The 923,246-nt window shown below is 40.8% G+C and overlaps 7 protein-coding genes, 1 long non-coding RNA gene and 1 other non-coding gene across 21 annotated transcripts; 3 read left to right on the top strand and 6 right to left on the bottom strand.

Annotated features, from left to right (window-relative positions):
* Nucleotides 1–282,174: 282,174 nt before the first annotated feature.
* SEMA5A (semaphorin 5A) lies at nt 282,175–780,245 on the bottom strand. 7 transcript variants are annotated; one of them, XM_042806859.1, is made up of 24 exons: nt 780,095–780,245; nt 705,438–705,509; nt 534,486–534,581; nt 513,942–514,137; nt 492,150–492,249; nt 478,417–478,462; nt 433,642–433,704; nt 427,305–427,403; nt 425,861–426,074; nt 411,304–411,589; nt 410,335–410,470; nt 406,702–406,906; nt 384,160–384,367; nt 371,520–371,637; nt 365,781–365,962; nt 363,276–363,419; nt 353,527–353,674; nt 317,244–317,469; nt 307,076–307,294; nt 296,431–296,601; nt 294,085–294,240; nt 290,987–291,034; nt 288,531–288,742; nt 282,175–287,103 (listed from the first exon to the last, which is right to left on the bottom strand). In XM_042806859.1, exons 4-24 carry the CDS (start codon nt 514,069–514,071, stop codon nt 286,984–286,986), a joined length of 3,231 nt encoding a protein of 1,076 aa, XP_042662793.1. In that variant the 5' UTR covers nt 514,072–514,137; nt 534,486–534,581; nt 705,438–705,509; nt 780,095–780,245; the 3' UTR covers nt 282,175–286,983. The 7 variants fall into 7 exon arrangements, with proteins under 7 accessions (XP_042662793.1, XP_042662791.1, XP_042662795.1 ...); XM_042806857.1 differs by lacking the exons at nt 705,438–705,509; nt 780,095–780,245 and adding an exon at nt 705,417–705,437; XM_042806861.1 differs by lacking the exons at nt 705,438–705,509; nt 780,095–780,245 and adding an exon at nt 617,970–618,051.
* LOC122154812 lies at nt 617,974–619,829 on the top strand. The gene is made up of 2 exons (XR_006166900.1): nt 617,974–618,039; nt 619,131–619,829. It is a non-coding gene; the product is annotated as an uncharacterized LOC122154812 (long non-coding RNA).
* On the top strand, nt 623,398–623,466 carry LOC116960754. Its single transcript, XR_004406548.1, has one exon. It is a non-coding gene; the product is annotated as a small nucleolar RNA SNORD123 (small nucleolar RNA).
* Nucleotides 780,246–818,637: 38,392 nt separating the features above from the next.
* ATPSCKMT (ATP synthase c subunit lysine N-methyltransferase) lies at nt 818,638–829,946 on the bottom strand. Of its 3 annotated transcripts, none has more exons than XM_042806872.1 (5): nt 829,756–829,946; nt 828,971–829,251; nt 826,557–826,694; nt 824,269–824,319; nt 818,638–819,397 (listed from the first exon to the last, which is right to left on the bottom strand). In XM_042806872.1, the coding sequence occupies exons 2-5, from the start codon at nt 829,244–829,246 to the stop codon at nt 819,200–819,202; spliced, it is 663 nt and encodes a 220-aa protein (XP_042662806.1). In that variant the 5' UTR covers nt 829,247–829,251; nt 829,756–829,946; the 3' UTR covers nt 818,638–819,199. The 3 variants fall into 3 exon arrangements, with proteins under 3 accessions (XP_042662806.1, XP_042662807.1, XP_032844982.1); XM_042806873.1 differs by having other exon boundaries at nt 828,971–829,253; nt 829,759–829,946; XM_032989091.2 differs by lacking the exon at nt 829,756–829,946 and adding an exon at nt 829,668–829,687.
* A 102-nt stretch (nt 829,947–830,048) lies between these two features.
* CCT5 (chaperonin containing TCP1 subunit 5) lies at nt 830,049–837,950 on the top strand. The gene is made up of 11 exons (XM_042806869.1): nt 830,049–830,215; nt 830,979–831,039; nt 831,133–831,297; nt 831,807–832,005; nt 832,781–832,973; nt 833,897–834,046; nt 834,376–834,495; nt 834,909–835,094; nt 836,073–836,210; nt 836,591–836,771; nt 837,663–837,950. Exons 1-11 carry the CDS (start codon nt 830,111–830,113, stop codon nt 837,788–837,790), a joined length of 1,626 nt encoding a protein of 541 aa, XP_042662803.1. The 5' UTR covers nt 830,049–830,110; the 3' UTR covers nt 837,791–837,950.
* Nucleotides 837,951–859,216: 21,266 nt separating this feature from the next.
* LOC104367757 (serine/threonine-protein kinase SBK2) lies at nt 859,217–869,117 on the bottom strand. The gene is given in 5 exon segments (XM_042806645.1): nt 859,217–859,851; nt 860,110–860,312; nt 861,044–861,317; nt 868,760–868,915; nt 868,917–869,117. Coding segments are annotated over 5 exon segments (1,404 nt in total). The 3' UTR covers nt 859,217–859,281.
* A 14,580-nt stretch (nt 869,118–883,697) lies between these two features.
* On the bottom strand, nt 883,698–891,414 carry LOC104364625 (carboxymethylenebutenolidase homolog). The gene is made up of 6 exons (XM_032989081.2): nt 891,340–891,414; nt 888,644–888,866; nt 887,670–887,777; nt 886,894–887,036; nt 884,998–885,089; nt 883,698–883,983 (listed from the first exon to the last, which is right to left on the bottom strand). Exons 2-6 carry the CDS (start codon nt 888,856–888,858, stop codon nt 883,804–883,806), a joined length of 738 nt encoding a protein of 245 aa, XP_032844972.1. The 5' UTR covers nt 888,859–888,866; nt 891,340–891,414; the 3' UTR covers nt 883,698–883,803.
* A 3,406-nt stretch (nt 891,415–894,820) lies between these two features.
* Nucleotides 894,821–903,499, bottom strand: LOC104366375 (carboxymethylenebutenolidase homolog). The gene is made up of 6 exons (XM_042806874.1): nt 903,285–903,499; nt 899,304–899,411; nt 897,103–897,249; nt 896,464–896,470; nt 896,234–896,314; nt 894,821–895,578 (listed from the first exon to the last, which is right to left on the bottom strand). Exons 1-6 carry the CDS (start codon nt 903,497–903,499, stop codon nt 895,399–895,401), a joined length of 738 nt encoding a protein of 245 aa, XP_042662808.1. The 3' UTR covers nt 894,821–895,398.
* Nucleotides 903,500–909,258: 5,759 nt separating this feature from the next.
* Nucleotides 909,259–918,588, bottom strand: LOC104358349 (carboxymethylenebutenolidase homolog). Of its 5 annotated transcripts, none has more exons than XM_032989095.2 (7): nt 918,385–918,588; nt 914,628–914,841; nt 913,859–913,966; nt 912,235–912,252; nt 911,941–911,996; nt 911,342–911,433; nt 909,259–909,654 (listed from the first exon to the last, which is right to left on the bottom strand). In XM_032989095.2, the coding sequence occupies exons 2-7, from the start codon at nt 914,831–914,833 to the stop codon at nt 909,475–909,477; spliced, it is 660 nt and encodes a 219-aa protein (XP_032844986.2). In that variant the 5' UTR covers nt 914,834–914,841; nt 918,385–918,588; the 3' UTR covers nt 909,259–909,474. The 5 variants fall into 5 exon arrangements, with proteins under 5 accessions (XP_032844986.2, XP_032844984.2, XP_032844985.2 ...); XM_032989093.2 differs by having other exon boundaries at nt 911,854–911,996; nt 918,385–918,586; XM_032989094.2 differs by lacking the exon at nt 918,385–918,588 and adding an exon at nt 917,243–917,384 and having other exon boundaries at nt 911,854–911,996.
* Between the last annotated feature and the right edge of the window lie 4,658 nt (nt 918,589–923,246).

Below are 923,246 nucleotides of genomic sequence, written 5' to 3'. Positions count from 1 at the left end.
GAGCTTACACTCGGGAGCGTGGGGAAATCGCGTCGTGGGGTTCGGTTTGTCGGTTTGCTTGCTTCTTTGGCAAGGTGCTCTATTTCTTCTTGCTCCCATCAGTGGCACCTACTGCTCCGTGTTAGCTCCAGGTATGTCCTGCTCTTAGGAAGACTCATGGAACAGAAGGATGTTTTTCTTCCTTGCCCAACACAAATGTCCATGCAGCAGGATATTTGTTCTGGTGGAAGTGTCTTCCTCATTAACCCTTTATTCTAACATAAAGATTTCAATTGATTTTTCTTGTGCTTTCAGTTTTGGTTTGGTTTGGTTTTTTTTGAGTTGTTTTTTTGGGTTTGTTTGTTTTGTTTTGTTTTTTTTTTTTTTCAGTAGAGCCCAGCAGCGATGATTAGTTTCTGTTAAGGCTTTTAAGAGCATTTACCAGGCCCATGATATTGTTCAGTTCTAATTCAGCTGGTTGGATATAATCAAGACAGTGGAAGTGTTACTATTCCAATATATTAAAAGAAAGAAATGACTCCATTTCTGTTTGATAGATGTTTCTCAGTTTCCCACTTGTTCTTTGAGGTAATTCCTACTGCTATATAGGGCAAGAGACGCATGGAATGCCAAAGCCAGTGGCATCTGTGCAGAGTTTCTGTGGACTCTTCCATTAACCAGGGGCTTGCTGCACTCTTAGTTGTTGTAAACACTCTGAAAATCCTAACTTTTTTTCAAACCATCCCTGAATGTTACGCAAATCCTTCTCCAGCAGTTACACTTTATACTGCCTCAGAGCAATTACCGTTGCTAGATGAAGATGTGTTGCCATGTAAACCATATGGAAAAGGTACTCGTCATGTTTTATCTCAGTGTTACCATGTAGCCTTATTAATACTGCTTCCTAGATGACAGCATTTCTTTGCTGTCGAGGGCAGAGTTATTTTGTCAGATTCCACGCTTGGCTAAAGTGGTGTCCGTGATGGATATTAGAGCAGGTGCCCATGCCTGAAGACTTGGTGCTTTTTAAAACCTTTGTCAGCACCGTGCCGTACATAATGTCAGGTGTACCTGACTCACAGATCCTCTGCTTGAACGGACGGATTCAGCTTCAGCTGGATGTAGTCTTAAATTCCACTTAAATAAACATTTATATTCGGTCCATTATTCTGTAAGTGATTTTTTTTTTCTTTTTTTTGAAAGAAGAATAAAAGAACACTTACAGCAAGCAGTTGTGAAATGACCTGCCTGAAGCTCAGCTTTGAGCTTCACAGTTAACATGAAGTTCTCGGCTTGCGACGTTGATTTTCTGCAATGTAAATGGATATTCTCATTGCATGTTTATGCATTTAGCAGTCTGGTAGGTTGGTGGCCTTGCACAACCAATTTATTAGTGTCTCAGTTTCACTGCATGTCTCTTGTATAAAAGTGATTTTTTTTTTTTTGAGTAGTTCTGTCATCCTACATCTCAGTTGGACAGCTTCAGATTTTTTCCTGCTTCTCAAATGGAAACTTCATACCTCCAACTCTGGATCCGTTTCACTCCAGTTATGCTTCATTGCAGTTGGGAAAACCAAAACTGAATCCAGTAGTCCAATTTCAGACATGACAGTGATTATAGAATAAATAACACAGCATTTTTTCAGTATTATTTTCTATTTTATTCTTGCTTTTTGGGGTGTTGTGGAGGAATAAAAATGAAAAAAAATCACAGCGTGCCTGGTGGTGATTAGAGGAAGAATATTACATCATTGAAAGTTATGGTCTACAAGTCCTGGTCAGTTATGGTGAATTGAGAGATGAATCTATGTTGGCAGAGTGGTCTGAGCAATTGATTTGGATGTGAAAATTGAGCTGGTTGGTACAATGGTTTTATATAAGAGCTATAGACTATTTTAATGAATCTTGAAAGTCTGCACTCCAGTTGAAGAAAATGTGTAAATATAAAAAGCTGCTCAGTATGATTAGAGCTGCCTATCATAAAGAAAATACTTTTAAATTGATGTCAATTTGTTTAGTCTCAAAACCCTATTCAAATATGTTTCATATTGAAAAAAAAGGAGTTTTATACAAATGCAAATTACAGTCTTGAAGAGTTGATTCAGCACCACTACAAATTACATTCACTTTCATTAGCATTTGAATAAATGCTCTGCCTCTGGTGGAAAAGGTTTGTCACATTGACAAAGCACTCCAAGCCAGTTGTGCTTATCGAAAAAGAAAGGGTTCTGCGGTTGGTTTGAAAACAGCCGTTTTGTAAGGCTTCATCGGTCAGGGATATTCATTTCTAATCGGCTCCTGGCCGTATTTGCTGAGATGATCAGTTGATTTTCTGTACCTTTTTGTTTTTTAACGCGTTTCACTGTGACTGCTGGAGGCCAGCAGCGGGGCTGTTCCCAGCACCTCCTCCTCACGGCTGGCACGGTGGCACTTCCCAGCCGGTTTTCGGGCGCTCGGAGCGAACGCGGCCGGCTGCCCTCGGTTTCTGAGGCTCGCCACACCAGGGCAGAGCTCGGGGGCCCTGGCTGCTCGGCAGTTTGGGGCAGTGCCAGGGGCTGAAACGGGCAGCTGTGTGTGCAGGTGTGTGTCTCTCTCCGCGTATTTGCACGAAGGGCTCTGTCTTCCATCCGGGCGCCGGCTGGCGGGGACCCCAGCCCCTTCGGGCCAAGACCGTACCGCGCTCTGCCCCTGCGGGGCCGGGCTGCTGGAGAAGGGGCCGCTCCTTAAGTCCCCCGCACCCCTCTCTTGTTCTCTGGCGAGGTGAGAAGGGAGCAGTGGAGCAGCCCGGGGCTTTGGGAAGGCCCTTTCCCAGGCGGAATTTCCCTTCGCCGTTCAGGTTACAGTCGCTGAACGCGCTGGGCCGGGCCGGTGGTGCAGTTTGATGGCAGCAAGTTTTGATGTTTTCCTTGCCGAAGAACGGCTGGAGCTAGTGCGGACAGGGGAGGAGACAGCGATCCTGTTACGTTTTTAAAATAAATGATTCGATGTCCAAGAATTTCACAGAAACTGGATTTGAAAAACACCTGTTCCTGTGAGAAGCAGCACACACGGGTATTTTAAGTTCTTTTTGTAAAATTCTCGAACAGAGAGCTAATTCCCGAGTAGAAATAGCTATATTTCTTTAGCAACGGGTAAGTTTGTTAAGGCTCTTACAGCTTTCCACAAGGAGAGCATTGCATTTTAAGGTAAATGGAAACATTTTTCATGTTTGTAAAACTTCCTGCGAAAGTCAATTCAGAGGAAATGGGGACAATAATTCTTTCAGCAGTTTGTAGTAGTTTTGCTTTTTCTTTTTTAATGGGCTGTGTAAAACATCTTTGTTTTCTTCATACACAGGCACGTATATATCTAAATATATTTCTCTCTGTGCATTGCCAAGATCTCAATTTAGTTTTTGTCCGTGCTTTACAGGCAAGACATACTTTGAAATATCGGTCCGGGTAGCTGTGCCCTTCAGTTTACATAGCTCTATAGACCTTTATTCAGAAAATGTCAAATGCACAGATTCAGTAAAAAAACCACCACTGGGTAGTTCCCTCTATTCATTCGGGGCCATCAGAGGAATATTGTATTTTCCTTACTTTTTCATTTGCAGAGAGAAGGAACCTTACGAATGCACAAATGGTAACTGAGGAGGAGGAGGGTGTAGATCTGCAAAGTGCTGTGCAGATGTGGGAGAGGTGTTTCCCTTCTCGCTGTTTCCTGCAGTGCTGACAGCATGCTGGGGGCTTCCCAGCTGTTCCAGGTGACATTAATCTCCCTGAACTGCAAAGGCCGTTGTAGAGTTGCATGTTACGGGCTGACATTGCTGTCAGAGTACAGGGCAGTGAGAGAGCGTGTGTTCTGTAAATAGGCGGTTGTACAACGTCTGCGTTTACGTGGCCAAGGTGCAGACTGCCAGACCCCTCTGGATGATCTCTGAAAGGTCGTGATAACCAGAAGAGGTTCCTGGGGGCTGGAGGAAAGCAGTTGTCACTCCGATCTCCCGGACGGAACCGAAGAAAGATCTGAGTAACTACAGGCTGGGCAGCTTCACCTTCACACCTCGGCGAGCGATAGAGCAGATCTTCCTGCGGGCCACTTCCACGGGCAAAGCGGTGACCGGGCTGAGTCGCCGTGGGCGGTGGGGGAATAGCGCCTGACCGGGGAGGGAGCCTCCCGAAATAAGAAAACGGGCTCGCAGGATCGGGGGCGGGCAGCGGCTGTGGCCTGGGCCCCGAGGTAGCGAGGCTTTCGGCGCTGGCACTGATGAAATACGGGCCGGGGAGGTGGGCGGCGGGGCGGGTGGGAGGGGATCGGCCCCGCCGCTGCCTCCAGCCCCCCGTGGAATCCCCGCTGGCGAGCCGGCGGGGCGGGGGGCGTGGGGCCCACAGGCTGGAGCACAGGGCCAGCGAGCGCCCGACCGGCGAGTCACCTCTGCAAACGCTGGGCTTCAGCGTGGCCGCTGGCCCCTCTGCTGTGTGGGGTGCAGCTTCCCCCCCCCCCCCGATCGAAACCTTCTGGCTTGAGCCTCAGCCAAAAGGCGGAACCTGCCGGAGGGGAGGGAGTCCCGCCGGGGTCACGCAGAGTTAGGCACTGCGGGGGCCGAGGGGTTCCTCGATGCCTCTGACACTGCGGCTTCGTGCAGTCGTCTGCGGCTCGCGTTTCGTTTTCCCGACACTTAATGCTTTCTGAAGCGTCCACGGTTGCACATACCTGGAAGGGGCAGGTTTGGGGGAGGGGTTGCCATGGACCACTGCTGCAGTCTGCCAAGTTGAGCCGTTTCCCTGATGTTTGCATTAAAAAATGATCACGTTTGGTTTCTAATGAAATTTTATGTTGAAGTTCAACAGTATTTTTCCATTACAAGATTTTCAGCAGCATCTTAAGTGCTGGTATGTGATCACATTTGTTTTGTGTTCTTGCTTTGTTTTGGGCCAAAGCCAGATTAATCTCTTAAAAGAAAGTATTCAAGACATGGTATGAACTTCCGCAGTTCAGTACATCTGGGCGAGTCCATCTTCAAAAGAGATAAATTAAAAACAAACTAGTTGACTTACTGCGAGTGAGGCTGCAAAAAAGGGTGCATACAGGCCTCAGTAAGACAAAGTAGATATACCAGTTGGCCTAATAAACCAAATTTTGTCTTATATTTTTATTATTCGGCTTGTGCAAAGAATGACTGCATTGCTGTTTTTTTGAGTCATGTATTGACCTTGGCAGGCACTGGAGGATAGTCAGCTTTGATCTGGACACAGATCCAGGTAATTGTGGGTTCCAGATGTTCGCTTATAATTAAATTTGTAAAGTGTCTGAAAAGGGTGGTTAATACTTACTTGTAATGTTGGTGTGCAGGGTAGGCAGCCCGGAAGGTTTCAAGTAGAAAGTATATGTTAATATAAGGTTAAGCCTACCCGGGCTAACCCGCACTTCTGTACTTGGAAATAAGGGGCTCACAGATTTTGCATGCATGTCCTCCTGTCAGTGAGAGACCCTGTAAATTCTTGTATTTATGACCTGGTGATGGCTGGATAGTGAAGTGACCTGTTTCACAAGCTATTTGTCGTTGCAGTTAATTTACTGTAAGGACTTCTGGTTCGTTTTGCTAGAGATCTCCGTGAAATTCTTCCTGCCCTCACTAGTGCGTTGTGGTTACTTGGGGCAACACAGTTGCTTTAAATTATTTTCTCATTAAAATCCATAAAATCTCCAAAAATATATAATTCTTGTTAAATAACTAGTTTTCAGATTCTGTATAGCTCTGAATACGAGTGTGAACCACTGTAAATCAAGGTGTTTCAAATGTCTTATAGTATTGTGCACATTTTAATTTAACAGTTTATTTCGTGTCGTGGAATCCTCCATGATCAGATTGCACAAACCACCTCCTTGCCTCTTAATTCTTGCAGGATACCTTAGTGCCAACTCCTGCTGTTAACTGTATGGAAGAGATTGACTAAAGAGGTCTTTTTCTAATATGTAACTGTGTGGGAACTTGGAAAAGGTTTAGCTAGTTTCCCTATTTTCTTGTTTTCTTTCTTGCCTCTTTGTCCTTGCACCTTCACGTACACACTGCTGGCATCTGCTCGTCATGCATTTTGCAGATGCATGTATTCCTTTGGTAACCTCTTCTCTCCCTGCACATACTTGTGGCTGCATTTCTCGTACTAGGAGGTGTCCTGCTGGCAGTCTGAATATTTGCACTTGAACATACCTACTTCCAAAGGTGAAGGTATCTCATGTTTTCCATGCATTTTTTGTATTTCATGGCAATAATTCCACTGGAAGCACTTAGGCTTGAATTCTCTCTTCTCTTCTCTTTTTTTTTTTTTTTTTTTTTTTTTCCCTTCTCATAGAGATCTGGGACTTCTGTTGCAATAAAGCATAAAGAAGCATATAGAAATGGCTGAACGCCAGGAGTCAGTAATGGAAGAACTTTTTCCATCCTCTTGCTGTATATTTCAGAAATGATTGCTATATAAGGTTCTATTTTTTAACACAGGACTGCCCTGGTTGGGGCTGGACTCGAGCTCCTGTTGGTGTGGCAGCGGGAGGAGCTGCAGCACCCTGAGACCCCCGGGGCTCTCGAGGGCCCTTGCCTGGGGGCGGGGGGGGCACAGCTGGAGGGCTGGGGGGGTGAGCAGCTGCGTGGTGTTCAGCTGCTGACCAGGCTCAAACCATGATGAGGACAAATACCTTATTTGCCTCTTAATGAATGGATTCGGTGGTGTCTCTGAACTTATACCGGGGAATTTTTGCAGATTTTGGGTTGTCCTCTGCAGAGGCTATGCTGTTCTTTTGCTCTGAGAGACCATTCAGAATCCAGAAAGAGATGGGAATATTATTGTTTACTTTAGCACTGGTAGCGATGTAGATTGCCATGTCACCCTTTGGGTTTATTTGAGGGTCAAAAATCTCCTGTCAAGGGAAACCAAAATTATACATGTGTAATACACATGCCTCCAGCACTGGCTGTGCATAAGATGACAGAAAAAGAGTGTGCATCCTCTTTTTCCTCTTCTTATCATCACCCAGGCAGGGTGTATGTGTGGAAATCAGCCCCTGGCAAGTCAGCAGATAAACAATCAATGATCAGTGTAGCATTTGCAGATTTCTGTTGCTGTGAATCTGCCCATGGCATATGCATCAGCCTTGTCTTAAGGAAGGAGGAGAAGGATCACTAAAGTAGGAACAATGTAACTGAAATGTCATTAGTTTTCAGTATTCTTGGTTTTCATTCTCAGATTTTTGTCTCCTTGCTGCATGTTGGGGTTGAGATTTCTTGACGGGGTGCCTGTGAGTCATTGCTTGCATCATTCGGAGTAAACACGGCAGCTTTCCTGAGACAGGCTGTCCAGTTCATCTCCACGAGCAAACTATAGCAGAGGAATACCATAAAGGCAGTTCTGGCACAAGTGGACTCGGTTCGTGAGGATGCAGAGGGTGCTTGCGCTGCTCTCAGCTGCTGGGGACTCTGCTGTCTTGCAGCCTGCTTCACTTTGCAGTTGGCGTTAGATAAAAATTCCACCAATGTCAGCAATATGGGAAATGAGCTGAACGAACGAACGGTCAGTCACCTGCTTTGAAGGATGAGTACTTTCCGACCAACTTATGTTCCTGGTGAGCTAGTGTTTTGGAGAGTGGTGTGCGCGTCTGCCTTCAGTGAATTCTGTGACCTCTCCGGGAGAGTAACTGTGTCCCGCAAGTGTGTCCCCGTGGTGCATGCTACCGGGTGCATCAACAGCAGCCTCCTGGGCTCCTGAAGTACTCTTGCCCTGTTACGTAAAATCCACAGCACTGATCGCTCGTTGCCAGGGCCTTGGGCAGCTGCAGTGACAGAGGATACGTCTGGATGGTGTTTGTAACACCGACCTTCTTTAAGGTGGGGAAGAATGAAAAGGGCAAGATGGCTTTGGAAATGGTAGCCTGGGTGATGTTAAAAGAAATTGTCTGACATCTTGTTGAAAGAAAAAACTAAGGATAGCACAGATTTACTAGGGGAAAAAAAAAATGTCTAATTGCTTTAGAGGAAACTGTTACTCTAATTAAAATAAAGCAACATATGATGTAATATCAGAAGTGAACAGGGGTGGAACTTGTGAGCAAATAATACTGTCGATCAGCAGAAATGTGTGCTTGGGCACCCGTATGGAGTTCTTATGTCCTAAAATAGAGATTGTGGGTGGATGGCACAACCTCTCTCTAATCCAAGACTTTTGTGAAATCATCAGTAAAAACATCATAATGTTAAGGGTGAAGCATAAACGCAATCCATCGTGTCTTTATTTCAGATGGTCAGACACGTTATTTGCCGTGTCCCTTTCCCATTGTGTCACACTGAATAATTATTGCTATGATCCATTGGCACCTGTTGTTTGTGCTCTAGCCTAGCTAATATCTGACATCCCATCTCTGCAGTTTTACACTCAGTCCATTCCACTTACTTGCCTTTGCATGTAGAGTCCTCTACTCTCTTCCCACAGTTTTAACTTTAACAATTGGATCAGAGAAAGAATGCGAGAAGTATAGCTGGTTTTACTCTTTTGATTTTTGTGGCTGTATTCTTTGTATTGTTCCTGCTCATGTGGACGTGCCTCAATGGCATCAGTGCCACACAAACAGAGAGACAAGCAGAGGGAGCGCACATAGAGGTACTCAGTGTGATGACCTTTGCAAGGAGAGTTGAAAGTATCACGGCAATGTTCAAAAGTAAGTAAAAGATCACTTTAAAATAAAACAGTAGGAGAGAAAGCAAAATGAGGCTGTCCATTGATTTAAGTTCAGAACAATTTTAGAAGAGCTGAAAACGATTGCAAAGTCTAGAGACTGTTTAACAAATTTAACCTTAAGCACTCCTATTTATCATTTTTGGCTGGTAGAATTAGCTTCAAATCAGAAGCAATGACATACAGGCTGCTCAATTTATGACATATTTTGGCTGAGGCCTCAAGTACCCTCTTAAAACCCTTGTAGCAGAAAAGTTCTGTATTGACCCACCAGAGGATTGATGTCCAACAGAAGGTAAGGCAAATCCCTATTGTAGCCACAAAGTCACATTTTACAAAAGAGATTCATCAATCTTGATGCTCTAGTTAATTTTCTTTTTAAGAGATACAATCTTTTGTAGTGAATCTGCTGTTAATAAGATGTCAGAAAAAAAAAAAAAATAAACCCAAACCAAACCAACCAAGAAAAAACACCAAGGAGTTTGAAGATGTTTTTAAAGCAGCAACTTGTTTTTCAAAACCAGCGGTTTTGTTCCAAGCTTGGGTCTATGCTTCTTAGCATGACTTAACTGTAGTGTTAAAGTTTTAGGCAACTGCAATGACTAAGAAGCCAAGCAGTGAGAAACTTTGGCAGCTGGAATTCTGGGCCTGGCTGGGCTTTAGTTTAGGGAAACCTATACGATCACTGGTGCTTCTGCTCTCTCAAAGATAGACCCATATCAGAGTCCGGCAGGGTTTTTCAGAGGGGCTTAATTATTTACACTTCTAATTGTCTCGGATGCATTTATAAAATTGACCTTGTCCTTAGCATTTCAGCATTTAAGTTTGTTTGGTTGTCTTTTATTTTCTTTCCTTTCCCACCCACTCTTTCGACATTGCTTTGCTCTAGTCTTTAAATACGTGTTAGATTTGGTTTTCAACAAGAACAAACAACAAAGGAGGATTTTAGAAACATCACCCACTCGTGTAGGAAGAGTATTAAGAAAGCCAAAGGTCATTAGGAGTTAACACTTGTGAGTGATGTTGAGGTCATCAAAAAACCCTAGAAAAGGCTGAGCAAAGAAAACATAGCCCATTGCTGAGTGGGGCAGGTGCTCTACTGCCATTTCAAACATAGAGGACTGAGTTACTCAGTTGCTGTTCTGCCTCAGTCTTCACAAACAAGGTCTTCCAGGTCTCTCTTCTTAAAGAGAAGAAACTACCAGCAGTGGATGTGGATCAGGTCAGGAGTTACTTGAGAGAGCTCAACCCAGCCAAGCCCAGAGGACTAGACAGGCTGCATCCAAAAGTGTGGAGAGAAGTGGCTGGTGTATGCCGTGGTGAGGCTACTCTCTATCATCTTTGACGTGCTGAGAAGACTGGGGAAGATCCCCAGTGACTGAAGGAAAGCAACATTTAATACAGACTAAAAGAACAACGAGAGGAGTGATAAACTGATTAACCTCTGTTCTCTGGAAAAATTGTGGCACGAGTCTTCTTGGAGTACACTTCTGGGCAGAAGTTGTTTGGGAAAGTCAGCATGGATTTCTAAAGGTGCATCATGCCTGACCAATGTGAGTTCCTTCTAGAATAACACGACTGGATTTGTGGATAAGGAGGGAGGAGTAGATGTCATTTACCTGAACTTCAGGAAGACACTTGGCACTGCTGTCCACAACGTTTCTGTATCTAGCTGCTACGGTTTGACCCTGGTCAGCAGCTAAGCACCACGCAACCTCTTGCTCACAGACCCCTCCACCCTCCAGATGGGACAGAGAATAGGAAGAGCAACAGTGAAAAAAATGAATCAGTCAAGATAAACACGGTTTAGTAAGTGAAGAAAAGAGATGGGGGAAAAAAACCCCACAACAGCGGTGCAAAGGCAATCCCTCACCGCCTCCCAGCAGCAGATCGATACCCAGCCTGTCGCTGAGCAACAGCTGCCCTGGCAGAGTGAGTGCCTAGGGAGCATCTCTGCAGAAGACTTGGGGGTCCTGGTAGACCCAAGCGAAAGACGAGACAGCAGTGTGCCCTGGCAGCCAGGGAGGCCTGACAGTATCCTGGGTTGCGTTAACAGCCAGCCGGTGGCCCGAGGGAAGCAGCTCTTCCTCTACCCAGCGCTTGTAGGACCACATCCAGAATACTGTGTCAAGTTTTGATCCCTTACTGCAGGAAAGACCGTATTAGGGGGACCTAATGGCAGCTGGCTGGTGCTTATGACTCGGCAAACGATGGAACCAGAAGTTTCAAGTGGTGGTGGATAAGGGGAGGACAAGACAAGGGGCACAAGTTAAAACAAGCAGGCTCCAGGAAGAATAGAAGGAAATGTTTTTTCACCCTGAGGAGTGTCATGCAGTGGATTGGGTTGCCCAGAGAGGCTGTACAGTCTTCATCCTTGGTTTATTTCAGGTTTGGAGCGGATAGAAACCTGACCTGTACCTGACTCTGCCTTGGCCTGGAAATTTAACTAGAAATCTGCTGAGATCCTTTCCAGCTTGAACCATCCTGTGAACATGGTATAAGCTGCAGAGTCAAAATTCATCTTTAGGTCTAAATATCAGGGCAGCCACCTGAAGTAGGGACATTCTCCTTTTCTCTACATGTGTTGAAGTATGCAGCATAAGGGGAGCCAAACTTGCAGTCTTGTCAGGGTAACGTGGTATACTATAGTAAGAAAGGAAGGGACAAAGCCAACAAGCTTTTAGGAACTCCAGCTGCCAGGACATGTAGTTTCCTGAGTGGCAGGACAGAACTGATCAACTGATCAGTGTCACTGTTCCCTCTCTGAAAAGGAGCTCCTTTGGGAGTTTTCCTGAGGCTGGGAATTAAGAGAATTGTTTTGTCATAATAGGTGTGCGTGTGAGTGTACGCCTGTGTATGCCCGTTTCCTGCGATGATGTATGGACTGAGATGCATTAATAAATCTGCTTCTAGTGATAGTTTGTGATGAAATGTAATGTGACAAAAACACAGCACGGTGGAGGTGACTTTGGATCTCTATCAGGATATTAATGGGGTGGAATTAGCTATCATTTTTCTTTCATTATGAGGAAAACAGTCTGGTGAAGAGTGTGGACGTACTACCAGCTAAGCCAAGTATTGTTTCTTCCCAGAATACCATATGTAGGGAATTCTAAAATATCAGAACAGATCAGCTTTGATGCAATTTCAGAATACCTCCTGAGTGCCATTAGGTAGGTACAGACTATCTGTATCATGCTTGATGTATGTTTGCAGGATTGCACTGAGGCAAAACAACCAGGCACAGTACCAGTTGTTAGTATAAATAAAACATGTGTACCCACTGCACAAAAGTGATTGAACATTCAGCCTTAAGTCTAGCTACAATTATTGCTTTTTTTGGTGAGAGACAATAGAAAGGGGTTTGTGTGTGTGTTTATATTGCTTCGATTTTTTGAATCCAGTCAGTAAGGATGCATAGCCAGTTAGGTAAAACCCATCTAATAAACTGTTTCAGGTAGTATAATGTAATTTTCTTTAAATGAGGAAGCCAACTTGCCTGTTTTTTCAGTCTTTTTTTTTTTTTTTTTTTTTTTTCAGTTTTTGGGAAACAAAAATCTAAGGAAAAAAATGTGAGGTATGGAATTGAATAAATGCCTAATACCTCCTGTTTCCTTTCTGAGCTTCTGCTCGTGTTTGTGTGAAGTCAAATAACTTTGGGGTGCTGCCATTGCAACAGGCAGTGCTGGAGGCAAGGCTGGTCATCACTCGGGGTGATCTCCACATCACGGGTAATGAAGAAAAGACAATCTGAATATTCGTGTTGTTTTTGAAGTAAAGTGTGCTCAGATTCTACCTTGGGGGTATATCTCCCTTATCTCCAAAAGCCAGAAATCTGTAGATTTTTATTACTGCCCTTGAGGGTGGGAATTTGAACCATTTCACTAGGGAAACAGGAAAATATCAACAGTGAAATACCGGACATTCTGTATTTTATTTGAACTCATCTTTTTTCTTCTTTTGAGAGGAAAAAGTGATGAACTAAAGAGGTTTCCTGAGGATGGGAGTTCTTCGCTTGACTGGGGTTGAAGGATGGTATATTTTTTGCTTTACATCGGTACTTGCCTGTTAACACTAGAAATCCTTGAAGTTCTTGCTCTGGTTCCTAGATGGTAAAAGCCCATTAGGTATACCACATAAAACCATGCAAAAATCAGATCTCTTCGGTATAGAGTAAGTGAGTTGGTATGAAGTCTTCAGAGAGCAAAAATGTTACTTATCCAGACTTCAGGACGAGAGGCTTCAGGACCTGTGGTTCGATTTTCATTTGACATTCCCTCCCGCGACTGCCCAGCTTGGCTGAGACCCCTGTCAGGGTGGGCTGTGCCAGTGCACCAAGTCCTGCTGCAGCTGCCTGAAGCTTCTTTGGGGTTGAACTAGTCTTCCCTGACCTGTCTGAGCCGAATTCTTGGTGCAGCCCCTTTACTTTGCAAGATCGTAGTTTTCAGTGAGATTCCCTGAGATGGAAGGAAAAAACCCACTCCTCAGCCATTAACTTTCATTTGGCAAGCAAAATCCGTGGTCATCTCTCCTGTTCCCACACAGGGAGAGAATAAACTTACCCAAAATGTCTACTTCCACTTTTTGAGTAACGAAGAAGTGTAGTGTGCACCAGACAGTAATCGGAATCCTCTTCCCCAGTTTTGAATGACTATTCTGTCTGTTTATTTTCAATAACATTTTCAGAGTTCAGCCTTTGCTCTTAAAAGGAATTCATCACTGGAGTCTTTTGAAAAGAAAAATGTTAAAAAGCAACCACTGACTTGTGGAAGAAGTTTCTCCAGAAGAGCATCAGAGTCGTTAGTCCTATTTCTTTGGACATAAAGGAAAACCAGATGCTTTCTGTCTGTGAATAAAAAGGCCAAACGAAAAGAGCCCCGGCTATCGTGGATGCCATTATCTCCTCAGCTATGGTTTTGGATAATACATGAAGTAGCAATTGATGCTACCAGAAGATCAATAGATAGTTTAGAGAGAGAAGTACTTTCTTCAGGAGCACATATAGTTTGAGAACTGGAAGAGAAAATTCCAGTATTTAAAACGTATTCTAGTTTTATTACGTGCAAATGGATCGTTCTGCTTTATTGCTAAGTGTAATTGTTCAGATTCGTCTGTCTTCAGATACTTAATCAACATAATGGGAACAGTTTTGTACAGTGTGCAATTCGGTAGGTTTTGGCGTCTAGCAGAGAGAAGTTTTACGTGCCTGTATCCTTTTTATGAAAGTGGTATGCTCAGTTCCTTGAAATGTAAGAAGTTAGGCTGAGAGCCTGAACAGAAATTACCATTAAAACTCAGAAACATTCACATCATCTAAACTTATTTAAATATAAGTTGGGAAGTTAGGCGTTCTGAATTTTTCACAAAAATCTAGATTTGGAGGTATTAAGTATAGTTGTTGTGGTAAAGTTTATAAAGCTGCTTTCATTCACATTTAGGATAAGAAACAAACATGTTTAATATTTGGAAAAAATTAGTTTTGAGTTTTGTGAGGGTAAGAAGGGCTAAATATTTGTTTGTGTGTGTGTTGGGAAAATAAAATGATTGCACACTTTAAAAATATAGTAAAATTAGCTAAAAATCAAAATTTGAGTCTTGGCACTTAATAACCTGAAGCCATCCATCAACTTTGTATTTATCTGGGGTTTCTTTATTGCTTTTATTTTTTATGGCAAATGTATTAGTAAATTACATTTCTCCCTTTCTTATTTTTTCGTTATGTTTTTCATACTCTTTGAGCCAGCACTAGCTAAATAAGCATTTTGATCTGTCGATGAAATAATGAGAAATACTTTGCACACAGTTGTAATATTAGCAACATAAAACTCAAGTTGATCTGTTTAAAATGTCGTGTGCAAAAGCCAATAAATTAAGTAATAACATTTCCTATCCATTAAAATATAAAAGCTGCAAGTGAATGGGAGATTAACCCGTTCACCTACTGTGCAGCAGTGCTGTTCCGAAAGCAGTCATTTCTGCTGGCAGATCCAAAGCTTCAAGCGTTAGAAGACCTCTGCTGATCTCCCTGAATGTTCCCCCCAGTACTCCGGGAAAAGCCCAGAAGTTTCAGGCATCTTTGAAATGGCAACCGTCATTGAGCAGTTGCAAAGTGAAAAAGGGCCTTTTAGACATTCGGGCACTGTTCTAGTGAAAAGCCAAGTATGTCATGGGAAGCAACATATCCTGCAGTTTTCTTTCACCGAGGAGCAGTGAACAAATGCAAGTGTTAAAGGAAAAGCTCCTCCTGACTCTGGTTTCTGCTCCGAGGTCAAGGCTTCATCTTGAAAGTCTTAACTTGTCATTTCTTCTAGGAGCTTTCTTCTACTCAGAATTACTGTTTGAAGATTGCCTCCACAATAATAACTTAACCTGACTTCTGGAAGCAAGGGAAAACTCTTGTTCTTTTCTCTTTTGCAGGAGATGTTGGCAACTGTGTGTTACATGGCATCCAAATCGGGTCTGTTTCCCTAAACAGGATGTGTTTCAGGGTATCTTTGGGCACAAAGAGCTGTAACAAATCTGGTTCCCTGAGCACGTATAACCAGCTGCTGCTTCTATTTCCATACTAACCATGCATAACTCATCCAAAACCACATCTCCCAGTTTTGCACTATCAGACTCCTAGCAAGCGACTGAGGGGGATGGCATGCTTTCAAACTGTGATACCTTTCTGATTTTCACAATTTTTACCTACTGCAAAGAAACACCAGAACCGAATAAAGTAAGTAATATAACATCCGAGAAGGAAAGTTTTTACAGCTGTGGCTCGTGGTGGTACATGAGAAGCCAAGACATCTTCAAAGCCAGTTTTCAGGTGATTGCTACGATGAGAATATTACATGCATGTCTGTGATATGGATGGCAGACACTAATTCACAGGAATGGATGGTAGGAATTCCTTTTCATGTGCTTGCCAAGAATTCACCAGCCATTTTTCTGGATTAAAATTTTGCTCTAAACGTGCTGTTCTGTCCTGATCTCAAGTGTGAACTTGCTGCAGTCAGCGATTATCAGCAGCAATAAGGTACAATGAGGTTGGTTCGGTTTAGTATTGTGTCATCAGCTCTACTGAGCTGGCGAATGGGATGGATAGATGTCCAGCATCCGTGCTCATTGCAGCCACAGATAACCACGCTGTCTCTTCTACTCCAGAGCAGATTTCTCCATCACGACATTTCACTCCGTCCATCCAGTTTTCTCCCTGGGCCTGGGCAGCGAAAGGTGATCTTGAAGCGTTCAGGAGGTGGGCACTTGTCGAGGGTCTGGGCTGCCAAGTAGGAGAGCTGTGGGAGGCAGTCACGACAGTGCGCAGAATCAGAGATGATGAGAAAGAAATTATCGGGACCTTCTCTGAGACCCCGGGGGTTCAGGAGCCTGATTGCCCCCCGCACTGAAGGAGGAGCAGGCAGAGCCTTCTCCTGTCGGGTGTGGAAGCGGAGACTCCGGACTGTGTATGCTGAGAGCCAGTGTAGGCGTAGAAAATATGTAGGACTGGTTTCCTATCAGCTGTCATCGCTGCTGCGGGGAAACGGGTCGAGGCTAAGCTGACTGTCAGAATTTTCATGCGTTTAACTCCCAAAGTGATGAGGTAGAAAGCATCATGCATGGCACCGCTGCTTTGGACAAACACAGGACCCGTTTTTCTTATCAAGTCGTTCATACTCTTTTACACTCTGAGTTCCATTATGAATTACATGGAAATATAGAAATGTTGTTCAAAGTCTTTTTTTGCAGTGTGGTTCTGCATCACACTAGGACTTTTTTTAAGTTCACCCTTTGGTCTTGAAAAGTTTATATATTTAAATGTGCACTTTAATTTTGTTCTGTATTTCTCCCCACATACAAGGGATTTAATGATTTCAAATGATTAACAAATATTGGCAGCCAGGTCTTTGTTTTTTCAGCTTGAGTGACAAGTGTTAACAAGATTCAATTTAAAATGGTTGAGATAATGATCTCCCTCCTTGCAGCATGTTACTTTATCTAGCATGTACAGCCCATTTTTCTCTCAGTCAAGTTACATGCAGTGGAAGCTTTTAAAGCAGATAAATAATAAAATCCAAACACCAACTAATTTCTTCAAACCTGTGGAAAATTTAGCTTTGGAAAAAATATTCTTGTATTGAAATGGGTAAGTGCAAATTTTTCATTGCATTTCTGTTAAAAGTAGGTATTAATTGGAAAACTATAGTTTCCATTGGCTTCAAAAGGAAATACATGTTACAATTTTGAATTGTACTCAAACTGAACTGCGAAATCTGTTTGATTTTATATTATTAAAATTAATATAAATTAGTTTGATTTTATATTATATTTTCATGTAATTCTTCTATATTTGTGCCTACAGTTCAGTAAAATAGTTCTTTAACTTCAGTGAGGCTTTTGCTTTAGTGTTCAGAGAATATTATCTCACAATATGTTCTCCTGGAACCACTCAAAGTTGTTTAAAACCAGTGATGCCCTTTCCAATGTGTGCGGGGGGGTCTGTGTGTTGGTTTGGTGTTTTTGTTGTTGTTTTTTTTTTTTTTTTTTTTTTTTTTTTTTTTTTTTAACAAGGTGAAAGTAAGGCAGCTCTGGTATTTCTTGGTTGGAAGACGTCCTCTGAAGGTTTCCAGTCCAACCTCCTGCTCAGAGCACTCCTACCACCAGCACTAGGTCAGGTCAGCCGTGGCACTGTCCAGCCGTCTAGAAAACTGCTACGGGTAGAGAAAGGGATGGATCTCTACATACGTAACTTTTCAAAGTTTAGACTTCTGTTTCAAATTCTAGAACTATTACAGTTATGCATAGAGAATTAATGGAAGAGAGTGGAAGATGGTCTATTTTTAATAAATTGTGGTTTAGTTTTAGAAAATTTCACAGTTTTGTTGTTAGTCTTCTACCTAATTGTTCTGGATCCATTCTAAACCCTTTTGAAATCAACAAGCACTAGGGAAAAAGCAAACCTGAGAGGAGTCACAGCCACAGGCTTCAGGCTCAGTGGAAATTTCCCACACAGGTACATTCCTACCACAAAGCGCAGAGGCACCGAAGGTGAAACACTCTGTGGAATTGTGTCAACACTGATGAATATTTCCAAGAATATTAAATATCCTTCTGCCTTGTTTCTAGTGGGTTTGTCTGCCTGCCTCTTCACTCCTCAGCAGGTCACCCACAGGCTGCTCTAGAGCAGGGTTTCCAGATTCTCTTTGGAATCAAAATGACATGTAGCAGGGTTTCATTTCCATTAGATTTTTTTGGAGCCTGTTGACATTTTGTTCTTTCTGCTGGATGGATTTGTTTCCAGGTTTGAAGGTGTCGTGGTTTGAGCCCAGAGAGCAACTGAGCACCATGCAGCCATTCACTCCCCCCTTCCCCCATCAGGAATGGGAAGGAGAATATGAAGCAGAAATAGCTCGAAGAATCTATTTATGGACTGGGAGAGGTAGTTCACCCATTATGGTCACAGGCAACAGACAGACTCGTTAGGGGAAGGAAAAAACCCGGCACTTTAATTCAAACACTAATAAAACCAACACTTAGTAGACCAGGTGGGACAGTGAGAAGAGCCACCACATCGAAAACACCTTCCCCACCCCTCCCTTCTCCCCAGGCTCAGCTCTGCTCCCACCTCTCCCCCTCCTCCCCCAGCAGTGGAGGGGCAGGGGATGGGGGTTACAGCCAGCTCTCCGCTCCCTCCTGCTCAGGAGCTGGGAGGGACGCTGCACATTCCCCCCCTCTCACTGCAGACAGCCCTCCATGAACTTCTCTGGTGTGAGTCCTCCCCACAGGCCGCAGCCATTCCCAAGCTGCTCCACCGTGGGTCCTCCCCGCGTGTCCCAGCCCTCCCAGCGCCGAACCACCACAATGGGGGATGCTTCTCCCCTCAGAGTCCTGGCCTACTTCAAGTGCAGATTGTTGTCCTGGTGTGGGCTCCTCCTCAGGGTTCAGCTCAGCCCCTGCTCCACCGTGGACCTCCATGGGGGGCGGCTCTGCCATCTCCCCACAGGACACAGGGATCTCTGCTCCGACACACCTCCTCCCCTTCCTCCCACTTACCTCAGTGTCCGTCCTCCTCACAAGTCCCCACCCCCTCCCAGGTTCCCCTTCTTAATTACATTATCACAGAGGTGCAGCTGATTGGCTCAGCCTGGGTGCAGGGGTGGGTCCCACTTGGAGCCGGGGGAGCTTCCAGAAGCTTCTCACAGGGGCCAGAGCTGCAGCCCTCTCCCCTGCTACCAAAAACCCATCACAGAAACCCAGCACAGCAGGTAAGGAACAATTGCTTTCTAGATCTGGCCTTGATCAGACCTTCTGTGGGCAGATCTACTCTGCAACACCTGTTAAATCAATAGAAAGGGAGTCAGGAGCTTCTTTCCTGTAGTTTGTGATATTCAGACTCAGGCATGGAATAAACACTGTAAAAGTTGTGCAAGATGGGATGTTGAATGAATCTTAGGTATATTAAACAGGGCAGGGTATAGGTGTGATTTTAGACAGAACAAAATTTTAAGCCTTTGAAACAAAGTACCTTTGAACATAAAAAGTGTGATTCTAGGTATGTTATTTGGTTAGTAAAAAATGCCGCGGTAAATTAATTTATAAAAATCTGTAATATTTGAGTGTGTCGATACTACTCACTATATATGATTTCTTACTTGTCTTACCAGTAGTCAGAAGAGAAGTTCATGACTACAGATCTCATTATGTATGATTTAACTTCTATAGTTTTTTTATTTAAACATCTCCACAGTGACTTGATTTATGTAAAGAACTGGTCTTGAAAGTACTGCTTATTCTTAGGGAATAATCTTTGATTCATGTCTGTTGTATCTCCTGAATTCCATCTCTCTCCTGTCGATATTACTTTACATTTTGTAGTACCCTATTCTTAGTACCTGCTTGTGTTTTTACTGCATAATAATACGTTTTCTCTACTTAAAAGAATAGTAATTGTTGGGGAATAATCAACTGAAGAGGGTCCTAATGCGGAGAGTGGCCCGAGTAACGACAATCACCCCGATGCGGCTACATGTCGTCCCCCTCTATTGCCCGAATCTCGGTTATATCCTTTGCACAGCAAGCACCCACTGTTCACGTGCCCCACACCCCTGGATTACTGGTCATAAGCAACTTATCACGCACCCAAAGGGAAACTGTGATCGGCAAGCATCTTGCGGTTTGCTGCATACTTGTGCTTAGCTTGGCCAGGTACATAGCTGGGAAAATTCCTCATTAACAGATACAGTTCCTCACAACACAGCCCTTCAAGGTCATCCTCGTAACACAGGTGTTGTTAGCAGTCTGATCTCAGGCCTGGATTGTCCAAACCTTGCAACAAAATATCGTGGCCATTCTCTGTCAGAAATTCTACTACAATCAATCGTTGTCCTTTCTTGCTAAACCAGAAAAACATTAACAGGGAATATGGATGGTGGTTCAGAAATTGACTCACTTTTACTCACTGCAAAGGGGGAAATAGTAAGTACGTAAAAGCAATAGAAATGAAGTTTTTGCACTGAAAGGGATGAAACTTTCTTTTGGTAATAACACTAGAAAAAGCATGACAAGCCTGTTACCAGCACATCAACACTTGCAAACTCGTTTCTGGTATTAGAACAATGTGTTTTTCTTGGAGGATCTCTTTCTTAGGTAGTGTATGTAGAAGTAAATTTTGTGGGTTAACTAAAAGCAGGTTTATTTTAAATCATTGGGCGCTTTCTTGTAAAATTCCAGTTTATCCTCAGATCTCCCTTTCGCAACAGATTTATTTGGAGATTGTCGTATCACATGATCTGAAAAGTTTACAGGAAAACATCACACCAGAAAGAAGCATAGAACCTGTAGCTGCAGTTACAGGCAGAGACCCGGGTTCTTACCCACATCAAAAGGACTACAGTGGCACTCTGGAGGTGTTTGGGAGTAGTCAGCGCACATTTCTGAAGGTGAAACCATATCTGAACAACCTGACAGCCTTCCGCAGTGAGACGACCGTCTTGGAGGATGAGGGGAGATCAGTTAGATGTTGTTTATCTTGAGTTTGGAAAGTCTTTCAACGTTGCCTCCTATAACATCCCTCTTAGACAGCCTGGTGAAGTACAGGGGAGGTGAGCAAACGGTGATTGAAAACCGCCTGGCCTGCGGGGCTCGGACAGTTGTCATCACCAGCATGAAGCCCGGCGGGAGGCCAGCCGGGAGTGGTGTGCCCCGGGGGCCAGGACTGGGGCCAGGGCTGCTTAACGCCGCCGGTGGCCTGGGCGATGGGGCAGTGCACCCTCGGCAAGCTGGCAGATAACGCAGCACCAGGCCACGGAGGTTTGTGGTTAATTAACAAGAGGAATGTGCCGCCTTTCAGAGGGATGCTGACAGACTGGAGCATGGGGCCAGCAGGAATCTTGTGAAGGTTAGCAAAGGGGAATGCCAAGCTCTGCACACGGGAGGAATAGCCTCACGGAGTTTAACAACGGGAATGCCAAGCCCTGAGAACTGGGAGGAACAGCCCCACGCACCAGCATAGGCTGGAGCTGGCAACCGGCTCTGCAGAAAAGGACCCGGGAGTCCTGATGGGCAGTAAGTTGAACGTGAGCCAGCGGCGTGCCCTTGCCGCAAAGAGGGCCAAGAGCATCCTAGGGTGCCTTAGGAAGGGTGTGTCCCGCAGGCCGAGGGGGGATCCTTCCCCTCTGCTCAGCACAGGTGAGGCACATCTGGCCTGCTGTGCCTGGTTTGGCGCTCCCCAGCGCAAGAGCAGCACTGACGTAACGTAGCGTGTCCATCGAAGGGCCCCAAGGAGGACTAAGGAGCTGGAGCATGAATCATAATAATAACAACAAAATAATACCTTATTTACATAATAATTCTTGCTTGGTTTATTTGCTTTTATTTATTATTTTGTTTTGTTTATTATTTACTTTGATTTATTTATCTGCTTTCTAATTTCACTTACAACATATATTTTATCATGTAAAACAATAACATACCAAGCCAAAGCAAGAGAGTAAGTAGAAATAACAGTGATTTTTATTTTTTTTTAACCTGTGTTCTTTTGAGAACTGGTTTGACTGAGAAGTGCGATATTACCTCTTTTTTAATTCAAAAAATGGCAAACGATTTCAATGTTTTGGAAAGTGAAGGGATGGGCATGCCTTAAGAGCTACCATCACACAATTTCTGAAAACTGAAGCTGTATGACACAGAGTTTGATTTTAGAATGAGCTCTTATTACATCAAGGTTGAGCACATAATAAAATAATTATGAAAGTGAATATTTCATTTTTGTGATATATATTTTAAGAATAATTTTAAATCGTAGAAATATATTGCCTTTCTTTGGATGTCTGCGTTGGAAAAGCATTTCAGGGAAAGATGGGGAAGAGGTAGAAAAATGAGAGGTGTAGCAGACTGTTAAATGTACTTTCCACACTAAGCCAATAAATTGCAAGTTTGTTATGCCCTAAAGCCAAATGTTAAGCTTTAGCTTTGCCCTCAGATGAGAGCTAAAAAGGAGCAGCACATTTTTAAGGCATAGGATTCTACAGGCACAGCTCAGAGTATTAAAAGTAACTCCTTGGCCTGCCCTTTCCCAGCCCCAGGTAAACAAATAAAGTGAATCCTAAACTGAGACCTGCTTCTGGCAATACGCTCTGTCACACTCTACTGATAGTGTTTGAATTAAAAGGTCCTGACAATGATTTATATACAGTATGAACAACCTTGTCCTAAAGAAACAAGCTGTTTTATCCATTTGTGATGAATTGCTGCAGACTGACCCCTTTACAATTGTGTATTTACATAAAGAATGAAGCAAAATTAAAGTGTCATCAAAGATCTCTTCATTATGTGCTAGAGAACCCAGGCTTGATATCTCTTTGAGTAACCTGCTGGTGGTATAAGGGTTGTAGTCTGGCTTTTCTGCATGATAAGCATGCAAAAAATAGATTAAACCATTGCTTTTCTGGAGACAGAAATCCTCATGATCTCTGAAACTTGTTTTTTCTCCCTCTCTGGGTGCCTGTGGGCTTGGCTGACTCCTCACTGTTAAGTCTGTGGGAAAATTGTCATTGTTAAAATTGTCATTGTTGTGGTGACAGTGGGGAGCAGCCGGTGGATACATTTCTGCTGGAACCTTCTTTTGCACAAGCACCACTCCAGAATAAGGGGTACAAAAAGAGTTGGAAGGAAAGAAGCGGAGGGATCCCCTCTGGGACCCCCAGCAATCACCGTAGTATCAGTATTTGGGAACTGCAGCTGAGCTGTGAAATGCCAGGATTTTGGACTCCGTTCCCCCCACAGTACACTATTTGGGTCTGTTCATCTTTCTAGCTTTCACCCAAGTCATGATGAATTTCTTCTCGAGTGAATCGATCCCAGATAGTCAGGCCTCAGGACAGCAAGAAAGACTACGCAGGTCTGCATTTGATTATGCATCATCTAAGTGCCGAAATGTTACCTGACTTGCTTCAGAAGTGTTAGAAGGGCACAAATGGAGCACAAGGAGGAAAACGTATGAAGCAAACATACAGATGATGGAAAAGGTGTCAGAAACACAAGAGGATAAGTGTATGGAAAAAAGACAGCAAAGCTCTCTGTCTCATGCTATTACTGACTTATTTGTGCAAAACTATGTCTGATATGTTTTTAATATCCTGGAAAGGTGTTATTTATCTTGCTAATGTCTCCCATAATCAGCTATCAGAAGAAACCTGTGTTTACTGTCTGAGCCTTTCTTTCTGAGAATGAGACCCTCATGTGTTGAAATCCCCCCACACTGATTTCTTTCAGAGATAGTAGTCATAGCCAAACACATTGTAAAGATACTCAGAGTAACCTCATTAGTTACCCAGCATCCTGTAATGCCATAAATGGCCTTTTTCTCTCTTGCTATCTTGTAGATATTTACGAGATTGAGTGTCCTGTTGCAGAAAACACCACAGACTCTTCATTGCTGTGTATTTTGCTCCTCATTTTAGCCTCTCCTTAGTTGTATTTGCCCAAAGATAGGACTAAATTAAAATTCGGAGCAGATTCAATGCAGTACTTGCTTTAGCATCTCTTTCTTTCCTATAAAAGAGTAAAATGGGAAACTTAGATCTGAACCGTTTGAAATCTAGCGTGCCTGAAGTCTAGGAAGCTAGAGTGTAAAAGCAGAAGAGTTTGAAATGTCCTCTTGCTTTCAAGTGTCACTAAAAATAGAGCCTCCACTAATTGTTTCTACATAAACTCAAAGCTTTTGTCAGGCTTGCCTGGGAGAAAATGATGGCTTTTGCTATTTTCCTCTAATTCCTATTGCTGCTGCTCTCACTACCTCATCCGTGGGAGTCCCAGGGTCCCGGGTGCCAGCCTGGGTGCAGGTGCCTGTGCCAAAACAGGTAAAGCCCAGCTTGCGTCTGCCTCGGCTGGCTCCTGGCCTCTTTGTCAGGCTGGGTGATCCCACCAGGGCCGTGCTCACCGCCGCGCTGGAAGGTCCTTCTGACAGAACACCCCAGAGGTGAGGTCACCAGCACTGGACACTGGGTGGTCTGGTGGAGCAGTTCACTGCTCGATGGTGCCTGCGTTCAGCTGCTCTCAGATTGATGTTTTTGTGCTTCCCTCAAGTTTCTCTTAGCCTGGTCTCTCTCATTTTCCTGGAGAAAATCGCTGAAGCTGACTGTGCTTCAATTCATGGGCACTGTCTCTTCTGTGCTAGTTTTTCACATGTAGCCCAGAGGTGAAGAAGTGAAAGAAGCCCCAAAAGGACAGAAAGATGGAGATCTCGGTATAACAGCAGAAGCTGTTGAAGAATAGGCTGAAGTATGGCTTGTTGTTTATTTAGTATATACATTAAATCCATAAAACTAGTATCATCCATATGCCACTTTTTTTCATAGAAGATGATCTGTTGATTGTTGGAGCCAGTCTAGTTTACCTGGTACTTTCATGAGAGATTTTCCCAGCCTGAGAACTTACTATTTAAAAATACAAAATCCCTCACATTTAATTTTACATCCAGTAGCTTTTTTTATTTTTATTTTTTATTTTATTTTTAATCTAAATTAATAATTTGTTTGAATTTTTTACTTTTTGTAATAAACTTATCCCTACACACAGAGATTTTATCAGAGCACAATGTGTGTATTTGTATTAATGGGATGATTTACTGGTAGAATTTTCTGTTCAGTGCCAGAGTTCTCTATCTCTAGTGATTATTTCTGTCATCACATGCTTACTTATTTATTTTTTGGCTGACCTTTTGAACGCATTATCTTTCATTAATAAGCATCAGTCAGGAAAATCGTGACTTGCAGTTTGCACGCTCCTTCAGTACTTGCAAGTCATCAGCTGTTGATGATGAGTACATAGAAAAGATGAAAGAATGGCCTAGTGAGTAAAACTTTTGTACAGGATGCAGAAAAACTGTTTTAATTCGTCGTTCTGCCACACACTTCTTATGCGGCCTCTGGAGAATTGTGTAGGTTCAGAATCCAAGCTGTATAAACATGATAATGATAAGTCTTCCACTTCGTATTTAGCTTGCTATTGCATTATAACCTTTACAGAAAATGCTGTAACTTTTACTACATTTACACAATAGCTATAACAGTGGTCTTCAGGCTCCTTTTCGTCCACAGTAAAACAAATAGTGTTAGAAGCAACAAATCCTCTCTCTTTTTGCATATGCTCAATGGAAAATCATAGGTGGGTGTCCTGGCTTTGAGTGAGTGGGGCGGTTTTTGCTGGCAGGGGAGGGGGCTATCGGGGCGGCCTCCTGGGAGAAGCTTCTCAAAGCTCCCCCAGCTCCAAGTCAGCTCCACCTCTGCACCAAAACTGAGCCCATCAGCTGCGCCTCTGCCAGAACGTGTTTAAGAAGGGAGGTGATGAGGAGGAGTTGGACTTGTGAGAAGGAGTTGGGGCAGCTGCGTGAACACCAAGGTCAGTGGAGGAACGGAGGAAGAAAGGAGGGGGGAGGTGTGCCAGAGCAGAGACCCCCCTGTACCCTGTGGGGAGACGGCAGGGCGGCCCCCCCTGCCACCCATGAAGGGTTGTTGATGCACGTGGTGTGTAGCACTTTGTCAAACCATGCATGGATAGCACTGGAGTTCCTCCAATTCTGTGTAACTGAGGACCTCCAGAGGAGAAATCCTTACTGAGTTCTTTGGCATCTGTAGCAGGAGACAGGCAGGAGACTAAGCAAGGAGCGATAAAGCACAAGGATTTAAGGCATCAGCCTGAACTTTGGAAGCAGATACTTGCGTTGGCAGGAGTTGAAACAGCCCCAGCATCAAAAAGAACATCTACTGAACAAGCACGAGGAGTCATGTTGCAGTCTCTTCTTTCACCAGCCATGTGGTCTTTGGGACTGAGAGAAAAGTTTTCAAGGGGGCTGCAGAAGTAGTTTAAACCAAAATAAATGTTACTTGGATTTGTGCTTTGACATGAACTTTCTGTGCCTATCTGAAATGTCCATTTTCCTATCTTTCACTGGTTTGCACTCTCAAAAGAGTCCATCCTAGCTTTATTCTGTATTTATCTCTGTGTTTCTTCATTTTTTTTTTTTTTTAGTTGTTTCATGTGTTATTGCAGTCCTCCTGCTTCTCCCTGATCAGCTGCTTTTACGAGAGTCCTCCTTTTCCAACCCCATCCATCCTTACTGTCTGCTGTGAGGTCTGGCAACCCGGACTGCTGTTCCAGCTCTCCCCAGGTTACTGTCTACGGTGGATCCTGTATTCAGAACCACCCCCCAACCCCTTTCACTACCCCTCAACACGTCTTGCATGTCTTCCCATGGACGTGATGCTTGTCTGAGACCTGCTATGGGAGAGAGCATAGGCAACAGTGAAAAGCAAGGCAGCTTGGTGAACAGAAATCCGGTTCGAGATGCAGCCCTCGGTGATCCTTTCCTAATCCTGGAAGGGTTGCCACCAAACTGGTGGGCGATGGCTCTGCTGGGCGATGCTGTGTGCTGAACCAGTGACACTGAGCGTTCGCTCTCCATTCCCTGGAACAACTTGGATGTGCTGGAATTGGGGAGGCCTCACTGGAACTGATGCACTTGAGTGTATTTGTTAGTGCTATTACTAAGGGCCTGTCAAAAATAATTTTGATGAAATGAACCTTTGTTAAAGTTGAAATTACTTTATTAAAAATTGTGGGGAGGGGAAGGGCATCTGAGACAGACTCACAGCTGTGTGAATGGACTCTCCCCCCCAACTTTTGGGCCAACTCCCTCTCCAGTTCCAAAGAATTTAGTGCGCAAAGTTTCTGCAGTTATTCTAGTATTTAACGAAAACAAATTTCAAGGCAGTCACATGCTGCTGGAAAAATGACTGATTCCCTTCAGGCTGGTCTCTCTCTAGGTCCTACTAAATTTTCTTTCTTTCAGATCTCTCAAAGAGCATGTATAGCAACACTGTCCAGAAGGACCAGCAGTGTGTTTACACAATATTTGATTCAAGAATGGGTTACTTGAATGTACAAAATAAGTTTGATTTTTGTTTTAAGCTTCACTACATGTGTTTTCCTTGCTTTCAGGGATGCACCGCCTTTTCAAAAGATAACATTCCAAGTTAGAAATGCAAACAAATCATCAGATGCATATGATGAAAATAAGGCAATACAAGTCAGTCAGTTTATTGTATACGTTATCGACAGTAGAGTGTAGTAGGGGAAAAATGTTAATTTCAGACAAATCATTCTTCTCAATCAATAGTTATTATATTCTAAGCTCTAAGAATTTTTCCTGCATGGTTTTGTTATAAGGCAGAAGACGTTGCTTTTTTTATTTTTATTTTTTTAAAGGCCTCTTTGTGTACATGAAGAATAGTGAATTAAAGTCATTGTTTATATTGGACCACAGTGCAAATTGCATCAAAGGGATTGCAGGGTGCAGTGGAGAGCATCCATCCATTTGGTTTGTTTTCAGTTTGTGTGCTGTGTTCCTTCAAAAAGCAAATGAGTAGCTCAGACCCTCCAGGGCAGGTTGTCCTTTCTGTCGGGAGTAGCCGAGACTGCTCCTGGAGCGGTCTTGGAGCCCACGGACGTGGGGGCAGAGGCAGAGTACTGGAGCCTGCAGTTCACAGGGAGACACTACTGGGAGAAACAGGGAGCAGACAAACCCCACACCCGAGAGGTGACGGTAAAAACCCAAAGCCCAAAGAGGGTGGTGCAGAGTTGCATGCAGTCTAAGTCTAGAAAGTTCTTGACTAAACCGAGATCAAGACTACAATAGACAGGGGGTAACGTGGTTTATGAGCTTTTAAAATTTCTGGTTTGCCCAGTTTTATCATTTATGGGGTTTTGTCACCTTTTCCTTTCTCTGTTTAGAAACTTAAGTATTCTGCGTTCTTAGATGCAAGATAAAACCTCCTTTCCTTTTTTTTTTTTTTTTTTTGCTTTTTATCACATTTGAAAACATGCCACTCTTACATTCTGTATAAGCTCGTTACTGAGATCACATCAAAACTGTTGTTGATTTGGAGTAATTTTATAAATGGCAAAGGCTTTAGCATACAAATATCTCACTTATCTATTCCTCAGATAACCCAAGTATAAATAGACATATTCATATAACATATAGTAGGACATATATAAAAAGGAAAAAAGTAAATAAATTATAAATACAGTAAAACCCCAACCAATTTAAAATTCTTGCTGATTTTGTGCATTTCAGTCTACCGAGTTATTACAAGGCACATTGTAATTTTCCAGTTCTGGCTGCCTGATCGATTGTGAGGAGTGGATTCTGCAGTCTCTCAGACACATTATAGATCTCTGCTATCTTAACTCACTCCATTCCACTCTCCAGTCACTGCTGTACTAACATGGTGTTACTGTAGGCATTGTGTTGTTCTTACTCAGGTATTATTAGGATTAAGGTCAAACTGCAAACAGTTCTGCCTCCTGCTGGGTTTCTGAATGCGTTCGTGTCTGTACAATTCCCAGTCGCCAGGCCTGGCAGGCAGCATTCATTGGCACTGGCAAGATAGAAAGTCTTCCATTTGTAGTAAACTGCAGAGACATACGTGGCTAAAGATCAAATGAGAGCAGCTTAATAAAGCAGATGGGAATTTGCAGTCAAGTCCAAACAGGCGATGGTTGTGTTGGCTGGGGTTCTGTACCGGGGACTCTCAGAAGATTCAGACATCTGGCATCAGACAGAGGCTTGGGGCTTTCAGCCAACAGTTGGGGTTGTTATTCCAGCTTTCTGTCCTCTTGTGCGCAGCTCATTCTCTCAGCTATGCTTTATCCTGCAGCTCCTCCTTCCTAAGGGGTCCTCCCGCCTTGCCTCCGCCTGTTCTCTCTCACTGCTATATCAAGGGCTGCTTGTTTTTTTTTTTTCTCAGTGAAAGGAGAAGTTTTCTATCTTCATTTTTATGTTTGAATGGACTTATGCTGACCTGGAAATTACATGAAAAATCTGTGAAATAGCTGCCACAGCTTAGTGCAACCTGCTGAAGGTTAGACAAGCCCTTCACTGCCCTACCCCAAGGCACTAGGAACAGAAAAATGAAATGATCTTTATTTTTCCTCATAAAGTTCGATTTTTTTTTTTTTAAAAAACATTTGTTTGTGGATAGGTAATTATTAGGCAGCATCAGAAAATAATTCCCGTAAGTCAGTCAGGTGGAAACAGACTTTTCTATAGACGCATGTGGAATCTATTAAGTGAAACTATTGATAAAAAAGTTTCTTCTTAGACATTTTCTGTAACAGTGTCCTCTGGTGGCTCCTGGTGATACTACAAGTTCTGGAGCACACCGTTAAACAGTATTTGTTTCCATGTGATCTGTAATGGTTATAGATGAATTGCAGCAAAAAGTTGTTTCAGGTGTTGAAGAAAACATACCTGATAAACATGCCATCAGTTAAAAAAATCCCTGAATAAACATTTATATATTTGTCATGTATCCCTGTGTCACAGGAAAACTCAGATTCGAATAAAAAAATCAATATATATGTAAGTATTTAATATATTATTTGTGTCATGTACATGTTTATACATATATAGATACGCATTCAATGTGCCCAGCATTTAAGGACTAGGTGTTTTCAGCCAGTCAACCTGGACAAGTTCAAACGAGCCAAGGACCTTCTGCAAAGTGCATGGCCTTCAGCTTAAATGAAACCTTCTCTGACATAAGGTTTCCAGAATGCCATTTGTCCAAATCTGAGTATATTTGGTGTTATGTAGTTGTGTTTTAGCTTGCACAGAGGTGACTGTGACTTCAGTAAGATGGAGCTAGTTTACATTACATTAGTTTACATTACAGTAGATACTGCAGTGCCCCAAAATGAGGATTTAATTTCATTTTAGATTACATAGAGAATCTTTGCACTGTATCTTAGTTCTGAACTATTTTGAAATAATTTTGAAGAGTGTCTGGTGTATATTTTTGCTTAGCTAGTTTTGAGGAAGTAGTTGAAAGCTAATTCCAGTTGTAATCTTGGTGTTAGTAGAAGGGCTCATGTCACTGCATGCACCTTAGAGATTCAGTATTGATGTCTCTTTCTCACACCAGTGATAGTTGGTGCAACACACTGTAACAGTATTTAGACTAATAAATATGGTATGCCTTCATATTTTAGGTTGACTAAAACAGCTCGTCTTCCGGGTTTTTTTTTATGCTCTAGTTCAGGGATAAACCCTCGTATTGCATGACTTTTACAGATTTATTTTGAGTTAATAATATGTCGAATTTAATTTTTAATATATGTGAACATGGAAAATTTATTTTTTTGGATAAACCCTCTTTTTTAGTTTTTCACACTTATCCCGCTGAGAACACAATTTCTTTCAATAATCTTCCAACATGAGTTTACCTTTCTCTTTAAAACAAAACCCCTCTTAGTCACTATCCTTGTGAAGACTGCGGTATTTTCAGAAGGAAATAACATTTGTTTGGCATGTGACATGCATCGAGGCACACGTTCATAATCTCACATATTCCTTGTGGGCCAAGTGCTGTGGTGATGGTCTCGACCGGACTTCAGTTACTACAAACCTTGTTGGCCTTGTTGAACTTCTGCATATCATTTAATGCTACCCAGTGAATTGTCCAAGGAAATCCTATGCAGTCTTCTCCTATGATTAATGAATGTACATAGATAATTTCTGCATCTATGATGTTTTTTTTTTTACTTCAGAAAATTCTAATTAGTTAGAAGAACAAGTTCCTTTAATAGGTGTGAACAGCTCTTCCCCACACCAATCCATCTGCCCTTTTTTCTGCCAATTACACCTTAACTGAAAGAAGTGACCAGCAGGGCAGCAGTCTGTCAAACTTACTACAGTCTGAAGATGAACACAGGAAGAAATATTCTTTTTTTCCACATGAATGGCTATTTCCAGAATCCGTGTTTTGCAGAGTATCTCTAGATAGTCAAGGTTTGCTTAATGAGCTCCTTAAGTATCACTGTTCTTGTTTGCATCCAAAAGAACTGGCAACTGCTGATCCTGGGAATAAACAGTAGCAGTGCTGCTGTGTTTGCTTTTTCCTCCCTCTCTATATTAGTGGCAGAAAATACGTGTTATCATCTATTGGAAGAGTGTAAGTCATTTTTCTGTGTTGTATAGCAATGATAAAACTCCTTGAGACAGTACTTCTGGTAGGTCTCTAACTCACAGAAGCTCTGCATTTTGAAAATTTCTCTCTCTCAGAACTCCCGTTAGAAATAAATGGGTCAAGAATATGCAGAATGCAATTGAGATACAGGATTTTTTAAAAATAATTTTTCCTTCTGCTAAAACTCAGAGTAACTTGAAACCTAATCTTTGCTGCCAGCTTACAGCAGTCATGGGCATTCACTTATTTTGACTGGGATTCCCCCTCATCTGCTGGAAATAATTTGCTTTAGAGAATTTAGTCTACTCTTGAAGTTATATGCTCCCTTACCTTTACTTGTAGTTACGCCAGGTCCTCCTAACCCTCTGGGGTGAGGTTACAGACCCCTGCCCCCATTCCAGATCCACCTCCTTCCACGTCGGTGACCGTTCTGTGCGTGCAGGATGCTTCTCCCTTCCCTTCTTGGGAAGGAGGGAACTGCTGGCCTCCCAGCACAGCGCCTTTGGCCCGAGAGGCAGGGGAGCCCCCCGCCGCCTGCCTTGGTCCCGTTTCAGACAGCCCTCTCGGTCCTCAGGGGGCCCGGGTGACGTTGCGTGAGCGGGGGTCCCGGTGCTACGGGCAGTGCCTCTCGGGCTACTCAGGCCAGGCCGTCTCCCCTCACTCCCCTCCGTGGCCAACGGTATTTGGCCGCCCCGTACAACCAGGACGCAGAGCAGAGCAGGTTTAGAAGGCTGCCGAGCGGGCCGGGTGATCACAGATGCCACATACAGAAATCCCTGCTTTAGCTTTTTCTGGAGAAGGGACTGTTTTCATGTGTTCCTGCTTACTCTAATCATTGATTTAAAGTCATACTTCAACAAATAAAGATTAGAAGGTACAGGTCAAATCACTGTAGCAAATCAACACAGGCCTTAAAAATTTGCAGTAGAATTTACTTAATACTGGAGAATCTCTATTTTCCTCGCTGAACTGGAGAAGTTAAATCTTTCTGAAAGGCAGTGTGTCTGAATGATACATGAGCCTTATTTCCAAAAGCTGCTTGAAAGGCCAAGAAATCCTGGGATCATGAGAAACAGTAAAAACCTACTTGTCAGTGCAAATCCCATCAGCTGCAGCTTGTTTTTTCCTGTCATCTTGGATGCAGAGGTGATCAGAAGGCTCACAACCCCCTGTTTTCTACAACAATATCACCTGCAGCCTTCTCTGGTCTTGTGCTGCATACAGTTTGAATGACATGAAGTAATTATAGCAAGCTTTATCAGCAAAATTCAAGCCCTCTGGGCTTTTGAAGATCAAAAGACTGTCACAGATATGATCGGTTCCATTTATCATGTTATCACATTCTCCATTTTCACCTTGTACTTTTGAACTATGGCAAATTCTAGTCTCTATAACTCCAGCTGCAGCATTTACGATTTTTATTTCATACCTTTCAGTCCTAAGAGCTTCAAATCTAACTAACTGCATCACTTTTATCTGCTCACTAACAACTCTCTGGCTGACATGTTGTTACAACAGAATGAAGCTTGAAACCATCCCTGTGGGCTTTAAAGGTTGATCATTTATATGGGGGTGTTGATGAATATAAGTTGTGTCTGCAAAATTTGGAAGTGAAATCTTTTCAGGATCTATGTTCCCACAAGCCCTTTTCATATTTTTCATCCCCAGAATTGAACTCATAAACGTGTCAGCCCATCATGAATATTGAAATCATAAACAAATAAAAATGAGACCATATGATAAAGCACCCTATTCTCCCCTCCCCACACCCAGCATGTTAATACTGCTATATTAAAACCTGGCATTTCAATCACAACAGAGGCACACTGCTGATATGAAGGATGACCTAAATGGAATAAATGTAAATGAACACTTTCTCATCCAGACGTTAAATGTTCTCTGTGTGCAACTGGTTTTTGGCCACGTGTGAGACAAATATAAATACCATTAATCAATTTTTGAGTAGATTTTTCCTTTGCTTCTTAAACATTTCCTTCTTTTTAATAGATTAAAGGGTAGGGATTTCAGTGTAGGGGAAAAGGGCCAAAACCAGTCCCATTTGATGATGCACTATAACACTACAAAGTCATCGGGGAAGCAGTCCTGGTGTCTGAGCACTCAAGAAGATAACAAAGGCTACTTTTGACAGCAACATAAAACACCGCATTTTTCTCAGTAAATTAACCACAGTAAGTGAAATGATGGCTGAACGCTGCATCTGCAAGAGACAAAAATGGCACTTTCCGCACACCTAGACAACACAGTTTAGACAAGCATGCAAGCTGCCTGCTGTGCTATTGCTTCATAGCCTGTCTGGCTGGTGCGTTGCTTCTCTAGGTGAACTGAGTCCATGCTGGTGTAGAAATGGTCATTGACTTGTATCTGTATTTATTTACTTTGAAAATACATGTCAGATACACTGAACAAGGAAGCTGTGGGTGCTAATAACGCTTGCTGGTACAGAGTGGAACTCCCAGATGCATTAGGGAAGGTTGTTCAAGCTCTTTGAAGGAGGAAAGATGGGTTGAGATGTAAACGGCAACATCATTGCATTTCTGGGGATCTGCTTGTGGGCTTATCGCATGAACACTGTCTCCTGGTGCAGAGGAGGCCAGGGTTGTGCAGGCTGTGTTTCTTCATAGGCACTGTGGTGGGACCTTAGGTCGGGTTGAACGCTTGGACTGGGCTGCTCAGGCTGTCCTTTCGCCTAGAGCGAACATCTCTCAGAGGACCTTTAAGTTCAAATGGCTTTTTATGTCAGGTTTCCTGTTCAGAGGCTATACTGGGTAGTGCAAATGCCCAACCCACCTCTCTTCTTCCACCTTGGGGTCAGATGTAGATTCTCCTCTCCTCCACACCCTGGAGGACCTTGGTTCTGTAGAAGGTTTCCAGCTGGCGAGGTCTTTCCTATACTGTCTCCTCCTTTGTCTTGCTGGTCTGGAAACACCTGCCTCCAAAGCACAGCTGCTCCCGGGGATTGCTGCTCCAGCAGGCACCACAGAGCCTTCTGCACAGCAGCCTGAAGAAATAAACCACTTGTGTCCCTCCAGAAGAAACACAACCCAGATCGACTGTGAGTAAAGACATTAATTCCATAATCCATGCAGAATAATAGTGGCCGTGTTCCATCATGAACTGAAATTCAGAACTTGTAACCTAGTTATGCAGTTACCAGGAAGCTGGATACCAAAATGGTCAATTTGTTATGCTATTCTGTACCTCTTTTTGCTCTTTCAGTAGTGCTGAATACCAATAAAAGTTTACTTCTCCAGTATTCTCAAATGATCAAGAAACATATGCTTCCCTCATCAGATTAATGACCTACAGATACTGCATTTGGTATTAAACTCTATCTATTGTAAAATTAGCTGTGGTACAGCTTCTTGTAGCTCTTAGACTCACGCAGGAAAACGTCTCATGACACCCTCATGTCCTTACATGTAAATATGCCAACTAACTTACAGCTAATTTAGTTGAAAAACAAATCAAGAAATGATTAAATAAGGAGAGTCTCTGGTGACATCAAATTCCTGTCCACAAACTATTGCTTCCTTAAGTTCAGTCTGAAACCAGCTGTAAGCATTTGTAAGGGAAGCAGCTAATTAATTGCTCTGGTGGAGGATAATAGGTGGAAGCAATCAGAGATTAAGTAAAGCCAGTGTGTTCTCTAGCATAATAGACAAAGGCAAAGTATTAAGAATGTATCAGTATTGAAAAGTCTATGAGCAAAAGATATCTTAGTTTTAAGACAGGAAATATTGGATAATCAAGTCAACAATTTCCAATAGCCATCAGCCTTCAAAAAGCCTCTCAGATGCTCTCCCAAGACTCCTCATTCTGCGTCAGCTTCTCTTGTAATCACCTATTTTTAATTCCCATCATTGACCTTTTATTTGTTGCAAAGAGAATGAAAACAAGAGCATCCTAGAAATCATGTGGTAGTTCTTACCTTGACTTCTGGTAATGAAGTCCTGTCTGATTGACTATTTACAAGTGTTGAATTAAATCCTCTGCTTGGAGGCTTATATTGACTTAAAATACCTCACAGATCAAATGTACAACTTCTCTTTGATTTGTTTATTACACCCAACAGTACAAAGTCTAATAGCATAGAAAGGTTTCAGCAGGAGCTCTGGTGCAGTGAATTAACAGGATGACTTTCAAGATTACAGAATTTAGCAGTGATCACAGCACTGCCAAATTTCAACATCTTGCGTGAGGCAACTGCAGCTGTAAAGAACAGTACGGTAGGCATTTCTATCTTGGTCATACTGCAGCATCCTTTTCTTGAGACATACTTCCAAAAAATTAGACTACATGGGCAATGAGTAAACTTTGTGTAGAGCATCTTAAAGGGCTTCTTATATCAAATGGTACAATATAAAATACAAAGAGATCTTAGTTAAAGCAACCAGTGGTGATATATGCAACTGAAAGAAAAAGGTCCCATGACCTGCAGTTTCCCAGGCAGAGCATACCTGAATGGGAAGTAGTAGATAGGTCAACAAGTTTGAAAGGCAGAGTAATATATAAAGCATCAGCCACATTTTCCCCCTTAAAATTCCTGGATAAAGATAAAGATAGTATCAGATTCTGGTTGGAGAGAAGGGCTCATCCAAAATTAGTGAAATCAATCAACTGAAACCAATATGCTGTTGAAACAGAAGGCTCAGAAGAAAATTTCATTTTAAGTTCCACTTCAGGTTGTTCCCCAGGCAGTTTTCAGTGTCATGTCCATAACCCAACACTACTTGGTAACTTGAGACAATTCTTTTTGCATTCAGGGAAGATGTTTAGCACAAAATGTTTAAATCAGGTGGATACTTCTTCCTCCTCTCAAACACTTATCTTCAGTGACGTATGTGTGTGAATTTAATACACATTTCATCCAAATGGATTTACACTAAGGAAAAAAAATTCCCACCTTGGTTCTACAGGTGTTAATGTCAGCTGGGATGAAAAATGCCAGAAGATAATATTTTTACTGTGAGATTAAATTCTTTGTAATAAAGCAGCTTTTACTGGGTTAAAAAGTGATGTAAATGTCACCCACTGTGAAGAGTTTGGCAGTGCTAGTACTTCAATGGCTAAAGTTTTCTTGTCTGATTTTATTGCCAAAATGAGTACAAACATATGCTAAGAACGGGCCGCTTGGCTCACTGACACCAGTTTCCTGCTGTTGGAGAGTACCACACTACCTGATCTCTTTCATAGACCAATAGAAACTTCATTTTAAACACCAATTATGTGTTTTCTCCCTTGTGGCACTTAAAAAGCTGTTCCAGAACTCACTCCTCAAGTAGAATTAAACCTGTAGATTCAGGCATACGCTTACTCATGATGAAAGAACTATTTGTTCCTGTGCCAAAAAATGTCCTTTAGCTTAAATATTTGTTTTCTCCCAGAGTTTGTGCTTCTGATGATGTATTTACAGACAAAAATCATATTCTTCATCACCCCTAAAGATACTTCAAATTTTGCAAAAAGCAATAAATAAGAAGATAAATTTAGAATAATATATTGAATTCAGAAGTAATGCCAAGAAAATGTCTGAAACATCTGAACCTTTAAAGGAGGAAATACTCAAATTGTGAAAAGTACAGAACTATATCCGCTCTTATATCATCACTTTCAGATCTAAGATACAGTAAAATTATGTACAAAGTAAGGAGTTAGTATGGACACTGTTCTGATGGTGCAGTGTATAGGAAAATGTGCAGGGCTTTACACATAAACTTGGGTTATTGGGAAGTCTGTTTTACTGAAAGAAGAAATCCTTGCAGAGATTATCAGTTGAGCTTCTAGTACCCATGCCTTGACAAATTCACTGGACAGAGATGTCAGTGAATAAAATGGGGAAAAAGAAGCTCAGCTTTCCAGACCTGATCATGTCTCTACATTTTTCTGTTTGTCCATTGTAAGTAAATTAACTTTCAAAGGTGCTTATGAAAAGTTACTGTAGAACTCTTTGCAGGTATAATTATCACCAGTACTAAGTGGCTATATATAGCTGTACCTGTCACTAGCTAAATTGTGTGGTCTACATTTACAGATATAAAAATTGCCAGAAAATAAAAGGTCAGTTTTATGAAAATTAGCCACACAAGTAAAAGTATGTCCAGATATGTCTGTTGACTTCAGTAGGTTTTGGATCCTACTTTAAACATTTGGTTTTTTCTGCATCAGTTCTTATAATATTTCTGTGTGACAAGCTACATTTCTATAAATTGGGAGACATAACAGTTCTTGATCTTTTAGAATAGTGTAAGATAATATTAATAATTTTATTGAAAAATATTGTTGATTTAAATTTCACCTTTAAAGGTCATGGCTGACAGGCAGAGGAGACCAGAAACCAGAGCATTTACATTTCATTGGATGGATTGGATACTGAAAGTTCTAACAGGCATGCCTTTTTATAAAGGTTGTTCTAAAAGTGGCGATGCTGTTGGCAGTTATTCTTTGCTGGTTGTCTGGAGTATTAAGCATTCCCGAATGGCTGCAGTCTCTGCTTTTCAACAGCTACTAAGGAAAATTTGGGTAAATAAGTACTAGTCTCCATCAGAACAGAAAGGTTGAACATATATTTAAACATCAGTTTCTTTGTGCAAAAACCACCCTGGTGTATATATTGCATGTTATCAAGCTTTACAAAAGGAAATTGTGTTGTTACTGGGCTGGATTTCATCAATACCTGTTACAAAGCTCAAAGGTATGTTCAGAAGATCCTATTGAAAATGCAGTCCAAGGAATGCTATAGTTCAAATCATTTTTGTCATAGTTTTTATCCTTCAATAGCGGGCTGGAACACGAGAAGTTAAAGACTAGTTTGCTATTAAGAATCACTAAATTGCATTTTTTCCTTTCCTTTAACTAAAGCATGAACAACTGGGCAGCAGGCTATAGGCAGCTCTGTTCTTAAAGGAAACATTATTTTGTTTCTGTTTTATTTGGTAATTAGGTTAAGTTAAGCACTAACTAACTGCAGGCACTTTCCTCTCTGATTCAATAAGACAGGAAGTCTGAGCCGTAGTGAGACAACTGAAAGAACAGAGATATTTGAAACATTGGATGTCCCATTCCTACCCCTGGGCTCCTTCCAGTCATCACTGCTGCTCAATTTTTTTTTTTTTTTTTTTTTTCTGGGATATCACCAATGTCAGCAGCAGCTTACAGTGCTCGGGCATGTTTCACAGATGTTGTCTGTTTAGAAGGGACCATTGGTAATATCTCACCCAACTTCTGACTTGCAGCAAGGCTAGAGCCAACACAAGGTCAGGTCAGCCATGGCTTGGTCCAGATGAGTCTCTTCAACTTTCAGGGGGATTTTGCACACCTCATTCACCTCGTGGGATGGTGTCCCATAGGACTGAGGCAATGCCATACTGCCTCATACATTCTTGTGAATTTTGAGTACTTGAATCTGCAGACTAAATGTTGTGTAAACTTTGGCTTTTTTGATTTCTCAGACTTAGGAGCTCTAATTATGCAAATGACATCTGCTTCACTGATGCACTCTGCACATTAATAGTTCTTTCAAAATAAGTGCAAAGTTTAAATGAGTTGTATATCTGCTTTTAAAGTTGATTTCTTGCTTTTTGATCATTGATGAAAGTAGGTGCACCCATTGATAAAAGAACTTTCATTAATAGGAAAGCAGTTTCAAATTGAGCTATAAAGGAAGTTAACTAGTTAAATAATTACAAGCAATGACTCATAAAACTGCTACGAACTGATACTTTGTGCTTAAATAAAATGATGGCCTGCTGGGTCATGGACATAATGGCTTAAAACACTACCAATCTCTTCCAATGTCTTTGGCTTTTTGCTATAACCTATTCTTAATTTCTCATTTCTTTCCCACATGATTTCATTTTATGAACCCAAATAGAACTGACTGCATAAAAACTAGACTAGAATAGTACAGAAGAAATCATAATAGCAATTTTGCATTCTACTTTTGGGATTATGTACATTTCAGGGCACTTGAATGTGGTGTTCTCAAGATGTGGCAATGCTTCTCACTGTCCTACTGCGTTAAGTGTTTTTGTTAGTGTCTGTAATAAATGCATGTTCTTTTTTTCCTTCCCCTAACGAGTCTGCCTTTTGCCCGTGACCACAATGGGTGATTTGCCTCTCCTGGTCCTATCTTGAATCCCAACCCTGGCTCATTTGTCCCTTCTCATCACTGAGAGAGAAGGGAGGAGTGAGCAGCTGTGTGGTGCTCTGTTGCCCTCTGAGCATAAACCATGACAGCGCCAGAGCAGAGATTCCCCTGCAGCCCGTGGTGAAGGTCATGGACATTATTTTTTCAGCTACTTATATGTGCAGATTTCTCTGCCATATGTTGAAAGCAGGGGACTTACAATTAAAAAGTCTTAAAAAGCCTGACCTAGCATTGGGATATGAGGAGATGTAACTTTAGTTGTTGAATACATCTTCAAGTTGAATTTTAGATGTTTAATAGACTGTTTGCTTGTAATGGCAACAAAGTAAAAATGTGTTGCTTTTTAACAAGATTATAAAGTACATAAATGATTGATAATAATTTATATGAAGTAAATAAATTATTGAAAAATGACATGAATGGAAGTTAGACTGTCACTCTATTCCCTTTATTATATTCCACACCTTTCTAAGAGCTGAGAAATTGCGTATTTGATATTTGAATGTTCAGTTTCAATTTTCAAATTCAATTTTAAATTGAAATTTGATATTTACTAGAATAGTAATTCCGGACTCTTCTCCAGTATACCACATCTTCTTTCCCTAAACTGATGCTTAATTGTACAGGTGACTGATATAGTCTTGGGGAAACAAGTGGAAATATCTTGGATATCTGTTCATAAATCCAAACGCAAGTACTGGGGTGTTTTTACATCAATAATCATGCCATTCTGTAGAATCTTTTCTCTGTTTCCAGGACCATTACTGATTCCAATTATTAGTTCTCTCTCTTGCCCATCACCTAAAATCATCTCTGGTTGCAGTCTCTGCTTTTCCACACTGCTGATCTCCTTATAACTTTTAAGATAAAGGTCAGGAGAACTAAACTATTTTCTACTCTCTCTAAAGCACCAACCTCTTAAAACTTTCCAATTTTCTGTGCTTCCTCCATATTTTTCACTCCATTGACTATAATGTCACTTTCAGAAGTTTTCAAATGAAAAAAAGTGTTTCTTCTGAGGTTTTCTGAGATGTACATGGTTCAGTCAGTGTGTTAAGTGTAACAAAGTCATCTGCATAATGCTGCATGTGGGATCGTTATATGAACACAACATCTGTGATGTGAAAGAGTACAAGCCAGATTTTATGAAAAAAAACAAAGAACTGCAGTGTTTGAACATAGAAGACTCTTCCTTAATTATCAAAATTAATGCAGCTTTTACTTTTACAGATAAAAGCATATTAGACAGATACTAATTAAAAAAATTCCTGGGGCATTTCTTAAAATGTTGCTGCCGCGGAATTGATGTTTCAGTATCAGTAATTCTCTATGATATGTCAGTGTTGCTCTGAGTTTGGGTTTTACTGGCAAGCTCATAGTAGACTAATGCCTTTTGAAAAATATCTGTTTTCTTGATTATCCTTCTGTTGTCAACTTTATGATGCCATCCCAATTCTCAGATCTTCTGATGCCTGTTCCATGTGCTAACAGCAAATACAAATACAAGCTAAAAGCCACACTGAAGCTATGGACAAAATAAATACAGAGTCTATCATGTCTGTCAATTTCCAATATGAATAGGCTCATAGATGAATATTAAGTTTTGATGGCAAGGTGCAATCTGAATGAAATAGGCAAAATCACCCTGACCAGAAATAATTTTCACAATTTGTGGATAAAATCTCAGCACATCAATGTATGTATCTTTGAGAGGCTGAGAAGAAATTACATTAGAGAAGGAAGAATTTGTTATGGATGTCATGGCAGGTGGTGTCAAAAGTCTTGCTAAAGTCAAGATAACCAACTTTCACTGATCTCCCTTTGTCCACTGAGCTAGTCATCACAGAAGGGTGGCTGGTCAGGCATTTCCCCTTATAAATCTCCGCTGCCTAATCCCAGTGACCGTTTTGTGCTTAATATGGTTGGAAATGGCTTCCAGGAGGATTTGATCTATTACCTTTCAAGGCAATACAGTAAGGCTTACTGGGCTGTAGTCCTTCGGATCTTCCTTTTTGCCCTTCTTGAAGACAGGAGTGACATTTGCTTTTTTTCAGCACTCAGGAAACTTTCCCCATCGCCATGACCTTTCAAAGATGATAATGAGTGGCCTTGCAATGCCAACTCCCTTAGTACTCAAGGGTGTATCCTGTCAGGTCCCATGGACTTGTGCGTGTCCAGTGCACTTAAATGTATCCTCAGCCGATCCTGCTCTGTTGAGGGTAAGTCTACATTTCTCCAGATCTTCCCACGGGTCTGAGGGCCCTGGTATTCTTGAGGGCAATTCTAGCCAGAAAAAAAAAAAAAAGATGAAGATGACATTATGTAGCTCAGTGTTTTCCTTGCCCCTTGTCACCAGGGCCTCTGCCCCAATCAGCACTGGGGCATTCCTAGCATTCCCTACTTTTCCCTTTGCTGCTGATATCCCTGTGGATGTCCTTATCACCTGTCCTTAGACAGAGCTCCAGCTGCTCCAGCTGCTCTCTGCTACAAAGGGCAACTCCTCCTCCCCAGACGCTCAGCATCCTTCCTAGGGAGCACGTACAGAACTACCTCACATTTCTTGTCAAAACAAAAGCTCAAGATTGATGAGCCAGCCCCAAAGACAACCATGACGTACCAGACTTCAGCGTGGCAGGGGCAGCGTAACTGCCCCTGTTGTACAGCGTTCGAATGCGTTGCTGCCTTCAGAGCTAAAGCAGCTGTGTGCTTGCCCAGCTTTTGCATGCCAGTTTCCTACCTGGGAAGAAGTTACTGACATCAAACCTGAGTAGCATTTAAGTGTTCTTTCTGTGTTCAGAACAGGTAAACAGTCCTTTGATAAGGAATCGTCAAGATGATGCTCTTTTAGACCTTGCATCGCAAAGAAACAAACACGCCGTAGTCCCAGAAAAGTGCCTCGGTGTCGGGAGTTGATTAGAAAGACAAATTCACTGCAGTTACCCTGGTTTTCCTGCCATTCCTGTCATTCCTTCTGCTACCCTTTCCTCCCCAAACTGTTGCTGGAACAATACAGCATAGGCATGTGCAATAGGGTCATATGCAAACTTCCCCAGTAATATTATTTTATTTAAATACTTGAATTATTTATATGTACTTGTATGAAAATGCAGTTTTCAGTCTTGAATAAAAGAAACTCACATCTTCCCAACATTTGAATCAGGTATGAGCTGCACAGACCACACAGAACTTACAAATAGCTATGAACTAATACAAAAGAAACTTTCTACCTAAACATGCTTTTAGCCGTACTCCTTTTGTTCAAATTAAGAAATGGATCAGAAATATATATATTGCACCCTCTCTTGTGAGCCATGTAATAGGACATGTTCTGTAAAAGAGCCTGCCATCCATGCTCTGTTGTCTAATATAGAAAATGTTGTATATATTTAAGAACGATGTCTGTTGTTTTGAAAGAAGAATCATAAAGCTCTTCTAAGTATTTTATACTATTATACATTTTGCTAAGGAAACACTATATGACAGGAATGATAGCAGTTTGGAAATAAGGAATGCTATACAAGAATTACAGTTTCAAAAAACAGAGATGATAATTCCTTGGTCAGGGTGCTTCATTTAAGTCAAGGGAGCTCGATACACAGTACTTATGTCCAGAAATAAATTGTGCAATTAGATTACAAAAACTAATTACACATTTCCCTGACATGACATAAGAAAGCAGAATAATTCGAAGGTATGAATGCAGTAAAAATCTTGGGGTAAAAAATGCAGTATAAAATACAATAAGGATGATTTGTGTGATACGGTGTCCCTTTCCCATACCAGTATAGTTAATATGAACATTAACAAGTAAAAACATTTTAATGTGCTGTTCATATGCAGAGGTGGTGAATTTTGCTAATGATTTGTAATGATGAGACTTACTAAGGACTAGATTACATATCTTTCATGTACTATTATTTATTTGTAGTTAATTTTTCAGGATATGGTTGATTTTGTTACCCACTTTATCTAACTTTCTGTGAAATTAAGTTTTCTTTCTCTCTCTAATTTGCATCCAGTGTCTATCTTTAGCTAGACTGCAGTTCCCAAGGAAAGTTTGACGTTAACAGTGTAAGACATTTCTCAACACACGGCAGGACTTTGGGAAGCCCCCCAGCGACGGTTGGGAAGGCCAAATATCAGAACCATAACAACACCTAACCAGCTAGTGGAGAAGAGTGAAACCTAGTGATGGGCCTTTGTTGATTTTTTGGTTCTCAGGTAGCAGCACGAAGGCAGAGGCCGTGGCCTCTGAGGACACAGCAGCAGCGTTAACAGACTGGATGTTTTCACACTGAATACTACACAAGGGTTACGGGTGTTGCCACTGAGCTCACTCTGACTCAGTGCTGCGGTATCAATTACCTAGTCATGCAAAAAGGCTAGAGCAGAAAACACACAGGCACATACGCTGCTCTTTAAAAATCTCATTTACTAAACCTAGTTGTACAGGAAAAGCTAATAGGATTGCTGAGACTACAGTAACAAAATGTAGTAAATGGCAACTCAAAATACAGTGTTTTCACTCTACTAAAGGGAAACGAACTTGTTGGGGCTTAATTAATGGTAATCTAGGGCAGTGTCCTTAACTGGGGGTCACAATACTGGAGCAATTCCTGCCCATCTGTTCTTCCGCTGTTCTCACTCTTACAGGGGCTGTGACCACCTTCTACCTTTTTTCGCCATCTTCTGTTTTTTCACCATATACAGTATGTTGTATATATATTCCATTTTGCCTCCAGCATGCCCTGAAATTGATTCTACCCCACTCCCAAAGCAGCATTCCTTCGGTAAACAGTAACTGTGTGGTGTCAGGCGCATTTAAAAGATTTTATTTAGCACCTTCTGAACATCTATCGCAAGGTGCCTTGCGATGGAAGGGTATGGGACATGATAACCCATTTCAAGAGGATGTCAGTAAACCGCAGAGGGTCCAGCAAAAGACTACCAAGATGGTCAGGGACCAGATCACACAAGTTATGAGGAGTGGTGGACAGAGCTGGGCTTGTTTAGTTCGGAAAACAGGAGGGTAAGTGGTAAGTAAACTCACAGCAGTCTACGGCTGCTTGAAGGGGAGTTGCAAGGAAACTCCTCTTGGTTGTGGCAGACACTATAAGGGACATCAACAACAAGTTGCAGGTTGAGTAACTTAGATAGGACATTTCTTCCGTCACCCAGAGAAGTGATAGAATCTTCATCCCTGGCGTTTTTCAAGGCTTGGCTAGACAAAGCCACAGATAACCTGATGTAGTTTGGTATCAAGCTTGTTTTTAGCAGAAGGTCGGACTAGAGACCTCCCCAGGTCCCATCTAACCATCTCTTCTGGGATTCTATGACCCAGGACAGGCTTTTCCAACCTCTACTCCATGTTCTATGACATAAGAGGGGAGACACTTTCTTTACGACTTCTCAGAATACAGACTGGCATTAGACCTGCGTTATTTCTGTTTTCTCAACACTGAAGAGCTGGCTATGATAATCATCACTTAGAAAGGGGACATGGAAACTGTTATGTTCTCTTCATCAGTTTGGAAGTTATTTGGTATAAATGAAATTATGTAGATGATATTTTCTTGTCAGATTTGAATGCAAGGACACCTTGCTGTTAGGTGTTGAATTTTTGGGTCCATGAAATAAAAAGTTAATCCTCATCACTCTACCATAATTAACTTTCTCCAGGATCATTTCAATGATGTATATTGCTTAAATTGTAGTTGCTTGTAGTCCGCCCCATTTATGCTTTTTATTGTGACTTTAATAATACTTTAGAAAGCCGGCTTTTTACAGAGACTATCAACGTGGAAACAAAAGAGAAAAAAAGTGATAAATAAAAGAGAGGGCAATTCTCCAATATCTCATCAGACCAAAATTACAAAAAGTTAGGATTTTACCCCAGGAAATTTGAGACATACAAGAAAATTCAAAGAGATATTAAGTTTATTCTGCTAAAATAGGTATTTTGATAAGTATCTTTTCAGTGGGAATCACTTAGAGCTGTGAAAAAAAAATTGAGTGTTAACTCGTGTTCCACATGCTGGAAGGAGAGTTTGTGATTTCAAGGATGCTAGACTGCTTTGAAGTGATTTTTATGTTGTTCCTTTTATCTAGTATCAAACCATACTTTTTCACAGTTTCACAATTTTCACTTTTCAGTTAGTATGTATAGGAGAGAGGATAAAGCTTGAAGTTGATTTTCAAGACTACTGAAAACATATACTTCTGAAGGAACTGCATGAATGTGGAGAACTCAGAAGTGGGTTGTATTCTAGCAGAACATGAAATACTTAGGAAAAACCCCAGAAATCACAGTCTTTAGCACTGCCATTATAATTGGGGTCCTTTGTGGCATCACCTATGAGTAGAATGATATTTCTGTAAAGGTCAGAATCATGACCATATTCCAGAAGATGGCACTGCAGTTTTGATTACATTTTTTGCAAGTTGCAGTGGCACAGACTCAGATAACTTAAAGTTTTTATGTACTTCCTGCTTTCCAGATGTCTCACAACTGTATCTACTTTATATATTTAACATAAAAAAGTGACATTTAATTTACAATTGCCACACCTGTGATAATACTGCCACAAACCTCCTTTAATTTTCAGAATATCGGGTGTTTAAGTCTTGCAAATATGATCTGAAGTGGTTTGAGAGCCAGAGTCACATCTGTAACTCTTTATCTCCATTGGCATAAATATTCTGTGCAAAGGAGATGTCTGTGCAAGATCAATATATAAAAAAATGTATCAGATGAGATACCACATTAGCAGATCGGAAGTTTAAGAAGCTGATGAGGAATGTAAAGGTGTCTTCTCCTGTTGGCCTGTTAGGTAAAAAGTGATAATGTAACAAAGTGGATTATGGACATGTGTGCTAATGTCAATTACATTCCCAAGCTGTCACATTCATTTTTTTGACACATGAAAAATCAGTATATCAAAACTGCGGGAATTTGGGCAAAGAGGAGAAATGGGATTCAAGGTGTTGCACAGAACTAGCGTATTTTGTCAGCAACATCTTCCCATTTCTAATGGCTATACAGAGATTAGAGGATAAGACAGTTTTCTAAAAGTCTGTGCTTTGGTCATTAAAACTGTAGCGTAACAAAAAATTTCTGAACATCTCTGATGTGCCTCTAAAGCCTTAAAAAATGCCCCCACACTTTTAGCTGGACCTCTAATTAGAGCAAAAGCAAATTACTGACAGGTGCTCGAATGCAAGTGGAGCGAAGGAAGATTGGTCAAGATCTATCTTTAGGACACTCATTTTTGTTGAAATTTTTCTCTTTTTTTTTTTTTTTTTTTTTTTGTGTGTGTGTGTGTGTGTGTGTGTTTGTTTTTGTTTTTAATGTTAAACTGATTTTTATATTTAATTGTGCAGATTGCCCTTTTTTTTCCAGAAGTGTATTCTGTCCTGTTGTTGAAGAATTGTTATATGTACTAGAAAAGATTTTATGAAAAATTCTCCAAACAGGCTGGGATATGTCAGATGCACAAGATTATCATCAAATGCTACTAACAGGAGATCCAGAATGATTTCATGGGCCTATGGATCTGAAAAGGTTAGACTTGTTTAATGTGACTTGCATTCCAGCAATATATGAAATTAATCTCATTATTTTCAGGTACATTTCCTGCGACAAAATCTATTCTCTCCAGTTTATGTTAAGAGTTCTACTGCTGCTTATCTGTAGGCCTGCAAGACCTCTGAAGTCCATCAAGTCCAACCTCCTGCTCCAAGCAGGGCTAACTCCAAAGCTAGATCAGGTGGCTTATGGCCACGTCCAGGAGACTTCTGAAAATCCCTAGGGATGGGGATTCTACAACCTCTGTAGGCAGCCTTTTCCAGTGCTTAACCACACTTATTTCCAGTTTAAATTCTTCATTTGCAACTGTTGACTCATCCTCTCTGTGCAATTCTCATGAAAGTCTGGCTTCATCTCTGTATAGGTGCCATCAACCTTCTCTTTTCCAGGCTAATCAAATCTATTTCCCTTAGACTTTTCTTGTAACTCTATGAGTGATGTTTAATTTGAAATATATTAAGAGAAATTCTTCATTGTTCACAGTTACTTCCACAGAGAGTCCTTCAGAAAAAAATAGAATCTTTTAGAAGAAAGCATGTTAATAGATTATGTCTTATTAAAAAAAAAAAAAAAAAAAAAAGTAAATGGAAAACTAAGAATGTAAATATCAGAGATAACCTGCACAGTCTGCCTGGGGAATGCTGGCAATGTAGCTTTGGCAATCATGAAACAAATATACCATCATATGATATGTCCATGATGCTGTCATGTTCTTTGAAACATCATATGATGCTGTCCATGTTCTTTGAAAATAAGTTTGATGCCAGAAAATATAATTGTAGAAATGACAAAAGACTTTCAGAATTAAAATTTAACCAGAATTTAGAACTATCAGGAAAGAGACAACAGAGATAAAAAACCAAACTAAAATAATCAAGCCAAAAAAATCCAAAGAACAGTGTATCCAGCAATTTAAGACAGATAAATTTTTGTTTTATGAGTGGATAGGAATAGTAGGTGTTAAGAGTTTCATATTTTCCTCATCCAATATATAGCATTCTTTCTATTATAACTAAAAGGTGCTAGAATAATATTTCTATGTTTAAAAGCTTAAGGCCATTTCCCAGTTTAATTCTATATGTTTCACTATAGTTAATCTGGATTTTAGTGGGTTCTGGCTCTTTGTGTGATAAAACATCTGAGAGCTTTCTGACAAAATCATAATTAGAAAAATCTTCCTTTTAATCCCTTTAATTTTTGATTTTCAGATTGTCTCTATTCTCCCAAACTCATTTTTAAACACAAAAGTAATGAGGAAAAAAAACCATTATCGGTTAGTGGTCTGGTCCCCACATAGAATGAATTGGAGTCAGTGAAGCCCAGACGGTTGCCTGCTGTGAGTAATTTTGAGCAGCTTTCAAATGTGGTAGAAAGACAATCACCAATGGCAAAGGTATGAAAACAAAACAAAACAAAACACTATATTGGCACTGCTCTTTAGTAGTGTATTTGACAGTTTTCCTACAGTTTCTAGAGGAACTTACAGAAAAAAAAAAAAAAAAAAAAACAAAAAACAAAAAACAAACCCACAACAAACCAAACTGTCAAAAAACCACTACCACCACCAAAAACCCCCAAACCACCAGCTGAAGAAATGAATGAGATTACTTTTCTTCTGTTTTGAGGGAATTCTTAATTGTCCCTAAGAAGCTAAAAGGCTCGCTGAAAAGGGTTTGGAGCATTCAGGGTCTATAATGCCAACAGGAGTATCTGAAGCTCTGTCAGCGTACTTGAACCCCGCAGCAAGCAGACTGTGTGTGTCTGTGGCTAGAAAAAGGCCAGATGCGTAGCATATTCTGTGGCCTTGTCTAGAGGGCCTGTGGCACAGCCGGAGCAGAATTCCTCCAGATGAAAAGAGAAATACTGAAGACATATATAATTCACTCTCTTAAATGAGAAGCTAGATCAAGGAGTGTTGGCTTATTCCCACTACAAACCACTGCATGCCTTTTTTTTTGCACTAAAACTGGTACCGATAAAAGTGCCCCTGACGCTAACTGAAGAATACCCACCCCCCGTGAGGGAGCAGACTTACTGACATGCATGTTCCCTATGTGGTGAACCTTTGTGATTCTGGCTCCATCCAGCTCGTTGTGTAGAGACCGCCCTGTACAGAACTCCTTCTCTGTTGCTTGTGTAGGTTCTGTATGCCCCAAAAAATCCTGGAGGAGAAGAGAAACTAGAAATTAACACCCCGAGGAGAGACCTGATCTCAGTGTCATTGCTAAAAACAAGAAGCAACCCCACAGGCATCAGATGAATGCTGAACGGTTGTTTAAGGTCAAGATAGACTTGTTCGTGTCTATTGAAATTTCCCAGTATGCAGTGGCACCGGTTAATTGCTGTCTGCTTCCTGGGTGACTTAATTTTGAAGCTTATGTCATCTTCATTTTGAAGCTTGTGTTCTCTTTGATGTGGATTTTAGAAGTAATGTCCCTCACCTCAGCTTTATATCTGCCAGCCATTTTCCCAGGAGTTAAATATTTTGTTTATCATACAGCAGTAGCTTTTCTGTGTTTTGTTCACTAACATATGCGTATGTATACACAGGTAAGTTTGTATTTATGCATGTATAAAGCCTTTCATATTAATCAACCGCGGTATTAATATCTTCTTAGGATAAAACTGAGTTTCAAGTAAATGGTTCAGAAGTTTGTGCTTTTAAAAATCACAGGAACTGTGATTTTGAAAAAATTATCTTTCTGAAGGCATTCCTGTCTGTGCTGTCTTTAGAATTTTTTTTCAAGGAAATAAGTACATCTGATCAGAAAGCAGTGGATCAGCTCAGTTTTAAACAATTACCCATCTGCTCAGAGATATAGTAACAATATGTAAAACTAAAGCTTAAATTTTGAGGCATTTTATGTGGGTATTTTTAATATTTTGATCTTTGACAACTTAAAGGTTAATTTCAGTAAGTATTCCCTCTTGAAGCCAATCAATTATACCATTTTTAAGGAACCTGGGGAAATGTTAAAGCACTTTATTTTTCTGTTTATGAGGAAAGTGGAATTAAATTTAATTTTCTAATCCCCAGTGACTCATTCTCTGATGTAAAATAAATTTATATGATTTGTAAGTGAGAAGTGTATTGATATTGAGGGCTTCTACCTTTTAGCAGAGAATATATATCAAACTACTCTTATATGAATGCTGGCAAAAACATGTCTTGCTAACAGGTAGCATAAAATATGATTTACCTAATCCATTTTAAGGTTTAATAATTCCTGATAGGATTATAAGAAAATGTTTGGAACCAGAGCTATAAAAGAAACGATTTTTACCATCTTATATAACTTTACTGAAGTTTCAAGGATTTTCCCATTGCAGAGTAAACTAGCCCAAAAACCTGGCGAAGGCTGCAACAATGAGAGTAAAAGCTCAGAAGACCCAATTAGCTTCAGGAGAGAAGTCTCACTTGGAATAAGGTCTGTGGGCTCAGATTTCAATTTCGCCAGATTTGGCCTTTAGTCTGAACTCCAGGTACTCCTCTTCTCATGAAAAAGACTTGGCCATGTAAGTATTGGCTAGCTAAGGCCATCTGCTTTTTAGTATCTTTTATGTCTTTCTAGTTTTGGTGGTGTTTTTTTGTTGTTGTTGTTGTTTTAAATATTAAATATAATGCTAACCAAAACAGAGAGTCTGATCTGGTTCTATTTCAATTCAGGTGTATACACTGAACCCTAAACTGTACAGTCAATAACTCTTGCCCTATTTCTGTTAGATTAGTATTTTCCAATCTGTGAGAAATTTTTTTTTTTTTTAAATTTCCATCCAGATCTCTATACAATTGATTTTTGATTAGTTAGAGAGCATGATGACTTTATGATTTTTGTAGATAACATTATGACGTTATGCTTTGTTAGATTTTTAGCGTGTATTGCTTCTGGACATACTCCCTTGGACTGTAATCTCACATTGAATATGACCAAGATCAAATTAATCCATTAAGGCAAACTTGGGTGTTACTAGAAATGATTCTCATTCCTCCCTGAGCCTGCTAAAATAATGGTCTCAGTGCTATTAATGAAATGTTCACTGCAGTTAGAGTATTACAAGCTAAGCCTTTTTGTAATTAGTCTTTGCAAAGATCCTTTCGTAAATATTATCTATAATGATAATGGAAAGAAATATCATGTTCTACTGCCAAAACGGCAACATTTTGCTGTTGAATGAAAGGACCTATGCAAAAAAGTCATATTAAGCATCTTAGTATACTTAAAGATGAAACCTACTCGGTATATATGAGTTAGCAACAGTAGTTGCATCTAAAGGCCTCTGTCCAACGTTGGTGTAATGGTTCCCTGAGGACATATGCACCATCAGCTAAGATGAAAGTTTAGAAACCACCTAGAGTAAAGGATACATTTTATTTCCCCATCAAATGTTTATTCCCATGCTTTTGCAAATACTTATTATTCAGTCTTGAGGATAGACTCTGTCCTTTAAAGGATATGAAGTTTAATTGTCAAATAGCAGTCTTGCTTGGAACTAAGATTATAGTAATGGTTGTATGTGCTACGCAAAGGTAAACGTTTCAGGAGACAGAACGCTTTATCTCCTTCATTTTGAATCATCATGGATGGATGGAAGCCCTTCCTTACAGTGGCCACCTCTACCTCTGACTATTTTCCAGTGTTTTAGAAATGAACAGCTGAAAGCCTAGGCTGTTTTGATTGCTACCATGAGATGCTTAACCCTGCCCATGTGCTACGGAAGCAGCTTGAGTGCCAAACAGTGCTCTGAATTCTTGAGAGCCACAAGATTCAGTTCTTTCTTTGTTAATACCTGTTGTTTGTCCTTCAGAACTTTGCACAAGTTGAAAAAGAAGGAAGTTCCCTTAACTGCTGCTCCTGTGGAAGGTCTTTTTACTGATGAATATATCTTGGGAAGAGAAAACAGTCTCTTGGAAAGAAGGGGACACCCAAATACATCTCACTGAAACTTGTAGAAAACTGGCTTCCTCTTTCATCAGCATACATGCTATGACTAGGTGGGTATTAGACTTGGAATTGAATTTCTGTTATGAATACTTAAAATTGTACTTTATTCATTCAGAATATCGGGGTTTGTTGATCACAGTTGGTTGTGTTTATAGTCTTATCCTTACTGCATTAGTTTGGCTGGAGCAGAAGTGGCCACAGCTGAGCCTCGTGACGCGGTAGACAGATGATATGAAGAGTTTGCTGTTATGCCAACTGTAGTGTCACTGATACTGAATACAGGAATTAATGAAATACAAATACATAAGATTTTTCATATCAATATTATTTATAATATAATTAGTAACATAATAATCCACATTCCACATAAACTCTTTTTTCTCACAGTCACTTTGCTATACATTTTTAAGGAGTTAATTTTTCTTTAACAGTCTAGTAATTATAACTAGTTGCTATAATTTTAAGTAAAACCTGTCAAAGATCTTCTAGCAAACCCCAAATTTAAAGACACACAAAAATCTAGTGTCTGTACCATATCTCTTCTACTGGGTTCCCTAGCAACTGAAGACATGAATACCTCAATAGCATTTTAAAAACAGGTAGTTTCAAATCATTTTGCTTATACATATATTCTACGTATAGTTTGGAAAGCCCAGTCCAAAACAACAGTTATATCCAGTGCATCTCCCCAGACAACATCCAATACAGTTGTATGTTCTCAGCATATAATTATGTAACATAGAAAAATAATATTTTGAGAAGCATAAAATGAAATGAATTTCATATCAGGCTTTAATATGAGTACATTTGTGTTGATTTAGTTAGTGAGCTGTAGATTTAATTATTTAAATTCCAGATTTGAAATATACCTAAGCCGGCATCACTTTTTTACTGATTTTGTTGGAATACCAGACATATCAAAGGTGTTTACCAGAAATCAAGGGTGCAACATTCTGCAGATTAACCTGGAAACTGATCCTGAGCAAGAGTCAAATTGCTCTTGAGGATAAAAGATAAATAGTCAGAGGTCTGTAACTCAGTCTTCAAAAATCCACCCACATTATTTCAGGATGATTTTTAAGAGTGAACTTTGGGTGTCCAACTTGGGGGACATTTATTTGTCTTCTTGTAAAAGTATTTTAGAGGGAAATACACAGTACATTATCCCCTCTTCCTTCAATAATTTTGAAACAGATTTGCAAAAAATAATTAAAAAAATGAGTCATAGCTAAAATATAGTCGGCTGTTTTTTCTTCAGCTACCATGCAAATCACAGTGACCCAGCTTACCAGCAACACTCACAAGAGACTCAGCTTCTGGAAAGAAATAGTCAAGACTCCTGTTACAAAGGTGGACCTCTACTGGCATCTGCACCAGGCAGTTCTGCCAGTGCAGAAAATGGTAGCTTTTGCTGACTTTCCCATTAAGAAGTCATGATCACCCTGGGATTTCCTTAAGCACCCATACTTTTACTCCTCCCTGGCACACAGGAGGTTTGAAGACACAAAGGTCTGGCTCTCACCAGATTCCTGGTTTTCTCACCAGGAATTTATGAAGGATGGTACTAAATTTACAGATCTTTGTTTGAATATGTTTATTTATATAGACTCACATTTTGGCCTAAACCAGATTAATCTGTCTTGATTAGATTAATACAGATATAAATGTAAATTTAATTTTCTCTTTTTGAAGGACACTTTGTAATGGGATTATTTTTAAACTGATCTTTGCTATCTGTCTGTCCCTGTTAGCTTCTTATTGCCAGGTGCCAAATAAATACATGCATTATCTTTTGAATTTGTGTCAGTGTGAACTCGTGAACACTGTTTGCCTAATAATTTTATTTTTAAAGTGGTAGCCTCTTCCACCATTTAGCAGTTAGTTTTTACTCAAAGTAATATTCACTAACATCCGGGGCGGGGTTTTAATGAGGAATGTTAAAAACTGAGATCTGCACTGAAGTGCCCATCTTTTGATAACAATTTTTATCCTTATGACTTCCAAGAAACAACCAACACTTAAAAATAATTAACCCTTAAAAAAATTGGCTTTAAAAATATGTGTGGCAGAGAAGTTACATGAAGCTACTACTTCCCAAGTCAGAAGGGATCATTTGTCCCGACAATATTGATCAAGTCCCTTTGTGGCTCAGACACTGCTTCTCATCTCTCATCTTCAGGGAGCTCATAATTCAAATCGGGCCAGCCCTGGAAAGGGCTTGGACGTAAAAGCCTCCCCTGGGCATGTTTCTCAGAAGGGGAAAAAAAAAAAAAAAGAAAAGATAAATTAAATTAATAATCTTTAGTAGAGTTGGAGACACGATTAATTGCATGGTTCTTCTGGGACTGCTGTGAGCACCACCAAGTGCTTCCCTGTGCCTCCCCCGTGTTCAGGCACCGGTCACGCTTCCCACCGAGAGGTGTTGCTCTGCTGACACAATGCTTTTGGTCTTTTCAGGTTCTGAAGTGGCACAGGAAAGGGCTGGAAGACTCTCCTCATCCTGATTCTGGCCATTTTAGTAGCTGCGGCATGACCTAGAGTGAGTGTCTGGGAAGGCTGGAAGAGGAGACTTCGTCTTCAAGGCTGAATCAGGTTTCTGGGGGTCCTGTACAATCAAGTAACGAATGTGGTTTGTAATCATGCAGGGCTGTCCCTTGGCTGGTGTCACAGTAATTGGCAGCAGGTGTGGGAAGTTTCCCCTTCAAGTCTGCAACCAGTAACTTTGAGTTCAAGAAGGATTTTTTTTTTTTCCCCCATAACATTTTGGGACTTTGCTCTTCTACTATTGTCAGAAATGGAGTGGCAGAACTGCCACTTAACAGTTAACCTAGGACACGCTAGCTGTCTCTGATCTCTCTAGCATTTTCCTAGGGTGCCTTAGCTATTGTTAGATTTTGCCTTTTGTACTAGAATTTATGAGTTGGTTACAGTGGTGGGAAGTGTTTCTCGTTCCTTACATGTGGATGAAATATTCTCTGGGCTTTCTTACTGTATCATTCCCTACAAATTTGAGGGGAAGGAGGAGGTGGAGAGCTAGAAACCTAGATGGCCTCTGATAATCATGGATCTTATATACAATGAACAACACATTTTTGAGGGAAGATTTTCAGAAAACTAACATGTGCTAGCATTTATTATATTTTCAAGAGTGGTTCTGTAACAGCACTTCAAGCTGAGTCTCTGTAAACTCTTCCCTTATGATGCACAAACCAAAACACTGAAGAGGTTTTAAAACTCAGGGGTTACTTAGCAGAAGACCATGGAATTTTCTAAAACAGAGAAAGCACAAAGTCACTTGAAGGGGACAAAAAAAAAGGGCATCATGGACAAATTTTCTCTGTCTGTGCTGTCTTTGCAGGACATATCTCCTGGATTTGTTTTTGAAATTCTTAATTAAGCGTATTTCTAGGTAGCAGCAGAGCACAGACAGTCTCTTTGCAGGAATTCTGTCCTTCCACCCCTTTGGAGGTCTCACGGTGTGCCTGCTCCTTGCTCCTTTGAAGCAATCTGTATCTGCTGCTCTGTAAACCACCTTCCCGGGGAGCTCTCATTTCTCCCTGCACTCCAAAAGCTTTTGTTTGCTGATGGACCTTTGTATGGCCCCAGGGAAAACATACTTTCCCCTTCTTTTCTGAAGGGTCCACCTGCCCCAAAGTGTAGTAGTAAGTACTGGAAGAGTTGCAACCTTCAGTGTGCCACCCAGCCACAGTCTTTCAATGAAACGTTTCATAACACACTGTTATGCAATTGCTGCCTTTCAAAAAATAGTAAACATTTTTATGAATATACTGCAAAAAATGTATACACATGGGTAGATGATAATTCATTGAGTAATCATGAACCATATTTTTTTGCTTTTATTTACTAATTCAGTCTTAATTTTTTCAACCTTTTCTTATGACAGCTTTATAGAAATTTGTTATTGTGAATTGGTTTGGGAACAGAGCAAGATCTGAATTAAAAGTATGTTTTAAGATATTGCTTCAGAGCTTCTCACAAGCATCCCTTAGAGCCATTGAATTGCTAAAACGCGAACATTATGTGGAATTGCACAAGCAACATGCTTTTTTTCTGAAAGGAGATATTTTCTTTACACATTTGCTATTGAGTTTCTGCTTTTGACTCAGCAATATCTGTGCTATAGAGTATAAGCTGTATTTATAGTCCTTTAATCACTGAAGTTGAAGCTATACTTTCTCATTAATGACTTCTGCTGGATGGCTCTCTAGCTACTGGTCAAGATGAAATTGAAGGAATTTAAATTTCTATATTAAAATTAGTATTTAATATGGTTTTCCACTGTTCCTTTGACATAAAGGCTTAATGAATGTAAGTAGTTTTAAACTACTTGTGAAGTAAGAAACTGTAGCTTATGTAAGAAACATGACCTTATCTTCTCGGGCAGTGGTGTTTCATATATGTAGAGGTCCAGGTTCTTACGCTTTCAAATGAAGGTAGGCTGCCGATTCCTTAGAATCAACCTCCTTAGAAGCCTTTATTATTGCAGGGAGTTCAACAAAGCAGTATTTCTTAAGGAACAATCTTTTTTGATACAGTACTCAACTATCTTGAAGAAGAGTTCGTAAGAGTAGTGAAGTGCTTCAGTGATGTCAGTAATTCCTATTGACATTGATACTATTATTGCTATTAGACTTTAATGAATCGGCTAGCTGCAGTATTATTAATTTTTTATTTTGAAATGGAACTGCAGCACAGCTTTACAGACAATGAGAGACTGTTTTTGAATTCATAATGTTTAATTGCTGTAGAAACAGTTGTGACTAAGTACAGTACTGGTCGCAGTAGAAATGTGCAACTGTGTCGCTCTAATGCAGTGTCATGGCAGCTAGCTGCAGTTTATATGTGAGCTGGCATGTTCATCTTTAAAGTTATTTTTAGTTTCTCATAACTTTTTCAAACCATTATATTCCTACTTGAAATATCTTGTCTGGTATCTATTAAGAAGTATTTAATTTTAAAAAGTGTACATAAAAAAGCAAAGAGAAGACAAATGTAGTTTCCACTTAAACCATTCTGGAACACGTTCTTGAAGGAACAAATGCATAGAATAAGGTTCAGCGACTTTGTTTACTTGAAGAATTTTTAATTTTAATTATTTTTAAAAATAGGTTTTTGAAAAATAACTTGCAGATGATATGAAATATAATATTTTATTTGGAGACCATGGAGTATAAACTTTGGATCTTTACTAGAGTGGATATCAGAATTTACAGACATGTCAACTGAAAAATCATTGTGAACAAGACTGGAAGAAAAAAGAAGGAAAAAGGAAATGAAAACTTCTAACTTCTAATACTGTATCACAGAACAAGATTGTCTGTACATCAGTTGCATTCGAACTTGTCTTTGGGATAAACATAAAATAGCATTCAGGCAAGGAAGTTTTTGCATAATGAAAGACACTGTAGAAAGCAAAAATTTTGTAGTAAGCAGTCTTACGAGGAGACTGTAAATAGTTCTTAAAGGGAAAAACAGGACTGCAACAATAAAATTCTGTTGCTTGTCCTAGATGATTGATTTTGTAGAAAAAATAAAGCTTTATTACCTTGCATCTGCCAGAAAAAAAAAAAAAAAAAACAAAACAAAACCCCAAACAAAAAAAAAAAACCACAAGAAGTGGATGAAGACTTAGTGATTGTGCATAAAACATTCTCAAAGAACTACTTCTATGCTCATGTTCCAGTGGCTTCCCATGTCCTGATATGTAGAATATTTCCAGCTACATAATGACTCTTGCTTGGGTTGGTGATTTATAGATGGAGAACTGGGATGAGGCTTGGGAATAGCTGGCTGTCAGAGGCTGTTAGAAGAGATCTGAAAGCTGGTAGTTACTGACTTGGTGAGAAGGATTTCAAGTGGAAGTCTGAGAATTATAAAGTGTGTATTCTGGAGAACTATAATTGTGGTCATGTTTTTATGTTTGTTTTAAGCTTATTAATAAGACAGGGAATTATGTACCTTATAATAATTCACATGTTTCTACTTTGCATACTGATGCAAAGGCTGTTAATAACCCGTCAGAAATGTTTGAGATAGGCAAAGGTGAACAGACATGTTGACAAAGTCTTGAACCTTGTTTATGTGAGCTCTGCTGGCAAAGAGAGTGAGTGATTTATGGTCTAATGACCACTGTGAAGTTTCTGTGGTGAGACTTAATGCCGTGGAAGGTAAAATAAGGAGTCTTATTTTTAAAGTGAAAAACATTTTAGATATGCTAAATCTTGTTTAGGACTCCCAAAACCTGCTTTAGACTCGTAGAACTAATGTGAGAGAATATAATAAAACTGAATTCTATGGACATAGTTCAGCCTAACTTTGGTGGGGTTTTTTTTGGAGGGGAGGGAGGAAGTGGGGAACAGTTGACTTGATTTAATTTATTATTCCAAATTTTATTCTAACCAGGTGATGTACAGACCTACTGAAACATTATTTAGACTCAGTGACAGTGATCAGAGTGACTGTGTTGAGGAATGAAATAGTGGTAAAATTGTACTGTATTTTTCTATAGAGAGGGTAAATTTTGAAATCTGTTTGTTCATCTTACTCTAATGTTACCTATTTGGCAATTTTAAAGAACAATATATCATTTAAATTAAGTTATGATTCAACGGTTGCCTATGTGCAGATGAAATAATACTTGTTTCAATGAAGCTAGGCACATAATGTTTATAGGTATTTTATTCAAAGACTAAAAATGGATATACCTGAAAGCTGTTCATGCTTGACAAGAAAGTTGGGAAATGGGAAGAAAATCTTAGCCTGCTTGTATTTTCATTCAAAACTACATTGACATACAAACCCCATACTTTTTAGTAGTGCTGATGGGTCTAGTTGTTATAAAGCAATACATATATCACATGTACATTCCTATTTCAACCTCTGCTTTTTCTATTTCTATTCTTCTATTTCTAGTTTGGTTTTCTTGGATGCTATTTCAGCACTATGTGGTTGAGAAGTTATGGCTGATCCAGTATTATGAACTCTAAGTAGAGTAAAGATTCCCTTCTTATCCAAGTGTGCTTGTTTTGAGAGGTTCCTCATCGCTGAACTTGTACACCTCAACAAAAGATGTATTTTGTGCTCAGATAATATAAGGTGAAGGAGCCATTTTCTGGCAATTTTCCCTTGTGAGTGAAAAGAAATTTGATATACAGAATACTCAGCCAAGGCTTTTAACTGGAAGGTTGGGCAGAAAACCTATAGAACAGCATGAAGACTGTCTCATATTTAGTAGGCTGATACTTTGGATAAGGAATAGCACTTGGCTATTAACAAATTAAGTTATTACTCCAATTTGTAAATAGCAAACGTGATTTTTCATTCTTTCATTCCTTTTAGGTGCACTGGCACCATACAGAGAAGGTGAAATAAATACTGAGAGCTTATGTCAAATATAGTTTCAGATTTGACCTGCTTTTAGGGCTATATGATATGATGAATCCTGTGTATTTCTTCTCTCATTAGAAAGACAAAGTGTTTAAACAAAATTATTTTTTGTATCTGTATGTAGAACTAATGTGCCATAGCATTTCAAAGCACTTGGGAAAGCAAATACTTGCTCTTGAGTGATCCTCAAAATAGGAAATCTACATTTAATAGCAAATGGGGTTTGTGATGTTGAGGTAGCCTATTAACTTTTTTTCCCAAAATTATTCTAAATGTGAAGAAATCTAGTTGAGAGTTTTTTCCTCAGCCCTGTGTACAGAGTTATAAATTATAGCAGTGTACCAACATACCATTTTTGATGACTTGCAGAAGCTATTTTCTGTTTCCCATTGGTTTTGTTTACCTCAGTTTCACATATGTTTTACTTTAGTGTCTGAAATACTACTGACAGTCCTCTGGGAATTATCAAAATAATTTTGTGTGTTCTTTGAGATGTAAGTTAAATAGGAATTTAATATTGGTTTAAATAAAGCACAAGGCTTCTAAAGTGTGTTTAGTTCCCCAGAGTTCTATTTGGCCCTGTATTTTCAGATCTATGGTTTTGCCATGACACATCTTAAAAATCAGAAAAAGATCTGTTAAAACAGAACCCGTACTGTGATTTAATATGTTTACTAGCACACTGCATGATTCTAATCTGCTGCAATTTATAATATATCTTCATGAACCAAGATGGATCTTCTGATCCTGTTACAGTTTGGCACAGGAGGCTGTCCTGCAAGCCTCAAAATATTCATTACTGATGTGTCAGATTTCACGTCAGACCAAAACATGATTAAAATTTCCTAAGACAAATAAGAACATGTATAGAAATTGCGCTATTAATGCCTACTCACAAAATATCACAGAAAATGTATTCCACTGTATACAATGCAAAATATTGCATCAGGACATGGTCTAGCTCTTGGACAGTATCAGATAGAAGCAGCATGCATATTCTGCTCATGTTTATTGACTTTCCAATTATGTAATGGCCTTAGTAGGAAATAATTCTCACACTTCTAATACTTTATGATATAAAAGTGTATATTTTTGTAATGATTTCCTAAAAAATGAAGACTGCAGATGTTTTGCTTTGAATTCTATTCTTTCTTGAATCTAGTCATCAATGGAAGAAATAGGCTTGTGTCCTGAAGATTTTTATAGGCATTATGGCACAGCAGATTATTAAGTATAGACTGTTTAATAAACTGACTGTAATGGTAGAACTTGGTTTGGGATTTAATGATTTATTTGAAATTTACTTTTTGTCATATAACTAAGGGGGACTACCTCAATCTTATAAATGTAATTTTGAATGGAGGGGCAACTTGTAACTTGTTATGACTTTGACATCATTAATTAGTAGAATTAATAAATACAGTTTATTTTGACAGTTACAGAGATGAGTAGCTATAATAATATCACCATGAAGAAACTCCTGAGAAAATTGACATTGCAGAAAAATAAAAAATTGTCCTCCTAGGGTACTGCATCTAATATAATTTAAAATATCATTTTGAAATGAGGGCTTATTAGAATTACTTTAAAAATAACGATACAAAAAGCCATGCTTGATGGATTTAACGCTTCATTGTAACAATGCATTATTTCTGTATGCAGGTTTAGATACAAGAGTATTTTTTACGTAGCTCTGTTAGTTAAGTCAAATCTATTCCTTACCAATTTTCAAGTAGTTACAAAGAGATGGTACACTGAACACTTAATTCTGCTCTGTGTCTCCTTTCTCCAACAGCCTCCAATAAACTTACAGCTAGTTTTTCAAGCAATTCTAGAAGGAACCTGTTACGTGTCCCCCTCTCCTGCAGTCATCTCAGAGTCAGTTGCCTCACATATTGAACGAATGAGATAGAGCAGATCAAATACTCTGAGCTGAGATTGTCACTTCTCATGAAGCCAGCTGACAAAGATCCATTTTGGTGTGATGATCTGGGAGCCTTTTAGCATTCCCTGTTGGAAGCCTGATGTTTGACTTACTGTTGAAATATTGTTATTGTTTTATCTTTTCAAAATGCAGCCTTTTATTCTCTCGTGGAAAGTTAGCTGTCAACCATCCAAGCTCTGAGCTGATTTGGTAAGCTAGTTTTCAATCATAGACCAAGAAATAAAAAGATGAACCCTGCCATGACCTGAAAAGATGAGGCTGAAGTGGAATTACAGATGGGTGTTGGAGACCTCATTCTCAGCTGCTCATAGGTGCAGCTTCGGTGCTAATGGACATTTTCAGCATACATGGACCAGGAACCTGGTCCCTAAACTGAGACAGATGGGATGAAATATATGGGAGCTATGTTTTGCCCTGGGTTAAGGAGCACTATAGACCGTCATTCAGATGGTATCTGAAAAGCTCTACAAGACGTATGTGACTGTGCAGAATTCACCCATTTGCTCTCTAACACGAAAATGTTTTTCTGCCTCTGACTAACTTGTCACTGACATCTTTTCTCCTGTGCCACAGAAGGTGCAAATCTTCCTTATACAAATTTAAAAAAACTCCAACATACAACCCTTAAAAGAAGTTTTTTTAAAAAAATGAGAAGGACTAGCTCTGAAGGAAGTGAGGTTATTTAAGGAGAAAAGAGGTAGAGACATAGGATGCTGCAAGACACTGCAAGAAATGAAGCTTGCTTAAATAATGGTCACCAGACAATGGAGATTTAGATGAGATAAATTAGTTGTTGTTACAACAGGTAATTCAACAATTAGTTGTTTCAACAACTAATTTATACCCACATATTTTGCTTATATATTCACATTGTTCACATTTAAGAAGCATGCCTGGTCATTGTGTTCACCGACTTCTGAAGAGTAGACACAGAGGTGCCTAAACTTACTAGTTAGCTTAAGGTGAACAGTGGACAACCACAGAGATGTGTGCATATATGTATATATATGCACATATATATGTGTGAGTACTGCAGTCAAAGCCTCTTTCAGGACTGGAAAAATAGTATTTCAGCCATGGACCAGAAAAAGAACCTAAGAGACTTGTTGAGTGCACTCTTAGTGACCCTAAAGGGCATGAAAATACATCCAGCCTTGACACCATGAGTGTGTGCTACCAGGATGCTGAAAATTTTCAGAAGCCATCAAATTGATTGTCTTTGTAATCTTACTTTTTCTCCCTTTTTTTTTTTTTTTTTTTTTTTTTTTTTAATAATGTCTTTCATGCACAAAAAAAAATATAATACAGTAATACCAAATAAAGAAGAAGGTGGTCCTCGGTTATCATAATGAATATTAAATAACTATGAGCAGGAAAGCAGATGTACAGGAATCACCTCAAACCAGAGAACAGTAAGTACAGTTAGGGTCCACTCATTGTACTCGTCTACAGTCTTCCCTGTAATGTATAATCCTACTGAAATAAAATGAACATCTCAACATGAATAATGCAAATAGTGTGTTCTAATATAAGCGAGCTCATAAGTATGGGGATTTTTCAGAAGAATAACATTCTTGGAGCTCACAAATAGCATTAATAATTTTAAAAATTAATGCAAGTTAAGAATTCTAATTTGAAGCCTTTATGCAGTGTTTAATCAATTAAAATGCACGTGAGATGTTTTGTCTTCTTAAGACATAGCAAACATTATGAAAAGCAAGCTGACATCATCTTCCTGTAGCTCATGCACAATTTTGAAAGGTGTTAGGCATGCCTGGGTTCTGACAGTTTGTGGAAACTCTTTGCAGATATTTCATACATCCTGGTTCAAGGTGGTTGGTGTTTATGTATCTTGCTAAAAGGTAAATACCACTCTGCACTCTCATTTGCAAAAACTTTTTGGGCAAAAACTCCAGAGGGTCTTAGAGTGCTGGAGATCCAGAGCCAGGCAGTATAAGACCAGCAGCCCAAGGTTATCAGTTTAAAGGCTTCACCAGTAAAGTGTGATCATCCTGGCTAACATCCTAGCTACCACCAAAGGAGACTGAATCCTTAAATAATGGTCACCTTGGAAAACAACTTGCCTGGAGGATGATTGTTCTGAGTTAACTCTGATGAAGAAATAGCCCGACACCTATCAATTTTGGGACAGAATGGACTTTGCTTAAGGACTTTTTGGCAATTCAGTGCCAGCAAAAGCTGTTGAGTGTCTATATGGATAAATGTAAAAGGTTCATTTAGACCAATATCCTGTTTCGGACAGAAGGCAGTGATACTTCCTCAAATTGTTCTCCTGACCCTCAGCCTGTCGTGGCCCTGAGACTTACTGGACTGGAGGTAGTTTTTGTTTTCCATATCCCTCAGGGGATTTTTGTATCATCCGTCAATCCTTTTCAGAGACAATGTCTATTTCTTTCACCTCCACTACCCTCAAGGAAGGAGTTTCCCAGCTCAGCTGTGCACTGTGTGCAAAGGGAAGATCTTCCCCTTGCCTTGTGTTGTAACATATATTTGCTGCTCCTGGTTCTTAGACTGGAAGATGGAGTGAACTTTTTACTGCTCACCTTCTCCATGTCACACATGATTTTATAGCCACACCATTCTTGTCTCTGTCATCTCTTTAGCCTGAAAAGTCTATTTAATGTATTTAATCATTATTCATACAGAATCTCTTCTGAATCCTCAATTGTTCATATCACTTTGCCTTTCAAATTCTATTTACCTTTTTTTATGGAGAGACCTAAATCCCACACAGTATCTCAGAAGATGGCACGCCATGGATTTACACCATAGCATAATGATGCTTTCTATTTCTTTTTCTGTTACTTTCTTAATAATTCCCAACATTTAATTTCCTGTATTGACAATTATTGAATGACTTTTTTCAATCTAACTATCTATCACAGCCCAAAAATCTCATCAAATCAGAGAACAGCACTTCATGAAGAATATTTGTGTTGTTTTTACCAATGCGAATCATTTTTAATTTATCTACATTGAATTTCGTCTACTGTTTTATTGCCTAGTTACTCAGTATCAAGTTGTTCTTCATGATCAGGCTCCATCTTTATTATCTTGAATAACTTAAAAAGAGACATGTAGTGTGTGGTCTGTGGAATGTAGACACGTCAATGCTGGGGTGAGACATTCTAATATGCCATAATGAGAGTTCTGAGGTTTGTCTTGTTATGTTTCCCTTGTGGAGATGAAAACATCCACAAAGATGAAGATGGGATGATTGTTTTCTGGGAAATGGCTTTTCTTGGCAGATGAATATTTCTGTCACACACAGCCTGGATATGTGAGTTCATGCTGGTGCGTAATAGCTGCCTAGCATCAACCACACAGATGCCTTGATAACACCTGGTGCACTAAGTGATACGTTCCACATCTGTCCAAGTGCAGGTGCCACATCCAGAGGTTCTCATGGTTCTTCTGTAGGGAGTATTCATCGAGCGTAGTGCAGACACCTTAACGAGTCTCACTGTTGCTGCATAGGTACATGTTCAGCGTACTTGGGATTATCGAGAACTTGCTGCTGTCAACTGATTTCATGAGGCTGAGAAGCTGCTTAGAGGCTCAGGAATGTTGTCGTGGGAAGATTTCTGTCCAGGATTTTATTCCAATAACGGCTCTGTTTAATGATTTTCTATACAAGTTCCATGACAGACTGGTATGTGCTAAGTGGGATTTTTTTTTTTTTTCTCACAGCCAGGTAATTCTTCATGTGGTGTTCAGAGGACTCTTGGAAATATAATCTGTTTCTCTAGGTATCTCTGCTGGATAAAAGTCCTCTTTTATTTACTGACGTGGGTGTCGCAATGCACCAAGGTGCCAAATGCAACGGTATAAGAGGGTTCACCTCTATCTTTTACCTTTTGTTGCATGTTTCAGATGACAGATGGCTTATACAGATAGGTATTCTGACATGCACGTCTTCTATATATCATAGTTTGTAGGTTGAATTTGTTTATGCTCATTGTACTGTTTAGAAAAGTGAGATTCCTATAATAGTTTTTTGGAGATAATTTGGCAAAAGGGCAAATGAATTGTGGGAAAAACAGTTAAGGACTCTAAATTTCTCAGCCAGCTGATATAAATGACATCTGTGTATCTTATACTTTTTTGTACCATTATTTTGAAACCCTTCTTGAACATAGCTCGTAGGTTCATAGGCAGTGGACCCATTATAGTGCTCATGCCTGTGCCTGTACCTGTACCACAAATGACTCTCTCAGGTGTGCACATGGGTACATTGAAGCTGCTAGCATGACAGTGACACTTTGATTTTCCTGAGAGCTGTACTGATAAACTTTTGCAGTTTCCTCTTTTTCAGCAAAACTGGAAATGCTAGGCTGGAGGCAGGACTCTACAGAGAGGTCACTGAACTTCCCTGTCTCCACAGAGCTCCTTTGGTCCTATAGTTGGGGAAAAAGTCCTTTCCCTTGAGAAAAGTGTGCACCTATATCACATGCCCATCAGAAGGATAACCATATGCAGTAAAACGAGAACCTCCTGTACTTCTTCATGCAGTTTGTCTACCTGAAAGAGTATGTAGCTGCTTTATGTGGTCCCTTGTTTTCTTCTGTGCCCTGATATCTCCTGGACTCTTTTACAACTTGCCTTCAGGGATGGACAGCCTGCTGATCTCCTTCCTACAGGAGCTTAAGTTTTGTTTTTCTCACTTCAGTTCCAGGGGTCTGCTTGTTCCAAGCATTTCCTCTCTCAAAGGCCTGTTAGTTAAAAACTGCATGCTAAAGTGTATTTAACGATACAAACATGAAAGTACTATTCTTAGTCTTCATTTTGATCTTGCACTAGAACAATCCAAGGAAGGATTTGACTTATCTAATTTTGAACATCTGTGTCTGAGTCAGTTGCATATATTATTTTTCTGAAGAGAATAAGACTTGTGGTGCATGATTCATCTGATATAATTCAGACGCCTACCTTGAGATGAGAGAAATCATTTACTAGCAGTACAGCTTTCTCCCCACTTGTTCTGGAAGAGATCTAAGAAGGTTGTTCACATGTAGATGTCTACACTGTAGATGTTTTAAAATAGATGAGACAGACAGATCCTACTACCTGGGCCTCTGCCAATAAATTGACCATTTGAACAGAGGGGAACTTGGCCAAGTAAATTCCTCTAAAAATTCCAAAAATAACAATGAACATGAAGGGAGGAAGTTATTCATCTTCTGCTACATACATGAAGTTCTTTCTTATTGATGTAGGAGTTTTGTGTAGTGACAGGGCCTGTAAGACACTTAAACTCATTAATTTAAAACACAGAAGTAAATACAGTCCTCTGAGATGAATCCTAAACATTCTTTATTCTTTTTTATCTCCAACTACTCATTTGCACTTTTTACAACAAACACACACACAAGGCAAAAAAATTTTAATAAATAAATAAAGAACTGCTCAGAAACTACAAGCAGGAAATTTTATGGAAATTGACTGTATTCAAACACATTGTTGAGTAAGTAGTCAGGAAACAATAACTGTTGTCTAATATGTCCTAACTGTGCAGGGAGGGAAGACAGACAAAAACAAAATTTTGGAATTTATTGGCATTTATAATGCTTTTGTTGAGGTTCTGGGTAGCTGGCTATCAACATCTGGATTGTAGTAGAGGTTCTTCTCTTTTTATTCAGAAGTTTGGGTCTCAGAAGGTAAATTCTTTGTATTATAAGAACACCTAGCTGAATACAATTCTGCATGCACTTGTTGAAATCTACCATCAGTATCAAACTTCCTTGAAGGCAATATATAATTCACAGTGTAAGCTCTTTCATGTTAATAGTACAGCCTTTCTTTCTCACAGTCAAGCAATTTTAGGCTGAGGGTGGATCTCAGGTTTCTGCTTGGTCCTTCAAGCTCCGGTATTTAACCAGTCTGTAAAATGGAGCTAACTAGTGTCAGACACTTGTAGAATACTTTGTGCTGGACTAAAGGAAGCAGAAATCTTGTCAGGATGGCTGCAGAATAGTCCCTTTTTTTTTGCAGGTAGATTCCAGCAAGTCTGAAATGGGAAGCAGACTATGTTATAATAACCAAGTCTAAAGGAGGGGATTAGGCATTGGGCCTGCTTCAGCATGGCACCACGGAACTGGTTCACTGCAGGATGTTTGCTCTTCAGCTCCAGTAACTGTCTCAGGAAGCTTTACAGAAGTTCCCTTTTATTCTAATTCTGCTTGCTGCAGTGTCTTCTGCTTGTGAAACACAGTGGAAGAATGTTGGAATCTCTGAAATATCATCAGGCAGAAGAGAGAACTTTGCCACATGTTCCTAGGGTCCTCTGACTGCGTAGATATTTAGCTCAGACTTAACCCTGTGGCTACTGATAACTGAGAAGTCTTGCTGTGCTGTCTGGAAAGGAAACAAGGTTTCTATGCTATTTTACTTTTGCATCAACTTTCCACTCTGATTTTATCTACAGTTTGTCTAAACAAGGGTGTTGGGAGCTTCAGAAGTAATTGTTTTCCAGAACTTCGCAGCAATCAGCATACAATCATGGGTGTAGCAGAGGCATTTTTTATGAAAGCTGTATGTACTGCTAGAGCTCTTCTGGGAGATGTGCCTGGTTCTGTGATTTGTGGATAAGGATACAGATATAACTGTGGTTACTTTAAAATAAGTCATCTGCAAGAAATCTGGAAGTTTGTGCATCACATGTACCAACCCTTAAGGAACAGTCCAGTGCTTGCTGAGCTGATAGCATGGTAGCCATGGAGAAGTCAGTGAGAAAATTACAGATATCCATAGATTTATTGAGTTAAGCAATGATGCATTTCTAAATGCAACAGAAGTGATCCATGGAAGAAGTGAGTCCTACTCTTTCCCAAACAGAATGATGGAGAATTGAAGATGGAGTTACCAGTTCAGCAACTGTTTTCTGTGAAGACTTTTTGTGATGATGCGTTGACCAAGTCATGGAAGAAAGTCCTTATATAAAGAAAATTCATAGCCTGAGAGCTCTGTTATTATCTGTGTAACTAATATATTTTTATCTACTTCACAATTTAACTGAACCATTAACAGGCAATTGCATCATAAGTCTGTAATTGCAAATACAGGCAGCTGTTCTTATTCACTGAATTTCATAGTGTTGCAGTTTGACTTTCCAAGCTTGTTTGGTGTGATTCTAACTTATTTCTAATTTATTCTTCCCTCTTGTGTGTCTCCCTCTGCCCCCCGCCCCATTCCTTCCCTCCATTGGTCTGTACTTTTTCACTGTTTCAGAAAAGAACAGAGAAGCTATAATCACATTATACAAGAATGTGAGGAAGTTTTTTTAATCAGACATCAGCCTGTTGATGAATTGCTTACAGCAGCTCTAATTTAAACTAATAGCATATGCTGGAACTAAGACAAATTATGAAGTGTCCAACAAGTAAGGTAGAGAATGTGAAAGTGCACTGAAAAACAGTTTTAAAATGCATGTGATGGATTAAATGAATTGTGGCATTCAGGCAGAGTATGACAGTTTCTCTGATGTTTTGGAGGACTGCTGTAAGTTAAATTATGGAAGACATTCAGATACATATTGAAAATAGTCAAAACTAGGCAAAGTATTGAACTAATAAAATAAGAAGTTCAGAAAGTCCAAGAAGGAAAACCTGAAAAATGAGACTATGTAGACAGCCTGCTACTCCCCATACTGCTCTCCCCCCTGCCCTCCACCCCCGCTCCCGCCAAAAAAAAACCAAACAGCAAAACAAAACAGGCAAACAAGCAACCAGGGAGCCATGAATCAGCCCTCCAGCTCTCAGAAAGAGCAATCAGAATCTCTTCAACCTGAGCGAGAAGAAATGGCAAGAGAGTGGAAATTTCTTTTTTCAGCTTGGTAGTAGTCCCAAACTCTGGAAGACAATGATGAGAAAATATGAAACTGAAGACATGCTTTCCAAATGCACCAGAAGATTCCATGACCTGCTGCCGTACAAGTCTGCAATGAAGGTAAACCTGGTAGCTATACTTTACAAATCATTGCTGGATTCTATGTACTGTCCTGGCACGCGATTGCCAGGTGGAGAGGGCAAGGCTCCTGCTTGATGCACAGCTGTGGTCTAGTCTATTCCTGCTCTCTCTAGCACTCTGAAAGTCTAAAAGAAGGCACGGACAGGAAGAATTACAGACATATCCAAGCACTGGCCTCCAAAGCGAGCTGACTGCATGGAAAAGGGCCTCATAAAAGGAAAGTGACAGATACACAGTCTCTGAATCCCTGGTCTCCTTTGATCTCTTGAGGCAGAATGCCCAGACTGGTGGGTGAGGGCAAAATTCATGTCTTGTACAAAACCATTGTCATATAAGCCTCGGTGAAAAGTGTTTCCACCTCTTTTACTCACCCTAAACAACAGCTCACTGTACATCTTTCTAGTACTGCTGGTATTATTCACTGCCACCGTGCTGTCAACCAACTCTTAGTAAAATAACATGGAAAGAGGAGTGTCACATAACCTACTATAAAAAGATGATTAGAAAGATGTATAAAGATGCTAAAGATAAAAATGTAAAGGATCATCAAAGATAAAGGAGCCTACTCAGATTTTAGAAAAAGACTGACCATGTAGTTACACTGAAGAAAACTGATGTCCAGGAAACGCACAAGTATCACAAGGAGCAGTTACAAATCTATAGCCAGTCATTAATAGATATCATAGTCATCAGCTAAACTGAAAATGTGAGGAACAATCATCATTTCTACCCTTCAGCTAAAAACAGTTCACCACTTGCCAGTGATGTTTCATCTGAACTTTTCTGTAGATCTACAACGTCTATGGTGGCGAATTAAACGTGATCACTTCCCGGCCCACAGCTGTACTGATGAAATGAAGTCTCCCAAACAAGATAACCACTTTTTAACTCTGCTAGGAATAACCACTTCCTATTTTAATTCCTGAACTAGGTGTGGAAGTTGTTCAGGTGTCTGTCAGTTGGCCCAGTCCAACACTATGCCAGGGACTATTCTAGCAAGGTTACTCTACAGAAATTTGACTTGAACACCTAGGAAAATTTCTTGGGACTGTGTGATATAATAGTATAGACATGGCAATCTTCATTAGGCCGCCTGCATATATAGGAGATAATAAAAATAGGGAAAAGAACAATTAATGAAACCTGAGAGAGAGGGAAGATATCAAATCTAGCATCTTTAAGACAGTAGTACTTATATATAATTTCTAAGCCAAAGAAAGAAATGCAGTTCTGTAAGAACAGGCTAATTTGCATTTAATGCCTCCACTGAAAGCCAGAAGGTACATATAAATTGAACAGACTGTCCTAAACCCTAAGGAAAAGGGCAAAGAAAGATCTACAGATAGTGTAACTTTGAAAGAACTAAATAGCACTTACAACACAGCTGTTTTACTTTATAGATTCCTATGTCAGGCTGTCTGACAACACAGATGTCCTCACTTTGGTAAGAAGTGGTACATGAATGGATTAAGTTAAGCGCGTGATTGGTATATATGGTAGCCTCATACGGTAAGTTCAGCTGCACAGATCCTGTTGGAAAGAAAGACAGTGAAAGGATAACAAAACTGCAGGAAGAGTGAGCAGAAGAATGCAGGACACCACTGACAAGATGACATCGTACTTCAGTGCAGGTGAGATCACGTTTCTGAACAAGTGTGAAGATAAAGTGATGGGTAATGGGAAACTAATTACTTACATAGCACAAGGATATGCTGAAATCAACAGGAAGAAAAGACACAAGGCCACTCTTCCTATTCTTCTTCCCCTAGATTCCTGCAGCACTTACCTATGAGGATAACGTAACAGTAACATAATTCCCTTAAAGGAAAAATCATAATGGCGATTATTTGTTATCACTATTGAAGCACCAACTATTTGTTTCTATCTGAATAGAACTGGATTTTCATTGTCCTAACCCTAAAATGCTGTACAGAACAAAAAGATGACCTTCAAACAGGTCGGTGACTGTCTTGCAAGACACATTCTCTGCTGGTGACTTCCAAAATACAGTATGCAACATGGTTTCCCCTTTCTGCTAGTAACAGAAAAGTGACGTTTCCTGCAAGAAATTAAGTTGCTCTAATAAGCTTAGAACAATCTTGTTAATTTATAAACTTTAATGAATGGTGACCTATAGAAGTGTTTGAAAGTTTTTAATCAGGTGCTTTAGTTCAGGCTCATTACTGAAGTGACAGAGTTAACAAGACTACTGACCTCATGAAAGAGAGATCAGTGCAAAGACAAGAAGGATTTGTCCTGCTGGTTGGAAACAGGTGACGGAGAAGACTGGGACAGAGAATGGGTCTGTGGGAAAGAGGTTGGGAAGGAGGTGAGGCAGGTATGAGAAGCAACTGTGAGTAGAGGAGAGACCCAAACTGGGAAAAACAAGAAATCAATGCAACATTCCTGCCTGTGTTCCCTTAGTTCAGCTGGCTGATCAATGAAAAATAAAGCTTCCAGAACAGAGTATTCTAAAATCAGATAATACTTTTTACCTTCATCAAATTATTTGTACTTAACTTGAGAGCAGAGTATTTGAAAGCTTTTAAAGACACAAAAGGAAACAAGGGTTCTTTCAGTGGTAGCTCAGAATGTTTTAAAAACTGCATCTGTGTTATAAAAGGGGAAAAAAAAAATCACACAAGTCTGTGCCTTAGGTTTCCTGTGACAGGTTAATCCAAATAGGAATCTGTTGCCCATATAGTATGAATATGATTATTTAATATTAGCCCTTGCCCCCGAATCTCTTAGTATAATCATATTGTGTCCTTAGGAGTTATTAATATTGCTGAAAGTTTAGTCAATGTTTCCTTCTTTGCTTTATGCAAATGTATTAAATTACGAGCACAGAAAAAATGAATCACGACATTAACTTAGCTGCTATTAATTTAGCTAAGCAAATTAAAAAGGAAAAATCCAGAGACATTTTATAGATATCAGTAGTAGGCAATTTTATTAACACCACATTTGAAAAATTAAAGTAATTCAGGCTGTCCCATTCTTCAATACTGCCAGAGAAACCATCAGGTAAAATCTGACAGAATATCTGCTGAAATATGTTTGAGGAATATACTTAGGGTACCAAGTTTCATATAGTCTGGGGTACAAGGGCGAGAAAACAAGATTCTAATAAGTAAATTTAATATAGATTTTCCTAAATGTCCGTAGCCTTCTCCAGCATGTAGCAATTCCTAGTAAAGGACTGAGATTACTTTCTGCTTTATAAGATTTTGCAGCTATTTGAGTTGAGCTATTTGAGCCCCAAAGCTGATCTTCTGTATTGTACTTTGAAGAAGGGAGAAGTATAAAAATTGCTGTAAAACAGTTCCTGGTCGTACCTCAAGCTCTTACCTAAGGGAAGTTCCATAAAGACTGTCAACAGTCCTGGGGGCATATGGCCAGTCTCAGTTGCAAACAGTCAACAGGGGTTGAGTCATGCTAATGTCTAATCCATTTCACACCAAAGCTGATGGAAATTGCCCATTAGCAATTAGAGGGAAGATGCCTGGGACAAAAACTCACATATTGTTAATAATTTTGCCTAATTACTATTTCATGTATCCACTATAACCAACATACAGATTAAAAAAAAAAAAAAAATAGAGAGAGAGACAGAAGAGCATTAGACGTGACTTCTGGAACAGATAAAAATATTTTTATGTCAAAAAATGCAATCACTACAGTTCCTTCTACTTTGGGAAGTTAATGAGCACTTGCTTTAAAATAAAACTGTTTGTGATTTATTCTGGAAGGCAGCATGAATCTGATTTCACTTATATTAATTTTTCACAGATAAATGGTAAAAATCTGCATCCTGGAATAAATGGCTGTCTAATAAACTAACATTTACTCACATATCAACTTAATTTAGAAGCAATTAACATGAAAGGAAAAAAAAAAAAAGTAAAACACTAGATGACTGGAAATCAGATAGTGAATATTAAGGTAATTCAGAACAGCAATATCAAAAATTATATTTGATAGGACACTTACTTTTGATGTAAATAGTTAATGAACATATTTATTATTAGTACTTGTTTTGGAAAATATTTTATACCCAAAAACCTTCTGCTTCAGGTTGAACTCATGTGTATAGGAGTTTAAAATCAATGTAACACATATAGTATATATAACCATGTATTTGAATATTAACTTTTAGTCTGTGTTAATATCTCCTGACTAATTAAACATAATAGGAATGGATAGAATATAATTGTGATATTTTATTTAAAATTATACATTAAAATATTGCACGTCAGAAAATATTGAATCTCAAATATATGAGTGCACCTGTTGCCTCTGGATTGTGACCTTATTAAGTTAAAATGTATAGAATCAGTGTTAGACCCTCTTTAAGTATAATTAGTGTCCCTGATTCTCCATTTGTTTATTCCACATATAAATCTGATTTGAAAGGATTCACTGTGATCATAATGATATCCTAAAACGTCAATCTAACTAAGAAATTGCCTATGTATCTGAAACACTTGGTCACAGAACTGAATGGGTAAAATTTGACATTCATAGACTCGGATGGCCTATAAATACTTACACATACACTTTGTCCTACGCAGAGCTGTTTATATGGAGCTTCCTTGTAACTACTGATTAGATGACGCCAAAATCTTTTGTTTTACTTAAAGACCATATTGTGTAAAAATGTAAGAAATCCAAAGATCTCTGCTTTCTTTTCCAAAAGTCAGAGTCCCAAAACTCTTTGCTGAGCACTGACACTTGACAAGCATCTGACAGTACAATCTTGCATTTTTCTTTGATGGTTAGCTCTCAGCAGTTTCCTTACGCTAGAGTGGAAGGTTTTTTGGGGATTGATGTTAGTTAGCATGCTAGCTTGCAATTAATTATGTGTTATTTGCTGAAAGGAATGTTCCCCATTTACTGATGCTGAGAAGCTTGTAAAAACATGTTTGTGTCAGCCAGTGTGCTCCCCAAGAAAACTTTTTCCTGGATTCAGCTGTTTTAAGAGGATGCTAGGATGCCTAGCTGAGTCAAGCACTGATAGGTGGATGGGATTACTAGAGTCAAGCAAGTTCTGGCAAGCTAAGATACCAGTCTATTCCTGTATGAAATGCTCAAGAAGAGGATTTTCTGGTGGTTTATCTTGAGCTATGTTTTGTTTTGGTTTGTTTTTTTTTTTTTTTTTTTTTTTTCCCTCCTGGATCAGCAACCAGGTGTGAGTACTGTTTATGAACTTATTGTCAATATATAGGAAATAAGGAAATAAGGTTGTTTTTTTTTTTTTTTTGTTTTGTGATGCTTTTAGTGTTCACATTCCTCCTATCATTACCTACATGATGGAAGTATATAACATCCAAACTATATTTAGAAGAAAAAAATCTTAATCTGTATTTTAAATGCTATTGCTAATTTGAGGTTTAGACTCAAAATATTAACGCTCAGAGGAGATTCTAGCTTATTTGGGGGTTGACTTAAAGTTGTGTTTATTGCCTAGATATCCAAAGACACTTCACAGAAGTAACAGCTTGCTTTGTTCCTGTTGTCTTATTACAGCAAAAGATGGTTGTTCTTTATAAGTTATTTGAAGTATATCAGTTGAGAAGACCGTTGTCCCTTTCTTCGTTAAGGAGTAACACTGTCCTTTGCGCCCAAGCCGCGGCAGCCTTTTGAGCACAGGGAGGACAGTGCCACACATGTGAAGGGTTATTTGGTGGTTAAATAACTTTGTTAGCTTTACTGAACGAACCGACTCAAAACCAAATGTGGCGGGAATGCTGTGTCTTGGCTAACTTTTCAACGGGGCTAGATATGAGAGAATAATATCTGCCTTGTCCTCTGAAACCACCAATGAAAAGCCTATTAAAAAAAGAAAACAAGCCGGCAGCCCGAAGCCAGCAGCTTTGTGATACGGTGTTTACAATTCACAGCATACCCGTCGCATAACAATTTCCATGGCCTGTGTCTGAGCTCCGCATTCTGGGCGAGATCCCTGTGGGACAGGTTTCTGTTGATCTTCCCTCAGCTTTGTATTCTAGACCGAACACTCCAATCTAGTTTTGCTTGGTGATTTTGGTAAAATAACTGTTGCTTGCATTATCTAAGACTTAATTTATCTTGAATTATGAAGGTTCGTTTTAGTATAATGAAAACAGGGAATAGGAGATTGTCTAGTTTAAGAAATTTTTTTGTTTAAGGATGTCACATTAAATACAAATGGATAGATGTAACTTGAGTGTCTATTTCCAGACACATATGAAACAAGTAGGCTATTATTTCAGAATTTTTCAAATTTGTTATGAGGCAGGTGCTTTTAAAATGGCAGCTTACCTATACAGTACACTAATTACTATGCTGTACTGCTGAATTCAGCAAAGTACACATATGTCAATCAAAGCTTATAGAAACCTTAAGTGAGAACAAATAACTGCAGGCTTGGTTTTGCTCCAGCTGAAGCTACTGGCAGAGCTCATTTAAATGGGAAGGGTTCAACAGAGTGCTCTGGTTAGCTGCTCCTTAGTCTATTTATTTTTCAGTTAAGAAGAAGAATGATATCTTTTTATTATCATTATTTTCTGTTAGCATAGGGAAAACACTAAATACTCATTTTTTAAACACAGTAGTCTTGGAATAGTTTTTGAGAGAAAAAGGAATTGATTTTAATGTAATACATGTAGAACTAATTTATATGGAGAGAGGCACTTGAAGCATAAATACATAAGAAGTTACAAATAATATGGAAGGACAGCTGGCAGGTGGAACTGTTTCTGGTACACAGGCTGTTCTGGATTTTTCCAGCACAAAATTAGCTCTAATCACTCTACTACAGAAAGCTGTGTTTGTGTCACAGATGGCCTTTAGCATTCATTTTCTATAATGCCAGAAGTTTCCTCTAAAAATATTTCTATTTTTTTCAAAACCATTACTTCTTTGTGAAGGCCCTAGAGCCATGCAGAATTCAGGCAGGGTGGTTGTCAAAAATTTCTGGAGTAAATAGGGCTTCTGGTAGTAATGTTCTGCACCGAGCATAGTGAAATGCAAGAGTTTAACTGAGTGGCCTACTGTAGCTAAGATTCCCTGCACAAGAACTTTGAAGTCCAGAAAGTGAATTTCTTGCTACCTACTACCTTGCTTAAAATGTGAAAGTTTTTAAATGGAAAACAGGCAATATACCTCAGAGTTTGGAGTGAGGATGACCACAAGTTTATGTTCATATATGTACCTAGGCTGGAAAACAAGCCAGAGACCAGGTGGAACATCCTAGGGAATCACAAATTTCAGAGAAAATCAGTGTTTAAGCAACTCGATGAAATCCCAAGCCTTAGATTCAGTATATGTAGTAGGAGAATAATGTGCAACTTTGGTAGGCTTCAGATCTCTAAATCTACCTAGTGGGAGAGGATAAGAAACAGTCCCCTCTGCTTCTTCCTGACCCTGCCAATGTTTAAAGTCCACAAGCAACCTTCACTTTAAAACTCCAGACTAGCTTTTAGTTGCCCCTCTATATGATCACAAGTTAAAATCTCTTATATGACCTGTAAGCTATTTCTCTTTCACATTATTGTTTATTCTCTTGACATATAGGTGGACAAAAATGGACATATTTTTATATAAACGTATGCATATACTCATAAACTGCATTTATGTCAAGGATTAATACTTTTGAGGTGGTGTTTATTACCTGAAATTTTCAAAATAGTGAGATATAGCACCAACCAACTCAGTAGAGTTCTATTTTTTCTTTAAAAACAAGTAGAAATATTTTGGGTAAAGTACAGCCTCTTCATCTGATGTTCTATTTTCTTCCTCAGGCATTCTGTGTACATTCTGACTTCCCTCCTCTAAATGTGCATTGTACATATCTACTGCTTGTAATATTTGTTCCTGCCCAAAAATCAGAGACCCAAATACCCTGCCATCTTTATTGATTTCAGCTGAGATGGATATTGCTGATTTTCTGCTGCCCTCCTGTTGCTGAGTTTCTGAGTTCTGCCCTAAGCTGAAGCAGAACCCAGTAATATTAGTTGCTAGTGCATTTGGGGGAATTGTCTTTATTACTTTTCTTTGAGAGTTATTAACAGTGTTGCTGGTGCCTACAGGCCATTTGTTTTCAGCATAATAGTCCATTCACTTTGTTTTCCTTTAACTGGTCTTTTGTCTTTTGGTGGCATCTCTTTTCTCCTGCTGTCTCTGAGGTACTCCAAAATGCTATCCTTCATTCTCTCTTTCTCCCACTAAGTACGTTATTTCTGACAGTTCAGCCATATACATCTGCTCTGTGCTGATTTATGAATTTTCTAATCTCATGCTGATGGTGGCGTCCCCAATATCTCACCCAGGATGAGTCAACATCTCTTTTAATTCAATATGACCAAAAATTAATGCCTTAAATTTCCTTCATATCTTCTCTTCCCCTCCGTCTCTGTTCCAGTTGACAACTTTGAACAAAACACTTGAAGGTTGTGTTTTGCTCATTTATATCAGATAACCATGAGATGTCCCTGGGCTGCTGCCTTTTCATCTCCAATGTTCCCCCAGTTCACTTTCTTTCCATCTCCTTATTCCAAATCTCCCATTTAGGCTCTCATAATATCCTTCAATGACCATCGTCACCTTTTTCCTTTCTGCTGTTCCAAATGCAAACATCACCAAGCCCTTTATAAAATTTGGTCTGCGTGGTCGTGTTGACATGTTGCTCTCATTTCCTTTCTTCATCTTCCAATGCTTTATCATATCTGTATCTTCTCATTTTCAAAGCCCGATGTGACTGTTTCTCTTTGCAGAGGTATTTGATGCATTCTCTTATGTTCGCTTATGTTCAGTGCAGCGTCTTTTAGGTTATTTGAAAAGGTAAAAACTCCACTGAGGTAAACCTAGTGTATATTTCACTCCAGGCTTGGGCAGGTTTGTCTGGAAGGCATGCTGCTGAGCGATGGCCCTTTGGTGACTTAACTGAAATGTAGGTGGTGGCTGGTTCTCAGCTGACAGATGTTATATCATACAATTAGTCGTTATAACTGGTATTGATGTTTATTGAGCAGTTTCAGCAGAGGCCAGGCATTGAAGCTGTTTGGAAACTAAATGATTCTGTCACTCCAAGACTTGGTCATTTCAGAACAGGCCTGAGGTTGCTGTTCCCAGACTGCTTCCTCCGTTTCCTCTGTGTGTGCATGCTGAGGACTTACCTCTTCATGCCTGTCACCCTAACGCGGTTCAGTTAGAACAGAAACACTCTGCTAGCTTTAGAAGAGAGTGCATACCTAGAAAAAGTTAATGCACAAATACCGAAGGTTATAATTTTCTAGAAAAAATGTGATGAACTCAACTGTCAGCATTTGTCCTTTATTTACTTGTGAGAATCACTGACACCTGCTTAAGCCATCAATCCTTGTCAGTAACATATTTTTACTTTTTTTTAACCTTTACTGTTTCTTCACGCTGCCTACTTCTGCCCTTTAAAATGTGCCAGGTAATAAATATTGTGAAGAGTGTTTTTTGGAGGCCCTATTTCAGAGACTGAAATAAAAAACATTTTGGCCACTCTCTAAATCATTTCACTCAGTTCAGGTAATTCAAAATTAAAACTTACATCCAGCTATGCATATTTACCAATCCAAAGTTCTCCATACATGCATTGAGATTACCGCAGGATCAGGATCCTCAGAACACGTTGCAATATGATTTGATTGTTTAATGCATAAGGGATTTAATGACTATTCCTAGTATAGCCTTAGCATTCTGACTTATGTCACTATTCCTGAGTAGTAGCACAGAGAAAGGTGTAAGTTTGTATTTCAATGATCTTACCATCCTATTGACAGACACTTCCCAAGGACTTTCCTCAGATTGGAATAATAATGCACTGAACACCTTCACTAAGAGGACAAACAGTTGACAGGTGTCAAGGAGAGAGGGAGGTTGATGAGGCATCTGCAAGTTGAATTATGTACCAACAAGAAAACAGGACTAGTTATATCACAGAAGAAAAATGTAAGGTTTGATGAGGTGTAACTCACTTGAGCTTCATGCTCCTGGGAAGCAGCAGCAACAAATAAGGATGCAGTTTCATCTTACTGAACAGGAAAATGGCAATACATTTAAAGTAATAAACAAGACAAAATTAATAAAGACATTTAGAAAAGACCTATTAGAGCCAAAGGTGGGAGCAAGCACCACCGTGAAGATTTATAGTCTGGAAAAGTGATATGAATTGTATACATAATTAGTATTTCTGCTAGCGTTTTATACCCCTTGTCTGAATTTGCAAAGTGATTTCTAGCAAATAACTGAATTGCTGTTAATGAAACATGATTTCAGTGAAAGCAGAATTTTAATACTTCTGACTCTAGTCTTACTGTGTATGTGTGCACTGTGTCCTTGTCAGATTTTAGCCTTTGAATATATAAATGCTAGATCAGGAACTCTGTCGTTTGGATTTTACAGCACACAGCACAGTAAGACCTGGTTCTGACTGAGCCTGCTATTGTCCAGGGCGACATGGAGAGTAGCAAAGCACCAACGACCAAGTGCAAGTAAAACCCCGTGCACTCTCCCCCAGCTGGTTAGGGGCAGATATGCAGAATTCTAGCACACTACTGATATGAAATTTGGAAAGGGTACTGTGAATTAACCTCACCTCTAGTGTCATTAGCTTTCATCCTTCATCTTCTGATTCAAGACCTAGGAGAAAAATGTGGAGACCCCATAACCAGACAGTTCCTGGAGTCTCCTGCTGTCAGAGGTAAGGTGGTGCAGGATGCACCATCAATGTCTTAAAGTCTGTTTTCCTCACTAATACTTAATTCCTAGAAGATAAAGGCCTTGCACCCTCATTTCTTTACAGAGCTACTCCAGCTTTCTCCTGTGTCTCTTTAAAAAAGAGTCCCTACAGCGATAATAAACAGTGATCTATCTTCCTTGAAGACCAAGTCTGTGAGCCATGTCCCCTGGATTTTTCCATTATTGCCCTCACTTTTTCACTGGAAAGGAAAGTTAGACCCAAATTCATCTGCTGAAACATTGAGAGCTTTTTGGTGTTTTCATTAAACAGTAAATATCTGAATCATGCTTTTCAAATATTATAAAATGCCAAAGAATAAATATATACATAATTACCAAACAATGTCCTACAGAGGGCTTGAAGAATGAGCATGAGATGAGTTCTGGAAGTGACTTTTTCTTTTTGAGAACCAATAACGTCCTGACTTTGGTGTTCATCTGACAACATCTATTACTTTATGTGAGGTGTGAGATGGACAGTTTACACATTTTTTTATACTATGCATATTGAATCATGTCAGACCAGCACAACCCTTTAGAGACATAGATTTATTTACTTAAGGTCTACAAGCTTTTTTTAGTGTTCATTGTGAATCATCCCAGGAGCCTCTAGCAATTATTTAAAGTTTAAGCTGCATTCAAATACTGTCACCGTTATTTCTGATATTTATTAGTTTTCTCCTTCACTTTTACATCTTGTTGCCTTTTTAATGATGTTAGATGAACCACTCATGTGAGCTTTCATTTTATTTTACACCCGCTTTTTTTTTTTTTTTCTCCCATGGTTCGGGAGGTTTGTACAGCCAATACATCAGCTTTAATTTTGTCCTTCAAAGTGGTCAGTCACCAATAGTATGTACTATTTATTAAACAGATCCATGTACAGGTGATCAAACAGAGTATTTTACAGCTGTACGACAGACTTGTGTTGGGAGCAGAAAGACTCAGCTGCTCTCCACAGGTGGTGAACCAAATGTGATACCAGGGCAGGGCAAGGACCTTGATGGCTGAGGCTCAGGCACACAGCCCCGCATTGAGACAAGCAGGGCTGGCCTGAAAAAGGCAGCCAGGTGCAGCTAAGGGTCCAGATCGTTAGGTAAATCTATGGTGAAAAGGCAGGTCAGAGGCTGATCTGGGAACAGAAGTCAGGATCAGGCCCAGTGATGGTAACCAGGGTCAGCCTGGTGATCATCAGGTAGGCTCAAGTGATGAGGCAGGTCCAAGGTCAACCTGGGAAGTCAGCCCAGGGGTCGGGATCTGGATCAATGGGATCGATGTCCCGGTGCAAGCAGAGCTGAATTGAAACGGAGGCCCCGGACACGTGGGGGTGGAGGCCCCGGAGGGGGCTGGTCGGGGCCATTGGGAACTGTAGCGCACAGAGGGTACTGACCGCGTGTGGAACAACGCCCACAGCACGCCTGGTAGGCACAGGATTGGCTTTTGTCTGCTGTCGGATCTCCGTGACCTGTGGGAAACTACCTTGGGTCACTGCAGAGCTGATAGCAGAATCTTGACCTGTTTGAGAGAGTGGCTCCTGAGTTTTGCTGAGCTCAGAATAATTCTCTGTTTTTCCCTCCTTGTTCCCCTAAATACAATTGCAGTCAAGTTCTTATGTCAATGTGCATTTTATTAGTTGAGGGGGCAAATGGTTAATCACTGCAATGAGTAGAAGCTGTATAGTTATATCATAAAAGAATAATCAAGCCCGTGAATTCATCCTGACAATGAATCTAACCTGGTCTATGTGTCTTTTATTTAGTCTTTAAGGAACCGATTCACTTGGCCTTGGGTGAAGGAACCTTAACTCCTTTATGCAAGTTATAATTAGGAGTATTCAGTGTTCTGAAATTGTTCGCAATTTTATATTGTTTATAAATTCCATGGTACTTTGAGACATGCGTCATCTGAGAAGATTGAAAGCAGATTGCCAGGGTGGCCTGGACAATTATTCTGCAAAAAGAAAGGTGTGCTGACCCTTAGCAACACTAAACCCCCAGTTATTTTTAAGGAGTAGACTGTAAGGTATGGACAGCAAGAGCCAGATCTGTGCATATGTGGAATTCATGTCTTGCTACGTTTCATGCTGTTAAGACTGTCAGCGTTATGACCACTTAGCAACATGACAGCGATTTGGAAAGGGGGATACTGCCTTCTCCTATTTCCATCTGGACTTCTGCTCTGCTACCCACTAGTGGGAATAAAAGAACCACTGGAGGACACCAGTCTGTGGGGGGAGGCATTGGGTGGTGCAGAGCCTTTGGCAGCCCCGAGGGGAGGTGTTCTGAGGATGCAAAGATTTACGGGGAGATGATGGTCCGTGTCAAGAACCATTCGGGTTGGGTCAATGGGGTTTGAAAGAGGGAACTCCTGGAGAGAAAACATGTACTACTGAGTTTTTCTGAGTCCAGCTCACGTTTTGTCTCTTTCCTGTCCTTGTCCAGAATCATCCCCAGCATGGTGGGTAAGAATACAAACCACCTGTACTTATCCTTTCACTGGTGTTTTACCCCACAGCTACAGCATAGTCTCTACTGGCAGGAAGAGCAAAGCCTTGTGCTGAGTAGGGACTTTCTTTCAGCTGTCTGGGTTACACCATGCTCTGTGCTGAGATTCAGGCCACTGATCATTGCACAGATGTACCCTTGGAGGAATATTCCCAAGAAGGAAGTTAATTAGGAAGTGTGCCAAAAATAATACTATCTGAGTAAATGGTTTGAAGTTACTTAGCTAACTGAAAAAAAAAAAAAAAAAAAAAAAAAAAAAAAAAAAAAAGCCCTGTCTTTGTTTGGAGATGCTCTTTGCTTCTCAGACTCTATTTTTCAATTTGTCTGCTGTTTTCCTCTGCCAAGCTACAGTCCATCTGGAGGCACTTCCCTATAAAATTGTGGAACTCAGTCTACACTATTTTAATTGTTTAAATATTTCAGACAGTTCTGGGCTGTGAACTTTAGTTAGACATCTCCTGTTTCCTGTCATAAAAAAAGAACCCTCCAATAACTAGCGGAAGATTACATGTGGTTTTAAATTCTACTTTCAACCCTAATGAATAAGGACCCCCTGTTTACTTTCAGCATGAGGCTGGAAAGACATTCGTATCACTGGAAAATCCAAATGAAGACTGAAATCTGCCCTTTTCTCAGTCTTTTAAAAATTGCAAACATGGGTGGTGTTACTGTGCACTGTGCACACTAGGAGGGAAGAGGGAGGGAAACAAGGCTGCTCACAAGCACTGTTATGCAGCAAACCCCCTTTTGCTGCCACTTTCACAAATGCTCATGCAGAGATTGCAGCTGCTCTGCACCGGGCAGTGGGGTGAGAGAGAGAGTGCAGGTTCTTTCTTGATCTCAGTGATAAAGGCCTGATAACAAATGGCTTAGTAAAATAGCTGTTTTGATAAGATGATAGAATAAAAAAGGAATATAGATAACTAAATCTTGCCTCACTCTGTATGCTGGGAACTCCACATTTGTGCAGCATTGGATGCACCCTGGATGGGTTTCCCCACGGCACGCTGCACACAGATCCTGTCTGTGGAGAGGTTCCTCCAATGCTGCACCAAAGCAGTGAGTTGGGAAACTGAGATGGAAAAACCCCAGATCTCCACCCCTGAGGATGTTAAGGGATGTTTAGAGAAGCAAGTGGTAAGACTGGGAAGAGGGCAATGAGATCTAAGTAGTATCTAGATCTTGCTTTCAGTGTCTGGGGGAAAACTACAATGTGAATGAAAGAAAACAAGGGAATTGCAGGCACAGCTGGCAAGTTTGGAGACCCATTTGCAGTCAGATAAACTGGAAGCCCAATTTAAGTGGAGAAAACATGTGAGGGTTTTTTGGCCACAAAAGAAATAATGCAAAAATATGCTATTGGCAGCTTGATTTATTTAAGGCATGAAAATGTTTGACATTTTTATCATAGTGACCTAATTTTTAATACTATACAGATGTTTATCTAGGAAATATACACCTCCATATAAATATGGTTTATGGTGTTAATGGGCAGAGACTGAAATTTTAGTTCCATATGAACATAGCCAAGAATAAAAAAATAGTCCCTTTAAAGGAATTCCATTATTCACAGCAATTTTTCATTTGTGGTCTCGCATTTTGTAAATATTTTCTTCTCAACCTGTTATTACACTGCTTTATAAATCACATACTGGCTTCTCACCAGAAGAAAGGAAGGTAATTGATCTTGATACCGCACAACCACAGCGATGCGGGCCCTATGCACTAGTTGCACATGTTTTGATTTGTGTCCCCCTGACAATACATTAATTTCATGGGTTAAAGAGATAGTGTGGTACAAAAAAATCGATGACCTTAGGAAAGCATAATCTATCATTCAGTAACATCTGGGAGATATACTTCCTCCTGACTTTAAAGCAATTATTAATTGATGATTATTTGGAAGTTTAAAGACCACAGTGGAAGACTGAACATGTAGCATTTACTGGCTTCATGGAAAATTGTCCATTACTGTAGAATCTAGAAGGAATAGTTCTGCTGAGAAGCAAACACCCACCCAGGTAGCTTGGTTCAGATAACAGCTGTAAGCTTTGGATGGTCTAATTGTTGTCTAAAATGGGCAATACAGTGACTTTTAGGCTCACTTCCCTTTTCCACCTTCTATCTCTTTACTCCTCATATTGCAGTTTGGGCTGCAATTGAACACCTAAGTGTCATTTCCATCAAAACCCACTACAACCCATCAGATGAGTTTGATCCTTTCATGTATCACTGTGAAATTTATTTATTACTCTAGTTAGGGTGCAAAGCTAACATACATTTACAGTCATATTTATGGAACCCACTACAAAAGCAAGTAATAGATCGTGCTCCGACAAGATGCACTGCATTTTTTCAAACTATATGACTGAAGCGACAAATATAAGGAAGATACATTTTCAGAAAGAAAAGTATATAAAAATACAATAAAAGAAATAGTGGTTTTGGAGTTTCAGCCAAAGAAAACAGTCAGTCATATTGGATTTTTATGTCAGCAAATGCTTCCTTGCTATGTCATGGTTTGTCTAATGCTGCTCTGCATTTTGGTTTCAAAAGTGCAGTGTCTCTAGTGGAGGGGACACATGTGCTTTCAAGGACAAATAAAACCATACTACAATTTGCTGTAGATGACACTTGTAGGTAAAGTTGAAAGGTTTACTGTTTTTATATTTGACATCCATCTCGAAAGTATGTTTAAATATTTCTTAACTTCAGAGGCGGTCACACTATGCTGTGAAGCAAGAGTTTATTAAGCTTAATCGAATACATAAAAATTAATTGTAACCATTCTGTGCATACTGAACTGTACCTCACATAGCTGTCGCTTGCTAGAAAAATGATGAATGTTCAGAATGTGCTTCTGTTCATTTGTCTTGATTCCAGTGAGCATGTGAAAGTAGTAATTCAGCATGTATTATGCTAACTCAGCAAAAAAATCTGACTTCCTGAGCTGACAAACTCAAACTCCTGCAAATTATTAATCTTTTTCATTAGTGGAGGGATGTCAGGTATAATGTGGAAGGAGGTGTGGCAAAGGTCAGTAAAAGAAGAGAATAAGACAGGAAACTTAAATTACTCATGAAACTTAAATTACTCATCTGAGATAACACAAGTAGTACTTTCACATGCAAGAAGTTATTTTAATCTAAAAAAGCAATAATCCTCATGAAAGAAATGTAAATTTTCACTTGAAGAGAAATGACACAATAATTGTCCTCATATGTTTTATCTATTTGAGTGTACTAACCAAAGTAATTGGAATGTTGTAACTTAATGCCAAATCATTATAAAAACTGTTGAGGTCAAGGAACTGAGCACTGGGTAAATGACAATGTTTGCTCTAATACTTCTCTGGTATACGCTTATGATGAAGAGATAATTTTCTCAGGTGTTGTTCATATGGCAGATTTTTAGTTTCTGGAGCTTTTTCAGGTGAGATTTGATTCTGCTGATATTTGTTCCCTAGATATTTTGAATGTGTTTCATGTGCAAAATAATTATATACTGTGAAAAAATATTATGTAGAACACATAAGATTCACTGAAATGTGAGGACCCCAGTCTCTATAGGGAAATAGATACTTAAGTCATTGGTCTCTAAAGTTTGTGGGTTTTCATTGAATATGTTGAAATCCATAAAGATTGATTTTATAAAAATCCCAAAAGTTTGTTAGAAACTTGTCATTAAATATGAGGCTTTGAAAATTTTACCCAAAGACTTAGTCCTATCTTGGTTCTCAACTTTGAAATAGAACTTGTGATGATAACTGTAGTTTCTTTGCAAATATGACTCAAATCTTCTGTTTGTATGTTGGTTTGTGGGTTTTTTTTTTGACAATTCAGTGACCAAAACCTTCAAAACAGTGCAGCAGAATTAGCAGCATAGTTTCCATTAGTTGTACTAGGAATTGTTTCTGAAATTTCTAGGCAGCATTCAAAAATATTTTCTGAAATACACTGGGTAGAAGAACTTGGATTAATGTAACTTTTTGGTTGTGGCCTGAACACTTACCTGCATATCAAATGTCAGTAATCAGATTATTCTCTTTTTTTTTTTTTTTTTTTTTTTTTTCAATTTGTGTTTTCTGTTATTAATCTTGTGAAATTCTTCATGTAAACATATTCTAAATTTCTGTTGAAAGAGAAAGCTGCTCATCTCACCATGAGACACTGGTTAGAGCATTGCTTCACATTCAGCCAACGTAATGGCAAAGTTGCTTGATTTGAAACAACAGCATGAGTTTCGGTTTTTAGCCTTCCAAAGGAGTATCCTGGTGCCTTTGAATTATACAATTTGCCTTCCCTCTTTCTTTCTGAAATATTCTGAAGGTATCTAATGCCTTCCAGGGAAGAACAGAAACTTTCTTTATATCTAAGCATGTTCAATAAAGATAAAACAAACAAAAAAAACCCACCACAAAATATCTAGTTAATTTGATCTAAAATTATTTTGCTTATCAATTTCTCTCTGAATGTTTTACATATCAAAGTATGCTCAGAATCAAAGGAAAGCATTGTATTTTAAGTAAAAGAAAGTATTTCCCTACCATTTCCTAGTGGATTATCAGAATTATAAAATTCCTTTCACATTGAGAAGAACATTCTTTAACTTTTTTTCAAGAAGTTCCGGGACATGTAAAAGCATTTGTTCATGCTGCTTTTGTTACCATATTTCCTTTTTTTTCTATTCTCCACTTACGTTCTAATCAAAGAAATTCACATAATGGTCCTAGATATTTCGCTTCCTAGTGCATAGCTGTGTACTCTTCACTTTTATCTACCTGGCTTCTGTGTTTTGTTAGACACAGTTCTGTCCCAGGCAGAAGCAGCCAGCTGGGCTCTTTTTGAAGATTTAAGTCCTTTCTGAGATATTTATGTTTTAAAAAAGAAAAATAAATTTGCACAGCCCAAAGCATTAGAATCAGATTCAGACTGTACAAGGAGGTTAAACAGGTAAAACCTTTCCTTAAGATGTGGAAGAAATACTTCTGCTAACACAGCTGGGCTTAGAGCACAGAAAGAGACTTGAGCAGCCTTCACGGGCAAGAGCCCTGCTCGTGCAAACGGGGCACAACCTACAACCGTGCATCGAGGTACTGACATGAATGCATTGCCTTCATTGATCCAGTTACCCAAAGTGACATAAACTGACAGAACGTGAAGGTTCTGAGGAGTTCATAAATCTGGGTACATTGGATTTGTGTGACTTGTATCTATTGTCACTCAGAGATACAAGACTCTCAAGGCAGAATTAAAAGTGGTAAGATGAAAATTTGTGACAACGAGGTGGGTTAAAAGTGCATTTTTTTTATATGATAGAAGGGAATATGAGGGCAAAAGACTTCATACAACAGATTTTGGACAATACTAAGCACAGTCTCCACAGAAACCTGAAGACACCCAACATTATGGAGCATCATATCCTTTGAACAATGTAGGCAGACCTGAAATGTACCCATGGCTTTGATTCCAGGCCCAATTTTCTGCAGAAGCTGGTTCTACATAACATGCTGGTCCTAGTACTCCCTGCTTCTTCCTTAGGGGGTCCTTGCAGCAATGTAACTCCATTGGCATGCTCTAAAGAGTACCTGTATAATCAAATTCTCGAACAGTCCTTAAAGGAAGATTGTAATGATCCTTCTATGGTCTTCCTCACCTCCTACCAATGCAGCAGTTAGCAATATACCTCAGCTTCCAACAGGAGAGTTTCTAACAAGTATGAACTGTAGATATAAATGCTTAATAGCATCACAATAAGCATGATGATGGAGAGGAAGACAAAAGAAGCGGGAAGAAAGGAGTCCTTTAGGTGCCCAATTACTGCAAAATTATCTGTGAGAAAAGATACTTGCTCGGTCTCGCTACTGCTCATAGTTCATCCACTCCCTCCTCTGCAGTACAGCTGCCTGTTGATCCATGTCTATGATGGAGATAAGAAGATCTACAAGAGGCTGTTGGGACTGTATCAAATTTCTTTCTTTGGACAGCCACTGCTACACCAAATGGGACTGCAGTGTCTAGCTCTGCTCTTTCTATACAAAATTACAGACTCAAAGGGCAGAATGTCTTCTATGAAAAGACGAGGAAAGACAAGAATCAGTGGAGATACTTGAATATCTCTAATATCAAGATTCCTAGAGAAGAATCATCAAGGCTGACTTCCTGGGAAATAACAGCAAAAGATCTTACTATGCTAACATATAACTTTCACATTGTGAACAAACATGAATGTAATCAACAGGAAAAAAAAAAATCATATACCGAAAGCAGCAAATTGGGCATTACTTATTTTACAGAGCCATATAAATTACCATCCATCATGATCCTGGTACTTTTATTAAGCTTCTCAGCAAGAAGTATTTTGGCAGCATATTATTAAAAATATATTTGCATTCAATGCTTCTTATCTTCAACAGTTAGAACTTGGCAGGGCAAAGCACTAAAACATTAATACAAGGTGAAGAAAACTGAGATCTGATATTAGGAAATATGTTGTCTGATGATGAACCAAGAAATATCTTAATGCCTTTACATTATATAATTCATTTACTTGGAATTATGGGTTATATGCAGAGCCACATATCCATGCAGGTATTCATGTTGTGACACAGTAATGAATTCCTTACCTCTTCTAGTAAACAGACATTTGATTAAGCAATGTCGCGGTCTGAGCCATAGCTATGCAACCACTAGACATGGTGCGGTTTCCACTGCTGCCAAAAGATGCATAACCCTTGGTTATGGCTCCTCTTTGGGTTGGTTTGTTCAGGATCCCCAGCCCAGTGCAGACACTCTGTAAGCAGGACAAAAGTATAAAACAGTTATTTACTGGCTAATACACACACCACGGATAGCCAGAATGTGATGAGCTGTTAGGCTAAGCATGAGCACGCTCACCACCCTGGTGAGGTGTCTGAAGAGTCTTTGCTGGCCAGGCAGGAGGGGAAGAGTTTCCTTGCTGGAAAGTAGCTGCTGCTGAGTTGCTGCCTCACACCAGCTCCAGCTCCAGCCAAATCTGATGACCCTGACAACTCCGCTTGGTGACCTGATGATTCTCAGCGAGGTCCCGACTAGTCTGACCGTCCTGATCAGCCTCGTTTTGTTTTCTTCTTTTGGATCTTGCATCTTCCCACGCTGGCGATTTCAACCTTGAAACTTTTAGCTACTGCTGATGGTCTCAGCAATCCTGTAAGCTGTCTGTGATGCCTGCTTTCTTACCTGTCTGTAGACAGCTCTTCCTGAGCTGTCCGAGTCTGTTTTGTGCAGCTGTGTCGTATCAGGGCAGGGCCTCGGATGCTCGGGCGCTTGGGCAGCTGTGTAGGTGTGTGCTGGCTGGCAGCACGAGCTACGGAGACAGCGGGTGACACCACCCCCCTCCTCAGGGCTGCTTGTTGCCCCCCTCTCGTGCTGCCGCTGCTGGCTCTGGCGTGGCCCTGTACTGGGCTGGCTTGGTTCTGGGAACTGGAAATGAAACCAGCTGCCAGTGCAACCAGCCGCTCGCTGCACTCCAGCAAGTAGGGCTCTGTTCTGTGAACTGCCACACTGAAAAGAGAGCAAACTGCTTAGGAAAACGAGTAAAGGTGGCCAAAGAGTGAGAAAAAGCTTGGAAGAAGAGGGACATTGTTTAAAGGCAAGAAACTACTTTTCTTTCCCTCTGTAAATCTCCCTCACAGGCTTCATAGCCAGATACTCTATGAGACAACAGCATTTCCAGACTCTCTGTTATCAAAATCGTTCCAGGTTCTTAAAAATTCACCACTTTGGATTGTTTATATTTCTATATTTAGTGGATGATTTATGAGTGAGAAGCCTAATATGCTGATTTCTACACTGTAGTACTTCGTAGTCAGAAAGTCCTGCTTTCCTGAATTGGAGCTCAGTCCTACAGAACTGAGGTTAGTCCACATATCCAGCACATTGCTGTGCTTTAAGAATCCACTGCATTCTCTAATAACAGATTTCTAGCAGCTTGTTGTATACACCAAATAGCTAACCTGCATTTATTCTGTGGAGTCTGGTATGCAACAGACCAGCAATATCCTTTTGAGTCTGATGTAATAATTTTAGCCAAATTCCCGTTCAACAGATTTGATATTCTGTGAGTGAGCCACATGCATACTTCTTTGTAAAATATTAAAATTCCTGTAACATCTAGAGATGCACACCTAGAAATGGACTATACCATCATCTGGTTATTTTGCCTTTAAATTGTCATATATATGCATGTTTGTTTACTGATTTATACAGTTTAGTTTACTATATTTAAGAAGCTGTCAAGCCATCTCTCCCAATTCAAGTAAAGAAAAAACACATATTTACTAAAGCAGAAGTAGAATCAACCTCAAGGAATTTACTTATTTTAATTGAACATCTGTTATATGGATTTCATCTATTTCCATAGTCACATATTCAGAGAAAAAATATTTCAGCCATTTTTGGCCTGGAATTCTGATACTATTTTAGCATGTGATATTCATCCACAGGCAAGTTTTTTTCCATTATGAAGAATTTACTCCCTATTTGATTTTTTATTATTATTATTTAAACAAATAAAATAAGCAGCTCTTCTAAAAATACAGCAAGATGAAGAAAACCCCAAACTTTTAAATAAATAATATGGTTTTGGTAATAAATCTGTAATACATTCAGGTCAATTGGAATATGAAGATCTGCAAAAATGTTCTTAATGCATCATGAGTCTGATATACTTCGTGAAATTAGAGACACCTGGTTTTGTCATTGCATTACAGTTTATATATAACGCAGTTACATGTGACATATTTGTATTGAACAGAAACATAGGAACAAAAATCTGAGAAACAGAAGAGGTCTGCCAATACGTCCCATCCCCCTTCTGTTGGAGAAGAATATTTTATCATTCTTCCAGCTTGTTCCTTTGCCAACAGTTCCATAATCTAAAATTGTCCTTTTGGTGGGATATATTTTCCCTGTTATCCTATATCTATCTTCTTCATGTTCTCATTACTTTGTTCATAACTTCCAAACCAGGGCTACCTCCAGTAATCTATCCTTTCCGCCCTTGACTTTTGGTACCAATCTCTGCTGTTCTGATATTCTTTGCAAGCACCTAGCACGTTATGCATAAAGGCTCAGGTAGTGTTACCAGCCAAAGACAAGAGTCCTTTGGCTTCCCCGGATGGTGGTGCGGCCGCCTGGCACAAGCTGGTGCAGATTGCAAGGACATGAGAGCTCCTCGTGGCCCGTGGAAGTACAGCCAGGCTGAGCTGTGTGACACCCAGGGCTCCTCGGCGGTCCCTGTCGTGCCAGAACAGCTATTCTGGAGTGCAATATCTATCTTTAGTTTGGAGTGTATGTTGGAAAGCAATTTGGCTTACTCTGTACATCTTTTCAGGTAAAGAACATGATAAGTAGTACTGCCTGAACAAATGGAAGGTGATAGCTTGCAATACAGTGTTTCTGAAAAGGATTTAAAGAGCACGACTGACAGACAACTCAGTATGGGCTCCCATGTTGTAATGTGACAATTTAAGTCTAACATAATCCTTGGTTGCATGAGGAAGGGACTCTGAGATGACTTACCTCTGCAGAGCACAAGTATAAAAGACATACTTTTACTTTGGACTTGAGGCTGCCTTAGTCCTGATCTATATCACAGTCCCCTACCTTTCATCTGTTTTGCTTGAATTAATGTTCTTGTCATTCAAGACCAGAATTATGACTTCAGTCCATTTGCCATCTCCTTGGGTCCAATTGTAATTCTGCACATGCATTCACTTTTTTAAAAGTAAGAACTTAGCTGATGTTCACTAGTTTTTGCAATGCAGATGAAGTTCATGTAGCAGAAAATAATACTAAGCAATAGGCAGTCTACACGTTCCTAACCTTATCACTATTTGTCCAGGCTCTGTCTGACTCACTGATCACAACGGACAACTACAGTGGCAGAAGGCTTAGAGGAGACTGGAAGGGTGACGTGCTGGTGAAGCTCAGGGAGGGATTTAGGGAGTGCTCATGGCTGATGGAAAGCAAGCTGAACTTAGCACATGGGCTACTAGAGGGTTGTCTGTTTCTGGGTAAATAGCTCCATCAGTTGAGTGATTCAGCCACCTGTGCTGGTGGAGTGGCTCAGCTGGCTATATTAGTTGGGTGAATCAACCAGCTGTAACAACTGAGTGGATCATCCAGCTGTATGGCTGTTTGTCCCTCAGTTAATCAAAATATTGGAAACAGCTGCACAACTTGTAATAGAATACCCAACATGTAGTGTGACCAAATCAGAGTATAAAAACTTAACAACAAACAATGGACTTTGAGGAGAGTAACAGATGGGATCTGGGTTCAGGTCACATATTTCTCCACAGCAGCTAAGGATACCTACTGTTTTGGTGGTAAGCACATTATAGAGAATTATGTTAGCACCATGATTCAACTATATATTACAATTACTATACTCAGGTTATTTGTACGTGCATTGTGATTTAAGTATGTTGCTGTATCCCCCTGCAAAATAAAAATCCTATGTAATATCAAAAGAGATTCAAATAAGTAAATTTGGCGTTAAACTTTAAATCCTCCATGTGTGGAATAACTAAAGAAAATTGGTTAGAAAATTGGACTCTGATGCTGATACAGGTTTGTCAGGTCTGCACTCCAGAATATGTTTCATTACCGGTACCTGTCCTGTATTTGATCTCTCTTTACACTTAGCTTTTTATGCATCTTGAATGAGGAAATTTCCACAGGTGAATGTACTTCATTTACAGTAATGATTCACAGTAATTCCCCTCAACTTTGCAGCTGTTTCTCCAAAAATATCACTCACTGAGCCAGCAATATGGATGCATATAGCAAGGATACCTTGATAGAACAGTCTTTTGCCATATTTTATAGGTTAATAATATGTAACTTGTCAATATATCTGTCTTTAAAAGACCTGTGATTCCAAAAGATAAACTCCAGCACAGAGGGCTGGCCCTGAAATTGTGCAAATGAATCTGGTATCCACATTTCAAGAAGATTGTTGAAAAAATAACAAAAGTTAAGAGAGCTACACAAGCAGTATTTATTGGCTAAAGGAAACGACTAATAAATGGCTTAGCCCAGTCGTATTTATCTTTTCAAGAAGATTTGAGTTAACTGGATTGCATTGTCTAAGTGCTTTCACAGACAGAAAATATCAGTCCCTGAGAGCATTTTAACCTCATGGAGAATAACATAGTAAAAAACTAAAGCCATGGAAATTAAAATTAGAAATTTTACATAGATGTTTTGTTGCGCAGATGGTCATCCAAAGGGACAAAATTCTGAAGGCAGTGAGGGACTTTCAGTCTTTTGAATTCTTTCAGCTGAACTCAGATACCTACCTGGAAGATGTATTTTTCTCAAAGACAGTTTATTGCACTCAGGGAGTTAGCAGAGAGAAATATAATGGCCTGTGATCATGGGACATCAAACTAGGTAACTTAATGGTCCCTGCAAGCTTTAAGCTTTATGAATATATTTGTTCCTGTTACGTTGTACAGAGATGCATGTACAGATCTCAGAAAAAAACAGACAAGTCTGAAATACTTTTCCAGAATTTTTTTTTTTTTCTGGTATTTAAAACATGGGACCTAGAATTGTAATGTACTGCTGGGTTCATTGATTCTAGTCTCCTGTTCTGACATGTCACAGTATATTATAATAATTTTGGAAACAGCACCAACTATTTCTACTCAGAGGCTGTTTCAGAGCCTGACTGCTCCACTGACTGAATTTCCATCCCTGATCTATTTGTGGTTACCTTACACCTATTCATTCTCATGACAGCATTGTCCTTCAGTTGATGCTCCTGATGCATGTGAATATATTTATGTAGAACAGTCACATCTACTCAGTTTTCAGTTACATTGGTGGAACTGTATTTATTTTTTTATTTTTTCTGATAATACACGTCTCTCTTCTCCTATTTACCCCAGTAGTCCTTTTCTACATTTGTTTCAGTCTGAGCTCATGGGTGTTGAAGGATGTTTGTATTGTTTGATGTATTTTATTCCCTTTTTTCTTCTCCATCACTGATCTCCTGTTCCTTTTTCATTCTTCATTATTCTCTGTTCCATGATCTGACCTACTTTTCATTATTCTATTGCCTTCATTCACTTTTTTTTTTTTTCCTTTTTATCCATCCACTCTCCTCTGGTTCCTTATCCATTCTATCAACTTGAAATTTTAGAAGTGCCACTCCAGATTAAATCAAGGTCTATAATTAGACTAGCATCCTGTCTCCAACAGTGCAAGTGGCCATAAATACATAGGTGAAAATATTTTGGTTTACTGTGGAAATCCTCCTAGTCTCTGACAACTTATGATTCCTGGGTTAGAGATGTCTGTATTTCATAACACAATCAACTTTTCTTCAGCAAATCAGCCATCAACTTACTGAACTACTGTCAACTTTACTGCAGTGTTCAACAGCAAAGTGTGTCCAGAGTTTAACTATATATTTCCTTCCATTACTTTTTAATCTAGTTATGTTTGTTATCACCTAGTTCTTATATTGGAAGAGACACCGAACAGCTGTTCATAACACAGCTCTCTTTAACAAACCGAGGAGTACACATGCTATTTAATTTGATTTTGTACTGAAGCTATTTCAGTTGTTTGGCTACCTTTGTCATTCTTTTCTGCTTTCTAATTCTACTCCATCCTTTTTCAGAAGAAGGTACTGGAATTGAGTACTCTGAGAACAGGTACATATTTCCTATGTACATTGATATTATCGTGTTTTCTGCTCTATTTTATTTTATTGCCAGAGTTGTCTGGTACTGTTTTATTTTCTGAAGAGCTTTGAAGACCTTTTCCTTAGCGTTAATAATCAGTTAGCACCCAGCACATGTACAGAGTCAATCACTCTGCATAGTGTTAGTTTCTCTCTGTCATTTTGCACTGAATGTCATCTTGCTCCTCCACTCCTCTGTACCAGTCAATCATATAAGGCTTTCCTGCACATTCAGTCATTGTCTTTATCATCCCAAATACTTTGAGGTATCAAACTCCGTCACCTCAATGTCCATCAAGACTTTCCACATTTTTTATGAATGTGGTGAGCAGATTGTACTTCACTTGCAACTTCCATAGATGCAGAAAACTGCTCAATAATTCCAACTTTTTAATCATTATTCAGTCCTGTGAAGGAGTAGACACTTACCTCATCATAGAATGATTTCTTGAAGAACATTTGATGAACGACCTTGTTGAATGTCTTTTGAAAGTCTAAACTGACTTTATGAAAATAGGATGTCTATCTTCTCTAATACTTTCTATGTTTTTTTTAGAGATGTATGATACATAAAGTGACTCTGCAAATGTTTTCTTTACTTCTTCAGTGCCTGACATCTATCTATGACTTCTCTAATTATATTTTTGATCATGATTGCCAGTTATTTGTCTGTGTAGACATCAGAAGTATTGATCTGTAGTTATTGGATCCCACTAATGTAATTAAAAATTAGCACCGTGTTCTAGTCTTCTGGCAGTTTTATGAGAGGTTACAAACCTGAAGTATTAGTTCAGCTACTTCATCCTAAAGATTCTTAGGAACATCTGTATGAAAATTGTCTTGTGCCAATGATTTGATATTATTTCCATTTTTTTCTTTGAATATTCTACTTATACTTCAATTTAAAATTTATTCTTCCATGCCGTCTCCCGTGCCATGGAAAATCATTCTGTAATGTCAATCTCAACATCAACACATAACCCCTAGCACAAGCTCCAAACCCTATCACAAACTCCAGCCACTAACCCCATTACAAACCCTATCCTAAGCAAAACTCAACCCATAATTAAAATCCTAAATTCCTAATCCAAAACCAAAAGAAAACCCCTAACCTCTAACCCCTCATCCCCTAATGCATGTTGTAATCCCAAATCCCTAAATCTAAATTTAGAGATAACATTAGGGTCAGCGTTCAGTATAAGAGTTTAGGTTTGGTTTTGTGATTGTGTTAAATCAAATCCTCAATTTAACATTAAATGTTGAGGTGGGGGTAGCAGGATATGGCTAAGGATTATTGCCAGGTTTAGTTTTAGGTCTTGCAGTTATGATTATGAGTTTGGGCAGAGTAGAACTAGAGTTCAAGCTAGGATTAGGTTTAGGAATTATAGCTATGCTTGCAGCCAAATATTTGCCTTATAGTCTGGCTTTGTGTTTAGAGTTCAGGGACAGGGTTTGAGTTAACGGCATTTATGGCTGGAGTTCTGGTTTACTGTTAGGGTTCAGATTTAGATATTGGGCTAGAGTTCAGTGTCTGGGCTTGGATTTGGATTTGGGTTTGGTTTTAGCATTATGGTTGGGTTAGGGATCGCTTTTAGGGCTAGGGTTTAGGGTTAGAGTAAAGCTGTTGTTATGTTTTAGGTTTAGTTTTTGTGTTTTAGTTAGGGTGCAGTTAGACTTAGATGGTTGAGTAGGATTAAGGATAGGTTTAAAATTTGGATTAAATTTAGGGTTTGGGTTGGAGTTATGTTTAGGGCTTGGTTTAATTTTATGATTAGGGTTAGGATTAAGGATTAGGATTACTGTTTGACTTTGGTGAAGCATTAGGATTTATTAATACTCATGTTTTTAGAGATTTTTATGCTTAGAGAGTTTACATTTTTAGCATTTGTACCAGTTTTTATCAGGGCTATACTGACTTGGAATTATTCTATTTCTGGATTGACATATATTTGGAGCAATATAGGCAGTTAAAAATATTATTATGGATAAGAAAGTCAGATAAAATCAGATATGTGCGATTTGGTTTAGATGGGAAATTATCTCAAGTACACACCCAAGTGCTGTAAACATTTTTGTCTATATTTTCCATTTAGACCAGTTAATGAAAAGTTTCAGCAAGAGAAAAATAAAACTCTTGGAGGTACTGTGTATTAAAATGCTGATGGTGTGATAAAAGCAGCATCAACTCAGGCAGAACACAATCAGAAATGCAAGTGATGGCAAGGACTCAAACAGACTATGTGAAGTTCAATCAAATATTATCCAGCTTGCAGAAATCTAAGTTAATCACACAAAATCCCTTCTGTCTTCAGAAGGAATACAGCCAGATGACAGCAAAATTGGAAACATGGCCAACATAAACCATCCACCACTAACATATCAACAAGAACATCACATTTCTGTAGATACTTGGATTGATTAAAGTTTTGATGTGGTACATACTTCTAGAAGAAACCGGGACTGCTTTACAGAATTGATTATTCTGTAGCAATACGACTTGGATAGCAGTCACGAAGAATGCAGCTACAAACACAAGCAAGGCTCCTAATTAGTCAGGATATATGTTTCCAGAAGCCTAGTTATCATTCAGACAAAGGGATCCTGGAATGGATTAGGAGTTTACCTACTGTAAGATCAAGGTCCTGTTTCATGTATATCCTGAGCTTTCGTGTCACCCAAATTATTACCAAACAATACTGGCTACTGCATTTGTAATAGTTTTTTTTTTTTTTTTCTCTGTTAATATAAAAGAGCAGATTGCAGAGCTGTCATTTAGCAGGCATTGCTGTGACCCACTAAACCTCTTAGAGCTTTACTGAGCTTGAGGCAAAATGAAAAAAAAATTCTATGACTTGACAGCCATCCACAACTGGACACTCTTTCACCTTCAGATCTACAAGGTGTGAAAATAACACACCGTGATATATAGAAAAAATTCTAACTATAAGTCAAGAGTCAAAGTGGAGAATAAGCCACAGTTTGTGGTAGTGTTACATGCTTTACAGAAATATTCTTATTAATGTAAAACACCACCTAAAAATTGCTGGGAAGATATATCAAAATAAGCACATAAGATACAGCAGCCTCTGTGGTGTTATATGAGTATCCGGGATTTATGCTAATATCTTCTGAGAACGTAGATTGTACAACTACCTTTGGATGCTGGTACCCTGACACACTTGGCCTGCCTACGCGCGGAAGCTGAAACGGTGGTAACGACTTGACCAGTGGGTTATGACCTCTGGTCCACACATACCTGTTTGGCCTTTCTCCATACAGATTAAGTTTAAATGAGCAAACTGTAGTTTATGCAAGACATTGTTTCACAGGCAACATTTAAATATTAAGAATTATTAATGCTACTTAATTACTTACTGTTAGTTAATTGTTAAAATTAATTCTGTTAGCTCACCAGAGAATCTCTGGTTGGAAGGGCTTTTTCATACAGCGCAACAGCTTGCTCAGGGTCTGGAATGCCGAAATACCTGCACAGGCCGTAGTAGTTCTGTGTCTCATAAGCAGCATTCTGGTTCAGCTTAGTGTTCATGATGCTACTCTGTTATCCCAAGGTATTGACATTGCGGATGTAAGGAAGATCACTTTCAGATTTAGCCCGTATGATTGTGGGGGACCCTCCCTTTTTCTTATTTTATTCACTTCTGAAACAGAGATTATATTTTTGAAGCAGTTGATGTATCTCACAGGTACTAAATTCTGATAATCAGAATTGTTTATGCCGCTCAGCGCAACGCAAAGTAAAGCCTGTAAAGGCAGCACTTGTTCAAACTACCTGTGTGGAAGGCAGTATTACACCTCCGGGGCCACTACCCTGGGCAGCCCCCTAAGTCCTGTGCTTTGCTGGATCTAATGTGCTTCCCCTTGTGCAGAAGGCACCGGCCACGCGCTGTGCTTCCTGCAGAGCTCCCCCATCGCTCCTTCCCGTAGACACCCCTCACAGACTGTGTGGTGTGCTGGGAATTTGAGATAAAGATATTCCATTTTTCTATTAACACGTACAAACTGTTGAGGTGGAAGAGGCCTGCTTTCACACTGGTTTCCACCGACATTCTGCTAACATTAATGGAATGAAAGCAGTTCTAAAATTACCCAATTCAGAGAAACTTTCTTAGGCTGACATTTACCTGTTTGTGTGTAGACTTTTGCAACATTGCAATGTACATTGCAATAATGCAGTTGTAGACATTGCACTGTAGATGTCTCATGCACTCCTAGTTGTCTAAAGTCCTTTTATTGCCAAGTAGAGAAAGAGACGTTCCCAGAGTTAGATTTTTCTAATCTGAGTGTGGGTATCTAATCTAGATCGGGTAGTTCTGAAAAGCTGTCCAGCATTATAGCAGATAAATCTCAACCCTGATGTTCCCAGGATGTTAGTTTATACTATACGTGATTTCATTTTATAAAGAATGGTATGACTGACATTTTTTAATTGTAATTTAAATTTCCACGGCTTTGTGACATCTTGTAGTTTCCCTGTATTAAACTGTGTGAGATACTATAGAAGTGGTTTGCAGTCAAATGTGACTTTTTAGTGTGTTGCTCTTTTCCTGTTGAACATATTGCTAAAAGAAAAACAAAAGTCTCTTTCAAGTGCATATAGATGCAGTTGCAGTTCATCTTTCCCATCCTTAGGATAATGTGTTGTACATTACAAAGGACAACACTTACCCAGTGTATCTGCCTACTTGCTATCTCCCACCTATCACTACATCAGTGATGTCATGTGTAGGTCACTTTACGATGTTAATGATTTGATTCTTTCCCTAATTAATAATAATAATAAAAAAATCCACTTCATAGTGATTTACAGTTCTCTTATGTGTCAGTAGACAAAATTTCCACAGTGATTTTCCAAGGAGCATGTCCTTTCCAATTTGTTAGAGGTTCACCATCCCAGGAAGTTTTAAGGACATTTTGTAAGGTATATATCCCATCCTATTTTAGCTGTAATCTTGCACAAAGCTTATCAACAAAAATATGAGCCCTAATGACATTTTTCCAAGTCACTGGTCTAGTAGGATTTTACTTGTAACTTTAGGACAAAGTCCTCAAGGGATGACAGCCAATTACACTGCAATTATCCAAGATCAGTTACTATACCCATGGTCAATTATGTAAGCATATGTTTTCCTGAATTAGAATCTGTAACTTTTTCTGCCTGGGTGAAATCTAATTTTCTGTTTCACTTCTATACTGAAGAAAGTGTCGCTCTCCAGTTTAGCTGTGTGAATGTCAAGCTAATTCTAAAGTAATTATTTTCAGGTACACTTAAATCATCTTCTATTTCTACTGGTTTAGATCAAAGCTCTAATCAAAGCTGCAATGGTTTCAAAAGTTTTCTTGTTGTAGCTGGATGATGTGAAAGGGAGTTGACAGCTTATAGCTCCTGTGCATTGGCAGTTTGGAAATTAGTACGTATTCCCTCTACTCCCACATCAGCCATGTGTGAACTTACTACTGGTAAAAGGGAAATTTTTTCTGTCTTATTGACCAGAGATTGGATATAGGAGTAACTGCTGGATGGATTCAGCACTCATTAACATGCACTGTAGCTGTTGGACTGCAAACCTGTTTGAGGAGCCTGGCTTGGTGGGGGAAAAAGGAAGAGAAAAAGGAACTTCTGTTCTATTATTTATGTTTTTGCCTTATATCTGGGGTCCAGGTTTACTTCCAGAGAATCCATCTACAATAATTAGCAAGATGCCAGTGGAAGGATCTCATGGCCATGTATGAGGCCTTTTCCTTCCAAAGTGTTTGTATTTCTCTAAAGTAAGAAATTTTGTATACAATGGTCATATACATTTAATGCGTCCTGGTTTAATCTCCTATCTGAACTGCTTATGAATGGAAGTTACTTGAGTATCACTTAAGGTGGTGTCATTATATTTACACCAATATTGTGAAGTCAACTCACAGTGAGAAAGTTGTTTCTGGATTTTCTACTCTTTGCTCAAGATCAGTGTTCCTCCGTACCATATCCCTCTTACTGTTTTGGGTTTTTTTCTGCACTAATTATTAAAAGCAGTCAAGTCACTCATGAAGAATAAACTATTCAGAAACATTAACCTTTGTTTGCATTTCTGAATGCAGATAGGCTTTGTAAGTGCACATGACTTAAAATCTTTTCATGGAGTGCTTCTAAGTTGTTGTCTTGAACTATTTATCTTTGTTGTTGTGTAGACAGCCACAACAATTCCACCGGAGCTTTTCTCTCTGCCTGCGCAAGTTTTCCAAAACAGGAGCCAGTAGCATGGAATGAAACATTGCTGTCACAACTGTGTCTTTCAGAGAAAGATGTATGCCAAAGATCTTGAAAAATCAGGAGCTCCTTAGTTACTTTGATAAGTGGATGAACCATCATTTAAATGAACAAGTGGTCCAAAGCACAGTCTCATCCATTTTTTCCATTCAGTCATAGGAAAATTTAGCAACCTTTCCATATGTCACTGACACAGCTCTAAATATGTACACATTTGAACAAGCAAGATATAATGCTTTTTAAAGAATGTCACACATTTCCTTCAGCTTATAATAATTAAAAATCTACCACAGAAGCCAGTCACACCGCCAAAACTGTATGGTGCCTCCAGACTCCTTTTCCGTTAACCAGGGGCACACCCCTCCACCTTGCCTAGCCTAGATACCTCATTTAGGATAAGATAAATTGCCTCTGACGTTAAGTCTATATCCAGTGACTGTGAAAGGCTTCCCAGATGAAAGATTGAAAGGTGAATGTCTTTTGACAGATAGAATTGGGCAAGACAAATCCCAACTAGGTCATGCCCAAGAAATTCACAGCAGACATTTGTTTTATAGGGCTCCTGTGGCTTCACAGACTCTCCAGCAATCCTGTCTGGTGCTCCCTGTTAGGAGGGATTTTTTTTTCCTAATGTACAACTTGCTTCTCCCTTGTTACAATGTTAGACTCTTATTTTGTTCATTTAGTCACATGGGTGTAGGAGATGTTATTTTCTTCTGTTTAAAACCAGGTTTTTATACATTCGCAAACTGTTGTGCTTTTTCCCTCTGTTTTCTTCATCAGGCTAAACAAAGCCAGTTCTAGACTTCATTCCTATCGGTCTCCCTCTTTCTCAGTTTTATGAAGACCTTTCAGGAAAAAACAGCACTACAACACGAACACGTAAGGCTAAAGCCTCACCAAGTAGGGCAGGAGAACCGCTTACTGGCTTTGAAGGTTGCACTCTTCTTTGTATGTTTGCCTCTTCTGCAACAGGAGCTTACTGGCTTTTTGGTACAATAACCTTCAAATCCTTTCTTTCTGGTCCTTAACTGTGCAGATGTTTAACTGTATCTAGATGCAATTTAATTACCTTTTTTTTTCAGTCTGTTTCTCCATTTCATTAAGATCACCTGTTCCTCTAGTGCTCATTCAGTTCTTCCTAGTTTGGTATTACTTGCAGATTGACACTGTACGCTTTATGGAGCCGAGCAGAGTGCAAAGCTACCCACCTGGGCAGACTGAACAGTAATCACTGTTCACATAGGAAAAAATGTGCTAATTTCCCAGTTTCTCTAGCAGAAACAATTTTTAGTTATCTTGTGCCTCTGCCTGATGAATTGGACAATTCAGTTTCAAGCTCTTTCACATCTTCCAAATCAAGATTGACATCCATTCCTTCCATGTGATCTTTTGTTATGACTGGGGATTCAAGGCTTCTCTGAAAATTCGAATCTTTTTACAGGGGAAAACATAACTGATTTCCAGACCACTCTAAAATGTGTTAGCAAGCCTGAAAGGCCAATGATTAAGAAGAGGCAAATGTTTGTAGGTGACAGGGTATTATTTAGACTAAAGCAGATGAAGGCATTTTGACACCCAAAGAAAATGGGTCAGGTGAGCAGGAACTGAGGCATCAGGTGGGATTCATTGTTGACAAATACAAGTTCTAGAGGCAGATTGACCACCAAATCTCTTCCTGCACTCTGGACTCACTGTAACAGGTGGAAAGAGCTGTGGGTTGCTATAAGTAGCAAATAAAAACTCTTAGCTCAGTGCAAAAACAGAAAGACAGAACATGAGGAAGAATAAAGAGAGAATTAAACCCAGAAAGGTTAAAACAAAATAAAACTATTAGGTTTTTGACAGAATATGTTCAGATTCTTCCCTGTGGCAACATGATTTCCAAAAAAGGGATCCAAGATGAATAATAAGTCCAAGCAGAAACAGAAACACTGAAAAGTGTAGAGTGTTCACTCTTTTTTACAAATCAGGAAGAGGAGACTAATTCATAAGATGCGATCACAACGTGTTTAAAATTGATGTACAAAATTATTCATAGTTGTGAATCTTATTATTTTATACTATAATTTAGTCCAAAAGAATTCTGGGAAGATTCGCTGACCTTTTTGATGAGAATATATGTGGTGGAAAAAGGCTGAAATATACCTAAAATATTGCTTATAAATCTGCTGTCTCAGGGCACAAACACAGAGTACGTTAAGAGGGACTTTACCATCAGTTTTCCCAGTGTTACAAAGCATCTGTTTTAAAATGTATCAAAAGTGAACGAAGAAGAGTGGGGAAGACTCAGAAAAGCTTTACAAGCAAAAAGCATTTCCCCCAACATTAATAAGTGCAAGATATTGTAGTCTGGACCAGTTACTTATTCCACACAATTACCTGAGTGTTTGCACTGCTATAAATCATATTGCTGGAAGGCTCTATAGCAATGTATTTCTTGTCTCTCATAAAACCACTGCAATCAGTCAGGCTTTCTGTAGGAAGTTTTGGGTGGGCTGAGGGAGAGGCTCAGATAGGTATTTGAAGAAACACTGCCAAATCTGAGCCCAGGCTGAGCTGAGTGCTGTAAAGGTGAGGTAGCAGGGGTGACAGTGTGGAGGTGCCCACCAAGGTGGAGGCGAGCACTAGCAGCCCTGAAGCCTCTCACCACTTCCAGCTGCCACTGCTCTCTAGACGATGAATTGCATCCCAACCCACCCCCAGCTCGAGGCAAGATTAGGAGTCTACAAATGTTCCCATCGCTGGCACTGGGGAGGAAAGGGGATACAGGAGTCTCTGCAGAGGAGAAGAGAGCAAGCACTGAAGTACTGCTCGGTCTGATACTACAAAAGTCTTTGCCGTGCTTGTATCAGTGTTTATGCATGCATGCTCTTGCCAGCGCGTCTGTCACTCCCCAATGCATCTAGATTTCTGTGCTGCCAAGGTTTGCTCTAGACATAAATCTGCACTTAGAATAATCATTGTTTGATCAGTGCTCAGGAGAGCCAGCACTGGTCTGTACGGCACAGAGAGGAGATGTTCTTCCTCACTTCATATCAAGCTGCAACAGGCTCATGAGGCTGTTAGCTTAAGTGCAGAAATTTGTACAAGTTTGTACAGTTTGTTAGGGGACCCTCGGTCACGCTGCTTCTGGTGCATTGTCATCCCCAACCACTAACCTCTTCATATGGAAAAGTAGGAAAAACTGTGGGGCATCTTGTCACCAGAGATCAGCCAGAAGCTCCACACATAATCAGTGTGTATTACAAATGACAAAGGAAAGAGGGGGGAAAGAAGATGTTGCTAAAGACAATGACGATACCTCTAATAGTTAGGTAATAGTTTACCTACCTGGCAGAAAAATATATTAAAAGTTTTGTAAGCATAACACTGAAGGAGTATGGAGGGAGAAAAAAACAGATTCAGTCTCGGGATTAGATTACAATTTGTAATACTATACATTTTGTAAAATAAGTGTACAGCATGCTGTTGGGATTGTAGGAGTAGATGACATAATGGTATGTCCTTGCAACTAAAAAAAGAAAAGCATGTATTATTTGGACTGAATCAAAACATAAATTTTTATTTTTTATTTTTTTTTTTTTTTACCAATTCAGGCATTTGTAACAAAGGCAGCTACAAATAGAAGTAAAGTTAAACACAGAGCATTAGTGACAAAACCAAAAGGAGCAATAGCTAATGCTGTTCATATACATTCAGTCTGCTTCCACCTAGTAACCACTGGTTAAGATCTGAAGATTCAGCTCTTGGTTATAGCTGTTAAATTGAGCTGTATCTATCAACCAAAGAGTCAAACCAGGTCATATCTCCCATCTCCATCGGGAGTGCCATTACTACTAGGATGTGCGTTAGTCTTGATAAGTGGAGAAGGAAGGTGACAAATTATTTTGCTGACGCTACTGCACTCTGTATAACTACAGTTATAAATATTTATTGAAGTATCAAAGTGTTTAGCTGGAGGTTTCAGGAAAAAGGCCCCCCCCAACCCTCCACGGTGCAGGCAGTGGGGCCATGGTTCCTTGCAGCCCCTCCAGCAGTGTCAGCAGTAGAATTGCTGATGGAAGCAAGGACCTGAAGTGGAGCCCCACCACATGGTTGGGTCATTCGTCTGTTCCTTTTCTCTTTACTGTTCCAGGAATAAATATTTGAGTTGGTTCAAGAAAAGGTTTTTGAGCCTTTTCCAGAAAACCAAGAGCCCAGCAAACTGGAAGCTGTTGGAAGACATGAGAAGTTGGTTTAAATGTTTTTATGCAAGGAAGGCAATGGAACCTGGGCTGCCCCTTCTTCTGGCTGAGAAATGGTGGCACTAGTGATGGCAGCTCAGTACCCTGCAGTTATAAATACAGTTCGATAGTGACGGATCACTTCCTAATGACTAGAAGAGGCAAATCCACACTCAGCATCCAATATCATCGAAAAAAACACAAGTTCAGTGCCGAAAGTGAAAGGTGACAAGAAAAAAAATTCCTTCATGTTTGAGGTAGAACAGTACTTGCAGTCTAATGTATTCCTAGTTAGCACAACATATATGTTTACAGGGTACATTTTTCAGCTGGAAGCTGACAGTGAAAAAATATAAACCCTTTTCTGATACTTCAGATTTGATCTACTCAAGTACATTAAATAATTTTGCATAGTGTCAGAAAATGAAGATTAACCCTTGATCTTTAGCTGCTTTGTCACTCTATGCTGACTAGATGAGGGTTACAACCCTGGTAACTGACATAGGAGCATGGACTGCATGTTTCCTGTCAATGCGGTTTAGAAGTGACTGATCCTTGCCGCATTAAAACTTTGATTGTCACAACACAAGTGACTGAAAAGTGTCTTCATAAACAAATAAGAATGGCTGTTAATATCCACTCTGCAAGCATTACTTACAACATCGAGGAAGGGAAGAAAACTTCTTTCTACTTCAGTATTTTGTTGGCATTTTAGAACCTTGAAAGATGTTTTACCCTGTGTGAACACTGAAAGTTTTTCTGAGGTGCATTTTTAATTAAAAATCCCCCAGCATATGGCTTTAGCAAGAGCCAACCAAAATAACGTGCAAATGTGTTTATGTGTGGATGGCTGTATTCCAAAGTTCAACAGTGCTAAATTGGCAGCATTTTCCGCAAAGATAAGATTTACTGTTTGGAAACAGGATGGAAGTTTAAGCTTTTGCATTCCAATTACTAGCTGAAAGATCAGTTTGGTTTCCATTTGCTATTTTAGTAGTGCTTTATTTATCTTAATTCCTCTGCAGCAACTAAGTAGGCATATCATAATAATGTCTTCAAGGTTTAAGAGCTAAAGCTTGTTCAAAAATGGAGGCACTGGGGGAGGAAGACTTCAAATGTATGGGCTAGAGAACTGGTGCTGCTCCCGTTGTCACGAGCAGTGCACGCTCAGACTCCAGAAGAGCTCTGCTTTTTAGGCTCGCTGAGGTTTGTCAGTGATTCTAGACTGGAGTTGGTACCCAGTGCGTACAGCCTTTGATAAAAAATAGCCTCCATTTCTCAAAACTCATGCTGTTATATGGGTTTCTGTTACTGTTGATAATGCCTAATGCAAAATGCTGCACTATACAAATAATGAGGACATTTTATGATAACAATTAGATTGCCTACAAAATGGCCCAACTCCATTTGCATGATAATGACATGGTCCACAAAAAGCAAACACCCCAGAAAATTAGACTTTATGCAAACTGTCTGATACTGTGTGCTGGTTACAGTCCTTAATCAAGTCTGTTTTTTGAAAATGGCTAACAACTTTTACCAAGACAAGGATCACAGATAAGCCTTACAAAGGAAATCAGAATAAGAAATTAAACTTAATTCTAAATCAAGCAGGCAACAAAAAATGAATTTGATTTTTATAATAAACCAAGAATATTAAATCTAGAAAATAGACTCTATAAGAGGAAAAAATGCACTGCTATTTTGTGTATACATTGAAGGCAGCCTACAGCTCTCTTCGGAGCAAATCTGTGTCACTGCAGGTGCTGCACAACCCAGTGATATTAGGGAGAACTAAATGACAGAAAAGCTAAATCTCAGACCTGCCTTTCTTCCCCATGAAGTTTTTATCCTGATGTGTTATTAAGTTAAAGAACTACACAATCTCACGATCTTCATGTTTGCATTAGAGAACAAAAGGCCTTTGTAAAGTGTTTCTCCATTACATCAGTGATTTCTTGGAAGGTCCATACCAGTTCTATCTCAGGGGCAAAGAGCCTTTTAATGTAGGGAGGGACAGAGATTTGAAACTCCAAAGGACCGCTGAATATAAAACATGACTCTATCCTGCTTACTTTATGTCCTCATTTTTTTGGCTGATGTTGCTATAAAAGCTTTGTGTGAGATGCAACTCTGTCTCAAAGAGTTTAGCCATATATGCATATGACCTTGGATATGAACTTGAAAAAGTAGATTTTCTAAAAGCATACCTGCAAAATCTGACACTAAAAAGCAAGAAATTGTCTGAAGGATGATTACTTCTGTGGGTTTCACAACAAATGCAGTTGGGCACTGAACAGGCTGCCTGGTGGCTTTAAAGATGTCATTGATTTTAAAAACTCAAGAGGAAAAAGTCCTGGGCAACCTGCTCCAGTTTTGAAGTTGGCCCTGCTTTGAGCAGGAGGTTGGGCTACAGAGCTCCAGAGGTCCCTTCCAACCCATATTATTCTGTCATTCCTGGATCCTTCCTGCCTGTGTGAGTATGTGCTGTAAGTCTTTAGACATGGTTCTCTGGTAATTTTAGAGCAGATGCCTTCCTTGCCAAGAGCTGGTCCACAGCTGACTGCTGTTAGCTGGAAACTTTTTGTGGCAATCACTGACTTTGGATCAGGGCCTTGTAACACAGAATCGATGGTGCTCAAGGGAGGAACCAGCTGTCCTATATGTCATTTTATAGTCATTCAGCACGTGGCTGTACGCTTTGTTTACTGAATCACATCCAAATCCCTCTCTGACAGTAATAATAATGTCTTCATGAGCCTTTGTGCGCTTATCACTATGATATTCAAATGCTTGATGAATTAATCTTTATAAGCTTTAAGTGACTTCTTTATACTGTCACAGGGAATAGCAGCATTGCTTCTCATTTCTACAGATGGGGAGTACTGGAGGGAGCAGGACAACTTGTATGTATAAAGAATCTGCTCAAAGCCCTTCCTGATGATAGATTTGAGGCCACCAAGTTAAGATAAGGAGCCTTGGGAAGGAATGCCATGCCTAATCCCAGGATGTGCACTGTAAGGCACGTGTGTCTTTTTTCCAGTAGGGTACAGAAATGTTCTGAAATGTTTTCACTTAGAAGGGCTGTGCCATTTCATTAATTACTTTGTCTCTGAAATTGTTTTAGCTTTTTGCTAACTAGCACAGGAAGATCTGTGAGCGACATTCTGAAAGCTACAAAAAATCCATTATATTTCAACTAGCTAAAGTGGAATTTTATTTGGATTTTTTGTTAAGTTAACATTATTCATATTGGCAGGTCAGAGAATAAAAGAATAGAACCCCGCAAAAAGAAAAGCATAATTTTCCACTCAATTTGTGAAAGAGTGCCACAAATCCAAGTGCTATTTCCAAATGCTTCATTTTAAGCAGTCCTCTCCAGATGTGGTATTCAAAAAGATAAGTTAGTTTCATGATTTCTTCTTTTTTTTTTTTTTTTTTTTTTTTTCCCTGCCAATATCACTGAGAAACACAGGTATGGGAGAACCAGCCATTGTCATGATAGTCTGAAAAGTGATATTTTTCCTTTTAGGTTCAGCTGAAAGATTTATGCAAGGTAGAGACATGTTCCAACTGTTAAATTCTGATTCAAAATGGAGTCACATCTCAATTTGCACTGCAAAAATCTCAGTCTCTCACTGCAGAATTAAGAGATGTTTGGAGATGGTTGTGGCCATAGGAAAACAGAAAGATCCATGTCTCTCTTTTCACACGCACATACACATGTATGTCTATACAGACATTTTTGCCTTGCTTATTTCGTCAAAGAGCACACAAGGGTGACTCCTGCTGTGACTCAGAAGTATGATCCTGAAATGTTTGTGTCAGAGAAGCACAGAGAATGCCTATGGAAAAGATTGAAATCAATGGCAAAAATATTGATTTCCAGGGTGTCAGATTTCATAAATTAAGGGCAGGCATCTCCAGTCTAAACATGGCAGAGGAGAGGGAAGAGAGGCAGAGGAAGTGGACACGGAAATGTGCTCCTCAGTAGCTGGAGGGGACTAGAGCCCCCCAAATTCCTCCTGCTCCAACTCCAAGTAAATCCAGGTGTGCTTCCATGGAAGAGGTTTTGCAATAGAAGCCTTCTGTTTAACTTTAAAAAGGCAAGGGGGTATTAACCACACTCAATTGGCTTAAAGCCTTAACTTTCAGATCACAATGATATCTCAGCCCAAGCGCTAATCTAGTGGAAGTGATACTCTGCACTTAATTTGGAAAGTGTCTGAAGGTTGATTTGCCTAATCACAGACATTAAAGTAACTTTTTTATATTCATGTCTTAGTACTGAAAAAATTGCAGAGTATGTGAACAATCACTTCTGTCGTTCCCTGTCTTTACTTTTCTCTTATGGTTTGATCTGCTCCCTTTCACCAGGAAATGGTGGTTTATGTCCTAGATAATAAAGTGTGGAAGAAGAATAGTTCTTTAGTGTTTCCCCCACTAGCAGTCACTGCTGGCTAGCAGAAGTTTCTGTACATCACTCTTTCAAAACCTTGAAGAGTTACTTTCAGCCACAGAGAGAAACAAACATTGTTAACAGGAAAATAAGACAACTGGGAGTATTATACTGAGCTAAATCATCCTGTTATAACAGTACTGTGGTACTGCAATTCAGCACCAAAAATAATGAGGGTATTATTTCTTCTAGTTTTCTTTATTTTCCACCTACATGGGCCATTTTTATTTCTATAGAGTGTCTCAATCTGTTCAAGAAAAAAGTATATGTTCTGCTTGGTTCTTTTTTTTTTTTTTTTTTTTTTTAAAAAAAAAAAAAAAAAAAAAGAAAAAAGTAAGGGTATTTATTTGCTCCTTACCACCTTAAATACAATATTTCTGTTTCTGTGCTGCTGACAGTATTAATCTCTGAGAGTTTTCCCTGCCCCTCAGGACTGGTTGTGTGGATTCATTCATGTCTATATTGCTCAAAGCACTCTAGAGAGAAGTGCTATATCCATATTGCATTGCACTTGAAGGGATATCTTTCTCTGTACCACATCACAAAGAGCTTTGTGCCTGCTCATTGAGATGCCTCTAGCACAACACACGATGTGCTCACTGCTTACTGGCTCCCTATGTGACTGATTCAGTAGCCTTCCTAAAGGGCTGCAGCCCGGCAGCCTCTACCTGCTGCCTACAGTAAAACCAGACTGCCTGTTGACTCTTCTGTTGCTCAGCAGGCTGCTAGTAACTGATACTTTGGCCACTGCTTCATTTTGCCAGACAGAATTGGCACCTTTGCTGGCCATTGGCAGAGCTCTTACTATCCGCAGTGGCACCTGGTAAGTTGCTTGCTGTTTGCTAACATGCAAAAAGATATCCAGGAGATGAAGGCTGGCCACCAGAATGACTGGTAGAAATTCAGTGCATCACTTCTGGTCAGTAGCATCAGTCTGGTGGGCTGCCTGACTATATTCATTATAAATTAAAAAAACAAATAACAGGAAAGGCAATAAAGTGAACACACAGATACACAAATCTGACTGGTAGTTGGTAATGGCGATAGAAACGAAAACCAGAACTGCTCAGACAGTGGGTGATAGGCTCCTGAAAAACTGTTCTAGCACGGTCTTGAAGAGGGTCATCCTGAACTTTATAACTGATAAGAAGAAGGAAACAAGACTGAGTATTATGGGATGTTTGAGGTGCCCTGTGGACTTGGCAAAATTTATTATGGAAAGCCTAAGGAAATGGCTGAAGGCAGAGAAATTGGGTCCATGGTGGATCCAGGAGGAATAAGCTTGAGAAAATAGAGAAAAGGGTGAGAAAAGGGGCCTGTCGTGTCAACAGGCTGCCAGTCAGTTAGCTTGTCTGACTAAGTCCTGTGCCTGATGACTTCAGTCTATTTTATCTTCTTATTAAGTATTTTTTCTTAACATTTTTTCCTGTGTAAAACCACTCTCTATCCTATGTGTGAATGCTGTAGGGTCTATCTGTCAGTATCTGGAGACACCCACATGCAAGAGAGTTCTGGGTGTCTTCAACCAGAGAAAAGACCTCAGGCTGCAGGGCCCATAGCTCTGTGTTAGTGATGGGAAAACCAGTTTGTGTTAGTGAAAAACTGTTTTTTCATCTGTAGACTGTATCCGATGGAATATGTCTCTATTGTTTGTGCCTCCACGTGCGTGACTGCTGCACAGGACCCTGTTCTTGTTTAGTTACATGTAAGGTGACAACTGGAGGTTAAAGCATAAGAAAGTTAAAGATTAGAGGAAGCGAGCAGTATAATGGACCTCTGCCCACGCTTACCCACGCTGTGGAACTGGGCTGTATGCCACTAAGACCACAAAGGACGTTGTTGGGGAGGTGATGAAGAGGAGGGAGGATGAAGTCCCGACCTCCGGGGGTCCAAGACGACCACCTTTTCTGTTCCAGTGCAAGTGGTGCTTTTCCGTTCCATCACTCAGGGTGTGCTTTGCCCACCTCCCGGCCCGTCCTGGCCCTACGTGACGGGATGCAAAGGGTAGAGAATTCACCCGGAGCTGCGACACGGTGCGGCAACCAATTCCGGTCACTGCTGGCGTCGCGGAGACGTTCGCTGAGGATTGGTGCCTGGCCGTCGCAAAGTCTGTGCCCCAGTGTGCACTGCCATGTCTCGTGGGGTGGATGGCAGGTGTGTGAGGATGCTGCTGTTGTGCTAAGTAACAACTGGTTTTTGCTCTTTTAGTATAATTAACAAATCATTTATATATATATATATCATATATATATATATATCAGTGTACATATGTATATTTTTTCCACCGCACCTTATCCTTTATGAACCTTTAACTGGAACAAGATCTGTGCTCAACAACTGCAGGGACACCAAACTATGTGGATACATGAGGGGTCTAAATGGCAGGAGCTGGAAAGAACTAAGTGTGGCTGGTTTTTTCCACAGTGGATCTAATCCTGTATGTGCCTCGGGGTCAGAGCCAGCAGGCTGTATGTGAGCCCTGGGTCCAAGCATGGATATTAGGCGGACTGAGAGAGCCTGGGACAGTGTTTGAGGGGCATGTGGTTGTTGGGGTGATTGTGAGATGAGCGTGTGGGTGTGCATGCATCTGCTTTGCTAGTGAACATCCAGCTGTACTAAGCGGTGCGCAGTAGACCTGCATACCAGGTAAGGGAGCCCAGATCTGGGTATGACTATTAGACACACTGGTACCTGAGGGATCCGTGAAAATGAGTGTGCTTGGAAGTCTAGAGAGTGACAGTGTGTGTGATTTCACAAATTAACTCCAATCCTGATCAGCCAGAAAGGAAGAACAGGACTGGGCTCTGTATTTCTCTACGTAGGTTTTCTGTGAGTTGTGGTGGGGGGACCTGAATGCTGCAAAGGGCAGATAGACTGTGGCATCTCTGTCAGTGTTCTCTGCGTGTGTGCGTCTGTGTGTTTGTCTGGGATGCATACTTAGCCTCCCTTCTAGTCAAATCCGCAAAAAGAAACGTCAGTGTCTACAGCTATGGGAATGGGATCGACTGACCGCTGGGATCTCAGGGTGCACTTGCTGGGTTTGGGTGACCGGGAAGGAGGAAATCCTGGGTCTGTGAGTCCACCCAAGGGAGCAGCATTCCTAATATCTTTTAACAACCACCACAGAGTCTGTGAGATCAGGTGCTGCTCCAGCGCTAACCTCAGAATCCCAGCATCGCTGAGGTTGGGAGGGACCCCTGGGGATCACCCAGGCCAAACCCCCTGCCCAAAGCGGGTCCGGCTGGGGCAGGCAGGGGTTGCCTCAGAGGGGCTGTGCCTGGAGGAGCGTGTGATGATACCCCAGGAGCTCCAGGAGAGTCACAAACATGTGGGGGGCTTAACAGCTTTAAGCTGGAACGGAAGCAATCCAGGTAGCTGATTGTCTCCTTACGAAACAGGAGCACTGCTGTTCCGGCATTGCTCGACGTTTGACTGCGTAGTCTTGCAGAAACTCTGGTGTAGCTGCCTTCATCTTTAAAGCAGCTCTGCTTAGTGCTGTGGGGAACTGCATACAATGAAGCAGCAAAGCCGTGTGCCTGCAAACCCGTAAGGGTCTTGGGCAACTTGTCTGTGGATAGAAACCTCTGTCATAGTACTCTCAACTCCCCGTGCAACTTTCATGCATGGCTGGATGTTACTGAACGTCTGTTTGTTGTTTGTTTTTTTTTTTTTTTTTTTTTTTATGATGTGATGCTGGAGTGGTGTAGCACTCCCTGGAGCAACAGTGTGAGGGCAAACAAGCACGGAAGGCCTGCTGACATAGTGTGAGAGGACTGTGCCAAGTGCAGCAAGATAAACTCGGGCAGTCCCAATCCTATCACCTACATGGTGGGATTTCTGAAGATCCTTTCCCCACAACTCTCCCAGGTTTGGTCCCACAGGGACCTGGTTAGATCACTCCAGAGCAGGACTCAGGAGCAATCTATCAGTATGAATAGCTAGGAATCACAGGTTTATATTTGCTTCCAGGCAGTAGTCTGTACACAACCTTTGTTTGCAATTGAAGGTTACCAGCAATTTCTTGAAATGCCATTTTTTTTTTTTTCTTTGAACAAGGAAGTTTGAGAATAAAACAAGTGTTTAAATACTAGAGATAGTAAAGGATTATATTTCTGATGTTGTAAAGGTTATTTACAAAGATAGCTGCAGTGATAAGTCAGAATAATGTTGCATGACAATGACATATATTTCACCTCATTTGTAATAGCTGCCACGATCAGGCCTTTTGAGGTAAATGGTGAATGCACCTTGGCATTTCCAGCTTGAAAAGCCATAGTGAAGGATTTATAACCACTGCAATTTTCTAACGCTGCTCTGGAAGCAGAAAAGAAAAAGAATAGTTTAAATAACATCTTGATGGAAGTATTCTGTAAAGAGAAATAAAATCATTAACCCATTCAGTCTTTTCAGAGGCTGCGGCAAACTAAGAATGATCCTTTCATACAGTCTGCATTAGCACGTTATAACTCAGAGAAACTGTTATAAACAAGGTCACACTATGCGCTTCAAAATTCTCCCTGGGAACAGCTAACATGCAATATAACAGTTTAAACTAGCTCAGTGGCATTTGTTTAGCTAATTTCAGTCGTGAATACATAGCTCTTCATTAAAAAATTATAATTTCTTAATGTTTATGCCAAAAATTAAAGCCAAATTCTATAAATAATCACTTGATTAAAAATACTGTATTTTTAGAAACAGCATGCCAGAGCTTTAAAGTACCAAACTGTATGGAAGAGATGTGTTCTTTAATAATGATATTGTAGCGTCATTTACCACCCACTAATTTTTCTAGAACATGTATTAATGTTGCAAGGAAACGAGACTTTTTGCGAGATGTTATTCCAGGAGATAATCTTTGATTTTTAAAGGGTTGGTAAGATGTTGCATATTTTTAAACGTGTATAGTAGGGACTTTTGTGTCTTGCAGAACCAGGTTAAAGACTGGTTAGACTAACAGTTAAACAAACGGAGCTGAGATGAGCTCCAGAAAGAATCTCTGAACAGGTAACCTCTTTGCCCACCTCTCCTGCATGCAGAAGACTTCATCCAGCTATACCTTAACACTGTCATTAAAGAGAAGTCTCTGGAGTTTCTAGAAGTGTACTGTTCTTCTAAACATAACCTTTCACACCAGAACTTTAGGAGGCTGAATACTGCACTAGTTTTTTTGAGAACAAGTCTGGGTGACTTGATGTCATTCAGTTTGCCAGGGTGTCATATGCGAAACAAACCTCAACTCAGGGAATTTCACTGAATTTATTTTATTGTCAAATAGCGTATATTTTAGTTACTGATTCAGGAATGGAGAAACAAAGACAACTTAAACAGTGGTGTCTTTCTATCGTTCCTAGTTTCTTATTACTTTATCCTGCTGCTCCTTCCTTGTTATTCATTTCTTGTGCTCTATCGGGGGTCCCCCCCAGACTGCAGTCCCTTCAAGATGTACCTCCTCCAGAAAGGAGCGCCTCCTTCCAAGGTGGGGTCGCCAGCTCCGTCCCCCAAATTGTCCTCTTCCATGCCCCTCCTCCCGTGTCTTCCTGTGTCCCCTCCTCTGGGTGTCCTCACACCTCCTGTGTCTCTTTCTGCTAGCAGGAGCCCTTCCTGTGTCTCCTACCCCTAGACCTTTCTTAAATATATTTCAGCAGAGGCACTATGTTCTCCTCTGGCTGAAGTTTTGGCAAGCAGTGGGATGGTGTTGGATTTTGCCAAGCTAGCTGGAGCAGACTGCGACTGGCCCAGGGTGGCTCATCACCTCCTTCTACACAGGCCACCCCAGAGCTCCTGCTACCCAAACCCTGCTGATTATGCCCAAAGCACAGGGTCCGGGGCAAGGGCAGGATGCTCTGCCAGGGACAGGTAACTGGGAGGGTGCATAAAAACAAAGTAGGCAAAGACATAGACGTCACTAATGAGGGAACAGTTCCACAGATCTGAGCAAGGTGAGAAGAACAGGTCTGATAACAATCACCAGGTCCAGCCATGATTCCAGATCACCCGACAAGTCTGCAGTGATGAGACAGGTCTGAGGTCAAACAGGGAAGTCAAGTGGGCAAGCCACAGCCATGGTCAGAGTCAGGTCCCAAGAGAGTAACCAGGATCAGCTACAGCTCAGTGCTCCCCAGGAAAGCGATGAGGCAGGTCCAAGGTCAAGTCAGGAGGTCAAGTTTATGAGTCAGCATTAGGGTCCAGATCAAGAGCATACAAGGCCAGTCACACCCAAGGATGTTCTTCAGGATTCCCCCCATCACAAAGGATGTTTTATTTACAGTTGTAGATTACTTTTTCTCAGAAGGATAAACAATTTGTATTATAGAGGCCATTATTTTAAGATTTACAAAATTACTTTAATTTTAGTGGAAGTCAGATATTTGATGATACTTGGAACATCATTCTCTCTGCAGCGGGAATCGTACTCTCAGTCAGGCAGTAGCTTGATCTTAATGTCCTTGTAGAGTAGTACCGCATGCAAAACACGCTTTCTAGGAAGGTACGACCACCCTAGCAAACCGCCGGAAACCATGAACTCCTTTCATAGAGCATGCTGCCTGTCTTTTGTTGATAATTTCTCATTGTTCCGTTCCTGGCTCAAATTCAAAGCAGTGATCTAGAAATGAAAGACTCTTTCCTCTTATCAGACCCAAGAGTCATTCAGCCTCCATCTCAGAGATGACGATGTTTAATAGCAATCATTTAATTTTGTAGATTTCTATAAACAACCTTAATGATGTCATTAGAATTCTCAAGGCTAAAAGGTAGTACTCCCATTTCAAATTGCCACATTAAATACGCTTGGCCTATTCCAACTAATTGAATTAATTTGCCATTTCAGGAGAAAACAAAAAGAAAAGATCTGAGACCTGAGATTACTTATGCTGCTACTATTTTTAGTTTTGATTTCAGAATCAAATGAACCTGCCAGTTATTCTGACTGGACTTTCTCTTCTCTCTTGACAAAGGGTAAATTTGATAAAAATATTATCTCCTGTCATGCCCCAATCTTTTAGTAAGTGTAAACCAAGTTCATACTGTATTTTCAATTGGGAAATGTTTTTTGAATAGTAGAACAAAGAAACTGTTAGAGGTGGATAGTGAGGTTAGTAAATTCCACTTGTAATGTTTTGATTTCACAGCTGGAGCAAAAGAAAGATGGGTTTCATTTCTTCTCTGTTTCACTGGTTTGAGGACATTAGGGAGAGAGAGACAGATTTGAATGTCATTGTTAATGAATTTATAAAGAGATCAAAGCAAATATGCTTCATTCATGTTTTTGATTGTCTCCCCAAAAGGACAGTCTAGCTCCCTTTAACATCAAGAGGTATGTCTCTCTTATGTGAACTAGTCCCAGTGCTAGACAAGATTATTGCTAAAGTTCTGTACAGACAGAACCTTAGTGGTCCAACAAAAAGGAAATTTGAATGTGTGTCTACATTATATTACTTCTTAGAAGACGTAAAGAGGAGTGAACGTGTCTCATCTCTGGTGCCTATGTTTAACCTCCATGAATATCAGAGATGACCTAGAACTCATGCAGTCCTGTGCTGAAATAAAATGAAAGAGATTGGCTCTTGTTCATCACACCAGTGGTTTCTCTGCATCTTCTCTGTGTGCTAACATCTTAATCATCTTCGTTTTTTCCCTAGGATTACTCTTGAAACTCATTGTGATGCTTGTATGATGAGGTTGAATTATTCATCAAGATGTGTAAAGACATGGTATTGTAAATTCACAAAGTTGCTGACTGTTCCTAGTTAATTTCTTAAGATGACCTTCAAATACAACATTGATTACCTTATAGTTAGGCTGTGAAAAAATAACTACTTTTGGGGTAAACTTTTAAATAAATTTTCTGTAGAATAGAGAAGTCAAATACATAAACAAGCAGCAATCCAGCAGTGGGTAATTTGAATTAAAAATGCATTTTAGTTTTAGTGTGTGTCCTGAATTTCAGGAAGAAAAAATTGTAAGTAAGTTGGTTGTTTTTTTTTTTTTTTTCTTTCCCCAGCACTTTCCTAAAACATAAATCGTATTGTAGACTTAGAGTTTTAAAATAGGATCAGCAGTTGATTAGGGAAATATACTATTAATCCATGAGCAAAAATAAATTATATATATAAAATAATCAATAATAAATTGCATTGAACTTCTTGAGTTCAGCCAATTAATTGTCCTTGTAAAATAAATTACAATTTAATACCTTAGAAGTTATTAATTTTGCAGCAATGAACAACATTCACATTTGTTGTCAGTCAACAAAAACTTTTCAAAGATCAAACACCTGTAAATACTCTCCAAATAATCTAATTATTTTGTTTGTTTAACATATCCAAAGATACTATGAGAACTCATGTCTATTTTGAAGACCTGAGGAAAAACTAAGACGAAGCATTTGTTACAAGATAATCTGTCAGTTTATGATTAAAAAAGGAAGCAATTTATAAACTGATTAGATTTTTCACCATCTGCAGAGATTGCTTCTTTGCATTATTTGGCAAAAGTAATTTGAATAATTTTGTAATTGATTTCATTTTTCCATTTCTCTTTCATTAATACAATGTTCTTCTAGTTGAGATCCCAAACTGATGAAGCAGCAGAGGTTACCACGCTTGCGTGGAGCCTCTGCGGAAGCCTTGTGCTCAGCTGTTCTGCAGTGGCACGGTTGGAGAACAGACTCCTGAGCTGCCACGTCAGTGTAAAGCTGCGATCTCGTAGTTCCGCCCTCCAGGGAAACCCACTGCCCACAGAATGCGGGGAGGAACTATCAGTTTCACAAACCTAGGATTATTATTAACTCAGTAAAAGAAAACCACCTCATTTTAGTAATTTGTTTCTAACAAGTGCTGCAAAATGTGAACCTCTGTTTCCATTAATAAAATACAAAATTATATTTTTTAATATGTCTATTCTCTTGGAAATTTAATGATTCCATGCATTTGTTGAGCTGCAGCAAAGAGGTCAAGTCAACAGCAGCAAAACTCTGAAGGAGGCTTGGATTTTAGCCAAGATGTTGGAAAGACTTCCCAGGTTCACATTAACTTGTGGACAGATCACACTAATACGTTGTGTCCTTGAAACTTGACATGTGGACTAGTAGTGTGGTTTTAAATGCTTACAGCCCAAAAGTGGGATTTTAATTTATCAGGAAACTGCCGCATGTTTGTTTGGATTGACTTGATCTTTACTTGCTATTCATATAGATGATTTTAGTTAGACATAAGAAAGAGTTTGGCTTTATAAAACAGAAGTGTAGTAAAGTAAAGCTTTGGTAGTAGATGTAGAAAAAGTGTGATTTACGTTTGGCATAGCATTTGTTTTTTACTGATCGGAGAGTTGGATCATCAATCTTGTGAAGTTCTAGGTTGAAGTGTCTGGAGAATACTTTCATTGCCTTGTTGTACAACAGCTCAGAGTCTGAAGAAAGAGAGAAACCAGCTGTTCATAGCAGAGGATATCTGGTGAAAGTCTAGCTGGTTTGATATTAGAGAATTTGGACAGCATTAAATAACATAGTGATTTAATGTTATTGAAATGTAGATATAAATGAAATATGTGAATAAATTAGGATTAAGATGAAGTTGTTAATTGCTTCTTGTACCTATATCCAAGATGCAAGCAGTGCTTTCCACTCATCCTGTGATGGAGTTCTATCATTGTGTCATAAAATGAACTATTTTCATTGCTGAAATAGAATAAATTCAGATTCTGCTTGGTTTTGTGCAAGGACTTTTCTCCTGCAGTAATTTTAATAGTTTTTTAGGCAAAACCTGATGAACCATTGAATGTGAAAATAAACAACTAAAAAATAAATCTCCGTTAAACCATCCCATCATAAGAACATAATGCAATTCTCATAGAAGAAACTGGCTGTATTTTAATGTGTTAGAAATGAAGAATTATTACCCTTAGTTTTAGAATCGATTGTTAGCATCACTTTTCTATCAGTGTTTCTTTGTTAAAAAGATGAAGTGGCAGGGATATCATTTAAATTGTCTTCCATATAGAATATCAATATTTCAGCACCATATTTCAAATAGAGATGTAATTTTTAAATAGCAATCGTCTTTCGGTTTAGCATACATATCTCATGGGAATATTTTTGGAAGCAATTTCTCATGTTTATACAGTTATACCCCAGAAATTATCTGCTCTGGATTGATTGGTAGACATCATACTTAATTCCTAACATCAGAAAAAGATGAGATTTTAATGCTCCAATAATCCATGTTTCAAATGATTTACATAACCAAAAGATTGCTTTCTGATGCCAATAACCAGAGCAACCAGACATCTCATTCTAAAGAAGTAAAAGCACCTAGGCTTTTAAAGGATTTTTTTTTTTTTTTTTTAAGTAAGAAATTTTTAAGTACCTGTGAGAGGAACATGGAACATAAGGGGATTTATCTTTACCAGTAGCTTGGCATAGGGACAGCTTCAAGTGTCAGAATATATTAAAGGAATTTGCATCCAGCTGGGAACATAGACCACAGAAAAGAATCACAGTGTTGGTTCTGGGACATGGCGCCACAGAAAATCACCAAATCCTGCAGGTAGGTAGATCAATAAATGCCAGCACGTGTAATTAATGATCCCAAAGGTGTAAACACTGGACAGCGGAAGCTGGAGTTGAGGCTGCCATCCTCCAGTTCGGGGAAGGATGAAGCAACAGTCGTCACAGTCAGGCACTGACTTGTCACGTCATGGGGGGTGTTGCACCAGTGCTTTGGCATCCTCAGCTAATAGGCATTGTCATCTTGCACGTCATTGTGAAGACTGAGACAAAGCACTGAGAACAGTCAATAATTCCCCCACTCATTGGGGAATTATCCTGAACTTTATAAATATCTGAATGGGCAGAAAGGAGGAATGATGGAAAAATAAAGAAGTTAGAGATAAGAATCAAATTAAAGATTCCGCCATGACCAAATTAAATAGAAGACTGATGACGAAGGACTCTACAGAGAAGAAAGAATAAACCAAAGACTGTATGCAGAAAGTGATTTCAAAGCGGATGAATTACATAGCAGCAACAAATGTTCATACCCATATGATGTCATATAAGAGATGAACAGGACATCACTACCCAGACAGTTAAGCAAATACTGCAGAACTTCTATGACTATTTTTCTTCATTGTAAGGACTATCCACTTGCTCTTTCTCTCTTTTTTTTTTTTTTTTTTTTTTTTTTTTTTTTCATTCTTTTAAACAGTTATTTACAGAAAACAAGGACTTTCCATTTTATTCCATAGATGCTTAATTTCTTTAAAAGTCTCTAGGTGAGAAGCTTTGTCAGAAGTCTTTCAGAAATCCAATTTGACTCATTTATTCACTTGTTTGTTGTTTCAAAGAACAGCAGTGATTCTTTCTAGTCCTGCCTTACTTAAACACAAACAAACAAACAAACAACTGTGTTGACTTTTCTTAACTAGATTATTTTTACCAGTGCTCACCAATTGTCTTCTCTGTTAAAGTTCCTGCTATTTGGTCCTTAGAGAAATCAGTTTTACAGATCTGTAGTTCCCAGAGTGACACTGGAAGCCTCTTTAAAAGTTGATGTCAGACCAAGACAATTTTAAGCAAGAGACACTATGCCAACCTTTACAGTTCTAAGTTGCCTCCATTCACGTTTATAAATCTTGGGTAAATGTCATCTGTTTCTGGTGATTTATTACTGCTAATTTTGTGGGTTTGTTTCTTACCCACTTCTACACTCTTCAATTTTCAGCAAATGATGTGATTATTCCCTCAGAAAGAAGGGATCAAACATGGGAATTTTCCTAGACTCCTCCGTGGTGAACACAGACAGAGAACTGATTTATTTCTGTGAGAGGTCCTGGTCCTTCCTGAGCCTCCTTTTCCTATGTTGATCTCCAATTAGCCCAAAATAATTTCTGTTAAGTTTCTTCTTTTCATATACTGTGAGAAAAAGCTACTCGCTTTTATTCCTTCTGTTAATTGTTCTTCAGACTTATTGTGATTTTGTATAAAGAGACTGTACCATCAGTGACTATTAATTATAAGATAAATAAATTAGGAAGACTTTTAAGCTGGGAAATATAAACCAAGAACATCTAAAACTTGATTGGTCAGAATCCTTAGAAGGGTAAAAACTAAAATGTAGTTTCCTGTTAAGTAGGCATTCATAAGTTATATACTGTTATTTAAATTATATAATAGCACACTGTGGACCCACACAATTCACAACACCTATGAAAAAATAATCGAATGGAAAGCTTTTCATTAAACCAATACCTAGGTCATAATTTTGTCATAGACAACCCTAGTGTATTAATAAGGAAGACATATGAAGGAAGAGATGGATGAGAGACATTTTCTTTAATCACAAGAAAAGCAAAATAAAAATAGTGATTTTCTAAAAATGTAAATATATATTAAAAAAAAAAAAAAAAAAAAAAAACAAACCAAACAAAACCCCCCCTGAAACTATGATAAGAAATAGCTGTGGGAAAATATGAGAAAAATGGGCTAACTGTGTCCTTGCTATAAATTTACAATTCTCAGAAAATGGGGAGTGAAGTCATTTAGCATTGCAGAAAAAAAAAGTTCACACAGCTAAAAAATGGATTTTATGCATTATTGTCATACGTTTCTCCAAAGTCTTAATTGTGTTTTAGACGTCTCATGGAGTTGGAGTTTAGATCCTACCATTTAAATTCAAGTAGTTTAAATCAACCTGGGAATTTGCCTCCTTTAAATGCCAGACCTGCATAAAGACCTTAGAAAGAAGTGAAGGCAAAAGGCAGGAAATAAAAATGAAATAATTAGAAAATAATGAATGTGAGAGGAAAACTTAGTTATGTACATGAAGAAACAAAGGACTTGACATCATTTTATAAAGCCCATCAATATAACATTGCTAATGTATTACAGATGTTTGGAAAAAAAGAGGACGTTTGCAAAGATACAGGGTTTGTTAAACCCTTTTATCGAATGCAGGCCAACATGTTTATCATGTAAAACAGCTGCTCACTTAATCGCAATGTAGTTTCAGTGTCTCTGGTGTCACGGTAGTGCTAGGGGTGTATTAACAGTAGCTGAAAGTAATAATTCCTTACCCTTACCTATTAACTTCAATGGACTTTCAAGGGCTTTCTAGAAGGAGGTCAAGACCATTCGTTCTCTGGTAAAGAATAGAAAAGGAATATGCAGGTTTTGGTGAAAAATTAATAATTCTGAAGTTGTAAAATCACAAAGACAGTCATTGAATTTATTAAGCCATTTTTTATCCTTAAGCTTTTATATTTCCTATTTATTTCTGGTGAATTGTAAATGAAACATACACACACATGCGTGCACGCGCACACTTCCTTCCTCCTTCTTTTTAAAGTTATTTAATAAACCATGATGACTTCTGTCATGGGGATGCAAATCAGCAAGAACTATGAGGTGGAACTGCCTAAACCGTCTGTTAGTAATGGGAGCAAGGTCTCTCTATAAAACCAAGAAAGCTTTAAATCCAAGCCAGATTTTATTAGACTATAGAACAGAATAGTTAACTTTTAAAATAGAGAAAACTCAAAATGGTTGAATAAGTCGGGGCAGAAAAGCAGGTTTGATAAATCAGTCTCCTTCTACTGCTGTACCCTTCGGGGATGTGCTCTTGCTCTTGTGCCTGGCTTCAGCTAACAAAGAGTTTTCCTGGAAAGGAGCAGGTTCTCTGCAGTCCTCTTTGGTCCGCAGGGCGATGCTCCTCGTCTCAGGGGTGTGACCACTGCACCCGTTCTTCCTCTTCTCTTCTGCTGGTGCTTCTCAGTCCCTGCTCCTCAGGGATGTCACCCCTCTGTACTGTCCACCTTCTCTTCTGGAGAACCCTTGGGTGCTAATGAGCAGTCGTCCTCTCCTCCCTCCAGAGAGTTGGTGACCCAGTCCTTCTCTTCTTAGAAGAACATGACATGTTCAGTACTGAAGTTCAAACAAAGAAATAAAGCACGTGCCATCCTTTCTTATTTTAAATAGTGATTAGACAAAAGGAAACTTTATCTAATAAGAAAAAGCAGTCTCAGTCACAGCAGGAATACATGGAATAGTTATTTGGTATTTGTGAGTAATTTGACACATTTCATAAGAACTGCTTTTTTTTTTTTTTTTTATTATTTTCTCAATGTGATTCTCATGACTTTCTGTTTGAATTACCGAGGCATTCCCTTCATGGTGTTCTCATAATCTTTTATTTCAACTTTTTGGTTAAATTACTTGCTGGCTTTCAGGTTTCTGCAGCTGTGTTTGAAATATGTATAGCTAGATAAATATAGAGAGACCTACAGAGATAAATACATAGCTTTTTCAGTTCTGATTTTACAGTTTAAAGAAAACTGGTAATATGAAATCCCGCAAACCACCAGTACTGCAGATAAGGAGAAGACAAGAATATAAAGTATTAAATATTTGTACACAGAGGTAGAATAGGCTCTTACTTCAGGACATCATGATTACAGCCTTGATCTTTGCAGTAGGATCCTTGGCATTAACATGAAAGTTCAAGGCTTTGTATCAAGAGAAGAATACCAGAAATTTGTCTGTTATTTAATTCATTTTGTATAGAATTTTTTATTCATCCCTATCCTGCAGAGCCAAAGCCGGACCATAGCACAATATCAGCATTGTTGCAGTTAAGCCAAACATGATTTTCCTTTAAAGGCAGAGTCCTCTGGGTGCTCTCAAAGTCACACACACACACTATGGTTCTACTTTAACAGTTTTAGCTGGAGAACGAACACTGATAAAACAGAGGGCAGGCAAAAGCTACAATGTGAATCAAGTTTTCTGATGACTCGCTAAGGGTGATTAAAGCAGTGCTCACGGCTAGGTTGTTTTGTCAGAAGTTTCCCGATACATAGCTATAACAAGTGCGAGCTATTTGCAATTATTTGGGTGCTTATATATTTTTGATAAGTAACTAAGGGATACAACAGGCTAGAGCAGTGATGGTCAGGGGAGATCCAGTGACACCAGATATTTGACCAGTGTAAGCAGGGAATAAGGATCGGGTGCATCATACCAGATTTAAAAGAAGAGAACATATGTATTAAATAGAGTGGAGGAACAGCTGCTCTTTCTTCCTTCCTTGTACGCAAGGACAAGGATCTGTTATGAGGCTTTGCACCTTTAGAGATACGCTGTGTAAGATCTTAACCTCTCTTTTGGCCTTTCCATGTATAAATTAGAATACGAACTCTGTGCAAGGGGAGTTGTGTAAATCCGGGAGGAGGGCCATCTGTATGTCTCACATTCAAACAGTATTCATTGCACTGTCCGTTTCAGCTGAGAATATCTCATGGAGAGATATTGGCCCCGTCACACCTCTCTGAGGCTCCTGTGCTGCAGATGAATGGGCCCAGATTTATGGTAGGGACTTTTCACCTGCTCTCTCTCACCTTTTCCAGCTGTTACAGGGAACAGTGTTCACTGAAATGAATACAGATACATCCAGGAAATAAAGACCATGGACCAAAGCACAAGAATTAAGGCTGTCTTAGAAGTTCCTCATGCCTGTTTCAAGCTCAACCCTTCCTCATACTTGACTGCTTCTAGAAACCAGGCAGCCGAGGTCAGTGGCAAGGCTCCCGGGTTCGTTTCACGGGTGGGGAAGGGAAGAAAGTGATTTCAGCAGAGATCAGGGTCCACTCCTCCCACAGACAGCTGTCAGGCAGCTGTCACCTTGAGGCACGCAACCCAGAGACCTCCACAGGACAGCCGCTCCACAGGCTTGTCCACGCACATCAAACACCAGTGGACCCACAGCTCCACATTCAGGGGGCAATGATTGTTGGAAGAAAGTCAGGAACAATGTTAGGCACCTCCAGAACCTGCAGTAGTGACTCTCACTTATTCCTAAAAAGCAGACTCGCTTAACATTCCCCAGATGAGGATTCCTAGGGCTTGCCTTGTGGGGGAAACTCCCTGACGTTCCCTGCTTATTGGAGAACGGATTAGTCTTGATCATGTGGGACATGCGAGGTCAGGGATTATAACGCCACTTTGTCCCACCTTACAGCATGCTTCGGGTTCTCATAATCATGTGTGTTTCAGAGGGAAGCAGAGCACTGCTTTCTTATCTCTCACCAGCAACCTGAGGAACCCTCATATAAAATAAACACCAACATAAATATAGTGCAAAAATTCACAATTCCATTCCCTTTTTGATCTCATTAGAGAACCTAATACATCAGACACGCAGGGACTCAAACCACATGTTATTTTTTTTTGTCTCCAGCAATTATCTTTTATTAGATAATGTCTATTTTCTAAGTTTTCAGAGGTCTATACACAGTCCTTGTTCTTTTTCTATTGTGTACAAGGAGCTGCTGGGTATCCTTCAGTCTGCTATTGATGCATTCACATGTTTACTTATGAATCCACAGCTCCTGCTAGAACAGTTTTGGACAACATACACTAAAGTTTCCAGGACATCTTTAACAATTTCAAGAGGGTTTTTATATTATTTCTGTGTTCAATTAGGTCCTATTCTTAAATTGTCTGGGTTCTTTTTTTTTAATCTTTTTTTTTTTTCCCAGCTGACACAAACATCACTTCCACAAATAATATCTCAACGGTGCTAATTAGTTTTGGCTTATTACAATATTATCCAACACTATAATATTTCTTATTAATTGGAAATATTGTAGCCCTCATTAGCCAAGATTATATTTTATTTCAATAGTTTTAGAGACTGAGAAACAGATATGGGATTGTTTCGATACATTTCTGCCTCTAAAGAAAACAAAGTTTTCAGAGATATGCATATCAGAAAGGGCTCAGAGGATAACAAAACACTCAGATTCTTGTTTTGTTCCTTGGCATAATTAAACAGGCTTAGCTTTTCATATGAGAATACTGAGAAATATATGAGAAGTAGCTGGCAGAGACAAAGCAAACTTAGAAGAGATTGGGTGACGTGTTTATGAGACACTTTATGTCATCTTTAGCTGTGTAAACCGGTGTAACCTACTACCTATGTGTCAGGTTATGCCTAATCTTGTATAAATACATTTAGATGGAAATTTCCTTACAACTGACATTGATACAGAATATTGCTTAAAGATGGAGAAAACTACAGGACACTAGACATATAAGACTTATATGAAATATATTTGAAAATAGGTATCAGAGATGTGGGTCCAAGTCTCAAAGTATCAATCAGACTACAGTACCAAGAAAGGTACCTGTGGAGCTTGAATACTTACACGTTGAAAGGATTAATGCTGTGGATAAATAGGAAGAAATCAGACATGCTTATTCTACCCATTGTTTTAAGAAACAGTCAAACTCCTGCTCTTTCCTTACCCATCAGACTTGTCAACAGTTTTATGGGTAAAAAGCTGAGTTATGAATTACTTCACTTTGATTTTTATTTTATGGGATTAAGATTTTCTTGAATTTTCTATTGATTTGCAGCATCATTATGAGCCTTGCTCTTACATTCTCACTTGAAAGTAGAAGATAATAGAAATATAATTAGTGCATTTTGACTGTTATCTCTGTTTAGTCACACAGGAACAAGCACTCAATACAAGTGTTTGGATGTAACCCCAGGCAACATATATGAAAATGTCAGATGAATATATCATGTTTCACAGCAATCTCCTGCTGTGAAGGTTTCTTCACGTTTCATTTAAACAAGCAGTTTTGTTGTCATATAAAACATTAGGAACATTCAGAGTCCGAGTTCTGCTTTGAACAGAGAATCTTTCCAAAGATTTGGGAAGGAATCTTACTAAAGAGAATCACAAAGAGGGAAATAAAAATCAGGTGACTTGGTACAGACAGATATTTGTATATATATTTACTGTAAATTAACCATACTTTTGAGCCTGATATGCTGTTTTGATAAAAGCCACAGTAGAAGCTTTCAGTTACTCTCTCTTCCAGCCATAATGACATAGATGCAACTCAGCTGACTGTGCGTCCAAGTGCTGTTTAAAATGGTTTTGTATGCAAATACATTGGACCATATTGCTTATTAACCTACAGCTAAGAGAAAAATGGGAAAAGTCCTCATGTAAAATGTCTTAGCAAAGCAGATAAATTAATTCTCACCTTAAAGCCTGTTAGTAATTCTATTTATTTTAATAATGTATAGGTTTTGGCTGGGATAGAGTTAACTCTTTTCATAGTAACGTGTATGGTGCTACATTTTGGATTTGTGATGAAAATGATGTTGATAACACAACCATGTTTTAATTATTTATTATTTTATTACGCAGTGTCAAGGTCTTTTCTACTTCTCACACTATCCTGCCAATGAAGAAGCTGGGGTGGGCAAGAAGTCGGTGGGGGCCACAGCTGGGACAGCTGCCCCCGACTGCCCCCAGGGATGTCCCACCCCGTACGGCGTCCTGCTCAGCACCTACAGCTGGGGCAAGAAGGAGGAGGAAGGGGGGGATGTTCGGAGTGACGGCGTTTCCCTTCCCCGCTCACCGTGACGCGTGACGGAGCCCGGCTGTCCTGGGGGGGGCTGAGCCCCGGCCTGCCCCTGGCCCCCGCGGGATGAATCCCCTGCTTTGCTTGGCTTTGCTTCTGTGCGCGGATTTGGCTTTATCTGAGAAAATGTCCCTATCTCAACCCACAAGTTCTGTCATTTTTATCCTTTCCATTCTTTTCCTCATCCTATTGGGGGATAGTACATTAAGAGCTGCCATTTGCTCCTTCTGCTACACGATTTTAAAATCCTGCAGGAAGCCAAAGGTTAATTATTGTTGTTTAAACAGAGGAAGTTTCTAAATTATGTAAAACACACTAAGGTTTGGAGTGAGGCCCAACTACAACGGCCAATCTGTGATTTCATATAGAAAGCTTTTAATGTTGACCCTTTCTTATTAAAATAGAACCCACGAGAGGAGATATGGCTGTGTGCACATCTTCTTCTTGAAACAGAGCAAAGATTGCTACAATTTATGCAGCAAAATGAAATAATCAGTCAGTCGTTGTTGCAACTGTTTAATGTTCCATAATGTATTTTTCTTTGACTAGTGCCAAGTGAACACTAATTAGTTGTATCTAAAACAAACTAGGAGGAAAAACAAAAGACAGGGATAGTAAAGAAAGGAAATTCAAAAGACTGGTTTTAGATTTCAGAATTCATTGGTTTTCTTAGGTACTTTTCAACCTTAAACACAAAACTCATTGCTGGTCAGCTGTTCACTGGGAACAAAATGAGCATAAGAATCTTTGATGAGAGGTCATCCAGTTTGTAAGTAGTTGAATTAGCATGTTTATGAGCATTCCACATTTCTGTGAGGAGGGAGCTTTTCTGATAAATCTTTCACAAATAATGTACCTTGCTAGCACAAATCACTGCCACTTTAGTTGCTTTTGTTAGCAGAGCTGATTGAAAGAACAAGGCTTTTGATGCGTTAGAAATTGGCTTTTTGTTTATTACCCAGAAGTGGAAATTCCTCTATATACAGTGAAACTGATATCTGCAAGGAAGCTCTGGAGTTTCCACAGTGAGGGAGGATTCAACATCAGAATAAACAAAAAGCAGGGTTTGCCTCCAAGGCAAGGTCCTTAGTCTTACATGAGTTTACTTGGTATACCAAGGGCTAGAAGACATGGGAGCACACATTTTTGCACCGGTGCACTGGATCATCACAATGGAAACCATAAGGACTCTATTCTGGATACACAGAAATTTTGTTAAAGCCAAGAAATTTCAAACAAAACATATTTTACAAACAAATTTTGGCATAATCTGAAAGATTCTTTCTGATCCTAAGTGCTCACATTTGCAAAATATGCTTTGATTTCTGTCCCTCAAATGATTATTCCCACTGCACTATATATGTCTTTTTTTTCTCTATTAAGTTTTTTACTTGGACTGTCGTGGTTTGAGCCTGGTCAGCAGCTAAACGCCACGCAGCTGCTCACCCACCCTCGCCCCAACTTGGGAATGGGGAGGGAATCAGAGGGGCAAAGGGAGACTCGCGGGTTGTGACAAAAACAGTTTAATAACAGTGACAGAATAATACTGTGACAGCAGTATCAACGGGTAACGTACCATACAGCTGCTCACCTCCCGCCTGCTCCTGGCTAGCAATCCCAAACATAAAGGCCCCACAGCCACACTCCCAGAAGTGAAAGCCCCTCCTAGCTCCCTCCTGCCTTTATATAGTGAGCACAGTGTCACATGACACGGCATATCGGCCAATCCGGGCCCAGCCCTCCAGCTGTGCTCCCCCCGCCCCTGCCCCCAGGCAAGGGCTCTGGGGAGCCCCTGGGGTCTCAGTGTGCTGCAGCACTTCTGCTGCCAGACCAACAGGAGCTCGAGTCCAGCCCCAACCAGGACGACCGCTTGTTGCATAAGCCTGAGAAGCTCCCCTCTCTCTTTCCCCAGAGGCAGCAATGCTGAGAAGAGGTAAGAAAGGCAGCCAACATCCTAAACAGCGACATCAATTCACTGTTGGTGAGATCCAAACTGTTTGTATCATACCTGCGTTTAGTAGAGATCTTCTGCCACTTGGTTTCTGAACACTTTCAGTAGAAGACAAACTAGGACTTTTACAAGAAATAAAGTTTATGTAAGAGTAATGAATGGATTGGCTGTGGTGCTGCTTTAGTTATAGTCGGGTACGAGATATCTCCTGAAAGATAATGGGAAATGGTTTCAAAATCCTAAAAGTCAAGCAGATTTCTTATCAGGCAATACGGACTGAGCAAGGGGAGGGACAAATTGCAAAGGCAAGGCAGTAGAAAGCTGAGGTAGACTGAAAAGCCCACAAGTCATGGAACAATAGTTTGAACTGCTTTTGAAATGCAAAGGAAAATCACTGATGTAGAAATGTGGGAAGACAAACTGGACATGATGACAGCAATTAGATTTTTTTTTTTTTTTCAATAGTTAGTCAAAAAGTTTTCTTCTGGGAAGGCAATTTGGTGCTTGCTGCATTAGATGGTGTCTGTGTTTTACTAGGTGTGATTATTCTTATGGAATTGTCCATTTGATTTTCATGGCTGATCTGCACTTTATTTTATGAGCCCTTCTCAAGATGAGGTCCTTGCACCTTTCCTGAGTATTCAGGGCTGAGTAATGCTCATGTAGTGCAGGATGGGATGAGCAGTGGTTGTGAAAGGACTCAAGAGACAACTCCTGTGAAGCACAGGCACATAGGACTTGGAAGGAAGGGCCTGAAAAACAATTCATAGGGACCTGTTAGATCTGTTCAGTTAGCTAGGACTCAGGAAACTTCAGGAAATTACTAGATTTAGGGCAGGACTGAAGGACCACGCATAGACAGTTTAGACAGTCAGGAGTCTTATTTACAAACGCTCTTATGTATCTCTCAGGCAGAAGAGCTGTATTTTCTCTGTTTAAGAATGATGTTGCTCTGGTTTGGGTTGTTATAAAACCTCGTTTTAGAATTTAAAGTTATATTTGATCAACCAAAAAGCACTGGCAAAATTCCCTCAGATCTCTGGCTGGCTTGAGGTCCTTTGACAAGGAAGAAGAAAAGGAAATCAGCAATACAGAGACAAAGACAGGTGATACTACATGGCAAGTGACTCGTTGTGCTATGTAAAATACCTAGGTAAAGGCTAAAGCTGTTGTGAGTTGCACACAAGAGGGTATCAGCCTCTTACTGCTCATGGCTGTTGTGAATGGTATCAGCAACAGTTCTAGGCTCTACTTCAGCAAAATATGAAAATAAATAGAAATAAAAATGATCAAAATGTCAAGATGCTGAAGAAGCAGCTGGTGGGGAGTGATGAAGTAAGTAAAAAGATGCAGTTCTTCTATGGCGGGGGTATGCTAAATCAGTCACAAAATTTTTGTGGAAGACTGGCATTGTGGAGTCAGAAAGTTAAGTGAAGGTATTCCATGAGAATGTAATACAGGTGTGATGATACGGTAGCTTAAATTTCCACCAAATGCTACAGACTGGAAAGATGCAAGCTGGCTAGGGAGCCCCATACTCCTCACTGACTGTAGATATAAACATCAGGAAAACTGTTTTCCAGAGAACAGTCCTGTGTTTGCAGACAATTGAGTAAGATTTTTAAAAAGCTCTTCTACCCTCCCCCATGGGTTAGAAAACAAGCATATTCTACCTTAGAATTATTCTAATATTAGAATAACAATATGTGAACAACTCTAGAATACAAGGCCTCTGTCTATTCAGCCACTCTTACATCTCAGTTTCATCATCCTCAGCATCGGTATAACAGAGCAGGCAGCAATCAAATTATACACCTCCCTGCTACCCTTTGAAAGGAAACAGTTGTGCTTCTATACAGAACTCTGTTAGGCAACAAGGAGTTTGCTGGTAAATACTGTTGTAAATATATAATTGAATTGCTTTCAGTGGTTGCTGCAAAAGCAGCCTACGCCTCCAGCTCATGAAATAAAATGTTATTGCAAAATAGTGTTAAAAAGTATGTTGCTCACTGTGATACTTCTAAGGTGTTCTGCTGGGATTATTTCTAAAGAATGAAACTTCTTTACATTTATTAGCTTTCCAGGAATGTATCAACAGTAATTACAAAATCCTTCTTAAATTTGCATGTTAGCCTGATTATATTTGGCAAACCTGTTGAGAATACCTTTGCTTCCTCAGGCTTTCTTTCTGCTTTTGTATTCTAATAAAGACCCATGGTAAACATCCACAGCTGAGCATAGTTAAATATTTTATACTGAGTTATGGAGAAGTTCCCAAAATGTGCATTTTTTGAGTATGGTTGGTGCAATGCTTTTGTTCTGTATACAAGCATTAGTATTAGGCATGCGATATGTTTGCTTTAGAAATAAGGTTAAATCTTGACATTATTTATGTTTTTTTCTCTGATATGTAAGGAGAGCTAAAATGATGCCTGGGGTGCTAAAATGTAGAGAGGAGAGATTACTAGATTAGATCCTTTTGAAGGAATCTAAGTATTTGGCCTTTTCATATATTTTTTTTATTGACTAAACCATATGTAATCCTATAATATTCTATATGAAAACATTTTTATGTATCCTGTGTTTCTGCTAGAAACTTAAACCATTCACCTTGTACAATGTTTAATAACATTTTACTCTATTTTATTCAAGAGACCAGTAACAACATCTGATATCTGGCTAAGACGTCACAGTTTTTGAGTAGATTCAAATAATTATTGTAATAAATCTTGGTTTATATGAAATTTGAAACACCATGAGGATACTCCAGGGCAGTCTTTTATTGTGTGCCAGAAAGTATTCACTGGTTACAGAAACTTCTGAAATTATCTAAGCCTTTATCAGAGATGTTATGCACTGTTTTGGGAACTGTATTAATTTGAAATAGTGATTGCATTGATATGTTACATTTACACTATCCTTTTCTCTGTCATGAAATTTTTCCACAGAGCAACTGCTCTTGAATACGTTAATTTACTAGAATTAGTGAATTCTGATTAACTTAATTGACTTAATGGAAACCAATAGCTGTCAGTGCTTATATTGCACAGCTGAAAATGACCTTCAAATCTAACTTCTTGGTACTATCAACCAACAATCCAAACTTCATGGCACATGAAGTTAATGAGACAAAGTCTGGAGGCCAATATACATCAGGGATGGAATGGGTCACATAATAAAATGAATAATTGTGAGGGTTAGATTTAAAGAATCCATGTGAAATTCAGTATCACAATGACCAATTAGTTTATTTAGCACAACACAATGAAGAATGGGTAATCACTTTTGTACTGGATAGATAGACTTCCTAATTATTAAAAATATTGAACAATGGATATAAAGGAACTAGGAGCAAGTGTAATTTGGAAATTAGAAGTTTATTTTGAGATAATCTTATTACTTTTATACAGAGGCATTTTTAATGTAGTTGCCAGAGACAAGAAAAAAAGCAACCCAGAAGTCCTCTTCCTGACTATATTTATTTCTGAAAGAAACCGCCATTATGTACTTTAGAGATAAAAAAGCTACAATTCTTCTGTAAATACTGCTATCAAGCATTCTATAATATGCTGTTTAAAATCTTCCAAATATTTTTTCTGTGTCTATCAAGCAAAATTCCTGTCCATCAGCCTACCTCCTCCCTGATCTCAAAACTCCATCATCTCTATATAACATATATTTAATCTTTAGAGAATAATCATGAGCAGACTGATCGCTGGTAAAGAAAAAGGTAAAAAAGTTCTTTTGAGGCCTCTTTTCCGGCAATATACATGCACATGTGAAAAGCTCCACTCAACCGTGCCACAAATCAGAGTTTTACAACAAACAGGGTATGGTCAATAATATATAACCACAGGGAGAAAGACAAATGTTTCAATCAGAAATACTTGCTTTTCCTCAGAGAAAATGTAATTTTGCCTTGGATCAGTCCATGGCCTCTACAGACTTGCAAATGCATGAAGTAAATGACTACTAAAAGGAAAATGTTTTTTTCTGTCCCTTTGTGGCTTGTATGTGAGACAGAGGGAGAAAAAAGAGACTGTATGCTTATGCAGGGCTGCTGTCATGTTGCTCAAAGGGAATTGCAATTATCTTGATTTAGCAGGGCTGGATCAAGAAGATTATTCCCAATATCACTGACTGAAAATTATCATATATTAATGAATACTAAGACAAGTATGACAACGATGATAATTAATAGTTTAATACATTTTTATTAGGCCTCTTGTAACACATTAGAAGGAAAAACAAGCTAAGTTGTTTGAAATAATTTCAGAAAGCTACTTAATTCCCGAGATTTCTGCTGTAATGGTAGTCATGATAGTCTCTGAATACTGTTCTGAACAATCTGATGCAAGAGGATCTTTCATACATTGACTCAGAACAGCAGACTTCAGGACATGAAATGAAGTCTAACAGCTAACCAGTGTTTCTGTGTTTGATAACTGCATCAACCTCCAAGCCAAATTTAACTTATCACAGACTGGAAGCCAAAGGACTCCTGAGGCTGGATGGGACCTGACAGAGAAGATATACTGGTGGCATTTTTAAAAGGATCTTGGCATCAACTCTTAGAGTGGAGAAATCAGTCCTCCAAAACCAGCCTGAATCAAATGCAGTGGCATCAAGATCCACTCTCAAAATCGTAGGAGTTTGGGTTGGAAGGGACCTTTAAAGATCATCTAGTCCAACTCCCCTGCAATGAGCAGGGACATCTTCAACTAGATCATATTGCCCAGAGTCCCGTCCAACCTGATCTTGAATGTTTCCAGGGAGGGGACATCTAACACATCCCTGGTCAATCTGTTCCTGTGTTTCACCACCTTCCTTGTAAAAAATTTCTTCCTGATATCTAGTCCAAAACTACCCTCTTTTAGTTTAAAACCATTACCCCTTCTCCTATCGAAACAGGCCCTAATGAAAAGTTTGTCCCCGTCTTTCCTGTAGCCCCCTTTAAGTACTTGAGGGCTGCTATAAAGTCTCCCCAGAGACTTCTCTTCTCCAGGCTGATCAGCCCCAACTCTCTCAGCCTGTCCCCATAGGAGAGGTGCTCCATCCCTCTGATCAGTTTTGTGACCTTCCTCTGGACCTGCTCCAGCAGGTCCATGTCTTTCCTGTGCTGAGGACTCCAGAGCTGATACAGTATTCCAGGTGGGGTCCCACCAGAGTGGAGTAGACAGGCAGAATCACTTCCCTCAAGCTGCTGGCCACGCTTCTTTTGATGCAGTCCAGGATACGGTTGGCTTTCTGGGCTGCAAGTGCACGTTGCTGGCTCATAGTCAGTTTTCCATCCACGACTACTCCCAAGTCCTTCTCGGCAGTGCTGTTCTCAATACCTTCATCCCCCAGCTTGTACTGATACTGGGGGTTGCCCCAACACAAGTGCAGGACCTTGCACTTGGCCCTGTTGAACTTTTTGAGGTTCACACAGGCCCACTTCATGAGCTTGTTGAGGTCCCTCCAGATGACATCCTGTCCCTCAGGTGTATCAGCCACACCACTGAACTTGGTGGTGTCTGCAAACTGGCTGAGAGTGCATTTGATCCCGCCGTGTCATTGATGAAGCTATTAAACGGTGCTGGTCTCAATACAGAGCCCTGAGGGACACCACTTGTCACCAATCTCCACCTGGACATCGAGCCATTGACCACTACCCTCTGGATGCGACCATCCAACCAATTCATCATCCACCAAACAGTCCACCCACCAAATCCATCTCTCTCCAATTTAAAGAAGGATGCTGTGGGGGACCGTGTCAAAGGCCTTACAGAAGTCTAAACAGAAGACCTCTGTAACACTTCCTTTGTCCACTGTTGTAGTCACTCCATCATAGAAGGCCAATAGGCTGATCAGGCAGGACTTGACCTTGGTGAAGCCATGCTGTCTGTCTTGAATCACTTCCCTGTCCTCCAGGTGCCTTAGCATAGCTTATAGGAGTATCTGTTCCATGATCACTCAGGCACAGAGGTGAGGCTAACAGGTAGGTAGTTCCCAGGGTCCTCTTCTTGGGATGTGATAGGAATTACAGTCAATTAAATTAATTGTTCTAAAATTAGAAGTTCACACAAAATAAAAGAATCTTTTTTTTTCTCTTCAAAGGAAAATAGACAAGGTCGTTAAACATAACTTTTCTAATACGTTTGTATGGTGTAAAGTTGTGGCAGTATCTAATGCAAGAGCTAACCTGGGCAAAGATTATTGCAATAAAAGGTTAATTCATTGTTATTTGAGATTGCAAAGGGCAATTAATAGGCTCAAGTCTAGTGCAAGCTATTTCTGAAGCAAACATGTAGCAAGCATGGGAAAAAAAGATAACCCATGAGATCTAAGCAAAGCTTATGCAGGTGTGGATTTGGTACATCATTTTCACGTTGAAAATTGGTAAGTCTCTTAACACCCTATGTTACTCTATTCACTGATTTTCATCGCTGTGCTCAATTCCACTTAGAACACTTGCTATGGCTCTTAGAATTATGACATATGACAGTACCAGTTTTGACAGGTTTAGTAATATAATTGACAGTTCATTTGCAGTTTCCAGATTACAGTGTTCTGGGTCAGTCCTTCAAGATGAGAAATATGTACAGACATTAATAACTGCACACAGAGAGTGAGAATTCTGTGGCAATACCTGCTTCACTAGTGCAGGGTAGAAAGCTTGGGGTCTCATAATTGTTATACAACGAGCACTAAAGCTGCTTACTAGAGTTTAGGGAAAAGAGTGTTTGAATACTTGTATCCCAGCCCTGATAATACAGGTAGGGCGACACAGGTGGTGCAACACTGACTGTAAGGAAAGTAGGTGTCCCTATTACTGTGGGAGCTTCTCTGAGAGGGTTAAAGATGTCACCATTCAGGGTGAAGACCCCCTGAAGTGTGCCCATGGTTGATGCAATCAGTCGCTGTTTTCATAACCTGGCTTCTTTGACAACATTGCTTGATCTCGGAGTAAGGAGGGTCAGGTGCTATGTATCTATGTACTGTTATGTTACATTAGCTTGGGGACTAAGTGCACTCTTGACCCCAAATGCCGTAATTCTGCACACTGCAAGTGGGTTGGCAATTAGCAGGAATTACAAGGCATCTGAACCCTGTGGGGACAGGGCCCATGCATATTGTCATAATGCCAATGAAGTCACCAATAATACAACAGTTTGCACTATCGGAGGAATTGGCCCTGTATGTGGAAGTCATGGCCCATGAACCACTATGGATCAAGTACCTCTAATAGCAACTTCTAAAACACTTGCTTATCTAAAAAAAATGGAGTTCAACATTCATTCTTCTTTACTGGTGTTTTAATTGAAAGTGCTTACAAAATCAATTAAAACCTCCTTGTGAGGAGCTGTATTTCAAAAAGCAATTAACAGTTTCTGAAGCAATGGTGCAACCATTTTCAGGTCTGTTTATATATTTTACGATAACATCTTTATGTATTAGTTTTACAGAAATAATGGGTTTATTGCACTGATGTTGTAATTATATTTTATGCAACTCAGGTATGCCACACCTGTTGACCTTTTTAGTGCACCAGAGCAGATAAGACTGATGCACCCCAAGAAGAATAGCTTGAGCTAAATATTTTTAAAATGGATAAATCACATTAACGCCTCATTAACCTTCACTCTTCCATGCACATTCATTAAATAAAAAAGCATGTTACCAAGATTACTCAAGGTTAAGCAATAACTTCCAGAGCATAAATGAATGTCTGAATGCATAAATGAATTTGAAGTGAGTTAAACAAAGATTTTTATTGGTTCTCATTGAGGACTCGTGTCATTCCCACTGGGAGTTTATTTGTTATCTTCTATGGGTTGTTGTCTACCCTTCTGCAGCCTGCAATAACAGTAATTGCACATGATATAAGATTAATAGCATACCCATATCTGGGGTAGATAAATGCTATTATAATTATTTTCAACTCCTACTGGAAATAATAATTTATATAAGTATATTCTGTAGGTGAATGAAACTTAAATACACTGTATATCAAGTGGGTTTTATTCCACATATCATTTTTACCCTATATTTGCTGAAGGTGCCAATGAAAAACAGCCGTGTGTTCAGCATGTGTGTTGAGATGTATGGATATTCAGCTGCAGCTCCATTTTTTTTTTTTTTTTTTTTTAGCAGTTTTGTAGGGATCACTTCCTACAGCTTCATTAATACAAGTCACAGAAATGGAGATCTGGAAGTGACCTTGTGCAAGAGATGAGCTAGTCTTAACCCCATGTACTGAGGAAGGAGACAGACCATCCTTGACAGCCACTGGTCTATTCCAAACCCTGAAGAACACTTTCTGTGTTTTTTCCTAGGTTTTCTGTTTCATTCCTCTACCATCCTATGGTTTCAGTGTTTTTTCTATCACCCTGCTATCAAGTCTTTTTGTAGATTAATCTCATTTTCCCTGCCACACCTCTCCAGTGATCACAAAGAACAATTTATCTCTTTCTCCAGATAGCTTATCTTTTTTTTTTAAAGAAATTATAATTCCTTCAACCTTCAGACTAGCCAGAGAAAGCTCACTAGGGACTTCTGCAACCTACATTACACAAAACTGGACATAGAGCTGCCCAGAACTGGGCACAACTTCAGCTGAGACCTTAGAGGGAAGAGCAGAGTGAGGTCCCTACAATCTCAGTGCCTCTCTGCAGATGCTGTGTTACTGACCCCTGGGGCTTTGCCTCCTAGCCGCAAGGCTCCATTCTTGTTCTTGGCCCCTGTAAACACTCTCTGGGCCCTAAAGTCCAAGTTAACAGCTGCCCTAGGAAAGAGGCATGAGGGTTGAATGGCCCTTTGCCTGAAATGATTCTTAGTCATAACATTTCCAAGCTATAGTGGTTAATATCATGAAAGGTGATAGAACTAAGGTTTGCTTGCTTGCAAGCTCTTTGCTTCCTTCATCTTGGATATTACACCTTGTTTTACACAGGTGTCTGGGGAGATAGAAGAGTCTAGACCTCTCCCAAGGGTGACAGGACTCATGCAAGTGGAAGAAGCTCCAGGGTGGAATAGGCAGGGGGATGATGCAGACAGATGGAAGTCAGTGGAAAGTGGAATCTCTAAGCTGGAAGGCTCTGAGAGAGACAGAGAAACCACACACAGACTAGGACAGAGGTGACATGCAGAAGAGTTTTCTTACTAATGAGTGGACGTATGAAGAATTTGCTCAATGCACTGAAGTCTGCTGGACTGGAAGAAAGGCCTTGTATTAAAATGATTCATCAGTGGTGTGAATGTGGACTGGTTTTCAATGAATTTTATTTAGTACCTTAATGGGAAAGTAGAGTTTTGCTGCTCTCCCTCCACATATTTATGAATGTGTTTTCTCATGAGTTGTTGAAGTAATTAATGAAAACATTAAGTGGCACCAGGCTTACGTTAGATCCTGAGGGATATTGCAGACTGTCTCAGTCTGGAAGAAAAACACAAGGAATCAAATCATCATGGTGCCTTACAATTAAAAATACGGTTCATTAGAAGGACCTCACTCCATTTACCATGCTGCGGGGTGATAAAATGCTTCCCTAGAGGACTGACATGAAACTAGGTGATTGAACATATAGCTACCTTCACAATCAAGTATTTGACAGATTGTTACAGGACATCTCGGGGAGAATTTTAGACACTTCAAGAGATTTTCTCAGGATGTTCCTGCTGAACCTAGGCAACTTTTTATGTTTAAGTATTGATTAACACCCTGGGTAGAAAATCTAGCTAGCCCAGAGATTCCCATTCTTGTTGCAGAAATGGTCACATTGTACCTGGAGAAAATAGCTGTAAGTAGTCAGTAGAAACTCTTTCAGCAGAGGTGGACAAGGGAGACTTAGAAAAGATATCAAAACAAGGCAGAAGACAGCCCATCCCAAGTATATGTATGCAAGTAATGAAGTACTGACAGGACAGTATTGTGGGGAAAACTCACACTTTTCCAGGAAATCAGCATGACCAGGTGCTTATCTGAACCTAGTATGGGGAACAAATAAGAGAATTTAGAGACTTGAATACTTCACAAACAATACATTTGCACAAGTAGATGAAGAAATGCCATAATCTTTACTCTGTGTAGTGGGGCAAGAAAGAATATGACCTCTAGTATTATATAAGATTGACTGCCAGCATTCACTCCAGAGGTCTGAGATCTGTGGGAAAGTGATTTATGAATATCTGTCAAGTTATAGGATAATCTTGTTACATTCACAGACAAGGAAAAGCAAATCTATAAGAAAACAAAACAAAATCTAAAAAAAAAAAAAAAAAAAAAAAAAAGAAGATAAAAAGGGCATAAAAGTACTGCAAATTGGTAGTAATTTTTAAGTGTTTTTTTTTTTAATCAAATTTGTGAGCATTTATTCTTTGTGAAGGTTTGCTGAAAGTCAACATTGGAAAGTTTGACTCTACAAATATTGTGTTAGGTCAATTGGGAAAGTTACATTTTCTGTGTCTCTTCAGTAAACAGCTGCGAAAATGTCAGAGCTTCATGGTACTCCAGGTCAATAACATGAAAACATAGTAGTAATTCTTCAGCTTCATGTTTCTTTTTCATATTTCCTTTGCTTGATTCCTAGAGAGTCTCTAAGGAAAGTTTGATTTGATCTGAAACATTCACCCAAGTTTCCCTGAAGCACTAGTATGGAAATGTGAAGGATATAATGCATGGTTAAGAAGTGGTCGGGAAGACGTTGATGCCATCAAGTCTAGCATGAGCACTGACACAGTAATACCAAAATGTTCCATCTCTTCATCCAAGTGTTTGCATGATAGACAGTAAAGTTCCTGCTCCATTTCTCCTGACTGTAGAAGAATTTTTGACATGTATGGCATGATCAGAACAACAGATTTGTTTTTTTTTTTTATCCTGCTCTAGCTGCAGAACAGCGTTACGGCTGCCCCACAGTTAACCCCACACATCACCAATAACATGACTTGATTTTTTTTATCCCTTTTCCATTTTTCTGACCATCCTTTTCACTGCTCTTGTACCACACTTTCTCCACTCCAGCTTTCTCCCAAATAAACAACCCATTCCTAGTTACTTCCTCCTCAGTGATCCTGATTATGTTACACCAAAAATTTTGCATTTCTGATACTTTTACCTTGAACCTATGAAAGTGATTTTGAATATCCTCTCTTGTAAATGAAGAGGATTGCACCTAATCATTTGTGATGTCTGATAACAGTGCACTCAAGTGGTGGTTTTGGATTGTCAGTATAAATGTGGATGGGGTTGGCCCACATGGAAAATTTTTGCCCTCCCTGTGGCACATGAGAAGAAGATCCCCATGGTAATAAAAAGAATAACAAGTCTTGAACCTGGACTTTGAGTAGGGTCCAGTGTTTTATGAATAGACATGCAGAAACCAGCTTCCCATCAGCGAGTGCTCAGTGCAAACAGCCTGAAATGAATCCTGTTGCCAAGGCACGGTTTTAGCAGAGGCTTGGAAGAACCATGGAAAAGTATTCTGATCAGCAGAAAGCGGTGGATGATAGACACAATGTTTTCCTTTTTTGCAGAGTAATGACATAACTCATCATCCTGGAGGTCATTTTGAAGTGGATTGTTGTTTAACTTTTCAGGTTTTTTTATAGTTGTGTCAGTAAGAAAGTCATTGGTTGATGTCAGTGTTATTGAAAAATAGACTGTTGTAGAAATTCGTAGGATTTCTGAGGAGCTGGATGGCTCAGGCAGAGCAGGGAATTTAGTTAGGGTATGGTTGTTATACTAGGGTGAAAGGAAGAATGGGGAAGAAGAACATGGACTTTAAGCTGTTGGTGAACTCTATGGAAAAACACAACAGATCAGGCAACACTGAACCATAGGACTTCTATCAGCATGTAGCAGCGTGATAAGGAGCAGCTGAATTTCTTTCCCTTCTTGAAATGTAGGTCACAGTTGGCGAGTGTTGTCTTTTAGATCCTATTAGGTCATAGGTGGGGGGAAATTATGTTTAGGGCAATAAAGAAGCTGTTAGAGGGAATATGAAAGAAGCACTAATTTCAGTAGAGGGGGCAAGTTGGACCAGAACCTTCCTCTAATCACTTTGTAGGAGTTGAAGGCCTTCCCTAAGACAAGCTGCTGAATATTTTCTAGAGGTGTTTTCACATTCTTTACAATGGTGCAAAGGAGACCTGTCACTGCTTCAAATTTAAAATCAATAACAGTTCTGGAAGAAAAGCACATACAAAATGTTATTGAGGAAGGTGGCTTCAGGCAATTACTAATTAAGCAGATGTAAATCTTCCCTGGGAGAACAGCACGTTAAAAGCCCAATGAACTACATCAGTGCTAGATGAAATTAGGATGTTCTGCCAGCATTCACGCCCTTGGGATGCAGCAGTAAATGAATGGAATTGGCCCATGATTATGTTCTGTGTGATACTTCATACGATTTGGCAATAAACCTTGAGGCTCCAAGCACATGCTTGCAACAACAAATCAGTATTGTGGCTGCTGCTAGAATCAAGTTGCTGAGATGATATTTCTTTGATAAGGTCATATCACTGGTTGCTTAATATTCTCTTCAATGTTTGGGTGGTTTAACACAATGTTAGAAGGGGCCCCAGAATAAGAAAGAGGCTGACCATAGGTAATCAAGAACACTGATGAATTTGCTACATGCTGGCAGAGTAGGCAGAGTTAAGTATGACAAATTTATGACATTTTGAGCATTAACTGGACACCAGGTGTACCACTGCAAGAGAAAAAGAGAAGGCCTGATGCAGAAGGTGACTTGTGATGGAAATCAATACCACGTGAAGTCATCTACACTGTTACAAGACAAATTACAGGTATGATTGAGATGGGAACTGGATGTTGTGATCTGTTCACTTAATTTCATGGCACCTGCTTTACAGTCTTTATTTATGATCATATTTTCTGCTTTGAAGGCAAACACAGTCAGAATCAAGAATTAGCTAACCATGTCAAAAAAGCCAGTGATATGCTGCCTCCCTTTAAGGAGGAAGGCCATTAAAGAGCAACCAGCTGCTTCCCAATACATAAACCTGTATCAAGAAGTTAGTTCCTTAAGTAGTTGTGTTTTCTTTTCTTTTTGTACTGTCATTCATATCTCAGTGGGACAGCAAACGTTTCTTTCTTACATGTTGTTTAGTGCCAGTTAGACTTTGGATATGATTCTACAATACAAATAAATACTTGTCAAGTTGGTCATATGTTTGAATGAATGTAAGGGAAAAAATCATCACCATGAAAATGGTCTAGTGCTGGGAAACAGAGAAGTTGTGGAATCCCCATCCTCAGAGATCTTCAAACTTCACTGAGGAAAGTCCTGAGCAACCAGATACAACTTTGAATTTAGCCGTTCTTGGAGTAGGATATTGAACTAGAGACCTCTAGATTTACCTTCCAAAGTAAATCTTTCCACGATTGCCCGAGTCTAGTTGAAGACCTGGTAGATGAAGGCATAAGTTACCTTCAGCTGAGACACAACCTCAGCTGTGTAACATTGTCTCATATTTTTGAAGTTTTCAAATAAATTATAGCAAGTCCATTCTGCATATTCAAGGACCCCTATATAAGGGAGGAAAAACAGACTTCTGAAGGGATTGGTTTCTTTCTGATACATACAGAAAAAGAAGCACTACAGCCACCAGCAAAGCCTGACTCGTCTGTAACAAGTCACTAGCAAAGACTGCTGAGATGCAGTTTCCTATTCAAGACTATAATTTCAACATCTGAGATAGCAACTAAACTCTCAATTGGATTGCAAAACAATCAGAAGGTTTTAATCCTTCTGAGCATACTGATAGATACAGTTTCACTACTGACAATTTAACTGCCTTATAGTTCCAGATCTGGTCAGTCTTATTACTGTTATGTTCTTTGCAGTAACAGAAAAGTAGCACTGTGACAAAACAAATTATACCGCTGGATACAGGAAAGTCTTTTTAATTACTAAATAAATGGTGAAGAAAAGGCTATGAACTTGTTCCGAGTAATAAGCTCATCTATACAGTGACGCCTCAGCTCTAGCAAGGTGAGTTGATAATCTGTCTGTAGTGAGCTTGGACTGCTGTACTCGGTGCACTGAATCACTGAAAGCTGGTTAACGTAACAGACAAGGGCACTTCTTCAGCAAAGAAATTTTTCATCATTCCTGATTATAGCAGTACATTTTAAATCATATTATTGAACACAAAAATGTTCTGATTGCTCTTGGTCTATTGGGGTTTTTGAAAAGATGTTCTACAGGAGGATGTTAGATAATCTGCCCTGCTAACACATTTGGGCAAGACAGGCAACGTGGACTGATTAGTGTTCTGGTCTCCACAACCAACAGGGGCTTGGAAGTGAGCACTGAAGCAGTATTTCTGGTTTTGTGGTATGCTTCTCTGGAGGTAGAAAAAGCTAAGGTGTTTTATCAGAATAATATTTTTTTCCCTATAAAAGTTTGTTTCATTTAAGTTTTAATTCCTCCATCACCAGCACAGTGAAAAAAATCACAGGGACATCTTTCTTTTTGCAAGTGTCCTACACAAACTACTTTAGTCTTTCTTCTTTTCCTGTCTTCAGACATGGAGCCTCGTTATGAATTACTCCTTGCTTTTTCTAGATTTTCTTAATTATTCCACAGCCTTGCACAGGACTCTTGTGCTTATCTGAAGCCTGGAATTCTTATAGCCATGTAGCATCCAGAGGTGAATTTGAGCCATAAGTGGAGGAATATTCTTTACCAATACTCTGAGTTAATGTACTTTGTTCTTTCTTTCAGTAGAAGCTTTTCCAATTTTCTTTCAATTTCTTATGAGTGAGTTTGTTTTTTTTTTTTTTAACATAATATGTGGCACTTTGCATTTAGTGATATGAGAGTGCAGTAACAACATGAACCTCTCCTGTGGATGACAGAATCCTTCGTCCTGATGTTTTTGATAGAATGCCTTCCAATAAATACCCTAGCACGTCATCTCAGCAATCTTTATTTTAAAAATGATGGGAAAAGGATGTTGTTTCTATGGGGTTTATTATTGCTCTGAGTGCTGTGTCAACCCGTCAATTACTGACAATAATTTCTATAAATCTTACTGAATCCTTAACTACTCCCGGAGTCACACTGATGGTATAAGGCAGTGTTACGCACGGACACCATTCTAGGTTAACTTCCTTGCTTTTCCAACAGTCAGACTTTGAAAGAAGCTTATACCAGCTTTACAAAATGCATCCCATGTTCCCAGTGAGATTGCTTTGACGGAAGACCTTTGCCATTTGTCAGGGAAACCACACTTTGCTTTCACTGTTGAGTGACTAGGTTTCAGTAAATGTACTGAAGAGACGTGTTGGGAACTGGTAGGCTTCCTCCAGAAATACTGCCACCACACTTTCTTCTTATCTCCACTCTGAACAGATCAAAACTTTGTTCAAAAAATATTAATTGGGTCCACTGACAATCAAAAAATAAGATTTCAACTTCTTTATCTTTGAGAAGAACTAAATGGAGGTCACTAGCAATAGAGTTATTATCCGATGATATTTTATCCGATGATATTTATCATCAGTTGTTTCCTGACAAAGAAGTATAGCCAGCCTAGGTGAGAATGCCTGGATATGGAGATAAAAATAAGGTTATGATAAAATTATCTTATTGTAAAAAAAAGCAAAGCACAGGCAAAGCATGGCATAGCTTACTTAAAATTAATACTTAACAACTGCAGAAGTTTTTAAAGGATTTTCTTTAAGCTAAAAATAAATCCAAGTGCTTTCCTTGTTATTAAATGCTTTGACCATTTTATGAAGCTTAATTTAGGTGAAGGTATTCACATAAACTCACTGTAAATCTGGAAAGCAAACCATACTGAAATATGACAATACCATTACAGTTTGACATTAAAGACATTGCTCACTGTGAAAGTCTAATGTAGTTGGATTCTCTGATGTCTGATATGAATGAGACAGTCTTTCTTGTGATGAGAGCTCTCCATTCCACCTATCTCCACAACATCTGTAGAAAGACTTTGGTTTCAGTATCTCAAATCAGTTCAGAAAATACTGGAGATATAGGTGCACCTGCAGTTATAGACTGTAATTGCTTAGGAAGTTAGGCTAATCCCAGTAATTTAGGTGTCTTCCAAGAGAAAATCTTTTTTATAAAGGCTTTTTTTTTTTTTTTTTTTCCATTTTTTTGGTTGGATTATTTTTGCAGTTTGTTTGGGGGTTTTTAAAAATTTTTTCTTGTGGTTCCTTTCATGTACTAGAATCTTGTTACATCGTGATTAAAAGAAACTTTTAAAAATTGCTAGGACAAAAAATATCTTCTGGTATGTGACTATTGCAAACACTTCTCTGACATTGTGGTGTTACAGAAGAGGAGATGGAATATGTGACCTTTATAGTGTCAGTCATTTTTAAACTTAATTGGAAAAATCTCAGAATAGCTCCAGAGGAAAATCCTTTCAGAGCATTTTATGACTAGACTTTTAGTATTAAGTCTAGGAAATTGATGTATTTGAAGAAAGAGGTCACAAGTGAAGGAGAACTTGAAGATCTGTATGACTGTAGGCAGCAGAGGCATATTACGCACTCACATTAATCTTTTCAAGTGACATGAAATTGTATGAAAACAGGTTTGTAATCATAGTACTATAGTTCAATGATCAGTAAATACTCTGGGAAATGTTCCTCGTAATGCTGAAGTGTTGAATATGCTCTTGAAAGAATTTAAAAAAAAAACTGTAAAAGGCAATGCAAACAAACAGAGACGAAGTCAGTGATGTACCAAAAGTATAAAACTGGAAATGTAAGTATAGCTTTGTTCCCAGTAAGGTAAGTGATGTTCTCACTGACTTTTTGATTGCAGTGGACTTCCACAGATAAAATCTCTCAGTTACAACATGTGGCCAATTATTATCTCAAGTCAGGGCACCACTATACTGTCTCTCACTCAGAATGAGACTAATATGAAACACGGTGAATGTTAGTTGAAAGTCATACGGTTCAGGTTCTCCATTATTATTAAATGACGACATTGGAAATGAAAGCAGTTGAATGCTTAATTTAGCTCTCTAATCATTTCATGCTCTTCTTTCATAATTTTTTTTTTTTCAAAACCATGTCATTTAGCCCTCATTGTTAAAACAGCCAGTTGTCTCATTGAATATTGCCAATCCATTAAAGATAAGTCTTTCCATAGTCTCACTCCTGAGATAATAACAGGGCTACTAAGGTTGTTTTCAGCAGTAAAAACTTTTAATTTTTTCAGGAGACAGAGCAGATTTTCTGAAGTATGTTGATTTATCAGTAGACTAGATAAGAGAAGTGATTTCCTGGTATTAAGAATCACAAAAATCTGTAGAATTTGTACTTAAGATGTTGGCAATTTAAATGGTACCAAACTAATCTGAACTGAGGGGTAGGGATTGTGTCATGGTCAGCACTCTGTTAGTCTCTCTTTTTTCTGCTCTGCACACTGCTATAAATTTTCAATGTGGCCATGAGAAGATCATTTAGAACTGGACTGTGGTATAGGCAAAGCCTGAACTTTTCATAACACATGACTGGTGTTGCTTTGGGTACAGCTGAAAGCCACTGACTATGCTTGTAGGACTAAGTATATTAAGGCTGAACTGTTAACAAAGTAATTAGACCTATCAAGATGTAGAAAAACATGGAAAGTCCTAATAAATTCCTTCCCCTTACTTACATGGAGGCTGGGAAAGGTTTTTCCTCAGTGCACTGCTGACATAGGCCAACAGTGGGGCAACAACTGGTCACTGTGACCAAGTTCAGTGCAGAAAATGTAGCGCAGTAAGATCTTATTCAATATTCCATATAAACATTTCTCTTGCAGCCACGCTACACTGTGCACTGTCTTGCCTCATTTCCCTCTTTTTCTCCTCATGTTCACATTATCTGGATTCATCAGGTGGCAGCTTGGGTGACAGAGACATACACCAAGTTATATCGAAAGCTTTGCTTCATCCCGGAACTTCTAAACTGAATTAATTACTTTCCTACTAAGTAAGCTGGACTTCCTATTAATGCTTCCTGTTAATGCTATTAACAAAACAACATAAAATTATTAAGAAAAATGTGTTGAGCAGGCAAGAGAAATCTCTCAGGCTGTCTTTTTAAATAGTCTAACATGCTGATAGTTTTGTGTACAAGGCTGTGAAATATTACATCACTTAAATGTATATAATTCTAATTATCCACACTTATTAATGTTTAAAGTGTATACAAAGAAATGTTCCAGAAAGCTAATCAAAGCAGGAGTTACTAGTTGGACAAAAAATTAAAAATATATTTATATTAAATAAAAGATAATGAATATGATTAAAACACAAATGATGCACCTAGTTGAAAAGTTAGCAATAATGAAAGGGCAATGGAAGAAACTGAAGTGGGGTGGGAGAAGATTCTGCTGTCGTAATAGTATATGAATTATATGTTGTACAAAAATGCATATTGTGTTTCATCTGAAACTTGAGATAAATTTGCAGCCAGTGAGAGAAGAGCAATCTATGGGATGAATGCTCCAGAATCTGGGGATTGCCTATATGTTTGCGGGTGTGTTTAACCCTCATTTACTGAGGGAGCCAATCCAGGAAAAGGATGTAGAAAGTTATTCATACTGTGTCTCATCACAGGGTGTTGTCCACTGCAAGAAGAAAAGAAAAAAGAACAATAGAAAATTGCATGACATATATAGTCTTAAACTACTGTTTTAGCATGGAATATATATTCTAAAACTGCTGTTTGCTGCACTAATACTGAACTCTGCCTATAGTCACACAGCAGAAATCCCCGCAAATTTCTGAGGATCCAGCCTGTGACTTGTCTGACTGTAAGCAAGAGGTCCCACTGCTGCAAAAGCATCATAACTAGCTAAGGCCTTTGCAAGTAACCAGGAAAGTAGTTAAAGCTTTTAAAGGGAAAGGATGTTGTGTGAGCACAAACACAATCTGTGTGCTAAAAAATTCCCTACCGAGTTATCATTGTTTGCATCTGAATTGTCTGTAGGGAAATCAACAAGGTTTCACAGATAGGAAAAGATAAATATTAAACTGTATTATCTACTATCAAAAAGCTGAACACTTCTTCTCTCCATTGTTTATTTCCCTGTGCAGCCTGTGCCAGACTAGAATATCCCTTGTAGTGCTGTTTCATTTGGATTCAAATGTAGGATTAAAAATTTGGTGGCTTTTTGAAATTTTTCTTTCAGTTACTAATAGTTGTGCCTAACTAGTTGAATATACATGTTCTTTGCAATGCACTAAAAATTCTGAGAGGATCAAAATATGTAAATGGGGATTTATCTATGCAGATAAGATAAGGGGAAGGACACCTGTTAAAACCTGAAATGTTTATCTAACATTTATGAAAATAGAATTATATCTATTCTTCTAATTCTTCAAGATGTTTTATATAATAACTATGAAAATAGCCTATGGTTACCTACAACGATTATGTCAACACTCTGCAGGAAACAAACTGTATTAATAATACAAAATTATATGTTTAGGCAAATTCACTGTTGTTTATGAGGTGCTAGCAGCAAGTTCAGTGTTAAACATAATTCCAGCTGTGACACTGATAGCTACTTTAAGTATTTACATATATTCTACAAAGTTGGAGCCTGATGTTCAATCGTTCCCCAGTTAGCCAAACTGACCTCACAAAGTAAGTGTAATAAATTTTAACAAAACCAGAAATCTAATCCTGTGCCAGCTTTATCACCTCCACAACCCTAAATAAGGAACACGAACATCACTATTGGCTTTCAGTAAGCAGAACCTGAATAATATGATGATTAACAGCAGCATCATATACCTCCTACACAAATCTAGTTAGCTTGTTGTACTAAATCATTTGGGAATATAACTCAACATTTCTCTTTACCTTGGGTAATATCATACCTCTGGGTACTGATGTATCTTGATGTAAAGACTAGGAAAATGTAACAGAAAACTGTCTCAAAAGAGGGTAGTGTTGGTCTAATCTCACTCTTCCCATATACTAGCTATGAGTTCCTGGACTCTTGCTGCGTAAGATCTAGGTTTGGCAGAGAACTTCTCTTTCTACTAGGTTTATTTTCCAGTACACCAACTAGCTGAACCGCATCAGTCAACAGCTATGTAAGCACAAGTAAAATGACTGAATTGCTGAAAGTAGGGATGTGCCCCAAACATATCTTAATTAAACGTTTTCAGAAGATGCTTGTGGAGAAAGTACAGTTACTTTTGATACATAGGTGATAGGGAAGGAGATCCCCATCGACCTACCAGCTCTATTCACAGACATTTTATGAGTACCTATCACCTATTTGTCTCACACGCGCAAGTTGAAAACCGCTGATGGGTGTGGATGAGGCATTTTGTTCAGAAAGACAAGAAGATAGAGAGAAATACATGTCAAGATCAACACTCTTTGTAGTACTACTCGGGATGCAGGATCTTTACAGGAGGGCAAATTAAATTTTGCCTAGAGAATAATCATCTGGTTAGAGTAAATTGGCAGCTGTTGAGTCAGAAACCCAAGGTAGCTCATTCATCAGGCCTAGCTAATTCCATAGGATCAACGGTCTAGATGCTAAAGTAAAGATTATACAAAAAGAGCAGATAAGAGAAAGATATTTTATGGTTAGTTCTTTGAGTTGTCCCTACACATCTTTGAAGCAGTATGAATGCCCCTCTAGCCCCACCTTGCTTGTTGTCTATTTCTTCAGATCATGCATCGAGTGATGTGCGTGTCCAAAAACATGAGCTGAAATAAATATTTGTGTGCATGAATGTTTTGGAAAATGTATCTTTTTATGCAGAAATGTGTACACACCAGAAATATTACATTAGTGGTGTATGTACGTGTTTAAGTTATACAAATGAGACTACTACCTTTTGAATAGAAATACACACTGTCCACCATTCTCTATAAACCCTTAAAATTTAAACTACAACTTGCAATGTGCTATTTGAGTAGCATGATCTAAATGATCACAATGAATATAATACAGATATGTTTATGCTGTTACATGCCAGGCTTAAAATTATTTGTAACGAATCTTTTGATTTTCTAATCCATTAGTTTGAGGTGAATTATAGCTGTTCCACACCAAAGGAAATGGCATGAAGTTATCTATAAAATATCGCTTTTCTTATTTAACTGATAGCACTAATCTTCATCAAATCTTCATGAAGTTATAGTCTAGAATGCATAATCTTGAAGATTACGTAATGAAAAAAAAAAAAAAAAAGACAAAAAAAAAGATAGACCCAAACTGGAACTTAAGTAACTCAGGTGATATTTTGAGGAAAATTCACTTAATTTTTCTGGGAAAGTTGCAAAGTCTTTTGTGTAGTACACAGAAAGATTGTGTGCTGTAATTTGTGTAATCTAGTGCCCTAGACCACTTCTGTGTCTGCTGTCACTGCTCAGGTCACAGATTAGAAAACTAGTATGGACTGCTGTGATAATGTAGTCTGATTTCATGTCTAAGGTAGTAGTATACTTGTATTTCTATCCCAATTGAAACACTGCTAAAGAAAAAGGGATTTAACATCTCTTTTGAAAAAAAATTGGTTTAATGATTAAATACCATAACTACTATAACAGAGCAAGTTTTTTCTGGCCTGTACTTTCCCACTGTCATTTTTCAGCCATGGGCTCCTGTAATTCTTTTACTAATTAAAAGATTCTTTCTCTTTGTATGTATCTAAGGACTATGATCAAGAAAATTATTATCCTTCTTTTCATCATAGAGAATTGGAAGATATCTTTCTCTAAATATTTCCCAGATCTTTAATTATTCTAATTTCTTCTCTTCTTATCCAACTGCCATGTATTAACATTCTTCTTTTGCTGTGACACCATGACTGTGCTCAGCCTTTGCTGCAGTGCCAATTTCAGAGGTAAGGGACTCAAACTGCTGCCATTTGAGATTTCCATGTTTATAGATCAGAGTATTAATCTATTCCTTTGGGATAATCATTGCACTTGGAACTGTTGTAGTACTTTTTTTAAAAGAAATTTGCCAAGAATGTTAACAATATCAGTTTAACCTACTCTTGTACAATATTAAATAGTTATATAACATTTATATTAAATAGTTAAATAAAGTTTGGCATTTCAAATGTACAGAATTCTATTTGCTTAGTTTTATGGTAAAAATTAATATTTCTTTATATTTCTTTTTTTTTTAGAGTCCACTTCAGTTAAGATACAGTTAAAGAAAACTTTATATCAAAATGCAAAATAGTAAGTAAGGGTTTTTTTTAAAGGCTTCTTAATATCACTTTTCAAGGAAACTAAGGGTTTGAGAGCCTTTTTAAGGGTGTTAAGGGCAGCTTAATAGTCTTTCTGAACAATGAGAAAAATAAGCTGGACATTGTTGTCATGATCATTGTTAAGCTCTGATCCTGCCTCTTTTATAAGAAAATAAACATTGCACATAAAAGGAGAAAACAGTGAACCCTAAATTAAATATACAAAGTGGTTCAACCTTCACCTACAACTTTTGCCCTGGAAACAAAGATCTTCTGAGACCTGGCAGATTTGTATAAATGTTGTCATATTCAAGATCTTCCCTGTATTCGTATGCCTGAACAAAACAATAGTGTAAGGAATGAGGTCTTTTACTATCTAAGCTAGATGTTTTATAATAGAGTACAAATGTGTGAGACTAAGAAAAATGAGAGAAGGAAGGCTAGGAAGCAGAAGGACCTGCAAAGAATGGAGTGACAGCAGGAGCCAAGGCTCTCTTCGTGTGTGGAGCTGGGTGAAGGCAATGTAGTATATACTGAGTTTTAGGTCTTTGTCTTTTTTCTCACTCTGGCAGGGGTAGCCTAGTGTTCAGGTAATTGGCTTGGTAACTGTGAAACAAGACTCATTTCTATCAATTTAGTCAACATTGACTGGAACTGATGCCAAACCGTGCTTTTTCCAGGCAACACAAACCCAGTGTAAACTCTCAGTTTTTAACAGCCCAAATAATGTAATGTGAGAAGTCCTGTCACTACGTTCTTCACTCATTTGACTATTTTTGGTCTGTTTCTATTTGACTCCAGGTTTTTATTTTACCATTGGTGCTCTTGGCACCTTTTAAGAATGTCATCACTAGGGGTTTTTTGTTTGATCTAATTCAGTTAGTCTATTTTTTTCAGTCTCAGTAAGCAGTTTTATATAACATCATCACACAGACTTTTTCTAGGTCACAATGAAGTTTATGATAGTTTACCACTGCCCACAGGGCTTTCTCTGAGCCAATGTTTTCTGCCAGCTATGCATGGCCAATCTTCTTCTTTTAAACAGGTTTGACTTTATATTTGGCCATGTTAAAACTCAGAATATTTTTTCTCGCTGATTCTTTATCTTCTTTATTTACTGTTCTCTCAGTTTTTGCGTAATCTGCAAACTGTATCAGTAACATTTTCTGATCATTGCTAAAAGGGGTAAACAATATTGTGCTAAAAATCAGCTTCAACAATTCTTCTGCTTTCTCTATCCCACACTTAAATCTTCTTCCCGTTTGAATGGTCAGATGATTTGAGGAGAAAATGTCATTTCTATCCCTCCATAAAAATCTACATGATCTGGTCACACTCATCTTTAAGGATTAGACATTGTAATATGAAATGAACAACTAAACCATACATGAACCATCACAATGTGCTTCATTTATATTTCACTCCTTCAATTCTTGACCGAGACTTGTACCAGTTATTGCATTCTTTTTTTTTTTTTTTTTTTTTCCTAAGATGAATGTTGAGCTGACAGAACTGCAAAATCCTTTTCCATTTCAGAACCACAGAAGGATTGAGGTTGGCAGGGACCTCTGGAGGTCATCTGGTACAACCCCTATGCACAGTCAGAGCCACCTAGAGCCGGTTGACCAGGACCATGTCCAGACAACTTTAGAATATTTCCAAGGATGGAGATTTCACAACCTCTCAACCTCTCTGGGCAACCCATGTTGGTGCTCGGTCATCCTCACAGTAAAAAATTGTTTCCTGATGTTCAGAGGGAACCTGCTGTGTTTCAGCTTGTGTCAACTCTCTCTGGTCCGGTCACAGGGCACCACGGTAAAAAGTCTGTCTCTCTGCTCTTCATCCCATCCCATCAGGTATTTATACATGATGTTAAGATGCTATCTGAGCCTTCTCTTCTCCAGATTGAGCAGCCCCAGCTCTCTCAGCCTCTCTTCATATGAGACATACTTCAGTTGGTTAATCATTTCGGTGGCCCTTTGCTGGAGTCTCTGAAGTACCTCCATGCCTGTCTTGTACTGGGGAGCCCAGAACTACCCTGAGTACTCCAGGCATGGCCTCACCAGTGCTGAATAACGGGGAAGCATCACCTCCTTCCACCTGCTGGCAATTCTTTGCTTAAGGCTGCCCAGCATATCATCAGGCTTCTTTGCAGCCGGGGCACATTGCTGGCTCATGTCCAGCCTGGTATCCCGGGACCCCCAGGTCCTGTTCCGCAAAGCTGCTTGCCAGCTGTGTGTGCCCTAGCATATGTTGGTGCATGGGGCTGTTCCCCCTCAGGTGCAGGACTTTGGACTTTCCTTTCTTGAACTGATTATGTTCCTGTCAGAACATTTCTCTAGTCCATCTTTCTCTTTCAAAATACAGGCACAATGTTTGTTTTATTTCAGTTTTTTGGATCTTTACCAGTGTTCCAGGTGCTATTGAAAATTGACATTAATCCTGAAAAGAGATGTCCATCCAGAATTTCCAAACTCTTACATTAGATCACCAAGTGCATATGACTGAAAAAATTCCCTCATGCAATTTTCACTCCAAGAATTAGAAAGCTAGCCTAAACTGTCCTCATTTGGGGGCTGATTTATTTTACCTATGTGTTAAAAAGAATAGCCTTTTGTTATTCTGTTCAAAATCCCAGAGACAATAAGTAGTTTGGGCAACTGTGGAAGGATCTGCTCACAATGATGAGTTAGTAGAAGAGTGGACTGCCAGCACTGCGTGCAAGACTCTTGAAGGGTTTTTCCAACAACTAATAGTATCAATCTGAGAACAAGATCAGTCGTCCCTGGAACAAGCCATGAATTTTGTAGCTTTTAGATGATAAATAGTCTCACTGTTGTGTTCATTCATAGCAAGCATTTTTTCTTAAGAAGGACAAATTTTTTTAAAATCTAAGCATTTGTTGTTGCTTGATTCTGCAATAAATAAAGTCACAGTAATATCATGCTATCAACAAAACTTGCATGGTCTAGCTAATAAGGGTCATATTGAAAGAGCCCTCTGAAAATAGCAGTGTGGGCAGTCTCACCCCATTACCCTTACTGTTGCTGGTTCACTGAGCTCAGTGTATTGAGAATGGAAAATCATTCCCACATTTAGCTTATTCCCATAACTAATTAGATCAGAATTGAGTACCCTGAAGGTACTAAAATATCACAAAATACCATATGTAGCTTCTCAGACACGACTACACTGCATCTTCTGTACAAAACAGATAAAATACAGTAAATCAATAGAGGGGGTATTTAAGCTGTTAAATTATAGCTCATACATCTTGTATAGGCAAACCGTTTTCAGTGATATTAAAGTAAACTGGCTTCATCTCTGCCTGCCTACTGATTGATCAGTACTTCCACTGGCTTAGTAAAATCCACAGTCTTAGGATTTCATTATTAGATTTAATACTTAAATGTACTAATGATATCCAAGAAAATGAAATAAAATCAGTGATGTGTCAGAAGAAAGTAATTCCTATTACTTCTAAGACAGTGCTGGGAGGCTGAGTGCTGATGCTTAACTAAATGTTTTAGTACTATAAAGTTTCATAACCTTTCTACAAAGTGCAGTCAATACAAACTAGATGTTCTAACAGTAGATTCTAATCTTAGGTGTATCCTGCAGAATCAGAAGTACTGCAAAAATTATCACATAAAGAGACAAGTAAAGGAAAAGATCTTATATGATATGCTGGTGGACAAAATACTGGAATTTTAAGAATGGGCATAAAAACAACCATCTATTCACAAGAATATCACTGTATGTTGTGCACAAGAGCTGTACTTCCACTGGACCTTTGTTAGTCAGCTGCTGTGTCTTCAGAGCACGTCCTTCATTTCCTTCCGTGTGTAGCTCAATGCTCTCTGAAACAGGGTGCTCCAAGCATAATAAAAATGATGTCCTCAGTGGGAAATCTGGGCATTGTCCTCAGATGAAGTCACTGTATAGAGCACATTACCAGTACTTTGAATAGGGGCTGACAGTAACTATTCCCTTGATCCTACCTGTTTAATCATTAGTCTTTGAAGTCATGCTCATTGCTGTTCTCAATTCCCTTCTCTGGCTTACTGCCTTTTGAATACTTTAAAAAAAATCATCAATTTCAGTGCTTTCACCCAGAATGGCCAACAATCTCACCCCTTCCAGGATATTCAAATAATGAATTTAAACGGTATCAAGTTGCAGGTGGAGCTGGATGTCAGTCTCCCATAACCTTGGGTTGGTCAGGATTTTCCTAGTGAAAATTACTGCAGTGAGGTGAGTTACCTTGTCAACTTTAAATCTCGGTCATCGTTAGACTTATATATTGTTTTTACTTACAAACTGGATCTAAGAGCCTGCTTTGCTTAGGTTATAGCTGAAGCTTAATTGCTATGAGACTTGTATTAATGTCAATATTAAAATAGTCAGTTCTAAAAATGACTTTTTCCGCCATGTCACACCAGTCATCTACTCATCACTGCTGGGAAAAAGAGAACTGAGGTTAGACCAGTTATGTTCTTGCAGCTTTCAGCTGCATCTCTGTGTGTTTAAAGGACAAAACAAACCACATATTATAAATAATGTGCTTCTCAGCTGTTAACTTCCTTTTTTGCTTGGGACGTTGTGTTGGATTTGTGTGTAGCGGGGGTTTTGGTAGTGAGGGAGGGGCTACAGGGGTGGCTTCTGTGAGAAGCTTCTAGAAGATCCCCCAGCTCCAAATTGGACCCACCTCTGGCCAAGGCCAAGCCAATTAGTAACTGCAGCTGAGCCTCTGTGATAATTTGTTTAAAAAGGGAAACCTGAGAGGAATTGTGAAGGAGGTAATTATGCAAACATTAAGGTCAGTGGAAGAGAGGAGCAGGAATGCTGTGTCCCTGGAGGTCCGTGGTGGTGCAGATGACCATCTGCGGCCCATGGAGGTCTGTGGTGGTGTAGATATGACCATCTGCAGCCCGTGGAGGACCCCACATCTGAGTAGGTGGCTGCGCCCAAAGAAGGCTGGGACCCTGAGGGGAGCCAGCACTGGTTCTATCCATCACTGGGAGGACTGTAGCACGTGGCGGGGACCCGGGCTGGAGCAGTTTGTGAAGAGCTGCAGCCTGTGGGAAGGACTCACAGTGGAGAAGTTCATGGAGGACTGTGTCCTGTGAGAGAGACCCCATGCTTTAGCAGGGGAGGAGTGTGAGGAGGCCTCCCCCTGAGGAAGAAGGAGCAGCAGAGGCACTGGGTGCTGAACTGACCGTAACCCCCATCCCCTGCCCTGCTGTGCTGCTGCCAGGGAGGAGGTAGAGAAACTGGGAGCAAAGCTGAGCCTGGGAAGAAGGGAGGGGTGGGGAGAAGGAGTTTTTAAGATGTGGTTGTATTTCTATTTCTCACTGTCCTACTCTGTTGGATTGAAGAATAGTGGTGGTGGTGGTGCTCAAATTAAATTGAGCATCCTAAGGATGTTCTTCCTATAAGGAATCTCTCTTTTACCCTTGACCATAATGGGTGAGTCATGCCTCCCTGTCTTTGTGTCTCCATCCTCAAGCCTTTTATTTTATTTTCTCCTCCCCATCCCTGAGGTGGAAGGACTGAGGGAGCAACTGTATGATGCTCAGTTGCCCTCTGGGCTTAAACCACCATAGATATCTAATCAGAGGGTAGTATTTTTGCAATTAGTAGAAGTTTAAATCTGCACTCTTACTTTTTAAAAAGCATTTCTTGATTAACCTTTGACTGCAAACACTTTTCTACATGAATGTTGATAACCTGATATTAAAAATTCAAGACACTGCAGTGTGCTGTGTCTGATCTCATAAGAAATTTGTAATTGTATTTATTCTACAATGGGAAGACATAAGCAATTACTAATCTCCCCATCAAAACTTCCAGCAACTGCAGTTGTATGTCACTTTCTGCATGATTCAACTGTGTAAACCTCAAACTTTTTCCAGTTTCTATACCAAACAGTATCAGTTAGTTGTCTTTTAAAATCAAGTGCCCGCTGGGCATAAAGAAACTTATTCAAGTGAAAATGAGTTGTGGGGTTTTTTTGGTTTTGTTTTTTTTTTTTTTTTTTTTAACTTGTTGATCTATCTATGCATAAAGGTATTAATTGCCAGCAAAGTATTAGAATGAACTTTAGGGCAGCACCTAAAGTTCCTTGCTGTGAATCATAAATAATATGAACTCTGACATATCAATTTTGTTATTCTGTGAATTGGAGCAGTGTCATCAGTTTCAAGTCAAATCACAAAACTAAACTACTGTCTCCACCCCCCTGCCCTTATTTAAGATGCAGCAGTCAGATACTCTGGTACGATAGGTCACAGAACTTTAAAAGCTGCTGTTTATGAGTCCCATTAGCATTCTCTAAGCTGTTTCTCCTGCCCTTCTGGCAATCATCCTTCTAAAAGCACTCTGGCAATTGCTGTATAAATCTGGAAAGAAGCAAGGCATAATTAGCTTGGTCAAACATGAGCAATCATAGGAACAAGATAATTGTGATTATCTTCAAATACTTTGATCTAGTATGTTTTTAGTTACTGGTCTGATAAATTATTATGTAGAAAAGACTGTGACATAGTGAACAATGTGTTCACCTTTCAGTTCTGAACTATAGAAAGAGAAGAGTGAAATACTAGGAGAGAATGAATAAATCTTTTTATTATTAAGATTAAATTTAAAACTTTGCAGTTTGTATTTAACTTCTTCATTTCCTCCATTTTCTTTCATGAGAAAGTATTCATTTTAGGAGTACATTACTATATACTACATACACCTTCTCCCTCACATTTCTTTCAGTATATATCAAAATATATTAGCTTATCAGCCAGAGTGGCATGCTAACAAGGTAATATTTCTCTTCCTTGTTACACAGTTAAAAAACAGTAGATCTGCATATTTGCCCAGAGAAACAAAGAACTTCAATAACACAGGGAGTTGGAGAGAAATTCTGTTTCTAAAATCTAGCCTTTCTTGGTCAAAGAAATATTAGGAATGAAAGCAAAATACTTTAACCAGTGCTGTTCTTGCCAGTGAAATGTCAACGTTTTCTCCCATGAATCATTATGTACAAAGACTGTTTAATGACCCACAATTCCTCTGAGATATGAATATCCAGCTAAGTTCTGTTTGGCCTTTAGGAAAGCCAAGCAACAGAAAGTGATGAAACTCTTTTGATTACCATAAGGCTACTGATGGATGGTCTTAATATCTTGTGTTGCTAGGTATGTTCCATGCATCACCAGCAGAGAGGTTGATATTTATAGAAAGAAACTTTTGTGTGGGCTGTGGATTTGATAACCACAGCAGAGCTGGCTCCTGAGCGTGGGAAATCCAAGCAACGTACGGTCATTACAAGTGTTTGATATCTCTCCTCTGATTTGAAAAGACTGCTAGCAAACTAGATGGACACCACCATCCAGGTACAGTGAAGTTGACATTCCGGCCCTCTGGTTTGGGTCAACAGACTGGTTCGTATTATTTGTTTCCTCTCTTTTTTCCTAAAGTTGTGTTGAAGTACTGGATAAGGTGGTAAGTAATATCACTAATAAACATATTCTTTGTTTGTTTGTTTGTTTTTGTTTGCTTTGTTTTATTTTTTTCTTTTTTTACTAGAAAATGAGTAAAGATGAATTGTCTTGAGAAACTATTTAGGCTCCACTATAAAAACAATAGGTCAGGTTCAACATCAAGGTAAACATCTTGAATTCACTTGGACTTCAATAAGATACACTCATTTGCATTGTTTGAGATTCTATCCCTTTTTTCCTATTTTTTATTGTATGTATATATTATTGCTGCTACTGCTACTACTATTCTATTTGCAACCTTTGAAAGATAAGGATAGGCGCACAAAAACAATGAAGATAAGGAAAGATAAATCAGATCTTTCAAAACTTTAAAAACACTCTTGTTTTGGGTCATTTCTTGTTTTAGACAAGCTTCTTTACTCATCCCTGTGGTAAAATTAAATATTAAGATGAATTCAATCTACTTTAATAAATATCATGCACATGATGCATAGAATGTGCCACAATTTATCAAGTTCTTAATTTGAAATTCTTAGCCTCCTAATTATTTTTCTTATGTGTAATAGTTTCCTCTTCTACTGCTTTTATGTCCAAGTAAGTTCAATCTATTTTTAATGAAAAATTAGATTACTTCTGAATTTGAAATGCAAGAGTGAAATAAAGTAATTTAAACACAATCTACAGGTAGCAAAAGATAGTTCAAAATTGTATCTGCATAAATTATTCAGGAACACAAAGAAAGCACAAGAGGAGCTTAGGCTCCTTATCTGTTAGGATAAATTGACCTTCTTTGTCTTCTGAAACTTCTGAATGCCATAAAAGTGAATTATTTTAAAATTTAGACCATGAATGTAAGACTCCTGGCTTCATATTGAAAGTACAATTATGGTTTGCTTTGTTTCCTTCTGAAAATGATAAATATACCAGTCATTCATTATCTGGAACAGCTGTTGACCAACAGTCAACAAGCATGGGAGACAGTCATCCCTGTGGGCCTCAGATTTTGGTCACATGAAATTGTGTATCTTTGCTTATGAATGTTTTGTACAGTCCACTGAACCAAAATGGAGAGAAGATGAAAGGGAACTCTCAGCTTTATGAAATTGCCATTCTGTTTCTAGTTGAAATGCTAAACAGGGAGAAGCAATTGAACATAATACATAGAGAATTGTTCCCTGTTGCTTCACGTGTTTCTGAGAGGAATCTAAGACTTAAATTTGTTGAAAATATCTTTATTGCTGGATGACAAAGACTTGAGATAAAAATATTAACATGATAGTGCCACCAATCCTTTTTCCATCCGTCCTGCTGGCACAGAAGGGTAGCCCATAGAAGGGTAGCCCATAGGGCTGTGCACTACCTTTGAAGTTCAGAAACCAGATTCTGCTGTTGGTTCTAATTCTAACCTGCTGAATAAACTTGGGAAAGTTCTTTTACCCTGCATCTTGGCATACTTGGTAGAAGAATATTTAAAAAAAAAAAAACGTTTATAACACATCATTAGAAAGAAATATTACTTTGTTATAGAAGTTGAAGACAGAAAATGTTATGCTTTATCAAAAGAATTTGCTCTGAAGTTATAATCTACTCCTGAGATAGAGATTTTTACCTTGGATTCTATGCAGTGTTAAAACTCTGCATATTGTCAGTGTGTTTCTTTTTGTGTATGTATATTTTACGTTCTTGATTTTCCTTACCTAATATTTCTATGCGATAATGTGAGTCCATTCTGCATTTAAAAGGAGGAAAAGACCAGTCCTCCTTCACATGGATGTTTATTCTATGCATGAGAATAACACTTTCATCCCAGGTAGATTCTGGGAAACCTTTATTTTTCACCTGTCTCACAAATTACATTTATTCAACAGCCCATGGCAGTCTGTGGTTTCTTGAAAATCAAAGAAATGGCACACGTGTCACTGTTCTTTCCCCTGTGTCATGACAAAAGACACACTGAGGTTATTTGTGTCTTGATGCCTATGAATTATTCCCATCTATGTAATGAGAAAAATACCTCTTTTCTTCCACTAGACTTAATCTTTTTTTTTTTTTTCGTCTTTTTTCTGAAAAGAAGATTTTTAAATAGATTTGCTCATTCAGTGAAATTATTTCAAACCAACTAAGGTGAAATAAAATGCTAATATGCATTTCTTATTACATCACAAAGTCTTAAACTATATTTTTGCATTACATTGCCTAATTTGTAAATTGCTACAGGGAAAAGGATGCATATTTTTGTGAATATCTAGTTTTATCAAATGTATTAGAAACAAATAAACTATCTTGTGTGGTTCCATGCTGAAAAACTGATGTAAAAATCAAAGCACTTTTTCTAAACTGTAATATATTACATCAGAGAAATGCGCTGCCTCTCTTGCTGTCTCTAAAAAGGACACTGGGCTGCCCCAGAAGATGATATATTTTAGAGTCCTACTCAGGCAAAAAAAGTTATTGTATTATTTTTGTGTTTTAGTTAAGTAGACACACCTAGGCATTTTAGACATTTTAGGCATAGATCTCACTATGTACTGTAATTCCAGTTTTTTAAAAATTTTCTTATAATCTTTTGAGGTTTTGTAATTTTGCATGTGCATATCCTCCCATCAAGTTTGATCTCATAAAAGTAATCCACAGTGCATGTCCTAGTCATCATCTTCCTTGATTTGAAAGACTATTTCTCATAGGAATAGTAGATTTCACATAATTCCTAATCTTTTACGTTCCTGATGTTTGAGTACCATTAATTAGCAGCTGAACACTCTTATTAGGTAGTAATTATGCTCACAGCAAAGGGGTTTTACAGATCATTTATTTTGCACATTTTGCTTTTCACAAAAAGCTCAGATGTAAATTGATCACCTCATAGATCTCTGTTCCTATTATATTTTGGACAAAAGTATATGAAAACTATCAGTAAATAAGATGGTACTGCACTTTAATACTAAATATTGAAGATTTATGGTAACATTATAATTTTATTTCAGTAAAGTTACAGTACATAAAATTTTTAGCCATGCAGTTTCCAGTGTAGTTCTTGATGGCTAAATGTAAGGGCTGTATTTACAGACTGTAGTAATAATTTGGCCAGATAAAACTGCTGAGTGTAAGAGAAGTTTATTGCAGATATAATAGAAATGGAAACATCATTTCAACAACCTAATAATTTTAGAATTTGTAGAGTGGGAAGTAATGTCATTTTAGCAAGGATGCTTAAGACTGAAGATGAGTAAATAATTTAGTTAAATTAGCTTCTTCTGTTAACTGGGTGTACGTAAACAGGATAATATTTTTTCAGTATTTATCCACCATTCATATCCACTCCAACCTGTAAGTTTTGTGTTGAATTTTTTTAAACAGCTCTGTGAACTCTTTGCAAATATCCAAAGCTATTTCATCAGGGGATAAATGGCTATGATGTTCAAGTCACTGGCTGTTTGACTCATTCACAAATGAAAAGGAAGGTATCACTGGATAATGCTTTTGCACTTGTTAGACTTCCTAGATCTATTAATTAGGGAAAAATTGCATTCTATAAATATCCAAACTATCAAGGTAACATTAAAATTCATTTACTTTTTGAAGAAAGATAATAAATTCCTCTTCTCAGATTAGGGATTTTTATTCACTCTTCACTTTTCTTTTTGTATCATTTGATTTCTTTTATTTTCATACCCCATATATTTTGTGAACTCATTTAGAATATCTATTACTTATAGATATTACTTGCATAATGTAAAATAGTGAAGAGCCAGGCGATGTTTGTAAATGTAAAATAGATATTATTTTCTTTTTCCTAGTGAAATTTTTTCTACCTTTTTTCTGATTGTTTCATCAATCAGTGAGACAGTGACTGTCTCTTTCAAAGCAGTTTGAGCTAACCTTACAGTTTCTAATACTGTGTTATCTAATTCTGCTGTTAAACCTGCTCTTATTTGTTTTTTCCAAATGAAGGGTGTCTACAGATGGTAAGGGGTTTTAATTAGTAGATTAATTAAAACTGAAATTCTTAAAGATTCTTTCCTTTATAAATATAACTCTTGGTTTGCTATTTTCTACATCTAATGATATTTACTGGGAGAGTAATTGTATTTACCTACAGCAAAGACGACATACGGAATGAAGAGTGTTTTCAGTCTTTCACCAGATCTTTTTTCCTCCTTGTAAAGATACAGTTTTCTGTCAAGATACAGAAATATTATCCCTGTAATTTAGGTCACTGATGGTGGAGGAAGCAATGGTTTGTGTCCCGGCTTTTAAATGATGCACTGCTTGAAGCAATGTGCATCAGTAAAAAAAAAATATACTAGCTACTTTCATGTGCAAACATTTGTTCCTAGTGAGTAGTTATAGTGACAACTACTAGTTTCAAGGCTGTTGTTACGCATGAGTCCTTTTCAGTTCTTGTGGTGGGTTAGCCTTAGTTAATTATAAAACACCCATCCAGATGCTTGCTGACTCCCCCTTTCTGTGAGACACCGCATGCAGTTCCATACAGTGATTTGCTAAAAGTTGACTTTGGCACTGGAAGTAGGTATAACTCCGGCCTTTACTACATGCCAGAAATTTAAATAAGCTATACTCCCATTCTTTGTGTTGTTCTTGCGTAGTACCAGCAGAAAAATAATTTCCAGTAATTATGGAAAAATACAACAGACAATCTACTATATCTCACTGGCTGACTGGACTCTTACATGAAATTAGAAGAGGTCAGTTCATATACCTAAATTTCCTGAAAAAAAACTGACATAACAGAGAAATTGAGAGATGAAAAAACCATACCTATGAAAAATCCTCTTTAAGGTATGGAAGGAGTTCCACAGGGAGGTGAATTCAACTTTGCAATATTAACAATATTGCAATTATATTTACAGTACAGGTGAAAGGATGTGATCTGTCATGTAGCAAAACAATCACTTCTTTCAGTCATATGAAAGAATAATTTTGAGCCAGCATATGTTTAACAACAGAGAGGAAAGTATTCATGTTCCTATTCTGCCAAAAGATTTAAATATATCTCTAGGTATAATATAAAATAATCACACATAGAGCATGTCTTCCTAAGACTCTAAGACTTAGTTAAAGAGAAAGGTCATGGATAATAAACGCCACTGGATGATGCGCCTTCCGTTCACAAGTATCCCTTGAGAAAGGTATATTTCAAAGCTGTCTAGAAATTTACAACTTTACTTATCTGATTGTAACATTTGTATGGTTAGCTAATGATTTATATATACAAGGATCACTGAAGAGCTCTCGCAGGCATAAATTTGGGAATTGGCTGCAGTATTAACAGATTATGAAGCTGGAAGTGAATTATTAAGAATGGAAGACAAATACCAGATCAAGTGAGTTATAAAGTGGTGTACAAGCAATATTAGTACTGCAAAATAAGAACAGGTGCAGACACCTGAAGTTGTAAATAATTCCTTCCATACTTTCATGTTTCACTTCAGGGAACAGAGTAAAACTTAGTACATTTTCCCAAGTAGCTCAAAAGACATGATTTGTTTCAAAGTCCTTCTGAACTGATACTTCACAGATCACTGGAACTGCATTACTTGAATTATTCAAATACATACAAGAAATGTCAGGCTTTCACTCTTTTACTTTACGTATTAACATGCATCTCTTTGACACAGTTAATCATCAACATATACTGGCAAAGAAAAGAATTTCATTGATTCTAAGTTCATTGAGTCAGGCACTGTTTTATTGTATGTGGTGGAGTACACAGGCCTGTGGTTGGCTCTCTCTAGTACTACCCCAGTATAATCACAAAACAGAATAAATACATAGGTGACATTCAGATCTTATGTCAGCATAGAAATGATATATACATCCTTTGCAGAACCTGATGTTCTACAGGCAGTAGACATTTTCAAAAGATTTGAAGTAGATGGGTACAAAAGCAAATGAAGTTAAGGGATTCTGTAGATTTGATTGCATAGAAAGAATGAAGGCTAAGTTTTCGGAAAGAAGTCTGTTTACTTGCCCAAACTCTGAAAGCTGTCAGTGTGACCAAACACAGTAATACAAGAGCAATACAGATAGTGAAGGCTCATGTCCTGTTCCCACAGAGTTATACCAGTGGTGATTCGAAAGGACTCAGATCAATTTATCAAGATGATAAATATCCACCTAGCACTATGATTTCTGCAGTCATGTAATAACATCAAAATCTGAATTAGCTTATAATTGTACACAGAATCATAGAATATCTCCAGTTGGAAGGGACATATAACGATCACTGAGTACAACTTGATGTATTTGTATGTATTAGCGTATATATATATTTGATGTAATATATGTAGTAGGGAGCTGATTCTCCCTCTCTACTCCACTCTCATGAGACCCCACTCAGAGTACTGCATTCAGCTTGGGGGCCCCCAACAGCAGAAGGACACGGAGCTGCTCGAGCGGGGCCAGAGGAGGCCACGGAGATGCTGGGGGGCTGGAGCAGCTCCCCTGGGGGGCCGGGCTGAGAGAGTTGTGGGGGTTCAGCCTGGAGAAGAGAAGGGGCCGGGGAGACCTTCGAGCGGCCTCCCAGGGCTTAAAGGGGGGGAGGGACCCTGGATCAGGGGGTGTGGGGATAGGGCAAAGTGTAACTGTTTTAAACTGAAAGAGGGCAGATTTAAATTAGATGTAAATTGTTTATTGTGAGGGTGGTGAGACACTGAAAGAGGTTTCTCAGAGAAGCTGTGGCTGCCCTCTCTCTTGAAGTGTTCAAGACCAGGTTAGATGGGACTTTGAGCAACCTGACCTACTGGAAGGTGTCCCTGCCCATTGCGGGGGGTTTGGAATTAGATGTTCTTTAAAGTCCCTTGTAACCCAAACCATTCTATGATTCTATGATATATTTATATTTGTATTTATGTATATCTACTAGACTTGATTTAAGGAACACTGAAGACTGTGGGAAGACTTGTGCTGATGCACTGATTAAAGAGAATTGATGTAGATTAAAGCAAGGAATCAAATCCATTTCTGACAATGAGAGACTCTTAAAATTTTGGCTTCAAGTAATTGACAACTTGTATAAACTGTGGCTTCTGGCTGCCCTTTACATCCTCTCCTAGGCTGAATAGTGAGTGAGTGTATGCCGAGATTCTTCTTCAGAGCTGGCACCTTGACAGTCCTGATCAGCGACCTGCCTAGAAAGTTGTCAAGTACCTTTCTTGTTACTCAAGCAGATTCCCTTCCCTTAAAAAAAAAAAAAAAAAAAAAAAAAGAGGGTGTGTGCAATATATTTCCCCTAATAGATTTTGAGCACCACAAGGATGCACATGCATGAATATCTGTTTAGGAGTAGCCTACATGTACCTTTAGTCACAAGCGTTAATAGTTGCTTGCTCAGCACTATTACAAAAGCAGGCAACTGTATAACCTATCTCACTTTCATTTCCCAGCATCCCTCTACAAGGATTCAACTGGAATTTTGCAAGGTCCAACAACTCTGTTAGCCTGTTGCTTTCCCTGTGTATTGCAGATGTCACTGTGGAGTGACGAGCTCGTATGATATTCCACAAGCTGGCTTCTACCATCAGTAGATTAAAAATGCTGAAGCACATATTAATCTCTTCGTCTTAAATCCGTTCTTTGTTCCTTAAATGCTCGGAAGGTTTCACCATGGATGAATATTTTCAGCTGAGAGAGAGAGGTAAAATATTCCCTTTATAAACTAAAAATTTTCAGTTAGTAAACTAAGCCCCTCTATAGTCTGTAAAAAAAGGGGAAACCCTACTTTAGAATGGAAAGGACAATTTGAGTTTAGAGTCACTGTCTGTATTCTGTTAGTCACATTACTTTAACACTGTACATTTCAATAACATTTTGTAAGTTAATAATGCATTTTATATACACGAACCTTCAAAGAGAAATGACCTAATGTCTTCCAAGTAATTTACAATGTTGGAACAGAACACTGCAGCAAGGGTTTTCATATGCAGTATTGCTTATTTTTCTTTAATAGAAAGAATAATTTTATACAATACATATTTGTTTTATACAGCCCGCCTTCAGAATTGAACAAATTAATTTACAGGAACCACTGAAAAGTTCTGAAAAGTTCTGAGTGATACAGAAACCTGACCAACTGTGCCTTACTGCTTTTAAGCCACCACCAGGTGAGAAGCAGCAAAGGGAAGAGAGAGGTGACCATCAAGAGTGGAGGACATCTCCTGAACCCAGAGAGACGAAAAGGTACAGTTGTAGCTTTTAACATGCTGCTACGTATAGACTTCCCTTACTGGTGAGATTTGACATTAAGAATAGAGGAAAGTGCATTTTATTCCTGCAGCAGAAAATGCTACAGCTTTTCTGCCTTGCAGGCATTTCTCCCCACCCTCAAATTCAAGGTTTCACTTATAAACCACCTATGATCTGGACCCCATATAAAGAGATGCCCCAAAGCTTTAAGACAGCAGTCAGTAAGCTTCATGGTAACAACCAGTAACTCCCTCCAGGCACAAGAGCACTGTTTGTACCAATTATTGAAGTCGTCTGTGAGGGAAGCAAAGCACTGTGAAGGGTTAGACCCAGACTGTTGTGGGACACCGGAGCTACCTAACTTCCCCAACCTCTGCTCCAAGTGTGGGGTCCTCTTCTTCAGTTTTGTATCCTCTAAACTAAATGCATAACAACACAAGAACACATCAAGAATAAAAAACCACCGCTCTCTTTCTGGGACAGTGGTAAGGACGAGATATAACCCATATGGGAGAGATGTAAGTCATGTCATGTGCTGAGTTACTGTCAGGTAGAAGTCAGCGTAAGAAACTAGAAGAGAAAGGGTGGCCCGGGCCTTGTTTCATAGTTTTAGCAGCCATGCAAGTGCAAAATTTGTCCTTAAAAATTCAATATTCGGTTACAGCTAAATCCTGTGTGTAATGCATGTAAATAATAATATCTTCCTACAGAAATATAGCTTTTCAAAATTAAAAAATTCTTGATTTTCTTATTCGGAAAATGTCAAGAGTTCGTAAAAAAGGGTTTGATGAGATTGACCTCTAGCTCTTGTCTCCATGCTGTCCTCTTATGTGATAGAAATTTTGCCTTTCCCTGTTTCTTGGTGGAATTTTGCTAGTTCTCCTGTTCCTAGTCTGGCTTCTGGACTATAGTGATAACTTCTCTCCTTGGAGGTCCAAACTGTGCTTCTTTTTGCACCGTTATAAGTGACATCTAAGTATGAAACAGACTTTTCAAAAAAAAAAAAAAAAAAAAAAGTTGTTTTTCTTTTTTATAGAGTCAAAAAATTAGAGAAATGTTTTTTAAAAAGTTCTCCACAGTGGTCTATTATAAGAAAGGACTCTTCAAAACTTTTTGAGTTACTTCTGAGAGGGCTCAGATTCAATTCTTGTTCCCTCAAAGAACTAGTCCTATATTACCGCCTAAATATTCCCTCATAAACTAACTGTAGTTCCTTTGATTTTTGTTATTCTTTGTGGGCTTCTCTCCTTCATGGTTTAACTACTATTGCAGGCTGCCAGGAACAGAGGTCAAATATTCAAAGCTGGTGACTTAACTGCTGTCAGGCAACTACTGAGGAGTGACATAGCTTGAGCTAGTCATCCCTTCCTTTTCCTTGCTCTGAACATTCATTTGTTGACTTGAATAAAATATGTGAACTATAATAATAAAATTATCAACTAAGGAGATCTAAATACAAAAATAATTATAGAGCAGTTCCATGTTCATAATAAATGAAGCCACAAAGTATTTTATCTCAGTGAACAAAACACCTGAGAAGAGCAGGAGGAACCACTGAATGTGAACTTTGAGTGGATGCATGATTGTATAATAATTAATTCTTGTTATTAGCTGACATTTTAATGACTTTTAAAAGATTATAAACCCAAAGTTTGTTACCACACCTTTTGCATGACAAATATAATGCTAATTTCAATGATGTAAGGTAATGAGTCATCAGTCACTGCCTATTATATGGGATAAAACTCTTAGGATTCTTTTCTTATCTCAGATGCATCTGGGACACAATAGAGTTGTTAAAGATTTCATCCTACACAGAGTTCATCTTTCAAAAACATATAATAGTTCTTCACATAATAGACTGAGTTCTTCACATAATATTTCTGGAAGTCACTATCTGTTTCAATAAGTGTGTGGGGAGGATTTCCTTCTAAAAATTAAGGAATGATTTTCTAGACAGAATATGCAATAAGAACATACGTATTTACCACAACAATGTGCCAATATATCTTTGTCTTCATTTTGATATCTCTCACTGGTATTCCTGTTTCAGTGTGGCCATTTTTAACTGTATTAGTATTTTCATAGCAGAAAAGAGAGTGGGTAGCTCAAAAAATCTCTGTGTTTTCCCTCCAACTCATTCTTTCCAGTTCAGTTAACATTTGCACTAAATGACTGACAGGCACTGTGACTTGAAAATTTTTTTAGCATTTCTCAAAAAGGATTCAGTTTTGACAAATGCATTGACATAAGATAGGTATTATCCAAATCAGGAAAACCATTCCTGAATTACATCCTTGTTAGAAAACTCAAAGACAATGAAGCAACAGAAAGTCTTAAGTTACTGTCTTTTTGGGTGGTTTGGTTTCCAACACCAGGGTTAGAGTTCCTCGATAGGGTTAATACTGAGAAGCTTATACTGCTGTATAAGCAGAGCTGTACTGTATTACTGCACCCAAGCTGTTTCTGCTCAGTAAATGAGATAATAAATTGAAGCTTCAGGATTTCAAACCATACATCCAATTGAAATATTAAGGGAGGGCAGTTGTTGACATTACTTAATCTTATCAGATCTTTTCCATGATAGTCTTTATTATGGGTCAGTTCTAAATACTCTATCAGTGTAAAGGCTGGGAATGAAATTCTCTGTGCTGGTGTTCTGCCTGAGGCTGAAGAGAAGACTCGCTTTTATTCTGGAAATGAATCAAGCAAGTAAGTCCTGACAATAAGATGATGAGAGACATGTGCAATATTAACTACACCAATATTGGAACCAAATAATATGCTAGTTGCTTTTTCTTTGCTCTTTCAGTGCTGTTTTGCTCTGATATCAGCACTTGAAATGTCCTAAAAGGTGACAATTGTGGTGGATATGGTTTTTGATGGCCCATTGAAAAATTACCCAAAGTTTATTTTTAAAATAATCATGCACAGTCCATGGATATTACATAGAGTACAGCAGGTAAAATTTTTGCTTTTATTCCAGGGAATATGTTTTAATCCCTCACAGATCTTTATTCTGACTCGGCACTGCATGTTTTATATAGGCTAAACAACAGAGTATGGACAAACTCTGACCCATGAAGGTAAAGCCAGAGTCCCTTGTCTCTATCACCCTCAAGGATCTACCATCAATAACACAAATTATAGTAATCATAAGGATTCTAGCAGTGCTAATCATACCGATGTTCAAGGTAGATATCTCTGTGATAGAATAACTGTGGTTTTGGTTGTTCTTTTAAGCATTTGGGAAATTACACTCAATTTTTAAAGAAAATTAAGGCTTCAAAGCCAAAATCAGGAAGTGTCTACATGTCAGGACTCTGTGCACACAAATGGGCTTTAACTGCCTTGACCAGCCTCACCAGGAATGCCCATGCTCACATAGTCTCCCTGTTGGTCTACTGAAGTTCAGACCTGAGCTTTGCTTGCTTACCTAAACCATGTTGTGAATGTACTGGTCTCCTGCCCCCTCTCTGGACTTGTTCCCTGATGGACCTTGAATACCTGTTGTGGGCAGTTTGTCTCAAGCCCTGTCTCCTGCACAGACCTTGGTCCCTTGTTATGGCCTTGCCTCCTCCACTCTTGTCTCCAGGTTTGTCTCCTGCAGTCCATGTGGTCATCCTCGTTTTCCAGCTCATCCCCAGTCACGGAACAACCCTGTCCTTGCTGCTTCCTGAAACAAAATCTGAGATTACCTGTGCCTTTTAGATATTATGAATTTGCCAACTATGATCACACACAGTTTTTCACAGGAGCTTTATTTTATTTGGATCACCTCTTAGATCTGCTCTGAAGATTTATCCAAATCTAAATACCCTTTCTCATGCAGTCTGTTTTCCTGCCCTTGTTTTCTTTATCCTCTTCTGTCCTATTGCTTTCCCAGCCAACTCTAGTCCTAATCTGCTTCCAGACAGCCTTGGTTTCTCCCAAGACACATATCTCAGTCTCTTAGCATCACAGAATCATTGACGTTGGAAGGGGACACTGAAGACGTCTAGTGTAGCCTTCGTTATTCTCTGGTCTTGCACAGTCGTGTTTTGAATAACTCCAACAATGGAGCCTTCACAGCCTTTCTGCACAACCAGAGAGGTCTGACCAGCCTGAAAGTAAAAAAAAAAAATAAATCCCGGGGTTTAAATGGAATTTGCTGTGTTCCACATTGTGCGCATTGTCTCTTGTCCTTTAACTGAAACCACTGAGAAGAGTCTGGCTCCAACTTCTTTAGTCTCTGTCATCAGATACCATACACATTAAAAAGATTGCCCTAGCCTTTGCTTCTTAAATCTTGGTCTTTCTTGAAGTACATGACATTGTGATCTTTTAGTTATAAAAATAATAGCTCTTCCTCTTATCTTGTTATGCACCAGTTCTCTTTTATTCTAAAATATCCAAGGAAAAACTGCAATTCCTACAAAAATTCCTGGATTTTCTGTTATAGCCCAAACAGTTCAAACTTGAAAAAGACCAGTGGACACACACTGATAGTGGGAACTAAGACATATTGCTACTGCTTCAATATTGTCTCAAAGCATCACCTTGACATTAACTACAGAGTATGAATATACATAGAAAAATTTATTTTCTCTAGTAAACAAAACTTTGCAATAAAACAGTGTTTTCTTGCATTAGCTTTTCTGTATTTCCATTCACTTTCCCAGTTTTCTTCCCATTATCATTTCATTTTTCCTTTTTTTTTCTTTCAGTACCTCCCTTTTTCTCTCCACTATTTTCCCATATCCTTTCCTAAATTTATCTTTCCTTTTACCTCCTGAATTTTTTTTTTTTTTATTTTTTTTTATTTTTTCCAGGGATGAGAGGGTTGAGGTCAGCATCTGGGTGCTAAAAGGCAGACATTTTGAAGTACCGACTTAAAAGACGTCAGTTGACGATCTGGAAAACGGTGAATCACCTTCTGAAAGTGCAAAATATCTATTTTGAGATCTATTGCAATTTAGTATGGCCTTTGCTTATATTTCTTCATCACTGCCTGAGGTCGTTGTTGACCCTTTATAAAAAAGCTTTCTAATATGGCATAAAGTCCAATGATCTGACAGATGCTTGCAGAAAAAATGAGTAGCACATTTCTGAGTTCAGTCAGAGCTTTAATATAAGGGACTAAAAATGACAGCTGAGAATAGAAGGCAAGTGAGTGATATATTCCGAGGATCTGAGACGAAGAAAACAACTGGTTTAGGATATCTGTTCAGCTTCTGAATTCTGCTTCTCACTAGATTCCTGTATGGATTGATGCCTCAGCCTGGATACTCAGCGTGTCATTATTTCACAAAATTAAAGGAACTGAAGGGTGGTCTGGAGGTCATCTTGTACAGCCACCCATTCAGAGTGGGTCTGCCACCTTCTCAGTTATCCTTTTAAATCCATGATGCAATGGGATGCCAAAAGGCGGCAGGTTCACAGTTCAGACTTAACACAGGAGTATTTTCCCTTTTTCTCAGGAAAACTTTTGTTATGGTAAAGACAACTGCTTAATGAAGTCACCTGAAAATGGCTTCGGCAGTTGGTCACCTCTTGAAGCTTGCCAGGAGGACATATAAAAAGGGCTAAGGAAAGTTTCTAAACAACTTTTCAATTACTTTAATTAGTTTAAGACAAGCAGAGCCGTTTTCCCAGAAGCACAGCAAGCTGGAATAAAAGGTGTTGTGTTCAATGGATTGTAAAATTAGAGGATATATTGCCCATAGTGTGTGCTTGCTAAACTGTGATGGGTTCAACAGCCATGGGGAGAGGCCTTCGCACTGTAAAAGAGAAGGAACAGTTTTAACTGACTGTGCATTTCCACAAACTACAGTGCCTCTATAGGTCACCAGCGTTGGCAGAGATCTGTGGGCATCTGTCCACCTTTGTGCTAGAGAAGTATGACTTGTACAAGGGGCTTCCTAACTTGTCCTGCTGCGGCAGTTTTTTTGTTTCTCCTGTGCTTTCAGAGTTTACAAAGGGAATAGAATAGGTACTGATGTTCTGCTGTCCCACTAAACTATGAAAAATACTCTGTACAAACACTGAAATACTACGCGGAATTCCAGAAAGAGTCTCTTACAGACAGATCTGTTCCTGTACATCCAAACCTGACAGAATGAACCTGTGGCACGAGACTCACTGCACAGGAACTGGACTGGTGATCTTATTGCATGAGTTGTGCCCTTTGCCAGCACCTCTTATAATTCCTTTACTTTAGAATTCATTCATAACACAGAATAGGTCAAAGGAAGTCGCGTAGCCTGCTGTCTTCACCCGCACCTCTTGTGTGACTGTAGAGATTAATTTATTTCTCTAGGATTCTCAGTGAGGACTGTGTGCTGGGTCCCCAGATTAGAGTCCTCACATGGCTGCTTGTTAACTTCTAAGAAGACTTTTAGGATTTAGAAAAGAGAAGAAAAAAGGGATCTACTCTGGCTATGTAGGCAAAACTCCAGTGATAAGTCTGTCAACAGTAAGCCAGTGAAGAAATAAGAAGGTGAGGATGTTAGAAAATGTGCTCAAATCCACATTCCAACCAGCACAGTATTCTGTCTCAAACAGTGGTAGTAAGAAACACAGTTTAAACACAAAATATTTTAAGCTGTGAATTTATATGGTTTTTGTGGCAATTTTAGATAAATCATGCTAAAGGAAGGCATGTTGTTATCCATTTCTAGCATGTAACTGGGAAAAATTAAAACAGATCTGAGGGAGTGGGATATGGTTCAGTAGAAGCAGCAACAGAAAATGGGTGTTTGAAGGAATCATGAATGGGATCATGGAGAAATGTAGGAAAAGCTAATATTCTTGATGAAAAATACTGTAAATCTTTAGCGTAAATCATGCACTGAGCGTCATCTCACAAGGTACAATCATGCAGTGATGTATGTTTTTTTTTTTTTTTTCCCAAGATTTTTTATTAGTTGATATGTCTGGAAAGACTGTCTTCCGATTTCATATTTACCACAGATTCACATGGAGAATTAACTATTTAGTACATCTGTGAAGTTTTGAAAATAAGATAGCATGAAGTAGTTTCACAGAATATAACCTGTTTTTTTTCACTGTGTTCTTTTAACATTTTTTAAAGATTGTCCATGAACATGTGTGGGTATCCAATCTATTTCTTTCCTAATAGAATGTGTAAAAAATATTCATGGATGCATACGGACATTTCCCCCCCCCCCGCCTAGGTAGCAGAATGTGAGGGCACTGTGGTCTCATTCTTTAGTGCTGCTCTGTTTCTCCAAAGGGTTGAGGTGACCAGATTATGGGTTATTTGTTCACCTGGGTCACCTGTTTCAGTGGCAAAGTAATCAGAAATTCCTTTAAAACAACATTGTTTAAGAATATCTCTATATATGTATCTTTTAAATATTGTTAGTTCTAGGTCCTCGAGGAAGAGAAGGCATGAGTGACAGGAGTATAATAGGATTATTTTCCTCATTTGCACAACCTGTGGCTGATTTGGGAGTTCAAGGACTGCTCGGGAAGAATGAAAATGACTCGGAAAACAGGGGTGAGGCGTTCCCAGCCCTTCGTCCTACTGCACAGCTGGGAAGGGCCGTCACGGACAAGTTCCAGCGGGCTGAAGGAATGGAGACGCAGCGCCATAACGCACACGGCGAAAAGGGCTTCGTGTCACCACCTCTGTCCAGGCAACCCAAAGCACAGCCGTGCGCAGGTGGGGGTTTCCGCCCCAAATGCACGGTTTATTACCCAAGTAAGTGCAGAAGCTGCACCAACAGGCAGCGCTGCCTTCTCCCCGCGGATGTTTCACTTCCTCCCAGAAGCGTTCAGTGTCAAATATAGGCTTCAAATAACGCCCGGCGCCCCATGCCTCGTGATGAGACGTTAACCACTAGATGTTGCTCATGCATAGTTACTTATTCTCCTGCTTGCCGCCTTCTTGCTTTCTTTTGCTCAGGATGAAGCTAACCTTCGTGCAGCTCTCTATTTCACAAGACTTTGGATTCCTGTATGCAAAGAAATATCAGCAAGAGGAGAAAGCTTGTATTAAAAAGTTCACCTATCATAATAGAAATGAGTCAGTTATAACCCCTTCAAAAATCCCGTGCACGCAGGGAACACTTGACCACAGTGACTAAATTTATTTTACACTTGGACAGTCACGCTTATTTTGCCATTCTCATTAGTTAGATAAAATGATTTTAGCTCTCTTTTATGTTTCTCTTTCATTAAAAAAAAAAAATATAATGCTTATCAGCAAATGGAGAAACTAATTAGATGAACATTTTGACTTTTGAAAATGAATAAATAGCAGACAAGTTATATACAGATTACTTATAATAGTAATTTTAATAACAAGTATTATTTAAAATATTTTTTCTCTTATTTTTTTTTTTAAACGATGCATATTTCCTTCTTTTAATTCTCTATCACAAGTTATATACAACTGCAATCACTTTTCCCATGAAAATTCAACTTATAAACATCTTCAAAATAATAGCCAGGAGCGCACAGAGATTTATGATTTTGTATTTATTCATTCTATTGCCATCTTTTGCTACATCTCTGAAAATGAAGCACTTTAATATTTAGGAAAAAGAATTATATCAGTTAAATGTAGGCACAGTTCTTGTTGTCATTGTGCTTCCATTGTAACCAAATTTTTAGTGGAACCTAACTTAGCAATCAGTGTGCAGGGAATGTTACTGAATCATAAATGCACTTATTTTTTTTTTCTTCCAATTAATTATGTTTTTTGAAGTGATTGTGTTCAGCTACTCTCCTCACGATGCTGTTGCATTGATACATGTGAATTAGACTTAACTAGGTATTGTTGTCTAGCCAATCAATGACAGGATTTCAGTAAGTATGGTTAGTCTCTGTTGATATGTGAATATGAGTATCTGTTGTCAAACAGTTGGAAAGGTGAGCCACATGAGCCAGTAGGGCAGAAGACTGTATTAGAACTTCAAGTTATATAAGACTAATAATTTACTTAAAATTATATATATACACACACACTTATATATATATATATATATATTTAATTATAGATAAGCATATATATACTATAAAAATATATATTTTATATATATATATAACAAATATATATAGACAATTGTTTAGCTGGAAATTTTTTCTGTTTTCCCAGTAGCAGTATTGATATGAAAAAAACCCTAGAGCCTATACAAACACAGAACAAGCAACTGTAAATGTTTTCCTGGTTGCACAAAGTAATGGGTAAGAACGATTGCCTCAGTCTGAGTCTCTCGGACGAGGCTACAGTTAAAATAATTGTGTGGAGGAAAAAGAGCTCAGAGAGAATTGGTATTGACTTAGCTAAATATTCTTTTTCTCCATTCTTTCAAGCTTGATTGCAGGGCAAAGCTTCTTCACAAGCACTAGGACAGAGAGAAAGTGTGAAAAAAGAGAAACTCGGGCAGGTCTACACCCATGAAGAACAAAAGGCAACAGTGGGATCAAACTCGCATGTGTCACCTGTAATTGCCACCTCGCTGCACACATCTGTGTTCACGAGGGACAGGGCGGAATGGCTTGTGGGTTCCCAACGGGCAAGTGTGGCTTCGGATGACACCAACCTCAGTCAACATGCGCTGCCAAACGCGGTCCTGCTAGCTGGCATTACTTTAACTTTGCCTCTCTCTCCGTGTTTCAAAGGTAACAAACCACACGGGTTTTATTCATTCGTGGCTGACAGAGGGGGAGAGAAGAGGGATAAGTAAAGACAAGCTGAGTTATATGACTGAAGCAAGGAAAAATAATCTGTCAGAAACAGATGGGGTTGATTCTCATGGAGCAAGAGATGCATATTAGCAATCAAAATAGGCAAGAGAAAGACATGCAGAAGGAAAAAAAAAAACCTATTCCTCTTACTGAGAATATTTTACATATCACAGATGTAATACAAGGTGTATTTTATGTTCTGGTTAGTCTGGGTTGTGAAATAAAGTCTGAACGTGACTGACCGTTTGCAGACAGTAGAGCCCAATTTGAAAAGTGTATATATATATATGTCTGTGCAACTAGTGCCCAATGAGATGAAAGATTACCAGAAAAGGAAGCACTTAATATCATCTTGAAAGATGTATTTGCCTAATAAAAAGGGTAGATAACTCCAGAATTGCAAATACTTAGAAATAAATTTACAAAAGGAGATCACTGTACAGGACCATGTACAAATAAAGGAAATGAGATTTCAGCTGGAGAAAGCCCTGATAAGAGGATACTCCGCAATCTCTTCAGTGCAACATCTGAATGCATGCAGTATTCTGGTAAACACAGCAAGTAATATCATGATAAAGCATGAGGAAATGCCTTATTTGAGATTTTCTGATGCATATCAAAAAACCCTTACAAAATTCTTTGCATTCACTGAAAAAAAGATCTGGAGTCACTGAAGCAATTGATCACAAAAGTGTAAGAAAACATTTTAATATTATTTTTTAAAGCTGCATATAGTGCAGCAGAAATCAAATGAAAATGTTATGTATGGAAGAACCACACTTTCTAGAAGCAATATAATTTCAAAAGCTGACAAATGGGTTTCTTTGGAGAGCTAACTATAGTGCTATTTAGCATTTTTTTTTTTTTTTTTTTTTTTCAGTGAAAAAGCAAAGAGTGAAATTAGACTAGGATGAATTGGGAAGCTTCCCAGGGTAATGAAGAGTAGCACACCATCTGTTTGAATGGGAAAAATATTTGATCAGTGTATGTTCCTCATCCTACTGTGCAATACAGAGGTAAAGGTCCTGATAGAAAATGATGCTATGTAACACAAGTAATGTCAACTGAGTAGAACAGGCAATAAATGCAAACCACCACTGACTCTTGGGACATCTGAAATGCAACCAAGGTCTGGGCCAGTCTGCCATGTAACAGCTGTGAAAATTATCTTTCTGCAATGACCAGAAATTTTCTGAAGTTAATAACCTGATAAAACTTCTTTCTCTTTTAAAGGTATGTCAGTGGGAAAAATTTGACTACTGGTACGGTACAGGATCTGGGTAAAAGGCTGGTTTAGAAATAGAGTCTCTCTGGTATGTTTTGAAAAGAAAGCTGGAATAAAGTGCTGAGGAGCTAAAATGGACACATGGAGGTTTTATTTCTGATTGGATGCAATAATAGCTACCAGGCATAATTTATTTTTTTTTCCCTTCCATCTGCCCTTGTTCACACTTATTCCAAACAGTATAGTGGTGGTGAACAGTATAATACTGCTCTTCATGTAGCTGATCAAGAGGTGAGTAGGTAAGTGATCTTTAAGTACATCAGAGCAGATGCTGACATCTTTTTAAAGAAATCCCACTGGAAGTTACACATGTACTGTCCTCGTGCACCAGCGTTTGCACTGCTCTTTGCAGAAAGAGGGCTGCATGCTCCAGCTCATGGTATAATAGTAAAAGCTCTGGAGTATTAGCGACTTTCTGTTTGCTCCCAGCACTGACCGTACTGGATGAGGAAAAGTCCTCAACTGAACAAGAGATACTTCTAATTGAAGAGGAGAAATCCTGGTGGAATGAAAGTGGCTGTCTAACAGGGAAAACCTGAGGGATTTTTGTGCTTCCAATTCCAAGATGGGTGCTGGTTCTGCTGCAATCTGTAGTAGAAATGATTCCGTATCTCAACCTTCTCCCCTTATTTTCTAAATAACTTCAGAGTCATTGAAGCCAGAAGAAGAAAGGCACAAGCTTCCACTTCCTCTGGATACATTTTACTTAAGTTCAGAGTGAGACAAAACCTTGGGACTGTACGGGCAACTCTCCCTGCTCCCTGTGCCCTTCCTCCCACACCCCCCTCCCACAGCCCCCCCCCCCCCCCCCCCCCCACTTCTGAGAAATATTAAAAAGCAAAAACTGGCCGAGAAAATCAGGCATAAGAAAATCAGGCAGAATAAGGGTAACAGTAGACTTGGTTGTTTGTAGAGAGATGGATCACACCATACTGGTAACAAGGAATCGGCCCGTGTTGCTCTTGGTCACTGTCATCTGCTTGCTAAGTCACATTGAAAAATGTCCCCCCCTCATATTCCAAATGCCACGTCTGGGCAGATCTGCTCAGCAACAAGCATATACCTATTTCCTACATATGTTTAAAGGCCAGTACTGCCTCCTCTCCGATGCTCCCAGCAGAAGTGTTCTGATCCCTCAGCTGAACAGGAGAGACCTCTGATCTTTCTCAGGATGCAGAGCTGCAATTATAGAACTGTAAACTAGATGTGAGGCTTAATTATAATGTCAAATAGATTGGATTTTAATCAGCTCTCTGGATATATAGTTAGGAAGGATTTATCAGGGCAATGACCTAATTTTAAGAGTACGGATTTAAGCTGAATGGCCTGAAAACAATTTAGTTCAGTGCCTGTTGAAGGGAGACAAACAAATACAGACCATCAGTTTTTAATGAGTAATGTCTCAATCATGGCACAGGCTTTAGGAAACAAATTAATATCTGATGTCACGGCAAAGAGAATTGCTATGCAGTGGTGATTATTCTGGTCACAGGCATGTCAGAGCAGCAGCACAGCAGAAGAAATGCTACAAGGAGAGTTGCCATAAGACATGAGAGGACATTCTAGAGTGCAGAAATTTGTGTTTGAGCGAAAGTTATTGCAAGTGCTCAGTATGAGAGGCAGGAGACTTATGGGAGTGTGGTTCCAGCTCGGTGGCAGCTGCATTCCTTAGCCAGGCTTTTGTCAGGCGTGGTGGGGGGTGGGAGCCAGAAGGGTCTGCCTTGCTCTGAGAGGTAAGACTGCTCCCGTACAGGGGTCCCACAGGTCCTGCTGGGACGGGGCTTCAGGAAGAGCTCTGAACCGAGACCTGTCACACCGATGAGACGTTTCCGAGCCGATCGGCGGGGCAGCTGTCGGAAGGGGGGCTGCTGGCAGCAGGCGCACAGTTACTGCCCTGGGGTCGGGTGGTGGCCTTGGGCCGCATCAGGGGCTTCCCCACAGCCCCGGAGGGCAGCAGGCTGGGCAGGATCCCTCCTCCCCAGCTACACAACCTCTCGTGGTGCGCTGAGCTCGGCATCCAAAGGAAGCAGCCGGCTGGGGAGCCTTGGCTGCCCAAAGCTGTTCAGCAACAGCCCTTCTGCTCCTCCTCAGGCTTCTCCGCTTCCCAGCTCTCAGTCATGACTTGAAGTATTCTGAACGGGGCTGGCACTCTCAAAAACGTCTATTTGGTTTTGCCCAGGATGTTTTAAAGTGGTGGTCTGGTTTGCAGTAACCTACCACCATGCTTTTAGGGACCACTGCAAATAAGTGAATAGCACAGATGGCAAAAATCTGGTTCCCACAAGGGCTTTCAAAGTACAGCAACACAGCAAACCCAAGTCTTCAGAAGTCAGAAATGCTGAAATGAAGGAGGCCTGTGTAACTTTCTGTAAAAGCACACACTGATGTAAAAAATCCAAAAAGGCACTGGATTAACACTATGCTAATTGCAACTTGAAAGAACAGCAAAGGCATTCCACAGCAGCCTCATTACATGTTAATTCTGGGGATTAGTGTCAGATTCAGTCACTAGGTCTGCTGAAGGACTGTTTTCTTTTCTTCTTTTTGGTAGTTTTACGGAGGGCATTAGCATTGGGGTTTTGCAGGCTTTCTCTCCCCACTCCGCCAAGCGTACACCCTCTTAGCTTCTAGTGGGGCAGAAAACATGGTACATCTGTGCCAGGCTGTCAGACTGACCAGAGTGGTGAATGCTGCTCCTGGGATGACTGATTTACATGAACTGGTGCAGTGCTGGAGGAGAGGAGAGGAGAGGGAGAGGGAGAGGGAGAGGGAGAGGGAGAGGGAGAGGGAGAGGGAGAGGGAGAGGACGGGAGAGGGAGAGGGGAAAAAGGAGTCAAAAGGAGGGGAAGATAGGTAAACTGAAGTAATCAAGCTAAATGGGATATTTAACTAAGAGATCTTCTACCAGTAATACTAATACTTCAAGTTTTATATGTTAAATGTAAAAACATGGTTTAAACCACATTTTTTCTGATTCCTTTTCAAAGTGCAAATGAGTTATAGAATCTTCCCTGAGAGGCAGTCAAAACTGTTTCTTATGTGTTACATTCTGTGCTAAGATACTTGCAAGCAATCAATCAGAGCTATACTTCATGCATTGTATCTGAAATCCATCACCTATTCTAAACTCTCAGCTTGCAATGAGAGAAAAATTTTCAAGGATTTTATACAGTTAAATTAAACTACTGTTCTTTGAAAGTTTAGATTCATAGGAAAATGCACAAAAATTATTTTTAACAATTTACAATTTAAAAGTGTGAACTATAAGGTGAACTAGAACTATTGGTTTAGGAAGGCTAGTAAAAGAATATAATTCTTTGTGAATAAAGAACTAAGATTTGGTAGTTCATTTTTGTTCTAAGATTATGATGAATATCTATAGTTATTTTCAGCATTTGGATTTGAGTAGACACACTAAATTTTATATCATTCCTAGTAATACTACAGTAGAACATAACATTCCTATTATGAACCTGGTATTCATTTGTTCATAATTCTTACGAAAATTCCCTTTAAATGATTTCCAGATGAGATTTTGGAATCATGTCTGCATGTGCCAAAATTGAACAAAAGAACATTTTTATAATGTAAAAATAAGCCTGAAGAGTATTCTTAAAAGTCATAGTACATTTTATATGATATGTCTCTTTATTAAGATCAATCACAGCATCTTTTTTTTTTTTTTTTCTGAACAAAAAAGCCTAGTAATTTCTTTTAAAAAATCGTTCTGAACAGAAGAAAAAAAAATACAAATTAAATGTGAAAATCACTGCCTTGCACTTAAAATCTCATTAATTACATTTTCTGTGATTGCAAATTTTTGGCTTTTTATATAGCGCAGATAAAACTACAAATATAAGATTATTCTATTACATATATAAAGCTCATCTAAATATAAATCTAATAAGGCAAAATTGGTTTTGGAAAATGTAGATGCTCTGAGAGAACAAATGCTTGGCTTTTCAACAGGCAGAGCAGTGCAATTTTAATGCTTGAGATGTAACAAAACCTGTATCGATATAGCTGCTGTATATCATTTTTAGAATAGAAGTTGACTACAAGAAAGACTGGTTTTCAGATACTATATGTAAATGCTTAAAAAGAATTTTGGGTGCATAGGTGCTTTGTGCTGGTCTATTTATTGTTGAAAACTTGGCAACAAAACATAAGAAAACTAAACTCATGTTTTATCTCTGTGTTGCAGTAACATAAGTTCCAGAAACCTAAATATCTTCATGTCATATCAATGACAATTACATTAGCTCACTTTAGTAGCACTAAGATATAAAAAATGTGTGATTCCACTAAAACTCTCCTCTCACAATTGGATTCTGCTCAAATTACGCTGCAGGTAGCCCTGTATTTTAATTAAGAAACATTATTGCCTTATGCTGCTATACTGATAGTCTGGTAGAAAGAGAGTCAGCTAAACTGTACAGAAAAAGAGAAATGGGAAAGGTCTGCTAAAAAATGGAAGAGCCTGCCATGTAGAAAGGCTGTTGCGTGGACTGATCCAGCTTTGGAGCTGTGATTGAACAGACTAATATGCCAGCACAAAAGTGAAAAGGGAGAGGTTGCAATCTTAAGCAGAACAGTCAGGAATCTCAATGAAGAACGGTAAAGGAAGGATTTTTTTAATTGCATTTTCATTGTACTTCAGAAAAGTAAAAGGAAAAAGAGAGGTAATTATTGGATGGGGAAATTCTTTTGGATGGGGGGACTGGCACTTCAAAATTAGTAGTTGAAAAATACACTATACACTCTACGTACTGGGAAAAAATAATTGACAACTACACAAATTTGAAATCTATGCCTACAATGTCAAAGACTTTCAAAATTCCTATCTTCGGGTTGTTGGCCCAGGCTGGCAGGCAGGACCCAACCAGATGTTTGCTCATCTCCCAGCCCTCACATACCCAGTGGGACAGGAGAGAAAAGAGGAGGCATAGGAGTGAGAAAACTCGTGGGCCAAAATCAAAACAAGGAAAACACTCACCAGATGCTAGAAATAGACTTAACTTGGGGACACTCCTGCAAGACGCCTGCCTGCCCCCACTCCACCCCCCACCACCAACACCTTGCCAGCTACACCCGATACACTATCAAATGCCTTTTCATCATAGATTTCTGTGAAAGTTTGAAATTGAATGCTATAAAATCACTTTATTTGGATTGAAACAATGTTTTTGTCTCACTAGAGAAACTGATGCAAAACCTGTGTTTCCATTTTTTTTAAATTTCCTGGTGCCAATCCATAAGCTATCCTAGATTGCATGCATATGTATGGACACATCCAATTGCTCTTTCATAGTGACCAAAAATTAACACATCCTCTCTTCGTGCAAGAAGACGTGGAAAGAAAAGCCTGCTACGTACAGCTACAAGAGCTTTAATACTGCCATGGAAATAACATGGAATAGCTGGCACTGCTCCTGAAGCCTGTGACATTTTTGCAACTCAAACACTTCCATGTGCCTGGGTATAGAAATTTCTTAGTTACCAAATTGTGAACATTTACTTTCTTGGATTCTTTTTTGTGTTAAGGACCTACTAAAGAAAGTTAAATTTGTGCTTTACGGTCAGGTGTTCTGGTTGCGGTGTTGACATTTAGAGCAAAACAAGATCCAAACCTAAAGCACAGTGGACCCAATTCTCCCCACGCACAAACCTTAGCAGGCAAGCAGCACCATAACCGCGTGACCCAAGACTCCCCGGACACAGACGAGTGCCCTGCAGGTAGGTTGGCAAGTTTCCTCAGCAGTCTGTGGCTGTAACCGTCTTCTCCAACAGATGTGCAAACAGGCTGAAAGCTGCTCCTCTTTCCCACTTCGCTGCCATATCACCAACCTGATCATGAGCTAATAATAAACGCCAGCAGATGGTAAAGATGGTTCCAACATCAGTGCTGTGAATTAGAAGCCATTAGCTCTTGTTCCCATGATGTGTCCACTGTAGCACAGGGCATGATGGATCGAACACACTCCCCACAAAATTCTGCTTACATGGCAGAGAAGGCTGAAGCTCCGCAAGTCCATAATCAATCTCTGAAACCTTCCAAACACAGTTTTTCAGGGGCGAACACTGTTCGGCCTAGTTAAAGGCCCTTTGGGGACTGCTGAACACAATAACATCCAGACGGAGAGGAGCTGACTTTAGAGACTGAACTTAGATATGATCTACTACAAAAATGCGTTCAGGGCAGTGCAAGCCAAATGTGAAAGCAGCACTAACTTCTCCCACGACAATTGAGCATGTTCCACTTTTATCTGGTTTCTATTCGATTCTGTGAAGAAAATCAGCTGATGCCAGCTTTATTTATCCTTAGGGGCTGTTTTTCTTTCATGTGCTATTGCACAGATAGGGGTGCTATATATGCATCCATTGCTATGCTAAAAAGGCAGTGAATTTAACATAATTATTCCCGAAGCCATTTGATGGATCTAATCAGAATGTAAGAGCTCTATCAGTTTTAGAAATATAAAGAATCCTATCTTCAAGGGATCTTCTAGGAACAAGCCGTGTTCGTTAGAATCTGGTATTTAAGGCTTTGAATGATTCATTCAGCCAAGACTCTTTGGCTTAACTAATACTCATTCTGTAGCTGGTTCTCATCAGTCACCATGGTGCTGCACTTCCACAGTGTACCTGTACCAAAGAGAAAAGATTAAAGAAAGGGATTCTTTCTGGCTATGCATTTATATTCAGTCTGAGAGGTATTGATTTCTTTTTTAATTGACAGAGACAATAATTTTCAGAGGTAAGCCAGTCACCAACAGGTCTCATCTAGGCAAATTCTACCATCTCACAATTTTGTATGTTTTTGGAAAAATGTCGGATGATTTGGAGAGACAAAGGTCTGCCTCCATTAAACTTGCTGCACTGATATATTTGCAATACTTTGTCAATCTTCCCTTAATACACTGCTGTGTTTTCAAAAATCTGTATGTCAAATTTGCATTTAGCAGTCAAGATAAATGGTAATAGCTTATTTTTCACGTTTAGTAAACGAGTTCTGAACTTCCTTATGGTAAGTACCTACTGCAGAAGAGAAAACTTAATTTCATTCCATGCTTAATTTAAAGTGTTTTGTTTCAATAGTGTATTAGACTATGAGTTGATTCAAGACAATGTTTCAGATCAAACAGGATAGATCATGAAACAAACACAGGGTAAAATCTGAAGGCAGGAAAAGAATTACTGCTTTTGTGATATAGATTACAGTTTATTACCAATTATTCACGTGTTATTGATTCAACAGGAGAGATTGCCAGATCATTGAGGACATTCATTATTTAAATTTTAAAGTGCTCTTAAGCAGAACGTTAGAATTCCCAAATTGCTAAGCAAGCTACTGAGAAGTCCTATCAAACCTCACAGCTTTGGAAAATGCGCTCAAAGGCTTATGAATAGCAATGACTTTGCGGAAGAAATACATGTTTTATGATATTCACATCAAATGATGTGCACCATTGGACTGTGCAGGGCTGAATGTAGGTGGTGTAAAAATCCTGCGCAAGGCTTTTTTTCTGAAAATGAGGTAGTAAATGTGTTAATGTCAGTGCTATGTCTGCATTAATGTGACTTCTGCATCATGATAGTCCTAGATTCAGCAAGGTCTATTGACGTGTGAGGCATTATAGCAGGAATAAATTTCTCTGTTGTGTAGGCAGAAAGTGGAATACATCTGTCAAATTCTCCATCTCCTGTAGAATTTTCTTTTGTATGGCTCACATAGCTATTGACAACAGCATTCTCCTCCCACAGTCCAGAGCTGGGCAATATGAGCTGAAACAATTTAGATCTTATTTCTCAATAAGATTCAGCTAAGTTGAACACTAGAACTTTTTTTCCCCCTTATTAGATTGTTCAATCTATGCTATTCAGTTCAGACATCTAGTTCTTAATCAAATATGCTACTCCAGCTCTTATTTTTGTGTCCCCAGCTTCTGATACTCCTAGTAACTCCACATGCATAGAACAGCGTACTCACTAGCTAATGCTATAGCCCTTCTTGCTTGATATTTTTCGGAATTACACTGAATTTAGGTGTGTACCCCAACTTTAATGCTTTGGCTTAAGACTTTGTTCATAAAAACATGCTTACTGAATTCATACTCCTTCTAACAAAAAGGTTATTTATTTTCTGGAATTCATACAAATATTGATGATTTTCCAAGTGAAGTTCTCAATTATCAAATATCTTAGATAAAATTAAAAAAAAAAAAAGTTTGTGAAATTTTATCACAACACTTATGTCCAAAGGGGATCGGTAAAGAACAATAAATCAAATTATCTTCTCATTAGGGATTTGCTTGTCACTTGTCACATAGTATATCTAATATTTCTTTTAATAGCACATGTAATTTAATGTTGTGTATTTGCAATGTACATGATTTCTCCTCACACAGTTTGTACTGCATGATTAATGCATTTACACTCACCCTGTTTGTGAAAACAAGAACACTCATTTTCTGCAGTTTTAAAAGTCTAATTTGATATGCTTTTTTTTTTTTTAAACTATTTTAGGAATTAATATAAAGTCTATTGCATATTTCTAGACCCAGTTTGCCTATATAAAGAACAAGTAATTCAGAAATTAACTCTACTGTTTTATTGTTGTAAATGAACTTGTATTTACCTATTGACTCATTAAATAAGGGTCTGATTGCATATCAAAAATTGTAATAAAAAATAAATACACTGAACGAATAGAGTCAATCTATTTTTGCAGTAGTTATAAATTACATTATAAAGATAAGGAACTGAAAGGTACTTTATATAATATATATTATCCATGCACATAGAAATATCGTGGGTGGATATCTTGTAGTTTTAGAGGTTTAAAATGCACTTATGCATTGCTGAAAAGAAAACCAGCAATATAAGAATTCATTGGTTTTAATCCTTACTTGAATTTTCAATTACTACACCAAAAGATCAAACTTTAATATTCCACTTTTATCTCCAGATTAAGCTTAATTGAAGCGCTTTGTATGGACCCTTCAGGGATCTCTATGAGAGAATTATTGTGAAAATATAATAAAAATGTCTAAATTAAATTCACAGTCTGATAGATTTCAACGTGTTCATAGTGACTTAGTAGATTTTGATTAATTGAATGTAAACTTCTGAATATCAACAGATTCAATAGAAATAGAATTTATTTCTCTAAATTCAGTAATTGATAATTTGATCAGTGATACAATGACTGGCTACATCACAAATAATATAGAAACTGCATCTCTATTTGAAACAGTATCACATGGTAAAACATTTGGGTTGAAGACAAAACAGAAAAAACCCAGTTCTCTGGTGTTGAAATCGCATGAAATCTGGCAACCATACAGTAGTAGTCTTATAGTGCTGAGTGGCTGGGAGGGAGAGAAAAAGAAAAGGACAGACAGCTGAAAAGTCCAAGTTATTCCCTTTCAACTTAAATAACAGCAGAAAGGAGAACCTCTTAGACCAACCCATACTCAGCAACCCAGGAATTATTCTAGTAGGAGGTCAAAAATGACTTGCATATTTCTGTACTTGAAGGCAGGGGAGTGCATCAGGAGAAGGACTCTTTCTGCAGAAACTTCTTGAGAATGGGGGCTGAGGTAATTATGTATGTAAATCAATGTTTTGGCATAGAACCTGCAGAGAAAAGAGACACTAACATTTTATTCAACAGCTCCACTAGCTAAGCAAGCAACACCCAAAGAATCTGGTTTTTATTTATGAGAATGCCACATCCTCAGAATCATAAGTTTTATTTCCTACAAAATAACAAAAAACACCCTGACTTTGAACTGGCAAACTAGACATGCAAAAAAGTTTTACTATATTTCCCTGAGCTTGAAACTGCTTTGTTTTAAGTAATGTTAGTGACCTAAAAGCATAGTTCAGGCTTGAGTACAAGATAACACGATGTTCCAGGTACGAAATTCTGTCATGAAATATTTCTGTCTTATTCTATACTTACAAGATTATTAGACAAAGTTTGAGAACATTTATAGATTGCATCCAGCTACTATTTGAGACTTAATATATTATAATGTAATATGGAGAAAGATCGCATGAAAAAACTTATCATCTTAACATTAAAACCATTATCTTCTTACTGCATTTGTGCACGTGCAGTATTGTTTATTAATTCTGTACTACAGCTGATCATATCAACAAATGATGCAGCTGATGTCAAAAAGTATACCAAATTTAATTTCTCTACAGGAAAATGAGAATTTTTAAGTGTATCACCCACTGTCTCCTTTGAAGAAAATAACTGTTTCTGCAGCCTGTTTCTTTCAGTTCAATCCAAGTAACAAGGATGTCATTTCTGGGGAAGATTGAATACCAAAAGTTGGTACAGCAGTGATATACATCCGTTGTTCCCTGTTCTCTAAAATGGATTATAATATCTGAACTTCCAGGTTAGATTCACCCAGAGATTACAATGTCATATAATGTAGCTGAAAGGGGAGTCTGGGTTCAGTGTGTGAAAGAAGTTCGTAAGCCTTTCCAGTATATTCAGATGTATGTATCTCTGGCATCTCATGTTTTGACTTTTTAAAACACTTCAGAGATGCTTTTTGTGTTGCCTTTCTAGTGGCAAGAGTGTAATGCAACTGTTACACGTTTAATAATTCTGTTGTTATGAAACATCTCAGGATGGGAGATTGACTAGTCATGTTATAGGAAGTCTTTGCAATGAAAAACAAGGATGAAGGATTATGGATTAAATCATTCTTCCTCTTCCTAATTGTTGTCTTTTCCTGAAAAATGACCGTAATGACCAGGTTACACCACTCTGCAGTACATGATATTATCTGAATGCCAAAAGATTACATAGTTTCCACATGCAGTACAAGGCCTAATTTTTATTGAAATTTTAATATAAACATTCTGTAATAAGAAGACAGAGTACTCTGTACTTGAACATTATGCAACTTTTCCCCTTTACTACATTGCGGGTCATGCCTATTTGCATGTATATTTATTACTGAAATTAGTATTTAATCTGTGTGTAGAATTAGTTGACAAACTCACAACTGCTTCAATCTATTTGTCATACTAGAGCCAACATGCTTTTTCAGACTTTCTCATAATACTTTTTCAGTGTTGCAGATGTTAAAGAGAAGTTCAATAATTCATGACAATCATTTAGATTGCTCATGTGTAAACATGCAACCCAGAGCAGCCAGCAATGCAACATGACATCTAATTACTACTGTTGATAATGCTTGTTTATTTTGAGAACTGGTTAAAAAAGATGCACTTTGCATACTTGAATACTTTATTTTATCACCTATTAACGTCATGTTGACCAGGGCAATCTGCACAAATGTCTTGATCAAAAAAGTGAAAGCAAAAATATATGTCATATTAACATATTCACTCCTTAAATTGTAGAAGCAAATCTGGAATTTATTTAATTGGATATGTGAGAATTTATTCTAAAGAGTACAGTTGTGCACTTCATTATTTTTGTGGCCACTATAATGTGATGTGTTATTTACTGTCAGTAGAGCAGGATAGCTGGCTATCTTTAGCTATTCCTCTTTGAACAGAAAGACAAATTACTTTTTATTGTTTTTTAGTGTGGAACAGATGAATATACATATACTTTTCTGCCCTATGTATATTTTGTTCCCATTATCTTACAAACAACAAATACAGCATTTTTATTCCCTACTTTTCCTACTCCAGAGAACTGGTGTTTGAGAATGACTCCACTCTTTGAAAGGTCTCATATATAAACAAAAGTCAGCTGGGAAAAAAAAACAAAACAAAACAAAAAACAAACAAACCAAAAGATTGTCCTGGCTTCAGCTGGGATAGAGATAAATTGTTTTTCCTAGTATCTAGAATAGTGTTGTGCTTTGGATTCAGTATGGGATTTGGTATGAGAAGAATGCTGATAATGCATTGATGGTTTCAGTTGATACTGAGAGATCAAGGACTCTCCAACTTGTACGCAGGTGCATGAGAAGCTGGGAGAGAGCACAGCCAGAGAACCAGACCCAAATTGGCCAGGGAAATATTCCGTATTATGTAATGTCATGCTCGGTATATAGAAGAAGGGTGGCCAGGAAGTAGGAGCTTCTCTCTCGCTTCTGGGATTATGATTGTGGGATCCTGGTGATTTGGGATCGCCAGCCAGGAATGGGCTGGGTATCAGTCAGCGGGAGGTTAGAAATTGCATTGTGCATTACCCATTTGTATTTTCTATTATTGCTATTGTTCTCCATTTTGTTAAAATTATTGAACTGTTTTTATCTCAACCCATGAGTCTCCCTTTTTCCCTCCAATTCCTCACCCCTGGGTGAAAGGAAGGTGAGCGAACAACTGCAAGGTGTTTGGCTGCTGGCCGGGTTTAAACCACGGCAACATTTACCAGGCCATGGTTTCTTCCTAAACTTTGCTGTGAGGGTAGTGCCGGTGTGCGGTAGCAGCTACACTCATGAGCTAAGCAAACCATACGTGGAAAATGTTGAGGGGCAGGGGGAGTGAGGGGCTCCTAAGAGGGACCCATGGGGCAGAGGCCTCACACAGGACAAGAAGGTGCCCGTACTTTAGCTTCTGTTTGCTGTTTAGCTGGGCCTCAGCAGGTGTGGTGGCCCAGAGTTGCAAAGCGGGACTCAGCTGGCGCTCAAACTGGGAAGAGATGTCAGGAATAACAAGGATTTTATAGGCATGTTAGTAACAAACAGAAGAACAAGGAAGAGATAGGTTTGCCACTGAAAGTGTCTGGCAAATTAGTTACAAATGGCACAGGAAAGTTTGGTTTACTCTGTACCTTCTTTGCCTCAACCTTCACGGGTTAATTTAGCCCCCAAGTCTCTATTCCATGAAGCATCAGCAAAGCAAATGGTAAACCTCAGGGGAGAGTCAATTTAGGGATCATCTGTACAAACTGGAATCTACAAGTCTATGAGACCTGACAGGATATATCCAAGGGTGCTAGAAGAGGAGCCTGACATCACTGCAGAGCCAATCTTCATCATTTTTGAAAATGGAGGCCAAGGGAAGTCCCTCATGACTAGAAGGCAAGTATTACATCCATGTATAAAAAGGGCAAAAAAGATTTGAGAAACTATAGACAAAGCTGCCTCACTTCAGTCCCTGGGAAAATTATGAATCAGGTCCTTACAGAAGTTATTTCTGGCACAGTGAAAGACGACAAAGTGTTTGGGAAAAACCAGCAAAAATTCTCCAAGGGTAAATCGTGATTTACCAACTTCATTGCCTTCTGTAACGAAAGAATTTACTCACTGGATAAGGGCAAAGTTGTCAATGTCAGACTATAGCAATTTGTCTGACACAGTCTCCCCTTAATACCCTTGTTGGTAAACTTATAAAACATAGACTGGAGATGGACCAGATGTATGAAAAACTGGTTAAGTGCCTGTCTCCAAGGGTAGTGCTTAATGACTCAAAAGCAAGCTGGCAGCCAGTCACAATGGGAGTTTCTCTGGGGTCAGTAGTGTGCCTGATACCATCCAGTATCTTTAAAACAAGCTAGATTGTAGGTACCCTCACCAAGTCTGTGAATATCAGCAATCTAGTAGGAGATGTATATATTCTGGAAGGAAAAGGCACCATTCAGAAAGAGCTTGACAGGCTGAGAGATTCGACCAACAAGAACTGCGTGAGAATAATATGAAGTCCTGCACCTGGGACAGAAATATCCCAAACAAGAGTATAGGATTGGGCCTGACTGTCTGGGGTGTAGCTCTGTTGAAAAGAACCACAGGTCCTAGTGAACAGTAGGCTAAACGTTGGCCAGCAGTACACCCTTGCATCAATGAAGGCAAACCATCTACTGGGCTGCATTAGCAAGATTACAGCCAACAGATAAAGGGGTGTGATAACTCAACTCTGATGAGTCCTTTTTAGGCTACACCTGAAATACTATGTCAAGAGTCATTGAAAATCTTGAGATGATCCACTGAAGCCCACCAAAATGAGTAAAGTGTTGGAGAATACGATGGTTGGAGAAAGACTGAGAACCTGTGATTTTTTACCCTAAACAAAAGAAGGCTTAGGGAATTCAGTCTTCCAATACCTAAAAAATAGTTATAGAGATAATAGAGTTACTCTCTTCACAAGGATCCACAGTGTTGAAAGGCAGTGGGCACAAGATTCTTCAAGGGCAATTCTGTCCAGACAAAAGAAAAAGATTATCCACCATAACAACTATTAAATGTCAGAATCGGTTGCTCAGAAAATTATGGAATTTCTGTTGATGGAAATACACAGGACTGCGCTTGACAAGGCCCTGGGTGACTTAATCTAGGGTTGGATCAGTTGGTCTCCAGAGGTCCCTTCCACCCTAAACATTTCTATTATTCTGCATTTCAATGATTCCATGATTTTGTTTCTTGGGCTTACACCGCATGACCATACAATAAGGTAAGACATAAACCACAGAAACCAAGGTACAGAACTATTGCCAGTGGAAAGTTGAATATGCATGGGAATATATAAAAAATACAGTGCGAAACCTCCATTAATTATGTTTTTATAGGCACTTGTGATGATTGGTTATTTGGCCAAAAGCTGACAAGATCCGATTGTTTACCTGGAAGCTAGAATAGGCAAGTTAAATGTGAGGATAATATTTGTTCTTGATAGGTAAAGGATCCCAGCTGATATAAATCCAAATCTCTAAGAAGATGAACAGTTCAAGATCTGTCCCAACTACAACCAGCCCTCAGAACTGTAAGTCATCTGCAGTCCCTGAAAGAATTTACACTTGGTGATTATTCAACGGGAACTTCAATACTTTTCTTCTTTTTAATGATACGCTGCAAAGACCCAGTATTAATAGAATGACATTCAGCTGAAGCTTAATAGCCAGCCACTACATCAGTACATTCAGATGCTTCTAATCTGTCTGTCATACACTCATCTGTGTTTCAGGAAGATGATACGCTAGAAATGACAGATACTTAAAGTGGAATTGGTCTCCTTTACATTGAACGTTTCCTTGTTTCAAACTCTGGTGTTCCCCTACTGCTAGTCCTTTACTATCACTTATTAAGATCTGTGTAGGTGGTTGTGTGTAGTAGTGTTAGTCAAGCTGTTTTCTGCTGAACTGGTATTAATTTTTTGGCCCTGAAGCAACTTGAATATAGTAATAAGGAGTATAGTTTGGAACAGTATAAGCTGTTCTCATAGCACACCTTGGTCCACTGTTGATTTCCAAAAGAAAGTACATTAACATTATTTGTATCATGTAAAGTTGTCTCGTTGGAGTTAGCCTTTGAAACCCCAGAACCTGAGACCTCTGCATCATGGTATGAGGGTGTAAATGGTCTCCTGGTCTCCATTTCTAAACCAGCATCTCTTATTGCCCCGGGTTCTCTGAAAGTCATGTAAATAAATCATTTCACCAACATCACCTATGGTATTTCTACATTCCAAACCTTAAATATGATGCAGACTTTCACTTTTTTCCAGATGCTTCATTCTTTGATCTATCTGTAATCACCTGACAGCTATTTTCTCCTCATCTATCTATTGAAATAGGAGCCTAAAAAAAAAAAAAAAAAAAAGTATCAGCTTACAACACCTCTCCATTGCATGGATTTGCAAGATCTTTGATGAAGAACAGCAGCTTGTCTTTCATCCTCATCATACTCCTATTTCAAACCACAGAAAACAGCCCGAGGAATGAGGAGCTTGCTGCTTTCATATATTACTAGCTTGCATACTAGAATTACAGTGTTTTGGCCAATATCTATACAAACAGTGTGGTCTCAAAGAGCACAACATGAAAAGACAATTTAACGTATGTAACAATATAAGGGAAGGCTGTACTGTACATAAACTCAGCCAGAAAATCCTTGGAGATAATTGAGGTGAAAATTGATGGAATAAAGAAAAATTTCTCAGTTCACTTAGTTTAAACTGAATCAGAATAGAAGCACATTATGAATTTATTAATGACATAAGACTAAGCAGCAGCCATCCATATTTTCAGGGTCAGTATCAGTAAAACAACATACAAATCACAATACTAGGCACTTTCAAAATTCTAACAAGCACCTACAAGTTTCTAGATATTTTTTCATAACCAGTCCCCAGAAGTTCTAATCACAAGCACACACAGACCCACGCATTCACAGAACTACCATCACACCCAGCCCTTCCTTGCAGGACGCGTGGGCTGCAGGCACCATCGTTGTTTCGGAAGAGTGGGTTCCCCTGCGGGACACGGGTGCTCTGGTTTCATGGGTGTCTGTGCTGATCCCTGCAACCTCCTAATGCAGAAGCCGGTGCGAGGGCGCCCTGCCAGCTGATGGCACAGGCACACCCGTGCGGGTCCCACCGGGTCCCGTGGGCAGGCTGTCCTCGCTGGCCGAGGCGGGGGGGATGCCGGGGGGTGACTTGCGGCAGCTAAACCAGCTTTCGGTGGCTGCTGTTTCCACTCATAGACGTCTGCCTCCTGCCGTGAATTTCCATGCTACTTTTATACTTCTTTTAAGATTAAATTATTATTTGTTTCAAAAGTCTCTTTAAAGTTCCCTGATTACTGTTTAATCCTGCTGAGGGCTGTCTTCCTCATAAACGTGATCAGGTTTTGGCAGACACACCGGTTTTTGTGTTTGGCACACCACACACACACTCTTTAACTTCACATTCTTACTAAAAAGGGTTGTTAGCATTTAATACTGAAAGATTAAATATTAAGATTATAAACCTTGATATAAAAGATTTGGCAAGGACAGGTTGCATGAACATTACAGTGGAATATCTACAAAAGACTCCTGATAGGAACAAGTAGAAAGACTTCTCAGAAAAGACATTCTTCGTTGTCTGGAGTTGAGCATGTGCATAATAGTAAAAAAGCATAATGCTGTTGTTAGTTCTTTAAAAACCCCTAGCTTGACTATGGCCTGAATATACAACATGTTTCTATGCTATGACAGCAAATACAGTAGGCCTGAAACCTGAAATCATACACAGAAGATATGTGTGTATCAATACCTGTTCATATTAAAGAAAAAAAAAAAATCAAACCCAACCAAAAAAGGTGGCTTAAATATATCTACACTAGAGATGGCACTGGAGATATAGACTTAATTGCTTATTTGCATTTACTGTCCTTGTCTACCTGCTTGGATACACAGTCTTTGCTGACTTATCAAGCCAAATACAGAACATATGAAAGGAAATACACCTTTGCTTCCTTAGTTTTTGAGAAGATGCCCTTTTTTTTTTCTCCAGGTACTGTTCAATCCCCGTGGAGTTAATAAGAGGCACATAGTGTCTGCTGCAATACTGGAGCATGTTTTCCCACATAAACCAATTTTGCCTTCAAATTTTGAAATGTTTTGTCATTCAGAAGATTTTTGTTACATTTATTTGTTATGCAAGGATTCTTTTGTTGTGATTCTTTTTATGGTGCAGGAGAGGTTTGACAAATGTGTACCTTTTTGCTGTTCTGACAGGGCAATATTAATTTTTATTATCCTACACGAAAATCTCTTACAATTAAAATTCTATTTCTGTTGCCACCTAATACTTACTTGGCAGTCTTCTGTGTATGCTGTTATACATGCCACTTCCTGAAATAATCTTAAACTGAGGTTTCACAAGACAGCTAGCATTGCCTCCTGGGTTTGTTTTCTGCTCATTTTAAAAGCTAATCATGACGGGGTAGAGGAGCTCCAGGCTGATGTAAGTGTAGCAGCAAAAAGGGGAGGCAGGGTGTGCACTGGAGTAAGGCATCCCCCCTTTGGGCTGCTTAGAGCAGGAGAGCTCAGCCACCCTGTGAGCCTCTGCTGACAGAAAGTATGAACTAGGGGATTAAGAACCATCAGGAAAATAAGTTTATTTTAAATGATTGCATTACATTTATGTGGCCAGGTTTTGGTAGTTGGGGGCGCTACAGGGGTGGCTTCTGTGAGAAGCTGCCAGAAGCTTCCCCCATGTCCAATAAGCCAATGCCAGCTGGCTCCAAGGCAGACCCACCACTGGCCAAGGCTGATCCCATCAGTAATGGTGGTAGCATCTCTGGGATAACATATTTGAGAAGGGGGTGAAAACAAAACGCTGTGCTACAGCAACCAAGGGAGGGAAGTGAGAATATGTGAGAGAAATGACTCTGCAGACACCAAGGTCAGCGGAGAAGGAGGGGCAGGAGGTGCTCCAGGTGCCGGAGCAGAGATTCCCCTGCGGCCCCTGGGGAAGACCGTGGTGAGGCAGGCTGGGCCCTGCAGCCAGGGAGGTCCAGGGGGGAGCAGGTGCCCACCTGCGGCCCGGGGGGGACCCCACGCAGGAGCAGGTGGATGTCTGAAGGAGGCTGTGATCCCGTGGGAAGCCCACGCTGGAGCAGGCTCCTGGCAGGACCTGTGGCCCCATGGAAGAGAGAAGCCCAGGCTGGAGCAGGTTTTCTGGCAGGAGCTGTGCCCCCATGGAAGGGACCCACGCTGGGGCAGTTTGTGAAGAGCTGTACCCTGTGGGAAGGACTCACGTTGGGGAAGCTCGTGGAGGACTGTCTCCCGTGGGAGGGAACCCACGCTGGAGCAGGGGAGGAGTGTGAGGAGTCCTCCCCCTGGGGAGGAAGGAGCAGCAGAGCCCACGTGTGATGAACTGACCACAGCCCCCATCCCCTGCCCTGCTGCTCTGCTGGTGGGGTGAGGCAGAGAAATCGGAAGGGAAGGTGAGCTGGGGAAGAAGGGAGGGGTGGGGGGAAGGTATTTTTAAGATTTGGTTTTATTCCTCATTATCTTACTCTGATCTGATGGGTAACAAACAAAACTAATTTCCCCAAGTCAAGTCTGCCTGGCCCGTGACAGTAACTGCTGAGTGATCTCTCCCTGCCCTTATCTCAACCCATGAGCCTTTTGTTGTATTTTCTGTCCCCTGTCCAGCTGAGGAGGGGAGGGACAGAGCAGCTTTGTCAACCCACCACAATGAAAGACTGACTTAGCATCCTAAAATACCTGCAAGACTAGCATATTAGACTGTATTTGCTCTGAATACCACTGTTAACTGTCTGTTTTGGAAAGATTACATGCAGGGTTTAGAGTATTATCATTTAACAGTGACACAGCATATATCATTTTGAATGAGCGTTAGCTTACCAATTATATGCTTTCATTTCTTACACAAATCCTAGATAAAATCTTTTATATGGAATGAATTATGCCTTTTTCATTAAAAAACAATAAAACTGCTATGCTATCAAGTGGGGGCTCTGGCCCAATTGTCTGATGACGGAAGGCCGGGGCAAGGTCCTGTGTAATTCCGAAATATTGTACTTTATTAAATTAGATTAATTTCTTTTCTATTATTATCTGGTTTTAAATATTTATTCTTTAGTTTCTCAGATGGCACCAAGAGCTCCTCCAGGAAGGGGGGGAGTCTTTTAAATGATTTTTTGGTAAGCTATAGTAGTATCACTGTTATAATACCACTTTTGTTTTATGACGAGCATGTGGTCAGTGGTGAAGATGGGGAACAGGATACAAAATAAGACAACTCCTGGACAAATCTGTCTGGAGGGTGGTTTGCACATGGAGCAGGAGGGAAGAACTGGAAAGAACAACAAATCATGCATTGGCCTGTGGCTGAAATGTCAGCTGTGCTCACAACATCTTTCGACAAAGCTTAGGTTTACAAAGCGAACGCACTCTCAAGCATTGAATGTAATGTTTGAAACAGGGTGTCAGAAACCTATCTGTCAAGACCTTCAGAAAGGAAAAAAGTGTTTTTAATGAGAAAACAAAGCAGCACACAGCAGCAGAACAAAGATGCAAGACAGAGTGACAGGTGTTTCAAGTGTAAAAACTTCAGTGAAAGTAGGGAGGTAAAATCAAGAAGTGAACCTTAAACAACATATTCAGCCCTATCACGAGGAGAAAGAGACAAAATAGAGAGAAAAGGACAAGACCTGGGTGCAATTATGTTACCAACAAGAACTCCCAAAGCACTTTTCCAAAGAGAGGAAATGAATAATTTTTGTTACACAACTGAGAACTTCAATGTGTTTCTTATCTTCATTAGCAAGGCACATACATGCTCATAGATGGAAAGCAAATGTGGACTAGACATCCTAAAAAGCTTCTGATAGGAGCAATTACCCCTCCTTTTTAGAATCCTGTAAAATCAGAATGATCCTGAAAATGCTTCCAACCCACTTCACCCAGTAATATTCTTCTTAGTTTTTCATGACAGAAAAAGTATCTGCTAAACACATGACTGTACAAGACAACAGTCCTTACGAAAGTGAGTGTAGAATGTATATGCCAGTGAAAGCGCAGAGATAGGCTGTATTGTCTGGGTTGGAGGATTGTCAGCAGACGACTAACATTTCTGTTATTGTGACGTGTGTCATCAGGATGTTATCACAACTGTAAAAATCTCCTATGAAATATTTCAGTCATAATCGTGCGAGAGAGCTGTGTGCATGTTTTCCTTTAAGGGCAAATTTAAGTCTTACAAAGTTCAAAAACTCAACGAAGTGGTATTTTAGTTGGCAGCAAAAATCCTGGGTAAGACCCAAATGTGAAACTTTTATGCATGTTAGACTTCCCTAGGCTTAGAGAAATTGGTATTATTTTAAAGCATACGGGTTCATGCATTTTTATTAGCGTGTGCTCAGAATACTGTTTAACACTTAGCAGCTACCATAGACGTAATAAACTTGCTTTAGAAATGTGCTGTCTAGTCATGGTCAATGTTAAGGATGATGTCTACACTTTGCAGCTTGACACTTGCAAATAAGCTATTAATTCAGATGTGCTTGCTAACATGCACTGCAATGTCTGAATTCATCCAGGCAGTACCACTGAAAGTGATTTCTGTATGGAGGAGGACAGAATTAAAGAGATTCATTGCATGAATAAAAAGTACACAAGGTAGCCCTTGACATAGTCTGGCACTGGTGTTTCCAAAGTTAACTGGCACTTGTTTTAATTTCCCATTCACTATTCAAACCCTGCACTGAACACTGACAGAAAAAAAAAAAAAAATCTACCTATTACCCATCTTCTGTACTGAATACCCCACATTTAATAGGACAGCTAAGACTGGTTCTCACTTTTTCACACATCCTCTCTCTTCCACTAACTTTCACAAACATGAGACTGTGAAAAGGAAAATGCCAAAGGTACATTAAAATAAATTATTCTCTTCTTTTATTCTATAAATAATTAGTAGGGTTCTGTTCACTTTCAACAACAGTAGGAGAAAAAGCAACAATAAATAAGTCATTATTCTTGACAGAAAACCAAGCAAATATATACTAAAACTGTTGCTTGCCATATCAGTAGTACTGTACCAGTAAAAATGTACCACTGCTGATCTGAATGCCTGGCCTACCTGACTGAAATGAGAAGAAAAGAGAATTTAGCAGGGAAGAAGAAATTCAAAATTGATTTCAAATCTTTCTTTTTTTTTTTTGTTTCTGTAGTCCTGCAGTTGCATGTTTTCCTTGTACATAGCTCAGTAAATTTCCTTTTTTCTCCATTTTAGATGACAGTGGGTTAACAATAAGATTATTTAAAACCTAGCCTTGGAAAAGAACATTTTGGACATAATTAACATTTTTAACAAAAAAAAGTGATGACAGACATAACTTGCAGCAGGCAAGCACACAACATTCTGGCTGCTCTTCTAGTCTTCTGGTCCTGAAACTTGCTATTGTGTGTGAAATAGTCTAGTCTCACCATTTCACAAGGAGTGTGGTACAACTTTGGAACTAGCAGTGGTCCAGAGAGGGATAAGCATCTCTATCCTTGGGGTTTTATAAAACTTAGCCAGACAAAACCATGACTAACCTAATTGTGTTGGTGATTGTATGCTTTCTAGTGGGATATTGGACTGCATGGCCTCAGAGGAAGAAATAAATGATCTTCTTTTACATCTATTTTCATATTTAAGTTTAGAGATGTCTATAGAAATCTACCCATAGGACATAGTTAGAAACAGAATAACACTGTGAAATGAAAACACACTGTTAAATGAAGAGCAAAAAGGAATAATGAATACTTTCTAAAGGCAAACAATGCTTGTTACTTTGCATTTTTCAATTTGTGACCACAAGCTGTGCCCAGGAAAGATGCTGAGATAAGAAAGGCTGGTCTCTGTACTTAATGTAACCTGACAGCTGAGCAGCAAAACGATGTCAAAATGCTTTTCTGGAGCTAATGATTATGTGTACTTAAGATGTGAAGTGGGAAGAAAAAAAAAAATTAGAAACTTTTCTCCTGGAACTCCACATGCTGCAGTTACAGCTTATTCATGAGCCTGCAAGTCTGACAATCTGAAAATCTGAGTCAAAATGCCAAAGACATTAAAATAAGTGAGTCACAGGCTGGTGTTCTCTGTGCTGAAGACATGGCTTTGCTTGTAGAAAGAAAATGAGAGCTGAGATGAATGGTTGTAAGGGACATTTGTACTGGATTTCATTTGTTCTCTAGACAAGTTTTATCCAACATTTGTACTCTCTTATGAGGTATCTTAAACTACAGGAGGCTCAAGCCACCACACATGAAATGACATTTGGAATGCAGACCTAGGTGACGTATTCTTTTTCTTTAAGAAAACAAGTTGAAGTCAGAGTCAAAGACAGGAGTAGAGAGAAATTGTTCGCTCTGAATTCACCAGGAAAGCTTTCACACTGCACAGTACTGGAGATCTTGTCACACTATGAAAGGGGTTTTACTCTCAGCAGCAAATCAAAATGACGATTGCAGTGATGGTTCATCATCTCCCCAAGTACTTGTACAAGTATCTTTGTTGGACAGTGAAGAATCAAGAATCTTTCAGTTAAATTTGAAAAGGCATCTCCTTTCTGGAATTAAAAACAACTACTTATGGGCAGTTTAGGTTAGGTTATAAGAAAAGTATTATTATGTGAACATAATATTAGATGTGCTGAAGTTGTTACTGTGTAAATCCTCACTCAATATGTCGCATTAATATAGATTTTCACATTTAAATAGGGAGTGGAAATGGCATTTCACAAGAGCATCAGACTCAACTGTGCTGTAAAGTTTCATGAGCTACTTCAGACAGCAGAAATTAAAAATAACAGCAAAAATATCCTGGATGATGGGAATCCAATTAACTTTTATTTTTTCTCTTTCCTTCCACACAATTAAATATTTATTACCATGACAGTAGAAAAATTAGATGAAATATTCAAAAGTACAAGGGTGATCATCAAAATGTGTTTTACTCTGCTGTTAGCAGAGAAACCTTTTTTCCCCTTGTAGGTATTTTCCATAGGATATGATGTTCTTTGGCATGAAGAAAAACAGTTCTAGCTTAATTCTTACACCAGCAGATTTTGAATGCATTTTTACTTTAATTTTCATGGTAAGTTACTTATGTTTTTTCATGCTTATCTGAACAGACATTTGAGCAGTTATTGTAATTCACTTATTGTTATTCAAACAGATATTTTTATTGACAAGACAATTAGCAATTAATGAAGTGGGTTTTGGATCTACTAAAAATAAGAGCCGATTTCTTTCTAACTAATTTATGAGGCTTTAGACATTTAGCTCACTGGCCTTTTTATTAATAAACATCTTGTTGTTTTCTAATAATACTGAAAAAATGACAAGTCACAAATTGCTCATTGCTACATACTCCCGAGCACTTCATCTGATAAAATATTGAAATGTGCCCATGCTGATGTAAAGATTCCTATCACCTGCCAATAATATAATATTAATCACCAGTTCTGAAAGTTAGTTTTGGAAAGGGAGGAATGATAAAATCTTGAGTTGTTTTAAAGATTGGCTTGTACTTCCAGATAAATATCTCAGGTATGCTGGTCTGCACTATTCTAGGTAGTGTAGAAACACGTAACACATGAAAACCTCTTATACAAAACCATCTTGGGCTATTAAAGAGCAGGTACAACTGGTGAATGAGAAGACAAGTCAGGATGAGTGGAGGGAAACAGAAGACATCATGTGGAAACAAATAGGAAAGATTAGATATTCATTTTGCCAGGTAGTCAAAGTAATGCTGCTATATTTCTGCTTTGGCTTTTCTAAGCAGAAAAATGTGTAATTGTTTCCTGAAGATCATGAGTAATAACATGTTTGAGATCCATTTTATTATGCATGTCCTCTACAGTTGATCTATTCCCATGCTGTCAATGCAATGTATCTATAGCACTTACGGAAGAGATGTAAACTAAATACAAATCATAGCAGAAGGTCTAATGCAAAATTCTGGATTTTCTATTTCAGTCCTGTAGAGTTCATCTGTACGTGTGCAGGAACTGTGACTTCCAGACAAAATTAAATCCCAGTCAAATGGCCACACTAACAAGACTCTCTCTGAAATGAAGCATGGGGTTGGAAAATAGTATGTGAACATGAATGTTTTGATAAACAATTTTTTTGAAAATGAGAGACAAAACTCATCCTCATATTTTCATTTTGTTGTCTACTGTGTTGCAGTGTTATGTGGGGTCACTAATCTCTTTGAGTCCCTATTCTGCTGTGTGCAGATAAAAGGTCTGTGTCTCTGTCCTGGTTGGGGCTGGACTCGAGCTCCTGTTGGTTTGGCAGCAGGAGAAGTGCTGCAGCACCCTGAGACCCCAGGGGCTCCCCAGGCCCCAGAGCCCTTGTCTGTTTATGGGGGCGGGGGGAGCACAGCTGGAGGGCTGGGCCCGGATTGGCCGATAGTCCATGTCATGTGACATTGTGCTCACTATATAAAGGCAGAAGTGGGCCAGGAGGGGCTCTCACTTCTGGGAGTGTGGCTGTGGGGACTTTGTGTTCGGGATCGCCGGCCGGGAGCAGGCAGGTGCCAGTCGGTGGGAGGTGAGCAGCTGTATTGTACATTACCTACTGATATTGCTGTCAGTGTATTATTCTGTTACTATTGTTAAACTGTTTTTATCTCAACCCACGAGTCTACCTTTGCCCCTCCGATTCCCTCCCCATTCACAAGTGGGAGGAGGGTGGGTGAGCGGCTGCAGGGCTCTTAGCTGCTGACCAGGCTCAAACCACAACAGTCTCTTCCAAAAGCAGGTTGCTCTTTCAAAAAAAGTAAAATTTTTATCTGCTACATTTTAGGTTAATTGTATCTGTTCTTATGAGCTTTTATAAAAAAATGCTTATAATTACATTTCAGTGGAATTTTCACCCACACAGGAAATATGCAATAAGAATTATATGTAGCTCGTAGAAAATATTTTACTATTGGATTCTTAGAATTCAAATTTGGTAGAGGATGACAGAAAAGAACTTGCAACAGAACTTGTAAAGACAAAACGACAGGATCAGTTAGACTTTTTTTGGTACATCAATAGATATCTACAACTGCTTGTAAGAGAAGGAGTGCTACTTATGCTCTCAGCAGTAGAAACCAGTATTGTTTATATGTGTGACACCCTTCTGAAAATACACTGCTCTGTTTACTTAGCCACTATAAGACAGTAAAGAGAAATCTTGCATTTTAATACTCTCACTCCTACTCCAACCCTTTCTCAGTAGGTAAAAAGCTGCAGTAAGTACATTCTTAGGGGAATTCTTCCAGGATCAGCAGATAAATGCAAGACCGTGCTTTACCAAGTTAGACAGGACAGAGAAGGGCCTTGTCATCTCAGAGCTGAGAGGCCATCAGAGGAAAGGTTTTGGGCAAAGATGTACCTAGAAGATTTTTCTCCTAGAGCCATCCAGTAGGGTAAAATTCAGCAAGGTGTCATATAGCCATCTACATTCTCTTACATGTGTTGCACAGAATTTCCCTGTTCACAGCTTCTGTGTAAAGTGTTTATAGCTCTAGTTTATTTTTAATTTGTTTCTTCTCTACCTTGGACAAATAGCAAATATGATCTGCCTTTATCTTTTTCTAAAAGATGGTTAAGTAGCTCTCTGTTTTTCTTATCTGAATGTTTTCTTTACAAATCAGCAGAAGGATCATTTCCTGTTTCTGTGAGGGTTTTGGGTGAGCAACAACAACAGTATTGTTGGGACCACCTGAAGCATTCCTTCTTCCAAAAATCCTGCTGAACAGGCATGACATCAAACAGTATGGTTTAGCAGAACTCGCATGCACACTCTGGTTTGGATTAGCAGATATACCGCACTGAATTTACCTTAGTCATTTTCACAGTGGTAGGTGTTATCAGCCATTACTTTCACAAGCACATGGAGCTTGAACAGATGCTGAAAGTTGATTTTATTTTTCTGTATCCAGAAAAGAAAGGATAAGAAAATATTTTATGGCTCTTATGTAGTGAAGAGAAAGAAGCAGAGAGGACCTTAACCAGCAGATAGATAAGCTGCTGGCCATGTCAGTGTTTGGAAAAGGAAGCCTTGGAATGATTCTAGCACCAAATAGAGATCATGAAAGGTAGTGCCTCCTTCAGGTAAAGTTGCACATTTGAATTCAATGTCAGACAGAGAAAAGTCTGCTGTACTATTCACACAATTATATTGTTCTCCACATATAAAAATAAAATACTTGTTCCTTTGAAATTTATTGCTCTTTATAATCTACAAAGTGTAAATCTGCCATGTAGCATAAACTACCTCACAGTATTATTCCATGAAAGAAAACGAAAATGTTTAAAACCTAATGCATTTGTATATATTGATAGCAAGCTTGATACAAGCTTGTCTTGCAATTCCATCAGGTGCTGTTTACTTCTTGCTACCATGACAATTCAGCAACTTACCATCCTCACCAAAATCTACTTCAGGTAATAAATCCATTCCATGGGCTAGTTAAAAAAAAGGACAACTCATCATCCTACATATAAAAAGAGTCACAGTTTAAGACAAAAAGAAGCCTGGTGAATCATCAAAATAGCAAAGTGTGTTAAAATCTGAGGCATAGTTTGTACTGTTGAAGAGAAACTCTTCACACATACTGACACCTTTACTTTGGACGTGTTTGATACAAATCAATCTTCATTTTAGTTTAGAAAGCGTGGAGAAACAATACACACAATAAATTGTATAAACAGTGGTTCAGACAGTTAAAGAAATTAGATACTATACATTTCTCTCTTACAATCTAGCATTAGATAACCAGACTAGGCAACCTGACCTCGCAAGTTCTCTAATTTTCTACATGCTCTCAGGAGGGCAGAATAGTGGGAGAAACACAGGTTCTGACGCACCTTCCCCCTTACAGAACACCAAAGCTCAAATGAATGGGACATTCATCTATCGCCTGTCTGGACAAGGACCTTACAGTTTCCATACTGGCGAAGAGAGCTGGACAGGGAGGAAATGGAAAACAACTATCATGCTTTACTTGAATTATTGGTCCTTAAGTCAAATTTAGAATAAAATAGCTCGGTAAAGAAAATATATGGGGGAAGAAAAAGCTTAGTATAAAACTTCCCAAGCTAAAAAGACAGTAGAATAAACTACCCATTGTGCCTAGTACACTTTGATTAGTCATATCATTATGATTCTGTAGTGAACTTTTTTCAAACCAGCCAAACAAAATGGATTCAAGTAATCTTCTTAGTGGATAATAGGCTTTCATTGAGAAAAGAGCAGTCAGAGAGACAACTCAATTGAAAGAAAGACAATGAAAACATATTTGACAGTCAGAATATCTTGATTGAGCCATGTTATGTAAATTGGTTTATTAAGCAGAAATTACAACTTGGAGTATCTCACCATGTCTTATATAATGATGCTAGATGACTGTTGTAGAGAATAATCTTTCTTCATTTCTAGAATTCAGACTAGTAAACTTCTGCATTCTGTCAGGGAGAGAAGAAATGGGTTTCCCAAGACTTCAACAGGTTTACCGGATATTAAATTTATGGAGGTTTTTGTCTATATTTTTTTTAAAAAAAGGAATTATTAGAATTAGTTGATTTAACCTAAAATATAGTAGATTTTGTTAGAAGATGTAACAGGAATACTTGTGTCTGATATTTGAAAATGTCCATCTAACAGAAAAGACATTCTTTTGCTAGGTAACAAAAAGATAAATTGAATTAGGATCGTTTGGCACATCCACACAAACCGTCCTTGGTTATGCTAAGAATCTTTGCAAATCCTGTTCCGTGTGTGCATGAGTTCCCTGCTACCCCATTTCAGCTGCAGCACCCCCTGAGGCACAGCTGTGGCAGTGGAGAGGGATGTCTACACTGCCCTGCTCCCGGACAGGCTGCCAGGAGGGGCCACTCCTCAGAGGACAACACTTCATTCCCTGGAGGAACACTGACCGTAGCGAAGCCTAAAAAGGGAATTTTGGTCATCAATTCTGTCAACTGTTTGTATCAAGTGGAGTGCCACAATAATGCAGTGGCATCGCTCCTATTCCCAGACTAGCCCAGGGAATTCTGCAAAAATCCCAGTCACAGAGTGATGACATTCTCTATGGAGTCTCAGTTTTTAGACTATATTAACCTAATTTTCATTTAAGCAGCTTTTCGCCTGAAAAACTAATGGAACGAAATATCTCATGTAACTAGTATTTTAAAATAAACGTTGTTATTCTTCACATACAAGGCTAACAGAGCTACCATTAAAAACAGTGAAACAGCATTTCAGTGACTGAAGTTATAGAAGAAAATTTCCATATTTAATTTCATTTTTAATTTGCTAAGAGTGAAGCACTGAACTCCCATATCCCTATTTGATGATCAAAAATCATTTAACAGATCAGAGTCGTTTAAATAAATATAACCTCAGGCTGTGTTTATCTGCAATATTATTTACTACCATTTTTCTTATACAGTTACTACTTTGAATTAAGATACTCCTAAAGATCCAAGATATTAATGAGATTAAATATTATAATAAGTAAAATCAGAGATGAAGAATAATAACTTTTCTTTTACTTCTTGATTCCATGAATAAACGACAGTCATAACAGTTAGAGATCTTGTGTATTTCAATCCTCCTAAAAATTAATTTTAAAGCCTGAGGGACCTGCAACTCACAATGGAAACCTTTTGAAATGTTCAGCCATCCACTCCACACAGCCACTGTTATTGAAACCACAAGAATTTCCTATTAATGAGCTTCCAACAACTTTGAAAAGACTGGCAGTCACACCCCTGCCCCCCATAAATAATTTGAATTATGGAGCAGTTTTATTAGCTGCAAGTGATGGCTCATATGGCAGACAGAATACCCTCCAACACGGATTCTACTGCCTCTCCTAGAGCTGTCACACAATCTATGTCCAACAACAGCTTCCAATCACCACTCATGTGTGCAGGTGATTAGTGACACGATCAAGTCACCAGTCCACTAGAAGACAAGGGCGCTTGTCTTTGTTAGCTAAAAGAACAGAATGTGTGTACTCTCCCCCAGGTTAGCAGCTCACCGTATGCAAAACTCTCCTTCATCCTTCAGGCGTGTGAGCTAAGGGAAGCAGAATGCTCAGACAGTGTTTGTTGTTGTTCTCTCGTGTATACACTTGAAACTAGACCATCTCCCCAGTAGTAGCCATATATTGAACATTTATTGACCCCACAGTCATGTTCACAAGAAATCTGAGCCCTGGGAGGCTGGAACACCTGGCATTGCTGCTGGTCTTGTGATGGAAGATTCTGTCCCACATCCAAGACTTGCATTACCTTCGCCGTGGTTTCTGCCAAATTAATTCTGTATCCCAGATACTTGAAGAAGCCAAGACTGTTTGCAACTGAACAATCAAGTAACATGGCTGCTCCGTGACCAACTCTGTGAATTCTGTGGTTGAGAGGATGTGTTCTTATCACGTAAGTAGATGTTGGATTTTCAGAGGAAACTGTGGAAAAATTCCATAGTTAACTGATATGTTAAAATCAGAGGAAAAGCACATCTTTCCTGACACCTGAAGAAGTTAACTAGTGCAGTCCTTGAATCAGAAAAGAAGAAATTACTTATTGCTTGCATACGAATACAAGGGTTGAGTTGTAATAGCACAGAAAGGATTTGTTGGTTTTGTTGTATTTTGTTTTGGTTTTTATATATATGAACAAACTTGAGCCACATAGAAGAAGAAGGGAATGTATAAACTAGAAAACAATTCTGTTCTCTTTCCTCAACCTGAGCAACCCTCTGTTCTGTAAGATGCCTTTGTATTCTCATGGCATGTTCTGTCTTGCAGAGAAATCAGCCTGTGCAGAACTTCAAAACCTTAAAATAAGTGATGGAATCTCTTCTTTTTCATACCTGAGCTGTATATCTCTATACTTGGCTTCATGCTACTCTAATCCCTTCATCAAAGTGAGCACAATTCTCTTTTTCTCTGGACAGTGTTCTTTGATGGGTATTTACTGATACTCATCTATTCCAATCTCATTTTGGCCCTACCTACAAGGCGGCCCTGAGTCCTGCATGTCATCTGTCTCTATTGTCTTAAAAATACTTCATTTCCACAGCTATTGGAATTTGCCAGTTAGAAATTGGCCCGATTCAAAAACCATTCACTTCAGAGAGCGTAAATTTAGGCCAGAATCATGACTGGAATTTCAGAGCAGCTGCACTTTTCTGCCCACACAGAGTCATAAGTCAAAACAAAAACATGATCCAGACACATCTAAATTTCAGAGATTTTTGAAAATTGAAGTAAGATTAGTCCAGATTTTGAGATTGCCTTCCCCTTTTCCTCACACAGATGTAGGAACATGCAGATACATAGCAGGGAGAAATTTCAGGAGAACTAGAAGTTGAACAGCCACCTCTTCTTTCTAAATATAAATAAATATAAAAGATATCCATATGATTTATATCTTACCTTGTAAAGTGGTAGCAAAACTGGAAAAAAACACCATTAAACGTCCCCCTTGTATCATCATTTTGACAATGACAGATTAAAATGAATCCTCACTAAACCCTCTGAAGAGGTGAGGTCGTCAGCATTATGACATTCCATCGATTACTCCACTTTTTTGGAACAGTTACTGATCAATGAAACTGGTTTACCTCTGATAACCTCACAATTAAAACTCCAGTTTGGTCTGATTTGCAGCTGCTTGACACTCATGATATCAGGGCTATTCTGTCTTTCTCATTTATTCTCTCTTCTGGAAGTGACTTTAATGCTTGCCCCAGGGTAAGGTGCTTCAGGTTTCTTGCTTTCATCCTCCCAGGACCAACATCTGATAATAAATCAGGTTCACTGCTGATCTGCTAATGAGAATAAAAAAAAAAAAAATACCACAGGTGGTATGTGTTTATCTTTAGACTGAAATTGCTTGCACATGTTTTGGAGACATTCTTCTGATAAACATGTTCCCTTCCTCCACTTTCACTGTCTATAGTATAGCTAATCAAATTAAGCATTGGTATTTTAAGTCTATCATTAGGAAATGACATGTTGAGCAGTAGATGTCTGAATTCAGCTACATTTTTGCCATAGGTTTCAGTGACAAAAGCATTGCATCCCATGTGGAAAACTGCATTCCTTTGGTCTTGCAAGATTTCACTATAAACAAAAAAAAAAAAAAAAAAAAAAAAAAAAATGGAAGCAGACAAGCCTGAGACAAATAAAACTGTGGCAAAAAGGAAGCTTTAAAATTTTAACATCTACTTGCAAATTACAGAAAAATGTTGGTAGTTAATATTTTTGAGTGCTACTGAAATACAGAAGAAGCTTTCCATGTTTGAATGTAGCTTATCACTTACATGTTGAGTTCTATACAGGATCTTACACAGCATTTTGGTGTCCTGCAAAGCAACAAACTTACAACCCAAAATTAGAACAAGGTGAAGAAATAGCCTAGCTCTTACAAATACAAAGCCAAAAAAGTGAAGACAGCATGTCACCTTCAACATACAGAAGAACATAAAACTTAAGCCAAAACATTACATAGGTAATTGTTCTGGAGGAACAGAATCAGAATCTCTGGTAAACATTCCTAAATGTTTTAACTGCTCAAAAATGCCCAGACCCAAATGGAAGCTATTTCGAGTTAATGTGTTCCACATTATGACTAACCGTGGTAAATTATAGTTGGAGTTCCGCATGTATATCTCAGAACATGTAAAACAGATGACATACATATATCAAGGCTCATACCTGATCAGAAGCATGAGTGTGAAACAAGCAAAAAAAAAAAAAAATTAAAAAAAAAATACCAAAATAAAACAAAACAAAAAAACTGAACAGGAAACAAGTTGACCAAATTTACATCTATTTCACTGGATTAAGAACAAAAACAAATCATACTTCCGTTCACCATCTTTGACAGTGTCCTTCTATGTTAGGTTAGAAAGAACTGCACAGCGAATAATTAATCAGACTGTCCCAGATGTCTTCTGTTATTTCCACTGACTCTATTTAGGTAGAGTAGTCATTTTTAATCTCTGCTCTCTGCATATTCTGAATCAACTAGATGGATTTTCAGGCCATAATGAGAAGCAAAATAGATGTTTCATAGATAGTTTTGCTAGCGTATTGTAATCTTATATGTGCTTATTCGCTGTGCCTCAGAACTGCAATGGTTGCTTTCATGTCACACTGGGCTGTAAACCATGAAAGGCTGAAGTGTGATCTGTCAAGTTTTGTCAGAAGTGTTTGTGTTCTGTGTTCTAATTTATTTTTTTATAAGTTTATTTTAAAATAGACTTTGTAAACTGATTTTTAATCTAGAAGGGTAGAGGCCTATGATGTGAGATAATTGTTGCTTGAGGTATTCTGTTAAATAAAGACCCTAAAAAAGAGTGATCTTAGAAAAGGTTAAATTTTCTAGTCATAGTCCTAAATCAAAGTTCTCTTCATGTCTTTTTTTACTGGTAGGTACCAGCTTGTTGCATAATTTCTCAGTAATTGCATCTTGATTTGAAAATACCCAGTAAATCAGTCCAAATAATATGTCAAACATCAAGCTGCTTTCTGATGTACTGTTCTCATGCACAGGCAATCAGAAGAACAAGTCAGCAATCCATGAAGAGAGGCTTTTTACATTCAGTTTACCACCCCAACTATTCATCAAGCCTGATACCACCAAATAGAAAACATTTTAATGTTTTTCAATATTAGTGACTAGCACAGAATACTGAAACGCATCCTAAGGTTATTTCTTGCAGTATTTTGATAGAATATACTTCTTTTTTTCCTTAGGGACTTTCAGAACAAAATATCTTTATTTTATATTTTATAATCATTAGTATTCATACCAAATTGCTTCTTTTTAAAAAGCAGCCTTTTATATGGTACCTTTCAGAGGGAGGAAGCTGAATTAATAGAGTTATGCATTTCCTGGAATATTACAAAAGTCATTAAAGGAAAATAGCTGAAATTCAGTGGTAAAGTATCTGGCTTGGAGCATGCACATAAAGCAACTATCATCATGTCATTACATTTTTAGATAACACTTATTATGTTCAAAATATTTGTTTGAATGTACCAAACAAGCTTAAAGCAAATAGTAAGGAGAGAAACAGCTTCTAACTAGAAAGTGTTTATAGAAAGTTGGGGAGTTTAATCTACTGAGGAGAATGTCGCCCAGATTGAGCACTAGGTCTTCAAGGAAGTGCTCCTCTTTACATTAATTGCGTTAATTAATTACACTAGTTTTTAACTGAGGGATCCGAGTCACACATACACACACACATACACACAAATATCCAGGATTTGCAGCCTGTTAGAAGGCTGATAAAACTCAGGGAATAGATATTAATTGAATCAGACAAGCTTTGAGTCAGGTGCTACGTCAAGAACCCGTAAGGTCAGTGTGGTAATGTACTTCTCAGTGTTACTTATTGGTGATTCAGGAACCTCCCAGCTCCTGGGGGTAAATGCATTCTAGTATGAATAACAGGATCATGGTACGTGACTTGGTGAACTCAGTGGAGATATGCTAAATTTATCTAGTATGCAGAAGTGGTTATCAGTTTGAAAAAATTATCATCATACCCTCCATCACAACAACTGAGTATACGAAGGCTTCTTCCAGACTGACTGGACCTCTGAAGACAGATCTGTCACTGATGGAAACACTTATTGTAACTGGTCCACTCTTTGTGTTTAGTGAGAGTGGCAGACCAAGATCTACGTCTCGCCTTCAACAATTGCTACAGGACATTACTAAGGGGAAAGGAGGAATAGGGCAACCATATACGACATCTTTAGTCCAATATGTTCCTAGCCTACAGATATTTCCAGATAAGGGATTTCCAGTGCCAGGTGAAACTTCTTGGTTTTTAACACCACTAAATAGATTTCTATTCTGTGAACTTGCCAAGCCTCCATTGGAATCCAAGGAAAAGTCCAGCACCTACAACATCCTTTGACAATAAGTTCCACAGATCTATCTCCATTTGTTGAAGAACTTTCTGGTTTTGTTTGTTATGAAACTTGGTCACACTGAGCTCATATACACTGGCTTGATTTGAAATTGCTCATATTGGTTTTATTTGATGCCTCCTAGTTCCTGGATTGGAAGCCACCCTTCTTGCGACACTGTTGATTTTGTAGACATCTGTTATATCTACCTTCAGTTACTTTCTTTCCAAATTGAGCAGTTCTATTTTGCTGAGTTGTTCTCCATTCCGTGTCTGTGGTCATCCTGATTGCTCTTCTCTGAACTTTTTTGACATCCTTTTGGAGATGAAAGAATCAGAAGTTCACAGTTTTCAAGCTGTAGGAGAACCAGAGTTCCATTCAAACATATAGGCACCATTCAAAAAGGTTTAGGAAGCAATGTAGAAAAAGACTCTATGTTCTGAATAAACATTTTAACCCCAAGATTTCCTTCAAGACTGATAACTGTCACGCAAATCTCATCATCATTTTGTATATGAGATTATACTTTATTTTCTGTGTAACACTTTTAAGTTCATCTACAGCGAAATTCATCTGCTATTTATTGTCATGTCATGTATTCTCTGAGGCCCTCTCTAAACTGGCCCTCTTTTTTGCTACTCCAAATAATTTAATATAATTGATGTATTTTGCTACCTCTGATCTTGTATTGGTTTTCATGTTGTTTATGAATATGTGGAACAGCACAGATCCTGTTACAGATCCCATAGTTGCCCTTCAGCCCTTCCTCGCAAGAACTGGGTGTTGCTTCATCCTGTCTGTTCCCAGACTTGTACACAAGCCTTCACTCCTGGCTTGCACAGCATCAGAATGCTTAGCTTTAAAGCAACTGGCTTTTATCCACTTGCATTTAATCCCTTCAGAAAACCCTAAGGGGTTTGTGAAGGAGGACTTTCCTTTACAGACATCCTGTTGACTCCTCCCCATTAAGAACAGATCATATTCATCCATCTGTCTGCTAATTCTGCTCTTTATTAATTTGCACTTCCTCTAATTCTCACCAGAAACATCTTTGTTTCAAAAGCCAACTAGATTTTTGTTTTCAGGGCTACATTCCATCTGATTCTGATAGGAAGGTTTAGGGAGGAAGCAAGTTACTTGGAAGCAGAAGGAAAGACAAGAACTTTCTCAGTTTTGCTACTGATGATGTAACATATCTGGGAAAACCACGACTTTTAATTCTTATTATTTAACATCTAACACTAGAAGCTCAAACTAGTGATAAAGACAGTTGTATAAGATGAAAGGGGTTTTTTTGAGAGACACTGCCTCTTTTTTCAAAATACTAGTTAATCTTATTACAATCAGCAACAATTCTGGCACCACCAAACAATGAAAAATATGATAGGATAGTGAAAGCAAAGTCAGGAAGTTTTAATTCTTTCTGCATTGAAAATGTATCATAATCTATTGTATGTATTTATTTGTGAATCTGACAGTTGCAGAATGGCCCCATAGCCTGAATAAACAAATAATAAACCAAGCCTTATGATCTCAAATATCTTCATTTTTAGATACAGATTGGTATTAGACTCCTTACATTTTGCTCTTTTATGACAGTTTATGTTTTCTTGCAGCATGGGCTCAGTCCTGATAAAATGCATAGGACACTACTCATCTAAACTAAAAGGAAGACAGCAAAGATGCTCCTGGAAGAACGAAGACCGGGATAAAACAGCCAGAATATCATTTACATGTTCAGTTAGGTGTGGTGCAAATAAATAAAGCCTCTGTATTGAAAGGGCAAAATAAAAAGAAAAAAAAAAATACTGTTGAGTCCTTTTCCTTCTCTCTCCAAGGTAGGAGGGTGTTGTTCTTACTTTACCACAGTGATTTATTTCGCAACACTAAACTAAAATTTGAAGAAAGTTTGAAAGCAGTTTTGAATTTCATTGCCCCTAGAAGCATGTTAGGGATGAGCTCTTCTCAACTTGTCAAATGTAGTTAATATTAAATTTATTAACAACAACACAGGACCTGAGCTGTTTGTTTTCTTCAGTATAATGATAATGTTAGCAGGCGTGTAGTGACTCATAACACTAGTCCCAAATACGTCTTCTCTGTAAATCTATAAGGCCTGTTTCTGATTGTGATGCCACAACAATGGTTTATGGACAGTGTCTGGGAGGACATCGTTCAGTAGCATCTGTTAGAAATCTAATGCACAGCAGCAGGTGGTGCAGCTTAGAAGTCCTATTGTGGTGCTTTTAGCAGTGTCATAACAAGACACTTGAGGACCCAAGTATTTTATACCAAATCTGGGAAGACCCAACACCATCAGAGAGACAAATCTGCAGGCCCCCGATGAAATATTAATAGTGGAGCACTCTAGAAGGAGCAATACAAACTGGGAAGAACTGATACTCAGATGTGTTTTATGCTCTGTGACACAGTAGCTTGCATTATGCTGGGCATCTAGGGGATTTCTGACAGACCTACTGAACAGAATATGTTTATACATTAATATTGCTCATACAAGAAATGTTGCATCTGGATATGACCCAGACCCTCTTGATGTCAGTGGGGATATCTCTTCTGCCTCAGGTGATTTCATCTCAGCCTGTACGTTTGTTCAGTGGACATGCAGACTGGGTCTCAGGTACTTAATAAATACTTGAATGAGATATAGTCGGCAATTCAAAGTGAGCAGTAGGTGCACTGCGTGACTGTCTACAAGCTGTTTACTCTGTAAATTCATGTCGTCTCTTTCACATGAATAATGCTGTAGTTCTGTAATCTTGAAAAACTGGTATTTTAATATTCCTTATTTTCAGCATCACTGCAACAATGAGCCTGAGTTTTTACCTGCAATGTAATGAACAGTTATTGATATCTTTTAATTACTTCCAAGACAGTTCAGTAACATTTTTCTTTGCCACATTAGTATTTGCTGAAGAAGGAAAAAAGCGATTAATAAGAAGTGACTTAACAACTAATTCAGATAATAAACTATTTGTTTAGTACGGTTTTATGTATCTAGAGATATTTTTTTTCCTAGTACATGTTGTCTGTTTACTTGTTTGTTTAACCACCTTGCTGATTGCTTTATATTTTCCTCTTTGTGATTTCTAAGTCTGAAGAAGTATGAGAGTGTCTAGTACCCTAGCAATAGCCGTGACTGATGGATCTCTGTAGTTTTAAGAGTGAAGTTAGAAACTAAAGAAGCAATAATTTCCAAGGGAAAACATAAATACAGTTTTCTTTCTTCCACCTCTCTCCTGATTCCTCAAAAAAACACTGAGGTAGCACATGGTCTGTACAATCTAAGTTAGCTGTAAAATTCCATCCACACAGTTTAATTTCTCATTATGGACACTACAAGAATTTATAGAAACAAATTTACCTTTGTTTATAGAAATAGATATTTTTTGTATGTCTTTTGACAAACTGAGGTATCTTTCTGCCAAATTACATTTTCAGTTAATAATCTTATGCTTCCACTTGTTCATCAGGTTTCTTATTTATTGAGGGTGTTTAAAGTTCTCAGAAAAATTAGGCTATAATATTAAGTTGCCAGTACAGTTTTAAGTTGCCCATTATATATATATATATATATATTTTTTTTTTTTTTTAAGTGATAAAGGAGCTTCTGGAATTCTGTTTGATGTTCACATTATTGTCGCTTGGATAGGTTTACTAATTGAAATAGCTATGTAAGACATATTTAAGGACCACTACAGGAAAAACAAGGAACAAGTTTAATGTCCTAAATGAAAATTCCAGTCCTGAACTTTAATTGTTAAGAAACATAGCAAAAGGAAACTCTGTTCAATTTACAGGTTAAATTTTAAAACGGCCAGTTATCCATTTGTTCTGTTCCAGGATTGTCATTTGACTTAAATCTGTTTTTCTTAGACTAGAAAATCAGTTATTCTAAAATAAGAAGCCATGATGCTATCTGGTGTCCTGTACCTTTGGCAAAATGTCCATTGCATTATCTCCATTATCTCTTCACCTTCAAGAGTTCAGTTATAATTTTCTCTAAAATTTGTTCTTACCGTTTTTCATCCTGATGGGATTATACTAATGATCTTACAGTTGTTCTAGCCATTTTTTTCTTGTCTTCTTAACTATAAGTACTGCATTTTCAACCATCTAGGGATATGGTACTGACCTAATTTTGTTAGAAATCTGCATTCTTAGGCCACAACTTTGTGTGCTAATCATAGAATTCTGAGATTACAGTATCCGGATGCTCAGATAAATCTCTCACATTCTTCCCTTCTATACTTGTTGCTCCATATCTTCTTTATTACTTTCAATCTCAACTTTGACCCACGGGCTGACACAAGGGACAGCATCTCTTAGCAATGGTTCCTCTCTGCCTCTGAGTTGCATTTCTTTAAAAAGAGGGACTGGATGAGATGGATCCCTCTGGAAATAGGAAGAGATGGTTATTTCCCAATGGATGAAAAAGTGATTTGAATGGAAAGAAACTTCCAGTTAGAAATAGTGAGTAAGGAGTCTGTAGTTCAAGGAGAGGATATGGAGAGCTGGAAGCTGATGACCAAGCCTCAGAGGAACAGAAAGTAAACTCCTTGAGGACCAGAAAGGATTGCGCATTTCAGTTTCTTAGACATTTTAGTCCATGCAACAAAATTATTTAGTATGCCTGGCCTCATAAGAATGTCCATTCCATTTAGAAAGCCTTTAAGAGAGCCCTGTAAACCTCTGGATCTGGGGTTCTTGAAAGTCTGGGCTTTTTATGACAGCAAGAGGTCAGCCAAACAGCATTTGCCTCTTTTACACACAAGAACTCCTGGATCATAGGTTTCACTGAGATGGAACATTTTCCTCCCAAGAGCAGATGAGACCAAAAATATTGCCCTACCATTAGTAATACCCATTGACTACTCTAGCTTTTCAACTGAGCACACTGGTTTTGTTGGTGCACTTACCAGGGTGCAAACGGAGAAGTATTCGATCTAAATTCTACCTGGATGTGGTGGGTTGACCCTGGCTGGACACCAGGTGCCCACCAAAGCTGTCCTATCCCTCCCCTTCTCAGCTGGACAGAGGAGAGAAAATATAATGAAAAGCTCAAGAGTTGAGATAAAGGCAGGGAGAGATCACTCAGCAATTACCGTCACAGGCCAAACAAACTTGATTTAGGGAAATTGGTTTAATTTACTACTAACCAAATCAGACTAGGGTAATAAATAAAAACTAAATCTTAAAACACCTTGCCCCCACCCATCCCTTCTTCTCAGGCTTAACTTCACTCCCAATTTCTCTACCGCCTCACCCACAGTGGCTCAGAGGGATGGGAAATGGGTGTTGCAGTCACTTCATCACACATTGTCTCTACTGTTCCTTCCTCCTCACACTCTTCTGCTACTACAGCATGGGACACAGCCCTCCATGAACATCTCCAGCATGGGGTCCCTCCCACAGGAGAGAGTCCTCCATGAACTTCCCCAACGTGAGTCCTTCCCACAGAATACAGCTCTTCAAGGACTGCTCCAGCATGGGTCCCCAACAGGGCCATAAGTTGTGCCAGCAAACCTGCTCCCACGTGGGCTCCTCTCTTCCCCAGGCCATAGTCCTGCCAGGAGCCTGCTCCAGCGTGGGCTTCCCACAAGGTCACAACCTCCTTTGGGCACAAGCATCTGATCCAGAGCGTGGTCCTCCACGAGCTGCTGCTGAGCATCTGCTCCACCACTAACCTCCACGAGCCACAGGAGGATATCTGCCCCACCGTTAACCCCCACGGGCCGCAGGTGGGCATCCGCCCCACCATTAACCCCCACGGGCCGCAGGTGGGCACCTGCCCCACCGTTAACCTCCACGGGCCGCAGGTGGGCACCTGCCCCACCGTTAACCCCCCTGGGCCGCAGGTGGGCACCTGCCCCACCGTTAACCCCCACGGGCCGCAGGTGGGCACCTGCCCCACCGTTAACCCCCACGGGCCGCAGGTGGGCATCTGCTCCACGGTTAACCTCCATATGCCAGTTCACAGTGGCACTGGCCTTCTGAACCTTCTTTTATTTTACATATATATTTTAAGTGAGTTTAATAAGTACCTGAGAATAATGAATTGCTTTGTTTAGTCCCTAGATTCAGGCCCTCTGACTATGCAACACCCTACAGTTTTCTCAGAGCCTCCTGACTGTTAAGTCACACCTCGCATCCAATATTCAGTATAGTGGTCATATCCTTGGGACAGTCTGCGAAGAAAATGTTATGGATCAAAGCCACCATGGCAGTGAGGAAAACAGAGTTCTGTCAGGGAGTAGCAAGGGTGGGATGGTTCATACAGAAAGGGCAGCTGGGAGTCAAGGCAGGCAGAGGTGGTGGTGGAGGGGGTCCCACCACACCAGAGCAAGGAGAGCAGAGAAGGCACAATGATGATAACCTGGTTCAGCCAAGGTCTGGTGGTCATCAGGCAAGTCCACAGTGACAAGGCAAGTCCATGGTCAGACTATGAAGACCAGTCCACAAGCCAGTGTCAGGTCTGGCTCAGTGAAGGAAATGGTGACACAGCCGTGGCCGCAACATCTCTCAGGCAGAGACCTAAGGAAAGAGCCGGAGCTTGTGCAGGAGGGACAGTCCTCTGCTAAGGCTTCTCAAGGCCAGGCAGCCTAACCCTGTGAGGAAGAGATCCTGACATTGGCACACTTAGCACTGAAGAAATTTAAAAGAACATCTGTGAAAACATAGCAGAACCTGGGCTTTTGAAACTTCATTAAAGCAGAAGATATTTGTGTTCCCTTTCTCCCCTTGGTGCCAACTACCATCATGTGAATTTGTTTTCCTGTCAGGCTGGTGCTACTGTCCTACATATACTGTGTGTCCTGTCTTTGGGGTAGAAAACATTTAACCATTAGAGTGTACCAGACTGAATGTATCTCATTTTTCAGAGGGGATAGTGGGCTCACTATGAAATGTTTCATTTCAGCCCATTGTTTTATACACCAGAAACAGAAAACTGAAAATTCTCAAATACTTCTATGTGCTCCAATCCTATCTCTCTTGCCTTAATTTTTGCAAGGTCTGAAATGTCCTTTAACTTCTTTTGTATTTGTGTAATCATTTGTTAATAAAGCGTGGGCTTTGGAAGTTGGTTGCTGCAGTCAAAAGTACATCTGAGAGATACTCATGCTTTGTTCACTTGTCTGCCAGTTAAACATGTAGAGAATATGCTTTTAAACCAGATGGTAGAAGAAAGTTATGTCCTTTTTCATAAAATGGGATTTTTCCAGATTGTCTTGATAATATTTCAAAATCATTCAGCAGTTTTAGTTTTTAGCAACTTCCTGTTGGTTTCCTACTGGTTTTTTTTTCTGAGAAGAAGCTGACCCAGTTACAGATCAGAAGTACATAGCAAGAATTTTCTCTATACATAAATTCTAATTCTGCCAGAAATCGTTCTTCCATTCATGGGAGCCACAGAAAATTGGAGCAGGTAGTTAAAAGATATTCATGGCAGCATGATGATAGTTGCACAAAATTACCATTTAAATCTGTTTGTTAGATTTGTCTTTTTTTAAAATCTGCACTTCTTAACATACCATAAGGGGACTTTAAAAATCACAATAATAAAAGATGTGGAATGAAATATTGTTTAGATTTGATTGGCTTGTTTTAGGAAAACCTTGTTACTTAATGTTTTGTTTTGCTTGGGACTACAGTTCGCTCTGAGATACTTGAGTTAAGCTACTCTGAGATTCTAAAAGAACAAGGTTGCAGTGTCTGTATCACATACATATAATACAAGGGATCTGACACTACAGTAATATACTATTAAGAACAATTCCAGCTTCTAGCAGCCCTGGAGTTAGTCCAACCTATACTGATTGTTTTATTGGGCACCAATTTAGGAGTTCAGGAGGGTGGAGGAGGCATAATGACACCTTTCACAAGCAGAGTTTATGCCAAATATTAACCTTACCCTCTGGGCACGCTAGCCTTTTTTAGGCCACTCGAGGCAGTATCCTTGAAGTTCTTTCTAGTTTGACAGAAATGATGGTCTACATATGCTTTCAAACCAGTGTTTTAAATTACCTTCTCTTCATTCTGTTGTCCATATTTTCATTGTTTTGACATCAAAGAAAGGATTTGTGGGAAGGAAGGCTAAGTGATCATTACAGAGACTTTGAATAAGTTGAGAATGAAGGGAAAAACATGTTTTCTCTCAAAAATTGTTTCATATTTTATTCTCTTCAACTCATTATGTGGGTTTGAAATTACCTTTTTTTATTGCAGTGGGTGTCTTAGTTTATGAGGATTTTTTTTTATCATTTTACGCATAAATTATAGTTTCTGCATATTAATAGTTTTATTAAGAATATTCTGTTCCACAATTTTTTTATGGTTTTTATGTCATATCCATCTCATTAAAGTATTTCCTAAATAAAGTCTGAAGGAATGTAATTAACATGTGCCATATGTTTGGTTTTTCAACCTCTCTCCCATAGGGAAGAATGAGTGTGGTGGAATATTTTTCTTTTCATGTTATTTAATTAGACACACACAAACTATTCTGAACTTCTATAGGACAAGGAAGATATTTTCAAAAAATATCTTTCTCTGATACCAGAAGTTTTTAAAGTCTGTAAATTTCTGGTTTACATTATTCAGTCCTCAGTCCCTGTCTGAAGTCAGTTTCCTCCAGAGACAAAATGAACTACTTTTTCCAGACTGATAAAACTGGTAATCACAGCTTACCTCAGAATTATGGGCGAAGGTTTTTTTATATTGATACCACTTTGTTACATATAGATAACTATTTGTATTTCTTCACAATAGATGGAATCACCTGCAAAGTTCCAAAAATGGCTACTTTGAAGAGCATAACCTGCATGAACAGAAAGAATGTAAACAGTCTGTCTTTGTAGCATTCAGTCTTCGCTTATATCTTTGAAAAAGATGAAGCCTAATCCCCACTTGTTTTAAGTGTTAAGTATTACGTTATTCAGAAAAATATTCCCAAATGCAATAAGAAAATTTGAACAAGATGGCATGTGGTGCGCTGGTTACCTGCTTAAGTCTAGAAGGTGAATGTTGTATTTTTTTATAATATAAAGTTTAAGACTTTTACAGTTACTTTACTGAACCAGTTGGACAAACCCACACGTACATTTTTACAACATTGAAGTCAGTAAGAGAGCAGAAAGATAAGAATATAATAACCTAACCCCAAATGCAATACTGTCAGAGAGAAATTCAGACGTGATCCTATTTAGAGACGATGGCAGGTGTGGCACTGTCATACCACGCAGGTATGCAACTGTACTCTGCTATGTGGTGCTACTAAGGGTTAGAACGGAGCTAAAGTCTCACGGATTGTCGCTTCCCCCAGATAGACTAATACTAGATACCTAAGCTTAATTTCATTAAGTGGCAAATATCACCTAGTCCAAGTAACACTTTCTCAGTGTTTTTATATTGCCACTTTGTTTGCTCTTCAGCAGTTTCAGTGAGTGATCCTTCAGCTAAATATTAAAAAGAAAACCTATGTATGTTATGAAACGTTGCAGCACAGGAAGTGTAAAGAAAGAAACACTGCAACTTAAAAATGGGTTTGAAAATCCACCAGCTAGAATTGCTCTATTTGTTCAAATGGCTTTTTGCTCTATCTTTGCGTTTAGATCCACTCCAAAGTAGAATTCAATGAATTCTCAGAGCTGACAAGTTTGCTTCCACTGTTGCCCGTAGACAGAAAATGGGTTGGAATTAGACATGTCACTGAAACAGGCTAACATCCTCCCATGGCTCATGTCCAAATGGGTTATTTGAAGAAAGGCAGAGAATAGTAAAAACTGTTACTATGAGAATAGGCTTTATGACAATAGGCTTACTTGGATCTCTGTCTTCTTAGGCATTTTTGTCTCATCTTGCTTTAATTCATTGCACATTTATTTCTTTAGCACCAGAAATTGCTTTTTCTCTCTTTATGTCAGAACTGCTGTCACCATAATGGCTGTTCCAAGCATTGCAAATATTTTCATTTACAGCTAAGACTAAGGATTTTAGGACTGCAATTTTTGTTTTCCAGTCCTTCTTCAGAGAGCAGTAATTTTCAATCTGATATATAGTCCTCTGATACCTACAACAAATGAATATTAAATATTGATAAACCTAAATTTATTGTAGATCAGCACCTCCACTGGAAGAATTTAAGGCAGTGCAGAAAAATGGTTTTTAAAACCACAGCTTTCGTGACTTTTCTATCCACGATTACTCAGCTCTCTACATTACTAATCCTGTTTACTGAGTGTGCATAGTCATCCCTCTCTCTATTATGCCACATTACCTGATACAGTTTAATACAATCAAACTTTACCAGTTTGCCATTACTCTCATTTTCCTTCTATTTTGCTTTGCCACCAAAGAACATTTCATTATACCCATTGCAATTTAGTAATTGTTATTTCATTTCAACTGCTTGTCTTTTCTAAGCAATTGATTGACTTTATTAGATACCAGCAATTATCTCCTACTTTGTTTTTAATGATTATCCTCTGTTCCTGCCATTTTCTGATTGTCATCTACCATGAATCACTTATAACTACTATTCTTTCCCAGTATCTATTTTTTTGCCACTCAACTTTCAACATTTTACTTTGGAATTTGCACTGAACTTTTTACAATAGCTACTCCAAATCCTTCACTGCTGTCAGCTCCACGGATTCTTACCTGAAAACCTTTTGCTCTGCCATCTTAAATGAATGCAGAATGGGCTTTACTTTCTTTGCTATTAGCTGTCCATAAAAATAGGACAAGTGATAAAGCGTTACCAGACATCAGGGGTGTTCTAGTTGCAAAAAGAGCAAGCCAGGCTTTTTTCAGTGGTGTCCAGTGAGAGGACCAGAAGCAATAGGCACAAACTGAAACACAGGAGGTTCCCTGTGAACACCAGGAAACGCTTTATTTTTTTTTTCTGTGAGGGTGACCAAGCACTGGCACAGGTTGCCCAGCGAGGCTGTGGAATCTCCCTCCTTGGAGATATTCAAAAGGTTCCTGGATGTGCTCCTGGGTAACCAGCTCTGCGTGGCCCAGCTTGAGCTGGGGCTTGGACCAGATGACCCCCAGAGGTCCTTGGCAACCTCAATCCTTCTGGGATGCTGTGATCATGGTAATCACGGGATTAATTAATCCTGCAGACCACTTCAAAAAACAGGACTTTTATCAGCAAACTTTCTCCTTCCCGTAAAGTTTGTCATTCTTCCCCATGAAAAATAATGCTCTCTAATTACGTCCCATTTCCAGTACCTTCTTCACTTTACGCTTCATTTTATGACTGAATTGAAATACTTAAGAAATATTAATAATCTCAAAACATTGTTTTGTTCCCTTTTTGCAGTGTAAAATTCAGGCAGCTGGATGTCAAGTGGAACACAGTTAATGTGGCAAAAGTTATCCATCTTTTTCATCCACAGTCAAGATTCCACATATAAAACTTTGTTCCCTTTCTACCTCTTTCTTGTACCCCTTTGGCCCATTGGACTTGGCTGCCTAGAGTTTTGTGCTTTAAAGGTCTTCTTTCCTTGCAATGATATAATACTGATAGACTTGGGTACTGTAAAATGTAATTTCTGGCAAATTGTAGATTAATAGTTTGGGGAAAAGTCATGCAATTTCTCAGCTTTCCTATGCTGTCAAGGCAAAAGGAAGCTCAGACTGAGCTTTGTCAGAGATAAGTTTCTAAGGACAGGAAACTGAAGTCAGATTTGGTTAAGACAGTAACAAAGAGGGAAAATACAGGTAAAACCTGAAATGACAGAACAGAGTTGCTAATTGTCACAGAACAGTAATTTAATGTGAAGCACAACGATGATTTTTCATTGTACTACTCAATGTATAATTGTAATATTCACACAGTGAAATTCTGCTGTTTTTTTTTTTTTTTTTGCACATGGAGAGACTCAACATAGCACTGAGATATATCACAAAATAAAATTATCAAAGCATATTAACGTTTCTTCATACTCTTAAAGTTTTCAATTTGAAATTGATTTCCCTCAGGTTGAATACAAACATGCAAACTTCAGTCCGTGCCTGTGATAAATTCCAAATGCTTTCTTTAATTGACAAATTACAATGCCATAAACCAAATTATTGTGATGCATGGTAGCGGTAAAACACTATGTTATCAGTCATTTAATATGAGTGACATATTTTCATTCAAACTTGGGAAAAATAAGTGTCCATGGCCAGGCACCAAATGACGGGGCTCTGTGATTCTGCAGAAGTTATGACTCTGTGCCCTGGCAGAGCTCTCAACCTGAAAGAATCCTTCAGATTGATACAGAAATGGAAATGGGAAAAGGAACATAGAGCTGGACACTTTGGTTTAAGATGGCCTCCCTTCTGTTTTTGTCTTTAAATAAAGGTGTTTAGAAACTTTCTGCTAAGTGTATCTTTCTGAATGTCATGTTCCTCATCTGCAATTGATCCAGAGGTACACCATGAACAGCAGCCTTATGTCCAGAAGAACAAGGGAAAGATCTGGGAAACAAGCAAGAGCTTCAGGGAAGACCACTGTAATTTCAAGGATTAGACATTAAAAATAAAAGGTACACATAGGGACAGTGAGGTACACCGCTTAATCTCTGCACATCTTCATTGGATTTCTACATTCGCATGTTTTAGGTGAGACCAAAGATCCATATAATCCAGTATCTTGACACCAGTTTTGCCCAACAGTACTTATGGAGGGAAACATAGCAGAAAAGAATAAATATGGAGTGCTATTTCCCCAGAATAATCTCACAGTTTGGAAATCAGAAACGTCCAAAGCCAGAGGTGATGCCCACTATCCTACTCTGAGTTTTCTTCCAAGGATCTCTACAGATGTTTTCTGAACTCACTTGTAGGTTACCATCAACAGCATCCTATGGCAAGAAGTTCCAGAGTAGAGCAACATTTTCAATGAAGAATCACTTACTTTTCTTTTGTTCTTGCCACATCTTCAAAAATTTAATTTCCTCTTGTCCACTAGATGGGACAGTGAACGACTGTTCCATATTTACCTTTTCAAAGCTGCTCATGATTATGTGGACATCTCTCATGTAGCACTTCAGTTGATTACCAGACTAAAGTTCACAGATGTGCATTTTGTCATATGGCCAAAGACAGGATGGAAAGTGATCTGCAATCTTTGCTATATTTGGTGATTATTCTGCTCGCCATGTGTGACCAAGGATAAGAGAATCTGGAAGAAGAATCCGAAGTTGACCCAATAACAGATTCTGATGATATTTTAGCAACATTCTTCTATGTTGTTTTAGCAGCTGATAGGTTTAGTCAAAAGTATAAAAAAGTAGTATAAAGTGTGCCTAGATGTATTCCTTTCCTACTTATTTTGGCCTTTACAGAATTTTAATTTTAAAAAAATCATATGTTGATTGCACTTGATATGAAATAAGATAAGAAAGGTGAACACTGTGAGAACAAGACATAGGAAATACTTTTCTGTCTTCCAGTTGTTGTGCTTATAACACATTAATTGATATTAAAGCTGAGGTCCGGGTAAACTTATGTCAAGCTCAGAGTGATGCCCCATGCATGTAAATTGAAAAATGCAGAAAAGACTCTTTCTCACACTGATTCCAGCTGTGAGCACTAATCATACTCTTATAGAAGGCAGTTTGTGATAAATTTCTTGAAGACGTCCAGTATACAGGAGGTTCTTCAGTTTCTCCCCTCCCGTCCCACCTTTTTACAGAAAACTTATTGCTGATTTCTTCTAGAAAAAAAAAGTTAAATACTGACTTTTATTACTTTCTTTCTGCACAAGAACAAGTGGAGTTAATTGCAAGAATAAAAAGTATAAATCTCTTTTTTATTTTTGTATGAGACAGCAAATGACTCTCATTTGCTGGAAAAATGACAATGCTGTGGGCCAAATGGACTCCAACACAATATTGATTAGGACTATTATAGCCCATCAAGGAATAAATGGGACAGCAATTTCAAAAATGCTCTTGTATTTTGTGTGATAGAAAGAGAAAGACAAATGATTTGACACAGAAACAGCCAAAGTACCTGGCAGTGCAGATAAAAATTACAGACATTAATATGGATATGGTATGGCCAAGGAAACTAAGAAGAGATTTACAAATAATTGTATTTAGTTAATTTATTCTTCTGTAAGTATTTGTGTGAGAATTAATTAATACATTTGAAAGCACTTTTAGAGAAATCTGAATGTTCATAACCAAATATGTTTAGAGATTCTATCCCACCCACTGGAACGTTCCCAACTCCTGAAGAGCTGCGTGAAGCCTCACACCTTCTCTTTTCACGCGCACCTCATCCTACAGGGAACGCAACATTCATCGGGAATGGTACAACTTGGCTTCTCCTCTGCTCACAAGCTTTGCAGCTGCTGAGCTGGGGCTCCCACAGCTCCTTCCCGGGTGTCCCCCCGGGCCGGCCGCCGTGCTCGGCCAGGGGTTCGGGTGCAGGCGCGGTGTGGCAGCGGGCTGGAAGCACCAAGCTCTGCCTCTCCGGAGCCCAAAGCTCGAAGGAGTCAGTTGAGCCGTGCCTGGGGCCTCATCCCAGCGGTTGACTACGTTCTCAGCTCAAAGTCGATATTGCCTTAAATTGGTTTGCATTAAAACCGGTGTCAGACAACAGCCTTGTTCACAGTGCGAGGCAGGGTATTTCGCACAAAGCAGGCACCGTAATGCAGTCTAGCCTGTTCCCTCGAACCTTTACCTTATTTGCATCAGCATTTTGGAGCCTGTTGCCTGCTAGAGGTTTTCTGATTTCTGTTTAGTACAACTGTAGTGAGTGTTGTGGTTTGAGCCTACTCAGCAGCTAAATGCCACACAGCCGCTCACCCACCCTCCCCCCACTTGGGAATGGGGAGGGAATCGGAGGGGCAAAGGGAGACTCACAGGTTGGGATAAAAACAGTTTAACAACAGTAACAGAATAATACACTGACAGCAATATCAGTAGGTAATGTACAATACAGCTGCTCACCACCCACCGACCTACACCCACCTGCTCCTGGCCAGCAATCCTGAACACAAAGCCACCACAGCAACACTCCTAGAAGTGAGAGCCCCTCCTGGCCCACTCCTGCCTTTATATGGTGAGCATAATGTCACATGACATGGAATATCAGCCAATCCCAGCCCAGCCCTCCAGCTGTGCTCCCCCCGCCCCCGCACACAGGTGAGGGCACTAGGACCTGGGGAGCCCCTGGGGTCTCAGGGGGCTGCAGCTCCTCCAGCTACTGAAACAAACAGGAACTCTATTCCAGTCAGACATGGCGTAAATTACTTTTCTATACTTGCTGGTGGTACCACTGTGCTTTGGATATCGATGCAAGCTGCAGCTGTGTCACGCATTCGTGCTTTGCCTCCTCGATTCCCTACAAGGAGGTAGCACTGCCACTACGAAGTACTTCTTTGCACCATCTGAGATCAGCAGCTGTGCTTATTATTTTGGAAAAAAAATATCGTTGTTCATCTGCGTTACAGCCTGATAAGATTTGAGAAAAATATCTAAACAGCTATTCCAGTTTAACAAAAAACTCAATCTCATTTATTTCTCTCTAATTATTATTTTATCCCTTTTCAGCACATGACACTGAAGTAGCATGGAAGTATGCATATAACAACATATTATATTAATTATGAGCATAGCAGGTTTTGTCCATTAAGAATATACTCTGTCTTTGTAACTGTCAGTCCTTCCCTTGTTCCACATGAGCAGTCTTAAGTATAAATTATTGGAGATGATTGGATCATGAACTATTGCTGTCCATCTTCTCACGGAACACAGTTTGACTACATTTTCACCAAGACTGCTGTGGCAAATAAATGGTTATATTAGTTTTCAGATCACAGATTTTTCTTTCTAAAACATGGAGTAGAAGTTCAAGATAAATACTTCTCTTGATCTAAAACCAAGTGCTGCTGTTAGCTACTTTCCCTTCAAATCAATATGACTCATATAGTATAACCAGCTAAGAGCTGAAGATACAGTCCAAGAGCTTCTGGGCTTTATTACATTTTTAGATATCAGTTAAAAATCAATAACATTTGGAATTACAAACACAAGCACTACTTAAAAAAGGACAGTCAGTAAAGAACAAAGCAGGGGACTGTGTCACAGCCATAGCAAAGGTTTGCTGGATCTCCTTAGATTGGCTAAGAAACAACACTGCTGCTAAACTCTGATTTCATTAATACCTGGTGATAGCAGGCAAGTTGTTTGGATTGGTGTTTATAGACACATATGAACACATGGGTTTGGACACTTTTAAAGATAACCACCTTCTTACAGTGTTACTTGAAACTTATAAAAGAAGCTAAATGCTGGCTCAGGAATTTCAGTTAAGAGGTACAGTTCATAAGGAGGTAGAATCCATTTAGACCACACCATAGGAAATAAACGGCACAGAATTATTTTAGAGCAATGCAATGAGATACATGGAAAGAGAGTTAATAGTTGACAGTACGACTGAGACACAAAATCCATATCTACTCCACAGAAGATCAAGGAGGTAGTCAATGCTCTTTAGCTAAACTTAATCTCTGGTAAATTTTATAAAAGAAGCTACTTCTGGACTAAAGACTCACCATCCTACCCCAGAAAGGCATTTCAAGGCCTCTAGAGGACAAACATCTGGAGTGCTACGAGCAGGGGTTCGGTTAGTTTAGGTTTGGTGCCAGACCACAGAAGTTTAGAGGAAAACACGGGGATTTCCAGGTCCCAGCTCCCCCCTAAAGCAGCTGTGTAAAGCCACACGGTACTGCTCTGCTGCGTCCTCTGCCCAGATGGAGACCATTCCCCCTTAAATCCTGTATGACAGCAAATTACCCCAAACGGGCTTTTGGTGGTTGTGTTCAGCAATGCACTCGTGCCCTAGGGGTCTCCTATAACTTTGCTGTATCTGAAGGATAGAGCTAGAAGCAATACTTCTGAATTCTGCCTCACGAGAGGAGTTTGAGGAAAAGAGACTTTAGATCTTTATTAATGCTTCTCTCATGATTTAATGACTTTCTGGAACGAGCAGTTCAGGTCTGGAATCAACAGCTTTAGAGCTACTCAAATCCTGCATGACCAGGGCTCCAAGCAACCTAATATGAATTTAAGTTTGGACTAAACTTCAAAGCTAGCCCTGCTTTGAGTGGAGCCTGGATCAGACGGCATCCAGAGATCCTTTCCAAACTAAATCATTCATGATTCTAAATGCAATTTCTGGGTGGCAAAAAAATTATATTCTTTTAACGCACTTTATATATCTTTAGTATCAAGCTTAGTAATTCCTGGTCAGTCAGAAAAGTCTCTGTGGTTAACTAAGAACTGGCTGGGGAGCTATCTCAGGCCTTCCCTAAACAGATCAGACAGTTTGAGTCTCTAACAGAGATTTTTAGTATTTTTTTTCCTTCTCACAGCTGTTATTCCAATCACTAGAAATAAATTGTAACTCACAAAAGAGTTAAAAAATAGAAAAAAGAATTTTAAGTGGCGTTTTTTTCTAGTCACTAGTATATTATAAACTAGTTGCTAGTATAATAATTACTTCTCCCTCAAGGAAACAGCTGCAATACAGTCAATGTCATATATTTACCAGTTTTCCAGTTGCTCATGAAGTGTTCAGTGGGAACAGGAGAGGAAAAAAGTATGAATATTTTGGAGAATATCTTTATAGAATGTATCAAATCCTTTTTACAATTTCACCATACAAAACAAAAGGGCACAAAAACTTACCCTTCCTTCTTTTTTAGCACCTGGCTGTCTTAAAGAAACAATTCATTTACCAGTTCTCCCTTCAACCTCAGCATAAAGATGCCTTTCCTCTAATTTTGTACTTTTTTAAAACAAGCATTGACTTTTCTCTTTATCTCAAATGTAGACTGGCAACCTTTTGGTTTTGTGAGTTTAATTAAAGAGTGACTGAATTTCTCCTTGCTTCCTTACTAGATGACTATTGAATGGCTTTGTCTGGGTATGGCCCTTATCTGCTCCTTTCCTTTCTCGTGCCTAATCGATCATTGCCTGAGTGTAAATGCTGAGAACGGCATGTGTATCCATCATTCAGATAGTGCTTAACTACATGGGCTCTGAAATGCTGGAGGAAGAAAACAAGTGACATCCAAGTAATATATATTTTATGGCCTCTGTCTTCAACAAATCTTAATTACCTGTACAACAGTGTGTGTTCTAGTTTATGGTATCTCCAACCTGGGGTCAGATCTTTTTCTCCATGAGAGTGAAGTAGGGTGAAATCCCACTCAACTTTCAACAAGATTCAATGGAATGAATGCTCTGGGGAGAGGTGGGATGCAAGAAGTGGTTACAGAGTGCAGTATCTGACTGATCAAGTTAAAACCATAAGCAGTGCTCTCAACTCTCCACGATGTCTCTGCTCTTAGCAAACCAGACAAATGAAATGGTGCACCTCACGAAAAGTCATGCAGAAATCCCTCCTCTTCCCCTCACACATGCTTCCTTGGCCTGCCACATTCCAATGCTCTAGCACTCTCTCAGTAGAGTGCACGTATATTGGATTTTACAACTAGTTTTCCTTTCTATTATCATTTTAACTCCTTTTCTATCTCCTGGTAATAAAAAGCACATTCATGATCTAGGCTACAGTCAGTTCTTTTGCAAATGTAACTTGCATGATTAAACTGGTGGGTGAATTTTGCATGGAATAAGTTTACAAGCACCAGTTCTCCACATGTCCTATATTTTCAATCACAACCTCTTAGCTAAAGAAATGGTTACCTTTGTAATAAATTCTAGCAAGTGGTGTAAGGTGGAGTATCTGATGAATTAAATAATTTCATTTGTAATTGTTATACATATGTTTGGAGAACTAGTGTTTATTTTTGTTGAGTATCATCCTAATTATTTGATTCACTTCTATCCAAACATTTGTAATCATTTCAGCTTTGGAAAGTCTCCTAATAATTATCCCTTGAGGTCAATGTAGACAGTAACATGGAAAACTCTGAATAGTACTGAACCTAGAATGACTTTTAAGGAACCTCTGCAAATATCAGTCTGGTCTTTAAGCACTTTCTTTAATCAATTGCAGATTCTTCTGATCTGGGAACTTTTAATTTTCATATGTTGTACCCTGTGAAACTGCAGAAAAGGTCTTGCTAATGCTAATAACCCATAGCAATGTTATTATTATAACATACGTTATAATGATAAAGTTTTGTATCACACTTCCTTTCTATTACTTACTAAGGACATTGTTTTTTGTTTTTGTTTTTGTTTTTTTTTCTTTTTTATCAAATAAAGAATTAAAGTACCCTTGCAAATGAAGATTTTTATACTGAAACCAGAAATTGACTTGAGCCATCACTTACTCTGATGAAGACACTCTCTATTCGTGGGATGTACTTAGGCACTGTAGATTTCCCACTTTAACAAATATATCTAGACTGAATCAATCATTCATATGCCTTGTTTCAGAGACTGGCTGTAAAATTTAGCTGTTTCTTGGATGTGATTTGTGAAATATGTCAGGTGATATCATTAGAGCTGCCTAACTAGACAAGTATTTAGGTTTTTCTGGCATGCATACCTGACAAAGGTATTAAGCATTTTTTTTCTCAGAATATTGCATTCAGTGACTATAATGCAAAGCTCCTTTCCCTCCTGTAGTCATACATTCGTGTTTACTTCTCTTCCTTTTTGTTTTCTGGGTTTTGGTTTGGTTTTTTTTTTGTTTGTTTTGTTTTTTGTTTTTGTTTGTTTGTTTGTTTGTTTGTTTGTTTGGTTTTGTTTTTGTTTTTGTTTTTGTTTTGTTTTGGTTTTGTTTTTTTTTTTTTTGGTTTCCTATTCTAAATCATCAGTTACCTCTTTCTGTCATTCACCTGTGCTACTTCTTTCCATTTGCTAATCATATAGTTCATTAGGATATTTTCTTTCCATGTTTTTTTCCACATCATACTCATTCAGCAAGAAAACCCTTCTTCTCCATCCACATTACGCATTAGTAGAAGTTTTCCCACCAGCCTTCCCAGCAGATGGCTGCTCATCTGCAGAATTTCCTGATGATTTCTTTGGAAACAAAGTTTGCTAAATTTCTTGGCATTCTCCCTTGAACTGGACTATGGCAATTATTGGTGGTGGTTGTATTCCCCCCTCCATCCTTCTTCCTTCACTTCATTTAAATTAAACAAATTATGAACATCTAGCTGAATCTTGTAGCTGCAGACTGAAAATGTGCTGTTTAGCACAACTGGGAGAAGTGCTAGCCCCCTCCCACAAGCAAATACTGACTCATTTCCAGTTTTGCTCAGTATTGGAATAAAATCAACAAACAGAATATTCCCATAAAATGTAAGAAAGCGTTTGTGCTTTTATTCCCTTAGAGCCTCTTCTGATTGACTCTGACTATTCATTCCCTCTAACATGACATGGGTTTGTCCATGTATTTCTTTTCTCATGTCCTTGCTTTTATCCTTGCAACACAGAGGATTTATTAGTTTGACTAAAAATAACAAATACAAGCTTTTAGCTCAGCATGAAATGTTTTTTCTCTCCCTTGAGAAAGAGCACAGTGCTCTCAGCTTTTTCCCACAAGATGAATTCCCCTCTGGGACTTCATTCTGGCCAGTGATGTGTAGATTTGCACTGTATCATATATGAAACTATCAGCAGTCTGTATTTGGAAGAAAGGACGTTATCTTTGGAAGAAGAAAACTCGGTGCTGTTTCTGTTCCAGGGGTGCTGGGAGAGGCGGGGGCCCTGCAGCCCTCCTTGCTCCCGCAGACTGACAGGACACCCCCTTCAACAGCCCTCCCCTCATTTCCTGGTGAATGTACGTACAGTGGCACCAAGGTTTGGAAATGAGAGGGAAAGCAGAGCACAGAAGAGCCAGAACTTCAAAAAATGCCACGTTACGAGATGGAGGAGGCTCCAAGATTAAAGTATGTTTGTTCTCTACTACTTATTATGAAGTGGTATAAAGAACTGAGCAGGAATGATTGCCCATCTGAGACCCTGATAAGGCTTAAATCCTTGAAAAACTCATTAAGTGTTATTGTTTGGCAATGTCATACTATCCTCACTTCACAAATGGGGACTGTCAGCCTGTATACTGAGGGTTTCTTCCCATGTAAATGACAGCAGGGGAGGGGAAGTGAGGAAGGAGAAAAGTACATACCTCAATTTCACCCTGACATCGAATGACGATGCCACTAGATTGCACAAGAGGATATGGGAGCTGGGAAGTGTTCGCATTTCCTGCTGTTTAGGTACAGTTTAAGAGTAAAATCTACAGCTTCAAAACACCTCTGTCTTACTCATTGATTCCAGAGGCCCTTTCCAACCTCAATGATCCTGTAAATCTCTAAAGGTATATAACACAACCAGCTGGAAAGTACATGGAGAGAGATGGGGCTTTTGTTTAAATTCTCTTGCCTGCCAACTGGCTTAGAGAGTCAGCTTCTTGATTTCTTTCTTCATTCTCAGACATAACTAATGCTTTAATTATTTAGAGAAAAAAAAACAAAAACAAAAACAAAAACAAAAACAAACAACAAATAGAATAGCTTCAAAGCAACAAGCTGCAGCACACTCAACAGCCTGGTGTTTGCCTCAATGTGTGGGAGATACAGGTCAGCATTTTACTTCTGGGAAGGCACAGTGTTGATCTAAGCACAGAATTATACTCTAAACATTGTTTTATTACCTAAAAGAAAAACAAAGCACACAGCGGTCCCAGAAAGTTTTGTTCTGCAGCTGCTCATTTCTTTAAGTTAGGTATGCTTTCAACACACCTATCTTGGTTTGAGGATATCACCTACACACAGACAAAAGTTAACAGTGTCATGTCTCTCTGTGCTTGCAACTCTGCAAGGACTTTATGAATGTTAGTGATGTCTCAGTGTTGCAATTTGGCATTAGTTTATTTTCAAGTCCAGTCTGTATGCCTTATGCAAACTCATGTAATAAATCTGCAACAGAGTAAGGAACATGTCCCAGATGTGTCAGAGCCTAAGCGAACACCCTTCCCTCTGAGACATCCTTCCTATCTGGAAGGAGGAGAGCTTGCCCTCCACAAACCTTGACAAGGAAACAAGGGCAAAATGTACCATCTGCAAATAAAAATACCATGTTTCTTTGTTCTCCTTGAAACACTAAACTCTGAACAAAGTCATATTGTTCCGAGAAGCAATCGCCTAGACTAAAGAGTATTTTCTTCCACACTTCACAACCATGCCTTTTTTCCCACTGTGAGAATAAACCAAATTTTCCTGCTTGTCTCATGAGATCTTTGGATGATGACCACAGGCTGATTTGTAAACAGCTGTTCCACTGCCTGGTGAGTTAAAAGAATTTGGAGGTACTTCAGTGACAATATCTACGTTCAGAATAAGAAAATCACAGCCATATTCTTTAAGGTAAAACAGAGAGTGAAAAAGAAATTCAGCTCAGAGAATAGAAGTAAATTAGTTTCTGTGCTAGCCGCACTACAGGTGTTGTAGATGCAACACAATTAAAGTCTGAATTAGAATGTTCCATACTCGTACTTTGTTTTCATTAGGATTTATGTTTGCTCTGCTGAGTTTGTTTTAAGTAGATGAACACGTATGGAATGAAAATAAACCGTTCAGTTGGTTTGCCTAACATATTTATCTAGTCTGCTGAAGGATCTCCAGCAGCCTTTCTGAAGTTAAAAGGAGGGAAGAAAGTATTAACAAAGGATATTTTTTTCCCAAATGTTTACTAAACCAACTTGAATAATAGTCATCCAGTTTAAAGCATTTCTTTGACACTTATTTCACTGTTTTGTTTCCTGAATGGTTTGTATATCCTGAGCCACCGTCCTTTATGAGTTCTGAATAGTGGTGGTGATCTGATTTTGCCTCCACAATATTCTAACCAAATAGAACAAAGCTAATACTCTTTCTGGGTTCCTTATATTGTTATTGCTCATCGTCTACAGAGATCAGGTGAAACAAGAGCTCTACACCACTCACAACCTGGGGAACCTCCATTTCTTCAGTCCTCTTACCGAGTACACCTACTGCTGGAGTTGCATTCCCCTGAAGAAAACAGGAAATAGCATTTAAAATGAAGAAAATAGACTTGTTTCTTGTTTCTATTCCCGCAACATATGCCTCATACTGTACATGGGATGCAACTAGGAGATCTGGCAGCAAAAGAGCTAATTTCTAAGAGAAGCTTTGTGCCATTACGTCACTGAAAGGTCGGACAGTCAGCGGGAGAACACTGAAGTTTCTGGCCTCCATTCCTGGCTATCATGTAACTGCTCTGTCTCTTCTCCAGTACAAAGCAGTCCAAGTTGGCTTAGTTAGAAGTAGAACATTTTCCATGCGAAGATTTTCCTTCCATCTGTGCCCCAGTTTGCTCTCAAGCCAAGTATGGCTATCAGCAGCGGTGCACAGCTGACCCACACCACCTCAAGCAACCACCAGCCCTCAGCTTAACCACAGAAATTCTCGACTTTCTTTTTCAGCAGGTGGTCTGGTGGTACGAGAACATGGTGCACCTCTCCCCCCCCGCTACTCTTAGCTTTTTTTCCTACTTCTGCTGTCTCCCTCGATATTGCACATCTGCCAGAAGACACGGATTTGACCCCAGAGCTCTCATCCTCTGCCTGTCCTCTGTATAACCTCTCATCTCCAGGCGTTTCAAAGCCATGTGTTTGACTGTTCATGAATTAGCAGTCTCTTTCCCTTGGCATTGACATAGGGTGGGAAGAGAAGGGAAACTGGCCTTTACACTGGCTCGTTTAAGACACCTTTGGAGGCTACTCTTGCAAGGATGCCGGCATATAGCATGTAATATGACAGCCCAAAAGGCAGACCAGTGGAGGAACCTATTATAGGTGTCCTGAACAGCCCCTGTGGTACCTATCAGTTCTTCATCAGCTCCAGGCCTAGGCAGACAAATCTCCAAATTAGTACTCTCACATCGGCTCATTAAGCGCTAAATGTCTCTAGTGCTCATCATGAGTAACACCTCTCACATACACTGTCACACCACTGTCTTCTCCTTTAACTGGAATCGTCAGATGCTTTCTGTGGCATTGAGAAAAGTCATAGGGCATTACTCACCTGGCAGGTTTAGGTGATCTGAGCTCAAGCTGGAAGGTCCTGCCTTTAAAAGACCAAGAAGGTTTTAGCTTAAATAATAAAACCGAGATTTTCTCTTACAAATAATTTTTTTTTCTTTTTTTTTTTTTTCCCCTAATTATTTATTAGCAAAAGTCCAGCTGTGCAGCAAAAGGGAGTTCTGAGGTACCCTTTATATTGAGAAAAAGCACTTTAAATCACCCTGAGGCTTCCTGCCTCCGCAGACAACGTGGTGCCCAGCTGGCACACGTGGGAAAGTACCTTCCGAGGAGCTAATTAGGGGGCTATCTGCGCATAGATGGCATGGCATTCTGGAGTACTCTCCCAGAAAAATCTGCAGGGTCAACGGTTGAATTCGAATGTCCTCCAAAGTGCCAAAAACCAATTAGTGTTGGACATCAGCACAAACAACTGTGGAACACTTGTCAGAACACAATGGGATTTTTACCACAGAACCTAGCAGCGCTAAATCTGTTATAGTGTTAATTGTACAAAGTAAAAAGTAAGCCAGGCTGCTCTGGGTCCTTCTGTTAGCCCTGGTGTATTTTACATATGGACAACATCACGTTAAAAGATCCTGGCAGAGCAGAAAGCGTAATTTTAACCTAGTGCCATACCAATAAATTGCCTCACTGTACCATTTGGAGAAACAGAAAGTGTCGGACAGGATCTTAAGCACTGCTTTCCCCAAAAGCCACTCAGAAGTGTGACTCACTATTTTAGTTACATTACTTCTTTGACATGTTTGGAAGGATACCATAAATTAAAAAAAAAAAAAAAAAAAAAAAAAAAAGGCAAAACAATCAGATGTACCAACTACAGTCCTTTTCTCATTAGAAAAGAGACAAAACATCTGCTGTTGGCCTCCCTGCTACACTAAAAGTCACAATTTGGAGAGTGATGTGACCTCTGAGAGGAGAGCAGTCTTCTCCATCTAAGTCAATGCTGAATTACATTTTATTCAAATTAAGACCTGGCTTCTGTTTTATGGTGTAACAGCATAGTTTGTAGTCAGTGAAGAGAATTCCATTTAGTGTTGGTCAGTTGCTTTCAGCTGTTGTGTACAGAACTCAAACCAAAGGAATCATAAATAAGACAGATTTAGTTAAAAGAAGTATTTAAATTTAGTTGATCAGTTGTCTGAGGAACTTCCTTGAGTCAGCAAACTAAATCTACTGTAGCTCCCTACCAAAGGTTACAGTTTAGGTTATTTCTTTGTTCAATGGGAAAGTCCACTGCTATTTAAAACAAAATGAGATTTTAGTACTTCCTTAGATCATTAGAAGAGACAAAGGCAGTCAGTGGGTACATATTTCTTTTCTGGCTCTTTATACCTTGGTGGTGGTATTAAGATAATATCCTCATATTGCAGAAGGAACAGTGGAAGAGCAGTTAACATTTCATGATGCTGCCAGGCACCTTCCTTCTTTGTCTTCTTTGTTTCCTTGATAAAGGCAGGAGAGTGTGCTGAGACAGCAGAAGAACCGAAGGCGAAATACAAGAAGAGTGCTTTGCTTTGCTTGCTTCATCCAAAGATAATTCACCTTCCTCCTTCCATCATCCCACGAGAGAGAGATCGTCTCTCCAGGGCTCCCCAAAATTCGCATGTAGGCTGCTGCCGTCCTTTGAAGCGTAACAGCTACGTGGGAAGTGCTGGCAGCTCCCTCCGTTCCCGTGCGTGCAGGGGACACACGCCCGGTGGCACGGACCCTGGAGAGATCCTGCCAATTTCAGGTCTTTCCTGTTATTCGTTACTTTTTCTCAGATATCTATTAGTTGAATTGGCTTTCAACAGAAGTTCAGATTCTGTTTCAAGTTAGTCCAAACATGCCTGTTTTTATAAATTCCAAATGCAGTGTTCAAATTTTCACAATATTTAAAGCAATTCTTTAGCATAACCAGTCCCCACAGACATACAAACAGTTCTTAAAAATTCAGAAGAGAGCATTGTCTATCTTATTTTTGAAGGTCTGCTGCATAAATAATACCTTATAGCCAGCTCATCTTCAAGTGAATACATTCTGTATTCAAGCAGGTTTTCATTTAATAAATATCGAGAATGTTACCATTGTGTTAATAATAATAACAGTAAAAATGACAAACATAATATTAATAAAGCTTTTATAGTTCTAAAAGAATATTTTTGAAAGATGGATATATCTTCTCCTAAAAGTTTCCTAAAATCTTCATTGTGTTTATAAAAGCAATCATTTTCCAATGAGAGTATCCTTAAAGCCTCAGTAAGACTCAAACTAATTTTTTTTTGATGTTACGGAAAGATGGATGGGAAAGAGGAAAAGAAAGACCTCTCTCTCTTAGGTTTGTATGGCATTGAAAATCTGAGTGCTGGCCCCTTTGAGATTCCCTGAAAACGATTTCTTTGTGTTCATTAAGAAGGGAGAGAGGCTTTCTGCAACAGCATCTTTCTTTTCCTTTAACAGTTCTTGCATGCTCTCAACAGTTCTGTAGTAGCTTCACTTACAGTTTACAACTTAAAAGCCCAGTGAAACACTTTTTATAGGGATTTGTAATAGCTAGAATTCAGTGCTTTCTTTCCAATATGATGTAAAAATATTTGGACTATTATAGCATATCGGAACTTCCAGAGCCTACAGCTGGACCTAGAATTAATAAATAAGGATTTGCAGATAAGAAAGACTTCTCCTGAAATCTGCTGGCACTGAAAATGTTAGGGGAGAACATACTTTGTATGGTTTCGTTAATTAGTCTGAAAAATTTGCTTTGAAATGCAAGCAAACTATAAATAAATTTAGACTGATTTCTCCCAATATCATTTATATATATATATATATATATATATATATATATATACACTCCGTCAAATTTACTAAAAGTGTAGGAGAGTCTGTAGCAACCTGAACTTAATTGAAATAATTTCTGTAACTACTCTCCTGGAATAAATATTAAGCCTTAAAATTTGCAGTCCCTTCTAATTTGCAAACTCTCACAGAGCAAAGAGACCAGAATTCGGTTCCTTGTAAAATCTCAAGCCAGTTCATTGGTGTTCAATGTTTACAGTACTCTTTTAGTGCATGATCATATACTGGTTTGTCCATGCTATTTCTGCTGCATCAGGGCACAGAATAAATGGTGCTTAATTACTGATGATCTGCTTGGGTCTTTTCATTTTGCAGAGTATGGCCCCAGGTCGTATTTACTGCACAACATCCAAATCCTGCTAGACAGCAGAAATATTAACCTCTTCATAGGCTCTTCCATTACAATTGTTACCGTTATCTCTGAATATTCCCACAAAACTCCCGAGAATTTATTATCCTCACTTTTTGGCTGGAGAACCCGGGCATGGATACATTAAGGTGAAAAATAACCATTGAAGTGGCCTGTTTGAGACTCCAGGAGCCTAACTTTTCAGGACATCAACACTATAAAGCAATGAGTGTTCAAGACCCCACACCACTGGCTTGTCGTTATGAACAGTACCGGTGATGGAAATATAAATGCAATCCTATCTCCTAGAACACACACGTCTCTTGAAACCATGATTTTTGCAAACATGGTTCTATTTCAGTACTCACTGAAATTTCATCTTGAGAGGAGGATTGAATTTTGAGAATGTCAAATGCCTAATTTGAGGTTTGATTATTTTACGGTGCTTCAACCTTATAAAAAGATGATAGACCTCTTGTATGATAATACAATCTAAAATTTAACTACTCTGTTTAAACAATCTGACATTGCTTCTTCAATAAAAATTGCCCCACCAGAAATTATCTAATCTGAGGAATATACACTGATTTGGAAAAAAAACATATTTAAAAATCTTCAAATCCTTTAAATAATAGAACCTCTTGCAGTCTGAGCTGTGAGTACTTGGCACTTCTGCAAATCAAACAACATGAACCCAGCTGTACTGGTGCCTATCAGAAGGTAATAAACACAACCAGAGAACACCTGTGAGAAACGTGGGTGAATGACCTGCCCAGGATCACACTGAGAAATTTTTGGCAGATGTATATTCAGAATCCAGTCTCCTGGGTGGATTTCAACAGCCTCAGCCAGAAAACAATTATTCATTCTTTTCCCCCAATTCCTTTTCCATTCTCTACACACCTTTCAGGTTTTGCTACAAATGTAACAAGGATCCTTCAGAAAATATGCATGTTTCATCACACATCCCTAACTCATCCCCAAAATAGAACTCAGTGTGCAAAGAGAGACTGAAATCCACAGGAAAAGAGAAAACGTTATCACACAGTTCAAATTCTTCTCATGCTGTTCATGTACAGGGATGATGCACATGTACAGGGATGATATCTTCAATGAGCCACGGAAACATGGTTTAGATAAAACTACTGAAAAGCAGGTAGAAGACCTCTTAGAATACTGTGTCCATCATCTGGAGTTTAAAGGAAGGTGCAGATGAGTGCCAACTGAAGTAGGATCAATCAGCTAAAAAAAAATATAACATGAGGAATGGTCCAGACCCAAGTCCTTGGACATTCATCCCAGTTCAGTGCCAAGCTGCACTCCTCAGAATTCCCATTCTGACTCCGGTTTGATGGCCTAGCCATTCCCAGTTCACCCACGTCCAGGCTCCCCGTTGCAGACTCGCCTCGCGTTGCCAGCAGCCGGGTTGTTGATCAGCCACTGCCTTTTCCACACTACTGGCTCGGGGGTTTGTCCTTCCTTGTGTGCTCACAGCTCCCCCCAGCATAGGTTGGATGTCGTCAGATTTCTCGCACAAGCAAATAGCACACCTCTTATGAAAAAGCTGTTGCTCTTCCCAAAGAGAGTTTCAAGCCCTTATTCCAAAACGTGACATGAGTGTAATATTACAAGTAAAGACAGCATATTGCTTATTCATAAAGGAAAAAAGAAATCTGATTTTTTTTCTCTGGCCTCAGTTCCCAATGTCCCAAGGTTGTTTTGTCTGAAGCAGATGGACATTTCAGTTTATCTATAACCAAATGTATGAACAACTGAATTGGAAGGTAACTTCAGATCTAGCTGGTGCTCCTAGGAAAACTTGTAACACTTTTTTTACTGTGCTCTCTGCTCCCACTTCTCATAACTTCTTAAAAAGATATTTCTACCTTGGTATATTATAAATAACTAAAGTGGGAGAGGTGTGTTCATCAGCAATTAGCAGCTGTGGGTTATAAACAGTGTGACACTGATAGAGAGAGAAACTGGAAATTTAGCAATTCAGTTATTTAACTGTGATTCCCCATAACTTCTGCTCTCTTCCTCATGGTACCATGCAAAATGGGTTTCCACCCCCACGTCCCACCCCCTTATTCATTCCTGCAAGCCTTTCCTGAGCTGATATCCCTCTGCCCTTCTATATGTATGCAGCAGGAATGAAAAGAGGCAATAATGGCATCAGAAAGAATCAGCAGGACTCATCTGAACACCACAGCCCCCTTAACTGACTTAGGTTTTAAGGTGACTAATTCTTAGTCTTAATGTCTTACTGAATGCACAAGCCTGTTTAGTGGATTCCTTTTCTTTCTCATAACTACTGTGTCCCAGGGAACATACTTTGGTTCCACTTAATTTACAAACTGGAAACCAAGTGAATGTTAATATATTGTTGCAGTTCACCACCTTCTGCTGCTTCAAAGACAGGCCTTGCCAAAAATAGGTGTAGCTTCTCATATATCTTGTGTGCAGTTTTATGGTACATCCCAAGGCTTTCTGAAATAATGGTACTATGTTATTCTTCAGCCATCTTCTTATCCTTGATGGTTTCCCATGAACTGAATAAATGTTTGCATAAGCAATAAATTTGCTTATTTTTCCCATGCGTTTCTGAGTACTTCTGGCTGCTCTGTATTCTTTCTGGGTAAAGTGGCCCATCAATTTAAATGGCTTCTAATCTCTATCATTCATTTACTTTACAGTTAACTTATGATCATAGTCTTCATATACTGTCCTTGGAAGCCTAGCCACTGATTTATGAAACTTTAGCCTTTATCTTTTGCTGGAAAAAAATATAAAATAAATGTTTACTATTTCTAAATCTCTGGCAATGTTGTAACGTTGATAAAGACAATGTTTTTACCAGCCTTTGTCTCCCATACACATAATTCACCAAATTAATGTGTGGTTTCCAGCCCCTTAGTACAATAGCAATTTTGTCTTTGGGAAAATATCATTGGCTTTCATTAGGTATGTTCAGTTCCCTCCTCTAGTTAATCTATTACTCTTACAGAGCTCTATGGCTGAGTAGCATAATGAACACATGCATCTATCAAAACTTTGGTTTTGTTATGCAAGCAAAAGAACCTCCTGTACGATTTGATTTTTCTGCTGTATAATGACTTAGACCAGCATAGAAATGACTTATGATACTAACTACATGGCATCATTCATTACCAGAAAAAGTTTTGTACTCACTCAGAAGGAAACTGATTCTCTTATTCAGAAAATCAGCACGTTCAGGTGGATAGTTAAAGCTGGGAAAGGTACAACTTTGGACATATGGTTTATAGCTAATCTCACAAGACCGTGTATACTTAATATTTTAAAGGAAGATTCTGTAGTGTCTATTTCATCACCTTCAAACTACCCCCAGGCTGCTGTACTCCTCTTCTAAATGACAGTAACTGGAATAGGTCAAAGTCCATGTAACCAGTGAAACTAGAAATTACATCAAGACGTGATATTTTTAGAAGAAACTCAAAGAGTATAGACAGAGTTTCACTTGTTTTAATATCCTAGCCTGTTAAAACATTTTTTATCCTTCTAATACTATTCTTCCCTTCTTTCTTCCACCCACTCACAAATACATCAGGACTGGCAATGGAAAAATACTTCATAATTTGCATGAATACAGGGCAAAGATTTCTTTCTTCAAACAGGCATAGTTTTCTGTGAACTGATTAATCATTCTTTGCAGACAAGATAAAAAAACTCAATGTAGATGAACAAGTCTTAGCTGATGTCACATCAGGAGAGACTGTTCAGTGTTCTGAGGTTTAAACTTTAATGGGAGTATTGACGTGACGCCGAACCCCGGTGAAGGCAGCAGCATCTCGAGCACGTGGGGATTAGGCAGCAAAAAGGAGAGCTCCTTTTGAGTCGGCCAGACTTGAAGTTTGATCAGGACATGTATGCCCACCGGAGCAGGTGGGAAATAAGGAAGCAGCAGCTGGTCTCCGTGACTTATTTTGATTCACAGGGAAACACAATAATATATTTTTAACTTTCTAACTCGCTGTTGCTCCCACCAAACTCCGGAGGAGATGGGAGGTAGCCCTGTGGCTGGCAGGCTGTCTCTAAACCTGGCCCTGTGTGGTATGACTCCTGGGATGGGGAATATAGTACTCGTCATTGGCTCAGTGCTATATCCATTAAACGTCCATTTAAGAGAAGCAAATCGAACATATTATAGTGAAAACAAATGTAAATATTTAATTGCAGCTTAATCATATTTCATATCTTAATCTTCCTTAGTATATTTGTCTGACTTCATTACAGAGCAAGAATATAGACTCTCTTGGGGTAACTTTCTGGGTTGCATTTTTTAAACTCCAATTCTGGGCAGTCTCAACCTCATAAACTGACTGAATTGCTTTCCTCAGCTCGATTCTCCTCAGGGCTTTTACCTCCTTGGAGTAGTTATAAAACAAAGTTATTTTAAGGGGAAAAAGGCCAAGAAACAGAGAAAAGAGACAAGAAATTAAAGGAAAAGACTTGTCTGTTTACTTTAAGTGAGTACCTGGGTATACTTCTATCCAAGATAATTGGGCTGAAATATCACACATGTAATACATACCTAATGTTTTTAAATTCCTTGACACAGGAGGTTGAAAATGCAACCAGACAAAGCTGTGAGAGAAGAATCCTACTGAGGCTTTTCAAACCAAAGATAGCGTTGTCCCAGGAAGTCCCTGATGAGACTCTTGCTGGAGACTGAGAGGGTGCGATGGGAAAGTAAAGTCAAATGTTGGCCTTGCCCTTGTGCTCTAAAGATGTGTTCTATCGGCCGTGATCAGCTGCGGGAGCAGCAGGGTAGCTGGTGTTCTGGGCAGAGTCAGTACAGGCGGTATCACGGATTCGGGCAAACAAACATGCGTACACATAGAGAGAGAATATTGTTTTGATTCAAAGTAAAAACAAGAATTAAAAAAAAACCACATCATAGTCTTCACTTTCAACATCTATGGTGACTGATCAGAGGATAAGCATAGGAATGAACCATCGGTGGAAGCAGGAAGGCATAAAACCAAGAAATGTCTCCAGGTAAGGCCGATTACTTTATTTTTCGTTAGACCAAATTGGTAGCAAAGCTGGAAGGGTCTATCAAAACTGTTTGGATTTGTTATCATTTAAATCGTGTTTGAAAGTTAATTCATATCCACTCTGTGTAAGATTGCTGGCATAAAGCTGAAAACTCTGTGCACAGCGGGACTTGACATGAAGGAATGTAATGCAGGGGGAAACACATGCTTTGGGAATATAACAAGTTAGCCTTAGCAATTTAGGGAATAGAACAAATAATACCCTTAATGCAATTCACTTGGAACAAACAGACAGAAGTTGCAAATACCTATGAGAGCAGAGGAATAATTCAGAGGAAACTAGAGAGATCCAAAATGTGAGAAGATAAAAGAAGATCCAAATAGAGAAATTGTGAGGTAATACAATGAGAAATTAGCGGAAACTCAGCTATTCAGTCAAAGAAGGAAATCTGGAGCAAAGTGTAAAATGCTGCAGAGGAAAAGAGAGATGCTGAACTGAACTGCACTATCTAAAAGAAGTGCTGTTTTTCCTCAGTCTGACTCTAAATTTTCATTTTGAAGTTTAGTTGGATGTTTTTTTGAACTGAAACTGAACTAAATAAAACATTTCTTCCTACCATTCAAAATATTTCAACTAAAAACTGACATTGAACAATGAACATTTTAACCTTTGAAACAGGTTTACAGTAAGCTGAACATGAGCTATTTCCTTCAAGTACAATATTTCTTTTTCTCAGTAGTGGTCAAGTTGTGTTTGTGGAATAACGTTTGTTGAGATGGGGAGACCTTAGCTTTAAGTAATCAACCTGGATGCTTTATTGTTTATTGCAGAATCAGCACATGACTAACAGGAGGAATACAGGAATCAAAATGAAAGAAAGCAAAGCAAAAAAAACAACAAAGACTTGCAGCTTCAGAGAACTTTGCCTTTAGTCGCCTAGCTTATGTGTAGGCCTTCCTGACAGGACTCACTGAAATCTGGTGTGCCTTCACACCCCCAGAGACTTTCATCAGGTACATTTACTATTTGGAAAAATCTGTATTTTCTTAACTCACCGTGGAGTTTAGTTGTGTTTGTTGCAGGTGGGTTTTCCCACACTCCAGACCTGACCATTGCCAAGAAATGAATGGCAGCTGGGCCAAGATGTGAATGTGCAGTGCCTTAAAATTTCCTCTGCACTTGAGGAATGAGCAGGCCAGCATCTGCCCTCCACATTCCTTGTAACATGCTCCTCTATCTCCTCATCAAAGTGCCGCAGCAGATCCTCCGACCTGAACTAGGTGTCAGTTCACGGGTCAGAGGAGGGGAGGAGAGCGAGGGAAGATTTTGTCTCATGTTGGCAAGAAGGCTGCATCACATAGGAGAGGACACTTGTTTTCCAAGTACCCATCCAGACACCTTTCAAGATATCCTTCATTATGGCCTGGTGATGCTCGAGGCTGGATTCCAAATCCCAGCAAGGTCAGGGTGGCAGGAGGACAGACGGTTTGTCAGTAAACGTGGAGACCTACATCACCACCTCCAGCCCTCTGAAGCTGTTGCAGGCTAAATGCATTCAGCACTTGGATGATCTGTGATTTCTGTTAATTCAGCTGAAGGTCATGCTTAAAACAACGGAGCTGACAGCTGAAACACAAATTTGCATTTCTTAATCTCCTCCCCTACACTTCCGCAGTTCCACATGATTTCCATAATCTGTAAAACTCAAAATAAATTATTTGCTACATAATTCAAAGAAAAAGGATTTAAATACTTTCACTTATTATTTTCTCCAAGTTCTCAAGTGGAGAAGTATGAAATGGAGAAGCCTACACTTTTTACAAATGACAATTACAGCATTGTCCTTGTCACACCCTCACAAAACTTTTCATTTTAATTTTCCTACAAAGTAAAAGTACCTTTGGGAAGTTAGGCAACTGATTTCCAGTGTGAATTAGTTCACATCCACTGGAAAGGACTGAGTCAATTACAAGCCTATAATTGGCTTTTATGAGAAATAAATGAATCACAGCTCAACTCAAACTGTTTTTAAACCAAAAAGTTTAGCAGTTCAATTATCAGTTCCATGATTTAGGAATCCAATTCATCAAAGGAATGGGTGTGTAGGTGACAGGCAATTCCGTAAAGACCTAGCAAATAGTGAATGTTTCCATTCTGAGCTAAACTATCTTTTAGACACTTTCCTGGAGTAGAGGCAGAATGCCCCTACCTGACTGAGGATGCTTATGGAGGTAGGTAGACAGGATGAAGAGAAGACTACACTCCTAGCACCCAGTGGCTGAGAACGTTACCAGCTTCAAGGACTTCTTCTATCCCTCTGTTCTTCATCACACAAACTCCCCCCCAGACTCACTTCCCTCTTTGAGTGGTGTGTGTTATCTCCCTCCAGCTCCTTCTGTCTCTGAGGCCATACGTGGAATTTTGTGTTACTGACTGCATCTCCTCTCACTGGAGTGTCCTTTGTGCTGCTCCAAGCCGGGGCTGTTTGCACTATTCCCACCTCTCACTCACTCACTTATCAGATGTTCCTCTATTTTTGAATCTGCCTATATCAGTATTGCTTTTTCATTTTGCCTTTCCTAACACGCTGTAAACCCTGCCCATCATTCCTGCCTTGTCTTATTTTATCCCTTTCAAGAATTCAAATTATTTATGTCCCATCCTCATCTCCCACCCACTACCAACGATTCTGTGTCTCTCCTGCTTTAATACAGGTGGGATTTAGGCCACCAAATGCTCCTTCTAACCTGTGGTTCTCCCTCTCCTCTTTTTCCATATATTTTTCCCTGTTACGCTTACTGCTGCCTGGGAGACAACCCTTCTCAGTAGAGCATATTGATCATTTTGGAGAGATGAGCAGAACTGAAAGCTGAACACATTTATTGCAAAAAGTACCAGCTGCTGCTGACAAACAGTTCTTTGTCTTGCTGAGAGTCAGAGAGGGGACTAAAACCATGACTCTACTAAATATTTGCAGAGGCACACCTCTTTCCTTCTCATGTGCTGTCTTCAGTACTCCAGCTGACAACACACAGCAGGTTTCCTCTGAAAATGCAATATTGTCTGAAGCGTGGAAATGAATATAATGCAGTGATAAAAAATTGTCTTGTCGCATATATTCTAACAAAGAAATGTCACCAGGGTTGACATGAGGCCTCACAGACTTGGCCAAATATGTAAAGGCTGGTTTGAGCTAGGTCGAAGCAGAGTTGCAGACCCGAGACTTCCCGTGCTCCTGCACTGGGGTCACGTGCACAGCTCAGAGTGTCTCATTTTTAGAAATGTATTATCAGTGTTGGAAGCATGGAAAATAATAACAAAAGGGGTCAACAAGCTTTGAGGGGCTGGTTTATGAAAAAAATTAAGGGTAGGACAGTCTGCATAGCAATTAGAAAGAGAGTATCTAATGCTCTAAAAATCACAACATACATATAATTTAGGATAACTAATGATGAGTATGAGAAACGTTAAATGCATTAGTTCTTTATACTGCCTATGCAAGGAGAGACCTACTTACATGCAGAATAAACTGGGGTTCGTGTCACTATCTAGCTTGTCTAAACTTAAAGTAATCTGTTGATGTCAAAGTGATGGTTCTTTGATAGCTAAGGTAGAATAAAATATTGATATTTTCACCGTGGAAATAATTTTCCAAGGACACATAGATAGAACAATTATCCTACCAGGTACTCTTCTATCCTAAGATCCCTATAGCCATGTGCACTAAAAGTCAGAAAACTATTCAAAGAATAGTTATGAGACTAACATACGACAATTCTGGTTCTGTAACAATTTCTATTACAACTATTTTGGCCAAAATTTTTCATTTAAGTCAATGATTTCTCTGATTTCATACAGGTTATATTGCTTAAATTGATGAGGATGCATTCTTCTATTCAAACATGAAACACAGACATAAGAGGATGTCTTTTTTGCACAGTGCTAAAACAGTTGTTCACAAGGGATTTGCTAAGGTCATTTTGAAACTATATTGTAATTTGCAGGAATCACTTTAATGAAAATAAGACAGAACAAAACACCTAGGGGTGCATTATTCTGAGACAATGTTCAAGAGAAATAATAGACATAGTATCTGTCATTACTGTTTGAGAGATTTGAGCATTTCACTCTTCATTCACTGTAATAAAAAGGTCCCCTAATACCCACCCTTGATGATTCTATTTTAACTAATTGCTTTGTTTTATCAGCTATGGAAATATGTGTATTCCGCATTACTAATCCCATTAGTGCTTTAAGAGGAAATGTCAGAATAATTAAATTTCTCAGTGATCAGTATTCTGTCTTTTTTTGTCAGGCCTTTCACGTACTTACGTTATCATGCACTGCTATGCTCTTTTGCAATTTTAAAGCCAGGTCAGCTAACAAAATAAAATTTTGTTTTGTATGAAGCTTTGTTTAGCAGTGACTTTTGGGCCTCTAGAAAATATGTGCATTTAATAGAACCAATAGCAGTGTTTCTTCAGAAAAACAGAATGCACTTCTGTGAAAAACTTCGGTAATGATAACACCATCCAGAGAACCAAAGTATCACCGGGCTCTGGATTCACCACAGCAGTCTAACTTGTATGCTTGGACACTTCCCTGGACAAGGCCTGCATAGCCAGTGAAAGCTGCAGACCTCAGACGGGCTGAGCCACGCTCTGAAGTGTCCTGTGTCTTAGAAAAGTGGCTGACATTAGATTGGATGAATTTAAGGGGAAGTGCTCAGTCACAAATTCCAAGTAGCAAACTCCAAAATTTAAACAAAACCTTCAGTGACTGAGAGCATACAAACATAGCTTGAACATGCATGTGAAAGCTGTCTAACAACTTGAGAAGATTAATAGATAAATAAACCGGATTATTATTTGGGAAAAAATCACAAGGCATGGCAAAACGTCTTCCATTTTACTAGACAGATTATGAAGGATAAACACTGTTGCTCTGAGATCAAATCTGGGTATCCCTCACGTGCCTGGTAGCTCCTGTATCTTCATACCTGAAGACCACTATGGAACTGCTCCTGCTTAAAGTTCTCCTCTCTCTAGCCATGCTGTAAGAGTCTGGCCCTTTGTTGAGATTTATCAGGTTATTTCAGCCAATTGGACATTGCCTCTATTATGCACACTAAGAAACTTCATTTTCAGGGTTGGAAGAGCTTGATTCTACTGTGTTGGCAGGATCTAAGCTCAGAGTGAGAATCTAATAAATTTCTTATCCTTGTCTGTAGCCAAGATGCTGAGTGTATTTGCAAATGATTTTAAAGAATCCAGTTTTTCTGAAGATTACTACTGTGTTCCCAGTCATATCAGAGTGGGAAAATATGAAGCAAAAGCCAAAAAAGCCATGGGACTCTAAGCTTATTGGCCTTTTGTCAAGATGATGAAATTCAGCCTTGCAAGAAGGGGAAACTTAAAGTACTTTTGGCTCTTGATTTGGCTTTAATTTCAATAGTTCTTTATCTTTTTTTTTTTTTTTTTTTTTTTTTTTTTTTTCCATAGTAACTCCCAAAAGAAATCTACGCACTGAAATGGAGCCTACAGAAACCATGCCAAAAGACAAGACAGATGTATTGATATCACTACTTAATTCAGCCAAACCATACTGGTTGACTGCAGGGTACAGGTGTGAGAATGAAGACACTGCATATCTGCCAGTCCGCCTGCTCCCTGTGATTAATGACCTTGCACTTTCTGCTGCTTCTCACAACTCCTAGCGTATAATTCCTGAGGGGAGACAAGTAGAGGCTTGATCTGGAACTCTCGTCAAACTGTATGAACTCAGTGACCTGCTGTTCTGGTATTAATAAGAAATTAAAATACGCACATGCATCCATACGTACAGCTCAGTAGAGACATACTGCTTGGCAATAAAGCAACAAGTACGATCATGTAAAAAAAGATAAAAATGCTCACAGCTATTTCTAGCAAGAAAAGCAAAAATAGCTCTTTGAAGCTACTGGATTTTAGTGACTGAAGTCTACTGTGATGGTAGTTAATTATTACCACAAAGGAGCACAAAGTAGAATGTGCTGACTACACTTTTCTCTTTTCCTTAAAGGCTTCAAAGAAAATAAGCCCTACAGATTCAACACCGAAAAAAGCACCCCAAATGGCACGAGAGTTCATCGGAGACAGGAATGGGGAAAAAGGAAGAGGAGGAGGCCCTTCTGCCTTAACCAGTGGTATGGTTCTTACAACTGGGGGTGAACACCACAACCACCACCACCAAAACCAACGAAAAGGGAGGAGGAAGAGTCTGTGCAGCCTCCAGGTTGAACAGCAGTACTAAAGGATTTAACCACATGACCACAGGATCACTGTAGCAAGAACCACAGTATGGAATTAGATACCTTTTTTTAATGTACATGTTCCCTCCGCTCAGTTGAGCACTTATGTTGATAGATATTTGTTTCAAAAAGCCAATCTGGGTCATTTGTCCCCTTCAGAATGCAGGTTGAAGGAACACTAACAGCACCACTCCCACCACCACCACCACCTCCCCCAAGCAACCCCATAAATAAGGCCTGCATTTAGAAAGTAGGATGGCCCAGGACTTTAGCTGGGCATGAGGACAACTGCTACTGGGCTACTTCCAGTCCCAAGCTGCTCTGCACAGAGCAAGCTGAGCGTCTGCGCTGTGCACCAAGCGCCCTGGGGGGTCCCAGGGAGGGTGTCACAGGTCACAGCCCCTCTGTAAGCTGTACCTCATGGCATCGTTCATCTTATGATCTTCCCACCACACACCCTCCAATGCATCAGGCCTCATCTGCTGATGAGTGGTTGTATACTTCTGTGTAAAGTGTAACATTCTTTTATTTTGATGTGACACTACTTTACATTTACAGTAGACATGAAAGCAAAACTGCATACTGCTCAAATCGGCAAAAAGTTAAATGCACTACCCTTATTTACAGACATTTTGAGCCCTTCAGCCTGGAATGTGTAGCTTTCCAACTGCCTTAGAGGTTTCTTTTTTAAAGCAACAGACCGAGGACTATTTCTGTTACTTAAGTATCAATAATGCCTTCGAGCCCCTATATATTATACGACCTAGAGGAGACATTCATATATGTTGCTAAATATTTACAATGATAAGAATGGACTGTGATGAATCAGATACAATGATCAATGGAACTGTCCCATAAGAGCCAGAAAACTAAAAAGACCTGAGGAACAGGAGCATACAAAGATACCCCCTCAGCTGATGTTAGCTTGGAAAAACTGCCATGGTTAGTTTGTTTTGATTTTGGTATTAAAAGAGGAAGCTGGTTTTGAGGAAATCCATAGAAGCTTGCCTCCAGTGTACTGGCGTGGCCATGATGGATGGAGTTTGGGATGAGCCTGCCTCAATTCTTTTCTAAATGATTAAGCTTACATTGAGACTGTGTACAGCTAAGTAGTGATAAATCGTGCTGGGTTTCCTAGGTCATGTACAGAACTTCAGAGTAGTCATTAGTTCTAATTTGTTTTGCACATTCAAGCATAAGTTTCAAAAGTAAGATTGTCAGACTGAGCTATCTGTATTATTGATCACTATCATTGTGCGGTGATTCAGAAACACTGAATTGAAGAGTTCGACTGTTCATTCATTGATTCAATAAAAGCTTTTGGCAATTTTTAATTTCAGTAGTTTCTGATCATGCAGGTATGTCCTTGAAATGACAGCATGGAAGAGCTGAAGATAGTAATCAAATGTCAGTCTTTTTTTCTGATAGCTTCAGGCTACCGTTTCAGGTGTCTTTCCAATACAGGCTACTTTAATTTGAAACCAAAAAAATCGTTCTGAGGTAGCCCTTTGAGGTAAAGAGAGCAAAAAAAAATTCTTGACATTGGTTATTTATGTTCTGTAGGCCACTATAAACTTCTCCGCTTTATTCTGGGGCAATATTATATAAATTCCCAACCACCGTTTCAAAAGCAAGTGGCAAACATCAACAACTAGTCCGTAACTCCAGAACTCATCTGATGAAGGACTGGCAGAAATTCCTGCACTTTTAAAGATGCAGCTAATTTCCATTACTGGACTAATTTAAAGCCTTTTGAAATCACTGAACAAAGCTCCTATTGACTTCAAAGACTGCTAGCGTAGGCACCAAAATTCTGTATGCCATGCCTGAACACTTACCAAAACAGCTCCTGAAGGTGCATTCACATGCAAAAACTACAAACACCGAAACCTCGGGGAGGAGGAACCTGCTGCTCAATCCTGCGTTCCCTCCCTCTTCATTTGTCCTGTTACCACCAGCAAGTATCTGATGTAAGGGAAGGAAGCGTGAGGAGGAGGTGTAAACACGCACCCAAAAATGTCTGGAGGAGCTGACCGTGAGGTTCTGAGACGGATTTCTAACAGGCTACAAGCATGGGTCCTGGGGTTTTGACCAGGCCAGTTTGTAAAATGTGATTTAAAGTTTTATCTGCCCTCTCTTAAAAAGTCCTCAATGGTAAAAGTATATGTTGCTATGGAGTATAGTGCTTACGATAATGATTTATTAATAATGCATCCATTTTTTATTTTATAAGAGTTGGAACCCATGAGGCCATTTTCCGACTCAGTCCCAATCACATTCTTTCAATGCTAATTACTAAAAGTGCAGGAGCAATGTACTCACTCTGCTTGGACCATCTGGCAGATCTCTGAGCTTTGCAGTTTGTTGGCCTTCAGACACTCTGCAAGTTATAGAAAAAAAAAAAAAAATTTCTGAACTCTCCATTAGTTACACAATTAGATAACATGTTAAAAAACAAAACAAAACAAAACAAAACAAAACAACAGGATAGAAATGCAGAGGTTCTGCTAACAAAGGCTGAAGCTTCACGTTAATGACAAGATAATTATGAAGTCTAGAGAATGGAAGGAACTATTCGATATAAATAAACATCCTTTTTCTACAATGTTTCACTGGGGTTTCCATCTCCTGATGTTTTTCTGAGATGAATGCAATTGGTCAGCTACCCTTTGATGTCTGACAGAAGCATTGTAAGGTAACAAACTAGGCTCTTACAATGCAATGCAAACAAGAAAATGGGTACTGCGAGTGAAATTGTATCAGACTTGCTTCTTGAAAGGAAGACAAGCTGTACTGAAACTTCATTGAGAAGAGATTTCCGCCAGGCTAATAGCTAATTAACCAGAATGGTTGTGCCTTGGACATGACACCATTAGATGGTGTCCCTGACAACTGTGTCTAAGGACACAAATAGCTGTGGATGTGGTCTTTAAATCCTCACTGATGTTTGAGTCAATGTTCAGTGAAGCAAGCACCCAGCGGTTTTATGTGGAAAGACAGACGTAGCTAAGCAGGGCATGCTCCAGTCACTGATGCACTTACCTCTGGAATGCTAAAAGTGTGAGATATGTATATATATACATAAGGTAATTACTTGCAAGATTGAGCTGCTGCTGAATAGTTGTTTATTCACTTACAAGAAACCATGAGAACAGATCGTTAATCAAATCTGGTCCCTTGTTATTGCAACCAATGCTCTGTCCTTCACAGACTTATGGAGTTGCCTATGTAAGACCCTACGTCATGTTTACTTCTTTAAGTCAGTTTTAAAATGTCAGGAAGAAGAATACAAAAGCAAGTTGCACGCATGTTAAGCACCCAGACTACAAAGCCCTTTGCTAGCGTGCCCAAAAGGACTCAGCTAGTACCCCTGTGTTGAGCTGGGGGTAGGCAATGACTTCACACCTAGTATACCTGCTCACACCTGATACTTACAAGTTCTTAAATCTTGTGGTTTTTCCACTTCCAATCCCTAAATTCATGAGAGTTTATTAATTAAATATGTAATGCATATTAATTAAATAGAATTTGTTTGTGTTTGCATTTCCATTTTCAAAACTGCTCCCCAGTCTGAGATTGTTGTATTCATATACACATTATAACAAAGCACAATCTAATAAGGTAAAAACTCATCAAAATAATTTCCATACAAAACAAATCAATATGCAAATAACATGTCCCACTCCATCCATTTAGCCAACACCCTGAGTAATCTAAGCAGCAGAGCTGCCTGCCCTTTGAATACAAATGAAACAGCTGGTGATACACACTGGCACATGGGCAAATTTTTTCCATAATGAATTTTCTTTAATCATCAAATTGCTCAGAAAATACTTTTAAATTCGGTTATGCTCAAGTCATTCAAACTTTCATAGTAGAGAGAAATTACCTGCAGTATTGATTACCACAGATATGACCCACCAGTGATCTGTGATCAGGTGCATTGATACTGATCTCTGGAAGAAAAGATGTTGGTTCCGTCATCTTACGCACAAACGCCGAGCGATCAGTCTCCTTGAGATATAGTTGAGCCACATAGTTTTGTGGAACTGTATTTAGGAATAATCATTCCAGTAATCGTAAGAAGAGTTTGTAGCTATGTGCAAACACAAACTTCCCTGAAGACAACGTTCGCTGGATGCAAATCTCTGCCAAAACATTGCTACAGGAAACTGCTAGGACACGACAGGGAGAGAAGCTGGGACCTGCATTCATCCTTTGATTTGGCCAGATGGTATCTGCCTCCATGCACCTCCTCTACCACAACCTCAGATAAACTGTCAAGGAGCCAGATTAACCTCTGGGCCTACTCGTCACCAAAAAGTCGTATCGATAGGTACCAGAAGGGGAACTAGTTTGCCAGTAGTCTGATGGTATGGTCTCAATCTACGAAAGTGACATAGATATGCAGATCCTGTGATTCCTCTGAGGTGTGCTCAGACTTAGAGACCCTTGGGTTGAAATCTTTCTGGAGTCATTAGGAAAAAAAATCCTGAATTTACCTTTTCCTTCAGTGATCTAAAAGAAATCTAAATAATATAGAAGAATTGAGCCTTTGGCTACGTGAAAAATTTATTACTGCTCTGATACTTAGAGCTTTTGATCTCTGGTTGTATCAAAAACATACAATGATTTTTTTTTTTTTTCTTTTCTTTTGCCAGATGTCCACTATATTTCCACACAGCTATGTGGAAATTGATTCTTTTATAACGTGGAGAGTCACATAGCAAAGAAATATCTAGATACCACCTTTGGGAGATGCAATGTGAGCAGTTATAGAAATCTAGGATATTGAGATATTGTCTAGTCCATTCTCCTGCTCTCAGCCAGGTTCAAGGATATTTTGCATGTCCCTCACGGATGTATCTCTAGTTTCATTTTATGTCCCCTCAGGGACAGATCTCTCAACATTTCTTGCTAACCAGTGAGAAAACCAAAAAGCTGCTTCTGGTAGCCAATCTTTAATATTCCCAGGGTTGCTAAAGCCCTATTCCCTCTTGTCTTACTGTGCATGGACACACAGCACAGCTGAGCCTACCCTCTTCATAGGGGTCTTGTATATATTTGAATATTGTGAAACACGCTCCAAGTCACCATTTTTTTTTCCTTTTTTTTAATGCTTAATAAAACTGTTTCCTTCAAGTTTCCATGTATGTCATGCTTTTTTCTTAATTTTTTAAAACAGTTAAAAACTCAACATCTTTTTAAAAGATTTTGTTCTTTGTCATTCTTTAAACATCTTATTGGTTGTCAGTGTGTCTGGATTTTCTCTTAGCAGCGGACGTCAGTACCCCAGATGAGAAATCACTAATGCTGACAATATCAAATGGCTTTCCAATTTTTGCATATGTGTTGTGTTACTCAAGTCCTATTCAGTCTCTAGTCCACAATAAACACTCATCCTTTCCACATTGCCCACCGCCTAACCAGTTTTTCCTCAATTTTTCTTTCTGTCATTCTTTTTAAATGCAGTACTTTGTACTCATCTTTACTGAATATCACCTCAGTGTTTTGGGGCTATTTCTCCAAGTTATCAAGATCACTTTGAATCGGACCCCTTTTTAAAAGTATTTGCAGTTGCTTTCCCCTTCAGTGTCATCTGTGGATTTTGGAAGAAAATTATTGTGCATCATCTTAACTGTTAATGCTGGCATTGCATGCTACTGAGCCCAGAAAAGAGTCTCATGAGCCCCTCCTTGATATGCCCTCTAGCTTGACAGAATCCCCTAATCATTCTTTGACTGCAGTTTTGAGCGGTGATACACTGACCCCATAACAATTTTGTAGATTATGATCCATGCAGATTACGATCCATGTGATTAAGGCATTGCTCACAGTCTTAACTTAGACTTTTAAAGTCTCGAGATTGGCATTTGCATTCTTCCTCCCTGCTACTCGTGATGGTAGTATAAAACAGAATAAAGGTTGTGTGTAGGCTATTCATCTTAAAATAAGCAGATTTGCTTTCAGTAAAACCTATATTCAGATCCCTCTGGATTTACAATGCTGATTTTAAGAAAATTTTAACTTCTATATACTTGCAGATACCTGCATAATGCTTATTCTATTTTATCTGGCTGTATTTTTGTAATATTTTTTTCATCAGAGAAAAAATTTTAAATACATTATTCCTTAATACTAGAAAAGAAATCCAAATGCTACTGCACAATATGTCTGAGTCTGACAATAGAAGAATGATGATAAGAGTACCATATTTATTTTAAATCACTTTGGCAGTTCAAACACCCGAGGATGGATTTTCCACAGCAGCAAAGCTCTGCAGAGCCTCCAAGAATGTGATGACTTTGGCAGAACCGGGAGGGAGCAGACGACTCCCTGCCCATAGCCCAGGTTCTGTGATTTTCAAATTGTGGTCTGTGGTCCGCTGGAGTTTGTGGCCTTGCTTATAAGGACTCTGAGAACGATAACTAAACACCCCTCTCAGCACAAGACCCGCCGTCTGTGCAAGTAGCCTCAAATATGTCATGTCACAAATAAACCTAAATGTTTTACCAAAAAGTTGTGGAAAATTTTTAAGGAGCACAGAAATTCAAACAATTTAACAGCTATTGCCTGTTTACCATTCTAGCACTCAGATATCTTTATTTAAATTTATCTTAGTTAAAGTCTTTTAGCACATAGTCATGATATTGCTTAAGTGTCTTTATTTTTATTTTAAGATCATTCAGGGCAAACAAAGTACTGGCACAGTTAATAAATCTTTAAAGATGTTATAAGCTACTTGGAATTAAACAACGTACTTATTTGCATTTTCTCAGAAGGTTAATTCTATGTTGAAAATCAATGCTACTTTTTTAAATGGATTGGATAGAATATTTCCCTTTAAGGAAATTAAAAAAAAAAAAAAAAAAAAAAAAAAAAAAGCATCAAAACTTTAAAACTTCCAGGGCCCTTTATTGTGAGGAATTTCTTACTATTCATAAATTTTCCTGTTCACATATTGTTAAAATATTAGGTATCTCATTGTTTCACCTCAATTCCAAAAATGTTTTAAATGTTATCAACTGTATGTCTAAAATTTATTAAGAAGAAAAGAATAACAAATGGTATTTACAGTAAAAGAAGTTATACTGAAATAAATACAATTATTTTATTCACTCTGAAGTCAAAATACATCTGCATATGTAAAGTATTAAAGGAAATAGAAAATCAAGGAAAGAGAAAACATACATATTGTTATAGAAACTATAAGCAGAGCCTTGGAACATGAAGATCCAGCTAAGAAAACAAGAATGAAATATGACAAATCTATCAAGACAACAGGTTGCAGAAAAAAAGGAAAGTAAAATATTGCAAAAAAGTTTCGGGACATATTCTGCTACTCTTTCTGAAAGGTTACAGGATGCTACTCAGAGAGGGCATTACCCTGTGAGACTCCTTGCACACTGATGGAACATGTGAGCAAACTGATGACCATTAGAAAACCAGTAAGCATGGATGGGGTTTGCCTAGATGGTCTGAAAGCATCCAATAATTCTGTTGACTCTGTTGCAAATAAAAATATGTAGTTTCTCAGTGATATTAGCTCTCCTGTGCTGGAAAAACGAACCAGTGAGTGTTGTTCCAGAATATGTTATTGTTTGGCCCTGACTCCAGAACATACAAATTAATTAAATTCATTAAAAACAGGATGATCTCATTTTACAGTGAGTGTGATATGCAGCTAGAAACATCAAGATTTCTTTAAAGAAAAATATTTACTCACAAGTTGATTCAAATTCTTTCAGTGTGTGAAAAAAAAAAAAAAAACAAAAAAACAAAAAAAACAAAAAACAAAAAAAAAAAAAAAAACCAGAATGAAATTCAAAAGCATTTTCCAAATGAGGATTTCCAAAGGAATAAATATTTTTTTGTTTTCATATGTATATATATACACATATCTTTTTCACTGAGCACAAAGTATTTGTCCTACTAATAACTGCACCACACTAAATATCTAAGCAGGGGTAATAAGTCTCATTAACCCTTAAAGTACTTCCTAAAATAACCCTTAAGTACTCTTTCGGGGAATATAGATGTCATGAACAAAGCATATAATGATGCAATTCAGTTACAGAATTCTCACTGAAGTTCAGTTAAGATGGTCCATAGATCTCACTCAAGGGTTTTTAGTGATGATATTGTGCTGCTTTGACTGAGATGATGTTAGCAAATAAACTTCATGTGCTCTCACCAGCTGCATGATTCTCTCACACAGATGTCTCGTTTGGTATAGCACCATATATAGGTAAGAAGCCTGATGACAAAATAAACCAATAACCTTATACCATTTCTTACTGGTATATGCCCATGTGTCTCATCCTCCGAGTACTGCCCACTCACGCCTCCTAGCACCATCTTCAAGGAGGAAGTCTTATGATGCCCCAGTTAATTAAAAACATTACAAAGGAAAAAAGCAGTGTATGAAGACATTGAAAAGGCACTGAAGGGTTTTGAGAGGGGGTGGAAAAATAACAAGAAGGATTAAAGTGACAAGGCTAGAGATAATCCTGAGCCGCTAAACTGGTTCAAAAGTATATGCTACGTGAACAAGTGCTACCAAGCCCTTTCAAACTTAGCCTTATTAGTTAAAATAATATCCTAGGGCACAGTGCCATCTTTTTTTTTTTTTTTTTTTTTCTCTCATGTTAGGCTTTCATTTTAGTAGTAATCCAGCCTGAGGAGGAAATTGGTTGAAAATAATAGACAATTTCTCAGTAAGTAAATGGGAGGAGGAATTATGGGAAAACAGCCAGATATACAACCAAGGAATGTGGGATGTGATCCAGGCAGCACAAAAGTAAATTAACGGAGGTGAGAGAAAGTGGTGGGAGATCAGAGGAGAGAGAGACAGAGAAAGAGAAAAGAAATAGTAGCATGTTCTTGATTACCTTCCTAAACCCCTTTGCATCATGAAGATAAGTGTCAACCTTAAACCTCCATTAGCTTATCATTGCTTTTATACTTTCTAAGTTTATCGAGATGAGCCTGAGAAATAGCAAAATTAAAAAAAAAAAAAAAAATGTAGAGGTCAATTTCCAAATCTTCTTTGTGTATTTCTGGTTGCATAATATCTCACTGTTTTAGACTCAAGAAAACTGTTATCATGAGTAAAATGAATGTTACCTGGTCTTTATTTTAAAATGTGTTTGTCTTTCCAGAAATACAAGGATTTTTTTGTTTTAAACTGTTACTTCAGAGATTTTTTTTGTTCAAGTTTTTTATAGAGCATGCTGATTTTGGTTTTAGTTATCCAGTTATGATGATATTGTATCAAACTGCAATTTAAGGATTTTTTTTTTTCCTTCTGCTGTCTTGTGTGGGTGTGCAAAGGCTAGATGTAGACCAGCATGAACGAAAGAAAGCAGATTTGTTTTTATTCAGATAGAAATACTGAGAAATAAGGAGCATATAGTTTCCAGGCCAATCACTACCACCTGCCTACAAATATGGCTGGTAAAGAAAAGCTTCCTAAAATTGCTCAGCTGCAGTTCTTCATACACAGGGGCACATTTAGTAAGTGAAATCTCAGACAGCTGAAATACTAAAGCAGATATATGGAGATGTAGTGCCTACTTTTGCCAAAGAAAAAGAAAACACATTTTTATTTTTATCAAGGTACACTGTCAACGTCATGCTGGCCAAAGCTGCTACACCCTCCGTGCTGTTCATTGATTTCTTTATCACTTATCCTCTCAGAGAGGTTGAAAACTGCTTCAATTAGGTAAAGAACTCTTTTGGACGTCCTTCAGTCTTAAAGCAGCTTGTTGTTTTCCTATTCAGGCTCTTCATAATTTCCAGAATCAGGGCTTATTCAGTTAAAAAGCCTGGATGTATTTCTTAACTAAAGTATTTGCACTCAGTCTTTTCCTTTTGTTTCCTTTACTCTAATTTCTCCTTCCACCACCAACCCCTACCAATGCACCCCTTGGTAGCTGTCAACAATTTCTTTCTGTCCAGGGGAGCAGGAAAAGGAATAAATCTTCACAGTCAGACCAAATGTCTTGTCCGGCTGCCTTCAAAAGGCAGAAATCTACAGAATACGTCCTGCCACATTGCTTTATAAGTGGTGCACTTTATCAAGAGCAATGTATCGACAGATTCCCATCAGGTGTGCCAGGGTTCACAGAAGCCATAGAAATTCTTCATGTTGCTTAGGGAAAGATGACTTTTTTTTGAGTGCAAGAGATCAAAAGCAAATGTTTCCTTTTTGTTCTCACTTCATTTCCTACCATAACCAAATCAATTTTGTTGTCCGGTACTTGATGAGTAATCTCAGATACTTGTAAACTACTGGAAGCAAAAGCAATAAATGGGCAAAATTAATGTGGCCTTCGAACAATTTCTGTGTGGAAACATTTTCCCTTTGAGAAGAACTACCTTTCTTCATTATCTTCTCTTCTCCTCTAAGGAGAACTACCTTCCCCTTCTTATCCGCAGAATCAAAGGCTAGTCATTCCCCATTTGTGTCTTTGCCCAATATTAATTGAAAATAAAAAGTGCTGTGTCTTTTGACTACTGTAATAGCTGGTGGGATTGATCTATTATTTAAGCATAAGATGTTAATTGTAAACAGGGTAATGGAGACATGAAAGATCTTTTCCTTCCATCTACCCAAAGATTTCTCAGAAGAGGAAACCAAAAAAGAAGTGAATTGTTTTGCTGACTTGATGGGAAACAGCAGAGAAGAATGGAGAGGGACTAATGGCTGGGGCTGATACAGGTTTTTCTTACATTCTTTTATGATGTTAGGGGGTAATTTCTGTCAAAACAGGAGGCCTGCTGTGACGATGGTTTTACCTGTGATTTGTCACAGCACCCCGAAGCCTGGCCCTACAAGCTGTGCACCAGCTGTGGCAGGAAGAGCGGTCACACGGATGCCTGGCAGCAGCTTCCCACGCAGGGTCCTGTATGACAAAGGAATAAGGAAAAGAGAATTGGTCTGGGACCCTCTTGAAAGGTGTGCAGCAAAAGGATCTGTTTACAGGTCTTCTGTACGTAAGAGGGTGATGTCGGTCTTCAGCGTCATCTCTACGCATGTTGCAGAGCTGCAGCAACAGAAAAGTCTGATGGTGGCCGGCCGAAACAACAAGGGAGGTCAACGTGATGCCCTTGCTAGCGGCTGGTGGGGGGGAACGAGAAGTTAGCTGGGAGTGGGGACCAGGTCCCACAGCACGGGCATCCTCAGCTTAAGGCTAGCTTGCTGCCCTGCAGCTCCAAGATGTGGAGATCCAGATCTGGGAATGATGCTCCTCCCTGCGGGAGAGGGCAGGAAAGCAGCCCGGCGGTCTGCAGGGTGTTACACCGAGCAAAAACACCTTTTGGGAAGCAGGTTCTGAGCTGTCATCTACCTTGTTTTCTTCCTTTCTTCTTTTCATAGCACAAAATTCTTTTAATCAAGAAGGTTGCAACTGGTTGCAACTGAGGACATACAAACTGACATCACATCAAAATGTTGAATTTAATTCTTATGGACGTGACATGATCTGGTGTTTCATTAGCAACCTTTCTGAATTTTGCAGAAGATACTGCTGCTACCAACACCCTCTTGACAAAATTGCTACACACTTCAGAAAGGGGTGAAGCAAGAGAATATGTAATAATTTTTTGAAATAGAATTCCAGAAGCTAATATTTTAATAGTCTCTTGTGTTTTGTTTTAACGTCAGATTAATATCTTAGATATTTCCAGGCAGTCTTATTTTGACAGACAACATCAAAACTAAGAGCAATGTACACTCTGGTCTCGCCAGGAGAGAAACGAACCTGTCTAGTCAAGCTCATGTCCTGTTCTGAGACTGCCAACTATGCAATTCAACTTTTAAAAAGTACAACCATTCATATTTAACTAAGACAGCAATTCTTACACAAGCTTTTCATCCACAGATTTAGTAGAGTGTCCACAAGGAGATCTGAGCGATTGCATTTGATTTACAGGTAAAATTCCAGACTCAGGAGTATTTTTGTTGTTGTTGTTGTCATTATTATTTAGCCTGTATTATTAGTTTCAATTATTTTCCAAGAGAGAAACCAAGGATATTTAATGATTTGGATGAATACATTATAGAGAAAGAACAAGCTAAGTACAAAACTCTCTTTCACAAATGAAACATCAGGTTTTAAATGATGGGAACATTCTATTAGGCACCTTAATCCATGTTCAAATAGTTAAACAAATCTTGTTCTCAAAACTACTGAGCATGAAGCATTTCCCACTAATTTCCCTGAGCACTGCCACACTAAGAATTCTGCTTCAGATACATACCTTTTTTTCTGAGTTTATCTATTGACATGGGGAACTGTCTTTGGAGCTTAAAATGAAATGTTGATCGTATTCCATAGCAGAGTACAAAAATAAATGCAAGTATTTCTAGGTACAGATGCACATAAAATTAAACCCAACACAAATTCCCAAAGCATAGCATTTGTCAGAAATAACTGCTATTTACTCTAGCAGCCTACAGTGAGTGGATTTCAGTGCTGTAATAAAGATACCTAAATCCTGAATGGATTTAAATGCCAAACTTTATATGATTTTACTCTATAACAGACTGTGGAAAATCCAATGCTTTCAGATCACTGTTCTTAATACTCCCTTTTCTCCTGTTTTGTGTAGCTCTGGCCTGCAGCTTATTTGAAGTTTTCCTCCAGAACTGCTTTTAGCAGAAAGTTGGGTTTTGCTGTCATAACAGCCCAGTTTTCAGCAAGAGATTAAATATTTCTTTTGTCAGAAACCGAGAATACCTGAATACTAAAAAATCTCTTCTCAGAACTGCTGCCAAGTATCTCTTGGGCATTAGAGTTCGGATGCCTCAGGTCTCCATCAGCAGTTGCCCTGTAATACATTTGGAAGAGGGAAGGCTATGGTATATCTCTGGACACTGTAGTGTAAATACGTCAACAGAGGAGAATGAGGACACAAAGCACTGGATGAACAATTTTCACAAAATAGTAGCCATTATTGTCAGACAATAAATATTTCTACTGTTGAGATGTGCTGGTGTTTTGTTCTGCTCTTTGTTTTTGTTTTTGGCTTTATTTTTCTGGGGGTGGGAGCAGAGTGCTGGCAAAGAAATAGCTGAAGTTTCACTCAGAAGTCCTTTTTTTACAAAGTAAAACCAGCTTTTCAGCAGCCACAGTAACTATTCTCTGACTCCTATTTTGAATAAACCCTAAAATGAAACTTAATTCAAACCGGTAAGTTTTGACTGATTCCAATTTATCCCTAGCTGGTTCCATATTTCTTGGGAGGGCTGTTGTCATCACATAATCTTTGTTTAAACACAGCCCAGGTTTCAGGTTTTCTTTTAAGAAGTCCCAAGCAGCCCTATTCAATAGTTTACTGTATGATATACACAGCAAGCCTGGGCAAATCCCGGTATTAGAAACTTACTTGAACCTCTGCTTCAACTTACATCCAAACCACATCACATTTATGAAAGGCAAATATATACTCAGTTTGCTTTGACAAGTATTTTAAATTTTCTGCAGTCGCCATTCTCGAGAAAGGAGAGGAAAAAACTGGATGGACACTTACACAAAACATTTTTTGGAGAAGATAATTACATTTAAAGTAATTTTTTTTACCAAGCTGGGAACGTCAAGTAGGTTGATTGAGCAGTGGATGTTGATGCCAGCCCCGTCCACACTTCTGCAGCCCTGAAGAAATGCTGGTTACTAACACAAGTTCCCTGTTGCCCTTGGCCAAAAAACACTGCAGCTTTTTTTCTCCTTAGGTCTACAATGAAGAGTAACCCGGGGCATCGCATCAGGGAATGGCTAAGCAAATTAGCTCAGAGCACATGCTGTCAAAAATATTGTCGGAGTATTTTTCCACTTTCCAATATGAATGCTCAAATATGAATAGTGAGCAGAACGAAATGCTCTGAGATTGCAATAAAACAGAATGTGTGGCCCTTCTGGCGGGCTAAAAGAAGTAGGTAGCAAGTGAAACTACCATTAAAAATGGAAGAGCAGCGTGCAGCAGGCTGAGCTTTAATTGATTATTTTTGTTTTCATGACAAGGATTCAAGCTGTGATCAAATGAGCAGTGATTTGTAGCTTCTCTTGATCAGAAGGACAAAAGCTGTGCTGTCTGCAGGGAAGGAGGATGACTGACTACTGAAAGGGGCTGGCAAATGCCTTTCATTTGAAAATCTGGAGATGGGCTAGCTGTTTGATTTCTGTTTTAATTGCCGGAGGGGCCGGGCAGTAGGACAGAGCGCTGTGCACACCCGCAGGCAGCAGCAAGCCAAGGGAGGGCCAGTGCCTGGCAGGCAGGCTGTGGAAGAACCTCGGGCTCAGCAGCCCTGTGTGCCCCCCCCCTGCTCCCACCAGAGCCCCCACGGTGCCCCCGCTCACCCGTAACCCAGCCAAGGGCCTGCTCTGAGAAGCCCCCCCCGTACCCTCAGCCGTGCCGACACGGGGCCACAGCAGCATCTGCGAGGCCCTGGAAGCCTCTTGCAGGAGGATCTCGGGGCGAGAAGCAGGCGTGTGCCGGGCGGATGAGGCAGGACCACGAGAGAGCAGAGTGGTGTGCGTGGGCTGGTGTTCCCGGCTGGCTGGTGGCCGGTGTGTCCCAGTCGCCGGCGCCACGCTCATCCCGGTGGGACCCGGCAGGCGAGCAGAGCTCGGCGGGCTGCTGGCACCGAAGGGCAGCAGGCAGGGCTGGCTGCGGCGGAGCTGTGCTGCTGCACGGGTTCCTCACGGGCGCTGGCCAGGTCGCGGGCAGCCAACAGCGCTGCGAGCCCTACTCACGTCCCAACGGCTAGGGAACGTTTGGGAGGGGCGATGGCAAACGCGGTCAGAGCGTTAACTAAGGCGTCCAGCGTGAAGAAAGAGGCCAAGGTTGGATGTTCCGGCTGCTGCCACTTCTACCCCCCTTTCTCCTCGCAGTCCTCCCAGTCAGAGCAAACCGTGCCTTTTACTCACCCAAGCCAGCCACACGCTCCAGTGTCTTCTTCCCCCGCCTTTTCCCGGCGGCAGCAGGAGCGCTCCTCACACCTTCCTGGAAAAACAGATACGGCTAGAGATTGGCATTTCAGTATCTGTTGCTGCCACGAATAAAGTAAAGTACTCTTCAGATGTGTTGGATGAGGGAATGTGGACTTGGCAACACTGACAGGGTCGTAATTTCTAAAATTAAATTATTAATTATTATGTAATTTTATGTTTATACATTATGAAGTTGTAAGATGTTATATCACAGATAAATACAGAATGTGAAATTATATATGAGATAATATACAACGTAACGTGCACTGTGGTATTGTAAAATATATTGCATAACTTATAGTACTATCAAATAATGTGTATATGCATAATAACTGAAATTAAATTAAAATCATTATCTTAATTAGCATTATTCAGTGTTACTGAAAGGAATTATATCGACTGAGAGTAGCAGATCCCAGAGTGGCCATTATTGTCTGGTTGCTCAGCACAGCTTAGGATGGGAGCACATAGAGCAGAAAATTACAGCTGCATTACTGCAGCCCTACAGCATCCCCCTGAGAATGCAGTCTACGCATTTACTCCAACTATCGTACCTTCTCCTCTGAAACATTTCCCAGACCAAACGGCGGTGGGGGACAGAAAGGTCCTTGTCATCATCTTAAACCCAGGCTTGCGGGAGTCATCTATGTGCTGCTTCTTGCGTGTCTTTCATTTCTCTCTTCTTCTTTTTTCTTTTTTTTTTTTTTTTTTTTTTTAAAGCTAAACAGATGCCAGAGTGGAGAAAGAAAGGAATATGCATTTCATTCATCATTCATTGACGCCTCTCAAAAACATATTTTGAAGTGACTTTTCCGTTAGGCTTTGCATTATGACTAACAACGAACTTTCACTGAACTATGTCCTAGACTGAAGTAGAGAAATATTTTAAAAGTAGCTGTGACACACAGTCTCTGGGCCAGTCCCTAACTCTTCCTAGAAATGTGTTATTGTCTACTCATTTTTACTATCAGCCATTGACTATGCCACAGAAAAATATTCCAGGAATGCTGCTGGCCATTTTCTGCCACGATTCCCCTCTCTCCCTCAATACTGAGTGTCCACAGCTGATCTCCCACCTGGGGGCAATATCTCGGCTCTGAGCTAGGACCTGCACAGCTCAACGCCTGTGGCTTATCTGCAGGGTAAGGGCTGTACCACCTCTTATCACCTGTGTCTTGTCACAAAGGTGGTTTGTAACGTGCCTTCAGCAACCAACACAAAGAAAGGCCAAGACCCTCCAGCAATGTTTTTTCTTCTTTCCTGAAACATTTACAGGGAAGAAGGCTGTTTCTGAGCAGCCTCATGTTGTGATCTTCTCAATTAATACAGCACTTCACCGGCACTCATTGTAAGGTGAGATAAATGCTGTATTAAATTTTTGCCTAGGAAGTCAGATAACTCCTGATACCTGAATTTCATTCCACATCACTTCAGGCAAGGAGGATAGAGTCTATACTATAAAATAAATGAGTATTCACTGTTCTACATTGGCGTCCAACATCTGAGAGTCAGCCACAGAGACTGGCAATCCCAGCTCCTTTTGCCACACATTCAGATCCAGAGTGATGCCTATTACTGATTTCAAGGACTGAGTCTAGTCTAAGTGACAGCTGCCACCCTAATGCAGTGGCCTCTTGTGTAAAATAAGAAAATCTGAGAACTGCATGCTCCTTGGAATGGAAACGCAGGGCAAACCCCAGAAAGATTGACCAGTCATGCTGAAACAAAATTATTTCTATGCAAGCTTAAATGCAGCCGGCTGGCTGAAGAGCAATTACATGAGGAAAGAAAGCAGAAATTAAATCAGAGCTGAAATAATTTGAGAATACAGACATATAAATAAAACCAGCTTGATTCAACACGGAATTGTTGCTCTACTTCAAAGCTTCTGTGTCAAATAACTACTCAAAACTGACATTTTCCTGCGAAAGATTTTGATTTTCCAGCCCCCTCAGAAACGCGCGTCTGCTCCGCCTGCAGCCCGCTGCAACAGCTCCGGGGGAAAGTGTTGCGGTGCCAGTGCTGCGGGGTCTGAAATGCACCGATCCGCCCCTTACTGATGCCCGCCTCTGGAAGGTGCCCTGCCTGGGTACCTTCTCCCCCGGCACCCCTCCCGCGAGGCCACGGCTCAGGCTGTGCCCACCAACACCGGCGTGGGTCTCGCTGACGCCGCTCTAGCCAGGGCGCGTTTGACAAAGTCACTGGGCTCCCTCCTAAACCTCCCATATTGTATTCACATCCCTTTTCAGTCTATCCTCAAAGTGTAGAGAGCTGGGTGGCCTCCCTGCCCCTCCTCCCTACTTCTCTGCCTGCAGTGATGCACGTCCTCCTCCCCCCCCAACACTGCCAGGGGGGACTTGCTGGGATTTTTGTGCCTCTAAAGCTGACGACCCTACCCACAGCTGGGCCTGGCCTTGGTCCTTCCAGCTGTGATCCAGCACTGACGAGTCATCCTCTCCCAGTTCATCCAGGCAGCACTTTTCTTGTGCAGCTGTCAGTCGTGGGACCCCTTTCCCCCTTTGCCCCTTTCCCCCTACCCCACTGCCCCATAGAGCTGTTTGCAAATGAAGGGGTTTGTGCTGGCTGCTCACATGCTGCTGATTCTCTCTGGCAGTGTTGCTGGGAATTAGAAGATTGCATCAGATAGACTGGGAGAAGGAAAGAAGTCTTTTTTGTCTTTTACACTGATGATATAAATAGGATAATTATTCCAGGGGTTCTTTGGGCTTGGGGCGGGGGAGGAGGGAGATTTTACTGGCATTGAATGCAAAGGTCAGTAATTCAGCCTTTGCCCAGATGAAAGTCTGTTGAAAAGAACAACAGCAGCAGCTATTATATTTATTTTAACTTTGGGGTTTTGTGATTAGCTGCTTCCAGAATAAAGCAAGAATGATACAGAGACCAAAGGTGTGCAGAAACAATAATTTTCAGCAAATGAGACTGTATCCTACTCATTCAGGCTGAGAAAAAAAATAATCTCTTCTGAAGGATGTGCCATCATACCCCATTGTTCAGCAGCTCAGGCATTTCCGAGAAGCCTTACAGCTTTTATCTCGGAACTAGTTTTATGATTCTGATTAGTAAAAATTATTGAAGTCATGTTAACCTGACATGTGTGTCCATCTGAGCAGTAACATGGAAGCTGCTGAAAACAGAATAAACAATTAGTCCAGTTCTTGTCATCACAAGCCATAAAGTACAAAAGCGATGTGAAAACTGCTGACTGGATGCAATATCATTGTAATGTACATGGTCAGTGTGGCTTACTTTCGTAATCTGGTTGAAGGGTGAAGGGAAACAGCCAGCCTATACTGGGCTTCACCCTCATCTAATTAGAGGTGGGGAGAGATTTCTCTTTGGCTTGCCCACAGCTGATGATCAATATAACTTCTGCCATTGAGGCTTGGTAATCTCTGCCATCATCTGCTCTCAGAGCAGAACCCGTGCATGCAGTCACCACAATGACCCGGACCTTTATTCTCTGAAATGTGGATGTTGCTCACAGCGTGCTGCTGCCTGTGCCGGGGGGTCTGAGAACCGCACACACACCGAGTCTGCGTCAGCTGTGTACAGCCAGAGGCTCCTTGGCCAAGCCTGGCATGACCAAAGTGCAGGCCACCTTTACACCAGAGGCACCGTTCTTTGGCTGCAGGAGCTGTGACTGATTAACCACCTCCCGTTCCAGGGATTGCCAGCTGTCAGGTCTCCCCTTGCATAAACTCTGTGAGGTCTCCAAGAGCATCAGCTGCTCCTGGGCTCTTCCTCTTCCTCCTCCGTTTGATCCCTTCTCTCTCTCTCTCTCTCATCACCTTCAGACTGCTCCCAGTTTTCTCTCTCAGGGACCGCTGTTATCTATGCCTTGCTGTCGTGGAGCTACGAGGAGGGGATGGCAGAGCAGGGAGGGAGAAGCAGGATGGCTCTGGGGCTCTGCAGGGACAACGCAGGGGTCTCTGGCAGCTGACTAAAGCAAATGCAGCCCGGTGGTAGTGTGCAGCCAGGTGAACGGGGGGTCAGGCTGAGCTGTAGGGCGGTGGAAGAAAGCTGACAGATTCTGTGCCTGACATCTGGCAGCCCTGTAAACGAGAGTACATGAAACAGTCTCTGTGAGCCAACGGGGGTTGGTAAAGCATCTCCCTGCGCTCAGGCATTGCCCCCCTGTCAGGAACTCCCTCGCATGAACCCCAGCAGCTCTACACTGCAAAGAGTCTCACCCTGTGTTTGAAAAACCCACCTGGTTGTCAAAATGAAAGTCACTTTCTCGGTATTGCGAGCCAGGACAGGATAGCTGAGGGAAATACCTTCGCTCTTGTGAGTTCCCAGGACCCGTCTGCCTCCACCCACCGTGCTTGAGAGCTTCAGTCGATCCAGGTGCCGCCTTTCATTTCTATTTGCAAGTCTCTTTCTGCCTGTAGAAAATATTGCTGCCCATCATCTCCAGTGCCTCCACCCTTCCACCATTCGCTGCCACTGACAGCTTCATGGAGCGACTGCCATCCTCCAGCTCAGATTTTACACCGACCTTTGGAAAAATCCATCCACCACCAACCTTCAGGGGTTCAGAGAGCCCTGTTGGGTGGCTCCTGGCTGAGGGAGGAAAATCATGAACATTACTACTGTTCACATGCCCATGCTTTACGTTTACAGATGTATGGGCAACTCGTGCTTTGGTAGGAGCAGTTGAATGGCTCACTCTGAAGGGCTGCACATCTCAGGAGCACTGCCTGTCGGGAATTACATTGCTTGGTGCACCCCCTTTCTTTTACAGCCTTTTCAGACCTCTTGGGTGACCGCTGTTCTGCTGGTCTGCCCTGAATTCCGTTTGTGATCCTTTGATTCTGTTTATACTCAAGGCATATTACTTTCCACAGTTCTTCTGTAGAGTAGACAAATCGTGATTCACATCCTTGGCTGTCCTTCCCACTGTCTCTAACATTATTATTAAGGTTTGCATGTAGATCTTTTTATGGTTCATTCACTAAAGAACATCTGCATTTCAAACTGGCATCTTGTCACTACAGATATCCAAAAAATAGTGTGTTTTGCAGTCTTGCTTTTAAGGCTGATTGCCTCCACAATAAAGAAGTATGCTACCGGGAAAAAAAAAAAAAAAAAAAAAAAGTGCTTCTAAATTCCTTATTCAGGGATATCAGCTTCACATTACAGAGAGGAAAATTAAGACACACTTTATACTATTAGAAAACATCCATTAAATAAAGCTGAAATTGAAGCTAAATTTACATTCTTTTAGTGACTGCATTTTATGTGGCAGCATCACCCCTTGGTGAGCTCTCAGGATGAGCTGCCCATTGGAAAACTATATGATGTCTCAGCTTAATCTTCAAACCTCCAATGTTATCTGCCTAACAAACCAAATTAATCTCTGTGATTTATGTAATTGTTATTACCTGCCCCTCCCCGCCCCCCCCCCCCCCAAAAAAAAAAAAAAAAGCTCAAGAGGAATATGATCAGAGCTTATAAAGAGCTCCAAGGTTACAATATTCTTTATGGAATAAATGATCCATCCATTCAGCTGGCAACAGCGTAATGGCAAGGGACAACATAGCTGAAGCTTCAAGAAAGCATTTCTAACAATATTTTTAGATGTTTCTGCTCTACCAAAGCCCTGAATAACCCCACTGACAAAACCATTCATTTCCCCCTCATCCCCATTCTCTTATTTGATACCGATTACCCCCTTCTGTTGGACACACACCACACCACTGACCACAGGTGGCCACTGGATTTGAGACAGAGAACGGCAACGGGTCGCAGCTTTCCAGGGACCTCTGTCTTCACATCTAGGCACAGTCAGCTGCATCATCGGGCTCTGCCCTCAGGTGGGAAAACATGGGTCCAAGAAAGAATACAGAAACCTCTGCAAACATCTGGCTGATTTTTCTGTGCTTTCTGAACCAGCTTTCTTTCAGACACAAAATCAGCTTTCCAGTCCTTGCTGTCATCTCCGAGAAGTGAGGGCTCTTAATATAACCTGTCTCATCAGCAGTAGAAGAAAGGCCTGAGCTATACTCCTTTTCTTTGGTGGATTTCAAAATGAGACTGTATGGGACTGCCTTGAATGTGTTCCACCTGAATTAGAAAAAAAAACCAAAAAAAACAAAAAAAAAACCGAGGCGTTCCTATACTATCTGAAAGCTTGACATTTATTGGGAAAAAACATATCCCTTCAGAGGTTAATCTAATGATTAGTTAGCTTAGCTGCTCTAAGCATGCAAATTGTCTATACTTTATATATAACATTCATATATATATATGTTCAAAATATACAACATATTATATGAAAATGTCCCTAGCTTTAAATTGCAGCCATTTTACTGGGTTGGATGCAAACTCCTGTAATACTTCCACCTCTACCTGTGGTGACGGGCATCTAACCATCTACCACAGCCCTGAGCCGGGTTTTATTCGCTGCTTCTCAGAACAGACTCCCCTAAACAGCACCTGTGGCCTAGTGGCTTTATTCCTAACATACTTAGAAACTTGCATTAAGCTAGGTGAACACATGGTTTATTTGCCTGTACAGTGTGCTGGTTTTGTAGCTTTTCCTGTTTTTTATTTATTAATTCCATATTTTTGCGTCAGCAACTTCTGCATTGCCTTTTTCTTCCTGACCTACAGAAAATCACTAAACAACATAGGGGTGACAATAGGTTTCAGTGGAGGCCTGTTAAAAACACTGTCTCCATCCCGAGGAGAATTCTTTGCTAGTGACTTATCAAATAGCCAGTGTAAATGTGTTTCATACCAGCCGTGTTGTTTTAGCTTTACAGTGAAATTGCTAAGCAATAGCACACGGGATGTGAGAGGGGAATAACAGGGTGCTATGCAGCATGTCCGAGTTCGTACAGGTCAATGGTTATCCCTTTCTCAAGGATCACAGCAACACTTTAGGAGAATTTTCCTAATTACGTGCAGATTTATAGCATCCCAGTTCTGCAGGTAAATTTATAAAGGCTTGAGGGAGGTGATGGACTGTTCATATTTGCTCAAGTATTCTCACATTTCCTGCTGCTGAGGTGGGTAATGCCAAAGCAGATTTCTGCACTACATTAAGGAAAAAAATGCTCGAAAAATCCGTGGGTTTTGCCAAACCGTTGATGAGCTATGACATGACAAAAAATTAGAGAATACTTCAAAATATGACATGCTTTCATCCAGACATCAGAGTTTGCTTGAATGTGCTTCAGATTTTTCTCTGGAGATAGACTGTGCAGGCAAAACCAAGACCCCACCTGCTTCCTGGGGCTGTTATAGGTGAGACGGGGAGCCTAGCGACATGTTTATCTCAAAACTGTCACTGTGAGATAAAGGATGATCTTTTCCGAATAAGCCTCCAGGTTAGAGGTTAGGGTTTGATGCTTGCTTCTGCCACAAGAGAAGTTTTGCTTCTCAGGGAAGTTATCTGGGGCCAGATGGACGAATTCAGAGCGCTCGCTCCCTTCAGTGAGGGAAAATACAAATTGCAGAAAGAAAGTACAAGAGCCAGCCTATCCCCGCTGTCAGAGCAGCCTCAAGGGGCTGGAAGCCTCCGTTACCCAGCCGGCACAGGACGGGTTTTGGCTGCTTACCGGAGCTGCGGTGGCGGGAGGGCAGCCCCAGCTCGCCGATGAACAGAACCCCCACAGGACCGCAGCGCCCGCTGCAAAACTGAGGGGCCCTCCTTAACCTCCTCCCGCGAAGGGAGTGCCCCTCACTTCGTCAGCTGCCCAGGGCTTCTCTCGAACAAAGACCGTCCCTCACAGCAGTCTGTGGACTAGATTTATCATCCGGACGCGATCCAGACTTATAAATAATTTCAAGCCATCCAACTGCAAAAGGGTTAAAGGTCCCTTATACATCTCACTTACTAGCACCGGAAAGAAAGAGCCACAAGAATTCCTGCGTGTTACATGACATCTGTTTCCTAGTGACCTGTGTAAATATTCACCACTTTTTAATTTGTTTGTTTGTTTGTTTGTTTCCTATTCTCACCCTAGGTCTTCCAAACATACTTACCACCAGGACAGAGCTGCGGCAAAAGAAATTGCTGCATAAGCAATGGTGCATTTTGGTATTTACTTTAAACTGTGCTTCAGTCTTCTTGGACTGAAACTATTTTGCAAGTGCATTCATCATATTTAAACAGGATTTCACAATTTAACTCTTGCTCAGAGTTAGGGAAATTAAATTCTGTTTCACATGTTTGCATAAAGATAAAATTTCCTGGCAATAACCTGTGCTTGTTTGTTGATTTGGCTGAAGCAGATAGCATGACAAAAATACTGAACAAGGACATTTTAACTTTAACACTTGTAGTGGAGAAAAGCCAGAGAAATAATGTTTCTCTTTTTTTTTTTTTAATTTTTTTTTTTTTTAGGACTCCGGGTTTTTGGTGAGGAAATGGTTATTATTAGTTGGTTGCAGGGCTATTGCTGAAGTTAATTCAAATTAATAACTGGTTAAATTGGTTAAAGTTCTTTTAGAAATTTTATCTGGTGCAGAGGGGAAACCAAGAGTTTATTATCATACGGACAAAGCAGACGGAAGGCTGCCATCTGGACACATCACTGACAAGCACCACCTCCAAGTGCAGTTGCCATTTCTAATATGCATTGAGTCTGCTATCAGAGGGAAACCGGTGGTGATGCTGGTGGCAATCTTGGAGGTTGGCTCACTTACGTGTCGGGCCTCACGCTGGATCCCCACTGCTGGCAACTGCCCACTTTTTAACAATAGCGCCGAGTTCACTACCTCGGGTCCATTTTATTACACATAAATTTGTAAGACTCCTGGCCTAGAGCCCACAGCAGAGGTGCCTTGCTACTGCTGGTCAGCGTTTTTATTTTTCCTCATGAAACACTAGTTCAACTTTGATTCAGTGCCTAACAGAGATTTGTGGCTCTTAGGAAAAACAGGTTTGTCTGAGATCAGAGAAACTGGTTTTTATTCTTACTGTCCTCAAAGACACTGGTTCAAGAGAACTCAAGAGCGGTTGACACCACAGCCACAGGAAGGGGGAAACCTAGAGGTCCACAAGGAAAGGAAAATAATTAATAATAATAATAATAATAATAATAATAATAATAATAATAATAATAATAATAATAATAATAATAATAATAATAATAATAATAATAATAATAATAATAATAATAATAATAATAACAACAAAAAAAAAAAAAACACACAACAAAACCCCAGAAATCCATCATTCCCATCCCAGGATTTGTTTTGGGTCCTCACACACAAATCAGAGATAAGCTGTTTGCTCAAAGCATAAGCACAAAAATTACTCTTCAACATATGAGGAGATGAGGTGGACCTCCACCAGGGAAGCTGGTGCTCTGGGCTGCTGACCCCCCGGGGGCTGCCTGTGGGGAGGCGTGCTTTAGGAGGCAAAGTTTCGTGCACGGTGCTTTCGGTTTTGTTCGCATCTCTTTTGGCTCTCATTGGAACTTCACAGAGCACAGCTCTGGAGCAGGAGCGGCAGCCTATCTTGCTAGCAATCCAGTGGTACCCCTGCTAATGATCACTAATTGGTCCCCGCAAACCTAGCGATGTTTTCTGAAATGAGGAAACCAAGAGGATGTTGAACTCAATTTGTATTGACGGGCTGAGTAACCCTTCAGACACTTTTCTTCAGAGATAATAACACATTGTTTAAACTAAAGGCTGCCAGAACCTACTGCTCAAATATTGAGGCAATCCACATTAACAACTCCCACACAGAAACCTGGTTTTCTATTTAGTGTTTACATACCAGATCTCAGGCACTCTGTGAGCTCTCGAGCATCAGTCAAAAAAATGATCACAGAAGAAGATATCATTACACACACAAAAAGCTAAAACTATGATCCAACAGTGACTCCAGCAATCTTTCTCCCAGTCTCTCTTTGTTGTGCTGAACGTGTATGTGCTTGTGTGCACATATGCATGGGAGAGAGAGCACGGGAGTCCAGACAGATAAGAACATACTTTTTTTTTTTACAAACAGCAGGTAAAAAGCCACAAGGCAATCATGCAGTACTTTGTCTTTTGAGCAGTGACTTTTCATCCACATACATCAGAGAACAGACTCATATGAGAGAGTTATTCTAAAAAAACAGCCTTGAATCCAACCTGATATTGGTTGCAGAAAATATGCAGGTGAAATAAATCAAATCCTGACGTGCTCAGCAGCAGAAGTTTTTCTGATTTTCCAGGAAAGCTTTGAGGATGGTTCCTCAAACAGCCACCTACATTTAAATGTTATTATCTGTAAACTTTCTGGGTTGATAATGAGCTGATGTCATCACACAACTCTTGCAACATGACAGGAGTGCAGCTCCTCTGAATATTAGGACACTTTACTTCACTTGCTCACTTTACCTGGGGTTTGTGAGCATTTAGAAACTGTCTTTAATTTTTTAATAGATGCTGAGCGCTAGATCAAGTGGATGTGCTGAAGAGGTGTGGTGGATGAACTTTCCTCTCTTGAGATTTTGTTTGGCTTTGTTGTGGGCTTAGGTCTTCTAAAACCAGAAGGTTTTGTTTTTTTATCAAGTTCTCCCATGAATTTTAATCATCCAAGGACTACATAAGATTTTGGGATCTAAACCACAGGTTTCCATGGCATAAACGGTTGTAAATGTGGAGGGTCACACTCACTTTTGTCTACTTAATATGTTTTTTCTCTGAAAAACGTTTCTATTTTAATCTTGAAAACTACCAACACCCCGATAACACTGTCTGTCCCTAAGTACCCACCTGAGCCTTCTGAAATCAAATGTTTATTGAGGAACCAAGACATCTCATCGGGTGGAGTCTGGAGCAACCCACAGTCAGCCAAAGAAGATGGAGGTAACCACACAGGTGTCTGGAAACTTGTGCTGGAATAAGGATTGAAAGATAGCACCAACTTACTGCTCCGGCAGAGGGTAACAGGTGGATGGGCTTTGCAGTTACAGTGAGGAGGAGCATTGTTATGCAAGAAGGAATCCCATTATGGCTCAGAGACTCCTCATTCCTGTGAGAAAAAAAAATGAAGAAACATTTGATTCCATAGCAAGGAAAGAATATCCTTTAAAAGGTTTATAGCAAAATAAGAAACAATTGAAGTGCAAATAAAGATGCTCTCAGTTTCTGCCAGGAGAGAGGTTTAAAGATGCTTTTGGTCTTACCCAACATGGCGGCTCTTATTATGGTTCGTTAATTACTGTAATCTACGTGAGGAATTTATATTCCAGAACCACTCCCAGTGAACCAAGCTAGCTGACTTTCCCCTATTTTCATTTTCTACATAATTGCCACAGACAGGAAGAAAATAATGCTCCCTTCAACCTGTGTCTTTCTGCAACAAGTTATACATTAACAGCAATGTGTTTATTACTAGGAAGCGTCCTCTGCTCTAATCTGTACCTCAGGAGAAATCCTAGCTCAGGTTTTGTGGGAAATCATAGGCAAAGGTGGGTTTACTATAGTCATAGATAAATAATTGATGACGTTTCAAAAAAACACTACCCATACAATGAATGGTCTTGGGAAGTTATGAGTATTTCTAGGAAATCAAGGGAACGAAAGGCTAATACACACTTGGGGCCAAATCATGAGGTTTGAAAACATTTCTACCCATTTCTGTGGTGTGGATTGATAGCAAGTTTTATGTCTGCTTTAATATAAAATGCACAATGTTTCATGGAAATCATGAAATTCCGTAAACGTGGCTTTAACTATAAGCACTGAACTGAGCACTCTTAGGGAGGGATTTACTCATACACTATGGCCCCTGAATAGCACCAGGGAGAAAGCCTCAAAGGGAATATAAAAAGGTAAAGAAGTTGATTTTTCTTTTCTTCCATAGAGAGTCCAAACTTATCATTGCAGAACTTGGTATTCCCTTGTGGGTTAGCACTGTTTTACACTAGTGCAAAAAACAAGCAAGCAGAAATAATGGCTTGGAAGATCATGGATGGGTGACTAAGATTTGAGCATGCATGTTAAGGATAAGCATTCTGATTTCAGGAAAAGTGTTAAATGAGCACAGAAAGATGTAGTTCAGGTTTTGCTGACACTGAAGACTTGGAAACGGCAATAAAATCCTTACTATCAAAGCTTGAAAAAGACACTAAGTCAAGAAGAAATTGTGACTACTAATCAAGGCAGTTCAATAATATCAGTATGAGTAATGGAGACTAGAAAAGTGGCATGTCCTCCAGCCCCCCCCCCTTGAATTCAATATCATAAAGGCTAATTCATTAAATTATTTAAAATATCCGGAATTATCACTGGGGATGAAAATATAGGGTGAGCTTCTTCTCCGTGTTCTGTATGATCAGTAAAGCATTATGTTAAATTACCTCCCTGGAGTAATAAATATGTTGATGGGCAGCCATTAGGATAAAAACTCGGCGAGCTGCCTGGGTAGGTGTAAATCTGAAGTGAGCTCCGTGCCAGTAGAATGCGACTGCAGTTGTAACTGGCTTAGATTCCTGCACTCATGCTTCTGTGCTTGAGCCACCACACCGATGTTTCTTCTTAAATGTGATTTATTTTCAGCAGCTCTGCTGCGAAATTTTTCTAAGGAAGCTGTTTTAGAAGGAGTTAATGGCAAAGAAAAATTATTCCCTGTAAAGTTCTGTACAGGGACCGTTTACTCCCATTATTGGAATAAGCCGGGGCATTCTCCTGATATCAAACCAAAAGTGTTTACAATTGCTAAAAATCTGAGCTCTATTTCAATTATTATACCTTGGGTACATCACTATTAAAAGCAATTTTTCCACTGCACAGGGCATTCCATAAGTCCATGACAAGAGAAAGCACTTTTTGGCACACAGATATAAAAGCAATTTCTTCTGCAGCTGTACTGGCTTCAAAGCTTTACTTAAAAGCTGGAACCTTAAATTTCGCATTTATTTGAAATTTGATATTTATTTCACTTTCAGTCAATGGCTACTGCTGCAGCTAACAAAAGGGAGAATTAATGCAAAACCATGGGTTTAGTGATTAGCAAATATGGTTGCTGAATCCTGGAACATATACCGTGTTACTGTTAATTACCTTCCATGACATTTTTAAATCCGAAGCTATTCTTGGATGAGGTTTGTAGATAATTCCTTCGGAGAAAAAAAAGTACAGCTTCTTTCTGTATTGTCAGCCTCTAGGAGTGGACTGTGAGACTGATGAAAGTTACATTGATTGAATTTCTTTTCTGAAACGATGTTACGGAACTACCATCTCTACTCAAATGTTCACTTCAGTTGAGGAATTGCTGTAGTACATTCAGTTTAAGAACAATTAAAATGAGACAGACTCAGTATCAGTAGAACAGTTTTTGCACAGCCCTTCATGTCAGTTTTACAATATCAATTTTTAGCAGACTTCACTATTGGTATAAAATCATTCCTTCAAACTGATGAATCCTCAGGTATGTAGAGGTGTAATCAATTTCTCAGAAACAGAAAAGGCAAGGGGGAAGTAAGCTGTCGTGGTTTAACCCCAGCCAGCAGCTCAGCCCCGCGCAGCCGCTCGCTCACTCCCCCCGCTGGGATGGGGGGGAGAATCGGAAAAGTGAGAAAGCTCGTGGGTTGAGATAAGGCCATTTTCACAGATAAAGCCAAATCCGCGCGCAGAAGCAAAGCCAAGCAAAGCAGGGGATTCATCCCGCGGGGGCCAGGGGCAGGCCGGGGCTCAGCCCCCCCCAGGACAGCCGGGCTCCGTCCCGCGTCACGGTGAGCGGGGAAGGGAAACGCCGTCACTCCGAACGTCCCCCCCTTCCTCCTCCTTCTTGCCCCAGCTGTAGGTGCTGAGCAGGACGCCGTACGGGGTGGGACATCCCTGGGGGCAGTCGGGGGCAGCTGTCCCGGCTGGGTCCCCTCCCAACTCCTGGTGCCCCCCCAGCCCGCTCGCGCGTGGGGTGGGGTGGGGTGGGGTGGGGTGAGGAGCAGAACAGGCCTTGAGGCGACTGTGTGAGCGCGGCACAACCAAAGCATCCCTCTGTTATCAGCGCTGTCGCCAGCACAAATCCACAACCCGGCCCCGCGCCGCCCCCCGGGAAGACAATTCACTCTTTTCCCAGCCAAAAGCAGCACATACGCTAACAAGTGTCCAACCTGGATCCAAAGTGCCAGCTGGAAACAAAGGAGTTATCAGTTCCCAGCACTCCTCTTACCAAGCTTTCATTTGCACCATGGATCAGTCTCAGAGCATGCCATCTGGTGTGGTTTTCATTTTTTTTTTTTTTTTTAATGAATGAGGGAAACTAAAGGGGTACACTCTAACTGGTAGTGGGTGTTCAGCCTGTGGGCCTAGCCTGGAGCTAGTCCAAAATCCATGAGCTCAGCACCAGCTGTTTTGCTCTGCAGATCTGCTCCTGTTGCCCCGTCCTTCCTGCCAGCACAGAGACTGACAAAATGCCACCTGTACTTGGCGCTTACTGCTTGAAAAAGCATTTTGTTCCCTTCTGGGTATCCTGGTGCTGAGCATGCCCCTTCATTTCCCCCCCCAATTCTGAGAAACAATCACAACTTTGCACAAGTACCTGTTGCAATCAGGTTGCTTTTTGCTTGAGCAACTAGTCAGCTTGACTATTCAGGAGGTTACAGGCGCAAGAGGCAGTTCCCCAAAAGCCTCTAATTTTCTGTGAAAGTTTAGTGAACAAATCTGTCAAGCCTTCAGCCACATTTTTCTGTGTTTTTGTTTCCACTTCTGCCTACCCTTGCCACTGCTGGGGTTGAAATCTCTGCCAAACCTCCCAGGTTAGCACATTTCCCTCTTTGTACCATCCCAGTTAGAAAATGTTGTCGCATGGCAACACAATGCAAAGCATTCATTTAGCTACACAGAACGCTCTAGCTAAAGGCCATTTCAGCCACACACGGATTCATTTTTGTGGAGAAGAGAGAAAGAAAGGGAAAACACTCACAGATCCCAGAACCCTTCTTTATTCGGAAGAATGGCTTTTAAATGAAGTCAAGCAGTATCTCGTTTTATCATTCATTTATTTAGCAAAGAAAGGAATGAATTCAAATACCCCACACAATGAACACATATCTATTCCCTGATATCAAGATGCAGATTTGCTTGTGAACAACTTCAGATGGATCTGTTTTCTTACTACTGAATTCATCTTGTACCGTGCATGGATTTGTGCAGAAGCAATATATTTTGGGCTCGATCCTGTAAACACATTAAAATAAGTAATTTGTTACATCCATACCACTGAACTTGGTGATGAGTACAATCATTCTCAGGAGCCTAGCTTTTCCAATCTAAATTTAGGCGTCCGAATGACAGTGAAAATTAGAAGCGTATCTCTCTAGGCTCACTGTAGAGCTGGTGGAGGGACACAAGCCCTCGCAAGGACGTAACTGCCCACCGAGGGATGTTCTTCCAGACAGGACACAGAGGGTGCTGGTGGCAGCTACAACCAGAAATTGGTCAGATGCCTCAAGCAGAGCAAGACAAGCTTGGACCGAACTGTTTACAGCACTGATCTCATACAGCAAAGCCATTACGCATACAATTAACATTAGGAATGTGCTTATGTTGCGCTGATTTTAATAAAGCTGGTCCCACATTTAAAGGAGTGAATATATTCATTCTGTAATAGTGAAAAAAATATATTGAAGCATTTATTCCGGTTAACATTTTTGTTGCATCTGGGACCTCTTACTTTCTTTTCTGGTTTGAGCAGCCATATGGTCTGATGCTCTGAGAACTTTCTTCTCTTAACGTAAGTGCTTTGGTAGCTCTTGATTTGTACATTGATGGGGTATTTTCCCAGAGGTTACTGTGGAGCTCTGGTAGAGCTAACTAAATGCAGAGTGTCCTACACCCATCTGAGACTTTAATCAGCACTGCTTAATAGCCTGGAAATCAAAGCCATTTAAGTCCCATTCTTTCTTTTACTCTCTTATGAAAATCCTAATTCTAGTCAAAAATCTCTTGATTAGTTTTAGCCAAACCATGCTGCTCCAACAGCAGGTGAGCAAACGGCTGGAAAAGCTTCCATGTAAAGTAACTTTAAATGACCATAAAGGTCATAAAACGCAAATCAAAGTACAAGATACATCTGCAAGCACAGGAGTCCATTTTCTAAGCAACTGAGGAATGTACGCTATGCATCAGACACAAAAATAAGCCCAAAATTTGTACTCAAGCACAATTCTACTTTGAGTTATCCAATGAAAGTATATACTGCACAGGATCCATCTGGCGATCCTGCTTCCTCCTCACTCCATGTAGCAGGGCTACCCAGAATCAGCTCTACTCAGAGAATTTTTATCTATCTGTTGAAAAGTTTGCTTTCAAAATAGAGAAACATTTTTAAATTTATGCAGTCAGTGCAAAAGTGGTTTAGTAATATTAACGATTGGCATCAGAGTTAATACAATTCTCTATCCAGAAAAGATCACTTTATTCAAGCAAAAGGGGTATTATAAGCATGGCATTTAATGGGCAAGGGAATTGTTTCTCCCTTTCCAAGAACAGAACAGTGCCGTAAGAAATAAATTTTACCCTTGTGAAAATTTGAGAGCTCTGTCAGCTTAAACAAGATTTGCAGGCAAATGCCCACTTTTTTACATTTTTGGCAAAAGAGAAAGTAGACCTTTCATGGAGAAATCTGCTTTTCACCAACAGGTGTGTAGCCTATTTTAGAAAGAATGCTAAATAAATTGAAAATTAATAGACTGCACCTTGCCTTGCTCCATGTATTAGGAAAGGCTGTATGAAGCTACCTGGGCAGCTGTGTAGAACTCAAGGTGAAAATACTGATATAGGTGGTGCATCTGGGGACCTCTAAAATTACTGAAGACACAAATATCTAATGGATTTATAACCTGTTGTCTCAGCTTGACAAGGAGATCTTGCCATCAATTTCTTCTCATTGAAGTGCTGTGAAACGTCCATGTTCACCTGACTGATTTAGATGAAGGTTTGAATATACCTCTGCCTGCAGTTAAGAATGATGTAATTTAAGAAGCTAAAAACCAAAAATAACCCCCCAAATGTTTAAAAGGAACACCTTGCTGCCAAGTTGGCCTGGTGTTTAAATGACATCATTGAGTTGCTCAAAGATCTGGAACACCTGAAATATTCCTTTGGGAGATGCAAGTGTGAGCAGACTGAGCATCTGCTAAATGCACTTTCACCTAAAATCACGCAGACTTAACCTAGGGTATTACTACCGCAGATATAACACGTATCTAACATATGTATTTATCCATGAAAAGAATGGAAAATAGATCACTGAAGATATGCGTGCCTCAAACTACTGAAGAGGTTTTTTTTTTAAAAAAAGCTGATTTCAGATAATTTTAATTGAAAAAGGTTAAAATAAAAATACATAGTTCAAATATTTTAAAGATATTGGTCTCATAACTAATAGTCTAAATATAAAATCCTTAAGTCAGACTAATGTATTCTTATTACAGAGGAACAGTGTTGCGCATAGGTGTGTATGTGCATGTGCTGCTTTTTCTTGGCAGTGGGAGCAATAGACATTTTATTTTATTTATCTTATTTAAAAGTAAAATTTTATCTTTTAGCATGAACACAGTGATTCAGATATGGGACTAGTTACGATCTGGAAAGCTTTCCCCTCCTCTATCTGTTTCACTGAATTTTCTTGCAGAGAAAATCTCCTCTTACCCAGGGCAATCAGCTAATTTCTTCCTGGAAAACCAAATCTAGTGTACGTTAAAAAAAAAATATCACAAATTACAGGGAACCAGTCTTATTATACTTTCTGGAGATGAACTGGTGCGAGGGTGGGGGTGTTTTCTTTTGACTGTGTTGGTAACAGGGAAAACTATTCAGCTGGAAAAAACAGGCAGCTGATGTTAAATATTTCCATAGATGGTAAACGTGCATTCATTTTACTGCACAGCTTTTCAAAGACCACTTGCTTTCCATTTTTTCACTTTACCGCAGAGGAGAGGTAGTAAGCCCAGTGCGACGCCCAGATCTGCCCCCGTTCAGAACTGCCCACTGCTCTCACTGGATACACTGGTCACCCTTGCCGTGTCAGTGGCCCGACCACCACAGCGGTGCTCAAAGCAGTCTGACACGATCACTGTTTCTTGGTACTTTTTGCCTTTTTTTTGTACATAGTTGTGAATCATTACACTCTGTACATGTTTTTCTCTATTTCCCTATCATAGCGTAACCTAATGATCAAGGTCTCTAAACACAGCGTGGCAGAATTCCCACTCTGCTTCTCCTTACTTACCTTCCCGCTATTCTGGCGCGATGCTTTCTGTGTCTAGCATGCTCAAAAAACTGAAAGCTCAATTCTTCAAACCTTAGTATCCACTTGTAATTTCTTTTCACAAGCTTCTGAGAACAGCAAATGCTGCCTTACTACTAAGTACTCTGGAAAATCTGGCTCAGATCCCTGCCCTTTTATTTCTAGTTATACATCTGGAATTTCAGATACAAAAATAACAATGTCATGAATGTGGGTGAAGACAGACAGAACAAAGAAAAACGGTATAAAAATTCTTTGTGTTTCCTCAACTGCCACTACAAAAAGAATTAAAACTGATAACTTAAAACTCAAACAGCATTCTAAATATTTACACCAATGAAGTTCAACAAGAGAATCACTTAAAACGCGGGAAGATTGTTCCTCTAGGGGCTGACCAGCGTGGGTCGGACACAGCAGCGAGACCAGGCAACGCTGTGCAAATCCGTCCGCGTTTTCGCGAGCCAGCTTCGCTTGTCAGACGCGCGCACGTAAAGCAAAAGCCGGGAAGAGAAGAGCAGACCCGTGGCGATGCCTACGTGCCCCCCCAGGAGCCCGAGGTGGCAGACGGCCCGCCGGGCAGGCGTAGCTTCCCGTGGGCAGCCTGGCGGCGGGTGCTGCGGCGGGGAGGCGAGGGGGCTGCCGCGGCTCGTGCAAACCCGCACGCTGCAGCAAGGCTGGCTTAAAAACGGCACACAGAGAAACCTTCCCGTGTGCCTCCCACACCCGCCTTCCTCCCTCAGCCTCCCCGTGGGACGTGCCCTTCCACACCCTCCCAAAGATGAAACCAAGCTGGGCAAAGGCTTTATGCGATGGGGCTCGGCTCGCAACTGGACGCCACTGACCCGGTAGCTGTCTGGGTTGATTACAAGGTTGTATCCCTCGGTACGGGCTTCGTCTCTGCACTCTGAGCAGCTGAGCTGCAGCCGGAGTGATTTACAGCCCGGGAAGATCAGCCCCACAGAGCCCAGAGCCGCCGCAGAGCATCGCTAAACCACCGCGCTGCTTCTTGTCATTGCTCCCAGCACCCTGCAAGGTCTTGGTGGTGGTGAGAGCCCCGGGAGGGTGCCCAGAGGGCTCCGCAGCTAACAGCAGAGCTCCCTCCTCAAATCTCACAGAAATAAAAGGCAATGCCTAAATAGAAATCAGATTTGCGCTCCTGGAGCAGCTTTAAGTGATAACATAATTATTATTATTATTATTATTATTATTATTTTAAAGCTCAGGAATTACTTAGACACTTGTTAGAGAAATCTGACTGAAGTTTATGGAACAGTGATGCGATGCAATCCTCGTGAGTGGTCCAGCAGCACTGAGGGGCTGTAGCTGCACCCGACGGGGAAGGCCAACCTCGCACTCTGTAAAGAAAACAGCATTCACAAACAGGTGGTGTGGGCTTTCGGCAGCAATGGGACAGCAATGGCTTGGATCGTGCTTGAAATGTCTCTGAACTTCACCTCTGAAGTCTCAATCACATGAGCAGTCAAGTAGCACAGGCCTTGGGGACTGGGGAGTTACAAGAGGCCAGGAAATACACAAGCCCATTAGTACTCATCATAATGGTTGAAATCTGTGAAATAGGTATTAGAATAAGTCTTTGCAGTGAGATGTGGATTGAAGTATTTGTTTCTCTCTTCCAGAATCAGGTTGTTTTTGTTAAATGCCTGGGGGGGGAAAAACAAAAAAAAATAAGAAAGAGGTAAGAAAATGGGAATGACAGAAGAAAGGTGTCCTTCCACCAAGGCTCTTTCACCAAGGCAATTTTTGTGGCAAATATCTGTGTATAGTCAGTCAGTTTAAAATGCACTGAGAAATACCTGCATATTTACAAAAGCTTGCATTTTCATCTATATGCTCACATAATAGCATCCCTACAAAAAGCAATGCTACTCAATAAAGTAGACCCAGGTACTTTTCCCCCAATATTATAAAACTAATTCTATGATTAGAATTACTTTTTAACCATACATATTCAGTTCTTCCCATCAGACTGATTCACTCATTATCTTTTTTTTTTCCTGAATAAGAGTTATTTAATCATTATTGCATTAATTCCTTGATTTTCAAATGCAATAGGAGTAGGAGAAACGTCTGAAGGTCTTAAGAGTATAAATCCTGTTTTTTAAAAAGTGATATAGGTATTCAGAGTATGAATTTTCAAAGGTTTTTTTTTCTTTCTGTATCTATCCAGAGAGATGATTAGTGGGATTCAGAAAAGCTTTAAATTAGGTACGTATTCCACCACTGATTACAAATTCTCCACTTTTCTTGCAACTTTTAATGGAATTCTTTAAAATGTCTTTAACTAGAAAGAAAAATGCAGAAATTAAAAACTGGATTATCCAGTTAGGATTTAAGAAAAATCCTCATTTACAAAAAGCTTTGCAGCTGCATAAATAAACTGTGTAATCTGACGATACTGAACTAGGTGTTTTCAGAATGCTCATCCTTCCTTAATTCAGTGGATCTGAAGAGCAGAGCTATTCTAAAAGGTCATAAGAAGAAAATAGCTGTTTGGGAACAATGATCATATGATATAGATACATGCCAGACTCTCGGCTAATGTAAATCTGTACTGATCATTTACAGAATATTTTGGGTATGAACACTAGCTAAGAGTCTGACCCAGAATATATTCACCAGATACCTCTCCTGTACGGCGACATAGTGGAGGAAGATGAACATTGCCCTTGACACCATATCATTGGAGCCAAAGGATTATCTTGGATATGTGTCATAGTGACTGTTAATGGCCCTATTTACTTCTTGAACAAGCCACGAGGGAACACAATTAGGGAAAAAACCTCACAAAACAAAACCTGAGTGGTCTGTTTTTCTCCAGGAAAGGCTGTTGCTGTCTAGATTATAAAACCACACAAAACCTAACTTCCTGTGTAATAGGGGTTGGCAAAGGAAAGGATTTGTAATTACAATATCTCAAGTGGAATCTATTTTTGTCATTAACAACCAGTGCAATCTGAGTCCAGAAGCCACTGCAGAAAACTAGCAGGTAGAATTCTTTTGATACAGCAGAACTGTTGTCTCGAAGCACGTCTGTTGTGCAGTATAGAGCTCCCAACCCACCGCTCACCTTGATGGCTTCTACAGAATCGTATTTGTCCAGTTTGTTGATATGGTTAGTAATGCTGGTATTGAGAGGAGCTGGTGACACCGGGTGGATGACAGTCGCATCATGGGACTGTTGTTGATATCGTTGGCAATAAGTGTAAACAAGCAGGGTAAGAAGGCAACCAAGGATTGAGCTACTTAATCCCACTGCAATCATGTGAAACATGTTGAACTCTGCGGAGTGGAGACCAGAAGACAATCTTATTTTTAAGGGAATAGCAATAAAAGCTTAAGCTTGGGGGAAAATGTAGACAAGTGCTTGATTCAAATAAGGATAAAGGAAACGTCACGTGTTTCCCAGAAACATCTCAATTGCAATGGCTTATCCCTACGACAGCAAAATGTGTTGCACTTCCCTGAAGGGATCATTATAAGAATCTTAGATACCAATACATCTCTGCAAGTATTAAGACAGATTTTTGAAAGATGCTTAAATAAGTTCAGAATCCAAATAACAGCTGAATGAATTGCATTTAGTATGTTTGAATAGTTCAGCAAAGTTTTTTTTCAGGCTGCATAACAAAGCCTTGTTATATATAAATTATGTAGACAATGTACATACGTAGCCTTTTTTCAGCATCACCTCCTCTGCTCTTCTTCTAGTTCTTTCTCTTACACATAATGAATTGTGGCAGGACTAACAAAATACTGATATCTTTGAATCACACTCCTGATTTCCCTAAAACGTTTTCTGTATCCCCTTTATTCAGTGCACATCCCAGAAGCAGTGGTGTGCATTTTTTCCATCCGTTGCTTTGATTCTTGCTAGGCCTCACTGTTTCTGTATCCTTGATATATGGCAAATTGGTTGCCTTCTCCAGCCTTCAAATTATTTTTTTTTTTTTTTTTTTTTTTTATTTATAAGGGGGGGTGAGGAAGAAATGGTAGCATTTTAGGGGGAAATGGGAAGGGGAGAGAGACACTCCTTAAAGCTCAGTGTGCTTTTAACCATAGCTCCCAGAGAGTGCAAAGTCGACAGCTCGGAACCCAGCACTCTCCTATCTGCTCTGCCCCCAAAGACGCTTTGGGATCAGGTGATGGGAACCCCCCCCACCTACCCGAGGCTTAAAACTGAGAGGAAGCTCATTGCTGCATGAAACTGCAGAAGTGAATCTAAAGCACAATCATCCCCTGAGGTTACTGAACAGAGATATCAGATCATACGTGGCACCAGTAGGATTAGCTCAAAATAAACAAATTACACTGTTTTTCATGTTATTTCAAACTAGAGCTGTGTTTTTTTGATTAGGAAAGAAGTATCAGTGAGAAGCTCCTGCCGGAAATTTCATCTTAACATCACTGAAAATTTGTTTGTGGTTGCCTAAATGCACAAATGAAAGATTTTAAACTAAAAGACTGGCACTAGTCTGAAAAACATCTGTTAGGCATTTTCCACTGTATTAGAGAAAAATGGGCCAGCACGTGGGTCCCGTTTTTTGCAGATGCCTAAGGTAGGACCTTTATATGCCTGTTGGGTATTTAGAATCACACAAACTAATACTTAGATGACCAGGTTGACTGCCCCCATATATAAATTACCACTGAAATATCCTTCTACACTTGTATAAGAGTGTCCCACTGTTGTAGAACTTGGCAAAATGTTTTCAGAGTACCACTGCTAATTAGAAAAAATTAAATCACAGTATCCTGGCTCCCACAACAAGTTACCATGCACACTGGTAGCCTTGCATAACCCCTGTGTTTTCACTGTCCCTTAGTAGGTTAAAAATGCAACTCATCTGTGCATGGAAGAATACTAGAACTGGGCAGAGCTATTACCATGACGACACAGTCTAAGCGTGATCACTCAGCACAAAAAAAAAAATGGTCATTTTCCCTTCTTATTATTATTGCTATTGTTCTGGGGGTTTCTAACAGTTTTCTCTTTCAAGATTTGTTTTGCTAGCATCAGGACTCTCTGGAATTAATCTTTTTTTTTTTTTTTTAATTTTTAGCTTTGTCTTTGGCAGCGATGCTGAATATGAGTCCCAGATACTGTCTGAGCTATTAAATGGGGTAGAAGGCTGGCATTCTGCTATTTACTTGGAGTCCCCAAGAGGTTTATGAAATTATTATCCTGAAAAAGGTGAAGCAACTTTACAAATTTTGACCTACTGATAACGAGTTTATAATATGAATTTCTTTTTGAGACGAGAGTGACTGCCATGCTGAAAAAGAAGAAAATACAAACATCCAGTAATACATGTTCTTGTCTCAAAGGTCAACAATGGCAGATGGATATTTAATGAGAAATCCTGTAGTAACTACGTCTCTTTTTCTGTACAAGTGTAAATAATGAGAATGCGGCATTTAGAAGATAGAATAAAACTAAGAGAGTGCAAAAGGTGAAACCAAAGCAAAAAAAACATGGAATCAATATTTCAGCATTAAATACACATCTAGAGCTGAAAAGCTTACCGCCACATCGTTTTTCTTCTATGCTGCTGGATCGTGCCACTGATATTTCTAGAAAAATGAATAAACAAACCGTTTATGCCAAGGAGAAAAAAATATTACAGAGAACTATTAGTTTGATTAACACAGGAAGGATTTAAAAATTCATTCTACTACATTCAATGCAAATCCAAAGTAAAAAATATTTTGACTATGTGATAGAATTAACAGAAAGGTTCCATGACAGCTTCAGGTTCCTTAGTTTCCCAAGCAAGAGCAGCAATGTATTTTTAATTCTTGCCTCAAAACATCTCTGGCATTAAAAAGATGAAGTGCACATGAAAAGCTTCTTTGTGGAGTTTAAACATGTTGCAAAAGCACTGATTTTTCTGAATAGTAAAATTAATGAGAGTTTAATTATCTTGTGTTCAGAAGGGCTTATTACTTCTACCAGCACCAACGTGGAAAGAGGGAATTTACAAATCTTCAGAAAAGATGACTGCCAATTTCATGGGTCTCAGTTGTAAACTAATGAAATGTAATTCTAGCCCGTATCCTTACTATTTGGACTTTGGAAACATTTTCAATAAATATTGAATAAAATCTGTTGGCAATCAAGTTTTCTCACTCTACTTCAGGACCATGGCTCCTGTGAAGGGAAGTCCTGCCTTACAAATCTCTTGAACCTCTCCGAAAAGGTCAGCAATCGTGTGGAGGTGGGTGGGGTAACTGACACAATCTATGTGGATTTCAAAAAAGCTTTTAAGTTTTTCTTTGTCAAAGACTTTCCAAGCAATGGATGAGATGAGGGAAAAGACAGAATACAGGCTAGCATTATTTTCCCAGTTCCTACAATGGAGGAAGGTTACCACCTCTGCAGGGACCTAGGCTTTTCAGCAGAGCTAGGAAAGCAGGAGAAGAAGGTGGGTTTGAAATTTACTGATGATGCAAATTTAAGGTAACATGGACAAGGGCATGCTGTGAAGAGCTGCAAGAGGGCCTTACAAAACTAGGCAATAAAACAACCAGTGAAACAGAATGTAGATTGAAGTGGTACATGCAGAGGAAAGCAATCCTAGCTTCACATGTAAAACGGGCTGTGAGATGACCATTACTGGTCATGAGTGAGACTGGCAGGTTATGACAAATTGTTCCATGAAAATATCAGCTCAGTGTTCAGAATCAATCAAAAAGGCAAACCGAAATGCTAGGTACTACCAAGAAAGCAATAGGGAATAGGACAGGCTATCAGCATTATGGCACTTTACAAATCTGTGTGCTGTCCATACCATCAACACTGCGTGCAGCTCTGGATTTCCCATCCAAGGACGCCTCTGGAAGAACTAAGGATCAGACCAGAGAAGGGCTGCAATAATAGCCACAGGTACGCAATAGCTTCTGCATGAGGAATTAACAGAGTAGGGTCTCCACTTCACTGCTGAAAGATGAGCCATATGCAGCTGCTGCTAAAGGGATCACAGGTTTTTTTACCTTTCCTCACATGCTAAATCAATACTAACTGTTTTCAAAACGAGAAACTACCAGACCTGACAGAACAGCACTCTCACAGCGTTAAAGGCTTGAGAGCACACTTGATCCGGTTGAGACCGCTGATTCACAATCCAAACAAAAAGAAGAACAAAGGGTACCAGGAAACCATGAAGCTCTGCAAGGTGGAAACACAGCAGCAGCAATGATGAGAAGGAGTAACTTTTGCACTCTGTCAGAATCGCTCTATAGGCTAAGTTCTGCAGAGGAACAGAGCTAAGGTAAGAAGGAGGAGACAGCATGAGGACGGCCACGCCAGCAGGCTGGCTGAGGAAAGGAAGGAGGCGAATTAGGAGAGAGAGGTTGGGTGGGAGGGAGGGGGAGAACCCGGAGTTGGAGGACCTGGAGGAGTGAAAGCAAGATGAGCGATCCTAAGAAAGCAAGCTAGTTTGCCTAAGGTGAGCGTAATGGGCATGACCTTATCTGCTGTGCTACGGGTAACCTGAGGAGTAGCAAACCAACCAGAAGGGTGAGAGGAGAGGTGGCTCATGTCAGGTTCCGAGAATGCCTACTTTCCAAAACAAGATGTAGAGCTTATAATGGATTAGGCAGTGGAGTCACAGAATGTGAATATTAACCGAGCTGCTTCAAAAGCCTGAGGAAAAGGGAAAAATACAATGTGGGAGGTTTTGCTTTCACACCGACATCTTTCACATTGGTTTCGGAGGAAAAAACAGTATTTGGGAGTTAAAGTATTATGCACCATCCATAAAAAAGTGTTTAAATTTGTTGATTTCTTTGTTATGCTGTACTATATTGTACCACACAGTCACAGAAAAAAAAGGTTGCTGCACGGAGTAAACATAACAACATTTAAAATGATACATTAATATGTAAATTTCTCTGTCTGTGAATATACCACTAGCTCTTTTTAATGTACACAGGCAGAAAGACGACCGTTAACAGTAATGCAGTGTGTCTACATACTCTTGTGTGGATTTAAATTACTGCTGTGATTTAAAAAAAAAAAAAAAAAAAAGAGTACAGTCGTGAGTTTCAACAAATGCTATAGAATAATACGCAACATGACTATCCATCGGGTACTTAGTGGTCATGGGGGAGATAAGGACCTGAGGCACGGTTAATTGTATTTACCCTTCTAAGCAGTTATTAATTTAATGGACTCAGGGAAATAATTGCCAGATTAGCTACCACAGCACCCACTTCTGTACACGCAAATCCCAAACCTGGGGGAATGTTTCTCTAATAACCCCGAAGTCTCAAAACCCCTTAATCAAAGTAAAAAGCAAACCAGTTCTCCTGGCTGTCCGTTGCCCCGCTACCCAGTAGGAAGGGAGGGACCTGCAGAACGCTGAGGCAGTGCCTGCCCAAAGTCCCAGGCAGTGACAGCAGGGAGAGCCCCACAGCACTTGGTGCCGTGAGGCGCATTTCCACAGGGACACGCGGTCGAGCAGCATCGGCTTCACGCGGCAGACCAGCACGCTTTGCCCGACAAAAGGCAAGTTCTGCTCCAGCTCTCAGCTCTGCACCGTGCAGCCCGCGACGGGGCTACGCCTCGCTCCTGAAACGGTGAGGGATTTCACTCACCCTTTCAAGGAGCAGGCTGATCTCACCTGGGATGAAGTTGGAGTCCAGCGCGCAGGCCCGGCTCTCCGTGGCGTTGCCCGTGCACTGGCTGCCCACGGGAAACAAAAGGATGCACTGACGAACGCGGAGCTGGGAGCCGGACGAGTCGCAGGAGGACCACTCAGACCACTCGGACCAGCTGTCTGCAACGGGCAGAAAAGGGCGCACACGCAGGCACTGCAGTTAAATGCTTCAAGCACACCGAGTGAGAGAGAAACAAAGAGCCTGTACTTCTGAAAGATGGCAGGCGGCCTCGGCCCCAGCTGCCACAAACTAGCAGAGGACATCTTTAAAACGAAAGAGGACAACCGATGTATTTTGCGGATACGGGTTACTTTCTTTTAAGCAGATACTTGCATACTTTCAGTTGGATTTGCCATTAACCCTCCATATCCTCAAGAAATCCTTAGGGTCAGGATTCCAGAAATTTTAATTTTCTGTTAGCTTTGTTCGTCCAAAAAAAAAAAAAAAAAAGTACTATTTCAAATGTCAAGAAATCTTTGCTCTTTTCACAACTTAAGAAATGTTATAAGTAATTTCCATTTTTGCATATGAATTTCTGTGTTGGTTGGTTGTTCTTAGATTCCAGGTGTCACTACTACTCCCTTCCTACACTAAACATGTCACTCAAGCAGCGAATGTCACCAATGGCACAGATCTGCACAAGGAAGAACCACTGGCCATCTGATCCTCACCACAAGAAAATGGCTCTGCAGGGATGAAGGAGTCTGACCAAACTTGACATGTGTAGCACTGCAGCTATTTTTGTCCCATACAAATGTGAAATAACAGCAGTAAAAAAAAGTTTTGAAAGCTACATTGTAAACACGAGGCAAGGGCCATTCTCACAGCTAGCTGATGGTGTGCTGTTTCAAAAAGGCATGGCAAATTTTCAGTGAGACTGAAATATTAATAAAACATCACAGAATGTGAGAAATTTTATTGCTTTGTAAATGTTTTCACTTTCTTGAGCAAAAGTGAAACCAACCCCCTCCTCCTCTACTCCCCACCTACTCCAAAATTTAAGTAACAAGCAGACCAAAATAAGATGAAGAGGTTACTTATAATTGTTTGTGAACTGTCATTTCTAGAAAAATGGCAGAAGAAAATAAATGCACAACAAGAGAAATAGCTACAATACTAGCACAATGAATGCACCGGTTCTGACCTTTAAAGATGCCTTAAGGATCCAAAAGCAGCTATGTAACTTCTACATACAAATGTACACTATTTGTCTTGAAAAATCAAATCATTAACTGATTTCTATGTTTGGGATTTTTTTAAAAACACAATGCAGAGTGATGCATCTGCTTTAATTTTGACAAAGTAGGTGATTTTATTCTGCTGCAAGACATGTGGTGCCTAGAAAGGGAAATTAACTTAAATTGTAGTTCAGCACAGGTAATAGGATCCATACATTCAAACTCATGGAACGTTTGTTTACACGTGCACAGCCTCATCACATGAGCAGAAAACTTTTGTTATGAAGTCTAGGAGCTCTAAGTGAAGCCAGTAATACAATATGACATCAGAGCTGCTTATTTCCTTTTGCTGTTGCCTGTAGTCCATTAATCAACAATAAATGAAAACAAATTTTCCCACTGGCTTTTCACTAATTATTTTATCTGGTTTTATGCAGTTTTACACCCTGCTTCTCACTTAAAAAAAAAATAGTTTCTTTTAATATGAGTCAAAAGGCAGAGTCAAAATTACCGAAAAGGTCACGATCCAGAACATCATACATCATACACCTAGCAGGAATGCTGAGACATTTCATTTACTAAGTATCCCACAGCCATTTGAAATGATGAAGTGTCTGCTCCTTAATGCTCCTTAACATCCGAAGCTGAAGATGTTATTTACAAAGAGCATTAAGATTTGCTCTGTGCTTTATATGAAAACAGGGCAAACATTACCTAGGTGAAGGACCCTGTGATAACACATGTGGAGTGTTAACCTCAACAATGTGCCTTCTGTGAATGTTTAGTGTTATAACAAACGCACTTCTTGGAGATCTTGTTATTAAAAGTCTTCCATGCTTTCTGCATCACCCGCTTCAAATATCATACAATTTCAGTTTATCTAGACCTGGAATCTGATAAATCAAATTTTAATTTTTAAAGGGGGAGGGAGGAGCTAGTGTCCTGTAGGCTAGATCCTGCTATTACTTGACTTACTAGGATTGTAGCACGTAAGAGCCGATTGTGCACTTAACAAGGGAGATAAATGATTTCCTCCCAAATAACGGATGAAGGAGCATGCTGTTGCCTAACTGCGACCGCCTTATTCTGTGGGACAGAAACAACACGGCTGCGTGCGCCGATCTGCCATACCTGGGCACGGCTGTGTGTTGCAGAGCGCTTCCTCGGTGTGCAGCCCGAGGCAGATATCTCCTCCGTACGCTGGTGCTGGGTTTGTGCAGGAGCGGGTCCTCATGTAATGCCCTCCTCCACAAGTTGCCGAGCACTTCGACCAAGATGACCAGCAGGACCAGCCTCCATCCACTGAAAGGACACAAAATGCCATCTTGTTCCACGTTAATGTGTGACGTGACGTGATGCAACCCATCTTTCTCACGTTCCATGGATCTAATTCATGGCCTACTGAAATTATTGGACATTTCTAGGTACCACTGAACACAGGCCCACAAATTTAATCTTACCACAGTGCAACGTAATTTACATATTTTAAAAGCCCCTGGTATACTGGGAAGCCTAACCAAGTCAATCATCCACACAAGGCACTTTCAGTGGGTACCATAATATCTTTAAGGCCAAAACTCTTTGCTGTTTCTTTTTCTTTTATTTCTCACTTGTGAGGAAATAAAATACCAAAGCTTGTTTAGCAGAAGTATTATAAGCTCAAAGTAATTTTTTATTCATAAAATAAAACTTAGCCCAATAATATCAACAGAGAGATGGAGGAATCGAGATTTTGTTTCACAACCCAAATGAGATTGCTTTGACCTTAAAACCCACTTCAATTGATCTAACACAGTTGTAGGGTTTGATGGGCCAATATAATCTTACAATCTTGACGCAGCTCTAGCACAGATGCCAGCAGCAGGACAAGAGCAGTAGTTCAAAAAAGCAACAGACGAGTGACAAAAAGAAGTTGCCAATCTAAGTTTCAAACACAGGTTGCTGAAGAATAATCCCCAAGCCCCCACCCCCCGCCATTAGTATTTCCTAATTCAAGCCCGTCAGCCTGTTCTCCAGCCCGAGTTTTCACAAGGTTCCTCCGAACCATGGGCCGGGTTTCGCAGGAGCCCCGTTTGCCGGACGGCTTTCAACACGCGGCCACTGGACCGGCTCCCAACGCGTGGTCACCTCGCTGCCCGCACTGCGCCGGCTCCTCCGCACCCTCGGCTCTTCACGCCGCTGCCCCGGGCCGTGTTTCTGGCATTTATGGCCATAGTGCAGCCCAGCTGCCAACGGCTTCCTATCTGCAGCCACGTGGCAAGAAGTCAGAGGTACTTCTCCCGGGGACAGCATTCCCTCTGCAAAGAACCTCAGTATTTTGTTCATTTGTCTTTTTTTTTTTTTTTTTTTCTTTGGGGCGGGGGGGGGAGAGGGAGGGAGGGGGTTGGGGGGGAAGCAACAAAAACCTAAACTTTCAAAATTTTCATATCCTACAAAAAATGGATTTATTTTCAAACCTCTATTTAATATGTTAGCACTTGCTTTCTTAATACTTAAGTAAGGAAATGATTTACTATGTCTGCAACTGATTAAAAGAAACGGTGTGTAATTCAACCAACACTAGTAGATATAATAGATAATATATAATAGATATAATGTAATAGATATGAAAGTATAATAAAGGCAATGTGCCAGTAAAGTTTTGGTTTATGACAGGGCCCTAAACTGAGCAGAAGTTTCACCTTTTTTTCTCCCATCACTCCCAGCAGCACTGAGCGTTTTACCACACAAGACAGAAACTCATTACTGCTTACTTTTAAAAACAGTTGGTGAGCACACATTTTCTGTACACAGTTTTTACAATGTGCTCGTTTAAGACATCCCTTGTAAGACTGTACTTCATGGTTTGTTGAAAGAATTGATTGTCACTGAAGTCTCCAAAACATCCATCCAGCATTTCACAATGACTTCTTTTGATCCTTTCATTTCAATTAATCAAAACAGCCTTTCAAGGAGTAAACCAGCTTCCACCGGTTTATTGAAATCCCATTCCATAATCACCTCTTACCAAAAAAAAGGAGGTTCCAAATCCAAAAAAAAAATCACCTTACAATGAAAATACCTGTGCAGCACTTGCGTTGAAATTCTCTCTTAGATGGAGATGTAAAATTAAAAAAAAAAAAATACTCATTTTGTTTTGGTAGCACTGTATATCACAAATGCACGTGATGAGTCAAACATAATGATTTCTATGCAAAGGCTGCAACAGTGAGAAAATGAGCTAGGAGGATGTGGTTATTTTGATATTAAAACCTACACGTGCATTTTTGAATGCAATTTCAGATACAGCATGCCCTCAGGTTCTCAACTGCTAATCAGACAGGTAATTTGCTAGTGCATACATAAGGCTATTAACTAATACTGTAAGTGAAGTTGTTGAATAGATAACATTTTATTCTCTGTATCGTTTGCAACATTATAAGTCAAGCAAGCATGGAGTTGGCAGTTTCTTGGTAAGAACAATAGCTGTAAAAACTTTTGCAAGTAATATATCTGTCCTCTGAATAGCCTGACTGGACAGACAGTATTCATGGAACTTGGTACTATATTCCAAGTATGTAATTTAAATAAATTATTTCCATTATTAAGGAGTTCAATGACTGCTACATTTTTTCCAGGATATATTTTGCAGCCAAATCATCTAGCTATACAGATGTATGAGAGAGTTTTATACCACATCTCATAAATAAATACTGCATCTCAGTAGAGTGCTTGACTTGTACTCTTATTCGTATAGTCACTGTAAAACAAATAGGTCTTTTTGCCTGAGATAACTCTGTTAATGTAGTATCATGCAAGCTCATACCTAAGAAAGCCACCACAGGTTATTTGTCTTCAGTGCAGGCGAAATATACCGTGCAATTTTATAACAATTTCAAGACATGGTATCTTTTATTCAGAACAACTCACCTGTTTTTTGTTTTTTTTTTTTTTTTTCCTTTAAATTATGTGAAATAGAAATGTAAGTTGTTACCTACGGTATTAATTTCATGCAATATTAAGGCTTTACATTTCCAGATACTCCCTTCTTTTCTTTTTTTTTTGTTTTTTTTTTTTAATTTTTTATTTAAAATGATTCTCGACTAGCTTAAATGAATAATCAGAGGCGTTCCTGCTGCAGCGTATAGCCCTCCACAAAACAGAACGACAGCCTGAGATTGCCAGACAGAAGCTAAATTGTCTGCAAACATCACCTGTGGCTCGTTCCCTGTAACGGAGGCAGTGACCCCCCAGTACTTTCCACTTATTTTTCAATGGACCAGAGAGAATTACAAACGCACGTGCGTTTGGAACTGGCCTCTATCTCCAGGTGGCCGAGAACACAGAGACCGCTGTGACCCCCCGGGATGTCACCGCACTGCACAGCGGCAGCGATCACGGCTGTGCTTTGGGTGTAAAGGGAGCAGGGGGTCTGGGGAGGATGGCAAAGGACAGACACAATGTAATAGATTAGATTGGATCATGACTGAGCCGGACAGTGTAATTCTATCTGTTCTTCTTAACCACTATTTACTACAGGCTGACATCCCAAATCTCTAGGCCTTTTAAGAAGTATCATGACTACCTCTTAATTGTCCCCAGAAATCTTCCACCTCAGCAACCGAGGATGATAAAGCATCATCATAGTTAAATAGGATCAAAGGAGTGGGTATTTACTGCTTGTGTTTTTACAAGACCTAAATAGAGCTCTGTGGTTTCTTTCATCTTTAAAGTTGCTTAGCAACACAGCACCATCTGTGTTTTGCTGTTAGTTTGTTTTTTTTTTTTTTTTTCTTTTTTCCTTTTGTCATGGAGTCTTTAACGTTATTTCTGCTTCTTATAGAAGGAAAATTACACAACTGCAAGGAAAGTTCCAGTCACTACAGTTTCTTTACGTAATGGTTTTGTAGAGCTGTTGGACAAAAGTCATTAAAGCAGTTCCACAATGCAAGATACAAGAAGTCTTTATGTTTTCTGACAGTTACTGAGGTTGGTCCCTTTTGGAAGAAGACACCCTTCAGTTAGCAGGGTGTTCTCAAACAATGCTCTTTCCTTTATAGTAAAGCAAACAACTTTTTGCCTGCTGGCTGTTGTTGTGGTTAATAAATATTTCTTCACTATAGTAAAAAAAAAAAAAAAATAGGGAAGAGGATGTACTAGGGAGAAATAGCGTAGAGAAATGGGGTCTCCTGGGGACATGACAAAACATCCACACTACTGGAGAGATTTCAAGAGACAATTAAGCAAACTGGATACCCTGCTATGCACTTTGGGTTTTACAAGGCAGTGGAAGGAAGCCTGGGCAGACATACTGACCTCACCTGCCTTCCTGCAAACACAGAGGGGACTGCAGGCTCTTCCTCATACTGTCTGGTCTCATTTCAAATTTAAACAACACCCCCCCAAAAAAAAAAATCTTTTTCTTTTTTTTTTTTTTTTTTTTTTTTTTTTTTGTGTATGCCTATAGGTTTAAAACTTTTCATGTTCACCTTTTTGAAAGTGTAGCAAAAGAGAGTAAAATATGACCGAGAGGTCAGTCTGTTCTGCATGCAGGAAGGGGTATAAATGGAGGGGCAGTAGTCCTTTCCACCTGCACAAATGCAGATGCTGTGCCTCCCAGGGGCTGAGTGAAAGCTAAATCCAGGGGCACTGCGTGTTGGGCAGCCTACAGACACAAGAGAGAACTGCTCCCTGGGGATCATCCCCTTCCACCTCACTTAGTTTACTGCTTTTTCCTAATCCTGTGGGATATTGCTGCATGTCTCAGTGTGGGAAAGAGCAATTTGTACATCCCAGTTTGCAAAGTTTGCAAAAAATCTGGTTTCTGTGATGCTACATATACCTGTTATTCATAACAGCAATTCTGGACGAAACAAACAGTCAGCATAGTGTGGTGCAGAAGCACAGAAGGCAAATGAATGCTTCTCAGGGAAGTACAACAAACTCTAAGGATCAACCCGTGCTTAAGTCTGTAACTGACACTTTTAAGGTAGAAAAGCAACAGTTGCTTCCAAAGGGCAGTAGCACCCTCCCCTTGCTGGGTACAGAAGCAGCCTAGAGAGATCAAAGCATGTGGAGGGATGGTCTTCATCAGCCTCACAGGTGACTTTTATTGAATCAGAGTAATTTTTACCCCCCTGATTTAGGAAGTTACTGCAGGATAAATTTTCTCTGATCCTTTAAGTACATTCCTGTTTCCTTGTGGCCAAGTATGGCTGCAAGGTAAAAACAAATAGGAGAAAAAAGAAAAAAAAAAAAAAAAGCAATAATGAAGGGAAAAACAAGCAATAACTGGCTTTAGGGGATGCATAAAAGACAGTCTTTCAGGGAGTTCTGTGTATCTGAAACTCATTACTGTCATTAGCATTACTGTTGTTTTCACTTATTGTTTATTTGCTTTATCAATTATTGATGTATTAACTTATTTAGTTCTTCTCAGCCAAAATATCATAACTAAACCAAAACTACTAGAATAAAAATTTGAAATTGGTAAAATCCCCCAACATTGTCACAAAGTATCAGAATTTAAAATCCGATTGATGGCAACTGTCTTTTCTCTCTGATTCACCACCCTGCTCTGAGGGGAAGAGGGAACAGGAGCTCCTGGAGCTCACGCTACTCAGTGGCACTCATGTAGCTATGCTTTAAACTCCTAATTAAGGTACATCGGCCAAGTGTCCCTACGTGCAGAAGAATAAAAGAGAAGGCAACAAGAAACAAAACGAAGCAAAAATGATGACAAAATTGTCTTTTCCTACAGTAATAACTGAAGAGTTGTGTAATATTGTGAACTAGCACAGAATCCCTTGTGTTTGGTTATTGTTATTTTCAGGCAGACAACTGTTAGTAAATTCCTGTAATTTTTGTAGATTTGAAGAATTTACCATTCAAACGATGCTTCTCTTCATCATCTATTTCTCTTCATAATGTAAATATCTCGCAAGCTCCCAGGGATAACAAAACCCCCCTATGTCTGATTATAGATTCCTTTCTTTTCACATTGTCCACGTATTAGTAACTCAAAGAAAACAGCAATGTCAGTGTGTATTCACAGGTCCCCTCCATAGTTATTCAGGCTGTTCAGTGCTTGCCAACCCAACTCTATTCACCACATCTCCGAGCCATAAAAAAGGAGCTGAGGCAGAGGGCCAAAGCACAATTTGCTAGTGCAAGACAACAGTGTAAATTCTCCTGTCCCTCAAAGAAGTTTGGCCACATGGAAACTGTGTACTGGGAACAGACCTTACCCCACGCTGACTCCCCAGCTGGTTTTGCAGATTATTTGGGACACTGTTAGTTAGTTGAAGGCAAAATTGTATGAGGGATCATTCTAAAACTTGTACAATACAGAAAAATCATATTCCTGGGCCTGGGTACAATTTCTGGCAATTCTCTGGCACTGTTCAATTTGCTATTATATATTCAACCTTCAAATACTACAAACCAAAAGTAATCTACCCAGGGACTGCTATCAATTCACACATCAGTGGACTATTTACTTTGTTATAATCTGTGGGAAGAAAATTCAGTTTCTCTCTCCCGTGCAGGCTCAAGAAAGATTTAACAGTAGCTGCTGAAGGCAGGTTCTAGATTTTCTGCAGCATTTTTGTAAAGTTTTGGGATCCGGCAGCACATTTAACCATAAATTACTGGCTGTTAATATATTAATACATTTATTTAAAACAATGCTGCAAGACGCTTAACCAGACAAGAGAGCCTTGTACACTCGGTGATTGCTCCACGGACTTTTTCACTGTGTTTTTCATTTTCAGTGTAAGCACTCAGCATCTTCCAGGATGACACTGAGCCCAGATTAACTGATTTAGAACCATCAAGTCCTATTGACTCTCAGCATGACTTAACCACTGCTCAGTGTATTTCTCTGTCACTCATCTTTCTCAGCAGGGGTTGATCCTTTCTGCGATAAGCAGAACAGGGAGCAAAGTAGAACCTGAGCCTGTATTAGCAGGAGGGCTTCTTTGTGGCTGCTATCTCGCCCCTTCCTTCTAACCAGAATATTTCTGAGATGATGATGACAGGACTGGACTGTAACTAAATGGTTTGGTGCCAGCAGGGAGCAGGTGAGGCTGTCCTTACTCTGAGGGAGCTCAGGTATAGCTTAGAAAGCACCAAATTCTTCTTTGTTGCATTTTTATTTCTAGTGCTACGGCCATTACTGTCAGGTCAAGGTCAGAATAAAGTCTCTTCACATTCCCTAGCCTTTCTGTCTGCACCTCACTTATTTACATGGGCAAGGATGAACCATGCAGAATCCCTGTTTTTCTCCTTGACACTCACACTGGCAAGAAGATCCTGACGTGTTTACTCCTACTCAGCCCCTGCAACTCTATCTACAGGCTAGTCCACGTGAGGAGGGTACAGTCAATAGCACACCGAGATCTGCGCCCACACCAACCTCTCTCAGAAACATCTGCAAGGGCTGTGTGATCAAAGCCGAACAAGAACGTTCTAGAAAACTCACTGAGATAGCCAGGGTAAGAATGACTTTCTATAGCTGTCCAAAATCTAAGCGCCCAGGCAACGCAATCCAGTCCCCAGCAGAGCGGTTAACACGAAGGCTGAAAATTGATCCAGACACGGATTCTCTCCCTGGCTGCTCTCCCCCTGCCCCTGCGGAGGGCTCCGTCGCGTCTGTACACGCTGGCCGGGAGCAAAGGCTCTTCAGTGCCTCCCCCTTCTTCAGGTCTCATGAACGCCAAACTAATAGGTGTTCGTGTTTACCCACCAATTTCACCTTATGTGACTTTCATTAGAAATGGAGAGAATTCAATTTCATCAGTATGCTTCTCTAATAAAAATTTATTCCCTTTCTACAAATTTGTAATCAGGTCTAATTTAGGGATAAGCCTTATTCTGCGATCATTTTTTACTCTCCCATCTTAAAGAAAAAAAAAAAAGAAATCTATTACATCTACTGCTTGCAATGTTTTCCCTTCAGATTTATCTGAGATCTGACTTAGTCCCTTACATTTCTTCTTAATTACTGGCAAACAGTAGTTTTGTAGCTGAGGAACTCTGTGATTCCTTGCAGGCTATCATACATCTAAATACTTCATTCAAGTTCTACATCTTTATTCAATTTTGCTTTGCACTAGAAACAAAAATCAAACTAGTTTCTGAAGAAAGTTATTAGACATATTGGGACACCCCTTCTTGCTTCAGAAAGGCCCACCACACTTTATATGAAATGATGTTTAAAAATATTTTCAAATTCAGAGACAGCAGAAGAGGGAAAAAGTTTTATATTAAGCACAATTTCGAGTTCTACCTTACACCTTTCATGTATTTTAGTTTTGGTATTGGCTATCTTATAAACAACAAGGGCCTCTACATCAAACTTATGTCTGCATAACTATGTGTTTTCCTGGTTGGAACAATTTCCTTCAAAAAATTCAACCGTACCACCTGGAGATATTTAAAAATACCACTTCTGGAAACCTTTAACTTATTTTAACTTTTTAAAAAACCAACAAAATTCAAGACAGCATTTAATTTAATAATCAACAGTAAGGGATGAACAACAAATCTGGCCCTGTTTTACAGATAATCTGGGCCCATTTAATGAATGTATGTCAGTTACTACAGTACAATAACACAAGCAGATGTCTTAAAGGTTGTGAGCAGAACTGTTAGCTATTACCACACCACTCACCTGCTTCAAAGGAAGCTGAAGGCAGTGTCTCATGAAGGGATTTCCTTTGCAAGGGGAGAAGGAACGGATGAGGAGGTGCTATGTTCTAGCTTGCTTTACCTACTGTGTGCGCTCCTGGGAAGGCTTGCACATGCTAGTACAATGGCCTCCTAAGTCTCTGACCTAATGCATCGCTGCCAACATTCCAATTTGTTCACCGATGGGACAGGGCAGCCACAAGAAACAGAATTGTTTGTAATTTTATTATTCAAGAAAGGCAAGGAGTTATGACTGCAGTTCGGGAACTAAGGAAGTAGAGCACGCACTAGGGCTGTGCAAATGTGGAGCAGGTTTAGGCTACAATTACAGAACTCTCTGCCAACTGTTGGTTCCCTGAGGATTCCCTTCCACCTCTCTCTAACACTGCTTGGTGTAGAAAACATGGCCTCCCTCCACTGACCATGCCTCTACGCTCAGAGAGAAGCACAGCATCTCTTCCCTTGGTCTCCTCAGATGCTCACACTGCCAGACGGAGAAGCTACACAATGAGTACTTAAAGCTACTTTCTTCTTCCTTGGATGCGGTAAGAAAATTTCACCAAAAAGTGATGGCTTTTAGTGCCCAAGCGCCTCTGTCACAATCTTGATGGCTCAATAGGTGCCCACCCAGACTGAAGCAGGGATCCCCAGCAGAAATGCCCTTTGGATCTACCCCACCACCGGGTAAGCCGGAGGCCTGAATGCCTCGGGGGCTGCCTAAGGCATTGGAGCTGTGAGGCAATCCTACTGTTCCCGTTAGCCACAAACCTGCAGAGAAGCTCACGTTCACTGAGCAGCCAGGACACTCACAGAGCTGCTGGGATATCTGTCAAAACATATTACTTGGGTTCAATTCAAGGTGGAAACACGTTTTTCAAGAAACTGTGTCCTCCTGGAAGGGCAAGCTGTCTTCTGCACGGATCTAGTCCCTCGATTCTGATGCAGAGAATGGACAGTGCCTGTCAAAGGGCTTACAAAGCTTAGGGAAGGCACTGACACTGGTAAAGACTGGACAAAATACTCATATTAAAAACCCCCATCCATATGATTTAGGAAGCACAGTTTTAACTTGTAATACATATAGAGATACATATAGACATAGATAAATACACACACACACGTATGTTTTCCCATAGCAATATACATATGCAATGTGTATGCGGCCATAGTAATCCTTCAGGTCCATGCTTGAATAAAAGCCAAAAGCTCCAAGTCTTCAATAATAAAATATGCAGCACTGTATACAATTAAAGATGTATGAAAGCTTATTTCTAAATTTATCTGCTGATACTGGAAAGAACTGAGTCTCTCAGTCATTAACCTTCTTCCTCTCTACTGTGTCTTACCTTGAATTCTTTCCTCCTATTCCAATTGCACTTTCTTTTTTTTCATGTGTTCTCCTATATCGTTCCCTTTTCTTTTTCCACAAAGCCCCTGCAAAGCTCAAAAGCCTTTGAGTTTGGATGTCTGTTTTATGAAGGGTGAGAGGTGACCAACTATGAATTTCTCTTTCCCCCAAATATCTAAGATACAATAATGATTTATAACTCAAAGTAGTTTATCAAAAGCATATATTCTACTTGTAATCTTTTCATATAATCATAAAACAACTTTCAGTGAAGGAGAAACTCAAGATTCCAAGAACAATCTTAAGTTACCATCTAGTTTGGTGATCAGTCCTGAACCTTGTTTGCTGGAGGCTCTACACTCAAAAGCTATCACGGATTTAATGCTAGTGATAACTGTGATGAAAAAGGCATTTTGAGTTTAAATAAAGACTAGGCCAGATTTCTCATGTCTTGCCATATTTCTTATGTCTTCGTAAGTTTACTTATTAAAATTCTATTTCTACAGTCAAAGTCTCACAAGTGAAAAAAGACATAGCTGTTAATGACTGTTATGATAAACTGATGACATCACGTGGGAATCTTATCCAAATCCACTTATGTTATAAAGGTAAAATTGAGCTGTAGTTTATTCAAAAACCAAATCAAACCCCAAACCCACCAACTGAAAAAATACCAAACCAGCCACCTATCACAGGATACAGCCTGGAAGATGAGTTATTTTATTTTCACATGCTTCTCTCATTTCATTTGACTCTTACCTGGACAAGGCAGAATGTTGCACTCCTGGTACTCTAGGGATGGGCCGAGGCAGGGAAGTCCCCCATACTTGGGCTCAGGATTGCTGCAGACCCGTTTGCGATTCCGTATCCCTCTACTGCAGTCACGACTGCACTGAGACCATGGAGACCAGGGTGACCAGGCACCGTTGATGGTATGAGCAGAGTATCGTCCAGAACGCAAGAAATCCCCTGACAATCCTAATAAAGTAAGGATTGAAAAAAACAATACTGATTAAAACAGTCTCTCACCCCAAAACAACCCTTTCGTCTTCAAATTTACTCCTAGGCTCCTGACAGTAATATAACCGGGAGGGTCTTGTGCTTTAGTCTCACAATCCAAACCCTACTTTCATCTTTAGAATCTCTTCCATAACAGAAATTTCATAATCACTTGCAAAGAACTGCAGTGAAGACTGGGATCCAGCTCTTTAGTTAAAACTTTACAACTGCATTGACTGAACTAAATCCATTTACTCCACCTGAAAATGATAAAAATGATCTTTCTCTTGCACAGGAATTGTCATCAGAAAATCTCCAAATACACAACCTAGGTGTTATCGCCTCTGTTTTAGAGGAAGAAGCTGCCTCAGAAGCCCGGACTGAGCTGCCTGTGACCAGCCAGAGAGCCAGGTCCCCTGGTCCTTCTGCAGGGCTCTGCTCTCGTGACCTACCCAGCCTGTCCCCACTAGTGCTCGCTGTGCTCCGAGGTTCACGGGTGCCCTGGAAAGCAATGCACTGTGCTTATCCTAACCATAGTCAGACTTTAGATGGCGTACAGCAGTAATTCCACAAAATCTACTGAGATCGCACTTTTGTGAAGAGTGATGTTTTGCCACTTAAAAAAAAAAAAAAAACCAAAACAGTTTATTTTCCACTGAGTTGAATAATAAGCTATGGAAATCAGCCTTTTGGAGGCACACACGACAGAATATTTTCTAGTTAAAATAACCGTCTGGCAACTGGAAAACATCTTTTCTAAGTGAATTTAGTACTGAGAAAAGGCATTAAAAAGCAATGGAGACAGAAATCCACTATTTATCAGTGAAAGGGGAACACACAGAATCTTGGATAAAACCAATATGCCTGCATGTAGCCCTGGGTGGAGTTCTAATAATCTGCAGTTAATTTGGGCACCTTTGTCACTTTCAGGCTTGGTGCTGCACAGAAGAAGATTCCCTCGGCTGTACTGAGCACAGCACTGAACTCTTGAGCTGCAGTGTTACACCTAAGCATCTCCAACAACACTACTGGGATTTCCTACTGTTGCCAAAGCCATTCACCTTCCCCTCGTGCTAGCATCACTGGAAACTCTATGACTGATGGACCGCTAACTGCTGCTTTTATTACAAGCACTTTTTTAGGTAGTTGTGGTGACAGACAGTCCCGTCGACGGCACTTACAAGGGCAGAGGATGTGGCCGCTTGCCTACGCTAGAGCTTCAGTATTGCTAATAGAAGTGCAGAGGAACGGTATCATCAAAAGTGGGGAAATGCAGGGGATTGTTTGCAGCTTCTTAAAACGCAGCACGAACTTAATTCTTAAGAAACTGTTTTATGCCCTGGCCACAAGCACGGGCACTGCGGGGCTATGAAAGGGGGGCTAACGAAACAGAAGGTGTACTGAATCCCACCCTGAAAACAGCTACCAGCCACACAGTGAAGAGACTGCCCAACGGGAGCCCTGGGCTGAACAGCACCGGCGCTCTGGGAGCCAGAACAGAAGATCCCCTCATTCACCGTGTCCAGTACTGAAACAGTGACACCCTATTTCTACTTGTGGTTATGGTATTAGTAATGCTGCTTAAGTTCTGCCCTGAGGAGTGCATTCACAGCCATCCCAAAGTAGATGAGGCTTTGCCTATTTTTATTCAACATTTGATAACAACTGGCAATACTGGAATAACGATGCAGCAGCACAGAAATACTTGTAATAAGAAACTGTTGAAATTAATAAGAAAACAGAAGTACAGCAATATAAAAATGACTAAAAATGGGTAAAACCTTTCAGTGATTATAGAGGGCAATTATTTCTTTCCTGCTGAACCAGATTCTATTGCACAGATATTAAAAGCAGCATTTCAAGAAGCATGACATACATTCAGATCCAAAAAGGGAGCAAGTACAGAGAAGCAATATGGGAATTACTGAAGCAAACACAGGGCAGAGCCAAAGGATGATTAAGGGCCTGGAGCATCTTTCATATGGGAAGAAGCTGAGAGAGCTGGAACTGTTTAACTTGGAGAAGAGAAGGCTCAGGGGGATCTTATCAGTGTGTATAAACACCTGAGGGGGGGGAACAAAGAAGGGGGATCCAGGCTCTCTGCAGTGGTACCCACCAACAGGGCAAGAGGTAATGGGCACAAATTAAACACACAAAATTCCACCTGAACACAAAAAAAAACACCTTTTTACTGTGAGCCTGGTCAAATACTGGAACAGGTTGCCCTTACAGGTTGTGTGGTTTCCATCTGTGGAGATATTCAAAACTCAGCATTACAAGGTCCTGGGCAACCAGTAGTAGGTGACCCTGATCAAGCAGGGGGATTGGACTAGATGACCTCAAGAGGTCCCTTCCAACCTAAACGATTCAGTGGTATTTAAGTACAATGGAAAAAAAAAAAAAAAAAAAAAAAAAAAAAAAAAGTAGAAACAGTGAACTCTCCCCTGCTTTACTTTCACCTGGACTCTTATGAAAAGTAAACATGGTCCATTTCCTCTATTAAGGAGGAGATTTGACTGATTATTCAAGACGTGACTATTTTCCTATTATTTTTGCATATTCATACTTTCCTAAAATCTCCTTTTGTTGATGGTATTCAGAAGTTACTTGCAACTTCTTGTAAAAGGAGAACACCGTGAACAGATGGATTATAAATCTGTTCTACAGAGTATTCTGAGGATCTTTCTTGAGTATTATAAGAGTTTAGGCCTATGAAGATGTGGAGAGAGAAACTAAGCAGGTGGTCCTCTCTTTCACATACATTAAGGAAAGGAATAAGAAAAATTATTTCTTTCAGAAGATGGCAAGCCACAGAACAGCTGCCTCTCTGAACACAACACTAAAGAGCACCTTTGGCAGTGACAGAAAACTCTGTGTAAGTATCCCAGCAATGCAGCCTCTGCATTTCCACAAAAACTGTAAATATCTTCTTTATGGACAATGCAAAAAAAAAAAAAAAAAAAGTGTGACCCAAGCAAAATTACTGGCTATAAACACAGGAGCAGATACAATATAAAATACTAGAAAAGAAACCTAAGAGAAAAGAAGACATAGCTGAAAATTAAAGTAATGAGACAGCATTCTGTAGCAAATCCCTTTGGTTTCAGGACCTTGTGCTTCTGAGGCATTTTCACTGTGCTACAACACAGATCATGCAGTCTCTTCTACACAAGAGTTGTTCAGTATCCTATATAGCTAATATTTAATCAAGGCACACCCCTAACAAGTTTTTAATATTAGAATATTGATACTTTTGCATGGTATTTTGAAAAGCCCATATGGAGTATGAATCTCGAGGCCTAGCATAATACCAGCATGAGGACAATCCAATAAATCATGTACATACATACACACAAATACATACGTATACATATGAATGTATTATAAATATACTCACACATATATATATAAAAATATACATATAAAAAGGAAGATTCATGGTCTAATTATTACATGCCTGCAGAGCTCTTATAACTGTCCATGCAAAGACTCTGTTGCAAATGGAAAGTCCAATCACCCCTTTCTTTCTTTGGCCAACTGATGTGGGGTAATTAATTAAGCTATGGAAAATGGATGGAGAATAAGAATCATTGAGTCCTTCAAGTAAGAAGTCCTGCTTATTAATTTAGGTAGTAGGAGTCTGGGGGGCAAGGGGGAGTAATGCAAAACTAGCCAAAAGATTACATTGTAGAATTTCTTCTAGAAAAACTTCTTCAGAAAGCAAGTGGCTATACAGAAACGAGTCCTATCTGTATCACAGTTTACATCAAATTCGATAGGTGAAGGTACAAATATAAAAGCTTTGTAATATTTCAGATCAAGTGGTATGAAACTATGAAAACTTCTATTCTTCTCATTAAACTGTGGTTTTCTTGCTTGCCACCTCTGATTGCAATTTGGGTCACTTTCTGATTGCTCCACATCCACCTCCGAGAACAGAAACCAGAAACAACCCAACAGAAAACAACATTAAGCTTTCTCTATTTCTCAGCTTATTGTCCCCAAGATGCAAATATCAGGCTAAAGCAGAATGCAAGCTCCAAAGCCCTTGGTATGCTTGGTAACAGTGAAAGTCTAGTTGCTGAAACAACACCTAAGCTCTCCTTATTTACAGCCTATCTCCAGAAAAAGTATTGAAATCTGCAAAAAGTCTGATCAGTCATAGCATCATCAGTGAACTAATGAATAGTTTTCCCAAGACAGACAGAACAGCTGTGAATCAAATCCAGATCTGGACTTTATGACAGGTTCATCATTCAAACGTTTTAAACTAAATCGTTCTCAGAAAGCCTAAGACTGACTTAAAGCCTTGTGAATGACTAGAATGTACGAACTCTGCTTGCAATTTACCAACAGGCTTATTTTCAGTTGTATAGAAGTCACACTCAATTAATAAACTGCTGTACACTGAGGCAAGAAAAGGGAGTTTAACTCCTTAATCCCAGTACAATTTTAAACAGGCAGCTGTGCTTCCCTAAAGCAAAAATTTCCACAAGTAAGAGCAAGTACTGCATAAACTTCACTAATAGCAAGCACAGGGATTTTGTGGACAAAATAACAATAAACGTCAAAGACAAGGGGAGACAGAAGATATGAATTGACATCTAAACAGAAGACTATTCTCTCATTTTAAGTGCTTATGCTCTGCTCAATATAGCTAAAATTACAGAGAAATTAGCGCTGCTTCACTGCTGACTTCTTTATGCCATTTATGCAAGTACTTGTAACAGAAAAAAAACGTCTAATTAAATTACATAATTCTGATCGAAACCAAGATGATTTGATAATTTCTACATAACTTTTATAAGCTATTTGGTTGAATTGGAATAGAAATTAATCCTGTTGGGAGACACCTTAACATTAAAGTCACCTGCCCTGACCACTACAGGAGAAAAAAATTTGCCTTTGCAAAAGCCTGTAAGGAGACTTTGATTGGCCTGATTCTTCTTGGAAATTGCAACGTTACCAGCCAAGTTCAATTAATTTGCCTTAAAAACAAGGCTCCAATAAAGCACATATATTTAGAACAATTCTCTAGTCTAGACTGTAGATAAGGAATACAACTCTAAATAAGAGAGAAGTAGCAGTGACACCTGATAAATTATACTACTTGACTGATTTATGCCTTATGTCTTCCTGTTCAGCCCTAACAAAGAAAATTCAATTATCCAAGCAATCGAGGTTCATGATTTTGGGAAAAGATGATCTGGAGCCAAAATTCAAGTATCCTGAATAATTTCGAAATGACAGCATGAAACACTGTTTAAAGTGCAGGAGATAAGAAGGATAAGCAAAGATTGTTTCAGTGTTGTCATTTTCTGAAGATATTCTTCAAGTATTTGAGAACACCATTCAAGCATAAAACTTATCTACCTTCAGGCCTATATACCTATAACTTATTAAAACCTCATAAACCTTCAAAAATTACTTAGTGAAATTTAAATGATAAAATGCAGTGGCAAACATTAATGCAATGAAATGATAACATGTTTTTAGAAAAAAAACGAACAGTATGCAGGTGGAGGTTGCTATGTTACAAAATCTTTATTTCTTGTACGTAGCTTTTCTGTGTTTAAATATTTAATCCCAAAGTTCCACTGAAGAGCTGTTATTTGTCAATCAAACTTGAATTTGTCGTCAAATTCAGTTCGAACTTCCACAATTCATTTTGTTCTTATCTCAGAACACCATATCTTAGCTTCAGTAAGACAGGGTAAGAGAGAATATCTCAACATGTATTCCTGACTACAGGACATTACTGACTATCAGAACCTGTTTTATTCTGTACTAAACTCTGAACGCAGTATAGATTTCCTGTGGGTAACACTAGGATTTAATCAATCTCTTCACAAGAGATCGTGGCCACTAAAACAGTATTTCAGACAAAATTACATCTTGACTTAAAAAATAACTATTGTTTTAAATTTGGCATAGAGTGACTACCGGGAATCTAAGTTTAGGTTTCCAGGTGCCTTTTTCTCCTCTAAGGAATTTGTGACTCTTCTTCAGATTTTATTCTCCCTTCTCACCCCTCCACCCTCCTCCTCCCCCCCCCCCCAAAAAAAATTAAAAAGATAAAAAGCAAATAAAAGACTCTTTCAGACTGTTTGACTGAAATTAGAAGAACTGTCTCTGTTTAATTGTTTTCTGAGGGTATTTTGGGAGCTAACCTCATCTAACTTTGGCCATGTCAAATTCAACTGTCACGTCTGAGCTCGTCATTGCTGTTTCCTTTGTATACACCCTGGAAATAAAGTGGTACCTCTAGAGGGCCATTTGTGCCCATTATATCAGATGCTTGTCTTCAGATGGATCTCATTCCTCAGGGCTGCTAGCTGTCTCTGCAGACTACAGTGGGGTCTAGAGTTAGGTGAGAGAAGTTCAACCTAAAACAGCAGGTAACCTCCTACCTTCTGAAATTTTTACCCCTAGGTTAAATACTTATATTTTCAACACAATTCACAGTGCTTATATATCAGATAATCCTTCAGAAAGTATGTTTAATGTAGATATTTAATATGTTTCGTAAGCACACATTAAATCCTACAGCGATGCAATTTCTAGACTATACTGCTGGGCTGTACAGACATTTGCGTTAAGATGTGCAGCAGTGTACACAATCTGTTTATTTGAAATAGCTGTCCCTTTCCTATTTGAGCACTATATGAAAACTCAGAGGCAGAGAACAAAATTTTTCTTTCCTCTTAGCTGAATTTCAAATCAGAAAAGCATGAATACAGTGTGCAAATGATATTGCTTGGTTGATTAAGATAGATATCTTACCACACTCAGGAGGAGTCTAGTGGATTTCTGTCAAGCAGCTCTACCTCGAAGCTCAGACTGCAAAGAAAGTTTGCTTTGCTAGTGTCTGACAGTGAAACACGATTCTGCTTAACATGGCATGAATATAGGTGCACAGTGGGAGACTATAAGCAATGAGAAAATTTCTAACAAATTGCCCTCTTCTGCACAGAACAGAGAACTGATCTTTGCAGAGCACATCTTTGGTAATGAGGTATGCCAAGCATGCTGCAACAGTATTAATCTTTCTATAAAAGCCAGCAAATTGCTGCAGTTCAGCATGGAGATAATGAAAAGAATGTTTCACAGTATCCAGGCTCTGGTCAGGTGGAAGTAAGTTACGATGTTTCCTTACTATCTAGCCAGAAATTGTGAAGGTGTCCGCCAAAATTCATGGTTTCCCATTCTCATGAGATCCCTGTGTTACAAAAGCTACAGCTGCACTACATGCCTCTTATTCATATATCTTCTTCCCATGAAATCAAGGAGCAGTAGAGGGGTTGTGAGTCGACCCAAATCCAAACCTAAGAGCAGAGAAGTGCTCCTGAATTCTGCAGTTTAGAAGCAGTCAGTTAGTTTCATCCCATCGGCAAATCACACAGTGTCACCCCTGTCAAATCTTCCACTCTGTACTGACAGCCATAATCAGAAAATGCCTAAGCAAAACAGGCTCAAAATAAAATGTGGCTGAAGGAGAAGTAATAGTAACTCTTTTCACCAGAAACATGTCAGTCAACGCAACCACTTGGACAACTGCTTGGGTTTGATCTTTCATTACAGAATAATTAAAGACTCCACGGACAAAAAAAAAGTCAAAGAATGAGCACGAATTAATGAAAAAATTATGAGGGCACTCACTAGGAAGAATGGACAGCTGTATAATAGTTTCTGCCCTCTCGACTACTCAATATAAGATATTTAAATAGTCAGTAGTTTTGTGATTAGTCAGCAAAAAACCTTCTCCCAAATGAACATTTCAATTACTACGCAACAGGGTCACTCCCATAGGTTGGCCCAATGATTAATTATTTCCAAATGAAGCAAAAGCAGCATCTTCAGCATGATGCAACAAGTAAGCTACAACACCAGGAAATTCAGGAATCTGATGTTCAGAAGTGAAACGAAAATCGTCAAGTTAATCAGGCAAAGAATGCACCTGAGCCCGCCGCCTTGCCTCTTGCTCTCTGCCCAAATGCTTTATTCAACAAAGCGCAGGCACTGTTACCTCTGACTGCGTTCTGCAAGAAAAGAGTCAGCTGATGCATCCAACTCCAGGCAAGGACTTAGGATCATGACTTCAGAGCTGAGAAAGGTGTTTCCATGCTTCATTTTCTTGCAGCAATGTGATCCAGGACAAGCTGGCTCTTGGACTAGTTTGTCCTACTAACCTGCTCTCTGCATTGGCTTTCATGTACTGCATTCCTAAGTGCTGACATCTCAGCTGTCAGACAAGAATAAACCTAAATTATTCCATAGATCTACTTTTAGTTGTGATAACTCTCCTAATTATGTGCTATCTGGTGAAAAAAAAAATATTCTCTTTCTGATTTAATCGCATGAAGTTTTAAAAAGATGTCATAAATGTCAAAGTGCAGGAAGACATCAAAACCCAGCACTGCCACCCAAGAGTCTTATTTAGGACAAGAAAGGTAGGTCATACACCAATCCTAGCCGAACAGAATCTTTGCTAAATGCCAGTTTGAAACTTAATTTGGATGAAATCAGGAGAATAGCAGGAACACTTGTTACAAGAGTTGCTCCATGCCAAAATCTGCCTTGCTATACAGACCTGAAAAATAAACACTGGAGACTTCAGACTACCTGGAATGGGAATGACACAGAGTATGGAACTATGTCTTATCTGGAGTACCACGGGTTTTGTTTTACTATTTCATGCAGTTCACTACTATGTATTTCTCTAAAAAACTACCAACATCCTCTCCCTACCAAAGGCGCATAGATGTCAAGTGAATTGTTGAAGGTTTTACATCGGATGAAGGGCATGGGGGAAGCTTCTAGCATTTTCTCACAAAAGCCACCTCTGCAGCTCCCCCCATCCCCGCTACCAAAACCTTGTCAGGTAAACCCAATACAGGCAGAAAATGCTTAACACTGATTGTCACAACAGCTGGTCTGTCTGAAAAAAGTATTGAGAATTAGAAAGCCCAAGGACTCTGAAACCCTTTTCCCTTTGTGGCCTTAGGTAAGCCAAATGCCTTCAGTTATACATTTTTTTCAGCTAATTACATGTTGTGAAGATAAAACAGACTATGTAAGTGGAAAGCAGGTCTATAAATATTAAAATACAATAATTAAAAAACAGTATTTCCTTAGATTTTGTAACCAAAATATAATACTTAAAAAGAAACACTGATATATAATTAAAACTAGATAATTAATGAAATGTATTAATGACTGTCAGAGGTTCCCCTAGGTTTTATTTTTTATATATATACACAAAACATTTATTCAAAACTATTTAATATTGATAGGGAAAGAAAAAAATTCTGAAATAAAATAATTCTAATTTAAAGTCATCTAAAGTTGAAAAGATTTTGAAGGAGTTCAGTTTTCCATCTCAGAAATAAACATAACTTTAAATTACTAGCAGTAGCATAACATAAACTTTTATAATGGAAATTATCCAGTTCACAAACTCCTTATTTAGTTAAACACCTGCACAAATCTTACAGTTGTTTCTTTAGAGTTACTGAGCAAAAAGTTCTCAGCACCAGCACTACGTATTCTAGCTAAATATTTATCAAATACATTAATGTTGAACAAACTCACCCCCAGCAAAAACCCAAGAGAGCATAAGCAAGTGCCAGAATCCTCCAAGATCTGGGCTGCCACATCACGGCTTACAAATTATTGTAGAGAATATTAAAATAACCTGGCAAATCTCGTAATTGTTGGTAAAGGACACTTGATTAGTCTGAAAGATGAAGCTATGTCTAGAAGAAATACGAGCTCGACTCCTCGCTGTGATCACTACGTCCTCCTTTTCATTATCAGTTCTGTTATGCAAAACACCAGCAAGCAAAAACTTCCAACCCTGTGCTGAAAATGGAATTGCAGACACCTTGCTAGCAGGAGGCAATCGTGCGGCCACTCCGGCTTTGCTTACCATCTGTCAAGCATCCACTGGTGCCATCGCTGGAACAGTAACGCATTTCAATCCTCTGCCTTCCCACCTCTAGCAGATTTGGGTCAGGCAAGCGTGCTTTGCAGGTGTATCGGAACCGTTGCTCATAGTGGCCGCCGTTGTCTGAAATATTGACTGGGGTCCAAGGTGTCCAAGGAGTTGTCTTTTTTAACTCTGGACAGGCGTTGGTGTTACAAGGCTGATATTCCTGAAAGAAAATGGTCATAATGAATATAAAAATTAACCACGACTTAAAAAACAACAACAAAAAAAAAAAACAAAAAAAAACCCAAAACCAAAACAAAAACCAAACATAAACCCTCAAAACAGACAAAAAAACAACCAATAAAAAAGCCTGCGATATTTTTCCCAGCATTTCCAATAGCAGTGATTATCAATAAACTTCTCATTTCAATCTCAAACTGAAAGTGTGTTTTTCTGCTTCTAGGCAAGCACAGTATCACACTGTTAAAAGCAGTAATATACCAGTACAAATTAGATCTATTACATCCATAGAAACAGCAAGCTGGACACTGTAAGTACCACGAATAAGCACAGCCTTTATAAATTAATAGCCCCAAATAAGGTGTGGCTAAATATGTTAAAGCTTTTAATTAGGAGGAATTTTGATAAACTGCAAGTACAAGACAAATCAGCAAATAATTCCTTGGTAAATCTAGTGGCATATGAATAAGTGAACGACTGTCCATTTTGAATATTGCTTATGCATTACAAGGGGACGATGAACAAAAAATGTTTCCTATTACAGAATCTGACTCCCCGAGGTGCCCGTAATTCCAGCAATGCTAAACCTAGCATCAGAAGCAAGTTCCCTGTAGACTGATATGCACCAAAAAGAACAGACCATATCTAAGAAAGAAATGCAAAATCGCCAATATTCTCAAGCCCCGATCTGTAGGTTCTGCCCATCCATTTCCCAGAGCACAGTATGCTTCATCTGACGCAAGTGCTTTGTAAGCTAGATGGATGAAGTTTAACAACCGTTAAGTATCAGAAAATTATTAAAGACAAAAAAAAAATAAACATCAGTCGGACAATTTTTGAAGGATCTCTCTTCCTCTGGCCTCTTAGAGAGACATTCAGCAGAAGGTACCTTCTGGAAAGAAGACGACTGAAGTTTATAATTCCACTAAATATTAAAAAACATGGACACAATAGGAATAATGGTTTTACCCCATAGTACAGCTTCTTTCTTCCATAACTCCTACCCCAGCTGATACCACCGTGTCCCAACAAGCAACAGATTACGTGCTCCTCTCTTTCCCATGGTGATAACAGCCTTTTTATCTCGTATTTTCCTCAGTCCGCTACTTCTTCTCTCAGACGGTGTAACTTATTAACATATGTAATTAGGCCGAGAACAATTGCTTTCGACCTATATTTTGGTTTAAAGACTGTGTTTCTAGTTCAGATCGAAAAGAAGCTTCTTCATCTGAAAGTTTTTCTAATTTTTCCATCTATCAGAGTTGGAAAAAAAAATATTCCCCAGAACCCCCTGCCCCACTAACACAGCAAGGCACCCGAGGACCCAGCAGTATGAGTCTCATCTTCTGAGTATGAGACAAGAGTCTCATCTTCTGAGGCCAGGTGGACTTGGGATAAACGTCCTGGTCTCACAGTCTTGCGGTGCTTCAGGCAAGTAGGAGTTCTTAGCCCAAAGAATTCAGATGGACTACTCACGTTCACCCCTCGAGGCAGTGCAAAGCCCCTTCCCACCTTACAACCTGGTGATCCCTGCCACGATGACTGCGTGAGGCATACTCGGGGACCATCTATGAAAGAGGATCCCTTTAGAGCACAGGGGACTGGATCAACCTTCCTGGGACCTGAGTTTCAGCTTTTACTGGTTTCTCGATCAGAAGACAGAAAAGAACAAGCAAATTATCGGGACCCGTGTAGAGCAATGGAAGTAAACTTCATGACTCCTCTAGGCAACTGTTTAAATCATGGATGTTTTAGACTGAGGACAGAACATGTACAACCGTTCTCCTCACAACACTTGAACTGTAAAAAGGAAATCATAAAATTAAGAGATCCCAGCAACAACCAGAGCCACCCTGCTTGCTATCCCAACTGGCTGTTCACCTCCAACATGCTGTCCCCTCCAGCAGCTGGATCACAGTGCACCTTTTAACAAGAGCACTCCGTCTTTCCCTCCTTTTGTTTTTTTAAAGATGTCTAGCACTGATGAGTCTATCACCTCCCTGCATCAGCTCTTTCACTATTTAGTAATCCTCATAGCTAACAAATTGCAAGTTGATTCAAGGCTGCATTTCCCCCTTAATTTAATTTTCCCGTCACAGAATTTTGTTGTGTCTTTATCAATGATACTGAAAGTGCTCCTCGTCCCATACCTACCAGTATCATGCCCAGGTACCCATGCATAATGATAAACTAAACTGAACTTCTTAAAGCTACATCAGATTGAAAACCTGACATAGGATTTAAAACCCGATCTCCAGGTCCGTGCATACATATGTCTGTCTTTTGTTCTATTTCCTTATTTTCCTTAAGACTGGACACCAAAATTTGACTTGGCACTCACTCTAGAAGCAGTCTTATCAGTACAGCATGCAGAGGCAATCATGACCCCGTTCCACTTGACAGTCTGACTTTAATACATACATTATTGCATTAGTTCTTTTTCCTTCCACAATATTGCACAGGGAGCTTAAGGAGACCCCATTACCTTTGATAACCTGTCCTCTAAATTACAGCTTTACAACTACATATAGTTTACTATCCCACACAAGAGGCTGCTGTTTGGCAATATTGAAATATATTTTATTACCTTCTGCAATTATCTAGTATATTATTTACTACCTCAGCAATCTTTTTCATGGTCAAGCTTTACTGAAGATGTCTTATATCGCTGTCTAGACTGTTGATAAAAACATTAAGTGCTATTGACCCAAGAACTGATTCCAGGCAGACCCTGCTAGACACATCACAGTCATTTATATCTGTCCATTAACACCACATTTTTCAATGTCAGTGAGCCAGCTTTTAATCCATTTAACATTTGCCATATATTTCAGTTTTCCAAATCTAAGTATTTTCTGTTGCAAAGGCAAACATCTTGGAAAAATTCAGTGACAGTCTGGGAGAAGCGCTGTATCAATTTCAAACAACTTGAAACACAAGATTTTTTCCAGTAGCATATAAACAGGAATAATTCAATCAGTATAGCAGCAACTACAATGTTCATTTCAATTCAGTCACAATGGTCTAAAAGTTTCAGCTCCGCATATGCTGTTGATTTTTGTATTGATATTTTTCAATCAAAAATAAAAGCTGCTATAAATGTGAGGTCTTTCTTTACTGGATATGATGTAGGCAGGTGAGTCGTGTAGAGCAGAATGTTTAAGATATGCAACGAACCCTTTGCCAAATAAAAATAGGCAATAAAGGAAAAAAATAATTTAGTGACAATGCTGCCTTGCTAACACATGTCTGAGATGATGAGATGAACACATCGGCTCACTTATTTCTAGAAAGACAGACTACCAGTAATCAGTGTGCTTCAGGATGTGTGGTCCCTTCATACATCCTAACAGAGGGTATACTTACATGTGGTTATATCAGCCAGAAAAGAAAGGTGTCCTTTAAAAGTATCTGTAGAGAACATTTTTTAGTTTTTGCTTTCTTGCTTGGTGCACAGCCTATAAGAAAGTTTGTCTACTGTCATGCCTGTCTGTTCAAACATGGGACAATACCCATGAAAAGCTCAGAATAGCAGTACAAAAGTACCTATAGATTACCCAGAAACTATTTTCAGCAGTAAATAACCTCTCTCTTTGAGAAAATTCAGAGGAATATACTAACAGTGGATGACTCCATGAAGTTCTGGTACTAATAATGCCCTGGCAGGCCTGGCTGGCTTCTCTCACCAGCTGAGTGCTGCGCTGCTCTACCAGCGCCCGCGTCTTCCACAGAGGAACTGGAGATGGCACTGTACCTGATGAAAGCATCGATGCGGTCTGACGGTACAAAACTCCAGTATAAGCAGAGCAATGGTCTCGCTTTGAATGGCCTCAGATTTGGAAGCAGGTAAAGGAGGGGCGAGAAAGGGCGCGGTTCAGATCACCCGTGAGTGTATTTAGCGCTGCCAGCATGAAGACACAGTCTGATTGGAAGGATCTGTCAGGGTCTGGGATTACGGAACTCGCTATCTCTGCTTGCATCGTTCTCCTCTTCTCACCTTGCTCAACGCTTGAAGAATTTATTCAAGTGGGATTTCAGGAATACGGCCCGCTCTAAAGCAACGTGACCAGCCAGAGTCATGGATACAATAACAAAGCAACTGCGCAGTGGAATAAAAGTCTCAGATGAAACACCGAGGGCTCATCTCAGCAAGACAGTGGGAAGAAGGAACCAGAAAAGACATGAAGCATTCTGCTTCACTAGGGCTGTTGGGAGTCACTGAGGCAGCGGCTGCCAAACTCCACCTCGCGTGCCCCACACGGAGTGCAGGAAGAGACGGGGCGAGCTCTCCTGGGGGGGGATCTAGATACCACACAGGAAAACTTCGGGGCTGATATGATGGGCTTAAGTACATTAGTTTTTAGGGTACACTTGTGGACTCAGAGCAATACTTATTTATTTTCAAAGTTCTCTTTGTAAGCTGTCCTAAAACTCATGGCTGAATTCACTATATTGTGGCTTTTAGTTCAGAGTGGGTTTAGTCAGTTGAGACTATTAAATCTATGACTAGCTATGCCCGGCAAAGATGCAGTAAGACCTTTAAAGATTAAATTTCAGGGGATAGCCTAACAGTTAGTTGCAAATTTTAAACAAAATACACAAATAAGTTCAAATAAGTTCATATATCACAAAATACATGTCTATGAAAATGAAAAATTAAAATAAAAAATTATCATGAAGCATACTGGTGGTAATATGAAAAAAAGCATCATGAATTAAAAACATCATTTGGAATGATAGAACATAGACATCGATTATGCTATTAACCAGCTGCCTTGCTTCTGGTTTTAAATAATACTTCCTAATATTTGTGTATAATGAAAAAGAATATTAATGTCATGTTTTGTATCAATATTTCTTTTGAATTGTTTGGTTGTATCATTTCAGAAAAGGATAACTAAAATGCTATTTCCAAAACATCATATTTCAAGCTGTAGGAGACTTGCTAAATAAGATAGAACAAAATTCTACTGTTTTATCACAGAGGTCATGAAACAGACTAATTGCATTTTTTCTCTGCATAGGCACTTTAGTCAAATTCCTGAAAATTTTGAGAGTCACTGAGACTTTTACTCCTAGTTTAAGTTTGATTTTAATTAACCAAACAGCATGGTAGTCTGATACCTCCTTAGGAAACTAGGCTAAAATCTTATTACATTGGAACTACAATTTTTTATAAAAAACAGAATTCAGATAGAGTTCTGTTCTCATTTATATTACATGTTTATATCATGGAGAGATTTCTCCTAACAAACTCTTGTTTCTTTGATGTACATAGTATGTCTAAGTTGAATGCACTTATTTTGTTCTCATCTGTGTTTTTCTTTCTCATCTGTGAGTGTGAGAAATTATCTTCACAAGGCAGCTAAATCAACATTAACAGTCCATATAAAGATTTTCAGCCCAACAGTTATCTTCTATGATTTGCTTTTGATATATCGCATTAGTTCTTGAATATTCTTTTGGAATCACCGAACAGTTTGTTGATTAAAAATTACTTATAAATTTTTGCTTTTTTCTCATCTTGAAAAATTTCAGTTTGTCTGGCCCCAAATATTTATTTAACTTTTCAGCTATTAAGACACCAATAGAAAAGGATGTCACTGGTTCATAAATTGAATGGTATAGCATGTCATGTGGGAGAAGAGAGGCCTGTAAGATACAAGAATCTGAGTCTCTCAGCCATCTCCCAAGCTCGGAGTTTGCCAAGGCAATATGCAGTTAAAGGAAAGGATAGCTCTCACATGCAATCAAAACAAAGGCAAAAATTAATGTAACAGTGTTATAAAACTCAAGACAAAATCAGTTCCCATTTATAGGGGGGCTTGTTTATATACATAAATATATAATATACCCTCTCCTTGTCCAAGAACCGAAGGATAGATAATATTTACCATGCAGTGGTTGAAAAACACATTCAGGAAAATCACTAACTGAACTTGAAAAAATAAATGGCTCATTTATTTTCCTTACAAAAACGTAAAGTCTTATCCACTTTAAAAAGCATTTTCAAACTAAAACAAACAAAAGACAAATAAGTCCCTGATCAGGCTTCTGTGTATTTCCACAGTTTAAAAAGCCAGGTTCTTTAACCGAATATCATTAGATATACCTTACTTTATTGTAATTTTTCTATTACAATACCATTTCAAAAGCATGACTTGAAAGAACAGCCAAACCCCGTTAACTCCACATCATTAAGCAAAACACCTTTTACATTCTAAATTTCATAGTTATACCTAAAAAAAAAAACCCAAAAATATTTCTAAGATCCTCATTGTATTTTAATCATGCAAAGGCACACCTACATCCTAGTTTATAGGCAGTATTTTATCTTCAGTCGACATCAATGGGAGTAGTTCTATTGATTCCAGTGGAATCAGGACTTCAGAGGCTCTTGCTGAGCCCAGATGCAACCCTGTAGTGCTGTAAAAAGTGAGGGCAAATAGGTTGTGTTCATAACAGGTTTTTAAAAACATGTTGATGGATAGAGGGAAGAAAATCATTTTACCCTATGTAAAAGGAACAGGTTTCTTCCAAAGCAAACAGACTTATTTTTTGGCTGCAAATAATGACTGAGCACAACCTTTTCTTTCAATTTTGTGTATTTTAAGCCAAATAATTGGAAAAACTTCCATTGATCTAAAAGGGAATTTAAAAGCAATTAAAAGCTGGATTTAGGCTCCATTTTCCCTGGAGGAGTTCAGGGCCTGCTGGGCAGGTCATCAGACTGGGACAGTTTGGAACTCAAATCGGTCTTATATTCAACATCATTCATTTTATTTAGATGAGCAAAGTTTCCACTTCCATCATTTCTTCATAAAACCATCAAATTTTGGAGTAAAGAAAGCCACCGCTTTCCTCTTACTTCTTCTCTACCAGCCACTTGTGTAACTCTGTACTTGAAAGCTACGTTTTATGTCAAATTAATCAGACTTTTGTGAAGGAAATTGTTACAAAAAATTAAATCAATTAATCGTGAGTAGCTTAACTGAATATCTCAAAGGCATAGGGTTAGTAGGAGCACCTCCAGCTCTGCCTCAGCAAGCTGAACGGCCCGGTTGCACCGAGGAGGTGCAGTTTTTATTCTTAAGTATTGTTGCTCACATGCTCAGATTGGCACCTGAGAACCACTGAGAGTGATAAACACTCACTTCATATGCACGACAATTCCTAATAGTGTAATAGTTCATTTTAAAGCATGAGATTTGGAATTAACTCATATTCAAAATAAAACTATAAATGTCTAAGGAAGAAAAAGATTCTTTATTCTGATATAGATTTAAAAAAAAAAGTAAAAATAAAGAGAGGCATAGTAGTTAATTCAGATTCTTCCAAACCTAACATGCATTACAATTAAACACCCTACTCAAATGCACCTAGCAAATTAAATTGTTATGTGGCACAAAACAGGACAAATTTGTCAAGATTTGTAGATTATTCTTCTTTTCTCTTTAAAAAACAAAAACCAAAAAACCACCACAGAACACCAAGAAACGGAATACACCGAGACCTTATGTGTGCTTGCAGAGAAACGAAGAGCAGTAAATCCACAGCAGCGAGTCTGCCCGCTGGCAGCGCAAGGTGTACCGATCCCCCGAGCGCCCCGGGGGTGCTCCCACTGGCGCTCCCGGAGGGGCCCCTTGCGCACCCCCTCTCCACTGGCACAGATCAGGTGCTACTGCTCTGTGGAGGGGAGAGGAGCGCCCTGCCAGCGCAGCGCCCTTACTGGAACCTCCCCACCCTTTTAAGGCTTGCGCGGTCTGGCGGTGAGCTCCCCGGAGGAGAAGACATTTCGGACCAGCCCTTTGCAGACCTCCGGGCAACGGGGTCCTGGTTCACCATTAGAGCTCCCAGGCGGCAGGAGAGCAGTAACGCTGGAACTGGAACGCGCTGGAGGGGGGCTCCCTGCCCCCCCGAGGCACCAGAGCTGCTGCCTCACAGCTTTAAACCCCTCAGCGAGCTGCAGATCAGGACCAGGGGACCGCAGCCATGCCGTTCCTCCCAGAGCGCTATGGCAAGAGTGGGTCCCAAGCGGCAGTCGCTACGGGCACTTGAACTCAAAAAATTCTCAGTGCCGGTGTGTTCTCAATATCGGACAACATCTCAAAAACTGTCAAAGACCTGACCAGTGGAATTTACTGCCGGTTTTCAAACTAAGAATGAAGTATGCTTAAAGTGTAATGTGTTCCAGGGAAATGGATTTGAATTTCGGTTGCAGATGTCTCTCCTGGCACTTGCCTGCATGTCCAATAACTATTCAGAATTCAGTGTCTTGAACAGGCTGAAACTGGATACTGCATGTTTGTTTTTACTGGATACCCACCTCACTTCCAGGGATGTGTTTCACACCCACAAGGGGAATTAATATTCTGTCTGGTCACCCAGTTCCTTTCTGAATATGGATTTACTTTGAAGTCTAGGCTTCTCTTACTAAGTTAATCAGATTCCCTTTTGATGAACAATGCCTTCTACATTTTGCCCACAATGACATAAGCCTCCTGTAAATCACCCTGTTCCTTTTACTCTTGGGGCACTGAAGACATTGACTGCATTGTTAACAGTCAGGAAACAAGCAATGCCTCTAGAAATGCATTACTAAAACAGAAAATTCTTCCTCTCGTTCCTCTTTCCCCTTTACTCCACCCATGGTGTATGAAACATCTCACAAAGTGGATGAGCTGCGCGATGTTCTCTGAAGGATCACAAATTCAGCTACGTGCAAGAACACAGGAAACAGGCTTCCCCCCAACTTAGGGTTTTTAGGTAAAAAATTTTACTTTCATGATTTTTACCACATTCATGCAATCATCTGCTTTTCTGCAATTGTGTACACCACTAAATTCTAAGTGTCTCACTTGAGCAGTTTTGTCGGTCGTGTAATTGTTAGGGACTTCACACTAATTAGGAGTCAAAGATACTTAATTGCCAGTCATAAACATTGAATAATAATGTCCAGGTCCTCAAAATCTTTATACTGCCTTAAAAGAACCCTGGATGGGCGCAGGGGGGTGGGGTGTTCATCTAGTAAAAGAAGCCAATTCAGTTGTTTATGCACTATCATTACTAAGAGCGTGTCCCATCCTTCTACCAAAAAATTACTGTTTTGCGAGTAGGTTGTTGTTTAGGAGATAGGTGTTCAGGGCTCATTTGCTCCAGCTTCTAGGCAGAATTTTATTGCAAATCCTCCCTTATTGGTGCTTTTGTATGTGGCATTATGATCTGGCACAGCATAAACATGACTCCTGTTCTAGCAGCTCCACTGTGCAGTGGGAACCTCCGTGAGCAGGGGGATGAGAAGCTGGGGATATCACCACTTGAAGCCACTAAAATTTCATAAGCCCAGAGATGCCTGCCAAAGGACTAAGGATTCGGGTTTTTTGCCCTGAGTGTTTTCATTTAGACTGCTGCAAAGCCTGGGCAAAGGAAGTACGAGTTATTACTGAGCTGATGAAAACAGAACATGCAGGACCATAAATAATTAAGGCCATAAGGCCAAAGGGCTCGTTCACCTATAAATGACTGCATGGATTTACCAAAACTGACTCAACGGTGATTTCAGTTACGCAGGAGCTATATTGCCATGTCGTAGTGAAGGCCTCAACTGCAGCAGGAAAGACATGACCTCCAAATCTGAGCAACAACATGACATGAAGATGGTGAAATATAAATATCATTAAAGGTAAATGATGTGTTGCTTGTACATGAATCAAGATTAATCTTTTCAGCATGTAAATCAGCATTTAAAATTACTGTGTAAACATCAGCTTTGAAATATATACTTATACATTTCATTATAAGGAGAGGCAATTCAAATTTACTTTTAAAATTAGGAATGTACTAGTTGAAATTTGAAAAGATCGGGGAAAGGAACATAACTTCATGTGAGCTACGATTTTGCTTACCTGGTCACCCAGTACTTCCGAAGTGGGGAAAAGGGAGTTGTTCAAAATTCCATTTTGGGGGGTATGATCAGCTGATTGGAAACAAGTGGGTTGCTGCAGCTTAGTGAGTTACCACTCAGCTGGGCCATGCTACTGATCTGTGCCTGTGGCTTTACTCATTCCGAATGCAAATGTAAGCGCAAAAGAAAGTGGATTAAGTCAGGCAGATAAGGGGTGATTTACTTTCCTGTAATAACTCAATTGTTTGCAATCAGCTTCACATACCCTGATTGAGAAGCTCACAGTTTTTCATGTAGGCCCTATAATTCCTGGCAAAAATCTTTTAAATTGCTGAAATACTTATCATTAACTTAGAATGTATTTTTTTAAATTGCTGGAAATCATGGCTATCCAAGTATTTGTTAACTGAGAGCAAGACTGTTAGAAGATAATCCAATAGTCAAAAAGGCATGAAAAGCCTGTCAACTCATCAGTTTTAGAGACTGCTGCTTTGTAATGACTGCAAATCTGTTATCACACATAAATTACCTTCATTTCTATTCTGCAGAGTAGGTTTTCCCTCATGTAGGCTTCCAGAAAGACAATGTGAGCTATATTCTTGTTGGAAAAGCAGATCCTCAACAGCAAATTTTTAAACACCAGAAGCGGAATCAAATCTGGGACTTTAGTTTTCACAAGTAACACCAGAGCTACTTGGCTACTTTGTGACCTGGAAAGAATTTGATCCTTAGATTCCCGATTCTTCGGTTCACCCACTGCTAGCTACAATGATTGTCCATGGACCTTTTCCTGAACTTAGCAACGGGAGAAATCTGCAAACGAGTTTCTGTTGGGTTTGTCTGCCACCATATATCACTAACTCCACAGGTTTCTAAAACAATGTGTAATTGTGAAACAAGAGGAGGAGAAGAAAGTAAAAGCTGAACAGCCTGTAATCATGGGGTTGAGGATAAGGAACCAGTGTGCTACTCCTATGGAGAGAAACGGATCATTTCTTTCACAAGGCAGTTACAAATTAAGCACAGTGGTAAAGTACTTCTGAAAACTGACATACTGAGGACACACTCGCTTCCATAATATTTTAGCCTGGGAAAATAACTCTGTGAAAAGCCAGCCAACAAGTAATGGAGAAAAATAAAACAGTTATTAGTATCTTATGTTCGGCCATAGAGCGCACTTTCAGATTCCTATTCGTTTATCCACACTCATTTATTATCTCGTCAGTGCAGCCTTATGTTAAAATTAATCCTTTTATCATCATTAATCTTGTTTTCTACAATTACACAATCTTTTAGGTTCAGATGAACTTTCACATTTTCTGCTCAAAATCTGAGGGCAAAAATGCCGCTACTAATCAGCAGTACATCAAAACAGACCTGAGAGTATGAAATTATTAACTGCTTGTGAAGTCATTTAGACAACAAGCACCCAGTTCCAGCTTGTCTTGTTGTTTCTTTGTTTTTTTCCCTTTTAATTATAAAGAACTATAAACTCTGCTTTATACAAAGGTGAAAGCAAAATTTGAGAAAGCTAATGTTGGAAGGATCTGAAGTCTGGTTTTGCTCAGAAAATCTGATTTTTAAAATATTCTTATTGCATTTTTCATTCCAAAGAATGGCTTAAATGATATACAATTCACTGGGGAAAAAAAAAATCCTGTAATGTCACCACCCCTGAGATAACACTCTAAATGTTAGAGCAGCTGCTAAATGACAAATGTGTAAGTGATGGAAATGGTACAAACTGAATAGATGAGGAGCTGTGAACTTCACAGTTACCAGTCCAAACCCAGGAGCTGCAGTGAAAAGCAGAGCTGCTTGTTGAAAGGCATTAAACTGTGCTAGTATTTAGATCCACTGAAAATAGATTTAGCCACACAAATGAGACACTTTCAAAGGCTTTGATCATCTGCACTTTCTGATCAGAGAGCAGAAAGGGCACGCTCTGCACTGTGGAAAATGAAGCCACTTAGTAGGGGATCTGAGTATGGATTTGGAAGCCTAATGAAGGTGGCAAAATAGCGCTGCCAGAGAGCTTTCCAGCACCAGATGGAGTGTTGTTGTCTCCAAAACCTCCAAATATTAGGAAGCTCCAATCATCTACTGGGAAGAAAGTCAGGAATGGCAAATTACAGTGTATATGAACATCCACGTCTTCCTAGCTCAAAGGCCATGCTTCTGTAAATGAGTGAAAGGGGAAAACCAAACACAACCCCCATCCTCCAAATGCCTTTCAAACAAAATTTTTCTCTTTTCAGATATCGAGAAAGGACAACACTTTTAGAAAATGGATATAGCAGGTAGGATAAAAAAAAATAATTATGCTGTAAACCTCTTTTTCAGGCCTTGACCCAGACACACTGAAGCGACCAGTGGTGTAACTAAACTGAAAATGCACTGAAGGTCTATCTAATACTTCATCACAGCCCAGATATCTGCCTTTCCCCAGGGCAGAAGTTGCAGCAGAGCTGGCAGATGTGAACGCGCGCCCACACCTCAGTCACTGCTGCTACGGTCGAATGTATAAACAAAAGAACATCTTCAGTCATAGCTGGTAACCTCTCGGGCGAGAAAGCACGGCAACCGGGATGCTGACACGTTTGCTTCTGCCAACCCCACTATGGGAAAATATGACCTCTAGCAAAGGGGGTCACCTGCGCTGGTTAAATCGCCGTAGCAAGTGTCAGTGTAACTGATCTGTCAGAGCCCCCCGGCTATGTGGGCAGAAACCCCACAAACAAACCCCAAAAGACAAGTGAAACAATAACAGACAGTTTTACAGGTTGCCTGGTTGAAAAGCAGAAACACAGAAACAGATACATGAAAATACGCCTCTAGTTGCGATGATAAACGTAAAACCAGATTACCTACAAACTTCCACAGGTTTGTGCTTAACATGTTCAGTAAGTGAAACTGCACAGGCAAATATAAATATACAACTGTCTAATTTTCTCACAAGTGGATATCAACTTTGCAAAGCTTCTACCCTTAAGATACGATTCAATTACCCCAATGCAGGGCTCTGTTGCCATTTTAAATGCTGCGGGTTATCCTACCGCGCCTCCAAACTGCTCTAAAAGCACGTATCACATGGTCTCCAACGTTCCTTCCGCTTTCACCCCCATGTTCCAGATCCCCTATGGCTTGTCAAAAAAGCAACATGTGTCTCTGTTTAGGCAAAACTGCATCCTGCCCCTGCATCCACCCATGGAGCCTGGCATTTTTCAGAATCATTTCAGAACTGAATCTCCCATTTCACATTTTCATTTAATTTGCAGTGATCTAAAAAACTCCCTATAAATCAATTTCTCTCACACACTACTCTTCGTTTTTAGTTAGTTTTGTTTTTTTTTTTTTTTTTTTTTTTTTAATATTGTTGGGTTTATATAAAGTTTATTTACAAAGGGTTTAATTTGTCTATGTTGTATTTTTGGAACTCTGTGGTTGTGAATGACACATTGATTTTTTTTTTTTTTTTTTGATCTCCAGCCAATTCCTGGTAAGACAGATGTTTCTGGGGAAAAAAAAAAAAAAAAAAAAAAAAAAGTACTAATTGGATACTGGCTTCATATTATGCTCTATTTCCAGTTTGAGGAAGAAAAAGGCAAGAATAGCTGTGTGCTTCCTTTGCATCTCCTCAAATATGAGCTGTTCTGTAGCTGGCATGACCTCAGCATGAATCAGATGAAGTTTAATTGACAATAGCCTGTGTCTTTCAGGTCAGAACTGCTGAAGCCTAAGCTCCACTGCTCTGGGGAAATTCCTTAGGAGAGGATTAAAGATCTTTTATTTTACACCTTGTCTGAAGTCTCAGCAAAAAGGCTAAACACTGTATAGAGGAAAGGTGGCACTGCTAAAGACATTCAAGCCAGAAGGTTAATGAAGAAAACAAAAGGAGCAAGTGATTATGGACTGTACAAAAATAGGAAAGAAAATACTGTGGTAATGAAAATAAACTGATCAGGAACAGAGGATGGCTCCCTGGTATAATAACATTAAAACATGTTTCACATGGAGCATTTTTTGAGTTTCAACGAGTTGAATGTATAACAACAGGATCTTTTCTTAACACAATACTCATGAGAGCTCTTAAAGAACTTTACTACTTAATGTACACACAGAATCCTTAGCTTCTCTTTATACTCAGCTATGCTCATCTCAGTCTTGTCCCACATCAAATTTCAATGTGCTAGCTTTGTCCCATTTCTTATTGTAAAATTCACATAGCTTTACTCATAAGAGGAAGAAAAAAGGAGATGAGCAAGGATTGATTTACACTGTAGTGATCAAATTGGACAGAAAAAATAAAAGTCAGTGAATATGTCATCTACCAAAATTCTTCTTTTCAACAAACCAGAAAAGGGACATAAATAGCTATAAGTCATGAGAGTTGAGTTACATGCCAGAGATTGGAAAATTTAACAGTAGGTCTGTGCCTTCAGGATGTTGAAGCTGCAGACTGCCACTGGGTAGTAGTGTTGTGTTTGCTTATCAAAGCAGTATGTAAACCCACATTAAATTACTGGAAAAGCAAGGGCTGGGTAATGAACGATGTCATATTTCAGACATTCCTAGCAATGAGGAGAGGACTTACTGCCAGTAACTGCATAAACATGGCTGGAATACACTAGTCAAACTCACAGGACTGAATTTTAGCTCAGGGTCAGGATGAGTGCCCTGAACTCACACTGTAGGCTTTGCTCTGACAGCTCAGTAAGCATAACATCAGGTCTTTGGAATTTTCAGGCCAATGACATTAGTAACTGGAAAATAAAAGTGTTAGCTATAGACTACAAATTGATTTTCATAGAAAAATAACAGCAAATATTTTGTATTCACATTGTTCTTTTAAATGAAAAATGCCTGAGCATTTATAAAGAGTTCTAGCTTATCAAACAAAACTCTGCAGGCAAGTTTGCTGAGCACTACACAATCGGAGCTGACTGATTTAAGGGTCTTGTGCTGCAGGATAATTAGGAACTTATGGAAGCTCATAGAAGGATTCTATTTGGAGAAGGCTGTGTTGGGTTTACATGGCCAAGTTTTGGTAGTGGGAGAGATGCAGGGGTGGTTTCTGTGAGAAGGTGCCAGAAGCTGCCCCCACGTCCGGCAGAGCCAGTGCCAGCCGGCTCCAAGCCGGACCCGCCGCTGGCCAAGGCCAAGTTCATCAGCCGTGGTGGCAGCTCCCCGGGGGTAACGTGGTTAAGAAGGGGAATAGTTCCTGCACAACAGCAATCGCAGCAGGAGAGAGAATATGTGAGAGGAACGACTCTGCAGACACCAAGGTCAGCGGAGAAGGAGGGGCAGGAGGTGCTCCAGGTGCCGGAGCAGAGATTCCCCTGCGGCCCCTGGGGAAGACCGTGGTGAGGCAGGCTGGGCCCTGCAGCCAGGGAGGTCCAGGGGGGAGCAGGTGCCCACCTGCGGCCCGGGGGGGACCCCACGCAGGAGCAGGTGGATGTCTGAAGGAGGCTGTGACCCCGTGGGAAGCCCACGCTGGAGCAGGCTCCTGGCAGGACCTGTGGCCCCATGGAAGAGAGAAGCCCAGGCTGGAGCAGGTTTTCTGGCAGGAGCTGTGCCCCCGTGGAAGGGACCCACGCTGGGGCAGTTTGTGAAGAGCTGTACCCTGTGGGAAGGACTCATGTTGGGGAAGCTCGTGGAGGACTGTCTCCCGTGGGAGGGAACCCACGCTGGAGCAGGGGAGGAGTGTGAGGAGTCCTCTCCCTGGGGAGGAAGGAGCAGCAGAGGCAACGTGTGATGAACTGACCACAGCCCCCATCCCCTGCCCTGCTGCTCTGCTGGTGGGGCGAGGCAGAGAAATCGGAAGGGAAGGTGAGCTGGGGAAGAAGGGAGGGGTGGGGGGAAGGTATTTTTAAGATTTGGTTTTATTCCTCATTATCTTACTCTGATCTGATGGGTAACAAACAAAACTAATTTCCCCAAGTCAAGTCTGCCTGGCCCGTGACAATAACTGCTGAGTGATCTCTCCCTGCCCTTATCTCAACCCATGAGCCTTTTGTTGCATTTTCTGTCCCCTGTCCAGCTGAGGAGGGGAGGGACAGAGCAGCTTTGGTGGGCACCTGGTGTCCAGCCAGGGTCAACCCACCACATGGCACAGATGCAAAGGAAGCTCCAAGTTGCCCATATGGGAAGCAAAAATTACAGCAACAGATTTTTCTGTTTTGTTGTTTATTTTTCCCTTGGACAAGCCATTAAGATACCCATTTCTCTTTCCTCTGATCTAGGATACTAAGAGAAATTTGTCTCCAAAATACAGAAGTTCTGGGGAAAAGAAGTCTTCTTCTCTAGATGCCTAGAAAAAACACAACACCGGTAAGGGCAGCAAAGAGTAGAAAATGGCCCATTATGGGTAGGACAGCAGTTTGCTTTGGTTTAAATTTTTCCTTAAGAATCCTAAGAAAAGAATCCTTAAAGGGAAAAAAAAAAAAAAAAAAAAAAGAAGAATAGAAGACAATGACACGGAACTGAGTTTGCATACCCATAGACGGATGCTAACATGACTACATAAAATAAAAGCAGCAATAGCTAAACAAATTTCACTGATAAGAAAATGCAGGTGTTTGGCAAGAATTTGGGGATGAAAGTGTCAGAATACAAGGAGTTGACAGGATCCCAAGAGAGGGAAGAACGAAGATGACAGAATGTAATTTTCAATAATCTTTGCTTTGCAGAATGAAATTCTCACAAAGCCTTAAAGGGAAAACTCAAATGTTGTTTTTTTTAATGCCAACGAATTCACCTATTCATACTGCTGCAGTTTTTAAAAAGCACAAGAAATGGTATATCTTTTATTTTTTGGCTCTGTAACTCAAAAATGTATATAATTTGGGACTTAGTTTTGTTTACCATCTCTAGCACATCTTAAGATTGTGGCTTCTCAGCAAGGTGTAGGTGTTTTAATAAATATTTTAGTAGCAGTGACGAGGTATAGAAGATGGGGCCCACATGCCTTGGTTTATAAAAGCAATCACTCTGCAGACACTGAGTGATATATAAACTCTCTGTGTTAATGGATCCAAATACTACATGAAACCTAGGAGATTCAACCCAGGTAATTTGTGTGCCGGTAGAGAGGCATAGGAGATGTCTAGAAGGATCTCAGGAAGGAGGACCAATATATGTAAGTTTACTAAATATTCGTTTAAGGTGTATAAAATCATGCATCATTACCCTGCTTCTTACTCTTAAGATCAGGTACTGCTTAGATGAATTGTTTCAATACTTGCTATTTTGGAACAGAACTTTTTTTTTATTTTGCTTTTTCTGTTTTACTATTCGTAAAAGCAAAAGAATATTTTTGTAACCGTTTTGCCACCTAAGATTGCATTGCTATCTCTTCATGTTTGGACAGGTCTGTGAGAAGTCACAGCTTTGAAGCTCTTGTTTCTTGAACTGTAGCTGATGTAATCAAAATATTTCTGAAACTATGGAAGTGCTTTTTTAAATCTTATGACAAAGGAAAAAAAGTAAATGTGATCACCTTGCAGGATGACAAAGAAAGACTGATTTTACAAAACAGAAAGTTCACTACTTGTGTTCTTTGGAAGAATCTGTGGAAGATGCATGAGTGTAAATTTTTTTGTCTTTTAAACTAGGACTCTGGAAAGAATCAGTCCAAGGTGGCATGGCTCGATTCTGCTCAGAAGTGAACATACATTTAATTTTGTAAGTGGGATGTGCCAGAGAGCATTGAGCTAACACTTGAACACAGGATCTATAATCATACGGCTGCTCACATGTCTCAAAGACACGCAACATTACAGAAAATGCAAATTATGTTTTATAAGATTCAGTGATAATAAACCTCAAAGAAATTTATAACCTTCAGTATTTCAAGTCAAATAATAACATCCTCAAATACTTTACATCCTCGTTATCCCTTCCATCAGTTTAGCCTCAGAGGACAATTCTTAACACAGGAGGAAGACGAGATACAGGAATCACATATTGTGCTATAATAGTACTAGATGTGATTATTACTCATATCCTAAAATTGTTTTATCTGAAAAATCCCTCTGCTTTCTTTCCTCTACTGATAGCAAGAAGGAAAAGTGGGCTCACAGATTATATGCATTTCTTTGAGACACTTTTAATGAGGTCTCATGTGTCCCTTTTATACACTGAATATTATTAGTTTTAAAAAATATTATAATTTTATGTACCTGAGTTTAAGAACAGCAATAAGAAGGAGAGCTGTGTGTTTTATATCTGCTTTAACTGAGTGATAAACAGAAGAATCTGGCTCAGAGGGGCTTTTGATCAAAACACCAACAAGTAATGTTAGGATTATGTAGTTCTGTCAGTACAGTGTACCAGTCTACTTCTGGCAGAGGGAGAGCAAATGCGAGCCTGCCTGGATCGGACAATGAGATACGGATGTACAAGAGCTGCAGTCAATCAAGGCAGCTGCCCACTAATCAGCAGCAAAATAAGAATGGCCAGCCTTCCCCTACCAGGACCAAAACACCAGACATACCTTTATTTGCCCATAGGATAAGACTACTAGCCAGCAGTAAGAATGAGAAGCTCATAATAGAAGTAATTTATTCCAGTGGATGTGACGTCTGCTGCATAACTTATTTCAAACCACGGTTGCTATCACAGTCCCTAACTGAAATGGGATTTCTGAAACCTTGATGGGAATACTAAAAGAATCAAATATTGAAAATCCAACGTGTTGTTTTCTATTCATGGGTATGGGAAGTATCATTAAACCTTCTGAGGAGCCAATCTTGTATTCCAGTGTGGATGGTCCATGTGAAATCTAACCCTAACTAAACCATTAACATGCTTCCTAGTTTTGTAGCTCAGTAAATAGGGAGTAATTGTTGTTTGTAACAGGCCACAGGTTTTTCATGAAGCTAACAAGACAGGCTTCAGGACCTGTTGGGCTTTGCCTGTGCTTGTCTTGCTCTGCCTGATGATTTGTTTTTTCATGCAATAGCAATTATCTAATTACCAGATCTCTATTACCTACTTTGTCTTAATTTTGCATTAGCTCTGTGGAATCGTGTGATGTCATGTCTACGATGATATACATTTTGTACCTAATGGGTATTTGTAACATGTAGTTACAGAGGGTAGAATGACCTATTAGACCCCCTTAATAAAACACAGCACAAAAGAGTAACAGAAGCTTTGAAAGAAGTGGCAGAGGACAACACCTGAAGCCCAGAGGCTATAAAAAAAAAAATCGCTGATGGCCAATTACTGGTCATTGAAGGAATGCAACCACAGGAGAAAGGTAAGTCAAGTCATTCTTGACAAGCCTTAGAGGTAGCAAAGAGAACAAAGAACAAGTATCCAACCTATGTAAAACACACACTCCATAGTAAATACAGATGCAATGTGGACTTGCAGACCAATCACAAATAAGCAGGGTGTAGAGCCTATAAGCAAAGATAAAAAAGATGCCAACTACATCCTAACGTGAGAAGAAAGAGGCCATCAACATCAGGGTCATACTTCTAGCAAAGGACTTAGGATACCGACCAGTTGCTGTAAACCCATGCCCAAACTGAAACCACCAACCTGAACGCGTAGCTGGGCAGTGGGAAGGAAACCTACGGAGAAAGGAGGAGACTAAGAAATCTGTGTAATTATGTTACCTGCAGATAATTTAAGCTATTTGATAAGGCTGTTATGACTGCTATGACCATTAAGAGCGTAATTAGACTAAGAATAAAATCTTGGCTTTGCATGAATGGTGTATTCCTTTTTTTGTCTGTAATAAGATGTGGTAGTATAGGTAAAACTGCATTCATCATACACTATCAGCTGTTTCAGTTGCTTCTCCCTCACCAATACCTATTCTCCAGATTTATTTGTAATTTTGAAACCATTTCAAAAAATGATCTGAACTTTAAAAATGTGTTGAGAATTCTTTCCTTTAGATCTGGAGTATTTTAAGATTAATTACAGTACTTTAAGTCCTTGAATGTGCACTGTTCTGTCCTAGACATGGTTTAAGGGTAAGAAAATGAGGACATCATAATTCAGAAAGTCAGAAAGATGCTCTTCCAGTGCAACAAGCATTACAGTTATTGCTCCTTGGTTCCTGATCTGAAAATAACAGCATTGTTATTAAACAAGCTATCTAAGATAAACCTTTAAGTTTCCTAATGCTGTCTTTTGTCTAATCTGCCTGTGGAGCCTGGAATACTGCCAGTATTATGATTCAAAATCCTGTTATGCAGTGCTTTCAATTATAGTTGGGCCTGTACACGACTTACAGTGACTAAGATGCAAATTTTATTGGCAGTAATTCATAGAAGTCATGCATGCTTTGTTGCTTTTAATGAATGAAACAATCCCAAACTCATGCAATGCTCGGTACTATTCAAAATAAGAGAAATGAGCGCAATACTGTGAACTAAGCAACTAACTGAAACAGGTAAAGTAATTCTTTCTCTAAATCACCTCTCCACAACAAAATGGCTTTCAGGAAACGTAGATGAATGTGCGTTTTCCAAGGAAGAGCCTGACCTCAGCATGAATTATAGTGATTCGGTCGAGTCAAAGCTAAAAAATCCTTTTAAACATTTTGCAATCAGTTTTGTAGCCTTCTCCTTCAGTATCCTTTACCTCAGGCAGCTACCCAGGCAAACCTGGATTTAAAAATATCTATTTACAACCCAAAACACATCACAGATATACCCATATATATGGATACATACCTTCTGTAACTTCAACACCATCTGAAAGTTAGACTGCACTGTTAGATTTTAATTGGAAAGTTATAGAGGTGGCCTCTAAAGGCGGATCTGCTTTTCTTGAGATTAAAAAAAGTGTTCTGACATAGTATAAACTTGGCAGAGTTAAAACGTCAAGAGTTTTCTATCACTGCATAACTGTATCACTTCCTCATTTATCTTTCAAAACTCACATCCAGAAAAGTCCTGAAAACTATACCGTGTTTATACTGTACACTTAAAAATACAGGGACATATGGTTTGTTAACTTTAACTAATGTAACCAAATAAGCATGCGACCATTTATGGAAACCCTCTCTTTATGAACTTGTATCATCTCTTCACCACTTAAAAAAAACAACAAACAAACCACAGAGCACTTAACATTTTTCCAATGAAAATGGAGGGAAGGAAACAATTCGAACAGCTTTGTATTCAAAATCATCTGTGAAGCATCAAAGTTATGTTTGTTGGCATCTGTGCTCCAGCTGTGGGGTTTGGAGCTTTTTATTTTTTTAATCACGTCCCTTATTCCAATGAGTAAGTACTTGATTTTGTACATTTGCAGAGCTGGAAAGTGAATTCATCAGGGACTGTTCATACTCCCACAGCCTTCAATGGCACTGAAAGAACATGGCAACTTTAAAGCTTCACAGGACATCTTTTTTACTGGATCTTGGTAGGTGACAATTTTACAGTATTAAGCTAGATTTGAAAAAAAAAAATCTTGGTTATACTCATTGAACTGTGTAGAGAGAAAAAGATGCCTAAAGAGACAAACCAGCCAACAAACCAAAGCCCCTTGCAACCAATTAGTAAGAATATCTCTGATAGCAATGTTAACCAATTCTTTGACTGGGGGGAATCCATTTATGACCAAGTACTTATCTTTTTTAACAAGCAATCAGAATGACAGAAAGTCTGAGACTGACCCAGGTGCCCCAGAAATCAGAGGAAGAGTAAATTGACTTCAGAGCCTTTTGGATGAGGCCCTGTTTTAGCAGAGATAATCAAGCACTAAGACCACTTTGCGTGTCAGTTTGTGAATCCGTACAAAGTACAACACAATTTTGAAGAGCTGCAGAAATTAAATGGTGTATTTCCTCCATGACTTCCAAAGGCCATGGATTCTGAGTCCTCTTGCCTGACCTCTCGTGGACACCATAGGCTTATAAAGGTGCAAGTGTGGGGGACGGGGTGTTTGGGGGGTTTTAAGTGTAATATAGCTATTGCCCGGTTCAGCAGTTCTGAAAAGTCCCCTGCAGGAACTCGCCTTTTACCCTTGACTAAGCAGACTAGGTTCCTGCTTTATGCGCCCCAGGTTAAGAAATATTAATATAGTGACAAAAATTACTCTATTTTGGCCAACTAATTTTTTCCAGAGAAACATAAAAGAATTTTTTTTTGCTTATTTCTGCTCTCTTAAGAGGTGACTCCACTCAAGAGAAAAGCATTAAGGGACTAGTCCCTGACCTCTTCCCTGCAGTACAAATGAGCAAAGAAGATAGCTTAGTTCAGTACAACTATTGATGAGGGACCTGAATCAAGGACATGAACCAACAGAGCGCTACAGCAGGGATGCTCATCGTGGGTTTACGGTATTAGAGGCAGAGAGCAAACGCTTGCTGTCAATCAGGAAATCTGAGGAAGGGCAAAAAGAAATCAGCAGAACTAAACACTAGGGAGAGGAAGGTCATTAAAAGCATGAAGCCACTCTTCAAAAAGCTGAAGTCGTGTACAAATGAAAAATGAATGGAAAGAATCATGGAATCTGCCATATTGAATGTAAAAACACAGTAAGAGAGGCCAGAAAAGAATTAAAGGAGGAACTCTGAAAGGTACAAAAGCCAAAACTCAATCCTATTTCAAGCACATCAGGGACAGAAAGATTGCTACTGAGACTATAGGCCCAATACATTATGGAGGCACACAAGGGGCATTTAGAAATGGCAAGACCACAGCAGGATGTGTTAGTTGAAGACGTTATGGAACAAATAGGCAAAATGAACAAAAAATGTCACCAAATGATATAACTAAGGAAAATGAAATAGGTAAACTGATACTAGTGGCACACAGCTCCTTGATTAAAATTACCTTCCTATCTGAGGCCTGGAAGATGGTAAAGCTGGCACCATTTTTTAAAATGCTTCAGGAAGTTCAGGGAAACTCTAAAAAAACGAGCATGACATCTGAACCAGGCAAATCATGGGAAATCATAGTAAAGCATGAAATTAGTGGACAGATGAACAAATATGATCTACTGGAGAAGAAAACTATACACCCTGCCTTTTTGTAAAAGGAAGCCATGAACCTATCAGACTCTCTGAAGGAGTCAACACACATGGGTGCAGGAGGTAAGTTTATATAGTTTACCTTGAATTCAAGAAGCCATTTCACAATGTCTCTCAAAATGTCTTAGGGAAACTTGTAGCCACAAGCTAAGAGAAAAACTATTATCCTTTCACAGATAATTAACTGCCTAAAAGGTGGGAAATGGAAGTAAGGAATAATTGGTCAGTTTTCACAACGGAAGGTGTCCAACATGGTCTGTGCTGGGACCCGTGTGGTCAAACATATTCAACATCACGGGAAGTACTGTAGTATCTAACATGATGTCTGCTTTCAGGAAAAGAGTCTGAAGAGTGTATTGCAGGGGAAAATGGGAAATGGTACCTATATAGTTAAGAAAGTGTACTCTCTGTATCAGGCTGGTACTGCAGGCTGAATGCAGTTCTAAGAACTAACTTTATCAATAAATTTCCCCAAAATAATCACAGGCAAAAGATTAAGAACCCATTTTCATCTCTGTTTGTCTATTTTAGGCAAAGTCCTTCTATGTCTTTAGCAAAGACAAACACTTTTCTTTAAAATATTGCACTCCCATGAGTCAATTTTTCCTTTCTTCTCTAAATTTCACCCTACCTGTTTCTCACAACACTGGAAATTCTGCTCACACATATTTTTCTTCCTATGAAGTCTAAGGCAACATACATTAGTTTTCCTTGACGTTTTGTGACTATCATGGAAAGTCAGATTTGACTTTATAGTTAGGGCTTCTCATATTGTTATACTTCTTCAGTTTTACTTAGAAGACTAACCAGTAAATAAAATGCCAATCATGCAGAAAACAAAAGAAGTGAAAACATTCCCCCCAGACACCAAATGAGACTGCATTCTTTACTTCAAAATTACATTTATATGACCCAGAGCAAGGTTTTTGACGGATTAATTCCTATAATCCATCATTTGCTTTATTTCTCCCATTCTGTGTAATGGATCATTTTAATACTTCATACCAAATTGCTGATGCTAGATTTCACTATATGTCTAATATTCCCTTTAGCTCTCTGTGTCAGAAGAAGATTACACGCACTGATATTACTTCTTTTTTGAAGTACTTTAAAACCTCTTTAACAAAATTTTCATGCTGCCAAGCTATCCTACACAAATGCTTCAATATGTGAATGGGGATTCTGGATCATCTTTTCAATAAGACCTAGGACACACAAATTAACTATTTTTAATAGGGAGCTTAGTGAATGTGCAAAGAGGGTTATATGCTCCAATGTGAAAGCATATAGTATATTTCTAGTTTTGTAAACAACTGCCTGAAAAGTTTTGAAACTGCTGACTAAATCTCTTTTCATGCTTTAAACAGAGAGAACATCCTTCATTTCAGATTAAAGCAGCATTCTAGGTTTTGGTTTTCTAGCTAGAGCAACAGCCAGATACACTCTCTGGACTTCTGCTGGCTGATGTCATTCAAGGTCGTGAAAAGACTTAGCTAAATCAGGCAAAGCCAAGAGATGTGGGTCTACTGATTAATTCTCATGCTTTTCATAAAGCTTGTGTTGATTGGGATGGTGACAGAATAAATTCATCTGTGGGAAATGAAATTTTTGCTAGTCCAAGGTACATCCACAGTGGGATGACATTACCAGAACAGTAAATTGACAGAGCCACGTGATCCCAGCTCCCACGTTGCAGATCTGAGCCACAATGTCCTCACGCAGCACCAACATTGCAAACGGCCTTTTATAAAGCACCTTGGAATCTGCCACTACCTTCGTCAATAACCTTCGCGTACTAAAACTGGCGTTGCTAGTGAGTGGAGGAGCAATCACACAGAAGAGCCTCGTGCCGAGCGCTGTGCAGGTTGGCTACGTAACGGTCTGGTATCTGACCTGGTGCCTGGCAATCCAGCCTGCACAGCTGGCAAAGGAGCTGTAGTGCCGCAGGATCTAGGGACACATTTCGGTTTTCCTCTCCTCTCTAATCCACGGAGGAGACGAGACGTTCAAGCAGTGACACAGCCTGCTTCTCCTCACAACCTGCACGTCCTCCCAGCCGGCGTGCCGCGGAAGGAACATCTGGCCACCCGCACAGTGGGATGAACTGCACAGAGAGCTGCCGACGAGGGCACCCTGAGCTAGGGGCCACGCTGGCTTGTGGGATCTCCTAACCTCTTGCTCTGCAGAAACGTTCACAATTTGGAGATTAATATGTCAAGCTGTAACTTGTAAGTTCTCTTAACAGGGTTTCATCCATTTGTGCCAGCTGAGGACCTGGTCAACTCCTCTTCATTTTAAATGTCAGTCAATTGCTAGCAAAGTTAGCGCGTTAACTCTACCAGTTTTTGTCCACTCTTCCTTCTGGGGATTGATTCAAAGCCCAAAGAGATCAAAGTGAGTCTGCACCTCCTCTGAATCAGCTGGAAAATAAAGATATAGTCTACAGCTGCTTTTCTCCATCTAGAGCCTCTCTGACAAAGAAACAACTGCATTTTGGGGCTGACCTATTTCTGGATCACTCCCAGTCTGCACAGGAGCTTCATCAATTTCAGACAAAAGACAAATCAACTCCTTTATCTCCACAAGAGTAGTAAATGCTTCGCTGATCGCTGGAAATTGTTATAAGCAACAAAGCTGGAGATTTTCATAATGTAAACGGAAAGGTCTATTTTATGACTTCAAATTCATTCACTTTTCTGATGTTTCAGATGATGTAACAAGTATTGTTGAATGAGAAAAACTCTGTTCTGGAAGCTGCAGGATTAATAATTTTACTTTCAGCTGCATTTTTCTGGCAGAAAGAAAATGTGCTACATGATGCAGCTTTCCAGTACCACAAGGGGTCCTGGGAAACTGCACCCTGCCCCTCAAGCTGCAGTGACAAACCACTGGGTATGCTGGTAATCGAGCTCAGCGTTTGCATGAGTTTATATTCTCAGACATGAAGAATACAATCCCATCTACTGGAGTATGCAGGCCTAAATATTATTATTTCAGAATGTTGCAATAGACTGAGTCACAACATTCTGAAGACACAAGGTAAGTTACAAATAAACACAGTGAAAACATGTTTGCCTTTTTTAACGTTTGTGAACGTGTTTCTTCAAGATGAATGTCAGAGGCTTTGAATAACTCAATGCCTTTTATTTGGTGACTGTAGCATTAGTGCAGAAGTCTTCTAAGTCAACAGCTGAATGTGGAAGGGATGAGGGATTCAAACCAGGAGAGAAAAACAGGTAGTTCTAATAACTCCATCAATAAATAGTCATTTTTTATTTTTTTTTAATGATGTCCCGACCCAATATAACCTGGATAAGAATAGTGCTGCCTGACACTGTTTTCGATAAAAAGCAAAATCCTACCACAGCCTAATAAATTAAAAATTACTATAGTGCTCAGAGACCAAGTGAAAACAAAAGCTGGCAGATAAATATCATTAATTTGGATGGAGTTCCATTTAATTGCACTTGGATGACTAAGGACTGCTGCCAATTAGCTCAAGCTAACAAACCAGTCTCGCACTCTTCAACACTTGCTGCAGTAGTAAAGCTGTAATGGCAACAACACACATTACTTATTCAGGCTTCATCCACCCCTCAATTTACTGAGACTGAAGTGAAGAACACTGCAACAAAACTCTGCTCCGTCTTAACCATCAAGCCTACATGTGAGCACACTTTTTGGTGTAAAATGCGTAAATACAATTACTGTGTTTGCACTGTAGCATTTTAACTGCAGGTGGCTAAACCTAAAAGGAACAAAATAAATCAGAAGGACAATTTGTTGTAAGCTAATTCAACACTCACTCACAAAGAGGAACACTGGAAATGTCATTCTAGATCAGACAGGCTGTCCCTGGTTATTGTCAAAGGACAGCACAGAAACAGTGGAAGGCCCAAAGCACAGCTCTCAATCTGACTGTTAATAATCAGAAAAAGATTTAAAACTTTAAAATGGGATTTACTATGCTACCTAAGATGTAATTTATTTGGTTTTGTCTATTATAATTCTAGTTCATCCTGATATCCTGCACAATTTTAGTTGTGTGGGGTTTTTTGATTCTTAATATTTAAGCTTCAACAATTTCTTGCAACAAATTGCATCATTTAACAATGCCCTGGATAGAAATTAATTTCCCTCACTGGCTTCATATTCCATAAAATTCAGTACATTACAATACAGAATGCACAGAAATCCCAATGTTCCCTCTCTAAACATATCATTAATTCATATATTAGTCCTTCATACTCTAGAGCCCTGCTCACTGCTTTACCAGAATCCCAATCTTTTGTCCTTCTTTGGAACATTTTTCAGGGCTCAGATCACTTCCCCCACTTGCCATATCCTTTCCGAACAGTAAGCATGGCTACAGAACAATTTTATGGAACAGCTCTATCGTGTTTCTGAGGTCATTTTCAATGCCATGTTTCGTGCACCCTTTTTTCCCACTTTGGTTGCAATTGCACAATCACATAGTGTTGTTACTGAACTGCCTACAGTAAGATTAAGGTTTTTGCATACTTACAAAGACATATTTCTGAAATGGAAGAGACTTTGAAAATTTGCAGATAAAATCGTAATGAGCTTCCATGACTGCAGTCATTGATCCAATGGCATCAGATAAATTTAGCTTAAAAATAAGCTCAGCTTTGAAGATAGCAGCAGTGATGGAGAAATCGCATTACTTGCAATATGTGAAAAAGTAAGTGTGATTTCAGCTAGCTTCAGTCCAGACTGTTACAGCCATCCCTTCTGAGATTAGTTTATATGAATCCCTAGACTACCAGGTTTGCCTCTACTGGAAATACCTTGCTGAAACATCCTAAATGCTAGAACTGAACCTACATTTTTCACTGCTGCACAACTTTTCTGGCTTATGGCTAGTATCATAAACAACTTGTGCACCAGGGTCATTCTCCCATCTCGTTCCTCACTGTGGTTCAAGGTGAGGGCAGGAGTTTCTGTTAATTTTAAGTTCATGATTTTTGCAATGATGATGCAGCTCACTTGCATTTCTGTTACTTCAGCCCTGAGAGACACCTAGTGCCTCCTGTGTGACATGCAAATCAACCTTTTTATTGATGATGCCCCACTACTTCAGGTCACCAGCAAAAGCAATCCAAATTTGTCTGCCAAAATTACTACAAACACTAATAAGTAAGATCTGTCTGAAGTTACTCCTTTAGGAAATCTAGAGTAATGCCTCAATAATCTGACATTTCCCAGTCCAGAATAACCCACTGGTATGTCCAGTTAGCTTTATCCATCTTTTAACTCCTACACCTTCTTGCTAGTCTATCACTTTAATGATGAACCTTTTTTGTAACACTGTATCACAAATTTAATACAATACACTTTGAAGCTGCTCCACTTCGATTGTCAGAAACCCCTGTTATCTTCTTGAAGAACAATGCCAGAAAGGTACGAAGTGGTCTATTTTGGTAATATCTTAAGGGATTGCACTTCAGTTTCCATTTATATCTGAATTACTTTTTACTCTAAAGTTGTTCAGCAGTTTAAAAATCAGAGATCAGATGAAACAGCTTGTCTCTACCTGCATCGATTTTTTCTCTTCCTTGAATTTGAATATGAGGCTTGTTATCTGTTATTTCTTTTCTAAAAACAAAACAACACAACCCCCCCAACACCACCACCCACCCATATTAAATACAGCTTTAGTCTTTCCAGTACTGCAGGACAGAGATTACTTTGTTCCTCCCTCTTTCCAAATTAGTTGTCTGTATAAATCCATTACACTTACCATTTACAAATGGGTGCATTTCTATGGTGTAGTAATTACTATAACTGTCATACTTTGAGTTTTAGCCAGGTGCTTTCAGGAGTCAAGAAGGATTATTTTGTATATGCAAAATTGCCTACATAGTTTTTATTTTATTTCTTACCTTCTTTTTGGCACCTGAGACTGGTTGCAACTGAAGACAGGACCCTTACTGAGCTGAGCCAGGACTCAGACACTACAGAAAATACTGGATAGGCTACTAGATGGCTCTCGGTGTATCCTACTCCCATGATCGCTAGATGGAAAATACAAAGAAACTTCCTCCAGGAACAGAATGGTAGAAACACTGGGTGTTACATCTGTTGTTCTTTCTTTGGCTTAAATTTCCCCAAAATACATTTCAATTGCCACAAAATTACCCATTCCCTGAGTCTGCTGAAATTTCTCTTTAAGCTTCTTTTTTTACAGTTCTCCATGTTTATGTCAGTTCTGATTTCACAGAAGTACTACTTATGTACCAAATAAAGCTATGCTACACATACTGAATAAGTAGAACCATAAGCACTGCAACGAAAGAAGCCTGATTTCCTATAAGTTTGTATTTAAAGTCTTTTAAATTTTTCTTTTTCTCATTTCCCCTTCCCATATCTAATGCCAGTAGGACTTAGCCCTACTGCTAAAAATTAAGAGACGTGCAGCAGCTAGTCACAAGCTACATGTGTGCTTCCATGTGCACTTATTGACTAGCACCTGGTGCCACTTGGACCAGATAGGACTCAGCTGTAACTCTGGCTCTCAAGGTGGGAACTGATTTGGGGTTTTGCCCTGTATTGGGCCTCTGGTTTTCATCCAACTTGGTGCAATTCCATGTTGTCATTTAAGATCACCCTCCAATCAAACACAGTTGTAATGGGGGAGAGGTTTTATTACTTATGGACAGAAGAGTAAGAATACCTGAGAGACTATGGTGTGATCCTGTAAGCCTTATTATTTGACAAAACTAAGCTAAAACCACGCCACCTACTTTTTGGTTTGATTTTTAGTGTTCAGTGACAGAGTTATGGGTTACTTTCCAGAGATAACTGAATGTTCTAGGTCTACGGCAATGAAAAAGATCTCAGACTGGATAAAGCACGAGTCCCCAGGAAATATCCTCCAGCTTCCATCTCACTCATTAGTTCATTCTAAAATTAGCGCAGCACAAAACCACAGCGCCCAACACCCTTTGTTGCTAAATATCTCTTTCCTTTTTCATTCGTATTCAAAAACCATCCAAGCTGAAGGGAAGTAGAAGTTCCTGTCTCATAATGCTGAGCCCTTGAGCCCAGTGCTGTGCCTGTTAGGTGCAGAATGAAGTCGTTTTCAGATCCTCCTGCTTTCTGTGGTTATCCGATGCAGTGATGACCACAGTTCAAAAACAGAGCCTCACACAGCCAGGGGTGAGGCATTACATCTAAGTAACAATAGCAAAGACTACATCTACAGGATGGGAGCTGCCGAAAACTGCAACAAACAGCAATAACCTGTGACAGGACACGCTCAGGTAAACTCAGTACTTGAGGTGCTCTGGTGCTTTGCTTGGGGTGACAAATTCTGGATGAGCAAATCGTGTCTCCTACCTCTGATCCAAACAACTCCCGAAGTGGATGAAGGCACTTGGCTCTCACCTGACCCTGAGGGACACACCGGCTGTTCCCTATATCCAGCGCCCTGAGAAAGCTCGTGCACAGTTACAGTAAAATTTATTTCCTACGTTTTTTAAAATAAAATTTGGACTCCTGAATCAAACTCACGTTGTCTGTATCACAGGTACACCTATGTCCAAGGCAAAGCTCTTGAATGTGAGAACAGTCACATTGGAGAACACTTCTAACTGGATTTGAAAGAGATTTCAAGTCAACTGGCGTTGGTCCACAAAAGAAGTTGTTATATGTGACTTGGAAGTCCCTGAAAGAGCTTGCTATAGGAACCTGAGAGCGGGACTGCCGTCAGTGCCAGCTGTCACAGGTTGAACTGAACTGCCTGAAGTGGAGTAGGGACAGTTTTCCAGTAGATGAAGATTTATTTCTCATCTTTAAATTATTTTTAAAATTACATGCTTCTCAAAAAGTGGTTGCTTCACACTGCTCTGTTTTAAGCAAGAAAGCGAACTTGAAGTTTAGCCTCTTTTTTGCAATTAAATCAATCAAACAGCAATGTGATCACTGGATGCGTGGCTAAAGACTACCTTAAACACTTCCCATTTGGATATATACGCACGTCAGCTCAACCACCACTGTGCGTGCCGAGTCGGTAAGTCACTTTCCTGACAAAGTTGAGTACCACATGTACCATTAATCAGTATCTGTCAGCATTTTCTGAAACTATTTTTTGTGATTTTGATTTTCCTTGTTTTTACCCTCTTTAATTACTTGGCATTGCTTCTAAGTGCAATAGCATACGCAGCATCAAAAGAAGACAGGCTCTACCTTGCTAAACTTAAAACATACAAAAAACAGCTAATACTCAAGGGGGTTTATATTATAGATAGAAAAAAAAAAGGATTGGAAAACTAAATAAGTATGAAGTAGGCAAATGTCATATAAAAATTATAAATTTTTGTATCTCATGCTTGTGAGAATATGTTTTCTGGTTTTGCAGTAGATGATGAGTTATTTTATTTTTCTTTAATTCAAAGAGGCCAAATGGAAACTTAAAAAATAACAATAAAACAGCATAATAACAATTTTATTTTCTGGTCCCTTTTCTCTAGTCTAGGCATTTTGAGTTTGCTTTGCGAGATGTCAAGAATTTTAAAGGCAGACTCTGTTCTTTCTGATGGACAAAGTACTTCTGAAAACCTCTCCATCTTCGAAATCTCTTTAAAAATTTAATGAAAGGAAACATTTCTGACATTTGTTTTTCCAATATTTTTTTTTCGTCTTGTGTCATAACAGAAACTTTAGAATACAGATAGCTTTTCTTCACAAAGTTTTCTGTTCAGCATACTTCCATAACACTGAAATAATAATAATAAAAAAAAAAAAAAAAGAAGAATGCAACACTAGCAACTATTTCTAAGAAACAAATAAAATTCCTCCTTTTTTTTTTTTTATTCCAGAGCAAAACCCAGTTTGCTTTGTTTTGGTATATGGACTTTACCAGTCTCCCATTACAAAAAATAAACTTAATGCACGTTAGCATGACTGAAACAAGAACACAGACAAATATACGTGAAGTATGTCACCCAACCTTAGCCTCAAACTAGATTTCTTATTCTAGCAATAATTCTTAAAAACATTATTTTTTATTACTGGCCTGAGGCAAATTCAACTGAGATTATGCTTCTCAGGGGGAAAGAACCATTTTCTGAAGGAAATGTACAACTTATCTGAGTGCATTGTAAAATCTGAAGATATTTGTCCTCTGAGTCATATTAGCACAGTCCACAGAATTCCACAGTCCCTTCTCTAGCGCACGTAGCACCCGAATACATGAGTGTAATACCTGTTTTGTGATCCACTTGAGCCTTCTATTACAGATTTTAGCTGCTCTTAAATTTGGCTGTGAAGGTCCTATCTCTTATTAGACAATTTCAAGCATTCTTTACTAACTTTGATTAACAGAAAGACTTTGACAGGTCCTTATGGCTCCAGATTTTCATTTTGAGCTTCATCTTTTTGACCTTTAGGAGTCTCTGAGGTCCAATTCTCCTATATCATAACGATTTATGGTTTTCTATATTCAATGTAAATGCTTTTTAGTCCTAAGTCTCTGGCCATCTATTTTCTTGTACTGAGTGCACCTCAGCAAGAGACACATCTTTAAAATATCATCAGGTTTTTCTCTCTTTGGAATATTTGTATGCATAAAAGATTTACTATTATTATTATTACTATTATTCTTATTATCACTATTGTTTTATAAGACGCTAAGTTTGCAATAATAAGACAGATAAAGCCAAGGAACCAACTGATGAGCAACATGCAAAAAACAAAACACAGGCAGTAGCTGCCTGCTGTGATATTACAGACTAAGCAATTCAAGAAAACTAAACGGAAGGAAAAATGCTCAGTAAAAATTATGTGGTATAAATCATCAGGTGGACACAGACAACAGCCATGAATATGGTAAAAGCTGCAAAATGAGATCAGCTAAATAGATTAGGCTTGGCTCTATTGCTTTCTCACAGCCTGGTGGCAGATTGGAAGACAGAAGAGGTAGGTTATCCTATGACATAAAATCTGCTCCCTTGATACTGCTGTCAAACGAGCTGTAAGACTTCCTTTCTTAAGCCTTATAAAAACAGTTGTTGTTTTTCTCCCCTGACCCCCCACTGAAAAACGGTTCTAAAAACAAAGAATCAGCATAGTTGAAAGGGGTCCCAAGACAGCGTTTAGCCTAACCTACACCTCCGATGCATCAAAAATTTCTTTTAATTTCAAGATGAAATGAAGCCTCACATAGGTATTATCTCCTTAAATAGTATATTCTTCAGCCCTTCAACACATTTTTCTTTCCCACTTTTACTGAACACAAGTCTTGACTTTACAGACCACAGACTCGGAACTCTACAGCTGCAGAAGGTCTATGGCAACTCAAGCTGTTCAAAAACTGTGAAAGTTTCCCAGGGTTCATCCTTACTGAAAGTAAACAAGGAACCTGGAGAGTCTGCTTTTATATTAAGGCCATCATCTAATGGTTGAAAGAGAGAACTTGGCATTTTAAGTTCCTGAGTCTATTCTTAGCCATTCCCTTAATTCACTTGGTGAAAGTTTGGCTCATAACGTCTTTAACTCCAGGCTGGATATCCAGTAGACAGGGTAGATTACTACCACTTCCCCCGAGATTATTTAGCTTTCCAGGCACTCTGATATACTCAGAACAAAAGGTTTTAGAAACAAATTAAATTCAGTAAATATCTTTCACCACCAAAGTTTAGTATCAATATAACAGGTAAAGATGGGAAATTACTAGTAATAAGGCACAATAATTTCTCCTTTATTCACTATGGTAAAAATCCGTAATTCTCATTGTTTTGAAGGACACATACCTAATAGAGTAAAATTCAAAATTTGGTTGAAGCAGAAGAACCACTGATGAATAAACAATTTTTGATATTCCTGCTCCTCATTCATTAGGATTTTAATAATATAATTATTTACCCATTCAACAATTATAAGAAGGCGGAAAAATATTCCAGATCACTCTTTTCTACATTAATGAGACAATCTCCTAGAAGAAATAAAGTAGTTCTTTTCCAGGTACAGTTATTGACAAGGTCCTACTATGGCTGCAAAACTTTTGACTCAATTCAGGTAACTTCCAAGTCCAAATGCATTGAAACATAAACAGAAGACAGACTTTACACTTGAATTCTTTGTCTTTCAAGAACACCAGGGTGTGTAGAGGATTTCTACCTTAGGTTGGTTTCCATTGGTGCCTAAGTATTAGCAAGATAACTATGTACTCTAAAGCTAAGTGCTTTTTTGAAACCATCAATGCAATAATTTTCTAATTAATTAAAAAATCCCCAAACATTTCCATAGCTGAACTGGCAACTCTTTTGTGGTACAGCAGAGGCAACGTGCTAAGGCTCGTAATAAATTACAAAATCCAGTAACATTAATCTCAGATCAGTTATAATTAAGATATTTTTACATTAAAGGTTTTCCTAGTTTCCTCATAGAGCTTCCCAGGGAAATTGGAGTTACATATTTTTCATTTCATATAGTGGGAAGATTATGTGCAAAAGAAAGTGCAGCTTTCTTTCACAAACATTAGTATGGGATAAACAGGGATGACGGAGACAGAAAAACTTCTGATTGTGCTCTTTTCTATGCTAGTCCGGAAGGTTTAACAGTAGATCTAAACCATGTGTTTTCTTTTTTGTGTAACATCAGGGGGAGATAAGTATTTTGGAAAACTTGGTATAATTCTAAGTTATTAGGTTAATTCTTAAAGTTCAACTGAAAAACAAGAACAAACCTGTTGGATGTTTTCAATATACTGAAAATGCAATTCTACCACCAGGGTAAATGTTAAAAAGAGAACAAATCCTGGGAAAATGCACACAAAACCTTAAAATTAGAAAAATGTAATAAATGATCCTTTCTTTAGTATTGATTTACTGCCAGTCTAACAAAGAGACCACAAATAATGACAAACCTCAGAATTAAGCTTACTCTCTGAGAGGAAGGCATGTAAAAATTGGTGTAATATGTGTGGGGGGGAAGAAAAACAAAAAAGTTTTCTTCTTCTACCTCTTTAATATTCTGGAACAAAACTGAGTACATGTTTCTCAGTGTACAACATTAGGCCTGGCTATTAAGCACAACACCGCTAAAACCAAACTCTAATTTTTATTTTGAACTGTGCTCATTCTCAGTTGCTGGGGTGACTGACATTACCATCTGTCATTCAGCAGCAGATTCCGTCTTTCTTCTGCAGTTTCGGCCACTCCAAATTTTCACCCACCTTATGCTTTCTACCTAACACTCCCTTCAGCGAAAATCTACCACCAGAATTCAAATAATCATGAAAGAGCACCCCAAGGTTCATCTTCTGATATTCGCCTACGCTTGCTAAGACTTTGCTTCAGCTTCTAATTGTCCTGCAATAATATTATTTCCTCTGGCTTTGACAGTGTTATCCATTCAGGAATACTCACACCCGGGTTATCTTCCCAGTGCACTGCAGTGAACGTGTCACCCTGCCCTCCACGCGTCTCTGCTGCATTTCTCTCCTTCACCCATACACTACTACGCATCCTCTCATCCACCTTGAAGAAAGCAATGTCCCGTTTTGATGTTCCCATCATACAAAACCTGCCACCCGTATTTGTTCGGATATAAGAAAAAACACCTATTTGCTTTCCCATATGCTTCTCTTTAGAAATTGCGTATCCATAAAGCACCTCTATTCATTCAGAATTATCCCACTGTAGCTTCAAAGCCTGACAGCTGCTAGACTGTGGCCACAATAAGGCCACTGTTGCTATTCATGCTCACTTCAGCACTCCCTGATGGTTCCAGGTATTCACTTATTGGCTCCTTATTTATTTAGATTTTAAATTATCTTTTTCTGTGCTGTACGTGATCTGATACACTGGAGTCCTGGGCTCATAGCTAGAGTTCCTATGTACTCCGGTGATAAAACTAAAAACCACCATAAATCTGCCAAGGACACATTCACATCTGTGCAAACCTTGCCTCAGGAAGTTCATATTCTAGATGATATTGCGAAAAAGCTGAATTATATATATTTCTGACTGTTAAACTCTGAAATTCAGCACACGCAAGTAACACAAACACACTCCAGTGACTTATGTTCGAGGCAGAGCGTACAGATGTACACAGATGCCCTATGGACATAGAGCCAGGGGTATTTCCTGAAGGGAAAGCTGAGAATCACTTACCACGCTGCAGCCAGGACAGTCGGGGCCATTTTCACATATCCTACGCCGTGCCTGGATCCCCCCTCCGCACTGAGCAGTGCAGCGCTCCCACGGACCCCAGCCTGTCCAAAACACATGAGGGGGGCACAACAAATGTTCATTGCAGTACCTGTGAGAAAAGGCAAAAAAGGAAGCAAGGGATCCATTTAGAACCAAGGCAAGACCTTCCCCAGAAGTCCCTCATTTGCATTATTAATGACAGAAGTTTTTACAGGGAAATGTTTTATCTAAAGGGCCCCTTTCTATTCTCAAAGTACTGAACTAACAGCTGCCACGCTGCACAGAGTGTTTAAACATCTGAGATGTTCTTTAGGCCATAGTTGCGTGGGTGAAGCATTTGTTTGCTTTACTTGGTGCTTTTATACAATCCCTGCAAACCAACCACGCTATTGTACTTATGAGCACGTAAGCAAGGTTGACAACTACTTTATTAAAAACAGTTGTGGCTGTACAGCTCGGGCAGAAGTGAGTCAGCCAAGCAGAAGGCAACCACTTACACGGGCAGTCCTTTACCAGCCTACAGCTAAGCACTGGTTTGCATCCGTCTCTCTCCTCTTCGGAGAGCGAAACTCGACTTTTGCTTTCCACGGTGTCTCTGCTTTTATGGGTAAAAGAAAAGCTAAAACATTGATTCTACTCATAAAGAAGTGTACTGTTTTCATGCTATTACTTTATATTTTAAAGGGTGTGTTTGGCTATTATAATCTTTGAGGGATTTCCTAGTGGGCTGCAAACTGATTTAGAGGCTTACTAGGTTCTGGAGGGAACCAAGAATTTTTTACTACTGAGTTGTCATTATTGTAACAAGACATTCAGAGATGTGGGAGGGTCCCAACTTTTAGTGATTTTTAAAGTATTTTGGAAAAACCTAAGATTCCTGATTTTTTTGAGTGTGCCAACCAATAACTCTAGCTGTAGCATATTCTGCTTAATAAGGATCCTCTACACAGCTCCAGAGGATTTGGGCAACCATCAAGCGTGACTGGAGCTCCTAAAGAGCCTAAGATGTCATTCCAGGGAAAGCAAAGTCATGGCAGATATTCAGAAATCAGATGATCCTGAAGGAGTCCTCTAATGTTTTATGGATGCAGCTGAGTGGCTTTTCCCAACTACTGACTGTCCTGAACAAACAATTCAATCTGTTACAATATTTCCTCATTTTTTACACCAGTCATCCAAAATCCACTCTCTTCTTGCCCTTCTAATAAGTTCCCATCACTTTGCACTCTCCTGAAATAAAAACTGACTCTAATACTTCAGTAATTCATTTTATATGAAAAGGGAAATGACAGTATAAACTGTTGTCATTTTCAACAAGAATAACCATAACCACATATTTTTTTGTAGAAAGCCCCAAGATCCTCAAGCTCAAATTCTTCCTTACAAAGGAACTTGCATATTCAGAGTCCCATGGGAAAAAAGTTTTGTTTGTGTATGTTATATAGCTTTATCACATATGCTGGAGCCTATGATTCCGAATTTGTCCCTAAATCTGAGCAACTCCATCAAAATTTGAAAGCTTGGGAATGGGGTAAATAGGAGACTGACATTTAGTTTTGTGTTTCTGTATAGTTAAGGAAACTTAACAGCTTGTATTGACCTCTTCTGCTGTTTAGTAGTAAACTGAGCAAAAAACCCCAAACCCTCAATATTTGTAAGTAGGCTACCTCAGAATTATTCAGCACTTGGTTTGGGTAAACGTTTTTCAACAGTAGCTGTCCCGGCTTTGAGTGAGTGGGGTGGGTTTTTGGTGGCAGGGGAAGGGGCTATAGGGGCGGCCCCCTGGGAGAAGCTTCTCGAAGCTCCCCCAGCTCCACGTCAGCTCCACCTCTGCACCAAAACTGAGCCCATCAGCTGCGCCTCTGCCAGAACGTATTTAAGAAGGGATGTGGTGAGGAGCAGTGGGACTGGTGAGGGGGAGTTGGGGCAGCTGCGTGAACACCAAGGTCAGTGGAGGAACGGAGGAAGGAAGGAGGGGGGAGGTGTGCCGGAGCAGAGACCCCCCTGTATCCTGTGGGGAGACGGCAGGGCGGCCCCCCCCGCCACCCATGGAGATCTACGGTGGAGCAGACATTGATTTATGGCCTGTGAGGGGCCTCATATTGGAAAATAAGGTGTCTGTACCCAAAGGAGGTCAGGACTCCGTGGGAAGAAGCAGCTCCCGCTGCTGTAATTCAGAACTGGGAGGATTGCAGCATGGGGGGGTGTCCCACGCCGGAGCAGCTCGGGAAGGGCTGCAGCCGTGGGAGGGAATCCAGTCGGAGAAAGTTGGTGACCCACGATGGAGCAGTGTGGGGAACGCTGCGGCCTGTGGGAGGGTCTCACGTTGGAGAAAGTTTGTGGAGGACTGTCTGCTGTGAGAGGGGGACCACGATGGAGCAGGGGGAGAAGTTCCAGCAGCTCCCCCCATCGCAGATGGCAGAAGCAGCAGCACTGCCTGCACCCCCCATTCCCTGCCCCTGCGCCCCTGGGGGAGGAGGTAGAGATATCGGGAGCAGAGCTGAGCCCGGGAAGAAGGGAGGGGTGGGGGGAAGGTGTTCTCAAGGTGTGGCAATGCTTCTCACTGCTCTACTCTGTTAAGGGTTGTTGTTAGTGTCTGTAATAAATGTATGTTCTTTTTTTTTCTTCCCCTAACGAGTCTGCCTTTTGCCTGTGACCATAATGGGTGATTTGCCCCTCCCGGTCCTATCTCGAACCCCAAGCCTGGCTCATTTGTCCCTTCTCATTGCTGGAAGAGAAGGGATGTGTGAGCGGCTGCGTGGTGCTCAGTTGCTCTCTGAGCTGAGCCGTCTTATTTTCTCCTTCTTAATGCTGGAGGGGGAAGCGAGCAGCTGGGTGGTGCTCAGTTGCCTTCTGAGCTCAAACTACGACAGCAGTTTATACATAAACTACCTTTTTTTTCCTCCTGCATGTTCAGTATTTGCAATTCACAGTTCACATTATGCCATCACTAAAGATGCATAGGAATATTCTGCTCCTGGATATTCTTCCCCCAAATCTCCAACAGCTGCACACATTCTTTGTCACATGCAGTCATTTATGTGAATGTTTCTGATAGTTTGTCTCTGGGATTATTTGTTAAGAACAGGTACTTAATGAAACATAGATGTATCATCACCATTTATTTAGTCCAATGAGTACATATTTTGCATAAATTCATTAGTTCTTAATGAAGATGTGCTAAGTTAATTTGGGACAAACACAGGATAAAATCAAGTCTGACATGAAGCTGACAATTGCCAAAATTCAGTCGTGCAAAAAGTAAAATTAAGGGTGGGTGGGACTCATCTTGACTTAAAATACAGGCATGTACAGTGTAGCTGTCTATAAATGAAGTACTCATTTAAACACGAGCAACAGTTCATGGAAAGAAACATCCCTTTTAAAAACATTTTATGTCACCCTAAAGCAAATGTCTAATGTAGGTCATACAAACACGGCCCTCAATATACCGATTTCTCTCCACTGACTGTAAAGGATGAGTGGGAGACAGACATCTAAGCTCCCATTACAGCCAATGGACATTTTGTCACACCAAGCTACGGAGACTAGAATGATTAATTTGACTAAATTTAGGAATATACAGTAGAAGGAGACAAATCACTCTGTTCTCCACAGTCTGTATTGACTAGGTTTCTACAGACCGTAGCTAAAGTTCAGACAGCTGTCTTACAGGTAAGCACTCACATTTGTGAACACCTGAAGTTAGGTGTGATAAATCGCACTTCAGTGAAACTCATCACACTGAACAGAGCCTCTTTTAGTATCAACGTACCCCATCACTTGCTCTCTCACTTAAGCAGAAGGCAGAAAAGAAACCTAACAACTGACACAGTAAGCACTTCAAAGGTTGGCAGTTCTGTTAACCAACGCTAAAGATGCAGTGGGACTACAAGATGAAACTGAAAATAAGCCCTAAAATGTCTACGCAAGCTACTTAAGTTCAATTTAAGAAATCTTTTTTTTTTTAAAAAAGTCAACAACAGGAGTGTCAATTTTTCCATTTTTCAGGAAAAGAAAAAAAAAAAAAAAAAACCAACCAAACAGCAAACCAAACAACAGAGCATACAAGTAGAATCTCATTTTCATTTCAGCCAGCCAGCCTCTGAAAATATCAGGTATGTTTTCACAGCTAGAGACATCCCTGCAACTGATCTTTGAGAGCTGTGTTACAGCATGGGGCTTTGAGCCAAGTTTCATTACATCTCTTCTTGGCTGCATTTCAGGTCGCTCAGTAACCCTTTTTCCCTTTTGCTCTTTCTTCCCCTCTTAATTTTGTTCTCAGGACCCACAGAGCTAACATTTTACAGTAACCCAACAAAACATGCAATGCAAGAAACCTGAATCTGTGAAACCACTGCCCTCTCTCCCAATCTGACTGCAGTGAGGCCGGAAGAGAGAACAGCCTAGAGAAATGTGGGGGTTGTACAGTGACCCTTCTCATTTCCCCTTGCAGTGAATCCAAGTGCAAGTGCTCTAATAAGAGAATTGTCACATGGGGGAAGGGAGAACATCTTCTGTCCAGTTGTGTACACAACCCCTAGTTCCTACAGTAATTTTTAAATGTTTACTCCAGGAATTCCAGTACAACTGGAATTACTATTCTTGTTCCCATGAAGTTCTCAACCTTTAGTGAAACATCAATTTATTTCAGTATTGCCATGCAGCACTGAGTACCACAGGCTGACTGCACGACAGTTTACAAATGTCTCTTTTTTATTCCACAGAAATGTTACTTAATTTAAACACATCGTTCTTAATTTTGAACTATATTATACTAGCATGTATTTAAGAAAACCAAACTAACCTTCATCACTGTCTGCCCATTCCTATGCAATATACTGTTACGTGGTGGGTACTCGTGATTACCAGCTGGTGACTTACTGGGATCACGTAATACTCCGAGGTTGATGGGAATGCTGGATTCCCTTAATTGAAGGCACACACACAATGCACACACATGTCTTACTGGACTGAAATTGCTGAATTGACAGAATTCTCCACCCAGGAGACTGTGGAAGGTGGTGGGTGCCAGGGCATGTGCTCCCAGGGGCTTCTGTGGAAGCAGAGGACGGTGCAGAGAGAGCCAGGAGGATGGAAGCCCACACTTCCTGGCAGACAAGACAGCCGTGGGAGTACCAGCAAGCCCAAAGCCTCGTGGTGTCTGGGGACCAGGCTTGCTCACACCGCACGGAAACGAGCAATGCTGCACAGGGCAGGAGCCTGACTCCCAGCAGTCCCTCCTTCCTGTGGAAACAAGCCCAGAAGCTCTGAATATCTGTTGAGGAGTGTGTACAAAAGACAAGGTGGCAAGACGTACTGTTTCTAATCTTCTTACACACCCCAAAATTTCCAGGGCTTTCAAATGTTTACTCCTCATCTGCAGCCAATTAATTTTTCTACTTCTGATTTGTCATGCTTCTTTTCTTTCTTTTTTTTTTTTTTTTTTTTTTCCCTTCTATGTAATAAAAGATAATTACACTTACTAAAAGCAAGGGATTCCCATTCCAATGTCCCTCATTTCTGCACAGATAGGAGGGAGATCAGTGGACCTAATGAGCCCATTTCCACAGCATCTTCCACAGAAAGGAGGGGACAAACATTTTCACTCAATGAAAAAGTCAAGACAGGATACAGTTGACTCTGTAAACTAAAACCTAGAGAGTTTTCCAGCATCTTCAGAGAACATTTCTCATGCAGGAAAAAACAGAAATTTTTAAGCAAGCCCCTAAGGAATTCATCAGGATGTCTTCCATCTGGAGTCTTAACTACAAAATCATTCTGTCTGATTAGCAAATTTTGTTAAAATATTATTTTTACTCCCTCTCCATGTTCTGTATAAATGCACATCAGCTGCACTTTTGACCTATTCCTACAAGGCAAATTTGCTTTGTAATATGAGTCTTTGCCGCTCACTCACAACTGTTTTCTACTCCCCACACCCCTTTAGCAGCAGAGCATGCAACGGCTTAACCTATCTGTGACACTTTAAATTGGTAAATATTGCCATTGATTTCAAAGGAATGACCAGCAAGCACAGAGCTGCCTGATACATTAGCCATGATAAGATCCTGGCTTTCATGAGGTAGAACAAACACAACCTAGACAAACATTTAGCTCTTAACACATGAACAAATACTCTCAAACTGAATATGCATTCACATCTGCAGGTGAATTTACCTCAGCTATATGCTGCCTTTTCTGTGTTTGCTTTCTATGGAGTTATGCACTGGACTTCTACTGAAATCACTGTTCGTTGAAAAGCTGTTTCAGAGTTTAGCACAATGTTGGCTGTGGAAATTAAATCGGGTATTTATGCCCCTGAAGTTGTGAAGGTAACATAAATATGCACTTTTATAAAGACAAATGCACACAATGTGCAAATCAACTAATTCTAATTTTTACTAAGTCTACACATGTACTCATTTTACATATGAGCAGGACCATTAAGCAAGTAAAATGTTAGGCTATTTACAAGCATTGGTTAATTTAAATGAGAAAATCTAAGAAGCTGCTTATCAGTACTCTGGTTACAAAATTAAGGTGAACATTTCTTAGGAGTTACTGCATGTGGAATATTTGCTCAGACTGCCTAAATGTACTGGGCCTAATTTCCAAGGAACTTTCCATTTGGTGCAGACATAACTCCAGCGGTACTGGAGTGAAGCAGTGGATTAGGACTACTGTAAATACTGGTACACCATTGCCCTCACAGCTCCAAACTCTCTACAAGCTGTCAGAGCCTTGAGGACACTAGTAAAGCCCTAATGGCCACAGCCAGCCTCACCTGGGATCTCTACCCACATCTGTGGGCCCATGAGCTCTATTTAAGCTCTGCCAGGGACACTCAACCCCTGTCTGAGCTGTGCTGTTGGAGAAGTGCTGGACCTTCCCTCCCTGGACCTTCCCTCCCTGGACCTTCTCTCCCTGGACCTTCCCTTCCTGGACCCTCTCTCCCTGGACCTTCCCTCCCTGGACCTTCTCCCTGGACCTTCCCTCCCTGGACCTTCCCTCCCTGGACCTTCTCTCCCTGGACCTTCTCCCTGGACCTTCCCTCCCTGGACCTTCCCTCCCTGGACCTTCTCTCCCTGGACCTTCCCTCCCTGGACCTTCTCCCTGGACCTTCCCTCCCTGGACCTTCCCTCCCTGGACCTTCCCTCCCTGGACCTTCTCTCCCTGGACCTTCCCTCCCTGGACCTTCTCTCCCTGGTCCTTCCCTCCCTGGACCTTCCCTCCCTGGACCTTCCCTCCCTGGACCTTCTCTCCCTGGACCTTCTCCCTGGCCCACCATGGAGCACCTTGGTCTAGACTCAACACGTGGGCTGGCTTCTGGCCTTAGAACTGTTGCTGTAGACCTACTTGGTGACCACTGAACTCGATCCGAACCCTGGCCTGTCCACAGCTGGACCTCAGACTTGTCTCATCACCATGATATTACCTACAATCTAGACTCTTGGTTGAATCTGGACACGACCTCCAGGCTTACCCTGCTCCCCTGCTAGGCGTGGTGGGATGGGCCCTGGCTGGCGAGTTTCCCAGGAGACTCTGCTTTCTACAGCTCTGAGAAGATTTATCCAAGTACTTGGCCTAACACTGACAAAAATCCTGGCAAACAACCGATGCTTCATTCCTCTAGCTGCTTTACAAATTACGGGACAAAACTTCCTAAAATACCACACCTTCTGGAAATAAGTTTTAAAAGCACTTAAAAACACCCCACTTTAAAAATATCAGCACACATCACGGATAACTTAAAATCAGGGTAGGGGCAGGAAGGTCAGCTGTGAGCAAACTAGCGAGTGAGAGGAAGGTGCAGGGCTGGTGAGAGTAAAGGGTGTTTCAAGGATATAGGAAACAGCGACAGGGAACTATGAGAGAAAAGGGCATCCTGCAGTAGGCTCACAGACACATAAATCCCAGATTGCTGCTGAACTGGAGGAAGGGGGAAGGAACAAGTAACCTGAAGGCTACAAAAGCAAAGCCACATAAGCCTGCTGCTCCTTCAGATCTGTTACATATCAAAATTCAATCCTTCTGGGCTGCTCTTACTTCAACTCATTGTAAGTCACACTCTCCATTTTGTAAATGCTTTTCTAGTGCACCTACTGTCTTAATAACAGACATTTTCTCCTAAAATTATGGAAGCATTTCTCATGTTTTTCTGTATTTCTCTGAAACTCCTTATTGAACATTTATTCCATGTTAAATTTAGTATGAACAATGACCATTAACATCCATAGTCCATCACCAAAAAATTAAACTCTTTTCTTCCATATTCAGTTTCATCGTGTTCTGCCCTGGACTGACCTCTCAGTTCAAAAAAAATCAGTAACTGTTATTCATGCTGGGACAGTGCAGGCAGTGTATCTGTTATTACATAGGTAATAACAGATATAATCTACATCTGGTGGTGATGGCTTTTTGGTTGGGCAACATATTTTCAGAAAGTAATTTACAAAATAACAAAGTGCTCTTCTTTGTGATGAAATGATGAACATTCATGGCTCTGAAACAGCAAGAAGTGTTCATCTGTTCTGTGATACTGATCCCTTACAGTTAGTTAGAAAGACCAAGTTCCTGATGATCTGTTACTACAGAAGCATGTGACGCAACTTCCCTTCAATGGAATCTCTTCAGTTGAAGAAATGCCAGAGTTAGTGTTTAACTAAATCCCACACTGAAACTCATCATAAAGGTTACTGAATCTTGTTTTCATCCAGCAGTAATATAGGATACTAAATCATCCATACAGAAACACTGAAGTAAGCTGCAAGTGCATAGTGAGAGGAAACATATCCGCATACATCTCTTGGAACAGATGATGCCTACAGTACTCCAAATTCTCACACCAACACCAGTCCCTCACTATCCAGCTTTTTGGCAGGCCTTGGGAAACAACCTAATGCACCTAAGAGTCGCACTTTATCTGAATATATTCTAGTCTGATTTAAATAAATACTTAATCCCTGTTAAAATTCCTAACACAGATTACAAATTAGAGAACACAGATTACAAATTAGAGACATTAGGGTGCATGTAAAATGGAATCAGAGGCCTGAACTTTACATCCTGAGCTAGTGGCAAAATACCCACCCCAGTGCCAAAGCAGTAGATGGTGAAATCGAAATTTGAGCTGACTTGATCTGCTCAGGGGTTAATATATATACAGACAATTTAAAAAAAACCCTGAAACCTTACTCAAAGATATTTGAGTTCAAGGTGTATTATATTCACTGAATGTAAAACAAAGTCCTTGAAACTTCCTTTCGTGTTATACACAAGCTTAATTCATTTAAGACAGAAAAAAATGAACTCGCAGCATCAGTAACATAGTGCTGTGACCTTACTATATTTTGCTCAGAAATCCAGGTCTTGAGGCTGGGCAAGTTACAATTCAAACACACTGCAATCAATTTTCAAGGAGAATCAATTTTCAGGGACTCAAGGGACAGCAGCACATCGCTTCAGCACAATTCTCTGGCACTACCAGGAGCTCTCAGCTGGCTCGGGAGGGATGCAGCTAAGTGAAAGATGGAAGAACCACTGCAGCCCCACGGCCTTGCTAATGGGAATACTGCTACTGTGCAGCAGTGGAGTTAAAGAGAGAGTGAAAGGGAAAAGAGAAAGAAGGCAGGTAAAGGAGAAAACGCCCAGTGGCATACATCTGAGCAGAATAAATTAAAGCAGACAATGGAAAAGAGATAACTCACCTCTCCTCACGATTTTGTCCCACGCAGACGCGACCTCCATGTCGAGGGGTTGGATTGCTGCAGGAACGCTGACGAACTTGAAAGCCTATTCCGCAAGTGGTACTACAAGGTGACCAAGAAGTCCATGGTGTCCAGCCTCCATTTCTGGTAGAATAAAAAGCTCAGGCTCTGTCATCTGTTATACATAGCGAATGGCTGATTAGGTGTGACTGACAGCAGAATCTGGCCCATTAATATTTCTGTAGAAGTCATTAATACTACAGTGTGTTCGATTTCTTAAAGAATATTGAACTAAAATAAAGGTGCTCTGATCCTTCCGTGTTCCATGCTTTGGAATCAGCAACTGCTAAAATGATGCTGTTACACAAGAAGTACAAAGATACGAAACTATTCAGTTGCTTTCGGTGACTTTATTCTGGGTAAACTTCATCTGCAAACTCCTGTATTAGAGTTCTGAAGATAACTCTTAATTACGTATTGTTCCAATTATTATTTGTGGGTCCTTTTTTCAGGGAGATTAAAATGTCAAGTTTTGCTACCTATTCTGAAAGGAAAGTGATGAAAGCCTGGAGAAAAAGGAGGCTGAGGGCAAACTTTATCGTTCTCTACGACTACCTGGACGGACGTTGTAGCGAGGTGCATGTTGGTCTCTTCTCCCAAGTAACAAGTGGTAAGACAAGAGGAAATGGCCTCATGTTGTGCCAGAGGAGATTTAGATTGGATATTAGGAAAAACTTATTCACCAAAAGGGTTGTCAGGCAGTGGAACAGGCTGCCCAGGGACGTGGTTGGGTCACCACCCCTGGAGGTATTTAAAGGATGGGTAGATGTGGCGCTTAGGGACATGGTTTAGTGGTGGCCTTGGCAGTGTGAGGTTAACGGTTGGACTCGATGATCTTAAAGGTCTTTTCCAACCTAAACAATTCTACGATTCTAAAGGAAAAAGAGTAATATGTAAGTGTCAAAATGCAATTTCAACAGGATGCTCTGATAATGTGCCAATACCTTATTTGTAATGTAACAAAAAAAGCTAAAAGAATTCACGTACTGTACCCTGCATTTGTGAACTTTTGGAAAGGATACTCCTGTCCCTCTGCAGAATGCCTCTGAAAAAATATACTAGACCAAACATCTCAAAAGGAAACTCATACCCTGTCCTAAGCAAAAAACTATGTACTTCATCAGTTCCCAAAACCTCCTGATGGCTAGACTGCAGTTTTTCTATTGCTAGAAGACAAACAGAAATTAAGAAAAATAAAACTAAACTACAGTGAGTTCTTGAGGTTTCATCATAAAAGCAAAAGTCAAAAGAGTGCCTTACTTGAGTTTGAAATCACTTATTTTTTAAAAAATTAAAACTAATTACATGCAGTAATAAAAATTAGATAAGATTATTCAAGTAATTTATCACAAATATTGCCAGTTTAAACCTCACTCATCTTGACACCTTGTTCTTAAAAGAGATATAAGAGTTGATAACAGAAAAAAAATAATCAGCTAGCACCGGTAGCACAGACAAAAGAGACCTCTGTCAGTGCAATGTCTGATCCAAGTGGTAAAATGAACAAAATATCTGGATATCTATGAATTCTGGGAATCAATTACTAATATAGCAGTGATAACAGAAGTACGATGTTAAAACAGTAGTGTAATACTGCCAATGGTAGCACATGAATCAAGTCCCAAATAATTTTTCAAATTCCCTTCTAAGCCTGACAGCCAATAGCTGTTGTTTGATTGATCAGTATCTCGCAGCATGCCTATCTCTTTCTAGCATGCTCCTGATGTTACATACTAGATTGTTATGGTTTTAATAATTTCCCTAAATTTGACTATTTTCACTTGCAGAGCCTGCAGTTATGTTATGCAGAAGGATAATCCATTTTATTGACTACCATGATGTGCTTCCAATATTAAAAAAAAAAAAAAAAAAGCAGAGACAAAAAGCAGAATCACTGAAAATAAGCAGAGTGCACCACTATGTAACTTTCCCCTTGCAATTAAAGTATGTATGATGTTTTAAACACAAACTCTTAATGCAGTTCAGAATGTGCAATGTTCTCAGTCTTGGAAACAATCTGCTCTCACTGTATTTTCTGGGAGCGGCTATGTGCCTAAGGAAGACAAAAGAGTGGCTAAAGAGTGGCATACAGACTAGTAACAGATCTAGCTGTCACGATACAACCAAAAGATATGACAAAAACATTTTTCCTAAGGCAGAATGGAGGAATACAATGGTGACATGAGACCTCCACAAAAGCACATACTTTCTGACTTCCAGAAAAAAAGTTTTATGTCTTACAGAGTTGAGAAAAAGATTCTCTCTCCCACAATGTCTGAGAGATACTTCCCGACGTCTCATTTGCTGTGGCCATTGCTCTGAGCTGTTTCATGCACAGAACATGATCCGTGGATTGCAGATGAGATTTCGAAGGGTAGGATCTATTCGGATTAAGTTAAAAACTTCTGAGCGATAAATGATGGAACCTGAAATTGTTTTGCGTACCTGGAACAGTTGGCAATCTCCATGGTTGGTCCTTCACACAGCCAACCTCCACACTGGGGAGCAGGACTGTCACACACTCGTGTCCTGCAGAGGCAGGAGCCAACACTGGCGCCATCCGTGTGGGTGCAAGGTTTCCATTGTGACCATGTTCCAAAATGTCCATCCACCGTCAGATTCCTCATCTCGAAAGAAACACAGGAGAAAGGCTTACCTGGGGCCCAAAAGTTCCTTCATACAACCTCTTAACTCTGCAGAAGATGGAGGTACAGCCTTCAGCCACCAGCAACAAAAGCCTCCACTGGAGAGGAACAGCCGCCAGACGGCAAGCTCCCCTTACAAATTCTGTAGCTGCGCAACTCCCACCACCTCCAACCAATCTGGGACATGGATGTGATAGCAATAATCACAACTAACCGCCACCTTTTGCAACCATGCTTGCCTGCAGTGATCCAATAGAAAGTATAGTTCCACTTCCTCGCTTATCTTCTGATGACAGTAATCCCTGTTGACTAAAATTTACTTCTGATTAGGAACCTGGATACTGACTGTAAAAAAGCACGTGCAAGAATGCTTGTGGAAACCCAAATCTAGACCAAAAGGAAGAGGCAGCAGAGGATAATAGTCCAGGGCAGCAGACGTGGGTGAATCAAACTCAGATCTCCACAGTGAGCGTCTTCTTTCGACAGCAGTTTTTTGAAGAACATATCATATAGCACTATTACATAAAAGCGAAATGCGGTTTTAAATATGACTCTCTCTAAACATTAGATGCAATTATAGATATAAATCCTAAAAACATCTTCAAAAAGCAGCACCTAACCCTACATGATGAGACAGTTTCCTCCTGCTGAAGTCAATTCGCAGCACCCTTGGCTGGAAAGGTCAGACCATTCTCACCCTGACGGGAGTGTTTTCATCATGCATTTATAACACGTGTTAGTAAGAAATCTTTACTGTCCAGCTGAAACAAAATGTGCTAATGGAAATTGCAGCAGCCTCCATGGTTACTGGAACTTCTAAAAATAATGGGACTGGACATGGGGAATTCAGCTCCCTTAACAAAGACAGGCTCTCATATTATCAAGTCTTTTAGCAAAGTGTTAATTGTGACAAATCTGTGATCATAAATGGAAATGATGGCCTTTTTCACTTAATTGCCAAAGGATTTGCCTTTTGATTGTCACATTTTAACTTCCAGTCAAAACAACAGTACTAACAAGTGCAGACTAAACAGCATACAAAGTCACTCTTAGATAAAAAGAAATATGTATCAGTTATAGTCATGAATATTTTATCAAATGTGTAAGAACGTAACATTTGCTTATATATTGAAATAGGAACTATACTTGTAGATTGTCACGAATGATCTGAAATGGTGTCTCCCTTTGCTATTTTTAGCATTGTTTCATTTTAACAGTGGTGAGGGAAGTATACATTTCACTAATGATTTGAAGATATAAGAGATTCGATTACAGCACAAGACATGTTTCCACTGCCATGCTGGGTGCTGGCTAATTCTTTCCACTGTGGTAAAGATTCCATAATTTCACTATTAATTACATTTCTCATGATTTATTTTTCACAGATATAGCTTCTCCACAGAACAGCTATGTGTATACCCTGCCAGCTACAATTGATATAACCATAATCCATCATTTCAAAATTCTGCTGACAGCTGTTTATTGAAAATAACTCACAACCTTTGCTCACGCAGAGTAGACACTGTTGCTTTTCATAAGGTAACAGGAAATACTTCTTGTTAAGCAACAAGGAAGCCCATTCTCTCTTACAGTGCTGGACTATCAAATATATAGTCCACAAACTAGCAATGAAATGTCCCCAATCCATTTAATATCAGAGATGTGGAAATGTCTTTACCACTTTCTATGCTGCACCAAAGCATCTTTATTGTTGCACCTACAGTTACAAACTAAAGCTGCAGTTGTCTATGGTTACCATGATTTATATCAAGTGGCAGGGACAGCATTTATAAAGCTTAGCTGAAAGCTTGACCTCAGAAGGACACAGGGATAGCAGGTTTCTCTTCCTTGTTCTTTTTCCCCCTATTCCTGTAAATACCATCCCTCCGCAGTCTCTGCTGTTCCCCATGACTCACCTGCGCTGTCTCTCTATTAATATCTCCCTCTCACAAGTGATATCAAACAATTTCATTACAGGACTATAGGAGAGCAAAATGTACTGGTGAGGGGCCTTTTTAGCTCTCACCAGAACCTATTCCCATCAACCTTTCACCATTTCACACACTTCAAGGGGAAAATCACAATCAATCAGACAATATGGTTGTACATTCCTGGCATGGTTACCCTCCACTTTCTACCACGCTGGTTTTGTCAGCCTTTCCCTTCTGCAGATCTCTTTCTTCCTAATGTCCTCCAAATATCAGTCTTTGTCTTGAGCCTCTCTGCACCCACCTCATCTTCCTGGTTTGTGCATTCTGAGTCAAGGCCACATCTTCAGTGACCCAGCCCTTAAATCTGCCATGAGCTCTTTCATTTGAGATTGCTTTGTGCAGAATTCAGTGGCTCTGGAGTGCTTCCTGAAGCTGCTAATGAATTCAGGTGAGATCTCACACTATAGTCTTTCCCTGCACACAGCTGTAAAAATAAAACCAATTCATGTTGCATACTTACGAAAAAAAAAAAAAAAAAAAAAAACAAAACAAAAAACACCACCTTTTTTGAAATTATTTTCACTTTCCTCATAAAAGATCTTTGATAATGTATTTTTAAGTGGATTTTTAAGTGATGGATTGCAAGTAGTCCCTCTGGAAAATATTTCAGCAAAACAATGAACCTTCATTACTATAAAAAATATTGGATGAATAGTAGGGATATCTGACCAACTGGAAGAAGTTCAAAGTAGATATATGTGTCACAGCATTAGTTAACTATCTATATTAATACACAATTGGTGTACTCATGCCAACTGAAACAATAACCTAAAAAAACAACTTGAGAATTAAATCAAAGCAAGATGACCAAAATAACCGTATTTGTCACAAATGATCTTCAAAGTTCAGAGAGATGGTAATGCAGATGCTCAGCTATCTCTCCTAGCCCTCCTCCTGCTCTACCATGACGTGCTTATAAATATTCAGATGTATGAATAATTCCATAGGAAATAATTTCTCAGGTGCAACCAGTCACTTTTAATTTGGGGCTAGACTAGTGTACGAACAGACCTCTCTCTGATCCAAGTTTAGAAGAAACACTGGTCATGCATTAATTTCACAGATTTTCTACAGTGTTAAAAAGATCAGTGTAGTTTTACTAACAATTAAGATATTGGAACCAGTTGGAGCCAAAAGAGGGAGGGTAGAAGGTTTCTAATATTCTGTTATGTTCTGCCTGCAACATTATCTTAAATGTATATAGCAAATGTCAAGGATGCACATAGCTCAGCTGTCTACAAAAATGAAATTCATTACATCTTGGCTTATATATGCTGTGAATACAGCACATTAAAATGCTATAAAAACAAATATTTGAAAGCCTCGCTAAGCAAAACTGTAATCGATTGCAGTTTTCCAGAATACAGTGTTATTTTAAAGGAAAGTTTCTATGAAGTTTTCAAATTTGTTCAATAATGTGTTACTTAGAGTTCAGAGGTTTAAGACAGTAAATGGTAAAACCACACTTTTCAATTTAGACAGTTAATTCTAAAATTTTCCTTATATTATGGAATCTCAATCTGCTCAACTCCAGAATTCCTTTGGAGGCTCACTAAATCTTTTCCTCTCTGATATGCAGTATAAATCTCACAGCTGTGGATGAATTTCTGAGCGATCCTTTGGTGATCCCGTGCTTTGACTAGACTCTCATATCCTACACAACTGTCATATAACAGATACGAAATACTTGTTTTTCCAGTTGAATGGAACAGAATTGAATTTTGCTTTCTAGACCATTCCTCCCTCCCCCTTCAGCCCCTCTTGGCCTCATGTTTTGCATCTACAGAATAAAATAAGGGCTAATACTAAGATTCAAATACTAAGCAGTAGGCAGACTGCTCATGCAAACATCAACCCATTCCAGTAATTCTTTGGAATACAGCAACCCAACTAGGTCACCAGCAAACTCTCCACATAACCACGTGCAGCCTGTGGGATTACTGCAGGGAGATATGATATATCCATGTAACTGGGAATGAATATACTGCACAGCACGTCTAGTTACTTGCCAATCAGGCAGGCAAGGACTGTAGTAGCGACTGAATCCAGACTTTCTGTGAGACAATGGCTATGTCTATATTAGCAAGTGGTATGCACATAATCTGCAACTCTGGAACATAAAACAGTTGGTATTGAAGACCTGACACATACACCATATGTCTTTTGTGGGCTTTATTTTGGACTAGCTGTGGCCATGGATCAAATACATAGTAGCAGTTGCAGCACAGTTCTGGCTTAACTTAAAGTAATGCTGCTTGTGTGCTTCAAGACTGCTTTGTGATATGAACCAAAAAATAGTAGATGGGAAAAATCAGAGCAGTTGCCCCAAAATTGCTCCTGATTGGAGTTAAAATGCTAATGCAGATGAATTCAATGCAAGCCTTTTTTATTAGGACATTATGCGAGCGCATGGATGCAAAGGACAGGACAAGATGTTGTTTAAAAAAATTACTATTTCATGTCAAACACAGACAGAACACGGGAGCTACTTCTCAAGGACCTCAGAATGAGTGTAGTGATTTGTACCTATGAGGCTGCTGCAACGCATGCAGAGGTCACAAGTGAAAGATGGAAGAATTTTATACTAATTTTGCATATCTCTAGTTCACTAAATAAAGCCCAGCTTAAGAGAGAGAAATGCCAGTAAGATGTTAAAAGGAGCTTGTTAAACACGTGGAGAACAGAACACGGACATCATATGATTATAAATTCACAGTCGCGTGGGCTCCAGTGGCAAGCTGGGAGAAGTTCACGAAATCCTTATTAGCGATGAAAGTGGAATTGAGCCGGAAAGGCTCCCTCTTCATGGGCAGAAAGCAAAGACAAAGCAGCGTGAGCCTCCAAAGGAAAGAGCTCGGTTGCACTAGGAAGATCCTTCTTAGCCCTCTTTTTGTACTCTTCGGAGTGAGGGAAAAGAATGAATATTAAAATAACACTGGAAACACATTAAAAAGGGAGGCATAAAAATCAACTTTGTTGTTTGTTTTTTATTATACTCAATTTAGACAAAATAATTTTTAAAGAGAAGTGTTAAGCCACTGCAAATATTAACACTAAGTTTATTATAATTACCACTCCTGTCATTTATGTGGGTGAGACTTAACTCATACAGTTCATCCTTCCAACTCATGGACTCGGAAAAACGTTATATGGCCTTTTATAGTAGCAATAATGATCCTAAAAGAAAAGATTATGACACTAGTGATTAAATTTTTTTCAAAGTACAAAATGGAGAAAAATCCTGCAGAGAAAAACATATCAATATCTCTACTCTTAGTGAACATCTGTTTTCAAGGTGGAAATACAGACATTACAGGTAAAACACAATTACCCTTTGACAATACTATAAATAATTTGATCATATTATGTAAATGTTTGATAAGAATTAGAAAAAACCCTAAATATTCTGTTAAAATCTGACGGTAAAGCCTGAAGAAACTGGGATTAAATACAGTTTTCTGAGATTGAAAAATCTATGCCAGCTCATTTTCATTAAATTCACATGGAGTCAAAAATTGCAAGAGATAAATGAATGTGTTTGGACTTACTGGACACACAGTAATGCTTTGCTCCCATTGACTCATGCTCAGACTTTCTTCCAGCGTTGTGCATTTCTTCATCACCATGTCCCAGCCACAGTAAGGGTCTTGGGATCCAATGCATGCACTATGAATGAAAGCAGTCAGGAAACATGAACATTTATCTTCATCTGTACTAGCCAAAGATCTCTGAATAACTAAATGGCATCTCTTCATATTTTATACGCCTAAAACAGATAGAGAAATTGATTCCCGTTGTGGTATGGGACAAATAAAATGACAAAACAGAAGAAAAATGAGTTTGAATGCCTACACAACGCTAGGGTTTCTTTTAAATGCATAGCTGAATTTCTGGCTGCATGCATGGTATGTCACCAAGACTGATTATTGTACTTAATTACTAGAGAATTACAGCAATTCATAAAAAAAAAAAAAAACTATGTTGTCTGCTCCAAGTAAAAAAAAATTCAGGAGTTACAGTTCTTAGTCTTTTCTATCAGTTTTGGAATTATAGTTATTATCCTTGTCAGAAATCAGATGACAATGTCTACTCTTTAAAAATTCATTAGGAAACTCTCTGATTTGTTTTTGCACTGCCACAGAATCCCTGGAAGTAAGTTCAAATGGGTGCTGATGGCTGCCATCGCATCTCTTACATATCACACGCTGCCCTAGACATTCCTTCCCAGTGACACATGGGGAGGAAAGAAGGTTCGCAAGAAGGACGGTAGTCCAGCTTCCTACAGACTCTGGAAGTCCCACTGCACAAAATAGAAGTTCTTTTCTGTATTAAATGGCAGCTTTCTCTTGCTACTGGTGGGTCAAGCACTAACAGTCCCGGAAAGAGGTCTGCAGCTTCACAGCTAAAGGTACCTAAGAAAGGAGGTGGAAGCCCCATCATAGTGAAGCATAATATAATTGGTTTAGTACTTGTAAAAATACTTATAAATTACTAATGAAAATAATAAATTCATACATTTTGTGTAATTATAAAAAAACGCTAGACCGATCATTCTTGTTTAACTCAAATCCATGGGCATTATCATTCTCTCTTTAATTGTTCACCCCATCTGTCCAGTGAACGGCCACAAAGATGACTGAAAGCCTGGAGCACCTCTCCGACAAGGAGAGGCTGAGAGCGCTGGGACTGTTCAGCCTGGAGAAGAGAGGGCTAAGAGGGGATTTCGTCAATATGTACAAATACCTGAAGGGAGGGTGCAAAGAAGGGGGAGCCGGGGTCTTTTCAGTGGTGTCCCGTGACAGGCCCAGAGGCAATGGGCACGAACTGAAACGCAGGAGGTTTCATCTGAACATCACGAACACTGTTTTACTGTGAGCGTGACCGAGCACCAGCACAGGTTGCCCAGAGAACTTCTGGAGTCTCCTCCCTTGGCGATATTTCGAAGCCATCTGGACATGGTCCTGGGACACTGCCTCTAGGTGACCCTGTGTGAGCAGAAGGCTGGACCAGATGACCTCCAGAGGCCTCTGCCAACCTCAACCCTTCTGTGATTCTGTCCTCACAAATCCTGTGTTTTATTCGTATTTCTACTTATCTCTGGCATTCCTCGTGTAGTTTCAAGCTAACATCAGACAAACTGCAGACTTACTAATTCCCTAATATGCTACTCTCTAATGCCATCGCAGAGGATTCTTAGTGGTTATAAATGTCAAAGAATCAGGTTCTACAGTACACTTGGCAACGTGGCTTGCCAGTACTATGTGGGAGGACAGTTCCCATCTGCAAAATGGGCACAGAGTAAGAGACATAATAGCCAAAACTCCCCAGGAACCCCTAATTAGGCTGCCAGTTCATAGATAAAGCTTTTGGTTTAGGGGATTCAGTGTTCAGAAAAGACTTCCCACTGATGTCTCTTGCAGCTGTGAGCACTTAGCATTTCTGTAACTCAGGCTGCACATGTTTCCATTTAACTAGAAAGTGAGGAGGACAATTAATGAAAATTACGGAAAGTTTTAAGTGTCCTGGTCTTTCAGTGTTTGCAAGACAAGATGCTCAGTGTTCTTCTTCAGAGTATCTCTGATAAAACACAGGTTTTAGAAAAAAGAATACAAAACAAATTAAAGGCTGACCTAATGCACAGTTGGCAACATCAGCTGTGTTATTTCTCAAAGTAGAAGTGATCACTTTGCCAACTTCATTATTCCTTTATGTTAAGTGTTAATATTTTTAAATGCAGTTATTATACTTTAGACATTTCTTATTAAAAAATAAAATATTTCTGAAGTCAATATCCTTTAACTTAGAATCACACTGCCTCTTTCCCGGGAGTAAGCTGATCCTTCTCCCGCTCTGCTCTTAGATCCCACTTCCTCTTTTGCTTTCGTTTCCACATTGCTTTCCACTCAGGCAAATCAAAATGTTTTGCACTTTTCATTAATGGTCATTCAGAAGTTATAAATAGGGTACTAAAAGCATATTTTGACCTTACTTATAACTTCCTGGTATCAGAACAGATCCTAGCTTCGTGGAAATAATAAAGTTAAAAAAATTCTGAAAAGTCCTTGCTCTGCTGGGACCAAGCATATTCGCTCACTCTGTGGACACTGAACGTGGCCATTTCAGTAAGTGAGCAGGTTTGGACAGCACTGCAGGAAGATAAAACGAGTTGAATATTTTCATAATTTAGTAACGAAGTTCCACTGAGTATATGAAAACTATGATTTTAAGAAGTTAATAACTCAGCTAACTTCATGCAGATAATGAGGCTAAATGCAAAGGATTTCCTTCATAGATGAGGAATTAACAGTCTTCAGTATTTTTTTTTTTTTTCTTTACACTACAATACATAAATTAATCCTGGAAACATGAACTATTCCAAACAAAGCAACAGTAGATATTGTCTGAGAAGTATTCCTCACATGAGAAACTCTATTTTTGCCTTTTTTTTTTTTTATCGTAACATTCTAATTGATTGTTCCGGTCATTATTATTATATTTAAGTTTTACTTTGTAAAAAGTTTAATTTTTGAAATCTTATATTCAGACAGAGGAATCGTACCATGAAAGTGTAGTTCAGCATCATCACCCTCTTTCTGGCATTTCAGTTCACCGTGCCAGATATATTCATGAAACAAGGCAGGACGTGGCTTAAGCAGCTGCCCTGCTCTCAGGCATTGGCATACCAGTCTTTTTCTGTTCTCCCCTCTGCCTCGCATCTCAGAGGGTTTTCTTATTTGTTTCTTTTTGATTACTTGTCTAGATCACCAATATCTCTGAAAAGCGGATATCTTTTCTTTTAAATGAAAAGAAGAAGAGAGGTAATAGATGGGTAAATTTCTATCTGTATTTGCTTAATTATGTCACCTTTAAAAACCATTTTCTTTCATTTAAGGGATAATTTAATGAATAACAGCAGCTAATTATTTTGATCTCTTATGGTTATATTAAAAAAAAAAAAAAAAAAAAAAAAAAAACCAAAACAAAAAAAAACCCAGACAACAAAATAAGTTTACAGAGAGAAAATTAGGATAGAATAAAGCTTGTAAGTATGAAAATACCAGAAGTTCTATCTGAAATGTGAAATTTAAAGCAACTATTGTTAACTCACAATTATGTGTCCTCCATCAATGAAAATTTCATATTAACACTTCTTTAATGCATCTCTGTCGAGATACACCAGTAAGAACAGCTTCAGTGTGTACAGAAAACAACAAAAGAAACCATAGAAAAAGGCTATCAAATCCATGTAAGTAAGGAAAGTTGGAAGTTAGATAGCATCTTGTCTCTGGAAGTCTACCTTACATCTCAGTTTCACCAGAGATGAAGATGAATGTTTTGTCTGTTACTCCCAGTGGGCACCAGCCCACATCTCTAAGACTTCACATGATTTGTCCCAGCACTGCCAAAACTTGCAATTTTGTGCAGGAAGGAAATTCAGGAATAAAAGTGAGTTAGTTCATTCAAAGACTCTCGATGCCACTTACCCTGTCAAGTCAGCACTCGCCACAAAAACATTCAACAGCTTTTGACTTCTACTTATTGATTCTAATTTTCCTCTATGTTGTCATTTCACATTTTTTACCAAACATAAATGATAGGTGGCTGAGTGTCTCTCCTGCAAGGCATTAATTTGGCTGAGATGGTTCAGCGTGCCTCCTGAGTCATGCAACACTGAAACAATGGATTTTGACTGACTAGGAACAGAACTGTAAGCCACCTCCCTCTAAAGCAAGCCAGCAATAGCAGGTCATTTTCTTCAACTATTTTATAATTATCACCAAGGCTAGCAAAACTGCTCTACTTCAGTTACATTTGAGATGATTTATTCAGACAGAAAATGAGTCAGAAATGAACTCCATTCAGAGCAAAATATATAAGAAAATCCATACAGTTTTAGACTTAAAAGAATTTGATATGTGTGTTCCAAAGAACAAAAAAACCTTACAATTAAAAGCTATATCCTGATACCATTGATTTCAGAGATGTTTAAATCTCCTTTCAGGGGAGTAATATATTCCCATATCAATATACACCGCAAGTGCTAATCAGGTATCCTCTTGAGCTGTAATGTTTTATTCAGAGAATATATACATATAAGAGGTGCATCTTCCAAGACTGTTCAGTGAAACAGTTTTCTGTCCTTAGCTACACACAGCATTTTGAAGAACAGAAGATATTTCAGTCTCCTGACCCTTTCAATTGTTTCTACTGAGATAGCCATGCCTGTCTAGTTCCAATTACTGTCAGCTGTGATCTGGATGCTTTGTATACCAGGAACTGGACCGGGGTCACCATCTTACTTCACAGAAGCCAGTTTCCTCGCTGCAAATTTGAACAGACAGCTGAAGATAAGAGCCTGTCTCCTGTTCCAAATGCACTATACTATCCATTTCTGAATGAATACATGAATCTGATACTGGACTTTTGTACAAAGGCACCTACCAGCGTTTTCATTACCACTGGTTTTGTAGATATATACACATATATGTGTGCAACGAAGAATGATGCAGAACAACATAAATGGTAGGCACAGAATTTATAAATTCCTAAGAGCTCAAAGTAAGATGTGTGTCAAATATTCAGAATACTGCTTAACCCTTGCATGTTCCATTAAGAAAAATCAAACTCTTTAACCATCTCAGTCACTCTGTGTGGACTACTGTTGCTTCCTCTTACTTGAAATACTGTAAGACAACCAAAATCCATCTAGGTACAATTCAATCTTGCAACATGCACTGACAAAATTAGCCTTAAATCTACAAGCTTTTCCCTTCAAATCCAGAATTGGGAATTTATGTATAATTTGTTTAATAAAGTTGTTTATAACATACAATTCTCTGAATATTGGCACTTCCAAGTGGCTCTACTTGGAAGAAATGCAAAAGACAACTTTCAGAGCACACTCTTCATGAGAGAATGCAAGCTTGCCACTCATTGTAAAGAAATAACATCTGAGGTCCCCACCCATGTCAATCAGCCAAGACAGCGTTCCCAGCCCTCTGATTAGGAGGTAGGAGCCTTGAAATGCTGGGACCACCAAGTGCAGCTAGAGATTTCAAGGCCCTTTTGATGGGCCAAAACTAGAGCTTGCAAATCTGTGCTTTGCAAACAGGAGTTGAACATCTGAGCTACCTAAGTGGCAAGGCAACCCAAAACCAACAGATTTGGGGATTTTCCCAGAAGTTTATGTGTAGCTATATCAGAACAGTAGTAACAGTGATTGCCCAGGCTGGACACATTTGCTTCCATATGGCATCCCCATGTCTTTAGAAGACCTGATCATCTTTAGTGGATATAAACGTGAACAGGGTACACAACTGCCATGTCCTTTTAGTCAGCTGTAACATAGGTTCCTTTGAACTTAAATGTTGAGGTTAACTTTATACTAGACTATGAATCAATTATAAAGATAGCAGACCCAGATTTAGGATGTACAACTTGACTCCTTCAAAGCACTAACTAGATAGCAGGTATCCCAGCATTTCAAGGGCACCATTACCTCTTGTTCCGTCAGGAGCTGTAGATAGCTCCACTGGCCTTGACAATGCCCTGTGAGGAGCAAACAGCCTTCAAAGCCACTCAGTTTGGGATTGTAGAACTGGAGCATCCAAACTCCTGTCCTGGAGTCTTGCCCACTCTTTACACTGCTGCATCAAGAATATTCTCTCTCTCTCTCATACATTCAGGTCAATAGTGGACTCTCACCTCAGGTATTAATTTTATGTAAAATTTCAAATAAATGAAAACGTCCACAAAAAAAGATTATAGAATGTTAAGGGAGCTGCAAATATTTCTCATGAGAAAATGACTGGTATGTAACACAGAGCACTGTAAGCCAAAATGCACAGGGTAGGTGCTGGCCTGACTGAGTAGCAGTCCAGTATGTGATACGTTAAATTATTTTATAATAAAAAACCTTCCAGATTTGCCTTTTCTCTGTTTTCTTTCTTTCTACTGTCTACTCCCCTTAACTTCTGTTTCCAGATAATATACTTGCCGAATATCAAATGAGTAGTGAAATGATCTCTTGGAAAGTGGGTTGCTTTAAACTTGTCAGGTGATTTTCAAGAAGCAAATAACAGTAACTACACTGAACTTAGAATTTCTACAAAATTATAAAGCAAAGAAATTAATTACATCATGACATACGAAAACCACATGCCTGTTTTAAATTTTTATTTCTTAGCTCACTTCTTTGTTTAAAAAAATACCCTACTAATAAAATCTAATTTGCAAATGTGTAGCCAAGTTCATTTGGTTTTCTTACAACTTTGCAAACTAAAAGGAAAAGACATTTTCATTTTCCTCACAAGGCTACTTCAAGAAATGCATTGGGAGCAGGCTGTAAAATTCTACCTGTTTATCAAAATTCCTTCTTGTTTGCCAAAAATGTATGCTCACAATACAACACATACATGCGGAGATCACCAAAGAGTTGTGACTAAATATTTCAGGTGCAGCAAAATGTAAATGCTTGGTTTGTCTCTCATGCATTTTGTTGGCCAGATAGACAAAGACACTTTCTGCAAAAAACCTTGGTCTTTACAGAGCAAGAAAGAAATACAGGTCAACCTCAGATCTGTAGAGCTTCAGCTGATTGTCTCCCCATGATGGGTCTAATATTGTATTTCTTTGGAGTAAGGAAAACTTTCAACTGTGTTTATTTCATAGTTCTGCTGATTTTACTAATGTTCTCATAAGTCTGCACCAATGGAAGATAATTTTGCAGCATATCTATTATCTAAACACAGATTTCCCATTTTTAAAATGTGCTTATAATCTAGTCTTGCAGACGGAATTACGGTTTATCCCAGTCTGGGAAAATTATGATTCTGATTCTGGAATATTACTTTGCAATCAATAATTCAGATCAGTCCTCATGTGGTTCTGACATTCTAATGCAGCAGTGTGTTTCTCTGGTTTAAACTGGAATAAGGCTTGCATATTTTTAAATAAGGAAATCCACGTGGATATCCAAAATCAACTATCCTGGAATGATTACTTCAAAACAGCAATTTCAATACCACGTGTTGGCAAGCTCTTCTCGACACATTAGCACCTAGCAATATTTTAGACCATATTACTCATTGTTAACTTGTATAATATTAGTATATAGGAACAAGTATTCTACAATGTAATGACAGACAGTGTTTCACTGCCAGGAAAACAGGTTTGTACTGACGGTAGGAGTACTTCAGAGGAAGCAACATCTATATCTAAGGCAAAATAAAGGAATACAACAGGGATTGAAATACTTAATCCAATAATCTTTCTAGAGTTCTAGGAATGAAATAAAGCGTAAGCACATTTGCAATAACTGTTTTCTTCTGCTAGTTAATCCAGTATCCTTTTTAGTACTGTGTTGTTACAGTTATATTTTGTGTAGGTACAGATTGTTTAGCTGATGGTTAACAAAGAAGCCAAAATAAAAATGGTGGAGTACAGCGAAAGAAAAGTAACGGTTACAGTAGAATAGCTATGATAACATTACTTAGCAAAACAATCTTGTGACCCAGTAATATTTATGCTTATAATGTAAAAAACTATACTCGAAATTTTCCAGAAGTTGTTTTTTTTTACACCAGAGAAGTCACTATTTGTACAGCTTTTAGCAGATGGCACTATTTACTTAGATATAATGTCATAGTAAGATTAGTTTTCAAGCTTTCTAAGTGTGTGAAACCAATCTTCCATCAGGAACACCAATTCTTGAACCGTGCTTGGTAAGATTTTGCAGAACATTGGGCTGATACAACCTTTCATTGCCCCTGCTTTCGGAACTGATGCGCTGAAAACTCCAGTACGAATTATAACATTGAAAAATTTGCCTCAGAGAAATCACTGCCATCCAAGGTTGCTTTTGAAGGCTAGAGCTGCCAATAAAAGAAAGATGATGGGTTCCTTTTATTCAGGGGACAGAGTCTTTACTCCCCTGCTAGAGATCTTATTCCTTATTATAAATGCATAGTGCCCTCAAAGTAAATAGCAAACGCTGCAACTTTAGAGCTTAATAGTTATCTTCTCATGATAATAATTCTAATTATCTCACATTATAGTTAATTAACAGGTATACAAAAGTCAGTTGTGCTTTATGCTTGGCCTACCCAACTCTGAAGAAGGACAGAGAGGTAGAGAATTCATAGTGAAAATAGTAGCTCCAGTGAATAATGTTGATGCTCTTCCATAAAAGTTTGCTAAAAATGTGTGAATTGCAATACCCAAGTATTAATAACCTGGTCAAGTCTTAAGGATTTTCCCCCAGAATAGTTTTGATAACTGATCTGCTGCTTTCTCCTGGAGCGTGAAGATGGCAGGGCTTTTAGGAGAACTCTTTGTAAGAACTCGTACACCTCAACTATTTTTCCATAGCTGACTCCTGAAAACAGCAGAATTATGACAGGATGTTCAAAACTATTCAGCCACTGGCAGAAGTCTGCAGGAACCTCCCCGCCCCGCCATGAAAACTGTCAATCCAAACAGCTAGCATGGGCAACTCATAAACAACAAAAATGTCTTGGCAAAATGGGAAGCGTTGAGCCACCCAAACTGCAGGTGTGACAACAGGCTCCGCCTGTGGTGTGGTCTGCTGTCACGGTAATAAAGTGCACTGAACCGCACCTAAAATACACCCCCCCAAAAAAAACAGTATTTTCAAAGGCCTTTGATAACAGCGTTTGTGGGAGCAGAGTTGTGAGTCTGTGTGGAACAGGACTGCCCTGAATCAGAGGGAATATCCGTCAGAGGCAACGCTGTGTCACAGAGGACTCCACCACAGGAAAGTGCTGGAGGAACAGATTTACAAGGAAATATGAAATAACTAAATATGTACACTATATCAGAGTGATAATTAAGAAGACATAATAAACTACAAATGAAAGCAATAACCTCGTGCTTTAGAGGCTAGTACATGAAGATAAAACAAGGAATAATGAAATAAAAGGGAAAAATAGTCTCATGAGAATTATCTTGACATTGAGATATAAGCTTGTGGAACAGTCTGCTCAACAGAGGGACTGAAGCTGCATGGTGTGAAAGTTTCGCAATAAACCTAAACAAAAAGATTATAAATTATTAGATGGTGAGCACTCTCCCATTGACACCAAAAGAAGCAGATAAGCTAGTACATCTTCAGGCTTTCAGCTTTTTTAAGGCTGTTATTCATACACAAACATGCTTCATTTCTCAATAACTATGTAAAGTTGATACTAAAGACTACACATGTACTTGATGTGGGGAAAAAACTCCAGATATTACCGATGGAAGTTCAGAATATAGCCTTGGCACCATTGTACAGCCCTAAGTATGACATATGTGAATAGATAAAATTAAAACAATCCGAAAAAAGAACGACAATACACCAAGGCATTACTTTAGGTAAGGTTTACCATTACTCTATTTACCCATTGCTGCAGTGCAGAAGTAATAGTTGGCACCATATAACAAGAATGTGAGTATTAAAGCACCCAGCAATGCGGTGACCAACTATCAGATGTTTCATTACCTAGTGAAGTTTATAGCCCCAAGTAAGTACCTAGACCTTCTCCACATGTAGAGAACTAAAGATGCTTGAAATCCAGCATAAGCCAGGAAAAAACCAGTCAAATCAAAAGTAATAGGTGAGAGAAAGAGTACGTCTGCATTTTCCAAACAACCTGTTTCCCTAATGATAGATGACAAGAAAATGACTCATTTCGTGTACATCACATCTGTAAATCCTCTCCTTTCTCACAAAACAGAGTTAGAATTGATGGCAAACTCTTTAACCAAGGAGAAAGCATGGATGGCAACCCTTTTGGTGCAATGGATATTTAATTATCACAAGGAAAGTCATATAACTACAAAAGATATGACTGAAAAACCCCACAAGGAATAATTTTATCTCCTTATAAGTAACTCATTCCAATGGAAGATGAAAATTCACATACCTCTGAGCAAGGAATAAATTATCATTTGAACAGGATTTGAGTCATTAAACTACTGTTCTACTCAGTAAAATGGGAACAGCACTACCTTTTTTTTCTTTTTTTTCTTTTTTTTTTTTTTTAATAATGCAAGCTCTTAAAATCTAGACAATTAGAACCCACTGCTGAAACAGGGAGAGGAATGCCGAGCCTGCAGCCATGCACGGGGTCTGTGATTTGAGACAGCAGTCCCACACTGTGTGGGCAGAAGCTGGGATATCACTGACGTGCCTCAGGAATTTTCCTGACAGAACCACAAGTACTAGGGAGCTCACGGAACCTCCACACAAGCACCAGCTAAGCAGGTGCTCTGGAATTCTCATCTCTGGATGTCAGAGTTCACACCTCACTAATAACTTTATAAGGCTCCAGACTGTAAATATCTGGAGTGGAGTACAGGCTGGGTGTAAATACGGGACACCCGTATTATTGAGCTCTCTCTGTTACCATCAGGAATACACAGTCCCGAAGAAAACATGGGATACCAGCCCGATCTTCCTTTCTGAAATAAACACATCTGCTTAGGGAAACACATTCAATGTCTTGTACAACCAAAATAGCATAATCATGTCATATTCTAGAAAAGAGAGAAGCATAAGAATGTGTCATTAGATTCTTCCCTTCTTCAGATATACACACACGCATACATGTATCCCCCCTTCACTTAATGAAACGAAGGAAACAAAAGAAAAAGGGCTATGGGACCACCACACATGCTGTTTCAACTTGCTAAACCAAAGAAGGATGAAACCTGGTCCTGTGTTGGTTCCTAAACCAACAAAAAGCGTGAGGCAGAGCCTTGCCTATATATCATTTTCCTTAAAGTAAGATTTGCAGGTCATCCAGTAGGACTTTTTGTATCTTATCCCTTCTGTTCTAGTAGAAAATGCCTAAAATATGCTACATAAGACAGCATAAACAAAAAGGGCTGGTAAAGAATTGTAAGAAGGAGAATACTCCCCTTCTCTGGTCTACTCCAGTTTCCAGGGCACGGCTTTTCCTTCAGTCTTGTTCTCAACCCAGTAGCCCTTCACTGGCCTCCATGGCACCCGTCTCCATGTAGAGCCAGGTCCCTTGGAAAAGTCCTTCCACCACCTCCAAGCTCCAGCCCTACACCCGTGTCCTGTGGCCGCCTCCCCGCCGTGACCGCACGCGCGGTCCCTCTGACAGCCAGAAATGTCTCCACCTGCAGACGGTCGCTGCCTTTCAGGGGAGGTATAATCTCTGTCTGCTGCTCAAACACCATCTCCGTGATCGTGAGTGTGGCAGCCAAGAAAGGCAGCCTTTCTCCCTCCTTTCATAGCTCAGATTTTCATCGGAATGTATATTAAACAAGGTGAAAGCAAAGCAAGCTAAAAGACAACCAAATGCATCTGTCACAGTTCTCAGCAAGCTCATCACACAGGTTCAGAGTCTAACTGATGTAAAACAGAGCAACACTACTGAATTGCTGGAACCACACTTATATCAAAGGGAAAATATAACTAATCGGATGAAATTAGCAATCTCTAATAGCATACGATTCACCACCCAAAAGTACTTTTAGATAACCTTTAGAAAAAGTTGTATGCTGAACTTTAAGTACCTTAGCTACCATAATAGTCTAAAACCAAGTGATAATTTGTAAGTTATTTTCCTTGGTTGAAAAACTAAGCAGAATAATACCTTCATCTAGTAGAATATTTCCATTTATTATGGCTTCCTGGTCCAGCACTACCTTTAAATAGCCACTTTTCCAACTAGGCTTAACTCTCAGTTCATCCAATACAGTTTTCTTTCTGAACGCACAGAGATATTTTTTACTCAGTTATAACACAGCTTAAAAAAAACCCCAACTTAAATTTATTGAAGTTTCAAGCTTTGAATACATTAAACCAGCAGCTATATTGCACAGTATCAGATACCTGTTTCCTACATAAACCATTTGTTACAATTTCATTCCACAGTCCAGAACCTGTACAATGACACTTAAATATCGATATAATTCCTTGAGAGTCTCACCTAGTCCTAACAAGTTAGTACAAGAAGTCAGGGACACTTCTGAGAAACAGGGTCCGTAGAAAGTCATCGCTGGGAGACGGAACGTGCTGGGTTTGTGTGTGTGGCTGGGAGGGCGGGTGCTGGGGAGATTTGGATTCCTACTGAAAGTCACGCTTCCTTCCCATTTTTCCGCAACTCCCCGCAAGCATTTTTCTTCAATCAAACCAAACCAGATGATTCTTCTTACCTGTATGTTTTGTAAAAGGGGCATCTCTTCAGGGGGACCTTAATCACGTGCTCCTGAAGGCCTACGAAAAGGACGCTCTGGCTGTGCAGAATCTGAAGGCTCCTGATGGGTTCTCGCTGACTTTTCGGCAGGAGCTCAATTTCTTCAAGCAGACAGCTGCTTGAAGTCTGGTTCATTGGGGCAAGTATTTTCTTAATGGTGCCATAGTCTGCAAAGGCAAGAGGAAAACGAGTTACTAGAAATCACGCTAGGAAATCCACCTGCTTGGTGTCATTCAGTAGACAAATCTTTGTCCCATGGCAGATGCTTTCAACGAAGCCTCAGAATGTGGGAGCACTTTGACTGAAGTTTCCTAAATTGCTTATAGTACGGTGAAGAGAACTTGAAAACAGCCATTAGAGTTTTCTATGTGATGCAATAAGGTAAAAAAATAATCGCATTAGGGCATATCAGACTTTACAGCAGCAGTCACTAGAAAACAAGCTTTCAAAGTCTGGTTATTATAAATGCACATTCACAGCAAAAGTTACTGATTTCAGTTTACCAGATTGTACTACACAATGTCTAAAGCAGTTTAAAAAGCAATAGAGTCCATCGCTGCCCCAGTCTGTTTTAAAATTCTGTGTGTTAAAAAGGATGGGGTTTAGATATGCATCACATTCATTTAAGAAAGCACACAGACGTGAATATCTGCAGGTCGTAAGTGAGTGTAGGTGGATATAACAACAAAAGGAGGCTACATCCCTTCTTACTTATCTGGATTTTGACCTCTGAAAAAATTGTATCTTTTAGCATTTGCTCTTCACTTCTATTCTTATGGTGATTTCTAAGCAGGCAGTTAAGCATCACAAATTGGTGTCAGATGACTGAGATTTCTCATTCACTCAGGCAAAGTTTTTAAATAATTTAAAAGTATCAAATAACACTTGTTCTGAACACAAAGGACCATGTTTTCACACTGATAAATATTTCAGGTAGGTGTCTGACCAAAACTTCATTATGGAATCTTCTACGTGCCAGCAATAGTGAATAGATCCAACACTGCAAACGCATACTGAGATCAGCTCGTACTCATGTGAAGTCTCAAAGGACTGTAACGGCTCTTGTGAGTCAGTGACAACTGAGAAAGAAAAGTTTGGGATGGTCTGTGGTGCACCCCGGTAAATGCTGGTTTGGCCGTTGCTCGCCCGAGGCCAGGGGTGGGCAGCTGCCAGCGCGGGGTGGCAGGACGCGTCTGCCCCCGCCTTGGCAGGAGCTGGTTTTAGCCGTGGCAGCGTTTGCCTGGAGCCTGTGTTGGCTCTGGGAGTGCCCGGGGCGGGGGGCTGGCACCCCTCTGCAGCCCCCCCCGGGCTATCGGGGCTGGGCGAGGGCAGCCGGCGGCTCCCGAACTCCGCCTGGGCAGTGGTGAGGGACGGCAAGGAAGCAACCTGAAGGAAATGCAAAAAACTAGCCTCAAGCAGACTCCAAAATCGAAGAGGAGATGAAGAACCCAAGACACGAATTAAATTCTTCTCCCCCCAGTCTTAAGACCTGGAGAAATAAGGGAAGGTGAAGCATAACACCAAATAACAGGGGGGAATTAGTTGGAAGTTATTGTATAAGATTTTAACCATATTATTGACAAAACTTAAATAATAGGGACTTAATTTTATTAGACAGTCAAAACTACTTAGATAAAATATAAATGCTTAGCTCGGCATACAAAGTGCATTCCCCTTCGTCCATAACAAGATGTTGATTGTTAAAGTCTTCTGACTGACCTCTCAATTCTTAATATAATCACTTCATATAACTGTTTAGATTTTCCTCCTTTCTTGGTATATAAACAATCTTGTCAGGATTTACTGCATGTAAGAGTATTTGTTACAAAAAAACCTTACATTAAAGGACAGCTTTCATCTTCATTAAAATTTAACATTTTGATATTAAAAAAAATTCTAATTTGACTATCACTTTTTTTTCCACACAACCTAAAATAGAATTATATTCAAACGTTAATTAAACCTTTGCCAAGAGTTAGATTTACCTCACAATTAAGCAATAACCAGCAAAACTGAAGTACATAACAAACAGTATTTCTGCTGGTGATTGCTGGATGCAAAATCTCAACTATAATTACAGCAAGTTTCAGGGTCAAAATATGGTCTGAGAAGTGCCCAGAAAAAAAAAAAAAAAAAAAAAGCAGCTGTGTTAGTCACCGAGTTAAAAAGCAAATTATTTTTTGGAGCACAGAAGCTGGAAAAATGTACTGAGGAAGAAAAGAAGAAGCAGTGAGATCATTTTACAGACATGAATGAATTGGTATCACTTTATAGATGAGTTAGCACAACTCTATATCACTTGTCTAACTGGCAGCCAACAGGTTCAGTATGATTCATGATATACTGCATTTGGCTTGCCATCTTTTTCCTGCATGAGACAAAAACCAGGTACACATGCAGCACGTGCTTCTTGTACAGATTAATATTTCTTCCTGCCACTGTGCCGGGTCTGACATCTGCAGACCGAGTCACTTGCTGTCACCTACCCCAAGATAAAAGAGAATTAAAAAGACATGACTGGAGACCTCCTTCCCCCACACCTACATACACATTTAATGTAGAAGTGTAGTTTTGGACAAGATAATAATTTGTATTTCTTTCCCCCTCACTAAAATTGTTTATTGTAGAGGGCAATATTACAGGATTTTTATGTTCAGGTCCATGACCTGGAAAATATGGTTACAACAGCATACTACCTTAGAATGAAATAAATATTCTCACGTTGAGAACTGCAGCACTAATGCCTTCCCCAGGACAGCTGTTATTGCTCTTGTTCTTCCTTCTTATCTTGGCATACAGTCTCCATTCCTCCCATTTCCTTTGCTTTCTTTCAGCATCTCCCAAACCATCCCTTTCCCACTTGTTGTCTAAGAGGATGAGTGCTCATACAGAAATGTCAAGTCATAAATGACCAGGCTTTAAGTGAAGAAGCATTGCCAGAGATCCAACCGATTATCAGGAAGAAACACTACTCTTCACAGCAGCAATGTGGGTCATATGCAAGTTCAGGGAAATGAATAAAATGTTATCTGAGATCTACCTCTGCCTCAGTGAGCTCTCCTACTTCTGACCTCCTATAACCTATCTCCTCTGTTTTAAATTCCTCCTGCCTATGACTCTGATTTTGCATGGACCACCTGGGAGCCCAAACTAGAGTGAGGATCTGTTCTTATTCTACAATTTTGGGGCAGACACAGACTGAATTGGTGGCTACATTCATCAGACTGTAGTACGTAGCAAGGGCATGTAGCTACTAACCTCCTCAAATTATACTAGTGTGTAGTACTGTGTATACCAGGATAACTTACAGTAGAAAAATCATAGCCCCTGCATCAGTACTTTCAAAAGCCAGGTGCTTTGCTCCAGTGTTTCCAATTCTTCTACGATGTGTGCAGCATTATACATCCAGCCTCCAGCAAAGACTGCAGATTTCCTAAAGAACTTGTAAAAGTCCCGTCCTCAAAAGTGATGTCTGTTCAGCCATTTTAACACCACAGTTGTAAAGCAAAATAAAGAGAGAAGCAGGGAAGGAAATGAGTCTTGAATACAGCTCTGGGACATGGAGGTTTTCAGACATGTCAAGATCTTTCCAGTGAATATTTACTTTATAATCTGACTGTCCACTTCTGTCAAGAAACAGCTAAGAAGAATAGTAAACACAGACCTTCCTAATGGATGTAACGTTATTGCCACGGACACAGGGTAAGTTTCAGTTTCATCACAAATGTCAAGGCTGGGACCAACAGCTATTCAAGAATTCAGATGAATGGCACCTTCACATCCTGAGCGTAAGCAAGACATGCTGGAGTAGATCCAGACACCTGACAGCTTTGGCTTAAGGACGACCGAGTACATACAGGAGTAGTAAAAGATAATGACATTGGCCAGAATGAGTAAATAGCCTGCTTTTTTAACGTAACCACAATACTTTTAAAGAGACTTGCAAAACCAGCAACTGAACGTTAGAAATCTAATCACCGTAAATGAAGATGAAAGAAAAATTCCAGTTTAAATATTACTGTGTAATGTGTAGGAGACTACGAAGAATAGAATGGAAAACCCGAGATGGAGTCGTAGAGAACAAGCTTGGAGGCAACAGTCTGTAATGAACAAAATGATGACGGGACAAAATCAAAAGATGATCTCTGAAACTGAAAAGCAATGTTTATGATGTAAATGGTATAAAGCATTTATTTAAGTATAAAGCATCCAGCAGTGGAGAACACTGCAAGAGTGTGGTTGAAATCATTACAGCACCTATGGTGACACCTGCAAAGGAAAACAGAAAATGAACGCACACACACACACAAAAATGGCAGATACAACCCACTAATAAACCTGTAATTTCTCGAGTTTCCTAACAGAAATAAGAACACTCAAAGAAACTGCAGCAATTTCTTGCTATGGAGAAGATTAAATAGTTACATGAGCTATTATGTTTACAAGATGTTGTTGCATTCTTCATGCAGAAACATCTTTAACAAATCATCCAAAATGAGGCCGTAACGAAGTAAGTTCATTTCACTTCTTTAAAAGAAGGGAAAAAACCTCTCCCCGTTCCTTTTGGAGAGGGAAATACTTTCAGTCTTAATTCTTGCCATATTTGACAGTGAAACAAAACCTAATTCAATCTTCATTTCATTGTAGTTTGGCGCAGTACCTAAGAGAGAGGGTTGGTCTCCAGAAAGCAGCTGAATCAGCACTAGAACACAGAATTCAAGTCAAGGTTTTCCAGAGGAGAAGCCTAGGGTATCATCTTTTGGTCAGCTTTCAAAAAAGTCACTGGTGCCTTCTAAACAAAAGAAACTGGTAATAGACTCAAATATATCCTCAGGCCAGCAGTACTCCTATATTTATGATTTTACAAGTTTTCCTGCACTGTCTGAGCACAACAAGGTCCCTCTTCAGATCTGAAAATCTCCTTGCATATATCAAGAAAACTCAAGGAACAGAAAAATCCTCTGCAAATTATAAACTAAGAACTGTCAAGGTATATAAGGGCCTTTTGCACTTTCCCCACAAAATATTGTTTAGAAAAGTAGATGAAAGAATGTGGTCAATAGGGAGAAAAGGGCAGCCAAGACAAGACACAGAAAATGGAAGCTAAAGCTAGATAAAAAGATTCACTGGCATCCTTCAAAATTTGTCTACATAATATTTTTTTTTTTTTTAAGAAAAGTTTAAAATTAATAGATGGCTATTTGTAAGTATCCATTTTAAAGTGTAGTTGAAATGGATACAAATTACATATTTTTACAAGGATTGTAATCCGAAATAGCCTTTGGAAAATTATATTCATTAGCTACTTTGATTTTGTCCATTATACAATGTTTTTGCATATTACTTGCTGTATACATTTTTTTTTTTTCCAGTGGGAAAAATTCAGACAGTATTAAGACTGTTGAAATTAAAGAAAAAAATCTTTTAATGTTAATTTTTTTGTAAATATTATCCATTTGTGTATATAAACAGTGTTTACATTAATCATATAACATTTGTATTAAACACCATAAAAACAGAAAAAACAAGATATCAGGGTTGTCTTCAAGGCAGAGGTCTTTCATAAGAATAAATTGAAATGCCAACAGAAAACTGATGTACAGAATGCGTAATAGTACAAAATCAAGGAAAGTGCAAGATGATTGATCAACATCCTGTCACTCCAAAAAAAATGCACCATCAGTATTTGCTTTCCTCCACCACGTGAACTGAAAGGACACGCTGCCGCAAAGCAGAAATGCGTTCGGTTAACAGCAGAAATTATTCCAATACCAGAAAGTGCTGGGTTGCATACGGGCTTTAGTGCGGTCAACACAGGAAAAAGGCACAGCAGCCTACAAAGGGAAAGCCCCGGACTTGTGATTTAGCAATCTGTGCAACATCAAAAAATATGCATATGGTACACAGAAGATGAGAGGATTTAAAACCTGCCCTTTTCTGCCCTTCCTAAAAATAGCTTTAAATTAGTTAAATCATCAGTAGGATACGGATAATTAAAGTCTTTGCTATAATCTGTTTTCCCATACGGGGGTGGGGTTCAATTTGGTTTAAAGCAAGGGCATATTTAGGAGATAAGATAATATAACAAGTCTCTGTAACTTAATTTATCTTTTACCTCCAGGTTTCTGAGATATGCATTTATAGTTGATTTACAGGAGTGGGTTTTTAATCATGCTACAGCCTAAAGGACAAGTGAAAGACTGAGCTTCAACACTTCTGCTTTAAACTAAAAACATATTATAGGTAAATGTAGTAGTTCTACAATGATACTGAAAACAAGAATAATATTTGATTTTAAAATTCCCACCCTAACTTACAGAGTTTTACTTTAAATATTTTCATATTTTTAAATGTATGTTCATTCCTTCTTTGGCAAAAAAAAAAAAGTGAACCTCAAAGTGAATATGGAATTCTGATGCTTCATCAAGGCATAAACTGAAATATTTTTCAATTTTTATTTTGAAAGCTGTTTTACATGTCCATAGTTTGTCTCTCCATTTGAAATTAAACCACTGTTTGAACAATCTGGTCAGTGTGCTATTTAATTTGTTCTTTTTCTCTACTTTTAATATATTTCTGGTGTAATAAAATACACATGAAGTGATTTTTCTACAAGTTTCAGTCAAAAATGGAGGTTAAAAATCTGAACACATTCTGTTTTGCAGCCTTGATAGAGAATAAAAACTATGATAAGCTCATGAAGAATTTCAACAATAAACTACTGTGATTGCCTTGCCATTACAGCTCATTATCATCATGATGATAACAGAAATACAGATATAAAGCACATTTATTAGATCAAAAAGGCAATTATGTAACTATATAACAAAATCCTCTAACAAATATTGTAGCTGGAAATGCAAAAATAATTTTGTTGCATTTCCCCAAGAAATATAAATTGTTCCACTCTGGTAATATGGCAACGTATTTTTAAAGACTAAATAGGCTAAACAAAATGTTGGTTACCCTCTGTGCCATCACTTACCCACGGGAAATACAAAAGCTTAAGCTCTCCCATAAATAGGTATCTTAATTTTCCTTACTCCATCAAAGCTGTTAGAGAAAAAAGTATTCAAGCAACCTGGAAAACTCACAAATCACTGCTCATGGACATTTAATTAAATTTCAGTAAATTAAATTAACTGAAGAAACAGTAATCCATGTGACAAACTTGGTACTATAAAAGCTAGTATTAATATCACGGAAAAACTGAACAAAAATAAATACTATTTGGTTCCTGTCACCTGCAGAAAATATACACAAACCTCCACGAAGTGAGCCTCCCCTAACTGAAGATCTTAGATTACCCAGATATTTTTTACAGTTGCAAAACTGCAAAACAGCTAAAAATCTACATAATCTACCAAGTGAGCTATAATTTTAGCTGAATCATTACAGCACCATCAATGTATCTAAAGAAACTGGACTTTATAAGTAGAACAAGAGATGTTTGAGCTGAAAAAAAAAAAAAAAAAAAGCTACATTCTGGGGCCTGAGAAATCTTGCAGCTTGTTCATGTGAGACCTTAGCCCAAAATGGTGAGTATGTTTGGTTTTGGAGTTTTTGGCCCCATGTGAAGTAAATACAAAACCCGGTCCTTCCTAGTTCTAGGTCTACTCCAGAAAGGAAAACAGGGGGGTTGGTTTTTTTTTTTATGATCCCATAATTTAAATCAAATCATTCTCTCTCCATGCCCAAATTCAAAGGGCTTTAGATTTCAGAGGTTGTTTACGTATTTCTGCTATTGCTGGAGAGAAACAATAATCTAAGAATCCTTTGCCACATGAAAATATTATTCTCTGGATAAGGCCCCTAGTATTTCTGCAATATGGTTTTGCTTTGTTTTTCAATTCGTGGATGCAGCAACAGCAGTTTTGAAAGGCAGTCTATAAAAAGCAAGCACACGCAATGTTTTAGATTTGCCTTTATCTTTGGCTCTTTAACCTTATTCTGTCTGTCCTATTACATTTCAAGTAAATATTGATGTGCTTCCTTACAGTATTGGAAATTAATTTGATTTAAAGCTGAAATGTTGATAATGTCTGTCAATAAAGAAGGTATGATGGCCTATTACAGGTCCCTAGACTTTTATGCAGGAGAGATAATTTAACTCATTTGTCAACTATGAAGAAAGTGAGAGGTACAATTTCAGCCACAATCTATTTGCGTACCTTCTGAAATGATTAGCAAGCTTCTTAATGCCCTAGTGGCTATGTCAAGAGAAATTAAGTTGTACCTCTGCAACTTGAGGAGTTTCTCATGGCTATATGTCAAAATTTAATATGTAGTTATTTTATGAAGAGAATGGGCTTTCCTTTCTACAGAGGAATTAGAACTATTGATTCAAAGACTCTTTTGAACAAAGATGTGCTGATCGAGATATTAGTTATTCCAAAATAAGGAGCTTTCTTGCTTTCTTCCAAACTATGTGTCTGGTAGGAAAGAAAGAACATGCATATTAATGACAAACACAACCCAACAATTATTGAAAAATAAACTCACGCCCAGCTTCCTCCCCACCCCCAACCCTCCCCCCCGCAAAAAAAAAAAAAAAAAAAAAAAAAAACCAAACCAAAACAAAACAACAAACCAACCCAAACCAAACAAACATTAGTTTCTATTTTCAAATGCAACAGTTTTGGAATGTATCTATCAATGGAAATGAGGACAACCACCATCTCAATCCTCTACTGTTTTCCAGAGAAAGATTTTTAAACACACTGCATTCTTTAGAGCACTTCTATTCCCTGTAGTCTTAATTCCTGTGTGTTATAATATCTCATAAATATCAAGGACATATTCAATTCGCAGTTGAATCAGCAAAGGCTTATGCCAGTAACTACCATGCAAAGAGTTAAATACCTGACTCAATACAGAAAATATCTACCCCTCCTTAATGTACAACAGATTATAAATTGGTACAATTAGGGTTTCCACTAGCAGGGCTTCCTATGAATCAAAAAGGTATTATATTTTAGAAAATAGTGCAATTTGTGTACCAACCCTCAGTGGGTGTTTCGTGCCTCAAATTGGAATTTAAATCCAGCTCCAGCCAAACTAATTCAAAAATCATTCAAATAGAGAATTCAACTTCTAAAGGGAAGTTCAGATTTATTTGAGTCTAAAATGCAAAGCAACTAGCAGCTAACCCAAAGCAGCATGCCTTTCTTGAAAGACTATTTCTACAAACTTGAAGCTGCAAACTCCTAAAAACAAAATCATTTTTTTTTTCTGCTTTCCCCTTGAACTTTTCTAGACGTTTAAGCAAAAACCCATACTAAATAACAAAACACATGCTGAATTTACTTGTCTCAGCCTCCACATCAATTAGGTCTGTTTACTTCACAAAGAAAATCAAACTAAATCACGCCTTTTTCCCAGCTCGTTAGATTTAAGCTCATATACACTAGTGGCAAATTTTTACCCTCCCTAGATCTAGAACAGATGTTTCTTCCTGTTTGACAAAGGAAACAAAGTAATTTCAACAACTCAGAATGTCTGTATTTTTCATAAATTATGCTCACAATGCACTCCTTCATTTATGACTTCTATTTTCAATCTTATACAAGATTTTCAGCTTGCCAAAGGTGTGGCTGAGAGATAAGATACAAGTTCATAACATTTTGTCTGATCTGGAGGAGATGAATCTATCCATGACAGTCTGCACACTCAACTTAGTCATAAGTAATACGTATCTTCGGATTACCTATAAGCAAAAGCTGTATCAGCCACAGTTCCTTAACAGGTTATAGTTCAGAAAAACTCACTTACTAATATTTCAATCTGTGGTACATGACTTCTATTTATATGCCATAAAGTATTGGCTATTTTAAGACTTCTAATGATCTTTTATTTGCAATCTCATTTAATTAGTTTTCAATGATAAAAGGTTTAATAGAGAAATCGCTCTTATGATCCGCTTTGGAAGCTTGTGAGATCTGGGTTCAGTCGCCAGCCTTCTCTCTCTGAAGACTTCATGTGTGAAGCTGGTTTTCAGAACAGTAATATCATCTAAAGTGAAAAAAATTAACACTTGACACTTCAGTTTTTATAGGATTGTTTTATGGAACTGTAACAATATCTTAGTTTAGACACTTTAGCGGGTATCTTTCCTTACTGAAGGTTTTAAACTTCTTTTGTTATGCTGTTTTCTTGCACACTGACTTGATTTGCTGACAATTCTGAAACCAGTGACAGGCAGTTACCTTATTCTCCCTCTATGTGTAAGATAGTGCTGAACTAACGACAGAAAAGTCTCAGCTGGAGCCAAGAAAAATCATGAATGTGATTCTTCCGATGCGAATTTATGCCCTGCAAGCAATAGGTGCCTTCTGTGTCCTCGGGGAATTTCAGGGAACTTACTGCTTAATTAAAAAGGCACTGGAAAAATACTTCAATAGTCCTTGCACCAGGGAGAAAGACATCATCCCTCTGGCTGATTTCTCTACCTACTTGGCTTGTGAGCTGCTGTGTTCCCGCATCTGCAGGCCAGATGAACCTTGTGCTCTGCACGAAGATTAAAACACGGTCAGGGAGTGGAGCCGGGAGGGCTCCTCCCCACCCAAACCTGCCCTTCCTCTCCTGGATCAAGCATTCAACAAGGAATTGAAAAAGATGGCTTTGAAGTCTGGAGTCCGAGAGGAATGAAACCTCAGCTCTGCAGAGCCCGTAGGAGTGTCGCTACCATCCAGATCTCTGTATCAGCAGGCTGACCTTTCTCTCTCACGTTACCGTGTTCATTGCAGAAGATAACCTCGTGGAAGTGTATCGGATCTGCTCAAGGCATGGCTACGTGATCACGTCCCCGTACCAAGGATCATCATTTACATCCCGTTCAGAAAGTTATACTAAAATGTGAAAATTCAAACACATAGCAATACTTCAGAAACTAACGTTGGTTTGAGCAGAGAAGATATGCTAAAAACCACAGCATAAATTCTTCAGGGGAGGCTTGGGAACAGAAAATTGTTTCTCAGGACTTGGCAAACAGGTGACTGACAAGAATTTCAAGTTTGGCTCTAACATCTCACAGTCTTTCTCTTTTTCTTCCTCATAGAGGTATCAGGAAATCTCAGGTAAGCAATACAGATCAAGGCATGATTCATAACAACATTAAGCACAAAGTCCTTGATCTTACCAAGCAATAATCTCATTTTGAATTTGTATTTAATTTACCCAAGTTCTGTCTATCCAGTTACTCAGTAATAAAAAGTAATTACAAGGATCATGACAAATGAATTCAGCATCCTAAAACCATTCCATTATAACATTTTTTTTGTCTTGCATCAGACTGAAGTAACTTGGCATGTAAAAATGTACATTATTCCAGCTCAGAAAATGAATGCATTTCAGCAATGTCAGATTCAAAATGAAATAGAATATCAAGACCATGCTGGTGCATCAAACCTACAGCCAAAACAAATTGTATGTATGTATTGACTTTCATCATAGTTACTGTATTTGAATAAAACAGATCCTGCCAATATGCACATTAACCTGTGAGCATGTGCTATGAGGCTACCTTTACCAAGAATCCCAACAGATGTATTCAGAGGTCTCAAATATTTTGGTCCATTGGATATGAATTCTCCTTTTAAACGAACACATTATCATAAGAAAGACTTATGCAAGGATTGCTTAGGGCTGTACGTAAAATGAGCTATCTAGTTTGTACTTCCACACATAAATTAGGACAAATTAGGCTGCAGTTCAGATACAGGTAGTTGAGAAGAGTATGACTGGCAATGCTCTTTTATTCCCAAACATGAAAAAATTCTACTCCCTACGGACAGTTAGATGATAACTAAACAGATCCAATATCAAGAGCTACATGTGAATAACAACTATGCTAGATAATGCCCATTTGGCAGTATACTGTAATTACAGCCACTCTCATTGGCAACATCTAGCTTTTACTGTACTAAAAATCACACATACACCCACAAAACTGGAAGCCCTGAGGCAAAGAAGACACAAGAATTCTTATGGTTCTGAATGGGCAACGTTACACCTGTCAAGAGATACATAATTTTGAAACCCTGGATTCTGAAAAGAGAAAGAAATAAATCTACAAGGTTGCTACTGAGTAAGAAAATTCACAATGAAACAAACAAGTCTATATTAATTTCCCAGAAACTTCTCAGGAAAACATTCCATAGTTTTGGAGAGACCTTCTAAAATGTTTAATCAGTAGCTAGGACAGGACTTCTCAGATAGTGGACATGAGCACTTCTAACGAAATGCATAATCTCTCACTAAAGCAGTAGAGTAGATAATAAACATAGCTATTAATTGCAAGATGAAATGGTTCTTATGATTTAAGGCTTGCTATCTGACAAAGAGCAGCAGTGAAGAATGCTACAAAGGATAAAACAGCTCTTGAATACAGGCCCTGGATCCCTGCCAGCGTCCCAAAGTTGAGATGTATTAACTCTGATTGGATCTGACCGGACAGGGAGTGCTTACTGCTCCTATTATTTTTTATTGCCTTCCTTTGTGCCACCACAATAATAAATACCTTGTATTACCTAATGCACGTTATGACTATGATAGTATTTTCCCACTAAATTTTCCAGTGCCCAGATCAAAGAAGCACTTATATGCACGAGTGGGAGAAAACTACTTCTTAGATAATAACCCACAATAAACCTTGTGTGATTTCTTAGCTGAGTCATATGTGGCTGCTTTAATTGGAAGTGTCAGAAAGACAACTGACTACTGTACGGATCCAGAAGCATCACAAACTTGGCTGACCAGAGTGTTTCAGGGACCACCCTCTACTCAAACTCATTTGCAGTTTGCATAGTATATGACCCTGTATCTCAGTCCCTAGATGAGCCAAATAGGGTACATACATCCAGTACAAATCCAGTATGATCTGCATGGAACTCCAGCAGCAATTTCAGCATAAAGAACAGCTTTTGTTCAGAAATACAGTAGGAAAGAATGATGCCGATTTCTTTATAATCTAACATAAATTAGAAAGTAAGTAGACAAGAGACAGAAGTGAAATTAGGATTAGAGACATGAATTTAAAAACCTCTCACCAGAAGGTGTTCACCTTAGTACACTAGGACATTAAATCAGTTCTAGTCATAGAATATAAGTAATCATACTACACCATATTCTTTATATAGCAGTCTAGGAATCAGGACATCTGGCAATAACCAGGAAATCTCACACACCTCGTTAGCTTAAAATCAGCTCTTACCTCCTAGGCAAGTGATCTAACCACTGTGTTGGCTGTGGTCATGCCTATTCCTCCTCAAGTGTCCAGTTGTAGAACCAAATCTCCAATCTCATGGGATAAGAAAAAGGAATAAAAACTAGAAGATTCAATCTGTGGACAAGTGAGTCTCTGCTCCAAATATCACGACTGTTACCCAGTGACTTGATATAGTAAAATGCATATGGAACCTAATTATCTTTTTGTGAATCTGATTGCAGGTTACAGGATTCTTCACACAAAGGTCAAAATATTTGGAATAACACATCTTCACATTTTGATGACTCTTGTTAGTCACAGAACAAAGTAAATAAGGCATATCTTTATTGAGAAATTCTTCAGCTTAATGAAGATTCACGATGTCCTATGACCAGAGCTGGGCAAACACAAGGAAAAAAAAAAAATCCACAAATACTACTGGGGTAACCCCTCACTGACTACTAGTGGCACTGATTATATTTGCTTAGTTGTAAATATTTTGATTTATTGAGGTTTACTGGGAAAAAAAAGGCTGAAGAATGAAGAAGCTTATATATTTTCACAAAAACAGGAGTTCAGTAGAATATCCCATTTAACAGTTTTACCGATAGCTCATACTGAATATTGTACATAAAATATTATCATGCTTGTGAGCCAACTTTTTTTTTTTTTTTTCTTTTTTTTAGGGTGAAAGTTGATTATCATGTAGGTTTTGGAATTTTTGTATTTTGCCCCATGATTTAACTATTCCACTTTCTTCATTGGTTGGCAGGGGTTCATTGTGACACTCTTGTTCACCTTAAATGAAAGGCTTTTTAAAAGTAAAAGGCCTTGCAGAATATTCTAAAGATGTTCACCATGCCCAGCAACATGCCAAGTTATCTAATAATTTCTGAAAGGTTCTGATACAGTCAAGTCCTTCCAAAGGGAAGGCTTCCTCCCCACGCCTCAGAAAGAGTCCTGAGCGCTAATTGTACTCATGCAGGAGTTACACAGTTGGTTCAAAGGTCAAACTTTGCCCCAAGCCAAGACTAATTCCAATAGCTGTTTTCAAAATTAGGACCAAGCCTGCTGACTGGCACTGCACGCTACCAGGGGCAAAACAAGAGATTTCAATATGGGCTTAGATGCTAATACATAACTTAGCTTTGAAGACAGCAGGACAACACTGAGTACTGTGTAAGATACTTCTTTCACTTGCAGCTTCACATTCTGTGAATTAGAATTATCTAATAAGAAATGGAAGTAGGGGTTATCAAGTCTAGTTTCCCTGCAGAAAGAAGAGGTGATAGTCCCAAGAAAAAACTAGAAAGGAAGAAGGAAAGATTATTTGGCCGTTCTAAGTTTATAAGGTATTCAGACAGTATTTGAAAGCTCAGCATCACTGTGATGAAGAGGAGCTGGACTCTTCTTAATGGAAGGTTGGGACTTTGTCTCCAGCTCTTCACAATCTTTCCCTCCCTGGCTTGCACATTAGTCTTGCTCCCATGCAAGCAGAGCCAGCTATTCTTCAACCAGTAGCTGCTTCTTGCAGCAGTTCCAACTTCCAGTGGTGGCACAGAAGCGCACACACTGTATGTTCTTTAGACAATTATTTATAGTTTTTATCAGATAGAATTGGGCAATTACAAAGACATAATGATCATTTGTGAACAGAGAAAAAGGGCTTCTCCTACTTAAATTTGTCCCATGAGAGAGCAAAATACAAATGCCATCTACTTGCAGCAGGCAATTCATGAACGTGCTATCTAAAACACGAACAAACTACATAATCAAATATCAACAACAAACTAAGCAAAATCATGATTTACTTATGGGTTGACTGTAATAACAAAAAGTGAATACAAATAAGTGGTGGGTAATCTGTGAACCAAATAAAGGGCTAAGATTCTCATATAAATTACTGTCAATGAATAATTTAACAAGCTCTAGTTTGAGCCATCTATTTATTAAGAAAACTCTTCAGCAGTCTCCAACTGGAGCTGGCAGAATGATTTATATCTACACACAGCGGTAAAGCCAAGGGAAATAAGTAGTCCTGGACATTTTAAATGCTGGGTTTGATTCTCTAGAGCCCTACAGTAGCATTTATAACTACGTAGCCTGGACTTTAGACATGACCATTCTCATTTAGTGACATTTTAAAGCCACTTTGCCCAGTACAGGTGACACAATACACAAGGCAGTGGCAAATCAACACTTCTGATCTTAAATTACATATCAAACCAGATATGGTTTACACAATCCTTCTTTGTCTTTAGAGATATTCTACATGGAAAATAACATAAATATTCTAGCAGGAATATATAGCAAACATTCTTAGTATAGCACAAATGCCAAAATGAACATTAGACTCTTGAAGACAAAACCATGTCATCTTTTAAACCATTTTTAAAACTTCACAGCAAAACGTTTCCTGGAAAGATTAATAATATAAACAAAGCATTCAGCTACAGCTTTCCTTTATCAGGAGCATAGAATAAGGTTATTGATTTTACGATTTAGTGCTTGATTTTTTTAAGCAAATGTTCAAGATCACCATGTGGCTGTTAGGATTGCTGTCTTCCAACACGCACCAGTTTTAGACAGCAGAGTAGCTGATGACTGTCCTTGCTACCAGCCTCTTACAATGACATTGCATGAGGCCAGAAGGATAAGAAGTTTCAGGGAAGTAGTTTTGGAACTGTTGCGGGGATGCTTTACAACTGTGTAAAAGCACACTATGCCCTTGGCAAGGAAAGACACAAGAAACAAAGCAGTCATGTCTTCTGTTAGAAGAGAAATGGTTCTAAAAGGTGGCAACTGCCTGCCTCTGTATTTCTCCTGTTATCCATCTGCACTCTGATTTACCTGTTTCTCTGGTTTTGAACTAGAAAGTATTATTACATAAAAATAGACTACTTACTATCACACCTGACTTGTGACTCTGATTAGAACTACTTTGATCATTATTATTGTTATTGCATTTATACTGTAATTTCTAGATTAAAAGGGTGCTTCTCAAACTGAGGAAAAGTCTATAGCTCCTCTCTACAAAAATTATCTGCAGATTACTTCAAATCACCTCAACACACTTGAGATAATACTGTCAGAAATAGCACCAAATTGAAAAAAAATGCAGTCAATTTAATTTTTGTTCTCCCTTCACCATGTGTGAAATGCATATAAGCATATACTTTTGCTTATAATTTTAAGGTTGGTAACTGCACACGTACTACATGTATTATGACACCATGCACATTAAATTGTGAAAGCTGCACACTTTGATCAGAAGCTGTAGTGTGCCAGGACAATGACAATATTTCATCTGAGATTTCTTAGCAAAACACGTACACAACTTTTTTTCTTGTTAAGACCTTGGGTTGTTCCATAGCAAAAAGTGCAGTGTACTGATTACAAAAACAAGAGGAAAAAGAACAGTAACAAAAATCACAGAAGAATCAAATCATGCACTATTTTGCATCAATTTACTCCCCTATAGTAAGACAAACAGAAGAAATACAAACCGTTTTGATAGCACTGAGCTTCATGCATACTTTCAAATCTGTTCATGAGGTTGGGACTACATTCTGGATAATCTACAGCATCAGGGCTTCATGAGAAAAATGTTACATTTGTGGAGATTTACTACTTGTTATAAACCTTCTAAAGGCAAATGTATGAAAAATCCATCTGCATTTCCAAAAAATGCCTTTTGAAATTTTTTTTTGTGAATCCTCTCCACTTCTTCATAATATTTGCTCTATGTGATTCATCAGAATTATTTTTATCATTATTCTCTGCATTGCTACCTGTAATTCTGAGGTGTTAAGAGGGAAGAAAAACACTTTCTAGAATTCCTTGGAAAGGGAAGTTCAAAACTTGTTGTAACATCCTCCAGTCACCTTTAAGCCTCAGATAAAACCTGGCTTTATGGCATAAAAATTCAGGTTCAGTTCAGTGAACAACCCACTCAGAGACATGCAATGTAGGCAACAATAAATCTTTCTTCAGGTTTCATATGCTCTTTGTAAGTCAGCCATACCCCAATTTCATCAATGCTAAACTATAAATCCCAATAAGCAAGATCCACCACTAGGCATACACTGTTTCAACTCAGAATATAGAGGGGACATACTCTATCCACAGAGGGGACATACTCTGTCCAGTGGTACTGAAGAAGAGAGAAAACATGAGAGTTTTTTCACTAAAGTCATTCTTAAAACATATGGCCTTAAAGTGTCTTTTCAGACAGTGCAAATATTACCATTTCTGAACTCCCAAGAAACAGCAACAAGAAACATCTTTCAAAATACTCTCAAAATAGACACCATACCAAATAGTTTTCTTGTTCATTCTAATAAATCAATCGATTTTGCAACAATCCTCTAAATAAGGGCTACTTCCTCTTGCACTATCCTGTTTTTTGAAAAAGTCTTTGAAAACCTTTTGATATTGGTGAAGTTTTTAACCATGGAACATCTAGGTATTTAAAATTAAAGGGAGAAATAAAAGGGAGAAAAAATGGGAGAGGGACAAAAGGGAGGGAAACAAAACTATGACATATATTTTGCTTGGATTTTTTTCTAATGGAGAAGTCTTTTAAACTTGAAAAGGTATCAGAATACTGGGTTTTTTCTTTCTTGCTCTACTTTTAACTTATTATAGATGATTTTTAGTTCAGAACTTCTGTGAATGCTTTCTTGGACTTTCCTTTCTGAATCACCAAAAATTGTTTCAGGGACTTCTGCCTGCCTAAAGCCAGCAGCACCGTGCTAGCTCTAAGCAACCCAAAATGTGCAGGAATTGATATATCCCGTCATTCTGAGTTAGAAGTCAGTGCAGTGAAAGATTAAGATGTGTTTCCAAAGTACTAAAGTATATTTTTGATACGAGCAGTAGCTGTTAAATCCCAGCACATCAGAATCTCCTAGCAGAATGATGACTTGGCAAAGGTTTAGGAAATGAAGACTGCGACTGCTGACACAGCAGATTAATGTATTTGTTTGCTTACTCCCAGTCTCTCCTCAAGTAATATTGTATCTATTTAAAGTTTAACGAAATCAGATTACACCTCTATACTGTCAGGATTATTCTCCTCGGTAATATTTGTATTCTAATAACAGGGTGGATAGGTAAATGAATGTGAGGGGAGGAAGAGAGAATTTTCTCTTAACTACTGCCCATCTGCTTCAAAGAATGGGATTTTTTGCTTTGAGTAACAAAGACAGCAGAGCTTTAATTTGTATTCAACCCAATCTATATGGCCACCTGTCCACTGAATCAGCTTTGTGCATTTCAAAAGACAATTTTTGTAAGAATGTTGTAATGAATTATAACTACAAAAGTTATGCAGAGTACATGTCACACAGCATGGGTTGGATCCATCCTGCTTTACACCACTAGATGCAAATTGCTTACTGCCTGTCCTTATGTTAGAGTTGAATGCACTTTCCTTTTGGCAGGAGAAAGTACAATGACATCTATTATCGCAGGGTTGAGTAAAAATGTAATTTAGCCCAGCCAGTTTGCACATTGTACCGGCATATGAAAGACACAGGATAATTTAGGTTGGAAGGGACATCGGGAGGTTTTAAGTCCAACCTTGCACTCAAAGGACAGACTGGGTTGCTGTCTGGTCTTTAAATAAACTCTGATGATGGGAACTGCACAACCTGTCTGGGAAATCTGATCCACTGCTTGACTGTCCTCGGAGTGAAAAAGTTTTCCTTTATATCTAGGCTGAAACTCTCTGTCCATTGTCTTTTGTCTTCCCAGCACGCATCACTGTGAAGACTCTGGCTCCGTTTGCCATGTGAACTCCCTGTAGGTATTTGCAGGCTGTTGCTAGGGCCCCTGTGAAGCCTTCTCTCCTCTAGGATGAATGGTGCCAGCTCCCTCCGCTTCTCCTCCTAGGACATGGTGCCCCGGTCTCCAACAGAAGGTGGCCCTCCACTGAATTTGCTCCAGTTTATCAATGTCCTTCTTGTACTGGGGGGAGGCTAAAACTGTATGTGGTCTAAAGTGTGTTGAGTGTATGGGGATAAGCTTGTACCTTGCTCTACTGGCTGCGTTCCTGCTAATACAGCCCAAGACACTGTCGCCCTTCTTTGCATCAAGGGCATGATCTACCAAAGTCCCCTTCAGCAGAGCTGTTTCCTAGACAGCCAGTGCCCAACCTCAATCACTGCACTGAGTGAGTCTTTCCCAAATTTGGGACTTCCTATCTGCACCTGTTGAATTTCATGAGGTTCTTGCTAGCCCATCCCTCCAGCATGTCCCAAGTACTCTGGACGGCAGCGCTATCCTCCAGTGTAACTGCTGGTACCCCAGCCTGGTGTCAGCTCTGCACCGGCTGGACTACACACTTGTTGCCTCCTCTAGGTCATCGATTAAAATGTTAAACAGGATATTACTCAGCTCCTTACCACTTGTATACATCCCATTAACAACTACCCTCTGAGCCTGACATCCAACTGGGTTTTATACATCCAGCTGACCATCCATACAGACCATACATCTTAATTTGAATATATTAATATTGTGAGAGACAGTATTAAAAGTCTTGCTAAAGTTCTCTCTCCTCATGCACAAATCTAGTTGTTTCACCATAGAAAGTAATCAGGTTGGTCAGGTGTGATTTACCCTTGGGACATCCATGCTGAATGTTCCCAATCACCTTCTCCATTACTTGCCCACAGAAGCATGCTCCAATAATGTGTGCTCCTTGATTTTCCCAGGGACTGAAGGCAGGCCAGCCTGTTGTTCCCCAGATCGTTTCATTGGGGTTTTTTTTTGAAGATGGAGCATTGTGGCAAAAATTTATCTCCAAATTTAATTTGCTACCACTTTCAATAATGCAAGTAAATTGAATCAGAAAAGATACGATAATGATAACCTCTCTCAGTCTGGTAGCAACTGCAACCCCACTCTTCCACCTCTCCCAAACATACACATGCTTTATGGTGTTAGGAGCTTGGGGTAGATGACGCTGTATGCAGGAGTAAGGCTGAACACTGGAGGAATTCAGTACTACAAAACTTGGTCTGCTTCCAAAGTTATTGTTTATTTTCAAAGTTAAGGCCACTGCCTTTTAGTTTCTGTTGTTTACAGAAGCAGTGGTGTTTTCTCAGTAAAATTTTATCACATGCAGTTGAGGATGCAAGCCTCAATGCTAACTGCTCCATAGCTTCTACGCAAGCAAATAGAGGACTATGAAGAACTAAGATTCTGCATCATTACCAATATCATGAAATTAAAATTATAACTTGCACCCCAAAGAAGGTAAAATACTGCCTTTCTTCTCAAGTCGTAAGATGTTAAGTAAATGACACTATGTAATTTGGTATATTGTGGGATTTTTAAACTACCCTTACGTATTGTATATATGGTATTTGAATATAAACAAATGGTAATTTCAAAATCTACCAAAAGGTATTTTTTTCTGAAAAGTGAATATTAATATTTCTTGGAAAATAAAATTTATTATCTACAGTCAACTGGGGTGGGGGGAGGATAAGGAATGGCAGAATCCACAAAATCCACTGTGATTCAGTGAAATAGAATTGGCTATTTCAAGAAAACTTAAAGAACACAATAATGTTACCTGGTTTTTTTTAATCATAGGGTATCTCACACTTATAAAAACATACACTGTCCAAATACATGAAAGCATGTGCTGGAGTCTGACTAAAGATCCAGCTAAGGTAGAATCCTACTTCCATGAACGACCAAAACCAGAGGTACAGAGAAGAATGAAAGTTTTAGATCCTCACTTACTGAATCAAATATAAAATGTTAACACAGTAAGGAAACCTAAAAACTGAATACAATCAGAATTATGACAAATGACATCATTCTTGGTGCTGCCATTATAATGTAAGTATCCCACAATGCAGTGATAGTTACTTCATATAAAACCAATTCAGGACATGTTTCTGTAATTCAGTTTCTGTCAGGAGACTTCTACAATACAAACACCATTTAGTATTGGCATGATTTCACTTAAAATGTTGATTTACTGAACAGTGGACTGTTTTGATGCGAATTGGTCAAATCCAAGCACTGTTTTGACCTATTAAAAGCTTTTATATTACTGACTATCTTTCAAGGAGCACAATGAGAAAGCTACTAGGATAATATGCAAAGAAATAGTCTCACCTGAATGCGTCAAATTACTATAAATTTTCTTTAGACTCAAAAGAAACAATCTTCTCTGAAAAAATGGTATCATTATTTCAAGGGAAAATTAAATTATATATCGAATCACGATACGTATTTTTCTTGGGCTCTTTATAAATGATAAGTTATTGAGTATACCATTTTCATTAGTAAATCATAATTTTACTAATTAAAAGGATCGATCCAGTTTCTACTGTATCAATTACAATTTTGAAATTTATTTCATTGATTGCAAGATCAAATAACACGATTAGGGTTTCTTTTCCTCTTGTTGGTCAACAGATTCTTTCCCTAAATTTATCACGTTTGGTGCCTACTCAATGTGAGACAAACGATGCACATTAAGAAACCATTGCTTTGATGAGCTATCCCCTAATGATGTGCGTAGGACTACCCTAAGTTTTACACCATGAAGCTCTAAACACGTTATTCCGTTATTCTGACCTTGCACTTCAGTCTCAGCTTGGGACATCCTTGTTCTGCAGAAACTGTTCTCTCACACCCTCTCTATTTTTAAGAGGCTTGCAATTTTGAGCCAACAAAGGAGTATTTCTAACCAAGGCAATTTGAGGTGGAGGATTATTTTTCTTTCATTGATAAACTCACACATAAATGGGAAAATGATAAGGCAGGGTGTAAAAAACTGCCTAATGAATGACTTAGATTGAAAGGAAAGGTAAAATATTTGTGAGCAAAAAAAAGTTAGAAACAGCAACAGAAGTAATTGTATTTACTGTCTGTAAAGTTACTTCTACCTCAGAGGATCCTAAACCATCTTATCCTGGGCCACACTGTACCCTGAACTACATAAAAAGAATAAAAGACAGAGAAACTTATGAAGTCCTCTTTGTAGAATTTCCAACTGTTCGCTCCCTTAAGAGCATGTAGGCTTCCTACCTTCAAAGGAGAATAGGAAACAGACACTAAAATTTGAGTTCACAATATAATATAAACAGAGACACTGCAAACTGCTGAATTCATCTACTCAGAAAAGGCAGAAGGTAGAGTTAATGCTGTCAAAGGGGAAAAGCTGTTGTTCAAGGTGCAGTATATATATTTCCTAACTGAGTTGCAGAACATTAGAACTCACAGACCTCATAAACTTTTGCAGTTATCACAGCAATGCAGAGCTCATACCTGTGGCAAGATAGATGATATGGAAAAGCATGTCCTTGCCCTGCACGACATCCACAACCACATGGGAAAATCGGCTGTTGTCTTCCATGAAGTAAGGAATGGGAATAACTGGTTGAACAACCTCATGCATTAAGAAGAATTTTTGAGCATCCTGAAGGTTTCTCTCAGTCAGATTCACATACAAACCCTGGTCCATGGTGCCACACTGTAAACACAGAAAAATAACATTACTATATGCATCAACGATAGCAATAGGTCTACTCTCTGATTTACAGCACAAAAAAAAAAAAAAAAAAAAAAAAAAAAGAACACGAGTATATCTTGTAGGTACACTGTGGAATTCCTTCCACTTTCAGGTGTCCTCTTGGTGCTGACCAGACTGCCTACTCAGTGACCGAAGGAGCTCTGCTTTCCTGAGGCAGTACTACGGAGGCTCCCTAACGCTCAGCAGTATGGAAGGGTACCAGACTGACCACCACGAGTGGGCCACACTCCTGTTCTGCTATATCCTATGTTCACAGGGCAGGAAGGAGAAGGATTACCATCCAACAAACCACAGAGTTTTCTCGCTAATTTTCTCTATAATTTACACACAGTGATAAAGACAACAAATTTTCAAAGGAAATCCCATGTCCTACCCCAGCCCAGGTCTGACAGGAACCCCAGGTGAAAGCATTACACACAGTTCCAGTGGCTATTTCCGACCCTGCGTTTACTAGCCGAGAATGGATAGTGCGAAGCTCTAACTATAAAGTGTTATTCACGGCAAAGACATTTTTGCTTTGGAATCGATTGTACTTTATATTTGAAAACTGTACTTTTTCCTTACAGGAAAGCTTTCACTAATTGCATGCACAGCACAAATTTCAACTACAAATAAACAAAGCAAAATAAGTGGCAGTTAATTTTAGCATCTTTGTGTTTAAGTCTTCAACTAACTGAGGACACAAAAGAGCAAGCTGCTTAGCTCTTGTGAATATGTAAACATCCACAAGTTTACTCATATATAATTTCATCAGAAAAGTAAAGCAGTACTTCACAACATTTGTCAAATATGTTGGTGATGTGAAAGGCATACTTAAGTCATACTTTTTTGTTCTATTCTATTATGTCATAAATTATACTATGAATTACAGCATGAACAAAATAATACAGTGCGCAAAACCCTACTAGTTACTTTTTTTTTGCTATTGCCATGTTTTCAGTTTGAAATTAAGTGATCATTCCAAATCCACAAATGTTAAGAAAGCCTCAAACAAATAGTTTCATAATGAGAGATCATATGATGAGGAAAGATAGTTAAGCAACTGGCAGGAAACAATTACTTGCTCTGTGAGCACCTGCATGTCATGCTAGTGAAAAAACTAAACCATGCCAAAGAAGAATTTCTCTGAATCTATCAAGCAGGAAAGATGCCAGCTGGAATGCTCCGGGTACACTGAAATACATATGGTCCTTGGTCTGATGATGGAAATTGTCCTGTGTAAAGACAGAAGCAACAATCTCTGGAGAAAACCAGTGTTCCTCAAAACTGAGACTCCAGTAGTATCCTAATCTGGAAAATATTTAATTAATATAATCGAGTCTTGGAAATACAATGTCTGATGTAACTATCACTACAAAGCAGCAGCCCTCCTTCATCTCACATACTTCTGTCTGTTATTGCTGAGTAGGTGAATACTCTGAGGATAAACGTACTTTTGAGACTACACAAACAGAACTTCTGATATTTTATCATAAGGACTCTACAAAAGAAAACTTCTTTCTGGGAAGGAAACCAGTCACTCAGACAATGAATATATCCCATCTATATGAAGCGTGTACTCTAAAGCTCCATCAGGTCATAAAAAATGATTACACCTAGATCCAAACATTAGACTAGTTCCTGGTATACATCACTGCTGCAGTCATGGAGCCAGAAAGCTAACCAAAAAGTCAACAGAACAAAAGATAGCACCTGCAAAGAACCAGAAGTTCGACATTGTTAATGATACCTAGAGATCAGTTAATGTTAATTGGCTTCAATACTGTGTTGTAAAAGGCTATGTTACAGCTTTTAAGACTAGCACAGACCTGCAAAGCTGTTGCTCAAAGAGATATGATACAACTGTTACCACTGTGCTTGTAAATTGAATTAAGTACCAGCCATATTAAAATCAATCAGATGATCCAAGCAAGAAATTTCTTTAACACCTCAGTCTTGACTAGAATTTAGAGATAAGCACCGACAGTACAGTAGAGACTTACACAGTTTTTACACATCCATCAGACTGTCATCTTTGTTTGTGTGTACCATTCTGTATGGACTGCTCTCATGATAATTATCAACACATTAAGACAAGGTTTGTAGGGAGAGGTTAATAACTTTTATTGGACTTGCTCACCTACTCAGAAAGAAGACAAGATTTTTACATTCAAGCCTTTCTTCAGGCTTTCTTTTTCAAAAAATTAGCATCATTTATACCTTCTTACCATCACTATTTTGACAATATAAATATTTCTACAATATGTAAAAAGCTGTACACAAATATAGCTCTCTTTTGCAATATGGCTTACGCAAATGCATCTTGGCACTTGGGGCTAATGCCAAACAAAGTATTTAGGAAAGGTACTGAGGCTCTGGCCTTTAACTCTAAGAAAATTCTGTGCCTTATTTTCCTTCATTTGCATAAATCAAGAAGTAACTTGGACTACCTACAATCCCCGCAATGGGAGGTTCTGTTTCATGCTTGCAAAGATCTCATGACTCTTACAAGAAGACAGGAGCAGCACTGAACTCATAAAATTGCATTGAGATTAAGGGAAGGTGAAAGGTGGATAAAGGTGAACACGCCTAAGTATCTTGGTGAAAAGCTGTTCTTGTTAATCACTAAATTAATACTGTTTTCCTTTCCATTTCCCTTGCCAGAATCTCACTAAAATTGTCCTAGTAGCAGTGGTGACTAATCAGCAGAAAACAATGTATATGTGCTTACCTGAAATACCCTTTTCTTTTTGTAGAAAGTTCCACCAAATGACCCACCTTGGACAGATTAGTTTTATGCTGTCAGCCAACTGCAGTTTATTATACTTTCTGAGGCTGACAAGTTCAAGTGAGGGGCACACCACATCACAAATTCTTTTAATCAGAATCTTCAGGAAGTATGGACCACCTTGCACAGGAAAACATACAAAATCCTGACCAAGCCTCATTTATAGCCCCCCCCCCCCCCCCCCCCCCTTTCTTTTTTCTGTCAGACAATGTTCCCTTTTCATGTTCTAATATTACAAATACAACGTAAAAGAGAATAGCAATTTGATCATCCTTCAGCTAGGAATTAGTGTTAACTGGACAGATAACTGTAGTGTTTAATTTTGACAGAAGATTGTAGATTCCTTTTTTGTCCTACCCTTCAAAGCATATCTGCTTTTCAACCCAAATTATTTTGTGGAAGGATAAAATTAACTATGTTGAAATAAGGGAACCTCTTAAGCCTTTTTTTTGAGTTGGGGGTGGGTGGTTGGGGGTGTGTATGATTTTTTTGAGGTCTTAGGTTATAACATACTACAAAACTGGACTTATTAACTATGAACCATACAGCACTTTGGAAAAAACCTCATGTTAACTATTGTATTTCTCCCATGTATCCGTACCTGAAAATTAGGGTTAGGATTGGGATATGGAAGCCAAGCAGAACGAGAGTTTTCCTGGTATTTGAAGGGTCCATTAAAGGCCTGAGTTATGGCACTCAGGTTGAAAACGCAAACTGCTGAGGCTGCTATGCTGTTCCTGCAAAAGAAATACAGACAATAACCTAAGTAACATCATTAAGAAGTCCATTTGCTGAAAAATAAATGAAAAGGGCAATAACTCTCCAATCCTTCAAGTAATTAACAAAGCAGATGTGATCAGCCAGAAGATGGTATCTCAAGATACTGATACGTGATGTGCTGGTTTAGGCACAGACATTGGATTGAAAACTTTTGTCAGCCTTGCTAAGTAGCTGGTGTGGGAGAAACCCAGAACTTCCTTTTTTTTTTTTTTTTTTTTGGTTAAAATAAATCTGTACGTTTTTAAATTTTACTTTGTTGATATAACAGGTTCAGTTAAAATCAGATCAAATTCTTGATTTGACCCTCAAACTCAGATGAGTATACGTTAGGATTAATTTAAACTACAGAAGAGAGCCCCTTGTGCTTTTTGGGTAAGGTGAGCTCTTCCTGACATGGTCAAATTACACCACCTCAAATTCATTATCGTGTCACATTACAATTATGAAATATTTAATAAATACATAATGCATTAATGTATTACAATGGTGTGCAAAATAAAAAAATAATGTCTTTATAAGAATGTATGGAAACTATGACTGAATAGTCTTAAACACAACCGGCTCCCTGCTGTAAGGTCATACTGAGAATTCTTCTTTCATACACCTTCAACAATTCATGTGGGAAGCATTTGGAACTGACACTTGTTCACAAGAGGACAGTGGATTGGGCAAAACAGTAGTTTGAAATTATGATGTTTACTTGGCACATGCAGAAGAGAGCAGCTCAGAATCTTTAGTTTTTACTATCACAAATAGCAAAAAAATTAAATATATTATGGAATTTACTTACACGTTAGTGGTAAAAATCCCATAGATCAAGTCCAATTCTGGCAGGAAGAAAGTGCTCTGCAGTTCATTATAGTAAAATGGAATTTCTCCAGGGCGAGAGCAGTTCAGCCGAGCTTTCATGAAGGTAGTCCAGGTGTCCTCCAGCACAAACTTGCCACCAATATCATTTTTGCACACCCGAGCAGCACGAGAGAAGACTGTTTTCCCACAGTCGTGTTCCACCGCATTCTCCCGGAAGAAGAAGTAGGTAAAGTTTCCAATGTCATAAGACGACACAAAATTTGGCTCTGAAAATAACAGAAGAAAAGGGTGTTTATTGCCTTCTCCTGATAGATGCACTCATACTGACATGGAAGGATTTATCTTCGAACATTAGATTGAGAAAATCACCCCTTTTATTATCCTTGCAGGGAATTGGCCCCATGACATCTGAGGAGGCCAGCTCATGTCCAGCCAGGATTATGAGCTAAATGAACGTGGCTAAACAGGCTCTGCCCTGGGTGTCCAATGCACGTGCCTGTGCTGGGCAGCCCTGGCCCACCTCACTGTATTCTACCCTCAAAAGCGTCACCGGGCTTTAATTCCCCGCATATGGGCATGGTGTATTCTTACAATGTAATTGCTCTCTCTCTTGTGCTCGCTCTTTCTACTTTGCCACCATGCCATTTACCCCAGATCAGCAGAATAACGGGGGGTAACTGAGCGTGGCTAAGAATGTGCTCAGAGGCTGTAATGAAACAGAAGTGACCTCAACACAAGAACATCTGATGGTAAGATAACCGCATTTCAGCCCCATCTCTCATAAAAGCTGTGATAGTTATTACAGGTGGTTGTTTTCTTTTTTCTTTAAAAGAATTATTAAAAACTGATCAAAGAAACTGATGATGATGCAGGAGAAATTAGAGAATATACTGAAAAAAAGTCTAGAAAACAACAGATGGCAAAATTTCTTAAAAGAAAAAAAAAAGGGGGAACAGTGGATACCAAAGACAATAAACATGTAGTCCATTTCCCATGAGGATTACTGAAACTGAGGAGAGTCCATGACCTTAAGAGAAATTGGCAACCTGATGAGTTCCTAAAGGGAAGACAAATTTGATACACAGATTTGTGGAGAAGAGCCCCCCTTGTGTAAGGAACAATTACAGAACACTGCTACCCCTGAGAAAAAAAGCAAAATTTTTGTTTTCATTCCCAAATGTTATTCTAAAATGGGAAAACAAATAAACAAACAAAACTGTTTTAAAAACATCTATTGTGAGGAAACACTCCAAAGAAATTTAATAGGTGAACATTTCTTGACAGCACTACTGCATTGAAAAAAAGCTGCTGTAATTGAATCTAAGCATTTTGCAGGAACATGTCAAACCCGTCAAAACTTGTGAGGGGAACTAGAAAGGCAAGCGTGCTGGCATTTCCACACAGCAGCCTAAACCCTGCCTTCCAATTCTTCTCAAAAAACATCCCACCTCCCAACTTATGCGGCCTCGTGTGCTGCTCCCCTCTCCTCCTGCTGTACGGAGGGTCCCCAGGGCAGGTTTTTTGGCAGCAGCGGCCATCAGCCGCCTGCGACATTTGAGGCTGAGCAGACGTGACGGAGCTCTCACTCCCTCCTGTAACGTTCGCTGATTGTTCCATCAACCACTTCCTTGAGATTAGTCTGGAACACACACCATTCCCCCCACAGCCAGAACTGCACAGCCGTTTGGCTGGGAGATAGTAACCAAACGCTTTTGAGGGGAACTTGCTGGTATCCTGAGCTCTCATAAGTTACATAGTGCCAGTGCATTTGTGTCTTTTTTTTTTTTTTTTAAAAAAAAAAAAAAAGGCAAAATAAAGTAGTTTGATAGGGCTTGTGATCGCAATAAAGGTAAAACTGGATTGACAATATACAGAGATAAGCTATTAGTAATATTTGCCCTATTAGAACCTCATATCTTCATTCCACATCTCAAACTTCCGTTACGATAGGAATTTTGCTTCAAAGGCTTTGAAAACCTTTCAATTTCATTATTAGAGTTTATAGATTTGTAGAAGTAATTCTTAGTTGCTCACCAGCTCTCATTCTTTAGCTATAACATGTAATGCTGTTACATATTTATACAGGAAACAAACTGGAAAAAGCTGAAAAAAAATCTTTTTTTAACTCTGTTAATCTTTTTTTCTCTAAAAATGTGCATGTTTACTGAATAGGTAACAGGGTAGAACAATATATAAGATTTAATTACAAGTATTAATGCTAAGATGACAAAAATACGTGGCTAAAAATCACAAAATTGTATGCTATCTCATTCTAGACAGGTTAGACAGTTTTGGCAGGCATCAAATATTAAACATGTATCCAGACATGCTTGTATGCAAAGTTTTTTCTTATTATAAAGCCCAATTAGGTTTCATTCATTCTCTATACACACCAATGTTTTCAGCTTTATAGAACAAACTTGTATTTATTTAACTAAAGCATACTGGAAATAAAATCTTTTTAGGAATACCAGGATGACTAAAAAAATAGAGCCTACTGTCCCTCATTATCTAACTTCAATTTATATTCCTACCATATCTGGCCATTATTTAACTCCATCTGTAATGTACTTTCTTCCCTCACTCTACACAATATCCTTTCAGGTTGTTCTTATACTCATGGAAGGAACTACTGTCTGTGGATGAAAGGAAAAGCATCCACTACTCTGTGTGTAACTTCAGCTGCCTGTCCACCATGCTAAGGTTAGGTCTTACATAAAGCAATATCCACTAAAGGAGACATTAAGAAAAACAATCCACCTGAAACAGCACAAAAAAAGTAACATTTTCCAATAATGCATTTGACTTTTTGTAGCCTATGACCCTGCTTACTCTTTGAAATTATTTCAAAAATATCTCAACTGAATTGAAAATATTCCAATTACTGTGCAAACACTCAACATCCATTTGATTCGCCCACAAAAACATTCTGTACAACCATTAAACACAGAGGCCCTGCCTTGCAATGAGGCCTGATGATGCTGCTTCTCACTGGAGGCCTACTGAAAGAAAAAGGTCTCTACGTTGGCATAATAGGATCTCACTGCAGAGTCAAAAACACTACTAGAAGCACTCAAAGTATGTAGAATAATGAGTTACAAATAAAATCTTCACCAATTATAAGAATAAAAAAAATGGAATGCATTCAGAATGTTTTTAGGGTTCTTTAAAAATCCATGTCAATCTTTCAAGAGACAATATTTTAAAGTTGCACTGAAAATCATAATACATGTATGAATAAAAACTAATACTTATATTTCATGGATTCAAAACTGAGAAACAATATATACCTCTGCAAACACCTATGCATATACTTTACTGATTATGAACTGATGAAAATGTGACCTGCCATTGAAACTTGTGAAAACTGTTTTCATTTGCATGAAATGTAATAATCTCAAAGCTACCTCAGGGAATTCTGTGGATATGGAAGGATTATCATGTCAGACTTTATTTATTTCATTTTCTCTTTGGGAAAAGTGAACTGAATCACTTCAAAGCTTCAAAGGAAAAAAGAGACTCCTGTCTAGGAAAAATTAGTTCATATGTTTCCAAATATTGTGCTGTGAACTGCTATTTGTTGACATGGCGGCCTTCCTGTAGAAGTTTTTAATGCAGCAAATGAAGCGATTCTCTTGTTTCCTGCTGAATTTGCAAATGGTTCTGGAAGGGTAAATGCATCCCGTTTGTGAATCACCACAAGTGCAAGGATTCTGGTATGGGGCAGGATACAGCTCATATGAAACAATGTGAAACTGTCAACATCTAATAGTACCATGAGTATTGTATATCACCTCTGTAGGTTTTTAAATATTCAATTTATGCATGTATCAGGCTGACCAGACTTTCCCAAATTAAATGGAGCCGATGGAAACAGGAAAGCAAGAAAATGAGTTTGTCAGTGTGACATGACAAAGATCTCCTGCATACAACATGGAGCAGTGCTACACAGATAGACAAGCCCGTGCACTGAAAGCACTAGGTGGAGGGTTAGTGCTGCCTCTGCACAAACACTCTCTAGTGTGTCATTTCTGAAGTTTGTTTACTCAGCACAAAGCCTGGGAATCTCTACCACTTCCTTCATAAAGCAGCATGACTGTCCTGCAAGGAAGTTTCCCCACAGATTCTTCCAAGTTATTGCAAAAAAGATAACTGAACTGTATGAATTCAAGATAGTGTTTCAGTCTGAAATAATCATCGTCATATCATAGAATCACAGAATGGTTTGGGTTGGCAGGGACCTTAAAGCCCCCCCAGTGCCACCCCCCCTGCCCCGGGCAGGGCCCCCTTCCCCCAGCCCAGGGGGCTCCCAGCCCCGTCCAACCTGGCCTTGACCCCTTCCAGGGAGGGGGCAGCCACAGCTGCTCTGGGCAAGGGGCTCCAGTGCCTCACCGTCCTCACAGTACAGAATTTATCCCTTACATCTCATCTAAATCTGCCCTCTTTCAGTTTAAAACTGTGACCCCTCATCCTACCCCCACACCCCCTGACCCAGAGTCCCCCCCCACCTCTCCTGCCCCCCCTTTAAGCCCTGGGAGGCCGCTCGAAGGTCCCCCCGGAGCCTTCTCTTCTCCAGGCTGAACCCCCCCAACTCTCTCAGCCCGGCCCCCCAGGGGAGCTGCTCCAACCCCCCCAGCATCTCCGTGGCCTCCTCTGGCCCCGCTCGAGCAGCTCCGGGTCCTTCTGCTGTTGGGGGCCCCCGAGCTGGCCACAGTATTCTAATTATCTAATTGGTTTTTCTAAAGGTTGGGACCAACCTATATTTTCTGGGGAGCATGGTCTCTGTCCTTAATGAGAAGGCACTTACTAGGAAGAGACAATGCTTCCCTTGGGATTATTCTCCCTTCCCACCTGCCCAGGCAACTCGGAGGCCAAAGAGCCCAAGTCCCCACTCACTGCCAGAGCAGCTGCACGTCCGGCAGCGCCAACGGCTCGTGCCGGGCCTGGCTGCGGCTCTGCCAGGCCGCACGGGCCGATGGAGTTCTGGGGAGCGAAGCGCTTACTGGGAACGGGATGGGCGCTCGGGAGGGCAGGAGGATCCAACTGGTGCAGCTCCCCCCGCACCGCCTCTTGCTAACGGCGTGTAAAGCAAACTCCTCCCCGAGTCACACTCAGGTTTTCCCTGGCAAAGCAGTAGCTCGAGTTGTCCAAAACAGGGCCGGGAAGGGAGCCAACAACTAAGCAACATGGATGACCAAGGGTGTCCTGTGTAAGCTGATTTCCTGGCCCTTTTTTATTTAGTGGTGTAGATGTAGTCTGGGTGGGTAAAAGGATGAGAGGAACTGTGCAAAAACTTCCTCTGGGAAGAGCAATGGGAAACAGGAGCCTGAGAGAGCTCGGAGAGCATCTGAGTCAGGCCCAGACTCTTCTCACTTCCTGAGCTTTGGAGCAAGAAGGTTGGCTTGTGCTCTTTACTTTCTAAAACTCCACATCCTCTGAAGTACACTAATACGACTTCATTTACCTACTGGTTATTGGATGCTACTGCTTCCAGAGTGAGCCAAATGACAGGGAATGATCTGTCTTTCTTTCTGGAGGTAACAGCAATTAACCTTAAGGACTGTAAAGTCCGAAGCCTCCTCTGAGCAAGAAAGAGCTTGATTACCACTGACTGTCCCTGTGAAAAGTAACTCACGGGCGATGCATTCAGACACACAGTCAAAAGTTAAATTAGCCCCAAGAATGTGAAAAGAAAGCTAAAATTAGAATCTTTTCAGATCTAGATACAGATCAGATTATATACATACGCACAAAATAAGACACACACATAGATATATGCATGTATAATATATTCAAAATCTTAGAAGTCTAGATACTCGTCTAATGCCAAACAACATCTGCCTGGAGCTTGTTCGTTGACCTCACTAGATCGATGAATCTCACCCTCACACCATTGGCCTCTAAAGACCCATTTCTTCCAAATATTTGCGTTCAGCCAAATATTTAATGGCATTAAATTCTATGGAGATGCCTTTGAGTTTTTTTGAATGAGGTTCAACCTCCAGTGCGAAATGCTCTCCAAAAGGGAAGCTTAAAATACTGGAAACAATTTAAGCTCCAAATGTACCAGACTATTTTATTTTCATTCACCTTACTGACATAATTAATGAAGTCCATTTCCTATTTGCATTTTGTCATCCCAGTATATTCATTAAGTATATTCATTTAGCGTAGTCCTCTGCAGCTGTTGAAAAACAGTATAGATCTTGCATTAGGTTGACCAAGGCATCACCACTCATGAATTTTTAAGGACAAATTTTAATCATAGAGTAAAACTTTCCTACAGCGTTAAACATTTTAAAAGTAATATATTACTTGTAGTCATCATAGTTATATCCATCCTTAGGAGCTGAACTGTAAAATGTTAAGTCCTGGTATAAAACTGGCAGAAATCATTGCTTATTAATAGCTATTTTTCCTCTGATATTTCATAATTATCTAGGACACATGCTTAAAATGACAGTCTGTCATAGCATAGCTGGCTACCAGTCTATTTTGAATAGTATTTCTTCTGCAGTACTTCAGCTCTCCACGATTTCTTTTACATTTTTTTTTTCTTTTGCTAAATTGAAGATTTTATGGGTATGGAAGAACAAAGACTTCAGAATACACTAAAACTATGTATGCCAGACATTTTTTCTTCGGTCTTCTCTTATTTTGCTGATAGGTTTTATAATACAATTCAGTATAATCATAAAAGTGGATGCACTCATTAGACATTACATTTTACTGATATACTCTAATAAATTCTGAAAAGCAATTATTTATTTCTTGAGAAATAGTTTTCAAATACAATATTACAAAATTCCCTGGTTTATTGCCTGTTGTTTATTTCAAATACATCTTCACTTTCAAGGTAAAGTGTTCTTACGTGGCATAATATTCTGCAATTTATGATATCATTTTTCTGATGAAAATTTGCCAGTGGCAAACTTAGTGACAGAAACCATTCTCTATCCTGATTAATACCTACCCAAGTCCTTGAGAGTCCCATCCAGAGTTCAGGGGATTTTGCATCACCTATATTCACCAGATAAGACACCTAGCACAGCAGTATCTTGGGGGAGTGGCAAGGATCAAAAATACAGAGGACTACCCTAATTCACTCAGAACCTCTGGAGGTTTGGGCTAGAGGGTTCTAACAAAAGATGCAAAAGTTTGGATGGTTACTTAAAACTCTGAATCCAGGATTCCACATAGACACGAACAAAAAAAGCCAGCTTGCTTTAAGCAGATTTTGCCTACTAGCAGGTATAGTATGGAAAGAAAATCCAATTATGATGGCTTACCCCTCTCTCTCCAAACATTTGGACTGCCATTTATTTTTTTCCTCTGATCTAGTTTTGCAGGGAAGGAGACAATCAAAGGGCTTTCCCTGCAGACCTGGTCCTCTTTTCTTTTTTCATAACAGAAAGGAAACCAGAGTTCACTTTCATAATCACACCCTTTCCCTTTCACCTAAAGGCTCGATATGTCTGCTACTGAAATTCTATCTCTGCCTCCAATATTTCTGTTCTCCTCCCTTCTTTGGTGAATGCTGTTTTTCGTGTGTTCAAGTTCCCCAAAATTCATCCCTTTTTCTATCTTCCCCTAGTTGAGATGTATTTCAGTTCTTTCTTTCTCTCTGGCTCTCTGTGTATTATAGTCTTCTGCAACATTAATGAGGCTGATGTTCCCGTCATGACTCTCCACAGGTGGGCAGAGAAGATCTGCTTGCAGGGGTGCCTTTCTACCTTCCTTGTTCAGCCTCTCCAATTGGCACCTGACACGAACAGGCTAGATGAGATATAAAAGAACAGGCTCTGTCCTTAGTAGCCTCCTGGTGTTTTCGTAAATGGAAGGTGGACCTTGATGTTTTACGTAAGGTAGATAAGAAGAAAAAAAAAAAAAAAAAAAAAAAAAAACAACACCATCCTGGGAAGTGCTGTCTGTCTCTGCCATCTGTGTCCTGCACTTGGGTCACAACCACCCCACGCAACGCGACAGGCTTGGGGCAGAGCAGCTGGAAAGCTGCCTGGCAGGAGAGGACCTGGGGGTGTTTGTGAACAGCCAGCTGAATAGGAGCCAGCAGTGTGCCAAGAAGGCCAACAGCATCCTGGCTCGTGTCAGAAACTGTGGCCAGCAGGACTGAGGAAGTGATTGTCCCTCTGCACTCAGCATTGGTGGTGAAGCTGCACCTCAAATCCTGTGTTCAGTTTTGGGCTCCTCACTACAATAAAGACACTGAGGTGCTGGAGTGTGTACAAAGAAGAGTAAGGAAGTTGGTGAAGGGTCTAGAGCACGAATCTTATGAGGAGTGGCTGAGAACTGAGGTTGTTTAGCCTGGAGAAGAGGAGGGTGAGAAGAAACCATATCATCCTCTACTTTCAGGTGGTTGCAGCGAGGTGGGTGTCGATCTCTTCTCCCTAGTAACAAGCGATAGGAAAAGAAGAAATGGCCTCAAGCTGCGCCAGGGGAGGTTTAGTTTGAATATTAGGAAAAATTTATTCACCAAAAGGTTTGTCAGGCATTGGAACAGAGTGCACAGGGAAGTGGTTGAGTCACCATGCCTGGAGGTATTTAAGAGACGTGTAGATGTGGTGCTTAGGGACATGGTTAGTGGTGGACTTGGCAGTGTGAGGTTTATGGTTGATGATCTCAAAGGTCCTTTCCAACCTAAATGATTCTGATTCTATTTCTGATGGGTAAGGAAATGCGATGAAGGTGTTCTGTAATAACTTAATCTGGTGAGGAGAAAGGAAGTCAGGGGAAGCACCTCCATCTTGTATCAACTTACCACTCTCCTACTCTGTCAGTGACCTCTGGGAGAAGATGTACAGCTTTGAAAGCAAAATCACAACACAACTGCTTAAGTTTTTCCCCTAGTAGCAGCTCCAGTGAACAAGCCTAAGGAGGGGTTTCGAAACCAGCAGGCATTTCCCTCCCATTTTAGGGTACTGGCAAAAAAGATGGTATACACAATAGAACAGAACCAACCTTATGGGTGGTGCAAACAAAGGGAAGTAATCATTTATCTTATTCCAAAATATGCAACAACTAGTAGCATGTGCTTTGCATATTTTTGGTCAGGTGTCTTATCTGAAAGCTAAAGACCAAATTGCACATCTCAAGAGCACCCTGGTTTTGAGTTACATAAAATATTACATAATGAGAAAAGCTTGCGCTGGGTAATTACAAGGCTTTTCATTAAAAAACAGAAAAACGAAAGGATAACCCTGAATCATTATAGCCATTTCCATTAATCCTTAAAAGCAAAAGTGAAACGATTAATTTTTGTTCTTAGGTCATAATTTCTTTCCACATATTCTACTAGCAGCAAGAGTTATAATAAAAGTCTACTAACAAACAATAATAGAAATGGACTCAGAGCTATATTAAGCCCTGCTAACCAAACCACATTTGTAAGACTCTTACTTTTACTGTTTCTTGGGAAGAATGAAAGTACCTACTCTAGATTAACAAGCATTTTATTAAGTAAAATGTTTTTAAGAAAGTGGTCTCAGAAGAACAATTTTAAGAGTATCTAATAACCAAATGCTTAGGGTAGCAAGAGGAAAAAGTGATAATATTATGTCTAGCAGCCGAGCAGAACAATCCAAACATTTCCATACTCTTTTCAGCTGGAAAGGCTTCTAATCTGTGCAGAATTTTATTTATTTTTTTTTCTGTTTTGGGTCTACATCTGATATAAGATTACATTTTAATCATCTATGGTCTGCCTACTGATGAAGTGGCTTCACATTTAGAACAAGGTTTTTCTTTATTTAACATGTTCCAATAGCATCTACCATTGTATGTCTAGGATAAAGAAAACAGCTCCAGTGTATTTCAAGACAGTTGGATATCCAAGTAATATAAGCAAAGGCATCTGGCAAATAATGAAACCAAATGTCCCAGTGTTTCTCCATGTAATGAAGCAGAAAGGAATTGATTGGGATTTCAGTTTTTTCTTTAATCTGTTTTGTCCTTTTATTGGCTAAGTGAAACAAACAGACACAAACCTTCACATTGAGGCATCAGATCAAACATTTCCTGTTTTGAGGAGGTGAATCGAAAGGAGAAATACCTTTACTAACCGTAAATGTTCACCTACAGAAAAAGTTTCTAAGCCTAAGCAGTAGAGCCTTTTCCTTGCCAAGCTGGACCCACTGCGGCTTGTGAAGTACAAATATAACTATTCCATTTACCTCTGTCCTCTGGAGTAAATGATGATGAATCCTGCCCCTGATGCGCTTTGCAGATCAACTCTAAAGAAAAGTCTAATTAGAAGCACACTATAACAGTCACCTCTGGATATGATGCAAACTCTATGTTACACTGAGAGCTTAAAGAGACTCAAATAAACACCATGCCAGCTGTAAATCAAGGTGTAGGGTTTTTTTAATGAAATATTTTATTTATTTGCTATCGGTTAAAAATGTCCAAAGCAGACTGCTAAGGCAGACTATTCTTTTTATGAAATACTACAAAGGTAATTGTAAAATGTTCTAGCAACATCCTGCCCTTTACTGACCTGAGCAGTTGGGTGAAGCTCAAAGTCTTGCTGATTGCAGGAGAAATCAATGGAAGAGCCATCTGCTTTAGACATAATCCTCAATGTGTGCTGTATTACCTCAAATCCTTTCTCTCAAGTACAGGAGTACTTGAACACAGATTCAGAAAGAAAAAGGAAAGAGAGTAGGTAGCAGAATAACACATTTTAAAGAATAAGATACTGGTAAGCAGCCTTTCTACCTTCTTCATTTGTTTGTGCATACAGATTATATATATATATATATATATATATATATTCACTTGAGTAACTTCAAGCATTATTTTTTTCTCTACGTGAGAAAAGAGAAAGCCAAAAAACATGACATCATGAGAGGGAGAGCTGGGATCTGTTTCACATTTTCCAGTTTACAAACCTGCAGCCAGCTGGGCTGCCTGATGGGAAGAGTGCTGTTTTGCAACTGTTGTTAACTCATCTGGGTGACCGTGTTCCTCTTGATTGAGAAAAGTGGCAGAGTGGCAGAGTACTGACAGGGTTGGCAGGAAAGAAGAGGATAACATGGGGTATGTCTCTTTACTGTCAGCTGATAAATTCTTTGTGAGAGACCTAACCTGTAGAACTGCTGAGCTATGGTGAATGCTCAGGTCAGAGCACTAGGGTAGTCTGTTCCTTCAACAGCATCTCCTCGTGGAGATGAGCAGAATCTCTGCATGGTCATGACTGCGGTGAAAAGCCTGCTCACTGCATTTGGGCCAGCTGCATTTCATGTTGTCTATAGGAGGACAGAAGGAAGACAGAAATAGGCTCCGTAAGCAGACCAGTAATTCCTTTTTGTAGAAGAGGAGGGAAGTTCTGAGTTTAAAATATTGTAACTGGAAACTGTATTCAGAGGTAATCAAGAGATGAATAGATTACTATTCTTAATGTTAAAAGAGACCAAGCTTGATAACTGCCTCCAAATGCTTCTCTTCCTCCACCACTCAAGAAGACATGACTGATTAAACTCTAAAATTTTCCAAAACAGGACAAATTTTCAGGACATGGGCAGATACCTGCAATATCTGGCCAACTGTTCAGTCTGCCATTAAAAACTGTCAAACCAGACAAAATTCAGGGGAGTCAAATCTCAAATATTGTCAGCAGGTTGTCTGGAGGGTAAACAACGATCATGTTCAGAGACCCTCTACGATGGCTCCACGATAACTAGCTCCAGTCAACAACAGAATTTCTGTGCTGGCAGTTGCTGTGTTGTCCAACTACCTTTTTGGATCAGTGCTTGCTCAATATCTTTGTCCTTTGCATACCACGGGGCCACTGAACTTTCCTTTTTCCTTTCAGTTATACTCTCACAGTATATTCTTGTAGCTTACTTTTACACGTATCCTGAATAATTCATATTTTTAACCAAGCTATCCTAACTCTTTATCACCCCAGATAATTTTGTGTTGAGTGCATCAAGAAAATTATAATACAGAAGTGAAAGTTCACTGACTTCTCCATACTCTGCTAAGGTTAAATACCTGATCAGAATGCTGCTCAGTAACATACACTGAAAATAACTGCTAGCTTACCTACCCAGCTAATGTGGATTGCTGCCATACGCCTAGTAGAAGGCAGGATCTGGCAATAAATTCAGGACTATGGCTGAACCAGAATGAATGGGGAAGCTCTGACAGGCCATCAACTTAAAATTTATTTTATTTGTGGTATCTGTGATTCCAGAAGCTGAAATCACAGTATGGTAATATAGGATCTCACCCCAATCACATGACACATCAGCTCCGTTTCCCTTCCCACACCGCATGTCATGGCCCCTGTGACTACAGACCACCTGAAAATTAAGGTTAGGAACAAGGTTTCTTCCATGATGAAGATTCGGAGCTTCCCACGTCGAGGTTCTTCACTGAAGTTACAGCGGATGCTGACATCAGACTGCCTAAGCACGTGGGCACGTCCCTTTGGCCCGACTGACGGCATGGAAACCCCTCGAGTACACCGGGAAGTGTGAGAGCCATTAAAATCAATGTCTTTATTGTGTAGCAATAACACATGGAGCAAGACAATGAGCTGTGGTTTAGAATATTGCCGTCATCCCCAGAGATAGTTTGAATCAGTCCAACGTGATTTTCAAAGTAAAAAATCTAAGTGAGAAAAAAAACATTGTGCCTCTAAGGGAAACATGGATGTAAAAGAACTTACTTCAAACTGAAAACATTTACAGACACACGTGCATGCACGTGCATGCCTAAAAGAAGGCTGAATTACAGTAACTGTCAGCTACTGCCGCGGAACAGATACTGAGTAGGAAGCTTCCATTCCAGCTGATGCCTTATTTTTCCTTCAGGATTATCTGTGTTACTTTCTCACTGAAAGCAGCAAAATCTTCACTTCCATCCGAGCACGAAAAACTAATGCAGTTTCTTGGCGCTCAGTCACATATGAGCAGGCAAACTGACATAAAAGCAGATGAATCCCCAACTCAAGCAGATGAAGCCCCAACCCTTAGCTACCCTAGAAGACATTTCTCCTCCCTTTCACGTAGGTAACTGGGCTGCTTCCAGCCTTTTATTGGATTTGCTTGAACTGGCTCCAATTACAAAACTTATCTTGTTCTTCCTCTCCAAAGATAAAAGCTATACTTTCCCGTCAATTCTAAACAGTTTTGAGGCAGAAGAATGAGCTCTAACAGAGAATGTATAGGTGCAACTGAAGCTTTAAATAGATAAAATGCAAATACAGTGAATTTGGTTAATTAGAGGAGTCTGGGGCAGAATTTTAGTGTGCCCTTTGGCATAAAACATATCCAGTTAAACTGAAAACTCAGTGTGAAGAATTTTTTCCCTTTGACAGAAGCACCCAGGTGTGGCACAGCAATTAGTTCCAATACCGCTGCTGTGTGGAAAAAAGGTGCCTAACAGGGTTATCTATACAATGAGTTAGTTTTTCCTCTCACATTTATTTTGCACTGCTATAGTTCTGTTATGCTCCATGCAGTTTGGTTTTGTTTTGCTAATGAATATTCTAAAATTGGATGACCTTCAGAGAAGGCCAGAAATTTCTCCAAGCTACCTCCAATGGCTTCCTTGTACAAGGAAAATACACCAAGCAAATACATACAATTCGGCATTCAGATCTTCTGAAAACAAATATATTCAAAATAAAGTCTGTCACTTGCAGCTGACCTAACATTCTGAAGCTAGAAGGGTTTGTAGTTGTACTTAATTTCAAAGATGAGAATGATTCTGTCATAACATGAAATGCACAGTGGGAATAGAGACTGTTGTGTCATGTAGCATGAGTTATGAAAATCATTTTCTTTTTCTACCAGGACAAGCATGGGCAAATTACACTACTTACAATTTCACATTTTATGTTAAAAAAATAATTTTAATTTTAAAATAATCTGCTTCTCTTTTCTAATACATAAAATGGCAACTGGCCTTGTTACATCTCAGGAATACCTATCTGTTTACAGCTTTTTCCAGCTGGAAATCCTCATCAGGTGTTTAACATCCGTGACAGGATTCATTGCTACAACAAGATTTTATATGTTCTGCAGACTAGTCCCTACCCTTTGGCTATAATGAGTGTCAAAAATGTCAGCCTGCCACCTAAGAAGCCTGAAAGCACAACTTTTTCTGCTTGTCAAGGCTTGGAATTGCAGGGAAAGCCAGGAGAATTCAGTCCATTCTAACTGTTTATTTTCTGCCTTAAGTTTTTGAAGGACCCAAGAAAAGAATGCTCAGGGCAAGCTACTGCTCTTGGCTGACTCAGCTTTGTCAGGTAAAGACACCTGAGACACAGAACAGCTCATCCTTATGCCTGCAAATATGAATTAAATATAGAAGCGCACATCTACAAACCGCAACTATATTGATTAAATACCATAATACTTATAAAATTAAAAAATGTATCGTGCAAAACTATTTTGAAATTAGACAAACAGTACTCTAAAAGCATTCCAGTTCTCAGCGTGGAATTTCAAGACTGAATACGGAGGACAAGGGTTAAAAAAAGATGAGTCTCACGGTCCATCAGCACTCACCATTCAGCCACTTGGAGTTGTACTGGGCAGTGCGGAGAGGAGGAAGGTTCCCCAGACTGCGGTAAATAGCGGGATCCCTTCCTGGAAAATCCATGGCCGTAGCAGCATATAACTCCCCACTGGAAGTGAGAAGAGCAGTGGAGTTGTGCTGAGGACTGTAAGGACAACGAGCCATGCCACTGATCTGGTCGTGTATCTCTGTCAAGTTACTTAACTGTAAAAGAGAGAGGAAAAGGGATTAAAATGAGGAAAATTATTCAAATGAAAATTATAATTTCAGACAAGATGCTTCACACTGAGCAAAATTCTATGATAAACACCAGTTATCTGCTTTGGTACTGTACAACAGTAATGAGCTAATCTTTACATCAATCTGAAACTGTCTCATGTAGCAAGTTTTACTGTAATGTCCTCTGATCTCACTTCTGCCACTGCGGTATGTAGAACATGCGAGCTCATCATTAGCCACCATGCCTAAAAGGTTTTATGTTAGAAGTGACTCAAAAATGCATCATCTCCACACAGATTGTTATTCTGAAAAACAGATCTGATTGCCAGAATCAACTAAGGTATTACTGTAGCAAACGGTCAGGGAAAAAAAAAAAAAAAAAAATATCCTTTTGTTTCATTGGTGTGTTCTAGGAAAGAATCTCACATGAAAAATTAGATTAGAAAAAGGAGCTTTTCATTTCAGCAGAACTATCTTCCTGATTTAGTAGCCCTAATACTTTCAGCCATAAAGCACAGTATGATGTTAATATGTTATTTGAAAATAAAGGTACAATAGGTTTAAACATAATAAATGTGCCAAGGAGTTTTCTGGTGGTACAGCTATTCTTCGTATTTAAACGCCTCTCCCTTCCCGAAATAAATATCCAGCTTAGTCTAAACAGCGACATTTTGATTTTTATGACCATTATTGATCCTTAATGGACTCTCTATCTTTCATACACATAAATTACAACTGTGTTTTGTTTTGTTTTTTTTTTTTCAGAAACAAAACGACAGATTTTTTCCAACCAAGACTTCTCATTCTCGCCAGTCAGAAATCACTAGTCCAGGTACTCTCATCTTTCCCAGAAGTCCACGTACACCGTAAGCAGTTACCCGAATACATTTTATAACTAAACCAACTGATGCCAATCAAACCTGACAGACCGCCAGAAGCCTTAGAAATACCTCAGGCTCACGAAAACCGGCACGTGGCAGGAACAGAGCTGCTCGTCGCTGTGCTGCCCTCTTCCACAGCTGAGGAAGAGGCTGCCAAAAGAGGTCATCGGCTACCGCTGCTCTGCGGCCTGCCACTGGCCGAACCAGCCTTTGACGCATCAGCTCCAAGAGCAAGAGGCACAAGGCCAGGGCCCAGCCACGGCACGCTCTGCCGTTTGGCCTGCTGGCCCACGACAGAGGCTGGAGCTGGGGGGACGCAGCATTTGACGCCTACCGTCCGATTGGTGCAGATGGGAGTGAACGCGTTGGTCCCGCAGGTAAAGAGATGGTTGCCTCCAACAAGAAGCACTCGAATGTAGTTCTGGCACTCCTCCTGCCGTGCAGAAAAAGAAAGACCATAGCCAGTGACACTTCAAAGGACAGGGGAGACTGATCACGATTTGCTTTCCGTGGTTTTGTGGCCACACATGAAAATTTAGGGGAACAGGGCTTGAGCACGCCTGGCGTGCTAGCGGTCATGACAGAAATAGATTGCCTAACTACAACACATGCATCCATCAGTCTTTGTGAGAAGTTCTTATCAGGATAACAATAAACCTCTTCAGTACCGAGTATTTCTTCTAAGTGTGTATTTCAAAGGTTTAGCTAAACTCTGAAGTGATAGATCCTGATTTAAATAATACACTGCTGTCTCGATAGATCAGATGCTGTTTTCAAAGACACACGAGGCCAAGGGAGCAAGTTGGGAGGAAAACAGGAGAAAGAACAGGTTTTCACTATCACCAGTATGTTGAAACCAGTGCAAATAAAATTCCTGAGATGTTCAGACACAGATTTGTCACTACTAGTTTCATAATTTCCACAATATGTTTTATTAGAGGCATCTATGTTTCTGTTAATCTGAAGTTTCTCAAGAAATTTCATTACCCCAATACACAGATGCTCACCCCCGAGGAATACTTTGACATGTTTTTTACCCCATTAGGATGTGTGAAGACTTTATGATATTCATTCCTCTCATTTCAGAAGCTAGAAACCAACAGCAATTTCTACTGTTTATTCAGACAGAAAGCCTTTTTCTGCAGTGCTAAAAAGCTCCCAGAATTCTATGTGGGAAAGATTCAAACACTCCTCCTGCAAAAATCAATGTCCCTATTTAATAAAATTAACAACATAAACAGTAAGCTTGGAAAAAACCAATCGTCCTGGAACCCTCCATTTGAATGCTCTCTAGCTTTCATTCACAAGACAGTCTCACGAAAGCATTAAAAAAAACTTGTAAAAATACAGCTATGCAATTCTAATAGATAATAAGTGGAATCAGGCAAGAAAATCCACATAATGGTAATGCTGCAGAAGTCCCATTGCATGGCTTACAGTTATGTTAATTGTTTTGCTTGTTTATCTTGAAATAGACTCTCATCCTGGAAGACAAGAAATATAATCCTGAATAACTTGAAAAGGCTCAAAATAGACTGCAAAGCAAGATGGGAAAATACTTTAAAGATTTCTGAGAAAATTCTCAGAATTTATTATCTATACCTTTCACCATACTAAATAAAGTTTAAAAAAAAAACCACCCCCACCCCATAAAATCTGAGAAAAAACCCACCTCTTGAAAAAATATTCCCCAAAACTACATTTGCATTAGTCTCTCATGAAAATATGGCTTTTAAATGCATCTCTCTGAACCTTTAAAGGTGTCAAGAACCTTAGAATTAAGATTTGACTCCAATCAGGTAAAAATACAACATCTTTATCTTTAACTTACCAAAACTGTCATGTTAGTATTCTTTCAATCAAACAGAAGCGAATATGCAACCATATAACAGAGTTGGGCAGTGCAACAAGCCTTTTAAAAAGTAATTATTTAATTTCAAGCCATTTTCCTGATTCAGGTTGTCTTTACTACACACACACACACAAAAAGGCAATTCCTTCTTTTTTTTTTTTTTTTTTTTTTTTGTGGGAAGGGTGGTTAGGGGGGTTCATAGATTATAATACAGTAATTTATTGTTCGGGCTGCTTCCATCCTGCCCTTTGCAGCAAGCCATGGAATGTAAGTGTAGGAAAAGTAAGTGGGTACTGACATTACAACCCATCCAACCTTCCCTCTTCATATTCCAGAGCTCCCTGAAACAGTGCCATTGCCAAATTACTTGCACGCTGATCACCCACTCTTTCTGTTCAGAAATAATGTTAATTTTTTAAGCTCTGACATTCCTGGGATTCACAAGATTCTTCTAATGTTCCCAAGTCCTGTGCCAACTGCACAACAATCTATATTGCAACAGGGCAAATAAGATATCTCATGAAATTTTTGTTGGGTACATAGTACAACAAAACCAAAAGTGCAAGGACAGTTTTTGCAATTGGCTATTTTCTTCGTACAACAAATCCACAATAATACAAAACAAATTTAAAAAATTTAGTCATGAATATAGCAATCCCCACCCAAAGAGATATTGAAAAAGGACTCCCATTAGTCATTTGAATTGTTCAGAGCCACTTTTCTAGCTCTGGCGTCAAGCTCAGCTGGTTCACTTTTCAGACGTGCAAAAAGGAGATGTGTGTTGTAGAAGAGGCACTGGTGAATGAAAAGGACTCCAAAAAGCAAAGGGTTTTTTAGTTTGGAGAGTGGTGGTAGGTTTGGTGGCCATCTTTTACATAGTCTTATTTTCCATTTCATCTTGACCTGTGTGCCACATACCTTCCTATTCTCTTGTAAAAATATCTCTGAAAGAAAGAAATTAATTTAGCAAGTATTTTCTGCTTTTGTATCAGCATACCTGAAACAAAATGTAACTATCAGAAACAATTCAGCAGCCAAGCAGGCTAGGTTGCTATTTAAGTTGAAGGCCAACTTGACAGTTCAAGGACAATCTGGCTGCATATGCTGATCCTTTTGCTGCAATGCTTCTTGTACAGGCTAACATTTTAAACATACCCGTGTTTAATTTTTTAATACTTTTATTGAAATTCCAGATGCTAATACACACAGCCATTAGAATCTTAAATAAGCAAGGGATAAGAGACTTCACTTCAATTAGATATATTTTTTTAATGTCTTTTTGGTTTACTGTATTTTTACCATGTGTATTTATATTTTTCCTTTATAACAATACCTACCACAAGTGCCAGTCTGAATGGCAAAATTTATTCTCTTAACCATGTGTGGTGTTTTAGACTTCTCAATGTTGACACACGCTGGCCACAAGGACGTCACCTTGTCTGGCTTGCTCCTGAAGTCACTAGTTATTTTAAGCAACAGCTTAAATTTGTGGATAAATGTCTGAAGTCTCAGTAACAAACACCAGCCTTCAAAAGTCAAGTGTGCATTACACTGTCGAATGTGACAGATGTCCCTATACGTTTTCCCCTTCAGCTCTTTTCATTCGTTGGCTCCTAAAGTGCAAACTTCAGAACAACAACAACTGCTAACAGCTAGAGGCAAAAATTCTGTGCAGCTTCTTTCTCGAGAACAACAACAACAAAAAAAAGGAGTAGTGTTTAACTGACCATTATCTCAAAACTACTAGAGTTCCTGCAGGGTTCAAAGCTAGTTTCTGGTTTCGGGGCACTCAATCAGCAAACTGACTTGTAGTTTTGCTGCCTGAACTCATTGCCCCCGTGCTACTCTGTGGGCAGCAGAGCTTCAAGAGAAACTGGGATTTGAACGAATAACTTACCCGCAGTCATCCTTGTAATCCTCACCTCTCCTTCGCCACAGTCTGGGCTGGCCTCGTATATTTTTCCTCCAATCTTTCCTGTCCCTTCCCTACAGTCACACCTGTGTCTGCCCTGAAATCTGAAGTCATCCTTAGAAATATTATAGAAACGCAACTCCCAGAAACTCTCCAGTTTGGGCTCGATCTATTTATACAAGTAAGCAAGCAGTCTTCCTGATAAGAGTAACTGGAATTGGGTCTCCCGGGGGATTTCCTCTGAAGAGGGACAATTCACTGTAGCACTGGACTGAATTCCTCATGGTCTGATAATTCTCAGTTTTTCCAAGGAAGGCTTTTGTGGTTTGAGGAGGAGGAGGAGCACGCCCCTGATCAGGTGCTTTCCTCATCTGCATGCGTAAGTCCTCCTTACACAGTGAATATAGTGACCCTGTTTTAGTCTTGGACTTAAAAGCAACAAAAGACAAACATCATTAGGCTATCCTTCCTCTAGCCTTCAATTTATCCTTTGATTTTAACCTCAGTCACACCAGTGAAAGAAGAAGAGGCCCAAAAAGTTCAGACAGCTGTCATTCCAGCTGGGTAGGTTGCCTCAGTCAATATCTGCATTTTCTAGAAATTCTCCTATAAGAACCTTTCAGGCCATAAAGTCTGCATGCCAAAAAATAAAAAAATCCCTAAGGTAACAATAAGAAAATAACTATTTCCTCCCAGGATTACCTTTAAATATAGTAAAATATAAGAATTGCACTTCTCTTCTAGATTGTGAGGAACAAAGCTATAGATACAAATGAAACACCAGATCTTTATCCAACTAATAACAATAATAAGAAACAATCTTAGAGGTCATTATTAGAGTAGTGTATATGCTATTTTACAGGGACAGCATAACTTCCAGTCACCAGCTTCTTCAAAAGGTTGTGATAAGTATGAATGAAAATATGCACATGTACCACACTGAGGTCCATTCTTAAATGCATCTCACCAGTGTTGAGTATTTCTCCTAGCAAAATTATTTAATAGCAACATATGCTTCTACAGTTTTGATCTGCATGTGGATCTTACAGCACAGACAGTATTCTAAACATAATATTCAAAAGTTCCCTACTATGGTCTTAAATTTACCATTACTTTCATGCATCATGTTAGATCACCATCACTGCACTGTGACTTTCAGACAAGCTGAACGTTATTCTCAGTTTTAAACTCATAAAATCAAACTTTTAGTTACACATTGCATTCCTACAATGATAGTTTCCACTCTATATGCACCTTGATCAGTGCAACATGTCATATTGTCACTTGAGCAGGATCTCTTACTCCGGAGTTTTGCCACCTCAAAATTAAGGATGAAGGCTTGAAGGATATATTACATAAAGAAGCAGAAATCTTCCAGGGACAAATTACAACTTACAAAACGAAACATTTGCTTAAAAGCATGAGGTCTCAGAAGTTCTTCCTTTTCTCTCCACAAACTGACAAGTAAGATTGTAGATCAGAACACTTGCTAGATGTTATTTCTGCTGTTAAAGCCTTCACACATAACCTGAGTAGACAAACTCTGATGACTTAAGTTAGGTTAGATTTTACTTAAAGATTTCTATTTCTTTTCTCTAGCTATTACCCCCTTCTATATGCCTAGCAAATCCTGCATCTTAATAGCGAGTGAACAGTGACTCTTAAATACACGTTTCCCACAAAGGCAGGGAAAGAAAAGGAAAGGAGAAGGACAAAGGAAGCAACAACATTGTTAATGCCTTTTCCCAGTACTGTAAACTGTTTCTCCATAAAGACAATCACCTTCCATGCATGAAGCTTTACACTGCACTTTCACTACACTTTTTGTTTTGTTTTGTTTTGTTTTGTTTTTTTTCCAAGTATTTCTGTCTTTTTCTACCCTCACAGTATAACATGGCCCTGGCTTCTGAAGCGAGGCCATTCTTCCTGTTTAATCTCAAACGGAAATGCACAGGCCAAGGGTACACTGAAACATTACTTTTCAGCATTTAGTAAAAAAAAAAAAATCTGGAAATTAACTATTTAATGGGAGTAGTTAAAAAGTCAGTGATTAGATGACTACGCAGAAGAGACTCTTCCTCTGTTAGATAACAGAAGCATTTGAAACATGCTTTTGAAGCTTGGGGTTTTCTGAGTTTTGCACCTCAATAATATATGTTGAGATGTTCTACTGGACATGGGTCCTGAAAGCAGGTGTGAGCTTCTGTAGGTGTTGCTCCTGATGTGTTTTCCCTTTACGTTGTAACTCAATGAATTTTAACCATTAAACAGTATAATAATTGCAGGCATAGGCCGCATGCATTTCTAACTGCTTTTATCATTAATTTGATAACTAGCTTTAGCTTAGGACAGCCACTAAAGAACACAGCATCCATACAGGTTCTATCTTAGCACTGCACTCACCTCTGCTGAATAAAAGAAATTGTAGTTGGTCAGATAGGGAATTGGTTCTGAACACTAAAAATATATCAAGTCCCATGTTTAAAAAGTTAGTGAATTTCATATTATTTTCTTCATAGCACCAGTAGATATGAAATATAAATGTTCCAAAAATTGCATCTAATACACAGGGAAATAAATTGAGGATTTTATAAAGTAATTACAGAGTTATTCAGGATTTACAGCACTGAAAATGAAGTGAGAATACAGCCCATTTCATATGACACCTTGGAGATTCAAAACAGTAAATTGTTGGAAGCTGAAGTTCTTGATCACTTCAGAAAATAATCACATGTCTGTAACTCTCACCCCACACTCCCTATATTGTTTTTTATTCAGACGCCTTTCATACAACTCTCTTCAGAAAGGAAGACAATAAAACCGCATAAGGTAGAGCTTTACACACTGAATTACTCCTGCTACTAACATATAAATTTTATGAAAGCAGAACAGCTGTCTCTTGCTTACCTTTGATTTGCCTTTACTGTAACAGGCTCTTTTAGTAGCTTCGTCACACTGCCATTCCACTGCCTGCAACCAACAGGAGTGAGTTAGAAGTGAAGGGAACACAGAAATAACACCCCCCCGAAATATCTAAGCCCATGCTAGAGATACGTGCTTCAGACATACTGATGATTAGCTGTGCGTGATTCTATCCATAATCACCTTACAAGTAAGCTTTTTCTCCTTAGAAATGCAGTTTTGCTGCCGGTGGTTTTTCAGTGTCTTAATCCAAAGTGAAGCTGGCCATCCCTATGATTCACTGTACCTACCGCTGCAGGAGAAATAACCACAGTCACACTTGGCGTTATTTAGCCACGTCTGGATGAGTCTTATTAAGGAGGGCAGTTAGGAACACAGAGAAAGGCTGGCCCCCTCTCCCCAGCGGAGTTGGGCTGCGTCACCGCCGCACCTGAGGTCCCCTCTGCCGAGAGACCTTGTGTCGCGGGGCATTGCGCCCTGTTGCGGGTTTTGCAGTGCTTCTCTCAAGCATCAGGTGGAGATTTCGGCTGCTCAAGGTATGACTGCAGCACTAATCAGAAACACTGAAGGGCCCATTCAGAGGAAGAAGCAGCGGGCAGACACATGCAAGACAGCAGTGAAACGGAGCACGGCAAAGCAGAAGCGATCGGTCCTAATTTTTGAGCGGTCTCTCTGCTTCAACAGATTTATTCCAGGACTGTAACGCCCAGTCTGCATTACTATAGTGTCACTGCATGAGTTAACTCCAATTATTTCCATATTTAACATTCAACAGCTATGACTTACGAACTCTACTGTTCAGTGGAGCAGGTCGTATGCTTGGTGTTTATGTGACAGTACATGTACGTATTTAAATGTCTGTATATGCTGTCTACTCAGAGGGCATTTTAAATCACTCTGCATTCCTCCACCCCGACAATGCACATCCATTTCTTCTTTAGCTAAAAATGCCACAAAGCACTCTAAGTTTTATCAGCAAGAACTGAGATTTCTAAACTAACCACTGCTGCTTAATTACTGAAACCCCAGCTTTTTCATTTTTATTGACCAGATAATAATGAAAGACCATCCATTCAAATTTAATATAGGTAATATTTTTGTACCTGTATTTTAATGGAGACTATATTAATAACAAATAGACTCTACAATTACTAAAAATAATAAGGGAAAAGCCTATTTAAACTAAAGGGGAAAATGCTTTCAGAGTATACTATGCAATACTGTGATTTGTGATTCAACAAGCCCAAGAATGAACTTTCTCATTTCAGGGAAAAAAAAAAAAAAAAAAAAAAAAAGACTTATAAAAACTAATGCCATTACTTCTCTTTCTCCACCCCAAACCTTCTCATTCACAGTGTTTACTTTTGCAGAGGAACGACTACAGCATATTGGGGAATATATTGAAAGCTTCTGGAAGAATCCACTTGTGAAAGACCCTAGCATTTATAACAAACTATACCTAGCAGCATGAAAGAAATCTCATACTGATTTAGATAAAAAAGAAGCAATGTGTTAGACAGAAAGAGCAGCAATGACTTTACTCTTTTGACTCTTCAATGCAAAAAGTGATTTACATCCATAACAGAGATCACAGTACAAAAGACTGCTCTTGGGTGACCAGTGTAAGTTCCTAATCAATCCATTAGGACGCCCTGAACGTATATGTTATATGGCACTAGATACAAGTATCTGACACTGAATAAATTATCTCCAAACAACACAAAAATTTACAAATGCCTGGAGAAATGCAAGAGTTTTAAGTAGGAGGTCAGAGTAGGAAGATTTATCGCAATATGGGTGCTTAAAAGTAAGGTTTGAAGGAAAGTTCTTTCCAAAACTGACCTGAGAAGATCATGTCAAGAATGAACAGCAGTAAGTACAAAGACAGAAAGACTGGAATAAGGATAAAATGTTTCTCAATAAATCAATTTTCAGTGACAAAATGTCCAGCTTTCAATAGGCTCTAAGTCCAAGGTAAAAGAGTAATTTGAAGGAGAAGGATGTAAAATGCAAAAATTCCACAGTGTCACAAATCAAGCAAATTCAGTACATTTCTCAGACACTGAAAGTTCTGGGAAAGAAAATCAACAGGCTTTGAAGATGGGAAATTTAAAAGCTAAAAGCGACAGCTCTTCAAGCTTTCCACAAAAATCTGAGGAAAGCATACAATGCATCTCTGCAAGCAGGCCATGGTTGGAGAATGTGGGAACTGCAAGCACATAATAATGCAACTAAAATTGAGAACAAGTCAAGCAGAAGCTTAATTAACTCTGATCATAATGAGAGAACATTGAGACAGCACCTCCCCCTCTGCTCCCCTGTTCCCTGCCAAGCGATCACTGAGAGCCAGCCTAAATACTGTTTCAGGAAAAAAAAAAAAAAAAAGAAAGAAAAAAAAAAAAAAAAAAGAAAGAAAAAAAAAAAAAAAAAGAAAGAGGTGAAGAAAACCAATTATCTTGCTGTTAGCAAAGCCACATATCCATTCCTGGAGGGATGGACTCCTTAGGGAGCTTGCTAACCACCACACTTCTAAGACGGAATCAAGCAGGAAATAACGCGACAATCTAGAGATCTGGCTCCCGGTGGAGCCCGTAGGAATGGCACACCTGGTACTACCTTAGCTCAGAGGTTGTGAGTTGGAAACAATCACAGACTGTTAGATTTTAGTCGAATGTTCTTTGAGTTAGGAGAAAGGCCAGAGCTAGATCTCTCAGATCTTAAATATTAATAATTTTATGACCACATCACAAAACCACTAATACCATTATTGATATAACTGCAAATAAACTTTCTTATCCTTCTTTGACATCCACAAAATACATAGATTTAAATAAAGCTATTAAATATTTAAACATTATGTAATATTTCTGGATACCATAGTTAACAGCACGTACAAGAACTCCCATCGAATAAACTCCCATAACGATATACAAATACATATGCTTGCAAGCGAAGCAAATAAACTCTGGGAAAACCCTGTCCATGGCAATGCATGCTACAGGACTCATATTGTCTGGACAAGAAATAGGTGCAGACGCGCTAGTGACAAAGCTAAGTGCCATCTTACTGTCCAACGGCCTTAGGTTCCACTGCTGGAGGAGACAATAACGGAGCAGGTTGCAAATGAAGTTTATTGCAAAGGCATCCAAGTAGTTCAAACAGGTGTACTTGGGTCCCTAAGGCTCCTTCATCATTGAGTCATACATACATATGTCCTACTGCTGAGTAAATGAAAAGTGCAGGTATAGACAAACATTTCCATATATAGCTAATCTTTTTCTTCTAAACTTCAGAATATTTGGGGGAGCTTCCCACAAAATGAAAATTCAGATAGGCAATCAAACCTACTGGTAATGTACAGGGGGAAACAGGTGGAAAACTCGAGTTAAACGTCATTTCAATGCGAAAAAAAAGAGGAGAAAAATCTGTCCTGAATCTGCACCACACAAAGACAAAACAAAATGTGTCAACAGAATAACAACATGGGTTTTGTCAGCAGAAGATCAAGACTTTAAAGTTTTAATTTTGAAATACCAGATGGACACATATGGATTGCGTTATTTCAGAAAACAAGTGCAGAACCAGGTTTACTTAAAGATGTTGCTGTTATCTGCTGCTTCTGTTAAATTGGTATATTCTCCTGCTTGATACTGTTCGTTAACATTTCCAGGAAGTTCCGATAAGCAGTGCAAATATGATATGCATCCCATGTTGGATATTTGATTCACTATGAAGGCCTACACAGCTAAAGTTTATCCTGCTAGGATCTTTTCTTTCCTACATTTCTTAATAAGAAGCTCCAATTTTCACATGGCAAAATACAACCTTCAGCATTCTCTGTACTGTTTTTAATTAATATTATAATTCTGCTCAAGCTGGCAACAAAATTCATTGAACTAAATTATAGACACTCAAGTTTGTTCACCCTGGGGAAAGAGGAAACGGATTTTTAGTCTAGAGAACATTAGTGATAGAGAAAATCAGGATGAGCAAGACATCAGCTACTGCCACACGTCTCCAAAAAAATGTAGCTGTATAGGTTAAGGAGTAGGGTTTAAGGAAGCACGTCAGTCTGATTCTGAATGCAGGCTGACACTATTTACAGTGCCACGGCTTTTACAAATCCTGCTATCGCTACGGTCTTCCAAGCACCTCTATAAACATAATGCCTTGGATAAGTTCACTTCTAATTTCCATTCTAGTAGACATAATTAAATCTTAATTATGTAACAGTCACCTGTAGAGCAATGCAAAACGTTTGCAGTGAGATTTTTAGCCCTCTGAAAGTCAGTGTCACAAACTCTAAAGGCTGAAGTTGACAGGTACAACTTGAACTTGACCTAGCATAGTCTGATGAGGAAGTCACAGATGACTTTTCAACACATACTGTTTTCTTCAGCTAAAAAAAAAGAAAAGAATCCACAAACCATAAAGCTCCATACAGATTTGACATAAAATCAGACCGAACAGCAGCATGGCTTTGGCCTACACTAAATGTGAACTCAAGTTTCAAACTAAGGGCAGGAATCTTTTTGTAAAAGCTCAATTGTAAATAACTGTATCGGTGTTTTAAACATTACATTGTTGATGTTTGTGAAGTGCTTCAAAAACTTCATATTAAATACCTCCTGGCATTTTCAAGGGGTAGTGGGAGAAGAGAAATTCCAGCCAGAGAAGAAACAAATTCCAACTCACGCTATATAATGAAACCATTATCTCCAAAATGAAGAAAAATATAGACCCAACACCCATCTATGTTACATTATAAATTATAGTATTAAAATTAATCATATTCTTTGGAACAACAAATACATTTCTGTAACTTCTCTGTTTGGATGAATGAGAGTCTTTCTTAAAAGTTAAACTACCGTATCTTCAGCAAGCAAACTAAATAATTCCAAAGAAATTAGCTCCAATGGAAACAGAAAAAAGTCTGCAATCTAAACTGACTTATCCAAATACCTCAGAAGAATACTATAAGAGAATAATGGAAAGTGTAGAAGCAATGAATAATGTTCACGTGTCCTTTCCATTTAAGAAATAACTGCCAGGAGGTTCTCTTCATGTCCAACATGCAGCAACAAAATAAGTTCTCAGGCAAGACTTCTGGAGGTCCCTTCCAACCTAATTACACTATGATTTTCCAGAAAAATTACAAAATACAAAAGAGGGAAAAAAAAAAATCAAACCCCTTAGTAATTCACTTTAATATAGCCCTTTTCTACAGTTATAACTTAAATGCAGTCAGGAAATTTGAACACAATCGAGAAAGGACTGGTCAATTCAAATGTCTTAGGTGAGCTATATATTAGTTGTACTTACAGGTCAACAAAAAACTTGTCTTTCACCTACAGTGGAAGCTGCACATGTAACTGAGTACAAACAGATCTTCTGGAAGAACTATGCTCCTATAGCTTTACAGATACTCATAACATATACATACAGACAGGTACACATTCATATGTATTTTTATGTATTAACTTGTTTGAAGTGTATAAACAAAATGTACTATTACATTCACACAGAAAGAATTTAATTAGTCAAGAACCAAAAAACAAACAGAACAGTATTTCAGACAGATGGTCCAGCACTTCTTAGGCAGATGGCTCTGCTAATTAGATACTGGCAAAAATAACAGTAAAGAAGATGGTTTAATTACACAATGCCAAAAATTAACAACTACATGATATTTCCTTTTTTCTGTTTCATTATCTGCTTGCTTTCATCTCTTACATCATGTATTTAAACAATTGTCTGGGGAGTTGGGGTATAATGGCAATAACCATGATAATATATGTCAACAAACATGAGTAATATTGCCTTATTGTTCACATCAGTCCAGCAATGGAATGGCTTCAAAATGTTGTGACTTGTTTGGCGAGGATGTCTTGCAGCCTGCCTAATTAACTCTCAATGAACATGTATGCTGGAGTCCAAAAGCTGAGTTTAAAGAGGCCATAAAGAAAGTGGCAGGATTGTAAATGCAAAGAAAGAATGTAGTCACACTGAAGTACACCAGCAAGATATTAGCAGCAAATTACCAGCCACAGAGTTAGTGGTGGTTTTGATGGTTACCAGAAATTTTAAGGCGTGCTTTGGTATAACGACATCCCTGCTTCCAGCAAATATGTAAAGCCACTTAAGAAAGATTTATACCTCTCTATGCTTCAGAGGAACCATTTTCCTTGCTTTCTACAGGCACGACCCCTCATCCTTGCCATTATCGCTGGAGCTGCCTATCTTGCCAATAGGCTCCTGACAAACGGTCAACTTTGGACAGTGATCATCCTCTGAGGGAAAAACTAGAAAGAAATATTAACAAAGGACTTCCCTTTAACACATCTTCCCCTTTTGGCTCACCAAAAAAGGAAAAGGTGGTTTCTGGGGACTAAAGGCACTCTGGTTTTCATATGAAGTGATAGGCCAGCAGCTTATACGAGAAATCCAGCACTGTACGGACAACTTTACTAATTGGCTACAGACACTGCAGTATCTTGCCTCCAATTACCACATGTAACAGCCAATTCTCCCGGGAATAACATTATGTGTGTTTTCATTTGTTCAGAACCAGCTTTTACTGTTCATCCACAGTTAGAAAATTACAGTTTCTTATGAAGTAAGCAGTGTGAAATATACAAAAATAAACATCAAATCATGCTCACATTTTCCAGGGTCTGGAATTCAATAAGAACTGAGATCCCCTGACAGATATATAATTTCATGCTTAAACCAAGTAATATATGAAGCTTTATATGGCTTCAAGGAGCTGATGTCAACTTGATTTTATTTCGAATAAATTGGCCCGAAGTATATAAAAAGAGTGAGGCGAGAAGTGCCTACCCTGCCAATTCATGAAGTAGTCAAAGCCTTAATGAGTTTATTTTATTGACTATGCAAATAAATAGTTGTTTAAAATTGTCAGAATTAATATGATAACATTAAAAGAAAAAGTTAAGCATAGCAGAGAAGAATTCCGAGTTACTAAGGCTTTAATAAGCCCTCGGTGTTGGGCGAGTCCAGTGACTTTAATGACACAAGACTCTGCCCAGGACTGAACTTTCACAAATGCCACCTACCCGTCCACCCGTGCATTCCCCTCTCTGTCTTCTGCAAAAAGTTCTAAATGTCACAAAACATCCATTTGGTTTATATTTAACAGAGACAGGTTTATTAGACAAAAATGCAGTTCCAAACCTGCAGGTTAGCAACTCAAAACATGAGTATGCTCAGAAGTCGGGCTTTTAGTCTTGCTCCCAGAAAGCTATTTAAAAATACCAAAACTGCTGCACTGTGACTTTCAAAGTTTTGAACGCTCCAGTCTGAAATTTTGAGGCTTTTACAGCTTTTATGGACTTTTAAAAATTGAAATCAGGATTGTGCTGAAGGGGTAAAACAACAAAATGTTCTTGCATTACCAAACTTGGCAGCCGTTCAGCAGGTAGGAATGAGATTTCATAACATATTTTTCATGCACATTCTGAAATTATACTACATATAGTAAATTTAATGTATTGAATAAATTACATGTGAATCCTTTAAGATTTAACATCTGTGTTAGCACACGGAGCTTTAAAGTGTTTCCTGTTTTTTGGCAACTGAGATTGATTTCAGTAGGCTCCGAGATCTTTTGAAAGCAGCATTTCATCTTACTTTTTTACAAATAGTGTTTTAAACTTTTAGGTGCTGATGAGAAATGTCAGGAATCTCTTTATTGCAAGAAGGAGAAAGGTATTTCAGTGTAATTTCATACTCCTCAACCCCCTCGGTTAAATAACAGAGTAAGTAGAAAAGAGTCCCCTGGTACTGAAGTGCCACAAAATGCTGAACACGGGCAAGCAGAAGTTTATTTTCCTGTATACCTGCTCTTTGCTGATAAGGAACACTGAAATGGGAAGGAGGAGGTGGCACCGGGCCGTGGGCTCAGGGCGGCCACGCGAGGTGGGACCAAAGGAGCAGCCGGGCAATCAGCCCCCCCGACCTCTCAGCCACGGGCACTCCGGGCAGGCACGGCGCTTCAGCAGACTTTGCGCCGCTCAGAAGCCTTCCTGAAACCATTTCTGAGCGGCGCAGCCAGCAAACTGCAGCTTGCCCTTGGGACGCCAAAGACAGCTCTATGGCAGCTTCCAGATACAAGTTCACAAAACCAGATGGGCCTGAGAGATACGGTGGAGGATGAAATTTGTAACACCTTCTAAGTCACACTGAATAACTGAGACTAGGGGAAAAAAAAAAAAATTCTTTGTATTTCTATGTGTGTATATATAATTTTGTACATAATGTCGTATTTGGAACAGAATAACCATTTTACCAAGACTTCTGTTTGTCTTTTTACTTGTTTATTCAAATTTCTGCCATTAGGCTTTAGTGATGCCAGGCTTGACTCTGCTAACACTTATATCCATTTGCTGTTCTAGGGAAAACACTACTGTGACTTTATAATAATTATTTACAATAATAAAAATATTTTTAGAAGTTATCCTAAAAATGGTGTAAGACAGCAAAGAAACAAAAATTGTCGAAGGAACCTTAACATATATATTTTTCCATTATAAAAGCAACCAAATCAAGGTAAAGAGATTTTAGATGACAGCAGAGAGAAACCAGAATGCTAACAGCAGAAGAAATATAAAACCCACCAATTTATACAGCTTTTCCAATGAAAATCCAGTGAAGAAATAAATGGTTCAACAGCAAAAACACAAACAGGAGATTTTCCACATCCTTCTAGTTAAACTAACTGACCAGAAAGGTGATTTTGAAAAAATCAAGATTGAGTTTTTCTTCTTTCCATTTAAGGATAATACATACATAAGACATTTAGAAAGTGAATGAGGCAAAATGGAAAACACAATAGGAAAACCACCATCAAATTTGCAAAGAGTTGGCAACAGGGTTGATGGCAGCACAACTGACAGTTCACTCAGGGAAAGAAGAAAAAATAATTCCTATTTTGGTTATGTTTACTTAAACATAATTTGATTTAATTTGACAAATACTCAGATGATCTGAGACACGAAATAGCAAGAATATAGAGAAGAATAAAGAGTAAAGAGGCACATAAATGTCTATCATCTACACATAGATAATACTGTGAGCTGTGGAGGCAGGCGGAAAACCAACAGCAGACTGAGAAAAATTCTCATTAAACACAGAGAGGAAAAGATGGTTATTAAAACAGGAAAGTTTAAACCTATAGCTACTAGGAAAATCACTGGAGTGTAGCTTCACTGTGAAATTATACAGAAATCAACGGTGAGAAAGACAAACAGGAGCATCAGGACTAAGGAGAGTGTCTGCTCAGAATATGAAAAAGTCTTCAAGAGAACATCGTGTGCTCCAATTGCAGCGGAAGGAGCAGCAGGAACGGGGAGGCCCATAATGCACCTTGAAATCACAATTTTGCATGAAGGTTTGAGATAATGGGGAGGCTATGAAAAAGCCTGGATGTTAGTTCATTTTTCTCTTTTTTTTGTCACAAATGAATGGTCTGGAGTAACGTCAATGATCCATGAAACTTTTCATCTCCCCGTTACGTGTTAAACATCATTCAAGTTATTAATTAGTGGAGGTCAGTGACATCTGGCAGCCTCGTATTAGCCATGTGAAATGAGTGGGTCATTTCTATCCAGTTTCTAAAAGACAAACTTTCAGATCCAAATGAGCCGTAATTGGCCATTTTCGCAGACAACAGAACAGCTGCTTAGAGGGAAAACATGCCCCTGTTATAAATAAAGGTGTTTACCTCATTCCACATTGACAGGGGATCTTGGAGAAACAAATAGTCACTGAAACAATCATCACCAACGTTGTCTTATCTTAACAATTCGTCTCCAATTTCTTGCCCCGTACTTCCCTCCCTGCTGACCTCGGATTTCAGCAGACGTAGGACAGCTGTAGGAAGCTCTACTCATCCTTTAGACTCAGAGCCCTTAAGCGTTGAGAATATCTCCTAAATTTCAGTGACACGCCGAAATTTTAGTAACAATCTCACACAGGGAGCCCAATCGAAGAAATTTATTTCTGAACCAGATGTGCAATGTTCTCCTCCTCCTCCTTCAGCAGCCTCTTTTCCATTTTTTGTGCTTAGAAACCCTTTGATTGTTATACTGGAAGAACAATATTGTACTTTGGTATTTTTCTCCCAGTGGAGAGTAGTGGAGGTAGCTATAAAAACATGATAAATAAAGCTCATTCAACAGGATGCCCAGTGCAACTGTTAATAAGGAACTTCTATGCAGCCATGGGGCTCTTATTTCTTTTTGCAGATAACATCAGCTTTCCCCCATCAAATTATACCTTATTAACAATTTGTCCCCTGATGGGTCTTTTATAGCTCTTAGCTTTTTAACAGTGGCTCATATTGGCTACTAGTTTGGAATTATAAGTAGAAAGTAACTAAAACTTTTTTATTACTAGGAATTATTTCTTAAAAAATATTCTGCACTTTTTCTGCTGAAGTGAGACCTCTGAAGTCAGTGTTCCAAATCCCATAGCTTTTACTATAGCAAAACACTCCAAAATCAAAGGGAGCTTTGTCTAAGAAGAACAGAAGAACGGCCAGAAACGGTAAACATTTGCAATATCCACTACAGAAATGGGACAGTTTCTGCACAGCAGCTTATAATAGGAAACTCCCCTAGCATATGTCTGAAGTACTGAAGAACTTTAGAATTAGACCAAAGTCCATTCATTTATAGCTCTTACTTTTCTGTGAACAGTGAAATGGGTTTGAACCTCAGATCAGGCTATTCAGAGTGTACCTCTACAAAGCTGCAAAGTCAGAAAGCTCCGAAACCTCAAAATTAATTTTCTATTTTAATTGTAATGGGTATCAAAATAAAGGACTCTTAGTATTTTTGAGGGGGGGAAAAAAAAAAAAAAAGTTAATCTTTATCTTGGTTTAAAAAAATAAATTAAAAAAAAAAAATTAGAAAAAGCACCACTGGATTTGCATCTGCCTAAAGTGCAGGGAGGAATACGTTTTATTTTAAAACAATTCAATGGCAGAAACATTTGCTTAGCATTCCTCCACAATATTCAGTGTGATGCAGACTTAAGAAGCTCTAGGTATTAGTAACAGCCAAATCAAAATTCACAGAGTTCAAGAAGTAACACATGCTTTTGAGAGATACTGTGAGGTTTTAATAGTGACATTCGGAATAGTCTGTCAGCCTCCTTGCAGATTCCGTAGCCTCTCCTTGCAGTAGAGTTTTTTTCCAGTGGAGAATGCCTACTGAAATTACCCAGTTTTTTTACCCAACTTCAAGGAACACATGAAAACTCACAGAGAGCCCAAGACTCATGGTAAAGCTTGCATCTATAGACATGTTTCTTTCTCTCTGAAAACAGAATGACTACATATCGAAAAGAGTTGGGGAAAACAAAAAAAAAAAAATAAAAAGACTTAAACAACATAAAGGTTTAAAGAAAAGGGAGCTCATATTTAAAATTAATCTGCAATGCTAGCAAGGCTATTGTCTGCTCAGGGAAGATGTTTCACATCTGAACTCAGACAGAACCAAACAAAACTTTCCTGTAATAACTCTTCTTGAAATACAGTTCAGCCCTGAATTTTCACCTGTTTCCCAGCACAGACACTTACACTGCCTGGGATCTTCAAGGAGAGAAAAAGGCTTTGCCTAAAGTTACCTGCAGGACCAGCATCCGAGTCCGTGCTAAAGAAAAGAGACGAATACCCACACTTGAGCTTTAGCAAACACAGAAGGTCTTACGAAACACGAGCAAGCACGTCAGTGAATCTTGCTTGCTCTGTCTGACAAAGGAAACGGAGTTATCCTCCTTTTGTAAAACCCAGGTAGAGACGTCCTTTTGGCCTGCACGTTAACTGTGAATCTACGTAACCGATTCCTCAAGCAGATGAGGAACTTCACATCACACAGATATAGATATATATAACATAAGATAGCTCCTGTCTCCACTGCCAAATCTTTTCAAGGCAAATACCCACTTAACTTTTCAAATGGATTAAACCAATTCATTCTTTCCTAGCCATGTTCTTAGAGATATCAGTAGATAATTTCTGGCAACTTTCAGGCAGACCATCAGTGTTCTGTGTTAGTCGTGGTGCTTTGAATTCAGATACTTTTAATATTATTTCTAACCTGTGAATTACTGAAGCAAGCAGAGGAAAGGCAGGACAGAAAGAACAGTGGGTGTATATTTAAAAACAATGCTAGAATGTAGGCAGTTTGGCTGGCTGCCAGATCACCCCGCTGCTTTTTCTCATAAATTAATTTTCTTGCCAATTAAAAATAAAGCAGGATGGTGAGAAACAAAGACAGATCTAAATCATCTCCCACCACCACCACCTTTTCACAGGATCAGCTTCACCCCTTCAATCTAGACTCTTCTACATCCTCCTCCCCCCGAGCAGCACAGGGGGCAGCGGGATGGGGGGCAGAGGGACGGGGGGCTGAGGGACAAGGGGCAGCGGGATGGGGGGCTGAGGGACGGGGGGCAGTGGGGTGGGGGGCAGCGGGACAGGGGGCTGAGGGACATGGGGCAGCGGGATGGGGGCTGCAGGATGGGGGGCAGAGGGATGGGGGCAGCGGGATGGGGTCTGAGGGACGGGGGGCGGCAGGACGGGGGGCTGCAGGATGGGGGTCAGCAGGATGGGGGGCTGAGGGACAAGGGGCAGCGGGATGGGGGGCAGCAGGATGGGGGGCTGTGGTCAGCTCATCACAGCTCCTCCCTGCTGTTCCTTCCTCCTCACACTTTTCCCTACTCCAAACAACATTCACAGCCAGAGCCCCTTTTTTTTTTTTTAAAAAAAAAAATCCAAAATTATTTTGAAAATTGCAGCTGTGTGAGAAAGCAGCACCAGTTAATTCGCAAAATCTGTATTATACCGAGGTGTGGCAGACAGATTTCAATGCGAGTTGCATGCAAGCAAGGACCAGCCACTCCACTGAGAAATGGAAGCAACAAAAAACCCCAAAAACTTAAATGTCATGCCACTGTATTGGAGTTACGGAATTATTACATGGGTATATATTATAGAGATACATTATATATATATGTGTATATATATATACATTATGTAGCTTTTATTACGGAATTATGTGTGTGCTTGTGTGTCAGTTTTTTGCTTTGATTCTGCATTTTTGGGGGGTAATAGTTTACTTGCTGCCCTCTTTAAATCACCTAAAATCCAGTGTGAATATCTTCATTTAAAATGTTGATTCTGATGCATACCTTTGAACCATTTTCGGTTTTTAATCGCTTTTCCAAAAATATACTCAGGTTTTTATTCTTACACAATAGATTGGATTACACTGAAAATTATGACAATCCATTAACACAGATCGTATTTTTATGACTAATCAATAGGGCTAACCAGACTTTAGTAAAATAATCTGCTTCTGACTCTTGGTACTTCACATCTTGCTGAAACCTCCATCATTTAGACTGAAATTTTCCTTTGCTAGAGAGGAAAATATGAGCAAATTACTTGTAAGAACAAGAGTAGAGGAAAAAAAATTTTTTTTTTTCAATTGTTCTATTTGTAAAACTCTTTTCTGCCTCTTTCTTCTTCTACACACAAAGCAATTGGGGTGACAATAACAGGCAGCTTTTTAAGAAGTTCTGTTCTGTGCTTGACCAGAAAAAAATTCTGATTTTATAAAGTTATTAGGGTAGCAAAACTTCAGAACAGAATTAAGATTATGAATGCACGTGAGGTGGGTTTTGCAATTTTTTTCTCATTTTTCTCGAATGATTAAATAACATCTCAATAACTTTATAGTCATAGTTGATGTCCTCGGTCAAGAAAACTCATTTGCTCAAAATAAATTCTTTTGCACCAAAAATAATGCCCTTGGCAAGAACATCATGCATTCCCTAAAAGATAAACTGCTACTCGTTGTACTAATAACAATAACACCAATAACAGCAGTATTAAAGCAAATGAGTAAACTATCCAAGGAGAAGGGCTACCCCAAAATGAGATGTGTATATACTTCATTTTAGAGCGCTGACTGTCCCCCTTACAGCTGGAACTAACTGCTAGAGCAGGAGAGCACTCAGAGAACAGCTGTACTAACAGAACATGAAAGCACCTAAAGTAAAAGTAATGTAAAATAAAAGCTATCATACCAGTAAGCAAAAATGGGAAGAGAAAGGCATAAGGCTTTAGTCTTTGATAGTTTTCATCATCTTTTCCTACTTCATTGTCCCAAACCCACCGCCAACAAGCTGCTGCACTGGATTACTGGCAGTTAGGAATTGCTTTTTGTACTCATCAACCGAATTCCTTCCTTCCAATCATATCCATGAACTCCTCTATAGCGGAATTAACTCACTAGCTGTGCTAACTAAATGAGCACATTTGAACTAACCAGTCCAGTAACCCACCAAATGCCTCCCAGTACTCACATGAGCAACTTCCAGTATACAGCAGTCATAGTGTCAATACATACAACCTTGTCACAATAAACGGACTGAGTAATGCATGTGCAATAGATGTTTTTCACCTCAATCTCAGTTACATAGAAAACCATGTTTGATGTTGTGCTAGCTGAAAGTTATTTCCTAACATGCGTTATTTTTCTAGTATAGATGTAGCTTGTCATGTCTGATTGTCGAAAGAATGCTAGCTTTGCAACTGCGATCGGCCAAGCAGGAACCTCAACCACTTGGCTGCTGTTCTCGCTTTAATGAGGAGAGATTGGTATCTCAAGAATCTTTTGGGGGTAAGGCAGATGTGATACAAAGATAACAATTCTGACTTGGTAACAGTCTGAACATACTTAAAATGCATGCTTTCAAATCCCTCCCACTGTCCCCAGAACAATAACAGCTCTTATCAAAGTTTCGTCTATTTTAGGAGGTAGGTTCTCCACAAATGCTAATCTGTTCGGATTCAACTCCAAACTGAAACACGCACTTGTATAAATTAAAACAACCGAAGAAGCAAAAAATTTAAATGGGTTGGCTACTTCCTGCATACAAGAGGCAAATGTCTTGTGCTGCACGGAGAATACAGAGGGAATTTCTTCTGTATTTTAGCACAAATCAACACAATTTTAACCTCACTTTCCACATTATACATTTCATGCATGCTCCTCAACCGAAACACTGCAAGTGGAAGCAGGACTGGACGAAGAGAGAACACTAACAAACGTTACTGGCAGTCACAAAGAGTAAATGTGCTCTGTCTCTGAAATGTCTCACTACCACATGTGACTGTATGCCCCAGTGAGAAGACAGGGCAAGCGTCTTCTGGCCTTTCTTGAGAAAAATATGTACGTTGGGAATAGCCCTCAGCTGGAGTGAGATGGAAAGGTTCACTGTGAACACCTACATGGGGACTGCTGAAGAACTAGATAAAGAGACAAAGGCACCTCTTGAGAGGACCTTCAGGGACACTGCACAACAGTACTATGCACAAGGGAGAAGTCCCAGTAATGTGGTAGCAGGTGACTGAGTAGAAAGGAGAGGAGAATGATCCAGTGTTGCGTTCTCTCTCCCTGTGCTAATGTATGGGAGCAAAGAAGCGAACAAACAAGAAGTAGGGTACAGTAGTGATTTGATCATCAGGTGGTACACAAAGAAAGCTGAGACAAATTTAAGGGGATCCATAGCTCGCGTCATACACCATCTTCAGAGTCACTTATGGAGAGAAAACAAGGACAGAAAGGGAAAGAGAAAAAGGCAAACCTCTCTCCGGTGGCCAGCTGGAAAGACAAGCGTTTGGGGTACATAGATGAGCATCTTCTCCAGTGCAACAGTTAGTCTCCCCAAACTCATATTCTGAGGGATGCTAGGAGGTCAGAAGGTGAAGTAGCAATGGCAGGCTTCAGCTACCCTCAGAAATTCTCAGTGTGCATGACACCGAAGCCTGGCAGCAAGAGTAAAGTTTTAGACATAAATCAGGCTGCCCATGAAACAACTCAACATGAGGCCCAGCAGTGAAGAAACAACTCTTGACTGTCCCAAGGAGCATGCAGGAATGGCACTGTAATAGCAACCACAGCGTGCTTAGATTCAGCATCACTGCAGGAGCAACTGAATACCCAAATCCATTACACCATATTCTGCTTCATAATAGGGAAGTTAGAATGAAGAAGCTTGAAAAAAAGGAGCTAACTGAGGCAGCTGAAAGTCAAAGTTTTGCAGGAAGCATTCAAGGCTACCTAGCCGGAGACATGGGACAAATGAACGCTACCTATCAAAAAAAAGGACACGTGGCAAAGGGCAAAAGAAAAATCTATGTCTTGGTACAGATCAACAGCAGGGCAGAAATGGTTAATAAAAAGAAGAAAGCATATTTTGGAAAACTAAAGCAGTGTCAAAATGAAGAAAACAATAGATCAAAACTCTGTCAAGTTGAATCTAAAAACCTAACAATGTAGACCAAAAAGAGCTTGAAGAACATTTTCCAAAAGCCATAAATATTACTAATAAATCCTTCTTCAAACACATTAAAAGCAGGAAGCTTGACAGTTCACAGAAGCAGTAAATGATCAAAGAAGTGATTAAGAAGATAAAACCACACCAGAAAAAAAATCTATTTCCCCCCCTGCCCAACTTCAGCAGGGAAGAGCTCAAGGAAGTTCTCATCCCAGAATGGGCAGGTTTGCTCATCTTAAACCACACTGTCTTAAACCACAGTGCTATTACGAGCGGTTATGGAATACATATACAGTGAAAAGCAACAGATGTTCAGGATGATTATTTATGCAAGAATAATAAAGGAATTCAGAGATGAAAGTGCTAAACTATTAATCAGTGTAAGACCTTTAGCTTACAACTGCTTTGGTACCTGAGGACTGGAAGATAGCAAATGTAGTATTTCTAAAATGGGCTCCAGAAAGACCCATGAAACTGGTAGCATTGATGCCTGTACCGAGCAAATTATCAAAAAAAATATATAATAATAAAGATAGTGAACAAAGATGCAAGCCCCGGTATGCGAATCCAACCGCCCTGACTGCTGGATATAAGCAGTCCAGGAGATTTCTGAAATACATTGGTGACATTCCTTGACAAAGATGAGTGACAGCCAAAACAGGGAAGATGATCTTTTGGACCTGTCATTACAGAACAGGTCTGCGAAAGGTGAGGTCTGCCCTGGCTGCAGTGAACAGAGCGGGGTTGACAATTCTGAGAAAAGTAAGCAAAACAAATAGAACTACAGTCATGGACTTCAGAATAGCAGATTTCAGCTTGTAGGGATCTTCTTGGCATGATACTATGGGAGACTGCCCTCAAAGGCACAGGGCTTCAGGACAGTTGGTTGATCCTCAGGAACTTCTCATATCATAAGAATGGTCCATTCCAACATTTAGATATCTAAGCAGGCACAGCAGAAGAACAGCACATGTGAACAAGAAACTCCTGACGGGATGAAACACAGAAAAAGAAATATACAGAGGGTGAAAGAAGGTATGTGCTCTCCATGAACATCCAGAGACACTGCACGAATAGGCAGGAGTGGAGCTAGGCAAGACAAAGCTCAGCCAGAGCCAAAACCAAGATGGAAAGTGAACAGCATCACAAAGACATTTGTAAGTGAACCAGCTTGCAGCTCATTGGGTAAGGGAGATAATGACAGGTGACAAAAAAGAAAAAAAAAAAAAAAAACGAAAAAAAAAAAAACAACACCAACCAAAACCCAAACAAATCCAAACAACCCACCTGAGGTACTTAGTGCCTTCTTTGCCTCAGTTTTTAACGATAAGACCTGCCATGCCTCCGAGCCTACTAACAAAGTCTCTGAAAGTGGAACATTAGTAAAAGCAGAGGAAGATCAGAGTTAGGGGACACCTAGCCTAGCTGAATGTATACAAGTCCAAGGGACCAGATCGGAAGCATCTAAGTATACTACAGGAGTTGGCCAGAGCCGCTGCCTGGCCGTTCTCCACCAGCTTTGCAAGGTCGTGGAAATCAGGGAAAGTTCCTGGCAATTAGAAAAAATTATCTTTGTCTACCAGTCTTCAAGAGGCCAAGGAACGACGGGCCTGTCAGCCTCACCTGAGTCCCCAAGCAGGTTGTGGGCCAGCTCATCTTAGGAGCCATGTGCAGGCACATGGAAGACAAAAAGGCAACTGGGAACAGCCAGCAACCAACCAAACTGATCACGCTCTTTGGTGAGAGCAGTGCATACTGGTTTACCTTACCTTTGGCAACATCTTTGCCACTATCTCCTGTAGTATCCTTACAGCCCATCTATTGAGACATTGACTGGATTAATAGGTGATAACACAAGTGAAAACCTGTCTGAATCATCAGGCTTCAAGGGTTGCATTCAATAGCACAAAATCCATCTGGTAATCAGTGATCAGTCGGTGAAAGACTAATATTTGGGCCAATACCATTGAATGTCTTTACCAGCAACCTAGACAATGGGACAGAGTGCACTCTCAGCAGGTTTGTACATTTTAGAATAATCAGAGAAAATGGGAGATCGATATGCTGGAGAGCAGGGCTGCTTTTCCAGAGGAACCTCAACAGACTGGAGAAATAAGCTGACAGGAGTTTCAAAGTTCAGCAAAGGCCAAGTACTGCATCTGGAAAGGAATAATGTCATACAACACCACTGTCTAGAAAAACAACTATTGATATGGACAAAGTATGAATAAAGGATATCCAGATGAAGCGTTCTGTTTGGATTTCCAACAGGCACTGGACAAGTTCTCTTACCAAAGGACTTTTAAGAAGCTCTTCAAAAAATTATGCAATCAGAGAATAAAAGAGAAGGCTCTTCCATGGATAAAGGAGTTGTTGAAAAGTAGGTGGGGTAGGTATGCGGTCAGTTTTCAGAGGGGAGGAGGTCAGCAGTTCAGACCCACAGAAATCTATAGCAGAACTCATAAATGTCGAACATCCTTAGGTGATGCAGAAAAGAGAACAGTGAAATGACAATACTCGCTAAAGATACCAAGTTATTCAGGCTAGCAGATTGCTGGCTGTATAGAGTTATAAGAAACCCTTACAAATCTGAATGTCTGGTTATCTATATTGAATTTAATTCACAGTTTTAACAAACGCAGTGTTGCACACCAGGAAAGACAATCTTAAATAAATAAATTACTTAATTTCCTGTACTCAGTGATGATCTCTGAACTGAACATTACTATACAAGACTGAGATCTTAAGTTATAATAACAAAAAAAAAAAAAGGAGTTAAAAATAAATTATGAGAAGTACAGAACACTAGAACACATAATTGTAGCATGGAACAAGTCCATTTACCCCCTTGTTTTGAACAGTTTGTGCATTTCTGATCCAACCCCAATTTCCAATTTGAAAGTAGAACTAGGAAAGATGCAGAGAAAGAGGACAAAAGACCTCCAGCTTTTTGTGTTTTCTCTAGAGGTTAGGATTAAATAAACTGATTCCTCAGCCTAGAAAAAAAGGCATCGGAGAAAAGAGATAATAGACAGTTATACAGTCATGAGAAAGGTGCACAGGGAATACTGTTCACGGATTTTTAAAAGTGAATTAAAAGTGTATTCACTGTTCTTTGAATAGAAAAGAATATTTAATGATACAAAACCCAGAAGTTCTTCATTCACATGATGAGCTGCAGAACTCCGTTCCACAGGACAGCAAAGATACAAAAAGTGGACATGACTTAAAAGTCACAAGGTGAAGCCAACACGAAAATATTGCTCAGGTAAGTGAGCTCTTGATTAAATCTGTCCCGTTCTCATTACATGGTTCTATTTTGTGCTACAAAAACAAATCAAACACAAATAATTGTTTAATTATTATTAAAATTTTTGCCACTGAATGGTGTGGTTCTATTCCTGTGGTTACGTCCCAATTTGTAAGCAATGGGAATATTGGTTGAGTCCCTTCAGCTGTGACAGCTGATAAAGCTGAGTGGATAAAAACCCATCCAAGCCACTACCTTGATCTCAGGAAGCTCCGGGGTTTCAAATAGCCAGGAAAGTTTTCTGAGGAAATACCATTATGTGTTTAGGCTTTTCCTGGGCCGCCCCTGTGGGCTGAAGGCAAGGCAGTTCCCAAGGTGTGATCTGACCCAGTACAGGAGTGGATATAAGCTTCTAATTATAACTCCAAATAAAGTTACATCACCCATAATCAGCCTTAGCTTAATTTACTTCAAATGAGCAATAAACTTCCATCAAAATTATGTACGTTGATGCTGTTCAAAAAGAATTTCAGCAAATATGAAAGAAAGTTGAATGTCACTTATAATTAACAACACTAAAGTTATTCTTCATAGCAAGGAAAATAACACGAAATGCTTATCAAATATGGACCAAGCCTTTTCTTTTTTTTTTAATTAAAAGAATTAAATCAAGAATCTAAATCCTGTTTTAAGTCCTGACTACACCCCAAGTAAGTTCTGTTTTTATTGTAACATTCAGGTTCAAGCAGCACACACCGCCTCCTCCTCCCTCGTATGTTATTTATTTTACACTGGAAGCACTTTCTCAGTGACTTACAACCTGTCCTGGTCTAGGCAGGTTACGAGTCAGAGCTCATAATCATGTTAGCTGAAGCTGAATTTGTCTTTCTACCTATGTACCCCCTGTTTCTGATCTGTTCTCGCTACAGAAATTTCCCTTGTGCAAAATTTTGCATATTCCGCACATTTCCTTCTTCAAATTGCTTTCCCTGATTCAAAGCAGAGGGAAGAACGCCTAGAGATCATTCTGCCTCCTGTCTGATAAAGGAAAGTCCTGTTTCCTTCTTGCCTGGCTACGCCCGGTGCCCGTGCCGGGCAATAAGCACACTCCCACTACCCACACTGGCCTTTTTTAGATTTGAGATTGCCACTCCTGCTGGGAGAAGTCCGGGAATTGCAACAGGCACCCGCTGCTGACGCTCAGATCTGCTTGGAGCAGACTGACGTTTGCAACAGGGGGAGGGGAAAAAACTGAGGGTGACGTTATCTTGGCTGGTGCCCCCCAAGGAGAGGGAGAAAAGGCAGCGCCAAAGGAAGAGGTTGGGCTGCCCCACGGGTCTCAGGGGCCCGTGGCTCCCCAAGGCTGCTCTTGCGGCCACAACCGGAGGTAAAGGCGGCACCTGGTCCCTCGGCCCTTCCCGTGGCATTGGCCAACAGCTGCCCTGGCCCACTCAGCAGTGGGCCCACATTTGCCCCCGGCTCCTTTTTGTTGCTGAGGTTCTCGTAGGATCCTTTGCTGCTCTTCAGACCCTTTCCCAGACTCAACTCCAGGACAACCTCGGCTCTCCTCCGCTCAACCCTGCGAGCTCCGATAGCCACTCTATACCCCCCCTGGGTCACCTGCCCCTCCTTTCAGCTTTTGTAGAATTCATTTGTATGTCTTCGGAGTTCGGTTAGGAGCTCCTTGCTTATGCATGCACTTCAGTTTCTACTTGTCATTGAACTTTTAGCTGAGCTGTAGTAAAAATACAGGCACATTACCTTAAGGGGAAAAAAAAAAAAAAAAAAAAAAAAAAAATCTATTTTAGATCAGTAACAGAGAGAGGCTTCAGGTTTTGGTATTCGCTTTCTGGTGCTCAAGTGCCTTGGCACTGCGTGGACTGCATTGAAGTGCTAGCCACCTGCTTCCACTTACGTGGCACCAGTCCAGGAATCACAGCGCTGTGATGTTTCTGTTTAAGCTTTTGCCGTGCCTTGTCCTCGTTCCATATTATAAACAGGTTCCCTGTCTCATGGAACTAGCTACGGACCTGCCAGGCAGAAGCACCATTCCGCCAGCAGCAGGGACTTTATTTGTGTGACACAGATGCCAAAGTCAGAGCTTTGAATTTCTCAAAAGGAATAATGAAAACAATGTCTCACCTTTAAAAGCTCCCGCTAAAGAAAAAAGGAAAGGATCTGGGCCTGAGGTACATTTGGAAGATCAAAACATCATCCAACTGTGATGTTAGCAAATCCAAGCTCTGTTTTTAAGGCTAAACTGACTGTGTTGTATGCTTAGGAATAGGGTTAAACAAGCCTTTGACTTTGGAGATGCTGTTTCTGAATAGATTCAGTCATCTTGTTAGTTTTCCATTCAAGATAAAGGTTTACATAAAGTCAAACACAGGTGGGATTTCTCTTTGGCCCACAGAGCAAACATGAGTGGTTGTTCACGGTGATTCCTGTAAGAAATGCTACGCCTGTCACTGTGGGAAAGCCACAGGGAGAGCGACTCTGGAGGAGGCTGAGACAGATACAAAGCACAATTTGGTCCTGTAGTCATAACACTGGTTGGAGCAGGCTCACTGGTTTTATAACGTAAGTAGGTCTTTCCAACTTTCTTCCTTTAACAACATTACTCAAAACACATTATGTGGCATTGTGAATAATGTCAGTATAAAATGAGACAATTAAAATAACATGAAATTGGATGAATGTCTACTTGCTGAAATAAGCATCAAAGAAAACAGTACGTGGCTTCACCTCTGAATTTAAGTATCTCACTCGGAAAAATTACACTTGATGAGTTTTCCCACATGAATAGGCATAAATGTAAATAAACAAACCAATATTTTTTATTCTGCTCATCAGTAGCTCTGCACATCTGATAGAGTGTTACATTATTGAAGTGCTCTGTCTGGGTCTCGTGCAAGTACTGTTTTTTACTGCGATAATTCCAGGCTTCCAGTTGGAGATGCTCAAGAAGCAGTCCCAATTTTGTAATATAGGCAAGTTATTTAGATTTGGTTTAGTCACAAACTGTATACCGTGGCATTTCAGTTTTGAATTTTTAATTTGTTTCAGGTTTTTTGACGGTGGCTTTTGGCATCGGGACACTTGCTTAAGCCAAGTTACTATTTGTTTTCCATTTGAGATGTTATGATACTGAAAGTCAGTGTTTCTCACAGGGATCTCACTGGACTGAGTTTATCATCGGACAGAAGTCTGCAGGCGGATCCTTGAACTAAAAGCAGTAGGGCTGAACTGAGGTTAGAGGCAGCCAGAGTTCCACTCAACTTCCTAGGCACAGGACAAAGACCCACGTAGCTTCAAGTTCTGCCAGTAAAAACGATGGGGCTTGCCAAGAACCAGCTGCAACTGTTTTTTTAATCATAAAAGTATTTTCCTAGATGTCTATCCAGCCCCTATGCTAGCCATTCAACATAAAATACTGAGGCATAGCGTACATTCAAACAAAAGACAGCACCTTACCTTACAGTTAGTGCATGAAAACGCAATTTGAACAGCCTGAGAGACACTGTTTAAACATGGCAGCGTGGGGAGCAGATGGGAATCAATCCCAAAAATGCAGGAGAGTGGGTGGAAATTACATACCTGTTTTGAAAATAAGTGTGCTGTCTGCATACAGTGACTTTCCTCATTTATTTTTCTTTAACGCTTTCAAAACCATGATTTGACTCCTTGTCCCTCAGTTGTGTATTTATAAAACCCCTTACTATCGATAAATTTTTCATCAGCATAATGGCCACGTGGTATTTTGACAATCTCCAAATTCATGCAGCTCCATAGGATGCAACTCGTGTCATGAGAAATGCCATCCATGGTACAGAAAACACGACTTAGTTTAGCAGTGAGAGTCGGGAGAGTCCCATCACAGCCCTGTGTCAGTGTCAGCACTGCACTGCAAAACCGCCCAACATCATCAGCTTACTAAGACAGGCTCGTCCTCTGCTGTGCCTAGGAGCTTTATTTGGAGTTGGTTTTGCTTTCCGATTGTTTTTTTCACTTCCTTATCCCTCTCCTACATTCTGGGGAGAGCAAGATACGTCAAAGTAATTAAATTCTGAAACTTTCAAGGGTAGTTTGCCAACTTCGGTTTGAAGGAAGGCAAGAAAAAAGAAGAGATTTATAAGGTGGCAGAATAGATCTTCAACCGAGGTAACTCTGTTTGAAAGGCAGCTAGCTATTTTACAATGATTTTTCAGTCCAGCTGCACCCAGATACATGGATTATACAAAACGGCAGAGGCAGAAATGCCTTGGAGAAGATAACGGTGTAAGAGGAAGAGTGACAGCAGGGGTTTGGAATCTTGTAAGTAAAGAAAAAAACAATGCTATTTATTCTCCTTCAAGCTCTAAACTGTCCAAGCCTTTGGCCTTTTCAGACTACGCTGTAATCTCTAGAAACAGCACTTGAAAAGAACAGCTGAATGACAAGGGAGTTCTGCCATACTACTACTTTCCAAGCTGATGCACCCATCTCTACTAGTTGCAGCTCAAAAATTCAGATTTTTTTTTTTTTTCCTCCTTCTAAATTTAACTTTAAAACCGTCAGTGATCTTAACAGGTTTTGGGTTCTTCTGGGGTTTTTGTTTAGTTGGTTTTATTTAACAGCACGTAAATCTACGAGCGTTGTGTTTTCACCTACTGCCTGTAAATAAATCACAGCTCTCTCACTTTCCTCTTTTCAATAAATAGAAACAGACAAAAAGGATTAGTCAAAACAAGTAACAGGTGGTGGGTTTTTTGTTTGTTTTTAAGAGGATGAGTTCATGTCTGGTAATAAGCTGGTGATTTGAAGAGTGGGTTCCCCTCTCCGCTCCCAGTCCTGCCCCGGGATGAAAGCGCGGTGGTTCCACAACCCCTTCAGGCAATCCCAGCGAGCCCTTTCCGTGCTCCCCATCACCTCAAACTGATCCTGCCACTGGCCACAAAGTCCTGCCTCCTCCTCTGTGCCAGCGCAGTTGTAGGGTCCTACACTGAGCTGGGTATGTCAACTAAACCTGCCTAAAAAAATTTCCTTTTTCCCTACAGACCAGGAAAGCCAAAGCGCTGAGCGCGAGAGGAAGGCAATGCCAGAAAGGACGGGTAGCAAGGCCGAGATCCCCAGTTAAATCAGATTGCGCTGTCAACCTGAGCAGCTTGGCTGCTTGAGGATCTGTCAGACCGACACCATCATCATTCTCATCACCCATGGGCAGTATTTACTTATTCTTCTGAAAACATTTGGTAGTCCTCTAAAGAAAGTCATTAGTCCTGAGGAGACTACGAGGCTCAGGCACGCAAAATTAGGATACTGTTTGGATGGATGCAACCGCCACTTGCAGGTAAGAGGGATGATGATAAAGAGAAGTCACCTTTCTCCCTGCCAGCCACCACAACAAATCTAGCCCTGACCAAGGAGACTCTGTATTTAAGTTTTTAAATTGACTTAAAAATAAATACATCACGCCTCGCAGCTCCTACTGCATGTAACAAAGAAGAACCAAGTGTTCAGCATTTTGAGTGCTACTTCTTCAGCGTCTAACAAGGGACTTAGGATTCTGTCAATGAATCTGGAAATGCCAAATGATAAGACAAAGACATCCAATATAAGGCCGTTCTTTATACGTCCCTTTGGCAGCAGAGTAGCCAGACTTCTTGATGCAGCAGATGTGCAGCCTCTTGTGACATAAATGTGAATTCTGCCCAAGTCAGGATTACATGCTCAGACATTCAATATATCATGAAAGACACGTTTGTGAAAAAGATCGGTACACTTTTATGTCCTCAAGTTAACCTTTCATATGTTGCAAATTATTTTAATGAAGGGTGGAAAGAAGAGAAAGTAATGGCAGGTGGCAAACTCCTGCAAGGCTATCCAGATGCTGAATAAAAGGTTTTTAACATTTGAGTTATCATCCCCATTCCTCTAATCTTTACCATCCACACTGTCAGGGTATTATAGTTTTCAAATAGGAGAAGAGAGAATTTGTCTCTGGACTTTCACTAATATTTAGGGAGCCATAAATTCCCCATTTATTGAACTTAGAAAGGTGTATGGGACATAACATTTTGTGATTCAAATCTTCAGAATTTAAACTTGAAACCAAGATGTCTGAACACTGTATTGTAAAGACCTTGTAAGGAGTGGTGCAGCTGATTATGCAAACTCAATGTACTCAGAGGCCATCATCCCACAAAATAAATTGTCTAGAACCTGAGCAGAAGGATTTCATAAGCAACCTTGAAGCAACGAGAGCCCCTCTACAGCCCCCCTGCACACACTGAAAGGCGAGCAAGGGAGAAGGAGAGACATACAGCAAACACAGTATCATGTAAACATACGGCTGTTAGTATACACTTCAGATCACTATACCCATTTTATAACTCTTGTTAAGATTTGGACTTAGTGCTTTGTGAAGTCTCCTTCTCACCGATGACTTCAACTTCTCTACACTGTCAAAAACTGGAAAGATCTTACTGCAGTGTACGAAGTGAGACATTCAGCCCAGGTATGTAGAGACACTGGACATTCTTAAACCAATGAAAGAGTTTCTGGAATGGAATTTTCTGTAACATTAAAAATGTTGAATATTGAACAGAAATAATCAGCCTTGAACTATACAAAGAAGAATGCCAGACACAGATAAACATTGCCTATGTTGATTGCTGCTACGTTTACGTGTAATTCTGTGCTGAGAAGCCCTACAAGATTACTTTTATCGTTTGATGGGGCTTTTTCATAAAAACATGTTTTAAATGTCAAGCTCCTGTTTTGTTTTCCATTTACATCGCTACACTTACTGAATTGCTAAGTAATGTGAACCCAGACATATGTATTGCATACGTTTTGCACTTCTCCCCTCTAATTCTGCTTCCCCTACAAGCAGAAAGTAGTCAAAGGTTCAAAAATTTAACGCAGTTTCTGACATCTACTGTTCCACATTCTGCTTGGGGTCCCTGCCACTTACACATACTACAGTTTCACAATTCATTTATAGGATGTACAGGCATATAAGGAGATTACAATAAGATACATTTTTCCATAGTGTATTCTTCTGACATTATTACCTCATCAGTACAACCATTACTCTAATTAACACTCTTCTCCATCCTCCCAGTGCTTGCACTTTCCTCTACACAAATGCTAAGGACACAACCCTGCCTGTCGTTAAATAACACCAGTAAGGATTTTTCAATATGCATATCAGAAAGTTCTGTGAACAGAACAAAATTTGATTTTCACAACTTGTTTGTAACATAACTAAGTCAGCAAAAAGTTATAGTCCTGCTCACAATCAGTGTTGTTCTTTCATAGTAATTCCTGGCCAACCACTTCTAATACAACCTGTCTGCTCTTCTCCTCAACGTTTTTTAACAATTTCCTCTTTCATGCCTAACATACGCTTGCTGCTCTGACGCATGCTATGACATCTATTTGTAACAACATGACTCTTCGCCTCTTCGAGAAATAAGTCCTATCACAGAGTCTTGTCTACAACCAGTACAGTAAGTAATAGGTAAGTAATAGGTAAGTCTTTTCTCAGTATTACATTTTCCCTCATCTATTTAAGAGTTACATTTCTGAGATCTCTGTCTCCTAAGCCCAGAGCAAGCATCCTCTGTGCTTGCTTGAAGTCCTGACCATGGTCTCAGAGTTTAAAATGGCAAAACTAGAGCTGAACAAATAAATCAGTTTTGTAAGAACATGTGGAAGCCAAGAATCATTCTGGAGAGGACTTCAAGAAAAGAGATTGTAGCGTATTTTTTTATTATTATTATTTGTTTAGTAACAGCAACAATTATTATTCTTTTAAGCTTGTGGAGTCAGAAAAGCAATATTGTCAGACTTCCTTGTATAAGACTACATCAAAATCAATCATGATATCAAAAAGGCCTGTACTAACAAGAGTGATAAGCATTCCAGAAATGGCATTAGAGTTCTCATACTTCCCACCTGGAAAAAGGAATAATTTACAATAGACACGGAATTTGTACAGACAGTAAACATTCAGGCTTGCCACTGACTTAAGTGTGTAGGATGCTCCCTTACGAAAAATGTTATATGCCTTCTCTTCTGGAAGGTAACAGCTATCCATAAGGACGGCTGAAAAGCTTCCGTTCTTATAAGTATCGATCCTCAAGTCGTGTAAAATAATGCTAAAAGCCTCTTGAAAGAAGAAAAAGTGCTGCAAATTTCTTCTAGTCATGAGCAAGATACTAAAGCTTGTCAAGACATAACTAGCTATGCCTAATAAAAGCAGCAACCTACCCCCAGCACTAATCTGTTCATAAATCAACTGCCTGTGTGTATTCAGACACCCATCTACTCTCCAAAACTAGGATGTTGTCATTCTTCCTGCACCAGACAGTCCTGCAGAGTTGACACCACCATGAAACAGCAACCTCAGCTCTGCTTTCTCTTTGTCTACCAACAGGATTATTCATAAGATTTCCAATCGGTCAGCTCATTTTTATCAGCTATTTGCAGGATTCTCTGACTATAACCAAGTATGCAGTTCAACCTGATAGACTGTTGGGAGTAGCAATAAGGCACAGGAGGGGAAGAACATGCCCTAGATGGAGTCTGCAAGGGTAGTGCTTTTGTTTGTTTTGTATTTACAAGAACTTTGCAGGGTGGTTGCACTGCACGATGCATACGAGGGACACAAACAGGCACGCATTGACACTGTCCGGGTCACTTCTTCAAGGAGAAGCTTATTTTTGCAGTCCAATTGTCCTAGTGGTGATAACAGCAACAGCAGAAGAAACCAAACATTCCCGCTGTGAAGACCTTGCTTCCCACTGGCCTGAAGAATTAAACACTCTTCATGGTCTCAGGCACATCGCAGAGGTCTTTGCTAATCAAGCAGATGACAGATACAAAAAAAAAGTCAATCAACTTCTCTAAAACTTGCTGTAGGAACCTGGACTATCTACTTTCAAGACAAGAAAAATCTGATGTAGATACTCCTTTTTTTTTTTTTTTTATGCAACTTATATCAAACACAGTCTGACTGCTCAGAAGCCTATGTTGTAAAATTCGCCTCTGTCCTCCTCTTCTGAAAATGAAACAGGAGGGAGAACAAATTCCAGCAGGTGAAGGGACTCAACCGCTATTCCCATAGCTACCATCACAGCGCAATAACATCAGAGTTAGTAATTACAGTATTTATCAACTTCCACACAGTGATTACACTGCCTGTTCAACAGGCATTTTAAAGTCACGTCCACACCACAGGCAGGTGAGGTAGGGGATACCTCCACATGCTTCAATTAACACCAACATCTGCTGCTGCAGCCCCCCCGGCACCGGGAAGGCTGGCGCACGGTCTGTGGGGGAGCCCGTGGTGCCGCCAGCCCACGCAGCAGCCAGCTGGGTGCCCCCCTGGGACGCGGGGGACGCGCCCAGCCACCGCAGCGCTGCGAGGGCAGCCGAGCGGCGTTACCCCGATCCGCTCGCCCTCCAGCCGTCCCAGACAGGCATCAGCTGAACGGGAGACCCGAGGAGGTACAAAACTTCAGCTGCCTCACGTGGATGTCGGCGTAACACACGCTAACCGGCTGTGACAGCACGCGGGCCTGCGGCCCCAGGAGCGTGACACCGGCACAGCCCAGAGCTCCTGCAGGCCTCCCCTCCCCTGATGCCATAATCCTACACCACACAAATACATTAGATCTGGTCGGAACTGGTCCAGCAACAGTAACAAAGATGCCCGGGGAAAGTGTTGATTTGACACCAAAAAAAGCCCCCGACCTCCCCTCCCCGCCCCCCCCCCAAAAAAAAAAAAAACAAAAACCAAACCAAACACAACACCCACCCATCACCACCATCCTCAAAACCTTTCCCATGTTTTGATACAACTTTACTAGAAAAGTTTCTTGGAGTTTGAATTAAATACCTGCAAGATGAGAAAAAAGAAAGTGTCTTCTGAATCCTACCGTTTAGTAAACTCAATTAAGCTACAGAAGAGACAGGTCCAGATCCATGCGGTGAATCAGATGACAAATGAAGGCATGAGCCAGGCTCTTACGCTAAAAGGCAGTATGCTAGCTGTTAGACTACTAATTCTGTTTCACTTTCCAGCTCTCACTTGCCTCTCTGAGATGTCCCACTTCATGTAAACAATGAAAAATGTTTATCAGGGATATGACAAACTACCTCTGAATAAGACAGAAAAGTAGTTAAACTCTTCCAGTCTCTTAATCCATTACAAATTTTCACTGGCCACCTCTATCCTGTTTTATCTCAGAGCCATGGGTATTCCTGGGAATTTGACTGTCTGACACAGGGCAGCCTTCCTATTAATTTATCTTCATTTTATTTATTTTAGTTACATTTTCTTTTGGGGTCGTGGCCACAAAGTAGGTTCCAGTTTACACACGTCTGCTACACCCTGCCCTGCAGAACAGCAGTTAAGCATATCAGAGGTACTAAGCCCATTATACGTGAGAAAACACACACTGGTTTTCCTACAGGAGGAGCACTTTGGGAATCACTTGATGCAGATGCTCTTTGTTTCAGCTTTCCCTTTCCTACTTTTGGTACTAAAGATATTTTTATTTAAGTGCTCCATTTCCCTGTCTGCAACAGTCCCGTCTCGGGAGGTTCCAGGGGAAGGGTACAACATGCTGCCCTGACTGCAGATTTTGGAGCTGCAAAGAACTTGAGGCAGTCCCTGGGCTTTGCCCAGCTCTTGGCAGACTATGTTTCAGCCAGGAAGCCTGAATGATTGCATCCAGGATCCGCACAGCCATTTGCAGATCTCTACAGAGATGTGCATCTGAAGCGTCTCAACCACCTGTTCTGCAAGAATTTTGGTGGGAAATTATGCATATGAGCCTGGTAAACACAGCGTTAGCCTTTCTCCTTCAGTCTGCTCATCATACGCTCACACTGCCTCCAACCTGCTCCAGCTCTCTCCAAGCCTTCTCTGCCATGGTGATCGGGTGGGTTTTGTCTCTCACCTTTTTTCACGTTGGCCGACTTCCAGCGAGACACTAATTTTGTGACCGTTTTGTGGCCATTTTTAAAGGGCTGCTTTTTGCACAATGCATTGAGCCAGACCAGATGTTCTTATTGAAGAAACTACTGGGTTTAATCTTCTTTTCTCCTCTGATTTTATCTTCCAGAACACCATTTTCTGGGCTATGCTGACTAAAGCTCTTTCATCTATTTGTCTCTGATTTGCTACATAAACCAGATTCAATCTGCGCATTTTTTGGAAAAAGTTACCTCCAGCTTTCTGGTGTTTTCCCTTCAGCTGGCTATCTAGAAGCAGCAGGGAGTTTATGCATGGCTGGTTCTCCCAGCAAGGACTCCAAGATCCTTTCTGTTATGTTCTGCATGGCACATACACCTGCTCTTCTGGAAAAGTCTGGTAAACATTATTTCTTCTTCACAGATAAAAACAAATAATACACTTTTACTTACTTCTTTCAGTAAACAATTAACTTTCCTTTCTGTGATCCCCCTGGCTTCACCTTCAAGGTGCGTTTGCCCTAGCATGACTATGTCAGGCCAAAAGATGCATTTTCTTTCCCAATACACACTGGTGATTAGCAGAGACAGGCCTTCCATAGCACGGTGCTCTCCATGAGTTTTGTATGCCGCCTCGACTCTAAAATGTATTTACAGTGCCTCAATCTGATTGGATTCATTCACAATAATTAATTCTTTTTCTCTCTTCACCCTGTCTAGTTATATTTCGCTGCAGCATGCAAGACCCAGTGAGAATGTACCTTCTAGAAACCAGCTCTTCATCATGCTACCTGCTATTTGATCACAAGTGTTAATGAAGTATTGGCAAATTTGGTGATGACAGAACAAATAATTGTTCAGCATTTGCCTGGGTAGATTTATCATTCCTTATTCCCTTACGTTAATGGGCACCTTCATTAAAATGAAACTGTACAATTAATAACTTCATATGCTTTACACGTAATTTTATTGAAATAAGAATGACTTGACTCTTTTTTTTTTCCCCTCTCCAATTAAAAATGGAAGCAGTTCTTCCTTTTGCATGTCATACCTGGGTGTGAAGCAGAAAAATCAATGAAACTACAGATTTTAGTGAAATAATGTCCTTGGTTTACACAGCAAGCCTGCTTTTGTAGATTATTTGGACATGATTTTTCACGCGTTGGTTCCCAAATTTCAACTTTCCTTCTCTGCCTCCTTTACTGGGTAGCTGGAGTATTACAAGAGTGTAGAATCTGAACATAACTTAAAGAGAAGCACGACGGCAGTTGGCTCGTATCTTATTAATTTCTTTTAAAACAACGTTCTTGTTATCCTTCCCATCCCTCACCAGATTCAACTATACGTGTGCCTCGGATGTCCTCGCTCCACCTCTGCCCCCTTGGACAGTGTCTCTGTATTCCTCCTGGGTCTCCCGTCCCTGCTTCCACCACCCGCACGCTTCCTTTTTATGTTTGAGTTTAGCTGGGAGCTCCTTGTGCATCCACGCAGGTCTGGTGCCTGTGCCTCACTTCCTGTTCATCAGTGCGGACCACATTATGTAAAAAACAAAAGTGACCTTATGGAGGATTTTGTCTACACACGTATTAGCATGTGAAATTCTTCACTCAGTTTTTACTTGTCAATGCATATGCAGGGTTTTGTTGAGTGCAACTCATTCAGCTTTATTTTCTTATGCTGAGTAGCACGATATTCTACAAGTAACACTACTGCCAGCCATGTGAGAAAAGACTGTGGAATCATGCCTAGAGCAGTGTTCATAAATACACGGTGATGTATTTTTGATCTATGATTTTACAGCATTGTTGCTCCTTCAGAGCGGTCCTGACGTATTATATAAGCTTAATTAATAAATCCTAGCCTAATTAAAGTACAAAAAAATGACATTGCAAAAAGTTTTGTGTGTGTGTTTGACAGTATAAAACTTAATTCAGACTTTTTTTTTCTCTTTTTTGTTAAGTGTCCAACTATTCAGACAAAACAGTGTGCAAAACTGTACTGGAGTAACAGAAATAACCATGCATCGAGGAGCCAGAGTTGCTTTCACCGCGTCAGTGGGAATTCACACGTGTGCAAAAGTCTGAATATTCATGCAGACGAGCTTCCAAAGTTCCACTTGGCACAAAGTCCTCTCACTAGGGCTTGTTTTCATCTCGTAATAACGGGGCAGGAAAAAAGGTAAGAAACGGTTTGAACTTTCATCATTTCAGCTCCCCGAGATGCGCATGAGGTGGCACAAAACCGCTGCCCAGAACCGTCAAAATATCTGGGCGAAGACTTGGATCTCAGAGGCCCGAGGCTGTAGTGCTCAGAAGCAGGATTTCCACTGGCGGGTATCGTAAAAGCAATGGCATGTACAAACACTGGGCAGCTACTGTATTTTCCACTTAATGTGGCCTCAGAATGAATGCATTCCCTCATTCATATTTAAATATAATTAACAGAAACCAATGTGAAGTGCACATACCAGACACAGCATTTAATTCAAAATGCTTGATTTAAAAGCTCTGGAAGCCATAAAATGTAACAGCAAAAATTTGTATTTTTTCCAAAACAGTGGAAAAGAGTGATTCAACTGATTTTTTTTTTTTTTTTTTTTTTTTTTTCCCAGCGAGAAATATTTACTAACAAATCAATTTATCTCCAAGGTGATTTTAAAATGCTGGAAAATCATACTGACCTTAGTTTTCATTTAGAGACTAAAGCGTTAAGGAACCGAATCACATATCACATAAAAATGGTCAGTGACACAAAGAAATTGTTATTTAACTAATAATTAACAGAAATTTGTTTTGCTTCTGTCCCAGTTACTGATTATTCCTAGAATTGATTTCCATAATGTTTCTTTATCCAGAGTACCCACATAAATATGAAATTCTGAGGTTTTCTCAGGTTTTTCATTTGCCTTTTAATAAACCTAACTGATTGAGACAATTTAAACCTAAACCAAAACGCAAACAGTTTTGGAGCTATTTCTGATTACTACAATAGTAGCTATACCCTGGGAAAAAGACTAACAGGTTTTCATCAAGGAAGCAATTTTGAAAATTGAATATACACACAACCGTAGGTATAAATATCAACCTCTAACCAAACTCTTTTTGTTCATTTGTTTGCTTTGAGCCATACTGTTGTCATTATTTATATCAAGCAAAATTAGCATAAATATCTCAAGATACACAAACAAGTCCATGTACAGACCCTACAGTTTCCAATTTCCCACAACATTGTAATGATCTGTTCTTTTTCTTCTGGTATTTTGCTCATTCGTTTGGAAAATCAGTATACCAACCATTAACACATCATAGAATTGTTTTACAGATTTGGAGAAGAACAGAAATAGATTTTCAGGTGCTAGAGCAAATATGTGGAATCCAGAAGTACTGACTAGATAAGTTAGTATTAAAATCAGGAAAGAACAAGAAAAAATGAAAAAAACTCAAGCATATAGCAAATAAACTCATAACAAGGTTAACTGTGTAATAGATCAAGCCCACATACAGTCAGCAATGGAGCCTTGCTTAAGAATGCCTAATAGTGGTCACACATTTTTCAACTTCGTACTGCTATTTCAATTGAGAAACCACGACAGAAAGAGCTTAACATACATTTTTAGATGCAGTTTACTCACAATGGAAGCCTGCTGCATATGGGTGACATACCAAAACCAAAAAACCCCTATTGTCAAATTCCAGGCAGATGTCTAACTCAAAAAAAGGGCTGGCATTTATGCTTCCCCGTACTCTCAGCATTCCTCCTCAGTGGGATTAGATAGCTCGGAACACAAATGTCAGTGGATCCTGTGCTTGGTTATACAGCTAGCCCCACGCACCGGACAGAGAGCCTGAACACCTAACCTCAGGCTTCAAGTTCCATTCTGAGGGCAGATGCCTAAAAATAATGCAGTAGGGCAGGCAGGTCTAGATCCAACGGAACAAGTATAATTCCCCAATGCTCATTAGATTGAATTGCCCTCTAAAGGTCATAATCCTACCCATGAAGCAATTAAGAGAAATAACGTAGGTGTTTATGATGTTGGTACCTTACTTGAATCAATCATGTTTTCAGTGTGCCTGTTTTCAAATAAATCCAAGATAACAGCTGACCCAAAAATTTTATACATAAATCTCATATATATATGTCTAACACCAGATATTTCAAAGCACATCTAGTTTTCAATTTTAATCAATAAATTGATTTCCATATTTTGACATGATTTATCGCTCCCAGACTTGACAACAGAAGCATCATACTGTAGTACCATCTGTGAGGGGTAAAACAATACATGCCAAAAGAAAAGAGGATGTCTACTAAAAACAGGGAAGGGAAACGGCAGTAGGAAAATAAGGATAGGCAAAATGAAGGCAAAAGGTGCCCTGAAAGATTGGGTAAGTCTATCAGAATGAAATTCGAAACAACTTTAGTCTTCTATTCTTAATTCAGACCAGGCCTAGCTGCCTCTGCTACGACTAAGCAGTGTGTGTCTCAAACGTTCAGGAGCACTAATCCGCATCTTACATTGAGCTCAGTAGTATCGACCGGGCAAGTAACACGCTGGAAGTGGTACAGATCCTCCCTTTGTGCCCTGAGCCATTTAGGGGAGCAGCACCAACCCCCTATGCACCCCTGCAGGGGCTCCTTGCCCACCAGCATTCTTGTTTCAGGTTCCTCGGATCTTTCCTTTTCTTGAGGTTATAGCAAAAAGCGTCCGTGTTTCTCACCCTCAGTATGGCTGCTTTGTATCCTTGAATATTTCAGAATCCTGCTTCTCCTTAATTGCGATCTCCTGATCTGGAAAATGTTTCCACCTCTTCCCTAGGGATGAAGGGAGCAGAACGCTTTGCCCTAGGAAAACAGCCCGTCCTTCCCCTAGTTCAGCAGCTGGGTGCCTCCTTTAACAGCGCTGTGCCCAAGGCTCCTTAGAGTTCAGTGTCAAGATGTGCATCTTAAATTTTTCTGCCGAGTGGCGAGGGGACATGAGGCTGCTCCCCCCATTTCCTCTTATTCCCAGTTTAAACGGTGGTTGGTTTGTTGGGTCAACACCAGCCAACAAGCAATAGCAAGGGACGGGATGGCCCACTCAGTGCTCTTAGCTGGGTACTGCCAACCTACAGGTGTAAGCTAACTCACCTCCTGTACGCAGAATTACCCAAAAGCACCCATGTCCACTATCCTAGCCGAACTGTTGAGTGGATCTCTGCAGAGAGAACAATGGAAACCAGAAAACAATCCTCTCTGTGACGAAGAAGATGTGTCTTTAAGCCTGCTCTTTGAATATGCATGGCATACAAACTGTGGTTGAACTCAACTTGGTTGTTACAGGCCAGAACAGACAATGTAGTTCTGTATCAGTGTCTATAAGCAAAAATCAATAATCATTTTTTGAAGTCACTGCGTCACAAATGTAATCTCTTTCAAAGCATACTGCATATTCCATCTCTTTTCTGAAGTGCTCAGCACTGCAGCATCTAGGTGCTAAAGAGCTAAAACTCTCCATCAGCAACTGTTTGTGGCAGACTCTCCACCTGGGCAAGACAATATCAGAATGAAGACAATCTGTTTTCAGTCTATGTATTGGTGTTTTCTGCTTTCATTTTCTGCACAGTCTGCTAACATTCCTGCACTTTTTCAGTATAGAGACTACACAGAAGAAGGCTGATTCTCAAAGAAGAGCCTGCGTCCCCCCCCACAAGTACTGCGCTGTTGTCACCGAATACTGCTTTAGTCCAGAATTAGCTGAAATATGCCATGGTCCTATACAGCCCAGATATTTGGAAAGCAGCAGCCTGATTTCTTCTCAAACAGACGCTATTTGGTGATTGTTCTTGTGCAGCTCTATCAGTATACTTATGTTTATAAAAATGCAAAAATGAATGCCACTTTCTTAGGAAAAGACATTTCCACAACTACTTTTAGTGCGCGTAACGTAGTCGGGTTGACCACTATACATACCAGGAAAAAATACCAGAAAGGGCTAAATTATATCACTAGAAAATCCGCATCGACTCTTTCATATCTGCTGCAAAACGTACACACATACCCCTTGATATCACCCTCTATTTCTCATGACAACAAAGGCACTCATATATTCAGGTGACCCAGGCTTCCCCTTTACCTTAAAAACAAAACACAAATGTTTAATATCTAAAGAAAAGAGGAGCTTTACTGCAGTGAAAGTGAAAAATTTTAGTGCCTATTTTTCTTCTTTACTGTGAAACCAGAACCACAAATTACTGTAAATACACAAGAAATGCAGTCAAACAAGCAGAGGTAAGAAAGAAAAATAGAAATAAAAAACCTGGGCTTCTCTAGCTAAATGGATGTGTTCAGACTCATTTGTCTAGAAATGCACTTGCACTTATATTTCAGGACTGGCACAAAACAATGACAGATACTGCAAATAAATGAAAAATGACAACGTCTCTGCCTGGCTTTCTTTTTCTTCTCCTTTCCTCCATCTCCCAACAGACTAACACATACCGACAAGCCAAAGCTGCAGCAAAGCCCTGCCAATTTGCCAATATTCTTTCGCTTCACTTAGACTCTTTCTAAATTTACATAACAAATTTCAGCTCCACTGAGAAGTAGGCAATTACAAATTCTGTAGACTAAAACTTTCCAGTTAGGTAGAAGCCAAGTGTAAGTACATAACATGCAAAGATGAGCAGAAGAGGAGCCATACGTCCAACTGGCCACCTCGTATGCCCTCTATGTAGATTTGTAATGGGAGTCTGCATGTGAGCTCAGATAATGTATGTAACTACACCAATGCAGGTGAAAAATCCCATGCGTGGAAAGAATATTCAGAACGAAGAGTGAATCAGTACTCAGCCAAAGACAATCAAAGATGGTTTCAGAATGGTAGCCATCTTCTGCGTTAATATGTACGGGAATCTATGAATACAGGGTGTTTCAGTAGCAACATTTTTTTTCAGCAGAAGTGGAATGCTGTCAACTGCTAATTAATTTCCCCACAAACACTCTATGGAGTGAAGATCAGGATTTGTGTGATCTAACATGTTTTATCTAGCTTGAGGAAGCCCCTTTCAGCTGCATGTAAAATAGGGCATTTGGGCAAAGATTAGGCATATGTGCAATTACACACCACTAGATAAATGAATCCCCTTCTGGCTTCCATCAAGTTATAAGTTTGGTCAGAAACTACTGTTCTGTGAGCAGAAAACAACATAATGAAAATATTAACGGTATCACAGAAAAAAGAATTGGGATGGACTCAAATCAGCCACCGAGACCATCTCTACCTGCCACAAAGGACTGGGCTCTGGCTTCACAAATGCTTCTTAACTGTTCTTTGAATTCCCAATTGTCTAATTTAATTATTCGTGGTCTTGCTGCATAATAAAATCCAATAGTCTTCCCTCAGACAGGTATCAACAAGAGGAAGAGGGATTGTATAGAAGCAGCATTGTGATACGCAGATGTACTGTGCTTTGTCTTTTCTTTTAACAAAAACCCCTCTGCTCTCAGCCCCACCTTACCCAAAATGTAACAGTTCAAATACCTCCTCGAGTTTTGTTCAGCCCTAGCAGCCAAGAAGAAGTTTGCACCTGCTCTACCACCTTTCAGTCACTCTGCAACTTGCTCCCCCTCAGTCTCCTTCAGAGAAGTTTTAAGAGCACTAGTTGCTTCCTCCACTTCCAAGCTTTCAAGGAACTTGGAACAGCGTCAAAAGTAACGCTAACTTCTCCGCTCTGCTTACCCATTCACACACCCCGGACACAAATGTGAAGGGCCCAAGCAGAAACAATGCTGATGCTCCCTTAGCATAAAGAAGGGGAAAAAAATACCTGTAATAGGGAGGAATACTCTCTATTCCCCTCGCCCTTAAGTCGATACCAGGCATAGGAGTACCCAACGGAGGGCTTTTTTCTTCATTTGTTTTGTCTGGGTTTTCCACCCCCTTAGACACCCAAACAGAATGTTAAATCTCAGTCTGCTTTGCTTTTCAATATTGCCAACCAGTGGCTGTCAGCAGTTAAGGGAACTAATCTAAGGATGTCTTTATGCCTTCGGGTGTGAAACCAGAGAAAGTTCTTCCTGCATCTGCTTTTCGGCACAGGTAGTTTCACCCAAAATAAAATGATGATTCGTTAGGTTTTTTCATGTGTTTCACAAATCAGACATCTATGACACAACTAGTGACTGTAAGTAACATACAGCACAAAAAATAAATGGACTGAAATACAGAAAATGAAAGTCTTGGGAAAAAGTATTAAGCTGCCTTTTAATGGGTTCTATTGATTTGGCAACTCAAAAACTTAAGGCTATTAAAAGGCTCAAGCTTATCTCCCTTCCCTTTATCTCTGAAGTTTTTAATATCAGCATAAATTCAAGATTTGATTCTACATGATGACTTCTTAGAAGCTTTCATTTTGTTCATAGCAAAGGGAACCCTAGGACCCTGCCCCAAAAATTAACTGTAAGGAGAGTCTGAGGGATTTGTGCCTCCACTGGAACACCAGTCTCTCTGGATTGGGCCAAATAACACCCTTGGCCAAAAAGACAAACGAAGGTTATGAAAGCCTCTCAGAAAAAACATAATGTGATCTTAGTGTATCTCAATAACAAGCAACTTTTATTTTCAAAATGAGATTACAACCCTGGTAAATATTTGAATCCTTTAAAAAAAAAACAAAAACAAAAACAAACAAAAAATATTTTTGTTAAAAAATTATATATTACAACTAAGGTAAAAAAAATTATAAAAGTGTTTCAGGTAATATATAATAATTTATTTGTAAAAAGATCAATCATGAAGCTAGATTCCCTCTTTGTTTAACCTAAACACAAAGTATATATTCAACGTATATTACATTTTACTGAACTCATTATTTAGCCTATCACATAGCCTTTAACGACTCATATGAAAGTGAAATATCTTATGTAGCAGGTATTCCAGACATTCTTGACACATGCAAACACCAGCAAGGATTTTAATAAAACACATGAAAAAGAACCTCCAACTTTCTTAGCCTGCATAAATAATCTTGTGGCAAACTAGGGGCTAAAATTGCCTTTAAAAATTGAGTTTGAGCTATGTACATTTCTAACTGAAAGATGTGCAGATTCAGCATAAGAATAAAATCTCAGGAGAATTATGTAACTACAGAAGCAGGTGGAATAGGCTCACACTGAACCTCCTGGGCATCTCAAACTGAGAACAGGCTTCATAGAGGGAAGACTCAGATGAAAAAGGCAAACTCAAGCATGTGCCCTGTAAATGCCTTAGCAACCTGAGTTTGTGAAGAAATTAATCTTACAGACAAAGAAAAGCTGCATGCATTCCATCAGGTTTGTGAAAAGCTTATACATTCTGACTTGTAATGTATGCTTGTTTATGGCAACTGTGGCATAACCACTTTTAGAAGCCAGCATGTATTAGGTTTTAATTCTCTACAGACACATCAGCAAACCTGGCGTGTAGGTAGACACAAACAAGTGTTTGAATTTAGAACCTCTCTTTTTAAAGTTTCTGAGGAAAAAAAAAAAAAAGGGAAAAATAGACACTTGTTAGAGACATCCTCTACATGATGTCAAGGCCCCCCTGTTAGTCCTGACATTGGCTAGATACCTTCTTTAAAAACATTTTTGAAAAAAAAAAAAACAAAACAAAAAACAACAAAAAAAAATAACTGTACACTTAAACACTAGTATTTAAGTTTCTGCTTTTATATTTTAAAGCATATAAGAGAGTTTTCAGGAAATCCAGTTTTCATCTTGGCCAATGCTTTTATGGATTATTCTACTATTACTAGAGGTGAGCAATAACAAAGCAAAACTCTCACGGCAAAACCATGCAGAGTCAGGCCTTCTGTGTCTGTGAACCGACTATTGCTGTAGTGAGAGTTATAAAATGTTTGTCCTTCTCCAACCACGGCCCATCGAGTGCTTCTTTCCTAATCCACAGTCGCCCTGCCCGCATTGTTCCAACAGTCAGCTTGCAACAATTTGACTCTTAGGCGTCTCTGGCAAGAGCTTAAAAGGCTTTCACTCGTTTTATTCTGCTTTATTCTGCTACACAAAGGGAATTGCTGAGACACATCAAACACTGGCTTGCTACAGACGCTATCGTATGAAACTTGCTTACTCAAATAACAGGCTTGTCCTATAAAGCGCAGAACCACGACACGTGGGCTGGCAGCTCTGACGTGCCCACAGCGGGCCCTGGCGTCCCACGAGCTCGAGTTTAGGTGCCCAGCCTGTCCGATGCGACCCGGCACCGCTCCAACCCCCCCTTTTTACCAGGGATTCACTTTCACTAAACGGATGGGAACAGTAACCTTTCAATACATGAATCGCTGTTCCGCATTTCTTTTGTGAGACCCTGCATTTCAAATGGATGTCTGGTTTAGGTTTTTTTTTTAAAGGAAGGTTATCTTGCGTTTTGAAACTATTTTCCAGGTATACATTTGTAGAAAACAGGGCGTACAGATATTTCAGCCCAAAGTAATTTTTGCAAATGTTTGAAAGGAAGGAGTCATTATTCTACTTCATTCCTTTTTAGAGAGCCTTCCTATTACAAAACCGCATCTGATAACATTGCAACATCTGATAAGATCCCAAAATAATACTTTATTTATGAAATACCTATATTTACAAAAATATATGAAAAATTGTAAACAAAAGATTTGCAAAGATGCTTTTGCTATAACTATATGAATCTTAGTGTTCCAATCTGTTACATGTAACATGAAGCCTTTTATCTTCGTAACAGCAGTGTGTGGGCAATCTAACAACACATTCCAACAGACACTGAAGCATGACAGATGAGGAAACTTGTTTAGACAAAAATAACTGAACTGCATCAACAGTCAAGTTGAAGTTTTAGGCGTTTCCTTTGTTTTCCAGCTAGAAAAGTACTATAAAAAAAAATTTAAATTATTAATCAAAATTAAAAAAAAAAAAATAAAAAATCGAAGCAACAATGTAAAGAAAAGAAACAGTTATGAAAGTCTAATTGAAAACTGTAGAAATGGAGGATATAAATTGTAACAATCATCCTTGCCTCCATGCTGGAAGTATCTGATGCGTCTGATGAAGAGTCAATAATTTGTCTCTTCCAGACACACCATAGCAAAGAATGAGATCGAGCAAATCTCTAAAATAATTAAACAACAGATGTATAAGTTGTCTTGTTTCTTTCATATTGTTATTGTGCTACACTGAGAGCTTTTTACAGCTAGCATTTCCCCACACGACTTTTCTTCCAGGTGTAAAAACACAGTTAACTGGCTTGTGAAACATCTGCATATTTTTACAAAGGCTGGTTCGTGCAAAGAAGTCAAAGTGAGCAGCATAAGCAGAAGAATTAAACTGGATTTTTACATTATAACAACTGTGTGAAGAAAAAAATGTTAAAAGAAAAGTTCTTCTGGCCATGGATAAAGTGTCAAAGTGTTCAGTCCCTCGGCAAATAAATGCTAACTAGCAAATACAGTATATTAAGGAGTTAAACCACAGGATGTTTTATTTCTCCTTTGAAACTCCATCATTCTGTGTTGCAAGGATTTCAAATAACTTTTACTTTGCTTCTCACTTTTGTTCCAACCTCTTTCAACCATAATAGAGTTTTAGGTTTGAAAGATCCGGATCTTCAAAATAATGTAATTTTTAATTGCTAACTTGATAAACTTTATATCCCCCTCATCCTATTCAAAATATTTCTTTCACCACATGTAATGAGAGAAACTTCACATACCCTAAGGTTTCAGCAACTGAAGTTCACTTCAGTCATACCTGACATAATCCCATAGAACACACTGGGATGACTGGGAGTGCAACTAGGATTCTGTCATTCCAACAAAACTTATCTCAAAGGTCTGTAAATACCAGTGAATCATTTGGTAAAAACGCTCTTGGCTCTAAGGTGGGTTTCAGGTTGGTGGCTGGTAAACTTGAATTCTGAGTTTCCACGGGAATGGCTACTGTCTTTTTCGTTACTAAAGCTTTCACACTTCCCAGCGTGAGACAGTCTTCATGTCTTAACATTTCCCAACACAGGCTGAGAAAAGCTGTGCATCTTTGTGGCTGAAGACTTGTGAGGAGAGCTCAGAGAAGTAACCACCAGTGAGGACAGCAGCACTGACCCACGGCCCTGCTCTGGGGTACCCGGAGGGGCTAAATGGCCTCCCAAGGACTCTCCCCAGCCCAATTTTATGACTACAAAATCAGTGACGAACTTCAGACTTTCATACCAGATTACAAGACAACCCGAGTGTGTTGTGTAAGGAGTTTGGGAGTCCTAAACCATACACCTCACATCCTGGCTTACTTGTGCCAGACCAAAGGCTTCCACCACCGCACAGCTGGGGTGGAGCTGCCGTAACCTGCACACCCATGGAAACACATCTTTTGGGAAAGGGCTGTCCTGGGGCACTCTACTAGAACCAGAGGGGAAGCAGAGGGGAAGAGGAGGAAGAGAAGGAAAAATATGAAGAGGTCATAATGGTAGGTTTGAAAATAAGGGAAAAACCTGAATACTTGGAGTAGGGGTACTAAAGATATGCTGGTGAAAGAAAAATAAAAAACAAACCTACTTTGGTTTTCGTTTAGAAATAGAACCTCCCTACAGGGTTGTGGGAAAAGGTGTGAAGACACAGAGCTAAACCAGTGATGCTACAGCACTGAAGACGGAATAAGAAACTTTACCAAAAGTCAGCTTGAGAAGACTGTTTAAAGACTTCTGCATGTTCACAAGACCGAAACCTAGTAACCTAGTATAACATCAACCGTGTGGTTTCTGTCCTCATTTTGTATTTTTTGCTGACTGTGGTGGGAGTGTGTTTGTTCGAGTCAGTCAGCACAATTATAAACCTCTGTAATCTACAGATTTCTCCCTCATTAGTGAATTCAGCCTACCAATACTTATGCTAACAGAAGAAAGCTGTGAGCCTCCATCTATCAATTAGCAGAATAAACTGCAACAGCACCATCAGAGACCTCTGAGTGCAGCCTCTCGAGAACCTTCAGGACTTAACCTAAAGTATTTGCCAAGATACTGAGTATGTCACAAAGGGTGAAAGTGGACAGCCTGATTTCTGGGTATGAAAAGGGCTTGGTGCATCACGGACTTAAGCACTAGCAACAAAACTGAATATTTATTAATACTGCAATTTTCGGTAATTGCAAGCCAAGTTCAGGTCTTGTTTCTAGTAGCCTGGGAAGGTAAAGAAAGTCTGCGAGCCTAACGGAAGCATACACAAGGTGTTCTAAAAAATTACAAGGACAGCTTTACCTGAATGCATTTTACGTTTCCACGTTCAACCGTATAGCATTACTTAATAAAATAATAGGCACGGTGTTGAGTCTAAAGCTAGTTAAGTTTAAATTGCATAAATGAAAAGATTATGAAAAACCATACATTTCTATTTCATTGTGATTTTCTATTTCCACACCTTATCAAGTAGCCAACTCAATTAAATGTACGGAAACAACTCTTAGAGCCAAGAACACAAGAATGATAAAGGCTAGAAATTATGCCAAGGTTAAAAATAATGAAAAACGACCAAACCTAAACAAGGAACACCACTCAGTCTGAGAAAAGATGAAATTGCTGGTATATGGAAGTCACACGAAGTTCAGGGTAAAATAAATTGATCAGCGATTCGCACTTACCTTTCCGTGAAGCCTAACCGCCTCTAACAGGCTTTGTTTCACCTTCCAAGCTCTAACAAGTTTTAAACAATAAATAGCTGCATATATACAAAACTGAGACTTTGATATCTGTGTTCGCACTGTATTTCTTCCTTGAAAATTTACTGGTTTGTTTGCCTAATTTAACTTTAGTAAGTGTGAATGAAATGTTTTTAATCATTATTTTTAATATATTTTCTATATAATAACAATACATTCTGAATACAGAAGCAGCACAGTAATAAGTTCAAACATTTTTCTGAGAGAATGTGATCCTCCTTCCTAGGCTCCGTTTTTTTATAGATCCACTCTAACAAAATTACAGCAGAGTAAGGTAACATCAAGTCTCTAGGGCCCGGGATAAAGGCTAATCTGGAATTAAAATGGATAATATGGCATATATTACGGGGCCGCAAAGAGGCTTGCAGTTATGAAGCTTATGAATATCTTAATTATCTGCTTTAAAACATCTGCTTACCCACATCATGCAGAGGAACTGAGAAAACAAACATAAAACATACCTGTATTAGAGAGAGATCCTCAAGCTGCAACCTGAAGAGGTAGTTTCTGGGGTTAAAAAAAAATAGTAGATAGAAATCGTTACTGAAGTTAAAAAAAAATGTTACTAGTGTTCAAATAAAAACAGAGTTAATTAATATAAAAGACAGGAAAGAGTTGAAAAAGGCGTCTGGTACTCAGGACTCTAAATTATTTCAGTGGCTGACTTAACATACAGCCCTTTGGGCTAAGGACTAAGGCAACTGCTAAAACCAACGTTCGCTGTGACTGACTGGGGGTCTGGATGGGAAGAAAGGGCAGCAGGGGGTGTGAATAACCTCCAGCCGAGTCTGCTCCCGTCCTGCTTCGGAGGCACTGGGAGGGCGCGCTGGGGGGCTCCAGCAGATTTGTGCCACCAGCGTTAGACGCCTAGGTGAGCAGAGGAGCACCGGGCAGGCTAAAGCCGTCGGTTTCCCTCCACGGCGATGGGGACCGCACGCGGCCGGCCCAGCCGCGGCACGCACAGGTTGAGGCAGAGGATCCCAGCAGGAGAGAGCGCCTGGAGAAGCCGTCGAGTTTTTACAGCCACACCCAGCCTAATTTCTTTGAAGCGCGAGGATTTTCTTCGGCGCACAGCAGACGCTACGCATGAACCAAGCCTGTTTTTTTTTTCCGAAGCCCGTGCTTTCACGGCGAAAGCATCGCCCACTCCGCCTTTTCTCTACAGCAGCACCGCCGCACCTACCGAACCTGGGGGGGGGGGGGGTAGTTCAGGCAAAACACCAACACGACGTGACGCGAAGGCCCTGCGTGAACCCTGGGAGAGGGTGGGTCAGGATCCTCAGCCGGGCGAGCGTGCCCCGCCAGCCACGAGCTCGCCCTTCAGCGCACCGGTGCCAGGGACCCGCGCCACCTCGTCCCCCTCCCGGCTCCCCGGGGGTACCCGCTGCCTCGCTGCACCGCTCCCGATACACCACCTCGGCTGGCGTCAGCCCTCAACCCTCTCAAAAATGAGCAAAGCCCCCCCACCATCGCCGAACCGACTGCAGCACATCCCCCCCCCCCCCCCCCCCAGCGCTGGCTCCCTTTCGTGCTGCGTCCTCGATCGGCTCTTCCACGCTCCGCGCCCGTATTCCTCCTGCCCAGGTTGTTCTTTCTTTCTTAGTCGCTTCTCACGCCTCTTTCTTCATTATGTCAGGGGGTTTCTTAGTACATTTTCACATATATAATATTCTTCAGCCCTCTTCTGCCTAATTTTTACCGTATTTAAAGCAATTCTGATTTTCCAATGCCACTACAGAGTGATTACATTTTATAGATAAAAAGGAAGAAATTTTTGAAATATTAATGTGAATTACTTCAATTTGAATTTATTCATAACAAACATTGATTTCTACGGTTTCAACAAATTCACTTAAAGTAACAACACCCAGAAAACAAAGAAATGAGTACATTTAAACTTTACATTTAAAGATTTGCAGTATTCACCAATTATCTGAAATATTACATCTATGCAACTAGTGGAAGTGTAATCCAAATTAAAATTCGGCCACATTTTTTGAGAAAATAATTCTAATTCTTTCCAAAGCGGAATGATGTATTGTTAACAGGCACAGATGGTCGGGTCCTGTAGTTTACATCCCTATTAATTTTTTTTAAATGAGATGGCAGGGGTTGGGGGCAGGACCAAAAATAAACTGTGTCCAAAAAAAAAAAAAAGTTTTTTTCAAAGCATGTGTCTCAGAAACACAACCACTATCGTGGCCAGCTTTATTTACTAGACTCTGGGATGCAGCTGTGTATATTTACTTTTTGGCTCTGGCACATACATGGTCTACTTAAATTGCGGATATGCAGGAATCAGGTCATTAGTCTTTCCTAGGAATACTGCTAAAGGGAGTTACTCAAAGTGCAAGAGGCAGGCTATTAAGGACAAGAATTCATCAGAAAGTAAAATAAAGACCGAATACCTGTTATTAGCACAGATAAATCACCACAAAGAAATAACTAAAACTCTTGGGTTTGAGTCACAAAGTGACCCGAAGGGGGCAAACAAAGAGAAGAGCATGTTGCAGGGCAATCTTTACACAAAGCTTCGCCCACGAGCGAAGTGCAAGTTGACTTGAAAGACTTCAGTTGAAACATCAGGAAGCAATTCACACAGTCCTTCCAACCCAGCTACACTCGCCCTGTAAGGACAAAAACATACGTGCACAACTGCAAAATGTGTTTGTCAGAAATAAGCAGCAAGGAACATAAACACTTAGCCTGCTCCCCGCGTCCCTGCATCTAAGCTTCCTTCAGCCATCGCTGCTTGCGCTTCTTTCCCTGCGAATATCACAGCTGAAAAAAACGACAGCTCCACCGCGGTCGCAACACTTGCCTTCCACTTACAGGAGCAGAACAACTTTCTTCTTCCGGAGAGACTGAAACTGCATTCTCAGCAGGCATAAAATGTTTTCTTAACTCAGTGGTATCAGACTCCCAGGAGTAGCACATAAACGCCCCATCTCACTCCACAAATAAACGCAGCCTCTGCTGCAGAATATGCGAGCAGCCAGCCTGGTGTCACTCTGGCAGGTGAGTACGTAGCAGAGTGTCCCATCCGTCTCCAGGCACACTTCCTCTTGAGGTGTCTACTGGAGGTTTATCGCTCGTGTGGCATCTTAAGACAAATTGTCAAATTATTCATGTCTTTTTATGGTATTTAATCCTGACATCATTTCAGCCTATTAAAAAGCAAGCTATTGTCCCAAATTGTAAAAACTCTAAATTAATAAATACACAAACACAGTGTCAGCAGGAAGGAAAACAGAGGCTGAAAGTTAGGTTTTTTTTTTCCCTATAAAATTATGTGGCTTTTTTCCCTAGAAAATGAGATTTGTATCCTATGCGGTAGAGCACAACACTTCTACCCATTAATATATCCAGTGTGGAATTGGAAATATTGACCCTAGAAGTGTTAGGGAGACTAAAACGTCTATATTCATCTGAAAGAGCCAAGAGCCAGAGCTAATTAGTGTATATTTTTCAATTTCCTGTGGCTGCCGATAACCAATTAAGATATTATTTTCAGCTTCATAAAGCCAGCAGAAAGAAAATGGAATAAGAAGAAAAGCAATGTGCTAGACATAGTAAAAGAATTACACCTTAGCACCAGAGAGGTAACAGGGCAGACGGACAGCACAGAGTGACTGTGACTCCATCAATAACACTGGGATAAGTGGTAAACTACCGCTTGGAGAGCCATCAAAGCTATTCCTACCTAAATGTGCCCACTTCAGAAAAACCTGCAGGACTGCATTTAGCTCTATGAATACAACAGTTTAACTTTCTAAGGCATGAATCTCTAACATGTGAGAACCCATTCAGAAACGATACATGAGAGAAAAATCTGGAAAAAAAAAAAAAAAAAAAAAAAAGGAAAGAAAAAAAATAATGGTAGTAAAAAGAACACCCTGGAAATTTGATATTAATAAATCTGGCAGTCCAAATAAAAACTCAAGAGACAATTTTCATGACATGTGCAGAGCTATTATGTTTCTCACGAGATACGTGACAGTACTGTTTTCAATATGTTATTGAGATTATGCCCCGGATTGCCATTTTTCAACCACTGTTTCACTTGATTCTAGTGCATTTACTCTTTGAAGGCAACAAGGGATGTGAAATAAAAATGGGCAAGCACATTTCTGAAGCATAGACAGAGAGCTCTTAGCCCATAGGCCTGTCTCTTGTCCAAAAGTGACGGCAACGAAAGCTAGGCAAATACAACTTTACATGCTGGAATTAAACTGATTTGACACTGGCAGTAATTAGTAAATTTGTTTCCATTCAGTGCTTAATGAATGAGGAAAGCAAATATGTTACATAAATCTGCAAGCAGAAGGACACTGTAATGAGCAGAAAACACAACTAATTCTGAGATGAAGCAGCACCCTGCATTCCTTCAGCCAGCCAGCAGGCAATAAGCATTTTGCTTTACATTCACAGCACCGAGCAAGTTTTCTAGCTGAACTGCGATAACTAGAACCTGTTAATCAAGAGCCTGCTCAAACCCAATGGCAAGGACTCTCATCCGTGGGAACTGGGTGAAGCACCACAAAAAGGATGCTCCGGTCCCCTTCTTGACGACAGTGTGCTCTGATCTACTGCAGTGAATACACTCAGCACGACTAGGGATAAACCCATCTTCTGCACGCTCCTAAGCAAGTCCGTGCCAAAAATCAAGTGAAAACCCATGAAGATTCGGAAGTATAGCATGCTAGCAATGATTGTTAAATCCAGCACTTTACCCTTTTCTTTGTGAAACAGCAAGCTACATGACATGAATGCAACAATAAATATTGTTGCATTAAATAGGGATGTGAATTAGAACATTAAGGCGGCACATACAGCTTAGTAAAATGTACTATAGATTAAGCTTTTGAAAAATTAGTAAGATAGCAAAAAAAAACCCCACAACCCATCCCAAGCCCACATATGCATCTGCAATTGAAAGACTGAAAGCCTAAATCAATAAACAGGGGCTGCAGCAAACTCAGAAACTCAAGGCATGACCAGACATGCTGCCAAATCACCTGGAAATAAACCAGTAAAAGATTCCTTCCTGCGCACTTACTTTCAAGAAGCTATTTCTCATGAAAGAAGAAAATTTAATCAACTTACTGGAAGGAAAAAATATTAAGACTGAAAATTAAAAAGTATAAGCTCTGTAAGAATCAATTATTAAGCAAAAAGTCATGATTCCACAATCAAGATGGGAAAATTCCAGGAAAAAGTCAATTCTAGTTCTGCAGTATGGTAAAATCAACAGCTGTAAATAATATAAAAAAAAAAGAAAAAGAAATAAGAATAGGAGGAAAGGAGATAATCAGTATAAATAAAAAATTATGATATAGAACATTCGTTTGGTTATATTAAGATACTATAGGAAAAATATGTGAAAACACTAAGGATGATAGATTGGAAATAAAAGAAGTGCTAGACTGGAAATCAAAGTGGCCTAGTTGAACTATTATAAGAAATCAGTCAAATTACAATAATGAAAAAGCAGAACGGTCAATTAGTAATTTTTTATCTGCATTTTGCAGGAAATACAAGTCTCAGCAAATGAGAAAAATGAAATAAGTATCTTATTGATAAATGCTGAAGATGTGAAAACAGCATATACACAGAAATATTTTCAGACTAGCAAGTCATGCCAGTACAAACTAAAAATTACGGTGAAGTGATCTTTGGTCTTATTGCTCTTTCTTAATGATTTCTAAAATTACAGGCGTTCTTGAAGAGCGAAAGACTAACCGAATTTTCTTAACACTCAAAAGGACCAAAAGGAAGACTCAGGTGACCACAGGCTGACCAGTGGGACACTGAGCTTGACAAACAGGAAACCGCTATCGGAGTCAATTAGGAAAGAATCTCATTATAAATTAAATTAATCCACTCCAAGGTCCTGCAAAATCTGATCTCTTCTCCGAAGGCTGCTCGGCAGGGTTAGCCAACCTTTACCACCCTCGCCTCCCCGTGCCTCCGCACGCAGCCCCGGCAGCGACTGGAGACCCCCCGGAAGGCAGCGCGCCCGCCGAGGGGTCCAACCGCAGCCCGGCTTCGCTGCTGCGCCCCTCTTGCTTCGGCGGGGGAAGCAGAGACACCCGGGGGCCTGTCCCTCCAGCCCCGGGGCTCTCCCCCCTCCAGAAGTGCCACCATCCCACGGCGTCTCAAACGCGCGCTTCCACCCTCTCCTCTCGGTCCCTGCTTCCCACGCTTCTCCCCAGCCGCAGATGCCCTCAGAATATTTCGCACCTGCGCGCCTCGGATGGGTGCAGGCCAAGGCTTTTCTGAATATTCTGCTCCAGTCCAGATTAGTTTGTGATCTTACTCAGCTACTTATTTAGGAAGTTGCTGCTGGGTTCAACCTTATCCTGACATATCACCTCAACCCAAACGTTAACCCCGTATTTCATAGACCAAATCTTTAATACTTTTTAATGTGGCAACACATATCTCAAAGGACGTGTCCCCAGTTTTTACATTCTGGCAGATATGGCACACGTTGTACAGCCCCCACCCACATAAACTGTCACGCAAATCCTATGTGGTCTTGTTACAATTTCACTGTTCAACACATTAATCTGTTCCTTTTCAAGATTAATTTGAAATTAAATGTAAATGCTGATGTTATGTTTCCTCCAAAAAAAAAAAAAATCAATAATGGGAATGTAATGGCTTAAGTAAACAGGAATTTTAGACAGTTCACACCTTTGTGGCGTCTTTTCCTGCAGTAATGAACTTTGTTGGCACATAAAATTTTTTTTTTTGGGGGGGGGGGGGGATGTTGGGGTGGGAGTGGTAGCAGGGGAGGAAGGTAATGAGTCTAACATAGCCAAAGTTTGGACTTTTTGTTTGCTTGTTTGTTTTTTATTTTATTAAGAAAAGAAACTGCAACAACAAAATTATCAAAACGATTATGTAAATGATCCCATCAACGCTACGGGTACTTAAAGGAGGGAGTGGTGCTAACTGGATGGCCCGCATTTTCCAAGCCAGCCTCCAGTTTCCCCGCTGTGATGATGCTGTAGCCCTCCAGCAGAGCCGCTGGCATCCAGCGAAGCCCTTCCCTTCGGCGGCAGCTCGTGGTGCGCGGGCCATTCGGGAGCAGGGCGCGCACCGGTGCCAGTGCTCCGCCAACCGCCACCCTGCTCCCGGCGGGTTCGGGGAGGCGAAGGTCAGGCGCGCGGTAACGCCCGGCGGCACTGCTCGGTGTCCTAACCCTGCTCTTGGGTGGAGGAGGGCGAGCCAGAGGGGGCCCCCCCCCAGCACCCCCTCCCACGATGAGCGCGGCCACTCGGGCACGCGGTATCTCAGGAAAGGCACCAGCGTTTCAAAGCCAGGGCAGAGTCCTGCCCAGGCCAAACCGCTGCTCCGAGCGGTGCCCCTCGGGGGCTTCTCTTTGGGGGGTGTCAGCCCCCCGCCAGCTGACAGCTCCCTGCCCCGCACTTCAGCGCCCTACGGAGGCACCCACGAGTCAACTGGCTAGTGTTGCTCTGCCACCCGACTGTTACCCGAGCTGGCGCAAAGCGGGAGAAAAATCGCACAGCGGAACAAAGCATGAGCCAGAGAGGCACGGAGAATTAGTTTTCAGAAATATTTAGGAACCCATTAGCAAGGTAGAAAAGAGGAGGAGCAGGTGGAGAAAGACCTTCCTCTTTCTGCAGCAGTAGGATGATAATTTCTCTTAGATTTAACATTAAAGCATACCCTAGATTAGATCAGATCAATCAGTGGGAAGACAGTATTGATCGCCCTGAACCAAGTGTTAAATGAGCAATAAAACCCAGAGGGACTTGCAAAGAACACAGCACTAATTCCTGGTGCCTCTATATTCTCCCAATATGTAGCGCTCAGAGCATCTCATTAACAAGAAGCTCTCAAGATTCTCCTGCTGGGAGTAGACAACAGCAAGAAGCAAACCTGTACAGTTATTTATTCATTTATTAGAGATTCTTAAACCACCGTTAATGAATCCTTTAATTTGCCTTTCTGTTATTATGGCAAGTAGTGGTAATGGTTCAAATTAACGTTCCCAAACACACATCTAATTAAGTGAAAAGGCATACTGTTACAGTCCTTCATCAGAAAGATAAGGAGCGACTGAGGCAGCAATAAGCCACCTCAGAACAACTTGTTTAATTAAATTGCAGGAGAATATACAGAAGAAAGCCACCATTATTAGGATGCTCTGTGTAAAAAGCAAGGTAAGATATGTCTAAATATATATATATTATCCAATTAAAAAAAAAAAAAAAAAAAAAGCTGAATAGGTTTGACACCCATTTCTGAGAAGTAACTGTCATTTTAAAGTATATCTGAACCAGACCAACTTGAGTTTTAAAAAATAAATTACCACATCTTAAGAATGAACTCCAGGTAGGCTCCTAACCGTTTGTAATTTCAAAAACAAGAGGATTGGGAAGAGGAGGATTGTTTACTTTTTCCTTTAAATAAGCAAGTTTCTTCTGACAGAATTCTTCTTGCATGGTCTGAATAAAACCATTGAGAAAAAAAAAATATTTAAGAAGGTCACACACACAAAAAAAAAAAAAAAAAAAAAAAAAAAAAAAGAGATAAAAGAAAGGACTAGGAGGAAAACATAACTCATGATTTTGAACCTCATTATTTTTGTCCTAACCTACTGGGCTTGAGGCATGTTTCTTGCTGACTCCTACTTTACCAAAATGGCTGGAACACTTTTAACAATTTCTGCTTAGCAAAAACTAGGGCTACGTGTTTAGCGCATTGTCAGGGAACAAGGAGAAAAAAAAAGACAACGCCCAATTTGCTAGGCCAATTCAGACACCGCTGTATCCTTCCCCTGAGCTGGTCTTTTCCCCCCCTCAACTGACCTTTCCAAGAGAGAAACAAAGAAAATGCTGCGGGACATACGGCAAAGCATTTCCACGTAGGAAAAGTCGGCAAGGTTGTTCTTGGGGAAATCCATGAATCTCCATGCTTACTGGCATTTCAAATTACAGAAATCATTATCATATCTGATTAGAGTCTAAGCCAGTCCACTAAGTAACACCTGGAGAAATATTCACCTGAATATTTTACCAGGATTTATCAGAATAAGATAAAGAAGCAGTCTCTCGTTTCCTTGAGCTTACTGAGGAGCTAATGCCCTGAGAGTAATACTTCCCTGATGCCACTTAATTATAAAAGTAAATTCTGCCCTGCCATATGGGTTTTTTTGAAGAAAACAGATGCATTCCCTAGAAGGTTTCAGATTGCAAGACAACTCATCTATTTTTATCTGCCAGGTCATATGTGATGTTAAGAACAATGCCTGGGGCAAATTTTAAAGATACAGTTTCATGGGAACATAGCTACCTTGCCCTGTGTCAGAAGCCAATAGTATTTATAATGTACTAACAACCGTTTTACATCCTTACTGAATTTTCTCTGTAGAGTGCTTCTCATTAATCTACTTCTTCTTTGTTTCATTTCACAAAAATGTATAATCTCACACAATTTAGCACATACCTATTCAAAAAATAGTTCCTTTTACATTAAATCCTGACCAATTGACATAACACTGAAAAAATCTATCACATTCTTCAAACATGAATTTTAAAGCCTAGCAGCCGTAATAAAAATCATTCTTCTTCCCTTAATTCAGCTTCATAAATTGCACAGTAATCTTCGCTTGTCTTCACTATGCACTTTGGGCTGTTTGATCAAAGTCGGGCAAGATAAATTTCTCCCTCTTCCTTTTTCCCTGCCCGTCCTCACCCCCTCCACCCCACTCTTCCATTCCTCAAAGCTATCTAAATGAATTTTTCCACCGGGACAATTTGTGTAAAAATGTCCCAGGCAAGCAGGGCAACCGTCGGTTGTTACTGAGACCCAGGCTAACTCATCAGTCATTTTAGAAGATGCTTCTCTCCCTCTGAAGCCCTCGCCAACGGTACACATATATCTCCTTCTGCACAGCAGACTGACATAAGTCCAAATGACAGTGTTTTAAAACAAAAGTATTGCAGCACTTAGGCTTCAGATCCAATACATGTTATTAAGGAGACCTGTTAGACTGGAAGACATTAATGACTGTCAAGTGACTCTGACACAAAGACAAGTACGAGCCTTGTTAAGCTTGAAAATCGTGCTAGCTCCTTTTACAATTAACACAGGAGGTGTAATTGAACCCCTACTGCATAGCAATATTCAGAAACTAATGCAGTCGCTACCAAAAGGCACTGGGCTTCACAGTAGGAAATGTGTGTGAATGTGACCCAAGAAATGCAGAGACCCCCCACAGCTGAGCTACTGGATTTGTGAGGAATTTGAAAGGTGAACAAGACGACGGCCTGTAATTTATTTGTTGCTACTGCGTTCAGAGCAACACGACGGTGTGCGCTCCAGAAACAAGCCAGACTGGGCCAAACCCAAACTTCCCTGGGATCAGCAGCCTCTCTCCCTAACGGCGGATCGTGGGAGATGAGCAGCAGGGAGGAGGGGGGCAACACAGCTCGGGAAACCCTCAGCACCAGGGAAATACCAGTGCCAGGGGGGACTGGATGATTAAAGTGAAGGTATCTGCTAGTACTGGAGTAGTAACACTCACAGGTCGCTGCAGTTGGTGCAAGGAAACTGTAATAAGGTTAGGAAACTCCGAACTAATAGACCCAAGGCCTGGAAGAGAACGGGACGTTCAGCAGAACACGATAAAATATCGACCAGAGACTTTTCACAAAGACTGGAAACCAACCTGCGGAAGTCAGGGGCGGGGGGCAGATAAAATTGTAAAAGCCTGCTTTTGCATAGCAACTACAGGATGCCTGCAGGTGTCAGAAGACCACGGTTATTTCTCAATTAGTCAAAACTAATCTTAGCAATATAAGACTAGTTATTACCTTCCCGGTCACTGCTTACTATGGCAAATACTATAGAATAAAGTCCCTTTCATGTATTTAGAGATCCCAATCTCAAAACTGTTTCTATTCTTGTTTTGTTCACACTGGTAAAATGTGACAAAACTCGTTGTTTCTCAACTAAATTACCCATGGCCAACTTAAACCGATCCTGTTTTCTGCCAACACTACTGTGTAGTTTACACAGTTATTTCCTTCCCTAGAGCTGCCTGCTGATGGATCTATGGGCAGGTCCTGTGCACGTGCTCAGCCTTTGTTGTCCTGCACTGCAGTTCCAACCCTCTTCATTTGCCTTTTAGCATTTTCCTTCCCTACATCTAATTTCAGTTAACCTTGTTTAAGCATATACAAGCAGAATAATACACACTACTACAGTTTAAAGTCTCCCAAGGACCTCGTGCAATGATATCAATAGTTCTCTGCCATTACAGGAGACACCTTTTGTGGCATCATGGGATCACATCTGTCTTTTTATGTAGCTGCACGACACTAGCAGCTCGTAACAGCAATTCACTCTAGACCCCAGCTGGGATATTCGCTACCTTCCTTATTAAGACAAACAAGTCGTGAACCTCTTCAAAGGCTGTAGAACCTAAAAACTGGAAGAGAATCACCCGCAGTGAGTGTCACTGATGGAAAAGGGACTTAAGAATTTCCAGTAGTGTCAAATTTTCACAACACTGTTTGGTTTGGTTTCTAAGACGGAGAAGTTTGGGTGAAGAGTTCACTAAACTCCACTAAGGTAAAAAAAGTCAATTAGAAACTTGAGCTGAGCCAAGACACTGTTCCTGGCTGTGAAAATCATTCCTCTGGTTTAGAACACCGCCTTACCAAAGCAGAAGCCTAGAGGTGCAAGCATCACCCCCTGGTTTTGGTTGGATGCTGGACAAGTCAATCATAATGGGAGTACTTCTCTTGGCAGTGTAAACGGAGCAATCTAAGTTTATTTGTAGCTTTGCCATGCGTCACGTTGCACATTTCCCTTCTCTACCAATGACTGGGTAGAGACGAGAAGACCACATTAGAAGGCTAAGTACTATCATTGTCACAACTGATCAGGAACTATTAACTGTTCAGATCTTAATGAAATCACATTGCACATAGTTATTATTTTTTCAGTACTGAAGCGTTAGTACAAGAAGATAATAAAAAAATATTGTTTGAATATTCTAAGAGAAATAACTGTATATCAAAAGATATTTCACCAGGGAGGAGGAATTAACAGTGCATTCTCTTCGCTGTTTTTATGAGAGCACATTTATGGCTTAGGATAGAAAATTAATTCTTCTAATGGCTCTTCAGATATGTGAACCCCGTGAAGCAGATGTGCAAGAAACTTGTACTAAAATTTTATCCACAGGCCATAGCACAAGTATGGCAATATTAATGCTCTGCTCAGATGGCCCTGGGTGAAAGGTGACCACAAACAGTGCACTAAAAAAAAAAAAAAACAAAAAACAAACAAAAAAAAAAAACACAAAAAAACAAACAAAAAACCAAACCAACAACATAAGTTCATCCAGTTGAGACTCCAACAGGCTGCGGGGACTATGTGGAAAGATGCATAATCAGTCAGATCAACACTTGCACTTCTGGGACCGCAGCCCCCTGACAGCTGGTTGCTAGTCTCTGAGTCTATGACTCCGTGACATACAGTGACTTTCACCACATAGTCTGGCACAACACTTCCCGAAGAGAAAAATGTGTAGCGAAAAGGACATGCTAATATCAGTAATATGTCCAAGTGGAGAAACCTGCAGGCACGTGCAGTCATTCTAAAGTGAGGTCTCCACAGCCAAACATGACAGCACTGTGGAAAAGCAGAGAATTTAGAATGGAAATGCAGAATAAGGAAAGGAAAAATACAGTAAATTCTGTGAAAGAATAACAGGCAGCTATACTGGGCTGTGGAAAACAAAGATTTCTGTTGTGATTTTAAAAACAGTGAATATGTTTAATTTTGCAATTTCAGCCAGAACAAGAAACAGGCAACTCTGAAGCAGCACTAATGTATAGAGAAACCAAATGAATCTTATGGCTTTTACTGTATTGGGTCTTTCACAAAATGTAGGATTGGCAGCTGGCAATTTTTGTAGTCACTGACTATTCAACAAAATCATCCAAAGCTTATCCCACAGTGATTCAAAAGGCTTCATCAAAAGCACAAGTTTAAATGAGCAAATTCTTTGCTGAGACTTGGAGCCCAGATGAACAGTACAGAGAAAAAGAGAAGAGAGGAGGGAAAAAAAAAAAAAAAAAAAATTTCCATCGGTTATTGAGGTCTATACAGTATGCATTAATCCAACACACAATTCCATGGGACTGAGGAGGGGCTCTTACTCTGGCTGTCTACAGAACAGCACCAGTTGACAGCCTCATGCCTCATTTCATTTGGCAGCTTACAGAATAGAAAAATCAACATGAGTGCACGGGATATCCCACTTCAGGTGGGCCAGAGACACATATAATATCTCCACAGCCTGAAAGTTTTGCCCCTGTAGATAAGCAACTTCCATTGGCACCTAAGAAAAAAATTTTCTTGCAGGGCATTTTATGACTCTGTATTTTGAACCTCATATTCAACTAAGAAACAAATAGGGAAACAGAAGTATATTCCAATGCTAAATTTAACAGAAAAATTAAGTGACTATAACTCGATTAATTCAAGAGTAAAATATATGCCGGAGTCAGATTTAAATAATAAGATGAGGTAGTTAAAATTTTTTTGCCAACCAAAGTGTTTTACTATACTTCATATGCTAAGAGACGAAAAAATGGTGTTCAAGGACTGTCACTGCTTCAATGTTGACACCTATGACAGTGTCACCGTTGATCACAGTTTGCAAAGTACTGCCCTGCTGTGCAAAAACTATGATTATCACCAATTTTACCACTAATTCTGCAGTCTTTAACAGATTGTTCCTGGCTTTGTCCTGAATAATTATTAGAATCATCCAAGCACAAAGAACCATACTGTGTAGCCAAATTTGAGATCATCATAGGTCTTATGCTATGGTAACTTTTGTCACATTGTCAAACGGCATCTGCCTGTTTGAGTATGCATCCAAAGTCTGAGTACTCCAGGACAGACCTCTTAAAAAGTCCAATAGTGTAAGTTATTATGATCCTTCATACCAGACAGTCCATTTCTTAACTTTGGTCAGGAATAATAGAAATAAACACATACAGGATGTTCAGTTGAGTGGGTCTGGATGGCAAGGGAGTCACACAAGAGCAAGATGATGTTAGAATTTGGCTCAATATTACTTATCAACAAAGAACAAAACCCAGTCTGATACAACATTAAAAGAAAACAGATTTCTCACCTTGCTCCAGCAATAAGCTCTTTTTGTCCTGGGTCAAATGTTAACTGCGAGAAGTCCACAGCATCTTCTGCTCTGAACACATGTAACCAAGGGGCAATTTCTGAAAACAACCAAGAAATACAACTGTTACTGTAAATGCCAGAGTTGTAGCACACCAGGTAGCCAACATTGCATTTGCGGATATTGTGGGGCTGCAGGTTTTCTCCGTACGGTCCTCTAAGGAAACAGAGGAGACTTTTACCACCATACCATGTAATTTACAGTACAGCCCTGTAAAATATATAGCGCAGTCACCCAATACACACTTGAATGAAGTATTCAAATTCTGGTCTGATTTATATGCCAGATGTGGTTTTCCTCCTTCGGTAAAGCAGAAAACACCACAGTACGATGGCAATTCACTGGGACATACTCAGGTGAAGTCAGATTAATCTGCCATGCCTCAGAAGCTGCTGAGGACTAGTTGTTTGGGTTTTTTTTCCTTTGTTCTTTAAAAAAGGATCTGACCGAGTGGAAAACAATGAGAAAAACAAGCAAATTTGACTTTTTGTCATTTTCACAGTAAAAAGATTGAGACATGAGGGGTGAAAAGGGGAAAATGCTTGACATTTAGGTGGACACTTGGGTTTTTTAACCTGCCTTTCCCCTAACACCTTAGTGCTACATAAAACAGGGCAGACAAGTGGGCGAGTTGCTGAAAATCAGCACGGAGCATTACTTGTATTCAGAATGGGAATCTATTCCTACTTTCAAAACTAAACACATATAAATAACAGCACACCAAATCTTTAAATATTTGCATTACTAGTAGTTATTTTTGAATTCGTATCACTAGCTGGATACACAACAGTATGGCTACATGAACACAAACATTGTTCTGGGAACACAGCAAGTCTTTTTTCTGCTCTTTTTTTTTTTTTTTTTTTTTTTTGTTTACAGAGACACACAGAATACATGAAATTGCTATAATGATATAAATGGTTCTTTTAAAAAAGTGCAGTTTTACAAAAGCCTCATCCTCTAGAATTTCTCTCCCAATTTTCAGGATACTGAAGCTTTTTTTTTTTTTTAAAAAAAATGTAGTCACAAAGCAGTCATCTGGAAGGTATGTGAAAGGTGGGAGAGGGCTATGCACGTACAGCACAATGGGCTGTGGAGCTGTTTATTTGAAGACTACAGATGTGAAACAGTCAATAAAAGACCACAGGTCAGCACATGGTCATGACCATTTAGAATACAGACCCACAATGCACCAACCCCTCCGAGAGTGCCATGGCAGTGTCATTTTTGAGACTGGTATCACCAGTTGCAGCTCAGGTTGTCACACCCAGTCTAAGCTCCTTTCCTCGCTCATGAGCATATTGTTCCTTTCGCAAATGTCTGGTTTGAAATAATCCATGTCCGGTGCCTGTTTCAGGATGATTTGTTCTTAATTTAAATATTAAAGTTTTATCACAAGTAGGTCATCCATTCCTAAGGAGAAGGCCCAAGAGAAAAATGTTATTCTGTGTCAAAACATGTTCAGCCATTGCAGAGAACCATTAAACACACTGTGCAGAAGCTGTAGCATCATATACTTTGGAAAAACAGATGGAACCGTGCAGTAGAATCACTTGGGTGTCAGAAAATGAACTTCTGCATTTTTAATGACAGCCTGTATGCACCTGGGCAATTTCAGACCTGGAATGCCATTCTGTGTATGTTCTGCAGAACCTGCAGATAAAACTCCCTGTTGATTCCACCTGCGCTGGATAGGTTCTCAAATCAGGGTCTGAATATTGCGTGGGAAAGGGGATGGGGCTACATATGAGATAACTGTGATTACAGCTGCCATCAGCTACTACTGCAGATACTGTGCATAGAACCTAGCAGGATTCCATAGGATGAAAAAGAAATTCACACAAATACACACACACACACATATATGTTATAGGCCTGTGTAGCCTTATACATATTTATTTACCTATTTTTATATATAAATAAGGGTACACATGCAAGATGAAAAGAGGCATTTCTTAACTTTTTCGTACTTGATTTTGAAACCTTAACTTTTCAGTCATGCATTTGGTATGAAACAATCAATTGCAAAGTTGAGAAATTGGGTAGGATGTGAAGATAAGGAAATCCAGATGTAAGTCTTGAAGAAAGTCACTTATTGGAAAAAAAAGACCAAAAAAAAAAAAAAAGAGACGAAAAATAAAGATAAATAAAATTATGTTTGTCTGTTTGTCAGTCAGTGTAATTCCCTCAGACATTTCCTGCACGGACAGAGAGTACACACATGATCTTCACAGTAAAAGTACACACGCACACACACACACACACACACTCTCAGCCAGAAACAGCTCTCAGTTCGGCGAGATGCAGAGAGGCTACTTTTCCTTGCATCAGGCGCTGTGACTGGGACAGAAATGGATGTAAAACCATTTTATAAAGTACTACAAATGTCCAGCGGAGAAAAAAAAAAAAAGGTCTTTAAAGAGCAACTAGAGTACTGAGGCTGGAGACCACCCAAGCCAGCAAGCAGAGGGGCTGGAAGGACAAACGAGGGCATGGGTTTAGCGTCTTGGCTGACACGTTCCTCTTCCGTCTGGCTGCAGAAGGCGTGGGAAATGCTGCCTCGAGCATACGAGGAATTTGCACTCTTCGAGACGGCAGCCGCACGCTCCGTGGGCTCTCTCTGCCTCTGCTTGCACGCAGAGGTTTCTGCCTCTGAGGTACCGTCTGGCAGAATCCCCCCACAAGACTACTCCTAAGCTGCCAAAGTGCAACTCAGGCTATCAGTGTGTCGACGCTCGAGCTGGTACTGCTGTGTGCAAACATGCAGAGCTGGAAACGCCGCTGGCTCAGCAGCGGACCCGCACGCAGGTAAAGCAGCAGCAGCCTCTCAGAGAGAGGCCGGGATTACTGCAGCTCCACAAGCGGTAAGACACATGAGAGCCTCGGGCTGTAAAACGAGGAAAGCAGGAGCTCCCTGGAGCGCGGGTAGGCCAGGAACACTTCAGCACACAGAGGTGTCGCCGTGCCAGAAGACTACAGGGAAGGCTGAGGTTCGGGGACACATTTCTCTTCCGCTTGTCCCGCTGTCTCAGCAAGGCGCAACAGAGCTTCAAGGTACAGCAAGCAGGTTACTGAGACCGTTTCCAGGCTTGGAGCAAGGGGGCAGGGACCAGGCAGGGCAAGGCAAGCCCGGGCTAGAAAACAAGAGAATGAGGACTTGCTAAGAAATCTCTCTGATTCTTGCTTGTAGTGTTCTTGCTTGAGGGAATAAGGTCAGGAAGAACAAATGGCAGCTAGAGCTGTTTGTTGTTTTTTTTTGTTTTTTTTTTTTTTCAGCAAACACTCTGAAACTGCATCTCACGTGTGTGACAATGGCACCACATGCCAGGATAAAGCTACAACTTCTTGATACGTAAGGGAAAATGAAATACAAACCAACAGCAACAGAGAGCAAATACAACCAATGTAAACTGTAAAAGTAAAAGCTGATTGGTGAAATTCTGCTTTGAGTTACACCCCAGAAAATTTATGTAACTAAATCAACAGAATAATTAGATTTATTTTCATCTAAGCAGCAAAATCTAGCTGAAAAGCCTTAGGTGAAAGACGACCTTTCAGTTCTGTTACAAGTTATCTCCTTAGAGTCAAAAACGCCTAACAAGCTATTAAAGGTCTAGAAATTATTTTTCCGAAAAACTCATGGTAAAGTAGTAAGTAGTAATAATTTCACTTTATTAATGGTTTGCACGTAGGTGCAACATGACAAACTTTAAAAAATAACACAGCTGTGGATTTTGTATACTACGACAGGACCATAAATAAATGTGTAAGTTAATTACGCTAGCCTGCTGACCCCTAACCTACGCGTACTGTCTGCTGGCCACAGGTGACAAACGGCAAGATCCACTCCCTTTCCAACTGTAACCTTCCCCTTTCCAGCATCCCCCTCCCTTTCCCCTGCCCTGGGTTCATCTGCAGCACAGTGAAATACCTAGCCCTTTACTGACTTCTCTCTTCTTCCTCCTCAGACTGAAAACACATTTTCAGACGCACCTTCAACCTGTTTTTTTTTTTTTTTTTTTTTCTCCATTTAAAACTAAGTATGCAATGTTTGCCATTCTGCAGACATTGCTCTCAGACTTAAAGCTGCCCATGGAAAACTATCTCATGGTATACATACACTCATGACAACAGTTGGTCTCCAACACACCCTGGGTCCTTTCGGTACATTCAAGACATACTTACCCTTAGCAAAAAAGAGATTTTTTTTTTTATTATTATTTTTTTTTTTCCAGTTGCTATTACAGGACTGAAATCTGCAGGCCCTATAACTCAAAAACATTCCTGAAAGAAAATGCGTATTTTCCCATGGAACTAAAAGATGGACACTGAAACAGTTGAATTCTGAGGAAGCTAGAGATCTCTTTGACATACTGTGAATGACATGCTGTGGGCTTTCCGGGGGGTTTCAGGTTTTGGGTGGGTTTCATAGCTTAGATTTAATAGGAAACAAAGTTTGCCATGGCTCATAAACTCATGGCAAAGCAAACACACCAAAGTCCCCTCAGGTCCTTGGAAAGGTCACGGGAGTCTCCTAAAGGGCTTTAAAGACACAGGAGGTTAACAAAGCTGGGCAGGAGAACGTTAGATACTCATACACAAAATGAAAGCCCAGAAATCTGTCCCGGTTTCACTTTAAATTTAGTATCTGCCTGACGGGCCATAGCTCCTTTGGTTTACACTGTCCAAGGACTTGCCAAGGACTGAGCTCTACAGTTCTTTGCAAATGAAATAGTAAAGTTCCCTCTAACCTAAGTTTCATTATTCAGTTCTTCAAAGTAATGCTACAGTAAACAGTAAAATAACTTGAGAAATGACTAATAAGGTATAGGGTGGTATATTCAGAACTGAATTCAGAAGTGATCTTTAATGGTAATTAATAAAGTTAAAAAGCAACAAAGACCTCTTAATTTCATTTAAAAATTAACATAGATATTAAAACTTCATTAGTACTCATGGTATCCTTATGTGACACTTCATGCCATGGTATCCTTTTGAAAAATAGAGAACACCAAGTTAAACATATGTGCAGTAGTACCTTGAAGAAATTCTGTTAGCAAAAAAAAAAAAAAAAAAAAAAAAAGTAATACCACCACAGTTGAAAACTGTCAGATTTGCAATATTATCAGAAGTCTCCGGGTGGCATCAGTACAACAAATTCACTAATCTTATCATAAGAAAATTGAACTATACGATCGCATGCTAAAGTTATTTTATAATTCAATGCATCTAATCTAAGGATGATACAAAAATCCTCATTCTTCTGAGGCTGCGTAATGATCTTAGCCCAACTTAGATCTGTTTGTGTGATACTCAGGTTACATCACAATCCTCTCCAAAGACAGCAAGACAAGTCAGAAGCCTCTGCACTGATGTGCCATGGTGATGCCACTGCATCCCTCCTGCTGCCTCGTTAACCCCAGGGGAACCTACTAAAGGAGGTGTCACGCCTGGCAAGAGGAGATCCACCTGGTCACCCATTCAGCTCACCCCGTTCCGGGATTTTTCTGCAACAGCCACTCTTTAAGGACACAGTCTGGTGCGCTTGAAAACACTCTGCTGTGATGCTTCGGGACTCTATTGTCCCGACCTATTTTAAAACTAGGACTGAGAAAAACAAGATTTTCTTCAGTAATTTCTGTGCACCATGGGTACCAATTCAGTGTGATTGTTAAGTGCTCATTTATAAATCCCCCTTTTAATATAAATATATCCATGAATAATAAATTCACTCAGAACAACTTCAGGGAAACCAAGCATTACTCTCTGTTGGAAATAAAAGAGAAGAAAAATGGCATGCCAGCACCTGTTACATCTTTTACGATTGACTTTTGTCTATACTTTTTTCTTACATTTCCAACCACCAGTCTCTTCTATCTCTTCCACTGTATTCTCTCCTCACAGAAATGCCTTAAACACACCCTTAGTGATAAATCATTGACTCACTGCAGATGAAAGGAAAAAGGCACTGCAGCTTGAGCGAAGAAAGGAAATATGTGCAAACACTATTCCACAGTTTCCAACAAAAAAGAGAGGACATCATCGTGACCATTTAGCCACAGAACAGCTTTACTACTTCTGAAACCAATCACAATTCTCCCCTGCTTATCCAAAAGGGGCTGAGGCTTAGTTTGTCAACAACATAACTTATCTTTCTAGGACTTATTCAAGGCATGTGCTGTTCAGCATCCATGTACAATATCCCCATATCTTAAATAATTTTGATCAATAAGGTTAAAAAAAAAAAAAAAAAAAAAAAACAAAAAAAAAAAAAAAAAAAAAAAAAACAAAAACGAAAACCAGGAAGAAAGCAGCTATAGTTACAAACATGCAAGTGACAATATAAGATATCAGATAGAGGTTTTTTCCTCAGATGAGTTTCTGAAAACACAGCTGCAAACACACCCCTAGCTCAGGCCTCAGGACTCGTCCAGTTGTCACTGTAGTGGAGAGAAACCCATGCTACACCTCAAAAAACTGCCCCGTGCACTTCAAGCTGCAGTGCCTGCAGCTCCACCACAACTATAGTGGTTCTGTTTCTGGTACATAGTGGTTAAACCCATACAAATGCAAGTGACTATCTACGTATTGGTAAAGTCATTCTTTACACAGTTGTACTTAGTGTACATTATTGTACATTACTTGATGGCTTAAAGTCATTCTTTATATATTTGTACTTACTTTGGATCAAATTCTCCCTCTATCCTAGCCTACCACTGTTGCAAGAGAGGCTAGAATGGTCTTCTCCTGATGGCTATATTCCTGTTGTACGCCTTAACCAGGAAATCACTGAAAGTGCCATTTGTCTTGAGGCAGACAAGCAAGGAAAAGACAAACAAATCATAAACCAGAAAACTCATCTAACAAATATAGTAAGCAAAAAAATATTCTTCCATTTGTCTTACAAAACCCCCTCATTCTAGCAGTTAGAAGTACCCCAGCAAAAACGATATGCTAACTATACCCATCGCAAAAATCTGAGCACGAACATCTGCCCTGCTTCTTGCTATTCTTCCGTGAGGCCCGTGGTAGAAGCTGAGCACTAGAAGACAGCAGCTCGGTGCAAGGCAGAGAAGGCCTGCCCGCTACGGGCTGCTTTTCCAAAATCTGTAACTCCAGCCATAGTCCTTCTATGTGCAAAGGTATGTTGGCAGATCTGCAAAGCCAGCAGCACTCCATGTAGCTACAGCCCCGGATCAACACTGGGCATTCATTAACCCTTTCTACATGGCTCCTAATTTTGTCCTTTAGCATGCATTTCAGAGGCAATGAAAATAATTATTAACGCTTCTTACAATAGTAGAGCTTAAAGGTAGTACCGGCGTCACATTTTAGTTCCAGATTTGAAGTTATGTATAGGAGCAAGAAAATAACCAAGCAGTCTGAGCCTTGGATGCCAAGCACATATATAGTCCACCAGGTTGAACTAGAGGCCAGGAAGGTGCCTCTCCTGTGGTTTTTAGTATACCAGAAGGACAAACTACTGCATTAAAAACCTTAGTCAAATGGGGAAACAAGAAAAAAAGCCACTCTCTAACATTTAAACCTTATAGAAAGAGACAAATCTGTTACTTAAAAAAAAAAAAAAAAAAAAAGTTAAATCAAAAAGCCAAGTCAATCCCAGCCCAGTGCCCCTGTGAAATTGCTGGTCCACCTGCTACCAAGATTAGAATGCAGTTGGAATGTTCTTTTTTTCATGTATATCTAGTACAAACATCCAGATGTTAAGGCTAAGGACAGTCATGGATGTAACATATCTAACAGTCTTTGCCACCAGAAGCCTGTAATAATCTAAATGGAGTACACCAGAGTCAGACTGGATGCAACATATGCAGAGAAAAGTACTAGTTCAACAACAAAAAGATGGCATCAGCTGACACTATTTCATGCTTCCCGGTAAAATGAAAGGATTAAGACAGATAGGTCTGTTACAATACTCAGTATTGCACTTTAATGAAAAAGACATTGCATGTGGTCCTTAGCACACAGAATGCATTTATATCGCAGCTATGTACACCACTGGCTTTAGTAATGTGGAACTAAGAGTACGTGGACATCATAACCGGGAAAAAAAAGAATATGTATTTATAGTAGCTAATCCCTAATTTTGACTAAAATTTAAAATTAAAAATATTTGTTATATAAATTAATAATACAGTTTATCTAGATAATCCATTGAAAAAATATAGACATTCTGATAATTAGACAGTATTTAGACAGTAAGAACCATATACTTTCTAAAATAGGGACCCAGGAAGATGTAGGAAAATAAAACGTCATTCTTCCTGCCAAGGAAAAAAATAAAAACAATTATTTAGCCAGGGTTAGCTAATGCAATCTGATCCTCTATAAAAAAAAAAGATGGAGTTACGACTTTGCCCAACATGATTAAATCAGCAACCACAAGCTAAAAGATGCTCCTTTTAAGTCTTACCACACCACATTTGGTTCCCCTTTGGAAACATGAAAAAGCGTCAGATCTCCATCTGCAGTTCAGAGCTCATCTTTGCTTCCAGGGAGAGGAATGAAAGAAGGAAAAAAAAAAAAAAAAAAAAAAAAAAAAAGAGATAAAACCAACCTCAAAACTACATTTCCCTTCCAAGATCCTGTGTTCTGGAGGTCTCTTTAGATCACAAACAAGGCAGCTGCCGTCCTTCTACTACCCAACCCAGCCCAGTCCAGAAGCTTGCCTGTCCTTTCCTTTCCTTACAAGGAGAGCTGCAGAGGCCAAGAAATAAGTAGCTCTAGCCTCATCAAGAAGCTCTGCCAGCTCCCCGAGCTCCTCTCCACTTTAAATCATCCGTAATAAAACAAATCCCAAGACCAGAAACCTCTTGACATTCTCCAGAAAGTTCACCACCTGCTTATTTGGCCTTCATTCTTTAAACAACTATTATGGCTTGGAGGTAATGAGGCAGGGCTCTGAGTAATTTATTTATTATTAATGGGAATAACAGAAAATCAAGCGTACTTAAAGTACGCATTTCTTGTAAATGACTGAACTCAAGCTTCTTACGCCCGCTGTAAAACTTCCTTCCTTCTGCCCCACCCCGCCCACCTTTCGCGGGTTCTCTCAGCAGACACAAAGTCTCTGCCCCTCCAATTTGCCCGTCGCCTCCTGCTTCCACGATCCCCCTAACCTCCCCAGTCTCAAATCCAGACCACATTCCTGTTCTCTTTGTCCTGCCAGAGCCTCCTTAGCTAGAAGTACGTATTTCTGCATTCCTATGCGTGTGCATATGTCTATTACGGGGATAATTAAAGGGAATTTGGGTTCTGACTGTCTGTGCCCTGAGGGAAGAGACGGGAACATCTGCTGCAATGACTACTTATTTCTTATTTTTCTGAACAAGGGGTTTGAATTGTTTATGCTTCGCTGTTCAAACACACACATTGCATACAAATACAAGAAGGTGTAAGGGAAAAAAGATTGAACCCCCACCTAGATGAAAGCGGTTTCAACGCTACAAGCACAGTTTTTATGTACTCGGAATCACTTGAGAGGTCTACAGAAATTATGCAGTGACAAGGTATCAGCCGTGATATACAGTTAGCCCATTTGAGTTTTCTCCCTCATACACAGAAACAGCATGAAGCTAAAGCCCAGACCATTCTAGAAAAAAGCAAAAACAAAACAAAGAAAAAAAGACAAACAAACAAACAAACAAAAAACCACAAACAATAAAACCTACTTTGCAAAGTTATGCTAGACAACTGAAAGAGATCTCATTAACCACACCCTTCCCACTTGCAAGGAAACAAACCCTTGACCCAAACATGGCATGCCTATTGTCATAATATTTTTAAATTATACAGTATCAGTCATTTGAGGATAGCATTGTATTTAAAAGTAGTAACTATATATGCTTAACAGCAGTTTAAGTTGCCAAGAACTGTGCTTAAAAATTTTCAGTTGCCTGATCTTCTGCACAATATTTTGAACAATTAACGTAAAATGACTGTCAAGTAAGCCAGAAGCTGAAACAAAATTTCCAAATTCTGGTCTGCTTTAAAGGCCTACCAATCTTTACTAATTGTTCCCATTAGGAACCATTAAAATATCATGCCAACAGACTGCCATAAAGAAACAAATTAAAATTAAGGAAAAAGGAGAAGGGAAGAGCCAGAACTGAAGCATCTGAGTTTGGGAGGCTCAGTTCGGGGGTTTCCCCCCATGATGCATTTAAATGCAATACGGACTCATGTTTGCCTACTTGCAGATTGCATTCAACTGTCTTTCTTAATCTGTTTTGTCATCACATATGTGTGTTCTCATTATTTTCTAATGGAATAGTCATAAGTATCAGCCTGAATGACATCCCCTTGATGTAAACTCAAACCCACTGCTGAAGAAACACAGTAGGGACTGCAGTCTGTCCTCTAGCTGTTTAGATTCTCCACTATCTCAGCTGTGGGAAACCTCTGTCCTCCTAGTAATAATTAAGCTTTTTTTTTCTTGAAGCTGTCAGAAGGAGATTTAGCAACCCTGCTCTTCGTGAATAGTGTATACACCTGGCTCTACAACAGATAGGAGCTCAGGGGCAGTGGATGCTTAGAGGAGAAAACAAATATAAAGAATTTCTGGGGCAGGAGGGGCATCTGGAGAACGACAAGACAGATTTCAGGTGTCGTGCTTGTAAGGGCAACCAAGGAGTCACCTCCACTGCATTTCACAACTAGGATGGGTCTTCTGAGTACCAGTAAGTAGCTTAACGTGCATTAGAAGGAGCTTAGACAAGAAGCAAAGAGATCTGAGGGATCACTGTTAACTCCTAAAACCAGTTTACTCTAGCAGGCTACATGTGATGGAATGGCTTACAGGTTGTATCACTTCAACTCAAGATTCTTCGGTGTAAACACACACATATTCAGGCAAAGGAGGAGGCATCCAGGCCAGAAACATAAAAAACATACAAACTGCACAGTAAAAAAAAAAAAAAAAAGGGTGACCAGAAGCCTGTCATCAGATTAGAAGCAGATTAAAGCAGAGATGGGATGATGTTCGGGTAAGAAGGCACAAGAATTTACACAACATAAAAAACACAGATGCTGCAGTGCTCATGAAGGGTGCTGAAGCAAAGACCCAGCGAGTTTAAAAAATAATAATTTCAGGGCTATGTTCTGGACTAACACCACCATAGTGAGAAAACAGTAAGGCCAAATTCATATGCTTTAAGAGACAGGGAAGCCTGGAGGACAGCATATGTATGGAAAGACTATGTTAGGTAAGATTTAGATAGAGGACAGGGAGGGAAAGACCAGAAGAATGATGGGAACACACCAGGGAGAAGACAAAGCGGGAGAGAAAACCTCAGGGAAACACAAGAATTATTACCCTGCACCAGACTTACACTCCTGTTTTAATATCCTGTTTGCATCAGCTGCTAGTTCAAGATGGCCCAGAAAATAAAGGTACAAGGAGTCTGCTGTAGACAGCAGTGGTATTATCAATCAAGTCTTAATATGATGTCTCAATCCAATCTCTAAAAATGAGCAATTTCCAGGTCTAAACCTGAAACATACAATTTAAGAGCAGAAAGCGGGGACGAGAAAGTAAAGAAAGCTAATCAACTCAAGAGATGTAAAATAAGACAATTTTAAGAAAGGCGTGAGAATTCTGAGGAGAACCAAAAAAACATCAGTGAACAAAGGAAGATGAGCCGAGAGAGACTTTCCCTCAGTTTACACTGTAAATCACCTTGCAGGTGAGCTGATCCACACTTCAGGGTAGGGACCCATTCGGCGGGATAGGCAGAGATGAGCATGCTGTATAATGACTTTTTCTGAGCGGTGAAAACTATGCCATGAAGCCCACCTGTGTTTTGACACGGGGGAGCACTACTTGCTGCATGACCTCTTCCCCGTAACCGGTAAAAAACTCATTTTGCCCTGAGGAGGCTCTGCCAGCCAAACCCCAGTAACTTCACACCTCGACCAGCACAGAGCCCACACGCTCTTCCCAGTGAGCACGGCTCCCCCTCCCAAACGTGAAGCGGAGGGACGGACCGACCGCGTAACTCACTTGACATCCTCAGCCGCGCCCTCTCTTCAGAGATGCTTAACCTTTCACACTTTAACACTTACAGGCTGACTTCTGCAACCGGCCACAGAAATCATTTTGAAGGAAATTAGGTTGCCCGGTTATGGGAAACCAGTACTGGGTCTCGACGTGGTGTTTTGTAGAGAAACCTGCTCAGTTTTTATATGCGTATCGTCGGGAGCAGAATCATAAAGCCAACCGCCCATAGACGGTTCTAATAATGCCGTGTTATTTTTGTGGGAAATAGCTGTGTTTCAATTAACAAGACCTTGTTTCTAGAACTGACCATTTTGCAATGATGCGTTCTTGTTTATTCTGGCCTATGAGTGTACTAAATTTCTTTATTTGCATTGTTTTACCATAATACAATTTTTTGATTCTATCAATTCTGCGCAAGGCTATAGCTCGTAAAATATTTTCAGGTCTGAAGATACTTCATGCAAAAAATATAAAGACCAACAAAACAAATCATCTTGTAACAGAAAGGGCATACAAGGTGAAGTCTGACGCTAATCTCAGTAAGAGCTTGGAGCCAGGACTTCAAAGTGGAACATACTCCCCAGCCCTTCCACTCGTCCACCACAAAAACAAAAAGATGACCCTAAGCCAAAAAAAGAAAGCGACGAGCAAGAAAAATAAAGGGAAAACCCACAACCCCACAAACAGAGTACCACTTCTCTTTGCAGAAATTATTTTTGTTCTAAAGGGCACTATCAAACTCCCGGTATTTGTCATTAACAACCCCTTTAGTCAAATGACTGTAAGGCTAGTTGTAAAACGGGGAGCTCCTAATTCTCAGAAGTGGTAGCGAAGGACCGCCTTTCTCTGCCCATAAAGCCATCGGAACAAGACCCCAAGTGAGCACTGCAAGCAGAAAGACAACCTTATGACAAGTTGAAGTGCAGTCTCACCTGCATGTGACAAATTGCCAACGTAACAAGTAGCTGCCCTACCGTGTTCAACCACGCAAACAAAAATCAGCTGCTGTTCAGCGCCCCACAGTCTTGTCAATAACAAACGAGGAGGACCACAAGAGAGAGGCAGGAAAGAAAGCATGTAAAAAAAAAAAAAAAATCACTTTAAAGAGGCACTGACAGCACTTCTCTACTTCCACCCATTCTGTCAAATAAACACGAAGTCTCTCTGGAAGTTTATTTAAGAAATTAAGGGCAAAAAGGGAAAATTAACAAATGTTTTTCCTCCACACCACTAAGATTCCTGGAAATTGTCGAGCTTCAGGCGAGGCCCAGGGGTGGGCCAGGGTCTCCCCAGATCTCTGAGCCCACTCAATGGCCAACCGAAGGCGACACTCGGTGACAGGCAGTAAGGGCAGCGGGTGCCGCCGAGCGGCTGCAAGACAGGCCCCGTAAACGCTGCGCAGAACCTCTAAGGGAAGACCACCAGAACGAGTCTTTCTAGAAACTTCCTCGCTACCGGCTATGAAAACAGGGCTGGGCACGAGGGGGTTACACCCAGGCAAGTCACCGGGGCCGACTCTCAGCTCCTCAGCCAGGCAACGCAAGGGTCACCAGCCGTACGCACGCCCTTCCTCTTCAGTCAGCACTCGCTAGCCTCAGACACCCTGCGATGCAGTCCCCAAAGAGGGAGAAATAAACAAATTCACCTGAGCCAGCGTAGAGCCTACGCACAGAGAACTTAAAACTTCAGCAAAACACAATTTACACCGTGCCAGATGATGTAGAAACAACGGATATGCTTTATTAATGCCTTTTCCAAGAGGTAGGTCAGTAGAAGACTCACACTGATGGCTGTCAATAGAAGGGACAGAGTATACCTTAAACATCTTATGAAAAAAAAATTAAACTACTGTCTGGTGGAAAAAAATAAAATAAAGAAAAATCAAAGCTGTATTTTGTTTCCTCTTGTCTTTAAACACACCAAAACTTCTAGAAGAAGACAGAATTTCAGCTGCTTAGGAGCTCAATTTCTTGTTTGCTGATCTTTTTCTTTAACGTATTCCTGTTTGGGTGGTTTAGAACTTTTCAGTAAAAATGTCCATCTCATTAAAAACACATCTCTGTTGAAAAAAAAATGGGAAAAAAAAAAAAAAGAAAAAAAGAACCCAAAAAGTCAGATTTTAATTCCATCTGCTTACTTTGTGCAGCTAGTGGAACGTGGCAGCAGCCTCTCACTCATTCTGCTCCTTTGTTAATAGCTATGAAATTTCACATGCTCCAAACTTCCACATCAGGGCAACAGGGAAGCAATCGGCCATGGAAAGGCTACAGAAAGGCTCCTAGAACATGCCTGTGCAGCTCACTTACCATTGCAGCCACTGCTGATTTCCAATTATCAGAAACTTACTAAAATTATTAACATTCTACGGTGGCCCAGCACTTAGCTGGGATGCAAAAAGAACTGTAAATTGATGCTTGCTTTAAAACAAGATTACTTCTGAAGAAGAAATAAAAAAAAAAAAAAAAAAAAAAAAAAGTGCCGGTATGCAAGTCCTTTGCTTAAAGACTTCAGTCCCTGCCATACCCTGTTTTTTATGGCAATGCACAAAGATACTGAGTGATTCAGGGAAATAAGAGTATCCTTCAGTCTTCAAAGCTATAATTTTAAAAATTAAAATTAACAGTAAGCAGTTGAAAGTTGCCATTCCCCGGCTGGCACTTAGTCTCCTGTACAAAAGAAAAGGCAAACCTGATTTGATACAGAAAAATACACAACTGGTGGAAGAATTATTTTTCTCCTTGAGAGGGGCTGATTCTTGGCAGGGTAGCGCAAGCAATCTCATTGTCCTATTGCCTAGACAAACCAAAGTTGCAATATTTAGCAATCAGCTTCACTGATGAATCATTTTATTTAAAGAAAAACTTAGAAGAGGATAGAGGATAGAAAGCAGTACACCTCAATCCCACTGCTGAAGCTGGCAGGAGGTCTGTCAAGTGTATTTTTGAAAACCAGTAGAAAGAGAAGGAAAAAGCAATAGAAACCGAGCAGCTAGTAGACTACTATTAGTTGAAACAGAAGCGTACAACAAGATTAGGGGAAAGAGAAGAGTACAAACAAAACCAAGCTCATACACCATGCAGCCGCCTTCATTCAGCCCACATGTTATTTCCTCTTGGCACCCATGAAGCGCTTGCACTCCACAGACAAACCACGCGATGAGATGAGCAGAGACATGTACTGAATCTGCATTACTTAGACAAAAATCAGGTGAGGGAATTCTGTGGTGCTTAGACAATAAGGTTAAGAAAATACGTTTCTTAGGAATCCCGAACCAAGGAATCAAAAAATAACTATGCTGTTTTTCTTTTCTGGCTAACCTCAAGTAGAAATGAAGGGTTTATGTTGATTTCTTCTATGGATTGAGACATGTTATTTTTGAGCATGTTTATTCAACAGATAACTCCTTTACAGCACAGCATGAATTTAAAATATCACTAAATACAGCTTCTAAAATTATGTCAACTGATGCTTTTTTGTTGAGACAGCATAACCTTAAATTCTGATGACTTTATGTGAGCCTCAGAGAATGAGGTCTGCCCCAGAGAAGACGATCTCAGCTGTACCCTCAACATCAATTAAGTCAGGTTCACAACTGCACTTCATTTCTAATAGAAAACCCTGAGAAATTTGACATCATGCAAGTAAACTGCAGGAGAGTCAATCCTTACAATTCCACACCTGAAACTGGAGTTGGGTCGATTTTTTTCCAGCTTACTCTCACGCACCACTAAGCAGCTGGGATGGCCCCTTCACTTCTACCTCATGGATGGGGTCTGCCTACAGCACAAGTCTTCAACTGAGCGTGCGAATTTTGACAGGTCTGACAGTTTCAAAGTTCATCAAACATGGGGGAAAACAAAGTGCCACTGTAACTACTTTTACATATTTTTTTTTTTAATCTAATAAAATATCAGCTCCACAGACAGCTACCACAGAGGTTCTGTAGGGTGGGTGGCTAAGTGCTTTGAAACCTACGGAAATATTTAGACAAGCATTACACTAAGCTGGTTTGCTTTGTTTTTTTGAATAAGAATAGTTCAACTTTTATAAATAGTCAGCGTTTCTCATAGGCATCATATTTTTCTAAACACCGTTTGCCTATGATTTACCCCTCACCCAGAGGAGATTTGGTTTCCACAGCCTTTTCTACTCATTTAGGTAAAACATATCCCTTTCCTATATTAACAGAGTGCAGTGTGTGTTTTCCAATAAGTTGTTGACCATCACTAAATCCTAATACACTTTACAGAGCTAAATTTAATATTTACATGTACATGAAAGCACATCCAGATAAAATTTAATAAAAAAGAAAAATTGTAAGACTCTATCTTTAATGAAGAGCTTATTTCAGCCCTTTTTCTTTCTCAACTCTTACTTCAAGCATAAATATAATTATTTACATATTGTAAACATATGGAAACATATGCAAAGATCAATAATCTCACACTCTGGTTTTCTGGGTGTTCAGTCTGTCACCTGCACCTTGTTTCCCTGCACCCAATTCTCTAAGTTGCACACAATTTATACCCTCTTGACTCTAACGCCTTTGTTGGACTTATGCTAGCAGAGCTGATGAATCCTCAGTACATGCATGATTAGCATGTTCAGACAGATTTATTTCTTTACAGCCTGAATTTCAACAGACTAACACAACCTTGCACATAACAGAGGCGGACTCGTCCTTGGAGAGAAAGGAACTTAAAAGTAGACTTTCTTATTTATTATAGTTTCTGGGAGAGAGAAAATGTGCATCATGTGTTCCTAACATTAATTATGCAGATAAACAAATTACAGTGTAATTATTAATACTGTGTATGAGAGACATAAAATGAAAGAGTATTTTAGATCATGTCAAAAATCCTTTAAAAGTGCATGCACTTCCCCTGCTTCTGCACCTTCTCTTTCTCCCACTGGCAAATAAAGTACTCGAGTAACAGTTCTCAAGTGATGGATGAAATTCTTGCTGTTTGATGTCAGGAGTTATCACAGACTGGTTTGGGTTAGAAGTGTCCTCAGAGCCCCCCCAGTGCCCCCCCCTGCCCCGGGCAGGGCCCCCTTCCCCCAGCCCAGGGGGCTCCCAGCCCCGTCCAACCTGGCCTTGACCCCTTCCAGGGAGGGGGCACCCACAGCTGCTCTGGGCAAGGGGCTCCAGTGCCTCACCGGCCTCACAGTACAGAATTTATCCCTTACATCTCATCTAAATCTGCCCTCTTTCAGTTTAAAACTGTGACCCCTCATCCTATCCCCACATCCCCAATCAAGAGTCCCTCCCCCCCTTCCCTGCCCCCCCTTTAAGCCCTGGGAGGCCGCTCGAAGGTCCCCCCGGCCCCTTCTCTTCTCCAGGCTGAACCCCCCCAACTCTCTCAGCCCGGCCCCCCAGGGGAGCTGCTCCAGCCCCCCCAGCATCTCCGTGGCCTCCTCTGGCCCCGCTCGAGCAGCTCCGGGTCCTGCTGCTGTTGGGGGCCCCCGAGCTGGACAGAGGACTCCAGGTGGGATCTCATGAGAGCGGAGCAGAGGGGGAGAATCCCCTCCCTCGCCCTGCTGGCCACTCTTCTCTTGATGCAGCCCAGGGCACGGGTGGATTTCTGGGTTTCAAGCACGTATTTCTGGCTCACAGTCAGTTTTCCATCCACTAATACCCCCCAGTCCCTCTCCTTGGGGATGCTCTCCATCCACTCCTCGCCCAGCCTGTATCTGTGCTGGGGATTGCCCCGACCCACGGGCAGGACCTTGCCCTTGGCCTTGTTGAACCCCACGAGGCTTGCCCGGACCCCCATCCCCAGGTCCCTCTGGATGCCACCCCTGCCCTCAGCGTGTCCCCCACCACACAGCTCGGGGTCACTGGTAGAGTTGCTGAGGATGCACTGAATCCAACTCTCCATGTCACCAAAGACGTTAAACAGGGCTTGTCCCAGTGCTGACCCATTAGGAATGCCACTCGTCACTGATCTCCACTCAGATATATCATGGACTTTCAGTTAAAACTATTTAGTTGAGAAAATCAATGATAGAAATAGTATATGCCTCTCTGCAACAGGCAGCTTGACAGGATCATCACCTAAGTGAGCATTTTTCGATGGGCAGTGGTAGAGAAAGCAAGCAAGCTCTTTCAGGGGATATACTCCCTTTCCATATTTCACCGTGACAACTCCTGGGGACTACTTTTTCTTTCTATTAGTTTTTTGCAGCTGTTCATCCATACGCTTCACCAGACTCTCACTCCATTAGTTTTATTTCATAGTTTATACTCCATCTACCATGCCTCTCAAAGGAAGACAAATCAAATAAGCACATCGCTATTTTGGCATACCAGAAACCACAAAAAAAAAAAAAAAAAGGCTTCAGTCAGTTATAAATTCAACAAAAGAGTTGATATCTCTGTGAAGTTAGTACTGAGTTCACAGGTTTTAAAGTACCTACCACTCACGTTGATTTCCAGTATCCCCCACAGCATTTCGCTCTGGTGGTTCTAGTATTATTATAAGATGACTTTACAGAATTGGGTATTAATGCAGCATTCAAACGAAAGGGTTTGTAGGCGTTAAGAATTGATTTCAGGACCCTGTGTTGGTTTAGCAGCACTAATGATGTCAACAGGCATGGAGGGCACTTTCTTATAGGCATTCATGAAGTCAGTGAACACCGTAGGAAGAATACGGGAATCGGGAAGACGGCTGGCTGAATCCTGCCAACTCGTACTGCAGGATTCATTCACAGAGTAGCTCTTCTCACACACACCTCTTTTTTTTTTTTTTTTTTTTTTTTATACTTTGCTAACCCAAGCAGTCCATTCCTAACATACCGGTTTAAAGACAAACCTCTCAGTCATCTTTTCCTTCAGTTTCCTACCTTCACTTTTCCCTTATCTAGCAGTCCTGCAACTACAAGTCAACCACTGTGTGCCCGCACCAATTATTTTACTTAGCTATCACGTACTGTATACTGCATTGCCAATCTGCTTCTACATGTACTTTCTAAGATTTACTGACAATTCCCGACAGATTATTGTGACGACTATGAACGACAGCTTGTCAGAATATTTTTAAGTGAAGGAAAACTTTTTCAAGATATGTCAATTCATAAAAGCTAAGGTATGTCATGGATATGTACTGATTAATGATATTTTTACCACAAAGATCAAGAGGGAGACTGGCATTGAAAATATTACTAAATGTCATATTAACAATCTGACAATAAATGTTTCTGTATAATTGTATTTCCCACATATATTTACAGCAAAAAGGATCGGTTTTGTTCGGTAAACTCCAGCTGTGACAGCATCTCTACCTACATAAAAAGATGCAACTGAAACAAGATGACAGAGGAGGTATCTGTCCCAAAAAAGCCTTAGCATAGTAACTTAGAAGTGGAAAGACACCACTAGAAATTAAATATGACAGAGAACAATAAGCACCTAAAAGGCAGGATCAGGCTAAACTCCAGGTACTCTTCTAAATGCTGGCTGAATCAGACTCATAAACCAACACATTTTTGATCAACTTTTAGCACATGGCTCTGGTCATGAGTCTCGGTTATTTGTTTTTATAGTTGCATATACCAAAAAAAAAAAAAAGTACACGCAGTGATCTCTTAGTTTGTGAAATTAAGCAATTAAGTGCCAGAATTTTAACTGTGCTAATTTAATTTACAATATTGTGTATGCGTCTTGTGATAAAAAATAACATTTTTTTTTAAACTAAATTATACACACAATATGAAAGCTAAGAAAAACAGATATTTCAGCCGAATAAATCATGCTATTTGGTCCATCAATAAATGAGAGATAAAGCTCCCTCCTTCACAACAGGCTAATGGCTTGCTGTTCCCAGATACAGAATGTAACCACTTTTGTTCATTCCCCAACGTATCGCAGAAAGGGACAGCTGGTACAATTACTCTTATTCAACCATTAAAGTGGCAGAACAAAACTACTTTATGTAGAAAACACAACATTATTTTCTCTAACTTTATGAAATGAATGGAAACAAATCCTTTTTCAATTAAAATTCAATAAATCCTAATTCATTGGAGCAAAAAAATTACCCATGTGCTTTCTTAGAAAAACAGGAGGAATGCAATATGTAATATAATACTTTTTAATCCCTACATCCTCGTAGCTACAAACTATGTGGAACTTGTTCTAAATTGCGACACTAATGGAAAAGTCTCAGTTCAAACAAATTTAAAAATCAGATAAGTTATTAAATGCCTCGGGTTTTTACAGACACCACCCTCAAAATGTTCTTTGTTTTGTTCCAGCTGTTCCTCGGCAGTGCATCCCAATACTCAGGACAACAGCCAAAAGTAAGAAGAGACTGGCTTGGTGAAGCTCCAATGCAAAAAGGCTCTACGTATGATGTGTAAGCAGGAACAAAGTGACAAAGGAGGGGTTTCGAAACACCGCATGGGCATGTGAGGATGGTGTCAGGTTCAACCAAGCCCAGCGCGAGTTAAGGCTTGTATGGATTGCCAAGGGCAACAAGAGCATCTCCTACCGCTATAATAGTAATGAAAGGTTGAACAGAGAAAATACAGTCGCTGACTTGGGCAGGTGATCTAGTGCCAGCAGATACAGATGATGCTGAGGGACTCAATACCTCCCCCTTTGTTCCAGTCTTCACCAACAAGGTCTCAAAGGCATCCGGTGTTCAGCAAAGGGGTTCAAGAACTACCAGCAGTAGATGTGCCCGGAGTCGGGGATGACTTGCGACCTGTATAAATCCGTGGGATCAGACAAGCTGCATCCATGGACACCGAGATAGCTGGCCACTATTCACCTCGGAGAGGTCGCAAAGTTGGAGGAAGGTCCTCGGGAACTGCAGGAAAACAAGTGTGGGAACTACAGGCCAGTCACTCTCACTTAAGTTCCGGGGAAAGTTATGGAGTTACTCCTCTTGGAATGTACTTTTCTGGACATTCGGAGAAGAAGGTGATTGAGAACAGTCAGCATGGATTTGCCGAGGGTAAGTCATTCCTGACCAACCCAATTGCCTTCTGTCAGAAAATGACTAGTTTTAATGATGAGGGGAGAGCAGGGAATGTCATTTATCTCAAGGTTTTCAACAGTGGCTCACTGCAAGTTAGGATGCTACGATCTGTCTCTTCAGGTGGGCAACCAGATGGATAAAAAGCCAGTTGGATGATCAAGGACACAGAGTAAATGTTTAATGGACCTGACTCCACCATGAGGCCAGTAACAAGAGGAGTATCACAGGGGCTGATCCCGGGACCTGCCCTGTTTAACACTTTAATCAGTGCCCAAGGGGAGGCAACAGAGCGCAGTCTGTAAAGTTTGCAGGTAACACCAAATTCAGAAAAACAGTTGATAAGCTGGAGGGCAGGGCTGCCATTCAGAGGGACCTAGATGGGCTGGAGGACTGGGCCAAGAGAAAAGTCATAAAATTAAGAGTACACCTGCACCTGGAAAGGAACAACCCCTTCAACAGTACAGGCTGGTTTTAATCACAGAGGAAAATGAGTCACCTGCCTTTAAATGACACATTCAGCACCAAATTGTGAACAAACTTTGCAAGCCTAGTCATAGTTAACTTGTATGGAATACAGTCCAGGTTACTATATAACAGCACAGAACACACTATTTTTTTTTTTTTTTTTATCTCATACCATTAAACATTAAAAACAGAGGTTCCCATTAAGAGACTAAACAATCCTTAGCCTACTTCTGGAAAAGTTTTTTTGCGCTTACGCCTTACCTTTGTATGCAATAACTGGGTGCTCAGCTCTGTGGCAGTGGGTATCTTCTGTTGTTGGCTCCAGTATTCCCAATCCCCCAAGTCCTGCCAACAGCAGTGCAAGGAGGCAGCTTCTTTTCATGGTGGTCATGCTGTCCTCCACAGCAGTCACTTCTTTTAACTGGCTACTCTTCTTTCACTCATGTGGGAAAAGCACCTGGAGAATTCAAAGACATTTACTCAAGCAGAAGAGCAAACCGCAGATAAAAAGTAGACAATTCTTGATGTTTAGAACAAAACAACATTGCTTTCTGTCTGTGTAGTATTTGACTCCTCAAAAGTATGCTATCAGCTGCTCCTCTAATTACTTCATAAACTTATCATCAGTTACACCATTTAGGAACATTGATTTCTTTTATCACCCAGCAGGATTCAAAAACTACTGTTCATTCATCTCCTCTTCTACTTTAAAGTTTCATTTTGTAATGTGTGTGGGGAAAATAACGTTCTGCAACATTTCTTATTTTATGTTTTTTAGATACAGCAAATGTATCTAAATTTCTGATCCACACTGACACGTATCCACTGCCCCTTGTTCTGCCTTCCTCACAAGGAGTGCTTTGATTCCTTGGGAGTATAAGATAGGAAAATAATTGCTTCTTCATGTTACTTAGTGTTTTGACAAAACAACAGCACTAGAGCATGTATTTTTTTGCCTATCCATAGAGTACGTATAGCACAGCACAGAAAGCGGTAGCACGGGGCTCACCTCAATTCTCTGACAACGTACTTTTGCTTTACAGGAGGGGGGGTCACTGGTTCTGACACTGGCTTAATCCCTACCCGCTTGCCAAGAGTGATGACAGGGTCACGCACAGCAGATTCCAACGCTGAAGACCCCTTCCTGTTAAAATCTAGACACCGATCAACGATGCAATGCTTTCCATTCAGTAACAGAATAAGGTTGAAGTTTCAACTCCCTGATTTTTCGAAGCATCCAATAATCAGACACTTATAAGTAACGGAATATTCATGGTGTCGATATCATTTTAGATCCAACCCGATTCCTTTAGCTTTAGCATAACAAACATTCCAAGCAGTAACAACCTGATGCCGTGACCCAAAAAACTTTTGCCACTAGCAGAGTCCCACCAGCTAGCTTGCCGATAGCACACAGTCATGAGACATCCCTGCCTTTTGGGGCAGGGCAGGGTGGGGTGGGGAGAGACTGGAGATTCGAGACAACTCCATGATGTCAGAAATGTCATTCTGCTAATTAATGGAGCAATTCGGGAAAAAATCATCAGCAATATTGACTTCTAATGCATTAGATCTCACTGAACTGCAGTGTGCTGTTTAATAAGGTGGAAACTTTGTATGAAGTAAATATCCTAAACACATGAAACAAAGGGCTGTTAATTAAAAGCCACTCCACAGTAAGACCTGCGTGTCTTAAAAGCTACGCTCAGAAAGCAGAGTGGGTAGTAAATACTGCTCCCTAACAATACTGTAGCACCAGCCATCATAAGATGAACTGCTCTGCTCTTACCACTTTATTTTGCTGCCTTAAGAAGCCTTCCAGCTGAGACATGGACACATCTAATCCTCATTAATTTAAACTAAAATAAACAGATCTAAGACATAATGTATCTGAGCAGTACATAAATTTAATAGTCATTTTTAGCTTCTCTCCGAAATTCATTTATGTTTCAGAAAAAAAAAAAGAAAACGGGGAGGAGGGGAAGCTTCTAGGTAGTTAAATGCACCTTCCTACCTTTCTAAGTAGTGTATCTTATGTCGTCATGTACCAATATGAATCTGTCCCTATAAATTGCTTGTGGCTTACAGCAGGCAGTATCTGCTCATAGAAATTCTGTGCACTCACGAATATAGGGGCATAAAGCACCTGTTCCAATGTTTTGATAGTTAATTTTCTGCAAGGGTGACACTTTGAGCATTATGCAGTATTCTTATCCAAATTCAACCAGCTTATGTGGGCTATACTGTAGCTAATGGATATTACTAACTTCCAGGTCATACAAGTACATTACCAACAGCTAGTTCAGATTCAGGTTTCTGTAAGATTATATATTTGTATTTAGGAAGCAAAATGAAGGACAGATACTACACCATAGACTCTCAAAAGCTGTTTTTCTTGCACACAGTACAGCAGCAGGTATTCCAACACCTAGGAATATGGTACTTTCATGTTAATGAAACACAAACTTTACTACTTTTAATTTGTAAAGTCTCAGAAAAACCCATAAATGTGTGAATATAAAGGACAGAAATTAAACAAGAATAAAATGAAACATCTGTACTAGAAGCTCAGCTTTCTCTGCTCGCTGGCTGCAAATGAAGCCCCATGGTCTTTAGGTAACCGGGCTCCACATCCCAGCCAAGTTTCAAAAAACAGCTCTACCCAAGACACAACAAAAAGAGAGCCCTGTTTCTCCAGAGAGAAAGCACCAGTACTCTTCATCCAAATACTAAATATGCACATATTTATGGATGCCATGGTTTCCATTACAAAAAGGATACAGACTTTCACGGGACTAATCCTGGTATTAATAAGGACTAAGATGTATGCAGTGACAGGTCTGATGTCTTGTATCCTGCGGGTATCGAGAGGGTTTGTCCCCACCTACCCCCTGTGTGCTGAACTCAGTAACAGAAGCAAAGATTCCTGCACCACACCTCAGCCTCTATATCCAAACAGCAGCCTCAGGAAAGACAGGCTATTTACATGCCATAGTTGGTCTCCGACATAGTTGTTTACACGTGTGGTCGTGCTGTGAGAGAATTTGGGGGGCAAAGAATTTTTTTCCTCCCTAGCCAAACTTCTCTCATTGCATGCACCTCACACGGTAAAAACAGAAGCAGGAAACACTCCATTCACTCAATCAGAATATCCAAAGACAAGGTTGGACTTTGAAGGAAAGTCAAAGGAGGATGTGAACACAGTTCTGATAATATATCTCAGAGAAAAACAATAGCAGTTTAAGTTTCTCTCTACCTCGACCTCTACCTGTTTAAACATATCATGCTATTTTATTAAGTGTATTAATTATTTTAGTTGTATTAATTTAAATGTACTAAATACATTGTGGGGAACTGCAAGCAGAAGCTTACTTGCAACTACTCTGAGGAGAGTCTTTAGAGACCTTAATCAGACAAGAGAATGGTAAATCAACGCAGCAGACAGAAACCTCATCACAAGTTCTTGCACGACAAAAGGACAAGCTTTAAGTCAGCTGAGCAAGTGGGAGGAACGGGAGCTCACTATCGACTTCACTAAACAATGGTACACACAGAAGGAGAAAGAAAAGTTAGTCTGGAAACTGCACCTAATACACTGCTAGAGTTAAAAAAAAAATTAAAAAAATAAAAGGAGAAATTAAAAAACCCACAAAAACAACAACAGAAAAACAACCAAACCAAAAATACAAAGCACACAAAGACCCACACACCGCCAACCCCCAAAGCAATCAAAAGCCAGCTACCAAAACACACACCTTCAAAATGTACCCACAGCACGAGCAGACGAAAAGCCTTCAAAACGAAAACCCTCTCCCACCGAGCTTGCAGGAGTCAGGCTGCTCCCCCCGGCGCACCCTCGGGTAAGGAGCGCCGCGGGACCCCTCTGGGTGACACTGTAGGACCCGCCCGCGGGGGCAGCACCCCACCCTGGCACACCCGCGGCTCTGGAACGGCGCAACCAAGAGCCAGAAGTTCTGAAGCCAGGAAAGGCGTCTCGCCTGAAACGGGCCCTTCTGCTCGCTGCAAGCGCAACGGCTGTGCCAAGAAGCGATGGTCAGCCTGGGGCGTAAGACACAAAAGCCAGGAGGACCCTTGACGTGGAAAGTTTAGGCTAGTTCCCTTGATTTCTGGATCATTTCGAAATGCAAATCTCTCTGAACAGTGAAATACAACGGTCAAGTCAAAACTCTTCAAAACATATCCGTAAGAGTGACAGCGACCACCTTTTTAATGACTGCTGCACGTTTAGGAACCAGCACACTGACCTATATTATCTGCATAGTTTTTCTAGCACAGATCTTTAATCAAACTTCTGAAATTGCATTTTACAAGTCTGTAAAACAATCTGAGGACGCACAAAGAAAAAAGAAAAGCAGAATTATAAAATGTAATATATTTCAAAATCTTATTTTATTTCTATACGTAAACTTTTTCTCTCCCTCAATAACCTTTTTTTTTTTTTTTTTTTTGGATCTAGCTTGCCTAGAAGACATCTAAAGACGAATGAGGCCCATTTGATAAAGGTATTACTTTTTACAAACATAGTATTTAATTTCTCCATCAACAGTATTTGATTAGAGGGGGAAAAAAAAAGGCAATTCAAGATTTTCTATTTTAGCTGAGCCAACAAAAAATACCTATTACTAAAGAGAAAAGCGTGAACAGCTAAGCATGCAAGGCGTGTAACTGCTACTGCGAGGTCCAAGGAGATTCATTTAGAGACTATTCCCTCCAGGCATCGAAGTCATATATTTAAAATGAAATAATCAGGGTGCCAGTATTTCTAGATCAGTTAAAATACACCACGTTGGAAGTACAATTTACCTCTGAAATATAAACTACATTTTCTTTTGTTTGATTAAAATAAGCTGCTGTATCAAAAAGAGAGTTGCCACACTAACTGCAGCTGTCCAGCAGCAAAGATGCTTTCAAAGAATTACCTCTGCTGATTCTGTTCTGTGTTGGTTCAGCTCTACTTTCAGTGAACGATGAAGCGAACTTACGTCAACACGAGTATGCAAACAGCAGTTTGGCATGGGCAAAAGATGCCAGTGTTCCAGGACTGGTTTTAGGTACGTGCATCCACAAGCAGGGCTGGGGTTTCTTTACACGCACACCACTGTCTACTCTCGCGGACACTGATCATGTAATTTGCAGTGGGAGACTCATCCCACTTCCCCGGGGCAGTTCGTTCCACTTCTTGCTTTGCAAAACAGTAAAAGTTTGATAAAAATTTATGCGTGCTAACTAACTACTCCAGATAATACTCCAGGTAGATCTTTGTGCACAAGCATGCACCTGAAAAAGAAGTATCTGACTAATGAAACAGACTGTACGTTGTATGGGATCGCTAGAACAGGATTATGAGTCCAAATAGAGATGGTGTCCCATATTGCTACTGTACACACTTTAAAATAGCTAATAATAATTGTTTCCTCTTTGGTCATGTCAATTTTATAAAAAATACCTAGTACCCTAGTACTGTTACAGGCACTTTTTTACGATTTCTTAAAAGAATAGAACATTTGCTTGCTGCTGCAAGTGATGAGCAGAGAGGGAGAACTGTTTCCTCTTTAGCAAAAAAAGTCCACGCTGTTTTGTATTGCTAGGAAGCGTACAGACAAATTGGGGGAAAAGGGTATCAGCAGTCATATGGTCATAATGCTGGAATACATGAACACCCCTACAATGTAGCTCAGTGCCTTTTTTCTGAAATGGTTCTTGATTTTTTAAAGCCAAACTCCTCAAATTCATACAAATCATTTGAGAGGAAAATTGCTAGAGAAAGGAATATATAAAAAAGGCCCTGTCATCACACCTACCAAAAAATCTAGCTAAATTCTCAGGTGATGTGTACACCCTTGATTCTCAGTCCTGGTAACATCACTGGTGACAAGCCCTGGAGCCCAGAAGGAACAAGGGATGGAGGTGGGGACGGGGGGTGTTGGGGGCATCCAGAAGGCCACATCAGTCTAAAACAACAGTGCTCCCCTCTCCTCCTGTGACAAGTGTGAATGCTGTGTGTCAAAGACATTCACATTTCACTTCTTTCACAAATGAACTGTGATTTTTATTTTTTTTAAGTCACCCTTCTCCTAATAGTATATAGACACAACGTGCATAAATACCAAAACTCATTTAAATCTTGCTTCCAAAAAACCCAACCAGCTGTTTTTTCTATAGTGATTAATCCTGTTCCCCTGTCAAATGCACAAATAAAAGCTATACGTCTTTATAATATAATTACTTTGAAATACATCCTTTACTCAGTATAGCTTTAGAAAAACAATTTGTATATCACTAAGATACACAATTAGATTAGAGCAATAGCTCAAAGATCACCTCATTAAACATCAAGATGAGACCGGAGGCTATAAAGCTTCTTCAGAGAAATAACCCAGCCGTACCCCATCAGGTCTCACCAGTGGACCCAGCAATGCAGACTGTTTGCTATGCGGCACAGTTGCATATTCTAATTTGTATTCTCATAATGTGAGAATCAGCTTCAATTAACAAGCTGATTACTGAGTTCCTTCAACTGGTTTTTAAAATTGCCGTTCATTTCTGCAGTGGCATGAATCTGAAGACCTGCAACAGGCAGTCACCCATCAGCTGTCACCGACTAACACCATCAAAAGTCAATCCTTAAATTCATAGTGACGTTCTGTCAAAAGTCTGCTAATATCTGTAGCTGATGGTGACAACTCGTAAGAGAAGAATCTGCCATCAAAGCTAGCTCCCCAGTGCTGCTCAAGGAGCTGCGACATGTGATTTGAGCAAAGGAAGCACTGCTCCAAGACCAGTGGCCGAAGCGAAACAAGGCGTTTGTAAAAACGCCTCAGATCTCATTTATCATGTCATGGGCATGCCTTCCTCGAGCAAGCACCAGGCACCCCAACCGGCCCACACGGAAGAGCACTACAAGCAGCTTAGAGAGAAGAATAAAAGTCATCAAATCGTTGCAACCTAGGCCCAAGTTCCAGCAAAATCTCAGCTCTTTTTTGTTTCAAACCCCTTTTTTTCTCTTAGCTCCGCAGCCTTTTTGGCATCCCACCTCTAGTTTCCTTCCCCTCCCAGCTAGTCTCCACCTTATCCCAGGCATTGCTGGGACATCCAACGAACTGCGATCCTGAGTCCGGCCGTCAGAAGTCAGTCTGAGGCGGCGGAGGGACGGATTCTGCTCTTCAGACAGACTACAAAACCTGCACAGTTTCTCCCCTTTACGACGTAACTTTAATGGAAAAAACAAAACGGTCATCATTGCCCACAAGCAAAGGTCTGAAGAGTGATGGAAGTTGGAAGGAAAATCCCTAAGTTTAACAGCCAGAGGAAAGGCATGAAGTGAGAGAAAATAAGCCAGGAGAGGGCAGAAGAGTCAGCTAGTGCAGGAAAAGGAAATGGAAGAACTGTAGCAATTCAGGGATCTACACACACACCCCTCATTTCATCTCCTTTCTCTCTATACCACACTTGCCTGCTCCTGTTCCAGTTGGTTTGGAAAACCAAACACGTTTTCTTAGGGCCCAAAAGACGGTCAGCACCATCAACATGACATACAACACAAGCTGTTCTATAGTAAAAATATACTTTAATGCATTGTCAGTAATAGCAGTTCAGCAGACTGGCCTTACCACAGGTTCCTGCTGCTTTTAAAAGATGACGTAAGCTGCAAAACGGGATTGAGCAAATCCTCAGAAAAAGGATCCACTGATGGTTATGAAATACGTAGATACTCCCATTTTGCAGTGTGAAATTCAGGAACTTCCTGAGCCTGGTTCTGCAGCAGTACCCAGGAAAAGTCCCACTAGCTGCTTGCTGGGGTCCCACCCTCTCCCCCAAGACGTGTGGTGTTTGCTCCTGACGGAGACCAGACGCTGGGCTGGATGCAGCTCTGACCTAGCGCAGCCATTCGTCCCCGTGTTCCGCAAAGACCTGAGCTCAAACTTTCCTAGGTTGCATTTCATTCACTTGTGTTGACACACAGTACATACCGGCCTGCATTTACGAGTTATCCATAAAGCCTAGTAAAAAGTCAACATACGAGTGTGACCGTAAGACAAGGAGAACCCATTGCACAGCTTGTTACAAAGCACGTACTACAGTGCATAAAAGAGAAACAGCAGCCAGAAGAGCCAGTCCACAGCATTTTTTCTTTACTATTCCCTCACCCATCTAGTAGGAAGCCCTAGGTTTGGAAAGGCATCTGTCTTCCGGTGATAGCTGAGTTAGCAGGGACCTCAATTTCAACAGAATCACACAGTCATTAACTGGACTGTCCTTACAAATGGTCACAAACATGACACAAATTATATTTCAGATGCTTCTTCCAATTTATCCAGCTATGCGGTTAGTGGCCCTTACAAATACGCTTCCCAGATATCCCTGGCACGCTCTCGAGAGGGAAAATATAATATATAAAGCTCTGGACAACAATTTTTAAAGCAACACGTACTTTGAGAAACCTAGCAATACCAACCCTGAATGAAGATGTTTTACTACATATTTCCACATCTCAGTAAATGAAAATTATTTGTGAAAAATCTTATTTACCAATTAAAGTTGAATATATTAAAAATATGACAGTCCTCCTCATTGAGGAGGCATTAATAGGTAAAACAATGACCAGACAAAGTATTTTTAACACTTATTTTCATCATATTTGTTAGCAAATACAGCCTCAGTTTATGGCATTATTTTTTCCTTTGTTTTAAGCTACTTAATTATGTTGTTTTCACATAACTAGTTAAATATTTTTTTCAGAAGGGGAAAAATAAAATGTTTCAGTATGGAGGGGAACTACTGCAATGATATTTCTTGAATAGCCTTCAAACTCTACTCTTCCCTAGCTTTACTGTTATCCTACTTTTTGTAATCTTCTGCTAAAAAAGCATCTGTTCTCCCTGTGTAATAAGGGGCTCATAGAAAATGGGAATTTTGAAATTTCACCACTGGCAATTAGGAATCTATGCGGGGTCAGAGTCACAACTTCAAGAAAAGTTGTGACTATTAATTTGCATTAACAATGTGCTGAAACTTCACTATATATAGAACTAAAAGCACTCTACTCTTAAATTACAGAAGCTCATGCTTTGCAAGCTGGCCCCGTGTCTTGCCTTCTACCATGACCTCTACCCAAATTCAGGTATGATGGGGGATGGAAGAAGAAGGGGATGCTCTAGCTTAGGATGCTTTGTCATCTTTCTCTTTTCCCTTCACATTATTATAAACTGTCTTGTATTGGGAACTATATTTTATTAAAAAAAAAAAAAAAAAAAGGCAAGCATGTTTAAAAACAAGACTTGATTGAACAATAGGTGGTAGTTCAGGACTGGGAGAGAATCATGCAACAGAGCAGCAGAAGACAATGCACTAAGATGACCACGGGAAAAAAAATTAGCTGGGAAGAAGGAAGTTTTATCAGCTGAGGGGAGAATGAAGAAGACGAAGGTCAGAGTTGGATGAAAAATTTCTGTAAAATCTTGAAGATGTATAAAAAGTCATTTTGACCGAAGGCAAGATTAATGGAAGCAGGTAAAAAAAGAGGTAAAATGAAAGTAATGCAAGTTTAGCTGTTGCGTTCTATATAAATTGGGAAACGGCAACACAGAGATTGTAGTCGCACATGTTGAATAATTAAGAGAGAAGATCATCACATCACAGATTATCACTGCAGCCATCTGGACATACTTTTTTATATTTGCAAACTGTACAGGAAAACATGCCAAAATTTGTACACGGATGTAAGAGAAACCAGAAGGAAGACAGTAATATGGGAACTTCAAATAGCCGGGTTTAAAAAAAAATATATTTTCAACTGAAAACAGTTCTCTACCGTTTTGTATGCGACTGTAAAAAAGTACTTGATAGTACTTGGGATTTAGCTTTCATAAGGACTTAATATAATACATTTTAAAATGTGAATTGCCAATCTAAAGGACGAAATTGTACTGCTAAAACAGAACTATTAGTGGATATTCTGCACATTAATACTAGGCAAACTTCCAAAATAAAGATTATATTTAAGTAGATACTACTTAAAAGAACTGTTGGATGAGCTCCAAAGCGTCATGAAATGACTACTGTGACAGCCTGCTTCAGCTAAATAATACAGGCAGATTCATCCTCCTCATGGTGGGTTCAGTCCTGCAGTTCTTCGGTACAATTTTAAAGGGCAGTGGTTATTAAGCACATTTCAGCAAAGGCAGGGTGGTCACAGCCTTGTCAACCGAAATACGGCGTCAGAGAATACCCTTCTGTCTATCAAACCCACTCACCCTCCGTGTGCAAACGCGTTTCAGGCACCTGCCTTCTCTCAACTCCTAGCCAACTGCCCCCTTTGGATTTGCTTATCTGCACCAATAACCAGCAGAGTCTCTTCACAGCAACATCTTCAGTGACCGCAAGGTTTAGCCGACTGATGGGAAGGAAGGGAAGAGGTGAGGCAGCTCAGAGCTCCCATCCTATGTCACCACTATGGAACACCTCTGCTTTCCACCTATTTAGTCATACGTAGCTTTTCTATCAAGGTAAGCGCTCAGAACACCCGCTCGTCTCACCAAGCTTCTGGATTCCCCCTTCAGTTCTCGGATAAGCGACAGAGAGAGTGTCCTGCAGAGAGCACTCAGGTGGACTGAACCACCCAGCACCTCTGCACTGATCATGCAAGATGCCTGGGATAAGTAGGCTATCTCGCTTTCCTTGCTCTTTAACATTACTGCTGCAAAAATGACAATATACATTTTTTTTATACATCAGAAAAAGTTTTCCCACACACTGACAAAGATTTTAATACACGAATGAAAGCACCGTTTAATGTTCCTTCTAACCCCATGATTAACTCCCCATGATTTTAGGCAATAACGCTCAAAAAGCATCAATCCACATGGCACTTACTAGATTGTGTATTTAGATCTCTGATTCAATTGAGAACTGCGACAGAAAAATCATGTAACTCCCTTCTGTGCCTTAGTCAGTTGTGTTAATATCCAGATAATTTACAGAGATCATACAAACGTGGCTCTTTTTAATTAGGAGCGTTAACTGTGCGGCTACCCATTCTGTCTTTTGAAGATGTCCATCAGAAACATAGGAAACGCTGACAAAGCTACCAGAATCCTGGAATAAGAAGTGTGAAAGGAAAATCGTAACTTCTGTTAGATCCTTCTGAAAGTTCATCTGCCTTTTCTTAGTTTTTCACTAAATCCCGGATCCAGATACAGATATTTTTACACCTTCTGTGAAAGATCAAGTTAACAGTCCTTTCCTGAACTAAACCAAGCAAAATTAAAAATAATGGAAGGTGCAAAGATTTTCAAAGAACACTCTACAGCTAAACTATCCAATCTATCAGTCTTCAAAACAAAAGGCAAGGTTCAAAATTAATACAATGCTTATACTTAAAACCCCATGTATTCACATACAAAGGTTCCACACATAGGAGGAACATCATCCCTGAATATCTGAACTTCCTGTCAATACAAACTTTCTTCTTTTTTGCTAGATCCTAAGATATGGCATGACAGAAAAAAAAAAAAAAAAAGAAAAAAAAATCCTTCTAAACAGAATAAATCACAGTTGTATTTTCTTCCTCCAACTTCATTATTAAAAATTTAAGTTCTAGTTTTAAGTCTGTTTAAAAGTAGTAAAACTTGACACATGAGAAATCATATGCTATCTGGTGGAATGCACCCAATGAAGCTGTCAAACAACAAATAAGGAGATGTCAAATAACTTAAGGTGAAATTAAGAATGGCTCTTGACATATTTGTTTCAAAACACAGAAGCCTCTTGTGGGTTTCCTCCAGAGCACACATTGTGCTACTCTGTGTATTTGTGTCTCAAAAAAATAAAATAAAAAAAAGTATACTCTGTTTTTTCCAAGTCTGAAACATCCTCTTAAAAACTTATTTTAACTTACTTACATTTCCACGTTTTATCTAATTGTTAATGATGATACCCTTTTTAATGATTGCCTTTTAAGAGCTTTCAGGAAAAAAGTCATTCTGTAAGGTTATTTCACAAACTAACAATTTTGTGAAAATCCAATTTGTTTGGTGACATCTTTCCCAATGGCTTCTCAGTGGCTGACACTTTCCATCAAAGACTAAATTACATGAAATGTCTCTGATGTCTCCATCATATCCAAAATCACTTTAGACTTCTGTAGCTTTATAGCCGTCATTTTTCATTTATCACTTTAGAATCTTATAAGCATACAGTATGTATGCACAGATTGCATGCGCTGAAACATATCTTAGACTCCTCCCTTTGAGGAATCTAAGATTCAGAGACCAAATGTGTCAAAGTCACCTTGAGCTCATAAATAGAAATGTATAGGATGATTATGTCTTCACTTAGATTTTTCTAAAAATAAAGGCACTGTTTCAGCTTTCTTAGGCTGCTTCACTTGCATTCCAATTTTCTAGAACCCCCCACAGGTGCTTAAAGGGAAACTTCCTGACCATCCCTACATTTTATGTCACACAGTACACTCCCTGATGTCATAGCAATAACCTGTGGAAAAAAACTCCCCACTGCGCCAGCTCTCCAGCACATCACCAAGCAAGGCTGGGTGGCATGCAGTCAGAACAGCTTTAGCTAGCGCTGCCTGAGACCACCGAGATCTCTCCCCAAAAGCCACAGAGTATGTCCTGCACCCCTTTTTGCACTCCTTTCTGCACACCTTCACACCCTCAACATATCCCATTCTTCAGAAAACCAAATGCACACACGGCACAGGCAGGGACTCCTTTCTTGGGACGAACAAATAGCCACACCACCAACGTGCTCCAGCTGAATGTCACACACTGCTGGGAAGACCACATGCCCACTTAGACGACCGCCCACAGGAATTAGCAGACATTCCCTCGGGTAGACCAGCATAACCTCCACGTCACTTTGCCAGCCTGCCCCTTCATCTTCTCCCATACCAAGTCTACGCCCCTGTTACAACACCATCATCTGAGTGAAGCCCCTTGCTCCCAAGCCATCTGTACCTTCCTAGCAGGCAGCTGTATCCAAGCTTAGTCCAACAGCAGCTGATGACAGCGTGCCTCAGCACCCAGCTCCACGCACTCACTCATGACTGGCACCGTATTGTCCCTCAGTCATCCATCGTCCCAAAGGGAAACCAGCCACCAGTTGCATTTTTTAAGACCATCACAGCTGCTGTACATAGGAAGGGTAATCCTGCTCATTAGATCACGCTGCATCTCCTGCCACGCACAGATCTTGCCCTTTCTGCTCCTCTGGGGTCCGGCTTCCTTCTCCCCCTCCCTCAATGCTCTGCAGAGAGGCAACACAACCATCTGCTGCTGCTGAGCCATACAGAGCCAGCTCAGCCCTGAGCTGGGTGCTGGCTAACCCAAGGCTATGAACATGCACCAGCAACAGAATTTGGCGTAAGGTATCCCAAGACTCCACTCACTCCTCCGCGGCAAGGAGGATGGCACGGCTCTGAGTCCGTGCCCTTAGTTCACCTGGAGCGCAGACCTGCCAACCAACGCACTCATAACAAGCCAGACCAGCCCCTTCGCCCATTTGCTCCAGGATACAAAGATCTGGCAGGCTACACTGGATGCACTGACGTCTGAGGAGAAGTGTGGGTTAAAAGACACGGAAGAAAGGTCTCTGCATGACTGTGAGTAGCCCTGCCCTTCCCACCACTCCAGCAACATTTCTAAAAGAAGCAAAGAGGCCAGTTCCATTTTAAAAGACAACAGATCCTGAGGTGCTCCTTCGTGGGATCCTTTAAAAGGATCTTCACACCGGCAACTGAAGCTTGCATTGAGACTTTTACAGGTTTCTCATCTCCTTTTCATCACAGAGACTTGGCACATCATGTATGGTACGTGGCAGAGTCACGGCATGTACCACACGTAAGTAAGTAAGAAAGCCAGGAGAGTCATACCCGAGATGCCGTGAAGGGCTGTGGAATAGCCCACTCCTCCTTGCTGTGTCCCAAGGCAGGTGGCCAGCTATCCCACCAGGCAAACCTCACCTTCCACTATGCCCTAAGGAAGGGTGGAGCTCAGAACAACCATTAGCCCCGCTACAAATCAAGGCATATTGACTCATTTGCCCTCAGCTTTCCAGCCGGGGCAGACCTCAGTGCCTCTCTTCTCTGAGGCAACCAAATGCCTCTTCGAAGAGCAGGAGAGAGTATTCATTTAAACACAAAGAAAATGCTAAAACATTACCTTTCCTTTCCTGTATTTGTTTTTATTTCTTTTATCAGCCTATCAGTAGTATTAAGCATACCCTTATTTCCTGCAATCTCCACCCCTTCTGCTCTTCCGTAATCTTCTTGCAGTTAAATTCCTTCTCTTTTATTTACCAACTCTCTGCTTTGACGTCATTTGCATATTACTGCAGAATCTACATCCAGAACAACAGTCTAAGCATAAAGCTCTAGAAGGCACACCAAGGAAAATGGCCATTAAAAAAAAAACAAAACAAAAACAAAAACAAACCAACCAAGCAACCAAACAAACAAAAAACTACAGAAAAACCATGAAACCCTTGGAAACGGCCTCTGCCAATGAGACAAGGAAAAACATAAGTACAGTAAAATGTCCAAAATAAAGTCCAACTAAAACTTGCCCTTTGGCTACAGGTAGGGTGTTGAAAACTGATTAAGTCAGAACAGAAAACTATCAGTTTATGTAGCAGTGGTGCAAAAAGATGCAAGCATCATAGGTATGAGAAGGGTCTATGGAATGGAATTGCTGGAATTCAAAATAAAGAGCCCTGAAGGAAAATGCTGGAGATGCAAGGCCTTTCCACTGGGAGCCATGTGTAATAATGAAATGCAGAATTTGACCTAGAAAGGGGCAAAACAGAAAAGGAGACTGGACACAAAAAAAAACCAACCAAGAAACCAAGAAGCTTGTTGATACTGTATGCACCTGGACAAGTGAAAAATTGGCAATTTATGGCAGCGTTAGGAAATGCATAAGGCAAGAAAACAGATTTCAAATGTGAATGATACTCCGCTTATTAAAGAGTAGTATACTTTCTAGCATAGTGTGCTTGCTATGCTCTACCGCAGTGTGCTTCACCCCAGAAAGAGGATGGGACTTGCATGCGACCAAAGAGTCCCAAAAGCATGATTTGAATACAGCCACAGGTTCTCTCCACCTCTGCATCCCTGGCCAACTCTCCCCTCTGTTACACACCACTGCACCAGGATGTTGGTGGGACAGCTGCAGAGTGATCTAGCAGAAAATCTGTATCGCTAAAGTCACCATGATGCATTCTGGTTTTAAAATTTTTAACTTTCTGAATATAAAAGAACACATTTTATCCTGTATTAATTCAATCACTACAGCCCTATCAATTTCTACAGCTAATAATGTGACTGTAGACAAACACATCTCTTTTACATGGGAAATCTAGTACAGAGTTCATAGGTCTTTGCTTTTTAAAGACACAAACCTGTATTTATACTGCAATAAACACATCATATAGAAAGATATTGAAAACACAAATTGAAACGTGATGCTCTCACTGTGCAAAGTCTTTGCAAACCTTCACTACTATGTAAATAATAAATAACTGAAGCAGAGGTCACCTCATCAGGTTAATCATGAGTCGCACTGCCAAGATACAGAGTTTGCTTCAGTTAAGCTGTTCTATCTAGTCCGTGGATAAACAGGGATTTCAGTTTTCAGGGCTGCTGGTCTTGCATGTTTTCCAGCACTGGATTCCACCATATTTTATGAAGATGCAGCCTGAAGTTGAATGAAAAATAATTCAAACTGCTCGCAGTGCTGTTACAGAAAGGGCTTCCAAAGCAAATAGATTATAACACACTGCATTAATGCACACGCTGCAAGTACAAAAACCTGTGTGACGTGGGAGGAAAAACAAAACAACCAACCAAACATACACCAGAGACCAGCAGAGAGCACTCAAAGAGTCTCAAAACAGTGCCCTTCTCTACAAATTCTTTTGACATTTTCAGTGATCAAGAAGACAAGAGAAAGCAACCCACGAGACTTCAGACAATTGAGAGAGATCTCAAATACTTAAAGGGAGAGTCTCTATTGCAAGAAGTATGGCCTGGGGGAGGGCAGTTGCAGTGGTGGAGGAAGTTGAACCTTATTCTTAACTAGATTTTTAAGACAAAACCAAAAAAACAACAACAAAAAGAGATGAAAATTGTAAATCAAAGACCATTTAGTTTCACACCAGGTGTTCAAATCCTGTGTCACGTCCTGCTCAGACAAGGGAGACGAGTGACTTAGAACTTCTAATGCTTCTAGACGCCATTTATCTGAGATTTAACAACAGGCTTTAATGGGAAGAGTCTCATTCCCTGTAGTAAGAAACAAAGGGTCTTTCCATTAGACACAATGACCTCATCCATCCCTCTCTGATCCTCCTTCACCTCATATGCAGAGTCAAGCACAGCACAATTCATCACTGCAGTACAAAGCTGTTTGCAGCTCAACGGTCTGCAGTCACGTTACATTCCAGGCGCAGAGCTTCTGAAAGAGAATGAAGCTCCTTCATTCCACTCTGAAATTGCTATTGCTGCTTTGAAGCAATGCAGGTTCCTTTTAACAAACAACAGTAACTACTACTAACAAGACTTTCATTATTACGCTTCATTTGTCAAAATTCCCCAAGCCTGGCACAAAGGGAAACCTCCCACCACCACACACACAGCGCCACAAGGAAGACACCAGAAGACTTACGAGGGCTGCGAGAAAGGACTCTTCTTCACAGATGGATGAGCTCAAAGAATTATGTGGGTAGAGAAATGACTGACCTAAAGCAGTACTTTTAATTGGCAATGACCGGTCGTCCTCTTCCTCCTTCCGTTGTAGCTGCTCTTATTCTGCACTTCCCCTCCATTTACCTAAAACTACACCCTTGTATTCCCTCCTCCTGCAAGAAAAACACTCTTTCCTCAGGACTCTGTACACCACAGTTTGAAATATTCATGTCATTTTTGTCTTTGCAAGTTTTGGCCATGTTACTTAGAAATCATTTGAGTCTTCATTTCAGCTGCTTTAGTCTCATTTTTGCTACTGTTTTAAAGAAATTAACTTTTACCAAGAGCAACTACCCTCTCTAATCTAATGAAAAGCCACCGTTCTCCCCTCCCATGATTTCTGATACCAAGTCCTCTTAGAAAACTTCCCAGAGGAAGTACAGATACTGCTACAGAAAATTTAAGCGCTCATTAATACTTGCATGGATCCATCCATCTCAGGTCCATAAACCACTGACTGAAACCCAAAGACACTGTTTCTTTCATTCCCGGTACCTGCTCCTCTAAGCTCCTAAAATCCTGTTCATTCTTAAGAACTTCCTTCAGTAGTTTCTCATCCTTGCTCACCTCTTCTCATTTAATTCCTCCAGTTCAATTTACATATTTTCCATCAATCTTCTCCCACGATCCTCTCTCTTCCAGTGGCCTTAGCTGTTTTGGCCATTTCAACTTCTACCATTATGCAACCTTGTCACATTTAGCCTTGCCCCCTTGATCATCATAATAAAGCTCCAACATTTTGCCTCTCAAGTTAATTCACAAACACAAAAGTATCTCCAGGTTCAGCACTCTTTCCTCGTTCTCTTTGTATTCTCTCAAGGCTTTGCCATTTCATCTTGGTTGACTCTCCCCAAAGTCTACGGTCTCTACACTGAAATGGGGGTCTCACTAGGACTTACATAATGAGAAAAGGTGTTTTGGTAATTCCTCGCTCTCTGACAGGCAGTACAGACTGCACAGGAAACACTAGGAAAGTGGTGAGATTTTTGCACTAAACTTTTGGACTCGATGAAACAGCTTGAACATATTAAGATTAATTTAATTGTAATTCATCAAGTGCCAAAATAAGATAAAAAGGATTTATCTTACAATGAAGGAAAAGTCTCTGAGCTCCTTGCGAGACCTCAAATTACATAACAACTTATTATTTTTAAAACTAGTTTTATCAATAGTTCTCTTCTGGGACCTCACCCTGCAACCTTACTTTTTATAAAATATCACCACCATAAGAACCACCACAGTGGGCCAGGCGGGATGTTTAACCCAAATGGAATGACCAAACTAGTTCAGACTAAATATCCAGCCTGACCCACTACCCTGTCTCCAGGAGCAGCCAAGACCAGGGGTCTAAGGGAACAGTGAAGAACAGAGCAGTCATATAGAAATATTCTCTTCCACTCCCCAAAAAAACACTTACTGTACAGCCTTCCACAATCTGCAGCAAAGTAACTTCCTTATCTAGAGGTAGTGCCTCTGTTTGTCACCTACTGGGTTTTCTCTCCCTCTTTTTCTTTTTCTGCCTCCACTTCCAACTTTTTTTCAGCAGCTCTTTATACCCATGCAGCACACACGGCCTCACGTGGCAAGGGATTTCAGAACCGACTTACACACTATACAAAGAAAAACTTATTTTCCTAGATTTGAAACTGCTCCCTGCCTGTTTCTTCTAATACAAAAATAAGGTGGCACTGAATACTAGTCTCCCGTCCACGAACCATGCAGCTCTTGCAATTTTACAGACCTCTAGCAGTAGCATCTGGCCACTCTCTCTTCTCCAGTCTGAAGACTCTCAGACAGCTAGTTGTTCTTGCACGGAACCTGCTCCACCGATACCTTCTGCATCCTGCTGCCCTCCTTTATTCTTGTTGCTCTTCTCTGAACCTTTTCCAGTTCTCTTTTTCACTCCACTTGTTCTGAGATAAGGAGACCAGAACAGTACACCATATTTCAGATGCAAACACACCACAGATTTAGAGAGTGGCTTAGTGATATTCTGATCTCTCTCCTTTCAGAGCAACTACTGATATAAATTCCCTTTCTGACTGCTACTAGAGTTGATTTTTTTCAATAAATTACTGGTTCTAGTCCCAAGATCTCAGGCCAACTCAAAATATTTTACCATTACTGACCATGAATTTTATCCACCACTTTAATGGCAACTTAGTTTTATAAGGTTCTGCAGTTTTTCAGTTTGCTCCCTTTTCTTTTACCTTCTTTCACCCTGAACAACTTAGTTTCAGAAACAAACCTTGTCACCACACTTCTGTTCCAAGCCACTTATGAAAATGAAGATCCCCCTGGGTATTCACAGAGATCTCTGTGGAAATCCACGGGCGATTTCCAACACATTTTTCTCCTGGTGTTTTGTTTATTACTATTTAACCAATTATTTACACGGTTGGCAGCCCTCCCCTTTAACCTGTGGCTGTTTAGTTCCTTCAAAATTTTTTTGAAAGGACTTTGAATACAAAACACCTTTTCAAAATCTGAGTAGAACAATACATCATAAAATCTCTTTCACTTGCATGCCAGTTACCTCCTTCGAAGGACCACAGCAGTTTAGCAAGACTTGACTTTGAATCACAAAAATTCTGGCTGGAAGGGATCTCTGGGAGTCATCCACTCTGACCAACCACTACTAGACACAGTAGATCAGGTCAGCTGTAGCATAGTGCAGCTAAGACTCGAAAGCCTCCACCAGAAGAGGTGCCATCCCCCCTCCCTGGGTAACACTCTCCAGTGCTGCACTACCCTCATAGTGAAAAAGATTTTCCCACAATGCTCAATGATAACATTTCAATCTGCAATCTGTGTATGTTAACCCCCCTCTTACACGGTTTGCCACTACTAAAAAGATTGCCTCTGTCATCTCTGTAAGCACCCTTCAAGTAGGTCAAGGCTAATATTAACCTGTTTTTAAATCTCCTCTTCATCAGGCTCTCCCTCACTGAACTCAATTCTTTCTCGGTATCTCCATCATATTTATCCAATGTCCTTCCTAAAACAGCCACTAATCTAATTTTTTATTTGTCCACTCAATTTAAACAAGAGGCCTGTTTGTTTCTAGGCTCTCTGATTCCACATTAATGCTTTCTAAAACATGGCATGAAATTAGACATCTTCAAGTTCTCAACTGCTGAGACACTTTACAGCAAGAGGTTGCATGCTACTCTCTAACTGCTCCATCTCACTCTTCTGTTCCTTAAAAACCTGGGTAAACTACATCTGAACCTGTGAAATTGGGAACATGCAATTTGTTCCACAATCTCTCCTACAAATGCTTCCAGCTGCGACAGGGAATCTCATAAGCCTCCCCCAAGAAGGGTTCCAAAACAGGAACCACCCCACGCTTTTCAGTGTTGAGCACATACACAGAATAATTATTTAGATTTCTGCCGTGGCCTTATCTCAGATCATTCTTTTCATGATGTCATTGTACGTAGGTCCCACAGACTCTTCAACTGGCCTTCTGCTACTGGTGTGGTTGAAAAAAGCATTTATTGATTGTATGTTTAGCCTGATAAGGGAATTTTTTGGTCCTATTTCCTTCTCTGAATGCAGCCACAGCTTTTTTTAAGATGTCTTCTTGCTTTTAATAGTCTCCTCTACCTTGTCATTTAGCTATACAGGCTTCCTTTTCCTAAGTCTTTTTTAGACTGATGGTAAGAATTTGTGTTGGGTCTCCAAAACAGCATCCTGAAATAGCGTCTCTGCCACCTACAAACATGTTACGCTTACAGTTGCCCTTTCAGGTTTTTTTTAAACAAACATCCCTATTTTAACATAGTTTCCCTTTTTGAAGTGGCACGTAATTCGAGGGAAGAAGAAAGGAGAACTGGAGGTTGTTTTTGTTGTGTTTCTCTCATTTCCATTTCTTGCATTTCCTTAGGTTAGGAAGGACTGAAAAGCAGAATACCTGTAATGGTCTCCAAAACCGTCTCACATGCCTTTTTCCAGACAGCATCTTACAATCTCTCCATGACATCACCGTCTACTCACTGAACAAAATACAGCCTCTTACCTACCTTTTAGTCACCATCCCTCTATAATCATCCACTGCTTCTGTTGAGTGTTTGTGCAGAGCCAAGCACAGTGGGGTCGTGGGTCTACCTTGTAGGCTCCTAGGAGATAAGGAAACATAAAGGAGAAATAATAGGTATTGAAGAGACAGCTCATCAGCAGTTCTCAGACATTTATAGCAGTCATAAAACATCTGTCTTTCAAGACAATAAATTAGAAATGTAAGGCACTGAACTACACAGTGTGAACAAGAACTAAACAAAGAGGCAGAAAAAAAAAATATTCTTTAAAATAACTGGCAGCTTGGGATCACAATCAGAAAAGAGAAGTACTTGTCACAGAACTGCCAAAATCCATGGGACATATGAATTTGTGAAAAATCCTCCCTGTGAAAGTCTCTCTTGGTGCCCTAACCACCATTAAAATTAAACATGCCTAAAATGTGGGCTGAAATCTGGCCCCAAGTGAAACCCATGACAAAATTAAGGTGGGCAAAACTTTAGCATTCTTTCATCTTTCCATAAAACAGAAAGTTCAAGAGAAAAAAGGTAGTTCCTGTCTAACATCTCAAAACAATACAAAGGACATTTTCAAGAAAAAGAGATGAACCATTAAGAATACTTCAAGATGTTAACCCATTTTGCAGGAATGACAAAGACGATATAAACATTCAAAAAATTATCTTGCTGTTTTCTTTACTGACACAAAGAAGGCACTGCTAATCAATCAAGTGCTGTCTTCACTTGAAACAGCAAGACGGGAATCACATAGTTTCCTGCTCCCAGCACCTCAACAAAAAGGTACTTCACTTCAGAAGTAAAAAACAATAATAGTCCATCCAATTTAAGCATTCATTTCTTCAATTGAGAATGTCTATGGCACAGAACAAATACACTAGCAATCAAGAGCTCACCCTTTAACCTCATCAGATATGAGGCAAAAAGGAATCTTCATTCCACTGTTTACTTACTTTATATAAGTGACTACTAGATGACTGGAAGCACTTTCAGCTTTTTTCCAGTGCTTTTCTGACCTATGGAAGTCTCAGGGAATCTGCTGAATGCATAGGCAGTACTGCCTAAAGACGTTTTACAGCAAGGAAACACCATATGAGCAAGAATAACTCTCCAGGTTAGACAACGAAGATCCAGATTTATGTTCACTGTGACAAGATTTCTCACAAAACCCCCTCCTCCCTATCACCAAGTACTTCGGATTTTCATCATTTACATATTTTCTTCTAAATTAAGAATTTATATCGTACGTGCCCATATACACAGCCCTCTGCGAAATTCACCAGTGTCAAACTCTGCTGTAGAAGTTGCCAGGAGCAGATTTAGGTAGTGTTCTCCATGGCGTGGGGATCTTTGGACGATAAAGGCTGGAAGGTCACTTTGAACTTCATAGTTCAAGGTGGTAGGTGAAGCTTATCTTGTCGAGAAGACATTGCATCACCTTTTCTTTGCCTCCCACTTTTCGGAAAGGCAAGGACAAATTTTAATCTTGGAAGAGGACCGAGCTCTGATTTTTATATTACTATGTACTAAAGAACACCTGAACACCTCAGCACAACTACCTGCCACCCATGCATGTTGATGACAAAGTACTCTGAAACATTCAGTCTGTCAAGTAATTAATTATAACTGTTACCATGCAGTAAGTTCTATGGATAAGTACAAGCAACCCATCTCTAGGATGCAGTGTGCTTGTGATTTATGTATGCCCTCACTACACCAGAATAAGCAGCTGAATTATTATGCTTTGAATCATTACAAAGAAGGCTGGATGCCTCAATTTTTCTAAACAAACCTGACAATACTACTGCTTTTTCTACATGCACTTCAACCCACCTAATGTCCCCTCACCACTCACTTCACAATTCATATTTCTACATAAACATCTCAGATTTCATCTTAGCGAAATAAAAGTTTTTGCAATTTTATTCTAATCTTAAGAATTACTTAGACAAAGCTGGAAAGCAGAGTCTGAACCCACTTTACTGATTCAGGGAAAACACGCACACACGGAGAAACGAATTCGTAAAGGGACCGTTCCCCTTACACCTCTCAACATGGAAACCCTGCTGTTCTTGGGCCCGTGGCAGCACGCTCGCTGGACACATCAGGCACTCTGTGGTGGCATTCTCATCAGGCACAGTACAGTACATGCTGTGGGTAGGATAACACCAGAAATTAGCTTGACTATTTATTTAGTTGAGCTAAAGTTAGGCTAACTCAGCCTACACCGCTCACACCAAACCAATCTTACAGAAATTGTAAATTAAGCCTTTAAAATCAGAAGACTGATTGCAAAAAAAAACCCAAAAAACAAAAAACCAAACACCATGTTGTTGTTGTTGTTGTTGTTGTTGTTGTTGTTGTTATTATTATTTGGGAGTGTATAACCATGTTTTAGTTTACTTTTGCTTTGCTTTAGCATCATTTGCTAAAGCAAAAAGGCTGCAGTGGCTGTGCTCCCTGCTTCTGTCTCCTACCTTCTCCTTTCAGAATGAGTTCTGAAACTGATGACCAACTTCAATCTAACACAAAAGCTTTAATGCAAACGGCCAGGCAAAATAAGAGACAAACTCACTTTCCAAATAGCTCTTTTTCCCTACTCTCGGTCACAAACACAGGCACACAAGAGAGGAATTCAGCCATGGTAGATTTGCCCAGAAGCACATTAATTTAAAAGAACAGGGGAAAAAAATCCTTCTGCAAATGGATAAAAATATGCCTAAGTGCATACTAGTGGAAGTCTTCCAGAAATCTTCACTACATTTAATGATAAAGACACGGGAGTGCTGTTTCCCGCTGCTGTTGGAACTGAAGTCGCCGGAACCAGCACGGAGTGGGACTGACCCTGGTGGGGTGTGGAGGGGAGCTCACACGCAGTGAACGGCCCCGGCCGTCACAGGGACCCGGGCACCCCTCTCCCGCCTCTCTGGTATATTTGGAAAGGCATAAGTGGAAATAATAATGATTAAAAAAAGATACAATTATACTCCCTCCTCTTCCCTTCCTCCAAAAAAACGCCTGAATCACGCAAGTGTATCCCACTTCCCCAGATGAATGGTTAGAACAGCTGCTATATACAACTTTGTGCTCCTACAAAATCTAACATTTCTCCTTATAATGTATGCTAGCTAATATTACTACTTATCTTTCTCTTTTCATGCTGAAGAGGTCCTCGCATAAAGAAAGAGATCTCATTAAATCCAGCTTATTTGCTGGACTAAAGAACAGATGTGGAAAGATGGCAATTATTAAGCAAAATCTAGGCATAAGAAGGATGAAAGAAAGGGGAACACCCTTCTTATAAAGATGTATTTTGTTTATATGCTTTTCAAATCACAATATTGAGTAAAAGTAAAATCACAACAAGATAAACGTAGGAATTTTTAGGGGAAAAAATCAGAACAAATGAAAAATCAACAACACCCTTGAGTGTGTCCCAGCCTCCACCGATTGGGACCGCAGAACCAGCCCACACAAGCACATCCCGAACAGGGAGGTACCCGCAGACACACGCTGCAGAGCAGAGGCTCAGTGTCCTCAGCACTACACACGCTCCCCTGCTCGTTCACGTGCAGGCCTGAGCCTCATCCAGGTCTTCACAGATGTGTCTGCTGGTTCAACTCAGAAATCCCATCTGGCCAACACGGGAGTGGTAGCGGCACTCCCTGAAGCTCCAGCATTGCTCTTGCCTTGCTGAACACAAGCCCCAAGTCACGAAGAACCACGGACACCCGCACACACACCCGCTCCCACGCACAAATCACATAAGCAATAGGTCTGACTCATCCGCAGCTTGTCAGGCTTACTTCCTAGGCATGGTAAATCCAACATAATCAGAACACGCGACACTCACGGGCCACATGAAGATTGTCTCTGGAGAAGGGAGAGTAGTATAAAGCAAACTCAGTGCATTTGCTGTAACGCATGCCAATGCTCAGGAAAACGAGCCCTGGTCATATTCTGCATATCGATAGCTACACTACTGGCCACGGTACCTTTTTTCCAGTTTTACTGAGAAGGAAGGTCTTGACAAAGAACATTAGATTCAAGAATTACTCACAGCTTTAACTCTACTTACAGTATCACTTTATTCTCCGCTAGGCCAAAATAAGAACAAATGTAGAGACTGGAGTGCCAGGACGGGAAACGTATCGCTGACAGGAAAGCATAGATCAGAAGATGTGAAGTCAACAGTCAGCCAGAGTTCTCTGGTTGAAAGTTATAAAACAGAATGTCATAACATTTATTTGGTTTTGGAGGGATTTGACTAATCATAGCTCATTTAAAGCCACTGAACTTGCCCTACTTGCTTGCTTTAACTCCATCTAGGTTGATGTGAGAAGACATGTTAGTGAGAATTTAACCTTTTCACTAACCACCGCAGATTTACGGTCCAAGAGAAGCACTTAGTACTTGCCAAAAACCACCATGACTCCCAAAATAGTAATTTTTAAAGTATAATACATTATTAAGACTGTTGACAGAACAAACAGTATTATCAAGTTTAAAACGGTAGAGATGGGGAAAATCAGTAATAATGGAGAAATTACTGTGGTCTCGCTTCACCGTAGCCATGTTTTTCATGAAGACTTCAAAGAGCGGGAAGAACATGGCCTTTATCCAACTTTTTGCAAACTACACAACTGAGTATTTTTATTTAAAATAAATCAGTTCTGATACAACTCTGATCTCCTTGAGTTTGACAGCAAAACTTCTCCTGAAAATATTTATTCCTGAGTGTGACACCATTTACACTTGTATTTCTCTGATCTTTGACTGAAGTCTATAGGACATTTCAAGTGCTCTGCTGTCACTGGTATTTGCTGGCTACATGTCTCCAAACCCTTATGTGGTTTCCTGAAACTGAAGCTCATAGGACTGATAATCCAGACAGATTTTTCTATTTCTAGCATAGTAACAAGAATAACACCTTTCAGCACCTTTCAGCCAAGTTGTGTTAGTACTGACAACACAAGAGGCTCAGAGTTTCATGACCAGAGAAATCAACTTCCTAATGAAAGTCAACGAAAAGAATTACAAAATATTGTAGCATAATGTAGACAAGATTTATTTTTGTGTGTGTATGTCTAGAAGACTTAGATGAAAATCAGTGTTTCTAGCATTTTTGGCTGTCTTTAAGATGAAACTCAATAGATACGTTAGGTTGGGTGGTTGGGTTTTGTTCGGTTTGGGTTTCTTTTTTTTTTTTGAAAGGGGAGGGCACATGCGTGTGCACTCTTTTTAATACTGCAGGAAGGATACCATCCAACAATCTTCTTGAGAAATCTCCTTTCTTCCACAAAATGCAACACTGTACTGCTTCTACTTCTTCTACAATTTTCACCTGCAGTAGTCTCAGGGTCACTCCACCCACCCTGGTAAGGGCAACTGCCCATGGAATAAAACGTTATTCCCTGTCTGGAATTCTGCCGAGTAATGCCATGTCCTAACTAACTGATTCTCAAATTTAAGTCACAAATTCAAAACTGATGTTAGCATGTAAATCTTAAATCTCAGTAAGTTCGTCAATAAATATGCCAATTTAGGAAACCCAAGCAAAACAGAATACCCTATAATCTATGCATTTAGTCTGCATGAAACCAAACAGTCACTCCCTTTCTTTCATTAACCCGTATACAGCTACTTTATTTTCCAAAGGCAGCAAGTAAGCCAGGAAAGGTAAAACCAAAACTATGGGTATCATAGAAAAGAAATCCTGAGCAAAAGCATCTTTAGATACGTAACCATAAAATAATACATTATGTCTTACTTGAGCTTTTGCAAAAGCAAATGAACCTTTCCAATCTAGGTTTAAAAAATTCAAGCGAAGCTCAGATGACAGACAACTTGTAGAGAAAAACAAAAGTCCACAACCCTCAGGAAAACCCTGGGATTTATTTACTATTCTGAAAGACGTTTTCTGTACTACAGGATAGCAGCTGGTATATTTTCTGTAGCATATTTAATTCAGAGACATCTGCTTGCTAGCGGACCAAGGATGAAGCTTGGGGTTATGAGACCTGGATTATAATTCTGGCTCAGCAACTGATTTGCGGTGCAGCCTTGAGAACCTATATGTCTTTTAACATACCCCAGTTTCTTTAAATAAAATGCAAGTTTTTATGTATCTCAGTGAACTGCACTGTGAAAACTGCAGTTCCAATTAAGAGTGAACTCCTGAGTATAGTGACAATTTCAGGAAATCTTTATGGTCGTGTTCTCTCAGTCAGAGAGCCCAGCTGCCTTCTGGAGAAATGGGACTGAACAGATTCATGTAGGTACTGCAGATGCCAAATAATAACGAAAAGACTAATCCTGAATATTGCAGCTGCTGATAATGCTCGTTGCCTAACAATGCAGAAAGTATTACACTCACTATTGCCTACAGCATGCACTGCTACAGAGGAAAAAAAGAAATGATATGTAGTCTGGGAGAATCCAAGATGATAGTCTGAAGAGGAAAATAACTCAGTGCGTATAGCTTGAGGTTATGAGGAAAGTGTCTGCTAATATGCAGCAGACTCCCATAATGGTGCAGCTGAAGTAATAATACCCCAACAAAATGCCATTACAATGTACACTGTTTAACAACTGTGCCAGTTTTCACGCACGTCAGTTTATTCCACAAGCTGGCTTATCCACTTTGTTAGTCTAAACGCTTCAAAACGATTTAAAGAAATCATATCCACTGCATTTTAAAGACAGGAGACCATATTAAATCCTGGGTAAGTCTATTAATTTTAATTGTGAGGTATCGGGGAAAAAAATAGATTTGTAGTCTGCTTTTCCAAATGGGGGAAGAGTTCTTAAACAATACTGGGGAGGGAGGTAGTTTGGTGCAACACATCAACAAGCCTCAGACAATTTCGGTTCCTGGCCCAAATGTATTGGAATCATTTATGACATAAGAATAGGAGAGAGAATTAACAAGTGTCTTAATCTACAGTGCTTTCATATTCTGCCTCATTTTTTTTCTTTTGGCTTATATTGTTCTCCTTCAATGATGGATGCGTGCCCTTCTTCCATCTCAACACGCACGAGAGCAAGGCAAAACTTAACACATCCATCACCGAAGCCAGAACGCACAGCACAGTCCATCTGGTACCGTAAATCGCAAACTGAGAGATGCTCCCCGCCTCCCCCAGCAAGCTTCTTAGCTCTTCTACTCTGTTCAGCACACGGTCGAATGCTGTGGGGCTTTCTTCCTAGGTGGCTGTAGAGATAGCAAGAATATCGTGGTTGTGATCTGGACCTAGTCCAAGACTCGTCTGAAATATTCCCAGCCAGGGCCAAATGTTTTTCCCCATCAGCAGTGAAAACAGTCAATGCTCTGGCATTCTTCTAGCAGCCTATCCCTCCCTTTGCCACCCAACATGCATGCACACTCCCAGCTCCCTGGCTGCTTGCAGTGCTGAAGAAATCACAACTGCCTCGGGCAAAGCCAAGACACAGAGGTAAACACTTTAGTCCTGGGCATCATCCCAGGGAGGACGCACATAATAATTTCCAAGCTCCTCCTCAACAGATTATTTTTCTTCTTGTGTTCAGTACTAACAGAATTAAGGAGGGAGAAGAGTTTAATGTACAAGTAGGATCCCTGTCAAGAATTTCATTACAACGCCTAGTTCATCATAAGCTTTTATTAAAAGCAAACATCTACAATCCCCTGCTGTGCACTAGGCTTAAATGACAAAGCAGGCAGCAGATCCCTGAATTGCTCTGCACTGCGCCCACAGCTGACTTACTTTCACAGCCCTCCTTGCCCTCCTCCAGTATTTCCAATCTTTGCAGAATCTATACTTACTTTCAAGTGGCATATTACATTCACTTTTTCTTTTTTTTTTTTTTTTTTTCCCCTTCTTTTAAGATTAAACCACTCAGTAGAGCATAAAAAACATGATTCTGCATTCACCACACCGATGTCCTATATGTTCACCTCAGGCAGCAGAAAAAGAACACCTGGACCTGATTTTGCTCCTGTTTTTCAAGTCTGCTTTAGATACACAATTAATGTAAAAACATAACATACAATAGAGCAAGTGGGTTTTTTGGTAGCTGGTGCTGGGTATGATCTGGACCTTTTGCACTCAATTGGTTGGAAGAACTTAGGCAGAAAAGTATGCAGAGACATCAAGCACATTATCCTGAGGGGCATTTATTAAAATGCAACGTTAACGTCAGTATCTGGTATTGGTCCTCATTATCTTTGACAATTTACCAAGCAATGCTTACAATTTAGATGTTAATTCACAACTTAATAATATGAATCAGTAATGCATACAGAACTAACTGCAGCAAACTGCCCAATAAAGCGGAAACTACTATTAGAAATGCCTTTAGGAATATTCAACAACTTGAATTGTGACACAGAAGATTTTGCTTACTAGGACAGGATGGGATGAGGCATGTCCTGTCTGCAAGCACTTGTATGATTCCGCCGTTTCTGAACACTTGGAGTTATATAAGAAGAAAAATGCATTTGATTCAGAACATCTGCACCAGAGCAAGTCCCTAAAATTTTCCTAGAACAAGGCAGGAAATAAATAGCACAGACAAGGAAAAGAAAGAACTTGGACACACCCAGACTTGATATGGAAATCCTGATGTGAAGACTGGTACTCCCTTCAGAAACACAAACAAGACTCCTGGAAAAGCTGCCATGTTCCAAGTTCTCATCCTCCTTCAATGTTAAGAGAACGTGAAACAACGCAACAAAGAGAAGAGAAATGCACACGGCAAATCAATCTGTGAGATAATCACGCTTTGTCTAAGATAAGGTTGAAGCTCTACCACTGAATAAATTTATACACTTGGTGCACGTGCTGCATTTGACAGTGCTCTCACCCATCCCACGCCTTAACTTATTCTCTAAGTTTCTACCCCAAGGTCTGAATTTTTTCAAAACAAATTCATTTGGCTCTCATGTTACATTGTGCTGGAGGCAGTATTGATACATAGAGATTGTAAATGAAACTTAGACCACACAGAAGGGTATACTAAATTATTCCAGATAAAAACAATGTTAAAATGGGATTTAAACAGAATAACATGAAAGTAACAGGGTAAAAAAAATACACATAATTTTGAAAATAATTGTAGTATTTTACAATCGTTAGCGCAGATGAGATGAAACTGAAGAAAAACGTGACAGCATCAGGAAACGTGAAAGCACATTTAAACTCCCAGACCACTTTAAACTTCTGCTTTACTTATGCTGTGCACTAAATATGCATATAAATATTGGTTGCAGCTCCAGATCAGATGCAGCTGCATTTTAAGAACATTTCGGGCTTATTTTCTTCATTGTTTTTCTTTCTTTGACTCTCACAAGAATCACGGTGAAGCCACCGCTTTCACAAAGATGAGGAATATATTACACATGACTTACTTTTGGGGGGGTTGTCAGGTATCTAAAGGTTTTGGGCTCTTTATAACTTAGACAACAAGCTGCAGGGATACATTTCGTAGGTCCCTTACACCCTTCTCCTAAAGAAGCATTCTTACTCTCTCATCCAGAAATCTGATCAGCTACCAAGACCCTTCTGAACTACCTGTTAACAGAGATGTCTAATTGCTCTTGCCACAACACCAGACTATTCCTGTCCCTTTTTGTGCGTGGCACCTCCACTCCCTTGGGGTTAGGACCTGTGCTCTTTGTTCTGCCGTCATGACACCACGCAGGCAGCGCTGGTCCAGGGGCGCACATCACTTTGCACATGAGCTGGTCCCTCGGCTTCTCTCCCTCGAGAATTTCTGTTCGAAGGTGAATGCTTTGATTAAACACAATGCTAACCCAAACTTCTCCTTCCTTTAAACAACGGGAAGAAGGACTTAACCAAAACGGAAAATTTACTTGTAAATATGCAACCTTGACTTACTGGAAACCTCAGTGGCCTAGCAGGGCGCTCAGCAGTGTTTCAGCAGACACTGTAGAAGCCTCTTTGCTCTGCTCTGTCTTAATCAACTTAAAATGATGCAACTGTTTGAACTAGTCTCAGGGCTACACTACCAAGCTGTTAACAGAAAAATCTTTTCTTCTCCAAAATCAATCTATTAAAAAACAGAACAAAACCAAAACAAAACAACAAAAAAAAAAAAAAAAAAAACAACCAAACACCACACACACACACAAAACACCAGTTTGTGTTAGCTTTTCTTTTCTTTTTCTTATCCCCTTACTCCAAAGCAAAACCAGTTTATCTGCTACTGTTAGCCTCCATTGCCAGTCAAAATAAAGTCAAAAGATGACAAAAATCAAAAGATGAATTTCAGTTTTGTTTGTGTCCACACATTTCTATGAAAAGAGTTATCAACAGACAGATCCTCTAGTGGTATAAGAGTCAAGATTCAAGTCACAGCCTTGACTGTGTTGCATCCAGAGAGAACTTGGTCTTTGAGAGACCAAATACAGTCCCCCCAGTTAATCAAAATCATCAGGCTCCAAATACATAAAAATGTTCTTCTTTGTACAACTTTAACCTACATCACAGTCCCTCCTCATTCCCTGAAAAATCCTCTCAAGGACATGGTTCAGATGCAGCAACATTTGGAAGAAAATGTTCTCTACCAACTTCCAGAAAGTGGTCTTTCACACTGTTTTGTGTACTGCCACTGGGAATTACTGGGGAAAAAAAAAAAAAAAAATGGGAAAGGTTTCTCTGTTCCCTTGTTGGAACTCGGAAGAACCCCTTGCTTTTCCCCTGCAGACCTGTCGGCCTTGGACTTTGTGCATCAAGTCTCGAAGCAGGCAGAGCAAAGAGACAACCAGGCAGTCAGCACGGCCGAGGACACAGAGCTGGGCAGCTCTGGAGGCAGACACCAAACAGAGCAGGGAAAATACATACGAGCGCTCTATTGTCACTTTATTATGCACATTTTGTTATGGCACACTGGTGATACGTTACAGAGGAGTTAGAATGGAGCTTATAGGCACAAAACACAAAGCAGAAGCTAAACTCCTGAGGCTCAGTAATTCCTTATCCCTCTATCGACTAAATGGCAGCTCAAAAAAATACTAACAATGAAAGACAGCGATAAACCTTTCTTGATACACCGGTTTTAGGTATACAGGCTGCCTCCCCTTATTAGAGTATAAGGATCATCTGTTTTTATACTGAGTAGTCTAGAAAACCCCTCATTTTCATACATAACATTAATGGAAAAGTACTTCATGGCCTGTGAATGCAAAAGCAGATCCCATTTGAGAGGCAGGCATTAAGGCAGAGGAGAGAAGATCTGAAAATCCCGATTCAATAACTGAATAAAATCAAAACTAATATTGAAAAGGGAAGGATAAGTCGATGGAAAGTTAAGTCATAAAATGGGAGGTTAATAAACTCACCACCAAGTATCTTGTTCACACGTTCTCAAATGCCTAAAACTGCAACAAGAGACAGTCCTATGCTGTTTCCTGACAACATCCCAATTCACGCCTCATTTCTCCATCTCTTGAAAGGTCTGTACATCAGAGTCATTACAGACAGCTAGTTACTTAAGAATTTCATGGGTAGGCCACGTGCACTATGGTTTCCCTTTTTTAAAAAACATGGTAGAATTTACTACAATTCCTAACAGAGGATACATCATTGGGATTTAAGACATCTGTTGTTTTTTTAGGTTCAGAACTTTGCTTGCAGTTCGTAAATTGAAATCAGCTTTCTCAATAAAAGCTAAAGTTAATAAGTAAAAACTAAAGAAGAAAGTTACAGTCATCACAATATTTTCTGTATAGCCTAATGAATGACATCTTTAGCAATGCCAGTCTTTTGACAGCAGTATGGCAAAATTAACAAGCTCATTTTCCAGGCATCTCATCAGTACAATGGGATGCAAAGTCAATAAAAGCAATTAGTGCTGCTCAACAGCAGCTTTGTTCTGACACCCCAAAGTGCGTAGTGGAGATCTGGTGGGGAAACTTATATAAAAACCCAAGTTAGTTGCCCACCAAATACTGCTAACTGTGTATGCTACAAAGTGCCTAGGGGCACAGTCTGTTTCTTCAGGCATCTTCTCCCATTCTGCATTAGTCTGTTTTCCATCAAATAGATTATGTCAAAGCTTTATTATTGCTCTTTTACTTACCTCTGCATGTCAACGATTCAAAGAAAGCAAAAGATGGAAAAAGTCAAAACAATAATGTAAGTCTCTCACCCCTTTTTTAGAACATACTCTAGAGAAACTGCCTCAGAAGGAACATCACGTTCATTTGCACCAGCATAACCAAAGGGAGTCGTTTTTGTTTTCTTTCAGTTCATTTTTACAGACACACTACTTCCGATGTGTGGTCCACCTCCTTAGAGAAAAAAAAATGGTTAAGGATGCCAGAGCTGTCCCCTCAATGGCAAAGGAACAAGGAGAGTTGGAGAGTAGCAACCGTGGTAAAAATTCCATTCAGGTCACTATAAGCATTCCCACCGGTCTCCACAAAACACCAAACAAACAAGACTGGAATTCATTCAACTCCTGCTCCAGCCTTTCAATACCTATAATTACTCCCAAAGGACTAATGAGGAAGCCAGCTCTCCATCTCATAAGAAATACTGACAGACAATCAGAAAGCAAGACACTTAGTACTGTGCAGTAGATGAAACTCACCCTTAAAATACCGGGAGAGGTACCGAGGGAAGTCGATTTTTTAATGAATCCAACATTTCCAATAATTTCATCCAACAGCAGAAAGGCATTCATCTGCTCCGTCTTTCTTCTCAGACAGTCTTATTTTTAAACCGTCTGTTTCACAAAATGGCTCTATTTATATACTCCAAAATGCAATAAGGCCCTTAAAACAAATGGGACGGGAGACAAAGAACAGGGGAGAACTGTCATGTGAGAATGGCTCTGGATGGATTTTGACAACTTGTTCTGTTCAGACAAGTTAGATCATTTCAATTCCTTCCCTACTCATCAAAATGGGGTTCCAGACTTAGACCAGACAGATTTATAAGAAGATGTCAGTAAACTCTTGTTTACATGGCAATAATTACACTTGATGCTTGCAAAAACCAACCAAGATGCAAAATCCTATGTATTTTTTAAAATACTGGATGTTTTTCCCCTTCCACAGAAGATCTAATACTTATGCTCAGAGACACACAGGAGGAATGATTCTTTTTTTTGAAATGCATTGTACATATTGGACTTCTTGAACTTCAGACATATGACAAAAGTAGTAAATCAGCATCTCTGAAGTCTAACACATCATCGCTCCCAATAAATCACCTACCAAACAGAACTATGCTAGTAACAACTCGATTCATGGCCCACTATTAAAAGGTTTTTCAGTGTTTTATTGCAGTCTTTTAATTATCTAATTTTACAATGTAGTTCTTCATTACTTATCTTGGATCATCACCTGAAGCTCTCATTTCAAAGAGCAACACAAAGGTAAGTTCTGAATAGCAAGGTTGGTCAAATTAAACTTCAAATATCATGGCAACTCTTCTGAAATTATTTTTAAATATATCATCTGCCACACTTTGGAAGGCAAAGAGTTTTCTCCAACAGATGTTCAAAGCAAAAACTAATTTAAAATGCTAGTACCTCATCCTGCAGATGGCAAGCTTTGAGTTCCCTCCTGATTTTTTGTTTAAAAAAAAAAAAAAAAAAACAACCATAACTCCATAACTTAGTCCTGCAAAACAGCTCTAAGAACCACTTCTGTGTCATGGATTATTAAACTGAACCAAAAGGAGGAATATGCTTAAAACGTAAGAGAGCTGCAACTCAAAGAAAATCATCCTTTAATCCCAGACACCATTTATTTTTGCTAAACTCTCACTAAAGTCCTAAGAAGAATTGGTCTCTTCCACCTACAAAAGGAGACAATATTTATAGTTATTTCTATGGATGCCAGCATCCCTTTTCGTTGCACCATTTTCCCATTTTCTAGAATGTCAGTTTTAATACTAAGGAGTAGGTAAGCAAAAGAAAGCAGAAGTAAAACCACCACCACCAATCCTAAACACAAGAGAGCACCATTTATTTTTATTTTATGATGTGTGCTTGGATAGGTGAATTGTGCTGAAACGGATAAAAAATATTCAAGTACCATTTTTAGCATCATCTCCCACCACCCTTAAAATTCAAGTACTCTGACATACATACATATATATACACACATGTATGTATATAAAATATGTAGTGATGATGGAATCATATATCATAATCATCCAAATCATTATATAAAGTCTTAAAATATTTTATCACAAAAAAGTGAGAAAAATCAGCCACTAGAAAATTGCAGTAACTCTTTCCTCTCTAGCTATGAGCATCACATATAATTAGTTCAGAACTCACACCAACAAACGTGTTTCTTTCACAAATAAAAGGTTGTATTATACATTAAAATAACAACAGCAAGAATCCCAAGGCAAGAGTTTAGAGAACCTTAGTTTTCTAAAATCCAGGCATGCACAGGCTGCATTGTCATTTTGGTTTCTACCATAAAAGGTGTCTCCAGAGACCCTGCCTCATCCTGGCCTAGGATGCAATCGGGATGCTGAAGTTCAGAATCTCAGAAGCATTTGAAGTCCAGTCACCCTGTAGGACAGTTACCTTTGCTAAAGCTTCTGTTCCTGGACAGGGCAAATCGAAGCCCCTTTCTTGTGCAGAACTGAATACTACACGTCCTACTACTAACACTGCCACTGATAAACAGCACATCTGCAGACAAACACGGAAAAATATGAAAGCAGCAGCCATGACTCATAACAGTCTGGAAACTGAAGATAAGAACGGAGGGACAACAGAAACAACAACCAAATACAGGGGCAGTGTGCAAGGTGCTAACCAGAACAGATAACACTTGCTGCTAATTGCAAGAGGCAAATATGGCAAAAAGAGGCAGAAAAGGGGCCACGATCTCTGTGCCAAGCACAAAAATATCCTCCTCCAATACAACAAAATTAAGCCTGCAGGAATGATAAAGTATTAGGAATCAGCGCTTGGGATTAACCACATCATCATCAAGATGTTTAAACCAACCCATTCGCAGTGTGCCAGTCACGAATTACAATTTACTGAGACCTGATTACAAAAAGCAGCTGTTCCACCTAAATCATGAAAAAACAATGGCCTAATGACAAGGACCACTGCGCGCTCTGTGTTTGAGCTACAGTATTTCCCCAGCCAGTGGTACTCAGACTGTAAATGCAGTGCAGAAATGCCTTCCTCAGCAGAGGGAAACACACCAGCAAAGACTTTTTTGTACTTTTACAGAAGGCCTGAGGACTGGAGCTGCACCTCTTTCAGCTGCTAGGTACATGATGATGGGACAGCCTCTTCACCTCTCACGTGCCTGAATCGCACCGCTTACATTCAGCCACTATTTACAATAAACCTTGTTGTACTTTACGAACCTTCATTTTAAATCAGCGGCAGCTCTCAGCAAATTATTTAGAAGCTGTAGAATAAGCTGCTCTTTTCCCAGTGTGAACACAAGCTTTTCAATTTGGATTTTGAAAAAGCTGAACTCCCCAGTAAAACGGCTGGAAACAGCAACTGCTTAGCAGTTTAAAACTTTCTCTAAGGACTGGTCAGTCATCAATAGTCCAGCACTTCACCAGATAAAAGAGGATCAGCAGAAGGGTACTTGAAGCAAAACAAAACTTCCTTCCTCTTGAAAAGTAAAACAAAAAAAAACCAAAAGCAAAACATTGAGCAACATGTACTGGAGCTCGTGTCCTCCTGAGTATATCAAGAAGAACGGGGACATCTAGAAATACTCAGAACACATGTCCAAACACTGCCAGTGTCCTCCTCCTTTGTGCCAGACTTCCCATAGGCTGAGCGAGCTCTGAGGCACAAAAACATTAGAGAGAAGAAGGGAACCCGAGGGCAGAAACAAGTTTAAACTGACCCAGCTGCAATAACAAAGGCACGCAGGCTTACACCACAATAAACTTTTATTCTAAAGAAAACATCAGTTGAAAGAGGCTTACCTTTTTCTTCACCCAGATTATATCAACAGAATTTCGTGCTTTCACAATTTATACTTTTTTGCATACACCAGTAGGAAAGGTTTTTAAAAGCAATGTGAAAAAGGTGCGTCAATGTGAATAGTACTAACATACAAGAGCCCGTAGATGAATCCACACTGAAAACTTTGAAAAGGTTACCCAAAAAGGTGCTTTGTAAAATGATTTTCTTGGGAAAATTGCCTGAGAAATGAAACAATGTGCAAATAATCTTCCCACACACATTTTTCTAAAGCCTGGTCCTTCACGTCCATCTATGCAAAAAGTGCTTGAGAGGTGAAACACAAAAAACGTGCAATTACTGCAACACCCTTCAAGAACTGTGAAGCACAGTTGAGGCCCGTTCTTATCCATTCCGACACGTAGATGTAAACAAGCATTTTCCTAGCACATCTTTTTCACTAAGACATCATTTCCTCCCCCTTTCTGAAGGTTTCAGCTGTGCTTTAAAAAGTAATTAAAAAAAAAAAAATAAGACTAAAATACCTTTCAAGGCCCCTACACAGACTATTTTCTCTTCTTCCCAAAGCAACTGCCAATTTTACCTCCAACCTGCCTTTGCAACCAGCCAGTGCTGCTAACTCATCATCAGGCCTTCCTCCCACTCAATCTCTCTTAAGAGAAGCTGCACGTCAGCATCTGCAAATCCCTTCACTGTTCTCTTCTCCCTCCCTACGCTAATTTGTTGATGCCTTAAAAAAAAAAAAAAAAAAACCAAAACAAAACACAGCACACACACAGCTGTTTACAACACAAGACAGACTTGTTTCACTGTTCCTGGGTACTCCCTTCCATTCAACATCCATTGTTTTGTTTTAAGATGGAAACATTTTGCCTTGTTGCAGGCTTCCTCGAGTGGTTAACGGGACAGTTCTCATTACAGCTCTTCAATATGAAAGATCTCCCTTTTGTCCTACTCAAAGGCAAAAACATGGCAATCAGGGACCACTTCATATGATAATTACCTTTTTAAAATAAAAGATTCAATAATAAAATATCCTTCATAAAAATCTGCGTACAGTATTTATAGTGAGCATACTCATACAGAAAACAGTTTGCATGGATATATTTCAGAGCAATGGAGCGCGTGGTAGACAATCCAATATATATAAGTGACTCAGCATGAGCAATGTACGTCAGAAAGGGAACCACGGGAAAAGAGCAGACTGACCTCAGCTTCCAGCACAACTGTGAAACCCGGGAAATGTTGGAGAAGAAATGCAGCCTCTTCGCTTTATGTTAAAGGATATTATCTTTAAAGAGATACAGTCATCTAAGATAAAAGGGTTCGCTTTTCATAAAAGCAGAACACCATAAATACATTTCTGGACTGTGGATGAAAAGCTGTATTAACTGATTAAAACTTAATTTGCATATGGCAAGAAAACACAACAATAAAATTACCAGGATAAAAAAGTAGTATCATGGCTTTACACACTCGCCAGAGCCTATCCTCCTAAATTAAAATTCCTAGTAAGTTACTCTAAATCCTTCAAAAGGAAAAACATCAGCAAGCAATAGGAGATGAAGATGTTTGGTAAAATTCTTCGTATAAAGAACATAATTTTCTTTTCAATACAAGTAAAAAATCCCTTTAATCAAGAAACAAGATTTAACTTATTATTTCCCATTTATGCGACCGTTATTATACCGCAGTGATTAAAGATAATCTCAACAACAATGAAGATGAAGCGGTTCCATATTAATTAAGTACTCATTGAAGAAAGACAACTTTATCCATATCCCAATGGAAAGCATTCTAAAACATCACAAAAAAACCCTCATCTCTGTATTCAGTGCTAAGCTTTTCAGTCATCTTACTGATTTCAGTAGGGTCATTAAAATATTCTATTTAATATAGCATATTACTATCGGGAAATAACCAGTCATCCTATGGAACTGGGGTCACAGTGATCAGCACAGCTGGCCTGCACAACTAGAAACAATCAGTTTAATTTAGAAATAAGCAATACTTCAGACTGGATGACCTCTTATAAACCAGAGACATTTAAATACTGTAGTTCAATAAACTAATAAATTATGGACCTTAAATCCCCGCCAGTGCCCCCCCCTGCCCCGGGCAGGGCCCCCTTCCCCCAGCCCAGGGGGCTCCCAGCCCCGTCCAACCTGGCCTTGAACCCTTCCAGGGAGGGGGCAGCCACAGCTGCTCTGGGCAAGGGGCTCCAGTGCCTCACCGGCCTCACAGTACAGAATTTATTCCTTACATCTCATCTAAATCTGCCCTCTTTCAGTTTAAAACTGTGACCCCTCATCCTATCCCCACATCCCCAATCAAGAGTCCCTCCCCCCCTTCCCTGCCCCCCCTTTAAGCCCTGGGAGGCCGCTCGAAGGGCTCCCCGGAGCCTTCTCTTCTCCAGGCTGAACCCCCCCAACTCTCTCAGCCCGGCCCCCCAGGGGAGCTGCTCCAGCCCCCCCAGCATCTCCGTGGCCTCCTCTGGCCCCGCTCGAGCAGCTCCGGGTCCTTCTGCTGTTGGGGGCCCCCCAGCTGGCCCCAGCACTGCAGGGGGGGCTCCCCAGAGCGGAGCAGAGGGGGAGAATCCCCCCCCTGGCCCTGCTGCCCCCCCTGCTCTGGCTGCAGCCCAGGGCACGGGTGGATTTCTGGGTTGCAAGCACGTATTTCTGGCTCACAGTCAGTTTTCCACCCACTAATACCCCCCGAGGGCTGCTCTCCAGCCACCGATTGCCCAGCCTGTGCATGTGCTGGGGATCGCCCCAACTCCTGTGCAGGACCTTGCACTTGGCCTTGTTGAACTTCATATAAAAATAATTTTTTACATAAAAATACAATCTGATATCTCAATACAACAACACACACTGTGTTTATTAAGTCAGGAATAGAGGAATAGGATATTTCCTTCCTCTAGATCTTTCTCCTTGGGAACCAAGGAAGCAATGTAAAAGTCTTCCTGGCTTACCACTCATCTTCACTAGCGTCCCTCTTAACTCTTTCTATAATGTTTTTTTCCTGTATAAAACAACGTCTAGCTCCTTACTGTGTATGTGTTACATTTTTGAAACATGCACATAAAACACCTAACATTGCAGACTAATAACAAAAAAAGACCAACCAAAATTATTAAAATAAAATAAACCATTTTAACATATTGAAACAAAGGTTTGTCTCTGCCTTTAAATGACTCAAAAATATAGATGTTAAGTATTTATTAGATAAGTGCACATGACAATAAAGCTCAAAACATTTTGTTTCAATTTAATTTTTAAGACGGGAACTTCATGATTTATACCATGTTTGAGCTTTTAAGCTAGAATACAGCTGCACAAATTCCCTGCGTAACCTCTAAAACACAGTGTTACCATCTAGCATGGGAAGTCGCAGATGGTTTGCTACTCTAAGCGTACAACGGATAAAAACAAATACCACATCAGGACTGCTTCTGGGTATATCAACACAGCAGCTTTCAGAGCAATGGCTACTTTAAAGGTCACAAAGTATTACTCAGGTACCTCTAACCTGCATTTCCCATGCATTGAACTTACCCAGTTTCAATAGAAAGAGAAGAAGTGTTCTGCTCATCATTTATGCATCTGAAGCATTTTGCTCTAGAAAGCTGGCGTTCTGCCAGCTTAGAGATTGCCTGCTAAACTGTCCAACTTGGCTTGCCTTATGAAAAACAGGAACAGGCATGCTTTTACAAGAGACAGAGCCAAACTGAGTAATACCTTAGCACTGATATAATTACAGAAAAGACAAACTTGCTGAGATACGCAGAGTAAGAAAAGTTAATTTATTTCTATTTCAGTTTTTAAAAATCTGTCTCACCAGAACTATCCACATACCCACACTTTTTGATTTTGTGAAAATAGATCAGCAACTATTAATTTCTAATGCAAAAAGAATTCCATAACAAACTCAGGGCAAGTGAGTGGTAATCTTAATTCCTTACATGTAGGTATTTTTTAAAAATATGCTGAAACAAAGTGACACTGGGAGCAAAAAGAAGTGAAGTAAGAATCCAGATGTTTCATTATCATCATGAAATCAAAACAGTACCCCCAGAAATCTTCTCCCCATCGAGACTTTTTTTTTAAAAAAAAAACAAGGCTTCACTATTTTTCCCCTTATCATTTAACACTAAACACTGAATATTCACCTAATGCTTATAAAATGCAAAGTGCTAACTTTAGTGTTATTAACCACTATTACGTTCCTTATTAAATAACCATAACAGCATGAGGCTGTTAATACTACTACTTGCCAGTCAAAGCAACAAGTAATTTCAGTTCTTTTAACATTAATATGGGACTTGAGTACAAGGGCTAGAGAGAAGCGAAGAGCTGTGAAAGAACACAAGCATCTTCAGCACACTCATTTAAGTCTGCAGTACCGTACCGCAACAGCACAGAGAACCCCAGTTTCTAGAAAACTGGGCCCCCGTGGTGTAACACAGGGGGAAAGAACCAGCTCCCCAAGAAGTCAACCTCCACAGCCCACATAGAGATTACAGGAAAGACAAGATTAGTTCTTCCTCATATAAATCACCCCATATCACCTGCATTTCCAGTGACACGGATACAGCGACTTAGTGACGTTCACATCCTGATTTCCCATAATACCAAAACAGAAGAACATTTCCTTTTTTAAGGGTCAGTGTTTTCTTTTTTTTTCCAATTCTGTACTTCACCAAAATACTTCGGGATTTGTCGTCTACTACGATGGCAGAAATTTATGTCAGACAATCCAAGCTTAACTTCGATCAAATCTTCTCAAAAGTAACTTGGGAACTAACATTTATTTATAATGGAAATTGATCTGTTATTCCTGTGCAGTGATCTGAATGGGCTTTGCATGGGTATTACGCAGATTCTTATAGAATCACACACAGATTATTCCAGCATGACTGCCTTGATTATCTCACAGTATCTGCTTTTTACCAGCACCCTGTTCCCCTTTGTTTTCCCTTTTTAAAATGAGACTAAAGCTCATAAAGCTATCATTCCCTTAATTTTATTTTTCTCCAGCTTACTATGTTGAAAAGATAGCAACTGCTGTAGAAATCTAGTTTGTTTTGTTCCAAGTTCTAACTCCTCAGAACCATAAGATTTCCATCACCTTGCATCCCCTGCTCCTCCAGCATCCTGAACTTCTGAAGCATCACAGCAGATCCTAGAGGAACACGGCTCACCCTTGTGTTCACACCCACTGACATCACTGCAGTTCAGCCGTCACATTTACGTGACTACACACACAGATGCACATGATGGACAAGATGATACTCTTCCGAGTCCCCATACAGTACTTTCTGCCCCCTTTTAGTCCAGAAGACAGCAAGCTCTTACATATATGAAAATATGATCCAGTCAGGTTAGGCTGCTCAGAAATCCACTGTAAAGAAAATTCATTCACTTCGGACTTTGCATTGAAAAGCCAAGATAAAAATCAAAGGACAAGAGACTACACTGGTTTCATTGTTCCTTATCTTCCACAATTCTTTATTAAACTCCATGTTTTTTAAGATAATCAGCTTTACAGCATTCCCCCCTGAGTCAACTGGTTTATTGCCACGAAACCATTCTGTAATTAGCTGGAAACATAGTTACAAGTCCCTATAATTGGACTCTACTTTCTTATCCTCTCCTTATCAGAACAAACATCTCTCTCTCAAACAGGCATTTTGGAAAAATATTGAGATGAGTAGTAAATCCATTGTAAGTGACTGAGGAAGAGACAAGTACAACCCAAAAGACGCATGTACAGAACATCAACCACATGCTGCTGAAGCTGGAAAGTAAGAAGCAATTATCATAGTGTAGTAATAAACCACTTCCGTTTGTCACATGATTTCCAGCTGATAAATTTGGGAGAGTGTCAAAGCATTAAGGATGTACTAACAATAGCCGGTATTAGGCCTAAGTGCATTCAGCTGCACACTCGCTCCTGGCTGAAGTCAGAGTCAAAATATCCAAACTACGTCTCTACAAATGGAACAGGCTGCTCTTTCCATACAAAACAACAATTCCATGCAAATCACAATCTCCAAATCTTTTTTTGTACTTCACAAAGATTTATGTCAATAATAAAAATCAAAAAGTAATTTAATCAGCCAATTATTTAAATATTCATCCTTCCATACTATTAACTTTTTGCATTCTGGGAAGCAGTCATCCATCAAACAAAGCATGCAAACATATCACTGGGGGGGGGGGGGGGGGGGCAGGGAGGGGAAGAGTACCAATGACTGGATTTATTCAAAACAGCTGTTTCCTACTTAAAAAGAATTAGGGAAGTTACAAGCACAAGTTTCACTTTTATATTTAGAAAAGCCAGACCAGCAATTCACAGGAGTGCACAAATTCTGACTCAGTCCATGCTGGGATGCAATGCCTTGGTAGGGTCACAGTTCAAGCAGGGACAGTATGGCATATGCCAACATTTGAATTTCTGCCAGTACTGAAATAGCAGTTATGACTAAAGCCCTCATCCAGTTATGGCCAGTGTAGAACTTAACAACTAAACTGGATTTACAAGTTTAAAGGGAAATTATAGCTTCCTTTAAAAAAAGCAGAATTTTAAAGTAACTTAATCCAAGCTAGTATTTATAGTTTCAAATCAGAGTTTATCTCTTCATTGGCACATATCTGTAATCTTCTGGTCCTTTTACATTTCCCGGTATTCACAAGGAGGCAGGTTTTTGGAGGTCTTGATAGTTCCAGCAGAGATCCAAACAATCTCCAAAAAACCACCCCAAATCAATGCTGGCCTGGCACTGGGCCCAATCCAATTCCTCCGGAAGCCCAGAGCACTAGGAAGTACGCTGCTAACACACCACACGGTTACACTTACAGATCGTTTGGGTCCAGCAGAGTAACAGCAGAGGCATTTGCACATCACTGAACTAAGTTAATGGATTTGTTTTGCATTCTGTACACCCAGCTTGCAACTTGGCTAAGTCAGTAGCACTCTGATAAGAAGAGAGAGTATATACGTACAGAACAAAACAGCATTAGCCCTGGAATAATAAGAAGAAGTCAGAGGAAAGATTAAAAGTGAGATATGGCTTACTTTAATTAAAATCCAAGAGCAAAATTCAAGTACAGTTAATTGACATGATTATCCTGGCCATGTACAGCCACTTTTGTATTTCTTGTGGGGTCCTCAGCAGCACAAGCTGTGAGGACGCTTGAGGAGAAAAGTTCAAAAACAAACCTTCCAGGTGAGCAGAGAGGCCCTTGACTTAGAAGGCAACCACAGACACACTCTAGCCACGGGCCTGACACAAATTTCCTTCATAATTTCCTCAGAACTGAGGGTGAAATATTAAAAACTTATATGGCATACTCTTTGATAGAGTCAGTAAGACTGTGTGTGGAGAAGTCCTGTACCTACCCTCACCAAAACTCATATAAACAGAGAGCATGAGGCAGATTTTTGCATTACTGACATTTCACACAGGTGGAAAAAAGCAGCTGCCAAGCACTGAAGAATTGCTCTTTAAAGGGTAGGTCAACAGCATAATTTGCCAGTTATTGGAAGGAGGGAGGTGGGCAAGTGGTAGAAAAGCCTTTTGTTCCCATTTTATCCTACAAAAAAAAATAATCATCATGTAACAAAATATACACTAAGTCCTTCTAACTGGAGTGTCTCCCAGCAGCAGACAGCAGGGCAGGGTCAAGTGTCAGCTGATAAAGTACAGCTGGAAATAAACTGTGTGGTGGACCCAATGGGTCCGTGGCAAATCAGTGGCCAAAGGAAGGAAATCCTGACTTTCTAGTTAAGTTCTCAATCTGACTTCTCAAACTGCTACACGTAAATAGGTAAAGTGTTCAGAACAGAAAATACCAGATTTTTGAAATACCTATAAAAACCTCATAGTAAAATACAGAAAAAAAATCAGTGCAGGATTATTTGTTCGATTTATTTATGACCCTTCTCGCACAGACAAGTGCTGCATTTCTACAGTGCTGCTAATAATATTGTAATTTTCTAGTGGTAATATTATTTGGGGAAAAAAAAAAACAAAAAAAAAAAAAAACAACCCTGCTGTGTGTTTAATGGTAGGCAATAAACACCACGAAGTAAAAATATACTTAATCTAATAAAACCTACACAGCCACCTTTTAGTCTGATGCTAAATCTGGTTTTTAGGATCCTTCCCAAAAAATGTAAGCCCAAATGTTAGGCAAAATGGAGATTTAAATTATTGTCAGCTGCATATCCACATACAAAGATCACAGACCACAGTGAAGTTTACTGGATATATATGGCCAGGCAGTGTGCCATTTTCACTTGGTCGAATTTGAGGCTTTTGGATTCATAGGTCTCGATGGTATTGCTGCTATGACGAGTTCATCATGCCAATTATTTCATTCTCATTATTTCTTTAAAGAAAGTTCCAACTATCTTCTTTCAAAGGACCAAATTGCAATGACGTTTGGTTTTGGGTTTTGTTTGTTTGGTTTTTTTTTCCTGTTCTAGGCACCAGCTGGCCAGAACTTAGTACAGATGCTCTTCAGGAGGGAATGTTTCCTCAGCCCATAGCCTTCGTGCACAGGCACAGCAATACGAATCTTGCTGCACACACCTGTCACCAGCATTTGGCTTTTAAAGAAAAAAGTCACAGACATGGCCATATCGCCGCATTTCTGTTTGAGGATTTCTTCTTACCTTTAGTAGCACGATGAGAACATCTTTCAGTGGAATTGCAGGAAACTCCAATTCCTGATTACAAGGACCTGGACATGACTTTCATGGGTGAATGTAGACTTGTAACAGCCAAAATCTAAAAATTATAACCGATGTCTACTGCAATAGTTTAAAACAGCTGTAGAGCACTGTATTCTAGGTGGCTCAATTCAGAAGCCACAGACAGATCATCTGGCAACTCGACTGCTCAGATGATGTGGACTTTTGGACTCAAAATCCAAAACTATTCGTTTAAACAAACATCAGTTTCAATCGCTACCTTTCTTTATAAGATGACAAGGCTGTGGGTCCCATAATACAAGAAAAGTGAGTGTGCAAAGAACACAGACTTGTTGCTATCTCATTTGTCTACCTTTACACCATACAGAAAAAAAGACTTGTTTCATTATAGGTAACAACCAAAAGAATAGATTGAACAAAGACCTATTAGTGTTAAAAATATTGAAGAAATCCATACGACAAATCCTACATTTTCCCCTTTTCCTGCATACAGTCTTATCTTTCTTCAACCTTTCTTCTGCTGACAAAGCTACAGCACAAAGCCTTAAGTGTTACAAAGAAAGTAAAAATGCGAAAGATATATAAAGCCATCTAACCTCACCTCTGATTAGAACAACATTGCACTGGCTCTCACAACTTGCGGTACATTTCCAGTCAGACTGGCTTATGAATGTGAATTTCAAAAAAGTCTTGTACAAAAGGTAGCTATTCTCATAAAAGCCAAAGAAATAAATAATTCCTTTAGTTGCACTGAGAAAAATAGTGTAAATTTTATAACCTGACTAGATCTCTGCAAGGAAAACAGACTTGATTCTTAATGTAATCATGGACTTATATCAGCATTTTATTGAAACAGTTAAAAATGTTAACTGATTTAAAGTACATTTATTTCTAAAAATGCTACCTTGTTATTATTATAAGTAAATGTATGCCATTGATATAAAATAAATAATTAATATTAGAGTGCAGCCTTGGTTTTCCCTCTACGCGTCTAATTAGAATTTCTGAGTATAACAAATGGGCAAGGCAGTCACCTCTCATTTCGTTTTCCTTAAGCCTTTCACCTAGCAACAAGGAATAGGAAAAAAAACAATTTACAAGGACTACACGAAAAGTGCAAATGCACAAAATCAACACAGCAACTTCAAAAAAAAGCACTGTTATATTACTTTAATCATAAAAGTATTTATCCAGCCCGCAGTACTTTCTCAGGGCAACAGTATTATACATGCAATAGCAGAAGGAGAGAAAGGGACAAAGTGACTTTTTTCTCCTCACACACGCCCCCCACCCCCTTACCCCTTGGGTATCTTCTGGCTGCACACCCTCAGGGCTGTTCTATGATATATCCACTTTTTTCAGTCATCCCAAGAGGTCGCTCTGGAAGCTAAAAGACTATCCGAACGCAGAAGCACTGTTCTCTCCTTTCCCAGTCATCCCAAATCCAAGTTCGCAGCTACGGTGCTATAAAAAAATTTCAATGGACAGCAGCTGAGGGAACCTCATACTCCCTTTGTAGCGATGGGTTAAGGAAGAAGGGTTTAGACAAACAGTTAAATCTTCAAATCTGAAGAGGCTCCACACGTCAATAGTGTTATCTCTGAGAAGTTGGCAAAGGCCAGAGGGGGCCGGGGCGATGGCCCGCGCCGTGCCTCCAGCAGAGCAGTGAGAGACGCGTCTCGGGAAACCAGAGGCCTTGCCGACTCCCAGAGCCTATGCCTTCCTATTCCTCCGGCACCCAAAACTCTTGAATTAGAGGTGCTGGGGGGCAGAATTTTTGTTATCTATTTACGGACCTGTTGTCCATACATTTGACAAACCCCTTTTCGATCCCACCTGACGCTCGCGGGCTCCACGACCTCCCGCGGCAGCAAGTGCCAGGAGCCGGCTGCCGCCTGCAGCCCCGTCCGGGTTCAAGTCTCTCTCAGTTCTTGTGTTGTGGGAATTAGAGAGCAACAGTTCCCCGCTTCCCACATTGTGATTTTCTAAAATGCAGTCAGCTCTCCTCCTCCCCCTGCACAGTCTGTTCCTCTCCACCATGAAAAGTCCCCGGCTTTTTTATTCCCTCCTACTACTGCGCTCATCCATCTCTTAGTGACTGCTCATCCAGCCCTACTCTCACACAGCTCCAGGGAAAGGGACTCAGTTATTTCCTACAGCGTAGCCCACTTGGAAAAATCTAAAAAAAAAAATAAAAATTCAAACATCTGATAAAAGAAGAAAGGAAGTAAATCTCACAGCCACCTGCCTTAAACCTCATGCACTGGACAAAAGCTAATATTTCAAACAAAAAGCTCACAACAACTTTAGCTTGAATACAGACACGGTAGTATCATTCAATAACACCAAAGTTTTTTCTGTTTTTAAAATCATTTTTATTTAATTAGGAGTTCTCAGAAACATACCCATGTTTTCATCAGCATTCGTAATAACTCTTTGATACAGTTCTAATAATTATCTAATTGATATATCTAAGTTACCTATCCTAGTCCTGTACAAGAAAGCAGTCAAAGATGGTTTGCTGTCTTTCCCAGAACTAAACCGATATGAAGAAACAGAATTCAAACCTAATTTTTAAGACCTTTTGTGCCTTGCATAGGTCAGAGCCCATTTCCCCTTTTTCTTTTTTTTTCTGGGCACTTGCTCATAACCATTCCATGTGATGCTGCAGCACTTCTTTGTGCACACATTCCCATATATCCAGATACAGCAACACTACTTATCACCAGGAAATCATATAATGCTCCAATTCCTCCTCCTCCTTCACAGCAGAAGTTCTAAATAAATTCATTATGCTTATCTGCTTTTGAATTCCACCTATGCTAAGCAGTTCTCAAAAAATATTCTCTTGTTTCCCCTATCCAGATATGTTCTTCATAATCACTTTTCTGAAGAGAATGAAATATTTCTCTTTGGGAGCAAAACAAAAACTAAAACCAGCTGCAATTTGGATGCTATTTTCCAGTGTTTTCTTACAATGAGCACCATTTTACCAAGTAATCAGATAAAGTGAGCTACAAGTTAGCAAAAGAAGTCATCGTAGCAATTTACCACCCATTGGAAAAATATTAATAGCCTCGAGCATATCAGTCATTAACTGCTACTGATTTGGAGGGCAATATAGCATTAATAATTCAATAAAAAATGCTTTGAGCAATAAAAGCTTAGGGTTATTTATTTAACCAATTAGATCCTTTTTGGCAGCATCCTTGCTTTTGAATAAACCATGCATGTTCTTCAATTAATCATGAGAACTGAAAACTACAAATCTGCAGCCTCTACCTTCCAGTCAGAGAGATACATTGCTCAAGAAGCCCAAAAGATTGAGGGAGAAAATAAGCATAATTTACATTCTCTCTCAGTGGACAAAAGAGAGCTGGCACTTGAAGATGTGCTAATTAGCAAAGCTTGGCTACCGGTGCTTAACGATCTGTTCCTCATGCACCACTTTCTGAATCCACTGAGAGACAGGTACAAATTGCACCTATAAAAAGTTATTATCCATTAGCATGCATATGAGGTGCATCTTGTTACTACTAATGTTCAACAGTCCCCTCTAATCTAAGAGAGGCAGAAAGATGCAAATGTGTAACTAGAACACTATACTGAATTACCAGGCATGTCATTTATTAACAGCTTTATTTTATTCAGAAACCTCAGTGTGACAAACCATTACCACCCTGGAAGCCTAAAGTCATGAGGGTTTTTTTTTTTCAGTGCTTTGAATGCTTCAATTTTGGTCTTTCTCTCTCCGTGGAATCGGTACACACCTCATGGTCCATATAAAACACTTCATTCTCTACCATAAATTCTAAATTCCTTACAATACAGTCCAACTCAAATTCCCTGTTTTGGGTCTCTTTCTCAGGAAGCCAAACAAACCAAACTCTCTGGAGTGCACCCACAACTGGCCTTACAAGCTGAATACTCAATTTTCTCTTACTCCTTTCATGAAACGTATTCAGACTGGCTCTGCTTATTTGGACAAAAGCCAAAATTTGCCATTATAAATCAAACAATCTGCTTCTATCTGATAACTGAACTGGCCTTAGCAAATGGATGAAAGGAAAATATAAAAGATGAGGGAACCCAGCCCAGTCATGGCCCTCACTTCCACAACTCATAAGGAATTTGTGTCCTTATAACTAAGTCTTTTGATATTTAAACTGGGATTTCATGTAAGAAACAGAAGGTGATGTTTATTTATTTTTAATGTTAGTCATCCCGGAAGTAATGATCCACATCTTGAAAAACCACCTTTGTAACAATCATTTTAAAGAGATTTCACATTCATCACACTGACTGGGATCTGTCAAATTCACTGTAGAGATAAATCAATGAATGCAAAAGCATCACATATCATATATATGTATGAAATTACAACAGTAAACTACAAACAGGAAAAACAAACAAACAAACAAACAAACAAACAGAAAAAGAAATCTACATCCTCTGCCCCCCAACTTTTCCAGAGTAAGCTAAAAATCCCACTTCAAAACTATACAATTTTATTTCAATCCAGTAAGATTCCTAATTCTGGTGCGGGGTGTGGGGTGTTTGTTCATTTTTAACTTTCAACACCTCATTTCTCCTCAGTGCTTTGGGGGGGGTTGAGTTTTGGGAGTTTTTAAGTAAACATTGTTTAAGGCATCACTGTGTCACTGGCTAACCCATCATTTTTCAAGAAAGTATGTTTATACCACATTTATATCTAATCACCTAGACACATGTCCCAGTTTTCCAACAGCATTTGAGCAACTAGCACGAACAAAAGAATTTTTGGTGTCTGTATGTAAAAAGCCCCCCAAACTTCTAGGCATTAACTTCTATACAGAGGCAAGCAGCTTTAGTGAAAGGAACGCTTCCCCAACTTAATGAACATCTCATTTTTTTTTTTAAATTATCTTCCTATTTAAAATTCATCTGCTGGTTTCATTAACTATTCAATCAGACCTCAATGTAAAATTCTGGTGTTAAGTCAAGGCAGTAACAGTTGTGGGTTTTGTTGTTTTTTTTTAATGAGTCTTCTGTGCTAGAAGAGCAAGCGAATGCTTCAAATCTCAAATGTATTAAAAAAAAAAAAAAAAAGACTTGGTACCATATGAAACTACAGAGTAATTCCTAGTACCTCAGAACAAGAGAACCATACATATTCCACACCTAAAATTTCTCTTCTCTAATAAGGATTTTAGAAGATACAGGGTGTAAGTGTGAATTCTGGGGCAATGAGTTTGAAAACAATCATGAACAGATTCATATTAGTGAACACACACTAAGAGCACAACGTGCCTGCACTTTGCAACCCTGAAATGTCAGCAAGGTACTGAAAAGCAGCAAACATTTAACAAGTCACAGCAATAATGATATTCCCATTATTAATTATTGTTCAGTCATCTAGAAAGTATGTTATATGGCCCTAATACAAAACCCCTGACCACAACAGCGGAGAGTAACTTTGACCTAAAACAAAAGGCAAGGCACACAAAAAAGGTGGAGAGCTGAATAAATAGCACCACGGTGACAACATAATCATACTGCCTCTCAAGCCAGCAAAGCACACAGCTGTTTCAGGGGATACTTTCAGCTTTTAAAATTGTTCTCCTCAGCTCTCACGAGGAAGGGAATGTGGTGCTGCTTCCAGAATTGAGCTTCAGCATCTGTTCTGCTAAATGATGATGATTCTGTCCCACTGTTTCTCAGTGATGTCCAGAGTGCGTACCTCTGGTGACTAAATAACTGAAGCTTCTGAGCTACCGACACCAGGAGTCAACCACCAGCGTCCTCCTGCCCACTTCTTTCAACTCACCTTCCTTTCCACTCATATTTTTTCCCCAGCGTTGTCCTCTTCCCATAAGTTACCCTCCACCACCCACTACCCACCTCCTGTTCTGCAGGGATCCTACCATGACATGTTGTAAGAATCTGCAGTGGAACAGACATACCAGGGTTTTCTTCCTCCTCCTCTCCGTTAGCCATGCCAATAGAAGGGGAACGGTGAAATACATAGTAATACTGATTAATTACAGCAGTACTGATTAATCTGCTGTAAGCCTAGATTCGGAGCCATTCTTTTTTCTTATTACCAGACAAATATAATTACTTCAAACGAGGTAAAAACCATGGTTGATTTGAGAGCACAGACCTGGAAATAAGACTGTATACTCCTTTGCACGGAGGAAGCAAAGCTTTAAGGGTAAAATCAGCTTTAATTGACAAAACATGATAGCTTTCACCCCAGAATTCTGAAAGAACTGGCCCATGAAGCCACTGGTGTGACTGCAAAGAGTTTTAACAACCAATCAATCAAGACAAACAAGAAAGCATGAGGAGTGGAAAAAATACGCCACCATCCTTCTTAAGTCAAGTGAGAGGCAAAAAAAGTGAAGCAGCTCATGATCAGGAACAGTCGGGCAGACAGGGAACTACTTTCTTTCAAGATGTAAGACGGTTAGCTACCAGAAAAGGAAACATACTAGAAACCTAGGGATGACACAAATGCAAATAAACCACAATAATTCAAATGTGTGGATGTATGACATCTAAAGGAAAATACATTCCTTGCCTTAGAGAACAGAAAATAGGATACTCTTCAGGATAGAGTGGAATTCGTAGGTAGTTTCTATAAAACCTTGTGGTAATCAGATAATGCTACTTTATAAATAGAAATACATTAGATGCAAAATGTATTCTGAACACAAACATTTCCTTCAGATTTCTACAATATTTGCATACTGTAAAACATCAACAACAGAAATTCTACCTGCAAATTTGATCTAACTACTTTTCTTACCCCTGCACCAAACTCTTCTCAGCAGTTTACAGCCCTTGCACAGCAGCTATAGCATGTCCCGCACTGCACTCATCGCTTCGCTTTCCATGTAATAACAATATCCTTTGGGTTGGAAGGGACCTCGGAAGGCCCCCAGCCCAGTGTTCTGCTCAAAGCAGAGACAAGGGTGAGTTTAGACCAAGCTGCTCAGGGCTTCATCTAGCATGCTACTGACAGCTTCCAAGAACGCAGATTTCACAATGTCCCTGGGCAACCAGTTCCAGTGCTTAATTATCTTCGTAGTGATTTTTCTTTTTTTTTTTTTTTTTTTTTTTTCTTTGAAATTGGAAACTCCATGTTTCAATTTAGGACTTATCTCTCATTCTTCCACCATGGATTTGCTATTCACACCACCTCTTCTGTGGGCTGAACAAGCCCAGCTCTCTTCATTTCTTCTCTCCTTGACGTGCTCCAGACCCCTGACCATCTTGTTGGCTGTCCACTGGATTCACTCAAGTTTATCAACACTCTTCTTGTACTAGGAGGGCCAAAACCAGACACAGCATTCCACACGTGGTCTAACAAGTGTCAAATAATGGGGAAGAATCACTCCCCTCCACCTACTGTCCAGGCTCCCATTGACATAACGCAGGATGCTGTTAGCCTCCAGCTTTGTCAGGGCACTCAGCTGGCTCGTGTTTCGGCTCCTGTCAACCCACTCCCAGATCAACCAACTAAATGAAGTCAGCTTAGTTGCATTACAATTCTTATCCTCACAACGATAGCTATATATATATTTATCCAGATTTTCCCAGCCACAAAACTGACACTCAGAGCTACGGTGTAAACTTTTTGATGAAAAACATTTCACATATTACAATTAAAAAAAAAAAAAAAAAAAACAAAAACAAAAAAACACAACCACCAGATGTGTTTGGAGTTACTCGAATAAAAAAGCTAACCAAAACACAAAGGTATGGTAAATCAACCGGAGCCCTGAAACTGATTTTTCAACTTTTATGATACAAGGATTTTGCTGAGCAAGCAAGATCAGAATTGGTGAAATGAAGCTAAGTTACAATATTATCACTTTGAGTGACTGTAGCGCCCTGCACTTTCAGTCAGAGGTTGAGCTCTACAGTTGCAGACGGATTTTCAAAATTATTTTTAAGTAATCATCCACCAGTTTCCCCAAATTTTTAAATGTTTGACAAAACTTCTGACGAGCCTGCGTGTGCGTAAATCATTCAGCAGCTCCAATTTCTAACTTTGCACTAGCATTCGACAGGCTTTGGAAGAGCTTTGTTTTCCTACTTCAATATGCAGCAATTTCATTATTCCAAAGAATGTCAAAGTGTGCAGACATGCAGACATCTGAACAAGTCGTTAACAATTTTACAAACACACAAACATATTCTGAAGACTAACAGATCAAAACAATGTGATCGACTAAATTATTACGCTTGCAGGATATCCAAGTAATTTTTCACCTCAATTAATCCAACATATTTAAATAATCGACTTAAATCAATAAACATAAAATATTTTGTCTTTATTTTAGCATCCTACAGTTCACTGGAACATAATGAGCACTAATTAATCACGTAAACAGAAAAAAATTACCCATAGGAATGCTGGAATATAATTTGAGTTATAACATTTTTCATAGGAAGTGCATTAGCTTCCAGCCTCAATGCTAAATATTTAGAGTTGCAAAGTTTGAACTTCATACCCCTGAAAAATCAACTTGAAGAACACAGACGGCTTTCACAATAAATTTTCACAGCGGCCAATAAAACTCAAACAAATCACAATCTTGGTCTCAAAAGTGTTCTAATAAAACAATCCATCACATTGCAAATACTGTTTTTTTAAAAATTAAGAACTATTTTGCTGGCTTTTTCTTTAACTAGAGTCTAAGCATTTAAGCATACAGCATTCTTTGAGTACATTAAAAACAAATCATTCTCAGAGGTCTGTATTACCAGAACTACTCCACAGTTTCAACACCCATATATATCATTTTATATGAAATAAGAATAGTAACTCTTACTCTAGGCAATTTTTATGGCCCTGACACCGTGATCCAGTGATGAAAAATAAAAACAATCTGGGCCACTGGGCAAAGAAAGAAAAGCATCGCCACTGCAGCGCTGTGCTCTGCTTCCAAAACTGGACCCCCTCCAAAGCAGATCTCAGTTGAGCTTCTGTTCATGTTAATGGCAATCTGGATTAATGGGTGTAAAAAGAAGAAAAACTTCTATATGGGTGCCTATGCACAATTCACACTGCAACCACAAGGAAATATCTGCCTGTCCCCTTGATTAAAATGCAATGCAAACCTTATACTCCGTTCTAAAATAATTACGTGCTTCTAATAGAATAACACATTGTGGTGACAACTCAGATTTGCTTTCAGGCCAGACATATGCAAACAAAAGATTACATCTATGCAAGCACACAGCCTGATAGTGACAGGCATTCTTTAAAGTCCTAACCCAGCATTATCTCTGCAAGAAAAAAAGGATCGGTTCTTTTAACTATGTTTGTGAAGCCTTCTGGTCTTCCAGAAGGCGTATTTAGAAATTCAGAATCTGGAATTTAGTGGAGAAATGTTCAACAAGTACACGCACCGTCTTGGGAAGCAGCTCAGCACCATCATGCAGGACACACACCGTACAAAAATCACGGCCAACTCTAGCAACACAGGTAGAACAAGACTCAAAACTCGTCCACGGAGCTCTTCCAGACGTAAAGTTTCGTAAGTGGAGAACAGTGACCTCCCACGCCGAGGCGGAGGGACCGGTGCCCTCGGGGACGAGCCCCCCAGCCCCGGCGGGGCCTGGGGACGTTCCCATTCCCAGCGGCCAGCAGCCGGGCCAGGCAGGCGCCATCACTCACAACGCTGTGACCTCAGTCAGCTCGGGGACTGACCCAGCCCCAAAAAATTGGCCTTCTGTTCCTGCTTCGGCTCCCCCCTGGTTCTGGGGATGGATAAAAAAAAAAAAAAAAAGCCAGGAGGGACAACATCTGCACGCACCAGCGCAGACCCCCGCCGCTTGTCGAGTACAACCTGGGGAGGCAACAGCACGCTGGCACAACCGCTCCCCGGCGCCTTTGCACCCCCGGCGTCGTTCGACGGGTCGCCGTCGCGGCGAGCTATCGCGACTTTACCACCGGCGCAGCGATCGCCCCGGCCAGCGTGAGAGGAGGCGGCGGGGGGGGGGGGGGCCACACGGCTGGAAGCAGGAGGCACCGCAGGACGGAGATGGAGCCCTCCCCTGCCACTGACGGAAGGCTTGTGCGTGTTGTACCGGGGGCTGCCCCACACCCGACACAGCCGGTTCCAACAACGGCCCCACCGCAGCGTAAGGACGGGCAAAACGCTGCCCGGCAGCCAGGGCTGAGGGCAAGAGGGGGGGAAACAGCCCCGCGAGCCCCGAGGGGAGAGCGGGAGGAGGTGCGCCAGGCACCCCGGCAGAGTGAGACCCCCTGGGGCAGGGGAGCAGCTGGGTGGGCATCTGGGAGCCAGGGCAAGGTCAGCTCACAGCACATCTGCGGGAAATACCCCTCCGACCGGCTGAAGCCGATGCTGAAAGCGATGCTGAGCCGTAACACGCTCAGATGTCGCCGTGCGCCCTCGCGACTCGTCACCCGTGTTCGGCGCAAAGGCAGGCGCGCAGGCGCAGAGTCACACCGTCACACAGGGACATCGTTTCAGGCTTCTGTGTTGATTCAAGCCCGCAGAGTTTTGGGAAATGATGCTGCAAGCGGTGCTGGCTTTTAAAGGACGAATCCAAATGTTTCACGCTTTAAAAAAGATTAAAATTCCATGTTCTTTTTAGAAATAGGGTGGCTACAAAAGTGCAAAAATAAGTCTGGGACTCCAGGCCACATGTAACATCTGCAACAATTTTAAACTCATTAGATCTCAAAGATACAGGCCCTTTGTTTGCAGCCTACCTTCCATATTTTCAGAAGAATATTTTATTTTAAAAAGCTGTGCGTTTTTTAATCAGACAACAGTATTTTTTCCTTCTTCCTCTCCCTATTGCATTTTAAGAGCTCATAGCCTACCACCATCAATATCCAACATCCAGTATTGTAATTACTATCAATTTCAAATGAAGTAAGGAGTTGCTTTCAATAAAAGGCTCCTTCCGTTTCTGTGACAGGCAACCATGCCCTCTGACAAATCAGCTGTCCCAAAAGGATTCCCAACCAAACTAGTAAGCAACTCCTAGAAGGCTCCCCAATATGAAATGACAGTACTTCACTGCCGAAAGAATTTGGGGAATTGTTAACATGCTGCTGAGCCTCTTCAACGCAGAAACATCTGCTGCTGAGGGCAGGAAGGGAGAGTGGAAATGGGGAGGCCCACCCATCATTTCTGACACAAGAGGGTAAGCAAAAATTCCCCCACCACAAAAGAACTGTTTAGTCCTATCTGTATCTCAAGCCAGGTATTTCAGTGGCACTACCTTTTTAACTAAGTTGACTTTTACTAGCCTGAATCATCATCGTCTGAGCTAATAATGGGTTTCGTTAGTTTCTCCATTACAAAGGCAAGTATTTCCATTAGTAAAGGAAACTCCTGGAGAAAGGAGTAACTGACAATGTGGTTTGACAAATGTTACGCTATCATTTACACATCCAAACTGGTTAAATTAACTCCTTAAAGAAGCAGTTCATCCATAATAAGGGGGAAATTAAGCAGTTTAGCTATCATCATTTGAATGCTACAAAGCCCCAAAGGGGATGAAATGTATATATACTTCATACATGGCCGGAACCACTCACTATGGAGAAAGCAACAGCTGATGAGGTTTTAAAATAGGGAAGAGAGGAAAAAACCAACTCCTGCATTGGAGCCTACAAACTAGAAAGGGGTGAGCTAGGCAGCTCCTATTAGACTGCAATTAATTTTACTATTTAAATGCTTAATCCTAATGTATATGCTGTCACAGAAGTCTACAGGGAAATAACTAGCCTCAGTGAGGTCAAAAAATAAGGGGTGAGGAAAAATGGAGGGGAAAAAAAAAAAGATACTCCCAGTCATGTTTTTCCCCCTCCACTTCTTGATTCACCAAATGCAGTAATTCTGTTCTAGCCTTAGGGCTGTTTTCTGCTGGACTCCACTGCTGCAACTGCTACTGCTGGTCATGCCAGCATGCTGGGCTCTGCAGAACAAAACTACATCACATTTAAATGCAAGGTTAAGAATGCAGTGGACCACTGTGGCAATGAACTCTGCCGGGAATTTTTCTGGGGTGCATGTTGCACAGCGGCAGGAGAAGGGAAGTGGGAAGGGAAGGGAGGCCAGCCCACTGAGCCAGCCCAGGTGGGCAAAGGTGGGCCAGGAGAAAGCAGAGGCTGTTTCGGAGAGGTGTCAGCAGCAAGAGCCAAGCCGACCTGCCACAAGCTTGGGAATCCCTGCTCTGACCAAATGCTCTTCCCCTACAACAGCACACGGACACGTACAGTGCCATGCTGCAACACAGTGGTCTCAGGGAAAAAACTCCTCGCCTGAACATAATTTGCCACAAGTGGCTACTGGCAGAGTAATGGCAGGGTTGTAACATAGGCACTCAACACACATCTATTCGTTATAGATACAACACACATCTATTCATTATAGATACAACACACATCTATTCATTACAGATACAATATATATTTTTAAAGTAATTAACTTTAATATCTCGGTTTTCTTTCATATGTACGATACTGTGAATCACAAGAATGTTTTACTGCATATTACTAACAAGTTTATTAAAAACCTGACAGCACTTGCATTGGCGTTGCTTACTAATTAGAAACTTGTCACTGTTTCAATTAAATCTATTAGGATACTGCTAATAGTTAGTACTTGGAGCAAGGTGGTGTCTAAAAAGTTACTATGTTCCTAACGTTTTACTAAATTGTGGTTTGCCAGGAAGCTGAGAGGGCAGAAAAATGAATTAGGTATGAGCAAACCAGGACAGCTGCTCCAGAGAAAACTGATTCCATCCCCCCCCAACCCCCATCACGAGCTTAGGTCCAAATGACTGTATTCAGATTTAAATTTAATTGAGTAAAATAAAAGTGTTTGCCACAACCATACAATTATCATAAAAGAATATTCACATTACATTTGAATGTTCTAATATATATTCATAGGGAAATTTATACAAATTAGTTTTGTATCAGTTTCAGTATTCTGCATTATTAAAAATGGTTCCACTACTAAAAAAGATGCGGTAGATGAATGGGAATGCACAGCTATTGAACATTTTAAACATATTTTCCCTTCATTTGGTGATTCATTCCTGAATGTTTTTTTGGGACAGCTATATGAAAAAATACTAACTTGTCTACACATATCAAGACACAGAACGACTTTATGAAAAATATGTTCCTACTGTTTTCTAAATCATAATTTCTTGATAATTTATACTCAGATTCAATGGTCATTTTTTCTTCTAAGTACTAAGACAACAACTCAAGAGCTACCAGGTCTTTCATCATGGCTCGTATATTAACCATTCTGGTTTGTTTTAAGAAAGAGTTTTCACAGAGAAGCCCGGTAAGATTTCCTTCAGGAGAGATACTGACCTTTGAAAGTATTATCCTAAGAGTGGCCCATTTTTCACGAACAGTAAACAAACTTGTAGCTTCACTGATAAAAGCTACCACGTTTCTGGGTACTTTAGAAGCAGCAATCTTCTCTATGTAAGGAAACAAAATTACAAGTACACAAATGCCTTTCAAGACTAATCTCAACCTCGTGATTTCCCCCCCCCAAGAAATCTTAGGCGGCACAGAAAGTTATACAAAAATGAAATGTCACTGATTAGCAACCACTGACTGAAAGCAGAGTTTTCACACCAGAGCACAGAAATGTGTTTTCCCCCCACCAATTTCTATCATTGGGTTCTGCACATCAAACTTGCTTTGATCTGGCAGAAGCTCTTTCCTAACCTTTTGAAAATACAAATGTTAGTATATATACTCTTCCAAAAATATAACCAAAAGGCCTATAATCTGCATTTTATAGGTGACCTCTTTATAGATTTGTCTAATCCCTCTTCTTAACATCTCTGAATCTTTAACAGAGAAAGTCTGGATCTGGATACTACATTTGTTTGATGCAATGTGAGATGACAAGTAAAAAAAGAAAGAACACAGGGATCACCTTAAGGAGGAGTATATTTGCTTTATCTTCCACCGGAAGTACCTACACACAAAATATGATTTATTCCAGGGAAGCTGAAAACACAATCCAGGAAGAATTATATTTAACGGGTACACTAACTGTGCTAAATTAGACCAAAACCATCAAACCACAAATGCACTTTTTTTTTTTTTTCTTTTTAAGTGAAGACCGCATTTTTTACACCAGCTTAATGTCTTTTGCTGCAGAACAATGCAATGTTTCATAACAAGAGTTACACATTTCAGATCAGTGTAGCGGTTCAAGGTTATGTATTTGTGGCAGCCATCTAGCTGTGCTTTAATATAAATTGCAAGTTCAATATTGTATCTCAAGGTAAAAAAGCATTGTCTGTGCATGCTAGTTTTAAAGTCTCAAAAATATTTTGGAACTTTTGAAGCAATAATTTCAAGCAAATTATGATAACAACAGCTGGGCTGATATTTAAGTGTAATTTTTAAAAAATGCATTTCTATTGCTCTTGGTTATATTTAGGATAAATAAATACGTCCCTGCATTTCAAGCTATGAAGTTACAGTGCCTGTAGTGCAGCTGTTTGCATGGGATCGTTCACTGGGCAAGGCCAGGCATTCTGGCACTGATGTATTAATATTCAGCTTGGCAGATTAGCATAAACAGAGGCTGTCGAAGAGGGCGAGTGGGAGGGTGGGAGTGTAAAGCATACAGAAGATGACATCTATCTTTAGGAGGCGGTTGGTTTAATTATCTATGAAGGTATTGATCCCGAGTTAGGAAGCAGCTGAGCAAGTGTTTTAAGGAATGCCATGAACAGCCAGCTCATGATTAAAAGAATACTCATGCCCTTAAAGGAAACTGGAAAGCAAAAAATACTTTGGCAGTTGGGAAATACGCATCAAGTAGAATCAAAACAGACACTTAAAACATTTGTGTCTGTGTGTGCCAAGTCTATGGTGATTTTTTTTCATACAGAAAATTCCACATGACTTCAAATACAAGGTTTTAGAAACATTTTCCTACTTTTCTCATTAAATGTCCTCAAAGTGAGTTATGTTGAAAGATGTTCTTGTTTCTACAAATAAGTATTGAGAAAACCACTAGTTTCTGGTCAACCTTCCCATGAGCCACGGAGTGGGCACACAAGTATTTTGCACACCAGGAAAAGCATAAATATTTATATGTTCAGTGAAGCAGAATTCTAGTTTAGACCCAAAACATCACCAACGGAGAACCCAAAAGTTTAACCCCATTCTATAAAACAAGCTCCTTCTATGGGTTTTTTTTATTATTATATTTTTAAGGCAAACTCTTTTAATCATTTGCTCAGCCCTCCTAATCTCATTTGTATCTTCACCACGGTATGACCCTGGGTACAGTGAGGTTATTCCGAGCTCCTGTCACCATCACCCTTCTGGTCTCTTTACGTGAGCATACACAATTAACAAGCAGTAGAGAAATCACTTCAGTGTGAATTATAAACCAAATACTGCCATTCCTTATCCCCTCAATACCCATAAATTAAGCTGTAAAGGACTTGAAATTCACAAGGTAGATGTAAGCTGTAGGATAAACAGAGTTCCTTATCTGCAACATACTACGGCCAAAGCCTCAGTAACTGAGCAAAAGGCTGCACACATCCTTCTCAAACAGAGGGCAGGGCTTGTTTACACAAGGAAATGCCCACACAGGCCTGTGGCTACAGCTATTGTGGAACTTCTCGTAAATAGGTCAGAAAAAAAAAAATGCTGATTTCTCCTTCTCGGATGCTGCTGTCCACTGTTTGCCAGTGGAACCCCCTGGCCAACTTGGTCAGGGCAGCATTTCGCTGGATCCCCTTTTCAGAGTTTATCTGTGCTGCAGACGTGCCAGCGGAGCTGTACGTCGGTTAGCACAGGTATCGATAGCAGGGCAGGCACGAGCCTGATCGCACCCCTACACATCTAAACTAGGGGTGAAGCTCAAGCCACCAGCATTTCCAACCCCTGAAATGAAAACCAGCCTGCAAACATGTGCGTGTCCGTCACGCTTCCCCACGGCAGCATGGTCCTACCCAAGACTTGGTGCCTACACCACTAGCATCAGGCACCTCAGCGTGGCTCACTATTGCTGAGCTGTTACTGAGAACCACCTTTACAACTACTTTCATCTTATTAATGTGTGCTTATCCACTGGTGTTCAAATATTACAGTTAGAGAGGACATAAAAATTAAACAGATTATACAGAATCGTTTATTACATGAAGGAACTATGCCACGGGTCCTGAGACAGTAGTAACACAACTGAAGCCAAATTGGAGCACTCGTCTCCTCTCTGAACATTTGCTCTAATTATTTTTATTTATTCTTTTTGAAAACCTATATTCATACTCCTCGAATGACAAACTCTCAAGATACACTTTGAAAACATAGGCTTTTAAGATCATGATTAGCAGTGAATAATAAGCCTAAACTTTTATAATAGAAGGGTCATTTTGGTTATTTCTGAATCATTGATCTTTTCATCTGTTTCACTAACATATTTCATGAAAGTCGTGAGCTCAACCTTTTCTAGTTTTTAACCCCATAAAGTCAGGAAGAACGGACAAGTTACTATTGTGAACATAATATGACAGAATTCTCATTTTGGGCTATTTTACACGTTTAGGGGCTTAAAATACCTCACCTGTGAAGCACAAAGTAAAAAGGAGCAAGCCCTCAATCTCCTCCTGATTCAAGCACACACTTCTGCCAGATTCATCTTGTTAATCAGACATAACCAATCAAGTATTTCTTTCTTCATTTCATCAGCAAAATATTACCTCAATACACTATTATACTCCCACATTCACATTCCCAACCTCTGTGCTCCTGACTGGTTTCAATATTTCACTATTTCAAATAGTTTTCCCCGTGAAGGCTACAAAGTAAGAGTACTTATATGTTAAAGGACAATTTTGGACATGTGGTGCTACAGAAGTCAATGAAAATTACATTTATATAAAAGTCTTTGAGGGGTTGAAAACTTTTATATTTTTTCCTTTTCCATCAAAAATTACTTTGTTCATCTCGATGTGCATTTCTTTTATAAAAACAGCACTGAATATTAGAAAACATATACTCATATTTGAAAGTGTCTGAATAAAATCCTATAAATAAGTAAGTCCTATTTTGACTACCCAGTTGCACAATGATGACTTAAGTTTTGATTTTATTCTTTGTACGATAAAAACATGTAAGTAAATAGTTAAGTGAATATGAAGAAAATGCCCGCAAATGACTGTATTCTAGGAAAAGTTGACTGGTATTGGCTCTTAAGAGAATGAATGACTGGGTGGTTAGCACAGCATTTCATAACCAAGACTCTTCCCAAATCAGGTGTTAACTTAGGTGTCTTATTTTGTGAATATACAAGTGCTACACAAATTAGCACCGAAGCGCATAGTGCAATTGCGAGTTCAGTTTCACTTCAGCCAAGTTATAGCAAAAAAAAAAAAAAAAAAAAAAAGGCAACACAAACTTATCTCTGAAACTCAGAAATCCACAGTAATTTGAACTGAGTGTTTCCATCAGAAAAGTATTTTCTTTAAAGTCAGCTACATAAAGAATTCCTGGAGGTCCTAAAGGAAGACAAAATATTCTCTCCTCCTGCCTCTGTGTATATTGCACAATCAACACGATGCTCTTGCGTGGCTACCCGAGTCCCTTGCTGGGCGCCGAGCTCCGTGCTGATCAGGAGGCAAGATTGCCCGGAGCAGTCCCCAAGCCAACAGCCACGTGGACGTTTTCCGCAGCGCAAACCAGAGACCGGTTATTGAAACAAAGCGATGGGCGCTGCAACCCAGGGGAGAGCACCTAGGGAGTGGCTGCAGGCGGGTCCCTTCCCTGCACCTGCCTTGCCACCTACCCCGGAGCTGTTCACCAGTCGGGAACGATTTGCAGACGTGGCCAGCGCCCCCCCAGGCTCAAGTGGGGTCCTGAGCCCGGGGGGCAGCACGACGGCCCCCTCTCATTATTCTTTCCGACAGCATTACACCCAGTCAGGAGCCAAGGACCCAAACATGAAACATCCACAACTCGTTCGTGTCCCACACCCAGAGAAGCCAGCAGAAGGTTTTATGAGAAAAGCGGTTGGACTGTCAAAGACAGTTTGCTTCTACAATAAACTCTATTTTAAGGTCTCATTGTAACTACTACCTATATGGTTTTGTTTTCATTGTTCGTTTCCAAAAAAAAAAGCTGGTCACTTTAGGACCAACTTTACTCAGAACCTTCAGGACACTGCAAACAGCAAGAATCAGCAACAGTTCATTTTGGCAAGGCTCAGCTACTGAAGTTTATCCTATGCAGGAAGGTAGGGCTGAAAAGCACGTCATTTAAATGAAGTCAGAATTTGTTGATTTGTCAAAATGAAAACTACCGAACAAATATTTCTGTTATTTTACTTTCACAGAATCTAGCAAGAGCATTTTTAGAACAGTATTATCGGCTATAAAAAAAAAGCTACTGGTTTTCACGTTAATGGATTACACCTGCCTCAAAACTGCCAAAAAACAGAAAAATCAAATATTTTTTCCACCATCAAAAGCACAATAAATAAGAACAAAGAAGGATAAGAATTTTTCAGGGTTTTTCACCTGTAGGCACCTTTGTATTTTTATTTTTTTTCAGCTCTCTCGAATCTCATTGGTCACAAATATTCCAGACTGTAAATACAGGAAGCTCTGTTAAATCTCGGCTCAGTGAAGGCACAGACAACTGAACTTCAGCTTTCCTTACAGGATCCTTGCTACATGCCTCAATCCTTGCTGGGAGAAAGCAGCTACTGCAACGCAATACAGATGGAAAAGGTACAGCACAGCTCACCGTCAGCAAAGTTATGACAGGTCACGCCCGCGTCAGGAGTGACTCGCACTGGTACAGAAGCTTCACCCCTTGTACTTAAGAGGCAACTACGCTGGCAAAGACATCAGAGGGGGGGCTGAGGTTGGCCGGGGCCTCTGGAGGGCATCTGGTCCAACCTTCTTGCTCAGGCAGGGCCACCCCCCAGAGCTGGCTGCCCAGGACCACGTCCAGATGGTTTTTTAGTATCTCCAAGGACAGAGATGCCACAGCCTCCCCCTCGCAGGTTACACTCTGTGTTCCATCCCCTATCAAAACTGTAACGCAAGCTGGAGCAAGCCAAGGAGCTTAGGTTCCATTTCAATGCTCGCAAGATTTTTCCCCAGCAAGAATCCGTTGGTAACAAATCACACCTTTCCATCTTTCTGCACAGCCACATCAGCTTCAGGGCACGTAAGTTAGGCAGAGGCCATGCAGGCAGATAAAGCTGGTAAGAAACATCGGTTTGTCCCTTCCCTTGTGACGCATCCCATGAAGCCAGTCCGCGTGACCCGACGTATACACGCTGCTTTCCAGACCCTGTGTAGTTACGTACTAGCAACTATGGATAGCCAGGCACCACGCCTGAGCTGCCCTAACACTCACAGAGACCACAGATGGAAGTGACTGAATTCATCTTGCGCATCTGCTCAGTGCTGGCAACTATCACGCTAATTTGGTTTACAACAGGTGGGAAGGGGTGCCCAGTAATTAATCTGTGATGACGCTCGACCATCCTGAGCCAGGATATTAGTCTCAGCCTAGATTGCCCCTCCACCTCACGGAGGATTATGAGGAAGATCAATGCAATGAAAAAGTGGCATCTGGTTATTTTCCATTCGCAGGGGTAGCAACTGTCCTTTTGGTGAAAGTTTCCCAGACAGCTATTGCTTAAAGCTATTTTTCTAGTACCTGCTGGTATATATTCAGTCTACTCTTATTTCATGCAATGTGCGTTGCGCAGAGTCATAAGGGAGCATTAAGGTTTGGTAAGGAAATTGGTTATGTTATGATAATTTGTGCAGTAGAACTTGGAAAGAAATAAATCAGAAAACTAGAATGATGTCTTAGAAATTAATAGGAATTAAACAGAACGACTAATAAAAGAGAACACAATACTTCACAGCAGTTCTTTGTGAAAAAAAAAAAATAGTCAGAAAGCTATATTCTGCCTCTATAGAAATATACAGGAATGGCTAAATTAAACTATTAAAAATATTTAAAATATGTGTTTCTAGAGAGAAGTTACATGGACCATGAAGTCAGTCTGTGACAGACTGAGATTACTTGTCACATAAGAACAAATTCTCATCAATGGAATATATTGGCCTTCAGTTCTAAGTATCAGCAGAAGAGGTAAAGACTGTTATGTCAGAATAAGAGAAGTACTTTAAAGTCTGATATTACATCACAACAAGATTAGATATATGGCTTAGAGGACATTTTAATTCTCAGTAGACCTATGGAGAAAACTAAGAGAAGAATGAAACTGAAGGGGCTTAAAGTTCCTATGCTTTCATCAAAGTAACTTTCTCTCATAACAAAGTTTAATTACCCATTTTTATTTCAAGCTTTTCCAGCCAGCAAGAACATCACTGGACTGCCACAACTTCTGAAATACGATGGATAGTGGCTTAGCAACTTCATCTGTCTGTTCCCTCCAGACCTGTGGATGCATCTCATCGGGTCCCCTGGACTTGTGCACCTTCAGGTTCCTTAGATGGTCCTGAACTTCATCTTCCCCTGCAGTGGGTGGTTCTTCCTTCCCCCAGTTCCCACCTTTGCCTTCTGCGGCTCGGGCTGGGTGGCTGGAGCACTTGCTGGTGAAAGCTGAGGCAAAAAGTCTCTCAATACATCAGCCTTCTCTTTGCCCCAGGTAACAAGGTTTCCCTTTTCCTTCCAGAGAGGGCCCACATTTTCCCTAGTCTTCCTTTTGTCACTGCTCTTTATCAGCAAATGTACTCACGGAATGAGATGTAATGGTTTTTAACCGAAAGAGGGCAGATTTAGGTGAGATTTAAGGCAGAAATTGTTCCCTGTTTGGGGGGTGAGGCGCTGGCCCAGGGTGCCCAGAGCAGCTGTGGGTGCCCCCTCCCTGGAAGGGTTCAAGGCCAGGTTGGACGGGGCTGGGAGCCCCTTGGGCTGGGGGAAGGGGGCCCTGCCCGGGGCAGGGGGGGCACTGGGGGGGCTCTAAAGTCCCTGCCAACCCAAACCATTCTGTGATTCTATGATTCCTCACTTACTGATTTATCAGGTAAAGAAGACCTGTTCAGTCCTGTGGAAAAAAACATAAACTTCATATGAAAAAGTGGATTTTCTCTTTTTAAAAGGCAAAGGCTTCATCTGCAGATAAATAACAGAATGAGGAAAATATATGAGATGTGATGCTCCATTAGCAAACATCACATCTGTTACTCATACTTTAATATCTTCATTGTCACCCTGAAGCATACCATGTGCAATTAAGAGGAAATTGCAATGCAATTTTTTTAAGTAAATTATTGTCAACAGGCATACAGCACTAAGCCAAATGCAAATCACTAAATCAATTCAGCACCAGTTTAAAAAGTTTTTATTAATCCTCAATTCATTGCTACCCTATTATAATATGTTATTAAGCGCACCCGCCACTTAAAGACTCCCTCATTTCATTTGTAATTACAGTAAATATTGATTGCAAGGGTGGCCTGGTGACAGCTCCAAAATGCAACTGTGGTCCCTGGAGGCAGAGCTTAGTGACAGTGTTCTGTTCCCATGACTGCCCTTCAGACAGACTCAGCGGAGATATAAAAATCCAATATACTAATTTACTGGTTAAAATGCATACCTGCTTGGATTTTGCTCAATTAAGCAGAGAAATTCATTACAGCACACATTTTTTTATAGAAGTCTTAATCAATTTTATCCTTAAATGCTGCTGCAGAAACTGTTCCGAAGCAGCTCTCAGCACAGTCTGAAAAGGGATGCATATTCTCAGAGTACAGCCGAGAGCGCTGGCCACCACCACCCGCCTTCTCCTTGGAACCAACTCACACAGACAGCAGAGGCCACAACCAGCTCAGCAGAGTGAAAGCCGGCGCTCTTCCAAACGGAACGGATGGGACACCTCTGTTCTGACATCTGCTCCTGCCGCTGTAGGGAGGCAAACGCAACAGTCCCCCTCCATCCCACCCCCACAGCCCCCCTTCTGCAGGGGGCATCTCCAGCCTCCCCCTCTAAAACCCACCACGCGCCCCGCTCCCGAAAGGTGCCGACAGTCAAAGCTTCTCCCCACTCCTCTTGTCAGGTTAAGGGGAAGCCTAGCAGAGAGCCCTCATTTACAAACTTACAAGCATCTCCAGGCCAGCCTCCCTGCAGCGCCTAAAAGCATTTAGCCCATGAAGATCCCCCTACCATAACCGAGGTGATACGCCGCAGATGTGATCACAGTTCCTCATGCACGTCAATAAAGAATAAAAATAAGGTAAATTTGAATTTTCACACAAACAGGTTAAACAATCCCATGAAACATATCCAGAAGATGGGCTCGTGTAAACACACTGTCTATATTTCCTGGGTAGTTCTTTAGGATGATGCTGGTCTAACTACGGGCTACAGCGTGGTTTCATTCAAAGGCACCACCAACATTCGTCAAAGGATCCAGTCACACCTTGAACCCAGTTTCATTAGAAGATTTTTGTAGAGCACAAATACCACACACGCACACACCAAACCGATGTATTAAAAAATGGACCTAAAGCCAGACATCTAAAAGGTCTGCACGGGCCCCAAATTAATTTATCCACAAGTAGTATCTCATTACATGAACGCGCCATCAGTACAACTTGCAATTTTATTGCCATCAGAATACAATTATAATTTGTCCTGAACATTTTTTACCTAGCTGTATGTGCTCTATTAGAAGCAACCAAGCCTACATCTGCACAAGCTGATTAAATAGTACCAATAAATATTCCCAGACACTGGAAATTTCATTATCCATAATGTTTGTTAGAATGACCCCCAGCACAGCTTCCATCAGAGCTAGCTATCATTCATCTCAACACCTCCGCCACATGCTCCAGGAGCCAGCAGTATCCAAGAAACATTCCACATACGCAGTCCCCTTTCTGAAGGCCAGGAAGTTTACCAGGATCAGTGCAGGATGTCTTGGGCCATTTGGCTTCAGTGTCAGAGAGTGGTCCTGGGCACGCTAATTTACAAGTAGAGATGCATCTTCAAATATTTATATTTTGTACAAAATCATCACGAAAGAGGAAGTGGAAGCCTATGCTTCTCCTAAAGGTAGGCAAAGAAGAAAACCTTCAAATGGATGATGCTTCAGCCCACCGTGAAGAATTGTTTCCTTGCTATAATCAAATACGGATGGGATTGCTATTTGTTTGTCGTTAGACTGAAATACATCTTCCAAGCCAAAATGCCATCACACATATGGAATGCCAGGAATTACTAAAATAGACTTCCAGTAACCGTATATGCCAAGGAGCAATCTATGTGGAATTTTAAACTAACCAGTTTGTTTCTCGACTTTGGCACAATGCGCTCAAGCACCATTCCCCGCACTGCGGCTTGTCTTCCCTCTTTCAGTCAGCCACGACACAAGAAAAAGACTAGACTCTCTCAATTATTGGAGAAAGGACGCTGGACAACAATCAGATCAACATTTTGCAGTCCATCCATTCACACACTCTAAAGATTGAACGCAATTCAACCAGGAACAAAATTTCTTCCATTCTTTCTCCGTGTTTGCTGGATTCAGAATGAAATGCAGAGAGAAAAAAAAAAAATGATGTGTATGTGTGTGCAGGTGTCTTCCTCCTGCTGCTCTGAATTCCACCTACATTTGCTATACGGTCAATCAAGGCGGCTGAGCTAAGTGAAGAGCTTTACTGCTACCAGAACAAACGGACCCACTCCCCCTTCACCCTTGCTTTGTCCATTCCTCCCAGCTCGCTGTGATGCTTCACCAGCCAGCGAGCAACAGAAAACGGTTCTCACTTCTGGGTGAGTCAGGTCACCAGCCAAGCAAGTCTGTTCAATAGAGGACAACCCAGCACACAGCCAGGACTAGGACTGCCCTTCCAGTGGCAGCAAGCACACAGATAACCTATTTCCATGTAATTACGACACATCACCTAGATCCGAACACCTGCAACACTGTCCAACTTCAGTGCGTTTGTGTAAAGGCAAATATTGACCGATGCAATATTTTGGCAATTCCACCATTTTAGTTTCCCTCTGTTCTGGAGCACAGGCCGGAGATCATCTTTTTCCACATTAGTCAAAGTGTCACAGGGTTAAATTTCAGCACCTATAATTGAATGTTGACTGAGAGATATGAAACAGATACTATCACGCAGTTCTCTAGTAAACGCGCAGAAAAATTACTACCATTTGCAGCTCTTTCTGTTTGGAGTATTATGAACAACTTTTAAATGGAAATGAGAAAACAGAAAACCTATTGACATTCTCCACAGAGACTTTCCACCGTTTGTCAGTCACATATGTTGACATCCTGAATCGAATAAATGTGTTAAGGGATAGGAGCGCAAGTGTTACTTATCTCCTTTACGTACCGCTGTTGTGGTGTACTATTAATAGGAAGCATGCCACCTCGGCTCTGTAGTGGTTAAGGAGGAAAAAAAGCAATGTCAGGCTCAGGCCAAGCATTTCAGTCACATAAGTAACTTGTCTAGCAATCTCCACAGTCCTGGCCACACTCCAGTCCTTCCACTACGAGCAGATCCCTCATCATCTGCTGGTGAAAACAAAAATGTCCAGAGTGATCTCGAGTGGTATCTATCATGTTGACTTTTTTCCCCTGTCAGTACAACACGTTCACTCCACGGGGTGGAATGAAGTCTTTCCCAGCCAAACTCTGGCTCCTTTGGAAAATCTGTCATCCACCAGGTGTATGGCCCAGCTCTTGGAACAAATACAGCCTCTCCAAAGTCACGGAAATCTTTTGCTCTTACAGATCAGCCCTTCCAACCCTCTGAGCCCCAGCTGGTTCACCTATCAAAAAGTGAAAGGCTGCGAGCTTACTACTGCTTCAGCAAATAAGAAGCAGGACCATTAAATGCCACATTTCATTTCTGAATGTTTCCTGATCCTTTCAGATTAATTAACCTGGATCATAAACACGGTATGTTTGGAGAACAGCAGCATACGGTATTTCAGCTAAGGTCCATGCTTTCTCCACTCTCCTCTCTCTTTAGGCCAAAGTCAAAATGTTATGGGACAAGCAGAGGTATAATAAATCACACCCTTTGCCACCAACGGTTGGCCAGCCTGCGTACACGTGGCCATTGCAGAGCGCGCTCCCTCAGGTGACAGCCAGTGGAAGTGAGACCGCAGATCCAGCCGCAGGGGGGATGAAACAGAGAGGACGGCGAGCGGGAGGCAAAGACTCTCCTGCACTAGCCACGAGCCTCCTGAGACACCCAAGGGGAGAAAGAAGCTGCTCGGTGAGACACGAAGAAAAGAAGAGGGATAGGAAGCTATTTAGAGGGAGGGAAACGGTTCAGTCGAGGCAGTATCTCCTGAAAAAAAGGCACGAGCAGAGAACTACCTGTGCCCGCAAAATGGGGTTCATTCGACCTGAAATTTGGATTCTTTTGGCTGGTCGAAGAGACCATCACAGGCGCAGAAGGCTCAGGAGGGAAAACACAAGGCAGACGGAGGGGGCGGAATAATAATAATAGGCAGGATCATCTGGTCTGCTAGGCCTGAGATAAAAGGAAGGGGAGAAGGAGGACAAAACCAACTTTAACAAGAAACGAGAGATGGAACAGAAAAGATACGGAAAGATTGGCCTGTGAAAAAAACAACTGAAGGACATTGCATTACTGAAGGAAAAAAGAATAAAAGTCAGATTATCCAAGGTAGAGAATTTGGGATTAGCTGGAGCAGAAGGGAGGGAAGGACTGTGAGGAGACAGCACAGCCAGGCTTCGCGAGGACAGGTCGGGACTGAAGAGCAGAAAGAGCAGACATGGCACAGAAAGCCTGCAAAAGGCAAAATGGGCTGGCTAGGTGAGCAACAACAAGGCACTGGTGGGGGCACAGGTAAGACTGACACAAGCTGAAGAAGCAGAAGAGGTAAAATATACTTCCCAGCCTGTATCGGTAACAACAAAAAAAAAATAACCTGTGACCCAGACAGAAAAACCCATATAGATGCTTCACTGGAAACCAACATTTTACCCTTTCAATATATAAAGAGAACTTACAATAAAGACAGAGAGAGAGTTTTTACCAAGGCCTGTAGTTACAGGTCAAGGGGCAATGGTTTTATACTGAAAAATTTAGACTGGATGTAAGGAAGAAATTTTTTTTATTATTATGAGGGTGGTGAGGGGCTGGCCCAGGGTGCCCAGAGCAGCTGTGGCTGCCCCCTCCCTGGAAGGGTTCAAGGCCAGGTTGGACGGGGCTGGGAGCCCCCTGGGCTGGGGGAAGGGGGCCCTGCCCGGGGCAGGGGGGGGCACTGGGGGGGCTTTGAGGGCCCTGCCAACCCAAACCATTCCATGATTCTGATGATTTTCAGCATCCACTCTGCCTCCCCCTAGCAAACAGCCCTGAAATTCTTGTGTCTCTGTACAGGAAAAAGTACAGAGTTTCACAAGTACAAAAGTCACCTGTAACAGGGGAAAATCACCCTCTTGTGAACTTCTCCTTTGATCCTAAATCTTGCAGTAAGCCTAAATATATTATTTAGTTCAATCACATGCATCAGGGTTTCAAAACCAAGGTAAGTCAAGGCTGTTGATAGGCAAAGAGTCAGAAAAAAACAGATTGAAAACAATGTAGTCAAGAGATTTTTGTGGCTTTTTTTAACCTTATATAGATTAAGATGATTTAAAAAAAAAAAAATATGTATTGGTCAGAATGACAAAAAAATTACCTGGCACCAGGAAAACATTCCTCTGGCACGGAATATGTAATCATGATCATTCTGCAGCTACTCCAAAACCCTCCTTACAACAATCTCTGACATTATGTGTGATTTTCCATTCTGATAAGTCAGCTTCCTGCCAGTGTTCTTTAAAATAATCCTTAATTACCTACTCTTTCTTTTCATAATTTCCTTTGTTTTCATTTAGCAGTCACATTATCATCAGCTGCATACATTTTGTATGATTGTCTCACATGCATTTTCTGCCTTATCTGTATTGTCCTTTACTCTTTGTAGTGCTTAAAATTTTGTACAAAGTACCAATAATAGTAACAAATAATAAAATTATCTAAGAAAATTTGTAAATTTTGAAGCTTCTTGTAAAGCTTAGAGACTAGAGACTGCACAAAAGTAAGCTTGGACAGAAATTCAGATTGATTTCTGATCAAAATCCAACACTGAGTATTTTGGAAAGCAAATACAAATCTGAAATGTCATAGACTGAGCAAATCCAGGTCTGTGACAGCAAGGGCTGTTCCCATCCAGCACCAAACCTGGCAAACTGTATGCCAGAGGTACGTGTGAGGACAAGCCCTCAGCAGACAGACAGAAAGAAGCATCCCTCCTCTAGCTGCCAGTTTCTGATCAAGTCTTCCAATTCAGGCTAAGGCCCTGCCCCTGCAGTTACTGACAACAGCAGATGAAAAATGGTAACGGAGCCCTGTGCCAACCATCTAAGAAAACACCCCCTGAAGAATATTAGGCAATGAAGTCCGCTGAACTGGGGAAAAGCACGTATTTGCACCTTCCAGGTGGCAGGCAAAATGCACTCCCCCACTTCTTCCTCTCTTCCCCACCCATAAAATGCATTCCATAATCTCCAACAGAAGTTGGAGAACCAAGTTCTACAGGTCTGCAACAGATGGCAACACTCATTACACTGAAGCTACCAAAAAAAATAACAACATTTCATCAAATTCTAAGAGATAAGATTAATAACTCTTTCACCCACAAGAACCTGAATCTAAAAAATGTATAACTTCAGTTATAAAGCAGCAGCAAAGTCAGGATCACTGAAAACTTGATCTTGGTACTCCTACACCCACAAAGGTTTGAAAAAAAATGGTTACAAAGATGAATGACAGGAAAACAATACTGCAGGAAAAACTAATCTTCAATTTCCTTGCCCTCTCATCCAGTACCAATTAAAGCTAAAGAATCAAAATCCACAGCTCATCTTCTTCCTTGATGTGAAGAGCAGGAGGAAGTTACACATATAATTATCATGGATAACATCAGACCTTCCAACCAAGCAGAACAAAGTGCTAAATCTGAAACTCTCCCAGGTTTTTACACACACAGTTATGAACCAAAGATAAGCAAGAGGCTGATCCTGCATGTACATCAGCTCTCCTCCTCCTCCCACAACAATGACAACAGAGAAATTTAAAAGTTAAAACGCATATGAAAGTAATAAATAAATAAATAAAAAGGCAATTCAAATAATTGAACTGTGAAATTTAGGTAACCAATTAGAACAATTACTAGATACCAACCTCTCATCTCAGGTAAGAATTTGTTTAAAATAAATAACAACAACAACACTACTACACCTTTCAAACTCCAAGCTCAAAGGTTCTAAGGTTGTAGCCACCCACCCAAAACAAAGCGGTTTTATATAACGAAGCTCACGGTCACCACCACCTTTGATAGACAAGAGACTCTTGTGGAATCAAAAGACAATGTCCAAGCAGAGCGATCACACCTCAGAACCCATCCCCGTGCTGGGGCAGCTGCCTGGCAGTGCCACCCAGGGCTGTAAATCTCAGCCTTGCCCATTCAGAGAAAGAAACTGTTACCAGGTTTTGGAGCAAGTGTTAAAAAAAAAAAAAAAAAAAAAAAAAAAAAAACAAACCCTACATTTTAATGGGTGACCAGGTCAAGCCCTTCAACAAATTCCTATAAATATTGAAATAAAGGTCTGGTGTTAAAAAGGAGCAGGTCACACTTTAATCTTGCAACTGGGCTCAGATTTCTTTGCTACAGAGAACACTGCCTATTAATCTGTGGTTTTCAGCCCCAGCTAACAGACGTGTAGAAATTACCAGAGCTATCTAAAGGCATCTTTAGAAAAAAAAAAATAGCTTCTCTCCTCTACAGTTGTAAATGTATGCTAGCTGCTCTAAATGACAAAGCAGCAGTCAAGGTTTCCGATTATCCAGGGAACACAGAACCTGCTTGACAGCAAGCAGGTCTGATTAATGCCTGTACCCTCGTGACTTCATCACCCTTTCTTTCAAAAGGATCGACCTTTAATTTCTCATAAAGATCACTTCCAGGCTTGTGAAACCAGCACAGAGATAGTGCTGCCGATAAAAAATGAATTCTGTTTGTATTCTCAAGAATATCATGACTCCCTTAGAAGGGGGTGGAAAAAAAAGTACAAAAAGCCATCACTTTAGATTCTTTTGCTATCCCATTTGAAGGGCCAAAGGAATTTGGTGGTCTGCCACCAAGCGAGTTCCTGCAACAAGTGGTCCTTTGCCATAAACATGAAAACACTGCAGTCAATCAACAGACCCAGAATTTTCTTCCAGGGCAGGAAAACATGTTTGAACAGTGACCCTTGGAGAGCTCAAGCTGACCACAAACACTCAAAATTCCTGCTTCCACTCCTTGTTACTCAGCCACTACTGGTCTGTCGCCCGATGCTTGGGCTTGGCCGTGTTACGTGCTCGGGCTCAGCAGCCTGCTGCTCCTGCTCTGTCCTCCCCCAGCACCTCCCATGCTCTGCCCTGCTTCTGTTCCACACTCTGCTACAGCTGGAGAGCCTGGCGGGGGGGACACGTCGTCTGCGGGTGGCTTTTCACTTTGATAACACTGAGGGTTGTAGAGGAGACAACAACGGAGTTGTGGTTTCCGGCCAAAGTGTCCTGGTTTTGGCTGGGAAAAGAGTGAATTGTCTTCCCGGGGGGCGGCGCGGGGCCGGGTTGTGGGTTTGTGCTGGCGACAGCGCTGATAACAGAGGGATGCTTTGGTTGTGCCGCGCTCACACAGTCGCCTCAAGGCCTGTTCTGCTCCCCACCCCACCCCACCCCACCCCACCCCACCCCACCCCACGCGCGAGCGGGCTGGGGGGGCACCAGGAGTTGGGAGGGGACCCAGCCGGGACAGCTGCCCCCGACTGCCCCCAGGGATGTCCCACCCCGTACGGCGTCCTGCTCAGCACCTACAGCTGGGGCAAGAAGGAGGAGGAAGGGGGGGACGTTCGGAGTGACGGCGTTTCCCTTCCCTGCTCACCGTGACGCGGGACGGAGCCCGGCTGTCCTGGGGGGGGCTGAGCCCCGGCCTGCCCCTGGCCCCCGCGGGATGAATCCCCTGCTTTGCTTGGCTTTGCTTCTGTGCGCGGATTTGGCTTTATCTGTGAAACTGGCCTTATCTCAACCCACGAGCTTTCTCACTTTTCCGATTCTCCCCCCCATCCCAGCTGGGGGAGTGAGCGAGCGGCTGCGCGGGGCTGAGCTGCTGGCTGGGGTTAAACCACGACACAAAGCCTGGGAGCAGCACTATCCCTTCACTCAGCTGTGATTAACAAATCACTCATGCTAACTTCCCACAGGCACCTCCCTTGTTTTCTGGGTGCCTCGTTTGCAGGTGGGATGTGAATTAAATTATCATGATGCAGATAAAAAACCACTGGGTTAGATTTTCCAGTTTTGAAGTTAGCTACAAATTTTTTAACTTGCAAATTCTTGACTTTGGTTTTCTTCCATACCCAATTTTCGAAGGGCTGCAGTAACAAAATCAGCAATTGAACACAAGAAAGCATTAAATGTTGTTCCATTTCATCAAATGGGTTTGGGCACGTAGGTGGAGGAGAAGAAGTGAACAGCCTATTAGTTTCTAACAAAGAATCTCAATTCATTGCTTGCCAAAGAAACAGAAGACATACGTGACAAAGGGCATGGCTATGTCATCTTTTGCAGAATGGCTGATACCTCATGATCTTCAAGCTGTCCAACAAACCCAGGAGATAAACATGAGACCTACAGACACAGCAAAGTTGTGTTAACTTAATTCTGGCACTGCACTGAACTGAAAGGTTGAACTGCTTTCAGATGGGAGCTGACTCCCAGCCAGCCTGAGCCCCAAACAGAAGCAGCTTACTTCTGCATTTAAGTTTTGTGTGGGCACAATCAGAACACGATAACAAGATGCACAACAGGACACCAAGGAAGAAGCAGTACCTCTGTGCTTCTGATCATTCAGTTCTGGGGGGGTTTGTTGTTGTTTTGTATCTGGTGGTTTGGTTTGGTTTGGTTTTTTTGTTTGTTTGTTTTGGTGTTTATTTTTTTCTTCCTTTTTTTTAAGTACCAGAATAAATTCAATGTAGCTGGACCAAACAACATGGAAAAAGGGTAGTTCTGGGAGCACCCTTAAATTGCCATCATCTTCAGTGCTGTAGTAGTATGAGTGAATGATTCAGATACTTTCCTGCGTGGTCATATTTCTCTACTTTGCTGACCAGTTCAGGTGAATTTGTAAGAGGGCTGAATTGTGCTGATACAGCTAGCTCCAACTGACTACAGTCAAGTCAGAGCGAACAGAGACGACGGCCACCCTCCCTCTCTCTCTGTATTCAGTATCATTTCTCTCTTGGTTGGAGGAAGCTGCTGGTGGATAATCCATGAGATACTCTCTTGTTCAAAGAACTAAATATGCTCTCTCTCAGCTAAGTCCAGTGAACAAAGGGCCCTGACTGCAAAATAAACCAATTCATCCAGAAGTCAACTTGCACAAGGACTACAAAGTACAAACCCACAGTCATTATGCAAGGAGAGGTAACTCCCAGAAAGAGTGCAGGAGACATTGCAAATGCCTTCTGCATTAGGCAAAGTTGCACTATCTCAGGCAAGTTGTGTTGCACTTAAATAATAAAGAAATAGATCAACACCCAGGGCACTGCCTGGTTTAAAATATTCCAAGCTTACAACTACATAGTATCAAAACAACCTGAAACATATTTCATGGTTAAGGGATCGGTAATTTAGAGGTAAGCAACAGGGCCTCGAATTTCAGAGCTAACAGCATGGAACAAGAGATCAATGACAACTAGTAAAGGAATTATTAACATATGTGATACAGCTCTAGCAACGTAGCGCTAACTGCTAAAACTGCTGTATTATAATAAAGAACGCAGATGGTATTTGATATCAAAATAAATAAATAAAAGCATCACACATGCCTTGTTACAGGGAAAAAAAAAAAAAAAAAACAAAAAAACAAAAAAATACTTTAGCTTATACTTTGTTTAGCAACAAATTATGTTCTGTACTTTGCAAACAAAGAACTTATAATCAAAATATAAGTTAATAAGTGCAAAAAACAACACTAAGACTACATTTGTTAAAAATCAGCCTTCATATCACAGATTTCACATGTCTGTTCCCTGAAGCTGAGGAATATTTCCATACATGATGAAATAGATGGCAGCCAAGGCTTGAAGCTGAGCAATACTCTTTCACTAGCCTGCTCAGAAATGAAGAACAGCACCCTTCAAAGCTTTTGAGAAAAATAAGGGTTTCTCTCAACATCCTCCCTTGTATACAGCTGAGTACGAAGAACAGACAACAACCCATCGGGTCAGGGCAGAAGAGAGAGTTTTCCAACTCACTGTTTTATCTGATCTATTTCAAAGTCTTGAAACCAATAAATAATTATTCTAAATTCTTAGAAAAACTGAAAAAATGCTCAAGCCTGTTATTTTTATTCTGAAAGCCTGTCTTCCACAATTCAAAGTATCCCAAGGCTGAAAATGTGTTTTCTGTAAGGATACTACTGAAGCTGTAATTAAGCTTGCAAGCATGAAGAAGATCAACGGACTTTTCATCTCTATCTTAATATAGGGGAAGGCAGTTAGCTTTGATGCTAGTTTCTCCTATTCACTTCTTTTTCCAGTATCTTTCACAGTTTCTAATGCAAACCAGATGATAACAGCACAATTCTGAACAGCACAAAATAGCTAGGCGTGTCATCTCCACCACCTGTTCTCTACCAAAGAAGAAAACACTAATTTCACTCTCATTTTTCCACTTTTGTACCACAGCTGATCCTGCTCTGCAGCTCACACACGATTTACACGACTTCAAAAACGCACAATGCTTCACGCATTGCCAGAAAGAGCCGTTTCTGTTGTGCCGGGAAGCTCCGGCTGGCGTTTCCACGCGGAAGCCAGGCCTCGAGCTCCCGGTGGAACGGGGCTCCGACCACCAGGCCCCTTCGCACCAGAGCGGCCACCCCACGCCGCCCTCGACACCCACGCACGCGGTGACCAGGGCCCTCCCCACACTTCACATGCACCACCACCAACCGGAAAAAAAAAAAAAAAAAAAAAATTAAAATAAAAAAGAAATCAGATATCGTTATTATTGAACAGTTTTCAGCCAAAACTTTTGCGTCGGTAAAGGGTGAACACTGGAGACATCCTTAGCGCTATTTTACACAAACATGCTTACGAAAGTTGTACTTTTATATGTGATGTAGCTCCACAAATAGTTGACCTACAGCAAAATAAGGCTGCCCAATTTATTAAATAATTTACCCCACCGTAGTTTTGATCAGAAGTTACTCTTTTTCCTTTAGTAGGCAGAAATATCCAATTTTTTTATATAATCATATTACCTCTGTAAGACATGAACTCAGACCACTCAAAACTCCTTCCAAAACTCCTTAATTTATTGACCTACCATATACTTTAAGCACAAATATTGATATTTAACACTCAGCACTAAAAATTCACATCTGAAGATGAAAAGCATAAAACAGTCATGCAATGATTTAGGAACACCAACACCCTTCAGAGCGATATTGTAAACGTAGTTCACACAATAACCCCAATGAAGTCAGTGAAGATAACTGCATAGGCAAGTATTTCAGAATAAGACAAAAAGTACTCAAAACAAATATAATGGTAGTGGATAAGCGTACAATTTTTTTTTTTTTTTAATTTCCAAATAGATGCAAAATTGACCTTACTGTCTTTATCTCACACAGTTGATCGTATTTTATTACAAGGCAACTCTTAGTAACTCATTGTTCTTAAAAAAATCACTAACTAGTGCCTTAACCCTCAATTAGTCCTTCAGGAGGACTATTTCCAGGACAAAACGTTCCTCCCAGCACTTTGTTTTATCAGAAGCTGGCTTCTGTACCAACACGAAGCTACTGTTTCAAAAATATCACTACAATGTAGAATTCTGCAGAGAAACATAAAAGCTGTCTCGTCAGGCCCCTTCCATGCTGCTGACCCGGGTGGGAGATCACAAACAGCTTTTGCTGCCACACCTGAGCCAGAAAAGAAGCAAAGACAAAGGGCTGGGGACACTATAAGCACGTTGTCACAAAACGTAGCACCTCAATCTACAGGTAGTCGGGGTTGTTTAGCAATTAGTTAAGGTATGAGTTTTGGGGGAGATTTTTTTTTTTTTTTTTTTTTTTTTTTAAATATCCAGGCTTTGTTTTCCTCACACATTATATTTTTTTCCCCATCCTCTCCAGGATCCAAATTTTCAGCTAGAAAATTAGGAGAATAAAGTTTTATTATTAACACTTGATGTCAATAAAGGTAAACGTAGAAGAAATTTAGGCAAGACCACAACATACGATCATGCTTTTTGATTACCAGCTCACAAGAGGACAACAAAAAAAAAAAAAAAAAAAAAAAAAAAAAAATTCTAAAACTTAAATATTGTTTATGCTCTGTCCTCATGATGATCTACTAGATGCTCATACTAAAGAGAGGTTTAATCTACAGCCACATTCTTTTAATAGCATCTGCAGTTTATGTTCCAGGACAAGTGCCAGTAGCTAATGATCCTCCTGTTATCAATTCTCCCTAGACGGGACAAAAACTCATTTTCTCAGTCTTGTCACACAAAGACCCTGTCTTGCATATTACAAATGTCGAAGTATACAAATAGATTGGGTAGTGGAAGACATTTAACAGGATCAGGACATTCAGTAGGGCCAAACATGAAATCCACCTTTGGCACAGGGATTTTGCAAGCAACCCTTGCCGCCTTACTACTACTGTAAGCTGCTCAAAATCTTCTGGCTACAGGAATTATGCCGAGAAGGATTTGTACATGGGAGAACACCTCTGTTTTACTGTGGATTTGCTTTTAATCACAAAGTGATTTTCTGTATCTGAAGGAAACAGCTAATACAACACAGGTACACGTGAAACATAGGAGGTCAGTGGGCAAAAAAAAATGGCACACCACGACCCTTCTGCCAGCCACGCTTTTCTCCACCATTTCCTTACCAACAATAGGAGTGACCAGTTCAGACAAGCTCAAACACACTCGAGGAGTTCAAAACTCCTGTATTCTGCTCAGAATTGGGCATCAGCCCCTGGGTGCTCAGCCCAAGACACCAGCAACAAGTACAACCCCTTACATTTAAACAATGGGCGGCAGAAGTTAAACGGATGAGAAGCTCACAAAGAATTTATTAGGAGGATTTTCAGGGATGCGAGACCCCTTAGGTGGCAAATTAAAGACAAAGGACAGTGTCTGATCTACACAGCCGGACAAGTTATCCGAGACAGCATGAAATATCCCTCTCCCCACCGGACAGTCAAGTGAGAACTCTGAATCCAGGTAACATTTTCCATCCCCCAGTAACAATGCTGGAATAGGAGAAGAAACCCAGTCTTTTAAGATCGTAGTTAGCTTCATCAACGAGGTGCTTAACAGAAGCTTTAGACGTCCTATTCTCTCACTATACACCAACTTTTTTTTAACATATTCTGAAGGAAGAGATACTTACCTCGGAGTCCCACTCCGCGTACCTGTTAGAAAACACAAACAATTCATCCCACGCTCCTTTTCATTATTAATTGTTAGACTACTAAATCACGGATAACTTTATCTTACCCCAGTACCAATCTGATTAATGGATGCAAACCTTTCAATTACACAGTAAATTTTAACTGCTTCATGAAACTGATTAAGCCTGTCACATCCCTGCCCACAGATAACCTAAAACGCATGTTCAGTACAGAACCAGTTATCTTTAATTGATGAAGGAGGCATTCTTCCTTCTTTCAGGTTTTGGGTTAGTTTTGGGGTTGTTTGGGGTTTTTTCATTCTCTTTTTTTTTTTTACACCTACCAAGTCCTCTTAGCTGAGACCTTTTCACTGCAAGAACAACGAAAAGTGAATTGTGACACAGCACTACCAATCACATTTCCAAGACGTTGGCCTTGGATTAGTTCTCTACAGGACACGTAGGACAACTACTGGAAGTCCTCGAGAATACTCTGAGATACTCCATAAAATGTGCTAGAAGCAGCTAAATGAAAATCAGCGTGGTTTGAGCAGGGGTGGTCGGCCAGACAATCTTCACCCGTCCCGGGGAACCTGCGCTCGTCGATTCTGTGACGGCGACAACAAACGCGCCGCGGGCACAGCGAGGGGCAGCACCGACAGCACGGAGGGGAGTGCAGTAACTGCCCGCTGCTCCTTCCCTGCGTATTTAAATCCTGGTCTAGAAGACCAATTTCAAAGAAGTTGGATTGCCTGGAGAAACAACTTCTGTTCTCTGTTCTGTTAAGCTGCTTTCCAAAAGAGCTGGAACTGTCAGCTTGGAATAAGCAACGCACACTCTGCAGTGTCTATGGGCAAGTGGCTACGTTTACTTCTAACGCACTGTTAAAACACAAACATCACATCCGTGGGTTATTTGACAAGCAGAACACATTTTCTTTCACTACTGGATACCAAATGTCGAAAAGATCCCATGAAGTCAAAACAATGAAAACAAGTTCAAAAAAAAAAAACAACCAACCAAACAAAAAAGTCTAATACCATCAACAGCATAAAGATCTAAATATAAACTCAGATGATATTATCACATACAAGAGTTAAAGCAGAACTATTCCCAGTTATCCCTTTTTCCAAAAGGCCACTCATGGAAAAATCAAACTCTCCTTTTTATTTCTTTCTCTTTTTTTTCTCCTTCGTAAAATGTGTCTCTGGGGAAGTGGAAACTTTCAAATGCACAGATGTTTGTGACTGCATACTAGCAGCCTGCTGGGAACCATTAATGGTGCAGAGAGTAAAGTTACTCAATCATCTATAAGTCACTTTTCAAAACTGTTGCCCTCAGTCGCGGGGTGATTAATAGCGTCCAGCAATGACGCAGATTACCCCCTGCCCATGCAAGCTCTTTGATTTTAATGCAGTTAAGCTACTGAAGTAAACAAACCAATTTGGGTGTTCAACTCGCTCTTTGTCTCATTAAAAATTATTTGACTAGACTAGTGGTAAAAGAATATTGCGTATGTCCCCAAATTCAATTTGGCGTTCTGTAATCATAGCAGCAATTACGTTTGCAAAAAGTTAAGAAATTAACAGCGGCAGAAAATGGCCAACCTTTCATTAGGGACTTTCATTAGGGATTTTCATGTGTAACGAAACCATTTTCTAATCACCACGGTACAGCAAGCATGCTTCTGTATGTTTCAAAGAGGCCAGCAGCAACTACAGTCGCCAGACAAAAGTCTCAGCAAGCATTTGCAAATTTTCTGAAGAAAAAAAAAAAAACAAAAAAAAAAAACAAAGAGCACTCTGCGCTTCCCAACAAGGATTTCTGCAAACTGCAAGTCCAGCACCCCTCGAGAACACCTTCTGAAGTCTGGGGTCAGGCTGCACTTGGCACTTCATGTCAGGGCAAATTTTCCTTCCCTCTCTTGTACAACAAAAGTGATGAGTGTGAATGGAGCGAGTTGAATGATCAAGGCAGAGGCATTTTATTTCTTTATTTAAATGCCTGGTGCCCCATAAGGATTGCAGTGTTCTTGCAGTAGAAAATCTGCACTCACAATACCTGTCAGTGAGTATATGGCCACCTCTGTGCTCCGCACACATTCAGAGACAGCGACAGCCACCGCAGAAGTCACGGAGAGAAGCGGGGTGGTCTGTGCCCGGAGGAGCGCTTCGGCAAAGCTGCCAGCAAACCGCTGCCTGGGGAGCAGGGGAGGGAGCATCACTCTGGGCATGACCTGCTGATGGCTCGAATTCCTTGTCCTGGCTTTGAGTGAGTGGGGCGGTTTTTGGTGGCAGGGGAGGGGGCTATCGGGGCGGCCCCCCGTGAGAAGCTTCTTGAAGCTCCCCCAGCTCCACGTCAGCTCCACCTCTGCACCAAAACTGAGCCCATCAGCTGCGCCTCTGCCAGAACGTATTTAAGAAGGGACGTGGTGAGGAGCAGTGGGACTGGTGAGGAGGAGTTGGGGCAGCTGCGTGAACACCAAGGTCAGTGGGGGAACGGAGGAAGAAAGGAGGGGGGAGGTGTGCCGGAGCAGAGACCCCCCTGTATCCTGTGGGGAGACGGCAGGGCGGCCCCCCCCTGCCACTCAGGGAGATCTACGGTGGAGCAGACACTGATTTATGGCCTGTTGCTCCTGCTCAGCTGATCAAGGTGCTGTGCCTGAAGAAGGCCGGGGTCTCATGGGAAAAGGCAGCCCCGCTGCTGTAATTCAGCGCTGGGAGGATTGCAGCATGGGGGGAGTCCCACGCCGGAGCAGCTCGGGAAGGGCTGCAGCCGTGGGAGGGAATCCAGTCGGAGGAAGTTGGTGACCCATGACGGAGCAGTGTGGGGAACGCTGCGGCCCATGGGAGGGACTCATGTCGGAGAAAGTTTGTGGAGGACTGTCTGCTGTGAGAGGAGGACCACGATGGAGCAGGGGGAGAAGTTCCAGAAGCTCCCCCCACTGCAGATGACAGAAGCAGCAGCACTGCCTGCACCCCCCATTCCCTGCCCCTGCACCCCTGGGGGAGGAGGTAGAGATATCGGGAGCAGAGCTGAGCCCGGGAAGAAGGGAGGGGTGGGGGGAAGGTGTTCTCAAGGTGTGGCAATGCTTCTCACTGTCCTACTCTGTTATGTGTTGTTAGTTTCTGTAATAAGTGTATGTTCTTTTTTAATTCCCCTAATTAGTCTGCCCGTTGCTCGTGACCATAAAGGGGGATTTTTTTCCCCACCCCAGTCCTATCTCGAACCCCAAGCCTGGCTCTCTGTCCCTTCTTGTAGCCGGAGGAGAAGGGAGAGAGAGTGGCTGCGTGGTGGTTGGCTGCCGACCAGGCTCAAACCACGACATGCTTGTAAAGCAATGCAACGGGACCGTGCCTCAGAGCTCTTTACTGAGCCAATACCTCCGGCCGGCTGCGACGTCCCCCAGGGGCTCCCGGCCCCGAGGCTGGAAAGGGCTCCCCGTGCCTCTGCGGGGCCACGCCACCACTGCAGGTGCCACTTGCAGCATGTCTGTGTCACCTTCCCGGTGCACCCCGTGGTCTTAACATTGTCTACTGCTATTGTTATCACACAGTACAGAAAGAGAAAAAAATTTTAAAAAAAGAGTCTTCATGTAAAGCGGAGCTGACAGCACGTCATCCTCGGGTTTAGAAAAATGTCACTAGCCACATATTTCACAGTGCATCAAAGATTACTTTCAGACCTTCCGATAGTTATCCGAGTCTCATTTTTCATCCCATTCCTCCCAACAAATTAATACCAGCCTTCCGCATCTTACGCCAGAACAACATATCTGTTTCCCACACATCCTGCTCAGCCTCTTTGCTCTGAACTCACTCCCAACCCATCTCCTACCACCCTGCTACTTCCTGACCACTTGCCCCCACCTTCCTTTTATCCTTCTCACACAACTTTTTAGCATCTATTCTACACATACCCACAGCACCGTAACCTGATAGGAACTTTATAAAACTTGCTTAAGTTCAACAGAACACAGTTGATGGCAGGGAGGATTATTTTCCTTAGGCAACATGACACAATCAGCACCCAGACAGCATACTAATAACTACAGCTTCCAGGTCAACACAAATAATACAATTCACATACATAAATCTGATGAGCATTTTCATCTCCCAGTGTCGTGTGGCACAGGACTTCTAAGTAGAAGATGTTATTATCTGGCACATTTATTGAAGAGGGACAACCTATGAGACCAAGCACACGATGGTGACAAAAAGGAACAAAGCTTAGCAAAGAGGGCCAGTGTTTTGTTTTGTTTATCAACACGTAACTTAAAGGAGGAGGGGGGGGGGGGGGGGGGGGGGAAAAGCTCCAGCCACATTATGCTTAGAACAGATATAATTCGTACCAAAAAGGCCAAAGGTTTGCTCCAACTGGTACTGTTATACAGCATTAGAAAGCAGATTTTTGCCACTACTCCCAATTTTCATATCGTGTTTTCTGAAACGTGGGAGAACTTACCGACTCCAGACTGTAAAAGTCAATGTAAAAATAACTGTAACCATCCAAGTTTCTTTTTAACTTACTTCTAACTCTCTAATCAATTTACTAACTCCCTCACTGTATTTAATATGCAAAAAAACATGCAAGTTTCTAAGGAAAAATAATCATACATTTCCAGTAAGACATACTTGTATGTTGCTTTGGTTCCAAATACAAAGTGAAATATATAAAAAAAATATATCGGCTTGCTGATGTATTACAAAAAGAGCTCACATTTTTACAGTGTGTTTCCTTTTTAGCTTTTAAGTTTTCTGTCATACTTTCTGGTCTATTAAAAGAATTCTTTGCTTTTTAATTTTAATTATCTTCTCTTTACTCTTTCTTCATTTCTTAGTTGACAGGATATTATTACTCCTTATGAAGGACGCCCTTTGATAAATAGGACCGCTACTTTAAATCTGCATTTAGTTCCTCTTGCTCACTTCCTCACCCTGAAGCAGTTTGCCATTCGGTACCTACTCTTTTGAAGGAGTTTCATACATAAATCAAATTTCAAGAATCAAAACCAGAGCATTAACTGTCACCATAAAACCTGAACTTCGCTATGCAATGAAGCTACAGATACTGAAATCTAAAAATCTGAAGTCAGCATTAATGGATTTCTGTGTCACTTCCATTGCAACTTCCTTATTTGACCCTGTAAAATGTCTTTTGGTTTAATGCAAAGGACAAAGTAGAAGAGGCGCACAACCTTTTTAGTTGAGATTTCTTTGTTAAAGCCTTTTGTACCACTAGCAGATTCAGCTTCTTATAGCTTCATCTTGAATGATGTTTTCTCAGATAAAAGTCTTCTCCAGTCTGTTACCTGTCCACAAAAGTTGAGAAATTTCATTGTTTTCAATTATGTTTTGCAGAAAGTGGATAAGGGTGATCTGACAGCGTCAAGATAACGGAAGAGTGTTTAGAAGTCAATAAATGTTGTTAATGATTTCTATGACTGATTGCTAAAATTCCAATTACAGCTTCCTAACAGAGTCAGGAGACTGCAAAGAATTCAGTAAGGCATTAGAAAAAGAAAAAAAGCGTGCTACTGCCCAGTCAATAACCACCCTGAAATTATAAAAGCAGAAAGACATGCCATCTTCTGAAGACAGTCCAGGTGTTAATCATACAATGAAATAGCTTGAAGCATAGCTTGCTCTTCTCTCCCCCACCTTTTCCCTTTTTTAAATAAAAGCTTGCTTTTCTCCCAGCCGTGTTTACATATAGCTATGGCAAGGAGTTCTTACAACATCTTGTGTTTTCAAATGTCATTCAAACTGTTTGTCAATATGTCCTAAAATGTCACGTCATGAAGAACTACTAGTCATGTTTTCTACTTCTCATGCAAGGCTCCAGTTGTCACCTAAACAAGAAAGATGGAGGATTTTTTTTTTCCCCTTATCTAAAGCAACTTTGTCTAAAATTAGTATTAAAACTAACAATAATATGGGAATGATTTATTTCTGTGAAATTTAAATCCTATTTATAAAGAGATATGAACCATCCCAGCCACAAACGTGGCTGCTTTTACCAAGCAGCACAGGACCGGAGGGATAGGGGAACGGGGAGAGTCCAGAAATGAGCTCTGCCTTCAGGAGTTTTCACCAGCCCTCCAGCTAGGCCAGCACAGTCACTGGATTTTAAATAGGCATTAAATTGGTCGGGTTTGGGGAGGGGGCAGGAGGTGGTGTTGTTTTGAGGGGTTTTGTCATTGTTGGTGTTTTTTTTTTTTTTTTTTTTTTCAAACGAGTCTTAGAAAACAATCAGAACTTCTTTTGAAAAAGAAAGACTGGAGAAACCAAAGCTCTTCTGAATTTTCCTATTTTAAATGTCTTTTTCAACTATTGATGTTGCTGTCCAGATAAACTCTAGAACACCATCAGAATTTTGCCTTTATCAGAGTATTAGTAGCTCCTAAGTGCTTACTTAAAAAAAAAAAAGTTCACTGAACTTGGATGTAACTGACTTCTTTACCTATATAGTACCCTCCACTGAAGCCGTCTGAACTGCTTTACAAAAGGTTTCGCAAACAGCACGTACAAATTAATTTCTCCCCCTGGATGGGAAAAAGGCTTTATAGACCTGTATTTTTTGTTATCTATTATATGTTATTTCTTTATTTATATACCTTTGTTATAGGTATCAATCTAAGATAATAACTCTAACTTCACTAGATCCCATGACACAATATTCAGCTTTCCCCAAATTCCTCCTGTACTATGTGGTTTCAGAAGTTTCTTTTTGGCGCTCGCATTTACTGCTTCCCAGCAGGTGAAGAACACATAAACTTATGCACACGGAAATTTCACTTGGAAAGTAAACCAGATCCGCAGGACTCATTTCTGCTGCCAGCTAACGCACCGCGTTTCATCGAGGCTGATGCTCTCGTAAAGCCACCCACTCCCGTGGCAGCGTGGCCGTAATGCCTGCTCCTCCAAGATGCAAATAAGAAACCAAGATCCCTGTGGCACCCTGCCCCGCTACAGGCATGTTAAAGTCGGGTTTATTTTGGTGGGGAAAAGCCTACTTTTCTTCCTGAAGCCCCTTATTCATTTAGTGTTCCCACAATAGCAAAGACATAACTAAAATAAAAACCCAAACTTGCTTAGACCACTGGGTTTGGGCTTACTGATCTGTAGTACTTCTCGTTCCATAAAGGCATGAAGCATATGAAATTTAGCATCTCATAGGTGAAGAGGAACCAGAGAAATTGTTCTTGCTAGCTCATCCCTCTAGCACGGGGTGGAGGGGGTCAGCCACCCGGCAGTTGCTGGCGAGCATCCCACCTTCAATTCCCTCCCCCTTCCCTAAGGGCTTCTTTGGGAAGACAGAAAAAGGAGAAGAGAGAACGCTGTCCTGGAAACCTACCGCCTGAAAAGCTCTCGTAACGCCAGGAGAGACAAAACATGCAATCACTTCAAAAATACCGTTATGGAACATTTCATACGTGGGGTTTTTTCCACCCTCGGCTTTCAAAGCACAAGTGCCACTCAGATTCCACCACTATTTTAAAACCTGCCACTAACCTATGGCAAATAAACAGAAAAAGTCTCTGCCAGGAATCTTTACACAAATTACATTTCTGCCTTACCCACTCTACCTGTTGTACCACCACTTCTGAACATGTGAATAACTTTCTCTTTACTGTATCAGTGAATGTTACATCTAAAACTTCAACCTCATCATTCCCAGCATTACCTAAACTCATAGAAGTGATACCAAATTAAAATATTATTCATCATTTAAATTAAGGATGAAGACTTTTTTTTTTTTTTACCCTCCAAGAAGTTGTTAAAATGTTCACAATTATTCAATATAACAGAAGAATTTATGCTTTAAAAAAAAAAAAAAAAAAATAAAAAAAAACCCACACACCACGTGTGAGCAAAGCAGTAAAGATCTGCAGGCAAATCCAGAAGCATAGAGCAGAAGTCTCTCACCTTACTTAAAAATCATGTTTTTAAAAGCCAGAAGCCAGTCCTTTAGTGATAATATAAAAAAAAAAAAAATTATACTCTGCTTGCATTTTTTAAAAAATATGGCCATATACAGTTAAAATATAGCAAATAAGGTAATTTTTTTTTTCCTAGATGTTTGTCCTCTAAGAGAATATTTACATATACACAAAGTTCTGTTGTGTCTCTCACATCGCCCTCCACACACACACACAGAGGTATATATTGAGAGGGAATGAGAAAGAAAATAGAAACACATGCTCTTGTAACCACTCTCTGAAAACACCCACAAGAACTACCACCTGTACTCAATCAGTAAGTCATAGGAAAATCCTGTCTTACTTCTAGAGGTCATTCCAATGGGTTTTAAAGAAACCTCCTGCTCACAGTCCTTAAACAGCATATGTTCCTTTATTTTTCCTGAAAGGGGCAGGAGAGAGCAGGATAATGGAAAGAAAAAGTCGATAGAGACTTTCCCCATACAATTAAGTCAGAATCTACTGTAATTTGCATAAATATTCAAGCAATTCATCAAACCATAATACCCAAGGCTCTGTTTCTCCTCAAGCCTTACATTCTCCTAATACAGGGGATAGCACTTTTCCTCAAGCTTATTTCACAAAACTCCACTGGAAGACTACAAGTAAAATAGTATAATGTGAAATAAACCACTCTCAATCCCACCAACTGCCCGTGTGTTTATATACGTTACCAGAAATAGTCAGGATCTGCTTATACTCCCAGCTGAAGTCAGCTGGAGTCGTGCCACCAACTCCCATTCACGCAGGACGACGCTAAACGTCTCTGGCCCAGACTTAGTTTTAATACCCGTGAGACACATTACACATCTTGATGCCGTATAAAGAACAACAGCAATAGCAGTAAGTCAGCCTTGCATAAAGCCATAAAATACTTAAAGTAAATGTGTTAAGACCTGCCTGAATAACAGAGGGTGCTGAATACTATTTAGTTCTTGTGACCATCTGCAGTATCATATCCAGGATACAACGCTAGTTTTAGATTTCTGGATGAATGCCCACCTCAGGATATTCTATTTTTACTAAATTCTGACACGTCCATCCAGTGGCACATCTCCACTTCTAAAGTGGTGCAGCAAGGCCATTAAAGCTTCCAGTTACCACTTGGCTCAAAACTGCAAACTACTGCCACGTTCTTTCACAAAACCCTTCTTCCTATTTTGATTGACTTTACACAAGAGAACCTATGAATAAAACCAAAATAAATACCTGGAAACAGCAATTATAATATAGAAGAGGTAATCTGTGGCATGTATTAGTCTCACCAACACCCAAAAGAACAGTATTTCCATATATCATTGCAACTTTCAGTTCAATGCAGAAAAAAAATCTTACCAAAATAGCCTTCATCTTCTAGATAAACTTTTCCAGGTGCCTACAGTGTACTGACCACCACTGCATCTGGTTTATCGAGTGACAAAATAGAATAAAATATGTAACAAATAAACATGGTGGTGTATGTGTTACTACATTCCACATACCAACGTGGATGCTGGGGACCACCGTTCATCAAGTTTCAATTTAGACCTGTAAGTCGCTGAGTACAATGGACAGTCAAGTTTTACATAAGGGTTTATGCTATCAAGCTGCTGTCTAGTTTTCCCAAGGAGATATTTTTATCCAAGGCACAGAGTCAGCAAGTTTGGAATGGGATTTAGCAATTAGAGTTCAAGAGCTCTACCTTTCTACTCACATTAACTTCTTCCCTTACCTGCCACATTCCGACAGGTAGACTGAGACAGTTCCAAGAGCTGTCTTCCATTATGGCAGATTTTAATGCATTTTTAATCACAGAGGTTTAAATGTGAGCATGGTATTTGGCACGCATCCTGAAGCAAACAATAATCTTCTGCCAAAATCTCCAGTGAAGACAATCCCAAAAGTTAGGGGGAAGTGTCAGCCACAAACAGCTACATGAAGTATAAAACACCCCTGAGAAGGAAAAAGTCTTTATTTATTAAATTAAATGAAAATTTTTCATTCTAATACTTCTGATCTCTTTCTGTGGATTTTCTCAGGTATGCTTAATTAAATTCAGTCATCAACACCAACCTTGTTCAAAAGAGCAATTAACGAATATGGCACGGAAGCAGCTTAGCCCTGGAGGAGTCTCTGACATTTGTTCACAGTGAAGACTGTTCATTAATTGCTCCCTTTGTTCTAAGCCTCTTAATGATATTTTTGACACAACACTACAAGTCATTGTGACTTATTCCTCACAGCTAGACATCTACACTATGTTAAGTTAATAAAACTACCTTCGAAAGATTTTCAAGAAGGTATTTAAAGACACAGAGGAAAAAAGGTCTGGATGTGCTGACAGGGGAATAAAGAAGCCATACTGAAAGTCTTATTATTATCTCCAAGTACACTTTGTATTACAGATGACTGAAGCAAAGATTTTTTGTTCTATATTCATCACAATACGTGGAACTCGGACAGAGTTCCACCATGATATTCCGAGCTATGTGAACTCTGTTCCCACACCAAACCAAGCCGTAATGCTTCACAGATCTTCTGCTGATCATAAAGTCTCAGACAACTGAGAGGATTGGCTTTTTGGTTGCTTCAGTAAAAAATGTTGCTTTTTTTTTTTTTTTTTTTTTTTCCCTCTTTGAGAAGGAATGAAAGGTGCAGTATCTAGCTCTAGGTTATGAAGTAACCACACTGAGCCAAAAGATCTTTCTCAAAGAGTTAAAACAAGGTTGTTGCCGTTTCACACTTATTTCTGGAACTCAAGAGATAAGTAAAGCCATCCCATAAATTAAAGCACATACTTCATTGTGCACTTTCTAAGTTTGAAAAATTAACTTATTTTTCTCCATAACATGTCCATAGTATCATATCACCCATAGTAGAGTTCTACTGCAAAGCACCTCATAATTCACTGGAGAAACACAAAGCAAATTACAAACAAGCTGCATGGAAAGTTCGTACCTGAAAAACAGCTGAAAGCCCTGGAGATCCACACACCTTCAACATGCAAATGGAAACGGTCCACCCTCAGAGCTGGTGACATTATTCCAATTATCCTGACCCAGTTTTCCAACTTGAGATTCCATTTCTGTAATTTATATTATATAGCAGCTCCTTCTGCCTGCCAATTATTTACATTAGCACAGCCACCAAGTTTCATGCAGTTATGTGTGTGAGAAACTCTATGTTCAGCATTTCATTAGCTAATTGTCTACGTCTAAGTGCTCTAAGAAAAGTAATGCAACAGCAGTGGATATGGCTGGCTGGCGTCTTGTTTCTTGACCTAGTCCAAAAGCAGTCAGATTCTGTGAACAGCCAAGGTGAGCCAAAGAGGGTAACACTGCGAGCCCGCGGGGGGTGCCGGCTGTTCTGTGTGCAGTGGCAGACAGAAGGAGGAGAGGTTTCCACCCGTTTGCAGGTGCCCATGGCCAGTCCACTGGCTTCCACCACACCGTTCTCCCACAACACACGGGCTCTGGCTTCCTCTGAAGCTTTCCATTCCCACTCATCCCACACGTCCTCTCCCACATCTTATTTTTACCAGCTGTTTCTCCCCCTCTTGCCCACTTCCTACCTCATCATCTTTAATCCTTGAATGAGGCATTACAAAAAAAAAAAAAAAAAAAAAAAAAAAAAAAAAAAAAAAAAAAACACAAAAAACACCAAACAAAACCACCCACCCCCACAACAGCTTCTGCCCTTCTCTGTACTGGGCTTCAGGACAGAGCAGCAGGAATAAAACCAGACAGCTGCATGGGTGCCAGCAGGCTCCTGCTTGCCCCGGCACCCCCCCCCAGCCCCGGCACCCCCAGCACCCCCCCCAGCCCCAGCACCCCCAGCACCCCCCCCAGCCCCTGCACCCCCCCAGCCCCAGCACCCCCCCAGCCCCTGCACCCCCGGCACCCCCCCAGCCCCAAGCCCAGCAACTGCCGAACGCTCCGCCTGGGTTACAGGAATGCAGGGAAGATGACCTGCGTGTCTTCGATGTGACAGAGGTAACACGGCACGCTGAGTTTGCACGTGGTTTGCTCACAGACACTGTTTTACCTGCTGGGACACCACCCGGGCTGACCTACCGAAGAGGGAAAGCAGAAAAGGATCATTCCACCTAGATACAAAATTCGCCACAGGCTCTCATCCTTGATGGATCAGTCAGGGAGGGATCAGCAAACCACACCAGCACTGCCATTCACATCATTTTATTTATATGCACAAAAGAATCACTCGAGTATCTAGAAAATAATTGGTCCATTAATACATTTATGCACATATAACCTATTAGCAGAATGCAGAAGTACCCCGGCCTGCCTTATACCTTAGGCATCACCCTGCATCTGACAGATCTAATAGAATTAAGTCAAATTACTAAACAATACAGCAAGAGACATTCTCTTTTTTGTTGTTGTTGGTTTTGACTTAAAATGTACATAGACCAAAAAGGAACTCAACAGAGCGTAAGAGCTCATTTTATTAGCATTGCTATACTAAAAGGTAGATAACAAACCCTGTAGAACATTTATTTCCAAATTTTTTTGGACCACAAATCAGTGCTAATGTCAACCCTCAATATTCCACACCCCTTCATTAGCATTAAGCAACCTAACCTTTAATTGACAACCCTACAAAAGCAACACACTGTCATACATTATCTCAACATATTAGGACCTATTGATCCCACTTTTGAAAATACAGCTGCAGGCTCAGGGAACAGAAGGGGAAATAACCTGAAGGATTTAGAAATTAAAACATAACAACTGTACTTAAATCTTACACAATACATGGACTTAATCACAGCCTGCAGCAGGAGTGCATGGCAATATACACATTATCTAATCAGAGGCAAACTATGGAAGAACACTTGCACTTACAAAGTGTTCCTCAGCTTTCAGAAAATAAACGCATATTAAAACCTCAAACTTCCACGCACTTTCTTATTACTGTAGTCTCATTAGCTTGTCCATGTTTCTGGGCCATCTAAATCAACATAACTTCATAATTTACCAAAATTCTACTGATTCAATTGTATCTTCTGAATCCAGGCAAATCACATCGTGACCTCTGCCTTTAAAAGATCCCACTATAGCCATCATGAAAGATTAATTTAAATTACATTTCTTTTATTCATTTCTTTCACTCTCAGGCAAAGTTTGCTCCACTCTGCCCTGCAGTCCAGCTTGCCAGAAAAAAGTTAAGAAGTTTATGAATTTTAGATAGCACATATAATCAGTATTTGATGCCAACACTTCTTTGCTCTTCAAAGAGATGAGCTCTTCAGAGCTCAAAATTAAACTATTAGAACAGTCTCCTGATCTCTATTTCAATTCACTTTGTCTTTTGGCATGGTCTTGTGCACTAACCACTGGACTGAAGCTGATAAGTTCTTCCCAGCAGAAAGGCCTCTCTGTCCTTCCACTAATATTTTGTTTGTCTGGGATGTGACAGCAGCATTTTGACTAAACAAACAAGGGAGCACATGATCCAGCCAATACCATTGTTTGACAAACTGGAATAGACTGTAAAAATGCGTGTGTACGTATAGAGAGAAGAAAAGCATACACACTCCCACCCACACAACCCTGCATGCATGTATATATAGGAACTGGAAGGTAAGGTTGATTTTGACCATGCATACAGTAAGCCAGGAGACGTTTTTAAATGCTGCTCGCAAAGAGCTCTTTAAGAAATTACAGGCGTCACAGACACATTTTATAATTAATACAAATCTTTTAATTTATACATAGGTTTTAATGTCAGGAGAGACCATTACTCTGATCCAGTCATCTAACTAGAATAATTTTGATCACTGAGCCTCACCCAACAATTCCTACACAGAAATTATTGCTCAAAGGAGATCTGACAATCTCAGAGCCTACATTTAATTCTAATACATTTGTCACACGTTACCTAAGTATCTATCAACACTCCAGTTTTACTATACAGACACGTCATACTTAATCATTCTTGACGTTTCAGAACCTTGAGCGAACCGAACACCTCACCAGCAGTTTCTAGTCAACAGAAACGCTAGAGGCAGGCAGTTAGCTAGCATCTCCAGTTTACTTCATGCCACACTGCATAAAACACGAGAAGCCTCGTCATTTCAGTGGTTCTGCATGGAGCGACTCGCCTCCTGCACTCCACATGCTGAGTGATAGTGGAATGCACTGGGAGAGAGCTTACCAGAAAACCACGAATGGACTCCTCCGGGTGAACGGAGATTCCATCCACAGGCACCCTGGGGCAAGAATGCTCTATTTCCACTCGGTTTGGAATGGCCGGGTCTACCACCAGAAAAACTGATAATGGAAAACTGATGCGACAGCTTTCTCTGGTGATGAGCTCTCGGGACCAAGGGAGAAGGAGTACAGTTATCAGCCTAAATGCTGTTAAAATTGTGAGAGTATCTTAGTAACTACTGCTGCAAAAAGAAGCTAAATAAAACAACATTTCAGAAGAAGATAATAATAGTTTGTGTACCAGTTGCCATTGCTGAGGCTGAAGAGATTATCAGTTAGGTCTGCTCATAGGTTCCTCCCTGCTTAGCTGCCTACAAGAGCGACTCCAGACTCTTTTCAGTGGCAGCACGGCATGCAAAGCTGAACGTTATAACACTAAGTCGTGTTAACGCCAATCCCTATGACTCAGTCACAAAAGTAAGGCTCCCGTAAGCACTCCAGTTCACACAAACCTAATGCTTGTAGGACTAGTTAATGCAATGATGGAAGTCGACACAGATGGGTATCATGAAGGCAAAAGGGTTGTGGGTTTTTTGCTCTTCTTAATGTTTTGGGATGCAGGGTGGCATTAGAAGTACCTAGAGACAACATGAATGATATTCAGGAACAGCCAGACAGTTTTGCCTGAGATTGATCATTCCAGTTACCAACTACCTATAGATATTATTAATACAAACACAGAAACACTGTTCTTCACATGAAGATTGATTTGTGGGAAATAACTTTTTTATGTGGAAGCAAGAACATTCAATACTTATGCATAATTTCTTATAAGGTTTAGAAAGCTTTAGCTGCCAAATAAGCAAGAAAGAAACAAGGGACTCGAACGTGCCATAAAGCAACACTTCCCACCATGCAGAAAGTGGCAAGGGGAGACAAGCATCTGGCTTGGCAAGAAGTGAACCAAATCTGCTGGTTAAAAACAGAAACCTCTAGATCCTCAGGTTTCATCTGTAATTGAGTTCTCCAGACCTGATTCATGGCTACAGATAAATCTTTGAAGGTTCTAGTGTGTGCAGAGAGCTGGGAACAAATACGGTTTCAACTGCTCTGCTCATTTCAAATGCCATTTTCAAAACTTTCAGTGCTGGCACTGTCAGCAATTTCAGGCTTATAAAAAAGATCAAAGTTGATGAGAGTAGCAGGAGAAAAACCTCTCTTTTAAAGGACTTTTTTATGGGGAATGCTAAACCTACAAAATTAACAGATACATGCACCTATGAACCAGACCCGATTTCTACAATCGACACATCAAAACAGATGAAAAAGGTAAGTTAAGCACATGAATTGTTCAATTGTTCCTCTCAAAGAAACAGAGCTCCCTATATTTGCAATTATGCAATTCTTAGATTTCCTCTTATTAAAATATTAGTGATATGCCTCTGCAACAAACCAGGGCGGGTTTTAACCCTCTGGAAAAAAAACAACTACAACACAGAATCTCTGCAACTGAGGTTGAAGGACAAGCTTTGTCAACAGTGACCCTATAAAAAGACTAATGTGTGTTTTCCCAAGAGGCAGATAGACCACTGCAGGCAGTGCATTCATATGGGTACTCAAAGGCAAATAACACCTTTGCTCAAGTTATTTTTAAGAGCACTTTATGATTACATGTTTGAGAGACAGATATAAAGACTCAAGTCAAATATCAGAATTAAGTGTTTACCTCTAGTTCAAGACCATTTTTCTTCAAGCCCCGACACTGAAATTGTTGGCCTTAAGACTAAATAAATTAGCAAAACAATTTTCCCTGCCAGTTACAGATAAGTGAGCAAAAATGGAATTTTCTAATAGCAGCTAGTTGCAAACTCACTTGTAGAAAGGATACTGAAGGAAGAAAAAAGTCCCTCCACCCAAACCATTCATTTGATTTAAAACAACAGACAACAGCAGCAAGAAGAAGAGCGATTCAGATGTAGAGCCCAGATCTCTCTTTTTGCCGTTGTTGCTAGTTACACGGTTTTCTTCAACATTAAAGACTTACCTAATGCTTCAGGTAAGGAGTGTAACACTGCGCATCCAGGAAAGCAACAGAAGGGAAATTGGAAAATCTCGCAATTCTCTTGGACAATTCAGGTGAGCCTACAAACTCTAAGCAAGCTTCCCAACAGAATTACGTCACTTACATGAGCCTCCAGGCCTGGGGTAACAGCAGTTTTAGGACACATACCCATATTCATCAAAAGGAGCTTTTCTCCCCACAAACACCAAGTTCCTCTCTCGCACATCTCTAGATCTGTACGCATGAACTCGTGCTTCGTGCAAACCAATGCGGAACAGTTATGTCGATTTATACTATCCATTCCAACAGCAGGTAACAGAAGCCATTATCATTTTTCAATAGAGCAAAGCCTGACAGACAAGCTCTGGAAGGCTGAGCTCCGGTTCTGAGCCGGTTACCACCCTGCATTTCCCCACTTCCCCACACACTGGAGCGCAATGCAGTGAGGCACAGCCGCCCAGGCACCCCAGTCCCCAGCAGATGAGCTCAGACTCCGGGTGAAGCCAGGCGTGTGCCCCTGCCCCAGTCCATTTCCAACCTCCGCAAGAGAGCCTCTTGCCTCTTAGAAAACCTGACAAAAAGCTGTATGAACACACTTCAAACCGCTGGGGCAAAAATCCACCAGAGCTCTTCTGCCAGTCCTGAAATTTGTTGCTTTCTGAGGGATTAATCAGAATTTTTACCGTCACACACAATCCTACTCTCCCCTCCTTCCTCACCTGATAATACTCGTCGCACACCTGCAGTCATGCCCAGACCAGTGCCTGGGGGGCCTTACTGGGATCAGTGGCCGTGGGTACTTCAACGACAAGAGGTGGTTTTAAGAGGATCAGTTCCCCAGTATTTTTTACAGCGTGGCTCCACATGAAGAGCTACGCTGGCACAACTAAAAGGACCCAGCACACAACTGACTGACATAAAGACCCAGAATCACCAAGGAGGACAACAAAATACAACACCCCCCTCTGACTGTCACTGCATCCTCCATCTATGGCTGCCTGCCTTTGAGGAGCACAGCATACAGTGGTTTTCAGGCCACAGAGAGAAGCTTTTCTTACAGGACAGAAATTAAGGGGCTTTGCTGGTTGCTTCTCTAGGAATTTTTTTTAAGTATCTTATCAAGTGAGAGTCAGAATGTGGATCTGCAGTATCAGAAACAGGCGCAAGGGACAACAGCTCTACCAACATCATCGTTAGCTACTTCAGCATCACAGATAGTTCATAAGGTTCATAAAAGTCACTGGACTCTTGGCCTATCCCAGGCTGATATGCCTGGAAGAGCATTATCAGGATACAGTCCTCTCTATTCCCTTCCAAAGCCGAAATCCCATCTTGTAGCTAAAGTGTAATATAGTTTATATAATAATGGGTAATGTAACCTCCGACACTAATAGCAATTTTGTGCTCTTACTCTCTCCTAGACATCCTTATTAAGTGTTTCAGTATCTTAGATTTAAAAAGTAGCAAGGGAAAGCATGCACTTGAGCTAGAGAAGCTAGATAAAAATCAGAATACAGACACACTGCTTTTGATGACAAAATCTAATAAAACAAAGCAACCATATAACCCTACTGCACGTTCAGAATAAGAAAACAAACAAGATATATTAGAAGAGGCCATCAATAACCAAACTCAGATTAAGCCCAACGACTGTGGAGAGCCTCCAACTTTGACTCCGACTTATTAAAGAAAACCTGAAAATTTCTCAGACTTTGAGAGACAGAAGGCAACACACGACCTACCCTCCTGTAACTGGCAAGGCCAGGAGTTTCCAACAAGTAGTCAGCAATTTCACTTCTATCAGACAAGGTCAACAGAAATGGCTTCATCCCACATGTCCTCTCCCATACCAAAGCCACTTCAGCTCCTAGGGTGCACCTCATAGCTAGCGGGGTTTTGCCAATGCAAACATGAGTGAGTTTCCATTGAAACCACGTCACTGAAATGATTCACATTATGGAAAAACACACACACAAAAAAAAAAAAAAAAAAAAAAAAAAAGCAGCAGGAATATCTAGAGTGACTTTATACTGGAGAAAACACGGTGAAGAAAAACAGCTAAAACGTTTTTAAAACCACAACACAAATACTCACTTGCATACCTTTGTCTGTAGAGTTCACCAGCAATCGAAATGAGTGCTTCAGCAACAATCTTACTGCAGGTCAGAAGAACAAGGCCCAGAATTATTAAAATACTCTCTCTAACTACAGAGTCCTTATAGTTAACTTTACATTAAGCATTCTTGATTCTCAGCTAGACCTAAGTCTAACCAGAAAGCACATTTCAATAGCGTTCCTGGTTTCCACCTGGACTAGCAGTTCAGGGAAGGAAGGGAGCAGCAGAGAAAGCAGCTAAATTTTGAAATTCGGGGAAGGGGTGGGGAAGAGAAGGTGAGAAAAATCTCACAATCGGCAGTATGGCCAATCTCTTCATTCACATTATAAACCAACCCCGCAGCCACCACATATGTTCCCATGCATTTATTGTATTTAGTAAAGCCTAAGAAAGCTTCCCAATACTAACGAGAGAAAGGACGACGGGCTGCGTTTCAGCACTCCAAAAGTTACAACTGAGCTTCTCCTAAACCAAACAAATACTGTGAAGTGGTTGCACGTTGCTGTTCATCTAGCAAGGAGTTAAAAAAATCAGCAAACTACATGCCAAATACGCAGAGCTACTCAATCAACATCCGCCAAGTGAAACACTAATTTCCATTACTGGGGTGGGTAGCCTTGAAAAGCTTGACCAGTTCTGTCAGAAATGAAGATCCAACAATTCTAAGGTATACTGAAGCTCAGGGGTATAGCCTGATTTTTAAAATCAGAAGAGGAATTAAAATCTATTACCTTGCTACCACACGAGAAATTTCATAATACAGATAAACTAATTAGAGATAAGTTTGGAAATGTTAGTGCAGCTGACACATTACACGGCATTTAAAGTTTTTCTAGACCAAATCATTCAAACTGTTTAAAAAACTGAGTTAAACTCAAGAATTTCACCTGCAAGGGCCTCACTGCAGCCTCCATATCAATCCCAATTTTCTGTTACTAACACTGACAAACATCAGCTCCTCAGTGAACTTACTCAACTTTCTAACACACCCTGGCACACAAGTACAGATTTCTTCCCAAGAGGTCCCCAAATAAAAATTTGTTTTATTAATATATTTGTACAAAAATAATGAGTATGGAGATAAGAGTTGATTTATACAGCAGACAATTGGATTGCATCATAGTACCTCAGGGAAGACACAAATTTGAGATGCCTGAACAAATCCACTAAACGACAAAAGATTTACATACTTTGGAATAGACATTCTAGCAAAAAAGAAAGAAAGAAAGAAAGAACAGGACACTAATTAGACTGCAATTTTGGGGTCATTAACTCAGTTTACATTTGCTACCTTCCTGACAAAAGTTAAGCAAATGTGCTACACTCAGATGTAACCTGGCAAATTTCTGAAATAAATAATCAGACACATTTATGAAGCAAACTAAAAAAAAAATAGCCCCAACCTTTTTTTTTTTTTTTTTTAAACAGTTTGCTGTTTTCAGAACAGATTTAACAGCAAACTGCACCTCGACTGCACAGCCTGAGCTCTGGCAGAGAGCAGAGTGCCACCTGCCTTCCGTGGGTCACAGCTGCAGTGCTGCAGCCTGGAAATTAAAACTAGCCCATCGCAAACAGCTGGCAAACATACCTCAGCAGGGCCAGTTTGAAAAATGTTTAAAGAGTTTGACTAAAAAAAAAAAAAAATAAAACAAACAAACAAACAAAAAATTAAAGCAAAACAAACGAACTCTCTGTTGAATCAGTTACAGCTTTATGAAACACATTAGGAAAGAGCAAATGTATAGTCTGTGGCTTAAAACTGTTTCCGAATCGGAATGTATGCACCTCAAAGAGGATAAAAGGATGACAACGGAGAGAAATACAATGACCAACAATAATTTGGAGAACTCAGCACTGACAGGAACTCCCGTTAAACATCTCCATAAAATATTACAGAAAATGAGAAGTTCCTCCGTGCTGCTTCCTATAATTACGGCAGCAGCAGTACCGATTCATCTCAGGAGCCACAGTAACTTTAGAACATATATTACCAAATATCAAGATCGTATCCATCTTTATAAACCAGACGTTAAATCCAACGTTAAACCATCTATCGCTGCCCTTCGGAAGTCAGCCAGCACAACATATTAACCAATTCCTAGATACTGCTTTACTTTAAATAGCTCAGTATGGGATGGCACACGCCCTCCCTTCCCCCTCCCCTACCAACCCCTAGCACTGTTAGGACACACCTGCTATGGCCTGATAGCACCACCAGCTACCCACCTACGTGTCCTCAAGCAGAGAAATAACCCCCAGCCAAGCCCGGGCACGGAGCAGCCCCTGCAGGAAGGGGTCCCAGGAGCCCGGCTGCTCCCTCGGCTGAATTCCTCCACACAACCCCTACCACCGAACCTGAAGTTCACAGGAGTCTTACGCCGTCTTTCTGCGGTTTGTGGCTCCGAACGTGCAGTTTACTCACTGGAAAGTAACGAGCTTCATTCAGTGAAAACCCTGTATTTGTATAAGACTACGTTTTATTTGGATAAGACTGCATCAACAGAAGTTAGAATCCGCGTGGTTTCCCTAAGTAGCTAAGGGGTGGGGAAAAAAAAAAAAAATAAAATAAAAAGACACCACAACTCTTTTTTCTTCTGAAAACAGCAGCAATACATAGTTACCACCCTTTGCATCTCTGCCCAACAGGAAATGAGTACAACAAACCTGATACAACCCACGTTTATGGATCATTACAAAGTGCAGGAGCACTCCTACTACCTTTAAGTCTTTTAAAAAACCAGCACTGGTTAAAGATTAAAAGAAATTAGACTCTAGAGATATCAATGCCTTCAGCTCTCTCAACCAAAACAAAACTGTTACGACATCCTAAGGAATAAGCAGTACAAGTTCAAAGCAAGTGTTTACACCACTTAGTTCAAAACAACCTCTCCAACAGAAAAGTAAACTGCCACCCTCCAGAGCAAAATCCTCCCTCTCAGCAGGACTCCTCACAGCTGTTCAGCATTAAAATGAGAAAATGAGATGAATGCATTAGTAAATGTAATAAAGTTAGTTCATCAGTACCTGCTGGAGAGGAAGGTGGGAACGCAGCACAAAACACAGAAGTCTACCAAAATCTTCCACTAGACTGAGCAAAGTACCTGAGGCCACACCTCAGGTGTGCAAGGCAGTAACACACTTTCGACTGATTATCTGTGTGACAGCACCACACTCAACAGTTCTTCGCGAGGCAAACCTCGCTAAACTGAGTCAGAGTCTTACGTAACAACCCGAAGACGCTGATACTGCTACAACTAAGATCTGAGCGCAGTTTCCATTATGAAAAATTCTATTTTTACAGGGCTCTAGCTAGGTTTGCATCATTCCAGCCTTTCGCACAACAGCTCACACGAAGAGCAGTTAGGCAGCTTTCAGAAAATACCGTCTTCAGACGCGCTACTCTAGGGCTGCTGCAGCACGCTAGTACTAAAACTTTAACACTTTTGAGTTTTAGGATGTTTTTCCTCGTTGTAATCTTGCAAATTCTAACCAACTCCGTCAGGGTGAGCGTGAATGCAGGCACAGAGCTGTCCTGCCAATAGGCCACTTCGCCAAAGGAGTGGATGCACCGACAGGTCCCCCCCCCACCCCCGCTGCCCCCCAGGAATAATCCCGAGCAGATTATCCTTGCGTCGATCTACCGCGCACCGTTAGCATCGGGAATGGTACAACAAACCCCAACAGCCATCATTTATCTGGTAAGCAATCCTCCCCAAAAAAAAGAGGGATTAATACACCAGACCCGAGATGTCTCCTCCCGTGTCGCTGCAGAACAGTAACACAAACTCCACAACTCAGAAAATGCCAAAATTCGGTTACAGCACGCTGACCGAAGCCAGCCCAGGTAAGTAAACAGCGACAATAAAAGTACACGGGGACTTCAGACCGTGCTGCAAGACCATCCCACTGAAACCCCCACGTTTCTCGGACAACTGCCGGCGCCCTCCACGCGCTCTGCTCGCACCGGGAGAAGAGCCAGAGCAAACTTCACCCCCCGAGGTGCGACCAGCCCCCTGCAAAACGCTTCGGAGCCACCGGCTGCCCCCCCGCAGCCGGGGCTCAGCCACCGCCACGCACCTCACGCTCCTGGGCAAGAAATTCCACGCACGCACACGCGCACACCCCCTACACGCGGGGAGGGGCGGCGTGGGGAGCTCCACGCCGCGTTTCGGCCCGGCTGGTTTTCCTTTCCCCGAGCAAAGCGGCGGCGCCTCCGGGGCGAAGGGACCGCCCGTGCTCGGCGGATTTTGGGGGGGGGGGGGGTGTGGGGGGCCGGGCAGTGCCCGAGCCGGGCTCCGCCAGCTCCCTCCGCCGGCACCCGCCCCCCCCCCCCCCCCCCCCACGCCCCGCGGGGCGCCCCGGCGAAGCCCACGCGGGGCGGCCGGGGACGCGCCACCCCCGCGCCCCTCCGAAAGCCCCCGTCGCGCCCCCCCCCACCCCCTCCAGCCGGAGCGCGGTACGTGGGGGGGGGGGGGGGGGGGGGTGTGTGTTACCTGGAGGCTCCGCGGGGCTCCCCGCCGCCGCCTCACGCCGCCATGGCCGCAGCCGCGCCCCGCGCAGCCCCGCGCAGCCGCCCGCTCCCCCCCAAGTTGGCGGCGCGGAAGCTCCGCTCCCTTCCCGCGCCCCGCCGCGGGGGGCGGAGCAGCGGCAGCTGCGGGGGGGGGGGGGGGGGGGGTGGGCGAGGGGCTCCCGCCCGCCGGCGCTGCGCGGGTCGCCGCGCAGCCCGCGCTGCCCCGGGCTGGGGCCAGCTCGCATCCCTCCCTTTGCCTCCCCCGCGCTCCCCCCTCCGGGCCAGCCGAGAAGTTGCAACCGGTTGAGATTTTTGTGCTTGGGGTTTGGTCTGGGTTGATTTTATTTATATATATATATATATATGTGTGTGTATATATATATATATATGTGCGTGTATACATATTTTTTAAGGGTTTGGGTTGATTTTATTTATATATATATATTTATTATTGTTATTTATTTCCCTTTACTTACCGCAGTCCAAAAAGCATGACCTGAGGCTTCTCCTCGCGATCAGATCTGAGCAGGGGGAGCCCCAGCGCCGGTACAACTGAGCACAACAAATCCCGGCGAGCTGCGGCAGCGGGAGGGAGAGGGAAAGGGGGGAGAGGGAAGGGGGGAGAGGGAAGGGGGGAGAGGGAAGGGGGGAGAGGGAAGGGGGGAGAGGGAAGGGGGGAGAGGGAAGGGGGGAGAGGGAAGGGGGGAGAGGGAAGGGGGGAGAGGGAAGGGGGGAGAGGGAAGGGGGGAGAGGGAAGGGGCGAGAGGGAAGGGGCGAGAGGGAAGGGGGGAGAGGGAAGGGGGGAGAGGGAAGGGGGGGAGGGCAGGGGCGAGAGGGAAGGGGCGAGAGGGAAGGGGCGAGAGGGAAGGGGCGAGAGGGAAGGGGCGAGAGGGAAGGGGCGAGAGGGAAGGGGGGAGAGGGAAGGGGCGAGAGGGAAGGGGGGAGAGGGAAGGGGGGAGAGGGAAGGGGGGAGAGGGCAGGGGGGGAGGGAAGGGGGGAGAGGGCAGGGGGGGAGGGAAGGGGGGAGAGGGCAGGGGGGGAGGGAAGGGGGGAGAGGGAAGGGGGGAGAGGGAAGGGGGGAGAGGGAAGGGGGAGAGGGCAGGGGGGAGAGGGAAGGGGCGAGAGGGCAGGGGGGAGAGGGCAGGGGGGAGAGGGAAGGGGGGAGGCGGCGGGCGAGGGGCAGCTCCGCGGGTGCCGGGGTCCGCGGGGGGCTCCCGCGGGACGGGAGGGCCCGGCGCTGCCGGGGCGCAGCAGGTAGAGGGGGCGAAGGAGACCCGGGGGGGGGGGGGGGGGATACGGGAGCGCCTGCCTGCGCCGGTGCTGCGCGCCGCCGGCCAGCCAAAGCCCGGCGTCCCCACCGCGGGGCCGCGCAAGCCGCGCACCGGCGGCCCCGGGAGCCGGCCCGCTGCGCGGCTGGGCGCTGCGCGGCTGGGCGCTGCGCGGCTGGGCGCTGCGCGGCTGGGCGCTGCGCGGCTGGGCGCTGCGCGGCTGGGCGCTGCGCGGCTGGGCGCTGCGCGGGGGAAGCGCGGCGCTGACATTTCCGCGACCACGTCAAAGCCTGCGGCGCGTCCCTCTCCGCCCCCTCCCCTCCCTCTCCGGCACGGGTGGACGTGGCAGCCCCGCAAGTTTATTTTTAGGCCCCGGGAGGGTTCCCTATAAAGGTCCCGCGGCGTGCGCGGGGCCGGCAGACGTGGCACCGCGGGGCCGGCGGCCGGGGCGCGCAAGCATCTCCGCAGGTACGTGCGGCTGCGCTTCCGCGCTCCCGGTATTTTCGGCGCGTGCCTTTGTGTTTAGCCAACCCATCTGTACCGAAGCGGGAGGTTATTTTTGTCCGTACGTGTATGCTAAATGAATGCCGTCAAAGTTTTGGGTCGTTTGTTGTTGGGTTGGTTGTTTGGTTGTTTTTTTTTTTCTTTTATGGCAGCATTTGCACGTTTCTAGTACAAACCGCAGCAGAGACTGACTTGTGCTGTTTGCAGCAAGATCTCGATTTAGGAGACTAAAAGCACTGAGAGTTTATGAAAATAAACAAAACCATGGAATTGATCCATGCTACAGTAATCCTGTAAAAATATACTTAATTAAAACAACTAAAATCAAAACCTCTGCAAGCCAAAACGTTGCAAATCCAAATTGCCTGGAACAGCCAGCTGAAGGGAGAATGATACTTTGGCTCCATTATAAAAGAAACTTGTTCAAGGAGAAAAGTTAAAGTTTGAAATTATCGCTAAAACTGAAGCTCTGGAATTCGGAACATTCTTTCTGATTGCTTCTTGGTATTACAGAAAAAAAAAAAAAAAAAAAAAAAAATGAACACCCACACCCAAACCACAAAAGCAGATACTTAAGGCCAAACTTTTTTTCCATTACAGTCACATAACCCTGACAGTCAAGGACATTTCCTTATTTATAACAGTCCAGTTCTGTAAGACACCAAGGTATGTTTATGTAGGATCACTTTCCCGAGAAATTTCCTCAGCTACAGAAAAAAATATTCCTGTCGAAATAAAAGAATCCATTTTACACCTAAAAATTACCATCAAAGTAACTGCAGGTGTAAGACAATTCACATATGTACTCGGTTAACTTCCTTGGAATGTTTTTCAGACATATCTGTTCACATCAGCAAGTCCCATGCTATGTATGTATCTTCACCTATTACAGTAACTTTAGACTTTTTAAAGAGGAGATATACTCGTTCTTCCGACTGCTAGGAAAAAAAACAAACAAAAAAAAACAACAAAAAAAAAAAAAAAAAAAAAAAAAAAAAAAAAAAAAAAACAAACACCAAAAGCCAAGCATCCATACTTTATCTATGAAGAGTAAGCATTGTGCATGCAACATCAACTACCAGTAAAAAAAAAATCAAAATTTTAACACCTGGAGTGATGTACGTTTTAGCACCTAGCAATTCCTCTGCAGTTTAGCTATGAAGCAACGGGTATATATATAAAACAAAACCCCAAATCCCACAACATTTATAGCTTTGTATGGTACTGGATTAATGATATATGTTACATCCTAAGAAAAATTCCACTTGAATCATACTTTCTCTATATCATTCCCAGAGGTTTTAAGTCCTGTGCTTTATAGCTAACTACCAGTCTCATGGAAGAACAGTAATGATGTCAATGATTAATTCTATTTCATTTTATTTTATTTTGAGAAGCTCATGGGCAAAAATATATGAAACGGGCCGTGAGATTAACCGATGTTTGAAATAAAGCTACAGAATGTAACATTATTTAATGTTCCCTGATAGTCTGTGCTATGTCTAAATGCAGAGTTAAATAGGATTATTTGAGTGAAATGAGCAATTTTAGGCAAAGCAATACCCAAACATACTCTTGCAAGTAGCGGCTGACAGTTTTGGGGTCTGGACAGGTACTTTGCACAGTGGTGTCTCGATCCCATTAAGTCTCTATGTATTACTATAACCAAAATAAATAAGGCTATCCTAACAGAGTCTAGAAGTATTATGCTGCGAGTAGGTGAGAAAGATGCAGGAGAAGCTCTGCTCTCTGATTTAAGGAAGGAAAGAAAACCCTAACAGGACCAAGTCCCAATTCCATCCAGCCTTCCTTCCAGTACCGATCACCTCCTCCTCTGCCCTGTATTTTCCTGTTATTTTGTTTCTCACTGTTACTAATTCTGGATCCTTTCTTGCAACAAAATAGAGCCTAGCATGTTAAGGGATTGCAGCATGTGAAAGCAGAGAGGTGCTGCAGTTGGAAGAGGAAAGGCTGCCCAGCACCTTCAGGCTTTGGGCCAGTTTGGTGGAAAGCCAGATTTCAGCTCCTCCCTGTGGTGGCAGGATATAAGGAGTGTTAGAAAGCAGGGAAGGGGGTGGATTTCCATCTGTTTAGGTGGGAAACCGTGGTGTAAGGGAAGGCCTGTCTTCACATTACCCATCAAAAGCACCTTGGGTAATAACGTCTGTCTTTCACCATTTAGAAAAACAAAGTCAGATACTGTAAGCCTGAAGTTTAAGTTAGGCTAAAAGGAAAAAATAAAAAAAAAAAAAAAAAAGGGGGAAGACTTAACTTTGGTAAAACTGAACCTTGAGCTATGTTTCTGTCACAGGAAAAAAATATTGAGGACAGCCCTGCTGGGAAGGACTGCGGGTTACTGGTGGATGGAAAACTGCCCGTGAGGCAGCCCCGTGCGCTGGCAGCCCAGAACCCACCCGTGCCCTGGGCTGCAGCCAGAGCAGGGGGGGCAGCAGGGCCAGGGGGGGGATTGTCCCCCTCTGCTCCGCTCTGGGGAGACCCCCCTGCAGTGCTGGGGCCAGCTCGGGGGCCCCCAACAGCAGAAGGACCCGGAGCTGCTCGAGCGGGGCCAGAGGAGCCACGGAGATGCTGGGGGGGCTGGAGCAGCTCCCCTGGGGGGCCGGGCTGAGAGAGTTGGGGGGGTTCAGCCTGGAGAAGAGAAGGCTCCGGGGAGCCCTTAGTGCAGCCTGTCAGTAATTAAAGGGGGCTTCTAAGAAAGATGGGGACAGACTTTTTAGTAGGGCCTGTAGCATTAGGACAAGGGGTAATGGTTTTAAACTGAAAGAGAGTAGATTCCGACTTGATATAAGGAAGAAATGTTTCCCAGTGAGGGTGGTGAGACATGGGAACAAGTTGCCCAGAGAGGTGGTGGATGCCCCCTCCCTGGAAACATTCAAGGTCAGGTTGGATGGAGCTCTGAGCAGCCTGATCTAGTGAAAGATCTCCCTGTTCAGTGCAGGAGGGTTGGACTAGATGGCCTTTAAAGGTCCCTTCCACCCCAAACTAGTCTATGATTCTATGAAGAGACCTCACTTGCTTCACAATGACAGAGCTCAAAGGCTTTATCTTCATTGCATTTTGTTTTTTTCACTCCACTGAAAATATCAGTTGCTTTTGTTTACTTCATGAGAAACATGCAGAGGAAAACTTTACAATCTCACAGTCAATTGCCTGCTTTTTGTTTTTAAAACCACACCACCTACGACTCAGGAGTAACCATCCTGGTGACCGTTCCAGAGCAGACCATGTGAACAGGCTCCCTTTCCAGAACCAATGCTGAAGAACAGAGTTTGTGCGGTCGGCCTTCCTTATGTGACCTATTCATCAGGTCGACATCGCTGTTTCTTCCTTCCTTCCCATTTTGATTCAGGAAAGTATCTGGTCTGGCGCATCTGAGTTGTGTGAGTCCTCAGCGTTCCCTCCTGCACTGAGCAAAGTCATCTTCCACGGGTGGATCATCGTGAATCTGCCATATCTGGGTGTCACCCTCGGCTGGTTCCCGTGGGGAATGTACAGTTAAAAAGCAGGACATGCAAGGCTATAGCACAGGAGCGCGAACCCCAGTGTCAAACACAAGACAAGTTCAGACTGAGCGAAACTTTAAATTATCTTAGCAAAAGCCACCATTGTAACGCTTGCTTTAAATCACAGGGAAATACCTGCCAGAGGTACAAACTCTCTCCTGTTTTCAGTCAAACTATTGTCTCGCGTTCTGTGCTGTATTTAAAACATTTAAACACGGACTAGTACCTGTAATATCTATGAATTAGGAACAGTGAGATGAGATTCTAAATTACTTGGCTTTTGAGAGCTAGATGTTCAATCTGATGAGTTTATATTTACCATTTGCAATCAAAAGAGAGAATAAAGTAGTATTTTTTACGATATTTGTATGATTTAGGCTGTTTATAAACAAAATGGTGTAACATTATGAATGCTTAAGGTGATATTTTTGACACAACTATATAATATAAATAGATGTTCACTTGCATTTATAAATGTGTGAGCTGATTTTTAGTAATTGCCTCTTTCTTTTCATGAAAGTTTCTGACAGATAAGGCAGTTAAAGAAGTCGTTATATGAGCCTTAAACAAGGGCCGCCTGACTTCAAGTCCCTAAAAGCAGTCAGATATGTGGTGAAAATGATGAATTCTGGGGTACTGATTCATGTGATCTGAAAAAGCCATCCATTTCCTGATTCACCTTCATCTCTCCTCCAGGAAAAAAGGAATATTTTACAATGGATACCTGCAGTCAAAAATTTTTTATGTGTGTGTTTTTCTGTCTTTCAGCCACTTCCCAGAACTGATACTTTCAAAATGAAGAGGAAAGTAGGAGTGAGAACAAAGAACACCTTGGAGAAATCCAGTTGAAAAGTTTGAGGAGCAGGAATAATAGGAAATATTAATAACTGTGGTCTCTTAAATAGGTCAGAATTTGGACTGAAACGATGGAAAGTTACGAACCCAAGACATAAGTCCTATTACATTTGAATCTAGATTCAGGGATTTTGAAATTAATTCATAATAAAAATATTAGCATGCTTTTTTCCTCTACTTTGGATGATAATATATTCTGCTGCCTTACACAACTTTCTTCTATAGACTAATTTAAGTTTTAATTTTTTGGTTGTTAGCCCCAAGACGCCTCCTTAAAGTAAGGAGTATGAATTAGTAATCCATTAGCTGCTTCTCTCTGTCTGCAGGTCCCTACTCATTAGTATTGGATTCCTGTGTTACTGCATCACTCAGCAGTACTAGTGGGATTTGGATAAAGAGTACATATAGATGACCTTACCACTGGTAAATGGTCTAAAGCGGAGGATATAGAGTTTTTCTGGACTTCAGGCTTTGGTGCTTGCCTTTTTGGGGGCCATGTGGGTAGAGACAATACTTGGCGTAGCTCCTGCCTTCACAGAATTAGACCATCCCAGTTTTTAGAGGAAATCTTAACCAGCTGTGTAGCCCTCATACTTGGGCAACATTTCTGTGACACTGGTCTAGCGACGGGAGCCCGAAATCACATTCCCCCCGTGAAGGCAGACGGAGCAGGCAGCGAGGCGTACAGCGTGGGAAGTGACGGGGGAGTTGTCCACGCACAAGAATTGGGCAGTAAATAAGCCAGCCCCCTAAAGTCACTTCTAAAAAGTGATTTAACTAAATTAGAGCAAACTCCTGTGTGAACAGTTTTGGTTTACTTTGAGCATATCTTAAATCCACTAAAAATTGCATGTAAATTAAATCGACAGAAACAAAGAAAGACTGACCGGGAAAGGGTTTCCCTATAGATTCACTGACTGCCTTTAATGAGAGCTCACCTACCCCTCTGTTTAAACGCAGACAGCATATTTGTGTGACCAAGATATCACTCACCCTCTGCCCTTCCACTCTCTAAGGCTCACAATGAACAGAATAAGCTAGAAGTACTTGTCAGGAGGGTTTACATAGGAAGTAAGACAGTCAGGAGCTTAACGAGATGCGTGGTGTATTACAGTACATTCGTTTTTTTCAGCCACACATTCCCTACCAGCTCAGATCATTTGGTAGTTGCAATAAAAGCTACAAGGTGATATTCCCTCAGCTGCTGATACGCTGTGTTCAGTTGTCCGTTAGGAAAAAAAACTGGTTATTTACAAGCAGTCTTTTTAGTCTAGAATTGTTAAAAACCAAAATGCCTAACAATTTGAAAGTGGCTAGAGAAGTAGTGCTAGGCAAAGACAAAAGAGACAATTAAATAAAACTGATGAGCATTTATCGCTGAGAAACTAGAAACAGCCAAAAAAAAAAAAAAAAAAAAAAAAAAAAAACCATTAAACACCTTCTGAATTAATTTACTTTGCTGATTTTACTGGGATACTGAAGCACCCCTCTCACAGCCTGCTCTAGGGTCCCATCGCTCCTCTAACTCCCAGCAGCCTAGAGCACCAGGAGTGTAAGGAGGCACCTACACCAGCCTAGCCCTGAAAAGAAGCCCAGCCCGAGGCCCTGCAAAATTTCTGTGCACCTCAGTTGGCAGCTGTGGATTTAGCCCTGTTCTGCCTGTCTCCGTTCAAGGCCAAACCTGTAAATTTTAGGCATACGTGAGGGAGATTGCCCTACCGAGTGTCATTTACAAGAGCAGATGCTGTGGGCTGTGAATCAGGGGCAGTGGATATTGGTCTCACATCGTGCTGTGGTTAATACCCCTGTCTGTAACCTGATCACTGTCCCAAATCCCTCCCACAAGTGTCACCTTTTTTTTTTTTTTTTTTTTATGTTTTCAGAAGCCACCTGTAAGTAGCACCAAAAATCTGTGCAAAACCTGTGCTGAGCTGAACTCTCTGCAGTCATAGCTTTAGCCTTCATGCAGTGCTCTGTCCCAAAGTGATGCTCCAACCAAAGGGATCCCACCTTTTCCCAGACAGCTGTGAACTTTGCCGGCAAAGTGCAGTTCATCTCTCTATTGCAGGCAGTCCATTTAAAAGCGTATAGGTATCTTCTACTGTAAGTCGCTTTTTCATTCAAATATGCATAATTCAGCCTGCATTGTGACTTTCTCAGTTCAGGGTATAAGAAGGATGAGGTTCTTTGATGAGCAAGAGTAGAAAGCAGTAGCATTACATGACGATGGAATTAATACACACTTGGTGATCCTAATTCTAGTATTACCTAACATTTGAGTGTTTGACTTATCGCCCTTAGCATTCTGCCAATGTCAGATGTTTAGTATAAGTTCAGTTATTAAATTTTTATCCCTTTTATTGCTTTCCATAGCCTGAAACACTTGTAATTATTGAAATTATTTAAATCAGTACTGTATTCAAAATGCTTTTATTGTTTTTCTTTGTATTTTACTTAATAAAAACTGCTTTACTAAAAATATTGTATGTTAATTATTTGGCTGAACACAGGAAAACATCTAAGAGATTTTGCTGAAGAAGGGAACACCTAGCCCAAGTCAGGTCTAAGACGCCAGAATTTGCTTTTCAAAACCTAAAGTTTCACAAAACAAGCCTCACTGCAAACCACTTAGCAGTAGGAGGGATGTCAGGACATGCTATCAAAGAGCAAGACCCACTTTTTTTTTTTTGCAGTTAGGTTCAGCTCCACTTAGATAACTAAGGTTTTTTGCTATGTAATGAGACTTGGGTGTTCATTGAAGAGACCAGGCGAGAGGAAGGAAACTGAAACCAATATTAACCTTGTAAGTCCACCATCACGCTTTAAATGCTACCAGAAGATACCAAAGGAGGCCGAGACGGTAATGTCCCCATGCCTCGAGCAGCTCTTGTCTCCAGCAGCTGTTCTCAAGCCAGAGCAGAAGCTGAGGGTTTGCAGAGGGGTTGCTGTGTGCCCTGATGGTGCTGTATAAACAAGATAAGACTGTTCACTGGTGGTTCTCTCATCAGCCATATGTTTACAAAGACTTTACAGGCTAAAATTTTAAAAGTAGTTCTAGCATGACAAAACTGTTAATTAAATAGTTTGCATAAAAGTGTCAGATTTTAATCGGGTTTGGCAACTGTGGACAGAGATTCTAATTTAAAAGACAAGAGTGAGTGAAGGAAGACATACATAAGAGCCACATGGCTAACGCTATCTTTCTTATTCTAATAATCAATTCCTTCTACTATCAAAAAGGGAGTGTTAGTAATACGGTTCAGTCAACGAGTGGAAAAAAAGTTGAATTATCTCAAGAAAAAAGGAGGAAAAAATAACATTCATCCAACTGCATTCCAAAGCCTCCATGCCTGCCAACATTCTTGAATTTTCACAGAAATAGGCTATGTATGCCCCAAGGACACAGCAACTTGGACTGCAAGATAGGAACTAGTCCTAAAGTTAAGGACTTCTCTGAAGAAAAATCTCCCCAAAGCCATTCATTCTGAGTGCTTGGTAAGAGCGGATAACTAGCACAAAGGAAGAGACGTGTTTGTTCCAAAGTGTGTACAGATAGGAGAGAAGGGAGCAATGTCTCAACGTTGTAGGTGATTGACAGCTGCTGTTTGTAGCATGATAAATCAGCTCGCAAAAAAAAAAAAAAAGAAAATCTGACACGTATTCATTAGCATCAGGTTCTGGGAGAGTTTTACCTAGTGGTTTCTGCCTGAGACAGAAGGAAATGCAGTGTTGTCGCAGCTGCACACGGAAACAAGCAGCTCTGTGACAAGACCTCCCGAAGCCTGCTCTCGCCGGGCTGTGCCTCGCGTCTGAAACCCGCGGCTCCTCCCGCTTGCCATATGCCGGAGAAGGTGCGAACTGTGCTGCTCCACACCCCCCCTTCTTGCTGCCTTCCCCATGGCCCCCCGGCCCCCTGCCCTCCCATCCCGGCCGGCCCCCCCGGGCCGGGCACGGCTGTGATGGACCAGGCTGCTGAGCGCCAGCTGCCCCCCCGCACGCTGCCTCTGGGAAGCTGGCAGGGGCAAAAAAAAAAAATGTGCTCTGGGCGCCGGGTGGGGTTATCCAGTGATTTCAAAGACTACTAGAGATTGACTGGTAGCTTAATCGTCCTTGTAGGCAACCAGGATAAAAACTGAAGCTTTTAAAATCCTGACATTGTGTTTTCATAAGACAGCTTCATTGTTGTGTTGTTGTTTGGTTGTTTGTTTGCTTTTTTATTTGATATATAAGTTTTTTTTCAAATTAGAGCAACAAAGCAAATATTTGCACGTATACCCAAAGCGTAATGAAAAAGCAGCAAATAAACATGTTCTATAATCATCTTTGCTCTTTGAATGTTTAATTCACCTGATTTTCCTTTTTCTGATTTGTGAAGTGATATTATAAAATGCGGGGCAACAAAGCCTAGATATTTGTCTAGGATAGCCACATTTAGATACTCTTCTTTTTAAAAAGTGGCCGCAGTAAGTCATCTCACTTGGAGGAACTAAGCAGAGTAGCTCCAAAAGACCTATCAGATGGTCGATTTTGTTGCCTTTTTACTGGTTCAGGGAGTTCGATGTAGGAACTCAGGTTTGGTTCAGAGGTATTAACTGTTAGTTTTCTAAACTATTCATGTCGTTAGTTTTTATCTTTTAGAGAGGGAACTGGAGAGATGTTCTACTGTTTGAGGCAAAAAGTATATGAACTGGAAAAGTTCTTTATGGTCATAAATGCTTTCATTCTGCTGCTGTGACCAAAAGCAATGCGCACGGATAGAATACTGCTGTTTGAATAATTCTATTTTGCAACAGCCGAGGAAATGACAAGATTAACATAACTCGCAAACACTTCTGCTCAGCGTTTAATGGTTGACATTCCCGGGGTCAGCAGACGTGGAGCTGCCATCAGGAATTTCTGGAGACTCTTCACAGCAGATTGTCAGGAAGAGTCTGCCACTTGGCTGACTCGGTGGGATCTTTCTTCCTCACTAGATGCAGTAAGAGCATCTGTAAACGTTTTGAAGGTTTGGCCAACAGCAAATCCTTGGCAAAGGTATTTTTCTAACTTTAGTGGGAGCAAGAATGGGTTATATAATTTCTAGGTTGATACAACCCAAAGCATTTTAAGGCAATTAAGTGCCTATATTTTCTTGCACACCAATGGGATTTTTAATTAGATGAAAACTAATAGATACTGTCAATAAAATAAAGCTCAAAGTTCCTTCTGTATTTAGTGACATCTTGCAGTACACTGCAAGTCTTAAAAGTGACACACCGTGAAAAAGTAACCTTTAAGACTGAATAAATTACATCCTGCTTGGAACTCTTTATGAAGAAATGCACAAAACAAAATTCAAATGTGTATTCGGGAAAGCGAATGCAACTGAAAAAATCGGCAAGGGAATATTTAGAGGGTGGCAAAATATTTTCTGGATTTGTTAGTTGAGATCATGAAGGAAAACCAGAATTGTGTCTTTTCATTTTAAATGATAGCTTTCCTTTCGGTTCTTAACTTCAGAGCACTCATTCAAAAATACAGGTAACTACCATATATCCTATGTTTGATAACTATGTAACACCAAGAGTACAGGTTTTTGATCTATTTAAGAGCACAACAACACTGGTTACTGCTGATGCTGCACTGTCATCCCCGGAAGAGTTTCTCCCTCTGTGCATTTACTCGGTGGTTAGCACAACAGGACTCTGGTTTGGCTTGGATCTACCGATGGGCGTTACTGTTATATATATGAAAAAAAAAAAAAAAAAAAAAATTGTAACAGTCCCTCTGATCGAAATTTACACACTGTGATTTTCTGGGGAGACAGTTACAGGTAAACTCTTAAAACTTGCTGGGGAGAAAGCCATAGGTGTTCAGATAGTATGGTCATATATAGAGATCTGAGAATCCCATAACACTGCCAGGACCTAGGAACGGAGTGTCTAACTATATCTAATTAAAACATCCTTAAGGGTGCATTTGGTTTATCAGATATTAACTACTTGAAAAACACAGGTCTTTTCATGGTATTTATTTTCACCTTTTTCTTAACAACTCCTGCCCTGTAACTGAAATTAAAGTGCTGAAGGAACGAACAAGTCCTGCTGACTGTTTTTTTTCTGGTAAGATTATAAATGAAAACACATTTGACTAAAGCCTGTGGAAAATGTCATTTGTTATGTCACAGCAATCACTCAGCATGTGTACAGCTGGGTTTGACGATACCAGACCCTGCTTGTTATAAAATCAATAGCAATGGCCTCAAGGAAAGAAGGGTAAATGAATGAAGACTGATGGTTTGTGGGCTCAAACTAGTTTGGGTCAACGGGAGCTAAAAGGGAATGTTTCAACTTGCCAATGAATTACTACTTCAATGCCAAGGCAAAAGAGTGGAGGCCAAATTAACGTCTCATGTTTCATTTCAAAAACATTTCCTATCTTTTACCAAAGTTCTTTTGATTATTTCAGATTAGAGCAGGGAGAAATGTTGTGCTATGTGTGTATATATCACTTAAAACACTCTCTCAAAAGAATAATGAGAGCATAACAAGAATTAAATATTGGATTTCCAACAGAGCTTGCCATAGGCCAACTGCAATTCCACCCACTTAAAAGGAAGTGGTACACCGCTTCTGAAAATCCGTCAAGGTCCTGCTTGCTTGTGTTAGTTCAGTTCAAGGTGACCTTATTAGAAAACCTTCATCCTGGAAAAACCCAAGAGCCTCGTACCAGTGTCTGGATCAAAAGAGAAAAACTTTTATCCCTCCCCAGGTTTGTTATTGTCATCGTAAGACTGAAAGCACGGTGGAAGCGGAGCAGCCCGGTGCAAACAAGGCTGACGCCCCCAGGAGCCCGCGGGGGTGATCTCCTTGCAGCCCAGGAGCTGATCTCCTAAACACCAGGTGAACGAGTGTACAACGGGCTGCAAGTCCTTCTGCAAATAGTAATAACAGAGAACAGCATTAAACGAGAATTGTAACTCCCTATACATTTCCCCCTACAGCATCCCCCGATCCTGTCTGGCAGATGGACGATCACAGACTCAAGGCTAAGCTCAGCTCAGCTCCGCACTAGAAAACCAAGAACAAAGAAGGGAAGCTGGAAACGCGTCACACAGTACATTCACTAGTGTGGGTGCTTAGTTCTGTTTTGTGTTTAGGGCTGGAGGATTGCTTGGTACAGAGGAAAAAGGAATTAAAGAGAAGCAGAGATTAAAAGCAAGCAGAGGAGGAAAACCAGTAAGATACCAAAAAAAAAAGTGAAGGGTAAGGAAAAGGGGAAAGGAAAAAATATGTCACCCTTCATTGTGTCAACCAAATAATAAAATGTTTTCTCAGTACTACGCCTGCAATCCACCCATACTTTCCCAAACAGTATTCAGTTAGAGCCTCCACTCAGAGTGCTCATATTCTTTAGTGTAAGAGCTGGAATTAGGGCAATAGTCCATCTAGCCTAAGTATCCTCCCTCTGATGCTCACCCATATTAAATGCCTAAGAAGGAGTTTAGCGAGGCAAACATAGAGCTGGCTGTCAGCGATTTATGACTTACAGATGTCCAGCAATACAGGATCTTAGTACATTTATATAGTCCTTCACAGACCCATGTTTCCATAGTTTATTCCACCGCAGACTTCATGCATGCACAACATCCTAGGGTGGGGAATGTCACAGCTGAGGTGTGGTTTGAAAAGGCACAATTCCTTTTGCTTTGAACATCTTCCCACCTAGTTTCCCTTCTCATTGTATGATAAGACACAGTGACTAGTCATTTCCAACAGACAGCCTTCTCCAGACCTCACACAATTCTTTGAATCTCAATTTTCTGTCTTCTCAGTCTCTTGCAGGTGGAGGTGCCTCGCTTAATTTATACAGTTCACATGAAGAAGAGATATCAGAGGGGCTGATCACCTTGCCACCGCTTTTTTGTATCCTTACCACGTCTACTATATTCTTTTTGAGACAGGAGAAATCAGAACTGCAAACAGCATTTTAGGCTTAGGCTTGCTATAGATTTATATAGCATTAAACCTCATGTAGAAGCAATTCGAGGTTCTCTGGGTTTCTCTCTATCCTCATCTACTAATTCTTAACGTTCATTTCTATTTTTGACCACCACTGAGAGCTGAGATGATGTTTTCACAAAAGCAGCTATTGCAACTCCAGAATCTTGTTCCAGAATGACAACAGCAAGTTCAGAATCCATCACTGCTCCTGCGAAGTTAGGGTTGTTTCCTTCTGTGTGCATCCCGTTACACTTACAGACGTGAAATTTCATGTCCCCTCTTATCATCTGCTCACACTGTTCTGAGGTCATTCTGCAGAATTTGTAGTCGCTCTTCATCTTTGTTACCCAAAATAACTAAGTGTCATCAGCATGTGCTCAAGTGCCTCTTGCATGAAGAATAACAGATGAATTTTCATCAGATTGTATTAAACAGAAATGCTAAAATTAGCAATGCAAGCACCTGAACAAAAAGCAACAAAATGATGCACCTACAAACCTAGAGAGCATTCCACCCTGATCTTTGATTAAGTTGAAAAAAACACACAGAAAACGTCAGGATTACCACCTTTACACAGAGGGGTTTGTTTTCCAAACAATTTTCTACAGCTTGGAGTATTTCCTTGATGAACAGCATCAGAGTCTAAGATATTATTACCTATTCAGTTCAAAATCATAATCTTGGGCCATAAGTTTAGGATTCAGAGATGAATACTGACAAGAACTTTTTGAGCTTGATCTTGTGACCAAAAAATACAAGCCAAAAATACGACTGGCATTCGAGTGTTTAAAACAATGGTCAGATAGTGAGTCTGGTTATTTCTAGAGCTCTGCTGTGGTTTCTTAGGAACTGCAGGCACAATGACAGAACTGTACCAACGAAAACCACTGAGTGTGAATGCACAGTGCCAGAGTAGCTCACATCTTGTATCAGTGCGACTCATTTCAGCTTCTAGCTACAGCTATAACTGGCCACAATTTAAAACATATAAGCAACACATGGTTTAATGCTTTTGGCCAAGACGTGCTAAAAAGATTAAAACTTCAGCTGCACAGATCTCCTAGATAATAGGTTAGACAGCATTTCCACATAATTTATATTCCTCATTTCAACAAAGATGATGATAATAATAATAGTAACAAGAAGAAGAAGAAGATGAAGAAGAGGAAGAAGAAAAAGAAAAATAATTAAAAGAAGAAAATAAAGAAAAAAAAAAGAAAAAGAAAAAAAAAAAAAGAAAAAGAAAAAGAAAAAGAAAAAGAAAAAGAAAAAGAAAAAGAAAAAGAAAAAGAAAAAGAAAAAGAAAAAGAAAAAGAAAAAGAAAAAGAAAAAGAAAAAGAAAAAGAAAAAAAGAAAAAGAGAAAAAAAAAGAAAGAGAAAAAGAAAAAATAAAAATAAAAAGAAAAAGTAGAAAAGAAAAAGAAAAGGGAAAAAAACGAAAAGGAAAAGGAAAAGGAAAAGGAAAAGGAAAAGGAAAAGGAAAAGGAAAAGGAAAAGGAAAAGGAAAAGGAAAAGGAAAAGGAAAAGGAAAAGGAAAAGGAAAAGACGAAGTTAATTTATATGAAAATACCATTTCCCCCTCAGTACTATCTGACATAAATGAGGAAAACTAACAAGAGGGGTCATGTTGAAGAAAAAAAGGTGGATGAAGGAATAACTTTTTTTGTGGAAAAAAAATAGTGAACTTCTTCACGTAATTGGTCTCTCTGGCTTTTGAATACATTGAAAAAATTTGGAGGAAATCTTTACAAACAAAAAGAAACATAAAAATTTGTAAAAATGAGAAGAAACCAGATTATTGTTGAAAACAAACAAAAAGCTGGGACTAATATCCTTTCAACGCTCCTGAATCTCTTCTGATATTTCCTATTTTCAGGGATTCAATTAATGCTGAGTGTGAAAGTGTGACGGGGTCATTGCTTCCCGTGTACATACAGTGGGCTCATAGCTGTCTGCATCTCCTTCCTTTTCATTCAGGGATTAAAGAAAAAAGCTGAACAGGTAGCTACTTGGGAGGCAGAAGAGAGGGCATACTGTATGCAAAGACTTTGTTTAACAAGTAGCCACAGGACAGGGCTGGGATGTTAAGACAAGTTATTTCCTTATATCAGTTTAATTCAGCGTGGCCTCTGTAGAACAGTTTGGCTGACCAAGGTTATTCTTTGTACTGTAAAGGCTCCACCCATTTACACATTACTGCTAATTTAAAAGGCTATTAACACCACTGTTATGGGACACAGACATTTTTCTGCATAAATATCACTACCACAGAAAATACTCAATATCCGGGTCACCGTTCTTAAATATTCAAAGAGTTTCTATATCCTGTCTTTGAAATATGGCACTAAAACTTTGTATCCTATCCATCAGGTATCCGATCAATTGTAATACAATAAGGCGTCAAATAAATTAAGCAATTCTGCTCAAGAGGAAGTCATCAAACTTTCACATGAAAGGATTATGCTTACAGGCAAGAGGCAACACCCCATGTACCTGCAGCCAAGCATTTACAGTGAGCCTAGCTGGTGTCTTAACCTTTTAGTAAAAACACGACCAGACGTTATTATTACTCTAGTTATAATAATAACAATATTTACAGCACAGAAAAATCTCATTAATAATAATACTCATAAAATACTGCTATTCAACAAAGCTTACTAGAATCTGCCCCTTTTCTCTGGTGTCGGGACCACCCTTCTCACTTCCCTCTAACTCTTCTGGCTTCCTCGGGCAAGGAAGGGCGTCACAGCCACTTGGCAGCATCCCGGGTATTTCAGCAGGGCTAGGTCAATACTAGTGAGTGGGAACACCTTCCACGGGGTGCCCGTGGGGGCTATTTTCATAAGTTTTCCCATCACAGCCTGCCTCCTTCTCCCGGCTGCCCAGGCGGAGTTCGGGAGCCGCCGGCTGCCCTCGCCCAGCCCCGATAGCCCCGGGGGGGGCTGCAGAGGGGTGCCAGCCCCCCGCCCCGGGCACTCCCAGAGCCAACACAGGCTCCAGGCAAACGCTGCCACGGCTAAAACCAGCTCCTGCCAAGGCGGGGGCAGACGCGTCCTGCCACCCCGCGCTGGCAGCTGCCCACCCCTGGCCTCGGGAGAGCGACGGCCAAACCAGCATTTACTGGCCCACAGGTCAGCGGACCCAGGAGTTCATGAGTATGGCCGAGCCTTTCAAATCATATTAGGTGTGCAAAAGTGTTAAATATCAGTGAAACCAACACACATAACACTGGATGTATATGAACATTTTAAAGCGCGAAGAACCCACATTAGGTCTCCCATTTCCGGATCTTTTGTGGACCTTCAAGTTTACGTAAACCTGGGAGAGACTGAAAGAAATGATTAGGACCATCTTTCCAGCCCTCGGCAAAGTCAGCTGGACCTAGTCTGGGAACCTGCTTTTCTTGGCAGATGTGAATCTGATCCTAAAAAATGCAGTGGAGGGGGCATCACAGCCTTCACGGATTACTACCCATAGTGTTGTGAAGTTTTTTGTGCTCCTTTACTTAAATAACCCTTGTAAAAACAAAAACAGACCTCCTCTTTTCCTTATTGCGATGGAGAGCTGTCAGTTTTCTTCATTTTCCAGCTACCTGTAATGCTTATATAGACAGTAATCATGTTTTCTTTTTTTTTTTTTTTTTTTTTTTGATGAAAAAAATCCTAATTCCTTCATCATTTCCTTATAGGTCGCATTTTCCACATTTCCAATAGCTCTTGTTCCTCTCTTTCCGATTTTCTCCTGGTTTCATCTCACCTACCAACTCCATTATCATCTTTATCTGAAGGATCTCAGACACTACTTCATTCCAGACCACTCTCCTTACCGAAAACATGTCTCGCTGGCATGCCCATGGGCGTCCCTAACTGCCGTCTCAAGTTCAGCAGAGCTCAGAGTTCTCGGTCTCACCTTCAAGCCATCTCTTCCCTGCTTCCTCCAGATTCTCAGAGGACTCTTCCCGTCCTTCCAGTCTCAAAGACCCATAACCTGGATGTCAGGTTTAATTTAGACTCTGCTATACCCACAGATCCATCTCTAAAACTTGGCCTTTTTTGTCCACTCATGCTGTTACAATTCTCATTAAGGTCACCGCTATTTTACAGCTCACTTACTGTAACGTCTTGGCCCTGACAAAGACATTTTTGTCCCAGGCATATCTATTTATACACTGCTGCCAAGACTGTCTTCAAAATCCACCAGTTCAATTAGCTCATGCAGCTCTTTGCGTTTTTGACAGTTCCTCTCACAATAAACAAAAAATACATTTTTGAAGACATTGACAGCTATTCTCATTCTATGAATAATTTTTCATTTATAATCCAGGGATGAGGTTCAAGCTTTAATTACTCCACATATTGCCCATCTGCTTATTTGTTCAAAAACTCTACCTCTCAAACTTACATGGATCTCCCTGTAAACATACATAATTTTAGGTTTGTCTCTTCCGTGCCCCCTTCATGCTCACCTTTTCTCTCTAGTGCCCAAAGAAACACCCCTCCCCGCCAAAAACGTCCAGCTGATAATGATTAATCTGCTACTGTGTGGAAGACAAGCACGTTGGATTGACATTGTCCCACAATCTCTTTGTACATGTTGGTTTGCATTCAGTTTTTTACCCTTTATTATGGATGAACCATATACTCTGTTATGTGTAGTCAGTGCTTGATCTGGGCTTGGGGGTCCTAAGAACAATAATAATAATAAAATTAATGCTTATACTGTATAATATGGAAGCTGAACCGATCCAATCCAGCAAATAAATTCCTCAGCTAGGATCTTGCACAAATATTTTAGTTTAGGAAGTTTAGAAAAGCACAAACATCTGCCAACATTGCAACATATTTGTTCTCATTAGAGTTGCAGAGGCAGTAGTTCTGCTAAAACTAGTATAATTATATATAAATGATGTTGGCAGACTTTATGAAATATGTCAGAAGGACAGAACCAGATGTTTCCTGGACTGCATATCCTCAGTAGGTTTTACAGCATCACTTTGCAAATAAATGTGAAGGCCTTTTTAGTGAAGTCAGTTTCTCTCTTCCTCCTGGAAGGACCCACCTGTTTTCTCATATAGTACAGAGCCTAGCGCAGCAGATGCCAATTAAGTTTTCAATCACTCAGGCCTTCTGGGCAACTCTGCTAGTCTGACTTTGTCCATTTTCTATGTTAAAAAAAGTTAACGTAGTTTGTTTGTACTGAATTCTACATTTTTCTTTAATTCTTGATTTTAGGGTCAATATTTTAAATCATTAGTAGTTTCAGCCCAGTCTTCAAAACCTAGGAGTCTAAGCTTACCTACACAACTTTTATTCCGTCTTTTACCTGTGACCACGACATGCCTTGTATAGGAAGTGGTTAAACAAGTCAATGCTACTGAATAGGAGCCTATTTATATTTGCACAAGTTTTTTGTCACAATACTCCCAGTTCTCCGTGCTCTCCATAAGCTTTATTCTGCAGGAACTGCAGTAGCCTGGATCTAGAGGGCATGCACTGAAGGTTCAGGCTTTTGTTTAAAATGTGTCCTACCCCTGTATCTTACTCATTATGTCTGCCATGAAATCCAGTTTTTCTGTTCACAGTCGCATATAACTTCTATTACCTACACTTTTTTATTATTCCTCAGACTGTAATACTTCCCCCTACACATATACAGATCCCTTTACGATTGTTCATATAGTGACATAACCCTGAAACCTATTTCTCCAAGATTAGGATTTTCTAGAAGCAAACACATACCTTTTACTGATAAAAGTAAATGTACATTAGGTATTCTGTATCTCAGAGAGGAATACTAGTAATTATGAAAAAAAAAAAAAAAAAACAAAGCTGTTGAGAAATTAGGAGGCATGGGTTTTCCAGCAAGTATCATCACTTAAACACATACAATTCTCCAGAAACTTTACTGTTAGAGCGTTAAGAAAGATTCGACTCCTAAGGAGGGAGGTACAAACCCCACTTATTCTACGCCTTGGGACTGTTTCTTCTTGATAGCTATTTCCTGATCAAGTGGTCACTGTCATGGCCTGATTCACACTGGATTGATTGGGATTTCTCAAGAACTAAAGGTCCAGGGTTATATGTATTTCATCTCCAGTTACACAGAAAATATTCCTCTCTTGTTTATAGAGGCTGAGATGAATTGCAAGAACCCCATTTGGTACAACTGCCTCAGACAAGTAGAGGCTATTAGGATCAACATAGTTTAATTCCTTCTGCTTTTTCTTATACTCTGGGTGAGGGATCAGAGGAAATTCATGCATGAGACCTCATTCCTGATATTCACAAGCATTCTGAAATCAGACACTTTCTGCAGAAACAAAAAACAAGAAAAAAAATCTGAGGTCTTTTTGATTGTGAATAGGTCTTTAACTGGACTTATTCACTGTTAAAACATTGATCCAAGGATGGGTGATGAAAGAGAGCATTTGGGACTGGTAAGAGACTGCCTCCTTAAAAGAAAAAGAAATACACACACACACACATATATATATATATATGAATACAGTTACCAGCCATTGGTTGGGAAAATAACGAATGAGGTCTTCCATACTTGTTCACATAACGACTTAGAGATGAATTGTCTGGGAACATCTGGTCAATGGAAATCTTTAAAGGAGGACAGAACGTCTTCCAGGTTACCTCGATTTCCTTGCCTTTCCAGATGTTTATGTGTCAGCTCCATCTGGGCTCATATGGCAAGGAACATCCGACGGGCCCGGCGCGCAGCCCTTCGTATAAACCAGAAACAGCGGTTTGGGGAGAAAGGCGCATCTTTCAGAACACGCTCGGTTTAAGCCGAGATAGGAGACATACGTAGCTGTTTGCCATTCCACAGTTTGATATACCAGCCCCTGCCAGCTCTGTAACGGAGGAAGGGTGACGTCTGGCTTCAGGCGTTGCATAAGTGCAAGCTGACATGTGGCGCAACAGTCTGAAACAGGCTGAAATCTGTGGCTGACAGATTTATCTTGAGGTTGCAGATGACCGTCCAGATGGACTGGAAATCTCTCCTCTGGAAGGTATGCAATCGCTATTTGCAGCCCATTTGAGTTCCTGTGAGTGACAATTTGGTTCAGTTTCTCATCTGATTCAGCTGTTTGTAACAAAACTGAAGTTCAAGGGCTGTGGTGTTATTCTGAAAGCTACGGCTTTGAGTAAGTGATTGAACAGACACAACTGCATTAACTCCATATGCACAACTAGTTTCTGTAAACATCCTTAGCACTGGGAAAAGTTTGAATATTACTTTCCGATGAATCACAGATATTTTATGGGAAAGAAATGGCTCACAGCATAGAAGTTTCTTGAAGGAAGCTTAAAAGTGTCCCAAAGATTTACAAAAAGAGAGAGGGGAAGAAAATAAAACAATGATATCATCTCAAGTCTAAGGCGGTCCAGTTTTCTCAAGTCAAAGACAGAAAAAAATACTTTAATTTTTATTTTGGAGAAATTAATCATCAGTGGTAGACTTTTTCCATTGATTTACAAAGGTGTTTCCTATCAATCAGATATCCAATAATGAGAGGCTATTTTTTTTTTCCCACATGCTATTAATGAAAGACATCCATGAAAAGAATGAGAAAAGACACAAAAAGAATCTGTAATTAATGAGAATACCTAAAAGAGATGACTTCTAGGGTCTGACTAATGATTATTCTAACCCAAAACAAAAAGTAAATACGATATCTGAAGACAGGGTTTGGGAAAACTGTCGCTTTTCTTCAGCATGTCAACCTTGGGCTATCTTGGTTATATCACAAATTAGTTGCATTTGTAAATGATGGTGGCTTTTTAAAAGGAAAAAAAAAAAAAAAAAAACTATTTTCTTAAAGCGTAACTGGTTGCTTATCACTGAATATATGTAGGTACTCTGTAGCTGTCTGGACCTGCCATTTGATGGGCTTCCACCAGGAATATTTGGGCAGATATTCTTCCTAGGACTTTGCATGTCATATGTTCAGTTGCTTTTAAGAGGTTTGTGACCTCAAAGGAGAAAAACCTCCACCGAGTTCTTCTCAGAATTTTTCATAAGCCCTTCATCGTTACAATTATTATAGCAAATTATATGGGAAAATAAGGAATTGTAAGGGCCAAACTTCCAGTGTCCCTCATGAAAACTTAGGTAGACTTCAGAAAATTTAGCTTTTTATTATTTAGCTGGACACTGAAATCTGTTCACAAAGGCAGATGCTTTATTCTGTCAGTAAGCAGTTTTTACATAATAATGTTAGTTTGCTAGGCACAGTTGGACTGAAATAGAGGAGTACTTACTTTATTTATTTTAATCTGGCTTTTGGAGTTCTTTATCCTTGGGAACAGCTGTCATCAGAGAAAGCTGTTTAGCTTTCTTAGCATCTGGAATGATAGTAGCTGGTGTCATTTTTAAATGACTTCAGGATGTCTTCTCCAATAAACATCACTAACTTGTCTCCAGGACCTAAATGGATTGATAATTGATGGCCCTTTTTCTCTGATCATTGATTTTTCAGTCTTCAGGGTAGTACCAACTATAGATGACATCTCTTGCAAAGCTCTGAGATCAATTGGGAGCAGTGTAAGAGCAGAACAGTGTGTACTGATGTCGTAATGATAAAGATTAAGGGTACTTGGGAGAAGCTGCAGGGTAAGTCCTTGTGATTCAAGATCTGTGTCTTCTTTGTTTATTGGGTGTTCATCATCTCTGTCTCTAAAAACTTATCTGAGCGTTCTTGAATCCGAGGCCACGGGAGTATTTGGCATCTTAATTAGCAATACCGTGCAGATAAAGTGGGGAGGCAATTTGTTTCTGCACCTTAAGCAACTCGACAGTAAATTTACTCTGGATAGTACTGAAGAGGAGATAATTTGCACCAACTATAAATTAACGACAATCATTTTTAGAATGATGATTGTAGTTTAGGAGAATGATGTAGAGCCTGTCTCAGTGTTCCCACTGCTATATGTAGAGATAAAGAAATTATATTAAATGTAGGAACTGGAGTACCCTTAAAAGCCGAGCTGGTTGAGGAACAAGCTGCACTGGTGTTTCTACCAAAACAGTATTTTGAGATCTGCTCTCAATCAGGAAATATAAGCAAACAGTATCTTTTTTTTTCTTTTATTTTTCTTTTTTTTATTTTTACCCCTCTATAATTTCGCTACCTTAGCACAGGAAGTTCAGCACTGAGAACCAAGCTGGTCCAGTTCCTTGCTTGCTATTATCTGTCTTGAGAACTACATCCTTGTTAACAGCAAGAGACAGATCATAGAAGTTAGAGGTGGAAAAGCTTCAAGTTCTTACTTTTTGCTTTTAGAGAGCAACCTCATTTTGTTGTGAGTGTCCATATCTCCTTCTCCTGGAAGAGGATGACTGGCAGGTGGAGCAGCTGAGTGTTTTTTCTTAAAACAAGGCAGAAGAAAGCTCTGCCCCTCTGGGAGGAGGATGAGTGTCTCATGTTTTGAATCCAACTTTTGAAACCACTGTGATGCAAAATATGATGAGAAATATTTTTAAAGGAATTTTTTTTAAATATTCAGAATGAAAACTGGCAGATTTTGCAAAGAATTAATGCCCGGTGGCTTGAGAAGGACAGATTACAGAACGTACCACAGATTGGCAGTCGTTCAGAGGCAGCATGAGGGAGTTAGGTAACTGTTGTCACTCTGTCTTTATGTCCTCATGGGGTTTGGTTTGGTTTGGGTTTTTTTCTGCCTTTTTTTTTTTTTTTTAATCTGGCAAATACTTGTTGCTCCAAATGAAAAAGTCTAAGTGCCTGCACTAGATATAAGAGTTAGACTTGCTTGTCATTTTTACAGAATTATATAGAAAGATTGTAAAGACAGTCTGATTTCCAGCATGCATGTCCTACAGGTCATTCAGTAGATAAGAAAAAAGATAGCTGAATTATCTTCCTGATGAGTTCAGATTTCACTAGTTCGTTCAAAAGGTAAGCATAATACACAACGGATCTGGTGCAGTATAACAGCACACAGAAAACACTTTCTAGTGGTTACACAAGCCCCCACCTGCCACACATTTGAAAATACATAGGAAGAACAATTCAATCCCATCATAAGCTAGATGGTATAAGAAGCAGGGTCTGAGAAAGGAGTAATGTATAGGACAAGGTGAGCCTGAGGTACAAGGATGATCTGGTGCAAGCCCAGTCTTAGCAGACAGACATCCTCTTACAATCAGTGGTGCCTGTAGGAGAGGTTCTTTTCTCACAGCCTCTTGTCACCATCACCTACAAAAGTTACGGCTACTCCTCTGCTAGTCTTATAGATTGGACACGTCACGGAAAACTGGCCAGGTTACCTTGGACAATTTAATCTATTTACACCAGATTAGGAACAGGAAGGTGTTGTGCTTATTACAAAACCATGACATATGTGAAAAATATGTTTAACTTCCTCATCCCTAGTCCTTCAGCTAAAAATTGGTGCTTGGCATGACCAAAAGCACAAACTCCAAATTCTTTGGCCCACCCCACAGTTTCCCATTTGCCTCTCTGTGGATGAGGACTGAGTATCAGATACTCCTGTGCTACCATACTCCTTGTCTAAACCATAAGACCAATATCCATAACAAAGCTTCATGTGAGTGAGTGAGTGAGTGAGTGAAGGGGGTTGCTCCCAGGGGAGCAATGTTTCTTATATTTATGTAAATAAGAAAAATCAAGTATAATATTTAGTTATGGCCAAGCTTCTCTGAAATATATTCAGTGACCCAGAACATAGCTCCAAGTACTTGGACCACCTCCACCTCCCTTACTTGCCAAAACAAGCAATAGCAACCATCTATACAGACAACAGAAGGATTTCAAACCTCACTTGATACTGTACGACTGTCTTCTATCAAAGAAGGGATTTTTCATAAGCTTGCAAAATTTGCAATGTTTATGTATTATTGATATAAATATCACACAACAGACTCACAAATGAGGACATTTAACTGTCGAGTTATGCTTCTTTCATTCAACATCATAGGACTATTCTATTTTGCTCTAAATTTATTGCAATTATCCTATGAAAAAATGGAACAGGCTGGATGCCTTTCCTTTACCAAGAGAAAATACATTTATTCCTTCATGTAAATATTAGTGTCTCTTCACCTGTTCATGTACAATGGAATGAGGTCTGATAAATTCATTTAAATGTAAACTCTCCTTTTAATCAAGTTTACACAAGTGTAACACATGGCTAGCAACTGACTCCAGTCAGAGGGACTGCTACACTTATACTAGATGGAGAGCAGAGGCTGAAATGCCCAAACTCTGGTCAGCACCCGGTTGGCACCTTCCAGCACCCAGTCTCAGGTGTCATTTCTGATGCAGCACTGATGGGAGTATGCCTGTGCCTGCAGCTGCAGCCACGCAGCGTGGCTTACCAGCACGCTGCTGAACCTCAATCGGCTACAGATTCTTTCTGTTGTGTAAATGAGACCTTATACAAAGAGAAGCTCCTGAAGAGCTTCAGTGCATTTCATCAGCATCTCACTCCAGGGGAGCAAGTTCCTCTGAGGTAAGTCCTTTTCTTTATAGGGGTTCATAAAGTCCAGAAAGGTGTTAATAGCCAAATTCCAGGGGATTGTCACTTCCCCTTCCCTTTCTGTGCTGCCTCAGCAAGGCTGGAGAAAGGATTTGCTGCTGTGCTGGGATAATGAGCTGTCTGTCTCAATCTGGTTGTGACTCTTCCCTGATGCTGATCTTGCCACAGCTGCTGCATGACTCTCAGACTTTTTACCAGGACAGATGGTACACTAATCTAGAGCTGAAACACAAGGACCCCTTCCCAACCAGTGTTCAAAAGAAGTGCTTAATCTTCCTTCACTACAAAGTACAATACTGTGATCCGAGTGGGAAAAGGTGGCATAAGAAAATGCTTGATGTATTGCACTTACTTCAAATGCAAATTGAATTTTTTTTTTTATAAAGGCCAAATCCCACTTTATGCACATGCTATTGATTAAGAACTAGCTGACAGAGATCTTTAACAGAGGTATCGGTACAGAATTGTCCTTCACAGAGGGGATTTTCTATAAAGGTTCTTGTCTACATTCAAATCTATTCAGCTTCTCCTGGCTAGAAAAGGAGATAAGAAAGTAAGGCATGGACTCCTCCAGCTTTTCATGCACTATCCAAAGATGACATGGACCACATCATAAAAACATCTGTAGTAGGTACTACAAAGGATCTTGCTGAAGTAAAGATCAACACGTGCCCTTTTGCCATTCAAGCATTCTACTGCTGGTACCTTCCACAGCTGCATGTTGTGAAGCTGGTTCCTGTCAGCCTTTCTGGATGAATAAGCTACTTGTCTGCTTCAAGTAGGTTATCTTTTGCTCTGGTGAGATACTTATCTACATATGAGGAGGGACACTCACCTGTAGCATAAGCAACGTATGTCTCAGACAACACGGAGGAAAGGATGTTATGCAGCCAATAGCTGTTACGGGAATGCTCTTCATCACCTGCATTGATTTTACATCATAAAGTTTCACATGAGACAAACTGCCTTCTCATGCCCCTGTATAGCTTCTGCACTGATTCTGCTACAAGCTGCCTGCTGGATATCAAGCAACCAGAAATGCACACGGGATATTTCTGAGGCATTATGGTGCTTGCTGCAGTACTCGACACAGCTACAACAATTCTTAAGTAGCACATACAAGAGGACTTCAAGGTTCCTGCCAATAAGTTACATCTCTTATCCCGTCTCCCATCTCTCTATTATTTTTATTAATTTCCTAGCAAAATAAAAGAAAGGATCAGAAAACATTAATACGAAGGGCAACAAATCCATCATTCCACAGTATATAGAGCAAAAATAAACTTCCCCTTCACATTGTCAAAAAAGTCAGACAGAATGGGCTACTGAATGTGACACTGGTGATAGAGCAAGTAAGGAGAGTGCACTGCTGGGTCTTGAAGGACAGAAGTCAGGGGGGTTTTATGGAATATATCCCTTCCCAGGTGTCATTTTGTACTTCAAGGAGATGACAATTTCAGGAGTGGAGATAACTGCCAAGCTGTTCATAAACGTAGAGCTCTGTAAGGCATTTTGTTTAGTGCCATGGGACATACTAACCAAGGGTCCAGTGCTACACAGTATCGTTTTATGCATACTTTATTGGGCCAAAAAGAGCTAACTGAGAAACAGCTAAGGGGAGACAGAGATTTCTCGAAATCTCTGGAAATAACAGGGAACTTTCTTTCCCTAAGCAAATTGCCAGGAAACCACTGCAAAGCTACCCTGCCTCACATCATTAAACTTTTTACTGAGTGTCTGGACAGCTGTAATAAAGCCGGGTGTCCTGGTTTGGGCTGAAATAGAGTTAATATTCCTTTTTGGGAACTAGAAGAGTGCTGTGTTTTGGATTTAGCTTTGGGTTTGGTATGGGAAGAATGCTGATAGCACACTGATGGTTTCAGCTGCTGCTGAGACTTCAAGGACTCTCCGACTGCCCGTGTCCTGCCCGTGCACAAGGGCACAGGGAGCAGGGAGGGAGCACGGCCAGAGCACCAGCCCCAAACTGGCCAGTGAAATATTCCATAGCATGGAACGTCATGGTCACTGCATAGAGGAGGGGTGGGCGGGAAGGGGCTCTCTCCCTCTCTCTCCCCCTCTCGCTTCTGGGATTGTGATTGCAGGATCTTGGTATTTCGGGGTCGCTGGCTGGGAACAAGCTGGGCACTGGTCAGCGGGTGGGGAGCAATGGCATGCTGCGTTGCCTGTTTATACATTTCTTTTTTTTCCTATCATCATCATTGTTCTTGTTTTATTGCCATTATTAACCTGTTCCTATCTCAGCCTGCGAGCCTCCCTTCACCCCTGCAATTCCCTCCCCCGTTCCCAGGTGGGGAGGGGGAAGGGAGGGTGACCACCTGCGGGGGTTGGCTGCCGACCAGGCTCAAACCACGACACCAGGTGAAACAAAAACTGGCAAAAAGATAACAATAGATATGTTTGCATGGTATAGGATAGGTAGGTGCAGGCACGTTCTGCCACGATGGCTAGTACATGTGAAGTCCCTTTGCCCACACTTCCCCTAATGAGGTGTCAAATGAGCAGGGTAGCACGTGGTGGCTGGATGACAGCTGGCTCCTCGCGCTGGCTGGGAAAGCTGTTCACTTCACGTAAGCCGGGTGAACACAAAATGAAGAGCGGTCCACCGTACGGAGCAAACTGAGTGACAGGTTCACACAAGATGCATTTTCATCCTAAGGCATCTGGCTAATGCGGAACATCAGACCACTCTTGGGGGAGAGCGCAAAAAGCTCAGCGGTAGCTCTCGGTGTCCTACTACGCCAAAAGGACAGAAAAAGGGGAGAGCGATGATCAGTAGTAGCAAGCTAAAATTACTGCTGACTGCAACTTTAGTGAAAGTAGTAGTCACATAACACAACCAGCGTCAGTATTTGTATTTTAAAAAGAGCTTTGAGAATTGAAGATGATCAAGAGCCGCAAAACCAGTCTGTAGTTTGGGGAAAAAGGTTATTAAATAATTTGAACTGTCACTATATCACAGGTGAAAAATGAAAGGCGACTTGCTCACATTACAACTACTTTTACTGTGGAAAAATTAGCGAATACTAATGGGGTCCTGAAATAAAAGGGAAAAAACCTGTACTAGTGGGCAGAATCTGACATCAGACAAATTCAAAACAGAAACTAGGCACAGCTTGTACCCAATATGTCCTCTCTGGAAAAAACATATAGTTGTCAAGTGTAAATTTCCTCCGACACAGGTTATTCAGATCAACAGAGGTGAAAGGTGGTGAAACAGAATGAGTTGTGATAAAGGGTCATTTCACAGCATGAGCTCATCAGGACGTGGGACTGCACTGCAAAGAGTGCGCCAGTGCTTGATTACAGTGAGTCTGATGAAGCTGGTGCACATGCCACACCCCTGATTTTCGTGTAGAAGGTGAGCCCAAGTGAACTGAATTCTTTGTGCATGGAAAAGCTTCTATATTATACATAACACAAACTCACAGCTTCGGGCCTTATAGATTATTAAGACAGGTGTAATAGGATATACAGGAGGTCAGCCAGTGTGATCCAATGTTTCATTCTGTCATTAAGCTCTATGAGTTTGTAATAACATAGCCTAAACAATGACAAATAGTGTATTTACTACCACAATTGAGATCTATGAACCTATTTAGAGTAGGGTAATCAGAACTCAAATATTTGAAATGCTACTCAGGTTTATGTCCCTAATCAAACCTTTTAAGTCAAAACATAAACCACTGGGGATTACCTGTGACTTGCTGAGTCAATCAGTTTTGTTAATGTGCAGCACTCTAGGGCTTTACCCCCATAAAATGTACTCAGTTGCTAGATTATTCTTCTTAGTCCTGTAGTATATATTCTTTGTTCCACTCTTTGTGGACACAGTAGGCTGAGCAGTTAACTTTTCCTAATCCCGATCCTCTTTCTTGGTTTGGGCAAGTAATCATTCACTTATGTTTTCTTCTGTTCAGAAATAAGATCACCCCGAAGAGAATATGTGCAAATATCAAAGGGTGCTAAGAATGTTTCCTGCTGCAGTTAAGCAACGAAGGCACTGCTACTGGTGTTTTATTATTCTACATGCCTTTTGGTGTCTCATGTAAAAGATTTTTACTGTATATGAAATACAGAACAAGTCGCTTCAGCACTTTGTGGGAAACTATTTTATGTTCCTCTTGAATACTGTGATCAACGTCAGTTACACTTACAGCCAGATTCTTGCACAGAAAATGAATATAATCTATGCCTGGTTTTAAGAAGACCTCACATTAAATCCATGAAGTTAGAAATCATTTATCCATCAGCCACTGAATCTTATGTTTAGATTTTTATGGTGTTCTAGGAAAGAAACATAATCTTGGTTTCCAAATGTACAAAGCTTTGAGCCTTTGATTCTACAATCACAATCATTCATGCAGTACTGTTGAAAGAGGTAATATAGCAGAAGGGTAATGTAATTTAATGAGCATGCTTTCACCGTGTGAAAGCCTTGTTGCTTTTTATCCTCATCATCTGAGTAGAACCAGAGTTGGAAGAAACTGAGAAATTATAGTATTTGTTTGTCTGTCACATTAGAAAAGCAGCTGAAAAAAAGTCAATTGAAATTACTGAAAGACTTGACATATAAACTACAGCAAGAGAATTATCAACAGACACATTACAGGTGCTAAGGTAAGAAATAAAATGTAACAAAGGGCACACTGAAGGAGCAGAAAATGAGAATTGTGGTCAAAATGGGCTTTCTGCAAACAGCAATTAAACGCTGTACTTGAATAATTATAGATGACCCATCAGAAAGAAAATTATCAGAATTCACATGTACAGTACATCTAATATTCACTGATTTCAACAATTTTTTAACATATTTATCTGCCACTAATGCATTAGCACCTGTTTGTTACAACAAAGTACCCATATCCCTGTCAGATAGAATGATCTAACCTTCTTCAGTTCAAATGCTCTAGTCTATCTTGCCAGGTACTATTCTAAACCCTTGAGGTATCACGGCAGTTTATATTGCCAGACAAACAAAGTGTCTTGTGTTTGCCAGGTGTAAGCGCTGGTAGGTCTGAGGGCTTTCTAAATGTTGTAGCAAGACCTTCAATATATCTCTCTTAAATGGGCAAACAGAACACACAGTGGGCATATTTAAGATTGACTCAAGAGAGGAGAAGTGGTAGGCGTTTTCAAAAGGGCACTTTCATGGGTGTCAGCTGGAACTGCTCAATGACGAGGTCTAAAATTTAGACAGAAAATTACTTTTACACTGAACATCACACCACCTGGCACCCAGGTGCCTTCCTGTCTAACGGAACCTGCAGCCACGCTGCAAGAGGGGGATGGGACAGAAAAAGGTCCACAGAAAGCAATGTGTGCAGAGTCAGTTACGTTAGGAAACACGGGAAGCTCAAGCCTTAGCATGCCCCTTTTCAGACACTTTGGTATCTAACTCCTTAAAATAAGAAAGCACCTGCTTTCACAGAAGATTCCTTATTTTTTCAAGAGCGAAGTGCCTAACCATTTCCTACACAGCACAGAAGTAAACAGTGACTGGTGGTACCACGGCTCCTTGCAAACCCCGGTTGGGACAACTCTGGTCGCTAGAACTCATGAGCTTAGAGCACTTACAGGAGATGTGGATTTAAATCTCTACAGGGGATGAAGAGGTAAAGGAACCAGGGTCTCCAACACAGCAGATAACATCTCCAGGTACCATCTTACTATTTAAAATAGACAATACTTCCCCCATCTTCTCCTTTGCCAGCAGCATTTTACAAGGTGATCCAAGTATGTTTTCTAATGACCTACTGGATTGGGCTCCCTGAACCATCCAAAAAACAATGTCTGCCTGCAGACGCTGTTACATCTTAGAAATCTAGCTGTTTAGCATTGTTAACACACATAGGTGTGGGCACTCAAAAAGACTAGATATATAAGCACTTCTGATAATCTGTGGGGTGAGATGTGTGTGCAAAGGGGTTTTTTATGGATCTATAATCTCCCACTGACGAACATTTGAAATACGTTCAATCAAAGTATGTTCTCTTTTATATTTCCAAATTGTGCAGAGCTTCCAGGTTTTTGAAGTGTAGGGTTTTGGTTGTTTTGTTTTTGGTTTGTTTAGTTTGTTTTTTTTTTTTTTGTTTGTTTTTTTTTTTTTCCATAAAAGCTAGGGAATAGAATGAGGAAGAGTCTCTCTGAATGAAATAGTTCACAATTATCTTTGTCATTTTTACTTCTTTTGGGTTTCTAATTTGCCACATCAAACTAAATCATTATATGTTTCACTACCAGCAGCACATAATGAGAGCAAGTTGACATTCCTGAGTCCATTTAATTGTATTTATTTCACTGTTGTTCACAGATGTGAATGACCAATTGTCTGAAGAGTGATTTTTCCTCACAAAAGGATTAAATAGATAATTGTATTACTCTGGTGATAACAGTGAAAGGTGCAATATATCCTCCTGGAGGGGAAAAAGAACTTTCAACCAAAGCTTTTAGGGAAACATCCCGTACAACATCAAACTGAATTTAATTAATTAATTCAGGATTCAATTTTAATCTCACTATAGTAAATGGGAGCTTTGTTAGCATGCTTGATGGAGGAGGAGTAACAGGTGAGGAAGAAAATACTTCCTAGAAAATCTCTACTGAGGCACTCAGAACACCACACAGAGCTCTCCTGAAGGGTGGCCACAGGGCAGAAGACCCAACCACCTCTCCCAGCAGCAGCTCCAGGCTCCTATTCAGATCCTCCCTCTCCATTCTCATTCCCCTGGCTGCCAAAAGGTTATTTTAAAGCTTCTTTAAACATAGGCTCCTAAACATAGTCAAAGAAACACAGCTGAGAGAATTGACTTTTAAAATCAGACTTGCTAGAGCAGGCTGTCAAAATTAATGACTGTGAAAGCACTGAACCAAGTTTCTTCAAGGGTGTTTTAGTAAATTTGACTGGGGTTTAAAAACCAAATCGCATCTGACGAGTATGTGCATGTCCTCTGACTATGTGTCATTGTTTGTAAGTCATTCCAGTTTGTGTGTTGTGATGAAATCACTGATAGAGATATTTTTAAAAGAATGAGCAAAATTGAATTGGAAATGTTGGTCTCATTTTCAAGTTCAGAGAATTGGAAAGGCTGGATGTGTCAACCTTCTGTCAATTTGCCTATTTATATTGCATGAAGCAAATGTGAAGGACATCATTGTTATGAGGGAGAAAGGAACCCAGGATGGTAACAGTGTGCTGGTTGAGTTGAATTATGTGGAGGACTGAAAAGCCTTTGAGAGAATGACCCATCATGTCCTGAACAGCCTTTCCATATGAACTCCATGAGGACAATACACATCAATAAATTGCATGAGGAGTGGTTTAATTCTGAATAATTGTTGTGTGAAATGACAGGATACTTTGGGAGCACAGAAAAGGTCACTGCAGACTTATGTCGAGTCTCTCAAACCACTTTGGTTTTTTTTCAAAGAGGACAGGCCAAAGTCTGCAGAAGTAAAATGTCAGTGAGGCAAGACACGGTGACTCCTTATCTTAGCAGATGCACTTATAGCAACATCAGTGCCATTTTCCGACACAGGCAGGGAAGGTATCAGTGTAGAAAGAAAAGAGGAGCTGACCAAAGGCCAGACACATGGGGAGTAGAAACACAGAGAGTCAAAAGGACACCTGAAGAATGGAGGGCAAACAGCATGAACCAATGGCTAGTAGAGTGATCACAAGAGACAAAAACCAGGGAAATGCCACCTGCCACCTCATTCACCCTGTCCTGAATGAATAATAAGAATCAAAGCGCTCCAGAGACACTGTGAGAAACACCAGTGGTCTGAAGGTGGAAAAATACCTGCTCCCCCAAACCAGTAACAAATGCTTGTGGCTGTAATACTCCTTGCCAATATGAAAGGTTGCCCCGGAGCAGCCTCAGGCAGGCCCCCCTCTCACGGCAGTATCCTGGTGTGCATCAACACTAACGCAGGAGAGCACAGACGATCGGGCTGGCTGGGCATATTAGTAAGAGCTCCGTTGTTGTGCCAGGGAAATCTCTTTGACAGAATTATAACTACCCAAGTTATGAGCCCTTAATGGCTATTTTCATGGAATTTCTATTTGTATTCAGATATGGCTCCTCCTTTCTTGTTATTAAGCAGCTGCATTAAGGCTGTATTCAAAACCAGGTCCTGTCCCTGAAAAAAAGTCTTGATTATTTCCATAAATCTGTAGCAGGGACTACATACTGCTTTTTTGTTGACATCATCTTTGTCACTCCACTCTTTTCTTTATTTCTCTGGATTGATACTGATGTCTCCTCACTCTTCTCTGGGCTGCTAATACCTTGTCCTTGCCCGTTGGCTTCAGGATTGTCCAGGTGGACACTACTGGACTCGGACTGTATTCTGCTCTGTGTTCATCTTTTCTCTTGGCACCAGCCACTGGTGTGCTCCTCACCAGTTCTGAACCAGTAATCTAGGTTTTAAATTTGCTCAAACTGACCAGCACAGAGGGACATATTGAGGAAGGAAAAATGGATGGCTGTTATGGTGCAGCAGCTTTGCACAAAATCATCTCTTACTCTCTCCTCACTAAGTTACCTGCCTGAGCCTGGTGCATGGGAGGTGCCACTCCTCTCTTTCATTTGTGCCCTTCCTTTGCTGCCAGGCTAAGGGTGTGCAAGGAAGAATCCATGAGTACATTTGCTTATCATCTAAATGGAGATGACATTAATATTATTTTGATTTTTCATTCCAATAAGCTTTTCCTGAGATCAGCTCTTAGCAACAATGCAGTCTCTGCATTAATTATGTACAAACACAGACACACACACAATCTTGATACACATCTTCTGACCCGACACATACAGTCTCAAATGGGGATTGTAATTGGTGGGTGAAGACGCTTTAACTATCCCAATCTTAGAAAGGGGGGCAGCTGCAGCCTTTTCAATGCAGATTTTTCAGGGGAATGGCCTTCAACTGGCCGAGAGAAAGGTCTATGCTGGATTATAATAAAAGACATTCTCTGATCAATAATAGAGTGAAAAGAGTCAGTGACTGTTTCACTGAAAAAATCAAATACTGGAGGACAGTTATATATTAAAAATTATATATAAAATTATATATATTTATATTGTATTTCATATATATATATAATTAAATACTGGAGAGAAGGTTCACAGAAAGGCATTATGAAACGTTAGGGAGCAAGAGCTGAAATACCTGGAATGAAAAAGATGTCATGAAAACAGAAGTAGACTATATTAGGGAGTTGTTAGTAATACAGCACCGAGTGGACCTCAATTGTAATAAGCCATAACACATGGCACCAGAGTGCAAGGGGGACAGATAAACCAAGGTAAAGATAGCAAGAGCATGAGAGCTCATTGTCATAAGCCACCTCATATGCATTGCATCTTATTATTGTGGTGGGGCTATAGAAATATTAGGTACCTTTAGTGTATCTAGAGCATTTAATTATTACAGGATCCCACTGAATCACCAGGCAAAGTTGACAGAATATAGTTAACACCCTCTGCACAGAGCTAGAAAATGAACCTGAAAGAGGACATAGGAAGGAACATCACAGAAAGGGCATGCACTGGGAACAGGTGAAATGTGGAGAAAAAAAATGCCATCAGGACCATTCAAATCTTTTAAAAGACAATGTTTGATAATACTGCATCTGCAGTGTTATTTTAAGGTGACATGGTGAATAATAGATTTCTAAAATGTAATGTACACTGAATCTAAATTGCAATGGTTAGGTAGCTGCAAACTGAAATACTTTCTTTTGTGCCTTACTGTCAGATAAAGGGAGTGATCAAGAAAACTTGTTTCTTCCACAGAGCATGAATGAGCACAGCTTAAATATTGGCCTTCATCAGCGTTAATAAAAATATAAGCATAACAATTGGGATCAACCTGTTTTCCTCCCTTAAAGAAAGATGCGGGATGGATGGTGATGGAAGAGGTCTTCCTTTTTACTCTGCATTCTCAGAAATCTATATACTGAAGGTCAAGTAGTAAAAATGAACTAATAATCAAGTCTAAAGACAATAAAGGTTTTGGCAGAACAAAAACAGGTCATTTTACCACTGACATTTGAAAAATACATGTTTCACAGAACCCAGTATAAAATAATTATCTCCAGCAAGTAAAGTTCAGCAGGAAAGCACTTTGACTGAATCATCTCAATCTTCCCTAGATTTTTGTTTTAATAACAGGTAATGAGCAAAGAACTCAGTCATCAAAGGCAGAAGAAAAAAGTATGTTACAGAAATACTACCTCCTTTCCCAGGATGACAATCTGGACCTTCTGCAATGATGGGTAGAGAAGAGTAGGATGGTACACAAGGCACCACAGATTTTAGAGACACAATCAGGTCCAGTCCTTAATAAACACTTTTTTTTTTTTTTTTTAAATGTTCAAGGTTTATGCAGGGATCTCATTTCAATTATCTCATTACGATTCTTGTTAACTTTAACCTTGTAAAACAGAGACAACTTGTCTCGGCAGCTTATTTTATATGGAATTAAATGTCTAAAACACAACTAAAAGTCATAATGAATGCTTAGTTTATGTTCTCTGTTTCAGCTTGTGCAGGCTACATGTAGGGTGCAATGCCTTAGAGCGTGTCTATGCAGTAATAAAAGATATGACAGCACCTAATGTAGAAAGCAGAAAGCCAGCTTTGCACTGCCTGCGCCGGGTGTTGTTAGCCACGCATCCACAGCACCAAGGCACGGTGCAGGTTAGTCTTAAGTACTTACCCAGAGGTGGAGTTTGCAGCTTGCACCATACTTCATGCACAGCAGCAGCAAAGCTGGAAATATCTGAGCTGGCAGATTCACAGCTGGAACATTTTTTACACAAATTACTGTCATACTTCTGGCTGGAGCGCTGGCATTCGCACTCAGCTTCAGGATTTGTATTCATTTTACATGTCTTTGTTTGAATGTGGGAATAAGAGATCTTGTGGCCCATCTTAAGACAAGATGACCAGAACATTTACAACACTTAATCTTTTTTTTTGGAAAAAAAAAAAAAAAAAAAAAAAAGAAGAAAAATACATAAAGGAGTTAAACAGTATTTTCTAGAATGAAAAAAAAAAAATAATAAAAAAAATAAACAAACAAACCAAAACCAAAACAAAACGAAAAAACACCAAGAAGCAAACAAAAAGAAAAACAAGAAAACCCCCACCAAACTGAGAAAGAAAAACTGTAAATTATTTGTCTCTTGGTATTCCTGTTCTGTCTTCTTCCTCTGTCTAACTTCCTAAGACACCAGGTCACAGGCATCATTCCAATAACTCAGGTCTCCGGAGCTGTGTGCACATGTAAACTGTAGACATGGCACAAGGCTTTAGTGTGAATGTTCTAAAGGTGTGACAGTAGATGCTGTTATTACTTTGATTAACCAATATAACCATTTCCAGTCATATGCAATGAGTATTCACAGGGGGAAAGGTGGTAACATAGACAATATTTCAGGGACAGCCCCTAGGCAGAAGAGACTCACATTGGCATTCAGTTCATTTTTCAGTTCTAGTGGAAATAAACATTTCTTGAAAAGTACTTCCACAGAAATTGTTTCATAGGTATTACCCCTTATTTTCACTAGATAGGAACACAAAGTGATTATCTTTCAAGTCGTCTACTAAAGAAAACAAAAAAAAAAACTATTGCTGGGCAGGGATCAAACTGAAAACAGACCATAGTCTGGTGCTTTTTACCCTACACGCTTCTTCATATTTGATTCACACGGGGTAATTTTTGTTTTAAAGTATCTGCCCTTTCATTTTTGTTCAAATTCTAAAATGCTTCAAATGAAAGAAACCTTAGGTTAAAAACCAAAAAGTTCCAGGTTTCCTACCTGGACTTGTGCAATTTGACACCGTCCTGCACAACAACCTTGTCTCTAAATTGGAGAGACAAGGATTTGATGGACGGGCCACTTAGTGGATAAGGAATGGGCTGGAGGGTCGCCCTCAGAGAGTTATTGTCAATGACTCCGTGTCCAGGTGGGGGGCAGTGGCGTTCCTCAGGGGTTGGCGGTGGGACTGGCACAGTTTAACATCTTTGTTAAGGGCACGGAGAGTTGGATTCAGTGCATCCTCGGCAAGTTTGCTGATGACACCACGCTGTGTGGTGCGTGGCACGCAGGAGGGCAGGGGTGGCACCCGGAGGGACCTGGGCAGGCTGGGGAGGGGGGGCCCGGGCAAACCTCCTGGGGTTCAACAAGGCCAAGGGCAAGGTCCTGCCCGGGGGTCGGGGCGATCCCAGCACAAACCCAGGCTGGGCAATCAGTGGTTGGAGAGCAGCCCTGGAGAGAAGGACGTGGGGGTATTAGTGGATGGAAAACTATGAGCCAGAAATATGTGCTCACAGCCCTGAAAGCCAACTGTGCCCGGGGCTGCAGCCAGAGCAGGGGGGGCAGCGGGGCCAGGGGGGGGATTCTCCCCCTCTGCTCCACTCTGGGGAGCCCCCCCTGCAGTGCCGGGTCCAGCTCGGGGGCCCCCAACAGCAGAAGGACCCGGAGCTGCTCAAGCGGGGCCAGAGGAGGCCACGGAGATGCTGGGGGGGCTGGAGCAGCTCCCCTGGGGGGCCGGGCTGAGAGAGTTGGGGGGTTCAGCCTGGAGAAGAGAAGGCTCCGGGGGGACCCTGAGAGCGGCCTCCCAGGGCTTAAAGGGGGGACAGGAGAGGTGGGGGGGGGACTCTGGGTCAGGGGATGTGGGGATAGGATGAGGGGTCACAGTTTTAAACTGAAAGAGGGCAGATTTAGATGAGATGTAAGGGATAAATTCTGTACTGTGAGGCCGGTGAGGCACTGGAGCCCCTTGCCCAGAGCAGCTGTGGGTGCCCCCTCCCTGGGAGGGTTCAAGGCCAGGTTGGACGGGGCTGGGAGCCCCCTGGGCTGGGGGAAGGGGGCCCTGCCCGGGGCAGGGGGGGTGGGACTGGGGGGGCTTTAAGGTCCCTTCCCACCCAAACCAGTCTGTGATTACTTCATATACACAGGCAAAATTAATAACCTCCGGGATAAATGACTGCTTGATTCTTACACAATACAAGTCTGATTCTCAGCCAACCAGTGTTATTTTTTCAGCAGTTGTTCCTGGGACACTAAATTCACAAAACCCCAATATTGCTAAGTAGTTGGCACATTTTAATACACTTGATATCATGCACCAGGAACAAATATACCATGACAGTGTAAAACACCTTTATGCACGTTTCCTTTCCATAGCTGATTGTGAAGTGAAAGCTTAAAGGATAAAAAATTAAGATATTCTGGCAGGAATGGGAGGTGATGACAATCAATGGATAAGTAGGGGTTAGAATATCAAAAAGTAGCAGTTTAAACTGACTACAATCTCAAAGTCCCAACCTGCTTCCTCAGTAAGCGCATGAGCCCTGTTTAGCTATTTTTAACCCAGTTCCTAGTGTGAGAAACAAAATGAGGATATTCAGTAGTTCAGGTTTATTTTATATATGAGAGAAAGTAAGTTGAAACTGACTGTTAGTTTAGAAACTGGCACTGAGTTCTTGGCAGCAGCAAGGGAAAAATACAAATCATTCACAGAACACAAAAGAAAAAGAAGAGCAAGGGTCACAACTAAAATGGTGATATGCAAAATTTCAAATGGTCAAGAAAAGATTTTAACTGTTTCTCAGTGTTTTTTCTTGACATTTTATTTCACAATGGGAAGATTATTTGCCCACCCTTTCGTACAAATATTTTTAGAGAAAGTAGATCCTCTAATAGATATATGTAAAAATAATCCATTCACTGACAGTAACAAGACACTCCAGGATACATGTTATTCTGTAAATAAAGAAAACTTCAGATAGCTAAAAATATCACACTTATCAAGGCATGACTCTAACGGTTAGTGCTGCCCAGGAGGACGAGGCTTGCTCTTGCCTAGCATAGGATATAAGAAGGGCTGGAGGTGCTACAGCAGACTGCACAGGGCAAGTCAGAAAGAAACCACATTATGTGTGAAAGATAAGGGACTACAAAAATATCGGCACCTCTGGGTTTCATCTACAAAGTTCAGCTGGTGAATCCACCAACCAAGAAACAACACAGCCCGGTTTTACAGAGCAGAGAGGACTAGTCAACCTCATCAGCATATGAAGAATATTCACAGGCATCCATGAGCAACGGGAGTACAACACAACCTCAGTGAAGGCCACAGTTCCCTGCTGGTTTTACAGAGCATGAAAATGCCTAACAGTTATCTTCTAATTTGTGATATCTCAGAATCTGTATAACAGAACTGGAGCTTTTTGGATTGGTTTCGGTTTTAGGCTTTTTTAGCTTTGTGTGGAAGACTGCTCATGAAAAAGCTAGGAAGCTGTTACAGGGTATGCATGTCTCGTGTTAACACTGGACCTAGCATCCCTAGTTTGTATTTCAGTAAACCCAGAGACCTCTCTCAAAACTTCCATTTGTGACTTGATTTTTCAGTGCAACATGTTGCAGTAATCACACTTGGCAATCACAAATGTGGATTAGCATAGCCAAGCGTAGGAAGACAGGGTGCAGTTTCCTGCCCAGCCCCAGGCAGAAGGGGACATTTTGCACAGCTGGCATTGCACATGTTTGCAAAAGCAACATAAACATGCAGAAGGCCCTACAGGCTTTACACTTTGACACATCCCAAAGTTCAGCTTAGTTGAAGTACTTCCTTTTGCCAGAAGAAACAATATTAATTGGGGAAAAAAGAAAAAAAAAAAAATCAACACAAAACGCCGCATATTAAGAAACTCACATCGTTCAGTCTAGCAGCAAACTAAAAGTTGTGTCAAAAGTTAAATCAGCATCTGTCATTGCAACTACATTTCCTAGAAAAGAAGAGCGAAAAAAAGTATGGTGAGAAACGCTGAACAGCTTGCAGCTTTTCTTTTTGATAATCATTCCCTTGACTCTCTTGTCATAACCTCAACCTTATCAAAACAGAAAGCATCAGTGGCAAAAGATCTTTTATACAGCGGATGTAGTTTTTCGTGTCTGGTAGAGTGATCCTGGATTTACTAGCAATATTTTAGGGAGGAGAAACAATTGTAGTTCTAGTCAGACCGAAGATGACTTATTCTCTTCCTTGATAAAAAAGACTGCTGTTTGAGCCTGCCATTCTTGCTTTCTGCCTCTGACCCATAATCAAATTCCTTTATTTCCAAAAAGGAATCGCAAAAGTTTCATCTGAAATTTGACTGGTGTTAGACAGCCTTTCCATTATGAAGAAACATAGATTTTGCCTATAGATATTCCTCTACAGAGCCAAGCATGACGCATGCACCAGTAGCCAACCAGTACTGGATGCTTTGAAGAAAGACATAAAAACTGAAGGTGACCAATGCTTTTTCATCAAAACATCCTAGAAGAAGAATAGGATTTTTGGTAAGAAATCTTCTAGGTTTCAACTGCAAAATACAACGATGCTTTCACTAACACCAGTAAAGGCAAATTGGTGGTTTCAGTCAGGGAAGTAAAGGTGAGGGAAAGGTAAACAGACAAAAGAGCAACTACAAACTGTGGAGATACTTTTTCAGGGAATTGATGGAAAGGGGGAGGAAAAACTCTTTAAACTGTCCCAGGACAAATATGGCACCATTTCTGGGCCACTCCCTGACAAAACCCATCGTGCAATTAAGCAGCACTCCTGGTGCAAAGTGTTTGTTAATAAACTCTCTAGATGCTGAATCTGTAAAAAAAAAAATAAATATGAAACCATGAGACCTACACTTCCCCTTCTTTCTCAGCCCAGTTGTTTGTATATGTTAACCTGCCACAAAGAACAGAACCTCTTTATGCGCTGAGAACTAATGCCAGAGAGTACGTGATTTCACTAACCCACATTATGAAATGGAAAGCACTTATTGAATCACTCAGCTCTTTGGAAAAATCAGCTTCAGGTTTTACCAGATGATACATTTTGCATGTGACAGTCTCAGAGTTCTTATCCAGTCTAGATCCTTATACACGACACAGCAAGAAACACATACGTTATTTTCCATTTTATTTATTATTTTCCCTTTTCTAAGGTTTTTGCAGGAGATTTTAATATTACCTTCTGCTCGCTGCTCCACAAACATGTCACCAGCCAATGGTCACCGAGGATATGCACTAACAAAGTATCCTCTTAAATCAGGGTCACCATAGTTGCGATAGTCTACATAATCAGGTAGCTATGACAAGATAATCTACTTATTTATTGCCGTTAACATCTTCTCAACCACATTTGTGCCTGCCAGGTTCTGTACTGTGGCGTAGCATCGTTGGTATCTCATGAAAAAAAGGAGTCATTGGGCAGCTGGGACGCCTCTCCCCAGCAGTGGTGCTGCCAGCCAGAAGTGCAACCAGCACGGCCACAAATCTGCTATTAGTTTCCAATAATTGGTGTTCTTTGCTTTTTCTAGGCTGCTGTAACAGGTCTTTACAGAGAAGCTATCCAAAGAAAATCTTCTTTTAGGATCTGGCTAAAACAACCCTAAGCTATAATTATTCTTTAAATCTGCATTTATTTTATACATGAGAATCGACAATAATCAGAACTACTGGGAAAATAAATGTACCCTTTGTTTTTTCCTTGATTTTTGTTTGGTTTTGGTAGCGTTTAAAGTTCAATATAGATGGTTCAGTGTGGACACAACCATGAGGGCCCACCTCCTATTCTCATCCTGGCTGATAAAGAGAACAGAGATGTAACATAATCATTCAAGTCAGAAAGCAGCTCAGGAGCTCCAGCCCCCTCCAGAAAGCAAAGTTAACACTGAATTCACATCAGGTACCTCAGGGTTTTGAAAACCTGCAGGGTCACAGACCCCACAGCCCCTTTACACTACCTATTCCAGTATCTGAAAATCCCCCACAAAAGAAAACAAAACACAAAACCACCTTATCTCCAGGCAGATAGAAGGCACTATATTTTGCCTTTTTTCTCCAATTCCAAGAAAATCCCAAAAGTGGCACGTGATAGCTTGCTTCTCCTTTCTCTCTGCCTCCTTTCTCATTAATCCCTTGCTCTGATCTGTAACTTTTCTCCCCGAGATATTAGTTCTAAGCATACTTCAAATTAAGCATTCATTCAAGAACAGACTGACTGGAAGCCTTTAAACAATGAATAGTCTGAGCTCAGCTTTTCTCTGTTTTTCTGTTCGTGTAAAGATCTTGAAAAGCATATCTGGTCCCTACACCTCAACTGTCTGTGACAAGGCAACACGCAGAAGGCCCAGAAAACCACCACTGTTTTGGCTAGATTTGATATCTGCCATCTTCACATTTCTCTCCAATAACATAACCTGAGACATGAACCATTTTTTTTCTGTCCTGATTCAATGAACAAGCAATCATCTGTAGGCCATATATGAGTTTCTGTGCAGAGATTTATAACGCATTGAAGTAGTGTGTCAAGGAACTGTATTGGTTTTAATGTCCTTTCAAAACTATAGAAAAGTTCAATTACTGAGGCTCACTACTGCTCTCACTGCTAGTTATATAACCTGTTTAAAAACCCTAAATACCCTTTCAAATATCAAAAAAAAAAAAAAAAAAAACAACAAACCAACAAACCCTTTTATCATTATTCCATTTTATGTATGTTCTCTTCTCTGTTAGCCTCTTTTGCTGCATCTTCATTCCCATCTCCTTTTCCAAAAAGGATAGTGTGAAACCTGGCTCAGCTTTGGTCTCTGAACTCCTTTTATTTGCCTAAGTAGTATTAATGGGAAGAAAAAAAAAAAAAAAAAAAAGAAAGCTGCTCAATAAGTGTTTTCTTTGCTACCTTTAGTACATTTTTCCCTTTAATTTTTTTCTAATATTTTTAGTTCATTGTCTTTCATAGTATTAAGATTTTCTTTCTTTCAAAGGTGCCTGATCTTTCTAAATGTAATATTTTCCCTTCAACAGTATCTTCTGTTGTTTACAAGGGTGTCTTTTGATGTCTTTGAGCTTTTCTTTATGGGCTCACCTTTCATTCTGCTTTTAGGTAGAACTATTCAACCGACACAAGTCCAAACCCATATTGTTAAAAGTGTAAAGCTTAAAAAGCTTTATTTTGTGTGTGTTTGAATCATGCTCTCACTTTCTCTGGAAAAGCTAAGTAACTAGGCGTAGGCTAGACTAGATCTAATAGAACTTTATACATGCATAACTTGTTCTTATACAAATATGTAAGTGTATGTGATATCAGACACAGTTGTGCCGGTTTATATCCAGGTGGCCAACAGCTGGAAAGACTGAGGCCAGAATGAAGATAAGCTCTAGGTTTCCTGGAATCATAAACAAAGGCGTAAATGTATGTACACTTCATGGGGCCCTAGCAGTATTTTATTGCTCTAGGCATCACTAGAAGTATATACATTGAGTCAGCAGATTTACTATGTGCTTCTGCCATCATTCTGTCTAACTGGAAAGGTCTCTGTATCCACTGATGAACATGGACACATGTCAGAGCAAAATGAGGACTGGAGATTTTATGCAAAGAGAGATATGAATCTACTGTTTATTATAAGTATCATACTCTACAACTTAACACTAGTTAGTTAAGGATTAGTAAAACAGAAAAACAATCGCAAACACACTTATGTGCAGTAAACATGTATTTTGAAAGACAGACTATGTATTTCACGCAGTTTTCAAGTATTGGACATTACAAAGAATAACCCCAATTCTTTTTACATATATTTCCAAATTTTCCTTACATGTTTGCGTCAAATGTCTAAGAAACTTTGAGATATCTTTATCCAATGACTGTTTTAAAATAAAATGCATTAAAATTCCAGAAATAGAAAACAGAAAGAATCCCATGCACCATGGTTAAAGTCCAAAGATCCACATTACCCAACCAACCGTCTGAAACACTGGACTATGTCACCCCATGCCTTCTGGTAAACTTAGAGGGAATTTTTAATTCTTTCCCTCTCCAGCGGCCCGGCTTGTCAGAAGTGGAAAATGCCGCTCTTAAGTGCGGGTGGCAGCCTGACACGCAGGGCAAGCCCTGAGGGGTGGAGGGTACCCTCAGGCTACAGAGAGGAACAGAGTCCGTGCCCCGTTTCCTGGTTAAATGATAAACCAGTAACTTACAGATAACCTCCTGTTACCAGCAAGCTGTCAGGTGGGTGGGAGGTGCTGACACACACACACACAGAGCATTGCACCTTCCAGATAGAGCCTGTCCATGCATTTGGCAAGCGCAGAAGTCACACCGGGATAGGCATCGCTCCACTCAGCGTCCCAGCTCTACTCAGAGAGAAGCAGCTCTGGCTGGAAGGCCAACACCAATTTCTAGAATCAGCAGAATTCGTCACTTCTTCGGAGTCAGAATTAGTGAACTGAGATAATTCTGGGGTTACTTTACCACCAAACAGAGGGTCTTAGATCACAGTGTTGGACTCCAACATCTGTGGTTCACCTAAATCCTCTTTTTAGTCTTTTCTATTAATATAAAGATAAGCTAATATTGATTGTGTTCATTACAATCTCATGTGTACGTCACATTTCTAAACACTTAAAATATTATACAGTCAAAAGAAATAATGCACAATAAAGAAAATAAACTCCCACGAGAAGTATTCACTTGCAAATGTGTCATGACTCCATTTTTCCGAGGTATCTACCAATTAAGGTGCCTACTGAAGATTTCAAAAGCACCTACGCATGCTTTGAAATCAAAGTGAGGTATATCTCAAGTATACTAGATTTGAATATACAGATCTTGAGCATATAAATGATACCTACTATTGATAAGGCATTCAGTATTATAAATTTTTAACCCATTCCCTAGTAGTGTACGTAGGGACAGCTGAGACAAAGCTGATGGCATATCATGGCTTTTTCTCTTTAGATTTTTACATTTATATATGAGAGAGCAATCACAGTTCACTTTGAGCTTCCCTCCCCAGAAATCTTAAAGGATACCATTCTGAGTCTACACGTCTCTCAGTATAACCGTTGCTTTGTTATTACTGTTTACCCTTTCTTTTTCCCAGTTTTATACCTGAACACTAAAATTGTAGTTACCTACTATTAACAGTCAACTGTCAATACTATATGTTTAGAGGAATAAAGGCAGCTGGGATATACTTTATCCACAGTGAATTTATTTACCCACTTACATGCTGCTTATATTTAATACTGTCAATACTATATGTTTAGAGGAATAAAGGCAGCTGGGATACATATTATCCACAGTGAATTTATTTATCCATTTACATGCTGCTTATATTCATTGCTAGCAAGCATCAAGTCTGTAGTGACTGCATTGCTTTGTGCTGTTCCAAGCACACAAGACAGGGCATCATAATTCCCCAGTGTAGCACAGGACAGCAGTGTGCCAGGTCACCGACATGTAAATTAAACCACCAGCATTCGAGGGGCAAATTCAATGCCACCCCCCTGCACTGCTGATCTTCCTTAACCCCTCACCAAAGCCTCTCTCCGGAGGTTCAGCTTAAAAGGCTGAAAAGCTGAGTGGCCAGCCAGGCTCTGTTCTTACTGCACCTCTCAAAACCCGGCAGGCAGGTCTAGCCCTGCATCTTGTCCTCTGCTGGGGGATGTTCACCTGGGTCCCTACCAGCAGCAGAGACACGTTCAGGGAGCATCTTGTCAGAGGCCAGAGCAGCAAGGCGCTTCCGAATCCCGGTAACCACCACAATTAGCGGGACGCCAGTCTGCTGAGCCTGGATCCTCGCCTCCCAAAGTGGCCAGCTCGAGATGTCTGGAGGTTGCTTTTAAGAAAACATCCGTGTATATCCTCCCAGTAGTCAGACATGGGCCTTCTGAGTCTGCACCCAGACCAGGCGGGTTTGTCAGTCACCAGCTGAACTATTCGTTATGAATTCACGGAGCCGCCTTGGAAACCCATTTATACTTCTGGTCTGCACAAGGTTGCACGGAGAACAGAATTCACAACGCAATGGCACAGTGTGGGAAAAAAGTACCTAATTTAGTTTTAAAACCAATATTCCACTGGTTGACTCAGGTCCCTGTATTTTGAGAAACAGAGATTAAATTATTTCACACTCCCATTTTTCATGCCAGTCCTGATTTTATAGCTCTCCGTGATAGCCTGCCCTTTTCCAGTCAGGGAAGTGTGAAGTTTTACCTCGTTCGGAGAACATTTCCTGCTGCTGACCGACCTCACCACAACTAATCTAGACAAGTTATGGAAGGAGCAATGTTCCTGAGATTAAAATCTAAACCTGAATAATAGTCACACCCTACATTTTGAATTCTCCTTCCCTCCAACAGGGTCTTGAAATAGCTAAATAAAGTTCATACTTGTTTAGTTTGTTTTGCTTGCACAGCAGCGAAGAGCTGGGCTGTCTGTAAGCCTTTCAGGCTCTCCTGCCAAGGTGAGCAGAAGCAGCTCCGATTCAAGAAGTGCCTGTTAAACTAACCCCAGCACAGCGCTGTCAGAACTGAGCCGGCTTAGGGCAAAGCAGAAAGCCAACTGCTAAAAGGGCTGAGTAGGCAGGTTGCCTGGTGCCTAAGGTGGGTGATGGCAGAAGGGAAGGAAGAACGTGAAGAGGGAAGTGGTGTGCGGGGGGAGAGCCCGTCCCCGGGGACACACAGGCAGTGTTCCTTTGGAGAGAGAGGGAACAACAACTGTTCGCAGCCTTCAGGGTGTGACCTCAAGGACCCAGAGCTCCAGGACCATGACCCACGGAAAAGAAGTCTGCCAGATGTTTTAACAAGACCAGTATTCTTTTCCTAAATGAAAATTCTAAAAAAAAAAAAAAAAAAATAAAAAAAAAATAAGTAAATTTGGTTTATTTGATATTTCATAATTTTTCTGTAGTTTGTTCCAAGGAAATACAATAATTCAGTGTTTCCTGTGAGGAAACGCTTACCTTAACGAGCAAAATAAAATAATGTTGCCAAGAGATGTGAAACCTCGGCATTTCTGGAAAGGAGTTTGTGAGGTACTATCGGAGTGTGTCAGAGAAAAAACCCAATGTGAAGGGGGTAACACTTTCCTGTTTACAGAGCCATTTAAGTATTTTATCTCTGTAGCTCTGCATAGCTAGATATTAATGAACAAATTATTATACACAGAGTTCTTCTAAATTGAACATAATGTAACGACATGCTGCAATGACACAGCAGTAGTTATGTTTCAGTGGTAAGGAACATCAGCTCATTTCTGAGTGCTTGTTTAGGTCAGGCGAGGTCACACTTTGTCTGACCCTGTATATGATTCTGCTGTTATAACCACTCAGCACTTCATTGTTAGATTAGTATCCTAATTAAATTAATGAATAAAAATAAGAAACAATAGATTTTGTATCAGAATTCTGGTGATGTGTTGAGTTCAGTTTTTAAGGTTTACAAAACTATATGAATTCCTTTAAGGGATTTCTTATTTGAGTAACACCTTGTCATCTGTGATTTTTATAAATTTTACAGGAATCTGTTCCCGTAATATTTACATAGGTTTAGCTGTATAATATTTAACCCGTCAATCACTGTTGAATTAGTCTTTATAGTATTACAAAGACATACATCTTTTTCTAGCATATCCCAGTTTGCTGGGAGGTAGCCAAGTTGTGTGTTTGGGGTTTTTTAAACACATGCTACTGCTATATATGTGTTATACATGCATGCTACTGATATAAATGAGATTATTCCTCAACGAAGACAAATACAGCTGAAACCAGAATTTGGTTAGTATTTATGCACAAATTGCTTAATTATGATATTACCAAGATTAAAAATGTGTTCCTTGCAGAACAGTTAATTTCACTAAGAAAATTATTTTCCCATTGTTTTCTGATCTGGCATTACTACTGCTATTTATATTTAATGTATTATTATTTTTCCTGTTGTATAATTAGGCTTGTTTCATCAGTCAGCAAGTTCTAAATTCTTTAATAGAAAATAATAAGATTCTATTATTACATATTGTAACTAAATATATCTATATTTTAATGAAAATTTATTTCAAAATATATCTCCCATAAAGAGGTAGGGAAGAAAAGCATTTACTTTTGTAAGCCCAAACTCATGGTCCTTATGTAACAGTGCTATTGTTATGATGATTAACTTCAACTGCTTCTTTTACAAAGAAAACCCAACAAATTATCAAAAATCTACAGGATCCTCAGCAAATACCTAGTTTTAAGTAAGCAACTAAGTACACTGAAGCTAAGGAAATCACCTGCATGCAGGATTTAGGTAATTATTGAAGAGGTGTCAAAGCTGTTTTGTCAACACTTGGAAGAATGACAGAACACAAGCAACAGAACTACAAATCAGACGTTCACCAGGGCAATACACAGATGAAATGTTGCTTTAAGGGAAAGACAAAAAAAAAAATACAAACAACTTTTTTTTCTGTTTTCACCAGAAAAAAAGGGTGTAATAACAATAACGACAGAGCATCAGGAATTCCTGCCTATAAGAAAGTGGGAGAATTCCACCGATGCCCAGGAAATGCCTTGGGACTTCACAGTGTGGTGTCATTATCAACCCCAAAGCAAGAGGACACAAAACATCTGATGGCTTTCAAGTGATTAATATGGCAACAAGGGATACAGTCACTGAAATATTTAAGACGATCCAGCAGAACACCTGTTTGCAGTTTAAATATTAATTAAATATTAATTAATTTTTAAAATTCATATGCAATATTTCAAGATGTTGTATTTGATTAAAACTACTGATCAATATTGTTGAATATGAACTCTGAAGTCTGGAAAATACTGAGATCTCTTTAACTCCGTTGAAAACACCAACATATAACAGTGTTGTCTTTTTATGGAAACAACCACAAGACCAGAGCAAACATCAGGTGGTGATACAGGATTCTACACACTTGAAATCTGAAGGATTATTTTGTTGTCTTGGGTTTTCTTAAAGACTAGACTAGGCTACTCTGCAACTGGAGGACCGATCCTCACCCTTGACTCAACAGCTCCCAACAAACATTTTGAACAATTATGGTTTCTGCCATGAGAAAATCTCATAAAGGAAAAAGATAAAATCAGCTTCTTGTAATCCCCCATTTACATCCTACAGACCCAAAGTTTTTCTAGTGAGAAAACTATTTGTGGGAAATATTAACTGTTTACAACAGAGCATGGGAAAACTACATCTCTGCTTTATGTCTTAAAAACCAAGATCCAATGAATACCAAGGTTCTAAGCTCATACAGGAGCTACTCAACATCAAGTGACTGTGAGAGTCTGATTAAGTGAAAGAAGGTAATTTTCCCCATCAAAAAGCAGTTAATTAAATTCAAAACCAATAGTTCTCATTCAGCTGTTAAAATTGTCACAAACCAATTATTTGAACATATATTTAAAAATTTAACTTTGAAAATACTCAGTATGTTACTGATAGATAGGCAATTTTAAGTATGGTCCTTCTTTATTCTGTGTTTACTGGGAAAGGTCAGATTTATCTAACAGTCATCTTTGATCAGATTTTAAATGCCTGTTTATGGCAGAGATTGCCTGCTGTCCAGAGACCTAATGCTAGTGGAGTCAAAGGAAGCACCTCGCTACTGGGCTTTGAAACTCTGCACTTATTCTATTTAATAAGTTCGACAGAGAGCGGATAGACAATGACATAAAGAAGATGTTTCTGCTTAATTTCTTGAGCCTTCCAGAAATTAATGTGAAAGTGTATTAATACAATTAAATGAGTGTTGTATCATAAAAATCACTGTCCCAGTAGCTCTTCTGAATTCTAATGTCCGATGTAATAACTGCTTTGCAATCAACCAGCGTCTACGCCGTTTGAGAGAAACCAAGTCCAAGTACTTTTGCCATGGTCTAAGATTGATTCCCAACTTCTTTGGGCCAGTGGACCAGACCCCTACCAGTCACCCAGGTTATGCAATTTTTTAACCATTATTTTAGTAATTGTATTTATAAAAAAATTGATAGTTCACAGAAATAAAAAGTTTTGTGCCCCGTTAGAAATGAACAGGGAATGAACAAAGCACAAAAGCTATCAAATACTGGCAGCATTGAGCATGCGCTTAGACATAAGTGTCTTGTGTAATTTTAGATGTCTTCTGATAAGCTGCCTAGTTCCAGCAGCCAGACCAGAGAGCCTCCCACAGATCCTGTGTAGCATTTGCCTCACCCACCTGGGGGCTGTGGGTGACTAAACCAGCGCTTCCTTCGCGTCTTGGTGAATGTCCATGGAGATGGAGTGGTTCTATCGGGACATGGGAAAAACAATTAATTGAAACCCTCGTTAGCTGCGCACAACTTACACAGAAAAAGAGCTTGATGATGACTCCACAGTAACAGCAAAGCACAATTCAGGGAAAATTTTTAATACGGGGAATTACTTCTGTGTTAAAGTGGATATTGAATTTATATGAAGCAGCATGTATTTGGCAAGAATGATTAGATTTAGTCAGTGTCATCTTTTTCCCCCCCATCCTCTCCAAAAGACATGACATTTTACTTTGGCAATTTTCCTTCCCCCCTGCCCCAAATCTCAGCTCTAGTGAGCAGTTTTTCTTTTTTACTATGAAGAAGGAAAACAGTCCCCTTACTTTGGGCAGGAATTGACGTTCACTTGACTGGAAATTCATATGTAATTCTTCTAAATTTTTATAGTGATTGTTCTCCTCTGAGCATGATGTAACATTTTCTCACAACTGCCATAACAAAAGAATCCCTTCAGATTTATTTCCATCCTTGTGTAAGTTCAGAAAATACATAGCTTTGAAGATTTCAATGTCTTGCTGTCCAGCACAGTGGAAAAAAAAAAAGCCTAAACTAAACCACTTTATAATGACTCCACTCCGTTTCCAGTCAGAGCACTACCATATGTAAGATTTCAGAAGCCAGGATATTTTTGGTATTTTTCCAACTTTTTGAGAGGTGATAACTTTGATTAATATATTTCAGTGGTTGGGTCAGAAGGCTTTGTTTCTAAACTTTTTAACTAAACCAGACAAAACAGATATTCTGTGTTACAGTTTATTGGCTGCAGTGTGTTCCATCAGTTACTGTTAATAGACAAGTATGATGTCATTAGAAAAAATATTGTGACTGAAGTTACCTTAACTCTCTCTCTTCAGCAACTTCAGCTGTGACAGGGTATGTTTTGCAAACACAAAGATTGTCACAAAACTATATATTTTTTTTTTTTTTTTGGTGATATCAGTCTCTGCACAACACAAACTGTTTAATGGTTTGTATGAAACCAAGTAATGGAAAAAACCTGGGTTACGTCTGCTATAAGTCCTAGAGATAATTTAGTTTACAAAGAGTAGCGAAACAAGGGCTTAAAAAAAAAAAAAAAAAAAAAAAGACTGCTGCACTGCTCTATTGCAGAAACTAGTTGTAGGGTAGGTAGCAGGGCTCCGTTTAATCTTACTCCTTGCTCAAGTGTTTATGCAGAACTCTTGAATACAGCATTAGTTTGCATTTTTATAGAGCCTTCCCTTCAAGAAAACGGAGACTCTCAGTAAATGGATAGAATGTTTTTGAATGTGTGTGTTAAAAGTTAAGTTTCAAATCAGACTTTTCATTTTCTACTTTTCCTCTGTGAGTCTTGAGAATTAGATATGAACTACCAGATACATTTTGCAGAAAACAAACCTGAAGTACTGAGAGATTTGAGTTCCCAGCAAATCAGTCACAAAGTTAAAATTAGAGTCTGTTACTCCAAACTTCTGTGTTTTTTCAGTTTATGAGAAGTTTTAAGTTGGTATTAACAGCAAAGAATACGAACAGTTACTCCAGTGTCTTCATTTACTGTTGTTGATAAATACCTTTAAAATTAGAACTGTAGGATGTTCACTCATTCTGTCCTTGTGCCTTTGTAACTTTGAAGCTGCTCAATGCAGAGAAGGAAGAAGAGAAATGGTTTTACTACTGTCTGAAGAAGTAAATTCTGACAGGTGTCTGTCTTTCTAGTAGTAAGTTACTGATCTAAAGACAGCCAAAGGAAGGATCCATTCTGAAGTAAAAGTGGCAGCCATCAGAACATTATGTCAGCAGTGAAAATAATGTGTGTGCTCCCGTTCCATAGCACAGGGAGGGGGGTTTATGTATGAGTACTTGCTTTTGCAACTAACAACAAAATCTGACAGGTAAAAATTTTATAATGGAGTCACATCAAATTCTGCTTCAAGAACACCTGATGTGTTTCCTGAAAGGTTTGGGTGTTTTTTTTTTTAAGTTATTCTTATGAATGACTAACTTCTCAAACATTGAGAAATGCTTATAGAAATAATGATCTACACCACAAAGTGGAACATATGCTATATTAAGAATTTTATAGTGAAGTAAACAAGATAAATTAGATGTGTGAGTAAATGATATGAAATACAAAATTGATATGATAAATAAAACTATTAATGGGCTGTGAAAGAAGGGAGGTTGTATTGTGATTTTTTTTCCCTGAGATGCAAACAAGCAAAAAATAAGCTAATTAAACTAAAGCCAAAATACAGTATTAAGGACAAACTCATTCAATTACAAAATTAACCTGCACACAGTGAAATGGTAGAAACAGACACAGAAGCAGATACAGTACATTGTGTTCTTGATAATTTCTTGATACTTGAATCCTTCAAATGGAATTTAAAGATTGCTATTGTGAATAATTATAAAATCAGTTTAAATACTGTCGTGGTTTAACCCCAGCCAGCAGCTCAGCCCCGCGCAGCCGCTCGCTCACTCCCCCCGCTGGGATGGGGGGGAGAATCGGAAAAGTGAGAAAGCTCGTGGATTGAGATAAGGCCATTTTCACAGATAAAGCCAAATCCGCTCACAGAAGCAAAGCCAAGCAAAGCAGGGGATTCATCCCGCGGGGGCCAGGGGCAGGCCGGGGCTCAGCCCCCCCCAGGACAGCCGGGCTCCGTCCCGCGTCACGGTGAGCGGGGAAGGGAAACGCCGTCACTCCGAACGTCCCCCCCTTCCTCCTCCTTCTTGCCCCAGCTGTAGGTGCTGAGCAGGACGCCGTACGGGGTGGGACATCCCTGGGGGCAGTCGGGGGCAGCTGTCCCGGCTGGGTCCCCTCCCAACTCCTGGTGCCCCCCCAGCCCGCTCGCGCGTGGGGTGGGGTGGGGTGGGGTGGGGTGGGGAGCAGAACAGGCCTTGAGGCGACTGTGTGAGCGCGGCACAACCAAAGCATCCCTCTGTTATCAGCGCTGTCGCCAGCACAAATCCACAACCCGGCCCCACGCCGCCCCCCGGGAAGACAATTCACTCTTTTCCCAGCCAAAACCAGCACAAATACCTAGAATTAAACCATAGAAAAAACGATACCTTTTGTGCCATCTAACCAGTTAATGACTTCATTGCATATATTCCATGGAAAACATTAGAAATAATATTTATTAAATAATTTAATAATCTCATTTTATATCGGGGTCACTTTTAAAGCAACAGTTGGTTTTGTTAGTCAAAGAATGTTTCACTTGGTTTTTCATTTGTAGAGCCTGCTTAAAAAACAAGTATTAAGGCTGAACGGTATTTAAAACAACATATAGAAATTACTTATAAAATATTTGCATTTGCCTATACTTCTTCTGAAATCTTATCTCAGAGGTATGTCCCAGTGTAATGCTGCTCTTTTCCCAAGTACCCAGCCTGTTTGAGGAGCAGAAGACAAATACTCTTAAGCAGAGGAAGGGCAACTCACTGCCTAGGTGGAAAGTTATACCCAAGAGCTGTAGTCTCTCTGTAGAGGAGCCATCTGTCACCAGCCTCTGAACTGATGCCTAGATGAAGCCTTTTGATTCTGAAAGTGTGTCCGGCTCCAATGTCTTAGAGATACATGGAGGTAGATCATTAATAGCTTAGTCACTAAGAAAAATAATTTTAATATTACCTCAAAGTGCTGACAGGTCAGGTTCCTCAAATCACAGTTCTGAAAGATGCTGCAACCCGTACAATCTCTCCGAGTGCCATTATACCAAAGACATTGTACCAAGTTACAGTCCTTTTCTGATACCTTCTAGAAGTCAATTCCCTTTTGATATTTTTGCTTTGACTTTTGTACTTTTGAGACACCTCTTCCTTGCCAAAAACTTAACAGCTGTGTTATGTTGGTGTGTGCCATTCCGCTTCAAAGAGGAGAGTAATGAATTGTCCTCAAATTCCTTCTCCTCAGAGGAAGTGCTCTCAGGCTTCTTGCTGGCAGCAAGAAATGGGACCAGACTCCTTTGTACTGTGCACATCAGCATCAAGATGAAGCTTTTGATATTGTGGCAGATTGTTCCATTCCATCCATTTACTCTCCTTGTCCTTTACAAAGCAAGATAGACTGTAATTTCAGAAAAAAATAAAATGGAACCCGGAAAGAGTCTGCTTGTAGTCCTTGGAGGCTTCAAGCTGCCCTTCCTATGTGATGCTCTTTGACAGGTCTAACAGTCTGACTTGCCAGTGCCATGGAGTTGGTCCTTACTCACCGCTGGATAAAGGAGTTCAGAGCAATTTTCTCCTCTTAACAGAAAAGTGGCTAGAATCTGTCACCAGACTTCAGAGATTGAGAACTTGACTTTCTTCAGACACAACGAGTAGGGACGGTGCCAGTAGTGTCGGGGTTCATGACAGAGGAAGGAATGGGTTCTGTGTTGCGACAAGGTCTGCATCGGGAGTGGTTTTGCCCCACTGTAGGCTGATGCAAATACAGATGAGTTCAAAAAGGCTTAGGCAAATTAACGGAAGAAAATTCCATCTTGAACAGTGAAACACAAAAAGATATGAACACTGACTCAGGAAACCCTTACAGCAGTTTGCTGGAAACTGTGTAGTGAATTTGTTGTAAAGGAATAGTCAAATTTACTGCAAACAACTTCTCTTTGTAAATTTGCAGCAATCCACCAGGGTAATGTCTGGAAGCATGTGATATTCTGTATTTGAAATCTAAAGTGCACAACTGGTCTTGTAATTAAATTCACATTACTTTTGCTCTGCAACCGAAACAAACAGCAGGGGATTTGAAACCGTCATCAGGATCACAATTCCCACAGAGTGAAGGTGAGACAATTTGAAAGGGACTTGGGAGGAAATTCTGGGGTATTACAAAACCCCTTACCTTTATGGTTCATATAAATTTTGCACAGGACACAATTTCTGTGAAAATTAATTCACAGCCCAGTAGCCAGGGCATTATTTTGAAAAACAGGAGAACTTTGTCCTCCCCTTCTTAACTCTGATGCTGATTTACTGTGTAACTCCCTTACATCATTCATGTTTTAATTATCTCACCTACAAAACAGAGATAAAATTTTATAAAAACAGCCACTTTATTGAGATCTATGAATTAAATGTTCGTTTACTGATCAGCCTATAAAATGAACCTGACAGAGCAGTCCTATTTAGCGACAACAATGGACTAATTTGCGTAATCTGGCAAAAGTTAACAAAGAAAGATTATAAAATTAGAACGGCTCTAAAAGGTGTCTTTAACTGAAGTCTGTGTGCATTGTCGATGTCATTATTCATTTTCCTGATGCTCCCTTTCATAAGATTTCTAGAAGGTTATTCTCTGAGTTTTTAATGAACTTTAGCTCAACACATACATGCTCTTTCTCTGGAAAATGGGAAGATTATAGAGGAAGGAGAGTGTTGGGATGGTCTCTGTTGAGAGAACAATCATACTTGCATCCCATTTCCATCAGCTATCTTGTTGCCTATATTTTCTTAGGATCATGGCAACCTGCTTGAAGAAGCTTTTCAGTACTAGGTACTTCAATACTACATAAACAATGCCTTCTTTTTTCAAGTAAATCCTTGAGAATGCATAAGCATCAAGGTCTAAGTTTCTACTAATAATAGGGTTTTGTCCTTTTCCAAGCTACTAGTCAATCCAAGGATTATATTTTTTTATTAAATGTAATATTTAACTCCATTTGTATGCAACAATGCAATTCTGATAGCTTGCTTTATTCCTAGTTAAAAAAAAAAAAAAAAAAGAAGTCTTTGTTTCTGTCAATCCAGATCATATTAATACTCTATAGTTTCAACTTCAGTTGGATACTGTGAGACTCCTGGTGAAGAACAGAGTGGCCTTCTTGATGCTGGGTTGACATTTGTGCCGGTTTTAGCTGGGAAAAGAGTGAATTGTCTTCCCGGGGGCCCGGTTGTGGATTTGTGCTGGCGACAGCGCTGATAACAGAGGGATGCTTTGGTTGTGCCGCGCTCACACAGTCGCCTCAAGGCCTGTTCTGCTCCCCACCCCACCCCACCCCACCCCACCCCACGCGCGAGCGGGCTGGGGGGGCACCAGGAGTTGGGAGGGGACCCAGCCGGGACAGCTGCCCCCGACTGCCCCCAGGGATGTCCCACCCCGTACGGCGTCCTGCTCAGCACCTACAGCTGGGGCAAGAAGGAGGAGGAAGGGGGGGACGTTCGGAGTGACGGCGTTTCCCTTCCCCGCTCACCGTGACGCGGGACGGAGCCCGGCTGTCCTGGGGGGGGCTGAGCCCCGGCCTGCCCCTGGCCCCCGCGGGATGAATCCCCTGCTTTGCTTGGCTTTGCTTCTGCGCGCGGATTTGGCTTTATCTGTGAAACTGGCCTTATCTCAACCCACGAGCTTTCTCACTTTTCCGATTCTCCCCCCCATCCCAGCTGGGGGAGTGAGCGAGCGGCTGCGCGGGGCTGAGCTGCTGGCTGGGGTTAAACCACGACATTACACAAGGTCCCTCTAGAATTTGCTAATTGTCTAATCCTTGTAAACATAAACCATAGAGTTAATAGTGACTTTGCATACCCCTTTGTAGTATGACTTAACTTTCCAAGAGATAACTCATTCTTTCCCCTGTACTCTGACAAACACAATCAGCTGTGTCACGTAACCTTACTCTGTTCGGACCTGTTGCAGGGTGTTTCCAGTTGAGAATACTTGATTCTGGAACACGTATTTACCCACAGATGCCATGAGATGTGTTTACTTTTAGCTTGCAGAACACTGGGAGAATCATGTTACGACAAAACAAAAGTATTACAAAACCCAGTCAGATTAGGGTCACATATCACCTCAAGGCATGTGGCTTGCACCTTCATAAAAAATATTAAACCAGCAAGATATGTAGCTTGAAAAATAGAGTATACCCAAGTGTTTTATGTATCCTTAGATATAAGGGTAGGAAAAAAAAAAAAACTAGATCAAAGTCCTGTTATACAAATCTATCAAGATGACCACCTTTTAGATACAAAAATATACCAGTATGAAACAGTTAACCTGCCATTGTTCAAATATGATTAAAACAAGTGGGTTTATATATCATAAACTGTCTCGCATTTCAGTTGTCTCACAAGTAGAAAGCACAGACTGTTAATACGCCATGTCAGGACAATACCTATGTGCAGTCAACAATGCTAGTGAATTTATATGCGTGAATGTGGCATGCTTTCATTGCCAAGTGAAAATACATGGAGTCATTTTCAACAGTAAATCGAAATTGATGACACATCTCATAGAATCACAGACTGGTTTGGGTGGGAAGGGACCTTATAGCCCCCCCAGTGCCCCCCCTGCCCCGGGCAGGGCCCCCTTCCCCCAGCCCAGGGGGCTCCCAGCCCCGTCCAACCTGGCCTTGAACCCTTCCAGGGAGGGGGCAGCCACAGCTGCTCTGGGCACCCTGGGCCAGCGCCTCACCCCCCAGCACAGGGAAGGATTTCTCAGCAGCTATATATGTGGAATAAACACTCCAGACTGTCCACAAAATGAAACAAGTTTACCTTACAGGGAATCATAGGTTGAATGCCAAACACTGAATTCAAGTTTCACTGTGGTTGTTACCATGAGAGATAATTCTGGTAGGAGTTCAGTGCACATAACAATGGCTCCTTTGGGACTGGCAGTGGCATTCTGAACGGCAATAAGGAGGAGGGAAAAGTGAAAGGAAGGGAGCTAACTCTCAGGAAAAAAAAACAACCACCATCCCCTAATATCCACATCTTCTGTGCATAGGCTCAGTTGCCTGAATGTAAGCTAGACCTTCAAATCAAGTTTATTGACCTTAAGATTTCACTGATACTGAAAATGCAGCAGTATTTTTTTAAAAAAAATATTGCTTGTTACGTCCACTTCAGTTTTCAGAATGGAGCTTTCTTAAATAATATTAAAGACACACAGTGCTGTAACTCAGCTGGGTATGACTTTCTTAGGCTGACCCTAATATAAGGACAGTGAAAGGCAAACACTGTCTCTCTAATATGTTTTTCCATTTCTTATTAAGTTATATGTATATGTCTCGGTACACAGTATCCTGTCTCAGATCATAGGAAAAGAAGTATAAACACATTTTAAGAAAATTATTACGAAAACATGCAGCAGACCTGAAGGTTTGCTTTTATTTTTTTTTTTTCTTTTTACTATTTTTTTTAAGGTTGTTAAAAAAGAAAAGTTCAAATTAACACCAGCTGGCTACAGTCTCTTAATTTTACTCCAAGAGCTGTTAGGCAGTTTACATACAATGTTTGATCATTCCCACCAAATGTTTTTGAGGATGACCTTTGAGGACTCATCTTAAGATGTATGATTGAACTTCATATTATTCTAAGAGCATAACCTGATTGTTAATTAGCATAATTAATTGATTTATCATAGCTTTTAACCATATTTGCTCAGAAGAAGCTTCATTTATAATTCTTACTAGCACGTTCTTTGTTTCTCCATATTTTTGTTACAAATGTGCTGTTCAGAAAAAAAGTACATAAAAACCTAAAGTGGAAATGGCTGAACCGGGAATGACACTACCTACAAACGTACAGGTTCGTGCAAGATGTGTGCAAGTAACATTGCACGGTCAGGAACGATGCTCGTAGCACGTGCATCCCAGATGAACATCAATGAGTTGATAGACTTTGAAAATATTGAAACAGTAACGAAAGCAGTAAAGGTGATACCAAAATTATCTAGAGGCAAATGTGCAATAGACATAAGCAAAAGGAGAAGACCGTGGTGGAAAGGCTGCTCGATTCTCATAGCGGGCATTGATTTCAGTGGAAAAATAACCTTTTCCATGACAAAGGTAGCCCAAAAATCACTAGACTTGCATGGGCTAAGCAGCACTATCCAAAACCAAACATACTGATTTCAGGGCAATAAGTAATCATATGCACCTAGAAAATATAACAGAATTCAGTTCTATTGGAACAAATGCCATCTGGAAATGTGGAGATAATATATTTGGATAATGAACATAGGTAAATTTATTTCCTTTGAAATCACTATGAGAAGGAACGTGAGTGAACTTGTCTGGCTGGCTACCCAGGCCTGACAGTGCGACTCTGAACAGAAACACAGGTGCTTAAAAGAAACAGTTAAAAAAAATAAATAAATCTAAGGTCACCTAAATTGACCAAGAAATGCTCAGATTTGAAAGTCTAATGCAGAGTATTTATCAGAGATGACAAATATTACAGCCATTTATTTGTGTATCAGTTGAAAATGAAACATCTTAAAACCTACTGATACTATGTTTTAATGTTAGACCTATAACTTTAATAAAATAAAACCAAGGGATTTACAACAGCATACTGTATTAAAGAAATAACAAATTCTAATAATTTTACTATGATGGGCGCTACTTGTTTAATTTTTCACTCTCACACTGTGTACATATTAATTTAGAAAGAAATGACTGGTCTCGGGGGAGCCCAGCAGAAAAAAAGGAGTAACTCATTTTTTTAGGATACAATGGACTCTATTCAGGGACAGTGGTCTCGAGGCTCCAAGGGACAGCTTATAGAAAATGGAAAGTGGGTACAGTATTACAGTAAGTGACTGGGATCTCTAAAAGAAGAGCTGTGAAACATCAGAGGTCTTTGAATGTAAAACAAAACAAACAAAAAAAATCTTCTTAAACACTTCAGAAGCTCTAAGATATGGTGTAATCCACACCACCACCAAACTCCTAGAAGCAAAGTCTGAAAAACAAGGATTCCTCTGCACAGCACGCAAGGAAAGAGTTATTTATGAATTCTCCTTACTTCTAATCCATTTTACCTGTTCACTTTCCCCCCTCTATTTAAAAACTAAGCTATTCCTACACAATATTCTAACAAAAGTCTGATCTTTGGGGTTTAAAAACCATTTTGGTCATTGTCTTTGGGGAGACACTTAAGTGAACATCTAGGCAGATACACTTCAAAGCCTTGGCCAGCTCAGTTACATTGTACTTACAATAATGTTTTCTGAAGTATTACTGTAATTATACTGGATTTAGATTCTCTCTAAAAATAGACCTCCGGCAAGCTACAAAAGGCATGGATATTCTTTGATTCTGAAGATCTATAACATATAATTTCCAATATCTTATCAAGTACTGCTTTGTTGAGACTGGCTGTTAAAATGTTTATGAATCACATCTATTCTGTGACATTTACCAATTGGTTTCACACAAGCAGCACTGTTCCCTGTGAAGCCGTGCACAGTAAAATACTCAGCCCTCAAATCAGGCAAAGTATGTTATAGTAGAAATAAAACACCACTGAGAGAACCGAACGTACAAAGGGTTTTTTGAGGGGTGGAAATGTGCTAGCTCTGTTTTAGTGTAAATTATGTGAAGAGAAAGACCTTAAAGTAATTTTTTTTTTTCCTTTTAGTGTTGTATTTGTTAAATTAGTGATAATTAGAATACCATTGGCTGTAATAAAAAGAAATTTTAGGACTGAGACTATAAGTTTTAAAATAGACATACTGCAGAGCCTCTGCCTGCTGTGATCGTTAGGAATCCCCAGGCATAACTCACCTGAACAGAGACAATTAGATTTTAAGCTAAGACTAGATTCAAATGTAAGAAGTTACATTTTTACTTTCCGGACCCTTTAAGAAATATATATAAAAAAAAAAAAAAAAAAAAAAAGAAATCAAGGTATCAATATCTCAAGTCAGTTTGCTGAGAAGCCTGTGTTAGACACCTTAAGCGGTGAACGGCTGTACCTTGCTAACTGATATCACGTCTGTCTTGCTGGGGCAGAATGCAGCTCTGTTCAACTCCCTCTTGGCTCCGGCATTATTGCCTTTACTAGGTGGGGAGCAATAGATGTATTTTACGTGTACAGTTTCAGTCCTGACCCTAACCATTACAAAGACAACAGTATGATGCCATACAAGCATCATTAGTTGCACAGCCAGCCAAGTCAACACAAACAGAAGCATAAATGAGCAAGCAGGGCTAAGAGACAGTGTGATATGTTGCTGGCTATGTGGTTACAAGGTTTACTCGCATCCCTCACCAGCTCACGTGCTTTAGAGCTGCTCAGCCCTTCCTTAGCTGTGCCGCGCAGCGGTTTGGGAAGAACTCTCACAGCTGAAGCTTGCTGGCACCCAGGTTAATATAAATCAGGTTTGCCGGTGCAGAATTAGTTGAGTACAAATGCTTCAGCACTAGCTTCCTCCTCGTGCATGCCGATTACTGCATCGCCTCCCGTGCACCACAGAAACAATATTCTATGAAACACAAATCTCCGGCTGCCCGCTGGGGGGGGGGGGGGGGGCAGTTACAGTATGATTCAAAAGGGAGAGTGGGAAGATTAGTTGAAAAGTTACCTCTTCCTATTAATTAGGGAGAAAACCAAACATTTACAAATCAAGTTGTTTTGGGCTAAATTCAGAAGGTGCATGCATGCACAGACATCCCACCCAGTGCACTGATTGAAACAAAGACAGACTCTTTCCGCACAGATTTATTTTGGAATGGCTGCGTATTTGACCAATTCCCTGTAGGACAGACCTACTGCAGATTAAGAATGCCTTTTCAAAAGTGACTTACCGTTCTTCAAAAACGTTTTAAACTAATTTGAAATAAGTCACTCTTACTATGGAAGAGGTGTATGCAACAGCAGGAGCTAGCCAGAAGTATGTAATCTAATATAAAGTCACACACATCTCATCTGCACTAACCCCATGCAACCAAGGCCAAAGTCTTGTACTGTTTTGGTTGCTGTGCTAGCCTCAGAATAACCCCTTTGTAACTGACGTCACTAAATATGCCTTCATTTGCAATGTCTCAGGGTTTACCTTAACTAGAAAGCTGTTGAAAACAAACTAGGGCACGAATAATACGCTCCAGCTGTTGCGTACGATCTTCCTGGGTGGATATTGTATTCTGCAGTAAGAATGGAGGCTGCAGCCTGTGCTCCCACGTCTGATTTAATTTCACTAGCTCACGTAGTAGCCGCTTCAGCCAGAGAGGTGCAGTTCCTGAGGGTGCCAGCAGCACAGCACCACTGCAGTGAAGCAGCTAAAAGAGAAGCGAGCCCTTGCAGGTGGCTGGGCAGCCGGGACCCATTTTGCTCACGACATCAAGGTTTGTGTCAGCTGTACCACACCGCAGTCAGCAGTGAGGTTCCTGTGTGCATCCTCTAACCAGCTGCAGGCAGTCAGGCAGATTAGCATGAGCAGTCCTGAACAAGAGGTGGGAGGTAACCTAGTTTAGTCTGCTTGAAGCAAATGGTTGTCAGGACGGGGAAGGAAAAGCAGGATCAGATAAAAATCTTTACTCTTTCCTACAAACAAACCTGGCAGAGGCCAGCGCAGCCACTGAGCCCTAGTGCCAGTCCCCAAAGAGGAGCATGGTGTACAGCCCACCATAGCAAACGTGATTTATGATGAAGAATCAAATTAGAAGGGGTACAAATAGCACTTGGGATTCACTGAGAGCTCACTGACACACACACAAAAAAAAAAAAAAAACAAAACAGCCAACCAAACAAAAAACCCCTTAAGCCCAAACACATCATGACTGAATTTATCTTGAACAATTTCTTGCAAGTGATGGGTCATGTGCACAAACCTCATGTTGCACACAGGGTTCAGTGTATCCACCAGCTTGTTTCCCCATTCTGAAACGTGTGCTGAGATGCCATGGAAAAGGACGTAGTGAATCCCAGAGTGAAAAGTTCCAGAATTTTTTTCCTATTCTCAATTCAAAACCTGTCACAGCTTTACCGTGCTTGCCTTGTAGTCCCTTAAACAACAGCCCAGTTATCTAAATAACAAGCATCATTTCTTCTAGGTCTAACATCTCTACTTTGACGGGCAGCTACAGGCAAGAAGAGATGCACCCACAGAAAGGCACAGTAGATTTTCACAGAGAAAGCTTAATGCAGAACACCAGGAACAAAGTGGTGGGAGCCTGGGGTGGGGGGGAAAGGTTGAGTTTGGTTTTGTTTTTTTAGTTCATCACCCAGAATAAAACCATTTCTAATACCCAGGGCCCAGGCTAAGGCTGAGACAGGAGAAGTAACTGAGCACCCAAGCAAGCACAAGGACTCACCCATACTTGTCAATGGAATTATTCATCAAATGATACTAAACTCAGGGGAGTAGGCAACAGCCTTGAGGGCAGGGCTGCTCTCTGGGCAGACCTCAGGGATGGAGAAAAGGCCTAACGGGACCCACAAGAAGCTCAACAGCAATAAACCAATGGCAAAGCAAAAATCCTGCAGCCAGGAGAGAATAACCCCAGGCTGGGCACCCACTGGCTAGGGAGGTGCTCTGCAGAAAAGTTCACAAGTTGGATGCAAGTCATCAGTTTGCCCTTGAGATAAAGGCGGCCACACATAGAGCAGACTGTGCTATAGAAAGGATTCCTCTCTTCTATTTAATGCTTGTGAGGCTGCACCTGGGGTACCAAGTCCAATTTTGGCAGGCCCAGAGCAAGGAAGACATTGAAATACTGAAGCAAGTCCAATAGATGGTCACCGAGATGACTGGGGAGCTGGAGCACATGGCATCCAAGGAGAGCCTGAGAGAACTGATCAGGTGTTAAGAAATGTCTTCGCCATGAGTTTAGCCGTACACCGGCAGAGACGCCCAGAGAAGCTGTGGAATCTCCATCCTGGAGATGCTCAAACCTCAACTAGAAAGGACTGTTGCAAGCAACCTCACCTTTCCCTTCTTTGAGCGAGGGTTGGACCAGGCGATTTTCACGGGTCCCTCCAATCAAGATCAGTATGCGATTCTACATAATGATAGTAATTTATGAATACTTTTCTTTCCGTTTCTCCAAAATATAACCTTCCTTTCAAAGAAGTGCTTTATTCTTCTTTCATTTACTTCCTTTGCTTAAAAAACCAAAAACAATACAAAAAAAAAAATAAACAAACCTAAAAAACCCCTCCCGTATTCTCATTTTTAATTTGCTTCTTACAAGAAGCTTCAAAACACCTTCTTATATCAGAAAAGATCTTTTAAATTTGCTTAGCTAGAACTGTTCTGCTCCCTGGCATGCCAGCTAACAGCACCTCTCTGACACCTAAGGAGTCTGTTAGCATCTGGAAAGCAGCTTCCTAGGAACAAGGTCATTACTTGAGAGAAGACTAAACTGTAAAGGTGACTTAGCTTGTTAGAGGCTATTCTTCTATAGCTTCTTCTATGGCTTAGAAGCTATTCTAAGGACAGGCAACTGCTTCTTATTTAAGTAACTTTATCGATGACTATAAGATTTATGGCTAATGCACAGTGTTTCCCTTGCTAGCTGAGAAAAATAATTCTTCCACAAGGCTGGAAGTGGGGCTTCTCTTTCAAAATTCATCTTCCTTTCATCATTATTTACTGTGCATTTTGTAACACAGAACAAGATGTTTAATTAGCCTAGCACATAATCAATATATATATTTCCACATACAATGATGTCTGGAATGTCATCCTAGAGGAAGTTGAAAGATATTCTGTATTATAGACTACTCTCAGTTATATCACTGCTTTCATCTGCCCAGTACAAATACTTCTTTTTCTATTCATAATTTTATGGTTTTAGGATTTCTTCTGGTTTGCTTTGTGTTTCTCTGTTTTTCACACATTTCAAGTTACTCCACGCTACCACTTAAATCATTATATTGAGATAAAGATTTATTTCACTAAAACTTTGAAGAGAAGTAGGTGTGAGAAAACACATAGGACAGGCAGCTCCAATGGCTAGTAAAACTGTATTTTCTGTAATATATTTTAGGTGTTCTTTGCTTTTCATTCTATTCTTCCAGTAATTTAAGAACCGAGATACAAAGCTCATGCAAATTAGGAATGCATTAGGTGGTCAGAGAAGAAAAAAAAAATGCAGTGTAACAAGGAAAAAGGAAGGCAATTAAGACAACATCAAAAGCCGTGTTCCTGGGCCCAGACTTGTACCTAAAAATATGCATTGCATAATGTTTGCAGATTTTTTTTTTTTTTAATTATGCACTGTGTACATAGCACAGCTCGCTCACCTCATTACGATACACATATGGTTCAGAAGTACATAAGGTACATACAGTAAAATGTTTTGGGGTTATTCATCTAGTTTTAACTAAAGAAAAATAAAATCTATTCCAGGCCAGCAAAACAGCTCAACTGACAATTACAAATTAATTTATTTATGTCAGGTTTCTCATGTCACAAGAGAAACTGACACTAATCACCAACTTGCTGCTCCATCTATTTCACTAACAATAGTAGTAAGCTAGCATTACTTTTAACTGAATAAAAGCCTGATGTAAACAAACTGTCCATCAATATTCAATTAAAATATAATGAGGAACAGGAAATGCAGTTCTGGGTACTGTTTAAGTTTGTGTGGAAACATTTAAATGTTGCATCAGGTGTCACATCTGCTTATTGTCAAGGAAGTGTATATGACACCTGAGCACAGTCACTGAGATAACACCATGCATTTTAATATTCAGTCCTCATTCTATGCATATTGAGAAAGAATCATTTTAACCTTTGCACGCATGCACAGGCTAAACATTGACACAAGGTTTTCACCGACAGCCTGCAGAAATCTGTGAAAGTCTTTCCTTTAACTTCCATGGGCTTTTAGCCATGTAATGTACCACCGCTCCAAAACAGAGACATCTTGTTATTTTAAAAATCCTGTCTCAAAACACACATGCTTATTGTCTATTTCACAAGAAAATTACTAGTTTGTTGGTTACACTTAAAGCACACAAAGATTTGGCAAGGAAGTGGAGAAAACTGGAATGCAAGCACTTTGGTTTTAATTCACACAGCTGGCTAATGTCAAAAAGCCACTAAAATCAATGTAATCATATGGAAATGTGCCTAATTCATTTTATTGTTTATAACTTCATTTAGTTATTTATGGACCTGCAGTGGAAAAATTCACACATTTGGGCTCAAAATTCATCACAGAGCAGAAACGTATCTATTTTCATATCTTGAAGGCTTTATTCCTCTAAATTAAGATATTTATGGCATTACCAGTTTTCCCAGGACTCCGCTCTCTCACACCCAAACAGAAGAGTTACAAGTGTAAAGAAGGGCTTTGTTTACATTCTTTCTGTAATACAGTAAGACAACACAAACCTGGCTACAAAACCATGAAGCAATGATAATACTATTTAATTATTCTAAATATTTACCAGGGATAAATGTACTGATAAAAGATACTGTAAAGCATCAATTACTGAAAAAGTGACCAGGATAAAGAAGTTCTTTGTCTATAAATTGTTTCAAACAGTACCTAGCTTCAGACCTAGACCTACAAAAGGATGCAAAACCTTTTCTACAGCAAAACAAAACCTTAAAGACACTTCTACGTTACAAGAATTCACCTCAGAAGTGAGTCTGGTCACATGTAAGTCAACCCTGCACGGGCCAGCTCAAATCCAGAAGGTACGGGAAAGCGGACTATCAAGTCAAGGACAGAAAGCTGGGTGTTAAAGCTGGCAGGACAGGGCTGCAACGTGACTCACCATCAAAGATCAAGTACCAGCTTGGAGACCGTGGCACAATAACTCACCTGTGAGATTAGGTGAAAGGCTAAAGTTGGTCTGATTAAACTGATGCAACGCGTGTGTCAACAAGCACTAGCCTGCAAAGAAGGTTTACAAGCCTCAGTTCAGTTGGATTCAAACCGAAAACCGTGGACTATTTCCTTGACAAATCCTGACAACAATAAGAAAGAAGTGTTTCATTTCACCCACACTCAGCCTCAGATAGATCATCAAAACTGTTTTACCTCGACAATCTGTGCATGAAATCCTGCTCAGCTTTAAGATCCCTGGAGCCACCGGGTTGGTGCCACTACCAGAAGAGTCCATCTCTTGATGGCCTAGTCTTGACTAAGCACCAATTTTAGATTGCCTTGATGTACCTTGTAGCCTATGCCTTGGGCTCCATACTTCTGCTGAGCTCCAAAACATACTCCTACTTCCTCAACAGACCCAATTAAAGCACCAATTTTAACTTATTTAACCAAAATAAACTGCTGAAACCAGTAGCTGGTGCATTCTAACATAATTGCAGATCACCTCAGGCAGTCCTTCCATACCCCATCTGAATGTGCTAACCACTGAATAAAAGGAGCATGGAATACAATCTTCCCTTTCAGGCTTCATTATCTAGAACACTCCCAGAAAGCTTTTCATTTAAATTATTTTTTCAATTCAGACAGAATTTGAAGTAGTTTTGGTTGAACAGCACTGTATTTCTAGGAAATAATTAGTAATGTAATAGAAGTACTGTTCCAGAGCCACATGAAATACCCTGCTTCTGGCCTAGAGAACTGAGACAAGAATAATTTAAAAACAGTGATATATCATAGCATGTTTTCCCCTTGTTGGAGGTCAGCTGAGCCAAGACATCCTAACAAAAACGTTTCTTCTTAAGGTATACTATCTGCTCTCTCAAAGAAAGAAGTACTGAAAATCCCATCAGTAAAGCAACGTTAAGAAATATAAATTATAAAACTCCTATATAATTTATGGAGACCCTTAAGAAATTGTATCCAACCACACAGGCTCAGTTCTTCTGAGAGCTTATTTGGGTACACTTCTAACTGAATGCATTTGCACAGATAAATGTTTTAAGCTTACCAACTACCATTTCAAAAGCAGTGAGGGTTAGTGCAGATCATCTCTTTCCTTTACAGAGGGTATTTTCTCCTATTTTTATGTCCACTTGCAGAAAGCCAGTACATGTCACAACACTACAAGGACAAGAGATCCATAATACTCCTTCCAGTTTTATGTGGTTCATTAATCAGTCCCTAAAACAGGATCCACTGAATGCATCTCACAGTCAGATAAATGTACTACATACTTTATAGGTAACTCTAGAAATATGCTGCCATCACCTTTCCTGGATTTTATCTCTTAGCCTTTATTTTGATCACATCTACACTCAGACCCATTTTGCAACACGTTAAGTGACCTGCTTGGTCCTGGACACTCAATTCACAGCAACTTGAAAGTTGTCCTTTAGGTTGAGCAAAGACTGGAGAAAGAGATGAAGTGATATCTACAGCAGTTCCTGATGTGGCCATATGGACCAGGGTCCTGTTCCTAACACTTTCCACAACGGCTACAGCTGAACAGTGATGGCAGCAGAATTTATATAGTCTTTCTTTTCCCTATCACTTGACGGTGAGATGTCCCATTTAGGATGGATCATTCGAGCCCTCTGTTGTCCATGCCCACCCACACTGCTGTACCAGCAACAGAGGAAAGACGGAGGGACAGCCCTTGTACTAGTCACACAAGAATCTCAACAGAGAGGATTTATTCTCACTGCTGACGTGAACGTTGAGAGCAAAAGAGGTTTGGCCTTGACAGTAAACGTGTTCTTCTTGGCAGAAATAATGTGGTATTTAACTAATCCTTTTGTCCTGACTTGCTGCCCTGGGGATGCAGCTCAACTTCCACCTCTCATCACCACTGGCATGCTGGTCCAGGGACAGGCTGGCCAGTCTCTGCCACCTCTGGCTACGCTGACCGTCTCTGATCACCTTATTCCAAATCCGTAGCCCATATCCGATAAAAAGCATCTGGATCAAAAGGAAATGAAGAAAGTAAGCAGCATGTCAGGATGTGGCATGGCCCTGGCATCTCAATGAAAGTAAGGAGCTATCTGCTCTTTGCAGACTTTGGGACTGAGCTGGCAGTAGGAACTACTCTTTGACACTGTCTGATGTAACTGAAGTCCTCTCCGTCAGCGTCCAGTCCTTAATCTTCTAGGCCCTCTGCCCATTAGTGATCCCTTTATGTCCTATGTTGTTTTATGCCATCTCGGAGGCAAGATGAACCACTTTATTCTTCACGATGTCAATAGATTTGCAGATCCTTTCACCAGAAATATAAAAAAAAACAAAACAAAACAAAACAAAACAAAAAAAAAAAAAAAAACAAAAAAAAAAACAAACCCTTATCATTCAATTATTTCTCTCCCCAACTCAATTCCTGCCTCCCCCTAATTATTTTCATAAGCATTCTTTACACAGGGTTTTCTCTTATTTCCATGTCTCTATCTCTCTCTTTGTTCATATTCTTTACTTACTTCTTCCATGAGACACACATAAAAAAACCCCAGAGCAACAACCATATGCTTCCTTTCTGATTTGTATCCTTATTTACATTAGTAACAATCCCATTATAATGAATGATTCGTGGCATTAAGAACCACTGAGTGTAAAGCCAGCTTATTTTAGTGCTAAAATGGACTGATAGATAGTGAAGAATAGCTGGACGACTAACATTTGCAGAAAGAACATCTGTTTTTGAAAGAACGTGCTTCTCCAACACTTAATTTACTACATGAAAGGTTTCACTGACTAGAACAAAAAAGACTCCACACGTGTAAGGTATCTGGTTCTCTAAAAAGACAAATGATTTTCTAGTGCCCAAAGCACTTTGAAAGTACTAACCAGTAAATACTTACAGACTTGTACTCACTGAACTTTCCAAAATATTTTAGGCTTTCATGTTATTTTAAAAGCAGCTTATTGCAGCCATTGAAGCTGATGAAAAACTCACTTTGATTAAAAAAATAGAAGATTTAGCATGATGTAAGACGGTAAAAGCAACACCTTGTATAACATTCACAAAGAAAGCTTTTGTGTGTTTTTACTCTTGCTGTCTTTGAGAAAATAACACCACCTTGAGAGCCATCATGTTAGAACACAGATTTTCTTCTTTTTTTTTTTTTTTATTTTAGCACCTGGCTTAGAAATGAACTCTTAATTTGTTGCAACTTCTTGCAATACCACTTAGAAAATACTTCAAGAATTGCTTCAGAAATAGCTTACCACCCCCAGACTCTCAGGCATTTTCACTCTGAGGTAAGGGTATTGTGATCACACACACAAAATGCATTGTGCTAATTTTGGTTACCAGCATATGAATACAATTCTCTTTTCTCTCTCAAATCAGTCACTTTTGTTCTACATACTTCATTATTTAACTAAATAATCTTATAGAACAGTGCTGAAACAGGAGGCGTTTTGTTGTCCAAGCAGAAAATCTGGTTAACAGCGTACACTTAAGCAAATTCACAGGTTTCACTGTAAAAGAAAATTGTCACCAACATTTGTCTTCTGCATTTAGTTCCATCATAAACGATGGCTAAACTTGCAGCTCAGAACAGCATGCAAAAACAGGCTGAGAAAAATCTGTAATCTATTCTTCGAGCAATAACCCTAACACGGTTCCAGCGGTGGCCTGTTGGGCTTTACAGTCGTGCCAGACCAATGTTTGGGAGCAACTGATTATTGCCCTCGACACAGACCAGATGGAACTAGGGAATCTAACTTGTTTTGTACACCTTCACTCCCAATCCATATGCTAGTTTTTGCCTTACATGTGCGCTCAAGATACAACAAGAGCTTAAGGAATCGCCCCACAGTTCAGGCCAATAGTTCATGGAGCCCAGTGACAGGGCTCTGCGATTGAGCAGTAAGAGATGCTTTTCAGTAATATCACCGTCCCAGCTTCTACAGTCTGTTCTCTCCCTCAGCATCTAGACTTCATGAATTAGGAATGATGGACAGTACTAACTTCCCCTGTGCTTTTACTATCCATCTATGGAGTTGTTATTCATAAATTTATGCAAGTCTCTTGAACATGTTGATACTATTCATCTCCGCATTTTCCTGTAGTAGTAAATGCCAGAAGTTCACAACTTGCAGTGTAAAATAATTTCTTTTGAGTGCTTGAAATGTATCTACCACCATTTTCATCTAGTGCCCCTCAATTCTTGCATTTTGGAATTGATGAATGACAGTTCTAGCAAACCTTATGTGTTGCCTTCATGATTTTGCCTCTTCAGTCACCTCACACCTCAACCTTTTCTCCAAACTGAAAAAAACACAAATCTTTTAAGCCCATCCTCAGTCTGCTTCATCCACTTTGTCATTTTAGTTGCCCTTCCCTCTACTCCTTCTGCAATGGTACTCCATCCTCTTTCAGGTCAGGAGGCCAAAACTCCGCACAGTATTCAAGATCTGAGTGCCTGAAGATCTTGCACAGCAGCAATATAACAAACCCCATTTTGTTTCTAAAATCCTTCCCGATGATGGCCAAGATTTATTTAAAAACTTTTTAACCTTTTTTGGTTACTACTTCAAACTGAGCTAATGGATTTCAGACAAATGTCAAGACAGTCATGACAAGTCCAAGAGCTCTTTCCTGAGTCGCAACTGACAGTTACGAGTACTTTAAATATCACGTTCAGCGTGTCCCAGCCTAGTTAACAGAGCTTTAGGAATAAGTCCCTCCCTTTCCAAATCTGATCAGCAAACAAAATCTTGGACTCTGCAGTGTTAAAGCATACATGTTTGTTTGAGCTTAGTTTCTACTTACAACCAGAGTAGATCACAGCCTTGTTCTCCAGCCCTCTAGTCCTTGCAGTCTAGGCAATTTTTCTGCAGAAAATCTCTCCTGCCTCTTTTTAACCTGGCTTCTTGAAGAAGCAAATCTCGTGCAATTACATTATATCTGCATGCGATAATTTGACATTCCATTCCCCAATTATCTTTGAACCTACTAGCCAATTTCAAACTCATTAAATAGAAGGATAAAAATTTCCAGGGCCATTACATCCTTCAGTTTCATGGAAATAGGAAACTGGAAAGAAAGAGACCCCAATCATTTCCTTCACTAAAGGAAAAGCTATAACACGCAGTCATCCTTAGCAGAAAACCTGCACAGAAAGAGATTTTCAGGGCCACAACTGCACAAAAAATTGGAGTTTGTACTTCAGTAGACATCAGAGAATGTAATCATAAGATACAAATCCATCAGAGACCAATCTTCATTAATTCTAACACTCATAGAAGTATATATTGATTCACCTCGGGTAATGACTCACAGGAAACCACTTAAATTGTTTCATGGCAGGAAAGGAGCCTGGGCCAGATGCAGCCTCAGCTGGAGTTGCCAACAGCCCCTCTGTTCTGGCTTGCAGATACTCTTGGATAAAATTTTCTAATTAGAAGTGCGGCTAGTGCCCCACAGACCAGTAGAGCAGAAGGAAACAAAGGAAAGCATAAAATAACAGCTTCTTTTTACTGCGCCAAGATCCGTACTTGTCAAACACGACTGCAACCATTCCCAGAACAGAGGCCGGCAGCCACTTTCGGTGGTTCTGCCAGTGCTGGGGCAGCCTCGGCTGCAGCTGGCTGGGCCCAGCTGCCCCGCCGGTGTGCTCGGCTGTCGGGCAGCAGCTCTGCTGCACGGCCTGTGCAGGCAGCAGTAACCAACTCGCCTTTCCTACCAGCCTCCCATCTTCCCCAAGGCTGCGCCCCGCTCTGAGCGTTGCCCGCCGACACATGGCGTGGTGTGCTTACACCTGGCTTCGTCAGGGCTTAAACAGAAACCCAGTGATGTTGCCCTGACGGCAAGTTACTCGGCTCGTCGGGACTATGTGTTGATGTTGGCCTAGGAACTCCAAAACTCGTGGTTCTCAAGAGAGAAGAGGCCACCTCTTGCCCTCTCCCTTCTTTAAATTTCCATTGAAAACTACCATCAGCTTCTCAATAAGTTTCCCTCCTTCAGTGTTCATCGCAACTCCCACAAGCGTTCATCAATAGTTCTAATTTGCTCTGATGAATATAGCTAATAATCCATTCCCCTTTCCCTTCCAGCAACTGTGGAGAGATCGTAAGTTGAAATAAACCCTTGGAAAGCCACGTTCTGTCAGCCAAGGAGCAAAAGTCTGTAAGAAACACCAGTGCAAACTCCAGCAAACAGAGAAGTTGCCTCGGAAGTCATTTGAGACTGGACCATAACTGGTGATGTGATAAGCAACAGTGATAAAGCAATGTGATATAACTTATTTTTGAGCAAGGATTCCTCTTCATTTCATTCTCAAATTCACATCCCCTTCAAAATATATTTTCCTAGTATAGTCAGAATCCAGAATTTCAATTTTCAAAAATAGAAAAAGTGAACAAAGCACAAAAAAAACATACATGGGATTTCCCCACACACAGACACTTGCATAGCTTCTGCTAGGCAGTATTTATTCAGTTAGGTTTCTAATAAAGGTAAGTTCACTGTTTGTTAAATTTGGGGGGGGGGGGGGGGGGGGGGGTGGGTGAGGAGGGAGGGGAAGGGACTACCAAGACAGTTACCAACCTACAGGAATCTGGCTTTTGCACAGGAAAATAACCCATACAAAACAAGTTCTCTATTGATAAAGTCAAATACAGTTCTAAAAAACAAGCCTGCTCATATTCACTGCTTTGATCTGCTGACACAACATGAACAACATATGCCATAGTTTTCCCTTTGCTACCGGTTTTAAGTATAAAGGTTTTTTGTGTTTCTGGTGTTTGTATTTTCTTTGTTTGATCAAAACAAATTCTGGTTCTAACAACCTGACACTCCATAAAGTTTAGTAACCTTCTACGTTCTCAACCAAAATCAGATATTCCTCTCAGTGAAGGGACTCATTCTCCCATATACTTACCATCAAAGTGTTTAGTTCACTTGAGCTTATATTTTCAAATTCAAAGTGTTCCCTTGATAATTTCAATAGGGCTATTACATTAGAGCTTTATGTATGTAGGCAGCAGCCTCATACAAGAAATGACCTGCACCAGATGATGCAATGCTATTGGGAAAACAGAAAAGTTATCAAGCTAGAACAGCTTTCTTCTTTTTGGCAAACCAGGAACTGGGAGAATCTGTGTTGGTGCCACTGTACTAACATTTCACCAGCATGATTTGATATTTCAAGCTAAATGGTACACAGGCATTTAATTTCAGCCTCTAGGAAAATAAGCTAAAATACTGTAGCAGCCATAATTATCATTTTCAGTATTACATAAATTCCTGATGGAGAAGAGAATGAACCTTCAGTACACCTGTGTTGTGTGATAAGAGCTGTTGCACATAACAGAACAAGTAGCATGATATTATCCAGATCCACATCATTCCTTAGCAGGAATCTCTTCCCTTCCACAACACGGAAAAGAAAGGAACAGTTATTATGGTTTCAGTAGCAAGCTGCACAGATTGCAGTCTGTCCCCAAAAATGGAGAGTGAAGGCTGGCTGCTTGCTTGGTCATTTTTAAAATAATCTATTTGCATGGAACAGTTCAGAAAGCAGTCACCAAAAAAATAAAGCAGAACTAACAGGGCGACAGCATCCCATGACGGTAGCAATGGCCTGTGTGCTGGGGACACTAGGGGTGGGAAGAGAAAGGGACCTGGAAAGTGAAAGGCTAAAAATTAAATTAGCTCTGTACAACAACAGCCTAAATCATCTCAGGGTGTCATTCACCTGAATTCTGCAAACAGCCTGAAACAGCAGAGCCAAGAGAAATAAATATGGCTTCTGTCAACTTTAATGGCCTGTTAACAATACAGTTTTTGTGGATTTAGCCTCTTTACTGCTGCTGATTTTTGCAGTAGCATTCTCTCAGTGAGCTTGCAGCGTGGTCAGAAGTTAACTCCCTCTAACACCTCTCTGGGTGGAAAGATCCAACAGAAGTGTGAACCGCTGCCAATGTCTTCAGCTCCCCCTTCCCCTAGCATTTTTGTATGGTGCAGTCAAAATTTTCAAGCACATCAAAAAGTAAAACCAAATTCCCCAGCAGATACACTGATTATGACTCTGCTTAAGATTATGAGGCAAAGACACAAAGCTGCTGTAGAAATCTCTCGGAAGAGCCCAAGGGTTTTGCTATACAGCACATCCAGGGCCCTCAGCAAGGAGGAATTAAGCAAAACCAAGAATAATGCTGTGACCTGCATGGTTCATAAACCTCTAATCATAAAGGATGCACAGCAAGACACCGTGAATCAATGAGGCAGCACAGGAAAACATTTGCAGTTGCATTTTATAGGCACACTTTGTCTCTCTTTCCCTAAAACAACAAGCCAAATCTACTGTACTCAGAATTTCAAATTAGGCTTTATCAGCAACAATATTTTACTAGTAATTAGTGTTGTGAAAATGTGTATATATATATATATATATTTTAACTTCTGCTCAAGACATCTTTCTTGCTAATAATCTCCAGATTTTTACATCATTCATTTTTTCAAATGACTAACATTGCGTTGGGGGGAAGCAAGCTAAAGGATACCTTTACTGGTAGAAACAGCACAGTTTCAAAGTCCTAAAAATGCAATCCTTACTCATGCTGTTGAATGTTCGTTAAAAGCAATGACCCCATTAAAATTTATCAAGTTCCTCACGTGAATTCACCAAATGCTGAAGAGCAGTGCAGGGACACAAAGGATATGTTTCACTGTAAAGAGATTAAAAAACCCCAACTATCAGTAGATTTAGGAATAACCCTGGTACTGCAGAAACATTCCCTGCAGTCATGCCAACTTAAATCTCGGTTGGAAACACCCGAAAGTAAGAAACACACAGGCAATAGCATAGCCAGGGCATTGCGCTCTCCCAACTCCATAGTGCACTTGCCACAACCTTATCCAGACTATAATAAGGGTGCAAAAATTATTTTGACGTACAAACCACAAGAAATGGAGGAGGCCAGAAAATAATTTTGTACTGTTGTCCTGATACCTGCAAAATCCCACAAGTGGATCTCAGGATAGCAAGCTCTTAAACTATGAGCCTATTCCAGAATTATAAACTAACATGAATCCAAACCACGGAGCTAAACATGGATTGATAACTTTGCTCTCTAACGTCAAACTGAGAATAGGATAGTTCTTTTCTGCTTAGACAAAAAAAAAAAAAAAAAAAAAAAAAAAAAAAAAGGCAATATAAATGTAACACTTTTCTTATGCTGTTATAGGGAAGATTCCTATGGGGGAGAGAAACAGAATTGTTACCATTTGGAGAGGGGGAATAGCATTTCTGAGGCTTGTGACTTTAATTTTTATAATAGAATTTCTCAAATCTCTCTGCATTTCAGCCCAAATTACATTTATCTTGCCATTTGCTAATAGATCAGAAGAAATGGACTTTATTCTGTTACAGAATATCTCTTTGTGAAAAGATAATCTGGAAGTGACAGATCGAGCTAAAAAAAAAAGCAGAAAGTTTTTGCAGAAAGAAAAAAAAATCCAAAGACAAAAGGGACAACCTAATAAGGACACATCTTTGAGATCATAAAATGATACCTTTTTATCTGGTTACATAAAATAACACTGCAGTAAATTCCAACAGTTGTAAGAACAACAACTGCATCTAAATTAGGGTACGATTAGTTGTGATTCGCCAGCCACAGAAGACAGAACTGCCTCTAATCTTCTGAATTTCATTATGTGCTGTTACTGGTTTTGCAAAATTCTAGGCAATTCCAAAATAAAAATTGGTAGGCTTTCGGCAAGTATGCCTCGAGCAGTGTCATCCCTCTGATGGCCTATGTGGCAGTACATTTCCAGTTCTTAGTCTCGAGGCTTGATTTTAAGTTTTAATAACATTAATCAAGGAGATCTTTTTCAATTTCTAGTTTAAATGAAGGTCATTAATTTTAAAAAAAATCTCATATAATAAAAGCTAATCAATGCTAACCTTTACTATTCTTATGCACTGTGATACAAGTTGAATTTACTATTCTTCCTTGGTCAATGAAGTCAGAAGTACTTTTTGCCTTCCACAGTTATGTGCATTGTTATTAATATACACAGTCCATAACTGTTGCTTGAAAAACTCACTACAAACCTATTATACCTATAGCTGTGCATTGGTTCTAGCCACAGCAACACAACTTGGGAAATCTTCATGTTAGGAACACAGTCAAGATCTTTCATTTATATAAGCATTTTTCTACAGTGCCTTGAGAAACAAATAGCCTTCTCCCCCAACTGTCTTTCTTCATTTTTTGCTTCAGATATTTTGCCTCAGCTCTCAAAGTCTGTCTTTTTATTTGCCACCCTTGCATCTAAGCTGCATAATGAATTCCTTCATTCCAATAACAAACAAAAATGCAGCAAGCTCCCCTTAATCTGCAAGGCTGCCACAAAGAAAACATATAGAAATCTTTCTTTAGTGGATCTTAATTTGTACTTTTCAATTTCACTAGACCTTACATGCCATGAGATAAAAGCTACACTTCCTGAAAACAGAGTGACACATTTTCCAATTCTGCAGATGAATGAACTAACCACAAGGCCAAACACATGGAGGCAAGTGAAAAAACAAACCAAACCAAACCAAAAAACACACGACACCACACAAACCTTGCATGCATACTTATTATCCACACATTTTTCAGACTTTAACTTATCTTTCATGAGTCTCAACTAGTGATTCAACCGTTTTTCCAAAAATTGACAGGAGCATGATAGCTTTCTCTCTCCGAACAGAGCAGCTAAGGACAGAGTGGCTTTCCAAGCCTGCTGGAGTTTGATGCACAGCTCACAGAGATACAATAGGAGCAGACAGGAGATGCACCATATCAGAAACTTGTTTAAAACAATTCTGCACTTTTCAGAATGGGGCAGGTTATAACACATTTGAAGGGGGGCTAAATATCTTCACATGTACCCTGGCTTACTGAGGAGTAGAAGGAAAAAAAAAAAAAAAAAAAGGAGGAAAGCAGTAGCCATGTCCAACCAAAAGATACAGACATGTCTTCTAGAAAGTAGACTAAGGGAACAAAGACAATTGTTTTTTAGTTTTATGAAGAAAAGCTAATGCATTATCTTATCAAACAAAAATCTCCCTGTGTTTTTCTGGAAAAGTTGTACGGTAGTACTGATATGTTTCTAATAATGTACTTCCAGTCTTATTAGCTAGTCAAATTACATTAAAGTACAACACAGATGGACAGTATTATTTTAACTCCATCTAAACACAGCTGTAAAGGGTTTTTTTCAGCCAAGGCACTTTGATATCTACAATGATTTTAATTCATACAGACCCTTTTAGAGTATGATGCAATAAAGAATGGTTTCCAGTCTTTTTAACCCATGACACCTGTGCTTCAAACCATCTGATATCTGTTATGAATTAATCAGTATTTATACAAAGTGTCAGTTATGGTCCCCATCTTTAAGAAATGGGTCGGTCTGTGTAGACATTACAGCGTAGCTTCTGCTGGCAGAAGGTTCTGAAGAAAAACACAACTACTTAGTCAAAATTTATGCTAAATCTCATATTCTTGCTGTCTCTCGGAGGCCATTTGTCTCACTATGAGGAGAATTAGACTGCTTTAAATACTAGATTCATAGGAACAAATAAGAAAATAATGGAGTTTGATTTCAGAAACAGGAGGAGCAGACGTCTTTATCATGACAAGGAAGCATTAGTTGAAAATGCTTAAGTCAATGTAAAACCTTACTACAGAAAGAATACAAAAATGATCTCTGGAAAATCTCGTTTAGACACGGTTAAAGTAAGTCACAGTGAATCAACTGATTGTTTAGTTCCATTCCTATCTTGAAAAAAAACTACAAAGAACTTTACTGCTGGTAAATGCTTTCGGGACAGAGAAACTACCAGAATCGCCAGCTTTTCAAAAGACCTATTTGAAACACGACTTCAGTTTTATTCCCCCAGCCTCGTTCTTGTCTTTGCCTCACGCCTCCTCTTCCCCTGCCTGCTGCGCACATTCCCACCCTGCCCATCGCCCCGGGGTCCCCACGGAAGATCCCCCCACGGAAGATCCCCCCACGGAAGATCCCCCCAGCAGCACCCGGCACCCCCGGCTTGCCTGGTCCACGGCACATGAACAGAAAGGGCTGCTCGGGCCCCACAAGGGCCGGAGGGAAAGAGGGGGGGGGGGGGGGGGGGGGGGGGTCTACTCTGCCTCCCCAAACGCTCCCAGGTGCTTTTTCAGTGCAACAGAGCGGTTGGCTTACATTTCGCGGGAAAGGCCCAGGCCGCTGCTTAGCGCTGAAGGAGCAGGGGGAGGGTTACTCCCTACAGAAATGTGAAACAAGCAGATGATCCAGCTGCACCCAGGCTGAGGGTGATAGGGAGCCCTGGCCACAGGCATAGCACACTTCGAATTCATATCTTGTTCTCTCTGAAGCGCTGCTGCAAATACGAGTTTCTTGATGCGCTCTTTTTAGAGCGATGGCAGCTCTGGGATTTATGATTCTGTTGGGGGCAAAAAAAAAGCCATCTGGGAACCATCTGATGTTTCTGACCAGGTAAGTGAAAAGGAGCTGCTGAAGGAAGTTTTAGGGTGTGAAAGGAAACACCTGAGTAAATGGTGAGATTAGTGACAGCGTACTGAAAGGAGAGGGGTTAGGAATATTAAAAAGCATCTGGAAAAACCTTTCTTAGAAGACAGAAGTGAAAACTGCGTATGGTGTTAATTCTTAACAAGCTGACACTTGAAGGGTTAAAAAAAAAACAACATTCATATGACTCAAAGACATACATGTATGCAAGTAACTGAACTATATAAACTAAATGGGAAAATTGATTATACAAGTGACACTGACTCTTCGACCTATCCTCAGAAGCATTTTCAGGTCAAGTCATCCTCTGCTTTCTCCTGATACCGTTTCATATAAACCCACCTATAATGCCAAGCTGCATTTAAAACGTTTTTTAATTAGCATGAACAGATTTTTTCATGACCAACCTGTACGTCAGAGAACATGATATCATGATTCAAATGCATCTAGTGTTACATGCACGAGCAGGCAAGAGCACACAGAAACAAGGATTCCGTAAACAAGTACAGCAAGATTGGAACAGACACCCTTGTTTTGTGTTGCTTTTAAAGAGAAAAGAGTCTTTTAAACGCATTAAGTGGGGTTCTGGCAGATGGCCTTTGACAAACCTAGCAAGAACGGTTTAATCTATCCCCACGTCACCCTTCTGTGGAGGTTACCACCTCACAACAGATGGAACACAGAGCGGTTCAGCAACTGAAACCACCGGCAACGGTGGGGCTGGTGTGAAGCGAACCTGCTGATGCTGCGCACGCACATTTTACCTCTCCTGCAGAGGGGGTGGCAAACTAGGTGCAGCAGCATCTTTATTCGCTCAGTAAATGCGAACAAGACCCCTCAGGTACGCTCCTCAGGTGAGTTGGCAACATTTAAATCATCCAGTTGCTTAACTGGCCATGTCTTGGCTTCATCCCTTTATTTCAGTCGGCTCACCTGACTAGTTTGTTCCCTCTGCAAAAGGCTAAGCACAAGTCAGATGTCTCAAGGCCTCCACCGTCCTATGTCAGAGTACTTAAAAGTACGTAATTAACACTGAGAAAAATAAATTAGTCATTGTAAATAGTTTGGAATTAGATTTTTCTGAGAAGGAAACCATAAAAAAAAAAAAAACTTACTGCTTAAAGCTCTGTATTTAGCCTTCTACTGTAACAGAGTCCCACAATTTTACATAATTTCTAGGTACGTGTTACATCTGAAAGAAGACTACTCCAGTCTAATCCAACCCCTTGTTACTGATTTCTCCTCAACTTTCTATAAATGTCAACCAAAAAACTGTAAAGAAAATCAGTAGCTAAGAGATTAGCTCCTCCTGCTTTCAAATTCAGTTGCCAAATATGGAATTCTGGTTTTAGAAAACAATATGAAAAGAGATGTAGAAAATAAATTTGTTGTTTAATAGCATTTTTCATGTCTACTTTCACGCATGGGATTATGTTTAAAAACAGAGCTCATGACATGCTAACTTCAACAGAAATCAAAACTAATTTTCATTTTAAAATATCCATTGAGCTAAAAAAACCCCACAGCTGAAAAATTCAAATTAAGATGTAAAAGATGTTAACAAGCTCCACAGCATTTCATTCTACCTTAACATAACACTTGTCTGATGTACAAAATGAGGGTTTTAACTGATTTTCTCCAAGAGCTAAAAAAATAAAATAATTTAAAAAACAAAAAAAGAAAGCGTGACCTAGAATTTGTTTATTGTGTTCAAATACTCAACATCATTCTGCTGTCAGTCATGCTCTGTCCTAGCTAAAAACTATTGAACTCCTTGGGTTTTATCAATTCATTATGATGCTGATGTGTCCTAGTAGTATCCTAAATGACTGCTACTAATGCATTCAAGATAAGAGTTCACTTATAATGCATAAATATTTCTAGTGAATAATGCTAATAGCACACAGAAATCACTGATAAAAATCTATGAAGTAGATTTATACATGTTACGTAAAACTCATTGAATTTATCAGGCAAAAACTACACACAAATTTCATCCCATTTTCCTAAGAGACAGTAGATAGGAGAAACTGCAGCTTTGAGAAGGTGAACCACTCTGCATTGGAAGTGTAGATACAAAGAAAGGTGAAAAAAAAATAGTAATGAAATGGCTAGACCATACATTTGAAGTAAAGTAGATTTTGCATGTGAAATTAATATCAGAGTAGAACCCAACATGTCTTGTAATTCCCATGTTCCCCTGTACTTCTCAGGGCACAAGAATTTAGTTGGAAAAGACGGCATTGGAAGTGGTGAGATCCTCAGTGTTTGTTTCTTTGTATTAATATCTCTCAGCTGCAGAGTATCTTTCCAGCCAACTCCTCTTTGCTTCTCTTCTCCCTTCTGTCTCTTCCGCACACACTTGTGCACCCAGTGCTGTCAAAATCTGGAAGGTCTGCATCTGCCCCAGGCCAAAACCTATTGGTCATTAAACTAAAGTTTTAAATAAAAAGATCCTTAAAGAAAAGGAAAAATAAAATGAAAAGACCCAAATTGTGCTCTGTATTCCTGTCCCTACTGTTACATGAAAATCATCGATTCCCCTGAAGTATATATAGAAGTCTGAAAAAGCACGGCAGTGATCTTCAAGAATACATCTGGGAAGAAGTCAAATAATAACCACTAAGAGGAGTAAACCAAGTTGTTCAACACACTGAAAAAAAAAAAGCACAGCTAGTACTTAGAGCGATAATCTCATCTTAGGTACTTGTGCAAGAAGGAAACTGCTTTTGTACCCAGCATATCTGCACAGCCTACTCGCGCCGGTCAGGTTTCCTTGGAAGGCTTCCAGCATACACAGACCAATTGATATCTTCATCCTCCTCAAGAACAGGCTCAAGATCTAGCTAACCTAGCTCAGAAGAAGTGCCTGCACCACCCTTGTTTCCCCCATTTCCTTTCCTCCCAGTCTTATTCAGCTGAAGTCAACGACTGCAGGGAACCACACGAGTGCAGGCGACAGGCTGTTTCCTGCAGCTCCGATTCCTATCCATTCCATTATTTTTCAGCTGTAAATCGGGTCAGAAACATACCGCTCCTGCAAGAGGAGTACAGCTAGGGGAAAGGGAAGGCACGCAGGCTGCACAGGGGAGCCAGTACCCAGCAGGAACAACCCAGCATCTCTCAGGCGAGGCGTCTTTTGCTTTCGCATCCCAAACTTCCAGACATCTGCCCCCAACTCATCAAGTAGATGCTGAAAATCCTTTAGGCTAAAGGTCTAGCACCTCATTTTCACTGATCCCCTCATTATGCATTGCTCATAGCAGTTTTAGTCCGTGGGTATTGTTCAGACTGGGTTTATTTTTCTCTTCCAGTATTTCCCTATTTGTGTATGTGTCATCTAATGTAAGGGTTGCAGTAGTAATTGCTACCCTTCTGTGGAAATGCTCAGTAATCACTGCAGTAAACCTTGCAGAACATCCAGAAAGCAGCTTAGAGTTGGCTCCAGACAGCCTTCATTTACATACCCAAATGTATTTTTGTAAAGCTAAACTAAATGTGTGTTTATCAGACAAGTCATATACTCAAAACTACCATGTCTTCAGCCTCTTTTCCACAAAAAGACTTGTCCTTACAAGGGAGCTGGAATTTACTACTAGCATGTCAGCTACTGTTAAGCAGAAGCCCTTCTGCCCAGGGAGCACACAGTAATCCCATTCCCAAACCAAACCTAAAATCAGCCCGGAGCAAGTTACTGTCCACGTTGCGTAAGTGGTTATACCCCCTAGGAAGAAAACAAAAAACACAAACAAAACCCAAACACAACGCAAACAGAAAACCAGAAGAAAAAAAAAAAAAACTCCAACAATTATTTCTACTGGGGTGAAGTCTGTCTGTGGTTTTGTGCCCATCCATCATCTCACTAGCTGTTTTGGTGATTACAGCTGTAATATGCACCAAAAATGAGGCCAGACAGCAAGGCAGAAAGAAATTGCTGATGGCATACAACTGTAATTTATTTATTCTAATTAATCACTTAAAAAAAGATGATTGAAGTCTTCTGAACAGAGGCAAGCAGTATTAAGGATCAAACTCTGCATCACAGTTAGACAGTGAACTTCATCGCACCAAATAGATCCAGAGGAACTACATACAAAAAGGATTCAATCAATAGCTGACAATAACAATACCCACCAGGTTGAATAATGCAAACAGCAATATATGCAAGCACGTGCCTTTGTTTTTTCAGAGAAATAACCTTCTGAAATGGGAGCTAAAAAAAAAAAAAAATCTCAGTAAGAAACTGACAGTAAATGAGCTATAGTTCCTTCCAGGCAAAAAAGTGAAAAGCAGTACAGAAGTGGAACTTTAATTAAAAGCTTCAAAAGCAAATAATAAAAAATACATATATAGCTAAATAAATATGAGTAGAGAATGTGGAGTGTGTGACAGCATCACAAGGAAGGCAAAAGACATAAAAGAATAACAGTGAAAACAGGAAAATTGAAAGAAAAAGTTCACTAGGCTCTATGAAATTGAGATGAAAAAAGACAATTTAAAGATCACTTGTAGTTTACTACTGTCTTAAATTCACACAGGCAGAAGGAATATTTCCTTAAGTAACTGTATAACATAAACTTTGGGGGTGGGGGGAAAAAGAGATAAAATTATAGAACTATTCACAGGTGAAAAAAATGGAGAATACGTTTCAAAGAGGTGTTGGAACTGAAATGCTTAAAAACAAATCCACTTACTGCAGAATTGTATTTCTGAAGGTCAAATTAAAAAAAAATAAATATATATGTAGGTGCATAAAATGAAACTAAGGCAAAACTGAAAGCAACTAGATCTCTCAGACTGCGCCCCACTTCTGCCTCCTCCGCCTTTCCACTCAGTTGCCACCTAACCTGGAAGGCAGCTGTTCACTCCGTGCCCTTCAGTCCCTGATCTGAAGCCCCGGAATGGTAACTGCATGCCCAGAAGTGCCTCGGGTCTGTAGGGCAGCCTTCCTGGTACATCATTCATGCTGTAGCTTGAACAGGATTCAGAAACTGGGAGTTCCCCTTCTTCAGCTTGCTGAAGCACTGGCATGGTTGTCGTCTAGGAGTATGCTTACAGCTCTGCAAATGCAACTGTAGCTCTCTGACTAACTTGAGGATTTTTATATTGATTTTTGTCTTAAGCAGGCCTTTCAGAAATTACAGCAGCTGACCTGGAAGCAAGGACATTCCCATCTGAACATTCCAAGCTTGGAATTTGTCTCCTAATTCAGGTTTCTAGGTTCCCTCTGTAGTCAAGAGGGGGCTAACCAACACAGCCAGAGGGATCCAGACAGCAAGTAACTCATCCTACAGCAGACACTCTGGTTAAATGAATCACTGCTGACTAGCTGACTCCATCATCGACTATGGTGGAGTTTCGACACCAGCCTAAAATTAATCCCTACTTGCTGGCACCTAAAGTCCCGTTACAGTTCAATTGCCCCTGTATTCACTCGCTTAGGTTCAGAGAAGGTCACTTTCCTTGTTGTACACTGGTAGAGACAGAACGGGAGGGGAGAAACTCCCTATCAAAGCCTTGCATGGCAACAAGCTCATGTCACTAAGAGGAGAAGTAAAGGTATGATCCCTTTCAGCTAAGAAATGCAGCAAGCACCAAAGTTTTCCCCATCCTGAAAAAGTATTCCCACTACTTTGTTAAGAAAAAAAAAAAAAAAAAAATGCATCGGCTCCTTTCAAACTTTCTCCCAAAGGAAGTCTATTTTGTCCCATTAGATAGAGGACAAACACCTCACAGGGCACCGGGGCTCCAAATCCCAGGCACATCCCCAAGAGGAGAGGGCAAGTCCCAGAAAGGACAAGGTGTCTACATACACACTTCTTCCGACTGTTTTCTGTGGGCTGGCTATAGGTGAGATATAAAAATATTTAGTACTGTACTCCATACACAGTGGACCGGGGCCACGTCACAGAACTGCCTTGCAGAACCCAGCTAAAAGTCTTTTCTGGTATTTTTTACCATCCTTTTCTCTGTACTGCAATTGTACCCATATAGCAGTGTTAACTTTTCATATTTCCAGCTCCTTCTCACAATGTTTACATAAAGATTTAAGTAAAAGAAGCCATGCATCTTCTTCCCAAGAGCGGGAAGATCAGCTCATGACAGATAAGTAACTCAGTCATTCATCAGATCATCGTTTCCTTCCACATAACATTAATATGCTTGGGTATGCTTCCCCTTTGCCAAGGCATTTCTGTTTTGAAACTTATTAAAATGTATTCTATTTTAATAAATGATGAAGAAAATCACATGCCAGGTTGCAGTGTGTAACACACTAAGAAAAGTTAAAGTCATTTCAGGAATGAAGTCAAAACCAAGGTCCTCAGCGTCCTGCTCCTGAATTCACCCAGAGAACATTTGAGAAGTGCTTTGTACGTATCCAGCATGAACAAATCTAGAGGTTACGTGGTTACGAAAGTGACATTTCTACCTGAATCAGCTCTCACTTCGATCTGCAAAACGAAATCCCAGACGAAGCATGACCGAATTTTGTTCTGAAGATTAGCAAGGAGTAAGGACAACAGCATTCAGCAAAAACAGTTCCGCAAGCAGTTGTTTCACATACTTCTACGTAGCCTTCCCAACACAAAACATCAAGCGGTCCCATGTTTATTTCTAAGCTAAGGAAGATTACAACACAGAGGTTTAGTTTATCCCATATCTGCATGTTGCATTTTTGGGGAAGCTATGCAGCATATTCTGAATGAAGACTATAGAGCTGAGAGATAGATAAGGTTCTTACCTATTTATCTGTTTTTACAGCTTTGTATAATATATGCTATATAAATTTTTTTTTCCCTCCCTTTATTTTTTTATATATAAAAACAGCCCTTCTGTACTAGTTAGGGACACTTCAATTACAAATGCTGCCAGAAGCTCCAAAATGAGCGAGCCACATAGCTATGATTGGTGCACAGCAACAATATGTGCTGGATGCATTACAGGAGAAACATACTGTCTCGGTGGAGTAGGACTGGAAAAGTCACCCACACTGGCAGACATGAGTGATCTGTCACCAACCAGCTGTAGAAAGAGGTTGCAGGGAGGAGGGGGGGGGAAAAAAAAAAAAAAAAAAAAAAAAAGATAATTGCTTGAAGGATGAGAAACCAGAGAGTCCACTGCAACCACAAACTGGTATTTAAAAATTGCTGACTGAAAAGACAACGCCTCAGAAAGAATTGCCAGACCATTAGCAAAAGTCCCTATCCTTTTATAAAACAGTTTGGCAAGATGAAGGGAGGAAAGGAAACAGAGACAGGAACTAACACAGAATTTACAGTGTAAGGCTACGGTAGGTAAGAGGTGCTAAGGAATGGTCTGTCTGAGGTGAGCTAGCAGGAAGGCATGGTACTCATCTGGTGAGCTTTAGCGTGCTCTGATACTAGTATAAGATAATTTAGTCCACAAAAACATGGAAAATAGTAAAAGCACACTTTACAGGCAATCAGTGTTCTACAGAAAGTGACAGTCCCTTACAGAAAGTTCATGGCAGAGAATGGCAATGTACTTTGCAAATCAGATGTGAAGGTCCTGTTCCATCTTTTGCTATTAACTGACAAATTCAGCACCCTTCTTACGGAGGACATTGCTACCTTTGCAAGAGTATGCATGGCCCTTAATAAATCCTGGTGAAAGAGAAAAATAGCACAGACAGCAAATGAAAAGACATAAAGCTTTTCTGACCTTTCTCAATTCAACTTTGTTATAGAAATGCAATGATCCATATCTCTAAACCAGAATATTTTAGATGATTTAAAAAAAAAAAAAAAAAGTCCAGTTCTATGGCCTGAGATTACAAACACAAAATACCGCATGCGTGCAGTATTTGCCTTGCAGCGATTGGGGTAGAGGCTACTGAGACAGGGATATCATTATGGGTTACTTTCAAACCAGAAAAGTATAGCATGTTGCTTGGCTTGTCAAATCAAATTCCACTCCTGTTTCTTATAAACAAAGCTTTTTCGTAACTTTCAAAAGCATCAGTTTTTCAGTTATTGCTGAAATGTAGCCACTTACGGAGAATTTTAATGTACATACTGTAAGCTCCTTCCTCAGCATTGCAGGTGAGCAGCCTGTGTCCTGGACCAGGAGTAGCAAATGATTTCAGCACTAGAAGAGAAAAACATAGAGAAAAAAAAAAGTCTTACAGGGAAAATAAGGAATTATTTGTTAGAAAACAAACAAACAAAAAACCCCAACCCTGCTAACAATCGGCATTAGTCCAAGAATGAACTACTTAACATTTTTCAAATCTGTTACTAGACTGCAATACTGAAAGGCAGCCTAAGTTAGACACAGTAATATTAATAAAATATATCACAAGTTTTTAGGCAGTGTTATTCCTTTGTACTATGTATTTATTATCCAAGACCATGTCCCACAACACAGTTTTGTACAAGCACATGATGAAGAATCCTCCAACACACAGGTTTACTGGGGCAGGATGAACTTGTGGAAGAACGTTAACCTTGTTTTTCATAGGAACCAAACCACATTCTAAATCTATCTTTTCTGAACGTTAATAAACCTTATAGCTACGCAGAACTGCAGTATAAAAAATGACGAGCCAGTATTTTTTTAGATTTGAAACACTTCATGGTGAACCGTAATTACTGATCAGCTTTATGAACAATGTAATGTCACATTCAGTGGCCCTCACAAACTCAGTTGGATAAGTAATAGACGTTCATGTTTTTCATGCTGGGCTAAAATAAATGTGAAGTATCACATGACAAGACAAAAGAAGATGATCAGAGCTTACAGCCTTAAACTATTAATTTCTTGGAAATCACAAAGAAGGCTGCCAAAGAATCAAAATATCTTGTAAAGCACTACCATGTGCTCCCAAAATGGAATAATTCACATTCGGCCACTTCTTTCCAAATTCTATATGGTACCAGAGGAAACTTACTTTTCCTCATGTAAGCAAAGCTGGTTTTAGGAAGTTCAGAGAAACACAGAAAGCAATTGGTGAAATGAATCAATAGATAAATAAAGACATGAACTGTACAGAATTCTTCTTTTTATGAAGAAAAGGCATTTAACAAGCACTCTTGTAAATTAATGAATAATCCTAAAAATAAAGCTATCCCTGTCTGATCACACAATATCAGCTCGAGTATCTTTGTTTACTCTATTTAAAGCTAGCAATATCTGCGCAAACTTAATGGCTGTACAGCTTTATGCATACTATGCAATTTCAAAAACAAACAGATTTATTTTATGCCAGGAATGAGCACATTAAGTTAAGAACAGAAGTCACAAAGGTTTACGAATAAAACCAACCATGAGTGAAGAGATGTAAAGACAATTATCCTTCTGCTTTGCAGCTAAACCTTGAAATCAAATGTCCCACCACTGAGAAAGGAACAGAATGGTTTTTGGGAGAGAAAGATGTTACCTTCATATATACAATGATCTTATCAAGCTGAGCAACGATGCCAGCACCGAAGTAAAAAAAAACGGGTGTATGTGGCAGAAATCAGCAATTCCGAACAACTGCACCGAAGTAAAAAAAACGGGTGTACGTGGCAGAAATCAGCAATTCCGAACAACTGCACCGAAGTAAAAAAAACGGGTGTACGTGGCAGAAATCAGCAATTCCGAACAACTGCACCGAAGTAAAAAAAACGGGTGTATGTGGCAGAAATCAGCAATTCCAAACAACTGCACCGAAGTAAAAAAAAACGGGTGTAGGTGGCAGAAATCAGCAATTCCGAACAACTGCAGAGATCCGAGTTCCACATCCAGCCTGATGAATCGACTTGTGCCACCAGCAGCCAGCTGACTCCCTTGCTGGAGCTTTAGAAAGCCAGCCTTAGACACAGCGGCATGAACACCGTGTGTGTGTGTGTGTCCCCCCCCAAAAAAAAAAAGGCTGCTCCGAATAGGACATCAAACTCCTGGAGCACGGCCACGCTGAGCAGCCGCGTGCAGAGCTGGGGAGTTATCCCTGCCGAGAAGCTCACAGGCACAACGGTGGGCACTGGGGAGGCAGCGTGCAGGCAGCTGATAAATCCCTGCACTCTCGCCCCCCCTCAGCTGGAGGAGCAGGGGTCCCTTCCCGTGCAGAGGGCAAGGAGCGCCGAAGGGTTAGAAGCTGCCCCTGCCCTCCAGCCCCAGGTCCCTGCGGGGCGGGGAGCGCGGCTGATGCCGGAGGGAGAAGCAGCCAGGAGCCAAGAGCAAGCACGGGAGAGCTGGGGTCGTCCCCCCGCCCCTCACCACGGCGCAGCCCCACAGCAGGCCAGGGCCCACGGGCGGGAGCGCCACGCTTCGCCAGCCGTCCCCGCACAAGGGTGAGGCGCCCAACCGGGCGCGACGCCGAGCTGTGAAACCCAAGCAACAGCTCCGGAGAGGCAGGAAACAGAATCCCGCACGGGTGTACCTACAGCTCGGGTGTACCTACAGCTCGGGCACAGACCCACGACCCGGGGGGCTGAGCTGAGCCAGGCCCCTGAGCCTGCGGGCTCTGGGTGGAGGTGAAGACCCAGGTGAGGGCCGTTAAGGCCTGTTAGCGCCCTCAGGGCCCTGACACACGTGTAGAGAGAAGTAGACAAACGAAACCTGAAACTCTCTGCATTCCACGCAACATTAACGCTTCTGAACTAGGGTTCAGTCCTCCTTGTCTGTAAGACCGTGACCACAGTACTTGGAGACCCTCTCCCACTGGCTTCTAAAGACGTCCGATTTATAGATTCTGCTGTTTAGGTTCTCGCACAACTGCTGTTCCACCATTCCGTGTGGCACAGACGTACGGTATGGAGTGAGCTCATGGAAAACAGAGAAAATACAACAGATCGGATGAGCAGAGTATGAGACCTAGGTTTCTTCAAAGACGTGTTTAGACTGCAAACTATACAGTGCTAAAATACTCTGTTAATTAATATGCATATATTTGCTATGGGAAAATGTATAGTGTATATACAGAGCAAAGATACACAGAAAGCTAAGAGACACAAAGTAGCAGTTACAATGACTAGCCAGCAGTAAAAAATAAATAAAGATGTCAAGTGAAACAGCCACTACCCACATTGAAAAGTTTTCAAAAGGATTGGCATATCTTGCCACTATTAAACCACTCATAAAATAACTGTTCAAAAAGTTGGAGTGCTAGATTTTACTTACACGCCAGCAATTTAAAGATAACTTGCATACAAGCTGTACTTTTATTCACTGTTCCCTGTGCCCTTCTTCCCTCTGCCCCAAAAAGTTCTAAAGATATGAATGTCTGTTCAAAGACGAGATGAGCTTCTGATGGTTTCTAAAGACCTAAGCAATAAACAATCACATCATAACTAAGAATACAGAATAGTGAGCAATTACTATAATAGTGGATGCCTCTGAAATCAGTGAAATTTGTATTGCAAGAAGATATTCAAAACTGATACACGTTTACTCAGCTTTTTTTTCTACTCCATCCAAACTTTACTTCAATGTTTTACAGTTGTATTAAGATAATATCTAAATGTTATCGATCCTAAGGCTCTCATCCACCCAAGTATTCCCCTTTTTTTAAAAGAGGTTTAACATAAAGAACTAAATTCTGTGATACTTGGTATGATTGACAGATCATTATGAGAGCTAATTCAGTTGATTTTTTAGACCACAAAAGTCTGCGAATAAGTATTCCAAGAGATGATCAGAAGTTATACAAACCAACACAAAAATAGCTGTATTGTCATAGCAATTCAGTGTTTTACACAAGAGACAATGCTCCCGATATGCCAGTTCTTTCTTTCTCGATTTTAATCTTTCTTGACAATTTCTGCTATTTGAAACAGACAAAAGCATCCAAGATTTCAAACTGATAATTCAAGAGGTGCTGGGTTAGTTGGTAACTCAACAGTGTCAGTCACTAAAAGCATAGAAGGTATTTCAGAGTGCATCCCAAATCATTTAGGTTTGATCAAACTTGATTAAAGCGATAACCTGAACTTTAAGTTGGTGCAGACATGTTGAACCACAGGCTTATGCTGAACTTGAAATTAAGATACTGAGCTCCAGGGAAAGCTTCTTGGCCTGGATGGGATGGGGCAGAATACTGTTACCATGTTCGCAAGAGAACAGCATGCTGGGCCTCCTCTGTTGGCCAGGCCAGAGGAGCAAAGCTGTGGCCTTCACTGCTCTTTCCCCTTTGTGCTGACTAGAGCCTCTGCAAATGCAAAGGCTATAATTGTCTACGCTCTGAAAAGACAATGGAATGAAGGAAAATCTCCCTACACTCTACTTACTCTGTATGCAACCGCAAGGAAGAGTTCTGTTTTAGCCTCACATACCGTAATAAAAATATGGTATTAAAAAAAAAATAAAAACAAAATAATAATTTAAAAAAAAAAAAAAAAAACCACACACTCAAAAATCAGAAAACCAAAGAAGTTATTCTTCTATACAGCAATGTTAACACAAACATGGTAGAACCAGGGAGTTGGTTTGCAGCTCCATACGTAGTCAAGCTGTAGAATGACGGTGTTGTCACAAGCAAATATTTCATGCAGCAATAACTGCAAAAGATTTTGCCAAGATTCAAAATATCGCAGAGAACATGCAAATTTTCATTAAAATGTCTAGACCATATAATTTTACAATCCACCTACAGCACAAGGAGGGCTGAAAGAGGACTTTTTGACCTTTCCATTGTCTCCTGTTCCGGAGACCTGCAAAGAAGGTCTCGTCTAAGAGGTCTGTGAGAACCAGAGCAAATCTGTCAAGTCCACAGGTATCGGCATTTCATGAGTCTTCTGCGCTTGTCTTGTCAGCTTCCCCTCCCCTGTCCTTTCTCACATCTCACCGTAACTCCTTGGGCCACCGGGGTCACATCAGCAGAGGTCTGTACTAAGTAACCTGACACTGCCCACCACGTTCAGCCAGAGGAGCATCACCAGATGCAGACAAGCACACCTAGCCGATCATTGCACAGTGCTGCCTGAAGAGTACGAAGCAACAAATACAACCTACAATTCAGTTTCTATTCACAATATATACAGCCTGATTCTGCAGCCTAAAAAAGAGACTAGCTTTCCTAGAACAACAAAAAACTAAAGCCAAAAAGAACTTCAGTAGATCACTTAGTCCATTCTTCTGCCATAAAACAAACAAACCAACCAACCCAGGAGAATTTGACCAGCCTGTTTTTAAAGACACACAGTGTCAGATAGCTCCACCTCCTCTCTAGATGATCTCTCCCGTGGCTTCAGTGTCCTAATCACCGAGGGAAAATTACTAACATCTAATCTGAATTTTCCTTACTGTAATTTAAGTCTATTGCTACCCTCCCTTGACACAATAAACAGTTTATTCCCTTCTTCTTTGCAGCACCTTTCACATACTTGAAGGCTATAACTTCTTCAGTTTTCTTTTTACTAAACATCCTTGTTTATTCAGTCTCATGGTAGACTACATTTTCCAACCTTTGGCTCTCACTTCTTCCTCAGACTTCTCCAGTAGAGGTGGAGGTTTCCCCGAACATGAATGCATTACCCTGGTAGAATCCCAATCAGATTTATTTAGACTTGAAGAGATTACTTCATGTGTCTCGGAGCTGTGCTCCTACTCACATATTCCAACATGGCATTTACCTCTGTTGCAAAGGACAGCACCATCACCTGCTCAGGTTTTAATCTCCTAAAATCTCCAGAAGTCTGCCAAACTGCTACATTATAATTTCCCCTTTCTGTATTCATACAGTTTATTATTTTTGCCTGAGAGAAGAAACTTGAACTGTTAATTTTCATCCGTATTTCTCCAGTGAGTTTAGGAAAAGTATGAAGAGGAGCAAGGGAGAAAACACTGTCAGGTACATCAAGGATGTATAAACTTGCATTCAAGTCTGGGCTATTAAGCTCTGAAACTTTCTGATTGATGATTAGAGAGGGAAATCAATAGCAGACTTCTGGTGAGCAAAATAGAAAATTTGGTGGAAATGGGTAGTTTTTTTAATTCTTTGGAAAAGGAATGGATCAGAATGCTAACTGCTCAAAAATCTCTGGGTTTGTTAAATATGGAAATGGGAAGAAAAAATTAGAAAACTTTTACACTTTTGCTTATAGTTGAGGGGAAAAAACTGACTAGGAAAGAAATCTGGGTGAGAGCAAGCATGCAACAATGAAAAGGGAATACGGACAAAACAAAACAGCCAACATGAAGTCAGACTTCTGTGACTTACTGGTGTCAAACATGAAAAGAAAGCACAAGAAAAATAAAAAAACAAGTCAGATCACTATAAATAAGCATGAAAGAATAGCATGAATGTAGAAGGAATAAAAAAATAAAATCAAGGCACAAAATAGGATGCAACTAACAGAGGATACCACGGCTAACAAGAAAAACTTTATTATTAGTAATGGAAAAAGAGTTATAACATGGATCTGTTACTCAGGACAGAAAACTACTGGCATATGGCACTGGAAGGGAGAAAAGTTTAGTAAAGTGTAATGAAAAAAGACATTAACTATGGTAATTGACCCATTTTAGTTGAGGTTGTATTAATAGCATAGGATTTCAACATAAAAGAGAGAATAAATAGTTCAGCTAAATTAAATATCCTCAAACTACCCAGTTTGGATGAATTTCTTGTAAAAATACTTAAAAACCTGGCTGAAGTGCAACAATTAAATGACTATCTGTAGAATCTCTGGAGAAAACAAAATAGCAAATTACTAGAAAAAAACTCACAGGCCATATCTTTAAAAAGAGTGGAAATAAAAATCTGGGAGACTTTCAGTTAAGATCAATTCCTAGAGAAATACTGGAATAAAAAGTATTTAAGTGCAAAGATAGCACAAAAAATAAATGATAGCTAAGACAGGTTCCTCATGAATAAGTTACATCAAATCAAAGAAATGTGCGTCTTTGGCAGAATCGTATGTCCTGTGAATAATGGAAAGGCAGTAGTGTTCATAATTTATGAACATTACGTCATGATCTCGTGTTGCATTTTTGTAAGGATGCGAGGCAACCAAGGTCAAAAGCTACAAAAGGTGCAAAACTAATAATCACAGTACTGGTATGTTGTTAATGGGGCTCCACACTAGTCTACTCAGTACTGTTGGAGATTTTCATTAATCATCTGAATAATGCAACAGAAGATCTATTGTTACCAAATTCAAAGATGTCAGCAAGCTGGGCTGTAGGAATGAATGAACTCAGAAGGATCTTAAGATATTGCTGTGTAGTAGTGATTATATCCAGTCATGCAGTGCAATTCATGGGATGGTAATCCTCAGTAGAAGCATCCTTACTATGTTAATCTTAGAAGTATTTAGAGTATTGCAACAGTGTAAGTGGAAACTGGAATATTAAAAGTCATGTTCGTTTCTGTTTTATCCAAACCACGGTGGAAAGAGAAAACTACTATTATACAAAAAGACACAAGATTTGTGTTGTGTTTCAGCCTCTTTCCAAAGTCAGTGTGTAAAGCAGTCACCTTTTGCTGTAACATACTGATCTAATCAGTAACAATGAGGGTAAAACAGAAGTACAAGGTCACGGTAAGCATTTAAAAATGGGTTTAAGTCAGTCTTAAGGATACAACTGATTCTCATTCACCTGTAGAAGTCTACTGAGCAGAAAACTACATCTGAGCTAGCTGCCTAGAGCACCTTTGTAGTCAATAAACTGAAGCAGACACATCAAAGTACAGTTTACATCCCACCCTAGGATACAGACCTGACCAGGAGTCACACCCTACTGCCGCATGCTTCTCTCCGTGGGATGTAAGAAAGACAGTGCAACTAACTCACCGAGGCATCTTAGGTTAGAGAAGTGTAGTCCTCTCCTCAGTATTTAGTGAGATGTTCTGAAGCATGTGTGTTGTTAGAAGAGCATCCGAGTGGTGCCACAGTACTGTTTCTTCTAACTAAATTACCACGAAACAAATTAAGACCTCAGGTCGCCCACCTCAGTCTAGACTTCTGTTGCCAATTAGGCTGAAGCTGACACGAGGAGGTTATGCAGAGTCATAAACAGGCCTTAAGAACTCTGAAATCATATTTTGCCAAAGTCAGCAGCTGACGTCCTGCCTTCTAAGTTTTCTGTGATTCCTCCAATTACAAAGGCACTGACTTCTGTGCTGCTTTGGGATAGAATTCCCCATTAGTTCCCTTCCCACCACAGCGTGCTATCTCCATCAAATAGTTCAGAAGAAGGAACATTCCTGTGGCTCTTTGTAACGTGCTTAGGACTGCTCAAACTCTGGCCCAGTGACATTAGCAGGAGTTTTGCCTTTGATTTCAGTAGCATTAAAATTTCACTCACACAGGTTTTTGGCACTGATAAACATAGGGTGTGATGTTCAGCACTGTACAGAGATCTCAAAAAAGGGACCCTTCTTGCACTGTTCCTCTATAAAACACATTTTCAGTAGACACATACTGCTGGATGATATATTGTCACAAACTTGTAAGAATTTATATTTTATCATTAAAATGGGTAATAAAATTATTCAACAGTGCCTCAGGGTCATCAGAATACACCTGCCACATGCTCTTCAGAAAGATATCTTTTTCTGTTATGCCCATTTGCTACAGAAAAATTTCAACAACCATTTTCAAATGTAGCTTTCAAATACTGCTTAACATTACGTACCCAGAGGTAAGCTGAGATAGTTATTTCAACTGGGATGTTTGGGGAATATCAGTGGTTGCTATTTACCAATAAAAGAATAAACCATCACAAAAATACTCCTGACTGGTAGGTGAGACAAGAGAGCACTCTAGATTTCAGAGGTATTTGTGTACATATCCATCCCATTTCATACAACAGCTACTTCCAATTCTCACTGCTTTCCAGACCTCAAAAATCCATAGCAATGATTTTAGAGAGAAAATTAAACATATTGCATCATCTTTTCTCCTTTTTTTTTTTTTTTTCTCCATGTGCTGAAGAACTGATGTCAACTGTGGCTGTGTAAGACACAAAACATCACCCTTTGATATCACGGATCATTGACACCTGAATGAAATCTGGTGTTACAAATAAATCTTCACAACCTCTTGCCTGATTTTAAAGAAAAACTGAGCAATTTTGTACAGGTCCATGAACTTCATCACAGACCATGCTTACAACAGCACACTATGTTATATGACAGCAAGGAGGCAGAAGTAGTATTACATTTCAGCTGAGGAAATAAAGAAGCCCTTACTGCTTTTGTGATGTGGGTTATTTCACTGAATACTGTTCACACCTGCCACAGAGCAGTTGTTTTTACAAGAGACCGTTAACAAATTTTCTCTTGCCCAAAATTCAGTATAGATCACAGCAAAATACATATTCACATCAGGTCACACTGAAATAAACTGAGAATACACTAAAGTAGCCCTTGAGACAGCCGGGAGTGGGTTTCTAAGAACAAGAAGCTGGGGCTGTGCAACACTGGGGCCACAGCTGCAGCTCTGACCACTGCGTATTTCTTCTCTGGCAGTAGAGGTTTTGACCTTCCTGGGAGGCTTTACTTTTAGACTACTTCTGTTTGATTTACTATTTCCCTCATTTTTCTAAGAAAATATGCTATTCATGAACATTTCAGCCTTAGATTATTTTTTTTTTTCCCTACAATAACTCACAGTGGCCCATTCTTCTCAGAGGCATGAATTTCTGAAAAGCAGATAAAAACCCAAGGTCAATACTTTCTGCACTCAGGGAAAGAAAAATTTAGTTATCTCACCAGATGCTGATAATGTGCTCTCTATGTTAGCAGAATACATGAGGAAAGAGATGATTTTGGGTGGCTGAAGAGAAAATGGTCCTAAAGGATGAAGAAATGGTTCCTTCCTCTCTTTTCCGATGATAAATACAGAGAGATGTTTCCAACATATGATCCCTGGAAAACATAGGTACTGGACTGCTAATTTGCCAAGATTTTATTGCTCATGCTCTTAGCACAGTGGCAGAAGTAAAGAGCTCTGCTGTGGGTTAGATATTTGGTCTTCAGAGCTGTGCTGACAAAATTGCACAAAAAAAACCCTCAAGCACAGCATTTATATCTGCATGAAGAATTGGTTTATTTTTAAATTCTTACCAATTATCCTGTTGCTTTCTTACCCTACAGTTAATTAGCACACCTAGTTTTCAAATACAAGACTAGAGGAACTTGAAATAATTCTGAAATTGCTCCATGAACAAAATTCAGTCCTCCCAAAGAATCACTAAGAAAGGTAACAAGCTTCACAGGAAGACGGAGGACACACAGCAGTTGTCCAGGCACAAATCCGACAGAGGAGGGAAGAAAAAATTTGCCTATACATGCAGTCAAAAGACCATTTAGTATCATCTGTGTCCTCTTTCAAAGCACAAAATGGAAGATGAAAAATACATTTCTGTGACTAATGGCCAATATCTAGGACAACATGTTACACCATACTTGCCCAATTTTTACCTTTCTCATTAAGCATCCCATACCTGTCTTAATACAAAATAGCATCCTGGACAAGCCAGGCCTTTTGCTATCTACTATGGAAGTTATTATTTTCCTAAACGTGCTCTGCTTTAAGACTGTGTAGGTAAAATAAAAGTAGAAAAAAGTAAATGTATCTAAAATATTGGAAGGATTATACCATATCAGTATAACCTAATCAACACATACATTTTCTATTACAATGATTCATCGTTAATTTGAATCCATCATTACACACAACCATGCAGAAGTAATTTTTCTCTTTTCAGTACATCTCTTAGAGCTAGCAGAACTCCATACAAGTGAGGTTATCCATCTGCTCTAATGTCTGCAGGATTACACAATTAGTAATTTAGAAGTATGATAAAAGAATATTATTTGCCTCTGAAGCTAAGGTCCCTTACAACATCCCTCCCAGTTTACACACTCAGTAAGTTTCTCCATCATGAAACTAAGAGTTTTGAGAATACTGTAAGGGCAAACATCAAAGATATCATCACACAGAGATTCCATCTCTTGGATACTGTTCCAATTTCCCTCTGTAATACAGACATTTGTACCTCCACAGCAAAGTAACTTTATGATGGGAGGGGAAGAGAAGAATTATTCCATTACTTTAAAGGTGTTACTTAATGGAATTCCTAAAGTGGCAAACTTTTTCTACTTTACTCACTGCTTAGTTAGACAATATAATACAAAGCAAACTTATTAATTAAGTCGTTTGGTAAAACTGCCTCGGGGCAGTTCTTTAAGAAAGAAAACCAATGAGTTCAACAATAAGTAGGTGTTAAAATTTAAGTGCCATCACAGCTTCAAACCACCTGGCAGATGTCTAATCTCAAATTAGTTTAAATCTGAAACATTTAGGAACTTTTGAGAAAGTATTTCAGTCTTTCTTTCTCAAAAACAGTGAGAGTATCTCATTAGTTTATTCAAACATTTTCACCAAGACACTAGAGAGAACTTCAAGCACCTATTACATAAGGTACTATAATAATAAACTTAATCTAGACATAATACAGATCTGGATGCAGAAACAGCTCTGGATAGTTCAGTTTAAACCTGACAAAGTCTCAGAGTCAGGTTCAATAACCTGGCTCGGGAACTGGGCTGAGATTAGACAATGGTTGAGCTTTAGTTCAAAGCCTGGAAAAGTGAGTCAAAATAAAACAATTCTTATTCCTAATTCACTGGTTGTCTTCATCTTTCAGGGAAAAAAAAAAAAAAAAAACAAACAAAACAAAACAAAAAAACAAACAAAACAAAACAAACAAAAAAAAAACCAAAACAAAACAAACAAAAAAAAAAAACAGCCCAAATAAAAAAGCTCTCTTCTATTCTTTAGGAAAAAAAAAAAAAAAAAAAAAAAAAAAGAACAAAAACTGTAAGAAGAAACAGAGAAAGAAACAAAAGATGATTGCAAAAACACTGACAAAATAAAGCTTCCATCTTTTATATTTAAATCAGTCAGCTGAACTATTGCTAACAAAGGCATAAGAAACAGTGACTGCAGTTTTTCTGGCCAGGTGAGAAAAACAAATCTCTTCTAATACCACAGCTGAACACATTCTGTGAAGCACTCAGTGGCAGAAGCATTTCTCTGAATACATTTTGCACAGGAAAGGGAAAGTAGAAATTTCCAGGATGCTACCAACAGCATTACTGACATTTCCTTTCCTTCCTTTAAGCTTTCACTGCACTGGGCTTCTACCTTCACATCTCCTAGTAGTGATGCTTTGTACTATTTCACCAGCAGTGCACGAAATCAAAGCACGAAGAAAACTTAAAGCCTATTTCAAGAGTACAGAAATTAATCTGCTGATTTAAGAAAGATGAATTCTACCTATTGCTTCATTACATTCAATTTCTGCAACAAAGAAAATGAAAGGAGTAAAAAGAGACTGATTTTAAAATACAGCACGCTCTGACATGTGTCTAAGCATCTCTTTTCTGCTGCTCAACCTTGGGTGCAGGAAGAAGCCCATGGCAAAGATTCCCTGTGATCTTTCAAGATCATTGTTGCCAGCAGCAATTTTTCCTGCTCCCATCAGAACTTAACATTAAAATCGCCACCTAAGCAATACGATTAGTGTGCCCTATGTGAAGCGACACCAGTTGCAAGGCAGGGGCTGCCTGCCCCGCACACCGCTCCAGCGCCAGGCAGAATGACCGTGCTCTAAAGCGTTTATGTTCCCTCTCCCCTTCTGAAAGCAAGCACGGTGACAAACACAGGCACGCTCCAGGAGGTTGAGCCACGGATAGTTCTTGCTGCTTTCTGCCTCTGTTACACTGAGATAAAGGTCAGCAATATGATGAAGGTTTAACTTACACCACAAACTGACTCAAACATATTCTATTATCACCCATTTGTTTTTGTTTTTCTTGGTTATAATATCATCCTTCTTATTACAGCAGAAATGCTTACCTCTGTCCTGATGTGAAAACAAACAGGAAATCAACTCCCAGAAAAGTCTGGAAGAATGAAAAGTCTCACAGCTCATTTTTAATTAAATGTCATCTTACCTCAGACAAAGTCGGTCCTGGATCTCAGACAGAGAGCAGGGAAAAAACAGCATAAAATATTGTCAAAATACAAAATACAGTTGATCATCAGAACATACTGAACTATTAATTAAGTGAAACTCCAATATTTTCAAACCATTTTCATGCATCTATGTGTGCATATTTATTGTTAATAAGTCAGTGCAAACCACCTCCACAGAAGCGACTAGCGAAATAATGTCTACTGTACATCAATGTACAGTTAACGGTTCAAAGGAGACAATTCTTACACAAGTTTACCTCAGAAAACTGAAAGAAAGACCCTTCTGGTCCATGATCAGCAATATCCTCCTCAATGGGCAAGCAGTCCTAGGTCACAGATAGATTCTATGTCTATCTATGAGGCTCTTTGCTTCTACAAGATGAGGCTGAGGGGTCCTCTATGGTGCTATAGACACCTTCTGAAGAGAAATCTTTGGACAAGTGTTAATCCTCCAACAGAATATGAACTAGAAATTCCTGTGCATGCTTGGAGAAGGGTGAAGTCCAAAGCTCAGGGAACCTGACCAGGACATTGAGGGCAGGACCATGACAGAGTGTCCAGATAAAGGTGATTGAAGTACTGCAGTCAACCAAATCTATGTCGGGTATGCCAGTCTCCTGTTTCCTGTAGAAGACATCTCTTCAAACAAGATCAAAAAAGACAAAAGGGAAAGGTAGGATCATTGCTCTTGGTGTTGAAACATCAGGATGGTCCATAGCTGGGAGAAGGCCAAACACTTTACACTGAACAGCATCACATCAGTCCCAAAAATTTATGCAAATATTGCCAAGGAGAACCTACATCAAATTGACTGGGAGCAGTGTGTGGAATTGAAGGGGCTACTCAGATGCCAGAGAAAGACAGGAGCAAAGATGGTGTTTTCCCTGATGGTCTGAGATCCTACGCTGTAGAGCAGAAGGACAGTGCCCAGACTGGTGGAAGACAGACCAAGTGAGGGTCCAGCCAGTGTTGGTGGAACAGCGTGATCAGGCTCACTCTTTGCAGTAGCAGAAATGCAAACAAGAGCAGGAGTCTCTCAGGTAGGGTAATCTTCGCCTCAGCCTGGCAGCCTGGAGCCGCAGGAGACGGGGTAGCTCGAGTCAGACTCCCAATTTTGCAGTCTCCTGTTGATCCCAGAGAGGTGCCAGTCACCTTATAGGTTTAAGAATATATCCTGAGTGACACAAAACTACTTACTAAGTAGGCTTTAATCACCCTGATCCTCGAATTGGCGTCTTAGATATGAAATGCAAGTGCAGCAAGTGGGATGGTACCCTTTACTGGCTGCCTGCATTTCCGCCCGTTCTTATTGCTTAGGTGCCTTCCAGGCTGACTTAACCTGAAAGCAGGCCAAATATTTTTGACATTGATGCAATGTATCAATCACACATTATAAGAAAAGTTCACATGCTTGCAACTTAGCCTCTGTCTCCAGGCCTTATTCAGCTTTTCACAGAAATCACACATGCTATGTTAATAAAGTTGGGAAACTCCATACTCTGCCTTTTCTTCTAAATTACTCCACTGCTACCCACCTCACTGTTTCCTTTTACCACTTTGGGAAGGTCATGCAATAGTTTGGGAGGGTCATGCAATGTTTTGGGACAGTCATGCAATCACAGCCACTAAATCAAGAATGCTGTTGGAATATGACATTCTAGGGGACAGAAAGCCCTTTCACATTTACATTCTTGCAAGCTAACCTTCAAGTAACTTCTTACTATCTTCTAGCTTGATAAATCAAGGAAAAAAATTACAGTGAAAACCCCATCTACACTTAAATTTACAAAGATTTTAAGATAATTCCGTGAAGCCAAAGCAGAGCATGACATGGATGCTTATTTAATTTCGGGGTAGCATGCTTTCACAGAACCATGGAATAATATAAGCTTGAGGTACCTAGCCCAAGCACTTGCTTAAAGCAGGTCTCGTTCCATGACGTTGCTCAGGCTGTGCCCTGTCAAGCCTTGAACACCTCCACAGTGGAGGTTCCACTACCTTGCAGGCAACTTGTTCCTGTATTTGATCACCCTCATGGTAAAAAACTATATCCTTATCTAATTAGAGTTTCCCACGTTGCAACTTTTTCCTTTGTGTATTATCCTACCAGTGTGCACTACCAAGAGGAATCGAGCTCCACCTTCTCTGCATCCTCCAATCAGACAATTGCAGACATCAGTAAGATCTCTCCTGAACCTTCCCTTTTTTAGGCTGAACAAACCCAGTCCTCACCTCATATGTTTTGTGCTCCACTTCCCTGGCTATTTTGATGGCCCTTCAAGGAATTCATTGCTTTGTATTTTGAAAACCAAAACTGGACACCATGCTCCAGATACAGTTTCACAAGTACCACAAAGGGGAAAGATCACTTCCCTGGAGCTGCTGGCTATATTTGTGCTAATACAACCCAGGAAGTGGTTGGCCTTTGATGCTTTAATTGATTGGCCTTTTTGTTTTAATTAATTCTATTTCAAAGCTATAGTTCACCAAAATTTAAAATAAGCCAGTCAAAACTGAAAGAAGACTATGCACAGGGATTGTCAGTGGTTTAAATACAAGCAGCAGGAACTGGTTTGATTTCTGCACATACTTACAGCCTGGTCTTTGTTTATAACCAGGAGTTGTGTTAATTTAACTAGCACGGCTTTACTCCTACTCTGTGGACACAAATCAGCTTAAGAACATTTCAGCAATTAAACTGCAGACGTTTTCATACCACTGTCAGTAAAGTGACTCCTTACTTACATTAGGGCAAATGAGAGTTAAGTTCTAAGAGCTGTCAAGTAGAAATTAAATTAACAATAATAAATCCAGTATATACTGGTAGTCATCCCCCACCACCTCAGATCTGTACAATAAGCCCTGTCATGAAAGTGCTAAGCCTTTTTAAACTAGTGTTACTTTCCAAAATAGCAGGACATTGCCATACAACTTAAATAATCATTTACTTTTTCAGAAGAAAAGGTAAAATATCACAACTTTTTGCATCATATTCATTTACTTCTTTGACTTAGATAAAGAACTGTGGAAATGAAAATCCCTCAAAGAGCAGGACATTTTTTTTTTTTTTTCTGAAATTACTGTAATAAAAACAAAGTCATTAAAGTTTTACACAGAACATTCTAAAATGCCAAAGTATTAATTCAGGGTAATGACTCTTATAAGCATTACTGAATTATACATTTTAAATTACAATTTTCAAAAATGGAATTGGGTATATTATAAAACCAAAAATAAATTTCACAAAACCCATTCTAAGTATTTTCTATGCGATGATTTGTGTGAATTATTTAACATTGTCATTAACATTGTCTGGAAATGTACAATTTTATCTGACTCGTCTTGAGATTCCTGTAATGTTAAAGGACCTAGTTCTGCAAGTTTTCCTGCATAGACATGCACGCACACATACATATTTCTAGAATTCAGGAGATTTAGTACTGAAACACCAAACTAGTGATGAATGTCAACACCATTTGAATTGCATTATATGTACATTGCTCCCTTCCAAACATTATACATTTATTCCTCTGTATTACATTAAAAAAAAAAAAAAAAAAAAAAAAGAACAAACAACAAAAAAAAAAACAACTCATAAACTTTTGCCTGGTTTTCACGCTCTTTCAGAAGCATATAAAATTTAGATTTGCAAAGGAAGACAGAATTCCATCAAAGTTTTTCCTTTAAAACTTCAAGTATCTCTTGTGCCCAGACAAGCAACAGAAAAGACCTACATTCCTTAGTGCAGCACCTGTTTTGAAAGAGATGTGGCAGACCAAATAATTAAATCAACAGTATTGAGACACTAATTAACTTTTGACTTGAGGTTCAAGTAAAGATTTGAACTAGATATTATGTTATCAGAATCATCCAGACCATCTCTAACACACGAGAGAGTGAGACACAGACAGATGATAACAGTAATTGAAAATAAAGCTGCTTAATTGTTTACATCAAACAGAAGGCAGTCAAGCAACATACTGCTTCAGAGATTTTATTTCTCCTTTCCACTTCATTAGCACAGTCCTTTCCGTGCATGAAGAGTCTCACCAAAATCAGTGGGTAAAATTTCCACAGGAATTTTCAACCCAAATATGTTGAGAGGAACGAGGTGCCTCAATGCTCTCCTAGATACTGAAAATATCTTAGATAGATCCTCTTGTCACTGGTGAGCTTTACAGACATCTAAACAGCTACGTGCATCTGCCTCTATCGGTTAAAATTCAGGTCAGTTAGTGGTCGGTAATGAGTGTTGCTGATTATGCTTACAGATGGCTTCACTTTGTTACTCTTTAAGATCCATATACTGGTTGGATTAAAAAACAGAACTACGGTTCTCCTGTCCCACATATATCTAACCATAAGCTCGGTGCATCCATTTCTCTTTCTCCAACACTAAACTTGCCAGTTTATGCCACGTTTCCTTGTCAGCAACACCCAAATAAAGGCACTGAACTGGGCCTCTCTAATTAACACCTGTGAATAAACCCCAAACTCAGGATGTCATCGCATTAGCTTAGGATGTGCATAACAACTATTTCCACAGTGTTATCAAAAATTTCCAACTGCCAAAGACCAGCTAAAGTGAGGGAAAGAAGTGGGCATCTTTGCTACAACTTGGCAGACATAAATAAGGCAAAGTATTTTGTATGGATTTCCCAAAGGATACATCAAGAACTATCTTCAGCATGTTGAAGGTTACAAGACTTAATTTGGGGTATTAATGGCTATCTTGACAATTTCATCTCTGCAAACATTACTACTATTACAGGAAAAAAAATTCTATATCCATTTTGCTGAGGCCATTAGCCTGGAAGTTCATGTGGTGAGAGGTATTTCTTGCTTTGGAATATAAATTCACTGGCACAGTATGTATTTTGCAAAAAGAGAGAGTACATTGGTTTCCAGCCTTTTTAATGAGAGATAAAAAGAACTACAGATTTTTTAAAAACTATGCCTTTGCTTTGGCATTCAAATATTACGGGTGCCTGAAATTACGTGGAGGCACACACAATATTAACGCTTAGATATTCAACTTCATAATACGCCTATCTAGGCAAGATGAGAGATGTCTAAATGAGGAATCCTCTACTCACACTATGTCATTACACAAAATCTCACCTGAAATCATCTTGCCCACAAAGCTGTAGTTATAAAAATGGAGAATATGACTATATTCCAAATGAAACTCATAATGTCAATATCAACAATTTTATATTCTTGAGTGATTGCTTATTACACGACTTCATATCTTACGGTAGTCCAGTAAAAGTCATAATCTCAAACCACAAAAACAAGATTTTACAAGGATATGCAATACAGATATACATCTATAGAAAAACATGTGAAACCACAATATGAAATTACACGTTTTCCATAGGAAATACCCCTGATCGAATAATTTTACAAAGAAAGCAAAAGAAGCGAATTGCAAGGGACCTACTAACAAAACCTTCAGAGAGGTTACAATGCATTCACTCAGTGAATTAGTACAGCTTTATACCACAAAAACCAGTTGGTAAGAAGCTCACACTCCAAATCGGGTACACTAACACTGTTGATTAGCATAACATGGACAAGGAAAAGATCAAAAATGGTACTGAAGCTATTTTTTAAATTACTACAGCAACAAAATTAATGTGTATCATCTCTTTCAAGGATGATTATTTTGGTGAAAATTTTCCTTTAATATTTATATAAAGAGAAGTTTAAAAAGTGTACCTAAATAAGAGATATTATGTCACTATCCTCACGAAGTAGCCCCACACAGTGACTCAAGTTAAAATACATTTCTTAAAGCTAGAAACCTGTCGTTCATGTTTGCACTCAAAAAGCACAACATTATTTGTTCTCAGATAAGACTCACTAAAAGTGAAATGATGGCAAGACCTAGCTCTATGAGAATTGCTCAGCTAGCAGAATGGAATAGCAGGAGGAGTAGTGTCACTACCTGAAGTATAACAGCAAACAGGGCTAACAATGTAAGCATATGTCTCCGCTGTTTTTCACTCATATATAATTCCAACAAAGCGTTGTTTTCTGTACAAGATATTCTAGAATAAGTACCAAACTAACTTTCTTGCTAATAATGTGAAGCGCGGGCAGATTGACAAATCTGTTGTTGTTCACTAGCTATGCAAATTTGCCTTTTGTAACACCACAGAAAGACAGAGAATGATGAAGAAACAAAGAAAAATAACTGATGCCAACCATTCGGCACATAACAGAGCAAATGAAATAAATTAATTTTGTCTTATTACAGGAAGGCAGCATTGAGATTGACATCATTTAGTTGGTCGCTTAGCATTTGGGTCAGCAAACTAAAAGTGCAGTGAGAAGACAAGACTAAGAATTCTACAATATTATCACAGTGTTTCTATTTCTGGTGCATCTCTTCATCAGAGAGAAGATGCATCTTCAGGGTTAGAATTTTCTATAGAAAATTTAGTATCAATAAATTTATATATTACATCCAAATCCCCCAAATCTTCTAACTGCTTCCAGGGTTCTGAGAAAGTCCAACCTCTACAAATTTTGCAGTTTATTCCTTGAAATATGAGGACAGGATTCAAGCCAACAGATTTAGATGGACTTTTTTCCCTAATGATTAACATAAACACAGAGAGACAAAAGACTAAATCAGTGGCAGACACAACCAAGGTCTGAGTAGAAAATTTATAGGGAGCTAGAATCCAGGTCAACTCAAGACAAGAATACTTGCCACTGTAACAGCTGCAAAGAGTCAGATGTCACAAAAGCTCAACTTCTTTGCCATAGGCAAAGCTCCAAAACACATCCTGAGAAGGGGTTGTGTCATAAATAAATAATATTAAAAACCAAACAAACAAACAAACAAAACAACCAAACAAAAAAGAACAAATTTGAGCTGAAGATAGCCTCATCATTTTGAACAGACACAAAAGCCCCATCTCAGAGGTCATGGAAAAGGAGATTGGTTCAAGGCTTAGACAGTTGAGGTAGACGCTAACCATTTCCAAGTCAAAAGCAACCCTCTTCCTATCAAGGACAAGCAAAAGGAAAGGAAGCTCTTTTCTTTCCAGTAGGACAGAACATAGAGCAACACAACATTTCAAACTCCAAGAACAGGAATGGTCATTAGCAAAACTTCCAGTGTCTACAAAGGAGGTCAGCATTGTTCTTGGGCTCATTATGAACTCCATCCCAAGCTCAGAGATAAGACCACAGAAAAGAGACATCAAAAACACAGTATTTTTGGCACAGTCACACCCCACTGACAGGATCAATTCATTGTGCCATTGTACTGGCTTTGAGCGAGTGGGGGGGTTTTTGGTGGCAGGGGAGGGGGCTACAGGGGCGTCCCCCTGTGAGAAGCTTCTCGAAGCTCCCCCGGCTCCAAGTCAGCTCCACCTCTGCACCAAAACTGAGCCCATCAGCTGCGCCTCTGCCAGAACGTATTTAAGAAGGGACGTGGTGAGGAGCAGTGGGACTGGTGAGGGGGAGTTGGGGCAGCTGCGTGAACACCAAGGTCAGTGGGGGAACGGAGGAAGAAAGGAGGGGGGAGGTGTGCCGGAGCAGAGACCCCCCTGTATCCTGTGGGGAGACGGCAGGGCGGCCCCCCCTGCCACCCAGGGAGATCTACGGTGGAGCAGACATTGATTTATGGCCTGTGGCTTCTGCTTGGTTATCAAGGTGCTGTGCCCGAAGAAGGCCAGGGTCTTGTGGGAAGAAGCAGCCCCGCTGCTGTAATTCAGTGCTGGGAGGATTGCAGCATGGGGGGGAGTCCCACGCCGGAGCAGCTCGGGAAGGGCTGCAGCCGTGGGAGAGAATCCAGTCGGAGGAAGTTAGTGACCCATGACGGAGCAGTGTGGGGAACACTGCGGCCCGTGGGAGGGACTCATGTCAGAGAAAGTTTGTGGAGGACTGTCTCCTGTGAGAGGGGGACCACGATGGAGCAGGGGAACAAGTTCCAGAAGCTCCCCCCCACTGCAGATGGCAGGAGCAGCAGCACTGCCTGCACCCCCCATTCCCTGCCCCTGCGCCCCTGGGGGAGGAGGTAGAGATATCGGGAGCAGAACTGAGCCCGGGAAGAAGGGAGGGGTGGGGGGAAGGTGTTCTCAAGATGTGGCAATGCTTCTCACTGTCCTACTCTGTTATGGTTAGTGTCTGTAATAAATCTATGTTCTTTTTTTTCTTCTTCCCCTAACTGCGTTTTGCTCGCGACCATAAAGAGGGATTTTTCCCCATCCCAGTCCTATCTCAAACCCCAAGCCTGGCTCTCTGTCCTTTACTGTTGCCAGAAGAGAAGGGAGAGAGAGTGGCTGCTTGGTGGTTGGCTGCCGACCAGGCTCACACCACAACAGTCATGGTCCCAGACTGGTGCTGTTTTCACACAGAAGGTTCTTCTGAAAGCTTCTGTTGCTTGTGTTTTTCAGAATTCTCTAAAGTCAGTCTTGGCTAGGAAATATGTCTGTCTGAAACACACAGTGAAGTCACACTTCTTAAAGGACATCAGGTCAGCCGAACAGAGAGGCATAAATATAAGTGTCTTCCTCAAGCTTTTTTTAATAGATTTTCATGTAGACATGCTATAAGCAAAAGGGATTGGTATCTATAACAACAGCAAATAGAGGGTAGTAGACAAAGTTAAGTGACCCCTTAAAGACTGAGTGCATAAAAAGAACTCCAGCATAAAGCAAGACCGCTGTTTCTAGTTCAGTTGGAGTTTTATGTAAATAGCACTTCCTACAGATCCTCCCTCATGTTACAGTCTCAGCAAGCTCTAGGTTAACTGTACTTACCCCTATCAATGCTGACTTAAGGGGGCTCTTGACAGCAACCAGTCTACGGTATGTTCGAAATCAGACAAACTTATACAAAATATAAAATTTCCTGAAGCAGAAGAGGTTCATATTAAAGACACTGTATTTATTCAGATCTTCACTTTCTCCCACTGTTTTCTGGGGACCAGTTACAGCTTCTGAGGAAACTGACTGGGTAGTAGGGTCCTCTCTGACAGCTTCCCAAAGACACACTTTTCCCCACACACTCACAGTTCAAAACATACACTGAAAGTGTCCTCCATCTCTGACTCAAGTGGGCTCAAATGTTACCATAAAGATTTACTTCAAAATGAATCCTTGTTCCAACCCAAATTTTGTAGCCTGGTCAGTAACTGGATGACTGAAGTAAAGCGACAATACAATATAACAGTTTTAATTCTACCACAAATTATAGCCACTAGACATTTTTCTAAATGTCTATATGCAATCATAAAAATTGTAAGACGTTTTGATACTGCATGATGCTGATAAGGAATAAAAAACATGTCACAGAAGCCTAGAAACCAGAGACATTTGCAAATTATAGCAGAATAAGACTTATATTCATTCATCTTTTACAATACAGTTTCACGATGTACAAATTATATTGTTAACTAACCTTGAAACAACTTTGAAATTTTCAGCCTTTCCTTCAAACTTTTTCTAAACTTTCCAGTTGCTAATAATGGAACTTTGATCTTCTAAATCACTGCCTCCTCAGACCTGGCCCCTTTCTGGGACAACTGAAGAAATGCAGAGAGCAGCCTGACACCCATCCAGGGAGAGAGTACTAGTAGAGAAACGGCCAGTCAGGAACAGAGACTGAAAGGAGGACAAGTACTTATGTCACTCTTTTAAAAATACAAAATAACTTGAGAAACTATAACCGGTGCCCCATTAGAAAGTGCCAGAGGCATATATCTGCCTTCTCCCCGTTCCTGCAGTTGTTACTAAATGCATTCAAGCAAAGGACAAAAATACAAAATGTCACTCCTGAGCAGCCACCAGAAGCTGTAGCCCTAGGACCTTTTCCAACCCAGTCAAGACATACACACGCTGTGTTGTTCAAATCCCTTAGACATTGCCCATATTTAATAAAATAAGTTACTTATCAGTAACCAGAGTTCTTCAAAACATTTACACATACGCTATCCGTTCATGTGCAAACTGCAATTACTAGGGTGCAACTTACATCTTTCTTCCAGTGACTGCCCACATCCATTCCCACAGAAATGTTACTTCAGAAGAATTCTAGGCTCAGTTATCAGGGTCTTGGTGTTCTTCGTTTAGGCAGTAAGTGAAGGGTCATCCTACCAAAGCATGTGCACAGTGAATACCTCTGCAGTTATGCAAAGCTTAAAAGACTGGGATTCAGCTCCAGAGCTGTACTAAGAAAATGCTGGGATAGAAAACATTTTTCAGTGAGGTTCCAGACATAACCTGAGCTCTAATGGAGTGTACTGTTAAGGTCAAAAATGCTTTGACTATGAAAATGGATTTTCCTTTGGACCTGTACCTATTAATTCAAATAGACCTTCCAATATCTGAAAGAGTGAGCAACGTAAACGGTAAGAAGAAAGAGTTCTCTTAAAAAACAAATGTATGAGGTGTGGCTTCCGTCTCACAGGAATTGAATTTAGCCAAGAAAATTGTCTTGAGGTGACACTTGGAAACTACTTTGGCAAGAAATTTGCAGGGGTATGTAAGAATGTATTAACTCTGAAATAAGCTGTTTAGGAGTGGCAGAAGTATAGAGGTCGCTTCCTCCCCCTTTTCAAGCCAAAATAACAGCTACCAGAAGTTACCATTTCAGGTATACAATACAGCAGCGAACGAACCACCAAGATTCGAAAAATTGGCCCATGAGAGTCCTCAATTTCTCCTGAGGTCCTTCCAGGAAGTATTCCATAAAGTTCACAGGAGCTTAGGAGTGTTGGGTGTGAAGAATTCAAAGGTTAGGTGTGCTCTGGAGGGTGATGGTCTAAAAGACAAACTCTGGCTGAGCAGAAGGATGACTCCTCCAGTAATAGCAAGTGTTTTCCTCTAGAGGATACTCATATCTGAACTGATAAAATAAATCAAGAGGAATATGAGACTTCATATTTTGCCAGTAAGCTCCACTTTTCTAGGAACAGCAAGGGTGTGCTAGTGATGAGGGATAGTCAACATTCATGCCATCAGGTAAAGATGCTTACAAAAGGATACCTCACCTTACTGAAACTGAGTGAATAGATCCAGGTTGGAGGGGCAGGCTCTAAAGTTACATCTGGACAGGCAAAGGAGGAGGAAAGACACAGGCTTAGTGCCAAAAATGCATCCGATATTTACTCTGACACCATGTGATTTAAGGATCTGACAACCTAACCATTTTTCTTGGTATTTATCACAAAGGGTTTCCCTGTCCCAGGTTACTCATTTAAAATTCTTATTTCACCAAAGCACGTTCTCCTGCACCTGAAGAAAAGCAGGAACCCTGTACCACTTTATTAACATAGAACATAACAACATTGTCATCATTAAACATGACAACCACAGAAGCAGATCCAAAATATTCTACATGCTCTGAAATCCCACGTTCCTGTGGGGTTTTCCTTCTTCTCAGAACCAGCGTCACCCTTCTGGCTGCTGAAACAGTTCATACAAACAGGAGGTCTGGAGCAGGGCGGGGAGGGGAAGGCTGTCTGTCACATCAAAGCAGGACTGTAGGAGGTGCTGAAAAGGACATTTGCTTACAGGTGCTGGCTTGAACTATCCAAAAATCCAAAAAGTGAATTATTGTGAGAAGTGCTGTTTGCTAGAAATGATGCCTGCCTGAAGAATGGATGATCCTCAGCCAAACTCGGCCTAGAATCTGAAGGTGTGGGAACCCTGAGACATCTTAAAAGTGCACTCTATCATGAAAAAAAGTGAGGATAGAGCACCAACTAAATCATAAACCAGCCTGCAGTGCTAGCTTAAGGAAACTAGCAGAAAAAGAAAGGCTTTTGTGACACAATATCCAGTGCTATCTCAGACAAATGTAAAATATGTTAGATGCTGTGTCTAAATTTTGGAGACCCCACTTTGAAGTGTTGTGTGTGCAATAACTGAGTGTATTCTGTAGACAATAAAGATCCTGTTCTCTGAACAACAATCTAGATACAGAAGCAACAGCTAACCTCAGATGAAATGAAGTGCAGTTATGGCAGAAGATATGTTTCAAAACCTCAGAGTTAAATAGATACTGAACATTGAATGGAATGGTCCTGATTCACTGAGGCTCACAACTTCTCCATACCTGGTGATAGAGAAGTGCATGTTCAGTTCAGAAAGTCTAAGATCAGTCCCTTCTTGAATGCTTATCAGAAAATAAGCCAGTGACCTTCTTAAATTTACAGATACATTAGCCAAAGAGGGATTATCATCTTTCTTTTCAGAGAGGATGGAGAGCAACACTTCCCACGTGAGCTAGCCTGTCACCAAATGAAGAGTAACAAGTGAACCAGGAGGCAGTGACAGTAAGAGTAAAGCAAGAGATGGGCGACATTTCTCTGATGGGCTCTCAGTGATTTTGGCAAGGTAACAAGGGCTCAGGTGAGGATACGCTGCCAGAAGAGGCCTTGGGTGAGGAAATATTTCACATCTGCTTTCCTCAACATGGAACCCGAGGTGAGGCTGACACTGAAGAGTAGGGGCTTTGCAAAGAGGCGAAACTGCAAAAGCAGCCCGGTAGCTGAAGACAAAGGCACACTGCAACACCAGAGTGCCTTTTTCAAATAACAAAGGACACCGTAAATCCTCATCTTAAACATGGTGATTCTAAAGGGTAAATCTTCACCCCAGGAATGCATATCCCTCATGCACTTAAACAAATATAGCTAGGATGCATCGTGTTTAGCAGAGGTAACTCAGTGTTACACTTAACTATGAAAGCTGATTTGATCTAGGACCAAACTGATACGACATATTCCCCAGAACATAGGAGAAGATGCCACCATGGGTCTTTTATTCAGAGTAAGCAGAAGATGGTTCTGGCAGTTGCTTGGGCAAACTAAAGGGATACAAAAGTTTACATTCTTACCCAAAGTCTCCAGACATCTGCAGTCCATAAATTCAGACTCCTTGGGTTTCTTTCTGTCCGTAGTGGCTGTGATCATGAGGAAAAGTAGCAGCAGATGACCAGACAGAAAAATGACCGTCCTTCTGTTCCCTTATTAGTCTTTGTTGTCACGGGAAGAAGAACATGGAGACATGTCACTTATGGGCAAGGAGGTTCGGGATGATTCTTGTCCAAGGCTTTACTAGTCTATTAGAAAGTTTAATCTCACTCTCCAAAAGATAGTCTCTCTCTTACCATAGTTCAGAAAACTGAATACGTCCACTGCATATGGCAAACTCACAAAAGGTTGCCTCCATCATCTCCACTGAGACAGAAATATGGAGCTTGAACATAAATCAAGGAAGGCTGTAGTTCAAAGTGAAAACGGGGGCCGCAGTTTCACTCAGAGGCAGAATAGTAGTTTCTACAGTTGACATTGCCTATGCAGAACGCTGTACAATTGGAAGGGGATACTTCCTATGCTCTCCACGTTACCTTTCATGCTTCATACAGTAAAGGATTGTCAACAAATAATGTATATTAGGTCATCTAATGCAGTGCAAGGAGCTAGGAAGCCACTTTTTCTTCTTTCTGGTTTAATTTAACATAGCTCAGAATACTATAACACTCTTCATCCATACTTGATCTTTTATAAGGAGAAGAAAAAGATAGCCCATTACAATCCCCAGTATACTTGCTGTATTGTATCAAGGATTAGACCACTTTAAACATGTTTACTTAGCTAATATATTAAAATCCATAATAGTTGGAGCTCTAAGATTAGCGTCCTGCCACAGGAGGAAAAATATTTGCATGAGGTTTATACTTCTTTTTAGTTGTCATGGGCATTTTGTGAGAATGATGAAGTATTTATCCTGTCACATGAAGGTATTTTAAAAATTAAATGCTGGGAAATGATCCACAGATTTAGCTCTCGTCTGCCTGAAATGACGATGGTGGTCTGCACTGTTAGGGGTTACAGATTTTTAAAAATATTTTCTCTCAAAGCAGTGGTATTGCTAAAAACAAAGTTCACATAAGTGCATGTGGAAAGAAAGAAAATATTGCTTTAGGTTTTAAGGATGGCAGAGCTATAAAATAAGTTATATCTGCATGAGCTACAGGATGAGAATAATTCACTAACAATCCCTTTCACAATGATAACCAACCACCAAAATGTCAAACAAAAGGCTGGAAACCTTTATTGAATCAGATGCTTGTCAATCTTCTGACAAATGTGTCAGCTCTGGGTATTTTAGTCAGCAATTTCAGTAACAACCAAATGGCCTTTTGTACACTGAACATGAAGACAGCCTTCAGTTGGCACAGAAAATAACAAATCTCAGGCTTTTGAACCTTTAATTCTCACTCTTTTTTTGAATGTGTTGGAAGAGAGAAATGGGAGCTCTACTGATCTCCTTGCTCACATTGATCCAGAATGTAATTTTATTCAGAAATTTTATAAATTGCATGCCTCATTTCAAAATCTGGAATTAAATGTTGCCTTCCAATGTAGGTCATGAGCACAGTTCTCAGAACAACTTCAAGACAGCAGGCTGTATGCACAGCATAACAATGCTCATAAATAACTACCCAACTGGCAAAGGAGTGCACACTGTATTGAAACCCAGTGTGAGGGGTAGATTGGAAGTGTTCAGACTCTGAATGCTCCGAAGCTGGGTGCTTCATAAATGTATTGCTTTTGGCAAGGCATGCGTATCAGCTGTACCTCTGTGAGTAAAACCCTGCCAATCACAGTCTGCTTTAAAGGAAAAAAAAAAAAAAAAAAAAAAAAAAACAGAAGTCACCTTTTCTCTCCAAAGAGCCACAAGGGATGGAGGCAGATGAGGGACAAATTCAAACCAAACTAATAGTCTGTTTATCAGCAGTAGCTCTGCCAACTTGGTGAAATTATGTCAAGTTTACTCCGGATTCTCATCAAAGCTGCGATGAAAATCTGGATGGAAATAACTCAGTTGAAGAAAAGAAGCCAAAAGAGAATCTGATTTTCCAAAGTAAATTTTTGTACCTCTGATAACCCTGATACCTGACATTTTCTGTGACCTGAGAACAAAAGCGGTGGAGAAAAACAGACTATTTCACACATCTATGTCAATTATGATTAGCCAGGAGAAGCACCCTCATGTTGGCTGGTCAACTGGCTGCTATTTTCATTACTCATGACCTAACCTACAACTTCATATTCTCAAGGTCTTAAAAGGGAAGGCAAATGAATCTCCAGCACTCTTTGGAGCAGTAACATGAGGCTGGCAGTTCTTATCAAGAATAATTCAAAAACAAAAGTTTTTTTTTTTTTTTTAAAAAAAAAAAAAAAAAGAGTGATGACAGCCATGGGGTAAGAAGGAAGTTTTGTCTCTGTGCCTGTTTAACAGGTGGCTGGCAACAGTCATGTGGCAAACCCAGACATCTCAGGGCCCAGGCAATATCTGGGCCCACCAAGGTGACATATTTCTCAGGTTTGCTTCCAGATGGCCCAGAAAGAATCAACTTGCAAGTCCAAAAGAGACTTGATTCAGGAACTCCTGCTGTCACTGCTGTCAATCAGTGCCCTTGTGATAAACTGTCTTAAGAGCTTGACTGAGACTGCCACTTCTTACACTGCCTAGAAGAACTCTGTACTATGTTATGCTCCCCCTGAATCTCTCAGAAATGCTGAATAGACAATTGAGTTCATCTTAAGAAAGAGAACTTCTGGGTAATGAAACATTTTCTAGGCAGCTTGGTCCTTTCTGACAACATATATCTGTAAAAAAAGAAAAATCAGTAGTTACTGTAAAGGCTACCTATTGACAAATTTGAGTCCCGTAACTCAATTTGTTCATCTAACACAGCACACTGCAGTAGTAGAATTAAATCAGTGACCTAACTGCACATAATTTTTTTTTTTTTTTACAGAATTTGGTGTCTCAAGTTGCTTTTTTTTTCTTGTTTTAGAAAATAAGTTTTGCAGCTTACACACTGTAAACTGATAGCCATTATAAACTGCCAGTAGGGCAGAAACATATTGATTTGCTTTCAGGACACTGAAGGAGAGGCAGGAGTGTGCATATGTCTGCTGGAAGTCTTGCTATCAAAATTACTTCCCTCAAGAATGTCCACCTATTACATTAAGAATAAATAGCATATATTTAGAATTCAATGCCATTGTGAAAGATTTATAAATAAAGTCTGCTTTTCTCTTCAGATAGATGAAAAAATTTTTAAAGTAAATAGCAAAACCTGAATATTAGGAAATAAAAGGTCTTTAAAATAAAATCAAATTGTCCTGAAAAATAAAAATAATATTTCAAATTACTCTCACATCCCTTTTACCTACATACTTGGCTTTTCTGAAACCACAAGTGGAACTTTGAGAACTCAGAAAAGATTTTTTTTCAGATGAGATATTCACACAGTTTATTTTACATAAGCAAATTTCCAGTACAAGTTTAGATACTTTTTTTTTTTCCTTTACAAACGTCGAACCTTCCAGAAACTTATTCACACACCAAAGCTAAGACAATGATAAATTTGTAAGTAATAGAAGGCTTCTAAGATTAAGAAGCTTTCTATATACAGTTTAGAATTATCATTCTCTAGATATTCTGGAAGAGGTAAGCTAAACATCAGAGAAAAAAAAGTTGTGAGAGCAGGAGAGAATTTATTCAAGCTTCTCATCAATCTACAAACATTAATTGATGAAAGCAGTGTTCTGATAGTCATTGCATTTCAGTGCATGCTTCTAAAAGGCTATTTACACTTATACTTACTCATTAACTTCATCAGAGCCTGACTTGAAATGTAGTGCTAAATGCTGTAATTCAAATGCAAAACCAGAAATGTAAACAGTGGCACAATAAAGATACTGGTTTATATGAATTCATCACAGCTGTGATTACTTTCAATAAATCTACAAATTCAGATGCATGAGGAATAATTTACCTTGGAGAATAATTGAGCTGAAACGCCCATTTAAAAAAAATAAACTATCTAAGGAATGGGAATTTTGTCTACCTTTTTTGCAAAAAGACTGTAGCAGCCATCTCAGAAGAAACACTGAGTCACAGTAATTGGGGAAACATCAAGAAGACTGGAGAATGATTCTGAGAATGAAGAAACAATATAACCTTTTTTGGCCAAGCAGATATCACGTTGCATTAGTCAACACAGAAAAGGCGTAGAAGAGGTGAAAGGAAGAGAATCCATTACAGGTCTGGAAACACCGTTCTAATCCTGGGAAATGATACCTGGTTTACAGACAGCTCTGACAAATATAGTCCTTACACAAAGTTATCTGAACATGTCGGTCTATGAGTCAGTACAAATATCAAACATCTGAGCTAATCTTTTCCCTGCACTGCAACCTCTCACATCTGTCACTTGAATGTGAATATAATGTACATGGTACAAAGGAAATTTTTCTTTGAATAGTTTGCTGATTCTCACTCTCGTTTTGATGGCTATGATACCGACTACATATCATAAATTTCAATTATTCTTTCTCCCAACCTAGCTGTCTGATCACAGTTTTTACTCTGTGTATTGCAAAATCACGCAGGGTAGAAAACACTTTATACCTCCATCCCGCAGTGAGATGTGGTGGAGTGTCACGCTGTGGTCTGTGCCATAATTCAGCGGGTCAGAAGGTTGCTGTTCTGAAATGGGTATCCACATACCCACATCACTTAGAGCCGTTATCTGACCTTTTCCTGCCCTTTTCCTTCAAAGCAGTAAGGGCATCCCAGACCATTTCCAAACTGCCGCAAACCTTAAAGCCCGTTCTGTGAATCCAATTCAATATACAGGCAAAACATCTTTCTTCTCCCTTCGTGCATCTTCAGTTTTTACAACACAATGCTTACACAGCAGGATAGGAAACACGCTCTTCACTTTAATGCATTCAGAAGTGCTTTCAAGAACAAATGCTGTTATCGGAGATGTGCGAGGTGTCGTCCGACACGGTACTGCAGGACTACCCATTTTGTGCCGTAGAATTAGCTGATACCACCAATTCACCTGGGGGTTTTCAGCACCGTTTCTGTTTGCAGTTTCTTTTAGACATCGTTTTGATGATTTCTACCTGGGAAAAGACCAGTATAGAGGAACTAACTAATATTTTCAAGGTATGAAAAATAGAAATTTGAACAGAATAAATAACTTTAACGGGTGGAAAGCTTCAAGAGGTGATTTGACATTTTAAGAAAAGGTAACATCAGAACCAAAAAAGGCCTGTCGTGTCATCCTACACAGCCCTACTCTTAGCACAACAAGTACAAACCACAAGGGTGGTACGTGCAATGCAGCTGAAGTAGGTGTGCTGAGGAAGAGAGCACCTCATTGCCTCGCTGGAGGTTCGCTTGAGAAACCAGCAATGACCACACGGATCCGCAACGTAATGGCTTTGCACTCCAGAGTGCCAATCGTCCACAGCTGCTGCGGATGGAATCTGGTATTACCAGAAATTATTTGATTGCTTTAGTTCACCGTTAATAATAATTAGTCATAGCGTGACTCCACGCTGACAGACATGATACAGATGGAACAAAACCAAACCCTTGATCAGACAGTGAAGGATTTATGATGGGAAACAAACATAAACAAGTCAGGACAGACAGTGAGACGAGTGCGTTTGCCGGTTTGGTGAGCTCTGAAGTCAAATAACAGCAGCAGCCCAAAAATTTTACATTTCCATGCCATCAAAGCAAGTAAGGGGTTTGATGAGGGAGCTAAATAAAAACGAAGTCTTTGCTAATGTGTACCTGAGAATATGAAGAGCAATTTGTAGACTGTGTCATATATTACAGTTAAAAGGAAAAACTGATTGTATCTTGCATATTTATAGACTTGATTTAGGAATATTCTTAGGTAAAACAGTAAACTGTAATCAGGCAATTGCCTGAATTTTTTGTAGACAGAGGTATTCTTTGAAGCTGCTATACAATACAGCGAGATAGATGATCAAATCAGATTACAATTACATACTGTTTACTCTGCAATCTAAATTCAGTATAATTTCTTTAAAGAGACATGACAAGCTGTAAATGCAAAAAACATGACAAGCTGCAAATGCAAAAATTTGATTAAACACAAAAAGTGTTCAAGAATACAAATCAGGGTTCAGAAAGGAATAAAAAGAGAGGAAATTGAACTATGAAGACCTGTCTTGACCAAATGCTATTTTTACCAGGCATTTAGATAGAAAGGTCTTTTGTTTAGGCAGAAAGATATTATTTTTATATAGTCTGACAAGATGCTTCCTCTACCTGTCATTAGTGAAAAGACTACCCTCTTACCTTCACAGCTGGACTTCTCTGTTATTCTTTTTGACAATACCCCTTAAAACTGAGACTGCCTTTGTTAGTGGTTGAGGAAGTCAGTGATTTGCTATCAATATTCTAAGGAGTTCACTTTCACCAGGCATGCACACATATTTATCCTCAGATTGCCACAAGCATTGGTTTCTTCTAAGCAGAAGTGGACTTGCAGAATAAAGATTTCAGGAATTGGAAAGTCTATTGATTTTTTTTCCCCCTCTAATTTAAAAGAGGGCATGCAAAAAACAAACATAGATTTAATCTTATGCTTTCAGATATGAAATGAAGAAGGGTCAGGTGTCTGTGTTAGGAAAGATGTGCTTTTTTGACAAATATAATATCAGTAATATCAAAGTTCATGATTATCCATTCTTAAAGGATTTTCTGGAGGGCCTGAGAACATTCACTGTATTTAAATTAAATGGATGAGAATCCTATGTATTTAAACAGGCTTTTCTCTACTAAAATTTTAACACAAAAGAACAAGTGATAAACAGGTAGCAACAAGACCAAAAAACCCAGACTAATTTCTACTATGAAAAACAAACAGAAAACTCCAAGAAGTCTTTCGGACTCTCAAAATAAAAATTCTAAATGAAGGGAAAGGGAAGAGAGGATCATCTTTCCTATTTGAAGTTTTAATTAATGTGCTTCTCATAAGACAAAGGAAGAAGCTACATTACTTATCATAATGAAGAATATTCTTCTAAAAATAGCTACATCTTGTTCCCTAAAAACTTACAGCCAAACTAATAGGCGGCACAGAACTTATCTGGTATAGTTTGAAGACTGAATGGACATATATATATATCTGTGTTTGCATATATATGTACACAATGCTTTCGTGTCCACCTATTCAGAATAAGGTTAAGGGCATAAAGTTATGACTGCTCACTCTTAGTCTATCCTTTGACAGGTTCTACCATTACAGTTTGCAACCAGTAGAGAGCAAGATGGTGATGAAATAGAAGATGAAAAAATATCTGACAGGCACTTTTTAATGATATTTTATCCTAATTTACACACACACTCTAGACTGCAGATACTTTATTGCCAACCTTTTTTCAGGTGCTGTATGCATCTGCTAAAAGAAGACCTATGCTTTGCTCATAGAATTCAGGTGAATCTGTTTATATTTAGTTTTCTGTTAATTTACAACACGAGGCTTTCAGCTGTAAGTTAGTTGCAGTCATCATTGTAAACACCTACATTGTGAGAAAGAGGGTATCTACACTGAGCTTAAGGGTCAGATCTATGACAGGACTAACTAGAGAGGTGCTGAGGCCCAGTGACTGCAGCAATGCATTAGACACAGATCGTTAATAAACTTCACAGGGAGAGCAAACATCCTCATAATAAAACTTAGAGAAGTTCTAGCACCCTGAAGAGCCTGGAGTACACATCCAAATCAAGGCTACAAGGAAATATGTGCTTCTACTTGGAACCCATGTCCAAAATTTTTCTCCTGCATATACTCTAGAAATAGAAAAAGTCAAAAAAAAAAAAAACCAAAACCAAAAAACAACAAAACAAAAACAAAAAAAAAAAAAAAAAAAAAAAAAAAAAACAGAACAAATCGCACAGCAAGGTTTATTTTTTCTTTAAATCACAGTGAGGACATGGCACCTCCTCTTCTGTGAATCTCACTCCAGTATTAGAAACCTGAGTTCAGCTTTGCTTATGTTGAAGGAAAGGGAATATAAACTAATCAATATATTCCAGAAGAAAGACTTGGCTATGGAGTCACAGAGGAAAAGATCACTGTCACTCTTGCTTAATTTGCATAGAGAAATAAACGATTCACTGAGCTGAGAGAGCGGGGAAGCGGTGAGCAACATGCTTTAACCTTGTGATTAAACTGCGCATTCATGAGTGTGGGAGAGCAGGGATTTGTCCCTTTTCAGTACCTATTTCTGTTTTTTTAAATCTGTTAAATGTAAGATGCATTAGCCAGTCTAGTTACAGGACAATGGCTTACACCCGGCTAATCTTTAAGCAGCACCATGCCCTCCTCTGCCAGCCTTTACCACCACCACCACCGCCGCACAAATCAGCTAATGCATCCGAGGTACACTGGAAATGCAGCTAGAGGCTGGACTCACGGGTATCACCTACTATCCACCACCCTGTCAATCCTAGCTGGTGTTACACATAAGTCAGCTACAGTTTTATCCTTGTTTTCTAGCAATACGCTAGCATTTAGAAAGCACAACGCCATGCTTTGTGTGAGCCCTGCAAGCTCGTTCTGCAGTAACTAAGTCAGGTGTTAGAATCAAGATAACTGTGTTAGCATTGTGACCTCACAGAAAAAACACATTGTCTGTCTCTCAGGATTCTGAATTTTATATGGGGTTGTTACATATGTTTTATATAAAAAGGAATATGGTACTATCGAATAGTATTGAAATTTGGAAGGCAAAAAGTAGAAGCCAAAAGGTCAATTTCCTTTCAGAGGTTGTGGGGAGGATTTCACAAAACCTCAAGAGATGCTACTTAGCATGTGTACATACGCATGAAGTGCAACATCTCAGCACTGCTAATACCAAACAATTCCTTTTCCTCCAACACTTAGAGTTTCTTCTGAAATTTGGAGCTTCTCTAAGAAACTTGAGGTCTCCTGAAACTTCTGAGCACCACACTAGTGTTAAGACTAATATTAGTGACATTCAGTGATTCCTGAAAAATAATTCTAAATTACTATTTGCCGATATAGTACAAAGAGGACAAAACTGATTTCCAAGGAGTGAGGGACCAACACAATGAACAATTCTGATTCCAAGACACCACCTTTCCTTCTTTTCAGTGATGACCTGTTAGTGTAGGACTAGTTCTAACTGTCCTAGATCAGCAGGAGACCTTGTGGGTTTGAATAAGACGTGCCTTAGATCTCACCCATAGTCTCAGTTCATGTCTGAAGTGGTCAAGCAGTCACAACGTGCTTCCCACCACGGCAGGAGGAACTGCAGCTACATCGATATTCCACACAATGTTTGGAGCTAACAGGGCAAACAGCAGCCATTCACTGTACAAAGGCTGAAAGGTTCTTTAATCTGAAGAAAAGAAAAAAAAAGCTCATAAAAAAAAAGAAAGCTTCCTACTAAAAGTCCAAAAGCTGGAGCAAAAAAAAATAGGCTGTGCTACCTGAAGTTAGGATGCAGGTCAAGGTCTGAGATGAGGAGAATTTTATTCTCAGGGAAGCAACTGAGACAAACTCAGGGAGTATCTACTCGGTCTATTTTGTCCCTTTCAGAGATGATTCACGGATAGCACATGCAGAGAGATGTGCTAGGGATCCCTCCCACAGATATTCACAGGGAAAAGCCCTTCAGCAATGCTTGTGTATAGATACATCCCCAGTGTGGACACATCTAGGAAGGAGAAGGAACTTCCCATTGTCCCCAGAATTGACATGGAGAGAGCAGTATATCTAATATTGATCACTTTTTTTTTGCAATGGATAGAGGCTTCCTGGAGAAAAGCAAAAAGGATCAAACAAAAGACTAAATTATATGTGTTCATTTATACATATACTTATATACATGTATATGTGTGTGTGTGCACACACATGCATGTTCATTTTTCCCTATATGCTATGGGGAAAAAAAAAAGTGCAGGGAAGATAACTTCAGTCTTAACATTACTCAGAATAAACTCTTCTCTATGTCCATGGTAGACAGGAAAATAAGTAAACTACAGCAAGAGTTAGGCAGGGTATTAGAAAAACAGTAAGAGTATTCAGGTACTAGAATGTGCTGTAAAATTGATAGTACTGGAGACATCCAAGAACAGATCACACAGGCATCTGTTAGCATAAAGCATACAGCTGAAATCTACTTGCAGGGGAATAAAATCTATTGGGGGCAGGGAAGAATTATTTAGCCTCCTGAGGTCTGTTCTAACCCTGTCGTTTTACTGATGATAGAGGAAATAGGCAGTGCTGAAAGAAAGTCTTGTTACAAAAAAATTTTAGGAATACTTTGTCTCTGTAACTAATTCCTAGCTCTGTAGCGTATGGTTTCTCGCAGTGGTAGACTTCAGAGGTGAGATTCTACAAATTTAAATGCTGGCTTAGCTCCCTTGAGACCTCTTCCTGGGACAATTTGTCAAACATGCACAAAACTTGCAGCAGGAATTGCAAAAATCTAGTCATGTGGTAAGCTAGCCTTAAATAATTCCTGTGTCTACAAAGAGTGACCAAGGCTATGTCATCTTGGAATTTCGGAATAGCAGAAAATGTAAATCCTTACTCTCCACAGCTCAAGTTGTTAAAAAAAAAAAAAAAAAAAAAAAAAAAAATTCTAATCAGGTTAAGCCACAGAATCCTCCCTAGTGCCACCATGCATGATTTACAAAATAACTGTCCATTCTCATGAGCGAAGTCTGTCCATCTCAAAATGTACCCCAGGGAAAATCTCCCTGATGATGTAAATATTGACAAATCTAATTTAGTCACATTTATTATAATCAGTTTTTAACCCCCTCTGTGAGAGATCAGCATTAACCCCTGAAATCACCATCAGGTTTCTGGGTACATTATAAGGGTCTTCAACTAGGCACAAAGGATAAAGGGCTCTAAGATTAATAGATATATTTTAAAAGCAACATTAATATTATTTACATCATAGAGCAAAAAAGTGTGATTTGTTTTTGCAGAAATACATCCCTTTCTATTACTTGGAGATCTGACTGCCCCAAACATACAGGGTCTACAACTATTGTCTTCTCTATCGAAGCCTTCCAGAGATCAAAAGATATTTAGGGATAATTTCCACCCCCTAGTCGAATAAAGCTATTTTATACGATGGAACTGCCCTAGCTAGGAGACATCCATCTTCGTCTAAAGCAGATCCCGTCAATTTTCTCCCTGTTTCTCTGTGCTCTGATGGTGAAGATTTCTTGAATTCCAGCATTAGGGCATCTCTCTCCTAGAGCACAGTGACATACCTAACCTCAGGGCCATGAAGACTAGTGCAGTGTCTAATCTATCTGTTCTTTCGCCTGCATAGATAAGGGAAAATTATGCTGATTAACACAGAGTCCTTAGACCTACATTTTATAGCAAGTTTGATTTGAAAACAATTTGTTTTTTCCCACTGGACAAGAAAAGATTAAATTTTAATGGGGGAATTCTTTGAAGAGTGTGTCCTTGCTGCCTCTTCAGTTTTCTTATGTCATATCGTGATCGTAAAAATCTCTTCGCAGCCCCATTTGACCTCTGATTTCAGTGGTTATCCTTTTTTCCAAATCTAGCTTGTTTTGACTACCTAACTACAAATTCCTTTGTCCTTTGGCTGGTTTTGTGAGAACTAGTAAAACACAGTTCTCAAAGGTTGTTTAAGCTTACTGATTCTTTAACTACTCTAGGGGAGTGGGAAGTGGATTTTCTCATGTCTAACATAGCTCGGCTTTTGTTATGGGGAGAGATTTCAAGCTCTTAATCTCTTTAGCTGCAGAACCACAATACTCTTTTTAATAATTAAAGTGTTTAGAAGGAATTTGTGGGAAAGATATGATTAAAAAGTTAATCAGAAACATCTTTAAGGTGCCCGAAACAGTCTCTTATCTCCAGTCTTATACACCAGAATAAGAAAGCTTTAAGTTTATTTAAGTCCTTGCCTCCAAGATGTGTCCAAGCTAAGAGTAAGCATCCATAAGGATAAGTACTACAGCACCCAGCTCAAGTCCATGCCATGCCTTTGCCCAGTCACGGTCTGTATAATGAAATGCACTACCACAGCAATGACACTTGCTCAAACGGCACTTGGAGAGGTGGTGAGCACGATCGGCTCCGACCTGCTGCGGAGTTAGAACAAAATCTAGCTAATTGCTTATTAAAACTGCCCATGTTGGTTATGCATAAGAGAACAGATTTGCATATACATTAATTCTTCAGGTTTAAGCACACTAATGACACTCACTGGAATATACAAAAACATATAGACTATATGAGGTTAAATAACTAACGACAGTTATATTACACTTCTTGGTTAACTTACTGATAAAACAACCAACTGGGAGCAAAAACGTGTCCAGAGTATTTGCAACTTGCTAATTTAAAAATTAGTTTTAAGGGCCACAGCTCCAGCAGTAGAAGCCATCCCCAGTTAATAATGTCTAAAACATACTAAGAACTGGTATAGGTAGTTTAAGCCAGCAAGTCCAAAAAAACGTGAATAACAAAAAAAAAAAAAAAAAAGAGACAGAGTAAATCAATATTTGACCTGCAAACGTAGAATAACTAGGGAAATGAGTGGAAAAGGAGACAAAAATATTAAAATAAAAAGAAAAATCATGGAAAAATTCAAAATTAAGATAAAAAAGGTGAGGTTAGTCTGCCTAATAAAGACCAGGTGATACATCATTTTTGTATAGGTTTAGAGAATTTTACTTGTTTAAATATTAACAAAGTTCATGTTTTGTCACCAATATAGGATTCAGAGTGAAATACTACAGCTTTCACAGCAATCATCAGTCCCTTTTTCATTTGGTAGGAAAGAGAACATAAATAATTCAGGAACAAACTACTGAACTTCTTTAGTTCCAAACATTAGTGTATCTTAAAAGCAGTCGGAATGCGAAAGGCAGTTACATGAGTGTTTGTTACTTATACTGGTTTAGGTGTTTTACGTTTCATATTCTGGATTCACATAATTAGGTAGGGAATTGTAAAACATAATTCCATGCCCAGTGGCAGTGTGTTTATGATTAAGTACATAAATGAGTTTTGCATATTTAAAGATTAATTACTTCCATTTAGAAATGAATTAATGCATTTCTATTTTGTTTTTCAAAATAAGGGTCTATTCTTGAAAAGAACGGTGTTATTTTCTTATTTAATCGATATTCTATAAACTCTTTTTATCCTGATGTATAAAAAAACTTTCTCCATTTTTCTTATTAATATATTTATATAAAGAATCCTACTACACCTAAAAGTACCATACAGGAGAACAATATAACACTATAAATGAGGCACCATGCCCTAGTCAGACAGTACCATCACACGTTTTCACATAGTGGTTGCTTAGAGCATTAATAAGACTTTTCCTATCACACCTTCTAACAATTGTCATCAACTGGCATGCACTGACAAAAAAAATGCAATATGAAATAAGACAGCCATCAGAACAGCAGATGTGCAGACGTTCAAAATCTCCAATTCCCTCCAGCTATACTGTGGGGCGAGAAGATTGTTGAGAATGAACAAACATGAGTAGCTTTTAACTTGCTCCGAGCACTAAGCAGACAATCCAGTTCCTTTGGAATTCTCTGCAGCACAGTATATTCAACATCAGTCAAAGCTGGAGTTCAGCTATCATCTATGCGTGTCCGGTTGCTCCCGTCTCTGTTTAGGCATGGCAAAGCAGTGACACAGAGAAATTCTCTTATATGTAATGACCACAATCTACACACTTTGTGTGCTTGAAAGAACATCCGTACTGTTTTCTATTAGTTTGTCCCACAACACGCCTTAACATCAGTAAGTAAATAGAAAATTCAGCAAAGTGCTAGAGGAAGTTTGATGGAAAAATAAGGTTCAATAACCTTTAGGAGCCTTCAGAGCCATCACCTTTTATAATAGTTTGCAATCTCCAAGTACTTGGGACTTTCACTGGAATTTTTTATTTTTCTCACAACAATCATACGATTAACGATTGCCGCATTGCCTTTTAGGAGTAAAATGAAAACTTTATTGCCTTTCCTACGTGTTAATGTCAAAGCCTGGCACAGCAGAATTTATTGGTGGTGGAGTCATTCTTGCTCGTGACGGTACTGCTGCAGAGACACATTACATTCTCAGCATAATTCACAAGCAATTCCCATTCCTCTTCCTGTTCTGCCCACTTCAGTTTAAGTTATGGTGTGACACAGCTCAGCAGCACGGCAGCTACCTTAACGTGTTCTGAGGAGTATAGCTTCCTTATGGAAATAAAACCCTGCAACTTACTGTATATCTAAGGGCTGTGAAATTCTTCTACTGGCCACATTTATCCTTCTCTGCAATATATTAAGACAGCTTGGAACAGGAGCGTCACCATGAAACACATGCCTTGAATTGACATGGCTGAGACACCGAAAGTTTCAAAACTCATTCACACGTACTAAAGTGGCGCGTGTCTGCAGACAACCCTTCATTGGACAGGCTTGGCAGAGCTGATTAAACTTAGCCTCTGCACTGGCTCTTCCAGTTTCAGTTTCTGTTATCCTCTGTGAGCGAAGCATGCTAGTGTATAAAATTAAAGGGCTACAAATTTGGCATACAAAATATCTCAAAGGATGCAACTTACTTGTTTCTAAAGTAGGTTGTGCTATTTTGTTGAAAGGGAAAGCCCTTACAATCCAAGCTTTTTCCCTCTGCGTGGGAAATAGTTGTTATGGGTTTTACCCTAACCGTGTCAGACACATAATCTACTGACGTTATAGCACCATTAATTTCTTACTTGGACTTCATTAATAAGCCTAAAGATTCAAAGAATAGAAGAAAGTGATCTACACAGGTAGAGGTCTATTGCCAGTATTTGCTGGTTTGGATTTTCATTACAGTGGAGCACATAGCTGCTGCATCTTCTCTAAGATCATGATTTGGCTAAACACCAGAGTTTAACTGATGATTCAACCACATGAAAATGGTACCCATGGCTTCTTAAGATGATGCAAAAGTCGGAATGGCCCCTAGCCCCTCTACTTTCTTGCATATATGTAGAATGGATACACACCTGATTCCAGCACATCCGTTTAACAGCGTGTGCCCATGCAGAGTAAGCAATCAACACATATCAACGATAGCACCATTTCTTCCCTATTGGGGGGAAAAAAAAAAAAAAAATCCACCCAAATCACGTTAGGGCATACCAGTGGAAGAGGCTGTCACAGTCTGGATTCAGCTCTTGTATTACGCAAGCCATAGGGGCCTGGCTATGCCACTGTTTTCTTGGAACAGTAAGTCCCAGCTGAAAGGCTTTCTGTGGCAATAAAAAGCCTCACTCTCAACTGCTAATTGTCCCATCAGTCACACACACAGCTAAACAGCCGTTCTTCTGGACTAAAGAGCCAGCCTGCCTGAGAAAGTGTCTCCTGCAGACCTGCGGTCCCACAGCTTGCACCCTCCCCGTGGGTCCCGGCTTCCTCTGGCTGAAGCGCCTGCTCAGTGTCACGTCTAGAGGACATAGGGCCACCTGCACTGAGCAACCTGCGTGACAAAGGAAACCCTCAGAAGCAGCCACCTCAGAGGTTGCCAGAAGTATTTTGCGCAGAAAAAGCAGCCGACTCAACCGGAGCGAGGTCGGAAGTGCTGGCACCAAGAGGTCGTTGCTAATCCCGATCAGAAAAGCGTCCCTGGATGTGTTATCACAGACAAGGGTCTTGTGAAAGATCTCGGGTCATGAATCCCAAAGCAGCTCTTCCAGACTCTCTCCTACAGCACGATCTCAAAAGCCAGGGTAGAGAGATCTAAAATACCCTGGTGGCAGAAGGTAAAACGGGGGGGGGGGGGGAAATGAGAGAGAGGGTTACACGCCAGGAAAAGTGTAGACGTATGAGAAAGGAGCAGCAGTTGAAACAAAGCACTGAGAGCTGGTAAAGAATGGGGCCGTATGACATTCAGTCCTTGATACAGTGCTAGAACCTCTTCAACGTTCTGCAGAGGTTCTGGGCGGTTCAAGAGCCTCCCGCTGCGTGTTGGGCACTTCAGGGTGAGGTGACGTGTTTGTTGGGCCAGACCCTTACAGCTGTTCCAAAGGGCCACCAGGGTCTGAGGAGTTATTCTGGATTCATTTCCTGAGAGATATCTAGTTCGCACGCACCACGACCACCCCGAAAACTGAGCCTACTGTGCTGTAAATGGAGCGAGTCGGGGGGGTTGCTTCAGAAATGCATTACCCCTTGAAAACAGGCTGCTAATGTACACACAGGCTCAGAGATGGGGATCAATATTCAGCTATTGTTTACTTAAAATGCTGACACCTAAACACAGAGGAAAACTAATATAAATGTTTAGAGGGGTGCCTGATGATGCGCTCCCTAAACAATTAACTCCAATTTGATAATTTCGTGGCAATAAGTTCCCTAATTGCAAAAGGAAGCGCTACAGTCTCCTAATCATGGCTGGATACAGGAAGATCTCCCCATCATACATTATTTAAGTGGACTCAATCACAACAACCCTAAGTTATGTAAATACAGATCTCATCTCTGAAAACATTTGGAGCCTATTTGGAAGGTTTAAATTACTTCGGTAGTGAGACTGAAAATCACTCACGCATGCCAAATAAAAAGCTACACTCATTGAACTGAGATCATGTTATTGTTAAAGCAGAACTATAAATACGAGTTAGATGTTGGCTCCAAGTCACTCAAAATTTTAATCTGAATAATCCTTAAATGGAAATATGAGAAACTTAGGAAACTGCTCCTTCAGGGGGAGAGTTTAAGGGTGTATAATGAAGTATAGACACTGATATATTTCTTATCTAACAATTTCCAGATCTGTATATCTTGTCCTCAAAATATCTTCAGATATCTTCCTGCAAAGTCCATACAAGCAAAGACCAATTACAAAACACGGTCATAACCAGGGCATGGAGTGAAACTATAGCAGAATTCCCACGCTCCTGACCTATTTGAGAACATCAGCCTGTCAGGCTAATGAGTTTGCTTACCTGGATTCAAAACACCAGTGAAGGGAATTAGTTAATATTATATGAAAAATTATCACACGCCACTGTTTACATTGTGTTTGCAAGAAAATGATGAAGGTTCAGAGTCGAGGTACTTGTGCTTGAGAGCAACAATTACAGTGAGCTCGCTAGATTACACGTAGCAATAAAGAACGTACCTAAATGAGGAAATCCTGAAGGTACAGTGACACTGTCGTAGAGGTTGACTGTCAGAAAAACTGACCTGTCTTCCCTGACACCAGCTGCCCTAAACTTAACAGAAACTCCAAGATACACTAGGCGTCCATCTCCCACACCCTTGCATAGTCAGAAAGTTGTGAAAAAATTAAAAAAGATGGTAGCGTTTTTCACCATAGTTTAACAGCAGTTAAACATTTCTCTTGTATAAAGTGCAAATAGATGCATAAAATACAAACGATTTCCATTTTGACTCTAGCCAACTAGTTTCACAGCACACGCTGTGCACAAACCAGACGTTCCTAATCCTTTACAGCTGGCAGCGAAATGATTATTTGCAATAGCCACAATTACAGGACGACTCACTCATCAGGCAGAGTCCTTGTCAGAGAACTATGAGGAAGCCTTTCCTTTAACAAGGATAACAGGGAATTAAAAGACAGGGGAGCTTCCATCCCACCTGTTTCCATAAATTATCCATAAAATCTGGAACTGGCAAGTCCAAAAATAAGCCTCTGAGGAAGCCACCTGGAGATCCTGCAATCTAACTGCTTTCTCAGAGGATCGTTCCTACATGCAGAATTCCTGTGGAGATGTATGCCATGCTTCAGCTATCACATCAAACTCATGGAGGTGAATCCAGCATAATAAAGGTACAAGGCAAAGCAAAACAAAGTAAATTGAGAGGCAAATCTAATATGACAATCAGTAGGAATAAAGACAGCTGGAGAAGCTATGTATCACCATAACAAAATTCCCTGTTGAAATAAAATGATACTGTTAAATCCAGGTCAATGGAACAGCGTCTGTTCATATCAGGAGGAGCCCCGTGGACTTTGTTTCCTTTTTTCAGAAGAATGGGACAAGACGACTTGTCTTTTAGTGAGAGTCACTATAGGACACTAGCTATACAGTAGGTATGCAAATAGAAAATTGTGTTTTGTTAAAGACGATGAACTTAAGAAGGCGAAATACTTTTAACTAACTAATTTACACACATAAACAGACAAAATCACAACCACTTTTAGCTTTCCAAGGTGTTTCTCAATAGAGACCCAGCAGTAATATTCTTTCACAAACTGTAAAGCCTGTCCCTTCATTTTACTGGTTTGGGAACTGGCAACATCAAGCCTGTGCTCCTTCTCATTCTGCGCCTGTTCACACATCCCCGTGTGGTACATAGCAGGGCTGTGTTGCTTCTTATAGCTCTGTCAGGTCACTGAAGATTGATATTCCAACTTTGAATACTGGGTGGTGGGGGTCACAAAGGAAAAACAAAAGTGAATTTTGGACCTAGGTTACTCCCATAGTTTGGAAAAGAAGTAAACTTTATAAAGGAATAAAAACGTGTGTCTAAGAAGAGTGATCAAGCACAGATGTCAGCCTTTATTATTAGAGTTTTCATCAAAATCATCACAATCCTGCAAAGCACCAGACTTTCCGACCATACAAAAATGTGTATTTCTTCATTAAACAACTGAAAGGCATTATTAGGCCTGTAGTCACTCTGAAACACCACACAGCTCTTATCAGCAATTAGGGTCTATCAAAGGGTAAAAGACATCTGGAAACATCTGGATTGTCCACAGGACAAGATTTGGTGGCCTTCCAGTATAGGAGAAATATTAACAAACCAGAAGACAAGCAGAGATGACTAAAAGAGTCAGGGTCTAGAGCAGATGATGTAAAGCTGATAAGATGATGTGAGGGAGCTGAGTTTATTCAGACTGGAGAAGAGAAGGCTTAAGGCTGACCTAGTCGGGTCTGAGCAGGGGAGGAGATAGAGAAGACAGAACCAAGGTCTTTTAAAAAGCGTACAGCAAAAGGACAAAATGTTATGGCCACAGGTTGCCGAAAGGGAAATTCTGACTAAACACAAGGAAAAAGAAAATTTACAATGAGCATGGTTAAGCGCTGGAACAGGTTGCCCAGAGAAGCTGAGAAATTTTCATCACTAGAAGTTCTCGAAATTCACCTGTATAAAACCCTGATCAATCTATGAAATTACCCGGCTTTGAGCTGGGGTGTACATTAGATGACCTCCAGGTTTCCCTTCCAGACCTAAACTGACTCCACAGTTCTAGGTGCAAAGAGTCATAACGATACCAGGGCATGACTGTAAATCAATGTATGGTACTGACAAATGCATTCTGCTCCCTACTTTATATCTAAACCTATTACTGTACATGTTAGATAGAAGTAATTCATCGTGATTTCATTATAGCTTCCTTTAAGGATAACAGTGTAACCCATGACAAATACACACTGCAGTGCAAAAGCAAACCTGTACACACTGTTACACATACACAGCTTTAAATTAAAAATAAAAACAGTTTACGTTTCAAGCTTCTGAAAATAGCAAGAGGAAAAAAAAAAAATGTATTTCATCTTTGAAAACTTTCTCATCCATTCATCATTTACCTATCAACACTCTTTCTTGTCTGGCTGAAGTTTAGAGTCTTAGATCAGAAGTCCAGGCTACAAGCTCTTTGTGTACAACCTGCTCTCCTGCACAGCAACTTTAATACATCAGTGGACCTCAGGGTAAGCAGCATAGGTGAAAACCTTTGCAAACAGGCCGAAGTATGACTGCAGAGCGCCTGCAGAAGTGTTTGGTGCCTAAAGGGCATGCCACATCCCACTGCATAGCAAACAGGCAGAACAGAGCCAAGTGGGGAGTCCGAGAAAGAACCACGGACGCTTGCAGCTCAGCACGACAAACGTCATTCCAGGTTGCACAGACCATGACACTGTGTACAGTTCATGCTGTGGCTTCCTGAAGAGTGCCCTACTTACCAACCTGTTGGGCCTTTTGAGCTGCCTGTCCCTCAGCTTTTCACGGTGAACTAGTTCTGCTTTAGATAAGTATTTAATGGATCAAAAGGAGACAGCGAATAGGAATGACTTTCTAAAGTAGTGGCCAAAATGCTCCCTTGAAAAAGAGAACTTGGCTTCCGGTTGAATTCCCAGGAAATATTTGTATGTACTAAAATAATGTCAGTAGAATTTCAAAACATCTTACAGTCTTGCCTCTGTGGAGATGATTCAATTAATTTTTTCTTGGAAGGCAAAACATGAGTTTTAAAGGCTCTTCAGACAGAGGAAGACCTGAGTCAGTGCTTTTCATACTCTGAGACTTGCACTTTTAATTAAAAGAATGTTACTGTTATCACCTTCCATTCCTAGTAGTGCACATCAGTTCCTTAATTTTTTCCTGGAACCCCAGCACAAATCCAGATATCACATATGGTTTCATGTATGCAACAGGCACAAAAGCACACTAAAGCTTCTCCTATACAAACTGATTTTCCTTCCCTGTACATTACCAAAAACACTGCCTTTTTGTTCAGCTATTATCAGTTTCTTTCACTTCCTTGAACTCTGTGACATGTAGAAAGATAAATTATGTATTGATTTTTCCTCTGTTTAATAGCCTCATGAACAAAAAGGCAGTGGTGTTGAAGATGGTGCTTCTGGGAGAGAAGGGACATCACCAGCAGAGCATTTTGAATCATGGCTCTCTTCTGGGTGTTTTTTCTTGAAGTTAACAGACTTATCACCACAGAAGCACACTTCCAGAAAGTGCATTCTGCTGATTGCTCCTCACACTGGAGCAAAGGAGAGACATATGCATCTATCAGTATAGTTTTTCTGCCAACAGTACAGCACAACTAATGGTCCTTTTCTGCCTCTCTCCCCCTCCTCCCTTTGCTTCTTCATACATTTTATGAGAGTATACCATCCTCAGTGTTGGTGCTTTGTGGTCACTCCTGTACCTGGTATCATTAATGTGCTGATAAAAACTATTCTTCTAGTAGAACTGCCCCAAGTAATGCATCACTGGCCATTTCAGCCTTAGGCGAACAATCACTTCACCATAATTCACTGTGCTGTGCACAATTATAACTACAATAGGTTACTTATTGAACACTTCAGATCTCTCAGCTATAAATGGCAGAATTTTCAGCATTCAGCAGTCAGACATTATTTTGTTTCTCTCCTCTTCAAGCATGTTTTGTGACGGTGAGTTAGTTTAGCTAACTTACCGCTGTGAGGATATTTCCCTCAAGGTATTTTGTTATTTCTTATTTGCTTTCTTATTTGAAGTCCTCAGCCAGAATAGAGACCAGCTATGCTGGAGGGTGCACGATTAAAGACAAATTGTTTATTGGGACATGCTACCATAAAAGAGATACCACAGAGCTTTAGGCTTTGCTTCAGAAACATACTAACAATGTCAATCATCACTTGGTCCACAAACTAAATAGTAACGCCTATTCCAGTGGGGCCACTCCATTTCTTACCAATGTTTAAACACTAAATTTTCTTTCATGTTGGAACATAAACTCTTCACAAAGCAATATTTCAACTATCTGCATTTCTGATCAGAAACTAGCAGCAAGCCAAAGATCTTTATAGAAAAGGTAATAAAATTTTGCTAAAACTAATATAGATACTCAGATTTTGAGAAAACAACATATCACATCAGAATTTTATCTCACTGAAAACATTCTACATATGATGTTTGGACAGTTTTTTAATGAATCATGTGCCTATATTAAAAAAAAAAAAAAAACAAAACAGGCATTTTTGTCCACAATAAAAATCCTCTCATACAAAAATAACAAAAAAAAAAGGGGCAAAAACAAACAAACAAAAAAACCCCAAGACAAAACAAAACAAACAAAAAAATCCACACAAAACAAAAAACACAACAAACCCTTTCCAGAGGCTGAGGTAAAAATATGTAACCTCAGGGGGTTTTTTTCACCCTGGTTTAGCATTTGGGGTTTTAGCTTTTTTTTCAAATGTTCCAAATGTCTGAAATTTTGAAAATGTTTCAGTTGGGACACTTCTAAAAAAAAAAAAAAAGTCACAGAAAAACAGTCCACAGCAAGGTTCACTGTTCTAGTTGAGGAGGGCAAGCACTCACATTGTGCTCAGCAGCTCCATTTTTAATGTATTCAACAGTTCTGGGACATATGTGGATTCTTTTCTCTCTCCTCCCTGCAGAGGGGCATGCTTACGTGTCCCCCTCCTCCCGAAGATTCTAAGCAATGGACTTAGTCTTTCCCATTCACCATATTTGACGGCGATTTAAGGGGTCGATGAAAAAGGCACCTCCAGCAGCACCTGGGGCACTATGAGGTAGAGAGCATCATAGTCACAGAGCACTCTGGAGGTGTGGATACCAATCTACCTGGGCAGGGGGCCAGGCTGACACTCTGTGTTCCAGATGTTGGTTAATGCCCCTATCTGCAGGCTACTGGCATCTCCTTGACCTTCCATTTCTGGCATGAAGTCCTATATTCTCCTCGCTTTTATTACAATTACACAAAATAAATAGCTTGCTTAAGGTTGCAAAAAAAAAACATTTAAATCACCAAAGCATTTTCCTGATTCCTCATTCAGCTGTTTTATTTATTTATTTGTTTGTTTGTTTTTCCATTTTGGTTCACACCAGGTTCTAACCCCTGCTTCAGGAGCTGACTTGGGCAAAATAAAAAACTGGCCCGCACAATTGTAGCTATAGCAAACAAGGGAAGAGATTGCAGTCCGTTGCTCACAGCTCTGCTCCTCAGCCTCATTCCTCTCTTCCTGAAAGCTCAGTCTCTGCCCCACAGAATAGTTTACAACCCTACGGGAGAGTTTGCAGAACAGGCAGCCGCCATCTCTTGAACCCACCTCAAGCAAGAGCATCCCACAGCAAAGCTTCGTACGTGTTACGGTAACCTCACTCTACTTGCTTGTTTCTCCAAAGAGATCATTCAGGGAAGATTTCCTTATCACAAGAAATTTGTCTATAATTTTTGGGGAGATTATGCGACAGGTGTTGATGGACTTTGAGCATGTGAAATATTCTGCCTGTCCTAAAAAGGTAAAGCGTATTGTGTCCTGCGTTAAACTAGAGCCTCAACTCTATCCTATACATATAACAGATCCAGATACCTTTATGCATAAAGCAACTTCAAAAGCCAGGCCAGATATTTTATCTTTGTGGAGCGAAGACTATTTGTGGCAAAGAAATAGTTTAAGCATAAAGCCAAGACATAACATAGAAGAAAAACATTGTGACCAGTGATAAAACACCATCAGTAGAACAAAGGAGGGGGTAACACAGCTTCCTTTCTGTTCCTGCCCCAAGACTGGCTTCTCTGCTAGTTACTCACTGATGGTCATTGGCTTTTAATGGAAGGTGAGGTAACTACAATCTTTCTTCACACATAAATGTTTAAGACATCTAATTTCTATGCAGTCATGAGCTGATCCCTTCTCCCTGCTTCAGTTTTGTGGGTGTTTTCAAAATCAGATTTGAAGCCCAATGACACATCTGTCCTTGAAGAGAATGAAGGCTTTAAAGTCACCTAAGGTCCTCTCCCTGTTTGCAAAAGAGGAAGAACGTCTGTTACACAAAGCAAAGATGAAACAGAGTTCCCAAATGCAGATACTGCTCTAAACTCTGGATCTGGGATAACATGTGGGAAAGGATTGATGGCCTGCACCTGACACTGTTAGAAAATTCAAGAGTCCCTATTCTAACATGTGCTTTTCTACACTACATGTCCACTTAATGCACATTTCTAAGGACCTAAATTAATGTGACAAGAGGTTTTACGTGTAACGCTCAAAACATAGGGCTGGCTTTCCTTTAATCAATACTATGTATATAAAAGTATTGAGGAACTGAACTCTTTATTTTAACAGTCATGAACATGACAGTTCATACCTGTGTCATGATGGTTTTTGTCTAGTTGTGCAAAAAAAGGGCAAGGCTAAGTGTTACACCAAAAATTGAGAAAAGATGGGGGTACACATAAGCTAATAAATCCCTGAACTCTGAAATTTAGCTATCAAAAAACTAAGCATTTTATAGTATTTTGCTCTTGTACTTAAAGATACAAAGGAAGATGTTATTTCACTTGTACCAACAAATGTAATGCTGTAAAAAACAATGTTAACTGATCAGATCAGAGCAATGTTCTGTACTATTTTTCAGGTTGCAAAGTACTTTACTCCACAAATACTCTCATTTGAGTGAATGGTAAGGTATTATATCCAGTTCATAAAAGCAATATACCTAAGCTTCATTAGGAAAACTATAACACTTAAGAAACCATATGTATTATTTTTTTCACTCTATATAGGATCATTACTGCCTGCTAACCATGCAAAGAAAGAAATACAACAGGAAAAACACAATTTTGGTTAGGTTATACAAATGTAGACCCTATCAAAATTCACGTGAACTACAGCTAGAAAGTTGAAAGCAAATCTATTCATAATTTGTTCCTCTCCATGCCTAGAGATCCCATATTCAGTTCAGTAATTTAGGTTAAGTATCAATGAAAAGTGATGGACATTTGTACTAATACAGTTTAAAATTACAGGATCCAAATAGATTTGCTACACCTAGGACCATATAAAAAAAAAAAAAAAAATCATTTCATAGGGTTTCTTCTTGACCAGTTGCTTGTGTATTTTGCGTGAAACAGGATTCCACCTATCAGGGAACCACAGAGTTAGAAGTCGTAACACCAACACAAAGCACACAACCCTACAGCTTTCAATCCTAGTTTATTTTCATTTCTGTTAAGGTATATAATTGTGTCACCAGCTCAGCTGTGTTTCTCTGCTCCTCATCCCTCCCCAGTTCCTCAGCACTTTCTGGTTTTTGAAAATCCAAGAAAATTAAAACAGACTTAATGCAACATTGAGGGCAAACATTTAAACGTACAGAGGTCAAGAAAATAAAAATTTATGGTTCCCAGAGCAATATTAATTTTTCTACACTGAACACACTTCACATATAATTGTATGTGTGTATTGCTACTAACACCATTACATAGTATAAATCACTCAGAATAGCCAAGTAATTGTTACTATGGGAACCTTTATACTTTTAATTTGCCTGACTTTTTATATCTATGCTGTTTAACTGTTGCATTAGGAGGATTTAAATTTTCTCCTTTGTTTTATGTTATAGTTGTACAACATATACAATGTTACTCCAATACACTGCACTATTGGGACACCACTGAATATGGAGAATTGGATATTTTGGGTTGTTGTAACTAGATAAGGTAAACTTTAAGACATTTCACAATTCTCAGTGACAGGTAACTGGAAACTGGGAGTGAATTATCAATGACAACTTGGGGCATTTGTGTCCAAATTTATAGATATAGTTTCAGAAACTCTTCTAAAGTTTAAAAAAAGTTCAGAACATGTTTTCTGATGTCCAGCAACAAAAGCACCTCAAAGGTAAAATTCTGGACACACCAGGAATTCAAATTTCCATTTAACCATCAAGAGTCAGATGCTTCAGTGTAAAAAAGGGATGTAAAATGCTACTAATTCATGCCAAAAAAAGCAACTGTACTTTTAAAAGAAGAATTACTCTACAGAAATTACAGCAAAAAAGCTCAGATTCAACCAGTTGCAAAACACTCTGGAAGAAAAAACATCAAACCAACTGCCATCCCATATATATATCTAGGTAGCTAAATCATATCACTGGGGTACTCCCAATAACAAAGCACACCTTCATAAAACACTCATTGTCTTACAGAAAGGAAATAAAAAGGAACTATTCACCTGTGCAAGTCCAAGGATTAAGTCTGTAATACAAATACCCCCTCCACTGACTAGGCTATCCTGCTTACAGATCTTCAAGGCTGGTCCAATGGACAGCTGCTAACTTTTTAAGATGCAAAAACCAAGTGGAGTGGGCTCTCATACAGTGCAAAGCGGGTTAGGGTCACCTAGATACCTTCACGACTGATGTAAACTGACCCATTTTACTTCTCCCCACACCACCTCCTTGGTGTCTCAGTTGTTGATGCAGTAACTGCGCATCCACAATACAAAGCTTGATGAAATCAAGCACAACAGCATTCAATAACACTTTCCCTTCCTGACACCACTTGCAGTTTTCTGGAAACGTCCCAAATCATGGGCAGGTGTAATTCCCCACACTTCAGAGACAATAATCTAGGAGGGTGGGTGTCTACTAGCTGAAATAATCACCCTGACAGTGCAAGTGTGGAGGCCAGCAGGTCTCCTCAGCCGGACTGCTCCGGCGCTGCTCACTGGGGCTATGATGCAAACCAGCTCACTGCCTTCACCTTCTTCTTACTCTTCAGAGGTAGACACACTCCAAAACAAAAAGCCCTTTCCTGCAGGCGCACATTTTTTCCCCTCTCTTTTCATAAACTTTGTCCCGTTTCCCTTGGCCGCTCATTCCACACTGACATTTGGCCAAAGTAAATGGCTTGCTGTAAGAATGTCTATGCTGCTCGCTTGCCTACTCGTTATCCAACAAGAATAGCTATGTATTATGACCTACAGATGCAAAACAATTGTGATTTTACAAAATACTCCAGAGACCAAAAATGCAACTGAGCCCTGGTCTGTTGGTTAGCTGTCCATACCAGAGGCCAGCACAGTTCCTTCCCTTCAAAGGCCTCCATCTATCTTGCATGGCCCTGAATTGCTCTTTCCCTGTCCACCAGTAAAAATCCGTAATAAATTCACAGTTTCAGACAATAACACTTACGCAAAGAACAGGGAACCAAACACATGTCCTTCTAATTTTCCTCTCAAGCATGAGAAAACTCTGCTGCTTCGCAACAGTGAGAGGCTGAGCAGTCCTCTGGCAACTCCTCCAAAGTAACAACTGCCTTAGTCTCATTTCCTTCCTCACTCCAAAACTCCAGCCAAGCATGCCAGGTCTTCCCAAATCTTGCTAAGCTAGGAATCACCTTAGGAATACTGGATATTATCTACAGGATAAAGCTGAAATTTTACTGTGTGCCTTTTAATTTTAGTAGTACCTTATATTTCCCTCAGGTCTAAGGTAGTACTTTTTTCTCTCACAATATGGGTGACATTTTGATAAACAGTAAGAACGATGGACTCTTCTTTCATTTTTGATTCTCTAATTTTTGAGCCACCTCATCATCTAGAAAGCAAAACACCTGAGAGCCGTCTGCTGACAGAGAGCACTTCTATGCATTCCCTTAGAGCTAACACTAATCCTGCTTCATGGGATGGATCTTTTCAATCCCAAAGCCTAATAACGCAGCCATGGAAGTATATCATGGATCCCTAAATTAAGGAAACATAAAAAAGTCAGAACTATGTATGACTTACACACAAGATAAATTACACTGAAGGTAATATTTTAATTAAAACTATGGTGTTTTACTTTCTCCCAAAACTCAGGTTTCACTGTTTTCCCTGATAAATCCTGCTGTTCTGTCTCCTCTTACTCTATTTCACCTGCTGAGGATGTTTGAATTAAAGAAATACTAAATAAGCATCTTTCCAGAACTAGGCTGTGTTACTTGACGTTTGGCAGAGAGTTTTTGTTACCAAGAGTTTAGCATTGAAAACAATTTCTGCTTCTTTAGGGCCTGAAAAACTAGTTGTCTTGACCTGTGGCAACTGCAGAGTAACTTTGATCCACATCTATTTTACACCACATCTGTTCTAGTGAAGTACCACTAGTTTCAGTGGAATTATTCCCAGTGTATGGCCACATAAGCAAAAGAAATAAGACACAGTGACAGAGTACTCCAGCTGAGGAAAAGGATGCCTTGATCAGAGCTAAACACAACTCAGTCAATGAAGAAGGGAAAACTAATATTTACACATGTTTTTTCCCAGTAGTTCTGAAACATAAATCTGACAAAAATACCATTTATCAATCATTTCCTGCAAAATAAAATCCACATGTTATAAAAAAATTATAGCTGAATTTTAATTTAAATTATTAATGATTATGGATCAGACCAAGAATATCTTAATTAAATCAGTCTGCACATAGTGTTTGACTCAGGAGTTTAATAAGATATACTAGCTCTGGCTGGGATGGAGTTGATTTCCTTCATAGCAGCCCACACGGTGATGTGTTTTGGATTTATGAATTTGTGACTAAAAACTAAACCAGCATTGATAACACATCAGCGTTTTGGCTGTCGCTGAGCGCTGCTAGTGCAGCACTGAGGTTTTGTTTGGGTGTAGGGGGGTGTCCCTTCCTTTTTCCCCACTCCGCTCGCCCCAGGCAAGCAGACTAGGGGTGAGAAAGAAATTGGGAAGGGACACAGCCGGGAGAGCTGACCCAAACTTACCAGAGGAATACTCCAGACGATGTAACAACGCCCTCAGCAATAAAAGCTCAGGGAAAGGAGGTGAAGGGGGGGAGCATTCAGGGCTACAGCATTTCCCTGCCCCAAGAACTGTTCCGTACGATGGAGCCCGGCTTTCCAGGGAGTGGCTAAACATCTGGCTGCTAATGGGACGAGGTGAGTGGACTCCTTATTTTGGTTTGCTTCTGCTTGCAGCTTTGCCTCACCTATTAAACTGTCTGTGCCTTGAGTTATCTCAATTTTGTCCTTCTGGGTCTCTCCTCACCCCGTTGGGGTTAGTGAGAGAGCAACTGGGTGGGGGCTTAGCTTCTAGACAGGGTCAACACACTGCATAAGAGAAAATAAACACAATCAATAGACTTAATTTCATATATAGTGTCCAGGCAGACATATGTGATTCTAGATCTCAGGTTTTGGATTAGGAAGAGCTATCTAGAGTGATCAAGATATCTGAGAGCAGAAAATAACAGAGAACCTGTCCAGCCAAGCAGGAAGCAAAAAACAGACTCTCAGTGTCATTCATCAAGTCTGATAAAGGCTTAAGGAGACAATATCTGCTCACAGGCAACTCTAACCATTAAGAAAATTAATTAGTAACATACAGGAAACTAGAGCTAAGTGCAGAGAATGGTGGAAACATCCAAAGCAGGGGAGATAGGTTTCCCTGAACATTAACATACTGATAAGGAAAAGGAGAAAACTCAGAGGAAATAATGTGAGAACAAAATGCAAACAATTCTCGGTTAAGGAACTGATGAAAATCCCTTCACTTTGGGGCTGGCAGAAACCTTTTTTAAAGAAAAGCTATGGCACTGCCAGACAGCCTTAAAAAGGAAACTTCGAGCACCTAATCGATTAATACACTAGCCACCCATAGTATATTCATTATTTCTGCTGCCAAAGTCTTGTTCTCTAGTACAAGGACATTTATTAACACTCTGGGACCAAAATCTTCCAGCAGAAATCAGATTGGCACCCCAGAAACTTCTTACTCTCAGTTTATTTTATTGTGATTTAAAAAACAAACAAACAAAACAAAACACCAAATGCTGAGCGCTCACAGCAGCTTGCATTTGTGCCTACGCTGAGGTTCTTACACACAGCTGATGCATGCCCATCATATGTTCAAACACACCTTCATCCAGACCTAAGCTACAAAAAGGAATAGCACAGTGAGAGTAGAAACTCTAATTCAGAGTGCTCTGCAGAAAGAAACATTTATAACGACTGCTTCTGCTCCAGTAATAAGGAAGTTATCAGGCTTCTGAACTTCTTCATTTCAATATCTAAATCCATAAGGGTTGGAGAAGGAGCCCAGAAGGCATGTCACACACGGGAAGAAGGAGGAGTCTTGGAAAATGTTGCACTGTTTGCTAGGATCCTAATGAATAAAAATGGAAAAATCACTGGAGATAATTTTGCAGTCCTCCTATTGAAGTCTGACTCTGAGCCACTGCACACATACAGTGAAGAAAGATAATACAAATGTGCATAATTTTGAGTGTCTAGTGAAAAATTAATATTCACTACCTAAGAATTGCCCACTTCAGTGTCATTCTCCATGAATTGTGCTACATCTAACTGTTCTGAAACAAATGAATCAAGACATGCTCTTGGGTGTTCTACAGCTTCTCCAGTAATTAATTCAGGCCTTTCATCACCTGCATTGGAAAGAGAAAATGAAGGTAAGCATAGGGTTTGGGGATTTTTTTTTTTTCCCTGTACCTTGTCTCATTATGCATCTGAGCGTGATCGAGCCCATGCATGTACAGTCAGCAAGCAGAACAGAACTGCTGAGCACCCTCAAATACTGTAAAAATCAGTAGGAACTGCAGGGACATTGTGACTTTGAGAAACAGCTCATCCTTCTTCAGGAGCCTACTTATAGGTAGAAAAGCTTATTCTGAAGCTCTGTAAGAAGATTTTGGCACTGGTGGGGCTTTTCCTGTTTTGTTTTATTTCCAGGGGACAAAATCAGGCACAGTGAGGCAGACAGGCCAAATCCAAGGCCAGGGCGAGAGGGAAAGAAGGAAATTTCTGTCTCAGGAAGCTTGGTAGAGCTCAGATGCATCCCTAGACACGTTTGTGCACATGGGCAGCAGACCCACAACCAGAAGAGCAACACATCACCGAACACTGCAAATTAACGGGCCCGGCTGAGGTTCCCAATGAGAAAAATCCTTCTGTTGTCTGCTTACATGCATCAACCTAGCCGAGTGTGGAGCATTTGGCATTCAAGGACAATGCAGTGAAGGTATCCTATCAAGAGCGTTTTGAAGCTTGTCCTTATTCCACCTCCAGTTAAGCACTGCCATCAGAAGGGCATGAGTGGTTCAGGGGTGGTCATAGCACAGGAGTCACGAGCACTTTCAAAGTCAAAAGGCCAGGCTGTGCAGCTTACCTGCCTTCATCATTACTCCTAGAGTTTGAGATGTCTCAGGATTAGCCAGATGAGTGCAAAAGGCAGTATGTTAACTGACTTGCTTAAGGAAAGGTCCTCGTGTTAGAGTACAAGAACTGCAGTTAGCACTGCAAAACACGTGGCATCATCAAAGAAGCTGAAGGAGTAAAGAGGGAGGTCTAAGTTCTGAAGACATTATTCCTGACCTTTTTCCATAAGTTCTCCTGGGTTTGGATTCCATCCCTTTCTTGGCACAGGGCTTAAGTGAGAAGCAGGAACACAAAAAGCACTAGATCCCCTAGACAACACAAACAGTTAGTATGTGGCTCAGGCAGTGGGAAGTGGCTGTCAAACAAAACCAGACAGTAATCTTCAGCAGCGTCCTCAAGATATTCTGTTGAGACAGAAGATGCAGAACCTGGCAATAAGCTCAAAAAGTTCTGAAGAGAAAGGCAACAATGGGATAGAAAATTGAGATCATAACTGGAAAAAAGATCTAATAAGGAAATTAAGAGGAGCTGAAATGTCACGATACTCTACCTGATTTATGTGTATTGTGCACAATAGAAGATAGGAAATAAATATACTCTCTTTATGTACTGCAAAACGTCTAAGAGTTGTCTATATAAATACAGATAAGAAGCATCGTTTGAAGGACAAGAAAAATAACCAGCTCATACAACAAAGTTTCAGATTACTAATTCTCAAAAGGAAAGTGTTTTCTCCGTTTATTTTAAATGTCCTGATGTAGGAAACCATAACCTCACAAGTTGCAATGTATTAGGCTATATGCAGAGGATAGTGCATTTAAAATTCAAAGCAGTAAAAATTTCAACACATTAGAGCTTGGATGTTATCAACAATTTCTTTTTTTGTTTCTTAAGATATCCAATATCCCCCTTACCCATGTAGTCTTGCTATTTTTCCAGAGCATTTCAGAAAAAAAAAAAAAAAAATCTCAGTATAGAAATGAGTATTGCATTATTTCTTAAATTAAAAGCCCAGATAGTTAAACCTAGTGACTCATTACCACTCTTCTGTCATAGTGTCCTTGTCACACTGGTCCTTTGTCCTTGATTAGCTTTAGTAATGTCCTCCATATCTATAAATGCATCAGAATTTATAGATATGATTAATATGCAGGAAAAAAAATGCATTTAGAAGTACACACCAGAGTATTCTGGAGTAATATATTAAGATCTGAAACACTTGACCAATTACTGTTTAACACGGAATATTTAAATCTGCCCTCATTTCACGAGTGAAGACGGCTTTTTCAGAAAAGTTAGTACTGGTTCCTTTTAGAGGGAATTAAAATAGACTGCCAGAAGACCCTACTGGAGAGACTACTTGCTCCAGGGAGCAGCAAAGCGCGGTGGCTCCCCGTGGGGCAGGGCCGTTAGTCAGGGCCTGTCCCAGCGCCCCAGGCAGGAGCTGGGCAGCTGCAGGGCACCCGGGACCTCCCTGGGGACGGGGACAGGCTGGGATGCGGGCGCAGCACATCGGGGCCCGTGCCTGGGCAGGGCAGGGCTGTAGCACGGCTGGGACGGGGCTGGGCAGGGACAGTGGAGGCTGGTGCCATCACAGCTCGTACAACGCCATCGGCGAGAGTTGTAAACAGGAGCACAGGAAGGTTTGTGGCTTAAATCTTCCAAGTTTCACAGTCACCTAATAAAATTTTACCTGCTACTTGTAAGCCCTGTAACATCTAGTTAAAGGTCTTCACATTTATTTGTTTTCCAGTATAAGAAGTGCATCGATTTACAATGGCTTCACTGAAAGGCAATGTCTCATTGGAAACTAGAAGTAGAAAAACAGCTCTAAGGCTGAACAAGGAATATATAGGCTCCTAAATGAGGCAGGTGATTTAGCAACAGCAGACACAAATAAGGCCAGGTATTCAATGTCATCTTTGCCTCAGTCTTCACCACGGTCTACCATACCTCTGTGATTAGTGAAAGGGGTCATGGAGATCTACTAGCAGTGCATGAGGAGTCACTTAGGGGTTACTTGAGAGAATTCAAGTCACACAAGTCCGTGGGATCCAGCAGACTGGGATCCAAGAGTACAGAGACAGCTGGCTGACATCTTTGCAAGGCTGTTCCCTATTAACTTTGAAACCTCATGGAGATCAAGTAGTCCTGCATGACTGGAAAAGGGCGAGTGTATCAATCTTCAGAAAAAGCCAAAAGGTAAACCCAGGAAACTCTGAGTCTCACTTTGATCACTGGAAAAAAACCACAGAGCAAGTTTTTTTCAAGCATGTTTCTGAGCACCTGATAAGGTGACTGGGAGCAGTCAGCACAGATTTACTAAGCATAGATTGTTGTCTAGGATGAAATTACTAGATCTGTGGATGAAGGAAGAACAAAGGATGCCATTTACTTTCAACTTTAGAAATATGTTTGACTGTCTCACAATAACCTTGTATGCAAGTTACGATGATCTGGATTGGTAGGAAATTAGATGGGAAAAAAACTGTTTGGATGATCAGTCTCAGAAGACAGCAGATAGCTCATCATGTCATATCTGGAGGACAGTAACAAGTGGAATACCACATAGGTCTATCCTGGGATCTGTTTTTTCTAGCATACTTACCAATGACTTGGAGGAAAGTGGTTGCATGCACTTTTGTCAAGGTTACAGATGACATCAAATTAGGAGAAACAACCGATATGCATAAGAGCAGGATTTGTGTTAATAGGGACCTATACAGACCAGAGGAATTGCCCAGCAGGAACTTTATTAATTTCAGTGAGGACAAATTCAAAGTCCTGCACCTGGGAAGGAATAAGCCCTTGCAACAGTGGAGATAGAGGAGTGACTGGCTGAGGAACAGCTGTACAGAAAAGGACCTTAGGTAGACAGCCAGCAGTATGACCTGGCAGCAAAAAAACCCAAAAACTCAGAGTGAAGACCACATCTCAAAACTGTGTCCAGTTTTGCCACCTCAGTACACAACAGACATTGATAAACTGAGGCGAGTTCAGCAGAGAGCTACCAAGATGGTCAGGGATATCTGAATCTTTTGCCCTATTAGTAGAGGCTGAGTTAATTGGGCTTGTTCAGCCTGGAGACAAGAAGACTTCAGAGGAACCTAGTTGCAGCCTTCTTATATCTACACGGAGGTCACAAAGATGATGGAGACAGGTTCTTAATAATGACAAATGATTAGAAGAAGAGAAACGGCAAGCATGAGTTGAAATGAGAGATTGAGAATGGCTGGAGGGAAAGTTTTTTCACCCTGAGGACAGACCAGCATTGGAACAGATTACTCAGAAGGGCTGTGCAGTGTCCTTCAAGGCTGAAGTAGATAAAGCCCTAAGTAACATGGTTTGACCTCATAGCTGACCCTACTTTGAACATGAGGTTGGACTAAGGACCTTAGGTCCCTTCCAAACTGAACTATCCTATGATGTTATGATTGTATTGTCTTTCTATTATAGAAGGTCTCAATCTCTCTACATTAAGGCTTTGGACTTCTTGCAAGTACTGTCATGAGACAGTCCTACAATTCTTTTCCAGAATACTCTGCATCATATATCCCCCTTGACCAGTCAAAATTGGAAATCACAGCTGAATCACAGAATCACAGGAATGTTGAGGTTGGAATGGACCTCTCAAGATGCCTAGTCCAACCCTTCTGTTCAAGTTGGGTCAGCTAGAACAGATTGCGCAGGAAAAGCAACATAGGCAGATACATTTTGCACTCCGGTATAAAAGAAAAGTTCTTTCTACTCCAGAAGCCCTTGTTTAAAAAACAAACAAAAACCAAAAGAAACAAAACCAACCAACATAGCATCCAGCAACTTCCTCACCTGCAAATACCAACACAGAAACCAGTCCATCTTCTCTGCTCCTCTGGAGAGCAGCAAAAATATACTAAACACTCCTAGTGCAAATTTGGTAAAGTCCTGGGACTGTGCAAGTCTGACAGAAGATGACTGAAGCAAAGACAGATATTTCCTATGAAAACAAAATGGACCTGCTCTCTCCAAGTTCTAATATAAAGTGTTCAAGCAAATTTGGGGGGGCTTACTTTGTTTTACTTCATTTAAACTTAACTGCAACATATGTAGCCGTAGTTGAGAACCAAATCCTTCCTAGAGCAACCAGAAATAGTGCTATGGACTGCTAAATTGGAATTGTTGAATGCTGTAACAGCAGAGTAGATCAGGACTTTGTTGAAATTTAAATGTTACCCAGGATTTGATACACATTTGTGCAGTTGTCTTCATACATTCTGAATTATAGTTTCTGCCCACCTTAATAGAGGCACAGGAGAAAGTAAGAAAGCAATTAAATAAACTATATGAAGGCAGGACTAAGGAGTTTCCCTAAAGTTATTTGGGAAGGTGAATTTTAAATACACTGCAGAATAAAATTATTACTTGCTATATATTCAGACAGTATATTTCTCCCTCAAAGGGGGTTCTATGTTCTCACCTCAAGTGCCCAATGATTTACTTAGGAAGTGATTAACTTTTAATTTCACAATATCTAGTCAATATTTCACCCAAAATAGAGAAAGTTATCATTGTTTTTATTAAAGATCTGGAGATTTACTTGTTCCCTTTCATAACTCAGGTGTTATAATTATAATTTAGATGTCAATGAATCCTTCTAGATCTACCATGTAATATAATATTTCCTAAGTGAATTACAAATATAGACTTTATAATACTTCTAGGACTCTCTTCCACGGTAGATAAGTTTCCCAAGGTGTCACTATATTCCTGGAAAAATCTTATCTTAGCCAAACAAAGACTAATCTCTAGCATTTATGGAGTAATCTCTCTTCCTCATTAAAATAGAAGTTATCTATACCAATAAAGCAGGTTATCCCTGCTTCTCTCCTCTGGAGATGAAATACCTCTGCTGCTGCCAGTAGAACACTACGTTTATATGCCTTTGTCTCAAAAAGAATATATCTTTTCTCCACCAACTCATACTAAGATAAAAAGGAATTGATTTTCAAGAACATGAAGGACAAAAAGTTAATCAGAAATAGTCAGCAGGAATTTACCAGGTGTAAATCTTGCTCGACCAACCTGATTGCCTTCTGCGATAAAATGACTAGATGTATGGACCAGGGGAGAGCAGTGGATATGATACACCTTGTCTTTCATAAGACCTTTGACAACTTCCCACAAGACTGATTTGGAGGCTGAGGAACTACGGGCTGGCTGGACTGTTAGATATGTTGAAAATTGGCTGGACACTGGGCTTACAATAATCAATGACTCAAAGCCCAGCTGGAAGTGAATAACACAGAGAGAATCACAGAGTTGTTTCTGGGTCTGACATCATTCCTTATCTTCATCAGCAACCGGGATCATGAGGAAGACTGCACTTACCAGAAAGCGTGAGGACAGTACTAAATTGAAGGGAAGCTGATACACTGAGCGGTAGAGTTTTAATTCACAGCAGTCTTAAGAAACTTGTGAACTAGGCCAACAGTAATTTCCTGAAGTTCATTAAGGAGAATTGTAAATCCCTGCACCTAGGGAAGAGTAACCTCAAGCACAAATACAACTGGGAATTGGCTGCCGGGCTCAGAGCCCTGCTGAGAGGACCAGGGGCCATGGTGGATGCCAGTGTGAGTATGAGCCAGGCTGCATTAAGAAAAGTGTAGCTATCGGGTCAAAGGACTTACTGCGTTGAAGAGGCTGTATCTGGAAAGCTGTGTCAAGTTGGGGTTCTGCAGTTCATGAAGGGTGCTGAGAAGTTGTAGAGGGTCCAGTAGAAGGCTATGAAGATGGTCAGCACTTGACCCATTAGAAGAGATTGAGAGAGCTGATCTTGTTTCGTCTGTCCAAGAGGGTGATCTAATAACAGCCTACAACTCCTTGAAAGGTAGTTACAATGACAACAGAGACAACCTCTTGGAGGTATGGCCAATGGCAGAGCAGGGGGCAACAGGAAGTAGTTGCACTTAGGAAGACTGATAGACATGAAGAAAAATTTCTTCGCTAGAAAGATAATTTAGCACTGGAATGTATTATTCACATCAGTGGAATCTCCATCTTTAGAGGCTTTCAAGATTGGCGAGGCAAAACTATAGCTGGCTTGATCTAGAGTTACTAACAGTCCTGCTCCAAGCAGAAGGATGAACTAGGTGGCCTCCAGAGGTCACTTCCAAACGAAATTTGAATGATTCTTTGAAAATCTGTGAAATAAATCACACTGGCCAGTGTAACATGCTTCTTACAGTAATGCTTAGAAGGGTTATCAAATATGCCCTTTGTTCATGAAGTGCCCTGAATAAATGTAACGACATCGGGGAAAGGACTAATGCAAAATGACAGGGTCTCTCTTTACAATACCTGCATGAAGAAACAATGCTAATGGTTTAGGACCCACATGCATTTACTGAATTACAAACGAATGCTAAAAGACATTTTTTGACAGGCAGAATGTGGTCTAGACTTACATCATAAAACAGAATGCCATTCCCTTTCTATACATTTAGATGTATTAAACATATTACAACATTTTTTGGTTTTATAAAACATGACACCTTCAACGCAAGAGTGCCAAAAGTGTCTAGTATTTGCTCAGAGAAAAGAATCATTAACATTATCCTTCAGCTTTTTGGCAGCTCTCCCATGCTAGTATTTTTTACTTCTTTTAAATGAGATTGAAAATAGTCTGCCACAAAAAAAAAAAAAAAACACCAACTTTTTTTTTTTTTTAATTTGTAGTTCATTAATTTAAATCTGTAAGAAATTCATGAGATACAGAACTTTGTTCATGGTTCTCAATACAAGTACAGCAGTGTTGCATTCACACTGCCAAATAATAAACACGTACCACTGAATTTGGCTTCTCCTTCCTGACTACAAAGGAAACCTCAGGATACGATGTCTGTCCTGGCAAGTTGTCTGTTAAAAAACCTGCCTCAAACAATATACATTATTTAATAGTGGCGTGCAATATACCAAATGCATAAATAGTTTTGCCTCCTATTGGTCTGTGATCTCAAGTGGCAGAAAAATTGAAATTTATTTGCAAACTGCGTTAATTGGTAGACTCCACCTTATCTCCTTCAGCAAAACAGTTTTCTTTTATAATCATTGCACTAAAATTGAACCGCTCATCTTTAACAAAACAAATGATCTACTTAGTACTGCTGCTGCAGCCATTTGGTCTTACTGAGTTCAACAGTATATGTAGCTGCATATCGAGAGCATATGAGGACAAAAAGGCCAATCTGTAGTGGAATTATAAAATACAAAATGGCTCAGGGACAAGTCCTGGGAAGTCATAGAGAATACTCTGAACTGGTAAAAAGATACTAAATTCACTGCATATGTCCATATTAATCATTTAAAGAAAGGCAGTGTAAGGGCTCAAGTACCAGCCTACACTCATCCATAACATTTAACTGCTAACATGTATACTCCATCAACAGTTGGCAATCAGTACTCTCCCCGACAGTGGGAGATTAAGAACAGTCTGCAGGATGAAACAGGTCAAGGACCGTGCTTTGTGAAGGCATAAATATACTATGGTCCATTTTATTTACTACCATAGGCACAACCCTTGAATCTACAAGAAAGCTGCTAAGAACAAGCATCAGCACTCCACTCTCCCATGTCCCAAAATCAAAATGAGTGTCAAAACTACAGATACTATCAGGTAGCACCAACACAACTAGTTCATCCTTACTCCAGAATCACTTCTCCGGTGCTTTTTATTCTTCAGCATACATTCACTATGACAGTTTACTGCTCCTTCAAGGAGCAATGGGTATGTCTGGCATTCACTACTGTAACCACAGCTCATGTAGACGTTCTTGATGAACACAAAACGCAGAGCCTGAACACTGCTGGCAATGCAGCCACAGCAAGAAAGGGCCAACCTGGGGCCGGTGGGTAGAGTTTTTAACCAGTTCCCATTGTGGCTTTTCTGCTGCAGCTATAGCGTTGACAGTACCTGACCTAAGCAGCTTCTAGCTAGCTCAACTTGATCACCCCAACTGCAGCTGCTGTAACAGACATACCACAAAGTCCAGCACTCGGAAACCATAGGGATCTTCAGAAGCTGACCAACCCTGGGGTCTGGGTTGGTTGGACCTCACAGGTGGGCATGCACAGAGCAGTCCACATCCCACTCTTGCCAGACAGGAGCTGGGTGATGTGGAAGCCCCAACAGGATTGACAGAGATCCCCAGCGGCACACTCCTCCCACCCCAGGCCCAAACTGTACCCAAACACCAAGCACACCCAGGGGATCAGCCCCACAAGTGAACAGGCAGGGGCAAGATTCCCTCCTCTACCACACCAGAGGGTTTTTCTCCAGTGATGCTGGACAGAGGCAAAGTAGTTTTCAACGTGTGCATATGAAGCCATACAGTCTCAGTGGGAACGGCATTGAATGTCCTCCCAAAGCAGAATATCCAGAACAGGATGGTGCACCTTAAAAAGTATTGAAGTACCCCTACCTAAATCCAATATGCCTGGGCAGGTCCGAGTAGCAATAAATGCAAATTTTGCCCAGGATATTAATAGGAATGCTCCACGTACTGATAATATTTCCATAACCATATCAGAAAAATACTTCATGTTGTATAATCCCATCACACCAGTAAATTCAGTAAGCAGTACACTACTGAGTTTAACAGCCTCAAAAAAATCTAACCCTGAGAAGTATTTCAACTTGTGGTCCTAAACATTCTAAAGAGTTTTCAGGGAGATGCTTGCTTCAATAAGCCATCTCCTGCTGTTCTTATAATAAAGTTTTTATTACTTTCATGTAAGTAGATAAAAACAAGTTATGTCTCTGAGTTATGAGAGAACAGCAATGCCTGATTTTTTCATTTTCCTTCTAATAAAAAAAAAAAATAGTAATTCCATGCAAAAATGGGAAAAAATGCCACACACCTAGGATTATAACTGGTGTCACCATACTTGAGTAACAGAAGCTACTCAAGAGCGTCACAAGACAGACAGACAGGCAGGCAGGCAGAAAGACAAGAAAAGCTACATTTCACTCAGTGGAGATTGGTACTTGCTTCATAAAAAAATCCCCTCTTATTTAAGCTGATGTTAAACTATTTTGTTAAGGCTTAAACAGCTGCCCTAGTAAAACATTAGTTTCTCAATTGGATCAAACTAATTTGACTTACAATAAGTGGGAGGAACGGTTTAATTAGCACTATTGAATATACTCTGAAACAGACTTGATTTTCTTCTTGGCATCAGGCAGAACTCATTAAAAAAGAGAACTCAACCTTTTGCTCATAATTACCTTTGGAAGACCAGCACTTGAGACAATTTTCTAATTGCAGAAGAAGAACTGCACAAAGATACTATTCATATGCATCTATTAATTTAGTTTTATTTTCTGCTCAGCCTTCCAAAACTAATTATATAACACTGAAGTTAGGAAATTGGAGAGTGAGCCTCAAGAGGGATGGGGCAGAAGGTCTCTTAAAAAAAATAGAATTTGAGTCATGAGGGAGAAGGAAGATTTTAAAAAATTAAATTTTTGAAATTACATAAGAAGAAAAGTCCCCCCCTAACAATACCTGCGAAGGACATGTACATCAGCATTGGTTTTGTCTTCACCCAGATGTCTTACGAGATTGGAGAGTTACATGGCAGGTGAAATTCACTGTTGATTAATATTAAGTTACACATACGAAAGAAGAAAAAGAGATTTGACATACCGAGTGACAGGCTCTGAGCTGACTGTAACTAGCTAGAAAACACAACTCAGATTTGCTGTATGACAACCCTGAAAGCATTCATTGAGATAACCTCTAATGAAGAGAAAACCAAAATACATGTATAGAAGCATAAAGGTAGGATTTCCTGCTCTGCATTTGTTACCTTGAAGGTATGCTCTGACCTCATAGGACACACATAGAAATGTGCATACACAAAACCGTATGGAGCCACCATCTTTAACTACATCTTAAAATAGACTTTATGGCTGTGAGGAAACTATTTCCATGCAACGTAATTCACTGTCCTCTAAGTGGCCAGCACAAGGTTCATGCATCAATGTTCCCACGGGCTACCCTTAATCCAGGTGGTACCCAGAGGAAAGGGCACTAGAGTTACTACAGTAACCATGTCAACCAAATATTTCCCATTGCAGGGAGCAATGCTTACATCAAGTTTGAGACTTGCTTTGGCAATACTTAAAGCTCAGAGAAAGATCAAACTAAGGAGCCTTAATAGAACAGAAAGGACCTCGGCAGCACGTCTGAGAAGATCCTCAGCATCTTCCAAGGTTCACCTCTTAAGTCTACAGGATGTCTAGTGAGTGATCCCAGTGTTGCCTTGTATACAAGAATCATTTCCCTTGCTTAATCCAGCAAATTTCTGTCCTACTGTCATCCTACTGTGTAAATCTTCATAAACACCACTTACTGCTACTACAGCTGCATCACAGATGGGAGGCTGCTATTAAGAAATGTAGAAGCACCTTCTAAAAGGCCCCTTTCTCTCTGCTAACTTACTTTGGTAGCATGTTGACCTATACATTTATCGACAATCAACTCTTATTTCACTGCATAATTTCAAGTATTGGCTTCCTGATAATAGAAAGAAACAAGTAAATACATAACATTGTTCGTTACCAGGCGCTGCAGAGTCCTGCAAGTCTTTCAAAGGTTATTATTTTCTTTAATGACCATGTCTAAGTTAGGCTTCAGTACTGACAGCAGCGCTCAACACATTTAATAGCTACAGTAATATTACCATTTACACTTACCAAATATGTTTCATCAACTACTTTCATGTAAGCATCAATAAGGAAGGCGAGCAATACCATCACAGAAAACACCTCTGATTTAAAGCTTCAGGAAGAGTAACTGTAGTGGCTGTGGATCTTGCAATAGGGGAAACATTGAATTGTAAAAAGAAGTAACGAGACTGGTGAAAGGGTCAGCACTGTGACTGAACGATACCACTTGAAATCCCCAGATACGGTCTCACCAGAACCCTGCACAGGAATCCTGTCACTTAAAGAATTGTCAAAAACCCCCACAAATTATATCTTGTTACTTAACTGTCCAAAATCAGTCCAAGACAACAGTAATCACTAACAGAATACTACTCTAATTTTTAGAAAATAATTCCGTCTGCCTTTGATAATCAAACTGAGTTTATATTTTTCATGTCACCTCATTAATTCTAGTTTTTCTTCACCACATCTTTCATACAATCCCCAAGCAATCCATTCATAAAATAAGAATAATTACACTGTCCCACAAGTGCCTCAGATCTGCCTGGTTAAAATAACTATTAGACAGGAAGATTATGGCTTGATAATATTTTCTTTTAGTTTCGCATATCTTACCTTTAATATCATGGCTGAATAGGCTGAAAGAGCTCTTCATTTAGACCAACATGACCAACACCAGAATCAGACATTTTCTCCTCAGAAACAGACTTGGAATCAGTTAAGTCAAGCCTAAACTTTTCATATCCTTCACAAAGAAGAGACTGATTTAAGAATTCACACCACAAAAAAGCACAGGAAGTTTACTCTGCATTACTGAGGAGAGTAAGATTTGTTCTTAAAAGAAATATGGAGAAACTGCAATTTAAGAAAACCCTAACTATAAAAAAAGGTGATGTGTTATGACAAAAGCACGGGAATTATACATAGAAAAACACACTTTTTATAGCTGCAATTCAATTATTATGAAGTATCTTAAGGTGAGGCTTGAATATAAATGAAAAGATACAAGATTAAAATCTAAATCATAAAAATTACTATATTTTATGGTGTTTCACCAGAATTACATCTAGCAAAATAGTGAATTACATGGTTTCACAAGCATAATTCATATTAAGATTTGCTCTACAAATTTAACGACAAAAAAACTTATGGTAGACCTTAAATAAAAGTCTCTATTTTAAATTCAAGATTATCTGCAGCACCCAAGTGATTAAAAATGAATGTGATTCAGAACTGTTAAATTAAGAAATCTATGTAGACTAATACAAGAAACACGTTTCCAAAGTTAAAATCCTTCATCAGTGAGTTGGTGCATCGCTATCCCTCCGAGCAGCATGCACATGAACAATATTTCATATGAACAGAAATGTTATTAAATGGGTATCACTGCGGGGGGGGGGAATATTGTTTTTTCCTGTAAATGTGTCTCCCCCTTCTCCCCTGCAAAAGAGTGAAGGCACAAAGAAAAGCATGTTTGTAATGAACTAAAGCCCCAGATGCACCTAAAAATAATTATGATATGAATCTTCCAACACGTACAGGCCCAAAGGATTTCTCAGCTCTGAGGAAGCTCAGAAAAAAAATCTTTCAGTCTATTAACCTCTTGCAGGGTAAAGAACACTAAATGCCTGAAAGGCAATCAAGAAAATTTATTTGGGCACCGCTTTCTGACAATCTTAGAGATTTGCAATGCCTTGGGTTTGCAATGCCCTTGGGGCATTCTGTCTGCACGGGCCCAAAGGTGGGACATCCCAGCCCACGTGGAAAAGTTGCAAAATGTGGTGGAGGGGTATAAACCACAAACTAAAGGCCACCCAGGATGCAGCTGCTGCGCACTGATAGAAAGAAGAGGGCCAGAGGAATGAATCTCACGCTGCCTGGTGCTCCAGAAGGCTCTGGAAGTGTGGGAGCAGCTGCCTGTGGGGATGTTTGGGTGCTACCAAAGCCGGGAGGTACTTTAGCCCATCACTGGGTACGTGCATTTATCCTGGGTGGAGACTCCTGCGGGTTGACCATCTGGGCTTTGGGAGGGCTGGCTTTCATCCATCTCCACATTCTGCCCAGGTGCAGCTGGGGCTCTCTGCTGGAGGCCAGCTCTTCTCTTGCACCTCTCCAGCAGGTGGAGATGCTCTCTGTTAAAGTTGGGGTTATTGCAGTAGAACAACAACAACAATAAAAAAAAAATATATCAAAGAAGAAGAGTTAGTTGCGACCATGTGGAAGCTGGAAAACCCCAGGCCATGAGAACTAAGACTTTGAGTTGCAAAAGTTGAACATGGATATTGAAATGGACTTTTGAGGGCATTAGAAAACCAAAGTTAAAGCTAGCACATTACAAGATGGTTCTGTTAAGTCATCCACACCCCTGGGTTTTTGCTGTCCAGAAGCAGAGCAGTGTAGGATTTTCAAAAGCACAAGAACTGCTTTTGAAAGTCAAATAACACTACTTTTTTGCCACTTGAGTGTGGAACAAGCATGCAGATAATACTATCATCCTTAAATGTATCTTCTTGGCATTCAGCATGTGCCACAGGAAGATTTCAGATTTGGTACAGCAATAAACGTGGCACATAAAGAAATCAGGTTACGCTGAGTCTGTCTTTCCACTGAACAGGGTCAATCTAAGCACATATAACCACAATGCATCTTACCCACGTTTCTACTAATCAGAAAGACTTAAGTCAAAACTTCCTGAAAATAAACTGTAAAGGAAGTTAAAACCAGACCACTCACTGCTATCCTCATTGCCTGTATTACAAGGCCTCATCTTACGTGAACATCAGTTGGTTGATGCACAGAACAACTGCTGTACCTTGCTCTGAGCAGAAGATGATGCCTATTTCATCATGAACTCAGGACATGAGGCCAATCTTTGGAAACCCTGTTGCACTTAAATGATTCTATGAAGGTTGAGCTGTTGAATTAAACTCCTCTTGCTCTCTGTTGCAAAGATGCACAGAGGTCCTGCCCTGTCCAGCACTTCCTGTTTGAATAGGTCTTCACTGATGGCAATGCATTTTCCACCCTCACTCCACCAAACGGACATAAACCGGTTGCTTTCCACCAATTTCCAAAGCTTTTTTGGAAACAAGAGGGATGAGAATCCACTGGCTTAATTTGTGCTCTCATTAGAAACAGGAGGGACTTGTTCAGTCTCATGTTCATCACTGCAGGGTTGGACATCCTGCTCCTCCTTTATCCGTCATATGGCATCATCCCTGGGTGCTCTTTTCTCCTGTCTTGGAGGGCCAAGGGAAGTTGTGTCTGCCAACTCGGGTATTGTCACGCAAATGCAAAGAGCAACTACAAGTATGTAGGAAGAAGGCTGTGCTAGGCATAGCAGAAGTTTGTCCAAAGCACAGGGAAAGTGTTGGATAAGAAGAGGAAGGAAATTTATCTGGTCTTCAGCTTTTTCAAGTGTTATGAATATATCAAAGAAAACAGCAGGAAGAAAACCTTTTCTGAAAAAAAAAAACAAAACAAAACAAAAAAAAAAAAAAAAAAAAAAAAACAAAAACCAGAAAGAAAGAAGGAAAACTACTAGGCAAAGATGTGACAGGATCAGCATCAGCTTACACCTTTTCACTGTGGTAATGCAATGCAGAAGCATCGTTCCAATACAGAGAATCCATTTCCTGAAATCTGCTCTAAAGCAGCAAAGATGCCACTTGCCAGCACGAGGCAGAAGTTAGGGCTAACATGTTTTTGTCTAAATCCAACACAGACAGGGGCAAGAAGTCAGTGTTCCCGTGGAACCAGCTCCATTTCATGCTCCACACCAAAAAAATGACCGTGAGCCATCCGCTTCTCAAAGTAATGCTGACAGAGGCAACTGCGCCCTTAGTCATCTTAGTTGCCAAATAGCCTGCTCTTTGCTGTGATTCCAGAAACAGTTCAGTTAGAAAGACTAGTGTTCAAAGACTAATTTCTCAAAAACATCCATCGTCCGAGAAAATCTGTCAAAAGTATTTTTAAATGAGACAATGCTGTACCAATACTGACTGTTTCATATTTTAAATAGTGTAATCATTGACACTATAGCTATATTACCAAGATCTGGTATTTAAGACCAAGTGATAATATTCAGACCACCTATGTAACAGCTGTAAAATCTACAACTGTTGCTTCTGGCATAGTTAACACATACAATACAAGTGGAAACAGTTTACTAAACTGCTGAACAAATGAGGGTGGCGGGGAGAGGGGCTGCCCATGAGAAATTAGAATGCGCAACTGGAAAAACAACAAAAGCAGCACTAAAGTCCCAAACCAGGGCAAAAGTTGAAATAGTGACATCTTGATGATGCCAGCTGTTAACCATTCTAGTGCCACAAAAAAGCATTCCTTTCTTGCCTGAGAAGCCCAACACTCCTGTGCTTCTGTAGTGAAGGTCATGATTGTGACTGAACAGAAGCATCGGCAATGAGGTCTTGTGCTAAGATATACCCAGAACACTTAGAGAAATCAAGTGTATATTGAGGACTTGGAAAAGCACAGGCATTTCATACAGGATTTTTACAAACAAAAAAAAAATACTTTTAGATAATGTTTATACTGTACAGGACTAGACTTTTAAACTATATCTCACATTCTAGTATTTAGAAGAGCATTTTAGCAAAGGCAAGTGCGAAACCAGCCCATTAGGAAGGTTCAGAAATTATACAGCCCTTATTTCTCTGAACAAGAAGTGTCAGGTTAGAGTGTACAGCTTGGAAAATGAGAAAAGATCAAAGTTTTAAGAAATGTTTTCCAGAATGTTTGGGTCATCACAAGTCAAATATTCTCAAGTGAAACTGTAACTTGGTCAAAAATGTTGTGTAGTAGGCCTGGGAGGAGGAGACAATTTTGTAACAGTGGTAAAAAATACAGGTTAAAGTCCAGGGTCATTGCCATGAAAAGGAATATAGTCTTTTAGAAGGTACTTGGGCAAAATAGCATTTTTAATAATCAACACAAAGTTTTACATTAGCAGAATTGAGAAAGCCTTGGAAAAAATCTGCATTGCCAAAGTGCATTTGTTGTCTACCAAATATAGATAACCTCAGTGAGTGGGAGCAGTCAATATTGTCCACACTGGTGAAAAGTAAAAAGAGAAACTATTTGTATTTCACAGTTCTCCTACCACCACGTTAGAAGAAAATATGAACCTTAGATAAAGAAGAGAGCTAAACAAAGAATTTGAGTATATTCTAGTTTACTTGCTTCCAGGAGAATATAAAGTTTAGTACAAAATTATCCAAAGTATTTTTATATAGTATGTACACTTGTGTGTACAGTTTAGACCTGTAGAATATTATCCACTGCAACATTTTCATTACAACCCTGCATTTGCCTGAAACCTCTGAAGGTTGATCAAAAAAAACTGTGGGGAATGGAACTGCCCAGCCTTTCTTCCCCTTTCTCCTCCCATCTCTTGCTTTTGATGTTGTAATAACTGTGCGCTTTGTCAAGCAGAGTCCCAGGGAAAGTTTATAATTCAGATCCACAAAAGCCTGACCTTTGTAGGAGTCTGCATAAGTCACTTGTTGCTTGCAAGTCCAGGGAAGAGCATGGTGATCATGGTGGTTGTTTCTGTAACGTTAGGAGTGAAGTGGGATGCGGGGACTGGGCAAGAGGTATGCAGACACGGTGAGTGGATGGGGCTGCTGGTATGAAACACCCCAAACTGTCATCAAATGCTAAGCACTGGGGAAAATTATTAGGAAGGGAAGGGTGGAAAACATAGTGGAGGTGAGGGAAGGCACGCCTCTCCTGGAGGTAGATGTGAGTGGGGTGAGTTTGTGAGCCACCTGCATGGAGATCCAGAAGAAAAAGCCAGTCTGATGCAAGACTCGGGAAGAAGTTCCTTTAGGTCCATTTTCATTTGGCAAATCCCTAGTTATTGCAGGGGCCTAGGCTATATGCTGGCAGCACTGTCTGTCTCTCCTGCTCCCTATGGCATGCTGTGGGTATCATTTCTTGTGTTGCGGGCATTCAGCTCCCTGTGAGGCTGGGGACGTGTCTGGGCAAGGAGTGGAAGAGTCCTGGGGCAGATGATCTGTGGGCACTAGCAGAGGGAAAGCTCTGCTGTAAGGCTTCCTCCAGTTTTAAGGAGAGTGGTGTTGGTGGTTCCCATGTCCTCATCTTGTGTGTGCCAATATATTTCAAAACAGAGAATTACTTTTTTTACCTAGACCTCTGCATTCTACTTTTTTTTTTTCTCAGCCTCACAAAGAAATACAAACCATCATCTTGGTTTCTGGAATATGTCACTGATGTAAAAGTATTAGGACAAACTAAATGTAAATAGAACAAAAGAAACCACCAAGTCCCATTGCCAGGCCCTTCAAACCATTCAGCCTTCTTCCTGTAGCAGTAATACTTAATTTATACATTACCTAGAACATCCAGATAAAGTGGATGGTGAAAACCACGCTGAGAAAATAGAGGCACACCCTTTTCTCTTGTTTCTCTTTGTCTTATCTTATCTCTAAGAAAAATCATTTTGAATGCTGAGCTGGGACCAGAAAATAGTGTTGAAGTATAAGGTCAGTAAATCCAAACTTTTTTAAGGAGAGGGAGAAAACACAGAGGTAGCATCAAATTACTCTTGGATAACAACTTCCCTGATGTCTATTAAAGTTTCCATGTACTGAAACAGGGAACACAAGCAGAATTTGTAAAACACTGAGGCATCCCACTGTTGCTACTTGTTCTGTGGCAATAGTACCTCTAAAGAAAAGTAATCCCAAGGGCTGAGACAGAGTCAGAAAACTAAACAGAGAGGTACTGTAGAGGTCAAGCAGACAAAGCAGTGTCTGCCTGACATCATTTCAGTACACCCAAAACCATCAAAATACTATCAGCTCCCTGCTAATCCCTTTGTTTTACTGCCCAGCCTCCAAATCAGGCCTTTTTTCCATATGTAAGATAAGTAAGTGCTTTCTAAACTCCAATTTGCACACCTGCCTGCTGCCTACCTCAAACTCCTCTGAGGTTTTTGACCCCAGACTTCAAACCATCCGTTCTGACTGAACCTTAGCCTCATTTATTCAACAAGTCCTCTTCACTCTGCTCTCCCAGGTCATGACAGGCCTTAGCAGAACCCCGAACCCCCTGCCTACACTAAACATAAAAGAGGAAAATAGCAGAGAAACTGTGTTTGTTGCTTGCCAGCTACGTGGACTCCTCAGACTGCTCAGTTCTTTCTGCTCTTTTCTCTTGTGCTTCAGATGAGAGCACAGTGTGGGGGAGGAGGGAGAAGGGATGAGTTCAGCATATATCTGGCAGACTTAATTGGATGCTTCTCCCTCTGAAAGTGAGCAAGTAAGGTAGCAGAAGGCATTTAGAGAAGAAAAAAAAAAAAAAAAAAAAAAAAAAACAAAAAAACTAGACAGCTCCAAAAATGGAGAGACAAGCTGAAGTTCCCAGTTCCTATCAACATCCCAAACACTTAAGAAAATTCAAAACACTGACAAGCTACCCACCTTAATCAGCCTTTCAGGAGGCAAGGGGCGAATTTAGGACTTCTCAGGAGCAGCAGTCAGGCTCCTGGCAGGATGCAAAAACATAGCCAGAAGCAGTACTTCATGAAGGACTTGCCACACAGATCTGCTTTCATCCGGAGGGCTGTGCCATTCAGTGGCCCCACTGCCTCTGGCAGAAAAGAATAAGAAAAGAAACACTATCACTATTCAAAACGACAGAAAAATAAACCCACTTAACAGTGTGAAGCTAAGATAGCTGGTGAGGAACTGCTGTAGCAGCAGTGTCCTGAAAACTGATTAAGACTGTGTGCTGAAAAGCAGCTGTCTGGCATCTTCAGCATATAATGGTTGCTGCAGGTAGGACTTTTCAATAGTGAGGTACTGCTAGGTCAGATGTGGCCTTAAAAAAAAAAAACAAAACCAAAAACAGACATCAGAAAATAAAAAATAAAAAAAATAAAAAAAAAAAAAACAAAAAACACAGAAAGGGGGAAAGAGGATGGAGTTCCATCATACCAAATATTTATACCTCATTGAGTCTGTGGAGACATTATGTACATTAAATTTCAACATGGCATCTAAAAGCCGTGGGGAAAGAATGACTGAGGAAAGAAGAATCTAAAAAAGACAAAAAAAAAAAAAAAGGTTGTATTTTTGTACAAAAACTGAGCTTGCTAATACCCATGTAGAAAACAAAGTCTTTTGCTAATGGTTGCAACAATGAAGTCAAATAAATCAATGAACAAGGCAACTGGTGCAGAGTTTACAGAATTTAAACCAAAAAACAAAATAGACTGGAAATTACTCAGCTTTCCCTATAAAATATTCACCATTTAGTAGTGGGTTACACACAAAACATGCCACTGGAACTTTTCCAAGCCATTTTTGATTCAATATCTATTTCATGTAGCTTTGCATTTGTGAAGATCTTTAAGAAATTTATTTTGCAATTTCTAAAATACTAGTTTCTAGTTCTGTTACAGGAGTGATATTTAATTAAAACACTAATCTCACTTTTCTGAAACAATGCATATCAATAAGCTGTATACATCATCCATTTCAGTCAGTCAATCAGAAAATTGGGCAGCTGAAATGTGAAGTAAACATTCATTTGAGATAAAACTGGAATTGGTAGATTTACATTTTAGTCACAATGCTGCACTTCTGTACTGTGATCTTTTGCTAAAAAACACTAGTACTCTGCCCATTTTCAAAAGCATGTGCTTCATTTCACTTTTAAATTTACTGGTGTTTACTCTTGTAATTCAGAAATAAAGAACACAGAATTACACAGGAATGCTCAGAATAAATCCAGGATAATTTCTTGGTAGATACATGTAGAGGAATAAATACAATCAGCAGCTTCCAAGAACGATAAGCGCCTCCATATTTGTGGTGGGTTGACCCTGGCTGGATTCTGGGTGCGCGCCGAGGCCACTCCACCCTTCCCCTCCTCAGCAGGAGAAGGGGGAGAAAATATAAAGCAAGGCTCATGGGTCAAGACAAGGGCAGGCAGAGATCACTCAGCAACTACCATTACTGGCCAAACAGACTCAACTTGGAGAAATTTGTTTCATTTATTACCAATGAAATCAGAGTAGGATAATGAGAAATAAAACCACATCTTAAAAACACCTTCCCTCCACCGCTCCCTTCTTCCCAGGCCCAACCTTATTCCCAGTTTCTCTACCTCCTCCCGCTGGGTGCCACAAGGGAGCAGGGAACAGGGGGTGCAGTCAGTTCATCACACGTTGCCTCTGCTGCTCCTTCCTCCCCAGGGGGAGGACTCCTCACACTCCTCCCCTGCTCCAGCGTGGGGTCCCTCCCACGGGAGACAGTCCTCCACGAGCTTCCCCAACGTGAGTCCTTCCCCCGGGCTGCAGCTCCCCAGGAATGGCTCCATCACGGGCCCTTTCCCCAGGGTGCAGTCCCTCAGGAACAGGCTGCCCCAGCGCGGGTCCCCCCCGGGGGCACAAGTCCTGCCAGCAAACCTGCTCCCGCGTGGGCTCCTCTCTCCACGGGCCCCCAGGTCCTGCCAGGAGCCTGCTCCAGCGTGGGCTTCCCACGGGGTCACAGCCTCCTTTGGGCACGGCTGCCTGCTCTGGGGTGGGGTCCTCCCCGGGCCGCAGGTGGGCACCTGCCCCACCGTTAACCCCCCCGGGCCGCAGGTGGGCACCTGCCCCACCGTTAACCCCCCCGGGCCGCAGGTGGGCACCCGCCCCACCGTTAACCCCCCCGGGCTGCAGGTGGGCACCTGCCCCACCGTTAACCCCCACGGGTCGCAGGTGGGCACCCGCCCCACCGTTAACCCCCACGGGCCGCAGGTGGGCATCTGCCCCACCGTTAACCCCCCCGGGCCGCAGGTGGGCACCTGCCCCACCGTTAACCCCCACGGGTCGCAGGTGGGCATCTGCCCCACCGTTAACCCCCCCGGGCCGCAGGTGGGCACCTGCCCCACCGTTAACCCCCCCGGGCCGCAGGTGGGCACCTGCTCCCCCCTGGACCTCCCTGGCTGCAGGGCCCAGCCTGCCTCACCACGGTCTTCCCCAGGGGCCGCAGGGGAATCTCTGCTCCGGCACCTGGAGCACCTCCTGCCCCTCCTTCTCCGCTGACCTTGGTGTCTGCAGAGTCGTTCCTCTCACATATTCTCTCTCCTGCTGCGATTGCTGTTGTGCAGGAACTATTCCCCTTCTTAACCACGTTACCCCCGGGGAGCTGCCACCACGGCTGATGAACTTGGCCTTGGCCAGCGGCGGGTCCGGCTTGGAGCCGGCTGGCACTGGCTCTGCCAGACGTGGGGGCAGCTTCTGGCACCTTCTCACAGAAACCACCCCTCTCTGCCCCCCTGCTACTAAAACCTTGCCACGCAAGCCCAATACCATATTTTAGGTCTAACTCGTGGGCAGCAGTGTACTAGGGATCTGAAATTTGACTTATGACTGCAGCGTGTTAATCTAGGATGGAATTTTTAATCAGCTGTCATAAAAATTACTCCTCAACACCATTCTCAATAAAGTATTTCATCTTTCCCCCCCTAAATCACATTTGATACTGAAGCTTAAGTGATTATTGCGTTCAATATGCTCTGCCGTTGCTCTCTTAAAGACTTAATCACTGTGTGCACATATACAAATTGTTCTGAGACTAAAATCCCTGAAGCTAAATGCTGTACCATTCTAATAGTCCTTGATAACTGAAATACAGACAACCTACAACAGAAGTCTGACATTTGGGTGGCCAGTAAAAATCATTCCTTTGCTGAAAGCAGAACTGGAGAGATCGCATTTTCTAACTGAATGGCCCTCTTGTCATTATACAAGTAGTATAAGTACTTCTGGAAAAGGAAAGAGTTTGTTCAGGAAGGAATGAAACCACAATATATTAATGACAAAAATGAAAATCGCACAAGAATTTCACATTATGCTATGAACATTTCAATTTTTTAATCTGTTCAGCTAGCAGACAAGTGTGCAACTGGGGGGTGGAGGGATGAGTGTTTAGGTTTGACTGAAAGACCATTCAGAATAAACTGAACTTTAAAAATGTTTGGGAAACAGCATGAATTTTAAAAATAGATATATGACTGTTTTAGTCACAAAATTCAATTTATCATGCTACCTGAAGAACCAACAATGTCGCATCTGTTGCAGATAAATTATTTTTAAAAGCTGTAAATTAGAGCGGTAAGAAACAATCTGTGTCCCAAATACAGAAGACTTGCAGGGACGTATTTCAAGTAGGACAGAAAAGAACTACATTTGGTTAACATGAAAGAGATCTCATGTGACAGCTAATGAAAATGAAAGCAGAACTATAACTATGGATGTTTACTTTGTCTCTATATTGAAATACACAAAATGGATTCATAACTATTCCATTTATCTTTCAAAACCAATTTTACTGCTGCTGTGATTTCTTTCCAAAACCTAAGTGGAATGCAAAACTTAATAGCGTTCTTCTGATTGAGTTACATTTCAATTACACATGCATGATGGTTCTATGATGCAAGTTAGACCCATTCATAGATGATATAGAAAATTGGAACAAATTCTGCTTAAATTACAAATTGCAGGCAATTGTTTCTGCATGTTATGGAATCCCCTTTAAAAATAACTCTTTTTGCTAATAAAAAGTTAGAAGAGAGGATCAAGCATCCATTGAAACAAGAGTAGATATAAGAAGCCAAGAAAATAAAAAAAAAAAAAAAAAAAAAGGCAGAAGGAACCAATCTATTGGAGTGTTGCACTAGTTACACTAAGCCAGCATGCAAATAATGTTCCTGTTGAGAAGACAAGAGATCAAGTCTAGAACAACTGGGGCTGGAATTAAAAGTAACCATGTCCTGATATGGGATAAATCTTCTATTAGCTTTTCAGACTTAGGAGCAATGTTAAGGGCTGTAGAACAGTGGGAAGATAAGAATCTCCTCCCAGAAACAAAACTAAAAGATCTTGTTGATGGCAGTGCTGGTAAAAAGATAATTGTAAAGATGGCAGATCCTTAGACTTCCAGCAAGACCTCTCTGCTGAAATAAGATCATGTCACACATCTGAACCTTACATAGGAATGAAGAATTTTTCACCGTGGCACCAAGACTAGGTCTAGTGTTTCCAGCCAGCGAATTCAGGAAATTGATGGAGTGTGTTCCTGCATATTAGGAAGACCTAGACTCGGAGAGAAAATTGACATCAACGTTTCTGTTGCCGTGACTTTTTTATCAAGGAACGGGGAGGGGGGGGGAAAAAAAAAAAAAAAAAAAAAAAGGATGAGCCATTTTTCACTATCATTTTACGTGGTAAATACTTGCTTACATATAGCGTAAGAGTCTCCCTGGATGAAAAAGCAAACCAGCAGAGCCTGGAAAGGGCTGAAACATCAAGAAGCCTTTCTGCACCTCGTGAGGGAGCAGCGGCAGGGGCAAGGGAGGAGGGGGCAGCTCTGCTGAAGCGGCAGCGGCTCCCGGGAGGGCAGAGAAGCCACTGGCCTCTTCCCTGGAACAGATACGGGCTGAAGACTCCAACAAGCACTGCGAACGTAAAACATCTGAAGCTGTTCTCTGAGAACGGAGTCTAGCAGGAAGGCTTCTGGCAACACCTCCAGAGCACAGCCTTGTAGCAGGGCACGGCAGGCACTGCAATCCCTCCGTTCCAACCTGACGCCTGGGTAGCAGTAAAATTCTTGGTTGCATCAGTGTTGACAACAATGAAACCCAACGCATCTGGTGTAAAACCAACTCCCACAAGCAGCCACGCTCTTTCATTTTTCCTCACCGTATGGCTGGGAATCCGCTGGCTGGAACTGCCCACGGAGCCCGCCAGATAAGGCAGTTTCGGAGGATGGGTTGTGCTTGTTTTTGTTATTTCATTTGGACAAGTTAAGTTGCAAGCGAGGTCAAGATTACGCTCTCAATGACTTTGTAAAGAAGAGTTCAAGCATTATCTTGAAGGTTGTTTATATAGGTGCTACATGTGGAACTAAGTACAGTGAAAATACAAAATGAAGCAGGATTTTTTTCCAGACAGATATATTACAAACTTAAAACATGCCACAACACTTAGACAGAGCTGGCTGACAGGATTTTTTTCCTAATGTGCACTTGAATAAATTCATGTACACATCAGAACAGACTGAAGGTGTTTTCTTTAGAGGAATACCTTACTAAACTGCACTTTAGAACACAATGCACCAATTACTCTGGAAATTCTTGCCAAAATGCTTTAGCATTCATTTTGAAAGGCCTGGCAATAAGAAGAAATGATGAACTCAGACCAATTTGTAACGTTTGAATTACACTGCAGTAATCAACCAAGTGATAGTGCTAATCTATCTCTTCATCTGAGTTTTGAACAGAATTTGCCTCCTTAATGATTTCAGGCTCTCAACTTGATTGTTGCTCAAAAAGCATGCATGAGTATATTAATTATGATCCGGAATTGTCCATGTACATCAAATAAGTGTCTGTTTTATAATTTGCTCCTAATTAGCTAACAGAGGAAGCAGAGTGCGTTATGCAGCAAAACTTATAATTTTTTAGAAGTGAACAGCCATTAACTACCATTATATCAAATTGATAATTAAGCCTGAAATAACACCACAGCATTACTGGGTTGCAGTAAGGTTTTTACAACTAAAGCTTCATCAGAGAGTTTAGAAACCAGCCCGAATACTGTTTAGTAGACAGACAACTAATCTCCTGTACGTGGTTCTCAACTGTGATCCATCAGGCAGAACTCTGCACTAAAATTCAGGACACCTGGCTTCACCTCACGACCCCGGACAAGGCACTTCACATGGATGTAGAACAAAACCAGAAGTACTTGGCTGCCTCTGAGAGCCAAGATTAGAAGACGACAGGATAAACAGCAAGAAGCCTGCCGCGCTTTGCTAGCTGAAACACCCCTTTGCACCTCAACTTAAAACACGGCCAAACTTTAAACAGTATTTCCACACTGCGCCTCTGCCCCAACCTCTTGCAACGTCTCTCCCCACCTTTGCATGCCCCTCCGAGGAGGCATCATGCACCTTTTCTGCACCTCCCTCCTCATTCCAGATGAAGTCTGGCTGCTTCCATGACAAGATGGAAAAATTCCTCTCCTGGGAGTCACCCACTGGAGCAGTCTTCTGTCCGTGTGACGCCTGCGCCCTGGGTTCCAGGATTTAGAGGGGTCTGTACCACACGAGTCCCAGGACCGCAGGAGACAGAAAGGTGGTCATAAAGTTAAGGCAGCTCAGTGCCCTCCTGGGAGGCCTGACCGATCTGATCTTTACCTCCTCAGTCCCGGAGCTCGGAGTCTTAAGCGAACGAAACTTTTCACATCCCAACACTGAATATTCTGCACATCTGTCTGCTGAGATCCAGACTGACAGAAAGGCTGAGCATGCAAAAACGAACATCTGAAGATGCTGTGAAGTCTGATTTCATAATAAAAAAATCATTCCAAGTATTCTGGGCAGTTAAAAGCATACAAAATTAGAGAACCTGTAATAATTTTAGCTTTAAATCGCACTGTACCTCATTTTCCTCTCTGTAAAATGAAGACAAATGATTTCCTCTCTTTGCATATTCTTGTCACAGCATTTCTGTGATACTTGTGAAACTCATATTACAGTAGAAAACTTAGTTTTAGAAATTGTCTTTTCATGAGAAGATTTAACTCATTCATTAAATAAGGCATCAGGTGAGGTATGGAGGGGTTGTTATATTTTTTTTTTTTTTAAATTCTGGCCATTCAAATGTAACTATCAGTGCAGAAACTGCACTCCTGTTTGCTGAACACTTTAAGATTTGTACTTCAACACTATCCTAGTGCTGAACTAATTTTAATTTCTATATCTTCAAGTTTCAGGAAACTTACACTGCCTCTCTGCTATCCCAAAGCTCAGCAAGCTTTATATCACAGGAAAAAAAAAAAAAATATATATATATATATATATATTAAAGGGCATGGAAATGAGAAATATTTTTAGAATATTAAAAGCTACTGAGTTCAGTTTCAAGTCCAGACTGAACTTTCGCAGTAATTCACATTTTATGTGCTCCTGCTCATTCCCTCTCAATTAAAATGTGTACATTTGCTAATAAAGACTGAGGGATCAGAAGTTCATTTACCACGTTTACTTGAGTTACTCTTTTCCAAATCATATGCTCATTCAAGCTACTTACCACACAGCACTGTTGGAAGGACTGATCAAAGAGCACGGTTCTGTTGCCAGTGACAACCGGGATAAAAGTCCTTAAAAGGCAGAAGGATTCGATCCAGTGCCATGAAAATAATGTGCTGAAATAAAACAAAGTTTTTAAATCTTAAGATGAAAGCATTTTCCAACAAGACAGATGCACTTGCTCTGACAAAACCGAGGCTATGAGAAGCCTAGCCTGCTAAACACAGATCCCGGGGGGTTAAGAAAAGATGAACAGCAAAGTACCTGTTTAAACTGAAAAATGTTACATGTTCCAGTAGCCAAGAGCCAGAAAGAATTTTCAGTTTGTTTATAGTTTTCTAAAGTAGCGTTGTCTTCATGTTCAGATTAAGCATGAAAACTCATCACGAAAAGACATGGCAGGGAGCACAGAATTAACATAGAAAGGGAAACAAAACAGAGAGCTGCAAGGACGGGCATTCCAGTGACAATACTGACAAAAAGTAGTCTGAACCTGCTTGCTTGCGACGGAGAATTCAGTGCTCAGCTGCAAACAACTGTTCCTTCTGATTTGCAAGACTAAAAAATTTGAAATCTAGCTCTTACTTATTTCACTGTAGCTCTTTTCGGTGGCTTTTTGGTGTTTTTTTTTATTTTTTTGTTAAGCCAGTCACACCTTAAGCAGCTGCACAGCACATCTTAAAGAATATAAACCTTTCATCCACTTTGGCAAAAATTCAAACTATGAGGACTGGAACACCTAAGCAAAGAGGAGAAATCCAAGAGTTACATGCGACTCTCCAAGAGAGTCACCAGGATAAAATGAAGCCCTTAGAAGATTAGGAGCATTCATGCAACCTGATCAGGAAAACCTCTCAAGATATTTGTAAATTAATGTCCTGAATTAACAATGTTTTATTTTGTTCTTTTTTTTTTTTTTTTTTTTTTTCCCTCACTGTAGAGTTACCAGGAGAGACTGAAATAAACTCACCCAAGAAAGCATACAACTCAGGCATGATTTTATTTTATTATTCAAATAAACATTTTCTGACCTACACCCTCAGTTTCTTAACTTAGCAAAACTGCTCACGGTTACACTACAGTTTCTGCCTGTGTAACTAAGCATGTAGAAATAGCACACTAGGAAAGTTATGTGGCAGTAATAACTATGGAAGACAGCTGAAAGCCATCCAATTAAAAATTCCTGATCCTTAAATGAGGCTCATAACGTTTTGGTGATCAGCTCACAATCCCAGACTGTTTAAAGGAGGCAGTACCGAAACTACAGCAACAGACGTGTGCTTATAGGGAAGCATTTCTGCATGGTTTTTTGTTTGGGCTTTTTTATCAAAAAAACTATTTTAGATTCTGCAATTGGTTAGGAAAATGCATAATTTGATAGTTGCACTTTGTTATCACCTTCTCTTACTATATGGACACTACTTAATGGTCCTGGCCCAGTAACAAACTGTAAAAAAAAAAAAAAAAAAAAAAAAACAAAAACCAAAAACCAAACAAAAACAAATGATCATTTATCATGCTTTTTAGGGATTTAGTTCTTGTGAAAGGATGTTTTGTTTGTTTGTTAAGTAACATATGGCAACGTTAGTTTATTTAGTCATTGGTTCAATGGTTTCCAGTCTTGCTCTTTTTTCATCTATCCATAAAACTTCAGTTATCTGTCCTCACACTCAGGATTCACAACTATGTTTACTATATTGGTGAAAGTTTTGGCATAACATCAGTGTGAAAGTACTCAAATATTTATATGCCAATAAAGTCCCGAGGGCAAATACTGTGACTATACTGTGGATGCAATCACCATGTCTTAATTCCACGTCAAGCTGAGACCCGGGTACGATTATTTGGCCCTCCCTCCCTCTCCCCTCCAAGTTATAAGTGAAGAGAATCCAAAGGAGGTGGAAGGGAAGAGGAGCACCGCGGAGTCCCTCAGCTTTTCAGTCCAGACAGCCACTTTTTAACGGTGTATTTCGACAAGTAACTTCGATATTTGAGCAATGTGGGAAAAAGTATCTTTTGGCAAGAGTGAACTGCATTTACAGCCAGAAGGCTTTGCTGGTAAAGCCAGTAAAGATTAGATCCAAATACCTCTCTCTCTACCAGCCCTCTCTCGTCTTTATCCTGCAGTATCCAGCAGATTCTTACACTTTATTCAGATGCCCAACCACCTTCTAAAATTTGGACTAAGCAGCCCAGTAGGAAAGATGTAGGCTTGTCTTGGATGTCCTTTTTGCAAAGGAAGTCTCCGGGAATTCCTGCAGTCTCAGAGGAGTTTAGTCAGCTTTTACTTTATGCAAAAACAGCAGGGAGAAGGAGGGAATGTTTTCTCTCATGTAGTTTTGATTAATACGTCTCAAACCAAACTTTCACCTCAGCAACAATCCCCAAATTAACCAACCTGTAACAGGTTTGAGCAAAGCAGAACAGGGAGTCAGAGGAAAAGTAAAACTGCAGTTAGAAATTGTAGCTGGAATTCAGACCCCAAGGTGGAACTGAGACATCTGAAGAAAATTTCTACAGAATGAACTGTTCCTTCTCTAAATATCCAATTCAGTATCCAAAAAAAAAGTGAAACATAACACTCTAAACCCTTTCCCCTATTAGAAGTTTCTTCAAGGTTTTGATGTTGGCTTTGGAGAGAAAGAGGTTCCTCCCAAATAATTTTCCTTCTTGAAACTATATGGTATTTCTGTGTTTCCCAGCCCACAGAAGGGTCTTTCTGGTAACATGAAAACCGCTGGTAGCACGCAACAAGCAAATGAATCACATTCACGTGGGCGTGGTTTGGTTCAGGTTTATGAACTCAGAAAATAAGGAGACCTTAATCCAAAATCAATGGGTTTCCTATTTGAGGAGTGGAGGTTTCAGCCGTGGATCAATAAATCCATGCCATCTCCAAACTCTCTGCAGAAAAATTAATCAGTCCTTTGAGACAGTCAAGCCTTGAAAAGACCATATGGACTGTTTTCTCTCCTGGAATAGCACAAAAAACCCTCTAGTTCAACTACAGATAGATGAACAAACCCCTTCTGATTTATCCACTGCCAAGGGTATCTCTGGATATCCAAAAACATGTTCTTTCAGGTAAATATAAACATGCAAAAAGTGAGTATATAGAAATAATATTCCTTAAATTATTGCTATTACTATGTCCTACATATTTTGACGAAATTCTCTTCATCAAAATAAATTTGATGCTTTGTCCTGGAGAATTAATACTCGAGGAAGGGTCAAAATTCACTATCTTCTTGTAATAAATATATTTTCCTAGTTCTTTATGGAAAAAGTTTACCTATCATAAAAGTATGCTTATTGTTCTGTTTTTTTTTTTTTTAAAAAAAAAAAAGCCAATATCTTTTGATATCCAAATAAAAGAGCATACCTTTGCAAAAAGGCAAAAAATGAGATTTCTCAGAATGAGTGGATAAAATCCCAAAACAGCTTTCCTCGTTATTACCATATGCATTTTAGCATTTTTCAAATATCTCCTCTTCTATCTCCGTTTTTACAGGCAAATCCAGATAAAGGAAATGCACTCTTAATGGCAGAATCAACAAGAGGAGCATCAGTGGGAGAAGTCAGATGCTCAACAGGATTTGGATCTCAGTGCCTTAGATGTCTAGCTCCCACTTAAATCAAATGTCAGGCACTGAGATTTGTGTGAGAACGTGTGACGTGACAGGGTTCTTAATACAGACCTAGACCAATATAAGAGTTATATTATACCACAGCATTATTAAATAGCTGATTAAATGAACATTCTTTGCCAACTTTAGCACAGAAAGATAATTAAATTTTATCTTATATACATTTTCTATTCGGACCTCAAGAATTAATTACACAGTTGAAAAACTTTGATCTAGAACTGTTGCCATCTGATGATATGAATGGAGAAGAGGAAATTTAAAAAAAGGAATAAATGAAATTCCTAGTGCATCTCCCATTCTACAAGAAACCAGCTATCAAACACAAATAAACTGCTTGGCTGCAAGATGTATGTCCGTGTCCGGCCCTACCTCCACAGCAAATTGGAGAAGCAGGGAAGTCACTCCTATCCCCTGCCCCCGAACCATGTCCTGAAGCCCTCCTCAGCCTTCTCGGATACACACAGAGTTTGTTTTACAGTCTACAGGCTCAGGAAAATTAGTCATACCTGCCTTAATGCAGGGGTTAGTATTCCACCTTCAGCGTGGAGTTGTGCTTATCTCCCCATAGCTGGAAGGTAAGGCTAATGCTGCAATATAAAATGTCCAGGTACAAGCTGGAGTTTTTTGTTTGTTTGTCTCAACTAGAAAAACAAAACAAAACAAAACAAAACAAAACAAAACAAAACAAAAAACGAAGCAGCTTATAAAGTAAAGCTTATGGGGGTTTAGGTAGTCCTTGATCATCTCCTTTCACCGTATTCACCACCTTTCATATCAGCATGTTAATACAGTGCCCTGGATTGCTCATCAGTGTAATGGTCGCTTCAGATAGCTTAAAAGTCTCAAGAGAACTCAAAAGCATAGGAAGCATTTTAATGAATAAACTAACAATGTCCAAGATCCCCACTTTACAGGTATCAACCGTGCCGTATTAAGGCTCACATCTAACATATCGGGTTTTCTGTTCCCTTACTCCATAAATTGTGATTTCTTTCTAATATTTCAACTCACAACAATAATTAGAGTGAAACGCTATTCGAGCTGTGAGAATATCTGTGTATCAGATTTTTTAAAAAATCCGACACAATTGAGTAGTGATCAACAGGAATAATACACTGGCCTCTATGAAGGAAGCTGACAGCTTTCTGAAAGTAAATCAGCAGACATGCAGAATCACCATCGATGCCAACGAGCAGTAGTCTGGTCATGCGCTCGCCCCATTATCAGTGGCACTCCATCAATGACACTGAGCTGAAGATTTCAGCTTCCTGATTGCACACATAACCTTGCAAGTGTAGCACGGGACATAAAACAAAATGGTAACTTCCTCAGCCTGCAAATACATCGGGGAGGGAGGGTAGTGCAAGATCTGAATAGCCACCATCTTCTCAGCACAGACTTCAACGTTAACTTTGAATTCCACTGCTAATTTTACAGCACCAACAGTGCGATTCAGTGCTATTAAATTTATGGCTGATAATTCAGCAAAGCAACTAGCACACCCATTTGTTATGTTAGCCAATAGCAGAACAGGCAAGAGGGTGCACTTAAAACTTTACAGAATGGGAAATTGAGTTCAGAGTCCCCTAACGTCATAAAACGCCTCTATATTCATTCCCGAGGGAAAAGGAAAAAGGCATTGCACATGCCAAAAGCCTTAACTGACCCTGAGAATGCAAGATCCCAAACTGGTCCCGGCGGTCACACCTACTGTTCCCTACACAACGACAGAAGCCTACACCTTTTCCCCACACTTGCTCCTACAATGTAATTATGGGCTGTAAAAACAAATATCCACGACAAGTTGAAACCTGAACATTTTAGACAAATAAGCAGAAATCCTGTAATAAAAAGCTATATGACTGCCACTGATATTGGTATTAGTCACATTACTTAAAGTTTTAACTGACACAAGCTGTATGTTGGAAAAATGTTGCTGAAACGAAGAAGTTCAAGTTTTGGCTATTTTACTGCATTTATTACAGAAAGCACTTCCACCATCTCAGGGCTGTTGGCGGATTTCGACGGCTGAGGCAACAGGGGTGTCTAAGGAGTCAAAGGTGAAACAGCACCAGTTATAATCACATTCATCCCATTCTCCCCACAGGGACAGTACCAGCAGTTCAATATCTGCCCATGGGCCTTACCCGTGATTTGGAAAATGTTTGTGGGTTTGTTTTTTTTTTAGAAATCACATTTTCTTTAGTCTTCCCAACTTTCAGACTGTTACAGAAGAACTTTCTTTTTGTGAAGGTAACTATTTCATGACTACAAGCCAATCAAATCTACCAGTAGACGCTACGATCATCGGTAGATGCCAGCAAACACGTTCAGCACAGCTACTGGTCTATATTCCGATACCTGCGTGACGGTGTGATATTACTCTTCTGATCAAGTGGCACAAAGGCTGCGTTCCACATCACCACTGCTGCTACAAATAATTAATTGTATGCCTTTCACAGATCCATTTATTTGGCTGGAGCCTCTGCGCCTCAAGTTCAATCCGCTATACAGACATACAACACAAAGGCAGCTCAAGCAGCACCACGTTCACGGAGGCAGAGCAAGGGCCACGGCTGGCATGCTCCCTGCATACTCAATCTGTCGGCAACAAAACGGCATTCAAGAGCGGAAAGCAAAAACTTCTGAGCGGGTTTTAAAACGACCAAGAAAGAGGTTTCCACAGAGGAGACTGACAGACCCACAACACAAACACACTGCAAACCAACAGATGTCAAATAAATGCCTGCTAATAAATGTAATTCATGTTGGATACGCTATCCAGATTTTTTACAGAGGTCAGAAGAAACCGTGAAGTGTTTACAGCTACTGTAAAACCTTCTCTGGTGCTCACAACCACTGAAGATGCTTGACCTTTCATAACCCCCGTGTTCTCCACAGTTTTCTGCAAGTATTTCTAGAGTTTACACTGCCCAAAGAACTGCTAACTGTCCTGACAGAGGTCCAAGTAAAAAAATTTGTAAATGCTTAAGAGATACCTGGGATTTTTATAGAACTATTTCTAAGACAGACTTTGGAAAAAAAAAAAAAAAAAAAAAGGCAAAACCAATACAAAACAAAAAGATCAAGCAATTAAGTATATGCCCTTCCCATAGCTTAAATTTCAGCCTTTAAAAACAAATACTTGACTTAAGAACTTCTGTATACTTTTATCCATACTTGCATAATTAAATTCAAGATTTTTTAAAATTAATGACTCATTACTCCTCCCAGACTACAAATTGCCAGACATAACGCTATCTCAGTAATCATCTGAATACTTTTAATGGCTTTTCTGAAATGCATTCACCTGCCTGAAGTAACAAATTAATCTTTTATCTTCAACTTTTAAAATAAACTGAACACAAACTCAATATTCATACACTCTATTGGCAGATTACCGAGTTCAGATAATGACCTCTGTTCACTTTTCCAATAACCTCATGCAGTTATCTCTATTTATCTATATGCATTTTTTGCATTCAAAGATTAAACATCTTTCAAATATTCTGATGTTTGCATGAAAATATAGAACATTAATGAAGATATAACTGTCTTCTGACATCCAGTTTTCTGAAAACAGATGACATCTCTCACTGGCTACGATCATGTCTCAAAATACTACTAAAAATTTTAATTTCTGACTATATCAAAGTTTATCCTCAAGCATATTAAGAAAACAACAGCTTCTGTATAATCTGCATTATTTAGAAGATATTGTGATAACTTCAAGGGGTTTTTTTTTCCCCAAACATGATGAAAGCTTCTTATTTTTCCCCCCATAATAATGTCCGCTGTATTTTGTACAATTACTGTCCACTCAGTTTTTTAGGACTGAACATACTTTTTGAAAAAGTACAAAATTTAACTTGACAAAAATTCAAAGAAATCTAATGTAGAAGGTAATATTTAAACTTCACCTATTTTTAAGAGGCATCCTTTGATTTTTCTGCAGTAAGGAAATCAGCAGGTCTCTTCCATTTGTTGTGCTTACATGACAGCTTAACTCTACTCAGCAAAATCATCTTGCTGAAATTGCTCGAATAATAAAAATAATTTGTTTCCCTGTACCAACATTAAAAGAGAGACATTTTGTTACACAACAGATTTGAACACAGTTGGTAAATTATGATTTTTTCAGATGTCAACATGATTTCATTCTTTCATGGGAAATCAACTACTAAAAATGTAGCTAAGCAGGCAAATAGTTAGCGAACGCCTGAAACAAACTTTTTGCAAGTACATGCATTCACGGCCTCGGATCATTGTTGTTAACACAAAGGTTTCCTAAACATCTGATGTTACAAAAAAGCTATTTACCCTAAGACTAAAACATGAGGTGATATACTGCATGAAAACTTCTGATCTGAGAAACACCTTCACACTTACCAATTTCCCATTTATAGAAAAACAATCCAGGAACAGTAACTGCTTGAAAATCTTCCAACTACAGACTTTTATCAACAATTACAGGAAAATGATGACTCTGTAAACAAACCATCATTTCTTTTTCATGATGTGCAAACACTTCAAGAGGAAAGTCTTTGTCAGGATGAGCAAATGACAAAAAAATAGATATCCTACAAACAGATTTATATAGGAACCCTTCATTACAAAAAGCAAGCACTACGGCATGCAGGAGCTGATTTGCAAGATTTACATTCAAATTATAACACTCTGTTTGTTTCATTCTTTTTTTTCTTATCATTTAGCTTGCACGTGACTTGCAAATTTACTGCACTCTGAAATTCTGTTTGTTTTACAAAGTCACTTCATTGCTACAAGAATTGTAGCTTGAATTCTTAACATACTTTCCACGGATACTTTTCTTTCAATTTTTACCTCAAATTCCTCCTTCTCCTTAGAATCTGGGTTTATTAATTTCCAAACAATATCCATCTTCACAAAGTAACATCATAGTTTTGAGTGTCATTCAGTCACAGACTGATGGCTGACTGTTGAAATTTTTCAAGCAAATTACATTAAATATGAAATACCTTATTCACATTCCTGGCATGAATGTAAGATGAAAACTTGTGTACATAACAAAACAGGACCCCTAGTTCAACGTACTGACCAAATATTCTCAAGTAAAATATACCACTTTCTTGTCTTAAAAAAGACTGGATGGAAATTTGTTAATATTTCAAATAATTTTGAAGATAAATAAACAGAAGCTTTTCCATTAATTGCCACAAGTTACAGTGTTTTCAGTTGCAACTGCAGTAGCAAAAGCTTTGTCAGGTTTTTAGCTTCTGTCATCCCAAAGCACGTTAAAAAAAATAAAGTCTTCCAAAAGGGAAATAAAAAATTCCACATATGAAAACTGTGGGCTACAATAAGTATATTAACGTGGTGCTCTACAGATTTCCACTGTGCTACAACAGAACGCTCTGCTGAATTATGTGTTGCAAGCAACTATAAAATAAAACACATCATAAAGGAGTGTATATCAAGAAGCTGTTAATTTTACTCCATATTTAAGCTTTTATATCAGTTAGTTTATAAGTTGAGGAGATCAAGACAGCCTTTCCAGTTCGCACACACCACATGACCGGCAGGCAGAGTTAAGGATTTAAGGCACGATCCTGTCCTGGGTTGAGTGAGTGGTGGAGATTTTTGGTGGCAGGGGAGGGGGCTATCGGGGCGGCCCCCTGGGAGAAGCTTCTCGAAGCTCCCCCAGCTCCACTTCTGTTTGGGAAATTGAGCCAATCGGCTGCGCCTCTGCAATAACGTATTTCAGAAGGGACGTGGTGACGGGCAGTGGGACTGGTGAGGGGGAGTTGGGGCAGCTGCGTGAACACCAAGGTCAGTGGAGGAACGGAGGAAGGAAGGAGGGGGGAGGTGTGGGGGAGCAGAGACCCCCCTGTACCCTGTGGGGAGACGGCAGGGCGGCCCCCCCTGCCACCCATGGAGATCTACGATGGAGCAGACATTGATTTATGGCCTGTTGCTCCTGCTCAGCTGATCAAGGTTCTGTGCCCGAAGAAGGCCGGGGTCTCATGGGAAAAGGCAGCCCCGCTGCTGTAATTCAGTGCTGGGAGGATTGCAGCATGGGGGGGAGTCCCACGCCGGAGCAGCTCGGGAAGGGCTGCAGCCGTGGGAGGGAATCCAGTCGGAGGGAGTTAGTGACCCATGACGGAGCAGTGTGGGGAACGCTGCGGCCCGTGGGAGGGACTCATGTTGGAGAAAGTTTGTGGAGGACTGTCTCCTGTGAGAGGGGGACCACGATGGAGCAGGGGGTAACAAGTTTTGGACACTCCCCTCACCGAACATGAAGGAAGTGGCCGCACTGCCTGCACCCCCCATTCCCTGCCCCTGCGCCCCTGGGGGAGGAGGTAGAGATATCGGGAGCAGAGCTGAGCCCGGGAAGAAGGGAGGGGTGGGGGGAAGGTGTTCTCAAGATGTGGCAATGCTTCTCACTGTCCTACTCTGTTATGTGTTGTTAGTGCCTGTAATAAATGGATGGGTTTTTTTTCTTCCCCTAACGAGTCTGCCTTTTGCTCATGATCATAAAGGGGGATTTTCCCCCATCCCAGTCCTATCTTGAACCCCAAGCCTGGCTCTCTGTCCCTTCTCATTGCCGGAGGGGAAGGGAGAGAGAGGTGCTGCATTGTGGTTGGCTGTCAATCAGGCCCAAACCACGACAGATCCAAAGGGATGGCAACGCCGGTACCTGCCTCTTATTTGCCATTTAAATCCCCCCCCCCCCAAGTTGTATCATGACAGAAAAGGAAGCCCTAGCGTTGCCTGAAGCGTCCGCAGACAGAAGATGAGCAGGTTTGTCCTCATCGCCGGTGGCAGCACCCAAACCCGCCGGGCCCAGCGCCGGCGCCCCCCTTTCCTGCAGCCCTGGCTCGTCACTTGGGTGCAGGAGGCAGCAGCCCCCCCCCCGGGGGTGGGGGGAAAAGCCTCGACGGACAGAGAAGCTTCTGCGTCACCTCCACTCCACGGTAACACAGGGACAGCACCGACCTGCTGAAAATACGGGGACACGAGGGGGGAACGGGGGTTTAGGGGAGTTGCTTCTCAGTCGTCTTCTCCCGGGGGAGAGCAACGGCTCCATCGCCGCTTTGGGTCTTCACACTAAGGCCGTCTCTCCGCGCTGGACGCCGAGATGAGGTTCTCCCAACCCGCAGCCCCGGCAGCACGGCGTGCTTAATTATTCATACGGCACGAAAGCGTTCTGTGCCCTAGCACTAAGGGGCGCAGGCTTCAGATGCCCTCAGGCAGAGACAGAATTGCCATCCAGACAACTCGAGTATTTGCTGCTGAAAAACGCAACATTTTTTTTTTTTATATTGTCGTGGTTTGGGCCTGGTTGGCAGCCAACCGCAATGCAGCAGCTCTCTCTCCCTTCCCCTCCGGCAATGAGAAGGGACAGAGAGCCAGGCTTGGGGTTCGAGATAGGACTGGGATGGGGGAAAATCCCCCTTTTATGATCACGAGCAAAAGGCAGACTTGTTAGGGGAAGGAAAAAAAGAACGTACACTTATTACAGACACTAACAACAACCCTTAACAGAGTAGAGCAGTGAGAAGCATTGCCACACCTTGAGAACACCTTCCCCCCACCCCTCCCTTCTTCCCGGGCTCAGCTCTGCTCCCGATATCTCTACCTCCTCCCCCAGGGGCGCAGGGGCAGGGAATGGGGGGTGCAGGCAGGGCTGCTGCTCCTGCCGTCTGAGGTGGGGGGAGCTGCTGGAACTTCTCCCCCTGCTCCATCGTGGCCCCCCTCTCACAGCAGACAGTCCTCCACAAACTTTCTCCGACATGAGTCCCTCCCACGGGCCGCAGCATTCCCCACACTGCTCCGTCATGGGTCACTAACTTCCTCCGACTGGATTCCCTCCCACGGCTGCAGCCCTTCCCGAGCTGCTCCGGCGTGGGACTCCCCCGCATGCTGCAATCCTCCCAGCGCTGAATTACAGCAGCGGGGCTGCCTTTTCCCATGAGACCCCGGCCTTCTTCGGGCACAGCACCTTGATCAGCTGAGCAGGAACAACAGGCTGTAAATCAATGTCTGCTCCACCATAGATCTCCATGGGTGGCAGGGGGGGCCGCCCTGCCATCTCCCCACAGGATACAGGGGGGTCTCTGCTCCGGCACACCTCCCCCCTCCTTCCTTCCTCCGTTCCCCCACTGACCTTGGTGTTCACGCAGCTGCCCCAACTCCCCCTCACCAGTCCCACTGCTCCTCACCACGTCCCTTCTGAAATACGTTCTGGCAGAGGCGCAGCTGATGGGCTCAGTTTTGGCGCAGAGGTGGAGCTGACTTGGAGCTGGGGGAGCTTCGAGAAGCTTCTCACAGGGGGCCTCCCCGATAGCCCCCTCCCCTGCCAGCAAAAAACTCCACCACTCACTCAACCCAGGACATATATTTAATTTCAACAAGGAGAAATATCTCAATTCAGTTAAATTCAGTTATATCCAATATAAATCCAAATAGTGTTTAGGCCAAAAATTTGGAAAATTAGGCAATGCAACAAAAAAGATCTGACATTTACATGAATGGGATGTGATTATTCCTATGACACCACATAGTACTCTCCCAAATATTATATTACCTGGACAAAAATAGCCATATGATACATGAGTTCTTCTCAGCTTTTGTAAAACTAGCAGCATCACCCACATATTTTAGAAATTAAAAGAACCCAGCCAGAGCAGAATTGTCTATATAGAGCTTTGTAAGGGATGTTGCAGAGAGACCTGTGCAATATTTATCAAAGGTCATTTACTTACAGAAAATACAGTTCCAGGGTCAAAGCTATTTGTGAATAAGGTCACAATTCACTGAATAGCTTTAACCAAGAAACACAAACAAACAAACAAAAACCAACAAAAAAATAAACCACCACAAAATGTTTACCTTCAACATTTTCCTTCAGAAAGTTAAAATCCAAGAACATTTTGTTTACAGGTAAGCTAATTATTCTGCGCTATTCGCAGAATATCTAAACTTTGTTCATTTTGCTATATAAAACCATTTTTGGTCTGCCATTTTCATGGCCTTTAAATACTTGGTGATCAAAGTTTTAGATCTCATTCATCAATGTAATTTCTTCCTATCACCCTTTGCTAAAGGTATGCAACATAATTATCTGTGCCCTAGAGTCACCTTTTAAAAAGATCTTCCACAAATAAGAGCAATTTCAGACACATATTGTCTTAATGACAATAACTATGATTAAGGGCATTTGCAGGAAGCAAAACACATTCTATCATTTTTCTGGATCAGGTCCTAGCACATCAGTGTTAGCCTCCATGCAGTGACTATGAATAAAACAGAAATACACAGGAAGAGTCAGGAAATATACAGGAAGAGCAGAGCAAAAAGTTAAATCATACCTCTCATGAACACTTCTGCCCTTCACAGACTTGTTACCATCCTCATAATTAAGGTAACAAATTATTTAAGTAAATAATCAAGTAATCTCAAGTTATTTAAATTATTTAAGTAAATAATCAAGTAATAATCTCCATGTAAGAGAAGCATCAGTTCAAATATCAGATTTACCAGGAATCGGTAGAAGGAGCGAATGCTGCAGAAGCAAAGACTGTGAAGATGCCAGAAGTCAGTCACTGTTTGTGCAGAGAAGCAGCATCACAGTAATCATTTGTAACTCCATTGCTTAATCTTCATTAAGCTGATAAAACACCAACATGAAGCCTCTCCTGTTACTACCCAGAAAGTTCTGAGTATATGAAGCAATGGTAGAAAAAAACAAGCCTATGCCCTAAATAGGGAAAAGAGAAAACAGTTTCTTGCAAAAGCTCCAAAAAGACAGCATCTCACCTAAAATATAAAACAAATAATAGTAAAGGGTTTGTTGTGGTAATTGCATTGGAATATTAGCTTCAGAATCAAATATATTAGTAGACAGATTTTATTCTGCACCATTAAACAACCAAATTATGATCAGGGTTTCATGCACAAAAGCCTCGGCCTGGTTATCGTGACAAAACCAGAAGGAAATGTACCCAAAAGTGTGAAAACATGGACAAACACACACACACAAACAGCTAAACAAAACAGAGTTTGGGAATTTAAATCTTTTGCAGAATGTTATGGTTTAAACCCAGGGAGCAGCCAAACGCCACACAGCCGCTCGCTCCCCCTCCCCCTGCCCAGGGAATGGGGGAGGGAATTGGAGGGGTGAAGGGAGACTCATAGGTTGAGATAACAACTTTAAGAATTGAATTAAAATCGAAAAAAAAATAACAGAAGGTACAAATAGGTAATGCACGACGCGATTGCTCACCTCCTGCTGACTGATACCCAACCCGCTCCCAGCTGGTGCTCCCGAAATACCAAGATCCTGAAATTGCAACCCCAAAAAAGAGAGAGCCCCCTCCTTCCTGGCTGCCCCTCCTCTGCCTAGAGGGCATGTCGTTCCACGCTGTGGGATATTCCCCTGGCCACTTCGGGCCCGGTGCTCTGGCCGTGCTCCCCCCCAGCTGCTGGCACACCTGGGCAGGACATGGGGCGCTGGAGGGTCCTTGATCTCTCCGCAACAACTGGGAAAACCATCAGTGTATCATCAGCGTTCTTTTCATACCAAATCCCATGCTGGATCCAAAACACAGCACTATTCTAGCGACTAAGAAGACAAATTAACTCTATCCCAGCTGAAACCAGGACACAGAACGTGGTTTAGGTAAGAAAAAATTTATATAGTTTGTTTTGGTTTGTTTCCCCCCCCCCCCCCCAAAGAAAATACGAGCACCCTACATGGCTCTGTGCCTTACCATCAGCTCTTGTCACACCTGAGAAACCGATGGCTTGTAGAAACAACGCCGAAACACCAAGTCTCAACAAACAGAATAAAATTCCAAGTCCTCGTCCAGCAAGGCGCTCACAGAGCAGGTGACAGGCCAGGGCCAGGAGGGAAGCAGGCGAGGCAGAGGGGCAGGCTGACAACGGACAGACGCCGGGGCTCAGGGCCAGAACCTAATTCGAGAACGCCAGAACCCCCGTCATAAGGAGCAGGCACCCGGAACGGGGGAGCTCCCGGGGCGTGCGTGCACGGGCCGGTGCAGCAAGCAAGTGGATAAAATAAAAGAAAATAAAATTACACCCTTCCCAGCTGGCGATGCTGGGGCCTCCAGAGGCAGGTCAGGATGGGACAGAGCGGATATTCCCGCGACTGCAGGCGCCCTGCCCCTGCCAGCACTGGTTGGCTCATGAGAACTATGAAGTTTCCTTCAACCATTTGGAGATGTGATTAGAAGCCTGCTAACGCTATAAAAGGTGACACGTACTCTATACGCCCAGGGAATTTCACTGACCAAATCATGACTCTTCACTGAAAGCAGCTGAAGTGGACACTGAGGGCCTCTGTGCTCCTTACAGCTGGCAAACAGGCACACCCAACCTAATTACACCAACAGAGTCTCTTCACCTGTGGTTAAAGGCTAAAGAGCACACCAGGCTTTAGTTGAAGTTCAGTTTTCCAATTATTGCTGAAATACAAGTTATAGTGGATAAAATAATTTAAGTATGGGTGTTTATCTAGACAATTCTGTGATGGAAGTGCTACATCTGCCTAATATTCAATTACTTTCAATATCTCAGAGTCCACTATTTAAGGAGACGGAATTGCATACAAGAAAATTACTATTTGACTACCTTATCATTAACGATTTGCCTAGGAAGAGAGATTCAATTACATTGAGAAAGGCTTAAAAGCAACCAACCAAACATGCTCCATAAGGATTATAGTGTAAAACATGTTGCATTACAAAGATTGTGACTTGCAACACCGACCGGTGAAAGGCTAAGGACTGCTTTGCTACTATTGAACTGAATATCAGTAAAAAGATAGTCTTCTAGATACCAGGTTTACTACTGATTTAAAAGTCTGCATCTCAATTACTGTTTCAATTTTATTTCCAACAGGTTCAAATGTTACTAAGTGACCTCCACTTAACGGTCCTGTACAAGATGATGGCTGCAACCCACTGAAAGAGGTTATTTATTTCCTGTATTTTTATATTATCCATACTGAATGCATACTAATAGAGGAGAACGTATAAGTTATATCAGGAACCAAATAAGCAGAATAACCAAAATGAGGCTTCTAAATGATCTATAGGCATGTAAAAAGTTGACATAGAACAGTGACCAGAGTAAAACTAGTTCAGGTTTTAATTCTTAATAGTGTTTCATTAAATTCTGTCAGAGTAACTTGAGGAATTCAGAGTAGCTCAGGAGTATTTAGCCTATCTGCATGTGATCATATAAATCCCCACCTGCAGAAGCTGTCTGCAACCTTGGTGTTGAGATCAGCTTAATTTTCCATAGGCCAAAGGACAAGGAATCCTTCAATCAGCTAAAAGCCAGAAAATATAAAGGTGTAGTAGGTCCAGACCAATTGTACTTCAGAGGGATTTATTGCTAGGAAAGGCTAATTATTATCTTTCTTCCCTCCATCGAGATTTATTTTATGAAATAGAAAGTTAATGCTACTTTTTATGTCACAAGAACACTTGCAAGTATTAGCGTCTTGCCAATAGCAAGAAAAAAAAGCTCTGAGGTTCTCACTGTAATGGGGCATTGCTGGCCACACAGGCAGTACAGTTTGGTTCAGAAAACAGGAGGCAGTGTTGCAGTTACCTTAATGAAATAGTTTGAATCCTAGAATATTATTTTGATTTGAGTTTAAAAGTATGATTTTGATTTAACATGAAGCTACAGTAGCTATGAGAATATAAAGTACACTAAGGCCCTTAGGATTAAGCAACTAGTATGCTGTGTGCTTTGAACATTATAAGAATCGTCATGGGCTCTGAATTAACGTAATGGGTACTGGTTATGGATCTTGACTTGAAACAATAGGTACCTGAGGAAAACTGGTTTGGTTGGGAAGATTGGGCAAGGGAGAGGTGAACATTAACCAAAGGTGGAGTGAGCATGCGCAGGGATGGAGTTCAATCAGCAGACACAGTGATGAAGACTATCGACGACCACCAGAGACCCCCATCCAGTATAACCACGCACGCGTCGGAGACATTTGCATATGATAATAATTTCCAAGAAACAACATGAATATGCTAATCATTGCCCTCCCCCCATTCTATTTAAATCAATTAGTGAGGATGACCAATGATTTCTGCAGAATAGGAATACAGGTAAGGTGAGGTAACTAAAAGCCAATCATTACAAAGGTCAGCTTAAACGTTATGGAATTATTGATCTTATGTAACCATGACTCTGCTGAAAAAGTGTATAAAGATGTGGTGCTTTGTACCTATCGACGAACACGTCTTTGGCGGAGTTATCCCCCGTGTTCCCCAGCGCTGGAATAAAGAAGTGCCTGCTTATCTGCTTTGTGCAGATAAGTTCTATTCGCGATTGTGACCGCTAACAGCAGCAAATAAAAGAACCTGACCCTTCGGGAAGAGGCAGAAGCCCGGGTGGAAACCTCCCTGCGTGAGCAACCAGGCTCTCCTTGCTTGCCAGACCTGAGCTGACCGGGGCCTTCCAGCTGCTCTAGCAGCGGCTCTGCCAACACACAGGTGCCACTCAGACCTCTGGCAAAGGGACTAACGCCACCTCAGCGGCCTGTTTTGCAGGTGGCCTCTGATCCTTGTATTCGGGAGAACAAGACTGTTTAAGAAAGAGCAGCATTACCGTGATGACCGTTCAATAAAGTTTGTATATTCAACATTTCTTTCTTCTCTGGCTACTTTTGATGGGCATCTGGGTCTGGATCTGTTGCAGATGAAAGTATTAGCGCGGTGATGCTTTAACAACAAATCAAAATTTATTAATAACTAATAGCACTTGATCATTAACTGGTTTAAATACATACAAAATAATTCAGGAAAATGTTGTAGTTAAAATAGTGACTTACCTACAGATTTTAAGATGACAAGATTCACTCTAACTTACTGTAGGGTATCTTAAGGCAATACATATATGTACATTTATCTGTGCACGCATACACAAAGACAAAAACATGCAAACACACAGACACACATGGCAAAGTATTTGGATCCAATAAAATAAATGACATCCCCACACACCAATAGGCAGAGGAAGAGAAGCTAGCTCAAAGTAAAAGCTCCCTCCTCGAGTTTAGAGCAAATCCTCCCCGTGCCTTGGCATTCCTCAACGGGCGCTAATTGGGACCCGGGTGGGCTGACTTGGCCCCGGCCCCTCGTCAGCTCTGGCAGCAGCCGGCACCTTCAGGGGTTTGGTCCCCGAGAGGGGTCCCAGCTCCGGGGGGCTGCTGGTCACAGCCCCGCTGCGAGCCAGGAGAGCCCAAAGGCTCTCCCTTGGAGTGGCAATTTCTAGGGTCCCAGATAACTGACTTTTGTCATTTGTTTTTGCTGGGGCCCAGCTTGAACAACGAACCGCCCGGGTATCCTCCAGCAGTTGCACAAGAATTTGATGCAGGTGCAGCTGTTCTTGTTCTCCTTTGATCCCATCAGGTACAGGTGTGCGGGGCCAGACCGCTGGGAGCTGATGGACTGTGATCACCCCCTCCGAGGGGGGGGCAGGAGCCAGGCTCCTTAACGCTCTGATTCACTGCCATGAGCAGCCCTTATCTCTCCAGGTGGACGTACCTCCCCCGGGGGAGATGGGTGGAATCACACTTAGCACCGAGCTGCCCAGGGGGGGAGGATTGCACCACCCCACCACCTTCTGATTTTCAGTCTTTGCTTCCCCCCCCCCCCACACACACACAAACATTCTTTAATTGAGGCAATCAGCAGCTGCAGCCTGGAGCGTATTCTAAAGATTCACTTTGGTCAGGCATTAAGACAAACTTTTGTCTCTGGAAAATACCATCTATGTTGCTTCTTGCTCAGTCTGGCACCTTGAAAAAAGATTTGCCCTAAGGGGATTTCCTGTCCAGGAATAAGGCTGCTTTAAAATACACTGTCACCTATTCCGTGAAGGCACTGACTTAAATCCTCCTATTGGTAGCTTCTAAATTAAGAAATTGTATCTAATATAGATGGAAAAACCGTAACAATTTAGCTAGAACTTCATAAATGTAGCACCTAGAAAAGAAAAAAGAGCAGTGGGGGAAAGGGGGCAGGCAAATTGCAGATAGGGAGCTGCTGATGTACAGGTAAAGGTCTGACCTCTAGCTGGAGACCAACTGACAGAATTTGACCCCGAGACTGGAAGGCAAGTGAAAGCAGCAACAACAGTTTGAGAGAAGCGAAGCAAGAATTAGATTCTTCGCAGATCCTGCAACTTGTAGCTCCCCTATAATTGCACTTGATCTTCCCCTGCCGTGAGTGGGTTTTTCATTCTCCCAGGCCCCGGCTTCGCCTTCTGCCCCTTGAGGGCTGGGGCACCTGCTGGTAAAGCCCGAGGCAAAGCAGTCACTGAGTACTGCAGCCTCCTCCATATCCTGGGTACCCAGGTCTCCCCGTTTCCTTCCACAACAGGCCCACACTTTCCCTGGCCTTCCTTTTATCACCCACGTACCTGTAAAAGCTTTTTTTTCTTAGCCTTGACACCCCTGGCCAGATTTAATTCTATCAGGACTTTGGCCTTCCTAACCTGATCTGGGGATGTTCAGGCAGTTTCTCTGCATTCCTCCCAGGCTACCTGTCCTTCCTTCCACGCTCTGCAGGCTTCCTTTTTGTGATTGAGCTTGCCCAGGAGCTCCTTCCTCATTCGCGAAGGGCTCCTGGCATTTTTATCAGCATAATCTATTAATATTAAAACAGCCTACCGAACAGATACTCCCCCTGATGCATATGGATGTAGTAGATTGTGTAACAACTCCATAATAAGGAAAACAATTTAAATCAGAAGATACACATTTCCTCTCTATTAAATATTCAATAAACATTTTAAAAGCAGGTAGCATAGAAACTTCTTGCTCCTTAGAAGCAGATTTAATCTTTTTCAATTCCATTGGCCTTTTTGTGCTGTTCATTCCCTTCTCGGCCCTAGCTGAAAAAGTGTATTGATTTTTACCTGATCTTGCCCTGTCAGCCCTGTGGCCTGACAGAAGCAGTGCAGGCTGAACACCCAAGCGTCACAGTGCCTGGGTAACACGACCTCAGTGGTAGCAACTACTGTTCTCCCTAGCACCTTGTCATATTTTACATAACTCTAGCGGTATTAATTACACGTTGAAGCAAAGTAGCGTTCTGCATAAGGCCATGCAGAGGGAGGTCTTTTGGTCTCGGGGCTGGGGAGGAGCTGTCACTAACCTTCCAACTATGGGGGGAAAAAAACTTAAACAAATGATTCATGTTGCTGTGCAGAAAATGGACTCAAGCACCCTTTTCTGTACAGCCATTCCAAATTGCTTTTTTATTTGGCAAGGCTGGGCTGATTTTGTGATTTTTTTTTTTTTTTAATTCAGCGATAGGAGTCAGAAACCAGCAATGCTGTGTACTGCTTTGTTCTTGGACTAACAAACTTTGACTATATTTACTTAACTGGTAGATAAATGATTTGATTGCTATGATTGAGGTAGGGCATTTGTCCATATATTGCTCAATATGCATTTTCTTGCATACAGTAGAGAAAGTATTTTGTCTTGGGTTTGTTCCTATTTAGAGATGTCAAGTTTTCATCTCTTATTTTAGAAAAATTAGCCAAAGCAACTATCTAGTAAGATTCCACACACGATGTGAGGAGCCTGTTTTCCAAGCAGGCAAATACAACGTGTGTCAGTGACAGTTCTGAGCTGGGTAAGCTGATCACTATGAAACAGCTTCTGAACCAGAAGATCAATGCAGTAACTGTACTTAAAACTAATGGTCACGTCAGGGTAAAATGAGTTTGGGCTTGTTAGGACAGAAAGTTGTAACAGCAAGAGCTGCTGACAAGTCACACCAACAGAAAACTTTTCTATTCAATTTTACATGACATTTTGAGGAAGTATAAAGTTATTAAGGCCTAAGGAAAATAGATCTTTTCTCAGCTCATCTCATTTGTATCCATGAATATAGAAATACAAGTGAGAAATTACAACATGTAAACTTACATAGGCCGTGACAGACCAATCTGACAACTTCATAAAAAGCGAGTTTCATTCGTGTTTAGTGAAGTGTCCTCAGAGAATTAAGAAACAAACCATGCACAAAGGTTAAAAAAAAAAAAAAAAATAATTGTAGGGCAAGTAAAACAATAAGATACAAAAGTCAAAATACCCACGCTGGATCGAAGCAATTTTATATTTAATACTCCCATTAACAACAAATTTAAGTTGTTCAAAGATTTCAACTCTGTCATAAAAAAACAGAAATGGTCAAAACGGAGAACCACCAGACTCTCACACAAAAATAGACCCAAGATGTAGTACACGATGCAGTGCCATATACTTCAACAGAAAGTTTGACTATGAAGCAGCACGTATAAACAGTGCCCGAAGGATCCAAACGCAGTTACCGTGAGACATCAAAATGTGATAACAACGAGTAGAAAGGTCAGACTGAGGAAAACGACCCCGAGAGCGGGAACTTGGCAGACACAACCACTGTCGGTGCTAGCGGTGCAGCTCCAAGAGGTAAGGGGGCCCCGAGCCCCTGTGGGAGCACCAGACCTTTCTCTCCCCGGCTCTGCGCCTTCGTTGTGGAAGCGCACAGGTACTGCCACCTTCAGTAGCCACGTAAGAAATACATTCTCCCAGCTGCAGACACAGACATGCAGCTGTAGGCTTAATCATTTAATCACCGCATTGACACTGATTACTCCTGTGATCTTGAACTAATTAGCTCCTTACTACAGTCTTTGTAGTTGCAAAGGGTGAAGATAATACCAGGCAACCCCACAGAAGGGTTGCTAGAGGTTTACTAGTCAGTAGTAGTATAAAAATTAACACTGTTGGGTAAACACTGCATTTTACTGCAGGGCTGAATGCAAACTAATAATTAGCATTCTAACGGCCATCTTCTACATCTACTTTGTTTTCAAAAAAAAACCACATGCAAACAAATTCCATAGTTAATCAGAACGACACATACTGAAGGGAGAACAAACCTGTCTCTTCCTCCAACCTAGAAATCTCCATTCAGCTTAATCAACCACCAGTGTATTAGTATCAGAAGGCTATGTTTATATTTTCATTACATCAATATACTGTGATACTTCACTGATCTGTGTTGTGGTTTGAGGCCAGAGGTCAGCAGAGCACCACGCAGCCGTTCACTTGCCTCCTCCCCCCCTCAGGAATGGGAAGGGGAAAATGAAGCAAAAGGCTCAGGAACAGAGATAAGGACAGGGAGGGGTGAGACTCACCCACTATGGTCAGGGGCAAAAAAGACAGACTGTCTTAGGGGAAGGAAAAAAAGAAAAAAAAAAAAAAGAACATCACTAATTCAAACACCACCACCACCACTTAACAGACAGCGTGGGACATCGAGAAGCATTACCACACCCCCAAAACACCTCTTCTCCCCCACCCCTCCCTTTTTCCCAGGCTCAACCTTGCTCTTGATCTCTCTACCTCCTCCCCCTCGGGCAGCACAGCGGGCAGGGGATGGGGGTTATGGTCAGTCCTGACGCTCCGTGCTCCTCAGGAGGCCGACTCCTGGCATTCTTCCTCTGCTCCACGCGGTTACCCTCTCACCGGAGTCAGTCCTCCACAGACTTTCTCTGGTGCGCGCTGTTCCCGAGGGATGCATCCTTTGTGAGGTGTTCCAGCACGGGTCCCCACTCCACCCGCTGCCGTCCTCCCAGTCCCGCACCACGACAGCGGGGGCTGCTTCTCCCCACCGACTCTCGGCCTTCTTTGGGCACAGCCACCTGCTCCAACGTGGGCTCCTCCACGGGCTTCAGGTCAGGCTCTGCTCCACCGTGGACCCCCCACGGGTGGCAGGGGGTGCAGCCCTGCTCTCTCGCCGCCGGAGACAGGGGTCCTTGCGCTGGTGCACCTCCCCTCACTTCTTCCTCCTTTCTTACACCGACCTCAGTGTTCACACAGCTGCCCTCCTCGCAGCTCCTCCTGCCAGGCTCCCCTCCTTAAATACGTTATCGCAGAGCCGCGGCCACTGTCACTAATTGGCTCGGCCTTGGCCAGAGGTGGGGCCGACTTGGAGCCGGGGGAGCTTCGAGAAGCTTCTCAGAGGGGGCCAGAGCTTCAGCCCCCACCCCGCTAGCAGAGCCCCCCGCCACACAAACCCAGAGCAACATATAAAATATTACACTACTGTAAGTAGCAAAACTTGATTTTTGACATTCCCCCGCCCCCCCCAAAAAAAAAAAAAAAAAAAAAAAAAAAAAAAAGAGTCCTGCTACTGCAAGCCTCCATAACAGACCCAGTATCTACCCCCTTGAACTGACCTTACGCCATCGGTAATTATACCAAGTCTTGGTGGAAAACCAAGATGTTCCTAATAGTGGTCCTGACCAATAGCATCTGTATCAGCAACAGGAATTTGAGAGGAAGCCTTCCCATCTCTACTGGCATCTATCTTTGTGCTGCTGAGAGGCTTTCCAAAGGGGAAGTCCCTCAGTTAAAGAGCCTTGCTCTTAAGTTTATGCTGGAGAGGAAGGACTCCGGCGTTAGGTATTCCCCTCCAGTGAAGGAAAGTTTATGATTAGGCTGTATCAGAAACAAAGAGCAGCGTAAAACTGAAAACCAACATTCTACTACTATTAGGCAAAGGGAAAATCGGAGAGAATTTATCCTCGGCTTTGCAGAGCTCCTAAATTGGGGGAGATCAAGCTCAGCAGCACTAAAGCAGTCTTTATAAAAGCCTGCTGAAAACCTCCATGCTGCATCCCATCATGCTAAGACAGCAAGCTTCAGAAAGTCTTCAGCACCCAGAGCCTGCTTCTTTTGGTGCCTTCGCAGGCTATGAGGGTTTCTTATGCAGACCCTTGACTGAGATAGCTGAAGCTAAAAATTGAGCCTGCTCACACCGAAACATAAGCTCCGAAGGCCTCCCTAGGCCCACGGCATAGACAAAGCCGGGAAGTAATGCCGTCATTTGCACCAGCAGCTGAAAAGCAAAGAGCTCCTTCCGATGGATGAGGTCCGGGGAGGGGGGCAGAGGAGAGCCACATCGACACAGGACAACACACACTGTTTGTTTTGCGTGGGGGGTAGTGACTGGGCAGGAGGAGGTTGCTAACGACAGTAAATGCAAAGTGAAGTTCAGTGCTTTTGATTGGGTCCATCTGCTGTGGAGCTTGAACTCCGGTATCCTCGGGTTCAGCGCTGCTTAGAGCGCCTTAACAAGCAAGCTGCATCATACACAACAAGCTCGGACAGTGAGTGACCCGTATACCCACCACGAGGAGGGAAGGCTATCTCTACACAGCAATAGGGGCACTCAAGGCCAATAAAACATCCACTGTGTGCTTTGCACAGAAATGTAAGGCGATTCTTCTGGCATACAACAGAATAGAAAGAGAAATTAATCATAAGCAACACCTAGTCTTAGCGCCTGTGGAAATGAAAATTTTACCAGAGTCAGATTAAAACAATAGCAGGGAAAGGATCACTTTTGATTAGTTATCCTGAAAGGGATGAAAGGTATACTTCAACCTCCAAACTGTCCTTAGCACATATAAGTATCAGCCAAGCTGGCAAAAGTCCCCACCGCAATCATCTGATGTTCACAGCCACCCAAAGTCCAGACAAACATGAAGAAAGCAGTTACAGACAAAACCTGATGAAAGATCCAGTGTCCAGGTTCCCAGTTGCCTGGAAAGTGCTTGAAGTACCTAATTTTCATGCAATAGACAAATAATCCTGGAAGAGTGCTGTTCGACCAGCATTTTTATTAGAATAAGCAAACAAACTAAATCAGATCGCATGTCCAGGACACTCACAAGAAGTGCTAACCTTCTTTAAGAAACTTAAACTGTTTGTTAAGTCAGTCTGAATCTGACCTACATTGTACTTAACGCGCTCTGGTAAGTAAGACCCAGTTGCTGAAGCCAGCAGCTTTTTTCATACTAGAAGCAGTTTCCTAATCTTTCATTTCTATGGGTGATAAATGTAGTTTCCACTTTAAATCTGTAACGTTGCCACTCTAAAGATATATGGGGAGTAGGGGTGGGAGGGGGAGGAAAAGGTAAAGAATTTATCTGAAAGTACTACAGATTAAACACTTCAAGATGGTCACTACTTGTATTAGCTCAGTCAATTCTATTCTCCCACCAACATACTCTTTATCAGAACAAAAACAGTACTTAATTTAGATGAACCTAGAAGGCAGCCTCTGATGACAGTGTTAGAAAATATTTTTTTAAAAGAAATACCCCACAACAGTGCTGCTTTGCTACTAGTCTTTCATTCCCTGGCTTTGCTTGACACATCAGACTGACAGCCAAAATTAAAAGTACCTCCATGGCAGGACACTCTACCATCCTTGTCACTCAGTAATATTAATATTTTCGCATCATGACCGTTACTTGTCCCATTCCTGCTCAAAATCTTTTTAGAATTGCTTCAGTGTGATATCTGTGTTTGCAAATAAACTTAATTGTATTGATCACACCCACAAAGCTTATCTATGCACTGAGCATAGAGGTAGTCAGAGTATAAGTTTGGCTTCTATTATGTGCTGAAAAAAGCAGCAATAAAATATACATGAACACAGATGATGAGGGTCCCCGTAGACAACTTAGAGAATGGTACATTTGGATATAAAGCATTTTGATTTGTGTACACTCAAAAGGTTGAAAAAACAACAGGAAAGGAAAACAAGTATACTTTCAAGAAGAGCTATATAATCTTGGGAGGGGACCAAAAAAAAAAGAAAAAGAAGAAAAAAAGACAGCATCAAACCTTAGGGGCTATAGTGGTAACAAGAGAGAAGGCCCCTTAGATTTTGGCTATATCCCACACCACTCACATTCTTCTCTCCCAGAACTTAAACTGATCCTCAGGTTTTTATCTTTCATTTTGTGTCTTCTCCTCACACTCCCATTTTCAACCAAGAACTCGAGAATCAAGAGTTTATGCAAGAGCTAGGCACATTTCTGCTCATCTGAACCAGAACTCTGGCGTGGGCAGCTGCAGACGTTACAGCATTAACGAGTTTCACAGTACCCGTCAGCTCTTTAGACAGGCTTCAGTGACAGCTAATCAGGTGTTTTGAAAAATGTAAGTCTCATGTTTATGCGGTTCCTAGAAAAAAGCAATTAGATCCTTAAACCAGATCAATCATAGATGAACTAAAACGCTAGAATTATTAGAACGCAACGGGAATGTACAAACCCATGCAGCTGCTCTCACCTAGCACAAGATGAAAATACGCGCTTACCAGAGGAGCCACAGAGGCTCGTACATTTGTGTACTGCAGAGGTTCAAGTCTCAACAGTCCACGCAAGCAACAACAGAAAGAAAAAAAAAATTCCTCACTTGGATAAACTCAATTCCACTTAGCTAGTGTCTTACGTAAACCCATATTTTTAGTTCAGGGATTCTCACATTATTTCATCATTTCAGACACATTAACATTTTCCAATCGAAGGGCACAACCACGGGTAGCAAATATGAACCTACTGATAGTAGATCTGCTTTTTAAATTACTTTTTGTGGATTCTTCAGAAAGTACCCACAAACCTCAGGTTGAAAGCCATTAATTTACTGCTTCTGACCTTGCAAAGACCTCTGCTCATCTCAAAACTTTATGCCACAAGCTTTATATGGGTCTTCAAAAACCTACTTTATTTTTAAAACCCACAACATATACAGCAAGCTGAAAAATATGCCTGCACATTTACTGGTAAACGGGTTTTACTTAATTTTTACCAATGCTAGCAGTTCACTGGATTATATTACAGCAATCCTTCAAGGACTACACAGCAATTTGCAGGAAAAACATCAGTCCGACATTTCAACTGAAGCCTCTAATAGAAACCCCAACATTATACTAAGAAGAAGAAATCAGCAAAAATCCCACCTGGACAAATAACCCAAATCCAAGAACTACTGAATGGATAAAAGGCCTGTATTCATTTGCCAAGTGATGAAATATAATAAAAGTGTGAAATTACGTACTTAAAACTACTAGTCAGAATTGTTGTAGACCGAGGCTATTTTTCAGTCTAAACACCATATGGGTGGATGTGTTTTTCTTTCATTTACTGGAAACAAAAGTCTTGCTATGTCAGCATACAGACTGCTAAATAAATCAAGGAGGTTAGTTAAATACATGTTAAAATGTTAGAGAGAAAAGGGACATTCCTTAACATATTTAGTCTTCCTTCACAGTTGCTGAAAAAAAAAGAGCAAGTTTATAGAAAAAAAAATGAAGGAAATGAAAAGAAGGTCTGATGAATTTATTGAGCCAAACCGTCAAATTGTAAAAACACAATATGAAAAATAGAAGCAAACACTGAAATAAGAGGGAGAATTCAGAAAAAAAAATTAAGAAAAAAAAAACGGTAACTATCCATGTGTAAGTCTCCCTCAATAAAGCATGCAATGATGAATAGAAAGATTATCACACAAAGAAAAATGCTGACAATATTAATTCTGCAGCAATCTCACTCCAGGGTGATTTTTAAGTTAAACATAGATGCCACACTGTCTTAATCAAGAACTGAAGAAGTCTTCTAGAAGAAACATTGTTACTTCTGAAAAACAAGCTGAGGATACATTGTAAAACTAGAGAACTGCAAACCTGGCAAACGTAAAATAAAAATAACTCACTCAAAGCAAATTTACTGTCATTAAATCTGATATTAGGCTGCCCACTTCAACCATGAGTTTGAAGGATTCATGTCCTTTCTTGAATAAATGCTTCGGTATTTGTAAACCGTCATGAAAAGTGAAACTACAGAAATATGAGGTGATCTACCAATAATTAGTGTTCATTCAAGGGGAATGGTATCAGACACGAACCAGGCTGAGCGACTGCTCACCACAGCCCTTTCTTAGCACGGATGCTCCTAGCCAGTGAGAAATACGCACAGCTGACGTGCAAGTCTGTCCCACTGCTTTGGAAATAGTTCAAACTTCCATACTTGGGCCAGAAGAGTCTCCTCCTTTCCTCCTATAGCTCAAAACATAAAAAGATAAACAAAACGTTACCTCTGCTTACTTCCCCTGTAGATCTCAGAATGGTATTACGGTGGTAAAAGCTTTTAAAGAACGCACACGTGGGAAAAGCAAAGCTCAAATCGTTCTTAAATAATTTATGCAGAATTCAGGAGATCTCTCTTGCCTCCTGAGCTGTGCCCTTCATTAAAGGTGAAAATCTATCCCAAAGCCTGGGCTTTGCAACTTTTTTTCTTCACAGACCATACTCATTCAACGGGCTTGTGAGACGAGATACTTAATTTTAAACTTGATTCTTTACTTTCTTACCTGGCTCATGAGTCAGAAATAAACAGCACCTCAGAGACAGAGGATTAACTTCCTCGGAGCAATATTAGATTACGTGGCAGCATGTAATCAGAGCAGAGGATACATCACAATCTTCAATACACCCAGTAATACAGAAATGCCTAAAGCTCACAAAATATGTGCACATTTCACAAACAAATCTGGACAAGTTTGGCTGACATGTAGCTGTAGTGACTGTGCAATATACCGAACAACCTGCCTATCAGATGTCTCCCTCTCAGCCATACCCCTTCCCTCCAGAAAGCCAAATTATGCAAAATAGAAAACTACAAAATTAGAATTGTAGCACTCAGAGACTGCATTGGTACAACTGATCTTCCATCATAAAGCCTGTGGGGACATAATATGCCTCAACACAAGAAGAAAAAAAAATCAAATAAAAAAAAAAACCAACCAACCAAACAAAAATTGAAATATTTGAAAGTCTGGCTCTTGGAGAACTCTGACCTGTATTATTTTAAAGCAGATCAAATTCCACAATATTTCAGGAAAGTATTACTCATTCAGCAGTGTAGCTACTATTTTGCTAAGATCTGGCAGGGCAATGAAGGAATAATACAAGTAACTCCCAAAAGGCAAGTGATTCTACTAGAAGACATAAACAAAGATAAACTATAGGTTTTTCCGTGTATCTGAATTACTTTGGTATTGAACAGCATGTGTAGCTTGAAGGTTTCCTTCTTTTGGCTTCAGACCTACACTATAATTTGGTTAAGTCAGTTCTCTAAGGCTTTCCTGGTTTTCAGAAGAAACAAATTTGTACTCTGAAGTAGCATATCAACCAAATCATCCTACATTACCCCAGCAATTCCAAGTGTATCAGCATGATAATAGATACAGTGATAACTGAAGTCACAGTTAAGTATTTAATCTTGTAAGCTATCAAATGAACATGGCAAGTGATAGAAAAATTGAGGACAACATGACAGGAAAATGCTTCCCCAGTATCCCTGTGTAAATTAGAGCAATTTGCTTTCCATTTCACACATCAGCCATGGAAACAGGCAGTACAGCACATTTCCTTATGTAATAAGGAATTCTGAACCTTCAGATCACTGTCTATCTCAGTGCAGGCCCCCAAAAGTAAATGGCCAGAACAAGAAACAGCCCTCTGCTTTACTTTAAAAGCATTCATAATTCTCTCCTTGCCCTGAGGACAGCATTTAGTGTTCCTAAAGCTCAGGCCACCGTAACATTAATTCTACCTTTCTCTCCTAAACAAGTATTTCTGCAGCGGTAGCTGGCAACTAAGCAGTACATGCCTCAAAGCCTTTGCCACAGGCAGAATTAAGAAATTCAGTTTTACCGTTTAACGGGCAAATGATTATGCAATATACAAATCCATAGTCAAACGCAGCAGAAAAAAAGTAAATATCCTCTTCATTCTCTGCAAACTAACTTTAGTGAAAGTAGGGAGTCGAAACTTGGGGCAAAGCACTGCACTGTAGCTAAGTCCCAATTCACTTGATCAAAATCTTTTGCCTCTTCTTCTCCTTAATAATCATTCAGGGAAGGACTTGACTTAAGTAGCTAATTTCCCCTTTGTATGGTCTTTTTCCAGTAGAAATAATTTCAGATTTCCATCGTCTGAGGCTCCAGTTCTACGACCTTGGGATATTAAAGTCAGCTATTTTAGATAAACCACTTTAGCCCTGTCCTGTAAGTGTGTAATAATCATAAGACTTAAATCATGGTGGAAAGTTTAGTGTAGTTTTACAAGATGCACTGTTACACTGCAGTGAAAGGCTGCAAACGACTGCTTACCAGAAATCAACGTTCTTCAATGCAGAGGCTCCATGTTTACAAGCTGTGCCATGTGAGGCTGAAATCACCTCTCCTTTGCAAACTCTAGCAGGGACGCATTTGCCCCTTTCTTCTCTCATTTTGTATACATTATCAGGACAAAACCATTCTACTCCTCCATTTCAAATCTTCGGTGTAGATTTGTATTTCAAATTCTCCTTCCTCCTCCCCTCCCACCAGAAATACAAAGCCTGGGTACAGATGTAACTGTAGACTGCACAACCCAAATAACATCTAACTTCTCTTCAGGTCAGATACTACAGTCCAGCAAACATGCTTTCCCAACGCCTAATAAAATGTCACAAGCTTTGTATTTACCTGAAGTTGCAGAGTATCAGCATTTCTCTTGGCCTAAGCCAAATTTAGGCATGATAAAGACCGCCTAGAGGTCAGGTAACCATAGCCCGTTTTAACTTCATTCTATGGGTACCATATTTGCAAAAGTCTGACAAACTTACATAGTTACTGCTTAAACAGTCTATCTGTTAACTGCAGCCAGGGGAGGCTAGCTATCAACTCGGACTAATTGTTAATGGGTGAAAACAGAAAAAGTTTACCTGGGAACCAAAAGAAAGACCAAGCAAGCAGGCTGTTACAAAATAGAAAAGTGCTATAACCACGTTAGAAAAGGAAAATGTCACGGCAGTGGCAATACCCCACTGCAAGCCAGTATCAGTTAACAGACAGGGAGAACTTGCTTCACTTCCAAGGAAAAGCCAGGCGGCAATGCCATGAGTTTCTGAGATCTCATCAGATGACATAGAAAAGTAGAGGGGAAAAGAAGCCTAGCTGATAACCTCCCTTCCCAACTCCCTGTAAATTAAATCGGGTCTAATCAGATTTAACCAAGCTAGGCAAACCAACTAGCTCTGGAATCTGAGACAGTCTTCATGACAGGTTCAGGTAAGCAATTCTCACCCATACCTTAGTCAAGGTTTTAGCACATAGAGGTGGTGACACTTCACTGCCAAGTAGATGACTTTTGAAACCCTTCCTAATTCAGAGAAGTTCGGAAAAATCATGGTTATTTACAAAGACTTATACCAATAAGTGTTCAGTAAGAGTATATTTCTGAAGTTTTGTCTTCACATAACACTTTAAATAAAAATACATTAATATAATCAAGAGCTGCACTTGTGTTAACGAATAACAAACTTGTTATATTTCCTTGTTGTGTCGTACTCAACTTTAAAAATTACACATTCGAGGCCGAGGTGCAAAACATTGGTATCATCACCATACTCAGTCTGCGCCAGTTTGATGTATGTATCATTATGCCTACTTGACATACATAAAGAAGACATTTGGGAACCACAGCTCATTTGAGAAGCCACTTGCACACAACTTCCAACACCAATAACCAATTCTACGTAGGCTCAGAAAGAACGCACATATTAAGTTTGTCAATTTGAGCATTTTAACTTACACATATATTCCCTTTAACAGTAGTGAGCTGTGGTTTATCCCATCTTCCATATTAAAGCCTTCCACTTCTATAAAACTTTCTCATAATTTCTACTAACTATATTAAGCCATTTAACTACAACCTTCACTAACCTTTGTGTGCTTTCAGATAACCAGTGTACTTCAGTTATTTTAGCAAATATGTATCTCCATTTCCAAGGGCTCTACTCACATTAATCTTATCTTTAACAGGTGAAGTCAAAGCCAAAAATTTCAGTACAAAACCAAATTAAATGTTTATGATTCTGTTCCTGCTGTAATTTCCAAGCTTTTTGTTTCACATCCTCTAGAATGTTTCAAATCATAGGCCCACACAGTGTCTATTCCTTCTCCAGCAGTACAATCTGGGATCCAGCAAGGGAAAGGGAAACGACAGGCAATGATTCTGGCATTACATTCAAGTTCTTCTTCCAGTTTCTTCTCCAACTGTGGCATCTGTTGAGTAACAATAAAAAGCTTTCAAAAGCAGTAAAAACCAGAAGCATGCTCTTTAGAATCTAATTCAAGCGTTCAAGAGGAATCCAAGGTTTGAGGAATTTTTGGAAAAAAGATTTAGGAAACCATTCACGATACACAATTTTGGCTTTGATGCATTGAAAAAGATCATCTAAAACTAGAAAATGGGTATTGTGCCCTGATTGGTGATATGAAGAAAATCATAAATTTAAGATCTAAAAATTCGATCAAAAACTGTAGATAATATCTTAGACAAAAAAAACCCACAAATTAAGAAAAGACTTTACATGTTCCAATTCATGATTTTCTTCAGTGGGGTTCTTCTCTGTAGAGAAAGTTCAGCCCCCTGAATTTCTGACACCCCAAGTCACATGTACTACTATGTGATACTCAAAGGCCAATGCCTCTCATAATTTCCAGTCTAACCCCAAGACAGATCCTGAGACACTCAAAACATCACAGAGTCAACAACCCAAAGCCAACATTCTGCTGTCACTGTACGGTAAAGTACTGGTATGTTAAATACTACTGAAATTGAGCTTTGTTGGCTCCAGCCTGTTAACACATGCATGTAAGTCCCTGCAGCAGAAGTATATGAATCAGCATACAGCATCATAGACTAGTTTGGGGTGGAAGGGACCTTTAAAGGCCACCTAGTCCAACCCTCCTGCACTGAACAGGGAGATCTTTCACTAGATCAGGCTGCTCAGAGCTCCATCCAACCTGACCTTGAATGTTTCCAGGGAGGGGGCATCCACCACCTCTCTGGGCAACTTGTTCCCATGTCTCACCACCCTCACTGGGAAACATTTCTTCCTTATATCAAGTCGGAATCTACTCTCTTTCAGTTTAAAACCATTACCCCTTGTCCTAATGCTACAGGCCCTACTAAAAAGTCTGTCCCCATCTTTCTTAGAAGCCCCCTTTAATTACTGACAGGCTGCACTAAGGGCTCCCCGGAGCCTTCTCTTCTCTGGGATGAACACCCCCAACTCTCTCAGCCTGGCCTCATAGGAGAGGTGTTCCAGCCCTCTGATCATTTTGTGACCCTCCTCTGGACACACTCCAACAGGTCCATGTCTGTCTTTTGTTGGGGCCCCAGAGCTGGACACAGTTACTCCAGGTAAGGTCTCACCAGAGTGAAGTAGAAGGGCAGAATCCCCTCCCTCGCCCTGTTTCCCACACTTCTCTTGATGCAGCCCAGGATACGGTTGGCTTTCTGGGCTGTGAGTCCATACTGTCAGCTCACGCCCAGCTTTTCATCCACCAGTACTCCCAAATGCTTCTTAGCAGGCCTTCTCTCAACCCCTTTATCCCCCAGCCTGTACTGATACCAGGGGTTGCCCCAACCCTGGCGCAGGACCTTGCATTTGGTCTTGTTGAACCTCATGAGGTTCACACGGGGCCAACATCTCGAGCTTGTCCAAGTCCCTCTGGATGGCATCCCTTCCCTCAGGCGCGTCAACCACACCACTCAGCTCCATGTCATCTGCAAATTTCCTGAGGGTGGACTCAATCCCACTATGTCACTGATGAGGGTATTAACCAGTACTGGTCCTTGTACTGGTCCCTGAGGGATACCACTCCTGACTGATTTCCATCTGGACCCTGAGTTGTTGACGACTACTCTCTGGATGCAACCATCCAGCCAATTCTTTGTCCACTGAACAGTTCACCCATCGGATCCATATCTCTCTGATTCACAGAGAAGGATGTTGTGGGGGTCCGCGTCAAATACCACTATGCAACTCTCCTTGGTTGAAGATCTACAGTCTAGCTTTTCTCCATTTGCAAAAATTGAACAGACATGAAAGTCAAGAGCAATATCACTATTTTTCCAGAACAGAGCAACACCCCGCCCAGTCAGATACTCCATCTCCAATAAGTACTTTGCAAATTCTCCTATGGATTGAGAAACGAATTAACACATCTAGACTTCAAAGAAAAAATTTTCCAATCCCAGATAGTAGTTATGTTCTGGAAAAACAAAAAATAAAAAAAAAAAAAAACCTTGATAGATTTAGCCATTTTTGTCCTTTGAAAAAGTTTGGTGTTATACTTAAGCAGATCAATGCACATCCATTTGGAATTCTTTTTGTTCTTACATACAGTATCTATCTCAGGGAGTAATTATAATGGCAAGCCCCACAGGTTACTTCTATTACATTTTAAAATCTATTTACTTTGATATCATGACATAACATTTAGATATTAAAAGGTTAAAAGGACAGTAATTATTTACAAATACAGCTCAATTTAAATCAGGAAGGACAGAAAATACATTAAAAAAAATCACAGAAGAAAAACACACAACAGAACATTATTAGAAAACAAGACTGACTGAAGAAAATGTATTTCCAAAGGCTGCAGATAGCTTCCACTATCACATACGTGCAGGGTGTGCCTTTGATGTAACATCCTATTATAGCTACATTTAAGCTTAGAATGGAATATTTGAGGAAAATTAGAGTCATAGATCTAATATATCAAAGAGTTACCTCTGAATATTTTTAAGTATTCTATGCTCTCATTTAATCCATACAACAAATGCTTTAAACATTTTTGCTACCACATATTAAAGAAACTAGAAAAATAAGCCCATTTTGGTATCTCAAACTGAGCTGAGACACCGGGAAAGGAAGGCCTAAGCTGTTACAGAAAGTACAAATACAGACATAGTCTAATTTTTAATGAGTAATTATGAAAATTAGTGACATCTCATGTCTTTATTAGCTCAAATTTAAAAATTTAATTACTAGTTCACCCACAAAGAATCGTACTGCTGAACCACACAGTCAAACTAGTTTTTAAGCTAAATCTCTCAGTAACATTAGGTTTTATAATCATACTGTATTGTTTAATCAAACCAGGGTTCTGTTTCTTTGTTATGTCTACACAGATATGCAGTTTCATAAACCTTTTGTACAGTATATAATCAGTTAAAATACACAGAAGCTGACAACATGAACACCTGGTAAAAATTCTGTTATCCCACCCTGACCAAGAAAAAGTCTCTCTGCAGTGACTCACAAATAAACACACCTTTCCCCAGACGCTTGCAAGAACAGAGGTCTTAGTCTTCCGCTGAGATCAATAAAGCCAAGTTCTATAAGCTAATCTTGGATATGAAATAAAAACGCTGTGACAGCTTCAAATCAGACCAGTATTATTAAAAAAGCTAAAGAGATCTATTGCCCTCAGTAAAAAAGAGGAAATGCATTAAAGTTTCTAGAAAATCAATTTAGTCATTCAGGAGACTAAATTTACTTCGGAAGTTGTGAATGCATGAAGGGGATCATGAGCAAATGATCAGAAAACAGAGGTTCATATGCTTGGATCTGTGATACTTATGACAGTATTTTTATTGGAAGAATTTAGCCTCGTATTTACTGGATTTAGTGATGTTATTCGGAGCCCTGTAGCTACTCTTTTTATCATAGCTGTTACTAATTTATCCCACTTTATACTATTACATTTAAAGTTAAGCCAGTATTTCGGCTAGGCTTAATCACATTTTTCCCAGAGCATTTGTTTATTTCTAGTTTACTAAAATATCCTTCTTCACCTGCACTTTTCCCCTCAGTGCAACTGCAGAATTTCTGACTGCAAATTCAAATATTTACACTGCCCCCTCCTGGAAACCAAGGCAGAGAGCACCTAACATCCAAACCACGCAACACCTGTAGCACAAGTAACACAGCTCTCACTAATATGCCACCCACAAAAGTAGGGGAGGAAAAAGCCCCACGCATTTTCACTTCAGTTTTCAACACGACTTACAACTTTACTCTGAAGCAGGTATTTAATTCCAATGCTGTTAAAGAAAAAGCAAAGAATAGGGAAGCTTGATTATACTTATTGCATCTTCCTGTTACTACTACGGAAATATTATCAGCCTATGTTGTATGGTACAGCATCACATAAAGTCCTTCAGTGATTTCATCCCACATCTGCCTTACCAGAGGAAGAAGCAATACAGAAATATTTATAGGATATTTCTGTTTCACTCCTCCATATGCATTCAATCTATATAGAAGATTCTAATAATAAACCAAAATACCAACAATATTTAAATACGTAAGATTTTTTTTTCTCTCTTCTAGTAAAAGAGAACAAGAGAACTAGCCCAAGCCAAAGGCCAAAGCGAATGCCGAGTCTGACTGAATTTATCAAAGACATTACTAAAGCAGTCACTATGCAACTCAATTTTTACACCAATTTTGAAGAACGCATTTTCCACAGGGACGTGATGAATGCAGGCTACAAAGCCTTCCTAAAAGGCAAAGGATTTGTGGACTTGTACTCTAGCAATTATACTTGAAACAATCTGTCTCCCTTCCTAAATCCCCACAGTCTAACGTGGGCAAGGGATTATGTCAATGTACCAGCTGCTGGTCTATACAAGGTGATCTGGATTTTGGAGAAGAGAATAAGCAAAGTTCAATATTCTCCTCTAACAAGGTTCCCCAAAATCAGCTGTAGCCAATTATCCACTCCATCCTCTTCCTGCAAACTCCTAATTTTTTCAGTAAGAATAAATGAAATTTTCAAGAGCCAGTCTATCACCTTCCCCGCGAGCAACTTGAACACAGCCGTTTTCATTTTGGTTCTGAACTAATAGACAGAAAATACTTCTCAAAAACATGTATATTTTCAGAGTTCCAGTCTGCATACAGCCACAAGTTTTACCAGGTTTTATCATGGACATTAACAAGCAACAATAAAATACCAAAATATTAGTACTACCTTTGAGACTCTGCATGTTGGTTCATTATTCTACAGATGCACGTACCACCACTGAATGCCTTGGTATCAAAATAATTAAACAATGCATAAAATAGTAAACTTACCATTTGAGGTACTCCAAAAACAACAACGTTCGTATAATGGGAAAAAGAAACCTAAAATAAAATTTGAGAACACATCTTAATGAAAATGGCATTTATATTTGGAGAAGCTCTCACCATTCTTTCCCCCTAATGCTTCTAGGTGCACTCCTTTCAACAGGGATTTAGACCAAAAATAAGAAAGGAGATACCATATCAACTTTTCAGGACAGAAATTTCCACATAAAGTCAACGTTACATTGCTGAACAGCAAGAAACTTCTACTGCCTGACCAAGAATATGGCATCAATTCTAGTATCATAGAAAGTATTAATTTAGAAAATGCCTACATAATTTTACTCGTGGCTAAGTTTTTCAACAGCTCCTGTATATGTTAAAATTAGGTAGATTTATGTTTGCTCACACTTTTGTTAAATGTTAGCTAGCTATAAACTCGCCAGGCATTCCAATGCCTGGGTTCTTCCAGTCAGTGCCATGAAGTTTTTTTAATGATCCTTTCTAAATAAAAATAAAAACATTACATTCACACTTCTCCCAAAAATTCTCGGTATCCACTTTACCAATTACAAAATGCCATTCTTAAAAAAAAATAATCAAAACAAGAACAAAGCAACCAACAACAAGAGCAGCAACAAAAAAGCCAAAAGCAAACCAAAAAACCCCCAAACTTTGACAGGAGTATCAGGGGAGAGGCTCACGCACGATCTAAAAAAGCATGCCTTGTTAAAGAGGCAATTGTGACTCAAATGACTAAAAATTTGGAAAAAAATTTCAGTTGCGTGGATGTAAACTACCTTAAAGCAACACTCAAAACCAAGTAACACATTGCACAGCTAGAAAAGAACATGTGTAATGAAATGGCAGATGAGATTGTGATCGGGCACATTACGTTAGTAAGAGCCTTGTCATTGACTCCGCAGAATCATCTCGCAGTGAAGCCTGACATTAAAACACATCATTCATCAGCCACAAGTGTAACATCGTGTACTCGAGGAGCCTGTACTGAAAAAGGACAGCTGCCCCGGCCTTGAGTGAGTGGGGGGGGGTTTTGGTGGCAGGGGAGGGGGCTATCGGGGCGGCCCCCTGGGAGAAGCTTCTCGAAGCTCCCCCAGCTCCACGTCAGCTCCACCTCTGCACCAAAACTGAGCCCATCAGCTGCGCCTCTGCCAGAACATATTTAAGAAGGGACGTGGTGAGGAGCAGTGGGACTGGTGAGGGGGAGTTGGGGCAGCTGCATGAACACCAAGGTCAGTGGAGGAACAGAGGAAGGAAGGAGGGGGGAGGTGTGCCGGAGCAGAGACCCCCCTGTACCCTGTGGGGAGACGGCAGGGCGGCCCCCCCCGCCACCCATGGAGATCTACAGTGGAGCAGACACTGATTTATGGCCTGTGGCTTCTGCTTGGTATAATCAAGGTTCTGTGCCCGAAGAAGGCCGGGGTCTCATGGGAAAAGGCAGCCCCACTGCTGTAATTCAGCGCTGGGAGGATTGCAGCATGGGGGGAGTCCCACGCCGGAGCAGCTCGGGAAGGGCTGCAGCCGTGGGAGGGAATCCAGTCGGAGGAAGTTAGTGACCCATGACGGAGCAGTGTGGGGAACGCTGCGGCCCGTGGGAGGGACTCATGTCGGAGAAAGTTTGTGGAGGACTGTCTGCTGTGAGAGGGGGACCACGATGGAGCAGGGGGAGAAGTTCCAGCAGCTCCCCCCACCGCAGATGGCAGAAGCAGCAGCACTGCCTGCACCCCCCATTCCCTGCCCCTGCGCCACTGGGGGAGGAGGTAGAGATATCGGGAGCAGAGCTGAGCCCAGGAAGAAGGGAGGGGTGGGGGGAAGGTGTTCTCAAGGTGTGGCAATGCTTCTCACTGCTCTACTCTGTTAAGAGTTGTTGTTAGTGTCTGTAATAAATGTATGTTCTTTTTTTTCTTCCCCTAACGAGTCTGCCTTCTGCCCATGACCATAATGGGTGATTTGCCCCTCCCAGTCCTATCTCGAACCCCAAGCCTGGCTCATTTGTCCCTTCTCATTGCTGGAAGAGAAGGGATGTGTGAGTGGCTGCGTGGTGCTCAGTTGCCCTCTGAGCTCAAACCACGACAACAGCGCCTCACTGAAGCACAGAACCTGCTGAGCAGCATACTGTGCTGTGAGTCTAGCTTCTGTGGGCTTGAGTACTTTACTCAGAGCCCAGTACAGCACTTTGTGGCCAGTCAGCGTTCTGGTTCTTTCAAGAAAGCATTTCTAAATTATGGAAGTCTCTCAAACATCCCAGATTCATTTTTACATACTTCACCACCTACCTTCCATAAGTCTGAAATATAAAATCTGGTGTTCTGATGCACTCCATCTCTCCAGGCACGGTATCTGGAGTACCAGACTAGCCAGGGATTTAACTCATAGCCAACAGCTTTGAATCCCCTTTTTGCAGCTGCTATCACCTACAGAGAAGAAAATAAATCTCTGCTTAGAAACAGTGCTCATCTAAAAAGGAGCACATAGCTTTATTTACAATATAAATCAAATGAACACACTTTTGTAAATCACTCGGGTTTTAATCTCCAACAGATTAGTAGTATAGTAAACAAAAACTCAAGCTACTTTTTACTATTACGACTAGTCCTATTGAAATTAATATATATATTCAGATGAACAAAATGAACCACTTAAACATTCACAGGGCAAAGCTGTAAGAGCTTGTAGTACATCTATGAATTACATAAAAGTATAATTTAGCATATTGATGACAGTACCTTGGAATTAAAAGAGTATCAGAATTATCCATGGAAATAACAGTGAAATACACAAGCAGAAATGCTCAAAATTAGAGCACTTAATTTATTTGAAAAGCAGCGATGGGTAGGCACTTGAGAGACCCCTGAATCAGAGCCAAAATGACCTACCAATAGAAAGGGTATGGAAGTAATCTGTTTAAACATATTTTGTTTAAGTCTCTTTAAATAAAAAAAAAAAAAACAACCCTAAGATGTACGTCAAAAACTGAAATGTAGGTTAATAAAAAATGAAAAAAACCCTACACACAGATGTCACAGTATAGCTTTCATCCAATGCTAAGCTTCATGTATCGTTTTAAAAGGCAAAAGGTAATTCAGATAACAGATTTTCAAAGGCATTCCTCTAAATTAGACCCTATCATTTAGAAATGTTAAACTGTATTGCAAGTGTCTTCAAATAAGATCAAAACCTACTGATTTTTTTGAAAAAGAAAAGAGATTTAAGGAAAATAGAAAAAGGCACTAGTTTCTAGAATTAAGGTTTAAGTCATCATTTAAAAGGTTACTGCTGAGTTTTCATCAGGAAAAGCCTGACAAACTATGAATTACTGAACAGGCAAGGTGAAATCAGGAAGACGTACACATTTCTTAACAGAATTTCTTAAACAGCATTACCTGGACAGTGCATTACACACCATTAAAATAACACATCTTGCATCATGTACACGACATTGGCAAATATAATAAAAGAATTTGGCATTTTACCATGCTTGGAAATAAAAATATGGTCATATTTATCCACTGATTACACCTGAGTAAGTGCTAAATATTTAAAAGCATCTGAACAGAAGCTCAACTTTTTTCAGGACAGATGCATTAAGGCAACATCAAGCATTCAATTTTAGGCACTTGGCCCTCCAAGTAGTCTTCAGTCTCCCTTTGGGCACCTATAGGTATATGTGAAAAAATAAAATCAGAATTAAACACACAGTACCTAGTCAAATTAGGTGCCTCAGATGAGGGTCAACAGCCAGAAAGCTGAGCAGAGAGAGCATAGGTAACTGCAGTTCTCTCGTACCTATGTGCTTTTCTCTGTTTCCTACTCACATACGATTCCTTATAAACCACCTTCACAGATTTGGATTTCCAAATCAGATTTTTCAGTCTGGACAAATGGTTGGCTCATTCACATGAGATATGGACAAAGGTAGCATTCAAGAGCTTATTTGTTTCCATAAAAAACCCATCCTGTTCCTAAAACTGACCTGAAGCAGATGGTTATGAAAGCATACACAACACCACAACTTCAAAAGGCCTCGCGCCATTCTCCACTGTATCCTCAACCACCACATTTTAAAAATTTGGGTTCAGACAATCTCATGGGAGCACAGTACCGCTTTGGCGATTCTCGTAATTTCTCCTGGTAATTATTCTAGTTTCACCACACTGATTTTGAAGCGGGGCAGCCAGCACGGCACAAAGGTGTGAAGGCTACAATTCTACCACCACCGGGGTTTTTACTTTTGTAATCCATCGCTCATTTCTCATTCTTCCATCACCTTTATACAATAAGCATAGAGCTGCAGCTCCAAAAGCACAGTGCTATTTAATCTCACAGCCTCACACGCTGAAGCTATAAACCTATATGGAATCGCAGCTTTTTGGCAATCACAATACCAACACTTCGATCGCATCTTTGATTGTGAATGCAGTGCAATTCCCTCCAGCCAACAGGATGAGGTCACCGTTTTGTACACTACCTTGTCAAGCTGCAGGTAAGACTGGAGAAAAAAAAATATTGATTACTCACCTAAACTGAATGTAAACCTTTCTCAGCTCTGAGCCTTTTCATAAGGCTCAAACAAAAACAGTGGGTGCTAAAGACATTTGTAATTATGAGAAAACAACAGCAGCCACAGCTAGAGCATCTGGCACTTTTTTGAGAGACAATACAAAAAAGGAAGGCGATGTCCATAACTTACAATACGTCCATCCCCACTACCAATGTCAACTAGGGAGCCACTTCTCTTTTCCAACATTTTCAGCACATTCTGGATCTGTGTGGAAGTTGCGGGAACAAAGGGCAGGCACACTTTCCTCAGAGCTGGGGTCACGAAGGGGGTGACCACGGCATAGAGGGCCACCAAGATCCCACCAACACCAGCAGTGACCACCAGCCCCCAGCCTCTCCTGGAGCCGCCCTCACAATCCTCCTGCGGGCCTGCTGCGTGGCTCCTGCTCGCTATTGCCCTGGACATCACACCTAGAGACAGACATTAAAGAGTATTTTCTCTAACAGCTTTATTACGTCCTCACTTAAGACAAAGCAGTTTAACACACCAGAGATAGAACATCAGTAAAAAAAAAAACAAAAAAACAAACATATAGCCCTTTAGCTGAGCCCCAGACTCTCAGAAAACATTACTACTTTTGAGAAGCTAAAGCGTTATATTAATTTTTTTAAGGTAGGGCAGCAGTTTCCATTTAAGCCCGTAGCTCTCCCAACCCGGCCGGACAAGGTAGCAGCGCGCCCCAGCAGAGCTCAGGGGCGGGCGGCCCGGGAGCCGGCACTCAGGGAAACCGAGTTCCAGAGCAGTTATTGTTCTTCCCCTCAGGAGAAACTTTTATCCAGAGAACACCGCTCCCCGCCACAAACCCATCCGCCAGCTCCTCCATTACCCTCAGAGAGCCCGCCTCGGCCCGCAGTATTTATACGGGAGGGCAATACCACTTCGCTAGGGGGGAGAGGGGGGAAAGGGACCGAAACCTTTTTTTGAAGGCGCCTCGGAGAGGAGCGGCGCGCACTCTACCGCCGTGTGCTTGTCCCTACTCGTTCACGTCACCCGGTGCAGGCCGCTACCACCGCTCCCGGAGGCCATATTCGACCTAATACGGTCTTCTTCCTCCCCGGCCCCCCAGCCGGGGGACGGGGCCGCGAGCGCCGCGCAGCTCCCACCGCGCCGGGTGCTTCCAGAAAGTCCGCTGGAGGCGCCACGTAGGTCCCGCCCGCCAAATATGTCGCGCGGTTGCCGGCTGCGCAGGCGCGGAGCGTCGGTGGCGCGGTGGGCGCGGCTGTATCCGGCTCGCGCGCGCCCGGTGCTGGGGAGACGGCGGCGGCAGCCATGTCGGCCATGGGGACTCTGGCGTTTGATGAGTATGGGCGCCCCTTCCTCATCCTCAAGGACCAGGAGCGCAAGACGCGCCTCATGGGGCTCGAGGCCCTCAAGGTGAGGGGGCGGGCGGCCGCGGGCCGCGCCACGCCGCGCCACGCCGCGCCACGCCACGCCGCCGTTCGGTGTGGGGAGCGGGCGCTGTTAGGCCTCGGCGGGGGGATGGCGCCCGGTGGGGCGAGGGCGGGCCCCGCGCTCGCCTTCTGCCCCGCGTCAGGCGCCTGAAGCCTGCTCGGGGCCCGCGGGTGTGCGAGGGGCAGGGCGGCGGGAAGGGGGAGCCCGCCGCCTGCGCCGTGGGGTCTGCGGGGGCGCCGTGGCGTGAGGGGCCGGCTCCCCCGCGGGGGGTGCGGGGGTCCCCGCAGCCGCTGCCCTCAGCCCCGCACCGGCGCCTCCCGGCCCACCCCCCGCCCCGAAGCTCGGCCGTTGCTCCCCGGGAAAGGCCGTGGCTGCGCGGGCCGGCAGCCTCCGCTGGGCGCGCGTGGGCTCAACGCCGAGGGTAGAGCGGAGCGAAACGATACCGGCTTCTCCTTTTGGCAGTGCTTGCTTCTGCTGCTTCCCTGCTTTTAAGCCGCGGGGCTGGCGGTTTAGCTGCTTTGCTTTTGCATGTTTTAACTGTGTAAGTGCAAGCTGTGCGTGCCAAATTATTCTGGTCTAAAACCCATACGGATATATTGTTTTTTTTTTCTCAATCGTAATTGGCTGTTGTCAGCTAAATTACAATATTCTCGTTAGCGTTTTCCCCCTGTATTTTTCTTAGCTTAACGTTACGGGTTTTGGGATGCGTGATAACGATTTAACATACTTCTGCTTTCTTTTATAGTCTCACATAATGGCAGCGAAGGCTGTAGCAAGTACTCTGAGAACATCCCTTGGGCCCAATGGTAATAATGAAATAATTTCAGTGGTTCTTCCTCAGTAATTGTTTGGGGGGATTTTTGTAGATTTTCCTTCATGCTTTGAATGTGTTTTCTTAGGCTTGGATAAAATGATGGTGGACAAAGATGGTGAGGTGACTGTGACAAATGATGGTGCTACCATCCTGAATATGATGGATGTGGATCACCAGATAGCCAAACTTATGGTGGAGCTGTCTAAATCTCAAGATGATGAGATTGGGGATGGAACTACTGGAGTTGTTGGTAAGAAAAAAAGAAAGATTTAAATTAGGTTTTCAACCTTTAAAATCAAGCTTCTTCGGCTACTTTAGAAAATTTTTCATGAAGTAACAGTAGCTTTGCTGTAGCACGTTTTTAGAATATTTACTGCATCAGTATTTGCGTCAGTTCTTGCATTAGAAATCTTTCATTAGAAAGACACTTTTGTGTCTTTTCTAAGTATGGTTACTTTTTAAGTTAGTGTTGAGAGTCCTCTTTGTACTTCAGAATATTTCTGCATAATTTTCTTCCATAATTTACCTGTACTGCCTTGGTGCCCATGCTTCTTTTGGTCTAACATACTGCAGTTTTCTTTCTAAGCATAGCAAGTGGGGGGCTTGTTTAGGGTTATTTTGTCATTTAAGGAATCTTGAACTGATAAAATATTATGGAAAAAGATCAGAAGGCATACTTTTTGATCTTTTGATAATGTATTAAAAATGTTGCTTCAATCTGTGGAAGAATAAACCTTCTTTTAAAATTTTGTTTTCTAGTTCTGGCTGGAGCATTATTGGAACAGGCTGAGCAATTACTAGATCGTGGTATTCACCCTATCAGAATAGCAGATGGTTATGAGCAGGCAGCCCGCATTGCTATTGAGCACCTAGACAAAATCAGTGACAGCTTTCCAGTTGATCCACAGAACATTGAACCTCTGATCCAGACAGCAAAGACAACGCTAGGATCTAAAGTGTAAGTCACAACAACTTCAGAAGAATATTTGTTTCTCTTAAAAACGCTTCGAGTCGAAAGGAGAAATTCTGGTGTTTTGATGGATTATTAAATTGTTTGTGTGACTGGAGTGGCTGCAGAAGGCTCCTTTATGTTTGTTTGCAGCTAATTTCTCAATGGACTCATGTCTCAGGTTAAGAAACTTTCTCTAAAGGCTCAATTCCATGAGGTTAAACAGCTGCAAAATCAATTTAATTCTAACTTATTAGTTCCAGATTTCTACATCATGGCAAATCCCAAGAGTGATGCAAACCTTTTAAAAATAATTATGTGTTATATTTCAAAAGTTTGTTTTGTTTCTTTTTTTTTTTTTTTTTTCCCTAAAAAAAAAATATAATTGTGGGATAGTTCCATAAGTGCATTTTTCATTATAGGTTCTATGTGTGGTATGTAAGTTCAGACATTGTAAGGCTTTCCTCTGCAGAGCTGTCTTAACAGTGGTTTCTGTGACTTTAATGTTTCTTAGGAGTTCGTTCTCCCCACTTCTTTCAAAACTGTTTCCTGAGACTACATCCACAAAGACTACTTAGGCAAACTATACTGTGTGTTCAGTTTTCTGCCATATTTAGCATCTTTTATTTGTGTAAACATATAAGCAGAACCCTCTTTTTCATGTAGCATACAAAAGTTGTTAGCTATAGTGATACTTTATTTCTCTTCAAGATTGATAGAATCACTTTTTTTCTTCCAAATTGTGGAAATGTAATGCAACTTTATTGTATTTTTTAAAATCCAGGGTTAACCGTTGTCACAGACAAATGGCAGAAATTGCTGTAAATGCTGTACTGACAGTGGCAGATATGGAACGTAAAGATGTTGATTTTGAGCTGATCAAAGTACAAGGCAAAGTGGGAGGTAGACTGGAAGATACCCAGTTGGTTAAAGGTGTGATTGTGGATAAGGATTTCAGTCATCCACAGATGCCTAAAGTAAGTAATGTCCCTCTGTGTCTCTCATCTGTAATGGCTTAAATAAATTAAATGCTGTCCTAGTATTTCTGAAGTATTTAAACAGTGTTGTGGTTTGGCATGTTTTTTTACCCATATATCAACAGAGAAAGGAGAGAGGAGCATTAAATTCTTGATATTGGAGGAGACCAGCTTAGAATTTACAAGAATCTTGAGAAGTTGAAAAATTATGGCGGGGGGTGGGGATTACTCTACAACTAAGTGAGGTTAGATAGAGAGTTCTGTGTTGAAGTAGAAATAATCATCCACAGTGCGCAATATGCTTGAGATGCTTAATGCAACTGAGTATCAAGAACTGCTTCATATGCTTCACGAGTTACCTTGTCCTGTTTGGAACTCCCCAGAAGCTATCCTTTTATTTGATACAGCTAAGGTCTCCAAGTGTTTGTGCATCATACTTCAAGAAAGATGGAGGCAATTTAAAATTTCTACTATTCTAAAATATTTTTCTAGTAGCTGACACTGTTCATCCTATAAAAAGGAAGACTGGTGGAAAATATCACTTGTGTAGTACGTAAAAGTTGGCTATGAAGAGGAGTGTGTAGTATTCTCAATGATCACGGTGGATAGGGCAAATAATGGTTTCATTTAAGTTGGTTTTTTTCCTGTTTTTCTTTAAACATTCAACTATACAAAGACATCACCGGTAGAGATTGTTAGGGGTTTAAACAGTGTCTTGAAGCTGTGGAATGTGTTCGAAGTGTGTGTTAGAGACTTTTGCTGGAATTATTTGGGTATAGTTAGATTCACTTTAAGTCAAATGATCTTCTAGTTTTCTCCTATCCCTGTGCTTTTAAAGATAAGTTTATGTGTTTTGCAAATATAAGAAAGAGGTGTTACTGAGGTCAAAACTCAACTTTTTTTTTTTTTTTTTAATTGTACAGGAGCTTAAAGATGCTAAGATTGCAATCCTTACTTGTCCGTTTGAACCACCTAAGCCCAAAACCAAGCATAAGCTTGATGTCACATCTGTGGAAGATTACAAGGCACTGCAGAAATACGAAAAGGAGAAGTTTGAAGAGATGGTGAAACAGGTAGTCTAAGATTATTTCTCTGTTTTCTGTGTTTTTCATAGCCTTTACACAAAATTAGCAGAGTGAATTGATTTATTTTTGGAAATGAGCTGATAATCCTGATAAGAGGCACCATGCAAGCAATTGTAAGGCTATGAGTAAGTAAGTTAAGTTCATGTAAGAAAGAGATACAACCCTGGTTTGAAACTTACTTTGATCTTTATGTATGCCAGATGGTTCTTTTTCAGACTCCTGTTTTGAGAAAATTAAGAAAATGAAAACCATTCTCTTCATGGGTTTAATTCTGTGTTAGTTCTGATCAGAAGATTGATGTTGTCTGTTGCTTTCAGATAAAAGACACTGGTGCAAACCTTGCTATTTGCCAGTGGGGTTTTGATGATGAGGCAAATCACTTGCTGCTCCAGAATGAGCTGCCTGCTGTTCGTTGGGTTGGTGGACCTGAAATAGAAGTAAGTAAAATCTTCTACGATTGGACTTTGTACCAATTCTCAAACATTTGTTAAATAATATGCTGTACGAGTTAAAAGTTCAGGCTTTCTGGGTAGAACCATGTAATCATGTGTATGGATAGGTATGGGAGAAAAATTATTGGAGAGCTGTGGGAAGACCCCTACAATGAATGGGATTATGGTTTATAATTGGAGTGTATGCATATTACTTGTTAAAAGTTTTATGTGGCTAGGAATGTTTCTGCTTCAGTGTCGCTGTTTGTAGAAACAAGGTGTCGCCTGAAATACTTTGAAGTGGTGGGGAGATACCCTCATGGAGTAGCCATTTGACAAATTCTCTTCCACTGGTTTTATGTTATGGAAAACGTAATGGAAAAGTCTTCTCAAAATAATCGATGATTGCTTAACCTCAGTTAATCGCCATTGCAACTGGAGGACGCATTGTTCCTCGCTTCTGTGAACTCACAGCAGAGAAACTGGGTTTTGCTGGTATTGTCCGAGAGATCTCCTTTGGAACAACGAAGGACAGAATGCTTGTCATTGAGCAGTGTCAGAATTCCAGAGCTGTGACCATTTTCATTAGAGGAGGAAATAAAATGGTGAGTTGTATAGTTTGTTACAAATGTTTGATACGTAAGTTGCAGAAGGTGTAGTTTCTTTCCCAAGTGTATCAACAGTTGGTTTTGTTGACATTTTCCTTGCAGTGTGGACAAACAGAAGGGGTGGGGGTTGTAGGGAGTTGTGACTGTGTTAGAAGTCGCTTGTCAGATTCACATCCTGTGGTTTTGAACAAAAACTTTATTTCCTCACTATTAGACCATTTATAAATACAGAAATAATTTTACCTGGGGATGCTCTAATTTATTTTTTCTCCTGGGCAGGTCACTTTTATGAGAGAAGACATATTAGCATTTTTAAAAGATTTGGGTTTATTAGAGACCTAGATGGGTCACTTCTGATTTAGTTCGCTTGAAAAAAATTTAAAATGGAAATGACAAACCAATGCATGTGCACACACAGATTGAGACAGTTTTAAATGCTTATGTACTTACCCTGGTTCTTGGTTGTACTGTTAGTGTTAAATTATATTTAATTTAGGCCTAGTCCTACTTTGAGTGAAAAATCGTAGGAAGAACATAACCCCTTGTCTGAAGAGTTCTTTAAGAACGCAAAAATACTGCTTCAAAAGTTAGCATAACTTGTTAAATCTTTCTACATCTGTTGAAGTTAGGAGTTGATTGAAATTCCAGTCTGAATATAAATTTAAGTGTTAAATTTAAGTGTTTTGTATTTTGGAAATATGCAAGGTAGAAAACCTTAACCATGTAATTTCAATTTATAAATTCTCAACAGATAACATTGAAAAGGTGTGTATCTCTTTTTTTATTCCTTCTCTGCCACTGGCTGTCTAGCATTTTATATTTTGAAATAGTATGACATAGCAGCAATAGAGCTGCATTAGAGCCATGAAAAGTTCTTACCATTTATTTGTAGTTTCCATTTCTGTAGTGGGAAATATATCCTCATATCCTTCAATTATGTATATTGTAAAAATACATGTTACTTTATGATTCCAGATTATTGAGGAAGCAAAGCGATCTCTTCATGACGCATTGTGTGTAATCCGGAATCTTGTTCGTGATAATCGTATTGTGTATGGTGGTGGTGCAGCTGAGATTTCTTGTGCCTTGGCAGTCAGCGAAGCAGCGGATAAGGTAAGAAAGGAACAGTTAAAACTTTCTTTAACTCTTGAAGGGAAAGTAAGGATTAAGCCCATTTTAGGAGATCCCAGAAAAACCAAAGAGCTTTCAGAAAGTGCGTATTATGGAACTTAATAACATTCACTGATAACCAGTATTAAACGTTTTCCTTCCCCTCTCTGTAAAAGGTCATTACCGGTAACCTTTTTCCTTTTATAATAAGAGCAGTTTAAAATAACTGTAACTTGCAAGTAGCCCTCATGCAGAGGTATTTGTTCAGTTGTTATATTCCTAAGAAAATCTGCATATCATGTATAAATTTTATAGCTAGTGTGAAAATCTGCTTCTGCTGACTAACACTGGAGTTAATGGCTGTATGAATTCTTCTCCCCTAGTGCCCGTCTTTGGAACAGTATGCTATGAGAGCTTTTGCAGATGCCCTGGAGGTAATTCCCATGGCACTTTCGGAGAACAGTGGTATGAATCCAATACAGACTATGACCGAAGTGCGGGCTAGGCAAGTGAAAGAAAATAATCCTGCCCTTGGCATTGATTGTTTGCAGAAAGGAACAAATGGTAAGAACTGCAGCATGGAGGAGGAGGAACAACATAACGGGGTTGGGTTTATTTTTCAACCTCTGCATCCCTTCAGTTAGGCACTTTTGCCCCTTGCCATAGTGGGAATGCAGGTGCAGAGACACGTGATTGTCTACCGGGTAGAAAATGTATGATTGCTCAAAAGCCTTTATTTGGTGGCAAGGTTAGTTGAAGGTGTTGGCTGAACTCGTGGTACAGGAGTGACAGCTACTCACTACAAGGGAAGAGCAGGCTGTTCTCAATACCACAGTTTCAGTGATCCAGTTTACGCTGCAGCCTGACAAACAGTCGTTTTGAGAAACAGCTTGTGAAGGAGTAAACAGAAGGTTGGAAATGTCTTTAGGTAGTGGTGTTCACACCAGTACCTGTGCATACATGGAGCTGCAGCAAGTATGTGAAGATTGAGAAAACAGTGTATGGAAATTTACTTTCATCTGGACATATATTTTTCACAGTCTTACGGTGTTGGGTTTATTTCAGAAAAGAAAGTGGTAAATTTTGGAACACAGTGTGAGACGCTGTGTTTATGTAAATTCATAACTCTTCTTTGATGAGGTGTTTCTACTTTATGGCTCTTGAACTTTCTTTTGTGGTTGCTCAGCTCTTGGGATGCTTCTAATATTTGTATATGGAAACTGTACTCTCCAATTGGTGAAGACATAGTTGGGAAAAGAGTTTGGATCTTAGTGTTCCAAGATCTTTGGTAAGAACCCAGACATAAAACTCTAGTTTGTACAAATTGTCAACTGTGGTGGCCAACAGTAGTAATTTTAAAACATTCTTTAAAATAACCCGAGATAGTAATTTCCATGTAAAATGTTACATCGAGTCTTGAGGAGGGTATCTAATTTCCTTGCTTCTTTTTGGCAGATATGAAGCAGCAGCATGTTATAGAAACCTTGATTGGTAAGAAGCAGCAGATTTCTCTGGCAACGCAGGTGGTTAGAATGATTCTGAAGATTGATGATATCCGTAGGCCTGGAGAATCTGAGGAGTGAAGGTTGAAAAGCAAGAAACATTAAGGGGGCCACAGCAGTAGCGAAGACGGTAGTGTTCTGATGCTTCATCTTCAGCTATTTATTTTGGACACTTTTTGTTTCAGATACTGTAATGGCTAATTGTCGGAAATAAAACACAGTTTAGCACTAGTGGTTTCAAGACTTGTTTCAAAAGTGTCGTATCTTTTTAGGCAGGTGTGAACATCAGTAGAAAACACTTCCTGAAAGCATGGGGGAAAAAAAAACCTGAGAACACAGCAATAAAAATTCACGGGTTCTTTTCCATTGCTTCTGCAGCTAACTCTTGTTAGCTGCTTGTGAGCAAAGCTGACAGATTCTCATTTTAAGAGGTCTGTCACTCTTCGTTGAAGCAAGCAGAAAATTACTGTAGCCTCCAGTAACTCTCATATGTTGGGTATATCAAGTATGAAGTTCCAATCTGAAGATTTAAAGGACCTGTGTTTCATGCTTCCGATTGCTTCAATTTCTTCTCTTACAGTACCCTTAAACTGTGTTCCTGATCTGTGTGCAGGGAGCTTTTTCAGGGGTATACACATTCAGCCAAGTGGGTTTTTTTCCCCAAACTCATGTATATACTACTGCAATTGCATGCACTCTGTAAGTCCCAAGTGTGATATTAGAATGGTAGAGTGAAATTTATTAGTAAGGTGCCTCACTTGTGAAATTATTAGCAAGAAACAAGGGGTAGACCAGAATTAATGTGCAGTATTTCTTACGGTTTTCTGCAGATTTCAAAAGATAGGGAAGTATTAAAAATACTATCTGGACATGACTTGTGCTACGTTTCATGTGCATAGTTTTAAAGTTCCAGAGCATAGCAGTACAGAGGAAATGCTTTTTCACTGACCACTGTTAGCTAGCAGGTCTCGTTCTAATCATTATTTGCTGTGATTACCATAGAATCGTAGGCTGGTTTGGGTTGGAAGGGACCTTAAAGTTCTCTGGTTCCAACCCCCTGCTGTGGGCAGGGACACTTTCCACTAGACCAGGGTGCTCAAAGCCCCGTCCAACTAGCACTTGAGTCAAAAATCCTTTAGCAAGTGTTGATAGAGGAGGAAGGGTAGAAACAACAACTTTGGCTTTTACGGTGGGAGAGTTCCAGGGCTGAGGAATAATTCTGCAAAGCTTGATTTTTCATTGTTAGAAGAGGAGTACTGCGTTTCTTTGTTATTCTTTTGCCTTTTCCTAAACTGAGCTTCGTGTACGTGCAGTTTAGTGGACAGCAGTTAATCAGTGCTGCTGCTGCTGAAGTCTGACTTCTGAATTGCGGAGCCGGAGGCGGCCTTGGTGCGGTGCGATAGCTAAAGCAGATGTTTTGTTTTCATCGTCGCTTTGGTGTCAAATCAAAAGCCCAGCACCACACCAGCTACTACCGACCATCCCCGCCCCAGCCAGTGCACCCGTCCTGTCCCCATCCTTCCATCCCCTTTCCAGATTGTTCCGAAGTTTCACTTATCTACCACCTCTTCTTCAGTTACGTTTTCTTTTGGCGTGGCCAAAAGCGTGATGGGCTGCTAGTTGCTGAGGACGTGGGAGCTGAGGCCCAGTCAGAACCTGGTAGTGGTGTGTTGGTTTGGGGTTTTATTTCTTCCAAGGGCAGGTTTGGACTGTGAACTGCTGCCTAATTCAGAAGCCTTTAGCAACACGGGACAGTTTCTTTTAAAAACAGTGAAATCACGTGGTTTTGCTGACCTGACTTATGGAAATAAAGGGTTTGTGCCCCGTATAGAAATACATTTAATGTTCAACCAGAACTGAGTATGGAAAGTCTGAAGCTTGGTGCTGAAACTTTGATAAAATGGTGAGAAAAGGAAGCCTGTTTAGAGGCTTATGCTTCTGCTCTTCAGCATAAATGTATAGTGTTAGCATTGCCAATAACTGTTGCATAGAGGCAATTGGAGGGCAAATTACTTTCATCACAGCACGCAACTGAAAGTATTAAACCAAATTAACGAAACCAGTGCAGCTCAAATCAGTCCACTGTCACAGTAGGGCAATGGAATTTGTGCTTTGACAGAGCAGTGGCAATACCAGTATTGTGGTGGTGTGCTGTGGCCGGCCTCTGCTCAGATAAATACATCTAAATAATATCGACATATCTGAATAGCGAGAAGGTGGTGGGAGACAGATACTGATGTTCACATTAATCGTGGTCCATTTGCAACCATCGGGAAATAAAAGCCTTGCCTAGTCCTGTATGTGGGGCCGAGGGCCCCAGGCCCCCCCAGTCCCTTGGAGTTCTCTGTTTCTCCGGGGAAGTGCGAGGCTCACCAGCTGAGGGCAACGTAGGCGCGGCGCTGCTGCAGCAGGCTGCATCCAGATTTTGTTCAAAGCGAGGGGAAGCGGCCTGGCAGGTCCTTCCCAGCCGGTCAGTGACGTGGCACACGTATGTCAGCAGCAAGACCCGAACCTTTCCGAATTCCCCTCGAGTTCTCCGTTTTGTGACTGGCCCCACGTGCGCTCTTAAATCCAAGCTTTCCCACCTCCCTCGGCCCCTGAGCCTGGCCCTGCCTCTCCGTCCCGCTAGTTCTGGTTCCCCTGTGGCCAGTCAGCTTTTCCCAGCCTCGCCTCTTGGTCCCTCCCGCTGCGTTCCAGGGCCTGGGCTCCTTCCCTTCTTCCCTCTCTGGCATGGCGAGGCTGCCAGGAGCAGGGGGGGCTCTGCACCCAGGGCTGGCTTTCTGACTCGGGGGTGCGCCGCGCTGATTCGGAGAATTCCGGTCTTGAGCAGACTTCTCTTTTCAGGAACAGGGTGAAGCAGAACTGTGAAACCACATTCTCGTTCCTCTACAAGCTCTCGATACAAACGCGTTTTTCCTTTGCTTAGGAAAAGAACCTGCTGTTTGGTTATTTCTGACTGTGTTCTGCACGGGGAAGGACGCCTCCGAACGTGCGCGGTACCTGTCTGAACCACCCCGTCTGACGAGCTGACAGGCAGACATAGGCAGGGTCTTACGTGGAGCACGTCAACCTGTCTTGCTAACACGTGGGCCTCACCAGCTCTTCCTGTAGTATCAAACCACCTGGGTGTTAGGCTGCTTCTACTCAGACCTACCTAAACTAAGCTCACCGGCTCCAGAACCTGTCCGGGCTGTGGGTCTTCATGCCAAGGGGGTGCAGAAAAGAGGCCGCAGTGAGTTTCTCCCCTCTGCCATTGCACGACTGTCCCTTGCACTGTCAAAAATTCGTTCTCTTGGCTGTAGTGATGGTTATTACACGCCCCAGACTCTTACCGTCATCCAAGGAGGGTTGATTCAGTCGTGAGGTTTGGGTCTGGGAGACTAGCCTTGTTTGTCCTCCCTGCTTAGAAGCACCTCCCCGTTTCATATCTTGGAGGGTTTCCCAGGAACCCTCTGCCAGGGAGCGTTTCCCACAGTGCTAAAGAGCCAATTAAATGGACTGGCAGTGTTTGCTTTGTGAACAACTCACCCCTGCCGTACAAGGGAGACGGTTTGCTGAGCTCAGGGGACCGGGGCTGGTGCTTTAGTACACTCTCTGTAAGGCGTAGGGCCCGCGACACCTGCCTGGTGTACCTGCACTAGGACCCCCGCCCCGGTGAGGTCCCTCCCTGGGCTGTTTGGGCCCGGCAGCTGTGCTGTGGTGATGCTCCCGACCCGCCGTGCGGGGCACCAGCAGCCCAGGCGCCGGGGGGGGAGCAGGTCTCTGCCAGCTCGCTGGTGTCTGGGTGCTCGCTGAACCCAAGACGCTGCTGCCAGGGCCCTGCGTGCGCTCCCCTTGCTCCCCTCGGGGGGCTTGGCTACTCGTGCTCAAGGCCAGCCCTGGCGTGCCACGGCTGTGGCACCTTGAATCGGAAAATGCTGGGGGTGTGAAAGAGCTGGGAGAAGCCCTCCCACTTTTGCTCCGGGGCTGCATTTAAACTCGGGCCCGTGCCCTTGCTCCTTGCCTGAGCTTGACTGCCTGGCTTGCCCATAGCCTTGCCTTGTCGAGTTGGACTTGCCTGGTGATCTTGACTCTCTGCTGACCCTGGTCACCGTGGCTGGACCCGCTCTGCTTTTCTTGCTTGGGTACGGTGATGTCAAGGAGCTCTGGAGGAGAACAGTGGCTAGAAGCTGTCTGGAAGGAGCACCTGAAAAGGCCGCTGAAGGAGTCCTTACTCTTCAGGATGGGCAGTGGGAAGACAGCTCTCCTGCAGAAGCAAGCAAAGGTGGAGCGAGCAAAGGAAGGCTGGGGAACCTCAGGGAAATCAGCACGATCTGACCACTTGCTTACAGTGAAGGGTGGGCACTTGGGACATTAGTCAGGGAAAGAAGAATGAAATATTAGAATTAGGTAAGCAGATGTCAGTGTGAGCAATGTTATCAGGGACTGATAACATTATGGGGGATGAGGTACTACCACAAGCCCTCTCTCCCTCTCAGAAAAGTCGAGCCCTGGAGTAAAGCATGATTGTAAATGCTCAGTGTGGGTTCACACTCCTGTTTGCAGTAGGGGCCACGATGGGATACAGCGTTTTCTGCCAAGAGGAAAAGATCACGACTGTGTCAGCTTCATCTTCAAAGTATCCCAATGCGGTGGCTAAAGGGAGAGCAGCAAGGAGGAACTTCAAAATGCTAAGCATGAACTAAGATGCTGGACTTGGTTACTCAGCTGCATTGTGGTGGTATCTCAGGGGTTCCTGTTCTACTTGGCTAGAGCTACACTTCTCCTCTGCATCCATCAAAATCAAGGAAGATTTTTTTCTTCCTTCTCTGTACCAACCGGCTGTGCTGCCAAGGACTATGAATTCCCTTCCCTGAACTCCAATGTGTAGTTTGGTTCTCAAATCCATGGGAAAAAACAAAAACAAAAACAAAAACAAACCTATCAAGGACCACTAAATTTAAAGTTTCCGTCTATCTGCAGACTCTTCTTATGTCAAAATCTCCTGAAAGCTGGAAATTGTCTTTGAGAAATTATCACCATATACTTGCCCTGTTCTTACCTTTATTTTTTTAAGAGACCAGATATTGGATTATATCAGATCTTTGGTCTGATGTGGTACAGGTATTCTTACCAGCTAAGTACAGCTACGTGGAGACAAGCTTTTCAAACTCTGGGTCACAGAAAAAAACTAGCTGATTTAAAGAACGAGGAATAACTGTCTAACACTGGTGAACTGGCAGATCCTTTCTGATTCTCATAAGGCAGCTGTCAAAATTATGTGGCTGCCTAAGACTTTTTAAAAGGCCTTTAAATGTACCTGTTCTGGAACATAGTCCAAAGTTACAGGAAGAGTGTATTTTTTCCCGTGCCCTAATTTCTGGCAGAGAACAAATAAAATTATTTTATGTTTGGGTCAATATTGTACCACTTCAATACACAAAAAAGCTTTAACTCATTAAAATTTACAGACACGCCGCCAAAACAGCATTGCTTTCCCTCTTTAAATCTTTTTATTAGTTGGTTATTTAATGAACAGTCTTGAAAAGACTTTCTTGAATTCACATTTAAGTGGAAGTGCTTTGCTTTTAAAAGAAAAATAAGTATAACCCAAATATTTAGAAGTCTGGTTTGCATTGAAATATTTTGTGATTTCTGATGCAGTACAGTGCCTTTTGACCTCCTGCAAAGAAAACGGTCTGCTTCTGTAAAACTTGTAATTCACCAGGCAAATTTCTCAAAGATGTCATTTCTTTTTTCACTCCAGCGCAGGAGGGCGTGGTTTCCCTGCTGGCCCAAACAGAGCCCCTGTCCACAGGGGACTATCTAGTGTCCCCTCAGCTGCTCTGACCTCAGGGCCTCAGACTGTCTCAGTTTCAAGAAGCTGCTTTGATTTATGTGCCTTATGTCACCTTGTTCTCAGAGCATCGTAAAAAAAAAAAAAAAAAAAAAAAAAAAAAAATCCAACATTAAAATTGCTGAGTTCCCACTCCCTACCCGGACTGCCTCGCGGTGAACTTCTCTGCCAGCTGCTCATATTCATCACTCGCCGACCGTTCCCACCACCCAGCTCCCAAGTGAAAAGCCCTCTGCAATCTCCTGCCCTTTCTCCCACGCGCGCACCGCGGACTCCCTTGCTGCCTGCTGACGGGACCTCGTGGTCCTCCCACGCGGGTGGGTTCTCCAGTGGACACACGGCTTCCCCAGGGGCCCCGGAGCCACCTCTTGGCGTGCTCACCCCAGGTGGCCGTTGATTCTCCCTGCTCGCTGCTGCCGTTCGAATCTGAGCCCCCGGGAGCTGAGCTGACATTAGCCGGTTTCCTGTTTTTCACATCCAGCTACTGTGCTGGCTGGCATTTTGCAAGTGCCTTGACTAGACGGTTAGCTATGAGGTCTTCTCATTAACATGTCTCGTGTAATTGGAAGGAGGCCAAGGGCTGGGAAAGGCAAGTTCCCGGCACTGCCTTTGATTTAAGGGCAGTGCTAATGGTTCAGGTTAAGCGCGTGTGACTCTTAGTGCCTGGGCCTGAGCTCAGAGGGACAGGAGGTGATGTGCGGTGAGCGCTGGGGGAGCAAGGGTGACTGAAACGGCTGAAAACCCACTTGGGAAAGATCCTCTGCCGAGTAACTTCGGCACAAGGTTGCAATGGAACATCCTCTTAATACTTGTTGCGCTGCCTCACTTTTCAGCTATGTTGACTCACTCCCTAAGAAAAGCTACTGCTACAGATCCCATGGGAGGCCCATTCCTGACTCCTCAGGATCTGGATCAGGCTCCCCCTCTTGCTCCTTCGTGCTGGGACCGTGCGAGTGCTCAGTAGAGGGACGGACCAGCACAGCCTTGTCTTCTCTTCCTTGGCAAAAAAAGTTTGCAACAATTTCTTCTCTTTTGCTAATATAAAAACTCTCTACCCTCCAGCTCCTGCTTGTTTAGGAAGAGCAGAGACTATAAGCAGAGATGTGTCTTTTTCAAAACTGAGCACTGAGTATTACCGCTTTCAAGTAGAAGTGTAGAAGCTCACAGGACTTCAGTGGGTGTTTAGCAGGGATTTCATTTCTTGGCTGAAACTGAGCATGGGAGAAGAAGAAACTCAGTTCTGGAGGGAGCAGTTTAGAGCTGGTGGAAAACAGGTCATGTTACTAAGTCCCCAGCAGATCTGGATTCCTGAGGCAGGGGTTAGTGGGTACGGGTGTTTGAATCCTTGGCCTGATCCCAGCACTGGAAGCTTCAGCTACTGCAACGCAGCACTGTGAGCATCTGAGGGACTGAGACGTGGTAACGAGAATCCCTCTAGCGAAATAGTCCCTTTAAGGTATCGCAAAAACCAGAGCCCACTTTGTTGCAAGAAATTGCTCTGCAGCGAAGGCAGAACGGGGACAGGACCTCTGCACACCAGTGGTGATGTGGTGTGGCATGATAATCCTTGCCTCCAAGCCCGAGCAGCTGCGTGCTCAGCTCCAGGGCGTTGAGGGAAGACAGGCTAGCTCCTGGGAGGGCTTAAGCAGTGCCACGGATGAGATAACGGAGGGCTCCTTGAGCACACAGGGGCTGTAACTCAGCAGCTCCGGTGTCCTGATTGTCCAAATCGGAGTCCTGGTCCTGTTGGCTTCTGGTCTGTGGGCCAGGATTTCTGTGGAAGACAGGGCCCGAGCGACCAGTAGTAAAGCACTCCCGGTCTGTGCTCCAACAGGGAGCACATAACTGAATCTCGTGACAAAGCTGCAGGCCTGGGAAAGTGGGTTTGAGAAAGCTACAAAGCCCTTTCTCCAGAACCATCTATAACTACTCCCTGATCGTTAGCCTATCAACTATAAGGAAAGAAGATGTAGGGATGTGAAGACAATCCAATTAATCCCTCAGCTCCAAGGCTGTGAAGTCTGTCTCGAGATACGTATTGGCCAATTTTCTGTTCTTAAATGCTTTTTTTCAGCCCTAGGACACAGGCAAGAAATTATCTTCTTTAGCAACTGCCTAAACGTGACAGGTGTGTTAGTGCTTGCCTGACAAGCTATACCAAAGGGTGAATTTTAGTCTTTTAATCTAAGCAACCTGTGTCTACATAAGGTCTTCCCTTGCCTGCAGGCTGACAGGTAGTTGCACTTAGTTCCTAATTGCGACAAAATGATCGGGCACTGAAACAGTGAGCAGTTTTATCGCTGAAGTAAATACATGTTTGAATCTCAAAGACAATGAAGCTAAGGCTAATGAGGGAGATTTGCAAACCAACAGCTTTGTGAATCACCTTGGAAATTTCTGCCAGCATCCCATGAGACCCTGGGATAAAGGGAAGAGCCAGAAAAGGGAGCTGAACACTATCCGTCCTGAAGTGAGCCTGCCTTGCAAATGGTCTGGTTTTGCTCTTGGTAAGGAAAGGTTCTTCACCTCTAGCAAAGAGTTTCCCTTTCCTTTTCTTTTTCTTTTTCTTTACCATCATCTGATTAGGATTACCCATGGGAAAACAGCAATTTCCCCATGCCATTGTCCTCAGACCTTAAGAACAAGCTGAAAGTTAAGAAGCTGGGATGTGAAATCTAACCTAATGCAAGCTAATCCAACCTGAGCATTGGTCCTGACCTGCTACTCTCCCCTGAAAAATTCTTACACGTGGACAGTACTCAACCATCCTCTGCTAGCAAGTCTAAAACAGTCCCAAGAACCAGTGAAGAACAAAAAAATCTGTATCAGAGCTGGGTGAAATGAGTAGCTATGCCAAAAACTGGGAACACAGGAAACAAGACCTGGGTCTATACAGGCATTATTGTCCCTGCTTTCCCCAACATTCAGAATTTAGAGCCTGTATGGATTGTAATGAGGTGTGCACTTACCATTGCTGAGATAAGATCCAAACTGCATGAATATAGACTGGTCTAGTTTAATCAAGACAAGAGAAATGAGTCATTAAGTGACCAAGAAAGGGACAACCAGAGCTGCTCAGAGGCCTAAACAGAGGTATTGGTTTCGGTGCCTTTCTTCCACTGGGAATGCAACTCCAGCAACAGAAGTGCCCCAAATATTTTGCTTTTGTGGAAATACTGTGGGGTTGTGCAGATAGATATCTTTATTAGACCTCATGAATTATCAGTCAACAAGCTCAGCAAGAATGATTGCAACTACAGCAAAATGCTAGTGGTTTTGAATGAGACCGACTTAAACTTTCATGTCATTCTCTCCGCAGTGATTTGGTCTGTGGCAAGAGAGATGGATTTTAAGTCACAAGTATGAAACTCAGGTTTGTCCCAGAGTTATAACCGTTGTGTGGCTGGGTGGCAGGGCTCTATCTGTATCTGCCCCTAGCATACCTAAACCATTAACTCACCTGGTGGTCCAGGAACTCCCCGGCTATTCAGCTGCACTGATGAGGCAACGGACTGATCTGAGACAGTGGCCCAACTTGAGACCAAGCAATTGACTAAACTGCTAGCCACCTTCACAATTAAGTGTTTGACTAATTGCTGGAGGAGTTTCAGATGGGAGTTTCGGACCACCCTGGAGATCCTCCCCCCCCGGCCCCCGGCAGCTCCTCCTGTGCCCAGACCAACTGATAATGTTTCAGTGTGTAGATTAACATTATGGGTGGAGAATATGGCCATCCCAGAGGCTCACAGAGGGGTTCTGATGTAGCATTGACCAAACTGGACATAAATCCTACTCAGAGACTAAAGGAATTGTCTTCTAGAGCTGTGAGATTCGTTGTAGCTGTCCATGAGAAGAGACTAATGCCCAGTCTCTTATGGATGGGCTCTGAGGAGGGCTGCAGTCTGCCACCAGACTGAGGTGGTGAAACAGAAAGCTCTGCTGACATTCTTCACATGTCGGCCGAAATCACAGAGTAGTGAGAGCAAAACAAGAAATATTGGTTCTGACCTCCGGAGGCAGGGGGGTGTTGGCACACACAGTGGGAACACGACGGCGACCACAGATGCAGGCAGAGCAAGGAGCGTGGTGAATTGAAAACTGAAGACAAGGTGGAAGGAAGTCAAGACCCTTGTTTCAAAGAATACAGTCCCAAGCTGAAGTCCAAGGGGTGGGAGCTAATGGTAAGAAGGGAAGGGGTGGAAAGGAAAATGAGAACTCGGGGTCAGGACTTCAAATTCTTTGCCTGACTCTGGGAGAACAGTGACATGTCTACTGGTTAAGGATACCTCAAGTCCGGATTACTGAATACTGTTCCCAGTCCCAGCCTGCTGGGTGACCTAAGTTACAGCTCAGGGCTTGCTCTGTGTCCAAATTTCTCATCAGTGAGATCTCCACCCACTGAACCAAACTGATTCTTGGTGGTGGGTGGCCAGTTACCTTCCCCTCCTGAGGTCCCATCATTCCTTAGGCCAGTGCCACCTGGCAGCCCCCACATACCACATGCCATAAACTCATCTCTCTCCTGCAGTGACGAAAGGAAAGGACAGGGGCATCCTGTTACAATCGGGTCTCTGCCAGCTCTGTCCAATTCCTGACATGCCCTTGTGCAGCCAGGAACCGGTGGGAGGGTGGCAGGCTGCTCAGGGGCAGGGCACAATCACTGCCTATCATGGCTCCCACTTAATCCCTAGATTTTTATTGTGGAGCCGTGCAGAAGAGACAAACCAGTGCAGCAGTTCCTGGGGCAGCCCAGCAACAGTAAACTCAAAAGGAAATCGGCAACGGCTACCTTCAAAGACGTGCAGAAAGTCACCAGGAGGTCCATCTTCCCTTTGCCCTAACCTCCTCCACTGCTGGGAATAGAAGCTGCCCGACCTGCCCGCTGGAGTTCGCTCCTACCTTGATACCAGCAGTACCCAAATAGCAGCTGCCCTTGTGCTAGTGTTTTCTGACGTTTCTAGCTGAGTGATTAACAGTCCCGGGGGGACAAAGGTGCTGCAGTCTTCTCTGAAGTACTATGAGCAGTATGGGCATGAGGGAGCGGAACCTGAGGACACAAGCGCGTGACTCTTCTCGCTACCGCTCCCCAGAGCAGTAGTGCAAGGAAATGAACTGATTCAAATGAGTCAGGAATGAAAGAGAGCAGCACCTCTCCCAGTCAGGTGAAAGGAGCCATTGAGTTGCACGTCGAGCAGCCCGCACTGCTGCTTGAGAACGTAAAGTCTTCTGGGGTTTTGTACCAAGGGATACTTCTTTTGCAGCAGGATGATCCTCCCATGAGGGTGAAACAGTGGATGGGCAAGTGATGCAGAAACAGGGCTGAAGGAGTGAGGAAGATGGAGCAGAGAGCAAGAAAATGAAAGAAAAGAAACAGTACAACACAAGGAAGATCACAGAAAGCTTCGCAGGAGCTGAAGGAGGGAAGAAGTCCCTGGTAAGTGTGTTTCTTCAGCATGAGGAACCTTTAGTCCGTAGAAGGATGAGCACTGTCATGTTACCAAAGACTCATACATGGAGCAGCTCTCACCACCCAGCTGGAGTAGCCTACACCCTTGAGCATCGCGCAGCTATGGCTGTCATGCCTCCATGAAACGTGTGTGGCCACATGCAATAACGCTATGAGTCCTGGGCTAGGACAGTCCCGCGTCTGTCTGTGGTCAGATCTACCAAATAAATCTAGTGCATAGAGGAATTCCTGCATTCCACCTGTGTTGACCAGTCCACAGGTATGGAGGTTTACCATCTGCTCATCTTGCTCGGTTTCAGGGCTTTGGACATGTAAGCACATCCACACCCATGACCCTTGGGGAACTGACCTGTAGGTGACACAGGACTTAGCATATCATAAAGGTACAAGCAATTAAATGTGGTTTGGTTCCTACCAAGAGGGCTGAGCAGCCAGAAGTTATTCAGTATCTTCAGAGAAGAGTTCAAGGTAAAGCCGAGAGAGACTCTGCAGAAGGAATTGTTAGGAGACAAGCTTGCACAGGATGCCCCTGGGGAAGGCAATTATGAGTTAGCTCTGCATTTGGCAATGTCTGCAAGATTTACTGTCCTGAAGAGGAAGATTAAAACGTTTCTCAAGGTAGAGTGTCAGCTGCAACAGCTGTTAATGGCAGAACAAGGGGATGTGAAAGCTGTTGCTTTTTCCCTACCTGGCTTTGGAGAGAGCAGATTCAGCAGATGTCAGCTAACATCTGCACTTTGCTGTCCATGATCTGCTTCCATCTCCCACGCAGCCAGTGGAAGGGAGGAAAACTGGCTGAGCCAGGCGCATAGCGGTGCTGGGGACAAGGACAGGGGACTCAGAGCTGCCTGTTCAAACAGCTGTTTGCAGACATCTCATCAGCCTTTAATCATGGCCACAGGACTGCTTTGCCCGAAGCCAGCTCTATATAGCTAGATGTCAGATACAAACTAAAAAAACAGACTGTTTTATCACTTAAGATAAATTTTCTCCAAAGCACCTCACTTAAATAAATCTGTTCAGTCGCTGTCCTCTGTGACGTCTGTCAGCAAAGCTCCGTGGAAGCTGCACTCAGAGTTAGCAAACCCAGCGGCTACCAGAACCCAGAGTGGGAGCAGGAGCCTTTGTACGATGACACCCAGAGAAGTAGGAGCCAGCCAGAGACACGAGTCCTTGGTGGGGGGCAGCTTGTAGGCAGCAAAGAAGGGTGAGAAGTGCAATTAGTCCGTGTGACAACCGTGACCACCTTCTGTCACCACCCCGGGCCGGGCCAAATCCCCCTTCCTCCCTCTCTTACACAAAGCTAGGCCAAGAAACAGGGCTTATAAACATGCCCAGCTGCCTGTCAGCCCAGGGGAAAAACAACAAACACACTGGCAGCAACAGGCAGGCCTGTATATGGGCAAGGCCAGGCTATTGGCTGGCGCGGCTGGCTGTCAGGCGTTGGATGGAGAGTAAGTAGGGAAATCCAGGATACTGGCGAATTGTTACAGGATTCAGTCATGGTCAGTCCTCTTCTTGTGGTCAGCACTGACACAGCTAGCCCAGCACAGCAAAAGGAGCACTAAAATTGTAGTATGGGTATCAAGGTACTATGCAACCCAAGCTATAGGATGTGGAAAGCACCGAGGCAGTTCCTTTGATCTCTCCGCCTACAGCATTTCCCACTGGTTCATGCATCTCCACTCAGGGATGTGAGATAGAGGGAAAAGGGGCTAATGACTGAAACTCCAGGAGCCGTTGCGTGTTTTCCAGCCAGGGACCAGGTGTCTTCCGACCCAGCCACTTTCAGCCCTGCAGCTCTTTGTCCTTAGGCATGACAATGGAGCTTTATGACTTCTCATGGATTTCTCAGCTACAGGCAGCTCTGGAAGATATCTGCTGGGTTGCAGTTGTTACCAGCACGCCCCTGCATGAGTAAGGTCATGAAATGGAAGGTAACAAATTCCCACCATCTTTATCCCCTAGCTATTGTGTCCTTCCGTCCCTGTGCTCAGAAGGACAGGTGTTCAGAACAGGGTCATATTTTGTGGTTTTTATCAAAGCTCTGGCGTGCTTTGTCTTTGAAGTGAAAGTCAAAACTCAAGAACAAGCAGTGTGGGAGGAGGCAGGCACACACACTGTGCAGTCTTGCATCTGCCCTATCGTATTCCCTGGCCTGAGATGCTTTCCCCCACTCTTTTGGGGATCTGATGCTCAGTCCCTCTGAGGTGTCAAGACCTGAAATCTGTGTGCATTCTGGGAAGGGTTGCACAGGATGGTCAGCATGCAGTCTTGTTCAGGAGACAAGACTATGAGGGAGCTCTGGGGAATATGGAGAAATACTCCTTTGCTACCCTTCCTAAGAAACTTCAGTCACAGTCCTGGTAATGATACTTAACAGGGAACTGAAGTGGGAAGGGGTGGAAGTAGCTTAGTGTCACAGTCGGTGAGGCAGAAGGAAAATTATATGATGCAAGTTTTTAGAAATGATGCAAGTTTTTAGAAATGATGCCAGAAGCCTAACTGGAGAGGTTCTGAAGACTGGACCTCTGCCCTGCCTTTGGTCACTGGGTCAGCCAGTACAGTAGAGTGACTTTCAATAGTCCTCTTGTAGAAAGAGGAGATGACATTGACCCCACTACCCAACCTGGTCCTACCCTCTCTTTTAAGTCCTGAGTCCAGCCAGCATCACACCACCACCTACATGCCGGGGACATGGCTGTCCTATGGTTAGCCCAAATAATTTGCCTAAGTGTTCCCTTCAATAATCAACATTTTAATTCTGAGATGACTCAGCTGTGGCACTGTTCGACCATTAACGCGACCTGGGGCAATCACTTTTGTATCTGCCTGCGTTTTCACATCTCTTTTCTAGCAAACAGCTTCCACCTCTGTTTCTTCCTACCAGCACTTCCTAACTGGAAGGAGGGCTCTGACCAAGGGATCTGTGCAGCTAATGGATCCAGGCTCAACCCATCGCCCTGCCCCTGCACTACCAAAGCGCTGGCCCATGCCTTCCCTACGCTCCAGTCGGCTGAGCGTGACTATTCAGGAGCCGCGTGGAGTGCGCAGTGCAGAAGAGGGGGCAGAATCCATAGGGAGGTGCACCGGGGGAGCCAGCAACGCAGACCACACGTCCCACCAAAATCCCTGGGGCCCGTGCTCCCAGCCTGCGTGGGCAGTGTGCCGCAGGCACCAGGGCGCTAGGGCCTGGGCTCACGCCTCTCGGGCCGCTGTCGCTGCAGACAGAGCTCACGCAGCGTGGCCCAGCTCTCTGTAATTACCCAATTTATCTGTCCATCCCACCCCGGGGGTGGGGGGGGGGAGAAGTACCGCGTCTTTCCCTCGCCCCTGAAGCCACCTGATGCCTTTTTGGGGGGATGACACCGGATCCACCCCATACCTTGTGCCTCCACGAGCTGCAGCGTTGCCCTTTACGGCGCCGGGCGCCTGGCCAGCCCCGCTGCAGCCCGCGGCTGCGCGTCCGGAGGGCCAGCGTGCTTGCACGCCGCTCCTTTCCATTCGGCCTCCCCCAGCAGCTGCTGCGGGGGGGTGATGGGGACGAGCAGATCTTTTTTCAGACCCCACCCCTGGGGATAGGCTGCAACAGGGCTGTTTATTCGTTGATTTAAGAAATCCAGTTGCAATTACGATTGAGCCACTGAGAAAAGGAGCCCAGGCTGGGGACTTGGCTGTTTATTCATTGATTTAAGAAATCCAGTTGCAATTACGATTGAGCCACTGAGAAAAGGAGCCCAGGCTGGGAACTTGGCTGTTTATTCATTGATTTAAGAAATCCAGTTGCAATTACGATTGAGCCACTGAGAAAAGGAGCCCAGGCTGGGGACTTGGCTGTTTATTCATTGATTTAAGAAATCCAGTTGCAATTACGATTGAGCCACTGAGAAAAGGAGCCCAGGCTGGGGACTTGGCTGTTTATTCATTGATTTAAGAAATCCAGTTGCAATTACGATTGAGCCACTGAGAAAATGGAGCCCAGGCTGGGGACTTGGCTGTTTATTCATTGATTTAAGAAATCCAGTTGCAATTACGATTGAGCCACTGAGAAAATGGAGCCCAGGCTGGGGACTTGGCTGTTTATTCATTGATTTAAGAAATCAAGTTGCAATTACGATTGAGCCACTGAGAAAAGGAGCCCAGGCTGGGGACTTGGCTGTTTATTCATTGATTTAAGAAATCCAGTTGCAATTACGATTGAGCCACTGAGAAAAGGAGCCCAGGCTGGGGACTTGGCTGTTTATTCATTGATTTAAGAAATCCAGTTGCAATTACGATTGAGCCACTGAGAAAAGGAGCCCAGGCTGGGGACTTGGCTGTTTATTCATTGATTTAAGAAATCCAGTTGCAATTACGATTGAGCCACTGAGAAAAGGAGCCCAGGCTGGGGACTTGGCTGTTTATTCACTGATTTAAGAAATCCAGTTGCAATTACGATTGAGCCACTGAGAAAAGGAGCCCAGGCTGGGGACTTGGCTGTTTATTCACTGATTTAAGAAATCCAGTTGCAATTACGATTGAGCCACTGAGAAAAGGAGCCCAGGCTGGGGACTTGGCTGTTTATTCATTGATTTAAGAAATCCAGTTGCAATTACGATTGAGCCACTGAGAAAAGGAGCCCAGGCTGGGGACTTGGCTGTTTATTCATTGATTTAAGAAATCCAGTTGCAATTACGATTGAGCCACTGAGAAAAGGAGCCCAGGCTGGGGACTTGGCTGTTTATTCACTGATTTAAGAAATCCAGTTGCAATTACGATTGAGCCACTGAGAAAAGGAGCCCAGGCTGGGGACTTGGCTGTTTATTCACTGATTTAAGAAATCCAGTTGCAATTACGATTGAGCCACTGAGAAAAGGAGCCCAGGCTGGGGACTTGGCTGTTTATTCATTGATTTAAGAAATCCAGTTGCAATTACGATTGAGCCACTGAGAAAAGGAGCCCAGGCTGGGGACTTGGCTGTTTATTCATTGATTTAAGAAATCCAGTTGCAATTACGATTGAGCCACTGAGAAAAGGAGCCCAGGCTGGGGACTTGGCTGAGGGCAGGGCTTCTTCCACTGTGCTCACTTCTGTGCGTGCTTCACCGTAACCCTGTCCACACCACAATTCACACGCATGATGCAGTCACAGTGTTGATTTCATCACTTAGCTACGTATAACACAACTCTTCGGAAGCAGAGATGTCCCTTCTGCCAAAGTCTTGAGGCTCTGTGATAAAGGAGACAAAAAAAAATCCTGGTCATTGCCACTGATCATTGCCAATAGCCTCTGTCACATCATCTTCAACAGGCAGCACCAAATCCCTGATCCTGCAAAAAGCACGATTGGCTCCTGCAAAAAAAAAAAAAAAAAAAAACAGCCTTGGAACTGATGGAATTGAACAGTTTGATCCACTTCCCCAAAGATGTCAGTGTTCCACTGATTCAGGTTTGCTTTAATTTGGAATAAACCCTAAAATCTTGCTGATCTTTTCTTGTCAAGCCAGTTTTGCGTCTTGTGCCCATCTCGGCTGAGACCACTGCCTGCCATGCTGAGCAGTTCCAAAGCAGAGACGCTGGGAGCCCCACGCACCTCCAGCTGCAAAACAGAGTGTCCTCAAAGTGAAAAATATTACAGAATCACAGCATGGTTGATGCTGGACAGGACCCCTGAAGATTGCATAGTCCAACCTTCTGCTCAGAACAGAAACAGGTAGAGCAGGTTGACTGGCACCTTGTCCAATCAGCTTTTTAATATCTCCAAAGACAGAGTCACCACAGGCAATGTTCCAATGTTTGGCAACCGTCACCATAAAGCCATTTTTCTTATTTAAATGGAATTTCCTGCATTTCAATTTGTTCACATTGCCTCTTGTCCTGTCACTCAGTACCACTACAAAGACTTTGGCTGAGTCTTTTTCATACCCTCCCATTGGCTATTTATACACGTTGGATAGGATAAGGATAAGATAGAATAGAGAATAGAATAGAAAGAATAGAATAGAATAGAATAGAATAGAATAGAATAGAATAGAATAGAATAGAATAGAATAGAATAGAATAGAATAGAATAGAATAGAATAGAATAGAATAGAATAGAATAGAATGGAATGGAATGGAATGGAATGGAATGGAATGGAATGGAATGGAATGGAATGGAATGGAATAGAATAGAATAGAATAGAATAGAATAGAATAGAATAGAATAGAATAGAATAGAATAGAATAGAATAGAATAGAATAGAATAGAATAGAATAGAATAGAATAGAATAGAGAGTAGACTATTTCAGCTGGGAGGGACCTACAACAATTCAGGGCTGACCAAGTTAAAGCATGCTGTTCAGGGAATTGTCCAAATGCCTCTTAAACACTGACAGGCTTGGGGCACCGACCACCTCTCTAGGAAGCCCGTTCCAGTGCTTGACCACCCTCTTAGTAAAGCAACGCTTCCTAATGTCCAGTCTGAACCTCCCCTGGTGCAGCTTTGAACCATTCCCACACATCCTTTCAGCGGATCCCAGGGGGAAGGGCTCAGCACCTCCCTCTCCACGTCCCCTCCTCAGGAAGCTCCAGGGAGCAGTGAGGTCGCCCCTCAGCCTCCTTCTCTCCAAACGAGACAAGCCCAAAGCCCCCAGCCTCTCCTCACGGGACGCGCCTTCCAGCCCTTTCACCAGCTTTGCTGCTCTCCTCTGAACGCATTCAAGGACCTTCACATCCCTCTTAAATCGTGGGGCCCAGAAGCGCACACAGCACTCAAGGTGAGGCTGCACCAGCACCGAACACAGGGGGACAACCCCCTCTCTCACCCGGCTGGTTACGCTGGGCTGGATGCCCCCCAGGGTGGGCTTTGCCCTCTCGGCTGCCAGGGCTCGCTGCTGACTCCTCCTGAGCCTGCTGCCACCAGCACCCCCACATCCCCTTCTGCAGGGCTGCTCCCCAGCCACCGCTCTCCCCGTTTATACTTGTGCTTGGAAGTATAAAGAAATATAAGATCCACCCTGGGCCTTCTCTTCTCCAGGCTGAACAGTCCCAGCTTTCTCAGCCTCTCTTTATATGACGGTTTCTTTCAGTAGGCAAGAACCCTCACTACTGCTACGTTGTGGCTTACTTCAATGTGTTCGCCTCCAGTATCTTATGGCTGCTCTTAGACCTTTCTCAAAATAAAATAGGTCACTAGTAGCAGGTATTTTTTCCCAGTATTCTATACCGTAACTAAATCACTGTTCAGTCTTCTTGTTTTAGATAGTGTAGCTCATTGGTTTCTTTAAGAAGACTTTCTTACAGCCTCAAACCACAACCCCACCATGGTTCTTTTCTGAGCTGTCTCCAGCTTTCTAGCTTGCCTGTAAATGTGGTGAAATCCCCAGGATTGCCCTGTGAGGCGCCAAACACTGGTCACTCACTCCTACTTCCCACTCTCCTATTTAGGTCAGCACGAATCTTGTTAGCTGACTTTGCTGGAGATTTGACCACCTTAAGTGTCTGCCCCTCTTTAGTTGCACGAGCAGCCCATTAGCCTTTTTTGACAGAGTAACAAAATAAGAACTCAAGCGATCTTGTGTATCCTCCATGACTTGCGAAGTTTTTCAGGGGTCTTTCTGTGAGGATAGCTTTTATTCATATGTGTTCCTACCTGAATAAATTTCTCCTGCCTGTAAGAAAATTTACTTTGTTTGAATACACCTGTCTTACTAAGTCATCCAGATCTCTTTGAGTGGCCGATTCCTCTTGCTATCATTTTATTCACATTTGTGTCATCTGCAGGGTTTTACCTGCAGTAATTTTGTATTTACCTTCAAATCACGGATGGAAATGTTGACTGGTTTTCATTCAATTATTGATCCCTGCAGAAAGCAACCAAAATAACTAAACAGCATTTCCAACCGATAATTATTTTTTCTATCCATTCGAAGTTTTCAATTCACATACTGTATGCTTTATTGACTTTGCATAGTCCATTTTCTTAATCAATACAGCATACTGTAATTTTCTTTATATCAATAGGTCATGCCTTACAAAAGTTGTGTACCATAACACTATGAATTTACTTTATCAAACACAACTTTATTATCAAATAGAATGCTGAGTGTCACATCCCAAAAAGCCATGTCCCTGTTCTATAATTCTCTATTAGCAAGCATCTGTATCAGATTTTCCATTATTTTCCACTGGACAGTTGTCAGCTACTTGGCCTGTCGGTCCGTTGGTTTTAGGGCTTCTCCACTTTAAATACAGCAACTGTGTTGGTACCTTAACACTTCTCTGCTAGTTCTACAGTAATCAAAGAATAATTAAAGCCAAATCTCAGTGAGCCAGAGTTGAGCAGCATTTATTGTGGTTTTGGGTATTGAAAGATTCTAAGAGATGAAAGCAGACGGAAGAAAACTGTATCTTGAAAAGGGTGAGTTGATAAGGTAGGTTGGGGAGTTGGAAGGAAGACACAAGCAATAAGTGATGTAGGGAGCATGAAAACTACAAAAGAGCAGTACGGAGGTGATGTTTCTGAGAGAAGAATGAGCAAAAGGTGTTTATCTGGTGATGGGTAGTAGAAAGGGAATGTTAGTGAGGAAGGTAAGTAATGGTAAAACACCAGTAGGTGAGAAGAAGCTGGGAAAAGAGAGCTGAAGGTTGGGGAACTACAGAAGAGTATGTGCAGGAAAGGATCCGAGGTGAAAGAAAAGCTGGGACGTTAGAAAGTATGGTGCTAGAACAGCGCATTTTTAGAAGCTACAAAGCCACTGAGAGTGGAAACTGAGCTGCAGATGTTTCCAGCAATAGGATCAGGCTAAGAGCTGGAGTAGATTATGGACAGCATAATCCTGGAGACTGGGAAGAGGTAGCAAAGTAAGAAGAGATTCTAACCCCCTAATTCTCTCCTTGCTACCTGTTTCAAGGATGAAAACGTGAACCTAGAAGGATACTGGGGGATTAACAGAGGTGTGTTGCTGGAGAAGGTTTAAAGTGGTGATAGTAAATGGAAGAAGCAACGTCTTCTAGAGGGGCAATCAGGCAACTAAAAGAGCATGAAGGACATTCTCCTAGGACCTGAAGGCAGTACAAGGGAGGAGGTGTGCTTGGCTTGGTGTAGGATAGTCTTGGAAATGGTTCCTTGGGACTGAAGGATTCAGGAGAACAGAAGCGGGGAAGAGGTGGTAGTAGAGGCTCTTACAGAGAGGGGCTGGTTCTGTGAGGAGGGAGCAGTCAATCTGGAGGAAGATGAGTGAGAGCAAGGCAGTGGTGTAGGACTGCTGGGAGGTATCACTAGGGGAATTTTGCTGAGGTTGTTCGTACAGATAAAGTTATGGAACCTGTGGTTACAGCTCCTCTGTTAGCCTTCCCCAGTGATGCCCAGGCCAACAGTCCTCACAGTGTTACCATCTTCTCAGCTGAATCCTACACGTGGATGTTTGTGGCAGCGAGCTCGCCTTTCCACTTGCGCCTAAGCAACTCAAGGAGGAAGAGGGGTGAATTGTGCTCCAGCAGGGCTGTCGGTGTTTGCAGAAGGCCATTTTCCCGAGTGGCAGGAACTAGAAGGGGACACCCATGCGAACCGACACCGAGACTCCTGCTGCTAACATCCCTCCGTGCAGAAGATCCCGTCTCTTACCTGGTCCTGAACACAAGGAAACGGGAAGAAAGGCATGGCAGTGGGCAGGTGACAGCGTATGATTCCCTGTGGCACCCCACCTCCGTGGCTCCCAAAGCTATCAGCAGCCCCCAGGTACCACCCGCAGCCACATGCTGGGGACTCCCCAGCACCCCTCAGAGGGTCCTGCTGGAGACCCTGGCAGCATCCAGGGCTGTCCCCTGCCTTGCACAGGTTGTCCTGAGATGGCCGCAGGCTCCGTCATGCCCCATCTCCCACAGCAAACGGGCCCCAACAGGCATTTTATTATGAGGGAAAAAGAGCCACATACAGCAACACAAGAGTACATATTTTGCTCCATTTCAAGACAAGGCAGGTGCTGCAGCCCCTAGAAAACACCCTGGAGCCCCTGTGGCCAGGAAGCGAGTGGGTGCTTCACACGCAGGCGGTGGTTTCCAAGAAAAAGGAGGTGTTTTCAGGCCCCGGGGAAGCACAAGGAGGTGGCGCTGGGCAGCACAGAGCCATGGGGTGAGGACCGTCAGCCGGCGAAGGAGCCTGGCTCTGTGGCAGCGGGGACAGCACTGAAAAAGAGTTGCTCTCTGGTTCACCACGGCCTCTCACGCCCGGGGCCACTGCGGCGCCCCAGACCCCAAGGGCCCCGGCAGGGTGAGGCACTCCTCCCCTCCCGCCACGGGGAATGGGCCCTAGGGGGTCACCGCAGCCTCCTCGCCGCGCCTGTCCTCCAGCCGCCAAGGGCAATCGACGTAGCGCAGTGCCCCGCCGACGGGGCCGCGCTTGGCGGGATCCAGGGCCAGCAGGCTCCGCAGCATCAGGGCAGCCTCGGCGGTCAGGCGTTTCCAGTGGCGGGGCAGGTCCTCCTCCAGGCCCGTCTCCTGCCACAGCATGAAGTCCTCAAAGAAAGGGTCATCCGGCAGGCTCTGCTCCCAGGGGAAGTAACCAGTCAGCAGGCAGAAAAGCAGCACGCCAAAGGCCCAGGCATCCAAGCTGGTGTCAATGGGCACCCCCTGGGCGTCAGCGGTGTTGCTCAGCTCCGGGGCGGTGTAAGGGATTACCCCGGCCACCAGCTTGAGCTTGGTGCCCTTGGGCCGCGTAAGCCCGAAGTCCGTCAGTTTGATGCGCCGACACTCGGGGTCGAAAAGCAGCACGTTCTCCGGCTTGACGTCACGGTACACGAGCCCTCGGCTGTGGATGAACTCCAGGGCGCTCACGAGCTGCTTGGCACACTGCTTTGCGGCTGGCTCGGGGATCCCGTCCTGCGCAGGGAGAGACGAGGCGGGTGGAGCACACGCAGGGCAGCTTGGCAGCCCGGGCGCCTGGGCTCCCACCCACGTGCTCCGCACTGGGGAAGACATTCGTGTTTCTGGTCGTGCAAGCCCGTAGCGGCTTCCACGCTGTAGACCCCAGAAAGTCCCACGGCCCGTGGGCTTTAACTCCCTCCCTCCGACCCAACAAGCCTCCACAGGGGACGGACGCTACAGCCCCAGTCCCCCTGGCCTTTTAGCAGCACTCACCCGGGGTTTGATGATGGAGATGAGGTCTTTGTGCAGTGCCGGCTCATAGAGGAAACCGTAGTACTGGCTGGACTCGATGGCAATTCCAAACATGCTGATGATGGCAGGGTGGGTGGCAAGGGAGAGGGCCACACAATACTCATACAGGAAGGTGTGCAGCTTGGTACTGGCTTTGGGCAGCAGCTTGAGAGCCATAGGAGTCCCTGGGGATGGGGAGAGTGGGTTAGACCCCCCTGAAGGTCACTCACATCAAGTCCAGATAGAGATGGCGCTGAGCAGCCATGGGTCCAGACACTCAGAGCCACGGGGAAGTCTTGGACCCAAAGGTTTGTCTGGATATATCCTGTGGACACCAGATCTGGGAGCAGATGAGTTTTGAGCCTGCCAGTGCATGCCCAGGAGCACTGGGCAGAGCAAGGGAAATTCAGGCTACGTGGCCCACCGGTCTGAGCTGGGACTACTGGGGAGGACTAGTGTCAGGACTCTGTGGGCACTCATAGGCCTTAACGGCCTTGGCCAACCCCACCCAGGACCTCTGCTCACCCCCCCTCTCCATGGTGACCATTTAAGCTCAGGCGTGGGGCTTCACTCCCTGTCTGAGCTATGTGGTGGGAGCGCTGGTTTCCAGCCATATCACATCCATGCCAGTGCCTAGCCGTGAAACCTATTGATCCTGACTTGTGGATGGACTTCTCGGCTTGGTCGTGGACCTACCTCATCACTATAACCTTGCCTGACGTTCTGGGCTGCCCCCCGGTATCAACTGCTCCCTGGCTGGATGCAATGGAAGGGGAAATCCGTCCTGCTGGTCTCCCTGGGGACCCCCCCACCATGCCTGCTGCCTAGCCCCAAGGAGCCACCGGCCCCCCCAGAGCCCTGACAAGTGGAGAGGAGACAAGGCACGGTAGCTCATAGGGCGCAGTCGGTTCCTTACCTCTCTGCCTGTGGGTCACTAGCATCACGTGGCCGTACTTGCCCCTGCCCAGCTCCCGAATAACCTCATAGTGCTCGGCCACCTCGGTGCGCACCAGGCTCTGGGCTGTGATCTCCAGGAGCTCATCCAGCACGGTCGGTCCCGCTGTCCCTGCCGCTGCCACAGCCGCAGCTGAGCTCTCGGCCATCGCTGAGTGCTGCGGGAACACCACAGCCTGGGTCAGGAACGTCACAACACGCACCGAGAACGCCAGCTCAGACACGCCGCACAAACCCTGCCGCGTCAGGGGATATTTTTGTCGCTTGGAGCCTGAGCACTCTCACAGCTGTGCTAGAGCTGAGCTTGTGCTTTTATTCAGCACACCTCTGGGCAAAGCCCCCTCTTTATATAAAAAGGGAAGGGTGTTGAAGGGAACCTCCTGCAGCCCTCTAATCACTTCTGTCCTCTAGGCAGATGCTCAACTCTAATTGTAGTCCCTGGGGCCTCTCATTTCAAGGACCCAGATCACCTTTCTGTGTCAGCTGTACTAAAGCTTGGCCTTCCCAGCCTTCTCTTATTCTAGTCTCCAAGGTATTAGGTAACAAGAAAAAAAAAATTAACAGAGACCCAGATTATCAAGCGTGACTCGGTCCTCTTGCTCACCTTTGCCTACTGCAGCAGCACCGTGTCGCTCTACTCAGAAATCCACCCCTTATCGAAGAATGTCCTTGAGGTAGCAGCAGAGGCAGCCTTGCCCCTTAAGCAGAGGCAGAGCTAGCCCGTGACAAAAAAGGGGTTACCAGTCAGAGGGGGTGTGCTTCAAGCAAGCCAAAAGAGCTCAGTACCTCGCACACCTGCTGACATTTCTGACCCAAAGTCACTCATCTGTGCAGCCAAGAAACTTAGGCAGGAAGGAAGCTCGGACATCAATGGCATTTTGAGCTACAGCCAGCTGCTTCAGACCCATTTCAGAGACATGCTTCTTCAGTGCCCCCAGCCAGCTACAAGGCGGCATTTTACAGCAGCTGTGGCAGCACTCTCCCCCTGACTGCCTGCCTGTGCTCTGAACACAGGCATCCCAGGCCTGGGAGCCCCTCCTGGCTCTGGAGCAAGGTCACAGAACCAGAGTCACAGAATGGTCGAGGTCAGGAGGTACCTCTGGAGATCACCTAGTGCAACCTCCTGCTCAGAGGAAGGTTAGCTAGAGCAAGTTGCTCAGGGCTGTGTCCAAGTCCAGTTCTGAATATCTCCGAGGATGGAGACGCCACAACTGCTCTGGGCAACTTGTTCCAGTGTTTGATCACTTTTATGGTAAAAAAGTGTTTTCTTGTGCTTCAGCAGAAATTCTGTGTCTCACTGCCTCTTGTCCTGTCACTCAGTATCACTAAGGAGACTCTGGCTGTATCTTTTTTACAGGTTTTTATGCACATTGATAAGATGATCCCTGCAAGCCTTCTCCTCTTGAGGCTAAACAAGTCCCAGCTCTCTTTGCCTCTCCTCATATCAGAGATGCTCCAATATCTTAATCATCTTCACAGACCGGATTAGTTCCAGTATGCCCACAGCTCTCTTCTGCTGAGGAGCCCAGAACTAGACCCACTACTCCAGGTATGGCCTCAGTGGGGCCGAGCAGAGAGGAAGGATCACCTCCCTCGAGCTGCTGGTAACACTCTGCCTGATGCAGCCCACCACGCAACCCAGGGGCCTGAGGGTTGCACCATTCTTCCGCGGGTCTTAAACAGTGTGCGGTGAGACAGAGCTCCGGTGTAAAAGCAGTGGCTCACCTCTGCACCTACAAGCTCAGGAATCTTTTCCCAGGAAACATTCTGGCTCACATGACACCTTTTGGGATAGGGAATCAGACCTCACATGGCTAAAAAGGAAGACGGCGCCCTAGGAATATGAGTGGGAACAGACAGAATGAAGCCTTTTCCCTTCGTTTGTACATTGCTCTATCTGTGACCAAACCTTATTACAGTCCCCATTGCTGCTAAATCTGGTCATTCTTAAGAATTCAGTAACTTAGCAACAGAATTACTTAAATTTAGGAAAAACACAAAAAGGCTGGATTTGCACAGGAGGCTGGGACTACTTGTGGAAGAGCTCCTCTTCTCCCTTCCCTTCTCTCCTAGACTGCATGGCTAAATCTTATTCAGTTCAGAAACATGAAGTAATTGGCCCTACTTTTCTGCAAAGGCTTTGACTCGGTGTGATAGCCAACAAAAGTCAAAGTTAGTACAGTAGGGAGTTCAACAACGAACAACTGTGTGCATGGGAGGGGATGAATGGAAGGCTGGGGAGAAACGTGCAGGGAAAGACAGTCTGGAAAGTATTTTAGAGATTTTGCTTTGATGTCCTCCTGTTTGCCAGCACAGCTTGCGAAATGCCACACAGCAAGGGCATTGCAGAACCCACAAACAGACCCACTCTCCCACCAACATTTCCAAACTGGTGTTGCCACATTCAGGTGTTAAAATGAATAGCCGAAAAAGCCTTTTGAAGAGTCCTAGCCAGGAATATAGAGAAAAAAACTTAAAATGTAATTGACCCTTCTGCTTGTCTTGTGCAGAACGCATTAGATTTATATTTGTGAAAAAATATCGGAAGATCTCTTCTGTAAGACAGTTTCCCCTGTATCAAATTCATGGTCATATACAAGCTCTTGTCAGCAAATTGTTCATGGTCTTCTCAGATAACTTAATTTCTCAAACTTGAGTTGGATAAAATTTCTTCTTCCCTTGTAGGCTGGCCACCTGCTAGAGCTATCTAACCCAAAGGTTAGAATCTTCTCACTGCATCCACTTAATGTATTATTCAATAATGATATCATTTTCAAATATCTATTCATTAATCTGTTTTTATTTGTATTTAATTATTTATCATATGATTCATCTATCCTATTTTGTATATGATTCATTACTCCTCTCCTGTTTATTGCGTGAAAACTTGCTGTTGTGAATGGGAGGATCTGCTTCTCTGTACATTCCTGGTTCTCACTCCAGCTTTGAGAGTCAAAACATTCCAGTCTATAAACTTTTGCAATCAAAAAGATAAAAACAAACCAGCAAACTGAAAAACTCTTGTGTCCTTCCACGCCACCTTTCAAGTGAACTGCAATACAGGTGGCAAGCGTCTTTACTTCTGTGCACAGCTCCCCCTGACACGGGAGGGCAGATTGTCTGGGTAAAGAGTAGAACATCAAAGTGAAATTAGCCAGCTTGGAAAAATGGATCAGCCAGAGGATATGGGCAGAGTGTCTTGAGGGACGGTGACAATCCCGTGGGTCTCATCAGGGCTCCAGCTGAAGAAAGCCCCAGCTGCAGTCACTCCAGAATAGTCTGCAGGCTTTGGCCCCTGTTGCCCTTGAGGAAACTGAATACAGGACATGGTCTGTACTTCAGGGAACAGCCAAAGCCGTCAGGTCTTTCTCTGAGACACCGCTGCCATTATCTAGGAGGCTGAGGGACAGATCTGGGTCACCACTGAGTGAGACTGAGTGCTCTGCACCTAACTCTACTGCCTTCTAGAGTGCCGTTTGCCCTTTGCAGAGTGACAAGCACCGGGGAGGGGGCCAACAGGGCCCTGGCCAGGATGCACTCACCATGTGGCTGTGCTGTGCTGAAGGCAGCGGGCAGGGTCCTCTTCAAAACTGCTCTTTCCTCCACTGCCCTTCCTGTGCTTCATCCTTTCTAAAGGTCCCGCTTCCAGGCTGTCGACATGTGGGAAATCCCAATTCCCCAAAAGAGTGTCTAATTGCAGCAGTGAGAAATTCGCATCCTTTCCACCATCAGGAGATAGCCTGTGGAGCTACAGTGTCTTAGTCTAGCTAATGTTATTCTGGTTCTTCAATGTCTTAGTCTAGCTAATGTTATTCTGGTTCTTCAACCAAAATAATTAATATATTTGGTCCAGAAAAGCACTTCTTACATGTCAAGAGCCAAAGATGGGTAATGGCTGTATAACAGAGACGGTGCTATGATGACAGAATCGCAGAGGTGTTTAGGCTGGAAGGGACCTCTTGAGATCATCTAATCCAATTCCCCTGCTCAAGCAGTGGTAGCTGAAGCGGGTTCTCTAGGAAGTTGTCCAGTCAGATTTTTAATATCTTCACAAATGGAGACTCCACAATCTCTCTGGGCAGCATACCATGCTGTTTGACCACTCTCACAGTAACAAAAAAAAAAAAAAAAGTTTTATTGAGTTTAGATGGAATTCCTTGTGTTTTAATTGGTGGACATTTCCTCTTATCCTGTCAATGAGCACTACTGAGAAGAGTCTGGCTCCCTTTTCATCATTCCCTCTCATGAGGTATTTATATACACTGATAAGATCCCTCTGAGTCTTCTCTTTTCCAAGCTGAAGAGTTTCAGCTGTCTCAGCCTCTCTTTTATCAAAGATGCTCCATTAAAAGATGGCTTTGAGCATATGGCATGTAAGGTCCATTTTCTCATTTGACCTTCTACAGAGCTTTAACCCAAACTGAATAACCAACAACATTTGGGGCACCTCTTACAAAAAGTCACGCAGGCTTGATTCAAAGACAAACTTTGGTCAACTATAAAAGCCAGTGATAACATTCTTGTTGCTATTTATTCATATGATATCCTAATCCAAATTTACCTAACCAGCTGCTGAACTTTCTCAGCTAGAGAAGAGAGTTTTTTAGTGCCTGTTCCATTTCTTCTGACTCTCGCAGGGTTTATATGCATTGCAGTCAGAGGTACAACCACAGCCTATAAGAATATATTTTAAACTATATAGATTGAGTAAAACAAGCAGGGTACAGCATGAAATTCAGGCTATGTGTTTAACCAAAGCTTTACGTAGGCTTCACAAACCGTCTGGCCCGCTGTGCTTCTATAGTGCCCACATCAGTTAGTTAAAAACCAGATAGGATGCTTCCAGAAATTGTAGTCACATTTTGAATTTTGAACAAACAACTCTATGCTCTCTGACCAAGACACCTCTGAGTCTTCTTATTGGTCACATGCCTTCAAACAACCTTCTGTCTGGTTCTCAAACCAAGGCCTTTTGTCTAGCTCTCAGATCTGTTTTTTGGCTCTTTTCTGAAGCCTCACCATTTTTTCTGCCCCCTCGTGTTCAAACACTAGTTGTTCCTGGGGGAATGCCTCCTGTGCGGCATTCAGCTGGAATTACCCTCTACCTCACGCTGCGGCCCCAAGACCTCTGTTTGCAGGAACACCACGCTGAGAGGCTGCACTACCTTATACACCCATTCAAACGCCAGAGCTTTTCCAAATTACTGGGTTTTGAGAGGAAAAACTCCACTTCCTCTTCACATCCCTTTCTGGGTGCTACCTGCCTTATTTCTACCTGAATCCTTTTCACTGCCTTCAGTAAAGCATATTTTGCTTGACTGGACTTTGTGTATCGAGTAATTCAGATCACTTTGTGTCTCTGTTATCAAACCGCCCCGTTCATTTCTGCCTAGGGGCTGTGTAAGGACCCTGCATGCAGGGGGTTCCCACCAACCTCTAAATCATTGGAGGGAGTTTGAAGCAGTTCTCAGCCCGGTATTTGTTCCTACAGCACCTTTCAGAAACAGCCTATTCACTGATAGTTCCCTGAAAGTTATCTGTACAAATTCATCCGAAAACTGGTCAAAATCAACAAGGCTTGTATTTTTAATGGATTGGAAAATGAGCCCAGTGGAACGGAAATTATCGTATTTTATTGGTGTCCTCACCCTGCACAATTAATTTTGTTAAATCCTGATTCTGTTATAACACTTATATTTGTCAGTGTTCTAGAAGAAAGCATTGAAATCATCCAGAAAATGTTTGCAAATGACACAAAACGAGTTTGGGTAGATAATGCATTGCTTGCTAAAACTAGTGCATGCACATACACACGTACAAAAGTGTATCAAACGATCAGAGAAATCAGGAGTCTAGTCTGGCATTGAGTGAAAGAAAAAAAAAAAAAAACTCCTGTTAATCAGAAAAATCTAAGTTCTTCACACTGCTTTGTAGATAAAATGGGCACTGTGTAAATCCAGAAATATATATCCGATATAGCCTCACTTCCTTTGCAGACTTTAATATGTAGGATGATACAGAACCGTACTAGAAATAATCTACAGTGATACAGATACACATTCTAATGATACCAATACAAGTCTAAGAGCGTCACAGTACGAGGGTTACTGAACATTGTAGATCCCACTTTTGCATTCACTCTGCTGAAGAGAATGCCCCAAAAGACACAGGAAACACCAGCAGTGAGAGACAAACTAGCCTTTTCTGAATGCTAGATTAAGAAAATAAACTTCACTGTAAACAAAAATATAGATATAGCCATTCAGATTTACATAGACTAAGATAGATCATAGCAGAAGAAGAGATCTGCTCTGAGACGATGCGTGTCTTACAGTGAACTCTAGTTTCTGCAGAGGTTCCTACACACAGATGCCCTGAGACAGTCTGAAACTTAATCTCTGAAAATCAGCTGAGTTAGGAAAGCTGTACTTCTGAAGAGCTGGCCACATGCTAATGACTTCTGCACTAGAACTGAGAATATCCTGCATCCCTGGATTTTGTATTTTTATTGGAAATGCATTCCTTCCATTTGCTCTGCATTGCATTATTATTTATCTACTTTTTAATGAGATTTTTCTGAATGTTAAAAAGCCACTGATGTGAAAGCCTGGTTTCCTTAGGGTAAATTTCCTGAACTCTTTTAGAGGCCAGCTGATGGGTCAGCAGAACTAGCTATTGGATGTTTTCTATCTTTTCAGGGGTATCGGTTCAGAAATCTAGCGCGGGCATTCACGGTTTGACAGAAAAAGGATCAGAGGACAACCATGAGAATGACAACAGGGCTGACAAGTACAGGGGGAACTTCCAGGGGAGCAGCCTATTTAGCTTATCAAACAGGTAGTGAAGAAGTGACTCTATCACCTCTATGTACCTTTGTGGGTACTAGAAATTCACTATAGAGGGCCCTCCAAATTAAGTAAAAGCATTATTATAAAACCCAATAGCTGAGGCTGAAATGTGGCAGTTTCAGACCTCGGTTGTCATGCAGATTTTGCGAAGAAGGAGATTTGCCCCTAAAAACCTCATCAAAGAGTATGGAAGAATATCCCTCGGTCTCTGGGACTTTTAACTGAAGAATGGCATTTTTTTTTTTTTTTCCCTAGGAGGCCCGCTCTAGCGCAAACCACATTTAACAGAGGCGAGAGATCCGAACAGATTGCCACGGCGGTTGATTCTGGCCTTATTGCTGATAGATTTGTGAGCTTCTTTCCGAAACTGGCCAGTGGGCTGGTGCTTAATCTCGCCGCGGAAAACCGCATGACTGTCCCCTCAGCGGAACAGCGCATTGCTCTTCTCGGGCAGCAACACCCAGCAGCCCCCCGCCCAGAGAAAGCCCCGCAAGCCTCTCCCCAGCAAGCGGGATGCCGCAATCGCGGCACGGCAGCCTCCTCGGACAGAAATCGGCAGCGATCTCGCTGGGACCGAGCCACATCCCAGCCTCCTCCCAACCAGCCGGCCGGTACCCTGGCACCATCCCACCGGACACAACCGGGCACCGAGCGACCTTTTGGGGCAGGGCCAGCTGACGAGCTCACCGCTCCGCCAGATGCGGGGAAACCGGTGCGCGCGCTCCGCGTTTGCGGTGGCACGCTACGCCGGGGTCTCCGGAACGGGTTTGTGAGGGGTGGGTGCCCTTTTACGCTCCTGCCTGGTGCCCTTCATCCTGCCACGGCCGTACCTCCTCTTCCCACGCTCCTTCCCCGCCCGCAGTAAGCCCCTCACCTTCTCCAGCAGCGCAGCGCTGGTGGCCGGCCGGGGGCTGCCCCTCTTGCCCCGCTTCCCCCCTCGGTGCAGCCTCCGGGCTGGGTCCAGCCTGCGCCGAGCAGCCGGAGGGGGCTGCCAGGCATTACAGGGATAAGCGTGACGCTCCGCCCCTTCCCCATGTCTCTGGTCCTGGGGGCACGCTGCCTCCCTGCTGAAGGTGACCCCTGGGAGGGGAGAAAAGAAGGGGGGCTATCCCTCTGCCCTGTTTCTGGGGGGGGGGGGGGGGAGTGTCGGAAGAATCGGGGTGGGGTTGTCGTTTCTGCTCTATCCATCCCATCAGAGCCCCCCGGGACCCTTCGGCGGACCCACCCTTTCCAGCCCTCCCTTCCTTCCAGCTTGGGCTCCCGTTACAGCTGAGGGAGCAGCGCTGCTTCCCGGGCTGGGGCACGGTCGTAGCTCTGGGGCTGTGCCGAGTAAGAATACATCCCTGATGGCAGGGCTCAGAACGGCCCTGGGCTGCCAGTGCTTGCTCTTGGCCACCAAAGGATCCAAAGTCACAGTTGCCTGCGTCAGTGGGCATCAGAGACCGGGCACAAAGCATAGCCCGTTCAAGGTCCCCTCACGGGGCCGGCTGGGTCAGGCTCCTCACACACATCAACACCACAGAGCATTACGGCAAAGCTGAAATTATTAATGGTAACTACAGTGACTTGCAGACTTAGTTATTACCTCCACCCAGACTGTATTCCTGTGCCAAAGTCCTCTTTCTTCCACTTGAGCATGGAGAGGAAAGCAACTCCTGGGGACACGGACGCCTTCGCGTACACACAACAGCCCATCTCACTCCCACCGGAATAGCAGCAGTTCTTCAAGTACACAACGTTAAAGGATCGGGGTTGGATTCATATTAGTGAGTGCTCGAAAGTCAGGCGATGCCAGAGGTGTGGTTGCAGCTGGAACGCTGCTCCTTCAGAGAGAAACGCGCCGGGGCTTCAGCGAGTACCCGACGAGCCACTGAAGGGACTGGCTGTTCCAACACACCATTAGCAGGACACGCAGTTTCTCAAGCGTTGGTCTTAGCGTGAACTCTTTTTCACAATGTCCCTGCCTAATGACTGGTGATTTCCACAGGAGGTAAGGTGGGTGAGGAGGTCTGTCCTCGCTGTTTCAGAGTTACTCAACCCCACATAGCTCTTTAGTTTCCATCCTGTACTATCAGAGGCACCAACAGCATCTGGGGTGATGGAAGGTTTGATGCCACTTGAACCCCAGAGAGCATTCTTCCATGCTATGGATGCTTATCAGCAGGGGTATGTGTGAGAAAGCTGCTGAAATACAAACATCAAGCTCCATTACCAAGACCTAAACTGGCACTGCTCTTTTAATGTTGTAGTCTATGGCAATACTCAGTTTGTCTATATGTATTCAGGCTGCCCATAAGCATTTACCCAGAACATCACTGATGGCAGCTTCTCAGCCCAGTCACCACCCCTTCATTTTCAGCACGCAGTTTTGCTCAGCCCTTTTCAGAACCAGATTTTTGCCGGATGCTGGGGTAGGAATAGCTCTTTGGATTTCCCCATTGCCTTTCTACTTCTATTAATAATTCCTCCCCTCCAGGCTCAGCAGGCAGGCAAGCAAGCCAATCTGCAGGGTGCTAGAGGGTGGGGGGCTGCTGCCTCCTGGACAGAGAGCTGGGGCCCTAAGCTCTTCTCGGCACAGGCAGGGTGCTCGGAGGACTCCTGCACCAGCTGTGCAGACCATTTGTGCTCTGAGCTCATCCAGAGCTACCCCATCGCTGAGGAATCCGCTGGCCGCCGGCCTGACAGCGCCGTGCAATGTCCCACCTTGCCCTGCCAGCCCACGCAGCACACCTGTGCTGAGCCCAGGCCCTGCTCCCCAGGGGCGCTTTCCAACCGTGCTCCCCAGCTTCAGCAAAACCCCTCATACCCGAAACCTTCGGGTTACCCGCCGGCTACCGTACCTGCTTCAAAACACCCTGCCCCAGTCCCACGTCAGCCTGCTCCCTCCACGTTGCTGGCGGGTGCAGAGTGGTTGCAGAGGCAGTGCTAATCCATTGGGATCCATGAGCACTGATCCCAGTGCCTCAGAGCAACGCTGGGGCAGTGCCCTTCCACCCAAGACAGGGACGGGGACTCGCCGTAGCTGTATTTTTAACCTTTTCCATTGTGATCTCTCCCAGCCTGTCCTCCGGGGCTTAAAACAATATACAGTATCGAGTATCCAGGATGCACATCAGCCTTCTTCCTGAAGCTCAGTGACTTATTTGTCATCACAGGTACAGCTGGGGAGTGTCTGGGTGGCAGCTCAGCACCCACCCTAGCCTGGTGAGACTGGCTCGGGCTCTGAACGGCTTGGAGACAGGTCCTGGGGAGGGCAGGGTTGCCGTGGGGCTTTGCGGGAGAAAAGGCAGAGGAAACTTGCAGGGGAAGAGTGGGACTTGGGTGGTGGAACAGGGATGACAAGTTTTGCTGGGAAAGCTTCTTTCTGTCAGGGCAGAGAGGGGCCAGCTGCTCCTAAACAACAGGCGGCCAGGAGACAAGGGAAATAACAAGGCTGGCAGGGCAAAGACTCCCCAGACAAGGCTTGTCCTGTAGTTTCCCACCCGTGAGAGCAGGGAAAGGCCAAGGATAGACTCATGTTCAGCTCAGAGTCCGGATCATCAGGCGAGCTTGTGGTGATGAAGCAGGTACAAGGTCCAGCCGAGAAGTTGGTTTGCAGGTCAGGGTCAGTCCCAGCAGCGGTAGCCGGTGCCAGACACAGTCCAGAGATTGCCAGTCAGGCCTGAGGTCAAGCCAGGAAGTCTGTCCATTTGCCAGGGTCCAGACGAACAGCATCTATGTCCAGAGACAGCTGTGGAAGAGGTGGAGACAGACCATAACACAGCTCAGGCAGGGGCTAAAAGCCCAGGGCTGAGCTGAAATGGGGCTCCTGGTCCCATGGGCAATGGTTGCAGGTGGAGGTCCAGGTGAGGTTGGTCAGGGACATCAAGACGTATCAGTGCCCTTGGGGCAAGACAGAACAATGGCTTCTGCCTACCTCTCCATTTTTCAGCAGCTTCGTGTCTGCCTCTAGCAACGGGCTGGAAGGCAAAAAATGTTCCCACTCGCTGAGGAAGGCTGATCCCTCCTATGCTACCTCACCTCATTTCTACAGCTTTGTCTTCACAGGCCAGCAGGCCAGCACCCTGCAAAACATCTTCCACGAACCAGCCTTTAGGGACCACTGCTGCTGGGGCATTGCCCTCAACGCTGGCGTCTCATCCAATGCCAAAGCACTGCATGGACCTCTACTAGGACTGTCCCCAAATTTGGGAGGGATGGAAGTGTTCCCCGTGGAGTGTCAGCAAGGAGTGCCTGTTTTCTAACAGCTCTGGGGGGCCGGTGGGCTGGTAGTGCTGGTGGGGGCACATTGGGGTCACACAGCTCATCTGGGCTCTGGTGCTGGCCAGGGGCATCACAGCATCATCGTGCCAGGGGGTCCCTCTCGAGGGCAGTTTGTGCTTCCCAGAGTCATGGGTGCTGGTGGCTGTCGCTGCATCTGCAAGGCGATACTATGGAAGGGCAGAGGCGAGAAATCATGATGGGTCTAGAAAAACATAACACTTGGAATCTGGGCCTGAGTGACACGAAAGGTTGATAGTAAACTAAGGACAAGTGCATTAACTGTACAGATTGATTTAGCTGCTCTGAAATTCAGTTCCATAGAAGTGATCTGTCACATCTAAGACCTTCAAGCCTTCATTTTTCTGAACTGGGGACCTTCCAGAGTCTAAGCTTCAGCTTTCGTTGTCACTGTGGTCCAATGACCCATCTCTGGTATGAGGTGACACTGAGTGAATACCTACCTGTATGGATGGCTGAGAATCTGGGACAAAAATGAATAAGGGGCAGACATGTCAAAATGCCAGCAGAATCAAAACAGGCAGAAAAATCTCCTTAACCTGAGGATATGTTACTGGGTAGGCATGCATGGCAGGGGTAGGGATTTCAATTCCAACATCCCTGCTACCACAATTATTCTCTGCAGAAAAAGGAGGCAGGACAGTTGTGGCTACCTTGAGACCCTGATCCCTGCTAGCCTGGGTTTACCTTCACGCTATTCTACCCTGTAGGAGCTGTAGAACCTGTCTCCTGCTGTGGTATCTGGAGATATTTCAGTTTTCATAGCTCATCCAGGGAACTGCCCTCTGAGGGGTGATCTGCAGGCGTGACACATGCTATAGGATGCCCAGCTGTGCTCCATCCCTAGGGGAGCTCAGATAGAGCTGAAGTCTTCCAGAGAGAATATTTCATCAGCCTCTGTGGCCACATGTAAACAGGCTTCACTCATGGGAGGCTCAGCATCCTCCTTCACCAGAGAGTCAGAGAGCGCTGCGGGTGTGGAGACGTTAGCAGGGATTGTTCCAGAGATGAAAGGATCTTGATCCTCCAGACTAGCCCTGATCTACCTCACCTTTATACTCTGCCATAGCTGGTGGCTCCACCAGTTCTCAGCAACCTCACATACATGGTAAAATATTCCCATACCTTGTGGAGAGGCTTTTCTCTTCTAATCCTCAGCTCTGAATCACAGAACCAGGTAGAAAGGATACGTCCAGGATAAACAGGTCCGTCCTATTGTGTCCTGAAACATCATGTTACCATGCAATGGAAAGTTCTTCTGCAATGACTTTTCCTTACCAGGAAGCTCAGATATTAAGATTTATTTTTTTCAAATATGTCTGTGGTTTTGGCTCCTTGTGTTGGACAGCCCAAGCCTAAGCATCAAAGCTGCCAGCAAGCTGCAGAGCATACCAAGAGTGAAGACAGCAAACAGTGCTGAGCATTTCTCACATTCAGCCTTTGGTTGTTCCTAGCTAGACTCCAAAACTGTGCTTGTAGTAGGAGATCTAAACACCAGAGGTGTCACGTGAAGCAGTACCATATTGCTACTATTTCTGACTATTTCTGGCATATGGCACTGCAAACAGAAAGCTGTTGAAGGCTGTACTGAACAGGTTTGGAAAACTCCTGGGTAGGCTTGGCCAGGAGGAGCGGACATACCAAGATGTTAAACCTAAATGTATTATCCAACCCATGCAAAACAGGGAATAGAAAAAAAGTTTTTGTCCTTGAGTCACATCTTCTTTTGTACCTCCATCAGTCCAGAGTAACTCCACCACCAACAACAAAATTTATTCAATTTGCAGAATATTTTGGCTCAGATAGCACTTATATTCCAAGGGAGATAATTTCAGAGTGATTCCAACAAAATTATGTGTAGTATGAACAGAAACTAGACCTAGAATAACATGTAAAAAAAAAAAACCAACAAAAAAAAACACAACCACACCCCACACCCCCCCCCCCCCCAATCAACACAGAAGAGTAGGAACTTGGATCCACAGTTCAAGGATTTTATTTCCTGGGCACTTTTAAAGACTTTTTTTTTTTTTTTTAATATGAGGGGAAGGGAGTTGTCGACAGACTTTCTAAAACCACAGATGCTGGTAATTTCTGGAGGAACTCAGAGCATCCAAAGCGACTGTGCATCATTGTCCAACTCTCTAGGTTCCTGCCATAAGTGACATTGCTGCTCTTTACCACTGTGCACGTTTAGTTCAGTATCTGCTCACGTCGGCTGCAAAACCTCACAACGTGGCCGAGCTCACAGGCTGGCACTGCAGGAAGCTGGTCTTCCAACGTGGGCACATCCATCTAAATTCAGCTAAGTCATCAATATCAGCATCAGTCTTTCGCTCAGATGAAATTCTAAGTGCTTTTCTCCACAGCCACTGACCCAGACTTGTGATCATGGCCGGCTGTCAACGATAAGCCCAGGACATTAAGTAGATATTTTCCTCCATTAGGAAAGACGCAGATCAAAGCCTCTTCCACACTGGCCATACAAACTCCTTAAAAACCACCCATCTCCTGGGGTCCCTGCACTATACTGCACTACTCCTTCAGAGGAGGAAATGGCTAGGGTATTTGTAATGATCTGGCTGGAGCATGAATTAGGTGCCTGTGCAGTGTTGCCCAGTGGCTTTCAGCCACAGCTTTGAAAGCTCTCCAGATAATGCATTATTTTCTTTCAGTGATCTCATGTTTAAAGCATCATTTCCTCAGTCTTAGGGTCTCCCGCGGGGTCAGTAAATTCCACATTCAAAGAAGATTTTAATTCCTTGGTGAGTGACAAGCTGGAATGGCAATCTGAGCCCTAATCCCTCTCTTGAGTGGTGAACGGAGCATCTCGTCATTAGTACATCAGACAGATGCTATCAAAGATACCATGGGAATAGCAAACACTGGCAGTGTGAGCCAGCTGGAAAATTATAAGACTCGGGACGGTCCCCTCTCCACTCCATCAGCCTGCAGGGGTCTTTGCTGAGCCATCCCCACATCCCCTTTACTGGTATAGCGTGAAGCAGTACAGACATCTTTTCCTTTCTCTTCCAGTTCTTTTCCTTCCTTCAGACCCACCATTCCTCACGTTGCTTGGGGGGAAGAAGGAATTAACATTTAAAACTTGTTCCACTTCATTCATTCCTGTTTTACTTCCTTCTCCTTTGAATGGCTTTCCAGCGCCTTGCCTTTCTGCTGAAACATCCTGACAGGTGCCTCTTCAGCCCCGTTTGCACGTACCGCCTGGCATCAGCCCAGCAGAGTAAGTACATCTGAGGGGGCAGTGAAATTAGCGCTCAGCAAGGGAAGGGGGTGGGTGAGATCCCAGAAAAACCCCAGATGCCCATTTTTCCCCAAGATGGTTTTGTCTTGTTAAGGATTACCTTCCATCTTCCCACCAACTTCGCTGTCTACTTCCTGCCATTATCCTGGCTCCGGCAATTCCTGGGAATTTAACTTTGCACTTTGGCATAAGATCTAAAAATCACCCAGCAACAGCCACGAAGCAACACAGGGCCACCTGTCTCTTGCAGCGCCGCTGCTCACAGTGTGATGGAGAAAGGCTTAGTAACAGCGAGGCGTGTTTATCTCCTCAAATCTCTGGGGCACCTGGAAATAGAAATGTTCCCTGCCTTGCCTCTCCACTAATGACCCACTGCCTCTCCTTCAAAGCACATCTCCCTTTATCTCTCCCCGCTTAGGGGCTCTGCCTCCACGTAGTGCTGCTGGCTTTTTGCTCCTCTCCAACCAAGGTACCTCCGCTAACGTTACCGAGCATTCAGCCAGGGCTGATTCTTGGCCCATTAAGTCGGGAAGATGAAGGGGAGGCATGGGATACCCGTGACTTTCAGGAAGCACCACCACTGTCAGTGTTTTTCCCCACCTGGACAGCCCAGTTCTGCATGCCCTGCCTGGCCATCTGCCTCCTACACCTTTCCATTGCCTATTTGGGGTTTTTTTCAGCTCTCTGTCCTCACAGACAGACAAGACTTACCCAACAGACCCCTGCCAAGCAAAAAATTCTGCACTGGTAGGATGTACGTGGACTAGTGAAGGTGATCTTCAAGGGTCAGCCCCAGGTCTCTTGTTCATGGTGTCTCCTTTTCTTCTCATTGAGGTCTTTGAATGCTCGACTTTTCTCACAACTCTGATTTTCAGCAACCAGCACCATACTCTAATCCCTACAGTGCCCATCGCTCACCTTTCCCTTTCACAGCCAGCCATGTGCTTCCTCAACATCCCACCTCTTCACTCTTTGACTGTTTTGGTTTCATCAAAGACTCTTCCTGCCTCCCTCTTACCTGCCCTACCAGAAAGACCCTAAAGCTGTGCCATCTCTTCCTATTCTGTGGTCTCTGCTGCTCTGCCCGTAGTCACTTGCCATGGCAGACATTTAGTCCGCAAAAAGTGAAAAAAGTATGAGAATGACATGTTACACAGACAGATAATTAGGGCTGGGCTTCAGCAGTATTTTGCAGAGGCAAAAAAAGGCAGGATTATGTGCACTCTAGCCATGTTGTCAACCGCTTCAGTATGAGCCCAGTCCTGCTTGGAAGCCCTTTGGCTATGAATAACCTGCTGAGGCTGTTTAAGCAAAGCATTCTGCTGGCAAGGGGACGCAGCTTTAGCCTGGCTTAGGCTGTGAGTGAAACAAGTTCATGGCTGCTTGCAACAGCCTTAACAAAGCCGAACACCGCAGCGTTGCTCTTTGCCTTGGTGTTACACGGCAAAGCGACATCAGCAAAGCGTGGGCTGGAAATGGGCAGCAAGAAATCACGTTGCTGCAGGGCATTGTTACTTCTGTTTTCCTGGCTTGGAGTGATTTTAATGATGTGATTTTATAGTTGCATTAACAAAAAAAGGTTTCACAATTTAAAAAATTTTTTTTCTTCCACTATTTCTGGAATAAATACTTCACTTACACTATAGAGAACATTTCTCTGATTATCACATCTGAAAATACAGATGCGATACACATCCTGTATACATCAGGAATACGCCCGAGCAGGAGGTGAGCTCTACTTTGCCTTGCCCTGTGGAGCCAGAAGCTGATTTCCCTTATAGTGGATAACAGACACGAGTGAGCCTGCCCCTTTAATTTTGCCCCAGGTTATCTATATGTCTCTCAGACAGAAAAAATCTGAGCAAGGACAGAATTAAACCAGCTGGGTGAGCAAAACGGGGAAAATCTGGGACAATAACAAGCACTCACTCTGTTCAAACCATCCGACAGGATCACCTTACCTTGCACCGCTCACCTACCCCGAGCTGCTACTCACAGCAACAGTCCTATGGACAGGGAGAGTTTTCACAGTTCACTGCTCTCTGAAGCAACATCAGAGAGCACTGCGGAGCAGAGTGTTTGCAGATACCTGCAACAACGTGCAAACTATCCTCTCTCCTTGCATCTCCTTCTCCTTGCGAACACCAGTGCCTAAAAATTACCTTCAGCTTTTTGCTCAAAGGAGTCAGAGGAAGCAGTAATATCTTGTCTTTACTAAAGGACACTGGGTTTTTACTTGTGATTAGCCACCCCACCCATCTAAGGTGCCCTGACAACTTACTTTATTTTCTAACGATTCTGGAAAAAAAGGAAAGAACCTTAAAGAAATCTTCAACAATCTGTAAGCTCAACACCTGAAAGAAAACATAAAGAACAGTTTAACAGTGCAGTTGGAATAATTTTCAATCCCCTTAACAAATGACATTATCATAGCTTTGCTAAAATTCACGGCAAACTACCAGCCCAGATGCAAAATTTCCTCACCAGCTCTTAATACAGAAGTGGTGGGAAATGTATTGCCACAGGTGCCACCATCTGCTCCACAGTCTGAAAGGGAAACTTTGTTTTGGAGCTTTATTAGCCCATTCCGCTCCCTGCTTTCTGAAATTCAGCATTCTGTTATTTGCTGGACTTCGATACACTTCAGTGCCAAAGATGAGAAACAAGCAAATAAGTAAAATGTGCTGAGGGATGTTTCTGAAGGCATAAAGAGGAGGTCGGCACCAAACTCCCACCACACCTCCCATGGGAGCTCTGCCACAAAGTAATCTCTGCGGGTCTACCTTTATTTTTTCTTATCTTAAATGAAATTAATCTGGATTGTTTTGTGTCCCTGTGACAAAACTACCTACTTGAGAAATGGTCCCCTCACTACGCCTGACTAGCGGCTAAGCTACCAGTCACTGCCCGCAGTGAAATACACTGAAGTGTCAGCAGTTAAAGGTACAAAGTCCAGTTTGATTAAAACCTATGCAAGGTAGGCAACTACAGTGCTAAATACCAATCTTAGTATAGCTGTGGATGTGGCCAAAATGGCCCTCGGGTGGGCTGGAACCGATTCTACAGCTGTAGTCACCTCTACCACATCTTCCATCGATTCCTCAAGTTCCATTAAATTCGACTTCTGGTCAGTCATCTAGCCCCAAAGCCTCACTAATTCAGCACAGCAATCATTCAGCTTCCTCCCTAGAGCCTGCCCTGAAGCAGGCAAAGACAAAAAAAAACCCGCCAGGACCTAGCAGCATAGTTCCTCAGAGCCAGAGGTTGAAGCTGGGGAGGGAGAACTGCTCCTCTCACCAGTACAGCTAGTGCTGTGCAGAGGGACATATTCTTAAAGCAAGGGCACAGTCTTTTATAATCTACCACAAGGCACGGAAGCCATCCTGCCTGCAGGCCAGAAGATATTAGATATTTTTTTATACTGACTAGGTGCACATCATTTTATGGGAATACTGGCACCGCTATGTACGCATGCGTGTGTGCAGGGATGGGCAGGGGGCAAGTGTGGTTCTTTGTCCTTGATGACTATGGCCTGTACACTGAAAGCCTATTCTTGTTTGGAGTTCAGGAGACAAAAAAGCTGTCAGAAATTATTAAGATAAAATAGACACTATCTGGTTTAGCCACCACAGTAAAGAAAAACAACCAAAACAAAACAAAAAACGCTAACTTGATAGAGAGGAATGCAGAAAATGGAGCAGAGTCAAATAGTCATCTTGGTTAAAAATTGTTGCCATAAGGATTAAACTGAAAACCCATAAAAGAGCTCCCACTCAGTGTGTACAAAAAAAAAAGCAGTAAGCAAATGAAGAAAAACTAGAAGTTAAGTCTGTGTAATAATAAATCAATTAAAGATACCAGATGCTGCCAAAATACTTGTGCCAGAGAGCATAAATCAGAACCTGGAATTCAGCTTCCAAGAAGACAGAGTATCCAGTGGTTCGCACTCAAGCTGTGGTTTAGTATTTTCTTTTATATAAAGGACTTCAACCTCCCTGTGCAGAGAAAATTGTCAGCAATGGACAGGATATGTGCTCTTGTTCTTCAGGACTCTGATCTCCACTATGTTCTGTTGTCCTGTCTCTCTCAAGTCCCTGAGGTTTTCCTCCAGGATACCTCTTTCTCTTCAGTCCACGCAAGTTTCTTCACTCAGGCATCAAGGATTCCACGCGTGCCGGTCACGAGCCTTCCTCAGCATAGCACTTTCTCGGTGACCAAAATCCCACTTGGTCTACAAAAGGTGACATCAGGGCTCTCCCAGGTTCTCTCTTCCATTTCACCCGTGTACCGTGTGATTTCCCCCAACAGGGACTCAGTTCCCCATATCCCCGGGGTTACCCGCAGCCCATTCCCTCTGCCCCCCGACTGCCCTGCCCCTCGGTTGCCCCCCCACATTTCCCGAGTCCCCTTCCCTCCTGTATCCTCTGACAACGCCTTCGCAAGCGCTTCAGGCTTTCTGTGTGCTGACCAGCCAGCCAGCAACCCCAATAATAAAAAGAACCGATAAATCCATGACACACTACTTTGCTCAGTGCAGTGAGTCTGTCTCCTCTGTGCTGTCCAGATTGTCTAGAAATGCAGGACTAAACAGCACCGAGGACTTCACTGTTTTGTCAAATTCATTTGGAACTGATCAAAGGGCTCTAAAGTTATTAGAAAGGAGCTGACAAGGCAGCACAACACCAAGGGGAACAAAAGCATCCGCGTGGGGTCCCACGATCAGGCCTTACGTCTGTCTACAGCGTCTATCCCAGTGATTTTCTGCAGCTGACTTACCTTCTATCAAGGATGCTAGGCCCGGTAGAACTGAGCATTACAAACCTGAGTTTGCAATGTCTAACCTATAGACCTATATGTCAGTGCTCCCTAGACACAGAGGATACTCTCAAATACGAGTTTTGAGAACGTGCGTGTGTTCTTTAGTAAAGTAAATGTTAACACTGGCAAAATTCTGAGTTTTCCATCGTAGATGCCGTATTCCTACAAAAACAAATGCATAATGAAATTCAATACCTGTCCCACAGCCCGCCATTCTGAATTCTCCAAGGACAATGAATTTTGAAAAAATACTCCATTTCACAGTCTTCCCCTGTCTCAGGAGAAATTTGGCAGAGCTTAGCCAACTCCCTGAGACATCTGTTCATTCACATAAAAAATCAAGCCGGAATGGTTTGCCAGCCAAGATACTACCTTCTGAGAAACCAAGGCTCTTCTGTTTAAAATCCACATGAGACAATAGTTGTAGGGAGTTCAATTTCATCCTCTCTCTCTGTTGTCATAGCAACCCTGATAAATTGGGCATGAACCCATAGCTGGGAATTGAATTCACACTTTACAGACCACCCGAACCACACACCCACGTTGCTTTCTTCTGGGAAGGTTTGTGCGTTGTTGTCCCCCCTGCACCGGTGAATGGATGTGTCTGCAGTTCTCCCACCATGAAACTGCTTCTCCTCCCTACGCTGAGTCCAGAACCACGTCAGGACTGGCAGGAAGCACAGAAGTCACTGCCTGGCCCTTCCCTCTGTCTGTAGGTCACTGGGAAGCCGCACAGATCCAGCCCAAGGGCAGGATCAGGGATGGCATCACGGAACTTCTCACCTCTGGTGTGGAGGGACTATTTTTACCAGTATGACACACGGAAAGAATGTCCCACGGAGCTGAAGAGGCTTTCCCTGTGCTGGCTGGACCCACTAAGAACTGACTCATCTCTCCTGAACTCAAACAGCATGGAGAGGGCAACATGCTGTGCAGTGCCCACACCAGAGGAGAGCACTAGTCACTGACCAAGGGCATAAGTCAAGGAGCAAAGAGAGCTTTTGCCCTTTCACCTCAGAAATCTGCATGAAATCTTTTTGAAAGACAGGAGAGTTTCTTTAATATCAACTCAGTGTGGTGCAGGGAGAGCTACCTTCTCAGGGGAGATACCCAGTGCCTCGCAGGAGGAGGTGGAAGGAGTGATGTGAAGAAGGGGTTCAAGAGGAATGGATGGCTGAAGAACCACTGGGGATGTGGGACCTGAGGTGGGACCCACCCGGTGGGACACTCCAAAGCAGAGGCTTTGGGGACTTCAAAGACACACGTGCAGCTGCAGCTCCATCGCAGACCACTTAGGGCACATGTCCCTAAGGGAAGGGGGCTGCACCAGAAAGCTCTCAGGCATGGCTGGCAGAGAAAACTACAAAAAGAAAAATACTGTGGGGCAACGGAAACAACTGAGGGGCTGCACCTTGAAGGACAATACTCTGTGAAAGCTGAGAGCTCCCTGGGCTCACATGTATTTCACTGGGGAGAAACTGAGCCATGTTCAGCACGACACTTCAACCACATCTATTCCCTCAGCTTCACGGATGCAGGCAAGACCTCACCACGTAATTACTGTGAACTACACCGAGGAGGACCAAAGGAGCTGAAACACAGTGATGTTCCCCTAGTCACTAGGGAAGGGCTGTGCCTTACGGATCCTGATACCCAGTTAAATCACAGTAGAGAGAAACCTGATGATACTGGAAGGATTTGTGAAGGTGAGGAGGTAACATTTCCACACAGGTTGGTTTAGATTCATTTCTGAAGGAGGGGCGGAGGGTAGGGCAGCTGCCTGAGAACAGGCAAAATGACAATATTTGCACTGAGGTCATTGTGAAATGATATGATGCATTTGCCTGAAAAAAGGGAAGGAGGAACATCAGAAACTCAGCTGGTGCCGGGGCTTCTGATGAAAAAGCTGTGAGGGAAGAAGGGAGTGGAAGACACTGGTGCTTAGTGAAATCGGTGTTATTAAATGTCAGACAATCCTGATGGGGAGGAAGGGCAGACAGCACAGCAAGAGGCTGTTGCAGCTGCATCCAGATGTCTGCAAGTGTTTCAGCATCAAACCAGAGGCTTACAAAGGGGGGAAGCACAGGCACGTGTCTGAGGACAAGAGTCAAGAAACAACACACCCTGTAGAAAGGCTAAGGCAGCAGTGCAGCTTATTGCTCTCAAGTGACACAGAACGAGTAATAAAAGTATTTGTAAATGCATCAAAAGTCAGAGAAGGGCAGAAGGAGAGTGCTGGTTATTAGTAGGAAGGAGAACTAATACCATAAAGTCTGTTAAAGACTGAAGTGTCCAGAGCCATTTGGTTTAATCTTCACAAAAGTTAATTTTAACTATATTCTGAATTAAATTAATTTTATAGCAGAAACAGGAGTGCAGGTGTACAGAGGGGGGAAGCAAAACTCAAGCAGAATAACTACATGTCAGCAGGTTTGAAGTTCACCTCAGGGAGTTTAAACAACTCTGTGAGCCACGATGTCTCTGACGGCACAGGCAGATGTGTGATGTCTCCGGGAAACGGAGGAGGACGAACAGAGAGGCCAGCCTTTCTGTGGAAACAGAAGGTATCCTAGAAGTGGTAGCACTTTTAGGATACCAGTAATGCCTGGAAGATATGAAAACGGATTATCCAGAAGTCAGTCGATAGACTCGGAGTAGGTAATAAGATGCTAAAGGGAATAACAAGGTGGCTCCTGCCCTCCGGAGCTCTCGCCCTGGTAGACCAGCCTAGAGCTGGAAGGAGAATATGGAACAGAAGTCTTCACTCGTGTTTTCTTTCTATGCTCTGTGTATGTCTAATGGCAGTCTCCTATTCCTGCTTTGTTCTTCTTTCTCTTCGGAGCTTTCCTGCTCTTCACAGTCTCTTTTTGTGTTCTGCTCTCTTCCCACTTGTTCAGGTCAGTCTTCTCTGATCCTGCATGTCCTTCCTCCAGTCTCCACTTCAGTCGTGGTTCCCAAACCTCTGCAGCCCCCTTTCAGTCTGCCTACAGATCTTCCCATTTCCACCCCTCTTTCCCTCTTTCTGGTTTTATGAATTCTGAATAGGGTATTCTGTTTCCAAGAAAATATCCCAGCCTTTCAAACCAGAACTCTATTTACCTCAAAGCCGAAAACCACGGAGCTGAAAATCTCACAGCTCAACAACTCTAAACATGGCTTTTAGGAGAACATTTCTCAAGCATGGACAGAGTTTCAAAGATTTTTTTTTATCATATTGACATTAATATAAAAAAGTGAAACTTTCAGATTCTAGAAAATATCTCACGCGAGGTTCTAATAATGTTGATACACAGGATCAGGTTTAAATTTTTTTTTTTTTGCGTTTATAGTTTTCAGCATTTGAAAAGCCATTTCTAAGCACCTACTTAGAAAATAAGTGAAAATAAGTAGTGTTACTGCAAGAGTTTTACAAAGTATTTTGGTGCTTTTACAAACATTTTAATCAATACGGTCTGTATTATTTTCTGATTTCCTACAACAATTAATTTATTTTATGGGCATTTGTTTATGCTAAAGATATTTATTCAGCCAGTTGATCACATCCTTTCTTCCTTCCTCAATATAAGGCTTATCTTGAGGATTGATATCTTCTCGTTTGCGATGTACGAACCCATGTGTCTGTCCAGGGTAAATTTTAACTTCATAGTCAACTTTACAATTTTGTTTAAGCTTCTGCTCCAGTACGGTGACCTGTAACACAGAATGTTCCATGTTGGCTGAGTACAGAGTTAACATGTTATGTGTTTACAGTCCTCAAACTGTCCTGGCTTTTTACTTTTCTGAGAGACAAACACAGTGTGTCTTTGTCATCATTTTCTCTTCTACCGATTTCACACCCAAATGCATTTCTGTTACTACACTTTCTTTATTTACTAGGTTTTTTCCTCCAGTAAAATAATGGCATGTGACTGCATAAAACTACAAAAAAATTACATGGCTTACTGTAATAATACCTGTAAAAACACCTATTGCTCAGTGTCATGAGAAGGTTAGCATGTAGTGATCACCGTACAAGTTACTTTTGATAGACTTCACAAAAAAAAAAAAAAAAAAAAAAAAAGTCAAGATTTTGAGTGAATTTGAAATTGAGAGAGGAGAGGCACAGATACAAAATTTGCAGTTCAAAGCTACTGGCATTTTTGGCAGGAAAATTAAAGCTAATCCCACTCAATGAAAGCATGTCTTCCTCTTTGCTACCTTTGGTAGATAATCATCTTTCTCTAGTCGTTCTCCACCTGTGCTCCCCAGGAAGGTTGTTGGCAGAGTACCAGAAAGTAAAAGTTCTTCAGGATATTGGGGGAAGCAAAAGGATAGTCACAGGATTTTTTAATTCTCCTGCAACCAGTGATTCCACCGGTACAGGTGGAGACTTTCTGCTGATTTTATGCGCCATCAGTATAATTAGAGTCCCGTATCTTAAACTTGACAGAAGTCTTCCTTTGGATTCTTGCCCTTTTCCTCCTAGCGACTCTCATATATAAATCATCCATATTTTGCCACAGAAACAGAAAGCTTTTTTAACGTCACTGTAAATCTTTTTGTTTTGAGGATAAACAACATAAATTTGTGTAGCACTACTGTAAGAGTTAGTGAAAGAGGAAGAAAAGTGTAAATTAGTTTTCTACTTTCTCTTAATTAAATATCGAAATACAAAACAAGCACAAAAAGCACTAAGAAGACGAATATCTCTGATGGGAAAATTACCTGCTCCAATGGGATGAACTCATCCTTTTCAGCAAAAATGAAGAAGGTGGGATGAAGCAAACTGGACCTGTCCTCAAAGAACTTGATCACTCCTAGGGAAGAAGGAGAGGCATATACAATGAGTCATGCTACTACAAGTGGTAAATCTCTATCAGAGATATACAGTCTGATCAGTTAGAGCTGATTAGTTTGTAATTGAGTCAAACATGCTTTGCTTCAAAGTCCCTTTTGTTGTGAGAACTTCCTGTGATTTGGGATGTCATTAAAGATAGAAAGACCAGCTCTATCTGAAAAAGTCAGGGAAGAATTGTTACATTTGCCCCATTCTTGTGGTTTAATTTGGGCATCTGCTTCTGGCCATTGTCAGAGACAGGGTCCTGTGAAAGATGGACACTGCAGAGCTGCTCAGCTCTAGCTTGGCATGGCCATTTTTTAGATAACTGCAAATATTCATCATTCCAGATACATGGTTAGGATTTCAATGTACATATATTTATACTGATATAAGTTAATAACAAATTGATATTGTAATTTTGACTATTCAAATATATTTTGATTTAAGTAACGGTAGAACTAACGAGCTATCACCCTGGCAACTCTTCATTATTGAAATTATTACAACAGAAAAGTAAAAAATTAGCACGTAGCACTGTTGAATTGACTCAGCTGATCAGCAAATCAGTGCAGCAAAACAGTCCCCATAAACTTTTTGGACAAATACCTTCAACTTCCTTTCAACTCAAAGGAATATAAATTGCTTTGGGTTAAGGGGGGGCTACAGGAAAAATGGGGAGGGACACTTTATCAGGGAGTGCAGGGATAGGATGAGGGGCAGCAGTTTTAAACTGAAAGAGGTCAGATTTAGATTAGATAGAATGAAGAAATTATTGACTAGATTTAGATGAGCTCTCAGGCAGAAATCCTTCCCTGTGCGGGGGGTGAGGCGCTGGCCCAGGGTGCCCAGAGCAGCTGTGGCTGCCCCCTCCCTGGAAGGGTTCAAGGCCAGGTTGGACGGGGCTGGGAGCCCCCTGGGCTGGGGGAAGGGGGCCCTGCCCGGGGCAGGGGGGGCACTGGGGGGGGCTTTGAGGGCCCTTCCAACCCAAACCATGCTATAAGTCTATGATTCAATGATCTAGAAGTACAGAGGTTTATAACAAAAATATTAAAGGTAGCATAAATGCATTAAGAATGGAAGTATGAGAGTGCAACGATTAAAACAGTTAAAAAATGGTTCATATTAACAACGAGAGACCGCTGCCAGCAGGAACATTGAGGACTGAAGCTGTTCATGTCACGATCTGAAGGTCTGCAGCCTGTGTAGCCCCCAGCCCAGACGATTCATCAGCAAAAGACCCTGCACTCTAACAGAAAGACAGCAGAAAGGTTGCAGCGTATCACTACTGCCGTGCCTTTCCCTGTTAGCCCAACAAGAGAATGGAGTACAGCCACGTGTCAAACAAGTTTCCCAAACAATTAAAACCAGACAGTAGGCAGCAACCTGTCCTGACAGAGGTAAGCAACAGGCTGTGGCGGAGATCCACTGCATATTAACTCCTGGCTCCGAAAATATATAAAAGTTGTGCCCAGAAACCATTTTGTCATTGCCAGACAAGAGGAAGCTGAGCCGTAGCGAGGCCTTGGCATCTGGTGTCCCTTGTGTGCTATGCTGCCCAGAAGCAATCCCGGCCATGACACCGGAATACAACAGATCTTGGTGGCTATGATTAGCTGCAAAATACGAGGGTGTGCAAAATAAAGTTGCTTAAAGAGTTTGTATAACAAAATCACTTTCTTCCGTAAGATGCTGCACTGAATTTTGTCACAGTAATACTCATGCAGAATAAGCTCCTGCACAGGTCATGTCTGCTCAGAGCACAGTCGGTATTTGAGACTTACCATAGAGGGACACTCCTGTCTTTAAATGAGGATTTTTCAGCATCAGATGTTGTACTGCCGCTCCACCCCAGCAAAACCCAATGGCACCAATCTTCTTTGCACCACATTGTTCCCTTAGGTACTTCAGGATGACATCAACTTCTCTGAAACATGTAAATGAAAGTGAAGTGAGGCTCCAGCTCTCTTCTCCTGGCCTCCAGAGTGGCTGCTGCTCAGAGACGGGCTGGGCATTGGTCTGCTTGTGGGAGGTGGTGAGTGACTGTCTTTACATCACCCCTGGTTTCTCTCTTTCCTTTATTTATCAAGTTGTCTTTATCTCAACCCATGAGTTTTCTTGCTTTGTTCCTCCTATTCTCTCTCCCCCCTGTCCCACGTGAGGGGAATGAGTGAGTGGTGGTATAGGTGCTTGGCTGGGGTCAACCCACAACACTAGTTTACTATGACTCATTTCTAAAATAAAAGAGAAACTCCAGGGGAGAAGACAAAGAAGAAACTTCCTTTGCTGGTTCTTTACTTTGGAGTCATTCATCTCAATTCTACTCTGCAGAGGTAAACAGTGGGTGCTCTTATTCTTCTTCAAAGTTCTACTTTACTCCAAAAAGCACCCCTCACATAACTTAGGGCTTGACCCACGAGCTGCACGAAATTTCTGTCTGTGGGCAGCCAACTGCATTTCACCCATTACTAATTTAGGATCTAATCCTGCATCTTTACTGAGGAAAAAACTTCTCCAAAAGAAGGATGTCCGCTTGCTGGACAAGGAACAATTGATGTACTTGTCTATTTTGCCGGCATTCCGGGTTTTAAGCCAGTCCTCGAAAGATGCCCAGTCATTAGAAGGTTTCCAAGCTTCTTGTCCCACAAAAAAATCCGGGCAGATGGCTCTGCAAGAGAAATGAAAACATTTTATGCCCATGAAATAGTACTGAGAAAGGATTAAAGGGAAGTCCGTGTGTACTATACAACAAATTAATTTTGTTGAATACATGTAGAATTTAATCTACATCAAAGCACTATACAATCAACCCTCATTATTTTTCTATTTCTAATAAGGAGACTTAGTATAACTTCCAGACACATTTTTTCCTGTTAAAGTTAATGAATTAATTTGACAAGTTGTTAACTGCAATGCAAAATCTTTAGTGGTTTCCCACTGAATTAAAAAAAAAAAAAAAAAAAAAACAAAAACAAAAAACAAACAAACAAACAAACAAACAAACAAACAAAACAAAACAAAACACAAAAAACCCAAACCAACCCAGCTATAATTTACATGGTACATACGTTTTGGGCTAGAAGGAACGCTAACCCGCTAATACGGTAAAGAGAATACCCAGCATGCTTTTTACATATTTGAGAACTTGTTTCTTTCTTTACCACAAGCTGGTACACTTTACCTTCAAGGAATGACTTTCAGCTTCTCTGGAATTTTTACCATAACAGCTAAGTTGCACAGATGCTACGTCAGGAGGAAGGAAGCAGGCTGCTTTGGGTTCATGGAGAACGAAAGATGCAGAACAAGATTTTTCTCTGTTTCCCCTCTCTTCTTCTGTGCTTGCCTACTGTCTCATTACGGTAGGACTACTCAACTATGTTAGACTTCTCACAAACAGGAAACTCTTTAGAGAAACAGGTAAGGGAAGCCTATGAAATTATTTGTGTTTGTACGGCTTATTTAAAAAAAAATAAATAGTTGGTTCAACAAACTTTCTTATTAAAAAGACACTCTGAGAACAGTCGTATTTCTTACATGTATCCATTAGCTGCAAGCATATCAGCCATGTATCTGGTGTTTGGGAGTTGCCACCCAAATATATCATGAATCACAATCACAGCTTTGTCTGTGCTGGCAGCCGGTTTGCAAACATACGCCCTGACGTGCTCGACTTGTGCTTCCTGCCCACAGCTCTCGTAGTCAAACCTGTCTCCGATCCCACATGGGCAGGGCCTCGATTCATTGGCCATGTGTGATACTAGAGGACAAAAAAATACTCTGTTGTCAATACCACATCACGGCATACTGAAAAAGACCAAAATACAGCAGTATAATAGACCGTGGAATTTCTGAATCGTTACAGTAACATTGTGAACACGCTGATTACTGTTAGATCTGGAATGCAACATTAGTCAACGAGCCCACTGGGTTGTTTTTTATGAATAATAATCTTGTTAGAGCTACTTATGCTATGAACTCTTCAGCGGGGATACGGTACATAAATGGGACTTCCATTACTACAGTAAGTAATGCAATAAAAATAAAGTTATGACCAACCAGCTAGGCAACCATCAAAAATTATTTAAATAGCGATGAAACCAGTTCTTTCACTCTTCATCATGTGTGTGTCCTTGTCAGGAATGCATAACTTCATTTAGTATCGACTGTAAAGGCTTAATAGAGGACTTAGCATTTTGAAGAAAAAACAAACCACAGCTACTGTGTAGAAAGATATAATTACACTCAGATTAAACATGGTATTTTCCTCCAGAGAGTTAAAAGAATCCATAGCTGACTTTTTCAGTGTCAAGAAATCCTTTTTCTGAACCAGATTTAACCTCAGATGTTGCAGACTTTTGAAGGAGTTTATTTAAGGAAGGTGCCAAGAAAAATATACCAGTGAAAGCCCCAGTATAAAATCATATTTATTTAATATTAAATAAGGAATGCATTCAAACTCTGAGATAGGTAAAAAGAAAACTGAACATACGGAAAAATTCCTTAAGTTGAGCCAAATGTTATATCAAGAAACTAACAGTAGGGCATGGTTAATTTTTTACAAACTGTTCCTTAAATGAAAATAAACAAGCAATTCACAAAGGTCAGAAAATGCCAGCGCACTCTAACACAGATTTATGTAGCTCCTTGCTCTCAAGTTAATGATTTTACACCATCGACCTTAGGTTGACCAATTGGGTGAACTGATTTTATATTGCTACAAAATGACCCAAATAACTTATTTGAATATATACAGAACATCTCCAAATTATTAAAGAACGTGGAGAGAATTCAGATAAAGCTTTACTTAAACTATCTACAGATAAACTGTGTGTACTAGCTAAGAAACTTTTGCCTGTACAGAAACAGGGATGTTCAAACTCGACTTTGCCAAATATACTCACAGAGAGAAATGGGAAAAAGCAGGTTACTGAACAGTCCCCGAACTTGTGGGACTTAAATAGTTGTGGCACTAAAGGGACAGCTTTAGGAAAGCAAACAAATACACAACCCTACAGCTAGGAGATTTGCACAGATTTCCAGGCACCACGATGTTCTGGATTTGCAGACTTTAAAATTCAGAATATGCCAAGCAGTGTTAGCAGGGCTAGGGTTGCAGATCCTGTGAGATTTAATTTTCATAAATCAAGACAAGCTGTGTCTTATTTGAAAGCTGTATTAACTCTGGGCACACATTTATACTAATCCTTTCCTTTTTTTCTAAATAAGCCACATCCACCCATAGGTGATTTCTTTTCACATGTTGTAGTCTCACATATAAGACTTCTAATTTAAAATAAACCTACCAGGAAAAAAAAAAAAAATGAATGAATAGATGAGCATATAGGGCAAAACACAGTTTAAATATGCAATAAGAAAGAGCTGTTAACTAATTTCCCATTCACAAACTATTTCATTTTGCTTAGACTAAAATAAAACAATGTAACAAGAAGAGCAACTGCCTATTAAAGAAACATATTTAAGAGCTCCAGAAACACGAAGCCCCTACCAGTCAGTATGTCCTTAAAGGCTTTAATTGCAAACATTTCACATTATCTGATAAAATGTGAAGCAACATGTAAATGCAAAGCTGAGGAAAAGAGCTCTAGGCGAGGGGTAGCCCTGGCTTGTGTGGTTTAAAAACCATACAGACTTGAAAGCTTTGCAGCGTAGTCAAAATGTTTCAGTGTTTCCACATTTGCCATAGTATGCATTACATACGAACAGTATCTTTTTCTATTTTTAAGAAGCTCCTGAAACAATCCTTAAAAATGAATCCTCCTCTCTTATATCCATCAAAGCTATTCTTTTAGGAGGATCTGTAAGCTCACAGCCCTGGTGTTCCACCATCTCCACCTGCGAGCACTCGAGCATTTATTTGAAGACCAAACAACAACTTTAGTTTTCAGAAACTGGAACCTACAAGCAGAAAAATATAAAGATACTGCTGTGTGGCTCTGTGACTTTCAACAGCCTCTCCTGAGCCCTCCTCCTGAGACTTCTTCCTCACCTCAGGGGGGAAAATAAAAGGTTTCTGAGCCATCATCTTAAATAACTAGGGGGGAAAAAAAAAAAAAAATAGCCCTCCATATCATTTAAATGAGCATGCACTCTTTAAGAAAACACATCGATAAAATGAAAGTTGCTGAGTCAGCCCTCAGCATGCACTTATTTTACATTCCTCAGGAGGAAATGTCGTGAAAGTTTTTAAAAAAACCAGACCCCACGCATACCTGGGTGTAGGAGAAGGAGCGGAAGAGCCGGCCGAGGCAAGGGCGAGCTCGGTGGGGGCAGTCACCAGGCAGTTAGTAACGCTCAGAAAGGGGGGGGATCGGGTTTCTTCAAATAAAAGTTATGTAAGTTACTGCCTTGTAAGTACTTGCATAACACAGAGTCACAAAGTTAAACGTTTACTCCTTTTACAGCCATTAATTTTACTGCCAGTGTAGGCAGGGTTGTGAGGAGTACCACTACAGGCAAATACCAAAACTTCTTTTTAACTTACACAAAATGGTATTAAGCTTTGGAGGTCTTGTCTTGTAGCTTAGGAAACACGTTGACTTAGCTGAGCAATTCATTTAGACAAAATTTTTTTGTTTTGTTTTGTTTTTTTTTTTAAAGGCTGTTCCTTTGTTTTTAAAGATTGGGCCAGTATCACTTTTAAACCTCACGCTGGCATTACTGTTACGTCCTTCGACTATTCATCCATTGGTAAAAGAAATATCTAAAGTCATCAGCGGGGTGAGGTAGTGAAGCAGAGATTATTTCAAAGCTCTATACAAGACAAAGCTTATACAGTATAGGAAAAAATATCTTCTCTTTCAGAGTTAAAATAACTAACATGTAAAAAGGTAAGCGTTTTGTAGATTGCCATACATATCATTACAATAAGTGTTTAAAATGCTGGTACGTTTTTATCCTACCACAGGACATTTCATACTGGGTTTTTTTCCTTTTGAATTAAAGTGATTGCCTGATCCTTGTATCCCTCCCATCCTCCGGATTTTGTTTTTATTGGATTAGTAGTAGTATTCTTTAAAAATGTTTATTTAAGAATATCAGCAATCCCAAATTCACTGTTTCCTCTGAACCACATCTAAAAAGTAGCACTAAATGCACATGTTGGTCTACCACACTTTTGCCTTGGGAAAGTGACCAGCCTTCCAATTTAGTCCTCATATATAAGCTGTTTTCCCATATTCTAAATAACTTTGTCCATGCTATTTATTAGCGTTTCCTAAAATAAAGTCAAACGAATGAAAAAAAAAAAAAAAAAAAAAGCCTACCAAAGAATTCCAGAGTGAAGTCATAAAGTTCAAAAACCTTTTTGTTTGGTTTGTTTTTTTGTCTTTTCCCACTTGTATAGTACAAACAACAAATTGTAGTACACAGGGAGCTTAGATACTCCATAGCAACTCCAAAGAATAACAGTAAAATAAATGTGAGGAAAAAATTGGCAGTTTAAATCATTCCTGGAAGAGAGAAAGGACAGCAGTGCTTGCAGAATCTCCTCTCCACTGCAGTTGCTTAAGCACATTTCCATTTCCTTAGTCACAGTAACGTAGCTCTGGAAATTCTTCCTTATACATAAGACTATTCCCCTTTACCTTAATATTAACATTAAACTTTAGAAACTAAATGGTTTTTCATTTTATTTCCTGTTTTTTCACGTTCCTTGACAATCGCTCCATGCAGTTTTTTTTTACTGAGAAGCCAAAGCTTCATTCAACACATTCATGATCTCTGCACGTGCAGTCATTGCACCTTGAACTATAAACACACACTTCTTCGGGATCTCTCATTTCCAGCTCTTACTCAGTGACTTACAGTTTTATCAGGGAGATGTGGTGTGCTCGTCAGAACTCGTAGCTACCCTTTCACTTTGAGCAAATGCTGCTTCTCAGGTTTTTTTCTTTTTGCTTAGTCACGGTGTCGGTGTTGCGGCACACATACCGTTTCAGTATTTATGAATGACTGCTCTTCTCTAAATATATGACCTGATAGTCCTCTTGCACGTTAGCTAACCTTCTGATGCTAATGCAACTCCACTAATGTGGAGTTACCCAGGGTTTATGCTGGGGTAATTAAGGTACAATAAACTTCCAGCCCTCTACATTCTTCTCCTGCAAAGATGTGTCACGAGAGCTGTATCACCCAGGCAACGTCAGGATTAATATATTACATCTAGATGGTATCGTACGAAAAGCAACAGCTGATCGGCAGTCGCAGGGCAAAATTCTCTGAAGTCTCCCCACGGGAAAGATGGGGCACCGTTAGCAGCATGGAAAGGAGGAAATCATGGATGGGAAACACCAAAAGAAACTAAAATCCCGTAGAGAGAGAGAGGGGTGATTAATTAATACTGCTGATGTTTTTTACATGAGAGACACCACAGTGTATATTTTCTGATAGTCTATTTAATTTGAGAGATTGTCACGAGTAAAATTAAGACTTTCCTAAATTACATTTTCTCCCTATTAACTCACACAGCAGTCTTTATCTGTAGCCCTGAGACGGTGAAAAGGGACGTACATTATTTATTTTTTTTTTCCTGACAACTTTAGAAGCGCCAGCACCCACTGAAGACACCAGGCAGCTGCTTTCGAACTAAGGAACACGAGCCCTTAATTAAGGGCGTAATTAAGCTGCGGAAATCACACCAGTGGTCAGCGTTTCCAGCCGGTTCAAAAAGGGACTGGGGAACGCACAGAGGTCAGGCCAGGCCCGCCCGTGGCCACCCCACTCGCTGCTCCGGTGGCCCCTCCGGCTGCGGAACCCCCCGAACGAACGGCTGGCTGCCGGGATGCGGAGTGAGAGGGGGAATTCCCCGCGCAGCCCCCGCCGGCGGCCGGGCGCTGGGGCAGGCACCGTGGGGGCGTCCGCCCGACCACCCAGGGAGAAATCGCGTAACAGGACACGTCAGGCACCACCATCAGACATTTCTTCTTTAAGCAGCAGCCACGGTTTGTGAGCCTGTCGTGGTTTGGGTCTGGTTGGCAGCCAACCCCCAACGCAGCAGCTCCCTCTCCCTCCCCCTCCGGCAATGAGAAGGGACAGAGAGCCAGGCTTGGGGTCCGAGATAGGACTGGGATGGGGGAAAATCCCCCTTTATGATCACGAGCAAAAGGCAGGCTCGTTAGGGGAAGAAAAAAAAGAACATACACTTATTACAGACACTAACAACACATAACAGAGTAGGACAGTGAGAAGCATTGCCACACCTTGAGAACACCTTCCCCCCACCCCTCCCTTCTTCCCGGGCTCAGCTCTGCTCCCGATATCTCTACCTCCTCCCCCAGGGGCACAGGGGCAGGGAATGGGGGGTGCAGGCAGTGCTGCCACTTCCTTCATCTTCGGTGAGGGGAGTGTCCGGAACTTGTTCCTCCTGCTCCATCGTGGTCCCCCTCTCACAGCAGACAGTCCTCCACAAACTTTCTCCAACATGAGTCCCTCCCACGGGCCGCAGTGTTCCCCACACTGCTCCGTCATGGGTCACTAACTTCCTCCGACTGGATTCCCTCCCACGGCTGCAGCCCTTCCCGAGCTGCTCCGGCGTGGGACTCCCCCACATGCTGCAATCCTCCCAGCGCTGAATTACAGCAGCGGGGTTGCCTTTTCCCATGAAACCCCGGCCTTCTTCGGGCACAGAACCTTGATCAGCTGAGCAGGAACAACAGGCCATAAATCAGTGTCTGCTCCACCGTAGATCTCCATGGGTGGCAGAGGGGGGCCGACCAGGAAACCATCTATCGAATTTCGCAGAGCCAAAGGTAACCTGAGAAATTAGTATCCCATCCAAATAACCTTAGCTACAAATTTTGAAACAAGATATGCCCGCTTACATCACCTGTTAAATGCACATCTGCTGCCAGGATGCAGCCAAAAAGGCCTGTTCTCTCAAAATGAGCTTTGCCAAACAATGTACTTGTGTCCCTAAATTTTGGGCTTGTGACTTATGTAGAATTTAGATGACCAGTGGCTATAATACACAAAAGGATTAATTTACCATTAGTCTAACTTATTTCGAGCATTAAGATAAATCTCGAGGAACTGGAGAATATTTCACAGCATGTTAAAGCACGACACTGCTAGGTGAAATTTGAGACTTCTTCAAAGGAACATAATATGAGAGCATCAATTAGAATCTACTGACAAGAACATCTCAAATATTCTGTTAGATTATTTCTTTAATTTCTATTTCAACAAACTCTCCCCCAAATTTTCTAAAATGTGATATTGAAAATCCCCACAATGTACTACATAATTGCCTTACAAATTAAGTTGCTCTTCTGTTATATGTTCTTATTCAGCCAGTTGAACATATCCTTTCTTCCTTCCTCAATATAAGGCTTTTCTTGAGGATTGATATCTTCTCTTCTGCGATGTACAAAACCATGAGTTTGCCCAGGATAAATTTTAACTTCATAAGCAACTTTATAATTTTTCTTTAGCTTCTGCTCCGGCAGGGTGACCTGTAATATAAAGCATGGTAGTAGTTATATTAATATAGCCATACTCCATGCTGCAACTCCTCACCTTATTCATAATTTAACTCCCCAATTTATCACTCAGGCTAGCTCCATATGGGCAAAACAAAAAGCAAAATGGTGCAAAGAAAAAAATCCCTTTGCAGTGAGGGTCTAGGAAATTTTTAGAATATAAAGGCAGGTCCAACAATCTGCAAAGATATGGATCTAACAAAAGTATTTCCTATACATGAAATATAAGACAATGCTAAATACACTACAACCAAACAAAAAGCTTCTAACTGACACCTATGGATGCAATTTGGCATATCCTACATGGCTTATGGGTTCCTAGGGCCTATAGAAAACAGTGTCATACAGCAGAGGATAGCTCCCTGAGCAGGGTACTCCAAAACAGCAATGGCATTTTGATAAGACTTTGGTACCCGAGTTACTAGACATACAAAAGAGATGTAAGGAAAAAAAAAAAAATTCTAGTTTTAATTTTTTGCCAAGTTACATTAGCCCTTTTATATCTAGCTCAATTTTTCTGCTTATTTTTTGACCCTCGAGCGCTATTGTGAGACTGAATTTTGACTCCCAGTTCAGGATGGAAATTTAAACATGCAGAAGTGAAAGAAGACAGAGGGTTTTAGCATACATGATGAAGGGGAATGAAGTCATCTTTTTCAGCAAAAATGAAAAATATAGGGTTCAGGGGATTGGATATATCATCAGAATCCTTTGATTAGTCCTAGAAAACATTAAACAAACAAAAAACCTCCTCAATGGACTTTTAAGGTGAAATCCACATTCGAATTCAGCACTCTGCTTCTGCAGTGAAAAGTTTTCCTGTCTCATGCAATATGAAGCCACACATACTAGATTTACTTTCAAGCTACTGTAACCATGGCTTGTGGAAGAGTGAGTACCTTCCTACATTCAACCTCTATTTAATCCAGTTTCTTAGGATACAAACTGAATACCTGAATTAGCAGGAGCTGAAAGATGCCTTCTGTGCATACAAACTGGAGTTCTTTTGCACTGACTGGGCAAGTTAATGAGTCAGTAAGTAGTCCAAAATTTACATTCTGAGAACGTTAGCAAAGGGCAGCTTAGCTATCCCAGCTTCTTGAGCAGAGCATAAAAAGAAAGCTGGTGTTAAAATAACCGCAATCTAACTTTACAGAGTAGCTAGAGCAAAAATCACACGCGCTGCTCCCCGCTGAAGCTCTAGCTCTGCAGCATGCAGAGCAGCAGCAATAGGAAAAGGGAGCTAAATTGGGAAGGTGACCAAAGGACGTGTATGTCTGTCCAGACCTAAAATAAAGATATGGCTGCTATGATCCATTCAGGAACTAGGACCAAATATCCTCACTACCGTCTTCTTGGCATAATAGCCTTCCTACTCTTTTAAAAATATCTCTCTTCATCAGCTGACAACTTGAAAAAATAATGCTAGATCAAGTACTTAAGCTACACAGTGTACATATGCATGTGTACCTGCCTGTCTTACAACCCTGTGTTTACCTACCATAGAGAGATACACCAGCCTTTAATTCCAGGTATGTCATCATCAGGTGATGTACAGCAATACCACCCCAGCAAAAACCAGCGAACCCTAATTTCTTGGCACCACACTGTTCCTTTAGGTATTTCAGGACAGCATCAGCTTCTCTGGAACATATAAGCAAATGCAAATTAAGCACCCATAGTAAAACCACTATTTGAAAATATGAAAATATAGAGATGCATGGAGGTGTCCCCCCTATATATTCTTTCACGTACTTTAAATAAATCATTATTTCAGACAAATATTAGGGTTTACTAATTTGAAATCATCAGAAAGAGAAAAAAATAAACAACACAAAACCTTAATGGAATTAGACAAAAATGCAACGTGAATAACGTACATAAGGAAACCTACAGGGATGGAAAGTAGATTATTGATTATACACCTACTAAGGGTTTGAAAAGCTTAAAATTCTCTGAGAAGCTGGATGAATTTTTGCTTTGTCAATGTAGATATAAGAAGCAATAAAAAACTTTTAGAGAATACTATTCATTAGAAAGTCAAAATGCTGACAATAAGTTAAGGTCTGAGCTATTTGCGACAGGAAAGTCGATATACCAAACATGGCAGACGCTTTCAGAATTTTCAGTGTAGCTTGAAATATACCTTGCCCAGATGCTGTATTCTGAAAACACCCATTTACCCCTGAAGCAGGTGTCACCACGCAGAGGCAGTAAAGAGAAAGCATCGGTGGGAGAGAGGTAGCAGTCAAGTCTTTTAGATAACCTCAAGACTGTATTTTCAGCCCCAGCTCCTCACCCCCTGGGACACGCCAGCTATATACGCCGACAATGCATCAATCTCACAAATACCACGTTCTCTGCCAACACGCAAACACCCAGAGAAGCAAATTAAATGCCAAAAAAATTCCTTCTTCACTGGAGCTGCCACGCGAAACACAAACGGCCCATAAGAAGTGCCAGGCAGAGCCCAAGCCTTCCTTCCCGTTGCAGCAGGGAGGGGAGAGATTCCAAACTAAAAAGTTTCCACGACAACTGACCCTTCTGGGACAGGAGCTCTCTGGAAGCGATTCAGTTATGTCTCCCGTAACCTTCTCACCGAATACCCGAGCCAAGTAACCTTCAACATGGCCTCTCCCAACAGCCCGAGAAAGATATTTGCTCTCCCAGGAATGTAATTAGTTTGGTCTCTAATTAGTCTGACCCCTTCTCAGTATTGTCTTGCCAACAGGTTCCTCCCGTGTTGCGGAGGCAGCACGGCCCCTCTGCTAGTGGCAGCCCTTCGCGGATACACGCGCGGGCAGCGCTGCCCACGGGAGGGGAAGGCAGGGCACTGCCCTTGGCTGCCAGAACCCCACGTCCCCGGAGCCCCCGGCCCTCACGGTCCCCTGACTGCAGACAACCCAGCCACCGGCCCCCTGCGCCAGTTACACCGCGCTGGGCAAGTACTACAGCGCGCACAAAACCTCCTTTCCCCTTCCCCTACAACCTCTGAAACTATCAGTCCGCTCCACTCGGTGAGACTCAAGGTGAGGGTTGTGCTTTCTCACTGCTCGTCTCACTGGTCATTTATAAACTGTGCCTGCTGAGGCAGGGGAAGCAACAAGAGCTCTGTGTTATCCACATCAGAAGACAAAACTCTTCACTAAGCCACTGGTGGATTAGCTGCATCCCATCTCAAACAAACAAACAAACAAGCAAACAAACAAAAACAAAACAAAACAAAAAACACACACACACAAAAAAACCAAACCAAAACAAAACAAAAAAACACACACACACACAAAACAAACCAAAACAAAACAAAAAAACACACACAAAAAACCAAACCAAAACAAAACAAAAAAACACACACAAAAAAACCCCAAAACAAAACAAAAAAACACACACAAAAAAACAAACAAAAAAACACAAAAAAACACACACACAAAAAAAAACCAAAACAAAAAAACACACACAAAAAAAACAAACAAAAAAACACAAAAAAACACACACAAAAAAACAAACCAAACCAAACCAAAAAAACACACACGAAAAAACAAACCAAACCAAAACAAAAAAACACACACACAAAAACAAAACAAAACAAAACAAAAAAACACACTCAAAAAACCAAACCAAAAAACCGCACAAAAAAAAAAAAAAAAAAGAGAGGGGAAAAAGAAAGCAGTGTGATATCCAGCTCCCTGACATCTTACTTGTTTATTTTCCAGGCATCTCGAGTTTCCAGGAAATCATCAAACTTGGACCAATCATCGGAAAGCTTCCAAGCTTCTCGTCCTGCAAAAAAGTCTGGGCAGATGACTCTGCACACACAGATACACACATAAAAAAAAAAAATCGAAATTGAATTAATTAATTAAACACAGATTTTTTTGGCCCTTCATAGCAAGGAAAGTTTCAATCCAGGCATAGACTTATTTTGATTTCTTTTTCTTGAGAAAGTAATGGTTTCACACATCCCCGTTAACTATTCTACAGAAATAACTATGAGATGTAGAAAACATACATGGGTATCTATATAGGCCCTTTTCAATGACTAAACCACATAATACAATTTGTGATACAAATCTGTAAAATCTAAATATTTTTACCCCTAGTATTTTACCTGTTTTGAGTACATAATTTGAAACTATACACAGTAAAACAGATCACCTTGTAAAAGACAATCAAACGAGGTTCTGATTACAACAATTTTAGATTTTGCATACAACGTAATACCATTTAACATAAATCCATCATTAGTGGGTTCGATTTAAACACAATTACATAAAATAGTTATTTACTACGGATCTCATCATGAGTCTTACTTATGAGCTAGAAAAAAAAAAAAAACCAGGCACCCGATGGGCCGAGGTCAGCAAAGAACAAGTCACGGGAAAAGGCGTGGGAAGAAAGGGAGGAGTGTTTCACTGCGAACACCATTTGGTGACTGGAAGAAGGGAAATCCGGGGAGAGTCCACTCAGCAGCAGAGATCCAGCACCACGGGGGGTGCCCAAACCCTGGCTCGGGGGGATCGCAGCTGAAACGGGTTGTGTGGCCGGCAGCAGGGTCGTGCCGGTGCCGTCACTAGTGGGTAACGCCGTCTGCCCGGGCAAGAAGGAAACCACCAGGGACTCCAGAGGCCCAGGCTCCTCCCTAGGTCACCCCCAGGTGCTGCTGTGCCTTATCTCCAGCCCAGCCTACGGGGAAGCAACAGGATCCCTGGGAACCTGCAATCACCCGGTACTTATTAAACGCCTATTGGCACTCTCCCTCCTCTGACACGCCCTACGTGTCTTAACGATCATGGTGAAATGACTAGATGAGTTTGGCCTACAGCAGACCAAAGTATGTTGCAAGCATTTTTATTTTTTTTTATTTTTTTTACCATGTTTGATCATTTCTGTGAAAGAAACAGTGACGTCTACAGCATGTTTGTGTTTGGAAATGTATGGGCAAAATGGCACAGCCTTTGGGTAAGTCCCTGTCAGAAAGGCTACATATTGCTTTGAGAGTGAACCTTCCCAGCCCACGCAGAGAAACAGGTTCTTCCCTGCTCAAGCCTGGTAAGACGCTACAAGCCATCAGTCTTAATGCGGTCTCTGAAATACAGCTCTCCTAGCTCCTCGTCCCATATTGTACTAGGGAAAATCCAGCTATTTTCCTCTCAATAAACGTTGGGGCACCAGTTCAGCAGCATCTTGAAGCAATCGGGGAAGACATGCACGGTTTCTCTCCGTTCGGACACTGCTGCCTGAAAACCCCCCGCTCCCCTCCGGACTAAAGCAACGGAAACACCACCCTGCTTCCCTTGACCGCCGCGGCATCAGCAGTGCAGGTGGAAGGAGAGAAAGTATTACAAAAAGAAGCATGACATGGCATGAATCACAGGGCAAAATTACAGGAAGTGAGGCGGTGTGGAGAAATACCAGTTCATGACACTGGGTACTTTTGACTGAGGAGGCTCTTGGTGTAATAAGGAAGCCCACTGCCGTGCTAGCGATTTGCCGGTATCCTGCGCTGTATGAGAGGTGTACGGCCAGTCTCACGTTGAGAATGATTGCACGTGGTCACCAGACAAACATCCTTCCAGTCCTGGTGCAGAACAGGGTATGTGAAGTCCTCAGGAAAAACAGTAACAAGAAACAGGCTATAGACCAATGCAGCGTTCCGGTGTATCAGAAGACCCCAATCCTCACAAAGGCGGTATCTTTATCTTGCAGAAACAAAAAGCTCCTTTCGGCTCCGCAGACAGATCTCGGGCACACGACAACTGTCTGCTGACATCTGCCTTCCCTCAGGCTCCGCAGGCCGAGAGCGTTAAAGGCACCATCTCTCTGTCCTGGGTTGAGTGAGTGGTGGACTTTTTTGGTGGCAGGGGAGGGGGCTATCGGGGCGGCCCCCTGGGAGAAGCTTCTCGAAGCTCCCCCAGCTCCACGTCAGCTCCACCTCTGCACCAAAACTGAGCCCATCAGCTGCGCCTCTGCCAGAACGTATTTAAGAAGGGACGTGGTGAGGAGCAGTGGGACTGGTGAGGGGGAGTTGGGGCAGCTGCGTGAACACCAAGGTCAGTGGGGGAACGGAGGAAGGGAGGAGGGGGGAGGTGTGCCGGAGCAGAGACCCCCCTGTATCCTGTGGGGAGATGGCAGGGCGGCCCCCCCTGCCACCCATGGAGAGCTACGGTGGAGCAGACACTGATTTATGGCCTGTTGCTCCTGCTTGGTTATCAAGGTTCTGTGCCCGAAGAAGGCCAGGGTCTCATGGGAAAAGGCAGCCCCGCTGCTGTAATTCAGTGCTGGGAGGATTGCAGCATGCGGGGGAGTCCCACGCCGGGGCAGCTCGGGAAGGGCTGCAGCCGTGGGAGGGAATCCAGTCGGAGGAAGTTAGTGACCCATGACGGAGCAGTGTGGGGAACGCTGCGGCCCGTGGGAGGGACTCATGTCGGAGAAAGTTTGTGGAGGACTGTCTGCTGTGAGAGGGGGACCACGATGGAGCAGGAGGAACAAATTCCGGACACTCCCCTCACCGAAGATGAAGGAAGTGGCAGCACTGACTGCACCCCCCATTCCCTGCCCCTGCGCCACTGGGGGAGGAGGTAGAGATATCGGGAGCAGAGCTGAGCCCGGGAAGAAGGGAGGGGTGGGGGGAAGGTGTTCTCAAGATGTGGCAATGCTTCTCACTGTCCTACTCTGTTATGTGTTGTTAGTGTCTGTAATAAATGTATGTTCTTTTTTTTCTTCCCCTAACGAGTCTGCCTTTTGCTCATGATCATAAAAGGGGGATTTTTCCCCCATCCCAGTCCTATCTTGAACCCCAAGCCTGGCTCTCTGTCCCTTCTCATTGCTGGAGGGGAAGGGAGAGAGAGCTGCTGCATTGTGGTTGGCTGTCAACCAGGCCGAAACCACAACACTCTCAAAACTAGACCACTACAGAATTAGGTGAAACTTTGCTGTTCGGAACTGCAGGCCGGTGCCAATCCTAGATGAATGTTTGCAATGCATACTGCAAACAGAGTACCTTAAATCACATCCCGTTGTTGCAAGATGTTGCTGCATTTTGAAATTTAACTGCTGTAGGGCACCAAAAATGAGAGTGAAAGACTTGCAGAGGAGAAAGGGATTGTATTTAATAGCCGATGCGTGCATATGAATGATTCATATGCACATATTCAATGTGCATATTCAATTTCATATTCAAAATATATGACATTCATTCATACTTCTGCTGATGACAATTTTTTAAAATCCCATCATATAATTGAGCTTGAATGACTGTTTATTTTAAAAAGACTTATAAAACCAGGATACACGCTTCTGTTTCGGAACACACTATTTTTTAAAGCCATCTCATATTGATGGGAAAATTAACAGAATCACTTTCTACTGCATCGCGTTTCCAATATTCTATGCATTCTGTGTGCACAGTCACTTCTGTAAATAGCAAAGTACGAAGGAGTTTCACGTTTCACAGCAGTGTTCCTTTGTGTTTTTGTATTATGGAAATATATCACTCAAACTGCCCTGGTAACAGTTTCCTCTCGTGTATGGGAATAACAGTTCTAATGTAAGGCTAGAAATCATAGAGAGTGGGATTTCTTGGAGAAGAAAAGATTTTTTAGGTGTCTACATTGGGGGGTGGGGGGGGGGGGTGGGTGAGTGGCTGCGTGGTGTTTGGCTGCCGACCAGGCTCAAACCACGACAATCCATTAGCTGCAAGCATATCAGCCATGTATCTGGTGTTTGGGAGTTGCCACCCAAATATATCATGAATCACAATCACAGCTTTGTCTGTGCTGGCAGCCGGTTTGCAAACATACGCCCTGACGTGCTCGACTTGTGCTTCCTGCCCACAGGTCTCGTAGTCAAACCTGTCTCCGACCCCACATGGGCAGGGCCTCGATCCATCAGCCATCTAGGAATCTGCAGGAAAGCAAAAAGGACAACAAGTAATATGATTTATTTGCAGTAACAACTGTGATTATGGGTCATAATCTTCAGGCAGTCCCTACAGTCCCCTCCAGGCACCTAGCGATACCCATTTGATATTGCGAGGTTAGAAGAGAAAGCTCCAGGTGTTTACTGCAAACAGGTTCTTGACCCCAGCTCTCTCTGGTTCCCACAAATATTAACGAATTCCAGGTCAGTCAGCATAGCCCAGGCGTGTGGCAAGGCCAGAAGACAGGTTTGTGTCCGTCCACCTGAGCAATCCAGCGTGTGAAACGTGCGTTTCCACATCAGGTCCCTACGCACTGTGCTCCATAGCCATTCCTCTCACGTGGCCCCGCAGCTCCTCCTCACAGGCTGGCACCTCGTAACCTCTTGCTGTCACTCTCGTGTGCCCCCGCCGTCAGCACGCTGCTTTTCTGACTACTATTAACCTTCGAGTTTTCGCTGTGCGTGCCCCCTTTCCCTGCCTCGGCGGGGGATCCCAGGATGCTGCTGCAGCCTAGATGCGCTTTGCTGGTCCCTTGCATCCCCTGCTGGGTACAGCCCTTTCCCAGGGAGCCCACCATTAACTGGCATCTCTAAAAGTTCTAAAAAATCCACTCGAAACAGGCAAATGAGCAGAGGGTTTTCTCTGCGAGTTGCACACTACGTAATTGGAACTAAGAGTGGTCAGAGGAATAGAGAGACATACACCAGTGTTGTGCGTATGACATATCCTCGCACATCACAGATACATAGCTTCTCTAGAGGTACACGTTTTAAAGGCCAAACTGGAAACTACTCCACTTCTCCTCAAGTGAAGAAAGGTTTCCAAAGAGTTCATGGCCTGAAAGATCTTCTCAGAAGAACCTTTGTTTCTTTTCAAATAAAACCGTTTAAAAATATATGTTAAAACACGAGCTGTGTTTAAACAAAAATAACAATATTGCCAAGGTTTAATAAACAAAACCAACATGCTGCATCAATGAGTTTTTTTAAAAATGTAATGACTTGGGGAATGTTTGTGAATTATTCACAGAAAGGGGTAAATCATCTTGCACTACTGAGGCTATCCCTACAAACATGCCAAAATTCACAGCATAACCTTTCTTTGAACAGAGTGTATGCTTAACAAAAAATACTAATTAAACTGACATGGATGCAGATTTTCAAAAGTATGTAAGAATAGTTCATAGGAGGGATTAATAGAGCTATTGAGCAGACCAGAAGCAAAACTCTTTTTTCTCCCCGCACCTCATAGAATTTATCTGGTACAGCTAAAATACATTTAAATAACAATTGCAGGAACCTAGGATTTTAAAAGTTGTCTATTAATTGAATTCTAATTTTCACCAATATGTAATTCAGTCACCACAAATTTAATGAGCAGAAGGTTGTTAGTTTAGGAATCTGATTGTATTTGCAGTTTAGATCTGCTCTTTGCACTCGTAGGTGAGATCAGCCCTTTGTATTTGTGAAACTTCAAATCAAATACAGTTCAAACTTGTCACAGCTCAGACACATGAAGGCTTTTAACATATCAACCATTCAAGTTTGATCGCCACCTAAGAAATCAGCTGCATTGCCATCTCTTTTGACTTTGAGAGCTTTATGAAGCGTGAATTTCATCACGTTTGTAAAATGCTGCACGTCTTGCCTTTTTTCAAAAAATTACTCACTATACTTTACAGTCTCACAGTTTTAGACACTTTGTCACCTTTTATCAAGTCTACACATGACATATTTGCAGCCCAGATCTGGCATTTCCATTGTCTTGATTTACCCTTCCCAGGCTCAAGATTTAAGCTATCACATAAGCCCCCTCTGTAAAATAATACTAAATAGCAAAATGATTTTGATAAGACCCAGTTTATGCAGAGTCTGCTCTGTGCACTTCTAATTTTGTGGCCAAAGCACAACAGCATTTGTGCTGTTCTCCCACCCACAGTGGTGAGCCTGGGGCTGCAGCATCAACACAGAAATAGGTAGCGAGACTCAAAACAGCTCTAGTTTGAAACGCTTCTGTGCCTTCTCCTTTATTCTTCCCATTTCTCAGAAACACGTCATCAGCCCTTTTTCTGCTTCCTCTATGGCACGTCATCAAAGTGGCAACTCCATTTTCTCACCCAGTGAGCTCTGATTCTCAAGCGATAGGAGTGCCAGGCACGAAACTGGAAAATATAATTTTCACAGTAGGCCGTACTGTGGCGGAGGCTTTCCTTACCTTTAATGAGCGCTGGCAATGCTTGGATGGCAGAAGTTCAGATTTACTAGTTGTTATTCTTTGAATGCTACTTCTTCAGTGATATGTATTTGGGTTGCCTGAGGTGCATCCCCTCTCAACTGAGTTTTAGTCTGCTGAGTTATTTTAACGTGATTTTGCACTATTTGGCCACCCAAGTTCCAATAACAGAGAATTGCAAGGAGATTAACTCAGCATTTTGGAACTGTTTGTCACGGTTAAAATTCCCTTAAGCAGCTCAGTATACCTCTATTTATATTTGTTTATATGAGAAGAAAGGTCTTACTCATGATGAGCAAGCATAAAGAGAATACCCTCAGGGTGCAATTCAAATCATGCTTCTTCCAACTCATTGGCTTATCCAGTTTTAATGATATCCCAAGGCAATCTGATTTTGCCATATACAGGAGATAAACCGATAAACGCTCAGCAGTACAAAATAAAGTGCAGGGTGTGACAACGTTGTATCACAACCAGGGCTCCCTTTGAATAGCTACAGAATCCTAAGGAGGAGGCGACATTCCAGCTTTTAGCAAAATCCACCAGGTTGCAGTGCCTCGCTACACACGGAGAAAACAGCCAGCAGCTCTGCTCGCCACGGCTTCCCGCTTGGTAGGAGGCCAGGCTTCCTCTCACAGTAGGGTACATCTACTGCGGGATTTCGCAGGGTCCATTCAGAGTGTTGATTATTGTAATTAGAGCCAGACCCCCTAAAAATCTTCTTCGTGACAATCAAGGAGAGGGGCCCCATCTTGTGGACGTGTCCTGGAGTGAGCACGGCTGGGAAGCTGTTAACCCCGGTGCTCTCGCAGGGGTGAAAAGCTGGCTGTGATAGCCACCTGCATCAGGCGTCGCCCGGAGTTATGTCTGGGCTGAGCGGCTGAGTTTTGCGCAGAAAATGAGAAAATGGCTCCTTCCTTTCTCTCGAGGCTAAACCATCCTCTCCTTTACGCCGGTGTGAGGAATCCCGCCTCGATTCGGGCTTTTAAAGACCTGGAGGGAAGTTTGCGCGTTGCCTGCAACTCCTTACCCACGCGCTGTGGAAGTGGGGGGGGGATGAAGGGGAATGAACCCGAGTGAGACCAGGGCATCCACCACCGCCAGGACCGACCAACCAAGCCCGGGAACAATTTATCAGGACCCTCAGCGTCCACGGCAGCCGTGGCCACGTGCCGTGAGTGGCAGAAGAGCCCGGATCCTGGGGACACCCCGTGCCAGCCCCGAGGACCCAGGCCCGGTGCACTCGGAGGAGGGCAGAGGCAGGCGTTCACACCTTTGCTACCAAAGCTGTTCACACAGCCTGGAGCTGCATCCCACACCCCTGCCATCCCACCGCTACAACACCTGACTCGTTAGCGTCACCTAAGGAGGCTCCCCACCGAATGCTTATTTTGAAGAAGCTGTGAGGTATTTGGGAAAACAAACAGGAGAAAGCTGCTACATATGCGATGTGTGTTTCTAGTCCACTTCAAGCTGGTTTTTGACACCAACAATGCAACTGGCGTTTTTCAGTTCAGGACAAGCTCCAGCAGACGCTGCTTTCCCAGCTCCCTCGAATTTGTATTTCCCTGATTAGCAAAAGCTTCGTCATGCTCACCCCTCGCCTCCTACAAAAGCGATGTTACCTATGGCATTGCCTTCGCAAACCCTCAGTGTTGGAGAATGGCTCAGAGACGAGGGTCCTGAGCCCCCCGAGCAGCTGTATGATCAGAGCCTGCTCTGGCTGCTGATGCTGAGCCTCACTAGGGTTTGCCTGCAGCTGCTCGCAGCTGCTGATACAGGAGGAATGGCAAGGACGCTCCAGCCCTGTGTACCGTGGTGTGTCGAAAACAGGTTAAGGGGAATTAGGAATAGTGGTCTGAGAAACCCAGTGTTATGGTAACGGTGGTCTGAGAAACATTGTGTTACGGTACTGTCGTGTATTGAAAACAAGTCAACAGGAATCAGAAATAGTAGCATGAGAAACTTAGTGTTATGAGAAGCTTGTGCTGTGAGCTAACTGCAAGTAGGTGGACCGTGCGAATACGACCTTTAGAGCTTAAGCCAATCAGCTAGTGACTAGTAGGCATAATAATTATCATTGTCTGGATAAATATATGTACCCTGGACCAATAAACACACACGTTGATTGATGCTCTATCCCCCACACTGAACCCGTCTCGGCGTGTCGTTCGTCCGCGGCTCCGCACCTCAGTACTTTGGAGGATTTTTCTGAGGTCATGAAGGCGCACAGGGACAGGAGTGGTGCCAAGGGCCTGGAGCAATCCTGGGGTGCACGGGCATGCTGCAGGCTCGGGACCTAAACATCTGGCTACAGGTGCTTGTTACGCAGCGCCCGCTTTGCAGAAGCCACGGCACCCGAACAAGCAGGTCGGCCGCCGGAGATACCCCGTCTGCTCACAACGGGACATCTCGCTTGGCTGGAACACAGTGCTTCTATTTTCCGTTTCAAGTTTCGTCCTCTCTAACTACTGAACACCCTCCATCGCCATGTCCGTCGGCACGCTTCCCCTGGCACGGCCCAAAAGGTGAAGACAGACACGCTGACTGGCGGGCCAGGGAGCTGAGCAGCGGGTCCTTTGTGCCGTGCCCCTGACTTTATGACTTCCCAAAGCCAGATTGTTGAACCTGCTCGGTGTGCGGAGGCATGCAGACAACCAGCAGACCACAAACGTCTAGTTGCACTGCTGGGATAGCGACGCGCGATACTGCCGAAAATTCCCGTTATCGAGGGGAAAGTAATATCCGTGCAGATAGCTGACTTCGATGTGTGGCCACGCTAACGAGGGAACAGGGTGAGAAACTGCCAAACGCAGAGAATAAAAAAGGGACATGGGTCCCTTAGGGGATCTCTGAGTAAGCGCAAGTTGCCGAGTCATCACCAAGGCAATCGAAATTTAAAATATCCGAAAAAAAAAAAAAAAAAAAAAAGTCAGAACAAGGGATACAAGGGATATAATGTAAAGCAAGTAATATAATCGGGACTGAGTGGGGGTACCTGTTTGTCAGCCCTGTGCCTGATCACGGTTTGGACCAGGACAATAAACCCATTGTTTCCACAGGGTTCATGCCTGGGTTACTTCTGCAGCCAGGAGGGACTGGCGATGTTTTCCCTTGCTGTTGATGAAGGAATATGAGAAGTGCCTTTCTTCTCATCGCCAGGGGAATGTCTTGGGGTTGCCACCTAACGACATCATTCCTTTCCAACTCCTTAGCACAGCCAAATGTTTCTTTCATGCATGTGAAATTCTGCTCAGGACAGCAGTATATCTGAGACAAATGCCTTGTAGTTAATGATAGAAAAAAAAAAAAAAGTCTACATGCAAAACCAGGGTATCACTGTGTTAACACCTATGACCACCAACCATCATATCAAAATAAAGCCTGGAACTACTCAGCTAAAATCAGGGTGAAGTCATACTCATTAGCATAGACAAACGGATAAACAATATTGTTACTATTGATGTCATGTTGTAGAATAATGAAGAAAATACAAAGTAACATAAATTCAAGCAACTTTTTAATGCCTAATTGTACTTTAGTCCAACTTTGATTTCACAATCTTGTGTAAATCTTGTAAAAAATAATTAAGAGCTATAAATTAAAATGTTCCTATTTTTGTTCATGACAATTTTCAAAGCCAGATGGTTTTCTCTTGGCTGTTCTCTTCTCTCAAATCAAACACTGATCTTGAAGCCTAATGGTACTTTACACTTTTGTCAAGTAAACATTTTGATCCAATCAATCATATCCTTTCTAGCTTCTTCAATATAAGGTTTATCATAAGGTTTCATATCTTCTGGCTTCAATTGTGCAAACCCATGAACTTGTCCAGGATAAACTTTAATTTTATAGGCAACTTCACAGTACTGTTTCAATTTCTCCTCCAATAAGGTGATCTGTAAAAGAAAGCATATTTCCATTATGTTGTGGGGGTTTTTTTTAACTTTGCCAAACTTGCCGTTTCTCATATCTCTACATCTTCGTCTTCACTTGATTGTCACACTTGAAGCAGGTTCTGTTGCTCAGCAGATGAGAAAACCTCTCTTTGGAATGAAACATTTTTTTTAAAGTGTGGATGAGTTTAAGAACCTCAACAGTTACTGCAGGGGGGGGGTTGGTAAATCTCATTCCTGTAAAGGAACAGGTGCATTTCTTTTCAGAGACTTAGGCTTGTAACCAATTTTAAGCTCTGATCTTCAGAGAACATATTCCCTAAACCTCAGTGACTCTCAGCCCAAAATATTTTGATAGGCTTAGTAACAGAGTTTAAGAAAACATAGCGTTTTTTTTTTTTTTTTTAGTTTACTGTGTAACAAAGACACTGCTCCTGCACAATCTTTTGATGATAAATACACGCATGCTTACATATTACAAAGCACTAATCATATGATTACGTACTTGTATGCATGTGCAGACACATTTTTGTGCTCGTTTCCATTAAAATGTCAGCAAAGAGGAGAGTGAACACTTATTTTGCTCCTATAAGCTCAATTCTACCCATTGTGCAGATTAGAGACAGTATTATAACTTATTTCATGTTCACTTTTTTTTTTTTTTTTTTTTTTCCACAGAGCCCTTTATTGCTCAGTGCAGAACACAATGTATTTGAGGATTTTAATTTTTTAAACACTGGAATTTTTCTTACACAATCTGCACAGATAGCTCAGAGAGAAAGCTTCAGGAGGAAAAGGTATAGTTTCAAGGCGTAGCGCGTGTGGAAAAAAATGTATTTAAGAAAATTGTGCCCATCAGAAAAAGACACTTTCACCATAAAAAGGGGACAGGGATCGAAGGATTCATTTTCCTGCGCAGAGGAGACACATATTTGAGGTACAGATCAACATGCTGAATAACAGAGAAGTAAATGCCGATTGACTCCTGCGTTCCCAGGGCACGCTGCCAGTCCCCCTGTTAGACCCTACTCCTACACAACAAACTACGCTAGAGGTGGCATGCTGTCCTTGTCACTGAAGGGACAGAATTTATGCACAGAAGAGGGCACCAGTTTCCTACGTGTTTATGTATCCCCTCTCTCAGACACGCTTGCAGCAGAGGTAATATCAGAATATAGACGGCAGCCAGGAGTCGAAGCAGAGTCCACAAGTTGTCATCATCTTAGTTAAAATTCACACCTACTCTTCTGACACAGTTCATTTGGGCTTCTTGTACCAAAATCAATTAGTCATTGGTCTGCATCGTCAGAAAGTTCAGCTACTAAGCTGAAATTACTTTTTTCCGTTCAGTCTCCAAATTCAGTGGTTTAACTACCCGTTCTCTCGTCCGTAGCAGTAGAATCCAAGTTTTTGAGATGTTTGGCTCACACCAGTTGGGTCTCCCTGCCCAGTTTTACACCCTGCTTGTCCAGCCGCTCGGAGGCTGACGACTGGTCTTTGCTGCATTTCACACCCCAAGAAAGAAGCTTTGAGTAACCTAAGCAAGACATGGGGGAAGTTGAAGTTTAAGCAAAACCACCCAGGCTGTCTGATTCTTCACATCTGAAAGTGGTTTCTAACAAGCCAGGATTTCTGTGTGGGGTAAAAGAACAGTGAGAAAAGAAAAAGCATTTCCCGTACAACAGCTTACCTGATCATAGGAAATAGTGTGATCTTTTTCACCGAAAATGAAAAATGTGGGATTTAGTAAATTGTATCTTTCTTCAGAGTCCCTAATTATTCCTATAATGTTTTTGAGAAACAGTCTGTTAGTGAGGTTAACGTTCCTGCAAGATAAATGGCAAATTAAAAGACAAACTTTTTATTTAGGTTCACTCTTTGTGTACATTTTTTAGATCAGGATATTTTCTATTTGGATGGAGAAAAAAACATTTGGAAAATGTATTTCCTTACTCTCCAAGCACTAAAAAAAAAAAAAAAAAATTAGAAAATTACCGTGCATAAGGAAACAATTTTTTTTCTGGTTACCACCATTCTTAAATTTTTATACCAATATAACATATTGTTGAAACAATGGCAATTAAAATCTGCAACTCACCTTTGAGTTGAGTATTTACAGAAATTGTTACAAAGCAATAACTAGACTTACAAACGATGCATAGCTGTGTGAGCCCATATAAGTTTCTATGTGTTCTACACTACCATAGAGGGACACCCCAGCGGTTAATTGAGGATTTTTCAGCATCAAGTGATGTACTGCCATTCCACCCCAGGAAAACCCAACGATACCAATCTTCTTTGCACCGCACTGTTCCTTTAGATACTTCAAGACAACATCAGCTTCCCTAAGACATACAAACAAAAGTAAACTAAGAAATCTATTGCAGAATCAATACTTCACAATTTAAGAAGGAAATTAAAAGAGATACATTAATTTTTCCATGTCCCACCACCGATCACTTAAAACAGAGAATACTTAAAAAACACATTTCAGCCCAAAGTAGTGGCTTCTATTCTTAAATGGGAGTTAATATCTCTGGTCCCTGTTTAGGGAAGTACAGGCGTAGGTACTTAAATACTTACCTGAATTGTGACCTGCTCCTTTGTTTTCAAAATAAGCAAATTTTTAATTGAGTCACTTTGTCTAGGACAGGGCAACTAAAGACAAGACATATCTGCAAGTAGAACAACATCTTGCATTATGGACTGTAGGAACAGATAAGCTCCACTGTGCTATCTCTACAGAGTCCACCAATTTAGATAAAGATTTATCCTGAGTATGTCATTCCTGTTGCATGAGTTAATAGTAAAATATCCTACCAAGCCCACATACAGTAATACTATACTGAAGTAGCAATTACTCAAAATTAAATTGTCCGTAACTATGTTTAAAAAAAACAGGTATTGCATGAGGTATAATGCAAAAAAATATGAAAATTGTTTTTAATGTAGGCCAGAGCAGGTAATTTTTTTTTTTTTTTTTAATTTTTTAATTGCTAACTTCTAAGGTCTCAGTAGTTTTATCTTTTTCATCATCCACAGAGTTTTAAATGAATTTTAAATGCAGACCGCGTATGCTAATAACTACATTTCCAAATATTAGGTACATTGGTATGGTCATCACAAGTTTGGTTAGGCTGACAAAAAAAAAACCCCAGTGTGAGAGTGACATGAGCAGGAGATGGTGTCCCAGGCCTGTAGCCAGCGAGGGCACCGTGAGTGTTTGGGAGCTCCCGGTTTGGTACCAAGTCAGTCGCGGGTGCGTTGGATTCCTTGTGCTCCGAAAGGGCACCAGACCTGACCTCGAAGGCAGCTGTAAGTGAACCCTCAAAAGACAGCACAGGCACGTCCTCGAGGTCGTAATTATTTAAGACAGTGCCCAGATACCTGCTCACTCTTTGGAGTGGGATTTTTTTACAGGTGTTAGTCGCTTGACTTTTCAAAAACTTCGGCTACAGCTTCTGCAACTCTATGGTCAAGAGCTTTGCTGAGAGATGTTGAAGGCAGGTGACCCCCCGGGACCTCTTGAAAGGGTAAGAAGAATACCCGTGGCTTACAAGCCAACAGCTGAGTAATAGGGTGTCACTGCCTCGCTATTATCTTCTGAAATTTTAAGCTGTGGTGATAGAGGCTGAAGAAAGAGTAACGCCTCAGGGATTCAGGGAGCAGAATCTCTCTACAGAGAGCGGGCTCTCTATTTCACGGTGAGAAAAGCAGCATAGCTGGTCAGATACACCCTGGGTTTGGGGCAGTCTGCTCAGAGGAACACCACCCGCACCGCCCTTTATCCACAAGGCAGAAAGCAGGGCGGGCAGGTGACGACTGGCAAACGTGAGCGGCTGTGGAAGGGTTTTCCTCCTTATCCCGAGGAACTGGAGGCAGAATCAGCACTCGCGGGCGGTAGGGCTGGGCGCTGCACAGCCTGTGGAGCACTGGCTGTGAGCCTCTGTGGCCGGTGTAACATAGTTAGGAAAGGGCCCAGGGAAACCAGATGGGGACAATAAGCAGAGTGAGGGATGGAGCAGATGATCCCGTCCCAACTCCAGCCAAGGCAGCGCCCAGAACCGCAGAAGAACCTCCCAGTATAAGCAGCTGGGCACGTGCAGCCAGCTTGCCCCTGCTGTGAGGCGCCACTTTTAACACTGCGCACAAATTCCCTTCGTTTGCTGGATGTTCTTTAAAGTTCAAGTATAAAGATGTATCTTACTTGTCTACTTTTGTAGGATCATGATGTTTCATCCAGTCAGCAAAGTCAGCCCAGTGATCCGTAGCTTTCCAGGGGTCTGTCCCCTTGAAGAAGTCTGGGCAGATGGTTCTGTATGAGACATGGAATCAAGTCAACTTTCACATCCAGGCGGGGAGAATCTTTGGATGTCTAAATGTCTTCTAATGTCTTTTCTACTCCGGAGTACACATCTATATGGTTACTATCTGAATCATATTCTACTCATCCTGTCCTGTCAATCGGCAGAGCTAAAAGTATATGTCTTTGTATGGGAAAAAAGAAAATAAAACAAAGCAAAACACAAATAAATTTGCATTATTTCCTGATATGTACTTAATACAAAAGTAAAGGGACTAAGCAACCCTCTCGATTCTATATAAACACATACATATCTCTTTAACTGTAAAAGCTAAAGCGACTGTTCAAAAAGTTTGATTCTGAAAAACTGATGCAACTGAAGGATGGATACCAACATTTATCTTTTAATCACCCACGCTGCCACATAAGCACGAACACTGGCACTTCTAGGCCCTCCTTGTGGCTTTGTGCTCAAATAGCCATTTTTGGTGGGTCCATTTCAGTAGCTTTGATGGCCTCATGGGAACATTTTGTCCCTTTTAATTTTGATTCACTCAGACTGAAATTACACGGTTGTCCTATGTGCATGGGAAACATGATGAGCCATGCTTAGCTTCGGGCCTGGTTATCTATCAGTGCATTTAACAGGAAGATAGGCAAGACGGTTGCTTACGTGTATCCATGACCTGCAATTAAATCGACTATGTATCTAATGTCTGGGAACAGCCATCCAAATACATCATGAATCACAATCACAGCTTTGTCCGTGAAAAAAGATGGTCTACAAACATATGCCTTGATGTGCTCAATTTGTACTTCGTGTCCAATGCACCCATATCGAGATCTTTCTCCAGTGTCATATAGAAAAGGATCAGCCATTTGGAAACCTAAAAAAAGGAAAAAACAAAACAAAACAAAACAAAACAAACAAACAAACAAACAAAAAAAAAAAAAAAAAAAAAGAGAGAGAGCAAGAAAGTAAACGTGATTTCTTAACACAAATTATTAAGGCCAAGTTAAGGCAAACACAATCTGCAGAAAGTACCCCAATAACTTCCGTAAATAACACTGACATCCTTGTCTGAAAGGAGAAAGTAGAAAAAAGCAAAAGCAATGTTCCATTGCAGAGCGGCTCTTAGGCCATTCATTCCATAAGCTGCGAATGAAGAGAAATACCAAAACCAAAATCATAAAATCACGAACAAGCTGCACATAGAGGGCCTGGCTCTCCTATCACTTTTGGCTTGCTCCCACGCCACTCGGTCAGCTCGGGTGTGAAGCAGCACGGCTTCAGACCTCGCCCTCTCCCCAGGCATGGGGCCACCGCGTGTGCCTTCACGGGGAATCCCCCGCTGGTTGTTCTGAATTATGTGGTGCGTAAGGACCACGGCATTCAGCTGCTACAGAAAAGTACAGTGTTCAGTGTTCAGTGCTTCTCTCGGCGCTGGCACCTGCTAGCTGATCTGTGCTTTTGGGAGCAGCATCACGGCCGCTCTGGGAGCCGAGGTATCAGGCACCGCCGGTGAAGGGCTGCAGTGCAGATTTGTAAATGAGGTTCCAATGCCTTGGGCCCATATGGCCTTCAAAGGGATTGCAAGAAAACAAGCAAATATGCAAATCTCATTCAAAATACGTGAGAGCATTTGGTTCTGTCCCTTCTCCAAAAATAGCAATTACAGACAATGAGCCAGTGGCTGTGCTGAGAGAGATCAGTCAAAAGTTGTTCTGACTCTGTGTCAGGAGCTTGGAATGGACTCTGTGCAAAAAGTAGAATCGGTGATCCTGTAATTAACAGCAGTGTTATAACGCATCTATACAGGAAACCAATTAAGTCTGGAGGGGCAGTGTTAATAGTAGCATCACCCTGTCATCTGCTGACTTTGAAACTGTCCTTGGGGATGCAGTATACGCACCTGCATATACATTATGACTGTCTCTGCTTCATCATTTCTGCATCAGCCTAGTACTTCTGTTTGACTTGCAACACGCACTTCAAAAAACTGTCTAGTCATCAGGGAAGAGTAGCAAATTCTGATAAAAATGTATACCTCCCTCAGCTCTCCATTAACCACAGCAGCAGAGAACTAGTTCTCACTGAGTAATAGGAAGTTTCACCTGGGCAATACGGGCACATTTGGAACCATGGTGCAAGGAGAGCAGAGAGTCGATGCCACAGAGACTCACCGCTTGCTTGTGCCTACACCACAGTTCCCAGTTTGCATGAGTAACACAGGCTTAATAACAGCATCCGAAGTTTATACGCATATAGACTGCCTTATACTCAAGATAATCAGCCATCCCACAGTATAGCACAGAGACACAGTTCCTCCTCATCCTCTCCCAACCTTGGGGCTGCTGTCACCAGATCTGGCAGGGCCAGCATTGAGTTGGAGCAAATAGGCTTGATTACAACCATAACCCCTGGCTGAGAGTGTGCAGAGAGTGCAGAGATACAGAAACTCGGAGAACGTGGCTTTACTGCTAGAATCAAGCCCCTTCAGAAACAGCCACCAAGTGGATGATCTCACATCATGAGTAATCCCCTCTGGTGATAGCTGAGAGCTGATGACAATTGCTAAATGTTCCCCCACCTTTCTCAGCATCTGAATGTCAGGGTTGGTGCTAGGAAGCATATAGTCCCTTCGTCAGGACTAAGACCTCCACTGTTTTGGCAGCATACGAAAATGGAAGTTGTAACATGCATGGGAGAGTATCTCCTAGTTTAAGCCCCCCCATAACAGGCTTGAAAATGCTTGAGAGATGTCTGCTCATGCAAAAGTGCTTCCTACCTTTTTTTTTTTTTTTTTTTTTTTTTTTTTTTAACCTAAGATGAATGCACTTGTTGAAGTGCAAGAGACTGCCTGGAGAATTCACAGGCACCCCCAAAGAGAGCTAACACCACTGGCTTCTGAGATGGCAGCCACAATCTTACCCCACCGAGGTCTTTTGTTCAGAAGGGCACAACCTACGGTGTCCCCTTCGCGGAAGCAGTGTTTAGGAGGCATTAAGCTTTGCAATAGTTGTGAAACAGCCTACTCCCTCTCTGCTGGTTGCTTCCCAGAAATCATTTCTTTGGCCTATCTTGATTCATACCTAGCCAGCTAGCTCTCCTCCAGGCACCAGGCTGCGGAGAATGTTAGTAAATAGTCAGCCACACCTGAACTGCTTAGAAGTCTTTGATGGGATCCTGTTCAGTCAGAAGCTTTATTGGTTCCCGCCTGCTTTGTCCCACGCAACACGGTGAGGCGAAGCAACAAGCCCGGATATTTCCTACCTGTCCTGTCTCACCTCATTCCCTCTTCCCACCAATTTCAGCCATCACACTTTTCCTTTTCCTGCTTTCCCCGTGACACGGTTCCAAGCAGGCAGCATCTCTCCTTTACGCCCCGCTCCCCACTGCGGAGTTCCAGCGCAGGAGACACAAGGCCTGGTTGGAAGCTGAAAGAAACAGGGGAAAAACTGGCTACGGCTAACGGGGAAGACAAACTGATCTCCACGAGTCTGCTGTCACCCTCCTGCTCTTTAAGAGAAGGCCTTCTTATAGCTTCTCCCTCTCACCAGTGGTCCTGCTCTTCCTCGAGTGTCTTGATACCATTCAGCTTTTGCGCAGGTAATGTAAAAACTGAGGAGAGTTATTTACAATTATCACAAGGCACAGGTGGGCTCCCGTGGGTGGTAGGACGGACCCAAACTACTACATTTTTAGGGAGCAACAAATTACTTGGTTAAATCCTGCTGAGTCTTAGCTTTCAAAAGGAAAAAACAAACCCCTGCTTGGAAGGTGAGGCTAAAAATCTTTAAAAAACAATCAGGTAAAATAGGGGAGCAAAGATAGAGCTAAAGATAATCCCCACTTCTCAATGAGTATGAGCACATGATCTCAAAGTGCTGTGCTGTTTGGCAGGACCTTGGAGTAGTGGTGCCAAGATGTGACATCTCTGCCCTCTTCCTGGATCCAGCGATAACATTTTAAACTCCAGCAAGGATTTATTTCAGTGGTAAGTGCTCCAATGGACCAAACAAGGAAAAGGATGAGAATTCATTACCATAAGGGCAAAAGAAATTCTTATGGTCCTTTAACGTGATCTTCCTACTGATGGACATAAAATGGTTACCAGAGTCCTCAGCACTATTGCTGTGCCACAGCTTGCGGCAAGGACTCAAAATGAAATCCAGTCTTTCCCGAAGTTGACACCTTTTATCTCCATCTTATCTGCTCCCTAATACTTGAATTTGTGCGTCTTTTTATTGAAACCCAAATAAAAGTCTCTCTTTAAAGGAGCAGTTTTGGCTGAATGCTTCGTGCCTTTTCAAAGAGCTATATCTCATTTCCTAGCAATTTCAGATTTCTCCCTTTCAAAACAGTCAGGAGTAGTTAGCCTTCCTCTGCTGCCAGCTCAGTCTTTGTGGACCAGTTTGCCATCACATACCTGGAGTACAGGATCCTGGTTTAGCCCAGCTCGCTTCTTCTGCTCAGTGAGATAGATACCAGCTAGATTTCTCTAAACACAGAAGGAAGAAAGCCAGTTCTGCTGACAGTTTCCCTCCTGCTGCTGCCCATCCAGATTCCAGGTGCTCTTCAACTCTTCTGCAGACTTTGGGGTTGGGAGGTGAGGAGGAGAGGCTTAGCACAGGAGTCATCCCTTCCGGAAGGGGTGGTGACAGAGCAAGCAGAGAGGCAGGGTGCAGCAGGCTCCGCATCAGTTTGCCTTTTACTCTACTTTGTATTTATTATCGAAGGAGTTTGGAAAGCAAGAGGCACACAAACACTACACTGCAATCACCTTTTTCCATCTCTCTAAATATGTATGATTCCTAACAAAACTATAGAAGTTGAAACAAGGCTGGTGAGTGCTCTTACCAGCACACTTCAGTTTTCTGGGAAAGTTTCCCTTCCAGAACCGTACGCTACAAAGCAAATGATGTGTGTGATGAAGCCATTTAAGACACTGTAGTATCTTTGGACCTCAGCATTTATATCTGAGACATTTAGCATCAGTGGTGCGTTTGCTGATGCATTGTTAAATTCAGAGATGCATTTTCTTACAGTATATTCATGCACTTTTACTGTCCATAATAAATGTCTTTAAAGGAATTTGTGCCAAGTTAGGATGAGTCTGTCCTGGCAAACTTGCAGTTTAAAAAAATTATGGAAGTCTCTCTAGCACACAGATTAAACATATTACTGCCACACCCACGAGTATTCCCAACAAGTCCAAAAATGTTCCAGGTTATTTTTGATTGGACTTGCTTTCAACAAGTTAGAAACATCTGAGTCTGAGCTGCTTGTTATTGATGGCGACTGGTTGAAATTTTCCATTCTTATTTCCATACCGGCCTGGTGTGCAAGGAGCATTAGCTTAGCCCTCAGGCTGATGTCCACTGTAGCTTTAACTTTGCCTGCGTGTGCACGTGGTTTGTGTGTGTGTGTTTGTTGGGGGGGGGGGCGGGTAGGAATGAGAGAGACAAAAGAGCTCAAAGGAAACGGCAGTGTCATTTCAAGCCAAAGATCAATAAAGAAGTCTTGATCCTAAATGCCAACTATGACAAAAAAAAGTCCCACAGCCGCTCTGCAGACCCTCGGCAGCACTCTGCTGGCAGCCAGCACTGAGTAGTCCGAGGGCTGCGTAAAACAAGCGATGCTCGGATTCGCTTCGCCAAACTTCAGACGTTTACAGTGAGGAGGTCTGCACGCCAGCAAGCCCCCTGCATCCCCACCGCCGCCATCAAGATTTAGGCTCTGAGTCACACTTGATGGGTGTCACGGTTAGAACGAAACGGCCAGTCCCCTCGATGCCACCAGCTGCGCTGAGCAGGGAGTTTAACGGCAGCCTACCCCCCCAGCGCGGGCGCCGGTTCCTGTGCCGAGTGCCCGACATCAGTCAGGAGAGGTGAGTCCCACCTCCGTGTGCTGTGGGAGCTACACGCAAGGCGGAACGAGGGTTTGCCATGACCAGAGAGAGGGTGTTTGTCCTGTCATACCTGTCGGTAGCTTTGCGCATCGGGATTGTATAAGAAACCATTAAAAAGATTGCTTGTGTTGCAAGGGAGGGAGTGGGGAGGCTTCACTGAAAAGAGCCGGTTTATACTTTGAGCCTAATGGCATCTTGCTTGAGCTTGTCTAACCTGACCTGGGTGGGCATGCTGTGCTCGGATGTACCAGACTGAAGTCCTGTCTTCCTACCTTGAGCCCCCAGGACATGGGTCCATCCCCCGTGGGATAGATTAGGCCAGCAGAACCAGACACCTGATTCCACACGCATCTCGTGACTGTAAATCCTGTCCTGGTGACCAGCATCTCTAATTGGGGGTGGTTAGGGTGAAAGGAGAGCGAAGGGCTCGCTCTGCTGTAAGGCAAGCCTTTGCCTGCACGTTGTGATTATGCCTGAACTGCAATCCCTACATCATTTAGATCTCCCGTACCTGAAGAGACTGTCTCTTTCCCCTCGAGATATGATCACTTCTGTAATGAACTCAGGATTATGGAGTTTATTGCACACACGCACTTCCTACAGTCTCAAGCAATTTATACTTTTATTTTTTAAGGCTGCTGCGAGTATCTCTTTAGTTTGTTTGTTTGCTTGTTTGTTTTTATTTTTTTTTTTTTAAAAAAAGACAGACAGTTGGAATGAGCACAACAGATTCACTTGTTCAAACAGACAGTGGTCAAATCTCTCCTTCACCTCAAACACATGGCCATTTTTTATTCGGTTTTATTTTATCTTCCTGAAGGCTTGCACCAATACTCCTCCAATTGCTCCTCCTGGTTTTATAGAAACGGTCGTGGAATAAAACCCTAAAGCAAATCTGCGCGGCTGTTGGCTGCATTTTTAGCTGTACGTTAACACGAGAAACAAGATCCCAGGAAATGCAAGCCTACTGTCCCGAGGCAAAATAGATATTTTCTCCCAGACAACTACTGGGAGAAAGGCGAGCACTTTGCTGGCGTCTAGTGCAGAAGCGAAAGAGTCCAGCGGAGACACCAACGGGCAGGCTTAACCGGGCCCCGTTTGCCGTCACCCCGTAGAGTATTTGGAGCGCCGCCGGTAGCAAGAGACTTGTCAGGAAGGTGAAATCATTGGAAATGTTGTATTTACGCTGTGAAAGCCCCGTTCAAGGTGCCCGTGGCGAGCGGCGCTCTGCTCGCGGCCCCGGGAGCTGCGGGCAAGGCGGGGGGGCCGGCGAGGCTTCGCCGAAAAGAGAGGGCTTAATTGGTGGGCGTGTAATTTGGAGCGGCGTTCGTGGCTTTTGTTTCTCTGGGTTATTCCGATTCCTTTCCCTTCATCCAGCAGAAGGCTGTGTGCCTAAACTTATCTCCAGCGTCATCCCTTGGGAGTGAAGCAATACAGCTTAACAAATCCAATTTGATTTTCTAGGTTTCTGGCTTCAGTCTCTAGTCAGAGTCTGGGTAAAAGCCCTGGAAATCGAGCCAGCTCTTGTTATTGCGTATCAAGGCCTGGCAGAGGGTTTCACATGTCCGTTCACCGTCATCAGTGGGAAACCAGTCTCACACTCACGATTTGTGCTTTACCGTTTACCTAGCACCGTATTCTGGCGTTCGCGGCCGCCTCTGTCAGGAGCATTAAAAGAAATCTCCAGGAATTCTCCGATTTGGTTAGTTGTGAGCCACGTCCCTGCTCCTTCCCATGCTTTCCCATGTGTCTAAGAAGAAAGGCTCCGGAGTTTCTCCTGTGTGGGAGTGACCTTATCTGCTTCATCTGGTGCGGCGCTGGTGTTCCCTGCACCCGCCGTCCCTCGCAGGACACCAGAACCCAGGCCAAGGCGGGTGCTGCTGCTCTGCTACCAATCTCCGCACCTCTCGCCACGCTCCCGCTCGCCTCTACTTTCATTTGCCGCTGAAAAATAACAGACCGAATCTGCCGTCATCTCCCCCATGGGGCCACCTCCCCTCTGCGTCCACCTTTTCCCGGCTTTTCAGCCCCTATCTGCTCTCCCATCTTCCTGTCCCTCTCATTCCGTCTCTGTAAGTTTTTTTGGTATCAGCTGGTTTCTGTTTGTCCCTTTGCACGGCCCTCTGAGCGTCCTGCCTTCCTGTCGGGCAGGCGAGGGTCGGCTCTCGGAGCATACAGCTGCTTTGCTCCCCAAAAATCAAACGTATGGCTCCGAGCACGGGGAGAGAAGGGTGATCTGCAAAAAAAAAAAAAAAAAAAGTGTTTTCAATAGGCACGTTGCTAATTTGCCTGTTGCCACGCAGAACTGGTTGATCCAACAGCTGCTGGGTTTCTCACACCCGGTTTGGGTTACTTTTTACCTAAAATAAATTGTGAATGTTTGGTCTCAGATTTCCGATTTTTGCTGAAAGAGCTTGTGGGATTTCAGAGGGTGTGTTTTGTGAACTTTATAGAAAAAGGGCGGAGTATAACTTTAATTACGCCAAAGCAATAATCGGAAAACTATTCTATTATTGTGGAAGACATGCAAAGAGGCGCATTAAAATTACCTAACACTGTCCAGGTGTTTCTAGGTTATGTAGTAGCCCATCACTTTATTAAAAAACACTTTTTTTTGAATTTCAGTACAAGGCACATGATTGCAAAAACTACAAATAACAATGAATATTAACAGTGAGATATAGGAAAAATAGTAAATTTTGGAGTAATGTCCCAAAACCCCAGGATCAGAGGCACCATCATTGTTGCACTGAACACGAAAAATAGAGACATGAGCAAGACAAGAGAATTAAGATTACATGACTGAGTAACTACATGGATTAAGGTCTTATTTCCTTATCTAAAAACCTGAACACCTATTTTTTGCATGACTTAAGGATATCTTTATTATTTTTTCTTACCAAATATATTGTGTTCTTCTCTGTAACTACAAAAATTTGGAATCCAGAAATGACTAAAAAGTGCTCTTCCTTTCAGTTATCCACCATTCAGACTATTACCTTCAAGGACAAATTCATTCCCCATGTTTAGTCATTGAAAGCTGAATTTTATATACAGAATTTTCCCTGTAAAATGTTGATTTAAAAATACATGTATCTGGTCTGTTTTCTGCCAGGGCACAAGTCCTTTTTTATCTTTTTCTTTTTCTTTTTTTTTTTTTTTTTCCTTTTCTTGGTCTGAGCTATATCCTCAACTAAGACTCACCTAATGCTTATTTTTTATTTCAGGAACTTTCTGGCATTAATCAGCTGGAAAGGGGTAAATTTTTTTGCTCGGAATTGGAACTGTGTTTGCACTAAGATATAAACACAATTTTGTTTTCACTACAAATAAGTTGCCTTGGCCAAAAAGCTGCACCTTGTGCCAGCAGATTTTCCCTG

Source organism: Tyto alba, unplaced genomic scaffold, assembly GCF_018691265.1.
Source record: "Tyto alba isolate M040663 unplaced genomic scaffold, T.alba_DEE_v4.0 Super-Scaffold_48, whole genome shotgun sequence".
NCBI lineage: Eukaryota > Metazoa > Chordata > Aves > Strigiformes > Tytonidae > Tyto > Tyto alba.
This window is presented reverse-complemented; position numbering and strand designations above follow the sequence as displayed.

Bases quoted from the DNA above. Each gene is read 5' to 3' on its own strand.
- LOC104364625 (XM_032989081.2), bottom strand. From the start codon at position 888,858: ATGGCCAATGAATCGAGGCCCTGCCCATGTGGGATCGGAGACAGGTTT. The intron at 887,778-888,643 runs GTAAGAAATACG...TTTCTCTTGCAG, and splicing joins CTTGCAGCTAATGGATACAT to AGCCATCTGCCCGGATTTTT. The intron at 883,984-884,997 runs GTAATTTTCCCA...TCTGTGTTACAG, and splicing joins AGTTCATCCCATTGGAGCAG to GTCACCGTACTGGAGCAGAA.
- LOC104366375 (XM_042806874.1), bottom strand. From the start codon at position 903,499: ATGGCTGATGGATCGAGGCCCTGCCCATGTGGGGTCGGAGACAGGTTT. The intron at 899,412-903,284 runs GTGGTTTGAGCC...CTGTGTGTGCAG, and splicing joins CTTGCAGCTAATGGATTGTC to AGTCATCTGCCCAGACTTTT. The intron at 895,579-896,233 runs GTATGCTAAAAC...TTTATATTACAG, and splicing joins ACTTCATTCCCCTTCATCAT to GTCACCCTGCCGGAGCAGAA.
- LOC104358349 (XM_032989093.2), bottom strand. From the start codon at position 914,833: ATGGCTGATCCTTTTCTATATGACACTGGAGAAAGATCTCGATATGGG. The intron at 913,967-914,627 runs GTAAGCAACCGT...TGTCTCATACAG, and splicing joins ATTGCAGGTCATGGATACAC to AACCATCTGCCCAGACTTCT. The intron at 911,434-911,853 runs GTAGTGTAGAAC...AAAACATTATAG, and splicing joins CGCTGGGGTGTCCCTCTATG to GAATAATTAGGGACTCTGAA.
- CCT5 (XM_042806869.1), top strand. From the start codon at position 830,111: ATGTCGGCCATGGGGACTCTGGCGTTTGATGAGTATGGGCGCCCCTTC. The intron at 832,974-833,896 runs GTAAGTAATGTC...TTAATTGTACAG, and splicing joins GTCATCCACAGATGCCTAAA to GAGCTTAAAGATGCTAAGAT. The intron at 835,095-836,072 runs GTGAGTTGTATA...TTATGATTCCAG, and splicing joins TTAGAGGAGGAAATAAAATG to ATTATTGAGGAAGCAAAGCG.
- ATPSCKMT (XM_042806872.1), bottom strand. From the start codon at position 829,246: ATGTCCAGGGCAATAGCGAGCAGGAGCCACGCAGCAGGCCCGCAGGAG. The intron at 826,695-828,970 runs GTAAGTTATGGA...TCTTCTCTGTAG, and splicing joins GTAGTGGGGATGGACGTATT to GTGATAGCAGCTGCAAAAAG. The intron at 819,398-824,268 runs GTAAGTTTACTA...GTTACTCAACAG, and splicing joins TTTTTGGAGTACCTCAAATG to ATGCCACAGTTGGAGAAGAA.
- SEMA5A (XM_042806859.1), bottom strand. From the start codon at position 514,071: ATGACCACCATGAAAAGAAGCTGCCTCCTTGCACTGCTGTTGGCAGGA. The intron at 307,295-317,243 runs GTAAGCAAAGCC...TTACTTTATTAG, and splicing joins CAGTGGATGCTTGACAGATG to GATTGTCAGGGGATTTCTTG. The intron at 291,035-294,084 runs GTGAGATCAGCC...TCATTTTTCTAG, and splicing joins GGACTCCAACTTCATCCCAG to AAATATCAGTGGCACGATCC.